General features: G+C 34.3%; 1 protein-coding gene, 1 long non-coding RNA gene, 2 other non-coding genes and 1 pseudogene across 9 annotated transcripts; 1 reads left to right on the top strand and 4 right to left on the bottom strand.

Moving 5' to 3' along the window:
• Positions 1–232312: 232312 nt before the first annotated feature.
• Positions 232313–1013234, bottom strand: FSTL5 (follistatin like 5). Of its 6 annotated transcripts, none has more exons than XM_086703952.1 (17): positions 1012533–1013234; positions 954905–955046; positions 876152–876185; positions 736602–736850; positions 594069–594265; positions 579005–579125; positions 482319–482485; positions 420692–420812; positions 379917–380078; positions 375425–375559; positions 339508–339531; positions 333037–333102; positions 330384–330502; positions 309825–309974; positions 293143–293250; positions 286845–286969; positions 232313–233567 (listed from the first exon to the last, which is right to left on the bottom strand). In XM_086703952.1, the coding sequence occupies exons 2-17, from the start codon at positions 955028–955030 to the stop codon at positions 232865–232867; spliced, it is 2607 nt and encodes an 868-aa protein (XP_086560078.1). In that variant the 5' UTR covers positions 955031–955046; positions 1012533–1013234; the 3' UTR covers positions 232313–232864. The 6 variants fall into 6 exon arrangements, with proteins under 6 accessions (XP_086560078.1, XP_086560079.1, XP_086560077.1 ...); XM_086703953.1 differs by having other exon boundaries at positions 339508–339534; positions 876152–876182; XM_086703951.1 differs by having other exon boundaries at positions 339508–339534; positions 1012533–1013233.
• LOC147581677 (uncharacterized) lies at positions 238843–242545 on the top strand. The gene is made up of 2 exons (XR_015250148.1): positions 238843–239015; positions 242257–242545. It is a non-coding gene; the product is annotated as an uncharacterized LOC147581677 (long non-coding RNA).
• On the bottom strand, positions 267851–267979 carry LOC112859206 (U2 spliceosomal RNA; annotated as a pseudogene).
• Positions 449965–450073, bottom strand: LOC112859155 (U6 spliceosomal RNA). Its single transcript, XR_003223471.2, has one exon. It is a non-coding gene; the product is annotated as a U6 spliceosomal RNA (small nuclear RNA).
• Positions 463405–463510, bottom strand: LOC112859148 (U6 spliceosomal RNA). Its single transcript, XR_003223464.2, has one exon. It is a non-coding gene; the product is annotated as a U6 spliceosomal RNA (small nuclear RNA).
• Positions 1013235–1046268: the final 33034 nt, after the last annotated feature.

Raw genomic sequence — 1046268 nt, 5'->3', positions numbered from 1 at the left:
GTTATATAAAAAATTATATGTTTAATTCCATTTTTGAGCATAGTCCCAAAGTCTAGAATACTCCTACTGTAAATAAGTGCTTAATAAATATTTATTTAATAGATTGATGTCAGGTACTTATTGAGATTTGAAAATGTATTTTTATAAGAAATTGGAAAATATTGGATTTTCTGGTTACTTTCATATGGGACGAGGACATCAAATTCTTCTCTGTATTAAGGGTTACCAGCTAGAGCCTTACTTGGAATTCCTAGACATTTAGGAAATTTGCTAAAGTTTAGAGTAGATTGAAAAGATTTAACAGTATTTAATAACTCTGTTTACATAAGAAATTGGGGAGTACAAGAGTAGGAAATTTTCCTAAAGGATGGAATAGTCAGAACAATGCAATTAATCAAAAAATGATCCACAGTTTTCAAAATGGGATGGCAATTATGAATATAGCCTGGTGGCTATAATTCTAATCTTTCTTTATCCAACCATCATGGGCACATAACTGGTTCTGAAAAGGAGAGAGGGCTGTAATTAACAGCTGCAACAGCTGTTTCTCTATAACAAAGCAAACAAAAATCTATAAAATTTTGTAGCCTGAGCAGAAATGATTTGGGTCTCAGGAGCATAATGTTACATAAAATGTAGAGTGATGATGCTATCTTTCACATTTTATCTCAGACTTCCAAGAAATGGGGTTCTTAACAAAAGGAAAATGTCCTATGTGAGGAAAAAAAAATCCAAAATCAGAGTATCAATCATTGTCTTTTTGCTTTAAAATTGGTGGTAGGGGCGCCTGGGTGGCGCAGTCGGTTAAGCGTCCGACTTCAGCCAGGTCACGATCTCGCGGTCCGGGAGTTCGAGCCCCGCATCAGGCTCTGGGCTGATGGCTCGGAGCCTGGAGCCTGTTTCCGATTCTGTGTCTCCCTCTCTCTCTGCCCCTCCCCCGTTCATGCTCTGTCTCTCTCTGTCCCAAAAATAAATAAAAAACGTTGAAAAAAATTAAAAAAAAATAAAATAAAATTGGTGGTAAACAACAGGTTGTTTGCCTAGTTTTATTTACTTATTTTTTCATGCTACTGGTAGCTAAGAGTTAGTGGTTGTTGCTGGAAAATTGGGTACTTAGCAGGGTTTGTAACCAATTTAACTTTGGTGAATAGAACATGTTTTTGAACTCTTACATAACCAGCAACAATGCCATCATATTCACTTCATTGGTGAAGTCCTTTGTGGCTAACTGATACGCATGAATGTAGTGGTTTCCCAGTATAAAGGTATAAAAGGCCTTCTCCAAACTGGATGCTATTAATGAGCCTCATAATAGACAAGTATACCTGCCATCTTTCAGGACAATACTTTGCTCCCTGCTGTTAACTGACATAGATCTATTCTTGTTATTTTTCCTTTCAGACACAATAGGAAAGGTGATATAGTTGTTGAAGTTCTGCCAGTGTGAAATTTTCCTTCTCCATAGTCATTCTGGGTCCTCATTAAGCCAGGATCTAATACCATGAAATGCTGGGGATTCTTTTCTGTTAATGGTCACAGAACCTCACATGAGGCCTTAGATGTAGGTTGAAGAAGAAACAGCAGAATGACAAGAAAAAAGAGAAATGTTGGAAGTTGAGCAAACTATTTTTGAAATTCGCTCAGACTTTCAAAATCTGTTTAGGTCTTAGCTTATGTATAACTCTTCCACTTGATAATAGAATGCTTTTTGGGCATTTATATTTATATGGCCAGTCATATTAGATAATGTTAAACTCATTGTAGACAGGTAAATTTCCTACTTTTCTAAAAAAAAAAAAAAAACCTGGCTGGTTTTTCAATATCCATCACAGGTTAATAGCAAGAGTTGTTTCTTAAAATGAGCCTTTTTCATTATTTAGAGGAAAAATCTTTGCTCTTAAAACTCTGAGGTCTATACTGTGATTATCCTAGTATGACTTGCTATGGTCTACAAAGCAAGTCCCAGAGACATTTTAATGCCCATTGGATGATCATAGATATTTAGCAATAGTACTCTTGGTCCACCTGGAACATCCTTTCTTGATCTGAGTCCTCTGTAAAGCTAACAGGTTTGGGAAGATATAGGAAATGAGTGAAAATTGAATAGCCAACTATGACAATTTTTGCCTTCATAATTGAAAGACCATATTGCAGTCTCCTACTTAGTATTAGGGAGTATAAATTCAGCGATGTGTTCTTTGCTTTAGAGGAGTAATTCCATATTACTTAAGCCACAGAATCCCCCAAACTACACAATACAGCAGGCTCTTTTATTACATGGGATTTATGTCTATGTATGTTTGTAAATAATATAGACACATAATTTGCTACGCATGTGCCTTAACAAGTCACATAGTGTACTTGGTACAGTATTTCCAACTTTCCAAGAATGGCATTAATAGGTTAAAAGTCAATGTGTATTGTATTCTAACACCATGCAGAGGTGTTGATTTATCCATGAGATAAAATAGTAAGATTAAAATATATCCCATGATGGGTAAAAGAAAACTACTTCAATTATTTTCTCTTTAACAAAATGGAGGGAAAAAATCAATTACAGGCAAGATCAATAACTGCATCAAGGTGCAAGAAAAGGAATAAGATAAAAAAAAAAAAAAAACAAAACAAACATACAAAAATTCATTACCTGAGTTCCTCAATCAAATCCTCTCTCTTACTAGTGAGCCATAATGGCATTCTTGGTATCATGGAATTATTTTGCCCCAAGCCAGTGTCTTCACGTGCCCGGGAAAATTTTAATGTCCTATTTTATTCAGTGTGCAATGACTCATGCCAATGGCTAAAGGTCACTTAGAGAATATCCAAATAAAAGAACAACTCTATATCAACTTGTGTTGGAACCATAACAGTCTTCTTTACATCCACAAAGTGATATAGCAAATAAGAGACATACGTGTGAGCTGCAACAGTGTCTTGTTCTTCTGTCCAATATTACTGCTTCACTTCTGTATTCCAAAGCGTGCACAAAATGCCTTTTTGTATTCCACTGTATCCAGACATGGCTGAGGAAAGGTAGTCCCCCCTTGTAGTGAAGTGTAGCCAAGTTGAAATACTACAAATCCACTAAAAGCAAGAGTTTGGGATGGATATGGGATGGTACTTGGGGCCTAGCCACATCCTAATTTGTAATAGATTTAAGAATGCTGAGAAGATCAATATTTCAGAAAAAATAGAAGAACTGATTGGATTTTGATTGTTGGTAAAGTCTATTTTACAACCATCAATCTCATTAGACACTTGATAAAATACCATTATGATACTGATTCCTCATGAAAGGGGACTTATTATACTTGTCCAATGTCATTGGTAGGAGGTCACAGTATATGATTGACTTTCAACTACAAGAGAATTTTTTTCAGTTTGATGGCAAGGGAGTAAATTATATTCAAACGAGAAGGACATTTTCTTATAAGATGGAAGAGCTGCTTCATTTGATAAGGGGGGAGCATCTGGAGCCTTCAGAGTTATTCAAGTTTAGGGATGCTCTGAATTCTTCAAACCCTGTCATGTAGCTCCAACCTAATGACAGAGTACTTCCTCTTCCATCAATGCTCCCAAGTTTTATATTAGAGGATAGTAAGATATGAATTGAATTGATAATATAATTCAGCCAACTCGAAGATTATTTTTTGGCTACCATAGCCTTGTGTGTAAAAACATATATAAGAGATTCTTCAACATAGGCATAGAAAATCCCTGAGTTTCATATCATTCCTTGAAATGAGAATTCAGAAAGTGGCATTTCTCACTCTTCTTAAGTATCTTAATAAAAAGTCACACCATCCCATATTTCTTGACTGCCGCATACTGTTAATAGTATAATATTCTGTGATTCCCCCAGAGCCTGACCTTCCTGGCATACCCAAGAGACCACCAGCAATAACTTACTTAGTTGTTTTGTCATAGGGTAAAGCAATGGCCAGGATATTTTTCTGAGTTTGAATAGAGCTTCACTGCCTTCAGCTGCATTCTTCAAAAATACTTCATATTGTCCTGGCCATATCAATTTCTTATAGGAACATCTGTCATTAATTTATTTTCCTCTTATTATTTGCTTGTTTTGGGCTATAAGTAACAGAAATTGATGTTGTCTAAGTAAAATGTATTAAGTTCTTACAAACTTGATAAACAGAACAGATCTGAAAATGATAAATGCCCTATTTAGCTGTAGAGGCTGAGAAGTGGGGAGGCTACAGTATCGAGTGTCATAACAGAAACCATCATGTCCGAATGCCAACACCAGAAAGGTAAAGGTGCTAAACATCTTCAGTTTCTTTGCTGTTCTTTTCAGCTCAAGATTCAAATTAAAAAGGAGGCATATGACTATTCTAACTTCAGTCACATTTTATATATGCAGTAGACTAAATCCAAAGGGGAGCAAACCATTCCTTTAAGGACGTCAGTGTGCTTTTAAGAGGAAGTAGAAATGGATATTGAGTAGTTAAAAATAAATTAACATTCTTTGAACTTAATTTGTTTAATATTCATAGAGATGTAACCCAGAATGCTTCCATTTTATCTTTTTGAAAAACATCTACTATAAATGGTTCTGCTCTTAAGTCTTAAGTCTCTTAAGTCTATAGCATTTAAATGCTTTCCAATGATTAATGTATACAAGAATGAACTGGCATGTTTGGTATAAATGCAAATTTTAGGGTTCCACCCTTAGAGAATCTGATTCTTTAAGTATGGCCTGAAGCACAGGAATCTACACTTTAACAAATATTCCAAATGAAGATCATAACAGGCCTTACATACTTAAAGAAGTGCTGTTCTAGAAAATGTTGAACACATCATTGAAAACAGATAATACAAACTTGATCAATTAACAGCTAACCCAATTTCACATTACATCACTAAATAATTTAAATTTATGTGTATACCTTGCCAATTCATTTAATTAGTGACATTAATATTTATCTAAGGTTTCCATTTATTTAAATTTCTTAATAATAGTTATTTGTTGCAAATTTCTATTTTGTGTTTATTTCTCTAATCTAAAATGTATAATACATGTATATTTAAATGTGCTTATAATATGATTAGTATCTCTACCTTTTTATCTTATCTACTATGTTAACCTAAATTCTGTGAAGAATTACCATCTTCATTTTATAAATCATGACAGCAAGATTTTGAGAAGTTAAAGTGATCAATTTCTTATAATAAATTCAAGAATGATAATGCCAATCTATTTGATCAAGATATCTGATCTAAATATGTTTAGCTATTTTGTTACACCATCTGAAAGAATTTTGTGTTTTCATTCCCTTCCTAGAACAGCAGATACCATGATATAAGTTCTGCATTCTAGATTGGAGATAATTCCACATAATTCAAGAACTGGAAGCAGAACACATATGCTACGTTGTAATCATTGTCATGTCTTTCTTATCCCATAGTAGAAAATTCTCATGTGATCCTCCCACAGTACACTATATGCTAGAAATTTATATAATGTATTTATAATGTTTTGTGACATGTATAAAACTGTGAAAATGATAATTATCTTTTACTTAAATCATTTTTTACTCAATATCTCACCAAATGCTGTCTACATTTGAAGTCACTCTAATAGTTTTGAGCTCTTGTTTCTATAAAACAGTAGACCAAATGTGGAACAGAGACCAAAAATTAACAAAAAACAACAACTCTATAAGCAAAGAGTTACCCTAAACAGAATCCTAAAATTCAAACATGACTCACCAATAAAAACACAGGAGAGATTTCAGTACAAACATGGTTGATACAATAAGTCAGTTCTTGTATGACCTATGATATCACAATGTCATCTGTATCTCTGACCTCTTAGCACTTATATCATGATAGTACATTGCTGTTTATTTTTATTTTTATTTATTTTTTTATAAGTTTATTTATTTTGAGAGAGAGAGAGAGAAAGAAAGAAAGAGCACCGGAGAGGGGCAGAGAGAGGAAGAGAGAGAGGTAGACCCAAGCAGGCTCTGCACTGTCAGCATGGACCCAGACACAGGGCTTGATCTCATGCACCATGAGATTATGACCTGAGCCAAAGTCAAGAGTCGGATGCATAACCAACTGAGCCACCCGGGCGCCCCTGGTTTCTAATTTCTTAATAAGTAGTTATTCAGTTATAAAAATAGCTGGCTGAAAAGCAACCAAGTATTATGAACTTTATGTTTTAAGGGATAAATAGATTTTGACTATAATGTACATAAGTATATATAGTTGGTAATAAACAACAAATGTATTACACAAATTTATGTAGCTTGTGCAGAATGAAATATCCCTCACAATGCAGATAGTCTTATGCTGCTTTGATCTTTTTCTTGTGTACTAACCCTCATTATTTACATACTTAATTTAAATAATTACCAAAGTCTAATTATGGCACACTATTTGTTTTTAGGAAATATAATGCATTTGGGTGATAGTGAGATTTAAAGGAATCTGTGTTCTCATAAAATTAATAAAATCATTGGTTGAAGAAAGAACCAGAATGACATAAACTAGACATATAACCTTTTGATGACATCAAGACAATAATACCTAAGATCTGAAAATATCTTATTTTAACATAAATTTCTTCTTTTAACAAATCATGCTTTTCTGTTTGTGTGTATGTGTGTGTGTGCACGTGGTCCTTATGGTGAGCTACAACATCACAACTGCTGCAAATAGCAAGATATTATCACTTTCTACCCATGGAAATATGTAAGCCCTGGGCTTGCCTTAGGAACAGTGAATTGGAAATATAATAATACATTGTTCCCATCAGGCTTCATTACAAATCCTGGTTATGTTTAATTCTACCCATAGCCAGTATAAGACTCACAAAGAATCATTAAAAGTTATTATCTGATTTCTCACTAAAATGTTAGTCATCAAATGCAGTCCAAAATAAAAACAACACTGAGCCTACACTACACAAATTGATATCTGTTAAATGCATAGCTGCTCCTATAATAAAGTTTTTTTCCTTTGTTTTAACACATAGACAAAATTAGAGAAAATAATTTTAAAAAAGTCTGTTTTTAAGGGAGACGTACCTAGTGTCAATGAGCTTAACAAACATGTTTGTTTATAGTTGACCAAAAACTATTCCTACATTCCATTGAAGCAATACTAAGTGTATCACTGTGATGCCATCTGTTTACTGTGTCTATTATAATCAGCAGTTTTTGAGGGTTCTACTAGTGACTAGTAATTTGAAACTGATCTTGAATTATGTAAAAGAAAAAAAAAAGAATAAACCTAACCAGTGGAAAGTAGGAAATCTTACCAAATTATCTTAAAAGGCAGGGTGAAATTACTTTAATGTCTGAGGAGCTTTCTAAATGGTATTCAAACTATGGTTAACATTCCCATTACCAAGAAGTAATTTGTTTTTTTTAAATTTTTTTCAACGTTTATTTATTTATTTGGGACAGAGAGAGACAGAGCATGAACGGGGGAGGAGCAGAGAGAGAGGGAGACACAGAATCGGAAACAGGCTCCAGGCTCTGAGCCATCAGCCCAGAGCCTGACGCGGGGCTCGAACTCACGGACCGCGAGATCGTGACCTGGCTGAAGTTGGACGCTTAACCAACTGCGCCACCCAGGCGCCCCCAAGAAGTAATTTGTAATGGTCTCTCTGATAGAACCATTTTTGTAGGAAAACATGAGATTGAGGGACTTACAACCTTGAAAAGTAATTATTCAAACATTGTTCTGAGAAACTTTTGAAAAGTGCAGAAAACAAACAAAACTAAAAGATGTTGCATACGACATTTCTTGAATCTCAGATTCTTTGTACTTTCAAAATCAATGACAATTGATTGCCGCTTCTATTTCTATATCGCTGGTCCACTCGTCTGCATATGTTAGACATTCCCTGTATTTAAAGTTATGTTATATCCAAGAGAAGATCAAATATTTTTAATTGCAATTTATTTTAGAAAAATAAAGTTATGCATGGAAAATACTGATTACAACAAGTAGCATATGCATTGGTCATAGGTATTGTGAAAGATAATTTTAAAAAGCGTCACCATTATGGAAATAATTATTGGTTACTTTTTGAATAAAGATTCATCTTCCAGGAAATGCTTTAAAAGGTGGAAAGAATAGAAAAGAATAAACATAAGCAAAGACACACAGACAGAATTAGTTCTGTAAGTGCAAGGAAATTAAATAAGCTAGCCTACAAATGGGGAGCATCCATTGCTATCTATGTCATGTAAATATAGAATCATTTTGATGGATTGATGTTGTTTAACCCTTTTTTTCATTTAAATGTGATATTAAATGTTCCATATAATACATGCATAGGGTTCAAAACAAAACTGAATACAAACTGTATGTTGAGAATTCAAATTTGTACCCCTTTCTGCACCTAACTCTTCCTCCACATATCATCTTTTCCCTAGTCTACAGCATATCCTTGTCATATTTCTGTTAAATTATGATGATGCTCCTTTAAAGGCAATCAAAAATATCTATAACTCATCTTGTTCTACCTAGTTTGTGTGGTAATTTTATGCCTCCTTGGTGTTTTATTTCATAATGTGCTACTGTTCATTTCCTATCTGAATTTACTTTTCCCACATAGGTCATGCCCCCTTTGGGGGCATAGTTGTTTTCTTTGACTTTCCTCTTCAGCATCATGAGTATACACTTTCTGATTTGGGGTCAGAGGTGTGACAGCTAGACAGACACCTTTTCCCTCCAGTTTGAAACAATTGAGAAATAATGTGGTCATTCCTTGATCAAAATATCAATTTGATTGCAGGTGGAAATGGTCTACACTGTGGCTTTGATCTGCAGTTATACTTAGACAACTTAATATATCCCCTGACCAAAGAAGTTACTTAATTAGGCACAGAAAAAGTAAGTAAAAATGTTCTCAAGACTCACCCCTGGGATACTCCCCAGGTAAGCCTAACTTAATAAGGCAGTAAAGGGCTCCTAATTTAAAAAAAAAAAAAATCATGAGTATGCATTTTTCTAAGAGTTACTCATCTGGACTCTTCTGAGGGACTGATTTTCCTTCTTAACCTCTGCTCCTATGATGTTTTATTCCACACTGAAGGACTCAGACCTCTGGTGGTGAGTCCACTCGTAGCAGATATGGTTTTCAAACAAATTATGACTATGCTAATTGGGTATACTTTAGCAATAGCAAAGGGTGATTGCTGGTTCACATGAAGATGTTTAGATTAATAAGTAATGGAGAATGAGAGGCAATCTGAAGGACAGGGAACTACATAATGAACTGGGCACCCCACCCGCGTGAGACTCCTGTGTGATGTGTTGGACTATGTTCCTCAGTGATGCATTTCCTCATGTTATAATCCCCTTCGTTAATAAAAGTGATGTCCACACACGCACACACTATGTATTATACAGCTTGTGGTAAATAGGGAAAACTTAACAAGGCAACAATGGCAAAGGGTGTTTCTATTCCCTTCTCTATATTTATATTTTGTCCATATTGACACCTCTTAAATCTGCAGTCTGGGATAAGAAATCCAAAATTTTAGGTGGTGACCGTAACAAAGTAACTAAGCAACCTAAGTAGCTAAGTAAACATAGTAAAGCTAGGTACAAAGGAGGAAGAATAGTCTTAGGGAGGTAGAGCTTTTGAAAATTAGTTTTTTGTTTTATTGGTCTGTTCTCCTTATCCCAGGAAAAAGATGAAGAATCAAAATAAACTACTATTGTTCTAAATGTTTTTCTAATGTAAAATCATTAAAATTCAGACTAGATGTTTGACATAAATTTTTAATTTATCTTCTGTTTATTACCTTGGGATTTTTTAAAAACAAGTTGAGGAAATGCAGCCCCTCTTCTTATTGCTCTGCATGAAAAATAAAAAAAAAAAAAGGGGGAAAAACGCACAAGGCCTAAAAACTCAGTGTTGCAAGCAGTTTAGGCACGTAGACAGGAAGCACTGGCCGATGAAAAGTGGTCCATCAAACCAAAAGCCTCTCTGGAGACTGTGCTTCCATCATATCACCGAAGGCATGTTTTTTTGTTACTCTTTCACAGTTAGGTAGACAAAAAATAGCTCTAAGAATATGTGAGCATTAAAAAAGAAAAAAGACCAAGGCTATCAATTTCCTACTAAGTCAAAAGGAAAAGTAAGAAGTATCTTAGCAGCTACTCATTTGAATGATGTATATTATTGCTCATCACCCAGCAGAATGGAAAGCAAGGATAATTTGTATGACTTTTTATCTTAGGCCAAAGAGTAAAAGCAAAAGTAGATGACAACTTGTTTCATATTAATTTATACAATTTTTCAATTTTTTTACTTGAAGTATTAAGCGATGTTAATGAAAAAAATCAAAATTGAGCATTGTAATAGTCATTTGTGGTCTCTGTATTTACAAATATCACTGATTAGGAATGCCATTGATTAAGTATGACATTTAATGAGCTCATAACTTTCTAAGGAGTAGAAAAGGCTACTGGGGTTAAGCTTAATTGTTTGCAAGGACAGTGGGCTAAATAAAATATTAATCACTGGCACCTTCATTTAAGTAGTCTGTTGTGGGGAAGAAAGCAATATAAACATGCTCTTCTTTCTTAAAAAATACTGATGATCTGAAAAGTAATTTTATACTTATAAGTAGGGCAAAGACAGCCTGCAGCAAACACTGTTATGTCAGTGGCAATAGTTTACATAATGATTCAGACTGTTTTAATAGCTCACTGATTTTGTGAGTTCGTACAGAATGTGCAGCACTTTGACTTGCCAACTGAACATTTCAGTATCTACGTATTTCTGTTTATTCATTGCCTGAAATTAATTAACAATGATGAGAACTGTGAAATCACAGATTCTAAGTCATTTCACATTAGAAAAATGTTTGGGTTAGGTGACATTCAGTTTCTATAATTCTTATTTTCTCTACCTTCATTTTTGAGAGTTTGATGCGTATCTTTAAAGCTTATAATATGCCTAAAAATAATAGTGATCTTATAAAACCACTATTTTGATGATATATCTACCAAAATAATATCTACTAAATATACTGTACCCCATTGGTGAAAAAATATAGAGCTCATATATCTTCTTCATTTTCTTCTTTCCTTGCATTCATTCCTTCATTCAACACATATTAATTGAGTGACTATTACCTCTTAGGCATTGTGTCTGATTTCAAGTCACTGAATACCCAAGTGTCTGGGTATTCATGAGCTCACATTGTACAGTAAACTTCAGTGACTGGCATCTAGTAAGGATTGTATGAAACAAAAATAATAATTTAGGTATTTGTGGATATTTTTACAGAAGTACAAGTTTTGATAAATTTTGAGCTATAAAATATAATCAACCAATAACAACAGATGAATAAAAACAAGCATAAAATCAAGAGATGGATTTGGCTATTATGAAAATAAATTATCAGAAACAGTTTTTGAGATTTTATCTTTATTTGGAAATGTGCATGGCACTTGAAAAATGGTATTTTGAACTAAATTTAAATGGCCATTTATAGGCATTAATTAATTAGCTAGAAAAATCATTGTCCAAAAAATTAGTAGCACTTTGATTAGCCTGAAAGAAATTCCAAAATGCTTTTAAATTGAGTGTACTGCTCTCATAAAAAAAAAAAAAAAAAAAAAAAAAAAAAAAGTGTAGGTTTCTCCTTCTCCTTTCCTTGCTTGTGCATCTCTTCCCTCCCTCTTCTCCCTTCCTCTCTCTCTCTCTCCTCCTCCTCCTCATGCTCTTGCTCCTTCTTTTGCGGTTTCTACTTCTGAATCATCTGTTTATGCCCCTCTTCCTCTTTCTTGATTTCTTCTTCACTTCTTTTTTTCTTTCTCCTTTTTCCTTCTTTCTCTTCCTCTTCATTATCTTTTACATTATTTTCTTTGTTTCTCCCTTCTTCCCTGCTATTTGAAAAACACTCATTTAAATTAACATGAGAAGAGAATCAATTTCCTTCATTAGTGTGTTTAACTATGATCTGAGGACAAGGATTGAAGACATCTTCTCAGGTCCCCAAAGAGGCTTAATGGATATCCTAAGTTCAGATCTTTCATTTTATCAACACTAGCCTAAGGCAGTAATAAATCATGTTTCAAACAGTGCACTGAATAAAAGAACGCACAAATATCCTTGGATCAATAGCCTGAGGTTTTATCATTGTACTATAATTACTAACATAATTTAATTCTAATGCAGTCTAAAATTGAGTTTAATTACCTAAAGAGAACGAAATGATGGAATACGGCATAGGAGTTAAAAATTACATGTTATTTTGGCAAATACAGTTCTACAGCAGAAATGACTTGCTAACTAGGCTAAACAATTCGATAGCCACTTGAACTGCACATTACAAATTTTAGATGACTGAAGCTTAAAGGGTACGCAATAGTTTTGTCAGGTAGTAAATATCACTGAGGTGATGTACCATACAATTGGAAAAATATAGCTCCATTTTCTCCTCCATCATTTGGGTTCTGCATACTATTTTTATTTTTAAAGTTTTACATTAATTTTATTTTATTTTAATAGACTACTTATTCTTTTATGTTGAATTAACCATAATTTGTTTTATTGTACCACTGAAACTTAACCTTTACCTGATACATAGGTCACTGACTAATACGAGAATGATTGAGAGTACTTATTATGAATGCCTGAAATTTCTGCAAATTGGTTAATAGATTTTTTGTATATATTTTTATTCCTTGATTTTCAAATATTTTCAATAAAATGTATTTTAAACTAATGGTATCAATATAATTTCTATAAATAGCTTATATGTTATTATGCAAACTTCAATCACTAAGAAGAATGTATATATATAATGTTATATAACATACATAATATATAAATAGTATATAATGTAATAAAATAAAATATATACAATAATGTATACACATATGTAATAAACATACATTGTTTATATATATATTCATTTTACTGTGAAATATTCCTGTAGAAAGGACCTTGCCAGTTATATGTGCATTTTAACAAATATTTACAAATTAAGCACTCATAAAACCCCAATAGAAGAAACAGAATATTATTATCATTGTAGAAGTCTCCTGTGTATCCCTCCCTGATAATAGCCCATGTGATCCCCCAAGAGGAAACTACTCTTCTGCAATTTGCCACCTTACAATGAAAAATAGGACTTGTTTACTTCACTTAGAATCTGTAGGCTTTTCTCTAATAGTTATGTATTACCCTTTTTGGAGATCTCCATGACACTAATGATAGCTATCATTTATTCAGCTTGCTGTGTGTGTCAACATATTCAAAGTAATTTACAAACAGAAATTTATTTCATTTTATAGGAACTTTCTGAGGTGGATCCTTATGTAATCATTTCACAAATGAGGAAGCTGAGGCTTATGTAGGTTAAATGATTGTTTAAGTGCCTGTTACAGCCAGTGTGATAATGAACATGGGATTGATACTCACTGAGAAAGTGTAACTTTTCCTGAAGAATCATTTTGATGCCTAGAATCAGGAGGTTTTTAGGTAAAATACCAAAGTGAGATACTGCATTGAAAGAAAGTAGTGTTTTATCAGATCAGTAAATGAATCACTTAAAATTAATAAACTGAATGTGCCCTCTTATAATAAATTTAAAAATATTTTCTTTTGTCCACTTAAAATAGTCATTGAAAATATGTCATGAATTATTGGAAAGGATTTATTTTTATTTTTTATTTTATTTTTTTTTAATTTTAATGTTTATTTTTGACATTTATTTAAACATTTATTTAATGTTTGTTTATTTTTGTTTTGTTTATTTGTGAGAGAATGAGGCAGGGAGGGAAAGAGAGAGAGAGAGAGAGAGAGAGAGAGAGAGAGAGACATAGAATACGAAGGAGGCTCTAGGCTTTGATCTGTCAGCACAGAACCCAACATGGGGCTCCAAGCCATGAACCACTGGTTCATGACCTGAGCCATAGTTAGACACTTAACCAACTGAGCCATCCAGGTGCCCAGGAAAGGATTTATTTTTTAATTTATTTTTATTTTTTATTATTTTTTTTAATGTTTGTTTATTTTTGACAGAAAGAGAGAGACAGAGCATGAGCGGGGGAGGGGCAGGGAGAGAGGGAGACACAGAATCCAAAGCAGGCTCCAGGCTCTGAGCTGTCAGCACAGAGCCCCACACTGGGCTGGAACTCAAAGACCTCGAGATCGTGACCTGAGCCGAAGTCGGACGCTAGACCGACTGAGTCACCCAGGCGCCCCAGAAAGGATTTATTTTTAAAAACGATCTCTAGATAACCCTTTGTTTTCAAATAACTTTTAAGTAACCAAAGACAGATATAAATGCCAAGTAGATACATTTATTTTTATACACCAAAAAAGTGTATCAATATATGATATGAAATGTCATTAAATAATTAAATAATGAGGCATATAAAATAATGGAACAGAGAAAAAGAGTAAAGATAAAAGCTGGAATAAAAGGGAGAAAATAATGCACCAGGAAAAATTTCTAATTTTAAAACAGATGAATGATGAGTATTTCTTTGCACCTAGAGGTACCCAGAATTAAGCTACTGACCTTTAATGTTTGTAATGTGACAACTGTAGACAAGAGTCTGTGTACAACATTTTACAACTTTATCTTAAAATAAATAAACAAGTGATCCGAAAACAAATAATGAGACACAGTGTAAGACTGCATTGGAATAAAACTGTTTTACAGGAAGACTAATTGCTAGTTCTGGCTTCCAATAGCAGCACCTTCAGCAGCAGAAGGTGGCAGTGAGTGTGAGGAAATGGCACAAAGAAGTTAGGAAGCTATAAGAAATAGGGTTCATGACCTTAAGTCTTTCACCTTGTACACAAGCAAAACTGTATTTAATAAGGAAGGTGGATTCTCAAAATTTCATCTTACTGGGTACCTCTGCAGTCAAGGGCAATAAAGAAAGGTAGTTTAGGCAGAACACAAGTAGATTTTAAATAATAAATCAAATCATATCCAAAACTTATGCCCCCAACTCTGAACTCAGAAATGGCTGGGAAAGCACTTTAGAGTATGAGTTAAATTTTCACCAGTTTCAGGGACAAGGCTTATTGTAAGAGGATTATTATTTATTATTGGTAGAATTTTTTTTTCTCCAAGTTGGACTGTTTGAAGAATCTGCATTATACGTGGCTTGAAACAATCTTTTTAGAAGGAATGAAACCAGGGAGTCAAAATTATGGTGTTGAAATGGAAAATTTGAGGCTCTGAATAAATCTATGAATACAAGATATAGAAAACTTATGGATTAATTGAATATATTATTAAAAACATAGCAAATGTAAATACTGTTGCAGGGATAAGTACTAAGGAGAAAATGGGAGCAAAATGACGACTAATGACAAAATATTTGACCAGAAAGGAGAACAGTTAAATAGCACTTAAATAAAATTCTAGCCAGGAAAAGCAACTGTACTTGGGCTTAAAGGTCTGAATCTTTTTTATTAAAGAGGTTTATTGTGATGAGTTGGAAGAATTGTAAGAAGATAAATAATTTAAAAATTTTTTTTTTCAACCTTTATTTATTTTTGGGACAGAGAGAGACAGAGCATGAACGGGGGAGGGGCAGAGAGAGAGGAAGACACAGAATCAGAAACAGTCTCCAGGCTCTGAGCCATCAGCCCTGAGCCTGACGCGGGGCTCGAACTCACGGACCGCGAGATCGTGACCTGGCTGAAGTCGGACGCTTAACCGACTGCGCCACCCAGGCGCCCCAAAGATAAATAATTTTAGGTGGAAAGGTCATTTGGGAACTGGAGAGAAAGTCAGCTGTGTGAAAAATAAAGGACATTGTACAACATTGTCAAATAAGTAAAGATCAATAGTAAGAGACTTAAGAAAATAAAAAGACAAACCAAATACTGGGAGAAAATATTGTGACAAAAGACTGCTATCTAGAATAAATAATGAAAAAATCTAAATATATTAAAAAAATAAACTTCATTTTTAACTTAAAATAACTTTTACATTTTTTGTTTGATTTAATAAATATACTTTAATATCTGAATTCATACTGAATCAAGCATATAGTGACCATATAGTTGGGAAAGGCAATCTTTTGTCCATGAAATTCTTTAACTTTTTTTTTTTACTGAGTTTATGTAACATAAAAAAGATTTTATATTTGTATATATTGTGAAATGATCACCACAGTAAGTCTAGTTAACATCCATTACCACACATAATTAAAAAACATTTATTTTTCTTATGATGAGAACTTTTAAGATTTACTCTCTAAGTAACTTTCCGCTATACAATCCAATATTTTTACTATAATCACCATGATTTTCATTACATTCCCATGACTTACTTATTTCATAACTGGAAGTGTGTACCTTTTGACCCTTTCGCTCATTTCACCCCACCCCACTCCCTACCTTGGTACCTACCAATCTGTTCTCTCTCTCTCTTTTCTTTTTTTTTAAATTTAATATAATATTTATCAGTGATTAGTGTTAAAATTACTTCTCTACCTACAAAAATACAGATTTGAGCACTATGAAAACAACCTCTAATCTCTTTGTTCTCTGAGTTTGGTTTTGTTTGTTTGTTTCTTTTAGATTCCACACATAAGTGAGATCATATGATATTTGTCCTCTGTTTAATTTGTTTCACTTAGCATAATGCCCTCAAGGTTCATCCATATTATTGCAAATGAAAATTTCATTCTTTTTTTTTTATGGCTGAATAATATTCATGTGTGTACACATGTACACACACCACATCTTCTTTATTCATTCATTCATTCATTCATTCATTCATTCATTCATTGCTGGACACTTAGGTTGTTTCCATATCTTGACCATTATAAATAGTGCAGTGCACTAAATGCATATATCTTTTTGAATTAGTGTTTTTGTTTTCTTTGGGCAACTATCCAGAAGTCTAATTGCTCGATCATATAGTAGTTATATTTTTATATTTTTGAGGAACTTCCATACTGCTTCTCATAGTGGCTGCACCAATTTACACTCCCCAACAGTACATAAGCGTTTCCTTTACCCGCATCTTTGCCAACCTTATTTCTTATCTTTTTTGATAATAACCATTTTAACAAGTGTGAGGTGATATCTCGTTGTAGTTTTGATTTGGATTTCCCTGATGATTAGTGACATTGAGCATCTTTTCATGTAGCTATTGGCTATCTGTATGTCTCCTTTGGGGGGAAAAAAAAAGTCTATCAGATCTTTTGCCCATTTTTTAATCGGATTTTTTTTTGCTATTGATATGTGTGAGTTCTTTATATAGTTGGATATTAATTCCTTATCATATCTATGATTAGCATATATTTTCTCCCATTCAGTAGGTTGCCTTTTAATTCTATTGATTTCCTCTGCTGTGTAGAAGGTTTTGAGTTTGCTAAAGTCCCACATGTTTATTTTTGTTTTTGCCTTTGCTTTTGCTGTCACATCCAAAAAATCATCTCCAAGATGTCAAAGAGCTTACCACTTTTTTTTTTCTAAGAGTTTTATGGTTTCAGGTATTACATTCAAATCTTTAATTCATTTTGAGTTAATTTTTGTGTATTGTATAAGATAGTGGTCCCGGCAATTTTTTAAAAACCCTTTTAAAAAAATATTTTATCGAGATATACTTGACATATAGCATGCAAATTTAAGGTATACAATGTGTTGATTTGATATATTTGTATATTGCAATATGATTACGACCAGAACTTTAGCTAATATCTCTGCATGGAGTCTTTTAATGCTCACTGGGCTACATGAGAATGTGGCTTGGGCCTGGAACAACACTTCCTTACCAAGAGATAGAATTCTCACAGCCTATGCTGGGATTATCACCTTGTGTAGGACAGTCTTCCCTTGTCTCAGATTCAGTGTATTCTTTTGTTCCGCTTACCTGTGCATGTCATACGGCACCTGGCCAACTGGATGGTTATATCTGTCTCCTAATGGGAAACGATGGGGGTCTTTATTCTGCATCACAACAGGGGTGTGTCCCTGTCAGTTGCCCCTGGAAGGGATCTGTAGCCACGGGGGACTGATACCCAGTACTGAAGCCCTGTCTGTTCTCCAGGAGAATAAAGCGTGACTGTGTTGTGTTTTTCTTGATGACTCTTATAATAGGATACAGTGGGCAGAAGTGTTCAGAATTTGGCTCCTTAATGATAGGCAAAAGATGCCACTTACATGACAGTTATGCTATGGCTAAAACAAAAATAAAGACACCAAATTGCTATAGAGGAAGAATTACAAAAGAGTAGAAGATCTAAAGAAAATATTGAAGATGTTTTGGCCCCTTCCATACACATTTTGTGGTAATGTATGAAAAAAATCTTTAGGTGGAAATCAGAGTTTGGGAGTAAAAATAGAAGATACAGTTAAGCAGATAAACTTAGAAAAGGAGTAATTTATCTTCTTTGTGTAGGATAAACATTTCTAGTAGACATAGGGGAGATATGTTTTTCCATGTGAACTTTGAAATAAAATCTAAAATAAGAATTTTCAGATAATTAAATATGCCATGTAATATTTAATAGCATTTAATAATTCAAATAATAGTGATAATCATATTTATCATTAATGTAACTATATCACCAATAAAATAGTAACACACAAGTCAAATAACAGAGGAACCAATGGATTTAGGGAATTTAAATTTGGATATGATCATAGACATAATTCATTGCAATATGCCATTTCTCCTGCTTGGACATGAACACAGTATTTCCAAGTACCAGTCAATCTTAATAATAAATGAATCTTAAATGTGTCTATATTTTTCTTTTATTTAAGTAAATCAACCCCATTTAGGTATAAATTGCACACCAAAAAGCTCATTCAAAGTGTGTAAGACTTTTGACAGAAGTAACCACTCATGTAACCACCTTAATACAGTCAAGTTATGGAACATGCTCATCAGTCCAGAAAATTCCCGTTTGCTCCTTTGATATCATTTATTAATTGAAACAGAGCAAACAGTGTTCCACTTTCTGTCATCTTTACTGATAAATAACACCATTTAAAATTTGACAGCAAGCTTTCTTGGAACAGGTTTGCTTCTATGCTGCCATAGTGGAATGTGAAGATCAGATTGAGTCTCTAAGCGTAGGACTGAGTCTAGAAGCCTATCATCCTTTCTATGACTGTCTCCTACATTCATATACCTTAGTTTTGTGTGTGTGTGTGTGTGTGTGTGTGTTTTAACTTGTTAACAATTTAGGAACTGCTACTATTAATATTAAATGGAAAATAAAGGGTTGTTAACTTGGAAGACCAAGTATAGCCATTTTTCTGGTTTATGAAGAGATTTGGAAAAGCAATTATAGAATGAATGCCCTAGTCAGTGAGAAACCAGCATACACTAATGACACAATATGGACATTATGGAAATGACAGCAGATAATACATGGTTCTACTAGTAGAAGGTATTGAGTTCTTACTAGGGCTTTCCTGGTCTGGTGGTTAAAAATATACTTAACACTTTTGGAATGAATACATCCCTTTGGAATGTTTTTATATTTGGGGTACCTGGGTGACTCAGTCGGTTGAGCGTCTGACTTCAGGTCAGATTCGTGGGTTCAAGCCACGCATTGGGCTCTGTGCTGATAGCTCAGAGCCTGGAGCCTGCTTCCAATTCTGAGCCTCCCTCTCTCTCTGCCCCTCTCTTGCTCTGTCTCTCTCCCTCTCAAAAATAAATAAACATTAAAAAATTTTTAAATGTTTTTATATTTGAAGAGGAATAAGAGAAACAAAAGTCAAAAGAAAGATATATTAATTATCACGTTAATTTAATCATGGGATGAGCTGAGCCATTAATTTGAAAAAAATAAAATAAAATAGATATGACTCTCTGCATACCTGGAATTATGGCAGTGGGTCATAGTGTTACTCATCTTTCTTCATCTGTTGTAAGGGGTGTAGAAACACATTTTATACTCACTTAGAATCTAAATATCATTATGTCTATGAGGGCTTTGCAAATTTACTATAAAGTTTGTTGTTGTTTTAATCACTGGTGGATGGCCTTCTTTATTGAAATCATTGGTTTTATGTACCTCACTATATTTTCCTGCATATGTTTCCTTCTGTTTTGTGATTTCTTGCTCATGCCATCCTGCTGTTTCTGCCGCGATGAAGTGATCTCCTTTAAACAGACAAATATCTCTTGTAGTCAGACACTCCATGCTAACTTACTTGCTCTTAGTGCTGCTACTATAAATCACTTTCTTAATCTAGGCACACAATTTTCCTACTCTTATCACTGTACTGCTCCTGGGAGCAACACCAAAAACTGTATCCTGGCTTGCTGGATTCTATTCTATTCTGTCCTGACTTTAGACTTCTATTCTTAACAAATATCATTGATAAAAGAAACTATTTCTGCCAGAAGAGGACCAGTATAACAGAGGGAAGGAAAAAAGGGTAACAGTATCTGCTATTTCTGCAATTACTAGATGCTGCCTTTTTTCTCTCTGATTACTCCGGGATTAATCCATGGCTGATCCCTACTCATTGTTTTGATTCCTATTCAATTTCAGCCAGTGTAGGGATTACTTAAATTTATATTATTCAATTATACTTATTTGTGGCACTGCTAAACATTCATTTATTTCTTATCTGCAGTAGTCTCCCTCTGCGTCTCTTCAACCTCCCCCCACCCACCTCCTACATTTTGCTTCATACTGCACTTCTGAACAATTTCTTCTCCATACTACTTCCAAATGATCTTCCAAGATTATCTTCCAAAGCTAGGTACTTAGACTCCATTAATAAATCAAGAAGACATGATGCTTTCCCTAGGGTGGTATATTTTCTACTTAGGATTCGGAAATAAACTTAAAAGAACAAATATAGTAACTGCACATATAAGAATTTATAATAGAAAACAACCAAATAAATTGAATAATCAAATGACAGGGCATAACTTCTGATAGTATGATTAGAGACAGCTTTTTCAGTCAGATAACAGTGAAGCAAAGACTTGGCAAAAATATTCAGGTCTAGGTATTTAAAGAAGAGCCCTGGAGGCAAAGACATAAGCATAAAAGAAGTCATAAATGCCTTTTTAAGAAACAGAGAAATCATAATGAAGATGCCTTGTTCTGAGATGTAAAACCAAAACCCATCACAAGCAGAGGCTTTAAAATATCAGTTGTTGAAACCATTTAAAAAGATTAATTAGAGCACTTTTGCACTTTGGGCTTTCTGTCTTTTCTGTGTAATGCTTATTTCTGTTAAGGGTGAAATTTGGCCTGTGTTTGCTTGAATATAACTGAGAAGAGCTGAAGCTGTGTGGGTTAAATAATTTGTTAAAGTAAGTTAAATGCTGTTACAGATAAATCCTGACATTTCCATGTCTTAAGTGAATTAGTTCATTAACACTGAGAAGTGTGGCTTAACACGGTCACACATAAAGTTTATTGTAGGGGAGTTCAGCTCAATTGAGTTATTCAGGAACCCAGAATGATAGAGTTTTCAAGGTGGCTCTACCTTCTTCAACACTTGACTGCACAGATCACCTTAGATTAAAAACAAAACAAAACAAAACAAAAAAAAATGAGAGAGTTGGTCTCGAAGTGATTTCATCAATTTTTCCTACATCCCATTAATTGAAGATTCAAATGCAAGAAAAACATGAAATGTTGTCAACTGTGGGCTTACAAGGAAATGCCAACTTTGGAAAATAGTTGGCTAGTCTCAGACCCAGTCAACAACACTGGTTATTAAATGCAACTGGAAGGTTTTCTGGGGCCAATAATCTTTTTCAGGGTAGACTGTGTACACAATAAATAGATAACATTTGTTTGGATTCTTTAGATTCAGTACGTGCCCTTGAGGACTATTCAAAATCAATTTAGCGCATCATATTGTAAAATATTTATTCTACATTTTAAATACTGTCTGCTCACACCATTTAAAACTTTTCAATTATTTGATGTACTCCATCTCCCATTAGTAAAAACAAACTTCTAAACTTAGGAGTACATGAAGGTACATTTGTCAAGAGACGACAGGCTATGCTGACATCATCAGGTACTTAATTCTCAGTTGCTTAAAATAATAAAAATTACTTCTTGGATCATCTTATATATCCATTGAGCATCATTAGGAGGGGTCTACTCCACATAGTCACTCAGACACAGAGCTTGGACCAAATAGGCTTCCTTGGTCATTTTGGGGAAGGGGAAGCATACATATATAGAACACATATAGCTTATACTTATAGTCAATTTTCCAGAGCAAATTATGTGTCCCCTCCTAACTTCAAATTGGGCTGGACATATGTGGGACTATATTCACTTTAAGTGGAAAACATTGGTTCCCAAGTTATATATTTTCAAAATCCTATTGGGAGGAAATATTAGCAGAATTTGAAGACCATATTTTTAAAGAAACCTTAAGGAAATGCTGGAGTTGAATTTGCATCTGGAAGAACAACAATCAGTCATACCTAGTAGAAATTTCATATGATTTCCTTACATCTGTTATCATTATGTTTTGAATGGTGTTATGAAAAGTATAAGATATATACATACCATTATGTCTTGAATGGTGTTATAAAAAGTGGTACCCGTAGTGATGTAGGAAATGAATGGAGGGTTCTGTGTATATTATGTATGAGGGAGAGAGCCATATTGCCCTCTCTAGTTGCTGTCCCCAACATCTATGAAAGTCCCAAGATCAACTCTCTGGAATTAGATGATCCAGGAGTCAGAGGAGTTGTTGTTAAGACTTGGTAGGAAAAAATATGAGCTTATTAGCTCATGAGTAACTGATACAATTGAAGAGTGGCACTAGGGGGGAGGGGAACCTATAGTTGAGAGTTTAATAATCTCAATTGAATCATTAATATAAATATGGCCTTTTTTGTAATGGTGAAAAATGTTCTAAGTTTGGTGAAAATTACAAAATCACATATTTAAGAATCTCTACAAACCTCAAACAGTGTAAAAGAAAATCAAGGAAAACACATCAAAGCATATCATCATGAAATTACAACAAACCAGTGATACAAAAAAATATTGAAATAAACTTGCAAAAGGAAAAGGCAATATGTGCAGAACTGTAGATTGTTCATAAGAAAGAAAATAAGACATATCTAATGGGATAACATCTTCAGAGTGTTGAAATAAATTTTTGCCATCTTAGAAATCTCTACCCGTTGAAAATATCATGCCAAAGGAAAATGGATGTAAAGACTTTCAGACAAAATCTGAACAATCTCCTGGCTAAGAGGCCTGTACTAAAGCAGATATTAAAATAAAATCTCCAGGTAGAAAGAAAATGATAGCAGATAGACATTTAGATTCACACAAAGAACTATGAAAATGTAAAAATGGGACAAACATAAAATGATTTTTGAATTATAATTGGATAATTTGTTAACAAAAAATAATTTGTTAAGGGGTTTATAACTAATGTCAAAGGAAATGTGTAATAAAAAGTCCACAAGGTTTCAAGAAGGCCCCATATACCCAGTAGGTTTAGAATCTATAGCCTCTGAATCTATTGCCCCCAAATCGTAACAATCTCATTTATCAGTAATATTAGCTCTTAAAGATTTGATTACTCAAACTACATTTTCTGAAATAGGTACTTTTATACTTAAATTGTGCCTATTAGAAACAAAATTATTAAGTTAAAAGGAGAAAATGTATTCAATTATGTAGTAATTTGACATATAGGAGGACTATATATGAGGAAGATCAAAGTATAACTCTTTTCTCCAAAATTGGCTTGAAAGATGATTAAGAAAAATCATGGCTAAAAAGAAGTTCCAGAACTGTGGAATCCAGCTCCTTTTTGTAAGTAGATGTGAAAAGAAACTGTCATGGGTTCATCATAGAGGCATGCTGTGTCATAACATTGTGGGACAATGAAAATATGAAGTCTATGTAACTTTTTTTTTACATGGCACTGGATTCACTTTGTGTCCCAGTTGTGAGTATCTATGTTGATGTGCTCACAACACTAACTCATTTATGTTATATATGCGAAGAGGGGCACAGCAAAAGGGAGAGAAAGGTGAGTACTGAGCAATTTTGCATATGTAATTTTTCTCCTTTGTGTTTGTTTCACTTGAATGGACCTTATTGTTTATATTCATTTGCAGATGAACACATTTGTATTTGAGAAGAAATAGCACTATGAAATATTTCAAAGGTTTTTATTTGGGGGCGGGGAGAAATAACTGCTCTTATTCAGGTCATGTGCCTAGCAGATACACAGGTGAGCACTTCATTTCTCTTCACAGTGTCATCAATTGGCTTGACCTGGTTTCCAGTGATGTGTGAGACAATCATAAGAGTTATATTTAGTTATATATACTTATAGAAGCCAAATGTGTAATTAACATGTCCCAAGGAGGTGAAGGAAGTGTCAGTTTGAGCCCATTAAGTGTCATGTAATCAAATTTCATGAATTAATTTTCTCAGTGAACAGTGTTTCCTGGAGGTATGCTTGCTAAGGTAAGAAGTAGAGATGCAGATTAATTGAAAATCAATTTTTGGAACAGATAGTGGGCTCTTAAGGTAACATCCTATTGGCAGGTGAGCTTAAATGCTTTGATAAATAAAAGGAAAGAAATGATAAATAACACTATTCTTGAACATCATTCTTGAACATTCATTATGTAACAGCCCATAATTTCACAATTATTTCTAGATCTGTAATTATTTGTGTTTATGTTGGCAAACATAGTATTTGGCTTAGAAAACTGTGCTACTAATTATTAGGTTTCTGAAGATTTATTTTGTAGCATCTGTCCAGTTGCTACTATTTATCATTTGTAGTTCTGACCCTATAAATTCAGAACTTCTATAAGCTCCTGGGAGTATTCTCCCTTTAATGAGACATTTATAGTGAAGGGGTATTAAAATGAAGCATTTCATTGAAAAGGTCATTAAGCATCTAAATTCATAAGCAAGCCTATTTAATTGATACATTAATGGCATGTTCATAAGAAAAATCCCTAAAGATGTATTACTACTGAAAGTGAAACAGCAAATATGTAAGTTTAAAATTAATTGTTTTCAGTGACTTAGAATGTATAAGCTGCAAGAGAGACTGAGGGTCATTTAGTTTTATAGTTTTCATACCTGATTGCACATTAGAATATGTTGGTTTCCAGAAGTTCTTATTCAGTAAGACTCTTTTTAAGGCAAGAATATGCAAAGTGAAATAAATCAGACAGAGAAAGACAAATATCATATGATTTCACTTATATATGGAAACTAAAAAACAAAACAAAATGGGTAAGGGAGAGTGGGAGATACAGGCTTCCAGCTATGGAATGAATGAATCATGAGAATAAAAAGTACAACTTAAGGAATATAGTCAATGATACTGTAATAGCATTGTATGGTGACAGATGGTAGCTACACTTGTGAGCACAGCATAACATATATACTTGTTGAGTCACTATGTTATACACCTGAAACTGATGTAATGCATGTCACCTATACTTCAACAGAAAAAAAGGAAAAAGAAAAAGAAAAGAAATCTGGATTTCAAAAGTGGTAACTAAACCAATTCTTCAGATAATTCCCACATAGCCAATCTGTACTAATGCATTTGAAAATCGCTGTTCAAGAATAAATATTTCATTTAACATACAAGAAAGTAATAGCCAAAAAGAATGAGAACCGTGTTAAAATTTTATTTTTAATTTTGTCCAGTATCTTAGGTTTTTAGGCCAGAGGAAAGGTCGGGTACCAGTTACTTCAACACAAATGGCAGCATACATTGTAATTTTTTAATAGTGTGCTATATCTTCTCGTAATATATTTGTTATGTATACCTCTTTTTAAAAAAAATAAATGCTTGTTTTGGAGTTGAAAAATGCATTGTTAATTTATGAAATATTTTATTTATGTATTTATTTTTGATTTTTTTTTGATGCTTATTTTTTGAGAGAGAGATCGTAAGCAAGCTGGAGAGGGGCAAAGAGAGAGGGAGAGAGAAATCCCAAGCAGGCTCCATGATGTCAGTGCAAAGCCCAATATGGGGCTCAAACTCATGAACTATGAGATCATGACTTGAGCCGAAACCAAGATTTGGGCGCTTAATCAACTGAGCTACCCATTTGCCCCAATTTATGAGGATATTAAAAAAAAAAACAAACTTGTTTTAATGTTTATTTATTTTTGAGAGAGAGAGAGAGAGAGCAAGGGAGGGGCAGAGAGAGACACACACACAGAATTGGAAGCAGGTTCCAGGCTCCACACTGTCAGGGAAGAGCCTGACAAACCTATGAAATGTGAGATCGTGACCTGAGCCAAAGTTGGACACTTAACCAACTGAGCCACCCAGGCATCCCTATGAAAAGATGTTTAGAATAAATATTGTATTATTTAAACTTTATACTTCATACTTTACCCTTTATACTTCCTACTTCACACTTGCCAGTTTTTAGTTCCAACCTCCCATTTCTGACTTCTACAATGAAATAATGTCCCAGGAGTATAGTTCTCTATGTCCACCTCATATCTACATGGAAGAATAATTCCAAGTGTTGTTGTCGTATCTTGTATTGCAATGTACATTATAAACCACATTTTACATTTTATTAATTCTATTTTTGTCAGTTCTTTTGGAGGAATATTTTGAAAGAAAAAATAGACAGTCCTTTATTCTTACCTACATAGTTACTTTTCTGGCACTCTTTTTTCCTTCTGGTAGATCCATGTTTCTGTTCAGTGTGGTTATCCTTCTGCCTGAGAAATATCCTTTACCATTTCTTGTAGTGCAGGTCTTTGGGCAACCAAATACTTCAGTTTTCATTATTCTGTAAAAGTTTTATTTTACCCTTGTTTTCAAGGATATTTTAACTGTATAGAAGAGTGGTGGACAGAACTTGGTTTTGTTTTCCATTCTTTCTTTCAGTTTTTTCTTTTAATTTTTCAATTTTATTTATTTATTTATTTATTTATTTATTTATTATTAATATGAAATTTATTGTCAAATTGGTTTCCATACAACACCCAGTACTCATTCCAACAGGTGCCCTCCTCAATGCCCATCACCCACTTTCCCCTCCCTCCCATCCCCCATTAACCCTCAGTTTATTCTCAGTTTTTAAGAGTCTTATGGTTTGTTTCCTTCCCTCTCTGTAACTTTTTTTTTTTTTTTTTAAATGCCACCACAGGGGCACCTGGGTGGCTAAATTGGCTGTGACTGACTCTTGATTTCAGCTCAGGTCATGATCCCAGAGTCATGGGATTGAGCCCCAGGTCAGGCTCTGTGCTGAGTGTGGAGCCTGCTTCAGCTTCTCTCTCCCTCTGGCCCTCTCCCCTGCTTGTAGTCTCTCTCTCTCTCTCTCTCTCTCTCTCTCTCTCTCTCTTTCAAATACATACATACATACATACATAATAGAAAAATACTTCTCCTTTTTCTTCAGGCCTCCATTATTTTTGATGAGAAATTTGTATTGTTTTCCTGTATGTAATATTTCTTTTTTCTCAGAATGCTTTCAGATTATCTTTGACTTTCTACTGAATCTATTTGGATCTGCAAGTTGATTCATTTCTATTACTTTTGGGAAATTATTCTACATTGTTTCTTCAGAATGTTTACCAAGTTCTCACATGCTTTTCTTCCTGGAATTCTTATTACATGTCTGTCAGACTTTTATTTTGTTTGACAACTTCTGGCTATTCTATGCATGTTTCTCTGAATCATCTCTCTCTCTCTCTCTCTCTCTCTCTCTCTCTCTCTCTGTTAGATAGTATAATTTTTTTTTGGTCAGTGATTAAGTTCATTGTGTCTTTTCCCATCCTCAGCCTACTATGAAGCACAGAAAAAGTTTTCACCTCAGTATAATTTTCAGTTTTAGAATTTTTATTTTTAAAAGTAGGCTCCATTTTTCTGAGCTGCATTCATTATCAGCTTCTTTTGTTTAATTCTTTGAAAATCATTATAAAACTTTCTTTATTTCTTTGAACTAAATAATGCCTTTTCTAAACTTGTCTGCTAAATCTGTCATCAAGATGTAACTGGTTTGCCTTCTGTTGACTGCTTGTTTTATTGATACTAGGCATATAGTTTGGTTTCTTTGCATATATGATTTTTAAAATTATTTTTAGGTCTTTTTTTAATGTTTGTTTATTTTCGAGAGAGAGAAAGAGTGCTAGACAGAAGGGGAGGGGCAGAGAGAGAGGGATACAGAGGATCTGAAGCAGGCTCTATGCTGACAGCAGAGAACCTGATGTGGGGCTGGAACTCACGAACCATGAGATCATGAACTGAGCCGAACTAAGCCGAAGATCATGAACTGAGCCACCCAGGCACCCCTAAAATTATTATTATTTTAATTATTATTACAAATAATTATTAATATTTATTAATTATTAATTAATAATTAATAATAATAATTATTATTATTATTATTATTTAAATCATTATTAATTTATTTGAAATTCTTATTTTATACTGGAAATGTTTGATGATACATTATGGAGACTCTAGATTCTGTTAATTTCTTCTCAAGTATGTTTATTTTCTTTTGGTAGGAGTTCAATTACTGGTTGATTACCCTACCCTTAAGTAGGCTTTGTTAACACTTTCCTGGTAAGGATCTGTGGGAAGTCTAAGTTCTTTCTCAAGCTCTTCTAAACTGGTAAGATTCAATCTCAAACTGCCTCTGCTTTGGATCTTGTCAGGGCTTGATTTTAGCTATTAGGAAAGGTATAGCGTAGGCCTTACTTAGGTCATCATACTCACTCATAAGCTGCGGTTTTTCTGTTGTCTCAGCTAGATGTACAAGATGTGAAGTAAGGGTAATGTGATTTCTCCACTTTGGCTGGACTGAGCTACCAGTGTCTCCCAGAACTGTGTGATCTCCTGCCTATTTCATTTTCAACACCTTAGCGAATGCTATATAGTAAATTGTGTAGAATTTTCCATTATGTATGTGAAATCTGGTCCTCCACAAATGACTAGTTAGGAAACTTCATGCATATTTTCAGGAAACCACTTTGCATACATCCTCTTCTTCAGTAGTCCTTGCTACAGAATTCAGCTATTTGAGCACTCATGAATTCTGACCTCTCCCTCCTTATCGCAGTTCAACCATTGTGGTTCCTCTTGGAGATCAGCTTGCTGAGCCATCATTAGGAAGTTGTCTGCTAGTAGAGGGATGATTGTGGAGCTCATCTTATGAATTTCCATGTTTCCAAAATCTGTGGTTATATGCTGTTGGCCACCCAGTTCGTAATAACTAAACTTGTCTAATGTATTTTGTCTGATTGTTATTTGTTTAGAGGTATAATCCAATATCATTTACTCTATAATATTTGGAAGTGAAAACTCTGTGTTGATATGTAATATTTTATATTAGCAAATAAAGTACATAAGACTGAATTGTATCTGCCAAAGAAATAAAATTTGCATCATTGTCAGAATAAAAGTAAAGTTATGTCATATATAAACTCCTAACAGAAAGAGCATAGGCTCTTGGATCCTCACCTTATAAGAAGATGAGTCAATGGATAATGTTAAAAGTTGTCTAAAATTGACATTTTAATTAAAAATCAATTGAAGTTTTAAAAATAACATTACTCTTCTGTATTGGATGGAAGAAAAACAGGGGTGGACAGAGTGATTCTGATAAGATAAATTGCTATGTTTTATTGTAGTAAGTTAATAGATTGTCAATATCTCATATTGATAGATCAAGAATTAGAATTATGGAAATAACCATGAGAAACAGTACATACTAATTTCTAGAAAAGAATGTAATTGAAGGAAGATGGGAAAAAATAAAGAAGAAACTCCAGTTCTTCTTTCTAATGAATTGAAATTGTACGTGTTAAAAAAGTATAAAATACTATATAGTAAATAAGCATATCCATTTTTTAGCATTCATTTATAATATAATAATTGGTTGAGTCTGCATTATATGATGAAAAGATCCTATTTTTATTCATTATTTGATGTTTTTAAATAATTTAAATTTCTTTACATGAATGTCTTATTTTTATGTTCTGAAAACACACAAAGTCATAAAAACAAGAGCACAGTGCTTGGTTTAGAGTTTTATCTCCCTTTGTGTTTGTTAATTTGTATTTTAAAAGAGGGTACCCACAGTGTGTTAGTCTGCCATAATGTTCCTCAATAACCCAGGGACTCTGATAAATCACTGTCCTTAAAATACCCAAAGACATCAGACTAATCCCACCTCTCCCCTGTTCCCTCCAGATATTTTATAAAAATTGCCTGCTTTCACCAAGGATTAAAATCCTGTTTGCTGCATTGAAATGAAAATGTCTTCCTCAGAACAGCATCCAGCCTATATCCAGAATTAGCTAATTTGAGTCCCTAAACCTACTTTGTGTTTCTTCCCTTGACTGTACATGGAACCCCTGTGGCTGGCCATTGCATCTAAAGAATAAGAGATTAGTATGCTTGATTTCCATCTTTTTCACTACTGTGAATTAGATTTGACACATATAAAAAATATGGTGTGGTAGGGGCACCTGGGTGGCTCAGTTGGTTAAGGGTCTGACTCTTGGTTTCGGGTCAGGTCATGATCTCTTGATTTCGTGAGGTCGAGACCTGCCTCTGACTCTGCTCTGGCAGCATGGAGCCTGCTTAGGATTCTCTCTCTTCTCTCCCTCTCTGGCCCTTCCCCACTTGCGCTGTCTCCCTCAAAATAAATAAATAAACTTAAAAAAAATATATGGTGTGGTATTTCAGTGTTGTACTGAGAATATCACAAGCCCTCGTTACCTTGGGGAGATTTTCTGTATCTGAAAAAGGAAGTGAAAAAAGCATTCTCTGAGAAGATGATTGTTTTTTTTTTTTTTTTTTAATGTTTATTTATTTATTTTTGAGTTCAAGAGCGCAGAGAGCCTGATGTGGGACTCGAATTCACAAACCTGTGAGATCATAACCTGAGCCAAAATCAGGAGTCAGATGCTTACCCAACTAAGCCACCCACCCAAGCGCCTTTGAGAGGATAATTTCTAATGTCACCTGGAAGATGGCATGTGGAGTCATACTCCCAAGCATTGTGGGTTGGCAATGACTTGATTACAGTTGTTCTGCTGGAGTATGGTTATCCTTATACAGTCTGTTGCTGACTTCTATTGTAGGTTGTAAACATACCACAAAATAAATGAATAAGTATACTTAACATTCTGCTCTTTCCTGAATATTCCATTTTCCATGTATTTTTGAACTTCATTTCTCTGCAAACTTGCTGATATTGCATGTTATTTATAAAGTTGTAGCTCCCAAACTTAAGTGGAAAGGTTCATTTTCATATGATGACTATCTTGCTTAGTTTTATTTCAGACCACTCCACATTTTATGGCACAAAATAAAATATCTTAGGATAGCACAGTTATGAATCATTTAGTGTCCTGAAATGTATGAACATAATTGCCATCTAAGATAATAGAAAATACATAAAATAATCTCTCAGAACTCAATGGGCATATTTAAAATCCTACAAATATTTCTGTTTTGTGGAATACTATATCACAGAATAATGAGCAAAAGAATATAGATTGTGTAATTCAATAATCATCTCCATAAAAAAAAAAAAACTGAACCCAGATTTGTGTGGTTATTCAGTAAGGGAATAATTCTGATGATTAATATGGATAATGTTTAATATAGTATTCAAGCCATCCTGATGTGTTCTTCTGTGATAGGACATTTCACTTAGATATTTTCCTGAGTTCATCTATAAGAGAAAGGTAATTAAAAATGAAGATGCAATGCTTACTCCCATCACAAATCATACTTTATTGTAATGCATACTTTTAGATTCACATTTAAAGGGTATCCATCATAAATTTTTATGTTGTACATGAAGAAAAGTGGGTAATATTCCAAATAGGTAATAACTTTACAAATTGTATGGGAATGAATGGCACAAATGTGCTGGTGCTGCTTTATTTTAGAAATACACAGCAGTAGAATTCATCACTTAGGAAGATTTTTATTCAAATGCTTATAAGTTCAGAAATCTTCCTCAATCAGAACCTTTTTTTCCCCTTGTTCTTTTGTTGGTTTTGTTATTAATATAGAAAATAAGTGAATCACCAAACCAGCATTCAAGGGATAATAGTACTTCCCAGTGTATTTTCTTTAAGTCTATGGAAAATTATTTGGAGTATATGACTTCTGTGGTCTGTGACACACTTGGAAACTTCTTGCTCCTCCTTTCTCCTTTTCAAGATCTCTTTGCATGGATGGGGTTAATTGGAGAGCAGAGAACTCATCCAGGACCAATTGAGTTGTTTTGAAATTATCTGAATTGATGAGCATTGTTGTGGGGAGATAAAAATGCCATAGTATAATCATTTGATTATTCTAAAGCTATCTATCCCTTTCTTCGAATGAGTGTTCATTTGTAAGTTCACACATATTTCTGCTGCATTGGAGAAACAGATGGACTTTGTTTTACAATCCTCACCGTGCCTCTTGGACTTCATCAGTGTTCTCTGAGTATAACCTATATCTAGTAAGGCTCAGAAGGTGTTTCAAAATAACTGAAGAGAAAGTACGGACATTTTTTAGTTAATGCTGTTTCACTCCCATCATTTGTAAGAAGGGGATAATAGTGGCTGTTTTCCTAAGGTTACAGTGAAAATTAAAATAAAACATGAATTTTAAATGTTCTTAACAATCCCTTAAAAATAACAAGTTCTAAATAAATGTTAATTCTCTTCTTCATATGTTTACTGACATAGAAGACAACCCATAATATGATCACATACGATTCCAAGATAAAATATCCTAGTTTACTAAGAAAACAATGATATAGACACCAGAAAGTAAGCATGAATTCTCACAGAGCTCTAACACTATATTTTGCTCATTTTTAAATCTTACTTGAGCAGGGTAGACAACTGGAAGAACTAAGAGACACCCATTCATTCAATTATTTGTTTATTCATTCATTCAGTATTTATGGAGAATCCACTATATATATGGCAGGCACTGTGAGAAGTTCTGGGGTTAAAGTAATGAGCAAGACAAACATGCTCCCATTCATAGATAACATGAAATTAATAGATTAGACATTGATCTAAAATGTTCACTTACCAAACAAAGTTTAGTTCACAATCTTATTCATGGTTTTAAATTTTAAACATAATTTCCAAATGGTCACACAAAATTGAAATAACTCAAGTTTTGTTTCTTTGCCTTTATAATCACTGCCCTATTATTGTTTACTTTAAATCCACTGTTTAAATGCAGGAAAATGTAGCACCACAGAGGTTGGAGACAAAAAGTGAGTCTGAAGTGATCCTAAACAAATTCAAATCTTGATGAATTTATTCTTTAAAAATATATATACACTCTTAAAAAACTGGAATATATGTGATTCAAGGGATAATTGTGTAACTAGGAAATTTTACAAATTATTAAGGCATATATAATAAATGTGTTATTTTAAAACACACACACATATGCACACACACACACACACACACACACACACATATATACACACACACACGTATATATGTGTGTATGTGTTTTAAAATAACACATTTATTTTGTCACTGACTTTATTTAAAGTTTATTTATTAATTTTGAGGGGGTAAGGGCAGAAGGAGAGGAAGAGAAAGAATCCTAAGCAAGCTCCACTCTGTCAGCACAGAGTCTTACTTGGGGCTTTATCTCACAAACCACGAGACCATGACCTCAGCCGAAATCAAGAGTTGGATGCTTAACCAACTGAGGCACCCGGGCACCCCTGTCACTGCCTTTATTTTAAAATGCTAGAGTAGGGGCGCCCAGCTGGCTCAGTCGGTTGCGCGTCCAACTTCAGCTCAGGTCATGATCTCACAGTCCGTGAGTTTGAGCCCCACGTTGAGCTCTGTGCTGACAGCTCAGATCCTGGAGCCTGCTTCAGATTCTGTGTCTCCCTCTCTCTCTGCCCCATCCCCACTCATGCTCTGTCTCTCTCTGTCTTAAAAATAAATAAAACATTAAAATTTTTTTAAATGCCAGTGTATGTTGATAATATAAGGCCAACCAATGTTCAGTTGGTTTTATTTTTGTTCATAAATTCTATATAGAATATGTGATACCTTGTCGCCTCCACCCAAGAAAAATATCTCCTGCCAGTTCAATCTTGGCCTTCCACTGGAACACACTCACTTGAGAAACCCCTTCTTACTATTGGGAAGGATGTAGAATTGAGGATAAATGTCTTAGTATGTCAGAGCCAGTGAGCCCCACACAGCATTAAACTCCCCTACTGACTAATCCATTCTATCTCATAGGATAAGCTCATTAAGCTTATTTATCACAAAATTATAATTTGATTAGCTCAAGTTGTATTAATGGTAAGGGAGCAATAAGCAGTCATGTTCCTTATCTTCTGTTTATGGTAAAAGAAGAAAGTCTCAATACTTGCAACACAGTCATTTCTAGTTTTCAAATAATTGAATGTGAAACCACAGGAAAAGTATTCTTTCTTACTCCATTAGTGGGATGTGGGCTGAGCAAGAAGGGAACCAAGTGAAATATTCAAAGAACCCAGTTTGAAAATCTATGGCTTTACTTAGAGGCTGTGGCCACAGTAGATATTAATTATATAGCCCTAAAGCACTGCAGATGGGAAAAAATGTTTCCTTAGATGGGGATTAAGATTTGGTCAGAAGTATGCACAGGGTGGGACAGAACCTGGTTGAAGTTTGAAATGTTGCAAATTTTAAATGTGCAAACATTCCCCCTACATAAAAGATTTATAGGTAAAGATTTATATAAGACTTACAAAGACTTATATAAATACAAATTATAGATTTTTATTATGCTCTATGAATGGACTAAGAAAGATATGGATATTTTAAAAAAATTCCCTATGATTCTAGTGATCATGCAGGTGACTTTGGCCACTTTCAGAAAGAACACAGAGTAGAGGTTACAAGGGTGTGGTTCTTTTCATCCTATGTGGCTGCAAATGCTCAGACAAAATTTGGTTCAACTTGGGTTCAGAGGAAAATTTTTCACATTGGTATCACCTATTAAAAATATTTTCAAACTAAAAAGCTACTAGAATTAGCATGCATCAGCACTCTCCCCCCACCCTTTCATTAAAGAGGAATCAGAACTGTAGAGTACTGGTCTAGGATAAGAATCAAAACACTTTGATGATATTTTAGTGTGAAGAAAAATACATTCTCTATATATAGGTTCCTGGCTTGAACCTATTCCAATGAACAGAAGATTTTGAGCATCTCTATTTTCCAAAAGTATTATAGTTAGCAAGAATCATCCACATTCTTAAGGTGAACCATAACTAGAGAGACCTTACAGATTTATGATGGGGACTCTGTTTAAAAGAGTAAGGGAAATGGAGGGTAGTGGTGTAGCTCCAACTCTGCCTACCTTAGAATTCAGACCCTAATTACCATGCTCAAATTGCCCAGCACTGCTCCAAACTTAAGTACCAAGAGTCTGGTCCTCCCAACTTCACCCTATTCATTCTATCAGTGGAATCGGGGGGAAGAGGTTAGTAGAAACACCTGAAGTGACAGCCCAGTCGTGTAACTTCAGGATATTGAGGGGCAAGATGTGGCAAAATGTGTTGTGGAACATAATGTGGAATGTGAGGTGAGTATATAAAAGAGGGGAGTGATATGGAGTATGTGATTCTTGGCATTCAGTGATAAGGAACAAGTAAGAGCTCCACGTATAAACCACCACTCACTTTCCTGACTTGAAGTGAGGTGACAATTTTAGGAAGAGACCCCCACCACGCCACTACATGTGGCTGGAAGCTACCTGAAAAGGTACTCCTAGCCCTTTCCACTCATTAAACTGGGAGAGGAGAGTATCCTCACTTTGAATATATTCAAAGCATTTCTCCAGGGAGAGTCTTTTAAAGGCCAGAATTCCCCCCACCTCATGTCTGAGAACTTAGTCCATCTTCCTTATTTTCTCACCATTTCGTTGTCCTAACCCATTCTGTCTTTGGTATAGAAGCAAAAAGAGATGAACACTCTGTTACTTCCATGATGCAAAGAGTTCAGATGAAAGAGATGTTCAAAAATAACAAGAGAAATGAAGATTTATCGTACACATTTATGGGCCAGATGGGCCTGAAATTCTAGTAGCTTTTAAGTTTGAAAACATTTTAAATTTTGATCTAAAAAAACCCGAAAGACTTCCCTCATCCTACATCTGATTCACTGTGAGAGAACCATAGTGAGGTAGGTAAGGGCAAGTAGTGGTATAAAGATACTAGAAGACCTATGATAGGAGAAAAAGATGGAGGGTTCCTTGATGCTTAGCTCATTTTATGGGTTGAGAGCAAAGAATTTGCAACATTCTCTGATCTCTGTTAGGTATATACATCATCTGGTAATAAGATTTCCTTGTGGCTATGGAGGGTGACTTTTCTTACTTCCAAACATTATGGACATACCCAAGTTTATTCATAAATAAATGTTATCTTTCTAACATTCAAGGGACCATTATATTTCTAAAGAACTAGTGCAAAGTCAAAAAAATGGAGAATTTTCTGCATATTCGGAAATTAAAAAAGAAAAACAAAGAGCTCTAGAATGTTCAGGGTTGTCTCCAGTAAAGGTCTTCATTCAACTAATAATCAAATTTTAATAGAACAGTCTTGGATATCCCTTTTTTAAAATGTTTTATTTATTTATTTATTTGTGAGACAGAGAGGATGAGTAGGGCAGGGGCAGAGAGAGGGGGAGACACAGAATCCAAAGCAGGCTCCAGGCTCTGAGCTGTCAGCACAGAGCCTGACGTGGAGCTCCAACTTGCAGACTGTGAGATCATGACCTGAGCTGAAGTCAGACGCTTAACCAGCTAAGCCACCCACATGCCCCTAGTCTTGGATATCCCTTAAAAGTCTTGTCAGTTTTGGAGAAGGATTAAGTTATATATAAGTTTCCTCAAAATAATTTACAAACTTATGTGATTCAAAGTAAAAGAGTATGTTAAATACGATGAAACAGGTTGAAAGGATTCAAAATAAGGGGCCAGAGTATCTCGTATGTTTGATCCTTATTCACAACATGAACAATTAACCTTCTGTAATTTCATTAAAAAGATGGATTATGATGAGATTAATAACAAGAAGTTTGATTTGAGGAAGGGGTAATTAATGGCAGACATCCGCATTTGTTTGTTTTGATCTGCAATCTTCCTGGGATTTATTTGAAATTTATCAATTGGATAAATGCACGTTTTAGGTGTCTTATTACCTCATGAAGGCTAGAATGAAATTTGAGACTAAATCATGAGAATTCTAAGGAGTACTCTAGAATTGGGCTGGTTCTATTTTCTGCCATCATTATTATCACAATTGCCACAATGAAGAACTACAGCAAGAATAAATTAATTTAGAAAAAAATTGTGCATATAAATATATAAAAATTTGTGCTAAGGGCAAAACTCACTAAATAAAAACACATGAATTTCACTAAAATTTCTTTTGAGAGCTATGAAGGATAGTTGGATTATATCTCTTGAAGCTACTTACTATTTATAGCTCTAAATCAAGAAAGAAGTAAATTAAAAAAAATGTTTATTTTTGAGAGAGAGAGCATGAGCAGGGAAAGGGCAGACAGAGAGGGAAACACAGAATTCCAAGCAGGTGTCAGGCTCTGAGCTGTCAGCACAGAGCCGGATAAGGGTCTCAAATCCACCAACTCAGATCATGACCTGAGCTGAAGTCTGGCGCTTACCTGACTGAGCCACACAGGCGCCCCAAGAAAGGAGTAAATTTTAAAAAGAAAAAAAATGTCATTTTATATTAATAAATTCACATTACACTTTTCTAGTAATCAAGTCAATTGAATTCATATGGCAACAGGATATTTGAAAAGTGCTAAGGTGGGTTCATGACAAATATGGGTAGATGGGCCTTCGCGAGGGTCCTTAAAGTATTCCAAAAATGTGTAACTTATTTTTTTTAATTTAACCTCTATAATACTCTTAAAATATGGAAGTACTACTTCTAACCACTTAGAACCTATAAGTGAAAATATAATTAATTTAAATTAAATTAAATGGCACTATGCAGCATATGATTTCAATAGTATAGTACTACTTACAGTGTTTCATGAAAAACAAGTAAAAAATGTTAGAGAAACACACTATGTTACAACATCAAGAAAATTTATGATGAACACAACAAAATAAAATATCCCAGAAGTACTTCAGTTAAAAAATTAAAAAAAAAAAAAAATTATGTAATTTAAAATTTTCCCTTACCGATTTTTGCATCAGAATTCTTAACTGGTGAAACACACTTTTGGGAAGTTTTAGAATGATAATTTTTTTTTTCATTTTAGAGCATGCGTGCACAGATGCATGTACACGTGAGCGCACACGCGCACACACACACACACACACACACACACACACACACACACATCAGAGCAGGTGAGGGGCAGAGGGAGAGAGAGAGAATCTTAAGCAGACTTCCTGCCCAGTGCAACAGACTTGGGGCTCGATCTCAGGACCCTGAGATTATCACCTGTACTGAAATCAAGAATCGGAGGCTTGGCTGACTGAGCCATCCAGGTGCCCAGGTAGTATGATAATTTAATTCAAAAGCTTAACTCTCAAATCATATAATGTTGGAGAGGAGACCTGAATAACCAATAAACTGAAAGACTTGGACATCACTTTTGAAGCACTTGAATCCCCATAACACAGTTGTGGGGTTAAAGGAGGATTGGGTATCATGACCACCCTCTTTTACAGCATCTGTATTTTGTTAAGCCAGTTAACAAACTTGACCTCCCTGGGACATGACTTTCCTTTCCTCTCACTTGAATTCTCCACTCTGTAAACAAGGGAATTTCTTGTGTAGGTATCCCCTTTATCTTTAGTCTTCAGTTGAGCTTTAACTCTTGTGGAAACAATCACAATTCCTGAATGAAGAAAATACTCAAATAGGTTTGCAATAAAGCCTGAAATGCCCCAATGCCACTATTAATCAAAAGAAGATTATGGTTAGGATAACTTCAAAGCTAAGTGTAATTATTCGAAAATCAGAAATATATGTAAGAATAAACACAAGAATCCTTTACTTTTCATCTAACTAATATTCAACTAATCTCTAGTTACTTTACTGCCCAGTCATCCTGCATAAACATGACTTTTTTATACTTGCTGATTCTATACTGAGACCCAACCCAGTTGGTTAAAATTACTGAAAAATCTAGATCACACAAAACTGTGTAGTTTGTTAGTAAATGGTTTTATAATTTGAAGTTTCACTTTGCTTTACAAAGCCTTGTGTGATATTTTCTTGTAAAAGAAAACATTGAGTTTTCTTGATTACTTAGAGTATATATATATATCTAGAATATTTTCTTCAAAGTTTCTCAGTAGAAATATAGAATACTATGATATTTATAATGTAAAGATGGAAAAGTGTCTGAAAGAAACCACTAACAGTCACATGCACTTTTAGTAATCACCTGTTATTATGCTCCCTATAGTCTTAGTATGTGGGCCAAGGCATGTATGAGTGACAAAGGCCTTTTTGCCTGTCTAGCTTAAGCCTGTACACAAACTCCAACCAAATGGCCTTTTGATTCCTTTTCCACTAAATTCTTTTTTTTCCCCTTTTCACTAAATTCTTGACAAATCTTAGGCATATAGAAAAGTATAATCTCGGGGCGCCTGGGTGGCACAGTCGGTTAAGCGTCCAACTTCAGCCAGGTCACGATCTCGCGGTCCGTGAGTTCGAGCCCCGCGTCGGGCTCTGGGCTGATGGCTCGGAGCCTGGAGCCTGTTTCCGATTCTGTGTCTCCCTCTCTCTCTGCCCCTCCCCCGTTCATGCTCTGTCTCTCTCTGTCCCAAAAATAAATAAACGTTGAAAAAAAAAAAAAAAAAAAAGAAAAGTATAATCTAAAAAATAATGTGCAGAGGAAAAGTATTTATTATGAGACCCTAAAGCAGAGTTGTGTTAATCAATGAGGAAAAACAAGGAAATGAAAATAGCAAACAAAGGACAAAAAACAAAACACAAAAACTCTTCTAATTCCTTTTGCTATACTAGGAGATTGGAATAAAGTAGCCAACAAACATGATCTCAAAAAGAGAGTGAAAACCACAAACAGGATTAACTTTAACCTTTTTTCTGGATAGTAGCTCCATTTCTGAGTAAAATATCATGATCTAATTAGGTCAGGGATCCTGATTAGTCTTTTTTGACCAAGGCGGCCTTAATGTTCCCTTTAGTCTGACTAAACTTTAGGCAGCTTTGTTCCTGATTATAGGCCCTGATCTCTGTTTTCTTAGGGCTTTTATTTTAGATATCTTGCAAATGTAAATTCTTTTAATGTTTCTTGGAGATGTAAATCTTCTCATAGCCTGTCCTTGCCTCTTGCTAGTTTTACCACACAATCTTTGTCAAAGATTTGGGAGCAATCCCTGTGATGTAATCATCAAGAAAATAGGACTCCTATCTCCTTGCCTAATGGAGGGTGGGAGCCTAACTTTGATAAGTACCAATTAGTAAAAACGGGTGACCTAAACACATTGACCAGCCTCTCAGTGACCTCCTGTACTTTACCAATAGCTCACCCTAGTACGTAAGAATGCTCTTGCCTTTGGTTTCAGCAGAGTTAAATTCAGTCTTTCTTCGCTATTGCAATAGTGTAAATAAAGTCTTCCTTGCCTGTTTAAATCCATAATTTTTCTTTGACACTTCCTTTTTGGGAATTAGATGTGGCTCAATTTGATCTCTTTGTAAAGGCCAAGAATTGCCAATATATTTCTGTAAAACCAAAACTTCTTGTGATAATTTTAAAAAGAAATAGTTAAAAAACTGCTTTTAGTGTGGGAATTAGTTTAACCTTATTTATTCAGCATTTTCCACACCCACTTACAATCAAAGTAGTAACATAGGTTAAGACAGGTTTTAACTTTCCTGGTGTCTTTTTTTTTTTTTTTTTTTTTTTTTTTTACGTTTACTCATTTTTTAGAAGGAGGGGCAGAGAGAGAGGGAGACACAGAATCCAAAGCAGGCTCCAGGCCTTGAGCTGTCAGCACAGAGCCTGATGCAGGGCTCGAACCCATGAACCATGAGATCATGATCTGAGCTGAAGTCTGACGCTTAACTGACTGAGCCACCCAGGAGCCCCCTTTCCTCGTGTCTTAATTGGCTCGTAAGAACATGTTCACAAAATAACTTTATTCTTTAAATAATATATAAGGTATGTTATTAAAAATGAAGGAGACATTTGCAAATATGTATTTAATTTTGTCTGTGGGCCAGTAACTTAAGCAGCTGGACTTTGATTATCCCTGCCCACCCCTCTACCACTATACAAAGAGTCTTAATTCGTTTTGGATGTTATAACAGAAATATCATAGACTGGGTGGCTTATAAACAACAGAAATTTATTTCTCAGTTCTGGAGACTGGGAAATCCAACATCAAATCACTGGGACATTCAAGATCTAGTGAGAGCTTATTTCCTGGTTCATAGATTTTCCCATTCTTTTTGTGTCTTCATATGGTAGAAGGATCAAGGGGAATCTCTGGGATCTCTTTTAAAAAGACACTAATCACATTTATGAGGGCACCACCCTCATAAAGGGTCTACCTTCAAATACCATCACATTGGGGATTAGATTTCAACATATGAATGAGGGGAGGGGGAACACAAACATTCAGTCAATAGCAACAGGCAATCTAACTTTATTATATCTGTAACTATATTCACACAAAAACATTTAAATATGGCCACAATTATTGAATCAACACTGCTGTATTTGGCATACTATCATTATTTAGTGTTTTGCAAAAAAGCTCATTACCACTCCCCTACTGACCCTTTTTAGACTTCTTTTTTCCTAATTGTTCAGCTTCCATCATGAAATTTTAATACCACAGAGATACTGTATATTGCTTATGTATGTACTGAAGGCCACAAACCATTATAATATCTAAGATATGATAGCTCAAAAGAGCTAATTCTTATTCCTTTAAAGGTGATGGGACTCCCTTTACGAATGCATGGTTTAAATAATTCCTTTGATAAGGTACAAATCACACTATTCTCTATAATGCAACCAATATAAAAAAAATCTATCTCTGCCAGTTAATTTATATATGTATTATGTAAACCTCATTACTTTCACCAGTTTAAAATGCCATCTTAGTTTACTAGGGTCGGGCAGGAGAAAGTGGGAGGGCAGTTTGTGGGGGAGGTGACAGTTTCAGATCACCCTTGGGTAGGACATAATTTTGTATGTTTATGTCTAGAAAATATTACCCAAATGAATCTATATATAATTGACAATGACCATAGTAAAAGTAGTTAAGAGGACTGAAGAAATATTGAGAAGAATAATTAATTTCCTAAAAAGCAGCTTTGTGCATTCATTATTATCCTCATTCACATCTGTTTTATTATATATGTCTTTTATACGCTGTTGAAGAAAAACAGATAATTTTCTATTCATCCTGGAAAGTCCCACAGCATGTCAATAATTTTCTTCTGAGTTCTTAATGAGAGGCTTTAAATTTCAATAAAGAATGTTCTTCCTTTTGGGAACTCATGAAGGGTTTGCAGCAATTCATTCCCAGACAATATTTTATGGCATCATTATACCAAATTTTTACCAAGTAATTTCACTCAAATAATTCAATAAGAAAATACCTCTATAAACAGTTTTCTTGATCTTTATAGCATCAATTAATTAATGGCAGTCTTTTTAAAAATCTTGCCACAATAATATGTTGCTAAACCCAGTTGCTTTTAATAATTTCATTATATCAGTGCTTCAGTCAGAATGAATTAAACTAATGAGCTTATTAATGTCATTGTAAATTATATTATGATATACATTTATCTTTTTAACATATAATTTAAGTCTTTTTATTTGTGGTGCTCTCCCACAAAGTCTGGTCTACATATGCAGTGTGTAATAGAATATTTAACTATTTTCAACACTTTCACAAAAACAATTCCTGAAAGATTAAGATAATTCAACTGAAAACAATTTTTGTTGTTTAAATTTCTAGATGGTTGTCTTGGTTCTGTATTCTTTGGTGTGTATAAAATATGCTAAAGTAACATAAGAGAAAAAAAAACATGATTTATTATTTAGATACTTTAAAAATATATTCTACATATAAATTGTACATATTGTACTATAAATATAAAACATGTTGCATAGTAATTAAAATCTTAAACCTTGACAATATATTTAGTTATTAAATGTAAGTGCATGGAAGCTGGAGCAAGTGAGCATTAAACATACAACTAAAGACACAGACTCTGGAATCAAACTGCTAAGTTTGAACCTGAGCTATGACATGTACTGTCTGGATGACCTTTGACTAATACTAATTAGTCACTAGTTATTTATTCTCCTTATTTCATTTTCCTTCTCTGTGAAAGAAGGATATTAATAGTATATGGATAGAAATAAACCAGACACAAAAGAGTTTATATTGTGGCAGGCCAAACGAACCTTCGAAATAAATAAAAATAGATAACTTTAGCAATAGCGATTGACTGGAAAAAAAAAAACATAAGAAGTTTCTGGAGAGGGAATATTCTATATCATGATAGGGTTACAAATTATATGGATGGATGCCTTTGTCAGAAGTGATCAGAGTTTGTCTCTAATCTCTCTTAATTTCATTATATGTAAATGATACTTCGTTGTTGTTAAAAAGATGATGATGATGTTAAAAATACTCAATATAATTTCTGCCAAGTATAGTGTGACTGTATCATAGTAATTAATCACTGATAGCCTTGGAAGTCAGGGCTTGGCTGTGATCTCACTTTGCCTATTAATGAGGGTAGCAAATATTAGCTTTGGGCTTATCCTTCCTTCCTTCACTTCACAGATATTTTTGAGTGAGTTCATGTGCTGATACATCAGTGTTGAACAGGATATAATCCTTGCCTTCAAGGAGCTGATAATGGAGCTAATGTTGGCATTTCTTAATTTGCCTCCTCATCTGTAGAAGGAAAGTGTGATGCTGGTAAGCACCCCCTTAACCATAAACTAAGCAGAAGAATTCATTGTTCATGAAACAAAAACATAGTGCTGTGCTTACTATAGATATACCTGGGTCTAGAGCCAAAAATACGGTATTTTTGGCTCATATTTTCCTCAGTCCATCTATCAACTCTGCTTTTCTTTTTGCACGTTTGTTCTCCTCCCCCCACTCCCTTCCCCCCCACACACACACATTCTTACTTTCTGACTCCTTCATCAGCCCAGGGAAATTTGTGGCAATCCACTTACTGACACAAGTATTCATCTTCAAGAAAGAAAGACCTTTTATTTCCCAGGGTACATATGTCAAAACATCTGTCAAAAAAACTAGACAGATCTTGACTGTCCAGGTATATGGGATGGACGGTGGATAAGATTATCTTCACATAAATCATATGGAATAGATTTCCAACACCAGGAAAATCGATGATGGGGACACTAATTACACCAAAACAACTATCACACACACCATTTCACACGGAAGCAGCACAATGTGGAAAAGCAGAAACTATGAAGGCTGAATGGGTACAAAAGCACATTTTGCAATTTATTTACTGGGTGTTTTATACATTTACTTAAAATCTTGCTGCTTCTGTTTCATTATTATGAAAATATGGATTATAATACTATTCACCTATGGTTAGAAAAATCATGCAGTATAAAGAGTACTTAAAATGGTATCTGTCACTACATAAATGCTTGATTAATGTAAAATCTAAACTCTACAATGTTACAATTAATTAGAATTGGTGTTGTCATATCCTCATCTTCACACTAGTAGCCAGAAACTACAGAAATATTTTGAAATCCATAAATGCCTCAGCAAACCATGAAATTGAAATCATGTTTCTGAAGAACAATCATACTAACTAGTCATTCAATCAGTCTCTTATTTCATTAGAGTTTAACTTTTAATAACATCAAGAATATGATGCAATATCCCCCTGAACATGCCAATTTTGGAAACATTGTGAAGCTATGTATAGACAATACTGTGGTGTGTTGTAAAAGTTATGAAACTACAGACGTAAAATAGATAATTGCTTGGGTTGTTACAGGAGAAAGTTGATTTCAATAAAAATTACAGTGTTCAAATGCAGCCTGTCATTAATGTCAAGTTATATTTTAGCTAAAATTTGCTAAATGTGAGTTATTTTCAGGGTTTTAAAATATTGAGATGTCAAAGGAGCCTTCTTCATTCCTCTGTGGAATGTGGTTATATTTCTTGAGCAATTTGGAAACCTAGAGACCTCAGGAAAGTCCACTCTCTTTGGTCTCTTTATAGAGTTGCATATAAATACTTGGTCACTGTGATATTTTGTTTTATGTTTTAATAGCAATGGAGAAAGCATATGTATCCCCACTGACTTCTTGGATTACATCTTGATAAAAAGTAAAAGTGCTTTATCACCACACTTCATGCCACACGTAATTTTCTTTGGCTCCTTAGAGAGTCCAGCAATTTTACACTTTTCACTTGAGGGAGCCACTTCTGGTGTTAAAAGAAAACAAAAATAAAATACCAACCAAAAAAGTCAACGCCTTAGTTTTCAAAGTTACATCCATCAGAAGCCTCTTATTATCTGCATCTTGGGCAAATATGTTTAATCTGGTCAAACATGGAATAGATGTAAAATCTAAATGAAGGGTTACAGTCAAATATATCCTAATCGCCTGTTTTTCATACTGTGTGTTCATTTCCTATATTTGGTTAAGTGCCACTAAATATGTAAAAAGCTATATTACTCAAAAAGATGCCATGTGTTAGTAAAGATTATGGAAACTTGTTTATATTGCCTTCCAGAAATATTAAAGAAATAAAAACACAGTTATCTATAAATGAGTTTTAGTTTTTTTTAATGTTTATTTATTTTTGAGGGAGAGAGAGACAGAGCCCAAGTGTAGGAGGGGCAGAGAGAGAGGGAGACACAGAATCCAAAGCAGGCTCCAGGCGCTGAGCTGTCAGCACAGAGCCTGACACAGGGCTCAAACCCACAAACCTTAAGATCATGACCTGAGCCAAAGTCGGATGCTTAACTGACTGAGCCACCCAGGTGCCCCTCTATAAATGAAATTTAAACGCATTTACTCCTACTCATGTTCTGCTTTATTTTGGCTTTTTAATATGTAAAGTATTAAAAATAAGGGGGTTTACTTTGAAGTAAAATATATGACATTATTTATGATAGAAAAATAATCATTGCCACCAGAGTTGAACAAACTAGGTAGAAAGTAAAGCTAAACCAAGTATTTGTCTCCATGCAGAAGAAGTAGTTGATGCTTGAATTTATTCATTTAATTTATACACTTTTGTGTATGTATACAAAGCTAGTGATTAAAAGAATATTTGTTCAGCCACAGAAAAATAGCCTGTTGTTTTTTTCTCAACATGAGATACCATTTTTTTCCCCAACAAACACACAAGACTCTCTTCCTTTTCTCTGACATGAAGTTAATTAGGGAAAAGTGAAAACTAATAAAAATAATTAAGTACTTACCAAATGTCAGGTGTTTATCTAATATCAAGTGTAGTGTGCCAGAAATGTTAGTGGAGGGCTTAAATCTACAGGCTTTGGAGTCAGACATGTTTCAAACTTGTATGGTAGACTTAGGCAAGTTTCTTCCTTCTCTTCCTTCTCTTCAAGCACCATTTCCTCAAGTGTAAAATAGAAATAATACTGTCACCTAACTTAAATGATTTCTGAAACTAAATAGTATACAAAAACTTTAAGTGTCTATAGTGTACTCAATAAAGTGTTTACTATCATTACCTCATTATTATTTTGTCTACTCTTCCCAGCTAAACTCAGATATATATATATCATTATCTTTATTATACATTTTAAGAAAAATGAAGTCAAGAAAATTAAAATGACTTGGCCAAAGTCATGCAGTCAGTTAAGGTACTTTGAACCCAAAACTTTAAAGTCTATTGGTTTGTCATCAGACTACAAATTTTGCACACTTCTCATTTTCTGGTGTCTATTAGGCAACGAGTGTTCTGCCCATGCCACTGTACAGATCATTGTGTAGAAAATTGACAGGCTGTTCACATAGAGAACATTAAGTTTATAATTTTAGTGCACATCACAGTAAAATTATCATTTAACAGTTACTGCCTCTCTCTTCTGGGCACAGTAAAAAGAATTATCCTATTTAATTTTCAGATTATCCTGAACAACAGGTATATTTCTTTTATTTCTACGACGAGGAAACTGATCACAAAGAAGAAATGATGTTTATTATCAGACAACCAATGTGAAAAAGATTTGTTACTTGAACCATGTCTATCTTATTCTAAAGTTTATAATGTAACATAAAGCAACAGTGTCCCCCATGTGGGTCCAGCAAATAAGGTCAGATTTTTTATATTCAAGAATTGCTCCTGCCAACATGAATTGCCACATTCACCTCTACTCTGAGAAAAATTTTCCTGGATGATACAACGTACAGTTATGAATTCCAGCTTTCATATTTTAAATAGAAATATTAAATAGGGGGATAATTTAAAAGACAAACAATCTCCTCTGTAATGTCCTTAGAAGAAATCAAAGTACCTAAACTGTTTCACCTTTTCTGACAGCTTTGAAGTAAACTCGTGCTGAAGACCGAAGAAACCAGCATGATATGCTGAACTTTGCACACCTTGAGAACTAGTATTCATATAAAGCAAAATCTACGCTTATACTCTGAGATGTGATTACATATAGAGTATAGGGAAAGGATTTCAGTCCAAAAACAGGCCTATACATTGTGGATGTGCTTAGCCAGAGCTCACAATTATATGCCAATTCCTTACAATAAGTTCATGTAAAATTGCATATCTCAGTCATAAATAACCTGAATCTGCAACCTGTTAGTTCTGCTTCTCTGGTTGAATCCTACCCAATACACCAACCTTTTTCTTACTCGGTTGACACCCCCTGGTTAGAGCAAGCAAACTATAAAAAAAGTTTGGTACCAACAGAGTCTAGATAGTTTTGAATTGTGTGGAGAATGGTGGGATTCTTTCCTGAAGATCATAGACAACACTTCAGCCAAACTACTTGCAGATGTTATCTTCCTTTTCAAATGAGTGGTTTTCATTGGGTTATAAGATAGTCTTATGGCAAAAACATAAAATTGATTCTTGTGTTCTAAATAACCATTAAAATGTCATGCTGAATAATATGTTGGCATATTCAATGAGAAAGAACAAAATAGGGGTAAGATTTTTGCAATTGCCAGTGGTTGTGGTATCATTTTTATTTATAGTCATTTATAACCATTAACAAATAATTAGACATTGTTTGCTGAAGATAAACCAAAATAAAAGTTAAATTAAAATTGTAAAGAATGATTTAACATGATTTAAATATTCTAAAAGTACATTGATCAATAATATAAAAATGTAAAAAAAATGTTACTTCTATATTTCTCTTATCTTAAAATTAATCAAATTACAAAGATAAAAATTACATACACACAGTCATACATAACTGCTAATAAGGGATGAGGATCCAGTTACCTACATTTTTATTTTTTGGTTTTAAAGCAAGCATAACCCCTTTGATAATTAGAATATGCAAAAATTAAACTGAACTTCATTTATTTTCGTGTGTGATTCATTAAGTGTGCATTAAATAAAAATGTTTCCATTTTGCATTTTAAGTCAAAGCCTCTAGAAAAATCCAACCATTTAACTACTATTTATTAATAATGTTATTGCAAAATGACAACCAGAAGCTTCTTACATCATTTGTATCATACCAATTTTCTAGAGTAATCTATGATATAAGACAACCTCTGGTTGATTGCATTCTTGCTTAAAATTATTGAAAGATCACATTCATGACTTTATTCATAATAAGAAATCATTTTTTAGCATTCGGGTAAGTGTAAGTTATACATATTACTGTTTTATTTTCACTGGCTATTTTTATTTTAGTGCATGATAAGAGGAAAATTGTGTATCCTACAGTAATCTGATTTTAAATAACGGTTTTGACATGCTTAATATTATTATTAAAGAGTTAATGTTTATCACAAAACGAGACCTCTAGAACCAGCTTGATCATTGTGATGTTCACATTCTATCAGTTGTTAAATATCTGAATATCATATTAATTTCTTTATCAGCACACTTTTCCATTAGCCAGTCTGCAAATGCAGAGATGTTTCATATGTAAATGCATCACCCAAAGACTATTCTATTTACATTCTAACTCCTTCACACTTGTCTTCCTACTGGGGCTTTGTATGATTTCTCTGTGACACCTTTAATAACACTACCAGGAGGAATTTCACTGGCTAATTAGATTCTCTTAGATAAAACTAGAAGAATAGATAATGGGAATAGACTTGCTGAACAAGAAAACTGTAAAATATAGTGTGTGTGTGTGTGTGTGTGTGTGTGTGTGTGTATATATATATTCATACACACTTTTCTTTTAGAAATAGGCAACTCAAACATAAAGAGGTAAATGGTTCATGTAGCAATGGCCATTGGATAAACTTGTTTATTTCAACTAAAGCAAGAGTAAAACCATGTCTAGTCCCCAAAGAATTTATGATTACATGATACTCGTGTCAAAATAACCTAGTGTTTATGGGCCCAATAGCCAAAGCAGTTCCTCTGTGGCATCACATTCTGTTCATAGAAAATTAGTGGTTATATTCCCAAACTTCAGCTCTTCCCTGGGTGTAGGGAATCAGATCAAGAATATGGAAAAAGTTTCCTTCCACCCACTAGTCTTTGCCTTTAGGAATCCAGTGGATGAAAGTGGGGATATCTAATTTATTTTAGTTGCCCAAGTCTAGGAAAATACTTTAGGTTTCCAATTACATGAAAACTGAGCTCCACAAAGCTGAGAGTATTGAGCACTGTATCTTTGGTAGTGTGCTCCCACTTGCTTGCCCTATTCCTCACAGGTATGTTCCCGAGGAACTTATCAAAGATTTTCTCTATGGGAGAAACACATGAAAGCCAGTGGGTCTGAAAGAATATATAAAGAAGCTGGATGGAACTGAGCAGAATTTCTGGAATGATCCTTAATGTGGTGTAATCTCCTTGGGAGCTTGCCAATAGCTAATTCTCTGGGACAGAGAGTACAGAAAAAAAACAGAACTGAGGCTAAAACTGAAAGTAGAGGTAGAAGTTTTATACGGATGAGCATATGGTTGGATATAGTAGCAGAAGAGTTAATTTTTAGAAGTATCTGGCTAGGTTATTGGAAGGGTAGGCTCCTGGAGAGGACTGCCTCTTAAAGATCAAAACTCTTAATGCTCATCCAAATATCTACCATACAAATTCCTTGGGCTGGAGACTGACTGCTGTTCTGTTGGCTCTGTGAATGTGCCAAAATGGCAGTTGGAATTGCTTGTTATGATCTTTGCTGATTGCTTCAAAAGAGTAATCATTGCAAATAAAAATTCTGGTAGCAAGTCCACCAAAGGAAGGCATCAATATTCAGGCCCTCTGCCCTGACAAAATAAAAACCTAAGTGTTGGGGAGGGTAGGGAATCTTGAGGAATATTCTACTTCCCCTCTCTGTTTTCATAACTTCCTTGAACAATGTAGGTTGATAGATGGTTTCCATTGTTCAGATGAAGGGCAGCTGGGTGGACATAACTTGGACCTCATTTCATTTTAGGTGGCTCCAAAGTTAAACTCTTGTATTTTCAGAAATCACATATGGTGACATAATGCTGTCTTTTGGGTATGAAAGAAGGGTAATAGTCAATGATGGATAAAATCCCAATGGATTAGTCAAACACTGCCAACCCCAGGAAGTGGATGGAGGGTATAATATATTTCTCACTCTATTTTCCTATTCTTGATTCAATTAATTATATCTCCTGATAAACAGGGTTCGTATTTGATTATTTCTTAAGATTAGGGGTTGACTTGGAAAAGACATAATTTTTGGTAAGATCAGACTATCACAGTTCTCTTGGTATTGTGCAAGGATGCCAGCTTATTGTATTACCAGGCACTTGGAGAATCTATGAAGAATCTTGGCAACCTTCTAGAGTTTTCCAGTGATATCAGTACAAGTATTGAACAGGTGGTACCCAAGTTCAGACTATCATTTTACCATTTTTAAGAACACTCAAATACTCTCTGTAGAACATATTTTTAGGAAAATTTCTTTCCTGGAACACAATGTTATTTCTAGTTGAGTCTGACCCAAATATTCCTCTCTAAAGGATGCTGAGAGAGCAGGGACCATCCCCCCCCATCTTGCTGGTAACTTTATTCTTTAATTCTAGTTTCCAAATATGGTCTCTGATAGTATTTTTTTGAATCCTTCCCTCAGTGTGTGGATAATAAATTCTTCATATAAGCTCCACCAAAATCCCAGTCATTATTTTTTTCAGTTTAACACATTTTTAGACACTTAGGAGTAGGAATATGGAGAATGAGACAGTTTGGGGGATGTACTTTGATCTAAGCAAAGTGAAATATATTTCTTTGACCGGTAAGTAAAATGTGTTACATATGAAATACATCTTGTGACCTTGAATCTATAAACATCTACTATTGTGAACCGTATAAATTCTCACATAGTGAATTTTTATGTTATAAACTAGCTCTTATGTAAACAATTGCAAAACTATTTCCTAACCATAGTAATGTATATAATACCAATTTATGTGATTCATGGAACATCATGTAATAAAATTTACCCAAATTTCTAATAACAATTTGCCTTTGCCTCTACTACTGAATGATTTCCAGAGTAGCCTCCCAAATCATAGAATTTCTGGTCTTGACTGACAAAAGCAAGGCAGAAACACTAAAATTATCTTAAACACTGATTGTTTTCTTTATCCAAAAAGAAGTCCAAATTCTTAAGTAATTTTATGGTCATGAAGTTGTAAGGAAAAGTAACCAATTTGCTATTTTATGAGGGAGATAGTTTAGATTTCTGAATATTGAAAGGCATATGTTTAATCAGTTGGTTGGTATTATACCTAAATTCTGAAGTCTAAGTTGAATGCCCAGAGAAAAACTTGATAAAGGGGACAGATGCCTTAACCTTTACTCTGAATTACTTCTAAAGAAGCATACAGAAAATAATTAAAATGGAATTACATACTTGTATCTATGAAAGATTACTAAGAGGTATCTAATTCAAAATCCATGTCAACATTTTCAGAATTTTTCTTTTTCTACCTTACTTTTTGACACATATATTTTGAAGCTACTCATATGTTTAAATCTCAACAATCTCCATCTTGTTTCACAAGATTGTTTTTCCTTTTTCTGCCTCCGTCTTTCCTTGAACTTTTTAAGTTGAGCAATCTAGCCTCTTTTCCACTGAGTACAAATATTTCTTATTCAGAATACCAAGGAATGATGAAAAAAAAAAAATCACTGGAGACTGATACAGTGAGTTTAGAGCTCAGAAACAAAAGGTACAACTCTCAACATTCTCATGCAGTTTTTTTCAATTCCCACATATATTTGCCACGTGATAACTGTCTGATCTGAATGAGATAATTCAGAAAATAAAAGCCTCAAGAAGTTAGGGATCATGTGGAAAACCAGCACAGAAATAACCTCTACATATCAGCATTTTCCTGTTTCTGCTCGGTATTACATGAATGTCCATGACTGTTTTGGGAGAGATATTTATTTTCCTTCCATAAATGGATCTCAGAAAGTACTATGTTTTTTTTATTATCCACAATGCAGTTCTTCATAAAGCGTTACCTTGAAAACTGAGAAGCATCTTTTCTCTTCACATGTATTGTATACAGTGCAAAATTCAAGATGTCATAGCTAAATGTTCACATTTTAAGACAATTTTTAATTAATTATAAATAACAAATAATTAAAACAAACAGTGGGCGTAAGATGTTTGGAGAAAAAAAATTTCACACTGTTGAGGTTCTGGGCATGGCCACCCGGAAGTGTGTCTGTTATCTGCCCTTATTTTGGGTTTAATGGTATATGTGTAGTCAAGAAAGGTCATGTTCACAAACATGGTTTCAACTAATATCCATGAACGATGCTGGGATTTGAAATTTGTATTTAGAAAACTATAATGCTTAATTGTATTGGTTGGAACCACTAAGATACACAGAGAAATTGGGGATTAATTTTTAACACCATATTGGGTCTATTTGCATTTACCTTTTGGGTGACCATAAAGTTATCTAATCTGGAAGTTCCCCAGGAAATTTAGAAATCATAGTGTATGATATCACCCACTCAGTTCCTCAGAAGAAAGACTTGACTACACAAATGTATTTCATGTCTGCTTAAAATGATGTTAAACTGTTCTAATGTGGTTACCAACACAAAAATTTCAATATGAACCTCAAAATATTCTCTTGACTTATTATAGGTCACTTATTATAAACTTGCTCCATGCTTACTTATACCATTCATATCATTTATATAAAACAATTTGGGACAGGTAAATAAAGGTCTTGTTGATGGGGTAGCTGGGTGCCTCATTTGGTTAAGTGTCCGACTCTTGATCTTGTGGTTCATGACATCAAGCCCTGTGTCAGGCTGTGTGCTGACAACGCAGAGCCTGCTTGGGATTCTCTCTCTCCTGTTCTCTTTGCCCCTCCCCTTCTTGTGATCTTTCTCTGTCTCCCTGTCTCTCTCTCTCAAAATAAATAAATAAACTTTAAAAAGTAAAGGTCTTATTGTATGTTTTTCTTAACTTCTTCCCTGTGTTTCCCTTGTCAACAGTCACTGAAACCAGTATTGAAAAGTGTTTTTCATCGTGGCAAGCTGTAATAGTCATTCATGTCACACTCTTCTAATCATGTTATATACATAGATTTACTGTCTAAGACAGTAAATAGGTACATAGATTTACTAAGATCATACTATGTAAATGCAAGGTCACCACCAACATTATACCAGTCACTAAAAAGTTTTTATGGGGCACATGGGTGGCTCAGTTGGTTAAGCATCTGACTTCGGCTTCGGTTGTGATCTCCTGGCTTGTGAGTTTGAGTGCTGAGTCAGGCTTTGTGCTGACAGCTCAGAGCCTGGAGCCTGCTGTGGATTCTGTGTATTTATCTCTCTGTCTGTGCCTCCCCTGCTCATACTCTATCTCTCTCTCTCTCAAAAATGAATAAACATTAAAATATTTTTAAGTTTTTTTATGCTTTATGTCCAAAAAGAACAGTAAATTTTAAATATTCCAAAATTATTTAAATTTTGAACTTAAGGTAATCAAAGATTATTGGTAAAATATAAAAAGTAAATTCTAAGATTGCAAATGATAAAAAAGTTTCCTGCATTTATATATAAATAAAAGTCAAGAAAGTTTAACATTGACCTTCAACAGAGGCCATGATTTTTTGCAAATGTCAAATTTATCCTTGTCTAAAGCTAGTCATTTTTTTAAAGAAAAATATTTTAACATAGAGGCACAAGGATGGAATTTCTGAATATACAATTAGAGTTTGTCTTTTGATTGACTGTTTGGATGCAAATAGGATTCCATTTATAAAGAATAGAAAAGATCCAAATACTATTATTCTTAGAATTCTCATTATTTTAATTACACAAACGATGCTACTCTTTCCCAAAGGTTAATTTGCTTTAAATTTTTGCAGCTCAATCCTTGATTATAGATTATTCCAATTTCCCTGGAGTGGAAATGATACTAATCAAAGAAGGGATGAAAAAAGAAATTTATAGTTATAATTAATTAAATATTTCAGTCTACATATTGGAGCTTTTATAGAAAAAAGATATTAAACTTTTAGTTATTTAACTAGTTTGAATGAAACACTGTTTGAATATATATGCACATGTTCTTAATAATTTTCCTGAAGTCAAATAGTTATTCAAATTTATCCTTTTTGCGGATCAGCCAGCCCTTTGCTTATCTCTAATTGAGTTCATTGTGGCTGACCCACAGCTATTATCTCACAAGGATTCATTTTATTTAAGTTCCCAATTTCAGCTCATTCCCACCTGAATCCCCCCTGCTCAATAATATGTTACTAATAATATAGTTTATTAATCATAATAATATAGATTGCTTCATACAATAGAAAAACCTGAGTTTTTCACATATACTGATCTCATCTCAGTATAGCAATAAATATACATGTCTCATTTGTAAATAACTTAAAATCATAAATGGTCTCAGGTTATCAACCTTTAACACATTTGAGACTTTAGTTGTAAATATTTAGTCTTTAAATATTCTCAAGTTGCTAATGTTTTATTTTATTTTTAAATTGTTTTTAATGTTTATTTATTTTGAGAGAGAGAGATAGAGAGAGGCTGAGTGCAAGCAAGGGAGGGGCAGAGAGAGTGGAGACACAGAATCTGAAGCAGGCTCCAGGCTTCAAGTTGTCAGCGCAGAGCCTGATGTGGGGCTTGAACTCGCGAACCCTAGATTATGACTCGAGCTGAAGTCAGACACTTAACCAACTGAACCACCCAGGCATCCCTCAATTGCTAATATATTTTTTTTAAATGATTATTTAAAATGCTCTTTCAGGACTAATCTCTCATTCAATCTCCTTGAAATCAGGTTTAATTACAACCTACATGTGCTCCTTATTTTCATCCTCTTCTATTTGACTTCCACTCTTGCACAACACTATATAAGGGTGACTTGAAATTTAAAAGAAAAAAAAAATTATCTAATCTCCTACATGGTATTTCTCTTGCCTAATTCCTCGGAAGCATTTGGTTCCACTGGTCATTCATGGCTTGCAAATTTCTCTTGCTGCCTCTTCAGTGATATTATGCTCTTGATACTCATGTTATAGTTACAAACTTCTCTTCTATATCATTGTCTCTTTCTTTCCTTTCACTACTCTCTAGATCTTAGTGTTCTTAAAGCTCGAATGCTTTGTGTTAAAAGTAATCTTCAAAATTGCAATTAACCCCTTATAACTTTTATGTGCAAATCTTGATTAAATTTACTGTTATTAACTTTCTTAAAACTTTATTTCTCCTTTACCTCCATGTGCCAAGAACTGAGAAATGTCCAAGTAATCGGATTGAAATGGCTCACTGAGTACTTAGTGACGATTAAAAATAACAAAATTTAAAAAATACATTTTTTTAAATAAAAACAATCATAAAAATTTTTTAAAAAAACAAAATAATAAAATTAGATTTAAAAAACCCATACAAACACATAGAAAACAAATGTTCAAGAAAAATATACAAACTAGATTGGGAACGAGTTTCCTAACAGTAATATGGATGTAGAAAGACATAGCAGCAGCACTTTTAACTTTATAAGCAAATGATTTTTCTATCAGAGATATATACTCAGCCAAACTATAATTCACTTTTGAGAAGTTTGTTTTAAATTTTTTTAGTGCTTACTTATTATTTTGAGAGAGAAAGACAGAGTGTGAGTGGGGAGGGGGCAGAGAGTGAGGGAGACACAGAATCTGAAGCAGGCTCCAGGCTCTGAGCTGTGGGGCTCGAACTCACAAACCATGAGATCATGACCTGAGACAAAGTCGGATGCTTAACTGACTGAGTCACCCAGGAACCCCCATGTGTGAGGAATTTTTAAAAGCATGACAGATATATAAGAATTCAGAAAGTTTAACTTGTCACAGCCTTTGTTAAATAGTTGAAGATGTGTTTTGGCACAGTGGGATGTACATCAAAGAAGAAAAACTGTTAGAAACCAGGTAACAGTGGCTCTTGCTATCAGTAATTCTTAAGGTAACAGCCCAATTGCAGGTGGGGAGATCAAAGTTTCACCATGAGAATAGAGATTGAAGGTAGAGTCTCTCAAAAGGACAATAAAAGAACTAAGGAAATGAGAAAATTTGATTAAGCAAGGAGAAATACAATGAAGTCTTGATAAAAGTAAGTAAGCTAAATAAAAGTTTTTACAATGTCAACAAAATATAGTAACAGCACTATTACCCCATAACTACTACTGTTCCTACCACTACTATTATTATTGCTTCTGCTACTATCTTCAAGACAATCCATGAATTGGAGACAATTATGTCTACAGTAGTGTGATGTTTTCTGTTATTTATTATAAAATATAGATCAACTTAGGAAGAAAATACTAGAGGAATAGTACCATGGGTGTAAAAGTAAAAGTGTAGCTGACTAAAGGTGAGGTGTGAATGTGGGAATGTAGAATGGGAAAATTTATATGTCAATAATAGCTTTGCCTTACAAAGTGGGGACAACTGGCATTGCTCAATAGTGATATTAACATAAATATTAAGTATATACTTCAAAATTAGAAATGCAACCAAGAATAATTAAGATAACATATCATATATAAAACACTTGTCAAAAGTTAAAGTAAGATAGGGGCGACTGAGTGGCTCAGTCAGTTAAGCATCCGACTCTTGATTTCTGCTCAGGTCATGATCCCAGGGTCCTGGGATTGAGCCCTGCATAGATCTCTGCACTGAGGGTGGAGCTTGCTTAAGATACTCTCTCTCCCTCCCTTTGTTTGCGCCTCTCCCCCATTCCCACTCTCTCTTTCTCTCTAAAATTTAAAAAAAAAAGTTAAAGATACATATAATTTAAATGTTATAGACCATATTATTATTGATATGATAAATAATGTTAGCTTTTTATTAAAGTTTATTTATTTATTTTGAGAGAGAGAGAATGGGGGAGGGGCATAGAGAGGGATAGAGAGAAACCCACTCAGGCTCCATGCTGACAGCAGAGAGCCCGATGTGGGACTCAAACTCATGAACTGTGAGATTAGGACTTGAGCCGAAATCAAGAGTCGGATGCTTAAATGACTGAGCCACCCAGTGTCCCTACCCATATTTATTTTTAAATAATATTGATAATAATGTTTCTTTTGTCCTATTATACAGTAGAATACTTTTACTCTCTTTTTCCTTGTCTAGTAATACTTGTTTGAACTGCCCACAGCCATTGAGACATCTTTCTTTTCTTTTAAAACTCACTCTGACTTGCCACTCTGGTCTTCTCAAGGCTGTGTCACATTGATTCCACATTTAATGAGAGGCAGCAAACCAAATATCCTCACAACAAAAAGAGTTGAGCATAGAATATTTAGAATTTTACTTGCCAGAAAGTTTTTAGATGATAGGAATTAGTTTGCAGCTCTCCAAGTGTCTACCCATTTACACTGCCAGCTAGATCTGGTAGACCAGTCATTTACCAATCAGATTTTCTGTACTCATAAATGTATTATACAGCCTATTCATGTTTAAAGTGCCCATCATTTTTAATCATTCTGAAGCACGTGGATGTCATCATAAATTATATATCCCTTTCTTAAAGAAAATGGTTTAAATGCACAGAGGTAATTTGATTTTTGGGAAAGAAGTTAAATTTCAAGTGAATTAAAAGACATTAAGAACGTTGTATTTAACTTGGCTTCCTTTTTCTGGTGAACCTTCCTTCCATCCTTCCTTCCTTCCTTCCTTCCTTCCTTCCTTCCTTCCTTCCTCCCTCTTTCCCTCCCTCCCTCCCTCCTTTCTTCCTTCCTTCCTTCCTTCCTTCCTTCCTTCCTTTCTTTCTTTCTTTCTTTCTTTCTTTCTTTCTTTCTTTCTTTCATTTTTTAGTTCCAAAGCCATCTTATTTCCTCTAGTTGGTTATTTTTCACTTTGGGAATTTCTTTCATACCTACAATAACAGTGAATAACTCAAATTCAGTTATTTTATCCTTTTCTAGGCTCATATGTCCTTTTCAAAGATCATCAAACAGTTTAGGTGAAACAGCATAATTTTTCTTTTACTATAATGGTTTCCCTCTTTTTCATCTCCAATGTATCTCCAAATTAGAGTACATCCTATATGTACACACTTTGAAAATATAATTTGATGGCAGGCCAACATTTTAAGATCATCTCTATGGCCAGAAAAAAATGATAATTATCTTATAGGTGCAAGTCTAAGAAGGCTATCTCTGTCCTTTTATATAAAGTTGAAATCTTATCATGGGCTCATGCATGTTTTAAGAAAACTGAAAAGTGAGAAAGCGAAGAAAATCTTTACTATGAAAGCCTCAATATCACAAGTCAGCAAACCCCGCTCCGTTTTGACATTGCTATTTACAAGATATGCGGGATGTTTAGCAAGTAGGGTCTCTTCATTTATTTGGTAAGAAGTTTATAGACTAAATGGGATTTGCCAAAATCTACATTTGTGTTCTCTGCCAAACATGAGAGCAGAGTCTAGTTTTTATTTGAACAAGGTAACAATCTTTAGTTTCATATTTTCTGCAGTTTCATCACACTTGATAGAAATCAAGATTATTTCTTGACTTTTTAAGTCAAAATTCCTAAAAGCTAGAAGGGGAATTTTTCTTTTCTTTATTTCTTTCCTTCCTCCCTCCCTTCCTTCTTCCTGTCTCTCTCTCTTTTTTCTTCTTTTGTCTTCTCTTCATCTTTTCTCCTCCCCTCCCCTCTCCTCTCCTCTGCTCTCCTCTCCCCTCCTTTCTTTCTCTTCTTTTTTCTTTCACCATGATTCAACAACTTGATAAACTTTAGAGAGTATCATTATAGGCAGGATCCTCAGAATTAGCACTACACCGTAAAAAGCCAAAACATATGTTATTAAAATGGCCTTTGGTGTTTAAAGGAACAATATGATAATTACTTTTCGTTCCTATAGTAATATACCCAAGCTAATTCAGCAGTCACTATTTTCAATAAACAATTTGTGTCTTTTGGGGAGATGACCAATCTTTTGATTCATTTAGAAGTGACTGTGTGTCTTCTCCTGGAAATGTGAGTTTGTGTGTCCGTATGTGTTTTCTTATGCTCTGCTCCACCAGGTCCAATAACAAATTCTGTTCTGCAGATTGTCCAATATGCTCCATTGTGTTTTTTTACCTCCCTAATCCAGTTGTATGTGTTCCTCCATCTGCCATCAATATAGCACAGTTGTTCAGTTCTTTTTTTTTTTTTTTTTTTTTTTTTTTTTGATAATGTCTGAGTCATCCTGTGTTGGCATGGTAATCATTCATTTTCATTATCTTAAGCAAAAAAAAAATATAGTCACAATATACACAATGTTCAAAATTAAGCTGGCATTACCATGATACAAAACATTACAGTTAATCCATAGAGGCAAAGTCAAAGGTAAAATAATAATGCTTACAACTACAGCACCCTCAGTTGCACATTTAGTTGCATAATCTGGAATGAGCAACAATTCTCATGATCCATAAACCACAAATCATGGTTTCCAAGATCAGAAATCGGGGAAAAAAACAGTAACAGGACTACAGAAGGCAGATAATCTGTCATATCCATTTTACATTAAAAACAATGCTACTTTTAGCCCTTGTTTTGGAAGCAGCTATATAGGTTGTGGGCTTTCCCCCAAACTTCCAAACTCATCACCAAAAAAACAGAACTTTTCAAATCCTGAGGAGAGGTTTTTTTCTAAGATATAACTCTTTTAGTACTAAAACAGGAGCTGACAAACCAGACTGTTTTATAGCAGCACATGGTAAAAGGACCTTGAATAGAAAGGTAAGTGAGGCACTGAAAAGCAGAAAACATAGAAGCAGTATAAGCATATTTGCTTGGTAGGGGCTTTGGCATAGGAGTATTTTTTTGGGAAATGGAAAAGCAGTTTGTTACAATAGCAAACAAAATATCAAAAAGATTAGTCCCTGAATACATGAGACAACTTCTCAGAGTCCTTATGAGTAAAGTTACAAGAGGTGATTGCAAATTACACATAAATATGTATATAGAGTGTATATATATATATATACACACACACACACACACACACACACATGCACACCCATATATATACACACACATACAATTTACTTACAGTAATTAAAGAAAATTATTATACATACATATACATATATATAATTTTCTTACTCTTACAATATACCTATTTAAGCCATAGGATCACATTTGCCAGAAAATATATATTCCATATTTATAATTTGTGCTTCTGGGAAACTGCAGTTTTAAAATAAACACTGTTAAAAGAAAGAGTAAAGATAAGAGAATAAAAGAACACTGTTACAAAAATCAGTTTTGATTAAATGAGGAAAAAATGGAGTAGAAAACAATGAATATATAAGGATACTTGAGCAAGATAAAATAATAGAAAACCTTAATATATATCAGAAAATTGGCTGGGATTATTCTGATAATATATTTGTTTTTATTACTGTTTTTTGTTAGTTTTAATGTATCTTGCATTTTACCAAATGTGACTTTGTTATAGTGTTTCCCTCAGGTTTTCTTAGTAAAGGCTGACATTTTGCAAATTTAAAAGTATGTATTGTCACATATTTATATTAATTTATATTCAAATACTTCACACGTATCTATCATATACAAAACATCTTTCAAAATCTTAGAAGTGTAGTTGTGATCACCTTTTTCTTTACCATTAATATCATCTTTATTTGAAGGAATAAGTGCTACTATTTTCTATTTAGTACCTTAGAAAATTTTATTTTCACATTATTTTGTCTTCTCAGTATAAAAACCTTGTATTTTATTGTCTGTATTCATTTTATGTGAATTGAAAATATCATCCATTCGAATTTTCAAAAGACATAATAGTGACCATTTAAGAATTTCTAGCGGATTAATATATACTTTATGGTTTGAGGAGCTGTTACTGCCATGCAAGTATTCGCTACTACAGATTACATATTTGCATTATTTTGAAATTTTTCTATTCTGCACCTAAGTCAGTGCTTAAAAGTTAAATGATGTCTATATAATATGTGAATGAATTACTTTATATTGCAGTCACATTTTTGAGTATGTTATATGAAGAAAGAAACTTAGTAGAGATTTATAGTGCTAAATTTATTTTTAATAGTATTTATTTAACATTGTTTAGTATATTTTGTGAATATATCATATTTTACATTTTCATGACATAAATTACATGGTACTGGGAAAAGTATGGGTGTTGCAACTATAAATAACATAAACAGAGCTCAATATTTGATAGTTTATAGACAAATGCCATTGATTTATTGCTGAAAGAGCAAGTGAAATCTCATGTGTGCTAAATTAGGAGTCAAGTACTAAATGAAAGTGAAAACCTGGGCTTCATTTGAGATTGGTGAAAAAGATAGCAAAACAGGAGGAAACAGGAAGGAAAATGAGATTTCGGGTAATGATTACAGATAGGAAAGAAGTCTAAAGAGATCATGTACTGAATTGTGTATGCTAATCATGCTGATCTGAATATTCAACACACATCAATATAATTTGCTCTAAATTACTACCCAAACTATTTTTCCTCAAATAGATCATATTTTTTCTACTAAGTGTTTAAAATAAAAATCAGATCAACTTCTTTATTCCTGTGCACTCTTCATTTGTTTCCTTATTTTATCCTTGATCTTGTGTACAAGAAAAATATTTATAGGCAATGATTGATTCAAAGATATTATAGTTTTATTTTTAATTTAATTTAATGGTTTTTAAGTTCTATTGGGGCGCCTGGGTGGCTCAGTTGGTCGAACATCTGAGTTTTAATTTCAGCTCAGGTCATGATCTCACAGTTTCTGAGATTGAGCCCCACCTTGAGCTCTGTGCTGTTAGCAGAATTCTTGAGATTCTTTCTCTCTTCCTCTCTCTCTGCCTCTTCTCTGCTAGCACTCTCTGTCTTAAAACAAATAAACATTAAAAAATTATATATATTTAAGGTGTCCAACCTGATTCTTTGGTATATAGTCATCATGCTGTACATTAATGTAGCTGATGTAGATATACTTATATCAGAATTTAAAACAAAGACTGTAATAAATGACAAAGACAGATTGCACATAATGATTAAATTGCCTCAATTAAACAAGAGGCAATCCAACAAAAGGATATATTTCTGAATATTTATGCATCCAACATAGGAGCACCTAAATTTACAAAGCAGACCTAATGGATGAAATAGACAACAGTTCAATAATATTAGGGATTTTAATATCCTATTTACATCAATGGATAGAGTATCAAGACAGAAAATCAATAAGGAAAACAATAAGGAAATAAAGGAAATAAAGGAAAAGCTTTACACATGTTAGACCAGATGTACTTAACAGATATTTACATAACATTCCATCCAAAAGCAACAGAATATACACTCTTCTCTAGTGCACCTGGAACGTTTTCAAGTATACATCCTTTGTTAGGCTACAAAACAGTCTTAATAAATTTAAGAGGATTAAAGTCGTTTCAGGCATCTTTTACAACCACAATGTAATGAAACTAGAAATTACTTATGTGGAAAAAAAGGAAAATCACAGATAAGTGGACATTAAACAACATGCTACTGAACAACCAATGGATCGAAGAAGAGATTAAAAGATAAATCATAAAATGTATTGAAACAAACAAAACTAAAAATGTAAAATACCAAGATATATGGGATGCAGTAAAAGCAGCTCTAATAGGGAAGTTCATAGTGGTAAATACCTACCTCAAGAAACAAGAAAAGCCTCAAATAAACAACCCAACTTTACATTTCAAGAAACAGAAAAAAAAGTCAATAGAGGAGATCAATGAAACTAAGAGCTGGTTCTTTGAATAAACAAAATTGACAATCCTTTAGTGAGACTCATCAAGAAAAAAAGGAGAGAGAACTCAATTTGATGTTAAGGTGATTCAATTGAGAGGATTCGATTCAAAAAAGAGGTGTCTATGGGGCACCTGGGTGCCTCGGTTAAGCGTCAGACTTGGGCTCAGGTCATGATCTTACAGTTCATGAGTTCAAGCCCCGTGCCGGGCTCTGTGCTGACAATTCAGAGCCTGGAGCCTGTTTCAGATTCTGTGTCTCTCTCTTTCTCTGCCTGTCCCCTGCTCATGCTCTATCTCTGTCTCTCCCTCAAAAATAAATAAACATTAAAAGATAAGAGGTGTCTATTTGATAGCTGAAGGATAAAGAAATTGGGATATATATGTATTTTTAGATATAATGGAATATTATATATATTGAAAAAAATAAAATTTTGACATTTGTGACAACATGGATGGACCTTGAGGGCATTATACTAAGTGAAATAATTCAGACAAAGAAAAATGAATACCATACGATCTCTCTTATAAGTGAACTCTTAAAAACAAAAAGGAAAAACAAAGCTCATAGATACAGAGGTTGCCAGAGTCAGGAGTAATGTAGTAATGCCAGTGTAGGAGAAATGAGTGAAGAGAGTCTAAAAGTACAACAAAAGAAAACAAAAAAATAGGTTCATGTTAATGATATTGGGCCATATCTATAAAGTAGAATTCAGTGGGGCCGTTTATAAAAATTATATTTTTGATATAAACAGATGATCAAGTGAAAATAGCATTATTACAATACAGTTCAGTGTTTTTTTTTGTAATATGTATATATATTGGGTGTGCATAGAAAAGGTCTGAAAGGCTATATATCAAAATATTAGTTGTTATCTCCGTTATGTTAGAATTATAATGACTTATTTTATGTAGGAAGAAATAGATCTCTTGGCTTATTCATCCTATGTAACTGCAATTTTGTTCTCTTTAACCAGCATTCCCCATTTCTCCTACCTCTTCTCCCCTGATAATCACAATTCTACTTTCTGTTACTATGTATTGTTTAGATTCTACTTATAAGTGAACTCATACATTTTTTTCCCCTGTGTCCGGTTTATTTCACCTGGTGCAATGTCCTCCAGTTTTACCCATGTTGTTGAAAATGGAAGTATCTCTTACTTTTTTGATACTGAATGATATATATTCACCATAATTTCAGTTCTGTATCTGTTCATCTGTCAACAGACACTTAGGTTGTTTCTGTATCTTGGCTATTGTGAAAATGTCATGGGAGTGCAGTTATCTCTTTGAGGTACTGATTCCATTTGCTTTGGATATATGTCCAGAAGGAGGACTGCTGGGTCATATGGTAGTTTTATTTTTAGTTTTTTGAGGAGCTTGCATTCTGTTTTCCATATAGCTGTATCAATTTATATTCCTATCAACAGTGTACAGGGTTCCTTTCTCTCCATATCCTTGTCAACACTTGTTAATTATTATTTTTTTGATGCTAGCCATCCTAAAAGGTGTGAGGTGATATTTTTCATTGTGATATTGATTTGTATTTCCCTGATGATTAGCGATGTTGAGTACCTTTTCATATATCTGTTGGCCATTTGAATGTCTTCTTTGGAAAAAAAATGTTTATTTGGGTCCTTTGCCTGCTTTTTAATCATTTGTTTTGTTTTATTTTGTTTTGTCTTTTGTGATTGAGTTGTGCTATGTTGATTATAATTTAAAATCTTAAATTTATTCAGATGTACTCTTTAGATAATTATATATGTATTTTCATATTTAACCTGACATTTAAATTACAGAGAAAATTCTCACATAATTACTAGTTATACATATACCATGCAGCAATGACTTTTTACTGTATAAAGGATTTCATTCTATGCACTCATGTTTGCGATCACTTCTCTACTGATAAATTGTTAGAACTGAGAGGTAGGAGTCAAAGGATGTGCTTGATGACCTTCCCCAGGAATCATTGTCTAATTTAATCTCTCTTATTTTATTACCAGTGCTTTTGAGTTTGTTTTTTTTTTTTTTCTTTTACCATGGTCTTATTTCTCTTATTAGATCTCAAACTGAAAAATTAAACTGGCAAAAAAAAAAAAAAAAAAAGCTGAAAAAGTTAAATAGAAAAATGGGAATGATAAGTTTAGCTTAATTCCTTCAAGATCTCCATGTGAAAAATGAGATGTCTGTCTGATGCCTAGGTTGTGTTGGAGTCTCCTCCAACACTCCCACACTCTACTTGAGACTCTAAAAGACTCCTTTAGTGTCCCAAAGTTTAAAACCAAACTGCTGACTTGGCACTATTGTTAAAAGTCCGTAGAGTTAATGTGACACATATTATCACACCACCAGTATTACTGACAGAAAACTATACATACACTCCCCAAAGTATTCCCAAACTCTAGAAGTTTACTTGAGTCGAAGTATATTCCAAGAACTCATTGCTTAGATCTATGAAAGACCATACCAAAAATTAATTGTAACCGATGTCAGTCATTCTTCTTCAGTTGTTCAGAATCCATAATATGTGAACTCAATTTAGCAGAAATTAAGAAAAAGACACAGATTAATATGAGCACTCGCCATGTTTATACCATTTGGGACAGAAAATTTAGTTACACATTACCTCTAAATTTTCAGTTCTTGTTTTAATATATGTTTCTTTGTTTAGTGTTATTGTCTCCTTGTTAGGAAATGGAGTAAGGACTAACAAACACTTAATAAGAAGAAGTATACTTTTGTATGATGTGAACTCACTTGACTTTTTATACTAAATATAATCACAATACATGAGAAACAGGGATATAATCAATAGGTGACCCCTTTGCAACTGCAACACTTGGTTTCTTTTCCAAGAACATTGAAAATTTAAAAATAATAGGACAACATCTTTTACTAGAGCCAAAGTATATAGCCATTTATCTTACACTGTGATGAACAAGGGAATATAATCAAGGTGTTTGGAGAAGATTTTACTAGGCTTCGTTATTTCTTCAAGTAGTATAGATGACTTCATGTTGCTTCCAGCTGTTCAGAGGCTTAAGACGTCTTCAGGGGGTGCCTGAGTGGCTCAGTCGGTTAAGCTCCTGACTCTTAGTTTTGGCTCAGGTCATGATCTGACAGTTTGTGAGCTTGATCTCCAAGTTGGGTTCTGTGCTGACAGCACGGAGCCTGCTTGGTATTTTCTCTCTCCCCCGCCTCTCTGTCCTTTCCCTGCTCATGCTCTCTCTCTCTCAAAATAAATATATTTTTTTCTTTTTTTTCTTTCTTTCTTTTTTTCTTTTTTTTTTTTTAAGTCTTCAGGGCAAGCAAACTACTTAAGAAAGGCATTCTATCTTTTTCTGTATTTTTCCAGTCATGCTCCAGGTGGAGGTCATGGGTAGAGATCCTAGTCATGATACTAAGGAAAGGAAAGTAAACCTCTTAGATAATGTCACAATCTTTGCTGATACCTCAGAAAGTTAGAATTAGAGATTTAATACTAGCTATTAGCCAATAGACTCTCTCCACAACACAAGGAAATTGATAGGCCACTAAAATTTGAATGGAGTCTGTTTATCTGAGGCAGCTAAAATTTGAATGGAGTTTCTTTATCTGATCAAAAGGAGTATGTAGTTAAGACTTCTCTTCAGTCATGAAAAGGGAGCCAGGGATGGGCTGAGTATGGTCCCTTCTATAGAAGTAAGAGATTTTGCAATTTTTTGGTATGGTTACTTTAACTTGGAGAGATTTAGAAGCAAATCAATAAGAACCCTGATAAATGTTTTAGGCAATTTACTGCAGAAGAAACCACAAGCTTGAATCTTGAAAGCCAGTGTAGCACATCCTATACCTACCGCATCTCTGAGTTCACTTGAAGCTATGGAAGTTAATTTCTATTAGTCTTTCTCTGCAGCCTGGGAGCTGACTCTGCAGCAATGACACTAAAGAATGTGAGCTGAGGATGGGGTTAAAAGTCTGAAGATCCTGAGTGCAATGCTGAACACCCAAGGGTCCGAAAGGATAAATGCCGCTGGTGGAACAGTTCTTGTTGAGGCAATTTAGTGGTAAACTCTACGTAGTTTCTTAGAGATTCACAGTGGAATTGAGCCCAAGTTGATCACAGTTCCGACTAGGCTCATTTTTGTACACTTTTTTTTTTTTTTTTTTTTTTTTTTTAACTTTTCTCACTTCACTGTCTCACTTTCCTCATTTGGACTCCTTGGGATTACTTTGTCCTAAACATTCTGGACCCAAGTCCTCATCCTGAGGTCTACTCTGGGTACTCCAAATCCTTCACTGGCAGAATATAAGCTATACAACAGAACGGCCTCTCAGTGACAGACAGCTAGAGAATTATTCACAAAGGGCAGATGGACTTACCAAGGAATTTACTTCTTTCTCAGGCCTGGGGATGTCTGCATTTTCTGACGAGAAGGATTTTTAGATTGCTGTGGATAGCTGACTGATGTGTGTATCCCGTTCAGGTAGAAAGTCCAGGCTGACTAACAAGATTCATACTCCCCTTCAGCTTTACAAACTGAGTTATGGATGACCAACTAAGGGCAGCTAAAATTTCCTAACCTATTTTTCAGTTGGGTGTTTCCCAGTGGTTAAGTTTTCTCTGATAAAATATGAGCAGAAATTTGGGTACAGTACCTAAGCATGGCACAAGAAAATTTCCACAGTTTACTCCAAGCTCTTTTCAACTTCTGGCTTTTGGATGTAGCTAACATCGGGTTGATGTTATAGGGCCACATATGACAAATGGCAGAGCACCTGAGTTTGTGAAAGCATCGACCCTCTGACCTGCAGCAGATGAAGCATGCTAGTGCTGAAGGCAAAATGTAAACTTCATCCTTGTACATTTGGGGAGATTTCACTGGAGCGGTTTAAGTCCTCATAGCTATACTGTGGCATTCTTCCTTTTTCCAAATGGAAATTTTAATGGGCTTATTATATTTTTGCTCTATCATTGTACATCAGTTGTGGAAGGACAGATATGTTGACTTTTTAAGGTTACTGGGGAAAAAGTAGTCATAGCATGACCTGCTAGAGAGTACTTAATGCACATCACCAAGAGATCCTAAAAAAATAAGCTGAAAGCAGTGCTGATATGGACATGGGGAGTTCACCCTTGGAATGAGTCATGAAATAGCCCTACTTGTGGGAAAAAATGGCATTCAGGAATGCTATGGTATTTTCTACCTATAACCTAACATTTGTTCTTATTTTCTTTCTTCTATTTTTTTAAAAATCCGTGAACTGTAGTTGGCAATGTAGACGCTAAGCCAGAGACTGCATTTCCTGGCCATTAGTATGACACTGTGCTTAGCAGGAGAGCAATGAAATTGAGGGGGATAGATGTGCTTCTTCTTTCCTACTTCCACAGCCTGAGACCCAGAGCTAGAAGCCAAACCACATATTTAGGATGTCAGAGCAAACTCACCTAATTGGATCTTTGGAGTAAAACTCAACCTAGATATTGTTGTTCATCAACATTTGGAAAAATGGGGAGAGAGAATGTAATTTCTATCATACTTAATTAAACGGGAAAATATACACAAAATTCTATTCAAATTACATTTCTTCAAATTAATCAACATGGGCACATCTAACTGCAAAAAAGAAAAAAAAAAAAAAGACTGAAGAACAGATTGGTGGTTGCCAAGGACATGAGTGGGTGGTGATGTGGGGTAGGGATTGTGGCTGAGGTAGCCAAAGGGTACAGCTTTCTAGTTACAAGATGAATGAGTCCTGGATATGTAATGTACAGTGAACATACTGTATTGTATATTTGAAAGTTGCTAAGAGAATACATTTTAAAAGTACTCATCACACAAACACACTAAAAGTGTAACTATGTTAGGTGATGGATATGTTAATTTTATTGTTGGGATCATATATATTCATATATATATATAGTATTTCATACATCACATATATATGATTGTTACATGTATACCGTAAACTTACACTACATTATATGTCCATTAGATCTCAATAAGGCTGGAGGAAAAAAGGTTGGGATATATAGATATATAGTAAAGTATCTTCTGATGCTATTTGCCTACTTTACAGGTTATCTCCACCGACCACCCACCAACCACTCATTCTAACATTTCATATAAAGTGAAAGTTAAGTTTCCTCTTTATATTGTTAACACATTCCCCTTCCTCCTTTCCAGATTTAATCTGTCTCCCAAGGTTGTTTTATATTCTCACCATGCATTAAAAATTTTAATCAGTCAAAACTGACCAAATAAAAAAGTAATTCAAATAATTCTAACATCTGTTTAAACAGGTTTAGACTTAGCTTGAAGTTGGTGTACAGAGATACTTTGCTTGCTATATTCCTTAAAATGTATTTTGTAGCTAATTCCTTACATAAGATTAATATTTTATGTAAAATTATTTCATATTTCTATATGCATTCAAATTATAAAAATATATTTACTGAATTCCATAAAATCTTCTAAAATGTCTCATAAAATGATTTATCTGTTTTTTATCTGTTGATCAAAACAATGGTGACGGTGTATTTTAAAAATTAATGAAATTAGAGAATATTTATATGAACACATAACAATGCTAAATCTTTACTGAAATAAAAATTGAACATAAATGAATATATTTAAGCCAACAGCACCACCAAATAAATCAGCTAGAGTATTATTTTAGAACATTTCTAAGTGGATAAAAATATAATATTTATATGTTTAAATAAGGAATAAGAATACTGTTCTAAAATAACTTATGTGGTCTCAAAATTTCTTAGAAGAGCCCATAGGAAGAGGGTTTGTAAGGCCAGTTCTTTTTTATTTTTATTTTAAGTTTTTCTTTAAATTCCATTTAGGTAACATACAGTTTCAGGTGTACAGTATAATGATTCAGCTGTTCCACACAACACCCAGTGCTTATCACAGCAAGTGCGGCCAGTTCCTTTATTTTTTTTAATTTTTTTAATGTTTATTTATTTTTGAGAGAGACACAGATTATGAGTAGGGGAGGGGTAGTGAGAGAGGGAGACACAAAATCTGAAGCAGGCTCCAGGCTCTGAGCTGTCAGCACCGAACCCAACACAGGGCCCAAAGCCACAAACCATGAGAGCATGACCTGAGCCAAAGTCAGATGCTCAACCAATTGAGACACCAATGTGCCTCTTTTTTTTTTTTTTTTTTTTTTTTTTAAATAGGGGCATCTGGATGGATCAGTCGAATAAGCATCCCACTCTTGATTTTGGCTCAGGTCATGATCTCACGGTTTGTGAGATCAAGCCCCACATAGGGCTCTGTGCTGACAGCTAAAAACCTGCTTGGGATTCTCTCTCTCAAAATAAATAAACAAACTTTAAAAAGTAAATAAAAGGGGACCTTGGGTGGCTCAGTCGGTTAGGCGTCCAACACAGGTCATGATCTCAGGGTCCGTGAGTTCAAGCCCCGCGTCGGGCTCTGTGCTGACAGCTCAGAGCCTGAAGCCTGTTTCCGATTCTGTGTCTCCCTCTCTCACTGACCCTCCCCCATTCATGCTCTGTCTCTCTCTGTCTCAAAAATAAATAAACGTTAAAAAAAAATTTTTAAGTAAATAAAAATAATCTTTAATAAAGTACAGTTGACACAATATTACATTAGTTTCAGGTGTAAGATATAGTGTTGCAGAGCTTAATAAATAAAAAGGAAAAGTTATTTTTAACCCTTCAAACATTTGTATTTATGTCAAATAAACTATTAGAATAAAGTAGTTAATAATCATTATTGATATAATGACTGCAAAGAAAGCTTTAACACTCAGTAATTATAACATTATACAAAAATAATTTATTTTCCCCATCATAATAATTCTGTATAAGCAGCAAATACCTGAAATATCAGTGTCAACCACATCATCATGTGTCAGAGTAAGTATAGAAATAATGCTCATTTTGATTGGGCATATTACTTTAATACTTTGTTTACGACAGTATACAGGTAAGGATTTTGTGGAATTGTCACAGAGAAAATTAAATATAAATTAAGCTCTTTGATTCATTTGCACTGTGACCTTGGCCATATTATTGCTTCTATGAGACAATTTTGTTGAATGTAAAAAGCAAGGAAAACAATCTGTAACCTGCAGCCTTTATTTTAAAATCTTTGTTGTCTGTCAGGCACTATGTTAGATGCCAAGGAGACATAGTTATAGAATGCAGATCCTGGCTTAAAGGATATTATATTCCAGAGAGAAAAAGGAAACAAACATGTCAATAACTGCAAGATAGCGTGATATGCAGGGTGATAAAGATACATGCACTGTGAACTTTGTATTCAGGAATGGAGTAAGGAGATCTGCCATGGGGCTGGGTCAAGGTGAATCATTGTAGAAGTTGCCTTGAAAGACAGATTGGAAGCAGCTGGATGAAGGAGGGGAGAAGTGTGTTCCAGGTAGAGAAAAGAGCATATGTAATGTCAGAGAGACATTAAAATGACATGGGACAATTTTTTTGAATGAATAGTGAGAAAAGAAATAAGGATGGATGATGGGAAAGGACTCCCTGGGAGAAGGCCCTAGCCAAATTTTTATAAAAGGCTTTATGTGTTAAGCCAGGACCCTAAAAATTATGATAATGTCCTGCCATCAAAATATTAAGGTAAGTGTGCGTTTTAGAGAAATTATTTTGGTAGTGTGTGGATGATTAAATGTTTGCGAAAATACAAGCAAGAAGTGCAGTTGGGAATCAAATCTGGATATTTACATGGTAAAAGTCAGGAGAATAACAGAACTTGGGATAATGGAAAAGGAGAGAAGTTGAGGAGTGCAAAATTAAATAAAGAAGAACATTCACAGACTCTGGTACATGATAAGGCATGTGACAAATGAAGGGACTGAGGTTTCTGAGTTTCTAACTTGCCTGACTATAGAAAAAGGGCAATCCACAAGCATGGCAAATACAGGGAGAATAGATATGTGGGGAGAAAAATGGTCTTCAGATTTAAACATATTTATTTTAGTTTTTAGTACGAACTCTCAGTGGAGATGCCAGATGAGCTTTGGCTCAAAAGACAGAATCAGACATAGATTAGGAGTTATTGGGAGTTTTGGTTTATATGTGCTAATCAAAAATTGTACATATGAGGTTATTCAGGGTGACATTTAGAGAAAGCAGAGCTCTGGGATGCAGTGAAAGATATAACACAAGTGGAAATACTACCTAGGTTTTTGATGATGAATTATATTTAAAAAACCTGGTTTATATCATGGTAAATGCTAAAATTAGTCATATGTATAATTGATATATAAAATCATATATATTTGGTATATGTATAATGGGTATATATAATTGGGCATATGTATAATTGGTATATATAATTACATATATAATATCAACATATTATATATTTATAGCAACTTGATTATATAGCAAGAGTATGTATACACACATGTATGTGTGTATGTATTATATATATATATATATATATATATATATATATATGGGTATATACATATATATAATGTATCTTTATATATATGTATGTAATCACTAGATTGCTACAGTGTAGAGTATAAGGTGAGTCCAGAAAAAAATGTCTTGAATACTCATAAAATTTTTAAAAAACATAATAAACTTTTTAAACATTCACGTCATAAAGAAATGTAGGAAATATTCATTTAAAAGCAAGTCTAAAATGTGTTTGGGTAAATTATTTTACTTGCTATTTCTTTCCTTTAATCAGCTGTAGATATATCTTTACCACCCAGCTTCCCAGTTATTTTTGACCATTCTCCCTTTAAGTGGAATCCTTCCTTTCTCTCCATTCCATTTCACCTACTTCAGATGTCTTTCAAATATATATTGGATCAGAACAGATCAGAACAAATATTGGGTCAGATCTGATCTCATTTTATAGAAGATAAAGATCTTGCATAAATAGAACTTAATACATTATTGGTTTATATTTGATTTTTTTACAGGAAAATAATCAAAGTGTTTTCCAGGTATTATAACATACAATGATGAATTTTCATTACATTTGCAGAATGAATAGAATAAGAGAAAATGGTATGATTACATAAGTGCCTTTTATATGTACTAAGTGAAGATTTACTGCATGATAAACAACAGATGATTATTTTGTGTATGTGTTATGATCTAATTGCTGTAGACATCTGAGTGCACAGCTTCAGTAACTGCATGAGGAAGGCAGGCTGCCTGAAGTCTTCAATTAAGGTAAAAAAAAAAAAAAACACAGATCCTTCAGGTCATTTATGGGAGAGTAGAAACTGCACTGCAATTAGAGTTTCCAAGGGGAGAAATAGCTCAATCTAATCCCATTTATAAATAACAAAAGGAACAATGATGGCAATTTATCATCAGTCAGTGGCAAGGAAGTAAACTAAAGAAAGTGGGGATTAAAGATAGCACTGGCTTCTGTGCTGGATGCCTAAACCAAAACTAAGAATGGCAGGCCCTGGGGACACTGTGGTCTGCTAATGCTTAGTTTCTTTCTCATAAAAAAAAAAAAAAATAAAATAAAAAAATTCTGAGGATACTTTTGTAATGACTTAATATGACCATGGTACATTTACCTTAAGGGGCACCTGGGTGGCTCAGTCGGTTGAGCGTCCAACTTCAACTCAGGTTATGATCTCATGGTTCCTGGGTTTGGGCCCCGCATGGGGCTGTGTGCTGACATGCTGACAGCTCAGGGCCTGGAGCTTGCTTCGGATTCTGTGTCTCCCTCTCTCTCTCTGCTACTCCTCTGCTCACACTCTGTCTGTCTCTCAAAAATAAATAAAGTTTAAAAAATTAAAAAAAATATATATTCCTCAATCCTTTTGATTTACCAGAGATATGAATAAATATTACAAATACTGTGAGCATCACTATTCATCTCATGCAATAGTGATATATTTGATTTTTGCTTTATTAAGTATTTTATGATCACATTTCTTCTCCACTATTGGCTTATTATTTATACAATTTTTTAAAATTAAGATATTACCTTAGGGTATACAATATATATCTTTAATTTGTCATAGTCTACCTTAAAATAATGTTATAGCTCTTCAAACATAGTATAAGAACCTTACAATAAGAAACTCATGATTTCTGCTTCCCATACTTTTTGGTATTATATTTATCACATTTTTACATATGCTGTAAACACCAATATGTTACCACTATTTTGGGTTTAGCAGTCAATTAACTTTTAAATTTATTTTTATTTATTTTTGAGGGACAGAGAGAGCGAGTAGAGAGGGGCAGAGAGAGAGGGAGACAGAAATAAGGAGCCCGATGCTAGACTCGAACCCACGAACCATGAGATCATGACCTGAGCCAAAACCAAGAGTTGGACGCTTAACCAACTGAGCCACCCAGGTGCCCCACAAGAAAGATTAAACATTAAAAAAATAAATTTATTTCTACTTTGATTTTTGCCATTTCCTTTGCTCTCCATTGCTTGTATCGATGAATTTTCTATCATATTATCTTTAATATGATACAAATTTACCATATTCTGTCTGCCAAAATAACTTCTGTTAATTTTCTTATAGTGTAGATCTGCTGGGAATGAATTCTTCCTTTTTTACTTCAACTGATAAAACTTGTTTTTCTCCTTCAATTTTGAAAATGGAAGATGCAAATTTGAATAAAGAATCTAGGTTGTTAGATTTTTTTTTTTCTCAACACTAAATGTTTCTATTTCTATAGTTCTGAACAAGAGGACTGTGTAATTCTTATATCTCTGTTCCTCAATATGTAATGTGTCTCTTTTCCCTGGCTACCTTCAAGATGTTTTCAATCTTTCTTTGTATCTCCCTGTCTCTGTCTCTGTCCCTCTCTTTTGGTGCTGAATATATGTGTCTAGGAAATTTTCATTTTTCCCTTGCCTTAAAAAAAAAAAAAAATAGACTGGCTGATGCTCTTTGAGCTTCTTGGTAGTATGGTTAGCTATCCCTCACCATTTTTGTAAGAATTTATATCATTATGTCTTCAAATATTCTCGTGCTTATTACTTTTCTATTCTGAAATTTTAGTTGTGTGCATGTTAAATCATTGATATTGAGTAGCGATAATATGTTCTATTATTTTCTTTTCTACTTTTTAAATATGTTTTGTTTTCTATTTTCTTTTTATTTTCCTTTTTGTTTCAAATTGGGTAATGTCGATTAGGATTTCTTCAATGTCACTTATTTTTAAACCTTATCAAACTTACTTAAGTTCACTGATTAAGATTAGTGTATGAAGCGGGGGGTGGGGGCACACCTGGATGATTCAGTGAGCATCTGACTTCAGCTCAGGTCATGATCTCACAGTTCATGAGTTCGAGCCCTGCATTGGGCTCTCTATTGTCCGTTCAGAGCCCAGTTCAGATCCCCTATCCTCCTGTCTCTCTCTGCCCCTCCCCTGCTGTCTTTCTCTCAAAATAAGTAAATATTAAAAAGAAAAAAAAATATGCTATGAGGAATGTTAAAGGACTTTCAGGAAAAGAAACTGAACAAGCTAAATAAACAAAAAGCAGTGGAGTATTGAATCTTTAAAGAGGCAATGATTGAAAATTCATGAAAGATATGAACCCAAAGGAAGCAGAACATATCCCAAACAGGATATAAAACTAAAGTACACCCACATATATTGCAAAAATGTGTAGAATCCCAAGACTAACAGAAGATCTTGAAAACACCAACAAAGAAAAGAGAGATAACATTCCAATAAAAATAAAATAAGAGAAATATTATAAAAATTATTTCAGCACCACGTTAACAATAACAATAGTTATCTTGCCTTTTATCACCTGTATATAATATAGACTCTAAATCTTGAAAAATAAAATGTTTTACTTGAGAGTATTAAAGATGCAGATGTTAGAAAGCTAAATATATTCAAAGAAACTCTTCTATTCTCCTAATCCAGTTAACTCTGCCACGGTTGTAGGGTATATTTTAAAAAAAGCCATTGGTAAATGGGTCTTAATGCTATGATAAGACCAGAGAAATCGCATGTAATATATATTTTTGAGTATGCATGTTGCTTCACATGATACATCTAGGGGATATAACTTCTTTTTTGGTTTTTATTTTCCTTACTTAAGTTTGGAAATGATACCAATTTTTTATTGGTTTTAATCATTGTATTATCTTCAGTCAGATATATATATTGTGTAGATGATAGATAGATGGGTAGATAGATAGATAGATAGACACATTGATGTGTGTATCAATATATAATGATAAACATTATACTTACAAATTCAAACACATAAATAAGAAGAGGTGAAAGGTATAGCCTTTGCATTCTCTATAGCCTGCAAGCAGAGAAACTTAGTGCTATGATGTATAGAGATGAAGAAGAGTGTTGAACCATATTTAAGAATTTTTAAAAATCCTAGATTTTTGGTCAGAAAGCATATGTTTGAATACCTTTGTTGATAGAAAATAAATTGGCATATCCTGCCAAAACACATCCTCTGGGCTTCTCTCAAAGAAAAAAAGTGGGATGATGGAGAATGTAGGAGACTGATGTTGAATACCTATTCCAAGACATACTTCAGAATTGCCGTGTCAAAAACGAACATATTTCTTTTCCTTTCAAACTAGCTTCTCCTTCTTTGTGACATATTTTACATGTCAAGACTACTATTCATTTAGCTAATCAAGCTAGGAGCCTATGCAACTCACAGACTGTCCCTGACCTCTCACCTGCCTTTGTGAAATCTGTTATCAGTGCTGTTGTGTCTACCTGTGTCATAGATCTCAAAACTGTTTTGTTTTGTTTTGTCTCTCTCTTTCCATTCCTGTTTATACTACTTTAGTTAGAGGTTCTGGCCTCTTTCAATTACCTGTAAATATTTCTTCACAATTAATCTTCTTTCCACAAATATTCAATATTTATTATGCCTTCAGAGTGAGTTTTCTGAATTAATAATTTGACCGTTTAATTTACCAGCACAAAATCTCTTATGGCTTTCTGCTATCTTCAAGATAGAATGAAAATCTGTAGTTTATCTTCTGTTTAGACTGCTTTATTTACCAATATTCAAAGGTTTAATTTCTCTCATTTTGGAGTTTGTTCATTGTTCTAGAGCTTTGGATTTCTTCATTATGATTTTTATTTGAGAATGCAAATTTTGTTGTTATTTATTTATTTATTTATTTATTTATTTAAAGTAAGCTCCATGCCTAGTGTGGAGCCTAGCATGGAGTTTGAACTCACAACCTTGAGATCAAGACCTCAGCTGAGATCAAGAGTCCAATCAAGAGTCCATCAATCATGCAAAAACACACCTGGCTATGTAGAACACATTTGTATGGCCATTACTGAGGTGAGGTACTCTCTTTAGGGTTACCTTATCCATCTCAGCCTTCGGAAGTGGAACAGCAGATGGGAACTAAGACACCTAAAAGTAGAGGCAATATGTATAACGTTTAGGAAATGTGCTTCTGGAATAACACTTCCAGTGTTTGCCCACACCATTTATTAGCCATGTGAACTTCACTGCATTACTGAAACTTTCTGTCTATACCTGTTATAATCAAGACGACAGTAGTACTAACTTCATAAGGTTGTTTTGAAGATTAAATAAGTTAATACATGTAAAGCAATTAGAATGGTGCCAGAAGATACTAAGTGTTCAATAAGTGTTAGATATTATAAACATTATTATATTTTAAAATGTTATACATAGCTAATTTATCAATTAATTGTATTGGTAAAATGAGGCATTTTAAGTCTTATAGGGCTCAGAACATTTCATCCTACAAACTTGTTGCAGGACAGTAGTAAGGATATGCCATAGCAAATGAAGGGATGAATCAAGAAACGAGAAGACTAGGATCCAGAAAAGTGGGGACCCAAACTAGAAAAGCAACACAGTATGGCAGCTCATTGGCTGAGAAAGTAAAGAGCATACTGGAGCAGAAGGGAAAGTGAAGGGAAGGTGTTTTCAGCCAACAGAGAAGATTCCATAGGACTTCATTAATAGGAAATTTGGGAAAATACTTGGCTAATATATATATATATATATATATATATATATATATATATTTCATGAATATATATATTTCATGAATATATATATTTCATGAATATATATATTTCATGAATATATATATTTCATGAAAAAAGAATGTCAATTATTAACTTCATATAAGTGTATAAGGAAGGACTTATTTCTAAAATACGTTACTTGATGGGGCGCCTAGGTGGCTCAGTCGGTTGAGCGTCTGACTTCAGTTCAGGTCATGATCTCACAGCTCTAGAGTTCGAGTAGCACGTCGGGCTCTGTGCTGATGGCTTGGAGCCTGGAGCCTGCTTCTGCTTCTGTGTCTCCCTCTCTCTCTCTGCCCCTAACCCACTCACATTCTGTCTCTGTTTCCCTCAAAAATAAATAAACATTAAAATAAATTTAAAATACGTTACTTGGATCCACAATGAAAGCATTCACACAAATATAATATAGGCTGTATATATTTTCTTACTTTTACACCAAAACTAAAGACATTATTATGCCATGATTTAAACGGCATGATATAAATCTCCAACCTGGAAAAATGTAACAATAAAGTATAGACTGGAGGTAGTAAGAGTTGGGAATAGGAGCTTAAGAAAAGAGCAGTATTCATAGTGCCCTCATCTTTCAAAATAAGGAGTCAAATGATAGCTGAAAGAAGTAAAAATATAAATGTAACAAGTTATTTAAAACTGTAAAGCAACCAATGAAGAAATTAAACTGGGAATTAAAATATGCCAGGAAGACGGTAGGAAGGAGGAAAGGTGCAAGATTACACAAATGAGCTAGGCTTTTATCTATTATAATAATAAATTAACAGCTAATTTCTATAGTTGATAAATCAACATTTGAGAAAACATATTAATTTGATATGTGGTGGTAACCAACAGAAGAATAACCTAAAAGAATCAAGGGAAGTTGCAATAATACGAGTTGGAAGATGATAGTAGCAGGAGATGGCTGCATTTTGTTAAAATCATTCTATTTTTCTTTTAAAAGTCATTAATATATACCTAATTATAATAAGGCAGATAATATACTGAAGAATAATTTTTTAATTAATTTATTTATTTTAGGGAGAGAGTGAGAACAAGCAGAACGATCAGAGCTGAAATCAAGAGTCAGACACTTATGGGGCACCTGGGTGGCTCAGTTAAGCATCCGACTCTTGATTTTGGCTCAAGTTATGATCTTATGGTTTCATGAGTTTGAGCCCTGTGTCTGTCTCTGTGTTAGTAGCACCAAGCCTGCTTGGGATTCTCTCTCTCCCTCTGTCTCTGCTCCTCCCCTCACGCTGTCTCTGTCTATCTCAAAATAAATATATAAACTTAAAAAAAAAAAAGTCAGACACTTAACAGACTGAGCCACCAGCAATCAAATAATGATTAGATTTATATATATATATATATTTTTTTTTTCAGTTTATTTAAGTAGCCTTCACACCAAATGTAGGGCTTGAACTCATGACCTCAAGATCAAGAGTTGCAGGCTCTAGTGACCAAGCCTACCAGGCATTCCAATTATACTTTTAAAATTACACTGGGATAGAATTATGATATGAACAAGAACTTGGAAGGGATAACCTAGTGAAATATAAGCCAAAGAATCACTTTTATAAAAACTAAGCATTAAATGTCAGATATTGTTAAATTATCTCTTTTAAAAATTTATTCGAAGAAAATAATCAGAAATATAGATGTTTAGATTTAATTAGGGAACAAATATTAACAATTGAATGTTCATTCTATATAGCTCCTGCAATTTTAAACTTTGTATGTTGATTTCAAAATTACAAATATATAAGTGAAATCACATTCAAGGAATTCCGATTACACATTTAGAAATTGAAATATAATAATAAATTGGTTTTAAATAAGCAGAAAGCCAAATTAATTAATACTTTGTCAAATATCCATATCATTACCTCTTCTTTCTTCATAATTTTGTAAAAAAATAAATAAAATTGTATGATTCTCAATGTATATTTCCTGGTGTAAAGAAAGTCATTTTCGTAGATGATTTATTTCCAGGATCTATTCAAGCCATAGGAAATAGTTATTAAGATACTCTTTTTAAGTATATGGCACACATAGGATCACAAGGAAAGAGAATTACTTACTCTGTTCTCTCTACTGAATTCGCAGGATCTTGTGAAGCATCTTCCTTAGCAGGTGTTCATTAAAACTTGTTAAATCAATGGATTAATTAATGTACAACCATTTATTTTCCCTTTTGCATTGGGAAGAGTGTTTTACCAGCCAGAGAAACAAGAAAACAGTTGTTGAATGTACACTATACCACAGCTGCCAAATCATCAGGGAGGGACATCTATTATACCTATATTATTTTCATGTGATGGCTTTCTTTAGTCATCAATATTTTAGAGGCTGAGGCAGCCATGAAAACATTAGCCTCTGAGAATTTACTGAACTCTGGGGTAGTAGGTGACACTTCCATAATCCATGGGCTAGGTGGGAATCTGAGCAAATTACAAGTATATCTATAATTTGCAAGTAACCACATGTAAATCTCAAACTGGTTTTAAAGGTGACAGAAACTTTCCTAATTCTCAAGATTAATGGTCTAATAAATTAATGCTTTCATATCATTTTTTTATCATTTCAATTGGAATCAACACAGCAAATGTATTTATTGGTTTCTTTGCACCTTTGATTAAGATATTAGTGACTTTATGAAACTATATTATGATGAGATTAGAAAATTAGATAAGTAGACTCAGTGGAAAATGGAATAAGGAAAATACTGAAACCGTTTAACTTAGGTAGTCTTTGTGAATTGATAAAAAAAATGTTTTTGGGGCGCCTGGGTGGCGCAGTCGGTTAAGTGTCCGACTTCAGCCAGGTCACGATCTCGCGCTCCGTGAGTTCGAGCCCCGCGTCGGGCTCTGGGCTGATGGCTCAGAGCCTGGAGCCTGTTTCCAATTCTGTGTCTCCCTCTCTCTCTGCCCCTCCCCCATTCATGCTCTGTCTCTCTCTGTCCCAAAAATAAAAATAAATGTTGAAAAAAAAATGTTTTTATGAAAATCAGTTTTATTTATTTGTAGTCACATATTGCATATTCATAGAAATCTCCATCTAAAATAATTTAGCATACAAAAATAAACATACTTGATGTATTTGTTGTACATAGAATATCGAGGTTCATCAGGGTGCATATATATTTGTGAAGTTATAATGTCAGAACTTTATCAGAAGACTCTTTCCATATCCTGTTGATTTTTTCTTTCTTTTCTTTTTCCAAGAGGTCAATAAAAAGCAAGAGAAAATTCAGAGCCAGATATATTACAGCAGCAGAGAAAAAGCAAACATCTGGTACATAAACATGATTGTAGATTCATTAGATCATGAATATATATTCACACTTACCTGCCATTCCAAGGTGAGAAAAGTTTTAGTTATTGTCAGTGCTATAGAGTTTCAATAGCTCATTGGACCCAAAGCTGCTTGAAATATTATAAACAAGACATCTAAGGCATCCTTAAGGGGAAAAGAGAAACAACTGTAGCTGAAGCAAAAAAAATTAAAAAAATAAGTAAAACTATCCATATGGCTCTCTGAAACTACTGCCAAAAAAATAAAAAATAAAAAAATCCCAGAAAAATGTAATTGTCTTTATTATAGGCGTTCATTATTTTTCTAAATACTCTGAAAATAATTTTCCTTTGTGTGGAAATAGTTTAAGAAAACACTATTCTTCATCTGGCTGACCATTAAGCCCACACCAAAGGCCTCATGTGTTATATGTGCTAGCAATTGAAGAGAAGGAATAAACATGTTTAACTGAATTGAATACAAGAATACATAATTTGCTTAAAATCCTACATTTTTTGGAAAAGTGGAAAAGTTCTTTTAGCATATTATGTACATACATTCTTGTATGATAAAAATAAAACATTCTGTTAAATTAGTAACTAAAGCAGGATACATAATGCACATAGAAATTAGTAGAGGACATTATATTGAATGAAAACACAAATCCACAGTATTTGTAAACAATGGCTTGAATATTCCCTACAGAAATTTATGTTATAGACTAAATTTCTTGAAAATTATTTTTTTCTGACTTTCAACCACTTAGGGATGAACTAATCACAAAAACATATGCAAGAATATTATTTTCATTTATTTTTCAATATATGAGAGTTTCCATATTTGTTTCTAAACATCTACATAACTAACATGCATAACGATTTCCCAGTTATTAGAAAATAAGTAAAATATTGTAATATTGTTGGATGAAACTAGACTCTGTCCATAAGTTTAACTGATAAAGTTGGTTTTAATTCAGCCAAATCTGACATTATTCCATTTTTTAACTATTTGTTTCAGCACACTTCCACAGTTTCATTTTATTCTTTACTCCATGCAAAATACATAGATTTACCACAGTCCTTACTTGTCTATATTCTAAAGTTGATCCCTAGAGGTCTTATATTAAAATCCTTAAGAGAAATGCAATTCTCTCTTTTTTTTCTTTTTTATTTCAACATGCTTAAATTAGATGTTGGGATTCTAGATACAAAACTTCAAATGAAACCAATAGTACTAAGAAATTCAAAGTGAATAGAGAAATTATTCTTTTGAGGAAAATTACTTCAGAAAACGTAAGATTTAATGAGTTTTTTGTTGACCTATAGGCAACTCTGAATCCCATATGTTTCAAAATCTGCCCTTTTCATCTTTAGTGGATATTATTGACTTTAATGTTTTGTTGTTCCAAATGTTTAATTGAAATATGGAAAAATATGAAACGTGTTTTTCTTTCTAAATAATGCAAATCATTTGAATATTGGGAGTAAATTTACTTTTTGGAGCTACAGTCTGTCAAGTAAATTTAATTGTATTTTTTCTTAAAAATATAATTAAATACATCTTCTACATAATTTTACTTAAAAATTATTTTTTGAGATCACTTATTTGCATATTAACTTTGAAATGAATATTCAATAAGACATTTTCATTCATGCCAATTTTGATGAATTACAGTTGTTACCATTATGAATATTATTTTTGGTTCATTAGTCCAAAGAAATTATTTATTTCTGGGTCATATTTCACAGATAACATATTCTGTCAAAAACTCTTATTCTTCTCAGTTTTAGGCAAATTTTAATTTTAGAGTATATACTTCTGTACACTTTCAATTTTATTGTCTATTTATTTTTTTCTCCAATTATGGGTTCTTATTTTTATCAGTCAACTTTGGTGGTTTCCAGATTTAGAAATTGTGATACAGCAACCATTGTCTTCTCATTTAGAACAATTTTACTGAAAGCAGCTTTGGAAAGTGTCTCTTTCTTTAAATTTCTTTCTAACATTAGTTATCATTAAGAATTGAAAATAAGTGTTATGTAATAAATAATCCATAAAAAGTTAATTGACAGAGACAGCATGAACAGGGAGGAGCAGAGAGAGAGGGAGAGAGAACATCTCAAGTAGGCTCCATGCTGTCAGCACAGAGCCTGATGTGGGGCTGGAACTCATGAAACCATGAGATCATGACCTGAGCTGAAACCAAGAATCAGGATGCTTAACTGACTGAGTCACCCAGGTGCCAATTTCTTAAATACATTCTGACCAATTTATGATTGTGTGATTATTATGTATAATTTAAAAGTGATTAGAAGGATCATAACAATCTCAGCATTCTTGTTTCAAAGCAAATATGCTGGGTCACAAATTGAAAATACCATGATCAGAGTGATTTGATAGATTCTTAGAATTCCACGTTATGTGGAATTCTGCTCTTGGGCATCTAGAAGTACAATTGTTGGCAAAATGGGGCATCTTAGAGATACTGTAATGCAGAAAAAAAATTACAAGTGTTATCTTTATGTCACTGTACCCAAAGTTTGTTACAGTTTTCTGCTTTTAAGATGAACCAAAACCAGCTAATCAAGGAACCAAACAACTCCTCAGCTTCCCATAATAAAAAAAAAAAAAAGCTAATGGACTTCTATAAAATTCGTGTTTCAACTAGCTACTCCACACCTCATTATTTTGTTTTATTCTTGAGTTTAAATCTTGGCTTTTACTCCTATTATTATATCATTTTTATAGTAACATAATTCATTTTTATAGTAATATCTTTTTTGTTACTCATATAAAAATGCTATACATGACCTTAAAAATATACCTCGGTAGCAATGAGCACATCTAGAAGCCAGATCTTGAATTACGTTATCATTCTCCAATAAAAGTTACCAGAGCTCATTAGAGATATGACTGAGTCCAGGATTGGGACAGGAAATATACAAAATGAGTCTGGAACATCTTGTATTTCCAGAAAATAAGAAATTATTCAAAAACGAACAGACAACAAGAAAACACTGAGGGGAGTGTTTGTGTCAAAGGCATAAGAGCCAAGTGAAAGAGCTCTCAATAGTCAAAATGTAAAAATGTGATAAAAAATTAATCAAAATAGCATTGGATTATAACCCAAATTATAAAATAAATATCCAGGAGTCCATGCTGATGTAAATAACTGAAAAATAAATAAATGAGTAAGGAAAGACAAATGTCACAAGCAAAATTCAAAATAATTCATCAAGATACCTCTTTATGAGGAAGGGAATCATAACTCTCTATTACTTAAGTGACTATTGTGACTTTCTTCCAAAGTGAAAAATGTGGAAAAGATCAAGGGTGGAGGGAAGAGTAACTTTGTAGTGAAGAAACCTAACAAATGCTACTTCAGTTAGGTGATCAAAATCAACAGCAATAATTATAAATTACATTGAATAAGTTTCCCTGATATTCTGTGATGAAAATGGCACTTTAGTGATCTTCCTTACAAAACCCTGCAATCTTAGTATAGTGATGAGAAGAAAACAGTAGAAAAACTCCCAACAGAGGTGACTTCTACGAAACATCTGATCAATACTCAAAACTGTCAAGGTCAGAAAATACAAGGAAATTCTGAGAAACGGTCACATATAGGATCATCCCATGAAGACATGACAACTAACTACAATGTATCCTGGATAAAATCCCTGAACAGTAAAAGGATGGTAGATAAAGGGCGCCTGGGTGGCTCCGTTGGTTAAGCGTACGACTTCGGCTCAGGTCATGTTCTCACGGTCTGTGAGTTCAAGCCCTGCGTCGGGTTCTGTGCTGACAGCTCACAGCCTGGAGCCTGCTTCGGATTCTGTGTCTCCCTCTCTTCTGACACTCCCCCGTTCATGCTCTGTCTCTCTTTGTCTCAAAAATAAATAAAGATTAAAAAAAAAAAAAGGATGGTAGATAAGAACCAAGGATGGGAATGCAAACTGGTCTAGCCGCTCTGGAAAACAGTGTGGAGGTCCTCAAAATATTAAAAATAGACCCACCCTGTGACCCAGCAATAGCACTGATAGGAATTAATCCAAGGGATACAGGAGTGCTGATGCATAGGGGCACTTGTACCCCAATGTTTATAGCAGCACTTTCAACAATAGCCAAATTATGGAAAAAGCCTAAATGTCCACCAACTGATGAATGGATAAAGAAACTGTGGTTTATATACACAATGGAATACTACATGGCAATGAGAAAAAATGAAATATGGTCTTTTGTAGCAACGTGGATGGAACTGGAGAGTGTTATGCTAAGTGAAATAAGTCATACAGAGAAAGACAGATACCATAAGTGAAAACTCACTCTGATGTGGATCCTGAGAAACTTAACAGAAGACCATGGGGGAGGGGAAGGAAAAAAAAAAAAAAAGAGAGAGAGAGAGAGAGGGAGGGAGCCAAACCATAAGAGACTCTTAAAAACTGAGAACAAACTGAGGGTTGATGGGGGGTGGGAGGGAGAGGAGGGTGGGTGATGGGTATTGAAGAGGGCACCTGTTGGGATGAACACTGGGTGTTGTATGGAAACCAATCTGACAATAAATTTCATATTAAAAAAAAAAAAAAGAAGAACTAAGGAGTAAACTAGAGACTTTAGTTAATGGAAACACATCAATATTGGTTGAATGTTGATAACAAATGTCAGATACTAATGTGTGAAGCTGATATTAGGGGGAACATTGTACAGGGTATATGAGGACTTTATACTCTTCTCAAATTTTCTAGAAGTCTAAAACTGTTATAAAAACAAGTATATTTAAAATACTGTAGATTACTACTGTTAAATATTGTTTCTATGCTACATATTCTGTAATCACAACTTCAGATTCAAATATTCAAGACAAAACTAGACTTATGGCCTAGTTCTCCATCCACTGAATGAGACTAGTAGTTGTTTTTTAGGACTATTATGCAATAATATTTTAACAGTGAAACAATCAGGTGCTCCAAATATCTGTTCTCATTTTGTGAAGAGTACTTACATAGTGCTTATCTGTAAGGCTTTTAATTTGCAGATAATAGGTCCTGAATGTCTTCTATAGGTTAATTTCTTCAAGTATTACTTTAAAATTCTCCTTATTTGAGACTTACAAGTAAGATGTAGGAGACTGTGATAGGTGAACATTCCTGATGAAAATAGGAAAAAGAAAATACTTGTTAAATTGCAGAGGTCAATTTTTTGCATTTATTATGTTTTTTTTTTTTTTTTAATTCACAGATTTTATTTCTTTAAGCAGTTTTAGGTTTACAGGAGAATTGGAAAAAAAAATAATAAAGTACGTCTTGTATACCCTTCTACCTGCCCACAGTTTCTCCATTATTACACCCTGAATCGGTGTGGTACATTTGCCAGAATTGATGAACAAATACTGATACATCATTATTAATTAAAATCTATAGTTTGCCTTGGGATTCACCCTTGATGTACAATTCTGTGGGTTTTGCCTCGTGCATACTGTCATGTATCCACCCTTGAAGTATTACTATATGAATATTCTATATGAATATTACTACTATATGAATATTACTATATGAATACTATATGAATCCACCCTTGAAGTATTAGCTATATGGGATAGCTTCACTGCCCTAAAAATGTTCCTGTACTTCACCTATTCATTCTTTACCTCTCTTCTGAAGCCTCTGGAAAGCACTTATCTTTTTACTATTGCTATAGTTTAGCCTTTTCCAGTACATATCATGTAGTTGTAACCATACAGTATGTACCCTTTTCCTATTGGCTTCTTTCACTTAGCAATATTCTTAACTTTTCTCCATTCCTTCTCATATCTTGATAGCTTGTTTCTTTTTATTGTTGAATAATACTCCATTATGTGGATATACATAGTTTGTTCACCTGTTCACCTATTGAAGGACATCTTGATGGCTTCCGAGTTTGGGCAATTATGAATAAAGCTGCTATAAACATTACATGTAGGTTCTTGTGTAGTCAAAAGTTTTCAATTCATATGGGTTCAATACCAAGAAGTATAATTGCTGGATCATAGGGTAAGAATATGTTTACCTTTGTAAGAGACTGCCAATTGCCTTCCAAAGTGGAAAGCCATTTTGCATTCCTACCAGCATAACGAATAAACATTTTTGCTACTCCACATACTCACTAACGTTTGATGCTATTAGTGTTTTGGATTTTAATAGGCATTCTAATAGGCATGTAGTGGCATCTCACTGTTACTTAATTTGCAATTTCTAATATATGATTTGAGCATAATTTTCTATGATCATTTGCCATCTGTATGTGTTTTTTGCTGAGGTATCTGTTCATATCTTACCTGGGACGACCTTGACAGTTTGGAAATTAGTAAATCCACAATACAAGCTAGATTTATTGCAGTACATTTTGTGAATTTTAGGGTGGCACATGAGGAAACTGGATGTTGGGGCCAGAAAGACAAAGTGAAATCACCCATGGTTTCATAGTGCTTAAGATACAAAGGTCCCACTGATCCAGAGAGCAGGGGACTCAGGAAATTCTGGCCACACATGCACCATGAGTTGCCTCAAGACACAAATCATATTGTGAAGATGTGTAGGATAAAGATAAAGAGTTAAACTCAAGACCTCTGAGTGATGGAATGGAATCTTCTATTATCTGTTAGCTGTGAAGAATCAGAAACCTGCTAAACTCTTAATCAAAAGACTCTGAAGAACCCACACTTAAGACTTTGCCAAGAAGCTCTTATAGGAACAATCTTTTGCAGATAACAAATAAACCTTAGATTAAATACTAAAAACAGCTATCTGAAGATACTGGAGAGTGAACAAAAGCAGGCAGACTCTGTTGACACTTGAACAAAGGGAATGTCTCTGGGTGAGTTTCCAGCTTTCATGACTCAGCCTGCCTGAGGCAGGCTGTGGGCAGTGCTACCTCAATGGCTACATTTTCTAAAAAAAAAAAAAAAAAAAGACTTTGAGACAATTGCAGGGCTGAATGGTGAATGGTGAGAGAAATCCCAGGAAGAAGAGAGCCAGAGCCCTGAGTTCTGTGTATCTGAAAGGGCGGGCCTACGCCGGCCGACTCCATCTTGTTCTGTGTTCTCCACCTTGAGTGACTATGTCCCCGACATGACCCCTTTTCCGGGAAAATCGCAGAAACCTCAGATCGCGCCTCCTCCCCTTGAGTAACCTCCCGCTCACCCGTTCAAACTTCCTGATCAAAACACGCCCAGCGACCTGCGTAACAGGACTCTGACCCTTCCCCAGCCAATCGTCCGAGGCCACGACCCTTCCCCAGCCAATCGGCTGCCCCTAGACCCCTATAAAACCTTTGTGCTTTTGAAACTCGCTCTCTCTCCCTGGTATCTCACCGCTATGTCGGTGCAGGTAGGGGACTGAGCTCGAGCTAGCTCGAATAAAGGCTCTTTTGCTTTTGCATCGGACTCGGCTCCCTGGTGGTCTTTGGGGATCATGAATTCTGGGCATAACATATCCACACTGTCTAAATACCTGGTTACCCCTGAGCTACACTTGTATGGAGCAGACACTAAGCTAAGGATTAACGAATGTAACTTAGATTTGAGCTTCTTCACAAGACAGTTTTCTGTTGCAGTCAAATCAAGTTAACTTCCTGCTAAAAGATACAAACAAAATCAATAAATGTGTGATATTTTGATGCTTCTGGCAGCCTTTCTTTTAGCATTTTTGGCTTCCACTAAGATGATTCCTTTTAGTTAGATTTTTAGTTTTGTAGGATAAATTATTGTGAAAAGTATTTAAAATTATTCTGAAATCAAGGCGTACACAAGAATAGTTGAAAACATTTTGTAATTTGCCTCTCTGTTTTAAACCTCAAAAATGCACATTCAAAAAGTATATATGCAAGTTATTTTAATACTACCTGCATTTATGCATGTATGTTTTTATATGTGTAGGACTTTTGTCACTATAGTATTTGTTTCTTCATGGCATTTTGCCACACCAGAGACAATTTTGCATACAATATCTTTTGGGACTGCCAAATTTTGGCAGGAAAACATATGAAGCATGCTAAAATGCAATATGATAGATTGAGATGCATAAAATATGTAACTTCACAGACAAGCACATTCGCTGTTTGAAATACGAATACTAATAGAGATTGTGCCACACAAACCCATGAATTTTGGTGATTTCTGTTTCCCACATTTCTTGACCACCCCTCAAATAATCTACTTGTCTATCTATCTATCTATCTATCTATCTATCTATCTATCTATATCCCTATGATCTTCTCACTTACCTACTTATCTGTGCATCTCATATAATAGTAAATAAATGAATTATACATGTAAGCAGACAAGACAGATTATTCTAAAGATCAATGAAGTGAATTATACACTTACAACTTACACAGCTCATGACTATACCAATTTTCCACAAAATTATTTCCAGATCTATATATATATTTTTTTCTCCTACATTACTCACATCATTCCAGAGCCAAGTACTGTAGATTACATTTGCATGGTGAATTTATCTGGCCCTGTGTCACAGTGCTGGTTGAGTCAGCACAGTGAAGGGCAGCTCCTAAACTGAAGACAGCCAACCAAACATTACAAGTCCCAGAAGTATATCCTACAACACTAAAAGCAAAAGATTCCCCAACTCCTTCAGTGATATCCTCAAAAGTGCCCATGCTTAGTCCAGTATTAACCAGTATGAGAGAAAAGATGACAGATAGTAAGATGAACCATTAAGAGATAGTAGACATTAACAATTGTATTTAAAATCATACTTTGGAAAATTTTACAAAAAATACATGATTATGTGAACAAATATCCAGAGATCATCCTGGGGTTTTGGAAGAATCCCATGAAAGTAAAAGGCGCAAAGTTGGAGTTTTATTACCTTCACTGCAAATTCACCATCGTATACTTTGTACAGCCTGGTCAGATTTTTGCTCATTACTAGTTAAAATCCCTAATGAAGTTACCAATAGAGTGAAAAACATAAGAATGTTCATACATATCTTCAAAAAGAGGAGCAACGTAGCAAAAATGCCAAAGCATTTAATTTTCTTATTGATCCATGGAAAACAGAACAAGTTAGAATTCTTAACATTGTGCCTGTGTGGGAATTCTTGTTCTATGAATAGTAAAACTGAACACATAAGGTATTTTCAGGTCTATTCTATTTCAAAAGTTTTGAAAAAGAAACAAATAATTTAGAATCTTCGAATTGTTCAAAGAAAAACTTACTCATTCACCTCACTAGTTAAAACTATCTTTGTATTTTGTAGCATTTTTTAATATTGGCTAAGAAAAAGGATAAAATAACCGTGCGGAATTCAAGAGTTTCTACTAAACTATTCAAACTTCTATTCAACTAATGTCTTTTATATTTTATATTTGCTTCAACCAAATTTATTTACTTTCTTTTTATATGTGCACCATGTTTTCTCATCACCCATGCTCTTTCTTCTTTCTGGTGTATTTTTATTCTTCCTTGTTTTGAATAATTTCTACCCTTAAGAACCAACTCTTTAATAAAGCATTCTCTCCATCCTCAAGATTCATGTAACCCAGTGTATCCTTTTCTTTTTTTAATGACAAGGAATTTATGCCTTTCACAAAAATTAGCTTAGCTCTCCCACTAACTGAAAACTCATAAAGGACCATGTATTTTCACTTGTATATCCCCTATTCACTTCACCAGTGCCATGAAGAAATATCTATATAATAATTATTTGTTCAAAAAACAACCAAAATTATACCATGCATATTAATAAACATAACAGAGGTGTTAAACCTGACTTACACCCACTCTGCATGTCTCTGAGCCCTCTCTGTTCTGCAACCCAGAGAGTCTACTCTTCCCTTCTCTAATTTTCTCTAGTTATTCCTAGTTTACATATTTGAAACTGATTTTGTTATAAGAAAAAAAAACTACATAACAAACAATGTTTTCTGCACTGTGCACAGACATTTATTTTTCCTTTATTGTTAAGCGTAGCCTCAATGTATAGACCTAGTTTTTTTTTTTAATTTTTTTTTTAATGTTTATTTATTTTTGAGACAGAGAGAGACAGAGCATGAACGGGGGAGGGGCAGAGAGAGAGGGAGACACAGAATCGGAAACAGGCTCCAGGCTCTGAGCCATCAGCCCAGAGCCTGACGCGGGGCTCGAACTCACGGACCGCGAGATCGTGACCTGAGCTGAAGTCGGACGCTTAACCGACTGAGACACCCAGGCGCCCCAGAGACCTAGTTTTTTTAGACTCAGGACAAAATAACAACAGCCTCCCCCCCCCCCAAAAAAAAAACTATTTACAGTAGTTACATTGTAGAGTATAAATGGAATGCCCTTTTCCATGTCTCATAAATTGTCATATACCACAAGGAATGTAAGACAGTGATATACAAAATCCATCTTAAAAGAACAAGATGAAGGAGAGTTGCAAGCAGACTGAAGAGATGTCCTTCAGCTTCAGATTTCAGAGATAGCTGGCAGAACATTACCTGAATAAGGCAGCATACCTAGGAAGAAAAATAACCATCTCTTATTTACAGAAATGGGACCACCTTTCAGTGGCTGATATGGGCCTTCCTAGATGGGTGTAAGGAAAGCTAGAAAAGTGAAGGAGGAGCTGGAAAAGTCAAGGTGAATGAGAAATCCCTTAGACATGCCATATTTGTAGGAAGCTGTCTGTTGTTGAGTATGGATGATGAAAGGATAAATTATAAGTAGCCCAATATCTGCAGATTTTTGAACGCAGGGAGTAATAAAGCTAACACAAATTCACAGATATATCGTGTCATTAACAAAATCACTGAGAATGAAAGAAAATTTCTCTTATTCTTGGAAACTCTACTTAATAAACATTAGTTGATTAAAAAAATAAGTGACCTAGGGGCTCCTGTGTGGCTCAGTCGGTTGAGCATCTGACTTTGGCTCAGATCATGATCTCACAGTTTGTTCGTTCAAGCCCCATGTTGGGCTTTTTGCTGACAGCTCAGAGCCTGGAGTACTTTCAGATTCTGCTTCTCCGTCTCTGTATGCCCCTCCCCTGCTCGTGGTCTGTCCCCCCCCCCCTCTCTCTCTCTCTCTCTCTGTCTCTCGCAAAAATAAATCAACGTGAAAAAATAATTTAAATAAGTAACCTATTATAATTGCTCTATTTTAGGCAGTTTTTGTCTTCTATGTTGTGTGTTTGTTTTTCAGCAATTAGTTGCACAGCTACCCTGTATTTTGGCATATTATTAAGGTATCCTTTTGAACTTTTAACACCATTGCCCTTTTCTATTGAATATTTTAGTGAAAATTAAATGAAAGAATTATCAAAAATGCTTAGTACTCTTTTTTCCTAAATGTCTAAATAAATGTTTATTGCTGCTATTATTATTATATCAGTATAAGTCTAGTTAATATTACAAGCACTAAACAAGTTGAGTCAATAAATATGATTCTCTAAATTAGAAAGTCACATGCATTTAGAGGCTCTTGGGTGGCTCAGTCAGCTGGACATCCGAATGCAGCTCAGGTCATGATCTCATAGCTCCTGAGTTTGAGACCCATGAGCCCCTCATCAGACTCTGTGCTGGATTCTGTGTCTCCCTGTCTCTCTGTGCCTCCTCCCCTCATGCTCTGTCTCTCAAAAATTAAAAAACATTAAAAAAAGAAAGAAAGCCACATGCATTTAAAGTAAACCACACATTTGTGTGTGACGGGGATTAGGAAAAATACATGTTAGACCATGACTGAATTATGAGAAAACAAACATCAGGTGAATTGAAAACTTGTATAAGCAACTTACTTTATTCCTATGACCAAAATTAAAATGTTTATCTCATTATTCTTGATATCAAGTTGTTTTAGGTGAAAAATGATTTTTGCATGTCCAAATAAGGCTTAAAATTGATAGGTTAATTATTTTTATATTTCCACTAGTAGAGGTAATGTAGAGCTAACTAGATTTAAGAAGTGAAGTTTTCAGTGATCAGTAAGAAATATTCAATCATTTAATTCTAATCACATTCAGACATTTTATAGATGTATTCTCATTTGGAAAAATATCACTGAATGTATGATAACATCAGATCTATGTATTACCTACTATGTCAATAATGACACATTTGTGAACTGGTTAGTAGCACTTTCAGGACACAAAGCATATCCCACTAAAAACAAACTTGATTCTGATTGTTTGGAATAGTGGAAGTGAAAATATTGTCTTTACTTCCTGTTTGCCAGAGAAATAATTCCACTGCAGAGCCAACAGTAAATTTAAAGTGAAGAACATTATGAAGAAAAATAAAATTCAGCTGTGCTTGAAATGTTTGATGCAATTACTACAATGAGAACATATATTAATAGGTATGCAGTCAATGACTGACAGATGAATAGATTGTCACACATAAAGGAAGACAATGCACAGTAAAGGAACATTTGTCCAAATCAAAACATTAGGATGAAACATATGTGGTCTTTAGGTTTGTATAGTGTGTATGTGTGTGTGTGTGTGTGTGTGTGTGTGTGTGTGTGTGCGTGTGTATTAAGGCTTTATTACCCAAAGGTGTGGAAATTATAATCAGTACAAAAAGGATAACATAAGGAAACCCATAAGTTACAACAAAAGTTGCCTTCTAATAATGTGATTTAGAAAAATAGAGTGAATGGGATCAGCCTTCTAGTAAAATGAGTAAAACTAAATAAAAATCTATGAATTGTTTACTAAAATGGATTTTTAATAGCCTTATTGTAATCAAGGTGTCTAAGCTATGGTGCATTTTACGTGATCATTTTAGTAAGCATAACTTTGTCAAATAAATTTTATTTGTGTGGGCTGTGTACCTCTCTGCCTCACCAAATCCACTCTCCACCCCTCTCTCCTCTGCTCTGTGCCAAGAGAGACAGATGTTTATGGAATGCATCAAAGGAGCTCCTTGTTCTTGGCATCCACTTGAACTAACAAAAAGTACTAGCAAGGAATCAGCAAGTGGGTGTGGAGTCAGTCATGGAATATTTCTCCTGAATCCATCCCCCGTAAGATTGCTACAGATTGGTTAAATTATTTTAATGGAAGCTACTAATCTGTCCAGGTTCTGATAACTTCAGACATGGGGCACATTTCTTTATTGTAAGCTAAAGCCCCCTTGCTATTCATTATTGGTTTTTCATATTCCCACCTGCACCATTTTTAAAAAGGTTTCTTTTTTAAACTATCCTCAACTTTCAAAGTTAGTGTCATTTATTTCCTGATAAATACACATTTTAAGGGAAAACGTTTATTAGTAAGATTGAGAAAGAATTCACAGGGCCTAGAAAATTGAATTTCTGTAAAAAAGGTAACCTGTCGATATATATCAGGTACTCTTTGGGAGATGAAGTGCTACAGTCAGTTGCTCCAGATGATCCAGTCACATTATGTCTCTCTTTCTCTCTCTCATTTTCAACAATTTTGCTTAGTTTATTGAATCGGTATCATGAGTTATCCAGATTTTAAAGAAGCTAGTCCTATAGTAAGCACTAAATCAATGTAATTCCTTCCATAGTCTATAATGACACCAGAAAACTTTGAATTAGAATCCCAGAAGAATTTCTTATGAGGAACAGGGAAACTATTTGATAAATGGGAATTTCTTCCTAATGATATTTTGAGAAAAAATGTAAAGTGTTAAGACAAAAACAGGAACATAAAAGTATATGATCTCTTGAGAGTTTATTGATACATAAAGGAAGCTACGGACTTTATGTCAAACTGCCTTTGTTTTTGTGGGGTTTTTTTAATTTTAAAAATTTTATTTAAATCCAAGTTAGTTAGCACATAGTGTAATAATAATTTCAGGAGTAGAATTTAGTGATGCATCACTAACAAGTATCAACCAGTATTCATCCTAACAAGTGCCCTCCTTAATGCCCATCACCCATTTAACCCACATCCCCAACCCAGCACCCCTCTAGCAACCCTGTTTGTTTTCTATATTTATTTATTTAAAAAAATTTTTTTTAACGTTTATTTATTTTTGAGACAGAGAGAGACAGAGCATGAACAGGGGAGGGGCAGAGAGAGAGGGAGACACAGAATCCGAAACAGGCTCCAGGCTCTGAGCTGTCAGCCCAGAGCCCGACGTGGGGCTCGAACTCACGGACCACGAGATCGTGACCTGAGCTGAAGTCGGACACCCAACCGACTGAGCCACCCAGGCGCCCCTGTTTTCTATATTTAAGAATCTCTTATGGTTTGCCTCCCTCTCTGTTTTTATCTTATTTTTCCTTTCTTTCCCCTATGTTCATCTGCTTTGCATCTTAAGTTCCATATGAGTGAAATCATGATATTTATCTTTCTCTGACATTTTGCCTAGTTCCAACTGCAATGTTGCAACACTCTAATTCCATCAACATGGCTGCAAATGACATGATTTCATTCTTTTTTTTTTTATTGGAGAGTAATATCCCATTATATATATATATATATATATATATATATATACACACACACCACATTTTCTTTATCTGTTCATCAATCAAATGACATTTGGGCTCTTTCTTTAATTTGGCTAATGTTGATAGCACTGCTATAAACATTGGTATATATGCCCCTTCAAATCAGCATTTTTGTACCCTTTGGATAAATACCTAGTAGGGCAATTTCTGGGTCATAGGGTAGTTCTATTTTTAATTTTTTGGCGAACCTCCATACTGTTTTCCACAGTGGCTGCACCAGTTTGGATTCCTGCCAGCAGTACAAAAGGGTTCCCCTTTCTCCACATCCTTGCCAACATCTGTTGTTTCCTGAGTTGTTCATTTTAGCCATCCTGAACAGTTGTGAGGTGGTATTTCATTCATTATGGTTTTGGCTTGTATTTCCCTGGTGATGAGTGATGTTGAGTATCTTTTCATGTGTCTGTTAGCCATCTGGAGGTCATCTTTGGCAAAGTGTCTATTCATGTCTTTTGACCATTTCTGCCACTGGATTATTTGTTTTTTGGGAGTTGAGTTTGATAAGTTCTTTATAGATTTTGGATACCAACACTTTATCAGATATATCATTTGCAAATATCTTCTCCCATTCTGCCCATTGCCTAAGTTTTGGTGATTGTTTCCTTCACTGTGCAGAAGCTTTTTATTTGGATGAGGTCCCACTAGTTCATTTTTGCTTTTGTTTCCCTTGCCCCTGGAGACATGTCAAGTAAGAAGTTGCTGTGGCCAAGGTCAAAGAGGCTGTTGCCTGTTTTCTTCTCTAGGATTTTGATATTTTCCTGTTTTACATTTAGGTCTTTCATCCATTTTGAATTTACACTGAAAACTGTAGAAAGTTTATGAAAGAAATTGTCGAAAACAGAAAGAAAGAAATGGAAAAATATTCCATGCTCATGGATTAGCAGAACAAATATTGTTAAAATGTCTATACTACCCAAAGCATCTACATATTTAATGCAATCCCTATCAAAATAACATGAGAATTCTTCCATACTAAAATTCCATTCTAAAATTTGTATGGAACCAGAAAAGACATTGACTAGCCAAAGTAATATTAAAAAAGAAAACCAAAGCTGGAGGCATCACAATTCTGGACTTCAAGCTATATTACAAAGCTGTAATCATCAAGACTGTATGATACTGGCCAACACCAGAAACATAGATCAGTGGAACGGAATAGAGAAACCAGAAATGAACCCACAAATGTATGGTCAACTAATCTTCGACAAAACAGGAAAGAATATCCAGTAGAAAAAAGATAATCTCTTCAGCAAATGGTGTTGGAAAACTGGACAGTGCCATGCAGAAGAATGAACCTGGACCACTTTCTTACGCCAGTCACATTCTCTTGAAGGGATAGCCTTATCAAGCTATCATTGCTGGCATTGGTTAACATCACTTAATATTTTGCTTTGCTGATAAAATACTTTTATGTTCAATGTGGATACATTTTTTGAATTGTGTTGAAAGAACAACAAATAAGATATTTTTACTCAAAGTGAAAAGCGCCTAAAAACCAACCAAGTTTTATCACTATAAAAGAAGGCAGGGTCTCAGGAGTGTCACTTTTTTCATTTCTAATGATTTTGCCAGATATCTTTTATAATGGGATATTCACGTATGGTGATATAATTATGTATCATTGATGTGACATTTCTTAACAATTCTCTACAGTAAGGGAATGTGATTGGCATTTAGAAGAAAGCAATAGCAAAGAATGGTCCATAACACCATGGAACTTACATTTCTGAGGTAGAAACAGACCTAACCAGGTAATTGTGCATTTAATTATTTAATTTAATGTTGATGAGTCCTACAAAATTAAAGGGTGATAAAAAGAATATAAACAAGATTTAGGGTGGTGTAGAACTAAGGGAAAACAAATTTGGAAGAGAACATAAGATTGAGATTGGAAAGATTAAAAAATAGTAGATATGTGAAGATGAAGATAATAATGGAAAGCATTGCATACAATAAAAATAAGATATTTGACATTAGAAGAGATAAAGGATAATTGCTATGAAGTTCAAAATTCTAGTAAGCACTAAAAATAATGACCTCATACAGTGAACTTCTTTTTATCTTAATTGTTTCTAATTTTATTTTTTTGTATCTACAGTTTTTATTGAGATGCAAGGGTTTTTTAAAGATATTATTTATCTTTAAGGAATTGTGACTTCCTAAAGAACTACCCCAAAATCATTTGTTCTCACACCTGGTAGGTGATACAAAAATTCAAATATCAAAAATTTTCCTATACTTTAAAAGTTCTCTCTTAGTCACTTGAGCATATTTGCAAATGAATCTTTTATAGCAATCTCCAAGGACTCTTACTGCAGCATTTTGTCTTTCACAGGTGAGAAACTTCAAGTGCCTACAGTAATTTTATTTGAGCCTTTACTATCCTTTCAAAGCAGGTGCAAAAACCTAAAGAGCCATGGTATTCATCACTCAGCAAGATTTTTATGTATGTAACATTGAAAGAAAGCTGCAAATTTGATTTGAGATTACTTTTAAAAATCCTAGGAGAACTGACTTACTACTCAGCAGCTTGCCTAACAGGCTATTTTAATCACAATTACATTGATTATCCCTTGTCTGAATTCAAAGAATTTCACTTAAAGTCACACTCACATACATATCCTGAAAACTTCCCTTACTCTTATTGATAAGTAAGAAAAATAATGGTTAATAAAAACAGTATTTTTATATACAGAAAATGGAGTAGTAACTTAAATGTGATACCAGAACTCTGTACTAATGTAGAAAAATTCTGTTTGAATGAAAATTATATCTGTTCAATAGCGAATGTACTACAGAAATTTCTATCATGAATGTGACAACGCTCAAGCATTACTATTATGTGCGTGTGTATATAGTGTGTATGTATATAGCATTCATTCTCAAGATGAATGATATGAAATGAAAACTGGGATCTACAATAAGGAGTGGAGAGCATCTGATATAATAAAAACAGGTGTGGGTATGTGTGCATATATACTCGTATGTGAGTCTGTGTGTATGTATGTTTCTTCTCAATTTCTTGAAAGTATGACTATTTGTAAAAGCATTTATAATAACAACTGGAGGTATCAATTTTAGTAACATCATTTATGAAAAAATACTAAGATGAAGAGGGCTGTAAACAGAATTTTATTGCCATAAGGTTTGGGGTTTTGTTTGTTTTTTTTTTTTTTTTGATTTTTAAGTGAAGTGCTACAATATTACATCCAGGTAGACTTTGATAAGTTAAAGACACATAAGATAGGTGGTGATCCCAAATGTCACTTTTAAAACTAAAAAGAAATATGATCATAAAACCAACAGATACTAAAATGGCAGAAAAACAGGATTAAAGTAACAAAATGAAGATGTGACAAATAGCAAAATGGTCAACTTAAACAAAAACAAACTAGTAAAATGTAATTTACTATTTTTAAATATAGTTTTAAATATATGTGGATTAAGCATGCATATTAAAAACAATCATTGTCAAAATAGGTAAGTAGTAACACCCCAAACCTTGTCATCTACAAAGAACACACTTTAAATACAAATATCCAGATGGCCTGAAAAGTGCAAACCACAGTAAAAGATATATCCTGAAAGAGATAGGACAGGAAAGCTGGATTGGCTATATCACGATCATAAAAATATACTTTAGATATAATCATGGTATATTATCTGATATACAGAACTTTATTGTGTTATGACAAAATACTAATTCAGTAGGAATTAAATGTATCATGTCTAAGACATCTACCAACTGCACTTTAACATGTGGGGCAAAAACTGGCAACACTGAAGAATTAATTTAAAGAAATAAAAATTTAGAGATAGACTTTAACAAGGTTTATCAACAAATGATAAATCACCTAGATAAAAATTCAGTAACAATACAGAAGAATTAAACAATGAGTAACATAAGGTGGTTGAATTGTTTGTTTCAAGTTTTTTTGTTTACATACTTTTGCTATCATGTTACATTAAAAAGATAAGAAACCAGGAGCCATTGAGACCAACTCTTCTGTGTTTCATCTATAGTCCTTTGAAAGGTATTTTCTTTTGCTTCCTGAGATATCAATGTTGTCAATACTCTTGTCCTGCCATAGGGAATATTCCTTAATACCTTCACCCTGTCATTCAACTTATTATAAAGCAGACGGTAAACAGTTTCTTGGGAAGATTTTATAGGTATTAATGTTAAATGAGTAGCAAGATCTTAAGTGATATTTATCGTACCTAATTTATAAGCTTTCTGGCACAGTTTAGTAATTCGCTTGATATATCCAATTGTGTTCTTTTAAGAAAAGGATATATTCTTAAACCTAAGCAAATAATTACATGGTTAGAAAAAGTAAAGGAACATATCTTCTCCCATTCAGTAGGTTGCCTTTTTGTTTTATTGATGGTTTCCTTCACTATACAAAAGCTTTTTATTTTGATGTAATTCCAATAGTTTATTTTTGCTTTGTTTCTCTTGCTTCAGGAGACACATCTAGAAAAATATTGCTGCGGCTGATGTCAAAGTAATCACTGCCTATGTTCTCTTCTAGGATTTTTATGGTCTCACATATCATGTTTAGGTCTTTAATCCATTTGGGTCTATTTTTGTGTATGGTATAAGAAAGTGGTCTGAATTCATTTTTGTGCATGTAGCTGTTCCATTTTCCCAACACCATTTGTAGAAGAGAATGTCTCTTCCTCATTGTATATTGTTGCCTTCTTTGTAAAAAAAAAACAACCTACTGAATGGGAGGAAATAATTGCAAATGATATATCCAATAAGGGATTAATATCTAAAATATAAAAAGAACTTATACAACTCCAAAAAACAAACAATCCAAAAAAAAGAAAAAAGAAAAAATAAGCAGAAGACCTGAATAGACAATTATTTTAAAGAAGATATACACATGGTCAACAGACACATGAAAAGATGCTTAACATCACTAATCATCAGGGAAATACAAATCAAAACCACAATGAAATATGACCTTATACCTTTCAGAATTGCTGTAATCAAAAATATAAGAAATAACAGTTGTTGACAAAAATATGGAGAAAAAAGAAAATTCCTGAACTATTGGTGGGAATGTAAATTGGTACAGCCACTGTGGAAAATGGTCTGGAAGTATCTCAAAAAATGAACAATAGAAATATGATATGATCCAATAATTCCACTATTGGGTATTACCAAAGGAAATAAAAAACACTAATTCAAAAAGATATATACATCACTAGATTTATTGCAGCACTGTTTACCATAGCTACAATATGTAAGCAATCTAAGTGTTTATTGATAGATGAATGGTTAAAGAAGATGTGGTATGCATGCACACACACACACACACACACACACACACGCATACACACACACACAGTGGAATATTACTTGCCCATAAAGAGATGAGGGTGTTGTAGTTGTTGTTGTTGTTGTTGTTTGCTTGTTTTTTGTCTTTTTTGTTTTGTTTTGTTTTTGTTTTGTTTGCCATTTACAACAACCTGAATTGACTTAGAAGGTATTAGGCTAAGTGAAATAAGTCAGACTGAGAAAGACAAATACCATATGATTTCACTCATATGTGGAATCTAAAAACAAAACAAATTAAAGTAATATAGTTAAGGTACTTTGGGAAATATTTAAATACTGTTACTATTGTTTTGAGCTGTTTTGTAAACAAAGTCAATTGATAGTCATCATTCGTATCTAAAGAATTAAGTGGTTTTTTTTCTTGAAAGTTCATAAGCTTATTAACATCGATATTTTAGCAAAATAGTCTTGTTCAATTCTAAGTGTTAGCTGGAAAGAGATATTGTGTAAATAAATATTTAATGCCTGTTTGTATAATAATAATCTGATAAATTGTGGGTTACAGATAAAGGAAATATAAGTGGGTTTTCACATGCACTATTAATACAAATATTACAAGTATTTTTTTAGACCTTTTGGTCCTAGGTTATTAATTCTTGTTTTGTCAGTCTTGAATTATGCAGTCTGCTTTCACATTATCTGTCTAGACTAAAAATTCTTGGGAACACTGTGTCTTTGTACTGCCTGAAAGAACTCAGTTTATGGTGATGCTATCACCTTAGACTGGAAAGCCTATATGAATGGTAGAGTGATTAAGGAGGCGAATACACTTAATATTAAGATACACATTTTGTGGAAATTGTGGTAAAGTGTTATGATGTTCCAACTTACTTCAAGTGATCCAGTAACAATAAAAAATATCTACTGTATTTATACAGTGAAATGAAATCAGTATATAAAAATATACATTGTAGTCAAATATAGGTGAAACTAGGTAGAGGATATAGTAGTGTTTATTCTACTATTTTTTCAACTTTTGTGTATTTATACAAGTTTTTGTAATAAAATATTAGGCAAATAGTTGAGTATAATATCAAACTAAATTTGAATATTTAATTTAATTTACCATTGGTATTGCCTTATATTACATAAATACTCTTCAGTTTTAAAAATTAATTTTTTTTTATTTTAGGGAGAGAAAGAGAGGATAACCATAGGAAAGGGGCAGAGGCAGAGACAGAGAGAGAGAGAGGATCCCAAGCAGGCACCATGCTCAGTGCAGAGCCCAACACAGAGTTCAATCTCATGACCCTGGGATCATGACCTGAGCTGAAATCAAGAATCAGATGCTTACCTGACTGACCCACCCAGGTTCCCCTACTCTTCACTTTTTAAATGTAACCTGCGTACACTGTGTCTTATGCACATAGAAGCTGGAGAATGTTGAATTCTTAGATTAAGAGAAGACACAAAAAGATGATATAAATGTAGGCCCTAGATATTCAAATTCTCTGTTTAAAGAAGTGGCTATCAAAATTCTACTAGGACTAGAGAATTCTAATGTGTTATATCTTGCTATCAGGGTTCTATATTTTTCTTTTTGATATTAGGAATTTTTTTTTTTTTAATTTTTTTTTTTCTTCAACGTTTTATTTATTTTTGGGACAGAGAGAGACAGAGCATGAACAGGGGAGGGGCAGAGAGAGAGGGAGACACAGAATCGGAAACAGGCTCCAGGCTCTGAGCCATCAGCCCAGAGCCCGACCTGGGGCTCGAACTCACGGACCGCGAGATCGTGACCTGGCTGAAGTCGGACGCTTAACCGACTGCGCCACCCAGGCGCCCCGAGGAATTTATTCCATTAAAATGAGTTAAGATTTTCTTGTGCAATTGGGGACTTAAAGAAATAGAGGACTCCTTTTCAGTAGTTGTGGTTGTGGGGGAGATGAGGTTTAAACAACCACTTTTATAATATACAAGTACTATAACCCTATGCATATATATGCATTTATATTATTATATAATTAAATGTAATTTATCGTATTTAATATATATAAATACTATAAATGATTATTTAAGGATAAACCACAGAATAATTTTGCAATGAAAAAAACATTTAGGAATTAATTTTGCTGAGAAAAGAGGCACAAAATTATAGCTGTCTATACATAAGTTGTATTATACCAGGATATCCCATGCTTGCATGAGCATTATGAAAACAAAAAGTTGTGTCTTAGGTTTTAAACTCTTTGTGGCAAAGAGATCTGGCTGGTAATAGAATGATCTAGTAGTTTATGAAGACAATACTAACTAGAGAGATGAGTTCACCTGCTAGATGTAAAAAGGTTGGGTCTTTCTATCACATAATATACAAAATGTTTTATTATGATATTAGAAGTTGAGGTTTCATAATAAATCTATTTTCATGGGACGATTTTTTTAAATTTTATTTTTTATCTCTTTAAATTTACATCCAAATTAGCATATAGTGCAACAATGATTTCAGGAGTAGATTCTATAGTGCCCCTTACCCATTTGGCCCATCCCCCCTCCCACAACCCCTCCAGTAACCCTCAGTTTGTTCTCCATATTTATGAGTCTCTTCTGTTTTGTCCCCCTCCCTGATTTTATATTATTTTTGTTTCCCTTCCCTTATGTTCATCTGTTTTGTCTCTTAAAGTCCTCATATGAGTGAGGTCATATGATTTTTGTCTTTCTCTGACTAATTTCACTTAGCGTAATACCCTCCAGTTCCATCCACGTAGTTGCAAATGGCAAGATTTCATTCTTTTTGATTGCTGAGTAAAACACCATTGTATATATATATACCACATCTTTATCCATTCATCCATCGATGGACATTTGGGCTCTTTTATTTTCATGGGATGATTTAATCTTACTTGAAATTAATTAAATGTTCGTATTTCTGAATTGAACACAATGTTTCTATAGTACCAGACTTGAAATCTAAAATAAAACTCAATTATTTTTGTTTACAATTTAACTTTTAAAGAAAATGAAAATGTTGCTTTTCATCATGTATTAAGGTTCATATATTTGGTACTTTTCGTTTCATGGTTTGCTTAACACAAAATTTCATTATTACTGTCTACTCTCTAACCACACACTTGAGTGCTAATTTTATTTATCAATATATATTTAGGAAAATTGTATCTAATTCCTGTCCTAAACTTTCTAATACTATAGAATTAAAACTTATGCTTTCTCTATACATAGATATTTTTAGTATAAACAGGTAATAATCTTATTATATGAGTGTACAAAAACAATAAATAAAAGTAATTTTTCATCTACTCTACTCTCTCACATTCCCTAACAGTAAAATAATAAAAACAGCTGACAGTTTGGAGTTTATTCTTCCAGATATTTTATATGTGTGTACACATATATAATGTATATATATATATTTAGTATATTATACTTTATTATGTAATATTAAATAGAACTTAATATTATTCTATATTATATTTACACATAGCAGTATTTTTTGGGCCTCATTCCATGTCTGTGAATGAAAATTTAGCTCATTCTTTTAAGAAGTTTCATAGTATGACATAATATAGAGAAGGATATGACTTCTGTCTGAGATTTGTTATATTATTATGGATAAACTGGTTATTATAACTGAACATGCCAAAGACACATCAGTGTCTGTTAACTACCTCAGAGACAAGTAGTCCGACTTTAATTTACAAAGGTGAATGAGAAATGATCAGTAAAATTATGACCTAAAATAAAGTTTTCATGTCAAATGAAGCCTTAATCATGTTATGTGTACAAATGAAGCTTCTGCAATATTTCAAATTTTATAAAAAGGCAGAAAAATCAAAGCATCACATGTCACTCATAATTCTAGATATGGAAAATTTGAAAAAAAAACCTTGTGCTGTAGATATCGATATACTAGTTCAGCTTCTTTGAAGAATGTGGTATGTTCATGGGCGTCTGGGTAGCTGGGTCATTTAAGCGACTGGCTCTTGATTTTGGCTCAGGTCATGTTCTTGTGGTTCATGGGATAGAGCACTGAGTCAGGCTCTGTGCTGAATGTGGAGCCTGCTTGGGATTCTCTCTCTGTCTTTCTCTTTCTCTCTCTTTTTCTGCCCCTCCTCAACTCCTGTGTGTGTGTGTGTGTGTGTGTGTGTGTGTGCACTCTCTGCTTTTTTTCAAAATAAATAAACATTAAAAAAAGAATGGTTTCAGCACATCATTCATAACATTAAATTAATGAACTAATTAAATGTAATTGATTCTATAGTTACATTAGTATTTAATTTGTAAAGGTTTTGGTTTTGTATATGCAGAGAAACCATAGCATAAGAGTTTACATGTAACTTATTAGTATATTTAATATTTCAATAACTCTTAGTGAGAGTGAGTGTTCACAATAATTTGATTATTCTTTGAAACGGTCCATACCTTATTCAACTTTAAGAGATATTGACATAGGAAACAGCCTCAACAAAGATTACATATTATTTGTTTGCTATATAGTGAACATTTAGTTTTTGAGAATATATAACTTTTACATTTTAGACTTCTTTAATATCAAAAGTGAAAATGAAGGCATACCTGGATGTTTCTATGAAATGAAAAACAGAAATTAAGGAAAAGAAGAATTTTCCAGCATCATTGATGATCTACTTGACAGTATAGAATATAAAATTCACTGGGGCAATGACAGCTGGTTTGACCAGTGTCGAGAATATTTTGGTTGCTCAATAAATATTTGCTTAAAATACATATATGTGAGAATACATACATAAGCATGTAACAGATTATTTAATATTGCATATAAATGTGTTATTTTGCCTGCATAAAAAGTGTATGTTGATGAAGAACAATATGGGTCGGTACCTAGTGAATTATTCTTAAAACTAAAGCATTAAATTTTCTTGAAAAAATCTGTCTACATTTTAAGATGGAGAGAAATGTTAAAGCATTTAATTGCGTGGTTTTCAACAAACAGAAATTATTCAGGCTCCATGCACTGATAAAAGATTCAGGAGAAAGGCAATACTTTCAGAATAGCAGAAGAAGGCCCTTCCAAAATCTACATCTCAAAAAAGAAATCTTCATCTCCATAAAAGCCATGAGAAAACTGACGAAACGTGTCAAAAGCAACTCAAAACTCTGGATTTAACCAAAGGCTTGCAACAATCTAAGGAGTGAGTATTCAGTAATAACAGCTAAATCTCTGTAAGAACAGCCAGTTTTTGACATATCCTATTTCCAACCTTGTGTCCCCAGGTTCATGGTAGCCTTTTAAATGACAGCCTCACAACCTGAAAGGTGTGAAAACTAACAACATTATAGTAATTGGAGAGGAGAAGCCCAGTGTGCAGCTCATCCAAAGTCCCCCATCGCCAAAGAGTTGGCACTATTTGACATGTATGTCACCAGTCTGTAAAAGTCCCATTCCCAGATCTGATTGTCTGATTCTGAGCTTGCTCAATGGAAAAAGTCTCTTTCTTAGGGAGTTGGTAAAAAACTTAGTGACAATTATTTAACATCATAGTAGACTAAGGCAATGATACTGGTTGAGACAAACAAGAGGAAAGTAAAATATTAAAAGGAAGATTTGAGGAATTAAGATGTCTATAGTGGTTTTAAAAAATCTCCTCATTTTTCATAAATATAAAAGACCATATGCATGTGCAAAGATGTTTCATGCCGAGAAAACCCCAGATACATGAATGCTTCACTCGTGGCTAATTTTGAGGTTCTATGCAAGCAAGAAGTGAAAGGTAAAGCAGAGATGCAATCTGCATATAGAAACATTGAATGTGACCCCAAGTCAGAACTAAAGAATCCTGACCAAGTGTAAGAGACTTGCTGATTCCAAGTATTTAAGGAAAACTATCCAATCTTTATCTAACCACTAAGCTAAATGAACAGAGACTTCAGTAGCCACAAATGTCAGGGAATGCAGACTTTATAGAATCAGTTCAGGAAGATCACTAAACTAACAAACAGCAAAAAACCCCAACATAGTAAACACCACCAACAATACATGGGAAAAAGAGGGAATCTACTACCCATACTTGTCAAATATATTGTCTGTGACATTCGTTTTTTAAAAAAATAATTTTCAAAAATGCTAACAACCATTAGTTTCTTTCTTCATATCAAGTGAACAAAAGCAATCAATAGAAACTCTTTAAGAAAGGACAGATGTTGGACTTACTAGACAGATTTTAAGGAATTAAAAATGTTCAAAGAACTAAAAATAATCATGTCTAAATGATTAAAGGAAGGTGTGGATTGATATGTTACTAAATAGAGAATATCACAAAAAAGAGAGAAATCCTAGGGTTGCCTGTGTGGCTCAGTTGCTTGAGTGGCCGACTTCAGCTTAGGTCATTGTCTCATGGTTTGTGAGTCCAAGCCCCATGTCAGGATCTGTACTGATAGCTGAGAACCTGGAGCCTGTGTCTCCCTCTCTCTCTCTGCCCCTGCCCGACTTGTGCTCTTTCTCTCAAAATTAAATAGTAAAACATCAAAAAGAGAGAGAAAAATTCTAAAAAAATATCCTGGGGTGAAAGTACATTGTTATAGACTGAATATTTTTTTTCCTACAAAATGTATGTATTGAAATGTATTCCCGCCATGTGATGGTATTTGGAAGTGAGAATCTTTGGGAAATAATTGTCTCATGATGGTGAAGCCCTCATGAACAGGATAAGTGCTCTTATAAAAGAGGCCCCAAGAGTTCCTTCATCCCTTCCACTATATGAAGACACAGCAAAAAGATGGCTATTTATCTATGAACCAGATAGGAGACCATATATGATAGCACCTTGATCTTGGACTTCCCATTCTCCAGAATTGTGAGAAATAAATGTTTGTTGTTTTGAGCCATACTGGTGTTTGTCAAATTTGGCCCAAATGGATTAAGACATACATTAACTGAAATTTAAAACAATCACGAGAGTTCAACAGAAGATTTGAATTGGCTTAAGAAAGAATAAGCATACTTGAAAATAGGTCAAATGAAATTACCCAGTCTTAAGAGCAGATAGAAAAAAGGGATGAAGAAGAAGTGGTCAGAGCTTCATATGTCTAGGGGATATCACAATGTGTACCAACATGCAAATAAGTGTGACAAAGGAAAGCAGAGAGAAAGAGGCAGAACGTGTGTTTGAAGAAAAATGGTCCAAAACCTCTGAAATTAAATAAAAAGCACTATTTATACATCCAAGAAAATCAGACTACTAATAGTATGTACAATAGCATGATATTAATATCATGACAAATTATATAGTTAGGTTGTCAAGAGTAAAAAAAACAAATAGAGACTCTTTTTAAAGTTTTTATTTTTAAAATTTTTTTTATTTTTTTAAACATTTTATTTATTTTGGAGACAGAGAGAGACAGAGCATGAACAGGGGAGGGGCAGAGAGAGAGGGAGACACAGAATCTGAAATAGGCTCCAGGCTCTGAGCTGTCAGCACAGAACCCGACGCCGGGCTCGAACCTACGGACCGTGAGATCATAACCTGAGCCGAAGTCGGACGCTCAACCGACCGAGCCACCCAGGCGCCCCTAAAGTTTTTATTTAAATTCCAGTTAGTTAACATACAGTGTAATACTAGTTTTACGTGTACAATATAGTGATTGAACATTTCCATAGATCACCTTGTGCTCGTCACAACAAGCACACTACTTAATCCCCATCACCTATTTAACCCATCCCCTTACCTCCTCCCTTCTTGTAACCATTAGTTTCTTGGTTTGCCTCTCTCTCACGAAGAGAGTTAAGGGTCTCTTTCTTAGTTTTCCTCTTTCTCACAAAAAAGAGACTCTTAAAAGCAGCATGAAATAACTCATCACACACAAAGGATTCTCAGTAAGATTAATAGCAGATTTCTCATAAGAGCCATGGAAGTCAAAAAGCAGTGGGATGACATTCAAATTGCTGAAAGAAAAGGACCATCATCAAATAATTCTATATCCTTCAAAAATAAAAATAAAGATAAAGCTTTTAAAAAATAAATGAATTTATTGCCAGGATATGTGCATTATAAGCAATTCTAAAGGAAGTGGAATAATACATGAAAGTAATTTTAATCTATCCGAAAAATAAAGATTACTGATAAAGATAGTTATATAAGTAAACAGGAAAGGCAATATGTATGTGTTTAGGCTTTTTATTTTTCTTCAACGATCTGACTTAACAACAACTGCATAAAGTAATAATTATAAAAGTTAAACTGTATAAATATGTAACTGTATGACAGATAACACGAAGAAGGAGGATAGAGCATGGATCTATTTTGGAGAAAACATTTTATATATTATTGAAATTAAGTTAATATTAATGTGAATGATATAGATTTATGTAAAGATGTAATTATAAACCTCAAGGCAACCACTAAGAAAATATCTGAAAATTTATACTGGAATAAATAACAAAAGGATGAAATGGAAGACTAGAAAATGTTTATTTCACATGAAAGAAAGCTATAATGTAGAAATAGAGGAATATAAAAGAACAGAAGACATATAAAAATAGCAAAATATCCTATAGGATTTAAGAGAACAGAAGACATAAAAATAGCAAAGTATCCTAAATTACTTTATCAGTAATTTCATTAAACTTAAATTGTTTAAACATCCAACGAAGAGTCAGATGTTGATAGCATGAAAAAAAAATATTATCCAACTATGTTTTATGCATGGGGACACACTTTAAATTAAAACTCACAAGTAGACTGAATTAAAGAGTAGAAAAAGATATACCATGCAAATAATAACTAAAAGAGAGCTTGAATGGCTCTATTAATAAGAAACTAAAAGGAATTTAAGAAACAAAATTGTTATTAGCATCAAAGAATGGCATTTTAAATGATAAAAGGATTGAAAGATCAGGGGGATATAGCAACTTTAAGCATGTGTGCAGCTACTAACAAGGTTCTAAAATGTATAGTGGAAACCAATAACATCAATAGTTAGAGCTTTGAATAAATCAACATTGACAAAATTTTAGCTCGGCAGAACAATGAAAAAGACATAAATTACTCACATCAGGAATAAAAGAGTAAACTCTTTACTACTTGACAAAAATAAAAAAAATAAGAGGAAATACTATGAACAATTATCTGCCAAATACATATACAATATATACATACATTGCATGTGTAATGTGTGTGTGTGTGTGTATATATATATATATATATATATATATATATATATATAATATACCTATATATATAAAACCAAGATAAAGTGGAAAAATTCCTAGAAGGATACAAACTATCATAACTGAATCAAGAAGAAATAGAAAATCTGGATAGATCTATAAAATTTAAAAAAATTCAATTAATAATTTTGAAAATTTCCACATAGAAGAAAACAGGCCTACACTGCTTCAATGGTATACTCTACTAAACATTCAAAGAATATTTAATACCAGTCCTTTACAGACTCTCCCCAAAATATTAAATCAGTAAACAGTTTTCCACAAATTTTATTGGACTAGAATTACCCTGATGCCAAAACATGACAAAGGTATCAAAAGAAAAGGATAGTACAGAGCAACATATTTTAAGAATATAGCTAGAATAATCCTCAACAAAATACCAGCAATCAAATCTAGCAATATATCAAATGGATTATACTTCTTGACCAAGTGGGATTTACTATAAAAATGCAAGGCTAACCTACTCGAAAATCAATCACCGTAATACACCATACTATACAATAAAGGACAAGATCCTCATGACTATCTCAAGAGATGCAGGAAAAAAAGCCTTTGACAAAACACAACACCTTTTACTGATAAACACTTAACAAACTAAGAATAGGTGACCTCCTTTACCCAGTAAAGCCATCTATAGATTACCCACACATAACACATTTAAAAAAAAAAAATGTTTATTTATTTTTGAGAGCAAAGAGAGAGAGTGTGTGAGAAGGGGAGGGGCAGAGAGAGAGGGAGACAGAATCTGAAGCAGGATACAGGCTCTGAGCTGTCAGCACAGAGCCTGATAGGCACACATGAACCCAGGAACTATGATCTCATGACCTGAGCTGAAGTCAGACACCCAACAGACTGAGCCACCCTCCCCACAGCTAACATGTTTAATGTTTGAAGACTGAAATTTTTCCCTCTAAGTAGAGGGCAAGACAAAGACTTCTACTCTCATCTCTTCTGTTTAACATTGTACTCGAAATTCTATACAGGGAAATTGGGCAGGAAAAAAGTTTTAAAAGACCTCCAGATTAGAAGGGAAGAAGTAAAACTATCTCTATTCACCTATAATGTGATGCGTATAGTCTTGCATATAGAAAATCCTAAGAAAGCCACAAAAAAAACACTATTAGGACTAGTAAATTCATAAGTTTACCAAAGAGTAAGCTCAATATCCAAAAATTATTTGTATTTAGATTAACTGGCAATGAAAAATCCAAAAATGAAAAACATTCCACTTATAATAGTATCAAAAATACAATGCTTGGAAAGAAGTTTAGCAAATAGTGAAAATCTTGTCCATTGAAAATTACCAAATATTTTCATTGAAATCTTTAAATTTTTAATATTTTTCAAAAATGATTTTTAAATATCAAACTAATGGAAAACCATTACATGTTTATGAATCAGAAGACTAAGTATTATTACTATTATTACTATGGCAAAATTCCCTAAATTGATCTACAATTTCAATATAATCTTTATTAAATAATAATACCAACATTAACAATAATAAATATTCAGGATGAAATCATCCTCTGGAAAATTTTGATGATTCTTTTTTACCCTAATAGATGAATTTCAGGATATTCTACCTGTTAATGCCAAAATATTGCTATATCTTTACAGATGATATGTTACCAGCATTTCAATGCTCAAATTTGGAATCCAGGAGCAGAATAGAAGTTCAATGTATTATTTCCTCACTCTGATTTTACTAGTGTATCCATGATTCTACAGCAAAGAAGGTAAGATTCAGAATCATAAAGTCATTCATCTATGCAGAGCAAATTTAGTTTGCCTCTGTGTGAAAACAATTTAAAATCACTGCTTGAAATTTTTTTTGTTTTAAAATGTTGCTCAAAATGTAATGATCCATGATAAAAGCTACAAATTCTTTCAAACCAGTTGGTGCTGAGGATAAATTTCCATAGCTAAAGCAAATTTATAAACCACATCTATTATTTTAAAAATCTTAACAAAAAAGAAATACAAATGATAAGGTGTTTGATTCCTCTTTAACAAAGAGGTTCTTGTAACTTTCTTCGAATTGGTACAATTTAGTCAGGATTACATCATATGCTGATATCTAATGATGTTGCTTATGAGACTAATTTTTTTCTCTTTCTTTTCAATAAGAGGAAATATCAGTAGTAATAACCCCTGGAGCATCTACTGATGCAGATTTTGAAAGAAAAATTAAGTGTTTCTTAATTAGCCATAATAGCTTCTAATAGAAGTAAGGTGTGTAAACAGACTTGCTAGGAGGGCAGCCTAGAAGCAATTTACATCAGTGTCAAACACAAATTATACCTAAAGGTTTTGCATTCAAATAACTCAAGCTAAGTTAGGAAGAGTTAGTATAATTAAACCTGCATATAAAACCAGATCTAGTTTAAAAACAACACTTTTTAACATCAAAGAACATGCAAGTCTCATATCTGAGAATGGTTGCTTTCAAAAATATGTTTAAGTGAATTTTATTTTAATAACCACAGTATCAAATACTTTATTTTATTAAAACATAAAACAGAGTAAGCTTGTTAAAAATAATAGTATGTTTTGAATTATAGGTGCAAGAATTCCAGTTTAGCCTGGAGACATTGCTTGATGCACACATGGTATTTTGTTCTTGACCCTTTGATGCTCTTTGATTTTGAACTCTTAATAGATTGATTTATAAAATGGAAATTTGGGGTCTAATTTCAAATGTTGTCTTTTAATGGAAATTTACATTTGCTTCTCTTAGTAGTCAAATGTCATTCTTAACCAGGACCACAATTGGCCCATTACAGCCCCCCTGGATAAATCTGAGGGTTTCAGGTGCTGCTCCTCTGCTTTATCCACTGGCCAAATGCTTAATCTTTTAACTGATAACAGCATTCTTTTCTTCTTGATGGCTTGTTTTAGCATTTGCTTACTCCTGTCTTTTCAGTGGCTATGACTTCTTTGCAGATTTCATTTTTCACCGCAAGTCAGCTTTTCTGTCTCTCTCTCCTTAGTCTCTTAATTTCCTGTTAGCTCAGGAATACAATGAAAATTATGTTTTTAGCAGAATGTATTCTTTTGCATTACAAATGACTATTACCAACATCTATTTTAAAAACATTATTTTGTCACTATTTTTTTAATTTTTTTGAATGTTTATTTATTTTTGAGACAGAGACAGATTGTGAGCTGGAAAGGGGCAGAGAGAGAAGGAGACACAGAATCTGAAACAGGCTCCAGGCTCCAAGCCATCATCAAAGGGCCTGATATGGGGCTTGAACTCACAAGCCATGAGATCATGACCTGAGCCGAAGTCAGACGCTCAACCGACAGCCACTCAGGCACCCCTGTCACTATTTCTAAGAGAGAAAGGATAGTAAACCTCATATACTTGCTTTAAATACATAGGGGACAGAAAAAAAAAAAAAAAAAAAGCAAATGACATGGCAATTCTGCCGATTAACCCAGCATATAGCTTAAGAGGGATGGTGGATATTCTCAGCTGAAAGCCAGTCATGTCATCATCACTTTCTTGCTTACTTACTCTGTAAAATTAATTGGTTCACATTCTTCTCTAAAACCTTAGTTTCAGGGGCGCCTGGGTGGCGCAGTCGGTTAAGCGTCCGACTTCAGCCAGGTCACGATCTCGCAGTCCGTGAGTTCGAGCCCCACGTCAGGCTCTGGGCTGATGGCTCAGAGCCTGGAGCCTGTTTCTGATTCTGTGTCTCCCTCTCTCTCTCTGCCCCTCCCCCGTTCATGCTCTGTCTCTCTCTGTCCCAAAAAAATAAATAAATGTTAAAAAAAAAAATTAAAAAAAAAAATAAAACCTTAGTTTCAGAACTCTGAAGTGGGAAAAATAGTAATACACGATTGAGATTATTTCATGTATATTCTTACCTGTTTTATGCCTAATTCGATATGTGGCAGCTATTATCTATCAGTGTTATCATTACTTATTAGATAATGCAGAGACAAGAAACAGGACAGGATAAGGAAAACACAAAAATAATAAGAAAAGTAATCAGAGATAAAAATGCAGTTGTCTATTAAGAAACAGAATAGGAAGTTGAGAGAAATAGATAAAAAAGAAAGATACATAGGCATAGACTGGGAATAAGATAAATAGGTATTTAGGTTCATATAAATAAAATCAGATAAAAACAAGGAAAGTAGAATTTTGGAGAAACAAATTCAGAGAAACATACAGAGGCAGTGAATGACTGTAGATACTGATTTGAATTACATTTGTAAAGATTTGTACTTTAGTCATTGAGCTTTAAAAAATCAGTATCACTGGGGTGTCTGGGTGGGTCAGTCAGTTAAGTGTTTGACTCTTGATTTTAGCTCAGGTCATGATCTCACAGTTCCATGAGTTCAAGCCCAGCATCGGAATCTGCACTGACAGTATGGAGCCTGCTTGGGATTCTCTCTCTCTCTCCTTCTTCCCTGCTCATGATCTCTCTCTCTCTAAAAATAAGTAAATAAACATTTAAAAAATCAAATATCACTGATTATAAAAATTCCTTAGTGCAGTTTATTTCTTAAATATTTTCAGTTATTATGAATGTTATTATAGTCTCCTGTCTTTCCAAAATCCACTCCAAATTCATTCGCTTCTAAAATTCACAATTATATAAAATATTATTTGAGGGGCGTCAGTGTGGCTCAGTGGTTAAGCATCCGACTCTTGATTTTGGCTCAGGTTCATGATCTCACAGTTCCATGAGTTCGAGCTGGCATCGGAATCTGCACTGACAGTATGGAGCCTGCTTGGGATTCTCTCTCTCTGCCCCTCACTTACTCACACTCACATGTGCATGCACATTCTCTTTCTCTCTCTCTCAAAATAAATAAACATTTTTAAAAAATAGAAAGGATTATTTTTTAAGCTGAAATTTACCTGTTTGTATTCTTTTTATTCAAATTAGAATTGAATATAGTACACAGAAAATTATGCAGGCAGCCCAGAAAACAAGTTTCTTGTCCCATTTGTAGCATCAAATAGCAAGATAACGTTGGGCAAGTTAATAAACTTCATTAAAGTTAACTCTTTTATCAAACGAGATTTGGATTAAATAAAAAAATATATTTATTTATTTTTGAGAGAGATTGAGAGCATGAGTAGGGAAGGGGCAGAGCGAGAGAGAGACAGAATCCCAAGCAGGCCCCACACTGTCAGCATGGACCTTGATGTAGGGTTCAAACTCACAAACCATGAGATCATGACCTGAGCAAGAGTCAGAGGCTTAACTGACTAAGCCACTCAGGCACCCAGCAGCATTTTCACATTTATATCCCAATGTAAATCATAGCCTGTTGTAAGTTACCATCTGAGTATCAGATGTCTTCTTTTTCATTTACACTGTATTTAACATGGTGTGTGTAATTCCAAAATTAATTGGTTTTATAGTTTTAACACACTTGGAGCAAGAACCTTTAAAAATAAAACTATTTCATTATAAAAGTTAAGAATCTTTGCTGTAGAAGCCTGCTTAAGATTCTCTCTCTCCCCCTCTGCCCTTCTTCCCTACTGGTGCTCTCTCTTTCTCTAAAAAATTACAACCCCCCCCCCACAAAACCTTGAAATATATGTTTAAATCAGAAACACTTAAATATTATTCATTCTTGGAATGTTTGAGAATGTTATGCTATAGCCATAGGCGGGATCACATACATTCATGATTACTATAGTTAATAATTTTAAATAACTTCGAACATAGGTGCTTTTAAATGTTATGTAAAAATATCCAGCATGAAAGATAAACTATATGATATGTATTTGACTATAAAAAATACATATGCTTAGAATAAAGCCTAGCAAGAAAGACAAATAATAATATAATTTGTATCTAGATTATAAGATTAAGTTATTTCTATTTTTCTTTTTTATAAGTTTATTTTACTAATTTTTAAAAATATTTATTATTTTAAGAGACACAGAGAGAGCATGAGTGGAGGAGGGGCATAGAGAGAGCCAGATTGAGAATCCCAAGCAGGGTCTGTGATATCAGTGCAGAGCCTGATGTAGGGCTCAATTCTATGACCCTGGGCTCATGACCTGCGCTGAAATCAAGAGTAGGACGCTCAACTGACTGAGCTACCCAGGTGCCTCAATACTATAAGGTATTTTAAATACAGAGCACCAGATGAAGTAAAAACAAAGAAGTACCACAATCCTGTGCACACTGCTATTGTCACCTGAGAGCTGTCTTCATTCTTTCTTTAATTCCAAAGGAGAGAGAATGAATTATTAAATGTGACTGTGTGAATGAGGCCTAATCCTTTTATTGATGTAGAAAACTGTAACTTATTTTCTAACAGTACAAAGGGAAACAAAATGCTCTGAAAATTTGGGAGACTACAAATTCTAGAATTGGCAGGTTGGTGAGGTACAATTACACTGAGAAAGTGATAATGGCAAGGTAGAGTGAAGAGAAACATTCTGAGGAAACTTCTGGAAGCTTTCTATTTTTCTCATATGCTACTAGGTCATTTAGGAAAAGTCCTTGGTCTAAATTAAAGTAATATTTTTAAGGCAAAATATGATATATGAGTATATTTAAAGATTACATTTTCTTTTAAAGTTTATTTTCTTTTATTCAGCTAATTTGAAGATAGTTTGGGATATTTCAATAATCGGCACATGTTTATAATTTTAGTTTTTAAGGTCAGGTGTCTATGTCATTAAAAATAAAATTACTTTAGTTTGTAGTATATAGCTAGAGTAGTCATGACTTCCCTCCCAATATTTTTGCAGCTTGTGAAAAATAGTAGCTTCCCCAACATCCACTCATGATCATGCATCTTTGATCAATCTATTCTTTACTTGGTACAGAAGGAAAGGCATACACTACAGTGACCTCGGAGGGAGATAAGTACCACTGCAGTACATATACACACTCCTTTTTGTGCCTACAGATAAATCTCTGCCAAGGTGAAGTAGGAAGGAAATAGGAAAGGAAGAAAAAGGCAGGAGAGACCCATTTTTCTTATCAATTCCATTAACAAAATAAAGATTCAGAATCTGAAGTCAGTAGACAGTAAATCACTTCCTAGCTAACTTCACACTCACAGAAGCCCTATGAAAGATTAACATACAAGAATTACTTTTACTGCACATACACAGACTAGAGATAAGGACAAGGGTTTTTCTAACCCGTTGCTGAAAAATTAATGAGCATTCAGATAATAAGCCTGTTTTTATTTCCCCAGTCCGAATCAGGAAGTTATTTTCTTTCTGGCACAGACCTCCCAAAACCCTTGTGATTTCTTGCGTAAGAGCACTAGGGACTCTGAGTGGGCTCCTGGATGGCTCCTGGAAGGGGGCTGATCACCAAAAAGACCCAGCCATGATAAGAAGCTTGGAACTTTCAGCACCCTGCTGCCTCTTCCTCCAGAGAAGAGAGGAATTGGAAATAGAGTTAATTGATCATGCATTTGTGAGGAAGTCTCTCTAAAATCCCAATAGTAGGGAATTGGATTCAGAGAGTTTCCAGTTTGGTAAACACATACAGACCAGGAGGGTCAAACATCTCAACTGCATGGGAACAGAAGCTTCTGCACTCAGGAAACTCCTGATCTCATCCTATGTATCTCTTCATCTGGGTGTTATTTTGTTTGTGTTTTGTTCTCACAAGAACAAAAACTGCTTGTTCTTGTGAGAACCACCATCCCCGCCCCCAACCCCATCTCCACACACACACACATGTGGTGGCCAGAAGTGTGTTTTGTGTAAGTAGTAAAGGAGACACAGGGATAAAGACCCACGGCAGGGAAGAACTGTGTTTTTCCCAATATAGAAAGTAGAAAACTGGGGAGCCTGGGTGGCTCAGTCGGTTGGGTTTGACTCAGGTCATGATCTCCCAGTTCATGGGTTCAAGCCTCACGTCAGGCTCTGTGCTGAATGCTTGTTCAGAGCCTGGAGCCTGCTTTGGATTCTGTGTCTCCTTCTCTTTCTACCCCTCTCCCACCTGTGCTCTGTCTCACTTTGTCTCTCAAAAATAAATAAATGTACAAAAATTTTTTTTAAAAGAAAGTAGAAAACTGAGGTGTTTTTTTTTTTTTTCAGTTTTAGTAAATGCCTTTTTTTTTTCATCCATTCTGAGAGAGGAAACCAAACAAACAATCTAATTCATATAATGCTTTGAAAGAACTATTGAATAATAGACTTTAATTTATTTCTGGTCTTTATATTGAAATAGTTGGTTGTTACAGGAAGATCAGTAACACTAAACATTGGAGAGCTGAAGGCCTAAATTTCTTAGGAAACAAACAAAAAAGTAAGGTCAAGTGATATTTAAATAATTTCAAGGAAATCTGAAAATAATCTTAAATTTTTTTCTCCATAGAAATTTTCCACGGGAGTAAAGAAATTCATTGCCTTAAAATGGTTCAGAAGTGAAAAAAGGTAGTATGCATTTCCACATCTGATCTGTGCTTTTCTCAGAAACCACTCAATATTCTAATTATACATTAAACTTATATTATAATCTTATTTACTCTTTTTATACTATCCATTCTTTATTGTGTAGCTCCTCTTTGCAACATTTGTACTTTAGATATTTTAAATACTGCATTGCTTATGGTAAAAGCAAAAATGTTGTGTATTTTAACAACACTTAAGAAAGTTCTTTTTTTTTAGTTTATTTCTCTGAGAGAGAGAGAGAGAGAGAGAGAGAGAGAGAGAGAGGAAGTCAGGAAGGGGTTGAGAGAGAGGGAGAGAGAGAATCTGAAGCAGAGTCCACAGTACCAAGACGGAGCCCTATGTGGGACTCGAACTCACAAACCGTGAAATTATGACCTGTGCCGAAACGAAGAGTCAGACGCTTAACTGACTGAGCCACTCAGGTGCCCCAAAAGCAAAATGTTTTAAAAGAGATTGTGTTCTAATTTGTTTAAGCACTGGCAACCAAAGTCTAGATTCTTTTCAAGAGATGTTGTGCAGTTGAATGGATTCTGTCCCTTGCCCCAGAGGTAAGTACATGATCCAGAATGGGCCTATTTATACCCTTGGTCACAGTAGTTGTTTCAGGGATAAGAATGAGAGTGGGTCAAGGCACAAAATAATTCTTTGTTCCTTGGCTACTTTTGGAAAGAGGTCCTCTCTTTATGATCAAAGATATGGACAGAAAGAGAAATAGAGACCTAATGCCAATATTTTGACCAAAGTTCATGTGTATTTGATCCAGAAGATGCCTGGGTTTTTCAGTTTACCTAGGTTAATATATACTCTATTTGGGTAAACAAGATTGACTTTGGGTTCTGTCTGTTACAAATGAAAATTATTATCTAATATAACAGGAATTAAATTTAAGTGTATAATTTCAGGAACATCATCCGAGAAGTAAGAAAAGTTAGATTTCATGATTTGTTTGATTTTTTAAAAAAATGGGTGCCCCTTACCCTAATCAGTCTTAGTTAAGTCATCTTTATGTCAATTAAAGATTTTAAAACTTAGGTTACTTTCTAAAAAATTGGTTATTCAATTATCACCCCTATTAGGTATCATCTATATTCCTAAATGGAGAATGCCATTGTAACATTTTGGTAAGAACAGCTTGTGACTTACAGAGAAAAGCGAGAAATATGGCTCAAAGAGATAACCACTGTGTTTGCATATCTTGGCCTTTGTGAGAATGTGCTCTTTTTAAAAGTAGCACATAGGGGTGCCTGACAGCTCAGTCAGTTGAGCATCTGACTCTTGATCTCAGCTCAGGACATGATCTCACCGTTCCTGGGATGGAGACCCCTTTCAGCACAGAGCCGGCTTGGGATTCTTTCTCTCCCTCTCCCTCTTTCTCTGCCTCTCTCTTTCTCTCTCTCTCTCTCTCTCAAAATATAACTATATAAACTTTAAAAAAAAAATCACATGTAAAAAACAAGTTGTGTATCTGTCTGATTTCTCTGATCAAGAATCTTCCAAAGCATTCTTCTCAGTTGGTGATAAAGATAGTGAACACATATCTTCTTTAACCTCCTGTCAGTGGCTTTGCCAAGGCACATGAAATACGGCAGATTTACAGTGTATCAGTAAATGAGTGTAAACAACCATCAGACATTTTGTCTTTATGGTGGTTGGAGTAGTTTGATATCAAAATATAACACAGGCTCTTGATTGATTTCTTAATATTCATTTAGTACCAGTATTACCTTGGCTATATACATTATTACAAAGCTCAGAGATCTCTATGTTACACTTGAGCAGGACATACCCTATTTATATTGCTTCTACTCTGTTAGAGAAAAAGAACATAGTATCTGGATCAAATGTAGTCTTAAAATATTTGTTGTTAATTTCAGCTAGCAAATGCAGCACATAGCACTTTAATATTGTTAGAAAAAAAGGCTAAACATATGGATAATAGTCTCTTGCTATACTCTTAAGCTTATCTGGGTGGAAAAACTTGAGGCAGTAAAACAAAAAAGAGTTAAGTGTTTTTATTAACTAGAAATATTTAGGCTGTGTCAATAACAATAGGAATCAAGCTATGTATATTTAGATTTTTTTAAAGATACCATTGTGTTTTCTAGATGCTTTTGTATATAATTATTTTTTATTCTACAATTCTTAGAAAGAGTGAATTAAAAAGGGAGAGAGAGAAAATACATTTAAAAATAAAGAGGAAGTGATCTGATTTTTCTAGAATGACTAGTCTTACTAGAAGTTTCCTTACCATACTTAATTGTGACATAAGAATAAATCGACTTTCTAAAAATATTGAGAGTAAAGATGAAATAAGTCACTGGACTTAAGCATCTGTATATTCAAGAAAGCCTCTGTCAATGGCGATCTGAAGTCATTAAAATGAGGCCTGTATAGTCAAGAATCTAAACTGGTAAAAATAGTTCATGTGTATGATTTGGGGAGAAAATAAAATATATTAAGCATTAGCACTATTTATACAGCCTGGCTTTTCAGTCTGTATTCAGTGAGGCAAGCAGAGAGTCACTATGGGTGTAATGGGATAAGGGATTTACTATTCTAGTTTGACCTTTTACATTTGTGGATGAAGCTTGGGCAGCCAAAGCCTGGAAGGGGAAATTAGAGGAAAAAGAAGTCAGTCACTAACCAGTCAGTCTGAAAAGACAAGCACTTCTACTCCCAGATGTGGGCTTGAGAAGGAGAAACCTATGGCAGGCTCCATGCAAAGCTGCTGCCTCTGAGCGGCTTTATCTCTGACAGCTAAGCATACAGTGAACTTGGGGCCTCTGTTGGTCAGCAAGTTCAAAAATCTGAGAGAAGACCTAAAGAGATCAAAGAGAGGTTGGAACCCATGGGTGTGTGACAGCTTCAGTAATGACCCCATCCTTCATTTCTGTTTTCCAAATCTTTTGTCCAACTCTCACCTCAAACTGTACAAGAGAGGGGATTCTGGGAAAACATTGTTCCAGCTTAACCAAGTCAAGAGAATACAAAACATGACCAATGTTCTGGCCCCTTAGAATATCAAGTTGTCTAAAACCAGCCTTTACAAGAAGGAGTTTTACATAAAGAATGTACAACCTTGAGAAATGTATTCAGAATGACCCCTATTCAGTAGATGCAATAGGCAACACCTTATCTTGACTAAATAAAACCAAATTTGACCAAAATCTTGGTATTTATATAGGTACAGCATTTTATTGTTACTGTAAAAGGATGACCCATATAAACTGACTCCAATATAGAACAGTATAACATGACAAGAGCAAATTACAAATAATTAAAGAAGAGCGATTTCCTAACTAGACAAAGGAAGTGTCTTGCATTTAGCAGGGAAACATAAAGAATGAATAAACAAATGTAAGAGGACTGAAACAGATGAAAGATACAACCAGCTGTAATAGCAGGAACTACAGAAAAGTAGCAGCCATTACAGTTTAAAGACATTAGTGTGTAGGGAATCTGAGAGAACCTGGGACCAATAAACTTTTAAACACCACTGTCTCAGGAGAAAATTACTAGTTTAGGAGGACAATAGAGATTCCAAGGACATTGTGACAAAACAGAAAACTGGGACAGAGTAGGACATTGCCTTTGGCTATTTTCTGCTAAAATACTTGAACAATACTTAATAAAGAGAAATTAGCAACTAAACAAGAAAAGGACTATTAATAGACCATAAAATAAATATACATATTAATGAATATACATATTAACATATTAGTTAATTTATGATTATTTCCTTGTAGTGGTATTACAATTATTTTTGAATTTGAATTTAATTCCTAAAAACAATTTGAAGTAATCCATTTGTTGCTAAAATAGAAATCTTTCATACAAGTGAAATCAACTAACCATTGGAAATAATCTTGACCTACCTATTGGTGATTGGTAAACGAGTGGCACATTTATAGTTTATTGAGCTGACTTTTAAATGTGAACTGGCCATAACAGGTGTATCTCCTAGAAAACAGTCTTGTATGTGGTGCTGCATAACCTGATTGGAATTTGTCAGACATTTTCAACACTTCCACCCCCACCCCTTTTTATCACAGTGATTGGGAAGCAGAAGCTACATTTGTTATTCTTCCTTGAAGCTAGGGTTCTGTATGCATTTAAATTATAGAAATAAATAACACTTTCATGGGATTTGAAAGAAATTTTAACTTAGACCATTTTATTGCACTTTTAAAGCAGGGAGAGCAAGACCTGGCACATATGAATATTTGTAGCAGATTCCATATTTTTGTGTTTAACTATAAGTTTCATAGAGATGAGACAAGCATAGAGGATGTGTACCTGAAGATTCCTTACATTCTGTGTCTCTACCCCTTCAATCATTATTGTAACCACAAAATTCCCTGTATTAAATTTCTTGCTGATTGGAATACTTTAAGTGGATTCTTACACTATTTCTTATATTATGGCCTGACAGATACACAGCTACCTCTAAGAATCCTTATCTGATCATGCACACACTGAAATCCCGATAAAACACCACAGTAGAAACTGAATTTCAACATTGTAATATAATATCTATTTGGTTTGGAAAACAAAACATGCCCAGTTGGATTGTGAGATGGTGAATGTATGGTTTCAAATATCAAAGTAACATGAGAGCATGGACAGTAGGACTTGTCTTAAACCTTAGGAATTTTGTGATCTTGCTCCATTGTCCCAAATCATCGGCACTTAGAAATAAGATGAGTCACATGCAAACATTGGAATATGCCTAAACAGCACTAATGAGTTACTTTCAATAATTATGTTTGATGTTTTATCAAGGTAATGTGATAGTACTTCTTACTAATGCAGCCATTTTGACTCTACAATTTTTATTTTATTTATTTTGTTATTTGTGTATTTATTTATTATTTATTATTTTTTTTGATGTTTAGCTTTTAGGGAGAATAACAGAGAGGCAGAGCATGAGCAGGGGAGGGGCAGAGAGAGAGGGAGACACAGAATCTGAAGCAGGCTTCAGGCCCTAAGTTGTCAGTACAGAGCCTATGCGGACCTCAAACTTGTGAACCAGGAGATCATGACCTGAGCTGAAGTCAGACACTCAACCGACTGAGCCACCCGGGCTCCCCTGACTCTACAATTAAAAAAAAAAAAAAAAAAAAAAAGGAAACAAATAGGGAAAATGTATTTAAAATAAATAATTTTATTTTTATTATTATTAAAAGAAAGAAACTTGTGGAAAACTGGTCTATTTTCTGGTATCCAAACATGGTTTATTCCCTGGATTTTCACAGTTTAAATTAATAATGTTTATTCACTGAATGTTCAATCTGCCCATATCCTGAGCAATGAGTCAATACATTGGCAGTCTCATATTGAGCAGCTGATAGGCTCTGCAATTAGTCTTGTTGAAGACCTGGTGTTTAGTGTGCAGAAAAGCCTTAATTACATGTAAATCCACTGTCTTGTCTTTTTCTTTTTCATCACTACTCCTCCCACTGCCTTGTTGCTACCTCAGTATAACTAGACTTCTAGCCTTGATATCCTTGCTTAGTACTTGTATGTTCAAATCTGGTTCTACACCAATCAAAAGCAAGCTGATTGGAGCCTTTACACACAATCTTCCTTTTGTCAATCTCCCCCAAACTGTGGTCCTTCAGCAGTGATATTGTTCTTAGGAGGCTGGTCCACTATCTCCTGACTGATTCCAAGCATTGCCTGTCACCTATTTTCTCACTGTATCATAACTCTACCATCTTAATGGGTCTTTTCAGTTCTCCAGGCCTACCAACCAAGCCAGAGTTAAGTACAAACTCTTGGAAATAGCACAGCTTGGAAGTGCCATATTGCTTTGCCAAACATGGCCTCTTTAGAAAAGTTTCCTTCCTCTGTCCTTTTGCTACTGGATCCAATTTGCTTCAATGCCTTTTTTTCCCCTTCTGCTAACATTGCAGTCTGAAAGCCAACTTTTTCTCTGCTGGACATGATGAAAGCATTTCAGTTTTCCTTTTCTGTCACACTCCATAGATCTCATAAATCTTACACTCCTCGAGAGCAAGATAAACGGCTCTCAAGCATATAAAACTTACTTAGGCATGTTTTTCTGGATGTGTAGCTTTTTATTCTGAACAATTGGAAGTTTATATGAAGCTAAATAATTATCAACAGATAGTATCAGACTATTTCATATGCTAGGAGTAAAAGAAATATTGATTAAAAGGACTTTCAAGCTGTTCTACACCACACAAACTCTTTATAGTTTTTGATTTCTCAACAAATCTTCCTGACCTACAATTTCAATGAAAACAGCTTCTCCAGAAGTTTACATAGATGAGAAACATGGGATAAAGAAATGTTATATGTCCTCTTGTCTATAACACGTACTTGCTTCACATATTTTTTCTTAAGAAAAGAAAATCTCCTTATGATGTATTAATTACTGTCAATTATAATGAGAACTAATTGTGTTTAAGATACATTTTGTATACTTGGAGTTACTTTTGCTGACACATCAATAATAAGTAAAAAATATTAACATAGGAAAACAGGCAAAATAAAGGAATGCTTAATTGTTGGATATGCATGTCCATTACCACAGATATATTTGTATAATTTAAAAACAATACTATGTGAATTGTACTTTCTTGATCTTCTTTTAACATTTTTAATAATGCAATAAACTAAGAAAATAATTTATATGGTTGCATATAAGCCCTGAAATTCTATAGTTCTAAGAGTCCAGATCTCATATACTTAACTGAGTAAGTATGTCTCAAAAGATAGTGCCTCATTAAATGATAAATGGCTCTCATCATTTCATTTAATTGTAAAACTGTTTTATCTTGAAGATCAACACAAGGGTACCTGTGTGGCTCAGTCACTTAAGCATCTGACTCTTGATTTCAGCTCAGGTCATGATCTCCTAGGTTTGCAAGTTTGAGCCCTGCATCAGGCTCTGTGCTGACAGTGCAAAGCCTACTTAGGATTCTCTCTCTCCTTCTCTCTCGCTGCCCCGCACTAGCTTGTGCTCACCCTCTCTCTTTCAAAATAAATAAATATTTTTTTTTAAAAAAATGAAAAAATAAAATCAACATAATATAAAACTCTCATAAAATTCTTAGAAAGCCAAATAAAACATCACACTATCTTTAAAGAAAATAAAATTGTTTGAAAGTTAAGCATCCTTCCAAAAGGCTAAGCACACTCTGAATATATTTTTAATGGAAAATTTCCAAAAATAATTGATCTGTATACTGATATGTAATAAAAATTATATATTCTGAATTGGGACTCTAAAATCTAAATTCCACTTAGTTTAAACTTGAAGTTAAAATTCATAGAGCATATTTATTCTTTAATTTATTATTTATTACCATTATAGCTAGGCTACCCATATATTTTATCCCTATTCAATCCATACTTTAATGCCAAATGAAGAACTGTACTGATAATATAATGTAATCATTTATAACTTGAATTCTTTAGCTATCTAAAAATAAGTTTAGTCAACAAAGTTGGGACTACATCGAATGAAAAACCTGCATGGCAAAGGAAACCATCAACAAAGTGAAAAAGCAACCTACTGAATAGTATTTTTTGCAAATTATTTGTCTGATAAGAGGTTAATACCTAAAAATATAAAGAACTCCTACAACTCAACTGTAAAAAGATCTGACTAAAAAACCAGCAGAGAATATGAATAGATATTTTCCCAAAGAAGACATACAGATGGCCAACAGGTACATGAAAAGATGTTCAACATTATTAGTCATCAGAGAAATGAAAATTGAAACCAAAATGAGATATCAACTCAACACTTGTTAGAATAGATAGTATTAAAAATAAAAGACAAAAATAACAAGTGTTTGGAAGGATGTGGAGAAAGAGAAACCTTGTGCACTGTTGGTGGAAATCTAAATTGGTGCAGCCACTATGGGAATAAGTATGGAGGCTCCTGAAAATATTTAAGAAAATAGAACTACCATAGCTAATATCATTCTCAATGGGGAAAAACTGAGAGCTTCCCCACTAAAATCAGGAACATGCCAGGGATGTCCACTCTTACCACTGTTGTTCAATGTAGTACTGGAAGTTTTAGCCTCAGCAATCAGACAACAAAAAGAAATACATAGCATAAAAATTGGCAAAGAAAAAGTCAAACTTTCACTCTTCACAGATGACATGATACTCTACATGGAAAACACAAAAGACTCCACCAAAGAAACTACTAGAACTGACACATGAATTTTGCAAAGTTGCAGGATATAAAAACAACATACAGAAATTGGTTGTATTTCTATACACCAATAATGAAGCAGCATAAAGAGAAATCAAGGAATGGATCCCATTTACAATTGCGCCAATGACCATAAGATAGGGAGAAATAAACCTAACCAAAGAGTAAAAGATCTGCATGCTGAAAACTATAGAAACCTTATGAACGAAATGTAAAAAGACACAAAGAAATGGAAAAACATTCCATGCTTGTGGATTGGGAGAACAAATGTTAAAATGTCAATACCACCCAAAGCATCTACACGTTCAATGCAATCCCTATCAAAATAACACTAACATTCTTCACAGAGCTAGAACAAACAATCTTAAATTTTTATGGAACCAAATAGCCAAAGTAATGTTAAAAAGAAAACCAAAGCTGGAGGCATCACGATTCCAGACATTAAGCTATATTACAAAACTGTAACCATCAAGATAGTATGGTACTGGCACAAAAACAAACACATTGATCAATGGAACAGAATTGAGAACACATAAATGGAACCACAAATATAAGGCCAATGAATCTTCGACAAAGCAGGAAAGAGTATCCAATGGAAAAAAAACAAAAACAAATCCTACATTCCTACAATCCTAAAACAAGCAGCAATTTCTTTGACTTTGGCTGCAGCAACTTCTTACTTGGCATGTCTTTGGAGGCATGGGAAATAAAAACAAAAATGAAATATTGGGACCTTATCAAAATAAAAACCTTCTGCACAGTGAAGAAAACAATGAAAAGCAACCGACAGAATGGCAGAAATTTGCAAATGACATATCAAATAAAGGGTTATTAACCAAACTCTATATACATATAAAAAAAAAACTTATCAAAGTCAACACACAAAAAACAAATAATCTAGTGGCAGAAATGGGCAAAAGACAAGAATAGACACTTTTCCAAATAAGACATCCAGATGACTAACAGACAAGTGAAAAGGTGCTCAACATCACTCATCGTCAGAGAAATACAAATCAAAACTACAGTGTGATATCAGAATGGCTACAATGAACAACTCAGGAAACAACAGATGTTGGTGAGGATGTGGAGGTAGGGGAACACTTTTGCACTGTTGGTGGGGAAGCAAACTGGTGCAGCCGCTCTGGGAAAATGGAGGATTCTCAAAAAAAAATAAAAAAATAGAACTATCCTAAGACCCAACAAATGCACTATTAGGTATTTATCCAAAGTATACAAAATTGATGATTTGAAGGTGCACGTGAACCAGTGTTTATAGCAGCACTATCAATAATGGCCAAATTATGGCAAGAACCAAAAAGTCCATTGACTGATGAATGGATAAAGAAGAAGTAAAGAAGTGTATATATACATATACATATACATATACATATACATATACATATACATACACATACACATATACATATACATATATATATGTATATGTATATATATGTAAACATATACATATACATACACATATACATATACATATATATGTATATGTATATATATGTAAACAAGGAATATTAGTCGTTGATGAAAAAAATATATTCTGCCCTTTGCAACAATGTGGATGAAACTAGAGTGTAGTATGCTATATGAAATAAGTCAGTCAGAGAAAGACTTATGATTTCAGCCATACGTGGAATTTAAGGAACAAAACAGATGAACATAGAGGAAAGGAAGGAAATATAAGATAAAAAGAGAGAGGGAAGCAACCATAAGAGACTCTTAAATACACAGAAAAACTGAGGGTTACTGGAAGGGAGATGGGTGGGGAATGGGCTAAATGGATAATGGCCTCTAAGGAGGGCCCTTGTTGGGATGAGCACTGGGTGTTATATGTAAATGATGAATCACTGGGTTCTACTTCTGAAACCAGTACTACACTGTGTGTTAACTAACTTGAATTTAAATAAGTAAATTTAAAAAAGAAAAAGAAAACATATCATCAATGAAATGTATTAGTGTTTACTTATATCCATTAAAAAAAAAAAAGAACTATCATATGATCCAGCAATTCCACTTCTGGGTATGAAAAAAATTAAAACACTAACTTAAAAGATATGCACCCCCATGTTCATTGCAGCATTATGTACAATACCCAAGACTTAGAAACAATCTACATGTCCATCAGTGGATGAATAAAGAAACTGTGGAATATATATACACAGTGCAATAGTACTCAGCCACAAAAAAAAAAAAAAAAAAAAAAAAGAAATTTTGCCATTTCAACAACATGGATGGACTTGAGGGCATTATACTAAGTAAAAAAGTGAGATAGAAAAAGATAAATACCATATGATCTCATTTTCATGAGATCTAAAAACAAACAAACAAATACACAAATAAAAACCAAGCTTATAGATCTAGAGAACAGATTAGTGATTGCCTGAGGCAAGGAGTTGAGTTGGGCACAATGGGTGAAGAGGGTCAAAAGATACAAATTCCCAGATATAAAATGAAAAAGTTAAGGGAATATAATATACAACATAGTGACTATAATTAATAATACTTTATTGTATATTGGAAAGTAGGTAAGAGAATGGATCTTAAAAGTGTTCATCACAGGAAGAAAAGATTTTTTAACTATGTATGGTGAATGATGTTAGCTGTACTTTTTGTAGTGATCATTTTGCAAGATATATACACATTTTGAATCATTTCATTGTATACCTGAAACTAATATAATATTACATAAATCGTACCTCGAGAAAAAAATAAGTAGTGAATGCAACATGCTATACTGTTCATACATCTTACAATAAGCATTAATTTATGATACAACATGTCGAAAGCAACATAATAAGCAGTTTTAGAAAAATGCAGAAAATAATATACAATTAAAAAAAATTAGCTGGTGTGGTGGAGGGGATATGAGAATTGGGATAAGTAGCCAAAAGTCTGGTTTTGGTACCATCCCTAATTATCTGCACTATGTTGATTTTTCTTTTTTTTTAATCTTTATTTTGAGAGAGAGATCATGTGCGAGCAGGGGATGAGCAGAGAGAGACGGAGAGAGAGAATCCCAAGCATGGTCCATGCTGTCAGTGCAGAGTCCAATTCTATCCCATGATCCTGGGATCAAGGCCTGAGCCATAATCAAGAGTCCATCACCTAACCTACTGAGCCACCCAGGTACCCCACCCTGACTATTTTTTAAAGAAGTCTGACATAAAATCTTTCATTAAGTGAGTGAGCCAGACTGAAAAACCTATTTGGACCCTTGCAATTCTAGAATCCTGAATTCTTATGAGTTTTAGTTCTATAGATGGATTGACATTTCTTTCTAGACCAAAAATCTGGGTATATAATTACATGATTAAATTCTGTATTCCCTGCTTTGTGAGAGGGCAGTCTAGGTAATGTGGTCAAGATGCAAAATGATAATGCCAGAAAAGTGGTAGCACAATGCCTGGAGCTTAATAATCATAGAGTAACTATTAGCTGCTCTTATTTTTACTCTCTATACACACTATAGCTACATGATTTCTTAATAGTACATTTTGATGGGTAGGGCATGTGCTAGAGTGATTCTGGAGAAAAGAAGGCATTGTAAGAGGAAAATATACAAACTTGTCTCTACCTTGTATGTGACGTTGGTCCTTGATCTTTTCAGCTAACATCTAAGTGTCTTGGTCTCTTTGTTGTGTATGCCTGTTTTTGTTTTTTTTTTAATTTTTTTTAAATTTATTTTTTTAAATATGTGCTGCTTAACCACAAAATTGCACTGAGGGCAGCAGAGGATTGCTTCCCAGACAGGCATCCTAAGTAACATTGACTTGATCTTGCTCAGAGGAAAGACTCTTAAAAAAAAACATAAGTCATCTGAGCAAAATAAAAACTCATGAAACTCATTGTGTTCTACCCAGAGAAGACATTCTCCACAAAATCGCTTCCTATCATGATACCTTATGGAGCCTTTTTCAAACTACAAGTACGTCCTCAACCTGTCTGGTATGTATGGCACATTGCAAGTTCTTGTCCCTTCGGATAATTACTGCTGTCTTACTGCTGTTGTAGTGCAGTGAGACTATGATGTAACCTTCGAGTGAGGATAAATGATAGTACAAATGGTTGAAAATGTAGTGTACTGCTACCTTTATTGATTTTTCCAAGCGACCTGTTGGTCTTACGTAACCCTTCCCATTTTTATAGTTTATCACCTTTTCCAACATATATCATTACAGTAGGTGCTATGTAGTTTCTTGCTTTGATGCATTTACTAATGAGATGGCACTAAAAGTTGAATGAAGTGACCATTTTTTAAATCCCACTATTTTCTAACTGTGTGAACTTGCTCGTGCAATAGTCAAGCGCCCAAGGTAGACGTGTACAGGCATACATCATTTTATTGCTGATATTGTGTGTTTTTTTGTTTGTTTGTTCGTTTTTTTACAAATTGAAAGTTTGCAGGAGCCTACATCTAGCAAGTCTATTGGTGCTGTTTTTCCAACAGCACTTGCTCACTTTATATCTGTGTCACATTTTGGTAAATCTTGCAATATTTCAAATTTTTTCTTCATTATTGTATTTGTTACAGTGATCTTTGATTGGTGACTTGCTGCTGAAAGCTCAGATGATAACATTTTTTAGCAATAATGTATTTTTAAATTAAGTTTAAATAGCGTTTACACATGATGCTGTTATCACTTAATAGACTATAGTATAGTTTAAACATTTATAAACTTGTACATGAACTGGGAAACCAAAAAAAAAAAAAAAAAAAAAATTTGACTCCCTTTCCTGCAACATTTGCTTTATTATGGTGATCTGGAACCAAACCCACAATATCCCCTAGGTATGCCTATGTATCAAATAACTAACTGTTGCATATATCACAAGCTTAGAGCTTAGTCAGGGATACTAATAGGGGCAAGCAGTTGTTTAAAACTACTTGTACTTGGCACCTGGGTGACTCAGTCAGTTAAGAATCCAACTCTTGATTTCGGCTCAGGTCATGATCTCACTGTTTGTGCGTTTGAGCCCTGCATCAGGCTCTGCACTGACCCATGGAGCCTGCTTGGTATTCTTTCTCTCCTTCTCTCTCTGCCCCTCCCCCACTTGCTCTCTATTTCTCTCTCAAAACAAATAAATAAACAAAAATAAAATAAATTTACTTGTTGGGGCGCCTGGGTGGCGCAGTCGGTTAAGCGTCCGACTTCAGCCAGGTCATGATCTCGCGGTCCGTGAGTTCGAGCCCCGTGTCGGGCTCTGGGCTGATGGCTCAGAGCCTGGAGCCTGTTTCCGATTCTGTGTCTCCCTCTCTCTCTGCCCCTCCCCCGTTCATGCTCTGTCTCTCTCTGTCCCAAAAATAAATAAACGTTGAAAAAAAAAAAAAATTTACTTGTTCAAACTAATTTTTTTTAGATTCTTTAGATTCAAATTTAATGTTCAAGGAAGGTTGGCTGAGAAATAAGAGATAAGATACTTTGAAGATATAGATGTACAATGAAGAGAAGGGATGACAGTTAAAGATATTTTCTAAGAGTGAGTAGAGATGGTAAAGTATAGAAGAGCGATAAAACAGGTAGTAATCAGAAGAAATTTGTTAGAGAATTCAAGGGTCACAAAACCAAGGGCCACACAAACAAGCCAGTTTGTCTTCAAAATTAACCAGATAAATCACCTACTAAACACCATGAATTTTCACTTGTAGAATGTTTATGGAATGGATGAATAAATACATATATAAATTAAAAGTTATGACTAATACTTTGGCCTCTGAAGCACTTGAACCACAAATGGAATAAAATGCTTTAAAAGGGAGATACTAAAGATATAAAGTATTTAAAGTTGTTCAGTGTATAGATGAAAAAATATATTTGTCATATTTCTACACTTTACAAGTCATGACTAATTAATAATTTACTGAATGAAAAGAAGCTCTAAATTATGATCCTCAAAATTCCTGATATCAAGGGATTTCCCTTCCCTGAAAAGAAACCAAAATGAGTTCTAAAATAAATAGCATTCTCATTCCTAGTATGTCTAATATTTGGGCAAAGGTGATTATTGTGCAAGATATTTTAATCATACACTTATTAAAAGAAATGACTTTATTCTATGAAGTGATAAATTAAAATTCCTGAAGTAAATTGCAAATTGTGGATGCTTCCATATTTTCAAATTCATTATAATCTTCTTGTTTTTGTTTCACTCCACCCCCTGCCCCAGCACACATACCATCTTTGGGAGACTTAGCTAATGAGAGGAAAACTGTTCTGGTTTTTTGGGTTTTTGTTTGTTTGTTTTTAATTTTTCCAGATTCTTTCCTGTTTATCAGTTAACCTCAGTATACACAGTTACTCATCCTCTCGAATGATCTGAGACTGCAAGTCTCTTGAAAGTACAGCCAATGCAGAAGGCAACGTAGGTGTCCCAATCTTGCTGTATCCTTCTTTGGGTCAGCAAGCTCCAACAGATGTGATTTTCAGTTCTATTAGCCGCATTAAGAAAAAAAAATAAAAAATAATATTTTTCTAAATAGTTGTTATTTTTTAGAACAGATACAAATTTGCAGAAAAATTTATGTAATAATGCAGAGACACAAATGTCAGCTGATATTTTGTTAGGGATTGCATTGAATCCATAAATTAATTTGGAAGTATTGATATTTTAACAAATGTTAGGTTTACCAGCCCATGAATAGGAAATATTCTTCCATTTATTTTGAATATTTTAAATTTCTTTCAACGTTGTTTTTTAGTGCAAAGAATAAATTTTGTGTTTCTTTTATTAAATTCGCTCCTCTGTACTGTATTCTTTTTGATACTTTTCTAAGGGGAAATTTTGTCTTAATTTCCTTTTTGGAATGTTCACTCCAAATGTATACATATACTACTGATTTTTGCATATTGACATTCTTCAATCTTGCTGAATCTGTTATTCTAATAATTTGTTTAGTAGGTTTCTTAAAATTTTTTATATACAAGATTATGTTATCTGCAAGTAGGGATGGTTTTACTTTTATTTCAAATATGAATGCCTTTTATTTCTTTTCCATTTCTAATTGCCCTGGCTAAAAGTTTTATCAGTCAATCAAGATCATTTAGTTATCAAGGGACACAAAACCAGCAGAAAACAAAATGTGTGTGTGTGTGTGTGTGTGTGTGTGTGTGTGTGTGTGCACATATGTAAGATGTTTATTTCAAAGAATTGGCTTATGTGATTGTGATGTCTGGCAAGTTGAAAATCTGTATGGCAGGCCAGAAGACTGGAAACTCTCAAGTAGGAACTAATGTAGTCTTGAAGCAAATTTCTTCTTCTTTGAGGAATTCTTTTTTACTCTTAATCCATTTCAGTTGATTGGATGAAGTCTACCCACATTACAGGTAGTAATCACCTTTACTGAAAATCTGCTGATCATAAATGTTAACCACATCTACAAACCTTCATAGCAAAGCATAAATTAATGTGTGATCAAATCACTGGGTGCTACAGCCTAGCCAAGTTGGCAAATCAAAATAATCATTACCTTCCAACTCTTGTTAACCTGATACCCATGCACATCTCCTTAAACCATAATTATCTATTAATGATGTCGATAGAAAAGTTACATTTCCACCTAACATGGTAAAATTATCCTATATACAACCAAAAATGTATTAACCCTTTTCTCTAAAGAGGATTCAAAATTCTTGCATAATGTTCACTCTTCCCACAGATATAACCAATATTGTGATGTTAACTGTTATCAATACATCTTATGTTATATGATAAAGGAATAAGAAGAAAGTATATATATCTGAAGTATATAACATACACACATAAATGTATTTATAACAAAATAAGGAAAAAATACAATAATTACAGTCCTAGTTTATACAACTTGGCATGTGGTCATAGCTGGAATTTAAAACTGTATTTTTCAACTATCCATTTGATACTCCATTTTATCTCATCAACTACTTAAGTTAGTTGTGGTACTTTGCTTGGTGGGTGGCTTTAACTTTCACTCCTTAAGTAGCTGGGCCATAAGTAGTCCTGAGTGGTTTTGGGTTGTGGTTATTTCCCATTGATTTTAATCACAGAGCATGGTAGTACTAAGAGAGATCTCAAGGAATCTCCTATATTCCAGACATACTCTTTCTTGCCTCCATTGTAGAGTAGCAGCCCTGTATCCCCTTGGTAATCAGAATCTGCAGTATAGGAAATCCTTTCTCTGCCTATTGGTGCAGAGACAAGTGAGTCAAAATAGCTGAATGGCAGTTTTATTTTTATTTTTTTTTTATTTATTTATTTTTTCCAAACGTTTATTTATTTTTGGGACAGAGAGAGACAGAGCATGAACGGGGGAGGGGCAGAGAGAGAGGGAGACACAGAATCGGAAACAGGCTCCAGGCTCTGAGCCATCAGCCCAGAGCCCGATGCGGGGCTCGAACTCACGGACCGCGAGATCGTGACCTGGCTGAAGTCGGACGCTCAACCGACTGGGCCACCCAGGCGCCCCTATGAATGGCAGTTTTAACTTGCAGTTCAAAGAATCATTGTGTTTCCTAGTGCAAGCACTCTTCCTTTGGAACTAATGCCTCTCAACTCACAAAGCATAAGGTCGTAAGGATAGGAAATGAAAATTTTGTCAGTGGATCACCAAGAGTAATAATGAGTTGTACCACACTCATTTCTGCCACTTGATTCCTGGACCTATAAATCTTGGCTACATGAGAAACGACACCATATATTAGACACAAATTCAAAACTTCTAGAGAACCTTGTCACAGTTCTACAAGGTATTGCCACCTAGCTGGTATATTCTACATATTCAAAAGGTTATCCCACCATCGGATTGACTGGATCATATGGCCTAAGTTGAAGAGGAGCTTGCTTAACCGACTGCGCCACCCAGGCGCCCCTAAGAGGAGCTTGCATAGAAGCCTGGATCTGTTACAATGCCTTCTTTTGGCCTGGGACCCACACGAAAGTAGCAGCTCTTTGAGTAACTTAAATAAGCCAGAGTAGCACATCCAGATGAGGAATATGTTGCCTTCAAAATCCAGAGAGGCCTAGTAGTTGTGGCTCTTTTTAGGTTATGGGAAATGCCAAATGCAATTATCCTTCACCTCAGAAGAGATATCTCAACATATCCCACACCACTGGTCCCCTAGAAATTTTACCGAGGTATAAGGCACTGAATTTTTGTCATATTTATTTCTTAACCTTTGGCATGTAAATGTCTTACCAATAAGTTTAGAGCAGTGGCTACTTCTCAGTCACTGGGTTCAAACAGCATGATGTCCTCTCAGTGTAGTAAGACAATGGGATATCTTGTGGGAGGAAAAAGTTATCAAGGTCTCTGTAGACTAGATTATGATATATGACTACTGATTTGATATACTCAAGAGGTAAGTAGCAGACATTCTTGTCTTATTTCTGATCTTAGGAGGAAACTATCTAGTCTTTCACCATTAATTTATTGTTAGCTCTGGGTTTTTTTGTAAATGCTATTCACCAGGTTGATGAACTTTATCTATTATTAGTTTGTTAATTATTTCCTTATGAAAGGATTTGGATTTTGTCAAATGTTTTCTACATCTCTGGAGACAATCGTGAGATTTTTGGTTTTTTGTCTGTTATTATTATTACATTAATCCATTTATTGTAATCAATTAGTATATGTGTCTATAGTAACCTCTGTGTATGGATATATCGCTACAAATGTCTATATGCAACCACTGTATTTATATTAAGCTAAATATAAGTTCATAATATCTCCAACTTTATTCCATTGCCAGATGGATCATTTCAGTCTCACTCCTTATTTACGCATAAACTCATGCTTTGGCAGTGAGAAATCCGGTTCCCAATATCAACTGTTTATTTACTTAATTGTACGTTTCCAATATGCATGTATAACAATATGCATGTAAAAGTATATCAGAATACTTAACCTGTACTCCTGGAGGAGCCAACTTTAGCAAATAAAATACAGTGGCTCTATGCAGTTTGGCTTTCAGTCTTATGGATGCCACTGTTTCTAAAGTTACTTAGGTCAGCACCTCCCTCTTCCTTCACTGAGGGTGTTTCATGTATTTGGTATTCCAAATTTGGTATTTCAATTAGATTCTCTTGACAGATTCTGAATTCCTTTCTATGATTCTCAGTCTCCTAAATGATATTTTAGAATTTTCATATAAAAGGTCCTCTCTTCTGATGTAAATGTCTATGGATTTTCACAAATGCAAAATGTCATGGACCCACAATTACACTCTCAGTAGAAGCGTTTCACCACTCTAAAAATCCCCAAGTTTACCGATGTAAAGTTTCCCTACTGCCCTTCCAAACTCTTGGAAACCACTGATCATTTCACTGACTATAATTTTGCTTTTTCAAGAATTCCATATAATTGGAATCACAAAGTGTTTAGCCTTTGTAGACTGCCTTCTTTCACTTAGCAATACGATTTTAAGGTTTATCTATGTATATAAATGGATTGATAGCACATTTCTTTTCATTGTTGACTAGTATTCCATTATATGGTTGTACCAAAGTTTGTTTATCTACTTATCTGTTGAAGGACATCTTGGTTGCATTCAAACTTTGGCAATTATGAATAAGGCTGTTATAAACACACTTTGAGGTTTTTGTGTAGGCAAGTGTTTTCTTTTTTTTTTTTTTTTTAAATCGTTTTTTATTTATTTTTGGGACAGAGAGAGATAGAGCATGAACGGGGGAGGGGCAGAGAGAGAGGGAGACACAGAATCGGAAACAGGCTCCAGGCTCTGAGCCATCAGCCCAGAGCCTGACGCGGGGCTCGAACTCACGGACCGCGAGATCGTGACCTGGTTGAAGTCGGACGCTTAACCGACTGCACCACCCAGGCGCCCCTAGGCAAGTGTTTTCAAATCAGGTAAGTAGCTAGGAGTGCAAATGCTGGATTGTGTAGTAATACCATGTTTAGCTTTATAATGAACTTCCAGCCATCCTTGAAAGTTGTGTACAAGTTAGCATTCCCACCCACAATGCATGAGAGGTCCTGCTGTTTCAGCATTTGTTACTGTCAGTTTTTTTTAGATTTTAGTAATTCTAATAAATGTAAGTATCTTATTATTTAATTTTTTAACGTTTATTTATTATTGACAGACAGAGAGACACAGAGCATGAGCAGGGGAGGTGTAGAGAGAGGGGGAGACACAGAATCTGAAGTAGGCTCCGGGCTCTGAGCTGTCAGCACAGAGCCTGACGCGGGTCTTGAACTCACAAACCGTGAGATCATGACTTGAGCCGAAGTCGGTCGCCTAACCAACTAAGCCACCCAGGCACCCCAGTATCTTATTGTTTAATCTGCAATTACCTAATGACAAAATATTTTAGTAGCTTTTTATATATTCATTCTCTGTATATCTGCTTGATGAGGTGTTTATTCAGATCTTTGCCCATTTTATTTGTGTTTGTTTTCTTATTATAGAGTATTAAGAATTTTTGTATATTTTGGATACAAGCCCTTAATGAGAATAATATTTGTTTTAATAATATATTTTATATAAAACAATGTATATATTAAAATGTTTCTACTAAGGAACTGGGTCATTTGATGGTAACCATCGGTAAGTCTAAAATCTTTGAGAAATGTTGGCAGGCTGGAAACTCAAACATGAGTAGATGTTACAGTCTTGAGGCAGAATTTATTCTTCTCTGAAACACCTGGTTCTGGCTCTTAAAGCCTTTAGATTTATTGGATAAAGCTCATCCACATTATAAAAGGTAATTTCCTTTACTTAGGAGTCAATAGATTGTAGATATTTACTACATCCACAAAATACTTTCACATCTATCCCTAGATTATTGTTTGATTAAATAATGTTAAATAATCTTTAATGTCTAGAAACATTTTTTATAGACTGGGTAATCTAGTCTGAAAAAGTTGACACATAAAACTTAAACATCACAGAAGTCATCAAATTTACTATCGAAAAAATAAATTTAGCACCAGAGTTAGCATATATGTAATGATTTTTCAATACCTGAATAGAATATCAGTTTTTAATTTAAGTTTAGATTAATTAAAATGAACAAAATTAACAATTCAGTTCTTCAGACTCACTACATTTGAAGGACTCCATGACCACATTTGATTATTTGCTTTTATTGGACAACACATCTCTAGACATCTTATGTGTTTTCTTGCCAACAAGCATCCATTTATTTGGGCAATTCTTAAACATAGTTTTCCATCTTAACATTTCTCAACATTACTGTATATTTCCAAAGAAATTCTATGAGACAGGCTTATTTATTCTTAACAATTTATTTGAAAACTGAACCCAAGCACCACTTTTATAATCCTTAGTCTTCATTATTAGAACTGCCTTATTTGTCTACATTCTATAATTATACTGTATTAGGGAGTAGAAAGTATCTGAACTTAGGAACAAGGCCCAGGTGTGAATACATGTGTTAGCACTTTCTAGCTAACCATTTCATATCTATGGACCTTAATTTTTTTTTTAATTTTGAAATTGGCATAAACCTTCCAAAATTACTTGATATGATAAGGTTGATAAACCTTGATATGGTAAGTAAGATTATTAACAAAATAGGTGTATAGTAGCTGCTCAATAAATATTACTTACCTTATTTCCTATTTATGTTTTTCTGTATTTTGTTACTTTAGTTATTTTATCATTTACATGCCAAATAGATTTTCCCCAGATCAGTTCTTAACTGTATTTCTACACTGATTTTATATCTCCAGGTCTGTATAGCCATACTTCTATCTTTTGATCAGATAAATCATCACAAAAATCTAACTCTGCTTGCATGCCTATCTTATTTTTTTTTTAAGTCAAGTATCTATCCATTCCCAACCAAAACACGATACTTATTTAGTTGAGAATAAAATAGTCATGGCATTTACAATACAGACCCTTTCCAAACTTGTCACAGTCTCAACTCATACTTAAAAAAATATATGCCATTTCCAGAGAGGACCTATATTAATTGCATTACTTGAGTCTCTTTTTAGATGCTGATTTTCCACAACTGAAATACTTTCCATTTCAATCCCACCATTTAATCTCATTTCAGAACAAGGTTTATTACATTTAGATATGTACATTGTAATTCCTATTCATTATATCATGAGTAAAAACTACATTCTGGTAAATTCTGTCTACTCAGTTTGGATAAAGTATTCTCATTAGAATGATAATTTCTCTTGAAGTAAACATGGACTGTTTTCTTTCTGTCAGTTAAGTTAGATGATCTTTGATTTTTTTTTTCCATAAAGAGGATATGACCCTTTACAGCTTATTTCTTTACCTTGTTTGACTATCTGTCTGTGTTCATTTGAACTGAGATTTTTTGGGTCAACTAAATATATGACTGTATGAAACTCTCAGATGTGCGAATTATAAATTTTGTATTACAAGACATTGGTAATATTAAAATAGCACATTAAAACAGAGGTGAGGTCAATGTACACTGATACAACAAACATTGAAACTCTAGTCTGAATTGAATTTTGACTGAATTGAAGGTTACTATACCAGAACATGCATTTTCACTACATTTTGAATGTAAATGATGTTGAAGGGATGAATACAGAAGGAAATCTGAAGTGTAAACACCACAGTGAGGTTATATACTGCATTTTAGATTTGTGCATAGATTATAGTATTTCTAGTATCACAGTTTCACAAAAGCTAAAATATTTATGCCCATATCCACAGAGAGAATATGAAAAAAAACTTATTCAAAGCAAATTCAAATGACTATCAGAGCTAGATTTTAATACTATAAAGCTTGCCTGTGATTCATGCATTTGTGAAAGGTTTTAATGCTAAAAATTTCAAGCAACACATCTTTAAATGAAAAACTCAAAATATATTTAAAAAAATTATTCTTGGGGCACCTTGGTGGCTCAGTTGGTTAAGCATCTGACTTTGGCTCAAGTCATCATCCCATGGGTTCGTGAGTCTGAGCCCTGGATCGGGCACTGTGCTGACAGCTCAGAGCCTGGAGCTTGCTTCAGATTCTGTGTCTCCCTCTCTCTCTGTCCACCCCTCCCTGCTCTCTCTCAAAAATAAGTAAACATTAAAAAATAATAAAATAAAAAATAAAAAAATCATTCTTGAACTAGAAATTTAGAGATGATCTCTTCATGTTTTTAAATCATGTTGTTCCTTTCTAAGTTCCATAGGAACCACATACTTTGAATTTTCTGGAGTTAATCTATCTCAATTATGCCAATATATACATATATACTATAAATATGTATTTATATGCAATAGCTTTTATTATACTTATTTTACATTAATGTATTTAAATTATGGATGAAAAATCTCTAGATCCATGAAACTTCCTTAGATCAATGCAGTGTGATTAAAATCTCAAGAAGCAAGCAGTACGCAAGTAAAAAAAATGGGTAGGTAAATACTGCCACAAATATATAAATGGCAATCTTATATTTTGGAACTCTGCACTAGGAAACAAAGGCCTTTTGATTCCTTCATTTCAAAGACATGCCCCTCATGGGCCTCATTGTTTTATTTCATTGTTAAGACCTTAAACTGGACACATATTGCCTCTAAATACAAATCCTTGTCTCCTTTCTGTATCACCTACTGACCAAGTGCTCACAAAATGCCCTAAATTTGTCCACTGAACTTTGGCTTGACCAAACTGTAGTCAGGCTTCTCTTCTCCCTACAGGCCCCTAAACGTTGGCTTGCCTCCAAGTTTGAGCAAGCACTAAAGCACTAGGTGCAGAACATCCCCTCTGACCAGCTCATTCATCTTTTCTTAAGTTTATTTTTAGAGAGAAGGTGCACACGTGAGCAGAAGAGGGGAAGAGAGAGAGGGAGAGGAGAGAATCCCAAGCAGACTCCGCACCATCAGCACAGAGCTCAGTGCAGGGCTCAAACCCACAAACAGTGAGATCATGACCTGACCAGAAACCAAGAGTTGAACGTTCAACTGACTGAGCTACCCAAGTACTTCATGACCAGCTCATTCTGAGAATCAGCCAGCCACACAGAGAAACATTTCTTGCTGATGCATACTGATTTACCACCTGTACATTCACACTTACTGACCCACTCACTCTCTCACAGAGTCCTGCTCGTCCTTCTTATAAAAGAAAAGCCTTTCCTGTTTGTTTTTGAGATGTTTGCAAATTACTAAGATCAGAGCCTCCTCTGCATCTCAATAATCTTTTAAAAATAAAGTTTCTACTTATCTAGGTCCTGATTGATTTTTATTTTCAATATGTTCAGGATATTTCTCTCACCAGGATAGCTAATCACCAGTCAATTATGTCCTTTATAGAAAACTCTGTACCCTACCTAGATGTAGTTAGACCAGTTATTAGTTCCTTTTCTAAAACACAGAGGATTTTTAAGGCAGTGAAAACATTCTGCATGATACTATAATGGTGGATATATGTCTTAATACATTTGTTCAAACAAATAGGATGTATAACTCCAACAGTAAACCCTCATGTAAACTGTAGACTCTGAGTAATTATGATGATAATATAGATTCATTACCTGTAACAGCGTCCTCTCTGGTATAGGATATTGATAATGGGAGATTAGTTTGTATATGTATAGGGGCAGGTGGTACATGGAAAAACCTCTATACTTTCCTCTCAATGTTGATGTGAACCTAACATGGCTCTAAAAACCAAAGTCTGTTCTGTTCTTTTCAGAGCTTGTTTTCTTTGCTTTTCAGTTTTGAAGGTTTCTATTGCTATATCTCCCAGCTTAGAGATTCTTTCCTCAACTGTATTCAGTTTACCATCAAAGGCACCCATTTCTGTTGCTGTATCTCTACCATTAATTCTCCCCCACCCCTTTAGGGTTTCTATCTCTGCTTACATTTCCTATTTTTCTTACAATCTGTCCACTTGATTGGTTAGAGCCCTCAGCATGTTGACCTTAGTAGTTTTGAATTCCCAATCTGGTCATTCCCTCATCTCTGCCATGTCTAGTTTTGATGCTCTCTCTCTCTCTCTCTCTCTCTCTTGTTTAAAGCAGGCTTCACACTCGTTGTGGAACCCAATGCAGGGCCTGAACTCATGACCCCAGGATCAAGACCTGAGCTGAGATCAAGAGTCTTTTTTAAAAAAATTTTTTAACATTTATTCATTTTTGAGAGACAGAGTGTGAGCAGGGGAGGGGCAGAGAGAGAGGGAGACACAGAATCCGGAGCAAGCTCCAAGCCCTGAGCTGTCAGCACAGAGCCTTACACAAGGCTCCTGACTCGTGAACCGTGAGATCATGACCTGAGCTGAAGTCTGAGGCTTAACCGACAGACCCACCCAGGTGTCCCTGAGATCAAGAGTTTTAACCAACTGAACCACCCAGGCACCCCTGACTTTGTCTCTTCTAATTGTGATTTTTGTATTTTAGTATGCTTTGTGGTTTTTTTCTTCGTAGCTGAAAATGGTGTGTTGGGTAAAAGAAACAACTGTAAGTAGGCCTTTAGTAATGTGATACTAAGGTAGAAGGGGAAGGAGAGCATTGTACTGTTCAATGATCAGGTCTAGGTCTTAGTGATCCTTTGCCTCTGGACGTTGAGCTTCATAGTTCTCTTCAACCCTTACCTTAGGCGGGACGGAATTGCTGGAGTAGGTTGAAGTGAGGTTCTGATAATACTCCAGCAGGTTAGGCTCTAGTTAACTATTTTCTCCTGAGGGCAGAAGGTTTTAAGAATAACAATGCTATGGCATATTTCAAAGTGCTTCCTTTTCCCCTCCCTCTTCTGCAAGTATGAGGGGATTTTTCTCCAACATTTACTGTGAGACTAGTCAAAGTTTTGGAAGTAAAGCTTACAAGAGGAAGAGGGCCTCCATAACTGAGTTCCACTGGAGTTTTTAATGTTCACACTTGTCCTCTCTCAGCCTCCAGTAATTTGTCAATTGTAATTCAGATTTTCCTATCCCATCTGCTTGTGAATCTCTGCTCTGGTAAACTGTATTTTCCTGTTTGTCTCACCAGTCTTGAGGCTGACATTTGCCCTGTTTCCTCACCTCCATTAGAAATTTAAGAAGCATTGTTAATTATTCAGTCTGTTCAACTTTTCACTCCTTAGAACAGAATGACAACTTTCAAGCTCCTTACATGCAGAAGTGTAAACCAGAAGTTTCTATCAGCCCTTTTTTTTAATTCTTGCTTTTTTTAGTCATTAAGACAATCAAATTTATGTTCCAAAAAATTAATATTTTCTTATTAATGTTCTATACCAAATGGTTCACATAGATTTGAGGAATGTTGCTTATAACCTTGCTGTAGATATGTCTGTAAGAGACCTCACTACAGAAGTTTCTGCTTGAACTTTGCTACATTGACCACTATTAGTATAGCTTTAAACTCTTCATATAGTTTAGAATTGGCCTCTAAATTTTTCAAGGAAAAAAGAAAGATAATCACTACACAGATATTTAAAGTTTTATCAAGGTCTTACATTGGGTTGTAAATGCTATTCAACACTGATGGTATTTATCTTTAGTTAACTCCCTACCATGCTTTCTTCACCCTCTTTTTTCTCTTAATATTAGCCACAAACCACTTCAGGCAAATCTCCTTGCCCCTTATTTAATTGAGCTTCTATTCTTCTGTTCACATGGTCTATACACCTAGTAAATAGATTTTATGTTTTCTTATCACAATTATATAATCGTTTATCACTTTATATTTTCTTAAAAATTGCTTCCTTGTTTAATTTACCTTTTCTTTTTTGCTTTCCAATTTCACTGCCAATATCTTTTCTTCTGAATTTTAGAACATCCCTTTGATTGGTTTTAATTTAGTTGTATTCAAGTTAAACTTGCAGAAGTTTATTCAATTATACTTCCTGGAGGACTATATTAATTATCATATGGTTTATTCAAAACTTTCAAAAACACAATGTTTTGTGTTGTTTCATGCTGTAAAAAGTTATATTTCCCCATCCCATATTAAAGATCACTACTATATGTTACTACTTATCTTTCTGGTGCATTTTTGAAGTCTCTTAAAATAACCATTAACTTAGTCCAAATAACCCACTCACTGTTTCTCAGTAGACCTTATTCATTCTTTTCCCATTGTGTGTGTGTGTGTGTGTGTGTGTGCGCGCGTGCACGCACACATATGCTTAAATCCTTCCTCCTAATTCAATTCTATATCACACATAATAAAAATATTCAGTAACTTCCAGGTGGCTTAAAAACTTAAATAAGAAAAAAAAATTTTTGAAATTTCCTGGAATGAGAATATCTTTAAATGACATTGGGCCTGGGAAGGAATTTCTTGGCGTTACCATACAAATCATGAAAATAAAGACTAATGCATTTGACTACATGTAGCCTTTTTGTTATGATAACAACACACAAGAGATGAAAAGACAGGACATAAACTGGGAGACAATATTAGCTTTATATCATTTCAAAAGTCTTAATATTCAGAGTACATTGTTCCTTATCTGTTGATAAGAGAAACACAAGCACCACAACAGAATATTGGGCTAAAGTAACTTTCACATATTTCACAATAGAAAAAGTATAACTCAATGATAAAGAAACAATTTTGAGTTTATAATTAATCTAAAAATACAAACAATGTTATTGAATTGAATACCATTTCCTTTTTAACAGGTCAAAAAACAAAACAAACACTAAAAAAAATTTTTTTATAAATAACAGTAAAGAATAGAGCAATAGCTAGTTTAAGCAGAATATAAATTGATAGACATACTTTTGAAAAATAATTTGGTATTACCAGTTGCAGATATGTAATTTTATTCTTAGAAATATTCTTGCATATCTGTGCCAATGAATATGTACAAGAATGCACATGCCAGTATTAGTTCTAAAAACAAAACACGACAAAGAAGCAAATGTCTATTCATATTTAAAGTATAAATACAATTTTTATAGAGTTATACAACAAAATCCTACTCAACAGTGTAAAATAATTTTTTTTCAGTGTTTATTTATTTTTGAGAGAGAGAGAGACAGAGACAGAGCATGAGCCGGGGAGGGGCAGAGAGAGAGGGACACAGAATCTGAAGCAGGCTCCAGGCCCTGAGCTGTCAGCACAGAGCTCAACATGGGGCTAGAACTCATGAAGTGAGATCATGACCTGAGCCGAAGTCAGACAATCAAATGACTGAGCCACCCAGGAGCCCCTCAACTGTGTAAAATAATAAACTAACTTCATATTGATCAACATATATGAATCTTAAAAAGTATTTAATGAAAAATATCTAAGTCACAGAAGAGTACACATGCATATTACATTGAAGTAAAAACCAAGTGTGCAAAACTTAAAATTAATTAAAAATGCATACCTATGCCATAACATGATGAAACAATATAAAGGGATAAATAATAGCATTTTGGATGATTTTCTTGGGCAGGGAGAAGAAAGAAGATCCTTTCAAAACAGAACCATTGAGAAATTTGATTGCAATGGCAATATTATATTCATTAAGTTTGGTGGTGTCCATGGGTTTTCATCTTATTATTAAGCTTTGAAATATTATAGTTTTTTTTACATTTTTATGTATATTCACAAAAAGGGATGAGGGGAAAAAGGAAAGGGAAGGAAAACAAGGAGAATAAGAAACATTGGAGTTGGATGGGCTGTGTTCAAAATCTTAATTTGCCACTCGCAATGGTACTCTGGGCAAGTTATTGAACTCTCTTGGGTATTTTTTCTTATGTGTAAAGTGAATAATGACAACAGCTATCTCTCAGTCATGAAGAATAAATAAATTAAAACATGTAAAACAATCTAGGACTGTGTCTAGCAGCTAGTATATACTGAATAAATGCCAGTTTTCATTTTTAATTATGTAAGAGTAAAATCTCACTTATGTTTTGTATCATTTATGTAGATAAATAGTTACTTGAACATAACAGAAACACTAAAATCAATAAATATTGTTGATTTTTAATAACATTGTGTGTTATAAGAAAACAAACTCTTGCTATACACACACATGCACACACACTCGTGCGCGCGCACACACACACACACACACACACAAACACACACACCATGAATATTCTGGCTTCTGTCAACTTCTCCAGCCTTCAGAATAGTACATGACCTTCGGTTGGTTCTTCAGATGCATCCTTTCTTCTTTTTTATGTACTTTTTATGTACTATTTCATCTATATAGCAGTCTCTTCACTTAGTTCTTTATATATTTGGCTCACCCTCATAGATTAATTCTAGACAAAATTTTGCTTCCTAAGGTAGGCCTGCATAACATCCCTAACCAAACATGTAAATATGTATGAGTTTGATTATATTCTTTTCATAGGATTTCTCACAAAAATTCATACTAATACTTGTTGTTTTCTCCTTCCTCCCAACTCAAAACTAAATTTTAGGGAGTCAGGAGCTCTTCAGTCTTTCTCTCCACTGTATCCCCAACACTAAGAGATGTGTCTAGTGCAGAGTAGGTGTTTAATATGTATGCATTAAATAAATGAATGAATATATAACAGAATAAGTGAATAAATGAATACATTCTGCTCTTGAATATTGTTGGTTATTTAACTAATACTTTGTAATTTCATTACTTTAATTGTGTGATTATTTTCCTTCAGTTATCTAAATCATGTGCAAGTCATGACCTTTTATAAGGGAGCAAGGCAGGGTGAGCAAAAGATTGTTATTTGAAAAAAGATTTTCCCAAATTTTCCCAAAGTGATTGTGTTAGCAGAAGGTTTTAATAGAATAGATCCAAAAGTCCACATTGGTCTCCTGAAATATGTGAGCTTTTCTCTTTAGTTGAGGAAAAACCATTCAGAAAAGTAAAAATAGTTGCCACAGTGTTGCTTGAAGAGTGGTGCCCTACCCCAGTTATAAAATTGTTTAGATAGAGAGGTGGCTTGATGCAAGCAATACTAAAACTTTTTTCAGTCATATTAAAGATATCTATGAAATGAAAACTAGCAGGAATAAGCCTTTTGAGAAGCAGTTATTAAACACAAAATTTACACTTTGAAACTATTTTTATATGATAAACCAATTTTCACATGGCCAATGATTTTGAAACAGTTATACACTTAATAGGAAGTTGTGGATCTTTGTTCTACCTGTAAAATTGGAGTTTAGAGCTACTTAAAGCAGGCATATTTGCCTTGATGACATGAAATCAGGCTAGAAAGCGGGAAATTTTTACAAGTTGATGCAAACTGTTTATTACTTACAAATTTTGCTGTCTATGTTTTCACATCTTCCCCTCATTCTCAGGGAAGCTATAACTGCATTTCCCCCATGAGTGTCATGAAACAATTTGGATTGCAAGAATATGAAGCATCTTCATTGTACATCTTCAATGTACAAATACCTTACCCCAAAGGGAAACATAATGTAATAAAGAGGTTGAATGTAAGTAGGTGAGGTATATATATGAAAACTAAATTAAAATGCCACACACCAAAAAGTATAAGCAAGTGAACAAATAAGACAACCACTTTGAAATTAAATGCTTCTTTATTTATTTGAGAGAGAGAGAGAGAGAGAGAGAGAGAGCACAAGTACAAGCAGCAGAGGGGTGAGAAACAGATAGGGAGAGAATCCCAAGCAGGCTCCACACTATTAGCACAGAGCCTGGCACATGATCGGGAGATCATGACCTGAACCTAAATCAAGAGTCGGTCACTTAACTGACTGAGCCACCCAGGAGCCTCTGAAATTAAAGAATCCAATAAAAATAAAGCTATTCACTGATCAGTTCAGGCTGTTAGTGATTTTATTATTTTTAAAAACACACTTTATGGATTCTAAATAAATATCTTCTATAGGAAACTTAGTGTTTAAAGAAAAAAAGTGATGTAATGAATCAAATTCCTAAGAGTTTCAACAATCAATATAAGAAATCTTCCACACACAGTGACTCTGTAGTTTAGTCAGCTGTTTCAAATGGTCTTCAAGAGAGTCTGACAGCAGGACCCTCAGTAGGGAGCTACATCAATCGTGGGCAAATCATTCTAGCTCATCTAGTGATAAGAGGTAGTAAAAGGAATCACAGACTTTAAACTGATTTAAACTTGGTATAACAAACTTGAAAAACTATACTTTTCAAGGGTTATGTAACAATTGCAAATATTCTGAACTATCTAAAAAATAACTTGATGTGATTGGATTTCTTTTATTAAAAAAAAATTTTAACGTTTATTTATTATTGAAAGACAGAGAGAAACAGAGCATGATCAGGGAAGGGGAAGAGAGAGAGGGAGACACAGAATCTGAATCAGGCTCCAGGCTCTGAGCTGTCAGCATGGATCCCAATGCGGGGCGCAAACTCACAAACCGCAAGATCATGACCTGAGCCAAAGTCAGATGCTCAACCGACTGAGCCACCCAGGCGCCCCTGGATTTCTAATATTCTATGATTTTGTACAAATCATTATGTTTAACAAAGTCTTTGCTTATGGATGGCAGCAATGTAGGGTGCTTATCTTTTGATTCATATTTCTTTTTTATAAGAACGGCATATGAATTCTACACTTACAATTGGGGAATAGGCATGTCATAGCAAATTAATTTAAGGGTTACACTGTGATGGTAAATAAGTTGTGAATATTAAAACTCATGAAACGTTTCTATAAAAATTTGCTGATTTAAAAAAATTCACTGTGTTTGAGAATTTAAAGAGAAATTTAAAAATAAATAGGGATGACCTACAAAATACTTGTTTTGTTCTATTTTATTTTATTTATTTTATTTTATTTTATTTTATTTTATTTTATTTTATTTTATTTTTTTAGAGAGAGAGAGCAAGAGTGAGGGAGAGGAGCAGAGGGAGAGAATTTTAAGCAGACTTTACATTCAGCATGGAGCCCAATGTGGGGCTTGATCTCATGACCATGACCTGAGCCAAAGTCAAGAGTTGGACACTTAACCCAAGACACTGAGGTGCCCCAAAATATTTTATTATTTATAAAACAAAGTTTGTGAACTTAATAACACTGATACTATTAATGAAATCAGATTACAAAACAGTATTTGACTGATTCATCCATCTTACTTATAAAGCCTATGACCAGGGAAATAGAAATGATTCGTTTTCTTTCCTTAACACATGTTCTAAAGTGGAGAACAGTTACAAAGTCTTTGTTATGGAAACTATTAAATTTTTAGCACAACTTGGTCTCTGCTTTTCTTTCAACATTGTATGAGATACTGATAAAACATTGGACATAAATTAAAATTATTGGAAATGCTAGTTTTAGGTTCTCTTGTAATCAGAGGCAACATAGTACAGTGGATAATATTCAAAAAGTCCAAACAACTTTAATTTAAGATCAGGTGCAATACTGATAAATTTTGATCTTTTAAATTTTTTTTTTTTTTTTAACGTTTATTTTATTTTTGGGACAGAGAGAGACAGAGCATGAACGGGGGAGGGGCAGAGAGAGAGGGAGACACAGAATCAGAAACAGGCTCCAGGCTCTGAGCCATCAGCCCAGAGCCTGACGCGGGGCTCGAACTCACGGACCACGAGATCGTGACCTGGCTGAAGTCGGATGCTTAACCGACTGCGCCACCCAGGCGCCCCTAAATTTTGATCTTTTAACCAGAAAACCTTATTTAACCTCTCTCTGTGCCTTCATTTTCCCTGGTTAAAAACATAAAAGAATAACTTACAGGACCTACTTCAAAGTGTTATTTATTTAATACTATACAAAGCACTTTGAAGTGAGACTGGTACCACTGTAGAATACATGTGTACGTGTATGTACATATACATATGTTTCTAGATTATTTTGAACTTTTATAATTTTGATCTTATTTAGAAGAACTTTATTTTATTTAGAAACTTAGTATAAAATATTACATATTATCACCATTGCCATATTTATTAGATTTTCCAGGATTTTCTCTATTTAAAATATCATTTTCCATTGCATCACCTATTGTTACCATTACATTCATACTTGTGAAATGTGTAAGTTTTGATTATTACAAATACGAATGTCATGAAGGAATGAAAATGAAAATTCAATCAGGAAATGACCATAATTGATAACTATAATTGTGTGTTTGAAAGTTGCTAAGAGTGTAGAACTTAAAAGTTCTTATCACGAGGAAGAAAATTGTATTACTATGCATAGTAATGGATGTTAAATAAACTTACTGTGGTGATCATTTCATAATATATACAAATATCAAATCATTGTTTTGTACACTGAAACTAATATGTTATATGCCCATTATATATCAATTAAAAATAATCTAAAGCTCTTTTCTAATAAAAATTAATGAACTATATGGTGAAACAAACAAAAAATCCTAATAGAAAAAAATAATATGTAAATAAAAGCAATTTGACGACACTCTCACACTACATTTTTTTGTACTACAATTCATAAACGGTAATATTTTGTATTCACAAAACATAGAAGCAGCCAATACAAGGTTTTTCTAAGGGCTTTCATATAAAACAAAAAGAGCTCTGTCTATCACAGTTCTAGTGTCTGAAAAAGGATTACTGGGATGAAATGAAGTCAAACACCTTGCTCCATTGAGTATTTAAGAATGTCTATCATAACACCAATAAGGTAAGTATGAGTAGGGAAAGAAAATCTCTCAGGTAGTTTTTAGAATAAACAAGAAGTAGAGTTCTCAAACTGTCAGGCTGTTTTCCTAAGGGGATTTTATTTTTACTCAGGGCTTAACTGTCTGAAACACTTCTTTTCTGCACATCTGATAAGTCAAATTTAATATCACTCTTTCTATGAGAAAACCTAGAGAGTGAATTAAAATAAAACATGGAGAGTATTTGTGCTTAACTTGCAGTATAAGACAACAAAAAGAGTATCCAAATGTTTTTCTGGGTCTTCTAAGTCTGTAAGCTTGGCAGAACATCATATACAAATATAAATAAATATTTAGAGGTGCCTGGGTGTCTTAAGTTAAGTGTCCAACTTCGCTCAGGTCATGATGTCACTGTTTGTGAGTTGAAGCCCTGAGTCAGCCTCAGTGAGCCTGGAGCCTGCTTCAGATTCTGTGTCTCCCTCTCTCTTTGCCCCTCTCCTGCTCGCACTCTGTCTCTCTTTCTCAAAAATAAACATAAAAATTAGAAAAAAAAAAATACAAATGAATATTTAAATCAAATCCTAGATTATGAACTTTTAATGTAGTTGCTGTCATACCTGTCTCTGAAAACACACGGGATGAAAGTATTCTCTATAATTCAATACAATTAATTATTATAAAGTTTTTTCATGGAACATGTTCTTCTAATTATTTATCAGTAATCACCTTAAAGTATATACTATAAAACATTCAACTTCCACTTGAATTTTTATTTCTCATTGAGAATGATATCTTTTTATCTCTGCTTCCTAATTATCTATAGTTTGAAAGACAGTTTCCTACTTCTATTTTGGTTCATAATTGAGCACTCTATGATACAACAGACATTCAAACAGCAGAAAATTATTCTTCATTGAGGATTACCAATTTGAGAAAAAAAAGGCAAAATCCTATTGAATAAATACATAAATATTAAATAAGGCCAGGAAATTAAATAACAAATTTATTTAACATATTTTTATAATAAAATATATGAGAAATGCTACCCACCTAATTTAATTGCTTTTAAGTATTTAAAAATATTTTATGATAAAATTATATATACTTATGTAAAAATTAATGTAAGTGTTTGGAATATTAAAATAGAATCAGAAACAAGAAATTTTTTTACATTTTCTTTAACACACAACCTGGAAAAAAACTCTCTAAACATTCCATACACATACTTTTTCTTTAATTTTTCTATGAATATGGTGTATAAGAAAAATATGTTTCAAATGGTCAGGCTACAGTTAGGTTGTTAGTATCACTAAGGTTCTCTCCAAAAATAGATGTGTATTTGTTTTTCAAAATAACCCTAGGGGTTCCCGGATGACTTAGTTAAGCTTCTGACTTCCACTCAGTCGTGATCTCATAGTCTGTGGGTTAGCCCTGCGTGGGGCTCTGTGCTGACAGCTTAGAGCCTGGAGGCTGCTTCCGATTCTGTGTCTCCTTCTCTCTTTGCCCCTCCTCTGCTTGTGCTCTGTCTCTCTCTCTCTGTCTCTCTCAAAAAAACAAAAAAACAAACAAACAAAAAAAAAACCTAAAATAAACATTAAAAAAAGTAAAAAAAAAATAGCCCTTATGATAAGAGTAAATTGTTTAAAAGAAGTATAAAATGATGAAAATATGAAAATCTCAGTAAATAAGACAATTGAAGGCAAATAAATATATTTTTAACACCACTCAACTTTTTAAGAAGACAAAAAAAAGAGACATGAGCATGAAGTCCACTTTCCTTTTGTCCCACTGAAACTATGTAATGAAAAGATTAATCACTCCTACTGGATTTCTCGGAGTATGTAAGTTGATAAAATACATTAGAGTCCTTTGAGACTTGCTGGGGGTATTGTTAAAGTATTTAGCTTAAAGCCTTTTCCTTTATGAGTAAAATGAAGTATTATAAAGAACACTGAACTACAGAGAAAAATAGGAAGATAAAACACCAGAAGTGGAAATAGAGGGCTGATGTAAGGGTTCATGTTGGATTTGTTAATTGTTCCCAAGCCTACACTACCTCTCTGTAATTAATTACATAACCACCTAATTTTGCCATTTGCCTTTGTAATGGTTATCAGTACAAGTAGGCAGAGTATATATTACCACCCCATTGACTATGTAACTCGCTGGGACAATAAAATGTTAGTAGATGTGATGTAAACAGATGATTAAAATGGGCTTTTATTGTTTGGCTCAGTCCTTTGGGCTTCTACTATGGCCACAAAAAGAGCACAACCTGGGTAACTGTTGGTCCCCAGAATGATGAAGATAAATGAGTTAAGAATTCCAGAGTCTCAGCTGAGCTCTGTGAGAACCAAATATGTCTAGTTAAGACCAACCAAACTGTATCCAACCTAAAGATCCATAAACCAGAAAAATCAATATGTGTTGCTGCAATCCATTGAGCTTTGGGGATTATTTGTTATATATTTGCACAACAATAGCTGAGTAACAGCCTTACTGTGTGTAAGGCTTTGTTGAGTAGGTCAGACTCTGCAGCCAGACTGTGTTTTAATTCTAACCACACTACTTTATAATTGAATGATCTTGGTTAAGTTGCTGACATTGTGCTGTAAGCTGTGTGTGCTGACAGCTCAGAGCCTGGAACCTGCTTCAGATTCTGTCTCCCTCTCTTTCTGCTCCTCCCTCACTCATGGTCTGTCTCTCTCTCTCTCTCTCAAAAATAAATAAACATTAAAAAATTTTTTTCAGGGGTGCCTGGGTGGCGCAGTCGGTTAAGCGACTGACTTCAGCCAGGTCACGATCTCGTGGTCCGGGAGTTCGAGCCCCGCGTCAGGCTCTGGGCTGATGGCTCAGAGCCTGGAGCCTGTTTCCGATTCTGTGTCTCCCTCTCTATCTGCCCCTCCCCCGTTCATGCTCTGTCTCTCTCTGTCCCAAAAATAAATAAACGTTGAAAAAAAAATTTTTTTTTCAAAAAGATCCTCTTTTAAGAAAGAAGTATAAATAAACTTAGAGGATTGCTGTGAGAATTACATGAGTTGAAGTATATATGTTTAGAACAACAGCTAGAATGTAATAAGTGCTTGTTACATGTAAATAAGTTACAATTCTTAATCAAGTCTAAAATTCATATTATTTCACCTAGAAGCGTGATGTTTATGTAAAAAAGAAAATATGTATTAACCCTGAGTGTCTAAACATAAATAGAAAGGCTAACTAAAAGTTTATAGATTGGAAACTTGAGTGCATGTGTGTGTTTCTAAATCTCAAGTGTAACTGGTAAGTAATTGAATTACCTGCAATAGTTCAACATTTTAATTTTTTCTGACATTATAATATTATGGAGAAAATTAAATTGGATGAATTTTTGTATAAATATTTGGATAAGGTAGGATTTTGAAAATTCTGAATAGAAAGCTATCCAAATCTGTATGTTTCTGAATGTAATGAATTACCACAAGTTTAGTGGCCTAAACAATACAAATTTATTATGTTATAATCAGGAGGTTAGACCCAAAATGGGTCTCACAAGACTGAAGTCCAGGTATCCTCAGGGTTGGACTGCGTCTTAGAGGTTCCAAGGCAGAACCCAACCCATTGCTTTTCCATCTTTTAGAGGTGGCCTGATTTCTTGGCTTGTGGCCCATTTTCCATCTTAAAACCCAGCACAGTTGCTGTATCTCTTGTTCTTTCTTCCAATTCCTTTCCACCCTAAGGACCCTGGTGATTACACAGAGCTCATCCAGATAATGCAGAATAAGCTCTCTATTCTGAGGTCATTTATTAGCAAATTTAATTCCATCTGCACCTGATTCTTCTTTGCAATGTAATCTAGTATTCACAGGTTCTGGAGATTGGATATCGATATCTTTGGAGGGGGACACTATTCTACCTAGCACAAATACTCAATTTAATTTCTGTAGATAAAATAAGAATATATCCAATTGTACCTATTATAGTGAAAGGCAGGAGCATATTGACACAATAAAGTGTTCATCTTGTCATATTATGATATTTCTGTGTGTTGTTCTGTATTTAAATCTTCACTGGGTAATTTGAATGTTTTCATGTCTTATTTTCCATTTGCATGTATGTACATATTGGACTGAAAGAGATTGTTTCAGGGTGCAGATCTGCATATCTTATTTATATCAATAAGTTTATCAGGAAATAGCATTATATATTACATATAATGTGTATAATATATATATATTCCTATTCTAAAACTTCCTCTCAAGATATATATTTTTAAATTGACTGACTTGGGATAAAAAGCCAGTACACATCTCTTTGTTATTGTGGCTGTTCTGTTATATGAGTTTTTATTTTCAATCCATTACTTTTTTAACCCCTACTCAAATACTAGCCATGCTATAGTATTATAAGACCCATTTTTGATGAAACTAAGTAAAATTCCACTGGGTAACTTTTGTCTCATTATGTCATAGAATAACCCATATGAACCTCAAATGAAACATGAACTCTAAAAAGCCTGTATTTTATTCTTTTATGACTTCATATTAGCCAAGTTTGTATTTTCCTATTGCTTTTGTTTTTCCTCTTGAATTCTAGATGATGAGCAAGAGGTGAAATATTTTATAATTTGTTTTTAGAACATGCTTAAACATGAAAATAAGATATAGGTATTTTTATATAGATGTGGTCTGCAGTCTATCAACATACAAAGGATCAAGGAAAAAAAACCTTAATTCAGGACATAAATCTTATTTCTTTCAATCCCTTAATTCTCTTTCTGGAAATATATTATGGGGAGGAAAAAGTTATTGAAATTTGAAGAGATCTAATACTTTTATAATCACTATTATACTGTTGAGTTCTGGGTATCCCTTGACAGTGAAATTTTATAGTTCAAAATAGTTCTCTTCCACCTCATGAAGACATTTTGCAGTATGTCATACAACTATTATATTTAATATGACATCCACTGTGTCATTTAATTCTTAAATGCTGAGAGCATAGTTGACTAAAAGTTGTTTATTGGTGTGACCATTCTAAACAATTTCAGGATAAATCCTGCTGACAGAAAGACTTTGCTAAAGAAAATTAACATCAGCCATGTAACCTTCTAATGTGAGAGACAAAGACATACTGCTGTGAACTCTGAAGAATGCCACAAAACGCCAGTTATACTGAGCTTCTAAAAGCCTGCAGGCCTGAAAACAGCAAAAACTACATGATTTAAAAAGAATGCTAAAATCACTAAGGGGTAGAGTAGAGCAATTTTGAGGTCAATAGGGTTTTAGTGACTAGCCTGGCAAAATTGGAAACATTATTCCATATTTCTAATCTTAAGGTCATTTCACTTTTTTTTTTTTAAGACCAAGAATAAATTTTAGGGAAGTTGAAGACAAAATTCTACTCTAAAGTTGTTACCTTCAAGTTTCAGAATCACATATCCATTTAAAAACCATCATTATTCCTCAAATTGTTCCCCCCAAATGCTATAATTCTTTAGGTGACTTTGCACATATTATCTTTATCTTGTTTATGTGTTTATTCATTTGTTTTCGTTTGATTTTAAGATCCTCTAAGGGAGAGTTTCCCTCCTCTGTTCTCAGCTAGTTCTGATCTATCATGCTATTTTCAAGCGTTCTCAACTCTATAGGGCTTTCACTTATGGCTTTAATTTTCAGTGTCATGTTCTTCCCAAATGCCAATAAAAACTAAGTTTAAAAACACAAAAGTAGGAAATGGTTGACTATGTTGGTTTCATTGGCCTGTCCAAAATGGAAATAAACAACTTACAAATAATTGGTCATTTTTCTGACAATGAATATGAGAGAAACAGTTATAAAGGCAAGGTGTTCATTCTACCTCCTAATTAAATCCAAAATACACTTTAATTCCAAATGTATCTAAAGGAAATTTAAACTTTAAAAACAATGACTACACACTAATTATATTTATTCTAATGAGAAGTGCTTAGATGAAAAAGAATTTAAAATACAGCACATATGAAAAGGAATATTCACAACACAAACTAATTTTCTCTTACTCCCTTGGGCAACCTGAAGTTAATTATAGCCAGAATTATTCCCCTTTATACATTATTTTTGAGAATCTGAAAACACAATTGCTTGCCATTGAATTTTTTTAATTTAAAAAGCTTTATTAGATCATACAATTTGAAAATAATAATGAGTTATAATAATAGTAAGTGAAAAGCCTCAGAGCATAAAAATATTTCTGTACATTTTAGATGTGCATAGTCATGACATTATCCAGATGAACAGTAGGATGAATGTTATTTTGAAAAAATAAATTTAATTAAATGTCTTTGCCTTAAAATATCCTTCAGAATAATACCTCCCATGCCATGCCACCTTGGCATTTTGGGGAAATATATAAAGAATAAAAGTTTAAAGTTTTGCATAATTTACATCACAATATCCACACACTTTTTCCATCACTCATTTACTCCAGTTCAAGTCCAGAACCACTCATTCCATCTTTGATTCAACAAAACAGATATATGCATAGTGCAATGATGAATCTATACAGAATTGTATTCCCTTTATCCAAAAATATGTTTCTTTTTTTCCCAGTTAATACTTTAAATTTTTTCTAAAATAAAAAATGCAGACCAATCAATGTGTTTTAATGCAAAACTATATCTGGAAAGATTATTCTTTGTGCTTTTCCTAAACATTCACTTTCATTTTTCAAGAACTATATATTGATTCTCCTGGAAAACTTTTGTGGATAAGATTGTAATTTATATGCCCATCATCACTTCCTCAAATTTTCCTAGTTGCCAGTTTCCTCCTCAGAATACAGCTGTATGCAATGGCCTAAAAATATCTTTCCAAACTTACAAGCTTTGATTCCCAATATTATACAAATGATATGTTAGAAAAGCAGAAATCCCTCTCTAAAGGAAATGGAAACCATATTCATTTATCTAAGTATATGCTGATGTGAAAATGGATACAAAACTATTTATTCTTAAAATGTCTATACTACCCAAAGCAATCTACACATTTAATGCAATCTCAATCAAAATACCACCAGAATTTTTCACAGAATTAGAACAATTTTAAAGTTTGTATGGGACCACAAAAGAACCCAGATTAACCAAGGCAATCCTGAAAAAGAAAAGAAAAGCTGGAGGCATTATGAATCTGGAATTCAAGCTATATTACAAAGCTTTTGTCATCAAGAAAGTATGGTACTGGCACAAAAACAGACATATGGATCAATGGAACAGAATAAGGAACCCAGAAATAAAACCACAACTATTTGGTGAACTATTATTCAACAAAGCAGAAAAGAATATCCAATGGAAGAAAGATAACCTCTTCAAAAAATGGTGTTGAGAAACATGGACAGCAACATGCAGAGGAATTAAACTGGACCACTTTTTTATACCATACACAAAAATAAATTCAAAATGGATGAAAGACCTAAATGTGAGACAGGAAACCATCAAAATCCTATAGGAGAACACAGCAATAACTTCATTGACCTTGGCTGGAGCAAATTCTTACCAGACACATCTCTGAGAGGCAAGGGAAACAAAAGCAAAAATGAAATATTGGGATTTCATCAAGATAAAAATCTTCTATACAGTGAAGGAAACAACCAACAAAGCTAAAAGCCTATGGAGAAGATATTTGTAAATTACATACCTGATAAAGAGTATCCAAATTCTATAAAGAACTTCTCAAACTCAACACCCAAAAAACAAATAATTCAGAGTGCCTGGGTGGCCCAGTTGGTTAAGCATCCAACTGCAGCTCAGGTCATAATCTCATGATTCTTGAGTTCAAGCCCCACATCGGGCTCTCCTCTGTCAGCATGGAGCCTGCTTAAGATCCTCTGTCCCCTCCCCTCTCTGCCTCTCCCCCACTCACGCTCTTTCTCTCTCTCACAAATAAATAAACATTAAAAAAAAAAAAAAAACAGTTAAGAGTCAGAAGACATGAATAGACAGTTTTTTTCCAAAGAAGACATGTAGATAGTAAACATGAAAATATGTTCAACATCACTCATCATCAGGGAAATACAAATCAAAACCATGGTGAGATACAACCTCACACCTGTCAGAGTAATTAAAATCAACAACACAATAAACAAGTGTTGGTGAGGATGTGGAGAAAGCAGAAACCCCTTGCACTGTTTTGGGAATGCAAACTGATGCAACCACTCTGGAAAACAGTATGGAGTTTCCTCAGAAAGTTAAAAATAGAACTACTCTACAATCCAGCAATTGCACTACTAAGTATTTACTCAAAGGATACAAGAACAAGAATGCAGATTCGAGGGGTACATGTACCCTGATGTTTATAGCCACATTACCAACAATAGCCAAGTTATGGAAAGAGACAAATGCCCATTGACTGATGGATTGATAAAGATATAAATACACACACACACACACACACACACACGCACACACAGCCATCAAAAGGAATGAAATCTTACCATTTACAATGATGTGGCTGGAGCTAGAGTGTATTATGCTAAGTGAAATAAGTCAGGCAGAGAAAGACAAATGCCATATGATTTCACTCATATGTGGATTTAAGAAACAAAACAGATGAGGTGTACCTGGGTGGGTCAGTCATTTGAGCAAACAACTTTTGGTTTCAGCTCAGGTCATGATCTCACAACTTACGAGATTGAACCCCAAGTTGCGGTCTGTACTGACAATATGGAGCCTTCTTGGGATTCTCTCTCTCTGCCCCTTTCCCATGTGTGTGTACATGCAATCTCTCTCAAATAAATAAATAAACTAAAAAAAAAGAACATATGGGAAGGGGAAAAAGAAGAGAAAGAAACAAACCATAAGAGACTCTACAGTAGAAAACATACAGGGTTGATGGAGGGACATGTTTAGGGGATAGGTTAAATGGGTGATGGGTATTAAAGAGGGCATTTGTCCTGGTGAGTACTGGGTGTTATATGTAAGTGATAAATCAATAAATTCTACTCTTGAAAACAATATTACATTATATGTTAACTAACTAGAATTTAAATTAAAATTTGAAAGAGAAAAAAAGCCAAAACAAAGCAAAAACAAAGACAAAAATAAATAAAACTATTTATTTTTCTCACCACATAAATAGGTAGATTGCATTGATTTTCGACATGGTCATTCACTGTGATGCACTGTGAGCAACAGCATATGAGTTTAAGTGTTAAAAACTTTCTAGGCTTGTAGGCTTGACTCATGTCACTTCCCATGTAGCATAACCCATACTTTTTTTTCCTTTCTTTGGGCATGATCCAATATACATGAATGCCCAAGGGTTGTAAAACACACGGATTCAAGATAAAAGAAATCCAGGTTTGTAACTTACTATTAAGAAGAAAGACACAGACCAGTTAGGGACACTAGTTTTGGAATTTACCAAAATGATAAATAGACTTTGTTCATGTGTGAGTCCTTATATTTATTTATTAGAGCATCTGGCATTACATCAGTTTATACCAAAACTGGTAACCAGAAATGGATCGCTGCCTTTATAGTCACGTGAAGTATGTGACATTGGCTTGGTGGTTGGATGACAGGTGGTAAATATATATATATACATATTACAAATTGTAAAATTGTGTTAACTGAAGACCTGTACTATATAATTGAAAAGTATTCAATAAATTATTTCCTATAAAATTGTTGAAAATTTTCAAAATAAACTATGTGCCCACTGAGCCTGACTTAAGGGAAATGGAGTTAAAAAATATACTATATATTCGCTATGATTGGCAGATTTTAGCAAGGTATTATAAGATATGACATCAAACAACAATTGCCTGGTTTCAAATACAGATATAAATAGAGAAGATATACAAATGAAGTTATGGGGTTGGAAAAACCACCAACCCCTTCTCGATCCAAGTAAAAAGATATGAATACAGAGCCAATAATACTCTCTAAAGAGACAAAGATCCAGTCCAGAGGCAAAGATCATCGACACTAATACTGACACACTTGAATCTTCTCTTTCATTTTACTTCACATTAGCCAAAATTAAGAGGGGAAAGGAGCATAAGATAAACCAAATAAACAAAGAGTACCTGAGAACTATGCACTAAGATGACTTTCTGTGAATGTATTGCACATTTGAAATGGCTCCAATAAAACAGGTTCAAAACCTACTACAAAATGAGGGAATTGTTTTGTCAAAGAAACAACACATCTACAACTAAAAAACAAACAAACAAACAAGCAAAACCCTTTGAACTTTTTTTTTTTTTTGCTTCAAATCTGTTCAGAGTTGCACATGTAGGAACACTGTGAAAACTGCACATGACCAAATAGGTCATTCTCTCCAGATTACACACACTTCAGATGTAGCTTTGGAGAGTAACAAACAAGGAGAAATTTGTCAGAGAGCACAAGAATTAAAAAAACAAACAAACAGCAATTATGAGAACAATGTATAAGAGGAAAATTAGGGAGGGTCTTATTAAGGTGATTCTCCAACAGTCAAAGTAGTTCTTACAATACCTGAACCGTAAGATTTTATTATTTCTCTGGAAAAGTGATTTCATTGTGTCTTTCATTCTCCACTCTTCCAGATGATAATTTTTATTATGATTATTCAACCCCTGCTTCTCAGTTATATAAACTGAGATAAAACATCTTTTGGTTTATAGGTTATCAGACAATTAGGAACTCACCAAAACCAAATGATCTTGATTGAAAATAATTATGCACCAAAAATGAGCACACCAGAGACACAGAAAACGTAACATAAAAAGTTTCCAGTATGTTATCCTGTAATGTAGTATTCGTGACATCATCAAAATCAACATTGTCAATGGGTACAACTAAGATGATTTGGTTTTATTTTTTATTTTTTAAATGTTTTATTTATTTATTTTGAGAGAGAGAGCATGAGTGAGGGAGGAGCAGAGAGAGGAGGAGGAGAGAGAATCCGAAGCAGGCTCCGCATTGTCAGTGCAAAGTCCGACATGGGGCTCTATCTCACACTGTGAGATCATTACCTGAGCCAAAACCAAGAGCCAGACGCTTAACTGAATGAACCAACCAGGTTCCCTGATTTACTTTTAAATTTAATACTTTATTCCTTATTCTTCTGACCTTAATTCCATGAAAATGCCAAAGTCAAACAGAAGATTTTTTTTAAGTGAACAATAAAATTACGTATGTATATCTGTTTGCCACTGTGTACTACATGAGACGTTAAATACCCTCAGTAATCAGTTTACTACTCTCAGGCCTGAAATTTGCTGGCCTTGGAATTCACATTGCTCTCTCTTATTCTGGCGTCTCATCTTCTTTATCTCTGGACCTCTAGTTCTAGATGATGCACCAAAAGTGTGTTGTAGATTTGTCTATTTTTACATATAATAGCATCTGAGGGAAAATCAATGGAAGTACAGTTTTTCTATCTTGTGAGAGAATTGCTAAAATTAACAAGGACACTGATCAGATACACTTGGTAAATTTAATAGTGGCACAATGTGTATGTAGCATTCACAAAATGCTAATATTAAGTGACATTAAGGGAAAGGAGAAAATCATAGTTTTGTTTGTAGCAAATGCTAACAAGTGCACTTTGACTTGAAATCCAGTATTGAAAAAATGGAGAAATATTCAATGTATATTTAAACTGCGTATCATGAAAGAAACTGTCTGTGCATACACAGCACAAGCGATAACTAAAAAAAGTTTAATGCGTTACTTTTGTCATATGCATAGGTCCATTTAATATTACTGTGAAACCATTGCTAGTTTAAGTAGAATGAATCCTAGATAATGTAACATTTGTGGCTGTATTAATACTCTCAGATACAGAGTGCTGACTCTCCTATTGTTTTATTACTCCTTCCAAACACAGGGGAATGGTTTTACTCTTAAGATTTATTTATTTTATGTGGCTTGAATGTATTTCATCACTTATTTACTGTTTTGGTGCACATCATTATACATTATTATCATCAAAATATGCTTTTGTAAGTACTTTATTTTTATGTCCAGGGATATTCCATATATAACATGTACTTAACTAATGAAATTTCTCAGTTCCATCATTTGTAGAAATATCTATAGCCTATCTTTCATGAATGTCAAGAAATCTCTATATGAAAAGTAGAGGACTAGTTTATTTATACCTTGCCTATAACTTGCAATGTTGTGCTGACAAGTCCAATTTTTCAAAATAATAGAATGTAAACTCACACTGTATTTGTGTAATTGCAGGATTCTAGAAGACTCCTGAAAAAAGTATTATACTTTCGAAAACCAATGAGATATGAAAATTATAAATGTCTACAGCTTTTAAAATTGAGAATAATGGAGAGTTGTTTATCACACTCCATACTTTATTCATATCTGACTTCACTTTGAAGTATATTAATTGAAACTTACTACTTTGAAAGCTATGTCAATACAGTTTTGTGGGTTTTTTTCACTACCAAATCTGTTTCCAGTTCTGTCTTTAAATTATACAACCTGAACAATATTATGAACTTAAAAATGACTATTAAACTTAGAACAATAGTCCATTGATTTTTGTGTTGTGACTATAAATTTTGTACTTTTGAGATTTGGCGTAATATTCTGTAATGATGCTGAACCCAGAAGTTGTAACACTGTCCAAATAGCTCAATTATAAATTAATAAGTTACTATTGAATACTCATCTAGTAATGTTCCCCTTATCAATATTGTAAATATGCATTATTCTTTAAGTAGAAGTTATTACTCAGTCGGTTATGTGGCCGACTTCGGCTCAGGTCATGATCTCGCAGACCGTGAGTTCGAGCCCTGCGTCCGGCTCTATGCTGACAACTCAGAGCCTAGAGCCTGTTTCAGATTCTGTGTCTCCCTCTCTCTGACCCTCCCCCGTTCATGCTCTGTCTCTCTCTGTCTCAAAAATAAATAAACGTTAAAAAAATAAATAAAATATAGAGTGATAATTCTTATATGTTGTCTTCTCTCAGTCTTGATTCTGTCTAATGGAATGGAAAATCAATGCGGTATCAAAGGCATAGATCCAAGTGCTAACTATGTTGAGTAATTCAGTTGTGAACTTTCTTCTTTGCTGAGTCTTTCTTTGTCAGGAAACAGGAGAGATTCTGGAGCTGAGTGAAACAATATCATCACAAAGATTCCCTGCAATTCTAAAGTCTCTTTATTTCAAATGGAACTCTCCATACATTTGTTTTGTAATCTTCCAATTTATGGATAACACTCATTATTTTCATAATTATGGTTACTTTTTATTTTCATAGTTTGTTTCATTTTCATTAGATGGTATGTATCAGTATTACCATAGATTAGGATTCATATTATTCTGTACTGAATAAGGTATTGTTTTATTTCTCTATAAATGTACCTTTATGAGAAACTGTGTGAGAGTTACACCTGTACAAGAAGCTTCCATGGTAACAGAAGATAGATGTGGAAACAGCACACTGGATAAAACATATTTATGCTGAGAGCATTGGTAGTCTACAGCATCCTCTATAATTTGTACTGATAACACAGAAAAATGAGATCAAATACGGCTGAAATGTAAACATTTTACAGAAGAGATAACGTTTGAGCTGTAACTTGTCAATAGATAAACTTCTGACCCACAGTAATCTTTGGGGGAACATTTTAATGAAAGGAAATGACTGTGCTCAACCTTTATTTCATCGTCCAGTGCCAAAAATATAGTGGCAGATCTCAAAAGTGAAGTCTTGAATGACTTTTACATGTTTGTGATAATCCCCAAATATTAATAAGCTATGAGAATATTTACTAAGATCTGACAAGCTCTTCCTAAGTGAATAAAGTTGTTAGACAATTTTCAGTGTTAGAAAATAGAACAAATTTACTGGGGAAAGGTAATTCTGAAAATGGAAGCATGAATTGTTGGAATCACAAGGAACCAGAGAAATCACCTAGTTTAAAACTCTGTTCTTTAGAAAAGTATTCTCTACAATATTTCTTATAAGTCATCCTCATACTCTTTCAGTACTTCCGGTGATACAATTTTCATTTTCTTTAAAAATATGAGTGAGATATTGCTTTTGCCGTATGCAAACTGGGAGAGTTGAAATAAGCTAGTAAAAATACTATTCAATAGAGAAAGAACAATAAAAACCTTTTTTCCTTTTTTTTCTTTTTTGTGCCTATCCCATTTTACGACTGTCTTGAAATTAGCATATGGCATTATGATTGCTATTTCCTTTCTCCTTTAGGACACGGTCTTTGTCATTTGTATTTGTAACTTCAAAATGTATCATTTGCTTATCATATAGGAGATGACCCATAAATATAAGTTTCATGACCAAATCAACCTCCTCTTTATGAGGAAGTGATTAAATCTGAATCTTTTTTTTTTTTTTTAATTTTTTTTTTCAACGTTTTTATTTATTTTTGGGACAGAAAGAGACAGAGGATGAACGGGGGAGGGGCAGAGAGAGAGGGAGACACAGAATCGGAAACAGGCTCCAGGCTCCGAGCCATCAGCCCAGAGCCCGACGCGGGGCTCGAACTCACGGACCGCGAGATCGTGACCTGGCTGAAGCCGGACGCTTAACCGACTGCGCCACCCAGGCGCCCCTAAATCTGAATCTTAAATATGAAGAATATATACTTTGAAGGGAAAGGAGCAAAATATAGGAAAAGGTCATTCAGTGCCAAAAGAAATTGTATATGAAAGAATAAGGAGTATTAACAACTTAAAGCTGAGGAGACATGATCTGTCAAAAACCCAATAGTAATCGTAAGATGGCTAGTATTCCAACATAATTGGAATAAATTTAACCACAGAAAACACAATCTTTGTGTTTATTCTCAGCTTGTTTAATACAATGTTTTCTTAAGAACTTTAATGTCCTTTTTCCCTTAAACAACTTTATTGAAATATCTTTGACACATAAAAATGCTGTATATTCAAGGTGTACAATTTTATGTTTTGATATATGTATATCTTGTAGGAAGATCACCACAGTCAAGCTAATTAACATACCTATCACCTCTACATGGTTACCATTTTGCATGTGTGTGTGAGAGAAAGAGAACACTATTTTCTTGAGGTATTATATAATATGTCAAATGACTGTTATGATTTGTTTACTCCTGTTGTATTAAAATTGTATTCCAAAAATATAAGAATTCCTTTGCTAGTGACAGAAAGCTTTTTTTTAAGTAAGTTTATTTATTTATTTTGAGAGATAGAGAGACAGCACGAGTGGGAGTGGGGCAGAGAGAGAGAGGGAGAGAGAAAATCCCAAGCAGGCTCCACACTGACAGCACAGAGCCCAGTGTGAGGCTTTAACTGAAAAAACCGTGAGATCATGACCTGAGCGGAAACCAACAGGCAGAGGTTTACCCGATTGAGCCACCCAGGTGCCTCTTAGATTTTTTTTTTTAAGTTTCTCTATTTTGAGAGGAGAAAAAGTGCTCCTCGGGGGAGGAGCAGAGAGAGAGAATCCCAAGCAGGCTCCCCACTGTAAGTACAGAGCCCTATGCAGGGCTGGAACCCACAAACTGTGAGATCATGTCCTGAGCTGAAGTTGGTCGCTTAACCTAATGAGCCACACAGGCACCCCCAGAAAGCTTTTTAATGGGGAGTCAATTTAGAACATCAAACTGTTTATTCTTTAGAAAATAGATTTTTCAGAAAATTGCAAGTGACCTCAAATGAGTTACATTTACTGGTGAAAAAAGAAAAAAGCCTAAGGTGAGAAGAGTAACAATATAATCCTGAAGTGTCAAAGGCTTCGTTGATGTGTTACAGATGGATGTGCTATGCCAAGGCATTTTGCCATTGACGCCTCAGTATTGAGTAGGAGTTTTTCAGGTAAGAAGGAAAAGGCAAGTGGTATAGAGAAGTTACTAGGAAGGGGGCTAGAGGCAAGAGAAATCTAGATTTTCTTCTAGGAATTACATTGCATACTGTATAGCCAAATGGTAAAGTGTTCCAAGAAGTTAAGTGGAAATAATATGAAATAGTCTTCGATTAAATCTCCCGAGATTCTATTATGATTTCAGTTGGAAGAATGCTTACATTAATTTTATTCTCAAGGTAGCACTAAAATTAGTATGTATATTTTGGAGACACATAGTCTCCAAAATGTAAGCTCACATATCTTCCTCAATTGCTAATAATTGCAGATACACTAAAAACTAAAATTTGAAAAAAACCTGTAGAATATTTTGTTACTATTAAATCTTTCTCTAGAAGAGTGTAAGTTCATTGAGGGCATAAACTCCATCTATAAGTGTTTGCCCTTGGCCTGGTGTAATATGTAGTATATACTATGTACACATATATTAATATTTATCTCAGTGAATAAAAATAAGGTTATTCAATGGTGAATTAAAGAGAATATGACAAAGGTCAATAGTGTACATATTGGCTGTACTTCAAAACATTTTTTTTTGTCATTTATATTCTTCCACCTAGCCACTTGTAATTAACCTTACCTCTGCATTTATAATTCCTTATTGGAATGATTGGTTTGTTCACTTTTCTTCTATTTTAGAATTCAGACTACTTGAGGAAGCCACTATGCATCGTTCGCTGTTGTATCTTTTAAAGAAGAAAACTGACACTTAGTTTTGAGGTAAATTAATTATAACAAAGCAAAAATAGCTTAAATTATAAACAAGTAATAGAATAATGACAGTGAGAAGAAAATGGTTTTGGGGGTGGGTGCCTGGGTGGCTAAGTTGGTTAAGTGTCCCACTCTTGATTTTGGCTCAGGTCATGATCTTGTGGTTTGTGAATTCGGTCCCCATGTCGAGCTCCCTGCTGACAGTGCAGAACCTGCTTGAGATTCTCTCTCTCCTCTCTCTCTACACCTCTCCTTGCTCTCTCTCTCTCCCAAAATAAAGAAATAAACATTAAAAAAAGAAAATGTTTTTTAAAGTACTCTTAAGCTAAGCAACTTTTTTTAATTTGGAAACACATGAATTAATCAGGAAATAGTTTTAGGGATCTAAAGGTCAGGATGTTAAATAGTTTGAGAGTTGACATGTGGTGATCATCTACACTCATATATCCGAGTCAATGAGGGTCCAAGAGTATTAGAGAAATTAGAGGTTTTGTTTTGTGTTGTTACATTTCCTAGCAAAAAAATCCAAACCAAAAAAATCATTACAGGGAAGACATTACAGCAAAACAACATGTCGTTAATTCATATAATATGTATAATCTTACTCCTGTGTATATAAGAACACATGCACATGTACACATGCACACACAATAAGATGTTTAATGAATCAGGGACGCTTGGGTAGCTCAGTTGGTTAAGCATCTGACTTCAGCTCAGGTCACGATTTCACATGAGTTTGAGCCCCACACTAGGCTCTGTGCTGACAGCTCCGTGCCTGGAGCCTGCTTCAGATTCTGTGTCTCCCTCTCTCTCTGCCCCTCCCCTGCTCATGCTCTCTCTGTGTCTCTCAAAAATAATAATAATAAAAACAATAATAATAAAAACATTTAAAAAAAGAAGTTTAATGAATCAGATTTCAACTGACCCAAAGGCAGTTGGTTTTAGAAGAATATGAGACTTGGAGTCAGAACTTGATTTAAATTCTGGTTATACCATTTTCCACTTTTATTGAGGTAGATATAACATACAAAAATTCCACATATTTATTGTATACATTTTGATGATGGTTCTACTGTGGTATTATTAAGATATTTAATTATCTTGAGCCCCATTTTTTTCTGTAAAATGGAAATGATAATATCCTCTAGGTTATTTGTGAGGATAAACTATAGTAATATTAAAAAGTTCTAACACAGTGACTGAGTTAAAGAAGGAATTCACTAAGTATTAATTCCAGTGTCTATTATCAAGTAGATATTTCCTATTAGCTTTTGTAGATCAAATAACTTATTGGACAGAATTTGACAACAGCAAAACTGAAAATTTGGTGACAAATATGTATGGGAAAATGTATGCTGATGGATCTCTTGGAATAGAGTGTAGATATTTGTGCCACGTACAAATGACCACCAAAGCACATCCACTCTGGAGGAGAGTGTCAATAATCATAGACAAAATGACTGATCATATAACATAGCTTTGGTGCAGGATGAAGGCTTTCTCTGGGATTAATAACAAATTCTTCTCCTTACTGAGGCTGTTTTGTCTGCCAGAGCTGTTGAATGAATGCATAATCTTCCAAGAGCAAAGTCCAACACTGAACTCCTAATATGGTATCAGAGGGCAAGCTGGTATCTAGTTGATTATAGTGAACCTCTCTTATCACCAAGGAACATTACTGTGCTCTCAGAGAGATAGACAAATATTCCAGATAAGAAAGAATATGCCTCTCCGTTCCACAGAGCTTCTGTCAAAACTGTGATCCCTTATCCTTTCTTTATACTGTCTGACACAGTATTCTTTGGGTTCAGGAAGCATGTTGTGTAGCAAAAGAATATGGCAATTACCCTGAACTCATGAATTTCATTGATTATAAATACATGCTTCATCATCCAGAAGCAGTAGCCTTGTTCTCATCAGTCAAATCTCCAGTTTAATGTCATGCTATCTAATAGGTCATGATGAATATATGTAATTTTTGTTTCAAGAACCTCACAACCACTAGATGTCAAATTATAGAGGTGCCTGGGTGGCTCAGTAGATGGAATTTCCAGTACTTGATTTCAGCTCAGGTCATGATTCCAGGGTCATGGGATTGGTCCTGTGCGATTGACTCCAAGCTGGGTGTGGAGTCTAAGATTCTCTCTCTCTCTCTCTCTCTCTCTCTTTCTCTCTGCCCCTCTCCCCTGCTCATTCATCTGTTATCTGTCTCTCTCCAAAATGTACCCTAATATTTATAGCAGCACTTTCAACAATAGTCAAATTATGGAAAGAGCCTAAATGTCCATGAACTGACAAATGGATAAAGAAGATGTGGTTTATATGTACAATGGAATACTACTTGGCAATGAGAAAGAATGAAATCTGGCCATTTGTAGCACCGTAGATGGAACTGGAGGGTATTATGCTAAGTGAAATAAGTCAGGCAGAGAAAGATACCATATGTTTTCACTCATATGTGGATCCTGAGAAACTTAACAGAAGACCATGGGGAAGGGAAAGGCGGGGGAGTTACACAGAGGGAGGGAGGGAAACCATAGAAGACTTTTAAATACTGAGAACAAACTGAGGGTTGATGGGGGGTGGGGAGAAGGGGAAAGCAGGTGATGGGGGTTGAGGAGGGCAATTGTTGGGATGAGCACTGGGTGTTGTATGGAAACCAATTTGACAATAAATTATATTTAATGTAAAAAATAAAATATTAAAAATAAATAAAGTCCAGGTCAATAAACCCAATATTTTTATTAAAAATAAAATAAAATAAATAAAATTATAAGCCCAAATGAAGGATTCTAATTGTGTGTGTGTGTGTGTGCGTGTGTGTGCTTTTCTTTTTCTTTTTTCTTTTTTTCTTTTTCTTTCTTTCTTTTTCTTTCTTTCTTTCTTTCTTTCTTTTTTTTTTTTTTTTAGACAGATACAGCATACAAGCAGGGGAAGAGAGGCAGGGAAGGGGAGAGAGAGACAATCTTAAGCAGGCTCCTAGCTCGGTGCAGGGCCCCACACCAGGCTCAGTCCCACAATACGAGGATCATGACCTGAGCCAAAATCAAGAGTCAGACACTCAATGCCTGAGCCTGCGAGGTGTCCTCTCTAATAGTATATCTTAAGTCCTACTGTTTCTTAAAACTGCAGGGTGACATTTACAATACCTAGTTGACACTTAAACAGTTATACTGGACTGTCTCACCCACAGCAGCCCACATTCACTGTTTTCAAATCTGATAGCCCAAGACATGGTAAAGCCATCAGGCCAGAATCGTCAGCACAAACGTGGACCCTCTTACTCCTAGTCTTATATTTGAATGTCCCCTGCTGTCTCTTCTTTCCCTCCACTGACAACCTCAATGGAGTAAACGAATAGAATATCAATTGAATAGACAAATTCCAGTCTTGTATTACAGGATCTTTTGATTCAAAGGGTCTCTTCTACCTAAAATGCTTTCCAGTTTCTTCTAGCCAATTCAACTGCTATTTTGGGAAATAACACTCCATCCAAATGGTCTGCTTCTCTGAGGAAAAGGTACTAAAAATCTTCCCTGGAAACTAGAGATAGTATCTCTCTTCAGGTCAAAGGGCATTTGTTTCCTGACCAATATAATAAAGATAGAGAATTTTATTATATTTTCTTCCAGGAAACATTCCAGGAAAGTAAAGTCTCCTTTTCATCCCCAGAGAAGATTTGTTTACCTTCCAAAGTAAAGATAAGGGCTTTTGTTTTTCCTCATAAATGAGGAGAGAGTGGGTAGGTCACCAGCAGCCCTAGATAAGATCAGTATTCCTTAATTCCTGAGTTCCTCCTCCTTATGTCCTCTGTATTCCCCCACTATGTGTCAGGTATCATCTGTCCCTCACTCTGTATGGAGATCTGAGTTAGGAAACTAATACAAAATATTGCTGGGGCTGCTGCTTTTATCATGAGTTATAACTGGTCTTTGTCTCTGATAGCGGATTCTCATATTTTCTTATAACACTGAGGCAGACTCACTTGTTAACTTGCAAATAAGACAAAACCTCACCGCCTTCCCAGTTTCTGATTATACATACCTTCAGGAGGATTTGCAGATCCTTCTAGATGTAATCTTTAAACCCTTTAGGATTTCTCTTTCTTAAATCTCTTAACATCTTTTTGTTGTTGTTGTTGTTACTATTCTTACTACACTCATCCTGAACTTCTTCCCCAGTAGTATGCTACTGGAAGGCAGAATTATACTGCTGGTAAGAGATAACTCCCATCTTTTGCCCCACATATGTTGTCTGGCCCTTAAGACACATTCAGTAAATATGGAGTGTTATTAATAAAACCTGAACTAGGTTTCAAAACATTCTTTACAAGTCTGGCATTTTCTCCTGCTTTGATATTTGCATTAGTTTCACTCTTCTTTGAGTTTTGAACATTCCAATGTCATATTTCTTTATGTGCAGTACATTTCCTCCCTACGTTACAAATTGCAAGAACCAGGAGTTTTCTATTTAGTAACAGTTGTTCCAGGACCATCATGTCTGCCACAGCTGTTCTTGTTTTAAATCAGAGTGGGTGGTTTTTCATCCTAATCAATGTTTTGTGATATAACTGTAATATGAAACTATTTTATCACGTTTTATTACCTAAATGGGTTATATATATTTTTCTAATTTTTTTGTGCACTGTTCATGTAGTTTTTAAAGGTAGGCTAAGAATAAAAAATTATCTTATAAACAAATTTTTTTTTTATGAATGGGATTGAATGAGGTGTCTGTCTGGAGGGATGAATACAGTATTTACTGACTTTAAAGTTTTAGTGGTAACAATTGACTCATACAGTTTTCCTTAAATAAAAGATTATATCATGATGTACATCAGTATGCCCCTGCTTAGATGCACATTATGCTGAAAAGCCTCTGAAAAAATTAATATGTGTACTTAAAGGTATTATAATTCTCTCTCAAGACACTTTTTCTTCTGTTTCATTTTTAAAGGAACCATTCTTTGGATGTTTGACCTCCTGCTGTTTTAAATAGGCTGCCTAATCAAAAATTTAAACCATAGTACATGTATTGAAAACAACTCTAATAAATCTTTGAACTTCATTCCATCTGTGAAATTCTATTTGTGCTGTAGCTTTTTCATACAAAAAAAGAATGTCAATATTCTATAAATATACATGTTTTCAATAATAATCCAGTTTTCCATAAGTAACATTTCAGTCTTGCTTTTCAGCAAACGCACAACAAATATGCATGCATAAACACAAATGCCTATCCGTTTTCATTGTGGCAAGATGAGATACTCAATGAGAAAGCACAGCATTTGTGTTTAGGCATGCACATTTGGCTGTGAGTTGTATGGCTGTGGGTATTTTAGAGTGTATATGTGGATGTGAGTGTGATGGGTGTGTGTGAATGCGTGTTTTACCTCTTGAACTAGCAAGAACTGAGTTTCATCTAGAGTTTGTTGTTCTTATTTTATATATGAGAAATATATTTTACTTTAAGAACAAGTCAGAAAACATCCTCACATAATTTGAAAAGCAATTATCTTTACTGGTTCAACAAAAATGTCACATTTACTAATGAAATTTTAATAATAATGTTAACCCTTAATCTGGTTGGTTATGCCCCATGCCCTAATAAAAAACCCTTTTTTTCTCAGACATTTAGTCTGTTGCTCTCTCAAGCGTCCCCTGTGTCTACTCTAGTGCAAGTACTTTCTTTACTAAATTCACTCAAGCTCAGATGTCTACTACTTCATTCCCAGAAAGAGAAATAACTTACTCTTTTTTAAAATGCTTTCTAATGTTTATTTATTTGAGAGAGAGAGAGACAGAGACAGAGACAGAGGCAGAGAGAAATGAAGACACAGAATCCAAAGCAGGCTACAAGCTCTGAGCTGTCAACACAGAGTGGGATGCAGGGCTTGAGCTCAAGAACCAGTAGATCATGACCTGAACTGAAGTCAATCGCATAACCAACTGAGCCACCCAGGCGTCCCACTAATAACTTACACCTAAAGTTCAAGCTACAAGCATATCATTAACATCTCAGGTGTTTCAACTAATAGAAAATAATAATCAGATATGAATTATTAAATTGGGGTAACAACATAGTCATACACAATTTAATGTGATTTAAATTACCTAATTACAATAATAATTTACTAAAATTCTTTTGAAGTGAAAAATTATTATCCCATCTGCTATCATTTCTACTATCACTCTGTGTTTTCATTTGATGATAGAATACATATTTGAATCTTTGCTAAATTCATTGTTCCAAGGGCTGCCGTGGTTTTGGACTGTTTTGTTCTGTTTCACTAGAGCATCACTCCACCCCAGCATGCATTCCTTTTGCTGGTCAATCATGTTGTACCCAATAGGCTCCCATATCCTTAACCCAAGCCCATTCTCTCCCTGTTGAACCTTCCTGTCTCTATCAATGACTGTTCTCTTAATATTCCAACATATTTTAGGTTTGAAACCTTAACTACATCCTTATACTCATTTTCCTTATTGAAACTTGTCTTTTACTAAGGGCAGTCTTTGCCTTCCTTGTGAGTGCACCTCTTTATTCAGTCAGCAATTATAAGACCCAATGCTTATCACAGAAGCTGCTAGCATTGTGTTAAGCTCCTGATCCATGATAAAGGATCAGGAAAGCTCTTCTGTTTCTCCCTAACCTCAATATGTCTCTTCTGAAACTGGATGTGAATTTTCCCATACATCAAACAATTCTCTCACACCAGCTGGGTGTACTGCAATTCAACTCAATTCTGACACTGTCTACCTGGAGTTATCCTCAGGTGCCACATTGGTTAAGGGCTCTGTCCCATATCTGCCCCACCTCAGATAGTGATCACAAGTCCAGGTTGTCACCTGTGCCTTTGACTGGCCAGCTCTAAATGGGACTTCTCTGTGACTCCCTATTCTGATTCATTAATTTGCTAGAGGAGCTCACAGAACTCAGGTAAACAGTTTACTTACTGACTTATCAGTTTATTATATAAGGATATAATTCAAGAACAGAGAGATGGAAGAGATGCATAGAAGATGTATGTGGGAGAGGGCATGGAGTTTCCATGCCCTCTCTCTAGGTGTACTGCCATTCCAGCACCTCACATGTTTGCTCACCAATCCAGAAGTCCTCTAAGCCCATCCTTTTGGGGTTTTACAGCAGTTTAATTATATAGGCAAGATTAATTAAATCATTGCCCATTGAGTGATTGTACTCAATCTCCAGCCCCCTTAGCTCCCCAAAGGTTGGAAGTCAGGAGTAGGACTGAGAGTTCTAATCCTCTAATCGTATTATTGGTTCCCTTGGCAATGAGCTCCCATCCTAAGGGGCTTTACAAAAGTCACCTTATTAGTAGAATCTCAGGTGTTGTTCAAACGGGCTTGTTATGAATAACAAAATACATCTTTATCAAAACCCCAAGGGTGTTATTTTAGGAGCTCTGTGCCAGTAACAAGAACAAAGATTGAATATATATTTCTTATTATAAATTGCAATATCACAAATGGGGACGCCTGGGTGGCTCAGTCAGTTGAGCCACCGTCTTCGGCTCAGGTTATGATCTCACGGTTTGCGAGTTCGAGCCCCACGTCAGGCTCTGTGCTGACAGCTCTGTGCTCCAGCTCTGTGCTGGAGCCTGCTTCTGATTCTGTGTGTATGTCTCTCTGCACCCCCCCCCCCCCCGCCATGCTCTGTCTCTCTCTGTCTCAGAAATAAATAAACATTAAATTTTTTTTAATGGTTTGTTTATTTATTTTAATTTTTATTTCTCCCAGCAGTGTTGAGTAAGTTTCAGGATAGATGGTCCTCAAGTTATGATGATTTGACTTAACGATTTTTCAGCTTTGCAATGATGCAAAAGTGATACACATTCAGTAGAAACCATACTTTAAATTTGGGATTTGATCTTTTCCCAGGCTGGCAATATTCAGTATGAACCTCTCTCATGATGTTGGGCAGTGGCAGCCACAGTTCTCTGTCAGCCACACGATCCTGAGGGTAAACCACCCACACACTTACAACCATTCTATACCCACACAACCATTCTGGTTTGTTTTGTTTTGTTTTGTTTTGTTTTACTTTCCTTACAGTATTCAGTCAAATACACAAAATATTCAACACTTTGTTATCAAATTGACTTTGTGTTAGATGATTTTGTAGAACTGTAAGCTAATGTAAATGTTCTGAGCACCTGTAAGGCAGGCTAAGCTAACCTACGATGTTTGGTAAGTCATCTATCTTGAGTGCATTTTCAACCTATAATTGACTTATCAGGACACAATTCCATTGTAAATCAAGGAAGATCTGTACTGATCTTGTACATCTTTTGTCAAATGCATTCAGTATTTCATATTTTTTGAAGCTACTGTAAATGGTATTAGCTTTTAATTTAATTTCTGATTATTGTTAGTTTATAGAAATACAACTGAGGGTCTTGATTAGGCATCTATCCTGCAATCTTGCTAAATTCACTTTGTTAGATTAGCATGTTTTTTTTGTAGATTCTGTACATTTTCTGCATAGATAATCATGTTGATTACAAATGAAAAAAAAATTTTCTTTCTCCTTTCCAATTGGATAACATTACTTTCTTTGTTATTCCTACTGCACTGACAAGAATCTCCAATATATTGGAAAATAGAAATGGTGAATACAGACACCCTTTCTTTTTCCTGGTCTCAACACAAAGTATTCAGTCTCTGATCATTTAGGAGCATAATAGCTGTAGATGTTTAGATGATGCCTTTTATCAGGTTGGGAAAATTCCATTACACTGTTAATTTATTTTCCTTCAGCTTTGACATAACCATAGAGTTTATCTTTACAAGTTTTTTTTTTAATGGTAAAATGCATTGATTGATTTTCAAATGTTACGACTTGGTATTCTTTGGATAAGCTCCATTTGTAAATTGATCTGTATTTTTATTTCTGGCATGCATTGACCTAATTTTAAAGTCAATATAATAACCTCAAAGAATGAATTTAAAATTATTTATTCCTTTTCAGTTTTCTACAAGAGTTTATATGAATTTTTTTTCTTCTTTAAATATTTCCCAGAATTTATCAGTGAAGCCATCAGGGTGTGGAGTTTTCTGGTGGGTAGTTTTTAAGTGTAATTTTACTTTATTTAATAGATGTAAACTATCATTTCTTCTGCGAACTTTGGTAGTTTATATTTTTCAAAGAATTTATACATTCAATTTTTAATATATTTACATAATCTTGTTCATAATAATTTCTTATTGACCTTTCAATCTCTACACAATTTGTATTGAGGTCTTCTCTCTAACTGTAAATATTGGTCATTTATGTCTTCCCTCCTCTTTCCCTGATTGGTCAGACTTAGGGTTAATCAATTTAATCTTTTTTGCCCAGTGGGCTAGTTTTTGGTTTCATTTTATTTCTCCCATTTTGTTTGTTGTCTAATTATTCTACTTATCTCTTATTTTTATTAATTCACTTCTTTTGTTTTATTGCTTGCTCTTTGTTTCTAGTTGTTTAATTTGGAAACTGAGGCCATTGACCTGAGACTTCTTTCTAATGTATTTATTTCTAATGCATTATTCTAATAAATTTACTCTATAATTATTGCTCTAAATTCCACTTTAGCTGAATACTATAAATTTTGATATGCTGTGTTTTTATTTTCATTCAGCTTAAAATACTTTCTAATTCAGCCATTGATTCCTTTATTGACCCATGGATTATTCAGAAGCATGCTATTTGGTTCCCATCTGCTTGAGGATTTATTAGAGACTTCTCTGTTATTGATTGCTAACTTAAGTATGTTGTAGTCAGGGTAACTCTATGTAACTTTAACCTTTGTAAATATGTGGAGGGTTTTTTTTTTTTTTTATGGCTTATAATATGGTCCATCTTTAAATGTTTCCTGTGCAGTTGAAAGGAATGTGTATGTTGTTTAGTGAAATACTGTATAAATGTCATGTAGGTCTACTTGATTGGTAGTGTTGTTCACGTCTTCTATATCTTTACTATGTACCAATAATTTCTTTCAATTACTGAAATGGGGGTGTCTAAATCTCTGACTGTAACTGTTGAATTTTACTATATTTACTTTAAGTTTTATCAACTTTTCTTAGTTTATCTTAAAGTTGTCTATTAGGCACATAGACATTTAGGATTATTATATCCTTTCAGTGAAGTTTCACTTTTATTATGAAATGACCTCTTCATACCTGGTAATATTCTTTGCTCTAAATTCTAAACTTTTAATTACTAAAATAGCCACCTTAGCTTGTTCTTTCTTTCTTTCTTTCTTTCTTTCTTTCTTTCTTTCTTTCTTTCTTTCTTTCTTTCTTTCTTTCTTCTTTTCTTTCAAGAGAACTAATATGAGCGAGAGTGAGGGAGAGAGAATCTTAAGTAGGTTCTGCATATGCAGAACCCGACATGAAGCTCAATCTCACAACCATGAGATCATGACCTGAGCCAAAATCAAGAGTCAGATGCTTAACTGACTGAAATACACAAGCACCCCCGCAGCTCTCTTTTGATTAATATTATCATAATATAACTTCTTCCAGCCTTTTACTTTTAAACTGTTTTTTCCTATATAGAAACACATAGTTCCATATTGCTTTATTATCAGCAGTATTCACTTAATTTGGTTTTAATATCACTTACAGTTTTATGATTATTGATATCACTAGGTATAAATTTATCATCTTTCTATTTATTTTCTATTTGTCCTATCTCTTTTTGGTTCATCCCCCCCCCCTTTTTTTTTCTGCTTTGCTTTGAATTATTTTTACTAATTAGTAATTTTATCTCCTTTGTTGCCTTATTAGCTTAACTGTTGTGTGAGTATTTACTGTTCACTTTAGAATTTATGAAATTTACTTTAACTTATTACCCACAACCTTCAACTTTTGTTATGCCACAGCATAAGAGTCTCATAACTACATGTTTCCAGTTTCCTCCCCTATGCTTTTTTTGTTATGGTTGTCAATATGTTACCTTCCATATATGATATAATTTCCACAAATATCTTTTTTTTTACGTTAAGTAGCCAATTTTCACTTAATAAGATTTAAGTTTTAACAGAAATATCTCTTATATTTATATACTTATATATATCATTTCATTCCTTTATATTTGAAATCTAGTTTTGATCTGATGTATTTTTCTTTTGCCTTCATGATTTACTTTAGCATTTCCCGAAGTGCAGTCTGATGTTGATGAATTTCAATTTAGTATGTCTGAAAAATGTTATCTATATTAAAAGATATTTTTGCTGGATATAGAATACGAGATTAACAGTCTTGTTCATTTTGTACAAAAGAACAAGGCAAAAAGCGAAATATGCTGCAGATGTTTCTCTGCAACTAATGTCTTTTTTTCTTGCCATGCCTGTAAGATTTTCTCTTTATGACTTGTCTTAAGCAATTAATGAGGATGTGCCTCAATACAGTTTTATTCATGTTTCTTTTGTTTGGGATACTTTAATCTTCTTGGAATTATTTTAACAAATGTGAAACATCTATATTATTTCTTTAAATGTTTTTGTGCCCTATGAATTTTCTGGGTTTTTACTATGGCTGATGAGACATATCTGCTTCTAGTCCTGTTTGAGTACAGGAGTTGGCACCGTCTAATCCATGTGGATGATTCCTTCTCCAGCCTTGAGTTATCACCTTATACGTATGCACTGATCAGTACTCAGCTTAAGAAGAAGATCCTCAGGGTGCCTGGGTGGCTCAGTCGGTTGTGCATCCAACTTTGGCTCAGGTCATGATCTCACGGTTGGTGAGTTTGAGCTCCATGTCAGGCTCTGTGCTGATAGCTGGGAGACTGGAGCCTGGAGCCTGCTTCAGATTCTGTGTCTCCCTCTCTCTGCCCCTCCCCTGCTTGTGCTCTGTCTCTCAAAAATGAATAAATGTAAAAAAAAATTTTTTTTAAGAATAAGATCCTCTGCAGATCTCTGAGTTTCTTTTTTTTTAATATGAAATTTATTGTCAAATTGGTTTCCATACAATACCCAGCGCTCATTCCAACAGGTGCCCTCCTCAGTGCCCATCACCCATTTTCCCCTCCCTCCCACCCCCTACCAACCCTCAGATTATTCTCAGTTTTTAAGAGTCTCTTATGGTTTGGCTCCCTCCCTAACTTTTTTTCTTCCTTCCCCTCCCCCACGGTCTTCTGTTAAGTTTCTCAGGATCCACGTTAGAGTGAAAACATGTGGTATCTGTATTTCTCTGTATGACTTATTTCACTTAGCATAACACTCTCCAGTTCCATCCATGTTGCTACAAAAGGCTGTCTGGGTCTCTTGACGCAGGTTTCCCTTCTCTGATAATCTGTGCTGCAAAAACTATCCACTTTTGCTTCTCAGATCTCTCAGCTTTATCTCTCAATACCCTGGGGTCCTGATCCCTGTGATGCGGAACTCTGCCATAAACTAAAGCGGTCAAGTCTTCCCTCAATTGTTTCCTATCTTTCATGGATCTGTTGCCTGATGTCCATGTCTTGAAAAGTGTTTTATATGTTTTATCTGTTTTGAGTTTTTCCGTGGGGTGGCAATCTGATCGCCACTAATAAACAATATTGTCAATGTTTTTTTCTTTATTTCGTTTTCATCATATATATATATATATATATATATATATATATTTTTTTTTTTTTTTTTTTTTTTTTTTTTTTTTTAGCCCAGCAGAATACTGCATTAGGGTTAGGGTTAGGGGTTAGGGTTAGGGTTAGGGTGAGGGTGAGGGTGAGGGTTAGGATTAGGGTTAGAAAGCGCTCAATGACAGCTTTTCTCCTTAGTGTATGCCAAATGCTATTTATTCTTTAAGCCAAATTCTTCTTCATACACCAAGTACCTACTCAAATATTTTAGTGACAACTTATATCTGAGATTTTCTGACAATACTGTATATATTTATCTACATTAATAATTAAAAAGTTTTGTTAAAAGTTATCTTACTTCGTGGTGCCTGAGTAGGTCCGTTGGTTATACCATTCTTGGTTTCAGCTCAGGTCATGCTCTCACTGTTCATGAGTTCGAGTCCTGCATTGGTCTCTGCATTGACAATGTGGAGCCTGCCTGAGTTTCTCTCTGTCCCTCTCTCTCTCTGCCCCTCCCCATACTCACATGCACTTTTCTCTCTGTCTCTCAAAATAAACAATACATAAACATTTAATTTTTTTTCTTACCTCTAATCATGTCATATGTTATATTTTCCAAAAAAGAGATGTGTCTTCCAGAAGAGTGAAGCTTAATTTTTTTTTTGTCTTTAGCATATTAATTCATAGAAAATTAATAAGTAAACATTTATAGTTATTGAAGAATATGTAAAATATAGTAAAATATGAACTAACAAACAACATGGTTAACTTGTAGGATTATCCAACTTCGTTTATAAATGTTTTTAATCACTTAAGAATAATTATCTTCGGAAAGTTTCTCAAATTCTTTTCTCATCTATGAAATGGAATAACACTAATTAAATGCAGTAATTTATATAAAGTGTAAGACTTAATAAATGTCAGTTCTCTCCCTGCTTGTTCAAGGGACTAAATAACCACTTTAAAATAAATACAGCTTGGGGCGCCTGGGTGGCGCAGTCGGTTAAGCGTCCGACTTCAGCCAGGTCACGATCTCGAGGTCCGTGAGTTCGAGCCCCGCGTCAGGCTCTGGGCTGATGGCTCGGAGCCTGGAGCCTGTTTCCGATTCTGTGTCTCCCTCTCTCTCTGCCCCTCCCCCGTTCATGCTCTGTCTCTCTCTGTCCCAAAAATAAATAAAAAACGTTGAAAAAAAAATTAAAAAAAAAAATAAATACAGCTTAATGTGCTTAATAAAACCATTTGACTAATCTGCTCATAAATTGTGACTTATAACCCATGTGTTCATTCCAAATATATGCGATAGTACACAGATTGTCATGTTTTGTTTTGTTGTTCTCCAGGATCCTAGAACAATGATACATACAGAGTAGTTACTATTTTTCTAATAAGTAAACAACGTTGAGATTAAGTACAAAATATTTATCCATGCTTATTTTTTTATTCATATAATGTCAGTTCCCACATTTAATAAATCCTTTAATAAACAGGATTTTCAGGGGCACAAATCAGTGAGCTATCACTCGAATAGGCATGTTACATAAGCATTCTTCCTTGAGTCTAACAGAATCTTCATCAATGAGTAATATCTTATATAGCTTATAAATGTCTGCTTAACAGATTTAAGACATCTGATTTGTCTTCTAGCTTTGCTTACTACTTACACACAAGGAAGATGGCTGATTACCACGCTATAGACATTGTCAGTTCAAAGATATTTGTGAATTTGCTTAGAACTTTAATCCTAGTCTATTCATTCTCTACAGGTTAAATTTCGTTTTAAAGGTTTTCCTCTTTCTTGTTTCCCTCCCACAGGGGAACATGTTCTCTTTCATGTATTTTAGAGAACTCTATGAATAAATATTATTTTACTAGCTAACATTTATTGAGCACTTACTACATACCATTTTTAAATTTATATTTAAATTTATTACATATATACTTCCTATTTGTAACATCATTTTGAGGCAGATACTACTATATTCAGAAGTTCATAAATGAGAAAACAGATCACAAAGAGGTTAGGTATCTATTAGCACACTTTCCGGGTTATTAAGGTATTGTCTCATTGCATCCATTTTACCTCGCTGATCTCTACTTGATGGTGCTGAGTTTGAAAATCTGCAAACCACATTTATCATTGCAACTGCCTTCTTGTAACATTCTAACAATAGCGAGCAACACAATTAAGAAATTACAGGGTGCCTGGGTGGCTCAGTCAGTTAAGCATCAGATTTTGGCTCAGGTCATGATCTCAGTTCATGGATTCCAGCCCCATGTCTGGCTCTGTGCTGACAGCTCAGAGCCTGGAGCCTATTCAGATTGTGTGTCTACCTCTCTCTCTCTCTCTATCTCTGCCCCTCCCCTGCTCACGTTCTCTCTCTCTCTCTCTCAAAAGTGATAGGCATTAAAAAAATTATAAAAAAAGAAATTACAAAATTACAAACTAAACAAAGGGGAGACTGTCTCCCTTCTTCCAACTGCTTGCTATTTATGTCACCACCACCTCCATCACTGGACTTCACTTCAGAAGCAGCAGGTGATTCCAGCCTCCTGATCCTTTTTGCTCTACTAGCACCTGGGTCCTTTAAACCCCTCCTGGTACCTGCAGCAGCACTCTCACACCTCTTCTCGGAGTCCTGATTTCTGTTCTGCAGGACCGTTCTTAATAGTCTATATTACGATAATCCCACCCTTTCTCCTTTATTCTCCCAAAGGTAAGAATGACAGATTCTTCTTGTAGTTATCTCTGACTTATCTCAGTGTTCCTGTTTTTGTTCCTTAATCATTCAGTCTATTCAACATCTACATAACCAATTCTCTGTTAAACTCCTTCGTTTCAAATTCCTAGTTTGATTTCTGATTTTCCTGCCATATCCCTGATTGATCAATTCTCTTGGCTCATTTATTTGCATTGTGAGATCTCTTAATTTAGGTCCCTTGTGGGGTGAAAATAAAATTGTTCATTTTAAAACATTTTCAAATAATTATTGGTATAAATAAACAAATATAACTACTTCTTACATCCTGGATGAAAATAATGCTCATCTAAGGAAAGCTGTCATATGCTCATAACTGCTCTGAATGCTGAAAGTCTCTAAGCCATGTCAGCTAGAATTGTGAGGTAGCATGCCTTTATGCTCACGTCCGTGTGGTTCTCCGTCTCCCAGGTTCTGAGCCAACACAGTGTGGGCCCAGAACCTGCCAATAATTTTCAGCTATCCATCAGTCAAAATCAAAATCATGCCAATATCTAAATTTCCTTCATCAACAGCCTTCCCTTTCACTCTACTCCATTTAAAAAATCTGAATTCATATCCAAGATTTAAAAGAAAATTAGGCATTTCTAAACAAACTAACTTATACAAATAGCATGTGTATTTGCATGTGCGTGCGTGCGCATGTGTGTGTGTGTGTGTGTGTGTGTGTGTGTGTGTGTGTGTTGGAGAGGAAATGGTGATTCCAGATGCCTACTAACCTTTCTGTTTTAACCAGTCCAGCTGAACCATCTGTCTTAACCACACTGAACAGAATTGACTTTGCCATTTACCAGTTTGGGAATTTACTCAAACTCCACACACCTCAGTTTCTTCACCTCTAAACTGAGGAATTCAAAAGTATCTGAATCAAGGATTATATGAAGTTAAGTGAGCTAATAAATATTAAATTCTTTGAATGGCATCGTCACATGGCAATTGTTGAATGAATGCTAACTACTTTTACTGGTATTATTCTTGTAACATCCTAGGATGGCATAGCCTGGAGAAACATGTACTGGCAAAAAAATTAATGAATTCTAAAACATGTATAGGAAATTTCCATAAACTAGAAATAGTTTGCTCAAAACTATGGAAAGTATAAATTTATCAGACAATTTCTCTTGTGAACAGAAATATCTGAAATGAAGTCAGGAATGTCAATGGAGTGGCAGGTCCTTGGGGAGGTTAGTCTTACACATGTCCACACTTGGATGGAATGTGAACGTTTTTTAGACTGTGCCAACCACAAACTACCACATCCTGTTGCACTTCTCAGAAAGACTTATTTCACTAAACTCCAACCTAGCAACTAGCATAGTCACCTATAGTATAATATAGACCAATGTTAATTATTTTTGCCTACACTAATCATGTGTCTTCCACAGCAACTTACATAAGCCCACTCTTTTTGCCTTTATAAACATTCTCCTCGCCTCTCAGAACACATTTCAGTTTCCTCCTGCATCTGTGCCTCCTGGATTTGAGTTCTTAAAGACCCCAAATAAACTTTTTGTTGGCTTTGCAGCCTCATTTCTTTCTTGTTCGACACTCCCTTATACTTGGTTTATTAATTGGGTGGAACTGTTTCACATTTCTGGAGAAGAGAGCCCCTCAGGTAAAAAGAAGTGTGAAAACACTTTCTTCACCTGCCTACCCCTCATTTCTCCCTTACCATATGTTCTTAGAAGAAATGTGAAGGCAGATGTGGCATGCAAAATTTTGATACTACTTGTAGAAAACAATTAAAGATTAAGTAAATTGAATATGAAGTAAAGTTGCTATATTGTTTGTTTCATTTAGACAAATTTTCTCAATCCTGTAAAGAACATTTTTCTAGTTCTTTGGCAGGAAATTAAGCACTGCCCTCTCCAACAGCTCCCACCCTGTATGTATGTATGTATGTATGTATGTATGTATGTATCTATTTATCTATCTCATTATTAACCAGATATTTTCTTTCCTATCTTCAATTTCTCTGACTTCCAAGTTCCATATATAAAAAGCTGCTATTTGGTTTCAGAAGTATTTTTTATACTTTATTCAAATTGATCTTGGTTATCCTTCTCCCTTATGAACAATAAAGTTGAGTCCTAGAAGCTAAATGCCTGAATATAGTGTTTGAGTCAAGTCTAAATTAGATTTCCTGATCCTTGGCCTGGCATCTTTTGTTAATGTCTGGATTAGAAGTACGTGTTTGTCCTTTTCTAGGGCAAGAGTCCACAGCTTTTATTAGATTCATGTATGGATATATACAGTGAAAATTTTGTAATAACCAGGACTTTAAATATTACAAGAAGCTGAGTTTTGGATACTGAAATGTACTGAGTTCTTTACTAGTAGATCTGGTGAACACATTTTAGGTCTATTGCACTGTTCCCATTTACTTGTGAGTGAGAGGGATCCAAGTAATTCAGACTAAAGAGGATTTTCATTTCTCCTTATCTTCTGTGCTGATCCTGCCTAGCTGAGACTTCTCTGACAATAAAAGGACTAAATATTTAGTTCAGAATAAAATGTTTCTGTAATTTTTCACTATAGTAGAAAGACAGAGATTGGAGAAAATATATCACAAAACCTTAATTTAGCCAGTTGAGTTCCATCATAAGATATAGCAAAAAAAAATTTTTTTATTTTAATTAAAACACATTTCTACTAAAAATATGGGAAATAGTTATCCAAATGTGCTACATTTTCCTTGGAGTATGTAACATTTTGCAGAGAAATACAAAACATGCAGGACTAGGTCCATTTATATCTACTCCTGGAGATTCTTGGACTCTATTTCTATTTCAGAAGAAAACTCCCTGGAGCAGGCAGCCAAGACAACATGGCAGGCAGGATATAAAGAGAGAGCGTCTGACTTCTCATCTATTCTACAAAAAATATAAGTGCAAAGATGTATGGAGTCTACATCCATAAAGTCTCCCAATGTGATACATTCATAACTGCAATACCTGCACTTTTTATCTAGTGAGAAATGTAATCATCTCGAGTTAATACGCCTTTCCTTTTTCATACTGAAACTCGGTTCGTGTGGGCCTAGAAATCTCTGTTTCTTTCCCTCTGTGTCTCTTTCTCTTTCTCTCCTTCATTTCCTCTCTTTCACTTATTCCCTCTCCCCATATCTGAAGTTTCTTCTGTAATTTAAAGCATCTTTGTTTCACAAAATTTAATATTTTAATTGACAAAACAGCATGCTCTCTCAAGTCATAAAATTTTTATAGGCTTACTTATTCCTTAACACCCTCAAAAGAAATACAAATAAACAAAAAAAAAAAAAACCCAGTTGGAGGAGGAAGTTACAGGGACACTACATTTCCTTAATGATACTTATGTTCTTGTTTGTTACTAATTCCTGAATTCGCCTCAATCCATCCCTGTTGAATCCTCATTTCTAGAGACTTTGCCACGAAAACTTCTGCTCCTCTGAAACCTTGTTTCCGTTAAAACCAAGCAAACTCCATGAGTTAGGTTTAAAAGAAACAGAAGAAATCATCTTGCTTCATTGTGTTGCATTTTCTTGTATTTTTTAAACAAAACTCAATTTATCAATTCGGGAGAGGATAGAACATAAAAGTAAAGGATGTTGCCATAAAAGTTGGAAATCTATCCTCTGTAACAGCTTCTGGGGCCGATCTGCATAGCAAGCTCTTGGTTGTTTATTCAGTGCGAAAGCTAATAAATCTATTTGTGAGAACTCCTAAAAGGCAATCATTTTCAGCAAGAGTGAATTCTGGCAAAAGCTATTGTTTCAGCAAACCCAAATGACAAGTGCTTTAATATGACAACATTTGCAGTTCCGGGGGCACAGTACATTTTGGAATCATAAAAGTAGCAACACGTTCTGTGTGGCAAAACATACTGTGTTTAAATCTGTCCCACTGAAACGTGCTGCTAATGGTTATGTACAATACGTGAGGGAGAGGAAGGATGACAAATTATACACCTACACAGATCCAGTCATTACAAGAAAATCTTTATTTTCTTTATTTATTTTGTTCTTTTCATCCATCTGTTTTAGTTATACACACCCTCCAAGTTTAGCTAGAAATCTGTCTCTCAAGGGCTTTCTCACACCACATTTCTACTTTTCTTTAAAGGATATGCATTAGAATTTCCAATAACAATAACTTTCTACTTTGTAGATAGCAGCAAATAAAATGTAATTATTTTAGATTAATGAATTAAAAGAAACAACGTTTTTTGCTATGTGTAAAATGTAATGATTCTTACGAATGCTTAGGAAGGTGAAATTCAGTTCTCATTTAACTTACTTTTTCAGTTGCTATTTTCTGTTTGTTACTGGGACACAGGACACCAAACATTGTGGAAAATGAAAAGTTGATAGTCTTTGCCCCGAAGCTTACAATCTGCGAATAAAAACCTGAGACAGGCAGAGTCAAAATAGGAAAGCTGTACCAAAGTGAAGTGAACACTGTTAGAGGTAAGGCAGTAAGAAAACAATAAACTCTTAACTTGGAAGTAGAGGGAAAAAATCGTGTTTGTTTAAGAATTGTCAACTTCTCTAACTTCATGCTGGGAGATGACCCCTGTGATAGCGGGCTTAGATATTTCTCTTAAGGATTCATGGAGGTAGCTTCTTATTTGGATTTTCTGATTGGGGCTCAAAACCACACTGCACAGAATTGTCAGGAAAACATACCAAATTTTTGAAGATATTCCAACTCCCCCTCCCCCCCCCCTTTTTTTTTCTGTTACATTTGATCTAAACCTGTTGCACAGTCTTTCAAAGCTCTCTATTATATGACTCTGCCATTCCTAAAGGGTTCACCCTTCCTAGTCAATGATCAGGCCAGGTTTCATGTGATCCAGTTTCCCAACGTGCTCAGTTTTCTCTGTTCTGCCTGTTCAAATCTTGTCATTTAAGTCCAGATGAACACTCACCTCTTCCACCATCCTGACACTATTCTTTTTTACAGGTCTCAGTTTCTAGGTTATATATGAAGGTGTGACTTGTAGATTGTCAGCTCCTGTTTCTGGTGCTCCCTCGGTCAGAAAATGTGCTGCTTTAGGGGCGCCTGGGTGGCTCAGTCAGTTGAGCTTCCGACTTGGGCACAGGTCATGATCTCACGGCTTGTGAGTTCGAGCCCGGCGTCGGGCTCTGTCCGGGCCTGGAGCCTGCTTTGGATTCTGTGTCTCCCTCTCTGCCTCTCTCTGCCCCTAACCCACTTGCATTCTGTCTCTGTCTTTCTCAAAAATAAACATTAAAAAAAATTTAGAAAATGTGCTGCTTGAGGAAATCTGTGGTGTATTGGCCAGTTTTTCATTAATAATTACGTTATTAATGCTTCTTATATTAAGTATTATAACTATGTGATGGGTTAATAAAAGTGTTATTTTAGCTACTTTCAGTTTTCAATTTTATTCTTAAAAATGTTTTTTTCTTTATTTTTATTTTTAACATTTATTCATTTTTGAGAGTGAGAGAGACAGAGCATGAGCGGGGGAGGGGCAGAGAGAGAGGGAGACGCAGAATCGGAAGCAGGCTCCAGGCTCCGAGCTGTCAGCACAGAGCCCCACGCGGGGCTCGAACTCACAGAGTGTGAGATCATGACCTGAGCCAAAGTTGGACACTCAACCTCCTGAGCCACCCAGGTGCCCCTAAAAATCTTTTTGAATACATTTGGCTCTAAGATAAATTTTCATTATAATATTTTTTCTCAATTTTCCTCCACTCAATTCCACCCTAATTAACGTGAAGAGAGCAATGGGTTTATTCTCCTAATTTTCAATTGAAATTATGCAAGTGAGGATAGCATATATTGATTGTCCTGAATACACACACACTGAATTTGGCTAAAATATTTTAATTATTTATGAGTTCTCATTGCTTTATAAGTACAACACCACATCATCAAGCTCATCAAACCTTTTTTTTTCTTCATAAAGGACTCTCATATGGAAGCAAGTAAGCGTATTTATTTTGTATAAACTTACATTATTTCAAGTAATATTAACTTCATTTTGATGTAAATTCAGTAATATTACAGGGTAAATAATACAATATAGGTTCATGAACAGTTTCCTGAAATTGTTCCAATAGCCAGCACTGTTTCAGATATCAACACTAGTTTGCAGTATCAAAGGAAATCGTCACAATAAATTCTTTGCGTCTACCTTTCAGTTTTTACGGGCTCAAAGTGGTGAAGTAATGGAAAGAATGAAGAGCTCTCTCTCCCCCACATCTCTCTCTGTCTATATATATATATATATATATATATATATATATATATATTCCTACCTGAATTATACTTCTATAGCAATTCTCACATTTTATTTAGGATAAAAGTCAAACTCATTAGCTGTCTTTCATCTGTCTTTTCCACTGCCATCATCACGCTGCTCTGGACCCAACTCAAATTTTTCAGTTTGAAATACGTGACCCGATCTTTCTCATCAGTCTCACCTATACTGTTCTCTCCACCTGGCATTCTTTCTATTTTCCTCTTAATTGCTAACTTCAAAGCTCTTGTCAAGAATCACCTTCTCCTTGATGATGCCATGATGCACTCCTTTATTCTATCTAGTTTCCATCTCCTCCCCTTGTCCTGAAGTCCCTAAGTACTCTCTGTCACCTCTTCACAAAAGCTGTTCTCCTTGAGATCACCAGTTTTATCCACACTGACCGTCCACATTATTAGTTCTCAATGAAATACTTGACACAGAATATCAGCCGAGTTTGACATATGTAATACCATTGATAGACATTCTTCACATGGTTTTGAGAACACTATATTACATTATTTTTACTAACTCACTTTTCTGATTCACTCTATTTCTGTCAACATTGCTTAGTGTTAATTCTTGGTCCTCCTTTGTTTTTGTTTTTATTTTATAAATAATCTCTTGATGATCTTATTGATCCCATGGTTTTAAATAGGGCATAAACTGACAACTTACAAATTTCTTTTCATGAGAACTTCATTCTCTCAGTTGCTCAGTTAGAAAAATCCTAAAGTCACTTTTTCTCTCACTCCCACAGCCATCAGAAAATCTTCTTATAATTTAAATTTTAGCCATTTCTCTCAGTCTCTTCACCTCTTAATCTCTTACCTCTATCTAAGCTGTTGCTGTTGTCATGTTGAGTTTCAATTGTTGCTGTAACCAACAGATCTCAAATTCTTCTAGTGCTCTCTCTAATCTGTTCTTAAAATAGATGCCGCAGTGATCCTGTAAAATGTGCTGTAATTCTTACTTCTTCCCTGGCCAGAGCCAGGCAATGATTCTCCATTTCAGTCAGAGTAAAAGCCAAAGACCTTCCCATGACCTAGAATACCTCACAAGATCTGACCCTGCTATGGACTGAATTGCATCTCCCCATAATTTATATGTTGAATCCCTACCCTACAATATTAAGATATTTGGAAATGGGGCTTTTGGGAGATAATTAGGTTTAGATGATATCATGAGGGTGGAGCTCTTGTGATGGGATTAGTGCCCTTATAAGAAGAGATAACAGAAAATGTGTTTTTATTCTTTCTGCTATGTGAGGACACAGACTTCTGTCATTTGAAAGCCAGGAAAGGAAGCCCTCACTGGAACTTAACAGTGCTAGCATCTTCTTGTTGGACTTTCACCCTGCAAAACTGTGAGAAAATAAATTTCTGGTGTTTAAACCACCTAGTCAATGGTATTTGGTTCTGGCTGCCCAAACTGAGTACTTCAGACCTCTGTTAGCTTTCTGAATTTTTATTCTATTAGCTTCTTTACTTGAGTCAGAGCCTCCTTTCCTTTTTAGAACTACTAAGTATAATCCTGTGTTAGAAACAAGTTCTACCCATACCCTTTGCTTGAGATAGTCTTTTGGAAGACATTCTTCAAAAGATTTCATCTCTTTCGAGTTATTGCTCGAAATCCCACTTTGGAAGCAAAGTCAATCCTGCCTGCCCAATTAGCCACCACTTGTACACCTGACCCAAGGATTTCTCACCCTCTTTACTCTGCCCTATTTTTTTAGGTTTTTTTTTTTTTTTTTTTTTTTTTTAATTCCAATTAGTTAAAAGTGTAATGTTAGTTTCAGGTGTACTATGTAGTGAGTGATTCAGCACTTCCATACAGCACCTGGTTGTATCCCAACAAGTGCACTCCTTAATACACATAAACTATTTAACCTATGCCCCCAACCACCTCCCTTCTGTCAGTCCTCAGTTTGTTCTCTATAGTTAAGAGTCTGTTTCTTGGTTTGCTTCTTTCTCTTCCCCCCACCTTTACTCATTTGTTTTGTTTCTTAAATCCACATATGAGTGAAAACATATGGCATTTGTCTTTATCTGACTGACTTATTTCACTTAGCATAATACTGCCTCGCTCTACTCATGCCATTGCAAATGGCAACATTTTATTCTTCTTTATGGCTGAGTAATATTCCATTATGTATATATCACTTCTTAATCCATTCATTAGTTGATTGCCACATGAGCTGTTTCCATAATTTGGCTATTGTAGATAATGTTGCTATAAACATCAAGGTGAATGTATCCATTTGAATTAGTATTTTTGTATTCTTGGGGTAAATACCTAGTAGTGCTATTGTTGGATCATAGGATTGTTCTATTTTTAACTTTTTGAGGAATCTCCACACTGTTTTCAAGAGTGCTTACACCAGGATGCATTCCCACCAACAGTATAAAAGGTTCCTCTTTCTCCACACCCTTGTCAACACATGTTGTTTCTTTTGTTGTCTATTTGACCCATTCTGACAGGTAGGAGGTGACCTAATTATAGTTTTGCTTTGCATTTCCTTGATGATCAGTGATGTTGAGCATCTTTTCATGTGTCTGTTGGCCATCTGTGTGCCTTTTTTGGAGAAATGTCTGTGTATGTTTTCTGCCCATTTATTTATTTTTATTTTTTAAAGATTTTTTAATGTTTATTTATTTTTGAGAGAGAGACAGAGTGTGAGCAGGGGAGGGGCAGAAAAGAGAGACACACAGAATACGAAGCAGGCTCTAGGCTCTGAGCTGTCAGCACAGAGCCCAATGAGGGGCTCGAACTTACAAACCGTGAGGTTTGTGAGATCATGACCTGAGCCGAAGTTGGACATTTAACCTACTGAGCCATGCAAGTGCCCCTTTCTGCCCATTTTTTAATTGGATTATTCATTTTTTGGGTATTGAGTTTTCTGCATCGAGTTCTTATCCTCTGATTAATGTGATGTCTCACATTGATAGATTTGCAAATGTTAAACTACCTTGCAGCCCAGGAATAAATTCCACTTGATTGTGGTGAATTATTTTTTAAAATATATTAGTAAGTTCACTTTGTTAGTATTTTATTGAAAAATTTTGCATTTATGTTTATCAGGGATATTGGCCTTTAGTTCTCTTTTTTAGTGGTGTCTTTATCTGCTCGGTTTTCTTTAATATAAAATATCATCTTGTAATCATAAGGTGTCATTTACTGATTATGTGTATTATTAAATGCTGTTCTCTGCCTGCTAAACTGAGAGCCTCACAAAGACAGGGATATTTTTCTCTATGCTTTTTTCCTGATGAATACCAAATATCTATAGAGAATACATAGTATTTTAACTTAAAGTTTAATTTTAATGTATTTTATCCTATCAACAGTATTTTTTTCCTGAGGGCTCAGAACATTCATATAATAATTATTTTATTGTGCCGATTTCATATTTTTTCTCTTAAAATATTTGTAATAAACAGTTTATTTTTAATTTTTGCTATTAACATTTAAATCTTTGTATATAACTAGCTTCTTTTTTATTGACGTATAATTGATTTACAATATATTAATTTCAGGTGTAAAACAAAGTGATTTTAACTTTATATACATTATGACATGATTATCTCAATAAGTCCACTACTCTATGTCATCATACAAAGTTAATAAAAAGTTGTTAATTATATTCCCCCTACTGTGCATTACATCCCCATGACTTACTCATTTTATGACTAGAAAGTTATACTTTTTGATTCCCTTCATCCAGTTTTGCACTACAACCCCCATCCCACTAGCAACTCTCAATCTGTTCTCTTCAGCTATGAGTCTGGGTTTTGTTTTGTTTGTTTTGTTTTCTTTTGTAAGATTCCACATATGACTAAAATCATCCAATATTTACCTTTCTTTTCTGACTTATCATATAACATAATACCCTAATAATAATATGGAAGGTCCTTCCATACTGTTGCAAATTACAGCATTGCTTTCTTTTTTTTATGGCTGTGCAGTATTCCATTGTGTGTGTATATATACCACATCTTATCTGTTTATCCATCATGGACATTTAGGCTCTTTCCATATTTTGGCTATTGTAAATGATGCTGCAATGAATTTAGAAGTACACATATCGTTTGAAATTAGTGTTTTCTATTTTCTTTGGATAGATATCCGAAAGTAGAATTGCTGGGTCATATGATAGTTTTATTTATTTATTTATTTATTTATAGGAATTGTAATACAGTTTTCCATAGTGGCTGCACCTATTTACATTCCCAACAAGTGTGCCAGGGTTTCCTTTTCTCAATATCCTTGTCAAAGTTGTTATTTTTTGTCTTTTTCATAATAGTCATTCTGACAGGTGTAAGATGATATCTCCTTGTGGTTTTGATTTGCATTTCTCTGATGATGAGTGATGTTGAACATTTTTTCATGTGCCTTTTACCCATCTGTGTGTCTTCTTTGGGAAGATGCCTATTCAGATCCTCTGCCCATTTTTTAATCAGATTTTTAATTTTTTTTGTTGTTTTGATTGAATTGTATAGATTCTTTATATATATTTAATATTAACCCCTTATCAAATATATCATTTGCAAATAACTTGTCCCATTCAGTAGGTTGTGTTTTGGTTTTGTTGATCTTTTTTTTTACCCTGTATAGAAGTTTTTGAGTAGGTCCCTTTTGCTTATTTTGCTTTTGTTGCCCTGGCCTTTGGAGTCAGATCCAAAAAAATTGCTGAGACTAATGGGAAGGAGTTTATTGCCTTTGTTTTCTTCTAGAACTGTTACGATTTTAGTCTCACATTCAAGCCTTTAATCCACTCTGAGTTAATGTTTCTGTGTTTGGTATAAGACAGTGGTCCAGTTTCAGTCTTTCACATGTGTCTGTCCAGTTTTCCCAGCACCTTTTATCGAAGAGACTATACTTTCCTCTTGTCTATTGCCTTTTTTTGTCATAAATTAATTGAATCTACATGTTTAGGTTTATTTCTGGGCTCTGTATTCTGTTCCATTGATCTATGTATGTTTTTATGCCAACGACATACTCTTTTGATTACTACAGCTTTGTATTATAGTTTGATATTTGGGAATATCTCTGACTTTGTTCCTATTTCTCAAGATTGCTTTGGCTATTCAGGGTCTTTTGTGGTTTCATACAAACTTGAGGATTCTTTGTGCTAGTTCTGTGAAAAAAAAATGCCATTAAAATATTGGATAAGGATTGCATTGAATCTGTAGATTGCTTTGAGAGGTACAGGCATTTTAACAATATTAATTATTCCAATCCATGAGCATAGAATATCCTTCCATTTATTAGGGTCTTCAATTTCTTTCTTCAGTGTTTTATAGTTTTTAGTGTAAAAGACTTTTTCCTTATTGGTTAAATGTATTCCTAGGTATTTTATTCGTTTTGATGTAATTGTAGGTGGGATTGTTTTCTCAGGTTCTCTCACTGATTGTTCATTATTAATGTATATAAACAAAACATATTTTTGTATATTAGTTTTGTATCCTGCAGCTTTAGGGTCTTTAGGGTTTTCTATATATTATTGTGTCATTGCAAATGGTGACAGTTTTGCCTTTTTCTTTCTAATTTGGATGCCTTTTATTTATTTTTCTCTTCTGATTACTGTAGCTAGGATTTTCAATACTATTTTCAATAAAAGTGGCAAGAATGGGCATCCTTGTCTTGTTACTGATCCTAAAGAAAAATCTTTTAGCTCTTTACCATTGAATATGATATTAACTGTAGGTTTGTCATATATGACTATTATATTGGGGTACCTTCCTTATATACTCACTTTGTTGAGGGTTTCTATTATAAATTGATGTTTATTTTTGACAAATGCTTTTCCTATTTCTTTTGAAATGATAGCACAATTTTTATCTTTCATTTTGTTAACATAGTGTATCATGATGATCGATTTGCATACATTGAGCCATTTTTGCATCCATGGAATAAATCCCACTTGATCGTAGTATATGATCCTTTCAATCTATTGCTAAATTTGATTTGAGAATATTTTGTTGAGGGTTTTTGCATCTATCTTCATTAAGAATATTGACCTGTGAATTCTTTTTTTTTTTTTTTTTTTTGGTAGTCCTTGTCTTGTTTTGGTATTAGAATAGTGCTGGCCTCGTAAAATGAGTTTGGAAGTATTCTTTTTTTCTCCATTTTTTTGAAGAGTTTTAAAAAGATGGATATTAAATATTCTTTCAGTGTTTGCTAGAATTCACTAGTGAAGCCATTGGGTCTAAGATTTTTGTTTGTTGGGAAGTTTTGATTACTGACTCAACGTCCTTACTAGTATTCAGTTTATTCAGATTTTATATTTCTTCCAGATTCAATCTTGGAAGATTGTATTTTTTTTTTTAGGAATTTATCCATTTCTTCTAAGTTGTCCAATTTGCTAGTATATAATTGTTCATAATTGTATAACATAAAAATTCACATTTACAGCATCCAAAACACAACCTTAGAAAATTCTAAAGCATATGCAACTAGATTTTAGCAGTAAGATAGTCCTTTTGTTCATTATAGCACATCACTTAAAAAGTCAAGAGTATTATTGATAAAGTACTGTTCTGTCAAGAACTAGAAATGAACTCTATGTGCATAATATCACTGAAAGCAAAGTAACTTCTTCTGTGGATGAATTTCAGTGGCAAATATTATTGACTTACAAGAAGCAGATACTAAAGGAATTTCCAATCAAAATACAAGTGCAGTGGCTTTCATCCAGTATAAAACTATGATAATTCTATTGAGGCTCTGAATCCTTAAGTACTTATAATATGATTTTATGCTGTGACACTAGCACAAAACACTTCAACTCTAATGCAGATTCTGACAGACTATAACAACAGAATACTAGAGATAGCTGTCGCGACCGGTGTGACAAACACCGAGGTCAGGGTCCTGAGGGTAGGGGAATGCAAGAAAAAAGAGAGAAGAGAGAAGAAAAAAGAGAAAGTTTGGGAACAGGAGGGTCCCCTGGGCTGATGCCCAAGTGACGGCTTTATTGTTGCTGTACACAATCTTTTATATCCAGACTCTTATGAGTCAGGCCATTCTAATAAACAGGTTTCACATAATCACTGCCAATGAAAACATTTAGTTCTGTGTTTCTTGTGCATTTTCTAGACGGGTCACAACAAGACCTTGTTGATAAGATTGCTAGCAAAACACAATTCCCATGTTTGTTTCTATCTGCCAGGGGGTAGAAAAAGGGAGGTAGCATTACTGCCAACACCTGCAGACCATGGGCTTCAGGAATTAACTTTCTCAGCCTTGACAAGGCTTTCGTATGCCCTTGAAAGTGGGGGAACGGGAGGGGGAACCACCAGGTTGGCTAAGTCAACAGGGAACGTTGCTCAACCCGGTCTCAGCCTGGCACCGGGGCCTGGCCCCCCACAGATAGCCCTTTTTCTATATCAGAAAATACCGAACATATTTCTGTGGTATCAGTTGTAATATCCCTACTTTCATTTCTGATTTTACTTATTTGAAATTTTTTTTCTTGTTGAGTCTAGTTAAAGATTTGCTGATTTTGTTTATTCTTTCACAGAACTGGCTCTTAGTATCATGTATCTTTTCTACTGTTTTTTTTTTTTTTTTAATTTTCTATTTCATTTATTTCCTTTATAATCTTTATTATTTCCTTCCTTATATTACCTTTGAGCTTCATTTGTTATATTTTGTTTTATTTTACTAATTCCTTGAGGTATAGATTTAGATTGTTTATTTGAGGTTTTTCTTATTTCTTTAGGTAGGCTTGTATCGCTATAAACCTCCTTCTTAGAACTACTTTTGCCAGATCCCATAAATTGTTGTATGTTGTATTTCTGTTTCCATTTGTCTCTATGTTTTTTTTTTTTTACTTCTCCTTTGATTTCTTCAATGATGCAGTAGTTGTTCAGTAACATGCTTAATCTGTATTTTTTTCCACTATTTTTCTAATTTCCATTTCTATTTCTAATTTCTATTTCTAATTTCACACCCCGTAGTTGGAAAGATGCTTGATATGATATCAATATTCTTGAATTTATTGAGACTTGTTTTATAAACTAACATGTTATCTATCCTAGATAATATTCCATGTGCACTTGAGAAGAATGTATATTTTGCTGCTTTTGGATGGAATATTCTGTATATATCTATTAAGTCTATCTGGTCTCTTTGTCATTTAAGGCCAATGTTTTCTTATTGATTTTTCTGTCTGAGTGATCTATCCATTGATGTAAGTGGGAAGTTCAAGTCCCTTACTATTATTGCATGGCTGCCGATTTTCTCATTAAGTCTCTTAATATTTGCTTTATATATTTTGGTGTTTATATGTTGGGTGCATATATATTTATAAATGTTATATCTTCTTGCTGAATTGACTCCTTTATCATTATGTCATTTTCCTCTTATTACATTTTTTGTTTTAAAGTCTATTTTGTCTTATATGAGTATATATATATATATATATATATATATATATATATATACCAGCTTTCTTTCCATTTCTACTTTCATAGAATACCTTCTTCTATCACTTCTCTTTCAGTCACTATGTGATGCTACTTTTGAAGTGGGTCTTTGATAGGCAGTATATAGATGAGTCTTGGATTTTTATCCATTGAGCCACTCTCTGCTTTTTGATTGGAGAATTTAGTCCATTTATATTTAAAGTAATTATTGATAGGTATGTACTTATTGCCATTTTGTTAATTGTTTTCTGGTTGTTTTTGTAGTTACTCTCTGTGTCCTTTTTTTTTTTCTCTCTCCCCTGTGGTATAATGTCTTTCTTTAGTGTTATGTTTAGATTCCTTTTTGCATTTGCTATAAGTTTTTGCTTTGTGGTTACCATGAAGCTCATGTATAATATCCTGTATATATAACAGTTAATTTTAGGTTGATAAAAACTTACATTCAAACACATTCTATAACTTTACATTTTTACTTACCCTCCCATTTTATGTTTTTTGATGTCACATTTTACTTCTTTTTATTTTATGTATTCTTTAATTATTGTGGTTTTAGTTAATTTTGCTACTTTTTTATTAAGGTATAATTAACATATAATGTTATATTAGTTTCAAGTGTAAAACATATTGTTTCAACAATTCTATACATTACTCAGTGCTTACCACGATAAGTGTAGTGACCATCTGTCACCATACGTTATTACAATATTATTGACTATATTCCCTGTTTTACTACTTTTGTCTTTTAAACTTCATGTTAGCTTATATATACTACCTTTACTGTATGATTACTTTTCCAAGTGATGTTTTTACTTTCATATGTTTTCTGGTTTTTAAATAGTGCCATTTCTTTTCAGCTTGAATAGATCTCTTTAACATTTCTTGTAAAGTCAGTTTACTTATGATAAATGCCTTGAGCTTTTGCTTATCTGGAAAACTCTTTATCTCTCCTTCAATTGTGACCAGGTAAAATATTTTTTTTGACAGTTTTATTTTTCCTTTCAGCACTTTAAATATCTCATGCCACTCCTTGCTGGCCTGTAAAGTTGTTGCTGAAAAGTCTGCTGAAAGCCTTATGGGGTTTTTCTTGCACATGACAAGTTGCCTGTCTCTTGATGATTTTAAGATTGTCTCTTTGGGGTGCCTGGGTGGCTCAGTCACTTGAGCATCTTGCTCTTGATTTTGGCTCAGTTCATGATCTCACAGTTCATGAGCTTGAGCCCTTTGCCAGGTTCTGTTAGCACAGAGCCTACTTGTGTCAGCATGGAGTCTGCTTGGGATTCTCTCTCTCCCTCTCTCTCTCTGCCCCTCCCTCATTCACATGCTCTCTCTCTCTCTCTCTCTCAAAATAAATAAACATTAAAAAATTATTTATTTTTAACTTTTGCCATTTTAATTATGAGGTATCTTAGAGTGGATCTCTTTGGGTTCATTTTATTTGTGACTCTCCATAGATTTTGAAAACTTACATATCTCTTTCCTCTGTGGTTTAGGAAACTTTTAAGCTATTATTTCTTCAAATAAATTTTCTGTTCCTTTCTCTCAATCTTCTCCTCTGGGACCCCTATAATACAAAAGTTATTCAGCTTGGTATTTTCTCAGGTATCTTACATTATCTTCATATTATTATTATCATTTTCTTTTTGCTGCTCTGGATGAGTTCCAAAATCCTTTGTCTTCCAGCTCACTTATCCATTCTTCTGTTTCATCCAGTCTGCTATTGAAACCCTCCAATGTATTTTTCAGTTCAATTTTTGTATTCTTCAGTTCTATGACTCTGGTATTTTCTTAAATTTTCTAACTCATTGTTGAAGTTCTTGCTATATTCATTTACTCTTCTCCTGAGTTTGGTGAGCATCCTTATGACCATTACTTTAAATTTTTTATGAGGTAAATTGCTTACCTCCATATCATTAAGGTCTTCTCCTTAGATTTTGTCTTATTCTCTCATTTGGAACATATTTTTCTCTTTCCTCATTTTGTTTGACTTTATGTGTTTGCTTGTATGTATTATACAAAACAGCTACCTCCTTGAGTCTTGAAGGAGTAGCCTTATGTTTGTGATGAAGCTTTCATTTACCTTTGCCCTAGTTCACAGGTGTCTCTCAAACCTTTCTGTTTGTCTAAATACCCTGACTTATTCTTGATATGTCTTCATTGTTGATGGTATGCCAAGACCTGTCAGAGTTCCAAGGGGAACAATCTCATTTTGCATCAGGTTGCAGGCTGATTGGAGTCGTACCCTCAGACAGAAGCTTTTGAAGCATTCAAATATATACAGTCTTGTGAGGCCACAATTGTAACCTCTGCTAGCCTCCAGATCTCTCAGTCTGCAGGTATCTCCTGGGCAACAGTTGCAAAAATCAAGGCTTCAGATAAGCCCATTTCTGGGACATTTCATTGAGTTTTAGCAAGACAAAAGGGTACCCAAGAATGGTGTCTTCCTGCTTACATTCTCTGGGAACACTTGCATAACCTATAGAACCTGGAACCTCTTTCGCAAGCTGAAGCTCCAGGATAGGTAAATAGGCCTTTTTCACAGGAAGATTGGGGGTATGTTTCAGTCTCTGTGTAGTGTCCTGGTTGTTCGATCTGCCAAGAACTGTCCTTCCGATTATTATAGTACTTTGAAGCTCCAGAATGCCAGCCCCTTTGGCTACCAGGGTCAGGCAAACACGGGGTATCTCCTGTTGTTCATGTGTGCCCACTGGCTTCAATAGGGCAACCAGGAAGTATAGCAGGTATCACACACCAGCTTCAGAAAGACGACAAGAAAATGTCTTGACTCTGCACTAGTGGGCTTCAGTGATGTTATGTGTAATTAGCTTCTTTTTTCTTAACACTTCTTTTGTGACTTAATAAAACATAATCTCATTAGGTTGTTCCAATGAAACACTGAATTTGATGTTTCCTAATGTGTCTTGCTTACAACAAACTATTTCTTACAAAGATCTAGAGTTCTCATCGCAAACCCCTTTGTAACATACCTGAGGCACTTGGCATATATCTGTGATCAAGTTAGAAACATCCTTATCCTCTAGTCTATTCTATTCTATCCTCTGTTCTACATACCATATATATCCTATGGGTTCAAATCCAACTGTCTGAATTTCAAATACTATCATACACTTTGACCCCCTTTCACTTTAAAAGTTTCACTCCAAAAGACTTGCATTAAAACTTTTTCTCAAAGTCTCTGTTTAAACCATTCCCTTGGTACATATAATGTTTCTTCAAATTTATTAAGTTTAATATTTATCCTTTTTTTTTTTTTTTTTTTTTTTTTTTTATTTTTTTTTTTTTTTTAAATTTTTTTTTTCAACGTTTATTTATTTTTGGGACAGAGAGAGACAGAGCATGAACGGGGGAGGGGCAGAGAGAGAGGGAGACACAGAATCGGAAACAGGTTCCAGGCTCTGAGCCATCAGCCCAGAGCCTGACGTGGGGCTCGAACTCCCGGACCGCGAGATCGTGACCTGGCTGAAGTCGGACGCTTAACCGACTGCGCCACCCAGGCGCCCCTAATATTTATCCTTTATGTTATGGTGTTTCTCTGAAAGTTCCATATGGTTTATTTAAAGCTTTTTCCTTCTTTTGATGGATTATAAATGCCTTTCTCACAAATGGGTTGATATATATAAAATAACTTTAAAAGTAAATGCAAGTTTTTAATATTCATTCCCTCTTTTTTACTTCAAACATCATTTACCTTTACTCTTTTTCATCACCACTTTTGAAAACTCTAGACTACAATACAAACTGTAAACTTTTGTTAATATAATTTACTCCTTTCATTTCCATCATTATTTTGTACATATTTCTTTTAGTTTCTTCTTTTTTGTTGTTGTTGTTGTTTTTACATATTGTCATTCCATTAGTGAGAATTAATCTAAAAGGTTTTAGCCGTCTGAGTAAGTTTGTTCGGTGCACTTAAGTCCCTGCCTGAGAGTGAATTAGGCACTTAGAAAGGACCATTAGCACCTACAGTGCATGTATAATGTTCAAAACAGCACCCAAGTGGTCCAAAGAATTTATGTACCTGATGCCAAACATTCTTACAGAGCTTAACTTAGGTACTAGGGAGGAACAAATGAATAACAGGGTCCTAGAAGATTATCCGATCTAGCTCCTTGACTTCAAGCAGGCACTTGCTGACTTCAAGCAGGATGGATCTTTTCTAATTCTGGATATTTCATGTTCATATTTTTCTTCTCCTCAAATTACACAAAGCAGTTGTTACAGTGCCATGTACTTGGTGCCTTCTGACATTGCCTGGTTTAAATGGTTGCCTTGGATCATTTTTTGTTGCTGTCATTTGTAGGTACCCATGTAGCAAGGGTTAATATATTTCACTACTCACTATTGAAATAATGTTAGTATTCTGGGGGTTTAAATTTAGATATGAAAGATAAACAAATAGGTAATATAAAAGTAAAAACAAATCCTTTATTATGAGTCAGAAGAGATTCCACCTGATTCTGCCATTGGAGAATTCTGGACACTTAACATTTTCTCCCCTTGTTAAGTGTTAAAAATAATATCTGCATTAACTACCTCATTGAATTATTGTAAGGATTAAATAAACTAGTGCATGGGACAGTGCCACGAAATCTACAGGGTACTATTCAATTATAAGGCCTTTAATCACTATCCCTTCTATGTCCCTGGCAGAATTTGTTTACATAGTTATTATAACATTCGGGATATTGTTTTGTACTATTAAATGTGTCTCTTCTGTTTCCCAACAGCAAGGTTGTCAACTAGGAGAAATCAGAGGCTGTAATTTATTGCTATGCTCCCAGAATGTAAAACAAGCACAGTGCTATGGGTGTTAAGAGCCATAAATAAATGTGGAATATATGATTAAATAAAATGTGTAGATTTCATTGCTGATTATTTGCAAAATTAACATTTTACTGAGCTAAGTTGGAAACAGAAAACAAAGACATGAAAATATTTCAATCTGTACATTGCTAGATTTCAGTGGTAAAAAAATATGATGTAAATCTGTATGAGAAATATTGCAGACACAAATTTAGAAGAGAACATCCATGTTTTAAAACTGTTGGAAAGATTGGGGCACCTGGGTGTCTTAGTTGGTTAAGCATCCGACTCTTGGTTTCAGCTCAGGTCATGATCTCACAGTTGGGGAGTTCAGGCCCTACATCAGGCTCTGCAGAGACAGTACAAAGCAGGCTCTGGGATTCTCTCTCTCTCTCCCCCTCTCTTTCTGCCCCTCCATACCTCTCTCTCTCTCTCTCTCTCTCTCTCAAAATAACTAAACTAAACAATTTTTAAAAATTTAAAAACAAGTTAAAAAAATAAAACTATTGGAAAGAGATAACTCACTTGGAAAAAAAAAGTCTGCATTACCGTGTGATTATGTCTACTTGTAATACCGGAACTTTACTCAAAAGAGAACACCAGAAGTCAATACTAGGTCAGCATATTCTACTATGTGGTCTTGGCAAGCTGGGAATTTTATGATTCATCTAGGAATGGGATGTCTATTATTTAATATTAAAGTATTAAGTGTTGCCCTACTTTGTAACCATCTCAATCCATTATTTCAAAGTTTTATTCAAGCTTGATCTAAACGTTATTCAAAGCATTAGTTATTTAGGAAATTTGGGGCAGAAAATTCAGCAAAAGCAGTAACATAGAATCTGGTATAGGTAAAAGAAATATAAGAACACCAAACATTATGTAAAATATTTGAATAAACTGATTTTCTCACCATTCCTGAGAGAAGTACTTGTCAATATAACTTAATATTAATGAAGAAAAAATCATGAGGTATGGAAATACTCAAATGGTGACAAATTATGATATAGATCAGAGGGGGGAAACCAAATATGAAGAAAGATAAAACAGTCTACTACAAAGAAGTGAGACTTCACCTGATTTAAAATGCTTAGAAGTTTGCTGACGTTAATAAATGGGACTTTAAGGTATGCCTGGGTGGCTCAGTTGGTTAAGCCTCTGACTCTTGGTTTCAGCTCAGGTCATGATCTCACGGTTCATGGGTTTGAGCCTCACATCAAGTTCTGCGCTGACAGCGCGGAGCCTTCTTAGGGTTTTGTCTCCCTCTCTCGCTGCCCATCCCCTGCTTTCTCTCTCTCTATCTCGAAAGAATAAATAAATAAACATTTAAAATTTTTTTAAATAAATGGGATTTTAAAATATTTAATTCAGACCAATTTGCTTCTCAATGGTTAAGTCTACATTAAAATTCTGAAAGAGGATACTAAAATCAATAATATTACTGTTAAGAACACATAAGAAAAAGTTACTAAGCATATCTTTCCCTTATCCACCACTTAGAATTAAACATGTGTATTTTTTGACCTTACCAAAAGGCAATAATAATAATAATAATTAAATAATTAATGAAAAGAAAATGCTGATGAGTCTATTAATTCCTAATCACATGCTTATCTAACTTTCTTGAAATTGGAGGGGTGTTGGGGCGCTGGGAATACCAGTGTAATAGAAGAGTCTTATATTAAAGAAAACATAAAGGAAAAGGTTGTTCATTTATGTAGGAGCTACCAGTTTACAATGTGATTGCTCACAGCATCCTTTACTCAATCTGGTGTTATATTAGTTGTCGTAAAATCAACCCAAGTTTGTACAGTTTTCTCTTTCCCTTTGATCTTTTAAAATGGCTCACTGTGTTGCATTTTTTTAATGTTTATTTATTTCTTGAGAGAGACAGAGTGTGAGCAGGAGAAAAGCAGAGAGAGTGGGAGATGCAGAATCTAAAGCAGGCTCACGTTCTGAGCTGTTAGCACAGGGCCTGATGTGGGACTGTAATTCTCGGACTGCAAGACCATGACCTGAGCTGAAGTTGGACACTCAATCGACTAAGCCACCCAGGTGTCCCTATTGCATTTTGTATCAGAATATTTACATTTTCTTAGAAAATGGTTGCAAAGATCTATGAATATTGTTTTGTTGAAAAAAATCAGAAAAATTTTGTATGTTCATCAGTGGTGGCTTTTGCTATTGTGAAATTCTGATTCTTTGGTTTGAGAGACAGGGAGATCAAATACCATTTATTAGAAAAACTATTGCCAGCAAAGTAAGCAACGAGATAAACGCCAGTAACAAATAAAATACTTAAAAGATTGATATCTAAAAATGTATGAGAGAAGTAGTATCAAGCAGAGCCTTATGTATAAGGAGAGAAATAAATGGGAAAAATTAATAAGTGAAAGAATATTCAAACCATAGAGGACAGTCCGCTCTCACAAGTGAGAAGTCATTTCTTTACTGGCATGTACATTGTATCATCAATACAATTTCTTAGAATACTGGTGGTGACTATCATAATATGTCATGACAGATCATATTTCTTCATGAAACATTGATATCGTTAAAGTAGAATTCACCTATTGAGAGGGTAAAACATTACGGGTGTATTGAATTTTTTGCCAAGTAAATGCAAACTCTTCCTGACTGTGTTTTATAATAGAGTGGGAAAAACTAGCATGAACAAGATCAATAACAGTGTGCCATTTGCCTTCATCTAGCTGAGCTTCCACTCCTCTAGTGATTAAAAGCATGGACTCTGGAGCCAGACATCCTGGATTCATCGTCTAGCTCCACCTCTTATTAGCTGCATGACTTTGCCAAGTTACTTAATCTTTCTGTGTTTCGTTTTCTTTAGTAAAGTGCGTTTTAATAGTACCTACTTCATAGAGCTGTCATGAGCATTAAAACAGTTAAAATACTTAAAGCTTATAGTAGAGTGTCTATAAATATAAAGAGCTATATAAGATTTTGCTATTTTTCTTATACTCAAATGTTATACCATTTCTTCAATTAGAAATCCTTTTTTTTTTTTTTTTCAACGTTTATTTATTTTTGGGACAGAGAGAGACAGAGCATGAACAGGGGAGGGGCAGAGAGAGAGAGGGAGACACAGAATCGGAAACAGGCTCCAGGCTCTGAGCCATCAGCCCAGAGCCCGACGCGGGGCTCGAACTCATGGACCGCGAGATCGTGACCTGGCTGAAGTCGGACGCTTAACCGACTGCGCCACCCAGGCGCCCCAGAAATCCTATTTCTTAAAGTCTTCCTTAGAGCCAGTATGATTTCAAATTTCCCACTATTTTCAGCCTAGTAGATCAGAGGTTTCTACCAAGCATGCCCTCTTAAACCTGAGAGAAAAGCAGCACTCCATACATCAGAAAGGTTTTAGCATTTGGTTCTGATTCCCACACCACTGTGCTACACTGTGTCACTCAGAACAGAGATCATGCTAAACATATTTAACCACCCTTTTCATTTTTCACATCTTCATCACTGTAGCCCAACACCTACCTAAGGTTATAGCCAGCCTCTGGTGTTGCTGTTTAGAGCTAATGGCATAATCCACAGAACCCAGGAGTTTCCTCCATGTTATTTGTGCAAATCCTGCCATCTCAATCTTCTACAGAGCAGTTAACAATAACTAGGGAAATTCAATCATTGTTTTTCTTTTCAAAAATTCTAATGTAATCCAATGAGCCAGACCCCTAAGAGCTAAGTCTTCATACTCCACTGAGAATTCTACTTGCCGTAATATATCATAATGTCTGAATCACAGGAGATACATTCAATCAATCAAGCATTATATGTTCTTCCCCAACTCCACTCCCTTTATCACCCTGGTATCTTTCCACTGAGATTTACCCTAATGGTCTATGGTTTCCACAGCAAATCATCTAAACTATTCTTAAGTAAGTCAGTACAGTCAGAATATGTCACAGAGAGAAGCACCATTTTTCGTAAGAAATAGTGGTACAAAGTTCTTAAAACTTAGAAATCCTCATCTGTTCCAGGGAAAAAATAATATGAAAAAATAATATGAGGATGAGAGTCACATCCTATCTCCAGGATTCTCATGTGAGCCATGAAAACTCAGCCTTCTATGTACAAGTGTAGAGACCTACTACATACGGTACATAGCAAGATTGGAAGCACACTGCATATGTCATCAGTATTGGGAAGGTACTATAGCCCATATGGCTACAGAGTGAGAGTGAGTGAGGGAAGGCACAGAACACAGGCATGAACACGCTCCTCATTGGTCATCTGTAGCTTCCTAAGCTAATAAAACCCCATCCAAGTGTGTTCTTGAACTCAGAGCTGTAGAGTTAGAACAAGAGTTACACGACATACTCAAGTGTCTCTGAGCATCTGGCTAACAGTCCTTTAGGCAACCACACAGCCTATGTTGAGCACTCAACATGTTTAAATGAATTTGTTAAACATAAAACTTTTGAACCTATCATATCTGATCACGTTATTTGTAGTGATGCATTTGTGCTGTGATTTGTTAAAATCGAGTGTAAGGTGGAAAATCATACCATTGTTTAGTGATTTTCTTGAACTAGGTAAGATATTTGCATTTAGAAGATGCCCACTGACCCTTAAGTTGCATTGACAGCAGTGCAAAAAGGGCAATGGTAGCTATGGATTAAAGTTCCAGGGGCAGCTTTATGAAACTTCATGCCTTCCCCTTGTTTTAACTGAGTCAGTATGTTTGTGTATAAGTGTGTCTCCGATTCATATCCTTTCCCCAGGGACTCCTGTACACCAGTTAAAAGCTACAGTGATAAAAATGGAGAAGGGTGCCTGGCTGGCTGAGTCAGTAGAGCATACAACTCTTGATCTTGGGGTTGTGAGTTCAAGCCCCACTTTGGGTGTAGAGATTACTCATAACTAAAATCTTAAAAAAATAAAAATAAAATGGATAAATGAAAGAATCATCTGTAAAGGGATAAATAACAAAGCATAAAAAATAGAAATGGGAATCGACTGGAGCACAACTTTTGAAGCCACCATGAATAGCAGAAGGCACAGGCAAGGACTCAAACAGATAGAATTTTGTCCTCCTGGTTCCCTGCATCTCCCCTGACTAGACAAGCCCCCTTCAAGAAAAGTCTTTGTCTTTGTTTGTTGCTCTATAACCAGCACCTAGATCAAACCCTAGCAATAGTCAGTACTTGCCAAATATTTTGTAAATGGATGAAGGAAAGAACAAAAGTAGCACAGAAAAAGCAGAATTTGAAGATTAGAAGATTGATGTAGTTATGGACACAGTGAACTCTTTTTCTGAAAAAGTCAGGTTGCTAGTATAGATAATGTCCATTTGTTCCTAAAGTAAATATCTTCCAACTTGGGGGAAACTATGCTGTCATATAAAACATAATAACATCACACTCATATAGCACCTGGTGAGCAAGTGCCCAAACCAGCAGTGCTACAAAGCACAAATGCAAATGGTCAAACTGATAAAGTTAAAAGACTGCCAAATAAAAATTTCAAAATATTTGTTCTATTTGGTTGTTTATTTCTCACTGGATTGAAAACTTCTATAGATGGTGATAGGATCTCATTCATCTTTGTTCCCCGGTAGTACACAGTATCTGATTCAGAGTCAGCATGCATTTATTAATTTATTTGAACTAAATCCCAAGAAACTTTCTCAGTAAGCAGACATCCTGCCAGATCAAATAAAGCCTGCCCTAATCTCTGCAAGCCAAGATTACCCGTGTTCCTACTTTGTTAAATCTTCTGTAAAACAGGTAACTTTAGGCAATTCCTCCTCTAGCTTGAAAGAACCGTAGTATTGACACCAATTTGATTTTTGTTTTGTTTTGTTTTCTTTTCTATAATCGTGTCACTTGAGGTATGCACTGCCAATCGGTCTTGTCAGACAGCTAGTTGCCACCCATTGCCTGTCAGCCTCTCAGAAGGTGGTGGTTCAGTGAGAGAGAGCACATTTACATCTCTATGATTCCATCAATTGGTTTAGAAAAGCACTACTTCTAACAGCTTTCAGCTTCCACATCATGAGAGAGATTGTTCGTTTGTCCCTTAGGCTACAGTCTGATTTGTGTTGAAAAGTATGATTTATGTGAACCATCTGATACAGGCAGTATAGGCAGATGTCAGTATTTTAAATAAAATGGTAACAGTGCAAGTGAGATAGATATGGAGACATGGGACCTTAAAGTGGTCTAATTCTTTCATCTCAGGGAGAAGTAAACTATTCCAAAGAGATTATGGCCTAATAAGGATTATACAAATAAGTGGTAAGAAAAACACTGTAAATTAGAAATGATGTATACTATATGCTAATTAAAAGGATTCTTTCCAGACTAGAACTTTGAATGACTGTTTCTGTCAAATATGGTAGACACTAGCCATGTGTAGTTGTAACTGAAATTTAAAAAAATTAAAGATCCTGTTCCTCAGATTCTCTCTCCCCTGTCTCTGCCCTTTCACTGCTTACACATGTGCCTCTCTCTCTCTCAAAATTAAAAAAAAAAAAAAAAAAGGTGGGAAAATGGTGGCGTAGGAGGACTCTGGGCTCACTGCCTCCTGTGGGTCACTTAGGTTCCACCCACACCTGCCTAAATACCCAGAAAACCACCAGAAGACTAGCAGAATGGATTCTCCGGAGCCAAGCCTAGACAGAGGCCAACGGAAGGGGGTAGGAAGGGAGGAGAGGCGGTGAGCGCTACATGACTGGCGGCAGGGAGCCGGGGTGGAGGCGCAGCCCGCTGGCCAAGCAGAGCCCCCGAGTCTGGCTTGCAAAAGCAGAGGGGCTGGACGGAGTGTGTTCGGACAGTAAGCGGGACTTGACATCTGGAAGGTTATAAGCTAACAGCTCTGCTCAGAGAACGGGAGGGCTGGAGGACAACGGGAGGGAGAGTTGTTGAGCTCCGGATGACAGAGCTCAGCTTGGCGGGGAGCAAAAGCGCTTGCCGGCGCCATCTCCCTCGCCCATCCCCCAGCCGAAATCCCAAAGGGAACCAGTTCCTGCCAGGGAACTTGTTTGCACCGTGCAAATACCCAACTCTGTGCTTCTGCGGATCCATCCCTCTGGCGGCGGGTCTGACTCCCTCCCAGTGCAGCAGGGCCCCTCCCGAAGCGCATCACCGAAGGATAAATGAGCTGAGCCTGCCCCTCCTGCCCCTGTGCACCTTGCTGATCCACCCCAACTACTGTGCCAGATGCCCAGCACCACAAGCCTGGCAGTGTGAAAGTAGCCCAGACTGGTCATGCCACCCCACAGTGAATCCTGCCCCTAGGAGAGGTGAAGAGAAGGTACACACCAGTCTGACGGTGGTCCCAGCGGTGGGCTGGGGGCAGACATCAGGTCTGACTGTGGCCCCGCCCACCAAAGCAAGTTATTCAAGATAGCATAGGGGAAGTGCCCTAGTTTCGCACCACTCCAGGGACTATCCAATATGACGAAATGGAAGAATTCCCCTCAAAAAAAACCTCCAGGAAATAACGACAGCTAACGAACTGATCAAAAAACGATTTGAACAATATAACAGAAAGTGAATTTAGAATAATAGTCATAAAATTAATCGCTGGGCTTGAAAACAGTATAAAGGACAGCAGAGAATGTATTGCTACAGAGATCAAGGGACTAACGAAAAGCCAGGAGGAGCTAAAAAATGCTATTAATGAGATGCAAAATAAAATGGAGACGACCACAGCTCAGATTGAAGAGGCAGAGGAGAGAATAGGTGAACTAGAAGATAAAATTATGGAAAAAGAAGAAGCTGAGAAAAAGACAGATAAAAAAATTCAGGAGTGTGAGGGGAAAATTAGAGAACTAAGGGATGCACTAAAGAGAAATAATCTACGCATAATTGGTATTCTAGAGGAGGAAGAGAGAGGGAAAGGTGCTGAAGGTGTACTTGAAGAAATAATAGCTGAGAACTTCCCTGATCTGGAGAAGGAAAAAGGCATTGAAATCCAAGAGGCACAGAGAACTCCCTTCAGACGTAACTTGAATCGATCTTCTGCACAACATACCATAGTGAAACTGGCAAAATACAAGGATAAAGAGAAAATTCTGAAAGCAGCTAGGGATAAACGTGCTCTAACATATAAAGGGAGACCTATAAGACTCATGACCTATCTCTCTACTGAAACTTGGCAGGCCAGAAAGGAATGGCAGGAGATCTTCAATGTGATGAACAGAAAAAATATGCAATTGAGAATCCTTTATCCAGAAAATCTGTCATTTAGAATAGAAGGAGAGATAAAGGTCTCCCAAACAAACAAAAACTGAAGGAATTTGTCACCACTAAACCAGCCCTACAAGAGATCCTAAGGGGGATCCTGTGAGACAAAGTACCAGAGACATCGCTACAAGCATGAAACCTACGGACATCAAAATGACTCAAAACCCGTATCTTTACACTGAATGTAAATGGACTACATGCGCCAACCAAAAGACATAGGGTATCAGAATGGATAAAAAAACAAGACCCATCTATTTGCTGTCTACAAGAGACTCATTTTAGACCTGAGGACACTTTCAGATTGAAAGTGAGGGGGTGGAGAACTATTTATCATGCTACTGGAAGTGAAAAGAAAGCTGGAGTAGCCATACTTATATCAGACGAACTAGACTTTAAAGGCTGTAACAAGAGATGAAGAAGGGCATTATATAATAATTACAGGGTTTATCCATCAAGAAGAACTAACAATTATAAATATCTATGCGCCAAATACGGGAACCCCCAAATATATAAAACAATTACAAACATAACCAACCTTATTGACAAGAATGTAGTCATTGCAGGGGACTTTAATACCCCACTTACAACAAGGGATAGATCATCTAGATATATGGTTAATAAAGAAACAAGGGCCCTGAATGATACATTGGATCAGATGGACTTGACAGATATATTTAGAACTCTACATCCCAAAGCAACAGAATATACTTTCTTCTCGAGTGTACATGGAACATTCTCCAAGATAAGTCACATACTCGGTCACAAAACAGCCCTTCATAAGTATACAAGAATTGAGATCACACCATGCATACTTTTGGACCACAATGCTATGAAGCTTGAAATCAACCACAGGAAAATGTCTGGAAAACCTCCAAAAGCGTGGAGGTTAAAGAACACCCTACTAAAGAATGAATGGGTCAACCAGGCAATTAGAGAAGAAATTAAAAAATATATGGAAACAAACGAAAATGAAAATACAACAATCCAAACGCTTTGGGATGCAGTGAGGGCAGTCCTGAGAGGAAAATACATTGCAATCCAGGCCTATCTCAAGAAACAAGAAAAATCCCAAATACAAAATCCAACAGCACACCTAAAGGAAATAGAAGCAGAGCAGCAAAGACACCCCAAACCCAGCAGAAGAAGAGAAATAATAAAGATCAGAGCAGAAATAAAAATGATAGAAACTAAAAAAAATTGTAGAGCAGATCCATGAAACCAAGAGTTGGTTTTTTGAAAAAATAAACAAAATTGACAAACCTCTAGCCAGGCTTCTCAAAAAGAAAAGGGAGAAGACCCAAATAGATAAAATCATGAACGAAAATGGAATTATTGCAACCAATCGCTCAAAAATACAAGCAACTATCAGGGAATACTATGAAAAATTATATGCCAACAAACTGGACAACCTGGAAGAAATGGACAAATTCCTAAACACCCACACATTTCCAAAACTCAAACAGGAGGAAATAGAAAGCTTGAACAGACCCATAACCAGCAAAGAAATTGAATCAGTTATCAAAAATCTCCCAACAAATAAGAGTCCGGGACCAGATGGCTTCCCTGGGGAATTCTACCAGACAATTTAAGCAGAGATAATACCTATCCTTCTCAAGCTATTCCAAAAAATAGAAAGGGAAGGAAAACTTCCAGAGAACTACAGACCAATATCCCTCATGAATATGGATGCAAAAATTCTCAATAAGATACTAGCAAATCGAATTCAACAGCTTATAAAAAGGATTATTCACCATGATCAAGTGGGATTCATTCCCGGGATGCAGGGCTGGTTCAATATTCGCAAATCAATCAATGTGATACATCACATTAATAAAAGAAAAGATAAGAACCATATGATCCTGTCAATCGATGCAGAAAAAGCATTTGACAAAATACAGCATCCTTTCTTAATAAAAACCCTTGAGAAAGTCGGGATAGAAGGAACATACTTAAACATCATAAAAGCCATTTATGAAAAGCCTGCAGCTAATATCATCCTCAATGGGGAAAAACTGAGAGCTTTCCCCCTGAGATCAGGAACACGACAGGGATGTCCACTCTCACCGCTGTTGTTTAACATAGTTTTGGAAGTTTTAGCGTCAGCAATCAGACAACAAAAGGAAATCATAGGCATCAAAATTGGCAAAGATGAAGTCAACCTTTCACTTTTTGCAGATGACATGATATTATACATGGAAAATCCGATAGACTCCACCAAAAGTCTGCTAGAACTGATACATGAATTCAGCAAAGTCGCAGGCTACAAATCAATGTACAGAAATCAGTTGCATTCTTATACACTAATAATGAAGCAACAGAAAGACAAATAAAGAAACTGATCCCATTCACAATTGCACCAAGAAGCATAAAATACCTAGGAATAAATCTAACCAAAGATGTAACAGATCTGTATGCTGAAAACTATAGGAAGCTTATGAAGGAAATTGAAGAAGATATAAAGAAATGGAAAAACATTCTGTGTTCATGGATTGGAAGAATAAATATTGTCAAAATGTCAATACTACCCAAAGCTATCTACACATTCAATGCAATCTCAATCAAAATTGCACCAGCATTATTCTCTAAGCTAGAACAAGCAATCCTAAAGTTCATATGGAACCACAAAAGGCTCCGAATAGCCAAGGTAATTTTGAAGAAGACCAAAGCAGGAGGCATCACAATCCCAGACTTTAGCCTCTACTACAAAGCTGTCATCATCAAGACAGCATGGTATTGGCACAAAAACAGACACATAGACCAATGGCATAGAATAGAAACCCCAGAACTAGACCCACAAACGTATGGCGAACTAATTTTTGACAAAGCAGGAAAGAATATCCAATGGAAAAAAGACAGTCTCTTTAACAAATGGTGCTGGGAGAACTGGACAGCAACATGCAGAAGGTTGAAACTAGACCACTTTCTCACACCATTCACAAAAATAAACTCAAAATGGATAAAGGACCTGAATGTGAGACAGGAAACTATCAAAACCCTAGAGGTGAAAGCAGGAAAAGACCTCTCTGACCTCAGCCACAGCAATTTCTTACTTGACACATCCCCAAATCAAGGGAATTAAAAGCAAAAATGAACTATTGGGACCTCATGAAGATTAAAAGCTTCTGCACAGCAAAGGAAACAATCAACAAAACTAAAAGGCAACCAATGGAATGGGAAAAGATATTTGCAAATGACATATCGGACAAAGGGTGAGTATCCAAAATCTATAAAGAGCTCACCAAACTCCACACCCAAAAAACAAATAATCCAGTGAAGAAATGGGCAGAAAACATGAATAGACACTTCTCTAAAGAAGACCTCCAGATGGCCAACAGGCACATGAAAAGATGCTCAACATCACTCCTCATCAGGGAAATACAAATCAAAACCACACTCAGGTATCACCTCACGCCAGTCAGAGTGGCCAAAATGAACAAATCAGGAGACTATAGATGCTGGCGAGGATGTGGAGAAACGGGAACCCTCTTGCACTGTTGGTGGGAATGCAAATTGGTGCAGCCGCTCTGGAAAGCAGTGTGGAGGTTCCTCAGAAAATTAAAAATAGACCTACCCTATGACCCAGCAATAGCACTGCTAGAAATTTACCCAAGGGATACAGGAGTGATGATGCGTAGGGGTACTTGTACCCTAATGTTCATAGCAGCACTCTCAACAATAGCCAAACTATGGAAAGAGCCTAAATGTCCATCAAGTGATGAATGGATAAAAAAATTGTGGTTTATATACACAATGGAGTACTAGGTGGCAATGAGAAAGTATAAAATATGGCCCTTTGTAGCAACGTGGATGGAACTGGAGAGTGTGATGCTAAGTGAAATAAGCCATACAGAGAAAGACAGATACCATATGCTTTCACTCTTATGTGGATCCTGAAAAACTTAACAGAAACCCATGGGGGAGGGGAAGGAAAAAAAAAACAAAAAACAAAGAGATTAGAGTGGGAGAGAGCCAAAGCATAAGAGACTCTTAAAAACTGAGAACAAACTAAGGGTTGATAGGGGGTGGGAGCGAGGGGAGAGTAGGTTATGGGTATTGAAGAGGGCATCTTTTGGGACGAGCACTGGGTGTTGAATGGAAACCAATTTCACAATAAATTTCATATATTAAAAAATGTGGTAAATATATACAATGGAGTATTACTCACCAATCAAAAAGAATGAAATCTTGCCATTTGCAATGACATGGATGGAACTGGAGGGGATTATGCTAAGCGAAATTAGTCAGTCAGAAAAAGACAAATATCATAGGACTTCACTCATAGGAGGACTTTAAGACACAGAACAGATGATCACAATGGAAGGGAAGCAAAAATAATATAAAAAACAGGGAGGGGGACAAAACCTAAAAGACTCTTAAATATGGAGAACAAACAGAGTGTTCCTGGAGGGGTTGTGGGAGGGGGGATGGGTTAAATGGGTAAGGGGTACTAAGGAATCCACTCCTGAAATCACTGTTGCACTATATGCTAGCTAACTTGGATGTAAATTAAAAAAAAATAAATTAAATAAAAATAAATTAATTAAAAAATAAAAAATATTAATGTTTATTTATTGTAGGGGAGGGGGAGAGGCAGAGAGAGAGGATGACACAGAATCCAAGGCAGGCTCTAGGCTCTGAGCTGTCAGCACAGACCCAATGCAAGGCTTGAACCCATGAACTGTGAGATCATGACCTGAGCCAAAGTTGGTGGCGTAACCAAATGAGCCACCCAGGTGCCACCCCAAAATAAACATTTTAAAACAAATTCCATTCCTCAGTAATACTAGCTATCATAGATGATTAGTGGCTATATATTGGACAGAGAAGATATGGAACTTTTCCATTAGAAAGAATGTTCTTTCTTTTTTTTTTTTTTAATTTTTTAAATGTTTATTTATTTTTGAGACAATGCAAGAGACAGAGTGTAAGCGGCTGAGGGACAGACAGAGGGAGACACAGAATCTGAAGCAGGCTCCAGGCTCTGAGCTGTCAGCACAGAGCCCGATGTGGGGCTTAAACTCACGAACCATGAGATCATGACCTGAGCCAAATTTGGATGCTCAACTGACTGAGCCACCAGGCGCCCCTAAACTTTCATGATTTTTATTTATTTTTTATTTATTTAAGAAAATTTTTTTTAATATTTATTTCTTTTTGACGAGAGAGAGAGAGAGACAGAGCATGAGTGGGGGAGGGGCAGAGAGAGAGGGAGACACAGAATCTGAAACAGGCTCCAGGCTCTGAGCCGTCAGCACAGAGCCCAATGCGGGGTTTGAACTCACAGACTACGAGATCATGACCTGAGCTGAAGTCAGATGCTTAACTGGCTGAGCCACCGAGGCACCCCTAGGATATCATACTTTTTTTTTTTTTTTTTTTTGAGAGTGTGAGAGAGACACGGTGTGAGCAGAGTCAGGGGAGGGGCAGAGAAAAAGGGAAAGACACAGAAATCGAAGTGTGCCGATAGCACAGAACCTGACGCAAGGCTTGAACTCACAAACTGTGAGATCATAACCTGAGCTGAAGTCGGACACTTAACCAACTGAGCCACCTAGGCGCCCTGAGGACATCATAGTTCTAAAGAGTATGTTTGCTGATGGCTGCACCTCATATCAAATTAAATATTTCTTTAAGTTCCTTCTACCTAACATATTTGGCTTCCTACACAGAATTTCATTAAAAAATATGGTTTAAAACTAATATAAATATCACAGCAACTTCCTGCCTTTGTTTCTGTTTCTTCAGGAACATAGTGATACTTCATAGTGACATTTACTACCCAGGATACATCACATAATAAGAACTTGTGGATTATAAACCAAAGTTTCCATAACCAGCAAATATATAGCATCACATCCATAAAATTGACATTAATATAAATTTAGTACTCTATTTCAATAAAAAGTCAACTTTTAAAAATACTTAACTTTGAAATAATTACAGATTCACAGAAAGTTTCAAAAATATATACAGTTAGGTCCTGTGTACTCTTCACCTGCCTGTATCAATTTTGACATCTTGTACACTACAGGAAAATGTCAGAACTAAGAAATTGACCTGATTCAAGCTGTAGTTTATTCATATTTCAACAGTTATATATGCAGCAGTGTATATATGTATGCACATATGCGTGTTACTCTATGCAATTTTATACATGTGTGGCTTAGTGTAACCACCATCAATGAGGATAGTTAAGCGAACCATCGCATGACTTCCTTATGTTATGGCCAAGTCCATTTTACCCCACTCTCCACTATGGCAATGGATATTCCTCCCTATCTCTATAATTGCTACTTAACAGATGTCTACATACAAATGAGATTTTGTAATATGTGTTCTTTTGTGATTGGCTTTTTCCACTCAGCATAATTTTCTTGAAGGTCAACCCAAGTTCTTGTGTATATCCTTTTTATTGCTGAGGAGTATTCCATGACATGGAAGTTTCACAGTTTGTTCAACTATTGACCCACTGAAGAACATTTAAAAAACAGTTTTTTTGTTTGTTTGTTTGGGGTGATTATAAATGAAGCTGCTGTGAACATTTATACAAGTTTCTTCATGAATCTCTGGAATAAATGCCCAAGAGTGTAATTCTTTGGTAATTTTTAAAGACCATTTTTAGTTTTAAAAGAATCTGCCAAATGCCACATTACTCTTCCATTTTACATTCAAACCAGGGAGGGCACCTGGGTGGTTCAGTCAGTTGAGTGTCTGACTTTGGCTCAGGTCATGATCTCATGGCTTGGCTGGTGAGTTCACAGCCTGTGTAGGGCTCTATGCTAACAGTTCAGCTCAGAGCCTGGAGCCTGCTTCAGACTCTATGTCTCCTTCTCTCTCTGCCCCTCACCCTCTCACGCTCTGTCTGTCTCTCTTTCGAAAATAGATAAACACTAAAAAAAGTTTACATTCGAACCAGCAATGTATGAGTTATCCAGTTTTGACATACCCTCACCAGCATTTGGGGTTATCATCATTTTTTAATTTAGCCATTTTGATAGGTATGTAGTGATATCTTATTGTGATTTTAATTTGTATTTTTGTAAAGGCTAATGATGTGAAAGATATTTCCATATGCTTATTTATCATCTGCCTGTTATCCTCTTCTGTGAAATGTCTGTTCACATCTTTTCTCATTATCTAATTGTATTGTTTATTTTATTAACATTGTGTTTAAGAATTCTTTACATATTGTGTATATGAATTCTTTTTCAGACTTAGGATTTGGAAATATTTTTCCCGAATCAGTAATTTGCTTTTTCATCTTAGAGTTTTTAACAGAGCAACATTTTTAATTTTGATGGTTTCAATTTATCATTTTTTCCTTTGGATCATGGATCACCATCATATATGTAATTGATTTACATGGATCATTATTTCTGTGTTAAGTGTAAGATGCTTAGCCTAGTTTTATACCCCAAATATTTTCTACTGCCTTGTAAAAAAAGTTTTATCATATTATGTTTCATATTTAATCCATTATCAACTTTAACTTAATTTAGTACAATGTGTCAGAGTTTCATTTTTTGCCTATAGTGGTCCAGTTGCTCCAGCATCACTTGTTGAAAAGATTATCCTCCTTCTCAAGATCCCATAAGACTCTCTTGAATACAGAGAACAAACTGAGGGTTGAAGGGGGGTGGGGGAGAGGGGAAAGTGGGTAATGGGCATGGAGGAGGGCACCTGTTGGGGTGAGAACTGGGTGTTGTATGGAAACCAATTTGACAATAAATTGTATTTACAAATAAAGTAAAATTAAATAAAAATTAAAAAAGAAGAAAAGATTATCCTTCTAAATTAAATTATTTTTCCCCTTTGTCAAAAATTAATTCTAGTTTCTGTATTCTGTTACATTTATCTATATCATTCTCCTGAGCAGTACCACACTGTCTTGATTATTCTAGATATAAAATAAGCATTTATACTGGAAAGAGTGTTCCTCTCACTTCCTTTTTTAAAAAATTTTATGTATCTTAGGGAATTTTCATAAAAAATTTAGAATAATTTTTCTATATCTACAAAAAATTGCTGAGAGTTTGATAATAATTGCATTAAATCGACACATCAAGGACAATTGACATCTTTACTGTGTTGAATCTTCCAATCAATAAAAATAATATGCTTCTTCTAGTATTTATACCTTCTTTGACTTTTTTCTTCAATATTGTATTATCATCATATAGATCATATAAATATGTGCTAGATTTATCCTAACATTTCCTTTTCTCTGGAACAGTTGTAAATGATATTGCATCTTTAATTTCAGTCTCCAGTTGTTCATTGTAAATACATAAAAATGCAGTTGATTTGTGTGTATTCATATTGTATTTCATGACCATACTGACTACACATATGAGTTCTAGGAAATTTTGTAGATTCCTTGGAATTTTCTACCAATAAATCATGTCATCTGAATATTTCTCCTTTTATCTCCATCATATTTTTATTTTTTTATATAATAGTTTAGTGAGATAAAATTCAAATGCTATAAATTCAGTCATTTAAGTGTATACTTCAATAGTTTTAGTATAGGGCTCCCAGGTGCTCATTTGGTTAAGCGACCAACTCTTGGTATTGGCTCAGGTCATGATCTTGTGTCTCATGAGATCAAGCCCCCTGTCAGGCTCTGTGCTGACAACGTGGAGCTTGCTTGGGATTCTCTCTCTTCCCCTCTCTCTCTCTCTCTGCCCTTCCTCCCCTCATGCTCTCTCTCTCTCTCCTTATTTCTCAAATTAAATAAACTTTAAAAGATGGTTTTAATATATCATGGAGTTGTGCAACTTCCATTGTAATGAACTGCAGAATGTTTTTACCATTCTAAAAGAAAGTTGATTCCCACTAGCAGTCATTCCTTCTGTCTCCTCTACCCCAACCACTAATATGCCTTTCTATCTCCATAGATTTTCATTTTGGAAATTTCACATGAATGAAATTATTCAAGATACGGTCTTTTATGACTGACTTCACTTAATTTGCATAATGTTTTCAAGATTTATCCATGTTAAAGCATAAAATAATATTCATTCTTTTATGAATGATATTTAATTACTTGGAATATACCATATTAAAATTGTTCATTAACAAAGTGCTAGACATTTGATTGTTTTCACTTTTTGGTTAGTATGAATAATATTGCAGTGGACAATCATGTATATGATTTTGTGTGGACCTGCTTTAGATTATTTGGATATATATCTTGAAGTGGGATCCTTGAGTCATTTGCTAATTCTGAGATCAATGCTTTAATAAAATACTTTATTTTCATCTTGTTTTCCAATGTCTGTAACATTTTATATATCCCACCAGCAGTGTAAGACAGTTCTAATTTCTTCACATACACCCTAATACTTGTTATTTTCTTTTTATTATTCTAGTTGCTGTGAAGTAGAATCTCATTGTGTTTCTTTTAAATGTTTATTTATTTGGTTTAGAGAGAAAGAGGGAGGGAGAGAGAGAGAACATGAGCGATGGAGGGACAGAGAGAGAAGGAGAGAGAGAATCCCAAGCAGGCTCCACACTGACAGTGTGACAGCTTTTCATGGGCTTACAGGCCATATTTATATCTTGTTTTCTTATTTTTACAGCTTTATTGAGATATATTGACATACTACATTTTGTGAGTTTAAGGTTTAAAATGTAATGAGTTCATATATCTATATATTACAAAATATTTATCATAATAAAGTTAGTTAACACATCTTATACCTCATATAATTACCATTTTTTGTTGCTGCTGTTATGATGAGAACATTTAACATCTACCCTCATAGGAATGTTCTGGTGTATAATATAGGATTGTTAACCGTAGTCACCAGGCTGTACATTAGATGCCTGGAATTTATTCATTTTATAATGGGGAGTTTGTTCCCTTTGATCAACATCTCTTCGTTTTCCCCCATTCCCCTACCTCCAGTCCCTGGCAATGACTGTACACTCTCTGTTTCTATAAACTCAGCTTTTTGGTTTCCACATATGTGTGAAATCATATAGTGTTTGTTTTTCTCTGACTTGTTTCACTTAGCATAATGCCCTAATCTATCCATGTTGTCACAAATGGCAGTATTTCCTCCTTTTTATGATCCAATAATATAATATTCCCATTATTCCATTTTGTGTGTGTGTGTGTGTGTGTGTGTGTGTGTGTCACTTTTCTTCATCCATTCATCCATTGATGAACACTTAAGTTTTTTTCCACATCTTGCCTATTGTAAATAGTGCTGCAGTGAACATGGGGATGCATTGTCTTTGAGATGGTGATTTTATTTTCTTTGATAAATACCCATAAGTGGATTTTCTGGGTCATGTGGTAGTTTTGTTTTAATTTTTTGAGTAAATTCTAATTCTTTCTCATAAACTTGTTGGCATACAATTTATCTTGTAAATTGTAAGTGGAGCTACCAACCTCCACTTAGTTGCTTATAATCCAGATCTTTATTGTTTGTAAGAGTGGTCTCTAACCTTAATTCTTCACATTCTGTTTCAAATAACATCAGTTATTTTGAAGGAAATTTTAGAGCTATTTATTCTTATGGTCTGCCTCTCCTCCTGTGCAAAATATCTTGTTTCTGATCTGACATTGGGAGTGAGAAAAATGATTCAATTTTCTCTGTGTGACACTAGGCTGGTATTGTACTCTTTGGTCTTTTTGAATTCCCTCTCTTCTCCCGAAACTCCAACTTGCAAGTAAGTTGGGGCAAAGTCAAGCAAAGCCAGCGTTTCCAAGTTTTCTAGGCTGGGGTAGATTTTCTTTCTGCCCTATGAGTGGATTGTCATGGACATTCAGTTTTTTGGCTCAACATGTTAAGTAATATTCATCCCATAATGCATAATTTAAGTCATACAGTAACTTTGTCCAACATGGTCAAGTGTTTAGTCTCAGCCAGTAGTAAACAAGAAGCTACTTTTAACTTCATTTTTTTTCTGAAAAATATAACATGGATATGCGCCAAAGCCCAGGAGGAAGGAGGATTTATTTGGGGCTTTTCCAATATAACAGAGACTATAGGCTTAATACAATGTGGCAGGACATTGTATATTGCAACCTGGACCTTTTATGAATCAAATTAATACCTTATACTATTGCCAATAATGCTACTTTTAAGGTTTTATAATATTAATAATTTATGAACTTTAAATTTGCTTACCTTAGGTCTATAGCTGACTCTCCCTCATACCTTACTTAATGTATGAATTCTATGCACCTTCCATAATATCACTTCTCCCACAATCCTTTGGGTTATGTACATTTCTCCTAGGCTTAGACTGTTAAATTTATTTTTACTTGGTTTTACAAGTTAAGAGAATACATAATAATAATGGGTTTTATAGAAAAAAAATCTAGGAGGGTTTAAAAATGATAAATATTTTAGATAAATATTGGGACTACTTATTTATTTTCCTTGTATAAACTTCTCCTTAATTTTGTCTCTCTTCTCAGATTTTTAAAAAGCAAAAATTGATCCTAGTAATATTCTGAGAGACTTCAAAAATACAATTTATACATAACATAGTTTAGTATTTCAAGTATAATGTGTACATTTACTTTTTTCCATTTACTTATTTTTTAACTATAATTTTCTTTAATCAGCATGCTCTTTCTGGATAGCACTACTTGGTTCAAATAATCATAACTAATAGTATTAGCAAAAAATAAACACTGAGCTAATAATGGAAGGAGCTATTGAACATAGTTGGATAACAGTGAAAAATTTTATGCACGTACATGAGTAAGAGAAATCAGAGGCAAGTTATCTCAGGTTGGGTGTTGGGAAAGTATAAATTCATCAAACAATAAAATTTAAATAAAATTGTAGCTGCCTCCAGTAAGGAGTGGAATACTTGATTTCATAAGTAATCTTGAACAGAAATACAATTATCATCCCCCAATATACTGATATTTCATAAGTAATCTTGAACAGAAATACAATTATCATCCCCCAATATACTGATATTTCTTTAGGATACCAAGATGCAACATTCTTTATTTATTTTATGTAAGCATGCTTTTTTGTGGCACAGCTAATATATACAGGACAATCTGCCTCTAGAAATAACTAAAACATGATATATATTAATTTAGAGTTTAATAATACATGGAAGGGATTAATCTTTAGCATAACAAATATCATGTTTACATAAGCAATTACATTTGAGATGACAAATGTTTAAAAAAGACATCATCTATTCAAATGTTCATTATATGTCTATTAGTTCTAATACTTTAGAGAATTATAGAATATTAAATAGAAAACTCCTGACTGAATGTTTCCACAGTTAATTATCACAGTTTAATAACATTCAAGGAATACATTTTTACGATAATGATTTGAGATTATCAAAAGTTAAATATATATTCTATAGAGACCAAAAATAGTTTGAGTCCAATTAAAATAACAATTCAGTTGTCTCACATACATTTATTGACTGCCTAATATGTACCTACCACATTCTAAGCCTTTTTCTGGATATGATATAAACAAGACAGACAAAAGTCCCTTCTCTTATTTGGTTGCATTATGTGAATGTGTTGGCTGGGGTTATGCAGGTAATAAACAAATACACAATAAATAATATAGTATGTTAGATGTTGATACATTTATGGAAATGCATAACAGCAAAGGTAGATGAGCATATTTTGGAAGATGATTTCAAATTTTAAATAGGGTAATCAAGAAATCTCACTAGTAAACAGACATCTGAAGAAAGTAAAGAAAGAATTCATGAGAATATCTGGAGAATATGTATTATAAGTGGAAAAAAACAACATGTAAAGACCCAAGTCAAGAGTAGTTTTTCAAAAGAAAAGAAAGACAGCTATATGACTACCGTTGAATGATTGTGGGAGAAAGTGCTAGGGCATGATCAGGTGATTAGAGAGCTAATGGGATGTTACATCATGATGTTCCCTGCAGATAATTTTAAGACAGTTCCAGGATCAGAGAAGAAAGCTTAGAGGAACAGAAGCTACCATCTCCCACCCACTGCTTTGCTCATAAAACTGGAGTATCAGTCCAAGAGTAGGGAGCAACTATTTCCAACACCAGCTCCAAAGCTGTGGTTCAGATATTTTGCAGGTCACAGGAAAGAGGGAGGGGCAGATCACACATACACAGACACACACACACACACATTCACATACTCAAAAGCAGAGTATAGACCCTATAGTCATAAAAATCTGACCCGCAAAAGAGTGTGAAGGAATTCAAACCTAAGAGCTCTTCAAAACATTAGAGATTTTGGTGGTAATTAAGAAGAAGGTGGGGATACTTCTGTGGCTCAGTCGTTAAGTGTCCGATTCTTGGTTTCACCTCAGGTCGTGATCTCACAGTTTGCTGGTTAGAGCCCCATGTTGGGCTCTGCGCTGACCCTGCAGAGCCTGCTTGGGATTCTCTCTTTCTGGCTTTCTCTCCCCCTCCCCTGATCACATGCTCTCTGTCTTTTTCAAAATAAATAAACTTAAAAAATGAAAATTATGCAAAATTTAAGAAGCTGATTACTCTACCTGGGTAATATATTAAATCATAGGTCAGCTAATTTTCCAGATATAACCAGGAAAGGAAACAGTAAAGGAGAGCTATGTTGAAATAATTGTGGGAGAAAGTGCCAGGGCATGATCAGATGCCCCAAAATTATCCCTGAATAGGGGTCTAGATTTAATTGGGACAGACTGGAGCAATTTGGTTCCCAGGACATTGTTGAAAGCAATAATAAATTCTGCCAGCAATTAGTGCTACAAAATGTGAATTCAAAAGTATACATGCACCATTATATTTATAGCAACATTATCTACAAAGTCAAATTATGGAAACAGCCCATGTCCATTGACTGATGAATGGATAAAGCAATTAGTGGAGCTCAACACCTGGGTATAATGCCAAACTAGAGAGATCAAGTAAAGAAATAGTATAAGCAAACCGACTAAAACAATGTTATCCTAGAGTTAATGTGCATATGCCACATAATGTGGTGTTCTCTGAGGAGTAACGTCAGAGTCTTCACATTGTGGGGTTTCTGTATTTTATTTCAATTGTACAGTTAAATCAGTAATCACATGAAGAAACAAGGAGAGGAGAGAGGATCTAGAGTTGCTGTAGTATGCTATCTAAAAGATACTATTTTCGGGGCACCTGGGTGGCTCAGTCGATTAAGCGTCTGACTTCGGCTCAGGTCATGATCTCACGGTTCATGGGTTCGAGCCCCACTTCGGGCTCTGTGCTGACAGCTCGGAGCCTGGAGCCTGCTTCTGATTCTGATTCTGTGTCTCTGTCTCTCTCTGCCCCTCTCCTGTTCATGCTGTCTCTCTCTGTTTCTCAAAAATAAATAAATGTAGAAAAAAAATTTTTAAAAAATCATAAAAGATATTATTTTCAGCTGCTAGAAACATAGATCCTAACCTGCCCCTCATGGGTGAGACAGATGACTGCCCATATCTTAGCTCCTTAATGTTTTGGTTTCCAAGGAAGAGGAGTCAAGGCACGGGGGAAATGTCTGTCTCCCCACAACTGGACACCACTTACACACCATGCTTCCTGGGCAGCTCTCTTTGATCTCCTGCCTGTTCTCTGATCCTTTTGTCTGCACATGGTAGAGGCCTGTGAAACAATATTGAAAGTGAATATGAACTCTTCATGTGCCTGAACCACCCCCTCTCCATTCCTGCAGCTGTTCCTAACTGATAAGCTAACTGACCCATAGCCTTTAAGAATTTGTCAAAATTTTAGCAGATATCTTGACACCTGCTCTTATGGAGGCCACCTCTTTCTTGTGCCATGCCAAGGGCTACTTGGGGAACTTGCAAATCCAAATGTATGATACGTTCAGGTGAAATTATAACTTTGTTGATTTTTCAGCTTTCTCTTTTTACTAGAGTGGCAGTAACTTTCTTTCCAGATCTCTACTTTCTAAGTAATGTCAGAATCTTCACATTATTGTTGAATTATATTGTTTCCATTTTTATTATTATATAAAGAATCTAGATTGGGCATATCTGAATTTAATTTTTCTTTAAAGTGTTGTTTATAAATACTTGTATATATTTTTGCTTATTAATTTACATATTTATAACTTCTTAAGTGATTGAAAAATGGTTATTTCTTAGTTTATTTCAAATGAATTGAGAATGTTTTCTATATCATCTTTGTTTTTTTTCTTTTGTGTTAAAGTCTGTATTTAAATTTCAGTTAGTGAACATACAGTATAGTTAACATACTGTAATATTAGTTTCAAGTGTACAATATAGGGATTCAACACTTCCATATAACACCCAGTGCTCATTACAGCAAGTGCCTGTCTTAATCCCCATCACCTATTTAACCACCCTCCCTTCCCCTCTGGTAACAATCAGTTTGTTCTCTATAGTTAAGAGTATGTTTCTTGGTTTGCCTCTCTCTCTCTCTTATTTCCCCCCTTATATTCATTTGCTTTATTTCTTAAATTCCACATATGAGTGATATCATATGGTATTTGTATTTCTCTGACTGATTTATTTCACTTAATGGAATATTCTCTAGCTTGTCCAATTGAAAAAATGGGCAGAAGACATGAATAGATACATTTCCAAAAAGACATACAGATGGCCAAACAGACACATGAAAAGATGTTCATCAGAGAAATACAAATCAAAACTACAATGAGATATCACCTCACACCTGTCTGAATGGCTCCTATCAACAACACAAGAAACAACAGGTATAGGTGAGGATGTGGATAAAGGGGAACTGTCTTGCACTGTTCATGGGAATGCAAACTGGTGCAACCACCCGGGAAAACAGAGGATTTTGAGGTTCCTCAAAAAGTTAAAAATAAAACTACCCTATGATTCAGCAATCACACTACTAGGTATTTATCCAAAGAATACAAAAATATTAATTCAAAGGTATACATGAACCCTGATATTTATAGCAACATTATCTACAAAATCAAATTATGGAAACAGCCCAGGTGACCATTGACTAATGAATGGACCAAGAAGAAGTGATATATATATATATATATATATATATATATATGCATATATATACACATACACAATGGAAAATGCTTGAGCCATAAAAATGAATGAAATATATTATGTTCTTTATTAAATTTGTGTTTGTAATTGATTTTAAAATGTACTAGTAATTTTGAAAAAATCAAGGGAGTGATGTGTATAAGTGTGTGTGTATATACACACACATAGTCATTTGTTAAATCTTAATATTACATTATTCAGATCATATATATACTTAATTTACTTGATCTAATAGAATCTCCAGAATTAAGACCCATTACTATTTGGTTTCTACGATTTTCTTTACTTCTATGTAGCTTATACTTTCATTATTTATTTATTTATTTATTTATTTTTAAAGTTTATTTATTTATTTTGAGAAAGGGAAAGAGAGAGAGGGAAGGACAGAGAGGGAAGGACAGGGAATCCCAAGCAGTCTCCATGTTGTCAGTGCAGAGCCTGATGCAGAACTCAAACCCACGAACCTTGTGATCATGACCTGAACCAAAATCAAGAGTTGGACACTTAACCAACTGAGCCACTCAGGTGCCTTTAGCTTATACTTTGAAATACTTTGACAATCAATCTTGTCATTATAGATTTAATAGACATTCTAAAATACTAATGGGATATGTTTGAATATTAAAATTTAATTATCCAATATTTCCAGATATGCTTCAATTTTTGCGTATGCCCTAATTAACACACACACACGCACACACAAACACACACACACACAGTGAGTTGTCTAATTGCTGCAGTATCTAAAACTGCATGGCATATGGTGCAGTTGCACCAAAATTGACAATATGGAATAATATAATATTTCTGTCAACAAATTTTTAAATGATGCAAAACCAACATGCTATGTGTTAATATAATATCTTTAATCTAATCTATATATTTACTTTTTCCCAATTTATTATAATTATTTCCCTAAAGAACAATTAATGTATCAAAAGGATGTTTATTGATCTAGACAAAGTCATGGATTATATTTTATTCATAAGCTCAAATGTTGAATGCTTGTTACTCTTTGCTAATAGTTCTGACCACAGTGCATAATTTGAATTAAAGGCAAAACTGGTTTGAAAGTTGGTGGGTAAGCTGAGGCACAGTATGGTAATAAATGATTATTTGATTCTAATAGCTATATATTTCATGTATGTTGAGTCCCTATCTTGATTATCATGAGACTGTCCTCTTGTAATTTGTAACACTGAACAAATATGCAGATCCAGGTATAAAAGAACATTGTAATTTTTCATAGAAGTGTAAAAATAATTACACACAGGAATAACAGACTTTTTTTTTAATTCAAGTAACAGTCTATTCTTTTGACACTAAGGCAATTTTGATTCTTTTAAAAGTGTTGAAATGTGTCTTCAATACATTTATCAAACATTAAAACAGAATCATGTTTGGTATTTTAGTGTCAGTTTTATCCAAATTATACTATTTACAAAATTTAATTATGTATGTAAACATGAATCTGAAAACATTGAGAATTCTATCATTTCTCAGCTCTAGTATAAAAGAACAATTAAAACTTTTGTAAGTCACCAAGTGTAGCTGAAAATTACTGTAAAATAGCTGTGATGTACCCATTAAATACCACAGAGACAGCTACATTTTGCTGATGAATATACTGAAAAGCTAAGTGCTTTTCCAATTACCAATAGGACTATATAATTTATTAAATACAAACAGACAAAAAAACAAAAATATGCTTGTATGCTCTGGTTAAGACTTAATCTCCTGGGAAATAGGAAAACGTACCAAGACTTAAGACTGCAGACAAGAACTTCCATAGCATAACTTTCAGAATACATTGCTATGTATGAAGTTTCCCAGAAGAGGTAAATGATATTTGAGTGTTTTCGGAAGGATAGTGAAAATCGGCTTTGATAAGGTGCTGCTATAGTTCTTTTTTTTCCCATTCATACAGGAACAGATAAATGGTTGAACAAGTGGCATTAGAAGTAGCCCCTGATGACCTTTTAAGGCTGTAATGGTGGGTTGTCCATTTTCATCTTGTATTGATTTCCATGATAGTATTTATCCTTAATATTGTTCTCACTTGAAAATTTATATAATATGATAAATTGTTATATATGATTAAACATATTGTTTCATCCTGTAAAATCTTTTACTACTGAATGTAAAACCCAGTCAAATTAACTTATTTCTCAAAAGAAAACCCTATGAGGAATTTTTGAGTGGGAATCTGAAAGGCAATAAGGTTCTAAATTGCATTTTTTAAAAAATGCTTCAACTTTACATAGATATAATTAAATGGAATTTGGTTTGCCATACATGCTGACACTTCTCTGGGAATATATTCCATTGCCCAATATTTTCAGTTAATTTGCCTTTTATCTAGTTTCTTATTTTCTGACCCAAATCTGTTTCTCCCTCATGGCTTTCCTATTTCTATCAATGATGTCGTATTTAAAACCGGTCATGTTTACCTCTTTTTATGACCCATATTTATTCAGTTGGCATTTCATGTCTGGTTCCTTAATACACCTTGTTTCAAAATATATACTTTCAAATTATTCTCTTATATTAAAAACTATAAACTCACCTTATTGCAGCAGCCTGTCAACTGATACCTCTTCCTCTAATTTCCCTTTTCTTCATTCCATTAAAAAATAATAAATTCTAGAGGCACCTGGGTGGTTCATTCATTTAAGCATCTGACTCCCGGTTTCGGCTCAGGTCATGATCTCACATGGTTCATGAGTTGGAGCCCCTACCTCAGGCTCTGCACTGATGTGTGGAGTCTGCTTGGGTTTCTCTCTCTCTCTGCCCCTCCCCTGTTCACTCTCTCTGTCTCTCTCAAAATAAATAAACTTACAATATTAAAAAATAATAATATTAAATTCTAAAAGTGCTGTTTTCACTGCCATTTCTGTTTTCAAAAATTATTGAGTCCCTATTGTCTGGATTAAGTCCAAACTCTTTACATTGGTTTCTTCTTCCTCTCCCACCCTCCCAAATCTGATCATAACCTACTTTTCTTACCTTCTCAAATATCACCTTCTTTACATAAAACATTTACTTCTTTAGTTTCAGTCAAGGACCTCCCATATCATATTCCCATTCTTTGTTTCACACCTTTTCTCATTCCAGGGCCCTTCACTGCTATCACTTCACTTTTTACTCTGTTTAGTAGAAATATGCTATTTGATAGAGTTGTGTTTATTTGTTTGTTTGTTTGTTTAGTGCAGTTATCTCATAATTTTACCTTGGTTTTTCTAAACTTTCAGTGTTTACACATACCCACATTATCACTGACATCATTATTTGCAATACAACTTACATTTTCTATAAAAAGATAAACTAAATTACCTTTTTTTGATTGTTCTCACTTTACTTGCTCTCTACCTCATCCCATCAATTTTCAAAATAATGCAGAGTACCAGACTATGTTTGAGCACGCGGAGGAAAAACAAAGCAAAACACTGTTATGCGCGTTAAAACATTGACTGAACTCAAGCGTTAAAATTTAAGAGGTTTATTCTCCTTTTATCAAGCAATGTCTACAGACAGAGCATCCACATGGTGTAAGCTACTGAAGAAGGATGTATGAGACAGACTTACATTAAATCATTAGACACTTTATATGGTTCATGTTCACAAGGGAGAAAATCGCTAAAAAGGAAAGCAGGTAAGTAGAAACATAAGCTGATCTTTGTTGTTTATTAAATCTACCTCCCATAATGTTTCCTTAAGCTAAGAAGAAATCTACTGTATCACACAGCTCAGGATGCTATATATACATAAGATATTACACACTATAAAATTTCAGGTTTCTAAGCAGTTTTATACAATTTAAACTTGAGTAAAATTGTATTTAAAAAAGACCTTATTGGATTACCTTCAGTAAACGGAGGTCATTTCAACAGCCCATTAGCATTTTTAGCAACAATTAAAAAAAATAAGTAAAAAGATTCTCCAAACATGTAAGCTATTACTTTAAGCCTAGATAATTATCTGCTTATTTCAGTAAACCAACTTTCTAGTTTTAATCCACGTCTACTGGCCTTTTATTTGCCCTTAAAAAAAAAAGAAGCAATAATTTTTACTTCTATACAGTTTCTCAAATAAGAGGATTAGTTAGGTTTCAAACCATAGCACACAGTTAATGAGGGGGTCATTTAAGGATTATGTAGGAGTTGAGCAGAAGTTATTTAGGAAAGTTCTTAAGGAATGAAGTTCTTTGATGAGTTATATTTAAATTGCCAAGGCAATAGTGAAGTATGTCTTTACTCACCACTGTGGAGCTATCCCCTTATTTCCAATTTCTGCTACTAATTCTCCTAACCCGCTAATATTCATCAGTTCTTGGTGTTAATTTCCCCATATGAGGTTTACTCTAAGCAGATACAAATGGTACTACTTTTTTAAAACTGAAAGTTCCTGCTGATTCAATTCTGGACTACATGAAAAGAAAGGAATCGATTCTGCTAATAATAAACATTTGTAAGCAGTTGACATCCCAGACAAACTTGCATTAAAAATACAATGCACTCCAAGGATTAAAAGCAAAATGAATAGAGAATACATTGCAAACATTTTTTCATAATTATTTTTCCTCCTTTCCTCCTCATTTTCCATAGCATGCTGCAGACCATATAGTAAGTATTAAATAGAGTTTGTCACTGGTGTACGACCTAAGGCCAACTTATGCCTTCAAATGATATTTCGTTGAGGTTTAAACCAATGCTGAAGACAGGATTTGGTGTAAGAGATGTTAAACTTTTCTCTTTTTTTTTTTTTTAATTTTTTTTTTCAACGTTTATTTATTTTTGGGACAGAGACAGAGCATGAACGGGGGAGGGGCAGAGAGAGAGGGAGACACAGAATTGGAAACAGGCTCCAGGCTCTGAGCGGTCAGCCCAGAGCCCGACGCGGGGCTCGAACTCACGGACCGCGAGATCGTGACCTGGCTGAAGTCAGACGCTTAACCGACTGCGCCACCCAGGCGCCCCTAAACTTTTCTCTTTTAATGACAAAAGATTTGTAGTTATGAGGGTGTTCAGTATGCAGCTTTCAGCCTACTTTTTCCTCTTGTGACATTCCCTTCAAGGCACAAAAGATTATAAACAGTGGATGGGACAGAATATTTTGAAGTAAGAATTTTAAGGTTCCACAAAACCTTTCTATTTCTAGTTTAAGCATACCAAAAGACAGAGAAAAAATAATAGATAAACCACTTCCAAAATGAAATGCTTAAAGTCATCTGAAATTCCCTGCAGTTATGTTTTAATTGTTTAAATTTCTACTTTGTTGGCTTGAATGTAATTATAGATTTGAATCTTGTGATTGATCTAGTTTTTTTATTAAATGTCGTGTTAAATATTTCCAGTCAACCAATATTACTAATTGTGTTCATCTTTGCAAAAGAAAAAATCTGTTTGATTTGGGTCTATCAAGTAACTTATGTTTGACTAGGGTGTGATCTTGAAAAGTTAAGCTGTAAATTTAAACAATGGGTTAAGTGCAATGTACTGGAAAACTCTTCATTCAATAATTATCTAATAGGGCTTCTAGGCATCTCCAACCCAAATGACTGTATTTCCTTTCTCAACTTCAGTGATCTCACAGTTTAACTTATTGAGTCTTCCATCTAGTATAAAGAGAGAGTCCTTGGAAGGTGTCATCAGGTACTGACCAAACAAGCCACTGTCCTGGATTTGCCTGTTCTTCTGGTTCCAAGGCCATTCTTCTGCCTTGAGTGGTTCCTTAAGACTCTTTATCATCTTAACCTTCCCAGAGGAGAGCTCCACAAAGAGCACATCAGTTTGTGTGCTTGAACTACCATAAATGTTGTATTGGTGAGCTTCAGTAAAAGATGGCTGAAATGCCAGATCAGATATGTGCAGATTTGTGTGAATATCAAAAGCCTCCTGTATTTCTCCTCGGATGGTAATGTACTGGACCCTTACAAGACCTCTCACATCATTAATGCTGACAAGATAGTGCCCATCTGGAGAGACATATGGAGTGCCCGTCACATCGCTATTGAATCCAATGACTGAGTCGGTTACACTGTCCACCATAAGCTGTGGTGGAATTGCCCCAGTGCTGTCAGGTTTGCAGCCAATAAAGTAGTATCCTCCCAAGTGTGTATATGCCAATGACTGAGGAATGCACTTATAGTCCATCAAGTTAATTGTCTTGATGTATGACATGGTTTCAAGATCAATTTTTTGTAATGCAGCTTCATCTTTGTGAAGAATAAATCCAAACCTGAAAAGATGAAAACCAGAGTTAGACAGGAAACTACAGAGGGGTAACCCCATATGAAAATGTACCGTGGGCAGGTGGAAAGGGCCATTGCAAGTCCACACATTAATTGTCATGCTATGCAGCAATTTGTGTCACGATCGTGTTAGAATTAAACTTTAAAATTTTGCCACCCTCCTCCTTTCTCTAGGTCATTCCTTCATTACAGCTAAACAGTTGTAACTCATGGTGTAGAAAACAAAATAATTAAAAGTAATATATCTAGTTAATTGGAACAACAAATTTTACTTTTACCATACAGGGGGAAAAAAGTAAAAATCATCTTGTGTGCCTCTAATCCTGATATTGAACAAGTTTGGTTTACTGCTACTAAAGTCAGCAAGAATAAAATACTTGAATATATAGGTATTTCACTCACTTCATTTCCTTCTTGTCTCATGACCAACAGAAAAATGTGACAGTCATCTCTACTTAGACAATTATCCACCACTTTCTACTTTCTCATTTTAATAAACTTTACAGGACTACCTTAATAAATGAAGATTTCTTTTTGCTAGAAAACTATTAAACTTCTATTTATTAGATTTTAGGATTACTTTTATTAACAACTTTTATGATTTTAACACTTATTATAAGTTTTAAATACAAGTTACATTTTTCAACCTTGCTATGCTTAAATTGTTATTGTTTCTGGTGGTATATCTAAGTTATATTGGTTATCTTATACTGAACAATGATAAACCTTAAAGATTTATGATATCTTCTGTTAAAGTTCATTTAAAAGTAAATATTTCTTATTTGTTTTAGTGTCCTCTTTAACTACTTCAGTATTTTTCACAGCATTTGTCTGGAATACTCGCTACAAATTATTATAAGTCCCTGTGATGAATGTAAATGTATTTTTAAACTGAGACCCATAAGACCAGTGGGTTCTTATGAAAAATAAGTAAGTTAAATAAGGTAAAATGAGATGGGGGCTACTATACGAAATTATATCTGAAAGGATACTGGTCAATGAAGAACTCTACTTTTTTTGCTAATAATATTGATTAAAACACAACCTAGTATTTGTTAATAATATTGTTATTATTTTTTGTTAATAATATTGATTAAAACACATCCTAATATTTTCAAAAGCTCCTTAAATATAAAAAAAAGGCATCTATTATTACACTGACTGTGCTTATAAATGAAAAAAAAAAACAAATAAGATGACTTGTGACAATGTAAAACAAACAAAAACTCTAATGATAACCAATTATGTTATTGTCACCTGCAGGAATCATTTTCAATATGCTAATATTTACACAAAATTTTATTTATGTAAAAATGACCATTTCCACACATAACACACACATATAGTGCATTTGGGGTAATAGTTCCTGAAAATTTCAAATATAAGCACATGGCAAGCTCAAAAATATAAATAAACTCATCTTTAATATCATAGAGAAGATAAGATGAATGTTGTCAAACATTAGTCCCGTGTTGTAATTGTAGAAAGCAGCAAGTGCATAAGCACAAATACTTTACTGAAATGGATATAAAGTTGTAACTGCTTCTATGTTCTCATATTATATATGGTTGGGAAACCATATTGTAATTTTCGCTATATTTGAACATTGGTGAAGAGACTATTTGTCCTTAGAGAGATTACAACTCCATCTATACAAAAGAAAAACTACAATGTATACCTAATCCTTTTTTAAAAAAAGTTTTAAGCATTTATTGAACATCTACCGAATACAAGGTGCTGGGAATATATTAAGGACCAACATATCTCTCCCTGCTTTTAATGAGTCTAGGAAATGATTAATAAAAAAATGACAACTTAGTGATTAATGTTTAATTATAGCATTCTGCTATACTATGACTTAATTTAGTAATTATCACGTATTCTATTTACACGAGATGGAATAAAGTAATCATTTTGAAAATAACATTTCTGGTGTATTTCAGAATGACATTCACCATTTTGGCTTATTTCCTGGATCCTTCTCTCTCCTGTGTCCTTAATAACTATGTGTCATTTCAGTAAAGACAGCTCATACCATACCTATTTAGGATAAAGTTTTAGTTTTAATTATAATGATATGAAGAAACATTGATATTATTAAAAAACACTTCTTAGTTTTTCCACTAAAATATTAATAACCTAGCAAAACTCTTAAATACTACTGAATATTAAAAAATAGAAAAGAAACCAAACCTCAAATTGAAAACTGAGTCCCATTGTTTTTTGTCAACATCAAAAACACTGTAAAATCCTAGATATCACTCTCCACTCTCCTACTTGTCTTAATAAATAATTAACTTTGATTATTGTAAAGGGATATTTTTCCATTAATGGATAATCATTAAGGATATGCAAGTGTGTATATGATTGTATGTGCTATTATTTATGAAATTTTGAATAATAATGGAAGATATCGTCTTTTTTATGTTATGTGTTGTACATGTGCCCAGAGACAAAAGCAGTAACATTCACACTTAATAAAAGCAATAAGCCAATCAAGTTTTGGCATTTCAGCTCCTCTCTTAACCTTGAGTCTTCCAGTCCCTTGGCAATGGTTTTTGAATGCTAATGAAGAAGAATGAGAAAGCTCCAACTACTCATGAACTATTTTAACTCTAATACTAAAGAATGCACTCAAGTTTTCTGTGATACAATCCGGCCTCTTTTGGAGGTAATTAAAATTTTAAAAAATGGTCCCATTAAAAATGCAAAAGCTCCATGTGGGGTGATAAAATTACATCTATTTTGGCATCCATGCTGCATGCTCCTTTAGGACTAGAGATCTAGCTACATAAGCAGATGCATGAGAATGCCTTCAATTTTTCACTACTGATTTATTGGGTAGGAAGTGGTGTCTCTAATTCAAAATTTCCCTCTAGTACAGATTGATATTCAGAAATCTCCCACTGTTCATTAGTCTGTGATTAATATTTACGAGGCTCTCAACTTTCATGCCTGCTTAGTATAATAAAATCCTGCACAGTACTAGGCCTAACATAGTTTGTCTAATATTTGTCAGAATGTGTATAGGAAGTTCCAGACTGTAAGAAATGAGAGGTAAAACTTACTTTCGGAATCACTTCTTTTACTAGGAAATTAATAAACCTAGGAAAGTGTGACCTCCCAGCGCGGCATTGTGTGGATTTGTTGTTGGAGCTGGTGAGGAGAATTAGAGCCATGTTTTTCTTTCCCAAATTTCTGAAGTGTAATCAATCTAGTTCATTATAGATGTTTTTAAAAAGTTCAACTTTAATTACTGCTTTTGTACTTTAAGGTGAGGTCCTGAACTGATTCATACAAGAGAACTTGTTTTGGACGATGTAAAGGTTTTCAGTCCAGGCTGATTTAGTCTCATGATCCAGTTTTTCAAGGTAATAGATAGGTGACTTTGCGTAAAGTCCTCGACTGCCATGAGTTTCAATGTTTTCATTAGCAGAAAAAGGATAAAAGTACTACCTTGCTTTGAGGATAAAAGTGAAATGTGTGTTCTTACCAGGCAAACAGTACATCCTTAATAAATAGAACTTGCTTATGCTTTACACTGTAACTAACATCATTTTCCTATTGTCAATCAAATAGGATATTTCCTGTGGGACAGCAGATTGTTATAATTCATAAATGGGGAAAAGAAAAACAAATTATTGATTTTTCTATATAGCCAGTATTCCCAGTTTTTAAAGATTTATTTATTTTTATTTTTTTTTAATTTGTTTTGAAAGAGAGACAAGGAGAGAGAGTGGGGTAGGGGTAGAGAGAGAGGGGGAGAGAAAGAGATCTCACAAACCATGAGATCATTACCTGAGCAGAAATCAAGAGTCAGACACTTAACTGACTGAGCCACCCAGGTGCCCCAGTCTTCCCAGCTTTTAAAATAAGCACATCGGGGCGCCTGGGTGGCGCAGTCGGTTGGGCGTCCGACTTCAGCCAGGTCACGATCTCGCGCTCCGTGAGTTCGAGCCCCGCGTCGGGCTCTGGGCTGATGGCTCAGAGCCTGGAGCCTGTTTCCGATTCTGTGTCTCCCTCTCTCTGCCCCTCCCCCGTTCATGCTCTGTCTCTCTCTGTCCCAAAAAAATGAATAAACGTTAAAAAAAAAAAAAAAAAAAATAAAATAAAATAAGCACATCATGTTACTCACATGTGGCAAGATTTTTCTACTTGTGAATGTAGCAGAGATCGCACTGACAATAGAAATTCACATTTTAATTCTTGCTCTCACTTGTGCCAACAGGATCTATGGCTGGAACACACCTCACCCAAAAACCAAGTCTCTCACATTGATAGGAACGAAGGCGGTCAGCTCACTCCTTTGCTTGGAGGTGCTGTTTCAGTTGAGGGCCTGGAGCACTGAGTCATGGTGTGCAGGGTGATTTTGACATCGGCATAGATGATGGGATTTGAAACAGATACCTGTCTTACTCAAGAATTTTCACTAAAAGTGAAATTCACTAAAAGAAAATTTTGTAGGCAGCTTTAGGACACGGATGTCTAAAGACACAGAGAACTGCAGAGTTTATGTCATGGCAATTCAAGAGACTTGCAAGGGAAGTTATTTGGCAAAGGGGAAAGAACAGATACTTAGAGACAAAGATGGCTGAAATACCATGAAGCCGAATAAAGAGCTGCTCAAAGACCTCCACATCCCACAAGACCAGGCTGCATTTTTTGCATTTGAGTAATGTTTGATTTCCCCAGATGTCTCACCCAGTTCCCAAATGAGTCTGATCACAAAGTCTCACAGAGCAATTTTCCAGTTATTGTCACCTCACATCATCTGCCGTGTTAGTTAGTCTGCCCCTATTCTGCTTTTTGAGATACTACTGAAGGAATTTCAGAATTACAATTAATAACCTGTATTACCTTTCATGGTCGGTGCCAAGAATGTTAATAATCCAAAGCTTGGGGTGAAAGAAACTCATAAGATTTGCAGAAGAACAATTATTTTATCTCCTGAGTCTTAATACCACCTTTCCCCAGAGTCCTCATAGATTCTCACCTGAACAGCTCGCCCTACTGCTGACTTTTAGTATTTACCCAGTGAGATCACCGCCCCCCCCCCCCCCCCCCCGCCCCATACTACAAGCTGGGAAGTGTCCCTGATGCTCCCTCTCCATTCCTACGTGACTTCTTTCCTCATACCCTACCATCTACACCTCCCCAGATTTAATTTTTTTTAACGTTTATTCATTTTTTGATAGAGAGAGACAGAGTATGAGTGGGGGAGGGGCAGAGAGAGAGGGAGACAGAATCCAGAGCAAGGTCCAGGCTCTGAGGTGACAGCACAGAGCCTGATGCGGGGCTCCAACTCATAAACTGTGAGATCATGACCTCAGCTGAAGTCGGACGTTTAACCAACTGAGCCACCCAGGTGTCCCTACACCTCCTTAGATTTTAAAACAAGTATTTCTATGTATATCAATGGATGCAAAGGGGAAGTTGTAAGTACAGATTGGATGTATTTGGGCATCGGATTCATCAGACACTCTATCCTGTTATAAAATCAGCACTGATGTCTATTACTGATGTCTCAGTAATAGAAACCATGTTCTTTGAAATAAAGCAGAATAATTTCAACAGCCCTAGGAATTACTTGTATTGAGGCACAACATCCAAAACATATTATCATAATTAGTACTTCATAATAGTAGTGGGCAGGATTATTAATACCTTGTTTTTCTAATTGGATAATAAGTACCTTGTTTTTTTTTTTTTTAAATTGGAAGGTAAGAGATGCTTAACAGATGATAAGAAACAAAAATTATAACTTCCTCTCCATATAATTAATATATAAACTCACATATACAATGTGCTGTTGAAGTGACATCTTCCATTGTGTAACAGCTGACAGAGAGTTTTCATGGGCACAAAGCATAAATCTGACATGAGCCATTATTCACTAGTTTATGAATTCCTTTATATTTAGTTGTTTTCTATTATCCCAGACTGACCCTTGTAAGAAAAGATTGAATGCTGTTCCTACTCAAGTACCAGAGGATTTAGTTTTTATCTGAACTTCACATAAATAGCTCAGTAAAACACACCTGTTCATAAATAGTAGTCACATTCATATTCGGGATATGGGAAGCACAGAGAAATAAAATTGACACATTTAGTAGAGATTTATAACTAGGGCAAGGACAGTTTTTGAATAGACCTAATGCTTTGATGCGTTTGAGAAATGGTACTACTTTGAAGTTTTCTGTTTTCAAAACATAGGTTGGAAAAGCTAGAATGAACCACAGGATGCCTCCTGCCTGCCTTTTTAAAGTATATTATAGAAATTCTATAGTAAAGATTTTAACATTACTTCACCTACTTTCACTTTTAGAAATTTTTCCTTTAAAAAGTGGAATGTGTTTTGGAATACTAAATTCCCTATTTTCTTCCCTCTCTGGTACCCTATTGTTCTGATCTGTAGAAAGTTTGATTCTTCTAGGCCAAATCAAAACATAAATGCATAATTTGATTTCAGTATATTCACGATGTCTAATTGTTTGATAGAATTAATACAGTGTCTAGAGGTCTATCACTTCTAGTGTCCAGAACATTAAAAAATAAAAAAATAAATAAATAAATAAATAAATAAATAAATAAATAAACAAACAGACAGATTTATTAAGAATTCTGTGCACACCATATATACTACAGAACATATTTCAAAAACCAAAGTCCTCAACCTCTTTTTGAAGAGCTGAAAAACTTAGGGAAAAAACAAAACAAACAAACAAAAACAAAAACAAAACACCCTGACACTGACACCTGTGCTTTCAGATGGCATTTTAAAAGTTTGGTTGCTTTTCTTAATTTGGTTTTGGAAAAACATGAAAATCTGAAAACAGGAGCCTCTTGAATCTTACCCATTTTTCTGATTAGGCTATGTTTTATGCAGGAGTTGACAAATGGAGCAGGGATGCCAGAGTGGAAATGGAGTTAGTAATTAGAAGAAAGAAATAATTTGTGAATATAAAGGTGGAAATACAAAAGGAAAGTAAAACAAAGGCAAGAGCAAAATCTGTTAATAAAAAAAATACTACTGAAGTATCCATTGCATACCTACAAGAAAGAAATAATGGGTAAGAAAAAGATTCAGTAGGAACTAGGTCTGTCATGAGTTGGGTTCTAGATACTGTATGACCAAATTCAATATTATTCACGCCCTGCTATGTTCAGTACACTTTGTACAACCTTATAAAGGAAATGGAGAGGAAATAAGTGATTCCTATCCTTAAGGTAATTATAGTCAAACAGTGGGGTGCTTATAATTGTATGCCCTGACTTTCAAAAAGTGTTTAGGGAGCCTCTTCAAAGATGAGAGAAGGAATGGATATAGTTATATCCCTGTTTCAGCTACTAATTTACATTTCTGTTATGCTAGGCTTTCACTTGAAGAGAGAGTTTATATTAGTCTGGATCCCAGAAGGAAAGGAATAAATTTCAATTAGAATAAATCAAGGAGGGTGCAATAAAGAGTCTGTTTACAGTGAAATAGAATTGGTCACAAGAGACAGTGCGGTAATATGGGGAGAGTAATAATAAGGCTGTTGTCACTACTTTATCTGGGAAGGAAGGAGTTATATAGAGAGATGCCTCTTGTGAGTATCTGTCTCCTTTGATCTAAAGAAACAGCTGATTGCTTACAAAACAGCAGACATGGGGTGGGAGGAGTGGGGGAATAAGCAGTGGGAGGGTAGGGTGGATTCTATACTCTGGTCTCATGCTCCTTCTTCATGCAATCTCCAGTCAGGCTTTTCATTGACCCAAACAACCGGAAGCCATAGTATCCAGCCTTCTGGGATAGAAAGCAAGATAGTGAAGGCTAGAGTGTGTACCGGGGGATAGAAATGCAAAGCAGCAGCCACAGATTTCCTTGGCCAACGAGACTTGAAAAAAATGAATTCTAGTGAATATACAGAGCTACATCAAGTAAGGATTGTGACATGTGACATATACATTTAGTCTCTTTTTTTATAATATTTATTTTTGAGAGAGAGAGAGAGAAAGAGAGAGAGAGAGATACAGAGCACAAGTGGGAAGGGGGCAGCGAAAGAGGGAGACACAGAATCTGAAGCAGGCTCCAGGCTCTGAACTGTCAGCACAGAGCCTGATGTGGGGCTCAAACTCATGAACCGTTAGAGAACATGACCTGATCATGAGATTAACCGATTAACCGAATGAGCCACCCAGGTGCTCCTATATTTAGTTTCTAATTGGAATCATTTGACAACTGATAAAGAAAAATTGTGTAACTTTCCAAGCTGGGAGATGAGACATTATTTTTTAGGTGTATTTATTTATTTTGAAGAGAGAGAGAGAGACAGAGAGAGAGAGGGAGAGAGAGGAGGGAACAGAGAGAGAGGGAGAGAGAGGAGGGGTTAAAGGGAGAGGGAGAGAGAGAATCCCAAGCAGGTTCCATGCTCAGCCCAGAGCTGGATGCTAGACTAAATCTCAGGACCTCAGCAGAGATCAGATGCTAAAGAGCCAGATGCTTAACTGACTAAGCCACTCAAGCGCTGGGGAGAAGGAACATTCTTGATTTTTTTTTTTCCACCTGAAATAAATGCTTCTTTAGATAGCACTTTCTTATTTCTGGTAAAGCTTTAGAAAATGTCTCTTACCTTTCGTTACTGGTAAATATTTTCAGTAATTGTTGTGTAATAAATGTTTGTGTCCCCCCACCAGATCAAATTCATGTATTGAAGCCCTAATCCCCATTGTTTTTGGAGGTGGGGCCTTTTGGAAGAAATTAGGTTGTGAGGGTGAGCCTTCATGGATTAGATTCGTGCCCTTGTAAGAAGAGTCATAATAGAGAAGATTTCTTGCTATCTCTGCCACGTGAGGACACAGTAAGATGATGGCAGTCTACAAATTTGGAAGAGGGCTCTGCCCAGAACCCAAACATGTTGACATCCTGATCTCTGACTTCCTAGCCTCCTGAACTATGATAAATAAATTTCCATTGTTTAAGCCAGCCAGTCTGTGATATTTTGTTAAAGCAGCCTGAACTGGCTAAAGCAAACCTCTTATCAGAGAGGTGCTTCTACGTTTCTTGAAATGGGGCTGAAGCATTGGAACTGGGTAAGGCATAGAGCCTTGAAAGGTTTTGAGGTGCATGCTAGAAAGAGTCAATACTGCTGTGTAGAGGCCACTAAAGACATTCCTGGTGAGGGCTCGGAAATAAAAGAGGAGGGCTGGAGAGAAAGCCTTCATCTTCTTAGAGAATTCATAAATAATTTGGGGCGCCTGGGTGGCGCAGTCGGTTAAGCGTCCGACTTCAGCCAGGTCATGATCTCGCGGTCCGTGAGTTCGAGCCCCGCGTCAGGCTCTGGGCTGATGGCTCGGAGCCTGGAGCCTGTTTCCGATTCTGTGTCTCCCTCTCTCTCTGCCCCTCCCCCGTTCATGCTCTGTCTCTCTCTGTCCCAAAAATAAATAAATGTTGAAAAAAAAAAAAAAAATAAATAAAAATAAATAAATAAATAAATAAATAAAAATGGACTCTGGGGGCGCCTGGGTGGCGCAGTCGGTTAAGCGTCCGACTTCAGCCAGGTCACGATCTCGCGGTCCGTGAGTTCGAGCCCCGCGTCAGGCTCTGGGCTGATGGCTCGGAGCCTGGAGCCTGTTTCCGATTCTGTGACTCCCTCTCTCTCTGCCCCTCCCCCCTTCATGCTCTGTCTCTCTCTGTCCCAAAAATAAATAAACGTTGAAAAAAAAAATTAAAAAAAAAAATAATCATGAACAGAATGTAGAAATATGGATGGTAAAGGCCACCCTGATGAGGTTTCAGATGGTAATGAGGAATATGTTATTGGAAACTGGAAGAAAGGCATTTCCTTACGGTAAATTGACAGAGAATTTAGTTAAACTACGGTAGTGTTCTAGCATTTTATGGAAAGTAGAACTTGAGAACGATGAAATTGGATAATCAGCTGAGATTTATAAGCCAAGTGTTGAAAGAGTGATTTGGTTTCTCCTGATACTTATAGTAAAGTGAGCAGAAATAAATGAATTAAAGAGAGAATTGTTAAGCAAAAAGGACCCAAAACATAAATATTTGGAAAAATTTTAGCCTGTCTATAATACAAAAAAAAAAAAAAAAAAAAGGAAATGCTTGTTCAGAAAAGAACATTAAGGGTGGGGAAGACCAGCCCCTTAATAAGGAGGTTAACATAGTGTGAACCACAGAAGTAATCAGCTACCCCTGCAGGGAGAGTGCCAGTTTGAACTGAAGGGGATGGAGACTGGATGGAATGAAGGAAAGCTCTTAGATGTCCTGAATTTTATGGGATGAGCCCACACAGCTATTTTTAAAACTTTTTTTTAACATTTATTTATTTTTGAGAGACAGAGAGAGGCAGAGCATGAACAGGGGAAGGGGGGGGGAGAGAGAGAGAGAGAGAGAGAGAGAGAGAGAGAGAGAGATACAGAATCTGAAACAGGCTCCAGGATCTGAGCTGTTTGCTAGCACAGAGCCAGACGCGAGGCTCGAACTCATGAACTGCGAGACCATGACCTGAGTTGAAGTCAGACGCTCAACCAACTGAGCCACTCAGGCGCCCCTCCCACACGGCTATTTATCTGTGAACATGCATTATTATTTAAGATAAAGGAAAAAAAAATGACTCCAAGGTGATTCAGTGATCATGAGGGCTACAGTCTCAGTTTGAAAGAGACAAAACATCACCCAGAAGCTTGGGGGTGCAACCCTCACCCTACGGAGCTGCAGGGACATGGCCACCCACTGCAGTGGGTCTGGAAGTCAGAACATCAAGTCAAAAGGGGTTATTCTCAAGCCTTAAAATCTTAGGGAGTTTTGCTTTCCTAAATTTTAGACTTGTCTGGGACTACTCACCACTTCCTTCTCATTTCTCCCATATGGAGTGGAATGTCTATCCTATGCCAGCACCATCATTTTATTTTGGAAGCACATAACATATTTGATTTCATAGGTTCACAGCTAGAGAACAATTTTGCCTCAGTGTGAATCAAAGTCTTTCCCATATCTAATTTAGATGACATTTAGTTAAGACTTTAGATTTGATGCTGGAACAAGTTAAGACCTTTGGGACTGTTGGAATAGAATGCGTGCATTTTGCATGTGAGAAAGACATGAATTTGAGGAATCAGGGGTGGAATGCTATGACTGAATTGTGTCTCCCCCACACCTCAAATTCGTATGTGGAAGGCCTAATCCCCAATGTGATATTATTTGGAGGTGGAGCTTTGGGGAGGAAATTCGGTCATGAGGGTAGAGCCCTCCTTAATGGGAATGGTGCCCTTAAGAGAAGAGACATGGAGATATGATCTCTCTCACTGTCAGCCATGGGAGGACACAGCTTAAGGCAGCTATCTGCAGATCAGGGAAAGGGCTCGCCACCGAAACTCGAGCGTGTTGGCAGCCTGATATCTGACTTCCCAACCTCTAGAAATACGAGAAATAAACTTCTGTTGTTTGAGCCATCCAGTCCACGGTACTTTGTTAAATTAGCAGAACTAAGTTAGAAATCTGTGGTAAAAGTTATGCACATGATTAATACCAGTGGTTGTATTATTATTTTCCCATTACTTTTACATTTTCTTTAGGTAAAGCTGCATGAGTAATTTGTGTTTAACAGGCTAAAAGTTTATAAAATATGTTTAGAAATTTACCTGTATTTGGTAATTTTTAAAATTTTCTTAATCTGTGTATATGTTCTCAGTATGCAGAGTAAGGGAAAGGGGAGGACTTTGTTTTATTTTGTTTTGTTTGCATTTTTTTATTCATATAAACGACGAAGTGGTGTATATCTCATACGGTGTGTTTTGTTCTTTCAGCACTACATTTTAAAGATATATTCGTGTTACTCTGCATATTTACTATACTGCTTTATAGTCACTCATAGGAAACCTATAGTAATATCCACCATATTTTACTTAATCACTTCCTTAATAATAAGTGTACTCATGTGGCTTCATTAAATTGGTGGGTTGGTTGGTGGCTGAACTTAGCAAGAAAGCCTGAGATGGATGAGCCTTCCTCTCTCCATGTGGTTTTCTGTCCTTCAAGGATGTTCACAAGACTTCCATCAAAGGTGACTGCAACATTCTAAAAGGGAAAGCTCCTGTCAAGCCTTTGCCTCACTTGTGTTTGCTTATGTTCCTGGAAAGAAATAACATGCTTAGGGGCAATGTGCAAGGAGAGTCACCAAAAGCATTGATACTGGGAGATAGGATTCACTGGAGATCATTATCATAAAAAATTATCATATAAGGTAATGGCTCAATTTTTTTTAATTCTTTTTCTTTAATTTTTTTTAATGTTTATTTATTTTTGAGAGAGAGAGAGAGAGAGAGAGAGTCAGTGGAGGAGGGGCAGAGAGAGATGGAGACACAGAATCTGAAGCAGGCTCCAGACTCCGAGCTGTCAGCACAGAGCCTGACCCAGGGCTCAAACTCCCAAACCATGAGATCATGACCTGAGCCGAACTGACTGAGGCCCCCCTCATTTTTTTTTATTCTTAAGACAGTTACCTATTAGCACTATTTTATTGAATAGTCCATCATTTCCCATTGATTTGGAGTGTCACTTGTTGGCCTACATGCATTTTGTCTATGTCTGAATGTTCTGTTTCTTTCAGCAGTCTTTCTCTTTCCTCATACTTTTTGCACTATTTTATTCATTGAGCCTATATAATACGTATAAATATCCAGGAGAATGAATCTAACAATTTTCTTTCTCAAAACTTATTGGCTATTTGAGTGAGTGCGTGTGTATGTGTCTGTGTGTGTGTGTATCTGTGTTTGTGTGCCTGAGTGTGTGTGATGTTACGTAAACTTTTCAGTTTATCAGGTTAGAACATGATTAGAACTTTTATCTGATGAGGCACCTGGGGAGCTCAGTGGGTTAAGCATCTAACTTCTGACTTCAGCTCGGGTCATGATCTCAGGATTCTCTTGACTTGGAGCCCCGCCTCTGGCTCTATGCTGACAGAGTGGCCTGCTTGGGATTCTCTCTTTGCCCTTCCTTCCCTACCCTTTTCCTCCCCCTTCTCCCCACGCACTATCTCTCTTTCTGTCTCTATCAAAATAAATAAATAAACTAAAAAAATTAAAATTAAAATGTTGATATATGAGGTGTTTATTAATTTACATAGTAACTGAGTTTTAACATTTTTAAAATAATATGATATGTATTTCTATTTATCTGATTTATTTTTTAATTTGATTCATTTTTAATTGCTGTATCAAGGAAAATTAATTTTTTCTTGGGTATATTCATAGATATTTTACCTTTTACTTGCTAATAATAATAGATTCTTTTTTCCATTATATCTCCTGATTGGTTTCGTTCATATGCATAAAGTTATTAATTTCTGATATTAATTTTGTGCCCCTTAACATTTTGAATTACTTTGTTTTAGGTCTCCAGCCTATATTCTACTGTTATTTATATTCAGTCATATCATTTTTAGAGATGGATAATTTTACCTCCTCTTTTCTAACCAAATTAAGTCTTCATTTTTATCATTGCAGTGGCTAGCACTTTCCTCTTATTTTTAAAATATATATTTCTGGGGCGCCTGGGTGGCTCAGTCGGTTAAGCGTCTGACTTTGGCTCAGGTCATGATCTCAGGGTCCGTGAGTTCGAGCCCCGTGTCGGGCTCCTTGCTGACAGCTCAGAGCCTGGAGCCTGCTTCGGAATCTGTGTCTCCCTCTCTCTCTGACCCTCCCCCGTTCATGCTCTGTCTCTCTCTGTCTTAAAAAAATAAATAAGCATTAAAAAAAATTAAAAACAAAATAAAATATATATTTCAAAATTGGCCTTAATCTAGTGGTGTTTCAACAATACATAAAAATATTGATGGAAAGAATAAAAATTTCAGAAGCAGACATATGTGTTATGTGAAAGTTAAAATATAATAATAATAATAATAATAATAATGGTTTATTAAAACTGTAGAGAAGATATAGGTTACATTGTATGTTGAGATAATCACCTATCTAATAAGAAAAATGTATATATAACTCATTTTCTGTGTAAAATAATACCTAGAGAGGTGAAAGAGTTAAAATTACACTAATACTAAATAGTATTAAAAGATTGGTATTAAACAACAGTATAATAACAGCATTAAATGCATCAACAATTTAAATATTGGGGAAGATGATACCTTTTAAAGAAAAACCCCACATTCTTAAAGTCTAGAGGTGAAGCTTGATAAAGGTGATTATATTTTAAAAATGAACAATGGTTAATGCAATCCATAAAATGAGCAAAATATAAAAGAAGAATTCAATATTCTGACTATAAAATGAATTACTAAAATCAAAAAAGCAAGAAGTTAAAAAAAATTTAGCAAACAAATAGCTATTCCTCATGTGAGGGGGGAAGAATTAATTTACCCCCCCTCCAAAAAAAATGTGGTATTTATTTTCACCAATCCATTGGTAACAAAAATAAAGTGTGTTTACAACCAGCACTGATTCTGGGGTGCTTGGGTGGCTCAGTCAGTTAAGCACCTAACTCTTGATTTCAGCTCAGGTCATGATCTCACAGTTTCTGAGTTTGGGTCCTGAGTTAGGCTCTTCACTGACAAAGCGGAGGCTGCTTGGGATTCTGTCTCCCTCGTTCTCTGCCCCTTACCCTCTGGCGCTCTCTCTCTCTCTCTCTCTCTCTCTCTCTCTCTTAAAAAAAATTAAACAGGGAGCCTGAGTGGATCCTTCCATTAAGCATCCATCTTCAGCTCAGGTCATGATCTCACAGTTTGTGTGTTTGAGCCCCGTGCCCCGCTTTAGAATCAGTTCTGTGCTGACAGCTCAGAGCCTGGAGCTTGCTTCAGTTTCTGCCCCTCCCCTGCTCATGCTTTGTTTCTCTCTGTCTCTCAAAAATAAATAAATGTTAAAAAAAATAAAAATAAAAAAGGAAATAAACATTATAAATCCAACATTGGTAAAGATCTGATCAAATAGGCATTCTCACGTACTACTGTTAGAAGCATAGATAATTTAGGCTTTTTGGAGAATGATTTGATGTTACCTTTTAAAATTAAAATATGACTCTGCTTTAAAGAAGCAATAACATCTCTCAGTATCTCCTCTTAATTAATGCTCATAAATGACCACAAAGTAACATTCGTAAAGATATTCACTGCAGCTTTGGTTGCAATAAAGAAATTTAAAAATAATTTAAATGTCAAACAGTAGAGGAATGCTTAAATACACTATGAACAACCAAAAAAAGAAATCTCACACTATACAAAATCTTGCAGCTATACAAATGATAGGTTATTGACAAATGACATAGAGGTCTCTCCAAAATGGTTAATTTTTAAAGAAGACATACCAGATTTAAAAGAATACTAGATATTTTAATGCATTTATGTGTAATTGTTTCAAGAAATGGATTGAAAGTTTATTCAGCAATATGTCTCGTCTTCTAAAGAGAAAAGTTCTAAGAGTGCTTATAAAAGGAGTACTTATTATTATATAAGCTTCTTGATGGTTTCAATATTGCATATATATTTCAAAATATATAAAGAAAACAAGCAGCTACATAAGTTTTCAACTAAAGAAAATTAGAGACATTTTAGTCTCTAATCATCATTTTCATTTCACAAATTAGGAATATATAATGGTAAAGAGTGTTCAATGAAATTGGCACTTATATTGCTAATAACAGTGGAATTGCATGTGGAAAATATTTAGTAATTAGCATGAAGGATCTTTCACATATTTCTACCTTTTTTAGTAGTAATTCACTTTCTAGTTGACTATCCTGAAAAAACAATAATAAACAGGAATGAAGCTTTGTGTATAAATACACTCATAATATTATTATGTATTGTAGTAAATATATGTAAGCAACCAAAAAGACCATATATGAATGAATATGTAAATGGTAATAGAGACACTTGATGCAATAGAGTACACATGTTAAAAATATAAAACACTAATTTAGGATTAATGTTCATTCAGTGAAGTTATAACAAAAAAGCACAATATTGTATGGATGATATGATTAAACCATTAATAAGAAACTAAACAAAGCCCATGCTTGCACTGAAGGTAAATATACCCAAAGTTTCACTTTTTGATCAAGTTTAGAGACAGAATTAGCTCATTTTTAAAAGTCTGCCATCTTTGTTCAAAGAGAATAGTCTACTTTTGTAACAAAAAATATATCATATATTTCTATGTGCTGATAGAAATAAAAGAGTATGTATTAAGTCTGGATAAAAAGCCCAGGTAGCACTCATTATAACTGCTCAATGTTTCAATTTTGAATATGCACTTACTAAGTGGCTAAATAAATGAACAGACTGCGAACCCACAATTATATAGTCAATTAACCTTCAAGAAAAAGAGGCAAGAATATATAATGGGAAAAAGATAGTCTCCTCAACAAATAGTGTTGGAATAACTGGACAGCTACATGTAAAAGAATGAAATTTGATCACTTTCTTATACCATACACAAAAATAAACTCAAAATTCACTAAGGACCTAAATATCAGACATGAAACCATAAACATCCTAGAAGAGAGCACAGGCAGTAATTTCTCTGACATTGGCCATAGCAACATCTTTCTAGATATGTCTCCTGAAACAAGAAAAACAAAAGCAAAAATATACTATTGGAACTACATCAAAATAAAAACCTGTGCAGCAAAGGAAATAACCAACAAAACTAAAAGACAGCCTACTGAATGGGAGAAGATATTTGCAAATGACATATCTGAGAAAAGGTTAGTATCCAAAATACATAAAGAACTTATACAAGTCAACATCAAAAACAAATAATTCAATTAAAAATAGGCAGAAGAAATGAACAGACACCTCTCCAAAGAAGACATACAGGTAGCCAACAGACACATGAAAAGATGTTCCAGATCAGTCATCGTCAGGGAAATACAAATTAAAATACAATGAGATATCACCTCACACCTGTTGCAATGGCTCAAATAAAGAACGCAAGAAACAAGTATTGGGGAGGATGTGGAGTAAAGGAACCCTTTACTGCACTCTTGGTGGGAATGCAAACTGGTGCAACCACTGTGCAAGAGTATAGAGATTCCTCAAAAAATTAAAAATAGAACTACCATATGATCCAGTAATTGCAAGAGTGGGTTTTTACCCAAAGAATATAAAAACACTGGTTCAAAGGGATATATGCAGTCTTTTATTTATTACAGCATTATATACAGCAGCGAAACTATGGAAGCAATACAGTGTCCATTGATAGATGAATGGATAAGGAAGATATAATGGAATATTCTTCAGGCATAATAAAAAGTGAAATCTTGCCATTTGCAACAACATGATGGATCTAGAAAGTATAATGTTAAGCAAAATAAGTCATTCAGAGAAAGAATACCATATGATATGTCACTCATATGTGGAATTTAAGAAACAAAACAAAGAAAAAAAATAAGAGACAAACCAAAAAATGGACTCTTAACTACAGAAAACAAACAGATGGTTACCAGAAGGATGGTGAGTTGGCGGGGGGGGGGGGGGGCTGGGGGGGGGTGGGGGGGTGGGTATGGGTGAAATAGGTGAAGGAAACTAAAACTACACTTCTCTTGATGACCACTTAATAATATATGGAACTGCTGAATCGTTATGTTGTACACTTGAAACTAATATAACAAAGTATGTTAATTATACTGGAATTTAAATAAATAAATAAATAAATAAATAAATAAATAAATAAATGTACAGACTATGCTTCATGCTTCAGTAAAAATTCATCCATGTAAAGACTTATCTGCAAAGAACGATAGACTTACTGGAAAAAACATTTTGAAAATACCAGAGTAGGGGTGCCTGGGTGGCTCAGTCAGTTGAGCATCCAGCTTTGACTCAGGTCATGATCTCATGGTTCATGAGTTTGAGCCCCACCTCCGGCCCTGTGTTGACAGCTCGAAGCCTGGAGCCAGTTTCTGATTCTGTGTCTCCTTCTCTCCTCCCTTCCCCTGCTCATGCTCTGTCTCTCTTTCTCTCTCAAAAATAAATAAACATTAAAAAAAAAAAAAGAAAATACCAGAATATGTTTTGATGTTAAATTAAATGAAAAACATGTAAATACAAATAATACCTGCACTGAAGATAATGAAACAATAAATTCATAGTATAAATAAGAATATAATAGTTGAATATTAGAGGACCAATGGAAAATGTTATGATTGGTAATACTAATAAATAATTTGCATAGTAAAATGAAATTAAAATTTGGCTTGAAGAAAATGGTTTGCAGCTGTAATTTTGTTTTATTTTATCTTCAAATTATTTTTTTTTTACCATTTATTTACTTTTAACAGACAGAGACAGATTGTGAGTGGGGGAAGGGTAGAGAGAGAAGGAGGCACAGAATCCCCAGCAGGCTCCAGGCTCTGAGCTGTCAGCAGACCCCGACACAGGGCCCAAACCTGCAAACTAAGTTTTCGCAGCTGTGATTTTAATAGATAGAAGAATGCAGCAGAAAACAATGGAATGGAAAAATTGGAAACAGGAAAGTTTTCTCCTCTCAAGACATCATACCACAGTGTTAATCACAGATTATTTTTTTTATATTTCTCTAAACTATACTGTCTTTGAATATCTGCTTTGAAATTCATATATATATATATATATATATATATATATTTACAAATTCTATATTCAAAAGAGCACCTTTGATAATGTCTTAACTCTCATTTCAACAATTTGGAAGGTTTTCCATTTTTAAGTCTGTTATGGGCAATTTGGTGACTGAACATCAGACTTTAAAAATGAATGTGATTTATTACAAATCTCTGAAAAGGCATATTCATTTCAAAGATTGAACCAGGCATACATACTATAGAAATGAAGACAAACAAGTCAAAAGTAGTTGAATTTGTATAACTACTTCATCAGTTCTGCTTGAAATTTTAATCTTATTAGCTTTAGTAGCTTTTCCCTGGTAACTTCTTTTAATTGGCACAATGCTGCTGTAGAGAAACATGTAGTGAAGTTTTATGAGGAAGAAAGTAGAAATAGAAAAACCAAAGTGTGTCTGATACTTACGTTGTAAGCCTGCCCCAAAACTATAATTTTGTTGGTTTTATCTATGTTTGCACAATGGTGATTATGCTAGTTACTTCCCAGAACACTATAAGAATAAGTTAGTTTTAAGAATATCAGTGTTTTAAGTCATGAAATTCTTATATAGGGCAGAAGCAACATACATATAGCTAGAATGTTTATAACAATGAATTGAAAAATGGTGCTTTTTCACATGGATGGAAATTAGATGGTTGCTGTCTATTTATTTACTTATTTGTTTGTGTATCTGTTTGTTTATTTATTTATTTATTTATTTATTTATTTATAATTTATTGTCAAATTGGCTTACATACAACACCCAGTGCTCATCCCAACAACTGCCCTCCTCAATGCCTATCACCCACTTTCCCCTCTCTCCCCCCACCATCAACCCTCAATTTGTTCTCTGTGTTTAAGAGTCTCTTATGGTTTGCCTATTTTTTTCCCCTTTCTCTCCCCCATGGTCTTCTGTTAAGTTTCTCAAGATTCACATATAAGTGAAACATATGATATTTGTCTTTTTCTGACTTATTTTACTTAGCATAATACCCTCCAGTTCCATCCACGTTGCTGCAAATGGCCAGATTTCATTCTTTCTCATTGCCAAGTAGTATTCCATTGTATATATACACCACATCTTCTTTATCCATTCATCAGTTGATGGACATTTAGGCTCTTTCCATAATTTAGTTGCTGTCTTTTTAGAACTATTTTTTTCCCCTTTCTCTCCCCCATGGTCTTCTGTTAAGTTTCTCAAGATTCACATATAAGTGAAACATATGATATTTGTCTTTTTCTGACTTATTTTACTTAGCATAATACCCTCCAGTTCCATCCACGTTGCTGCAAATGGCCAGATTTCATTCTTTCTCATTGCCAAGTAGTATTCCATTGTATATATACACCACATCTTCTTTATCCATTCATCAGTTGATGGACATTTAGGCTCTTTCCATAATTTAGTTGCTGTCTTTTTAGAACACTTAATTAATGTCAATTAACTTAGAGCTCAATAATGACATTTTTTTCTTATTTTACTACAGTGATTTTAAATTTATTATAATTATTTGACATTCTCTTACTTTTCAATCAATAATAGGATCTTTAAAAGTGACTTTTTTGGGGCGCCTGGGTGGCGCAGTCGGTTAAGCGTCCGACTTCAGCCAGGTCACGATCTCGCGGTCCGGGAGTTCGAGCCCCGCGTCGGGCTCTGGGCTGATGGCTCAGAGCCTGGAGCCTGTTTCCGATTCTGTGTCTCAGTCTCTCTCTGCCCCTCCCCCGTTCATGCTCTGTCTCTCTCTGTCCCAAAAATAAATAAACGTTGAAAAAAAAAATTTAAAAGTGACTTTTTTATATCTCTGTATAACAATCAGTCAATTAAGAGTAGATAAAAAAAAACACAAAGGAACTGTTACTGAAAGGATCTGAGTATAGCTAACATTTCTGATGATAGTCAGGATAATGGCAACTTATTGTTTAGTGGGTACAGGTTCTCCCTTAGAGGTGATTACAACACTTTGGGATATTTAAGTTTATTTATTTATTTTGAGAGAACAAGTGGGAGAGAGGCAGAGAGAGAGGGAGAGAGAAAATCCCAAGCAGGCTCCTCACTGTCAGCATGGAGCCCAATACAGGGCTTTAACTCATGAACTATGAGATCATGACCTGAACTGAAACCAAGAGTCCATCACTTAGTCTAAGTCACTCAGGCACTCCTGGAATATTTTTAAACTTGAGCTGATGGTCACACAACATTCTGAATATATTAATACTATGAATGATACATTTTGAAATGTTTAATATTGTGTTATGCGAGTTTCACCTAAAATATTAGAAAACAAACAATGTAAATCAAAGTATTAATGATGGCTAAACTAAATCTAACAGCAAAAGAGGAGTAGGAGTTGCTGACTGAGTATAACTCAAGACAACCCTGACGATATTAAACAATGCTGTCCCTGCTTTGGGGCACATTGAACAGCAGTTTTATCACATCCTCAGTTCCATCTTTAATTTTACTTAATGGTTGCAGGGAAAAGAAACAAACAATGAAAACATAAACATCCAACAGAAGGCCATTAGATATAGTCAATTAGATATAGAAACAAATTAGATATAAAAACAAAGCAAAACAAAAATATCTATACAATTTAGGTTATTCACCTGAAGGAAGTAAAAAGCAATACATTTTTAATATTTGCATTTAGAGATTCTCTGAGTCCACTGTACTTCTAGAATCTTTGGTGTAATTTTAGCATTTAGTTCAAAACAGTCATTTACTTATCATGGAATATCAGTCAGGTATCTTAAATCTTTTCATCCCTTGGGGTGCCCAGGTGGCTCTGTCAGGTGACTGGCTCTTGATTTCGGCTCAGGTCACGATTTCACGATTCATGAGTTCGAGCCCTGCCTTGGGCTCTGCAACGACAGTGTGGAGACTGCTTGGGATTCTCTCTCTCTTAGCCGCTCCCCACACCACTTCTTTCTCAGGATAAATGAACTTAAAAAAATCTTTTCATCCCTTATATTTTATATAGGGAGACAACCTAGATAGTTGTCTAATATTCATTAGTTAAACTCATCAAAAAAGGAGAAAAAAAATCAAAAATGAAAACAATATTACAGGAAAGGAAGCAACAAAAGCAAGAAAGGATTCAAAAAATAAATAGAAAAGACGACAATAATAACAACATACCAGCAATCCCAGAAGAATATTAACTGAACATTTTTTTGTGCATGTGGAAAATAATAACATACCTATTATTTCCTTCCTTTAAATACTGGTATGAATTTTAACATGAAACAATATTCCAATTCAAGTTCATCATGATTGTTTGTATAGGGTGTTGTGGAGTTACCTGAATTTCAGTACTGTTATTGCGACATTTTGAATAAGTTACTTTATTTGAGCTTTGGTTCTTCTCTTTTTTATATATTCTAAGAATGCAAACCAGTGAATATTAGAGAAATACATGTACAAAGTCTGATATATTGTAGGAGCTTAGTAATTACAGCTATTACCATTAATGATAATTGCAAAATATCAAGAAAATATATTAAAATTACAAATAATGCAGTTTCTTTTCTAGAATTTAGATAATTGCCCTGAAAAGGGAAGATAAATACATCTAAGAGCTCTGATTTTATTTTCCCCCCTCAGCAGGCTTTCTTTTCTGCTCACTTTCTTTTGAGGTTCACTTAGCTATTTTGGCTTTAAAATAATTTATCATCTTCTACCTACTTAAGAAGATACATGTTGTATTATGGGGGTTAACTCTCTAGCATTTCATAGTAACAGCTGCTAATTTGCTTTGATGTTATTCTTTAATTTATGTCTACAATGGGTGGGTGAGTGATGGATGGCCTGCACAGATCATTTCTCTATTCAGAGAACTTAGCGCTTGGATACTTGGAAATGCCATATGGAGAAATATTTCTGTTTAGCACATTCAAGCGTATGAGCTTATGCTTACATGAAGCCTGATTCTATATCTTTATTTATTGATGAGCTTTTCAATGCCAATCCATCAACATTAAAATATGGAATGACAAGAGATTTTCCCTAAAGCACAATGATCTAGTATGATACATAATTTCATTATTATTTTTCCAAGAGAAACTGTGAAAAGTTCATCTGAGAGGAAGGTCATTGAATCCCACTTTTTTCTTCTGATGACTGCAAATGATTAAGTGTTGTCCAGTTGTCATGGCTGGTTATAATAAACAATTTGGTTTAGAGAAATGACAGAGCCAGTGATCTTTCATTTAACTCTTTTAATTTATTGGTGCGACTGACAAAGTTTAAATCACTAGAATATATTTTACACAAGCATTTTCTGTTTGTTTCTACTGAAGATTTTATTCCCCCATTATTTGGTCATTTTATTTTAAAGATGATTGAAATCATTTCTTGTTTTCACACTATGTCATGCTTTAGTCACACAAGAAGTGTCGGTTCATCAGCACTTTTTTTCTCAATTCATTTCTGCAGGATTTAAAAATATTCTACATAAAATCATACCCAACAGTGGTATCCTTTCTAGTCTGTGTAAATTGCCCATTTCCCAAAGGACCCCAGGCTTGCCTTCAATATTCAGTACATTATACTAAAATCTATGCATTGGACAGCATCTCTTTATATGTGGTCTATTTTAACAAACATAAATAATGCTACTTTATACTTCAACTGTAGCCTAATTTTGAAGCAGCATATCTAGTAGATATTTAACTGGTTTGTTTGTTTTCACTCTAGAAAATTTTGCTCAAAAATCCACAATTCTTTTATTATTTTTTTAAATTTTAGTGTTTATTTATGTTTGAGAGAGAGAGAGAGAGAGAGAGAGAGAGAGAGATCAGGGAAAGGACAGAGAGAGGGAGACACAGAATCTGAAACAGGCTCCAGACTCTGAACTGTCAGTACAGAGCCGATGTGGGGTTTGAACTTACAGACCGTGAGATCATGACCTGAGCTGAAGTCAGAGGCTTAACCAACTGAGCCACCCAGGTACCCCCCAAAAAATCCACATCTGTTAATGGTCATGCAAACTGAGTGAACTTTTATCGCTCTCTCTCTTATCATCAAAGTCACTCATAAAATAATGTGTGCCCCATTTCTTACTAATTTTCAATAATGACATTCTATACTACAGCTAATTTATAGTTATAATTTGTCTAATATGTTTAATAATTTTCCAACCTTTTGATCTCCTCTTCTCATGTTGTCCTATTCAGAAAGTTGCTGGGTACTAGAAATACATCATAGACTGTGGAACAGTCACTATTCTTTAGGGGTGTGTAGTCTAGGATTAATAATGTGGGTCTGGACACTAGGCTTTCTAGCTTCAAATCCCACTACATAATGACTGTGTAGCCATCAGGGACCTGTTTTTATCATGTCTATGATGGGAATAGCAATAACATCTATGTGTAAGGGTTTTGTGAGGGCTGAATTAATTCATGTAACACAAAATCATGGCTTGCACATATTTACTCCCATATATGTTTGTTCAATAATATTTAAAAAGAGACACTAATGAATACACAAATTATTTTAATACAATGTATTAAGGGTTATAATTAGCCATGAAATTCCATTAGAAAATGGGCAATTTACACAGACTGATAGAGATTATGAATGTCTTACTGGAGGAAATAAAATAAATGTTGGAGAACGGTGGTCAAATGGAGGAGGGGGAAAACACATTTCAAGTATAGGGAACAAAATAAGCCACTCAGTCTAAAACAGCATGTATAAGCTGCCTTGTGTCACACAACTGAAATGTGTAAAACAGAGATATCTATTTCATTCTGTTCCTAAGCTCCCGGAGAGGAAAGTCCTGGGCTGGCATAAGTGCAGCACTTGTAGTCTCTAACCCAGAGCTTTACACAAAAGAGACCCTCATCATGTCATGCATTATTCTTGTGATGGCTTTCTAAACTTCTCTCAAATACTCTTCTCAATCACATTTCAATCTACTTCCTGTAGAGCTTCCAGAATAACCTATGGTACACACATAATCCCTCAGAAGAAGAGGCTGAACAACACTAGTTTCTGCTTGTTGCCAATGGCATTAAAGACACATTCCTGTTCTAGTACCAGACGTGTTTTTCACAACTTAAGGCCTCTTTGCTTTTTATTCAGCCTCCTCTTTTCTTCCATCTAAATCATACATGTTTACCTACACATATGAAACAAAAATAATTGTTCTAACTACGACACCTCCGTTTTTGTATAGCACACATTAAATCTAGAAGTTTAAAACAAATGCAGTGGGAAGAGCAGAGAGAACACAAAAGAAAATACTCTTAAAGGAAAGAGATTTCCTGAACACTGATCAGTTCTTAGTATCATGTTTTTGAGGACTCACTGTCTGGAAGATCCTGCCCTTTGATTTGTACTTCTACATTAGCTTCTTAACTGATCTCCACACCTGTCTTCTTAAAACATAATCTCCACAACTGTGCACTTTCCCAGTGAAAATCAGATTTCATCTCATCTCTGATCAAAACTTTTAATGGCTTTTTTTTTTTTAATTTTTTTTTTTCAACGTTTATTTATTTTTGGGACAGAGAGAGACAGAGCATGAACGGGGGAGGGGCAGAGAGAGAGGGAGACACAGAATCGGAAACAGGCTCCAGGCTCTGAGCCATCAGCCCAGAGCCTGACGCGGGGCTCGAACTCACGGACCGCGAGATCGTGACCTGGCTGAAGTCGGACGCTTAACCGACTGCGCCACCCAAGCGCCCCAAAACTTTTAATGGCTTTTATCACACTCAGAGTAATATGCCAATGGCTCTACTTATTCAAACTCATCTCCTACCACCAGAACTGCAGAGGTCTCCAAGCTGCTCCTCAAATATGCCCAGATTTCTATTCAGTATGTTTGCACCCAGCTGCCTCTACCTTAAATACTTGGTTTGATTGTTCTCTCACTTTTTTTTTCAATCCATATCATCTTTTCAGAAGCATAGCCTGCTTATTACCAATCAGTTTACATTCTAATGTCTTATTTGACCTTTTATGTATTTTAGTGGGCTAGAGGTCGTGCTGAGGTTCTCGTCACCCCTGCGTACTTCAAAGTATTAGTCTCCTCGGGGCACCTGGGTGGCTCAGTCGGTTAAGCATCTGACTTCGGCTCAGGTCATGATCTCACTGTTCGTGGGGTCGAGCCCCACGTCAGGCTCTGTGCTGACAGCTCAGAGCCTGAGACTGCTTCTGATTCTGTGTCTCCCACTCTCTGCCTCTCCCCTGCTTACTCTCTGTCTCTTTCTGTCGCTCAAAAATAAATAAATGTAAAAAAAAAAAAAAAGTATTAGTCTCCAGGCCTTGAAATTAGAGTCTAACTCCTGAATTCTGCTATCAAATCTAAGAATCATTTAGTAAGGCTCTGCTCAGCCTCCAGCAGGCTGTTCTTTGGTTAGCATTATATGATTTCCACATTTCATTCTCTGTTAATGTCTATAAATCCCTCATTTGAAGGGTTATTGAGAACACTGTAAATGTTATACGTAAAGTACTTAATAGACTGCTTGGCACAAAATAATGAAGAGGCTCTACTATTACTATGATTGCTGGTCTAATGAGATGCATGAGGTTTCTGAACAGGAAAACTAGTTTTTCCTGCTGAGCTAATGAGAATTTTATTAGGAGTCCAGAACCAATTTTCTTGTTTAGATTGCCTGGACTAATCCAGAAATTACTTGGGTTTAGAATTATCCCACAGAAAGTGAAGCTAGGGATCCCAGGGGCTGAGGTAAAAGTGTGGAGGTCCAGCATAGCTGAGGGCATTTGAGCATCTGGACTGGGTCTTAGGACTGCCTATCCTTGCCTGTCCTTGACTTCCTCTGACTGACTGTGTAACCACACACACACACACACACACACACACACACACACACAAAGGAAGGGATTTGAATATTCCTTACAGGATGCCTAAATGTTAGTCTTCAAAGTGCCCTGGGGAATGTATTTTATTTTTAAAAAATAAATCAAGCATAATGTGACACATTTCTTTTTTAGAAAAAGAGAGTATGAAAGAGTCCAGAGTGTTGCCTTGGAAAGGACCTATGGCCTGAAAACACATTTACAGCATATTACAATCCAATCACAGCTTCGCTTATCTATTTGGAAAGGCATTTATATTGCACTTATTACCTAGTCCCTGTTAAAGCTGTTTATGGAGACCACAAGGAAGAAATAATTTTTATGCTCCTTTTAGTTTGCTATAAATTCAGAAACAATTTTGCTTGAACAGCTGATCTGTGAATTAATAATGAGGGACTATAACTTTTTTTCACTACAGTATGTCAAGTACTTCTTTGTGTTTAAAAATTGATGAGACTCAAAACTCCATTTCTTTACACGAAACAGATTTCAAAGGCATATGGGGCAATCACCACTTCCCTCATAAGGAAAGTTCTTTCCAAGATCATGTCTTGGCTAGTAAAAAAATAAATAAACAGTGTTTAGCTTTAAATTCAGCATGAAATAAAATACTATGTTCTTTCATTAAGTACTTCCTGAAAGTATCCTGACAAATGATGTAAAGAATCATTTCTGGTAAAATATGTCATGATTTATCTCAGAAATTCTACCCTAAGGGGCAACTGGGTGGCTCAGTCGGTTTAGTATCTGACTTTCCCTCAGGTCATGATCTCATGGTTCATGAGTTCAAACCCCTTGTCAGGCTCTGTGCTAACAGCTTGGATCCTGGAGCCTGCTTCGGATTCGGTGATTCCTTCTCTCTTTTCTGCCCCTCCCATACTTATGTTCTGTGTCTCTCTCAAAAATAAACATAAAAGAAAAAAAAAAGAGCTTTAAAAAAAATTCTACCTTAAGAAACAATTAACTGAGTCTTTTTATAATGTAAATAACTCTCTTAATTGCTTTCATTGGCCTTATATATTTATTTTTATGTCTACTGTTTTTGAAGAAGCAGTATCTTCTCTAGATTATTTTTCATTCACTATTAGATTGAATTTACCAAGACTAAGACGTTAGTGAAATGAGAATCCTATCATTCGTATAAATGGACAGGTATAGGTCAATATGAAAATACTCTCTTCTCCAGATATGATGCCTTAGTCCTGAGCATGGACACATCAGCAGCTGAATCAAAGTCAACCTGAAAGTGACCTGAGGCAGTGGACAGGGTTTGACCTTTCTAGTATTTTATATGGTTTATCATCAGTTGGAGGATAGAGAGGAGATAAAGCTTTACTGATGTTGAAAGATTGCCCAGATTATCCATGTAGTAAGAATAATTCTTAAGGTAACTTTAATGTAGTTATTTTATCATTGGAAATAGGGTGTTGATTTAATCAAAACATTTCCTGGATGTTTACTGGGATATAGGGGATGACAGTAAATGATATAGTGTCTTCAAGGCAAATAGTCTACCCTGCTTAAGGTTTTAATTTTTGCGTGGCAGGGAGAAAATTTTCTAAGTAGTTTCTGCAGAAGACTTTCATTTTCATTTGAAGAAAAGCTTATACCTTTTTTTCCCCTTTATCTAAATTTTTAAACACATTTATTGGTTTTCTTTTGTGTTTTTTCCCATTCTATCTCTTTATTCATGTGTGTGTGTGTGTGTGTGTGTGTGTGTGTGTGTGTGTATATATATATACACACATATATGACTATATATATATGACTATGTATACTTATATAAATATATGTATTATATATTTATATATGCATATAAAGGAAATCCTTTCTCTTTCTTGTTTTCTCTAGGACTCAGTATGCTAATAAGATTTTGTAAATGTATAGTCTCTAAGTGTGGAGACTGGAAGTTTAAGTCAGAAAATGGCAGAACATGACTTTGAATCTTCGCAGGTATGCACTCTGCACATGAGCTTCAATTTTACAAATTTTAAAAGGAAAAAAAAAGGTTATATAATGTTGGAAATTTTTTTAGAGGCAGACACTAAAGTGAGAAAGAAACTGTAGCTAGGAAAGAAAATCTTTTATATTTCATAAAATGTTGGTATCTTGACTTAATGTTCAAATTTTCCTTATTTAGATATTAGTTACATCAAAGTATGTCAAATACCAATCCAAAGATTCTGGGGATGTGTCTTCTTCCTGTACAATGCCACAAGAATAGGCTGAGCCTAGCAAGGATTTATCTGTAGCTAAGGCTATATTTGACAATACGGCGAGCTGGGCTGTGTTATAGATCTCATAGATCTTTGAATAATCATGTATTGTATTTTAACAGGTATTAATTGCCCAGGAAATTCATATTCCAAAGACTGTTGACCTCCTCTGGGAGAATGATTAATATTTTGTAATTCTTATATACTACCACAAGGCATTAGAGAGAAAAAAGCAGAAAGCCAGATGTTCTGGTCTGAGACAATCTTAAGACCTTGGCGTTTGCTTTGGAACTGGAGAGACTTTAGAGATGATCTGGTTCAATCCCTTCATTTTACAGATGAAAATCTTGAAGCCCAGTGAGATTAAAGGATATACCTGAAGTCACACAGCTCGCTTACTGAGGATTTTGGATTAGGTCTTATGTTCTTAAATTCTATTCCTCTCTCAGGAGTGAGATGGTCATGAGTAGAGCTTAAAACTACTGTGGGAAATATATATATATATATATATATATATATATATATATATATATTTTTTTTTTTTTTAATTAGTGCATAGAAAGAAGGAAAGAGTGACTAAGAATGATTGAAGATTGTAAACCAACAGAAAATTCCAGAAAACAAATACTTTCAAAATCTACCATTTTCTAGGTAGTATCTCAATCTATACTATTTGCACAATATTATTTGTTTTGTGTAATTTATAAACATTTTTGTATCTACATATTCTTTACTATAGGCAGATATTAAATTTACTAAAATTGATTAACATATATAGATATGATATATGTTATATATTATATATACTTATATATATGTTATGATATGTATTTTGTATGTATGCATGTCTGTATATATGTGTATTTTAATTGTATATATATGTACATATATAAATTCTACCCAAATGATATTTATTTAACACATTGTCTGTTAGGTACTGCAATAAGTGAATAAGTGAACAGTTTAACAAAATTCTATTACCTTACTTCCAGCAACATAATGTCTAGAATGCAAAGATAAAAAAAAAACCTCTCTGATATAAAGTACAATATGATAAATGCTACAGTAGCTATAATCATAATCAGTTTGAAGAACACAGGAAATGGACAGAGTAATATAGATGCAGCTACAGAATGATACTGAAAAAAAGATGGAAAAAAATCCTTAAAAATAACAGACACAATTTGATGTGAGTTTTAAATGAGAGACAGTCCTTGTAGGCATGTGTATGAAGGTGGGTGTTTTTAGTACAGGAATTATTCCAAGTTCACTTCTACCACATTCCACTTTCCCTTTCCAAGCTTGAGGGCACAAATCTTTCAATAGAAGAAGGTAAATTTTTATTCTACTTATTGAGAGGACTAAAACAACCATATTTTCTCTGATCTGTAGCTATGAGGACCTTGAAAATAATTTCACATAAAATTTACTTAGTTACCTAATGGTCTCTAGCCACACTTAAAATGATTGCCAACTGTCTCAGATAATTCAGCAAAGATTTTTTTATATGTTTATTTATTTTTGAGAGAGAGACACACACACACACACAAAACGTGAGCAGGGTAAAGGCAGAGAGAGAGGGAGCCAGAAGCTGAAGCAGGCTCCAGGCTCTGAGCTATTGGCACAGAGCCTGACACAGGGCTCGAACCCATGAACTGTGAGTTCCTGACCTAAACTGAAGTCAGAAGTTTAACTGAACTACCCAGGTGCCCCTTCCAAAGGTGGTTTTTGAAAGGACTTGTATTCTCTACCAAATATCATGTTAAGTATAAATTATGTCAAAGATTCAGACAATAGATTTAAAGATCTAAATCTACTGTTCAGATTAAAATATAAACAATGCATTATCTACTGTAGAAAACCAAACATCACTAATATGCAGGCATTGTAAACATATAAAATAAAGATTGGCTAAAAATTACAAAACTCCCAACTTGGAAACTAAATACTCTAGAGTAGAAGTTAACTTTAAATTTTTGCCTAGATCTCAATATGCTTCCTTAGGAAAATATCGTCCTCATTTTTATTGTTACTTGTAATTTAACTTAATTCAATTAATTTTACTAAACTCTTGCTGACTATTGATTTCTGTAGGATCCATGTTACATGCTGTGTCAGCCATGAAAATAAGATCATCTGTTCTTCTCCTGTGGGGACCCTAATTGACTGAGGGTCTTGGCTGCTGTGCTTTGAAATCTATAGACGCATTTGTGACCTGACCATGTTTTCAACAGGCTGCTCTGAGCCAGTGCTCCAGTCCAGTACTGATAGTAAAGCAGACCCATTCCTTCTAGAGGCGAGGCTTCTCTGAATGAGGATTTTGGCTCTAGGACTTCTGAGAGCACTATTAAATCTTCCAGATCTCTGGCAGTCTAGGATGTTTCATCCAAACTGACTTCCTTTTCTTTTCATTGTTCTTCACTCAGGGTCCGACATGCACAGGGTCAGGTAACACCCCCAGCCTTGCCTGTCTCCCTCCCCATTTGTTTTCACAGGTGTTCCTCCTAATAAATTTCTGCTTAGTGTCTGCCTTACAAAAGACCCAGAATAAGACATGTGCATATAAATGATATGTAAGAATAACGCCCAGTTATAATAAGCCATATTGTGAAGGTGACAAAACTTCAATAGAAGCAATAAATTTTTATTAAACCAGAAGGTCAGCCCTCATAGTAAACTGTCAAAACTAGACTGTTCCTTGGCAACTCTCAAAAAACCTACTCATGTTGGTCAATGAATGCAACACTTTATGCTTCTACGATTCAGAAACAATTGGACTTCCCCAAAGGAATCAAAATAGTTTTTTTTAAGTGCACTTTATTTTCTGATTATAAAAGTTAGCATGCCATTTTTAATTTTTTTTAATTTACATGATTTTCCTCTATCTGTAATAAGTCCTCATGTTTCTCCCCTTGTTTAGTATGACTAGCCATGGAACTTGTTGTAGTTGTCTTAGATTGATTAATAGAAATTCTCCAACAGACATAACAAAAAAGCCACTTATTTTTTAATGAAGTCAAAGATTTAAGAACATGTCTGTATGGGTCAGCACTTCATGCAGAAGATACAACAGACGGCTCTCAGTTGGAGGAACAATTTTATCAGCCCACTAGTCCCCATAAGAGAGAATGAAGATCTAGAAAAGTCCCTTCTTTTGTTTCTTCCATCAGCTCTCAAGGGATTTATATATCCTCCTAGATTCTTCCAACTCTTTGGGGGATTTTGGCTATTGACGGCCCACTTGCCTGATGTAAGAAACTAAACATTCCTCAGTGTTTACTGAAGGGGTGAGCTGATGTTCAAATTTCTGTGCAAACTCTGCTAGCGTTTTCACGTTACAAGCTTTGCCTTCTTTATTTCTTTAAAACTGACTGTACACATCACTGCTACTGCCACTTGTCTGACTTGACCAAAATGGTTGTGTCCTTCACTTCTAATAGAAACGTGTTGGCATTACCTCTGTGATAGCACTTACCATAATGAATTAAACAATGTTTATATACTAAGCTATTTCACTCAGTTATGAAGAACTTGGTTGAAACACATGAGTTAATGATTTCTGTATCAGAATCTTCCACCTATGCCTATGTTTATCTTCAAGGGTCGGATTACATCCATCAAAAAATTGGGACATTTCATTTACTAAGAATAATAAGAATTACCGGCTCTTATAGAGATAGAAGAAAGTAAACCTTCCCCTAACTGGTTTCAAGATTGCAGAAGAAACTTTCTGAAATATGTGCAAGTGGCTTCCACCAATTACATTCAATCATTCCCTTACTGAGCATTCCTGTGCCAGACAAGGAGCTGTGGGCTAGGGATAACAGTACAACGATTATGATTCTGTTTGTTACTAGGAACCTTACTCTCATGGGGAAGATAAGTATGTGAACAAATAATTTTTGAAAACTGAGTTCTACTGTCGTATACACTTGCATAGAATTCTATGAAAATGCAATTATCAAGGGCTGAAATGCTTCAACAGATGAGATTAGGCACGGAGACCCTGCAGCATAAGAGAGCCTGGAATAGTAGAGGCACTGTGAACAGTCTGTGTGAAACACAAGATAAATATTAGGAAGTAGCAGATGGTGAGGATGAAGAAAAAAATGAAAAACCTAGGTCACAAATGTCTTTAATGCCATGAAAAACATTCTCGTATTTCTTTTAAAGATAATGTATGTTACTGTCCTATTTGAAGCATTGGTTTGATTCTAAATGCAATATGAGTAACAGGGTCAATTAGACAAATTAGGATATATTTTTGAGTAGAATCAATAGCACTGGTTGATCTTGTGAAAGCGTGAAGTGAGATGGTGGATGAGTAGTCCACATATACGCAGAAGTCACATGGCAAGACGTGGGATGGGGAGAAAAGTACCAACTGACGTTTTGTTTTGTTTTGTTTTGTTTTTAAATCTATGTTCAAGTTTCTTTTTTTTTTTAATGTTTATTTATTTTGAGATAGAGACAGCAAGTGTGAGTGATGGAGGGACAGAGAGAGAGGGAGAGAGAATCCCAGGCAGGCTCCACACTGCCAGCATGGAGCCCAATGTGGAGCTCAATCCCACAAACCGTGAGATCATGACCTGAGCTGAAATGAAATCAAAAGTTGGATGCTTAATCAGCTGAGCCACCTAGGCACCCTAAGGGGATTATACATTTCTGAAGGGGAGCACTTGCCTTTTTGTCTTGGTGATGGAGGACCAATTGTCTATAAATGACTGTGTGGGCAAAAATGGCAAAGGCAAACAACTCGCTCCCTCAGCCCCACGCACATAAAGGCTGTTTAGAATAAGGCATGTGTGCAAAAATAGCCTACAATAGGGGGAATGGAGTTTCATTAAAATCAAGGAGGGTGAAGAAAAATGCTTTTAAAAGTCTGTGGGTGTAGGGAAATTTAACTCAAATAGCTGTCTATAAAAATAAGATAACGTTGAGGCATCTGAAGTGATTTTCTGCCTATGAGCTCCATCTGTCTGTTTGAAGTTTTTTACATTTATCTCTAAGTGGGCCAAAGTCTATACTTATTTTTTTTTCTTTTATGTTTACAATGTACCAGCAAGAAAATAACAACTGTTACATACAAATAAATGAGCAGCTTATTGTACTGGATGTGTTCATGGTGAAAATGAATATACCATTCAACAAAAGCATTTCATCTAAAATCACTCATATGTTGCCTTTTAATTATCCTTTATCTCTTGCTGATGATTAAAAAAATAGGTTGCCCAGTTACCATCTTATATGACCACAGAATCGTATTTTTCCAATATCTCATGGAAAAAAAGATTATAAAAGTCTAAAGAACACCCAGAATTATATTTCAATTCTATAATTCATGAACTAAATGAACAAAAGATAACTGAATTGAAGTATATCACTACTGGACAAGGGTTCAAAAGTAAAATTAAATTGAAAAATCTAATGCAATGAATCACTATCTTAAAGATATTTAAATATTTTTACAGAGTACTTAATTATCACATACGAAGTAACATTTTGGAAAAGACAAGCAATCAACTCTGATATAATAGATTAGAAATGAAAATCCATATTATAGTAGTTCCTATCTCATACTTGAAATTGAAATATATATTGTATCCTTTCTAAAGCCTGTGCCTGTAATATTTTATAGTGAGTGTAAATAATGTTTTTAGAGTATATAACACACTGTTAGCCATGAAGGAAGCTCATAGATGATGGTATTAAACTGATAAGAACAGATACTACACTTGATCTTAGCCAAAAGGCCTAGAAGCGATCATAGATGATGATAAAAATGAGGAATGAGCTTGCTTGTTTTCCACCAGAAGTAATTTTTAAGCATTGAAAGCACCAGAACATAGCACCACTCAATTATTATAAAACATACATTATAATCAATATAATTTAATTGATTTGATGTCTTATAACACAATAAGCCATTGTTTATACATTAGCAATGAACATCTCTCAAAAAACATCCCATAAAACAAATTTCAGAAATATGTCTGACCAAACAATAGATTGTGCAAAATCTCTCCACAAAACAAACACACACAAGGGGAAATGTTAAATGGAAGTAAGTGTGTATGTACTTGTGTTGAGGAATTGGGTCAGATGGGTGTCTTCAACAGAGCAAAGTTTTTAAGAACATTCACACACAGCACTCCAACCAGACTATGCAGGTTTGTGTCCAGCTTCATGATGTAATAACTTGTGTGACGTTGAGCAAGCCATTGGATTTTTCTGTGAATCTGTTTCTTTTTTTTTTTATATATGAAATTTATTGTCAAATTGGTTTCCATACAACACCCAGTGCTCATCCCAACAGGTGCCTTCCTAAGTGCCCTTCACCCACCCTCCCATCCCTCCTACCCCCCATCAGCCCTCAGTTTGTTCTCAGTTTTTAAGAGTCTCTTATGCTTTGGCTCTCTCCCACTCTAACCTCTTTTTTTTCCTTCCCTCCCCCATGGGTTCCTGTTAAGTTTCTCAGGATCCACATAAGAGTGAACACATATGGAACCCTGTGAATCTGTTTCTTAATGCATGAGATGGAATTGGTATGGTTGTTATGATTAATAAGCTAAACATGCACAAGATACATTCCGTTGCACAGATTAAGTAGGTAATAAACACCAGTTATTTTTGAAGTGATATTAAAAATATCTGACAACTTATAGGTCACAGGCACCAACCAATTAGAATGCATGGCAACCTGGTGTACACCTCCTCAATACAAACCCTGATTATTTAATACACACTTATATGTGCATGTGTAAAATATATGTGCATAAAGAGTGATTTGTAACCAACTGACACTTTTTGGTTGTTACTACCGCAAAGTTAAGTTATTCACATAACAAGTTATAGAGATATCCTTTAGTGTATCTAAAGATTATGTCAGGAAAGTTCTCCAGGTAGTGGCCAAAATGAGTTGGCTCTTTGAGAGGCATTTATTGATGCCATGGTCTGGCATATTTTCTATAAATGATTGAAAATGGATTAGTGCCATTTTCAGAAGCTTCAGGTCCTGTCAGAAATAGATAATGCCTAACAATACAATATATGTTAATATTAGAGTCATAGAGAAAAGAAGATGACTTTGCAGTTCATCTCACAATGACAAGGCTATGTTTGATTTTCCTTTTTTTTTTAAATCATAATAAAAAAAAGAATAACCGTAATGTTCCTAGGGGGTACCTAAAACAAACATTTCATCATTGAACATGTAAGGGATGTATCAACATACAGATTTTTGTTCCATCTTTTATCTATATATCATCTATCTAACATCTATCTAGCATCTATCTATCATCTATCTATCTATCTATCTATCTATCTATCTATAGCAGTTAACACAATGAGTGTAATCACATATCTGGACTTGTTGATGAAATATTTTATTTTCTCTCCTCCTACCCCTACAGAAAGTCTCTGGCAGTCTCAGTCTCCAAAAGAATGGGGATTTTTCTTGTTCTTTTCATGCTGTTCTGAGTTTCCTAATGAACATCTACTATGCTGGTGGTTGTTGATTCTGTTCAAAATACTGATGTGCCTCTGGACCGGCCAGATAACATATCTAGATTTTACTTTGGAGATCCTTGTTTTTGCCACGTTTTCATCTCACTCTTGTGTGAAGGTCTCTATCATGGCTGTGATTTCAACAACTTACGGTGTTTTACTTCAAAAATTACACTATAGGATTAATGTTTACAGTGGCACATATTGAACATAATAGAAATAACTGTGAACAATTCTTTATTAATTCATTTTGAGTATGTACTGATATTCCTAGTAAACTGAATAATAAATTTTGAGAATGTTCTAACATTTACCTATATAATGCTCATCAGGTAATAAGCATATAGATTTATGATTTGATTACTCTGATAGTGACACTAAAAAATTCTCCAGTATTCCATTTGATAGATATTTATTTAGATTTCTTCTATGCCATCTTTGTTACAGGATGTTTTTACTCAAACTATTTCTCACCAGAGAGAGATAAGGCACTCAATACAGCTACCCACAGTTTTGTGAATCATCAGTCCTCATGATTGACAACAAAACAAATCAAGACAAAACCACACTATCCTTGGTTTTGAACTTTTTCCTATATCTTGTTTGCAGAAGACTATGATTTGCTTTCTCTATAGCACCAATATTAAAACTTAAAATTAAGGGGTGCCTGGGTGGCTCAGTCGGTTAAGTGTCCTACTCCAGCTCAGGTCATGATCTCACAGTTCGTGGGTTCGAGCCCTGCACTGGGCTCTGTGATGACAGCTCAGAGCCTGGAGCCTGCTTTGCATTCTGTGTCTCCCTCTCTCTCTGCCCCCCCCAAAAAAACTAAATAAACCTTAAAAAATTTAAAAATAAACCTCAAAATTAAAATGAACAAAAAAACCCAAAGTTTCCTGAGCTTTATAAGTTATTTAATAAACATACTGAATATCAACTACAGATGAAGCTCTTCTTTGCTGTGTTATAATTTGATAAATTCAATTAAAAAATTACACTCTTTGGAGAAATATTAGCCATGGGGTGGGTAGGGTTCTAACTTACTTATAAACCTTACTAATTAGTCAATAGTGCTATAAACTAGGTTAGTAGTAAATTGAAACTGAGACACCTAGGGGCTCCTGGGTGTCTCAGTCAGTTAAGCATCCCAACCTGCTCAGGTCATGATCTTCTGGTTTGTTTGTTCGAGCCCCACGTGGGCTCTGTGTTGAAAGGTCAGAAGCTGGAGTCTGCTTCAGATTTTGTGTTTCCCTCTCTCTCTGCCCCTCCTCCTCTCATACTCTGTCTCTGTCTCTCTCAAAAAATGAATAAAACATTAAAAGAAAAAACACCCTGAGACATTTAATGAAATGTCCAGTCCAATACACATTGCTTTGAACCAGAAAAAAATCACTGAGTAAATGTCTCTAGAACATTTTCAGAATTTCATGAAAGATATAAATTTCAAACAAACATTCTAGGAGATTTATAAAGAAATCCACCTGAGAAAGGAAAAAAAAAAAAAAAACAAACTAGATTCTCTAAATCTTAGAAGAATTATAATATTCCCAGGGTTCAAGGTTTTGTTCAGTCACAAGTTTCAGTCTAATCCTAAATGAAATAACAAGTTTCTCTCTAAGGAAAATCCTAGTGAATTTTCTTTTCTTAGCACTTAGAGGAAATGTGGATTCGTGCAAACCATAGAGATAGGTGCCCAGATTGAATAAACCAATGGCCTCATCTGTAACCATTGTAATTTAAAGGACGCTGAGAAAACCTCGACAAATGAAGCCCTATAGTCTCAGTGTTACTCTTGAGCTGCCTCAAGTGATCCAAATATCTTCAAACTGAGTCATCTTCTTAGGATGTTACACAAGTGGTTGATAAATAGCAGCTCCTTATCTCCATAGCACTAAAGCCATGGAGAAGTTTTCAGTAAGCTACAAACTGGGACTTGACTCATTGCCCTTTGCTCTTTTATGCAGAATCACCATGCCAGACAGGCATTCAGAGAAACATTACTAAATACACGACTTTTTAACAAATATTTCCTGAGTGCTAATTTGTAAAACTGCTATAGTTATAGCAACTATACCATGACAAGAAATTTGTCAACCCAAAGCGGTAGGAAAATAGCATTTGTTAATCACCTATAGTGTGCCCAGAACTGCACAAGATCTTGCAACCAACTCAAAATACTGTGAAGTGAATGTCCTTTACAATAGGTATATTTTAGACATGAGGAAGCCTCCTCTTAGACTCTTTCTTTTGTGAGTAATAGGATATGCACTCCAGACCTTTTAAAAGGAAAAGAATATGGGGATTCATACAGATAGAAATTCTAGAACCAGATCAAGCATAGCTGAAATTTGGCCTAGAGTCATATTAATATAGACCATATTTTTTCTTTGTATATTGGTTCTGCCATCTTCGATCTTGATTTCAGGTCTGGGCTTCACATGGTATGAAAAGAACTGCTGATGCTTTAGATCTCCCAGACCAGCCTACACAGAAAAACAGAAGCTGCTTTCTAGAAAGTCCCAGAAAAATTTTTCATTGTAACATATGGGTTCTGAGTGGGTTACACGCCTATGTCTGAACTAATTATTATAGTCAGAGAGAATTTGGGGACGTATTTGTCTATCTCTCTGTACAGGTGCTCTTCCTCTTCAGTTAGTAAGTGAATAAACATTTGCAAAAGACATGGACCTAAGAAGAGGGAAGGCGAATCTGTAGCAGACTGTTTTCTTTTTAAAAAATTTATCTTGAGAAAGGTTATTTAAAAGATTTTGAAGAATCACACCCCATTGGAGTCTGCAGAGAAAAGCAGGGAGGAAATGAAAGTGGAGGTGAGTGGGTAGGGCTTTCCCCTCCAGCCCCCCCCCACCTATCTCTGTTAAATTAACCTGGGTTGACATTTCTTTCTTTTTTTTTTTTTTTTTCAACGTTTATTTATTTTTGGGACAGAGAGAGACAGAGCATGAACGGGGGAGGGGCAGAGAGAGAGGGAGACACAGAATCGGAAACAGGCTCCAGGCTCCGAGCCATCAGCCCAGAGCCTGACGCGGGGCTCGAACTCCCGGACCGCGAGACCGCGAGATCGTGACCTGGCTGAAGTCGGACGCTTAACCGACTGCGCCACCCAGGCGCCCCTGACATTTATTTCTTTTACATAAAGACTTCAACTTCGACATAGGGTTCCATTGCTTTAGTAAGAGAAAAAGAAAGAACACTAATATTTTAAAACTAGGTGTCAGTTGACCGGAATATGGCCATAAATTGTGTGTAGTTGTAGGTGAGGAAGGGGGAGGAGTAAGCGAACAAAATCATTCCAGCGAATTAAAGATAAACTAATATTTGAAACAAGCAACATTTCTGGATGAGACACATATCCCTAGCAGACAAATTTTTTAAATGTCCTTTACAAAGTTTAATTTGCTTAAAATTGCACTGTAGTGAGTGGTAGCGTCTGAATTTGAATCTATATTATTATCATCCCAAATTGTGAGTTCTTTTTAAAAAAAAAATCTTTTAATTTTTATTAACTGTTGTGATATTCACATTGTACTATAGGAAAATAAGATAAAGTTTGTATTCCCTTTCCTATTGGAATCTAGAATAATGTCTGGCATGTGAACAGTTCAGCTGTGTTGAAAGAATAAATGAAATAAACTAACAATTGACGTGAGGTTGGTGCACTTAACAAGAAGTAAGTTCTGAGGAGAGTGCTAGCATAAATGACAGAGGAATAGAAAATGTTGCATGAATTGGAGTGTTTTGAGTTTGGCCAGAAGATGGACATATATTAGGAGGGTCTATATCAGAATCAGAGAGAGCCCCTTAGATAAAATGAATGGTTAAGTGGGAACAGGAAAGTATGGTCCATTCGCTGGACCATAAGGTATGTGCAGATCAGTCCTAGGAGTTCAGATCACTAAGGAAGTGGGTTCAACGTAGTTTGGACTTAACCTATATGCAAAAGGAAATATTTTAACATTTTTTTTTTCTCCCCAGTGCAGAACTATATCATCACAGCTAGGAATTCAGGAAGAGGGATGTAGTGGTTCTCTGTTTAGTGAACTGAAGTAGGGAGAAAAAGCAGTAAAGAGAAACAGTGAAGACCTCATTGCATTAGCAAGGTGCGAGATAAGGAAGCTCAGCTTAGGGCTGTGTCATGAGAGTGGAGAGGAGCAGATTAATAAATAGACATTATGAAGTTAGACATGAGCAGACAGCAAAAAATTACTGTGGGGTCTGTAGGGACTGTAGACACCACATCATATTTTTTTTTCCTCTATCCCTTCTGAAATCATTTACCTTTGGAAGAGGAAAATCAAACTTATCTAAGGAAAATTAAATACTGTGTTAAAGGCCCCAAAGGATCTGAAGAGCTACTTTCCAACCTAGGTCTTGTGCGAGTCTCACACAAATGAGAGAGAACGAAAATTCAGAATGCCAAGGGGACTCCAATTAGGGAAATTATAAAAAATTTTATCAAAGGTGGCTTTGAGATGAGCTCTGAAGGGTTTATTGGGCAGATGATGAAGAAACAAGGCATTCTGCAAATAAATGCAGATAGGTGAGAAAATACGGTGTAGGTTTGCTGTGAAGAGGAGAGTTTAGTAGTAGCACAGGTGCATACAAGAGAGAGAGGGAATGTTTTAAAGGTAAGTTTAAGATAATTTGTAGAGGACATTAGTCATTAAGGTTTACCTGAAAAGTGAAAAAAGGACTTGAACACTAAAATGTATTAAGTGTTAAGAAACAAAATATAGACACAACTGAGTTTATAGCTGGTTCCAACACTTATTAGTTAAGTGATTCACCATATGTAGAATAGGGATAAAAATTTATGTAGGTGCTAGTTTTAAATGAGGCAGTGCATAAAAATTCTGAGCTCATTGTCTGGCATAGAATAAGTGCTCAATGTTTCCTCATTACTCTTAACACATTATATAATAACCATAGTAATAAGAACAAAACTATAACCAAGCAATGCAACCTGAGAGTAGATTAATGATAAAGTAAACTCACACTTGACTTCAGAAAACCAGACTTTGCTACTATATTAAAATAAAATTGTAGAAAACCACTTTAAATGATTATTATACATAGGACCAGAGGAAAGTTGGACATTAATCATGAAGCTGCTAGGCAATATGAATAAGTGGTAGTCATGTATTTCCTGTATTTCTAATAAATTTCCCATGTACCTGGGCTTCTTTTTCTTAATATTTTCATTCCTTTATTTCCTGATAAAATTCAAATTATTGATGTATTTATTCGCATACTTTTAGGAAATCATTATGAGTTTATCATAATAAAAAAAGTGAATCTCTTTAAATTATTTACCAGAATGACTTACATTTTCATTTAATGATATTGTTTATATTTAACTAGTATAAATACAATAAAGAAAAATATTTCCCTGGTGAATTTGAAATTTTAATAATGACTTCATAATAGGAAGATTAAATATAACGTATCTGCCTTCTGTAAAGCCACATATTATGGTTATCCAAAAATGTTTTCAAGTATTTAAAAGTTTTAAAAGATGGTAAATGGATCAACTTGAATTCAGATAAGTGGTAAAAGTATCAAAAAGATTATCAATACATCTTTATATGATGTTGTCAAGGCACAGACTTGAGTCAAGAAATGAAAAATGTAAAAAAAGGTTAATGTGACCTCTCTTTTTATAAGGTCTCTGATAATGATGATACCTATGATATATCTCTTTATTCATAAAGCATTCATTATTAAGTTATCAATATAATGTATATCTCAAAATGACTGTTGCTAAATAATTTCTATTCTATCCTATTTTTGTAGTGTTTATTTTTAGAGAGAGGGAGAGAGTGCAAGCAGTGGGAGGGGCAGGGAGAGAGGGAGAGAGAGAATCCCAAGCAGGCTCCTTGCTTTGACATGGGCTTGATTCCGTGAGATCATGATCTGATCTGAAATCGAGTCAAACGTTTCACCAACTGAGCCACTGGCACCCCTCTGAATATATTTCTTAAAAAAATAATTTGTGTCCAAAAAAACCTCCCTAAATTATATTCCATTATGTTCCAATGTGAATAGTAATTTGGACAGAAGTAAGGTTTGATGTCAAAAATTACCAAACAAATTAAGGCTATAAACAAGGAATCCTAGAAGACATGTCTAGCTCACATAAAGATATGTGTACCTATGATCTACTAAAAATATTTCTTAACATCATCTTCCTATGTAAACTAATAATCTATTTTCAAATTATTTTCATGTATTAATTAAATAAACATTGTCCAGTTTTTTAATAAAAATTTTTCAGATGTTCCAAATATTCTATTATTTCATATTTGTGCAGCCAATTTTTGAACAGAATTTAAATAATATTCACTTTAATTAAAAACATTAAAATATTTTCTATTACTCAAAGTTGATGAATAATCTTGATTTACATTACAGGGGAAAAATCTAGGTTATTTTAGGATTTTCTTGGCTTAGTTACATAAATCAGCCACTACTTTCATAGCACATGCAAACTCTGATTCCCTTTCATTTCAAAGAACTAAAAATTGTATTTATGGATGCAAATTACATAAGCATAAAAGTAAGCCTCCACATTATGACAAAAAATGAATTACCGTAATTTCATACAGTTTTCCTTGAAAATCAGTTGTCAATATAGAAAAAAAAATCAATAAGTATTCATTATCTCCCCCAAATAAAAGAAAAAAATGGAAGATAAGAAAAGTTTCCTTAGTATAGAAAAATTCAGCTAACCTCAGTCTAAACAAATACAGACATTTTAACCATAACTAACCCAGCTAGCAGTTTTATAAGTCATTTAAGACAAGTGTCATTTTTATCTCCTCTGAAGTTAGCTATTTCAATACATTTTGTGAGATTTATATACCTACACAACACTAGTGTGTATACCAAAGGATATAACCCTGGAAGTTTGATATTTGTTGCCTAGTGTTCTTATTCTACTCATGAGGTCATGTTGAGTATTTCCATTTATGACTGTTGACAGATGAGACCTAATAAGCAGTTTCTCTATATATCTACTAATTTGGTTGGTTTTTCTGTAAAAGTACATTTTAAAGGCTTCTGATATCCTTAAGTACCTTACTTTTGCTTGAACCAAATCTTAAAGAACTCTAAATCCTGAAATTTTGCGGCATGGTTACTTTTTCAAAAAAGAGAAGCAAAAGCTAGAACACTGCTACATAACAAGTGAATGATAATTTAATGGAAAAAAAAAAAAGGAATGCATTTGCGTTAAAATTATTCGATTGGCTTACAACAACCAGTTCCTTTTTCCTACATGGATAGCCATAGTACGACAACATCTCACTATCTCACTGTAAATATACAGCTAGATTAAAACAGCACAAAATATCAACTTGGGTAGATTCACAGTGAATAGTTTTGACAGTCTTAAATCATTGTAGACAGAGAATATCAGTGCCACCAATGTTGTCCATCTAAAGACAGCCCCTCACTACCACCACTAATTATACAGTTAAATTAACTTTGTTTTTATAATTAACCAAAACTGAAAAGTGATGTATACATAAAAAAGTATTTAGCCACATTCAGAGAAAATTTCCAAAATGTTTTATGACAGTAATCATTAATTTATGCATGATTATCAAAGATAAAATTATTTATTTAACAGTATTGCTTTGTTGAGCCACAGTAAGTCTTTCATTCAAAAGGGAGTTTTTGTTATGCTATGATACTTGTATTTAAAGTTTTAGTACTTTTATCAAATGTTTCAGCAATAAAAATTAATGAATTCATAAGATATTCTGGTAAAAGATATCATCTTCCTTCAATAGAATAATAATATAGTCACTTCAGATAGAAGGAATTAGAAACTCCAATATACATTATTCTTTTGTATACACATTTTATGAGATCTAGTTAATGCTTTATAAGCTTGATTCAAAATACTATAATCTATTAAATATATGCATGAAATAGGTCATGGAGTGCATATATTAAATTCACATAAGAAATTACTTAAATTCTCAGGATGAGCTCTACCCCTCACTTAATGTATTGCATTATATCTTCACTTTTTATATGTTTATTTACTAATGTTTTTAAATATTTTTATTGTTTATATATATATATTATTTTTGAGAGAGAGAGAGAGAGAGAGAGGCAGAGTGTGAGCGCAGGAGGAACAGAAAGAGAAGGAAACACAGAATCCAAAACAGGCTCTAGGCTCTGAGCTGTCAGCACAGAGCTTGACACAGGGTTCAAACTCAAAAGTCACAAGATCAGGACCTGAGTCCAAGTTGGTTGCTTAACTGACTGGGCCACCCAAGTGCCCCTGTTTATTTACTAATCTTAATTGTTACCTGAGTCTGTTTTTACTACCAAGCAAAGAGAGCAATCCATGTAACTTTATCATTGACTCATTTAAGGTAAAATAAGTTAGATTTACCATTTCCAGCAAAACTCAAAATCATATGTGACAAAGAAAAACAAGTACAAGTATGCTGCATATACCCCACAGCTGTCACCTAACAAGAATACTGGGTCCTATCAAATGGAAAGACCTATGTTTTACTGAACACTTTGATGAGTTAGCATAAGGATCTCTGAGAGAAGCAAGAGCTATGTTTCTTTGCATAATAAAACTCAAGAGGCAGATCTGCAATGTAGAGTGTTTCTAAATAACATGTTATTCTTGCTCCATTGATTTCTTCCTTTAAAAATTCTATAGAATGAGTCTATTTAGGGGCTTTATTAAATCCTAGAAGTTGGAGTCTACCAATAACATCTGTACAAAACTTTTCCTTTTTTAAAATAATGAGATTCCCATGTTTTAAATACAGTTTGCCCTTTAAGTCAAATATTGTTTCCCTATACAATAAAAAAAAAATTACAGCTAATATGAGCTACTAAGTGTATATGTATCCAAAGTGTATATGTATAAGCTAAGTGTATATATATCCAAAAGAGATGCTGGTCTACTTGGTTCATCCACTTTGGATACTAGGCCTTGCTTATTTATTTATTTATTTATTTATTTATTTACTTTTACACAGGGTTCAGATAGTGCAAAGACCTGTTAATATAGGACAGAGACCAAGCAGGGAAGTAGACCGTGTTCTCTAACTCGAGAAATAATGATGATAACACACTGAATACACACACATACGTGCACACACACACACACATCCCACTTGGCTGCAAGCACACCACTTGGTTTTCTGTCTAAGCATTTTACACTCCATGTGTGTATCACACTAGTATGGTAAAGAAGGTTGAAAGTAAAAAGGTAATCCAGTAACCTTAATGAAAAATAAAAATAGCATTACAGATCCAACTTGAAGGGTATAGTGTATTTATACTTCTTTAAAAGTAAGATGAAGAAAGCTGTCAAGTGTTTATTCAGAAGAAGCTTTGCACCCATGTAAGAATGCTGGAAGGTTTTCCAGCAATGATTTGTATATATGTATTCAGACATGCTCATAAATCTACATATATGTACTTTGTTTAATAAGCAACTTATGAATGTCTTATGTTTTTCAGATACTGCACTAGGCTCTGTACATGTAAGGATCCCAAGATACAGAAGGTCCTGACAATCTACAGTGTGTGTTTGTGTGGAGTAGAGAGGGCAATGAAGAATTTCAGAGACACTGGGAAAAGAGAAGGCCATGGTTTCAGAATTTATGAATGTTTCAGATATTTACTACGTAAGAGAATATAGATAGAAAGAGCTCCCACTCCTAGGATATTTAGAATCCTTCTAGTTTGTTAGTTTATTTCTTTGTGGGAGGAATTAGCATATAAGGATGAATGGAGTAAAAAAAAAAAAAGAACTTCCTTAAACTGTGATTTTGTGAGCTCTTTAAGAATCATTTTGCAAAACAATTTTAATTGTGGCTTCTCATCCTGAGATTATATTTTTCCTAAAAATGAATTGCCCAACTGATATTTTCAATTTCTAATGTGCTAGGGTTTTAGTGTAACCAGACAATTTTACTGCTAAAATCGTATCTCCTTACACCTGGCCTATCCATGAATCAAGTCACAAGTGTAGAGTTGTCTTGATAAATGGCTAACCGTATATATAATTTTGCTTTAACAGATTTGATAAAATATGAAGAAGAATGATATACTTTACTTTAACTTTCACTTTCACAGAATGTTTATTTTTCCCTTGGAGAAGCTTCAAGGAAACATAAATCAACTCCAATCCCTTCTTAATCATTTCCTTGCTGTAATTTATAACAGAAAAGGAGTGCTATATACCTCTCTCCAGACTCACAGAATAGTGCCCGTTACTTGTTATTTCAGTTTTCTTCATCTCTTGCAGTGGAACCATAGTCATTGGCTGTGCAGGAATTATGACTGATCCGAAACTGGATAAGCACTGAGCCTCTTTTCCACATTTGACTGCAACCCTCTTACATTACACTCTTCATACTCATTCGACTTTTGAGGGTCCTAAAACAGTACCTCCAACTACCCTTTCCCTTCCAGCCCACCAAAATTGAAGAGTAACACTGAAGTCCACTAACCATGGAATTATCCAGTTTGAGATATTTATTCAACACTGACATCATCTTGGAGTATGTGGTAAGGAAGGAAGGAGTTTTATAAGGAAACTTTTGGAACATTGTTTGTTTGTTTGTTTGTTTGTTTTGTTTTGTTTGGTAGGTCAGGTCCAGAGGAAGAGAAAAATGTGGAAATTGGCATTTTCAAATGTTATATGATAGAGACCTTATTCATCTTATTGCTTATCAATGTAATCATTGATTGAAATAACACACACACACACACATACACACACACACACACACGCCCTCCCGAGTTCAAACATTAATTTTAAGAAACTACATAATCAACCAATCAACCCATAAAGTAAAATGCTAGTAAGAAAGATTATCAAATTTCCCAACAACTCCATTTTCCTCTCAAGAAGTAGAAGCACTTTAAAGGTAAATTTCTAGAGAAATATAACCCAAAGAAACAGGAGAAACAGAGTTTGAAATTCTAGGCAATATTATCAAATGGTGGTGTTGTTGAGGGTGATGTTAAGGTTAGGCAAGCCTTTCTTTCGAAGCATCACAAACAGCATCATCGAAGTTGCTATCTCCCCTTTCTACTGTAGGACTACTCCTGAAGTAGCACATAGTCTAGAAATGACTTCCTTCTTGTATTTACTGTAAGTCTCCTGTGTGCCAGTTGAACTAGATGGTATTAAACTTGTCTGTAGATGCAGTCATAACTTCAGAGAGGACAAGAGATGGAAGACATGTGATTTGTAGACCTATAAGGGTTAGGCTGTAAATACACATTTTTTCCTTCATGTAGCACCTATTTTAAATTTTTTTAATGTTTATTTATTTGAGAGAGAGAGAATCATGAGCAGGGGAGGGACAGAAAGAGAGGGAGACACAGAACTTGACCTAGGTTGCAGGCTCCATGCTATCAGCACAGAGTCCAATGTGGGGCTGGAACCCAAGGGCTGTGAGACCGTGACCTGAGCCTAAGTCAGACACTTAACCGCCTGAGCCATCCAGGCATCCCAATGTGGCACCTATTTTAAATTGTATCAAAGGTATTATTTTAGTCAGGGAAAATTTTAAAGAATTTCTTAGAGCCCTAAATGTTGTGCCCCTTTAATGGAGGTGAAACGATCTAGCTGTTACCTTCTTCCTTATCTTCCAATTACTTTTATTCATGACAAGTCAAAGGCTCTCAGAAAGACTTCTGCTAATTCCTGCATTTGTTGTAGTTGATGGCCTTCTAGGTATCTTGCACTAAGCTTTATCAAGTTTCCTTGCTCTGAGCCACCTTGGCCCCTATGTAATTTTCTCTTTAGTCACCCCTCTACCAAGAATAAATCATTCTTTGGAAAAATTATGGAAGAACTTTCAAAAGGCAGGGGGAGTTCCATGGAATTATTTTTTTACTCATTGCTTGGATATCTTCCACTTCATTAGCTACTCCTCTTATTTTTTCAATTCTGCTCACCCGTTGAATCTTTACAGGGAAAATTAAAAAAAAACATATGATAATTTGATAAATCACTGCCAAACCTGTGTTTTTTGTTTTCTATACTTATTAGAGTAAAACTTGCACAGTAAGTTGTAATCTTTACACATACTACAACACAAAATTGACATTAAATTCTTTTCTCTTCAGAATGGTACCAAAAATTAAACAATATAAATTATGTAAATGTTCATTCTTTATGAATTTTAGTTGCTTTGAAGTTAATACAACCATTGTAATACAATCATTTTTCTGGGGGAAAAAAAAACTTGGTTTTAAATCACTTTTTAATCTCTGACTAATTTAAAAAATCAGTACAAAAATTATAAAATCTCCCATGCATTAGCCAAATCATAAAAATATTAAGAGTAGAACTATAATATCATTCAAATATATTTATTTGCATTTAATGATATTATAATAACTCAGCTCTTTGGGTACAAGTTATGAGTACAATAATGAAATATTTTCCTTTACATTTGTAGAGCACTTTTGATTAAAAAAGAAAATTTTTTTCTTTTTTCTTTTTTCAGGGAATTTAAATTCCCTGAACAGTTGGAGGGGGGGATATTGACCAACTCACACTCAAATGTATTAAAAATATCTATGCTAGAATTTTAATAACATTTTAAAAACAAACTTTCAGTCAATAGGTATTGAGTCAATCCCTTTCAGAAGTTGAGTAAGTAGTTGGAACTTTGGGGAAACACGATTATAATACACCTTCTCTCATCTTCCTGGAAGTTTAGTTTCATTAAAATAAACTGAATTCACAACTGGGGCTCACATATGCATATCTTAAAGAATGGCTGCACGCTGGTCTGGAGTTCTTTATTATCTTCTGGATAAGCACTCATATTCAAGAAAGTGGAAGGCAAGGACACAAACTTGGTCCAGTAAACAGAAGTCAACAGTTTAAAGACCATTTTGATTTAGATCAAAGATAGCATGGCATTGATGTATCTGTTTTATCCCCGGCCTAGGACTCAGGTACCCTTCTGATTTCTACAGAGAAAAAAGGAATACATAAAACTAAAGGGGATTTTTCTCGAATAAAGTGTCACTCTATAAGATAAATTTAGAATAACTATATGTGGCCTAGGCTGTGTCTCTCAAGGAATGGGAAGGAATTCAGCTGAGAAACTGAATGAGTAGATGGAACCAGGCCTTCCTTCTCAGATATTTTTAAAATGGAAATTAGTTTTTTGAAATGAAAATTCCTCAGGCCATTCAAAATGGGTGAAGAAAATGTGAAACATATGTACACACACACACACACACACACACACACACATTGGAATATTACTCTGCCATGAAAACAAATGACGTTTTTCACAACAACATGGATGGACCTAGAGGGTATTATGTTAAGTGAAATAAGACAGACAAGGACAAATATCAAATGATTTCACTAATATATAGAATCTAAAAAGCAAAATAAGTGAAGAAACAAACAAAAACAGAATCATAAATACAAATAGCAAACTGGTGGTTTTGAGGGAGGGGCTAGAAAGCGGGATGAGTGAAATAGGTGAAGGGGACATAGAAGTACAAACAGAGAATAAGGTCAATAACATTGTAATATTTATGTATGGTGACAGACAGTAACTACACTTACCATGGTGGGTACTTTATAACACAGACAATTGTCAAATCAGTATGCTGTACACTTGAAACTAATATAACATTGTATGTCAACTATACTTATGTTAAAAGGGGGAAAATAAATTAGAATCTCAAGGACTTTTAAAGTACTGACAATATTAAGCTGTCTTAAAAAGTGAACATCTTCCTAAATTTTGTGAAGACTGAATTTTTTAAAAATTTTTATTAAGTTTATTTATTTATTTTGAGAGAGACAGAGACAGCACCAGTGGGGAAGGAGCAGAGACAGAGAGAGGGAGAGAGAAAATCCCAAGCAGGCTCCACACTGCCAGCACAGAGCCCAACATGGGTCTTGAACCCACAAAATCGCAAGATCACGACCTTAGCCAAAACCAAGAGTTGGATGCTTAACCAACTGAGCCTCCCAGGCACCCTGACTGATTATATTTTAAGCTACAAGTTTATTTTTTAATATAGATTGATTAAGTAATTTTGGTTCTCTTAAATTCCTCAGTCTTGATTTACTTTATACACTAGATTAAACAAGCTTGAGAATTATAGACACTAAAAAACGAAAAAGAATAAATAAAAGGAGAACAAAATGAGAAGAAGCCAAGCAGGGAAAAAATAGAGACTTTTAGCAAAATTGAAAGTATTCGCAAGGGAGCCCCTGCACCAATGTAAATTACGAGTAGAGTAGTCTGAAAGATGATTATGGGCAACATAATACTTAAACATTATTTCATTCCAGTCCTTAGAAAGAAATGAAGTAAACTAGCTAAGGTCACAATAGCCAATGGCAAATGGTGTTGCTGGGACATTCAGGCTTAAATCTATCTGACAGGAAACATAAGTACTTATTACTACTTCTACAGAATTCATGTGCTCTTAATGTTGTATTTGTTGCATCTCTGATATCATGTTAGATGTTGAGAAATCCAGTACATAAGAAATACAGTTCCCTCATTGCTATATAATTCCCTCAAAACTGTACAAATTCTGGTTTAGGAGATAGTGTAGTATTTTCTTCTTTATTCCCATTCTTATGAGATATGTGAATTAGGAGCCTACCAGTTTTTAGGCACTTAGAATATAAAATCCTGACACTTGTCCAAGACCTTTTCAGACATTGGAGATATAAATTATTTGTAGTGAGAGTGTAGCAATCTGAGAGAAAATTAGATTAATGTGATGAGGGGTCAGAGGAAGGAAACTCATATTAATCCAACACATATTATGGGTCAGACCTTCTGCATAGCCTGGAAATATATACCAAGCAAAACAGTCAGAAAATAGTTTCAAATTCCAAAAAACACAATTTATAAAAAGATCAATCTTTGCAACACATATTTAAACACATGCCAAATTTGATTAGAAAAAATATGTTACATGAAATTGGTAGAAGAAAAGATTGTGTCTATCCGTCAGATTTTCCTAATGTAAAAAAATTTTCATTATGTTAAAAATAGTTTATGTTTAATGTTTTGATTTTGGAAATGTCTGCTAAATTTTACTCTTACTCTTCACTTTAGTAATAGGAATAGTGAGAAGAGTAGAATAGTTGCAGTAGAAAATTTGACCATCTGCATTCATTAAAATGGGACTCCATATGCAAGTAGGATTGTAATTTAGTATAAATAAAGCAAAACACTCTTGCATTTCACTATGCATCCCTAAAAGGAAAAAAGATTCAAAATATCCTCAAGCACACTTTCCAGTGTTTCTCATAATATATAGAAATAACCCAAATAAAATTTTGCCTTATATGTGTTCATATTATTAGGATGCTCCTCTAATTATTAGCTCCATCTCTAGCTATGTTGTAAGACCCTAAAGAGATGTTATGTTCTGACTGCATATGTGTCAATTCTATAATTGTGCAATGCAATCTTGAACGTCAATTATAAATACAACCCCAGAAATACACATAGCACTTACAGCATTTAGACAAAGTTAAACTCTTGGCCTGGTAGGTATCTTACCATAATGAAATAATTTACTGGTTGCAGGGGAAAAGAAATACCCCCGAACTGTACACTATTAACCTGATTAGCGTTATAGACACAGAAAATTTGCTGCAAATAATTCCATCTTTAGTGCATTTGGAAAAAAAAAAGCAAATTTCAGAATAGTGTATTAAATACAATAATGCATAATAGGAAATGGGGTAAATAAAAGCAAGTTTTACGTATTAAATTATTGATTAGTGATAATTCATCAATAACTTGAAAATAAAAAAGGAATAGTTGTTACTCATAACACTCACTGCCAATTAAATGAGGTTGTATCCTTATCAAGTGTATAAAAATATTTTTAGGTACCATCTCAAGTGGTACCATTTTTGGTTAATATGCTGATTTCTTCTGTATCTGAACTATTACAGTGCTTATCATCAAATGTAAAAATTATGACTTTGATACAAACAATTTTAAAATATGCTGCATTTTCAACAAGTTCTACTTATTTTCCATAAAACATGCAATAATTGTGACAGGTCATTACATTTTTTAATCACTTTATTGCTGAGTACATAATAGACACTCTGAAAGTAATGGTCAATTGCTTGAAAAATATGCTAACCTCTTTGAAAACATACTTGACTGTGCAAATGACAGTTTATATGTAATGTCTGACTATGAGCCACAAGTCTGATTTATTAATCCCCCTTTTTTTCCTCATGAAAGTTGAATTTCATAATCTTTCATAATTCTTACAGCTCCAATTCTTAGATAAGATAATTTCCAATTTAATACAAGAAAATATACACAAGAATCAATAATGACTCATATAACATATCTGGAGCATTTCCACCTCATTCACTTGAGAAACAGAACGTATTAGTTAGGTTCAAATTCACTAACATTGCGAAGCAATACTTTAAAAGTTTTCCAAATAGATTATCAAGATACACAGTACCTGAAATTGTGATATTATCCAGCATTTAGCCACTTCTATGGAACTTTGGAGTGAAGTCATTCGAAGTTAATACTTTTCCTCCTCTTGTAAGTACACACAAAGATGGAGCACAATAACGTATTTCTCAAAGGGTAGACCTCAAACATTTTATTTAAACTTACTCTATACTTCCTAATACGGTTTATATTAATTTCTTATGGATATTTTTATAGTAATTTCCATATAGACGTGGTGTAAGAATGTCATTATAATACATTGAATAGATTTCTAGAAGAGTGGTTCTTTCATCATGCTGAGTTCAAATGTCAGCATTTTGTAAAAGCCTAATAAGAAGACTCTAATGACAGCTTGCAAAAATATTAACTGCAAAATTGATTTAAAAATGCAACTGATCTTTTAAAATTCACTTCCTTATTAGGCATACAAAGAAATGCATGACAGGAAACTCATTACTAATGTTGGTAAATAAAATTTCATCAAGTAGATGAGACAAGGTAAATCATGTGTGTATTTGTTGTATAACATAAATGTGTTTTAGTTTTTATGATTTCCCATGGCTTCCTGTCTAAATTAGGAGGAATCCAAAAACTGATCATTCATTTTAGCACTTACCTCATATGTGTGATGATGAGTGTTGTCATGGGGATAAAAAAATCATCCACTCGGTCAAACTGCTTTCCCACAGGCTGGGTGTGAATAGTGTGGTGGGGAACATTCCCACTGGCCAGGGTTATTACCTAAACAGAACACGCCATGGTTAGACATTGGCAGTGCATTCCCTTAATAGTATCAGTGTTAACTTTATTTAGAGATGAAACAAATCAGCAGTTGTTTCTTAGATTCTTTATTGCCATCCTGAAAATTAGTACATCATTAAGCAAATTGGAATTTTGTAATTGTTTGTTTATTTTTAACATAGAAATTTGTTTTTGTAAAGAAAAAAACAGACAAAGATTTGTCTTGAATAATTTCTGCTTAAATTATAAAATTATTAATTTTTTTTAACGTTTATTTATTTTTGAGACAGAGAGAGACAGAGCATGAATGGGGGAGGGTCAGAGAGAGAGGGAGACACAGAATCTGAAACAGGCTCCAGGCTCTGAGCTGTCAGCACACAGCCCTACGCGGGGCTCGAACTCACATACCGCGAGATGGTGACCTGAGCCGAAGTCGGACGCTTAACCGACTGAGCCACCCAGGCACCCCTAAATTATAAAATTATTATAAACAAGTTCTGTGTTATAAACATGTTAACCTTGCTATAATGAGAAAAATAGAAACAAGCATACATATGATGTAAATGAGATTATTAGCTTTCCTTCCTTCCTTCCTTCCTTCCTTCCTTCCTTCCTTCCTTCCTTCCTTCAGTTTTGTTAAGGTATAGCTGATGAACAGAAAACTTTTAATATAGAACAGAGCTGGAAATAAAACTGAAAACTCTAAAACAAATCATACATAATATTTTAGCGCTTAATAACGTTAGAATAGATGAAACTATATTTAACTTTTTCCTCCTATACATTGAAAATAACAGGTTCAAGTAAGTTTTTATCAAAGACTTTTCCTCTTTTTATTCATTGTTAATCGGTTTTTAAAACTTGTATAGTCCATTCAAGAAAAGATGACTACATTTAAACTCTTTTGTTCCTCATATCCCATTTGCACCAAATTCTATCAGTTCTTTCTTCAGATTTCTCACACTTCCATATGCTTTCCTGTTCCTGCTGGACAGTCATTGCTCTGTGTTAGCCTTTTAAAGCACTTTCTGCCTTTATTTCTCCCCTTTTAAATCCTTTCTACATATGGCCACCAAATTAAACTTCTTAAACTATTGACTGACTCTCCTAAGTTAAGTAGACTTTCCCCCCTTAAAACTGAGTCTTTTCCTTTGGTTTATATGACAAAAGTAAATAGCATTTTTGATTTTTTTTCTCCGAGAAACTAAGTTTTCTTCATTTCTTCATTTCTTCAGGCTGATCGCAGCAATAACATTATGGAGAGCTTGCTATATACCAGTATGTGTTCTAAGCAGTTTACAGGCATCACATAACTTAATAGTCAAACAACACTATAATGTATCCCAACATTACTGATGAAAATTATTTTATGCCAATGAAGCATAACTGAGCATCTCATTTGTGTTTGGCATAGTCCTAGGTTGTAAAAATACAGTGCCTCCCTCTCTGTTCAGCATAATGCTCTCCAGTTCCATCCACATTGTTACAAATGGTAAGATTTCATTTTTTTGATTGCTGAGTAATATTCCATTATATATATATATATACCACATCATCTTAACCATTCATCATCAGTTGATGGACATTGGACTTTTTCCATAATTTGCCTATTGTTGATAGCACTTCTGTAAACATTACGGTACATGTGCCCCTTCAAATCAGCTTTTTTCTATCCTTTGGATAAATTTCTGGTAGTGCAAATGCTGGATGTACAGTAGTTCTCTTTTTAAGTTTTTGAGGAATGTCCATACTGTTTTCCAGAGTGGCTGCACCAGTTTGCATTCCCACCAACAGTGCAATAAGGTTCCCCTTTCCCTACATCCTCAAAACCATAAGACACTCTTAAATATAGAGAACAAACTGAGGGTTGAAGGGATAGTGGGGGTGGTGGGGTGGGTTAAATGGGTGATAGGCATTAAGGGGGGGTGCTCTTCAATATGAGCACTGGGTATTATATGTAAGAGATGAATCACTGGGTTCTACTCCTGAAGCCAAGAAGACTATACTGTATGTTAACTAACTTTTCCCTAGTTCTTAGTCTGGACTTTGTTTCCTGATGGTTCTAGATCCTTCTCATTGCTGCAATTGAATGGGAAGAGGTGGATTACCAGATATCAGGACTGACCTGACTAACTGCCAGGACACACAAATTGATCCACAATGCACCTTAATCAACAGGCCAGATCTTGGGACAATCCTTGGCTCATTCCTAATGGCATCCTGCTGCTTGTTTCTCTATCTGTAATAACCTACAGCTGCCAACTCCCACTGTCACCCCATCTGGCAGGAGCCTACTTCCTGGCCAATAGCAAGACGTAGACTTTATTCCAAGTTGTTTCCTGGGGACATTTCCTCTCTAATTATTGTGCATTTGAAAAGATAACATATGGATTGTAAATCTGTGTAGATGACAGACTCATGACTTTCAGAACAGCATTTCCTAAATTTTCATAAGGCATAGTTTCCTTTTAAAAAAAAATAACGAGGGGCGCCTAGGTGGCTCAGTAGGTTAAGCGTCCGACTTTGGCTCAGGTCGTGAGTTCGAGCCCCACATCGGGTTCTGTGCTGACAGCACAGAGCCTGGAGCCTGCTTCAGATTCTGTCTCCCTCTCTCTCTGCCCCTCCCCTGCTCACGCTCTGTCTCTGTCTCTCTCTCAAAAATAAATAAACATTAAAAAAATTTTAAAAAATAATAAAAAATAAAAAAATAACGATAATAAATCTTTGATAATTCATCTGAGAATACTAATTGGAAAAGCACTGTCTTATGTACCTATAGTTATGAAATTTATTAGTTGTTATTAATTAATTATAAATATCACAGAAAATATATTTTGCTTCCATAATTGGTAAAGTTGTATAGATTTAATTATAGTCAAATGAAAACACAAAGTATAAGTATATATATGAGTTTCAGATCTTTGATGAAAATGCTTTCGCACCTTCAAGCTTTCAGTGGCCACTATTATAAGATATATTGCATTAGGGCAAAAAGTTATTGCCTAGCCATCACAACCTGACATCAATATCTCTAGTTCTAGTCTAATCTTTCAACATGCCACACGAACACTCTAGGAAAAATCAGACCTTGCCCATATTTTTGGTTTGGTGAATTCAGTTTCTCCAAAAGTAAGTCTGTTCCCTTTTGAAACAAATCTTAAATCCCATTTCCTTTGCAGATGTTTCCTGATAATCTTGTTGGAAGACAATTAACCATTAATCTGTTGACATTTCTGCTGAGTCAAGTCTTTCTGAGCAGAGGGCACTGGCAGAGTTGGTTAAAGGATGACAGGGTAGCAAAAAGGCCTTGGAAGCTAAAGGTGGTGTATTGCTCCAGAGAGAGGTAGAGACTTAACTCCTTTGAGCCTTACTGACATTCCAGGGCACCGTCCTGATAAGATTTGCATCCCAGAGTAATAATAATGTCTATCTTTCACAGGAGAGGATGGGCTATTTTGCCAGCAGTCTTAAAAAAAACTTGGAGACACATAATTGCAGGGTCCTTCTCTTGTTAGTGCAACTGTGCTGAGGCAGGGTAATATTAATCTCTCATGGCATCACCCCATGGGAATGGGGTTGGAGAATTAACACAAATATGCTCCTTGAGTAAGAAATGGTCTGTTCTATGATCCAGAGACTCTGTGTTTCCTGTCAGCCTGTCTATCTATCAATCTATCTAATCTATCACAGATTTATATAGATGTATGTGCATGTGTGTAAATTTTACTTCATGCAAATAAATCTTATGGTATGTACTATTTCAATAGTACTTTTGAATTCTTACATATTGTATTATATTTTCAGGTGTGGAACTTACCTTTCCCTCCATCCAGCAAGTACTTAAAAAAATCATTAAATCTTACTAGTATATTTTTTATTGGACATCCAGAGAAAAAGAACCCATTTTTTAACGGCTGGATAATGTGTGGGAAGTTACTTAACACCTTTATAAAGCCTTTTCCCCCCTTTCTGTATGATATTAAAGGAGTTTGCCTAAAGTGCCTTATGGAAGGATTGCAACACTGAGGATTGCAACATTAATCTATCCAAGTAGCAAATACCAATAGGGAGGGGAAGAAATCAGTTCTAAAGAATATAGTAGAATGAAAATATATACAGCTTGTAGGGTGCCTGGGTGGCTCAGTTGGTTAAGTGTCTGACTTTGGCTCAGGTCATGATCTCATGGTTCATGAATTGGAGCCCCACATCAAGCTCTCTGCTGTTAGCACAGAGCCCACTTTGGATCCTCGGTCCTCCCTTTCTCTCTGCCCTCCTCCACTTACTATCTTTCTTTCCCACTCTCAAAATTAATAAATAAGTTTTAAAGAAAGTATAAAAATAAATAAAAAAAGAAAATATATACTGCTTTAAAAGAAAAATTAACTTTTATAAGCTGTGTTTATTTTATTTTTAAGGTAATAGAATTAAAATAATTCATAAGAATGGTTTTTTAAAAAATAATATATATTGGCCTGTTTTATCTTGTCAAGATTTAAGAGTAAAATATCAAATAACTAGACGATATTACCATATTGTCATAGATCAGTGAAGCAGTTGTCCACAATGAACACTGTAGTCTTTCCATCAAAAGATTGGCCTTGTTACTTCATGTTCTTGAATCTAGGCAAGGAGTATGTCTTGCTTTGATCAATAAGCTGTAGTAGAAGTGACTTTATGTGAATTCTAAGACCTAGATCTTAATTAGCCTTGCAATTTCCAGTGTCTTATAACCTGGAACCACCATGTTGCCCGATGCCAGTCTAAAGGATGAGCAGGCACATGCTAGAGACACAAGCCGCCCAGCTAATCACCACTATCACATAACAAACGTGGGAGTGAGACTATTTTGAACCATCCAGCTACTGTAATCAGATGAGTGCAGCCATCTGAGTGTTTCTTAATCATGCCCACAAACTGCCCAGATTGCTGCACCACAGAACTATGAGTAATAAGTCATTATTATTATTTTTTATGTTTATTTCCCTTTGAGTGAGAGAAAGAGACAGAGCATGAGCAGGTGAGGGGCAGAGAGAGGGAGGCACAGGATCCAAAGCAGGCTCAAACCCACAAACTGCAAGATCATGACCTGAGCCAGAGTTGGGTGCTTAACCGACTGAGCCACCCAGGTGCCCCATTAAGTCATTCTTTAATTCTGTTTAACACATCAAATTTTGGGGTGATTTCATTTGCTACAGCAAATAACTGAATAACTATTACATGTTAGATGTTACTTATGACACATATTTCTAGTGAAATATAAAATGAACCATCATTCTCATAGTTCCTTTAAAATCATTTCAGTAAACTTGCCTCTTGTAAGTTAAATATTGTAAAACTAAAAATACTTCAGAATCATTTAAAGTATTGGTAGTGACAACTGACAAAAAGTAAAAAAAAGAAACCAACAAAACAAAAAAAATTTGCATGTAAGACTTAGTGAAAACTGGCCAAAGTTAATGATTTAGGACTTTATAAGAAGAGGAATCTTCACAGCAGTGCTATAATCAAGGCAGTTTGAGAAATAGATAAAAACACATTTCCAGGGCCAAATGTTCTTTCTCATTCCCTCTCAGTTTTCTGTTAAACTTGAAACTCCAAAAATTGAAAGACTGTGCCAAAGAGACATTGTCAAAATATATATTTTTTTCTCTACTAAGTTCTGTATAAACAACTTTAAAATGTAAGCAAATTCCACAAAGATTCTACCACTTATTCCCCAGTTAGAAACGAGTCTGTGCTCATATAATAACACACTATCTTTCTGGAAAAATTGGAGATGTGTCTTGAGACTGTCCAACTCTCTTAGTCTCTATCTCCATGCCACGTTTTGAAAGAGAGATGGAAACAAAAGAAATCTCATGCAAATTGGAGGGAGGAAGGTAATTGCTGAAAGGTAAATTATGATTTTTTTCTTCCTGATGGCATCAGTTTTGTCATCATCGGTTATTATTTTTGTGTATAAATCTAACCTTTGATAAGTATGACCTACAGTATTTTCCAATCCAAACAAGTACTTGTATTATCTCCCCCTGCCTTTTCTATGCAGATCTAGATGTGATTAAAGTACAGTCCTCAGATGGAAGAATATCATTGCTAAATAGTTATAAATATCCAGTGATATATCTAAAGGTTTAAAAATCATTGTTTTCTCAAATATACTGAAATGTACTTACTTGCAATGTTGGAGAAGTCTTTTCCATGGTACCCCAGCTTAACACCCATACCTGGTCATGTGATTTGTCGTAATGTAATTTAACTGGCACAGGGTCTGTGCTTACTGCCTGTAATAAATAGGAGTTGAAAAAAATGTTTTCAGACTGAAATATTCATTTAAAACTATGCCAAAAATTATGAAAGAACACAAGAGTTTAGATGTCAGATTAAAATTTTATGTTGCAAATTATCTAATTTTCTAAACCTTCATTTGATTAATTTGGAAATATGATACTTTACCCAAGCATATTTTTTGAATAATTTTTTGCCCATATTTTTATGTAGTCTTAAGTTCCTTCATTACCTATTCAAATTGTGTGTCGTAGAGAAGCTATTTAGAAACTCAAGATATATAAATGATTAATATGTGTATTTTATTCAATTGTTGAACACACGTAAGAACTATGTTTATACTATTAGTTTTTTTTTTTCATTCTAGTGCTGGTTATGGGATTTCGCCATCTATAATGCTAAAATGCCTGCAATCTGATATATGGTTGTAACTCTAATGACAGATTACCTAATTTAGTTTCCTTAATGAATAATCTAATACTACAGAAAGAAGTAAAAGCATTATTTTAACATATTGATGTGGTAAATGTGTTTTTCTGCTAATATTTATAATATTTAGCAATTACTTAAAACAAAACTTCCAGAAAACAAATTGCTGCCAGGAAGTTATTTCACTCACCTTAATTTCAAGCTATTTATATTTCAAGCTAACACCTTTTTCAAGTAATTTCCTGTAGTAGTTTCCTTACATATTTTTTTTTCTGATCATATAGCATTAAACAAATTGTATTCAATAAAACTACCTTTATTCAATATAGAAAGCATTTCTTCCAAAAGCTCTGTTCAATATCCCTAGAGAATTTCCCAATTTTTAGTTCATAACGCAATCCTCTTCTCAGTGGATTAAAGGTAAACTACTGTTGGTTGAACATGTGAAGGTTCATGCTTTAGTTAACATGTTGGCAATTTAGTCTTACCAAAGTAACTATTTTCTAAAACCTTGTTCTGCATTTTATCTATTTAAAATTCTCAATACTCTTGGATTACTGCAGTAATTATTTAATTTCTAAAAACACCTATTTAAAGATTTCTGTATTAGTGCCCTTGTCACTTTCTTCCTGACTAACAGAGCCACTATGTTGCTTTGGGATTAGGTGGCCATCAATGTTCTCAGGGAAGGTAGCCCACTTGGTGAGCATCAGAGATTTAAGCCTACTTCCCTTTTTTTTTTTCTTTTAGGGATTCCATCTTTATTATTCCCCTTTTACACAAAACCAAGTAGAAGAAATAATACAAGATTAAAACTGCAAACGTAGCTAATTGGTAGAACACATATACACAAAAAAATCCAGACAGCAAGACAGGCTTATCTACAATGGGAAACACATGTAAAAATTAAGGTAGTTTGTAGTTTTCATATGGAACATTAAAAAAAAAAAAATCAAACATTATGGTACTATGGATGCCATTGTTTACAGTAATATTGAAGGGGAGAAAACAACACTTATTTAGGGTCCCTTTCACAAGTGTGAAGATTCCCAGCCTCTCTAGAGGCTAGAGTGGTCACATAGAATATTCCCCTTTATACATGGTAAAGATTAATGTGATGAATGATTTTTGAGAATGCTACTGTGCCACACTTTCTCTTTCTTCCTGCTTTGGATGCTCTCATATGAGAACAGTAAACCTTAATTTCCAAAGTCATTTTGAGGCCATGAAACAATAAGCTTAAGAAAGAAAACCCAAGCAACACTTGGAGGATTTGGCAAGAGATAAATGAAAGGAGACTGAATTCTCCGTAACAACCTTGAGTTGCTACACAAACCTAGAATAACTGTCTCTAGACTTGATGTTATTTGGGATAATTAAATGGCTTTTTTACTTAAGAAATAGTCTGGTATTTTGTTCATTGTAATCAAGTGAATGCCAGATGTTTCACTTAAACTCTTCATGTCCTCATTGACAATTTCATTACATATACAGCAAAAGTGCCATCATTAATCATTACGCTAATAACAAAGCAATAAAATTCTTTTGTTTTTCATATCGTAATATTGTATTTGTAAAATTTGATCTATGTGTGATTATAACGCTACCCTATTTTGCATGCAGCTTAAAATGGAATAATCTACAATGTAAAGATAAAATAGTTCAATACAACAACAAAAGCAACATTAAGAAAAGGCTCTTTGTTTTTCAACTGTTAAGACAGTTAAACAAAGATCAAAGATGTTTAGATAACTTTAAATATTAAGGAACAATTTAAATGAAAATTTCCATTTTGCCAGCTCTCATAAGGTTCAGTCTATGGGTTATGTTAATATCCACATAAAACAGGATAAGAAATGGAGACTCGGTCTTACCAGTAGTCATCCAGCAGGTGATCAGAAGAGCTGAGATTTGATAGTCTGTGTTTATCCCCAATGTGGCAACCTCCTTGCACATGAAAGATCATCCTTCTTAACTGATAGTTTAATTCCTGACAGTGCGTATGTGGATATGGTGCACTTCTATTTATGCCTCATGTATAGGAAACATTCTTTGGGTTTTTTTTTTTGTTTGTTGGTTGGTTTTGTTTTTTGTTTTTATTTTTGTTTTTTTTCTTTTATGGAAGGTGGAAGGAAACCCACAGACCCCAATACATGCAGTATTATCTGTATAGACAGTGCAAATGAAGCCAAGAATCAGTGAGAGGCAGTAGTACCCCATGCTTATGAGCATGCATTCTGAAGCTAACTGCAAGTTTTAGCCTCCTCACTTAAATTAGAAAAATAATAGTACCTTGGGAAGTTACTAAGCTTCTCTGTGTTTCAGTTTCCTCTCTGATAAAATGGAGACAATACTCACACCTACTTCAAAGGGTTGTTCTGAATATTTTGGTAAGGTAGTAAATATAAAGTACTTAGGGTATGCCATGGAAATACTACTACTATCAGAAAAGTTAACCGAACTAGAGGTATTTTCATGACATTTAGCATCATAATATTTTAAAGTTAGAGATATAGTACCCTTATTTAGCAAATGAAGAATCTGAGACCTGGAAGGGAAAGTAAATAAGCACAGTCTTTGTCCTGAAAGAATTTGTAGACAAGAGGATGAAAGAACTTAAAATAACTAGATGTGGCAAAAAATAAAAATAAGAACCAAATGCCATGAAAGCTCAGGGGAAGGAGTAAAAAGCAGGATGAAGGATAGGGGCATGAGGTGATACTTTGATTGAGCTTTTAAGTATGAATATTTTTATAAATGGGAAGACAGATATGGGAAGACAGAGACATAGGAGAATATGTTTCAGGAGACGTCAAAAAGCAGTCCATAAATAATTGCCTTCAAGTAAATTAAGCTTTACATATTTGAAGGAGAAAAATATCAATCAATTTTCAAAACAGCTTCAGAGTTAGAAAAATATCTGCTCAATGCTCTCCCAAATTTTTGAACATTTTGCCTTTCAGGATTTCAAAGTTTTGGTATTCAATTCTCTTCAATTTATTTTGGGATTTGGTTATAAAAGCTCACCAGAACTAAAAAAGATATGTGGATCAAAATGAAGAAAAGTACATCTGACATACTTTATTTGGAATATGTTTAACTCTAGGAGATAAAAATATGTTTACAACATTTCAAGTGTGCAGATATAACACATTTCACAGAGGGAACATTTACATGGTTTTCAGTAACAAATTCATGTAACAATGACAGAAATATTTCCAAACAACCAAATTCAGGCTAATCTTGCCATACCCAATTTTCAGCCAAAAATTGTTATTTTTCTCACTTATATTGTCAACTTTTGAAAGGACTAAATTGCATGTATTGTATTGTATTTCACAAAATACCTGCTTGTATACTCTGGAAATTACTTTAAATGTTGAATAAGTTTAGACCATTAGCCTTTATAAAAGAGAAAGACACTGTATTTGGTACTTAATTTTTTTCTTCCATAATTAAACCTGTAAACTTCGGTGTTATAAAATAGTTTAAATGTTTCTCCACATTTTATGAAAAGGATTGTAAATTTTCTGTTACCCTTTTCTGCCCTCTCTCTCCCATGCCTCTCATTCTCTGGAACAGGATTCCATCTGCCTTTTAAATACTGATCTCTGCAGCATCTCCCCTGCTACCGACAAGAACAGAGACTCTATCCTCTTGACCCTCATCACATGGTTTCTAACATCTAACTTTATACTCACCAACTTTCTCAACAGATTTGTCAGGATGCTTTTGTTTGTTTGTTTGTTTGTTTTGTAAGCATTAGACAGATCATGACAATAATCTGCTCTAAACACCACAGTGTCTTTTCCTTTCCCTCAGAGTAAAGCCAAAAGTTCTTCGAATGACTACCAGGCCCTAGCTGACCTGCCACTTCCCTCTTCTTTCTCTGACTCCTTCACCTACTCCTCCAATCAAGGTGCTCTTGGCCTCCTGCCATTCATCCAACATGCTCTCCACATGTCTGTATTTTGGAGGACTTTTCCCCTGAACTTATCCACAGATAGCCCAGTGTCTGCTTCCTCAACACCTCCTTTGTTCAGAACTCGCCTTCTCAGGGAGGCCAGTCTGACCACCCTGCTTAATACTGTTAGCAGCCTTCACTTTGTGCACATCCCCTCATCCTTAGCTTGCCCAATCCCACATGGCCTTGCACTACCATTTTACCTTTTCTAAAGAACTTACTACCTCAGCATACATTATGCAATTTACATTTTAATATTCCCATCTTTCATTTCTGTTTTCATCCAATGGATTCTAGGTTGCTAGAAAGCAGATTGTTTGTGTTTGTGTAAGTCAATAATATCACCTATGCACTTAGAACAATACCTTGTAAATAGCAGTACTCAACATACAATTAATGGATCTCTAAATCTACTTAATTGGGGAAACAAAATTGCAAAATTAAGGAACATTCCAAAACTTATTACTATCATTATTATTTTTTTATTTAAGAAAGACAATTATACTCTGTGTTATGCTTATTATAAACAAGGTTTTTAAAAATGTTTTACAAATACAATTTCTTTTAATCTTCGTAACAGTCTTTGTGATGAGGTATGTGAACTAAAGTACCACTATTGATCCCTCCTTATTGTAAAACTCCCACATTCCTCTCCAAATGCCGTCATGTTTAGTGTGCATTACATCACTATTCAAAATACAGATGAATTCAAGCTTCCCACGTTGTTCCGTATATTAAATGCTTATAAAATGTAATATGTTTTTTTTAAGAAAAAAGACATCCTAGTATCTCCTTCTCACAATTTGTCATTTTCATTCCTTTATGCTGCACCCACTCCACTTTGGAGACCATTGGTGTATATAGGTTTTTTTTTTTTTTTTTTTTTCTGCAGCTACTAACCATTTACCAAGAAAAAAAAATGATATAAGTTGAATAACAAATGTTCAAGAATATGTGATTGGAAAAAAAAAAGTGTATATGTACTCATCTTTCACCTCACAGCTAACCTATATAGAATGCTCATTTATTACTTTGTATAAATTTGTTTTAATTACTGATATTATTTTACTAGGAAAATTGCTTTCAAACTTTGCCTGGAGAAGCCTATGGAAATGAGATTTTTATTTGTAGCAGGTCATTGAAATCCTGACCATAATAGAACAAAGGGAAGCAGTTTAGATCTATTGAATGATTCCATAAGACTTTGTTTAAAAATTTTTTTAATGTTTATTTATTTTTGAGAGACAGGGAGAGGCAGAGCATGAGCAAGGGAGGGGCAGAGAGAGAGGGAGACACAGAATCTGAAACACGCTCCAGGCTCTGAGGTGTCAGCATATAGCTGTGAGGGCTCAGACCCAAGAACCAAGAAATCATGACCCGAGCCAAAGTCAGACACATAACCAGATGAGCCACCCAGATGCCCTGCATAAGACTTTGTTTAAATTAAAGGTTCTGATACTGCAGATTGGAAATTTTTCTCCCATATAATAAACACTATGATTTTCTGCACACAGTATCCTTTGCTTGGCCTGGTGATATTCAGATAATTAAACCATAATCCTACTTCCAAAAATTTTCATTTTCAGAAATATCTTAAAAATTACAATATATTGTTACCATAACTAATTAATAGTAGTGACCTAGGTATTCAGATCTGAGAATCCATATTTCTTAATTTTCCATATAAGTACCGTTTTCAGAGTGTTATATTATGTTCAATTAACTTCTTACCCTATTACTTTCTTTTTTTTTCGTTTCTTTTATAATGTTTATTTATTTTTGAGAGAGACAGAGACAGAATGCCAGTGGGTTAGGGGCAGAGAGAGAGGGAGACACAGAATCCGAAGCAGGTTCCAGGCTTGGAGCTGTCAGCACAGAGCCCAATGCGGGGCTCGAACCCACAAGCCGTGAAATCATGACCTGAGCCGAAGTTGGACGCTTAACCAACTGAGCCACCCAGGCGCACCAGTATCCTATTACTTTCTTAAAATATACTATATAATGTAATAATAAAAAGGTTTTATTTGTACCTTTATAAAGATATTGATAAATTTTTTTCTTTAATATTTTAAAACATTGTTTAAGGATATAATTTACTTATACTATAAGGTTTTGTTTTGTTTTTTCTCTATGTCAATCTACAAACCTTAACTCCTTCATAATTCCAACATACCTACCGTTATACAAATTTATCAGTATTTCTTGAGGGGGTGAGGCAAATATAAAAAATCTAAAGTACATGCTATATTGGGCATCTAGGTGGCTCAGTCAGTTAAGCATCCGACTTCAGCTCAGGTCATGATCTCATGGTTCATGAGTTCAAGACCCACGAAGAGCTCTGTGCTAACAGCTCAGATCCTGGAGCCTACTTCAGACTCTGTGTCTCCCTCTCTCTGCCCCTCCCCTCCTCGCACCGAGTCTCGCTGTCTCTCTCAAAAATAAATAAACATTAAAAACTTAAAATACTTGCTATACTGGTCATGGCCAGTTGCATCAACTTCTATAAAGATGGCTTATTTTGTAAGGGTGAAATACTGATAATAGCAACGAAGATACACAAAACTTGGGGTTGAGTCTTGACATGCAGGAACAGTGAAGCACAGCTTGTTTATCAGTCTGACAAGGAGAGTAGCAGCTGGCTAATTAAGTGAACCTAATTTAAACTAATGATGTCGATTCTCAAGATAATGTGCTAATGGCTAGAGGAGACTGCTGATGACACTTAAGAATACTCCCGAGGTGTCACAAGCCACTTTTGCATCCAAGCAAAACCTGATTTTGCTCCACAGAAGACAAAATGAGGTCAGTTGGTTACTAGTCAATCTCTTTTACAGCCAAATATCACCTGTATGCCACTCTTATAAAAATTTCATGTGTTCTTATAAAAACACATTTGATGTTTAAAGCAACACCAACGTTATAGACTCCATTAAAAAATTGTGACCTTTTACTTTTTAAGCTGTTGATACAAATGATACTGTTGCATCCACTGAAAACAAATAGACTCCAATGATAATATTTTATCATGGATTTTATAAAATCTTACGTTGTCAAGAAAATATTTGTCATTTTAATAATAAAATGTAACAAACCTGCTCAAAATGTTTAGATTTTTAATCCTAAAATACACATTTAATACCAATCCACACAGTCTTTTGCAGGTGTTTTCAGGCAAAAGTAAAAGTCAGAAATATGATTTCTTAGATAAGGTCAGTGTAAAACACTAGGGATCTACTTTAATTAGATTGAAAAAGAAAGCTCGAAAGATTAAACTTAAATAAGAGCAGTGTTATTTTTCTTCTCTTTTCTTTTTTTTAAGATTGATTTGGGAATTCACTGTTCCATTTATATATCCACACTATGGAAAATTCTATGGTATTTTGTATCATGTTTGGGAGAAGATGAACTAACTTTCTGTTATAATTAATGTTATTAGCTGTATAATATACTCAGGTTTGAAAGAAAGGAATAAACAGCTACAGCACTCAATCAGGAAGCATAACTTTACTCGGATGCAAAAAAGACTGACTTCAAATCTAGGCTCAGTTGAGAAAAGTGGTCAGAATGAGAAAGGGATGCTTTACTTTTTATACAATTAACTTTGTGCTTTGCAGTTGACTTTGCGTGTGCCCTGTATTTGGATATAAATACAGCTTTAAGTCATAAAGTTTTTTTTTTTTAATTTAGTCTTTCAAGTAGCTAGAAATGTTTTTTTTTTCCTTAAGTAGTTTTAAAACTTGAACTACTTGGGTTATTAATTTATAAAACAGAGGGCTCAATATTGAAGTCTGTAAGATCTATCATGTTGTTTTCAAATTGGGAAAACCTTGAGGGAATTTATAATTCTAAGAGATGAAATGTTTCAAGTACAAAAATAGAACCACCAGGATATTTATAATTCACCTTTAAGCATGTACTTTTGAAGACTAAAATTTACATACTGTAAGGTATTGTTAAGACAAATATAAGGATGTGTTCTTTCACCCAGCAGGTAGTAGACGTACGGAACTCATTATCTAAAGAGTTCACAGGCTGAATTTATACATGGTTTTGAAACAAAGAGCTTAGACAAATTAAAAAATTGGAAATTCTAACTTTTGGGGCCCCTGGGGTGGCTCAGTCAAGCATCCGACTCTTGATTTTTCTCAGGTCATGATTTCATGTTTTGTGGGATAGAGCTCCACCTCAGGCTCTGTGCTGACAGTAAGGGGCCTATTGGAATTCTCTCTCTCTCTCTCTCTCTCTCTCTCTCTCTCCCTCTCTCTCTCTTTCTCCTTCTCCCCCTTCCTGTCCCTCCCCAGCTTATGCTCTCTCTCTCAAAATAAATAAAATTAAATTAAAAAAAAGAAGATTCTAATTTCTATATTTAAAAGGAAAACAATCTTTTATGTATATATCTAAAATTTTAAGTTGATATTTACAGTCAACCAGTCAACCTTAGGTTTCAGTAAGTAGTATTTCTATCAGAAAGAATACTAGACTGAGTGTACTCAGTATGGAAATTTTCATTTTAAAACTACAGTGATGTCTAAATTTCTATAGAACAGATTGTTGCAGAATGACCCAAATCATTACACTTGCTACTTCATGCTCCTTCTTTCCAGTGAGGTATTCGGTAGCCCCTATAATTCAAAACCATTTTTTTTTTTATTGATGGAAAGGCAACATTCAACTTCATCATACACCTTGCCAGAATTGTGTGGGAAACCACATGACACTCTACTGCCTCAGCCTTTTTGCTCCAAATATTAAGTTCTTACATTTTTTTCCTACAATAGGAACATATCTGGTACGTTTTTCTTGGTTCCTACTGTTCTCCAAATAGAAGGCAGCTGTAGAAAGTGAGGCAATAAGGCTGATAAATGGTGTGTGGGGCAAAATGCATCAAGAGAAGGTTAAGATTTGTCTTTGATAGTAGAAAGTATGAGAATATATAGAGACTATCCCCAGAGGAGGAAGAGTAGATAAAACAGGAAGCCAGCCACCAAGTCAACTTTCACCTCTAAACCCAGTTGGGACAGAATATTTTGTGTTGTTTTGTTTTAAAGCCCTTAAATTAATATTCCTTTTTATTCTTTTTTGGGTTACATGTTTCTAACATATTTTCCCTTTAATTTGTTCCTTCCCACATTGTTTTTAGAATTTACTACTTTAATACTTTCTTAGTTTCTTCTATTCTCTGCTAGGATTGTGGTTATATATTCTTTTATTCAACTCTAATAGTATTAATCGTGACTTTTGTCCTTATTTTTTGCCAAAATTCCCAGAGTTTACTTTTACTTAGTCTTTTTTTTTAATAAATCAATTTTTGTCTTTTATACATTAATTCCTTTGTGTATTTATATATACAGGAAAAGCTTGGGTTGCCAGTAACTTGTTCTGTGAGTGTTCTGCAAGATTAGCAAACATTTCTTATAAATTTTAACTTGATAAGCTAATTATGTCTTGCAATACAAGTAGTACATGACACCAAAAATCACATGATCACAAGTGAGCCAATGGTTCTTGAAATTCGCTTTGATATACAAGTGCTTTGGATTACAAGCATGTTTCCAGAACAAATTATGCTCGCAAACCAAGGTTTTACTGTATATATTTGTCTTTATATTTTCCTTCTTTCATAAAGATTATTCTGATTTTCTTTAGCTAAATTCTAAAACTATCTGGTTAAATGTTTTATTTTTAGCTATTATTAATTTTTTTAATTAAGTAAAAAAATAACCTCAAATCATAGTCTTACTTAGATTCAACATATTTATTTATGGTTATCAATATTACTTGATATTGATATTAATATTTTAAATTTACTTTGGTACTGTTAATAGCTTAACATTGTGTCAGAAAATCAGTATGAAATAATTTCATTTCTATTTCTTGAGACTTAATGTGTAGCCTACCATGTGGTCGTTTTCACTAAATGCTATGGTCTCAGTGTTTATTTCTCCCTCAGAATGCATATGTTAAAATCTTAACTCTCAAAGATGATAGTATCAGGAAGTGGGCCTTTGGGAAGTGATTAGGTCATGAGCATGGAGATTATGGAATTAGTGCTTTTAAAGAAAGATCCTACAGAGATTCCTCGCCCCTTCTACCATGCGAGGACACAGTGAGATGGCACTATGAACCAGCAAGAAAATCCTCACCAGATCACAACCATGCTGACACCTTAATCTTGGACTTTCCAGACTCAGAACTGTGAGAAATAAACTTCTATTGTTTATAATCTACACAGTCTGTTGTATGCTGTTGTAATGGCCCTAATGGAAAAAGATATGATAAAATGTTTAGTGATGATGTATATATTAATCATTGCTGGATGCAAAGCCCAACACATACATCTGTTCAAGCATAGTAATACTGTTGTTCAATTCACATATAGTGTTGATTTTGTTGATTGGTCAAGTATAGATTTATCAAATTCTTCTCACTTTGATCATATGTCAATCTCTACTAGTAGTATGGCAATAATCACTTTACAAAATTGTAAGCAATCATGTATGTTTTTAGTCTTATATTTTCTTAATAAAGTAAACCTTTTATCATTATCAATAACTTTCTTTAACTTAATACTTTGTTGCCTTAAAGTTCCTTTAAAATCTGATGTCAATATAGCTATATGAGCTTTTTTGATTTTTTTAGCATACTTCCTGCATCATCTGCACTGTCCTTACAAGTCAATTTTTCTTTTATCTCTTATCTCATAATGTGCATATGGCTAGGCTTTCATTATTCAGGCTGACAGGTCTCTTTTTTGTTTTTCATTGAGTTACATTAGTCCATCCTCAGTTATTGTTATTGTGAACATATTTTTTTTAATTTCTATTTATTTTATTATTTTTTAATACGTGAGTATAGCTGACACACATTATTACACTAAGTTTCAGCTTAGTTATTTTACCAGTTTATACATTATGCTATGTTTACTATAAATATAGCTACTGTAAATATAGTCCCATTACATTGCTATTCCAGTATCACTGACTGTATCCCTTCTGCTCTGTGTTTTATCCCTGTGACTCGCTCATTCTATAACTGGAAGCCCGTATCTCCCTCTCCCCTTCATGTATTTTGCCCAACCCTCCACCCTCCACCTCTCTGGCTATTATCAGTCTATTCTCTATATTTATAGTATGATTCTTCATTTTGTTTGTTTATTTTTTTTTAGATTCCACGTATGAGTGAACACATATAGTATATTTGTTTTTCACAGTCTGACTTATTTCACTTAGCATAATACCCTCTAGGTCCATCCATGTTGTCTCAAATGACATGATATCATCCTTTCTTATGGCTTTGTAATATTACATTGTGTATCACATTTACCTTATCCATTCCTATCAATGGACACTTAGGTTGCTTCCATGCCTTTGTTATTGTAAAAAATGCTGCAATAAACATAGGAGTATATCTTTTTGAGTTAGTGTTTTCATATTTCCTGGGGAGATAACCAATAGTGGAATTATTGGATCATATGATATTTCTATTTTTTAAGTTTTTGAGGAATCTACATAATATTTTCTAAGATATCACCTTAGAATGGCTAAAATCAAGAAAGCAAGAAACAATGAGTATTGAAGAGGATGGGGAGAAAAAGGAACTCTTGTGCACTGTAGAAAACAGTATGAAAGTTCCTCAAAAAATAAATGTATTCAGTTGTATCCTATCATTTTGTTTAAACTTGTTTCTATTTATTTGGGATTTTCCATCCTTATTATTTGTCTTTCTTATTTCTTTTTTCTCCCAGTGTATTTATTTGTAAGTTTTTCATTGCCTTTTATTTTTTAATAGACAGACACAATATTGAAAGATAAGTTCTTGTAACATTAATAAGCATACTTAACATATGTATGGATAATTAGTTATTATTCCCATTCCAAAATAATACAAAAAATCTTAAAATATTGCAAACAAATCATCCCTTTCCCTGTTTACGTATTATGTACAGTACTTAAACACTTATATCACTGTTTTTGTCTTGTGTTTTCACTCTTTTAAACATTTCAATCTTTTTTTTTCAAAAAATTTTTTCCTTAACGTTTTAATTTATTTTTGAGAGACAGAGAGAGACAGAGTGTGAGTGGGGGAGGGGCAGACAGAGAGGGAGACACAGAAATCGAAGCAGGCTCTGAGTTGTCAGCACAGAGCTGGATGACTTGGGGCTCAAACTCAGAGACCATGAGATCATGACCTGAGCTGAAGTCAGACGCTTAACCGACTGAGCCAACCAGGTGCCCTAAACATTTCAATCTTAAACTAAGAGGATATCCTAATTATTACTGAAAGTTAGTATTTTAATATATCATATATTTACCAAATTCTTGCTCACTATCATATCAAACTTACTGATCAGTTAATTTTCCTTATTCCTGAAGCAAACAGTTTCAGTTTCAGTTCTATTTCAGTTTATCTTGGTGATAATATCTGTTTTTGTGTCTCTGACACAATAAATAATGCTCTGGTTTCAAAATTATTTTTCCCTGATCATATTATAATATTAGAATATATTTTATTTCCACTAAGCCCTTTAATAATGTTTCTCTTTCATTTGGTGTCCATTATTGCTATTGAGAAAATTGCTGCTGTTCTCATAGTAATTCATCTGTCGTTTTAAGATTCTTCTTTGATATTTATTTTTTTTTCCATTTAGATTTCATTGTCCTTTCTAAATCTGAAGGCTTACTATATTTTATTTTATAAATTATAAAATAAAAATAATACACAGTGTATATGTGTACACACATATATATATAAAATATTCTTTATTATAGTACAGTAAATTCTCAGTTATTATCACTCATTTTGACCTAAATACTGTTTCCTCTTTTTTTTTCTTTTTTTCACTCCCATTTTGAAAAATATTACCTCCTTTCTGGAATCTCCTTCTGTAATTTATGTTTTCTACTGTTAATGGATAAATAATGTCTGGTATATTAAGATGCATTTGATTTCATTATTATTGGTAATTGTTTCTATAAAGTTACCATAAACACTGAATTTCTGAATAATAACCCATTGTTCCTAGGGAAAATACATACTTCAATTCCTAAGGGCCTCTGGTCAAAAGGTTTTCATCAACTAATCAATACTTAAATTTATTTCATGTGTGTTTCTGTTCAAAGACACTTTACTTAATATATATTGTTTATTAATTAACATTGAACTCATGGCCAAAGTGTACTACAACTCATGGCTAAATGAAGCTTACCATTGGGCACATCACAGCCTTCTTACACGGGCATTTCAACACTATGCTTAGGAATCATTTTAAGTGGAAAATTGCCCATAAAACCACAAAAATGCAAAACACATGGTACTAAATAGACCATGGAAAGAAGACTTGTTTACAGTATAAAAGCTGAAACAAGAAGGCAGAGTCTCTTCAAGTTCAATCTTTGCTAGAAATATATATGTTGGGTGACAAATTTTTCACCACTCTGCGCATGTCCCTGAATGACCACAAAAGCACCATGAGCATTGATTTTTTGGTTCTAAATGAATTTGGTGAACTTTCAAATGCAGAATCGACAAACAATGATAATTAACTATAATCAATGTCCCTACAGCAAAAAAAGAATCACACTACAGCTATGTTTAAATGAAATGATCTTATGATTATAATGTACAGCAAAGTAGCCAGATACAAATAATGGAACTATATATTTCCACTTATGTCATATTCAAAATCAGTCAATACTTATTTATGGTGGCAGAAATACACATAATGATTATCTTTGAATAATGAACAAAAAGAGTAATAAAGTATTATTATTTTAGTAACAAGATCATAAGGAGGACTCATTTGGATGGGGCCCAATTTTCTAACCTATAAAAACGTAAATGTTAGATTCTTGTCTGAAAAATCTCCACAATCATGATATATAATAATATTATTTTTAATAATTCAGTATTATATAGTATCTTTTACATTCTCATATTTCATTGTAATTATAGGCACTATGAAAAATAATATAATTTATGTGACTTTTACCATTGCATTAACATTTCATTATCAATATTTTCTATTAATTTAAAATTTTACATTGCTGTCTGAAGATAGTGATTATATGAAGATAAGTGATGTTAGCTTTTCTCACTTTTGAGGATCTAGTAGGTAATACATATTTAGTCAGTGTAGGTTTATAGTTGGAAGACTGAATTTAAAGACCAGTTTGATTATTTCTGAAACATACTTCTAATTTTAACCTGCTAGCTTTAATTTTTTTTAACATTTATTTATTTGAGAGAGACAGAACGTGAGCCGGGGAGGGACAGAAAGAGAGAGAGATACAGAATCCAAAGCAGGCTCCAGGCTCCAAGCTGTCAGCACAGAGCCCGATGTGGGGCTCGAACTCACAAGCTTTGAGATCATGACCTGAGCTGAGGCTGGAGGCTTAACGGACTGAGCCACCCAGGTGCCCCCATTAACCTGCTAGCTTTAGAATGTAAATAATCCCATACTGAATGCCTATAATTTGATGGCCTCTGTTACAGCTGAAATCAAGATAAAATGAACCTGCTCAAAATCCAGCAGTCTCAAAGACAGAAGCATAAGCGGTGAAATATACAGAAAGATATATATTCTCATAATAGGTACTGAACCATTTGATTGGTTATATATATGAGAATCATGTAACTCTGGAGGCCTTAGATAGGTTTTCTACCAGAACAGTTATGCATCCTTTTTCTCATGATTATACCAGTCATTATCTTATTAGAAATTAAACCATTATACTAATTGCCCACTGTAAATTTGTAACCCTAACCAGAGTTTTTCAATAGAAACACTTTTCATTCTTTTACTTGTAATACCAAAAATAGCTCATAGTAGGCAATCAATATGTAGAGCATGAATGGATGGATGGATGATGGGTGGGTGGGTGATTAGATAAAGTCATGTGAAGCTCTTAAGGATTCTTAGAACGAAAAGCCCTAACTTTGGACTTATTACCACTTTTTGTGGTTCTAGTCAGGAATCATTAGAGGGACTAATAGCTACTTCAATATTCAATTTCAAACCAATATCGATGCAAAAAAAAGTCTTTAAATATAAGGAATGGTTAGGTTACAGTGTCTCTCAGAAACTTTGATAATGAACAGGTATAAAGCACTTCTATATGCCAAGATCTGCTATAAATGCTTTATATGCATTAATTGAGTTAATTCTTTTATTTATTTTTTTATTTTTAATGTTTATTTATTTCTGAGAGACAGAAAGACGCACAGACCAGGGAGGGCCAGGGAGGGCCAGAGAGAGAGGGAGAAACAGAATCCAAAGCAGGCCCCAGGCTCTGAGCTGTCAGCACAGAGCCCGACGCTGCGCTTGAATTCACAAACTGTGATATCATGACATAAGCCAGCCACCCAGGCTGCCCAGTTGAGTTAATTCTAAATATAACTTTGAGATATGTATAATTATTAATCCATTATTAGATATACCTAATAAAACTGTTTTAAGTTTGTTTCCTCTGAGCTGTCAAGCAATAGATCATGAGTCAAGGGCCCTGTCACTGGAACCAAACTACCTAGAAGCAAATCCAGTACAACCCATTTGCTGTTGTGCAGTGGAATACAAACAGATTGCCTAGGTTCAACAACTTTGGATGGAGCAGAGCATGAAACGTTTGGGGACTCAAACCAGAATGTTTTTTTTGTAACCATGATCATGATAATTTTTATTAGGATTTTTTTCTCTGTCATTGACCTATGCACCTATTGACTTGTTTTACTACTATACTAAAACCTACTACACTACTATCATCTAATAAAGTCTACTATTATTTTGGCTTTTGTTAAGAATAAAATAAAGAGATAATAGTGTTTCTGGAATAGTAACTAGGAATACCTTAATTAGCCTCTGATTTGAATTCTTCTTGCTCTAAACAGAATAAGCAATTCTTAGGTTCATTTTTGTGGAACTAGTCATGTTAGTATTATGATGTGTTTATGGAATCAAATTTCTGAAAATAAGAAAAATTAATTATTTTCTAAATTCATTAAGTTCAAGCAGCAGAATGAGAGGAGACTTTGCAGAAAATGCATACAGTTCCCAGTTATCCAATTAATGAAACAAGTTACCAAAGAAAATCAAATGGCAATGTACAAGTTACCTGGTGAAGAATTACATAAAAGCACATTTTTTTTTTAAAGATCACCTTAAAAAGCAGGGATCATGCATACCTGAACAACTTTTTGGGACTGCACATCAACGATAAGGACTCTGTCCAAAGTTGGCTGTGCAACATAAATGAACTTGTCTTTGACATTAACAGCTGAGGCCCACACACACCTCTGAATTTCATCTCCTTCAGCTTTGGGACATACTTCATCCTATAATTTAGAAAATAGTGGAAAAATGAATATTTTAAATTATAACATGGGTATGACATATTAGGAGCAAAATTAATATTTGGTGCTTTACTACTTTCAACATCAAATGTTAAATATATACATACACAGAGAGATAAAGTTGTCTGATAAATCAAATAAAACAATACATAGTGCACATTTAAGCTCATTAAATGCGTAAATAAATCAATGTGAATAAACCTCTAATATAAATTTCATCAAGCCCTTAATTACTTATTTCTAATAGGACATTGGCCTTTCATTTGTTACTACCTAATTCATAACTCAGTAACTTCAGATATAGATAATAAATTCAATGTTTTCTCTCAAGTCTCCCACTCCTAAGCTTCTTTACCAGACATTAAATGCCACACCAAAGTATAGTTAGAGGTTATCACAGCATCTGTGGCTGCCCCCATGGCATCTCTATGGTCTTTTCAAAAGCCTCCAAATCCACTGGAAATGATTGAAAGTTTTCTAATTCTAATTCATGGAGAATCAGAGTCTTAGAAAAATTATTACAAGTATTCAGAATGCTTATTTTATATTTTATTTTCCAATTTGGTATCAAGGTCAAATTTTACAAAATCTTTTAACCTGCCCAAGCCTTTTTATTCTGTCTGCCCCTTCACCCTACAACTTCTTTCTGGTTGAATATTATATAGCTTGTGCTAAATGCCCATAAATGAGGTTAACAATGCCTTCTATTTCCTCCTTTCCTGAATTTTGTCAATAAACGCATGTTGAAGGGATACATAAGCCCTGGTGATCAGTGCTGGCAGACACATCACAAATGGAAGAAAAGTCATTTAGCTCATTATTTTTGTTTAAGGTTTTTCTTTTATTCACTGGTCTTTTTGGTTTGTAATTTTCTCAATTTACCTACAGTTAGAAAACTGCTAAGAAGAGAGATTTGTTGAGCTATACACAAAATGTATGTGTAATGATATTTATTTATATAATGATAATGATGTAATGATAAACACTCTTTATAGCATTTCATTTGTTTTATGATTTTGGTATGATCATTGACTACTGATGTCTAATTTATTGATTTGTATACTCCAGTTAGTAACTCTTTTTTTTTTTTTTTAACATTTATTTATTTTTAGGACAGAGAGAGACAGAACATGAACGGGGGAGGGGCAGAGAGAGAGGGACACACAGAATCGGAAACAGGCTCCAGGCTCTGAGCCATCAGCCCAGAGCCCGACGCGGGGCTCGAACTCACTGACCGCGAGATCGTGACCTGGCTGAAGTCGGACGCTTAACCGACTGCGCCACCCAGGCGCCCCTCCAGTTAGTAACTCTTAAGGTAAACTAGAATACTCTCCTTCTTCCCTGATTCAAATGAATTTTTTTCATCATACATTTCATTTACCATTTGTATTTAATAATCATGAAATAAAATTAACAAGGTTTTCCTGATCACCACTAAGCATTTCTTTTCATTTAAAGATAATACTGACAGGAAATAAACCACATGTGACATTTAGTAATTAAAATGAATACCACAATAATATAATCCTTTTGAGGCAGCACATAGTAGGTTGATTTTCTATCTGCATAACATATAGAAAATAATGTAAAAACCATAGCACTGTGGAATGAGAAGGTCAATATGTGGTCTGCTGTTTTTGTTCTTTAGAGAACTTCAGATCTGATTGCGGGAGGATTTGGCAGTTCCACTAGAGTTTAAGATCTAGTTTTTAAGATTTTAAGATTCAGTCCAGAAGCTTTAAGATTCAGTCCAGAAGTTTCCAGGTATGGCCAAATCACCAAGAATATATAATGAGAGTGATTTTAAAAAATAAAATAAAGGGGCGCCTGGGTGGCGCAGTCGGTTAAGCGTCCGACTTCAGCCAGGTCACGATCTCGCGGTCCGTGAGTTTGAGCCCCGCGTGGGGCTCTGGGCTGATGGCTCAGAGCCTTGAGCCTGTTTCCGATTCTGTGTCTCCCTCTCTCTCTGCCCCTCCCCCGTTCATGCTCTGTCTCTCTCTGTCCCAAAAATAAATAAAAAACGTTGAAAAAAAATTAAAAAAAAAATAAATAAAATAAAAAATAAAAACAAACAAAACCAATACAGGTTGTTCCAGGCTTGCAGAACATAACCTAAAAAAAAAAAAAAATCCTATATATGCTTCTGGTAGTTCTGGAGGTATGAAATTAACTTCATTATATAGAATACACCGCAGTCATTCTAAAATGATTACCAGTGGGTTCATCCTGAATCATGTCCATGACACCCTTAAGTGGGCATCACAAACCTGAAGGCAGAAATCTGTCCTCAGCACATGCCCACTATAGTTTCATTCATCAAATGAATTTGAATAGAAACATTATTTTCTATGCCAAACATGCTTCTTCAGAAGCATATTAAATATCTTTGACAGGAACCTATTTTGTGAGAATCAAGCACTATATAAAGTAAGTACTTGAGAAGCATGAAGATGTGGGAAGAAAGTGGGATCTAAGATTGATGAAAGGGTCTGAATTTGGGAAATGGTTTACAAATTCTTTGCTGTTGTGTAAAAGCTACCAAGAAAATCTGCCAGAATAATAGGAAGTGTGAGTGACCTGACACATCACTGTTAGCGGAACAACTGCTGAACCAGGAGCAACTTCCACCCCTTTGTTTTCTACAGAACTATTCAACAGTAAAATAAACTGCTCTGCTGGGAATTATTTCCTATTTGTATGCTGTCCCCATAAGATGTCCCTGACCAGCCTCGCAATCATTTTTACAAAGCCATTAAAAGTTTCCTGACAGCCACCCTGAGTTTTCCTTGCTTCACTTTATGCCATTATTTCTGATGAGAGTCTATTAGGTCCCATTTTGCAACGACACTCTTATTTTTTCAGATCACACAGATTAATATTTATTTCTGGGGATAGGAATTTTAGAGGAATGTTTTTTTCACATGCCTTAGGCATTTAATGAGGTAAAAGAAAACCTCAAAAAAAAAAAAACAAAGATGCAAAATAAAATTAAGATAATACATACGGATTAGGGAAATTGTCAGGAATTACATTGAGAAGTTTAATTAAATCACTTTTTATAGAAACGTATACCACCAGTTAGAGTAAAAGGAATTAATAAGATATTAGAACTAATAAGGATGAGCATCAATAATAAAAAGACATTTCATAATTCATAATTAGAACTTATCTATTTCCCTTTGGGTCATTTTGACATTTAATAATACACAATTCCTGTCTATGCATTATTCTCTTCCAAAACTTTAAAGGCAAACAAGACATGTTTCTAGCAATGATGAAAGTTTGGATTTAACAATTGAAACAGTGCTGATGATACCTGACTTCTAAACATAAGTAGGTCAAATAGATGGATACATGCATTTGTTTTCTATACTTTGCCATTTTTATTTATTGTATTGACTCTCTATTAAAAACACATTTTCCTCAAATTTCTAAATTCCCACCTCTCCTTCCTCTTCTTCCTCATACACCCCCTCTCAACATGCCTTCAATTATTTACGGCAAGGACAAATGTTATTTGTCATAAGCACCTCCATTTTCCTTGCATCCAACTCAGCAAGTGTCTGTCATTATCCCCTCCTCTCATCCTTCTCTCCAATCATAGATTTGTCCACCTGTCTTTTGCCTTCAGAAAGATCTGCCCTATATTTCATTTGAAATTTTAGTTATGTCTCCAAGTATTCAAGCATGAACATTCTCTGTAATTTAAGAAGCAAAGAATAAGAAAACATTAATTGGATTTCATCATCTTTCCCTTCCAGTCATCCATCCAATTCTCTTCAGACACTGAACAAGCTGTCTCGAAATTTACTTCCATTTCTTGACCTTTCAATATAAATTGTTCATACTTCAGACAGGTTTTCATCATCCTAGCTCTTTAAAAAGAGGAAAGATCACCAGTGGCCTCAGAATTTCCAATCATTATTCTTTACTTTTTGTCGGGAAGCATTTATTGAGTTCATATTATGTGAGAGATATTGTACAAAACTATGTTTGGAAACAAAATCATGAATAGAAGAGAACACCTGCTCTCAAATTGCTCATAAATTCTGATGCATTTGGCTATTCAGACACTGATTCTTCCTAAAATGTTCTTTCATTCAAGTAAGGCGAAGATCGGCAAAAAATTATTTCAGGAGTAGATTCCTTAATGCCCCTTACCCATTTAGCCCAACCTCCCTCTCACAGCTCCTCCAGCAACCCACTGTTTGTTCGCTATATTTAAGTCTCTTCTGCTTTGTCCCTCTCCCTGTTTTTATATTATTTTTCTTCCCTTCCCTATGTTCATCTGTTTTGTATCTTAAATTTCTCATATGAGTGAAGTCATATGGTATTTCTTTTTGACTAATTTCGCTTAGCATAATACCCTCTAGTTCCATCCATGTATTTGCAAATGGCAAGAGTTCATTCTTTTTGATTGCTGAGTAATAGTCTATTGTTTGTATATATACCACGTCTTCTTTATCTACTTATCTGTCGATGGATGTTTGGGGTCTTTCCATACTTTGGCTACTGTTGATAGTACTGCTATAAACATTGGGGTGCATGTGCCCCTTCAAAACAGCACACCCATATCCCTTGGATAAATACCTAGTAGTGCAATTGCTGAGTCACAGAGTACTTCTTTTTTGAATTTTTTGAGGAATCTCCATACTGTTTTTCAGAGTGGCTGCAACAGTTTGCATTCCCATCAGCAGTGCAAAAGAGATCCTCTTTCTCCGCATCCTCGCCAACATCTGTTAATTATAGCCATTCTGACAGGTGTGAAGTGATATTGTGGTTTTGATTTGTATTTCTCTGACGATGAATGATGTTGAGCATTTTTTCATGTGTCAGTTGGCCATCTGGATGTCTCCTTTGGAGAAGTGTATATTCATGCCTTTGCCCATTTCTTCACTGGATTATTTGTTTTTTGGGTGTTGAGTTTGATAAGTTCTTTATAGATTTTACATACTAACCCTTTATCTGATTTGTCATTTGCAAATATCTTCTCCCATTCTGTCAGTTGCCTTTTAGTTTTCCTGATTGCTTCCTTCACTGTGCAGAAGCTTTTTATTTTGATGAGGTCCCAATAGTTCATTTTTGCTTTTGTTTCCCTGGCCTCCGGAAATGTGTTGAGTCAGAAGTTGCTGCGGCCAAGGTCAAAGAGGTTTTTGCCTGCTTTCTCCTCGAGGATTTTGATGGCTTCCTGTTTTACATTTAGGTATTTCATCCATTTTGAGTTTATTTTTGTGTATGGTATAAGAAGGTGATCCAGGTTCACTTTTTTCTACGTGTTGCTGTCCAGTTTTCCCAGCTGAAAAGAATTTTTTTCTTTTCAGACATTTGCTGAAGAGAATGTCTTTATTCCAATGGATATTCTTTCCTGCTTTGTCACAGATTAGTTGGCCATATATTTGTGGGTCCATTTCTGGGTTCTCTATTCTGTCCCATTAATCTGAGTGTCTGTTTCTACGCCAGAACCATACTGTCTTGATGATTACAGCTTTGTAATACCACCTGAAATCCGGGATTGTGATGCTCCAGCTTTGGTTTTCTTTTTCAAGATTGTTTTGGCTATTCAGGGTCTTTTCTGGTTCTATACAAATTTTAAGATTGTTTGTTCTAGCTCTGCGAAGAATGCTGGTGTTATTTTGATAGGGACTGCCCAAATTCATACCATTTCCTACTCTGGTGTGTGGCCCAACAGCTAAGAACATTTTTTTTTTTGCATTTTTTAGTGGTTGACAATAAAAGAAGAATACTATTTTGTGACATGTAAACATTATATGAGATTCAAATTTGCATAAAGGTGTATTAGAACACAGCCACATCCATTTATTTAAATATTGTCTATGACTGTTTTCATGCTATAATAGCAGACAAAAAGATCATGTGGACTGGAAAGCCTAAGATATTTACTATCTGAACCTCTGTAGAATAAAATGTTGTTGATCTCATTCTTGGATATAACCCTATCTTAGTTATTATTTAAATCCTATTAAGTTCTGTCTATAGTGACTTCTTTATCTTATGTTCCTTAATTATGATTTCAGAAAAGGTAAGCCTCAGACCTTGGTTTTCTGCTTTATTTCCTTTACATTAAATTCTTCTCAGAGTGCATTCATTCTTATTGCTTTATTGTAATTACGGTCAGATGACACAAAGAAATTAATCTGTGGCCTTGCCAACCACCAGGCCTTCTATTATCAGTCTCTTTACAGAAAAAAAAAAAATCTGTTAAATGAACAACTTGAAATACCGCCATAATAATAAAAAAATGTGTACTATATTAAAGGTGATTCAAAACTAAATAGAAAATAAAAAGGGTGAAATACACATACATGAACACACATAGGTAAATTACAGATAGATGATAGGGAGATATATGAGAGAGAAGGAGAAATACACAGATGGTATAGAAAGATAAACCTTATCCATCTAGAGATAGATAATAAGGTTTGTTTTATATTTGGAAACTTTAAAAAACTAAGTAATTTTATAAAATAAAAGAAAGGCTATTGAGTAGCAAAATAACAGAGTAAAATTAACAATAATAATCATGTGTAGGCCCACATACAAATGTAAGTATAGTTGATGTGTAAAATATCTTGTTTAAAAGTAGACAATAATCTAAGGAATGCCAGGACTAGGAGCAAAGGAAACAAAACACAAAAGGCAAGCTAATTAAATACAAATAGGTTAGAATTCTCTGAAAAGTAGATACAGAAAAGTAGATATCTGATCTTTTGCATAATTTGGATTATAAAGGCGTCATGTAATATACAGAGCTGTGAATAAAAATATACCGGCATTATATTATATTATAATAAAATATTATTAAAAAGGCAGAAATAAGCATGTAACATATAAGGTGATCTAAGATGGATATACCAAATTTAGGCATTGGATTCACCCAAGGGTGGTATATAGACACTCTTAGGTAAGCACTGAACTACTAGAATTTTGTATTAAGTCAAAGAATGAGAGAAAGAGAATTTGACGTTTTGATCAACATGTAGCATTTAAGTGTGAAAATTTATAGATATATTGCAGACCTGGTTCTCTTGCTGATGTGGTCACTAGTTATTAAAAATAAATTGATTTTAATAGTTCTGCATTGTTTAATTTTTCTGCTTCTCTACCAGTCATGTTCCCAAGACTGGCAAGAGAGTTGCCTCCCCTGGCAGTAATTAAGAATTGTGGGGAGTTGAGGGACCTTGCAAATAGAAAAAAAAAAATGAAAGAAAGAAATTTTAAAAATCTTACTGAAAATGTGTAACTGTAATCTTCATTTACCTGCAATAAACAGTCTTTTCCCTAGCTAGAATATTCTCACCAAAACTTCATAAACACCAATGATTTTCCATAGCTACTAAAAAGCACACCATACCTTGTATTAATCAAATTCTTTTCAATCTACATTTGGCAGTCATATTTTTAATATTTCCAGTGAACTTATCCCTAACTACTATGGGTCTTACTGATTTCCTTCTTGTCTCAACTTCCATAGCTTTTATATTTTGTATCACATAGTTTGGCATATAACCATGTACTATCATCTTAATTAAAATGTTAGCCTTTGCTATTCCTATATTTTTACATTTTCCAAACATAATAGCAAAGATACAATATTTCTTCAGTAAATATATGTTTAAAATATATTTGGAATCTTTTGCAGCAATTTGGCATTGCCATAATAGCGATGTGTTCATATGACTAGTAGACTTATCTCTTTAAACAGAGTTTAGACCAGTCTGGGTGTGTCAAAGTTGCCTGGAAGATTTCTTGGGATGAAAAATACCTACTGGTTAAAAAAAAAAAAAAAAAAAGAAAAATTGAACAAAAATCAAAGTGATTCTTTCCCCCCACAAATAGTTTAAGAAGCATTGATTTGAGCTTTTTTTTTAAATCCCGACTGTCATCATCTGAGTCAACTGAGATATATAGAAAAGTGAATAATAAAATACTTGAAAAAATAGTGTTCACTTTATCAGTAGACTGTAAATAATTATTTCCAAAGAGGATTTGTTCAGTTTATCATGAATCAAGACAAATGAAACAAAGGTTCTTTTGTACTGTTTAGGTTGGGATTCCTAGGATAGTTTTCATAACATGAAAATATCTATAATCAAGGTTAAGCTTTTTTTTTTAATACACTGAATATAATGTATTCTGTTGATCTTGCTTAGTGATATTAAAAAAAAGAGATCTTACAAAAATGTATTAATTTAAATTAATATCAATGGTTATCTCCCTGTTGGACCACTTTTTAAAAAGAAAGGCCATGAAGTTTAAGTACTTTTATCAATTTTTAATTGAAATCACTATTTATAACCTGAGCAATACAACTTTTTCTATAATTATGTATATTCAATTTATCTAATTCTATTTGCCATTTCATTTATTAAAGTGTCATAAACAGTCTAGTTCATACTAGTTAAAGCACAGGTAGTCAGAGAAATGTAGGAGGTCATTTGCTTTAATTTGGCCTTAGAAAACTGTCATATAGCATGATTTTGATTCTAGTATATTAAAAGTACAAAGACCGCATTACAAAAATTTCCATCCTTTCTTTTAATACAAAAAGGATGTATTTATGTTTTTTAGTGTTACAATAAAAATGGAGCTGATAACATTACAGTTATAAATTGAGAATCAGTATCTCTTTAGAGACAGTGAATTAGAGAGGTTTTGAAAATAGACTTTGAGGTCAACCAGACCTAGAGGCAATACACTCATATTAACTGTGTAAATATTCTTCTTGGCCCTTGTTTATCTCAGTGGTATAACAATATTATGTATCACATAGGATTATTATGTACATTAAATAAAATAATGCTTGAAAAGGTTAAGTGATCCATAATGTTACCTGCTATTTTCATATAGAAAATTTCCTATGGGTTATATTTCATGAAACTAAAATAGTCTACATATTTTGCATACGATTTTTTTTCACTTTTTCATAGTGTTTTGGAGAGAAGTCACTGTGAATATTTAAGAATTTCAGAGAGTTACTTTAAGTATGGAATAGTTGATGCATAGATAGAATTATTCAAGAGATTTTTTTCCCTTTATCATTTGGAAGTTCTGTGACATTGAGCAAATCACTTCACCTGTCACATTTCATCTGTAGGTTGAAGACATGAAATTAAAATTTTGCCAACTGTTTTCAAAAAAGAAAAAAAATCCAAAGTTTTCTGAATTATTTCTATTCTGCTTAAATGGAAAATATTTTACCCAGTTTATAAAAATATTGCATTAGGTAAGAATCACTAATCAAAAAAAAATTTTTTTTTAAGTATGAAACTTCAAATGCCTTCATAAGAGAAGAAAACTGTAGACCTTTTGTAAATGTAGGACTAGATGGTTTGTGTCTTGGTTCTCTTGGTTCTTGTAAAAGAACTGAAATCCTGGCTAGGGCTTGGTCCAGATGCCAGTAGGCACTGAGAATCCCAGGGGCAGGAACTTAATGTCTGTTGGGAAAGGCATACATTTGAATAACGGGAGACCAAATTAAATATAAAAACTGAAGGTTTAAAGTTAGCTTGAAGAACCAGTAAATGGAGTTTGGCAAAAAAGTTGAATCAAAAGCTGATATCAAGCACTAAAGAAATTGAACAATTATGATCAATATCAGAAAGTATAAATTATATGGGCCAATATGTTTTATGGTGGATAGTTTGATTAAATAGTAATGGGGATAGTTGAAATTAAATTATTAGTTATGTTGAATTTTGTTCCCTAACATAATGAAGTTTTGATTTGTATAGGAGCAATAATAGTTTTTCCTGACTTTGTTTTACAATGCACAATTAGTAAATGGTGAGCTAGAGGGAAAAAAATAAGATTAACAAATTTTTTTCCTTACCAGATAACACATGAAGTTAAGTGACCAGAAAGAGAATAGAAGAGAGGAGAGGAGAGGAGAGTAGAGAAGAGAAGGGAGGAGGGAGGAGAGGAAAAGAAAAACAAGAAAAGAAGAAACAAGAAAAGAAAGAAAGAATGAATGAAAGCAACCAAGCTGGGCTTTAGTGTGTAAACTTTTCTTTAAAATAATGAAAAACTCATTATAATAGTGACATCATTATGAACACTAATGAATATCATGGGAAATGGGGCTTACTTCTTTCAAATACATTTTATAATTTCTTTTAATTTTTTTGTTAAAAAAAAGTTTCAATGTTTGTATTTTATTTCTGAGAGTGAGACAGAATGTGAGTGGGGGAGGAGCAGAGAGAGAGGGAGACACAGAATCTAAAGCAGGCTACAGCTGTCAGTACAGAGCCTGACACAGGGCTTGAACCCACAAACTGAGATCATGACCTGAACTGAAGTCAGACACTTAACCAAGTGAGCCACCCAGGCACCTCTGTACTTGAGTGTCTTTAAGTGGAAATAGAGAATACTTGTTCAAATGGTCCTTTCCAACTACCGATTAGTAGATTCATTATTAAAAAGATGAATAAAATATTTGTTTAAATGCCAAATATACACATTTCCATTCCACAATTTTACAATTTTTCTGACAACTGGATATCTAGTATTTTTTTTTCTTTCTTTCTTTTTAATTTAGAAAAAAGGGAGGCTTCTTTATAATGTACACTTTTAAATTTTGGCTTGAGAGCATAGATCTGTCTCCTTATAGCTTTCCATCATTTGATTTAGTTCTTCCATTTTGAAGCAATATATTCTCTCCTAAACTTTACATAAAAGTCCTTCCAATGTTAAAGAAAATTTGTTAATATCCCTTTAAAACACAGCTCCCAAAACTAAACTTACATTTTTTTAACGTCAGTACAAATTAAGGAGTTCATTTCCTTTGCCTTCCTGATTATCCACTTCACAGGTATTATTTATTTCAAAATCTATAATTGCTTTAAGTAATATGATAGGAGCATGGAGAAGTGCAACCTGTCAAAATAAAATGGCTGGTTTTTAGAAGACATTGTAAATGCATCAGTTTGGATTATTTACCTTAATGCTTTGAAATTCTTCTATTAAAATGGAGAACATTAAGTTATTTCTTATCGTTAAAGTCCACAGGATATAGATGAATCGAAGTTAAACTTTTAAGGAAAGAGCTAAACAATTTAAATGAGATGGGATATCAAAAATAATCTAAGGTTCTAAGGTGTCCTTTCCTTCTTTAAATGTTCATCTCTCTCTCTTTTCTTTTTTTTAATAGTGACACATGAAATTTGATAATGCCCATTTTTCAATTTTTTGTTTCAAAACATTAGTTTAGGATCAAGATGGGTTTTAGTGATTATCTTTTTTAATATACATATGTAATCTGTCCTTGTGAATTGCTTACTTTGCCTTGTAACTATTTTTTAAAATGTTGACAAAGGAGTCCCTGGGTGGCTCAGTTGGTTAAGCATCTGACTTTGGCTCAAGTCATGATCTCAAAGCTTGTGAGTTTGAGCCCTGCATCGGGCTCCGTGCTGACAGCCTGGAGCCTGCTTCAGATTCTGGGTCTCCCTCTCTCCCTGTCCCTCCCCTGCTTGTTCTCTGTCTCTCTCTTTATTTCAAAAATAAATAAAAACATTAAAAATTTTTTTTAAATGTTGACATAAAAGTATAAATTGAAAAAGAAAGCATAAATAGAAGTAATTTATACTTGTTGAACTATCTACACTTGTTTCAATAGAGTGTAATATCATTTAGGAATTGAACTTTTTTTGCAGCACATAATCTCACAATGCAGATGGCGACATGTCATTTTGATCGAGTCCTTCCATCTTTCCATATTGTCTAGCACAGAAGTGCCTTATGTGGAAGACAGGCGTGATCATTTTTGCAAGACTACTATTTACTGAAGCAAATTATTCTGAAGGGTGATAGATTTATCTTCAAAAATTATAAAGCTATTTATAGGATAACTATATGCATTTCTATTTTTCAACTTTACTGTAATGCACACATAAACTTGTCCCACATCAGGATGCCTACATTGAATACCATTACATTTTACCTTTTAGGTCAACAGTCTTTAAAAATTATTTTAGCACGTATTATATTATTTACTGTTTAAATATTATTGCAAATGACTTTACATTCTATTTCTTATAGGTATGCAGTGAAAGGATATTGGTCAAATAATTTATGCACTCATGTATTTTGCTTTGTTTATATCAGTTAAAGAAAAACCATGAAAATAGGCCCATTTTTAAGTTATATTTTGTAAACCTTTAGAAATAAATGTTATGTTAAAATAATTTATCTCTGCACCAACCTTCTTTATAAGGGGATACAAACCAAAAGTACATTTTATTTATTATATTTCCTACAGAACTATATTTTGTCTTGTCTCCTTTTTACTACTGAATTACATAAGAGTTCTGCCACACTCTCCAGTTCAAAAAACTTCTTGGGTGATAACATGAAGACAGTATTGAGTGAGAATTCACCAAAACTGCCTCTGTAAGTTAGTTCTATGTGAATCCTTCAAAATGTATACAGAATGGGGCGACTGGGTAGCTCAGTTGGTTGAGCGTCTGATTTTGTCTCAGGTCATGATCTTGAAGTTCTTGGGTTCGAGCCGCATGTCAGGCTCTGTGCTGACAGCTCAGAGCCTGGAGGCTACTTCTGATTCTGTGTCTCCCTTTCTCTCTGCCCCTCCCCCATGTGTGATCTGTCTCCCTCTCTCTCTCAAATATAAACATTTAAAAATATTTCAATGTGTACAGATCACCTAATCCGATATGCTATTATTTTATTACATTTCTAATTTTTCTAAATAATTTCAACAGGGAGCAATCAACAGTAAAGTAAATGTTTATGAAATTATATTAGTAGATAACTATATGCTGCAAATTATACATTAAAGAGTACCTTTTTTTTTAATTGAAGTCAATGGATACACAGTGTTACTGTAGCATCAGGTGGACAATGCCCTGACTCGAAATGTCCATACTTTCTGCTGTGCTCACCACAAGTGGATCTACTATCTGTGACCACACAATGCTATTCTGATACCATTGACTATATTCCCTCTGCTGCCTCTTTAACCCCCATGACTTACTCATTAAAAGTTACTATTTTTCAATGAAAATGGTACTGGTGTATAGGTTTTTAAATATACTAAGCTCGTTTTCTTCTACTCTTATCATAGGAGTACGTTTTTCATCTTAAAATAGAAATGAGATAGGAGCGACTGCTGTGGTCTTTTTCAGGATGGAAGGAAGTACACGTAAGATAGACCCGTAAATGGATCCAGTTCTTGAAACGAGAAACACTTTGGCGGTGATTTCAGGCAACTTAGACTGCCAGTAGTTAAGCCCCTCCATAGTGGCTCGTGTTCCATTTTCTTTAGCACTTCAGAGATGAGATTTAAAAAGGGAATGGAATGATTGCCATGCTGTTTGGCAAGCCCTAGGTGTGCTTTGGGTTTGTCTTTAATTTACTGAGCAATCTGTAACATGTTGTCTAAAACTGCTTTAATAAAATCTTGAAGAAAAATTACTAAATTATAAAGAAAAAGGAGTTTTAATAGGCAATAAATTAGTTAGCTTAAATAGTTAAGAGATAAACAATAATTTGAACTTTAAGTTTTGTCTTCTTTTAATTCTTATTATATAGTTGTATCTCCAATTTCCGTGTAGGAAACATATAAAATCATTATATGATAAGTATATAAAGAAATGCATACTGTCTCTCTAAGTGCTTTCAGCAATATTTTTAATTCTTCACAATTCAAACACTTAATAAAATAAAATTGAGGACATTAATTTACTGTATTGTTTTTCCTCCTACACCACCTCTCAAATTATTCAAACTGAGATTTATGACCTATCTGAAATATGAAAATGATATTAGAGAAAATGACTAGCCTTTGGTATTAAGTTGCAACTTTGACAACTATGTTTGGAGCATAAAATGTAAACAATAAAATATCAAGCAAGAACTTGGGAAATTAAAGTTACATAGAAATTTTAGGAAATTTCAAGAAAAATAAGAACTAAGATTTAAACAAACCATTAAAATTTTAAATCTAATCCACAAAAGCTTTAAAATAATTACATAATGTTCAACATATTCAGAGAGAGAAATGTTAGGAATTATGTGAGCAAAATTGTCATCGTTCATAAAGAAACACCAACAGGAAATATCTAATTCATAATTCAAGAGATACTGCACACTCCTTAAAGTGAGTAAATGAAATTGATTCCATGCAGTGGGACTGGGAATAGGGAAGCATGAAGAAAAAAAAAAAGACTACTTTTTCTCTAAGCTTTTTTTGCATCATTTTATTTTACCATGCAAATCATTCCTTTGGGAAAATAAAAATAAAAATAAAAATAAAATAAAGAATAGGTACCTTTCTTGTGAATAAAACTAAATCTTAGGCCAGAACTATAGTTTAAAATCTGTAAAAGACATATTTATGTGATTTCATAAATCTCAAGTAAAAAGGTTTCATGTTTAAAGACATTTGTATTAATAATTTTTAAATAGTTTAAGTGTTTATTAATTTTGAGAAAGAGGGAGAGAGCACACATGTGGGGGATACAGAGAGAGAAAGAGAGAGAGAGAGGAAATCCCAAGCAGGCTCCATGCCCAGTGCAGAGTCCAACAAAGGACTCCATCTCACAACCATGAGATCGTGACCTGAGCCAATATCAAGAGTCGGACGCTTAACCAACTGAGCCACCCAGGAACTCCTGAATAATTTCTTACAAAACTCTTCAATTTTGTCCTTAGGAAATTTCCATCGAGAAAATTAAATTGCTATGAACTCATTTCTTTCTGAAGTGCATAGAATGTACTTTATATTATAATGAGTTCTTATTTCTCCTGAATAAAATGTTCCATAATGATGGCAAATGATTGTCTAAGATACATATATCATTTTGGTCATATTCATCCAGGTAACTTGGCTGGTTCTCATTAGTAATTCTTGAAGGAGACTTAATCTGCTTTCTTAGATAAAGTCACCTGCTATTCAACTCCACTAAAATGTTATTGCACAATTTACATATTTCCCACTGTTGTTCTCCCAATGTTAGGCTTACATACTTACAGTCTAATAGAAGCACAATACAAGATTTTTTAAAATAATGTGTTTTTTATTGGACAATTAGAAGGCCTCTTTAAGTCTAGGGTTTCAAAGATTTCATATATTTACTTCTTTTAACATCTACAGAGGAATCTACTAAGAAATAGAGGTAGTTTGTATTACTTTCTATAAGAAGCTCTTTGCAGGACATCACTGCAACCACAAAGGGAGAAAAGCTTAAATCTTCAGCATTCTAGAACTCTTTTCACTATAAGCCATGTTTGAATGGAGGCCCATTGAGAAAAGAATAAATGGAGAAACAGTTCTTTCTGAAGTCTACAGTGCCCTTGAATTCAAAAGGATGCTCAATGGCTTCGTGGGGGAAATGAATGGCCTGCATCATATAAAGGAGCTGATGATTTAACAAATATTTTTGTGGACAGAGTTTGGAGAAGTAGTAATTGGGTTAGAACCAGAAAGAAACGCTGAAAGGGAAATTTGGAGGTGTAACTAATGGAACGGATAAATGCCCTGAAGGCAGCAGTGCTTGAGGCCAGAGACAACACCAACGGAGAAAGAAATGTGCACCTGCTGTGTTTCCCTATTTCTAATTTCAGCATCAATTTCTTAATATCTAAATATTCTGAATGCTACAGACAATCTGTTCCTATATACCAATTCCATTTCAATAGAGTGCTAATAGTATTTATTCGTAAAAATAAAGTAATTTTCATAGATGGGAATTTCAGACCTAGAAAACAGGCATTGTAGAGGTGATACATATCAGACTTCTTGTAGAAAGTATGTTCCTCTGCAGTTCAGCACCATTTTAATTATCATTAAACCCAGTAATTAAACCTTCGTGTCTCAAAATATAAGACCCATGCAGGATAAAATATATGTGATTTTCATTTGAGCTCTTCTAGGGTCGATGAAAGAATAAGTAACACCATGGTATGTGTGAGGAACCGCAGCTAGATCTATAATAAGCAAACACAGAAGTAATGGAATTTAAAAGGTATTAAGGAGTACAGATGACAAAAAAGTTGAAAACCATAAGAGTGAAAAGGTTAGTAATCTTGGAAGATCGTGTCATCCTTGAGCCTGTAATTTACACATTTTTCCAACCCATTTCAGTTTGCATTCTGAATTCATAAGTCTGGGTTAGAATTCTATTTGCTTGAAGTTCATACTGTGGGGGACGAGATGAAATAATGTGTACAACTAGGATAAATATAGCAAAAATCATCTAGTAAGGCTATGTAACAAAAAAGAAAAAAAGAAAGAGAATGAAAGTATAACCATGTTGCATGAATCCTGACCAGCTCACTATCAAAAGCTGAAACCCGATGTAATCTGACATTGCACCAAAATTGAATTTTTATTTAAAGCAAGAAAATGGCATCTTCTGAGACATTTGATGGAAAATTCTATATTCGCAATATTTCAGTTTTCATCTTAATGTTACTACTTAATGAGTTATATTGGAAATTGTGCTTCCATTCTCTTAATACCAACAATGACTTGATAAATGTTATATTTATATTTAATCCTTTCATGGAAGAAAAAAAAAACTCCAAAAGACTCATTACTCTCACTCAAGAGATTTATCTTCTAAATTCCCAAAGAACCAGCTTTTTTTTTTCTGTAGTAGAACTCCAAACTATCTTCTACAACTTATCTGCACAGTATATTTTGACTACGTGATCCTGAATTAATAGACACATGAGGTTATATGTACCCTGAAACAATTCATTGATAAATTATTCTATGAAACATTTTTTTCACAAACACATTAAAAGAACACTGTTTTCTGGGAACTGAAGTAAGGAACAATATTAAGGTGAGGAAGAAATTAGATGTATACATGTTTAGACTTAAAGAATGCATAAAAGAATGAATAGCCAAACTGTCTGAACGATGGAATTTTTATGAAATTCATTTAACAACTGTTGCTTGATTACCTGCCATGGGTAAAACACTGTACTAATATTGGGTATACAAACACGGATTTAATAAGTCCCTTGACTAAGAGATAGTAAGATGTGATGGTTAATTTTGTATGTTAACTGGGTTATTACTAGACTATGGCACCTAGCTGTTTGGGCAACACCAGTCTATTTGTTGCTATTAAGTTGTTTAAAGGTGATTAACATTTATAATTGTTCTTTAAGGAAAACAGATCACCTCCCATAATGTGAGTGGTCCTCGTGCAATCAATTGAAGGCCTTAAGATTTAAGAATGAGTTTTCCATAGAAGAAGGAATTCCGCCTCAAGCCTTCCCCATGGAAATCTGCTTGAGTTTCTAGTCTGCGTACATATTTCAGACTCAAGACTTCAATACCATTTTGTGTCTGAGTTGCCGTCTATTGGCTTCATCTGGATTTCAGACTCCAGACTATATATAGCATCCCAATATTCACTCTTACCTGAATTTCCTGTTGGCTGTCCTGCCCTAGGGTTTTCAGACTTGCTAACCCTCCTACCATCACCTGAGACAATTCCACAAAATAAAAAGATCGGGGATAAAGACAGAGATAGAGATAGACAGAGATAAGGATAGAGATAAATATAGAGATAGAGTCAGAATAAAGAGATACAGGTATTAATTATATTGGTTCTGTTTCTCACATAATACGCAACAATTTGCTCAGGAAATTATTTTATAATTAGAAATGTAAATCTAGAAATGTAGCACCAAATAGCTTACACACTCTGCAATTGGTATCTCTCTTGTGTTTAAACACAAAACAAAATAGCTTTGCGTGAGCTTTTATTCTCAAAACTTAACATGATCAATTTCTTCTTACTTCTACCTCTGTATACTTGTATATCATGAAAGTGCCTGTGTATATATACCAATTATTTAAGTTTATCTCACACTAAGGAATAAAAAAGTAACAGAACAATAAGAAATAAAAATTTATTTACTGTACTCTTTATTTCATATATATGGACTATAATAATCACATAAGAAATGTGTCTTTCTTTTTGGTATTCATTGAATACTTTTATATTCTGCATTTAACAGTTATAAGCAAGACATAGTTTTAGCCAATTCACAATTCTCTCTATTACTCTTAGTGCTTTAAAAAATATATTGGTCAGAGGCGCCTGGGTGGCTAGGTCAGTTAAGCCTCCAACTTTGTCTCAGGTTGTGATCTCACGGTTCGTAGGTTGAGCCCCACATTGGGCTCTGTGCTGACCGCTGAGCCTGGAGCCTGCTTCTGATTCTGTATCTCTCTCTCTACCCTTCCCCATTTGCACTCTGTGTCTGTCTCCAAAATACATAAACATCAAACAGATATAAAAAAATAATATAAAATAAAAAATATATTGGTCAGCTGAAATGTTTTGGTATTTTAATGTCAACATTCAAAGCAATAGAAAGGTCATAAATTTCAAACATACACATTTTGGGGGTTCCCAATAATTAAATTAACTCATCCAGAGCCATCAAAACACATTCTAAAAAAGGATATTCTTAAGACTTGCATTCAACTAAATTGCATTAAACCATTTACTGATACTCTGAAATAGCACACTTGTAATGTAAGAAGAAAATTCTTTGTCTCTAAATTTGCAGATCAAATTCAGGAGGTGATGGTTTTGAGATAAAAATTATGGATATCACAGATTATCTTATTGCTGTTAGTCGCCGAAGTTTCAAATTCTGTGATATGACAAACACATCTGTGTCAGTTAGCTACAAAACTGCTAGTCCTGTAGGAATCAGAGATATACTCTCCTACAAAATTATTTTGCTTTGATTTAAATCATTTTGATGCTACATTATCTTTGTATTAGCCCAGAATTTTCATCCATAATGCTTTTATGAAAATATGAATGTGGTATTAAACTGCATGATTTGCTTTATCACAAGCAAATATTTATATTTTCCTATATGTCTTTACTTATTTACACACACATATATGCCTTACTCAGAATGGACTTAGTATTGACATTATATGATTATAAAACAAAACAAAATTGTTTGTGTAATTTTAAATGTTTTCTTCCTTGTTAAACGATAACTTAGCAAAAATAATAATTCCATTTAGCTTATAACCAAAACATTTTTAAATTAAAAAATGTTTCATTTGTTTTAAACAATCACAGGCATATTGAATTAAATTATTTTCTTCATTTAAAATAAGAGGTCTTGGGGGTGCCTGAGGGCTGAGTCGGTGCAGCATCAACTCTTGATTTCGGCTTAGGTCACGGTTCATGGGTTTGAGCCCTGTGTTGGGCTCTGCACTGAAAACCTGCTTGGAATTTTCCATCTCCCCTCACTCTCTGCCCGCCCCCCCCCCCCCCCGCCTCTCTCTGTCTCTTATTCTCAAAATAAATTTTAAAAATTAAAAAAATTAAATAAAATAAAATAAGACATGTTTTTCCTATAAGATAGCTGGAGGGAAGCTCAATTATCTTATCCCACTTATACTTTTCTTCTCATTTTAGTGCATAAGATGTGAATTGTCTCCATACATCAACATAAGACAACACTGGCTACTGGTACACTGAAAATAGGAGTTGAAAGTAAAAAATCTAAACAATGGAATTATTAAATATTTATTTTACTCATATCTCATGGCCATGCTAACCTTTAAAATGAGTATTGGGAGAGGATCCATGATTAGGTGTACCAATATTTTAACTTATTTGGGGCGTTTGGTGCATGTCCAAACTTGTGTGGGAACACATAAATAACATAGATACCTTTAATCTTACATATTTTGGTGTATACATGTTTATGTGGAGATATATATAGAGCTATGACAATGTAAACATAATTATATTTATCATCTCATAAAAATGTAATCCCTAATATGTATGATTAATACCCATTTTGTTAGATATTATTTTATTTTCAGAATGCTGTACCAATATTTTACAGAAAAAAATCTTTCTAAGAAGGGTAAGATACATATTTATAAATAAAAAAATTGATATTTTCCCATATAAATCTAAAGCATTCATTCCACTGAGACCTCATAAAAATGAGATGAAAAATAAAGGGGAATCAATATTTATAAAGCAGCTAATATACCCCAGTTTCCCATCAGATTATTTTCATGTTATTTTCTTTTATTTTGTTAAATAACCATTGCCTACCCAGATGGGAGACATTCTAAATTAAGGAGCAGGTAAAGTTATTATGATGTGTTCATTCTACACGTTTCACTTCTATTGCCTTTATTTTAATTAGAGCAAGTAATTAGGAATATACAACATATTATTTTTCCTTCTCAAGTATAAAACCTGCATAGAATATCAGCCTGTCTCACAGTTTTAGTATTTTCCTCCCCAAACTTCTCATACACGCATGGATTTCATTGTGTTTCCAAAATATAATTCTATTTAACAAATCTGCTGCATAAAACTGCATAGGAAGTTTTTAAATACTTGCCTGAAATCCAAGGAGCTTTTCACTAGGCTTAATGTGCCTCTGAAATTCACATTCTATGGGTTGTATCACTTTGATTCCATCTTCATAAAAAACATAGAACATGTTCCCAATTCCCAGACCTTAGGAACAAAAACACATTCAGAAGTTCAAAATAAAATTATCAGAAATCTTTACAACCAAAACTCAGTGTTCCTCCCAGTACTGGCAGGAGATCGATTTGTAAAGTTGTATAATGTTAATAAAGCAAACCATATGAATCCTTTACCTTATACCAAAGCAACTTTGTGATATTATGCGACATTCTTCATGGTCTCTAATCTGCAATTCAGCGATTTCTTTAGTATAATTCAATAAATGTTTCACATAGAAATGGAATTTATAAACTCTTTGATATATAGATTATGTCTGACACCTTCCCCACTTAATTTAGGTGTTGATTAAAAAAGAAAAATAGTTTTTGAAGAATTATATTTATTGTATATTATTATTATAGTTCCCTAGGGAAAATAAAATTTCATTCTTTGTAGAAGTTTTGTTTACATAAAGACTTTTAGAAAGAAAAAGACCAAGTCTTCCAGATTGGGGAAAATATATTTTTTCCTAAAGTAATTTTTGTAAATATAATCATATATGAGGCTTTAGATTTCAGTTTTTACACTAGCCAAGTTTGGGATCCATTTCCATACTTTAAAATTTGTATAAATTTACGCTCTTAGGAAAATTTCAGTAAATGATTGAAATCATACTTTTAATTTATTCACACCACAGATTTGGGTATTTGATATCTCAGAAATTCATCTCACTTTACTGATCCATGCCTAATAGGTGCAGGATGCTGCAAATCAGACACTGGGAATGTGGGTAAGGTTAACTGATGTCTGCATGTGGGAGGCTTTCACATACTCCTGCACACCTGTTCTCTGTTTCCTCTGCTTCTGCTTTGTTCCATCATGGCCAGTCCTTAACACATATAGTTCTTTTTCTTCTGATCTTCACCTGAGTAGCTCCCTCTCTGGCTGTACTATTTTGCACAATTGTATGTATTCAATCTAACTATAGCATGCACAATTCAATGATAGCATGACCTCTTTAAAAGATGAGTAATGATATTCAAACCTCAGTAGTTTGAAAAGCCAAACCATTATTGTTTTAAATGTTTACATTCTAAAAATATTTATAAAGAAAAAAATTTATTTAAATACAAAAAAAAATTCCCCAAGCATCATGTCATTTTGATTGATAACACCTGCAAGGTTTTTTAAGTCAAGCCTAAGGATCATAATAAAAGTGTATTGATTCATAAAAATATTTGTTTATTCAACTTAAGCCACATTTATTCTTATCTAATATGTTCCTAGTTAATAAAAGGATCACCAATTTTGTCCATCCAGCCACATATCCATCTATTCTTATGATTTAGAGGAAAATATATTCAAGTACGATTATGACTTTATTGGTGTTTATACATAGTGGTTATAATTTTCTTTTAACACATGAAATCATTTCTATATAGTACAGTTATGCATTTTAAGTGACTCCGGATCATTTTCACACATCTTATTGTTTTATAAATATTTCATAGTACTCATATTTTAAAATGATGCAATCTTTATCAGTTATTATGTATTATAATTCCAGAGAGCACTACAGTATGTTGGAATATTTCTGAACAGTAGCAAAAGTAGCAAAAACTAAATTCAAGTCGTATTTTTCATAGAATTTAATTCATAAATTTTCATAAAATTTAATTTTTTCATGATTTCTAATAATTTTAATATAAACTTAATATTTTTCAGAAAATAAAATTTAGTAGTTGTCAGCTCTTATTTATAATTATGTTTATACATAGATGAATATAAATTCTATGCCCAAAGGATAAAACTTTTAAAAAGTCTGATTTTATGCCAAAACAATTGATTCATATCCAAGCTTCCATGTAAGCATTAACATAGGATTGACGTGAACTACATGTTGGTGACTATCAATTTTTTTGGTTGTTGAAACTTGTAAACATAATCATGTAGTCATGTGGTGTCTAATTTTTAGTTGTGTCAGTTAACTATGTTTCATGATTGTTATAAAGCTCCCAAAATGTTTAATGACCATGACTCTCCCTTCCTTCAGCTACTGCAAAATTCTGGTCCAGAATCAGGAATCTGAATGTGTTTGAATATGAAAAATACTCTAAGTCCAGAGTGCAAAGTTTCATGAAATCTTTCTGCCCTGACTCAAATGGAATCTTTCATTATGTCACTTACCATATTCTGTATACAATGCAGTCAGTGGAATTTTGCTGAATTGTTGCACTGATGAAGTTTCTAAGATGTATTTTCCTCTAACACCTACTTAATCCATCCAAATCACTTGTTCAAATCTCAAGTCTATTTTCTTACTTTTTAAAATATAAATAACACATTCAGTGTTGTTACAAAAACAGCTGCTTCTCAGGTTACAAGCTATTGAAGAAATACAGATTTCATTATGCAAAGTTTAGTTTGTTGTTGAATTTTTTTTATTTTCAATGGAAATATAACTTTTCAGTGTTTATGAATAGTAATGCCAGCAAAATACCATATATATTAGCTAAAATAATAATTATAAAATGAATAGTTTTTAATCACTCTCTTGCTATCAATTAAAATTTTATGTATACCTTTAGAGGCATCTATGAGTTCCTCTTCTCTACACTCACAAGAGATGTGTTTTCCTTTTTCTTTTTCTGGTTAGAGAAATATTTTAAACTAAGTTTTCTTTAGGTTTTAGCAGCAGAATTTATGATCTGAATATATGATACAGATGTGTTTATTTTTAAATTTACTGCTATAATATTATACATATAAACACTTATTATGATTATACTGGGCACAGAATAATAAAAAAATACCCAATAATGGAGATGTTGGTAGTTAAAGACACAGATTTTCATTTAGAGCATTCATTAGCTTTATTTATAAAGAAAATAATAATATATTTGTGTACGTTCACTATAATTATTAAGCTGTCATGACCAAACTCCTTTTTGTTGTTGTTGTTTAGATGAGAGACAGTAACAAAAAGAGATAAACTCCATTTTCTGGGTTCACACATTTCAAAGATCAATCATGGCAATAGAGCTAAGTGTTGTACCATGGGAAAGTTACTCAGACTATGTGAGAATTTCTCTATCTCAAGCTTGGAGATAAGTATTATACTTATGTCATACAGCTATTATAAGAATTAGATTAAATGGAGAATGTAAAACATTTAGCAGTGACTGGTGCATTGTAAATTTTGAAAAAAAATGGTACTGTCGCTATTTTTATGACTGACATTATCTCTTCTTTTAAAAATTAGTAGAAAAAAATTGTAAAATGGTATATAACCTGATTTTGATTTCTGTTCTCATGTTTTCATCAAATCTACACTGTGAGATATATTGCTACATTTCAGTTTTCTACGTTATCAAATTCTATGGATCCATGAGCCTGCTAAAACTCAACTGCATTTTCTAGTAGGAATTCTTGAAGTTGATCCTTTCCGGGGTCTACAAATTCAAAACTATTTTCATAATGATACTTAGGTGTCATTTGCGTTTTTCTCTTCCATTCTCACACATTAGATTCTTCCAAATATAGAGGGTAGTTTTCAAGGGGCTACATGACATGTGATATAATGAGTGATATCACAACAATTCACCGCAGAAGCAGAATATATGAACCCAGCATCTTCTATTGAGCCAGACATGAAAAGAATTTGCAAAATGCAAAACAACGTGAATCTCTTCATTTTTCTAATGTAGCTTTAAAAATATAGCTTTCAAGCTGTTTTACTTATGGGTACATATAAGGAGCTTATTATAGTTTATTTCAATAAATTAATAAATAAACATCTTTTACTTTTCTCAGTTTTAATTTCTAGTATGGTAAATATAAGTGGATAGTAGTAACCCCATACAATCAAGCTTTTGAGTTCTCAATAATATTGAAGAGAGCAAAGGGGTTCTGAGTCTGAAAAAAAGTTTAATAACCATTTAGGTTTCAATTACAATTCTTTCTTCATGAATGCGTTGTATTGCAGTATATTACAAAAGTTCCTGGCTTCAGTAAAAGCTTCACCACTCTAGTCACAGTAAAGATTTGCAATATGTGCAGCCTGTTGTTTCTTTTTTCATCCCCTGGTGAAGACAGACACATGTACTTTGTCTTTTCCAGGTCGATTGTTAATCTAATGGAGTATAGAGGCTCTAGAAAGTGATCCATAATTTGTTCCTTGTGAGCTTTGTTTTTGCTTTGTTTTTCTTTCTATACAGAGAAAGGACGTAAGCAAGAATTACTTGCAGTCTTGTAAAAGGGAAGTATTTCCTAGAGGAATTTCTAGTCAATACTGCACCTTTAAATACATGAAATAGACTGAGAAAAAAGTGGATATAATGCACATTGCTGTCTCTTGAGGCTATCTGCTGAAGAATAACCATGTACCAAGATAATATAATTGTATCATTTCTTATATATAGCGTATATGTTACGTAATTTATATCAACAATAAAATGTGGCTAATTTGTAATTATTGGATGGATAACGATGGCAAAAGATAGCAATAAAAGCTATTTTGTGGTGATGTTTGTCGTTCTCTGTTTAAATTGCCATTGCTTTAACATTCAAATTATAGTCAACAGCAAATTATAATCATATGATGCAGTGATTTGGTAACCAATCAAAAGATAATTCAGTAAGTTTTAGTGTTATAAAGTCCTTCATTGGTTGATATTATTATTTTCACCTTATAAAGATGCTGAGATTATTTTTTTGAAATATAGAAAAAATATCTTTTTTAGCTAAAGAAAAATATAAGCAAGAATAGATAGATAGTCCGTATTGCATGTCTCATCTTGAATAACTTAGCAGGGAAAGGTTTTGGTTCATGAATGTTCCCGTTTTATATCTTTGTCTCTGGAGTTAAAAACTTTTTCACACCCAAAGCTCCTCCCCTCCTCCCCTGCACGCACATGCACTCTCTCTTTCTCTCTCAAAATAAATAAGTAATGAAAACTTACTTTCATTCTCACTAGAAAGTTTTTTGCAAGTGGTCATGCCAGGCTCTTTACTGGGCACTATTAATTCAGCAAGTGGGTACTATTTGACTGGTCAGAGCGACATTATGTAAAACCAGTCCTTTTGAGTCAGTATACCATTTCCTGAACTTCCAAAGATATGCTGAAAAAGCTGAATACAAATCTGCATGATTAATATCACATTTAGTGATTAACATAGCAAAGGTTATAATAGAATATTTTTGTTATATAAATAATATTAGTTAGAATTATGTATATCTTTGTATATACACCCATGACTATATATATATATATATATATATACACATTTAGCATACATAAATATGTATATGTATATACACATACATCTGCAAATGGATATCTTTTGTCAGATCACAATTGTGATGTGAAAACTTTTTAATGAAATAATTTAAAACACTCAAAAGGCCAGGTTGATGTTAGTATTTAAAGCAAGGGTAGAGAACTGGCTAATGAAAATATTGAGAGCTTGATCATGGTTTAATTGGCATCGTGTACTGACCGTTAGAAGGCATGGTCTCTACCTCTCCACAATGCTGTAACTTTCTAAGTTTCATGAATTTAGAAGTTTATGCTCTGAAAATCCTTTTTAATTTTAAATAACTTCTCAATATTACTGTGAGGCAGCATTCTGGTCTTGAGAACCTTAGCATTTTTTTTTTCTCTAAAAATATACGAGAAGCTTATGTAACTCGCAAAGTTGGTATATATTAGTCTATATTTTTCAAACTCCCTTACAATGCATAGTAGTTAGGCCAATGAAATAAGAATAATTTCAGGCTGAAGAAGTTAAAAACTGACCTGTTTGCCATATCTCTTTTTCCCCAGTTTGGTGACATTACAGATCACAAAGCTTTGCGATCAGATCATGGTGTAACATGTAAGCTTTTTGTAAGATTTCCCTGCAATTTTCTATTTGTATCTTGTGTTGGTAGGTGTTAATTATATTGATTTGTTTCAATCATTTCCATATTGTTGTTTGAGTAGATTCATAAATATTTACAAAGATTAGAAAGGACAATCTTTAATAACATAGAAATTATATTTTTGACTTTCAAATCATTAGATGTCATGTAAATCCACTATATCCCAAAGTAGCCTTTATTCAATATTGATCCTATAGATATTCATCAAAATAATTCCATGTTCTAACAAATTTAGGAAATGCTCTCCTATATAACGAACCACCTTACATCTGTGTTAGGCGCTTGAAATTAGCATATTTAAAAGTTAAGATTAATTCATCAGTGAATAAAATGGCTTAATTTCCTTTAATTCAGCGCTTATACAAACCAAAACACATATTATTAAGTTAGGCCATATAATATATTCCTAAATTGCTGTTTACAAACAAATATTAATATACAATTTATTAGATTACATTTTATTACAAGATCATAAAAATGTTGTGGAATAAAACCAGTCGGTCTTTTAACGTGTATTTTCAAATCACATCATAAAGTCAGTTATCGACAAGAATGACTTAGACTTTAACTTACTAGATTGAAATTTTCTTTAGGGAAAATATTCCAGTCTTTATATTTCCAGTATTTTCAAAGTGCTTTACATTTAATAGGCTCTTTAAAATATTTGTCATTAAATGAGGTGGATATTTCCTCTCTTAATAATGTCTTCCTGCACTCCTGCAAGCCAAAATGATGGCTAGAAAAGGAGTGGAAGAACCCATAGAAAGTAGAGGACGTTGTGCTTCAAGCTTAAATATCTGTGTAATTAGTATGATAATACACATTAAATTCAGTAAAATCAATTCAGATTACAAAACCCTGGCTAAGCTAGATTCTGATGTTAATGTTTAAAAAAATAATTTTTCAGTTATAAAATTTTATAGTTTTAATACTTGCCTAGAAGTAAAATGACATTATGAGAGGTTTATCATTTTTAACTCTTTTCAATATTAATCTTAAAATGCCAGAAACTGGAATTCCTCAGCTGATTTTCTCTTGGATAAATTTCTCTTGGCCACGACAATGACACAAGCATACAAACAAGGAGCATTACTACATGTGGAAATAAAAATGGCTCTCAGAGTTATGTAGTTCATATTTGTTATTTTCGATCCTTTAAAAATAAAAGTAGAAAAATTAATTTGGAGGCTTCAGTTGGCTATTACTTTAATTACTTTTTATGAAATAATTGTACATACTGTTAGTATTCAGTGATTTCTCAAGCTGGCCACCATTACTATTATTATATGCAATCATTTCTAATTGTAATGTCTTGCCAATAACTGCAGCATTGTAAAAAATAATTTACAGATGACTATGAGTCTAAATCAGGCATATTGTTTTCTCAAATATACTATGTTAAATCTTGTTTATTCTAAGAAACAACAAAGGACTCTGATGATAATTGCATTTGAAATAAAAGATTTTAAAACCTTTACCCAAAGACATTTACTTATACAGGTCTTCAAATTATCTGTGAAATAGACTAAATGGCTATTACTCCTCAAGATATATTCTCTGTCAAACAAAATTATGAAAAGTAAGCAAATCACTGGTTGATGGAAAATAATTATTGAGAGTATACATTTAAAAAAACTAACAGAGGAAAATTTTAAATAGATAAAAATGGTTTCATATAATGAATCTCAGGGTCATTTAAATTAATCTGGAGGTCTCCTATAATTTTAAGGGTAGCCTGAAAAATATCATATTATTATTTCATATTCAAATCATAAAATAATCATGTTCACGATTGTTATCATAGTCAAATTATAAGAAAGCATTGTTTCACATACTTTGAGGGCATTCATATATCACAAATTTGCAAGGGGAGTGACAACTGTATTTCAAGCAATATGTTAGAAAATCTGGCTCAAAGAAGTGAAATAATACATCCAGTTTTTACCAGCAATTAACCAGCAAAAGTCAGATCTGTGCTACCTGATCTCTGACTACTGAAGTGTTGTTCCTTGCATTTCGATAACATGAAATCAATTTTAAAAATTTCAGGAGATATATATTATGTGATCTCAAGAGGGAAGAGAATATAAAGAAATGTTTAACAGACATGTTAACGCTAGTTTCAACAATGATTACATTTGTATGTTCAGCTGTGAACTACCTAAGTGGAATAAAATGAGAAGGTATAGTTACACTAGAACCTCTTTAGAAAACCAGACTTTGAAGAAGCCCATACAAAAGATTTGAAAAGCAACAAATACCAACGGGGGGAAATGGTGGTATGCCTCATCATTGAGAACAAAACTGAGATGCTTCAATTCTCAAATTACTTGAAGCTTGTGAGACACAGCCCTCGCAGGTGGCAATGACTCCAATTCATTTAGGAAGCCCATTATAATGAGGGAAGAAAAAGTTTGTATAGGATCAAGTGTGAGGCAATATTTTGGTCATTGCTTACCAGAACTCTAATGATGACTTACTACATTTTTCTCCTAAGAATTTAAGTCAAGCACATGAGTACCTGGCCAAATGCATTCTCCCTGGTTTTTATGAATAAGAAAAATAATAACAATAATAAATGGAAGTGGAAACTGCTTATTCAGTATAGACTATGTTTAAGGAACTGGTAATAACCCTACTGGGTATTGACAACTAAACTTATATTTGAGATGAGAAAATTGGGACATTAAGGGGCCCTTGATTATATGGTAGTGGAATCTAGATTTGAATCTAGATCCTTCAAGTTTACCATCCATTTTCTTAAATAATTTATTACATTTCCTTGATAAGGTAATAGCTTTTATAATTTTTCTTTTTCTAATCGAAATCAGGGTTTATTAAGGAAGTTAATGTTTAAGTTTGCCTTTATTTTTTGACATAATTTTAAACTCTTAAAAGCATTTCAATATATTATAATGTACCTCCCTGGTTATACATCAATAATAAATCAAGCTGATGAGGAGTAATAAATATTTTAATGGTAACAGTTTCACAAAATAATATTGATTTATAGTCAAAGGAATATATTGAGTCAACATAAAAATGAATAAGGTAATTATTAAACATAGTCAACAAATCTACTAAAAATTAAACAAAATAATCACAATATAAAAATAATGGAATTTAGTACCTTCTTCTCTCCATAATATGTTAGCTACTGCAGCATGTTAAAAAGAAAAAGGAGAGAAAGAAAAATGAGTAAATAGAGGTTCAATTGCATACTAATATAAATAACTATTAAAGAGGTCACAATCTCTAAGATAGAACATGTACATAAAAGTGATGTTGAATTCAACAAACTACTTCAAATTAACAAAACAGTAAAATGCTGGTACTAGCTAATAATGCTCTTTTCATTTACTGAAATTGTCGATTCTTCTTTGTAATAAAGATGTTGCTAATAAACAAAAAACATTTTACGCATCACTGGAAAGAATGGGATACTTAGGTTAATGTTATTGAAATACATCTTTAGAACAAATATTGGTAGTTAAAACTATTTACTAAAGACAGTATAGTTAAAAGTTGCTAACTGAAAAAAAATGTATTTTAAAAATTCTCAATAATCACAATATGTAATATAACTACATAATAGGCAATATTCCTGAGCAAGAAGAATTCTTGTAATTAAAGGATTTTGAACATGGCAGTAGCCTATTTTTAAGTAGCATTCTTTCACTTTTTAAACCAAACAGAATTGAATATAGTAAAACCTTGGTTTGCAAGCATAATTCGTTCCACAAACATGCTTGTAATTCAAAGCACTTTTATATCAAAACAAATTTCAAGACCCATTGACTCAGCTGCGATCATGTGACTTTCAGCATTGCATAATATTCATATTGCAAAACATTGCTCATTTATCAAGTTAAAATGTGTTAGAAATGTTTGCTCGTCTTGGAGAACACTCACAGAACAAGTTACTGGTAATCCAAGGTTTTACTGTATTTCTAACTATATCTTACCTAGTTCAGTGCACAATAATGGTTCTGATTAAATTGTTTTTGGAAAATAGTTTTATTAAATATTATACCGAGATTAAATAAATAGAGTTAAAATATTGAGATAGAAATAATGAAATAAATACCAATTAGAAACATTCTCAGAGAAATGTCTGCCTCCATTACCAATTCAACGTTGCCCAAATTTTATGCTTTCTAAGCAAAATAAGGTGTCAAAACAAAGTGTGACTGATGTAAAATCTCATGCACAATTAAATATTCCCTGAATATTTTAGCCATATTAAAGCACTTTTTTTTTAACGAAAGCCCTTTATGAATGCAGCAAAGCCAACACGGTAGTCCAGCACTCTTAGACAGATGCTGACGGACCAAGTCATCCAGTTTTCAAAACCTGCTGTATTTTTTAAAAATAAATTTGTGTAAAGTAAGCTTTTTTTTGTAATTCTTGGCATTTTTAATTCTTTATGATTATTTATCCAAATCTGAATGCATGCTATATGCTTCCCTTCAGGACATTTTGTGGTCCTATTCTTGTTGTCTACAGTGTTCTTGAAATGAATATGAAAATGATAGATCCTATTTGTGAGGAGAGGACACAGACCTCAGTTACCAGCAGTTAACCTCGGTCTGGAAGTAGATGATCCTGCTCCGGAAGTACCATCAGAATATCAGTGGTAGTTTCAGTGTCTATCTATGTCATTCACCTCACTTCCTCTCATCACATAGGCATTCTATCATCTCACATCATCACAAGAAGAAGGATGGCGAGTGTGGTGCAATGAGATATTTTAAGAGAGAGACAGATAGGGAGAAACCACATTTCCACAACTTTTGTTATAGTATATTATTAAAATTATTTTGTTATTATTGTTGCTAACCTTTTGGTGTGCCTGATTTCTAAATTAAATTTTATCATAGGTGTGTATAGATAAGAAAACACAGTGCACCTAGGGTACAGTGCTATAACTGGTTTCAGGCATCTGCTGGAGGTCTTGGAACATATCCCCTACATAAGAGAGAACTAACTACTGTATTCAGAGAAATTTAAGTAACTGAGTCTATTTGAAGCACAAAAGAAGATAAGGCCGGAGAATTTTTCCATGAGTAGATGAACAAAGTCTTTTGTACACCATGCAGCAGATATTAAATTTTCTTCTGTAGGCTCAGGAAAGGCTGAGCCATGATTAGACTTATCTTTGTATGGGTGGGGTTTTTTTGTTTGTTTATTGAAAAAAGGGGGGTGACTAGAAACATTTCCTCATATCTCCATTCATTCTCTCAGTGAGTACTGACTGAGTGCCTAGCATGTGTCATTGTGTTCAGTGATATAGGACACAAATTAGAACAGCCCTAGTCTCTCTGTTAATAGAGCTAATGTTCTAATTGAGAAAAAAAATCTTAAATTATAGATTTAATGTGTTATAAAAGAGAAGAACATTGCTGTGAATGCTTTCAACAGGTGGATTAAGCATAGTGAAATATTGAAGGTGTAGTATACAAGATAAATAAAAGTGAACCGAGTAAGGATTTAAGGGTAGGTTTTCCAGATACTGGAAAAAGCCTGCACAAATTTTAGTGGTATACCAAAGTACTGCTATTTTAAAGGGCTAAGGACAGATATTTTTTAAAATAGGAAATTATTTATAGAAAGTACCAAAAATACATGGTTTGTGATATTAACATCAAACAAGGCAAAATTCAAGGCACTGCATGCTGCACCTAAAATTATATAAACTAAAAACATACAATTAAAATATAAAGCAAAAGTTATTAGGATTGGATACAAAATTGATAAATCCACAATTATATTCTATTTCTATAACTATTCACTTGCAGTGTTTGAAAAATTAAGAGAAAAAAGACAAAGTTTCAATAATATAATTATTAAAACTGAATTAGTATTTTTATAATAACTATCATACTATACAAACTGAATGTTGTATTATACAAACAAAAGTATTTTTTTCAGGCTTTCTGGAAAATATTTTCAAGAGTGCTCACAAACTAAACTAGAAAATAAAAAGTCTCTGTTTTGTAGATATATTCCAGTCAGCATAAATAATTTAGATATTTTCAGACAATAATAAAGAAAATATGATAATCTATGAGAGGTGTTTAAATATATTTTATTTTATTTTATTTTATTTTATTTTACTTTATTTTATTTTATTTTATTTTATTTTATTTTATTTTATTTTATTTCAGAGAAAGAGAGAGAGAGAGCACATGAGTGGGGGAGAGGAGCAGAGAGGCAAAGGGAGATAGAGAATCTTAAGCAGAATCCATGCTCATCACAGAGCCCAACACAGGGATTGAGCCCATGACCCTGGGATCATGACCTGAGCTGAAATCAAGAGTTGGATGCTCAACCGACTGGGCCATCCAGGTGCCTTGAAAATCTATGAGAGGTGTTTAAACACAAAAAATTCTTCAATAAATTATTACTTTTTAAAAAATCCAATATAATTACAATTCATATAAGACAACAAAGATGAGTATTCGATATATGGACCCAAAGAGTTTTGGCCAAAACGTAATACATAGACTTAATTGATTCATTATTGAGCCAAACAGAGAGGGGGAAGAGAGAGAGAGAGAAAGCAGAATTGGAAGCAGAAGCAGGAGGAAGAAAAAAGGAAGAGAAATATGGAGACAAGGAAGAAAGTAGGAATGAGTATAGTTATGATTTTAAAATATGGTAGAATTTTTTTGTAGTTTCAAGTTTTTAATTAAATTCTAGTAGTTAATATAATAGAGTAATATTAGTTTCAGGAGCGCAATTTGGTGATTCATCACTTTAATGTAAAATTTCTTGATAATAAATTTGATAATCTGGATTTCACTTAAAAAAAAAATCCAAGGAGGGGCGCCTGGGTGGCTCAGTCGGTTGGGCGTCTGACTTCGGCTCAGGTCATGATCTCGTGGTCCGTGAGTTTGAGCCCCGCATCGGGCTCTGGGCTGACAGCTCAGAGCCTGGAGCCTGTTTCGGATTCTGTGTCTCCCTCTCTCTCTGACCCTCGCCTGCTCATGCTCTGTCTCTCTCTGTCTCAAAAATAAATAAAACGCTAATAAAAATTTAAAAAAAAAATCCAAGGAAATATAAATATCCAAACTGAAAATGAAGAAAAATATGGAATAAAAATAACCGTGGTACTAACATGAAAGATTTTTTAAAGTTTTTATTTACTTATTTTGAGAGAGACACAGACAGCGAAAGTGGGAGAGATCAGAGAGAGGGAGAGATAGAATCCCAAGCAGGCTCCACACTGCCAGTGCAGGTCTCAAACCCATGAAGCTATGATATTATGACCTGAGGCAAAACCAAGAGTCAGACGCTTAACAGACTGAGCCACCCAGGCACCCAAAATTGCAATATTTTTAAATGTTTATTTGTTTATTTTGAGAAAGAGAGAGAGAGTGGGGGAGGGGCAGAGAGAGGAAGAGAGAATCCGAAGCAGGCTCTGCACTGTCAGCGAAGAACCCCACACCCCAGGCGACTACGTGAACTGTGAGATCATGACCTGAGCTGAAATTAAGAGTTGGACACTCAACCAACTGAGCTACTCAGGGGTCCCTTAAATGTTTTTAGAGTATCAACCAAGATGGAAACATTTCATTTATTTTATAAAGTCAGCAAAAGAGATGCCAATAACTGATAATGGTAACAAAGCAAAGGGAATTATAGGACAATTTCACTAATGACAAAAAATTATTTATAAAATGCAATCAAAACTAATCAGGATATTAAAAATTTGATCATAAGTGAGCCTGGGTGGCTCAGTCAGTTCAGCATCTGACTTCAGCTCAGGTTCATGATTTCGTGGCTCATGAGTTCAAGCCCTGCATTGAGCTCTGTGCTGACAGCTCAGAGCCTGGAACCTGCTTTGGATTCTGTGTCTCCCTCTCTCTCTGCCCCTCCCCCACTCACAATCTCTCTTTCTCAAAAATAAACATTAAAAATTTTAAAAAACAAATAAAAATAAATTAAAGCTTGATCATAGACAGGAATCCTCTTGGAATGAAAGACTATATTGGTAGGTATTTATTTAAGAAATTAATTAATTTAATGTAATATATTAGTAATATAAAGTGAGAATAATTAATGCAATATAACTAAATAAATATAATCTGATAGAGTGTGCCACCTATTACCAAGTATAGTCTAAATACTCTTAGTGACTGAGAAAACTATATATAGGGGGTATTACACTAAGTGAAATAAGTCAGACAAAGAAAAACAAATACCACATGATTTCAATGACATGTAGAATCTAAAACATAAACAAACAAAAACAAACAGATACATAACTACAGATAAGAAGATAACAAGGTAAAGATGTTTAAGAAGTGAAACTTCCACTTATAAAATAAGTAAGTCACAGAGATGAAAAGTACAGAATAAGGAATATAGTCAATAATATTGCAAAAATGTTTTATGGTGACCACACTAATCGTGATGAATGAGCATTGATGTATAGAGTGTCAAATCAATATGTTATATACCTGAAACTAATATAATATTGTACATTAATTATACTTCAATAAAATAAAAATAAAGAAGAATGTAAATACAATAGAATTAACTAAATTGCTATTATCTATACTTAATAAAAAAGAAAATTAGAGACATATTTTATATTAATAAAAATTTAACAAAATATCAGGATAACAAGTTGAGAGTCTAAATAGTGATTTGTAATTTTCATTAGAAATTAGTTTTTTTGTGAATTCATTAGACAATTCATTAAGTCAAGAAACAAATATAAATTGCATTAGTAGTGCAAATTAGAGAATTAAATAATCAAAATTTGAAGATAAAATTAATCCCAAAAGATTGAATTCAAAGTACACATAAAGTTAGTAAGATGATACAATTTGGTGACAAGACACAAGATAAATAACCCAAAACCTATGTTATGGAAGAATTAGAAAACACAAAAGAGAGGTGCCTGGGTGGCTCAGTAGGTTAAGCATCTGACTCTCGATTTTGGCTCAGGTCATAATCTCACGGTTCATGAGTTTGAGCCCTGCATCTGGCTCTGCACTGATGAGTGGAACCTGCTTATGATTTTCTCTCTCTTCCTTTCTCTACCTCTCCCCCACTCTCTCTCTCAAAATAAATAAACTTTAAAAAAAGAAAATGCAAAAGTGATCTTTTTACAATAGCCCAAAGCATAACATATCAATGGATCACTAAATTCTACACCTGAAATTAATATTACACTGTATATTAGTTAACTTTAACTAGAATTTAAATAAAAACTCAATGACTTATTAAAATATAAAAAGTATAGCAAATCAAGTGTAACCTTCACTAAAGATATGCTAGATGTAAAGCTATATTATTCTTAATTCAAGAGAATGAATGTTTATAGATAGAATTTATTCTGCAATTACTTAATTTAAAATTTGCATATATTGGTATTGTGTATTTAGAACATATTCCATGTTATTGTATCAAGTTGGAATGCACATTAAATAAAAAAAATACTTTAAACTCAATTACAGGGATATATTAACCAAGTCTCTTTTCCCTAGATGTCTTTTCATTATTTTTCTGATCTTTATATAAATGTGCATGAAATGGGGGTGTTTCTGATACTATCAGTAAATATGCAACATATAAGAATAATTTTAAATCCTCTATATTAATTTATCATATGTCTACCCTAGACTTCAAATATATACGGTTTTAATCATTATACACTATTCCTTCATATGGATTTCTTCCTTTAAAAAACACTATTGCTCATTATTCAATAATCCTAACTTAGTACATAGACCAGAAGCTAATTTAAGTTATAAGGTTCAGTAAGTATCATTGACTTAGTCAAAAAGATGCATGTATGTATACATTGATACGCATATGTGTGTGTGTATGTGTGCATGGATGTGTTTTCACTGTGATGACCATCCTTCTATGTAGTTACTCCATTAGTATGCATTCCTACAAGAGGTATGGGGATATTTAAAGCCATTGACGCATGCTGTCAGGATAATTGCCAGATGGTTGTTATCAGCACCAAACGCAGTCTATGCAAGTATTCACCCCTCCACACTCAAGGAAGACTAAAACTGTATGTACGTGTATGTGTACATATGCACAAGCTTACCAAATATGAATATATGTTATATGATACATGTGTATGTATATATAACATATGTTTGTTATATATAATATAAAATACTTTGATTATAAGCTATATTGAGTATGTTTGCAAATATTTAAGAACATTTTCTTCTGTTTATGCCTTTAACCTATTATTTCTATTGGGATATTACTTTTCTATGTTTTATATTTTAACAGCTGCATGCATATTGGAATGGCTTTGTTTTGCCATATTAATTTCTCTTTCACACAATAAAAACAGCTACCTATAGTAAATGCAGGCTTTATCATGCCATTTATTTGCTTAAAAACATAATGCATATTCGTGTGTGCGTGTGTGTGTGCATGTGTGTGTACTCAAAGTCCTCAGCATAGCACATAAGGTCATCCATGACATGCTTGTATCATATTAAACTCACATTCCAAACATCAAGTCATTTTAAATTTCTTCATTTTTACCCATATGTTAAATATGACAGTAATACCCTTACCGGAATTCTTCACTTAATTTGCCCCTAGTTCTCTTTTAAACCATCTTTTTTTTCCCCTGTAGAACCAACAGTCTGGGCTTAATTTTTTGTTCCTGTATTTATAGAATCCTATAAAACATCTAATGCATCCCTTAATATAGCATAAGTAAATTTCTGTTCTGAAATATGTTATTTATAATTGAACAAAAAACCCTCAAAGTTACAGACACCAAGCAATTAAACACTTATTCATAACTTAAATGAAATGCAAAACTCTTTCTGAAGATAGCATATGTCTTATAATGAAAATGTGGTTCAATTGAAGAGATGCTTGAACACTAGTAACAGAATCTTTTATTAATGCCTTTTTTAAATTTTTTTTTAAGTTTATTTATTTTGATAGAGAGAGAAAGCACAAGTGGAAGAGGGACAGAGAGAGGGGAGAGAATGAGAATCCCAAGCAAGCTCTGCACCGTCAGCACCATGCCTGACACTGGGCTCTAATCCACAAACCGTGAGATCATAACCTGAGCTTATTTGGATGCTTAACTTATTTGGAGCTTATTTGGATGCTTACTTGGATGCTTAACTGACTGAGCCACCCAGGTGCCCCAATGCCTTTTTTAATAAATTGCCTCATTTTATATTAGCGACTTGCAATTATATTCAAAGTGATGGATCTCATATCAAATATGCTACCTGTTTGTGGAAATATGTGTGGGAGATTTGAATATTATATAAGTAATAGTAATAAGGTGATTAACTACATAGCAGCATATCATAGTACTAAACAGCTAATTTTACTTGGCTACTCATATGTAAACTGGTGGGCTTTTCATTAAATAAGTTTTTGTTCGTCTTTGTCTTTGAAAGTGTAAGGTTTTCATCAGTGGAAAACATATTTTTATAAACTGCATTTACGGAAAGATAGTATTTTAGTTAGATGTCTTATTGACTGCTTCTCCTTTTGCATTTAAGAAATTGACTTAACTTCAGAAGGCAAATGAAAAAGGGTAATGTTAAAAGAAAATGTAGATAAAAATTTAATGTATCTAAAAATGTATAGTTAGTATTATGGTAAGCTGGAATTTCTTTGAAAGTGCATATGGAGAATGAAATGAGACATTTAAAATATACTATTTTTAGTAAGGAAAGCTATGTAAGATATGTCAAGTACATTGCCTGCCATGTGCCAAATTCAAAGCCACTTTTAAGTAAAACTGTCACTTGCTGGGCACTGATTGAAGATGATTCTCCCCACTGACTACACAGCTTCCCAACCTAGTGTCTCACATTAACTAAGTAGGCTATATAGTGTCCAGCTTACATTGAGGAATATGACTCAGAAACTGGCCAGGAATCTATGGTCTTAATTTATATAAGCTGATGAAATGAGATGATCAGATTCTTTTCAGGACTAATTTGAATCAAGAAATCATGTTAAAAAACGAAGAACACAGAGAACCAGAATTATAAGAATGCAGAGCAAAAGGCACTATTATGTAGATTCAGAGCCCCTGATAATTTGTGAGACTGAAGAGAACTCAGAGTATGAAAGGGACTCTCCCATGGGAGAGGAAGAGAGTCAGCAGGTGTCTTAGGATATCAGTTTCTGGATTCTGAATGTGGATACATCCCTCATTGCTTCACATTGACAGTTTAACAATCACATCACTTTAAAAATAACCTATACTTAACCAAATAGAACTTACTCTGGCAACCAAGTAGTCTGATTGAAACCAAGGCAATGTAAGAACTGTTCCCCTGTCAAAAGATTAAAGCCACGACACAAAACAAATAAAAATTATATCCATATTTCTAGGGCACATGGCTGGCTCAGTCAGAAGAGCCTGTGACTCTTGATCTCGAGGTCCTGAGTTCGAGCCCCAAGTTGGATGTAGAGATTACTTAGATAAATAAATAAATACACTTAACAACAACAACATAAAAACTATATCCATCTTTCCTTCCAATGCCAAATCAAGTAAGCTTATATCTGTAGTAGTTATCACATGATGTGTTAAAAAATTATCTGACTTAGTGGCTTAAAACAACAACAACAACAACAACAACAACAACAACAACACATTTATGGTATCTGTGGTGGAGACTTGTCTAAGAGAGTTCTGATTTGGGATATCTCATGAGGCTCCAGTCATCTGAAAGCTTGACTTAGATTGGAAGATCCACTTCTGGGTGGCTCACTTACATGGCTGGCAATTTTGTGCTAGCTGTTGGCAGAAAGCCCCAGTTCACTACTTATGCGACTCTCCCCAAGGCTGCTTACATGTCCTCACATACTGACAGTTGGCTTCCTCCAACTGAGTGAGTGATCCAAGAGAGCAAGGCAGAAGCCCAAATGCCCTTTTTGAACTGGCTCCAGAAATTATATACCTCCACCTCCACCCTACTCTATATGTGATAGAGAACTGATCTATTTCAATGGAAAATTATATAAGGGTGTGTATATCAGCAGAGGAGGATCATTAGGACCATCTCAGATACCACACAATGTTAGTGTAACAGGCTGCTTACTAACAAACATAACTTCAAGAAAAATTTTCTAGCTAACATCCTCCCATCCAGACTGCCAACACCTGAGCTTCTCTTAATAGAAATTCTAAGCCCACCATTGTCAGGAAGTGACTTGATTTTGATAATTCTTCACACAAATGATTGACTGTCATCTTTACATGATAAACAAGAAGCAATGATATTATTAAACAATTGTGGTGATTAGCTATGGGTATGTATGGGAAAATCTTTTCCTTCTAACTTACTTATATACCCTGCCATTTCAAGTATATGGCAAGCAAAGTTACTTCCTCTTTTGCTTTAACTTTCTCACCTAGAAAATATACCAAATGATTAATTAGAGAATTACAAAATAAAATAAAGTGATTATAATATTTGTTAAATATCACATGTCACATAATGAATTGTTCAATAGATCTTGATTATATAGTTGTATATATACAATAAAAATATTTATATATATCCCATATCTCCTAGGTAAAACTTGAGATAATCATACCTATAGAAATTAAATTAATAGAAATGTTGCCAAAACAAAACCTTGCATAAAAGTATATCCTAGCTTATCATTAGGACTATCAGAGAGTGTCTCTTATTATCATCTGAGAAAACAAATTAATTAGAGAAATAGACTATTTGGATATTAATTAGCATTATGCATGGGAAACAATGAAAGATGGTAGGCTTTAAAGCTATTGCAATGCAGTATAATTTTTATAAGAGTATTATTTCTATAACTTTTATCACTTCTCTCATATATTGAACTTTTCACTATTTGATATTTAAATGTCTATTTAGTATATTTATATTCATATGTTAACATACAAATATAATTATATTTAAATATAGAGTAAGTAAGAGATATGGAATCTTTGAAGGAAATTGACTACTTTAAAAACATTATTAATTAATAAAATAAAGATTTTAGGTAAATATTTCATGAGATTAATTAAAATTATAATTACAACCCTCAAATACATTAAATATCTTGATATTTATGAATTCTGGGTAAATGCTTAGTTTATAATTCAGTTAAAATTGCTCATCTTTAAAGATATTATAAACAGATTAGTAGCAGTTCAATAAAAGGCATCAGACACCCAAATGAATAACCACTGTAGTAGGCCATAAATTTAGCACCTGAAATTTCCAGTAGTCACAAAATAAAAAGGAAAAAAAAAATATTGGACTTTACACTATCTGAGAAAGTGTTCAGGTAGAAAATGACATAATGTCTCATAAAACAACAGAGGGTAAATTAACATAAATTAACAGGGGGTTACTTCTTCTTAGAACAGATTTCTAGGGGTACCTGGATGGCTCAAGTGGTTGAGTTCAAGTCTGACTCTTGGTTTCTGCTCAGATCATGATCTCACTGTTCATGGGTTCCAGCGCTGCATTGGGCTCTGAGCTTACAGTGCAGAGCCTGCTTGGGATTCTGTGTCTCCCTCTCTCTCTGCCCCTCCCCCAATAAAGAAAAAAAGAACAGACTTCTATAGAAATTGAATGAAACAAGAAAAATTACATATGATAAAGATTTTAGGAAAATTCCATGAGCTAAAATTTTAAATTGCTTACAACAGTGACTGGCACATACTCAGACCCACACATGTGTATGCACACACACCACAGATATGTTTATATGCATATGTACATATATATTTTACTCTAAACATATCTTTAAAGATAGCAACTTTATATTGTGTCTCAAATGTGAAGCAACTTGCAGTAATAATTAGCATATATATATTGCTTTTTAATAAGGAGAAATGATATGATGTTTGTGTGTACACAGTGTTGAGAAACACATTATTTAACATACCCTTCTGTGCTGTCAGTTCAGAGCCTGGAGCCTGCTTCAGATTCTGTGTCTCCTTCTCTCTTTGCCCCTCCCCCACTCACGCTCTGTCTCTCTCTATCAAAAAATGAATGAACGTTAAAAAAAAAAGACATTCTTTGTCAAAGACCAAATATTAAAAACCTTAGCAGGCCAATGACAAGTTCTAAATAAACTCAAATTTGTCTCTTACAATACCTTCAAGTATTTGAAGTGTTTTTGTAAATTCTTTTAATGTTTATTTATTTTTGAGAGAGAGAGACAGACAGAGCATGAGTGGGGGAGGGGCAGAGAGAGAGAGGGAGACACAGAATCCCAAGCAGGCTCCAGGCTTTGAGCTGTCAGCGCAGAGCCTGATGGGAGGCTTGAACCTGCCGACCATGAGATCATGACCTGAGCCGAAGTTGGAGGTTTAACCGACTGAGCCACCCAGACACCCGTGAAATGTTGATTAAAGTGAATTTCATATTGTTTGGATTTTCTTATAGACACAATCGGCACCAGGCTTAACACTCTGTTACAAAATTAAAATGTGATATTTTCAATCTGTTACATTCCCATTCTATAACAATAAAGTCACATGTAGTAGGACCCAAGGGATGACTAACTCTAGAACTGAATTCATTTTCCCCAAAGTATTTTAAATATATCTTAGCTTTTGTACAATTTCATAGTAGAGAACCCAGATATCAGCATTATGAGGTAGGAATTTTGATGTAAAAATATTAATTGGGAAATTAGACACTAACAATAGCTTTCATAAAATAATTTCAGCTTAATCTTGGAAATGTGTGTGATATTAAGTTAAAAAGTATCTTGGGACACCTGAGTGGCTCAGTGGGTTAAGCACAGGACTCTTGGTTTGGCTCAAGTGATGATCTCATGGTTTGTTAGTTCTAGCCCCACATCGGGCTGCTCGCTGCTGGTGTGGAACCTGCTTGAGATTCTTTCTCTCTCCCTTCCTGTACTCATCACCCCCCAAAAAATAAACAGATAAACTTAAAAGAAAAAGAAAGTATCCTGATGACTCCAAGAAGATAAGTTAACTCTGCATTGCATGTACACTTGGTTAATTGAGTCATCCTGTTGAATAGGATTGTTCTGTACTTGCCAACTCAAACTATAGCCTGAGTTTTCTCTTACCGTTTGTTCTCCTGGGATATTTCTCTTTCTCTGACTTAATTATGAATGTAGTACTTGCTCAAAAAACATTAGCCTCTTCGTTTGGCTTGCATTAATGGAAAGGGAATGGCAGCTTCTGCCTAAAATTACATCATAAACTCTAGATTTTGTTCTCAGCTCTTCATGGTATTGCCACTGACGAGTCTATGTTTTCCTAAAATTCTCCATAGATACCCTTCTAATTATTGGAATTTGGAATTTACTTACCTGTTTTTGAAACATCATTTAGATGAACTAAGTGAAATATGGTATTTTAAATATTACAAACTAAGAATCAGTTCAATAGTTTATTTAAAGAGGAAAATATAATGAAACCAGAAAAATGTCTCTAGTCATCCAGTTTTTTTTCTAGATTAACTAACATGCTTCTTACATTGTTTCATTAAAACCCCTGATCATAATCTCACTTGATTTTAAATCTCTAACCTTCCCAGAACCTAATAACTTCTCTCTCTCTTTTTTTTAAATCTTTTTAATGTTTATTTTTGAAAGAGAGATAGAGCTCAAGCCAGGGGAGGGGCCGAGAGACAGGGAGACACAGAATCCAAAGCAGGCTCCAGGCTCTGAGCTGTCAGCACAGAGCCCAACGCAGGGCTCGAACTCATGAACTTGTAAACTGCAAAATCTTAACCTGAACTGAAGTCAGTCACTTAACCCACTGAGCCACCCAGGAGCCCTAGAGCCTAATTATCTTCTCTATTGAGATATTATCATTATCGTTTTAAATGCCTGCAAATAAGCTTGAGAACCACAATTCTTTATCATCACATGAGAAGGGGAAATTAAAGCCTGAAGAAGTGACATCGATGTCAAAGACTGGGTAAAGGAAGCAAAAATGTGCCCTACCACTACAAATTAAGATTAGGAATTTGTAAACCCATCTCATTGGGACGCAGATTATTTTCTCTATTTGAAACATCACTGTTACTTCTGGGGGCAGGATCACTGCTTAACTGTTACAATGGAGAAACAAATGTTGGAAAATCCTAACAGGTATAAACTGGTCTGTTCTCCCCAAAGCCCTATCTTTCCCCTCTCCTCTTCTTTCCCGTCTCTACCATTACACCACAAAGATTCTGTTTTCTTAAGAGAGAACAATGCCAGGTGCTCTTCCTTCCATTGTCGACGCTGAAAAAGGGCCCAACTAGCAACAGAAAGCAGTGATATCTTAGCAGCTGCAATTACTGGCACAGAGAAAAGGGAATGGGGTCAGAGATGCTCAGCAGAGAAGTCATAGGGAGAGCAAAAAAACTAGGCCAAGTAGCAGCGTTGTAACCACCCGTGGCTGCGGTAAGAATGTGCGTTGGCACCGAAACGTGAGAGCATTTTCAGCTGAAGCCTTCTGATATCGCAGTTACTCCGCACAAGTGTAACCTTTAACTGTCGCTCACTCTTGAAAATAAAGTGTGGTGAGGCATGATTTTGAGAATATGATATAAAAATATTTTCATATAAATTTAATTTTTTTTTTACTAACGTTCCTTATGAAACTTATTTTTCTTTCCACACTCTACAAGAAGGAAAAGCCACGGATAATTATCAGATTTGAATAAAACTCTGAAATTAGATGTTCTAGGGGCATGTTTTCAAACTGGTGGATAAAATGTTCTGATGGGATTCAAAAACAGAATTTAGCTTCAGAGGAAAGTGATAGACCATGTAAGACACAAGAGTAAACAAATAGCCACTTGCCACACCTGTTAATAAAAATGTAAGCAATTTCTAAATATATCTGAACTTCAAAATATTTTGCTACTAAATATACATCTATGATATCTAGTTTGTGATTATTTCTTCAATAGTCCCATACCAAGCTTATGGTACTATCACTTTTATCCGTTTTCACCCAATTTCATTTTTATACATTGTTCAGTATATTTAAGAAAAATTTAAAGCTAATAATTGTTGAACCCAAATAATAACAATAACGATAATCAGAACAACCACCTATTAAGTGTTCATTAATTCAAATTAATGAATTTTCATTAATTCTACACAGGTACTAAAAATATGCTCAAACGTCTACTATATTTAATAATAAAATCTAGAAAAAATGCTTATTGTGAGCTCTGTAAATAACGTATATGTACAGAAATTTTACCTTTGCAAAAATATACCATGTAAATCACTCTTTTTTTTTTAAGTTACGTGCTGGACATATGGTAAGTATTTTACAACACTAGATCATTAAAATTTTATTTCTACAAATGTCTCCAATTGAGTTGTCTGTAATAGCTTAATATAAATAAATAAATAAATAAATAAATAAACAAACATAAAGCAAGCACGTGTTAAGAATATAAGAGGCTAGGGGTGGGGCACCTGGGTGGCTCAGTCAGTTGAGCGACCGACTTCAGCTCAGGTCATGATCTCATGGTTTGTGATTTTGAGCCCCACGTCGGGCTCTGTGCTGACAGCTTAGAGCCTGGAGCCTGCTTTGGATTCTGTGTCTCCCTCTCTCTCTGCCCCTCCCCCACTCATGCTCTAGCTCTGTGTCAGAAATAAACATTAAAAAAAAAAAAAAAAAAGAGGCTAGGGGTGCCTGGGTGGCTCAGTCTGTTGAACATCAACTCTTGATTTCCATGATCCCAGAGTCATGGGATCGAATGCCCTGACGGGCTCCACACTAAATGAGGAGACTGCTGGAGATTCTCTCTCTCTCCCTCTGCCCTCTCTCCTACTTGTATGCTCTCTCTCTAAAATAAAATAAAATAAAATAAAATAAAATAAAATAAAATAAAATAAAATAAGCAAATCCAATAATCTGGGATAAAATAATATTCTAAAAATAAATCAATGAGCAGAATAACCACTGTTTATTTTCTTTTCAATTTTTTTAATGTTTTTATTTTATTTTTGAGAGAGAGAGACACACATAGAGCATGAGCAGGAGAGGGGCAGAGAGAGAGGGAGGAACAGAATCTGAGGCAGGATCTAGGCTCTGACCTGTCAGCACAGAGCCCCATGCAGGGCTCGAACCCACGAACCATGTGATCATGACCTGAGCCGAAGTTGGAGGCTTAACCAACTGAGCTACCCAGGTGGCCCATAACAACCACTTTTTAAAGTATCACATAAAATGTTTTCAGATTAGGTTTGTTAGCCAGAGTTGTTTATGTGGCCAACATCCCACCAACTGTATTTATATCACTGTAAAGTAAAGATTGCTCAGAGGGCTCAAAAGTATTAAGTTGACAGTAGATTATCTTCTATCTATTATCATAATAGAATCTTCCCCATGTCAGTTTTGCTGTAATTTAATGGTTGCAAATTAATAGGCACAAACAACCTAAAGCATAATTTTAGTCCTTGACTGTTTTAATGTGATTATTTATGATGAAAAATAATACTTTATGAATGCACTGGTTTTCTTCTTAGAAATTCAAGTAGGCTGATGAACCAAGTAATACTACTTTTGGGAAGTGCCATTATGCCAAATACTCTTCAAAAGATAGATAAAGGGAGATAATTCAACTTCACCTTGAATGCTCACAACAATCGTGAGTCACCAGCATGCTGTAATGAGTTTTCACCATACACATTCTGTCTTGTGATTAAATACAAGCATATTTGTCTTATAAACTATGTTGGGAAATTGAATTTTCATGAATTCTACCCAGGTAATAAAAACATGTTCAAATGTCCACTATATTTAATAATAAAATCTAGAAAAAATGTTTATTGTGATCTCTCTAAATAATGTATATGTAGATAATTTTTACCTTTGCAAAAATATACCATGTAAATCACTCTTTTTTAAACAAAAAATTAATGTTTATTTATTTTTGAGAGAGAGAAAGAGAGAGAGCAAACAGAGGCAGAGCAGAGAGAGGGGGAGAATCCTAAGCAGGCTCCAGGCTCTGAGCTGTCAACAAAGAGCCCAACGTTGGGCTTGAATCCATGAGCCATGAGATGATGACCTGAGCCAAAGTCAGACACTTAACCGAGTCACCCAGGATCCTGGTGATTCACTCTTAATTTGACTTTTTCCACTCATAAAGTTCAAGGCCTCCTTAAATCTGGTTCTACCCCATAATCTGTTCTCACTGTGTGTTTTAAATTCCAGGAAACATTTTTATGATCATATTCTACACCAAGTTCATGAAACCTACCATGTACTTTACGATTATTCCCTGAGTTTGACATACTTTTAAGTCTCCAGCTATGTAAGGATCACTAGAGCCACCAAATATCAGCTCAAATGTCATCACCTCTATAAAGAAAGGCTACACTATGTAACTCGGTTGGAATTTGTTGCTTCTGTGTCTGTGATCCTTTCATACCTGGCTTATATGTCTAGTGCAGCAATTATTTTATTCCACCATGCATTATAGATTCTTTACTTCTACTTGTACTTAACTATACCTTTCTGAAAGTAGAGAACACTCTTATTCTGTGTTAGCCATATGCCAGCGACATGTTTGTTTTTGTGTTTGTTTTTCTCAGTAAATATGTAATAAGTGAAAACATGAGTGAACAAACCTATTGTCCCTGTAGATTGTTTTGTTCTCCTTACAATGAAACCTCTTATTCATGGTAAATTTTGTCAATGTCCCTTTTCTAATAGCCAATTAAGAAATGAACAGATAAGTTTGAAGTAATACTGATGCAGTGCTCATGCAAGCGGGAAGGTAACTAGCTTCACACACATTTAAATTATAGCCATTGTAAAAAGCATTTGAATTAAATTTAGTTCAGTTGCCATGGAAATATGGATGGAATTAAAAGGCAGATTTAAAAGAAATTACAAATTGTCACAGAATATCAATTACATGGAAGGTTTTTCCTAAATAGATTCTCTTTTTTTAATTTATTTTTTAAATGTTTATTTATTTTAAGAGAATGAGAGAGGGGGGATCAAAGGGCAGAGAGAAAGAGAGACAGAGAGAATCCCAGTCAAGCTCCACACTGTCAGCATAGAGCCAAATGTAAGAATTGATCCCAAACACCGTCAGATCCTGACCTGAGCCACATCAAGAGTCGGACAGTTAACTGACTGAGCCACCCAGGCACTTCTTCCTAAATAACTTCTGAATGTATGGCAATTCAATGTTTCTTTAATGCATGTGATTGCTGGCTCCCTAGGTATATGCGAAGTCCGCTCTAATGGATAATGCCAAAGAGCTTTCCAAATGGTGGTAAAATTGACATTAGTACAAATCAGGTGTAATGATTCCTATTTTTCCTAATCTTGTCATTATGTAGCTTTTTAACATTTGGCATTCTAGTGCATACAAAATAGCATTTCTCTGTAGTTATAAGCTATGTTTCCTTGATAACTAATGAGGATTCGTTCTTTTCATAATATAAACTGCTGCTTCATTTTTTCTTGTCTCTGAAAAGTTCTTTTTAAAACTATGCTCTAGTTTTTTTGCTTCATTAACATCTGTCTGTTTATCTATCAATCTGTCTATGACACAAGTCCTTGTCAACTATTTGTATTGACTACATCTTGGGGGCAAATTTTTATGATTAGAACTTCTTAATTTTAACATAATCATGCTGTTTCCTCTAACGTTTATTCTGCTTTTTGAAACAGAATTACATTATATTTACTGATTAACATTTGTATAATCATAATTTGTACAATATCGGTTGCAATATATATGGATAGTATGTATATATGTATAAATACATACAGTTTTTAGTTAAATATTATTATAATAATTAAAATAGAAAAGAACACATGCTTCTCTTTATTCTACAGTATACTCAGTCATCTGAGTCAAAACTGTCTCTAGAGACATATTTTGACTTCCTATTAAAACATATTTGAAATTAAAACAAATATTTTGGTGTGCCTGGGTGGCTCAGTCGGTTAAGTGTCCAGCTTCAGCTCTGGTCATGAACTCGTGGTTCATGGGTTTGAGCCCTGCAAAGGGCTCTGTGCTGACAGCTCAGAACCTGGAGCCTGCTTTGGATTCTGGGTCTCCCTCTCTCTCTGTTCCTTTCCCACTTGCACTTTGTCTCTCTCTGTCTCTCAAAAATACATAAATATATTTAAAAGAATGAAAAAAGAGCCTTTCCTAAAACAAAAAATTTAATCACTAATAATTTATTTTCTATTAAAATTTCACTATCACCAGAGTGTTTACAAAAATGTTATTATGTTTACAGTAGAATTTAGTATAAAGCTATGTGTTAGATAAGCAAGTAAATTTAGGGCAAAGATATCCAATTGACACATAATTTTACTGCATGAAATAGGAAAATGCTATTAAAGAATTTTCATATTTAAAACATTTCATATGTAATATTACATTTCATATGCAGCACAAGTCTGGAAATGTGGACCAAGTTGAAAAATAAAACAAATAAAGATGCAGAACAATAATTAAACTGACTAACTCTTTCTGTCATATTCACCTCATAACCAGCTCTATCAGAATTCAGGTATCTGGGCAAACAGAGGACAATAGGATGCACTATGTGTAATCTGGGCTCTGCAGACAGTTGATAAAAATGTGTGGCATAAATTAGACTTCATAAAACTTTAAGAAGGTAACACTGCAGCTCCTTATCCCAGAGCCTGCAGTGAAGAGCCCATTTCTTTTAGTAATGCTTCACACATTTACACTATTTTTCAATTGCATTTCCGTATCAGAGGACTCTAAGAAAATCACAGAGTGATGACAATTCTAAATTCCTTTTGAAACTAAGTGCCCAGTTATTTTGCAAAGGATTCACCAAGCTTAAGACCTTTGGAATTATAGAGTTTTAAAGTGAGTTCTAACATTCTTTCCTGAACACACCAACAAAATATTAGTATGAGATTTTCTAAGAGTTTCATAGAGATGTTATACTTAGCACTGCCACTGTATATAAGCTTTTTAGTCTACATGCCTGAAGTAATATAAATAAGATGTCATCATCACTTGCCTAATTTATCATCAAATAAATTAGGCAATTGGCATTGTGTAATATGATATGAGAATATTTCAGTGTAGGTATATAATGCCTTGCAGACAAAATGTAGGCAATAAATCAAAGTAAGAAAGCTTGGAGTCTTATTTTTTTGGTAGGCAAAAGAGATGCCCGATTGCTTATGATTTTTGTAAACCTGTCAATTTGATGACATTCAGATCATGGAGCATTCTTGTTAGACAACAAGCCTCTAGAATTGTGCAAACATGTGTTAGACACAGATCTATTTAATGATGTTGAAAAGGGTGTTATTTTAAAACTACAGCCTTGAGATGTGGAAATCATGAGGCAGATAATTTCAGCGTGTTCTGGGTCACCAGATGAAAAGATTTATGGAACAACTTACTTCACAGGATGTGACAATGTCATTGGCCAAATTGAGACTATGAATATTAGAATTTATGATAAATAATAAAAGCTCATAAAATAATAAATGCTTATGAAGCATGGCTAACCTTGACATGACTCTGATTATCCTAAGTGCATTTTATTTCGCACTAAGCTTACTAATATGCCAGGGTCTGTGACAAATATTAAATAAATAGGTTTGGGGACTTTTCAAAAGAAATATGAATTGTTCATTCTGCTTTAAATATTTTTAGTATAGCTCTTCTATGGAATAATATTCAGTAATAATTAAAAAAGAAAATTAACATTTTTCATGTATTGATTTATTTCAGTTTTCCCCAAATATTTGTTTTACATCATTCTTTTTGATTCAAGCACTTAGCTTATAACTGTCAGGATTAAAATCTCACTCTGACTATCACATGCACACCTTATCTTTAACTATGGACTTTTCTTACTCCTAATTATTCTACCTATCTCACAGTGGTTGAGTGTAAAAATTATAACTAATGGATGACAGCTGGATCTTGCTTCATCTGTACCTGTTTAAGGACTATGTTCATCTATTTATGTTATCTTCCTAGCATCTAAGATATTAAGATTCTGCATAAATGATCTCATTCAATGCATACAACTGCCCTTTTGAAGTAAGTATTTTCTCCATTCTTTTCTTTTTTAAATTTATTTACTTTGAGTGAGACAGACAGCATGAGTTGAGGAGGGGCAGAGAGAGAAGGAGACAGAGAATCCCAAGCAGGCCCTGTGCTACAGAGCCTGATGTGGGGCTCGAACCCACAAAGCTGAGAGATCATGACCTGTGTCAAAACCAAGAGTAGGGGAGGATGGCCAATATGGCAGAGAAGTAGGGGGATCTGTACTTCCCGTATCTCCCAAACAAAGAAGCGCTGAAGCCAAAGGACTTTGATCTCCAAGACTCTGGGGGGAAAAGAGATTGAATCTACCAGGAAGAAAACGGGACAACTTGAGAGACCATAGGTGGGTGATTGTGACCTGGGGGAGATAAAATGGGCCATGTAGGCATAGAGGAGAGGGATCCCCTTCTGCTGAGAGACAAAGGGAAGAGAAAGAGTGGCTGGGGAAGCATAGGACTGTATCTGGACAAGAGAAAAAAACATCAGGCCGGACAGAGAGGGATCCCATCTCGAACTGCAGGTTAGAGGATCTAACTGCAGATCCCATATTCAGACTGGGGCCCGATGCCCTGTTTGCACACCTGGGGAGGTGGGGAGCCAACTCCAGGTTTAGCTATAGATTATGAGCACAGTCCGCAGCAGGAGAAACCAGTCCCTTCCCCTGAAGGGCTTCAGCACAAGACAAAACTAGCCGGGACCTCATATCAGGAGATGCTTCCCCAGTACTGGGGTGCATGGAGCAGGAATTTAATTCCCAGCCAAGCTCCTGGGGCAAAGGAGTCAGTGAAGCAGGACAAACTGCCTCATCTGGGCTTACAGCACAGTGAGGACAGCTCCAAAGGAATGATTTGGGACACCAGGTGATGGAGAAGAGACTGGGGAGGTCACCATTTATCTCCCCACCACCACCAAGGTGGGGCCCACAAGAGGTGGGACCAGCCTACACCAAACTACGCCCCTCTGCACTGGGTAACTGTGTACCTACTGGAGCAGGATAGACACTGTGGAACTAGACGGATAGCTCCTCCAGACCAGCACTGCAGCACTGTCTGGATTAATTCTAGGACAATTATGGATATATAGATGTATTCTACATGCGCCCCCCCCCCCCATTTCTCCTCCTTATCTCTTCCCTCTTCTAGGCTGGTTACTCTGGTTATTGGTTTGTTTAAACAGACATATTTAATCCATTCTCTTGATACATGTTCCACACCTCCTTCTTTACATTCCTTTCTCTCTCTCTCTGGAATAATCAAGCCATATAGCTTCTCTGTCTGGGTAACTTTATCTTCATTTCTCTCCCCCACCCCCCTCTTTCCTTACTTTCCTTTCTTTCTCTCTGGATTAAGCCTTTTAGTCTCTCTGCCTGATCAATGTTCTTTTCTTTTTTTCTTTTTCCCTGCCCTTGTCATTTCTCTCTTTGTGTTCTTCTATCAGCATAGCCTCCACCCTGTTCTTTACTTGTAACTGGTGTTTCTGGTTTTCTGCTTTTGGATTGTTTTCAGTTCTTCATTTTTTTGATTTGTTGGTTTGTTTTATTTGTGTGTTTTCATGTTTTTATGTCCTGTTTGTCTCTCTCTTTGCTTTCCTTCACAGGGCTACTTCAAGGAACAAATCAAGGCACATCTAATGGAGGGACCAAAAACATCACTATGAATAGGGAAATAAAATAACCAAAGTCACAACAACAGAGAGAAAGTAACACTCTCCAAAAAACACCTCCTGAAGGGTCAGGACCTGGACAGTGTATGACCCCCTTTAATATAACAGTGCTTACAGGTGCAGAGCACATAACAAGCTTTTAAAACTCATAAGGGATAGAAAACTAGCCAAAATGATGAAACGGAAGAATTCTCCTCAAAAGAAATTCCAGGAAGAAGTGACAGTTAAAGAATTTTTCAAAGCAGATTTAAGCAATATAACTGAACAAGAATTTAGAATAACAGTCATAAAATTAATTGCTGGGCTTGAAAAAAGCATAGAGGACAGCAGAGAATCTATTGCTACAGAGATCAAGGGACTAAAAAATAGTCATGATGAATTTAAAAATGCTATAAATGAGGTGCAAAATAAAATGGAGGTAGCCACATCACGGATTGAAGAGGCACAGGGGAGAATAGGTGAATTAGAAGATAAAATTATGGAAAAAGAGGAAGCTGAGAAAATGAGAGATAAATAAATCCAGCAGTATGAGGGGAGAATTAGAGAACTAAGTGATTCAATCAAATGGAACAATATCCGTATTATAGTAATTCCAGAAGAAGAGAGAGAGAAAGGGGCTGAAGGTGCACTTAAACTAATAGCTGAGAACTTCCCAGATCTGTGGAAGGAAACAGGCTTTGAAATCCAAGAGGCACACACAACTCTCTTCAGATGTAACTTGAATCGATCTTCTTCATGATATAGCATAGTGAAACTGGCAAAATAAAAGGATAAAGAGAGAATTCTGAAAGCAGCTAGGGATTAACAGACCTTAACATACAAAGGTAGACACATAAGGGTAGTAGCAGACCTAACTCCTGAAACTTGGCAGGCAAAAAGGAATGGCAGGAAATCTTCAATGTGATGAACAGGAAAAATATGCAGCCAAGAATCCTTTACCCAGCAAGCCTGTCACTCAGAAGAGAAGGAAAGGTAAAGGTTTTACCAAACAAACAAAAACTGAAGGAATTCATCACCACTAAACCAGCCCTACAAGAGATCCTAAGGGGGACTCTGAGTGAAATTTTACAAGGACCACACAGGACCAGACACATCACTACAACCGTGAAACCTACAGACAACAAAATGAATCTAAACCTATATCTTTCAATAACAACACTGAATGTAAATGGACTAAATGCTCTAATAAAAAGACATAGGGTATCAGAATGGATAAAAAAACAAAACCCATCTATTTGCTGTCTACAAGAGACTCATTTTAGACCTGAGGACACCTTCTATCTGTTTATCATGCTACTGGAAGTCAAAAGAAAGCTGGAGTAGCCATACTTATATCAGACACACTAGACTTTAAATTAAAGTCTGTAACAAGAGATGAAGACGGGCATTATATAATAATTACAGGGTCTATCCATCAGGAAGAGCTAACAATTATAAATGTCTATGCATCGAATTTAGGAGCACCCAAATATGTAAAATATTAATTATAAACATAAGCAACCTATTGATAAGAATGTGGTTAATTGCAGAGGACTTTAATACTCCACTTACAACAATGGATAGATCATTTAGACAGAGAATCAGTAAAGAAAGAGTGGCCCTGAATGATACATTATACCAGATGGACTTGAGAGATGTATTTACAACTCTGCATCCCAAAGCAACAGAATATACTTTCTTCTTGAGTGCACATGGAACATTCTCCAAGATAGATCATATATTGGGTCTCAAAACTTCCCTCAATTAATATAAAAGAATTGAGATCATACCATTCACACTTTCAGATCACAATGCTATGAAACCTGAAATCAACCACAGAAAAAAGTCTGGAAAACCTCCAAAAGCATGGAGATTAAAGTACACCCTACTAAAGAATGAATACATCAACCAGGCAATTAGAGAAGTAATTAAAAAATATATGGAAACAAATTAAAATAAAATACTACAATCCAAACCCTTTGGGATGCAGCAAAGGCAGTCCTAAGAGGAAAATACATTACAATTCAGACCTATCTCAGGAAACAAGAAAAATCCCAAATACAAAATCTAACAGCACACCTAAAGGAACTAGAAGCAGAACAGAAAACACACCCCAAACCCAGCAGAAGAAGAGAAATAATAAAGATCAGAGCAGAAATAAACAATATAGAATCTAAAAAAACAGTGGAGCAGATCAATGAAACCAAGAGTTGGTTTTTTGAAAAAAAATTAAAAAATTGGTAAACCTGTAGCCAGCCTTCTCAAACAGAAGAGAGGACCCAAATAGATAAAATCATGAATGAAAATGGAATTATTACAACCAATCCCTCAGAAATACAAGCAATTATCAAGGAATACTATAAAAAAATATATGCCAACAAACTGGACAACCTGGAAGAAATGGACAAATTCCTAAACACCCACACACTACAAAAACTAAAATGTAAAGAAATAGAAAATGTGAATAGACCCATAACTAGTGAAGAAATTTAATCATTTATCAAAAATCTCCCAACAAATAAGAGTCCAGGACTAGATGGCTTCCCTGGGGAATTCTACCAGAGTTTTAAAGTAGAGTTAATACCTAGTCTTCTCAAGCTGTTCCAAAAAATAGAAAAGGAAGGAAAAGCTCCAGACTCATTCTATGAATCCAGCATTACTTTGATTCCCAAACCAGACAGAGTCCCAACAAAAAAAGAGAACTATAGGCCAATATCCCAGATAAATATGGATGCAAATATTCTCAACAAGATACTAGCAACTCGAACTCAACAGCATATAAAAAGAATTATTCACTATGACCAAGTGGGATTCATTCCTGGGCTTCAGGGCTGGTTTCAATATTCGCAAATCAATCACTGTGATACATGACAGTAATAAAAGAAAAAAGAAAAGAAAAGAAAAGAACCATATAATCCTGTCAATAGATGCAGAAAAAGCATTTGACAAAATTCAGCATCCTTTCTTGATGAAAACGCTCAAGAAAGTCTGTAGAAAGAACATACTTAAACATCATTAAAGCCATTTATGAAAAGCCCACAGCTAATATCACCTTCAATGGGGAAAAACTAAGAACTTTCCCTCTGAGATTAGGCACACTACAGGGTTGTCCGCTCTCACCACTGTTGTTTAACATAGTGTTGGAAGTCCTAGCATCAGTAATCAGACAAAAAAATGAAATAAAAGTCATCAAAATTGGCAAAGATGAAGTCAATTTTCACTTTTCGCAGACCACATGATACTCTACGTGGAAAACCTGACAGACTCCACCAAAAGTCTGCTAAAGTTTCAGGGTACAAAATCAATGTACCGAAATCAGTTGCATTTTTATATACCAATAATGAAACAACAGAAAGAGAAATAAAGAAACTGATACCATTCGCTATTGCACCATGAACCATAAAATACATAGGAATAAACCTAACTAAAGATGTAAAAGATCTGTGTGCTGAAAACTATAGAAAGCTTATGAAGGAAATTGAAGATGACACAAAGAAATGGAAAAGCATTCCATGCACATGGATTGGAAGAATAAATATTGTCAAAATATCAATACTACCCAAAGCAATCTATACATTCAATGCAATCTCAATCAAAATTGCACCAGCATCCTTCTCAAAGCTAGAACAAACAATCCTTAAATTTATATGGAACCATAAAAGACCCCGAATAGCCAAAGTAATATTGAGGAAGAAAACCAAAGTGGGGGGCATCACAATCCCAGACTTTAGCCTCTACTACAAAGCTGTAATCATCAAGACAGCATGGTATTGGCACGGAAACAGACACATGGACCAATGGAATAGAATAGAGAACCCATAATTGGACCCACAAAACTATGGCCAACTAATCTTTGACAAAGAAGGAAAGAGTATCCATTGGAAAAAAGACAGTCTCTTTAACAAATGGTGCTGGGAGAACTGGATAGCAACATGCAGAAGAATGAAACTAGACCACTTTCTTACACCATTCACAAAAATAAACTCAAAATGGATGAAGGACCTGAATGTGAGACAAGAAACCATCGAAACCCTAGAGGAGAAAGCAGGAAAAAACCTCTCTGACTTCAGCTGCAGCAATTTCTAACTCAACACATCTCCATAGGCAAGGGAATTAAAAATAAAAATGAACTATTGAACACAAATGCTTCTGTACTGCAAAGGAAAAAATCAACAAAACTAAAAGGCAACCGACTGAATGGGAAAAGATATTTGCAAAGGACATATCAGATAAAGGGCTAGGCTCCAAAATCTATAAAGAACTCACGAAACTCCACACCTGAAAAACAAATAATCCAGTGAAGAAATGGGCAGAAGACATGAATAGACACTTTTCCAAAGAAGACATCCAGATGGCCAGCAGACACATGAAACGATGTTAATGTCACTCCTCATCAGGGAAATACAAATCAAAACCACACTCAGATATCACCTCATGCTGGTCAGAGTGGCTAAAATGAACAAATCAGAGGACTAGTGCTGGCGAGGAGGTGGAGAAACGGGAACCCTCTTGCACTGTTGGTGGGAATGCAAACTGGTGCAGCCACTCTGGAAAGCAGTGTGGAGATTCCTCAAAAAATTAAAAATAGAACTACCTTATGACCCAGCAATAGCACTGCTAAGAATTTACCCAAGGGATATAGGAGTGCTGAGCATAGGGGCACTTGTACCCCAATGTTTATAGCAGCACTTTCAACAATAGCCAAATTATGGAAAGAGCCTAAATGTCCATCAACTGATGAATGGATAAAGAAGACGCGGTTTATATATACAATGGAATACTACTTGGCAATAAGAAAGAATGAAATCTGGCCATTTGCATCAGTGTGGATGGAACTGGAAGGTATTATGCTAAGAGAAATAAGTCAGGCAGAGAAAGACAGATACCATATGTTTTCACTCATATGTAGATCTTGAGAAACTTAACAGAAGACCATGGGGGAGGAGGAAGGGGAAAAAGGTTAGAGAGGGAGGGAGGCAAACCATAAGAGACTCTTGGTTACTGAGAACAAACTGAGGGTGGATGAGGTGTGGGGGAAAGGGGAAAGTGGTTGATGGGCATTGAGGAGGGCACCTGTGGGGATGAGCACTGGGTGTTGTATGGAAATCAATTTGACAATAAATTATATTAAAACAATAAATAAACAAAATATATTTTGCATAAAACAAACAAACAAACAAACAAACAAACAAACAAGAGTAGGATATTTAACCAACTAAGCCACCCAGGCACCCCTGGTCCATTCTTTAAAAATAATAAGGGGGCACCTATGTGGCTCAATTGGTTAAGTGTCCAACTCTTGATTTCAGCTCAGGCCATTATCTCACTGTTCCATCCCCGCATTGGGCTCTGTGCTGACAGCATGGAGGCTGCTTGGGATTCTCTCTTTCCCTCTCTCTGCCTTTCCCCCACTGCTTGCATGGGCACATTCACTCTCTCTCCCCCAAAATAAATAAATAAATATTTTTTTTAAGTTAAAAATAAAAATAGGAAGTAAATGTGAGGTCAAGTCCCATACTGAATGTGAAACTTACTTAAAATTTAAAAAATAGTAAAAACAGGAGGTAAATGAAGACTAGAGAGTTCGTTGTTTTATATTATCAGAATATGTTCTATTTTCAAAATTTGTAATACCATATTCAAACTGTGTTTGTATGTAAAAAGACCCCGTTTTAAGCCATTTTATTTTATTTTATTTTATTTTATTTTATTTTATTTTATTTTATTTTATTTTATTTTAATTTTATTTTAATGTTATTCTTGAGACAGAGAGAAAGAGAGAGAGAAGAGAGAGAGAGAAAGCCAGTGTGAGCAAAAGACAGAGATATAGAATCTGAAGCAGGCTCCAGGCTCTGAGCTATTAGCACAGAGCCCAACATGGGCTCAAACTCAAGAACCAGGAGATCATGACCTGAGCTGAAGTTAGATGCTTAACTGCTTAACCGACTGAGCCACCCAGGTGCCCTAACCTATTTTAAGATGCTTTTCTCTACTTTTTTTTTCTTATCTTTGCATTTTGCTTTAAGGTTTTTATTTAAATTCCAGTTAACATAACAATGTAGTATGTTACACAGTTTCAGGTGTAGGCAAGCTGGCTGTGACATCTGTCACCCCACTGATTACCAGGCTTGAGACTGCTGATCTGGTTGGTTAGGCACACGTCCCCTTCTCCCCTCACTGTGGCCTGCATGTCCCTCTGAAGCTGTGTGCTCAGTGGAAGAGGATGATCATCTCTAATAGAGGAAGACCATCGTTCGTCAAGGAGATAGGAGTAGCTGTGCTCCCCTGCTGTAACTCCAAACATGTTCTCAAGGTCCCTTCTAAAATAGGCAGACACTTCTTAAGCATTTACATATCTTTTGAAATATTTAGGTGCAAATGGATACATTTTACCATATTCCTAAAGTCTGTGTATTGTGAATTACACTCATTATATTTTTCTAATATCATTAATTTACATTAACATTATATATTTGCATAACTTGTTTATTCAAGTAATCTTGTTGTAGAGTTTAACACATGTCAAATACCCTGTAAAGGAATCTTACAACTGATGTATTTCATAATTGTTGACCAATACTAATTCACTGAATTCTAAAATAATGATTGTTGTAATGGCGCAATATTTCCAAATATAATACTGACCATGACAATGATGAAAAGAAAAATTGTATATACTATTATAATGTATTCAGGCATTATATTCCAATATTTACAAGAGGCTAGATCTTTACTAAAATCCTAGCAAGGTGTGATATAATCTGTGCTTAGTGCTTAATGCAGCCAGTAGTTTAAAAGCTTTCAATAGCAGCCTACATTCACACTGCTTTTCATTTACCTTAATCCTGCAGATGAATTATTGTCATCTGGGAATTCACTCCCCTTGGGAATGAAAATGTATCAAGTGCTTATGCTCCTTGCAAGATGTTTTAAAATGAATAACATTTACCTCTGCCTAAACCCCTCTCATATATTTCATATCATCTCTTACTCCCTGTTACAATCCCCTATGGCCCATTTCTACTCTTCTTTACATTTAAATCCTCCTCATATATCACTCTATTAAATCTTAGTTATCAAACCCTATCCCTAATGCAACTGTAGATTATATTACTTTGAAGCACTTTTTTTGTAGTTCAATTTGTCACACGAGAAGACTTCCAGTGAGGTTTGTTGACAAAGTTGGGCACTGTAACTCAAGGTTTTCCAATTCAAAGATTAGGTTACAAGCAAAACATAAACTCCTTTGCCATTTGATGCTTTGCATGAATTGTTCACTCAACAGTATCATCCTGCTGGGAAATGTAGTATAAGAAAAAAAATGTGATTGATACTACTATGACTGCTCTATTATGTAGAAAATAATGGATGATTGCTCTGAAGCTGTAGCTAAACAAAGTAAGACTGTGTGGTGTCATTTAGTCCAAAAGTTGTAAATCTTTCCCCATTTTTCTTGCTGCCTATATGAAATTCAATACTTCTCATCTTGCATCTTTCAAAAAGAAAACAGAAGAAGGGAACATTAAAGAATTATTTTTAAAATGTAATAGGAGTATAAATTGATGTAAAGAGAAATAAAATGTAGCTTTTGCTTTCATTCTGTGACAAAAGTGGACTCTGGCAACAAAATGTATTTTATTTAAAATATCTTAAAAGCTACATTAAAGGAAAAATGTATTCTCTAATCCATTGAAACAAGTTTTTTATGCCAAATTAAATAATGATATTTTATATTTGAATAAACAATTTTATAGGTGTCCAAATATATGTCCTCTCTCTCCCAATCCCTCATTATCCCTACATCTATTTCAGTTCTGCCTCAATCTTTTTATCTGTCTCTAAGTATCATTCATCCTAGAAACTATAATTTCTAAGAATTGCTAGATTCTCCAGAGTATTAAAAAAATAACTGTCAATATTTCTAGCAAGGAGTAAATAATTATTTTCAGAAAATAAGCATAAATTGGAGGAAGAGCAAATTTATGTCTAGCACTATGGAGAATGCTTTATAATGTCTACAAAGAAAGCCCTTAGTAAGTTAGTAGTATTCATTCCATATTACAAATAGATAAATTAAAGCTCAGAGAGGTTTTGTAATAGCTCCAAATCACAGAACTATCATGGGGTAGGGCAATGATTCTAACTCCTGTCTAATGCCTGAATTCATGCTCTTCTACTATACCAATCTGCCTGTTTAGATACATTGTATCCCATCACTACTGGCAGGGAATAAAAGACCTCTGAATTTATATTTGATCAATATGGGCAAGTCCACAATTTTTTAATATGTACAAATGAGAAAAGTAAAGTCATCAGGGATGGCTCTGTGACTATTTCCTTTGGCTTTTTTGAAAATAACTATCTATCCAAATACACATTGTATAATTTATATTGGACTTTGTCCCTTGAATTACTAGTAGAGAACCCAAGGAAATCCTAAAGAAGTAGATTACATAAGGCCACAGACTTCTCTAATGTGATCTCCACTTGATTTGGATATTGTTTTTGTTATACAGGATTCTGACAGTTTTACTGAGTAATAGGACACATCCCCAGGAAAACTGTCTTATACCACATAGACATTCTTACATTTTCTATTTCTTCTTTTCTGTAGCTCCTAATATTCTCATTTTACTCATTTAGTGTTATTCTGATTTTAATTATGTGCATAAATTTCTAAAATGGGTGCATTCACATCTCTCTCTCTCTGTCTCTGCCTCTCTCTCTCTCTCTCTCTCTCTCTCTCTCTCTATATATATATATATATATATATATATATATATATATATAAAACCAGTACAGCAAGTTTTTGGAAACCAAATGTCACAAAAATTAAAGGCATTTATTTAAATGAGAGGTAAATTTGTTACTCCAAAGAAACTGGATTGCATCCTATAAAAGAGTAGAATATAAACATGAATTAGCAATGTTTGAAACTTCAGGGTTACAGTCAAAATCCATTATTTTCATTGCCAAGATCAATGTAATGAAACATAGAAGTTTTACACTTTCAGGTCTTATGTTTAAATCTTTAATCCATTTTGAGTTGCTTTTGTATATAGTGTAAGATTGGGATCCAGTTTCATCCTTTTACATATGGACATTCAGTTTCCCAGAATCATTTTTTGAAAAGACTACCCTCTCTCCAATGTATATTCTGGTCCTCTTGTTGGAATTCAATTAACTGTACATTCATGGATTTACTTTTGGGTCCTCTGTTCTGTTCCATTTGTCTATGTATCTGTCTTTATACAAGTATCATATTATTTTATTTACTATAGCTTTATGTACATTATGAAATCAGGAAGTACAATGCCTCCAGATTTGTTCTTTCTCAGGATCACTTTGGTTACTCCAGATCTTTTGTTGTTCTATATGAATTTTAGTTGTTTTTCTATTTCTGAAAAAAAAGAAATCCATTGTGTTTTTTATGGAAATAGCGTTGAAGCATAGATTTCTTTGGATAATATTAGCATTTTAATAATGTTTGTTCTTCTAAACCATGAACATAAAATATCTTTCCATTTATTTGTGTCTTCAATTTCTTTCATTAATGTATAATAGTTTTTAGTGTACAGTCTTTTACCTCCTTGATTAAGTTTATTCCCAAGTACATTATTCTTCTTGATGCTATTATAAATGGGATTGATTTCTTAATTGCCTTTCAGATATCTCATTTTAATTTATAGAAACATAACAGATTTTTGCATGTTGATTTTGTACACTGAAACTTTACTGAATATGTTCATTAGTTCTAACAGATTGTTTATGGAGTCTTTGTAGGGCTTTTTATTTAAAAGTTTATATCATCTGCAAACAGACTATTTTACTTCTTCCTTTATGATTTGAATACTTTTTTTCCCTTTGCTTGTCTAATTGCTGTGGCTAGAATTTGTAGTGATATGTTGGATTGAAATGGTGAGACTGGGCATCTTTGTCTTGTTCTTGAGCTGAGAGAGAAAGATTTCCATTTTTTTTTTTCATTGCGCATGATGCTAGCTGTGGGCTTGTCATATATAGCCCTTATTATGTCGAGGTATGTTCTTTCCATGTGTCATTTGTTGAGCATTTCTAGCATGAATGTGTCAAATATTTTATCTGCATCTATTTGATGATCAAGTGATTTTTTACTCTTCATTTCTTCATTCTTTTTTTTAATGTGCAAATCACAATTTTATCTGCATATGTTGAACAATTCTTGCATTCCAAGGATGAATCCCACACAATCATGGTGTATGCTTTTGTTAGTGTGTTGTTAGAATCAGTTTGCTAATATTTTGTTGAGGAATTCTGCATCTATGTTCATCAGGATATTGGCCTATAATTTTATCAAAAACAGGCAACAAAAACAAAAATAGACAAGTTGGACTATATCAAACTAAAAAGTTTCTGCACAGTAAAGGAAACAATCAAGAAAGTGAAAAGGCAACCTAAGATATGGGAGAAAATATTTTCAGCTCATATCATATTATCTGATAAGTGTTTAATTTCCAACATATATAAGGAACTTCAGTAACTCAACTTAAAAAAAAAAAAAAAAAACAACTAAGTAAAAAAAAAAATGGGCAAAGGCCTTGAATGTCTCCAAAAAGATATAAGAATGGCTAATAGGTTTATGAAAAGGTATTCTACGTAACTAATCATCAAAAATGCAAATCAAGGGGCGCCTGGGTGGCGCAGTCGGTTAAGCGTCCGACTTCAGCCAGGTCACGATCTCGCAGTCCGTGAGTTCGAGCCCCGCGTCGGGCTCTGGGCTGATGGCTCAGAGCCTGGAGCCTGTTTCCGATTCTGTGTCTCCCTCTCTCTCTGCCCCTCGCCCGTTCATGCTCTGTCTCTCTCTGTCCCAAAAATAAATAAACGTTGAAAAAAAAAATTTTAATAAAAAAAAAAAAAAATGCAAATCAAAACTACAATGAGCTATCTCACACTTGTTGGGATGGTTATTATTACAGTAACAAAAGATAAAAGTATTGGCAAGGATGGGAAGAAATTGGAATGCGCCCTGCACATTCACGGGACCGAAAAATGGTGCAGTTATTATGAAAAACATAGAAGTTCTCAGAAATTAAAAATGGAACTATCATATGATCCAGTAATCCAAATTCTGGGTATATATATCCAAAAGAATTGAAATCAGGATCAAAGAAATACCTGCACTCACATATTCATTACAGCATCATTCACAATAGCTAACGTATGGAAACAACTCAAATATCTTTTGACCAAATGAATGGATAAAGAAAATGTTGTGTATACATACAATAGAATATTATTCCACCTTAGAAAGAAGGAAATCCTATCCTTTGTGACAATATGAATAGACCTGAAAGACATTATGCTAATTGAAACAAGCCAGTCACAAAGACCAAGACTGTGTAATTGCATTAGATGAGTTATCAAAGAGTCAAAAGTCATAGAAACACAATGGAATGGTGGCTGTCAGTTGATGTGGAGGAGGGAAAAATGAAAGTTGTTCAATGTGTACAAAGTCACAGTTATACAAGACAAACAAGTTCTGGAGATCTGTTGTACAACCTAGTGCCTATAGTTAACAATAAAATGTGGAGCATTTAAAAATTTAAGAGGGTAGAGAATTTATGCTGTGTTCCTAACAGAATAAATGAATTAATTAAATTAAAAAATAAAATCTGGTAGTTTTCTCTCTTTATCCTTGAAAATGTTACAGAATTAAATATAGAAGGAACACCTATAAATAATTATATCCAGACTTAGGAACAAAACCCTTTGAATCTTTTATTTATATTGTTACTTATGGGATGAATTTGAAAGTTCTATAAATATAGATATAGTGAGGCCTGCATTGCTATAACTTACAAATGCTACTTCTGATTTTAATAGGATGTTAACGTATAATCTCAAAAAGTTATTTAAAATGTATTATTTTGACCTCTAAGAGCTTAAAGTAAAAACATGATTTCATGATTCATGATTTCATGTCATTTCAAATACATTCATGTGACTGAATCTATGAACAAAATTATATTAAATCTTCCCCTAAAATTTTTCTCAAAGTTACATGCTGCTAAATAGTAAGTGGTTCACTGATTAAAGGAACAGTAACTAGTATTTTAATGTTGTAACTAGGGAAACATATTGAAAAATACTTGACTAACATTAAAAGAAAATCAGAATAGAGAATTGAAATTAAACTCTGTCTTACAACTTTCATCATAAAGAACAAAGAAAACTAAAGTATTCAATTACTTGTCACCTAAATTATTTTTAAAGAGAAAGTGGATTGCAAATTGATATTTAGCAGAAATATATAAAAGGCATAGAGAAGTTACGGTGGACCTTATCCAGGTCATTAACTTTAGCTTTCTTTTATCTTTATCTACCTTAAGAATTTTCTTTAAAAAAACTTTTTTTAATGTTTATTTACCTTTGAGACAGAGACAGACACAGAATGCGATTGGGGGAGGGGTAGAGTGAGAGGGAGAATCGAAGCAGGCTCCAGGCTCCAAAAGCTGTCAGCACAGAGCCAGATCCAGATCCGGGACTCCAACTCACAAGCCCTGAGATCATTACCTGAGCCGAAGTGGGCCTCCCAACCAACTGAGCCGCCCAGGTGACCCAAGAATTTTCTTTTTAAATATTTGCTTGCAATGATGGTTGAACTAGTGAGACCAAATATAGATAAAGATATACTAGTAGTCAGGACTTGGATAAGATCTTTCTCCCTGCTTGGATCCACCAATATCTACATATACTCGTTGATTTAAAGAGAAATAAGATTCCTGAGACAATGCTTTAACCTTGTTCAAGAACTCAATTGAGAAATAGGCATGCCAAACTAGACAGTCCTCCAAGTATCAGGGGCCCTGCAACAAATTACAATAATTAGATTTGTAAAATCATCTAACAAATCAGATTGAGGAGCAAGGGTAATAGTCATTCCAAGTACATCCAGACCCAATCTTAAAACAACCATCCTGTGGCATATGCGGACTGGGGGAAGAAAGTGTCCGTGACTTTTCTCATAGAGAGCACATTTGATAAATCATGGTACTTGGAGTTCCAAGCAATTTAGCTATAACTAAAAATCCATCTTGAGCATCCCCACTCTATCCATATCTCTTTCGCTACGTAATAGTTGTGTTGTTCTTGTTGTTGTTTTGTTTTGTTTTGTTTTGTTTTAAAAAAAGAATGAATGGTACATTTTTCCCCATTACTTCATGATACAATCGGGAAACGTCGGCAGTGATGGCAAAGCATTTCTAGCACTAAATGGAGAAAACAGCCCAGGGATTGATGTTGGTGGCAGGGCAGTGAGCTCTTAAGGTGGCAGTAACCACAGAGACTGCTGCAGAAAAGCCCTGCTCTATAGCCAGTCGCGCTTTGTGAGGGCGAGTGTTCGATACATACGGGTCTTTCTGGCAGAATCTTCCACGAAAAGAGAAGAGATGTCTTCATCCACTCCTGCTTCATTCTTTGCGATACAAGTGTATGCTCCTGTATCTTCATAGCGCACATTGCTTATATGAACCTCGCTGCCATTTGCTGAAAACAGAAGGCAAATGCAACTTGTAAACTCCAATTTCAGTTTTGGTACAGTGCTTTCCGATTACACAGTCAAACAGTTCTCTTAGCTTGTCCTAATTAAACTGCTTTCCTTCCTACTTTCATGCTTTGGAGGCATGCCAAATTATTCCAAAAGCATTCAAGTGTTTCATAAACTGTGTTGTCATTCTGCTAACAGAGAACCCAAAACTCTGTATCAAATGCACACGCTTTATATTTTATATTTATTTCTTATTTCCTACTTGGTATAGGTATTTCATATTGATAACTATAATTCCCTTTATTTATTTATTTTTAGTATTCAAAATTCACTTTGTCTTAAGTTTTACAAAATTTTAAAATAATAACAATATGTTTTATATACAGGAGAATACATATAAAAAGACTTCATAAAGGAATTAAGCCAGCTACATCATACAAGTATAGTGCAATTACCACTTGTCAAGTACATTATTGAGCGTGTATTAAATATCTGGAATTATAAGGTAAGGGAACTATTAAGTAAGGAAAACAGAAAGATAAAAACACATGATTTGTCTGCAAGATTTCAATCTTTTGCCAGGAATATATGTAAACAATATTATAATATGGAAATTAACACTGTCAATGTATAACCAAAGGGTTAAGGGAATAATAGCTCAACTTTTAAATCTTAGTAAAATAATTTTTTAAGCTAATCCCTAATTAATGAGTTGTATTCCCTAATGGGGATACCAGAGTATAATTAAAAACTGACTATATGTAGGAAATATACAAGGTGGTGTTACACATATTATGTGTTAATTGTCCTAAGTAATACATAATTATCAGAAGCAGAATCCGAGACTCAGAGAATGATGGTACATAAATCACTCAACTCAAAAGATGGGGGCTGGATGCCTATCAGACTCCCAAATCCAGTGTTTATTGTGCTCATTTTTTTTTCCTCTTTTACTTTATTTCTTTAAGTCTTTCTGTGTGTGTTTGTACCCATTATTATCTAATCACAAGAACACCATGCACCATGTCCTGTGTGGTTGTCTGGCAGAAAAACAGTGGGAAAAGAGCTTGAAATGCGAGTGGCTCTCAAGGGATGTGAATAGGAGGATATGGAGAGGCAGCGAGTGTTTGGGGAGAAAGAGCCAGACTACTTGAACCTCTTTCTCACTTTGTAGATGTTATTACACACCTCCACCATCCCCCACCCCCATCCATTGTTGAGAGTCACTACTCCAAAAGGGAGGTTGGTGATTTGTTTTTGTTTTTGTTTCTTTGCTGTAAAAGGCCTGGTAAATATTTTGTGCTTTATAAGCCATATCATATCTGTGACAACTGCCCACTTCTGCCATACTGGCATAAAGGAGCCATGACAATACTTTACAACATGAGTGTGGCTGTGTTCTAAAGGCAAACAAAAACAAAGCCGCCCCCCCCCCCCCCACAATTGACTTTATTCACAAAACAGGCATTTTCCCAGATCTGGCATGTGGACCTTAGTTGGCAGACACCTGCTCTGAAAAATAAGGAGTGAACATGCATTTAAGCCTGCATCAGCTTCTTGTTTTACATGAAATATGGCTCTCTCCAAAGAACATACTTTTTCTTAAGACCCACAACTTCACAACTTCAATTCTCTAGATTTGTTTTGAAATATCGTCAATTTATTCCTTCCTTAAACTTTCTCTTCTCAATATTCTTATATGTTCTCCTAACCTACATGCCTCACTGTCTTCCTCCTTCTCTACATAATCCACCATTTCTAAATATTTTCTACTCTATTGCCAGAATGAGCAATTCCCTCGTCCATTTATCATTCTGACACACAGGCCTTACTAACTGCCCAAACTGCAACAAGCTGACATATCTCCACACTTGGTGTCTCTGTATCTAGTTTTTTTGAGTACATTAAGAGACTACTGCATAGGCAAATTTACAGATTTTGAAATTCACAGTTTTCAGTTTGCAAGGTGTTCAATGCTACTTGCTATTTATTTCACCTGACCTTTATGGTTACATGCCTTTCATTTCCTGCTCCATTTTTATTTCAAATCTTTACTATGTTTGATGTTTCCCATCGTAATTATAACTTCTTAATCTACGCAAGTGACCTTGCTTTTAAATAATGAAATACATACATGTAATTAGAAAGTAAACTCAAATCATTTTGCAGTATACATGGTTATTAAATCATCACATTTTATTACCTTAAACTAACACAATGTTATGTCAATTAGATTTCAGTAAAAGCTGGGAAAACGAGTTAGGCCAATTTCCTATTTCCATCTACATTTTTACATTTATTTACATTTCAAAGGAAACTCTCTCCTGTTTCTTTGCATGGGAAATCTCTCTTTTCTTTCTGATTTCTATGATTATTTGGTCATCCTTCCTCACCTCCATCATCTCCACATCTTTTTCCTTACTAATATTCCTTCAAATTGATGCACTGTTTAAGAAAAAATATCTTTATTTGCCCTAATTCTTACCCTCAGTGGCAGCTAACTTTTCTTTTTCTTCCTTTCAAAACTGGAGAGATTTTTATACTTCCTACTTCCTTTTCATTTCCAAACCCACTGAAGACTAATTGCTACTATCACTGCTTTTTTAAATGTCAAAAGGCCAAACCTAATCACCTAACTCACAAATACATTTCAGTGACTTTCCTTAACCTTTCTATGCATTTGACATTGTTGAACACTTTCCCATACTTAGCTTTATTTTCTTCTGTAGAATCACCTTAATTTCATGCTTCCTTGTTGATTTTCAGTCTCCTTGTGTTATTTACCTTGATTTGCCTTCCAATTAAACATTTCTGCTTTTCTAGGATTTTACTTCCTCTCATTAACATATCATCTCATCCATGGACATAGTTATGGAGTCTGTGCCTAGACTTGGACCTCACATATTAATGCCAACTAAGCATTTGTTGAATAAATGGATAATTGAATAACTATAGTATTTGGTAATATGTAATCATATAGAAAGTCCTATGAAATTCAACACTCCAATGCACTCAGAGTTATCTCGTAGGTTGTGTTCCCCACTCACCTTTCATTTGTCACATTCTCTCAAAACTTTAGCTATTTTCTCATTTTTAAAAATGATAATAGCTATCCTACAAGGGCCCACACTCTTTCAATATTGAATCTAGAGTGTAACCAAACCCCTGAATTTACCTCCCTGTATATTCCTAGAGGCAAAGATATAACTTGCCCATCTAATATGGCTTACTAGTATTAAATGGGCAAGAGATGACAAAATCAGAAACTAATTAGAACTTTCTTCACTTTAATTTGTGTTAATCAGATCAATCTTCTTCTCTTCTAAGATTATAGACACTAAAGATATGATCAGCAGATGTAAACATGTTGGTTTACTTATATTAATATGGAGATTTGTAGCATTCAGGTTTTAAAGGTCAAAATTACTTTCCCATGTCATTTTTGAAAAAAAAAATAGTAGATATTTCAAAAAAAAGTATTTAAAAACATATATTGAAACATTCTTTGTCAAAGTGGAATAAGAATTGATGTCTGTGCTTATAGAAATAATGCCAAAATGAAAATACATTCATTTCTAGCAGTATGAATTGCAGGAATTTAAAGCAAGCAATAAAGAATATCATGTCATGCAACAGATACTCCAGTAAAATGACCTGTCATGTTCTACTCTTGATGGTGAATATAAGATATACATTTTTCAACCTACTGGTATAATCAACGTATATGCAACTGCTTTTGCACAAAGATATTTTTTGTTTTCTACTTACCACATATTAATGATTATTATATGTGTAATAATTGATTAATTATAGTTACACATTAGATTATTAAAATTTAGGATATTTTATACATTAGAATTCAATAATAATATTCATAACCTTAAACCAATTTGGTAATGTTTTTATTTTCCTCTGTCTTCATTTGCAAAGTATACTACAAAACATCCACTAAGGAATTTCCATATTATTTATACTTCCTATAATGTATTTTAAAAGTATGATTTAAACATTTAATTGGCCCCTGCAGAAAGGTATTCTCTGAAGACATCCACCTATTCTGTTCAGCATATCTGCTATAATCCATAAGACAAGTATTTAAAAGATACATAATATAATATTTTATTTATTGCTAAAATAATGACATAATTAGTATGACAAGATTATTATTGAAAACACTAAAAATAGTAAAGGGCTCTATTTCAGATATAATGTGTTAGAAACAGCTATATTCTTTTCATATTCATGACATTTTGTTGTCATCTACTTTTTTTTTTAAGTCACGTAAACTGTGTTATAAATTTTAATGTAAAATTTCCACATGGTCATTTGAGAGGAGAAAATGAAACTGAAAAGCACCTTGAAGTGTGAGTTGTTTGGACAGCTTTGGTGTAATATCGATTCCATTCTTCAGCCAGCCAAGCTGAGGGTTTGGTATGCCCTCTGCATGGCACCTGAGACTTGCAGTTACCCCAGGTTCTCGAGCCTGACTCTCTGGATACACCCGGATCACTGGAGGGACTACAAGAAGAAATGGGAAAAAAGTGAGTTACTAAGCCATATTCTGTGATTTTCCAAAAATTGCAATATGATAAAATTGCCAATTATATATTCTAATGATATGTAATTCTGCAGATCTTAGTTTCCAAATATCAATATCTCCAAAAATTTGCCACTATTCCTTGCATCAAGGTCATTATGAGACTGTGTCAGGAAAAATACAAGCTGAGCCTGGAATATCCTGTTTTGGTAATAAAGGAGGTTTTCAAAGGATGATAGAAACAACAATAAAATACAGAATCCAAGGGTGCCTGGGTGGCTCAGTTGCTTAAGCATCTGAGTTCAGCTCAAGTCATCAGCTCACTGTTCATGAGTTCGAGCCCCACATCAGGCTCCATGCTGACAGCTCAGAGACTGGAACCTACTTCGGATTCTGTGTCTCCCTCTCTCTCTGCTCCTCCCTTGCTCACTCTCTGTCTCTCTCAAAAATAAACACATTATAAACAAAAAAATCTTAAAAACAAAACACAAAAGCCAGCTTAAAGGGGCTCATATTTGCCAAATATATTAAAATTTGGGCATTAAAATAATTAACAACTCTAAAGAACTATAAGGAACAAAATAAGACTTGAAGAATTCAGTTATAGGGTCCCCTGGGTGGCTCGGTCGGTTAAGCATCCAACTTCTGCTCAGGTCATGATCTAGCAGTTCATGAGTTTGAGCCCCACATCGGGCTCCGTGCTGACAGCTCAGAGCCTGGAGCCTACTTCAGATTCTGTGTCTCCTTCTCTCTCTACCCCTCCCCCACTCATGCTCTGTCTCTCTCTCTCTCTCTCTCTCAAAAATAAATAAAACATAAAAAATTTAAAAAAAGAATTCAGTTATATAAACAAATAATGAATATATAAATGAGAAAGAACAAAAATATTTTCCTTACCATAGCATGTTTAAAAGATCAGAGTAACAATTATGTTTATAGAAGCATCCAAAAAATAAAATATTTAGAAATATTTAGAATATTTAGAAATGAATTTAACCAAGGAGGTGTAAGATTTTTACACTGAACACTGCAAAATGAGTTGAAAGAATTTAAAGAAAAACACATAAGTGAAAAGTCATTTGTTTATTAATTGAAATAATTAATTAGTAGGACAGTAAGAATGGGTAAGAATTGTCTGTGAGATGATAAGACTCCAAAAAAATCGATCTATAGATACAATGTAATCCCAATCAAAATTCCAACTGCATTTTTTTTGTAGAAATGGAAGAGCTAATCTTCAGCTTTATATGGAACTACAAGGGACCCCAAATAGCCAAAACAATCTTGAAAAAGAAGACAAAACTGGAGGTCTCATATATCCCAATTTTCAAATGTATATATATGTAGACAACACACACACATATAGTATAGTAATCAAAACAATGTGATAACTGGCATAAAGAGAAAATCAAATCTATGGATATAGACTTGGGATGCCAAAATAAACCTATTAATCTACGGTTAATGGATTTTCAACAAGGATTCCAAAAAAGAGTCTTTTCAAGAATTGATTCTGAAACAACTGGATATCCATATGAAAAAGAATGAACTTGAACCCCTACCTCACAACATATATAAAAATTAACTCAAAATTAATCAGACTTAAATGTAGGAACTGAAATAATAAAACACTTAGAAGAAAACATAAGGATAAATTATCCTGACTTTATATTTTACCATGGTTTCTTAGATATGACCCCAAAATACAAGCAACAAAAGAAAAATTAATAAACTGAACTCATTAAAATTAAAATTTGGGGTGCTCAAAGGACACTATCAAGAAAGTATAAACACAACTCACAGAGTAAAAACATATTTGCAAATTATATCTTATAACATACTAGTATCTAGTATATACAATGAGCTGTTGTAACCTAGCAACAAAAGACTAACATCCCCTTCCACACAGCAAAGGAAATTGTCAGCAAAATGAAAAGGAAACCTATAGAATGGGAGGAACTATTTGTAAGCCAGATATCTGATAAGTCATTAATATATAAATATACAATGAGCTCATATAATTTAACAGAAAAAAAGCAAATAAAAATGGGCAAAGTACCTAAACAGACATTTTTTAATGAAGACATTCAATGACCAACAGGTTAATGACAAGGTACTCAACATTACTCAACATTACTGCTTATCAGGTAAATGCAAACCAAAACCACTTCATATTTGTTAGGATGTCTATTTTAAAAGGCAAGAGATAACAACCATTGGTAAGGATATGGAGAAAACAGAGCCCTTGTACACTGCTGGTGGACATGTAAATTGGTACAACCACTATGGAAAATAGTATGGGGGCTCCTACAAAAATTAAAAATAGAACTACTTCCAAGTCAGTAAATTCTAACTTTATGCTCAAGTAAGCTTTAACTGACACAGATTCCTTCTGAACTTTATCCTCAATATTCTCCCAGGAAAAATAAGATTGGATTTGTGTATCTTCTTTTACCCTGTGTCAGTTCTTCTGCTGATAGAAAGTAATACCATCAGCAATAATACTTTAAGAGTAAAAATAATAATATGTTCATAGATGCCATAGAATATTTGTGTTGTACTTCCTATAGTCATGTTGCTTTAAAGATGAGTCACATAGAAGTTTGAAGCCTTCCCCAGGACACAGAGCTTGTTAGAGTCCAGAGTTGAGATGAAACTCCAGGAGGCCATGATTCCTCAGCCAATGTTCTTCGCTTTTCATGCTGTCCCTAATCAACCTGGCTGATCTTCGTCTCTAATAGCCACTGATTTAGCCAATAGGAAAAAAAATACACAAAAATCTGAAGGGTAGTAAAAACATGTTCCAAATTTGACTGATCAGTAATCCCTATGGCAATCAATCAATCAGTCAGCCAATCATAAAAATTACCTTACAATCCAGCAGTCCCACTACTGGGTATATACCCAAAGGAAACAAAATCACTATCTTTAGAGAGATAACTGTAGTCTTATGTTCATAGCAGCATTATTCGCAATAGCCAAGGTAAGGAAACAAACTTAAGTGCCCATCAATGGCTGAATGATAAAGAAAATATGGTATATATATGACGAAATATTATTCAGCCTTACAAAGGACATTCTGTCACTTGTAAGAACACAGAAGGCATATTGTAAGTGAAATAAACCAGACAGAGAAAAAAAGATACTGTATGGATGACTTATAATGTAAAACTTAAAAACAACAAACAGCAATAAAACCAACAACAGTAAGAAAATTATGTTGACTGCAACCTCAGAAAAGACCTAATACCAGACCATCTGCTTAAGCTGTTCTCAAATTCTTTAGTTATCTCATTTCTCTGCTTATAATCTCATAACTCTATATCTCTATTTTCCTGTTATTTCATATGAAAACAAATGTTATTTTAAACCACTAAGTTTGAGGATAATTTATTGTTCACTAATCTCTCTCTCTCTCTCTATGTGTATATATATATATATATATATATATATATATATATATATATATATATTATCTGCACTGCCAGCGCAGAGCCCAACACGGGGCTCAAACCCACGAACTGTGAGATCATGACCTGAGCCAAAATGAAAAGCCGGACACTTAACCAACTGAGCCACCCAGGTGCCTTTAGCATTTGTTATTTAGAATGACCATGAAAGCATATGCACCCTGCATTTGCCTTAGTAATAATATGACTTGGTAAATAAAGAAAAACACTATGGTTTTCAGTGAAAAAATTTTCTGCAGGAGCTATCTTAGCAGAAGACAATGGACAGATATGCTCACCTGGGCCATTTTGCTCTTTGGTTAACTAATATACTTTGAACTACCTGATTTCTTTTATTTTCACCCAATGGAATGCCAGTCAAAGATGCAATGTGGATAACTAAACTGGGAGACTCTCTTTAGGATCTCAACTTTAGACCTAAGTTAATTTCACCACTGTTCTTTCTAGTGACTGGAGGAGCCATTGTATATACAAATTAGATTGACTAATGAATAAATGTCAGCCTTCTAGAGTTACTGAAGATATAAAAGCAATTCAAACCAAGAGACTAGTTGAAGCCACAATCAGGACTATAGATATGTTTATCATCCTACTGTCCCCTTCTTTTTGGCTGTGTACGAGAGCTCTTAAACTAGACTCAAATCAGCTCTGATATGGAGACAAAGGGAAGGAAGGGGTCCTCAAAAAGTCCCAGTAATCCTTTGAATTTGCAGCTGCTTCTTTACTTTATGAATTGCCTTTAATAGTTTCAGGAGCAGAAAAATATTAAACTTCCAAAATTCTGAACACCAGATTTTTGCTACATCCTTTCCCCCTCTCCTAAATATAATTCCAAAGAAATGCAATACACACATCTGCAACAGCGATGGGAGTAAACCAAGCTCTGATTTTTTGTTAAACTCAATGACTATTTAAATGGTTTATTTTGAAATATCAACTATATTTTCAAAAATAGTCTTCATAAATTTCTGTACATGCTTTCTGGTGACCTAACGCACGTATTTTGGTATTGGGTACATATCTAAAAGCCCAGGGTAATTTCTATACCATTTTATTACATTGGAGGTTCACGTAAATAACTTTTTAAAGAGATACAGTAATATACTTCCAGCAAAACCACATTACCATAAGATCTGGAGTAAAGAGACTTCTTTCATATACTCAGACCCAATCTTTAATCTCTTGACAACTCGAAAGTGAGTTAGAAGATGAGCTTTTTAAAAAGACTTTCATAGAGTGCCAAAATGGAAATCTACTCCTTCAGTAAACATTTAATAAAGGAAAGTGTATCTTGCCACAAAACTCATAGCCAAAGTAAGGACCAAGGCTTCTTGAAATATTATTTGGAATAGCAAAAAATTGAGACAACCTACATACATTGAAAATTAGTCTGAAAAGAAGTACATCAGTCAACTCAATGATAACAATAGATTCTAGGGGCTCCTGGGTGGCTCAGTTGGTTGAGTGTCTGACTTCATCTCAGGTCTTGATCTCATGGTTCATAGTTTGAGTCCCATACAGGGCTTGCTTCTGTCAGCCTGTCAGCATAGAACCCACTTCACATCCTCTGTCCCCTTCTCTCTTTGCCCCTTTCCAGCTCACACTCTCTCTCTTTCTCAAACAAAACAAAACAACAAAAACAATAAATTCTACATCTTTTCTATTAAAAATTGTAGATATTATATGGGTCACCTATACTGTCACTGATACTCCCCAAAGAACAGCTTTTCAAATAAGATGTTCAATTTCCCCCTGCATTCCTAGTTGTTTCTACCTTATTGATACATTTGCACGTGAACTGAAAGGAAAATAATGAATAATAATTTTTGTCATATTGAACTTTTATACCCAAATATATAATATCACATTTTGAAAAAATCCTAATACTTATATTGTATGCTTCTTCTTTACTATATGGATACCAAGTGATTGTCTGAAAGCTATCTCTTAACTTAGACACCAAATTGAAGGATAAGTGATCGGCATAACAACTACTTAACCTCGGTGACAAGCTACACATTTAAAAGTAGGTTATTTTTCCCGGGATACATATTATGAAATATAAATGACGATTGATGGCAGCCTGAATTAAAAAGTCAATAACCCTCCAGAGAGCATTTCAAGTCATTTGTTACCGTCATTTTTAGTTAAGAAGTTCACTCTATGAACTTATCTTTCCTTTCTACTGGTATTGCATAAATAAAGAAACTGAGGAAGACCACCAAAAGGGTTTTCACATTGGATTTAGAATATTATTTGTGTGTGTTATCATGAAAATCTTTAATTTTTTTAATGTTTATTTATTTTTGAGAGAGTGAGAGAGAGACAAAGTGTCAATAGAGGAGGGGCAGAGAGAGAGAGGGAGACACAGAATCTAAAGAAGGCTTCCGGCTCTGAGCTGTCAGCAGAGAGCCTGATGCGGGGCTAAAACTCATGAACAGGAGCTCATCACCTGAGCTGAAGTCAGAGGCTTAACTGACTGAGCAACTCCAGCGCCCCTATCATGAAAAACTTTAAATTACAGGTTCCCAGTATTTTAAGCAAAATGTAATATGTAAAGGTTAGTGTCTATACACTGAACATTTTCTAATGACATTCAGTGTAGCACTAAAATAACTCAGGAAGCACTTTAAACTGGTTGAATTTATTTGGCATAACATTGTCTAATAAAGTCAAATAATATCTATATTAAATAGATAATATTATGTGCTTATATGTACTAAACATTTAAGTAGTTGAGTTTACATATTGTTCAAATTCATTCTATAAAATATAACGAAATAAACTTCTGTGCCTTAAAATGGAAGAGATCTAAGAGGATGCAAATATATGAATTCTTTCATTAATAAAACTTAAAAAACATAAAATAGGAGTTTTGAAATAATAATTTACAGATAATTAGTGAGCAACTTCTGAGTGTAGCAAATTGAGCTAGATGATGTTCTCTCTCCATCTCCCACACACTCTGTTTTATGCATTAACATATTGAGTGAATGTTGAATTCAGGTTTTGAAATTAGCCAAGTGAACACTGGAAAAAATGCATTCTTGGCCTAAACTGTCTTATCTGGTACTGATTATAAAATAAACATATTTACTGGATTTAACTACTTGGAATCTAAATATAAAGTCTGAATTCGGTGTTTAGCAGTTATATATAAGGTATATTTGGGGTCCTTGAAAAATAGTATTTTAAATGTCAAGGTCAAATAAATGTCAGTTCATTTATAGTAATTTGAAGAGGGATTAATGATTCACCTTAAATGGACATAACTTATGGAAACCCAACTCTTCTTTCTATAAGACAGTTAAAATAAATATCATGTGACTATATTGAACTAATATAATAAAACTGTATTTAATTTACCTGATGGTTCTTACAGCATAAAGTAAAAGTAATTGGATACTGTATATGGAGGACTAAGAATAGGTACTTAAGGCTAATACTTTTTTAACTAATTGTAGAAAATAAAATGGAAATGAGGTTCTGATACTAAATATTAAATTTTGAATCAAAAAAGTAGCTAAGCTAAAGAAAATATTGCATAATTAGTACAATTATATTTGTTAGATCTTTCTTCCTGGAAACTTTGGGGTCCTAATGGAATCATTTGTGAAGATTTATCAGCTCAAAACCATAAAGTATTGAATAATAATAGGTATAAAGCTTAGTAAAGGTTGATGTATATATTTCTTAAAGATCTATAATAACTTCATTGTATTAAAATATATCAGTGCTATTCTCAATATTAGGAGTGTCTAATAGAATCTAATAATCTTCCTCATCTAGTATTAGAAAAGATCTATTGAAAAAATAGATCTCTATAATACTAAAACCTGATTTTTTGCTCCTTTAGCTTTCATTCTGTGATCTTTCTTTAGAAACTGCTGCACCATTATCAGAAAGTATAAAAACAGCATAACCTGGGTACTTTGGAAGCCTGATTTTGGAGTCAGGAAGCAGAGGTCACTGACCCAATACGGTGACTGCAATCTAACTGAAAACAAAAATGAATTTAAGGTGACTTGTCAGGTCACTGGTATGTAAACAACTAAACATTAGATATTTTTTTCTTTTTCTTGATGCCATTATCTTGCACTCTTTTGAAGGATTCTATCACTGCTCTTCCACAAATTATTCACACAGCTGCGACTGTTACAAAAGGTTCTAAGAAAGCTTGAGGGTAAGAATATAAATGTCTCTGAAGTAGTGCTGACTCACAGCGGCATCTGGATTGTTCTGTTTGTATTATGACTTCCTTTGTCATTAAAGCAACTTTCCTATGAAAAATTACAGACAGAGTTTAATAAATATTTTAAATGCTACTGAGCTTGTCCAATGCCTTTTGTCTCTGACATTATTAAAGCCATCAATTTCTCTTTAACTTTGTCCCAAAGCAGTCTTTTTATATTCATGACTTTCACACTGCCTCTTGTCAATATTACAAAACTCTCTGATCACATTATTGCAGGCTTCATAAAAATGTAGAGGATACAACAAATGTTGGAGGCAAAATATAAATAACAGCAACATACTTATGGTCATAAACTTTTGCAATTTTTTATTGGGTCTTCCTATTTATCCTACAGTATTGTAACAAATCACAACTTTTTAAGCTATTTTGAAAGGAACAGGAGTCTATCCTACTTTAACAAACTTAGATCCATTAATAGCTATCTTTAAAGGTCGTGGCCCTTTTAAGGCCCAATTTTGAAAAATCTCAAAAGCCCTCATTTACAGTAATGCTCTCTGAAACAAAAGAAAGCATAACAAAAGCATTCAAGGCAATAATATAAAATGTTATTTTTCTAAATCTATGAAAAAAGAACTAATGAAAAAATTAATGTTATGTCTGGTACATGATGTATACTGTTTTTTTTTCTTTAGACTGTATTTACTTTCATTTAATATATATTTAGTTTTAAAAAATTGGGGAGATCTCAAATGAATTATTTGAGGCAGGGAGTGTGCATCATAGAACATTATAGTAACCACTCCACATGCACACCTGAAAATTTGAATGTATCTCTAACACTTATTCTATGCTCTAAGGAATAAAATATCCAATTTCTCTAAGTCTCAGTTTCCCCACTTGTAAAGTGTGAAACCCTTCCTAGGATGAAATTGATGAAAAGAAACAAAGTATGACAAGTTGAAATATTAGGTGTCTTAACTCACACACTTTACTTTCCAGAAATCATATTTTTGCCATTACTTGCAGAATGACTGAGACTTAATAGGAGAAATGACAAATGCACATATTTTTACTAGTCAATATCAATTGATTAGTAGAAATGGACATTTTGAAAACCTAAATTGGAAGTGGCCAAAACTTATGTATGGGTTCAATACAATATAAAAGCTATAATTGATCAGCAAAATCTGCCAAGACTGGAGAAAGGGAAATGGAAGCCCAGACACATTTTGCAAATTTGTTTAATTTCAATATACAACCTTAGATATAAACCCTATCTCAATACAATATGTAATGAGATGTATTCAAAGCTGTCTGTAACTATTCTAAACAGGTCAAGTGAATCTTCTAAGCTCTTCCTCAATCACATTTGTACCCTATTGGTCACATAACAAGTAAGTGTATGCTTACTCTGTAAAAAGACTGTGTTTGTGACTAAGAAGTAAGAAAAACAATTGTATTAATTAGAGCCCAAAAAGATATAGAAAATATATGTTATTCAATATAATATTAAAATGTGTGGCCAAAAAGACAACTTTCCTTAAAGCTATCATTCTACCTAGACCTATCTTCCACCATTTGTATAAGGAATTATAAGAACTTTAAATATATGTGAGACCATAAAATATGAAACACTTTGTATCAGACAGGATCACTCAATTTACAGATCTTAGATCACACCCTGGAATTAAATCATTTTGGAAAACTTAGTCTAAATCTTCCAGTGTGTGTTTCTTCACTCGAAAAAAAAAAAAAAAATGATGATGAAACAACGTGATGGCTCTTTAAAATATAAAATGCTTTGCAATTGGAGAGGAATACATTTATGGTTAATATTGTTGATTCAAATGTTGGTGGAAGTCTTCAATAGAGAAGATGATGAAAATTGCAAATATAAAATAATTTTGTTCAGAGATTTTCTTATTGCAAACTACTCTATGTAAAAAACAAAAAAGAAAAAAATCTTTAGGTTTACGGGGTTAAATTCATCTACAGTTATGCCAATTTAGCTAGTCCACAATTCCACGTCAGACATATATACTTTTTATTACGGATTGATCTCCAGATTTAGCAATGTGAAGTAATTTCTTAAGAAACTACCTAATTCTGGGGCGCCTGGGTGGCGCAGTCGGTTAAGCGTCCGACTTCAGCCAGGTCACGATCTCGCGGTCCGTGAGTTCGAGCCCCGCGTCGGGCTCTGGGCTGATGGCTCGGAGCCTGGAGCCTGTTTCCGATTCTGTGTCTCCCTCTCTCTCTGCCCCTCCCCCGTTCATGCTCTGTCTCTGTCCCAAAAATAAATAAACGTTGAAAAAAAAAATTTTTTAAAAATAAAAAAAAAAGAAACTACCTAATTCACCTAGAGCAATTTTTATGCATGCTAACACACTGAGGATTATAAATATAATTTCCTAACTTCAAAATGAGCTTTTCGATATGAATCATAAATGCAATCTACCTGTAATTAGAGATAGTCACATAATACTAAGCCATAATATTAATTTACTAAAAGTGTACAGATAGTTCATTTGAAAAAAGACACTCTTATTATAAAATTTTATTTTTTATTTTTTAAAATTTACATCCAAATTAGTTAGCATATAGTGCAACAATGATTTCAGGAGTAGACTCCTTAATGCCCCTTACCCATTTAGCCCATCCCCCCCTCCCAAATCCCTCCAGTAACCTTCAGTTTGTTCTCCATATTTATGAGTCTCTTATGTTTTGTCCCCCTCCTTGTTTTTATATTATTTTTGTTTCCTTTCCTTTATGTTCATCTGTTTTGTCTCTGAAAGTCCTCATCTGCTAAGTGAAATTAGTCAGAGAAAGACAAAAATCATATGACTTCACTCATATGAGAAAAGACACTCTTGAATAAAGCAGCAGTAAGCTTTGTTTTAAGCAAACATTATTTTATTTATATTTTAACGAACAGTTATCAAAAGAAATCTTTAAGTTTTAAAACTACAAACAAAACTCTGGCCTCAAAAATTACCTTACTAAGCATAAACCTTATTAAACAAAGACATACATATGACTACTTTTTATTAAAATACTTTATTATTTAAACTTTTCATTGGTAAATTGACAAGGACCTTTTTTTAGGATTTTTAACTTTTTTATCTGCAAGAAAAACCTTCATGGCATACATAGAAATTTACTCTCAACTGAGGAGGACTGTGCTATTTTAGACTTAGTGCATTTGATAATTTTCAGAATACCCCCTGACTTAATGGACAGTGACATGGGTTTTTTCCCTTCTAGTCAAAACCTAATGATTTTATCTTACACAGGCATGATCAGAATCTATCCCTGCTTCATCTAAGTATATGAACCACATGAAACCAGACCAATCAGTTTGAGGTCAATTTTTAGCACGTACAGCCCCCTGTAGGTGGAAACTTCTTAAGCTTTCTTTTTTTTTTTAATCATAAAATTAGCATATTAGTACCTCAAAAGATTTTTGAGAGAAAGATATCATGTATGTATAAAAACCATCAAAATACTGAAAAACAGAAATTGCTCATTCATGTTGGCTCTAATTTATTTCTTTCTAATTTCTTCTTACTGATTTCTTAATATACTGCATATTTATTATTAAAAACACATAATATATAAGAGGAATATAAAATATTAACTGCCTCTCTCATCACAGATGATTGAAATGACCAGTTTTAACCTTTCAGTGTACTTTAAATTTTACCTCTATCCTTATACAGTGTATACAAATGTTTGTAACTCAAATAGGAACTTATTCTTTATACAATACTTTTGATTTTTTAATTTTAGATATCTTAGACATATTTTAGGACAATATGTGTAAATTAGTTTATTGTTTTTAATAGATTAATTTAATAATTTTTACAGTAAGGGTTATAATAATGTATTCAACAATTTTAATGATGACTAGGGGTCACAGTTTCACACTATTATATACACAATTGCGCATAAAAATCATTCTTGTACCAAGGCATGCGGGTGGCTCAGTTGGTTAAGTGGTTCACTCTTGGTTTCGGCTCAGGTCATGATCTGAGGATTTAGTGAATTCAATCCCCACTTTGGGCTCTGTGCTGGCAGCAAGGAGTCTGCCTGGGATTCTCTCTCCTCTCTCTACCCCTGCCCCATCGTGTTGTCTCTGTCTCTCTCAAAATAAATAAATAAGCATTAAAAAAAATCATTCTTGGGGCGCCTGGGTGGCGCAGTCGGTTAAGCGGCCGACTTCAGCCAGGTCACGATCTCGCGGTCCGTGAGTTCGAGCCCCGCGTCGGGCTCTGGGCTGATGGCTCAGAGCCTGGAGCCTGTTTCTGATTCTGTGTCTCCCTCTCTCTCTGACCCTCCCCCGTTCATGCTCTGTCTCTCTCTGTCCCAAAAAAATAAATAAACGTTAAAAAAAAAAATTTAAAAAAAAAAAAATCATTCTTGTACCTACATACTACTGTTGCTTTCAATTTTTCAGATTAACCGAATCAAAGAATTGCTACATTAAAAAGTACATACATTTAAAATTGAATGTCAGATGACTTCGCTAACATGTACAAATCCCTTCTCCCCAAACTAACCAATGTGTGGGAGGGTCCACTTTCCACAAATTCACCTGAAATGCATGTTATTATTGTTTTAATTTGGCAAATGGTTTCTCATTTTAAATAAATTGAATTTCACTGATTGCTACTTGAATACGTTTTCCTATACTCATTAGTCATTTTGATTTCTTCTATGAAAAGGCCTGTTCACAGCTTTTACCCATTTTTCTTGTAAGTATATAGGGATACATATTCAACTAGAGAAACCTACAATATCTTTTATCCCTTATTTGTGTGTAAATGTTTTATCTAGTCTATTTTAAATAATTACAAAACAGAATATTTTTATTTAAGGTAACCCATGAAAATCTCTTTTATTACTACTGGATTTCTTGTCTTGCTAAAGAAAAATGCACACATGTTGCCATCTTCAATTAAATAAATGTTTTCCTGAACAATGAACACCCTAAATTTATTTTTCTTCTTAAAACAATTCTATTTATAATTAGATTACAATCTAGTTTATAATCCAATTTTTGGATGAATGTTTAAAATTTTTACATATAGTGTGAAGACACAATTTTCTTTCAATGATATTGATTACTTTTTATACATCATTCAAGAATAAAGCAATATATTCTCAATAATTGGGTATCCTTTCTTCATCACACTGTATAATTTGTCAATCATTATATATATTTCCATTGTACATTTTCTGTGTTTATTTTTTTATGCATCATATATACATACATATATTTTCACACTTAAAATGATTTTACAAATTTACTGACTGCATTTCTTTCTGGTAATTTATTCACCTCATGAATTTTACCTATATTCTTTGGTTAATGTAGATTTAAATTAGGCTTTATTATCCCTTACAACAAATTCATTCACACTAGTGTTCATCTTATCATTTTCCCCCCACATTTATTCTTTTATTAGAAGACGTTGAGGGAGCGTAAAGAGAAAAAGGAGATGTAGGGAGAAAGAGAAGAAGAAAGAAAAACAGAGAAAGGGAAGGAAAAACGAATCCTTGGAATTCTGGTTGAAACTGAATTAAATGCACAATTAAAGAAGCTGTGCAATTATTTTAATATAGGATATCTCCCAGTCTAAGAACATAGTACATTTCTCCATTTATTAACATTAGTTTTGAAGTCCTTTAGAATCTGGATTTTTTCTACTAAGTTTTTTAATATTTTCCTTTTTTGCTGTTAATGAGAAATGTGTTTCTATATATTCATAAGTAGTTAAGTGCCAATGAGCACTAATTTTCTTTTAGTAAAAAAAGCTTTTAGATATTTGATCTCTTGGGATTCAAAGGTAAGCCCTCATATCATCAGCAAATATATTAAAAAAAACTGTCAATCTTGTAACATTTATGTTTTTAAACTTCAAAACAATTTGAATGAGGATTAATTATGGATGATATATGATAGTATGGCTTATTTTGGTGTTAAAGGAAACATCCATTATATTAGGTAGCATTTTAAAAATAAGCATTGTAAGGTATGGATTGATTTTTTTGGTATCTAATTTAGTATACTATGGTATACTAATTTGACCAGTTATGTTTCAGTTACTTTTCAGCATTATATATATATATATAGACATGAACACATATGAAAATGAATATATATGTACATACATATATATAACTCAGTGAGTATGTTTGAGATATATATGTCATATTTAGATTATAGATAGATGGATGGCTGGATGGCCATAGCATTAGTTCTGTCATCTGTCTACTTATATCTAAACACAACATATATATCTCACATATACTCATGGAGTCATTACAATCTCCATTCCTTTGCTTAAACTTTATTCATTTAATCTGTCACATATTTTATAAGTTTATTTATTTCTGAGAGAGAGAGAGAGAGACCACACAGCAGGGGAGGGAGAAAGAAAGTTGAGGGAAAATCCCAAGTAGGTTCCACACTGTCAGCAAAGAGCTCGATGCTGGGGCTCAATCTCATGAACAAAAATCATGACCTGAGCCGAAATCAAGAGTCAGATGCTTAACGGACTGAGGCACCAGGTGCCTCAAAGTCTTTTTTAACTATATTTTAAAACCCTATCATTATACCTTTATCAAAGAATCCTTTGAGTTTTATATTTTGCTTGATGCAATTTTACTGTATATATTGGACAAATAAAAAGTTTTGATTCTTATATGTTCTTTGTATGTTGTATGTTTTTACTATGGGAAAATATTTTTCTTTATTCTAGTCAATGTGTTTAGCATAAATAAAACTTTAGCAAATATAGGTACATTACCATTGATTTAATGTAATTTATTTTCTACACATGTATTGACTAATCACTTTATTATCAATATATTTTCATTATTTCTTTTTTGGTGTTTCTTACAACTATTACATAACTGAAATTTTTTACCCAAACATTCAATTTGATGCAGAAGTTCAAACCACATATACCAATTGTGATACACATGATAGTTTTTTTCAATTTTCCATTTTATTTTAAACTTGTACATTGTTGCTGTTTCCTTTTTTTATTTTACTTTTTTAAAAAAAAATAATGTTTATTTTATTTTTGAGAGAGAGAGACAGTAGGAGGAGGGGGGGCAGACACAGAGGGAGACACAGAATCTGAAGCAGGTTCCAGGCTCCGAGCTGTCAGCACAGAGCTTGATGCAGGGCTCTAGATCATGACCTGAGTTGAAGTCAGCGCTTAACCTTTTCTTTTTCTTACCTATACTTCACTGATAAAGTTCCTTTGTATTCCTTCTTCTTCAGTTCTATTGCAAAATTCCTGTGTTTAGCTATCATATAAAAATCTTATTTGTCAAGTTATATCTAAGAATTAAATAACAGCTACTCCTACCTCAGGATGTAAGACCACCCCTATCTAAGATAGAGTTTTAGAATTCTTTTGTTTTCTTGCTTCTTTTTACTCCTGACATCCACTTTCCAACCTAGAAAAAGTAAAATAGGACCAGCAAAAACTCTAACTCCATCACATCATGGAGACAGGAATCCTTTTATTTTTCTGGTATAATTTAGGGATTAGAATTTAGAGATATATGAGCTGTCTGAGAAATAAGCAGATATTTGGCTATAGGAGAGATGGTCCAGTTTGTAATTACACAGATTTATGTCATCCTTCCTATTGCCTGCTTCTTGTAATGTTATACCCATAGTTGGAGGTTACTATTTTCTCTTTTGTTAGTGTTAACATATTATCCTTCTGTCATGGCATTATCATTGATTCATATCTCATACCTTATATAAAACCTAACCTAAAATGTACTATAAACTGCAGAACATAAAACTGTAAAACTTTTAGGAAAATACATAGGCAAAATTCTTCACTATCTAGGAATCAGCAAAGAATTATTAGATTTGACATAAAAGTACTATTCATTAAAAAAAAAAAAAAAAAGGATTAATGGACCCCACCAAAATTTAAAACTATTGCTCTAGAAAAAAATCTGTGAAATGGATTAAAAGACAAACTACAGAGTGGACAAAATATTTATAAACCAGATATGCAACACAATAATATCTAAAGAACTATCAAAACTCAACAGTAAAAAAGCAAGCAATTCAATTAGAAAATGGTTAAAGGACATAAGAGGACATTTTATTAGAGGTGATATACAGATTGCAAGTAATCACATGAAACGATGTTTGGCTTCATTAGCCAATGCAAATTAATATGACAATAAGATTTCACTACACATATCAGAATGGCTGAAATAGAAACAATGATAATGCCAATTGTTGGCCAGGATGCAAAGAAACTGAATCACTCATACATTGCTAGTGATAATGTAAAATAATATAAGCACTCTGTCAGTTTCAAGAAAAGAAAAATCTAAACATGTAACTACCATATGACTTAGCAATTAAATTCATGAGTATTTATCCCAGAAAAATGAAAATTTGTGTTCATATAAAAAATTCTACATGAATACTTTTTTTTAATGTTTATTGATTTCTGAGAGAGAGAGAGAACACAAGGGCAAGGAGGGGCAGGTAGAGGGAAGGACAGAGGATCAGAAGTGGGCTCTGCACTGACAGCAGAGAGCCCAATGTGGGACTTGTACCCATGAACCATGAGATCATGACCTGAGCTGAAATCGGTTGCTTAACCGAATGAATTAACCCCTACATGAATACCTTTTACAGTGTTATATGTAATAGAAAACAACTGGAATCAGCCTAAATTGTCCTTCCACAGGTAAATGAATAAGCAAACTTTAATATATCTATACCATGGAATACTATTCAAAAAAAAAAAAAAAAAGGAACGAACTATTGATACACACAACAACATAGATGAATCTCCAGATAACTGTGATCCATGGGGAAATAAAACCAATCCCAAAATGATATACTATGCCATATTATTTCATTTATAAAACATTCTCAAAATAATCGTATAAAGGGAGAGCAGATTAGTGATTGCTGGGGATTAATGAGGGCAGAAGAGAAGTGGGTGTGGCTATAAAAGGGCAACATTAAGGATCCTTGTGGTAATGGAACAGTGCTATATCTGCACCTGTTAATGCTCTGGCACATATCACCTGCAATATATAATCTGATCAAACCCTAGAGGTCAGTGGATATTACCACCACTTTCTGCTCCTTTCCTCTCTGAAGTATTGTCCCTTAATTAGCATATATTGTTAACAATCAAACTCTTTAAACTACTCAGTATTACCTAGGTAATTTGGCCAGAAAGACAGATTGTTCCAGCCAGGTGTATTGTAGAAAATTGGAAAAATTAAAGATAATAATTTAGAATTATTGAGAAGAGCTAATCTAAGCGTCTTTTATATAGTCTCTTATTATATATAAAAAAACCAAAATTAAAATAGAAAAATAAATATTAAATTCAGTCATAATAGTATGCTGAAAGGTACATATTCAAATTTTTACATGTTAAAATTATTTTCTGCACATTAAAATAGAATAAAAGAGAGGGATGTCTGGGTGGCTCAGTCAAGTAAGCCTCCAACTCTTGATTTGGGCTCAAGTCATGGCTTCCTTGATAGTGCAGAGCCTACTTGGGATTCTCTCTCTCCCACTCTCTCCTCCCCTCACCACTCATACATGTGTGTTTCCTTTCCCTCAAAACAAATAAAAAACATTAAAAAATAATAAATAATGAGACACAATGATTCATCCCTCACCATATAGGTAGTTATTGATTAATGTTTTTAGCAGAATATAGTATATAATATTAAAGTTAATTTTCTTCATTGATCAAATTTATTATTATTCAATTGATTAACAGCTTAACTAAACTTAATTCAATAACCAATGTCTATTACAGGAAGTATAACATTATTAATCACATACATAAAAATATACACATAAATACATACATATACACACATAAACACACCCATTCACACAAATACTATTTTTAACACAAGTCTAGTACTTGATGTGATAAAATAATAATTTAAAATAATCACAACACTAAGGAATTATATATTTTGAAATATATTCCTATACATGTAAGTCTCGGTTTTCCTTAAAAAGAAACTGTAGTTTTCAATTTTATCAATAGATGGCACTACTATTTACCACATTTTTTGCTACACTATAACATAAAAAATTTGCTAAAATCCATCAGTTGATTAAATAATATATTTCCTTCTTTCTAAAAACTTATATTCAATAAATAATTATTATTCCCTTGACATGGTGATATAATACTTTAAAATATTCACTTTCAAAAATGATACAGATTTTAAAACCATGATAATTACTGTAAAATTCTTGGTATCATTCACAAAATTTCCCAGATACTTTCTAAGTAACATTTATTTTATTATTAATATTTTTAAGACAGTGTGATTTAAATGAGCATTTGCAGGAAAGATGACCACTGTAGTTGTTGGGAATAGTACTATCATTGGGTGTTTTGCTTATTACTTGCTTTTACTTTAAAATAGCTAGTGGTCTTCACTTTCTCACACCATTCACAAAAATAAACTCAAAATGGATAAAGGACCTGAATGTGAGACAGGAAACCATCAAAACCTTAGAGGAGAAAGCAGGAAAAGACCTCTCTGACCTCAGCCGTAGCAATCTCTTACTCGACACATCCCCAAAGGCAAGGGAATTAAAAGCAAAAGTGAATTACTGGGACCTTATGAAGATAAAAAGCTTCTGCACAGCAAAGGAAACAACCAACAAAACTAAAAGGCAACCAACGGAATGGGAAAAGATATTTGCAAATGACATATCGGACAAAGGGCTAGTATCCAAAATCTATAAAGAGCTCACCAAACTCCACACCCGAAAAGCAAATAACCCAGTGAAGAAATGGGCAGAAAACATGAATAGACACTTCTCTAAAGAAGACATCCGGATGGCCAACAGGCACATGAAAAGATGTTCAGCGTCGCTCCTTATCAGGGAAATACAAATCAAAACCACACTCAGGTATCACCTCACGCCAGTCAGAGTGGCCAAAATGAACAAATCAGGAGACTATAGATGCTGGAGAGGATGTGGAGAAACGGGAACCCTCTTGCACTGTTGGTGGGAATGCAAATTGGTGCAGCCGCTCTGGAAAGCAGTGTGGAGGTTCCTCAGAAAATTAAAAATAGACCTACCCTATGACCCAGCAATAGCACTGCTAGGAATTTATCCAAGGGACACAGGAGTACTGATGCATAGGGGCACTTGTACCCCAATGTTCATAGCAGCACTCTCAACAATAGCCAAATTATGGAAAGAGCCTAAATGTCCATCAACTGATGAATGGATAAAGAAATTGTGGTTTATATACACAATGGAATACTACGTGGCAATGAGAAAAAATGAAATATGGCCTTTTGTAGCAACGTGGATGGAACGGGAGAGTGTGATGCTAAGTGAAATAAGCCATACAGAGAAAGACAGATACCATATGGTTTCACTCTTATGTGGATCCTGAGAAACTTAACAGGAACCCATGGGGGAGGGGAAGGAAAAAAAAAAAAAAAAGAGGTTAGAGTGGGAGAGAGCCAAAGCATAAGAGAGTGTTGAGAACTGAGAACAAACTAAGGGTTGATGGGGGGTGGGAGGGAGGAGAGGGTGGGTGATGGGTATTGAGGAGGGCACCTTTTGGGATGAGCACTGGGTGTTGTATGGAAACCAATTTGACAATAAATTTCATATATAAATAAAAAAATAAAATAAAATAGCTAGTGGTCTTAAATGAAAAAGTGATTTAGAGGAAAATTTTAAAATTTGATGGCACATGTAATCTATTAATAGTGATAGGGCACCACTGATAGTCACAAATGATCTATTTTCCATTGTTAATCCCTTATGTGTATATGACAGACAAAATTATCTGTATTTTGCTATGAAGCATATTCCCAAGTCACTCTTACAGATGTCAGTATATAGCACTCCCTCTGCTCCGGCAAAGCTTACTTAAACTAATTTGTTAGCTGGAAATGTGGAGCGGGAAGCAAAGAACTTCTCAAGGCCACCTTATGAACAAAACATAATCAGAGCCTTCCAATCCATACTGCCTTCTCACTTTCTTTCGTCATATCTTGTCTGTCATCATCATCATAGTCATCATAACTAGCAGTAACAACAACATCTTTTACCACTTGACCAATATGGAGCCTTTATATATGTCATTAAACTTCAAGAAGTATGCTTGCCTCATCATCTAAACTAAATTGAAACCTCCTTGTGCTTAATATAGGCTCAATAAATACATTAAAATAAATACCTATATAGATTTCTGAGGAAAAAAATGCTATTGCATAACCACACCTTTCTCTTTGACCTCATCTAAAATTATTAGCCTGCATAAGTGTCAAACCTGCTAAGAGAAAATGTACTCAAGCTAGCATGTGTCCATGACCCATTTCAGAAAAGTCCTTCTTTGCACTTTGCACACAACTTTTTGGATTTGTATGATACCTCAAATTTCAAAAAGGCTGTACGGGTAGGAGTTATGTCCTTGTTTATATCACCATATTTAATTAATGACCTTATCTGTTGTGTGTTTAATTCAAGCAGTGGTTTCATCATTCTGAGACTACTATGCAAAAGACCTTTGAACATCACAGGTTTGAATTGCACTGGCCAATTTATATGCAAGTCTTTTTTGGTAAATACATACAGGACTGTAAATGTATTTTCTCTTCCTTATGGTTTTCTTAATAAAATTTTCCTTTCTCTACTTTATTGTAATATAATACCTTTAGTATACGAAATATGTATTAATTAATGGTTTATGTTATCAGTAAGGTTTCCACTCAACAATAGTCTGTTAGTAGTTAAGTTTTGGGGGAGTCAAAAGTTATATATAAATTTTTCAACTGTGAGGGGGGGTTCGCGCCTCTAACCTCCACATTATTCAGGGGTCAACTGTATATTGAGACACAAATACCACAATTACATGTAGAATGGCCAATTTTCATCAGCCCATAAGCCATTAAGTTGATTATTTTTAGTTTGTCAAAAAAATTTTTTCTAGTTCAAAAAGCAAAACAGATCAATATAGATATGCTTACTGTTTGCTATTTGCAAAGTACAAAATTAAACCTATGAGAAAGCAAAGAATTTATGAAACTTGACCCTCATTTTTTGGATATCTAAATGCAAAGCTCCATATACATTAAAACCCTAAAGAAAGATAGTTTGAAAATCAAATTCATTACTTCTTTTAAATTTTTTTACTGTTTATTGAAAAAAAAAAAAAAAGGGGGCGCCTGAGTGGCGCAGTCGGTTAAGCGTCCGACTTCAACCAGGTCACGATCTCACGGTCCGTGAGTTCGAGCCCCGCGTCGGGCTCTGGGCTGATGGCTCAGAGCCTGGAGCCTGTTTCCGATTCTGTGTCTCCCTCTCTCTCTGCCCCTCGCCCGTTCATGCTCTGTCTCTCTCTGTCCCAAAAATAAACGTTGAAAAAAAAAATAAAAAAAAAATAAATTTTTTTACTGTTTATTCATTTTTTGGGAGACAGAGAGAGAGACAGAGTGTGAGTGGGGGGAGGGGCAGAGAGAAAGGGAGACACAGAATCCGAAGCAGGCTCCAAGCTCTGAGCTGTCAGCACAGAGCCAGACGAGGGGCTCAAATCCACAAACCATGAAATCAAGACCTGAGCCAATGTCGGATGCTTAACCATCAACTTCATTACTTCTAATGAAAAAAATATGTAGTAAGCAGTGTGCCTAAGGTGGAAGAGATTACTATGAGCTGAGGTGCTCATGGATATCTGCATGTAAAACATGAAACATGAATTGAGTCTTAGAAAATGGATCTGACTTAAGTCAGAGAAAATAAGAGGCTGACCCATGCCAGTACTCATGCTCTGATGGCTTCAAGAAATAAAGTGCTACAAGAATAAACTGCATTGAAAAAGAAATAAAGACTGGGCAGTAAAAATCATGTAAATTAATTATGAGAATCACTCATTAACAAAGAGGTATTAATAAAGGGGTATTAATTTGGAGAACTCATCCAAGCCTAAATATGGAATGTGAAAATGTAATTCTATATTTTTCCAAAGCACCAGAAAACAGTATACAATTGACTGAATTACTGCTACATATGATCTTCTGTTTCATTGTTAAATTAATTTCTAAAATGTTCTTTCCATTTGGTCAAGTTTAAAAATGACACAGGTATCAAATAATGAAATCACACTTACTAACATATTGTGTGGTGTAATATAGCGTACTAAATGACATAAAAATTACTTAAATGAGTCTAGTCATGATTTGTCATAATTGCCTGCATTTTATCAGCTATTGTTTCATAATTTAAAACATCTTACTATTTTGACTCGAACTACAATTTAAACATAGTACAAAAGAAAAAAGTATAAATAACACATATCAAATGAAAAATTCAAAGAAACCCCATCACTAGTAACAGTAAACAGCACAAGGGAAGAGATGAGACAAATTCATTAACTTAAAGGAAGTAAAATTTATTTTTAGAACATATGGATTAACAAGTACACATGCAAATTGCAAAAGGTGCTTAAAATCTAATTAAGCTATCTTGAGAGTTCCTTCATGCTAAATCTTTAAGATCAAATAAGCCTCATTATCACATTAACCTTCTTTCGACTCTCTTGTTATACAAGTGTCATTACCTTAATTAGTCATTATACTGTTCTTTAAGTGCTGGCCACCTCATGAGTGTTTTGTAACATTACCTAGTACTTGTATACACAGAAACAATCTATGAAATATCACTTCTATGGACAGGTGTAAACCAGTCCAGTAAACTATGCCTTGCTAATTTCAACGTGCATGTAGATATAATAAGATTATAATTTTATGAAGGAAAATACTTTTGTAATATTTAAAAATAAGATTTAGTACATTCACTTACCCATGAAAGTATATAAATACATTCACTTATACCATAAAAGAATTCTGGCTGAATAAATTTAGGTCTGAGTCAATCACGGGTGAATACAATAGTATCTGAGAATGAGTCATCCACCTGAAAGATTTGCTCCTATTAACAAAAGACTCCAAAGAACTCTGTGTTCCTGTCGAGGATTGTATCTATCCCCAGACCTTAGTAAATCCACAAGTAAGAAGAGGGATGAAGTGTCTTCTTGTCATGCTTTAAGAAAGACTGAGCCAGGGCGCCTGGGTGGCGCAGTGGGTTAAGCGTCTGACTTCAGCCAGGTCACGATCTTGCGGTCCATGAGTTCGAGCCCCGCGTCAGGCTCTGGGCTGATGGCTCGGAGCCTGGAGCCTGTTTCTGATTCTGTGTCTCCCTCTCTCTCTGCCCCTCCCCCGTTCATGCTCTGTCTCTCTCTGTTCCAAAAATAAATAAACGTTGAAAAAAAAATTAAAAAAAAGAAAGACTGAGCCTTTTCAGTTCATCCCTTCTCATATTTTGGGTCTGTCTGTAAAGAGGATGTGTATTATTCTGCTCTTGGTTAAATCAGGTATCAACTTTTGTTTTCTTGTGCTAAGGTCTATACCAATGCTCATGAGTTATTGGACAAACTAAATTATAAAAATTAAACAACTGTCACATATCTCAAACACATTCTCTAAGCAGCTTTTCCACAATGTAGATGATATTTTGTCCTTTATATGACTCATTATCTCTCCCTCACTTGCTTCCAAAGACAAGATCAGGAAGGGAAGAAGCTGGTGTTATTTACTGATCTCCTAAATGCCCAACATCTGATGCTTTGGGAAGCCTTGACAAATTTACAGAGTAAAGTTTGGTTGACATGATAACACTAGGGTTTTGAAATGGCTCCAGTGGGTAACTTAACTCTGATAGTATATGCTTTGAGGGTGATTTTCTATGGAGAGAGAGAGTAGGAAAGTAGGTTTCCATATGCTGCAGCCGTAGCAAGTGGCTTTAGGCCTTAAGCTTTAATAAATATGGGTTAATTAGATTTGATCCCATTGGGTGACTTTTTCCCCCATAAATGAATTGTTGTGTTTATGCAGGCAGAACTGTGTCTAACAAATACAGACCTTAAGAAGTGGGTCACCCTGTGTATGGGCTTTAATAATTCAATTTTGAATTACAGAGGTGCACTTTGATCTGGTATTTTAATCAAGGCTGAAGTAAAGGTATCAGTAAGTGGCTTGTGCTGTGTTTCTCAACCATGTCTGTGGGAAGCATTTTTGTGTGTGTGTTTTTTTTTTCCCCCTAATGCACAGGCAGCTAATTTCCATTAGTGTTACAAAGTGCTAAGTACGGGTTATTGCTTTATATTATTAGTGGCATATCTAGGTAGGCAATACTAAACTGACTACCCAAATTTCATTAACTACATTTTCATTACAAAGGGAGGAATCTTGCAGGGATTACTAATATAAAGAGAAGCTTTTTCAAAGACTCTTAAGCCCCAGCCCACTGTTAGTGGTAATAAGTTCTCTGGCTTCCTTATTTATATAAACTCTGATCATGGCTTTAGATTGCAGAGATCTATAATGTGTCTTCACCCAAACAAATATTATATATTTTATTAGCAGACAAATGCAAAATAAAAAAAATCTTCATTCTAGAGAAGTAAATCTCAAGGGCTGGATAGAGGAAAAACTCAACGAAAACATTGCTAACTAAAAACCTAACATGACCTTTGAACCTCCATACCTCCACTGTCTCTAAGAATTACATTTGCTCAGGATGCCAAGGAGGAAATGAAATAATTGAAAAATATACTTTAATTCTCTACCAGGACATGAATAGTAGAAAATGAAAAGAAAAGAAAGGAAGAAAGATTGACTATACTGGAAAAGAGAGATTTACCTAGCAGGACATTTTAGAAGACAGAACAGCCTGATATCAAAAGGAAAATTAGATCTTGAAGTCCAGTGCAAACACATCCACCCACCCTGTACACACACAGACACACACATACATGCACATGTCATGAAGAGGCGGCTCTTAAAAAGGATATCAGTAAAAAATGAAGAAATGTTTTAGTTGTCTATTTAAGGTAGTCCCTCACAATATGACAGCTGAGGAAAATGGGAACATCTCAGAGAGCAGACTACTAGATTCCTCAAAGGGATCCTGAACCAGAAACTAATGACAAATATTTATTTATCTAGTCATATGTATTTATCCAGCAAATGGTACTGTTTTAAATACCAAAAGGCAGAGAGAGAAAGAGAGAGAGAGAGAATCTCCTCCAGTGAGGGAAGACCAAAATTAAATTATAAACAGGGGTGCCTGGGTGGCTTACTTGGTTAAGCACCCGACTCTTGATTTCCGCCCAGGTTAGGATCTCACGTTTCATGCATTCCAGCCCTACGTTGGGCTCCACATTAACAGAGCAGAACATGCTTGGAATTCTTTCTCTCCCTCTCTGTCTGCCCTCTCACCCTGCTTGCATATTCCATCTCTCAAAATAATCATTAAAACAAAAAAACTATAAACATACTAAATAAGTAATCCACCTTACTTAATTAAATCTAAGATGCCATTATTTATATACCAATAACAAAGAAAAAGAAAGCTTCCAGTTTAACAGACACATTGCTTCCTATAACCCTAGATTGTAGAACATATCCCTATTTCGAGGATGTTAAAATGCCAGGGAATAAACTTAGTGCAATACTATGTTAGGATGCATGAAGTTATTAGAAGGTAATACTACTATCCATAAAGTTGTCAGTGACTGCAAGTGTGAGAAGGTGGGGACTAGTTATGGTTTCAAATTGTGTGGTCTGCATAGACTTCATTTAAAAAATGCACATTTAACCAAAGAGTTGAAGGAGGTTGGAACTGGGCCTGGTGAGGATATAGAAAGTATCTTCAGGCAGAGGGAATAGCCAGCTGCAAACACTTACTATATTTAAAGAAAAAAAGCACATTAAATACCTGGAATGGAGTTTACAAGGGAAAGAACAGCAGGATAAGAAGACACCACAAAATCCGAACATTTAGCATTTTGAAGGGCATTTGAAAGACTGGCTTTTAATCTGAGTGATTAAAAGGGGTCACTATAGGATTTTTTAAAGTGTTTATTTATTTTTGAGAGAGAGAGAGAGAGAGAGAGAGAAACAGAGAACATAGGGGAGGGGCAGAGAGAGAGATAGACACAGAATTCCAAGCAGCTCCACGCTAACAGTGTGGATTTGAACCCATGAACCATGAGATCATGACCTGAGCCAAAGAAATCAAGAGTCGGATGGTTAACCGACTGGGTTTATCCTAGGTGCCCCAAGGATTTTAAGCAGAGTAGGGACATGGTCTGACTTCATAAATGTGAAGTTAAGGATACACAAAAATAGGAATAATCATATTAAGTGGGAAATACTCAAAAATGAGAATAATATTTCACAGATCTCTACCAAATGTTTACACAAATTGTGGAAAAAAATGTTAGAAGACAGAAGAGCAGCATAAAAGTCTCATGGCATCCCTGGATACATTTCAAAGTGACAGTCATTACAGGTGGTCATGGAGCTATCCTCTGCAACCAAGGACACATAACCAGGAAATCTATGGAATTAAGACTCTGAGAGAAGAAAGATCCAAGATGAAACATGCTAAAGGAATCTAGGCATGATAATGATGGATCATGTCTGGGCAGAGGTTTGATATTGTTCTAATGGAAAAATAACCTCTGAGTGGGATTACTCAAATCAATAAGGAGAAGGTAGATAATATTTGTTTGAACTGTGAATGTTTTTGGCAGGGTCAGATGCAATATTTTCAAATCTCTCACTGAGACAGATCCCACAGGACAACATATAGAGAAATACATGAGAACAAAAACGTTTGGGCCAGAAAGAAGAGAGCAATAAAAAAGAAGGAAGACACTTATTTCTAGCATACCACCTGCCAAAGGAAAAAAAAGAAATAGTCTAAATTAAGAAGATAATGAAGTCGGTGAACCTTCCTGAAATAAATAATGGAAGAACTAAGAGAAAGAGAGAAGTAGAAGCAGGGGAAAGTGTAGCAGAAATACATATAGCACAGGTCTACAATCCTTCTAAACTGAGGAAATGACACGTCGTAGAGCTCCTGGTGAAGTTTAGGTCTGCAGTAGTCCCCTGAAGGCACAGCTCTCAGAAACATTAATCTCAAGTTTAGTTTCAGAATCATCTAAAGGGTATATGCCAGCTGAGACCAGGCCTTATGGACTTGGTTTCACAAATACAAAGAATTCCTTGGGGCTCCTGCGTGGCTTACTAAATTAAGTGTCTGACTTCGGCTCAGGTCATTATCTCCTGGTTTGTGAATTCGAGCCCCACATTGGGCTCTGTGCTGACAGCTCAGAGAATAGAGCCTGCTTCGGATTCTGTGTCCCCCTCTCTCTGCCTCTCCTCTGTTCACTCTCTCTCTCTCTCTCTCTCTCTCTCTCTCTCAAAAATAAACATTAAAATAATTTTTTAAAATGCAAAGAATTCCATTGTGATACTGGGTCCCAAAATGCCTGTTCCTAGAAGACAATATGATTATCTTAAATGTTTTCTATACCATTTGATCTTTCTCCCAGAAAGCTTATGAGCATTATGCTCTTGTGGCAAAATCAGGCTAGGTGCACACTAAAAGTATTCCCCTTTCTTTCTGAGCCCAGAACCAGCTTATCATTCTCAAACTCCCTTACAAAAGAATGTACAATTGTGAATCCCAGCAAGTGGGCAAAAGTGCTATCTGCTACAAGTGCTACCCTATAAACCTCCCACACAATCCTTCATGTGTTTCCTCTTCTGTTAACCACTAAAAAAACACACAGAGGATCTAGTGGAGGACTCACAGGCTTTACGGAAGTGATTCTCAAATTATCTGTGATTGGAGGTTTTTTTTCTTCAATCTCTACAGTTATCAGATAATAGAATCCTTTCCATAGATGATGTAGAAATATGCAATTACTATAAATTTTTTTGAACTTACTAATAATTTCTATACTTTATTTTATGGATAGGTAACAGATGACAGATGACAGATGACAACCCAGCAATAGCACTACTAGGTGTTAACCCAAAGGACACAAAAATACTGATTCAAATAGTTCACAGACTATACCAAGGACATGCAGTAGTATAGCCTTACATAATACTCTAGTGTGCTAGACATAGAAGGATCCTGGATTACTGAATGCATCAAACAGAGCCCCTCTACAAATCTGCGGTTGGACTGTGGTAGAAATGAAAAATAAACCTGATAAAGATATGATGTTGGTTAAACTGATGTAACAGAGCAAAAATACAGTCATGGCTTCAATAAGATATAAATTCTGATATGTAGTCAATATGAGTGGCTTGATAGTATATATAATAGAGACTCAAATACAGTGGTTTAAGCTAAATATAAGTCCTTGTAGATGGCCAAAGGATGGTCTGGTAACTTGATCTTGTTACAGAACCCAGTGTCGCTGACAAAGATTACCACAGGTTTACTGGCTTAAAGTAACATTTCCAGAGGCCAAAAATCCAAAACCTATTTTAGTGACCTAAAGTCAAGATGTCGGCAGGGTTGGATCATTCTGGAGTCTTAGGGGGCAGTCTGTTTCCTTGCAATTTCTGGCTTCTTGAGACCACCTGCATTCCTTCGTCTAAGACCCCTTTATCAAATCATTCCAATCTCTTCCTTCTGTTATCACATCTCCCGTTTCCTTCTTTGACATTTTTGCCTTTTTTTGTATGGGAATCCTTATATTTACAACACACCTGGATAATATTGCCAACTCAAGATCCTTAACTTCATCACATATGTAAGTCTCCTTATAAGCCATATAAGGTACCATTCATAAATGCCAGGGATTAGGATATGAATATCTTCTGTGAAGACATTATTAAACCTTCCACACCCAGGGACCTTCTATTATTTTCTTCTGCTAACTTTTAAACATGACTTCCTTTCTCTAAATTGAACATCATTCCTCAGCTACCACTGTCAGATCCATATTCCAATAAGCAAAAACAGAGAAAAAGAGAAGGGAAAGCACATAACCTTCTTTTTTATGGTAAAATCCAGATATTAAATACATTAGATAGTATCACACTCCATTGGCCAAAACTCTGTCACAGGATAATACTTAGCTTCAAAGAGATCTGAGAAATATAGTTTTAGGTGGTTAGCCATGAAGGGCTAAAATTGGGCCTCTGTCACTAAAGAAAACTAAAGGAAATTAGGTGGTAGCTAATAGTCTCTTCTTCACACCTAGTCACAAAATTAACATATTTTGGGGTGGTTATGATCAATCATATATTTAGCCTTGAATATTGAGCCTTGAAAAACTAATATAGAAAGATTCATACTTTGCCACAGCCAAAACAAACCTTTTTTTTTTCTTTTATTGTTATTCATTTATTTTATTGTTATTCATCCCCCTCCCTTCATATACTGAGTACCTGCCATCCTCTTGGTAGAATTAAGTACTGGACACTGAGAACAAACAAGTAATACCTGAAATTTCCAACTGTATTTCATATAGTGTTGATGCTGTCAACATTAGCCATGTCTACTAACTTTCAGAAAGTTTATACACAAGGGTCATAAGAAAACTTGCTTTTAACTAATAAAACTTCTCAGTCTTTTTTTAAAAAAATGGTTCCTATGAACCTTCTTTCACTGTTAGTGGGAAGGCAAACTGGTGCAGCCACTCTGGAAAACAGTATGGCGCTTCCGTAAAAAGTTAAAAAAGGAACTATCCTACAACCCAGCAATAGCACTACTAGGTATTTACCCAAAGGACACAAAAATACTGATTCGAAGGGATACATGCACCCCAATGTTTTTAGCAGCACTATCAACAATAGCCAAATTATAGAAAGAGCCCAAATGTCTATTGACTGATGAATGGATAAAGATGTGGTTTATATATACAATGGAATATTACCCAGCCATAAAAAAGAATGAAATCTTTCCATTTGCAACAATGTAGATAGAGCTAGAAAGTATTATGCTAAGCAAACAAGTCAGAGAAAGACAAATACCATATGATTTCACTCATATGTGGAATTTAAGAAATAAGACAAATGAACATAGGAGGAAAACAAAACAGAGGCAAACCAAGAAACAAAATTCTTAACTATAGAGAAAAAACTGATGGTTACCAGAGGGGAGGTGGGTGGGGGATGTGTTAAATAAGTAATGGAGACTAAGGAGGGCACTTGTGACGAGAACTGGGAGTTGTATGTAAGTGATGAATCTCTAAATTTTACACCTAAAGCTAATATTACAATGTATGTTAACTAACTGGAATTTAAAAGAAAAAATTAGAGGGAAAAAAAAGGTTCCTCTGAGATTTAAGGTCATGATAGAAAATGTATAGCAGATAAGTCCTCTGCCATAGATAAATAGAACAAATATGAGTGGTGCTTGGGTAGCTCAGTTGGCTAAGCATCCAACTCTTCATTTTGACTCAGGTCACAATCTTGAAGTTTGTGAGTTCAGGCCCCACATCAAGAACTGTGCTGATGGTGCAGAGCCTGCTTGGGATTCTCTCTCTGTACCTCTCTCCCTGCCCCTCCCCCACTTGTGTGTTCTTTCTCTCTCTCTCTCTGTCTCTCTCTCTGTCTCTGTCTCTCTCTCCCAAAATAAATAAACATTAAAAAAAATAAGTAACAACTGCTATCAAATGCTGGGAAACCACCAACAGAAGATCATGATCCCTGAAAGAAGAGAAAAAAGAAAACAAATGAGGTGGGTTTATAATTGCCTCAACTTTCTGCCTAGAGACATTTAAACTGATTCTAGGAAGAGGAATTAAAGGGTCTTGCTATAATAAAAGAGACTGGAATTCAAGAAAGCTTGAGACCTGGAATTTGTAGGGCAGATTTCCAAAATTGAGAGAAATATGTAGAGATAGAGATCTACAGGAATCCAAATAGGTGTCTGTTGGGGATGAAACTCCACAAAGTAAGGCAAAGTTCAGTGACTATAAAAAGAACTACAACCAGGGAGCTATAAAGTCTCCAAGAGTTTACTCAAGGATAGGTGTCATTTGAGTTAGATTAATCAGACTCTGAATGGAGAGACCTAATAGAAGAAAAAAAAATTAAAGGAACCCCATTAAACACCTCCTAGAGACCCCAGAAACACTATATCTTGGAAGGATAGTGAAATAAACCCTAGTGTGAAAGTTACTCTAGATATACTCAAATAGAATTAAAAAAAAAGTGTCAAAAAAGATCTAACAGGTGTGCAGGTAAGTTAATGCCAAAGCAGCACTTCTCAAGAACCCTGCAAATCTCTCTCACCAATTCCCATCATCAAAAAACAAAATAAAACAAAACAAAACAACAACAACAACAACAAACACAGAAGTAAGAAGAAGAAGGAAGTGTGATTCATATGCAAGAAAAATATTGATGAATAAAGACAGACATAACATTTCAGAGGTCATGAAGTTAGTATACAGATTTTTTAAATATCTGGTACGGATAGGTTCAGATATTTAAGGGGAAACATGAACATAATTAATGAGAAAATGGAGATTATGAAAAAAACAAATGAAACTTCTAAAATTGAAAAATATATTATCTGAAATACATTTTTAAAAATAGTTTGGTTGGGCTTAGTGGAAGATTATACATGCAGAAAAACAGAATTTTGACTTTGAAGTCAGAGCAACAGAAACTATCTAAACTGAAGTATAGCGAGAGCAAAGCATGAAGAGGAAAACGAATAAAACAGATTTTAGTGGACTATGGTAAAATGTCAAGCAGTCATGCATATCTGTAATTGAATTCCTAATGGAGAGAGAAAGCAGAAATCTACTTAAAAAAATCGCCAATTTTTTTTTCCAAATTTGTTGAAAAATATATATTTCAAAGTCCAAGAAGTTGAATAATCCCTACAGGATAAATACAAGTAAAGAAAACAAAACCAAAACATGTTAATAATTAAATTGCTGAAACCCAGTGAAAATTGAAAATTTAAAAAGCAGCCAGGTTGTGGGGGGCAGGGAGGAAAGACTGGAAATATAACTGACTTACTTTACAAACTATACAATCCAGAAGATAATACAACAACTTCTGTAAAATGTTGAAAGAAAAACAGAAAACAAAAACTGCCTATTCAAATTTCAATATCCAGTAGAAATATTCTTAAGTGAAGAGAAAAAACAAAGGCTAAGACAAACAAAGGATGAGAAAATTGTTAAAGGATTTTTTGTAATGTATTTATTTTTAAGTAGGCTCCACACCCAGTGTGGAGCCCAACATGGGACTTGAACTCATGACCCTGAGATCATGACCTGGGCTGAAATGAAGAGTGGAACGCTTAACTGACTGAGCCATCCAGGTACACCAATGGATGTTTATTAGGCTAACAGAAAATTGAGAAATTTGCATTTATGTGAAACAGTGAGGAGGATCAGAAACTTAAAGTAAAAGTTTTGTCTCTTGTTTTTTAAAAATAATCTTTTTGAAGGATATTTACTTATTAAAAGCATAAATAAAACAATATGTTGTAGAGATCGTAACATATATAGAATTAACTATTTGACAATATTATCACAAAGGATGGAAAGGGAGAGGTCAAAGATTTCTGTTTTAAGGTTCTTCTTTCAAATGTGAAGTAATAAAATATTATTTACAGATACATGGTGGTAAGTTAAAGTTGCATATTATAAATATAGCTTACAGCTGCACTTAAAAAATTAAACTAAGAGGTATAGCCAATAAGCCAATACTGAAGATAAAATGAAATTCTAAAAGTTATGCAATCCAACAGAAGGCAAAATACGAGGAAATAAAGAACAGATGTGACCATTTGTAAACAAATAGCAAGATAGTACATTTAAATCTGATGGGAATTAGATTCTCATCAGATAAAGATGTAGACATTATATCAAAGCCATAAACTTTTCAAAGACCTCTCTCATCAAGAGGGAACAAAATAAGAAATAAGGGAAGAACTTGACTCCTGGAACTTGACTTGTAGTTAAAACATTTGGACTTTCTTTAGACTTTATGTTCCAGGGCAGAAGTTTTCAATTTTGGACATTAATTACTTTAATTTCTTTGAAACTTTAATCTTTAAAGTTTTATGTATCTCTGGGAATTTAATAATTAGATTGTACATATTAAATTTTGAGCATCTATATGCTCTTGCTATTGCATAATTGTAGTATATTGATGCCATGATTTAATCTAGTTGCAGAAGCTCTGAAGAGCTCTATTGAATAGTATAACTGGACATAATTTAGCATGGGTAAATGATAGAGACAGAGAATTTTCAGACTCTGGAGTTAATAAATTAGTGTAATGTTTTATCACATTTCAAAGACTTCTGGAAGCAAACATATGGTGCCTACCAGTAGCTATCAAGGGCGATCTACCAAAGGGCAGCAATTATTACTAATAACAATTACCTTAAAGTAAGAATATTCCCCAACATGAGAATCCCCAAAAAAGCACCTCTGAGAACAGAATTTAGGTTCATGTTTCCTATTTGGGATGTGATCCCAGGAAACACAAGTTAGAGACCAGGAAAATAAGATGGAGTAAAGAAAAATAGCAAAAAACAAAAAGCAAGCAAACAAAAATGAATGAATGAATGAATGAATGAATGAATGAATGAATGAATAAATATGAATCATGTAGACTGCATCTCAGAATCTTCCCCCTGAGTGAGTGGGAAGCTGTGATTCTTACCTTTTGACTTGTGTCCCTCACTGGTTAAAGATTGTCCTGGGAGAGATTAAATCCCTGGCAAATCTAGGCTGCCTTGAGTACGGCTGATAAAGCCCCCCGTATCAAATATAATTCTTAGGAAGAGTGGTTTGGGACTGGCTCCTGTAGTATCAAGCCATCAGGGGACATCCACCACAGCTGAGGTGGCTTGGGTGGGCTTTGGGCAAGACATCAGTACCATATGCTGCCAGGCCTCATGAGAGGGATGACTGATCTGATGCATGGCTGATCCCACCCCCTAAGAGACAGCCATTTCCCAAGAACACTGTGAACTTAGTTTCAAGTCAAAATTAAGGGAAGAAAGCTGGAGTATATGAGGAAGGAACACATATTCCCACTTCGCATTTCTCTAGGGAATAGCATTTCTGGAGCAGTAATTCTCCAGCTACATCATCTGAATCATCAGGAAGGTTTGTTAAAACACAGGTCACTCTCCCTCATGCACAGAACTTTTGATTTAGTACTCATGGGTGCACCCTAAGAATCTGCATTTAAAACCCATTGCTGAAGGTGTTCGCCCAAGAACCACAGAGAATCACTGAGCCAGAGTAACCTTCAAGACTCTTCTTTCTCTCATCTTTTCGTAAGTCATAGAAGAAGGAGGAGTGAGAAGGGGGAAGTAGGCCTCTTACCACCTGCTTTCTGGATCTTACTGCTTGCGGGAAGGTTTTATTCCCATCTGCACTTTGGCAATACAGAAAGTTTGGCAGGGAAGGCTGTCTGTGACTGGAGGAGGAAGTTCAAATCTATGATGTAAGAAGAAGCAGGCCACTGTTGCCCAGACCTAAGCCACTTTCTCTAAATAGCTTTGTCAGTAAAGAAGGTGATGCTTCCATATATACATCTGGCTCTAGTGTCTTTCTTTTAGAGTTTTCCAAACTTTGAAGGAGAAAAATGGGGTGTTCTACATAGACATCTTATAAAACCAGCAATATTGTGCAGACATTTCTGACATGAGCAGGAAAAAAAAAATCCAATTGATATTATGTGTGAGGTTTTAAATAATAAGAACAAGAGAAATAACAGCATACATATGGGTCTACTGTGAATATGGACAAGCTTTTTGCCCAGAGGGTAGTGTAAACACTGAATGACTTTTAAAATTTCAAACATTCTGTATCATAAGCTGAAGATCTAAAGACAATTCGCTTTATGTAAAAAGAAAAAGAAAAGCATGAAATGAATTCCACTGGCAGAGTCAAGCTCCTTTGATTTATACATAATGTTTCTTCTGACAAGGACACAGAAGCACTCTCATATTTCAATAATCTAATTTTGCATTGTTTGAAAAGAAACAGGGCTATTGATAGACTTATTTGGCTTGCACCCTGGGATATTTAAATAGACTTTGCACTTCAAAAACACTCTTTCACAAATTCCAATAACTTGTGGTATTTTCAGAGCTTTTTATGGTAATCAATGATATATTTTATTTTTATTACTAATTGAAAGATTGTTCAGACAAATATGTTAAATTTTCTATGAAAACTTAATTTTCTAAAGGCCTTTTTAACCTTTTCTGAAAAGTAGATGAAGAATAGAAAACGAGTTAAACCAGTTTAGAGATTTATTGGATCTATAAATGTGCCATTTGGCTAATCTAATTTGCATTTTCTTGCATTTTCATTGTATTTTTCCAGTGCCACAGCTCATTTCCAACTATTCTTTTGGTATTGGTCTATAACAATATTCTGAGTGATCTCAAGTTTACTGTACTTATTTATACTCAAAATATATGTTTAAAGTTATTATCCCAAATATAAAACACCATAAAATCAAAGGAAAGCAAACCACCAAAAAGAGGAGAAATCACTTGTTTAGCAAATCACTTGTAGGGTTGTTGTTTTACAGAGAATCTTACTATTTCTAAATAATTTTATAAAGTATCATTGTTCTATTACTGTTTTGCAAAATGTTTTGACAGACCATACATTTTTTTATAACAAAGATGGCTATTTACCTACCCAATATTTATTCTTCTTGTAAATAATTGAACTGTTAATTGTTGTGGATGTAAAACAAGAAGGTCAAAGAAATATACTTTAATCTCTGCATTTAGAGAGGGTCAATGTAAGTTATTGTTTATGCTTCCATTGGTGTTATGTCAAAAGTGCTCTCTCTTGGGGCACCTGGGTGGCTCAGTCGGTTGAGCGTCCGACTTCGGCCCAGGTCACGATCCCACGCTTTGTGGGTCCGAGCCCTGCATCGGGCTCTGTGCTGACAGCTCAGAGCCTGGAGCCTGCTTCGGATTCTGTGTCTCCCCCTCTCTCTGCTCGCCCCTGCCCCCACTCTGTCTCTCTGTCTCCCAAAATAAACAAACATTAAAAAAATGAAAATAAAATGGCTAACATTTAAAAAAAAAAGTGCTCTCTCAGATGTTCTCTCAGGTGTTATTTTCCTTTTTCTTTCTTCCTTTTTCCTTGTACTATGAACATGATGATTGGAATTTCCACTGCCATTCGGAAAACATGGGATGACACTGAGAATGGAAACCATTTCTAACCACAATGGGGGAAGAATAGGATAATGATGACATTGTGGAGTAGCCATTTTGAAGCACCTCATCTGAACATTTTTTATGCATTAAAAAAACACACTGGTATCTTCTTTAAGCCCCTGTCATTTTGGTTCTCTGATATCATGCCTGAAGGTAATCTCTTACTGATATACATCTAATACATTTTCTACTTAGCTTCTTGGCTTCTTCAAATAGGTTTAAAAATTAAAGATGATCCTTGAAATGCACTTATTATCTTCCCTCATTGATAAAAATGCTGTAGAACAAGGTTTTGATCTACTCTCGTTGGTTTTGATGAATTATTATTATTCTTCCCTTTGTTTCTCCTTTTCAGCTAAGCCTGGAACTGGCAAGTTAGATTTAGAACAGCTAGCTCCCTAAACACCTATCAAACCTTAGTGATTCACACGTTCCTTTATATAAACTTGACCTAATTAAGTGTGTTTCTAATAAAGAGAAATTGCCATATGTCTTAAGAGAATGCTTTGAGTGGGGCACCTAGGTGGCTCAGTTGGTTAATCATCTGACTCTTGACTTCAGCTCAGGTCATGGTTCAGGGGATCAAATCCTGTGTCGGGCTCTGCACTAACATTGCAGAGCCTGCTTGGGATTTTCTCTCTCTCCCTAGAGACTGACCCTTCCCAGTCTCTCTCTCTCTCTTTCAAAATAAATAAATATTAAAAAAAAAAGAAAAGAAAAGAAAATGGGGCCCATGGGTGGCTCAGCCCGTTAAGCTTCTGACCATGGCTCAGGTCATGATCTCTCAGTTCTGGAGTTCAAGCTTCGCATTGGGCTCTGTGCTGACAGCCCAGAGCCTGGCACCTGCTTTGGATTCTGTGTCTCCTTCTCTATCTCAGCCCCTCCCCCACTCACACTCTGTCTCTCTGTCTTTCTCAGAAATAAATAAACATTAAAAAAATTAAAAACAAATGCTTTAAGTGACGGTATTACATTTCATTCTCTCTAGTACCTCCTCCTGGTAGTATTTGATCAACTTGGAAACCCAGTCAGGGTTTCATTTCATTTCACATTTTTCATGCTTTCACTGCTTTCCTCATCTACCACTTTCCTTACCTCACCACTTATTCTCTGGTCCATCATTATAATCATTCTCTTGTAAACTTGTTTAGTTTCCTCATGCCTGTTTCTCTCCCAGTTACTCACCTGACAAAATAAAATGCAGGTTAAACCCAATTCCCTTCTTTCCAGGATTGCAAACTCACAGCTGACCACAACTGAAGGAAAACATACTAATATATATCACCTCGAGAACACTCAAAGATCTGCCAACATTCCAACTGCCACCTGCCATTTCTATCACCCTCCTGCCCTGCAAGATAATTGTTTTCTATCTCTTCCTCTCCTCAAACTGAAACTCTCACAAACTCCTTGCTTTCAATAGTTGGTATTCCCGACAGCACTGAAAAAATCCAAGCAATGCAAAGAGGATTATTTCCTCATGCTCTCTCCCTGAGCATCTGTTCCCAAACAGTCTGTCTTGCTCAGTTTCAACAGATTAACTATTCATCTTCCAAAGACCAATCCTTCCATTTCTGTACTAATCACATCAACTTTTTAAAACCTTGACTACGGCAATTTTCCCTTTTTTCTCTTAAATGATCTGCTTTTCATCTTTTACCATATTATTCACATCAGCAGAAAAGATTACCATATCTGCAATTTTTATAAGTTCCCTCCCCCCTTTAACTCCACATCACTCTCCAGCTACTGCAGAGTTCTCTCTGTTCACTTTCAACCAGTGTTCAATAATAATATCATTTTCCCTTTTTCCAAACCCCATGCCTTCATAAAAACATTTATATGAAAGATTCTGAAACAGATTAAATGTAGTAGGAGGTAATAGAAAGAGATGGGTTTTACTCCCAGGTTCAGGGATCTGTGTTTCTAGAAGAGGGACAGCATTAGATCTCAGCGGCAGTCACTGTTAATATTGAATTCCTCTAAATTAATTCATAATATTGAGACTGATGGTCATGGCTCTATTGCTGAGACCTCATTGTTCCTTTATTCCGTTATTCCATCTTCAGAAAAACCTGAGATCAGAGAGTAAGCAGTTCATTCACAGGAGGGGATGAAGTAGGGAAACTGCATTTCTCCAGTACTGCTCAGGGCATATCTTGCGACATGAAAGCCTGCAGTTTGGCTCAAAGTCTTGTTCCTAGGCTTCCCAGCTGGAGCATGGCAAATGAGTAAAGTTGTCTGAGAAGTCTGCTTCAGACATCAATAAGCAGAAACTCCTAAAGAACAGTCATTTGGAATGATTCTCATGCCCGACCATGCATTACAATTACTAGGAAGCTTGACAAAATGCAGATTTCAAATCAACTTCCATAAAGTGCTGGTAGAGTCCAGCGTTCTACAATTTTGATAATTTTTTCATGTGATTCTGATACAGCTAGAACATGAACCATGCACTACTTTAGAAACTAGAAACCTGACCAGTTGGTCCTTAGACTGAGAGAGTGAGTATAGAAGAGAGAACTAATTGTTAGCCAAAACAAAACTGGAGAGTCTCCAACAAAACAAAGATAACAGCTCAGAGCATTTGTCTTGTCAAATAGGCCATTAGTTTGTAAACAATCACAACAAAGAGGGAGGAAAGTACCAGATTTGCAACAATAGCCATTTCCCCAGGAATGCAGCAATTAGATAGAGAACATCTCCTAAGCAGACTTGTTCTGTCCTCTCAAGATTGTATATCCTCAGGTAGATTGTATCCAAAGCCCAACTCCAAACATCTGGACCACTGGGAATAACATGCATAACCTCCCTTGTACCTTGTCTGCCCTCTTCACTGGCTTCCTTGAAGGTTGGTTTTCAAGCCTTGACCCACATTAGTTACAACTGGGTTTACATTAGAAAGCAAGGCCTAGATCTGCTTCTGTTGAGTGCCCACAACAAACCATAAACTCTCCAATCTTTTCAAAGTTTTTGCCAATATTTTAAAATTGATTTCTCAGGACACACTTACAATCACAAGGCGCTCATTCTAAGTCTTCTTTTCTCCACTTGTTAACCTCAGCTACAAGGCTTAATCCTCAATAGGAGTATTTATACTCATTCTTAAAGTGACCCCATCAAGCTCAAATTTATGGCTTTTAATACAGTTTGTGCACATTGATATTATATAAATATACAACTTGGGCTGACACTCTCCTCTGATCTCCAAACTTGCATACTAAAGACTTGATTTCCATTTAGAAATTGTATTGTCCAAAAATATATATATTAATTTCACTCAGTCTCCAAATGTGTTTCTTCTATATTCAGTTTATGTCACAAGGATATATGTAAATGTTTCAAATTTCTTGTTTTTTTAACTCTCTTTTATATTTACATGCCATTCCTCAATACCACCAGATCTACTTTCAAAATATATTTCAAATTTAACCGCACTTTACCTTTTCATCATTAACACTATATTTTAAGCCACAATTATCTCTTCCCTAGACTATTAAAATAGTTTTTTAAACAGATCTCAGTGCTTCCAGTCATTTTAGAATAAATCAGAATATGCCACTTCACACACTAAATACTTAGAATGGGAATCCACATATTAAGTCCACAGGGTTCCACATGATCTGACCCCAGACTACCTCACCAAGCTCATATCTGCCACTCACCCTCTTAATTCAAACCAATCACACTAGCTGAAAAGCCCACTTGGTTTCTGTCTCCTTTTAGTAAATCATAAAGTAAATTAACATATATATCAGTATGGAAGTAAATTGGTATGAATTAATGTGTCATACATACCATCCTGTATCATCAATTGAACTAAATAGCTAAAACTTGAATTAAGTTAAAAAAAAAAAAGGCTCTGATTATAAGAATAATATCAGCTTACATGGCAAATGTCCAAAGTCATTTAGTTAATTATTAAAAGTATAACATTTGCTGAACATAAATAGCAGTTTTTTTTTTTTTTTTTCAACGTTTATTTATTTTTGGGACAGAGAGAGACAGAGCATGAACGGGGGAGGGGCAGAGAGAGAGGGAGACACAGAATCGGAAACAGGCTCCAGGCTCTGAGCCATCAGCCCAGAGCCTGACGCGGGGCTCGAACTCCCGGACCGCGAGATCGTGACCTGGCTGAAGTGGGATGTTTAACCGACTGCGCCACCCAGGCGCCCCAAATAGCAGTTTTTTTATATCATTAATAAGATCAACCAGATAATCTGATTAAAATTTTAACATGCTTAATATTTTGTTTCTAAAAGGTATATGGTTGCCTACCTGTTGATATTTAGAGCTTAAAAAGTAATTTAAATTTCTTATGCTTTAATTTTCCAATTAAAATGAGTTACTCTATAATATTTCAGAATGAGAAAAGTGGTACAAATTTATAACATTTACTCACTCAACCACCCCATTTTTAAAAATTTATTTATATTGAGAAAGAAAGAGAGCACAAGTCGGGGAGAAACACAGAGAGAGGGAGAGAAAGAATCCCAATCAGGCTCCACACTGTCAGCATAGAGCCCGATGAAGTGCTTGAACTGACGAACTATGAGATCATGACCTGAGCCGAAGTCAAGAGTTGGATGCTTAACTGACTGAGCCACCCAGGTGTCCTGCACTTTTTTGTTTGTTTTGTTTGTTTTGCTTTCAATTAAAAGGTTTTACATTAACAATAATTCCCAAAAGAAAACAAAACAAAGCTTATACTTTGCCAAAAATCAAAGAAAATTGAAGATTTACCTTCCTAATCAACTGTGATATTCTTTGAATATATAGTGAAGCATAAAACAATAATAGCAACACCATATTTCTTACCATTTACTTGGAAGATGTGAGTCTGAAAGACTTGTTCATAACCATCTGCATAGCAGGTGTAATTGCCCATGTGAGTTGTGGTAACCTTAGTAATATACAAGGACCCATCATCTCCAAAGTCCTATAGAAATAAAATAAAATGAAACAAAATGAGCTGTTCATATTGAAAATGTATTTGAACAATTCACTTAAAAAAATAAACGTGTACTCAGGAGCAAAGTAAATAGACTAAAGTATTGTTTTTAAATTATCAAAATATCACTGTTAGTCTTTATAGGGATGGAAGACCTATAATTATCATTTCTCAAGATATGGTTTGTTTAAAAAGTGTAATTTCACTCATACATACAGATTTTTTAGTACTTATTTGAATTATATGAGTTTAGATATAAAGTCAATTTCCACATATTTTTTTTTTCTAATTTAGCTTACAGCAGTCTCCCCTTATCCATGATCCTGTTTTCCCCAGTTTCAGTTACCCATGGTCAACCAGAGTCTGCAAGCAGATGATCCTCCTTATGTAACATCAGGAGGTCAGTAGTAGCCTCACACTAAATCACAATGTCTACATCATTCACCTTGCTTCATCTCATAACATGAGCATTTTATCATCTTACATTACAAGAAGTATGAGTATGGTACACTAAGATATTTTTAGAGAGACCATATTCACATAACTTTTATTATGGTATATTGTTATAATTTTTCTATTGTATTATTAGTTACTGCTGTTAACTCTTACTATGCCTAATTTATAAATTAAACTTTATCATAGGTATGTATGTATACGAAAAAACATAGTGTATATAGGGTTTGATACTATACAAAGTTTCAAGCAGCCACTGGGGGTCTTGGAACACAACCCCTGAGGCTGTCCATTTTTAATTAATAAATAGGTAAAATGACTTGTTTTTATTTGTAGCTAAAACAAATAGCTCTTAATTATATTCTTTACACTTATAATTGTCCATTAATTTTTATATCCTTTAGTTATATATTTACCCAGAAAAGAGATGATGAAAGCAGTATGGTCTCAGAGATAAAATTTATATCTATATTGATAGAGTACAATTTTTTAAAGCCCAGAAACAATCAATAGAGTAGAGCAAAATAACCATACCATTTCAAAACTGTGGGGGCAAATGTATGACCATTTTGGAAAGAAGAAAGAAAAAACAAAATCTCACAGTGTTTGTCAAAATCAAATCTAAGAAGCACCTCTGGAACAGCAGAGTAAAGACCAGAAAATCTTTTCTTCCACAAAGGCAATGAATACTCTGCAGCAATCGTCAAAATCAACTTTTTCAGAAAGTTTATCTATTTGGAAATAGATAAAAAGGGCTTGCACCAAACTATTGAGCATTTACTCCAAAAAAGTAGTTGAATCTCAGTAAGAACAAAGAAATATGTGGCATCCCTCTCTCCACAGCTTCATGGATGCCTTGAACCACCAACTTTGTAATTCTGCTATCTGTGAAAACCATCATCCTAGCAGGCACCGGAGGGGGAAGAGCAGGCTAGGAGCTCTTCCAAGGTCCCATCCCCAGAGAATTGTCACCATTTGACCTATCTAGCAGCCCTTTGGGAACTTCTATTTTTCTGACTTTGTTTGTTTGTTTGAGCAAGGCTTTGAGTCCTATCCCAAAGGTCTGTATTGAAAAGAAACAACAGCAATTGTTTAACATTACAGCTTCTTGTGAAGGAGATATTAATGGGGATAACAACAGGTGTACCAAACAAAATAATACAAAGTAAAAGAAACAAAAACTTAAAGGGAAAGTGGGAATGGGATGTCAAGAGAAGGATATGAACAAATCTACATATTTCTGGGAATTTAGAAGTCCATAAAAATGTGTAGGACTGTGTGCATGCCCAAAAGAGATGTATTTTCTTTATATTTTAGAATTAGGGAAAGAATCCCTAATCTCTCATCTCTGATTGATATTGAGGTCCAGTAAGGACAGAAAGTGAAGGCTAAGGCAGACTTGTAACTGCCTATGGGAGCATTCAGTTTATAGCAAAAAGCAGAAATATAGCCCCTTGGCCTAGTCTGGAAGACTTATTGATTCAATACATTTAATTAAATATGTGTTCAATCATTAGCTCACCACTACACTGAGCAAAGGTTTCAGTGATTAAATACAGCAAACTCAAGGAGATTGGATACATTATACTTCATCAAAATTAACAACATGTGCTTCCCAAAGGATACTATCAAGAAAGTGAAAAGATCTCCAACAGAATGGAAGAAAATATTTGCAAATAATTTACCTCATAGGAGTTTGTATCCTCAATATATATATTTAAAAAAAAAAACTGTTACAATTGAACAATAAAAGGGCAAACATTCCAATTAAAACAATGAGTAAACAATTTGAAGACATACCTATCAAAAAAGAATTACAAATGGGCAATATTCACATACAAATATAATCAGCATCATTAGTCATCAAATACAAATAAAATATTTTTTATTTACAAATACAAATAAAAACCACTATGAAATACCACTTCACACCTGCTAGGGTGGCAAAAAAATATAAATCAATCAATCAATCAATCAATCAGACAGTCAATAACAACCATTGAAGATGTGAGAAAATTGGAACCTTCCAACATTGTTGGTGGAAATATTAAACAGAATACCTAGTTGGGATAACAGTTTTGGCGTTCCTCAAAAAGTTAAACAAAGAGTCTAATATGTCTAACAATTTCATTTGTAGGCATATACCCAAAAGAATAAAAATAAATAAATAAAAATTTGTGCACAACTGTACATGAATGTTCATAGTAGCATTACTTGTATTAACCAAAAAGTGAAAACAATTCAAATACCTATCAATTCATGAATGGATAAACACGAAATGATATGTCTATATGTAATAGAATATTATTTGGCTATAAAAAGGAATAAAGTACTGATACATATTATAAAATAAATGAATCTTGAAAACATTACACTAAGTCAAAAAAAATGAAACACAAAAAGCTACAAATTGTATGACTGTATTCATATGAAACGTCCAGAATGCCAAATCCATAGAGATAGAAAATGGCTACCAGGAGCTGAGCAGAAGGGGTGATAGGAAATGAGTGCTAATAGGTTGGATTCCTTTTTGGAATGATGAAGATATTCTAATCTTTGATAGTGATTATGGCAACACAATATTTATTTACTTATTTATTTATTTTTGAGAGAGAGCACATGCAAGAGTGAATGGGAGAGTGGCAAAGGGAGAGGGAGAGAGATAATCTTTAACAGGCTCCACACGCTCCACACATAGCAGGGAGCCCAACATGGTGCTCTATCTTTTTTTTAATTTTTTTAATTGTTTATTTATTTTTGAGACAGAGAGAGACAGAGCATGAGCAGGGAAGAAGCAGAGAGAGAGGGAGACACAGAATGTGAAGCAGGCTCCAGGCTCGGAGCTGTCAGCACAGAGTCCAACACGGGGCTCGAACACACAGACTGTGAGATCATGACCTGAGCCAAGGTTGGACGCTTAACCGACTGAGCCACCCAGGCCCCCCTGGCGCTCTATCTTACCACCATGAGATCAAGACCTGAGCCAAAATCAAGAGTCAGAGGCTTAACCCACTGTGCCCTACAGGTGCCCCATGGCAGTACAGTTTTGAGAATATACTAAGAGCCCCTGAACTCCATATTTTTCAAAGGGGTTAAATTTATGGTATGACTATATTTCAAAGCTGTTACTAAAAATAAGTTATATATGGAATACTTAAATATAAAATATATATGTTAAAATAAAACTATATATAATTGTAGCTAATATAATCTTTATTTACTTTAGGAGCTCCTGGGTCACTCAGTCAGTTAAGTTTCAGACTTTGGCTCAGGTCATGATCTCACCATCCGTGGGTTTGAGCCCTGCATCAGGCTTTGTGCCAACAGCTCAGAGCCTGGAACCTGCTTTGGATTCTGTGTCTCCCTGTCTCTCTGCCCTTTCCCTACTCATGCTCTGTCTCTCTCTCTCTCTCAAAAATAAAATAAAAACATAAAAAGAAAGAATCTTTAATTAGTATAAAAATTTAGAAATCAAAAAAAGTGGGGTGCCTGGCTGGCTCAGTTGGTTAAGTGTCCAGCTTTGGCTCAGGTCATGATCTGTGGTTCCAGCCACATGTCAGGCTTTTGTGTTGATAGCCCAGAGCCTGGAGCCTGCTTCGGATTCTGTGTTTCCCTCTCTCTCTGCCCCTCTGATGCTCATGCTCTGTCTCTCTCAAAAATAAATAAACGTTAAAAAAGTAATAAAAAATAAATGTTTAGAAATCAAAGAATGACCAATATCCTTATGTAAAAAATAAACACTTCTGAATTACAAAACATGGTAAGCATTAAAAGAAAGAAAATGAACCTCAAGTTATCTATGCAAAATATACATAAAAAATACATTTTAATCCTCATTTATGTAACAGTTATTATATGTCAGATACTGCTCTAAGTAATTGATAAATATTGATATATTTGGTCCATGTAACAAGCCTATGAATCTGCTAAAGAGAATCTGTTAAATTCCTGCCACGTTATAGCAGGGGATATTAAAATGTTAAGTAATCCCCTTAGTTTCTTTTGGCCCCTAATTAGTAGAACTAGCATTTGAAGCCAGGTAGGCTTACTCCAAGGCTGAGCTTTAAACCCTTCCACTATGCTGCCTTCTTTGTCAATCATAGATTGAACTAGAAATAAGGACAGGACAAGAGAACAAAGAAAAAATTCAAGATAAAATGCCCCAAAAAAGGAAGTCAATTATACCGTTAAGTTTGAAAGGGCCAGATATATAGTGAGAGCACATATGGAAAAGGAAGAAGGAAAGCTGATAGATCTGAGGCTTAAGTCAAAAGACAAGAGTATTTAAATAAGTCAACAACTGTGTCTCTTCCTTTTCTCAGCAGCAGAAAAGGAGGATGACAAGAAAGGTGCTGTTGTACTCATTCTTCTCAGGATGCATCTGACAAATTTTCAACATCTTTTACTACAAATATTATTAAAGTGTTTTTTTAAACACGTGGTGATGATTAGGATTTACCCTTTAAGGATTGTTTACTGTTTCTTTCAACTTTTAACTTTGGAGTTTGCTACTTTTCATGTTAATTCCCCAATTTTTTAATGCATTGCTTATCTTGTAATTTTGTGTGGAATACTGTAGTTTGGATTTTTTTTTTCATCCGTTACAGCAGCATTATGAGAAGAAAGACTTTTTTTTCATTCTGATTTAAAATAAATATTTCCCAACATTTCTTTCTCATTTCCTAATGTTTGTAAAATTACATTTAATCCTTTAACATTTTATTTTTATTTTATTTTTATTTTTGTGAAGTAAGCGATCACCTTTACATTTTACCTAAACCGTAATTAACTGTGTCAGCAGCATTTGGTCGGGAAACTCTCTGGCCCATTAGTGATTTTTTTTTTTTTAAATCCTTGTATTGTTAAAATATCATAGTACCCAGTGACTTACGAATATTCATACAGCAGTGCTCCAAAAACATACCTTGTATGTTTCTGACTTTACCTATATTCAAACCATGTGCATTTCTTTTAAAAATAGATTCCCTGTAACTGATTCTCATACAGATTGATTGCAATCAAGAAAATTACTATGAAGCTTTTGAATCTGGGCCCGAAAATAATGAAAATGTACTCTCAGTCAAGAGAGAAAGAGACAGAGAGGAGACAGAAAGAGGGAGTGAGGGAAGGAAGAAGAATAAGAATGTGAACAAGGAAGAGAGGGTAGAAGAAGGGAAAAGGGAAAAATAAAGAGAAACAGTGGCAGGAAAGAAGGAAAAAAATATACTGTATGCTCTGGCAATCATATTATTTAGCTGAAAAATAATATTTCTTTAATAACTTCCAAATAAAATTAAACCCTTCTACATTATATAAGATTAATCATACCACATATCTATAGCTGCCAGGCGGAACTTTCATAAAGCTACAGGGGAAGGCTCATGACCCGCACAATAAGAGAGGATTTGGAACTTGATCCTCAACAAGAAAGTCGCTGTGTGATACACATGTGTGATAAAACTCCTTGCATTACTGCAGGCTGCCTTTAAAAACACTGCTCACTCTGAGTGCAGGGCACTTTGGCTAGAGAATGGAAATGCCAAACATAAAGACAGAAGCTGTGATTCTGGTTAACACTAAGGCAGATAGTTGACATGCGGCAGGATAAAATGTGGGAAAGCCAAACTTCTGTAGAAATCAATTAATAATGGTTAGAGTTACAAAATATTTTGTGAAGGATTATGATCCAAAAGTAACAATTGATAACCTAATATATAAGAGTAATATACCCAGTGTGCATAAGGTGACAGGGAGGCAGGGGGGCATGGTCCTGGAAGAAAGATTCATCCCAAGGAGAACAAATCACGGAGACCAAATCAGAACAGAAATGAATCCCTTCACTGAACAAGAATAGTTGGAAATAATTGTAAAAGCCCAAAGAATATTTGATATTTGTAATTAGTTTTATATTTCTATATCCCAGACTGTCAATAGGTATTTTAAAGTATATTTTCAAACAATCTTTTTTAAATCTCCATAAAATCTTAAATAAACAACTTTTCCATGTATTGTTCTATATAGCTACCTAGAAAACATGACTCTTCCTTGTCTACTATAATTAAGACTCCTTCACCTAATGATGTGAAAACTATCTGAGAATATAACTTTGAGAATGTTTATTTAAAGTATCTTATTGCTATCTCTGTTACTCTGCAACATGAAATTGCTTTAACTTAGAGTATTTTCTAAAATAGCATATGTGTGACTCCCTTCTAGTCTATATATCTTTATGTTTTTTCTCTTTCTTCTAAATGGAAGCAAAATCTTCCAGCTTCAATTTCTTTCAATATACAACTTTATAATCACCTTTTCAGACGGCTTTTCTATAAAAACAAGACTTTAATATTCCCTCATCACTTTGAGTAAGGCATGGATCTTTTCACTACACTAAAATTAACCCAATAAATATTTATTGAGCACTTAAATATGTCACGCACTGTGCTAAATAATTTATATAAATTATAAAATTTCATCCTTTAAAAAATCTTTTTTAAATGCCCTATTATTGACTCCATTTTATATACAAGAAAACTGAAGTATGCTGATGCTAAGTTTGAGGTCACCAGTTCTTATGGTCTGAATGTTTGTGTCCCCTTCCCAATTTATCTGTTGAAATCCTAATGCCCAATATGATGGTGTGAAGAGATGGGGCCTTAAGAGTGATTAAATCATGAAAGTGAAACCCTCATGAATGGGATTAGTGCTCTTTTAAAAGAGACCCAACATAGACCCCTCACCCTTTCCACCACTTCAAGACACAGGGAGAAGCCATTTGCTATGAATCAGGAAGAGGGCTCTCAGCAGAATATTAATATGGTGTGGGGGATAAGCTTAGGAATCCCCGGGCTTACACCAATGGGTTAACAAGGCATAAAGAAATACAAAGTCATAAAATGCTCACACCTGAGTTTGGGTAAACCAGTTTGGCACTCAAGAATAGGGGGGTGCAAAGACACCCCAAGAATAGGGAGGTGCAAAGGCACCCCAAAACAGAGAGGGGGGCATAACCCTCAAAATAGAGATGGAGAGGCAAAGGCCTAAAATAGAAATGGTGCAAAGGTGCCAAATACACAGGTATATGAAATGAACAAGATTAGATATTCAGAGTGGAAGCACCCCCAATTTAGTACTGTAGCAGAAAAGCTGTTTTCACAGGAGTATAGGGCCAGGTTAGGTAAATTGGTGAATTAGACCATAGACGGCTAGGCTGCAGGCAAAGCAGTCAGCTGAGATGGTTAACAAAAGAAAAGGTGCCTTGTCAACCCTGAGGTTATTCCCGCTATCTGTCTCATCCCCTAGGCTAAGATAAACAGAGGTGCTGCCTCATGTGCGCTGTAAACAATCCTCCTCCAGATTGCCTGGTGCCTGGATTTTGCTTTGTATTAACCCAAATCCCTAACAACGAATATCCTCAAGACCCCCTTTCCCTCACATCCACAAGTTAATGTTCACAGATTCATTGTCCCTTTGTGCACGCCCATCGCCATGCTTGTAAGCCTTCTGATCCTAATAAAAATGGGGCAAGGACCCTTATTCGGGGCTCTTGTCTTTTTCCTGGACATTAGCCATCTTCTCGCTTTAATCCTGCATCTGCTCTTTTGCTGGCCAAAAGAGAACTTTAGACTTAAAGTCTATGACAACATGGTAATGCTTTAAACTTTGATTTCTCAGCTTCAGAACTGTGAGAAATAACTTCTTATGGTTTTTGCTACTAAGTCTTTAGTGTTTTGTTAGGGCATCCCAGTGGACTAAGACACCACCAAAGCCAGGTTCTAAGATGAGCATCCCAACCATCGGACTGCAGAATCGAACTACTCTTGTTATTATGCAATGAAAGTATTTTTTTAAATCTTATTTTATTCATTTGCCAGGGGAGGAAGGGGCAGAGACAACCCACACTGTCAGCACAGAGCATGAACTGTGAGATCATGAGTTGAGCTGAAATCAAGAGTCAGATGCTTAATCGACTGAGACACCCAGGCTCTCCTTGTTATTATGTAATTGTTAACACATCTTCCTCTTTCTAGATTTCCACTATTTTAGCCAAACCTCAAAATTACCTTTGAGTTTTTAAAATATATATATTTTAATATATATATAAATAGATACACTATATATAAATATATATAGACACATCAATCATACTCTTTACCTCCATCCTGATTCAGCTTTTCTAATCTTTTAATCTTTCATTTTCTCAGCATTTTTCTAATCTTAAATAGATGAAATCAAAAGTACAATTTTGATGCTTGACCATAGTTGAGAATTATGGCCTGAGAATAGGCACTCTTTGAATTCAGGGACAAAATCTTCCATTTATCCTGAACCCCCATTACACCTTTATGATCTTACTGCCAATAGAAACTCCATAAATATTTCTTCAGTGATTAAATCTTTATAAGCTTCTACACAATTAAAAAGTTGCCTCAAGGCTCTGATGTCTGGAAAGTCAATAGAAAAAAAACTACAACTTTTTAAAAAATCGTTAATTTTGTTGAGTTGATTGCTTACATTCTTTCCAAAGCAGAAAAAAGAGAACTCTGGTTAAAAGTAAAATCTGTAACACATTTCAAAAATTTTGAAAAAATATTTGGGCTACTATTAATTATAATCAATTATGTAAGAGTAAAAATTAGAACATTTAACAACCTATAAATGGTAAACACTGACCACTCTGAATATATAGGGTAGCACATGTCAGTTGTGATTATACCAGAACATAACAAATGAATTTCAGGCCTATATTTAACAACAAGCATTTGTTCCAATTTGAAAGAAAATTTCATCCATTAAAAAATGGCATATTTTAAATTTAAAACTTACTTTCCTATTTTGTATTACGTTTTTCTTCATAGTTCTAGATTACATGGTAGCAGTGTTACTTTACTTTAAACGAGGCTTTCTATGTAATATACATTGCTTCAATATACACTCACATTAATGTAATTTCCTTTGTAATTTTGATTATGCTAGTGTGCTTTTACTTGGTAAACTTGTGCAAACTATTTCCTAGCTTTTTATGTGTATAAAATATGTTTTCATAAAATAGCAATAAAAGTAATTTAAGCAAACATCTACATTTTAAAATTGACTAAGTACTATTATCTCATGATTTATGTGATTTTCTAAAAACTCTGGTAGTTTCTCATTAACCTATTTAGATATTTATTCCATCATCAATAAATAGCACAGTGAAATATAAAATTCAATAATGTAAATATAGTTTGTTAAATACATTATTTGTAAAACTTTTTTTTACAATTTTGTAAATTGAATTTTGTAAAAAATTCAATAATGTAATTTAATTTGTTAAATACATTATTTGCAAAACTTTTATTTTCCTCTAGGGGCACCTGCCTGGCTCAGTCAATTAAGTCTCCGACTTTGGCTCAGGTCATGATCTCATGATTAGTGGGTTCAAGCCTGCATCGGGCTCCCCACTGACAGTGTGGGGCCTGCTTGGGGTTCTCTCTCTCCCTTTCTCTCTGCCCCTCCCCCAATCGTGTTTTTTCTCTCTCTCAAACATAAATAAATAAACTTAAAATAAAAAACAACTTTTTCCTCTAAAGTAAGCCATTTCATGTGTTAAAGAGATACACTAGAAAATAAGTAAACTAATATGGACTGAAATTATTATTTCAAGTTAACAAGCAAACAAAAGTCAAGCAACTACATTCTTTGGTGAGAAAAATCAAAACCAAAATCATGAAAGCTATGTAAAAAATATTATTTGATATATATGTGAATAATTAATTATATTTTATTTCACTGAAGAAAATAACCCTGCACTAATTTGAAAAGATATATACATCCTTATGTTTATTGCAGCATATTAACAACCACCAAGATATAGAAGCAATCTAATATTCGTTAACAGACAAATGGATAAAGAAGATGTGGTTGGGACACGTGGGTGGCTCAGTCGGTGAAGCATCTGACTTCAGCTCAGGTCATGTTCTCATGGTTTGTGAGTTTGGCCCACAGATCAGCCCCGAGCCCACTTCTAAAAACTCTGTCCCCTTTTCTCTCTGCTGCTCCCCTTCTCACACACATTTTCTCTCTCTCTCTGTCTCTCTCTTTCTCTATCTCTCTCTCTCAAAAATAATTAAACATTAAAAATATTAATTTAAAAAAAAATATATATATATATAAAATGGAATATTACTCAAACATAGAAAAGAATGAAATCTTGCCATTTGTAACAACATGGATGGACCTAGAGGGTATTATGTGAAGTGAAATGAGTCAGAGCGAGATAGATAAATACCGTATGATTTTACTTATACATGTAATCTAAATAATAAATGGACAAATAAAGCAAAATGGAAACATACTCAGATGTTGAGAACAAACTGATGCTTGCCAGAGGGGAGGGAGATGGGAGACAGATGAGATAGGTGAAGGGGATTAAGTGGCACAAAGTTCAGTCATAACATAAATAATACAGGAAGACATAACGCACAACATAGGGAATATTGTCAGTAATATTGTGACTGCTTTGTGTGGTGATAGCTGGTAACTAGACCTGTCATAATAACACTTTCATAATGTATATAAATATCAAATCACTGTGTTGTACAGCTGAAACTAATATAATATTGCATGTCAATTATTCTTCAATAAAAAAGGAAAGAGACTTACAAAATGTTTCCATTGATATAATAGTGAGTAATAAATTAAAAATGTCTATCATTTTTATAGAACTACTATTCAAAGGGTTTTATGTATATATGGATTCAGATTTGCCCCAAAGATAATAAGGATTAATTAAGTTTCAGAGTCCCTCATCTGTACATTTACAAGGATATGACAGGAACCCTGAAATGTGTGTATATCGCTATATGTTTCTGTAAAATTTATAAATATATTGAAGTTTCTGATTTCCTGTCTTATTGTAATAAACATCCAATTTTGTATCTAATTGTTATTTATAATTTGTATTCTATTTCTTAAATAGAGCACCTTTAAACTACAGGTGTTCTATTTTTTTAATGGAATTTACAGGGTTTTTTAAAGTTTATTTATTTATTTTGAGAGACAGAGAGAGACAGAGAGACAGAGTGCAAGAGGAGGAGGAGCAGAGAGAAAGGGAGGGAGAGAATCCAGGCAGGCTCCACACTGTCAGCACAGAGCCCAATGCAGGGCTCAAGAACTGTGAGATCATGACCTGAGCCGAAAGCAAAAGTCAGATGCTTAACCAACTGAACCACTCAGACGCCTCAAAATGTGGGTGCTTTAAAACTTCAAGGTCACATAATGTTGAACCACCCCGATTATATGAATTCTTTATATTTTGGCAATGTTGTACTTTACACATGAATAAACAGAAGTCAAAAAGATGAAATAACTTATCTATGAAGACTTTTTAGTTAATTTTACAATATTCAAAACTAGGCCATCTGACTGTGAAGTCCAAGTTCTGGAAGTCCATGCTTTATGGATATAAGCATCAATATAGATGAATCTCCAAACACAATGGCAAATACATATGTAAAATACAATATGACTCAATTTATGTAAAATTCAAAAGGCAAAAATTAACTATATCTTTTAGGTATATATGCATTATACATTATATACATTTATGGTAAAAATAAAAAACAACAAAGAACTAGTTAACATATAAGTCATGGTAAGAGTTATATCTACAGAAAAAGGAGAATATAATGGGGAGGAGCCTATAAGCAGCTTCAAGTTTGTTGTTAATGCTATATTTTTTAAATGATTATTGGGTCCATAATCATCACTGCATTTTTTTTTTTTAAGTTTACTTACTTTAAGAGAGAAGAAAGTATGATCTGGGGAAGAGGAAGAGAGAGAGAGAGAATCCCAAGCAGGTCCCTCACTGCCAGTGCACAGCCAGATGCAGGGCTCAAACCCACAAACCGTTTTATCATCATCTGAGTCGAAATCCAGAGTCGGAGGCTTAACCAACTGAGCCACCCAGGAGCCGCCTATAATTATCAGTGTATTACTTTACTTTAAGTTGTATACACCCTTAGGTATGTGTAATACTGAAATATACAACAACTAATTAAATAAACAATTCTTCTAGACCTTAAATCATGTATCTTTAAGTATATAGCTTTCCCTAAGTATATGTAGAAAGTTCTGTCTCTTTGTTATTTACTCTAGATAGACTGGAATTTTACTTCTTAAAATTTGAATGAAAAAGATAAACATAGAGATGCTAAAATATATTCTAACATATTCTGAAAGAGAACTAATCTTTATTTTGGTTTCATCAAAAATATTAATAACATAGTACCCAAAGGTACTTGGAATCTTAATGTTATATAATTAGCTAATTAATAACGTATATTATAGACTTCTGGCTCCATCTTAGAATAGAAAATGGAAAATGGAATAGAACATGGAAATCCAAACAATCAGAAGCTGGGCAATCTATAAAATCATATTGTGTTTCAAACCCATCAGAGTGCTGACTTCAAAGGCAGCTGATAAGGGTAAAATCGGATTAAGCTGGAGTGAGCTTCCAGAAAGAGACAAGGCACAGGCAATCACACACCTATACGGGAGCACCGGAAGAAAACAAGGCTACCATGTAGACAGGTATTAAAAAAAAAAAAAAAAAAAAAATGAAGTGATTTTTAATGAATTGTTAAAAGCTAAACACACACAGTTAGGAGTATAGATCCCCGGGAGCACAAATGCTTGCAGCCATTTCTCCATGGACCTCACTATTTGCTCATGAAAAACACTGGGGGCAGTAGAGATCAGGGGAAGCATCCGTCAAGTGTAGTTCTGATGTTGCGTAACATAATGTAGTCCTGCTGCTGAGAAAAAACAAACAACAGTTCTTGCCTGAGTCTTCTCCCCAGTGGAATAAAGTTTTAAACTGCCGAAGAAAGGCAGTGAATCCTGTCACTTTCTGTTGGTGAAAACTTACTGAGTTTGGGAAAGGGAGAAAGGCAAGAAATCTTCCTACTTCCAGAAAATTAAAGATCCCTTAACACTGGGGGCAGGCAGGATATCTGAGAAAACTCTGCTCAAAAGACTCAGAGACACATGAACAGCCTAAGGCTAAGGTTGAATGAGGAAAACATAGAATGTTTCCTTTCTCCTCACCACCCAGGATATCAAGAACCAGAAAATAAGCAACAGCAGAATACCACTAATGGGGAGGACAAGAGCATGGAGAGACAACTTCGCTGAGGCACAAAAGTATAAAATTGAAGGTGGACCAAGCAGAATCAAGAATTTTCTCAGATAAGCAATCTAGCTCCCGCCTTAACCAAAAGGTACCACTAGAGGAACTTGAAACTGTCTAACTTGGTCTCTACTACCCCACACAGAATATGTGGATTTCAACAAAAAAATTATGAGACACACAAAATTGAAAGGAAAAATAATTTGTTGTTGAGAGGTGAAACAATCAAAAGAACTAATCTCAAGTATAAATCTACTGTTAGGAAAATCAGATAGGGGATAACATAACAATGATTAATATGTCACAGGCTCTAGTAGAGAAACTTGAAGACATTCATGAATGGATGGGTAATTTCAGGAGAGAAATAGAAGCAATAAGAAAGTGTCAAAATACATGCTGGAAATAAATTTAAACACACACACAGTAGCAGAGATGAAGAGCGCCTTTGACAGGCTCATCAGTATGCCTGACACATCCAAAGAAAGACTCAGTGAACTTGAATATAGGTCAATAGACATTACTCAGATGGAAACACACACAGGAAATTAGTGAAATAAAATTTTAGAAGAAAGAGAGAGAAATGAGCATCCAAGAGATATAGGCCAATATCAGTCTAAAATGTATATAATTGAAATCCTAAAAGAAGAGAGAGAGAGAGAGAGAGAGAGAATGGAGAGAAAAATGCTTGCAAATGAATAGTCAAAATATTTTCAAAGATAACTAATTAAAAAAACAACCAGGAAATAAATTCATACTGCTGAAGACCAAAGATAAAGAGAAATGCTAAAGGTTGTCAGAAAAACAAATGCACATAATCAACTTTAAGGACCTGGAGAGCCTTCCAGGTTCTTGATACCAGGTATTACCAGAGTAAAAGTATCAACATATCTGAAAAAAAATATGTATAATGTAGAGGAGTGGATGATCTCCAACAGAGGTTAAGAAAAATCAGGGAAGTGAGGTAACAATATCAATATCAATTCTCCAACATAAAATAAGAGAAGTTCTCTTTCCCTGACCAAGGGAATTTGGACCATTCAATCATCGATAACCTTATTGCAAATATCAATCACTCCATCAATTAATTGTTTGAGCATATATAAATAAAAAATGCATACAATTTTAACAGAAAATGACCAGATTCTGATGCTATTATATATTCAAATGATAAAACTAATCATCTCTTGGTATTTGTACCTAAATAATATTCATTTCCAATCACTTTCTTTTCAATAGTATTTGCTTCTTACTTTCAATATAGTTTTGATAATTATCTTCCCAGTATCTTCTTGGGTTGATTTTCATATTTAGTTAAATTGAGTTTAATATTCATTGATAGATATCTTAAATTTCACAGATTAAATCAGCAAATAATAATATGCAAAAATCCACTCAGAACTATTACCATGAATCATCAGTCTTGAATCAGAAGAGCTCTGAGAACCAGAAGAAAGCAAACACATAATTCAAAAACCAATCAAGAGGCAGAAACCACACAGTAATTTGAGCATGGAATTTTCTATTAGAAATTACTAACTGTAACAATTAATTACAGTAATGGGTGATCGTCTACTAAAAGTACTCTAAACAATGTAGGAATAACAGATACAGGGGCAACCATTATCCAGAGAGGTGAGATAGTAAGCCTAAAGAAGAGACTCCTTTCCTGCATTGCTGACACCCAGCCCTTTTGTAGAAGGTAGGCATGTCCATGACTCATTAGAGAGTAGAAAATTCACTGAGCTGCAAAGCTTCCCAAGAGGTACAGGATAAATTTTTCATAGGACGTACCCTGCTGAAAACCCCCAACTGAGAAGTCACTTATGGTGTTGTTGGAGAAATCTACCCATGGGGACTGCCATGACCTGTTATAAATCATGTGCTTTTAGAGTCAAGGGACTAAACCAGGAGTTGCACAAAGCTTTGGGACTAAAAAGTTGCACATAGTGCAGAAGTCTGCCAAGGAAAACACACCAGAACTTGAAAGAGAAACCTTCCACTGATGTGTTCTTCTAGTACTCTCTACCAAAAAAAAAAAAAGATGCCATCTGCTACAGGAGAAATATTTTCAAATATATTACAGAACTATCATTTAAGGGTGATTAGAGAGAAGACACAATGCATCAAAAAAAACATCAATTTTCAGTATCTTTCAAGAAAAATGCCAAATTAGGAACACAAAAGGTCAGCGGTCTGATCTACTACAAGCCACATGTTTTTCACTACACACGCTTTCTATCCTCATCATTCACCAATACAGAGAACGAGAGGGGAGAGGGGATAACATATAGAGAATAAATTCAAAAGTATCCCAGGGCTGGACACATTGTCATTTTCAGATTGTGAAAATTCATCAAAGTGTAAATTTGTGGTTTATGCATTTGTCTGTAACATTTTTTTAATATAGATTTAAAATAAAATATCCTTGTTGCTAAGTTTAATTTCTGATTATTAGTGACTGCCTGTGCATAGCACTCCATAGAATCCATGTCTGTAGCCCTATTAACACGTATTTCTCTCTGTTGTAATTGCCTATTTAATTGCAATGCTCTGAGTTGAAAATAATTTTATTTCCACATCCTAAATAAAGGTTTGTTAAAAAGGAACTAAAGAATGAGTTTACTTTGGAAGTAAAGACTTGTCAGTCATTCAAAACATGTTTTTCTATGACTTCTTGTATGTTTCCCATTTTTCCTCTACATGAAGATAATTGTCATTATATATGCTGTCAGGAAGCTACTGCCAACAGTATTAATTATTTTATGGTAAAAACCAAATGACCCTCATTTAACTCCCTAAGTTCTTGCCCTTCAATGAAATGTACTAGTTGGACACCCAACTCATCCTCAATACTGAAAGTTGAAATGTCTTTGCCCTTCAATGGAAAATCATCCCAAATCTTAAAAGGTAGGTCTTTTTGACAGTGTTGTTAACATAAGAATCACCTTTTGTGGTAGACAGATTTCACTGATGGTCTCAATTACTTGCTTTTCTAAACAATGTCATTTGCTCTATATCTTTCTAGTCTTCTCTTTGACTATGACTTTTGCTGTTTTAGTTACTCTGGCTAAAGTGATTTAGTAAATGTGATGCAAACAGAGACTTGAAAAAAAGAAAAGTGCATTTCTGCTTGCCCTATTACATGACTTGTCCTTCTCTCTTCTGGATTCTTGCCATCAACATAAGCACATGCAGATTAGCCTCCTACAAATTGAGAGACCCTATGGAGCTAAATCATCCCAACTGAGGCTATTCAAGACTGAGCAGTTCATGGCTTACACACAAGTTTATTACATTGGACTGAGAAAATTAAGCAAGGTCAGTCTACTTTAATCAAGATCATCAAGGTCTCCATGCTAACCCAGAACCTTGCAAGAAATAATGAATGGTTGCAATTTTAAGTCATTTATTTTGGAATAATGTATCATGTAGCAATGTTAATTAGTGTAACTTTTTACCTCTGGCTGGAGTTTTCTCTTACTTGATTTTTTTTTCATTATTAAAATTTTGTTTGGTTTTGTTTTCTTAAGAAATAATGTTCAGAGCACTTCACTGGAGTTATTGAATAGGCAAACTGAATAAGAATCAAAAAGCCACATGTAAGAACATAAGTGATCACTTGGGTTTCTCAATAACTAGAGAGCATTTTTCTTCATATCAGCAATGAGAGATTATAAATCTAAATTGTATTACAACCAAAATAGAGAATATCATATGCCATGAACTTTAAAATTACTTGGGATGAGTTAAGAGCGTATATATATATTTTTTTAATTTTTTTTTCAACATTTATTTATTTTTGGGACAGAGAGAGACAGAGCATGAACGGGGGAGGGGCAGAGAGAGAGGGAGACACAGAATCGGAAACAGGCTCCAGGCTCTGAGGCCGGACGCGGGGCTCGAACTCACGGACCGCGAGATCGTGACCTGGCTGAAGTCGGACGCTCAACTGACTGCGCCACCCAGGCGCCCCAAGAGCGTATATTTAAAATCTATAAATGCTGAGCCTACTAAATAATATAATTGATGAAAAATGTATTAACAGTTAAAAATTAAATATACAGTAGTAATGTTCTGATTTCATTAAGAAAGTTGCAACGTTTAAATAAAAAATGTTTTTAAAATCATTTGGAAGTCTTTTACAATCAAAAGGTGATAATTCAATAAATGTAGACTTACTGTTGTCTCACTATGTGTGAACTGGCCCACAGGTTGTTATTAAGTAACATAACAAGTTTGATGACCATCAGTGAGGTAATAATGATGAACAGCTGAACAAAACTGAACAGTCAGTCTCATGTTCCATATCATTCTGCAAGTTAGGGGAAAGAACCTTATGATTTCATGATTAGTCATGAAATACTGTTTATATGAGAAATTTATTACTGAATTTTTCTTCTCTGTGCAGTTAGATGATAACCCTATTATTGGCTCAGTTGTCTTTCGTAAGTTAGGAGACGATGGGGAGTATTGTTCTTCTAATTGCATGCACGACAGGTAAAATATAGGTCATATTCAAAAACAATGACTCTTTTTTTTACATTAATGCTCTGTTACCACGATAAGAATAAATAAGACTTTAAAAAAATGAAGAACATTAAATAACTTCTCTAAGACTATTTATTTCTTTCAGAAAATGTTTGTTGGATACCTTCTTTTCGACTGGCCACTTTGAATCTCAGGCAAAGGCTGCGTACTTGTCTTTTCATATGTCCTATGGGAAGGGATAATTTCCTTTTAACTAATCACAAAGAAGAAAGATATAATCGGTACTGAGGACCTGAATAAAGATGATTCTTTATTCTACTCCTAATCTTAAAAAAAATTTTAAACTCTCCAATCCAATGGGTGCTTACTTAGAACAAAGATGTTTACAGAATTTATAAGATGATGATTATTTAGCATTTCAAAATGTTTATATTTCTCTTTCTACTTATTCTTTCTGCTTTCTTCAGCTTTATTGGATGATATTATACATCCACATGTGTAAACTTAACCCACCAAAACTATGCTTATTAGAGAAGCCTGGTTGATGCTTTTGTTAACAACACTTTAATTCTAATTATTTATTTAAGTCATTGACTTTCTGAAAAATCAAAACTTGAATTTGAAATCCAGCTTTGTCACAGACTGCTTTCAAGAAAACTGGAGAAAGCTGTTTCCACTCTCCAAGCTTCAATTTCCAAATATACAGAACGGGGTTGAAAACATTTGCTCACTTTATGTCACAAGTAGATCTGAGGAGAAAATGAAAATAAAATGATGTTTCGGAAAGCACTTTGTAAATTACAGTAAAATAGGACATATGACCCTTTTAATGGTAAGGAATTAAAAGTTTGTATATTAGCACATCTAATTTTGCATGCATTGAAGGTTTCCAAATGGGAGGTAAACATGTTAAAGTAACAATCAATATTATAATTACTTTTAGCAGTTCATTCGAACATCACCAATCAGTATAGTTTTCATACAGTTGGTAAAATTAAGATGTTCTGAAGTTCTTTTATAAATGCAGCTGTATATTCTTCTGTTTGGAAGGACTGTTTCTCTCACGGTTCCTTTTCTTTGGTCTACAAAGGCTCAGCTTCGTTGTTCGGATGATAATTTCACATTTAGAGCAAAATGGTAAAGAAAAGCGTAACTGAAAATAAAGTGATACTTCCTCATTTGGAGATTTTCTACACATTTCTAAACTCATCAAAAAGGATGAAGTAAAAAGTCATAACTAAGAATCTTAAATAATTAGTATATATTCTTTAAAAACATTTTTTACCTCATGTTAACATCTGTAGGAGAAAAACCACATGTGATATACTAATAGAAAATGTCATATGAGAGTTTTAAATTTTATATCAAAAAAGAATATATGATTGCCTATGCAGTCTTGTCTCTTGCCATCAGGCTCACAGAGGCCTCTTTTGATTTCTTTCCAGCAGTCCAGAATCCTTTCCACCCTGTAGTGCACACACCTATTGCTTAGTGCACACCTTCCAGAACATCCCCTATATATCCTTGAGATATTACACTAAATCTCCTGTTGGATAACATAAATGAAGTCCCCTCTGTATAATCTATCATATTACTCTATACTTTTTATTCTTAACTTTTGGTACAATTGCTATTAGCTTTTAAATTTTATGTGACTATTTTTAATGATCTATCTCCATAGTCTTATCCACAAAGGCAGGTAGCATGTAGTTCACTACATGTCTTCAGCATGTAGCACCATGCCTAGCATATGGGAAGAGTGCAATAGACATTTGAGTGTGTTAATAAAATAAATCAATAATAATTTCTCTTTTTCAAATTTCCCAAGCATTTAGTTGGAAAATTATTTATTATAAACAACATTTTAAAGTATATATCATGCTGAAAATAAGTTTATTTTACCTTTGATTAGACTTTTTATTAAGTGGTAGATCATTAAGTGTTGCTATTTGGATTTATTAGATAAAATTATGCTGCAGCATTCCGGTTTTAAACCCAACGAATATACTTAAACCTTAAATTATTTATTTCATTGAATTCCAGAGCATTTTATTTATTTATTTATTATTTATTTATTTATTTATTTATTTAAGAGAAAGTGAGAGAGTGTGAGCAGGGGAGGGGCCAGAGGGAGAGAGAGAATCGTAAGCAGTCTCCATGTCCAGCACAGAGCCCCACGTAATGCTTCATCTTACAACCGTGAGATCATGACCTGAGCTGAAATCAAGAGTTGGCCGCTTAATTGACTGAGCCACCCAGGCACCCCTCCACAGCAAATATTTTGTTTAAAGATGGTTATCAAAATTAAATTCAATCCTGATATGTCATGTGGCTAGTTTGCTGGATTAAATTAGGTCAAGCTATCAAGAACAGTGACTGGTCTAATATTTTTTTCCTACTTACAAGTTACTAAGTAGGACTGCTCGAGTTCTGTGAATGCTGGTGGAAGACATGAGATTCCTGGGTCAGTGACAAAAGTCTTCCTTATTTGTAGTGCAGCAAGCAGCATGAGCTTCACACTTTTATCAGTTCCCCTTGCCCTGTCAGCCTTATGGGAATGATGCAAAGCAGCCCAGGTGAATGCTGCACATAGTAAGCAAGCCCAAACTCTGTTTTGGAGGGAGACACTATTTCCACTTTCAAGGACTGTATTCTACACAAATACCCTTACAAACATAGTCCTGAACAAAAACTGTCAGTGCCTCTGTTCAAAAGACATGCAAAAATGTTTAACACTCAAAGGAAAATTGTTTTTTAATGTACTCCTCATTTAATGGAAATCTTGCAGTTTATACTTTGAAATAATCATTTTATTCATTTTATCAGAGCAGTACATGTGTCAGAAAACTTTTATTTCCATACGTATATTTAAGCACACTAAATATGACACCAATTAAAGCGTATACTGGCTTGTTGAAACTCTTCTCGCTAATAAAAAATAGATAATACGCAGCCATAGAAATGTTGAATGTCGGCTTTCCTTCTTTTGGATTATATTTCTAGAGCCAATCATGTTGCACATTTGTAAAATGCTCCGTTGCATGTGTAAGGGTTACATATGCTCTAATCACAGAACTACGGTTTTGTTATAGAATGCTTAAGCTGGCAGAAGTGATAAAGATGAGATAGAGGTGTACATCACGTAATAACATCAAATATAATATCTCTTTTACTTTCCCAACGCATGCTGCTGGCCTCAGAAGAAAACTGATTCTATCCTTGCTTCAGCCCAATTTTGCTTTAAATTTGAAAAATTTGAGGTGATCGCATGGCTGAAGTCAGTAAATGCAATCCAGGTTTGCAAAATCTAGAAAGGACTGCTTTAAACAAGAGAGTGGGGGAGGATCATTTCAGTGGGGATAGCACATCACCCCTGCCATGGAAACCTAAATTCAAAATCAAATGATGAGGGGATGAAATTGAAAATGAAGACTCTGCCACAAATTTCATTCTTGAAATGACAAGGCAGCTTCTTTGTAGTGATATGAAATTACTAACTTAAATCAACTTCTTCCATAATTTATTTCATTTATATTTTGGTTGTGGATGAAGTTTCTCTGTAGATTTTATGTGCTATAGTTTTTGCATGGCAATTTCAGGTGCAGATATAATGAAAAATTGACTATCTATTTTCTATAGCCCCTTTTCTCATTCATAAGACAAAATAACCAACATAATCAAATTTTAAATTATGAAAGAAATACATAAAATTACTTGTAAGATAACTCAATTCAGTATATTTATTCCATCAAGGAATAAATGGACACAGAAGATCTGAATAATTTGCCCAAGGTCATAGAGTAGGTGAGGTCAAGAGATGAAAAAAATATAAACATAACTTCCTAGATCAGTCAATTATTTAAGTCATTGTCTTAAGGTTTTCTTTGCAATTTAATCATTAATACTCTATGAAGAAACCTGAGATATCTTTTTCTTCTATTCTTTTCTTTTTTTTTTTTTTTTTTTTTTTTAGACCTTTGCCTGAAATAGAATATATGAAAGCCATTATAACAAATCTTCTAAGTGAAGACCATGTGTTTGGACTAGAAGGAAAATATAGATAAAAGTCTTCCAGTGTGACATCAATGGGTTAATGGGTCCCAAGTGAGAGCTGGGGGCCACTCACAGTGTTAACTTGAGAATAATGCTTTGGACTAGAGAAGCCATTTTGGCCAGGTGTGGCAGGCTTTTAGCCAAAGATGAAGAATCAGCAGAAACACCTTTAGATCAAATTATGAGAGCAGAGCTATAGCAGAAACAGAGACAATGGAGGAGGGGTATCCAGAGCTCTTGTGGATACCATGCCCATTCCAAGATGCTCCTGAAGCCAGGATAGGAGAAGTGGTATTCAAACACTAGAAGGTAAATATATTTTCCTAGATATCTCTAGAGCTATTAAGGTGGGATGCCTGGTGAAAATGGGACAAAGGTACATAAACCTGGTGCTGGCAAAGCAGTTTTGAGTATAAATGGAAGGGACTATGTGCTAAACAGTGCGGGGCACCTCATGTGGATCACCTTTTCCATACTGACAAGATTCCTGGGTGGTGGGCAAGATGAGCCTCATTTTACAGAAGAAAAAACTAAGGCTAAGAGTGGTGAATTCCCATTGCTAGGAAGTAGCAGGGCCCAAAGTTTGAGCCAACCTTGGTTGGTGGGTTTGTTTCTTTTTCATAAGGTGTTTAGCTACAGCCAGGTACCTGCTTTTGGAAGCCTAGTGGATACAATAAAAGGAGCAAGAAACAGAAGTAACATTTTGAGAGAATTTGCCACAGACCTGAGCTGATACACAAGGAGGGGGTGGCTTCCTGATACAACTGGAAAAAAAGGCACAAAATAGGCACAATGTGGGTGGACAGTCCAGTTACTCAGCTGTGGTTGGGACAATGGGTGAGAAGAGAAACATTTGAGGGATTCTCAGGTTCTCAGCCTGAATGTGGATGTTTGGATTTCCTAGTCATCAAGGAAGAAGGAAGAGAAGTGATTTTCCATTTCTTCTCAGCACCAGTGAAGCATTTACTGGTTGAGTAGGTGGGGGAGAGGCTGGAGAGGGGTGTGAAGAGAAGGCATTTTTTTTTTCTTCAGTGGCCAGCGGAAGGCAGCCACAGCGCAGCACCACTCCTTGGCACTGGGGTAGCCAGATCTCCTACCTCCCAGGGAGCAACATAGGATGTGGAGGGCTGGTTGAGGCACCGACCAGGTCCTGCATGCAGCCACCACTCCCACATGAGTCTGAGGACATTCTGACATGTCTCAGTAGTTATCATACAGTATGGTGTGCCTTTCCATTAAGGTGTGGACTTCACGAGGGCAGGATTATATCTTTTTTAAAAGCTATGGTCTTAGGTCAGATTTACCTATGAATATACTCTGAGGATCAGTTGGGAATGTTCTCAGGAGCAATACCTGTTAGAACATGAGGGAAAGGATGAATGGTGATGGGATTAGAACAGAGGCCATGGGGAGCTTGGAGTGTGGCTGGATACAGGCTCATGACATGACATGTCCAGGAGCAGGACGTATCTATTTCTATTTCTTTAAATGTATTTTTAAAATATTTTAAAAGATCTTTATAAAAGATTAAAAGTAAATATGTAGTAAGTATGTAACTTACTACATACACTCTTATGATAACTGTAGCCTTTATCACTAATTAGCTAAGAATTAGCAATACGTTATATGTTTTTGTTTATAAATGAAGTTTTTATCCATTGTAAATATTCATGAAACACTCACTAGGGAGTATACGGTGTTCAAGGTCCTCTGTATACCAAAGTGTACCAACTAACCAAGAAATTGCCATCAGAAGCTTAATTACAGTGAGGACAATACAACAGTAAACACAGACAAGAGCTAATTTCTTAGCGCAAAATTATGGAAAAAAAATTTAGGGTAGAAAAGTTATTTTGGATGGAATGGTCATATAAGGCCTCTCTGCCAGGGCATATCTTACTAACGAAACTATAAGCTTGAAAAGGAACCAGCCATGGGAAGGGCCAGAAAGAAAAGGGAGATGCTCAAGCTCAAAGCCCCAAAGGCCAGAGCCATTGCAGTTCAATCTGTGAATATCACAGCACTTACTTCAGGCTGGATGAGTTCATCTGGAGAAAAGAGAAGGGGGTTAAATCTGGCCGTGCCAAAATCTATAGATTGTTAGTGAAGGACGAGTTGGCAAACAAGAAGACTCAAGATCCTCCAGAAGCACAAAAATAAAACCAGCAATGTGCCAAGAGAGAAAGCCAAGAGAGAAAAGAGATTCCTCACATTGTGTGCCTTCTAATAATTAACAACTTTTTTTTAGCGTTTATTTATTTATTTTTGAGAGAGAGAAAGAGCAAGCGAGCAAGCACAAGAGTGAGAGGGGCAGAGAGAGAGGGAGACACAGAATCCAAAGCAGTCTCCAGACTCTGAACTGTCAGCACAGAGCCCAACTCAGGGCTCAAACTCACAAACCATGAGATCATAACCTGAGCCGAAGTTGGACACTTAACCAATTGAGCCACCCAGGCGACCCTAATAATTAACAACTTCTAATGCGGAACTTCAATTAATTGCCAAACATGAAAATAAAATAAATAAAAATAAAAAAAACAAAGCATAACTTCAATATTACTTTAGAATAAAGGAAAAACAATAAAATAATAGATACATAAAAGTAATTTGAATAATAACTTGAAATATTGTATTCGTATTATTAAAAGAACATGTTTTATGCCTACTACTTTCAGAATAATAAATAGTACATAATTCAATAACACAGTAATCAAAGAACAAGGATTTATTTCACGGTATTCATTAGTGTGTTTTTTCACTAAAGGGAAATAAAATCAGTGGCATTTTATAAGGCTAGAATAGTCAGCTTTCTCTATTTTGCCCTTTATCAGAACCAGTGTATGATCAGGATGAATGAATTTGGTGCTTGAAATCCACACTATTGTGTTCTACCATTGTGATAATCATTAGTGCCCGCTGCCACATTAACATAAACTTGTGATATGATTTTCTAGATTCTTTTAACAACTATAAAAGGTCACACAGTTCACTTGGACTTTGGAAGTAGGGAAGACACAATATCTTTATCAGGGCATTGCTTCAATGAAGGCATATAAGGCTATAAAAGCTTCAGAGGGAATTTCTGCTTCTGAACTGAAAAATTGGTTAACAGTGCTGTAGGGGTCTGTTTCTGTAGGGAAAGGTATTGAAGTAGAATCTATTCTAAAAGCAAGAATTATGTGATGAAGACAAATCCCATACCTCTTTTTGTCTCAGAATTACCATCTACAAAATGGGAATGTTAGTGATAATCTTATAATATTAATGATGTTACAAGTTTCAATGATTCTATTTGTAAAATATACCGACAAATGTGTCTGCAACACTGCAATTGTAACATAAATATCTATTATTGGTGTTCTGTTATTATAATCTTAAGTAGTTTAACAATTCTACCTTATGACTGAATACTGAAATTCAGAAAAGCTTGGAGCTAAAAAAGGTACTAACAAATCCTTTTTTTTCCTTTTTTTCCCTTTTTTTAGTATTTTTAAATTTTATTTTTTTTTTTTTTAATTTTTTTTTTTCAACGTTTATTTATTTTTGGGACAGAGAGAGACAGAGCATGAATGGGGGAGGAGCAGAGAGAGAGGGAGACACAGAATCGGAAACAGGCTCCAGGCTCCGAGCCATCAGCCCAGAGCCTGACGCGGGGCTCGAACTCAAGGACCGCGAGATCGTGACCTGGCTGAAGTCGGACGCTTAACCGACTGCGCCACCCAGGCGCCCCTTAAATTTTATTTTAGACAGAGAGAGCACACACAAGTGGGGAGAAAAGGCAGAGGGAGAGAGGAGAGAGAGAGAATCTTAAGCAGGTTCCATTCACAGCGTGGAGCCCAACGCAGAGTTTGATCTCATGACCCTGGCGTTCATGACCTGAGCCGAAACCAAGAGTTAGACACTCAACTGGCTGAGCCACCAATGCACCCTGGTACTAACAAATCTTTAACCAAGCCTGAAGGAAACTGTATCTATTGAACTCAAAATATAATCATAGAATTTCTTATAAACTAAAACTAATTATGTGACAATTCACAGTAGTGCATCTAGTGTAATGCTCTCAAAACTTAACATGGTGGCCTAATCATATAAGTTCTCTTAGGATGCTGATGCTGATGAAGAAGAAGGCCCCGAGACAGAAAGACTACAGGTAGAGTAGGAAAACAGGGAGACCAGAAGGCAAAATCCCTGATAATGTCTTCAAATATTATCCAGTTTAAGAAAACATATAGGTAAATCCATATGCAATAACTTTTATCTGCATTTCAAAAATATTCATCTGAGTTTTCCTTTAAAGAACACATTCCTTCAGCATCTTTTAAATGAAAAATTACAAGTTTTGGTTCATATGTAACTTTTCCGGAACATATCTTGTCTGTGAACTAACAATGTATGTAGAGAATACATACATTTAAGTCTGAGGGTCTGAAGAGGTCTGAAATGTATGTAGAGAATACATACATTTAAGTGTGAAGAGAATAAATACAATTAAGTCTGAAGGTCATGTTTAAAATAGTCATTTTCTGTGAAGACTTTGAATTGAAACAAACATAAAATATGCAAAACATGAACTCCTAATGTAGCTCAATTATATTTCATATATCATCGACCAATTAATCAAATGAGTTTTAAGTTTATTTTGTTATTTAATCCTTATTACATTCCCCAATTCTTCCTATGTTTAAAGAAGGAAAATAGTTGAGTGCTTAAATTTAAAATATAGTATTGGCTTATACATAATAATTGCTATTTAAAATACTCTTGCTTACAATTTATTTGAACTCCTTAAAGTGGGAGTTTCACAGTGTGGTTTTTTATATTAGATAGGGCTAATATTTTCTGTGATATCTTGACATTCTTATTTAGTAATTATCTTATCTCAGAATTATACAAAATCAAGTTAATAAAATTAGTATAAATTTAAAGCTTAATTATTCTGTATGGATTCTGATAAACTTTCCAGTCTTAATCTAGTATGAACCAAATGATCTGATGTTGAACAATTATGTGATCCTGAGAAAGCTGGGCTCCTTGAATTTCAGTTTCCTTATCTTTAAAAAAATTTGTTTAGCATTTATTTATTATTGAGAGACAGAGCATGACCATGGGAGGGGCAGAGAGAGGGGGAGACATAGAAACCAAAGCAGACTACAGGCTCTGAGCTGTCAGCACAGATTCCGTTGTGGGGCTCCAATTCAGGATCATGACCTGAGCCGAAGTTGGTCGCTTAACTGACTGAACCGCCCAGGCACCACCAGTTTCCTTATCGTTTAAAATAAGATTAGTAAAACTGAATTTATTTGATTAAATAAGTTTAGATCGGCAAATCTTCTAGTATACTATCCATCACAAAATAGACATTAGTCAAAGTAGAAGTATAAAGAAGTAATTTAGCAGAGTGACAAGAGCAAGGATTGTGACAAGAGAAAGGATTTTGAAATCAGAACCTTGGAAAGGACTTGAGTTCCATTCTCTACTCTTGGATTCCATTTCACAAGTCAACTGGCTTCACTAATTAGTAAGAATAAAAATGTTTATGTTGCATAATACAAGCACATGAAGTTTCTGGTAAATCGCAAGTAATCACAATCATTGTCATTTATGACTGTATTCCAACAACCTATTCTCATTAATAAACCTTTTACCTATACTCTGATAGCAAACCATTTCTATATTGCACGCAGTATACAATACACTATATTTAAAATAAGTTTATTCCCAGAAACTATGTATTCACAGTCACTCCAAATTCACCAACACCTCTTCATCATCCAATAGTTGACGATCTCAAAAATATGGGAGTAAAAAAGAACTTCAATTTAAATATAGGATTGCAATCAGGTGTCCATTACTATCTATTATGGAACCTCAATTAAAGAGATTCATTGAGATAATAGAAATTGTAACCAATCAACAAGATGAAATGATCATGTAGAACAAATAAAGGGGAGAATCTTCCTGAATAATTAGGAGTCCATATAATCCTTTCTTCCAAATTTATACACAATCTGTATTATATACAATTTGTATTATATACAATTGTATTGTATGATTTTTGCCTCTTTAAATATCAAAATCTTTAAACATAAAAAATATTTAGAATCATACAATACTCTTGTTATCTCATAAAAATATTATTAATTTTTCATTATAAGCATATCAATCCATGTAGCATGGAAAGAAGTCTAAAAATAAGTGAAAATGGGATTTAATTCCCCTCATTAGATCAAATAAACATCATAATGAAATGGTACAAATATTCTCCATCTCTTCAGTGCTCCTATATTTATAATATCAGTGTACTTCCAAGACCATCAACATTTTCCATAATCATGTGTATAGAAACTTTTTACTAGGCTATTATGGCAATACATTTTTTAAACTGTAGCATGCATAACTTTCCTTCTGTCAAAATTATTTTATTAAGCCACCTTTTAAAATTGTTTGGATTATATCTGCTACTCAGCAACCATATTCTCTTACTTCTGGTAATTGGACTTTTAAAAGAGCAACAATTCTCTTTCACCCTTTCTTTTTCTTTTTTTTTTCTTTTTTTACTAAGTATATCTTCAGATTTTGTCACTTTATTGTTTGAAAAATGGAAATAATTGTGCTAAACACTTCACAAACCTAATGTTGTGTGTGAAAAGTGTACCATCCTCACTTTACAATGAAGAAAGAGGCTCCAAATCTCCTCAGCCTAGAGAAGACATCTAGTTAAAGGCAGAGAAGGACTTCATAATGGTAGAGCCCAGCCTTCACACAGCTCCTTATGGCATGTCATGCATTGCCGTAGCTCAATACTTAAATCATGGTTAAGAACAAAATGCAACTTTACCACAGTGATATTTTCGTTTTCACTTATTATTTTATAAGTATTATTAATGCGGATTGGTGTTTCTATTTCCATAATTTGCTTCTTTCAACTTTTTAAAATTCAATCCTCAGGGGATAAACCCCAAGGTTGTATCTGTGAAGCCCATGTTGAGATCTCTACATATTCATTACGTCATTCTTGTGTGGGGCCATGCTAATCTTCTCCGTTTCATTTCAATTTTAGTACATGTGCTGCCCAAGGGAGCACTCTACATATTCATCACTGTTTAAAATTTCTGTAGTTTGCAGGGAAAAGCATACATTAGGAATATGCATAAACAAGTTTAAGTTTAAAAACTGTAGCTATTTTATTTGTTTTATATTTAAGATAGGTCACCTGATTTTTGAGATATCTAGTTTGTATTATTATAGTCTGACAACACTCTTACAGGAAATTATTTTGATTTTTGTTGTCGTGGAAGTTGGTACTAGACAAGCATGTGGCTAGATAAACAGGGGCCAGAATGGTTTGGGCTACTACCAATCTAACCAAAGCTATATTCATTTAATGGATTTCTTGACACAGTGTTCATGTTTTTTTTCCCCTGAAGCCTCAAGTCTCACTCAAGAAACTACCATGATAGGCATAGAAACTTTTTACCTACTTTATAGAGAAGATGTATGAGCTCTTGTATCTTCTCTCCTCTCTTATTTAAAATATACTCTTGTTTTTTTTTAATGTAATCTGCATATCGTTTGTATCAAAGTCTCAATGAGTGCTTGTTTAAAAATACAGATTACTTTTTCCAGCCCAGCTAATTACTAGATCTTGAGAAGGAATAAAGCACTTCACAATGAAATTCTCCCAGAGATGATTTTTAACATAAAATAATTTTTAAGACACACTTAACATACTTTTGTCTTTTTGCCTTTCTTAGTGAAAAAGTAAATAAATAAAGTTCCCCTACATTTCTAAGAAGGAAATATTTACTTTTCTTAAACATATTATCTCACATATTCCTTTTGTCACTCTTTGCAAAATGTCCTCCTTTATCCCCAGTCCTAATTTAGTTAAAAGCCCTTATTTATTGGCTTATGTAATGTTCATGTTAAGCCCTTTCTATCATGGCATTATTTGATCTAGAAGTAAAAGTTAAAAATTAGCCAAAAGATTTGGTTTTGTAAGTGAGATATCAGCAATTTTGTTAGCACTTGCTCCTCCACTTTTTTTGTCTGTGTGACTAAAATGTGTACATGATGTCCAAAGTGCAACCACCATCACAAAGGAAGTCACAGAATGAGGGATGGAGGAGCCCGGGTCCCGAGGCCACAGCTGATCAACCATTCCATCTCCAGCCTGTCCAATTTTGACTTGAGTTATGAAAGACAAACACATCCTTACTTATTTAAGCCACTGTTTTTTGAGTTTTATCTTACTTGTATTCATATTCAACTCCTAGTTCAGACGATGTATAGATTTGATCAGGAACAATTTCAACTTTATTTTTTAATTGTTTTGATCACAATGTTGTTCTGGAATTTCCATTGCCCTACCCTTACTCCATTTTCCCAGATATTTTGTTAATATCAAAGTTAGTACCTGGAAATTCTACCTTTGGGTAAAAAATGGATCCTGGATATCATTGGATGTCATGAATATCTGGCATTTGTTGTTTCTACACCTCTATTCTGATTTTTATATTCATTTTCAGGCTGACTATATCCACATAATGGCTCCCATAATAGAATTTCTCAGGATGTGACCCCAGAAGTATATCCTTATAAATCTAAGCAGAGCAGAAAGAGCTCAAAAAATCTATCCATTCATCCAAAACTTGGGATTGATATTGACTACATGTTTTAGTTTTGGTGACTACGGTGTTATATGTGCCCCATCTGGAACTAAGGATGAGGTCATCTTCATCCAGACCCATGGACACAGAGTCATGGAGAGATGGTTATCTAAGAAGATAAAGAAATTCTGGGCTGGCAAAATTAAAAACAAAGAAACAAACAAACAAAAAAAAACCCAACACTTTCCACTCTACTACTGCCTTACTTTTTACATTTTATATTTGCCTGGCATGCTACAATATCTATTTTTTTCTTAAGCACCCTGTTTTCAATACTTCAGTTGCAACTATTTCTTCCTACATCTAATGCCTTTAATATCTTCCATTGAACTATGCTTGTATACGAGAAACTGAGCAGAACTTTCCACTACTGCCTAAGGCAAGAGAGTTTGGAATTTGAGTCTAGTCATATAGTCTGCCTACTAGAAAAAGAAAAAAACAAACACAAAAACAAAACAAAACAAAAAAAATGATCCCTCTTCAGAAAAAGAAAAAAGAATCCATAGTGTTCATAACATATTGTTCTTACTATACACTATCCAATTAAAAATAAACCAGACAAGCAAATTGAAAAACAGGACCAAACTCAAGAGAAAAAAAAAAAATCTGTCAATAAAAACTAATACTTAGATGACTGAGCTATTGCATTAAGTAAATAAGGAGTTTACATAGGATACTATAAATAGGATCAAAGATTCAAAGAAAAAAAAGGAATGACAAAAAAAATCTTGAGGCATGTGGGTGGCTCAGTCAGTTAAGCATCCGACTCTTGATCTCAGCTCAGGTCACGATCTTACAGTTGATGAGACACAGCCCATGTGTTAACTCAATCAACAAGACATGACAGAAGCTGTATAGCTCTACATCTCCCAAAAATTGTTTTTATTGTCAAAATCTTTTCCCACCAAGAAAGTTCATATTTTAGATGTTTTCAATGGTAAATCCTAGACAGACTAAGGAATGAACTAATATGCCAATCTTACAAACACTTCCACAAATACAGAAGAAAGCACCTCTCAACATATTTTATGAGCTCAGAAAAAATTTGATGTCACAACATGAGAAAAACATTGCTAAAATGGAATATTATAGCATTTCATAAATATAGACAAAACTGTTAAAATGTTAGTATTGGAAAACAGCAATATATGTAAATGATAATACATAAAAAGATAATATAGTATGAACAAATAGAGTTATTCCAGGAATGAAAAGTTAGTCTAAACCTTAAAAACTAAATACCATAATCTACTATGTTATCAGAATAGCATGATCACGTTAATAAATGAAGAAAAAAAAACACTGGACAATTTTCAACTCTCATTAATAATAAAATTCTCTGAATACCAGGAACAGAAAATAACTACCTCAATCTGATAAACGATATCTTGGTCATTACAATAAATCATGCCCAATTTGCTTTATCCAGGAAACCAAGGTTGGTGCATATTATAAAATTCAACTTCCAGTAAAAGATTAAAAGAGAAAATTCGTAAGACCATCCCAATAACTGCTGAAAAAAAATAACATTTGATAGAAAAGAATCTTTGATGATAACATTTTTAGGACATTCAGAATAAAATAAACTTCCTCTATCTGCCAACAGGTATTCAAAATGTCTATAGCAAACATCCTATTTAAGGGTCAGACCCTTAAAGCTTCCTTTTGAGACTTGAAGAAGAGAAAAATTCCCATTATCATCATTTTCATTCAACATTTTACTGGAGTTTCTAAAAGGTGCAGTAAGTCAAGGAAAAGGAATAAAAGCAGAGACAGGAAAGATGTATTCACAGATGTAAGGACAAAATTATGAATTTTCAATAAAGTGTCAAGTGAAAATACATATAACATACTTGTGTCTTCAACATGAGAAATATTATTTATATCAACACTTAAACATTTATTTTTTTTAATTTATGAATAGATTTTTGAGAAATAAAGAAAGCCTCAGTTCCATTCTAACTTTATTTCTAGAGTTTCTTGATAGATTCACAGAAATATCAAGCATCACAAGGGGTGGTGGCAGTTAAAATTATATGTAGATACACATACATGGACACAGACACACACCCAGTTGTATTTGAGATTATATCTGGAACTCATCCTTGACAATAGGAATTTTCTCAACTTTTTGGCCCATGTTTCATTTCATAAGATATTGAATCCAATTAGAAATTATGATATTAATGAATACCATTCCTGTCTCATTCTCAAGTGTACTAACAATGACAAAAACATTAGAAGGTGAATTTTTATTTATTTTTTATCACTACAAACACGCTTTAATTCAAGTTACTCCATTTTTATTTCAACATTTATGTGGTATTAAATTAAATACTTGACTACCAAAATGACCATATATTTAAAAAATTGAAATCTGAGGGATGCCTGGGTGGCTCAGTCGGTTAAGCTTCTGACTCTTGATTTTGCCTAAGTTTATGATTCCACAGTTTGTGAGTCAAACCTTATGTCAAGTTCTGCACTGATAGCACAGAACCTGCTTGGGATTATCTTCTTTCCTCTCTCTTTCTGCCCCTCCCCTGCTTGTGCATTCTCTCTCTCAAAATAAATAAGTAAACATTTTTTTAAAATTTAAATATAAAATATTGTATCTAGACTCTTTATAAAATATATTATGCTTATTGCTCATTAAGATTATTTATAGTTTTTATATTAGTTAAATGAAATCCTTGTCAGGATATGTCAGTTATTTTATCAACAAAACCATTTCTTGTGTAATTTTTCATAATAGTTTACTTTAAATTAGTTTTCAGTTCACATAAGACACTCTTAAATGCAGAGAACAAACTGAGGGCTGATGGGGGTGGGGAGTTGGGAGAGTGGGCAAAATGGGTGATGGACATTAAAGAGGGCATTTGTTAGGATGAGCACTGGGTGTCTTATGTAAGTGATGAACCACAGGAATCTTCCTAAAGCCAAGACTACAGTGTATGTTAACTAACTTGACAATAAATAAAAAGCAAAATAAAATAAAATAAAATAAAATAAAATAAAATAAAATAAAATAAAATAAAATAAAATAATAAATTAGTTTTAGGTTCAGCTGTGTGTGTGTGTGTGTGTGTGTGTGTGTGTGTGTGTGATATGGTTTATAAACAAAATAATAAAATGATGGTTACATTTCATATCCCAAATGACTGATTTCTGGCATGATATATTTCAAGTCAATGATAGATATCTACTTATTTCTGTTAAAGAAGGCTATCACTTTTCTTCATTAAGTGGAACCTCTAAGAGCAGATTTGTGCAGAATATCTTGTACCCTTTGCTTGGAGAGCTTTTATTTAATGTATTTGAGATATTGGATGTGGTAAAACTCTCAAGGACTTGCTTATACATCTCAAATTTATTATTTCTCTTTAATTAAATTCACATAAGCTCTTAGGCAATTACATTTGCAAGAGAAATTTTTAAGTGATGAGAAAGATTACAGGGGGGGATATAGAAAAGTGAAATTTTCCAATACTGATTACATACTATTTTACATAAGACAAAAGCAGTGGGGAAGATAAATGCTTACTCATAAGAGATAAGATAGTTATTACCAATTAAGAAAATGCATTTGAAGCAATTACTAAAGGATAACAGCAGTAACTCCATTCATATTTTGAATTTCCCCTGTCTGCCAAATTGAAGTGTGGACCTCTACTCCATAAGTTACTGCACTAAATTTGATTTCCCCCTTTTTCATATTAATAGGACTACATATTAAGTTTTGAAAGCCTAAAGGACTTTCAATTTTGAAATCCAGAAATAAGCACTTTTATTTTGTTATTTTAATTTTTCTCTTCATGTATATTTCCACATATTTAAAATTTGTTTTAAAGATTGAAAATCAAGATATCTTCTGATATAAATATTTAAAGAATAGAGGAGAAGAGACAGGATGGCAGAACAGCATGGAAGTTTTTTGTGTGTCTCACCCCCATGAAATACAGCCAGACCAACACTAAACCATCCTACACACCTAGAAAACTGATTGGAGGATTAACAAAACAATCTGCACAATCTTAACCACTGATTTCAGCAGGTATATGGCACGGAGAGGTGAACATGCAGAGAGAGAAGCAGGCGGCGGGCAGGGAGCTGCTTTTGCAGGCGGAGAGGATGGAGACTGGGGGAGGGGGTGAGAATACAGGAAAAGCACGCCTCCCCAAAAGCAGCTGGAGAGAAAGTGGAAAATTGGAAACAGCTGCAGGGACTAAACTAAAACAGGAGAAAGGAGAAAGGAGAGGGTTTAAATTCCATTAAGACTGTAAACAAGTGGAGTGCAGAGTCTTTAACTCTGCAGCTCGATACCTTGTGGTGCTCTGGTGGGAAGGGCGAATCTCCAGGAACAGAGTGGGGTCCAGGAGGTTCTCGGGCCACACAGAAAGAAGCGGTTCCACTGTTGGAAGGACATTTGGTAGAGACTCTTGAAGCTACCTGGTCCCAGCAGGCCCCAGAGGGTGGCCACATTCGCTGGTGCTGGAACAAGGTCGTTAAGGGTGAAGCCTGGTGCCAGATGTGTGTTGTGATTTTTCATAATCCCTGAAAAGCTGCTGCTACACTACTTGCAAACTTTTTCTGGGGCAGACCGGCACCTGGCCACAGTCTTGAGACACCAGCAGCAGCAGGGTCCAGCAATCATTCTTGGGTGCAGCTGGCATTCGGCCATTGCTTGGTGAGACCCTTCCACAGAGGGGTGGAACAGGTCAAAGCTGCAGTCCTTCAGAAGTAAGGGGCCAGGGAATACAGGCATATCTGAGACAAAACTCGGGAGAGAGGTAGTGCCTGGGGCTTGGTCACGGACAGTGAAGAAAAAGCAGGGAGTGGACAAAAGCTGAAGACAGAGAACGGGTGCCCTATTGCTGATCATGGAGAACAGGGTTCCCATACTAAAGACTGGGTAGCTGGGTGCACCACTCCTGCGCATGCACATACACACCTACGAGTGCCGCAACAATCCACTCCAGTAGGCTAGCAGCGCCATCTCGTGGAGAGTGGATCCGTTAAACTGAGCCCCGCCCAACAAGGCCAACCTCGCTCTTCAAGAACACAAGTCTCACTGCCTACTTAGTTTATGGACTATAAAGCGCTTCATAGTCTGACTTCTACAGGAAAATGAAGTAATTTCAGTTATATTTCAATCTGTGAGCAGGTCCATCTATTCAATTGTCTTTCTTTTTTTTTTTTTTTTTTGTCTTTTACAATACTTTCCTTTTCTTGAATACAGAAAGAGAAAAATTCATTTTTATTTTGAATTTTTATTAAAAATATTTTTCTTTAAGTTTTTTCTACTATATTCTTCACTTTTGTGTAAATTTTTTAAAATTCTATTTTACTCCCAACATCTCATTTTAGAATACGTCAGTGTATTCATTTTTTCAAATTCTCAAATGATTTCCTTTTTTCCCCTAAACCAGACCTGCAAGAAATTTTAAGGGGGACTCTCTGAGGGGAGAAAAGATGAAGAATATATATAGAGAGAAAAATAAATAAATAAATACCAAAAGCAGCAACGACTAGAAAGGACCAAAGAACACCACCAGAAACTCCCAACTCTACAAGCATCATAATGGCAATAAATTCATATATTTCAGTACTCACTCTAAATGTCAGTGGACTCAATGCTCCAATTAAAAGACATACAGCAACAGAATGGATAAGAACACAAGATCCATCTATATGCTGTTTACAAGAGACCCACTTTAGACCTAAAGACACCTTCAGATTGAAAATAAAGGGATGGAGAACCATCTATCATGCTAATGGTCAACAAAAGAAAGCCGGAGTAGCCATACTTATATCAGACAATCTAGACTTTAAAATAAAGACTGTAACAAGAGATGAAGAAGGGCATTATATCATAATCAAGGAGTCTATCCACCAAGACGACCTAACAATTGTCAACATTTATGCACCAAATGTGAGAGCACCCAAATATATTAATCAATTAATCACAAACTAAAGAAACTCATTGATAGTAATACCTCAACAGTAGGAGACTTCAACACCCCACTCACAGAAATGGACAGATTATCTAATCAAAGTATCAACAAGCAAACAATGGCTTTGAATGACATACTGGACCAGATGGACTTAACAGATATATTCAGAACATTTCATCCTAAAGTAGCAGAATATACATTCTTCTCCAGTGCACATGGAACGTTCTCCAGAATAGACCATATACTGGGACATAAATCAGCCCTAAGTAAGTACAAAAAGATCGAGATCATACCATGCATAGTTTCAGACCACAATGCTATGAAACTCGAAATCAACCACAAGAAAAAATTTGGAAAGGTAACAAATACTTGGAGACTGAAGAACATCCTATAAAAGAATGAGTGGGCTAACCAAGCAGTTAACGAGGAAATTAAAAAGTATATGGAACTTAATGAAAATGATAACACCACAACCCCAAACCTCTGGGACACAGCAAAGGCGGTCAAGAGGAAAGTATATAGCAATCCAGGCCTTCCTAAAGAAGGAAGAAAGATCTCAGATACACAGTCTAACCTTATGTCTTAGGGAGTTGGAAAAAGAACAGCAAATAAAACCCAAAACCAGCAGAAGACAGGAAATAATAAAGATTATAGCAGAAACTAATGCTATCAAAACCAAAAACAAACAAACAAACAAACAAACAAAAAAAAACAGTACAACAGATCAATGAAACCAGAAGTTGGTTCTTTGAAAGAATTAACAAAAGTGATAAACCACTAGCCAGTTTGATCAAAAAGAAGAAGAAAAGGACGCAAATAAATAAAATCCAGAATGAAAGAGGAGAGATCACAACCAACACAGCAGAAAAAAAACAATAATAAGAGAATATTATGAGCAATTATATGCCAATAAAATTTGCAATCTTGAAGAAATGGACAAATTCCTAGAAACATATACAATACCAAAACTGAAATAGGAAGATATAAAAATTTGAACAGACCCATAACCAGTAAGGAAATCAAATTAGTAATAAAAAATCTGCCAAAAAACAAGAGTCCGGGGCCAGATGGCTTTCCAGGGGATTTCTACCAAACATTTAAGGAAGTGTGAACACCTAGTCTCTTGAAGCTGTTCCAAAAAATAGAAACGGAAGGAAAACTTCCAAACTCTTTCTATGAAGTCAGCATTACCTTGACTCCAAAACCAGAAAGACACTCCACTAAGAAGGAGAACTATGGACCAATTTCCCTGATGAACATGGATGCAAAAATCCTCAACAAGATATTAGCCAATTGGCTCCAACAATACATTAAAAAAATTATTCACCACGACCAAGTGGGATTTATACCTGGGATGCAGGGCTGGTTCAATATCCGAAAAACAATGAATATGATTCATCACATCAATAAATGAAAAGACAAGAGCCATATGATCCTCTCAATAGATGCAGAGAGAGCATTTGACAAAATACAGCATCCTTTCATGACAAAAACCCTCAAGAAAGTAGAGCTAGAAGGAGCATACATCGAGATCATAAAAGCCACGTATGAACGACCCAACGCTAATATCATCCTCAATGGTGAAAAACAGAACTTTTCCCCTAAGGTCAGGAACAAGACAGGGATGTCCACTCTTGCCACTGTTATTTAACATAGTATTGGAAGTCTTAACCTCTGCAATCAGACAACACAAAGAAATAAAAGGCATCCAAATTGGCCAAGAGGAGGTCAAACTTTCACTCTTCGCAGATGACATGATACTGTATATGGGAAACCCTAAAAATTCCACCAAAAAACTGCTAGAATTGATTCATGAATTCAGCAAAGTTGCAGGATATAAATCAATGCACAGAAATCAGCTGCATTTTTATACACCAATAACGAAGTGACAGAAAGAGAAATCAAGGAATCGATCACACTTACAGTTGCACAAAAAACCATAAAATACCTAGGAATAAATCTAACCAAAGAGGTGAAAAATCTATACGCTGAAAACTATAGAAAGCTTATGAAAGAAATTGAAAAAGTCACCAAAACAGGAAAAATATTCCATGCTCCTGGATAGGAAGAACAAATCTTGTTAAAATGTTGATACCACCCAAAGTAATATACATATTCAATGCAATCCCTCTCAACATAACACCAGCATTCTTCACAGAGCTAGAAAAAATAATTCTAAAATTTGTATGGAACCAGAAAAGACCTGGAATAGTCAAAGCAATCTTGAAAAAGAAAGCCAAAGCAGGAGGTATCACAATCCCAGACTTCAAGCTATACTACAAAGCTGTAATCATCAAGACAGTATGGTACTGGCACAAGAACAGACTCTCAGATCAATGGAACAGAATAGAGATCCCAGAAATGGACCCACAAACATATGGCCAACTATTCTTTGACAAAGCAGGAGAGAACATCCAATGGAATAAAGACAGTCTTTTCAGCAAATGGTGCTGGGAAAACTGGACAGTGACATGCAGAAGAATGAACCTGGATCGCTTTCTTACACCACACACAAAAATAAACTCAAAATGGATGAAAGACCTAAATGTAAGAACAGGAAGCCATCAAAATCCTCGAGGAGAAAGGAGGCAAAAAACCTCTTTGATCTTGGCCACAGCAAATCTTACTCAATATGTCTCTGGAGGCAAGGGAAACAAAAACAAAAGTAACTACTGGGACCTCATCAAAATAAAAAGCTTCTGCACAGTGAAGGAAAACTATCAGCAAAACTAAGAGGCAACCGACAGAATTGGAGAGGATATTTGCAGATGACATATCAGATAAAGGGTTAGTATCCAAAATCTATAAAGAATTTATCAAACTCAACACCCAATAAAACAAATAATCCAGTGAAGAAATGGGCAAAAGACATGAATAGACACTTCTCCAAAGAAGATATCCAGATGGCCAATCAACACATGAAAAAATGCTCAACATCACTCATCATGAGGGAAATACAAATCAAAACCACAATGAGATGCCACCTTACACCTGTCAGAATGGCTAACATTAACAACTCAGGCAACAACAGATGTTTTCAAGGATTCAGAGAAAGAGGATCTCTTTTGCATTGTTGGTGGGAATGCAAGCTGGTGCAGCCTCTCTGGAAAACAGTAATGGAGGTTCCTCAAAACACTAAAAATAGAACTACCCTACCACCCAACAATTGCACTACTAGGTATTTATCCAAGGAACACAGGTGTGCTGTTTCAAAGGGACACATGCACCCCCATGTTTATAGCAGTACTATCAACAATAGCCAAAGTATGGAAAGAGCCCAAATGTCCATCAATGGATGAATGGATAAAGAAGATGTGGTATATACATATGTACACACACACACACACACACACACACACACACACACACAATGGAGTATTACTCAGCAATCAAAAAATGAAATCTTGCCATTTTTAACTACATGGAATGAACTGGAGGGTATTATGCTAAGTGAAATTAGCCAATCAGAGAAAGACAAATATCATATGACTTTGCTCATATGAGGACTTTAAGAGACAAAACAGATGAACATAAGGGAGGGGAAACAAAAATAATATAAAAACAGGGAGGGAGACAAAACAGAAGAGACTCATGAATATGGAGAAGAAACTGAGGCTTACTGGAGGGTTGTGGGAGGGGGGATGGGCTAAATGGGTAAGGGGTACTAAAGAATCTACTCCTGAAATCATTGCTGCACTATATGATAACTAAATTGGATGTAAATTAAAAAAAAAAAAATAAAACAAGGTAAACAAATTATATAGAGAGAGTAATTTCCCATCTGCTAATAAAGCTACAGAAATTGGCTACAAAAGTAAAGAAAGAAAGAAAGTATAATTAGAAAGCATGAAAAATTATGTACACTTCAAATTTGATTTTTATAATGTATTTTTTTTATTCTCATATGTAGATACTTATTAAAAGCTGCTTAACAATGTGAGTAGAGCTACAGATTTATAGCAATATTGTATATATTGTATTGTATCTATTGTTTTGTTAGTGTTGTTGTTTACCCCTGTTTTTCTTCTTTTTTTAGAAATACTTTTTATTTTTATTTTTTCCCCACATTTTTATTTAAATTCCAGCTAGTTAACAAACAGTATGATACTAGTTTCAGGTGTACAATATAGTGATTCAACACTTCCACACAACACCTGGTGCTCATCAAGACAAGTGCCCACCTTACTCCCATCTGCTACATCACCCATCCCCCTGCCCACCTCCCCTCTGATAACCATCAGTTTGTTCTCTATAGTTAAGATGTCTATTGTTTTTTAACCACAGCACATTAAAGACTTTCATTCTTCAAAGTAAGTTAATTACTTTTTGTATGCTCATTACCTTAAAGTGTTTACATATATATATATATATATATATATATATGTGTGTGTGTGTGTGTGTGTGTATACACACACACACACATATATATAATATTATATATATGTGTGTATATATATACACACGTGTATATATAATCTGTATCAGTTTCTGTTCTGTAGATTGAGTTTGTACATATCTGTTGTGTACAAAATTGAATTCCAATCCTATACAGAAGTCTCATGCAGTCTAGATTGGACAAGACAGAGAAGCCCATGTTGTGGTGAATAACATGTAAGCCACATGGGGCCACTTTGGCCAGCATCACAGCCGCTACAGTTGGAGCCGTGTTAGGAAACACCAGTTTGTCATTCTAACTCTACTTTGTCAGTAGCATGCACTATTTTTCATTAATGGGACAGCAGAATAAAATATCCATCATATGGGAATGACAGCCTTCAAAAAGTTCTTTTTAATCATATGCAAATTGAAGTCTTAATAAGTTGACCATTTTTCCATATTTACCAGTTTTTAATAGCAGTATTTCACAATAATTTTAGGAAGTATGCTTTTATCAGGTACCTTTGTGCCAATATTGACCCTCAGAATCTTAATTGTTAATTATATTGAATTAATCTTTGATAATTCACCATGTTCATATCTGTTACTATAGTAACTTAAGGCATAAATCATGTATAACCAGATAATTTTCCACATGATAACTTGGGGTAATATCGAAGTATTTTTCTGGAATATTAAAATAATACCATTTCTATTCTATATGTCATAAAACATGTAATTTCATATCTGAAATGGAAATTATTATTATAAAAGTTCTGAATTTATACTGATACTATTATACAGGTATAGACTTGGAATAGTCGTAAATACTTTTATGATGGCATCATATGCCAAAATAACCGGTTTTTGCTTTTTGTTTGTTTGTTTGTTTTTTGGAGAGAGTGAGCATGAGCAGGGGAGAGAGGGGCAGACAGGAAGAGAGAGGGAATCCCAAGCATGCTCCATGTTCAGTGCAGAGTCCCACACAGGGATTGATCCCACAATTCCAGGACAATGACCTGAGCAGAAATCAAGAGTTGGTTGCTCAACCAACTGTACCACCCAGGCACCCCCCCCCAATAACTAATTTTTTTAATGTTTATTTATTTTTGAGAGAGAGAGACAGAGCGCCAGCAGGATGGAGGCAGAGAGAGAGAGGGAAACACAGAATCTGAAGCAGGTTCCAGGCTCTGAGCTGTTAGCACAGAGCTAGCTCAGTGCGGGGCTGGAACTCACCAATCCAAACCATGAGATCATGACCTGAGCTGAGATGCTTAACCAACTGAACCACCCAGGTGTCCCTAACTCATTTTTAGTTCAAATATAATACACAAGGAACATTAGATAGACATGGATAGAAACATTCCTGTACAGACAAAATGGTATGACTTTGAAGCCAACAAATCTGTTTTGTTTTGTTTTTAATGAAATGCTTCATGTTTTTGCATGTCATCCTTGCACCAAGGCCATGCTAATTTTCTCTATATCATTCCAATTTGATATTATGTACTGCCAAGCAAGCACCAAATACGGCTTTTAATTCTGACTTTACTTCTAGCTCCCTTTGTATGATTTTGGTTAAATCAGTCTTCTTAGCTTCCATTTCTCATACTTAAATGGCGGTGGGGGGGGGGGAATGCACCTTTCTTTATTGAATTTGAATATTATGATTGAAGGATCCAATTTAATATAACACAGCACTGTGTCTGTCATGTTAAAGGCACTCAAAAAATGTTAATTCCTCCAATATGTTTTTATTGAACTGATAGGATTTGAAAATCTATAATCTCTATGTTTTAAGTTATGGAGAATATTTTAGTTTTGGTAAGTGGTAACAAAACAACAATAAAGTGTATTTAAAATATCAATGAGCCCTGATGAGTCTAAAGGATTTCTTAAGGTAGAAATGTTACACTCTAATCAGAAGTATGACCACCATGATAAAAACTGCTTAAAGGAAACACACGGATGGCAGCTCCATTTTTAAAATTATGCCTAAAGAAAAATTACTACATAAAACATAATTTCAAAGCATAATCATTTTACTTCCTCAGATTAACCAAAGATGAATGACGGCCATATTACTTTTAATGTGCAAAGAGATGCCAAAAAGGACATTTAAAATCACTTTCATCCATTAAGAGTAACATTAAATCCCAATGAAATTTAAGTTTTAATTTTATAATGCATCTCAATCTGAAACTTTCATTTCTAATTAGTAATTTATTCCTTTGAACTTCCTATCAGGTTGGCTGTGCCAATCTCAAGCCCTCGATTACAATTTGTCACTTACTCATTTCTGATGTCAAGATTCAGACTACTAATGGACAGCCATGTTATTCTGCTACCTGGATGTACCAAAAAAAAGTCACTGATCTCAAGGACCAATAAAATTCTATATTTTATTGACTGCTTAGCATACTCCACTCAATAGTATTTATTGAGAACTTCCTATGAAGATATTATTTTGGTTATTATATGGTTACAAAATATGAATTAAGCACTGCCAGAATTAAGCATTACCAGTGAGCAAAGGCCTTGGAATTTAGTGAGGGAGCTAAGGCAACGTGTATATAGATATGTGTTAGACAAAGCAGAAAGACATTATATCAATAAATCATTAGTAAAATCTAGGTTTGTGTTATATATGGAGATTAGTGATGTTTAGGGTACATCCAGGCAGCAGAACCCAATGGCTGTCTAACATAAATCTCACACAAGGAATTCTTCCTCCATCATTTTTTTTTCCTTCATCATTTTTTATGTGGCCTATGGGACTACCACATATATCTCTACCTCCAACTCTGTTTTCTATGCTAAGTTGCAGCAAACATTTCCAAACATATATTTTATTAGTAAGGAATGGTAAAATTCCAAGAGATTATAGGAAAATCAATAAAGTCAACTTACTAAAAGTGTTTTTAATGAGGACAGCGATCTTGAATAGAATAAAATGGGATTTTTTTTTCAAGCTATATGGGTACAAGTTTGGGTTGAATCGGTTTATACCAAAATTATTGAGGAGTCAGGCTTCTGTTCAAAAAATCTATGTGTGATCTTTCAGGCCTGACCACAGGCAGTTACAAAAGTTTTGCTTGGCAGATATTGTAAGGGAGAGCTGCCTTTCCTACACCAGACTCGGAGCACAGCCAATGCACGGACGTTTCTGGAGAAAGTTACAGTCAGGAACTCAGGACCTCTTGGCCAGCCATGCTCTTATCTGTATTACCAGCCTAAGCTCCTCCATTCACTACCCCCATCAGGAACCGATGTCAGAGACACCTGTGACAGGCACCTCTGCTGAGATTTCTTTATGGGGAAAAGGATGGGGGAGGGACATGACACTTTTTTCTCCCTGGACTCTGTATTTAGTACTTTGCCACTCCTAGCCCTTACCTTTCCTTCTCCTCCTCCACCCAGGTCCATAAAACTACAGGATCCTTTTGTTCAGTTTCTCTTGGGAGTGATATAATTACTTCCATTTTGGCTAGCGATCCACCATATCTGTGCTGATGCATCTGACCCTTGACTGGTGCCATTTGATGGAGAAAAATGAAACAGTGGGAGATTTGGCTTTCCTCTATTTAGCCTGTTGCTTATAATTTTGCACTAAGTGACTAAAGGGTTTCATTTTGGCGTGTAGTGTCAATGAGCTACTGTGACGCCTGGCCACTCAGCAATCTCCAGCTCAACTTGGCCCTTGAAGTTGTCTACCTTCTTTGAGCCCTTCTTAGCTGTAAAACTGGGATGCTGATGCCTTTCTCTCATAAGAGATGACATAAGTAGATTTCTTAAGATAAAACAGACATTCAGTAACAGCAATCTCAAAACCATAACTATAACTGGAAACTTGAAGGATCTCCAAAACAGTAAATAACAGCGATTGAGCATATGAATCATGTTACACTTTGGTTAAGTTTTTATAAATATGAACATTAGATCTTGCATCTTCAAATTACACATATTTTCAACAGGATGTCATTAGATGACTTCAAAGTCAACATATTTATGTAAAACACATTCTAATTCCAACAAGAAACTAACTCACTTTTTACCAATAGTACTGGGTACTATGTGGTACTAATAGTACTGCGCAATAGTCACCAGGACCCAAGTTTTTGAGTCCTATTTTGTTCTTGCTTTTCCCCAGGACAATGCTTCATGTGCACGTATGAAAGAGACAGAACCTCACTTGCTATCTATACCTGTTATCTTAACAGGCATCTGACACAAAATGTCATCCTGCCTATCCCCAACATTTTTGTAACATATTTGTTCAATTACAAACAAATAAGCAATACTTGAGCAAATGAATTCTTCACAGGCCAAGTTAATAATTATCAGATGCACCCAGACGTTTTTCAGTATCAATTTAAAGGCAAGAAAATTTCATTCCCTACTGTTGTCTTACATACTAAGAGCAAGTATGGCAGTGGAGTTGGTTGATTCTATGTCTTCTGAATATTATTTGTCCATTTCTGCCTCCATGAAATGTCCTTATAATTAACATTTATGCATATTACTTAGAATTTTCTGTTCCTTCAATCTCACAGTTTGTGAGTTCGGGCCCCACATCGGGCTCTGTGCTGACAGCTCAGAGCCTGGAGCCTGCTTCGGATTCTGTGTCTTCCTCTCTCTCCACCTCTCCCCCCCTCATGCTCTACGTCTCTCTCTCAAAAATAAATAAACATTAAAAAAACGGATTTTCTGTTCCTTCTAATTCTTCAAAACCAAAGTCTGAATTTCCCCATCAATTTTTTAGTCCACTAATTCATATTCCTTTCTTCTATCAATAATGCATGTGACCCACAACACTAATTTGGTCCTTGGTGCTGTGATATTTTATTCATTTAACAACACAATTATTATTCAAAATGCCATATAGCCTTCTTAGGCATACATAATTGCCACGATCTTTTGACTAGACAACTTTAATAATAAAAAAATTAGATATATATCAGGAAGTATAGTTTCAAATTTAAATTGCTGCCTGAATAAACTTGGTAATTAAAGCAAGCTGTATGAGATTTCAGCATATTATATAAGTGGGGTCTTTCTTAGGCATTTCCTTTAAGTCTTGATTTATTCTTGATTTGTTGTATCCTAACTTCTCTCATTTAAAGTTACCTCCAATTTAGAAATATATTGAAGTTTTATTTGACTCATATAAGATTTATTTTAACATGTGACAAGGTCAACTCCAACTTCAATGAAAACAACACTCTTCAACTGATCGCCATTCCACTGCACAGAAGTAACATTTTATTTTTAGAGGAAAATAGATTCAAAGAAACATGGTTGCCATGGTATAGTTAGAGATAGGTGTGCACTGTTTCAAAGTCTTCAAAATTAGTATCATTTAAGGCTAATAAGATTTTTTTTCAAAGTAAATTACATGACCAAATATATCTTTCTGTTAATGTAATTGTATTCTTTTGATATTCCTCACCAGATAGTAATTTTTATATTCTACCCTAGGAATTTGTGTCAAGGAAAACATATTCTATGTAATATTAAGAGTCTGAAATAGAACATTTTCTGGATAATTATTTTTGTGTTTTTCAGTTAGAAGGTGAATATTATATTTTATTATGAAGTATTCATTGGTGTTATATATGCTTCACTAATTTACTTAAAAATTGATTTTTCACTTCTTTGATTATTAAAATATTCAGATATAATAGGATAAAATCTTATTAGAAAATGAACAAGGGAATTTAAGTCAGGACAAAAGGAATGGAGTAAATGTTCTTGTGAGGGAAGGAGAACTAAATCTTATTAAATTTTACTATTTATCTTGCGTTACTTTAAAGATATATGTTTCATTTAATATAATTTTTTCACAAGTCTACAAGGCAAGTTGCTGGAATGTCTTTTATTTTCTTTACAAATAAAAAGGTTGTGATTTAGAGAGATTTCACTCCTTGCCAACCTTCAATTACCACAGCACTTTCACAGCAAACACTTCAGTGTTTCACGGATGCATATCTCTCTTGAGCCACAGATTATGTTAAAAGTCTCTGAATGCCTCGATACAGTAGAAGCAATTAAGTTCTTTCAACCCACCCCACCAAAAAAAAAAAAAAAAAAGCTGATTCTAACACCGAATGTTATCACTAAATTGTGTAAATAATAGCTCCCTCTTTTTATTCAGTTAAATTGCTGGAAGTAAAAAGCACATTTTACCAAAATATCCTGCTGGAGTGTGTAAGAACTGTTGATGCAGGCAGCTTAAAACACTGTTAGTGTAGCTTTAAAAGTGTTAAAACAGGGGTGTCTGGGTGGCTCAGTTGATTAAGCATCTGACTTCAGTTCAGGTCATTTATTATCTCCTTCAGTTCAGGTCATAAGCTCATGGTTCATGAGTTCAAGCCCTACGTTGGTCTCTGTGCTAACAGCTCTGAGTCTGGAGGGTGCTTCAGATTCTGTGTCACCCCTCTGTCCCTTCCCCACTCACTCTCTCTCTCTCTCTCTCTCAAAGATGAATAAACATTAAAAAAATAAAAGAGTTAAAACACAATTCTAGTAAAAATATAAAATGAACAGGAGACAAAGTTTTATTTATCTCATTAATGAGGAAACCAACAGGACAGTAGATCTAGTTTAAAGTCCATTTGAGGAGCAGAGATTTGTATAATTTGGGAAAGTCATGCTGAGGTAAGTTTGTTAAGTTAAACACAAAAGTGATTAATAAACAATTATTTTGGAGTTATTTTTTCTATAGAACAAAAATCAATGGTGTCTCTTTTGGACAACATATATACAACTTAACAACACGCGTATTCAGAGTCTTTGTCCCAATAAGTAGTTAATGGACAAATGTACATCCCTAGAGAATTAAATAATCTTCAGGTGAGAATGTTAGCCCATACTTCAATATGGTATTGAGAAATATGGTATTGTTAAATATCTTTGTAACATCACTGCTACGTTGTTTCCAGCAATTGACTCTAAAGCATCAGGCAGAAGATGGCCCCCTAGTTGGTTACCTTAACCCAGAATATGAACCAATGTCACAACATATCATTGTGATCATGTTTATTTCAGTTTCTCTCTCTCTAAAAGTTAAATTGTCCTTGTTCACCTCATACACTTAAGATTGTCTTTATTTCTGAAGCCAATTTTTGCCACAAATTAAGTACCTCTTATCTAGAATAATAGATGATATAATATGGCCCCTATTATTAATCATACATATTTTTTGGCTTTGTAAAAATTCATTGATAAGTTGTCAAAGAAGCCCATTGAGCCTAAGTCATTAGACTTAAATATGCCATAGTGGAATAGAAATGAATAAAATAAGGGAGGATTTGATATCTGCCTTTGGGACAACAGCTAGTTAATTAGTTTAGACAAAAGTTGTAAAATCACAATGCATTTTCCTCCATTGAAAGAAGGTTTTGTGAATCACAATGTCAGTATAAATATGTTTGAACATTGATTATATAAATTTAAGAGTTTGTTAGAGTTCTCTGTCATAAATATAATTCATTTTCAGGAGGAAAAACAGTAATTTACAAGTAATTGCCAATTAACATGCTTCACTAATATAACTGATTTCACACACCTCTGCATCAACTTCTTGAGTGAGCAAAAAAATTTTAAGAAATGATGTTCTTTATTAGTAGTGTTTTTATGTCCTTGCCTTATTTTAATAGTGTATACTGTTAGGAAGAAAATATATGATAAATCCCCAACCTCTGACAAAACCCTGCTAATTGAACAGAAATAGCAAATCCTTTAAGGAACAACAACATTGGATTTTACAACTTCTTTTCTTTTTGGTTAATCATTTCTCATAGTCTTCTTAAATTTCTCTATCTAAAACACTGAGTACTCACAAGTATACTATTGGTAGCTTCTATGAAAACTGTTTCAAGACAGAGATATCTATGATACTATTTCTTTATTTTATTCTTTATTTTATTTTTAAAATGTTTTTAATGTTTATTTATTTTTGAAAGAGAGACAGAGACAGAGTGTGAGTGGGGGAGGAGCAGAGAGAGAGGGAGACACAGAACCTGAAGCAGGCTCCAGGCTCTGAGCTGTCAGCACAGAACCCAGTGCAGGGCTGGAACTCACAAACCATGCGATCATGACCTGAGCCGAAGTCTGATGTATAACTGACTGAGCCACCAAGGCGCCCCCTATTTCTTTATTTTATATTAAACTATAAATTTTGCTTCTTGTACAAAAGGAGAAAGATTAAGAAAATAAGAATCTACAATTACTGTTAAAGTGATTGGTTGTCTTTCTGTATTAAAAAGTCTGCACCTATTATGCCTTTAATTAGATAAGAAGATTTTGATTTTGAACCCTATGATTGTTGGTGGCTGTGAAGCAATTATACCATAGAATTTCTCTTCGGTTCTTTTAAAATAAATTGTGTAGTAGATGTAGCTCTTAAATCTGGTCATTATTTAAAAGGTTAGGAAGAAGTTAACTATAATTAGAGGGCAATGGAAGGCTACTGTGAAATGAATGGTATATATTTTAGGAGGTCTGTAAGATCAGTTGGCATAGGTTATATATCCTTTAAATTGTGCTTGCTGTTCTCCTTTGCTATGAAACTAAAAAGTTGTTTAAAATTTTATAGATGTATTATTTGTTTAAATTATAGTTCTATCCACAAATATGGACCAAGGTGACTGGACAAAGATAAACTATTAAGAGAACCAAGATTATTATCAAAACGATGCACTTAAATATCAACTTAGAGGTGCCTGGGTATCTCAGTCTGTTAAGCGTCTGATTCTTGATTTTGGCTCAGATCATGATCTCACGGTTCCTGGTTTTGAGCCCTGCATCGGGCTCTGGGCTAACAGAGCAGAGCCTGCTTGGGATTCTCTGTTTCCCTCTCTCTCTCTATCCCTCCCCTCTTCTCACTCTCTCTCAAAATAAATAAGCATTTAAAAAATCAGCTTGGGGGAGGGTGGGTGGCCCAGTTGGTTAAGTGGAGGACTTTTGGTCTCAGCACAGGTCATGGTGTCACAGTTCAGGAGTTTAAGCCCTGGGTCAGGCTCTGCTCTGGAGGCATGGAGCCTGCTTAGGATTCTATCTCTCCCTCTCTCTGCCCCTCCCCAACTCTCTGTCTCTCTCTCTCAAAATAAGTAAAAAATAAACTTAGAACAACTTAAACATCATGTTGTGTACAGGTATAGATAATGTTGGTTTCTCTTGTGTTGTGAAATAAATAAGTTAGTATACTGTTTTAGAATGATAAATGTCAATGCTTGGTAAATATTAAGTATCCATCCAATGTTATTATTGTGTTATATGTTGTAAATGTAAATGTATACCTCGATAATCAAGTGCAAAAACCTAATTTTCTGTAATATATTCAAACCTTTTATCAATATATTCATATACTGAAGCCCTTTATTAATCTATTGTCCTTGCTTGTTTATACACAAGGGACTTGCAATGCATTAAATATACTATGCTATCTCAAGCCTGATATATACTCTTTCCCAGTATACCTATCTGCCACTCCTTCATCTAGCTCTCGTCTAAATTGCAAGACTAGTGTATTCTTAGAAGTCTTCTGAGACTCTGTAACTTAAATTTGGCTTTCCTTTTCTATTCCTTATATATTTGCACATAAATATACAAATGTACATATACAGATGGTCTCCAACTTATGATTTTTCAACTTTGCCAGGTGTGGAAGTAATACACATTCAGTAGACCTGGTACTTTGATCTTAATGTTGATATTTTCCTGGGCTAGCCCTGTATAGTACTAACACTCCTGGTGACGCTGAACAACAGCTGTGAGCCACAGCTTGCAGCCAACCACGCAAATCACCAGGGTAAACAACTCGTACACCGGGGTGAACAAAATTGTCCGTACCCATACAATCATTTTGTTTTCCACTTTCAGTGCCATATTGAGTAAATTACATGGGAGGTTCAACACTTCATTATCAAATAGGCTTTATGTTAGGTGAGTTTGCCTAACTGAAGACAAATATGAGCATTCTGGGAACCTTTAAAGGAGGCTGGGCTAAGCTATGGTGTTCAGTAGGTTAGGTGTATTAAATACATCTTCCACTTAAGATATTTTCAACTTAAAACGGGTTTATTGGGGTGTAGTCCCATGGTAAGTTGAGGAAGATCTGTATTTAGGAAACTTTCATACTGCATTATCAAATATAATGCAGTTGTGTTCTTTCTTTGATTCCTTCAGTCTGTGAGATTTTGAAGCCTGGAATGCTGTCTCTTTTAGGTGTGTTCTCAGAATTTAACTGAGTATCTAGAAAAGTGAAGCGGTTAAATCAATATGTGTTGAATACGTAAAGATTAAGCAATGACCAAATATGTGTTGCCCTTCATCTTTTTCTTGTCCTCCTTATTGCATATGATAAAAGATTAAATTGAAACTGTAGTAAAAAATCAATATGCTTAATTAGAAATGTTATTAAAGAAATGGAATCCAGAAATTGTTGAGCTATGCTAGGCTTAAATGATTGATTGTAAATAAACATCACTTGATTGATAATCCTGCAAGTAGCTAGAGTAAGTAAATAAAATCTCTAGCAAGATTTGAATATAAAAAGTGTACAAATAAATTCAATAATGCATAATTGTGAATATCAGAAATATCACTATGTCATTTGTTATTTGTACATTTAAATTTGATTATCTCCTATGTGTCAGTATAGTGCTAACTATTACATTATAACACAAAGTTAAATATGCCAAAGTCCTTGAACTCAGCGTTTCTAGTCTGGAGAAAAAAGGCAAGAATATTCACAGTTTTATTATGATGCAACAAGTATGGTAGTTACTGGAAAAAGAACTTTTAAAAAAGTCAAATTTAGGCATAAGAAGCATTTGTCTATTTGTAAAGAATACATTAGATGAAAATGACAAGGGATGGTTTTCCAGAGAGACAAGGGTGTGTTTGAGAATGGTAATAATAACACAACCTAATAGTTAGAAAGCAGCTAGTGTTCTAGAGGGGCTTTAGGAAAGAATGGAATTGTATGAATAGTAGGAAGAATTAATAAACAGGCTTTCCAGAATAAGCTAAATAATTTGAATCTTTTTTTTTTTTTTCATGAAAACTAGAAACACCATTAAAGGTTTTTTTTGTTTTTGTTAATTTTTTTTTCAACGTTTATTTATTTTTGGGACAGAGAGAGACAGAGCATGAACGGGGGAGGGGCAGACACAGAATCGGAAACAGGCTCCAGGCTCTGAGCCATCAGCCCAGAGCCCCACGCGGGGCTCGAACCCACGGACCGCGAGATCGTGACCTGGCTGAAGTCGGACGGTTAACCGACTGAGCCACCCAGGCGCCCCCACCATTAAAGGTTTTAAAGAGCTATACATTTTATGAGAATCTGTCTGCCTGTGATATGAAGTGCATGTTTCAACTGGGGCGGGGGGGTTGGTCTCAGTAGGAAAGGGTCAAGTTTGAAGGTGAGAACTGATAGGACCTTAAACTAAGACAGCCATAGTGGAAATGAGATGACAGAAGAGATGTAAGGTGAATAAAAAAGATAAATTCACAAGGTTTGGTGATAGATTGGATTTGAGGAGAAAATTGAGAGAGAACTCTAACATGACTTGGTTTTCTGGCTACATTTGCACGGAGTGGGAAACACTGGAAATGTCGCAGCTTTTGAAATAAAGATATTGGTTTGGATTTCACACATTCAAATGAAAAAAAAAAAGAGAGCGAGAAATTTTAAATAGAGGTATAACTTAGAATGTGTCAACTTAAACGTAGTAATTAAAGCCATGGGTTTAGACACATAATGAGGGGGAAAAATGAAAAAAAAAGTTCATCAATTTAAGAATCTATATAGATATTCAGCCAAAGTTCATATTGAAAAAAAAAAAAGAATGTCATAGTAAAGTCATGCTTCCAAATTAATATTTCTCATAAACCTATTTAAATAACATGATCTGTCATAACTTTGAAAACTGGACCTAAATTTTTAAAAATTAAAAAAAAATACATTACCAGGTACTCAACAAACTAGTATGTGACTATTTCATTCACGTATCCACACATGAATACTTTTGTTTTTATATGTTGCTATTTGTAACAATAAGTTCAAAAAGAATATGGCCAATTACATTTAAAAATATTTTTAAATTACTGATTTTAATACTTTTCTAAGAGGTGAATTGTAATATGCAGTGTTCCGTTGTATCAGCAGAACAAAGCAAGTTAGGAACAATACTCATTTTAAAGCAGAACACTCTTAGGCAATGTTTATGATTACGTGCAATTTCACCAATTTAACAATTATTGGTGGAAAATGAATGCATGTTGCATATTTGATGTTTGTGGAAGAAATCCAACATCTTCAGCCTTGCCAATGCTCCCTGCTTTATTTGGCTTGGAAGATTTTGAATCATAAATATTCTCTAATTCCCCTTGGATTTTAAGAGCCACAGTGGCCTCAGGCTTATATTAAAAATAAATTAGTGATGAAAATTACATGGTGAAATATGTATTATATACCAAACGTTAAATGTCTACATTTTTAGTTAAGATGGAACAAGAAATGGATTGTTTATAGTCTAGAGAAGAAAAAAGTCAATACCGTTCTTTTTAATAACTAGTTTTGACATTATACTCTAATATGTTCCATATTGAAAGGCAACACTGCAGGTTTCTAAAAAGTTAAAATTAAATCTTGCTAATTAAATGGTTTTTATCAGAGATCTATAATTTTGGTTATGTTACCAAAGAATAACATAAGGGGTAAAAATGTCTGTCTTTATATATGAGAACTTTAAAATTCATAGATTTAAGGGAAAAAGTTATATCCTCACACTGCTTTAAGTATTAAACCTGAGAAACAAAGTCAGAATTCTCTACTACTAAAATCACTTTCAGTCTCTGGGAACTAAGTATTCCTTAGGGATTTTACTTCTAAATTTGAAGTTCAGCATATTTTCTGAAATAAGATATCATAATAAGGTATAGTATTCTATAGTAAGCATTTAATGGCTTTAAAACTTCAAACATATTAAAATAAAATTAATAATAAAATTTTATTTTATTAAAGTTTTTAATTTGGATCAAATTTCATTATTATGCTTGGATACGTTATCTCCCAGTACTAGTTTGCCAACTATGTACTAGGAAATGTAATATTTAGAGACAAAAAACAAAACAAAACAAAACAAAACAAAAAAACAAAACAAATCATCAAATGCAAACTGCCCACACCTGCAATTGGATTTTGATTGGAATTAAAGTGATTATTTCAATTGTCTGTGAGTGACTTATCTTTTTTCAAGAGAATGCTTTGCTTTAAATTTTTTTTTAATGTTTATTTATTTTTGGGATGGAGAGAGACAGAGCATGAACGGGGGAGGGTCAGAGAGTGGGAGACACAGAATCTAAAGCAGGCTCCAGGCTCTGAACTGTCAGCACAGAGCCCAACACGGGGCTCGAACTCACGGACTGTGAGATCATGACCTGAGCTGAAGTCAGATGCTTCACTGACTGAGCCACCTAGGCACCCTGAGAATGCTTTGCTTTAAGTGGAAGTTAATGTACATGGTGAGAATCACTTCAAATAAGCTGCAGGGATAGACAGAGCTATCTTAAGAATTATCAGAAAAAAAAATCATCAGACTACATGCAAAATATATAAATAAAACTTAGTGGAATATATATATTTTTTTATTTTTTTAATGTTTATTTTTGAGAGACAGAGAGAGACAGAGCGTGAGCAGGAGAAGGGCAGAGAGAGAGGGAGACACAGAATATGAAGCAGGCTCTAGGCCCTGAGCTGTCAGCACAGAGCCCAATGCAGGGCTCGAACTCATGAACCGCGAGATCATGACCTGAACTGAAGCCAGACACTTAACCAACTGAGCCACCCAGGTGCCCCAAACTTAGTGGAATATTTCCAGAGAGGCCTATAAAAGCAAAATAAAAAAATCAAGGAAGGAAATTGATGACTGATGAAACTACCAACGGAACAAAATTGGTGTGCAGAGATGCTCAGATTGGAATTCAGATGGATAATCACATTTAATTAATGCAGAAAAACAAAACAAAACAAAAGTGTAAAGAAAACAGTAGAACATCTTACATCCTCTTAGATGGCCTCGGGTAGAGAAGTAGAGATTGCTCTCCTGTTCCTCCTTTGTAACAGAAGGCTGAGCAGTATGCCTAGCTAAACGATGGTATTTACCAGTCTCCCTAGTATAGTTATGCCAGTTATTGCACATCGGTGACCCATAAACAGTTGTGGGACTTCCAGGAATAAGTTCCTTCATGTTTTACCTGCTTTGTACTCTTGTGGACCTGGATTACAGGATGATGGAATATAGATTGGTGACTGGAGTTCCAACAGCCTTCTTGACCCCTGAGATGACCTTGAAGATAAGAGCCATGCTCTTGGAATGTCAGAAAAAGAAGATAGAAGATTGAGATCCAGATGCTTCATGGAGCAATCATGCCAGCTATGGACAATATGTTTCTTGAAAGAACAAACTCCTGTGCATTTAATCCACTATTTTTTCTCACCTCTTCTCAGTGCCAGACACAATTACTAACAGGTTAGATAGATGAAAAAGAAACAAAAATCACAGAATGCATGTTAAGATGGGAAAACAGTACAGACTCCACAAAGTCAATGTATTAAATTCATATGAACTTTTGAAAGTTCAAACTTTTAATCTCAGTGATATAAGCCACAGTATCATTTGTAAGAAAATGGTTTTCATGCAGTATTCAAGCCAATCTGACTTTATGTAAATAGAGTGCCTGACATAGCAAATAACATGCAGCACCTAATTAAAGTTGAATTTCAGACAGGCAAAAAATGATTCTTGTAAAAGTATATCCCATTGTACATTTGGTATATGCCTATAGTGAAAAAAATATGTATTGTATATCTGAAATTCAAATGTGTCTGTGAGTTCAGTATTTTGTCTAGTAAGTCTACTTTTAAAGTTGTTGAATGTTATAATGATATAAATTATATCAGGCTATTTTGAAATAATATTTTCATGGGGCTTTACATATGTTATTAAGCATGATCAACAATGCCATGTTGAATCACGCTACTGATAGTGATAAAATAAATAGCTCATATTTTATGTGCAAATTGATATGTGTCACTGAATTATATGACAATATCTCCTTGTATAGATGAAGAGACTGTACCTTAAATTGGTTCAGTCTATTCGTTGTGATTACATAGCTAATAAGTGGCAAAATTAAGGCTGGAATCTAAAAACCAGCTGGAGAGAAAAAAGGTGAATGGGAGACTCATACTCTGTACCTCATACCTCCCCATCTGCATCCCTGGTCATGGCTCAGCAGACCAGCATTAGGACTCAAGTTCAATCACAATAATGCCAGAAGTGTAGTTTGTGTGCCAAGTACTACCCAAAACAAAATGATGTAAATAAACCAATGATCTATTGCAGAAATTTAGGTTGAGGACTGAGGGCACAGATACTAAGAAAAATATATAAGTATATAGTAGCTGAGTGCATTTTTAAAAACTTTTTAATGTTTTTATTTATTTTTGAGAGAGAGAGAGAGAGAGAGAGAGCATGAATGGGGGAGGGGCAGAGAGAAAGGGGGACACAGAATCTGAAGCAGGCTTCAGGCTCCCAGCTTTCAGCACAGAGCCGCAGGTAGGATTTGAACTCAAGGGACCCTGAGATCATGACCTGAGCTGAAGTCAGACACTTAACGAATTAAGCCACCCAGGCACCCCCTGAGTGAATTTAATGGCATATCTTTAGAGCAGGGATTAATACAAGATTGCTAAAGAAAGTTTCGTCAGCCTGATTCCTAAAGTTGCACTGAATAGAAAAACAAAACAAAAACAAAACAAAACAAAACAAAAAAACAACTTCCAGTTTTAGTGACTATAATTGGACCAAATTTGGTGGGGGCATTTCCTGTGAGTTTTCAAACACTCTTATTGCTGTATGTGTCCTAGCATTGAATTCCTGTGGTTTTAGGCAGGTTGAGTGTTTCTGTGCTGTTGAAATATATATCAGGAAGAAGGGAAGAAAGAGGAAGAGGTTGGGAGGAGGAGGAGAAGAGAGAAAAGAAAGCCAAGAACCTAGTTTAACTGAACATTTACAGTATGATTCATACAGCGTTACCAGTTTTAAAATGCTTTATGCCATTAGCTCTTGTGAAAAAATGAGTTCATTCTACTGTTAGCTTCAATTTACAGATAAGGAAGCTGGGCATAGGTGGGTTGAATAACGAGAGCACATCATTCCCAAGAGATTGAATATTAATTGGAATTCAGACAGTGTGAATCCCCAGCCTGTGTTGCAAACCACTGTCACTGCCTCCAGTAGTTCAGTGATGTTATTTTATTTATTTGATACAAAACAGAAGACAGAAGACAAGCAAAATGAAAGTCTTCTAACATTAACAATATCAATCTGTCTCACACATAATAACCGAGGATATAAAATCTATTAGTAATGTATAGGGGCCAGAATTATTTGGGGTGCACTTTTCAAAGGGTAGCATAAAATGACAGACCATCTCACTTCCATGCAGTGGTTAAGCTCAAGAACTAGAGTCTATCAGGCCATATAAACATTCCAGCTGTACCATTTATCAGCTCAACAACCTTGGGTGAACAACTCTCTAGCATAAATCCCCACATAGGTAAATAGGGATAAGATTCCCTGCTTCATGTAGTTGTCTTTAGGACTAATAAGATAATAAAGTAGTGACATAATGAGGATTAATATGAATCTAGCCTACTAAAAAAATAAAATTATATTTGCAGCTCATAGAAGGGAGATTAAAAGCAATCTCACAGGATTTCTTCTGCACTTAAAAATGAGAGTAAGTGGAAATAAAACAAGGGGTAGTTATGCTTTAAAAATATGTCTATATTGGGGCGCCTGGGTGGCGCAGTCGGTTAAGCGTCCGACTTCAGCCAGGTCACAATCTCGCGGTCCGGGAGTTCGAGCCCCGCGTCGGGCTCTGGGCTGATGGCTCAGAGCCTGGAGCCTGTTTCCGATTCTGTGTCTCCCTCTCTCTCTGCCCCTCCCCCGTTCATGCTCTGTCTCTCTCTGTCCCAAAAATAAATAAACATTGAAAAAAAAATTAAAAAAAAAATATGTCTATATTATTTTAATCTTTTGCAATCAGAAAGTATGTATGTATTGCCTAGGTAAGTATATATTAAATCCTACCTAATATATATTAAATAATGAGAAAGAATTTTGAAAACTATCACTGAGTCAGTGGTTATAATTTTAACCTTACATAATTTAATGGTAACTAAACCCACTTTTGTGAAAATAAATATGTACAAAGTAGGTATAAAACTGACTCATATCTGAAAGGTTTGAAGTTCTCTTTGCTTATAAACAATGAATGTATTTTACTATACTGAGGTCATTTTGGTCTTTCAACACATCCAAAATCTATATCTAATGATGAAATATACATTTCAAGAAGATATAATTATAGGGGCACCTGGGTAGCTCAGTCTGTTAAACGCCCGACTCTTGATTTTGGCTCAGGTCATGATCTCCTCAGTTCGTGAGTTCTAGTCCCTCATCAGGCTCTGCTCTGACAGTGCAGAACCTGCTTGGAATATTCTTTCTGTCTCTCTCTCAATCTGACCCTCCTCGGCTCTCTCTCTCTCAAAATAATTTAACTTAAAAAAAAAAAGAATATGTAATTTATAGATGTTTCTTAACATAGTACACCCGAAAATTTAATTAAACAACATTCTTAGAGGCAAACAATAGAACCCATTCTAGCGAGTTTTAAGCAAGAAAGACATTTAATGAAGATAGTAGGAAGGTCATAGAATATCCAGAACTGAGTGTCATCCTTATGGAATGAGAAGCCATCCTTATGGAAAAATGCACAAGCCACAGGTTGACACTGTCCAATGAAAACCCAATTATACCTAAACACTGACCAACTCCAGAACTTTTATCACTAATGTCCTGGCAAGTAGAATCTGCTGCCACAGCACTTATAAGGAAGAATGGATGGGAGAGTGAATTCTGTAAAGTACCTGTAATTCCCTGTTCTTGCTTATGAAATGAAGCCTTTAGCAGTCTTTTTGTTAGAGCTTTATTTACATATCTACTCCCTAACTGCAAAGAAGGCTAATTAAATAAGACTTTGGTTTCTATCTTGGGGAAGAAAAAAATTCAAGCATTGACAAAATATTTGAAGGGGTGTTTAAAAGATGTTGAGTAATCAGAAGACACATCATATGTCCACTAGAGATAGTACTGACTCTCTGTGTGTATCTATCTATCATCTATCTATCTATCTATCTATCTATCTATCTATCTATCTATCTATCAAATAAACTAGAATAGTTTATTATATAATAAATACAATATAATAATATGTATAATATACTATAATATATGGTTGACTATGATAGTTTATTATATTTAATACAGTTATATATTTTAAAACCATATAGTTTATTAACTACAATAAACTATACACTATATACAGATGGATAGAAATAGATAGATGATAGATAGATAGATAGATAGATAGATAGATAGATAGATAGATTGTTTATTTACATGGTGTGGTCCATATTTTAGCAGACTTTAAGCAAGAATAAGTATAAAACAAAACACAATAAGTAATAGTTTATAACTGCTTTATTTCACACTTTAGTTCTACTGGTAAATGCATTTAAATGAAAACTCCAGTAGTACATTGGGACATTAAATAAATATCCCTTTCAAAGATATCCCTACAGTTTTATTTGGAGTGCTGGCAGTTATGTGTATACTACAGATTATGAACATTTGTCCAACTTATTTAAATATGACTTGTAATGAAATTGAAACTTTCCAATTCTTGAAAATGTTTTTAAATTTCTTAAAATTTACCTGCTTTATGAAATGTAACCAAAATAACTTTAATAAAAATGTATTTATTGATACCAGAATTTATCTAATTCTCACATATATTTTATACATCTAACTTAATCTATAATCATTTTTCTAGAGATTTCACATTTCTAGAACAGAGTCAAAAGTTAGGAAGTAAGTAAAATAATTTATAAGATCTATGCACGAGAATATGCCCATTTTTACAATTTTTCCATAGGGTATTACTCATAGCATACCCTTTCTTAGTCTTGAAACAATTCAAATGAGCTTATTTTAAGGTATTCAAACCACAGCACCATAGAATACAGGGGCCTCTGGAAATAACAGTGGAAAACATGATAGTAAGAATGAAGATAGAAAAATAAAAGATAAAATGTAGACATAACAACATAAAAAGCAAACCCAATGTGGCTTTATTTAAGGCGATATCTCTCAAAGACTGTTGAATGCTCCAGAGATTATAGCTGTTCTAATGCACAGTGTTCATGATACCTTAAGAATTAAATATTATTCTCCATGTACTCTCCAAAGAAATTTTACAGATGTAAGCAAAGTTAGAAAAAATATTAAATTTAAAAATTAAAATTAGAAAGCTTCTTTTTTGAATAATTTGAGGCCATTAAACAAGAGTATTAGTAAGATGTAACATATAGAAGTGACTCTCTTAGATCTGTGTTTTAGGGTTTCTTTATGAAGCAATAAAGAATGAGTGGATAGGTGATGGCTTTCCTGAGCAATAATAAAAAATAACTAAAATTTATGTTCAAAGAGATCATAAAATCCCCAAATCACTAAGACAAAAGATTGCCCTACATCATTTCCATGGGCATCCCATAATGCACAATTTTTACTTCTTTTCATCATCTAGGATGATGTATACATTTTAATCCCCACTTGGAACACATAGCGTGGAAGAAACAGATGAATACCCTGAAGTTTGTTCTATTTCTGTTTCATTTTCAGAGCAGTAACCTTTCAAATTGAGTTTAGATTCTGAATTTCTAGGAGAGAACTGAGTGGAAAAATATATTCCAATTTCATTCTAGAAAAAATAAACCATTTGTTGCTTGATTGATATTTATTATTTCTAATACATTATGAAGAATTTGAAGCAAAAACCGCCTTTCCCCAATTTAACACCTCACAAGCTAAAGGTGGTTGCTTAACCATAATAGCAAATACATAAAGATTAATTGTTAGTAATTGTAGAAATTCTGACAGGCAGACATTATTGGTTTAAGTTGATATGATCCCACCAACACAGTGCTACGTTACCTGCTTACCACACCGACACAAGTGATTTGGATAATTTCATTTGATCTATAGTGCACATCCTAGTCAGTAGTGTGGATATGACAATGTTCCAATTCTCTTCTACACTACACCCAATATTCATTAAGCTACTCAGACTTCACAAGGCCTAGAGTATATCACATGAAATACACAAATTATAAAGGAACACCTATGTATGTACTCACATTGATGTCTTCCAAATCTAAATTATTTAGAATAATATTGTTCCTTTTCCAGATGATGGGGGGTCTCAGTGCCCCCTGAATGGCACAGCTCAGAACAGCACTTTGTCCCACGGTTGCTGCTGTAATGCTTAGTTTCTGATCTTCAGGCAGACTCAACTGGATAACCTCTGTAAAGATAAAGTGTCAGTAATGTTGATGAGCCTGTAGTTTTATAAGGTTAATTACTATAAAGTTTCTGAATACTAGTAATTAAGGCTTTTAGTTTGAATAAAATTGAAAAAAGCTTGTGATGAAATGAAAAAAAAGAGTAAATTGTTTCCAATAAAAGGTCAGAATGACATTTCAATTTAATTGATTGACAAGCATCCTCATGAGGCAAAGAACTATTAAACATGAAATGAATATCAGAAGTAGAGTTATAATAAGCCTGGCAGATTGCACCCAAAAGAGAGATAAATTATTTAACTGCCAAATCGACATGTAGTGTGTCATCGGCATTGAAATAAAAATGATGTTGTTTATTCACTGATAGATTTATATGGTAGGTGCGGTGAGATCATTGCTGGCTGGCTTCAGAGAACACTAGCATAGCTGAATGGGTAAAATGCATCATTATGCTGGGAAACATAAACTGACTCTAAAGGAGTAAGATTTATTTGGAAAGTTGAAGGAGGAAAAACTGAAGTTCACCAACCACACAGTAATTAAGTGAAATTCTGCCAGCTGCCTTTATCAGTCAGACAATGTTGGTATAGTACACTTGCTTCCTGATCCTTAAATTTTAAAGTTAAATATAATATTTTTAACTACCCAACGCATTTCTTCTAATAATTTTGCCGAACCAGTAAATATAATTTATAACTTGGATCTGGCTGTCCCTTTCTACTTTCAGACAATATTTACCAATTATGGGAATTAACAACTCTGTCATTGCCGATTATCATGAGAAATGACTGGATAAGCCTACCAGTTTTCTTCCACATGAAAGTTGCCCTTTAGTTTTCTCAGCTGACATTCACAGGCACTGTCTTTTCTATGCTATGACTGAGTCTTGCATTTTGACTTTGCTCAGTTTTAGCCAGGTTAGAAATATCACAAACCACAATTCTGAACTGAAATTTCCATGGGGGTAGTGTGGGGAGGAACAATGATTATCTTTTGTTCCTTTGTTGCAATTGATGATATTTTTCACGGGGGCATTGGGTAGAGAAAGTGATGGATTTTAATTTGCGATAAATATGATCAGGTGCTATCCTTGCTGTTTCCTCCACAAGCCGCTTTCCTTTCCTTTCACCATTCTACCTTCTTTTTTTCTCTTTCAGAATCATGTGTCCTCTTGAGAAGGAAGAAAAATGCCTATCAAATAGTTTATAGAATGTAACTATTTGATAAACAGTTACTTTATTTTTTGGTGCAATCACAAAAAGCAATGTCAAAAATGGCATGCATTTTTGTAATGTAAGACCAGGATTAAACAATTCCTCACATGCACATGCTAAGTATGAATGTTAAATGATCTCTATTGTCATGAACCACTGTCTGCCACACCATTACCTTATGAAAATAAATGAAATAAACTGACCCTTACATTGTTATATAAAATCTAGTTTCTAAATTTAAAAGCCTTAATTACTTAAGTCAGAAGTGTTTTGTGTTGTCAAAGAAGGGGGTAGGCATGCTTTTGAAACTGAAAAACCCTATGATACTCAGCCCAAGATTATTCTTTTTGTCATTACATCCAGAAATGATAGAAATAGGTAACAAGCATGTTGCTCAGTCATTTGTATTGACAGCCTAATGTTGCCTAATGACATTCATCTGTATTCACATTTTATTTCAGAGTTTCCTGAGTAATAAGAACACAGGCAATATGTTTAAGCTTCTCTTTAATACTAATTCTGTTACTATTTATTTATTTATTTATTTATTTATCTATATTTTATATGTTTGACCAATTAAGCATAGAAAACATCTGAAATTTTCAAACACAGTGTTCTTCAGGTTTTTTAAAATATGATAAACTTATAGAAAAAGAGAGAATTATAAGAGTAAAAACATCATGAGAGTATCATAAGGATTATTTATAGTTTTAAATAACATTTCTCAATTCCAGCTTCTGGTTTCTCATAAAATCATCCAAGAGACAATGGGGACATCTGGTTCTAAAATCCATATGTTAGCGTTGGCTATTCTGACCAATGCCAATAGCCAATAGCATTGGTTATTCTGACATTTAGCAATATAATTGCTACTAAGTCACTTTGGAATCTCTTCACTAACCTCCATCATTTGGTATTAGATCCCCGGGCATTCAAATCAGTTGTGCTTTTGGTAGTTATGCATTAACAATGCTAATTAGATAATATGAACATGTTAGAGTAAATGAAAGATAGGGCATAACAATGTGGGACATCTTTCTAAAATGTAATTTTTTTGAGAGGATGCATAATGAGAAACAAGAATTACTATTCACCCAGGGTATATTAACAAGCACAGTAAAAAATTTTCTTTAATTTGGAGATTACATTTTAAAATCATTTTTAAAACTATCTCAGTGATATGTATTATTAAATAATGATATGTATTTTGAAAACTGTTTAGAATTTTTCCTGCATATTTCATGTTACATATACATTTCTCCTCTTTCTAGTATATCACATAGAACTACATACACCAAGCCAATTATGTTCACTTGCTACTTCTCAAAATCAAGTGGTTCTTTGCTTAAATATGTTTAGCAGCGAAATTTGTTTTACCTACAAAACTGTCATACTTATTTTACTAGTCTTTCTGATAGCTATTAACAAGCAAAGATTTAATCTCACAAAGTCACTGACATTAAACGTTTTTATTCTTATATTCTAAATTTCATTAAACCTGCTTTAATGGTAAAGAACATACATATAAAGCATATTGGATTTATGTTTTATAAAGAAATGGTGACTATGTCTAGATTAACGACCCAAAACAATAACTATATATCAATCTGTAAGCCGATTTAACATTTATTTTAAGAGCTATTCGTACAGGTTGGTTGTCTCTGAGTGTTTGTGGATATTTAGTGTTCAAAGTTGTTAGTTCCGAAATTAGTTCCAAGGAAAAAATATTGAAAATTTAATTCCTTATTAATTAGGATTAATCTACATTTTCATAGATATACATTAAATGAAAGCATATTTCATTCTATAGCATTCTATCCACAAACAGCTTATGCTAGTTATGTGAAGACAACTACTTTGTAGAAAATAAGATCTACCATTTTTGTACCCACCTCCATTCTTTCAGCTCCAATAATAGCACACATATCAAAGTCTTTGAGTAAAATCACATACAGGCTAGGTTTAACAGATGGTACTAGATTTTTTGAAACACTTCAGCACGTTTTTTGACCTATAAGCCTTGTCTCCTAGTGGAGGACCTCTCAAGTATTCAAGGGAAGAAATCAGAGATCCAGCTGTGGCGTTTCCTCTAATCTCATCTTATGAAGACTATTAATGCCATTTCTAGATCAGCTTTTCTTTTGATTACTTGGGAAAAGGGAGAGGCAAGTAAAATAGTGTCTCCCTTTGGAACCCTTTCTGCACTTTCTCATTTTCACAACTTAACAGGAATATTAAGAGCTCGCTTACAAAGGAATGAAAAATTATCTATACTAGCAGGACCTAAAACCAGAGAGAGACAAGTACAGTTGAGTACAACTTCAACCACAGTAGGTAAGTATTTTTAAAGCATTTATTCCAATAGAACCTAGGTGATAGAAATAGTAATAGGAACATGTGTAAATATAGTATGTGTTCTGAAAATAGTACCAAAAAAGGAATAAAATACTATGAATATTTGTGAAACACCAATTAAAAAGAAGATTTTAGTAACTGACTTAAAAATTGATTTAAAAATCAATTATTTTAAAATCATTAGAAAAATATAATTTATCATAAACAGGATTCTGTTCCTTCCAAGTTCCTAAGTACATACTTATGTTGAATATTTTAATACCAGTTCTATATTCTTATTGCCTTAATTATGCATATAATTATTATTATAGGAATGAAAAATGGAAGAAATTTTATCAGCAACATTTTCAAATTACATGTGTTTTTCCCTTCTCTACCTCATTAAAAGTAATTACTAATTAAAAACAGAAAAAATAAAATACTTAAGTAAGAAATGCATCACACCAAAAAAGACACTTAGAAATCCTAAGTGGTATAATTAATTATTCTCATAATAAAACCACACTTACTCAATGACACACTCCTTAACTAACTAGAAAATTCTGATGGTATCTTTTGTCAAGAAATAAGTAATTTCAAAATAAATGTTAATTCTTACCTAATTTAGACATGTCAAGATATACACTAATTTACTGTGATAAAATGTCTGGAATTTTTAATACTAATTGCTTATCTGTAAACTATTGTATGTTTATATCAGAATATGCATTGCAAAAATAAAACAAAATAAATTTAATAAGAGATCTAGAAATTTTCCTTTGGTAGCAATGGATTAGATAATTTGGACTAACTCTTCTACTAAAGAAGTAACATAACAAACAACAACAACAACAACAAAAAAACCAACCCTGGAATAAATACAAATACAAATTTTAAAAGACTATATGAGAGACATATTCTTTCTCATTCCTTCTTATTTTTATCTCATGAAAGAGATAACAGGACAGTGAGGAATTGCTCAATCTATGCCTTGGAGAGAACTGTAACTTTGAGAGATAAGATTGCACCTTGAGTCACAAATCCCTTTAGGAAATTTTCCATCTTGAGAACATGACTGAGGCTTAAAGCCTTTTGGTGGCTTTTGTTCCTCCAGCCATATAGGATACGTGCAATAATGGACTAGATGCTGTTTGTACTTGAACTTGAAGATGTCTTACTCTGCAAGTGAATAGTATGGACTACAGCTCACTTTTATCTAGGTGTCTCATAAGATATAAAATCTTCCCCTGTATAGTAAAATAATATCATCCTACTCATCCATCATTATTATAAGCAATTCTGAAAATAAAATTCCCAATAAACAATTAAGGATAATATGGCATTCACAGAGAGAAGACAACATGATGAGAATAAGCAGAAATACCACACAGTAGTAACAAACTCACCAGAATTATAAAATGTATTGTTTATGAAAATATAATCAAGTTAGGAAATTTGACAAAGACCTTAGACATGCAATCAATAAACATTATAAATTCATGGAAGAGCCAAGTAGAAATTATATAAGTAGAAAATGTAATAAGTGAAATTAAGAATTAAATTGTTGTACATAAGAACAGATTAGACACAGCAGAAAAGAGAATTAGTAAACTAGGGAAGAGATTAAAAGAAACACTACAGAATGAGAAGCAAAAAGATAAAGAGTTGAAAATATGGGCGAGGGTAACAAAAATAGGTTTGTGTGGAACCTCAAAAGGAGAAAACAAAGAAAATAAAACAAAAGTAATACGTATTTGAAGAAATAGTACCTGAGGATTTTCCATTGAAAGATACCAATCAACAGATTGAAGATCATCAAATGTGAAGCAAAGAAAACAAAAAACTAGAATAATCTACACCTAGACACTTAGTAGTAAAATTAAAGAAAAATCAAAGAGAAAGAATATTCTTAAAATTATGCAAATAAAAAAATAACAGATTGCCTTCACAGTAAGTAAACTAGAAAAGTAACTGATATCATTAACAAAAACAGGAACAAGAAGCTAGTGAATGATATCGTATAGATGACAAAACAAAATAAAATCAATCTCAATATTTTATACATATAAATAAAAAATAAATAAATACATTTTTTAAACTTTTTTTTAATGTTTTTATTTTTGAGACAGAGAGAGACAGAGCATGAGCAGGGGAGGGGCAGAGAGAGAGGGAGACACAGAATATGAAGCAGGCTCCAGGCTCTGAGCTGTCAGCACAGAGCCCATCGCGGGGCTTTAACTCATGGATTGTGAGATCACGACCTGAGCTGAAGTCGGATGCTTAACCGACTGAGCCACCCAGGCGCCCCAATAAATGCATTTTTAAAAACAATAAGAACATTGATCTCTAGTAAACTTGTCTTAAAGTAAATTCTGCAGGAGATTCTTCTGGCGAAGGAAAATGCTCCTAGATGGAAGCTCAAAGATGTGTGAAGGAAAGCAGAGCAAAGAAAGTGTTTAAATGTAACTATTAAAGTTTAACATTATACCTTGACACTTCAAGAATGCCTGATAACATAAAAGAATATCTTCATAACCCTGGGGTAGAGAAAGATTTTTTAAGGCACAGAAAAAAAACAAAAACAAAAAACCAAAATGAAAACAAATAAAAACAACAGCAACATCAAACTCACCACAAGGGAAATGATTTACAAGTTTAACCACATGATAATTTACATGACCTATTCCTCAAAATGTACTTTTAAGAGACCAAAAATGTAAGCCACCAAGCAGGAAAAGATACTTGTCATCCACAAAACAAGCTCATATGTAGAATAAATAAAGATCACCTAAAAATCAATAAGTAAATGACAAAGTCCAAAGAACCACCAAACAAAGACTTGAACAAATACTCTATGAATTAATTAATCCATATGGCTAAGGAAAATCTAAAAAGTATTTAACAATATGTGTAATCAGGGAGAAGCAGGTTTAAGCCAAAACTTTCACACTGGCATAAATTACAAAGTCTCGTGATAGCAAGTGTCAGGAAGAATATGAAGCAACATAAATTCCTATATTCCTGGAGGGAGAATTCACATATATAGTTTCTTTCCCCATTGGTAAATAAAGTCTCTTCTACCCAAACTTGCCCCGCCAGTTCATGTTTCCAAAGACAAAGTTATCCATGTGCCTTGTGGAAGCCGAAAATGACACAGAGAAGGCAGAGTGTTTGCATGTATATATATATATATATATATATATAAATTAATAGAGGTAGCAATGCATATATTTTCTAGATCTTTAATACATTAGACAGTGAGGGTGAGGGGTGGGGGAAAGAAGAGGTCTAATTTGGGAGAGAAGAATCTGGTTTTGGAATTAGGATTAAAAAAAATACTGAGTTTATCCTTAAAAAAAAGAATCAGTAGAGAGGAAAATTCTGAGAATACAAGTGAAAATGGAAATATTTCCACCACAAATTGTGAAGGAAACCAGAAGGAGTTATAATAATAAGCATAAATAAAGTATGTAGCAGTTAGTTAAAATAAAAAGGTCATTTTTTCCTGTGTCATTGGAGGGATCTAAAAGTTATGGGAAGATATTTTAAAAAGACTTTTCAATAAGAGATTTTCTGTACAACTGAGCAAAGTTTCTTGTACAAAATTGGAAATTCATTTTGTCATCTCTTTATAATTCTGTAATAAGGACAATACAGAATTATAGACAGGACTATATTTTGATAACACTGAAAGACATCTTACATGTTACAATATTAAGTCACATTTTTTTAGTCATGATTTTGATGCTCTTTCCATGATCTTATAAATGTAGTACAATTACCATTCAACTTTTCTCTTCAAGTATATTTAATTTCTCTCTTTCAAATAAATTATATACAGTTGAATTTTAAACTGATATATGGGAAGAATAAGTCTATTCATTCAGTGATATGTATGACAGTAACAATTTGGGAAATAATTCTTTTTTATGAGGAATAATTTCACTTTGAAATTTGACCTAACAAAAATTGTATCCAACAAAGAGCTGGGTGATGATTACCCAAAGTAATCAAGTTAATTTTAACATTTCAATTTGGAAAACTTCAAAGGTAGAGACAACTGGATGATTTTAACATTATAGGTATATAAGCTGGAATAATAAGGTATTGATATTTCAAGCTATATTATATCCAGTTTAAAATCTCTTTACAAGTGAGTGCTCCTTGGAGGACTAAGGTAAAAAATAGAAAGTAGCCGTCAGCATTTATTCAGCACTTACTATTTGTTAGACATTGTTCTAAGTACAATAAAACCTTGGATTGTGCGTAACCTGTTCTGCTAGTGTTCTGCAAGACGAGCAAACATTTCTAATACATTTTAACTTGATAAACAAGCGATGTCTTGCTATGAGTAGTATGTGACACTGAACATATCACAACTGAGCCAGTTGTTCCTCTCTCTCTCTCTCTCTCTCTCTCTCTGTCTCTGTAGGATTGTGGGTGACAGTCTCCCATGCTTGGATGCTCTGTCTCAGGCCACAGTGTTTCGCAGAAATTAGTGGTTTTTCAGAACATTGGAAGGTGCCCACAACTGGCACTAGTGTATTTTTTTTTTGGCATTTCAAAGCACCTATGGACAGTTCTTTACTTTTCCACACAAGAGTAAGCTTAGGAATGCTTTGCTTCATTCTAGGTCAGGCTGCCAGCAGACATAGACCCTCCTCCACTGCCTTATTGCCAGTCACATTAAATAGTGGTTAAAAGAGTTTATTAATACTGTACTGTAGCCAATATTCATGCATCATATACAATGGCTCCCATGCAGAAAAAGATTCCATTGAGCCAATACATAGCAGGGATTCCATTAGTGATAGTGAAGATCATCCTACACAATAACCCTCCTCTCTCTTGTCTTCCTTACACCAGCCATGAAGATTTTCAAAGGTAAGCGTAAGTTAATTTGTTTTTCTTTATATGTTGTATATTCATTATTTTGTATTATATTAAGTACTATAAACTTAAAAAAATTAATGTTTATTTATTTGTGTGTGTGTGTGTGTGTGTGTGAAAGAGAGAGGGAGAGAGAGAGAGAGACAGAAAGGGAGAGAGGGAGAGAGAGGGACAGAGTGAGAGGGAGACAAAGAATCAGAAGCAGGCTCCAGGTTCTGAGCTGTTAGCACAGGGCCCATCGCAGGGCTCAAACTTGTGAACTGTAAGATCATGACCTGAGCAGAAGTCTGACGCTTAACTGACTGAGCCATCCAGGCACCCCTTATAATCATTTTTATATGAATATTTTTGGGTTATGGAACAAATCATCTGAGTTTCCATTATTTCTTATGGGAAAATTCACTTTGATATACAAGCACTTTGGATTACAAATATGTCTCTGGAATGAATTATGCTCACAAACCAAGATTTTACTGTATTTGATTAATTTAGTCTTCACAACTACCCTAAGAGGTAATGATGTTATGATCTGCTTTTTTTTTCCTTTGTCTCTTTTCCACTCCCACTCATTTGTAATTCTATTACGTGAGAAAGAGATCAATGAAACTTCACCAGCCATTTGGTGATCAAATAGGAACTTTCCCCAACGCACTAAGTATGGCTAATGCAAAGGGAAGAGTTCTGGTCTTTGATCACAATTACAGAGAAGAAAAAAAAGTACTATCTTAGGGTATCTTGCAAAGCAATCATCTTAAAAAGATACACACTAATGACAATGAAGTCTGAAGAGCATGGAGGATAAAAGCATGAAATACATCATCAAGAAGACTCACATTTGAGACATGACTTGGATACCTTTGATTTCTAATGCACACTATTCGGAAGACTTTTTTAAAAACACTTTTTACGTTTATTTATATTTTTGAGGGAGAGAGACAGCGTGAGTGGGGGAAGGGCAGAAAGAGAGGGTGACACAGAATCAAAGCAAGCTCCAGGCTCCGAGCTGTCAGCACAGAGCCCGACATGGGGATTGAACTTGTGAACTGTGAGATCTTATCCTGAGCCGAAGTTGGACGCTCAACCGACTGAGCCACTCAGGCACCCCCAGAAGACTTTTGACAAGTTATTTAAACTCTGTGATTTAAACTCTCAATTTTTCCATCTCTACAATAAAGATGGTGCCTAACTCTTAAGAATATTGTGAAAATATGATATTTTAAAATACTTATTACTGTGCCTGGTCTTTAGTAAATTCTGGATATGCCACAGCTGTTACTACTAATAAAGAGCTATTGAAGTATGTGTAAGTTAAAATAGGTCTCATTTTACCATGTATAGAAATATAACATTATGATCTGTTTGAAAAAGGCGCTGCTTATATAAATTGTATTGGTTTGATTTTCATTGATATTACTTAAACATAAGAAGAAAAATCCAGGCTCATGACCCATAAGGCAATTTAGGCTCTACTTTAGTTCTACTCTTACATACAAACTAAGTGCCTTTAATGTACTTAATATGCATGTTAAAAAAAAAACAAAGCCTATTGAACATAATGATAATCACTTTCTACCTTCAAAAAATCAAGAAAAATATAATGAAATGTTGAAAAAATCAAATATCTTTCTACTGTACAATTTGTGGAATAAATACCATGTGTGATTTGAGAAAATCTGAAATTACTCTCTAAATGCCTAAATTACTGAATACATGAAATACTGAATAAATCTATCTCTAATAATCTTTTAAAAGCTTCAGTATGATCACCTATAAATGGAATTCAGTGTAATAAATTACGAGGAGAAATTGCATAGACATGCGAAGGAAAGAATCTAACGTGAAGAGTTCGCCCGTGAATCCTCATTTGTCACTCAGGGCAAAGCAATCAGCTAATCACTACCCATTTCCTGTATGTTCACAGTGTGTTCAGTGCTGTGTTAAAAAGCTATTACAGATATAAGGATAGAATGTTAACCTGTGTTCGTTCCTTCAACTTATCTCAAGGAAACCCCAGGATGTTAATGTTGGAGTCAATCAAATGACACATTATTTGCTCTGTCTTTAATAAATTGAAATTTTGTCACCAATTTTTAGATTACAGTCAGTCGGCAGAGCTAAATGAATTAACTATTCCCTCCATGCAATGTAATATAGATTTTGAGCATTTCAGACTGGAAAAGATTTTAGTATTGTTTGCCTAATTAAAACAATTCAGGTAAAGGAGAAGATTGTTGTTTGCCTTAACACACTGCTATTAGCTGATAAAACTGAAACTGGGATCCAGAGCATTCGCCTACACTATGAAGTTTTACAGAGTTAGAGTCTCCCTATTAGGTTGCAGCGAATAGACCTGAAAGATGGAGAATTGAACGCTGGCTGTTCATTTTGGCTGCTCTTCATAGCTTCAGAAGACTGGGTCTCAGCTATGCGAATTCAGAAACAAATTTAACAATTCATCCAGAATTAATTAAGCTATTGGGGATTGACTGAGCTAATCAAAATCACAGGATACTTTTGTTTATAGTGGAATACCAATTTATTCATTTACAATTGGGAAAGCATCAGGTTTAGTAAGTAGTGTCAGCTGTGAGCCTGGGAATCTCCTTTCTAATGCACAGGTCAAAAGCTTTCAAGATTGATGAACAGAAAATTACAAAAAAGGGAGTTGGCTATTCTCAAGCCAGTCAAGCTCTAATCAGCTAATGAATTGCCCTTTTCAACTCTAAAGACATTTCTGTCTAGAGAGCCTTTCTTTGTCTTGTCACTTTCAAGTTTACTGACAAATTCTCAGCTCTTAGCCTCCTGTTTTTTTTTGTTTTTTTTGTTTTTTTTTACTCCATGCAAATGACCATATGTTTGCAACTAGAGTATTAACTCAGGTATGCTGTAAGAGTTGAGCATATAAGAGCCTTCTTCACATCAGTTAATGTTCCCGTAGTCCTGGGCTTGGCAAATGATGCCCACACACCAAATCAGGCCCACCGGTTGTTTTTGTAAGTAAAGTTGTATTGGAACACAGGTATATTCCTGTATTACTGTATTGTCTATGGCTGATTTCAGTTATATAGGCAGAGCTGAGTAGTCATTACAGAAACCTCATGGTATACAAAACCTAAAATATTTATCCTCTGGCCCTTTATACAAAATTGCCTCATCATGGAAATACCACACTGCCGATTTTACATCCCTTCACCATGCTTTAGTTATTTAAATGTGAACTATTGGATTCTCCTTTCTAGGTTCACAACACTAAGCATAAAATAATTACACAAAGAATACATGAAAATTGTTCCCATTTATATATGGGTGAATTTGTAAATTGCCACTGTATTTTTTATCTTCTCTGAAGCTTCCATAAATAACGAAGGGAGGAGTTTCTATAACTATGACAATTGATGCTCTTAGAGTACAAAAAAAAAATAATAATGTAAAAGTGAGTCAAGTTTGTCATTCCCAAATGTAAATTCCTAGTTCCTGATGGTAGCATCCTACTGGGTCTGTCTTCTCCAAGTTTATCATGTAGAACAATGATCATTTCTTCTCTCTTTTTAACATCCAATCAAAATACCAATTCTCAGGACACATTTCTCAGCCAGAAGGAAAGCAATCTGATTATCCCATGTAAGTCATTCACAGTACTAATCTGTGAACAAGCCTGATTTCCAAGAGAGAATTTACATTTTAATAGGGAACATTTTAATTCAAATGTGTCTTTAACCACCAAAATGCTTAGCAGAAATACTTATGAGAAAGAAAACCTTCTAAGGAACACTTGTCAACTCTGACACCATTTTCTCACTAAGAAATCAGAGGGACCTACATCTGACATAGACAGCCTTAATGTTCCGCTCAGTTTGACCAAATTTTAGACAAAACCTGTCTAGATTATAGTTCTCTGACCTTTTTCTTAGAGCATTTGCTTTGAAAATTTGCTATTGGAAATTCTTTCTCTGCCCCTTAGAGATATAAATCATCTGGCCAGTTATGCCACCCAGGAACGCCTTTCTCAAGGACCTCAGAGCCATCCCTGTGAAATGTAATCATCAAGGAAGATATGTTCTTACCCCAGTCTCTCTGAGGTGTGAGGCTAACTCCAACAAGCACCAATGAGCAGACACGCTTGGCCTCATCAAATTGACCAACATCATTTTCACCCTATTACCCTTCAGTACCTTTCAATTTGCTCACCGTGGTGCTTAGTAGCTCATTTGCCTTTTGTTTCAGCGGAGTTGAGTTCAGTCTTTCCCCTAGTGCAATAGTCTTCCTTGCCTTTTAAGTTGTGAGGTGCAATTTTTCATTGAAAGGCAGAAATCAGTTTTCCTTTTCTGAAAAATCATGGTATTTGCTCACCTTTACTTCCTACTTCTCAATCATGCTTAAGAGAGAGGGACTTTACAAAGTATTAATGAGGGGACGAGTGACATTTATTTATGGTCTATCATTCTGGAGAGGTCGAGAAATTGAAGAAAAACAGATTGTCCTCATTTATTTTCAGCTATCCCCCCAAAAAGCTATAAATTTAAGGATTTTTACAGGTTTTTGATTGTTTCTATACAATGGTGGTTTTTGTCACTTATCAAGCTAGAAATACATCTTCGCTGAATATAAATACAGTTTAAATTACTTTAAATATGTACTTCTCTTAGGATCTTCCAGGCATAATTTTATACTATATCACTATCTTGAAACTACAGGTCCTTACAAATCCTATGTAAATAGAGTACAATTGGAAGCTCTCCAGCAAATCAAACGTTGTCTAAACGCCTAAAAACTCAGATTTAGGGTCATTTATCCTCATCATCAAAACAAAGAAGATATGTGAACAATAATGCACTTTACCCAGTAATTTTGAATAGATATTCTATACACTGGCTGCTAAAATTAATGCACATGATTTAAATCATACAAATTGAAATGTGTTTATGGAAATTAGAACTTGCATGCCTTTAATTGAAATTCTATATGTATAGATCTCCTAATTGCTGAAGCATATTTGATTATTTGAGAAAAGGGATCCAGTACAAAAATGTCAAAATCTACATTTTGTGGCTTTTTTCATGCAAAAATCTCAGTCTTTCACATGAATTTGATATTTGCAGTAAGTTTCCCAATTTTTTGGAGATTTCACTAAGGTACTTTATCTTTATCTTACTCATTTGAACAAATTTTGTGCACAGTACTAAAAAATAAATTCATTTTCAAAGAAGCTGCTGAAGTAAATCCAAAAAGATTTTTAGTAATTCTTAAGTAGTAAAACTATTTATTATAGCATCATATGACAAACAAGCAAACCATGTTTTTTTTTTTGTTTTTTGGTTTTTTTTGGTTAAGTAGATAAAAGAGTGGGTCAAACTCATATGCTGATGAATTCTAGCCTTTGACACTATATTTATTTCTTTGTAACAAATAAATGTTACTTATCAAATGTCACTATTTTTATATTTAAGTCTGAGTTTTGTCTTATTAATTTGATACAAAGTGCATAATTTATCTTATTAGATAACATGTGTATATTTTTAATAATTAGTTTTGAGAATATTTTTATACTTATTTTAAATTCATGAAGACTTATAACTTGTTTCAAAATTATATAAAATTAGCACAATATTTCAATACCTATTTATAAACTGTCAAACAGAAAAGTCATAGTATTTTAACCTTTATAATCTAATTCACTTAGAATCAAAGCAATTTTAAGATATGATGAAGCACTGTATTTTATATAACGTTGTCAACAAGAGTGGTTTTGTTTTGGCTGATATTACTTAGTAAACAATTAAAAAAATCTAATAATTAATGCAAAAAAACACTCCATAGGTTCTCACTATTAATAGAAATTTTGTAATGGAAATGTATATTTGGCAAGATACTAAACTCAAAGCTTTACAGCATCAACATTCTACAGCTATCAACATTGGTACAGCTAATTCATCTTATTACTCATTGACTTCATTTCTTCATTGCTACCCTAGTGTTTGATGTAAATAATACTAGAAATAAAATAAAATGATCCATATCCCTTTTATATTTGTATGTGTCTTAGAAAAAATAAATTGTTCCGACACATAAAAACCAGAACTATTGGCTGGGGCACCTGGGTGGCTCAGTCGGTTAAGCGTCCGACTTCGGCTCAGGTCATGATCTCATGGTCTGTGAGTTCGAGCCCCGCATTGGGGTCTGTGCTGACCGCTCAGAGCCTGGAGCCTGTTTCAAATTCTGTGTCTCCCTCTCTCTCTGACCCTCCCCCATTCATGCTCTGTCTCTCTCTGTCTCAAAAAATAAATAAACGTTAAAAAAAATTAAAAAAAAAACAAAACAGAACTATTGGGCAGCAGCATATTTGGGTTTTTCTCTAGCCACACCTGAGGGCCTGCCACTGCTGTTATATAGGTATGTCACCATACCAATGGCCTCCCTGATAGGCTTGTTTGGTTGATGTATTATATATTAAAGAGATATCTAGTGACCAAGTTAGAAACACAAGTCTGTGACAATAGTTTATGAAGAAAAAGGTAGCAAAGGTGAAGTCATGCCCCACATTTAATGAGGTTGAAACTAGCAGAAAGTTGAAAGCTTCTTTTTCAGAGAACCGTTTTCCCCTAATCTGCTATTGTGTATGTTCAGACCCCTCTAAGTAACCCACTAGCTGTCTGCAGAAGCCTGGACTCAAGGTCAACTGATATGGATGGTTCCAGCCTATGAAAAAGCAAGGCTCTGCATTCCTTACCCAACATGAATCCAAGACCTCATCCAGTTTATACCAGCTCTCAGAGCATGCCTGTAACCCCTTCTCCTTGTCCTAAAATAACCTACTGATGTCAGGGGATGAACCTTGCCCCATTTTGGTGTTGTCACCATCCCAAAATGAACATGGGATGTATGTTATATATACGTTTGCTTATGGTGCTTGCTCCATCTTTCTTCATGAGTTCATGAGTTCATCAATATGTATGTAATCTCAACCCCTATGATTATAAAAAACTGTTCTCTCCCTGCTCAGGGAGGCGAATTTGAGCTTTGTCTTCCCTCTCTTGGCTGTCTCTCAGATAAACTTTCCTTGCTGCATCCCTGATGTCTCAGTGATTGGTTTTGTTGCACATCAGGCAGACAGACTTGGATTAGGTCACAAGGGCAATCAATATACAGAAGGCACAAAGGGGGACTATTAACTTTGATAAAGAAACATTTCAGTGAAGACATGTACCATTCTGTTTAACATTGGGGTGCATGTAAATCTGATCTTTGGGAGAACTCTTTGGGGCTTTAGCACCTGGTACTGTTGCTGCCCTTGTGAGACTCCATAGGAAACAGAGCCTCTCTCTCCTGACAGAGGTCTTGTGCTTCAGTACCTGAGTTCAGCTTTATAATCTCTGATTTGATTCAGCTGAGATATCTATTACAAAATTAATATCATGCGAATGGTAATAGAGGCATAAACACAAAATTATAGATATAGCAGGACACTTCATAAACATTTCAATTCACTATATATATATATATATATACACACACACATCAATATCAAAATAGATATGTTTCTAATCACTTCAGTGAAAAGTTAGCAATAAAACAAATGATAAACAGTTGCTTAAACTTAATTGCTTGATAGTAATAAAATAATAGCATATATAGTTTAAAATCATGTGGAAACATTTCATTAGTGTTATTCCCTCTATGAAAATTTGATAAACCAATATAGCTATTACTTATTTTTGAACTTGATCCATAAAGAGTGTCACATCATACTCTTTAAACACATATTTACTAGAATTTCACTTAATTTGGAAATTGGAATACAAATGAACAAGAGAACACAATATTTTCCCAGTAATGCTTAATTATCAATTTAATATTAGATAATTGAGACATTAAACTCACCATTTTGTTAAAATAGCAACCCAGGAACACACTGAGATTCTTAACTAATTCCTCTTATGCTCATAAAGGCAAAGCGCTATAATTAGCACAGTTAAATAGGAAGTATTTTTACATAATCCATTTTTTATTTATCAAAATTCTAATTTGGTGGTTTTAAGAAGCAGGGATTTACTGTTTATCATGAAAGCATAAACTTGGATGTAGTATTTTTCTTAAGGAGTGCAAATATTGTAATTCTCATGAGATAAGAAAAAAATATATTCTTTTCCTTGAAGGCATGCTGTATAATCAGATTTTATACATTGCTACAAAAAACTTACATTAATGTGCTTTTAAGGAAAAATTTAAAGAGAAAACAAAACCTAGATTCATGATGTAATTTATGCTAATATGATGCTGTCTGATATAAAATCTTTAGAAGTTTTTATTATATATCTTATATATATGATATATTTATTTTCTCAGAAAAGGAACAATTTCAAAAATATTAGACTTAACAGCATGTAATATATTATTATATATGTGATATGACCTTGCTATGTCACATATCAGTCAACATAAACTAATTTGTATGATACGTTGTAGGGAACAAATCACATTGGAAAAGTACAAACTGGTTCCTGGTCTGACTCCGAATTTGAATTCTGACTCTTTTAACACTTTCTCATAGGACCTTGGATAGAAATCACAAACTGCCCTCATAGAAATCAGTTAAATTAATTAAAGGTAGGATATTGGCAGGGGAGTGAAGGGAATAATTATAAATATGTTCTCTTCATTTTCCCTCATCAAGAAAGACAGAACATTCGCAAAAATCTTTGGTCCCAATTCTTAGACATTTGAGCTTCGAAAAATGCAACAAAAGAACAGTAAACCAATCTTTGTAGTTTCTTGGGCCCACATTCTCTCAGATCTTGTTTTCATCATTAATGCTACTACTACTGATAATACAAATTACACAAATAAATCATTGAGACTATAGAAAGCGAATGTAATAATTAAATGAGTCAAGTAGAATTCAGAGAGGACTCTATCATTACGTTTGATCAACAAAAGAAGAGTATGCATTGATGAAAGCTACAGATATGTTTCCAAAATAAACTGTAAACCCCGCAGAAGGTGGAGAAAAGTTTCAGAGAGATGGAAAGTGAGAAATGGGAAAACAGCAATAAAGGATGAGATTTAATTTAGATAAATGCAACGGAATACACAGAAGGGATGCCAAAGAAAGAAACAAATTGAAGAGTATTGGTTAGAGAACACCTTTTGGAGATTAACTATGGATTATTATGGGAGAGAATCTTTGCTATATGACAGAGAAGTGAAAACTAAATGAAATATGTCTTGTAGTAGATAAAGAGGATTATTGCCATTTTATCTACACACTCAGGGTTAATTTTTAGCAACCATAATAATTTTTAAAACAACAACAATAATTTTAATAGCTAGAAGCTATAGAATATTAGGTACACACTGGATGTTCTATTAAACTCTTTAGTATTAAACATTCAAGTAACTATTGAAGTAGTGTTACTATTATCATTTTACTGATGGGGTATTATCTCTTAGAGATATTAAGTAATTTTTCAAGGTTACAGAGTTATAAGCAGTGGAGCAAAGATGATATAAACTCTGAAAACTGATAGCATAAAATTTAAATAAGAGAAAATAAAAGGAAGCATACAAAAGCATTGGATGTTAATATGTAGGAATAAAGGGTTTCAGTAAGACATGATTTTCACAAATGACAAAATTTGCTAACATACATTGAGCATTAACTATGTGCTAATTAATGTTTTCCATACTTTACTAGTTTTATTTGTTTAATCCTCAAAAATCGTATGTGTTAGAATTATCATTCCATTTTGAAAGTTAGGGACACAAAAGCAGAGAACAATTGTGTTAACTAGTCTTGGTTATATAGCTCGTAAGTGGTAGAGCTGAGAGCTGAATCTAGCAATCCCACTCCAGGCTCCATGAATGTGTGCTAGTTACCATTATGTTACATTGATTCTAGTATTGGGAAAAGGGGGCAAATATAGAATAGAATACAAGTGTAGAAATCAATTAAATGCAAGAAAATAGGAGTTACTGAAAAAGGACTGTGCCTGGTACATAGTGTAATTATTAATAAATAATTATTAAATACATAGAAAATAATCTAAATGAGTGAGTTTGGAATCAACATTCATTCATTGAGAAAATAAAAATAATAAACCAATATGCTATCTTTCTTCCTTTTCAACAATAGTTATTGAGCACATACTGTGTGCTGAATACTCTTCTGGTGTGAGGAATACATTTTTGAAACACATAGAAATGGTCCTCTCTTCACAGAGCTTATATTCCAGGAAGTATAAAATAATATTTCACCAAAGCTCAGCTATTTACACTTTTATTCCTAATTATATTCTTCTAGTTAATTTTGAATCAAGACATAATTATATGATATAAAGTTAAACCAACTATATACCAACAATAATTAAATATGCAATTGTAACTTAAAATATTTCTTTACATATATATTGTTTTATAGAAGGGAATAAGAACATCTTAAAAAGAAATATAGCGCAGACTTCATTTTAGGTACCCAGAGCTTTGAGATTCAAATTAAACAGATTTGAACATGACGCTAGACCCAATGCCATCCATTTTGCTTGTCACATCATGTTCTGAGCTGAGTCTACTTAATTAGATCAACATTTGGACCACATAGCCATCTGTGTGCATATTGTCGCAATTCCAAGCTATTATTTGTCCCTCCCGGAATACATTTACTCACTCCAACCCTTCCATCCCCTTTCAGCTTTTGGTCCACTAAGGTTTACGCTAACACTCATTTTTTAATCTACTTCATGAAGAGCTACCCTCAGTCAGTTGAAGCAGCAGTGACTTTAACTTTTCTGCTCTTGTTTCTTTGTTTTCATCTTCCTCTCCCTGTCATCTTTATTGGTGAGGATAAGGATCTGGCACAAGCAGACATTTCCCAGAATATATGAATTACACCCTTTTTCATAGATGTTAGAGTTTGTTTTTATTTTAAATGTTTTATTTTTCTATTAAATTAGAAAAAAATGGAGGAAGAATTAAATAAAATTTATAATTTCATATACATTCCTAAATTTCTAAATATCCCTGGGAGAAGATCTCTGGAAAAGCAAGCATTTTGTTAAACAATAAATTGACATTGATTAAGTAAAAAATTTAAAGCACACACTAACAGTGGACTTATGAAGCCTTGAAAACTTTGAGGCACTGAAAGATTCAAAATACCAAGATTCAAAGGAATTCCATGTTTTCTACTCTCCCTTGTTTGTAAGTCTCTCTCTGACACTAAAGAAAAACACATTAAATCATTCAGTTCAGTGAAGTGTAACACTGCAAATGGTAATAATGTGTAGATGCAGTCCAAAAATCAAACTGAATTATAGTCAAGGCAAAACTTTCATTACATGAAAGAGTAACTATGGAAATCAATTAATGGAGCAGATAAATCCAGCTGTGGGTCAAGTGAATCAAATCTAGCCGGTGTGTGTGTGTGTGTGTGTGTGTGTGTGTGTGTGAATTAAAAATGATCTTCATACAATTGAAATGATTCCACTAAAAACTGTTTAAATACTGGGATTACAAACAAATACTTTAGGACACAAATGCTTTCTGACTTAGAAAAAATGTCACGAGCCAAAAAAAAAAAAAAATGTCACGAGCCAAAAAAAAAAAAAAATGTCACGAGCCAAAAAAAAAAAAAAAAAAAAACCAAAAAACTACATCACACAAAATTTAAGAAATATGAAGTCTAGTTAAGAGACACACTAGCACACATCAGAAGCATTTGGTACATTTCTTTTGAGCTATTTTGCAATGAATGGATAGATGTTTGTGGGTTCCAAACATCTTTACGTTTATTTTTCATCCTTGTAATCAGGAGTATACTAAACAAATTTCACAACCAGTACTATACTGGTACTGATCGATCCAATCATGCCAGCTGAATATTAGTTTTAGTAACAGTCAGAATTTGCACAAATGTTGAAATTGTATTTATAATCAGCATTTTTTCAAATGTTTATGTACTTTTCAGAGAGAGAGCACACAAGGACATGTGGGAAGGTAAGAGATATAAGGGGACAGAGGATCTGAATTGGGCTCCACGCTGGCAGCAAAGAGCCCCATGGGGGGCTTGAACTCTCAATCCAGGAGATCATGACCTGAGCCAAAGTCAGATGGTAACTGAATGAGCCACGCTGGCACCCCAATAATCAGTATTTTGAAATGACTAGACCATACTGTATAGAATACATATAATTTATAAGTCTTTTTAGTGTAATAAATATTATACAGTAATGTGCAAATTCAGAACTACATATTTTCTCTTATTTTATATTTCCTTACCCCTCCAAAAAGATATTAAAAAATAAGAATTAGTTAATAATGTTTAACATTCTTGATACACATTGTCAAATTACAAAAGAAAACTAAGTTATACAGAGATTGTGTGTGTGTGTATACAAAATCTGTTACTGTTTGCATATTTTAATACTTTTATAATTATACATATAAAATATATTCAGTGCATAATTTTTTAAATACTTGGGGAAAAATACAGAAAAGAAAACTTCATATAAGAAAGTTTACCCATGGGGCGCCTGGGTGGCTCAGTTGGTTGAGCGTCCGACTTCAGCCTGGGTCACGATCTCGCGGTCTGTGAGTTCGAGCCCCACGTCAGGCTCTGGGCTGATGGCTCAGAGCCTGGAGCCTGCTTCCGATTCTGTGTCTCCCTCTCTCTCTGACCCTCCCCCGTTCATGCTCTGTCTCTCTCTGTCTCAAGAATAAATAAACGTTAAAAAAAAAAATTTAAAAAAAAAAAGAAAGTTTACCCATTATTTACACTCTCCAGTTCCATCCACGTTGCTACAAAGGGCCATATTTCATTCTTTCTCATTGCCACATAGTACTCCATTGTGTATATAAACCACAATATTCATTCATCAGTTGATGGACATTTAGGCTTTTTCCACAATTTGGCTATTGTTGAGAATGCTGCTATAAACATTGGGATACAAGTGCCCCTATGCATCAGCACTCCTGTATCCCTTGGGTAAATTCCTAGCAGTGCTACTGCTGGGTCATAGGGTAGGTCTATTTTTAATTTTTTGAGGAACCTCCACACTGTTTTCCAGAGTAGCTGCACCAATTTGCATTCCCACCAAGAGTGCAAGAGGGTTCCTTTTCTTCACATCCTCTCCAGCATCTATAGTCTCCTGATTTGTTCATTTTGGCCACTCTGGCGTGAAGTGATATCTGAGTGTGGTTTTGATTTGTATTTCCCTGATGAGGAGCAATGTTGAGCATCTTTTCATGTGCCTGTTGGCCATCTGGATGTCTTCTTTAGAGAAGTGTCTATTAATGTTTTCTGCCCATTTCTTCACTGGATTATTTGTTTTTTGGGTGTGGAGTTGGTGAGCTCTTTATAGATTTTGGATACTCGCCCTTTGTCCGATATGTCATTTGCAAATATCTTTTCCCATTCTGTTGGTTGCCTTTTAGTTTTGTTGATTGTTTCCTTTGCTGTGCAGAAGTTTTTTATCTTCATGAGGTCCCAATAGTTCATTTTTGCTTTTAATTCCCTTGCCTTTGGAGATGTGTCAAGTAAGAAATTGCTATGACTGAGGTCAGAGAGGTCTTTTCCTGTTTCTCCTCTAGTGTTTTGATGGTTTCCTGTCTCACATTCAGGTCCTTTATCCATTTTGAGTTTATTTTTGTGAATCAAAACCACTAATTTGAAAAGATATATGTGTCTGTATGTTTACTGAAGTATTATTAACAATAGCCAAAACACTGAAGCAACCCAAGTGTCCATTAGTAGATAAATTAAAGCAGATATGCTATACATACACAGTACAGTATTAGTCATAAAAAAGAAAATGCATTCTTGCCATTTACAACAATGTGGATGGACCTAGAGGGTATTATGCTAAGTGAAATATGTCAAACAGAAAGACAAATACCATATGATTTCACTTGTATGTGGAATCTAAAAATCAAAACAAATAACTAAAAAAATAAAATAGGGACTCAGATGGAGAGATCCAACTGATGGTTGTCAGAGTGGGGGCAGTAGGCAAAAATAGGCAAAGGGAATGGAGAGGTACAAACTTCAACTTACAAAATAAATATGTCATGGAGACAACACAGGAAAAAAAAAGTACAGCATAGGGAATATAATCAATAGTATTTTAATAACTTTGTATAGTGACAGTTAGGAACCAGATTTATCTTGGTGAGCATTTTGTAATGTATATAATTGTTAAATTACTGTGCTGTGAACCTGAAAATAATGTAAAATTGTATGTCAAATATATAATTAAAATTAAAAAATAGGGGCACCTAGGTGGCTCAGTTTTTTAAGCATCTGACTCTTGATTTGTGCTCAAGTCATGATTTCAAAGTTTCATGATCAAGCCCTGCGTTGAGTTCTAATCTGGCAGTGCAAAGCCTGCTTGGGATTCTCTCTTTCCCTCTCTCTCTGCTCCTCCCTCACTCACACTTTTACTCAAAATAATTTTAAAAAACTTAAAAAAATTTAAAAAAGAAAGTTTATCCATAATCCCTTACTGAAATATTTTATACACATTTCAAATAATTATATAATGAGATTTAAACTATGCTAAATATGTGTGCATGAATCTATATGTATGTATGTATATATAAATATAAGCATATGTATATATGTATTGTAGCATGAACATACACAGATAATGTTATTTCTACAGGCTTCTAAACTTTTTCTCAACAATAAGGTATAAGGCATACTTTCATATCATTACCCATATTTTTTATCCTCTTTTTAATAATTATACTATGTTATATTCTGTAGGTAGATATGAAACACTTATAATTTATATAGTGAACCTCACAGTTTTGATATCTTTGTCATTTCCATCTCTATTATAATTTATTCTAAATAAATTGTAAGTTGTATATAAGTAACATATAGATAATTAACAAATTGATTATTTTTTGAAATAAATCCCTATAAGTGGAATATGTGAAACTAATTTTGTGACAAAGTAAAAATATTTATTCATATCTGAAGTCTGACCTCTCAAAATGAATACCAATTTTCAATTTAATAAACTGGACAAGAAAATGTGTGTTGGTCTGGCCCCTGATGACAGTATGTATTATCATGAAACACCACACACACACACACACACACACACACACACACACACGCATACATGCACACTTTGACAATTAAAGAAGTGCAAATGTTTGCCTCAATGCTTTAATTTGTGTCTTAATCATTATTTATATTACATTATTATAATGAAATAATTATGTGCATTTTCTTAATTATTTAGAATAATTGAATGTTTGAAGTAAACTAGATGTATAATGACCAGATAATGGTAACAAAATTTATATTAGATCCACAATGATTAAGTACAATGTTAAACATTTATTTTCCTGCCATATATGTCACAAAAAATTTTTATAGTGGTTTATGCTATTGAGTCATATTCATAAATATGCAATTTAATTTAACAAATATGCTTCAGTATTTATTCTTTTGGTGTTCTTCTTACAAAAATTTTCCAACCTGTAATTAAAGTGAATTTATTTTCTATTAATTCATTTATTTCCTTTTTTTGTCTTTTGGAACAATTTCAAATTAAATATCCTATAAGATATGAGGTAAAGAGTATAAATATGTGTATGATTTTTAAATATTTCACTATAGAAACTTTACTATCATTTTGATTTTTAGGTTCAGCTATAAAAGTGTAAACACAAAAGATTTTATACATTCACAGCCACTGAGAAGAACCAGTCTAGAATTGGTGGCTTTGCAATATCATCAGAAACCTAGAATCCTTCTTTTTTTCACTGCTTATATTTTCCATCTTCAAAACCATCCTTAATCCAAAATAACTATTAATCAATCTTAACATCCCACACAAACAGAAAGGAAGAAAATGAAATAAAAATTAGCCTTTCTGGAAATTCCATACCTAGTTTTAAATATATACCTATGTGGTATATATAGATTACTGTGTGTGTGTGTGTGTGTGTGTGTGTGTGTGTGTGTGTATGCAGTAATAACATTTGGACTGGTATTGAAAGGCATTAAATTAATTAAATAAACCTTTCCTTATAATAACTGTTTTAACTAGTTGTCTTTTTTTTTTTTTTTTTTGCATAAGGAACTACCTTAAAGTTTAGTGGCATAAAGAGGCAAATATTGTATTAAATCATGATTCTGTAGGTCAGTATTGCAGGCTCAACTCAACTATGAAATTACTCTTTTCCATGACATTCACTTTGTAGCATTCTGCTAGTAAATGCACTAGACTGATAGACGCAAGAAATGTTCATTTACATGTCACCTCAGTGCTCTTCTATAGGTCATTGTATCTCTACACTGGCCTTGGACTTTCTCACAGAATACTGATCTCTGAGTGTTTGCACTTCTTACATATTAGTTTGCTTGCCATTTTAATTTCACATTTTTCAATAAGACTTGCAATTTTATAGGATTTTTCACCTTTTAGTTACTTTTATGGACAAGTTAATAGAAATATTTAATTATGTTGTTGATAGAGTGAATGGCATCTTTCTTTGATTGTATTTTCTAAATGTTTATTGCATTACAATCAAGAATAGTACTGCTTGTGTATTCTTCTTGAACCCAATATCCTTCTCAATTATAATGCTTTTAATTGAGATATTTAGGTTTTCTAGATATGCAATTACATCATTTGCAAATAATAATTGACTTTTCTATCATTGTTTCTTACTGTTTTTATTAGCCTTATTATGGTAATTAATTCAAAATAAACAAATTACAGAAGTCATGAACTACTTCTTTTCATGCAGCACTAATTTTTTGGGAGAAACATTTACGTCACTAGACACAGCTCTGTGTATTCTGTTCATACTGCAACCTTTTTAATATGTTCCAAGATATGGAAACAGGGAACAACATGAGTAGGAAAAAAATGTAGTTGACTTAAGAATGTTTTCTTCACTTTCCTGGAATAGAAGGCCAGACTTTCCTTTTTTTGTATATTATAAACTCTTCCTAGGAAGGTAACTTTTGCTCATTTTATGGAAAGGTATGTGGAAAAACATTCTGACAAAATTCAATTCACTTTCATGATAAAAACACTCACCAAACCAGGAAAAGATGGGGACTTCCTTTACATGACAAAAGGTATTTAGGATTTGTTGTGTTTTTGTTTTTATTCATCTCAAAGTATTTTCAAATTTTCCTAGTAGATTCTTCTAATTGGTTGTTTAAGAGTGTATCATTTAATTTCCACATATTTGTCAATTTACAGTTTTTTTTCTTTTATTGATTTTAACTTCATCCCATTGAGGTGTGAAGTTTTCAATTAACATACAATCTTCAATTGTATTACTGTATAGTCCCCAACAATACTGTAGACATATATTTTATAACTCTCTATTTCTTTCTTCAATTCTGTCAATGTTTGCTACCAATACATTGCTGCCAATGTATGTTGGATTCTATTGTTTGCTGCATATATGTTTATAATTGTTACATCTTCTTGATGAATTGACACTTTTATCAATATATAATGCCACTCTTTACCTCCTCTAACACATTTTGTCATAAAAATATTTTGTCTAACATTAGTATAGCCATCCCAGCTCCCTCTTGGTTAATGTTTATGTGGAACATTTTTTTCCATGCCTTCACTTTCAACATATTGGTATTTTTAAATCTACAGTGAATCTCTTAAACAAAATATAGAGTTGACCATGTTTTTTAAATCCATTCCACCAATCTCTGCCTTTGACTTTAGAGTTTAGTTTGTTTTCATTTAACATAATTACAGATAAGGAAGGACTTCTGCTACTTTGCTGTTTGGTTTCTATATATCTTATACCCTTTTCGTCTTTCATTTCCTCCACTGCTTCTTTTTGGTTCAGTGCATTTTCTGTTGCGAATTATATTGATTCCCTTCTCATTCCCATATTTTGATTACAATGGTGATTACAGTTAATGTTCTAAATTTGTAACAATGAAGTTTGAATTGATACCAATGTAATTTCAATATCATATACTAAATCTATCCCTGTCCATCTCTTTCCTCCATCTCTTTATGCTGTTATTGTCACAAATACATATTTATACATTGTGTAACTATTAACATAAATTCATTACTGTTTTGTAAATTTTTCTGTTAAATAATTTCAGAAACAAAAGAAAGTTACAAACCAAAAATATAATAATTCTACCTTTTATTGTTATCTATGTAATTATCTTTACCAGTGATCTTTGTTTCTTGGCTACAAGTTACGGTCTAGTGTCCTTTTGTTCAGCCTGAAGGACTCCTTGGTGATTTCAATTGCCCTATCTTCAAATTTGCTGTTTCTTTTTTCTTCCTGCTAATATCTTCTATTGAACCTCTCTGGGGATGTAAGACCAGATTATGAAAATTTTTCCTTTGAGCTATTTATTTTTCAATTATAACAATTCTATTTGTTTGTTTGTTTTACAATTATATCTCTTACTGATATTCCTTACTTTTTCATACATCATTCTCTTGATTTCCATTATTTCTTTATTCACGTTTTCCTTCAGCTCATTGAACATCTTTAAACATAGCTACTTTAAAGTATTCATGTAATAAATCTATATTTGGATTTCTTCAGAGATTTCTGATTTTGCTTCTTCCTATGAATGGGATATGTTTTCATGTTTCTTTGGTTATTTTATAATTTTTTTTGAGAACTGGATATTTTAAATATTGTAATATGATATGTCTGTAAATCACGTTCTCCTCTGTCCCCAGAGTTTGCTGATGTTACTTGTTGAGGGCTGCAGCTGTCCATTTGATAAGTGACTTATCAAAACTTTTTTTTTTATTTTTTTTTTTTACAAAGACTGTATATTTTATCATGTGTGATCACTGAAGTCTTCGTTCTATTATCGGATCAGTCAGAAAAAAAAAAAAAGATGTTCTCTATTTCTTTAAATTATTTTTACAAATGCTAGAAGTCATTTGAGCCAACCTCTGCACCAATCCCCCAGTGAAACAACAGGCAAATTAATGTGCCACTTCTGATCTTTATAGGGTAACATTCATATTGTCCACACTGTCCCCAGCAAGCCACACTGGGAATGTGTGCTGTCATCCACACAGCAATCTACACTTGAGTTTGGTAGTAGGAATGGTGGCTCCTATGTGGAATGTTTTACCAACCTATTTATTTATCAAGCACTCTCCTGGACACTACAATTGTTTCACCAGAATCCAGAGTCCTGAAATAGTTTATTTTGACAATTCTTGCCAGTCAATAGTTGTTTTAGCAGGGGGAATCCTTTCTGGGAGCTTCCTATTCCACCATCTTCTGTAATATTCCACAGGGTAATTTTGAAACAAATAATGAAAAACAGTCAATAAGAAAGTTTAAAACTCTGAAATTCATATCAGTAATGAATGTTTAAAGGGAACTGTGGAATAAAAGCAATTGAACTGAAAGGAGGAATTAATTTGATGAAACAGTCTAAATCTTCAAAGAGCAGTAAAAGAACTGTGAAAAGCAGATGAACAGGAAACAACTTCAAGTTCTGGATCTGTCCTTAGGTAGCTGATTGATTCTGACATACCATTTAATAGCTGAAAACTGTGTTTCTTTATTTTTGGAATAAAAAGATTGCGATTTTGAAATTTGAAATTTACATAAAAACAAAAAGTATTAATTTTTTTGAAATGTTTTCCTTTTAAATTATGCCTTACTGTAGCTTATAATGCATACATAAAAAGATGATATTCCATATAAATTGCTTGTACAAATATTTTCACTATTACTCATACGCTGCTCAACATTTGTTGAATATTTAATATGTACTACCTAGTACTGGTCACATGAAATAAGTCTTTTCAGCTCAAAGACAAGACAAAAGCAGTCTGCATTTTTTTCTGCCTCAATCTTCACCCCTTGTATTTTAGAGAAGAGAGCACTGTTTTTCCCAACCAACAACCTGTGCTGTGATAACTTGGAATCTGCTGTATAAGTTGCAGGATATTTTCAGATATAGCTTTTCATTATTTAACTAAAATAATCTGCAAGAAACACATTAATATATTCACATTTAAGATATGCAAAGTGAATGTAATTTTGGCCATTTCTTTTGTAGTGCATAAAATATTGTTTCTATAGAATCCAATTATAAAAATTTATGTTAATTTGTACATTTATATGACTATTTTTATAATGCATATAACATGTTACTAATTACAAAATAAAAGATTTCTACTTAAAATGTATGTTTCAGTTACATATTCAATTACATATTCTATTAACAATGATGTGATTTTGAGCTTGTTATTTCTTTTTCAAGTTCTAGTTCATTGTTTCCTCAAAATTAATGCTGAAATTCTAAACTAATAAATGGTAATGAAGCATATTCTTTATGTCTGGAATTAAAACTGAATTAAACCTGCATTCATTTGCTTTCCTTCTTTAGAATGTGATTTAAAAGCAACTATGTTTTATTTTTTTTGTAGTTTTTTTGAAAACAACCTATTCTAAAACTTAAAAAAGTACCTTTATTCTAAGACCATGTTTCAAGTTTAATGAATATTTGATCATATGTACAGTCATGATTTGATGTATTCTGTTACATCAAAGCATCAATAAAGGAAAATAAGTACTTTATTTGGACATATGTTATCAATGATTTTAATTTTATTCATATGGGTGACAAAGATACTTGGGATCCACTGGAATTAATACTTTACATTTTCTTAAATGTTATTCTCACTCAGAAAAAAAATCTTAAACGTATGTAAAAATATTTTCCCAATGTAACTTTCTAAAGCAATGTAAATCTAAAGCAGTATTTTTCCTAAACAGAAAACAGAATTATTTTACTATCTGATTATAAAAATTGAGAAGAAAACTAAATTATAGCTTTATCATTTAGTATAAAATCAGAACAAGTTTTAGGTAAAGCAAAATGTGATTTTACCAACAATACCTTTTGTTATCCAAAAGCACATCTGTAAAACCTTTTGTAAACCAAAGCAGTGAAAAGCAGAGTATCCCCCACTTTCTGAAAGTTTGCATTAGGCCACTTCACTTTTACAAAGGACCTGTATCAGTACTTGTGTTTGCTAAACGAAAGGAACCTAAAGAAAATTTTCACTTTTTTACGCCACTAATGTAGTAGGTCTTTTGTGAAAGTGAAGTGACCCAATGTGTACTTCCAACTTTCGGAAAATACCTGTATTACTCTGTATTTTCATAATGACCGTTTATTCTTTTTTTTAATTAAAAAAAGTTTTTTATTGTTTATTTATTTTTGAGAGAGAGAGAGAGACAGATCATGAGCAGAGAAGGGGCAGAGAGAGAGGGAGACACAGTATCTGAATCAGGCTCCAGGCTATGAGCTGTCAGCACAGAGCCCAACTCTGCGCTTGAAAACACGGAGCGCGAGATAATGACCTGAGCCAAGGTTGGACACTTAACCAACTGAACCACCCAGGCTTCACTGTGACCATTTATTCTTCCAGATGATAATGCTCTAAACAAATATTCCATATTATCTTTCTTATTCAAAATATAAGTTAAAGATTTTATCATATAAGTATGTGGTTAGAGGACTATTGAGTTGACTTAAATAGTTGTAAATTGATTCATTTGGATATGATATTCAAGCGATACTTGAATACACTGTGTATGGAATAACTATTATGCCATAGTTCAAAAGTGGTTTTATGTTCTGATGCTTGGAGTAAGAAACAATCAGTTGTAACGCAGGTACCATTACATGCTGATTGGATTGATATTATACATGCATTGCCTACATACAAATATGTTAATATACTTACAATGATATAGTTTGTAAAGTATTTGTTTGCGTTATTCCTATTACAGTATCTTATGTACTTCCTTAGTACATATTTAAATATGTTTCAAAGCAGGCAGAGAGATATTCTGAAATTGGTGGTACTAATACGATCTTGAAGGGTTGACCATGGCATTCTCCTACTTAAAACTATTGATGGTTTCCCTTGATATACAAAATAAAATTTAAGCTACTTTACAACATTGGAATTAATTGTTGCATGGCACTCAGTATGTAAATAAAACTACTTCAAAATTTAAAAATTACCTTAGTCAAATGAAAGTGTAAGTGTGCCTGCAGTTGATGAGGGCAATAGAAACATTAATTACATAATGATTATCACTTCTCTTTTATTATTAGCTCAATCTAGCTCATTTGAAGTTTATTTGAAGTTGCCTCTCCTAACATTGCAAATTCCTTCTCCCCGTGCTTAGTCATGGAATCCTTTAGGAGGCTCCCACAGATGTAGCAATTTATTAGCGTCTGTTTATCTATGGGCAGCCACACAGTCATCCCCCGACATGACATGCCACCCCAGAGTGTCATTTTAGAGTAAACTCAGGATTTTCTACATTCTACTCATTATTTCTTGTGACATCCTAGAATGAGAGAATGGAATCAGTCCTGCTGATTATCAGACTTTGATAACAACCGTAGATATATGACTGGCTCCAAAGGTAGCAAACATTTTTCCACAGGCCACCCCTGCTTCAGGCTGCTAAAACAGCCACCTTTGGAGTGATTTCTCTTGTCATACCAATGATGTCTTCAGATCCATTTTGCTGTTCTGCCTTACCTTGAAAAGATTATTGGGGTCACCAAGGTGTCTCAGTTGGTTGGGTGCCTGACTCTTGATTTCAGCTCAGGTCATGATCTTGGGATTTGTGAGATCAAGACCCACATCTGTGCTTCCAGCACAGAGCCTGCATGGGATTTTCTCTCTCTCCGAATAAATAAACATTTTTTAAAGTAAAAACAAACAAATAAACAAAAATATTATTGACTTAACTGATTGCTAAACCTCCCTTGTTGTATGACAGAAACCAAAACAAAGCTGAACTCTGCTTCCTCCAGTCCTTCCTCTATGTATCAGAACAACTGATACATAGTTGCAATGGACTGAATTGTGTCCTCAATTCATGTGTCAAAGCTGTGATCTCCAATACCTCAGAATGTAAGTATATTTGGAAATAGGCATATGAAAATGGTAAATCCATTGAGATGAGGCCATTAGGGAGGGGTCCTAATCCATTATGACCTGTGTCCTTACAAACAGAGAGAGAGAGAGAGAGATGCCAGGATTGTGCATACACAGAGTGACAGTTGTGTGGGGCCACAGTGAGAGGGAGTTACCTACAAACAGGAAGCAAGGACCCAGGAGAAACCAAACCTACCAACACCTTGATCTTGGAATGCTAGCCTCTGGAACTGTGGGAAAATCCATTTCTGTTAAGCTTCCCAGTCTGTTACCTTGTTATGGCAGCCCCAGCTGGCTAAGTTCTCCTTTGTTGTGGCAAGTTAGTAAACCTAAATTTGTTTGACTACAGGTTTGTTCCTGGTGGTCTTGACCTGATGGGCTTTATCACCCTTTCCTGAGGTTCAAAACATCCTTAACGTCAGGCAGCACCATTTGAAACAAAAATCTCACACCTCTCTCTCTCTCTCTCTCTCTCTCTCTCTCTCTCTCTCTCTCTCTCCCTTTCATTTGATACAGTTTTATTCCCTCCACATATGTAGACAGACCTTTATAACAATAATCTTTTGATGAGTTGCTTTATGGGTAATCTCAGACTCCATGTTGCTGAACAATGTATAGAGATTATATATACATTTTAATGCATAATATTAAATATATTAAATCAACAATGAATCTGTAGGTCAGAACTTCATAAAGCATAAGTTAATTTCTCAATTACCTACCATAATATTGAGATTTATAATATATACAATGATCCAGCCTTACCTTCATTTCAGTCATTGGCCTTCCCCTTTTCTCAACTTGAACATATATTATTGCCTTTATATTTTAAAAACATAAATAAACAAACAAATAAATAGATAAAAGCACAAACAAGTTTTCATAGGAAATAAATCCAAGTCAAAATTTTCTAAGCAGATTCAACCATAACAAAAACCTGAACACAGCATTAATACCCTATGAAAATGCACTTTGGGAATTTTAAAATAAATTTTGGAAGAACTGATTGCTAGCTCTTGTCAAAGTTTTATTACAAACTTGTGACAAGGGACTAATGACCAAGAAAGGCAATTCAAGATTTCTTATCTGATAAATAATTTTTACAGGAAGAAAAGTTGGTTAAAAACACTAGTAAACTAGGTATCAAGAAAAAAGAAAAAAGAATCTTGTTTTATTACAGACTGATGTTTACCTAGGCAGTTTGAAGAAAAATTCTATCACAATCAACTGCTTAACTCTACTTTCAGTAATGCTATCTTTATGTTAATCATATGAGACAACTCCCCCCACCCCCCAAAACACACACACATTATCTTTCTCAGGTCTGAGACCATCTTCTTTCTCACCATGACCTACTTGAGGTCTACTCTGTGCTTTTGCTCATGCTGTTGTGTCTCGCATTTTTTTTAATCTAACTCATTTTTTTTCTTAAAAATTCAGACATCATTTATTCTTCAAATAGTCATCTATCCTTTATAGAAGCGTTTCCTGAACTTCAGATTGGGTTTATTCATCTGTATAATCCAATAGTCCTATTTATAGCTCTACTATAGTATTTAAAAAATGTATTACATTTAAAAATTATACTATTTGCAATGATCTTTCCAATAAATTATACACTCCGTGGAAACAGGTATGGCATCTTATGTATATTCGTAACTCTGTATTCATATTTATAAATTAACTTACGTATAAATTTATGTCAACTCTATATCAAGCACAATGTAGACAAATATTAAATGAGTGTTGAAATGAACTAAACCTGTTTGTGATAGCCAATTAGAGAAGATAAAAATATTTATTTTTATGAAGTGTGGGAAATGTTTTTTTTCCTACAAAACCCTAACTATATGTATTATCAGCAAAACAAAACAAAAACTTACAGAAGATGTACTGATTTTGAAAGAAAAGAATAGTCTTAAAGTAGGAAAGCCGAAGGGACTCCATATTAGAAAGACTCTATCACTGTTGTTTTCTTGCTAGGCCCCATTTGCTCATGTTCCATATTTTGCCTCTGAATAAGCCAAAAAAGCTATGTTCCCACTTATAGGGGGAAGCAAGGAAGTTAATCATTTTCAGAGTTTTGTCCTAGGCCGCAAACAGCTGATAACACCTAAGGAGAACAAGATCCCAAACACATTCCAGGATATTAGCATCAGACAAACCTCATTTGATGTTGGCATCAATACCCTTACCTTCCATAATTTATGGAATAACACCTATTGTTCACCTCAGACTCATCTTTGATTGGACCCTATCATGCAATCCTGAAAAAACACATATCCTAGATCCTTTCCCAATAAAATTCCCTAACCCCAAACAAAGACAAGACTCATTCTTATATCCTTTCCAAGTTTCCCAGACACTCCATCTACTATTCTCCATCTGTCACTCACCCTATTCAATAAATACTTTCACTCGTTCTGGCTATATTTGATTTCCATTCTGTGTGAAGCCAAGGATCCTCCTGGCTACTCTGTGGGTCCCTCCTCTGGGTCCTCAGGCCCAACCTGCCTGCATCAACTTCTTTAGGATGTCATAGGGGGAAAAATGTACAATATTAGAAGAAATCCTATATTTTAAATTGACCTAAGCTTCAGTTGGACAGGACAATAAGTACATTAGGAAACCATGAAGGAAATTCATTTTTTGACTGAAAGTCAAAAGGCCTTGGTCTGAATTCCAAATCCGTGCCTGGACCACTTTGTGCTCTGTGATTTGGTTGGGTCCTGTCTTTTGAATTTCAGTTTACTCACTTATAAAATAATAAAATAACACTGACCTTGCCAACCTTCTTTGCAGGGTTTCTGTGAATACCTAAAGTTAAAAAGTTTATAAAATACTTAATCATTATAAAATATGTATTTTTTAATTTGGTTTAATGATTATTATAATAGTATTTAGATTGTAATAAAGGTGAAAGAATTACACTTTTTACTTTTACTCCTTTTTTTTCTTTTTGAATAATAGGTTTATGGGGCTATTTATCATGAGTCATTGACTTTATGTCAGTGAGGTGGGTTTAATTTAGAATCAAACAAGGATGGACCAAAAAAATGTCTTAATTCACTAGCACCTGTTGAAGCTTAACCAACAACATCTATAAAATCATCAGGTAAAAACAATATTATAAGAATGAACATATATTAGCTTATAAAAGTATAAGGATCTCAAAATAAGCAGCTGTCTGGAAGGCAATAATTATTTTATTTTACAGGTAAGAAAGCTTTGATCTGTATTATTTTTTTACTTATTATTTAATAAAATTATTTAACTTAAAAAGGGATATAATTTATCATTATTTTTTTTAAAAAAATAGAGAAACAGGGCACCTCGGTGGCTCAGTTGGTTAAATACCTGATATTGGCTCAGGTCATAGTCTTGAGGTTGGTGGATTTGAACCTGCATCAGGCCCTGCTGTCAGCGCAGAGCCTGCTTGAGATCCTCTGTTGCCCTCTTTTTCTACCTCTTCCCAACTCGTACATGCTCTCTCTCTCTCTCTCTCAGGAAAATAAATAAGCATTTAAAAAATAAAGAGAAAGAGTTATCTAAAAATGCTACTGATATAATAAGTACTAGAAAAAAATTGGAAACTATCTAATTGCCAATTGAATGCTTTTTCATTAGAATAACTCAAACCATGGATAAGAGGAAAATTAGTAGGAGATATTACTAGATATTTGTTAAAACTGAGGTGTTTCTTCTACTTTCATTCTTCTTACAAATGTATATAGCATTTAAAATAATATTTTGGAGGGCTCCTGGGTGGCTCAGTCACTTGAGTGTCCAGCTCTTGGTTTGGGTTTGGGTCATGATACACTGTTCATGAGATCGAGCCCCATGATGGGCTCTGAACTGACAGTGTGGAGTCTGCTTAGGATTCTCTCTTTCTGCCCCTTCCCCACTCTTGCATGTGTGCTCTCTCTCTCTTTTTAAAATTAATAAATAAACATTTTAATAAGCAAAATATTTTTAGATTAAATATGGTTTATAAATATTTTTGCATTGTAACAAAAGTGATTTTAAAGTTAAAACAAGAAAATGTGCACTAAACGAGTTTTATAGAGGTCATAGCTATCACTACCTGAAAAAGAAAAAATCTGAATGGACTAGCTTGTTTAAGTTAATAAGCTAATAGCATCATCCAGGGTAATCCAAATCATGTATTCTGAACAAGGTTCCCATAATTAATCTTTGCAGGCTAAAATCATTTCATTAGCAATATCAAACAGCTAATACAGCAGTCTTTCACTAAAAGAATACATATAATAATAGTAAAATATCTATACACACAACTATTGGTCATCAATTCTTAGATTAACATTACTTTTATACAGATTGTATTTAGTGCTATAATATTACTTATTTTACCATACACTTATTCTAATGATTCTAATGCATTTATTTAACCAAAAAATATCTCCACAAAAATTAATTTGTTTCTTTCTATGAATTAATTTGTTCAGAGAGAAATACCTTTCTAGAAATACAAATTGAGTCTAATTACAATAGTTACATGATACTTTTCACTTCTCAAGCAAGAAATTTAATTTTCACACATCAGAAGAACATTGTATTGAAATGAATTTTAAACCGAACTTCTTGGCCAAAATCCTATTATAGAAGCAACACATGCCTTACTGAAAAAAAAAAAAAATGTTTACGCAGTTAATGACTCTACCTCTTCCCCACTCATACATGCTCTCTCTCTCTCTCTCTCTCTCTCACAAAAATAAGTAGGCATTTAAAAAATAGAGAGAAAGAGTTATCTAAAAATGCCAATGATTTGTTTTTACCAACAAATTTGTAAATTATGACAATACGTTTATTAGAGGATACATTATTGAAAAGGAGAAAATAGTATAAAACTTTGAATTTGTATTTCACTCATTACTCTATAAATGCCTCAATGGCATAAAACTTTAAAGCATGAAGATTGAACTACATATAATACTTCTGTATAAAATTAACCTATGAAAATTAAACAATTTAATATGTTTATTCCAAAACCTTATTTCAATGTTTCCTCATAAAACCTTGCTATTTTGGTGTTGTTATGCCAATTATACTGATTAATGAAAGTTTTCAATTTGCTAACATATTTCGTTCTGATTTTGTAAATTCAATTTTATTACACAATGGAACACAAGCATTACTAATTTTTTGATGATGATATAAAATAATAGAATATATTCCATTGTACAAATGGAGAAAATTAAAAAAAAAATCTATGATGATATTTGGTCTCTAGACAGTGTCTTTGTTTCATTGGTGCTTGGGGTTAAAACTTGATAACATTGAAATGGAGAATAAAGACAAAAAAGAGGAAGAAAACATTAAAAACTAATAGATATTTATTTTCCCCACAAAAATACTTTTCAAGTTTTCTGAAGGTAAAGGTATACTTTATCAATAACAGACCTTTAATGCCTGCCCACAAAATTCCAGATGGTAGAAAGCTAAAGTGAGCACATATTATTACAATGTGGAATTTTACAGATGGAAGGGAAGTTACACATTTCAAATCTTAAGACTTCAGCACAGAGGCATCCAGAATCCTGTCCCAAATTCAGAGGCAAAGAAAAGATTGTGGCCCTCGTCTTCCTTGTAATATATCTAGATCTCTTCTCTATCACATTTTTTCACCCTTGTCTACTTTAGAAATCTAGAAGACCTCTCAAAGTGTAAGCTTATATAAAATAATTTAATCCTTTGCATTATATCACTTCTTTACTTAAATTTTACCTAAAATAAGAGGTTATTTGTTTTACAGTTTATACATGCACTCAATATTTGCTAAAATAACACTCCACTTTAAGAGCGTATTTCCATATTTAATGCATAATTAGTTGTACTTCAATACATTAAAGGTATTAACAAAAAAAATAAAAATAAGAAACCCACAAAACCTTGAACAAGTGTCAGCCCTGAGTCAGAAGGAAATGATTCTACTGTTGGATGTCCCCTTTAAAGCTGTTTCATGTCGTGTGCACCATTTAGAGACTGTACTCTTTACTTACACCATGTAAGATCATTTACATAAATTATTTTTCAAGTTCTCAAAAGCACACATGATTTTATGTTTGCTTTCTTTGCTTCTAACACTTTCCCCCTTTTCTAATGATTAAACATGCATATATATATATATATATTTACATATATATATTTGTAAATATATATTTTGTAATTAGGGAAAGGGAGATGAATTGTATAATAGGACAAAAAAATAGTTTTTATCTGGTTATTTGCCTACCAGGAATGAACATGATGTCAATTCTATATCTATGGAAATATATATTAGGAGTATTTCTTCTAAATAGATTTTTTATATGCTAAATTTACATAAAACTATGTACAATATTATACAGAATATTTATGAAATGTCAAATGTAAAATAATGCTAATAATTCACTAATATGCTTTTCCTTGTGGCATTTATCACAACTGCTATAATATCATTTAAATACATGAAAAATCCAATATGCATTGATTATTTATTTATGGGACAGAGACAGAGCATGAACGGGGGAGGGGCAGAGAGAGAGGGAGACACAGAATCGGAAACAGGCTCCAGGCTCCGAGCTATCAGCCCAGAGCCTGACGCGGGGCTCGAACTCGCGGACCGTGAGATCGTGACCTGGCTGAAGTCGGACGTTTAACCGACTGCGCCACCCAGGCGCCCCTGCATTGATTATAACCTATAGTCAAACAAAAATTTGCCAGTGTTTTACCCCAAACACATCTGTTGTTATTTTTCATAACATCTAAAAAAACAAAACTAAACAAATGAACAAACACAAAGCAGAAACAGACCCATAAATACAGAGAAAAAACTAGTGGTTGCCAGAGGGGAGAGAGTGGGGAGGAAGGGCGAAATAGATGAAGGGGATTAAGAGATACAAACCATTAAAAAATAATTAAGCCATGGAAATGAAAAATACACCATAAGGAATATAGTCAATAATATTTCAATAGTGTTGTATGGTGACAGACGCTGACTACACTTACAGGGGTAGGCGTTGAGTAATATAGAGAATTGTCAAAGAACTATGTTGTGCACCTAAAATTAAAACTATTAAATTAATAAAACTAATACAGTTGTATGTCAACTATGCTTAAATAGTAATACACACATAAATAAATAAAACTGTAGGCACATTTAAAAAGAGAGAGAGAGGGGCGCCTGGGTGGCGCAGTCGGTTAAGCGTCCGACTTCAGCCAGGTCACGATCTCGCGGTCCGGGAGTTCGAGCCCCGCGTCAGGCTCTGGGCTGATGGCTCAGAGCCTGGAGCCTGTTTCCGATTCTGTGTCTCCCTCTCTCTCTGCCCTTCCCCCGTTCATGCTCTGTCTCTCTCTGTCCCAAAAATAAATAAACGTTGAAAAAAAAATTAAAAAAATAAAAATAAAAAGAGAGAGAGAGAGAGAGAAAGAGAGAGAGAATACTTGCCTTTCTCCAAATTGTGCAGGAAAAAAAATAAGGACCATTGACATAATGATCCTTATTGTGTCATGGTCCTTACAGAGTCATGTTCCCATCACTGTGGAGGAAGAATGTCATCCTCAGATGGGCCAGATCTAAATCACTGTAAGCCTCAGAAAATAAGAGTGAAAGAAAAAGCAGTTCTCTACAACGGTTGTACTCAAAGTTTATCTTAGATATACATTTATTATCAGCTATACCTCAGACGTATTTAATCAGGAACCTTTTGGTGAAACTTAGCAATCTGAGTTGTTATTTTGTTTTGGTTGTTTTTAATTTTTTTTTAAATGTTTATTTGTTTTTGAGAAAAAGACAGAGCATGAGTGGGAGAGAAGAAGAGAGAGAGGGAGACACAGAATCTGAAGCAGGCTTTAGGCTCGAGGTGTCAGCACAGAGCCCGACGTGGGGCGAGGGGTGCCTAGTAATCTGAGTTTTAATAAGCTATCCAGATGATTCTGATAGCTACTCAAGTTGGAGAATCAGTGCCGTGGTATAAAATATGGATTTTAGAAATAAAAGAATATAGCAATGATGGGTGACAAAAATCACAGATATTCATCATAATCTCTTCAATAAAATATTTGTGATGTGTAAATATGTGTGTGAGTGTATATATAAGTGTGGTTTTATTACTGAACAAATAATTTGTTTTGTTATTTGACAAATAGTTGAATCCTGTATTCATTTATATCATTCTTCTGCATAGAATATTCAGCTTTATTTCTACATTATTATAACTTTATTTCTTTGATTAAAATAAATGAAACTCATACATATTACAGATATATAAAAATTATGAGACATACTTCTTTCCATTTTCTGTTTCCCTAATTATTATTTTTTAAATGCTGTAAATAAAACACCTTAGCAATGGCATTGTGAGAGATTCATGGACCCTTATCTAACCAAATAACCATAATTGGTAAAAATTTATTTTTTGAAAATGAATGTCTTTAAATTGAACTAAAGGCATACAGCAAATGGAGATACAATTACTCTAGGAGATGAAGAGATCTACTAAATATCAATAAAAACAGAGCAAGTCTGTGGCATTTGAATGAAAACCCCTTCCCTCGTTCCTGAACTCAGCAGAATGCAAGCTCTACACTGTATATATGCACCAAAGAAATGGCACTGCCTGTCTCCCCAGCTATAAGTCTAGAGCTACACTTTCTTCCCAGGAGAGGAAGGTCGCCATCATTTCTCATTTCCTTCAGCTCCATAATAAAGAGGCTCTTTTCTAGGCAAGCATGGGTGAGAAATCTGAGTTCCCTTCTTTTCCCAGTCCCCACCTCTAGGGTGCAAGAATGTTGGGCTCAACTACATTCATCACTACTCACTCATCCAATGAAATTCCTACCTTAGAAGACACAATGTGAGAAGATCAAGGCAACAACCCCAACCCAACAAACCTCTTACCGAGGTTCTGTCTGTCACTAAGAGAGAAATGGGATGCTATTCTCACCACCAGAACAAGTGCAGTAGCATAGAATTCTGCCTAGGCAAGCCACAAGGGGAAAAAAAAAAATCTCCATAGCAGTCTCTAAGGTGACTAACCTATTTGGAACCGAATATGGGGAAGTTCAGGCCTAAGGGGGCTGTTGAAAACAGTGAAAATTTTAGTGATGAACAATTAAGATGAGTTGATAACTCCATGATAACATTAACATTCCATGAAACAATAGACAAGCGAAACACCTAACAGAGAAAATAGGGAAAGAAATAGCTAAAAGGAGGCTTTGCAGGATTGAAGCAAGACTCAAAGAATACATCAAAATTATGCTTCCAAAATGAACCAAATTTAGCATCACCTGACTATGGAACATTGATTACATCCAGGTTGTTATCAAATAATAGAACGATTATCTAACAATTAGTGGATAATAACAAATGGAACTGATATAAAAAATTCAGTTCAGAAGTTGAACAGAGATCAGGGAAAGCACATAGAGAGCCCTATTTCAACCACTGACTAACTTAGGATGGGTGTACCAGGGTGAATATGTGCATGCCCAAGAATAAGTCCTTTGAGTTGCAATATCAGAGGCTGACTTTCTTCTGTAGGGAAAAGAGACTTTACCGAAATATTATGGCTAAATTACTAAACAAATAGTAAGAAAAAAAAAGAACAAGAAACTCTAGAGTAGGGTGTCAGTATTTAGAGTTGATACTTTATATTGTCTCAAATGACTTTCTTTCCAACTTACTCTATAGTCAATATTTTCCTAATACCACAATTAGATTACATAAGAAAATTATGTAACAGTACCTCTTATGATTATAGATGCAAAAAAAATTCAACAAAATACAAACACACCTAATCTAGCAATATATAAAATAGGCTATATGTACATTATGACCAAGTGGGATTTATCCTTTGGATCTTAGATTGGTTCAACCTTTGAAAATCAATTAATGTAATACACCATAGCAATAAAATAAAGAACTAAAATACATGCTAATTTGAATAGATGCAGAAAAAGCATTTGATATAACCCAAAAACGTTTGTGATAAAAACACTCAACAACTAGAAGTAAGGAGGAACTTCCTAAATCTGATAAAGGATTCGTATGAAAGACCCACAGCAAACATCATATGTAATTTGAAAGACTGAATGGTTTCCTCCGAAGATCAGGAATAAGAAACAATGTTTTCAATACTTCTTTTTAATATTATCCTGAAGGTTGGGTGGATGTGGATTGACCACCAATAGGTAAGGGATTTCTTTTCAGAATTGTAGAAACGTTCTAAAATTGATTGTGGTGATGGTTGCACACCTCTGTGAATAAACTTAAAAGAACAGAGAATTGTACACTTGAAAGAGGTGAATTGAATTGTATGGTATATGAATTATATCTCAATAAAGGTGTTTTTAAAAAGTAATACATAGGGGCGCCTGGGTGGCTCAGTCAGTTAAGCATCTGACTTTGGCTCAGGTCATAATCTCTCACCTCGTGAGTTCGACCCCCGCATCACACTCTGTGATGACAGCTCAAAGCCTGGAGCCTGCTTTAGATTCTGTATCTCCCTCTCTCTCTGCTCCTTCCCCAGCTCACACTCTGTCTCTCTCTCTCACTGTCTCTCTCTCAAAAATAAAAAAAACATTAAAATAATTTAAAAAGTAATACATAAAGAGCTAAGTTCTGCTATTTTGCAGAATATCCAAATGCTGGTAAATGGTCTTAAATTCAGCTAGTTAAATCATTTGACCATTAGGTTAACCTTCCTAGTAGTGACTCTGCAAGAACCATTACAGATTTCACAAAGACAATGAAGTTCCTATCACAGAATTAATTCTAGACTGATGGGGTTTGGAAACCAGACTCGGAGAATCGACGCCAGTGGTTGCACGATACAAAAACACTCAGAAAATGTGTTTGTGCCATGTCTGTGCCACAGTCACCATGTCTAATGAAGTCAGTGTGTAGTAGTATAATGTAGATTTCATTAATCTAGGAAATAAGTCTGCACTTCCCCTAAACAACTTTATGATTTAAAGGAGTACCTCTTTTCTGGTTAGCATTCTATAAATAGAAATAATTATACAATCAATAAGGAATCATAGTAGCTAATAATGTGAAGGAAAGCCTCAAATACCAAAACATGTTTTACGTTTATGCATGTTATTGTAGTTCTGTCTGGGGATGTGAAGGGTGACACTGCACAAACAGCAGAGGCGTGGCCGTTTCAAAAGGTGTTTCTCAGACCCTCTTGAGTAGAAGCAGTCATGTCAAATGGCATTTCCCGATGAAGTGTTTAGAGAAATGTTAAGTAATTCAAGGTCAAATGAGTTTCTTTGTTTTGTGATATTGCTTTGAAAAGGGAATATTCACTAAATCTCTCAAAAATATTTTTTCAGATAACACTCTTAAATTATTTGAGTGTAAAAATGCTCAGGGCACCTGGGTGGCTCAGTCGGTTAAGCGTCAGACTCTTGGTTTCAGCTTGGGTCATGCTCTCATGATTCCTGAGGAGTCACGTCCTGCTCTGTGCTGACAGCACGAAGCCTGCTTGGGGTTGTCTGCCTCCCTGTCTCTCTGCCCCTCCCACACTCGTGCTCACTATCTCTCAAAATAAACGAATAAACCTTAAAAAATTAAAATTAAAATTAAAAAGATGGAAAAAGGGGATAGAAGCTGAAATCCCTCAAAAACATGAGAAAAATATATTGATTACCCATTTATAATAACACATACAGGGGCACCTGGGTGGCTCAGTAGGTTAAGCGTTCTACTCTTGATCTCAGCTCAGGTCATGATCTCACAGTTTGTGGGTTCAAGCCCTATGTCAGGCTCATCCTGATGTTATGGAGCCTTCGTGGGATTCTCTCTCTCCCTCTCCCTTTCTGTCCTTCCTTGCTCATGCTTTCTCTGTCTGTCTCTCTTTCTCAAAATAGATAAACTTAAATAAAATAAAATAAAATAAAATAAAATAAAATAAAATAAAATAACACATACATAGACACACACACACACCTCTCCTTAGATATATCTGCACAGATATTTAAGTTTTGCATTAATCATAACTTTTCTACTAACATTATAAAATAGGCATATTTTCATGTAAATATCTTTTCATTTTTGGTGGCCTTTGTTTTTTGGGTTTTTTTTTTTTGGTAACATATTGTATTTAAGTTAAACCCCTACTATCAAAGGGATTTGGAATGCGGTATATTTTCTCTACTTGGAATTCTTTAGTAAAAAATATACATGTTAACTCTTTGATTTTTAATGCTAGACTGCTCCCCAGAAATACACCCTTTTACACTCCTGGTGGATACCTTTTCCCCATAACCTTGTGGAAATTGTGCTGTCACTGTGTTCAACCTATCATATTTGTAAACATTTAAAACAATCCTATCATTTTAAATTGTCTTTATTTACTGGTGAGCTGAAGAGCACTTCCTGTTTGTTGGTCACTTGCATTCCTACTTTTAAAAAAAATTTCCTTCTTTCCCAAACTTCGGGAAAAGCTTTTCAGGAGCTTCCCATCCAGAGGGAAGACTCAAAGGGCAAGCAGAAACTCATTAAAGTGTGTGAAATGGTCTGAGGTCACCTCAAGTCACATTTTCTCAAAGACAAAGTAAACCAACACCCAAAATGCTCATTCAATTGCCTCAGGACCACAATGCACATAAGAACATTCTATTCCAAGGCCTGTGTTGTTATTGTTGTTATTTTCAGTGAAAAGTGTACTCCATCTTACTTAATGCTACATTCATGTTCTACTTAATGTTCAGACATGAAACATTTCATAATCAATTTACACAGTGAAACCTGTTGTGAAGAATAAAAAAGGGAAAGGAAAAAAAATGACATTCAAATCTCCTAATCCTTTAACAAATCTTCTAATCCACCAGCCTGTCTCCTGTAATGAATGCTCACAGTGTGAGCAGGATTTGCTGTGCTGCAGGATTTCCTTGCTCCTTGGCTTCAGTCTAAGGCTATCATCTGCTGAGTTTTGTGGTTATCCCAATGTCACCTTTACATACTCACCAGTCTCTTCTAGAAAGAAGGAAAACAGGGGAAAAAATAAGCTCTAATTAAAAATGTTTGCTTCTAGATACAAGCCATAACTTCTTCACTGGGAGAAATAAAGGTTGCTTTGTGCTTTCTTGATTATAGAGGCAAACAGGTGCAGCTTGATTTTTGTAGATAAATTGGCTTTTTATTTTTTGTTTTTTTAAAGAAAGCCTGAAGTTACTTTCTCTATGTAACATGTACTAGGAATAAAGACTAGTAATTTTAATGCCAATCTAAATATACCTTTTCTTTCCAAGTTTGAAGCCCATTTAATAAATAGCACATTCAAAAGTTTTACTAATTTCAAAGCAACACTATTTTATAGTAAAAAGACGAGATTGAATGTTAGAACCACCAACGGTTTTTGATTATTTAAAATAAATAATGTAGCTATACAATGAATACAATCAGGATCACTACAATGAGAAACATATTTTAAGGAGGAGGATGGGAAGAGAAAAGGAAGAGAAAATGCACTGAGAACTTATCAGCCATGTAACCAACATAACTGTAGGTTTTTCCTTCCATTTGAAAGTGGAAGCCAAAGTGCAGAAGAGGCATTGGGATGACCCATGCAAAACTGATTATGTATAGCTATTATTTCGCTTACAAAAAAGGGTGATTTCAAGCAGTTCAGAAAGCAAAACAGTTTTGTCTGATGTCCAAATATTAGATAACAGTTGAGTCTTCTCTCCTTAATGAAATACTCTCTTCATGTGGCTTCCTACAGATATACTCTGCAGTTTTGTTTGTTTGTTTCCAATTTTACTGGCCACTTGTTCTCCTATTTTTAGTGGATGTTTTTCATCTTCTTGACTTTTAGATAGCAGAGCTCAGAACTCAGAATATTCACAACTCGGAATATTCATGTGAACTCTTCACTCCTCTAACTCCTGCTCCATGGTTTAAAATACCACCCAAAAATTCAGTTTCCAATTCATACTTCCAGTGAATCTCACTTCTAACTGCCAATTCAACATCTCTATTTGGATGTTAATAGGTACTTAGATGTAATTATATACCAAATTTTCTCCTTCCTCAGTCTTTACCCATCTAGGGAAACAAGGGCTCCATTTGTCCAAATATTCAGAGCAAAGTTCTCAAAGTTATCCTTATTTTTCTTTTCTCACCTATTCTACATTCGATGAAAAGATGTGTTCTAACTCATATATATATATATAATCTCTAGCCTGGGCTAATACCAAAACTACCTTTCCAATCTATCACTTCCATTCCTGCTCTCCCTATATTCCATGGACTATTTCTACAGAGCTGACAGAGAAACTCCATTAAAAAGTAAATTGTTTCTTATCACACTCAAAATCAAATCCAAAATTCTCAAAGAGGGTCTACACAGCAGAATGACTGTTAATCCTTGACTACCTCTCTAATTTTATTTCTTATACTCACCTTCTTGCTGAATTGGTCTCCATGCTGACCCTTCACTACAGGGAGCACACTCCTGCCTTGGGAATTTTCTACTTGCTATTCCCTTTACCTGATAGCACTGTCTCCTCCCCACCATGACACAGATATACACATGGCTTGTTCTTTACTGCATTCTAATCTCTCTTATTTTTTTTTCAACGTTTATTTATTTTTGCGACAGAGAGAGAGAGAGCATGAACGGGGGAGGGGCAGAGAGAGAGGGAGACACAGAATCGGAAACAGGCTCCAGGCTCTGAGCCATCAGCCCAGAGCCTGACGCGGGGCTCGAACTCCCGGACCGCGAGATCGTGACCTGGCTGAAGTCGGACGCTCAACCGACTGCGCCACCCAGGCGCCCCCTAATCTCTCTTATTTATCACCACATCCAACAGGTCATCCCCAGCTACTATGGCACCCTATCGCTGTCTAACCCATTACTTTCATTCATATAATCTCCACATGATATTTTATGCACTTTTTCTGTCCTCTCTCTTTATCCAACAGAATGGAAACCTTTTAGGACTTTATGTATTTTATATAATCCTTTACCTCAGCGCCACACACAAAATGAAGTAATCAATATACAGTATTGTTAAATGAATTAATAAGTGAGAGTTACTACTGAAGTCTAGAAAAGAGATTATTCTGATTTTATTCAACTCAAGGTACTAAAGATAGAAGTGGTTAAATAAAAACATCTGGGTAGTAATTTCAATATAGACTTCAAAATGGTTTGAACAATTTTTGTGACTAGAATGGAGAAAAACTGCTAGATTAAAACTACAAATGTTATTTTTCTTTTTCTCTGAAGTTGCAATTTACTTTTTTGAAACAGACATTCCTTTGGTATGGAAAATTGCCTTTAGTGACCTTTTGACTCTTGGTTAAGATATGAATATAGTGACACGACCTAAATGCCCATAATTCAAACTAAGAAGTTAAATGGTCTTTTTGTTAATGGAAATTGACATATCTATGTGTATGAGATTATATTTTCTTTAGAGATTTCAGTTCCTAATAAATATTTGGAGTGTGTTGAGTACTTAGACTGTGGGGCTCCTACAGCTGAGTATATCAATAGGAAAGACAACTTCTTCCTCTTCATTATTAGAAATTATTACTGGTTTCATGCCTGTGTTAATAAAGACCTTAAAGCTATAGCAGCCTTTATCCACTCTGGTTTACGCCCCAATAGACAGGACATCGAAGTAGATAGTCATAGTATCCAAAATTATACTTGTGTAAATGTTTAAGTGAATACATTTTTTATCAGCTCTACCTCAAAACTGCAATAGGGTCAGGTAAACAGGATTAACCTCTTCAGAGAATTGGATCCTTAGCGTCTTAGAATTGTGCAGTGGGGGCCCTCTTAAGGGAAAGAATGCATTTTTTTGTGATCAGCTATATGCGGTTTGTTAAAAACACAATTTTTATGTTAAAAGATGCAATGTTCTGTTCTTTTTTATCTCAATTTAACACAAAGTTAAAAATATGTTTTATTATAAACTGACATATTTATGCTATTTAGCATTATATTAAATCATTTAATTTTTTGATAAGAGCATAATTATAAAAAATAAGTTTATAATATTTCCACATAAGTAACTGAATATTTTTACCAATTATATAATTGCATATCTAAAGACATACCTATTTTTCCCATTTAATAAGTGATACAGTTACTTAAATCATTTTAAACTAACATAGTTGACTAATGTAATACATCAATTTGTATTGTATCAATTTAACCTGGAAAATATTCTAAAATGTTAGACTTTTATTATGTGTTATGGCATCTAACAGAAAGCAAACCTGCATTTTTTTTTTTTTTTTTTTTAAGCAAGCTCCGCGTCCAGCATGGAACCGAACACTGGGCTTGAACTCATGACCCTGAGATCAAGACCTGAGCTGAGATCAAGAGTCTAATGCTTAACTGAGGTGCATGTTCAAGTCTGAATTTATTACCTGATATTTGAAATTATTGCATTTTTGCCTTTGAAAATCAATTGGTTGGGGTGCCTGGGTGGCTCAGTCGGTTAAGCTTCCCACTTCGGCTCAGGTCACGATCTCACAGCTTGTGAGTTTGAGACAGGCATTGAGGCTCTGTGCAGACAGCTCAGAGCCTTGCCCGCTTTGGATTCTGTGTCTCCCTTTTTCTCTGCCCCTCCCCCACTTGCGCTCTGTCTCTAACTCTCTCAAAATTGAAAAAAAAGTAAAAAAAAATTAAAAATCAACTAGCATACTTTTATAACAATTGTGAATTGTGAATCATTGTTTATGAATAATAATATAAATTTTGGGAAATTCTGGTTGTTGTTTTAAGACTTTTCTTTAAATATAGTGAATTTGATCTATAATTCTATAATTGAAAAGAGAAACTGGCAATGATTGTTAACATATTTTTGGTTTATTATCAATGATATTTGAAGTTTTAGAAATAACTTTATATAGTATGTAAGGAATTCATTCAGATCAATGTCTTTTAGTAATCTTTGAGCAGCATCTTGGGGCAATTTGACAGAATTATTACCATTTTTATGTTCCTCATTAAATTGTGTTATCTCAAAATTAGTATTTCCTGTATTCCCCATCTCTAAATTATGGTACACTAAGGTATAAATTATACAATACATATTTACAAATAAAAACACGTTAAAACATTAACACCTCAGCAACTATATTCTATCAAACATTTGAAGGTATGTCTATCACTATATGCTTATTTTATTTCCATTAACACAAATGTTTACTTAATATCTAAATTAGGTACTAAATTTTTGCTTTTAAAGGAAAGAATAATTAGTTAAGAGTCTTTGGAATTCCATTGGAAGCCACTAGAAATCCAATGATTACATTCTGAAAATATTAATACCAACAATCCTTGAACAAACTTTCATCAGTAGTAGAAAAAAAATTGGAAATTTTAAATGGTTAAATGCTGAGTGTGTTGAGTGTGTTGAGCCTGGAAGTTGGGGGGGGCGGTCCAAGTCCCACCTGTCAGGTTTATTCTCTCTCCCAGTGGACAACCTCTAAACTTTTCCCTGCAATGCAAGGTCTCCTGGAATTACATTTTGAAGAACATGACCTCATGCCTCCTGGGCTGGGACGTAAGACATATTGTATCAGAAAAAGAAAGTGAAAAACATAAAAAGCATCATGCTATATAGACAAGATTTTCTTTGAATAAAGCTACTTAACAGAAACTTTTCACTCTTTCTTTGTCAATGATTATACACACAAAAGAAAAAAATAGTGAATTTTAAAATAGTTTGCACAGGGATAGTCTAAAAGAACATAATCAGGTATCATTATATTGGTGAGCCAGGGGTCAAAGTAATTGAATTTGTAAAAAGACACAAAGGATATCTGGTGAATTAAATTATAATTAGAGAGTGATAACATCTGATACATGATATGGATGCAAATATAAATGAAAAAAAAGACGTTTAAGATGTCTTTTTCTTTCATTTCTCTCTGGAATAACATGTCTAGCTTCAACTTCCTTGCCTTAAGGATTATGTGGGTGTCTGGGATTAGTTCCCAGAAATGTTAATATTGCTTTATTTTCATCCTCTCACTGATGTGAAAACACAGCTGGGAAATTAAATGCAAATGCAAACATTTTCTTAGCAGATTTCTTTCTACTCTTGTAAAAATTTCTTGTACCTATTTGTTTTAATGATTAATCCTATTCAACATTTGTCATTAAGTTTTAATTAATTCACAACATGAAATTGATTCAAACTGATTAGAAGGGTCATCTAAGTCTTTTTAGAATATTGCTTTCCAGACTATTCTTGCCTTTAAAATTATTGAATTTCAAATAATTTTCTTATACTACAGATGAATCTCATTTGATGTTCAGCTCACATTTCACATACCTCCTTTTAGTTCACTTATTTTAGGTGACTTTCCCTACCAGTGTTTCCAGTATCTTTAAATATTCTGATGTATGTAAATTGCAATGATGTATTTCCTTATCATGGTACTGCTGATCTATCTACATGCACAACTAACCCTGTGGCACTTAACTAGCTACTTCCTCCCTCATTTCAATTTCAATTTTAATCATTCTCACAGGTTTTATTCACTTAAATATATTGAATTATATTCTTGGCCAAACTATTTTTTAATTGGCATATCTCATAAGGCATGATTGATTAGCTTTTCAAGCTAAATACACTAAATGTCACTAGAAGAAAATCATGGAGGCATGTTAATCCTGTTGGGTCACTAGAATGCCACTGAGGTTTCTGGGCCCTGAACAGCTATTGTTAAAGCTGTCTTTATTAAAAATACTCAGTAGGAGCTATAGGTGACTTTTTATAAGTGTCACCTTTACATTTATAGAAAGACAGCTACATTTCTTTCTAGAGAATACATAATTTTTTAAGAATAGAAATCTGCAAATCCAAATCATCCTTGAGTCCAACCAGAAAGTACATTTCTGAAATAAGAAGGCATCTTTATAATTTATGTGTACATATAAGGCATATTTTTCCTGATAAAACGCTATTTGTAAAGAAATAAGGAAATGCATACATATAAAGTTTTTTAGCTGAAAGTCAGGCTTATAAACACATAAGATTAGCAGCTCTCCCATGCACTAAAATATGTGAAGATAAGACTATCTAAGCCAAAACTTAGATTGATGAGCAACTTATTGGCAGAGTATTGAGGGATCATCCACTAACTAGAAAATTGATTGAGCTGGATGGAAAAAACTGTCAGTGCACAATGAGTGCTTTTTATAACATAGACAATTGGTTCTTCTCCTTCTCTCTGTCCTCTAGATAGGAAACCAAGGATCTGTATCACATAGAATATTAGGCAAACATCTTTAAGGGTGTTAAAATCAAAACCAAGTGAAAAACAACTCTGAAAATTCCCTGAGCAGACAAAAACAGTTTAGCCATACAAACAAAGCTAAATTTAGCTTAGTTTGCAACACTAACTTGACCTGGGTCATTTCTTGCCTGTATTTCTGGAAATCATGAGCAAAACTTAATCTGCTTCCCAAGGTTGATCTGAGGTAACCACTGACCAATTCTCTATAATTTAAGAAAATTCTAATATTATACCCAATTACTGTGAACAACAAACAGTCATTGCTTTCTCACTATAGAAGCTGCTTTATACTCCTGAGCCTCATTCCACATTTTGGTTTAAATGCTCCTGGTTTGCAAACTTTTCGATGTGTGCACAATAAACTTTTACTGATTACTACTTTGATGATTGATCGTTTTTACTTCCATTATTGCTAAACTTTTGATGAGGGGATCCTAAATATTGAGAATTGTTTTTTTTCTTTGCTCTCCACTCATTTTTCTATATCTATACATGAAATGATCATTTAAACGACAACAGCTGGGAATATGGGGAGATGAATTTTAAATGGTTATCGAATCCTCATGGATAGAACGGTTTAAAAAAAACACAGAATAAAGCCTGAACATTAATAGACACAACTATTTCTTTGAAAGTAGAAATTAACCACAACCCAGAGTCCTCTGCACAGGAAGGACTAATATCCAGACAGATGTCTGGGTTATCAAGAGTATATTGAAAGGAAAATCAACACCAAAACAAACCAACTCTGGATTTTGAAAATTGTACTTAACCAGAGGGAAAAGAAACCCAAGAAGAAATATATTTTGAAAATAATTATACAGAAAAAAAGTAAGTTACTATTTGGATGCTTAGTGAAATTCAAAATAACATTAAATCCACAAAGGAGAATGAAAGGCCCTAAGAAGGATCAAGTCTTTTTGAAAGGATATTAAGTGAAATAAGAGTAAAACTGAATGAGATTTGATGATAAACTCTTTGAAATAAAAATCACAAAGAAAAAATAGCATTAACATAATTAAAAACTCTTTTCAAGACAGTAAGAGCAGACTTGATAATGGAAAATTTAAATGACGATGTTGAGAAAAAGGTTAAAATTTTCTTAAGTATTTGGGTAATGGATAAAGAGGACAGAGAGTAGACCACACCTAAATATTATTCATGTTCCATGGCATATTGTACATGCCAGAACAATGAAATAAGCATTGCCAATAATGCAATTTGTAATATTTATTTGTTTATTTATTTTGAGAGGAAGCGCAAACACATGGTTATGGGGAGGGACAGAGAGATGGCGAGAAATAATCCCAAGCAGTTTCCAAGCTATCAGGGCAGAATCCAACATGAGGCTAAATCTCACAACTCATGAGATCATGACCTAAGCAAAAATCAAGAGTCAGACACTTAACCAACTGAACCACGCAGGTGGCCCAATAGTGCAATTTTTAATAGGAAAAAAAAAATCATTCTTTTTGAAACTGAAAAAATACCTATGTAAAGATCAAGAAAATTCATCATATTCCAGGCAAAATAAATGGAAAAGTGAGTGAAAAAACATCCATAGTGGACAAAACATTCACACATATACATATGTATGTGAATGCATTTTATATATATATATATATATATATATATATATATATGCATTTTATATATATATATATATATATATATACACATATATATATGAAGGAATAAAAACATGAATTATCTTAAGGACTTTCTCTGAAATATAAAATGTTAAAAGACATTATAACATGTACAGACAATGCCTGTGATGAAAGATTTTATGCCTATTTGTTTAATATGAAAGCCATAAAAAGACAATTGCACATATATAATTACTCAGAAAATACATTAATTAAGGTCCTATCTGTAAAAGTTATCTTGAAGCTATACCTGGGTAAATGACATGGATCAAAATTAATTGCTGAGGCATTTGGGAAGGGGATAGTAAGCATTAACAGAGGGGCACCTGGGTGACTAAGTCTGTTGAGCATCCAACTTCAGTTCAGGTGATGATCTCACGGTTCATGGGTTTGAGCCCCTCGTGGGTCTCTGTGCTGACAACTCAGAGCCTGGAGCCAGCTTTGGATTCTGTGTCTCCCTCTTTCTCTGCCCCTCCCCAGCTCATCTTCTGTCTCTCTCCCTCTCAAAAATAAGTAAACATTAAAAAAAAAAAATGAGGCAGAAGCATTTAATGTGAAACTTCTCTAAAATATAGTTAACAGAAAAAAAAAACAAACAAACAAGATAAAGACCCAAGAATATTATATGCTAACCATGCATAATCTCTCGTACATGTTTAGAATGACATGGGAAATTAACTTCTTAAGTGGTTTGTGATATGGATGCCTCCAGGGAGGTGAATTGTTTTGTGAAAAAGGGAAAAAAACAAAACTCTTCTGTGCCATTGAGCCTGTAAATTCTTCCATACTATTTATTTTCTACCATGTGTATATAGTTATTCACATAGTTATTACTTTTTAAAAAAAATCATTAAAAAGTAAGTCAAGTTTGCCAGTATCATAATAGGTTGACTATATATGAACACTGTAAAAACTAAACAAATAGCTAAATCTAAATCTACAATTAAAAACAGTTACTATATAAAAAGTTACTTGAAAGGTTAAATGGAATACATAAATAAAATATATGAAAATATCACAGAATACATAATAAATAAACATATTTTTTAAAACACTACCTTCATAAGATTTAGTGACAACAGGCATTTTTGGTAATGTATCAATGCATTTGTGAAAAGAAAAAAAATAATTGGAATAAAAAAAACATTAAAGAGTCAATATTTGAATCCTTGGAGTCACCTGGATATTCAAGGAGAAAGGAATAATGATAGAGTTACTGAGTATACTGGGGAATGTTCTAAGTACTTTATATATGTATATGAACTCATTCAATTCCCACTACAAAACCATGAGATAAGTAGTATTATAATCCCTGTTTCCTAGCTAGGAAAGAGGGGCACAAATTGGTTAAATAATTTGCCTGAGGCAAAAAAGCTAGTGAACAGCAGAGTTAGGATGTAAACACAGGCTATCTAGCTCCACAGTGCCCTAAGCAATTCTGCTTCTACAATGGATTCAAACTAAAAAGACTATTTAATGTTGATGTGATGATAATTGAAAAAAAAAAATACAATGTAACTCTGATAAATAATCTGAACCTAGTTCTGGGAAAAAAATAAATTTATACTATGCATATGAAAATAAGCTGGAAGAAAATATCAATAGAAGTATTAACTCTATTGGCATTGTCTATGATTATTATTTTAAATACCGTATTCTTATAAAGACTAAAATGGATAGTCATTATTTTCATTATCATCATTGTCAAAAGTACAATATTTGAACATAAATAGGTAATTAATTTACTGATTTATAGATAAACAGTTCATCTAGGAGCTGATAGCCTCAAAATTCCATAGCTGATGGAAGTTATCATCAATCAATTCTAAACTACCAAGAGTCAGTCAATGCTCTGGCAAGAAATCAACACACAGAAAAATTATTTTCATGTAATTTTTGTGTCTGTCTGGATAAAGAAAAGCATTAAAGTATGTTAAAGTATGTTAAAGAAATTATGATTTTGTTGTTGTTGTTGCATTGTATATACAAGTTTTAGTTTAAAAATTCAGGAAAACTGAGATACTTTGAAGAGATAATTTTCTTGTCAGAGATATTGTTTGCTGCTTGTGATATTGCAATAGGAGGTAAATATAATACTTTTGTACTTAATCAAAGGTGTAGTTTGCAATGGCTGACAATTTATCCAGGTGAGGGGTCCTGCTGTTGTCTGACCTTATAAAGAGTTTTTGACAACTGACTTCTTTATTTACATCATAAGACTCTATATTTTGAAGTCACAGTTGCCTTTAGTTATTCTTAGTGTCAATATATTGTGAAGTGATTTGGATTGTTGTTAATCCTTCACAGGTAGGGGCACCAAAATTAAAGAGAGAGAGAGATTATGTGTCAACATAATCCTAATTTAGATTTAACTAGAATCAGATAGAGTGTTAGCCACAGGTAGCCACATGTGATTCTGCTTCAGCAATTTCAGAAGAGAGGTACTACAGCAAGCCTGGCCAATTTGCTGCGTATCTATCCACCTCAGTCATTTTACTGAATGACTAACCTGCCAAATTGCTAAAGAGTTTTCACAAAGTTTTCACTTGTTTCCTGACAGCTTTTGTCTCTGGCCCTGACCCTGTGTCTTTACATGCAATCGGTGGAACTTTTTTCTAATCTAATCTATCATCTCCTGTGTGTTAAAAACACACGCCTTTATTACTTATGTCCCTTCCACTTTCCACCTCAGCATTAGCCTATTTGTTGTTAAAATAGCAGCACAGGGGCTCCTGGGTGGCTTAGTCACCTGAGTGTCCAACTCTGGTTCAGGTCATGATCTTGTGGTTTGTGAGTTCCAGCCCCATGTCAGGCTCACTGCTATCTGCCTGTCAGCGCAGAGTCCTTTTTGTATCCTCTGTCCCTCTCTCTCTGCCCTCCCCAGCTTATATTCTCCCAAAAAACAAATAAATATTTTAAAAATAAATAAATGAGATAACACAGAAGTAGCAACAAATAAAAATTGTAAATATAAGAGAGGGCTTTCTGAACAAGGTAACTTCTTAGTTTTGCAAAACTTGAATGAGACAAAGGAGAAGAAAATGTGTTCAAGAAAGAGAGTAGTAGCTTTTTAAAAACCTTGCTTGAAAACAAAGTGTGACAAGTTCCACATGTGTTGAGTCAAAATCTAGGAGGATGAAAAATGCTACAAGTAGGAGCAACACAAATAAAACGATGCTCTAAAATTTAGAAGAGAAGAGAGCATCTCAGCTTGATTCCCAAATTCACTGAGAGCCACTGAGAGATTTATAGCAAGATTTGAAATTTAGAAATACCACCTTGCTGGCAGCTTAAAGATCAGAGTTTGAGAATTCTTTTTTTTTCTAAGTTTATTTATTTTGAGAGAGAGAGAGAGGGAGAGAGGGGCAGAAAGAGAGGGAGGGAGAGAAGCCCAAGCAGGCTCCCCACTGTCAGCACAGAGCCTGATGCGGATTTCAATCCCACCAACCGTGAGATCTTGACCTGAGCCGAAATCAAGAGTTGGACACTTTACTGACTGAGCCACCCAGGTGTCCCAAGACTTTGAGAATTCTTGAAACAGAAATATTAATAAAGATACTTTACAATAATCTAGGGAGTAAATGCTAAAGGATTAACCAATTATTAAAAATGTACATAGAAAGGGGACATTTTTGAGAGATATTTAGTTAAGTAAAATTTCACTGTTGAGAACTGTGGAGGCCAAGGAAACAATACATTAAGAGCAGTGCAAAGATTCGAGTCTGGAAAACTGATGCTTACCTCATAGAAGAAATAAGGGAGGGATAGTAGGTTGGAAGGGATGATGATAATGTTGGTTTATTTTGAATTTAAGATGCTATTCAAGGGAACATGTATAGTAATTTATGAAACTCAGTGTGCGTGTGTGCACATATGGATTTGAGGTTAGAAGGGAGTGAGGGATAAAGATTGGGGCATACATAATTGAAGCCATATATCACACAGGACAACTGTATCAGGAAGAGAAAAAGTAACAGGAATTGGAAAAAAAAAGAAAGAGAAATGAAGGTACATGATGGAGCTAGGGAAGAACTCACATTAAGACTAAGTTCTTGATTCCCTTATGTTTCAAAGAATTTAATGGAAATGTTGTAAATGCCCAATACTATACAAATAGAAGTTGTAACTGTCCAACTGTCCAATAATATATGTATTAATAATTAAAAATTATATATATGCAACAATATATAACAATTATATATATATATATATAATACACACACACACACACACACACACAAGCACGCACACACACATGATATTCTCTCTCTCTGTCTCTCTCCATCTCTTTCTCCCTTCCCAAGTTCATAATTGTGGAGAGGGAAGAGTTGGCTGAAGAGTATTTCCAGGCACTGGAAACTGCACCACTAGAAAACTTTCCACCGTTTCTCTCTAATTGCAGTCATCTTTGCTGCCATTCCATGATCTAGTTCCACTACTGCTTAGATTTGCACCACTACATAACCCATATCAGTTTCTACAGTGTGTGACACAAGAGTCAGAAAGGGCATGCGGCTGTAACAATGCCTAGGGAGGTATTAGAAACAAACAAATAATGACAAAAACTAGTACACCAGTAGTCAAAGTTAACAAATTCGTTGCTAAGGAGAATGGGTAAATTGGCATAGGAAATAAAATGGGAGCTGAGAAGAAAGCAATCAGCATGTTAGTCCCATTTGAAAATCAAGGTTATTATATGTTCTGAAGGATTTGAATGCCACAATGGTGTCCTGTCACTAAAGGGTCCAAGAAAGAAAGTCACTATGAGTGGATGCATGTTCTGTGCTGGTGACATACACTCAACTAAGCCTGGAATTTTAGGAAAAAATCTGCTTCTTCAGTCATGGTTATCTAGGTCTGGAAGCGTCTCTGGATATAGGCACACTACCTATAGGGGAAAAATCTAGATGCACTAAAAAGCTTTATCAAGCCCTAACTTTGGAATCTTAAGCACAGAGCATCACTGCAGCACATATAGTGGATACCTGTCTGCATGTACAGCTCAAGCTGGTGAAGTGGGACCTACTGCTTACAGAGTAGATACACAAAACACATCACAGGATTTGGATTCGAATGCTATTCTATGCCATAGCCGGCAGAATAATCACGCTCCAAAGATGCTTATGCCCTTCTCCCCAGAACCTGTGAATATATTATGTAACAAAGGGGACTTTGCAGAGGTATTTAATGTGCTGCCCTTAAAACACAGAACTTATCCTGGGTCCAGGAGGGCACAACTTACTCACATAATTCCTTAAAAGTAGAGAACATCCTTTATCTGGAGTCAGAGATATGGAGCAAAAAGGGAAGTCAGAGAGATTTGAAACATGAGAGAGATTCAACCAGTCATTGCTGGAGGTGAAGCTACATGGAAAACATAAAAATGAATGTGGGCGGATCTAGGAGCAAATATCACCCAAGATGGAAGGCCAGGAAGGAAATGGACAGCTCAGTCCCACAGCTGCAAAAAACTGAATTAAGCCAACAACCTGAATGAGCCTGGAAGTGGATCATCCCCAGGGACTCCAGAAAGGACCACAGCCTTCCCTAGACCTTGATTTCAACCTTGTGAGTGACACAGAGGACCCAGCTGAACAACACTTTACCAAGACTTCAGACCTACAAAACTGGGGGATAATAAATGTGTTGTTTTAAGCTGCTAAATTTAACGTATTATGGCAGCAATAGGAAGCTAGTATATATGTATTAACTTGTGATAGTGTGAAGAATTTAGATTGCATTAATAAAATTACGTCAAGATAATAGAAAATTCTAAAGCACTCACAAAAGATAATCAGATATATTTTATTTCATCTTGAATACTCCCACTGAATTGAACAAAACAATGAATACTAATACAATTTCAGATAGCAAAGAAGACACTCAACTTTAAACCACCTTGCAGACATGATTCAGTAATAAATACCAGGTGAGCTATTTCCTATGAAAACTGTACAATAAAATACAAATTTTAGGTGTAATTAAAATGAGAAAATATGATAAAGACTTGGAGAACTTCTATGCAAACGGGTAGTATATGATATGTTCATAAGTGTCCTTTTAGATATTCTAACTTAAGTGTATTTATTTTGGGGACAGAGAGAGACAGATTGTGAGTGGGGGAGGGGCAGAGAGAGGAAAACACAGAATCTGAAGCAGGCCCCAGGCTCCAAGTCATCAGCACGGAGCCCAATGCAGGGCTCGAACTCACAAAGCATGAGATCATGACTTGAGCTACAGTCGGATGTTAAACTGACTGAGCCACTCAGGCACCCCTAGATCTCCTAACAACACTTTAAACTAATAGGAATTATTTCAGAGATCTTCCGTAACATTATGAAATTAAGCTGCTACCTTCAGTTAACATTCCTGCTGCTTTATCTCGTTCACAGCTGACTTGTGCAATTGCCCAATCACCAAGGTGAGAATGGCCTCTAAAATCCCAGAAATTTGCCACAAAAGCACAGCAAACCTACGATCACCACCCAAGACAATTTATTAGACGTCTGGCTCTACATCTCTCATCTCGATCCAGAGAGCAGCACATATATTCCACATGCACCTTCCTGTTGTTTAAATAAGACTGAGTCCCTGCTGCCTCCCTCCGAGCTGAGGTATCCTCTCAGGGAGTGTGGCCAGAATACCAAAATGTTTTCATAAAATTTGGGTTTAAGAAAGTTTTAGTGCCTACTCTAGCACCTCCTCCACTTTTACAACCCCCAAATAACTCCCGTAAAATGGATGTTTTACTGTCCTCTACCCATCAGTTTCCTGTAAGTAAAAGTTTAGAAGTGTGCAAGGCCAAAAGGTGTATAGGCAGTTGAGAATACTTTATGATGCTGAGCATGTCAGATTTGAAGCTTCATGGGTTTTAAACACACACTTCTGAATAACTCTGCCCTCATACCTGATCTTTCTAGCCCAGCAGTCTTAAAAAGGATGGCAATTACCACTTCATCAAGTTCAGTGATATATTACTTGTCTCCTTCTATTATTTTCAGTGATTTAAAGATTTGGAAGGAAGAACAAAAATAGATACTTTAAGCAAAGCCAATTCTGAATTATGAAAATTAGTTATGAAACATATGGAAGGAATGAATTCCTTCACATTTGAAATGAAAGCAAACAAAAATTTACTCTTCTGTGTACAACTATTCATTTATTTCCACAGGCATTTATGATGAAGTTGGATGGTAGCAGTTGGTCCATGATTAAAACTGAATTCCAAGTAATTTCAGGTATAGAAAGAAGACGATGATGGGAGGGAATCATATGTTCTTCTGTGCATCACAGAAGGTGATGAACTCCTAGAGTATATGACAAGGCAAGTAACATCATCATTATTTCTACTTGTGTGTAGATGTAAAGCTGTAGCATTTTTTTCTGTATATGTTTATTTTTCATGAGAATTTGGGAGTAATTTCAGCCTAGAATATTCTAAATCAGCATTTGTTGTAATTGTGTGTCTGTGGTATATGTTTGTGTGTTCAAGATTAATGCTTTTATTATTTTATGTCAGTCTTATTCATGTCTGTGAATGTTATTCAGTTTCTGTATTTTTTGGCTCCAATTTTTTTTTATGTTTGCACATATTGAATCATGTGACAGAAGAGCTTTATATGAAACAAATATTCCTTTGAGAATTACAAAGGATCTGTATTAGAAAATCTGACTATAGAATATAGTGAGTGCCAAAAGAATTATAAATATGAACATTTTGGAATATTTTTAGGTATGTAGTACTCTCCCAAAACTGACTTACAACAAATGTGAAACATAAAGTATTATTAAATATTAATAAATATAAATTAATTATTAAAATAATTTAGTCTAGAAGGAGATATTTTCCATTTTATTTTTCTTTGGTCTGTTTTTTTTATTTAAAATTAATTTTAATTTTATTGAAGATATATTTAAAATTACTTTTCATCAAGAATGGATTGCACTAATCAATATTTTCCTAGGATGATATCCATAATAAATGGCCTGTACTCTTCATATGAAAAACTTGCACCAAAAGTTAGCTGCTGTCAAAATCCATCTTCAGTTGTTGACCTTTCACTTCCCCTTTCATCCAGATTCTCACAAATCTAACCCTTTCTCTGAAATGATGCATTGCCTCATTAGCCAGAGTATGGCTCTACTACTCATAAATTTTGATTCAACATTAATTTACTTTTCTTGCTTGCACACGAATTTGGAAGGATTTCAGATTTGCAGCTCAACATTGAATTACTAGGAATCTTATACTAGATAGATGAAAACTGTTAATGAAAACTCTAACACTTTCATATCAAAATAGGAGAAATGGAAAATTTTAGGGGGATATACATATCTATCCCAAAACAAACAAACAAAAAAAATCATGTTGCTAGTGCCCATGCAAAGGAAACGTGTGTGTGTGTGTGTGTGTGTGTGTGTGTGTGTGTGTGTGTGTAAACTTTAAGGTCATCTATTATTTTTTAAAGGTTTTTGTAAAATTTTTATTTATTTACTTAATTTATTTTATTTTATTTTATTATTTTATTTTATTTTATTTTATTTTATTTTATTTTATTTTATTTTAAAGAGAGAGAGAGAGAGTACGCAAACAGAACAGAAAATAGAGGGAGACAGAGAGAGAATCAGAAGCAGGATCCACACTCAGCAATGAGCCTGACACCAGGCTCAAACCTATGACACTGGAATCATGACCTGAGCTGAAATCAAGGGTGGGACGCTCAACCGACTGAGCCACCCAGTTGCTCCATAAGGCTTTCTTTTAGAGTATTTTAAGTTTACAGCAAAATTAAGCGGAAAATACAGATATTTTCTGTATACCCCCTGATCTGCACATGCACAGCCTCCCTCATTATCAACAGTTTGTATTAAAGTGGTACATTTGTTACAGTTAATGAACCTACATTGATACATCATTGTCACCTAATGATTGCACTGGGATTCACTCCTGGTGTTTTACATTCTATGGATTTGAGACAATTTATTTTATTATACTTATATTTACTTACAGTTACCAGTCATTATCAATAATATTCCTTGTTTAATACTATTATTTTTAACCAGTTTATTAATTTTACACCTTTAATGAGATAAACTAATGTAGACTAAACTGCATATGTTTAAACGTATAATTAGATGAATTTTAATAAGTATACATGTACCCATGAAAACATCATACATCAAGATGATAAATATAACCATCACCCCTAAAATTTAGTGCCCCTTTGCAACTCCTTCCTTGCACTATCCTCAAGCAAACACTGTCTCTCTTTGTTAGTTTGCATTTTCCAGAATTTTTATAAATGGAATCTAGTGTGCACTATTTTTTGGTCTGGCCTCTTGTACTGAGCATAATCATTTTGATATATCCACCATGTTGTGTGTATAAATACTTGCTTCATTTATATTCCGAGGGCCATTCTTTTGTGTAGATATTCCATAATTTGATTATCCATTTACCAACAGATAGACATTTCAGTAGTTCCCAAGTTTGACTGTAACAAATAAACTATTATAAACACCTGTGTACAAGTTTTTATGTGTCATATTCTTACATTTTTATTACCTCCTAGGTAGGGTTATAAGGCAGTTGTATGTTTAACTTTTGAGAACTTTCTTGTTTTCCAAAGTGGTTGTTCTATTATGCATTCCAATCAGCTGTATATAAGAATTTCAGCTGCTGTATATCTTTGTCAACACTTGCTGTAGTCGATCTGTAATTTAAGCCATTCTAGTGGGAGCATAACAGTATCTCATTGTGCTTTTAATCTTCATTTCCCTAATAATTAAGGGTGCTGGCAAGTATGCACGTGGATTTTCCATTTGTGTATCTTCCTTAGTGAAATGTCTGTTATTTCATGTTTTACCCATTTTTAAAATTGAGTTTTCATCTTCCTATTATTAGATTGGAAGAATTCTTTATAGTTTCTTCATAATGTACTTTGTTAGACATATGGTTTGAAAAATGTGCTTCATTCTATAGTTGCGTTTTCATTTTTGTAATGTTGATTTTCTAACTTTCTAAATGAAAGTTTTGATTTTTACAAATACCAATTTAATTCTTTTTTTCTTTTGTAATTGTGTTTTTTCACGTATATTAAATAAAACTTTGCCATTCCAAGGTAAGTAAAACTTTATATTTCCTCTCAGAATTTTCATTATTTCAGGTTTTAATTTTAGATCAAAGATCCATTTTGAGTTCATTTCAGTCTGTGATGTGTCATAAAGACAAAAATCTAATTATTTATTTTGCCTATATGTATATCTATTTGTTCCAATACCATTTGTTGAAAAGATTGTCCTTTCCTTATTGTATGGCCTTAACACCTTTGTCAAAAATCAGTTGACCTTATAATGTGCCATTCCTTGACCCTCTTTTTCTATTCCATTTTACTGTATATCTATCTTTATACTCATACCACACTGTCTTGATTACTATAGCTTTATAAAATAATTTAAAATTATATGTAAATTCCTCAGCTTTGGGTTCTTTTTTTAAAGAAATAGTTTTGGCTACCTAAATACTCTTTATTTCCATATATATTTATATGCAGGCCTTGATTTTTGATAAAAATCATCCTAACATTTTTCTTTTTTTGCTTTGTATTTATCCATAGATCAATTTTGATAGTATTAACATATTTGTTCCCTGAACATGACCAACTTCTCTATTCATTTGTCTTCATGACACATGTCTTATGAAAATGGCAATTTTCAGTATACTGATTTTGCACATTTCTTATCGGATTGATCTCTAACATTTTATATTTTTTGTTGCTATTCTATTTTTGTTGCTATTGTAGGTGTATATGTGTATATTTTTAAAATTTTAACTTCCAATTGTTCATAGCTTGTTTATTGAAATCAAGTAAGTTGTTTATTGAAGTCAAGTTATATTGGTATAATATCTTGTGTCCTTGAAAAACTAACTTATTAGTTTTAGTAGTTTTTTTTTGGGGGGGGTGGTAGATTTGTTAGGATGATTGTGTTGTTTTCAAATAAAGACTTTTACTTCATTTCTAATCTGTATGTCTTTGAAGTCCCTTTCTTGTCTTATTATTCTTGATAGATTGCTAAAGGACTTTTGGAGATGACTTTTAGCAGGTGGTGATGTCCTCATCTGTATCCATGTTGCATGTCATCAGCCCTATATATGAGAATATTATAATTATTAATATACATTAGTTAACTTTTTGAAATGTACTTTACTGAAAAATAAAATATTGAATACTATGTGCTCTCAAATCAATGTGGTTGTCTCAAGATCCATTAGCTAAATTCCCTTTGATCTGATGAGAAATGAAATATTTTTTGCTTAACAAGCAGTCAGTCTTTCAAACTAGATGAATTAAGTTAAATAAATAATTTTAAAAATTAGGTGACTTACCTGCCAGTTATTATTATCTGTTTCTTCTAAAAATATCAGTTAGCTAAAGTCTAATTGAATCAGTTAATGTGATATAATTTTAGTTTAAGAAAATGTTCTGTTGTATTCAGAATTTATTTTGTATCATATAAGTAATACTTTTAATTGTTAATGTATGAATGATCTCAGTAGTAATGATCAAGAAGACACTTTAAAATTACTGGGCCCTGAGCATTGTTTTTGCATGTTACTAAATACACAAACTCTCCAGTAGAGTTTTTGATAAATTGAGAATTTACATTGTACATTCATCACTTTTTAAGTGCTTATTTATTTATTTTGAGAAAGAGTGTGTGTGCATGCCTGTGTGTGAGTGGGGGAGGGGCAGAGAGAGAGGGAGGGAGAGAAAGAATCCCAAGCAGGCTTCACCCTGTAAGCACAGAGCCCAACACAGAGCTCAATCCCACAAACTGTGAGATCAAGACTTGAGCTGAAATCAAGAGTCAGACACGTACCCAACTGAGCCACCCAGGCACCCCTGTGTATTCATTTTTATAAAAAGTGTGAGCCAGGAATCTTATTTGTTTCTTTCTTACAACTCTTCTATTTTCTAATAGAATTGCTTGATTCTATTGGACTTAACTTGACCACCAAAAGAAAAAAGAAAAGTTAAAAAAGAAAAACAGTGTAAATGGAGAGAAGAGATTATTCCCAGGTCTTCCAACATCCATATTCAAAAACATAGAAGCTAACCTTCTGCAATTATGAGAGTAGGGTTCTCTCAGCAAGCCTAGAATTTGAGATTATATGACTTTCTGTATCAAATTTCACATATTTGAATGCTCAAAAATAAATCATATCACAATTTCATAATAGTACTCTTTAATTACAGCATGTTATTTGCTTACAATTACCGAAATAAACATGTTTGATGCTGTAGGAGTCTTTACAAAATAGTTTGTGTCATCTAGCTCATCCTTTACTACCATTTTGTATTAGTAAAAATTCACATTATTAAAAATGCTCTTGCTTAAGAAAAAACAGTATTACTACATAAATCTCGTATGGAGATGAAATGAAGCTCCCCCAAAAGTTATCTATTTAATTGAAGGAATCTACCAATTAACAACTAGTTTTGGCTTTATTAACGCTACGTAATATATTTTGTAATACATAAAATACATCTATTTTATTCCCTTCCTAGATCTTATATATGAATATTTAGTATTGGACAGTCAAAAGTAACTGAAAAAGTAGACCCCATCTAGCCCTCTTGGGAGACAGTAAAGTGGATAATATTGATTATGTAAAATAATTCTCATTTTTTTCTCTAGTGTGGAGCCAAGGAACAGTCATTCTGAGAGTTCTTTTCCTATTTCTAAGAGCCAGGAGAAGAGGTGCAGAATCTGAAGTTGGTTATGAGAGAATTTGTCCTGCAAGTTAGAAGTAGTTAGGAACACATTCCTCTGCATGGGTTTATATTGGGCTAGGCAGGTATGTCTGTGGCTATAGGAACCTACTGCTATTGTTAGATTAAGCTGCTGGCCCTGAAAAATCTGAATACTAAAAAGTCACATCTGCACCTCTAGTTATGGTGAACAATAATCTAAGAAACGTGGATTTGCAGTGTCCATTACTGCTCTGGATGATCCTGTGGAATGTAGATTGCCAAAAGGTGAGTCATGAATAATAAAATGGACCTTAGAAGACAGAGCAAATTTCCTAGGGAAACACTAAGTAGAGATAGGAAGAACAAAGAAGGTTAGTTACCAAACAAACCCATGAAGGAATCACTGTTAACTCTGTGTAAGCTTCAGCTTTGGTTTATGGAAAATATCAGATTTAAAATTCAGGTTTTTGCTTTTTTCTATTTCAATTTATAGTTCCCTTTAGTGAACCTAACCCTTTATGAGTACCTGGCATGTCCATAAAGCACTGTGTGCTAGCTTTGTGGAAAATCAGGGAAAGGGTAAGGAAAGGGAAATAAAGTGTGGCCATCAATCAACCTTTGTGGTTTCATATTGAGGGAGATACATGCAATCATAATGATGAGTTGAAAAAAAAATCTGATCCTACAGTAGGGCAGGAATAGTAGAAAGGATCACAGAATGTGGGACAACAGTTCTTATCAAACAACTGCTGTTCCTTATAAATGCATTCTGCAATAATAATACAAAAAAAAAAAACATTTATATTCTCACTATTTTTCATTGTCTGTTTATTACCAGTTAGGCACAAGCATGAAGTAGCTCTCAAACACTATTTTCAGCATATTTTATGTCAACTTGAAAGGATCAAAAGAAGATCAAGAGTCAAAGACAATCAAACTTCCAATTAAACAAAATCCATATATTTATTTTCAAACTGAGAAACATTGTTAAATTTAATTTTTTTTACGTTTGATAACACTGACGCTGACATCTATCCATTGAATAGGTTTAAAAAATAGAAAAAAAATAGGGGCAAATTCCAGGTTTTTCTAAATCAACTACTTTATAATATTCTTTATAATTTTAAGTTTAAAAGTGACCAAATAATATGCATTTAAATATAACTGTTATGAATAATCTTAAGGATAAAAAATTTAGGGTCAACACTTCTTAGAATTCCAGTGATATTCTTTTTTTTTTGAGCACATAATGAGAAGGGGAGCATATAGATTATGAATAAAAAACAGACTATGAATAAAAAATGAGAAAACTAATTTTTTGCTGATTTTCTCAGTGATCATGAATGTAATGTTTAAAGAGAAAGGCCATTATTTATCCGATGAAAATTATTTTACATTTTTTTTACTGTTAAACCAAATGAGAATGTACATTCTTTTATGAGTTACAGACTATGTTTTCTGGACAACACTTAATGTTCTTCTGAGTGTCAATTTTATCTGAGAAAATAAGAGAGAGATGGTCCATTAAACAAAGTTCTTGTGTTCATAAGTAGCTATTAACCTGTAAATAATTCCAACAATGCATCAACTTATGTTGCTGGCTTTTGAAAACCTAAAAGCTTTTATAATGTATGTGATTTGTCTCAATAATTGTGAAATAATAGCTCATAATATAATTACTATTAACTTTTCTCAATGACAAAATAAGAAGGGTCAAAAATGAGCTGGGGAGATGATGTGCATTCACTCTTCCAGATACCACATTGGAAAAAAAAGTATTATATGAATAAGAATGAAAATCAGAAAAGCTGGCATTGAAACTGATCCAGAGACAGAGATAATTAATATAATAAACTGTGATCAAAGTATAGTTTGTATTATGTCAAAACATATCAAATGAATAAAAATATAATGGGAACACTTAGCTGAAAGGTAACCAAATTAATTAGTGTTGATCAAATTCAAGTAATAATGCTTTACCTACTTGGAAAATTGTATGCAAAATCAAAACTGTTGGGCTTAACAAAATATTAAACTACAAAATAAGCCTTTGATAATTTGCATGTTTTTGATAATACCTAAAAAACTTCACTTGTTTTTTCTGATGAGTCTCCTTTATTTGCATATTTTGGTTAAATCACTTGCATAATTTCCTTAAATGGTATAAGTTGCAATCAAGCTCTTTTAAAGTGCTCTATTATTTTGAAAATTTACAGAAAATAGCATTCTTGTCCAAATTTCATTCAAGGCACTATTTGTATAGGAAAATTCCAACAACTATGTTCATCTATTTATGCATGGCATGCATAATTATCTGCTTTAGTTATTTAAATGTGTTTGCTATGGCTACTTATGGTATGGGTTGAATTGTGTCCTGCTCGAATTCACATGCTGAAACTAAACTAAAAATGTGACCTTATTTGGAACTAGGGTTATTGTAGATGGAATTAGTTGTTAAGAAAAGGTCATTAGAGTGGGCCCTAATGCATTATGACTGATGTCCTCATAAAAAGGAGGCATTTAGACACAGAGACATGCATATAGAGAAAATGCCATTTGAACATGAAAATGGCCATTTACAAGCCAAGGAGAGAGACTTGGAACAGATCCCCTATTCAGCACTCAGAAGGAACCAGACCTACTAAAATTTGTATTTTGGATTTCCAGCATCCAGAACTGTAAGATAATATAGATTTCTGTTGTTTAAGCCACAAAGTTTGTGATATTTTGTTATGATAACTCTAGCAAACCAATACAACTTGTTTATATCACTTTATGCTTAAAATATTCATAACTGATTTAACTGCCAAATTTTCCACACACTGAGGCAACCATTTTTACAAAGCTCACTTGAATAGGGGAACAATTATGAACACAGAAGGGCAAGAACAGGAATCACCTCAGACTCCAGCACAACTAATGGCACACACTAGGATAAGGACTGAGAGTCAGAGATTGACGTCCCAGATCTGGGCAAAAATAGGGGGTCCAAATGTAAAGTGAAGAGGGGTTGGCATGGAAGTAGTTTTAAACAAGTGAAAGATATGTCTGCCCCCTGTTTAAAATTGAAACATGTTTTTAAAAAATAAGTAGCCAGACTAGTGAACTTTAAAAAAACAAAACAAGCAAAACCAACAAACCAACCAACCAACCAACAAACAAAAACCCAAAACTAGACATAATCGGGCTTCATAAGAGCAAGAAAACTGATGCCTTGTGGTTTTTGTAGATTACCCTAAAGCTTAAGGAATCCCAAAATTTACATTCCGAAGGCAAATCAAAGACAAATAATCCCAGCTACTAATCAAGGTATCTAAAATAAGACAGCATCCCCTGTAAGCGTTGATTGACAATATTCTCAATGTGTATAAAGGTTTAAGAAGAGTTTTAAAATGTACTATCAAATTTGATTTTTATATTTTCATGGGATAAGCATGTCAAGCCTTATTTCAATTTCCATGTTTTAAGGAAAAAACAAAGCAAAACAACACACACACACAAACCCGATTCTTAGAAAGATAAATTAAACTGTCCTCAAATTAAAAGTAATAAGAAGCATGGCTTACAGATAATTCTAGTCTTTGGTTTTTGATTTTCATGTTATTTACAGTATACCATGTTTACTGACCCACACTGCAGAGCTATGTCTGTGCAATAATTTTCATAGATATTTCATTAACATTAATTTTATACCCAAATCATCATTTTGAATTTGATATCTTTTGAAATTAATTCATTGATTGTTTCATACATAAAGTATGCATTTAGAACACTTTACCTACTTAAATAGTGTGGTGCTCCTGATCCAAAAAATATCCACATCCTAATTCCCAGAACCTGTGAATATGTTAGATTACATGGCAGAAGGGAATTTAGGTTATAGTCGGAATTACGATTACTAATCAACTGACCTTCAGATGGGAAAATTATCCTGGAATATTTTGGGAGGGGCAATGTAATCCCAGGGGTCTTTATAAGTGGAAGAAGTAGGAAAAAGAGAGAGAACCAGAAACATGGCAGCTTGAGAAAGTCTTGATCCAAAGTTGTGGGCCTTAAAGATGGACAAATGGAGCCATACACCAAGGAATGTGATGGCCTTAAGAAGAAGAAAGGGAAGCAGATTCTATTCCATGATGTCCAGTAAAGATGTAGCCTTGCAACAGACACCTTGATTTTAGCCCAGTGACAATTATGTCAAAATTCTGACCTACCATACTCTAAGATAATCAACTTGAGTTGTTTCAAGCCTATATATTTTTGGTAATTCATTATGGAAGCAATAGAAAGTGAATACAGATAATATTTCTGATCCAATGGATCTAAGAACCAAACAGAGAATTCAGAAAAGTAAATAGTGACTTATAATAGACTGTGGTAAGTATAGGGATTAGTATGAGTATAGGAATACTTATGCAAATCCACTAAACACAGCCTAGGGACTGGGAAGGAAGTGGGACATGAAGGAAGAATGATTTTTTTTTCTTTTTTTTTTTAAATTTTTTTTTTCAACGTTTATTTATTTTTGGGACAGAGAGAGACAGAGCATGAACGGGGGAGGGGCAGAGAGAGAGGGAGACACAGAATCGGAAACAGGCTCCAGGCTCTGAGCCATCAGCCCAGAGCCCGACGCGGGGCTCGAACTCACGGACCGCGAGATCGTGACCTGGCTGAAGTCGGACGCTCAACCGACTGCGCCACCCAGGCGCCCCATCTTTTTAATGCTTATTTATTTAGTTTGAGAGAGGGGGGAGAGAGAGAGAGACAGAACAAGGAAGTAAGAAGGGGAGGGGCAGAGAGGGAGAGAGAGAATCCCAAACAGGTTCCATGCTTAGTGTAAGCCCCAACATGGCGCTTGATCTCATAACTCTAGAATCATAACCTGAGCCAAAATCAAGAGTTGGTTGCTCAACTGAGCCACCCAGGCACCCCAAAAGAATGTGTTTTAGGGGTGCCTGGGTGGCTCAGTCAGTTGAGTGTCCGACTTTGGCTCAGGTCACGATCTCACGGTTTGTGAGTTTGAACCCCACATTGGGCTCTGTGCTGACGGCTCAGAGCCTGGAGCCTGCTTCAGATTCTGAGTCTCCCTCTCTGTCTGCCCCTCTGCCACTCACACTCTGACTCTCTCTCTCAAATACATACATACATACATACAATACACATTAAAAAATAAAAAAAGAATGAGTTTTAATTAAAAAGAAAGTGTGGGTCAGTGTTATGACTTAGTGTGAATAAGTAGTAAGTATATACAAAGAAATAAAGTATGTGGCATTTCCGGATAGTGGTTCGGTATGGTAACTTGATTGCTTGTGAGAAAAAACTAAATGAAGAAACAACAAAAATAAGCAAGAAAACAAAAAACTCTGACTACTATTAGACTAATGAAAGGGCTAGTTATTTTAGAGATAAACTTGTTAAGAAGAGTGTACTTAATAACTTGAGAGGATTGGGAGGCCATTTAAAATTATTTCAGGATAAGCTTTGCATTGTAGGAAGAATATTCTGGTAAAGGGAATAGATTAAAAGTGGGCAACAATGGATGCAGGAAGATCATGCAGAAAGCTGCTGCATTATCTGTTTAGAAAGGATGATGACCTGAATGAGGAGACTGATAGAGATGACATAAAAAAGAGAGTAGATTTTAATTATTTTAACATGTGTATTTATTTATTTTTAGGACACACACACACACACAACACACACACACAGAGCAGGGGAAGGTAGAGACAGAGAATCCCAAGCAGACTCCAAGCTCTCAGCATAGAGCCTGACCCGGGGCTTGAACTTCTGAACTTCAGATCATGATGAGCTGAAGTAAGATTACCTGACTGAGCCACCCAGGTGACCCTAGATTTTAATTTTTTTAAGAGAGCGATTCAACACGGATTTTGTTATGCCTTAAGAAACAAGGATAAGGGAGAGAATGTATTTGTATTGCTTTAGCAACTTGGTACAAGGTGATGACATGCTCTGAGATGCATACACAGAGTACGCTTTGACAAGACACAAAGAGTGAACTTAGGCTTGCATAAATGGTATTGAAATGCAAGAAGAGAGGTAAGATGGCAGTGTAGGAGGACGCTGACCTCACCGCGTCCTGCTGATCACTCAGATTCCACCCACATCCACCTAAATAACTCAGAAAACCACCAGAAGACTAGCAGAATGGAATCTCCAGAGCCAAGCGTAGACAAGAGGCCCACGGAAGAGGGTAGGAAGGGCAGAGAGGCAGTGCATGCTACACGGACTGGTGGGAGGGAGCCAGGGCAGTGGAGAGGCAGCCTGCCTGGAAAGGCAAAGCCCCCGAGTCTGACTTGCAAAAGTGGAGGGGCAAGATGGAGTGAGTTCTGACAGCAAGCAGGACTTAACATCTGGAATGTTATAAGTCAACAGCTCTGCTCAGAGAGCTGGATGCCGAGAGGACACCTGGAGGGAGAGGTGTTGAGCCCTGGAAGACAGAGTTCACCTTGGCGGCAGCAAAGGCGCTGGCCAGCGCCATCTCATTCTCCCATCCCCCAGCTGAAATCCCAAAGGGAACCAGTTCCTGTCACCAAATGTGCCTGCACCTCGCAAACACCCAACGCTGGGATTCTGTGGATCCATCACTCTGACAGGTCTGCCTCTCTCCTGGTACTGCAGGGCCCCTCCCGCAGGGCAAAGCAAGCTAAGCCTGCCCCTTCTGCCCCTGTGCATCTTGCGGATCCACCCTGGCTAATACGCCAGATCCCATCAAAGCAGCACCACAAGCCTGACAGTGTGCAAGTAGCCCAGACAGGGGCGACACCGCTCCACAGTGAGTTCTGCCCCTGGGAGAGGGGAAGATAAGGTACACACCAGTCTGACTGTGGCCCCAGGGGTGGGCTGGGGACAGACATCAGGTCTGACTGCGGCCCCGCCCACCAATGCAAGTTACTCCAGACAGCACAGGGGAAGTGCCCTGCAGTTCTGCGCCACCGCAGGGACTATCCAAAATGACGAAACAGAAGAATTCTCCTCAAAAGAAAATCCAGGAAGTAGCAACAGGTAACGAATTGATCAAAAACGATTTAAGCAATATAACAGAAAAATAATTTAGAATAATAGTCATAAAATTAATCGCTGGGCTTGAAAAAGTATAGAGGACAGCAGAGAATCTATTGCTATAGAGATCAAGGGACTAAGACATAGTCATGAGGAGCTAAAAAATGCTATACATGAGGTGCAAAATAAAATGGAGATGACCACAGCTAGGATTGAAGAGGCAGAGGAGAGAATTGGTGAATTAGAAGATACAATTATGGAAAAAGAGGAAGCTGAGGAAAAGAGAGATAAAAACATCCAGGAGTATGAGGGGAGAATTAGAGAACTAAGTGATGCAATCAAACACAACAATATCCATATAATAGGAATTCCAGAAGAGGAAGAGGGAGAGATAGGGGCTGAAGGTGTACTTGAACAAATCATAGCTGAGAACTTCCCTGATCTGGGGAAGGAAAAAGGCATTGAAATCCAAGAGGCACAGAGAACTCCCTTCAGGCGTAACTTGAATCCATCTTCTGCACGACATATACTGAAACTGGCAAAATATTAGGGTAAAGAGAGAATTCTGAAAGCAGCTAGGGATAAACACATTCTAACATATAAAGGTAGACCCATAAGACTAGTGGCAGACCTATCTATTAAAACTTGTCAAGCCAGAAAAGAATGTCAGGAAATCTTCAATGTGATGAACAAAAAAATATGCAGCCGAGAATCCTTAATCGATCAAGTCTGTCATTCAGAATAGAAAGAGAGATAAAGGTCTTCCCAAACAAACAAAAACTGAAGGAATTCATCACCACTAAACCAGTCCTACAAGAGATCCTATGGGGGATTCTGTGAGTGAAATGTTGCAAGGACCACAAAGGACCAGAGACATCACTACAAGCATGAAACCTACAGACATCACAATGACTCTAAACCCATATCTTTCAATAATAACACTGAATTTTAATGAGTTAAATGCTCCAACCAAAAGACATAGGCTATCAGAATGGATAAAAAAAAACCAAGACCCAGCTATTTGCTGTCTACAAGAGACTCATTTTAGACCTGAGGACACATTCAGATTGAAAGTGAGGGGATGGAGAACTATCTATCATGCTATTGGAAGTCAAAAGAAAGCTGGAGTAGCCATACTTATATCAGACACACTAAACTTTAAATTAAAGGTTGTAAGAAGAGATGAATATAATAATAATAATAATCACATATAATAATCACAGGGTCTATCCACCAGGAAGAGCTAACAATTATAAATGTCTATGTGCCAAATACAGGAGCCCCCAAATATATAAAACAATTACTCACAAACATAAGCAACCTTATTGATAAGACTGTGGTAGTTGCAGGGGACTTTAATACTCCACTTACAACAATGGATAGATCACCTAGACACAGGATCAATAAAGAAACAAGGGCCCTGAATGATACGTTGGATCAGATGGGCTTGACAGATATATTTAGAACTCTGCATCCCAAAGCAACAGAATATACTTTCTTCTCGAGTGCTCATGGAACATTCTCCAAGATAGATCACATACTGGGTCACAAAACAGCCCTTCATAAGTATACAAGAATTGAGATCATATCATGCACACTTTCAGATCACAATGCTATGAAGCTTGAAATCAACCACAGGAAAAAGTCTGGAAAACCTCTAAAAGCATGGAGGTTAAAGGACACCCTACTAAAGAATGAATGGGTCAACTAGACAATTAGAGAAGAAATTAAAAAATATCTGGAAACAAATGAAAATGAAACTACAACAATCCAAACACTTTGGGATGCAGCAAGGCAGACCTGAGAGGAAAATACATTGCAATCCAGGCCTATCTCAAGAAACAAGAAAAATCCCAAATACAAAATCTAATAGCATACCTAAAGGAAATAGAAGCACAACAGCAAAGACACTCCAAACCCAGCAGAAGAAGAGGGATAATAAAGATCAGAGCAGAAATAAACAATATAGAATCTAAAAAAACTGTGGAGCAAATCAATGAAACCAAGAGTTGTTTTTTTGAAAAATAAACAAAATTGATAAGCCTCTAGCCAGGTTTCTCAAAAACAAAAGGGAGATGACCCCAATAGATAAAATCATGAATGAAAATGGCATTATTACAACCAATCCCTCAGAAATACAAGCAAATATCAGGGAATACTATGAAAAATTATATGCTAACAAACTGCACAGCCTGAAAGAACTGGATAAATTCCTAAGCACCCACACACTTCCAATACTCAAACAGGAAGAAATAGAAAACTTAAACATACCCATAACCAGTGAAGAAATTGAATCGGTTATCAAAAATCTCTCAACAAATCAGAGTCCAGGACCAGATGGCTTCCCTGGGGAATTCTACCAGACATTTAAAGCAGAGATAATACCTATCCTTTCAAGCTGTTCCAAAAAATAGAAATGGAAGGGAAACTTCCAGACTAATTCTGCAAAGCCAGCATTACTTTGATTCCTAAACCAGACAGAGACCCAGCAAAAAAGAGAACTACAGGCCAAAATCCTGATGAATATGGATGCAAAGATTCTCAATAAGATACTAGCAAATCAAATTCACCAGCATGTAAAAAGACTTATTCACCATGATCAAATGGGATTCATTCCTGGGCTGCAGGGCTGGTTCAACATTCGCAAATCAATCAATGTGATACATCATATTAATAAAAGAAAAGATAAGAACCATATGATCCTGTCTATCTATGCAGAAAAAGCATTTGACAAAATTCAGCATCCTTTCTTGAGGAAGTCAGGATAGAAGGAACATACTTAAACATCATAAAAACCGTTTATGAAAAGCCCACAGCTAATATCATCCTCAATGGGGAAAGACTGAGAGCTTTCCCCCTGAGTTCAGGAACACGACAGCAATGTCCACTCTCACCATTGTTGTTTAACATAGTGTTGGAAGGTCTAGCATCAGCAATCAGACAACAAAAGGAAATCAAAGGCATCAAAATTGGCAAAGATGAAATCAAGCTTTTACTTTTTGCAGATGACATATTATACATGGAAAACCCAACAGACTCCACCAAAAGTCTGCTAGAACTGATACATGAATTCAGCAAAGTTGCAGGATACAAAATCAATGTACAGAAATCAGTTGCATTCTTATACACGAATAATGAAGCAACATAAAGACAAATAAAGAAACTGATCCCATTCACAATTGCACCAAAAGCATTATAAAATACCTAAGAATAAACCTAACCAAATATGTAAAAGATTTGTATGCTGAAAACTATAGAAAGCTTATGAAGGAAATTGAAGATGATATAAAGAAATGGAAAACATTATGTGCTCATGGATTGGAAGAATAAATATTGTCAAAATGTCAATACTACCCAAAGCTATCTACACATTCAATGCAATCCCAATCAAAATTGCACCAGCATTCTTCTTGAAGCTAGAACAAGCAATCCTAAAATTCATATGGAACCACAAAAGGCCCCGAATAGCCAAAGTAACTTTGAAGAAGAAGACCAAAGCAGGAGGCATCACAATCCCAGATTTTAGCCTCTACCACAAAGCTGTAACCATCAAGACAGCATGGTATTGGCACAAAAACAGACACATTGACCAATGGAGTAGAATAGAAACCCCAGAATTACATCCACAAAAGTATGGCCAACTAATCTTTGACAAAGCAGGAAAGAATATCCAATGGAAAAAAGACAGTCTCTTTAACAAATGGTGCTGGGAGAACTGGACAGCAACATGCAGAAGGATGAAACTATACCACTTTTTTACACCATTCACAAAAATAAAGTCAAAATCTAGAAGAGAAATCAGGATAAAACCTCTCTGACCTCAGCCGCAGCAATTTCTTACTTGACACATCTCCAAAGGCAAGGGAATTAAAAGCAAAAATGAACTATTGGGACTTGATGAAGATAAAAAGCTTCTGCACAGCAAAAGAAACAATCAACAAAACTAAAAGGCAACTGACGGAATAGAAAAAGATATTTGCAAATGACATATCAAACAAAGGGTTAGTATCCAAAATCTATAAATAGCTCACCAAACTCCACACCCAGAAAACAAATAATCCAGTGAAGAAATGGGCAGAAAACATGAATAGACACTTCTCTAAAGAAGACATCCAGATGGCCAACAGGCACATGAAAAGATGCTCAACATCGCTCCTCATCAGGGAAATACAAATCAAAACCACACTCAGATATCACCTCAGGCCAGTCAGAGTGGCCAAAATGAACAAATCAGGAGACTATAGATGCTGTTGAGGATGTGGAGAAAAGTAACCCTCTTGCACTGTTGGTGGGAATGCAAATTGGTGCAGCTGCTCTGGAAAACAGTGTGGAGGTTCCTCAAAAAATTAAAAATAGACCTACCATAGGACCCAGAAATAGCACTGCTAGGAATTGACCAAAGGGATACAGGAGTGCTGATGCAGAGGGGTACTTGCACCCCAATGTTTATAGCAGCACTTTCAACAATAGCCAAATTATGGAAAAAGCCTAAATGCCCATCAACTGATGAATGGATAAAGAAATTGTGGTTTATATACACTATGGAATACTACATGGCAATGAGAAAGAATGAAATATGGCCTTTTGTAGCAACGTGGATAGAACTGGAGAGTGTTATGCTAAGTGAAATAAGTCATACAGAGAAAGACAGATACCATATGTTTTCACTCTTATGTGGATATTGAGAAACTTAACACAAGACCATTGGGGAAGGGAAGGAAAAAAAAAAGGTTAGAGAGGGAAGGAGCCAAAACATAAGAGACTCTTAAAAACTGAGAACAAACTGAGGATTGATGAGTGATGGGAGGGAGGGGAGGGTGGGTGATGAGTATTGAGGAGGGCACCTGTTGGGATGAGCACTGGGTGTTGTATGGAAACCAATATGACAATAAATTTCATATAAAAAAAGAAATGCATGAAGAGAATCCAATTGGCATTATCCAGTGGTCTAAGAATGATTGTTGTTATGAAGATTCTAGTCTGGAGGTGTGCATTACATTATTACAAGGTATAGATTATAAGCACCAGAGCACAGTGGGTTATATGAGTAGAACTACTAAGAACCTCCATCTTAATGTGGTTACTAAAGGAACTCAATAAAGGAAAGTGACGAATGACCAGAAATAGATAGATTTCCAGGAAATATGGTGACTGACAAAACTAGGAGAGCAAGCATTTAAATTGGAGGGAATAGTGTGCAATTTCACATACTGAGGAGACATCAAGTAAAATAAGGACTAAAAACATTTCACTGGGTCTGGCAATAAGCAAGTTAACATTCACACTGGCAAGAGCACTTTCTCTGGAGCGGTGACATGGGAATATGGTTTTAAGGTAAGAAAAGGAACATGAAGTATAAGCAAGTGTAAAAGTTTGGATAAGAGAATACATACAGTTGGAAGAAAACATGCCAGATGATGGGGAGAAACTTACCTTTAAGACTATTGATGCAAGGTAGCCATCTTAATGGGAGAGAATAGAGGTATACTAGAGAGAAAATTATTTTGAGACTCAGATTTTACAGGATGTAAGAAAAAATTTGGTACAAACCTGTATAAGTAACATTATTACAAGGGATTAAAGGTAGATAATGTCTCTTTGTATTGTAGCTAGAGATAATGAAGAAAAGGTAAGTGTGAATACAAATAAAAGGATGGGTTTGCCTGGAATTTATGACCTGTCACTATTCCCTGGGGAGTTCTAGCAATGTACTTATTGATGTCAATCAACTAAAATAAAGAAAATTGACTCATAACAGATAGCTAATTGCTTCTTGCTTCTTGGACATATAAATCAATAGTGTTCTACTTAGTAAATAAAATTCTGCTTAGAAAATTCTCCATTCTACTTAGTAAATAAAAATATTGATGGTAAAAATCAACGTATCCTTTAATTATTTGCATACACTTTACAAAGTATTTGCAGATATATTTAGTTTTATTATCTTTTGAAATTGTTACTAAATACACCTAATGTAAAATTTACCATTTTTTTTTTCAACGTTTTATTTATTTTTGGGACAGAGAGAGACAGGGGATGAACGGGGGAGGGGCAGAGAGAGAGGGAGACACAGAATCGGAAACAGGCTCCAGGCTCTGAGCCATCAGCCCAGAGCCCGACGCGGGGCTCAAACTCACGGACCGCGAGATCGTGACCTGGCTGAAGTCGGACGCTCAACCGACTGCGCCACCCAGGCGCCCTGTAAAATTTACCATTTTAATCATTATTAAATCTATACTTCTGTGGTATTGAATACATTCACACTGTTGTGAGATGATCATCATCATCCACCCCATCATTAAGTACCAACTACTAATTTTCCCCTCATCCTAGACCATTCTACTTTGTCTCTATGGATTTGGATATTTCATGTGAGTTTAAGCATATAATATTTGTCCTTTGGTAATTGCCTTATTTCACTTAATATAAAGTTCTCAAATTTCACCCATTTTGAAGGATGTGTCAGTGTTTCTTTACTTTTTGAGGTTGAATAATATCCTATTGTACATATATACCACATTTTGTTCATTGAATCATCCATCAATGGACACATCTTTCCCATTTTGAATGATACTGTTATGAACATGGATATACAAATATCTCCACAGTCTCAGCTTTCAACTCTTGTGAATATATGTCTAGAAGTGGGATTGCTGGATTATATGGTAATTTTGTGTTTATTTTCCAAGGACTACCTAACATTTTCCATAGCAGCTGTATCATTTAGATTCTCACCAGCAATGCACACATTTCCGATTTTTCCACATACTTGTCAACATTTATTTCCTGTGTTTTTTTTTTTTTAATAATAACCACCCTAGTGGATATGAAAGGGTATCTCATGATGAGTTTGATTGGTATTTCCTGAAAGATTAGTGATAATGAACATATTCTTATGTGCCTATTGGCCTATGTACATCTTCTTTGGAGAAATATCTTTCAAATACTTTACCCATTTTTTAATTATTGTGTCATTGTTTTGTTGTTGAATTGCAGCAGTTCTTAAATATTTTGGATATTAGCTTCTTATCAGACAAATGATTTCCAAATATTTTCTACCATTCCTTGGGTTGCCTTTCCAACCTATTGATAATGTTCTTTGATGCACAAAAATTTTAATTTTGATGAAGTCCAATTTATTATTTTTTTTATTTTGTTGTATCGTATCCAAGAAACCACTGCCCAATCCAATGTCATACTTTTTCCCCATTTTCTTCAAATATTTTTATAGTTTTAGTTCTTACTGTTAAGCCATTCATATATGTTCAGTCATTTTTTAAGATGGTATAAGTTAAGGATCTAATTTAATTTTCTTTTATGTGGATACCCCGTTTTCTGAACACCATTTGTTGTAAAGACTCTTCTTTACCAATTGAATGACCTTGGTGTTCTTGCTGGAAATAATTTGCTATGCATGTGAGAGTTCATTTCTGGGTTCTCCATTCTATTTCATATATCTATCTTTAGGCCAGTACCACATTGCTTTGACTATGACTTTATATTAAGTTTTAAAATCAGGAGGGATGAGACTTCAAATTTTCTCCTTCTTTATCAAGAGAATGTTGGCTATTCACGGTCCCTTGAAATCCAAATGAATTTTTGCATGGATTTTTTTCTATTTCTGCCAAAAAAAATACCCCCCAAACAAACAACAAATCCCACTGTCAGCATGTTAATCGTAAATGCATCACATCTGTAGATCATTTTGGATAGTATTGGCGTCTTAACTGTGTGAAGTCTTCTAAATCATGAATATGGAATGTCTTGCAGATATACTTTAAATCTACCACATTTGCAACATCTTCCTCCATAACCTCAGAAATGTTTACAAATAAAAATTAATATAAATATACTTTGCTTTTAAAGCTGTAAATTCACAGGTTGCTTTTTGGATGGATAGATAAGTATAATAAGATTCACACGTTATTCAAGGTGAAGAATTATGCTGCTGCATCTGATACAATGTTTTAGCTGAAATCTAGGTTTGTAAAAAGTAGCAGACTCTTTAGAGTCCAATATGCTTCTTTTCTCTCTTCTAGTGGAATCCATTGTGTAAATTTACTTGCTTAGCTCACTGAAAAATTCAGAGCCACTTATCTGTTATGCTCAACCAGGTGCAAATTCTATCACTATTATAAGAATATGATAAATACAAGATTAAAAAAATTATTCTGTTCTTTCACTAATAGATGCTTTGTTCACATTACAATCAAGAGTAATAAAAGCATATGGTCAGAGCTGCATAAGGAATGAGTACATCATTGTGTAGACTTTTTGGACAGTAACACTCTCTGAGAATCCTATCAAACTAATTTAAGAAATCAGTTTGCACCACAATTTTATAACTGTGATTTAATTATACCTTCAAGAGGTGCCTGGGTGGCTCAGTCAGCATCTGATTCTTAATCCTGGCTCACATCATGATCTCACGATTCATGAGCTCAAGTCCTGCATCAGGCTCTGCTCTGAGAGTGTGGAGTCTGCTTGGAATTCTCTCTCTCCCTCTCTCTCCCTGCCCCCCCCCACTCCAGCACACACACTCTCTCCTCTCTCTCTCTCTCTCTCTGTTTAAGTAAATAAACATTAAAAAAAAATAATTATGCATCAACTCATATAGATATATACTTCTTGGTCCAATGAATCAATATAGTCAAAGCTGACACAGTTTTTACCTTTCTTCAGTTATTATAATGTTGGGTTATATTTCCTATAACATTATAACACGAATTGGTAACACTGATGATATAACTCAGTTCCTAATTATAACTTTTCCTACTTATTTTTTCTTTATTTATTTTAATGTTTATTTTTGAGAGAGAGAGAAACAGAGTGTAAGTGAGGGAGGGCCAAGAAAGAGAGGGAAACACAAAATCTGAAGCAGGCTCCAGGCTATGAGCCATCACTCAGAGCCGGATGCGGGGCTCAAACTCAGAAGCCTTGAGATCATGACCTAAGCCGAAGTTGGATGCTTAACTGTCTGAGCCACCCCAGCGTCCCTATCTGTTTCTGCTTATGAAATTGTGATGAAAGATGCAAGGAAGTCTCATGCCAAATTCCACCATACATACCAACATCTAATATCACCTGGTGGCAAAGCAAGCATTTTCTACCAGGGAGGTGACATTAGGCCTTCGTCCATCTCCAGCTATTTGAGGTCTCTGGTAGTCCCTACAAGAAACCTAATAGTTCTTAATGATCCAATTGGCACAGGCCACTTCTCAACACTCTGATATCCTGTCTCAGCTAAAATTAGAAGTAAAACCTGATGAAATTGTTTATAAGCTCTTTCAGTTTATATACACTAAAAATTTTAGCACTATATTTCTTCTAAATATAACTATACTCTTTCAATCGATACTGTATGGTGATAGTTCTATACTATTAGAATCAAAGTTTCATAATTTGGGGTATCAATATTTTTTGAATAGCTGTCTCTGCATCAAAAAAAAAAGTAAAAGGCCATGTAACACAAACTATAAAATGAGCTATAAAATTAGGGATAGGAAATATCAGATACAAGTATTCTGCCTTATTAGATTTAGCAGCAACCGAGACTGAGTGGTTTTGGAGAAAAGAATGAAGTTCTCTGCTAAAACAGCATAAAAAGTGATCACATGGGCTGGATCTTGAAGAATAACCTCAATTAAAATTGATCGATTCTGGGGCGCCTGGGTGGCGCAGTCGGTTAAGCGTCCGACTTCAGCCAGGTCACGATCTCGCGGTCCGTGAGTTCGAGCCCCGCGTCAGGCTCTGGGCTGATGGCTCAGAGCCTGGAGCCTGTTTCCGATTCTGTGTCTCCCTCTCTCTCTGCCCCTCCCCCGTTCATGCTCTGTCTCTCTCTGTCCCAAAAATAAATAAACGTTGAAAAAAAAAATTAAAAAAAAAAATTGATCGATTCTACTATTTCCCTGAACTACAATAATGTCTCAAATATCCTGATATTTCAGCAAGTAATAACTTGATGAGTCAAGTTTGAAATCAAAATATGAAAAAGTTCATCAATCCCAAAGACTGAAAAAACACAGACTAAGTTAAACTGTATAATGTCACATGAACATCTTTCACTGGCACTGTTTATTTTGTACACCTGTAGCTATGTGAAAATGTACTACTTTTTAAGTTATGAAGTCTAAGAATTCAGTGGTAATATGAAATCTTTTTCAAACATGGTATTAATATGAAGCTGTTCAGTTACAATATGGGGTGATAATAACAAGCGGGTCTATAGAGGAGTGGTGTATATAGCACTTTCATTTGTTGTTAAAACATAGTTAAAAGGTGTTAAATATTTAATTATAGATTTTTAGTTGAGTGCCAAAATATCTACAAAGGGCAGGAAGATAATCTGCACTTTTAATGAGACGTCACTAAAATAATATCCTTTATATGAGAAATGTGTCAACCCATAAGTTAATAATCTCACTCAATATAGAAGTAAGATAAACTCTTGCTATCAAAGAAAATGTTACCAACTCATATATTATAGCAAAGATGCAATCATTAAAAGAAACGTTAAGCTGTCACTTAGGTAGTTTTCACATTGCTAACATAGGAAATTCTTATAAAAGATTATTCTAATAAAATGAATTGTGTCAATGGAAATGATTAAAAGGCAATCACTGGTTCAGATCTTTAGTTTGCTAATCTAATTTAGTTTGATATCATTTCAATCTCCATTTTTCATCAGTAACAAAAAAGACTGGTATACTTTTTATGCTTTAGTAGGTCAAAAATTTTGTAACAAATTGCTCATGACTTCTTTCTATCATCAAAAATCTATTACATCACATATATAAATTACTTATAATACAATGAAATGCCACATTAAGATTTCTAGAGATAAAGAGAATATTTTTGAAGTGAAAAAAACAAGAATTATCACGAATTAACTTTCTTAGATGTCTTTTTTATAGATCACAGCAATTTTATTGATCTGATTATTACTAATTTTGGATTTCAAAATGTGTATCTTCTAAGATTCTTTTCTAGCAATTGTCAGCCTTAGTGTTTTAGGTCTTTTCTTTTAAATACATATTTTTTTAATAAACACCCTCTTAATTACCCAATTATCCTTGTTCAGTCTCTCAAAATTTATCACTAGGGGATTGCAGCCTTTAGTCAGTAGTGTTCTGGTAAATATTACAAAACTAACAAAACAAAACAAAAACAATGCAGATCTCTGAGCTGGAGTGGGTTTGGAATTGGGGGTAGGGCTTTCACTTGTAGCACTAATCAATGTCTGTGGTGTAAAGGTTCCCACCATGGGCCACTTCCTAGTCTTCAATGATATCAACTCAACAGTAAAATTTCTGAAAACTTAATCACTGACTTCAACACACCACTGATTGCACTAATGTGCCCAATCTTGTTTCTTAACTGCCTTTTGCTCTCAGCTTTCTAAGTGATCTTTCCAAATTTAGATCTGACAATTCCATATTTCTACCAGTATCTTTCTTGCCTACCACTATACAGATTATCTCAGTTCCTCAGTATTGCATTCATGGAGTTTCAAAATCTAGCTCTTCTTAGTTCCCTCCTAAGCTTTTTTTTTTTTTTTTTTTTACTAATTCCCCCTTTTCACTCCATCTCCCTCAACTCTGACATTGTTTGTAATTTCCCACACCTCAGTCTTTGCTGATATGCTGTGCTTAGCAGAAAAGCACATGGTTTGATTTTCTCATCCAGAACTCCTATATGAGGGTATGCTTAATTCAGAAGTTATTTCTGCTTAGAATCCATCCCTTAGAGTGGCCTTTTTTTTCTTGTATTTTATACAAGTCACTTTTGCTCCATGCCATATTATTTTCTAATTGTTTTCTTCTGTTTAATTTCCTGGAGTTGAGAAGAAAGGTTTCTTATCTATTTTTATATTTGTAGTGACTAGCCTTGTGAATGTCACATGAGTATAACACATGTTGGTTGTTGTGTATAAATTTAGTAACTGTAATGGAAATATTAATCGAAATATGTAACAGTGTACCCCTGGATCACTGCACAGCTAAATTTTAAACTACAAAATACTTGCATAAAATAAACCACACTTACTCTTCTTTGCCTGGCTTTCATCTTTCTCTCTTCAATCTCTTTTCTCTGTCTTTTTTCTTATGTCACTGTCTGTCTCTCTGTCTGCTTCTCTGGCTTGCTTTCCCCTTTTTTCATCCTATCTTGTCTTTTTAAATTTTATGTTTAGTTGAAAATATTTATCTTTTAGGAATAGACTAAGTACAATATACCATATACTAAAATGTCTAATTTTCTTATTTATTTAACAATATATTACTATAATTAATGACCAATTATAGCAACAGTCAGAAGAAAGAGTTATCCTACTCTGTCCTCCAGGCAGTTGCTATAAATGTAAACTACCTCTCAAGATGATTTGCAATCTGTAGCTTCCATAATGCTTTAAACATCATTGATGCTTTTTTCCCCATCTTATCTGGTCACCACCACCAAGGGCCTATTTGCATTACTTAAATGATCAGTAACAAGTTTACTGCAATTTCCTTCCTTTTTATAGGAACAATTTCCATTAGGATGAACACATTACCCAGTGAGCACATTGCAGATGATATATAGTATTCCATGCCTCACAAAATCCTCAATCAGGCAGCTAAACAGCACTTGGTGTAATGTCTCTTTTCCCTCTTTGTTAAGAAATCTATTTAATTTCAATCTACTTTTCATTTTACTTATTTTATTTTATTTAAAGTTTATTTATTTATTTTGAGAGAGAGAGAAAGAGGCAGAGGGAGAGAGAGAGAATCCCAAGCAAGCTCCCCACTGTCGGTGCAGAACTCAATGTGGGGTTCAAACCCAAGACCCATGAGATCATGACCTGAGTCGAAATCAGACACTTAAGCAACTAAGCCACCCAGGTACTCCTTGATCTATTTTTTAAATCGTCACCTAAAGATATAATGAATATTCATTAGAATTATAAGATAAATATATTTTATAAGAAATTATCATTCCAAAATCTGCTAATGATATCAATGATAGATTATGCTAAATATTCATTCATCATATAGCACTACAGAGTTAGTCCATTATAAACTTATACTAAGACTTACTACAGACTTATTATAAGTCTATTATAAACTAAAGGAGAGAGTTGTAATAGGATTTCCTTAAGAAATGAAAGACTGTTTTTGAATAAAATAAACAATCAAAAGATTGAGCATTACTAAACACAGTGTCAGGCATATATAATTTATATAGGTAATATTCATCGAATCAATTACTTGTATAAAAGTATAACAATGGATGTGTATTAATTTATTCTGTCAATTCTTAAAGTGTTTGTTACAAACTAATTTGTTATTGGTTTTGGAATATCTGTAAAAGGAATTGCCATACAAAGTATCAGGACTGAATAACTGTAAGATGTGTTAATAAGGTATTTGGCATATACCTTGTTAACAATAAATACTTACATATGTACATGCATTTTTCTTTTATTGTGGTGACCCTGAGACACTACAAGATATTTCAGTAACTCCTAAGCATTAAAGAATATTGGGTTATGTTCAGTGTAGTGCATTAAATCCCCTAGGATTCTCAGAGGTAAAAGTACTCCAGAGCTGTTTTTAATACTTCAAAAAAAAATGAATATAAACATTAATCCTTGTGGTGCATAAGGTCTTACAGGCTCTTTGAAAGTGTTTCATTGCTTAGTGTTAGACTAAACTCACTCAGTAATACCTTTCATTCTCAGATTGAACAGCTTCTCACTGGAAGATGTATATGATTGGTGCATTTGTTTTAAATCAGAGGGGAAAGGGGCGCCTGGGTGGCACAGTCGGTTGGGCGTCGGACTTCAGCCAGGTCACGATCTCGCGGTCCGTGAGTTCGAGCCCCGCGTCAGGCTCTGGGCTAATGGCTCAGAGCCTGGAGCCTGTTTCCGATTCTGTGTCTCCCTCTCTCTGCCCTTACCCCGTTCATGCTCTGTCTCTCTCTGTCCCCAAAAAAATAAATAAACGTTGAAAAAAAAATTTAAATCAGAGGGGAAAAATAGACCTTAAGAATGAGATTATTAAAAATTCAGAAAAAAAAATTAAGGTGCTAACTGTGGGCAGAGGATATATGATTTAAATGATCCTTTGATAACACATTTGGGAGAGAGTGGTTTAAGGTGGGTGGCATTACATATATATTATTGAATTATGTTTTTATTTTTATTTTTTTTAATTTTTTTTTCAACGTTTATTTATTTTTGGGACAGAGAGAGACAGAGCATGAACGGGGGAGGGGCAGAGAGAGAGGGAGACACAGAATCGGAAACAGGCTCCAGGCTCTGAGCCATCAGCCCAGAGCCTGACGCGGGGCTCGAACTCACGGACCGCGAGATCGTGACCTGGCTGAAGTCGGACGCTTAACCGACTGCGCCACCCAGGCGCCCCTATTTATTTTTTTTAAAAAAAAAATTTTTTTTTCAACGTTTATTTATTTTGGGGACAGAGAGAGACAGAGCATGAACGGGGGAGGGGCAGAGAGAGAGGGAGGCACAGAATCAGAAACAGGCTCCAGGCTCTGAGCCATCAGCCCAGAGCCTGACGCGGGGCTCGAACTCACGGACCGCGAGATCGTGACCTGGCTGAAGTCGGACGCATAACCGACTGCGCCACCCAGGCGCCCCTGAATTATGTTTTTAACATAAACATCTTAGTTATGTTGAGGATATAATTATGTTGCTTAGATGACTACATTTATCCTATAAATGTGTACTTTTCTGGCTTCCTGAAAAATAGATATTAGCATGAAATTCATACTTTGTTGTTTATTTACAAGTAGAATATGTGCTTAACCTCCTATTCAAAATAACTGAATTGTCAAATAAATATGCTGTACACTTGAAATTAATATAACATTGTATGCCGATTATACTTTAATCATAAAAAATAGACCGATAGATAGATAGATGATAGATAGAATCTGTAGATTTCCTACATACACACCTATGTTGTCCCTGAATAAATACAGTTTTATTATAGAAACACTGGAATAGAATTTTAGGTAGAGATTTTAACACTCTAATATAATACTGTCCAAGACGGTAGTCAATGACTACTGAGCATTCAGAATGTAGATAGTCCAAAATGAGAAATGAGATATGTTGTAGGTGTAAAATATATGCTAGATTTATATTTCGTTATGCTTCAAAATCACATACTAAAAATATTCTGTTGTTAATTTGAAAATTGTATAATATCCTAATATAAATCAAAATATAAAATTAAAAAATGAGTACAATATAATAAATAAATTAAAATAAAATATATGCTAGATTTTAAAACTTGATACGAAGAGAGGATAATGTATTTCCTTCATTTTCATAATGATCATATGTTGTGATAATAATATTTTTTTGGTCTATAGGGATAAATAAAGTGTTAATAAAATCAATTTTACGTGTTTCTTTTAAATCGTTTTTTTAAATGTTTATTTATTTTTGAGAGAGAGAGTGCAAGCAGGGAAAAGGCAGAGTGAGGTGGGGACAGAGGATCTGAAACAGGCTTTGTGTTGGAAGGAGAGTCAGATATTGGGCTTGAACTCACCCACCTGGAGATCATAACCTAAGCTGAAGTCGGACACCTAACCTACTGAGCCACCCAGGTGCCCTACTTGTTTCTTTTTTTTTTAATGTGACTGCTAGAAAATTAAACGTTTCTAGGATGACTACCATTTTTGCATGTATTATATGTTAAATGGACAATGTTGGTCTTCAAAGAGAAATAATAGCTTGGTAATAGTAATAAATGGAGTGTTATGATTATAATTTTTATAATTATGGTAACTTCACACAATGCAAGCCATTAAAAATATGTTAAGCTAATCAATACTGAGATACCTTACCCTAATTAATTAAAATTAGGAATAATTAAAGTAAATCTTGAGGATATATTAATATAGTCACATTTTCATAAAATATGTGCATATATGTATATCAAAGTGATTATACCTAAATGATGGAACTAAAATTGATTCCTATTTTCTCTTTTGTGCCTTTCTGTTTTAACTACTGCAAGAACCAAAATAAATTGTCATTGTTAAAAAGGATATGGAATTATGGTACTTAATAAAATTGAAGTTTGTTGGCCAAACTTTATTAATATGTGATTTGGCTTAAAATTTATTAAAATTCAAAATTCCATTTCTCTTGTTCTGATTCATTTCCTCTTTTTTAACAAGACAAATAGATTCAAACTAATATTATACAGCTTAAGTCTTACTGTTTCTACATGTTATTGATAAGGCCTACTTAAAACTTCTTGTTTTATCTGGTTATAGCCTTGTGACCACAATATGAAAGTGATAGGACTCTCTTAACTAAGAGGATAAGCCTCTGGCTGGTTTAAAAAAAAAAAAATGTGAAGGTAATAACAACTATATATTAAAATACATTTAACAAAAATGTGTTTTCTAAGTGCTAGCTTTCAAATCCTTGAATTAAAAAAAATTAAAGATTATCTAAACATGTATGATTATCTTATCTATTTAAAAAGCACTTGGTTTTATATATCATAACATTCACTTTGTAGATAAATGTCTCCATGGTGGATCATTTGACAGAGCAGAATCCTATAAAGAAACTTTCACCTGGTAAATGTAAATGAAATGCATTCTCAGACTAACCTTAACTAGAGAATTCAAAAACAGCTACAAATTAAAACATGATACATTACATTCAAATTGTTTTAAATTATTGAACAAGATTTAGCCTGTTAAAATCAAATCCCACTGGTAGAAACTCAGTTCAGAAATATGAGATACTTTCTATTTTTTTTTTAAGTGGGCTCCACACCCAACATAGGGCTTGAATTTAAGACCCTAAGATTAACAGTCCTATGTTCTATTGGCTGAGCTATCCAGGTGTCCCTGAGATACAGTAAATTGAAGCTAAGGCCTTGATGCCAGGCTGCAGCAACACCGTCGTGCCCAAAGGACACTGGGGCAGCAGTGAAGCTGGCGATCTCCACAAGAACTCCATTATGAAGAAGATGCCATCCAGATAGAGTTCAGAACCACAGAAGCACAATGCAAGGCTCAATTCAAGGAGTTTCTGAGAAATTAGTATAAAGAACACGGGGTTAACAAAGCCAAAGTACCCATGAATTACAGAAATGATTTTGAAAGTCCAAAACAGCCTTAGGCAAACTCTATTGCTGAATACCATGCTGAAGTCAGAGGAAAGTAATTTTAAGTCAGATCCACTAAGTCATGATTGACAAGACAGGGTACAGCATGGAAAAATAAGAACGATTAATCAATTTCTATTTTATTGTTTCTTATTTCAATTTTATTTTGCATCACAAAAGGCCCTACTCTCAATATCTATATGACACAGAGTCAATACTTTAAGAAATAAATACGAGGTTTTCACTTGAAATAAAAGAGAAGCTAAAATACCTATTTCTGCTTTTATGAGTTCCAAGTAGTTAGGTCAGCAAGTGACCAGTGAGAAATCATTATGGAGGCTACCAATGAGAAAAATACCAGTGAGAAATCATTATGGAGGCTATAGGTAAAAGGAGAAACATAAATGTGCACTAGCTACAAAAGATTAAGATAATCGTAGCAATCTGGAGGGAAGGGTCATCTTCAAATGGAAAAAAAAAAAACATAAGACTTTCATTATTTTTAAAATTAAACTTCAAGTCCGTATTGCTTTACCTGTTGTCTATTAACAGTTGGTATGTGCAATTTATCTCGTTTAGGACAAAATCTGTCCTTTTGGAATATGTGTCTATAGGTTGGGTCTCAGCAATCATTTTGGACAGTCCTTTCCCTAAAAGGTCTAAAGAACTTAGAACATAAAGTGGAAATTACGTGTAAGTGAATGATGCTGACCTTTATTTACCTAAACTGTCAGGGCACATCTATAAACTCTAACATAGAAAATTACAAGTATACAAACAAGTGAGTTAATTTTTTTAGTCAAAGTATGTAGTAAAAAAGTTATTTCCCCCATGTGCTAGGCAATTTAAGTTGCTGTGAGGTCTCATACTACAATGATCTGTACATGGGCCTATGCTATAGTAGGTGTAGCAATGTCTAATACAGAATTTCCCAAATGAGTGTAGGATTTTTGTGAGGTTAAAAAGTAGAACGCTGTGAGTACCATGGAAGCCTTCTTCTCACCTTGTGTTCTCACCCCATCACCCACCAATTCCTCAGAGGTAACCATCATGTTAACTACTAAAACCATATACGAGTTACCTATTTTGGATTTGATCTAAATATATACTTGATGTATGCTTGTGTGCTCCACTAGTTTCCTCCACATTTTTTTCTTTTACTTTTTTCCCCTACATTTAACCTCTCAACCACCAGAACTTTTGCTTCTACCCCTACATCTCCGCTGAAAGTGCTGTGACCAAAGTCACCCACACCTCCTTTTGATCAAAACTGGTAGCCATTTCTTTATCTGTCATATATCTCTTGTTTTGAACTCAGTCATGGAAATTGCTCATCAACAAATTCTAGTAAAGTTTTATAAATACATAGTCCTTTGGTTTATTCCCTATTTCTCTAAGCATTTTTGGTTTTGTTGTTGTTGTTTGTTTTTATTTATTCATTAAGTTATTAAAATTTATTTATTTTAGGAGAGACAGCATGTGCATTTGTATGTGAGAAAGTGGGGGAGGGCAGAGAGAGAGGGAGAGAGAGAATCCCATGCAGGCTGTGCACTCTACACCCAAGGTGGGACTTGATTTCATGAACCATGAGATCATGACCTGTGCCGAAATCGAGTCAGACACTTAACCGACTGAGCCACTCAGGTGCCCCTGTTTGTTTGGTTTTTAATTTCATTACTTAATTTTAAGTTTTAGTTCCCTGTTGCTCTTTTGCTCATCTCTTCTGTTTTTACATACTCACCTTGGGTACCCCATTACCTGCCAGCACAGGTTTTAACTGTATGCCCCATATTTCTATTTGTGTCCCTGAACTCCTACTTGAGATCTAGGCCACAATATTCTCCAACCACATGTTTCTATGTAAATATGCCAATATGCTGAAAATCCAACTCAGTATATGTTCCCAAACTTGCTTATCTTACTGTGTGCCCCACTTTAATGAATAGTACCATTGTTCACCTCAGTATGCAAGCTAGATAGCTGGACATTATCCTTGACCCTACTGTCTCTATCTCATGTATATGTAATCACTCAAGTTGAAATGATTCTGCTTGTAAGTTACTGCCCAAATATGACCACCTCTCTGTATTATTACTGTTCTGTTTTAATCCTGACCCTTTCACCTTTAACCCATATTACTGTAATAGTTTTAATTCTTCTCACTAAACTCTGTTATTTTTTCAAATAAATGTCTTTTATATACTAATGACCTAAAATCTATAAATATTAATATAATATTCATATTTCATTGCTGTGATTATTAGATGGTTCCAATAAGTAATATTTTTTATTATAGAAATTGTGACTTCCTAGAAAATGATTTTTTCCTCATAATGTCATTATCAAATCTATATTCCATTAAGAAGTGTTTCATATAAAGAAATATGACATTTTAAATATAATCATGAATACTTAGGTAATTTAAAATAACTGTGCCATGTATTTTTTTAGTATTTTAAAATTTTAGAATCCTAATTATCTATTCTTTTTAAGAATGGAGAGAGAGCTATTATACAATTAGTTTCAATATAAATGCTCACAGTTGATGCATTATGCTTGCAAAAAACTAATTTTTTCATGCCTAGTAGAAGCACATTTCTTTAGGGAACTTTCCACACATAAAGATCATTTAGAATTGATAGAGATTTATTTAAGTGTAACATTAGAACTTGAACTATTAGAATACATACTTATCTTGAAGGACTTATACATGGCTTTAGGAACTTCAACACGTAACCATTTAATAGAATTTTAAGAATCTATCAGAATTGCAAACTCTTCATTTCATATAATTTTAAGACTTAGCACTATAGTCAGAGCAATTTATAATTTAACTCAGAAAATAAAGTACATAGAAAGCATTCTAAACAAATATTCTTTCTCTGGATAGCCAATTGCACCACTTTTTGTTAGCTAGAAATAAAAACAACTAATTCCTAAAACCAATAATCATTTAATAAAAATTTATTATCTTAACTGAGTTTGACTGCAAAAATAGGTAAACATATATTTATCTGAGTATCATTTATGAAAATTAAATGCCTCAATTCAGTGTATGGTCATGTTTGATAACAAATAAATTGCATTTACCTATATAGACTTAAGGCAAAAATATAGTGCTCCATGCAAATCAAACAAAGATTTTAATTTAATTTTGAGTGCGAAGAAAATAAAGTGCTGTTTTCTCATATGTTAATTCAAGTCCTTATGGTCAATAATGGCACTGTTTACTCATTTTTAATTCTATAAGAAACCTTTGCACTGAAAAATCTATACATTTAACTGAAATTATTCAAGACAACAAAATGCCTGGGTGAAAGAATTTGCCATCTGACCAGAGGATTTAGTATTTCCTCTAAGTATTCAAAACTGTGTCACTGACCTCATTTAAAATTTATTTGATCCCATAAAATAGATTTCCAAATTTATTAATAAAACAATGCCTGGTTTAGAATGCTTGATGCTCACACTGAGGATTTATTTTAAATATCTTTTTAATAATACCCAAATTTCTGGAGAAAAATTAAGAATAGCATCCAATGCCTATTGTCAAATATTAAAATAATCCCTCTTCTTATCCAAAAAGGGGAAAAAAGGGCTATTTTACAGAAAACCTTATTACCAACTGTAATAACAATTTACTAGTGTTATAATGGTTGATAATGTACTATTTTTATCATTAACCTTTTCTTGTTTGCACATTACATTTTGCTCTACTTTCTTCCATTTTATACTATGGCAGAAAGAATAATAAAATGCAACTCTGTCTATTCTTGTATCTACCAGTAAATAATTAATGGATTAAGAGAAGTTTTTTTTTTTGTTTTTTTTTTTTTTTTAACTTCTCTCGACTTCGTTTATTCTTTTGAACATTCATTTAGGGACTGTTTAGTTTTCTAGGTTTTCATTTTAACAGTTATCTGGAGGAATCATTCTGGATATAAAAAAAAAAAAAAAGATTATTTTACCCTTACTAGATCTGTCATTTTTATCATTGTCTGTCTGAGATTATATATTCCTAAGGGAAAGAAAACAATCTTTCTAAGTTGGTTTAACTATCACAGCATTCTATACACATAAGTACTTAATACATGATTTTCGAATAGATTGCTTTTCTCACTATTGTTACACATTTTTATTCATGACACTACCTTAGTATTTTATAATGCAGAGACTTTTTGAAATTATGCCATTATTAAAAGCCTGCCACAAAACTTCACAAAACCAAATTGGGTTTAGTTGTAAAGTATTATAATAGATGGAAAGAAAGAAATAGATACATGTTTTCTATTCAAGAAGTATAAATACTTTTTGCTAATCTAGACACTATCCACACAAGTTAGTTCTTCTACCTCTAAGGGATCATTATATAGTCTGATGACCTATTTAAGCAAGGTGCAACACTGAAAATGTGATACTTTCCAGAAAATCGCTTGGTAAGACCACAAAGAATATTAAAATATTCCATATAATTCCAGCATTACTTAGAAAAACATTATCTTCTCTAAATGACTACATGAACATTATTTTATCATTATTAAGGGATAGTTTTGCAATTACACAAAAAGGAAAAAAGCTCATAATATGATTGCTGATTGCCAAGTGCTTTCATTACTTAATATCTCTTTATGACTCAGAATATTAAAAATGTAGACCTTGGGTGTGATGCATAATTTTGACCTCATGGCAGAAACATTATAACATTCATTAAATTCATTGCCTTTACTATATATAATTTCCATAAAATTGTTACTTCTAAGAGTTAACCCAAATCATATAGATTTTTTTCCATCCAACTTCAACAGTTTCTAGTATACTTTAGCTCCTTCACAGACAACATTTTATTATTTCTCTATTGAATGCTTTTACTGATGATACAAATTTCTGAATTGCAAAATTTTCTTTATCAGAACAATATACTGATCTACCTTGCCTTCCTTAGCAACATCAAATCATATCTCAAAACACGGTATCATTTTTTCCCTGTGATAGGGTAAGCAGCAGCATTCTAGACAAGATTCTTATTTACTGATATTGCCAGGGATCATTATTCAGTCTTTGCTGTACTGTCATAAAAATAACATATATTCCTACTTTATTTTTATTGTTTTAGTTTCTAGCTCCACCATTTCATCATCAACAATATTTTTAATAAAAATTCTCACAAACATCTATTTAATTATCTTACTGATGCTTGATAAATTGCGTGCCATTAAAAATATGTTCTGCTCTTGCTACAAGTTTCAATTACTTTTATTTAGTCAAATCCAAGTATCCGCCTAGTAGAAGGGTGAGAGATTGGAGCTGGTAGATTAGACTGATTGTTTAAAAAAACAAGTTAGTAAAATAATAATAATAATGTATATATTTTCATAGAATTTCAACACTGGAACAGACCTTACAGTTGAATTAATTTCCATAAATACCCTGGTATATGATACACTTGAGTTTTTATTTATGCTATACTTTTTTGTCCAGTTTCCCATCTTTTATTGCCCGAAGTCCATATCCACTCATCCTGGAGACTAATTCAGTTGCTACCACCTTCAAAAAGTCTTCATGATTTCCCAAATGAGATTATATTCTAACTTACTTAATATTTTATGTAGTCCCTTCTGTGATGTGTATCTCTTTCTAGCTTATATATGGTATTTGTAAATTAATATATGACAATATTAATGTAATATAGATATAGAATAATATAAATATAATTTGTTTTCTGATAAACCATAATATCTTCTTGTTGCCACCATAAGTACACAAAATAATTCCTATTACAGAGTGAAGTTTAGTGGAAAACACAAAGCCTTCACAGTCTGACATAGCTTTGATTATAAACTCAGCCACTTAGTTCTTAAATTCTTTGTGTTTCAATTTCTTCCTACAAACGTAGAATAATAATGCTGCTTTCCTGTTGTTGTCTTTGAAAGGTGTCTATCCTTGATTGTGACATTTTTTAAGGGGTTAACTGTTTATAGAGTCACTCTGCATCTTGCTATCCTGCCTTTTGATTGAAAATGGAAACGCAATTTAATTACATCTGAAGAGCATACTGATATCTTGGCTTAAAGCTTCATCACCTGCAACTATTTCACATATATTATTTTGCTTTCTCAAAACTTACATAAAATCTAATTTAATGTTTTAATATAAAATTATCATATGACAAGAACATTACTATTCATATTTATATGGATTTTCAGGAATTTAAGTAATTTCCGTAATATCAGACCACTGATAGATGGAAGAGGCATAATTCAAAAGAGATCTTTTTACATCAAATACATATCCTATTTCCTGTCTTTTTTGAAAGCAATATATAAATGTGCATATATATAACATTGAAGATAGAAAGATAGAAAAAAATAGTGGTTTCAGTGCTGACTTAAATCCTGTTGAGCTTTGATTCTTTGGTGACTTATAAAGCATATATAAATCATATTTTGTATATGATTTATAAAGCATATACAAATCATAAATCATATAAAGCATATAAAGCATATTTATGCTTTATAAACATAAATAGTCGATTTTAAGAAGTATTTAAGCAATTTAAACATACATAAATTATTCCAAAGTACCTTAATATAAATACAATTTTCCATTGTTATGCTAATTATTGTTAACATGTATGCAAACTCTATCTATTAATCTATCTTGGTTTCCCTATAGTGTAAAAACAAAAAACGAAAAACCAAAAGTCACTGTGTAAATAATTAAATTGTTCTTTTTTTTAAAAAAAATTTTTTTTTCAATGTTTATTTATTTTTGGGACAGAGAGAGACAGAGCATGAACGGGGGAGGTGCAGAGAGAGAGGGAGACACAGAATCGGAAACAGGCTCCAGGCTCCGAGCCATCAGCCCAGAGCCCGACGCGGGGCTCGAACTCACGGACCGCGAGATCGTGACCTGGCTGAAGTCGGGCGCTTAACCGACTGCGCCACCCAGGCGCCCCAAATTGTTCTTGATATACAGTGAAGACTAGTCAAGTGCTACTACTCCCCCCAAACTTTAAAAACAGCATTGTGGAATTCACGGTTTCAATGAGAATCAGTAAGAACTGATATCCAGGGTTATCAAATATTTCCAGCTTTTCATTTTAGGATTACTGCATCCCTTAACTTTTACATATGTTTCAGTACACTTCAGCACTTTATCTTACTTACACCACTTCTCTTAATTTAAAAACAGCCTGTCCTCTCAGATCAAGCAACATTCTGGATTGTGTAAAGAAACAGGAAAATGAACGAAGAGGAATTAGAGAATGAATATTATACTCACGGAATGTTCTATAAAATTCTTCAAGAGCCAGGTGCTTGTCAGAGTTAAAATCATCGTATTTCAGTAGATCATACAAAGTACAATCAGAAAGATCCTTGCCAAGTTCTTCCTGTTTTATCACCTGAACAAGGAAATTATAACCATACAATTATAACCGTCTTAACATTTCTATAGTATAATTAATCATACATAATAATCACTTAGTGATTATTAAGTCTGCAGTCATTTTAAGTCTGCAGTAGGGCAAAGAACTGAACCTATGAAAAATCCTGATTTTCAGTTACTGGACAATTATTTTGAACCATTCCAAAGATATAAAGTTAAAAAGTTAAGATAGGTATTTAGAATTGTCCAAACTTTCTAATACAAAAATCTCATAGTAGGTCCCAGAAAATCTGAGCTTTACAAGGACATTTTGTATTTCACTCATTTTCTTTGCTCCATTTATACTGACTCAAGGAAATATCTCCACATGAAAATTGCCTCCTACGTCTCAGCTCAGTGACCTCTGTCAAAAGAAAACAGGGCTCTTTCTCAACAAAAATAGTGAGATCGTTTGTTCCAACTTTCATCTTCAAATTATTTGTGAAAAATGAAGTTAGATGTTTTTTTTTTTTTTTTTTTTTCTCTGCCCAAACTCCTCCTCAGCTGGAAGTTAAGCCATTTGGGACTGTGCATTAACTCCCTCGGTCACAAAAGAGCTATTAAGCAAATGACTGTTTCCAGAAGCCAGAGAGAATTAATGCACCAATTGATGATGAAAATCCATCCAAGTGTGGGTGAGAAAAATCATCAAACTGCTTTTCTTCTCTGTGCTCTGTCCTATGGACTGAGGCAGTAGCTTTTTTATACTCTACTGATTTGACTATTGTGTCTCACATAAAAGAGCTCCCCAAGATTTTTCAAACATTCCTATCCATCTGGGTGGCTGCATAGCAGTGTCCATAGCTTTTCACATTCTCTCACATACAGAAACAGTATTTCACATTGTTGGAGCTGTGCATTATAGTTGTGTTTTTTCATCTTCTTTTAAGTTTTATTTATTTTGAGAGACAGAGAACTCAAGTGGAGGAGGGGCAGAGAGGGAGAGAGGGAGAATCCCAAGCAGACTCCTCACTGTCAGCACAGAGCCCAAAGTGGGGCTCGAACTCATGAACTCTAAGATCATGACCTGAGCCAAAGTCAGTCGCTTAACCAACTGAGCCACCCCGGTGCCTGTAGTGTGTGCTTTTTTTTTTTTTTTAAAAGGTGGTGCCATGTAATTAGAAAATGCAAGCTCTGAAGTCAGCCAGCTCTGGCTTCTGCACCTGCCAATGGCACTTAATATAGCTCTATAATTTCTGGCAAATTATTTAACCTTTCCTCAGTTAGGAATAAAAGGTAGTAACATTTATCTCTTATGGCTATTGTGAAGATCATATTTATAGACATGTATACACACACACACATACACACACATATACATGCACACATACACACATAGATGTAAGACAACATATGACACATAGTTAAAGGTAATCATTTTAAGTTAAAAATAATGATTTTTTAAATATAATGTGCTTTTTATTCAAATAATTCACTGCAGATTTCCACGCCAGCTTGCACAAGCTCTGTTGTGTGTTCACAGTGTGAATCCAGACTTTCTTTGTTATATCAATAGCACATCAGTGATACTAGTTTCAAAAGATTCTCAGATGCTATTGACTATTTTTTTTAATAACCCTTTGGGGAACACTTCTATGTTAAAAGTTCAGTTCTGCCTGAGTGCAGATGAGCTATAGAGGTATCTCTGAGGATGGAGCTTAGCATATGGATCACTAGAGCCTCCGGCACTCTTCTGTAGCCACCTGAGTGGTTTAGCAATGATGACACATAGACGTTGCTAAATATAGCTTCTACAATATACTGGGCTCTCTATTCTTGTGTTATATATTCACATTTCATTGGTTAAGCCGGTGTTTGCTGCCTTGGAGGGGGAAAATAGGCAAAACATTTATCTGCTTTAATTGATCCACATAAATAGATATTGTTGAGAGTGAGTATTAAGCCCTATACTTTTGCATAGTCCAGCTGTAGGGATTAACAAAACTACCTAACGGCTGAAGCCATTTCTCCTATAAGCCTAATGAGAAAACTAATACTGCTTTTCTATTTAGAAGGCAACAGAGCTCTCAGTCATTCTCCATCTGTTATTTGTTAGATCATGGAAAATGACTTTCCCTGGGTGGTAGTGGGGGTGTGTGGCATATTTCATTTTACCTCACTATGCTCTTCCTAAAGTTCTGCAATGCTAGCATAATGGTAATTTTAAGGATGCAGTGACACTCAGGCTTGGTGTATTCAGGTATTTTAATAATATTTTTCAGTAATTTTTATTCTCATACATGTTCATAAAGAGAAGGAGATGGAAAAACCTGGAGAAAATATTCATCATTTTATGTCTCATATTTTCTATTTTAATAGTTCACTCAGATTAAATCATGTCTAATTAGACAAAGAGAATGAACTTCTACTTTTTTTCTGAATGCTGGCTTAAGACTAGACTAGCTTGATCTTGATTTGATCTTGATCTTGATTTGATCATGATTACACAACTTAAGCTGGACCTGCTGTTTCAACTAGTGTGTCCTAGAAAAGCAAATGGTTCTGGCTAGAAAATTTTCTAAACAAACAAACAAACAAACAAACAAAAAGCCCTCTTCACCTATACTGGACCATGCCCATATATAGGAGACAGGAGATTTGTCTCTCATCATCAATAGTTCAAGTATATATTTTCTTCATTTATTCCATTTTTTGGCCAGTAAAACAGCCTACTTAAAAACATACTTCCTAGTTACTTCTTCTCCCCTTTAGAATTCCTGATGGGAGCTGAGTAGTCTGGTGTATTCCAAATGAGGAGGGTACTTTCCTAAGACTTCTTAACCAGCATGGAGAAATGGTTTTAAATAACTAGAGCTTTGATCATGTTTGACTGTCTGCAAGAAAGTATGATAGAGGGGTGCCTGGGTGGTTCAGTCAGCTAAGCATCTGACACTTGATTTTGGCTCAGGTCATGATCTCATGATTCATGAGATCAAGCCCTGAGGTACTCTGTGCTGACAGTGCAGAGCCTGCTTGGGATTCTCTCTCTCCCTCTCCTCTACCCCTAAATAAATAAATAAATAAATAAATAAATAAATAAATAACTTAAAAAAAAAGAAAATATGATAGAAAATAAGCAGATTTCCTTCCCAAGTGCACAGTAATACATTAAGCACTCTTTGGAACAGAGGATCCAAACTTGTAGGGCTTTCATAGTTGCCTGAATTTCTTTTGTTTATTTCTGGCATTGGCTTTCAAAACTTCCCAGTCTAGTTTCCTCAAAACACTCATGTTATTTCTGAACTAGAGATCATGACAGAGCCAGACGCACAAATGTTATCTAAGTATCCTACAATAAAGCTTTAGTCAAGGAGGTGACTCATAATTTTATTTGTTATCTATTGTAAAATATTGAGTATGTTTTCCAAATTTACCAGTGCTTTGGTGAACTCTCTAAGGCTAAAATAATGATAATAATTATTAAGTTAAAGATTCTCACTTTCTTTAATGATCAAAAATCAAGTTACATGAATACTCTGCTCCACAAAGATTAGAGTCAGTGTGACAAAATAGAAGTATTAGAAGAATGTATGTCATCCAGGGAGCTCAGATACACAGTATTCCAGAGGGGTACATATTTAATTTCAAAGTAATAGAACTGTCAAAGTTTCATGAGGAATTATAACTCAGGAATGATTCAATGTTTTGATACTGTATTCTTTTTTGTCCCCAAACAGGAAAACAAAACAAAACAAAAAAAACTGTCTCTCCCCAAACTAAACTATTCTCCTTCATAAACTATTCTGCTTCATTTGTTTATTCAGGTATCCATTCAACAAATCATTTTTGAAAATCTACTATTTGCAGACACTTTCCTAGACTCTGATAATAGCCAACAAGATAAGAAATCCTCTTTTGTGAAATTTATATGCTAGTAGAAGGGAACAAATAAATATGTAAGTAAAATATATAGTATGTCAGATAACAATTTATTTAAAGATAAATAAAACTGGAATTAAAAAAAAAGGAAAATGCCAGAGGTAGGTGTAGAGGATTGTCTCCCTGCTATATATATATATATATATATATATATATATATATATATATATATCCCTGTATGAATATTGGTTTTCCAGGAATATATCATGACTTGGAAATCAAAGATTATTATATTGACTCTCATAAAAGAAATATAACATATCCATAATTTTGATGGTCTCAAGTCAGATCATGGTAATGAGTCTATGGGCATGAGGGCATAGGTGCACAATGAAGTAGAATCTTCCAATTCTGTATCCTTTTCTTTATTCTCCTTGGTGGAAACATGGAAAAACAGCAACTGTAAACTCATGGAAAGATACACCACTCGGGGCGCCTGGGTGACTCAGTCGGCTGAGCCTCCGACTTCAGCTCAGGTCATAATCTCGCGGTCCGTGAGTTCGAGCCCCGCGTCGGGCTCTGGGCTGATGGCTCAGAGCCTGGAGCCTGCTTCCGATTCTGTGTCTCCCCCTCTCTCTGCCCCTCCCCCGTTCATGCTCTGTCTCTCTCTGTCTCAAAAATAAATAAAACGTTAAAAAAAAAATTAAAAAAACAAAAGATACACCACTCAAAATTTCAAGCGTTCATCAGAGGATGAGCTCTTCCTTATCCTTTGCAAGCTATTTTTCCTCAAACTAATCATGACCACCTCACAATCACAGTGGTCTTAGTAGATCAGAGTTCAGTGTTCCTCCATTTTAAAGAAAGTACATCACATTTGTGAAGTTGAGGAGAAGACGATATATTCAGTCTTTACTTGGCAAATATGTAGATTACATCAAAACCTAAGGGTCAGGAAATAAATATACTTTTTTTAGAAATATGTATCTTTAGGCATTATCTTTAAGCCTCTCCCATACACTCACTATGGGTTGGCTTCCCTACTACTTAGTTCTCTGAATATCTCCTATTTGACTTCCTTCTTCTCTCCTTATCTCCCTTCCCCCTTCCTTTTTCTTTTTAACAACTGACATGTGCCTAGAAATGTGCTACAGTTTTGGAGATACAGTAGTAAAAAAGAATGACATAGTCTTTGTCCTCATAGAGTTAATTTTCTAGAGAGAATGTGTGGGAACAAGCAAATAATTAAATAAAATAATTACAGATTGCCAACAGTGCTCTAAAAATAAGGTGAAAGGACAGAGAGTAAAAAACTAACATTACAAATTATAATTGTTTAATCATATATAACTGATGCTATCATACAATAGGTGTGTTAGAAGAAAAGGATCACATAAAAATTAATTACATCTTTCAAGTTGTCTTTAGGTTTCCTAACATCCGTAACACATTAGAAAACGTTTAAAAAATCAATAGGGCCAACATGAATTCTTTTGAAAAATTCATGGAAGAGATAACATTATTCAACCCGCGGTGGGAAGAAAAAATACCTTATTTTGAAGGCATCCTATATGGCTCACAGGGATTCTCTGAATATGAATGCCAAATTTTTAAAAGCATGTTAACATTCTAAAGGAAAGATGCTATAAAAGATATGTTTAAATTTTTTAAGACAAAATTTTAATTTTCCAGTTGTCTTGTGCATAATATGAACAACATTAAAAAAAAAAAAAGAGTATTGGAAACTAGTTACTAATGTTTCCAGATAGAATTGGAAGTACTGTTTCTTAATTGTAGCCCCAAGCTGCACCCAAACCAACAATTAGGGGCCTCACTTTTCTGTTAAGTGCTAACTGTTGCTATTATTATTATTCTGAAATCTTTAGTGCTTCAAAGGAAATTGCCAGTACTACTAAGATCTACCTGCTGGCCTTGCTACTACCATTCTCAGTCAAATACCTGGTTTCTGCTGCCTTATTTTGTATACCAGAAAGTTTATGGGGTTTTAAATGTTAAATAGGATTAATTACCATGGCAATTCCTGGAAGTTCTCACTTATCTCCCTTTTCTAGCCATACAAGTGCTTATTTGTTTGTATTTAGTTTGTTCCCAACCAAAATAGCTTTTTATCCATTAGACAAAACAATTCTTACCAATCTTATGGTAAATAAATATGTTGACTAGAAACCAGAACCTCTTAAAAAGCCTTTAAAATTGTAATAGGCTTTATCAACTCAAAATAAAGATTAACTGTCCATTCCCTATCTAACAGCTCTAATAATTTCTAAAGAAAATTGGTATATACAAAGTTTGCAAAAACATCATTGCCCTGCCCATCCTGATAGCTTAAAAATATCTAGTCTTATTTATTCTTGCTTTTTATTTAATTTCGTAAATGTATTCACATATGGTAGTCATTGAGCAAATAGCATTTTAAGTCAAATATGTATAACGTAATAATCTAAATCCTGTGAACAAGTAGCTCTTTTTATTATTTTAATAAAGAGTTGGCATGTGTGCACATTAGGGAAATATTTCATTCTAATATGCATGCCTAATGTGAATCAGCTTATTAAGATGACAGAATCTAAATGAAGAAAGTGCTAAATCAATATACTCAATACAGCTGCTTATTTAAACTCAGAATCACAAGGGAATGATTTTGCTTACTTAAATTCCACGGGTGGTTATTTTATGAAATAGGGAGAGGCCAAAAGAGTAGATTTTCCAAGCTGTTAGCACTATTTCACTTTAAGAACCCTATGTTTGCTGCTCTAAACAAGGAAGCCCTTAGACGGAGTTGACTCTAATGTCCTGGTGCCTATGTAAACAACCCAAAATCTAGGCCTGTAAATGCCTCAATGTTTCAAAACTCACAACCAGTCACAAATAGGATGTGTTAAGCTACAGGGAATCAATGATTTCCTGCCTTACTTTGCTCTCTCCTTTCTCTATAGAAGCTTTCCCCTAGCTCCCCTCAGTAGAGTGCTTCTAACCACTTCTGATTTGGCATTGCTGGATTCAAATCAACTTTTGCTCCAATAAACTCTGAAAATTGGAACACCTGGTTGGCTCAATGAGTTAATTTACTGGCTCTTTATTTCGGTTCAGGCCATAATCTCACGGTTGGTCGGTCAGTTCAAGCCCCAAGACCTGCTCTGCGCTGACAGCAGGAAGCCTGCCTGGGATTCTCCCTTTCCTCTCTCTCTGGCCCTCCCCATGCGCGCTCTCTCTCTCTCTCTTTCTCTGTCTCTTTCTCCCTTTCTCTCAAAAATAAATAAACTTAAAAGATATAATAAGCCCTTAAAATTTTAATATGTTTCAGTATACCCATCTTTTAACACTGCTAACAATTCAAAGATGCCATTCTGCCAGGTGAAGTCTGCCTATGTATTCCCTCATCTTACTCTAACTATCAAACGTATTACACCACAGTGCAAAACACAGTTGTCCATTCTCCTCTAAGGAGCAATCTGGACAAATTCCTTTGTCCTATGTGACCCTATGAAATCCAACTTTCCCTATATTGCTTTGCATATTTCCTTCTCTGACTCAATCTCCATTCTTTTCTAACTCAAACCCCTCATAATGACCTCTGGAAATCCTGCTTCTGGTCAAAAAACTCTTCACCTTCCATTTCTTATAAAAACATGTAATCCACGCACACTAACTTTAAGAAATTCTGGCTGCCCCTGAAGAAAATCACTTGTCAAATAATTTTAACAATTGGCGGCCAATTTTTCTCTCATATCCATTCTACCTCAGTGAGGAAGATGGGTCAATAACTAAATGGTTCCCTACTGGCACTTCTGGATTATTTCCTCCTCCCAAACCAAGTCTTCATTAGATAGATACAAAGATGAGAGAGATGGTAGGTATAGATAGATAGGTAGATAGATAGATCGATCCATCAACAATAGATTGATACAGAGCTAGAACCTACTTTGGATCTCAGGCCATTCAGCTACATAGTTCTCTCCTATTCTCTCCCCATAATTCACAAATAAATTTAACTGCTGATTCACAATATTTCTGCCCACCTTTTTTTTAATGTTTATTTTTGAGAGAGAGAGAAACAGAGTACGAGTGGAAGAGGGGCAAAAATAGAGGGAGACACAGAATCCAAAGCAGACTCCAGACTCTGAGCTGTCAGCACAGAGCCAAGGTGGGGCTTGAACTCACAGACTGCCAGATCATGACCTAAACTGAAGTCGAATGCTCAACTGACTGAGCCATCCTGGCACCCCTATTTCTGTCTACCTTAACTCTTTAATATTCTCTGTGGTTTCCATATACACATGAATAAGCCACCCAGAACAGATCTGAGCTCCTTTTGACAACAAATGATCATTAACTTTCACACTTCCAGTGACCTTTCCCTACATGCCAGACTGCCAGAAGGAACATACTCATACCTTAGGTCTCTTCATCCTGAAATCTTGATTTCAAGCGTTACACATTCATGTCTGTTTTAGAAACAATATGTGTTCTTAAAACCACAAATGTGTCACTATGAAACTGAGTACCTGACTACACTAGTCATATATACAGCGCTTAGGGGAGATAACAGGTTTGTGATCATCCTTTGGAAAAAAAAAATTGTTTGTTGAGGTTTTTGCAGTAAGCTATTATTCTATGAGTCATACATTGGAGTATGATAACCCAATTTGGAGCATATTGTTAGAACAATTTTCATTGAAGCAGGCATTAGTAAAGCTTAGGTTTCTCCAAAGAGAGCAGTGAATTCTCACTTTGGGAGAAGGTAATTTAAGAGAAGCAAGAGAGAGAGATCCAGGTAATAGAGATGAACGTTAGAAATTTGCTTAGATGTGGGGAGGAGCTAAGGTAAAACACCAAACAAGTGAGGGTCACACCTTATTAGAATGGTCCTCAGTAAAAGGCAGAACATTTGGGTTTGCATTTAGTACACAGGATTGGTTACCAGCGCAGACCACTCGGTTCTATAACCTCATTATGAATGGGATCTGGGCACTATGGCATAGATTTGAGAAAAGATATAGAACCACTAGAACAAAGTAAGTTCCCATTTACCTGTTTTCAATAGAGGATAGACATTTAAAGAAAAAAAATACAAAAAAAAAATTTTAATGTGATTGAAATATTACCTTTATCATACAGTAATTAAGACACATGGGAGAGGAGACAATAATCATCTGTTTTGTTCCTACAAAAAAACTTTGATAGATATCCCACTTTTCTTCCCTAACACTCATGTCCATGCCATTTGGAAAAACAGAAATACTCACCCCAGGGGTAAAAGTGGACAATGCACTTGAGGAAATAGAGACAGATATGACTTAATTGGGCTCTGAGGGTGTAAAAAATAGGGCAGAAGATGGAGGCTAGGGATTTCTTTTTGTTTTCAGAACTGATGATATATTTCTCCCTGAGGGAAGAGTATGATAGATACTGGTTTTTGATGTTGGTGTAGTATTCTATAACTTGTCATTAGTTTTTTAACTAAGGTAGATGTTGGCATCTGTGGAATGTGATATATTTGGTCATACATATTTAGAAGGAGAATCTAAAACAGAACATTGTTTTGCATGACAAATAATTTGGAGCCCCCAGGGAAAACTGAGGTTGAGAGATAGACTTGGGCACTGTATCAGTGGTGCAGGTAATGAAAAGCACACCATGGACAGAGTACAAGGAAAGGAAAAGTGTACAAAGTGCTGGATCTAAACTGGATTTCAATTTGGGATTTGTGTAATTTGTGATGTAAACACTCACATATATATAGTTGAGCTCAAATAGAAGTACAAAGGGGACAACAGACATCTGCATTACAGCAATAACCCAATAGTATCATTACCATTATTACTAATATTACGATTACTCAGTTACTCTAATCTGGTACTGAGGATTTAATAATTCATGCCAGCTATATGAGATAAATGTGTAACTACTTCAAATGAGATGGGCAAAATAAAAACATGCCATCATTTATTTTTTCTAATTTCTTGAGATAACCAAAACTACTCTTCTTTTGCAAGAACTATTTTTTTTTCTCATTGTAAAAGTTGGTATTAAAACTTTTGTATGTTTAATAATGTGTGTATAGATTTCTGGGTTATAATGGCTGTAAACTAATGGTATTTAAGTTGTTATCACCTACCATCCAAGCATAAATATTAAAAAGTTGCAAGGGATGAACATAGGGTAAATATTATTCAATCGCTCAATTACTAACTTAAGTGTATGTACCCACTTTATTTCCATTATCATCCATGACATACACATGAAAGTTAGATTTGAAAATACAGTTATAACTAACACACTCTATTTTGTATGTGCTAGTCATGCTTCTAAGAAGCTGACACATTCTAAATGATGTGTGTGTGTGTGTGTGTGACATCAAATTTACGCAGTAGGTAGTAATATCATTGCATATATATATATATATACATATGTATATATATATATATATATATATATATATATATATATATATATATATATATAAATGAGTCTCAGAAACTTTAAATAACTTGCCAAAGGTTAACAGGTCATAAGTAAGATATGTTATTTGAACCCAGGCTCTATAATAACAGTTCTTAACCACTACACTTTGATCATAAAAAAGATTATTTTGAAAAAAAGTATCCTAGGACTTTATCACTTGGGACCCACTCACTCCTTTCCATCTGAACATTCTCTTTAGATCTTCTGAAATGAATATACCATCTCAATCTTTTTTGATTTTTTTTCTTCTAGATATTCACCTACCAATGACAAATCTACAAGTGTACTATCATAAATTTTATCAACTTCATAAAAATTATTTTAAAAGTCCGAAATGTCACTTTGCTATCAATTTGTATTTCATACTTGAATATTTTCAACATAAGAACATTAGCCCCAGACTGGAAGACTAAACATAGAGTTACAGATGTTTATGTTATTAAGCTAGAGTAGTAAAGAGATGGATTGAACGTAATTTATTTCTATTATCAGTCAATTCATTTTAGCAAATATTTTCTTGCTATAACATGTTGTTAACTATGATTCTAAAGGTCCTACTCTTTTAACTATTAATTTTTTAATGTATTTTCTCTCAATTAGACAGGCCTCTGTGTTCTAATTTACATGAAAATCTGTAAGATTCCCCATTCATTATGGGGAATAAAAATAGAATGTGGGTAGACAACTTTCATGCTACAATTATAAAACCTCAAAGTCAAATTATATTCTTTAATTTTTACTTGTCACTGGCAGTATCTTACATTTCTGTTAATAATATCTTATAAATTATTAATAGACACCATTAAGATCCTTTCCCTTTTTACTCTTCTAAGTTAAATTATTTGAAAATTCCATATTAAATGATGGTATTATATGTTTCTGCATTTATTAATAAAACTGTATGTATTATTGGTTATAATACTTGCAAAAGATCTTTAAAAAGTACCTGAAATCTAAAAATACTCACATCAAAATAGTATCTGTGCCATTCATATACAGGTGTTTATTATATTTTTTCAAGATTACTTGTTACAACCTTCTGTTTTTCTTGTCGTTGTTGTTTAAGTTCTGCGTTTTTGTTTATGTTGTTTTTTTCATAGTTGATTATTTACAGATGAGATACTGACATTTTCACAACACACTAGGTGGGAATGACTTATGTAGTATGGGATGTATTCAGAAGGAAGCCAGTAAATCTCCCAAATCTTTCCTTGCATGTACCTCATGGATGGCCAAGAAAGAAATGGGTTTCTGAAGATGACTTTCAGATGAATTGGAAGGGGACTTTTCAGACATAAAGTGAGTCCAAATCAAAGCTAACAGAGAAAACACAACTAAATTTGGTAGCAGATGAACTTCATTATGAGTTGAGTTGTATCTTCTCAACAGATATTTTAAAGACCTAATCCTGAGGACCTCAGAACATAACATTTTGTGTTTCTTGGAAATAGGGTTGTTGAAGATATAACTAGATAACTGAAAATGAGGTGATGCTGGAGAAGGGTGGCCCCTTAATCCAATATGACTGGTGTCCTTCAAGAAAAGGCAATGTGTTGTGAAGACAGGCACACCTGTCTTTGTTTGTTTGTTTGTTTATTTTATTTTATTTTTTCAACGCTTATTCATTTTTGGGACAGAGAGAGACAGAGCATGAACGGGGGAGGGGCAGAGAGAGAGGGAGACAGAATCGGAAACAGGCTCCAGGCTCTGAGCCATCAGCCCAGAGCCTGACGTGGGGCTCGAACTCCCGGACCCGAGATCGTGACCTGGCTGAAGTCGGAGGCTTAACCGACTGCGCCACCCAGGTGCCCCTGTTTGTTTGTTTATTTTGAGAGAGAGAGAGAGAGAGAGAGAGAGAGAGAGAGAGAATCCCAAGGAGGCTCTGTGTTGACAGTGGGATCTCATGAACTATAAGATCATGACCTGAGCCAAAATAAAGAGTGGGCTGCTTAACCCCCTGAGCCACCCAAGCGCCCTGAGGCTGAATGATGGTATCTACAAGCCAAGGAATGCCAAAGAATGCCTAGCACTACCTGAAGCTGAAAAAGACAAGCAAAGATCCTCCCCCAGTTACTTCAGAGGGAGCATGGCTTAGCCAACTCCTTGGTTTTAGACTTTGAGCCCCTAGAACTGAAGGACAGGTTGATATAGCCACCCACATTCTGTTATTTTGTAATGGCTGCCTAGGAAACAAATACTAACTTGAATGTAGCATAAACTTGAAATAGGTATAAAGTGCTGTCACTGCCATTTTCTAGTGAGTAGCAGTTTTCCATTTGGATTTAGATGTAGGTACTATGATAATAACTGGATTTCATCAGATCATGTTTTGTACCCAACCAGTGGTTACAGTGATGTAGATACATCAATAAAAACTAATAAATATATGTAAAATATGTAATATATAATAATATATAATACACAAAATAAAAGCAAAAGCAAAACCACAATATATTCCAATATGTCAGGCCCGCATAGACCAAGGTGACATGACTGAATTTTATTTTCATTTTAATTAACTAGTCATTTCTTATCATTACTATAAATATAAAATTCTAAAGAGTTTCATTCTTGAAAAATAAATCATGAAGTAAATGATAACATAGGTATCTTAATTAAAAATTTTCTGATTTTACTCTAAAATTCCAGAGTTCAATTCTTTAAATCCCAATGCCTGGATTTAGTAACTTCTCAATAAATGCAGGCTAAATTAAAGAAGATAAGGAAAATGATATATATTTTAATTTACTGGAATGGCAAGAACTGTAATTAATTTACTTAGAAAGTCACTTTGATATAAAGTCTTGAAACTAAGTTACACTATTCCAAAGCTTAGAAATCCTTGTATAATCGAACCAATATTCCACAATGTCAGATTCTTTATATAGACCATAAAATTAACCATAAGAGATGAATGACATGGTGTTATGGAGATAAACTACTAGATTTTTTTAAAACTATATTAACTGCCAAGCACTGCAGCAAAATCCACCTTAATAAACACTATAAGGATTATTAAGAATTCAGAAAACTTTTTCAGTGCTATAACCATTTTCCTAGATTGGTCACCCTAGATTGGCTTCTTTTCTCCATTACTCCCTAAAACTTGTATACGTTTTTGGAGAAAACTTATGTCTCTTATTTCACATTTCTATACTACCTACAACTAGTTTAGTTTCTTAAATCTGGGTATTATAATTTCCTTCAAACTGTTCTGTCTCCATGACACACACATAAAAGTATTTGTATTTTTTTCCAAATGGTTCACATAAAGACCTTTTGTTTATTCAAATATTCTCTTTACTGACAAATTTCTTATCACATATTTCATTTGGTGACAATTTTCAAATAAGTGAAATTTAACAATGTGGACCTAATACTAGACCTAGATTAACTATATCCTAATTGATCTTTGATTATTGGAAAAATAAAATAGGTCAGAAATTTAATACCTTCTTAAATGATGTATTTACATCATGTTATAGATGTGCTTAATTGCTGGTGAATAGTTTCCTTGAATATTGGGTACACAAGTTTTTACTGAGTGATAGAAAATTAAACATTATAAAAGGCTTCAGAACATATCTGAAGATATCTTATAAATTTGTAAGGTAAAGAACTGATGATTCCTTAAGGTATTTAAGGTACAGAAACCTATCAAAAGTAGCTATCTTATTTTGAACTCTAAAATATCATATAAATGTTATTTGAAATTAATATTGTTGTTAGAGTAGTGTTAGAAGTAAAACAACACCGGGGCGCCTGGGTGGCGCAGTCGGTTAAGCGTCTGACTTCAGCCAGGTCACGATCTCGCAGTCCGTGGGTTCGAGCCCTGCGTCAGGCTCTGGGCTGATGGCTCAGAGCCTGGAGCCTGTTTCCGATTCTGTGTCTCCCTCTCTCTCTGCCCCTCCCCCGTTCATGCTCTGTCTCTCTCTGTCCCAAAAATAAATAAACGTTGAAAAAAAAAAAAATTAAAAAAAAAAAAAAAAAAAAAAGAAGTAAAACAACACCAAGACCCAAAAACCAAACCATTTTGGTCCTAAAACAGTCCTAAAATGGCATAATTTAGGCCAAATCCTCAAACTGGGGTTTAATACGTGATCTAATGGCAGTTCAACCTTCCCCAGAAATGTAGTCTTAACGGGTCGGTCAGGAATTTTTCAATCAGCCCCAGTGGGTCTGCCGCTTGGTCCTTTTCCATCCCACAAAAGATGATGAGGTAATCGACATAACAGCCCTAGCCTTTCCAGCTAAGGGAAAGCAGCCTTGCTGGGAAAAACCTTTCTCTTTTGCTAATAATTTTCTTGCCCCACTCTCCTGCAAAAACTTTCCATTTGTACAACTTCCCAAGTGCCTCTCTATTTGCTAGATGGGATGCTGCCCAGTTCATGAATTGAATAGCAAAGCCAATTAGATTTTTGAAATTGACTCACTTGAATCAAATCTTTGTTATTTAACAGCAGTCACATTTTACTCTTAAAAATATGTTTTGTCCACACTTTCAAATAATACAAATTAAATACATATTTATTAATATAGAATAAATTCACACAGATATAAATATATTGTACATGTGATTTTTAAATAAGCTTGTTAATTTAATCATTAATCATACCTGAGTTAGTTCATTAATATCTACAAGTCCGTTACTGTCGGCATCAAAATATTTAAACATTTGATCCACCAACGACTTCTTCCAAGACAGGTCATCACCGTTAGGGTTTTCATTTTCTTGTGTAATATATTTTTGATTTTGTAAATCTAAAAGCATGCTTTTCATCTTGTTGTATTCAGTGGTCTTGCAGTTATTTCCTGTAAAAGAAGAACTAAGTTATTTTCAAAGCAATATTATTGAAAAGGAATCATTTATGGTTTTAATGTTAAGAAATTGATATCTTATAAATAATATACTTGGTACATAATTTTTGTCTTCCAACTTGTACAAGGTTAAAATAATAGGATATTTTCATTTGTATCAAATCTAATAAAAACATGTTTACTGTGTGCTTTCTCTAGGATAAAGTAATTGGTTCTATGAGGGGTTTAGAAACACATGATAGCTCCAATTGTTTAAATACATTATCTTAGTTTTTTTAAGGTTTTTTTTTTTTTTTAATGTCCATTTATTTATTTTTGAGAGAGAGAGAGGGTAGGGGAGGTGCAGAGAGAGGGAGACAGAATCTGAAGCAGGCTCTGGGCTGTCAGCACAGAGCCTGCAGAGCCCAAGAAGGTGCTGGAATCCAGGAATCCTGAGATAATGACCTGAGCATAAGTCAGATGTTTAATGAACTGAGCTACCCAGGTGGCCCCATTATCTTAGTTTTAATCCTCACCATACATTCCTATATAGATAGTTTCATCGGTTTTAACATGTAAGTACAGGGAGTTGAAATAACTTGCCCAGCAAAGAGTTAGATTGTGTTGGATTTTTGCACTTGAGCTCATATATCTGGTTTCAAAATAGGATAGCATATATTAACTGGAAGTATGCTTTTTACACGTGAATTTGTTTTGAAGATGTCTGTATGCATGTGTTTACATTTATAAAAATCCTATTCCCAATGATGCTGAGTTCTTATTTGTATTCTTCTAAAATACTTTAATTATTTTTCTGATATTTGTTTATCTCTCCTTTAGGAGCACAGTGTATTACATGATATGTGTTTGCACCTTGTATCTCCAAGTTTTAACTTTGAAAATTTCATCTCCACAAATGAAGTATAAGCTCATTGCACTAACAATGCATCAAAGATTTTCAGTATTTCCCATAAAATAACCACGACAATACTGGCAACATCAGAATTAGTGAAAATGATTGCTTAGCTTAATGTCTTCAAAAATAACTGCAATTTTCACACAATTGTCTTACAAAGGATTTTTTTTTTACACTGGCCCCCATGATAATGTCTTTAAATAGTACAATGGAAAGTAGTATATACTACTGATAGCAAATGTGATATAAAATATATTATAGAAAATACAGTGCCTAATGTAATTTGTAAATGAAAAAAAGTAGGTATTATATTAGCCAAGAATTTTTACAATGTACTTTTAGAGAAAATACTAACTTTATAATTGTTGTCAATATTGACAATTAGGCTTTAACAGAATCTACAATTTTAAAAGATTTCTAAAGATTTTTAAATATATGTCTAAGAAGTATGGCGTTGAAAAACAGGATTTGAAGTCTCATTCTCTTTCAAGACAAGATGGAAAACAATCTCTTCTAGAGAGATGAGAGACTGTCTTATTTTTCAAAGATAGTGAAATAGCTATTGTTGTTCAGCAATTTTAGTGTTTAGCAATCCTGTCAAGAACTTCTTTTTTTACAACAAAACATAAACTTTGTGCTGCAGATTAAGTCAATTTTGCATTATTCCATTCTCAGTAAAAAATAATGCTAAAAATGTTTTCATAATAGCAAAGAAATCACTGACAAAAGAGAGAAGTAATCAGATCTAGAGGGGATAGGTAGCAATTTTGGTGTCCATGAAAGTGACAGAAAAGAAGCCTTCAAACGTGTGTGTGCCTGTGATTCTGTGTGTGTGTGCCCACATGCGTATACAGAGGAAGAGAGAGAAATGTGTGATAAAAGAATGAGAAAAAGGATAATAGACCATTGCAATAGCCCTCCATGGAATTTCTGTATTTGACCTTGGGTTGGTATTTCCTTTGACTGATGCTGAGTAGGGTTGAATTTAGGGGAGCTGATATTGGACCATAGGCAATGTGGAGACCAGAATGTTGGTGAGAGACAATGGGAATCAGGGCTTAAATGCTGAAAACCTGCTAACTAATATTTAAAATTTGAGGAACAAGGAAACAGTTTGAGTTGTTCATTTTAATTTTGATAAAACTGAGTAATGTGATCATCATAGTGATCCTATTAATATTTTCATTTCCCAACTTGTAAATTTCCTTGAAAGTTCAGGTGGCTGCTGGCAATCCAAAGAAAATAAAAATAAAAGCATGGCAATGAAGACATTTATAGTCCACAGAAATGTACAAGAAGTAGTTATGCAATTATGTAAAACTTTGTAGAATTTATAGATTTAATAAAATTTCTGTCACAGATTTTTTTTTAGTAATAAATAGGAACATCTGCTATTAACAATAAATTACATGTAATGAAGATTTCTTACGTGTCAGGAAGTTTATACATTTTAAATTAGTTATTCCTCACAACAGTCCCAGAAGAAAGACAACTATCACCATTTTATAGATGAGGAATTAAGGCACAGAAAAATTAAATAATTGTTCAAAGTTACAGAACTAGAAAGGAGCAGAGTGATTTTTTTTTTTATTTAAAAAAATTTAATGTTTATTTTTGAAAGAGAGAGAGAGAGAAAGTGGGGGAGGGGCAGAGAGAGAGGGAGACACAGAATCTGAATCAGGCTCCAGGCTCTGAGCTGTCAGCACAAAGCCCTATGCTGAGCTTAAACTCACAAACTGTGAGATCATGACCTGAGCCAGAGTCAGCCCCTTAACCCACTGAGCCACCCAGGCAACCCCAGAGTGATTTTTATATACAAGCAATATCCCTTCTATCTTTTATTCTCTGCTTCTCTTATCTTCAGAACTGAGTTTTAAGATCAACTTTTACATGTGATTCAGTAAATTTGTCCAAGGATTATTTGTAAGGAGAAAGATAAACATCATAATAAACACTAGGCAAGTAGAGAAAAAAATAACTCACAAAGGAAAAAGAAAAAGGTCTATCTGAGAACTAGCACGAAAATACTGAAAAGGAAGCTAAAGGGAAAAGAACTCAAGAAAGAGGGTCTGATGAGATGTCAAATGTTTCAGAGTAAAAGTAAGATAGACAATAAAACAGACCCATCGAATTCCTTAAACTGTAGGTAACTGGTGACTTTAAAGAAAGATTTTAGTAAATAAATGGAGCATTTTAAAAAAAATCTAGAATCTCCTTTTTTATTATATGTCTTTTTCCCATTGATATTTTTCTATTTTGTTTTAATTTTAGTATGGGTAACATACATTGTTATATAGTGATTCAACACTTCCATAAATCACCCAGTACTCATCATGCAAGTGCACTCCATAATCCCCATCACCTGTTTCACCAATCCCCCCACTCACCACCCCTCTGGTAACCATCTGTTGGTTCTCTATTAATAGAAAACAGAGTTAAGAGTCTGTTTCTTGGCTTCCCCTCTCTCTTTATCTCTTTTTTCTTTGTTTTGTTTCTTAAATTCCACATATGAGTGAAATCACATGGTATGTGTCTTTTTCTGACTTATTTCTCTTAGCATTATACTCTCTAGCTATATCCATGTCATTGCAAATGGCAAGATTTCATTCTTTTTTTTATAGCCGAATAATATTCAGTGATGTGTGTGTGTGTGTGTGTGTGTGTGTGTGTGTGTGTGTGTGTATATATATATTTCTTTATCCATTCAACTATTGATGCTGCTTCTGCAATTTGACTGTTCTAAATTATGCTGCAATAGACATAGAGGTTCATATATCCCTTTGAATTAATGTTTTTTTGTAGTTTTGGGGTTAATACCCAGTAGAGCAATTGCTGGATCATAGGGTAGTTCTATTTTTAACTTTTTGAGGAATCTCCTTACTTTTTTCCATAGTGGCTGCACAAGTTTGCATTTGCACCATCAGGGCACAAAGGGTTCTTTTTCTCCACATCCTCACCAACACTTGTTTTTCTTGTGTTTTGACTAGCTATTCTGATAGGTACGAGCTGATATCTTACTGTTGTTTTGATTGCATTTCCCTGATGATGAGTGATGTCGAACATCTTTTCATGTGCCTGTTGGCCAACTGCATGTCTTCTTTGGAGGAGTGTCTGTTCATATCTTCTGTCCATTTTAAATTGGATTATTTGTTTTTCGGTGTTGGGTTCTAGAAGTTCTTTATAAAATTTGGATACTAACCCTTTCTCAGACAAGTCATTTGCAAATATCTTCGAAATGCAGCAGAATTCTTATTATAATGGGTTAAGGAGCAAAAACAGTGAAGATTTGGCATTAGTAAATATTTACTACATTTTTAGTGAAAGAAAAAGAATTAGCATTATTAATGAAACAGAATAGATATTTAGAAATAAATATCAATTAATAGATATTTGGAAATCATGGACTCATCCATGAATAACATCAGGCAGGAGGGTAAGAAATTTTTGTTCATCTGCTTTGATAAGATTCCTTTCTCAAAGATTAATCAACAGGCAGTTTGATTGGTATAGGTAAGAGAAAGAAATATTTTCCTGGATTTACCTCCTATTCTCGGAGACCAGTAAGAGATCTCTTCTGCGTTTCCTGTTTTAGACACTGAGAACAAGACAAATGAGATGCCTATTGGTGGTATCTATTCCATCATCTTTCCCATGAATGCAGTGACACTGAGGTTGTGCTGATTCTTGATTCAGAGTCATTCAAAGGGAAGTTAAAATCCATCTGGCCTTGGGGGGCCGGGAAGGATGCAGAATCTCTGACATTCAAATGGCTGCACCTGTGTAGCTAGCTGGCAGTACCTCTCCAAGTCTCTATGGAACCAAAGATAATTACATTTTATACATCCTAGAGTACATCCATCTGTTTGAGGACATGGTAAGTGCTAAAAATTATAGATTATATCAATTATCCTTAGTGTTATGTTTTCCAAAGGCTGTTTTTATCTTTTTGAAATTACACTTTTATCCCTCTCCCATCAATCAATAAAAATTACCTATTTCCTTCAACACAAAAACATTCAAACCTAAATATATAAGAATATTATTTTCCTTTTTAACATTTATGGTTAGAATTTGATTATTTTCATTCTAATGTAAGCTAAAATCTTAGATATTCAAAGAATAAAAATTGAATGTTTTTATTTTAGTGTTAATTTTATTCAAGTATTAGAATGTATATTGGAACTATTTTTTCCTCAAACTGTTCAATAATTGTTAATAAAGTCTTTTCACATAATTTATTTATTTATTTTTAAAGTTTATTTATTTATTTTTCTTTTGAAAGAGAGAGAGAGAGAGTTGGGAGGACGGGGCAGAGAGAGGAAGAGGGAGAATTACAAGCAGGTTCTGCACTGTCAGCGTAGGGCCCAATGCAAGGCTCAATCCCACAAACCATGGGGTCATGACCTAAGCCAAAATCAAGACTCAGATGCTTAACCAACTGACCCACCCAGGTGCCCCTCACATATCTTTAGAAAAATATTTCATATTTATAGCATAAGGAATATATCAAAACTTTAGTATATTGATTTATGTGTATATGTGAATCAAATTCAACATGGAAAGCTATTATATTGAAGTTAATTTGTAAGTTGTTAAAGTGTGTTTTTATCTTGATTGAATTTATCTTGATTAAAAGTAGTCAAAAGAATTAAAACAAACTTTAATCCTTAACTGGAATATCTATTTAAATGTGAAAAAAGATAAATGTGTAAATTGTTTTGTTTTACATGAACTCTACTTAAATGTTCATATTAAAAAGTATATTCTAGGGGTACCTGCGTGGCTCAGGTGGTTAAGTGTCCAACTCTCGACTTTGGCTCAGGTCATGATCTCATGGTTCATGAGTTCAAGCCCCACATTGGGCTCTGAGCTGACAGTGCAGAGCCTGCTTGGGACTCTCTCTCTCTGCCCCTCCCCTGCTTGTGCTCTCTCTCTCTCAAAATAAATAAATAAATTTAAAAAAAGTATATGATAATTATAAACAAAATTAATGTAAGTTAACTATGTTTCAGATACTATTCTATTCTGGGAATTCACTAATACAAACACACATACACACACACAAACACATACGCATTCTTCACAATGTAGGACATTTAAAGAACCATGATTTTCTCCTAGAGGCAAGGATCTTTTTTTTTATGTTATTTTTTTTTAAATGCTTATTTATTTATTTATTGAGAGAGAGAGACAGAGAGAGAGAGAGGATGAGTCGGGGAGGGGTAGAGAGAGATGGAGAGAGAATCCCAAGCAGTCTCCACACTGACAGCGCAGAGCCTAATGTGGGGCTTGATCTTATGAATCATGAGATCATGACCTGAGCCAAAATCAAGGGTTGGACGCTCAACCAAGTAAGCCACCCAGGTGCCCCTTTTAAGTTTTTATTTAAATTAAAACTAGTTACTGTACAGTATAATATTAGTCTCAGGTGTACAAATAGTGATTCAACACTTCCATGCATCACTCAGTGCTCGTCACAGCAATTGCACTCCTTAATCCCCATCACCTATTTTACCCATCCCTACACCCACCTCCATTCTGGTAACCATCAGAGTCTGTTTCTTGGTTTGAAGTAGGAAATAGTTTTTAAAGAATACACTATTTTTGAGACTAGTTCTAGGTTCACAGCAAAAGTGATCAGAAAATAAAATTTTCCATATACCCTCTGGCCCCTACATGCACAGACTTCCCCACTATAAATATTCTGCAACAATCAGCAAACATACAGTACATATCACTATCACTAAAAGTCCATTTGAAATCATACAGAATGTAGCCTTCTAAGGTTGACTTCCTTCATTTAGTAATAAGCATTTAATATTACTACATGTCTTTTCATGGCTTGAGAACTCACTTCTTTTTAGCATTGAATAATATTCCATTCTCTGGATATACCAAACTTTATTTATCCATTTACCTACTGAAAGATATCATGGTTGCTTCTAAATTTTGGGAATTATGACTAAAGCTGCTATAAATATCTGTGTTCAAATATATTTGTGCGGTCCTTAGTCTTCAACCCTTGAGTAAATCCCAAAATGCATAATTCCTGGATCAGATGATAACATGATGTTTAGTTTTGTAAGAAACCATTAAACTGTCTCCCAAGTGGCTGTACCATTTTGTATTCCCATCAGCAATGGATGAGAATTCTTGGTGTTACACAGCTTTGCTGGCATTTGGGGGACAGTGTTCTGGATTTTCACCATCTAATATATATGCAGTGGCACCTCATTGTTGTTCTATGGGCAATTTTTTAAAGTTAATAAGTATATTTTACAAGAGATATTGGTTCTTTTACCATTTTCCTACTCTTTACTCATGCACAATGTAATTTGGCTTAATTTAATTCCTTAAGCATTATTGAATAGTTAAAAGAATATGATGAAGGATACAATTAATTGAATTGGTATGCTTACTGATTAACTGTGGGAATTAATCTTACTGGAAATAAAAGGAAAGTATTATGAATTAAATACCCATTCTCCAAATGCTTTGCTACTTATATATAACTTTGGTCAATGATATGCCACATGTCATTGACAACTGCCTACAAATCCTTATAAGCAGGATTTAAAACAGGGTTTGACTTTCTAGTTTGGCAAAAGTGATTGTATATTAGAATTTCAATAGAAGTGCTCTAGTAATCAGGTCACTCTGCTCTGTAAACCCTAAGAGAACATTAATTAAAATGCCTTTGAGGGGTCAGGTTAGTCACAGTATGCTCTATTTCCAACTATACTCTTAAAAGATGACACACTTTGGAGTAGGTGCTCATCTTAGCTGTTACTTACTATTACCACCCTCTCTCATCATCTTCACAAACACAATCACATATTATAAAGATACAGAGAATGCAGCAAAGTGAAAAGCACAATACAATGGTGAAATTGATCACCTAGAATGCTTGGAAACTTAAAAGAAAAATGGACATTTATCTTACCCAAAGTAAATAAAACTTGTAATATTAATTATCATAATTGGTCAAATGTGTAATTCTATTGTTTAGGGAATTCAAAAGCCTCTTAAAACATTGTCTTTGTAGTAAAAACCAAGAAAATATAATATGCTTCATATGAAAAGGCATAGCTCTTTTACAACATATGAAAGTTAATGTTGCTAAACAATTTGTGAACTAAGTTTTTCGTACATAATTTTTTTTTTTCTGGTAATCTATCTACAAATATTTTGTACATAATATGTGAGGACTACCATCTTTTTACAAATTTACAATTATTATTAAAATGTGAGTGCATATTGCCTTAAATATATATAACATATTGACCTTACATTTCTTGTTGTGGTAGCCTCCTGTGTTTTATGAAGGTTATTAATTTTCATTCATGTTACCAATACTTATATGACTTTTTGGAGTAAAGATACATAAAGTAAATTGCTTATTTTTTAAAGAATTTCACCAAATCATTCAAAATTAACCAGGTTACAAAAAAGTAAATCTATCCCTGCACAATTGTTTTGTGCTGGCACTGTTTTAAGTATTTTACAGATAACTTCTTTAATCTTTGTAATTACCCTATAAAGTCATATCATATCATTGGAAGTTAGTAAGCCCAATAATAGGTTTGACATTTGACATTATGTGAAAGGTTGAGAAACATCTAACCCTAGAATTGGAAGCCCATCACTCAGAAATTAATTCAGAAATTTCTCTTGAGGTATACAGAACTCACAAGTTTGCATCTATTTGTCTATTGAGAAGCTAGAGAAGCTTCAGGCGTGAAATCTCATATGCCTGCTCAATAAATCTTTTTTTTTTCTTTGCTTTTGTCTTCTATATTGAGACACAGAGACCTTTCGGCTAGTGGGATTTTGAATTTCCACAACGATCATTAGGCCTACCTAATAATGACATGAATGACTTGCCAAGCCTATCTAAACATCATGATTTTGTAGGCTCACAACTTCAAAAAATGTAACTCAGATGGTGATACAATTACCAGGCAAGCTTGATCAACCACAAAGAAAAACTGCAAACTTCCATATGGGAAACATAGATCAAGCAGCCATTAAGCGTTGTACGTGAGTCTGGAACAAATCCAGAAATATACTTTTATAGGACTATAGAACTCTTCCTTAGGCACTAAGCTTAATGTTAAATTTATCTATAGAAGTTTGAGGTTGAATCAATTTCTTCCTGAAGTTCATCCATGAACCCTGGGTCCTTTGGACAGTTTGGTTTTATAAGTTCCTAGTTATGAACATGAGTATATGTCTTTTTCTGGTCACTGAGTAACTTAGTGAAGAGTTCATACACATCTTGCTTTCTAATAGTTCAGCTACTCTTTGTCTAATTTATCACAAAAAAGTAACGAAGTGATAGTGAAAAATATGATTTTTCTCTGGGGTTTTTACTTCTTATACATTATATATAACTTATTTTGCCAAATAAACAAGAGATGATAGTCTTGAATGGGCATCAGCCTCTGGCTGTGCTTTATCCTATCAACTATAACAAGAAATATTATTTCAAAAATAAATCTAATTATAATCAACTATAAATATGCACACATTATCATGTATTAAACATCACAACAGCGATGTTCATGGTGTTGATTTTTTTTATGATAGATACTTTCATACAGGTTCAATCTAGAAGTGGGTTAATATAAATATCAATATATGGGTAGTATCACCTTACTTGATTTTTTTTCTTAATACAGTGGTCATGTACAAATTTTTTCTTAATACAATGATCATATATAAATATTTTTTTCTTAATACAATTATCATGTATAAATATTTATCTGAATAGATGCAATGTGCAAAAATCATGTGCTTGTGGGAACAAGAACTATGTATCAATTGTCATTATTTCTTTTAAGCACAGTTGGCCTATAGATATTGTTCTATAAATGTCCTATGACATTTCACATATAGATTGGTCATAGCATGGATGTAGCATTAATTACCTCCCCACTGTCACAAACCAACCAAATAAACAGAAATGATTCTACCAATTTGTGTCTGTCTGTAGAAGAGAATTACTTTGTGTTTTCAAATCAGTCTTGGTTTTAGTAGTTAAATAGTTAAATGGTCAAGAAAGAACTTCTTCAACTAGACATGTATCTGTCATTTTCTTCTATGTAATGATTCTTTGGAGTATTTCCAAAGTGGACCTTACTTTTGTCTTAGATTTTAAAAACTTACACATAAAATACTATATAGTAAGAACACTTGTGGGATGCCTGAGTGATTCAGTCGGTTGTGTCTGACTTTGGCTCAGGTCATGATCTCACGGTCTGTGACTTCAAGTGCTGCATCAGACTTGTACTGACAGCTCAGAGCCTGGAGCCTGCTTTGGATTCTGTGTCTCCCTCTCTCTCTGCCCCTCCCCTACTGTCTCTGTCTCTTTCTCTCTCTTCCTTCAAAAATAAAAAAAATAAAACACTAAATTTTCTTAATAAAGAATATTTGATTATATATAATCTTTATACAATGCTCACTGTTTTGTTATCTGGAAGATTATAAATTTTAATTGTTCAATTTCTCAGCATTACATACCATAGAAATATGACACTATGACATTTTATTTTAATTCACCCATATTTAGTCATACAAGATAAGAAATAATTATCAACTTAGTCATGAACTTTTTTGTGGGTATATGTCACATTTTTAAAGTTTATTATGTATTTCGAGAGAGAGAGAGAGAGAAAGTGCATGTGCACATGAGCAGGAGAGGGGCAGAGAGAGAGAGGGAGAGAGAATCCCAAACAGGCTCCATGGTGCCAGCACAGAGCCTGACACAGGGCTCAAACTCATAAACTGTGAGATCATGACCTGAGCTGAAATCAAGAGTTAGATATTTAACCGACTGAGCCAGATTCCCCATCACATTTTAACAATAGTTCATCATGAACTTGACCAAAGATATTTAGGAACTAGAAAAGACAGAGGGTAAACTATATAAGCATTATAAATAGGAAGAGTGGGGCATTTAGTACTGGAAAGTTTCTGCATTAAGTGTAGACTGTGTATCTCATCAGTAGAAATTGGGCTTATGAGACAGTGAGCAAATAAATATAGAGGAAATGAGAAGTTAATTTTTAAATGTGTATTTATTTTGAGAGAGAGAGAGCGCACACACCTGTGCACCTGCAGTGGAGGGGCAGAAAGTGAGGGAGAAAGAGAATCCCAAGCAGGCTCTGTACTCTCAGAACAGAGACCAATGCAGGGCACAATCTTATGAACTGCAAGATCATGACCTGGGATGAAAACAAGAGTCAGCGGTTTAACCAACTGAGCCACCCAGTTGCCCTGATGATTTTTATTTTTACATTAGATGAGTTTTAGATAATTTGGGGATATCCTGTTGGAGGTCTCAATGAGGGAAAAGGAAATATAGCTCAGAAGCTCATTAGTTCAGAAGGAAAAAAGTGTTTGATAAATTGGATGAATGAGTCATTGGCAAATGCATGGCAGTTGTGCATCACTTCTTGGAATGAGCACTGAGTGTTATATATAAGTGATGAATCACTAAATTTTGGTCTTGAAAGGAATATTGCACTATATGTTAACTAACTAGAATTTACATAAAACTTGAAGTGATAACAAAAAAATAATAAAGGAGGGAACTTGCTGAGTGTGAAATGAAGATGACAATGGTAAAACCATGACCACACACATTTTCAAGGAATATTAAGATACAGATTTCTTTTTTTTTATTTAAAATGTTTTTATTAATTTTTGAGAGAGAGAGAGGTCTAGAGCCAGTGGGGAAGAGGCAAAGAGAGAGGCAGACACAGAATCCGAAGCAGGCCCCAGGCTCTGAGCTGTCAGCACAGAACCTGATGCAGGGCTCAAACTCATGAACCCTGAGATCACGACCTGAGCTGAAGTGGCACGCTTAACCGACTGAGCCACCAGGTGCCACAAGATGCAGATTTCTTATAAAGAGAATGCTGAAGCACTGACTAGTTTGGTGGAAGAAGAAATGAAGATAATTTCATGACACGACTTTATTTACATATTTATAATTTTTTAATGTTTATTTATTTTTGAGAGAGAGAGAGAGTGAGTGGGGAAGGGGCAGAGAGAGAGGGAGATACACAATCTCTGAGCTATCCGCACGGAGCCTGATGCAGGGCTCAAATTCACAAACCATGTGATCATGTCCTGAGCTGAAGTCAGGTGCTTAACTGACTGACCCACCCAGGCGCCCCTCATCACACAACTTTAGGTGCTAAAGTCTATTTCTTGAAAAAGGAAAAATTGACTAACTGCTGCAAATTACATGGAAGAATATGAGGAAAAGAGATATTCCCTTTCTCTGAAATGCAAAGTTAACTGTGAAATTCAGCTAATATTTTATTTTCACCCTATGTAAGGATGTGTGTGTGTGTGTGTGTGTGTGTGTGTGTGCATAAAACAAAATCTGTGGTTATATTAATATGAGTGATAACAGCACTTGTAGAGATATATTCCTTTGATATGGTGTTGACTAATGTTTAGAAAAAGGCTATGGACTGCTTTAATAAAGATAAGTTCAAGATAACTTTAACAGTGGAAAGTTACTTTTTCATTAAATTGACCTTTCTCAAGTTACTTTTGCTACAATTTAAAAGCATATGGGTTATGAATATGTTTATGTAAGAAAAAAATTAAAATGTGTGAAATTTCTAAAGCCTATGTAAAATTCTTAATTTTTACACTATGAATAAATAGTAAAAGAGAATTACTTAAGGAGTTGTCCTTCTCATGTATTTTTTCAGATGCAAATGAATTACAAGCTCCTTATTTTTAAAGCCATTCGTTTTACAAATGAGTTGCAGAATTATTTAATAAATTCATTTTAAAGCAATGCCTGACTGCCTAGTTTCTTTAAAAAAATTTTTTTTCAATGTTTATTTATTTTTGGGACAGAGAGAGACAGAGCATGAATGGGGGAGGGGCAGAGAGAGAGGGAGACACAGAATTGGAAACAGGCTCCAGGCTCTGAGCCATCAGCCCAGAGCCTGACGCGGGGCTCGAACTCCCGGACCGCCAGATCGTGACCTGGCTGAAGTCGGACGCCTAACCGACTGCGCCACCCAGGCGCCCCATGACTGCCTAGTTTCTAAGGAAAAAGAAAAACTAAGATGTTGCCTTTCCATTAACTCTAAAATTCTTATTTATTTAGTTATGTGTTATGAGCAGTAGAAACAAAAACATACTCTCTTTGACGATAACATACATTAATGTTCATACACCTATATTTATATATGTTCACGTAGAACTAATGAAAAATACATAATGGTGTAGTAACATTTTCTTCAATTAAATTAATTTCTTCTTAGCTCCATAATTAAAATAGTGATGGTGGTTATAAAATTTATGTCTGAAGTTTTTCATTTTGTGTGACTTCAATGCTTTTGATGCCACATACTGATTTCTAGTACTACAGTTTGGTAAGTTTGGAATGAGCAAAGAGATTATTAGGTGTCTCCAATGGAAAATTATTCATTATTTATAACATGACTCTCAGGGTTATCTAACTTCAGCCTTTCCTTGCCTTTGAAATATTTTACTGCTCTGTAAATTGTAGATAACTGTTACCAATGAGAAGTAATTCTTCTCTATGAACTTGCAAACGAATTCTGACTGGAAGAGATTCAATTGATTTCTTTTCCCTCTTTTGAGGAAAAAGCCAGATTCATGTACAACTGTAACTACATTTCCACAATTGTTTACTCCATATAAGTTTGTGGCTCTTTGACTTCTTTGAACTGATTATAACATCTGCCTAGGTCCCTTATGAATAAATAACAAATTTGTTAAACATCTAACATGTGCTAAACCATGCTTGGATTTTGGTTGGTACTTGATTCAGGACCAGGTCCCTAGCACAGACCCATCGTTTTGGAATTCTGACAGGTTTAGAGACTAAATACAAAGCTATGTGAGGCAATAACTGAATTTTTATTTTATTTTAATGACTCTTCAGATCATCCTTAAATGATCTTTCCCAGACTTGGTAAGAGATCTCAAGGGAGGCAAAAAAAAGTTTGGCCCTTGATTTGTGGGAAGATGGCTATCATTTTAAAAGTCCAAGAAGTATAGCTTTTTAAATGGTCCAAGGAAGATAGGATATTGTATCATAGAAGGAAAAAAAAAAGCAAAAAAACACAATAAAACACAACTAAACAAACAGGAAGGGAAAAGAGGACAAGACAGAAAAAAGAGACAAAGTGAAAGATCATTTCACACTGAGGAATAGACTTGTTTCGCAAATAACTTTTTTCCCTTCCTTTGTTCATTACAAGGAATTGTCAAAGAGCAATCTGAGGGAATTAGCTTTCTCAAGTTATCTTAAATTTAATAGATTTTTTAAAATCAATGTATAGCAGGTTAGCATAAACTTTTTCTGCAAAAGTCCAGGGAATAAATATTTTAGGCTTTCTGGCCCGTGTCATTTCTGTCACAACTACTCAACTTTGTTACTACAGGGCAAAAGCAAACGTAGGCAGTACATGGATAAATGGTCATGGTTGTGCTCCAATAAAACTTTATGTACAAAATCAGGTAGTTGGCCATAATCTTCTGTCCCCTGGTGTATAGAATAATGGGATAGCTGAGATAGATATCAGTATAAAATTAATTATATTACTTCTGTTTTTTTTGTTTGTTTGGTTTGTCTGGTTTGTTTGTTTGCTCTTTTCTTGAAATTTAAGTGTTGAGTTTTTGGGAAACAGAAAAAAGACGCAGGTACAGATATATTCAATACTGAATTCAAAAGTGGCATTTTTGGGGTCCCCTGAGTTGCTCAGTGGGATAAGCGTCCAACTTTGGCTCAGGTCATGATCTCACAGTTTGTGAGTTTGAGCCCCACATCAGGCTCTGCGCTGACAGCTCAGAGCCTGGAGCCTACTTCAGATTCTATGTCTCCCTCTCTCTCTACCCCTCCCCTGCTCACGCTCTGTCTCTCTCTTTCTCTCTCTCTCAAAAATAAATAAATATTAGAAAAATTTTCAATAGCATTTTTATCTTGATTTTAAGAGCTCCTTTAATGTGTCATATAAATGGACTTCAAAAAGGTGTGAGAAATTAATATGTTATGTAAATTCAAGGGATAATAAAGGAGGGCTACTATACCACATATATCCCAGGAAAATCATTGATTTTTTTTCTATTGTCTTAATATAATAGACTAGACCTTTTACTTTTACTGAAGTAACCTCTTGATCAAAACGGGTTGTTTTACATGAAAGCATTTTGTTAAATATAGTCAGGACAAATTCGGTATTATATTAATTTGTGAATATAAGAAAGATCTGCCATTTGCCTCATAGGGATGGTCAGGAAAGCTAGACAAACAGGTAATTCAGACCCCTAAGAGTGTTGTTAGCACAGCTTGAAGTTGCTTTTAAGGTCCACTGAATGAGAGACTAGAACTTTCAAAAGCATTTTTTAATGTGTGGTTCATGCTATAGTCACCTGAAGAACATTAAAACAAGTGATGCCTGGGCCTCTTTCTCAGAGTCTGATTACTTGATCTGTAGTGGTGCCTGGGCATCAATATTTTTTAAAAGTGCTTCAAATGGTTCATAAGTGCATCCAGGGTGGTGAACCACAGTTTCAGAGTTTAAATAAATTAGATTATAACTATATCCCTATAAGATGAAAAGCAGACTTGACATTAGTTCAGGAGCTAAATCTAGACCATGATGTCCTAGTTGCTTCTTCACACACATGAGCCTAGTAGCCTATGCAACAGGAAAATGAGCCTTCTGAGCTATTTTTCTGTGTGTTGCAATAATTGTAAATCTAAGTTAAATTTGTAAAGCTGAAGAAAAATATGCTTTTATCAATGAATTGCAATCTAAGTCCCATCTACTTTTAAGATCCAACTTAGGGGCAACGTAGGCAATGTCCCCAGTCCATAGGGATCAGAAACAGACAGGCCCTGGCTGGGGCCTAAGTTTATTCCTCCTTTTAAACTTCTATAGTACTTTGTATGAATCACATTTATTCTAATTCTCTCTCTCTCTCTCTCTCTCTCTCTCTCTCGCTTTCCCTCTCTCTCTCTCCCTCTCTCTTTTGTTCTCTCTCTCATTTTACTTTTTATTTTTTAAAACATGACATTTCTCCTCCTTTTTGGGATGATGGTAAGATCATTTAATTCATTTTGGATTATTAACTAGGTTATAACTAGGTTTGACACATAATAACATTGTAATCAATTGTCATAAATACCAATAGGTTGTCACACTTTTTTTTCCTTTGCTCCCATTATGCACATTGCCTATATTTTATTACTATAATCAGGTAAACATAGTGACCAGCTTATTGAAGAAACTATATCTGCAACTATAACTGCACACACACACACACAAATACATTTATATTTTGAATACAAATATATATTTGTATTTTCACTGCTTAGCTCAGTGCTAGCACCTGTTTGCTTACTAATATTTGTTGAATATCTTAACATCCATCTGAAAAGGGTAAGAATAAAAATGACTGAAAGAGTGCAGTAAATGAGCATTTCAGCTATTACTAGAGTTGCCAGATTTAGGACGTAAAAATGCAAAACAGCCAGTTAATTTAGAATTTCAGATAAATAATGAATAAATTTTGGCATACATATTCCTAAATATTGCATTGTATTTTATTTGACAACCTTAGTTACTAACTCTCCCCTAAATCATCCAATTACCTTTAAGGCAGCATTACATTTATCCTAATCTCATATCAATGGATTTTAAAAACCTGACATTCTCTTTATTTTAATTGGTAAGATTAGTCCATTTATATTTATTACTGTTATGGTCTGAGTGTTTGTGTCCTCTCAAAATTCATATGTTGAAATTCTACTGCTCAATGTGATGGCATTAGGAGATTGGGCCTTTGGGAGATGCTTAGGTCGTGAGAATGGAACCCTCATGAATGGGATTAGGGGTCTTATAAGCTCCAGCAGAGCTCCCTAACCCCTTCTGCCATATGAAAACATAGACCTCACAAACAGCTGTTTGTGAGCCAGGAAGCCCTGACCAAACGTGAAATCTGTTGGTACCATAATACTGAATTTTCCAGCCTCCAGAACTGTAAGAAAATATTGTTGCTTTTTAACTACTCAGTCTGTGGTATTTAGTTATAGCAGTCTTAATGGACCAAGACAATTATGATGATTAGTGTATTTGAATTTGTTTTTGTAACATTTATTTGTGCTCACTATTGTTTTGCTTTTATGTTTTCTTTTTGGATAAATTTTATTTCTTTTGTTTTTATTTTATCATTTTCCTGTTACTGATTTGGAATTCATATGCTCCTTTTTAAAATTTATTTTAGTGTTTGCCCTCAGTATTTTATCATATATGTTTATTGTAGAAATATCTTCTATTCTTTTCTGTGTCTTTGAGAAATTTATTTATAATTCCTTTCAATGGAGTGCGTGGGTGGCTCAGTCAGTTAAGTGTCCTACTCTTGATTTCAGCTCAGGTCATGATCTCAGAGTCATGGGTAGGATTGAGCCCTATGTTGGCTCCATGCTGGGTATGGAGCCTGCTTAAGATTCTCTCCCTCTCCTTCTGGTTCCCCCTCACTCTTTCTCTCTCTCAAGAAAAAAAAAAAAAACAACAACAACAACAAAGAAACAAAAAAAACAAAAAAAAAAAAACAAAAAAACCACTTTCATTAATAGCCCAATTTTTTTATGGGATTATTATTTTATTCTCATTTTATTGGAGTCTAAGGAGGTGATGAGATAAATGTTTAATCTCTTTAGTTTTCTTCTACCCTTCCTTCTTAATTTCTCTTATATTTCTCCATCCATACTAGTAGGTAATGTAACTTGGGATTCTAGCATTCATCTGATTCTACCATTAATTTCTTAACTGCCTACATGCAACCTTCTATATTTTCAATTGTGCCAACTTCAATCTAATTACTGTTAATCTATAAATTACCATTTTCAGGTAACTTTTCTGCTTCAAACTTTTAAATGGTTTACCATTCCTTTCTATATTTAGTACAAACAGAAAAATGTGACACAGCTCTGTCTTTCATCAACTCAACTAACTTCACTTCTAGTATTGTTCAGATACTCTGAAATTTCTGAGGGCTGTCTGCTCATTGGCTACTCGATGTCTTTTAGCAAGGATTTCATATTGCCTATTCAGCAGGGTCATGGCACAAAAAGCATATTGAAGATGCATAGTAAGCATTATGTTTCACTCAAATTGTCTACATGTCCACATACATAATAAAATTATTATAAATGGGGCATTATAACATTCTGGGAACTGCTTAATGATATTCAGAACAGCATTTAACTTTCCTAGAATAGTTTGTTTATGTTAATTTGGTTTTAATCAGGTAAAATGCTGTTCTTTACCACACTAACACTATTAGCTATTCTTGCATAAAAATGACAAGTCTTCTACAAAATTAGAAATTGAAATAAATATTTGACCAAACAATTGATCCATTCTGATGATTATATTTTAATTATAAAGTACATAGAGCACTATTAGAACAAATGGGTTTTTAAAACAAAAGGTAGGATTCTGTAGGCTGTTTTATAAGTACTGTGTTTATTAAAGAATTTGAAATAGATTTTTAATGAATGTAATATTTTCAAGAATAAGAAATTTATTTTTTCTTAAGTAGCAAAGTTTATTTGTTGCTTTATAAATATGATAATTTTGAAGCATTTGGTATTGGAAATATTTTAATTGTAACATTTCCAGGAATATTATGGTTGAATTAAAACTATAAGCATAATGCAAAACATGATGATAAGCTGAGATCTGAAGTCCATTTGATCCTTGATGGTTATATCTATCATAATTTATCAGTTAATAAACTATTCAAGCAAAATATTTGAAATTATATGCATAATGTCATTATCAAAGTAAAAGTGAACACTCCTCTATCCTTCACCATAAATATTTCTTAGTGCCTTTCATCTATTAATCCATATGTTACCAAAACTACCCAATAGGATGTATGCTATTATTATTTTCCTACTTTAGAATAGGAAACTATGGCACAGAGAGGTTAAATAATTCAATCAGAGCTAGAATTTGAATTTAGATAGTTTGGCCAACTGTGTGCTACTTTACACCTATCAAGTGATAGTGATTGACATTAGACATTTGTAACTGAAAAATTTGATTATAGCTTCCTGTTCCACTAATGCTTCCTCTAGTCTATAAAAATAGATGCGCCACCTGGGTGGCTCAGTTGGTTAAGCATTCGACTTCTGCTCAGGTAGTGAATTAATGGTCTGTGAGCCCCCCTCCTGATCGGGCTCTGTGTTGACAGCTCAGGGCCTGAAGCCTGCTTAGGACTCTCCCTCTCTCTCTGCCCCTCCCTCACCTGGGCTCTGTCTCTCTGTCCTTCCAAAATGAATAAATGTTATAAAAATAAATTTTAAATATAGAAACAGCTGCCAAAAAAGGAGAAAGGAAAAATAGAATCAAAATTTTATCAATTCCTAGCTAATATAGATATTCTGCTAGCTGGAATTTTGTCAAGGGTCAAAAATAATGTTCATAATAGTAAAAAAATACTTAGCATTTATGGGAACAAATAGACTGAAAGCATTTTTAAAATGTACTATATTAGTCTATATGAGTGGTCTCACATTATAGCCTAAAGGCAAATTCTCAGCACCAATCAAAAGTAATGAGTCAGAACCTCTAGGTATACAACAGTGTAATCCAGTTAAGGGGCTCATTTAGAAATATAAAAAACACGAAGTTTAAGTACTTCACAGGTGAGCCCAAGCCTAATTTTTAGCATAGCCTGGCAGGCCAAATGCAAAACTGTTTTGTTTTAATAATATGAATTAATAAAGAAAACACACTGAAGAAGTTTGAACTTCTAAATTGCGTGAAGTGGAAAGAAAAGTGGAAATTGCAGAGCCAGGGATGGGAGTAACATGTAGACAGACAGACATCTGAGGGAAATTATGACGGACTGTGAACTCATCCTGTGAAACTCAAATGAAAGTTCAAAAGGTGAACCCTAGATTAGGTTGGATATTGAGGCCATGCATTATTAAATGACTGTTCTCAATTACTAAAAGATAGGTGCCTAGGTTAAGAACCTGGCTCTAACATATGCTAGCTGTGAACATGTGAGCCATTGACTCTTTCTGTATCTTAGTGTTCTTAGTTAATAAAGTGATATCAGAATCTAACTCATGCATTTGTGAAATGATTAAATTATATGTAAAGAGTTCATCACATTTTATGATAAATAACTGACCCCACCCCACAATGTTAGATTTAGATTCTCCTTTTAATGCAAATAGAACACATCACCACAATAATGAGTAAGCTATGACAGATATATATATATATATATATAGATAGATAGATAGATAGATACTCTATTTACAAATATTTTGGATAGATACTAGTGACATTAATTCAGTTTGATATTATTTATGATGTTCCAATGTTTGCAAAGGTGAAATACATGAAAAAAATAGAATTTTTTGCCTAAGCTATTTTGATAGTGGAACAAAAATAGATGTTTGAGTCAAATTGCTTTCCTATCTATCCCTAAACTCTACTTTTCATCATGTTCATATAGGCTGTATTTTAGTGCAATATATTTTGCCTGACTCCAAAAAGGAAATATGGAAGCAAGACATAATGTATACATGAAAACAGCAAACAATTATAATTGAATGTTCATCATGTTAGAGGATCTCAAGCTGAGTATTAACACATTTAATCCCTGCAACTATATTATGAGATAAATATTACGTCTCTTTCATGGATGGGCAAACTACTGCAATTGGGTGTTGAGCAAGTTTCCAAAAGAGATATAGTCAGTGACTAGTGGAGCTGGGTTATAAAATCAGGCAATTAAACTCCAGAGTCTGTGTATTTAACCACTGCGCCATGATTCAAGCCTCTTAAAATAAAGATGTTTACAAAGTAATATTGATTCATAGCCATAATAGCAATTCAAATATTGACATAACATTCAGGACATCTGCTCAAATTTAGATTACCATATCATACAGATGTAGTACAGAATGCATAGACAGGCTAAGATTAGACTTGGCTAACTGATTATTGAAATAGTGATGTCTCATCTTAAAGTGTTAATTTTACATTTTATTTTTAGCACTGAGATGAAAATCCCTTTCCTATCTCTGCCTTGTTTGTTTCTAAGCTTAATTTCTAGATATAATCTCTGAGGATGACAAAAGTTTACCTTTTATTTTTAGTAAATGGCTCAAGAGAAAAAGCTTATGTTCTAAATTTTGCCCCTAATTATTCATTTCATTTAATGGGATAAATACAGTAAACAATACACAAAACCAGCCTAAGCCAGAGAGAAGCATCCTTTAAAGATGAGACTAAGAGGAACATTTCCATATGACTCTTGCTTCCTCCTTTACAATGCAGGATCTAGATACAACAACCACCACTGTCAGAACCATCCCCACGTAGCCTAGCCAATTTTCACCTTTCCATGTTTATGTCAAAGGACATTTCAAAGCCTTCACAGAAACTACATTTAAATTTCAAAAGAATCTTTTAAAAAAAGAAAATCTTCAAGCTGGCAGATGGAAATGAATATACAAAGACCATCTTTTTTCCTCAATTGAGACAGAATTGCCCTGATTTCTTTACCTCTTAAGTAAAGCTAACTTTTAATTTAGATTTCATTGGGATAAAGCTTTGATAAATGAGCACTTCCAAGTGACTCAACTAGTAATTAGAAATTTAAGAAGTACATTTCTATTAAGCTTCAGTCATATTTTAATTCTGAAAATGCCACGGAAGATAATTTTAAAAAATGCGAGTATGCACTAGGTAAACGCGATTATCATCATAGGCAGTTCTTCAGGTAGTGTAAACATCTTTGATAGAAACAAATGTTTTATTTCTCAGAAGAGCCCAAACAGTCCCTGATAATATAAGAGAATCAGTGACTGTTGTGAAATATATTTCGGTCCTATTTTTAAGCACTTGATAAGTTTATCGGAGTCTACGTGAATATATTAATTTTAATTTCATTAGATAGGAGTTTGGAAATACTGAGAACTGTTAGAAAATAATGATGAATGACAGTGGATATGTTTCATTAAGCAGCTTCAGGGATTGGTATTAGGTGATGAAAAGTGCTACACTTGTCACATTAGGGAGATGCAAAATAAATAAACCAGCATTTTTGCTGTCCCAGTTTAAAAAAAAAACTTTTGAAAATATCTTAGCGTTCAGATTTTTGTTGTTGATGCATGTTTTTGCAGGGAGAAGGAATGTTTCTGGGAGGACAAGAGTGATGAACAAATGTATGTTTCCTATATGAACGATATTATTCCTTTTAATCTTTTCATGGCTGTATGCAGCATAATTGGCAAATAGTAGGGATACCATTTGGGTTTACGTACTCACTTAATGCACATTTATTTTGTGAAGCAATGAATGGGGCCTGACAGTCTTTCTCAGATTTATGCTTTCCTAGGGTCTGGGATTTTCTTTAAAGGAAAACCTCCTCAGAGAAATATGAGAAAGACTCATTTCTACAGAATCAAGAGATCCTTCTGTTTTATCACTATGTTCCTAATGGAAAAGCAAAATCCTCTTCTCCTTGAAGACATTCTAGGTCTCAGATTTAAAATCTCTTATCCAGCACAATATTCAGTTTTAAACATACTATAATCAGAGTTTTCAGTATGACTGATACATTCTTGTGAAATTGTACTTGAATATATCATTTATTACTGTGTTATATATAAATATGTATAAGAATCTTGTATGTATGGTATGTATATGGCTAATATGGTATGTATTATAATTAATAATAATAATAATAATAATAATGCCTTTGGAAAAAAAAGTCTCTATCTGGCAGGTATTCTATCAAATTTCTTGAACACCTGATGAGCTGTGATTGAACTGTATGAAAGACAGACTAAAAAGAGATTCCTGTTGTGCCTCTAGTACTAATGCTCCTCCCTCTCCCCAGAAAATAAACTGGAAGATACAGCATTCTTTAAAGATGCCTTTCTCCTTGTTTGCACAATATTCAAGAATAGAATGTTACTTTATAATGTACTCAATCTATGACAACAGAGTAAAATCATACAGTCACCAAAAAGTCTTATGTCTGCGCATACTTTTGAAATTTTATTTAGATGGGGTGCTATTTTTTACACTGAAATAAGACCATTTTAGTCAACCTTTAGTATTTTCTTTATTAGGAATATAATGGGTTCTTTGGATTCTCCTTTCACATGAGCTTGAAGATGCAACCACATCATACCTGTGTTAATTCTGTTATGTGGTTAAACAACTGCTCTTTGGTCATAAAATGAAGAAAGCCAACTACCCTCTACAACAGTTAACTCTAGGACATTGATTATAGCCACTGTAATCTAAGCATTTCTAAGATAGTCAGTTTAATGGTACTATATGTGTGTGTATACATGTGTGTGTACTGATGATATTTTCTGATTCTAACACAGTGAGCCCATTTACAATTTTCCAAACCAGAGGACTCTGACAAATAAGATAGGCAATGCACTCAGGGGAAATGATGTGGAGCTCTCACATTGTTCTACTCTGATAACCATTCGTTGAGTTAGGTAAAAAGAGATAATAAACTTTACTATATGAGCAGGGTTTTTTTTTTTTTTTTTTTTTTTTTTTTTTTTTTTTTTTTTTTGCTAAGCCTGTATTTCAACCTTCCAAATCTCATGGTATTAATTATCTTTATTATCAGATCAATACCTAAGATGCTCTGCTGTATTTTAAGTAAAAATTAAAGCCTAGCAAGAGCTATGTGTCAGAGAGTGTCTTTAATTCATGTATTACTGCTGCTAGAACATAGGAGACAAAGAATACAAATGCCGTTATTAAAGAGGAACTCCATTCATATGTGGATGAGAAGATTAAAAAAAAAAAATCATTCTGTTCTATCACTAATGATGTCCATGGCCTTACTGAATAGAAGGATGCTTCCTGAAATTCACACTTGAAGATTGCAGGATTGAATATATTTTGTGGCAATAGCTTGAAAATAATTTTTGAAACTTAATAATTCACTACCTGTGCAAAGTTATTTTTCTTCCATTATTATGATAATAATCTACAGAAAAAATTAAGGCAGAAGACACATATATTGATCTCTGAGCTTTCCTGGTATCCTAGTACCTGGTATATTTTGCACTTGTTGGTTTATAAATTCAGAAGTGAATTAATTTGCTGCTGTATTGAAAAGGATACTATATGATTTCTGCATAAGGCATTTCAAAAATTCCTTAAACCTTTATTCTATTTCTGTGAATGGTAATGCTCATTGTTTATCCCTGGCTTCGTGATTGATTAACTGGGTAAAATTAATCTTCTAGGATAATAAGCCTCAGAGTCATGCTTGAAATCCATTTAAAAGGACCCATATAAATAAAACATTGGAATTTAATAGGTTGTAACTTCTTGAAGAGAGATAATATACAATCTGCAAGGTCTTTTAATATCTACAGCCCTGTAAAACACTGATGATCAAATATTCTATCACTGTCTTCAGAATAGCCGAATTTCAAAGTTTCAAATTTCAAAATATTCAAAAATATTTATGATGGTGAATATAATTTTTATTTTACCAAGAAACTTTCTATATGCAAAGAAACTGATCAATACATTATTTAAGAATTATAATGTTAATCATATGTGTGTTAATTTCTAACTGCTGTCCTAACAAGTTATTACTAAGCAGTTTAAAACAAGTCAAATTTCTTAATTCATAGTTTCTCTAGTCCAAACATCTGGATATAGTGTAGTTTAGCTGGGTCCTCTGCTCTGATTTTCTCAAGGCTTAAAATCAGGGTGTCAGCTGTGTTGCATTGCTTTCTAGAGGCTCTATGATAAATCCACTTCCAAGCTCATGCATGTTGTTGGCCAATTTTGGTCCTTGAAATTGTAGGACTGAAGTTTTCTTGCTGTCACCTTTAGATCCAAAGGATCTCTCTGTGGGATGTGCATGGAGTCCCCTACATCTCAGAACAAATAGCACATCCAGTCCTTATTATCCTTCAAATCTCTGATGTTCCTTTCTGCTGCTGCTTCTTGACTTCAACAAAGTAAGCATTCTGCTTTAATGTTTATTTATTTTTGAGAGAGAGAGAACATGCCCACATGCAAGTGGGCACACAAGTGGGGGAGGGGCAGAGAGAGAGGGAGACCGGGTCTGATTGCACTCTGTGCTGATGGCAGAGAGCCCCATGTGGGGATAGAACTCACAAACCTTGAGATCATGACCTGAGCTGAAACTGATGCTTAGCCTACTGAGCCACACAGGCACCCCAGTAAGTTCTCTGCTTTTAAGGACTCTTGTGATTAATTAACTCCATCAAGATAATGCAAGGGACTCTATTTTTGGGTCCCTAATCATAATTGTATCACTAATGTTTATTTTCCCTTTTGACATATTAACAGATTTCAAGAATTGGGATGTGGATATCTTAAAGGTGGAGCAAAGTTTCTGCCTACCACAGGTATTTTGTTAGTTATTTTACATATCCTATTTTTTTTACTATTAACTTATTTCACTTACATTTTATTTTCAAACTCTAATTATTCATTAATGTTCATTAACAATATCATGTGCCAAAATATATATTGAGCAGTTCCTCATATAACCAAATATTTTGTTACAATCGTTATTTTTCTTCAAAGTGAAAATCAACTATCATACTTTTTCCCGTTTATGGGAAAATTCTTTAAAATATGGGCTACTTTTATCACCTTTTAAATAGAAACTAATAAATATTTAGTAAGATTTGCCCATTGGAACAGATGGCTACAGGGTTTCAAAGAGCTATCCTTAATGTAAATTTCAAAAATTAAGTTCAGTTTCTTAATAGAAAAGAAAAAGGGTTAATTGTTCATTTAGTTAAGTACCAGAGGAGACTGAATAGGAGAATATAGTCAATTATGAAAATAACATGTAGCAGTTTTTTGACATTATCCAAATATGGAAATTTTAAGATCCATTGCCCCTGAGGTGGTTAAATGAAGGTTTTGGAGGTCATTCCTAACCCTTACAGTACATAGATACTACTTTGTGCATAGCACTGTTGCCGTACTTACACACATTAATTCATTTAATCCTTAAAAAAGGTCGATATAATTATTAAAACTACATTTTATGGATGAGAAACTAAGCCAAATAGAAGTAAGAGATTTTCTCAAGTTATACAATTAGTAATGGTAGCACTTGGATGAACACTCTTAACATTAAGTAATAAAAATTTCTGTGGAGTCAGTTTTTGTATGTATCCATTTCTCTTACTCCCATACCACCATTGGTTTTACGGTCTGTCAGGGACACAAAGAAGTGTCAAAAGTAGTTGGCAGAAAAGTGGAATGAGTCAATTTAAGTGAGGAGTGCTTGAAAAAATGTCCAATATTTAAGGGTGGATATTGGATAAGTATATTGGATAAGTATAAGGAGAAAAAAGATGGAAAATAGCTGTTGGGCACAGAAAGGAGCAAATCATGGATGACGTTAACAATGCCTTGGAATAGTAGTGTAGGACCAAAATATATTTGGTTAGCATCCAAGATGATTAGATAGATGATAAATAGATAGATGATAGTCACAATATGTTTGTTAAAGGGAACAAGAGAAGAAATGAAAGTTAAGAAAAAATGGGGCACGTGGGTGGCTTAGTCGGTTAAACGTACGACTGCAGCTCAGGTCATGATCTCACTGCTCATGAGTTCCAACCCCACATCGGGCTCTGTGCTGACAGCTCAGAGCCTGGAGCCCACTTTGGATTTTGTGTCTCCCTCTCTCTCTCTGCCCCTCCCCAGCTCATGCTCTGTCTGTCGCTGCTCATGCTCTGTCGCTCTCCTTCAAAAATAAATAAACATTTAAAAAAAAATTTTAAAAAGTTAAGAAGCAACAGATTAATGAGTAAAGTATATGAAAAGCCAAAAGGGAACATGAGCTTACACATAGGTTGAGAAATCACGCTTGGGTTAGAGGAGTATTTTTTATTATAAAAGGAAGTAATTAGAAGCAATGAGACTGGATATTGGTTAATCAGCTGGTCTCAAGGTTTAAAATAAATGGCAATAATTTTCACTTTGAATGTCTGAAGAAAAAGGAGTCCATTTGAAATAGTTACTGTGGATTATGGAGACAGAGATGTCTCAAGAAATGTAGAAACTTTGCTGGGCAGAATTGGTACTCGAGTCTTGGCTGAATTTGTCATGGTATTATTTTAAGAGGTTTGTGATACCATATAGACAGAGATATGCAAACATTTTGTATAAAGGTCAGATAGTAAATATTCCAGGATTTGTAGGTCTTTGTAGCAACTACTCAATTTTCGTTTTAACACAAAAGCAGCCATAGAAAATACATAAATAAATGGTCATGGCTGTGTTCCAATAAAACCTTATTTGCAAAAATTAGTGGTAAGCTAGATTTAGCCCATTAGCCAAAGATTAAACACCCTGTTCTGCAGAAATATATATCCATTTGGTGTAGACAAGAAAGCAGAAACTCGTATTGAACCTGGGTAAAGTTTCCTAATCAGTGGATGGGCACTAAGGCATGCATGTCAAGGCAAAAGAGTGTTTAAAGTGTTGACCATGTTGGATGGACTGGACTGGAAATGAGAACTAGTTAAATCAGTAAGCAAATATACAGGGAGTAATTAGAAGGATCAGAAAGTAAAGACGACAGATAGCATGTATGTTGGGGTTACTGGATAGAAAAAAGGTAAGGAAAATAGACAAAATAAAATTTAGTAAAACCAGGCTATGGCACATTTCTATGTGTGTAAATAATAAAATGATTTATACTTTTTTGGCAGTCTAAAGAAGAAAATAATCCAAGTGACATAACCTTCAGAGAAAGGACTGATAGAAAATTAAAATAATGTGGGCCTAAAATTAAAAAAAATACTGATAGATACATAGATTGATAGACGATAGATAGATAGATAGATAGATAGATAGATAGACAGACAGATAGATAGAGATAGAAAAGTAGAAGTGTATAATAGCAAAATAATAGAATTGTATAGAAACTCATCCAGAAATTAAATATAGAATTACTGTATGATCCAGCAATTCCACTCCTAGGCATATTCTCAAGAGAAATGGAAGCAGGGACTTGAATAGATATATCTATATCCATGTTCATAGCAGCATTATTCACAATAGCCAAAAAATGGAAACAACTGAAGTATCCATTAACAGATAAATAGATATAAAAAATTAACTCCAAATGGATCAAAGACATAAAGGTAACACCTAAAACTATAAAACTTAAAAGAAACATGAGGAAAAGCTTCATGATTTTGGATTGGCAATGATTTCTTGAATATGACAACAAAAGCACAACAAGAAAGTAAAAATAGATAAAATGGATTATATCAAAATTAAAATCATGTACATTGCAAGACACATGGATGGTGATGATGGTTACACAATAATGTGGGTGTACTTACATCTTTTAAAAAATTATATAGGGTCAAATATTTTGATCAATAATCTATTGGCTCTGGAATTAGAATGTGTAGATTTGAGTCAAAATATCATTGTTTCCAAATTGGTGAACCTGGACAAATCAATTAGCCTCTTTAAGACTCGGTTAAACATTTGTAAATAAGAATAATATTAAAACTTAAAAACCATGATGGTGTTGTGAGATAGAATGAGATAATACTCATTACTTCATAATACATGAAGTACCTAGCACCACATGTGACACAGAGAAAGAAATCAACACAAATTAATTATTGTTTTATAATTATTATTATTTTGATTTTTATTATTACTTCAAGTTTCTGAGACTAAGATGTGTTCAATGATAATGAAACTAATAAAATAGAGTATGTAAGAGGAGAAGAATGAATGTTATACAAGAAGATAATCCCAGTGATGGGTGCGTTCTATTTGAGTAGCCAAGAAAGAAAGCCATAGAGAGGTGAACAGGAAATTAAAAATTCAGGACCAGGGTATGAGAGAATGATCCTGACCAGAGACATTATGTTGTGGTAAAATATTCCAATTTCCTGCAAAGCTAAAGTGTATAACTAGACATAAATAGATTATGATTTCTAATTTTACTACCAATGTAACCTTTAGTATATTGCTTTACATCTTAGTGAGAAAGACCATTTTTACTTCATAGCTTTGTTCTAAATTTATATACTTAATTATAACAATATTAATTGATATATAATTTATATAATGTAATAATAACAGTAATTTAAATAAACCCCTTAATATAGAGAAGATGGTTAGATGTACCCATAACAAAAACAATTATAACTTCTGAGATTAAGTGATTTACATACTTGATAAGCATCTAATAATAATAACAAAGCAACAAAACAATGCACCAGACCAAGAGTAGCTACCATCTAAAGGCATGGAACACTCACTATGGAACTGTGTCAGCCCTTTCCTAGACATTTCACATGAATTTTCTCCTCTGATCTTCAAACCCTTGGGACTTTTTTTTACTCTTCTCCACCATTTTTATAAATAGGTAATATAAAGTGACTATACAGAGAGGGGATGAGAACTGCAGGCAGTATCTTGAAGAATCCTTTTTGTGTTGATACCAAAAAGCAATGAGAGAAGTGAGATGACTCAAAGACAGAACAACACAGTGCCAAAAATGATTGAACAGGCACAATTTCACTAAAGTCAAAGCAAGAGAGAGTTAAAAATATATAGACCATATGAATTTTCTTGAAGGATAATCAAATTATAAAATTATTTTATGATGAGGTTTTTAAAATGTTTTCCTTTCATGTAGATGCCAAGCACATGAATTATTGAATGACTTGTACACTGTGACAGCATTTTAATGGACTTTCTCTGTACACTACAACTGAATCCAAATTTCCTTCACTCAGCTTTCACCAAAACAAGCAACAATCTTAAAATGAGTCTACTGAGAGTGAATTTTGCATAGTGTACAATATGTCTGAAAGCATGGAGATGAAATCACAAATGAAACATTGACCCAAAATCCTACTTGATGTTCAAATCAAGACAGAGCTTGAAAAATAAAACTATGTCATTAATCATGGTTAATCTATGAAACCACTGCAAACAGAATACTATGCTGAGATGCTATTATTCTGTTGTAAGTCAGCAAATTTTATGCACAACAATTCACCTACATATTTAATGTCATGTACAATTTGCCTTACAATCAAATGATTATCTGAAGGCTTAAATATAAACATAGAATTTATATATAATAAACAAATATCACCAATTGGCTCACTGAATATAAGTTAAAAGCTCTGAGGATCACTCTTCCTAAAACCACTTCTACTACTACACTATAGATTAAATGTTGAAGTAATACTTGACAATGATCCCTGGGAAATGTTTGGATATAATGCAAATATTAATAAGAAATATTTATTTTTCAGAATTCTAGATCCTCTGTTTTCATATTAAACTATATAAAATGGCAACGCATCTGAAAATTTGATACATGTTATAGAGATTTGTTCCCAAGTTTTATTTTAGGAAACATTAGTTCTATAAAATATTAATATATGCTTCATTTAAAAAAGAAAGTTTGTGGGACTATTGAAGTAAATATCTGTAAAGAGACTTCTTAGTCCTATTCAAAGGGCACTGTGAAGTTTCGAGAGAGGATCACATAGACACATCTTTCTCCATTTTCTTTCTTTGATCACAGAGCCAGGTACTAGTACGTGTACAAGTACTATGAAGGAGTGGCTAAAAGCTGAACTTTGGGACGCCACTGGGAACAAAACACAACTCTGCCATTTTTCGGGTGTGTGACTTTGTGTAAACTGCTTAGCCTCTTTTGTCTCAATTTTCCCATCTAAAGTGAAGAAAAAGTACATAAAAATAAAATGAGCAAAACTATCTCTTGTGGTTCTAATGAAGACTAAAAATTATATTTTGAGGATTTTAAGCCATATCTGGTACATAGGAAGCTCTCATTAATAGTTGGCTGTTGTTACAATGTGCTATGAATTGAATGTTTGTATCTTCCCTCCCCTAAATTCATATGTGGAAATCCTAATCCACTGTCATTGGTTTACCGAGGTGAGGCCTTTGAGAGGTAATTAGGTCATGAGAGTGGTGCGCTCATGAATGAGATTAGTCCCCTTATTAAAAGGTCTTACACCCCACCCCTTCCCTCTTACATGAGGCTACAGCAAAAAGGTGGCTGTCTGTAAACCAGGAAGAAGGCCTTCACCAGATACTGAATATGCTGCTATCTTGATCTTGAACTTGCCACCCTCAAAACTGTGAGAAGTAAAGGTTTGTTGTTTAAGCCAACCAGTCTTGGTATTTTTGTTAAAGCAGCTCAAACTAAGACACTATGATTCACTGAGGAGAACTGTACCAAAGTAGTGTACCACTCAGAATGGGCTCAGACTTTGCATCCTGGCAAATAAACTGAAGTTTATGGCATATGGTGAGGCTGATACAGATATTAACATGCAGGTTGAGACAGGTGGCTATGTGGAATTCTCTACATTTGGGGCCTTATAGAATATTACATTTTAATAGAACACTATCTATCTATCTATCTATCTATCTATCTATCTATCTATCATGTATCTTATCCATCTATCATAAACACAGGTTTAAATAGGTTATTGGCATTGATGTTTAAAACTTATTTTCCATTGTTTTATATATTTCTGTTGTAAAAGTTAAAGTAGCAATTGAACTATCCATGTTTATCTCCTCCCAAAGACAGTAGCATCCACCCATAATCAAACAGAGGTTTCTTTCAAGTTTATTTTTTGGTTTAATATTTAGTAGTGCAACCTAAAGATGTCATTCAGATCATCTGATTCCAGAAGTATGGGACAAAATTCAAAGGGTGATAACTAGACTTTCAATGTTGAGGAACTTTAAAATATTCTTTGAATATGGAGGTTAAAGAAAAATGAGAATTATTAGGAACAGCTATTGGGTCTGGCACTGTGATTTTTTTAATGTTTACTCATCTTTGAGAGGGGGGAAGGGCAGAGAGAGGGACAGAAGGTTTGAAGCAGGCTCTGCACTGCAGCAGAGAGCCTGATGCTCAAACTCATGAAGTGTGAGATCATGACAAGAGCCAAAGTCAGACACTTAACCAACCGAGCCACCCAGGCACCACATAGCACTGTGATTTATTATATTTCATATAGTTAAGCTGGGTCTGTCCACTTGTCCACCCACTTTTCATGTCATAATGCCTTTTAAGTGCTGAACACTGTAATTACATTTTGGCTAACAGGCTTTTCATAGTGATATGCAATATAAAATAAGTAACTTTACATATAAATATATTGCAATATCAAAATAAATAATTTGATATACCAAAATCCTTAATTTAATTTTATTTGTTTATATAGTTATTTATTTATTTTTAATTTACATCCAAGTTAGTTAGCATATAGTGCAACAATGATTTCTGGAGTAGATTCCAGTGATTTATCCCCGATGTATAACAGCCAGTACTCATCCCAACAAGTATCTTCTTTACCCATTCTCCCACCCACAACCCCTCTAGCAACTCTCAGTTTGTTCTCTGTATTTAAGAGTCTCTTATGTTTTGTCCCCATCCTTCTTTTTATATTATTTTTGCTTTCCTTCCTTTATGTTCATCTGTTTTGTATCTTAAATTCCATATATGAGTGAACCATATGATATTTGTCTTTCTCTGACTAATTTCACTTAGCATAATACTCTCTAGTTCCATCCATGTAGTTGCAAATGGCAAGATTTCATTTTTTTGTTTGCCAAGTAATACTCTGTTGTATACACACACACACACACACACACACACACACACACACACACACACACACACACATATATATATATATATCTTCTTTATCCAGTCACCGTCGATGGACATTTGTGTTCTTTCCATACTTTGTCTCTTGTCAATAGTACTGCTGTAAACATCGGGGTGTATGTGTCCCGTCGAAACAGCACACCTGTATCCTTTGGATAGATATCTAGTAGTACAATTGCTGGGTTGTAGGGTAGTTCTACTTTTAACTTTTTGAGGAACCTGCATACTGTTTTCCAGAGTGGCTGCACCAGTTGCATTCCCACCAGCAGTGCAAAAGATATCCTCTTTCTTCAAATACTCACCAACATCTATAGATGCCTGAGTTGTTAATTTTAGCCATTCTCACTGGTGGTGGGGTGGTATCTCATTGTGATTTTAATTTGTATTTCCCTGATGTTTAGTGATGCTGAGGATTTTTTCATGTGTCTGTTAGATATCTGGATGCCTTCATTGGAAAAGTATCTGTTCATGTCTTTTGCCCATTTCTTGACTAAATTATTTGTTTTTTGGGTGTTGAATTTGATAAGTTCTTTATAGATTTTGGATACTAACCCTTTATCTGATATGTCATCTGCAAATATCTTCTCCCATTCCGTTGGTTGCCTTCTGGTTTTGTTGATTTTCTCCTTCACTAGCAGAAGATTTTATCTTGATAAGGTCCCAGGAGTTCATTTTTGCTTTTGTTTCCCTTGCCTCCAGACACATGTTGAGTAAGAAGTTGCTGAGCCCAAGGTCAAAGAGGTTTTTGACTGCTTTATCCTCAAATACTTTGATGGCTTCCTATCTTAAAGTTAGGCCTTTCATCCATTTTGAGTTTATTTTTGTGTCTGGTGTAAGAAAGTGGTCCAGGTTCATTCTTCTGCTTGTCGCTGTCCAGTTTTCCCAGCACCACTTGCTGAAGAGACTGTCTTTATTCCATTGGATATTCTCTCCTGCTTTGTCAAAGATTAGTTGGCCATACATTCGTGGATCCATTTCTGGGTTCTCTATTCTGTTCTATTGATCTCAGTGTCTGTTTTTGTGCCACTACCATACTCTTTTGATGATTATAGCTTTGTAATACATCTTGAACCCCGGGATTGTGATGCCTTCAGCTTTGGGCTCTTTTTTGGAATTGCTTTAGCTATTCGGGGACTTTTCTGGTTCCATAGAAATTTTAGGATTGTTTGTTCTAGCTTTGTGAGGAATGCCGGTGTTATTTTGATAGGGATTGCATTGAATATGTAGATTGCTTTGGGTAGTGTCGACATTTTAACAATATTTGTTCTTCCAATCTAGTAGCATAGAATATTTTTCCATTGTTTTGTGTCTTCTTCAAACTCTTTCATAAGCTTTCTAAAGTTTTCCGTATGTAGATTTTTTTTACCTCTTTGATTAGGCTTATTCCTTGGTATTTTATGGTTATTCATGCAATTGTAAATGGGATTGATCCCTTGATTTCTCTTCCTGTTGCTTCATTATTGGTGTATAGAAATGCAAACAATTTCTGTTCATTGGTTTTATATCCTGCGACTTTGCTGAATTCATAGACCACTTCTAGCAGTTTTTGGGTGGTATCTTTTGAGTTTTCCATATACAGTATCATGTAGTCTGCAAGGAGTGAAAGTTTGATTTCCTCCTTGCCAGTTTGGATGCCATTTATTCCTTTGTGTTGTCTGATTGCTGAGGCTAAGACTTCTAATACTATGTTGAGTAACAGTGATGAGAGTGGACATCCCTGTCATGTTCCTGACCTTAGGGGTAAAGCTCTCAGTTTTTCCCCACTGAGGATGATACTAGTGGTGGGTCTTTCATATACGGCTTTTATGATGTTGAGATATGGTCCTTCTATCCCAACTTTCTTCAGCGTTTTTATCAAGAAAGGATGCTGTATTTTGTCAAATGCTTTCTCTGTATCTATTAAGAGCATCATGTGGTTCTTGTCCTTTCTTTTATTGATATGATGTATCCCACTGACTGATTTGCAGATATTGAACCATCCCTGTATCCCGGGTATAAATTCCACTTGGTCATGGTGAATAATTCTTTTAATGTATTGTTGCATCCAGTTGGGTAGTATGGTGTTGAGGATGTTTGCATTCATGTTCATCAGGGAAATTGGTCTGTAGTTCTTTTTAGTGGGGTCTTTGGTTTTGGAATCAAGGTAATGCTGGCCTTGTACAATGAGACTGGAAGTTTTCCTTCCATTTCTATTTTTTGGAACAGCTTAAAAAAGAATAGGTGTTAACTCTTCTTTAAATGTTTGGTAAAATTCCCTTGGAAAGCCATCCAGCCCTGGACTATTGTTTTTTGGGAGATTTTTTATTACTAATGTGATTTCTTTACTGGTTATTGGTCTGTTCAAATTTTCTATTTCTTCTTGTTTCAGTTTTGGTAGTTTATATGTTTCTAGGAATTCATCTATTCCAGATTGGTCAATTTATTGGCATATAATTGCTCATAATATTCTCTTATTATTATTTGTATTACTGTAATGTTGGTTGTTTTCTTTCCTCTTTCATTCTTGATTTTACTTATTTGGGTCCTTTCCTTTTTCCTGAGGATCAATCTGGCTAAGGGTTTATCAATTTTCTTAATTCTTTCAAGGAACTGGCTCTTGGTTTCATTGATCTGTTTTACTGATTTTGTTTTTGTTTTGGTTTTGTTTTGGTTTTGATAGTATTGATTTCTGCTCTAATCTTTATTATTTCCTTTTCTCTGCTGGTATGGGGTTTTATTTGCTGTTCTTTTCCATCTCTGTAAGGTGTAAGGTATGTTGTATATCTGAGACCTCTCTTCCTTCCTTAGGAAGGCCTGGATTGCTAGGTACTTCCCTCTTATGACTGCCTTTGCTGCATCCCAGAGGTTTTGGACTGTGGTGTTATCATTTTCATTGGCTTCTATGTACTTTTTAATTTCCTCTTTAACTACTTGGTTATCCCATTCATTCTTTAGTAGGATGTTCTTTAGTCTCCAAGTACTTGTCTTTCCAAACTTTTTCTTGTGGTTGATTTTGAGTTTCATAGTGTTGTGGTCTGAAAATATGCATGGTATGCTCTTGATCGTTTTGTACTTGTTGAGGACTGATTTGTGTCCCAGTATGCAATCTTTTACACTAGAAAAAAAATGTGTATTCTGCTGCTTTAGGATGAAATGTTCTGAATATATCTGTTAAGTCCATCTGGTCCAGTGTGTTATTAAAAGCCATTGTTTCCTTGTTGATTTTCTGTTTAGAAGATCTGTCCATTGCTATTAGTGGGGTGGTCAAGTCTCCTACTATTATGGTATTATTATCAATGGGTTTCTGTATGTTTGTGTTTAATTGATGTATATATTTTGGTGCCTCTCCACTTGGAGAATAAATGTTTACAATTGTTAGATCTTAGTGGATAGACTCTTTAATTATGATATAATGCCTTTCTTCATCTCTTGTTACAGTCTTTATTTTAAAATCAAGATTGTCTGATATAAGTATGGCTACTCTGGCTTTCTTCTGGTGACCATTAGCATGATAGATGGTTTTCCATCCCCTTACTTTCAATCTGAAGGTTTCTTTATGTCTACAATGTGTCTCTTGTAAAAAGCATGTAGAAGGATCTTGTTTTCTTATCCATTCTGTTACCCGATATCTTTTGATTGTAGTGTTTATCGATTGACATTTAGAGTACTGAAAGATACAAATTTATTGCCATTATGTTCCCTGTAGAGTTGGAGTTTCTGGTGCTGCTCTGTGGTTTTTTGGTCTTTTTTGTTTTGTTTCATCTTTCTCCCCTCAGAGAGTTTCCCTTAAAATTTCTTACAGGGCTAGTTTAGTGGTCATGAACTCCTTTAGTTTTTGTTTATCTGGGAAACTTTTTATCTCTCCTATTTTGTTGTTTTTTTTTTTTAAATTTTTTTTTCAACATTTATTTATTTTTGGACAGAGAGAGACAGAGCATGAACGGGGGAGGGGCAGAGAGAGAGGGAGACACAGAATCGGAAACAGGCTCCAGGCTCCGAGCCATCAGCCCAGAGCCTGACGCGGGGCTCGAACTCCCGGACCGCGAGATCGTGACCTGGCTGAAGTCGGACGCTTAACCGACTGTGCCACCCAGGCGCCCCTATCTCTCCTATTTTGAATGACAGCCTTGCTGGCTAAAGAATTCTTGACTACATATTTTTCCAATTTAGCATATTTAATGTATCCTGCTACTCCTTTCTGGCCTGCCATGTTTCTGTGGATAGGTGTGCTGAGAACCTGATCTGTCTTCCCTTGTAGGTTAAGGACTTTTTTTCCCTTGTTGCTTTCATAATTCTTTCCTTGTCTGTGTATTTTGTGAATTTGACCATGATATGCCTTGTTGATAGTGGTTTTGTTCAGTCTAATGGGAGTTCTCTATGCTTCCTGGATTTCGATGTCTATGTCTTTCCCCGGGTTAGGAAAGTGTTCTGCTATGATTTGTTCACATAAACTTTCTCTCCCTTTTTTTGTCTCTTCATCTTCTGGGACTCCAATGTTATTTCTTTTTAATGAGTCACCGAGTTTTCTATTATATTGTGCTCTTTACCTAGTTTCCCTGTTTTCTTGTGCTTCATTATTCTCCACAGGTTTGTCCTCTTTATTGATGACTCGCTACTCTGCTTCATCCATCCTTACTGCTGTGGCATCCATTTGAAATTGCATCTCAGAGCGTTTCTAATGTCATCCTGACTAGATTTTACTTCTTTTATCTCCACAGAAAGGGATTCTATGCTTTATTCAACCCAGCTAGTATTCTTATTATCATGATTCTAAATTTTGATTCAGACATCTTGCTTGTATCTGTGTTGATTAAGTCCCTGGCTGTCATTTCTTCTAGTTCTTTCTTTTGGGGTGAATTCCCTCCATGGCTTCTCCCCCCCCCCCCCAGTTCTCTCTCTGTGCTACATACCTGCTGTGTTCTGTGGTACAAGTTGTGTAAATTGTTATGTTAATCTTCAGATCAGTTTTCTAGGTGCGCAAGATGGTTTGGTGTTGATCTAGCTGCATTTCAAGGATGAGAGAGGCAAAAAATCTTCCATGCTGCTCTGCCATCTTGACTCAGGTCATAATGCTTAATTTTAGAGGCTCTAAATTATTCGGGATCATGTTATAACTTTGTTAATATCCAAACCTGAGTACTCAGTAAGGAGACAGGCCAAAATCATAATGATATCTCATTAGAGGGGTAATCAGAGCAAAATAAGGGTGTGTCATTGTTATAACAAGTTCAAAAGCCAGACATATGAAACAAGTTGACAAATTCGATCAAAGGCATAGACTATAATAAGGAAGACACAATAGTTGAAAAATAAAATGTGGAGGATTAAGTTGAATTCAGGAACAAGTTTAGAGCCTATAAACTAATTTGAGACAGCATTTCTTGAGTTATTCTTTAAAATGCTCTCAAAAACCCTGGTGGAGAAGACACACAAATATTACAATGTGTTGTATTTTAGGAAAAGAAATTTAGTAGCTTGTTAGGATCAATGAAAATGTGTATTTAATAATTATACTTGAAACTAAAAAAATAAGAATGTGGAATATTGTTTATGTGAAAAACCAAAGTGAAAATTATTTTTTAAAAGGAGTCTTTGGGGAGCAAAGTATAACCTACAGCTTGGCAGCAAGGGGAAGCCAGCTGAAAGCAACAGATGTGGAGCAGCAGCCATTTAATAATGGCCCGGACTGAATCTCAACTTGGTTCTACAATGAGGAAATGAAGTTATTGATTGAGATTTCTAAAAAGGAAGATTATTTGTATTATCATTTTGCAAACTATCCTCAATACGTCTTAGACATTATTCTAGTCAAGTAATAATCCCTCTTTCTTTGAAAACCTTGTAAAACTTCAGTATATTTTGAGCTAATGGGGACTACTCCAAAACTAAAAAGACTCTGGCCAGTAATTACAACAACAACCTTTGCTATATGATTTTTATAACTACTATAGGTGTCTTTTTATCAGTTTACCTATTGTTTTTGCTGAATATATTTGGTTTCCCAAGAAAATTGTAACCTTCTATATGTTAGACCTTTATTTTTGGTGGGAGAAACCACTTTGAGTAATTAGTATGCTTCTCACACACTTGAGTCTTCATAAGAGCTTTATTTAACAATGAAAAGCAAAAAATAAATGCATTTGCTGAAGTAAAGAAAAATTATAGTATAATTTAACCATTCTAAATAGCAATGCCTATGGGACATATGCATTCATTCACCTACTGCAATAAAATCTGTTAGCCTCACTTTTCTATATTTTAATATATGAAGCAATGTTATTATTATCTAATAATAGTTACCAAGATGATATATTTTAGGTAAAATACATTTCTTCGTGTCATTATAAGAACTGAAAAACTAGAATTTTTCAGTATTTATGAAGAGATAAAAATATTTATTGGAAATAAGCAATAGCTTCCTTTGACAAATAACTTATTCAGAAAACAACAGGTAATTTGTTCACTGAGTTGATTCCTTTTATTTTATGCAATAATCGTCAAGATACTTCCCTGAAACTTTATTTTGTATAACTAATATAAAGAGGGCTTACAGTTTCTCAAAATTAATCTTCAGTTTCCAGCTTTCATCATCTATCTGTCACTCTCTGTGAATTTCAAGCATTTAAAAATGCAGTATTTGCATTTTGAATATTATACACATAGAGTGTGACCTTTTTAGCAGAGTACATCAATCAGATTTACCGTAATTTATTTTCAAGTCATTGCATCAGATGGAAGAAAATTTGGGACAAGAAAAGGAAATCCAAAATCAGTTTTTATCATTTTAAAATACATTTAACTGTGGCAATCTCTTCTGAAATTTAAGTATAAATATCATATTTAATAAAGTTGGCATGATAAATCAGTGATTTAATCATACTTTCAAGAGTGGTGTCTTAGAGGAAAATTAGTTCACATCTTCTGAATCAATTATTTTTTTTCAAAATGTTATGTCTATATCAAAACCTGATGATATTCTGTAGGTGGGTTTTTTTTGTCATAAGGCAAAAAAGTTAAGAGTTATTAGAGTACTTTTTAAACACTTATACAGCATTTTTCTCTAAAAGACATTGAAGATTTTTAGTTCCATTAAAGTTCTGGAATTTTTCATCTTTTACCCTATTATAGGATGTTTTTAAAGTGGAAAATATTTATCTCCTGATGCTTGCCAAAAGTTGTTCTCAATAATATAGAGGAGAAAACTATTTACAAAAGTTTACCATAATTTCCCTCTTATTTTGCCTACTGCTTTGAAAAGTATCAATTAACATAAATATTTTATAACTTACAAATTAGATTATAAAGTATTATTGGGAGATAAAGATTATAGGAAGTGGTTTATTACATGTTTCCCCACCTGTCCCTGTGTTTAAGGAAAAATAATAAAAATTATCAAAAGAAAAAAGAAAGGAATTCAGAACCACCCTTAAGAACTTGTGATTCTTAGGATTCAAATAGGTATATTTTAAGGATTAATTCTAATATGTATGCAGTTTAATGCTATGCACACATATTTTTAATAGAAAAATGGGTTTTTGAGACACATAACAAACAGCTGTTTATTTTTTTTTTAATTTACTGTCTACATTTTTTAAAGTTTTTATTTAAATCTTGGTTAGTTAACATACAGTGTGAAATTAGTTTCAAGTGTACAATATAGTGATTCAACACTTCCATACAACACCGGGTGCTCATCACAGCAAGTGCCCTCCTTAATCCCCACCACCTATTTTACCCATCCTACCATCCACCTACCCTCTGGTAACCATCAGTTTGTTCTGATGACACTTAAGAGTCGATTTCTTGGTTTGTCCACCTCTCTCTTTTTTTTCCCCTTTACTCATTTGTTTTGTTTCTTAAATTCTAGGTATGAATGAAATAATATGGTATTTGTCTTTCTGTAACTTATTTTGCTTGATATTCTCTAGCTCCAGCCATGTCATTGGAAATGGTAAGATTTCATCCTTTTTATGGCTGAGTAATATTCCATTGCATATTTTTATCATGTCTTTATTTATTCACCAGCTGGTGGATACATTGGCTATTTCCATAATTTGGCTATTATAGATAATGCTGCTATAAACATTGGGGTGCATTTATCCCTTTGAATCAGTATGTTTGTATCTTTTTGGTAGTACCTAGTAGTGCAATTGGTGGATCTATTTTTAACTTTTCAAGTAAACTCCGTACTCATTTCTAGAGTGGCTGTACCAGTTTGCATTCCCACAAACAGTGCAAGAGTGTTCTCCTTTCTCCACATTCTCGCTAACACCTGTTTTTTTCTTGTGTTGTTGATTTTAGCCATTCTGACAGGTATGAGGTGATGTCTAATTGTAGTTTTGACTTGTATTTCCCTGATGATTGGTGATGTTGAGCATCTTTTCATGTAACTGTTGGCCATCTGGATGTCTTCACTGGAGAAATGTCATGTCTTCTGCTCATTTTTAAATTGGATTATTCATTTTTTGGCTTTGAATTTTATAAGTTCTCTATACATTTTAGATACTAACCCTTTGTCAGATATGTTATTTGCAATAGCTTCTTCCATTCTATAGTTGCCCTTTAGTTTTGTTGACTGTTGATTTTGTTGATTGAAAATTTTATTTTGATGTCAAGTCTCAGTAGTTTATTTCTGCTTTTGTTTCCCTTACCTCAGGAGACATATCTAGAAAGAAGTTGCTATGGCCAATGTCAAAGAAGTTACTGCTTGTGTTCCTTTCCAAACCCATTTCTTATTCTTCCCAGGTTCAAGGGGATGTGAATTTTTCAGTGTTTACTGTAGTGGGGTGTGATTGAATGACAGATTTAGGCAATGGAAAATGAGCAGAAGTAATATGTGGTAATTCTATGGCCCTGGACTTATAGATGATCCCTTTGCTTGTTTCCTTTGAATTATGTTGAAAATGGAGCAAAAATGGAAGAAACCTGTGTCTCAATTAGAGAATTACTTGTCTTTTAGAAACACATTTTGGTTTTTATATGAGCAAGAAAAAAAATGTTTATCATATTTGAGCCATCACAATATTTTCATTTGTTACAGCATCCTAGCATTCATTAATTAATACAATGATTTTCAAAGATTCTTAATTATTAGAACTCAAAAGTCAATTTACCAAAAAAAAAAACAAAACAAAACAAAAAGGCTTTATGGATGGTAAATATATATTTGTAAACTTTTTTTAATGGTATTTGATTAAAAACATGTTTAATTAAAGGGCAATGAAGATTTGATAGGTTCTTTAAAAAAATTTTTTTTAATGTTTATTCATTCTGAGAGAGAGAGAGAGAGAGAGAGAGAGAGAGAGAGAGAGAGAATGAGTGGGGAGGAGCAGAGAGTTGGAGAAACAGAAACTGAAGCAGGCTCCAGGCTCTGAGCTGTCAGCACAGAGCCCATAGTGGGGCTTGAATTCACAAACTCTGAGATCATTACCTGAGCTGAAGTAGGCTGCTTATCCGACTGTGCCACCCAGATGCCCCAAATTTGATAGGTTCTTTGGGCCATATTAAGATTCATATTTTTTAAAAAGAATGTTTTATTTGGGAGAAGTTTCTTTTTAACTATACAAAAGACATTTAGAGTAACTATCTGATAATTTTAGAATCTGTGATTTCTTCCATTAGACAAAATATTCTCTGAGGGTAGAAACATATATCACTAACTTTTCTTGGACAGAGTTCAGTTATATTTAGCTAATGATAGATGTTCAATACATTTTTACCAAGTGATTGAACACATTTTTGCATTTTGTATCTAATTTTATTTTAGACATTATATTTATCATATATCATTTGTACACATGTTTTTAGTTTTTACAACTTTTTATAAATGTGATATTCATGCAATCAGGAAGGGAAATCAGTAGAGAGTAGAGACAAGTATTTTGACTTGGCCCAGCTATGGACAGACTCCATTCCATTACAAAGTTATGTCAAAAAAGGCTATTGTAGTAAAAGCAAAATATGAAGCCCTGTCCTTCAACAGGCCTCAGATGAAGAGTGAAGTTATGAGAGAATGAACTCTTAGATGAAAAAGGATGAACTCTTTGTAGGTGTCAATGGTGGTGAATTTAGGATACTTGAGAAATAGATTAACTCCAAAATGAAAAAAAAAAATGGATGAAGAGTTCAAAAAACGTTAGGGGCGCCTGGGTGTCTCAGTTAAGCGTCCAACTCTTGATTTCATTTCAGGTCATGATCACACGATTTGTGAGTTTGTGAGTTCATCAAGCTCTGCACTGACAATCAGGAGCCTGCTTGGTATTCTCTGTCTCCCACCCTCTCTGCCTCTCCCCTGCTTGTATTCTCTCTCTCTCAAAATAAATAAGTAAACTTGACAAAAAAGATATTTAGTTACATTAGACACGATGAGAGGGGGGAAGCCAACGGACTCCATCTCTAGGAACAGAGTCTTTCTCTATTTCAGATTAATATTTTTCTGATGATAAAACTTCTGGGGATGCCTGGGTGGTTCATTCGGTTAAGTGTCCGACTCTTGATTTCAGCTCAGGTCATGATCTCACAGTTCGTGATTTTGAGCCCTATATTGGACTCTGCTCTGACAGTATGGTGCCTGCTTGGGATTCTCTCTCTCTCCTCTGTCTCTGCCTCTACACTGCGCATGCTATCTCTCTCTCCCAAAGTAAATAAATAAACATAAAAATTTTTTAAATAAGAAAAAATAAAACTTCTGGGTAGTACATTAATAAAAATCTTGTAATATATATATAATATATTATATTTATAACATTTTAAGAACAGTTGCTTAGGACTGTATATATTCTGATATTTAGAGCAAAAGCTCTTTAAAATATTAATTTTAATTAGATAGTAAACATAAGAAAATATTAACATTTTTCACTTCATGGGTGACAGCTAAAGGAAGTAAAGAACCAAGGAATCATTTTCAGGATTGTCAGTGAATAGAAAGAATTCTGCCTACACAATAGCAAATCACAAGATAAACCAAGAGAGAACAAGATTTTTAAGCTGAAAATCAACACAAATCACATTATGATGAATGTATACAATTAACTATGATAGTATGCAATTCAAATTTACACCAATTTTTCTTCAAAATTATCTTGTTTTGAGCATTTCTTATGAATGGAAAATAATTTCCAGTTTTGTTTTGAGCCATCAAATAACAAACACCTTGTAAATGAGAAGAAAACAAGAATCCATTTGGCTACTGTGCCAGGAGGGACCCTAACAGCAGGTGATTACAATAAAAACCACCTTGTTGTTATATAGTTAACATCTGTGCTTTCTAAATGGTAAAGTAAATGAACATAATGGATATAGTTCTGGTTTCACATTTTGCCACCTGCCTTTACACAAGCGTATGCAGATTGTCTTCAAACCACAGATCCAAAACCTCAGATACATCCTGCCAATTTCCCTTAAATGATTGTATGCAACAATGACAAGGAACAAACACATTTTGCAATTTTGTTCACAAGAAAAGAGCAATAATTAAGTTTGTAACAATGAAAGGCTAGAATCAGAAGCATTTTTGAGATGAATAAAGACTAGAAAGCAAAGATCCAGTAGAATTCCAGAATTATCTTATTGTTTTAAATGGTTTTAAATATCTGATATAAATACAACTGATTAAATAAACTATGAACTTTTTGAGTGATATAATAATATTTATTGATATTTAACTCAGGTAAAAATATTTGATACTGTGCAAGAACAATTCTTTTTATGGTTAGTTAAGGTATTCAATTATAGTATAGAGAAAACTTGGCCAATGATTTTCAGACTTTTTTTTTTTGCCCTTTTCGAACAACTGGAAAACTCAAAGATGTGCACTTTGAAAATAAATGAACCTGATGCCAATTAATTCCAGAGATTTTGCTGCCTGTTATGTTTTCCGAGTTCTTAAGAGGATAATAAGAATTAAAAGTAAAGATATCTATAATTCAATTTTTAAAAATTTGAATGTCTCTTATTTTTGTTGAAAACATTTAATTTGACCAAGCTTGCTTTGCCCTGCTTAAACTAAAAATTGTGATAAACATGACATTGTGTTTGCAGGCATATTTTTGTGGTGGATAAAATATTTGATTCTGAGTGAGGAGAATCTTAGCCTCTATTTTCCTTTGTTTTGTGGTCTAGAGAAGGTCTTAGAATTTCTGGTCTTGAGGTTCTCTGTCTATAAAATGAAAGTATTAGTGTCAAGAGTGTTAAACTCAAGATGCTCCTGTATGTTTCAAAAACATAAAATTAAATGAAAAGTGTCCCTTTGAAAATGTTTGGGAAATAGTCATTGTGTAGTATCTCAACAAAAAGACAGCGTGAATGTCAGAATATTATATAAAATATTGAGTATTGAATAAAAATCTAAATGAATGAATAATTTATTAATCAATCAAAAATCTATCTATCTTCATTTTCTCAAATTGTTTGACCAGAATACTCCCAAAAATTGGAAATGGGGTAATAAGGTTTGAAAACATATTAAAATATCTCTGACCCCTAGGGTGTGGCATTGCTATCTTGAGGGAAAAATTGGTATTGGATGACAGGTGGGTCCCTATCAACAATAAATTGCTATGATGCTGAGCATATTTGAAAATCACAATTTCACATGTTTCTAAAAGTCTAAATGTGACTCTATGACTTAGCATTAAGAAGCATTTGGCTCTTTTAGTCTTTCCCAAATATCTAATCAGTGGACATACTGTAAATTCTTATTTGGACATTTAAATGCAATTTTCCCCCTTTGAAACATACCTCATATTATGTATTTGATAAGACAAGCAAGCACCATCTGCTTGGTTTTTAAATTAACATTTCATCACCTGAATGGTTTCTTTTGTGTCATTTTCAGGAGGAGATCATACAAAATTTGAAAATAAAATGAAAAGATTTACATTTTTTCACAGGAATCATATAAAAATTTTAAATATTCTATGATTTCAATTAATGATCCCCAAAATTTATATTAGATTTAAGATCAAAGCATAAAGTTAAATTTTTTATATTCAAATTCATATAGTATTTTATTCTAATGTGCATTTCCATATGATTTTAGGTTTGAAAAGTAAGAGCTGTTTAGGAATATATTTTTAAGTAATGTCATTTATTAAGTAAATTGTATTGTATCTGTAATATATATAATTATGAATATCATATTAATACATATTTAATGCTATTCTAAAAAATCAATAATATTCTTAGGGTTTTAGAGACATTTTGCTGAAAAATGTATTTAAAAAATAAGTAATGACTTGTGAATTTATTGACCTATTAAGTAATTTGAATAATAGTAAAAGACATTGCCCAATTAAGACTATTACAATCAACAGAGTCTTATTGTCTCCTTTTTAGTATGTGCCAAGAATAGGTCATATAGAGAGGAAAGACACCTGATAGTAAGGCTAGTGGAAATTTTCACATATAAACAAACCACTGTAATACAACATAGTATTATGACAATTTTAAGCGTGGTATACATTTGTAAGTCTTGATTACACTTCAGGTAAGGGGGTGACTAACTGTCTCAGGGCAAAGACAAGAGAAGAATGTGTAGATAAGATGAAAACTAAACTAAAAGAATGAGCTGTACTACAGGACTATGTGGTGGTATATTTTGTGAGGAGAGATTATCATGCCAGAGAGTCAGAATACAAGTAGAAATGTATAAAATTGGTAAAGAATGAGATATATTCCTACACCTGCATATAGTGCATTATCCCTCAGGTAGAAGGTGCTGGTGGAGTCTGGTAGATATTGAGAGTTCATGAAGAGTCTAAATGCTCTTGTATGGAGTTTGGACTATATCAGGGAGGCAATTTTAAAATGGCATTGCATTGCAGACAGCATTGTAAGGCTATCATATACGCAAATTTGGACATTAAAGAGTACTCCAGAAGCAGTGTTGAGAATAGTCTGTTGAGGAAGAACATTTGAGTTATTGTAAAATTTCATTTCTTTAGAAATTTTTCCAGATGTTAAAATAAGGGGCGAGACTGGACATGTAAAAAAAAAAAAGGAAAAAAGATACAATGAAGATATTTTTAAGAGGTCAGAAAGAATTTTTTTAAACAAATTTAGAATATTTACCTATTTACTGATTTGAATAATCAAATAGATATTAAGTGTAAATTGTGGAAAGGAAGAGAACCAGGTACAGTATCTGAGAAAGATCCTTTCTTAAGACCAAAAGAATAGAAATAGGAGCCCAGGAAAAAGAATAAGATGTTGTTAAAGAAATGTTGATGGAAATTTAGAAAATAATACCACTAAGAATTTCTAGATATATAAAATGCTCAAAATTTTCAAATACTATAAAAAAGTTATATCAAACCAATAAGGAAAAATGCCTAGTTTATAACTAAGTAGGATGCCTTTGAAATTAGGGAAGAAAATCAGTGAATTTTAGGAGCAGATGGCACTGCATTAGTTTTAGATGAAGAGTCAGCAAGGAATTGAAATAAGTAAATTAGAAAAGATATTTTAAACTAGACAAAGCCTTTTAATACCATTAGTCAGTTAAAAAGATCACACTATTTACTCTGTGAGGTCTTGTCCATCTTTATAAAAGATAACTTTTACTACAGCTATGAAATATGGTTAAAAATTTATTCTATGGCCAATGAAATTAATGCATTATGAACCTACACATGGAATCAATGTTGACCCACTTGAAATTATGAATACTTCTTCATCCATAAAATAAATATTTTGTTGACTTTCAGGGTCAATACAACAAATACTAATATATCATATGGAAGTCACAGAATGTTAACTATTGGACTTGATTATTATAACTGCTTAGAAATACTGCTTTTATTACATGATTTTAATGTTATACATGTTATTTTTTATTATTATTTTAGAAAGCAGGGTTGGATTGAATAAAATATATCCAGGATTCACACACACACACACACACACACACACACACACACACTCACCAATAATAGATAATAATTTGAGAAAAAAGTCAAACTAAAAATAAAGTGAAATAAGCAAGTAAATAAACAAAAATGCTAAAATAAATATTACCTTCTTGGTGATACCAAATAGTGATAAAGATGGAAAACTGCATATGTTTATGTGTTTGTCTCTCTATAACTCCATGTATGAAAAAATATTTTAAATTTTATTGAATATTTTTATTTCTAAATTTCATCCATGTAAGAGAAGATTTTTAAGAGATGACACTGATGATTGTTATCATCTTTCCTCGGAACTGGTTACTTGTATCAAACAATAGCATCACTACATGCCTAGAAATGGATGTAAATATGCAATATATATTATTCTTTCTAAAATAAATTGCAGACTAGAGTAATTAAACATCTGTCTATGAAATTTTAACTAGAACCATGAACACAAATTTTAAATGTCAGAAAAGTAGACTAGGTTTTGAGTGATACAGAGATGTCACATAAACGCTACTATAAAAACTGGGAAGTATTATGGACTTAATGAGTGTGGTAATTTGGGTCTGAATTGGAATGGATGTGAACAATGTAATAAAGACAGCATTGTCTCAGAATACAATACAACTAATCATTATTGGTCATTTAGAAAATGATGTTATTTCTTTAGAGATGTTATCATGTTGTCCTGTGCTACATGTGATTGTAATACATATGTTCTTTCAAGGACTACCCTGTGTGGTCAGGGGTCCAGAGTAAACCTGAGTTACCAAGAGACTTGATCTTGGCACTCTTGAAGAAAGTGGAGGAATTCATGTGAGCTTCTATCTCTCTTTCTGTCTCTATATATGTATACATTATAGTCATAGGTTGTCCTTCAACTGGTTTTCTTTTCTCTTTTTTTGTTGGACTTATACACATTTGAAACCCCAAAAGGTTAAAGAAATAAAATAAATGCTCATGTTAGGAATAAGTACTGCTTAGGAATAACGTACTGCTCCATATAAAGATTGTTCTTTGAAGCATAGTGCCATGTTATATTGGTTATATGAATAAAACATATATATCACATATTTTATAATTTTACTTTATTACTTTGTTTATAATTAAAATATATTTAGCAATTTTATGTAATATTTTATTAAATGTTATATTTATTAGTTTATCATTAAGCAATTAATTATTTACTATACATATTTATTATTAAATTATTAGTTTAAAAACATGTTGTACATATTTGTTATACGTTAGCATATTAATATTTCTTATATTTTATATTTAACTTTATATTTACAATTTACATAATTTAAACATACACTTATTACTATTGCAAATATGTACCTTGAGATATCAATTTTGGATTACTCCATTTTCTTAAAAAAATTTTTAACATTTATTTATTTATTTATTTATTTATTTATTTATTGAAAAAATTTTTTAATGTTTATTTATTTTTGAGAGAGAGGGAGACAGAGTGTGAGCAGGCCAGGGGCAGAGAGAGAGGGAGACACAGAATCGGAAGCAGGCTCCAGGCTCCAAGCTGTCAGCACGGAGCCTGATGCGGGGCTTGAACCCACAAACTGTGAGATCATGACCTGAGCTGAAGTCTGACACGTAACCGACTAAGCCACCCAGGCGCCCCAACATTTATTTATTTTTGAGAGACAGAGAGACAGAGAACAAGCAGGGGAGGGGCAGAGAGAGAGAGAAACAGAATCTGAAGCAGGCGCCAGGCTCTCAGCTGTCAGCACAGAACCCGATGCAGGACTCCAATCCAAGAACCATGTGAGATCATGACCTAAACCAAAGTCGGATGCTCAACCAACTGAGCCACCCAAGTGCCCCAAGGATTACTCCATATTTTTTGAAAAAAACTAATTTTATTTATTTATTTATTTATTTATTTATTTATTTATTTATTCTTTTATTTATTTTTTTAATTTTTATTTTTGAGAAAGAGAGAGAGAGAGAGAGAGAGGTGGGGGGGGAGGGGCAGGGAGGAGACACAGAATCTGGACCATGCTTCAGGCTCCAAGCTGTCAGCGGAGAGCCTGACATAGGGTTCAAGTCATGAACTGCAAGATCATGACCTGAGCTGAAGTCGGATGTTTAACTGACTAAACACCCAGGCACCCCAAAACTAATTTATTTTATAATAAAATGTTTTCTCACTATATATTAAATTGTTCTGGCACTTTTGTGCCATTAAAATATTCAAAAGCCAGGGCACCTGGGTGGCTTAGTCAGTAGAGCTTCTGACTTCAGCTCAAGTCATGGTCTCACTGCTTGTGAGTTTGAGCCCTGCTTCAGGCTCTTGTGCTGACAGCACAGAGCCTGGAACATTCCTCAGATTCTGTGTGTCTCTCTCTCTACCTCTTTCTCTGCCCCTGCCCTGCTCGCACTTCATCTCTCTCTCAAAAATAAATATTTTAAAAATTAAAAAAGTATTCAAAAGCCAAAAAAATTATGTGACAAGTTTATAAGTGATTACTTTCATTCTTCTGTTAACACAAAAATATTAAAGACAGTAAGACTGATGACAGTCCTTTGGGGGAGTCCAGTAGAAGGTGGGATACCAGGCATATTGGTCAACTCTTTCCTTTCCAGGGGGAAGAAGAGAATGGGTTTGTTTGTTTTTTGTCTGTTCACTTTGTGCTCAGGGCATGAGTAGGTGGACTCATGATTTGGGTGAGGAGGAATCTACAGTCTCTCCCAGCCCATGTTACTGTCCAGGCTACATTGTGCTGGGACTATCAGAGATCCAAGACTAACAAGACAAGTGACACGATCAACTCTTTCCTTCTCCAGGGAGAAGCTAAGAACTAGGAACTTGTTTTCATCTGCTTGCTCTGTGCTAAGGACAATGGAGACTGCATGGCTTATAATAACCCCAAGACAGTGTCTCCATTCTCTCCCAAGGGAGTAGACTGTGTAGGTCCCATCAAAACTACAAGAATGGTAAGATAGAAGCTAGTCCTCTGATGAGCCCCATCAGAAAAGCTTGTGGTGTTAAACAAATGACTAATCTCTTTCCTCCTCTGGGAGAATCTGGGAGGCAGGAAGGTCTCTTTCTGATTATTATGTTGCTGCACAAGTGCTGGGACCCTGAAAAAAGGATGTCCTGAATCTCCCTACCTTTTCTGGTTAGTCTAGTTTCACGTTTGCCCAGTGTAAAGGAGCCTTTCAATTTCAATTCTGGATTTCTCACAAAGGAAATGTGTCTATGACTTGTTGTTGAATCAGTGTTTTAATGAGGAAAGGGAAGTCCAGAGCTTTCTGACTGTTTTTCATTGATAATTATAGTGGAACTGAGTTGAATAAATACAAAAATATTTAGAATAACAGGTAAGCACTTATGTCAGAATATAAAAGACTTTATGTGAAAGAAAAATTCATTTTGTTTCTACTCATTTTTTTTCACTGTACCTTGGCAATAAATATTTTTTCAGTAACAATGAAGGCAGAGAAAGAGAATAAAAAGAGATCTAGAATAACTAAAGGAAGAAGAAAACAGAAAAATTGAGCAAAGAAGTAAAGCTTCTCCCAGAGAATAGGAGTAGGAGAACATTAATATTAAAAAAAGAGGAGAGAAAGAGAAAACAAAAATGGATTCTAGCACTTCATCATTTTCAGAAAATAAATTACGTCAGAAGAATAAAGTATAACTAATAGAAATTTTCATTTCCTAAAAAAAATCATACATAGTATTCTTATGTTTAAAAGGAGGATACTTCTCTACTCTTCAGGTCCTAGTGCACAAAAATCTTGTCTGTGACCTGCAACTTCTTTTGTTTGTTTTTTAACTGGAGCTATATACAAAAAATAGTTCAAAAAAAGAAGTCCTTCTCAATGGGCTCTAATAGAGGGCGGTTTTCTTTTATCAAAGTGAACTTAGAATATTTTCTGTGTAATGGTAATCAATCTTTCTACACCTTTTAAAAATGTGTATTATAGGGGCGCCTGGGTGGCTCAGTCGGTTAAGCGTCCGACTTCAGCTCAGGTCACGATCTCGCGGTCCGTGAGTTCGAGCCCCGCGTCGGGCTCTGGGCTGCCGGCCCGGAGCCTGGAGGCTGCTTCCGATTCTGTGTCTCCCTCTCTCTCTCTGCCCCTCCCCTGTTCATGCTTTGTCTCTCTCTGTCTCAAAAAAAAATAAATAAACGTTAAAAATGTGTATTATAATAAAAAAGGGGTAATGTGGGAAAGGTTCATCTTCTTCCGGATTCGAGTTCAATAAAAAGCTAACTGTAACCAAAGGTTTCTTTGCATGCAATCATCTCTAGTTTTGCAAATGGATAGGGACATCATTAAACCAGATCCTCAGATTTGTATAACCTCTTCACCATCCACTTTCTATGTTTCCTTCCACTACTCATTCTTTCTTGCTGGAGCCAGCTCATACCAGATCAGAAGAGTCAACTGTTCACACCGCTTCCCACAAGCTCAGTAGCAACAACCCACTGGTAGCTTAAAATTGACCACAGTGGGAGTATTTACACAACTGAAATCAGCAAAGGTTAGAAACCAAGGCTTTTCTCTGCAAATGTTACACATCAGGACGTTTTTCTTTCTCTCTTGTTTTCTGTCAGGCAAAGGATGCTCAGCATTTACTCACATAGCATTACTTGTACTTCACTGGTCAGAGCACTCTGAAATTTTAACCTCCTTCCAAACTATACTCCAAGCTTGGACTACCATTGACATTATTCAAGAAACCAACATGAAAATTTCCCCAGATAACAGAAAAGGAAGGACAAATCCTCTAACTCACCTCATTCTGAAATTAAATTTCTCAAAATGCTCTTCTTTACTTTGAAAACTTTTTCCAAATCCAATACCTTCCACCCTTTACCACCCTTGTACTGATGATGATAGATCTATAAGCAGTCCTCTACACTTACAAATGGTTGATGGAGGGCAACTTTCTGGGACAAATAGTGATTGTAGGGCCATGCAATCTTTTTTTTTTTTAACTGAAATTGAATTTTGAGAGAATTGTAATTCATATGTCATTGTAAAAAATAATATAGAGATTCCTAGTATACTTTGTCCAATTTCCCCTACTGATAATATTTTGCAAAATTATGCTATAATACCATGACTAGTATATTAATATTGTTACTATCCATTTATCTTATTCAGATTTTACTTGTTTTTAGCACTTTTACTTGTATATATATTTCTGAGGGCACACATATGTATGTGTGTAACTGCACAATATTATCATTCATGCAGGTTATGGATGCACCACCACAGTCAAGACACGGAAAAACTCCAATACTACAAGGATTCATTGTGTTGCAGTTTTATAACCACACCCAACATCCTCCAGTTGCCCCCCCACCCTCCCCCTGCACATAACTACCTTCTGGCAAATACTAAGCTGTCTTTTATTTCCAAAATTTCATCATTTAAAAATGTTATATAAATAAAATCAGGCAGTGTGCAATGTTTAGTTTTTGGTTGTTTTTTTTTTTTTTTTTTTTTGGTTGTTTTGTTTGCTTTCACCCTGGATATTTAGCCAAGTTTATCTCTTCATTTTTATTGCTGAGTAGTGTTCCATGATATGTATGGACCACAGTTTGTTCCAACATTCATTGAAGAAAATCTGGGTGGATTCCAGTTGTTGGTTGTTACAAACAAAACTGAAATATTTGTGTACAGATTTTTGTGTGAGCATAAGCTTCATTCCTCTACAATAAGTGACCAACAGTGCAATTGCTGGGTTATATGAAATATTAGTTGTCTAGGGTTGTAGGAACAAAATACCACAAACCAGGTGGCTTAAACAACAGAAATTTATTTTCTCACATTTCTGGAGACAGAAAAGCCAAGATCAAGGTGCCAGCAGAATTGTTGTTTGATGAGAGCTTTCTGCTTAGGTTGCAGATGAGTACTTCTCACTGTGTGCTCACGTGTGTGTATGTGCACACAGACAGAAACAGCCATCTCTCCTATATCTTTTCTTATAAAGATACTAGTTTTAATGGATCACAGTTCCATTCTTATGAATTCATTTAATATTAATGAATTTTTTTAGAAAACTCATTTCTAACAATAGCCATAATGGAGATTAGGGTTCCTACATATGAATTTGGGAAGGATAAAAACATGTGATCCATAATATATTGTTATTAGGCATTTTGTTTTGTAAGAGCTACCAAACTATCTTCTAGAGTGGCTGTACCATTTTATATTACACCTAACAATGTATAAGTGATCCAATTTTCTTGCATCTTCACCAGCATTTGTGTTGTCACTAATTTTTATTTTAGCTATACTGATATGTGTGCAGTAATATTTCCTTACACCTTTAATTTGCATTTCCCTGATGACTAATGATGCTGAACATCTTTTTGTGTATTTATTTGGCACTTGAATATATATATATATATATATATATATATATATATATATATATTTTTTTTTTTTTTTTGTGTGTGTGTGTGTGTGTGTGAAATGTCTATTAATGTCTTTGGTTCATCTGAAAATTTCTTTGGATTTTTCATTTTTATTGTTGAATTTGGAGCATTCTTTATATTTCTGAATGCTAGTCCTTTGTTGGATATATAATTTGCAAATATATTCTTCCACTCTGGAGCTAGTATTTTTTTTTTAAATTCTTAAAGTTTATTTATTAATTTTGAGAGAGAGAGAGCAGAGGAGAGGCAGAGAAAGAGAAAGAGAGAGAATTCAAAGCAAGCTACACACTGTCAGCACAGACCCTGATGCAGAGCTCGAAACCACGAACCATGAGATCATGACCTGAGCTGCAATCAAGAGTCAACACCTAACAGACTGAGCCACCCACACGCCCCTATAACTACTATTTTTTTTTATCCTGGTCCCATGAGCTTTTTTTTTTTAATATTTATGTTTGAGAGAGAGAGAAAGAGTGTTGAGAGAGAGAGAGAGACAGAACACGAGTGGGGAAGGGGCAGAGAGAGAGTGAGACACAGCATCCAAAGCAGGATCAGCACAGAGCCTGACATGGGGCTCAAACTCATGAACTGTGAGATAATGACCTGAGCTGAAGTCAGATGCTTAACCGACTGAGCCACACAGGCCCCTGGTCCCATGAACTTTCTTAAAGTAAACTTTTTTTTTTTTTGATGAAGTTAATTTATCACTTGTTCTTTCATGATTTTCATATAAGAAATTTTTATCAAATTCTAAGTCCTGAAGACTTTTACCTTATTTTTTCCCCTTTACATCTTACATTTAGCTGTGAGGTTTAGGTTGAAGTGTGTTTGTGCATATGTGTACATGTGTGTGCTTTTTTTTTTTTCTCTTTTGGTGCTGTGGTTGTCCAGGAAACCCCGCATCATTGTTGAAAAGGCTATCTTTCCTTCACTGGGTTGCCATTGTGTTTTGGTGGCTCTATTTATGTATTCTCTGTTTTCTTCTATGACTCTATATGCCATTACCACTTGGTCTTAATTTTATGTAAGATCATCTTCCCAACTCCTTAATTTTGTAAAGATTGTTTTAGCTATTATAAGTTCTGTTACTTAGGAGTATTATGTATTCCTGGTTATAGCAGAAAAACTGGATATTTAAATATTCATATGAAGAAGGAAAATTTTTAAATTCAGTGGTATAATTCTATCATAAGATGTTGGAAAAAGAAAAAAATAACATAAAGTGTGTATAAAAAGTAATAATAAAGGTAAGTATCATTAAAATAGAAGTCATTTAATAGAATTTAACAGACAGATATATTTGATTTTAGATGAGAATATTTGCATTTTATTTTATTTTATTTGTTTTATATTGGTCACTTGTAATTTGAGAAATAACCTGAAAGGATGATTATGCTGGTGTTCATTTGTAGAAGACCACTTTTAGACTCGTAGTTGGTTCTCCATAACTGTATAAATGTGTATAAAAGAACAGATGTTTGGAATTATATAAGCCAATATGGAAGTTGACTTGGTGAAGTCACAGATATGGTTTGGAATGAGCCTAGAGTGTTTATAATGCAAATAGCCATCCTGATTACACACAGGAAGATTCACAGACTGTACCTTCAAAATACAATAATCACCATTGCATTTCAGTTCACATTTAGCCACCTGTTTTTGATTACTTGGTACCAGCTGTCAATTTGCAGCTATTTATATTGATGTCACAAGGTGTCCTGGTTCTGCTGGAGTCCTACAGTTGACACCATGCAAAGCCGCTCAGTGTTTTCCCTGAAGCTCACTGTGAAGACAGCCTCACATCCTTCAGTGCCAACATACACACCAATCTGAATAGTCACGCAGCCCAGCTGGGAGCAGATCTTCAGGCCCACTGAGGAGATGCCAAAGCCTCATCAGCATCAAAAACAGTTATTGAAGAGCCAAGTAGAAGATTAAACACTAAAATATTAAATATGATCTTATTCACTATGCTTCTATTGCACTGGTCACTTCTCTATTCTTAAAATAGCTCCTTTAAAGAATTAGGAACAGCAGTTAACATTACTTATGATCGATTGATTGATTGATTGATTATATCCTCTCACCTAAATAGAAGCTCTGTGAGAGTGGTGATCTCATCTCTTCTGTTTAATGTATCTCCATCTCCTCTAAAGCTGTTCTTTATAAATATCTATTGAATAAATAAAAATTATTCCATATGTTCATCTATAGGATTTTGGTCTCAAATATTATTCATGAATGCTTTCAAACATATTTTATACACAAAAGTGGAACTGATTTTAAAGAATAAATTTAACATCAGATGAAGATATATACCTTCTACTGTACTTTCTGTCTTGTTTTAGAATAATTAGATGGTTATCTGTTAACTGAAACTCAGAAGCTTTTCATTCACAAAAGATCGGAAGACAAAATTTAGGTAACTTTTCCTGCCTTCACAATTGGTTTATGGCCAGTATTGGATCTATTCATGCCCGCTTCAAATACATGGGCCACTGTGGCCCCCCAAATATATAATATCAATACATTTTGTACAATACTGTCTAAAATAAGGAAATGAGTAAGAAACTGTAGCAATAGTACGGTCATTTTCTTTTTCCTCTCATTTCTATTTTTATCAATAAGAGAAGCAAAACAATTAGAATCCTAGCAGAAATCAAATGGTACTTGAACTATAGTCAATTTGAAGATAGGTTAAGACACTATTTATAGGAGTGTGGAATAACCTAGTAACAGCAAGGTCCCATTCCCAATTTTAGACCTGAACAGGTCTTTCTTCTTACCAGAAAGAAGCTGTGTTGAGTGTCCCCTGACAAGGTCTGTGATGTTAGGTCAAAGGATGCAGTGAAATCCAGTGCCCTACAAGTGGTGGGGAAGAGGGTATCTATATCTAAATCTGTATCTATCTAATCATCTCTCTCATATATCTACCTACCTACCTACCTACCTACCTACAGCGTCATCTGTCATCATCATCTATCCAGCTATCTATCTGTCCCCAGTCTCACCCTCTCTCTTCCTTCCATTTCTTGCCTGTGCTTCTCATTTCCTAAACTCCTTCAAGACACCACAAGTCAAGACAACTTTCTGAAGTTATCTATACAACCCAAGAGAAGATCTGGCGAGGGAAAGAGAGCACAACAAGCACAGGGAAGATGATCCAAATTGGGGATCAGGGCATCCGTTGCCCAGTTTATTGTGTACAATCATTTTAGCAATGTTTTGGGGGTAATTTACAAAATTTGGTTTGCCACATAACAAAGATTAGGTTGAAGTGAGATTAGTTTCACAGAACTATGTGGGAGAAGACAGAATGACTGGAATTAAATAGTTTACCCAGAGAGTTCTCATTCTTACTACTATTGACTTCAGCCAATATAATTACTTCTTCACTAGACAATTGCAAGTAGTCCTTTTATTAATTCTCCTAATAATTTGTCCTGTTTTCAAGTTCAAATGTGATTATCATAAAATATAGATACAAGTCATAAAACATAATCTTTTGAGATCATAGTTACTTTGATCTACCATGAATTCTTCAACAGAACCACTACTGTGCTCAATAATTCTTTATCTAGTGCCCTAAGGAGTTGAGAATGATTTGAGTACCTATTTGCCAACCTAATTGTGTTTGCTATTCTACATTTTTAAACATTTTTCATGTTTCATGTGATTTAATATTTCTTTTTTAAATTATTAAACTATTGCAATAAAGCTCATTTCTTTTTTCCAACTTTAAGGTACTATTGCCATAGTAACTTTAAGGTGTACAATGTGATGATTTGATATATGTATACTGTAAGAAATGATTACCACAATAAAGTTAGTTAACACCTCCATCCCCTCACTTAATTACCATTTTTGGGGTGATGACATTTCTGTTCTACTCACTTAACAAATTTAAAGTGTATAATACAATATTGTTTATAGTTATGATGCACATTAGGTCCCCAGAACTTATTCTGGAAGTACAAACTTCAGAGCTGGAAGTTTGTACCTTTGGACCAACATCTGTCCATTTCCCCCATCTCCCAGAATCTGGCAACCATCATTCTGTTCTCTATTCCTATGAGTGACTTTTTTAGATTATTCATAAGTGAGAACATAAAGTACTGTATTTGCCTTTCTCTGTATGACTGTATCTCTGTATGACTTATTAGCAAAATGTCCTTGAGTTCCAGCCATGCTGTCCAAAAGGCATGTTTTCCTGATTTGCTATGGGTGAATAACATTACATTGAATTATCATTTTCTTTATCCATTCATCCGTCAATGGATGCTTAGGTTGTTCTCAGGTCTTGGCCATTGTGAAAAATGATGCAATGAACATGGGGGTGACAGATGTACCTTTAAAAGAGTGATTTCATTTCCTTCAGATACGTACTGAGATAGAGGTTTGCTAGATCACAAGGTAGTTCTATTTTTCTTTTTTTAAAGATTTTGTTTTTAAGTAATCTCTACATACAATGTGGGGCTTGAACTCACAACCACAAGAGCAAGAGTCACATGATCTACTAAGCAAGCCAGGCGCCCCTCCATTTTTCATTTTTTGAGAAACCTCCATACTGTTTTGCATAGTGACTGTATCACTTCAGATCAGCAGTGCACAGGGGTGCCCATTTCTCCACATCCCTGCCAGAATTCATTGTCTCCTGTCTTAATAATAATCATTCTAACAGGTATGAGGTCATATTTCATTGTGATTTTGATGTGCATTTCCCTGATGATTAGTGATGTTGAGTATCTTTTCATGTACCTGTTGGCCACTTGTATGGTTTTATTAGAGAACTGTTTATTCCAGTCCTTTGCTTATTTTTAAAAAAATCATATTGTCTGTTTGTTTTTTGCTGTTGAGTTGTATGAGTTCCTTATAATTTTGGATATTACCCCTTTATTAAATAGATGGTTTGCAAATATTTCCCTCATTCAATAGCTGGCTTTTCATTTTCCTGATTGTTTCCTTTGTTTTGATGAAAAAGTTTTTGTTTGTTTGTTTTGTTTGTTTTTTGTAGACTCATCTTGTTTATTTTTGCTTTTGTTACTTGTACTTTTGGTCTGATAACAAAAAAATTATACCTAAATTATACCTAAATTATACTTTAGGGTTCAAATGCAAGATCTTTTCAGTCTTGGTTTTACCTTTAAAGTCTTTAGTCTATTTTTAGTCAATTTTTGCGAGTGGTATAAGATAGAGGTCAGATTCTACTTTTTGGCATGTGTATGTCCAGTTTTCATTTATTAAAGAGACTATACTTTCCCTGATGAATATTCTTGGATTTTTTTGTCAAATTGACCATGTATGGTTGGCTTTATTTCTGGGCTCTCAATTCTGTTTCATTGATCTATGTGTCTGTTTATACAACAGTACCATATGGTTTTATGTAGTATCGTTTTGTAATAAAGTTTGAAATCAGGAAGTATCATGCCTCCATCTTTGTTCTTCTTTCTCGGGATTGATGAGCCCAATTTTTATTATTTGCTGAGTAGTACCATTTCTTCCAGAAACCTCCTTTACACACTTTGTGGATAACCACTTAAAGGGTTGAATAACTATCCTATTATTTAGATAAACTTTGTTGTATACCTAGTATCTTTTCATAGGTTATTAAGAATTAGGTAATAATGTACCTGGAAAGTTTTTGCTTGATTTTGTACTAAAAGCATAATAAAAAAAGACAAAGAAACAAACCCGAAAACAACAATAAAAACTGTTCTTATGAGTTCAACCATGCTACCCTATTTATGTCTTTCCTGAATTTAATGCCCAGATCTTCAAATTGCATGCCTGAGAAACTAATGTACTGTAGTACTACAAGCTATGATATTAATGAAATCTTGTAAATTATAATAATTGATTCCTAAATATCTTTAAAGCCAAGTAAAAGTGACTTTCTTTTTCTTTTTGAGTTTTCTTTTAACTAAGGCTTTTGCTTCTTTTTATTCGTGCTGTCTTTTCCTGCTGTGGGCAGGTAATGTGCTCTTAAAACAAGCATGAATATTGTGTGTATTTGCAGTCTTCAGAGTACTTAGAAGCTGTCTTCTGGACAAGCTTACAAGTCACACTGGAAAATCAATCTCATTCTTTAATAGACTATTGCATTTGTGACTGTAAATGATATTATGAAGTTTGACCACTCATCTTATTCACATGAAATATGGCATGAAACAATTCTGCTTTAAAGAAAATATATTTACCACCACTGAATGTATTGGAAACTTTTATTTTAGGATTCAAATGTATTGCAAAAGAGAAACTCAAAACATGGTTTCAGAAATGTCAAAGTCTTAAATTTTCATTTGATGGCTGAGGTACATTTGTTTATGATATGGTCCACTATTTAATTACTTCACAGATTTGTAATGTTATTCTTTACAGGCATCTTTAGGTATTTTATCTGATGTTAAGAACAGTGAATGTATGTGTATGTGTCTGTGCATGCAAAGGGCATGTAATTTGTAGTCTACAATGTTATTATTGTTGGAGTAATCTTTAAATTATTTTCTATAATTAATTAACAAATTATAAATAACTATTTTAAATAAGTCTGCATTTCAAGTGTATTCTTTGTTCAAAATTGTGTCATTTTACTGTATATATATGTATCTATATCTATATCTATCTATATACATATATGTTTACCATATATTAAGCTATATAAACATATTAGTAGCAACTTAGTATTTAAGTTTGTGGAAGAAATTCTTGTCATTGATTGCATCATAAACAATGTACACATAAATTCAAACTCCTGAATATAAATTTAGGTTACTAGTTAAGGTACAAGGCATTTGCAGGGCGCCTGGGTGACTCAGTCGGTTAAGCATGAGACTCAGTTTTGGCTCAGGTCATGATCTTATGGTTTGTAAGTTCGATCCCCGCCTCAGGCTCCCCACTCTTGGCATGAGCCAGCCGAGGATTTTCTCTCTCTCTTTCTCTCTGCCTCTCATCTATTCTGTCTCTTAAAATAAGTAAACTTTTAAAAAAGCCATTTGCAGGTTTTCATTAGTACTAAAATACTAGTAATAATGACTTCAAATGCTGTATATTTATACCAGAAAACCATACATGGATACTTTTACTCCATAGATATCTATGAAGAGGATTCACAATGATTAATCAATCACAATTCATTCTGTCAAGATTTTCACTTTCATTATGTCATTTTATTATTAAAACTATAATTTTACATTATTGACATTGCAAGATAAAGAAACTGAGATACTTATATTTTGAGTATTTATCTAGGTCAACAGGTTACTCAAAGTTGAATGGAGGATTAGAACATAAGCATTTTTTTTTCTACTAGGGATACCACTTCACTGTATAATCATGAAGTCAAGTATGCCTGAGTTAGCTGCCTACCGTGATTTTTTTTTACCTGATTAAGAAAATAATGAAATGTTGATAAAAATAATATGTGCATGTGTCATCTGAATATCACTTGAAACTTACATTTAACTATTACCCCTAGATTTCAAGTGATACTTGAGTGTTTTAATAATCTATGTAAGGGGTGCTTGGGTTGCTCAGTCGGTTGAGCACCCTACACTTGATTTTGGCTCAGGTCATGGGATCAAGCCCTGCATTGGTTCTGGGCTGAGTGTGGAGCCTGTTTATGTTCCTGTCTCTCTCTCTCTCTCTCTCTCTCTCTCTCTGCTCCTTTACCCCACTCACATGTGTTCTTTCTCTTAAAAAATAAAAAAAAATAATAATAATCTGTGCTAGTCTTTGCTATTATTTCAAATAACTAGCATAAAATACTTGACAGAATTATAGAATCATTTCTTTAAACTCATACCGCTTTTTATTTATTTTACTAATTTTTATTATGTTTTATTTTTTTAATTTATTTATTGTTTAATTTACATCCAAGTTAGTATATGGTGCAACAATGATTTCAGGAGTAGATTTCTTAATTCCCTTTACCCATTTAGACTATCTCCCCCTCCACAACCCCTCCAGCAACCCTCTGTTTGTTCTCTATATTTAAGAGTCTTTTATGTTTTGCCCCCCTCCCTGTTTTTATATTATTTTTGCTTCCCTTCCCTTATGTTCATCTGTTTGTATCATACCAACTTTTAAAAGTGAAAAAAAAAACCCATTTAATGATATAATAGTAAAATAGCAAAGTAAAACTATTACTTTTATTGATGTTCAGGTCACATAATATATGTATTGAATAGAATATTTAGAAAACATCATTATCGGGGGGAAAAAAAACAACCATACCAAACCAAACAAAATGTCTGTACAAAGTTTAGTCTAAAGTTTAATTAGAGAATCATTATAGAAAGAATGATGAATTGGTAATCCTTCTTATGATTATAATAAATAACTTTCATTGAGTGATTTCAATGTACAAACAATTGTTCTAAGCATTTTTCATGAATTAAAACTCTTTTGTAAGGGAGCTAGTACTATCCTCATTTTATAAACGAGGAAGCACACACATAGGATGGTTAAGTAACTTGGTTAAGGTCACATAGATACCAAAATGGCAGGGCTGAAATTTAATACCAGTCAGTCAACCTGGCTCCAGGGCTGGCTCTCTCAAGCACCAGAGTTTATTGACTCTAGAATCAAGACACCTCTAGGTTCACTGCCATTTGCTTTTCCAGAAAGCAGGGTTGTTTCTGTTTTGTTTTATTTTTTAATTTTGTTTTCTCTCTTTTTCTCTGTAAGTGGAACTGTAGTAAGGAACAAAATAACTTCCAGGTTTACCTTAGTATTTGCAGCTATAACCTTAACATTTTAATTTCAGCATATTCAAATCATTTCTTCCTAAAAAAATCAAGAAATATCAGATAGAACATACAATTTTATTTTTTCATGATATTTTAAGAAAATAGCTTATGTATTGAAAATTACAGTAATGTGAAGACATGAAATGAGTTGCTATTTATCAGAAATGTACTGTTTTTAAAGAATAATCCATAAAAAGGATCTCAGGTATAATTAGTTTTTTCATAAATAGAATAGCTACAATGAAAGGGTCATCTGCTTCATAATTGTCAGGATCTGGATTTCTTGATTATTTTAGCTTTGATTCATGAAATGGAGGGTTACTATTTTTGAAATAATATTTTTATCATTTATATCTTTCGCCATTCTTCTAAACTAATATTATCTTAAATTCATTTTCTATAATAGGAACTTGAAAAAATGAGTCCCATCATTGTTTTTTTAAATTATACTAGATTATCAATGCTTAATGAATTGTTAATGATTAATATACTAGCATGTGCTGTGAGATTTCAAAAATTAATATCACACATTGTGTATTTGCATAATTTGTATACTACATATAACTTTATTTCCTTATTAAGTCATCGGGAAAGGATACATTTTTATGCAGCACAAAAAAGTTCAGAAAAGTCCTTTCTACATGCTAACAACGTGTTCGATAAAGCTCTGGTCCATATCATCATCATTTGGAGCCCAATCGTGTGGTGCTGTTTCCATCTGGAAATTTTGTGGTTCTTATGGCAGAGGGTAAAGAGAGTATTCACAAACCATGAATCGGTTATTTACCTACTAAAAACTGACACATATATCACATATATCACTTAAAGTAATGAAAGTAAGTTATAGACATTCTGAGTTCATTAGGGTATGGAAGCATAATCATTTACACTTGAGAGGTGTTGCAGGTCATATGGTGAGAACTGCCATCAGTAGTGAAGGAATAAGAAACATTAAAAGTAACACAATCTACCACTGTCTCTCTATAGGAATTAGTGGCAAATGTGTAGCTGACTGCACACAGTAGTTGCTAAATATAGATTTTTGAGTCAATGTTAAGGTAAAGTAGTTTCTATATTAAAGACATTTTCTTTAGAAAAAAAGTGTCCATTGACCTCTAAATCTGAGGAAACTAGAAAAACTAGATATGTCTTCATAGAGGAAGCCCAACCACCAGCAGCATGACTGTGTTTCTTGGATTTCTGTCCCTGAAAACATCTAGCAGTGATAGGGGATCAGCTTTCACATGATCTATTTGGCTCACACACACGTATAGGATCTTGAAATTTTACTGAATATTTCTCCTCTGTTTTTTTCTCTCTTTGTTTCTTTCTTTGCTAAATGAGAATGGCACTATTTAATAATACAAAGTATTCATAAAAATTAGGTAAGCTATTTATATAAATTATAAGAATAAAATGCTACATAATCTATAAATGTCTAGGACTTTTTTCTTTTATAATCATGAAATTGTTACCTGGTTTCTTTGATACCACCACTGCTGTCATAGATTATCCCTAAAGAGCAGCTCTTCTAGTTCTTAATATGACAAAGTCAAGAAAATCAATTTCTGTGTCAATATGTATAGTTTTTTATTCCATTACTATTGAATTGTTTGGTATCACCAAGATCAAAAAAAAAGAAAGGCTAATTTTACATAAATTTGGTACGGTATTTACACCCTGTAATACCTGGTAAAAATATGTATTGCAAAACATTAAGGATATATATCTCATCACCCATTTCAAATACAGAGTTAAAAAAGTATTCTGTAACTTAGGGAAAGGGATGATGAGATTTCCGAGGATTTTAGCTAGAAAATGGTAGAAGCTGTTAATTATATAAGTTAATAATAACATGTTTTGGAATTAGTACCATTGAATGAAGACTGCAGTGTCTGATGGGAAGGGAAACTAAAATGCATTGATTGTGTTACTGTGTATTGGTATGAATTTTTAAAACATTAGCCCATTTAATTATCAGAGTGACCATTCAGGGTAATAAAGCAAGATTGAGGGAATGGTTTTTTAGCACAATTGAATTGTTTCATACAAAGTATAGATGTGCCTGTGTGCATGTACACACACAAGCATGCTGAGTGAGGACACAGAGGGTGAGGCTGTGCTAATCTTCATAGTGGAAGAAAATCATAGGTCTGGCCCAAAGACAGTTGGAAGGTTGTGGAGCATGTGGCAAAGTCCACCAGATGTCAAAGTCAGCCCCCCTCTCTCCAAGCCTCAGAGGAGGCTGACCACGCATGAAATAAAGTGACTATTCCTTCCAGTAACCCAAGATATTCAAAGGTTAACCAGAAAAGGAAAGCTATGAACTATGTATTCATATGAAGGGAGACAAAGAGGTTTGCAAGCAAATAAAGTCAGAAATATACAAATTTGAAGAGGAGCAAGGAGCTGATTTTGGAAATTTTAGAGTTAAATGTACCCGTATATTCAAGGGCAAGAACAATTCAAGTAAAAATTTGGTCTACTGTAGAAATTATGATTCTCATTAATTACACATGACTAAGATGAAGCTTAGAATACATAAATTCTGAGGTGCCTGGATGGCTAAGTAGGTTAGGCATCCAACTCATGATTTCAGCTCAGGTCATGATCTCACGGTTCGTGATTTCAAGCCCTGTGTCAGCACAGAGCAGGCTTGAGATTCTTTCTCCCTCTCTCTATCTACCCTTCCCCTGTTTCTCCTTCTCTCTCTCTCTCTCTCAAAGTAAATAAATGTGAAGAAAAAGAAAATATAAATTATTTTCTCACAATAATTTAGCTAAAAACTGAGAGAACTACGATTTGGAAGTTGATCATACTGACTCCATAGTTCTTTTTCATACAGAATATAAAGAAATGTAGAAGCTATCTTCTTATGAAGTGTTTACAACATAAATCTAGATGTGAGTTTTTCATATAGTCTGTGTTGTTATTGAGGTGCCACCATTAATCTGTTTAGAGTAGATAATCATCAGTAGTATCTGGTTAATAATAATGTGTTTTACAATTAGCGTCACTGAGTGAAGATTGCAGATTACCTGAGCACACAAACATAGGTGCACAGGATCACAAATAATTCAAGAAACACTGTTTCAATATATCTTTCCTAATGACAAACTGTCAAAACAAAACAAAAGGTATGCACGTATATACACATACATATATTTACAGATATATGCACATGATATGAGTATATATATGCTATATTTTTTCAATCATTATTCCTATATCTGAAATAACTTCATTGTGCATGTTAGTGTAAACACTATTAGAATATTTATTTTTTTAATGTTTTTTTAATGTTTTTTATTTTTTTTATTTTTGAGAGAGAGACAGAGTGTGAGCTGGGAGAGACACAAAATCTGAAGCAGTTTCCAGCCTCTGAGCTGTCAACACAGAGCCGGATGTGAGGCTCGAACTCGTGAACTGTGAGATCATGCCCTGAGCTGAAGTTGGTCGCTTAACTGACTGAGTCACCAGGTGCCCCTAGAATATATAAATGCAATGAAACATTTCAGAGTAACTCAGAAAACAAATGTTAGAGTCATATATATTCCCTATATTATGTGAGGATATTTTGTTTTGAATGTTATATTCTTTGTAATTTTAGCTTCTCTCAAAGTTACCTAACTTAAGGATACTTTTACTTTCTTCTACAACCATCATTTTTTTTTAACATTTATTTATTTTTGAGACAGAGAGAGACAGAGCATGAACGGGGGAGGGGCAGAGAGAGAGGGAGACACAGAATCTGAAGCAGCCTCCAGGCTCTGAGCCATCAGCCCAGAGCCAGCAGCGGGGCTCAAACTCAGGGACCGCGAGATCGTGAAATGAGTTGAAGTCAGACACTTAACCGACTGAGCCACCCAGGCGCCCCTTTCTACAACCATCTTAAGTGCTAAAGAAAAACAAAGTAAAGGAGAATCCAGTTTAAAGTATGTACACACACACATGATTTTTCAAACCATTCAACTTACGATAATTTTGTTTCATTCTCAAGAATATTTTCTCTTCATGACAGTTTGGTCACTTTGTTGTGCTATAACATTTTCAGGAAATGCAATGTACATTATTTAATTTATTCCATCTTTGAGACTTACGTAAGAAATATATTTCTTCTGGACCCAACATAGTTTCTCATTTTGTTAATTGAGGTTAGTAACATGACCCTCAGCCTTTCAAAATACCCATTAAATACACTCTTTCGACTCAGGTAGATGTAAAATGTACACGTGTATTAGAAATTATACATACAGGGGCACCTGAGTGGCTCAGTCGGTTAGGCATCCGACTTTGGCTTAGGTCATGATCTTGCAGTTTGTGAGTTCGAGCCCCGCATCGGGCTCTGTGCTAACAGCTTGGAGCCTGGAGCCTGAAGCCTACTTTGGATTCTGTGTCTCCCTTTCTCTCTGCCCTCCCCCACTCACATTGTCTCTCTCTCTCTCTCTCAAAAATAAATAAACATTAAAAAACATTTTTAAATTAAAAAAAAGAAATTATACATTTAATTATATAGGAAAGGCCTGTCAAATATTAAAGGACTTAAAATAACTTATTTGAAGATAAAGGAATTACTTCAAAACAAAACAAACAGACAGAAACAAAAAAGAGAAAAACAAAACCTCCCACCAGCAGGTATCTTATCCTTTAGGAAAAAGAAAGGTGAAATTAATAATATCTAATCTTACTATTTTCTCATATTTTACACCATTTATGTATTACTTATATTATTGAAATGAGAGAAAAAAATTGGTTTCCTAACAATTCCCCTGAAGACATCTATCAAATTGTTTGTTTCTCATTTTGTTTAGACCTCCAATTTTATAACTATACTATCAATATACTATAATTCACTTTTAGGGAAGTTTTCACAAAAACCATACAACTTAACCACATAGATGAATGAGTTTTAAGTGCTTTACAGTTTAAAAAAAATATTTCACTTTTAAAAGTCTTTCCTAAAATTTAATCACTTATCTTTTGCTTTTTCTTGGGAATATGCCAATTTTTATAGCATTTTTACACTCTGAATAGTTTGATATTATTGACATGGTCAAGGGGGCAAAGCCAGTTCTTGGGTATTTATTCCTCTTCATCCTGGTCAGAAAAAAGTATAGTAAGACCAATTTTAAATGTTCCTATGCATTTGAGTAGGGTTTATTCTGGTTCTGACAGAAAACAGACAAGTGAGCATTAAGATTCTGGAGTTAGATAAGACTATCTAGGTTCTACGACTCACTGTCTCTGTAACATTAAGTTACAATGTTGAGGCCCAATTCCCTCACCAATACAATGAAAGTAATAATCTTTATTTTATAGGTCAAGATGAAATTTGAATAAAATAATCCATGTTATAAGACAGGAGTTAAGAAAACTAACTGCCGTTAGAGGTCCTATTTATAAATGTAGATCAGATCCTGTATACATTTCTTTAAAGTGACAACTTTAGAGTTAAACACAAACTTACTCTGGAACTCAGAGTTGGGTGGGGATGGGCTGTCTGAGAGGAGAGATGGGCTATTACTGGAATCCTAGGAAGGGCTTCCATTGAAAAGAGTAATTCACGATGACATGGACAGTTATACTTTCATTAAGAAGAGGAAACAGATGACTCATATTCGCTTCCCAATTGATGAGAACCAGTGCTCAAATGAGTATGTTCAGTCCTAGGAACTTCTGTCTCAAATGAGACTTCCAGTAGATAATCTCAGCACTCAGAACAGAGCCTGCTTGCACAGGAAAGAGCAGTATCAGTTCTTTGGATGAGTGCCATGAGCTGCTGGGGAGTCCCAGACAATAATTTCTCTTGACAGGGGTTTTGATTATAAGCATTCACATTCACTAGGAATGATTACATGCCTCTTCAGTGGCCTGAGAGAACAAAAGATATTTGATTTCATATCAAATCAAATAGGGGTGATGGGGGGTTTTAATTCTCCATGGGGATTACTGATGTTACTCTAACAAAAACACCAATTTTATAGACAAACATGGACTTCTTGAGTCAGAGAGTGTGACTCAAATGAGAAATACTAGGAAGAAAAATACTAGGAATAAATGAGTTAGGAAAAGTTACTGTGTCAAATAGTATCTGGTTTTCATGAGAATATAGGGGTCATGAGAAATATTTTACAAAATATATAGCACATAATGAACCATATAAACTATAATATATAAAATGCAATATGTTATATACGTCTTTTAAAAAATAGGCATGTAATTACCATATAGATACAATTTCAAACACATTACTGACTCAGGTTATTTTGAAAATATTCAAACCAAACAAACAAAAAAATCCAAATCATTTTTCTAAATCTAAACCTGATAATAATTGACATGGAAATGGCAGTACAGCTAAGCCAATCCTCACTTCTTTTTGCTTTCCCCTGAGGAATATAGTTGTGGGTTTTGTTTTCTTTTTCCTTCTAGTCCTGTTACTACTAAATCTACAGCTTGAAAGAGAAGATTGAGAATGTTCTTAGAAATCTGACTCAAGGCGATAATATTAAAGAGAAGAGAGTCTGATTAAGCCCTAATTGTGCTATTTGGGGTAAATTAATTATATTGTAATAAATATAAAGATTAAGATTTGCAAAGTTTTATGCCCTGGGCTACATAAACATAGGCTAAAATTGCCATAAGGTATCTTTGGAGAGCTTTCTAACTGGTTTACTCAGAGTTACTCTGTATTCCCTTGAAATTTCACAATAGAAGAAAATTATATATTCAGGTCCATGAGGAATACATGGAAAGAAAACAAACCTCTCCTTTGAGCATAAAAAGACTCATTTATTTCAATATAATGTCAATGTGCTTGTTTGCAATCAGAGTGCTGAATCACATTTGTATAGAATTTATAGTTAGATTGGAAATTCACAGAAACACATAGAAATCTGCTCTTAATTATTCATTACATCAATGCCAAAAAATATAAGAAGTGCAGGAAGAGATAAAGAGGCACAGTACTTGGTTCCAGGACTATATTTGAAATTTGTGGAAAAGGTAAAATGTCTACTTTCTCTGAATATTGTTCACTACTTTGTTTACTGGTCATACAGCAACTTGATCAGAGTGTTAATATAGACACTAACCATATTTTGCTGAAATTAATTTAGTAACATATTTATTTATTTTTTTCATTTAGATTGGTAAACTAGACACTTCAAAATTAAATAAAAATCTCAGTTCCATGGGTAATTTTTTGCAATTTGTACATGTAAAACTATGTATAATTTTGGTTGTATTGGGAAGGGTTCATTCAACATAGGGCAGGCAAAGGCACTAAAGTACCAACATCTAGGTTTGGACAAGAAAATAAGGCTCAACAGGAAGACAAAAAGTAAGATATTTAAAATCTTGCTGTTTAGTTTTTGTTTGCTTGTTTTGTTTTTAAATATTTATATGCATCATGCCTTCAAGGAGCTTACAGTCCAGAGGAATACAGTGTAAGCCACAACAAGTCACCTATCTATAATAAAGAACACTAATTATTAGTGAAAGACAAAATATATTTTTAAATGTTGATTTATTTGAGAGAGAAAGAGAGAGAGAGAGAGAGAACGTGAGTGTGGAAGGGCAGAGAGAAAGGAAGAGAGACTCTGAAGCAGGGATGTGGGGCTTGAACCCACGAACCATGAGATCATGACCTGAACCTAAACCAAGAGCCTGATACTCAACCGACTGAGCCAGTCAGGTACTCCAAGACCAAATAATTGAATGCTGAAGGAATAGTGAGTTATTTTCATTTGGGGGATGGCAAAAGTCTCATGCATCTCAAGGAATATGAATTTTCCTTAAGTAATAATTCAGGCCAAATTTCTTGGAATGGAACGTAAGAGGAACAGCATAATGTAAGGTATGGTGGTGGGCAAATGTGTGTGCTCAAGAGAATGGAGAAGATCACAACCAAAAAATATGTAGTTTTCAAAGATATATTTTGAATACACTGATAGTTGGAAATATTAATAGTATAACTATAAAATTAAGAAAATAATTGTAGGGATGTCTAAAGTATAGTCATTTTATTTTATTTGTAATTTTTTAATGTTTTATTTATTTATTTTTGAGAGAGACAGAGTGCATAAGAGGGGGAGGAGCAGAAAAAGAGATGGACATAGAAAATATGAAGCAGGCTCCAGGCTCTGAGCTCTTAGCTCAGAACTCAATGTGTGGCTCAAACTCACAAGCCATGAGATCATGACCTGAGCCGAAGTCAGGTGCTCGACTGATGGAGCCACCCAGGCATCCCCAAGTATAGTCATTTTCAAAAAGCCATTTTTAAATACCCTTTGGTTTAATTATATGCAATCATCAACCATTTACTGAGCAAATAGTGTACTAGGTACAGTTCTTTACCTGGAGATACAAGAGTGAATAGGCAGCCAAATACTTGTCTCTTTTAAAGGAATGTATGTTCTATTGTGGAAGAAAGACTATTTCTCTTTCTATCTGTGCATCTATTATTTACTTGCATGTTCATATATCTACGAATGTGTATGTATGTGTATCCACAAGTAAATAAGTACTGTGAACTCAAATATTATTAAGTATAAAAAATAAAACCCAGAGGGGGATTGAAAGCTTGGTTGGTAAGTAAAGACAAAAGGCATAAATGAGTCCAGAACCTGACTGACACAGAGAAACAAAGCTGTCAAAGACCTGAGGAAAGAGTGTTCAGGCAGAGTTCTGTCGTCAGACAGAATAAGTTTTTCATGCTAAAGAATGGAAAAACAGTCCTAATGGACTAAAGCCCAGTAAACTTGGGGAGAGAATGATGAGATCAAAGCCACGGTTGAGATAGAAGCCAGATACCTCATCTTTGTAGATCATTGCCTGGAATTTAGAATTTACTCTAAGAGCAGGTGGGGATTCATTGATTGGGATTTTCAGAAGTGGCAGTGGTATGGTCTGACTTCCCTTTGTACAAGATCATTCTGATCGTAAAGCTGGAAGCACAGGAGTAGTATTTGAAAGCCTACTGTTACAGTACAGGTTAGAGATGAAAATGCCTTGGAATAGGTGGCAGTGGAAGACGTGATAAGAATTGATCAGATTCCAAATTGGATATATATTTGGAAGATGTTTCCATTAGGATCTGCTGTTGGATTGAATGTGAGATCAGAGGGAAAGAATGGAGTAATAATATTTTTTTGTATTTTGGTCTGAGCACCTCAGTGAAAATATATTTAAATCCATTAAGAATTTTTTCCTAAAATTTCCAAAAGATGAGTTGGGAGGCATAATTATTTGTAACATTCTTAACTGCTGCATTATACTTATTTGCCTGGAATACTATCTCCTCCCAGGCCACCTCCATCCCTTTAATAAATCTCTTACTTGATCTTCGTTACTCAATATAAATATATCTTACTAAAGATTATTTCCCTGCAAGTCTACATAAGTATCTTTTGTCACATTTATCTCTGCTTTAATTACTTAAATGTTAATTTAATAATTTCATTTAATCAAGTTTGCTTCCCCAGTATGAAGGCTCCAGAAGGGCAGGAACTGTGTCTGCTATATTTATAAATTATTCTCAATACCAGGACCTTGCAGACACTGGAAAGTCAATAAATATTTATTGAGTGAGTAAGTAAGTCTCTCTTTCTCGTATTTTTCTTTATTTTTTTTCCTACTTGTTTATGTGGGATCTGTTTCTATCACCTTTTCTATAGCCTCTACCAATCAATTAAGCATTGGTAACAAAGGGACTTTTAGCCTAACTTTTAGCCACCTATCAAATTTAAAGGCTTCGAGGCAACTATTCATACCCTAATCTAAAACTCCTTGACTTATTTGCATAATTCACTTTCACATAATTCTTATTTAGGGAGCCTTTGCTGCTTTGAGGCACTGTGATAGGCACCGAGAATAGCCTAATAGCAGAAGCCGACATGATCCTTGTCATCATGCAAATCAAGTTCCATGGGAGGAAACAGATACTAAGCAAACAATTCCACAAAATGCCCTGACCTGCAGCCCACTTCAGCTACCTTTCTTCATAGACACTGCCTTGAACTCTGTAATTGTAATTCTAATTCTCATTCCCAGACCACAAAAGTGACCCCTCTATCATTTTCATTCTACTGGTTCTGCTCTGTGAATATGTTGACGGATCTAGTACATGGCCATGCCTTCCACTCTTAGATCAGCAATATATCCTGGCTTTTCTCCCTGCTGTCTCTTTCTTTGGTATCACATGGAGCTTCTCTTGGCTTAGAGCTTTAATTCCTTCAATTCTACTTTCAGCCACAAATCCTTGGTAAACCCCAATCTATAATACACACACATACACACGCACACATACATACATACATACATACATACATACAATGGAATATTACTTAGCCATCAAAAAGAATGAAATCTTGCCATTTGCAAGGACACGGATGGAGCTAGAGAGTATTGTGCTAAGCTAAATAAGTCAGAGATAGACAAATACCATATGCTTTCACTCATATGTGGAATTTAAGAAACAAAACAAATGAACATAAGGGGAGGCAAACCAAGAAATAGGCTCTTAACTATAGAAAACAAACTGATGGTTACAAGAGGGGAGATGGGGGAGGCGGGGACGGGTGAAATAGGTGATGGAGATTAAAGAGGGCACTTGCGATGAGCACTGGGTGTTGTATGTAAGTGTTGAATCACTGAATTCTATACTTGAAGTTAATATTATACTGTATGTTAACTAACTGGAATTTAAATAAACACTTGGGGATGGGGAGAATCAGCTATGTAAGAGGCATAGCACTAACTGCTTAGGATAAAATAATGAATGGAGTAGGCCAGTGCCTTACTATTATTAGGCTTATAGTCCATTTGAAGAAGCAAATGGTTCCATTTCAACAATTAAATACTATGATATGCAGTTGCAGAGGGCTGGGGAACATGGTGGAAGGAAATGGAACCCAGAGTGAGGGGTTAAGTTGGGGTGTCAAGGAAGGGTTTGAAGATTAAATACCAATGAAATTATTGTCTACAGTATGAGAAGAGTGTATTAAATAAAAGAGAGATGGCAATGAGGAAACGTCAAGTGCTTTCCAATGTGTCTAAGACAGTATGGAATTTAAAACGAAGTTTGGCTGAAACGCAGAGCTAAAGGTGAGAGATGAAGTTGAACAAATAAAATGTTATTGCATGGTATGTTAAGGAGTTTACATGGTAAAACAAAAACATAGGGAGTCTTTGGAGAATGAAAAAATAATAGGGTCAGATTTGCCTTTTTATATCAGTCAATTTTGCTTTAAGGTAGAAAAAAATTTCCAGGGTCTTAAAAATGGGGGCAAGAAGCTGAATTAAGAGGAATTCATATTAAAGGCAATGGTAGCATAAATCAGGGTAGAGACAATGGGGCTCTAAAATACTCTACCTTGTGGACACATAAAATTTAATTTAACCATCTTTCTTGTTTTGTGCATTTATATTCTGTCTGGTGAATCTCTAAGAAGGGTGTAAAGTATATAACATTTTTTTACGTGTATTTGACTTCATTGTTTTCCCACAGAATATCTCATTATGCTATATTTACATGGCCCACACTGCAAGAAATGCTGACAGAGTACTGTTTAGCAATGGATAAATACTCAAGTATATGCCTACAACAATGCAAGTATTTGCTTTATAGCCCAAGAGATCTTGGACTGGGTATTATGCATCTATTACTAACCCCCACACAAAGACAGCATGTTATATTTCTCAAAATACAACATTGAAGGCAATATTACAACCGAATATTCTTAAATATCATCTCTTGGTTCAGTGCTTTGTGTGTTATACTTGTAAATATTTGTGTTGATATCATCTGTTTACTGGTTCTGCTAGAGGGTATTATATTCTGTTTTCCTGTCAGAAATTTGAAATGGTAGTTTGGTGGCATCATTCAAATTAAAAAAATTGATATTAATCCTCATTCAAACATGGTACCAAAAACTTAGCAGGCCAGTGTTTGGAAGAAAAACCCACTTCAGATAGTGTCATATTTTTCATGGGTAGAGGTTGTTTCTTTTTTCTGGATTCTTGTTACAGAAGCGGCTGAAGGATTTAGTGGGCAAACTTCAACTCATTTCAAGCAGTCTTTGGAAGTTGCTTTCTCACTTTAATTCTCTGATGATAAATGTGGTATAATAATAGTTGACAGCAAGATGGAAAGAAAATATATAAATACATAGAATAAACTACTCACAGACAATCTGATCAATGCATGTGTCTGTGGCTAAGAAATCATTTCTCCCTTGATGCAAATTTAGTTCATTCTATCCCACTGAAAAGTAATCTGACATCATTAGTCTTTCTTTACCTGGTAAAAGTGGCATAGCATACACAAGAGAATTCAATTTCCTTCTTTAGAAGGAACTGTAATACAGAGATCAAATTGAACTGTCAATGAGAATGAATTCTTTATGCAAATACTTCCCAGTTGATGAATACTCTATAAAAACATTTTAAATATACTTTTGAAAATCTTATAAAATAAATTCAAAATATACTCTTGAAAATCTTATAAAATATATTCCTTTTTTTAAAAAAGTAGTGGTATTTCATTTTTGCTTTCAATAGTTAAAATAGAATACAACAAAGGTAAAAAATAATGATTTCACTTATCAATGAATATGAAAAATAAACTTGAATCTATAACTACTGGGCAATTAATAGTTTGCATATAGTAAAAGAAGTTCATTATTTTCTATTAGAATTTCAATTTTAAAGAAGTAATAACATCACTACTCAAACCAAACATGTAATGTCAATATTAATTGTGTGAAGATACCATATTTAGTGTGTGCAGCAATAATCTCAAGAAGTCGGTACAAGAGGAATTGAAATTCTAAGGAAAAATTTAGACTTAGAAAGTCTAAATTGTTGTCTCTCTTTTCTGAAAGTAAGTAGAGAATTTACAAATGCACTTTTATTGTAACTCAAACTGTCTGAAAAATAAAAGTGATAACGCTACAAATGAGTGGAGAAAGTATGTGTCATAAATTCTCCACTGAGTACAAAATATTCTCTGTACCAAATGTTATGATAATGCCACAATTTGATTTGATTAAATTGGCTTTCATATGTAATAATCCCTAAATACATAAGAAGCTCCTTACAGAAATCCCTACTCATCTATATGCAATAAAGCGGTCTGCGATTTTTCTATCAGTTATGCCATTTAAGTACTCATATTTAAATATAAAGATAGTTGCTGTATATTGTTAATTGTTACAGGTAAACAGGAAAAACAATAAAAGGACACAGTGTTAGGAAATGAATGGGTGTGCTGAGGAATAAATAAATGATCTTATTCAAGGTAAACAGTGAATAGTGACAATAGAATAGGTGGGTTTATGTCAGAGGGTAGAAAACCTTGGATTGCAGTCAGACTTTTACTACATGTGATGATAGATCAGGTTTGTTTGTCTGTTTGTTTTATCAAGGGGTTTCAGCAGCAAAACAGTGTAGGAGCATGAGTATTTGTATTCAGCTCATGGAGAAAGCCAACACAGAAAAAAAAAGGGGGAACCACAAAGAATCAGGTAGAGGTTGTTACTAGTTACAACAGAAATTGTACACGGAGACGCTGAATGAGTTGTGCTAGGCATGCTGACAGTGGAATTGACAGATTGGATATGATGCAAGCAGACCAAAAGAGGGGTGTTGGAGAAATTCAGCCTGGGTAAGAGGGTTAAGAGTGTTTGTTTGTTCTGGTTCTTCATTTCCGTGAGAAGCGATTTGCCTCACCTTCTCATTCTTCCCTGCTCCACTCTTGAGAAGTAGAGTTCTTTATCTTGTTTGTAAATTTACAAAGTATAATTTGGCCAGCTTGTCACAGCCCCACTCACTTTTCCCCTGAGATCTGTACATCTGCCAGCAGTGAGCCTACTCAGCCACTCCTGCAGGAGCTTTGATTCTGCGGGAGAAGGATGTCAGCACAGCTGGGATGAGTCTGGCCAGTTCCGTGGTCAGGATTTTCAGGACCATTAGGCTCACGCATTGCAAGCCATGTCTTTTAACCTTAATTTTATCAGTGGCAAAAAGAAAAGCCTCTGTTGTTTCTTCCTAAAATTTGTTATAACTCCAGTGGGGAACAGAAATCCTATTTAGATGGACCTCCGCTGCCCCCTGAAGACTCCAGGAGCTGTGTCATGTTTTGTTCTGTTTTCTGTAGGTTAGTTTGATATTGAACAAAGTATTTCATATTTATTGTTAAGAAACACACCACTTCAAGTAGATCCTAAAATGTCTTCTAATCCAATGAGTTACATGAAGTCCTGAGGACACTATCGGAGTCTCTGAAGGATGTTATGAAGGGGAGTAAATATGTATTTCAGATTCATTCTGACAGTAATATGTAGTTGGCAGTCAAGGTTCAGTTATTCACTAGCCTTGGAGTCACGTGGACCAGACCTCAAATCTCATCCCTGACTCTTACTGGCTATGTAGCTACAGAAAAGCCATCTAAGCCATGTGAAGCTCAGTTTATCTATCAATATAATGGGGGTATTGTGACTTATCTCTGAAGTCGTTGTGAGGACTAAATGACATAATATAAGTGTAGCACTTAGTCCAGAGCTAAGTATACAGATTAAATTAAAGACCGTTATTAATAATGAATGGAACAAGGCAAGCTGAATGTAGGAGGAGAGGTACGAAGCTAGTGTAATAAACCAGAGTGAAATTGTTTTATAAATATTAGCAAGAGTGAATAATGAGTTCAATTTTGGTTGCATTGTGTTTGTAATATTGGTGAAGTATCTCAGAGTATATGTCCAGCAATAAAATATAAGATAACAGGTGGAAGAATGTTACAGGAACCATAGATACATAGAGATGCATAGTAATATAAGAGTAAAACCTATGGATTTATGCAAATGGACCAAAGAAATGAGCATAACATAAACAATGAATGAATTTTTCAATGTAGCCTTAACATTAGTTGCAATGTAATGAAATTATATTTTATACTGACAGAATGTAGTGATCAAATTAAAATATAAAGCATGTTTAGTTACATATGCATTTTTCTTCCTACATATTAAATTTATTTCAATAACTTTCTAATATCAAGTCGTTACACTCTGCTATACAAGGCTAATACAAGATCAACACAATTTTCAGTATTTTGCAGTTAGGCAAATAAAGGAAGATAAAAAGATTGAAAAAATGGTGATTTTCACATTTATTAATTTGTGTTATACAGTTAAATGTCATTTTTTTCACTCTATCTTAAGCTCTAAAGATAGAAGAAAGGAGACCATGAAAGCAAACAAGTGTGATTTATACTTGGCTAATAACATGTCTTCTCTCTCTCTTATTTGCCTCTGGAAAATCTGAAGTTTATTGTTAATTCAGGAGGAGAGAGGAGGAAATAGAATGAGGTATTCCAGGCTTTAGTTAAAATCCCAACCTTTTGCTTTATCATCTGAGGGCACTTATTAAGTGGTTTCAGCTACATACATGTCTATTTTATATTTATATACATATTAATTGTGAATTTTACAATACTATTTTTTTTCAACGTTTATTTATTTTTGGGACAGAGAGAGACAGAGCATGAACAGGGGAGGGGCAGAGAGAGAGGGAGACACAGAATCGGAAACAGGCTCCAGGCTCTGAGCCATCAGCCCAGAGCCCGACGCGGGGCTCGAACTCCCGGACCGCGAGATTGTGACCTGGCTGAAGTCGGACGCTTAACCGACTGCGCCACCCAGGCGCCCCTACAATACTATTGTATGTTCATGCTTACTTGCTGTCTTGAGATTGTCTTTTAATTATCATCTATTTCCCTAAATAGATGATATACTGTTTTAAAATTAATGCCCTAAGTAATACAAAGTATTAATATACTTAATCTACCAATGTCTCAAATCATTAATGGCTAATTAACTTAATGAGCAATTTCTATGTGACAGACACATGGATATTTGAGCAAAGGCATAGACAAGCAATTTAAAATTAAAGAAATATAAATATTTTAAGTGTGCATGGAAATTATGTTTCACTTTAGAACTAATCAAATACATTAAAAATCTATGCACACATTATTTGTATGTAAGTACTTGGCTATCATATAAACAATGAAAAATTATTGTATTAATGTTTGACATGGAGTGAGACGAATGGAATACTTAAACATTACTTCTGTGAAAATAATTTAATAAAGTCCTTCATGAAAGAAAAGAAGCAGTACAGAATAGGAACAATAGATATCTATAAACTTTGCTTCCATAAACCAACTGAGGCCTTATCATCAGGAAAGAGTTTAATATACAAAAAAAATCATATGCTAAGATATTTACTTCAGGGTTTTATAGTGCAAAACTTAGAGAAAATTAAATACTGACTATAAGGATTTGCATACAATATAAAGCAAAGTAAGAGAAGCACAATACAAATTTGCCTATAATATACTGTTAACTATATTACAAAAACAAAAACTGCATCAAAAAAGGATAAAGGTAACTGCCCCAAAGTCTAATCAAATATATATCTATGTATGTATGTATATATACATATACATGTATGTGTATGTTTGTGTGTGTATACATACATATATATGTATATATACACTGAAATAGCCTTTTGTATATTAGGGAGATAGTTGAATAAAAATAGTTTGAAATGAAACAAGAAAACATTGTGAGGTAGTTTTCCCTTCCTCCTATTCATCATCTACAACCATGTGCCTTCTTACTTAACACCCCTCCCCGCCTCCCATCCATCTTTTTGTTTTCTTGTCTCCCACTATTAGGGTTTTGTACTAATTAGATGGCCAAGCCAAAAACCTAAAGTGTTACCTTTTCTTTCTTTTATAATATTATCATTAGTTAACATATATTCTTGATCTTCTTTTCTCAGTCTGACTAGAGCTTGACTTTTTCTTCAAAACCACTGATGTCATTTTAGTTTAGGTGCTTATCATCTTTCACCCTGTCTTGTCTGACCTCCTTATTCTTCTCTCTGTCAAATAATCCCCTTCTCCTTCACAAATCTATTTCCACAATTTGTCAAAGTGATTTTCTAACAACTTAGTACTATTATCAATTTTGAGGTCATATTCTTTCAATGATTCTTTATCATCAACTGGATAGTATCTAAACCCATTAGTGTGATGTAAGTGGTTGGACATTCTGCCTCTTCCAGGCATCTTATCTTATTTATGTACAATCTAACTGCAATAGATTGTTATAATTCCTTAATGCAACTTCCTTTCACAATTGTGTCCATCTATAAATGCTAGACCTAGAGCCTCTTCTTGGTGTGGCCTCTTTGGATATGTCCCAGACTGTCCTTATTCCTCTGGTCTCACAAACTATCATTTCCTTTGACAGGCTTCTTTGGTCTCCTGGGCAGATTTTGACAGTGCTACCCTCGTATTCTAAGTCATCTCAAACACTAATAATCTGACTGTGAAAAGATAACAAATGAAGCTTCTTTCACTGGGCAGCTATGAGGAAGAATGTAGTGATTATGGGAAAATGTTTTAGAACATAAGAGATACACAGTCAGTGATAACTATTTAGGAGGGAAAATATATTAAGGTTATGAGAATATTGGGTTCATATTTAGGCATATCACAGATTACTGGTTGTATAACCATAATCAGCTTTTTATCTAAGCTTCAGTTTCTTTATCAGTAACAGAGAAATAATACTGCTGTTGTTGACATGCTGACTTTCACCACCCATCCCACCTATCCAGCTCTAAGCCCTGATTATTCCAATAGCAGTGATTCACAACCAAGGGAGAGTTTGCTCTCTAGGGAGTTTTTAGCGATGTCTGAAGACCTGCTTGGGAGTGTGAACGGCATCTAAAAGTAGACATCAGGGATGCTAACAGACATCCCACAAGGCACAGCAAGGCCTTCCACAACAAAGTATTATAAAACTCAAAATATCAATAGTGCCAACATTGAGAAACCATGGTCTGATAATCAACTGTGGCTATCCCAGACACTATACTAGTTTTAAAATACCAGCATATGGCATTTCCTAGATAGGTATTTTCCAGATTATATGTAGTTTAAGTTGATATAATTGGACTTACATGCAGAAATTATATTTAAGCGTAGAGTCGCCCTCTCCTCCTCTCCACCCCTCTCAATTCGCCTCCAATTACTTTCTCTGTCCCTCCTCCTCCCATCTCCCTTTGTCCATTTTCTTTTTTCTTTTTTTTTTTTTTTTTAACGTTTATTTATTTTTGGGACAGAGAGAGACAGAGCATGAACGGGGGAGGGTCAGAGAGAGAGGGAGACACAGAATCCGAAACAGGCTCCAGGCTGTGAGCCATCAGGCCAGAGCCTGACGCGGGGCTCGAACTCACGGACCGCGAGATCGTGACCTGGCTGAAGTCGGACGCTTAACCGACTGCGCCACCCAGGCGCCCCTCCCTTTGTCCATTTTCTACCCTTTCACTGAAGGTAGACAAGAAGGGTTGTACCTCTGATGAATACCAACACTCACTTTAAGGCTGCAAGGGGCATCTCTTATAGCACAGACAATAGAGAAAAGTGATCATAAGAGTGTGGGGTTTTTGATGACCTCACTGACTTCATGAGCTATCTCCCTTCCTAGACTAAATACTATAAGAGAGGTCATGTACTTGTTCACCACCTAGTGTATAGCACAATATCTGGCACATGTTAGGTGGTATATAAATGGTGATTATTTTATTGCTTTGTCCTTCTGTGTTCTTTTCACAAAAGAGTGAGTTACTTAGGAGTTTTCCTTTTTCCATCACAAAGATGAAATATCATCTATCATATATATGTATATATCAATCATATATATATATATATATAAAATATCAGCACAATACAAATTTCATTAAAAAATCACAAAAATCATATATATAATATAATACATATCAGAATACCAAGCTTCTAATCTTGGCCCAGCTTATTTTATATCACATCATAGTGTCATGCTTCGACTTCTCTCTCTCTCTCTCTTTTTTTTTTTTTTTTCTTTTCTGTTAAGCAATGTACGTCAAGTGTCTGGGAGAAGAAATGTCTGGCATATACTTGGCTCTCAATAAATTCTTATTGACATAATTAATATCACTTAACCTTTCTGAGCCACGATTGTTTCTGTAAAATAAGGCTAACCATACTTACCTACAGGTTTTATTAGGATTCAATTAATTAATGTAAGCTAAGCATTAGACAAATTACAGGTGCTCAATACATATTAATTCTTTTTATGTCTTTATTTTTGCAAATAATTTTCTGCTTGAGAAACAGCTCAGACAGCTGGATGCTAATCAAGTGTACTAAATGGGTCAAATTTTTCACGTAATGAAAACAAGCCCAAAGGGAATGACAGACAGGAGAGAGTAAAACTTGTTGATGCATAAAGATGCCCTAATAACATATAGATATGTTTTAAATCACTAATTTTATTTAAAAATAAATTATAATTTAATTTATATTAAAAAAATATGTGCAGTCACATCTTTGAGAACTATTGGCTTAGAAAAGAAGCATTATCTTCACATTATTTTTTCCAAGTCAAGAACAATCGACTATTAAGCATTACTAATGAATTATAGATGTTAGGTATTATAAAGAATTTTTATAATGGATTCATTAGCCCATGCTATATATGTTAGTGTAGTTTTACCTGACATAATGTAGAACATAACAGATGCTAGCTAAATAGTCTGTACATCTTTGCATTTTCAGTAATGAAAATTTTCCATATGCTTATCTAACTACTTTCAATTTCAAAATCAAGAATAATTTCTGAGTTTGTTTTATAGATAAATGAATTCTTAATTTGAGGAAAATCTAGTATTGAAAAATTTTATCTGTGACTTTAAAAAAATTTATTAGAACAATCACTGCAATCGAGACGGCAAATTTGTCCAAACATTTCAAAAAGCAACACAGTAAAGACAATGGACATTTACCTAGTATCTTGTTGTGTATAACATAACCTACATATATTTCCACATATAATAGGACATTTCCCAATATATTGTGTGGTACACAGGAATTAATATTCTCCATCTTCAGAGAAAAGACTCAGCTATTGAATGTTTAGCAAATGCTTGTTAAGGGTTTACATGACCACCTTCAGGCAGATTGTCCATTTTCCAAACTGATTTATTTTTAATATAATGAATATGTAAGTTGAATTTATGACTAAGCATGATTCTTGCTTCTATTATCTGTGTGTCTTTGGGAAGTTTACAAATATCATGATACCTTCTCTCATCTGTAAAATAAGGATAAATATAGTGCTTGTCTTACAAAGTGGGTGAAATGAGTCATTTGATTCTTGGAAAGTACACAGAAAAGTGTCTGGCGATCCTAAATGCACAGTCTGGAAGCTATTATTATTATAATTATTATTTCAAGAATGTAATAAAAGTAACTTTTTAAACCACAAAACTGTTACTGTTTGTCCATTTGACAACTACATATTTTATTCACATCAAAAGATATTGCTTTGTAGAAAAATAAATTTTGTTGAATCCAGAAGGGACTTTCATAGACTAATATGGTGGCTTTAAGAATGCTTAAGAATCCACTCAAGACTTTTATAAAATTTCATGTTCCTGCTCTCTTTTCTGAAAGGATTTAATTCAGAAAATACCGTGTAAGGTTATATTTATGCTATTCAACTTGCTGGTTGGACAGTATATGTGCCATTCACCCAGAATATATATATATACACACGCTGTGTAATTTCTACAGTCTATTTAATTGTATAAAAGCTGCTTGTTCATTTTATAGGCTTTGGTTTTTCTTCTATTCCATTTAATAGCTTTTTCTCTATCTCTATATAGTATTTATTTGATATTATATATCTGCAGAGATGATTATCTTGGTTCTCACTCAAGTTTCCTTATTATATTATGTGAAAAATATTTTTTTAATTTGGAGCCATATATATATATATATATATATATATATATATATATATATATATATATAAAATTTGTTGTTGTTTCTCTGTGGAACCACACACAGGCCTAAGGTAAAAGTTTGCAAAGAAAACCTTTGTACTGCTTGCCCTTTCCTGGCACTATCATCCCAAATCCCATTTAAAATGGAATCACTGAGGTTTTTCATAATGTGGCTATCATATAAATTAACACCAAAATCTCAGAGGAGAGATAGTTTGTAATTATCAATTTTTTTAATTTGAGAGAGAGAGAGAGAGAGATACACACAGAGAGCAGGGGAGGGGCAGAGAGAGGGGGAGAGAGAGAAAATCCCAAGCAGGCTCCATGCTTAGTCCAACACGGGGCTCAATCCCACCTTGAGATCATGACCTGAGCCAAAATCAAGAGTCAGAGGCTCAACCGACTTAGCCATCCACATGCCCCTCATCAACAATATTCTTAAATATATTTCTGTAGGCAAACTTATGTCTCTATTGAATGTTTTATACAATGTGTATATAGCAAATGATTTTTGGACACATTTCCTAAATTATAATCAGGAGGAAATATTAAAGTATATCTGATCAGCACAAAAACATTAGATAAAGAACAAAGTTTCAAGAGATAATTAAGGTAGCACTATATGCCTTTGTATCGCATTTATGTAAGTTGTGTCAATAATTATCTCTATTTGAATAGCACTCTGGGGCAGCTAAAATATTTATATCTTAAAATAAATCTTAACTAAAAACAACAAAAAAAGTCTATGCTACAGTGCAATGTTTAAATGTATTGTTTAAAGTGACTAGTAATCAAAACATTTTCATTTTATAGTAATTTTAATTTTTTTAATTACAGTATTTACTTTATTTAAATTTTTATATAAAACCACCATCACTTTCTCCTATATATTACCACACAAAATGCATAGCACTATTATAAATAAGATACACATGTAATAGTGTTTTTGTATTTGTATTTATATACAATTACATTGTTAATATATTAGAGAAATACATTTTTACCCAGTAAGTGGGAAAATAATTCTACCTTCAGTAAACATTTAAATTTCCCATACTTCACTACTTAAAAAATTGTTTAATAATATTCTTGTTTTGTTTAACTTACTAAAAATATAATCCAATGTTCAGTTTTGTTAAGTGCATTTTTATTTGTATTTAAGCACCTCTCTCTCTATATATACAGATTTATAAATATATTTGTAATTCTGTAATGAAGAGTAATATGAGCTTTTTCTCCCTTCCCTTTCCTAGTTTTAATTATAAGAATAATGTGTATATACATGCACTGTAGTTTGATGAATTGAGAAGTTCAAATATAAGAACCAATCATGATTGTGCAAATATTTTGGAGGATTATTTTTACTTTAGCAATCTATGTAATTTCTTCGATTCTTCATTTAAAGAATGATTCAAGCAAAGAACACCACAGAGGAGGTGATTGTATGATCTTTTGATTTTGATCAACTGGGATAATCTAAACTGTGTAAAGGGAATAACCTTTTTGTTTCTTTACATTTTGCATCCTCCTAAAGCAAACTAGGAAACCCAACAATATCAGTGAAACACATATATTTTAAAACCAAACAGAAAAGAGAAAGAAAAAACATGGATTGTGAAATTTAAGATGAAAATAATAAGGGTAATAGGGTTCTGATTATAAAATGTAATATAAAATATCCTAGTCGTCAGCATGAAAGGTGGAACATCAACTTACTGACGCAGTATTCCTGCAAATATTACATCTTACTCGATCTAAATGCCCATTCCTATAGATATTAAATTTAAATGAAATTAATGGGAATGATAGCAAATTCCAGAAACTTCTTCCCTGTATAAAATCTACTATAAGTTTTCCATTGATTAGTTAACATGGATATTATCCTACACTTACAGGTGATGCCACTAGGCTCAGAAATTTATATTTTCTGGTGGTTCTTAAATTTCCTGCAAAAATGACCTCTCCCCTAAATATTAGGTTTGTATTTTGAATTGCCCACTCAAAATATCCATTTAAATATGTAATACTGTGCAAACTGTGGCTTTCTGTCTTTCCTGAACTTTCTCTTTTTCAGTCTTTCCTTGGTTACGAAATAGCCAGCTGATACCTGAAATCTGAAACTTTGATGTTACCATTGTTTTGCCCCACCCTCACCTCGTATTAGACCAGCAGTAAATTTCATTGGATTTACTTGCAAATTATATTCAGATTCCAAGAAATTCTCCTCACCCCCACTGCTATCACAGTATGTTAAGCCAGCATCCTTTCTCACCTAATGAATAGACTTTTGATAGCCTCCTACCTGGGATCCATTTTTCACTCTCCTCAACCTGCAAATTAGTCATCATAATAAAACAGGTTGGAACTGCGCAGGTCTGCTTACATGCGGATTTTTTTTGTTTGTTTTACAATATAGCACAGTAAGTGTATTTCCTCTTCCTTATGATTTTCTTAAACATTTTCTTTTACTTCAAACATTTCAGCTTACTTTATTGTAAGAATACAACATATAATACACACAACAACAAAATATGTGTTCATTGACTGTTTACGTTATCAGTAAGGCTTCTGGGTCAATAGCAAGCTATTTAGTAAAGTTTTAGGAGACTCAAATTTACATGTGGATTTTTGAATTTGCTGTGGGTCAGCAACCCTAACTTTCAGGTTGTTCAAGGGTCAAGTATATAAATCTGTTCACTGTACTTCTCTAGGCAAAACATTCCAATGACTTTCTCTCGCATAAAGGGATAAATCCAGACTGTTTAGCAAAGTGCAGAAGTCCCTGCAAGAGGACTCGTCTCAGGCAGTTCTCCAACATCATCTCTATTCAGCTTTCTCTTCTCCACTCTTCTCTAGTCACACACATCATGTAGTAATTTCCTGACATGCTGTATATTTTTGCCTCATAACTTTTTCAATACTTTTACATTTTGCTGTGAACTTTCTTTTCTTGTATCGTCACATGGCTAGCCTTCATTCAATTCTCTGCTCAAATGTCATCGTACGTGAGGGGCCATCCAAAAACTTCTACCCCTGGGACACTTCCCTATCAGTTATTATTGTTTACACATAACACTCTTATATTAAATATTTATTTATTTCCTTATAGACTACTCTGTCTCACTAGAATGTTAGCTCCATAGAAAGAATGGACTGTTTCTCCTGCCTGATTCTGAATACCGTAATTTCCCAAATGTTAATTTTCATTAACCCTTAATGACTAATTGCTAACTATGTTAGCAGGCATCCTTCTCAGGGTCCTTAATCACATTGGCAGAGACATCTTCTCATATATGGTAATATTTATCCTGTTCATAGATTGGGTCCTCAATATCTTTTGGAGGGCCATTATTTTGTCTCCTATAGTGATTAAACACAGAACATAGCTACTAAATACAATGCAACCTTGACTCAGGTATTTAATATTTGTCTTTTTAAAAAATAAAATAAACTAACACTCATATATTGTTAAACTGTAAAGTAGTATAGACACTCTGAAAACAATTAGACAATTTCTTAGTAAGTTAAACATACACTTACCATATGACCTAGCAAATCCACTACTAGTTATTTACTTTGAAAACATAAAAACTTATATCCACACAAAAACCTATACACAAATGTTTATAGCTGATTTATTTATTGCTGTTTTTATTCACCAAAAACTCAAAACAACCTAACTGTCCTTTGGTGGGTAAATGGATAAACAGACTGCAATATCTATATGATTGAATACTACTCAAAAATAAAAAGAAATAAACTATTGATATATATAAAAAAAAAACATAAATGAATCTGAAAGGCATTATGCTGGTGAAAGAAGCCAGTTTCAGATGGTCCCATACTGTATGATTCCATTCATATGACATTCTGGAAAGAGTAAAACTATAGGGCAAGAGTTGAGATCAGTGTTTGCTCTCAGGTAGGGGTAGGGAGAGGGTGTGACTACACAAAGTGAGCAAAAGGAATTTGGGGCAGATAAGGGGACTCATCCGTGCCCTGATAATGAAGGTGGTTACACAAATCTATAAATGTGTTAAAACTCATAGAACAATACAGAAAAGAAATTAAAAAATATTTTTGACTCTGTATTTTTTAAAAATATTAACCTTACAATGTTCTATGATATGGTAATTTGTGATATTGCTGAGGAATAAAACTTAAATAACTTTGACAAAAGCAAATAATTTAGCCATTTAGTATATCCAGCCAATAGTATGATAACTGTATTTCAACTCAATATGTTGTTTACGCACAATGCACACACATCACACATACCACACAGATGTTTCTGGGTTGAATTATGTACTGAAGTTGCATGAGTAAACTTCAAGGCTTGGGGGTTCAAGAATATTTGGTAAATATATATATTTTTGGTATATATATATATATTTTATATATATTTCAATAATAAATAAACATTAAAAAAATTAGAAATAACTGTTTAGATTAATGCTGATTTTTCTGATGTCAAAATTTGAACCCCATTTCTTGCTATTTTTTTTTAATTCTGACAGCACTATCTTGTTGCTCTGAATACTCCTAGTGAAGAAATGCAGAAATTCCGCATTTTGCTAATAGCAGGAAAAGACTAAGGTCACTGCCCATTTTTTTTTCCCTTTGGTTTTGTTTTCCTTTTATGAAAGAAAACTACTTTCTCTTTCACAGGCTTATCTCAAGCTATCTGGTGCGATTATAGTCACAATCAGTGTTACACGTGCAAACATAATATTCTGTGTTATAGTAAGGGTCAGAAAATCCTTTTTGCTCTATTTGATTTCTCCTGCCTGATTCCTTGATTCTTAATACAGCAATTTCTTAAATGTTAATTTGCACTAACCCTCAAAGCTTATTTATTAACTATGCCAGCAGGCATCCAGAGGATTTTATAAAATGGCCTCAAACTAATATTGATGTTAGTATTTAAGTAGGTCAGACCCTTTTCTTTCTGATCACTGGAAATTCCTATTTGATCAGGCAGTTTTAACATAGAAATATATAGCTGCTTTACAAATGGTCAAAGTAGTGTTTTAATATTTATTACATTTAAAATAACATTCGATCATTATAAAACTTCTTTTCCAGCTTCTCTTTACCCTCGTCCCCTGGTTAACTTTCTTCAGACTCTGTATGTATATATATATATATATATATATATATATATATATATATATATTCAACTTGGAAGACCTAAGCCAACAGTAATGGACTTTAAGCTGATCACTTGTCTTATCTTAAATTGTTCCTCTCTAATTCAGGATTTTCTCAAATTACTAGTGACCTGCTACTTGAAAACCATAAATCCTCAACTAATTCCTGACATCAGATTATTTAGAAGCTTCCATCTGTTGTACCAAAGCAAAATTGTAGTACTTATAAAATTGCAAACGTTCATACAGCTTTTGGCATCTCTGTTAGCTAAGATATTACTTGTTTGCTATTTTATGCTTGTTTATCCCAATCATATTATGTTAAAAATCCAGAATAAATATTTCCACCCAATGATATTATCCATAAATCTGAAGTAATCATGTAAGTTCTTTATTAAGGAAACATAAAAACTTTAAATAATGACGAATGAGAATACCTTATCTAGGATGTTTCCTATTTACATAGATCAAAAAAACTAAAAATAAAAATGATTTTAAGCATGTTTTATCTTTATTCATTTCTTCTGTACTTTTTCTATTTCCATTTAGAGTGGAATCATCATTTTACAGAACCTTTCCAGTCAAGGAATAAGCCACAGTCTCTCCATAATGGAGTAGGGAGAATTATCAGTAGAATTCTCTGATTAGCCATGTACGAAGCTTACTGCTAAATGGTTCGCTGAAATGTATAAATAATTTGGTTTTCATTTTGGCTCCAAAAGACCCCACTCCAACATACCCCATGTATTATCCCATTTGGGTCAATAGTGAATAATTGATTTTCAGTGAGAACATTGCTGAATGATCTATTTGTGGATAACGTCCACTGAAGATACGTTTTAGATATTTGGAAAGCACATAATATTCAGGGTACTGTGTGATTATTTTCTTCCTGCCTAGAATACAATATTGCAATTGAAACCATGAAGTGAAAGATAAACTTTAAACCAGAATATATGGACTACAGGTTTCTAGTTCTTGTAAAGAGCTTGGAAGTCACCACTCTGTCCTAACAATGAATAAAAAGCTGGGCAGATTGAAAAAAATCAACAACTCTTCCTGGATCTGTAAGAGAAGAGGGGATACCCAGCAAACTGCTGCTTCCGTATTGGAAACACAGGTGAGTAGGTGAGTAGGAGTATACCATGGCAGAGACTCAGCAGTAAAAGACACCAAGGGAAACAGTGCCAGAAAAGAAAAGAGAAAAGAAAAGGAAGGGAAGGGAAGGGAAGGGAAGGGAAGGGAAGGGAAGGGAAGGGAAGGGAAGGGAAGGGAAGGGAAGGGAAAGGAAAGGAAAGGAAAGGAAAGGAAAGGAAAGGAAAGGAAAGGAAAGGAAAGGAAAGGAAAGGAAAGGGAAAAGAGAAGAAAAGAAAAGAAAAAAGAAACAAAAAGAGAAAAGAGAAAAAAAAACATAAACTGTAACTGATAAGTTGCTGAGGCTTTGTGTGGACAGGTATGAGAGTTAAAAGGTTCAGGGGTACCCAGTCTAAGGGAGCCCCAACCTTTTTGCAAGCTTTACCTTTAAAAGCTTAACCATGGGTGCCTGGGTGGCTTAGCTGATTAAGCGTCTGACTTCGGCTCAGGTGATGATCTCACAGTTTGTAAGTTTGAGCCCTGTGTTGGGCTCTGTGCTGACAGCTCAGAGCCTGGAGCCTGCTTTGGATTCTCTGCTTCCTTCTCTCTCTGTCCCTCCCTAACTTGTGCTCTGTCTCTGTCTCTCAAAAATCAATAAATCTAAAAAAAAAAAAAAAAAAAAAAAAAAATTAAAGCTTAACCAGATTCTCACAGTAAATGTTGAAGAAAAATCCCTTCAGGCTTTCAGGAGGGGATGTGGAAGAGTAACCACTTTGAAATATGAGAAAACACCCTGTTCTTAACAAGGTGTGCTCTCACAATTAACAGTTTAAGGAGAGCCCAAACAGCTGGTGTTTTATCATACCCTACATAATCCTCAGAAGAGAAATACCCAACTTCAGCTCACTCTAGTTAGCCATCCTGTCTGACTTAAGAGAAGGGGAAAAACTGAGACCCATAGGTAACATTGATAATTCAGAGGGAAAGGTCCTCTAGAACACTGAGACCTCATCATAGGAGAAGCTTTTCTTCTTTTCATATAGAAACTTTTCTTTCTTCTAGATCATACCACCACATTATTAAAGGCCTAATGACAGCTGTTCTTTTTTTTTTCTGATACATTCTACATCTTGTCTGTCTATCAAAACAATTTTACATGACATACTTAAAGGCAGAAAATGCAATTTGAAAACACAGAGCAAGTAGCATAACCACACATGGCAGAGATGTTGGGATGATCAGACCAGAAATTTAAAACAACTATGATTAATATGTTACGGGCTCTAATGGATAAAGTAGACAGTATGTGAGAACAGATGGGCAATGTAAGCAGAGACATAGAAATCCTAAGGAAGAACCAAAATGAAATTCTAGAGATTAAAAAACACTGTCACAGAAATGAAGAATGCTTTTGATGAGCTCATTAATATACTGGACAAGGCTGAAAAATATCTTTGAGCAGGAGAATGTATTGGTAGAATCTCAAAAACTAAAAAGGAAAGTAAACAAAGAGTGAAAAAAATTATATAAGGGCTGGGGGGATAGCTACAAAGGTATAATGTATTCAAAATGGGAAAAACAGATGGAGATGAAATAGAGAAAGGAACATATTTGAAACAATAAATGAATGAGAATTTCCCCAAATTAATGACAGATGCCAAATTACACATCTGGGAAACACAGAGAATATTAAGCCTAATGAATAAAGACAAAGAAAAAGGAGGAGGAGATGGAGAAGGAGGAAGAGGGGGAGGAAGTAGAGGAGGAGAAAAAGAAGAGGAGGAGGAGGAGGAAGAAGAAGAGGGGAAGAAGATGAGGAGGGAGGAGAAGGAGGGGAGGGGGGAAACCTACATGTAGCATATCATTTTCAAACTACAAAAAATCAAAGGAAAAGAAAAAAAAATCTTGAAAGAAGATGTGTGGAGCACACCTTACCTAAGAGGAACAAAGATAGAAATTGTATCTGACAGTTGCTCAGAAACCATACAAGCAAGAAGAGAGTAAAATGATTAATTTAGAGTTGAGAGAAAAATACGCCAACCTAGAATTCTGTACAGTGCAAAATTAACTTTCAAAACTGACGGACAAATAAAGACTCAGACAAAAATAAAAACTGAAAGGTCTCTAGCCAACAGATCTTCTTTGTAAGAAATGTTAAAAGAAATTATTTCCCTAAAGAACTACTTGGGTGGCTAGGTTGGTTAAGTGTCCAACTCTTAATTTCAGTTCAGGTCATGATCTCATTGTTTGTGGGATCAAACCTTGCATCCTGCTTGGGATTCTCTCTCTCCCTCTACTTCTGTTTTCCCCATCTTCTCTCTCTCATTCTCAAAAATAAATAAATAAACATGAGAAAAAAAAAGAAGGGAATAATAAAGTTCAGAATCTTGGATCCGCAAAAAGAAAGCAAGTTGTCAAAAGGAATAAATAAAATTAAAATAAAAACTATTTTTTTCTTATTCTTAAAGTAGCTAACAAATAACAGTTTGTTCAAAGTGATGATACCAAGAAATTATTTGATTATGTATGTTTATGTATATATCATATATGTATGGTTATACATAAGTAAATCAATGACAGCAATGATAGAAAAGATGGGAGGGAGGAAATAGAATTATTTTGTTATCATAACTTAATCACATACTTGAGAAGTGGCATAGTACTGTATGAAAGTACACTTACATTGGCTGTAATGTATATTGTTAACTCTAGGGCAAATGCTAAAAAAGGGGAAAAATAAATCTAACCTATGTGCTAAGAAAAGAGAAAAAAATAGGATTATATAAAATGCTCAACTAAAATCAAGGCAGCAAAAGAATGGGAGAAAAAATAGAAACAAAGAACAAAGGCCACATATAGATGACAGTACATATATGCTAAATGTGACTCCAAATATATCAAAATCATTCTGAATGTCAAGAGTCTAAATCCACCAATCAAAATGTAGCGATTGTCAGCAAACACCCCCCCCCCCAGAAAAAGATCCAAGTATATGTTGTGTACAAGAAAAACATTTTAAATATAAAAACATATACAGATTAAAAGTATATGGATCAAAATTAAAAGCTTCTGCCCAGCAAACAATCAGCAAAAAAGACAACCTACTGAATGGGAGATGTTTGCAAATGACAATTCTGATAAAGGGCTAGTATCGAAAATATATAAGGACCTTATACAACTGAACACCAAAAAGACAAATGATCCAATTAAAAAATGAGCAGAATACAGAATGGACATTTGTCCAAAGACATCTGGATGGCCCACAGACACATGAAAAGATGCTTGACATCATTAATTATCAGGGCAATTCAAATCTAAACCACAATGAGATACCACTTTATACCTGACAAAATGGCTAAAATGAAAAACACAGTGACAGGTGTTGGTGAGGGTTGTGGAAACAAAGGAACCATTGTGCACTACTGGGGAGAATGCAAACTCGTGCAGCCACTCTGGAAAACAGTCTGAAGTTTCCTCAAAAAATTAAAAATGGAATTACCATACTATCAAGTAATTCCATTACTGTGTATTCACCCAAAGAAGAAAAAAAACACAAATTCAAAAAGATAACCTCAAAACTACAATGAGCTATCTTCTCACACATGTCAGCATGGCTAAAATGAACAACACAGGAGGCAATAGATGTTGGTGAGGATGAGGAACAATGGGAACCCTCTTACACTGTTGGTGAGAGTACAAACTGGTGCAGCTACTCTAGAAAAGAGTCTAGAAAAGGAAACTTATGGGGAGTTTCCTCATGAAGTTTCCTCAACAGTAGAACTACCCTAAGATGCAGCAATCACACTACTAGGTATTTACCAAAGAATACAATACTACTAAATCAAGTGAGTACATACACCACAATGTTTATAGCAGCATTATCAACAATAACCAAATTATAGAAAGGGTCCAAATATCCATTGATGAATGGATAAAGAAGTGATATATATACAATGAAATATTGCTCAGTCATTAAAAAAGAATGAAATCTTGCCATTTGTAATGACATGGATGGAGCTAGAGAGTATTATGCCAAACAAAATAGGTCAGTCAGAGAAAGACAAATACCATATGATTTCATTCATATGTGGAATTTAAGAAACAGGACAGATTAACATAGGGTCAAAAAAAAGAAAGGCAACCCATGAAACAGACTCTTAACTATAGAGAACAAACTGAGAGTTGCTGTAGGAGAGGTGGGCAGGGAGATAGGTTAAATGTGTGATGGGTATTAAGGACAGCACTTGTTGTGATAAACTCTGGGTGTTGTATGTAAGTGATGAATCAATAAATTCTACACCTGAAACTATTATTACACTATATGTTAACTAGTCAGTCAGAGAAAAACAAATACCATATGATTCCACTCGTATATGGAATTTAAGAAACAAAACAAGCAAACAAATAAATAGAGAAACCAAAAACAAACAAACAGACTCTTGACTGTAGAGAACAAACTGGTGGTTACCAGTTTGGGGGGGGGTGAGTAAATTAGGAAAAGGGGAGTAAGAATACATTTATTGTGATGGTCACTGAATAGTGTATAGAGTTGCTGAACACTATATTATATACCTGAAAGTAATACAACACTTTATGTTAATTATGCTGTAATTAAAATTTAAAAGAAAAAATAATCACCAGAAAAACAGTTTTTATCAGTGTAACATTTGTACATGGTGTAGAAAAATAAAATAGTACCAATGAGCTTCTAATGAAAAATAGCACTTTCCATTCCTTCACCTCCCTGAGGCAATCTAAGGGTAATATGTTTATTGTTCTTCCTTGATTTATTGAACTCAGAGAAGTTTCATTGAAAAAAAAGTAAATGGATGGAGGAAAATATACCATGTTAACACTAATCAAAAGAAAGCAGGAACAGCTATATTAATTTCAGACAGGAAAAACTTCAAATGAAGGGAAGTTATCAAGAATAAAGAAGGCTATTACATAATGAAAAAGGAGTCCATTCTCCAAGAAGACATAATAATCCTTAACATGAATGCACCTAACAACAGAGCATCCCACTACATGAGGCAAAAATGGATAGAAGCAAAGAGAAATAGATGAATCCACTACTAAAGCTGAAGACCTGAACATCTCACTATCAGAAATGGACAGATCCAATAAGTAGTTATTCAGTAAGGACATAGTTGCACTCAACAACACCATCAATCAATTGGATATAATTGACATCTACCGACTACATCATTCAAAGCAACAGAATACATATCATTTTTAAAGGTCTTATGGAACATTCAACAAAATAGATTATCACATCCTGGTCCATAAAACACTCCTTAATAAATTTGAAAACACATAAATCATACAATGTCTGAATTCAGACCAAAATGGGATTAAATACAAACCAATAAAAGAAAGATAACTGGAAAAGCCTAAGCTATGTGGAAATTAACAGCATACTTCTACCAAACACATGGATCAAAGAATAAATTTCAAGACAAAATTTAAAAAAATGTGTTTTGAACTAAATGAAAATGAAAACACAGCTTATCAAAATGTGTGTAATTCAGTTAAAACAGAGCTTACAGGGATTTTCCCCCAGATTTACTGAGATGTAATATAACATTGCATAAGTTTGAACTGTACAATGTAATTATTTGATAAATGATTACTACATTCAGGTTAGTTAATACTTTCATCCCCTCACATAACTACAATTTTATTTTATAGTGAGAACATTTAAGATTAACTTTTTCAGCAACTTCCACATATATAATACAGAAATGTTCTACACTCTGTTTCAAAAATTTGGCTTTTATTATATTGCATATATAAGCAATATCATACAGCACTTTTCTTTCTCTGTCTGACTCATTTCATCTAGCAAAATGACCTCAAGGTCCATTCATGTTGCCACAAATGATAGAAAATATCACATTTCCTTTATCTGATCATCCATCAGTGCACAGTTAGGTTGTTTCTATATTTTGTTTTGTGAATAACACTGCAAAAAACATTAAGACGCAGATATCTCTTGAAGGTAGTGACTTCATTTCTTTTGGATATATACCCAGAAGTGGGATTGCTAGATCATATGAAATATCGATTAATCTATCATCTCTCTATCAATCTATCTATCTATCTATCTATCTATCCTTTTAATTTCTTTTGAGGGCCCTCTATATTCTTTTCCATAGTTGCTGTACCAATTTCTATTTCCATCAACAGTGTACAAGCAGTTCCTTTTCTTCACATCCTTGCCAACACCTGTTATCTTGCCTCTTTTTGAAAACAGTCATTCTAACAGGTTTGAGGTGATATCTCATTGTGGTTTTGACTTGTACTCCTTGTTACTTAGTGGTGTTTACACTTTATGTACCCATTTTAGTACATATTTTTTATGTACCCATTGGGCATTTGTATGTCTTCTTTGGAATAATGTCTATTTAAATCCTCTGCCCATTAACAAAATCAGATTATTAGTGTTTTTGCTACTGAGTTGTAGGCATTCTTTATATATTTTGGATATTAACCACTTATATATGGTTTGCAAATATTTTCTCCCATTCCTTAGGTTGACTCTCCATTTTGGTGTGTGTGTGTGTGTGTGTGTGTGTGTGTGTGTGTGTGTGTGTGTGTGTTGGATTTTTAATTTGTTTTTGTGGGTTTTTTTTTTGTTGTTGTTGTTTTACTGTGCAGAGCTTTACAATTTGATGTAGTTCCTCTTGATGATTTTTTTTCTGCTTTTGCTGTCATTTCCAAAAGATCACTGCCAAGACAATGCCAAGAAGCTTTTTTCCTGTTTTCTTCTATTAATTTCATGGTTTCATTGTCTTTTTTTAAATCTAATTTATTGTCAAATTGGCTAACATACAGTGTGTAAAGTGTGCTCTTTGTTGTTGGGATACGTTCCCATGGTTCATCACTTACATACAACACCCAGTGTTCATCCCAACAAGTGTCTTCCTCAATGCCCATCACCCATTTTCCCCTCTCCCCCACCCTCCCATCCACCCTCAGTTTGTTCTCTGTATTTCAGAATCTTTTGTGGTTTGCTCTCTGTTTGTAACTATCTTTCTCCCCTTCCCTTCTCCCATGGTCTTCTGTTAAGTTTCTCAAGATCCACATATGAGTGAAAATATATGATATCTGTCCTTCTCTGACTTATTCCACTCAGCATAGTACCCTCCAGTTCCATCCATGTTGCTGCAAATGGAATGATTTCATTCTTTCTCATTGCCAAGTAGTAGTCCATTGTATATATAAATCACATCTTTTTTATCCATTTGTCAGTTGATGGACATTTAGGCTCTTTTCATAATTTGGCTATTGTTGAAAGCTCTATTAGACCACTTTCTTATACCATACACAAAAAGAAACTCAAAATTGGTGAAAGACCTAAGTGGTTTCATGTCTTAAAGTTTTTCTAAAATCAGCTGTGAGGTAATTTTTGTGAATGGTGTAAGATAGGGGCCCAATTTAATTCTTTTGCATGTGAATATCCAGTTTTCCCGGCACTGTTTCTTGAAGAGACCATCCTTTCCCCATTGAGTATTCCTGGGTCTCTTATCAAATATTAAATGACTGTCTATGCACGGGTGTATTTTTGACCTCTTTCTTTTCTTTTTTTCTGATTTTTATTCTCCATTCTATTAATGTGGTGTATCAAGTTTATTGCTGTGCATATGTTGATCCATCCTTGGATTTCAGAGATAAATCCCACTTGATCATGATGTATGGTCTTTTTAATGTGCTGCTGATTTTGATTTGCTAGTATTTTGTTTGGAATTTTTGCATCTATACGTATTTGTATTCATTAGGGATATTGGCCTATAGTTATCTTGTCATGTATTTATTTGTCTTTGGTTTCTGGGTAATATTTCCACATAAAATGAATTGAAGAGTATTATAGAGGGTTATTCATACCATTGGATGCATATATTTGAGAAGAAGAAATATCTAAAATCAAAAGCCTAAGTTTCTACCTTAGGAATCTAGATCCTCAGAACTTACTTATCTTATAACTAGAAGTTTTCACAATTTGACATAAAAAGAACAAATTAAATGCAAATTAAGGAGAAGAAAAGGGATAATAATAAAAAAATAAAGCAGCAATCAAAGAAATTGGAAAAAGGAAATCAATAGAAAAAATCAATAAAACTAAAAGCCGGTTCTTTGAAATGATCAAATAAAATCAATAAGCCTCCATCCAGGTTTAGGGAAAGAGAAAGAGAGAGAAAGAGAGAAAGAATGAAAGAGAGAGAGAGGGGGGTGCGGAGAGAAGAGAGAAGAGAGGACACAAATTAATACTATCAGAAAGGAGAAAGAAGAAATTTCTACAAATCCCATGGTAATAAAGTAATACTATGAACAAATTTGGCTGACCAAATTGAAAGTCACAATCTCACAAGATTCACACAACTACAAATAGGCAGTACCTAAAAAACTGAATTAGTAATTTAAAACATTTCAAGACAGGAAGCATGAGGCCAGGTAGGTTCACTGGTGAATTATACCAAAATTTTAAGGAGGAAACTATAGCACTCCTAAACAGTCTTTCAAAGCTTATAAGCAGAAACTTTTAACTCTGTGAGGCCAGCATTACCCTAAATACCAAAATCAGACAAAGACATTTCAAGAAAAGAAAGCTACAAATCAGTATCTCTCATGCATATATGTAAAAATCTTCAACAAAATCTTTGCAAATAAAATTCCACAATGTATAAAAATAATTGTACATGGTAAATAAGTCACATTTATTTCAGGTATGTAAGATTGGTATAATTGAAAATTAATGTTATCTATCACATCAATGGGCTAAAGAAGAAAAATCACATGCTAATATCAATTAATGCGAAAAAAGTTCTTGACAAAATCCAATACCCATTCATGATAAACTCTCAGGAAACTACTAAAAGAGGAGAACTTTCTCAATTTAGAATATCTACAAAAAAAAAATCTACCATTAATGCCATACTTAATGGTGAGAAGCTTGAAGCTTTCCCACTAAGATCAAGAATAAGGCAAAATGACCCCTCTTGCCACTGCTTTTAAATGTCATACTGAAATTCGTAATAATGCAATAACACAGGAAAGGAAGTAAAGGTGTACAGACTGGGGAGTAAAAAAAAAATAAACTGTCTTTGTTCAAAGATGACATGATCATCTATATAGAAAATCTGAAAGAATCTACAGAAAATGTGGAACTAATGAGCCCGTTTAGGAAGGTTGCAGGATATATGGATTATAATCACTTACCTACATAATAGCAATGAACATACCTACATAATAGCAATGAACAAGTAGAGTTTGAAATTAAAATCACAATATAAGTTACATTTGTACCCCCAAAATGAAACACTTAAAACAACTACAAACTCTGATAAACAAATCAAAGAAGAACTAACTAAATAAAGAGATATTCTGTTCATGGATAGGAAGACTCAATATTATCAGTATGTCAGTTCTCCCCAGCATGATCCATAGGTTCAGTGCAATACCAATTAAATTCCAGGAAGTTATTTTGTGAATATTAACAAACTGATTCAAAGCTTATATGAAGAGGCAAAAGACCCAGAGTAGACAGCACATTATTGACGAACAGGATGACATTACTTGATGCCAAGACTTATTATTAAGCTTAAGTAATAAGGACATGTGGTATCAATAAAGGAAAGACAAATCAATGGAAGAGACTAAAAAGCTCAGGAAGGGACCCACATAAATATAATCATCATATTTGACAAAGGAACAAAGACAATACAGTAGAAAAAAAAGATGTGTGTTTCTGTTTGATTTGTTTTGTTTTGTTAACAAATGGAGCTGGAACAACTAAATATCCAGATGCAAGAATAAAAATGAATCTGGACACAGACCTTCCACCCTTCACAAAAATTAATTAACAATGGATTATGGCATATAAATATAAATGTAAGATGTAAAGCTATGAAACCCTTAGAAGATAACAGAAGAGAAAATCCAGATGATCCTGGGTAGAGCAATGACCTTTTGTTACAATCCCAAAGCCATGATCCATGAAAGAAATAATTTAAGAGGCTAAATGTCATTCAAATTAAAAACTTTAGTTCTGCAAAAAGATGATATCAAGAGAATGAGAAGACAAGCCATAGACTGGAAGAGAATATTTACAGAGAGAACATCTCATGGAGAACTGTTATCTAAAATACACAAAGAATTATTCCAAAAGTTAATAATAGGAGAACAAACAACCTGACTAAAAAATGGGCCAAATATTGTAACAGCCACCTCACCAAAGAAGATATGTACATGGCAAATAAGCATATGAAAAGATGCTCATATGGTATGTCATCAGAGAAATGCAAAATTAAACAACAACAAGATACCACTCCACTCCTAGTAGGAAGGCCAAAATCCAGAACCCTGACAACAACAAATGTCTGCCAAGATGTGGAGCAACAGGAACTCTCATTCACTATTGGAGGAAATGCTAAATGGTGCAGCCACTCTGGAAATCCATTTGTCATTTTCTTATAGATTTAAAAATGTTTTTACCATACAGTCCAGCAACTGTGCTCATTGGCATCTACTCAAAGGAGTTGAAAACTTGAGCCCACAAAAACCCTGTGCACAAATGTTTATAGCAGCTTTATTTCCAATTGCCAAAACTTGAAAGCAGCCAAGATATCTTTCAGTAGATGAATGGATAAATACACTGTGGTACATCCAGACAACGGAATATTATTTGGTGCTCTAAAGAAATGAGCTATCAAGCCATAAACAGATAAGGAGAAATTTTAAATGCATATTAGTAAGTAAGAGAAGCAAATCTGAAAAGTCTACATACAGTATGGATCCAACTTCCTGACACTCTGGAAAAGGCAAAATTATGGAGACAGAAAAAAAGATTATTGGCTGCCAGGGTTTGGTGGGGGAAAGAATAGGGGTTTTTAGGACAACAAAATTATTATATATAATACTACAATGGTGAATACCCTTTATTATGCATTTATTAAAATATATAAAGTGTAGAACACTGAGGGTGAATTGTAAAGTAAATTCATGGATTCTGGGTGATAGTGGTATGTCAGTGAAGGGTTCATAGACTGCAACAAATGTATCTCTCTGGTGCAGGGTATTGATAGTGGAGGAAGCTGTCCACGGGTGGTGTTAGGCAGTCTCTGTACTATCAGTTCAATTTTACCATGAAGCTAAAACTGCTCTCAAATAGTCATAAGAAAATAACAGCAGAAGAGTATATACCCATAGTACTTTAATCTCCAATCCATAAACTCTTCAACTCCCCATTGATGCTGTCAGTAAGAATTTATTTTTAACCTAATAGAATCAAGGACACTAAGTTGAACACAACCCAATCTTTTTTTTTTTTGTTAACGTTTATTTATTTTTCAGAGAGAGAGAGACAGAGAGCAAACAGGGAAGAGGCAGAGAGAGAAGGAGACATAGAATCCAAAGCAGGCTCCAGGCTCTGAGCTGTCAGCACAGAGCCTGACGCGGGGCTCAAACTCATGTACTGAGAGACCATGACGTGAGCTGAAGTCCAGCGCTTAACCAACTGAGCCACCAAGGCACCCCAAAACCCAATCATTTAACAAGGGTCAGTAACAAAACACTCTTTTTTTTTTTTTTTTTTAATTTTTTTTTTCAACTTTTATTTATTTTTTTGGGGACAGAGAGAGACAGAGCATGAACGGGGGAGGGGCAGAGAGAGAGGGAGACACAGAATCAGAAACAGGCTCCAGGCTCTGAGCCATCAGCCCAGAGCCCGACGCGGGGCTCGAACTCACAGACCGCGAGATCGTGACCTGGCTGAAGTCGGACGCTTAACCGACTGCGCCACCCAGGCGCCCCAACAAAACACTCTTTAAGTGACTAACTTATCGATGATTTATTTTGTTGTATGAAGTATATATAAATTATGTCCTTTATCCATTTCATTTTTCAGTGTCACATTAACTCTGTCATCATTATGAGTTCTAAATGGGTCTCATGCAGCTGTTTGCTAAGTAATTTAAAATTTGAATAAAAATAAAAACTTCCCTTGGTATTTACTGTAATGAGTAGAGAAAACAAAGATAACCCTCTGGAATAATGACATTTCAGGATAACTAATGTCAGGTTTAATAATCATGGACGGTGTAAGCATTTTATTGAAATAAAATTTTAGCAAAAACTTATTAATAATTGATGTAAACAGAGATAAAGGTTCGTTTATGGGTCAAAAACAAGTGCTGGTATAAACTAAGGCAGATATTAAGCTCCCTAAGGTCAGAGATGAGAGCTTCATAAGTCCAAGATTCTGCCTGAAGTTAACTGATGGTGTTGCAAGTAACACAGGAGACTCCCAAAGGTTGATAGATAGGTGGAGGATGCATTATTCTTTGTGCTGTGTCATAAACTTTGTCCTCACCTGTTTGAACATTTTCTGAGATTTGTCCGGTATTTATGATATAATTTTATATATTTCAAAATGTCCTCAATATTTTTTGTGTGAAAATATGCTTAGGGCTCAGAATTTTAGAAATTCTTTTGAGCATCTGATTGTTTAAATGTATTTAAGCAGCTCTTGTCAGGAATAATTTTGTCTCCATTAGAAACAATATGGTGTAAACCCCAATGAAAAGATGGAAGGAGAGAATGCTCAATTCGGAACTTACAGGCAAGAATTTTACCTCAAACTTGAAACTTATTAGATGAGGAAGGAACTTAGGACAAGATTTGACTTCCATGATTCTCAGTCTGCATCTCTCCCATTCTACACTGGTAGGAATATTTTGAGGATTTGAAGAGGTAGCAGATATGAAAGACTGAGACAAGAGATCCACACTGTAGGTCTACTATCAGTTTACAATCTCTCCTCCTTCTCTTCCTCCATTCTATGTTTCTTAAGAAATTTCTATGCACAATAAAGTAAAATGCAATATAAGAGGGAGTTCACCTTCTACCAAAAGTAAAAAAGCATAGAAATAAATGTAAACAACAGAATTCATATATTTGTTTTACTTAAACATATAAAATGCCATTTTAATTGTGCTTTCATTAATGGGAGATATTTTTTATGTAAAATCTAATGTTTCGAGAATGAGATACATCTACAAACAAAATGCATTTTAAATAAAAAAAATATTTTTAAGATCTTCAGATAACACTGCATTTCTCCAAACCTATTTTTTTCCCACTTAAATTAAAAATCTCTAGAGAGATCATTATGCCACCACTGCCTTAGGTCCTTATCAACTTTATACCCTGTACTAACCAAATGTAAGAAATTGTTATATCTATGACAAGAAAATCTGAAAGTATTAAAATGTTAACAAAAGTCTTCCTCCCTATCTCTCCTGAGCTTACTAAGCACTTTTTTTAATTGAAAGAGAAATGGTATATTATGAAAACTACATACTAAATAACCATTCTACAAAAACAATAGTGAAAAGATACATGCTCTTTCTGAATATAGTTAGTTACAAAGTTGCAGGTAGACACAGAACCTAAAATTTGGATTATATCCCCTTTTGATTTTATTTAAAAAAATTTTTTTTTTTCAACGTTTATTTATTTTTGGGACAGAGAGAGACAGAGCATGAATGGGGGAGGGGCAGAGAGAGAGAGAGACACAGAATGTGAAACAGGCTCCAGGCTCTGAGCCATCAGCCCAGAGCCTGATGCGGGGCTCGAACTCAAGGACCGCAAGATGGTGACCTGGCTAAAGTCAGACGCTTAACCGACTGCGCCACCCAGGCGCCCCTATCCCCTTTTGATTTTAAATTACCTTTAACCTTAGGTGATGCTGTGAGAAATTGAAACTATAGAATTTTGATTTACATTTAATACGTGAATGTGTGATTGAGGGTAGTCATAGTTTTCAGAGACAGTATAAGACCGAAGTGACTTTATCTCAGTTAAATGAATACTCCTACTACCCATTTTTTTAAGTCTTCAACTGATCTTTGTCATATTTTGAGATCCTAACAATGTAGCCCAAATTCAGTTTCTGCAATTGAAAACCAAGAAAATTCAGGAGAAAGTTTTAGGTGAATTATTCTGGTGATAGTATTTACAGCTCATCTCAATTTTAAATATTTGAATAATTTCTATGACTGAAGAAGAGCAATCAGTGCAAATGATATAAATAACCATTAGTGGGACATTTTTGATTGACAGCTATTCCCCAAAATGTTCAAAGTTAAAGGCAGTTATTATCAACAAGATTACTGAATGTAATAACTTTAAGGATGTAGTGTAGTCTAAATTCAATGCATTTAGACACACACAAGAATGATTTTTATAAAATTTGCCATTTAAATTCTCATGAGGTAGAAAAATAAAAATAGGGATAAAATCATATTTGATTTATATTTTTTTTAATTTTTTTTCAACGTTTATTTATTTTTTGGGGGACAGAGAGAGACAGAGCATGAACGGGGGAGGGGCAGAGAGAGAGGGAGACACAGAATCGGAAACAGGCTCCAGGCTCTGAGCCATCAGCCCAGAGTCCGACGCGGGGCTCGAACTCATGGACCGCGAGATCGTGACCTCGCTGAAGTCGGATGCTCAACCGACTGCGCCACCCAGGCGCCCCATATTTGATTTATATTTATATAAATTGAAGGGTGAGTAAAAGTAAACAAGGGAAGACACTTGAGCCATTTCTTTCCCAATACATTTTTTTGTGGTATAACTGAGTTTTGGGAATCTACATTTTGTCCTCTCCAGAGAAGTCCCGCAAAACAGTATATACAATGAAAAAACAAGGAAAGAAAATAAAAAATCACTGTATTTCTAGTATTTTTGTTTTGTTCCTCCCCTCCCTCCTCTTTTTTTGCTGTGTGTTGTGTGTGTGTGTGTGTGCGCGCGCGCGTGTGTGTCTGCCTTAGGTCCTGATCAACTTTATACCCTGTTCTAAACAAACGTAAGGAAAGGAAAACACACACAGTGTGTGTTTTCCTTTTGGCTAGAACAGCTTAGCTTAGTTAGGTAGCCACAACTACTGTCACAGGATTCTACTGTTGTAACCACATGAAAGGTATCAGAGGAATGCTATGGAGAGCTACCGAAGGGCTTTTGAATAACATAACTGCTTAGCCAGAAGAACTCAATTAGTTCCTGTTTTTATGTCCTTTGATAAACAGTTATTTCTAAAACACATATTACAAGCTCTTGGACTGGACACTGTTTAAGTAACTGGTGATACTATAGAAGTCTGTGCCATGAGGAATTAGTATCTAATATGGGGAAGGGAACAATTAAATAAAGTTTTATAATTCATATTGGTAGATAGCTGATCAAAGTAACTTTATATTAGAAGAAATTTTTATTTGAATAAACAAGAGGCATTAAGATAAATAATTCCCCTATGGTTTAATCATATTTAGATAAAACAGGGCCAGTACTTCAAATTTTTTTTTTCAACGTTTATTTATTTTTGGGACAGAGAGAGACAGAGCATGAACGGGGGAGGGGCAGAGAGAGAGGGAGACACAGAATCGGAAACAGGCTCCAGGCTCCGAGCCATCAGCCCAGAGCCTGACGCGGGGCTCGAACTCACGGACCGCGAGATCGTGACCTGGCTGAAGTCGGACGCTTAACCAACTGCGCCACGCAGGTGCCCCAAGTACTTCAAAAGGTATGAATAGACTGTGAAGTAGCAAAAAATGACTACATCTCCAAACATCGTTACCTTTATCTGTATCCAAAGGTCACCATTAATAATTAATTTATCATAAAGCTCAGTGTATTCTGAAAGGCCCACCATCTTTGGAGTATGTTCTAGTGTTATACACTTCATTCAGAAGAAAAAGAGCACACTGTTTTAGGATATGCACATACAAATTTCATGGACACACATCACAAATACTTGTATAGCAATTCAAGAATCGCTGGGTTGTCAATACAACAATCCTAATGTAAGCTATCCTGTACAAAACAATTTAGCCCTGATGGGAACTTCAGTGTGTAAGCGTATTTTTCAAGCTCAGTCAATGTAACCTTTAAAATACGTAAATTCATGACTCCTAACATTTTAGAGGTTTGGTAATTTACAAGTAATGCAATATTTAAGGGTTCTGAAGAAAGTTTGTAGCAAATTTTCATAACCCAAATCCTGTAATAGCATTAGCAGGTAAGGATGAAGGTCACTTAACGTAAATTAATGTTGCTTGTTTTCAAGGGTTATCAGACAGTTATGTAAGTGCAGATAAATTAAGTTAAACATTCAGACTTCTGACCAAGAAAAAACCAAAAAACAAAAAAACACTGCTACTTTACCATCATCGCCAAGTTTGATTTTTATAAAAATGTGGGAACATTGTTTGATCAATTATGATTTGTTTCATGTATTGGTGTTTTCTTCTATTTCTGAAGCTCCCTGTTATATGTTCTGTCTATCTAGCTAGCTATCATCTATTCATCCATCCTATCTATACTATTGGGTCTTCTCACTTTCCCAATTTTAAATGCTTCTCACACTTTTTCATCTTTTGCTATAATGTTGTTAATGGTACCTATAGAATCTTTTTAAAGTATTTTAGATTAATTTCTGTTAATATTTTCTATGCTTTATTCCAGTATTTTTGTACTTTAATACATTCATGAGCAAAATGGATGAGAAATCTCATTTATTGATCAAATATGCACTCATATTCAACTGTCAATCTTTTAATTTAATTCACTTTATACTTAAGACTAATCTTCATAAGACTGATTAACCACTGTTAATCTTCCACAGAAAAGTTTTCAGTAGGGACCATGCATAGTATAATTCATTCATTTTACCAGTGAGGACATCTAAGTCCAGAAAGGGTAATGCCTTGTCAAGGTATCAAGACTCACCCAGTCCCTGCGTACCAATATCCGTTCAAGTTTATTTTTCTTTGCCTTTTCCCCCCATTAACCCACTGGCTTCACCAAACTCCACCTGAAAGTTGTCCCAGTGTCTACTCTGGTAAAATAAATAAGGTCATGTGGCTGTTAGAGACAAGTAATATTCATCAAACCGGTTTCATTTCCTTCTATGCATACACCAAGTTCATTTCCCAGTCTCCCTTTAAATGAGGTACAGCTTTACCCTTTAATGAGTCACCCTTTAAATGAGTCACAGCGAAGTGACTGAGTCTGGTTAATGTGATATAGCAGGGTAGTGTGTGCCACTTTCAGTTTGGCTCATTAGAACCTCCCCCGAGTGAGCCTCATTCTTTCTCCATTCATTGGAGAGACCTCACAAAACCTGATATAGATCAGGATTCTAAGATTTCCGGAAGAAGCCTGGGTCTCTGAATTACAACATGAAGCAGAGCCCATCCAAACCTGGAAAACACATCTTAGACTACAAGAAGTATAAGAAATAACATTTGGGGGTGCCTGGGTGGCTCAGTCAGTTAAACATCCAATTTCGGCTCAGGTCATGATCTTGCAGTCCACGAGTTTGAGTTCTGCGGCTGGCTCCGTGCTGACAACTCAGAGCCTGGAGCCTGCTTTGGATTCTGTGTCTTCTTCGCGCTCTGCCCCTCCCCCACTCATGCTCTGTCTCTCTCAAAAATATTTAAGTATTAAAAAAATTTAATGCAGGGTGCCTGGGTTGCTCAGTCGGTTAAGTGTCTGACTTTGGCTCTGGTCATGATCTTACACTTTGTAGGTTCGAACCCCATGTTGGGCTCTGTGCTGACAGCTCAGAGCTTGGAGGCTGCTTTGAATGCTGTGTCTCCTTGTCTGCCTCTCTGCCTCTCACACTCTTGCTCTCTCTCTCTCTCTCAAAAACAAATAAACATTAAAAAAATTTAAAAAAATAATACATCTGTTTAATGGATAATGGATGACAGAAATGTAATATTATATTTAATATATACTTGAATTTTAGTAATTAATTTTTATGCTTTAGGCAGACAAATTAAGAACTAGTCATGATTTGATTCTGTCATTGCTTCATTGTATGACTCTAGCCAAACAATGATGCACAAAAATATCTAGTTAGTTCCGCTAATTCTTTTTGACTTGACATGCTCAGTAGCTTTACTATCACTTTGTTTTGTCTATACAAAAAGAATGATTCAAATAGAATACTAAATATATATACACATCTCACCATATATTTATTTAGTTTTCTATATATTTCAACTACTGTATCCTTTATTTAAAAACACAATAGGAGGAAAGAATTTTGTAAGCCACAACCACTGTGAAATAATTATTAACTTTCTAACTTTAAATGAGTTGTTCATATTTCCTTTATAAAATAAATAACTCAGGATTTTTTTGAGTCATCTATGTGTACAGCATATCATATTGTTTTAATCTTTCACAAAACATTTCATGAAGAGAATTGTTCCTGAGTTACAACAGATATCCTTATTTGGATTTCTGATATTGTTTTTAGTAGCAATTAAGAATTTATTTACAGATATTATTACAAAATGTGTGACTTTTTATAGTTTTTTTTAAAGTTTATTTACTTATTTTGAGAGAAAGAGAGATAGTGTGTGAACATGGGAGGGTCAGAGACAGAAGGAGAGAGAGAGAAGCCCAAGCAGGCTCCACGCTGTCAGTGCGAGGCCTGATGGGGGCTTGAACACACTAACAATGAGATCATGACCAGAGCTGAAATCAAGAGTCAGACGTTCAACCAACTGAGCCACCCAGGTATCCCCAAAATGTGTAAGTGACTTTTTATGTTTACAACTAAGAAGAATGAGAAAGTATTTAATTTTTTTTCATCCACAATTAGATAGCAATCAAATTATCCTAGATTTGGAAAGCTTGGAAAAGCAATTTAAGGCCATTCATCACAGAGAGAAGGTCTGAATACTCTTCTTTAACATTTGGTTTTGTTAAAAGGCAGAAGATTCTATCTTATTATAATACAATGGAGTCGTGGATATGATTTGGGGAAATCCCGGTTATGGTAATTCATGTTTATCCTTGAGCATCCTGGGGAAGCATGAAATAATGTGTTTTAAGAGCATTCTGATCACTTATTGGAAATGTAAGTAAATTCACTTACAGGTAAATAAGTTGTTTCTGTTCTTGTTTCTGATGCGTGTGGTTGTTGTCCTGGTAGTTGAAAATTACGATAGAAACTTGGGAGTTAAATGGTCTAAGAATATATGCCATCTTCTAACAGAGGTTTTCTCTAATAGACTTTCCATGAATAATATTGCCTGTCTCCTAAAGACATTATTTTTTTTTTAACAAAAGGAAATTAAAAAAAAAAAACTTTGGGGGTGCCTTGAGCCTCTGACTTTGGCTCAGGTCACGATCTCACGGTTCAAGGGTTCGAACCCCATATCCAGCTCTGTTCTGACAGCTCAGAGCCTGCAGCCTGCTTCAGATTCTGTGCCTATCTCTCTCTCTGCCCCTACCCTGCTCATGCTCTCTCTCTCTCTCTCTCAAAAATAAGTAAACATTAAAAAATATTAAAAAAAAACTTTAGTTGTTTACTTCTAGTAAACAAATATATGTGGTTTATAATCTGATCTCATAATTCTGAAAAACATTACTAGGTGATAAAGTCAGTGCCAATAACACAGACATTGAAGGGGATATTCCAGCTGTCTGACATTGTTGTGAATCATGTAAGAGTTACAAAGTAATACATTTCTATTTTTATCCCTCTTTATTCTCTGTGTCAGGAAACGGAGATGAATCTATCTATATAACATATTTATAATCAGTTCCAATAAACTCTGTTAAAGTATAAAACTAAGGAAGTTCACATGCCACAATTTACCTGATTGGCACTTAATGGATGCACTTTATTAAACTATGGGTTGATGGTATATTGAAGTTTTGCTGTAAGCTGATGTCAAATATCACAAATTCAAGCTTGAATGAAATATTATTCTATATTAATTAATAATGTGAAACAAATCACCTTAAGAATAATACATTCTCTTATTTCCAGGATTATTTTGCATCAAGTGAAGAAAAATATGTGCAAAAGCTTTGGAACCAGTAACGTGATTTATAAAAATCAGGTATTCAAAACCACAGAAAGCCTCATGTTAGAAGAAACCTGTGTCCCTCTGTCTTTTTCTATCTGTCTCTTTCTTTTTGTTGAACAATAAAATTATATGCTATGATTTTAACTGCAAAGCAACTACTAACAAAGTAGGGCCACAGATCATGCTGAATTGATAGATAAATTAGCTAGTGCTGCCTGACCTTCCTCCCCTACAATCTGACATTCTTGTCAGTCTAAAATACTAGGGTTTCCTAATTACTTTAATCAATTTTATTTTTCTTTTATTTATTTATTTTTTCAACGTTTATTTATTTTTGGGACAGAGAGAGACAGAGCATGAACGGGGGAGGGGCAGAGAGAGAGGACAGAATTGGAAACAGGCTCCAGGCTCTGAGCCATCAGCCCAGAGCCTGACGCCGGGCTCGAACTCCCGGACCACGAGATCGTGACCTGGCTGAAGTCAGACGCTCAACCAACTGCGCCACCCAGGCGCCCCTTTATTTTTCTTTCAATGTTCACATTTTGAGATAGAGAAAGAGCACAAGCAAGGGAAGGGCAGAGAGAGAGGGAGACACAGAATGTGAAGCAGGCTCTAGGCTCTGAGCCGTCAGCACAGAGCCTGACACGGGGCCGAAACCCACCAATTGTGAGATCATGACCTGAGCCAAAGTGGGATGTTCAACTGACTGAGTCACCCACATGCCCCTCAATTTGATTTTTTATCTTCATTCACTAGGATTCTATCAGTATTGTATGCTTAGTTGTCAATTCTCCCTTCACATTATACTTTTATTAGTCCAGTTTTCAAAAAAAACAGGGACAAAAGTTCATAAGTTTACCATTTTGTTAATATTCTCAGTTCATATTTGTTACTATAGAACACCACCAGAGTTTCTTCTTTGCCACAGAGATTTTAATCCTAGCTCTCTGTAACTATATAGACCTGTAGAAGTCTATAGGTTTAAATGTATATTGAATATATCTATGCAGCTTTTCAAATTTGAAGATTTAACCCCAAATCACCTTCCAGTATTTAACATAAATTCTCAATAAATCACATCACACTATAAGTTTATTTTACTAACTTTTACACGTGTGAAATGCCATTAGTTATCTAAACAAAATTGAAATACTTTGAATATCAAGATTTCTAGGCCTAATATTCTATTAATTTAAATAAACAGCTGAAGAAGAATATAGCAAGTAGAAATTCTTCAGGTTTTCTTTGAAAAATATGCCAAGTATTGGACAATATTTTATAGCAATATTTCATGCTTTACTTAAATTTTAATTAGAGGTATTACTCAAATCTTTAAGTACATATTATAAAAAATATTTGCCACAATGTTGTATTCTTATGATGCAAATATTCATATCTGCCTCTTGCAATAAACAAAGAAAAACTATTTTTTTGCATGAGTCAAGTCTGTGTTTTCCTACCATAGCTAAAATTTCTGTTTTAACACTTAGTCATACAGTAAAAAAGATGGATATAGTCCCTACACAGCCATTTACCATCTGGTTAAACAAATACACTTAAAGATACTTCTGCAATTGTGATCAAGTGACAGAAGATCTAAGAGCAGACAGAGCTTGGACTCTGAAATGATGATTGTACAGCTGTAGTTGGCATCATTAGAGACCAATAAAATCTTTATGTTCCGTTTGGCTGGCAAGGACCTTTATCAAAGAGAAGCTCAAATGGCTAAATAACAAAGAAATGATCCATTTAGCAGTTGTTTTAAATTTAAGACAGATAATGAAACTTCTAAGTCATAATTAGCTTTTAACACTGGAAAGATTGTTTCCAAGTTCTATATCCCATTCTGATATTTTAAACTTGTCATCTAACCATAATTCTTTGATTATGGTTTTGCTTCATTTTTCTAATGCCATCAATGTAAGCTAAAGCCATCACATAATCCTTAACAGTTAAGCCTCTGAAATTATCAGAATGCTTTCATACTATTTTCAATTAAATACTACAATAGAGGGAAAAAAAAAAAAACTCCAAATATCTTTTCCCTAGTAAAAAAAAAATATAGTAGATATACACTTTTGTTTTCTTATCAGGTAATTCAAAACTGTTTCTGAACATTGGATATTTATCGGCTTCTCTGTTAACAGGATAATTCCTGGGAAGCTATGTAAGGTGTATTAAAACAGAACAAACGAGCACAGCATACTTCTACTGATTTACAATATCAGCAGTAATCTCTTAGAAATCACACTTTAGATTTTTCAGTGCTTTAAATTGACAATCAGCATTTTTTATTAATTGGTACTTTTTGTCTTTTTCTAAAGATTCGATAATCTCGGTGCCTAAATATTTTAACGATGTTCCATACTGGAAGATAAGCCAACTTTTTACTTCTGCAAACTTAATATTAGTCAAGCTTTCCTAGGGAATTCCTGCAGAGCTTAAGTTGTATCTATTGTAGAAAAACAGGTATGTTTTTTTCCATAGGCTATACTATAAACTTATTGGAGTCAGAGGCTAGTATATAGTTCTCAGTTTTAGAATTTTACATGAAGAGGCTTTAATCATTGCTCTAACTCAATATTATGTCCACAGATATGGAAAGTTAAGTCTGAGATGAATGTTTGGATAAAGTTACATGGTAAGAGGTAGAGCATAGATTAATCTCAAGCCTCCCTGCGTCCCAAGTTCCAGTTTCTCTCCATTTCACTACAAAACTATTAGTCTAAGCTTAAGTGAAATCAGGATTTTTCTTAGTTCATGCTCACATCATTACTAGACTACCATCACTTTATATTTTAGTGTAGTATTTGAACAACTCAATAAAAAAAAAAAAAGAAAAACTCTCTTGGCCATTTCCATATGTCTGCCTGTGGACAAAGATACATATGCTTTTTCAAAACATATTTATGTAGACACACATGCAGACACACATAAATTTACGTGGTGCATATTTATACTATATCCTATGTGGGAAAGGAAGCTTCTATAAGATAGGAAATTATTTTCTTCAAGAATGTGCACATGATTGAGTAAAGCTCTCCTGGCTATATCAGTACTTGCCAAAAGTAAATCAATGCTTAGAGAAATCAATCATAATGATAGCTTGCATGTACACGGTACTTACTATGTGACAAGCACTGTGATTTGTGAGTTACATTCTTATAGAGTCTTCAACCAGGACAACAACTCTTGTGGGTTATGTATTGTAATTATCTCCATTTTGCAGTTAAGAAAATTCAGACTTGAATGTTTGGTTAACTTGCCCAAGATCTCACAACTAACAAGTAGCAGAAGCACGCCCACCAGGTGTAATCTGACTCCAGTGTTCTTTATTTTAACCACTTAGCTGCACTAAATTCCATTATTACATTTAAATATTGTGTTAGAAATGTCCTTTCTTCTGCATGAATAAGAAAAAAACAAATCCATTGTTACAGTTCTTTCTACCTTTCAAAGATATATTGTTTAAAAAACTATTATGTGTCATGTTCTTTTATTTGGAACCAGCTTTTAAGTGATATATAGGATTCACATTTAATTGAGGAGCTCAATTAAGTTGCAAGGCTTTCCATACTGTTAGGAAGTAGCAGGGACAGAAATTGAACCCAGTCTTCCGATTTTCAGTCCAGAGCTATTTTAAGTAGAGAAATATGAAGCTGAATTCACACAGTTTTTTTTTTAATGTGCCTGAGACTCCATCCACAGCAATTGTAACTGTGATGCTATATATGATATATCAGAGCAGAAATATAGCAAGAAGCAAAAAAATAATAAAGTTATTTATTTTCACTTACTTTAGAGTGCACTTAACTTTATGCTGGCCATTGTGATAAAGGGGCTTATACATTGTGCTGTTTAATCCTCACTACAGACTATTTATTAGGATTATTTTTACATGCCATAATATTTTTTGCATGTCTTAATCACTGACCAGAGGACCACTGGCTTCTAATGGTGGAATTCAGAATGAGTATTCTGCAATGCAGAGTTCGCATTTTCTGGTGAGCAACAAACAATACAGAGGAGCATATCTGCTGCTTTCCTTCCTGTATTATTTTCCCTTAGATATCTGACCATATTGGATTTTATCACTGACACAGAACAGCCACCTGAATCACAAAAGAGTAGTATTTTCCTCCTTCACCTATATGGCCATGGAAATATACAGTTGATACATAAGAACAGTATGTGTCTAGGTAATTAATCCTTAAGTATCAGTTTAGCCTTAATATGTTTGATTTGTTGTCATAACATCTGAATTCCATAATAATGTTAAACTTTGAAAAATTCTACCAATAAATATATAGGCATCTTTTGACATCTCCATTGTTTTGCTACTTAAACTATTTCATTCCTTAATTATGGTAAAAATGATAGATTACAAATTAGACTGAAATATACAAACTTACGTTTTAGGTAAAAAAATGGTAAATATTAGCAATTTTGTATGCTCTGAACTGATAATACTATCTTATTTCCTAAAATACACATGCTAACCTTGGTTATAACGTAATACTTTCCTAACGGACTTCCACCAACATATCAACACTTTTTGAAAATTTAATTTAAATGCTAGAGGGATAACTCCCATGCCACCACACATGCACCCAAATAAGTATTAAAGCAGCTTATTTCAACTGTGAAAAGCTCATATCTTTGATTTTCTTTTACACCATATTAAGAATTGGTTTTCATTTCTCAATAAATATTAATATCATATACAATGGAATTTGCATCTAATAATGCTTGCAGCTACATAAGCTGATAAAACATGAAAATTTTAATATCTTTAACCTGAAAAAAATATTAATTTTTTTTTCTAATTAGGTAATTGGGCATTTACATAATTCCTTAAGAAGAATTTTTATAATTTTGTTAAATGATCATGTTTGCATTTCCTTAAGACCTTTTGAATTATAGAGATTTTATTGTGTATATTTATATTATACATTTTTAATTCCAATATGAAAGCATCAGTAAATCGTACACTCTGTGAAATGTATTACATTTTTTCCCTTAGATGTTAAAGATTCCGTTGACATATATAACATACAAATCTTTTCAAAATAGTGATATATCTTTAAAATAACGAAAACACGGGTGCCTCAGTTGGTTAAGTGTCTGACCCTTGATCACGGCTCAGGTCATGATCTCACGGTTCGTGAGTTTGAGCCCCATATCAGGCTCTGTGCTGACAGCATGGAACCTGCTTGAGATTATTTCTCCCTCTTTCTCTGCCCCTCCCCTCTTGTGCTCTCACTTTCTCTCTCTCTCTCAAAAATAGACAAATAAACATTTTTTAAATAAGGAAAACATCAAACATTAGAATTCAACTGCATCATACTCTATGAAATCATATTATTGGAGGATTAAATTACATATTTAATTCAATTTATTTGTAATAGGTAATTGGAGGAATACTAAATAATATATATAATATATATTCTAATGGGATATATATATATTTTAAAGTAATTCATTTTTTAACATATCCATTAGGTAACTAAAGTTCCTATGTTCTTTGTGGCAAGATTCTTTTAACTTATTATAGTGAAAGCCATTATTGTTATTGTTTTTAAGTCTATTTATTTAGCTTCAGAGAGAGAGAGAGGGTGGCAGATAGAAAGAGAGAGAGAAAGAGAGAATGCCAAGCAGACTCTACACTGTCAACAGAGAGCTCAGTGGAAGTCTCAACCCCACAAACCCTGAAATCATGACCTGATTTGAAACCACAAGTCAGATGCTTAACCTACTGAGCCACACAGGCACCCCTGCTTTTTTTTTAATAGGCTAATATTTAGAAAAGTTTATGTTTACAAAAAAATTGCATAGGGGCGCCTGGGTGGCGCAGTCGGTTAAGCGTCCGACTTCAGCCAGGTCACGATTTTGCGGTCCGTGAGTTCGAGCCCCGCGTCGGGCTCTGGGCTGATGGCTCAGAGCCTGGAGCCTGTTTCCGATTCTGTGTCTCCCTCTCTCTCTGCCCCTCCCCCGTTCATGCTCTGTCTCTCTCTGTCCCAAAAATAAATAAAAAACGTTGAAAAAAAAATTAAAAAAAAAAATTGCATAATGCAGAGAGATACTTCTATCCACCAAGTCCTAAATTTTCTTCAATTATCAACATCTTGCCTTGCTTTGGTGCATTTGTTACAATTAAATAAACTGATAGTAATACCTTACTATTAAGTAAAGTCTGTAGTTTACACTTCAGTTCATTCTTTGTGTTGTACATTCTATGGATTTTGATAAGTGCATAGTGGAATCATCATTACATTATTGAACAGAACAGTTTCAGGGCTCTAAAAATTTCCTAGGTTTCACCCATTCATTCCTCCTTTCATCTCTAAAATACTTGACAAGCACAAATCTTTTCACTTTCTCAATAGCTTTGCCTTTTCCAGAATGTAATATAGTTGGAATCATGCATTATGTAGCTTTTTCACTTAACAATATGCATTTAAAGTTCTTTTATGCTTTTTTGTGGCTTGATAGCTCATTTCTTTTTATTGTATTTATGAATATGTGTATGTCATATTATATATTTATATTTGCAACATTATGATATTAGTGTTAACATAAATATATATAAGCTTATTATATATATTATCAATATATTATATGTATTATAAATAAAATACATGAAATACATACAGCTACTAATATTAAAATTTTAACCTATCTATTATATTCATATTTATGATATCTATGCATATGTATTTATCATATGGATATGGTACTCTCTCCATGCACCCTGAGAAGACATCTTCATTGCTTCCAGTTTGGGGCATTTATAAATAAAGTTTCTATAGTGCTCACAGGTGCAGAGCACATAACAAGCTTTTAAAACTCATAAGGGACAGAAAATTAGCCAAAATGATGAAACAGAGGCATTCTCTTCAAAAGAAATTTCAGAAAGAAATGACAGCTAAAGAATTGATCAAAACAGATGTAAGCAATAAAACTGAACAAGAATTTAGAATAATAGTCATAAGATTAATCACTGGGCTTGAAACAAGCATAGAAGACAGGAGACAGTCTATTGCTACAAGGGGCGAGGGACTAAAAAATAGTCATGATGAATTAAAAAAATGCTATAAATGAGGTGCAAAATAAAATGGAGGCAGCCACAGTGAGGATTTAAGAGGCAGAGGGGAGAACAGGTGAATTAGAAGATAAGATTATGGAAAAAGAGGAAGCTGAAAAAAAGAGAGATAAAAAAAGAGATTAAAAAAAAAGGAGAATTAGAGAAGTAAGTGATTCAATCAAATGGAACAATATCTTTATCATAAGAATTACAGAAGAAGAAGAGAGAGAGAAAAGGACTGAAGGTATACTTGAACAAATCATAGTATCTGGTGAAGGAATCCAGACATTGAAATCCAAGAGACACAGATACCTCCCTTCAGATGTAACTTGATCTTCTGCACAACATATCATAGTGAAACTGGCAAAATACAAGGATAAAGAGGAATTCTGAAAGCAGCTAGGGATAAACAGGCCTTAACATACAAAGGTAGACACACAAGGGTAGTGGCAGACCTATCTACTGAAAATTGGCAGGCCAGAAAGGAATGGCAGAAAATCTTCAATGTGATGAACAGAAAAAATATTCAGCCAAGAATCCTTTACCCAGCAAGCCTGTCATTCAGAATAGAAGGAGAGATAAAGGTTTTCCAAAACAAACTAAAACTGAAGGAATTCATCACCATTAAACTAGCCCTACAAGAGATCCTAAGGGGGACTCTGTGAGTGAAATGTTGCAAGGACCACAAAGGACCAGAGACATCACTACAAGCATAAAACCTACAGATAACACAATGACTCTAAAACTAGATTTTTCAATAATAACACTGAATGTAAATGGACTAAATACTCCAATCAAACGATATAGGGTATCAGAATGGATTAAAAAAAAAAAAATTGCTGTCTACAAGAGACCCATTTTACAAGAGACCTGAGGACACCTTCAGAAAAAAAAAAAGAACTATCTATCATGCTACCAGAAGTCAAAAGAAAGCTGAAGTAATCATACTTATATGAAACAAACTAGACTTTAAATGAAAGGCTGTAACAAGAGATGAAGAAGGGCATTATATCATAACTACAGGGTCTATCCATCAGGAAGAGTTAACAATTATAAATGTCTGTGCACTGAATTCAAAAGCACCCAAATATATAAAACAATTAATCACAAACATAAGCAACCTTATTGGTAATAATGTGGTAATTGCAGGGGACTTTAATACTCAACTCACAGCAATGGACAGATCATCTGGACAAAAAATAAGTAAACAAACAATGGCCCTGAATGATACACTGGACCAGATGGACTTAACAGATATATTTAGAACTCTATATCCTAAAGCAGCAGAATATACTTTCTTCTCGAGTGCACATGGAACATTCTCCAAGATAGATCACATATTGGGTCACAAAACAGCCCTCAATAAATATAAAAGAATAGAGATCATATCATGCACACTTTCAGATCACAATACTATAAAACTTGAAATCAACCACAAGAAAAAGTCTGAAAAACCTCCAAAAGCATGGAGGTTAAAGAACATCCTACTAAAGAACAAGTGGGTCAACCAGGCAATTAGAGAAGAAATTGAAAAATATCTGGAAACAAATGAAAAGGAAAACACAACAATCCAAACCCTTTGGGATGCAGCATAGGCAGTCCTAAGAGGAAAATACATTGCAATCCAGGCCTATCTCAAGAAACAAGAAAAATCTCAAATACAAAATCTAACAGCACACCTAAAGGAAATAGAAGCAGAACAGGAAAGACACCCCAAACCCAGAAGAAGAAGAGAAATAATAAGGATCAGAGCAGAAATAAACAATTCAGGTAAAAAAAAAAAAAAAAAAAAAACAGTAGAACAGATCAATGAACTTAAGAGTTGGTTTTTGAAAAAATAAACAAAATTGATAAACTGCTAGCCAGGCTTCTCAAAAAGAAAAGAGAAAGGACCCAAGTAGATAAAATCATGAATGAAAATGGAATTATTACAACCAATCCCTCAGAAATACAAGCATTATCAGGGAATACTATGAAAAATTATATGCCAACAAAATGGACAACCTGGAGGAAATGGACAAATTCCTAAACACGCACCCACTATCAAAACTAAATGGGGAAGAAATAAAAATTTGAACAGAAGCATAACTAGTGAACAAATTGAATCAGTTATCAAAAATCTCCAAACAAATAAGAGTCCTGGACCAGATGGCTTCCCAGGGGAATTCTACCAGACATTTAAAGCAGAGTTAATACTTATCCTTCTCAAGCTGTTCCAAAAAATAGAAATGGAAAGAAAATTTTGGACTCATTTTATGAAGCCAGGTTTACTTTGATTCTCAAACCAGACAGAGATGCAACAAAAAAAGAGAACTACAGGCCAATATCCCTGATGAATATGGATGCAAAAATTCTCAACAAGATACTAGCAAATCAAATTCAACAGCATATAAAAGACTTATTCACCATGATCAAGTGGGATTCATTCCTGGGCTGCAGGGCTGGTTCAACCTTCGCAAATCAATCAATGTGATACATCACATTAATAAAAGAAAGAATAAGAACCAGTCAATAGATGCAGAAAAAGCACTTGACAAAATTCAGCATCCTTTCTTAATAAAAACCCTCAAGAAAGTTGGGACAGAAGGAACATACTTAAATGTAATAAAAGCCATTTATGAAAAACCTATAGCTAATATCATCCTCAATGGGGAAAAACTGAGAGCTTTCCCTCTGAGATTAGGAATATGACAGGGATGTCCACTCTCACCAGTGTTGTTTAATATAGTGTTGGAAGTCCTAGAATTACCAGACAACAAAATGAAATAAAATGCATACAAATTGGCAAAGAAGAAATCAAACTTTCACTTTTCACAGACAACATGATACTCTACATGGAAAACCCAACAGACTCCACCAAAAGTCTGTTAGAACTGATATATGAATTCAGCAGTCTCCTGGCACAAATTCAATATACAGAAATCGGTTGTATTTGTATATACCAATAATGAAGTAATGGGAAGAGAAATAAAGAAACTGACCCCATTTACAATTATACCAAGAACCATAAAATACCTAGGAATAAATCTAACCAAAGATGTAAAAGATCTGTATGCTGAAAACTATAGAAAGCTTATGAAGGAATTTGAAGACACAAAGAAGTGGAAAAACATTCAATGCTCATTGATTGGAAGAATAGATATTGTCAAAATATCAATGCTACCCAAAGCAATCTACACATTCATTGCAATCCCAATCAAAACTGCACCAGCATTCTTCTCAAAGCTAAAACAAACAATCCTAAAATTTGTATGGAACTACAAAAGACCCTGAATAGCCAAAATAATATTGAAGAGGAAAACCAGAGTGGAAGGCACCACAATCCCAGATGTTAACCTTTACTACAAAGCTGTAATCATCAAGACAGTCTGGTCTGGCACAAGAACAGACACTCAGATCAGTCAAACAGAATAGAGAACCCAGAAACGGACCCACAAACATATGGCCAACTAATCTTTGACAAAGCAAGAAAGAGTATCCAATGCAAAAAGACAGTCTCTTTAACAAATGATGCTGGGAGAACTGGATAGCAACATGCAGAAGAATGAAACTAGACCATTTTCTTACACCATACACAAAAATAAACTTAAAATGGATGGGAGACCTGAATGTGAGACAAGAAACCATCAAAACCCTAGAGGAGAAAGCAAGAAACAACCTCTTTGACCTGAGCTGCAGCAATTTCTTACTTGACACATCCCCAAAGGCAAGGGAATTAAAAGCAAAAATAAACTATTGGGACCTCATTAAGATAAAAACTTCTCCACTGCAAAGGAACCAATCAACAAAACTAAAAGGCAATCGACTGAATGGGAGAAGATATTTGCAAATGACATATCGGATAAAAGGCTAGTATCCAAAATCTATAAAGAAGTCACCAAACTCTATACCCAAAAAACAAATATCCAATGAAGAAATGGGCAGAAGACATGAATAGACACTTTTTCAAAGAAGACTTCCAGACGGCCAATAGACACATGAAACAATGCTCAACGTCACTCATCATCAGGGAAATACAAATCAAAGCCACACTGAGATACCACCTCACACTGGTCAGAGTGGTTAAAATGAACAAAACAGGAGACTATAGATGCTGATGAGGATGTGGAGAAACGGGAACCCTCTTACACTGTTAGTAGGAATGCAAACTGGTGCAGCCACTCTGAAAAACAGCATGGAGTTTCCTCAAAAAATTAAAAATAGATCTACCCTATGACCCAAGAATAGCACTGCTAGGAATTTACTCAAGGGATATAGGAGTGCTGATGCATAGGGGCACATGTACCCCAATGTTTATAGTAGCACTTTCAACAATAGCCAAATTATGGAAAGAGCCTAAATGTCCATCAACTGATGAATGGAAAAGAAGATGTGGTTTATATACACAATGGAATACTACTTGGCTATGAGAAAGAATGAAATCTGGCCATTTGCAGCAACATGGATGGAACTGGAGGGTATTGTGCTAAGTGAAATAAGTCAGGCAGAGAAAGACAGGTACCATATGTTTTCACTCTTATGTGGATCTTGAGAAACTTAACAGAAGACCGTGGAGGAGGGGAAGAGGGAAAAAGTTACAAAGAGGGAGGGAGGCAAACCATAAGAGACTCTCAAATTCAGAGAACAAATTGAGGGTTGATGGGGGTTGGGGGAGAAAGGAAAGTGGGTGATAGGCATTGAGGAGGGCACTTGTTGGAATGAGTACTGGGTGTTGTATATAAGCCAATCTGACAACAAATTATAAAAGTGAATAAATAAATAAGGCAGCTATTAATATTTGTGTGCAGCATTATTTATTATAGACTTAAAATTTCAACTCAAGTGGATAAATACCTAGAAATATATGCTAGGTCATATGGTAAGAACATGTTTAGTTTTGTAAGAAACTGCCAAACTGTCAACTACTTGGGCTCAGAGAGTTTGAAATTTTGAAGCATTGGATATTATAACAGTAGGGAACACTTCTGACTATTCTACATTAAGGTTTTTAAAACCTGCATCCATCCACCCAAAGTATGCTTTCTTACCTTTTAAAATCATATACTAGTTCTCAGAAACTTTCAACAATTATTAATATGTGTTTAAATTTGAATATCCAGAGTGCTGATTTATGATTGAATATTATTACGAGCCACAGATCAGGTCTTTGGTATCCGCACAGATAGACAAAGTAATTAATTCAATATCCTTATATTCAGATTGCAGGAAAGTACAATTCAGTCTTGAGATTTTAATTACTACAAGCTCAAGTATAAAGTGTAATTCTTATATTTTTAAACAACCAGAATGCCAAAGTCACTAAATGACAGCAAATTGAAGGATTCCATTTTATGTCAAATTCAGGTTTGTATTAAGTCCTTTAGAAACAAACCAACATTTATTATTGTCATTTGGGGGTTTTATTTATTACTTATTTTATCCATTCTAATAGGTGTGTATTAGTATTGAATTGTTATATATTTTGGCAATTTCCAACTGAAAAATGATATTGAGCATTTTTGCTTAAGTATTCGCCATCTTCTTATCTTCTTTATTGAGGTGTCCATCACTGTCAATCTCTATTCCCTTCAGCTAGCAACACTGCAGTTCCCTTCTTTTAGGAAGATACTCTTCCTCCATTCTGTATCCTCTTGGATGGAGTGATTCCTTCTTTATTATTTAAAGCAAGCCTGTCATCGGGAGTGAGGTGGTAGGCTAAGAATTAGGGATAGCATGTGACCCAACTGTGTAACCATGAGATTCTCACTGGGATTTGTGTGTAAGAGAAACTATCTTTCCTTCAGACAGTAAAATATGAAAAAAACTAAGCCACATGGTGTCACAGACATATGAGAAAAATCTACTTGTGCCTCTTAGGTAGAGCTGAAAAAGAGGTGAACAGAGGTGGAACATGGACAGAGGACACATTAGGATATTCTTAGAACCCCTGTGTGCATTGTATTCTACTCTTACGATATTAAGTTTGAAATTTTGAAGCAACAAGTTTAATTGTATATACCACTGAATTCCCTAGTATTTACTCCATCCAATTCACTGGATTTTTCTGTCAAGTCTCAAAGTTGTTAACAGATATATTCAAACATAGGTGTCATTGAAAGGCCTAAAATTCTCTACCCGTCATAATAGAACTTCTAGGAAGCTTCTCACTTCCTATTATCCAATTATTTAAGCTAGAACTTATTTATTGAACATCTGTTATGTGTCAGATATTGTTCTAGGGTTTGAGGACACAATGATGAAAAATAAAAAAAAAATGACTCTGACTTCAAAAAATGTCATTCTGGTGGGGGGGGGGGTGGGGCAGAGAAACAGAAAATAAACCAAAGACATAAATCCCATTTTCAGAGTAGCCAGGCTTTTGTGAAAAGAAAACAAAGCAAACTTCCCATAAGACATCCCACATTTAAAAAACATGTGAACAAGGGAGCCTGGGTGGCTCAGGCGGTTAAGCGTCCAACTTTTGATTTTGGCTCAGGTCATGATCTCAGTTCATTAATGAGAGCCCTGCGTTGGGGCTCCACGCTGTTAGTGCAGAGCCTGCTTGGGATTCTCTCTCTCTCCCTCTCTCTCTACTCGTCTCCTGCTCACATGCTCCCTTTATCCCTCTCAAAATAAATAAGTAAATTAAAAAAAAAAAAAAACATGTTAACAGTAGTATCACCAAAGTTCTGAACCCGGGAATGCAAAAGTGGCTGCAGAGTGAGCTTCGAAAATCTCAGCTTTAAACAGCAGCTGAACAAGCATGTCATGATGATGACAGAAGACACATCCGGAGTCACAGCACAAAGCCACATTATAAATGAAGCACAGAGTATGGCAGGAACAACCACAAATGTGACTAATGGATTCTTGGAAAAACAGAAAATCCTTAATCAGGATAGCATGAGGTGGACACTGAGCCACTGCATAAGGGGTCTGTGTACATCTTGAAACATAGGAAGATGCAAACATTTAAAACAGTAGAAGTGTGGTATTTGTCTGGTTATATGTGATTAGTTAGCACAACTCTCAATTGTAAAGAGATTATAGGAAAGGTTTAATATGTTTGATATTATGTGTGCTATTTAACTCTTTAGAAATCAGTCATGCATAGTCTGTAACTGTTTTCCTAAACCACTTTTATTGTTATTATTATATACATCTGAAGAGATATTTTAGAATATTTGTTCATTCATTCTTTCATTCATTCATCACATATTTACTGAGTGGCTACCTCAGTTCTAGAGATGACATAGATGATCTACAAGAAAGAAGATGCCCCTGCCCTCACTGAGATTACTTTTTAGTAGAAAAACCTGCCAAAAAAAGTAAGACATAAATTGATAATGTTTTGGGCAATTTTTCAAATGTGTACTTAAAGTGTTTTGTATTTTAACAATTTAAGTCTGTCTCTCTCAAAAATAAATAAACATTAACATTTAAGTACAGAATACGTAATGTGTTTGGAAGAAAATATCAAAAAGTACCTTATAAAAGGTATCCTATGAAGAGGTGATGTATGAGAGCTTCATGAAGTAGGGCAATGAACCCTGAACAGATCTGAGGCATAACATTACCAGTAGTGCAAAAACAGGAAATGTAACAAGTTTTTAGGTGGGAATGAGCTTGCTGTGTTTTAGTATCAATGAAAACAGACATGAAGGCTGAAATGAGTAAGCAGTTATAGAGAGTTATAAAAGAGGATGGGCATTTATATAGGTATTAATTAGAACACATGAAACCCTTCTAGATTGTGGTTAAAACAATGTATTTTATTTGGTGTATCAAAATGCATTTGGGGTGTTTTGAGAGAGAGAGAGTAACATAATTTTATCTTTTATAAATTTCATTCTGATCTTTGAAATGGATATGTAGTTAGAAAAAAAAAACTAAGGTTTACATAAATTAAACCCCACTAAACATGAGTATATAGGTGGAACATTTTCTTTCCTTTTTTTATTTTTGAGAGAGAGAGAGACAGAGTGTGAGTGGGGGAGAGGTAGAGAGAAAGGGAGACACAGAATCTGAAGCAGGCTCCAAGCTCTGAGCTGTCAGCACAGAGCCTGACATGAGGTTCAAACTCAAGAAGCATGAGATCATGACCTGAGCTGAAGTCGGATGCCTAACCACCTGAAGCACCCAGGCACCCCAGAACATTTTCAACGTTATCTTTGCTTTGTTTATCTAATATCCTCTCTCACATGTATTCTGATAACTTTATTGTTCCCAGTCTTTTAAAATATTTACGAACCTAATATAGTTACCAATTATAAATTATGCATATCGGTATTTTACCTAGTTTTTAATTAGTTTAATGAAGACTGTACCTCCCTAAAAGACACTCTATAAAATCAACTTAATATATAAAATCATATGATAGCTAATCTGATAAATAAGCATTTATTCAAGCTCACTAAGAGAAGCTGGAAAATCCAACAGACATGTTTTATGTATTAATAAGCCTTAACTAAATTATTCTTCTTGAATTGCTACAGTAGTAGAGAAAGGTGTTTTTATTTTTTAACAAATAATATTTAAATGGTAGGCAAAGGAACATACACATGTTTAAATAATAGATAAAGGCAGTAAGGCTAAATTTAAAGGTAGCAGTGATTCTCTTTTTTTCTTCATCTTCAATGAATTTGTGTCTTATCAAAGTGATGATGAAAGAATTAATGTATAAAGCTTTTCTTTTAAAAATAATATCCAAAAGAATACATTTTGTGAACATATTTAATCCTTGCTACTCTCTTATCAGCTATCTTGCATTTTGCCAGCTTACCCGCCAATATTAAGATTTTGATAACTGGTTTTAGATGTTTGAATGGTGAGGTCTAATTAAACAGCAAAGTCAGGCTACTCAACCTAGTGAGAGTTGACAGTACACTATATTAAACACCTTTTCAGGATTTTTATTGTGATGGTTTTAATAGGTGTTATTCCTACAGGATGTCAAATCCCAAACTCTAAGATTTTTTTTCATGTAGTTCATTCATTTTTTTTTTTCTTTTGATCAGGTTATTAAGTCTTCTATAATGTTCTCTCCTCATTTTATGTGCCATCACTTTTAACACATTTTAAAAGACACTATTGATGTGACTGCCCCAAGTGTTCTATTCAACTATAATTTTCATTTCCTTCTGGCATAAAGAGATAATTTTTAAAAAACCTTCCTTTTCTAGACCCCTCAAAAACCATTACACCTTTGTCCCATAAAAATAATAAAAATGAGAGACCCTTTTTTCATTCATTTCCTCAAGTATTATTAGATGAAACCACCCTTTCATTTATTTTTTTCTTTGGTCCTACTTCATTTTAGGTATAATGTATTAAAAAATCCTTGTTGTAACTATATTAGATCTTTCGTAAAACATGTTTTTTTAACAACTATAGTCACATCCCATGAATCTTAGTCTTAATACCTCAATATTTTTTTAAATTCTTATCAAAAGTCAGGTGGCTCAATTATTTAATTTTTTTAATGTTTATTTACTTTTGAGAGAGAGACAGAGACAGAGAAAGAGAGAGAGTGTGTGTGTTCTGAGCTGCCAGAACAGAGACAATGTGGGGCTTAAACCAACAAAATTCGCGGTTGACCTGAGCCAAAGTCAGACACTTAACCAACTGAGCCACCCAGGTGCCCCCAGATAGTTCAATTATTGAAATGACATTAGATTGCCCCTAAAATTAGACATCCATGGGGCTTTGTGTGTGTGTGTGTGTGTGTGTGTGTGTGTGTGTGTGTGTGTAGGAATAGGCAATAATTGTCTCTTGGGAAATAGTATTTAGATTTTCTCAGAGTACATTTAGTATATTTAGTATTTTCTCTCCAAAAGCATAGTTGCATAGATCCGTCACTAACTGAAATTCAGACACTGCATGTTCTTGGCCACCCAAACCCTTACAGTATTAGTCTGGGATCTTTATTTATCTTCCAAGTCTTCAGTCCTTGCTTCAATAATGTAAAGACAGTAGACGGTGAAAAGCAATGGAAAAAGTATTACTAGATAAACTCAAGAGTCAAATTTTTGGAGACAAAAAGTTAAGAAAAAGAAAAAATTTCCTTCACTATCCTAACATGCCTTAGGAAAGTCCTAGATGAAAAAAGAATTCTCATTTTTTTCTATTGTCTCAAATTCTAAAACTTTAAGGCATATATTTTCTCAACTTTCATACAATTTACAGACCTGTTAACTTAGATTCATAAGCAGACAAAGTTCTGATGAATTCTGTCACTTTTAAACTCATAGGCCTTGGCAGTTAAGTATCAGTCTTAGTGTGAACTTACAGGTGTACAACATAAATGTGATGATTTTTCCTTAGCACAGTTAAGGAGTCAAAAGGGGATCATTCTTAAAGTGTCTCACAATTTAATTTATTCAAGTACTTTAGGATGTGACAATTAGAAATAGGAAGCTTATTTTCTCAAAATTCAACCCATTATTGACCAGTGCTGAGTGCTAATGGTATATTTAAAATATACCATTCTCCTTTTTCTCAGAATAAGACAATTTATTGTTTAAACTTCACATTATCTTAAATAATTTTGTGAAGCAATAATCATAGAGTTAAATTTATATAACATACTTTTTTTAAGGGGTAAGGACATGTTTGGTGTTAAGCAGAAACTCAGACCAATAAAGGAAGACTATGTGTTATTCCTAGAAAACAAACAAACAAAAAAAACCCCACACACACAAATACCCCTCAAGAAATACAGACACATTTGCACTCCATAAAAAAACAAAGTAATAATGACTTGAGTATTAATACCTATAGTAATGTATCTTCTTATTTAATTTGATATATTATGTTGAAAATCACTGTATCCTCAGCCAGTCAAGTATTGAGGCATCAGTATGCATGAATGGTACTCTTCAAAAAAGTCATTGTTCTATTGTTATAATATGTGGGAAAATAAAGATTAATATTAATGTAAATGTTATAGTTTCATATAAATGTGTTTATGTGTACATATATATTTTTAATGTGTATTTATTTATTTATTTATCTATCTATTTATTTATTTATTTATAGAGAGAGTGAGCATGAGCAGGGGAGGGGCAGAGAGAGGGAGAGAGAGAATCCCAATCAGGCTCCATGCTCAGCACAGAGGATGATGCGGGGCTCGACCTCATGAAATATAAGGTCGCTTGAGTTGAAATCAAGAGTAAGATGCTTAATTGACGGAACCACCCAGGTGTCACCCTATATTTTATTTTTTAACTTTTTTTTAATGTTAATTTATTTTTCAGACAGAGACAGAGCGTGAGTGGGGGAGGGGGAGGGGCAAAGGGAGAGGGAGGCACAGAATCCAAAACAGGCTGTAGGCTCTAGGCTCTGAGCTGTCAGTACAGAGCCTGGTGTGGGGCTCAAACCCACGAACTGTGAGATTACGGCCTGAGCTGAAGTGAACGCTCAACTGACTGAACCACCCAGCCACCCCTATTTTTAAACTTATACATGAATTACTTCATTCCTGTCTACTATTATGAATTTACAATATGTCTATCACAATAATAGGCAGTTGGATGATAACTGTAGTTTAACAAACCTGATATATAAAAATTCACTTTGTAATAAAGTAAACTAGGAAAAAATTATTTTGCTAAGTAATTTTCATTTTATAACAGGTGTTCTTTCATAATATAGCTCCTTTAAAATTAAAAAATGGTTTTATATATAAATAAATTTATATATAAATATATATATATATATATATATATATATTTAGCATAGACAGTTTGGTAGACAATAAGATACATCTGAAATGAAACTTCATGTGTAATAGGTACTTGGTCAGAAATAATTGAACGTTGTGTGTTTACCATTCTGTGATCAGGAAAGAGACCCTTGAATGGCCTCTTTAAAATATGAGTATAAAGCAAACAAACCACATTTATTTTTAAAGGCTGTTATGACCAAAATTTGTGAATATGTATGGCTTAGATAGCAACAACAGCAACAACAACAACAAAACACTGTTTTCTCTGTTTATGTAAAGACTCTGGGGATACACAGGTTGGTAAAACTGAAGACTATAAGCTTCTCCGCTGATATTCAAAACAAAGGAAGCATGACGGAGTGGACTGGTAGAGTCATGGTTGAGATTTTAGGACTGTAGAGGACACTGAACAGTCAAAGCACAACCAAACACAAGAGAAGGGAATGGACTGGTTTGTGAGAGAGGTTTTCTTTTTTTGACCCAGAACGTGGATGAGCCTGGGAGCTTCCAGGGAACCTGCCTGTGGACAGTGTTTTAATCTGTGATATTGGCATATGAACACGTGCATACCTGAGATAAGTTCAAAGAGTCAAAAGTTCCAAACTCATGAGTCCATATAAAAGATATAGATTTTGTGATAGAAGAATGGGAAAAAAAAGACTTGAGTGTCCTGAGGAAAAGACATACGTAAGTGCCCCAAGAAAATGACAAGAAGCCAGCTAAGTCAAATTCCATGAATGCTCACTGATACCATTACTAATAAGTATCTTTTCCTTCTTCAGTTCTAGTTGGCAGTGGTAAGATGAAGTGATGAGACTGTGCCAGTATCCAGGAGTAGGAAAAATGACAGAAGTAGAATGACAAAAGCAAAAAAATTCAGGTTAAGCACTTTGGGAAAAGAAGATAAATTTTTGAAATAGCTAAAGGCTGTAGCTCAAATCGATCCATTCACTTTCATTTGATTGGAAATGAGGTTGGAAAGGAAGCTGCTTTTTATGCATTTAACAGTTGTGTCCTTCTGAGCTTTTCTTAAGAAACAGAGTCAGGAGATTGGACTATAAATGGAGTTGATGTCTTGGCCTTTTCCAAAACTCACAGTATTATAAGTTTTTGGGTTTTTTTTCCTTGCCAAGACCACTGATTTCAAGTCTCAGAGAACAGTGGAGTCCTTTGGGAAGGGGGATGAAGAGGACTGGGGCGAGGGAAGGGTGACAGGAGACTTTGCCTTTGGTAACCATTTTCTGTAGCTGCATGTAAATTTTATAAATATTTAGAATTACCTGGAGTCAAAAATAGTAACCTTCTGCTCCCTATTGCTTGCAGTAGGATGTCTGGATGTCTAAATAAGATATTTATCTATCTATTTATTTATTTATTTATTTATTTATTTATTTATTTATTGTGGTATTCTGATGTTGAAATAATTAGAGTTACATAAAAAGGGCATGGCGTAATCTTTCTTCCATATATTTATTGATATGTTGAAATGAAACTCACTTCCATGCTGGCTGTTCCCTGTAGATGTAGACACAGCACTGACAAATTTATGCGAGAGTCAGTGTGCGTGTTTACTATGGAATTAATGAACAAAGCTGTTGCTATGTTGTATACTAGCTATGTCTGAACTACGGAGATTGTGCCAATGTGTCATGTAAATGTTTCCACTTGTTAAAATTTTTAAAGGCCAAAACATGTGCTGTATTATTCAAGCATATTTTTCCCCAGGATTTGAAAGTAATTTTGGCATAAATTTAATTAAACCCCCAAATCCTACTGTTATGTTTTGTAGACCATCATCAAAGCTAAATGCCATAGTTATTATTCTAAATACTGGAAAACACATCCCGTACCAACTTACATGTTCTTTTATATTTCACTAAAAGTGCAGGTGATGTGGGCCTATTGTAGTATTTTTCAAGTGAAGCTTAAACAATAATCACTTTGTCTTTTATGACTAATTTACACACATGTGTATGTTTTGAAAATAAGTAAATGTGGGGATACATAAAAGAAATTATGGGTTTTGATAAGGCATAAAACTACCTCAAAGCTAAAGTTCTAATGTTAATATTCTGTGCTTGTTCGGGAGTAGATAAAAGTCTAATGACCAAATAGATACAATGTCAATAAGTAGTCCCAAATGTCTTTCTCCCCCTTGAAATATTTACTTAGTCAAGTTATGCCACGCACTACATACATACCATTAGGTTCTCTGGATTTATATAGGTATGCATTAGCCTCAGGGTATACAATGTCACTATACCTTACCTGATATCATCACTTACATGAAAGTGGAGTGAATGACCAGTATCTCCTAGGTTATTAGAGTGAACTTAGGTTGAGGTTGTAAATTCTCATAAAGAAACATTGCTGATTAAAACAATATGCAGTACCTTCCAAAGCTAAAGGAATTAACATAAGTGATAAGAAGATAAAATTATTTCTCTATATTCAAGTTCTAACTTCCATGTTGCTGTTTCCTAAATCTGATTCTTATTTCTTGCTGAATATATTTATCAGGGATCCCTGATCTTTCTTTTGATTTAGACCTTATACTCAATAAACTGCCAGGAGAAAAACTAAATGTCCATTGATAACAATGGAATGTAATGTGGCACATATACCCTATGAGAAAAAATATTTCCCTTATACAAAAGGTTTACACAAAAGGGCTCGTTTTGACACAGAATAATTTCATGTACCTGAATATCAGGTACAGATGCTAATCTAACTGCATATCATGAGATTTTCCAGACATGGTGGAAAATATCATATTATTGGTCATTAACAGATTGGTCTAGCCACTCATCTCTACCCAGTTAGCAAAATTAAGAATGGTGCCATCTACATTTTTGGATAGGTCTGACACAGGATCAGGTGTCAATAAATAATCACTGATGAATGGTTAAAAAAAAATCATATTTTATCATACATACCTATCCATGTGTACATGTGCATATATTTTATTTCTATAGATATTTTATATTAATTACCTGAACTCTTTTGACAAGTACACAACATTTTGAGCATTTATAGAATTAATCAAGTGTATGTAATATTGTTTTTTACAATTAATTACACTAATGACCAATTAAATTAATCAAATGCTCATGCATCTTTCTGAATTTTTAATAGGATTTTCTTCTTCTTTAGGAAAAAGAATGCTTTTAAAAATGAATTAAATGCTAAGAGCCCCAGAAATAGCCACATTAAGTCAATCTATATTCCAACATTATTGGCAAGCAGATTGATTAAAGCATATAAAATAAATGAATGCTTCATGTCTTATTTCATATATATATATATATATATATATATATGCATATAGAGATATATATCTGTATCTATATATACAGATAAGAACAATACACTTTTATATCATAAAATAAGTTCATCTACCTGCACCTGAAAGTACTTATTTTTCCTTTCCTATTTAATGGATGAAGAATCCATGTGTTCATCTAAAGTCAAAACTACCCCTTCTCTGTTGGATCCCATTCTCTCTATCCTGTCCACTGGTTCTGCTCTGACAACTACCTCCTCTTTCTCTTGCCTTATAAGTTTTCCCCTCTCTGTTTTCTTATTCCCATCCACATGTCTGTGTCTCCTGATCACTATATATACAGATATATATAGACATATATCTGCACATGTATCTGCTCCTCTTTTGAGAAACACTCTTCCAATGAGCTTTCTGGAACATGCTTACTATCTCACTTCCTCACTTACTATTTTCTCTTACAGACTCTTACCAAGTTAACCATGGCCTTAATCTTTCAAATCAGTGTTCATTTCCTAATCCCCATCATACTGGATTTCAGCAACATTTAATCCAGTTCCTCATTTTTTCCTCCGTGAAAAATTTTAATTAGCTTCATGTAGCCACACTCTCTTGGTTTTCCTCCCCTTTCACTGCAGACTATGTATTTGACTCCTTTACTTGCTCTTTGTCCATCTCCTGACCTCTGAGGGTGAAATACAATAGAGTTCTATCCCTAGCATTCTCTGCTTCCCAATGTGCACTCATTCTCTTGTATATCTCAAGTATAAAGTTCCATGCCTGCCTCTTTATTAATATACTTATAAATCCTATATATATGTATCCTCCTCCAAATTCTCCGTTGATTTCCTGACTCAGATCCAACTGCATAAATGGCATTTTTCCTCACTTGTCTAAAAGAGATTTAAATTTAACTGATCTTAAGTGCATATGTATATATTTTCTCCTCATATCCATTTTCAAATGTGTGAGTCCCCCAGCATTTCCTATTTCAGTTAATGACTTCTTATTTATTTATTTATTTATTTATTTATTTATTTATTTATTTTTGCTTAGCTCATTTATTTAGTTCCCATAAACTCCATGTCCACGCCCAAAACAGTTGTGTTTAGGTAGTCAGACAACTTTGTACCATCACTGGCACTTCTGTCATCTTGATTCAAGCCAGCATCATCTCTACTCTCTTTTGGGCAACTACACTTAGATACTAACTGAGTGCCCAACTGACACCTTGCTTTTCTGTGCCATGGAATTCTTATCCAACTAAAACAAAGAAACATTTTATGTCTTTGTTTTTTAAGTTTATTTATTTATCTTGAGAGAGAGAGAACACAAGTGGGGGAGGGAGGGGAAGAGAGAGAATCACTGTCAGCACAGAGCCCGTTAAGGGGCTGATACTCAACAAACCTTGAGATCATGACCCGAATCAAAATCAACAGTTGGGTGCTTAACTGACCAAGCCACCCTGGTACCCCAGAAACATTTTATGTTTTAGTTTTGGCAAATCTTTCTACTTAATCCACAAAGATTCTTCATTGATTATTCTGGCCTTAATTGTAACTTTTGATTTCCCTAATAGTAACTTAGTTGTTATTACCATCCTTTAAGGGTTACTCACAGACATGTTTCCATACCTTCACCTAAGGACTTTTGAGCCACTGTGTTACAATTAAAATGAATGAAAATCATCAAGGAAGACCTATCTGGCACCTAACTGATTTGGAATTATTGGGAAGAAACCTTTGGAAACAGTATCAATTGTTGAATTTACTATGCTACCACTTTTTAAATTACACCTCTATGTTAAATTATTATGGATTTTTGAAAGTCGTTATTGATTTACGGTAAAAAAAAAGTGAAAATTTCATTTAGAAATCTCTACTAATACTACAAACTTTTATTCTAGACCTATTTGTAACTGTCTTTTTTATGTTATTTTATATTTACAATTCTCAAGAAATGTGGAGATAAATGCCTTATTCAATAGAAAATACCTTATTCTTATAGAAAAGCTAAAGTCAAATTTTAGTACAATATTGTTTCTATACATTGTGGACTTTAGTTCAACCTGGTTTCATATACAAATCCATTCATGAACTTTGGTGGTTATGAGTGATCTCTTTAGATATCATCAAGGGGAAAAAATACTGATAAAATGTAATCACAACTTATGCCTAGATTTTGGGGGAAGACTTTTAGAAAGGCATTATACAAATCACTGGAAATTCATATACTGATTAGAGAAACATATAGAAACAATTCTTCAAAGTGATTATCATGTAAGGGAACACATGAAATGCTTCACATCTGTCTGAGCACACACTACCTTCTATTGTAACCATGAGATTGATAAATAATTTACAGCTAGATGATGTGGTATTTTGAACTAAAAACAAATTGATTGCATATTACGGTATTAAATTTATTTGAATTTTTGTTAATTGAACTGAAGTTCCTTATACTTTTCTTAACCAGTATTCAAAACAGAAACATTGCTAATTACCTATGCTTTACATTGTGCTAGAAAGTGCCAAATCTTCTTTCTTCAGGGTGATTCCCTTCAAATATTTATTTTTTCCCACATAACTATCTGAATGATAACCACACACAAAGCTTCTCATTTTTCCCATTTGGTTTAAAATTTTTAGCATTAATAGTTTTCAAATGTCTCCTAAAGTATATACACACCCTTCAGAAGGGATTTTAAAAGTGAAATATGAATCAGACTAATAGAGAACAATTTTCAATTTCATTTTTAGAACATTTTATCCCCAGTTATATATGCGGAGTGTAATCATTGGAAAGTTTTTCATCATCATGTTTTTGCAAAGAAATGTCAAAGAGAAGAAATTAAGCACATTAAAAAATAATGGTTTTAAAAATGTTCTTCACTTTGTAAGTTATAGCATTTAAAAATACATATTCAGCATTTGAAAATAGGATACTGAAAAAATAAACATGATAAGTGAAGGTGCCAGTGAGAGACAATGACTGATACAATGTTTAAACAGCCTCAATATACAAGACAAGGACAAGTTATTTGAACTGATAAAATGTTCTTATTTTTTTCTGTCACTATTGAATATTGTGTTTATAACTATTGATGGGATATTCATATATCCATAGAAAGTATGAAATAAAATATTAAACTAAAATATTTATTCTATAACTTGAAATTGAAGAAAAATGATATAGCATGAAAATATACAAAAACAAGATAAGACTATCCATGTATTTGAATGTTAAATTTAGTTCCTATAACGGGGGGAAAATGAGAAAATTTGACTAAAATTAAACGCATCAGTAAATGAATTTAGTCTTTAAATGTTTTTTTTTTTCTCTTTTTTGGAGGGGGGAATAGGAGATTGAAATAACTTTGTAACATATCTAATAGATATTCTATTTATAGCATAAGATCAGCAAAATCAGCCTAAAATAAATCTGTAGAAAAGGTGACTATAAGATAGCATCTTAAATGTCAACCAAGAACTAATAATAAATGTATTTTTTTTTTATTTAATTTTTTTTTCAACGTTTATTTATTTTTGGGACAGAGAGAGACAGAGCATGAACGGGGGAGGGGCAGAGAGAGAGGGAGACACAGAATCGGAAACAGGCTCCAGGCTCCGAGCCATCAGCCCAGAGCCTGACGCGGGGCTCGAACTCACGGACCGTGAGATCGTGACCTGGCTGAAGTCGGACGCTTAACCGACTGCGCCACCCAGGCGCCCCAATAAATGTATTTTTTAACAATAAATATATTTCTAAATTCAAGTTAGTTATTTTTTCAACTATTCTTATCTAAAATAAAAAAATTACTACCATAAATTAACCTATTACAATCTGGCAAATTCAGTTATATAATAATTTAACCTGAGTCTTTTGATGTAAGATTATAACCTAATGTTAACCTAGAATAAAATCTGTGTGGCTTCACAGACTCAAATTTGAAAATTTATTGCAATCAAATGTTCACAGTTACTATATAAACGTTATAGTCTTAAGTAAGTATTATCTTTTACTATGTTCTTCAATTGGCTAAGAACTATATCAAATGCATTACTTAATCCTTAAAAATACCCAGTGAGCAAGAATGTTTCCAAATAATGTTGCATGTTCTTGGAAATCACTATTAAAAGTAAAGTTTTTAAAAGACATGGGCAAGTAAGATGTCATGGTATTATATGTTTAAGCAGAACATTTGCAGCATACGTACCCTAAAAGAGAAGACAGAATCCATTGGTTCTTGTCCCAGCAGCATTAACTTGCTATGCGCATGTCTGCCGGTCATTTTTAAAACCTTAGGCTTGTTGCCTTCTCTATAGTATATTGGCTTATTATGATAAAACAGTAGTATAATACTTGAAGTGTTTTAAAATAAATACCCAATGTATTACTATTATTACTGGTATTCTCTCTCTCTTACTTTCTGGTAATATCTATATATTTTTAATATTTATTTATTTTTGAGAAAGAGAGAGACAAAGCATGAACGGGGGAGGGTCAGAGAGAGAGGGAGACACAGAATCCGAAACAGGCTCCAGGCTCTGAGCGGTCAGCACAGAGCCCGATGCGGGGCTCAAACTCACGGGCTGCGAGATCATGACCTGAGCCCAAGTCGGACGCTTAACCGACTGAGCCACCCAGGCGCCCCTCTGGTAATATTTTTTAATACATTTGTTAAGTAGTCAACATCTAAATCTCTTTTTGGATCATTTTTCATATTCTGTGTAATATCTACCATTTATCTACTGTTTTTCTATAAACAAAAGATAAACCCATATAAAATGTAATGTTTACAGAATCCTTAATCCTAAATCAGAGGAGAAACAAATATTTGGTATGATTTTAATAAAAATGGTAAGTTTATGAGTATACACGCTACAATGATTTCTAAAGAATATTATGTAATGTTACGTAATGAGAATACATAGAATTCTATATTTCCCATTAGGATTAGAGAGAGTGGCAACGAAACTATATTGTTAAGTTTGATTAAATGTTAAATGTAATATAAATTTTAAAAGTGAAACACAACTCAATTTCATATCACCAAATTCAGAAAATTTTACCATAAATCTACCCAAATATGGCTGATTAATCAAATTTTGATGTTGTGTACAAGGCTTTCAGAAGGACTAGAGTTTCTGTGTCTGTAATATGACCTTCAAGAGTTAACAACTATAAATTTTGTTGATTTTATTAATTTCACTACCACCCTGCAGTTCCAGTTGGCTAACACTGACCAAAAACAAAATTAAACAAACAAGTATCTGGGCATCACTTTCCAAAGTTTAAATATTTATCAAGATTACTGTTTTTCATGAAATGGCATAAAAAAGTAGACAGAAAATAGAAACTTTACAAAGCTTCAAAAAAAAGTAATCTAAAAGCTCCTCTGTGTTAACACACAGCAATTACTGTTATATTTTAAAATATCATTGTATCATTGGCAGCCTAGTTCTCTAGCCCAATTTCTACAAGTCTTATCCTTAAAAAAAAAAAAAAATCAGGTAAGAGAATGAATTAAAAAGTGGAATATGAATGTCTCTCCAGATTATACCAAAGAAAAAAACCCACAATGTCAGATCTCATTCAAATAGTGCACACATAGCCATAAAAACCATATTTCCCAAGTTGTTATTGTTTGTGATGCACATTTAAATGCACACAACATTTGCTTTTATGGCAATTTTATTCTTAGCACAGTAAATGGCAAAAGGGTTTCTGTTCAATTGACTTTCTCATAAAAGGCTTAATTCCTTATTCATTTTGGCATAGGTTATATCTTGAGTTTCTTACTCTAGCTTTTGTCTATTCTCTGAGTAAGTAAATTCTGCTGTGTACGACAGACTGACCTGGAGTCAGGGTGAGAGGAAATTTTACTTGTTATAAGTGATGTGAGTTGTAGAAGTTAGAAGCTGTTTGGGGGTAGAGCTGGGGATGGGAAATGACTTTAAGCCCAAACTGCCATCACAACGAATAGCTAGGCATTACATAAAAATATAAAAGTTTTATGCTATGTGATAGGATTCAGCACAGTTCATATCAGAATGTGCTGCTTTGGCATGAGAATTATTTTCAGCTGAAGACAATAAAGCCCTACAGATGCAAAAAGGGATTTTTGGTACCCCCCAACCCCTCCCTCTATACTCCCTTAACTGCCTAAAAGAATTTAGATAGAGGCCCTAGAGCTATTTACTAAAGGTAACTTGCTTTTTTGGTTTGTTTGTTTTTTTTTTTTTTTTTTTTGGATAAGAAGAATTTCTCAGCATGACACAGAAAATATATATATATATATATTTTCCCCCCCAAATGTTTTCTCTTCCATCTACTTATGAATTATCTTCTCCCGTTTGAAGTCTTAGACCCTTACCCTCTTCTTACTTCAGGGCTGCATATAAACCTCAATTCCCTGTCAGTGGATCTCATATTCTCTTGGGGGCCCTATGTATATATAATTAAATTTATCTTTCTCCTCTTATCTGTCTCATGTCAATTTGATAATTAGGCCATCCAGAAGAATGTAGAAACGTAGATAAAAGTGTTTTCATCCCCAGCATATGTCAAATGTCATCTTAAAGTCTTTGATTCCAAAAAAACAAATGCTACATTATTCTTTCTTACTATAGCCAGTTTCTTTGTAATTACATAAATGTGAAGAGAAATAAATTTAAAGATGTTTTATTACTAGGTATATTAGATGCTTTATTTATAGTTCCATAAATTATAAATCATTAAAGAAAGTTCTTAGTGAATTAATGTCTCTATTTAAGTGTCAGTAAGAGTAAATGCTAAGCACACTATAGAGGCATTCAAATATTTAACAAATAAAAGGAAGATATATAGATATAGTTATAAGCATATACATATGTATAAAGATGGAAATGTAAGTCCTTTTAACTTACACTGTAATCTTAATTTTAAAACAATCAATAAGCATGATTGTACAAATATAATTTTAATAAGTTTAAGCATAAATGGCAAACATAAACCTGATAAATTTGATAAGTGAAATAGGTCTTAGCCTAAAATTGAAATAATTAATGAATAATGCAAACCATACTTTCTTTAAAATTGTCTTAATATTTGCTAATAGTTTCCAGGTTTTTTTTTATTAAACTCTTTCTATTGAGGTTATATGAGTCATATGAGGTTGTATGATGTTGTATATACGAGTTTGTAATAGTCATATGAGGTTGTAAGAAATAATACAGAGATTCCTTGTTCCCTTTACCCAGTTTCTACCAATAGTAACATTTTGAAAAGCTGTAGTACAATATCATAACCAACATATCATCTTTAATACTATCCACTGATATTACTCAGATTTCCTGTTTTACTTGTAACCGTGTGTGTGTGTGTGTGTGTGTGTGTATTTCTATTCAAATGTAACAATGAGTATGTCCCTATTTTCACCACCATAGCCAAGAAGATATAGGATAGTAATAATCTATCAATATTTTACAAAAATGTGTTTGTTTATTTATTTATTTTGAGAGACAGGGTAAGAATGAGCAAGTAAGGGAGAGGCAGAGAGAGAGAGAGGGGGAGAAAGAGAGAGAGAGAAAGAGGGAGAGAATCCCAAGCAGGCTCCCACGCTGTCAGTGCAGGGTCTGATGCAGGCTCAGACTCCCAAACCTATGAGATCATGGCCTGAGCTGAAATCAAGAGTCGGATGCTCAACCAAATGAGCCACACAGTTGCTCCAATACCCATCAATATTTTAAATAATTAATTTTAAGGCGCTGGTAATCTTTTAAAGCAGATGTTAACAAGCTTTTTCTGGGAAGATGCAGACAAAATGTTTTTTATGTTTTGGGGGCCATATTATCTCTGTTGCAAATACTCAACTCTCCTTTTGTTGTGCAAAAATACCCAAAGAAAATTTCCTAAATTAGCAGGTGTGGCTCTGTTTCAATAACACATTGCTTTAAAAAAATGGACTGGATCCTGAATTTGGCCTCTAACTTCCTGTTTGTTGACTAATGTTCTAAGGTTTGCTTAATTACCTTTTATTAGATCTAAACTACCAAATTTTTCCCCCAAAGGAGGAAAACTTGTTCCTGTTATTTAGTTTTGATTTTTTTATTAAAAATCTAATTAAATATAGGTTTTTAGCATTTCATGAACTTAATATTTTGATTTGCTTCTTCCTTTAGGCCATTATTGTAAACAATATAAATTACAGACTTTCTAGAGGAAATAGAGTTCACAATCACAAGGATTAGTTTTGGCCATCACAATGATGTCAGGCCTTCAGCTATAACGAATCTTGTTTTACACCTAAAACTTGACCAACTGCACAGCAATAAGACAGGCAACTTATTGTTTGTTCTATATTATTTAGTTCCTTTCTGCTGAAGCAAAGTCCTTTTGTGAGTTATAAAAATGTTAGGCAAAACCCCAAAATAAATAAGCAGAAGACTCACAAATTCTGAGACCAAAGAAACATGCTAATCCTTGCTAACTAACCCAGACAATATTAATAAAATTTTAATACTATATATAAAGAGATAAGGAAGTACTTTGACTTACATATGGTGAAAAAGTATTTTGAAACGATCATAGATGTGATATATATGCTGAGTATCAGTCTAAAAAGCAAAAATTTTTCAAACCATTGTTTTATGAACTCACAAGGAAGGCAACGTTCCTAGCTATATCCAGTTCTTCTACCTCCATACTGATATACACATTGATTTGCAATATGCCAAAGCATCCAGCAATAGAGTAGAACATTAGATATTCCAAATGTTTTTTCTCACGTGATAATTTACTATCATATGTTTCCATATAATCATTTACAGTGTGTCGGTTGGACAAAACTTCATTTTGGGAATATGATTCTAAATTACCTTAATAGAATATTATTTATATGATTTTAGGATGTTATACAACATTGGCATAGTAATATCTGCACTGTACCATCTCAGGTCAAAATGACAGAATTGGGGCGCCTGGATGGCTCAGTCATTAGGCATCTGATTCTTGATTTCAGCTCAGGTCATGATCTCACAGTTCATGAGATTGAGCCCAGCACATCAGTCTCCACACAGACAGCAGGGGGCCTGCTTGGGATTCTCTTTCTCCCTCTCTCTCTGCCTCTTTCTCTCCCTCTCTGACAAAATAAATAAATAAACTTAAAAAAAATGACAGAATCAATTCTCTCTCTCACACACACACACACGCACTACTCTCTCATGAGTTTTAAAGCACAATGCTAATAGAATTAATTATAGTTATTTGTAAAATAGACTTGATAGAAGAGGGGAGTAAATAGACTTGAAACCACAACAACTGATATTCTTTCTGTACAAGAAGATAATCTGATACCATAAAAATTTCTGTGCATGTATTCAAGTTGCACATAGTTTACTGTTGTGAGGAAAACTATTCTTCTAATTTTACTTCAATTATATCAGTAGGCGTCTAGTGGCCACACTGACTAGAGTATTACCCTTATATCATTTGAAAAGTTCTGTGCATAATTTTATTATTACCTTGGAAATAATATTTTATTTATTCTACCAAATTTGAAAAAAGGAACGTTTTTAGTCATTTACCTTAATTGGTGCACAGATGAAATACATTATATTTCAGTCATACATTTAAGCTAAGAATTAAAATATCAGACAAGAATTGTAAGTAAACCTCAGGAACATTATGAATAATGAGATGAGGAACCAATCAAAGATGAGAAATCAAGCTGATCACTGACCTATTCGAATGGTGGAAGTTCCATACACTTAAGACTTCAGAATTTCAGTGTGGGTTATGACAATTAATAAGCAAATATTCTCTCCAGTAGAAGCAAATAGAAAATGAGTTTGTGAATAAATAAATAACATTAAAAATGTCCAAAGTTTTATTTATATATCATGTTAAAACAATTTTTCAAATCACTAAATCAGCAGTGCCTTTTCATAGACAATACCAATGACTTTGAGTACCATGAAAGTAAACACCAATACTTTCAGATTTTATATTATTGTCATCTCAAATTTACTAATTAAATTTAGCATGAGTTCTTCAGAGTTATTTAAATGGACATTTGCAGGCTCCATATAATCTGAATTATGTGGTGCAAACTGAAACCCATCATTTTTAATCAGGAAGAAAGGAGATGTTATCACAGCATGGCTTGGCATTTACTATTCACTCAATTCCACTCCAGGTGCTTTCCACTGGGTGGATTTGGCCTGTTGACTGAATTGGCCTCCCTGTGTCCTAAGATAACTGCCATGATTGGGAAGCCATATGGTGCAATGCTGTAAGCTATATTAAATTTGAGTCAGATTTTGGCCAACTTTGTACTCATAATTGAGATTCAGAATTGTATCCATGTAAATTTCTATATACTTACTGTTTATTGGTGTGATTAAACTCACAATCTTTTCCTTTCCACTTTTAAATATTTCCTGATATAAAATTGTGTTAGAGGTTAAACTTGAAGTTTAAAGGCAGTAGTTGAGAAGACGAAAGAAATAGAAGGTGACACTTTAGGTCCACCCTGTATTTACCTTTAAAGAAGCAGTCTTCATTGTGAACAATGGTAATCTTTTGCTTTTTCAGGCAAGCAGCTCTATGCACTTCGCAGTGGTTTTCGTAAAATTGCCCATCAGATCCACACACAGGTTTGTAGTGACGTTTGCAAAGGTCCATACAGGCACATTCTGCTTGCCCTGTCTCTCTGCCGATGACACAGTGCCTTCCCAAACCACAGTATTTATTTTCACAAGACCCCAAAGGGACATCCTGAATCAGGAATCCTGAAGATAAAGAAAAAGTCATTTGTATTCATTTGTCTAAATGTGGCATGTCAAAGTGTGAAATAAAAAAATTCTAAGAGAAATGCAGTATAAGCAGGGTTCAGTTGTTGTTCTCAGTGGAAAAGAGACTTGTATTAGACAGGGAGACTAACTTTTGAAAATACTCTCAACATTGCTCCCCACTTCTCCCCATGTGCTTGTAGCTCTCTTCCATCTCTCCAGTGAGTACTGTGGTCCTTAAAAACATGATCCCCAAAATTAAATTGCCTGAGTTCAAATCCTAAGTCTACCATTTATTAGCTGTATGTCTTTGGATAAATTACGTTTTTGTGCCAAGTTGTCCCATCTGTCATATGATGGTAATAGTATAGACCACCTCCTAAAGTTTTACAAAATATTACATGTAAATAATCCACAGGAATTACTTTCCTGTCATAGAGTAAATGTTTAATAAATTCAACTTTTACATTAATAGAATCCTGGAGAAATGACAGGAGAATGACATGGAGAAATGACTAGGAGAAATGACATGTATGTATAAAATACATGATGGGTTCTTATAGCTACTCCTTTCTTGTTTTGACCTTTGCCACTTGACAATCACTAATACATTTCTTGACTAAATGAACAAATCATGAATAATTCAATTTTCTTGTTACTTATTCAGTTTAACAGTCTCCATTGGCATCAGAAAAGAAAAGATGGATCCAACAGCCTTGTACTAAAACCAAACTAATCACCTATAATCCCTGCACTTTCATAGGCAGATCTGGCTTTTCTTTTTTATCTGACTGGACTTTATCTGACTGGAAAGTGAAAATTGTCAGTAAACTTAATATGAATATATATATATATATATATATATATATAAAATACATGAATATATATGTATACATACATGCATATATATATTCAGAGAGAGATACACACAGAGATATATGTGTGCATGTGAATATATGTGTGTGTGCATATATATGTGTGTATATATATGTATGTATATATATATATATATATATATATATATAAAACAATCAATGACACCTATATATTGCAAAAAAAGAAAAAATTTGTGAAGTAATAAATAACACTAATTTTATTAGACATATAGTGTATATTTTCAACTTGTTGATTTAAAACCATTGCTCCAGGGCACCTGGGTGGCTCAGTCAGTTAAATGTCCAACTCTTGATCTCAGCTCAGGCCATGTCCCAGTGTCATGGTATTGAGTGCCCTGTCAGGCTCTGCACTGAATATGGAACCTACTTAAGATTCTGTCTCTCCTGGTGTGCCTCAGTGGCTCAGTCAGTGGGGTGTCCAACTTGGGCTCAGGTCATGTATTCACAGTTTGTGAGCCTCCTGACAGGCTCTGTGCTGACAGCTCAGGCCTGGAGCCTGCTTCAGATTTCTCTCTGTCCCTCCCCTGATCGCACTCTGTCTTTCTCTCAAAATAAATAAACATTAAGAAAAAAATTAAGGGGCACCTGGGTGGCTCAGTCCATTGAGCATCCAGCTTCATCTCAGGTCATGATCTTGTGATCTGTGAATTTGAGCTCTGCATTGGGCTCTGTACTGACGGCTCAGCTGTGGATTCTGTGCCTCCCTCTCTTTCTGCCCCTTGCCTGCTCACACACACTCTGCCTGTCTCTCTCTCTCTCTCTCTCTCTCTCTCCCTCAAAAACAAATAAACATTAAAAAATAAATGAAAGTAAACTTTAAAAAATTTTAAAAAAAGATTCTGTTTCTCCCTCTCTCTTCCCCTCCCCTGTTCACCCATGTGCATACACACATGCACATACTCTCTCTCTCTAAAATAAATAATAAATAAATAAATAAATAAATAAATAAATAAATAGTATGTCTCTTCACATGATGACATCATAATGATAAGGAACATATATTCTTATACAGAGTTTAAGCCATAACCCCACTAGTTACAACCTTCAGGACCTTGGGTGAGTACCTAACACGTCTGTAAATCAGTTTCTTCATCTGTAAAATAGAGATAATATATCCTCATAGGATTATTAAAATTAAAATGTTTGGCATATATAAAAATTCATTTAATTGCTGGTTATTTTTATTAATACTATATTTTTAGGGACTAATTTTCATAAGGCAGATATATAAAAATAAAAAGTATTTTAAAAATCGATTTTATTTGCTTTTAAATGAACCCTATGCTGTACTTTTATTTCAATACATATGCATGTATTTCCAAATGGAGTATAGCAAACATAATATTACAAACAAAAAAGACCAATACTATCAACTGTATTTTTTAAGGTATGGCTTTTGATAGCAGTTAATTTAAACTGTATTTAATTTAATACAGGAACAAATTTTCTTGAAAACAATTTTTAAATATTTGAACCCTTTGATAATATATTCCAGTTGTTGAGAATGCAGTCTATAAACTTATAAAAAATAAGAAAAATAAATAAAAAGATAATATAATTTATTTAACAAACCTTCCTGATGTGTTATTTTATATGATACCTCACTGAAATATTTTGTTAAATTTTGTAAAATACATTTAATGTGGTAGTTTCTGAAGTTTGGCATGCATTAAAATGGCCTAGAGGAGTTGTTAAAAGATCAGTTCTACCTCCAATCCACTTAAGAGTTCTGATTCAGTAGATCTGGGCTATGTGTAGCCCCAAATTTATATTTCCAAGTTCCTATGTGATGATGGTACTGTTGTTTCTGAGATATACTTTAGGGTCTTTGATTTATTGAAATCCTACTTTATATTTAAAATAAATATAACACAAAGGGAAAGACTAGGTAAACAAACAATGCTCTTAAGTGGGAAAGATGAGAAGTATATGGTACCAATAAAAACATATAAAATAATGTAAGAAGAAACTAAGAAATTTAGAAACTAAGAAGAAGCTAAGAAACTTAGAAAAAACTAAGAAAACATAAAGTAAAATAAACAATTTATTAACTAGGTGGATATAATGCTGGGCAAATTTTCCTATGTTTGTATTACTGCTTTTTAATGTTCAATGCAATACATTTTTTTTAAAAAGTCCAAAATTATGTCAACTGTAACTCTACAGTAATGACTGATTTGAATTTGGAAAATCTTTTTTTCCTCATCCTTATGCCAGTATTTATGCCAATTGTTGATCTAATGTTGACAGAGTCCAAAATGTGAGTGCCAGGAATCTGACTCACATACTTGCATTTTGTATAATTTTACACCTTATATTATTTTCTTTGTGTTCTTACTATCTTACTAATTCTAAATAGTTTTATTGCTATCAAATAGTTTAAGATTTTTCAAGAGGATATTTCATGTTTTTGCTATCAAAGAATGAGTTTAATGTTTATTAAGAGAGTCTGATTATTTTACACTTTAGTCACAAAATGAGTTGGCTAACTGAATCAGTAGTTTTCTTTTTAGCGAGGAATGCTCTGCTAAAAATGAAGTCATTTCTGGTATATCTGATGAATTGCTTTCCCAGATTTTCTCTTCTTTTTATTTTTTTTTCTGTCTCAAAGCCTATACTCTACTTTAGAGATTTATATTAGGATATTGGCCATTTTCTAGAAGTTAATGAACTAGTCAGAAGCTGCATGTTGCATGTAGTTGCTACAATTAAAGGAAATTTAATTAATTCATATGCAATCCAAAAGAAAGCTCATATTATGTAAATGAATAGCTAGAACATATCCTTTCTGACAGTAATTATCCATGACTAACACTGAACTTAAGTTTCAGCTGAGATTAAATCAATTTAATCTGATCAACATGTCAAAGATTTCTTTTAAGTACATTCAGGCAGATGACACACTAAATGAATTTTAATCAAGAACTTATATCCTGCTGTCTCATAACTTGATAAAGTAACATTTGTTCCCCAAAAAAGTGCTGTATGTTTAACAAGTACATCATTTTATAATTTCTATGCCTTCAGAGCAGTATAAAAACTCCTCAAAAGACTTGAAACAAAGATGAGATCTTTAAAGATAAAAGACACCAAGTTATAAAGCAAAATAATTCCATAGAATTCTAAAAATTTTTTCTTCAGTTCTCAATCATGATGCAATCCTCTTTAAGTGATTACATATATAATATACAATTTACCAAATTGTATATTCTATATTCTATATTCATTCTTAATATAGAATGAATCTAAATTGAAATAAACTTTAATATAATGTACTTATTTTTATTTGTAAGGTGCTATGTTAGTTGCTATAGGACAGATGTAAAGAATCGTCATTGACACTTTTTGTAGTGGCTCACAAAGGGCATAAGGCAGGATTTGAGTGTGCCCCAGTAGGGAAGGAAAGTTGGAGGGGCACAACTTGGAGAGTGAGATGGATAATAACAGGTAAGACCTCACAAGCAATGTATCACGTCACAGTTGAGGTTATGTCCTACAAATGGATTCGGAGTTCAGAAAGCTGCTCTAGGATTAGGCACGGTATGGAATAAACAGATACTGGATTGAAAACAGAAACAGCAGACGGAGGTAAAAGATTGTGATGAGCTAACTACTTCTAATGATTCCAATGGAATATAAACATAATCAATTTAGAGTGCCAAGTTATTTGAGGTGTTAATTGTCTCATAAAAATGTATAATGCTAAAGTACCAAATATAAGTATCACGTTAACTTTGATTTGTTAAACAAACAAACAAAAAAAAACAGATTTTGGAATTGAACAGGATTACAGTCTTTGCTTTTCCATTACATATTAGTCTGACCTCATCTAGGCTGTAATGTCTTTAGGTCTGATATTCAAATGGTAAAATAAAAGGGAACTGATAAATTATGTTCAGATTTACTCTTATCCAATCTCTTCATTTAAGAATGCTTGGCAAAACATAATTTTAATAAAAGCTAATATCCAATAAATATATTAATAAGCTTTGTCTAGAATGTTTAATATTTAAACTTCACCTGCATTAAACAATCACATACTCAATATTTTCTAGTTTAAATATTTTCATACTCTAGAAATAGCGTCAGACATACAAAATGTAAAATTATTATTGTTTAAAAAGTTTTTTAATGTTTATTTTTGAGAGAGAGGCGAGTACAAGCAGGATAGGAGCAGAGAGGAAGAGACAGAATCTGAAGCAGGCTCCAGGCTCCGAGCTGTCAGCACAGAGCCCAATGCAGGGCTCAAACCCACAAACCACGAGACTGTGACCTGAGCCCACGTCAGATGCTTCAACTGACTGAGCCACCCAGGTGCCCCAAATGCAAAATTATTTTTAATGTAGGTTTTCTAATTTCTCCTTTCTAAGATTTTGTGATGATATATTCTATTTCTATATCATGTTAATAATTACAACAATGGGCCTAAAATCAGTCCTTTAATTTACATTCCAACTGTCACTACCAGTGAAATTTCTGGGCAATTAGTTAAAATTGGTGAGTATCAATTTCCTTGTCTAACTAAAAAATAGAAGAAACTCTGTAAGTACTATTTAAATGAATAAATAAAATGAGGATAATAATAATAAGCATAGGATAATATGATTGAGCCTATGAGAGCATAGCATAGAGATATCCTCTATGAGATAATGCATTGCATGTACTTGGCTTAGAGTATGACAGATGTAGTTATTATTATTAATAATTATCATTTATGATCAATTTGGCATGGACTTAATATCACTGGAATGAATAAAGAACAGCTTTTGACAACTCTAGCTTTTATTATGTTCATTAGAAGTGTATTTATGGGAGTGTTGAGGTGTGTTTTTCTAAATAATATACCTAAAAATTTTAAATAGTATCCACTACATAAGAATTCCCCTCTCCCGCAAAAAAAAAAAAATAAAGAAAAATAAAGAAAGAAAAATAAAAAAGAAAGAAAAAAAACCCTAAATTTATCTAATTACATATTTTGATTTATAAATAAGTATAATACTTTAGTGACATTTTGTTACCACATAAAGAAAAATTGCAAAACTCTTCAGTAAATGCAAAATACAATTTCACACTGTAAATGAATAAAACACATTCGGTCCTCACTAACTTCATGGCAAGTAGCAGTTCAAGTAAATATTCTAATGCCTGCAGAAGATTGAGCACAGTTACGATCTTTTCATGACCTTTAATGATTAGGATATGTATTTCCTGCTGCTACTTTGTGAAGTTGGTGAAAACAAGGCTACCTGATTGATAGTTTGCCCAGGGTGCCACTACTGAAAGACAGTTTGAATGACCACCTAACAGTAGTTCAGTGAATTTGGAACCTTCTTCCCCATCTTATTTTAAACATCCCATTGGACTTCTGTAAGCACTTTCATGTAATTCTGCATTCAGATTTATTTTAAAAGAAGTAAATATGAAAAAAAAAAAAGATAAGTACAATAAAAAGCCAGGAATTCAGTTAAATTGCAACCATCCAAATTATAGTCCCTGTTTAACTCAAGGAAATTTTTGCCAACACAGATAGTTTTTCATGTGTCATTATGAGAAGTTATATAATTTGAGATCACTAGCTAATATGCTAATAGTTACTTCTTTGAAGTTCTCAACTGCAGTATAATTCCAATAGCAGAACACTGAAAGAGCCCAAGATACACGCTCAAAACTCTTTCCAACCTCAACTAGAGACCTTGATCACGAAGTACACCAAAATTTATCCTACTCCTTAATTTTATCTTTTCCAAATAACAACTAGGAGCCAAGATTTCTCTATCAACTTAATATTTCAATCCTACTGAGAACTTAGAGTAGTACTTGTGGTTATACACTTTACCAGATAAAAATACTTTCATCATCTGTGTGATTTATTTAGATCACAGAAATGGTTGGAAGCCAAAGAAATCTCACTTGCTAATACTTGCTATTAGTAGCTAGAAATGCAATGACATTATAGACATATCAGTAAATAGATAAATTGATAAACTGATAGGTGGATAGATCATAGGTGAGCATATGGTATTTAAAACTTTTTTAAAATATGACAGTGATTATTAAAAAGAAAAAAAATTATTTTTAAATATTTTAGTTCTGTGAAGATTATGAGTTATGAGTTATATTAAAAGAAAAAAAGTAATCCTTTTGCTTAGTAACTAGTGGCTACTGTTCTCTATGAATGATTTTGACCCTTATAATAAATAAGAAAATAAATCAATTAAAGACTAAAATAAAAGTATTTTATAGAAGTCTATGTAAGGAGACTAAAGACATATGTTAAATCATCTGTGATACTTAAAATATTTCAGGCTTTGGAATAAACCCAAATCATAAAAAATATCTAACTTCCTATTTACATAAAAACTTAAAGCAGTAGATAGATTATTCTCAAGTAATGTAGATATTTTCACACAATGATAAAGAATATTAAATAGCAAAATAAAAATTTTAAACTGAAGATCAAACATTGTAATGGAAGGGTAGATTTGGGTAGGCAATCTTCAGGTTCATTGTAATGCTGATTGCTGGAGTCAGACCAACAACATGACTAATAGAGAATTGAGGAAGAAATGAAGACAACAATTTCTGTACTTACTGTAATCATAAATGGCTGCTAGAAGAGGAACATTGCTTTTAGAATTTAAAAGTTTCAGGGGCGCCTGGGTGGCACAGTCGGTTAAGCGTCCGACTTCAGCCAGGTCACGATCTCGCGGTCCGTGAGTTTGAGCCCCGCATCAGGCTCTGGGCTGATGGCTCAGAGCCTGGAGCCTGTTTCCACTTCTGTGTCTCCCTCTCTCTCTGCTCCTACCCCGTTCATGCTCTGTCTCTCTCTGTCCCAAAAATAAATAAACGTTGAAAAAAAAAATTAAAAAAAAAAAGTTTCAGTTTTATGGGTACAAAGGAGGGTACTTGTTGTGTTGAGCACTGGTTGTTAAATGTAAGTGATGAATCGTTAAATTCTAGTCCTGAAACCAATATTACACTACATGTGAATTAATTAGAATTTAAATAAAATTTAAAACAAGCAAAAAACTGACAATGAAACAACCCAACACTTTTCCTAGTGAAAAAAGTTTTCAATTTTAAAATCCACTTCAATAAATTATTTTGATATGCTCCCTTACCATTGAAAAAGTATTGTTTTTATATAGTGTTTTTAATTCCTTGATTTTATATTTTTAATTAATAGACTTATTTTTTGAGTATTTTTTGGTTCATAGCAAAATTCTGTAGGAAATACAGAGTCAGTTAAGCCAATCATAAGAAGACAACGACAATATGATTCTAGTTATGAGTTTCTTAGAGATGTCAAAATCATAAAGACATAAAGTAGGATGGTAGTTTGACAGGGGCTGGGGGAGGGAGAATGGGTAGTTCCTGTTTAATGGGTAAGAGTTTCAGTTCTGCTAGAGAGGAGCTAAGATGGTGGAACAGCATGGAAGTTTTTTGTGTGTCTTGCATCCAAGAAATACAGCCAGACCAACACTAAACCATCCTACAAACCTAGAAAACTGATTGGAGTATTAACACAACAATCTGCACAACCTGAACCACAGACTTCAGCAGGTACACAGCATGAAGAGCTGAACTTGGGAGCAAGAAGCTGCAAAAGGTAGGGAACCACTTTTGTGGGTAGAGAGAGGATGGAGACTGGGGAGTGGGGGAGAATATGGGAAAATCACCCCTCCCCAAAAGCAGCTGGAGAGAAAGTAGAAAATTGGAAACAGCTGCAGGGACTAAACTAAAAAGGGAGAAAGGAGAAAGGAGAGGGTTTAAATTCCATTAAGACTGTAAACAAGGGGAGTGCAAAGGCTGCAACTCCACAGCTCAATACCTGGCGGTGCTGTGGTGGGAAAGGTGAATCCCCAGGAAAAGAGTGAGGTCCGGGAGGTTCTCAGGCCACACGGGGAAAAGCGGCTCCACTGCTGGAAAGACATTTGGTAGAGACTGTTGAAGCCACCTGGTCCCAGCAGACCCCAGAAAGTGGCCACATTCGCTGGTGCTGGGTCAAGGTCGTTAAGGGTGAAGCCTGGTGCCAGATGTGTGTTGTGATTTTCCATAATCCCTGCTGCTGCTGCTGCTGCTGCTGCTGCTACACTGTCTCGCTAACATTTTCTGGGACGGGCTGGCACCTGGCTGCAGTCTTGGGGAACCAGCAACAACAGGGTCCAGCGGGCATACCTGGGTGCAGCTGACATTTGACCATTGCTTGGTGAGACCCTCCCAAACAGGGGCAGAATGGGTCAAAGCCGCAGTCCTTCAGAAATAAGGGGCCGGGGAAAACAGCCACATCTAAGACAAAACTTGGGAGACAGGTAATGCCTGGGGCCTGGTCACGGAGAGTGAAGAAGCAAAGAGTGGATGAGAGCTGAAGATGGAGGACGGGTGTGTGATTGCTGATCCTGGAAAACACTGGGTAGCTGGGTGGCTAGTTTCATCGCTCCCGCGCATGCTCCTATGCACCTACAAGCCCCACGACAATTCACCCCCAGTAGGCTAGCAGCGCCATCTAATGGAGAGCGGAGCTGTTACACTGAGCCCTGCCCAACTGGGCCAAATTCTCTCTTCAAGAACACAAGTCTCACTGCCAGCTTAATTTATGGACTATAAAGAGCTACATAGACTGACTTCTAGGGCAAAACAAAGCAATTTCAGTCCTACTTCAATCTGTTAGCAGGTTCATCTATTCAACTTTCTTTCTTTTTTTGTTCTTTTTCCTTTTTCTCTTTTACAATTCTTTTCTTTTTCTTGAATACAGAAAGAGAAAAAATTCATTTTTATTTTCAATTTTTATTAAAAATATCTTTTCTTAATTTTAATTACTATATTTTTTACGTTTGTGTAAATTTTTTCAAATTCTACTTTACTTCCATCATTTTATATTAGTCTACTTCAGTGTAATCACCTTTTCCAATTTTCAAACAATTTCCTTTTTTCTTTTTTCTTTTCTTCTCTTTTTCATTTCTTTTCATTTTCTTGAATGCAGAAAGAGAAAAACTTCATTTTTACTTTCAATTTCTATTAAAATATTTTAATTTAACTTTTATTACTATAATTTTTGCTGTTATGTAAATTTTTTCAAATTCTATTTTACTTCCATCATTTTATTTTAGTCTACTACAGTGTACTCACTTTTTCAAATTTTCAAATGATTTTTTTCTTTTTTTCTTTTCTTTCTTTTTATCTTTTTTCTTTTCTTTTTTATTAAATACAGAAAATGAAAAACTTCATATTTATTTTTAATTTTATTAAAAATATTTTTCTTTAATTTTTTCTACTGTATTATTTACTTTTGTGTATAGTTTTTCAAATTCTATTTTACCCCCATCATCTTATTTTAGTCTACATCAGTGTATTCATTTTTTCAAATTCTCAAATGATTTCCTTTTTTTTCTCCCCCCCCCCTTTTTTTTCTCTAATCTGTCAAACCACTTTCAACACCCAGAGCAAAACACACCTAGGCTCTAGCATCATCTATTCGATTTTTGTGTGTGTGTTTTTAATTTTTTAATTTTAATATGTTTTAAATTTTAACCTTTTTTTCAATTTCAATTTTTCTACCTCATTAATTCCTTTTCTCCCATCAAAATGACAATATGAAGGAATTCACCCCAAAAGACAGCATGAAGAAACGACAGCCAGGGATTTAACCAACACAGATACAAGCAAGATGTCTAAACCAGAATTTAGAATCACGATAATAAGAATACTAGCTGGAGTGGAAAATAGATTAGAATCCCTTTTTGCAGAGATAAAAGAGGTAAAAAGTAGCCAGAATGAAAGTAAAAATGTGATAACTGAGCTGCAAACACAGATGGATGCAGTGGCGGCAAGGATGGAAGGGGCAGAACACAGAATCGGTGATTAGAGGACAAACTTATAGAGAATAATGAAGCAGAAGAAAAGAGGGAGATGAAGGCAAAAGAGCACATTTTAAGAATTAGAGAAATTAGTGACTCATTAAAAAGGAACATCAGAATCATAGGGGTCCCAGAAGAGGAAGAGAGAGAAATAGGGGTAGAAGGGTTATGTGAGCAAATCATAGCAGAAAACTTTTCATTAACCTGGGGAAAGACACAGACATCAAAATCCAGGAAGCACAGAAGACCCCCATTAGATTCAACAAAAACCAACCATCAACAAGGCATATCATAGACAAATTAACAAAGTACTCATGCAAGGAGGGAATCATGAAAGCAGCAAGGGAAAAAAAGTCCCTAATCTACAAGGGAAGACAGATCAGGTTTGTCGCATATCTACAGAAACTTGGTAGTCCAAAAGAGAGTGGTGGGATATATTCAGTATGCTGAATCAGAAAAATATGCAGCCAAGAATTCTTTATCCAGCAAGGCTGTCATTCAAAATAGAAGAGATACAAAGTTTGCCAGACAAACAAAAAGGAAAGGAGTTTGTGACCACTAAACCAGCCCTGCAAGAAATTTTAAGAAATTTTAAGGGGGATCCTCTGAAGGGAGAAAATATATATATGTGTGTGTGTGTGTGTGTGTGTGTGTGTGTGTATCATACTAATGGTCAACAAAAGAAAGCCGGAGTAGCCATACTTATATCAGACAATCTAGACTTTAAAATAAAGACTGTATCAAGAGATGCAGAAGGGCATTATATCATAATCAAGGAGTCTATAGACCAAGAAGACCTAACAATTGTAAATGTTTATGCGCCAAATGTGGCAGCACCCAAATATATAAATCAATTAATCATAAACATAAAGAAACTCATTGATAGTAATACCTCAATAGTAGGAGACTTCAACACCCCACTCACAGCAATGGACAGATCATCTAATCAAAAAAATCAACAAGGAAACAATGGCTTTCAATGACACACTGGACCAGATGGACTTAACAGATATATTCAGAACATTTCATCCTAAAGCAGCAGAATATACATTCTTCTCAAGTGCACATGGAACGTTCTCCAGAATAGACCATATACTGGGACACAAATTAACCCTAAGAAGTACAAAAAGATCAAGATTATACCATGCATAGTTTCAGACCACAATGCTATGAAACTTGAAATCAACAACAAGAAAAAATTTAGAAAGGTAACAAATACTTGTAGACTGAAGAACATCCTCCTAAAGAATGAATGGGCTAACCAAGAAGTTAAAGAGGAAATTAACAAGTATATGGGAGCCAATGAAAATGATAACACCATAACCCAAAACCTCTGGGACACAGCAAAGGTGGTCATAAGAGGAAAGTATATAGCAATCCAGGCCTTCCTACAGAAGGAAGAAAGATGTCAGATACACAACCTAACCTTATGCCTTAAGGAGCTGGAAAAAGAACAGCAAATAAGACCCAAAACCAGCAAAAGACAGGAAATAATAAAGATTAGAGCAGAAATTAATGCTATCAAAACAAACAAACAAAAAAAACTGTAGAACAGATTAATGAAACCAAAAGCTGGTTCTTTGAAAGATTAACAAAATAGATTGAAAGAAGAAAAAGGAAAGGACTAAATAAATAAAATCAAGAATGAAAGAGGAGAGATCACAACCAACACAACAGAAATAAAAACAATAATAAGAGAATATTATGAGCAATTACATGCCAATAAAATGGGTAATCTGGAAGAAATGGACAAATTCCTAGAAACATATACACTACCAAAACTGAACAGGAAGATATAGAAAATTTGAACAAACCCATAATCAGTAAGGAAATCTAATTAGTGATCAAAAATCTGCCAAAAAACAAGAGTCCAGGGCCATATGGCTTTCCAGGGGAATGCTACCAAACATTTAAGGAAGAGTTAACATGTACTCTCTTCAAGCTATTTCAAAAAATGAAATGGAAGGAAAACTTCCAAACGCTTGTTATGAAGCCAGCATTACCTTGATTACAAAACCAGACAGAGACCCCACTAAAAGAACTGTAGACCAATTTCCCTGATGAACATGTATTCAAAAATCCTCAACAAGATATTAGCCAACCGGATCCAATAATACATTAAAAAAATTATTCACCATAACCAAATGAGATTTACACCTGTGAGGCAGGGCTGGTTCAATATCCGCAAAACAATTAACGTGATTCATCACGTTAATAAAAGAAAGGACAAGAACCATATGATCCTCTCAATAGATGCAGAGAAAGCATTTGACAAAATACAGCATCCTTTCTTGATGAAAACCCTCAAGAAAGTAGGGATAGAAGGAGCATATCTCAAGATCATAAAGGCCATATATGAAAGACCCAATGCTAATATCATCCTCAATGGGGAAAAACTGAGAGCTTTCCCCCTAACGTCAGGAACAAAACAGGGATGTCCACCTTTCCCACTGTTCTTCAGCATAGTATTGGAAGTCTTAGCCTCTGCAATCAGACAACACAAAGAAATAAAAGGCATCCAAATCGGCCAGGAGGAGGTCAAATTTTCACTCTTCGCAGATGACATGATACTCTATATGGGAAACCCTAAAGATTCCACCGAAAACCTGCTAGAATTGATTCATGAATTCAGCAAAGTTGCAGAATAAAATCAATGCACAGACATCGGTTGCATTCTTATACACCAACAATGAAGAGACAAAAAGAGAAATCAAGGAATCCATCCCATTTATAGTTGCACAAAAAAACCATAAAATACCTAGGAATAAATTTAACCAAAATGGTGAAAAATCTATACAATGAAAAGTATAGAAAGCTCATGAAAGAAATTGAAGAAGACACACAAAAAAATGGAAAAAGATTCCATGCTCCTGGATAGGAAGTACAAATGTTGTTAAAATGTCGATACTACCCAAAGTAATATACATATTCAATGCAATCCCTATCAAAATAACACCAGCATTCTTCACAGAGCTAGACCAAATAATCCTAAAATTTGTATGGAACCAGAAAAGACCCTGAATAGCCAAAGCAATCTTGAAAAAGAAAAACAAAGCAGGAGGCATCACATTCCCAGACTTCAAGCTATACTACAAAGTTGTAATCATCAAGACAGTATGGTACTGGCACAAGAAAAGACACTCAGATCAATGGAACAGAATAGAGAACCCAGAAATGGACCCACAAATGTATGGCCAACTAATCTTTGACAAAGCAGGAGAGAATATCCAATGGAATAAAGACAGTCTCTTCAGCAAGTGGTGCGGGGAAAACTGGACAGCGACATGCAAAAGAATGAACCTGGACCACTCTCTTACATCATACACAAAAACAAACTCAAAATGGATGAAAGACCTTAATGTAAGACAGGAAGCTGTCAAAATTCTCGGGGAGAAAGCAAGCAAAAACCTTTTTGATCTTGGCCGCAGCAACTTCTTACTCAACATGTGTCTGGAGGCAAGGGAAACAAAAGCAAAAATGAACTACTGGGATTTCATCAAAATAAAAACCTTATGCACAGTGAAGCAAACAATCAGCAAAACTAAAAGGCAACTGACAGAATGGGAGAAGATATTTGCAAATGACATATCAGATAAAGGGTTAGTATCCAAAATCTATAAAGAACTGATCAAACTCGACACCCAAAAAACAAATAATCCAGTGAAGAATGGGCAAAAGACATGAATAGACACTTCTCCAAGGAAGACACACAGATGGCCAACCGACACATGAAAAAATGCTCAACATCACTCATCATCAGGGAAATATAAATAAAAACCACAGTGAGATACCACCTTATACCTGTCAGAACGGCTCACATTAACAACTCAGGCAACAACAGATGTTGGTGAGGATACGGAGAAACAGGATCTCTTTTGCATTGTTGGTGGGAATGCAAGCTGGTGCAGCCACTCTGGAGAACAGTATGAAGGTTCCTCAAAAAACTAAAAAATAGAACGACCCTATGATCCAGCAATTGTACTATTAGGCATTTATCCACAGGATACAGGTGTGCTGTTTCAAAGGGACACATGCATCCACATGTTTATAGCAGAACTATCGACAATAACCAAAGTACTGAAAGAGCCAAATGTCCATCGATGTATGAATGGATAAAGAAGATGTGGTATATATATACAATGGAGTATCACTTGGCAATCAAAATGAATTAAATCTTGCCACTTGCAACTACGTGGATGGAACTGGAGGGTACTATGCCAAGTGAAACTAGTCAGTCAGAGAAAGACAAAAATCATATGACTTCACTCATATGAGGACTTTAAGAGACAAAACAGATGAACATAAAGAAAGGGAAACAAAAATAATATAAAAAAGGGAGGGGGACAAAACAGAAAAGACTCATAAATATGGAGAACAAACTGAGGGTTACTGGAGGGGCTGTGGGAGAGGGGATGGGCTAAATGGGTAAGGGGCACTAAAGAATCTGAAATCATGTTGCACTATATGCTAACTAATTTGGATGTAAATTTAAAAAATAAAAAATAAAATTAAAAAAAAAAAACAAAAAAGTGAAAAACTAAAAAAAAAAGAGTTTCAGTTCTGCAAGATGAAAAGAGATGTGGAGAGCTCTGAAAACCAGTGGTAATGTTTGCACAATAATATCAGTGTACCTCACGCCACTGGGCTGCACACTAAAAATGTTTGGAAAGGTAGTTTCATATTTTTTTTACTACAATATAAATTTGGAAAAAAATTAAAGTCCAAAGAGTTCTTATATATCTCCTCTTTCCAAAGTACACAACCTTCCCCAACACCAACAAAACTTGATCATCCACTATTTGCAAAGAAGAGCCTTTACTTCCTGAGTCAACTCATCACCACTCTAAGACACTATACTTCCACGATTAATTATAAAACCTCAATCTCAGTCATTTTTGAGGTTTTTGTTTTCCTCCTTGAGGGTAAGTCAATGTAAGGGTGAATTTTCTGAAATAGTAAGGCATAAGAGATCAATTCATTTGACCTTAGGTTCAGAACACACAGTTTGTTATTTTACAACTTTATTTCCTATTCCCATGGTCACTCAAATTTCTATGCACATAAGACAACAACACATAAGACAATAACAAACAACATAAGACATAAAGCACCTTCTCTACTCTCATACCTTATTTCCTTTAACCACCTACTTTTTCCCGCCACCAACTGTGGTTTAAATCTAATACATATCCAATTCTCCAAAAATCTTTGTTTATCCTCATAATCCCTCAATTCCCATGACTTAGGTGTTTGGAATAAAAATAGGCATTTTAGGCTGTTCACACACTTCACTTCTCAGAGGTAACAGACATGGGTTCAATCCACTGATTGAATTGGACAAATGTCAAGGAGAAAATAATAGAATACTACCTCAAAAGTGTTATGTCACCGCTTTATAATGTAAGGACATATAACTCAGCCCTGTAGGGTTATGGAAGCCATATTAGAGGAGAAAAGACCAGCACTGTATGGGAATTAGCCATGTAAAGAAAAGAATCATAAAAGGAGACTTTGAACAAGGTGTGAATATATGCACAAGATGATTTAATGTTACCAAAAGGCAAAGATTATAGTTGAGATTGTTAGAGGATGTGGTGCCCAAATTAGAGACAGGATTATAATAGCAGCCCTGAAGGTTATGTTAAGGATGTGTTACTGTGGCAGTAGAAGCAGTGATAGTTTTAAGGATGAATCTATATGGAAGATAGAAAATAAACACCAGGTAGGAAGCTACCACCCTGGCCCACATAAAAATAATGTGAGTCAGAACAAGGACATCTATTAGAAAATCAATATGGAGCAATATAATATCAGTCATAAAGAGAGGAGGCAAAAAGAGAAACATTGAACATAAATAAAGAGTCTAAGAGTAGTTATAAATAAATATAATTTTGTCAACAGCTTTGTAAGTGGTTGAAGAAATTCTTAGTCTCAATATACTTGAATAATAATAACAGTAAGCACAATAAATAATTGGTTGTGGATGAAAATGACACAATTTAGGCTGGAATCCGAATAGCTTTAATTGCATGAATTTACAACATTGTGTTATTTTTCATCAAACTCACTCATCTCACATAGAAGAATGGGAAAGTAAGATGATGATGATTATTACTATCAAGAGTAATGGTTCTACTTGTCAAGTGTGGTGGAAAGATTTGACAGGCAGGGAAATTCACCACTATACTAATGGGGAGAACATGATGGAAGGATTTGAATGGATGAAAACCAGAAGCAACTCAAAAGAAAGTATTGCAAGCGGGTACAGGTAGGGAAAATAAGGTAGTTTTCTGAATTCTTGCCTGGTAAATTGCTTTACTACTTTAACATCACTTATAGTCATGGAATTAAGTCTAACATACTCTTGTCAGCTGAAATGACAATCCATTATGTTTCTTTGACATATGGAAAATTAGAAAAATTCTCCTTCTATTCACCCAGATAACAGGAGACGTTTTTAGATGTAAAATTGCCAAGCTGTTGTCTTCTTTTATTTTTTAAGTTACTGTTTATTATCTCCATTATATTGATAAGTTCTAATACTTATGTGGCTTTCACATGAGTCAGAAAATTAAGCTGTATGTAGCAGAAATATAATTTGCATATATTAAAGCTAATTATCCTAACAATGAAATGAATGTCATATTAGAACTTTTAATATATTTGTTTTTAAAATCTTAGTTATTTTTTTGAAGTTCTTATTTTAATTCCAATTATTAAAATACAGTGTAATATTAGTTTCAGGTGTATAATATAGTGATTCAACACTTCCATAGAACATCCAGTGCTCATCACAACAGTGTCCTCCTTAATCCCCATCACCTATTTAACCCATCCCCCCAACAACCTCCCCTCTGGTAACCACCAGTTTGTTCTCTATAGTTAAATAGAATCTGTTTATTGGTTTGCCTCCCTCTCTGTTGCTTTTCTCCCCATAGCTTATTTGTTTTGTTTCTTAAATTCCACATATGAGTAAAATCATACGATATTTGTCTTTCTCTGACTGACTTATTTCACTTAGCATAGTATTTTCTAGTTCTATCCATGTTGTTGCAGATGACAATATTTCATTCTTTTTTATGTCTGAGTAATATATATATATATATATATATATATATATATATATGCCCCTTTTTCTTTATCCATTCATCAGTCAATGGATATTTGGGATCTTTTCACAATTTGGCTATTATAGATAATGTTGCTATAAACATCAGGTGCATGTATCCCTTTGAATTAGTAATTTTGTATTCTTTGCATAAATACCTAGTAGTGCAATTCATCTATTGACAGACACATGGGCTGTTTCCACAATTTGGCTATTGTAAATAGTGTGGCAATAAACATAGGGGTTCATGTATCCCTTTAAATTAATGTTTTTGTAGTTTGTGGATAAATACCCAGTAGTGTGATTACTGGATGATAGGGAACTTACATTTTTAACTTTTTGAGGAACCTCCATACATTTTTCCAAAATGGACACACCAGACTGCATTCCCACCAACAGTGAAAGAGGGTTTCTTCTCCACATCTTCACCAACACCTGTTATTTCTTGTATTGTTAATTCTAGCCATTCTGACAGGTGTAAAGTGATATCTCATGGTATATAGCAATATAGGCCTACCTCAAGAAACAAGAAAAGTATCAAATAAACAACCTAGCATTGTACCTAAAAATGCTAGAAAAAGAACAACAAAGACTAAAGCCAGCAGAAGGAAGGGAATGATAAAGATGAGAGCAGAAATAGATGGTATAGAACTATAAAAATAAAGCAATAGAACAGATCAATGAAACCAGGACATATTTCTTTGAAAAAAAATTAACAAAATTGATAGACCTCTAGCCAAAAAGAAAAGAGAAAGAACCCAAATAAAAAAAAAATAAATGAGAGAGGAGAAATAAGAACCAATACCACAGAAATATAAACAATTATGAAAGAATATTTATGAAAAATTATATGCCAACAAGTGGTCAAACTGGAAGAAATGGATAAATTCCTAGAAACATATAAACTATCAAAATTAAAACAGGAAGAAATAGAATACTTGAACAGACTGACCAGCAAAGAAATAGAATCAATAATCAAAAAACTTCCAAAAAACAAAAATTCAGGGCTTCACAGGGTAATTATCTCAAAAAGGGTAAAACTTCCAAATGCATTCTATGAGACCAACTTTACCTTTATATATTTGTATTTAAAATCTTATGTAGCCTATGTTCCATTGTGACTTCTAGGTTTGGTCTTACTAATTTATTCTGTAGCTCTACATTCTATTTTTGTTTTGTTGTTGTTGTTTGTTTGTTATTGTTGTTTTGCTTCATACCACTGTATTATTTTAAACGTTCTAAAAGTTTTCAACTTATTCCACATTTATGACTTCTACATATTTGCAATCTCATTTTTCCACAAAATAAAATAAATATTTTAGTTCATCGTTTGACCAAAACAAATGCTTTTTTAGTTATTTTTAAAGATTATTTTATTAATTTTACTAGATAGTTGTTTCCGTAGCCTTCCAAATATTTTGATTGTGGTGTTCTCCCCATCACTGGATTTTGCTTACTTTTAAACTGCTGATAAACTCTCTACAATTTATATAACAAAATATAATCTCTACAATACATAAAGAAATATTTATCTTTTTATAAATGTTTTAATTTCCATAGTCACATGATAATCTCTATACACCTTTATATCATGTACAATTTGCTTGGATAATATTATCATTTTTCCATTTTACACTGCTGGCAGACAAATATGGCAGAATTGGTGTAAATTTAGAATTATTTCATGATCTGGCACCTCACTCTCCCTACCCTGCCAACATATCTAGCACTGATGCTCTTTTCCAAGGGTTTCTCTCTCATTATGCTTTTCAGGCTCCATGGCCACATGATCCCACTGGAATGATATTTTATGGTGTTTATAACTTGGTGACCATCCTTGTTTCTTTCCTCTGTCTATCTCCTCTTTCTTGGATGTACAGGTTATGTTCTGGAACTCACTACAAAAAGGTAATCACCTAAGTACTGAAAAGTAGACTGAAATATATGTCATTTGTGTTTAGGCTCCAAAGGACCTTACGTTTTAATAGGAATATGAAGTAGTTAAGATGTAAATATATTATAAAGAAAAAAAACAACTTGTCGCATGGTAGATACAAAATTATATGAAGGTTTGGAGTAAGAGATTTATTTTAAGGGAAAGTAATAACAAAATCTTCCTAACAGAAGTCATATTTGATCAAAGATTTTTAAAATTTGGCTACGAATTTGACAGGTGGAAATTGGTTGGAAAAGGAAAAGCATGGGAAGACAAGAAAGAATATGTTATGTTCTATAAAACTTGGCTCTTGTATCATTTTTATATGACCCTTACAAATAGGTTCAGAGCGATGATTTCCTAAATGTTTTATTATTGTCCCAATAAAGGAAAACACTAGAACCTATGATATCTCTTTTAAACTATTTATTTTTAAGTACTTATCACATATTTTCAAAAATTATATAAAAAGCAGCAACATAGGAGCGCCTGGGTGCCTCAGTCAGTTAAACATCCAACTTCTATTCAGGGCATGATCTCACGGTTTGTGAGTTGGAGCCCCGTGTCAGGCTCTGTGCTCAGAGCCTGAATCCTTCCTCGGATTCTGTCTCCCTCTTTCTGTCCCTCCCCTGCTTGCCTTCTGTCTCTTTCTCTCTCTCAAAAGTAAATAAAAACATTAAATTTTTTTAAAGGCAGAAATAAAGTTTTTCCTAGGTAGTTAGTTCTTAGAGTGGTAGCTCTGAAGTAGAGAATTACCTCCAAAACAAGTTTCCTTTCTGATAACTATATTTTATGAATACTGACTAAAGCATTTTCCTAATTATTTTTCCTTTTCTTGGTATTTGTAACCTATGAATTAAGTTTTTGCTTTCTGTTTTACAAATAAAATAGAAACTGGCCCAAAATGTTTACTTATCATGTCCTAGGTCACACACTTGATCAGCGATGGCCCCAGGCTTCAAACCATGTATTTTAAATATTAACCATTACATTATTTTGCCTGGATTTTGTGCCAGCTGATTTTTATATTTCTGGTCGAATATATAGAACATATTTATAATAGGCAATTGGAAATGTAAAATATGAGCTTAGTGGAAAGTCTAGGAATCTGAATTTGACAGCCATCTATATAAAATGATAAGTGATAATATGAGTGAATGCTTTGTAAGAAAAAAAACATAGAAGGGAGTTTGGAAGTAGAGCAACTTGGACTTCAGAAATTTTTTTCACAAGGACTGAGATTACCTTCACCTTTAGTCATAAAAGACTTGGTATTAAAAGTCATATATGTGTGTGTGTGTGTGTGTGTGTGTGTGTGTGTGTGTGTGTGTGTGCGCGCGCGCGCGCGCGCGCACTGTCAGGGTTTGAAACCTGGCTCCATCAGTAACTGGTTGTGTAATCTTGAAAATTCTCTTTGTAGGGGGCGCCTGGGTGGCGCAGTCGGTTAAGCGTCCGACTTCAGCCAGGTCACGATCTCACGGTCTGTGAGTTCGAGCCCCGCGTCAGGCTCTGGGCTGATGGCTCAGAGCCTGGAGCCTGTTTCCGATTCTGTGTCTCCCTCTCTCTCTGCCCCTCCCCCGTTCATGCTCTGTCTCTCTCTGTCCCAAAAATAAATTTAAAAAATAAATAAATAAATAAATAAACGTTAAAAAAAAAGAAAATTCTCTTTGTGTCTTTTTACTTTAGTTTTCTCATCTGAAAAACGGAGATGGTAATAAAACAGATTTCACAGACTTATTATAAATTAACATCCTTAAGATAGTAGCTGTTTATTAATAACTATATTACTATTAACTATTATGAACAACAATATTATTGCTGCTGTTGTTATTATTGTTATTGTTGTTAGTATTGTTCATTCTAATGCATAAACCCAAATGTAGGCAATTTTCAAATTTTCAAAGTTGAAAATTTTATATTGAAATTTTCACTTTTCAAAGAGTCATAATCCAAAGCTTATGTGCTATTTGATACTCATTGGAACAATAATTGACAAGCTCTCAGGTTAGTTCACACACTCTACTTAACTCTTGATGATTCAATAGCATGGTACCATATTGATAGTATTACAGAAAATGTTCTTCAACGACAACGTGGCCAGTAATTTAACTTTGGATCTCATGACTACATTTCTTCTATTGTAGAAGATTTCCTGTCCACATTGTCAACTTACCAAGTAGTGGAAATGAGAAAACATCTCAAATTCCTACTTAATGATTTTATTGACACAAGAGCTCAAGTTTGGCAAGGCATTTGTAAAGTGTTGGTAAAAAGAAAAATGTGAACATCAAGATACTAGGAACAGAAAACTTTGGAGACCACTTATTACTATAAATTTTGATTCCCAGAGAATCTTTGTTTCCAATTTATTCTCTGTTCTAGGGTACACAGCATCAATGGTGCAAAACTCTCTGTCTTTCCTCAGGAAGGTGAGTCCAACCATCTCATGACATGTTTCCAAAAAAAGGCAATCCTACACTGTGTCATATCCATCTGCTTACCAGATGTTCTCTCTGACATTTGTGGTCGTTGAATGCATCTCTGTTATGATACTTCTGATTGACATCTAGGGCTACATAGTCAGAGCTATCTCTTCAATCACCAGTAAGAAGTATTTAGGGGTTGGGCATCTTGGTTTCACTGAACTTTTATAGAGAATATGAGGGTTTTTCTCAAACTGTTGGGTGTCACATTCTGCCTCTCCCTTTGCACAGATCTGTTGCTTTTGATACTCAGTCTTTTTTGTCCTATATCAGTTTCCTTCTATTCAACTTTCATCCATTCAGGCCCAATTAACAGACTTTTCTCTAGGTTACTCAATGGTCTTGATAACAAGCAATAGGATAAACCTTTACTTCCTTCACAAATAATCTTATGAAAATGTGTAGACTTAAAGACCCTCCTCTGAACATTTTCTTAAACAAACAAACAAAAACTAGAAACTATTACCCAGTATAGATTTTCGTTTAATGAAATACAGATAAAGTTCCTTAACAGTGGTTACATTGGGGAATTGCAGAAATTAAGAAAACAATGAAGCTTCTTTTACATATATTTCACACAAATGTGCAAAATACATAATCTAAGTATGTGTATGTACATATACACCACCACACATATATTTTCTTCTTTAGTGCACTTCTAGTTTACTATGGCATATTGGACATATGAACATCATTATGCTCCCTACTTAAGCCCTTCAAAACCACCAAAAAGAAATTATTTTAAAAGATATATACAAGGATAAGGAGAACTGGAAGAAAGACAACAAAAAATATTAGAAGTCTGAAAGAATATAAATAGGTGGGAGCTGACTTAGTGACTCCAGGGAAACTGAATATGAACACTATGTTGGTAAAGTTGAAAAACCTTATTTACTGCACAGATTCCCCAGAAAACTAGCAGCACCAAGTGTCTCTCAGAAAGTGAGAGTGGAAGTGATTTTTTTAATGTTTGTTTATTCTTGAGAGAGAGAGAGAGAGAGAGCATGAGTGGGGGAGACTCAGAGAGAGGGAGACACAGAATCCGAAGCAGGCACCAGGTTCTGAGCTGTCAGCACAGAGCCCTACCCAGGGCTCAAACCCACGAACCAGAAGATTATGACCTGAGCTGAAGTTGTATGCTTAACCGACTGAGCCATCCAGGCACCCTGGCAGTGATTTTAAAATACAGAGCCCTGCTGAAAATTATTGGAGAAATTGCTAAATTACTAGATTCTCTCCACTGAACAACCTTGGTAGAAGTCTGAAAGTTAATTCACTCAAGACAAAAACTATATGGAATTTTAAGAATACTGAATATTGAATGCAGTGAAAAGTTCTCTCCCTGCAGTGCATTCAATCCTAGCACTGTGCAAGAATATTGGCAGTCATAGGCATAACTCTGAAGCAGGTGATTCAAAGACTCTTCTCTGATAAATCTGTAACTTACTATCGAGAGTTCCCTAAAATTGATCCACCCAGGTCAACCACAGTGAAGTTTACAGTTAAAAAACCTTACCTGGTGCTCAGAAATTCTAAGTCAGCTTCTTGATATTTCTTTCATAATCGAAAGCAGAAAGCCAACATTAGCTGGACATCCGAGTAAACTGTCTAACATAGAAACTAATGACAGGGGCACCTGGGTGGCTCGGTCGGTTAAGTGTCTGACTTCGGCTCAGGTCATGATCTCGCGATTCGTGAGTTTGAGCCCCACGTCAGGCTCTGTGCTGACAGCTCAGAGCCTGGAGCCTGTTTCAGATTCTGTGTCTCCCTCTCTCTCTGCCCCTCCCCTGTTCATGCTCTGTCTCTCTCTGTTTCAAAAATAAATAAACGTTAAAAAAAAATTAAAGAAAAAAGAAACTAATGACAAAATAAGCATAAAAAATAGCGTGAAATGAGAATATGCGAGGAGAAAAATACTACAAAACCAAAACCGAACCAAACCTGTAATTTATATTCTTAAAGAAATAAAAGGTAATAGTTGATCCCTGAAATAAGAATAAGAACAAACATTACAAAAACCAAAAGAACTATTGGAATTTAAAAACCTGATAAATTTAAAAACCAGACTCCAAGAGGAAGTCTGGAAAATAACGTTAAAAAAACTTAAATGGAAAAAATGATAACACATAGAACAACAACCACAAAAAAGCAACATGGATATCACTTCCAGAATTCCAAAGTCCAAATAATAGAAGGTCCAGATGGCGAAGGAAGAAAAACAGATGGTAGGAAATAACTAATAAAATTATTAAATCATTTCCCAGAACTAAAGGACATTAATTGCCAAATTGACAGTGCTCACCCAGTGCCCAGTAAAATGAATCAGAATAGACTCCTACAATGACACTGTGAAATTTAAAAATATTGAAAACAAAGGGAGTTTTCTACAAGCTTCTAAAAAGAAAAAAAAAATTAATGTTTCGTCACACAAAGCAGATTAGAAAACAGAATGGCCTTTGACTTGTCAGCTGTAACAGGGAAATCAAGAAGGCCAGAAGGCAGTACAAAATTCTGAAGGGGAAAGGACCTTGTGCTTATGTCTTCCCTGCACCTGCCCTCCTCTCCATGTCCTGTTCCTGAGGACACTTTTTGTCTCTCAACAGAGGTATTTCTGCTTCGACTTACTCCTGAAAGATGGAGGTAGGGAATGGTAAATTTGGAAGCAAAACAATTCAAAGACCTGTCTCTCAGCCCATGTGTCTGCTGTACTTTAGTGCTTGGTTCACACTAGAGCCCTGCCAATGGCCTCATTGCACTCTTCTGGTCTTTAAGATATTGTAATATGCCGATCCCTCGGAAATCATCTCAACTGCACACCAACACACCAACATTTTTGCTTAACTCCCACTCATCACACAGGTCTCACATTATGTGGCTTCCTGTCAAAGAGGCCTTCATTTATGCCCTTTCTTTATCCCTTTCCTTACACTACTTTACTACTAAAGTTATTCCACCATTGGTCATCAGTGTCAATGCACTTTTGTAGAACTCTGTGCCTTTTCTCCATAACACCTAAAACAGAACCGATTATAAGGCTACTGGTATGAATATTTGTTTAATATCTGTGTGTCAATAAATCGAGGTTTCAAGAGAGCAAAGATACTGCCTGCTTGTCCAACAACTGGATCCTCATCCCCTAGCAGAGTCCCTGGTGAATCTTAATAAGTGGATAAGGGAATGCCTGATACATTAGTTTTTTGTTTTTTTTTTTAATTAATTTTTTTAATTTTTATTTTTGAGAGAGAGAGAGAACAGGGAGGGGGCAGAGAGAGGGAGACACAGAATCTGAAGCAGGCTCCAGGCTCTGAGCTGTCAACACAGAACCCCACGTGGGGCTCGAATCCATAAACCAGGAGATCATGACTTGACTGAAGTCGCTGCCTAACCAACTGAGCCACCCAGGCACCCCGACACATTAGTTGATATTATATCCAAAAACATCACATTGCATCAACAAATTGAACTACAATGTGAAATATTTTTAAAAGATATATATACATATATATATACATATACATATACATATATATATTTATTTTATTATATATATACATACATTATCTTTTAAAATGATAGATACATAGATACTCAGTTAACATTATTATTTTTCAACTTCATATATTTGGCACAAATTTTATCTGTGAGAAAGATTACATGAAAATGTTGTGATATGAAACACTGGTGCACATCTTCATTTTCTATATATCATGATTGAATAAAATGTAACATCAGTGGTAAGTTAGAGTAGTAAAATGCCAAATGCTAGAAAATAATAAATTGATTAAATAAAATACAGTTTATAAAAATGTGACTTAACTAAAGAAATACTGCAATGTGTATACCTATCAATGATTGTCCCTGATCTCTATTTTTTTTTCTGAGTATTTTGGTTATAAGATGCCTAAATAATTTAGTATCATTCTTATGAATAAGTGTTACATTTATTTATATTATTTTCTATTGGGAATAAATTATTCTTAGACTCAAGTTTCCTTTTATTGGTGATGTAAGTCACAGAAAAATGTTTCCAGTGGTTAATTTTCATTATCTTATTAATTAATAATTTTAAAATGTACCATTTGTTGCTTTAGTCCTCAGCAAAGAGAGAAGTTAGTAATATGGAAATATGTTCAGAAGATGTCATCATACAAAAAGAGAATGACAATGACCATAATATATCACTTTCCTGGTTAAAACTGATCATTAATTATATCATCTAAAGATGTAAAAAAGCATTAATATAATTTAATTATTATGGTGCTATCATATTGTATATTGACACAGAAAATTGGCGAACTATTTAATAATAAAGGAGTTTGAATTTGGAAAGAAAGTTTATCTTATTTTCTTAGAATAAAGGAAATTGTGTTTTTATGTATTAAATTAGAACAAGGTAGAAATTTTAATGAAATCCTAAAATGTATATTCTTGTTATTGTTGGAGACCTATAACTTGAAATTATATTGAAAATATTTGTAATAAGAGAAGCTTTGTTTTCACTTTATATATATAACTTTACAATATTTTCTCTTTATTTAAATCCCAAATAATCAAGATAAGACTCAATTTTATTTTAGGCTTATTCAGTCAATGGTTTCAGTAACTTTTCTTCTTTCTTTCTTTATTTTTTTTAGTGTTTATTTTTGAGAGAGAGAGAGAGAGAGAGTGTGAGCAGGCAAGGGGCAGAGAGAGAGGGAGAAACAGAATCTGAAGCAGTTCCAGGCTCTGAGCTGTCAGCACAGAGCCCAACGCAGGGCTCAAACTCACAAACCGCGAGATCATGACCTGAGCAAAGTTGGAAGCTTAACCAAGTGAGCCACCAAGGCGCCCCAACTTTTCTTCTTTATACACTTTGGCTGATTCTAGATAGTTTGCACTCAGATTCATTAAGCTGGTTGACACACTTCATAACTCAGGCATAAAAATGTCTGTGTAATGAAAAGGACGATACAGGAGGAGTTGATATTTGCTACTTATGGATAGCAATTCTTACTGCCAGTTTGAGGAGTTTGGCTAGATTTGGCAGGAAATAAGGTATCATTCTGGATTACTGAACAAACAGTACCATGAGGAAAATAGTGAATCAGAAAAGTTACTTTTAAAGTTATGTGCAAGACGATGTCAGTGATAATGGTGAAGCAGGTAGCTGCAAGAGTCTGGTCTTTCTCAAAAAATAAAAATAAAAAAAAATTAAACTTAAGCCCTCAGAATAAGCTTTATCACAACTCTAGAAAATATTCAAGAATTTATAGAAACTGAGAGGGCTGACTCCAGAAAAAGTCAACTTAAAAATAGTAGAAAAGCTTTGTGACATTTTCCCTTGCTCTTGCCTTGCTCTCTTTCCCTTGCTCTCTCTTTCCCAGCTCAGTGGTAATTATGTTAAAGATATCAGTCCATGTTTCCAGCCATTCTGGCTCTGATCATTATAATGGAAATGAAAAATTCACTAGAGGTTTTCAATAGCAGAATTTGGTAAGCAGAGGAAAGAATCAGAAAACTCAAAGATAAGTCTTCAAACTCTCCAGTCTAAAGGACAAATATAAAAAGGAATCAAAACAAACAAAACAGAAGAATAAAGCTTAAGACACCTGTAGGACACCATCAAACATATACAATAAGCATAATGGTAGTCCAAGAAGGAGATGAAAGAAAAAAAGGGGCAGAAAGAACATTTGAAAACATAATGTCCAAATTCTTCCCAGATTTAATCTAAAAAACACAAATTTTCACAGCTAATAAGCGCCGAGAAGGATAGATACAACAACTGTCACACTGAGACACACTTTAAACTTCTGAAAGATAAAAAATCTTGAAAGTAGCAAAATATGATATTTCTCCTATAAAATAAATACAAAATAAAAATAACAACTGAATTCTTAAAAAAAAAAAAAAGGTTTGAGAGAGAGAGAGAGAGAGGGTGCACATGTGTGCGATTGGGGAAGGGTCAGAGAGGGGGAGAGAGAGAATCCCAAGCAGGCTCAACACTCAGAGCAGAGCCCCGGAGTCTGACACAGGACTCGATCCCACAACCTACCTGAGCTGAAACCAAGAGTTGGGTGCTTAACTGACTGAGCTGCCAAGGCACCCCAAATAGCAGCTGATTTCTAAGCAGAAACCATGGAGAACAGAATATAGTAGAAGGATAACTTTAATCTCCTGACTTAAAAATACGGACAAACAAGAATTCCATTATCAGGTAAAACTCTCCTTCAAAAATGGAGAAATTAAGACATTCTCAGATAAACAAAACCTATGAGAATTTGCTACTTGTATACTTGACCTCTAAGGAGTACCAGGACTCTTTTTTGACAGAAGTAAAAGGATACTAGATAATAACTAAATGCTATATAAAGAAATTAAAAGCATTGATAAAGGTAACTATATAGGGAAATACAAAAGTTAGTATTACTGAATTTTGGAGTGGTAACTCCTTTTTTTTAACTATATGGGTTAATAAAAAGTAAAAAACAATTTTAAATTTATATTAGTGTACATAATGGATAAAAATCTGACTTGTGAAAACAACAATATAAAGGGTGAGGAGTGGAGCTGTATGAGACAGTGGTTTTATTATGTATTATTAAGGCTAAGGTGATATTTATTCAAAATAAATATAATAAGTTTAAGAGGTTAATTACAATTCCAAGGGGAACATCCAAGAATGCAACCATATATACATATATATATATATATATATATATATATATATATATATATATATGAAAGTAGTCAAAATGGAATACTACAAAAAATCAAAAAATCAACAACACAAAATGAGGCAGTAATGGAGGAAACTGGGAAATAGAAAAGATAGTAAGACTTATAGAAAAAGTAGAAAAATATAGAAGTCCTTCCTTATCATTCATTCCTTTAAATTTAAGTGGATTAAATTATCAAGTCAAAAGGCAGAGGTTAATAGAATGGATAAAAAGGTGATACAACTATATACTGTCTAGCAGAAAGGCACTTTAGATTAAAAATACAAACTGAAAGTCAAAAGATGGAAACTATATTCCATGCAGATAATAACCAAAAGAGAGATGAGATGATTATAACATTATCAGACAAAATAAAAAGTAAGTCTCAAATTGTTATCAGAGACAAAGAAGGATATTATACATTGATAAAAGGATCATTTCACCAAGAAGGTATAGCAGTGACAAACATATAGGCATCAAACATCAGACCTCCAAAATATATGCAACAAGTATTGACAGAATTGAAGAGAAAAATTTACAGTTCTACAGTAATAATTGCAAACTTCACCCCCCCCTTTTAATAATGGGGAAAAAAAACTAGAGACAATATCAAAAAATGAAATAAAAAACATACACACTGTAAACCAGCTACACATAGTAGACATATTCAGAAAACTTCACCCCCAATTCTTTGACATGAGTGAAAATGAAAACATAACAAACCATACTTAAAATATTCAGAGATGGAAAGGTTACGAGAGAAATCATAACTATGATTTCATGATCCCATGATCCCATGATCGTGGGCTAGATCCCTGTGTCAGTCAGAGAGAGAGAGAGACACCTGTTTCTCTCTAAAATAAAAATAAAAAATCTTAAAAAAGAGAATAGAAAAACAATGAAGATCAACTTAACCAAAGTCGATTCTTTGAAAAAAATCAACAAAATGTACATACATTTATCTGGATTCACTAATAGAAAACAATGTGTTGGAGGAGAAGAATCAAATTATTAAATTCAAAATTAGAATGGGGTCATTACTACCACCTTACTGAAATAAAAAGTGTAACTGAAATAACAAGAGATTGACTCAGTGATAAAAACCTACTAACAAAAACAAAACCCAGGACTAGATGACTTCACTGGTTTTATCTACCAACCATTTATGGAAAATTATCCAATCATTCTTTTCCATTCATTTCCAAAAACAGAAGAGGGAACACAATATAATTCACCGTAGTAATAGAATAAAGGAGGTGAGTGGATGATTATATAAGTTAGTTAAAAAAAAAAAAAAGAAAAGAAACCATCTGATAAAATTCAACATTTCTTTTTAAATTATAAAAACACTTAACAAACTAGGGATGGAAGGGAATTTCCTCAACTTCATAAAGGCTATTTATGAGAAAACCCACTGCTATTACACAGTAACTGAAAGTCTCCCACTAAGATCAGTAACAAGACATAAATGCCCAATTCCACTGGTCTTTTCAACTGGAAAATTCTAGACAGAACAATTGGGGCTGAGGCTGCGGCAGGCAGTGGGAATAAAAGACACTTAAATTAGAAAGGAAGAAGTAAAAGTATCTTAATTTACATACAGCATGATCTTATGCTCAAGAACCCTTGAAAACTGATTACAATTAATAAACAAATTCAACACCTTTGCAGGATATAGTATAAACACAGAAAAAGCAGTTTTTTTTTTAATAAACTAGCAGTGAACAATCCAAAATGGTAACAGAAATTAAGAAAACTTCCATTTACAATATAGCACGTAAAAGAATAAAATATCTAGGGATAAATTTAACCAGTACAAATCATACATTAGAAACTAAACACGTTGTTGAAATAAATTTAAAGTGACCTGTATGAAGATCCATATGAAGATATTCTATGTTGATGGATTTGAAGACTAAATATTGTTAAGGTGACAATACTACCGAAGTTCCACTGTGGCTAGCTACTATTATTACTTTATTTTATTTTAACCTTTTTTATTTTTTTATTTTTTTTAAATGTTTTCATTTATTTTTGAAGGAGAGAGAGAGAGAGAGAGACAAAGCATGAGCAGGGGAGGAGCAGAGAGAGAGGGAGACACAGAATCTGAAGCAGGCTCCAGGCTCCAAGCTGTCAGCACAGAGCCCGATGCGGGGCTCAAACCCACGAACCGTGAGATCATGACCTGAGCCAAAGCTGCCTAATTATTTTATCTGGTAAATTATTGCCTAATATCTCCTGGGGCTATTACTTCCATCACATTCCCAGAAGTCCTATAAGTTTTTTTTTTTATTTGGTATTTCCCATCATAACCTCTATAGTGTAACTACTCTATATAACTTTTTTTTTTCCCCTTCCATCAAGTTCTCACGCATAGAGCTGATTTTCTTTTTCCACTGTCTTAAGTTGAGGAATAGAGTTACAGAGTTTTTCTGGTTCTCTTTTAAACAGTCAGAGAATCAATTTAAGGCTTCTGTCTTTCTTCAGGGTTACAGCTTCTAGTTTCCAATCTTCTGAGGTATAAATTAATTGTTCCTTTCTCTGCAATGCCAAACCTCAGTTTCAAAGTTCTATCTTGCTATGAAACTGTCTTCGGTTCACTGCCATTAGCTTGTATTTCATTCTGAAATTTGATGTATTTATAGTTAAAATTTGCTTGCTAGTAACAATATAGTCTCCCACTTTACAAAAATATTCCAGAATTTAATTATGGTTATATTTACACTTGTACACCCTAATGTCAACTGCCAGTGATCTGTGTTGACCTCAGAAATCATGTCAAAATATTTTTGCCAGTAAATGTCTATTTTACACATATAATTAAAAATTGAAAAGCAATCTAAAAAATGAAAGCTTTGTTACATTGTTCCATAAAATGAGACATATTTGACATCATGAAATAATATAATGGTGAAGTATAATTGATTAATTGTTCTTGGCTAATTAGAAAAATATAAAAGCAGACATAAAGAATGCAGTATGGATTTTAGCCAACCCAAGCCACAGTGCTCATAGAATTGTATAAATAGAGGAATAGGGTAGAAAAATTGCTTTATAAAAAGTGAATATACATATTTTAAACTCAGAACCATCATCCTATATAGTATCATGTATCATATATACATTGAAAACAATTATTTCAATTTCACAAACTAATGCCTGTTAAACTAAGTTGATGATATAAAATTTGTTATTACTGGTTTTGCAGTTTGGTTAGTAGATATGATGCTAGAGGCAGGGAGATTTAAAAAAAAAACTCCCAAACATTCAATGAGTAGGGATGGAGAAACTAGCATAATTCTGTCTTTCTATTGAGGTTATCTCAGGTGACACTTTTATTTGTACCCAGGAGAACTTTATTCTCAATATCACAAAAGAAAAAAAAACTTTGTTACTGTTAAAATAATCCAGTGAAGACTGAAGGCTTCTGATATGTCAAAGAATGGCAACTGTTACATTCTTTTCCAAAGCAAATGCTATATGTAGATCTGTAATATTTTCCTCATAGAATTTACCCACAACCAACAGAATTCCTAATTTTTAGATCTCCTTCATTTTTTTTTAAAGGTTTATTCATTTTTTAGATAGAGAGAAAGCATGAGCGGAGGATGTGTGGACAGAGGGGGGCAGTAGATCTAAAGTGGGCTCTGGCAAGCCTGATGTGGGGTTCGAACTCACTAACTGTAAGATCATGACGTGAGCGGAAGTCCAAAGTTCAACCTACGGAGCCACCCAGGCACCCCAGATCTCCTTTATGTGAGGGAGATCCCATCCACATCTCCTTTTCTCTTCCCAATTTCACAAACTACAGATGAGGAATGAAGAAATCCTAGTGCACGTGTTACAACATTCTTTGAGTTGAGTCAGAGGAAACTAAGAACAACAACAAAAAAAGCAGAATTCTGAGAGAGGGCCTTGAAGTGGAAAATGAGACAGAGAGAGAGAGAGAGGGAGCTAAAGACAGTTTTTAGAATGTTTCTAACATTGTCATATTATAATTTTACTTTAAAGTTTTGCTAATCTTTTTATGTTCTAATCACTGCTAACAATATTATATATTTGTATGGATAAAATAATTTCGGTATGTATTTACGCAAAAAGATATAATCCAAGCTTGTCAAAGGTTTCTTTGTAAACTTTCCATACATTTCTCCCTATATACTAAATAATCCATATTTCAAATTTCTTTGCCAAACTAATTATAAATCAATCGAATATGTTCATCCATTGACTTATTTTTCCAATGACATCTAAATTTTATGGTCTCCAATTCTGTCTGGTAACTTTTGAACTTTGTGTCTTAAGTGATTCATTTTGTGTTCGTTAATTGCTATTCTTCTCTTACCTCCTTCTAATATGACTTCAGAAGATACAGAGCTTTAACAAAACTTTTAAATAATGTGGAGCTCTAGGGAGCAAATTTACATCATAGATGTTGCTAAATAAATTAAACAAGAAGGCCATTAGACAGAGGTAGCTCTAACGCCGTGGCAGCTTACATAAGCAAACCAAAAGTCTAAGCCTGTAAATGCCTCAAAGTTCCAAAATCAAAACACTCAGAACAACCAATCACCATCACATGCGGCCATCTAGGCTTTGAGCCATAGACAATCAGGTAATTTCCTTTCTTTGCTTCTGCACTCTCATATAATTATTTTTCTTGGCTCCCAATTCAAATTGAATTTTGCTGAAGTAATCTTACAATTTTTAATATTGCGTAGTCTGTCTTTTAGCAAAGCTTTCCATTTGTTTGTGCAGAAACCCATTGGGAATCCCAGAATTGGTCTGAAGATTATTTTAAACTGAAGACATGTGAAATTCAACACATGCAGAAGGAAAGCCTACTTTGACCTTCCCTTATTTGACTAAAATTGGCAACTTCCTGGAAGTGAGGCTGCTATAAATTCGCTCTTCAAAGTGTGTCAATTCCTGGAGGAAGAATAAAAATAAGCCTACATAAGGCACTGAAGGAAAGAGAGACCCCTCATGTCTATATAGATAAATATATAAACTTTCTTATCTCTCCTTGGTTCTCCTAAAAAGCCATTTACCTTTCTTGAAGAGAACTTTCTATTCTTCCTAGAAGAGCCTTTCATCCCTCTTCCCTTTTCCTACTTCATTAGGTCTCCAAGCTTGTAATTTTAATCATTTAAGGAGCCGGTTATTTCTTTAGTTAGCTCCATGCATAGTATGCATACACATAAACCTTTTTTTCCCTTCCTGTTAATCTTTTTGTCAGCTTAATTCTCAGACATCCAGGTACTGAAATAAGAAGAAAGAGGAAAAGTTGCTTTCCTCTCCTACACTTCAAAGCATGACTAAGATCTTATGCTACTCTCTTAAAAGTTGCTATGCTTTTAAAAACTGAGTTACCTAATGCAAAATAGTTATTGGATTTCTGATACTTTCACGAAATCAGATTGTGAGTTTAAATTAGTTTGTCGTTTTGAAATATTGTAATTGTAACTTGTAATAATTTCATAACTTTGAAGACCACCCCAGAAGATTTAGGATCCATTCTTTAAGATCTGACTCTGTTGTCATTCTATGTTTAAAATACTATTATGTACAAGTCCACAAAGAGTAAAAATGTCTCAGAGATGACTGTTAATCATGTTAGCATACTTTCTGTGGAATCTCTAAACTAAGTAGAATGTAATGAGTTGTTCCATTTGCTTGGTTGTTAGGATGTTAGTAGGTATATATGGAAAGAGGAGGTGTTTAGACTGTACTTCTTAAATACAGTTGTAACTAATCTTTAAATTTTGAACTCTACATTTGAAAGAACACTTAGAATGGAGCAAACATTTAAAACTTAGCAGAAAGAGCAAATAGGTTTCTTTTCTTGTGAATTTGTGGGGTTTTTTGTTTGTCTTTGTAGAGAGAGAGAGGAAGAGGGATGGGTAGAGAGAGAAGAAGAGAGAATCACAAGCAGGCTCTGCCCTATCAGTGTGGTGCTAGACCTCATTAACCATGACATCATGACCTGAGCTGAAATCAAGAGTTGGATGCCTAACTGACTGAGTCACTCAGGCACCCCTTGTGGATTTGTTTTTAATACAATATGATGTGGTCTACAGAATGTCATTTAAGAACAGTTGGTGTGAGATGTCTTACAAAGGCCTCAAGGTTCCCCCACCAGGGACCTCTGGGTGGCTCAGTTGTTTAAGAGTCCAACTCTTGATTTCAGCTCATATCATGATTTCATAGTTCTTGGGATGAAGTGCCTCATCAGGCTCTGCATTGACAAGGTGAAGCCTACTTGGGATTCTTTCTTCCACTCTTTCTGCCTCTCCCCAGTGCACGTTTGCTCTCTCTGTCTCTCTCAAAATAAATAAACATTAAAACAAATGTACACATCTGGACCATAGCTGATTTAATAAAGGGAGAGGACTAACCCCAGATCTGTTCATTAGATTTTGTTTTATCTCAAATTTGGAGTTGGAAGTGAGAGACTACTAGTTGGTTTCTGCATGGAGTTGAAGAATTCTGACATTTAGAATTGGAGGATGTGGACTTGTCAATGCTTCTATACAGAGCATGGACAGCTTTCTCCTGAGGGAATTGACGGTGGCAAAAAAAACCAAAACAAAACAGAACAAAAAAACTATCTGGTTATCTAATGACACTCTGTACCTTGGTTCGTGTCCCTACTTGTGGATCAAATACATCATGCCTTTGGCTGATTTCATAAGAAAAGCTTAAAACAAAATTGTCTCATTTTTGCCATCACTTAAAACAATTTCGATTCTTGAATGTACAATTACAAATATAAAAATTATATTAATGTAATTATCGAGAAAACAATTTGTGATGTTATACTTTAGATGTGTGTTATGCTCCTTGAGTTCAACATACCAACAGGAGTACTGAATATAAGAGAACTGGTCTGTGCCCTACTCCTTAATCTACATAATGGAGATGGAATTACAGAGCACACACAAATATGTTCAAGGACTCATAGATTACCTTTTAGCCTTCTTTGTCTAAGAAATTTTGCTCCAGATACGTCACAAAGCCACACATGCTAATTTCTGTTAATGTATCTATATGGTTGCTTAGCTCTGCTTTGTATTGTTTTAAAATTTTACCTCCAGAAGTTTATAAAATATGTTGTGGTAATTTAGGATCTACTGAAAAATTAAAATGCAAATGTACTTATCTGAGAAAAGCCAACTTTATTTTTAAGCAATATATAGGTGACAAGTATGTTAATATATCTTAGCCATGGATGCCATTTATTTATACCCATATGAATGTGCATAAATATTTAAAATATATATATAAATAAACATAAGTGATTGTTCATACCAGCACTTTGCATTTATTTTGTTTAAAATTAAAATTTAATATGCAATGTGTGTTTTATTTCAACACTGAATTTATTATAAATATCTAATGATAATTATGGCTGTAAATAAGATTATATTTCTAACAATTCTTGCAAGAAAAGGGACAGAAAACTATTAGTGTAGAAATGTTCGTGGGCTTCCTTAAATTCTACACAAAGAGAATCTCTGGCCCTTGTAACTCATGTCCGAGGTTGTTTCTAATTTTAGACATGCTCTTTTCAGATATTCTTCAATGTCATCATGAATCTCTCTTTTTTGTTTTTTTTTTCTTTCCTCTGAAACTATTTTCCTTACCATTGGCCTCATTTTCCTCAGTAGTACTTCCACCCTACAGCAATGATGATTTCAAGCTACTCTAGACTTACATGGTGCCAACAACCTTTTATCTTTGTAGAAGAGATAATCATCATTTGGGATATCAACCTCTTCAAAAGGTTTCTAATTGGTCCTAATTGGATCAGATGCCCATGCCTGATTAATCCATGGGACTAGAAAAAAGGGGTAATATGATAGGTCAGGTGGAGTGGCATACATTCCCCTTCTTTACAGTAAAGCAAGAAAGGTTGTTAAATAGCCTTCCAGATTGACAGGAGCAATTTCTAAAAATAAATGTTAGAGTGCAGAAAAAAAAAAAAAAAAAAAGAGGATCACATCTTCCTTCTGTCCTAAGGAACAGAAGTAAAGAAAAATTCCTTTTTAATTACTTATTATTGTTTAGCTCTGCTAACTTCTGGAGATTGATCCACTAGGTTTCTCACTCTGAGAATGATTGCTGTAAACATAAAGACAAAATTAAGCTGGACCGAAAGGATGGACTTTGTGAAGCTTTAACATTTTTTAGGAGATCTGGGATAGGAAGCACAGAGCAATGAGAATAAAGGGATAAAATGTTCTTTTAGGAAGGCAAGAATTCATTCCTAATTTCACCCATTATTTTAATTTTCTTTAGACATATATTTGGGAATATGATAAATTTGAATATGAACATTTTGATTTATATATTTAGCTCAAGACAGAATTTATATTTTAGTAAGTGCATAGATCTCAAGTAATTCAGTTTTGACAATCTTACACTCTATTAACACTTTTATTAAGATATATAATATTTCCATCTACATCAAGTTCACTTCTGACCTTTCCTGGCAATCCCAAGCTCAACTCCTCACCTCAGAGAGAAGCACCATTTTGATATCGGTCAAGACACACTGCCTAGGGCTCTCAGTACTCTTTCTGGCCCCTGGAAATGTTTTATTTTAAATCCGGAAGGAAAAATAGGGTTTAGGTGAAAGGAAATGTTACATCATATTATTATTTTTCTTATTACACGAGAAGAGTCAAATGTGCTTAGGGTCCACAGTCACAATGCAGCCCTGATTTCTTTCACCATAGAAAACTTTATCTCCTTTGGATTTCATGAAACCAATCATACAGTATGTGCACTGCTGTGTTTGCCATCCTTCATTAAACATTTCTTTTCTGAGACCTATCCGTGTTACCATATGTGATTTTGCATTTTTAATGACGAGTGGTATTCCATTATATGAATATATTAATATCCACTTATCTATTCTCCTGTGGATGATTACTTGAGTTGTTTTCTTGTTTGAGACTATCATGAACAAGACTGTGACGAACATTCATGCACAAATATTTTTGGAAATACGTTTTCACTTATTAAGTAAGTATTTAGTGGTGAAATTTCTTTATCATAAGGTAGATCTATATTTAATTTTATAAAATATTACCAAAATATTGCTCAAAGTAGCTGCTTATTTTACACTTATATGTGAATTCCACATTTGCTACATCTTTGTTAAATCATGTTCTTATCATCCTTCTGGATTTTAGCCTTTCTAGTAGGTATGGGATGGCATCTCATAGTTACACTCATTTTAATTTTCCTGATAATCATGATGATGAACATCTTTTAATGTACCTTCTAGACATTCATATTTTCATTTTTCAATATCTATTCAAGACTTTGTCCATATTTATTCAGTCATATATAATTTTATATTGGTTTGGGGGCACCTGAGGAGATCAGTCAGATAAGTGTCCGACTTCAGGTCAAATCATGATCTTGCATTCATAAGTTCAAGCCCCACGTTGGGTTCCCTAATGTCAGTGTGGAGCCCACTATGAAACCTCTGTCTTGCTCTCTCTGCCCCTCTCACACACGTGCACTCTCTGTCTCTGAAAATAAACATTATAAAAAGACTTTAATTTTATATTGGTTTTTAAAAGTTCTGTATAGATTCCTTTGACAGATATATATGTATGCGTGTGTTTTAGTCTGTGGTTTGTTTATGCCTATTAATTTCTTTAATGAAGTCTTTTGATGAACAGAAATTTATTTTTTATGAAGTTCTATTTATTTTTTGTCTTTTTGATTTTACTTTTTGTGTGTTATCCTAAGATATCCTTTGTCTATGTCAAAGCTGCCTAGAGTGAAGGCTGCAGCATTTTCTTTTCTTTATTTTATTTATTCTCTCAAAATAGTTTTGTCCAGTTCAGATTTGTTGAATGTACAAATATGTTTTAGAATCATATTGAAATTAAAAAAAATACTGTCTTCTAGCTTTATTTAAATCTATCGATTTGGAAGAATAAACACCATAATATTAAGTTTTCCAATCCATAAATATGGTATGCCTCTCTATTATTTAGGTTTTCTATAGAGAGGTCTTTCATTCCTTTGTATGCCTTATGATTAATTATTTGACATTAAAGCTATTTTAAATGCTGTTTTATTTTATTTTCTAAATAAGAAAGAAAAAGAGACATTGATTCATCCTTTCTGGTAATCTTCATTATTTTGTTTCTGAAAATTAGGTTTTGATCCAATACAATTACCCTTAACCCTGTACAACTTGGGTTGCCGTTGTTGCTTTTATTTTAATTACTCTTATAATGTATTCTGTAGGAATGAAATATTTTTTTTTCATTTTTTGTTTGTCCTACAAGTTTTGGTTTTTTTACTTTCATTCATTCTGGATGTACAGCTGAAATAATTATTGAATTTTCATTTATTTATTTTGTTTAATGTAGCCTTTTAAAAATGTTTATTTTTTTGCACACATGCACATGCGAGACAACCTGTAGAGTGAGCAGGGGAGGGGCAGAGAGAGGGAGAGAGAAAATCCCAAGCAGGTTCCGTGCTGTCAGTGCAGAGCCCAGCATGGGGCTCCATGTCACAAACTATGTGATAATGAGCGGAGCCAAAATCAAGAGTTGACGTTCAACCAAATGAGCCACACAGGCACCCCAAATTTAGCCTTTAAAAGACATTATTTCACCATTCTTTATGATGACAATTTTGCCATTTTTCTTAATGTTTTTCAATATGATCCATGGCTTTCTCCTTTGGTAGTTTACTACCTTATTGATGCTGTGGCAAATTGCCACAAATTGGATGGCTTAAACAACCCAAATCAACTCTCTTACAATTTGGGAAATTACCAGTCTGAAATGGTTCTATTGACCTAAACCATAGGTATTGGCAGCACTGTGTTTCTTCTGGAGGGCCTCGGGCAATATCTATCTTTTGCAGCTTCCAGAGGCTGCCTGTCTTTCCTTGGCTTGTGGTACTTTTCTTTGTCTTTAAAGCCAGCAACATAGCATCTTCAAATATCTCTGTTTCCTGTTCTAGGCTTTCATTATCTTCTCAGATCTCAGTCTTATGTCTCATTTTTTCCTTTATAAAGAGGACCTTTGTAATTATATGGAGCCCATCTAGATAATCCAGGATAATCTCCCCATATCCCTATCCTTCTCCTAATCTCATCTGCAAAGTTCCTTTTGCCATATAAGGTAAGGTATTCACAGGTTCTGGAATATGGACATATGGGATATGGGATATGGACATCTTTGGGGAGCTACTATTGAGTGTACACAGTTTTTTTGTTTGTTTCTTTGGTTTTTTGTTGTTGTTGTTGTTCATTTGTTTTTAACAGAAATTCTATTTAGATATGATTTTCTTTGATTTGATTTTGATATACCTGGGTATGGTTTTATTTTTTTTCCTCCTGCATAGTGTCTGCTGAGATTCTTGATTCTACAGGTACTTTTCCAGATTTTGAAAATCTTAGCAATTATATCTTCAGTTTTTTCTCATTCTAATGAGATTAATTCTAATCTCTTTTCTTTTTGAACTCCAGTTTACATATATAGAATATATTTTATTGCACTAAAGATCTCAAATGTTCTGTCAATAGTTCTTACTCTGCATTTTCTTCTTGCTTCAGTTTAGATCATCTTTAAAATCGCTGTCCAAATTCACAGATTCTTTTCTTCCCTGTGTCCATTTTTCTGATATCCAAATGGAGATGTGTTTTTCTTAACATCTCCATGTGGATTTTTAAAAATAGTTGACATTTTCTACTTCAATACTTCCTCTGTTCACTCAAGTTTCTGCTATACATTTTAGCATATTTACTACAAACTTTTAAAATTCTCTGCTTGATAATTCTAACATTTAGGCCATCTCTACAGTGGTTTCTATTAATGGTTTCATTCTTTGATGATGTTATATTTTATGGCTCCTTTTCATGATTTTTTTTGTAATTCGGAAGAAAATGATATAAATAATATTACCTTCAAAAAAGGGCACATCCTTTATCTTTCTGAACAGTAATGTGAGTCCCTGAGTCGATAAATGTGTTCTTGGGAAATTCTAGCCTAAGCTAATGTTTATATTGAGTTCAGTTCTGATGAGGTTCATTCACTTCAGCAGTGCCTGGGATCTCACCACCAAGGACACTGTAAAAATCACTTTTTTTGATTTACACACAGAACCAACACTCTAAATCACAGGAGATTTGGCTCTCAGCTATTTGGGTTAGTGAAAAATTCTATTTGCTATCTACTTCTGCCTCCTACTCCTACTTCTGCCTTTATGATATTCAGATGTTCTCTCGTTTGTTCTCTGCCCTGCTTCCCTGAGCCCACATTTTGAAGAACTGTGGTCTAGCATTCAGTGAAAGCTTGAAAAGCCTTGGTGATTTTTTTTTTATTTTCTTAACTTCCCTATCCTGCCACATCCTTAGGATGCCGTGCTTTAGACTCTGAGAAGACACAATGTGCTCAGAGGCTTTGCTTTAGTTCCTGGGCTACACAACCTGTAGCAGCCATGCCTGATATTTCCCAGAATGTTTACCTCTAAGGAGCTTATCTTAACTGTTTCATCTTTTCAACTGTTAACATCTTTTCTCCCTCCCCGCAGTGTTCAACAGCCATAGCCTCCTAGTTACTGAAGGCCCAGAAAGCCTCATTTCGTTTTCCTTCAGTTATCCAGACCTGCCCTCAGTCTTCGGTGGGCTCCAAATGCCTCAGATGAAAGGTCTCTCTATCCACCCTTCTGCTTCTTTAGTCTTTTGGCTGCAACTCCCGTTCTCACTGAAGAATGTAGAGAGTTGACAGGTAGATGAAGTCTTGCTTGCAAGGTGGAGCCCCTCAGGATTCTCCATCATCCTGCCAGACACCATTTGGCATTATTTGCTAGTTGCTAGTCCTACTACCACTACTGTATGTTAATTTAGGTTTGTTTCACTTTACCCCATTCCCTGATGAATTCCTCCTCCTTCATCCACTCCACCAAGGATGAAAGCAGATTCAGGTCTCTTTTCTCCTAAGAGGGCCTTGTTGCTTCATAGGTTTTACTTCATTAAAGTTTATTTGCATTCTCATGTCCGTAATGGGTTCTTAAAACTACGATTTTGTCAGTTTTCTGGTTTTTTCTTCATTATTAGAGTAAAAGTGATATTCTCTTGAAACATTCTATGTCTTACTTGGAGGCAGAAGTCTGCAAAGTTTGATACTAAGTGTATACTAACTAATCCTGACCTGAAGGCTTATTGTCAAAATTAACTTACCTGTAATATTTAAATTATTTTACCTATTAGATAAATTAGAAACAATAGTGTAAATGAAGCTCAAAAGTCAAATAAAATAATGCATAAAATCTGTAACTTTTGACTAAAGAATCGCATAACACACTTTGCTGCAAAATTATTTGAAATATATTTTGGAATTTTCAATTTATCTATTGTGTATATGAGAATGTTCATATAGTATTATGTCTTTACATGGGAATGCAGTTTTATTTTTAAAATAGAATTACATTTTTTTGGAATAATAGCAGTGGGAAAATAATGACTTTTTATAGCAATGTCCTTATTGACATAATTCTCAACTCAGTTATATTGATAGAAGAACTTCACGTTTTATAAAAAAGATTTCAATGTATCTATAGCCAACTTCACGGATTCCTTGTTTAGGTGAAATATATAACTTTCAAGGTATTATATGTTTACTCATGGAAGGTAATAAAAATATAAGCTGCTTGGTAGAATGTTAAATTGAAAATTAATCTCTGAAAAAAAGAAAACTTTACAGATATATAATGACAAATAACAAAAGGTTTAAAAGTTATATGTGGGGAAATAATGGATGTTCCTTTTTAATGTAACACCATCCATCTCACTAGCTTTGATTAGACTTTTAGGTATTGTCATCTTTTCTCTTTCTTTTTAACAGAAAATACTTTTGACACTTGTCAGACACAATCAATAGTTCTATTTTTGACCTTATTGAAAAATATGTCTCGGGAGAACTAGAGATGGAAAGTGAGAGAGAAGACAAAAATCTGGACAAAGGAAAGAAGGGAGGATATAATGTGGTAGTTTTCAAGTGATCATTACAGAGTGATCTGAGGTCATTGGAAAACAGTTTAACTCATCATATAATAAGAAGGACAAAAAATTACTTCATAGTGCTTTTAGCCAAAGCCTTGAAAAACATCTGGAACTTCTAGTTAAGTTTTGTTTTGTGCATCAGATAGCAACTTAGAAAGTATAAGAAATAATCTCATTTTTTAATGTAAACATTCTTATGCAGTGTAAAAGATGCCACCTGGCTTTGGAAATAAATATGGTTAAGGTCTTAGCTTTAAAAATTAAAGAATTAATTGAATTCATTCATTCATTTCACAAATATGTGAGGGATAACTAGGCACAGTACTAGACTAAGGAATAAAATGGCCACAGTATTAAGCAATACCTTTTAATTTTGATCAGACCAGGTAAGTAGAATCTATTAACTGCTTTTGAAAATATCTTTAGGTAAATTAAATGTAGACCTTATCATCATAACTTTAAGAACAACCTTTTTATTAAAAAAATAACCATGTACAAAAATATGATGGGTTTATAGAGAGCTAAGCATACATTAAATTATATGACCATTTACTTTTGGCTCAAGGCAAGGTTCCTTATCTTCATGAATACAAGACACAACTCTTAGGAATGATTTAGACATTTATCTGCCTGCAGGCCCTGAAGAAAGATGGCTTATCACAGGATTATTTTACTCCCCTTTCTCCCCTTTAGAATGTATTATCACAGGAAATCTAAGTAGGTCCTTTAGACCATACCTTAAAAATGTGGCTGTTTGCTCTCTCTATTTAGAAGATTTGCACTGTAATCTGTTATATAATGTGTGAGCCTGTGGACTCAATTCAAGTATATATCTTAAAGAATAATGCTACAAGTCCTTCTGTTAACTTTACAATGAACTCATCTAAATTACAGTAAGATTAGAAAATTATAAAATTTAAGTATTCTGAAGCTTTTTTTATTTATAATTTTAAAATTTAACTCTGTATTCAACTGATTTGTGACAAGTTGTGCTTAAGTTATTTGAAAATATAAAATACAGGAAAATTTACCTTTAGGATAAGACATTTATTTTATGCATTTAGACAATATATAATGGACACTGCTAATTTATAAGCTGTATGTGTCCATGTGAATTCAATTCAAAAATTAGTCACATATTTAACAGAACTGATACACTTCTCTAAGTAAGTAATTTTGCCTTGATAGAGTCAAATAACAATCTTTCTATGTGATTTCAACAAAATTGCACAGTATTAGGTCACCACAAAATTGCCAAACACATCTTTTCAAAAATAGGGTAGAAATAATTTAAATCTAGGAGGAACAAAAACAAAATTGCCTCACTTTTTGTATTTCAAACCCCATAATTATCCCATCTATATATTTTTCCCTAATGATTTTCAACTGTTTTCTATATAAGATATAAAACTTGGTAGATCGGGGCGCCTGGGTGGCGCAGTCGGTTAAGCGTCCGACTTCAGCCAGGTCGCGATCTCGCGGTCCGTGAGTTCGAGCCCCGCGTCGGGCTCTGGGCTGATGGCTCAGAGCCTGGAGCCTGTTTCCGATTCTGTGTCTCCCTCTCTCTCTGACCCTCCCCCGTTCATGCTCTGTCTCTCTCTGTCCCAAAAATAAATAAACATTGAAAAAAAAATTAAAAAAAAAAAAAAAAACTTGGTAGATCTGGAAACAGTTTTAAAAAGTATGTTTACAGGGTGCCTGGGTAGCTCAGTCGGTTGGGCGGCCGACTTCAGCTCAGGTCATGATCTCACAGCTTGTGAATTCAAGCCCTGCATTGGAGTCTGGGCTGACAGCTCAGAGCCTGGATTCTGCTTTGAATTCTGTGTCTCCCTCTCTCTTGGCCCCTTCCCCACTAATGCTCTGTATCTATCTCTCTCTCAAAAATAAATAAACATTAAAAAAATTTTTAATAAAAAATAATAAAATAAAATGTGTCTTTAAATTTGAATTTTGTTTTGTCAAGGAGTAAGTCATTTATATCCATTACTTAAATATTAACACAACTAATTTTGCGATCGACTATGCAATATAACTTACTGAGATATTATATGCTAGATGATCCATTGCATATTAATGTTTAGTATTCAATTTGAGTGCTACGTATCAAAGGACAATAAAGTAAAATGAACATATTATAAGATTCAGCTGTGTTACAGAAAAACATTAGAATAATATTTAAAACATAAAAATGAGCATGTATGAAATGAATTTTCTTTTTTTACAGAATTTGAACCACTAATGGGCAAAGCTGTGGTACACATGAATAATTGATATCTAACCTTAGATTCTGAGTGGAGTAAAATGAGTAGTCCTATTATTCTTATGTTTTGGGTTTTATTTTATTTGCATTTGTGTTCTTCCTGGCTTTACTGAGATATAGCTGACTTATAACACTATACAAGTTAAAGGTATACAATGTGACGATTCGATATATCTATATATCATGAAATGATGACCATAATGAAGTCAGCTAACATATTTACCACCCCATACAGTTATTGTCTTTATGTGTGTGGTGGGAGAGCTAACACTTGAGATTTACACTCTTAGCAAATTTCAAGTATATAACACAGTATTGTTAAATGTAGTCACCACGCTGCATGTTAGATTCCCCAGAACTTATCCATCTATGAATGAAAATCTTTACCCTCTGACAAACATCTTCCCATTTTGCCCCATCCCCCAGGCCCTGGCACCCACCATACTGTTTCTATGAGTTTCACCTTTCTAGACTACATACATAACTGAAATTATACAATTCAGTATTTTGTTTGTCATTCTCTGTCTGGCTTATTTAACTTAACATAATTCCCTCAAAGTCCACCCATCTCAGACATGTCAAGAGTTCCTTCCTTTTTTATGGCCAAACACTATTCTTTTGTATATTTACATATATTCTACACTATGTAATACTATCACATTTTCATTATTCATCAGCTGTCAATGGACACTCAGGTTGTTTCTACATCTTGGCTATTGTGAATAATGATTCAGTGAACATGGGAGTGGATTGCAGATATCTTTTTGAGATAGTAATTTCATTTCATTCACATATATGACCAGAAATAGGATTGCTGGATTATACAGTAGTTCTAATTTTAATTTTTGAGGAACCTCCATACTGTTTTCCATATGGCTACACCAATTAACATCCTCAGCAACAGTGCACAAGGGGTCCCTTGTCGGCACATCCTTGCCAGCACTTATTTCATCTTTTTTTTTTTTTTTTAAGTTTATTTATTTTGAGAGAGAGGGAGAGAAAGCGAGCATAGACAGGGGAGGGGCAGAGAGAGAGAGAGAGAGGGAGAGAGAGAGAAAATCCCAAGCAGGCTCTGCACTGTCAACACGGAGACCTACACAGGGCTCAAACTCACGAACTGTGAGATCATGACCTGAGTCAAAACCAAGAGTCAGACGCTTAAACAACTGAACCACTCAGGTGCCCCTTCATCTTTTGATAACCGTCTAACAATGTGAGGTGATATAAAATTGTGGTTTTGATTTGCATTTCCCTGGCAATTAATGATGTTGAACATCTTTTCAAGTTTCTGTTGGCCATTTGTAGGTTTTCTCATTTGTATGTTTTCTTTAGAAAAAAAAAATGTCTATTCAGGTATTCGTACATTTTGTAATTGGATTATTCGCTTATTTTTATTATTGTATTGTATGAGCTCCTTATATATTTTGGATATTATTCTCTTATCAAATATATGGCTTACAAATATTTTCTCCCATTCTGTAAGTTGCCTTTTCATTGTGTTGATTATTTCTTCTGTTCCGTAGAAGCTTTTCAATTTGATGTCATCCCACTTGTAGAATTTTGTTTTGTTGCTTGTGCTTTTGTTGTCATATCCCAAAATTCCTTGCCAAGACCAACATTGAGCTTTTTCCTTATATTTTCTTTTAGAAATTTTATAGTGTCAGGTCTTACATTTAAGTTTTAAGCCATTACAAGTTAATTTTTGTGAGCATTGTAAGATAGGAGTTCAATTTACTTCTTTTGCATGTGAATATCAGTTTTTCCCCATATCATTTATTAAAGAAACTACCCTTCCCCGACAGAGTATTTTTGACTCCCTTGTCAAATATTAGTTGACCATATACATGTGGGTTTATTTCTGGGCTATTGATTCTGTTCTATTGGTATATGTATCTGCTTTTATTCTGGTACCACGTTGTTTTGATTGCTATATATTTGTAGGTTGAAATAAGGCACAAATAAATAAAAATATATCCATGTTCACATTTTAGAATAATAAATATTGTTAAAATTTCTATACCCAAAGTAATCTATAGATTCATTGCTATCCTTATCAAAATTCCAATGGCATTTTTCACAGAAATGAATTATTCCTAATTTAGTTAATTTGAATAAATAGATTTTTTAAAATTTTTTTTCAACGTTTTTTATTTATTTTTGGGACAGAGAGAGACAGAGCATGAACAGGGGAGGGGCAGAGAGAGAGAGGGAGACACAGAATCGGAAACAGGCTCCAGGCTCCGAGCCATCAGCCCAGAGCCTGACACGGGGCTCGAACTCACGGACCGTGAGATCGTGACCTGGCTGAAGAAGGACGCTTAACCGACTGCGCCACCCAGGCACCCAATAAATAGATTTTTTAAATGAGATAAAGTCAGTTATATATTAAGAACCATAATACATATAAAATTATTAAAATATTTTAAAAGGCTATCTCAAAATTTTCAAAATATTCATAGACCAAATTCCTTTAGTTTCTTGCCATGTAGAATTAGCACAGATACATTTATAAACTACTTGGAAATTAGTGCCTATAAATTTGGCTATTATTCTATAGATCTCTTCAAGCCATATATTATATATTGGAGTCTACATGTAAAATATCCCTGTTTGTGTGTGCCCCTATGTGTGTAAAATGTATCAGTGTGTCCATCTCTATCTATCTATCCATTCATCTATCCATCATCACAGTAGGCCTGGGTTTTATATTCCTGTAAGGCAACTCCATCCTTCCTTTGTTACTTCTTTTTTCAGTTTTTATTCACGTATACCAAGCACGTTACATATTTCTCCCAGAGCTGAAATCAATAAACTATCATTGAAAATATGTCTATCGTTGAAAATATGTCAAAGGGCACCTGACTATCACAGTTGGTAGAGCATGTGACTCTTGATCTCAGGATCATGAGTTCAAGTCACATGTTGGGTGGGGAGCCTACTTAAAAATATATGTATGTCTGTTAGTCCATCACTTAAAATATGTCTCAATAAATGTCAGAGGCAAATTAAGAATAAAATATATAATAAAATAGGACACGAAAAGACTAAAGTTAGATAATGTGGAATTTAGGACCAGATAGCAAATGGGAAAAGAGACAAAATTTCATGATGATAAAAGTTTTAATATGCAATGAAAACATAATGATAATACATATTAAAACACAGAAAAACAAAAATAATAAAATACATGAGGAAAATTTACTGAGAAATGCAAGCATTAAAAAAAAAGTATACCTCCCAATTTAAATTCTCTTCTGGATATTTTATGCCACATTGATATAAAAATATTTTACTTGAGTATTTCGGTTTTAATTTAGGAGTCAAATAATAAAATGTATAATTTTCCACAGACAATATTTATTTCTGGGAGAGAGAGAAAGAGTGAGAGACACTATGTCCTATGAAAAGAAAGAAAGTTCTTATATGTGTAAGGAACAGCTACAAAAATTACCTTAATACACACACACGTACACACACACACACATGCACACACTTTAATTAGTTACAGAAGGCAGAATTCCTCCATATCACATTATTGGACCTCAAGACAATTAAAAGATAAATAAATTATAATAATATAAATAACCCTCAGGTAGATACTTTAAACAAAACCGAAAACATCTATTCTAAATAAATCTCACATTAAAAAATAAAAATAAAACTTAGAACTTAAAAGAAATCAGTGCAAGGCAATAACATTTTATGGCAATACTCAGAGGATGTAGAAATCCCACAGAAAGGGAAATATTTAAACTTATTTTCTTTAATATTAAGTAAAAATCGTGAAATAAATTAACCTAAGTATCTCATATAGCAAATAAAAACTGAGCAACAAACTACATCAAAAGAGAATGTCCAGAAAATATACAGCTAGCAAAAGACATAAGACTAGCAGCCTAGCTAAGGAGTGACCTCTTCTGCGGCAAACAGAACCTGCATTTGGAGTGTGTTGAGTCCAGCTTAGTATATTCACCATCCGGAACCCTTGCAGCTGGAGTGATCATGTGACATGGTTTTGATTAATAACAAGTGGGCGATATATAAGAGGATTAAAAATGTTGACCAATGACACAGACCTGTTACTTCTTTTTTAAATTTTATAATGTTTATTTATTTTTGACAGAGAGAGAGAGAGCGAGAGAGAGAGAGCGAGAGCGAGCATGAACAGTGGAGGGGCAGAGAGAGAGGCAGACCAAATGCAATCAGGCTCCAGGCTCCGCGCTATCAGCACTGAGTCTGACACGGGGTTTGAACTCACCCACCATGAGATCATGACCTGAGCCAAAGTCGGAAGCTGAACCGACTGAGCCACCCAGGCGCCCCTTAATTTTTCTTCATTATTGAAACACAGAGAGATGCCTGGAGGGGCAGAAGCCTTGAAACTGGAAAAATGAGAATTACATTCACAGAAAGAAAGAAAAAATTTATGGGGCATTGGTGTCGGAGTGAAACTATTGTACCAGCTACTTATTTTGTTATTACAAATGAAACCTCTTATTCACTTAAGTCTATATAAAGATTTAGTTTGCAAATGGCCAAATGAACAAAGAACTGAGGAAGGAATGAATAGTGAAATATAAATAAATGAATTTCAAGAGTAAATAGAATACCAAAACATCTAGTTCTTTCAAAATGTAAGTATGTAGGTTGCTTATTTAAAAATGAGGATAAAAATGAAATATAGACAAAATATGTGAAAATTGATAAATGACACACAAAATGACTTTATATCTACTCTAAGATAATACAAAAAATAATAATTAGGAATGCATTAAAGTCTTTACAACTCTCCAAAATTATAAAGGAGGACACTGACTTATTTTATCAAATAAAATTTGGATATTTCTGTATTTCAAAAAATAGGAAAAGAGAAAAATATTTACAACTCATAAAACAGAAAGGACTAGTATCTATAATATATAAACCAGTCCCACAAATAATAACACATAATTTAATAAAAAATTATGCTGCCAAATAAGGCATAGAATAGGAATCATAAGTTAATGTCAAAAATGCTGACACTTTCTAATAAAGGTACACAAAACAATGCAAACTGATGTTTTACCCATAAGATTGACGAAAATTAAATAAAAATTATGTTTATTTACTTTTGAGAGAGAGAGAATGAGTGCAAGAGGGGCAAACAGAGAGGGAGTCACAGAATCAGAAGCAGGCTCCAGGCTCTGAGCTGTCAGCACAGAACTGAACACAGGGCTGGAACCCACCAAGAGATCATGACCTGAGCCGAAGTCAGATGCTTAACCAACTGAGCCACCCAGGCACCCCACGATTGACAAAAATCGTAGAACATGTTAAGACTAAATGTATTTACACTGGCATGTCTCAAATAATTATACATTTAAGTTGGTATTATTTATTAGAGTGATGTGGTACTACTTAGTAAAATTTTAAATACATAAGGTCTATAAGCAATGTGTTTAATTTGTTGACAGAAAAAAAAAAAATAGCTCAGCATTACCAGCAGAAGCACTAAGGAATTTGTTATAAAATTGTTTGAGAAAAGGGCTGGTTATATAAAATATGTAATTTAACAAAAAATTAGAAAAATTAAATTAGATTTTTATGAACTGATTTGAAAAGATATAAAGATTCCCTGGCTTATAAAAACAATGTTTATTAAAAAAAAAAAAAACTCTGAAAATACACAGCTGGGATGAATGGTGGATAGAGTGTTGCTGTTTTGCTGTTGTTATTATCTTCAGGCTTTACTTCTGTGACCAAATATAATTTATAAAATGTGTATAAATGCATATCACCTAGCACCATACTTTTGCATTAATGTAAACTAAATGGCAGATATTTGCACAAACATACACTTCTTCCATTTTATATTGTGATATGGTACTTCCCCTCATGTCCAGGCCTCATAACAAGTGGGTAATATGTTTTGCTCCTCTTATTCATGTGACTTTCTTTAGCCAAAAGAATTTTAGAAATCAAGATACAAGCAGAGACTTGTAAAAATCTTGTTCTCTTGTTTCTCTTACTTCTTAATGAATGAAAACATGCTTAGAATAGCAACTGAAGGGATGAAAAGAGACATGTGGGGAGAGCAAAGGCCTACAGCAGCCAAACAGAGTAATTCCTACTACACAAAATAGCATATTTAAGACAACCATTTTATGAAATCCTCAGAAGTTGATTTTTTAACAGCTATCAGGTATAACTGATGTACATTTAACTATATATATTTAAAGTATGTAATCCTAATTTTCTGTAAAAATTTATAAATTGAATAATTACAGCTCAAGGTGTAATTTTTGACTTACACACACTTATGTTTATTTTTCTAGCCTTTAGAGATTGTTGAGTTTCATAGATTTTCTAGTTTATAATTTTTTATCAAATTTGAAAAAATAATTTTCTGGGCTCCAGTTACACATAGCATTTCTAAGATTTCAGTTCTACATATGTTAGGCTGCTTGAAGTTGCCCCACAAATCAATGATGCTCTTAATATTTAAAAAAAAATTAACATTTATTCATTTTTGAAAGACAGAGAGAGACAGAGTACGGACGGGGAAGGGGCAGAGAGAGAGGGAGATACAGAATTCGAAGCAGGCTCCAGGGTCCAAGCTGTCAGCACGGAGCCCAATGTGGGGCTCTAACTCATAGACCGCAAAATCATGATCTTGAGCCGAAGTCGGCCGCCCAACCAACTGAGCCACCCAGGCACCCCAATATTTTTTAAATCATATTTCTATTTCTGTTATATTTTGGATAATTTTTATGAATCTATACTTGATACTTAATGTTAACAATCTCTTCCTCTGCAGTGTCCAATTTTCTGTCAATCCACCCATTGTTTTTTTCATATCAGGCATTGTGGTTCTCAACTTTAGAAGTTTAATTTGGGTCTTAGTTACATCTTCCATATTTCTAATTAACACATTAAATCTCTAGTCTCTTGATTTTATGGAATATAGTTATAGTATCTCTTTTAATGTTCTTATCTACTAATTTTATCATCTCTGTCATGGACTGATTTAAATTGATTGGTATTTCTTCTCATTGTGTGTTATACTTCCCAATTTTTCACATGTCTGGTGAATTTTGATTGGATAGAAGGTGTTGTGAATTCTACCCAAGGTACTTGATATTTTGTATTCCTGTAAGTACTACTGAGCTTTCTTCTGGGATGGAATTAAGCTACTTGGAAAAAGTTTGATCCTTTTGCAATGTGCTTTTAAGCTTTGTTAACTAGGATTAGAACAGTGGTTAACGTAGTGCTAAATTTGCCTCATTCCTCAAACAAGACCCTTTTGACTACTCTCCCTAATGTTTTACTTCTTGAATTATGAAATACTCTACTTTGGATTATGGGCAAAAGAAATATTCATAGTTCTATGTGAGCTCTAGAGATTGATCCCTCTAATTATTTCTCAGATCATTTTCTCATGTTTCTGCTCTTCAGAACTCAGCTGAAGCCTCAAGGAAGAATTTCTTCAGATGTCCAGATGTCCAAATTTTTTTTTCTCTGTGCAATTTTCTCTTTTCCAGTACTTTGCCTTTTGAACTCTAGCTTTGCTAGCCTCTCCAGACTCCAGCTCTGTCTCCTTAATTTATGGAGACTCCTGGGCCCATTCTAACATCCCTGTCACCGGGTCACATGGTATGGATATCTCCCAGCCCATGACCTGGGGGAAGCATTGTTCTCACATTGTTGTTTACTGGTCTCTCAGACATCACTGTCTTTTGTTCCCTGATGACCAAGATCTTAAAAAAATGTTTCATATTATTCCTCCTGATTTTCTACTTGTTTCAAGGAGGAGGCTGAATCCTCTTCCTGGTCCTTCAACTTGGCCGGAAACACATATTTTGCAATGGAGTTTGAACTTTTACTCTTATATAACCATTATTTTATTTAAGGTGACTATATATTATATTAAGGTCACAAAAGACTTACATAACTTTTAAAGAAATATGCCAATTTCAATGATTCTAAGATGAACATTTGCCTACACAGATGCAATGATTCAATTTACAGACTTTATTTTTCAGTTTTGTAGTACCCAAATAAAGTCTTACAATAAATAGACTTCTACATTCAGTGTGATATATTAATTCAGAAAGTTATAAACTGACTTAGGTAAATAGTTTTTAACTATTTAGTGAATTATGACTACGTTATCATGTTAAAAATACGTAGACCCTTTTATAACAGAAGTCCTAATACCAAAAATATGTAGACCCTTTTATTACAGTTCTAATACCAATTGATTGAAAAAATGGTAACAATGGCAAAAAGTTCAGTCAAGCTTTTAAATTAATATATTTTAGTAATGTCAACAATTTCTAACTTCATTAACAAAAAGTAGCATATATGTGTGAGAAATCATCTATTTAGATTAGAGATGTTTCTTGGTATATAAATGGTTTTAGAGATTTTTTTCAATAATGTTTCACCCTTCAGAGTTCTGTGCCTTACAATTTATTGGGTGAGAATTGGCTTTCTGAGAAAGCTAATTCAGAGGTGTGATGGTGAATTGGCCTTTAACACAAACAGTAATTCACTAAATGGTGTCCTGGTTGCCTAGAAGAATGAACAATGTTTTAAATTTATATCCAGGGAGCAGTTTACACAGAGGAGAACTTCTGGCTTCTTGCATGCTCAGCATGACAAAGCTAGCATTTCAGAGTATTCCCAAACTCCAAACTAAAATCACATTGAAATTTCAAATCAAGCCAAAGAAAGCAGATATACATTTATTATCCACAATGTAGTTAAACAAAAATAAGTTTCAGCACTTGATTGTTCAGTTAGCTTATTTGCTTTTCCAATATTTAGTCCTATGCTAAAATATAAACAGGCAGATTGAGATATACAAAATTGTAATATACTCTGAATATTATGAATATACTATGAATATACAATGAAATCTGTATATAAAGTATATATATATATTTATATATGTATTAAATTATCTATACTTATTATTTCTTATTGAATCATTATTATATCTTAAATTATTTTTATTAAATAATTTATTAAATAATATTATTTATTATTAAATAATGATTTGCTTTAAAATAATAATTAATTATAAAAATAAATATAAATACTTATTATTCAATAATTATATGGTACATATATTAACATTTTATTGAAATATTTACATATATATATTTCAGGACAGAAATGAAACTGCTGCTAAACTATCTGCTTTACAGGGCACCTGGGTGGCTCAGCCAGTTAAGTGTTGGACTCTTGATTTCAACTCAGGTCAAGATCTCACGGTTCCTGGGATGGAGCCCCTTGTTGGGCTCAGCACAGAGCCTGCTTGGGATACTTTCTCTCCCTCCCTCTTTCTGTCCTTCTCCTGCTCACACACTGTCTCTTTCTCCCTCAAAATAAATAAATAAATAAACATTTAAGTATCCGCTTTCCACCAAATGCAAGCCTGATATGGTATTAAAATAGTAAGAAATTTTGAGAAGATAATTTAAAGCAAAAATAATTTTTAAAAATTCTGGTATGAATGCGAAAACTATGTTAACAAGTCAAAGTTGTAAAGTTCATGAACTATGATGAAAATAATCAGGAAATGCAGTGAATTCATTTGTAAATGAACATGAAAACTTTTAAATTTAAATTATTGCTCTACATGTATATCTCATTAAATATAACTACTTGGTGAAGCTTTCTTATATATACTCTTGCCTATATGGATTATATGTTTATAATTAGCTCTATTTTGCTCTTTATTTTCAAAAGGAATGCAGACTTGAAGAAATAACTTTGGTTGTAATAGATCTTAAAATTTGAAATGATACCTTGCATAGCTACTAGCTTAACTGGTCTCTTTGGTCCCAAAGAGATAATAAGCAAATAAATGTTATATTCACCATTTCACCCTGGAAGGAAACATACATGAATATTTTATAAATATAAAGTTTGAATTCTGAATCACATCTTCTCTTTATTTAATAACCATCATTTCTTATTAAATTGAAATTCTTTAAACCTTGAGAAGTTTCATTCCATCTCCAAAACAATTATCAAAGCTTTGTCCATAAAACAGAACATCAATGTCTCCAAAGTTGATAATTTGGTGATATTAACTTCTTTTTATATATTGTAGAATTCAATTAGTACCTAAGTATTAATTTTTAAAAGTTCTTCTTACCAAAATTCATATCATTTTTAAACTTCATAAAAAAACCCACACTAGAAAACAAAACAAAACAAAAAAACCCACACTGTAATTATGAAATATTTCAATTAGACAAATTGGGTCAGGTGGGTCCCAATTGAGTGAATTTATGTATTTTTAAATAAATTAATTCTCTACTAACTAGTCGGACATATATTTTACTTATGCTAAATATAGTAATAGGTGTTGATGATATTATATGTTAATATGACATAAAATTTACATTTATTTCAATAGAATCTTTTTATTTATGAAAATTGAGTCACAGACACTCACAGAATAAGTCAAATATGAATAAAATCAAATGAAGTATTTAAGTATTTGTGTACCCTACTCTCAAATTTAAAATATTTGTACCATATTAGAATATTAAGACAGTTACAGAACAAAATTTGAGTATTTACATAAACATTCCTAAGTAGATTCTAAGTTACCTAAGAATACAGTCCCACTTGCTCTTTTAAATATTTTGTCTAAGAACCTAACATTATTCTCAGTGTGCAATTATTGTGATATGAATTAGAAAATCTTTTCTGCTTCCTACTTTAGCCAACACTGTTCCTTTTTTGAGATCTAATAATTCTCTTTTCCTCTATTGTAACCCCTCAACACTCTAATTGGTACCTTCCTATGAACTCAGAGGAATAATTGCCCATACTGCTCGTTTGAAAATGGAATTAGAAGCACTGTATGATAGCATCTTTTATTATTACCTTTACTGTTGATTATCCATCTTTTAATTTTCATAACTTGATGCCCTATCTTTTAAGTTCCTCTAGGGCAGGCACTATGAATTAAAAATAATTCTGTCATTGATATAGCTTATTAACTGAGACCTTAATACTCTTTAAACCACTATTTAGATAATCACTAACTGCAATTTCAGGCATGTCCATAGAACTAAAAAACTGTTATTTCTCAAGGCACTTGAAGGACTATCATTTAAACACATTCATTTTCTAATTGCGGAAAATTGATGTAAAAATTTTATATTCTAGACATGTGATTTAGAGATCAGAATCCATTTTTCCTTTCTCTCAAGTAGCCCCTCATTATTACAATAATGGATAAAAGTTGCCATTCTTCTAAAAGCTGAATCTTACCAACAAGAGTAACATGCATTTTCATAGGTGTATGTATGCAATTAACAAGTACTTCTTGGTTATTAATACCAAAAACTATTTGAAAAGCTATCTGTATATAGTGTATCAAAATGTTGCTATCAAAGAATGTTTAGAACCCCATTAAGGATTATTTTAATTTATAAAGATATTTCAAGAAAGGAAATAAAAGTGTGTGTGTGTGTGTGTGTGTGTGTATGTGTGTGTGTATATGTATGTATATGTGTGTTGATGTATACTGCACTTTGAGAGGTAAGTATTGTTATGAAAGAAAAAGCATAGGTTTGGGGATTAAACTAAGTTTGAATTCCAGCTATGCCACTTGCTAGCTGCATTTTGTTTAGCCCAATTTACTACCAATAGAGAGGAAATATAATAACTCACAGAATTGCTGTAAGTTTAAACAAAATCATTTAAGTAAAGGATTATGCAGAACATGTGAATATAGTAGATGATAATTACTGTTTTTCCTTGCACTTTCTTGTAAATGAATTCAAAATAACTGTAAAATAGTAAAATAGGAAGTCTCCCTTTGTTCTATCAAGTTCATAGAGTCACCTTCAAGATCACAAAAATGTTCTTTGTTAAAAAGATATTTTTTCAGAAATCTTTCATATATTGCATACAGTTACAAGAAGGGCATTTTTAAGAAGCTGATTTTGAATTTTTTTTAAATATAAATCAAAACAGAGCATTCACACCAAGTTTCCTCATTTGCAGGTTTATTTATTATGCATAATTCTCACTGCAGCTGAAATACAACAGTAACCTTGGCTCTTCCTTATATAACTTAATTATGGTCTCACACATTTCCACCTTTAAAAGAGTAAAACGTTATATTGCAGAAACATGAATTAGGATCTATACTTGAAAACTCATATAAAGAAAATCATAATCTAAAATATGGTATTCTTTAAAATGTATGCTTCTATGAACCTTCCATTTCTAATGACTGACCTTTTGCAAGAGGTTGATGCAATTCAATAAAAAGAGTTCCTCAAATTAATTTTTTCACAAAAGTTTGCCTATTGTTGATTTCAACACAAAATGCAAACTTAATATTATAACCAATTAATGGCCTCACCTATGTATTAATATGACACTATACTACACTGTACAAATTCAAGGCATTTTCCCCCTGCTTACTCTGGACACATGGCTAACTGTAAAATATATGGAAAAGTGATTTAAATAATTTCTGAAATTACTAAGACACTTTGGAAATTGGTTGTAATAGTAATCTTATGAGATCCTTGCACATAATAATATATCTCCATGAATTCTGAATTATGTATAGTTTTTTATTATTATTACTGAGACAAAAGATTTCAGGAAGTTAACTTTTAAATAATATCCTTTTTTCCCCCTCTAGTTGTATTTAAACTTTATGAATGTTAAATACTAACTTTTCACACTTGCAATGATTTTAGTCCCTATTCAATTCTATGTGACCCTGAAATATGATAGATATCAAATAAAGACACTGCATTGAAGGTGGCTTTTATTATAATTTGAAGAATATATCTGAGAGTATTTTCTCGATTGGCAATGATTTTGACTGCAGTGGAAAATTTCAAGTCAGATTTCACCTCTAGCAGAAAATGACATCTTCACACTTCAGCTCACTGATTTCGGTTTTGAATTATTTAATTAACAATCAATTTATCAAATTCTTTATTAGATTCAAAAGAGCTTTGCAGTAGCTCTTTAAACACATTTCAAGTTACATGTAGATTGTTACGGTTTTCCTCTCAAAACCACATAGTGAAATGAAGCTACATTATGTTGAATAAAAAGACTACAAAGTTTTAGCTGAAATTCCAGGAATTAGCTATTTATTATTTACATCAAGAAATCTCAGGCTCTTGCATGTGGTAAAGTGAGAGATTTAATAATATCGAAGGTTAACTGTTTTAAAGACCCCCTGTGGTTTTTCTTTTTCTGTTACCATAGGAAATCATCTGCCAGATTTGTGGTCAGTTTACTGTACTCTTCTATGAAAACAGGTAATATTTAATTTATAATGTTTGCTTCATTCTTAGTCCATAAATATTAATAACTTCCTGCATTTGCCTTCTAGGACACAGCATGATAGTAATAGAAATTTGTGAAACATGAGATTTAGCTTCTAGTTATAAGAGTTACATTTGGAATAAAACATTCCTAATTTTATATCACATATGGTCACTACTTTCCAGAATTTTTTTTCCTGAGCTCCTAGAAAAGTATAATAATTTCTCTGTAACAAATAAGACCATCCTTAGTTGTTGGTTCATCACTGCATTGTTTTATTTTATTCTAGAGCAAGATAATGCCTATCTAATTATAAGAAAGCATCCAGAGTTGATGTAAAACTATTAAGGTATCCCTTAAAGCATTATTAAATCTAAAGGATAACTGATTATTAGGAAGTATACATTAATTATTTTGAATATTTTTCCTAAAACACATGTTTATTCATGGAATGTTGAATTTTTTATTATACCTTAATCGTTAATATTTCTAATGGGCCCATTACCTTTGTTAGTTGACCTTAACTTCCATTCGATACCTATGGTCCCTTATACAACTATATTCAGAATCTTAAGCATGTGACCACCCTCTAAATAGTTCAAGTGTCACAAATGTATAGGACTAAAGACTAGGTCTACCCTAATACGTTTTAGGGACTTAGATCTTGTAGCAATCTCATTTGAGCACGAGAGAGGATCGAAGAGTGTTGATAACTTCACCTTGGAATGGTAACTAGATTTTTTATCTGAACTAGAGAGTGAAACTAATATTACTTGGTATCTTTCACCTTTTACTTTTTATGTAACTAATTATTCATTTAATTTGTGTGAGGGAAAGGGAGAGAGAGAGCTGGAGTGAGAGAGTGAGAAAGAGAACACACTAGAAAGCAAACTGAGTGGGTAGCTCACAGTCTGTATAAGACCAGACAGGATTTGTCTTGAGATACGCATTTGCTATGCCCAGTAGAAATAAATTTGGGAAGAATGTGACTTATGTATCTACTGAGGAGGCCATTATTGTTTATTCCTTTTTTGAAAAATTGACATGATTGGAACAATTTTAACATACAGCCTGAGCCACTGCAGAAAAACTGCCATACCTTTTTTTTTTTTTTTTTTTCTTTTTGGAACCGGGCCAAAATCTTTGGAGAGGGCAAAACTATAAATAGTTATAAACAATTTCTTGAAAACTCAACAGGAGAATGGACATCCAGTTCATAAGACCTATGGTTTGGGATTTTCTGAAGTAGGAATCAGTAGTGAATCAATGTATAACCCAGAATAGTTTAGCTAGTTAACATCCATAGCAAACTTTGTTTTCTGTAACTTATTTAATTATTCCCTCTTCCACTTCTTCATAAAAACTCCTTGCTTTCACCCTGCATGTGGGACACACAGAATCTGTGCTCCCCAAATTGCAATTCCTTGCTAGCAAGTGAATGATCATTTGCTTATCATTGTGGCTTTTTATTTTCAGTTTAACAATTTTCTTCCTGCTCTTCTTATAAAGGGTATTTAAATAAGTCAGGGAGCAATAATTCACACTTTGCTTAATACTGAATACAGCATTTTTCAGGCACTTGCTTTACAGCACAGAGTGGAGGGATTTAAGGGATGAAAAATGATAGGGATTGCCATTTTCTACTGGTAAATATATTTAGATATCCAACTTAGATGCCTTGGAAATAATGTTTCTCTTTTCACCAATTATCAGTAGAATATGGGTAGTCTGTCACAGTTTAGAAAGTTCCTACATACTTAGTTTATTAATTTAGGGACTGTTGAATAGCCAGGTTAAATAAATGTTATGTAAAACACCTGGGACTTAGTAAATTTTACTGTATGTATGTGTACATATAAATTTGTTATTTTCTGTGGAAGCATTTGTGTGTGAGCGTGCATTCTGTGTGTGTGTGTGTGTGTGTGTGTGTGTGTGTGTGTGTGATTTTCTTATTGCCACAGAGCTGATTTGCAATAAAGTTTTATGGTAGGAAATATGAGGCTATCACAAGAAAACTTAATGTGTTTTATTTGATTCATACTAAGCAGATAAATGAGATTATGAAAGCTTAAGTTTCAGTTCACACTGAAATTTGGCTTACAGCTCTATAATTTGAGATCATCCATCCTGATTTTGTTGATCTCAAGCATTACATTCTAGGTTTCACTAAATCGCTTACTTTGCACTGCTACATATAAAACACTAAATGAATTATTCAGGAAATCTTTAAGGACATTTTCATAAGCACTTAAGGAAATATCAAACAAAAGCCACCAATGAGGTGGTGTGTCCCTTCCCAAAATTAGTATGCTTGAGTCCTTACCCCGAATACTTAGAATGTGTCCTTATTTGAAGGAAGTGTCCTTACAAAGTTGATTAAGTCAAAATGAGTTTATTAGGTGGACCCTACTCCAATATTACTAAGGCCCTTATAAGAAAAGGAAATTTGGGGCGCCTGGGTGGCGCAGTCGGTTAAGCGTCCGACTTCAGCCAGGTCACGATCTCGCGGTCCGTGAGTTCGAGCCCCGCGTCGGGCTCTGGGCTGATGGCTCAGAGCCTGGAGCCTGTTTCCGATTCTGTGTCTCCCTCTCTCTCTGCCCCTCCCCTGTTCATGCTCTGTCTCTCTCTGTCCCAAAAATAAATAAACGTTGAAAAAAAAAAAAACTTTAAAAAAAAGAAAAGGAAATTTGGACACAATGGTAGACAAAAGGGAAAAAATGTGAAGACATAAGGAGAAGGCCGTCTGTAAGTCAAAGAAAGATCCCTGGAATGGATCCTTCCCTCATGGTACTCAGAAGGAGTCAGTCTTGCCAAAACCTTGGTCTCAAACTTTTGGCCTCCAGAACTGTGAAAAACTAAATTTCTTCTCTTCAAGCCATCCTGTTTGGGGTAATTTGCTATGGCAGCCCGAGCAAACTAATATAGAACATCTTCCTTGACATCATGATTTTATTTGGGTACATCCACTCCATCCTTATAAAATAATGCTTTACGTAAGTCAAATGAATGACTTACTCATAGCTTAACATGAAAGAAAATCTAGATCTTTCAGTGGAAACATTTTACATAAGATGGACTTAGTCACAACTAACTTAGCCATAAGAAACCTGTTAACCCTCTCCACATAAAATTAGTATAAGATTAACTGACTTGTTTTCTATTTCCCCTCCAGCCTTTTATTCTGTATACAGAATCAGTTACCAGCTAAGCCTCATGAGTTCAAAATGTCATTGATGAACAACTATAAACTGCTCTCTAAAATCAAGAGTTACACTACTAAAATACACAAAATTGAGTACATTCTAGTACTCCTGATTTCTATTTGAATGATAACAATTCCTGAATAAATTAAGTCATTATATGAATAATTCATTTTATATATAAACATTTTCATATTTCATTTAAATTTTCAAATTTCTAAACAGATTATTGACTGTTCTAAAGGGAACACAGATAAACTATTTTAAAATTGAAGTTGTCCCTTTTAGATAATACTCTCAATATTTAATTTCTACAAATAAAAGTTTCATAAAAAGTTGCCCAATTTAGTAATTTGAGATTTATGTCTCAAACACACAAACAATTGTCTCATAGTCAAACCATGTTATAGCATTACCTAAATATAGGAATTTGAATAAAACTTTTGGTTTTAGTTTAATGTATCTGAGAGCCATCTAGCTATATCCATTATAAGTAAGTCAGAGAAAGACTGATATCATATGATTTCATTCACATGTGGAATTTGAGAAACTCAACACATGAACACGGGAAGGGAAGCAAAAAAGAGAAAAACAGAGAGGGAGGCAAACCATAAGAGATTCTTAAATGCAGAGCACAAACTGAGGGTTGCTAGAAAGCAAGGGTGGGGTTTGGTGGGGGTTGAGTTAAATGGGTGACGGGCATTAAGGAGGGCACTTTTTAGGATGAGTACTGGGTGTCATATGTAAGAGATGAATCACGGTTCTACTCCTGAAGGCAGACTACACTGTATGTTACCTAACTTAAATGTAAATTGAAAGAAAGAAAGAAAGAAAGAAAGAAAGAAAGAAAGAAAGAAAGAAAGAAAAAGAAAGAAAGAAAATAAACTATTAGACTTGGAAAAAAATAATTCCAGGCTAGAATCACAGTTGTTGAAGGAAGTTGACATGTCTCTGTCACATACTGTTGAGAAACTCCACCTTATGGAATTTCTTCTTCACTCATTTTAAAGGTTTATTGAGCTAGAAACAAGATGAATAGCCTGCCTCCATATTCCCTCAACAAAGGCAATACTTTCCTAAACAAAAAGCACACAACAAATATAATCCCCCCACAAAAAGAGAGAGAGAGAGAGAGAAAGAGAGAAGAAAAAGAGAGAGAAGGGAAGAAGAAAAAGAAACAAAAGAAAAGGAAAAAATAAAACTAGGAAGAGGAAAGCTAAAAACAGGATGATCCTGATTCTAAGGAAAGGAGAAAAAATACGCAATTATATAAAGTAAACTTGTAAGTTATTGACTTATGGTCAAATGCTATAAAGATATAGAGGAACTAAAGATAATATAACTTCTTGTATTAAATTGAAGTGTTTAAAAAATTAAGGGCAGACAGACAAAAAGCATCCTCACACTAGAACATTTGAGACACAATTTATCTAGAATAAATTAACTTTTCTTTTTTAAAAGCATTAATCACTGGAAGTAGTTGGTTCAAACAGGCTCCTGATTTAAACTTCTTTCTGAAAATAAAAATGTTTCTTTTTCAATTTTTAAGACTAATAGAAAGGATTGAAAATGATGAATGGGGAATCTCAAGCCTTCATATTTAAAGAAATATCTTCTTCCAGACACCTTAGTAAAGAGAATATTTTGTGCTGAAAATAAACTAGAGAACTTTCCAAGAAAGAGTTTTCCTTTAATATCTGCTGTGCTTATGGATGTTTCAAAAATAAAATAAATGCTTCTTTGTTATTCTTTATTTGCTTAAAATATAATGCAGTTGTGAGGAACAAGGGCTTGGTGTACTTCTGATTTTTAAAAAACACCCTCTCCTATTAACTGAGGGACCATGGGTAGTTTATTAATCTGCACATATTTCTTTATCTGTAAAACGTATTGTTCTTAAACTTACATGATATGACATTGTGTGATATGATACAAGGAGACTTCATCTGGCAAAAATGTTAGAAAAACTTGGTTAAGGGAGAAATATATCTTCATTATTAAGTATGCGGGTAATATTATATATAATGTATAAAATATAAATGCAATTTTTTTTGAAAAATTGTCATTCTTTCCACTGAAATAAGTGATATAGTCTATGAAAGAGGTAAAAACACATGTACTTAAGAAACAGTATATTTATAAATCAAATAAATACATTGTACTATACATGTACTACTGCATATTTCTCACAGTCATATAAAATAAAATATTTGTATTTTTCTTATAGCATAAATTCAGAACAGAAATTCCCTACCTAATATATAAACTGGCCATTTGGGAACAGAACATTAAAAAAATAGGTAATCTGAGATTTAGAAGGCACCTCAGAGACATTCTAAAACAGGCCATTCATTTGATATTTTAATCTCCCCCCAAAGCATTTCAGCCGGGCATTCAATCCATATATGTTTGAATACCTGTTATACGCAGCAGTAACACATATTGCCTGCTAAATTGTCTCTAGCATCCTGATTATTTAAAGCTAATATTTAGTTATTATAGAGCCAAATATATTCACTTTAGCCTCTACTTATTAATCCTTTGGGGTATTAAGAGAAGAACAATCCTTCTTGTCATAACAGACTTTAAATAAGCAAAGAAAATAATTATGCTTCCCACTAACACCCATAACACACATATGTACATTTACACACACACACACACGCACACACACACACACAAATACACACAGTACTTTGTCTTTTTCAAAAGAAATGTCTAAGGACCAGGGATTTATGAGTTGGCTGTGAAACTTTTTATCACATTCACTGGCATTGTCTGTACAGATACCAGGGTGGTGGCGGGGAAGAGAGGCCACATGTTTCTGGAAATAAAGGCCAGCCTATATGTGACAATAGTATTCCATATTTACTGTTAGTAGAAAGTGCAGCTTCAGTTAACCTATTCTCTCAAATGACCTACTAAGTATATATAAATAAGTTTAAATCATACTTTCTTCTGCTGCTTCACTGTTTCCTTTCTCAGGTCATTTTGTCCACCAAAGCCTGGAAGTAACATATTTTGTCTGATTATACTAAAACTACTTGGCCTAATGTTGGCATGCTTAGGGTTACAAAATATTTACCTAGTTTATTTTCTATCAGAACTTCAAGACATGTACAAATTTGGCAAGCATTTCCTCTGTAATCTAAAAATATAGAATAATACCAAGTCAAAAACTTCCAAATGCACTTAAGTTTGCTTCTATTTGGAAAGAAATGCATTTATAAGAAATGTTTTAATGTATTTGGGCCATATATCATTGGGAGAGATTAGCTAAAGCCACAGATATAGAAGATACATAATTGAATATCACAGTGCTTTAAGAAACTCAGCCTGTAATAGATGAAAGAATAACATATACACAGAGGACGTATTTCAACATAGCATCAACAGAATGGGTGAAGACATAAAGAGGAACAACCTGGCATATGGGCACTGTTGATACAGATGTTGGTAAAATGAAACAAGCAGTGAATGTTTGAGAAAATGATCAATACATCATATGAATATCCCCTCTAACAACATAAGCTTACCTTAAAGCATATTGGTGAGTCAACCATTTGGAATGTAGAGTAAAATGATAATAATTAATATTATGTTTATAGTTTGTAGGTTAGTATGTTCAAAAGGGCAGAGGATAGGATGAGAACATAAAATAGATTTCCATCCCAAAAGAAAGAAAGAAAGAAGAAAGAAAGAAAGAAAGAAAGAAAGAAAGAAAGAAAGAAAGAATAAGTAATAACCAACATTAACTGGTTGTGATGTTCAGCATTTGGAGGGAAATAAAAATGAAAGTTGGAAGTTAAGACTATATAAATGAGGGCAGCAACATGTTTATAGGATCATGTAAAAGAGCTAGTTTATAGAAGGACAAGTAGCAGAATTTGTTAGGGGGCACCTAGAGATCAAGATATTAATGTAGGTACTTTGCTTTGGAAGAAATAAAATAATTAAACTTTCAACCAAGTAGGCAGTTAGGCCAGAGATAGAAGGAAAATCAGTGATACAAAGTATTCCTCAAAATCTAATACTATGCTTTCTATTTCACTGAATGTAAAAGACACCCAATTATATGACACACCTTTATTTCCAGCAGAATGAATAAAGATAACACCTGCTATTATAGATGTATTGTAGGGTGCTGTAGGGAAATAGAAGAGGAAGAACTTGGTCTCAGGATGAGTAAGGACTTTTTGGAGGAACTGACTCATTAGTCCAATCCAAGAAGGGGGAGAAGAGGAAGGAAAAGGGAGGAAGTGGGGAGGGGGGGAAATGGGGAAAAAGAAAAAAAATGTATAAGGGAGGTGGGATGATTAATAATACATGAGTAAATGAGGGAGGGTTAGAGGAGATAAAGGGTATGGTGTGTGTTTGAAAAAATGTAATTAGTTTATGATTCCTATAGTGTAAGTTTCAGCGCAGAGAGTGAAAGGCTATGAGCTGAAGAGGCCGGTGAGGACCAGACTCTTACGTGTGGGGCTAAGAAATTTGGACTGGATTTGATGGAAATTCAGGAAAATTATGTGATTAAAAAAATAATAAAAGTTTAAAATGTGGAAAATGTTGTTTGAGGCTTCCACTATTAAAATAGTCCAGATGGAGAAAATGAGGACCTGAAGCAAGATCATGATAGGGGAATAAAAAAGTAAGAACAGATTTTAAAAACACTAAAATGGTACAATTCCAGAACTTATTCTGAATTTAGCAAGTTTATGTTGACTATATCAATAATAATATTTTTCAGGTTCGTAACTGAACCTTTGCAGTGTGGAAGCAACTTAATTGATCCTGAGTATCAGTGAGTTGAGTCTGGATTTGGGAAGAAAAGAGCAATAAGAAGAATACAGACTTGTGAACTAAATGTTTAAAAGTGCGGAATTGTGGTGACAACCAAAGTTTCATGAGAGCACATTACATTTCCTTCAAGACATGACATTTTTAAAAAAGTCTTAATTCATATAAGACCATATTTTTTAATTTTTCAGGAATCTGGTATCCAGATTGAACTAAGAAAAAAGTAAAATGTTGCCTTATGGAGAAGGCATCTGTGCAGTGAGAAACAGAGATTTCATCCTGTACAAAACTCTCTCAGGCTGAAATATTGAGCAAAAAGTTTTCTAAAAGGCACACATTTAATCCTGGTTTAAGGAAAAGACCATTAAAGACAGAATATTAGAAACAAAATCCCCATGGTAATGCATGCAAATATTCACAATACAAATCTCTGAAATGCAAAAAGAATAATATGATTTCAATACATGGTTGAAAATTAATTTATATTCTAAGCAGCTCTCAGTGTATCAGTTATATCTGAACAATGAAATTCAAGTGAATCATGTAGAAATTAGAGTTAATACTTGGTATGGATTCTATTTCATTTGTGTACTCTCTGTAAGCAATGTAATTACATAAAAAGAGAGATGGTTCATCATTAAGAAATGACTTTTCCATCTGGGCCTATGAATTATTTTACTAGAAAGTAATAATAATTTCTTGCTAATGCATATATCAATTACTGCCATAACATAATAATAGCAATGGTAAATATTAAATATTTATTTTTTTATATATTTTGCTCATATAAAATGACTCAGACTGGAGATTTCAGGAGATAGAGAGGAGTTTCTCAAATCAGATAACAGGTAGTGTAATGTCACCTTGTACCATATAAAAATACTTTTTTTAATAGGTTATAGGCCCAGGGGTGCCGGGGTGACTCGGTCGGCTAAACATCTAACTTTAGCTCATGATCTCACAGCTTGTAAGTTGGAGCCCCACGTCCGGCTCTGTGCTGACAGCTCAGAGCCTGAAGCCTGTTTCAGATTCTGTGTCCCCTTCTCTCTCTGCCTCTCCCCTGCTCATGCTCTGTCTCTCTCTCCTTCAAAAACAAATAAACATTAAAAAAAATTTTTAATAGGTTATAAACAGAAATACCAGAAATTCCATATAGTTCTAGTTTGGTATATCAGAAATTAATTTTATAAATCCGATATTGCAGAATTTCTAAGCTATTTTTAAGTCTTCTTACATATTTTATATAATCTGGGATGACTTAAGGTAACTATTAATTATTTTCACAAATTTTCTAAGGAACCTGGAGAACCATCTTTAGACATGAACATATTATTATGAGGTGATCAAGATCAGGGAGTAGGAACTTTGATTGTCTCAACATTCCTGAGGAAAATATTTAAATAAATAATATGGATTTCTCTTTGAAAACTATCCATTTCCTGAGTTTAAATATCAGAATACAAAAGGCAGCAGCCATAGTCTATCAACCGACATAATGCAAAAAGATCTAGTTATAAATTGTGCGTATCTCAAACAAAAAATCCAAATAGCCAATGTTATAAATAAACATTCATTTATCAATCAGTAAAGCCAGCATCTTTCCTCCAACTAATTGTGGAATATTCTTGAAATCATTCTCCCACCCTTACCTTATCCAATCCCTTACCAAGTTGAAGATACTATCTGATAATGTCAAAATCCTCTGCCCTACTTTCTATCCTTCATAGGAACTATAGCAAGTCAAAATTATTATAGTACACAGATTCTAAGATAACCCTCAATGATCCCCACCTGCTGGTATTTACTCACTCGGATAACGCCTCCTCTCAACCTTCCACTCCCTGCTTGATTGTGGGAGGAAACAATGACTTACTTCTTAACAACAGAATATGGGAAATATATTGGGATGCCATAAGAATGACATCTGATTCACTAGCAAACTCTTTCTCCTGCTGACTTTGCTGGAGCAAGTTCCCATGTTGGGAGCTGCCCTGTGGAGCAGACCACATGGCAAGGCACTGAAGATGTTGGGCTCCTGTCAACAGACAGCAAGAAGCCAAGGCCCTCATTCAAACGGGCTTCTAGTACCTCAGGAAACTAAATGGTGTCTACAATTGAGTGAGCTTGTAGGGGGGATATTTCCACCCTTGAAGTTTCAAATGAGACTCCAGCCATGCTTAACATCTTACACATGGGAGATCCAGAAACAGAGAACCCATTTCAATTTTGCCCAGTCTTTTGACTCATGGAAACTTTGAGGAAAAAAATGTGTTTCATTATATGCTTCTGTGTCTGTGGTACTTCATCACCACAAATAAATAATACAGATACCATTACTCTAACATGGACTACTAGTGTTTTATTAGCTTCTCCACTGCCACTATCCAAAGCATTCTCCTCCATTCAACAACAGTTGTTTGTACGAAATGCAAACCTAATCACAATGTCTTCTCTCTTTTTCCAACCACACATACTGTTTATAATTCTTTAATGGCTTCTCATTGATCATAAGAAATTTATATTTCCTTAATATGACCTAAAAACTTTCACCTGTGGCCTTCATCTATTTCTCCAGTCTGATCATTGTCCTTAGGGAGGATTATTCAGATCCACTTACTGCCATACAGTCAGAGTTAGAAAATTACTTGCTGGGGTGCCTGGGTGTCTCAGTTGGTTAAGCACCAGACTCTGAATTTCATGTTGGGTTCTGATCTCTGGATTTCGACTCAGGTCATGAATTCATGGTTTGTGAATTGGAGCCCTCTGTCAGGCTCTGTGCTGAGGAGCTGCTTGGGATTCTCTCTCTCTCCCTCTCTCTGCCCCTCCCTTGCTCATGCTCTTGCACTCTCTCTCTCTCTCAAAATAAATAAATAAATAAATAAACAAACAAACAAACTTAAAAAAAGAAAGAAAAGAAAATCATTTGCTAAAGTGGCTCATATCTTTTGTATTACTTAGTGAAAGTTGTTTCACAACAGTTTTAAACACCCAGATATACACATAAAAAAAGAAAGGTAATTTTGGCATAAACTATATCAAATACAGCTGTAGTGTCTGTGTAGATATCACTGGGCCCTATGATAGGCCCTATTCTGTTAAATATTGTTATAACATGTGAGTGGAACTGGAAATAAAACACATTTATTTTATAAATAGCACAAAATTAAGAGAGGTAATTAATACACAAAAAATGAAGTATTTCAAATTATTGGAAAAATAAAAATCAATAAAACTTTTTCAATTTCTTCGCTAGCAATGAGGAATTCTTCATTAGAAATATAAATAATATATTATATTTGTAAAAGCCATAAGGTTATACTAAAGATTAAATGAGATAGTGTGCAAAGCACCAAGTTTTATGTATATTACTGAGTAAGTATTCAAAAATATTTCATAATACTTTTAGAATGTGTTAGAAATGTACTTCAGTACAATGCAAAGTACTCCCACTTGTGGTAATGATTGAGAAGTTAGACCACTAATGAAGGATTCTCTGACTCTGATAATGAGAGTGGAGGGAAAATCTTCACTGTGTTATACTGAGACCCAACCTCTACCACCAATCAATTAAATACAGGCATGGCCAAATCAGAGTTCGTTAATGATTCCTCATGTGCATTTCATCTTCACCCACATTTATCTCAAGTGGAGAACTTCAGACTATGAACGTATTCCCCTTTGCAATAAAATAGCAGGTTATGGGTAAGGGAGATTGGTAATGCTACTGCTTGCTTTATTTACTGTATTCAATCATGAAGACCTCTCTTTGATGGTCTTTGTATTAAGAGTAATTAATTGAAAATACTGAAATACATAAGATCTGATAAAGGAAGAATGGGATACACTGTTTCTCCCAACAAATAAATATCAAAATTTCTCAGTGTGGGATCAAAATATGAGTAGTTTTTTGAATGTTTATCAGGTGATTTTAAGATATATTTAGGTTTGAGAAATTTGCATGAACCTGGTAAACCCAATGGGACCTATGAAACAGAAGAAAGCCTTCTATATATGTGGGAATTGCAAATTCATCCAAGACTAAGGTTTCATGATTAAACCTTTATTCCTATCATTATTTTTCTGCAAATGGACACTATCCTTTCTATTTTCCATGGTGATTATTATAACTATCTTCATTTTATTCATTCAGAAAAGAGCAGAGCAGTTGTAAAGTCCTAAAGTTAAAAGTCTCAATTGTAAGTGAACCCATCATTTATAATGAGACACACTTTACCAAAGCAGAATTAGGCTGACCATGAGATTCCATCAATATGATATTTTTATTAATCTATATCAAAAATAGGGATTGAAAAACCTTAACACTTATTGTATGTTTTGACATTACCAAAATGAATTACTATATGAAATCTGTAAGTTATTTTGATGCTGTCATAACAATGAAGAATCCATTTATCATTCATGTTATTGTCCTAAAAGTATGAAAACAAAACTAATAGTATTGGCCTTTCTACTTTTATTTATAATGTAAACCTCCAAAGGCAACCTACTGTTTTTGTTTAACATAGTTTATATCTAATAGTCATTGAAAATAATGGCTAATAGGACTTCTTATTAAAAATACACAAATATTGATAATTTTCTAGAAAAATTATATTATTTATTCCCCATTAAGAAAATTAAACCATAAAATATTGAAATGTATATTTCTATGCATATATTCCATACCTATCTCATGAAGCTATTGATTATATAATGTTAACATTTTTGAAAATATTAAAATAACCCTCATCACACCACACAAAAAAAACAAAAACAGAAAACTAGTTAGTGGACACTTCTGGATATTTAGAGCTATTTATTCTTTTGTTTAAATAATCACATTAAGGTGGTGAATATGATTTATTATTTACATGCAAAAAAATATAACATCACTCATAATGTTTTATTTATTATTCATAATCTAAAAACAATTTTAAAATTCACATTTGCCCTATTTTATCCATCCATCTATTCTACATATCTGTTTAATGCATTTGAAAGTAAGGCACAGCTGTCATGAACTTCACTTTTAATTATTTCAGCACATATCTCCTATGAATAAAGATGGTCTTCTATGTAATACAGCATCATTATAACACCATATAAAATTGATAATAATTTCATGATAGCAAGTAATATATAGTTCACACTAGTCTTTACTTAATGTACATCAATGTATCCATGATTTTTTGTAACCTAAGATATAATCAAGCTCCATAGTTTGTGTTTGGTTGTATGGCTCCTTAGTTCTTTTCCTTCACAGTTATACCCCCATCATTTAGTGTGTTTTGAAGATTGTAAGCTACTTATCTTCTAGAATAGTTTACATTCTAGATTTGTCTATTGATTTATTGTATTTAATTTAAGTTAAAGTTAACTACTTTGGACAAATTTACTATGCAGATGATTTGTGCACTTATTACATCATATTAGGAGATACATAATAGGTTATTTTTATCACTTAAATGGTGACTGCATTTTCTCTCTGAACCAAAAAAGTAATCCATTTGTAATATTTTAATATAAATATCCTGATGTGCAACAAGCTTTCAGACTACTAATTAGCTAGATCTATCTAATATGTGACAGATAAATCATAGAAGAATTATCTATTCTTTCATTTTGGATGTAGACTTGGCCATGTGGCTTGCTTTGGCAATGAGATGTTAGTGGATTGGATGAAAACAGAGGCTTGCTTGAAATATCCTTGCCCAGGCTTATTGTTTTGCTCTCCTTTAACCACAAAATAAAATTTGTGACTCAGATAGCCACTAGTCCAGGAGAATGAAAAACACAGGAGGGAGAAATAAATGTTCTTTGTATATGTTATAACATAAGACGATTAAACTGGATTATGGCAAATACTGATGAGCTTTACTTGATTTAGTAAGTACTTTGGGGGTTGAAAAATGATTTCTTATATTTGCTTTTTGTATGTATGTATATATCTATATCTAATATCTATATCTAATATATATATATATATTAACTTGCTTTAAGTAAAACTCTCTCTCTCTATTCCCCCTCTTTGTTTTTATAAGTCACTATGGATTCAAAGAGTTTTTATTCAATATGTTATACTTCATTTGCATTATTATTCTATTTGAAACTTAAATTATGTTAAATTGAACAGGTGGATAACCTTAACATACTAATTATTATGCTTTTTGGACACAACCCTATTGTCTCTGAGCAATTCTTTGCTTTAGGTACTAATAGCATATTCGCCACTGCCCATACCTGGAATCACACATTTCTCAAGGATCTCTGATCCATGGTAGTGGGGAATGGTACTTGACAATCAATCCAACACTGTGTAGGTTTTTAATCTATAGTCCAAAACATTTTCTACAGAAATATACTTGGATCACTTCCCTTCAAAAAAGTAAGAGGAAAGTTTAAGGAACTGAATAAATTACCAAGAGACAGGTGGATTTAAAAAGAAACTGGGAAAGAAGAAGCAGCTGCTTAAGACCAAAGAACAAATGACAAGTTATAGCCATGGCACCTGTTCTTTGTTTCCTTTATTCCTAAACATGGCAGTTTTTTCTCCCTCTCTCATTTTTCCTTTTCTTTGCCCACTGTAATTCCTTCCCTACATTTTCATTTTAGTTTTTATCTCTTGGTTTTCTTATAATTTTCCGTTTAGTCTCTTCTTTCTCACTTATCATCTGTATCATACGGAAATTATAGGGAAAGTGAGTGGTATTTTATACTCTAGTTTGTTCCATAAATCCGTCTATTCAAAACACCAAACCTTCTAATAATAATAATAACAACAATAAAATAATACATTAATAATAATAATTAAAAGCAAGATACTAATACAAAATAATTTAATGTGTAATGTGATTGTACTTTATTCAAATAAATTCAAGTAATTTTTGCAAAACTTAGCATGTAGAAAATCTCTACTCTTTTTTTTCTACCAAAAGCAAAAGAACACTTTGTAGTTCTAAGATATATATTTTCTAAAAAGTTAGTACAGGAAAAGATTTGATGAGACAACTAAACCAAGTATGTTACCTCCTTACTAAAATACAGATATATAATCCTTGCTTCCTCAATTGAAATTCACTATCATGCATAGCACACATTCTAAACCAGAATTTAGATCCATTAAAAGATAATGTAAATGTTTTCCTGTTACAATGATGATCTTGCATTTTATAGTAACTTTTCAATAAGAAATCAGAGTAGTAAAAAGACTATTTGCTTTTGGATATGCTACAACTAAAACTATTTGCCTTTGGATATGCTACAACCAAAAATGTGAAAATTTCATACTTATATATATACAAATGTGTATATATATATGTGTGTGTGTGTGTGTGTGTGTGTGTCAGTTTTCTCCCATATTTTATTTTTTTACCCTAGTTATATGCCACTATTTCTTTCTATAATGATATATAAGTATAGTCTTCACATCAGACCACTAGTTCATCTTGAGGATATTTCATTACAAAGGTTTGGATGTAGCCTATGAGATCCTTGGACTTGGCCTTCAACTCAATATTTTAGTGTTTAAATAAATATAATATTTACCTTATTTTGGCATATACACATATTGTAAAAAAAATGACATTAAATAAGCTCTCAGGGTGCCTAGGAGGCTTAGTCTGTGAAGCCTCCCATTCTTGATTTTGGCTCAGGACATGATCTCAGCATGAGATCGAGCCCCATGTTGGGCTCTGCGCTCACAGCACCTACCCTGTGGGATTCTCTCTCTCTCTCTTTCTCTCTCTCTCTCTCTGCCTCTCTCCGGCTCATGCTCTCTTTTTCTCAAATATATAAATAAACGCTTTTTAAAAAAGAGTTTAAAAATTACTATGTCATTTAGACATTTAAATTGCACGTTTATATAATAATTGAAAACACAACTAATTTATATAAAATTCTACAGGAACCTTGAAGTTGGTCCTGGTTTTCTTCAGTTAGAAACAGATACATTTTGGGGCGCCTGGGTGGCTCAGTTGGTTAAGCCTTCGACTTCGGCTCAGGTCACGATCTCACCATTGGTGGGTTCGAGCCCCAAGTCAGGCTCTGTGCTCTGTGCTGGCAGCTCAGATCCTGGACCCTGCTTTGGATTCTCTCTCTGCTCCTCCCTCACTCACGCTCTGTCTCTCTCTCTCTCTCAAAAATAAATAAACATTTTTAAAAAATTATAAAAAAAAGAAATAGATACATTTTGGGGCACCTGGGTGTCTCAGTTGGTTAAGTGTCCAACTTAGGTCAAGTCATGATCTCAGGTCATGATCTCATGGTTTGTGAGTTTGAGCCCCGCATTCGGTTCTGTGCTAGCAGCATTAAGCCTGCTTGGGATTCTCTCTCTCTCTCTCTCTCTCTCTCTCTCTCTCTCTGTCTCTCTCTCTCTCTCTGTCTTTTTCTCTCTGCACCTCCCCCACTAGTTCCCTCTCTCTCTCCAAAATAAATAAACATTAAAAAAGTTTAAAAAAAGAAATAGATATATTTTGAAATAAGTTATATTTAACTTTTATAAACTCTTCAACAAAACAAGGTCATTAATTCTGATATATTTCTCCTTGATTATTGGAATTTTAGAGGCTGCCTTATGATGCTTATGCCTCTAGTGGGAACTCAAAATCAAATTTGAACTACAGCAATTATGTTGAAGACTGCAATTTTCTTTTTTCTTTTTTTTTTTAATTTTTTTTAACGTTTATTTATTTTTGAGACAGAGAGAGACAGAGCATGAACGGGGGAGGGGCAGAGAGAGAGGGAGACACAGAATCAAAAACAGGCTCCAGGCTCTAAGCCGTCAGCACAGTGCCCGACGCGGGGCTCGAACTCACGGACCGTGAGATCATGACCTGAGCCGTAGTCAGATGCTTAACCGACCAAGCCACCCAGGCGCCCCAAGACTGCAATTTTCAAATATTACACATGTCTTCATAAATAATAACAAAGCCACAGTAGATTGAGACCTAGTTTGGATAAAGGGAAGAAGCTGGGTAAGGAGTTTACCTTGCAAGAATGAACTACACAAAAGTCATCTGCCCAATTGATGGTTTATTTGGGATTAAGTCTTGTTTTTGAGATCTGTTGTGGGCCCTCATACTACCAACTATATCCACAGGAAGTCAAGACCAAAATTGTAAAAATGTCTATTGGAGGACAAAAAGGTACTTCCAAATTCTCTATGTATAATTGCCATTTTTTCTGCAACACAGTTACTGACAAGGGAAGCAAAGTTGCCTTTAGAAAAATGAATGCTCTCCCACTTCTGTCTGTTAGCTGAATTCTACTAACTTTTTTGTATATCCACATCCGTATTTGTATTACATATTCATTAGCTTAGGAAACACATCCGTATTTGTATTACATATTCATTAGCTTAGGAAAAACTATCATATACCTATTTAAGACTACCTCTGTGAAAACATGAATAATATTTTAATAATATTTGAGTTATGTCCCATATGTAACATGTAATAATATAGTGTTCATTTATATATACCATAATTATGGTCTTTAGTATTCTATTATGGTCCTTTTTGAAAATAAATTAAGAGAAGTTACAAAATAAACTGCCAGTTTTTTCACTCAGTAATTCATTAAAAAATAAATGAATGGACTACTTGTTTGATGGGTGTAGTATTTTTTTTAACTTCTTTGGAATTTGATATGGCTTACAATGCATTAACTGCATTATAGGACTGTTTAAGATAGTATTATGAGAAAAAGATATTGTATCTGTATTCATTTACTATCAAAATATACAATGCATTCTCTAGGCTATTGGAATGTAATATTGGAAGCTTCTACAATATATTATTCAAAACTAACTCAAATACTATGCTTATGTATTTAAAGATTTTTTTAACGTTTATTTATTATTGAGAGACAGAGAGAGACAGAGCATGAGCAGGGGAGGGGCAGAGAGAGAGGGAGACACAGAATCCAAAGCTGGCTCCAGTCCCTGAGCTGTCAGCACAGGGCTCGACGCATGGCTCAAACTCACAAACAGCGAGATGATGACCTGAGCTGAAGTCTGACGCCTAACCGACTGAGCCACTCAGGCGCCCCACTATGCTTATGTATTTTAATCTTTTTTTAAGGAGGATATTATTACAGCAAATCATAAGTTAATAAAAGGATTAAGAAACATATCAGTTTTTATATGCATTGCACTGACAAATTAGGATGAAACAGGAGAAACACTTTCAAGAAGGTTTTTACAGCATGGGGAAAAATGAACTCTTATGGAAATAATGTATCATTCATATCAATTGTAAGCAGTGCATTTTTTAATACTTGTGTCTGTGGTTTAGCATTAATACGAATTACATGTCTTCTCCTAGAGAGATTTAAATATCTATACATTTAATGAAAATGGGAGAAGGATGATTAAAATTAGAACCCAGGACACTCATTTATACAACAAAAAAATACACGATATATCTTGTTAATTTATTTGTTTTCCAGTATTATTCCTTTCACCAAGACAATCCCAGAACATGCTAAGAAAACTTTGCAAGACCACAGAGCACAATTATATAGTTTGGATTAAAACATACTCTCATCGTTTACCTCTTGTATTTGACAAACATCTGCAGAAAATCTTCTCACAAGACAATATCCAATGACTAAATCTTTTTGCTTCTTGTCTGATAAACACATTTCCTTAATGCTTCCATAATGAAGTTTAAAAGAATTATAGTAAATACTATAATATCCTGTAATGTTATAAAAGAAATTTAACTTCTATTTTCATGCTATATTATTATTTTTTATTTTTTATTTCTTTTTCAAATTAAATTTAATTTAATTTAATTTTGAGAGAGAGAGAGAGAGAGAGAGAGAGAGAGAGTGTGTGTGTGTGAGCGAGAAAGGGACAGAGATAGATGGAGAAACAGAATCTGAAGCTGACTCCAGGCTCTGAGCTGTCAGCACAGAGCCTAACACAGGGCTTGAACTCATGAACTGGTAGATCATGACCTGAGCTGAAGTCGGCTGCTTAAACCACTGAGCCACCCAGGTGCCCCCATATCATGCTATTTTAAAATTTGTGTTTCTCCATACATTTGTCCCCCCTAGGGTCAAAATTACCAAAACATTTTTTCTAATCAAGTAATATGCAAAGTGAAATCAATTAGCAATTAACTAGTATTATACGCTTTCAAGCTCCTTTACTATATGTTTTTTTTTTCTTTTTTTTGCTCTGTTTTTCTGCTACAGGTTTCATTTAACTTTCTTCTGACATTTCACATACCCTTAATTTTATATTACAGATATATAATCAGATATATACAGATATATAATACATATAATACACTATACCAATAATCAGTACCTACAATATGAAATGTCATTCATTTATTATTTATTCTGCCAACTGTTTTCATAAAAAACTTGATAATAAAGAATTTAGAAAAACCCTAGAAATAATCTCATTCAATTTAGAATCAGGTCCCTATATTGTTATTCACTGTTTTTAATTGACTTTAATTTCCAGATCCTCAGTCATTTCCAAATGATTAAAATAATACTAACAATAATTAGTGTGTACTTCTTTTAATAATAAGAAAAAGTAAACATATCTGTAGTGTACTTGCTATTACAAGAGTGGTTCTGCCAGTTTCACTGTAAATCAGAATGACTAAGACAACTTTGAAAAATCCAGATTCCTTGGCTTCACTCAGAGCTACTAAATCAACACCGGTAGTCATAAAGCTAAGGAGGTTTTCTCTTATCCTCTATCTCTCTTTCTTTTTCTTTCTGTCTCTAAAATATCTTATCTGAGTGATTTTTATGTTTAACCAAGATTTCTTTTCTTGTAAACCAAAAATACCCTCAGGATTGATTGGATTCATTGTTTTTAAATCTCATAAAAGTTATTTTAAAATTCTTTAATGTCACTATCAAGGATGTTAACATTTTGGAAACTTCATGAAACTATTAAAATAATGATAGTTATGAATCACTTTCAGAAAAGGGTGTATTTTTTTTTAAAGTTTATATTATTTAGAAGACAAATTTGTGGTTTACCCAATGATTCTATCTATTACTACTGCATGGTTTCACCACAAAATTCAATTTTTGACACAAGTGAATATGTGTTTCTGAATAAAATAACTATTAATTTTTTAATGTCCATTAATTTTTGAGAGAGATACAGAGAGTGAGCAGGGGAGAGGCAGAGAGAGAGAGAGAGAGAGAGAGAGAGAGAGAGAGAGAATCTAAAGCAGGCTCCAGGCTCTGAGCTGTTAGCAAAGAGCCTGACACAGGGCTTGAACACATGGACAGCTAGATCATGACCTGAGCCGCAGTCTGAGGCTTAATCCACTGAGTCACTCAGGCACCCTGAAATAACTTTCTTAAAAATATAATTGACTCAAAACTTCACTGAAATAGAAACTAGCTAAATTCGGTTATATAAGTGAATCTAATTTTGAATATAACTATATTTTTAAATATCCATATACCATCTGTAAGCACTTAATAATAGTTTTTGATGGCACATTACACTTTACTAAGTTGAATGGCATTAAAATTATCAGAGGAGGGGAGTTTGGAAGGCTCAGTTGGTTAAGCCTCCCACTGACTTGGCTCAGGTCATCATCTAGCAGTCTATGAGTTTGAGCCCTGCATCGGGCTCTGTGCTGATGGCTCAGAGCCTGGAGCCTGCTTTGGATTCTGTGTCTCCTTCTCTCTCTGTTCCTTTCTTGCTCGCATTCTGTGTCTCTCTCTCTCAAAAATAAAGTTTAAAAACATTTTTTTAACTATTGGAGGAAAGGGTAATTTTATGAACAATTGCATATAAAAATATTTATTATTATCCACATATCTGTACTCCAGGCATATTTAATAGTTTGAACATGTACTTTTTAAAATAAAACAGACATTATTTTAATATGCATTCCCTTGAGATGTAAGTCTTCCACCAAACTACTTTCCCCTACCACCTAGTCTTACCATGTGTACCTATCAAAATTTGTCACCTCTTTGTAAACCTTTTTATGTTTTTAACTGACAAATGTCACTATGCTCTTTTAAGTACCCACAGACTTTTGTACCTAATGTAATTAAATCACAGTGCTATTTTTGCACATCTTTGCTGTTAAAATATAAGGTTTTTGGAGGTAGGAAATGGGATCCTTAACAATTGTAATGTTAGTGTTTGCCAAAGATCATGGTAAATGGTAACCATCAAATAAATATTTGTTTTAAAAATGCATAATTAAAGAAATTAGAATAATAAATGTACAGATTTGAAAATTAATTGGGAGATTTCACAATTACTTAAAATATAGGAACAACTTTGTTCAAATAGTTTCTCGAATGAGATGACTGAATGGAGAGTTGAGGTAAATGTTTTCACCTCAAAAGCTTTCTGAAAAGTGGAGAGCATGGTGATCAAGACTCTAGAAGAGTGGTACAAGCATCACATTTGACATTTGTGGCTCTGGTCTGCATTTAGCTATTCTTGTTCAAATAACTGATGAAGACAAACATTGGGTTTATTAAAAAATAAACCACAGGCCCCAAACAGAGTAATTTACTTTAGGCCCATATCACCAAACCAGGGCTATTTAATGCCTCTCCTAACTGTAGTTTCAACTTTCCCTAGGAATGTATCTTAACTGGTCAGTAGGGAACTTCCTGGTCAGCACTGGTGAGATAATCCATGTAATAAGATCAGTTGTCCCTCAAAGAAAGATGATCTTGGCCAAAATAATCCTTTTGTTATTATTGTTTATTACTTCTTTGTATTGCCTTGAATAATCTTTCCCTTTCTGTAGCTTCTTGAAGTTCCTTTGTACTTGCTAGATGGTATGCTGCCCAATTCATGAATTATTCAATAAAACCATTTAGGTCTTTAAAATGTACTGTTGAGTTTTTGTTATTTGATAGATTTAATTAACACTTGAAGTTTGGGGAAACTTGCCTCAGATTGGTCATAAACCTTGGAATTTAAATCCTAAAAATATGATATCTGAAAGTTAAAAGTTGTGAAATTGACAGTGATGGATTACAGAAAGAGGAGCCTGGAAGTAGTAATTAAGGGAGTAATACTCCCAGAATCTCTACTCCTGTTTCAATTTATCTACTGCCCTACCCCTAGTTTTGCCATATCACAGCTAATCCATTAACTTCCACGTACAGAAAACCTGATTTAAAAAAATAAACTAGTTTATGGGGCATCTGGGTGCCTACTCGGTTGAGCATCTGACTCTTGATTTCTGCTCAGGTCATGATCCCAGGGTTGTGGGATTCAGTCCCATGTAGGACTCCATGCTGAGTGGGGAGCCTGCTTAAGATTCTTCTCTCTCTCTCCCTTTGCCACTCTCCCCCACTTTATCTTTCTCCTTCTCTAAAATGAAAAAAAAAATCTATAAAAATAAACCAGTTTCTTTCTTTATTACTTATAGAATTCTGTGTTATAGCTCACAGATTACAGTGATGGTGGTAATGGTTGCTTTTCTTTGTTTGTCTTCACAAAAGCACTTCTAAAACCCAAATAAACATAGCTCCTCTGGTGGGTTTTCAGGAACAGTTAACAAAGCTGTGAGGAAGGTATTTTGATATGGTATGGAAAGGAGAAGAAACTTTGAAAACAGAAGAGCAGGTTTAATAATTCTTAAGTAACAATATAAACACTACATAAAAAGAGAATCCAAGGGGTTTAGAAAGCCCAACAGAGGAAGACAGAATCAGGAGGAATATTCCTATTCAATGGTTCCAACAAATTCTAACTTGCAAAGTTGTGAGTTCTCAGTGAAGAACTCCATACCTGAGCATACCTTAAATGAAAATGTCCCTTAACAAGAGATTTGTCACCTTTAGCTTGACTTTGAGAGATCAGTAAAACCTAGACTACCATATCATAATAAAAATTAGTATTTATCTAGTCCAATTTCATCATTTTACACACGTAGAAAGTGGGTCTCGAAGAACTAAAGAATCTATTTCTAAGTTATTTCATTTTGAAATTGCAAACTGAAGATACGAAGAGGCCTCTACAAATTTTATAGTGAGAGAATAAATGACTGAATTCAGAAACTACTAAGAGAAAAATAGACGTAACTCATGAGAGTTGAAATATGCTTCCCATTTCAGATAAAGGTTAGCATTTTCTTTGATTTCACAAAATTGGAAAGGCAAATCTAGAAGAAGTAGAAAATGTTGATGTTAGGAGGTAATTACAAGATTGTTTTCATAGGTACAAAGCACAAAACATGAGGGTTAGAATGGGGAAGTCAAAGATAGCCAAGCAGGCAAAAGTTTTCCCACTGTTTAAGGTATGAGAATCACTGACAACAGAAAATGGACCGTTGGCCCTGATATGGGACAAAACAACAAAAATCCAGAATATATGTAAGTTAATTAGAGTGACAGTTAATAATTCTCAAGGAGAAGCTAAAATCTCTAAAAGAAGAAAATTCTATGGAAAATAAAGCTTGGAAAATTGTTTATCAATAAAAAAACTGGCATGTTATAATTTCAGTAGAAGCTAATTGGATTTATTAAAATATGAAAACTCCCCCAGGGAAAATGAACTCTTTCAATGCATACACTTGAGATTTAAAAAGTCAGACACATGATGAAAATTATGAAACGTTCTTGCCACATATGCAACCAACATTTTATTAAAAAAGAAGTTTTTTTTTAGTTATTTACGTTTTTTTTCCTTTTCTGATGATTTACTTTAAATTAAGCAATATAAAATGCTAAGTTGGTTTAACTTAAAGTTGCAGCAGAACTAATTCTAATAATGAAATAACCCCTTACAGCAAGTCTTTGAATGATTAGAAGATTTTCAGATAATTTCTTGTGAATGCAAACAAGATAATCATAGAAGTGCATATATCAAGTAGCCCTTTCTTCAAACACTAGTGGTTATGCATATTCAACAGAATGCAAATATTGACTTTTCTGATAGCAAGTGGATCAGATTGAAAAGTGTCTGATGGGAAACTATAATCATTTGTGGAATGCAGCAACGACCTTCACACCCCCTATGCCAAGGGTGTATTCCACTTGAATCTCTGATTCTGCTAACCTTTAAACAGTTTCCACAACTTGAGAAATAAAATAGATATCTGGGAAAGGGCAGTCTCTGCCAGTACAACAAAGGCTTAGAAGAAATAAACAGGCCTTGTGTCTCATAATGTTTCTCAGGAGATTCAAAGCAAGAAAGCCTAAGGTTGCAATTGACTTCTCAAACAGACAAACTAGCACATGAAAAGCTTCCTCCCTCTGAATAAACTGAGAAGAGAATAGAAAAGGTCAGCCAATTGTATACCAAGTAATCAATATGTTCTGGGAATATAATAGTCAATTAGATTTAAGTATTTAGTGTTTCAATGAGAAAAATAACCTAGTACATTTCAATCAAGATATTGTTAAGTATATTCCAGCATGTTTTATACTTTATGAACATACTTATCATGCTTCAAATACCAGCCAAAGCATAGCTATGGAATCAAAGCTAAAAGGAGTATATCAGACTATAAATAGACTTTTATGTATCTACTCTGACAAATAAAAAACACATGCTATTTTATTGAAATATTAAATACATTAGATAGTAGAGATGCCAATCCGTCTCCAAAGGTTACATCCTGCATGATTCTGTTCATATGTTACTTTGGAAAAGGCGAACCTATAGGGACAGAAAACCAAATCAGTGACTGGCAGAGGTCTGGAGAATGACCTGACTAGAGAGGATAGGTATTACAGATTATTACTGGGTAATGGGTCTATTCATATCTTAATTTTGGTGGTGATTATGGGATGCTAAACAGGTCTTAAAGCTCATAGCTCTGTGAATGAAAATAGCTAATAATAAATTTCATATATATATGTGTGTGTGTGTGTGTGCGTGTGCACATGGGTAGATAGAAATATAAAGATAGGTATAGAGAAATATCTACTCATATATCTCTTGATTATGTTGGTGGTGAGTATATGTGAGAATATGTCGTCAAGCTAACAGAACATGCCCATGAATGTTTACAGGAGCTTTTTTCATAATTACCAAAATTTGGAAGAAACCAAAATGTCCTTTATTAGATGCATGAAATTATAAACTGTAGTATATCCAGACGATGGAATATTATTCAGCACTACAAAGAAATGAGCTATCAAGTTATGAAAAGACATGGAGGAAAATTATATGCATAATATTAAGTAAAATAAACCAATCTAAGAAGACTACATATTGTATGATTTTAACTACATGACAATCTGGAAAAGGCAAAACTATGGAGACAGTAAAAATATCAAGGGTTTTCAAGAGTTAGAAGGGAGAAAAAAGTGAATAGGCAGAACAAAAAGAAATTCAGGGCAGTGAAATTACTCTGCATGAGACGATAATGGTATATATTTGTCATTAACAAACACACACACACACACACACACACACACACAGACAGCACCCATAACTTAAATATACCTCAAAGTTGTTGCTAAAATTATATCGAATAAATTTACACATACAGAAAACAACTTTAGAGAATCTATTCCCTTAATTTTAAATTAAAATAAAATTTAAATACTCAAAACAAGATGAAATTTCAATGCTACACAGTCTAGTGATGTCTATTCAATCTAGTGAGGCTGGATCCTTATTTATTCAACTCTGGTTTAGGAAGTTAGACTGATTAAACAACCTTAAAAGAGTTTCTATGTGAGCTTCATTTTGTAATAAGACTATAAAATAAGCTACATTTTTGGCAAGAAAGATATATATATAGATATAGATAGATAGATAGATAGATAGATAGATAGATAGATATTTATTTTATTTATGTTATTTTTTTAGAGAGAGAGAGAGAGAGAGAAAGTGCAAGCATGGGAGAGGGGCATAGGAGGGAGAGAAAGGAGGGGGGAGAATCTTAAGCTGTCTACACATTCAGCCACTCAGCATGGAATCTGAGGTGGGACTCAACCCCACAAGGGATCATAATCTGAGCTGAAATCAAGAGTCGAACGCTCCCCAGACACCCCTAGCAAGAGAGATTATTAGTCTATATATAAAATACCTTCTTTACCTAAACACTTGTAAGAAAGCCACTCAACTTTGTTTATCTAAAAAAAAAAAATTAATGTTTATTTGTTTTTGAGAGACAGAGAAAAACCGAGTGTGATCAGGGGAGGGGCAAAGAGAGAGAGGGAGACACAGAATCTGAAGCAAGCTCCAGGATCTATGCTGTCAGCACAGAGCCTGATGCTGGCTCGAACCCGCAAACTGTGAGATCATGACCTGAGCCGAAGTCGGCTGCGCAATCGACTGAGCCACCCAGACGCCTCAACTTTGTTTATTTTTTAAAAATAAAAAATGCATCTTCAAAGAAAATGGTGTTATAAAATCATGATCAATAAAGTTAATTAAATTTTATATTTTTAAGTGTGAATGAATTATTAAATATACTACTTTTTAAAAAACATATATCTAAAATAAAAAATACAATATAATAAGTGAAAAAAGAATAAAGTGGATCAATTATCCTTCTTTTATAAATTTAATATTAACTTATATACATATAAATTATATCACCATTATATATGTATATATACCTATATACATACATTATATACATGTATATATACCTATATACATACATTATATACATGTATATATACCTATATACATACATTATGTATATACATTCTGTATGTACATATATAATGTATGTATATGTATGTATACATTCCATTACAGTTCATTGGGAAATATGATGGAGATACCTGGTGGCTTAAGCGTCCTACTATTGATCTCGGCTCAGGTCATGATCTCATGGTCCATGAGATAGAACCCACAGTGGGCTACATCCTGTCCTCATTGAGCCTGCTTGGGATTCTCTCTCCCTCTCTCTGCCCATGCTCGCTCGCTCTCTCCCTCTCTCAAAATAAAAAAATAAAAAAATAAAACTTTAAAAACTACAATGGGAGATATGAAAATTCATAAGATGATAAGAACATAGATACTACACTGAAAGGTTTTTAGCCATTATCTTGTTAATTTCTTGTATAAACATTTTTGGTTAATCCCTGTGAAGCATCATGACCTTAGTTAGTAATGGATTGAATCAATAACTCACTTTTGAACTCTTTCCAGTGAATGAAATATGTGCGATTCAACTCAAAAAGTTTTAAACTGAATCACAGCCACAAATGATTACTCTTTCTAGTTGGGTGTTAGACCTACATGTCCAAACTTGCTATCTCCACTAACCTGGAAATCAAAATATAGCAGCTACTAGCTGAATGTTAACAACAGAGTCCCAGAAGTAAGTGAACGGAAATGGAATTTATGATACAAAAAAAAAAAAAACCTCTAGATGTGGACCAAATACTCAACACTAATTTCGTAAGAAACTTGATTACGCTGTTAGGGATTTGGAAGTAATATCAAGACTTAAAAATAAAAGGGCTATTAAGATATGCAAACTACAAATAATATGTTTCAATTTCATATAATTTTCATTTCATTTTAATGTAAAATAGTTCACATAATGCACTGGTTTGTCTCATACGTACTGAATAATCAATGTTATTTCATAATCTGCATCCAATTTTATACCTAAGATAATTGAACTTTGGGAAGAAAGAACTGAGTTCCCAGAGAACTAAGATTTCCAACATTGTAATGTCATGTCAGTGGCTACAACACCAACTGTCCTCAATTTGTTGTCCTTTCTCTCACTCAATCATTCTAATATTTTAATATCTTAATATTCCTGTGGCACTAGGTGGCTCAGTTAATTAGGCTTCTGACTAGGTTTCAGCTTAGGTCATGATCTCATGGTTAGTGAGTATGAGGCTCGCATCAGGCTCTGTGCTGACAGTGCAGACCCTGCTTGGGATTCTCTCTCTCTCCCTATCCCTCTCCCCTCCCCTGCTCATGCTCTCTCTCTCTCTCAAAAATAAATATATAAACTTCATAAAACATATTTTTAATATTTATGCTGGCAGATTTGGAGGAACTTCCTCATGTATTCTATCAAATATTTTAAATAATAAAATTAAGTCAAGCCTCTATATTATAAACCATTTAAAAATATTCATCAAAGATCTATTTATACTAATATTCTAAATACAGGGTGTACAACAATGACCAGAGCAGGTGGAATTCTTGCCCTTAGGTAGCTCACATTCTAGTGAGGGAGGCAGATAAACAGGTTAAAAAAATTAAATATATAGTTTGTTAGAGGCTGATAAGTCCACTAAGGAAGAGAAAATAGGGTTAGAGGGAGAAAATGCTAGCCAAATGGGAATTGTCAGTTTTTAATAGAAGAGTCAAGGTAGACCTCAAGGAGAAGATAGCCTTTAAGCAGGAACAGCAAGGACATAGGGGAATAAACCATGTAGACAGCTGGGAAAGGAAGATTTCAGAAAGAGGGAGGATGGAGTGCAAAAACCCCAGGAGAGACTGTGTTCAAGGAGCAGAAGGAGGGTGGTGTGGCAGGAGAAATGTGAATGAAAAGAAAATGGTATGGTTGAGTTTGGAGAGAAGGGGCAGGGACATGGCTTGCAGGGCCCTGTGGTAAATCTGCGTTCATGCAGGGAGAAGTGGAGAGTCACAAGAGTGACTTTATGTTAATCACTCTGGCTGCTGGATTCAGAAGAGTTTGGAGGGAAGAATGTGCTGGCACAAGGAGAGTAATTGGGGTTATCTTCTCACAAAGATCGTAGTGGCTTGGATAAGAGCGGCTGAAACGGCATTGTGGGGCAATTTAGAGCTTAGAATGTAAAGACTAAGATTTTCCAAGAAAGCTGAGTGAAAGAGAAGAGTCTAAGTTGATTGTAAGACTGGACTGAGCACATGAAAGGGAGGGGTAGCCATTAATTGCGAAGGGAAACACAGCATGAGAAGATGTATTCTGCTTTGGATAGGATAAATTTGAGATATCTTTAGATATTCATGTATAGATATTTTTTAGTGTGTCTCACAGATGATGTGTGTATACGTTTTGTTTCCTGCCTTTGATATCAAGTGTTCATTCCACGGCTTGAATGTCAAATGTAAATGAATATGATTTAAAAAAAAAACAATTGCCTACAAATATTTTTTTTTCAGAAATTCAGTGATATGGTTGGTCTGCAAATTGAAAAAAAAATCATGATACCATTATATAATTGAACTCATTTCCAGAGGTCCTTATTAGATGGTGCTTCAAAAAAAAAAGGCTTATGAGTTTACTTTTTTACTAAATAGCAAGAAGTCAATTAAAGAAAAAAAAGAAAATCTTTGGAAGTTATATATGAGGTATAAAATAAACGGTGCATAATCTTTGAAAAAATAGAATATAATTTATAACAGAAAATCCATGGTCCTTCTCAAAAGTATGCAATAAATTTTACCTTTGCATGAGTTTTAATCTTAACGTAAACTGCTCAAAAATAAACGGAAAAACAATAAACTATTTGCTTTCAGTGTATGGAAATCAAAATTTTAAAGCTGTGTGATTATAGAACTTTGTCACACTTTATTACAGGCTCACCAAAGAAAGACTTTTTAAGTAAACCTGGCCTTTGAACTAAGAATACGTTTTGTACAGATGAACATAAAGAAAGGGAATCAAAAATAATATAAAAACAGGGATGGGACAAAACTTAAGAGACTCTTAAATATGGAGAACAAACAGAGGGTTACTGGAGGAGATGTGGGGGGGGTGGGCTAAATGGGTAAGGGGCATTAAGGAATCTACTGAAAACACTGTTGCACTATATGCTGACTAACTTGGGTGTAAATTTTAAAAAATAAATTAAATAAAAAAAGAATACCTTTTGTAGAATGTTTTTTTGTGTGTAGATTGGGGTAAGGCGGGAGTAGTAGTGAATAAAATTAACACTAAAATGACAGTGACCTGATTTTCAGTTTTTGTGAGTGTGTATGTGTGTGTGTGTGTGTGTGCGCGCGCGCGCGTGTGTGCGCGCACGCGCGCAGCTGCGTATGTGTAAGATAGTGGTTTCATTTGGAATAAATAATTGACTCAAAATATTATAGATTTGTGCATTTAGATACAGGTTATTAAAAGAAGGCTACTCTAATATGATGTAAGGCTAGGGAGGGAAATCAAATCCTCACTCTAATTAAAAATGATTATAAAATAAGAATGATACATTATACAGCCTATGCAAAGCAAATTGCATAAAATTTTGCATACGTTTATATGCACAGCATTGGTTACTGATAACCACTCTATAGATAAATTTGGAATTATTTGCTTTTACCAATAAGCAAAATGAGAAAGAGAGTTGCCCAGTCTCACATATAGTAGAGCAATGAGCTCAGGATTCCAAACCAGACAGCCTAACACTAAAGCCTGTACTTGGCTTGCAATTAATGTGTCACATTTTTATGTATCACTTATATCCTTTGGGTGTCCAATCTTCTCTGAGCAAATACTTCCTTAGTGCGTAAAGGGAAAATTATTCTTATCACCTTAAACAGATGCACCAGAGTTACTAATTTGTCAGCACTTACGAATGCAATAATGAGCAATCAGCATCAGTACTTTTTTACTGAAGATACTGTATCACATCAAAGCTATAAACTAGGACACAGACCACTACGTTGTTAATGAATTATTAATTTATATTCTCTAAATATTTCCTTAAATATGTTGACAGTTTCCAAACTATTTATTAACATGTAATGAGGTGGGGGTTTTTGGCATTTGGATTTATATTCCCTTTAATATCTAATGAAAACATACTCTTTCTCTCAATTAGCCAAAAGAACTCTCTGGAGACCCATAGCATTCTTCAGATCGCCTATAAGAATCTTAAAGCCTGCTGTTCTCCTAAAAAGACCTCCTGGTACTCTTAAACAGCAGTCACCTCACAGGGATATAAAAACCACTTTATTAGAGGGATTAAAGTACGCTGGTGTTAATGCAATAACAATTATTTGCTAAACAAGGCCCCAAAATGCCAGAGGTGCCTAGGAAAAGGTAACTCTTGCTAATGAAGTCAATCCTGAAAATAATTGTATGAATCAGTGGTTACAATCTCCATTATACAACAAGGGAATTGAGACTCAAAGATATTAAATAAGTTGCCTGAGGTAATATATCCTGCATGTGGCCAAGGCACATTTTAAGAATGATCTGACTACTGCGGGTGGCCTGTAGGCTCCTCAAACTAAGGTTGCTCACCAATGAACTCATTTTTCTCTCCAGAACTTGCATTACTTCCATGATTCATCTTCATAATGCACAGCAAATATTCAGGAAACTGTGTTATCTGCAGATCTTTTCTTATCCTCTCCAGTCCAAATGTTCACCATTGACTCTAACTCCTACACAGATCTTAAACCCTCCCTCCCTTGCCATCCTCATTGTGACTATCATAATTTAGGAACTGATATTTCTCAAAAGCCTCCCCTCCACCTGTCTTGTCTCTTTCCTTTGTTTAATCTATGTTCGACATAGCTGCTGATATCTTCCTTTGGATATATAAAAATGATCATATTTAAAACCATTCAATAGCCTTTGCCTTACAGTGCCATTTATTTTTTCTGACATGGAAATACATCCTTTTGTATACCACCTGGCATGCGCTCTCCCCTACAATGGAACCACCGGCTCAGATTATTGTTTGATAAATCTGCTAACTTTATTTGTTTTCTACAATTATTGCACTAAATGTCTATATATTTGCCTGTCTTGAAGGTTTGATTATAAGTAAGAATTCCAATTGTATCTATTGCTAATTAGAAAATGTTTTTAACCTTGCAAAAATCATTATCCCGGGATAGATGTTATTACAGAGGAATCTTATTTTTATAGTTAAAAATATGTACCACATTGTAGTAGGCAATTATACTTAAAGTGTGAAATCACCACTCCAATAAAATTTATGTGAGTACAGTCAAAACACATGCTAATTAGATCTCACATGGGATGAGTCAGACAGATGTATATCGTCTGTATATTATATTATTTTATAGTTTTACAATGTTTTATTTAACTTTTTATTGTAACTTATGTGGGGAACAAATGAAGAACCTAAATTGAATTTTTAGAATTATTTTGAGCTAATGAAGTTCTCAGAGATTAGAAATAAATATTTGGAAACATAATTTCCACCCCAGAACTTATTTGATGAATTAACCAATTTCTTTTTCATATAAAACTTTTATGTTTTAATAGATTTTTCCTTATTATTTTCAGAAAATATCTGAAGATGTGTAACATAAATGGATACAATTGACAAAAGAATAACTTACGTGAAACATTGAAGAGATGCAACCTATGTAAATTCCCTAAATATGTTACTGCATGTATAGCAATAGTGGCCTCAGATACCTCTAGTTAAAACCATGCAAGAAACAGAATTGGATGTCTGTAACATTCTTTTATCTAAAGCTGCTCAATGGAAGAGACTCTATTCTTTTATTTATTTTTTTCACTTTAAAGTTTTTATTTAAATTACAGTTAACATACAGTGTAATATTAGTTTCAGGTATATAATTTAGGGATTCAATAATTCCATACAACACCTGGTACTCATCTGAAGTGCATTCCTTAATCCCCATCATCTGACTTAATCCATCCCCCTACCCACTTCCCCTCTGGTAACCATCAGATTGTTCTCTATAGTTAAGAGTCTGTTTCTTGGTTTTTCTCTCTTTTTTTGTTCCTCTGCTCATTATTTTGTTTCTTGCCACATATGAGTGCAATCATATGGTGTTTTTCTTTCTCTGACTGATTTATTTCAGGAAGCATAGTACTCTCTGGCTCTATCTACATCATTGCAAATGGCAAGATTTCATTCTTTTTATGGCTCAGTAATATTCCATGGTGTATACCACCTCTTCTTCTTTATCCATTCATCAGTTTTGGACACTTGGGCTCTTTCCGTAATTTGGCTATTGTAGGTAATTCTGCTCTAAACATCAGGGTAAGACTTCAAATTAGCACTTTTGTATTCTTTGGGTAAATACCTAGTAGTGTAATTACTGGTTCACATGGTAGTTCTATTTTTTTTAACAATAATTATAATATTTAGTTGATTTATTTGTTTTGAGAGAGAGACAGAGAGTAGGAGGAGCAGAGAGAGAAAGAGAGAGAATCCCAAGCAGACTCTGCAGGGCAAGCCTTGAGCTCATGAATGTGAGATTATGATCTGAGTCAAAATCAAGAGTTGGTCATTTAACTGACGGAACCACCCAGGCGCCATGGTAGTTCTATTTTTACTTTTTGAGGACCCCCCATACTGTTTCCCAGAGTAGCTGCTTCAGTTTGCATTCTGACCAAAAGTGTAAAGGGGCTCCCCTTTTTCCACATCCTCACCAACTCCTGTTTATTTTCCATGTGGTGTTGATTTTGGCCATTCTGACAGGTGTGAGATGATACCTCATTGTGATTTTGATTTGTATTTCCCTGATGATAAGTGATGTTGAACATCTTTTCTCATGTCTGTTGGCCATCTGTATGTCCTCTTTGGGGGAAAGAAAAATGTCTACTCATATCTTCTGCCCATTTTTTAATTGGATTATTTGTTTTCTGGGTGTTGAGTTTATAAGTTCTTTGTATATTTTGGATATTAGCCCTTTACCAAATATGGTCATTTGCAAATAGCTTCTCCCATTCAGTGGGTTTTTAGTTTTGTTGATTGTTTCCTTTGCTGTGCAGAGGCTTTTTATTTTGACAAGTCCCAATAGTTTATTTTTGCTTTTGTTTCCCTTGCCTCAGGAGACATATTTAGTAAGAAGTTGCTATGGCTGATGTCGAAGTAGTTACTGCCTGTGTTCTTCTCTAGGATTTCTCTAGGTTTCCTGTCTAACATTTAGGTATTTAAACCATTTTGAATTTATTTTTTGTGTATGGTATGAGAAAGTGATCCAGGAATGTCTTTCTTAAGGACCTGGGAGCTATGTCTTTGAAATGTAATTATCAAGAAAGATAGTGCCCTGATCTCCTAATCTTTGTTGGAAGGTAGGAGCCTAACTTAGATAAGAAAAATTAGCTAACACAGATGGCCTAATCGCATTGACCAACTTCCCTATTAAGGGAGATTCACATGTACTTTTCCATTACCTCCCTCCACCATTTACAACCCTTCTACCTTTTGCTCTAGGGGAGTTGAGTTTAGTAGCTCTCTCCTATTGCAATGGGTCTTGACCCCTATTGTAATAGCCGTAAATAAAATTTTGCCATTTTTAACAAGTATTCAGTGCAATTTACTTTACAAATTATTCAATATTCGTAGCTAAAGAGTATTTGATTGAATTGCTTTTGTATCAATAACGAGTCAATTCAGTCAATTGATTCATTCATGAAAACAGGGCTTTTCAATAGGTAGGTCATGACTTCTCCTACTATACAAAATGAATTGCACAAAGAAATATGTACTATTTTACTTATTAAACAAAAAATATTTTTTCAAAGAAATATCTAGATTTAAAAAATGACATCAATTGTTCAAGTGCTATTGAGCAATATTATTCCAAAGAAGAAAGTGGCATGCTAGAAAAAAAGTTTGTGAACTCAATATAAGTGAAATAAATAATTTATTATGTTATTAAATAAATTAAATTATAATACTGTAATTAAAAGGAAATACCTATAATAAAAGATAGACTCTAAATTTATATTTCTATCACTTCTGCTTTATAGTTGTATTTCAAAATAAATGTTATATTGCTTTATTTTGTAGAAAATTTACTTTTCAGCATATATATCTAAAAATATTCCCAATTATTTAGATAAGGTGGTGAATGATGTATGGCTTTTTTAATTCTTATTCTGGCTTTATTCATAAGTTATGTTTTTTCTTAGGTAAAATATCACCAATTTTTCTGTGAATTACACTGCTTTTTCAGTGCAGAAGTGTCAGGATTTTGTGACCTCTAGTCTGGTGTAGAAGTTCATTACCACGAAGTCATATAACTAGATAAAATTTCTAATAGGATATATAATCCAAGATAAGCATTAAAAAATGCCTTACATGTAAAAGCTATTTTAAAATATTCTCTTTGTTATGGCCATCTTAATTTTAGGAAAAATAAAATGAAAATATCAAAAACATAGGAATGAAAATAAAATACCACTTGACAGCTTAGATGCAAAGTCAAATGTGAAGTGCTTGAGATAAAACTTTACAAAACAATGTAAGAAAATAAATGAGGCTAAAGTTAGATCGAAAATATTGGCAAGCACTCATGACTTTGAAATGTTCCTTCTCTGTCTCTGAAATAACATCACCTGTGGTATAACCCTGCCAGTAACTGGTAACCAAATGGGATGACACCCCTGTGATGATTATGTTACCATGTACCAGCTTCATAAAGGAATCAGGCCTCCTGTCAAGAATAAATTATTCAAGATCTGGGAGGAAGAAATCAACATAGGCTGAAAATATTGTTTAAATGAAAATGATGATTTTAGAAATGTCGGCTAGATCTTTGAATTCATTATGGAGCTAAAAAAATAAGAATATAAAATATGCTAAAAAGAAAGCATATTTAATTTCTATATTGCCTACAGAAATAATAGATGGCACATATTGATCAAAATAAACTATGAGAATTATATTAAAAGCATGTCCAATGCCTAAAATATCAATAACAAATTATTGTTACATTTCAAGTCCTCAGACACGTTCAAGTTTTAAAGGTTATTTATAAAGATATTGATTTATTTTATTTCCACTCTGAAATATGAAGTTGGCTATTTAATATAAAGACAATATGCTTTAATGAAAAATGTATTATCTGACTATGTAGATAAATGCTATGCCATGTGGATCAAAAATTACAATATACCTGGATATTTAAGATACCAATAAAAAAAAAACCAACAAACTTCCTTTGAAAGTAAACATTGAAAACAGAATATTAACTTTAATCTGGTAATATAAATTGATATTGATGAGAAAACAAATTCACTTTGAAATTATCTCCTTCTGTGTGTATAGTAAATCTCTTTCTAATTAACTATGTATTGCAAACACTTCATGGTGCCACTAAGATATTTGTACTCATCAGCAAATAGATTGTCTAAAAAAGTCTAATAAGAAGAGAAATACTCTCTTCTGGGAAAATTACAATGCATAATGTATGCACAAATGATCATTTGGATAAAACACTTTAATGTGGCTGAAGTAACACCATGATAGCCAACAAATTTCATTTATGGCTCAATTATATGTTAATTTTAGAAAAGAAAAAAATCAAGTATAATCCATAAATTTTATAAAGTCAATAACCTACATGAAATAATGATGTAAAAAGCCCACTTCTCATCATTCTTGCTTAGATAATTCACTTGAAAACCATTGCAGTCACCTCTAGTCTAGTCAAAAGGTTTTGACTAGAAAACTAGAAAGGTTTCAGAGGTCAAATTCAGCTCTGATTTCCCAGATAAAACAGGTAGATTTTTCAATGCAAGTAACAGTTTTTGCTGGATATCTCAGGTATCATAAGGTCAGCCTGTACTAAATGATTGAAGATTGAAATCAGTTCTGATGAGCTGATCTAATATATTTGATTTGAAGCTCTTTTGCTTAGGGGCTATCAGGAGAACAGATGTCAAGAGGTTTGACTTCTGGCAGCATCAGCCAAAATCTGTGTATTTACACCCATGCCTGCCAGGCACAAAGATACGAGTACCCACAGGTTCAGTAGTTCAAGCTTTAAAATTGAAGGTTGAATATTTTCCTTTATTATGCGGTACCACTTACAATTGTAAAAGAACTAAAAATGCCATATTCTCTACATTTTTAAATGTAAACTGTGAAATAAAATATTGGGTTATTGTGCAAAAGCACCTTTGTACAATGATCTTTCTAATCCAAAGGGGATTGAGAAGTTGTTACTAAAATAAATGCTATTATTTTCTATGAGAAGGTCATAATTATAAACTATCTTACGGGGGTTGTGGAAGTAGATGTAAAACAGAAGTTGCAGCCCTTGGTAGACAATAGGGGAACACTAAAATAAGGAAAGAGATGTGTGTGGGGGGAGAATATGCCTGTAAATGTTTCCCAAGGTATTAAAACTGTAAGTGTTGGAAATAGATTAGTACAAGTAGCATGTAATTATGTATAAACAATTTAATTTGATATCTCATTGATTCAGATCTATTAGAAACTATGTATCTTAAACTAAGTGGATCAACAAGCACAATTTTTTAATTTGATTCCAAAAGAAAATGTCAAACAATGACAAGAGTCCTGAGATTTTGTAGTGTTGATTTAGTTTCATAATAACAAACAAATAAGAACTAGCAGCTACTAATTGATATCTACTTATTACCAGCCAGGAACTGAATATTGTATCTTAAATTTTTATCACATTCATTTTTTTTAAAGAGGAAAACTTCTCAGCAAGTTCTTAAGTGTATTGAATACAATTGCAATGCAGTTAAAATATTGGAGATGTTGTATTCTCTTTAGGGAGGAAAAAAACAGCATTTTGTAAGTGTGTGTCTGCTTATCATATTTATTTTTAACTACATGCTTGGAAAGTCAATTGGTATTATTCCCTCTTGTATAGGTGGAGTAGAACTGAGGAGACAGTAACCAGTAAGGACTGTGAAAATGAGGCATTGCTGAATAACAGTTAAGAGTCACATAGTCATGAATATGAATCACAACTCAGTCATTTGCTGTCCATGAGATCTTAGACACATTGCATTGTTTCTCTGACTTTTTGCTTTCCTCATCGTACATGAAGTGTAAGATAGTGAGCATATTTATGTTATGAGCTGTCAACTAAATAATACACTGATGTCTCTTTCTGATACAAGTAGAAGCCTAATGTGCTTGTGTATGTGTGCCTGTGTACAGGCAATATACATGGATAACATTCAGTAAGTGTGACTACACATGTTCAGCACTTCAAGAAATAATACCATTATTGCTAAATGTTAGCACAAGGATTCAAGCCCGGTATTATTTTCACACCAAAACCAGTATTTTCACTGCATTGATACCAAACTCAGTCTCCTCCTGCTTTGGTGCAGATTTAGAAACATGATTTATTCTCCATTTCCTTTATTTTTATTTAAAATTCTATACTTAATTGGATATATCATTTAAGACACTGTTGCAGTTTGGGGATATATAATGAGAAACTGTCTATCCATTAGGACAAAGACTATTATTACAAGGTCAATCCTAGTTTTATAACGTTGTAAAATAGAGTTGAAACCACCTACTCATTTGTTTAAAAATATATCATTATTGGGGTGCCTGAATGGCTCATTCGGTTAAGTGTCTGACTCTTGATTTTGGCTCAGGCCATGATCTCATATGCTGTGAGTTTGTGCCCTATGTCAGGCTCTGTGCTGCAGTGTGGAGCCTGCTTGGGATTCTCTCTCTCCCTCTCTCTCTGCCCCTTATCTGCTTGCTCTCCCTCTTTCTCAAAATAAATAAACTTTATAAAAAATTAAAAAAAATAAATATATATCATTATTTTTTATCAATTGTTACAAATTTAACATTTTTATAGGAAAATTATAACTTAATTGATGATATAAAAAGTCTACATTTTAATGAACTCTAGTATAAATTCAAAGAGATTGATATTTTTATGATTTTATATACAACTTTTATAACTTATGAAAATTCCTGCTCCATCATATAGCTATAACTAGAAACTAACTCAAAAATTCCATTTCAAAATAATTTTTAAAAAGAGATTTACATTAGAATCAATAAAGTTCTTTCCCCAAATCCAACCAGTTATCCAATGGTTAACTTGTGCACATATTTCAGGTATCAGATTAATGGTTACTTCCTCTAGTAAACCCTCCTCCCTGAATTCAACCACAGCATATTGGCTCCATAGGATAGAAACTCCTGCTACACCTGTCTGTAACATCTTGTTTTATGCTATCAATTATTTAATTACCATTGTTATTTTTAGTTTGTTAACTATGGGATTGTATGTACTTTGTTAACAATTTTTACTGAACACATGGCTACAAATGCAAAATTGAACCTATTACTAGCTTGCGTCAGACTATGTTCCATGGTAGTCACATAGGAGAGTACCAGATTGTTCTTCTAGGTGTATAAAGACACTTAAGAGAATCAGATAAAATAACAGCAATCTACCACATAGACCCAAAGATATTATTTTATATTAAGTTTTCCCTATTAAATCAAAAAGCTTCTCTTCTATCTTACTGTAGTATTTTACTAAGTTGACACATTATTATTATTATTAATTATTATTATTAATAAATAAGTTTTACTTTAGGAGAAAGAGAGAGCATGAGCGAGGGTAAGGAGCAGAGAGACAGAGAGAATCCCAAGCACACTTAGCGTGGAGCCCAGTATGGGGCTTGATCTCACAACAGTGAGATAATGATCTGAACCAAAATCAAGAGACACTCAACCAACTGAACCACCCAGGCATCCTTCAGATTATTGTTATTAAGATTTGTTGTTTTCATGCCTGACTCCGATTTTATTTCCATAGACCTTGGGTTATTAGAGGTTATTAGCAGGGGTCATCCATTATTTTATTCATCTTGACTTATCTATCAAAGTATCTGACAAGGAATAATAATATATTACACTTACATTTACATTCACATGTGCCAGATGTGCCAGTCTATGTGTTTTACTAATTCCATTCTTCAGCCACTTAAGAGATGGGAAACTAAGGTATAGTGACCAAAGCCATTCAGAATTTGTATTCAGATGTTTGGCCTTGAAGTTTTGACTCTCAACAATTATGTTATATTGTCTTAGCAAATTTGGTACTAAATGAATGAATACTTAAATAAATAATAGAAGAGAAGATAGGAAGAAAAAGTAAGGAAAAAGTAAGGAAGGAAGGGAAGAAAGAAAGAAGGCAGCAAGGCAGTCAGGCAGAAAAGAACATAGGGAGGAAAGTTTAGTATTTAATTTATAATGAATTAAATGATGAGGATGGAATAAACAGCATGATTACTATTCATAGGAATGACATAATATTATTGTATTTCTATGTTCCACATATTATAAATGTAAGATCTTTATTTACAAAAATAATGGTGTTATTTACTTAAATATGTGCAAATTATATATTTTATTGTTTTAACACTTTATATAAAGTGGTATTTTACATATTTCTTCATTTTTTACTGCACCCCACCCATAAATCCTATTGAAATAGTGCATGTATTTTGTGACCTTTTGGCCCATGAGAATACTCTTGAATAGATGAAATAAGTCCTCTGAAAACAGCTAGAGAGCAAAATCAAGAAAGTAGCATTAGACTTAATTGAAAAGTCAGGAAAATAGTGTTTTTATCCTTTCTCTACCACTTAATAGATGCATCACTGGGCAAATTAAGTAATTTCTCAACATTTTGTGTTCTTCATCTTATAGAGTGAATCTTACTATTTTTTTTTTTTTGTCCTCTAAGCTCTAGACCCATGTAATCAAATTTTCCTTCTCTATACATTTATTCACCTGGACAACATACAGAACAGCTTCAAAAATAAAATCCTTCTCTACACATTTATTCACCTGGATAGTATACAGTACAACTTTAAAAATAAAAAGTTAAACGTTGTTCTTCCCATTGAGACTGCTTCTCTTCCTATGTTGCCCACCATAGAAATAACTACCTAGATTACCTAGTCAGAAATCTAAAAATTATGAATAATTTAGTTTCTGTCATCCATCATAATACTTCATTGCTAAGACCTAATGATTCTGCTTCCACAATTCTTTCAAATCAAGCCCCCAAAATCTACTGTCATAACTCAAGTAGAATCATCTCTGCTTACTTCTTGAACCTCATACCAACCTCTTCTTCACTAACAATGATATAATTCCATGTGTCTTCATGCATCCATTTATTTATTTATTTATTTATTTATTTATTTATTTATTTTCTTCCAAGTTTTATGTATGTATGTATTTTTAATGTTTATTTATTTTTGAGAGACCGAGAAAAACAGCATGAGCGGGGGAGGGGCAGAGAGAGTGGAAGACACAGAATCCAAAGCAGATTCCAGTTTCTGAGCTGTCGGCACAGAGCCTGATGCTGGGGTCTAACCCACAAACCCTGAGATCATGACCTGAGCTGAAGTCAGATGCTTACATGACTGAGCCACCCAGGCACCCCCAAGTTTTCGTTTAAATTCAAGCTAGTTAACATATACTATATTATTGGTTTCAGGAGTAGAATTTAGTGATTCATCACTTACATATAACCCCCAGTGCTCATTACAAGTGCTCTCCTTAGTGCCCATCACCCATTTAGCCCATCCCACCTACCTCCTCTCCAGCAACCCTCAGTTTGTTCTCCCAGTTAAGAGTCTCTTATGGTTTGCCTTCCTCTCTGTTTCTATCTTATTTTATTTTTCCTTCCCTTCTGCTATGTTCATCTGTTTTGTTTCTTAAATTCCACACCTGAGTGAAATCATATGGTATTTGTCTTTTCTGACTGACTTACTTTGCTTAGCATAATACACTCTGCTTCCATCCACATCATTGTAAATGGCAAGACTTCGTCCATTTTCATGGCTGAGTAATATTGCCTTGTATATACAGATACCACTTCTTCTTTATCCATTCATCAATTTATGGACATTTAGGCTTTTTACATAATTTGGCTATTGTTGATAATGTTGCTATAAACACTGAGGTGCATGTGTCCCTTAGAATCAGTATTTTTGAACATGCTAAATATATTTCTACATCAGAGTTTTTACTTTCTCCTTTTCATACAGCATGACTTTCTTCTAAGTATTTATCATTAGGTCTACCTAAATATTATCATGTCAGGTATGCATTTTCAGAACACCTTTATTAAAATGTCACACATCACCATTTTCTTACCATTTTTAATTCAATCATATTATGTTAATTATTTTTATGAATATGTCACCACTTGGAGTAAGCTTCCTGTGATTGTTAATTTTACGTGTAACATGACAAGTCATGGGGTGCCAGATTAAATATTGTTCAGTATGTCTGTGGGGGTGCTTTCAGATGAGATTGGTATTTGAATTTTCAGACTCAGTAAAGTGGATTGCCCTCCTTGGTGTGAGTGGGCACCACCAAATCCACTGAAGGCCTGAACAGAAAAAAGATGGAGAGAGGAGGAATTCACATCTTTTTTTTCTACCTAACTGTTTGAACTAGGGCATTCATCTCATTTTCTCCTGTCCTTGGACTGGGATTTATGCCATCAGCTCTTCTGATGGCATATCAATTATCAACTCCTTTGGTTCTTAAGCCTTTGGACTCAGAATGAATTAGACCACTGGTTTTCCCGGGTCTCCAGCTCACAGATGGTAGATAATTTAACTTCTCAGTTTCTGTAATTATGTAAGCCAATTCCTTATAATCTCTCTCTCTCTCTCTCTCTCTCTCTCTATATATATATATATATATGTTTAAAGACACTAATGACTATAGTTCCAGTAGTAAAGGGAGTACTGATAGTCAATGGTATGAACTATTTATAAAGATATGCAAAATATCTACATGTTTCACATGGCTCCTAATCAACTGCTTATAAGAAACAAGGTGCTAGGAGACTCAGTGTATGATACTTTCAAATATTTTTTTGGAAAAAAAAATATACTGATATTGGCTGGTTGCTCCTAATGTCACTGGACAAAGCAGTAAAAGAAAAGGATGCATTCTGGGATTTGAATTCCCAACTCAAACAGCATATGAATGACCTAAGAACTTCTATAGTCGTTCAAGCTATGTAGCCTCTAAATTCTAGTGGGTCTTCTTTGTTAGTGAAGAGGTTTCCCTACCCTTAATGGCAGTGACATACCTCTCCCTAGATGTATTAGTTGCTTGACCTCTTTTTTGAGGGGATTAAGAATATATTGCCTGAGGAAACTATAATAGCCTCCTACAAGACAATGCTGATTTTCTCAGCACTCGCCCCAACACCTCTTTATTGCTTCTAAAACTTAAGTAGACTCATGTCCCAGCAAGCCCTTTGTGGGCACAAAGTGTGACCCACAAGGAGGTGTGCTCCATTTCAAAAGAACTGCTTGAGTTTTGTAGTTTATACAGACAGATATCTGGGAAATATGTGTGGGCATGGATATTAAGGGTGTGAGATCATGGTGAAGGAATATAAGGTGGAATCAGGCTGGACACACTAAGAAGAGATTATGCATTTAATGTTGCAATTCTAACTATTAGAGTTAGAATGGGCTTCAAAAGTTTGTTTGCTCAGTTGACTGAAACACAGACCAAAGGGTGATCCCTCTCCACTCCCCAATGAGTGCATCAGAAATGCCAGACATGACTTGGCTTAATATAGAGGAAGGGATTAAATGGCTGAGGGAGATTGAAATGTTACAACAGTAAGGGTCCAGAAAACATATCTTTTACTGATACTCGGAGGCATAAATTTTTGAGGGGAGCCCTGGTGTCCTTGAAGAGCTCTGTGATAACTTTTCTCTGTAAAACAGATTTCAGAGTGGGAACCATAGTCTCTGAATTGGGAAACCCAAATGTGATGGGAATAATTGAATCCTGGGATGGCAGGGGCCTAGTGGCAGCACTCAATTGTCAAACACATGGTGAACATAGTTACCATAATAGACAACAGAGTCAAAGCATAAATCAAAATAATCTGACTTGAGGCACCTGGGTGGCTCAGTTGGTTGAGTGTCTGACGTCAGCTCAGGTCATGATCTCATGGTTCATGAGTTCAAGCCCTGCATCGGACTCTGCTGACAGCTCAGAGCCTGGTTCTGATTCTGTGTCTCCCTCCCTCTCTGCCCCTCCCCTGTTTATGTTTTGTCTCTCTCTCAAAAATAAATAAACATTAAAAAATAAATAAATAAAAAATAATAATCTGACTTATGCAGGAGTGATATTGTCAAGTTGGTCATGGCATTCCCAGAAGTGAGATAAGAAGTTTACTAAATACTTGATCTATATAAGCAAAAAAGTTCTAGGTCGTGAACAAAAGTCCAACCTGAATCATAAAAACAAAGAATCATGGGATTTCAATCAATTCCCAGACATGAGACACTTTTTAGTGCCATAATTCCTTGAATGATGAGGAAATCAGGTCACCTTGAGGAAAGACACTACTGGAAATTTTTATTGTTAATTTTTCCTCTACTTTTTCCCAAAAGGATCAACATCTAAGATTACAGGGAAAAGCAAATAATCAGACTTTTCAGGGATGATTGGACACTGGGTCTGGACAATAATTCCCTAAAATTCAAAATGTCACTATGGTCCACCAGTCAGAGTAGAAGCTTATGGAGGTCAGGTAAGCTATGCAGCTTTAGCTCAGGTCCATCTCAAGGTGGGGTCAGTGGGTTTGTGGACCCATCTGAAAGTTATCTTCCCAGTTCCAGAATGCACACCTAGCAGCTGGCAGAATGCCCACATTGGTCTCCTGCACTGTGGAGTGATGGCTATTATGGTAGGAAAGGACAAGTGGGAGTCATAAGAACTACTTTGAAAAAACTAAAGCAAAAGCAAGACTGTATTCCCAGAGAGATAACAGACATTGGTGCCGCAATCAAAGACTTGAAAGATCCAGTGATGGTGATTCCCACTACATCCTCATTCAAGTCTCCAATTTGGCATGTGCAGTAGACAGAGGTATCCTGGAAAACGACAGTGGATTATAGTAAATTTAGCCAGGTATTGACTCTAGCTGCAGATGTTATACCAAATGTGGCTTGATTGTTTGGTACTTGGCATGAAACTTCTGATATGGCAAATATCTTTTTCTCCATACCTGCATAGGGTCCACCAGAAGCAGTTTGCTTTCAGTTGGCAAGGCCAGCAGTACACTTTCACTGTCCTACCTTGTGTACATATCAGCTTTCCAGCCCTATGTCATAATTTAATCCTCAAGGATCCTAATCACCTTTCACTTCCACAGATATCACACTGGTACATTACATCAATGAAATTCTGCTGGTTGGACCTAGTGAGTAAAAAGTAGCAACTACTCTAGATTTATTGGCAGGCCATTTGAGCATTTGAGAGTAGGAAATGAATCTGATGAAAATTCAGGTGCCTTCTACCTCAGTGAAATTTCTAGTGGTCTAGTTGTGAGTGGTCCATGTCAAGATATTCCTTCTAAGGTAAAGGATAAGTTAGTGTATCTGGACTCTCCTGCAACTGAGAAAGAGGCAAAATACCTAGAAGGCCTCTTTGGATTTGAGAAGCAACATTTTCTTCATTTGGGTGTGTTACTTTAGCACTTTTACCAAGTGACCTCTTGCAGAGCCTTTTTTGTTGTTGTTCTGATCCCCACTCAAAACTAGCAGATTTTCAGGTCACTTGGTAAAATGGTAATCCACCACTTGGGCTATATGATTCAGCAGATCTAATGGTGTTTGAAGTGTTAGTAACAGATAGGAGTGCTGTTTAGAGGCTTTGGAAGTCCTCTATAAATGATTTTGAGCAAGGCCCTGCCATCATCCACAAAGGACTATTCTCCTTTTGGAAATAACTCTTGACTACTTCTGGGCTTTAGTAAAGACTAAAACTTAACCATGGCTCACCAAGTTACCATATGACCTGAGTTACTCATCAGGAACTGTGTGTCTTCTTACCCACCAAGTCATAAAGTTGGGCACTCACAGAAACATTACATAATTAAATAGAAGTGGTGTATACTTGAATGGGTCCAAGCAAGCTCTGAAGGTACAAGTAAGTTATATGGGGAAGTGGCTCAAGTACCTGTGGTTCCCAGTCCTGCTGCATTAACCTTCTCTTTCCAATCCTGTACCTATGGCCTCATGGGGAGTTTCTTATTATAGATTGATATAGGAAAAGAGGTCTAGGACCTGGCTTATATATGGTTCAGTATGATATGCAGGCACTACCCAAAAGTAGACAGCTATAGTAATACAGCCCCTTTCTGGGAAATCCCTGAGGGATAGAGCTAAGGTGAATATTTTCCCAGTGGAAATAACTTTGAGAAATGCACCTGGCTGCTCATTTTGCTTGGAAGGAGAAATGGCCAGATGTGATTATATATCAGTTCATGGACTATGGCTAATGTTTTGACTAGATGATCAGAGACTTGGAAGGGAAATTATTGAAAAATTAGTGACACAAAAAAATAGGTCAGAGTTACATAGATATACTTCTTCAAATAAGCAACAAAAAAAAAATGAAGATATTTGTGTCTCATATGATACTAATTAAAGGGTGACCTCAGTAGAAGAGGATTTTAATAATCAGAAAGGTAAGATGACTGTAGATACCTGGATTTGGATTAACTTATTTCCCAGCCACTTTTATCATTGCCCAATAGGTTCAAGAATAAAGTGGCCACAGAGGTAGGGATGGGGTTTGTTCATGGGGTCAGCAACATGGACTTCCACTCACCAAGGCTGACCTGGCTATGGCCACAACTGAGTGCCCAATCTTCTAGCAATAGAAACCAACACTGAGCCCCAATCTCAACTGGCACTATTCTCTGTGGTGATCAGTCAGCTATCTTGTGGCAGACTGATTACACTGGGCTGCCTCCAACATGGAACAGGCCATGTTTTGTCTTACTAGAATAGTAAGGGGCCACTTACTCTGGAAAAGGATATGCCTTCTCTATATGCAATGCTTCCATTGAAACTATCATCGGTGGACTTACAGACTGCCTTGTCCACTGTTGTGCATTCCATATGTCATTGCTTCTAATCAAACCCACCTCACAGCAAAAGAAGTGTGACAAGGGGTCCACGTTCATAGAATTCTCTGGTCTTTTTTCCCTACCATCCTGAAGCAGTTGCCTTGAAAGAATGATGGAATGGCCTTTTGAAGACTCAGATACAATATCATCTAGTTGACAGTATCTTGCAGAGCTGAGGCAAGATTTTCCAGAAGGTTGTAGGTGCTCTGAATCAGCATGTGATACATGGTTCCATTTCTCCCAAAGCCATAATTTATGAGTCTAGGAGTTAAGGGGTGAAAATGCGAGTGACACCACTCACTACTATTACCCTTAATGATGTACTAGCAAAATTTTTGCTTCCAGTTTCCATTACCTTTTGCTCTTCAGGCTTAGAAGTCTTAGTCCAGAAGAAGAAATGTTTCTACCAGGAGACAGAATAACGATTCCATTGAACTGGAAGTTAAAACCACAACCTGGTCTTTGGGTTCCTCATGCCACTGAATCAACAGGATGAAAAGGAAGATACAATACTGACTGGGGTGATTGATCTTGATTATGAAGGAGACACTGGACTGCTACTCCACAATGGAAGTAAGGAAGGGTATGTCTGGAATACAAGAGATGCCTTAAATCATCACTTAATATTATCATGCCCTGCGATTAAGGTCAATGTAAACCCACAACCCAATCTAGGCAGTGCTATTAATGGCTCAGATACTTCAGGAATGAAGGTCTGGGCCACCCCACTGGGTAAAAGACAATGACAAGCTGTGGTAGTCATAAATACTAGCTATGATCACAAGACCAGTTACAGAAATGAGAATTTTAATTGTCACAAGTATTTCCTTCCTATTTTGCTATGAATGTGTTCATACATAAATCTATCTATCTATCTATCTATCTATCTATCTATCATCTAATATCTAATATATCTTTGCTTTCTTTATTCTCTTATCCCCTTATCAATAACATAAAATGTACATATATTATTTCATAGTATGTAAGTAATATAACAGGAGAAGAGAAAACACCACTCAATGATTTTTACTTTTTCTTCTGGGGAAGAAATTAGCATGTTTTCAGTTGTATGTTGGATAGTTGTCATGTTAGATGGAATTGCATCTTTGTTATTGTCTTTATTTAGAGATTAAGTATGGTTTAAGATGCATATGGGTGCAAAGTTGACAGCGGGCAAACTGTAGATAATCAATCTTATGTACCAGTTTGACTGGCTATAGGATGTCCAGGTTAAACATTATATCTGGATTTTTTTGTCAGGGTGTTTCCAGAAGAGATAAAGATTGTATTAGATGTTATTGTAACTGGGATTGTTTTCCTAATATCTCCTTCTGATAGTTTGTTGTCCTTGTATAAAAATGTAGCTGATGTCTCTGTATTGATTCTGTATCCAGCAATTTTACTGGATTCATTTATTAGTTTTAATAGCTTTTTGGTGGGGTCTTTGGGGTTTTCTATATATAGTATCATGTTATCTGTGGACAGAGGCAGTTTTACTTCTTTTTTTTTTTTTTTTTTTTTTCTGATTTCAATGCCTTTTGTTTCATTTTCTTGCTTAATTGCTCTGGCTAGAACTTTCTGTACCATACGAAATAAATATGGCAAGACAAATATCCTTGTCTTGTTCCTGATCTCAGAGGAAAAGCTTTCCACTTTTCACTATTATGATGCTATTTGTGGGCTTATCCTATATGGCTTTTATTACAGTGAGGTACATTCCCTTTATATCCTTTATATAACTTTAAATATACATTTCATACAGAAGCATTCCATCCTCTGACTAGATTAGGCTCTTATGTTTATGTTTAATGTTTCTGAAAAACCCTCTGCTTAAAATGAAGAGAAAATTGAGGTAGAAGTGGAAGCCTAATAAACTTCAGTTTGAGAAGTCTGTAAAGCCAGCAAAAGAAAAAAAACAAAGGATTTGGGGGATAAGATTAGTTCTTTCCTCTTTCAATTCCTTAATATCATCTGTTTTGGTAATTTAAAAAACACTGATATTGGTAATAAATACCAGACACAATTCTAAGCCCTTTCTATGCATTTTATCAAATTTAACTCCCAGTATGACACTGTGGGATAGGTACTCTTTATGCATAGTGTGCACTATGGCAGAGAGAAAGGCTCAGTAAATATCATGAGGAAATACTTTTAATAAGCTAAAATAGGATTTAAACTCAAAAATCCAAAATCCCACTCTCTTATTCCCATGTAAACTGCTTCTCCTGCTACCATGACAAAATTTTAATTCTACAAGTTGTGTGGTTTTTATGTTTTGGTCTCACATTGTGTGTATGCACACACACACATTCCTCCTCCTAACACATACACATTCAATTAACTGCTGGCAGCTATATATTGAGTATATATCAAATGTAACATAAACTTTATTTTTATATAATAAAAACTATAATAGTGAGATACTATAGTGTTCCAATATAAAGCTGTAATTATATTTGCATATAATTTATATTTTGGGGGTAGATTCCTATAGCTATTATCACATAACATTTAATTTTACCATTGATAACATTTATATCCTGAATAAATGTAAAAAAAAAAGTTTTCTTCTAAGCACAATTAATTTGCATTCTAAAAATGATTTATGACCTAGAACTCCTATAAATTCAGGGAAAATGGAAGAAATTAGAATAATAGCCAAACTTTAAAAATAATTTTATGACCTTCATTTGAAAAGTTAAACTGGTAAACACCTGGGGACTGTGGTGTTTAAAAAATAAGACACAGATAAATGAATAAATTATATAAAAAATTAGATTATACATGTTCTCTGGGTTTCTTGTAAGGAAATGTTATAGGTTTGTCATTATACAAGTAAAAAAAATATATGATTAAAGTCAATTTTTTTATGTTTCTACAGCAGAATGACTATTCAAGAATTAGTAGTATTCTTTTGGTAAAAAGAAAAAAAAATCATATTTCCTAAGTCCCAGTGTTATTCATTGCACTAAGTGGCTTAAAAATAAGCCAATACAATTTCTTTTATTTTGCCATGCTCATGTTGTTTCCCAAGTAAGATTTGCTGCTTTAAAAATTATTCCATTCCTGTGGAGCCTATTTGCAATATTGCAATTTTCCATTTTTATGGTAGGTTTTTTATTTTCAAATAATGTTCAGGAGCAAAAACAATAAAATAGCCTCAAGTTTCTGAAGGGGCATTGCCAAAATATTTAAATTATTGGATCAGTATTTTTTAATTAAATAAATAGATACAAGGGCGCCTGTGTGGCTCAGTCGGTTGAGCCTCGACTTTAGTTCAGATCATGATCTCACCCTCTGTGAGTTTGAGCCTCACATTCAGCTCTGTGCTGACAGCTTGGAGCCTGGAACCTGCTTGGATTCGGTGTCTCCCTCTCCTGTCTCTCTACCCCTCCCCTACACTCTGTCTCTCTCTCTCAAAAATAAATAAACATTAAAAAAATTAGAAAAAAATAGATACCTATATTAGCTGTCATTTACCATGTCAATCCTTGGGATATTTATACTTTCTCATAGTTAATCAGCATCTTATTTTCAGATGATTAGGTTACTTTCAGAGATTTAAGGAGGCAGCCCCATTTATTTGTAACTTGTTGCCAGGTCCACAATTAACCAACAAGATTTCATCAGTGGTTGATAATATTAGTTATTTTAAAGAGAATGAAAGAGATATTTCTTGTACTCCACATTCTGAAGTTACTAATATGCAGAGTTTATAAAGAATCATAGTATATGTAAACATCATGCATACCACAGTATTTTAAAATCAAGTGTATTTTTCAAATAAAAATTACAATATAGAGAAATGTACACTAAAAATGTATTAGAACACTAGATTTTGGAATACTTAGATTTAGGGGGGAAATATCAGCACTAAAACATTTTATGCAGCTTGGTAAGTTTTGTAGTATGGTTATGTATATTTCCTTATGTTAACTCTGCAATGCCCATAACACAAAATTTCATTCAACTTATTTTCAAAAAGTATAAGTGTGGAAGAAATAGCACAGGCTCAAAAGACAGGCAAAATTGGGTTTTAATCTCTGCTCTGTATTAGCCAAACACTCATCAACAGCACAATGGGTAAGTACCTTGTGGTATGTCCATACAGTGTAATACAGCAATAACAATGAAGAAAACACAATTTGGGGCAATAAGTGTTATAAATATCTTAGAATGTTGGGCACAGAATAATTATATTATTTCACTTATATATGGTTAAAATGGGTAAAATGAAACTCAATTTTAGAAGTTACAACCATGTTTAACTTTTAAACTTGCTAGGAACTGGACAGTGGGTGGGACAAGAGGAACTAAGGAGGTGGGGGTTGTAATACTCTATTTAGTGATGTGGTATACATCAAATTGTATACTTGTTATTGGTTTATATAAAATATCCTATAATAAAGTATTCCTTTGAAATATATTATGAAAATTGTATATAATTAGAAATTTGTTGTAAATATATTGTTAAACATTTTGAAATTTGAATTCAGAGTGCCTGGATTAATATAATGACCATGAATGAGATAATAGCTCTTGCTAACTGTATTCATCTTGATTTTCAAAAAACTTAAAAAAAAAGGGTAACATAAAAAAAGCAAATACAAGTGTTCTACATAATTATAGTAATGGTTTAATGATCAAAGAACCATAGTGCCATGACTAGTCTTAGGCAGAGTTGAAGGAGTTAAAAATCTAACTTTAAGATCTATTACTTATTTTCCAACAGTATCTTTTAATGTTTTATAATATTTAGGTTCAACTCATTTTGCTAATAAAGAGTGCTACTTAATAAGGATGGTTATAATGATTAAAAATGATTCAATAGGAAAGTCATCTGTTGTTTTTATTTTTATAGAGATGGCTTATAACTCATGCACTGTTCTTGTGACAAGGACATAAAAATCTTATCTGAATTACCCGTCCTGTAGAAGCAATGACAAAATCACTATTATGTTTGTTCATATTACACAAAAATAAATAATGAATTTTTAAATACAATTTCCTTCCCTGTTCCAGAAGAAAGACATCATTACCCAAAAGACAATAAACTAGATAAAAAGAAAGAAAAAAGTGTTGGGCTCTAATTTCCTTCAGCTTGAATGACTTTAGGTCATGCTTTTTTTTTTTTAATATTTAATATGAAGGATAAATTGCCTAAACTTGGGCTTGATTTACACAATCTTCCTCTAGGATAGTAATTTGCATGATAGTATTTTAAATTAAACAGGCTAAGTTACTCAGAAAGCTATTGAAATCGAAGACTTTTTCTCTTCTATCTATTTAGCTTACACTAAAGGATTTAATTTTGTACAGAAATTAAATTGAAAAGAAAAAAATACATAAAAGGACAGAAATAAAAAAATTTGACCTTTGATTGACAGAAGCTTTTAACATTCTACAAAAAGTGTCCAATAATTATATACCTTTAAAGTACTAGTTAGCAATAGATGTATTCTCTCTTAGCAAAGCCTTCTTAGATATGCCATTCCTTTAACAATAATCAGAACCGACAGCCTGGTCCACCTTTTATGATAATGTGGCATGCAGCCTTGTTAATGTGACCCATTGAAATAAATGAAAAATGTGCTTGTGCCCCAGTATAATTGTTGGCAGCAGCATTTTAGCAGGCTTTAATTTGCACTTCACTGTAATATCTCCTCTCAAGTCTGATGTAAACGTTAAGCAGAGCTGGCACTATTAATAGCATTCTAGGATCTGGGGTAGGGGCAAAGGAGTGTACTTGGAATGAACCAGAATATGACCTTAATTGTTAATGAAATGCGGCAGTTGTATGAAAAGTCAAGAGCACAAATTGACTACAATAATTGTTTCAGTAGGAACCTGCATAATGCAGAAAGCTAAAATTGTAAAATATACCACCCCAAAAAGCCCTCCTTAGATTCATATTTCAAAGTTATATGTGAGCTCTGATTGCCCTTTAAATTGCCAGTAGACAATATGAGAGAAAATAATATATCTTAATATATAATTAATAATATTTAAAAGCATTAACTCACAGACTTGAAGCTAATAGGTGGCATAAAAATAAGAAAAATAAAACTGCTATACACAGAAAACAAGAGTTATTTTCTTTATTCCTACATTAGTCTGGCTGCATGAGAATTTCAGTATTATTTAGTATTTTATTTCTTCCATGTACACCATATAAATAATCATTCAACTCAATACATTTCTGACCAGTTTTCTACAAATTAGGTGTAGTAGTGCTAGGCTATAAAGATGAAAAGTAGCATAATGTTATTGGATTTTGGTTTCTTATGTGCAATTTTAAGTAAATTTTCTTGGTATTTTTTTGTTTGCTTTTGTTTCATTTTGTTTTAAGAAATAACACCTTTTGAAATTTTCCTATATCTTTACTAGTACAGAACATAAACATAAGTGATGATTCTGAACAATTTCTTGATGCTTTGTTCCTATGTGTAGGTTAATTTGCTTTTTATAAAGTTCACACACCAAACTTAAGAGTTTAGCCAATAGCGCTATTTCAAAACAACGAAGTTGTATCTTGCAATTGATCTCAAACCGTTTCTCCCCCTTTTCTAACGCATTTGTATGCCTATAAATGTTTTGTTAAAGCACCCTTGAGTGGTGATGCATTAATGCTGAAGATCATAGAGAAGTTAAATAAGAAGTACAGTCCTGCTACTCATGATTATCATGCTAGGGAGAAAAATGATGGAGGAACATATGAGAAACACTTCACATAGAACACAGCTCACCCACTTGAAGTATACAATTCAATGCCTTCAGTATATTCATAGGGTGTTACAACCATCACTACAATCTAGAACATTCTCATCACCATGAAAGGAAAGCCCAAACCTATTAATAGTCAATCTCCATCTTTTCCTTTAGCTCTCCCTAACCAACTGCTAATATACTTGCTGTCCTTATAGATTTTCCAATTCTGGACACTTCAAATAAATGCATTCATAAAATATGTGGCCTTTTATGTCTGGCTTTTCTCATGTACAATGTTTTCAAGGTTCATCTATATATGTTGTAGCATATATCAGTACATCGTCCTTTTTTATTACAGAATAATATTCCATTTCATTATACCAAATTTGTCTCTCTGTTTATCAGTTCATGAGCATCTGGATTGTTCCAAATTTCTCACTATTGTGAATAATGCTGCCATGAACATTTGTGTACAAGTTTTCTCTGTATGTATGTTTTTATTTCTCTTGGGTATATACCTAGGAATTGAATTGGTGTATATGGTAACTCCACTTAAGCTAATCAGATTTTGAGGAATGTTATAAAGCACAATAAAAGTTAGGAACACCAGACCAGATGATAGATGCTCCCAGGAAGGAAGAACACATCTGTTTCACTGCATTTTTATCAGGTTATAGTGTTATGGGAAGTGTACGTGGCAGTGAAAACTGGGATACAATGATGCCTGGAATTTGAGGGTTCAGAGTTAAGGGACATCTCAAATCAGCTATTCAGTGCCATTCTTGTTCTTCTTACCATCAAACCATTAAGATTTCCATCCCCAGGCTCACCTTGAGCTATGTACTGAAAGATCTTGCATGAATTTGTGGAATAAGCTTCCCACAAGCTTTGAGAAGACAAGTAAAATATTGCATGGGTTTGTATCTTTGGTATGCCTAGGTGAGTACTTTGCACTTAGGTTGATGTTCAGTAAATGTCTGAGTTCTAAATCCTTATGTGATGCGCAGTGTTCAAAGGGTAATATCCAGAAATACAATATCCAGCACACATCACATATTGATACACAACATGCATCAAATCTCTGTGGGGGTGTCTGTGGAAGGCAGCAGACTGAAGTGGGAATTGAACTTCAATATCACCTTTCAGTTTAGAGCAAAGAAAAATATGATTTATCCCGAGGAACATGCTACCCACAGAAATCTTGATGGTTTACCAGAAGTATAAGTACTGAATTTTAATAGCATTATTCCAACTCTTACAGATTACCAACACTTGATTCTCTTACCTTTGTGCAATTTCACATGTCCTTCTCAGGATATATAAATTCTTCAAATGAACATGGATTATTAGTGAAAACAGAAAATCAGAGTTAAAATGAAATAATGTGACCCAAATTCCATTTAAATCATAGTTCAAAACATTCCAATTATTTCTTCAATTAAGAAAATCTGTAGCATAATATTAAGTAAAAGGAAACAGTCTTAAGCATATGAATTTTAATTCAACTTTGCTGAGTTTTGATAGGAAAATCCCCATGTGACAAAACTTGAAAAGCTTCTAGAAAGGTTTATTTTATCTTTTAGTTAAATTATGGAGGAAGAAACTTAGATATATCAAATGCATTTCAAGTGACTCAAATATCTGAGTGCTTAATATTAAAGTGGAAGCTTGTAGATTTTTTTCCCAGAATGGGTGGAGAGTCATGTTTTTCACCCCCTTCCTCTATATGAAATTGTATGTTATTAGAATTTCTTAATATTACAGTATTAAGAATTTTATTCACGGGGCACCTGGGTGGTTCAGTCAGTTGAGCCTTCGACTTTGGCTCAGGTCATGATGTCATAGTTTGTGAGTTTGAGCCCTGCGTCAGGCTCTGTGCTGACAGCTCAGAGCCTGTAGCCTGCTTTGGATTCTCTCTCTCTCTCTCTCTCTCTCTCTCTCTCTCTCTCTCTCTCTCTGCTCCTCCCCTACTAGTGCTCTGTCTCTCAAAAATAAATAAATGTAAAAAAAAAATTTTAAAAAAGATTTTTATTCACTAAAATATAACCTCTCAGAATAGCTTCACAAGTGACTATTATACTTCAAATGTTTCCTGTAACCATTTCTATAGTGATTTTGTTCTTCTGAGATTTGGGGAAGGACAGTGTTGAAGACCAGGGAGTGGAGACGAAGTGGAAGAATCTTCTTCTTCTGATGTTCCTGTCCATATGGAGGAACTCAATTAGTATAACACACACTACTCATGGTTTCTTTCTCCTCTCTTGCATTCAATCTTAGGAGAAAGATATGAGACTTGAATTTGGAAAGAAACAACTGGGATTGTCCTGTTTACTTTCTTTCTGTGCTTGGTTTTGTTTGCTGGTTTGTTCTCTGTTTTGGGAGTTTTTGTTTATTTGTTTTCCTTTATTATTCTCTACTCTCCATGATTTAGATTTTGCAAATTGGGATTTGGACATGGTTTTACTTTACATGTTATTAAACAAGAGTGGGGTCTTTGTTGCTGTTGTTGTTTTGTTGTTTTGCTTTTACAGAGGCTTGGATAAGGTTATGTAAATGAATTTTAGGTCACCAACAGCCTTAAATCAAGGATTTGTGATTATTTATCTACCTTGGCTGGTCTTTGCAGGTTATGAAGGACTTTTCCATGGGCAATTTTTAATTTTTTTTTTTAACGTTTATTTAGTTTTGAGAAGAGAGAGACAGAGCATGAACGTGGGAGGAGAGAGAAAGAGAGAGACACAGAATCTGAAACAGGCTTCAGGCTCTGAGCTGTCAGCACAGAGCCCAAAGTGGGGTTCGAACTCATGGACCATGAGATCACGACCTGAGCCAAAGTCAGACGCTTAACCTACTGAGCCACCCAGGCACCCCTCCATGGGCAGTTTTTAAAAGAGATACAAAGACATGCCTGCAAACACAAGGCCTTAAGCAAAGGTTCACTGACTTGGAGAAAGGTACCGGTCATTCTGGATTTAAGCAACATAGAAGCCACATGGATATCTGAAACCAAAACACACTGTATTCAGTCAGAAAATTTCAGAACACACTGAAAAGCCCCATAGGCTTAGTAAAGGGGCAATCCTGGTGAATCCTGGCTCTGAGTGCAGTCTGGCAGGTTGACTTGCACCCTCAGTGCATGTGTGAAGGCATTGGTGCCTGAATAGATGCCACCAGGGGGCTGCAGAGGCCTGAGCCATCAGACGTCACTGAAGTAAAAGTTTAGCTGTGTGGAAAAGCAAATCTTGCCATATTCCTACCATTTAGACTTTAAAAAGCAGAACAAGTTTTTTGTCATTTGCATTGTGCTTTGCAGCCTTGTCTACAAGGGAATGACTTTTATACTGCAAGGCAGCTGGATTCCAGGCATGCTGCATAGTACTAAAGAGGTTCTGATTTTAAATTATTATTGCCAGGCTTAGGTCGGGTGCTTGAAATTTCATTTTGCATTCAAGGCTAAAGAGGAAATGGCAGAAGAACCAAGCTTGAATTCATGAAGTTAGCCTATATGCCTGAGATTTGAAAAGTAATAAAATAATTTTAGGTAATGAAGTTACTTTTACTTAGCTAGCCAGGAATTTTCTTTGCCTCGAGAGAACATGTATGATCAATTTGTAAAACTGTGATAATAAAAGAAAGCATAGCAAAAAGGAAGCATAGGACAGGAAGGCAGATGGATAGATTCAGTGCATGCTATGGTTAGATGATATTCCTCGGGTGGGGTTATCCAAGCCAGGAAAGTGAAGGTGCACAAGATTTGCTTGGGCAATGGATGCATTTGGCAGATTCACAAGATACTGGGTCTAAAATCTTTTTAAAACTCTGGATGTAAGCATACAGATGGCAAAGGAGCAAGGCAGTAAGATCCAGGAATGAGCTATTTTTTACATGGTAGAAAAAGAAAAAGACCAACTCTATAAGCAGGTTACCAATGGCTTTTCTAAAAAGAGAAGAGAAAGAGTAGGAAAATAAAACAATAGAAATTATCTTCCATTATTGCACACACACACACACACACACACACACACACACACACACAAACATCAGCTAGATATAAGGCTCAAGATCTAAAGCACTCAAAACACTCATGGCAGATCTATTGTCCTCACTGTGTTCTTAAACTCTGAAGCATTAATGGTAGGTTAAAGTTAGGAATCTTCTGAGAGTGATATTAAAACCAAAATAGGAGTAAAACATTCCCCGGGGGGCAGTTTTCATAGATGTGAACAATTCTACAGTAACAAGGCAGTACAATGAGCCTCTTGTGGCCAGGCTCCATAAATGTTGGTCCACAAGGGAGGATGGAGGCTTGGTCACTAAAATGTTTCCACATTCAGGGCACTTGGGTGGCTCAGTCACTTATGCGTCAGACTTTAGCTCAGGTTATGATCTCACAGTCCGGGAGTTTGAGCCCGGCATTGGGTTCTGTGCTGACAGCTCAGAGCCTGGAGTCTGCTTCAGATTTTGTGTCTCCCTCTCTCTCTCCCCCTCCCTGGCTCACACTCTGTCTCCCTCTCCCTCTCTCAAAAATCTCTCTCTCTCTCTCTCTCTCTCTCAAAAATAAATAAACATTAGGGGCACCTGGGTGCTCAGTCGGTTAAGCATCCGACTTCAGCTCAGGTCATGATCTCACAGTCTGTGAGTTTGAGCCCCGTGTTGGGCTGTGCTGACAGCTCAGAGTCTGGAGCCTGCTTCATATTCTGTCTCCCTCTCTCTTTGCCCCTCCCCTACTCATGCTCTGTCTCTCTCTGTCTCAAAAATAAATAAAAACATTTAAAAAAATTAAAAAAAATAAATAAACATTATTATTATTTTTTTAATGTTTCCACATTCATTGCATCACTGGTGGGTTGGAAGCATAAGACTCAAAGAAAAAGAAAAGATTCTGGATTCAGTTCTATTCCTTACTCCAGACATGGAGTTGATTTAGTTTCTGACTGAATGACTCAAACCACAACTTAGCTGTTTCTTAGTCATGGAGCAAATTGCCACTGCCCTCAGTCCAATAATATGTCATGCCACACTAGGCACTATACACTGAGGCACAAGATTCAGCTCAGCATACACACACATAGACAACCTGGAATGATGGGGCAGTTAGTGACAAGTTTTTAATAGAGGTCGATGGGTACGTTCAGATAAATTCTTCCTCCTTCTTTCCCTTGATGGATTATTTGCAGATAGAGTACCTTATACGGTTTCACTATTTAGTCCTTTGAGACTACACAGATTGTTATGAAGCATGATGGCTAGCTTGCTAGAGCATCTATGGCTCACCAACATTCTCTTTCTCTCTTATTCTTTACTCCTCAGTCCCTGGGGATGTCCTCCCCACTAAACATTAGCACATAAGTCTTTCCAAAGGCTCTGATTTTAAAAGAAATTCAGTTGACAGAAAACTAGAAGATGTTTCAAATGCTGGATGAGAAAGAAAACTATGTAAACTAATACATGCTAAAAGCTTCAAGTGTTATTTCCAAACTTCAAGAGAAGGTGATCATGTCTCAACAGCCATTTTCTGGAAAGGAGAGAGCGTTTGTAAGTTTATTTTTCTCCCAGATATGGTAAACACTGTGCCATCCTTAACCTCTTGATCAGAGTCTTCTTCTGGTTGAAATTATTTTCAGAGTTCACAGGTATGGGCAACTGGCGTGAATGCACTGGTTTCCTGAGTAGCTCTAACAAAGCTCATTTTCGTGCTCTAGTTCCATTTCTCCAGATAACATTAGGCTTCTGTTTTGGTCTTTGCCAATCCCAAATCCTAGCCTCTGCAAATATAATTCAGAGTGGAATAACTTTGCCTGGGTTCTAGAAATAAGCTTCTTTAGAAGATTTACTGGCTAGGAAAACAGACTGTAATAATCTCTGGACTCTTCTAAAAGGGAGGCACATCAGACCTGTTATTGATCTCATTGAGCTTCTGAGTTAGTGACAGAACCACACCAACACTGTGGAAAACAGAAGCCCAGACTATGCTGAAAGAAGCTGCATTACAGCCAGACTCCGACATCCCCTAGGGCTCATGCTGAGCAGGATAGAAAAATAGAAAAAATTCTATTTTCTTTGGATTTAAAGGGGCTAGATAATTGATTTTTTGAGTTTTAATTCCTTTGGACTTTAGAGTCTTTGGAATGTAACTTACATGGGAATTTAGTCTTCCAATTGAATTTCTTTAATGGCTTCCCCAGGCTTCAAATAAGAATGAGATTTATAATTGTATTTGAGTATTTCTATGGTCTTGGCATTCTTTGGAGTATCTTTATAATGTTATATAATCTTAATATAAAATTTTGGATGAAACGTAGCTCACAACATGGCTGGGCATAGTTGGGAAGTGTAAGAGAATTGGAATGAACATTCAGTTTGGAGGGAATAGTCTTAGAGTTACAGCTCTTTTTTTCTGACGCATTTCAGCATCTTCTGGAGACAAAATCTACATGAACCATCAATACATCAGTAGCCCTGGTTGATGGTGGGTTTGTGATTTCATGAAGTCTTGTAACTGTCCTGATAAATTCTAAGCAGGATGCCCACACGGCATATTGAACATAGGCTTAATAAGTTAGTCAAATGGTTTAAAAGTAAAGCTAAAAACAATCTGAATGGAAAGCATGCAAGTTCTCTCTGCTCCTATTCTTGAGTAAATTTCCCTTGGAGTCAGTCTTTGCAGGGTAACAGTGTAGTTACCCTGTGAGGGTGCTCCTGCTGTGACTGAGATCATAGGGCCTGTGGGGTGCAGACCACATGCCAGATGGGCTGTATGCTGTATCCTGTAGATTATCTGCCAGCATGTTCTTTCCAGAATGACCAGACAATAGCCAAACTCTTTGTAACATCTCTACCTGACCTTTTTTTTTGTTTTTGTATTTTTAGATACATTCACTGAATACTAAGAGCCCTAAAGAAAAGTGAGAGCATATTTTTCACCGATAAAGTGTCTCTTAACATTTCTGAATTCTATTACATCACACTAAAATTATTATAAATGATAACTGTTACTTGAGAGATGACCATGTAAAGAGGAAGTTGTGTCAGATATGCAATGAAGGCATCGTGACCTCGTGTATAGTTTCCACCGCCCTTTTGAAGAGCAGTTTGAAGTGGGCTAAGCTTAGGGCACCAACACCATCAGACACAGGATTTTGTGCATTTTTAAATTAATTAACTTATCTTCATACTTCCAGCAGACCACTCACTAAGTCAGCCTAACACAATCAGCAGAGGATGGGGTCAGCAAGAACAGTAAAATAGTTTAGAGAGTGAAACAACAGTGGATAGCACTTTTTCCTAATGTACAAAGATTTAATGACTAGGTCATCAAACTCAAGTTTTTCAAAATGTGGTTTTAACCCATGTAAGCCATTGTTGTTTCAAATGCAGTTTCCTTTTCTAAACTTCCCCTAACGCAGATTTCCCTACCTACTGTACCCTTTGTAAGTGGTATTTTCCAGTTCATTACACCTCTTCCAGCAGCACCAACTGGGACCAGGCAGTGGGTTCCTGTCTTGAGCTCCTTGCTCAAGGACAGGAACTTTTCCCAAGAGGAGGAGCACCAGGGTGGCTCAGTTGGTTAAACATCTGACTTTGGCTCAGGTCATGATCTCACAGTTCATGGGTTCGAGCCCCATGTTGGGCTCTGTGCTGACAGCTTAGAGCATGGAGCCTGCTTCGGATGCTGTGTCTCCCTCTCTCTCTGCCCCTCCCCATTCCTGCTCTGTCTGTCTCTCTCTCTCTCTCTCAAAAATAAACAAACATTTAAAAAATTAAAATTTTCCAAAGAAGGAAAAGAATAAAAAAAGGGCATGCAATTATGTATAACAGAAGGAGAGAGCAAACTAAGGTGTGGGAGTAGGTAGGGGAGTGTTTTATTTGTACTCTTGGTCCAGTCTCCACAAATTTTAGAGTTGGGCCTATTTAAAACATGAATTAAGCAAGACAATGCAAGTTAGTATAGGTTGAGTCAAACATCTTAGGTTTTTGTTATTAGAATATTGTTTTCCATTAATTTCCAAAAATCCTATTGATACCTAACATTGTATTAATTGGTGACAGTGGTTTGATAATCGTTTTATTTGTAGGTAATTGTTTTCTTATTTTGAAGCCTATTGAGAAAAATAAATCTTAAATAATTGTAAGATGCTCTTGCTGAAATATTTTAGTACATAACGGAAAACATAAATGCAATCTAGATAATTTTTAACCTCACTATTGTTGATGCTAAAGTAAGATTACTATAACTTTTTATATATTTCTGTATGTCTTGTGTCAGCAGCTTTACATTACTTTAAATAAAAAAATAAAAAATAGATCAATGCCATCTTCTAACTCACTGTTCCTTTTTAATTTTCAGAAAACTTGAGAAAATATTCTACATAAGCTCAGACCCCATTCCTGTTCTTCAATGGCTCCAGTGTTAATACTTCATATTGAGGAATTCAATATTTTCCTTTTTATTGTTTCAGTGTAGATAGATCTGTCTTTTTCGCTATCCCCATCTATTCCATAGCAAATAATATCTTTAATAATGAAACATGAAAATAAGTAAATAATCTGTTTAAATCTAAATTGCTCATGTTATTTTTTGCATTGCTGCAGTAATATATAAAAACATTTATCCTAATCAAACAGTTAAACAACTTTCTATTGTTTTTTCAAGAGTCCTTTGATGATATTACAAATTATTTTTGGCCTGAAAATTTGACTTTGTGAGCCAGCTGTGAAGAAAGTTTTTCTCTATGCATCTGAAATTTTGAATTTTTTAATGATATGGTACATATTTTCCCTCAACTGGGAAAATTTACATTTTGGTAATATACATACTATCTCTAAGTCTTACTATAAAATAAAAAGTTTAAACTAATCACAATTTATACATGTTACTCATTAAAAATCTAGCTAAACAGGGGCGCCTGGGTGGCGCAGTCGGTTAAGCGTCCGACTTCAGCCAGGTCACGATCTCGCGGTCCGTGAGTTCGAGCCCCGCGTCGGGCTCTGGGCTGATGGCTCAGAGCCTGGAGCCTGTTTCCGATTCTGTGTCTCCCTCTCTCTGCCCCTCCCCCGTTCATGCTCTGTCTCTCTCTGTCCCAAAAATAAATAAACGTTGAAAAAAAAATTAAAAATCTAGCTAAACATACCAGTCCATAGATACCAATTCATGTTTTTAAAATTCTTGTTGAAAGACAGATACCATATGTTTTCACTCTTATGTGGATCCTGAGAAACTTAAAAGAAGACCATGGGGGAGGGGAAGGAAAAAAAAAAAAGAGAGGGAGGGAGCCAAACCATAAGAGACTATTAAAAACTCAGAATGAACTGAGGGTTGATGGGGGGTGTGAGGGAGGGGAAAGTGGGTGATGGGCATTGAGGAGGGCACCTGTTGGGATGAGTACCAGGTGTTGTATGAAAACCAATTTGACAATAAATTTCATATTAAAAAATAATGCATAAATAAATAAATAAATAAATAATTCTTGTCGAAAATGTTTGCTTCCACATTTGCAAACCTCAACACTTGAAATAAAATGAAAATTCTATGTATGACAATAAATGTAAAAAGCTAATAACAGACTCTGACATATTGTTTGTCTAGATCATACACGAAAAAGATAACTGAAAATGTAATATACTTGCTATTGTTTAATGAAAAACACCTGGGAAAGTAATTAATTTTGAGAAAAAATAATGTATCACATTTATAATTAGAAATATTCTAAATAATTCATCATGGATTGCATGAGATGCTCTCATATGAAAGTATTGTGACATTTTGTAACTGAATATAGCTTCTAGCTCATTCATCATTTATTCATAAATATTTTCTGAATAACTTTTATGAAGAATGAACCTCCAATGTTTCAACAGAGACACAAAAACTAGATAAGTACTGATTTTAACCATAAAGAAAGTGGTTGTGTATGTGTGTGTGTGTGTGTGTGTGTGCACGTGAGTGTTATAATACAGAGTAGCTTCTCCAAAAGGCAGAAAGTGATTTAATTTTATACCTCAACATATATAAGTATATATGTATAAAAATATACAAGTTTATTTTAAACAAATTTCACTTTTATGTGAACTTACTGAAATTATTGTGAATTATATAGATTTAATACTATATATAATTGAACTCTTTACTGGTACATATACAAACATCTACATATATTCATAAACTGAAATTTGATACAGATTTAACTCATATTAATTGAATACCTTTGAGATTTCAGATAATGTGCTGAGTACTTTTTATATATTGTTACATTAATTATCTTATTTGTCCCTCACAAAAAAAGCTTATAAAAATCTCCAAATTATAAATGAGAAAATTTATAGAGAAAAGGAAAAAAAATATGACTTATACTTTGTTCTTTCGATTTGAATAAATAATACTGAACATTCATCTCTTGATTAATAAGGGTCATGGGACACAAGTCATAGGCATAAACTCATAGTATAGATAAAACTAACAAGTTAAGTTGTTAAAAAAAATCTATTTCGGGGCGCCTGGGTGGCGCAGTCGGTTAAGCGTCCGACTTCAGCCAGGTCACGATCTCGCGGTCCGTGAGTTCGAGCCCCGCATCAGGCTCTGGGCTGATGGCTCAGAGCCTGGAGCCTGTTTCCAATTCTGTGTCTCCCTCTCTCTCTGCCCCTCCCCCGTTCATGCTCTGGCTCTCTCTGTCCCAAAAATAAATAAACGTTGAAAAAAAAAATTAAAAAAAAAAAATCTATTTCATCAAAATTAAATCCAATACTTAGAAAAATTGATGATTAAGTTTACTGTTGTGAATAATCCGAATGTTGAAAGGGATCATTTTCCTTATTATAGATTCTTTCCACTCCTAGTCAAGATAACCCATTGTATAGGTATTGAACAATTCCCCACATCTTACTTATGTCAATTCACTCAATAATTTAAAATGGTATTTAAGCTAACAGTTATAAAGTATTTCCTATGTGCTAAAACTACTCCAAACACTTCTATATGTAATCATAGTTAATCCTCACATCCACCAAATTAAATAGGTGCTCTTGATTGATCCTCATTAGGGAAGAGAAAAATAAGGCCCAAATTAATGTGCTAATTTGCCTATAGTTACATGGCTAGTGAATGTCAAAGTCAGGTTTCCATCTATGTAGTGTGACTTAATCACAAGGCATTATGATTTGACTCTATTTAAATAGCAGAAGAGAATAAAGTTACTCTTCAACAATAGCAGCAACAACAACAAACCCAGAAAAAGCATTTCAAATAAAAGTTATGCCTTTTCAGCACATATTTATCATGTGCCCTTTGCTGATTGAACCAACTGATAATTGCTTTATCAGGCCTCTCATAAGAGGCATTTTAATGCTTTAATTTTCTGTTTAATTTTATAATTAATATTGAAATAAGTAAAATTAATCTTTCACTTGTTTAAATCATAGGACAATGAAATTCTTTTTTGGGGGGCAAGGGTTTAAGTTTTTCTCCCATTTAATTTCTTCAAACTGTGCACTTTTTTATTGGCTATGAAACATGAATTTTTCATATGGAAACTGATATTTAAATAATTAACCTATTTATTCAATTTTTGAGGGCACAGGCCTTTCCATCTTGTAACAATGTACTTTATATTTGTTACTATGTATTTGCAAACAATGACCGTATTCTCAATAGATTTATCCAAAAATAGAAAATTTCACTGTATTACACATGCATCAGGAATTACAGTAATTAATTTAATTACTTTAAATTAAGCATTTATTAGCTGTATATGATTCAATGAGTTACTTAACCTTCAAGATTCCTATCCCTTACATATAAAATGATACCTATTTCTCAGAGCTTTCTCACATAATAAGCTGGAGAAATAAAATAAATAAATAGATGTGTGCTACATGGTAAGAGATTGATATATATCAGCTCTCCTTTTAAGCCTGTACAACAGACACAACAAAAATACACAAACAGAAAATAAATCACATTGATGATCACCCAATATTGTGATTGTATTAGTTATGTTATTTACATAATACATTACACATCATGTTATATATCACATAATCATATTATTTATAATATATGTTATCTATTACCATTTTAACATTACATGTGTATTGTATATTATATATAATTATATATAATTATACTCCATATCAATATTTTTAAAAAGAAAATTAAAACACTATTTATTAAAAATTATACTGGGATAATAATGTTCTACCATTATTTCCATCCTGTGAGAGGATAGAAATGTACCTAATAAAGCAGAAAGATTACCACATAGAGACCAAGACAGGTAATGATGCTTCTGTAGGTAAACCATAAGCCCAACATCTGTGTGCCCTAAGTCATCCTAGGAAAGCATTGCTGCTTCATTTCTGTGAGAAAATGAAATGCTCCTGAAGACCAAAAAGGGCCAATAAATGACAGAGTTCTTTCCTCTTAAGGATTCATGAGAATTGCATCACGAAAATTAACATGATTCTGAATCACTGGGAAGAGATTTGGGGGCAAGATTGAGAGACACATATTTTGCTAAGTCAGAAATTATCTTCTAAGGTTGGAAGGTCTGGAAAGGAGTACTTTAGACATAGCAGCAGTTTAACTTCGCAGAGAAAGTGTTTATCCTTCATCAAGTTGATTCTAATTTATCAGTTCCTGTTTACTTTCTTGCCTCCATCCCCTCTAGTACTGGTGTCTTACTCTTAATTTTAGACAGGCGCTAAGGTAAAGTAGAGAAAGGGGATGGTAAGAAGATGAGCAGAGAAGATAAGTTGCCTGTGCTTTTCATGAGATTTTAGTTGTTCTTTGAAAAGAACAACTATCCTGTGGTATGGGCAGATTTCCTACGAACTGCAATCTAAGATCCAGGAGGGCAGAATATTTTTTCTCCAGTGCCCAGAGCTCACGTTTGGCACACAGTTGATGCTCAACACAAAAGTGTGAATAGCTTGCATAAGGGACTGTATGAACCATAATTATGTTTGACTTAAGAATTCCCTACTGTTATGCTCACAAGCCAGATAGAACCACCTGGTTTTAACATGTACCTGAACAATGCATGTTCACTCTACAATTTGAGCTTAACAACTTGTACCTCTTGGGTATCATTGCCTGCATCAGCCTTGCAGATAGGTTTGCTTCCTTGGGTACTTTGTCCATTCCAGGTCCCTAGCTGTTGTAGTCCTAGAATGGACCAAGGCTCTATGTTACAGACAACAAATTCTTCACTATTTAAGTAAAAGAGATTTATTAAAATAGTTCACAGGATTGAAGGGAAGGGTTATGTATTGAATTCTTAGAAACAATTTCTAAAACCTCACCACAGAACTGTAATAGCAAAAGGCTTACGACTCCTGCGATACTCAGGACTAACACACAAGTAAGCTGTTACCCTAGTTGCTGGGTTCAGAACTACACTGACCTTGCTATTATGCAAGGAAAATTTCTTTCCCCAAACTATGCTTGTTTTACAATAAGAATTTCATAAAAGGCCAAGGTTGTTTGAATTTGATAGGAAAAACCTAAAACACATCCAGAAGGCTAACTGCAAGAAAATCTGGGAAATGTAGCTTTGAATTTACTAGATTCTGTAAAAGGTCTATAAAGAGAAATCATACTATTTGGTGTTTGAAATGGTTGTTGAGTGAACCAATTTACAGTATCCATCACAAAGTGTTAACAAAGTTTTGAGAAACAAGGTTATCCGTTAACACTTTCAAAAGAATATGAGTTTTTTTGTTTTGTTTATTTTGCTGAAATATATGCATGTATAAAAAATGTTTGAATTCACATATACCAAAATGATAATTATGGTCATTTTTAGATAGACAGATTGACAGTAAAAATGTACTCTCTTATTAGTGTATAAAATTTTTCTGATGCTTAGATAAAGTAATACATGGGAAAGAATTAGCAGAAGACCTGACAATAAACAAGTACTCATAAATGTTAAATATATATGTTATAACATAACATAAATATATATGTTATAGCATATATACTTTTAGTATATATATAATATATACTTAAATATGTATCATATATATGTGTGTATATACAGTAAAACCTTGATTTGCAAGCATAATTCATTCCAGAAACATGCTTTTAATCCAATGCACTTGTATATCAAAGTGAATGTCCCCATTAGAAATAACAGAAACTCAGATAATCGTTCTACAACCCAAAAATATTAATATAAAAACTACTCACAATCCAAGGTTGTTTTACTATATATATATATATATATATATATATATATATATATACACACACACACAATATATATTCATATATATATATACACAATATATATTCATATACACACACACACACACACACATACACTTATATAATGTGTGTATATATATATATATATATATATATATAGGGGCCTGTCATTTCTTAATTACACAGTTAATTGCGAATTACTGCAATTATTTTTAACTCTCTGAATGTGTGTGACTTCTAAAATAACCATGCATTAACATGGTTAACCATTTATAAGGAGAAAATATATTAACGTTTTTCTCTGTGCATCTATCCATCTGCGGTATGCATATACACTTACTTTATCTTAGAAGCAAATTCAGAAACATCTCCCCTTCCATGAAACATCAACAGAGAGGCTGTAGACAAGAGAACCCTGCATTTTCTCTGGTCTACATTCATTTGCACCCCAGAGGATAACCAGGGGGGAAAAATACTCTCTGATCATGATGGTGGGGACAGTGATGGTGGCAATTATAAATGTTTATTCAGTTGGTTTTTTGAGCCCCTACTCTTCTAACTTCTCGAAAAGACAATTTTCCCTATGACTTTTGAATTTCGGCACATCTTGAAAGAAGAGACACTTTTTGGGTTCGTTTTGTTGTTGTTTTTGTTTTTTATTCCAGACTTTCTTTTAAGGTATTTTGTACAGTGAATATTCTTAGGCAATAGACAGAGTGTCTCCCTCTAAAGCAAGGGGCGGGTATGTTTAATATCAAGTGTAATAAAATGTCTTTCAATGCAGCAAATGTCAGGTGTGCTTCCTGTTCATTATAAAATATTTGGGTTTCCTGAGGTGGGTGAGGGAGAGGGCAGTGGTCCTCTCCTCTAATGTAAATGGCGGCACCTTCAGGCATCATCCAGTCCTCTTCTCCTAGCCCTGCACAAATGCTTTAGTCTGGCTACTGTTTGACCATGAGTAACATATAATAAATTGGTCTTCGTCTCTGACACAGGAGCCTCATAGCTTCTGCCAGCATCCAGGAAACTGTGAGCCTCACTTGTTAGTTTGTGAAGAGGGTAAAATTTCAGATCGTATATGGTTCTTGATTAACCATCAAAACAAACCTATCAAGAAACAACTATTATTACCCACATTTTACAGATGAGGGCATTAGTGCACTGAGGCCAAATAATTTGCCATTAGTCACACAGCTATATATTTAGTGCTCAACCCAGGATTGAAATTTACTGTATTTCTAGAGCCTGAATACTAAACCAGCAGACAAAACTGATTTCATGACCATTGTGCAGTTCTTAGTTTTTGTTCTGTTTGTTGCAAACAGATTGGAACAATTTCAGAAGATAGAAGAAAAAAAAAAAAAAACTGTGATTTGTCAAATTGGAAAACTGCTTAGCTTGTACCTAATATTTCTCAATGCTGTACATATTTTTTTAAAGTTTTATTTTATTTTTTGAAGACAGAGAGAGACAGCACAAGCAAGGGAGGGGCAAAGAGAGAGGGAGACACAGAATCCAAAGCAGGCCCAGGCTCCGAGCTGTCAGCACAGAGCTGGATGCAGGGCTCAAACCCACGACTGCGAGATCATGACCTGAGCTGAAGTCGGACGCTCAATCAACTGAGCCACCTAGATGCCCCTCAATGCTGTACCTATTAAGCAATACCAGTCTTCTATCTAGCTCGGGTCACATCTTCACACTAGTGTAAGTTCTGCCATCAAATTTGCTAGTGATATTTTCCTAGTTATAAATGACTCTGTGCATCAATTCTCCATTGCACTCTGATTTCTTTTCTAATTCTCATCAGCCTGGAATTAATAGGTCAACATTTATATTTCAATGACTCACGACCTAGAATAATTTCCCTAATTCCTCGCCTCTCCTATTCATCCCCTTTTTTCCAGACAGTATCTTGTCTCTCTATAAAAAGAAAAGGCTAACCTTTTCCAAATGTCCATTCCTAGATCTCCTAGTACCTCCATGTATAGCACCTGGGCCTTTCTCTACCAAATTATTTATCACACTTTTTGTGTGACTATTTGCTCTAGTTCCCATCTCCCAAGCTCAAAGCCAGGATTACTTGACTCCTTGAGTTGGAAACTTTGTCCTTATCTTAATTTCCCTGGCAACTAACCTCATTTGTAACTTTTAAATAACTAATAAACATTTGTTGAACTAAGCTTTATTATCTGATGCAGGTGAATGCATCATATCTTCTCCCTTTCTGAATTTCAGGCAAGCTAACACTACCACAAAATTTCTCACATATAACATATAACAGTACTTTTTTTAAATGTTTTTATTTATTTTTGAGACAGAGCATGAGCAGGGGAGGGGCAGAGAGAGAGGGAGACACAGAATATGAAGCAGGCTCCAGGCTCCGAGCTGTCAGCACAGAGCCTGACACGGGGCTCGAACTCACAGACTGAGATCATGACGTGTGCTGAATTCTAACGCTTAACTGACTGAACCACCCAGGCGCCCCTACAGTACTTTTAACCGTCGTAGTTGTTAACTTATATTCAATACGTTAAATTAGGTTTGGTTTTCTTGTTTTACATTTCTCATAAATTTCTTCATATTTGAATATAAGCCATTATAACATCAAGTTCATACTCTCAGAGTATTCTCTCTACTTCCCCCCTCAAAAAGAATACATCTCCTATATACGTTTATGTTCAAATCATTGTCCACTGAACTGTGCTTTTTTTTTCTTCTAAGAATAAATATGACAGGACACCTAAAGGCTATTTAATATCAGTAGGTCAAATATATTCAAGTTTGGAAAGTATTTGGATTATAATTTAGGTTATGTAAAATAATGAAGCGAAGTAAAATCAACATGTCCTGACATCTTAACACTTTATGAAATTAAAACGTTTTTTTCATAAATATGTTTCTACCACCAATGTATTACAAAATAATCACAATTTTTAAACATATTCAAATAAGAACTCACATAAATCAAGAGCTTTTCATTCTACTCAAAAGAGTCATATAATTTACCTCATTTAATCCTTAAAAGAGCACTTTGTGATATGTTATATTGATGTTACAGATGAACACAAAATTCAAAGTGGTTAATAAATAACTGATCCTAACTAGGCTGAGTCTAAACCCTGTGATGTATCTTAAAAAGTGTTATAAAAAATCAGTGGTTTTCAGAATGCAGCTCTTGTAATTCTAGTGCTCTGAGTTAAAAATATCTTTCTTTTTTTTTAAATACGAAATTTACTGTCAAATTGGTTTCCACCAACACCCAGTGCTCAGCCCAACAGGTGCCCTCCTCAATGCCTCTTATCCACTTTCCCCTCTCTTATGTTTTGGCTCCCTCCCTCTCTAACCTTTTTTTTTTTTTTTTCCTTCCCCTCCCCCATGGTCTTCTGTTAAGTTTCTCAGGATCCACAGGGGAGTGAAAACATATGGTATCTTTCTCTGTATGACTTATTTTCTTAAAAGGTGAGTGATGGGGAAAAATGGATCCTTGATCAAATACAATGAAAATGCTTAATGAAGCAAGACAAGCATCACTAAAGGATTATGTAAAAATTTTGCAGTATCGCAACGCATATTTGACCAAAGTTTTCCCTTATTTTCCAGTATCCAATGGATAAGGATTCCATGTAGTAAGAATTTAAGAAACGATATTAATTCTAGTAAGATGACACGCATTTGCCAATAAAAACGTTTATTTTATATCTAATTATCGAAGTAATTGAAAAAAAATTACCCATTTAATGAATTAAGACTATCAAATGTATCTTATAATCGTTTGCTTTTAACATATTAGGTAAAACTCTAAATTAACTAATCTATTATAGTTAGACAAAGAAATGTATGTCTACTCCTCATAGAAGTCACTGAGTATATCACAAAGTAACAACTCATTTTTATATAAAATTTCTATCCTTCAGAATTTAAAAACATGAAATAATTACAAAATACTGAAATATTATTTCATTAAATGGGAAGAAGGAAGAAATACACATTTCAAAATCCTTATCAAATATAGCCTTTTTAATAGAGTCAAATTTCATGTTAAAAGAACCTGAAGACATAAAATATAAAGGGAAACTGATAGACCATGTAATTTTTCATTGGCAGATAAAATAAGGATTTACTCTCCCCCCAAAATTAATGTTCATAGCCATTTCAAAAACTACTCTGTCACAAAGGCTAACCATTGTAATTGAGTGAAGTGATTTATCAAGTTAAATAAATGAAGTCAAGTTAAATCAATGCATTTTGGTTAGTAATACTTCACTTTTCTTGAAACATGCCATTCAACTGTTCAGACTACAGAATTAAAAAAAAACCTCAGGGAAATTTAGCTCTGCTAAAGTCTAGAATAAATATATTTTTGGGGGTGCTTGGGTGGCTCAGTCGGTCAAGCATCAGACTCTTGATTTGAGTGCAGGTCACCATCTTGTGGTTCTTGAGATCAAGCTCCGTGTCAGGCTTGCTGAGCACGGTGTCTGCTTTGGATTTGCTCTCTCCCTATCTCTCTGCCTCTCCCCTGCTCATGCTCCCTCTCTCTTAAAAATAAATAAATAAACGTTTTTTTAAAAAGATGTTTTGAGTTTGTGATTGAAGGAAAGATCAATGTTGAGATGTTACTGTACAGGTATACAAACTATTGGGTTCTGTAAAGAAAAACCTGAACAATATTAATTTGATATTACATGCAGCATTAAATTATTCTTTATTTAAAAAAAAATAGAAATCCAGTTGTTCTGGGTGTTTTTCCAGCATCAAAAAAGGGATTATGCCTTGATTTCTTTTAGTTAGTACTGCCTCCTGGTGGACAAAATGAGTGGCAAAATTAATCACCTTGAAATCAAAATAAATGATCTATTGGACAATATGATTTATTGTTATCCTTTTGAAAACTAGAGAGTGTGTGCAAAAGGGGAAAGGGGCGATGTGTTTGGCATAATACAAATTGAGCCATTCATGGCAGAAATGAGAAATAGAATCAGACGCTTTTTGCAATATCTTTTGGTTGATGATAATAACATCATTATGTAGTGAAGGAGGTTTGTCTTCTTGATTGTTGTGGCAGAAGGAAATGCACGGAGATCATTTAAAATGATACCAAGTTGGTCAAATGAATTTTTTAAAGACTGGATAATGAGAATTATCTTAATTCCCTGAAAGGAATTTTTACCTTTAGTGAAATCTATAGTACTTGAAAGTTATTTAGTAAGGTATTTGGGGGCATCTTTTAGATTATTTATAGTTAATATACACCTATAAATTTGTTTTTTCTTCTATGGAGTTATACATTGGAACTGAAATTGCTATTTCAGTTTGTCAGTTTGGAAGTTATGTATATGGCTCCTAGAATTTACATCTATGTATTATTATTTTTATTTCAAAACTCACCTTACAGCAAAACACCATTCATATAAAGAATTTTGACCAAGTTTTTTTCATAGTAAAAAATCATAAATGGAACAGATGTCATCTAATGAATTAGAAAGGTATGGCAATGTGTTCATAAAAACTGGAAATTAAATTTTTAATTTATCTGTTATTCAACAATCCATTTATACTCCTATTGTTATGTTAGGTTTAAAGTGAAATGCATCGAAATAAATGAGATGCTTATATTAGTAATTTAAGGCATGCTAATCAATCATACACTAGAAAGTAGTGCATATATGGCATTGATATTTTGCAACAAGGTAATTAATAATCATTTATGAGAATATGTTTTCCCCCAATTAATTTCAAAAGTGAATTTTTAATAAAATAAATAGAGCAAAATACAATTTTTAATTAATGCAATTGCTATATTGTAAAATGGCAAACACACCTCAGAGATATTGGGGGTTAGACTCCAAACCACCTGCAATAAAGCAAATAAATACCCCCAATAAAGTGAGTCAAATTAATTTTTTAATTCCCCAGTTCATTCAAAAGTTATGTTACACTATACTGTAGTATATTAACTGTGCAATAGCATGTCTGCAAAAGTAATGCATGTATCTTAATTAAAGAATAGTTTGTTACTCAAAGGTGCTTACCATCATCTGAGCTTTCAATAGGTTGTAATAACTGATTGCAGATTACCATAACAAATATAATAAGCACAAAAAAGTTTGACATATTGTAAAAATTACCACAATGTGACACACAGTGAGAAAATGCTGTTGGAAAAACGATGCCAAAAGTTTTGCTCAACACTGGCTTGCTATAAATTTTAATTTGTAAAAAAAAAAAAAAAGACAAGACAGTATCTTGTGAAGTGCAAAGTGAAGTATAATAAAATGAGGTATGACTACGTATATAGAAAAAAAATTATTGCTCCCTTACATATTTTTACATTTATTTTTTAAATAATTATTATCACAAGTCTTCCATAAGTACACTTGTCTGGAGTTTATCCAACATTATAGTTTTGCCAAAAACAAATAAAATAATCCTTTGGTTGACATTTTCTAGACCTGAGTTTTCTTGTCTTTTAGATACTTAAACTTCTGAAGGATTATAACTTGGATATGATAGACAAAAAAACCACAGTTTTCATAAAATTTGCAATTATTTTTCTGAGCAATAGCTTTCTACACTGAATACCAAAATACCTAGCATTCATTATGTATTATATTGTAATTGATTAAAAATATAGCAACTCTGAATTTCATATAATGGTAACAGTCTCCATTTCAGGCATTACTTATTGTATGGCTATATCTTATTTTCTAAACATAAAGACATCCAACAATTAGACAAAGAGTCTCATGAAGGTCTCGTGTATATGAATTCCCATCTTTCAGTTTTACATAATATTTTCATTTATTAATGTAATGTGTCCAGTGTCTTTCAGGAATACAAATTTGAAGGTCTATCCATATCCAATAATTTTTTCTAACTAGTTACCTGATATTAAGGAAGTGAGCTAATCTCAGTGACTCTGTGAGATTATTCTAGTGAAAAGAGCTCTGAATATTCAGGCAACCCAGATTAGAAGTTTATTAGCATTCCAATTCAATATTACATGCATATATAATGTATATGTATGTATATAATATATAGAGATAAATTATATATATTATATATATATAAGTATATATGTATATATATATATATATATATACTATATATGGATATCTATATATGGATGGATATATATATATGTGTGTGTATAGATATAGATATAGATATAGATATAGATATAGATATAGATATAGATATATCTCCACCCCTGTACGTATCACATCATTTCAGTGCTCTGGACTGGCAATTTTGTGCTGTAGGAAATACAAGAATCTGAATACATAGTTGCATAAAAGTAAATAGCATGTATGACTTGTGTGTGTGTATGTGCTTGTGTGTAACGACTACAGGTTCCATAGTATTTATTGTCCCAAAGATACACTTTTTTTTTTAAGTCTATTTATTTATTTTGAGAGAGAGAAAGCCCAAGCAGGGGAGGGGCAGAGAGAAAGGGAGAGGGAGAGAATCCCAAGTAGGCCCTATGCTGTCAACACGGAGTGTGATATGGGGTTTGAATCCACAAACCTGAACCGAAACCAAGAGTCAGACACTTAACCAACTGAGCCACCCAAGCACCCCCAAACACACACCTTAAATTTCATTAGGTATGGTCTTAACATAACACTGTCTTTATTGTTCACTACATGTATGAATGTGTGTATCTAGGGAGAACAATTGTGCAGCTTACATTTCTCTCATAGTCAAATATCTATGACATAATACTTGCCATATAGAACCTATGGAGATTTATGGAGTTTCAAGAGATAAGTGTTTTTAATAATAGCATTGTCCAACATTTTTACTGAAGTATAAGCCTTAGACTTCCATACATATAAAATGACTATTGATATCATGGAGTATGTTATGTTAATATTAACTAGAAAAAATGAACTACTTCTGGAGGGTTAAGTCACTTGTCAAAGATCACAAATATTTATTGAACAAGCTGGCACAATTCTTTCCTCTGTCCCTTAGAACATTACTATGCCACATGTATCACTATCAAATTTTTCTTAAAGTTACAAAGCCCTGAGCAGTATTTATACAAATTAGCAGTAGGGGAATATTTGTAACACCATACCATTAAAGAAAAATAATACATAAATAATAAAAATCATATGTATCAAATCCATGAAAATGTAAAAAAGCATCACTAATAACAGCATGCTAAATGTGTTTAATGTATAATTGGTACCGGTTAAATAAAATGCGACCCATTTAAAAATAGAACAAAATGATAATAGTTTTCTGAATTATTTACTTTAGATGTGCTTTCTCCAAGTGCTGTCATGTTGGAATCCTAAATCTTACCTAGTAATGTGTTTGAGGATTAAAACGAGATAATACCTGTAAAAAGCTCAATCCAATCTCTGACAAATATTAGATATTTAAGAAAAGATAGATTTTAGGGCACCTGGGTGGCACAGTTGGTTAAGTGTCTGACTTAGACTCGGGTCATGACCTCACAGTCTCTGAGTCTGAGCCCCACATTGGGCTCTGTGCTGATAGCTCAGAGCCTGGAGCCTGCTTCAGATTGTGTCTACCTCTTGCTCTCTGCTCCTCCCCCGCTAGCATTCTCTGTCTCGCTCTGTCTCAAAAATAAATAAACATTAAAATTTTTTTTAATGAAGAAATAGATGCCATGTAAGTGACTCTTAAGGAACCAACTTTAGTCCTCAGTGTCCCCCAACATATAACTAGCAATGAAAGTGGAATATACTTTATTTTGATCACTTCTGAATGAGAAGAGCTAAAAGTTTCCACTTGAAAAGAGAATGGATGGATATATATATATGTGTGTGTATATAGAGATATATATATATGTGTGTGTATATATAGAGAGAGAATGGTAAAAGAATTGAATCTTTTCATGTGCCTGTTGGCCATCTGGATGTCTTCTTTAGAGAAGTGTCTATTCATGTTTTCTGCCCATTTCTTCACTGGATTATTTGTTTCTTGGGTGTGGAGTTTGGTGAGTTCTTTATAGATTTTGGATACTAGCCCTTTGTTTGATATGTCATTTGTAAATATCTTTTCCCATTCCACTGGTTGCCTTTTAGTTTTGTTGACTGTTTCCTTTGCAGTGCAGAAGCTTTTTATCTTCATGAGGTCCCAATAGTTCATTTTTGCTTTTAATTCCCTTGCCTTTGGAGATGTGTAAAGTAAGAAATTGCTGAGGCTGAGGTCAGAGAGTTTTTTTTCCTGCTTTTCCTCTAGGGTTTTGATGGCACATGAAAAGATGCTCAACGTCGCTCCTCATCAGGGAAATACAAATCAGACCGCACTCAGATACCACCTCATGTTAGTCAGGGTGGCTAAAATGAACAAATCAGGAGACTATAGATGCTGGTGAGGATGTGCACTGTTGGTGGGAATGCAACTGCTCTGGAAAACAGTATGGAGGTTCCTCAAAAAATTAAAAATAGATCTACCCTATGACCCAGCAATAGCACTGCTAGGAATTGACCCAAGGGATACAGGAGTGCTGGTGCAGAGGGGCACTTGTACCCCAATGTTTATAGCACCACCTTCAACAATAGCCAAATTATGGAAAGGGCCTAAAGGTCCATCAACTGATGAATGGATAAATAAATTGTGGTTTATATACACAGTGGAATATTACATGGCAATGAGAAAGAAGGAAATATGGCCTTTTTGTAGCAACGTGGATGGAACTGGAGAGTGTTATGCTAAGTGAAATAAGTCATACAGAGAAAGACAAATACCATATGTTTTCACTCTTATGTGGATCCTGAGAAACTCAACAGAAGACCATGGGGGATGGGAAGGAAAAAAAAAGAGGTTAGAGAGGGAGGGAGCCAAACCATAAGAGACTCTTAAAAACTGAGAACAAACTGAGGGTTGATGGGGGGTGGGAGGGAGGAAAGGGTGGGTGATGGGTATTGAGGAGGGCACCTTTTGGGATGAGCACTGGGTGTTGTATGGAAACCAATTTGACAATAAATTTCATATTAAAAAATAAAAAAAAAAAGAACTGAATCTTTTTGGTGAATGGACAAACATACTTTTAATAACAGAAGATCAAGCACATACTCAGGAACATACTACAGCATAACCATATGTAAACTTTCCATAGTGATATTGTCCTTCTGATTGTAGTAAGTATTTTAAATTATTTTTGGAAAATTCAAAGCTCAATTAAGTTGACAGAAGTTTTATGCTTTTTGTAAAGGAAGAATCATTTAATTTTTTGTCACAAACAGTTACTGTTTTATCACTGAGAAGTCTAGAGAGAGGCTCTTAAATATAAATGAATAAGCAAATCACAAATTAAAATACTCCCCTGAGAAATATTGGCAGAGGACAACTGACTTATGCTCCTTGTATTGTAATGAACTATTCTTCAAAGAAAATTATTTCCTAACAATATTTATCAATTTCCTAACGATTTTTTTAAGTTTATTTATTTTGAGAGACAGAGACAGCACAAATGGGGAAAGGGGAGAGAGAGAGAATCAAAGCAAGCTTCGCACTGTCAGCACAGAGCCCAATGTGGGGCTTGGTCTCACCAACCATGAAATCATGACCTGGGCCAAAATCAAGAGTGGAACATTTAACTGACTGAGCCACCCAGGCACCCCTCAAATTCTTAATGAATTTTAAACACATAATATATCCTATCCTAATGTATTTGTAATGTCACTGAAGAGCAGTGTGAAATATGGCTTCCCAAAGAGTTGATCATTCTTTTACACCTGTTAATATGATGATCCTGCTATCCTTGTCAATGGAACGTTAAGAAAGGATATCTTACATAATTGTAAACCTCAAAATTGTGTACTAACTAGAGCTTAAGCTCTAATTCATTTGACAACATAGGCAATCTAAATGTGGAAATCAGTTGAGAATCCAATGGTATACTATTGAACCCAAATTCATTTTGTCAATTGAATTCCATATAAATATAATTTTAGAATATGTACATATTGGATTCTATGGTATTTCAAAATAATATTAGAATAAGAGCATGTGTATCAAATAATTAATCAGGGTTAGAGTTGCAAGTTTCCAAACATTTCAATATATATTTCCATGTACACAGAGGAAAGACTGATTGATTTTCACTGGACTGCTTTGTGAATTTATGTGATTTCAGGTCACTGGTATAATGAGGATGGAATTATTGTCATAAGCAAGAATAAGTACAGAATGCAGAAAATTAAAGGTTAAAGACTTCCCCTGCATATATTCTTGACTATATAATAAACATGTCCTAATGAATAAGAATACCAATTAGTCAGGAAGTCTAGGGAATTAGATGTTACAATTGATTACTAACGTCAAGAGAACATAACTCACATTTCAATAGTTACCAAAATATGTACAATATTTGATTTTTAGAATTTTTCTCATCTATCAATATGTAAACTATTTGTTTTATTCAATTCTTTTTTTCTTAATATTAAACTTTAAAGACATTTTCATGCCATTTGTAATTTCCAGTAAAAAAAAAAAAACATTTCAAGATGATTCCCATAAATAGTCAAGAAAAATATTGAGTTCTAAGTAGAGTTAGGCAACAGGTCCCAACAAAACAGTATGTAAATGGTTTACTTACAACTCAGTAGCCTACAAGCCATAATGTGAGAGTTCTGAACCATGTGTCAGCCAATAACAGTTAAGTAAGTGGCAAACATCATCTTGAAATTTTATTACATTATAAAAGAAAACATGTTACTAGGCACTAGTTGAAAAAATATAATTTCTACTACTTCAGATGATAGGATTTATATATCCGAAGACAATAAGGTATCAAGAAGAAAGCTATACTAAACTTATTTCAACTATAACAGAATTATAAATATGATTTAAGTTTAACTTGAAACACTGGGACCCTTCACGAGAAGGAAGATGTGTACTCAATATGCTTAAAATGCACATATCATTTAAATGCACATCATACAGCACATCTTGGAATAGAAATTCCCCTTTGTAACACAAAAGTATGAAACTTTGAGTTAATATGAGTGCTTTGAGGATAAATAAGTGTAATAATTTCACATATAAAATAACAAGACATACTTCAGTTTGCTGAAAAAGAACACAAATAGTTTGGGAATCCCTGGAAGGGCCGTCTTCCATAATTCATTTGAATAAAACAACTAGCAAAATAAAAAAAAGTATACCTTTTCATATTCTTCAGGAATGCAGACACACACAGATGACCAAACACGGAAAACAAATTGAGTAATTCAATTGCTTGCAGGGAAGTGTGCAGAGAATATTCTATTTGGATTTATTAGTAAGCAGGGTTGATATTGTCAAATTAGAGACCCTCAGAAAAATAATTTCCCCTTCATCATTTCAGAAGTACATGTATACTTGGTAACTTCACAGTTTTTGGTTTTGTTTTTGGTTTTTGGTTTTGATGTTAGTTTTGGTTTTGTAGAACTCCAAGAAAAAGTAAAATAAAAACAAACCTATCTTCCTATGCAAAATGGGTAGAAGGAACAGGAAAACAGTACTTCAGCCCATAGTCAGGCTTGTGACTAAACGCCTACTGGAAAGGGATTGGTGAGTGAGGATGTCCAAATTGTGCAATAAGAAGGACCAGCACCTGAATGGAGAGGCTGGAAGAATTAACCCAGGAAAAATCAGTAAGATTCATTATTACGATCTGCATACACAAGCGAATGGAAACCTTTTGCTGAAGAACTACAATCTACCTAGAGTAATTGATTATCTCAACAAGTAAACAAACATCAAAACATAAGAGTGTCATTGTGGGGAAAAGAGTTTCCCTATGTCTAACTAGAGTTGACCACGCCATACTAAAAGCTACCGCCAACTTTTAATATATAAATATGTTCTTGCTTTTTTCGTAGAAAATAAAATAAGATAGCAGTGATTTAATAGTAGATCTTCCATGAGACATATTTTGTAAAGTTTATCTGGTGAATCATAGATGTAACAGAACACCAGCTCTTCTGGACAGTGTCTGATGGAGGAACTCCAGGAGAACAATTCAGAGAACTAACAGAAAATTAGGTTGAAGTTCCCAACAGCACAGTATGAAAAAAAGGAAACCTCAACAGAGGATCCCCAGTGACCTTGTAGAATTTCCACAGGGCTCACAATGCCCTTAAAACCACATTGAAGATTTTGAATTCTTATTGTTTCCTCATTTTTAACTATGTTTCCAAAGCTGCATGATTTTTTTTTCTTCTATACTCACGTGAATTTATGAAACTATGATCTTAAAACCGCCATTTCTTACCTTTGATTCTTGAACTTTCTTGACTCTTTTCCTGCTGGAATTAAAACAGAAATAGGTCAAAATCTGTGAGTATGTGATCAACAGCATGATACAGCATATCATTGTAACTAAAGACTTGTCCAGGTATTTTGTTGTACATATACCCTAGAGTCATTGTAACACAATTCTCACCTTAAAAGCCACTTATGTCAAATCTTTTATCAGAGCAGTAATCATTCTTAGTGTTCATATATTTCTTTAAGAAACTAATACATTGTATTAATATGGATTTATAAAAAAATAAATGGTAATGAATAATAAATAATCATGACTCTCAAATGCCTCAGGGCATTTTCATTTAATTTCAACAGATATTGAATGATATCTTCAGAATTTTCTTTTAATGTCTCCACATTAATCACAAATTGGTGGTGAGTAAAAATGTTTAAGGGCAAACAGTGGACAATTCAGTAAAAAAACACAAAAGACATTTCAACTGTCTTTTCTTCAGTTTAACTTAGAATTGGTCCCTGCCTCACTTCTCTAAGGCTAAAGTTGACAACAATTCTATTATTTATTCAAAGGCTGCTTCAGTCAGACCTGTCTTTCAATTTGACATACTCCTTATTAGTTACCAGGCAACCCCAAAAGAATTAGCTTGCTTTCAAGTTTTTAAGTAGAAATTGTGCCCTCTATAACTTCTCAATTAATATTCAAGCACAGTTTACTCTGTCTAAAAGTTTCAGGGCCTCACACTAAAAATAATTTTGAAATAAATTTCTAATAAAAATTATAGATAGATAGATATAGATATAGATATAGATATAGATATAGATATAGATATAGATATAGATATAGATACACATACTTCAGAAATGTATCAATGCCAATAAATTTTGGTAAAATTTATGAAAATAATGAAAAATATTAAGAATTTATTTTGTGGCAGGCATTAATCCCAGAGTCAGATTTGAGAACAAAAATGCATATTGACAAATGTATTTTTATGGAATATCCTTATCCAATGTATGATTCTATTAGACTTTAATACTTTATGTGCTATTTCTCTTTGCCTAATTTATCCAGCCTTTGTTTTTGAATTCTGTACTGTTTTTTGCTAATTGATTTTTTCTACTTCAGGTTTATTTTTAATTTAGAATATCTGTTGTTCATTTAAACTAAAATTTAATTTTAATTACTTGATTTAAAAATACATTATTCTTTCATAAGATAAGCAAGCGTAAATTCTCCAAAGAGGTATTTGTTAATGAAAAATAATCTCTCTGTCCTCTCTCCTCCTTTTATTCAACTGATTCTTTCATTCATTGAATCATTCGTTCTTTGAATAAATATGTATAGATTGCTTTCATGTGCCAGACACTGCTTTAGGTGATAAGTCTACAAAGGATGAACAAAACAGAAACAAAACAAAATGAAACAAACAAATAAAACAAACAAACAAAAAAAGTCCTTAAAGTAACATACTGCTTAAATGTTAATAAGTTCTATTTTGAAAAAAAAGATATATCATAGAAGGTAGTTTTAGAATAAGTGACGCAATTTTACCTAGGTCTACAATGATAAAATGTCTTTTTTATGTTTCAAGTTTTATTTAAATTTTAGTTAGTTAACACATAGTGTAATATTAGTTTCGGGAGTAGAATTTAGTGATTCATCACTTACACCCTGTAAGTGCCCTCCTTAATGCCCACCACTCATTTAACCCATCCCCATACCCACCTCCCTTCCATCAACCCTCAGTTTGTTCTCTATGATTAAGATTCTCTTACAGTTTGCCTCCCTCTTTCCTTTTTTTTCTTCTTTTCCTCTATGTCCAGCTGTTTTCTTTCTGAAATTCCACATATGAGTGAAATCATTTGGTAATTGCCTTCCTCTGATTGACTTATTTTGCTTAGCATAATAACTCTAGCTCCATTCACATCATTATAAATGGCAAGAGTCACTCTGGAAAACAGTATGGCAATTCCTCAAAAAGTTAAAAATAGAACTACCCTATGACAGCAATTACACTACCAGATATTTGCCCAAAAGATACAAAATACTGATTCGAAGAGACACATGCTTATAGCAGCATTAACAATAATAGCCAAATTATGGAAGAGCCAAAATGTCCATCAACTGATAAAATGACTTTTGAACAAAATTTTGAGTGAAATGAGAAGATATTATTCCAAGCATTTATCTGGGGAAAATATATTCTAGGGGAGAAAAACAACTGTACATTTCCTGAGGTACAGAAATTCTTGGCATTGTCAAAGCTACCAAGGAGACCAGTGTGACTAAACTAGACTAAGGGGAATTTAGTAGAAAATACAATAAGGGAGCTAATAGGGGTCAGTTAGATTAGCACCTGGGGCACTTGTTAGATCTTTGGCTCTTACACTGAGATAGTTGAGAAAACAATCAGAAGTTTCTTCACAGAGGAGTAACATTATCTTAATTGCATTTAAGTAGAATCATTCTGGCTACTAAAATCGGTTAAACAGGGCAAGGACAAAATTAGACGGACCAGGTGGAAGAGTATCACAGTAATCCAGATGGGAAGTGATAATGGCATAAAACAGTGTGATAACAGTGGAGTTGAAATATCAGTTATAACTGTCAAGATTTCCTGACAGAATAAATTTGGGGTGTGAGATATAGAATAGATGAGGGTGATTTCAAGGATCTGAGTCATGAGAAGGATTTCTATCCCTTCTTCACTTGATTTCTGATACTGTCTCACTCTGTGATTTTTTCTCTTGTCTGACCACCCCTTTTGCATCTCCTTTACTGATTCCTCCTCATCCCCTCAATTTCTAAATACTAGGTTTGGAGATATTGAACCCTTACATTTTCCCATACACATCTCACTTCTTTGGTGATGTTATCTGTTCTTATGGCCTTAACCACCATCCTTTTCCTAACGACTCTCAAATTTATATCTCTAGCCAATTCTCTCCATTGAACTTCAGCCTCATACATGTATTTTTGACATCTCTACTTGGATGTCTAATAACAGCCCACTTATCACGTCCAAAACTGAACTTCTGATTTTTCCTTACTTCTTTGGCCATCTTTCTCATCTCCATCTTCCTCCTCTCTCCATTCTTCTAGTTGCTCAAAGTAATCCTTATCTACTTTATCTCTTAAGAGATGAAGAGCCTGAATTTTTCATGGATTTGATATTTGAACATGCTGACTTTTATTTTACTTTAAATATAACTCTGAGGACACAAAGTAGGCAGATGGTTAAAATGTCTGGAACTCATAAGAGATATGTCAACAAGACATATAAATTTAGAAACCACCATCCTATGTATAAATCATCAGTACTGCATCTGGAGAACGTATAGTATAGTTGAATGATCTAGAATTGAGTACTGGAAACAATATAAGAAAAATATAAAGTTTAATTAAGCAACAAAAGAGAATAGAAGAATAGACAAATTATAGGAGGAAAAAACAAAAACACAAAAAGGTGGAATGATGGACTCTCAGGGAATATCTTATACAGGGGTAAATTTTCAATAGTATAGACTTCTTCTGACAGACCAAGTATGATTATGTCTAAGGCAATGCCCATTAGAAAAAGTGACATAGATGTAACCATTGACTTCAAAGGAAGCAATGTATAATGGAATGGAAGAAACTTGCAAGGAAAGAAAGACCCAGGTGGTTTGTGACTAGAGAGTAAAGTGAAATCTGTGCAGGTATTGTGTTTGTTTTTGTTCATCTCTTTGTTTCATGTTTAGTTTTATATTATCTATATCAGTGAGAATTGAGAATGTGTAAATGAGGGGGGTACATAGTAGAAATGGAAAGGATTATGATAAAAGGGAGAGATGGTATGACTGATTTTATAAGGTTATTGAATGTGCCACAGAACTTGAGTGGAGACGTTTAGATAGGAGGAGAACCAGTTTCTCCAATATAACAGGTGGGCACAGAGAGGTGCAGGCATAGATGCAAGAGGTTTATAGGTTTGATATGATTAATTTAAAATTTTTAATCTGTGAGGATTTATTTTCTTTATCCATTAGAAGGGCAGTTGGCTGAGTGATGAAGTAGGCTGATTTGTCAGTAATTTGAGGAGATAAAGAAGATTTTTAAATGCACTGCTGTTTGTGAGACTAGGTGTGTAGGACAGCTTGGTACTGTAAAAATCCTAATTGGGTTTTGCCATCATAAGTTTGCATGATACTGATATTAGCCTTATTTTGACTATAGTCAAACAAGCTTAATACTCACTGATATTATATCTTATTGTATTTGTTTCTGAAAACCTAATTTTCTATTTAAAGAATTGTACATATTATAAATTATCAAAGAAAATAACCTTAAATACTCTATAAACTGGAAATGTTTAAGAAGCATGTATCTAAAGAAAAAAAATAGAAATTAATTTAATGGACTGAGACTAATGAACCTGTAAAGTAAGAATCAAATATGGATAAACTACTTAATTCACTGCAAGACTTGATCTAGAACCATCTCAGTTGAGATTTAATGAACATTATTTAGGATTTTCAAAGTAGTAACTGTCCAAGTTGTTTCTATGACTAAAATGTTGCTTTATTCACCTGACAATATACTTCCCAGAATTTTATTTAATATGCCATTACTTCATGTTTTAAATGTTAATTTTTTAATGGGGAAATATTAAGGAGAAAAATGTGATTATTTAATTATGTGATAACTCTTAAAAGATCAGAAAGATTTGTTATCCTGGACTCATGATACACTTGAAAAACATTCTTACATTAGTAAAACTTAGTCTCATCTGCAATGGTAGAATGCCAATCCCTTGGCATAACTCAATTTTAATATTCTTTCAAAAGACTTTCTGATAAATTGATCTTGTCTTAAAATAAGAAATATATTTTGGCAACATATCAAAATTAAATAATAGCAAACCATTTGTGTTTTACTTTGTACTACACTGTTTCTTGGAAGAATCCCAAAGTGCTATATTAATTATATAAATAGACTCCATGAAATCCAGCTTAATGGTAGAAATGAGTAAATAGATCCTTGCAGACAGTATGATAAAGATTGGCAAAGACAATCTGGATAGTAGTATGGATTCAGAAAGAACACATGATTGTATAATATCTTAAATATAAAAAGTTACAACATAATAAATAGAACTAGCTAAGCCAGTATAAAATTAAGTCCAGTTGGGGTACACAATAATTTTGAAAATGAGATGTTGTGATTCTAAAGTATCTAAGCAAACAAGACTATGGCCATATAACACTAATGTACAGGTTACTAGTTCCATTTAAGGGCAGAATCATATCTTCAATCTATAAGATATTATTAAGAATATTTCTTATCTAGTATTTGGATTTATAGAATGTCATTTACTAACATCTCATGATTCCTATAACATAAAAAACTGATGTCTCTTCATCAGGCACTAAAAGTAAATGTTTGGCCACAATATCTTCATAGTTTACCTGGTTCCTTCTTTCTTACTGAGAAGTCCATGCTCTCTAGAAAGAGAAGACACCATCTAAATGCTAAGTGAATCATTTCCATTATAACAACATTGTTATAAACATTAGACAGTGAATTGTCCTCTCACTCCATAATATAAAGCTTAAATCATTTAAAAAAAAAAAAAAACAACATGACACATTGGGCTTTGAACTAACAGCACGGAGACTACTTGGGATTCTATGACTCCCCCTCTCTCTGCCTCTCCCTAGCTCTGGCATGCATGTGCTCTCTCTCTCTCTGTCAAAATAATTAAGCATTAAAAAAAAATACATGAACCTCATTCAAGTAATACCCATGATACTCTTATTTTCAATTTGCATATGCATATTGTAGATTAATGAGACTAATGAAGTGCTTTTTGGTCATCCCACAGGCTTTCCTTCACAAAGAGGGATATAAGAATGAAGCAAGTACAGGTTCAATAGACTTGGTCCCTTAAAGAGGTATACTTAGTCTTTCTTTTGAATATACAGAAAAATAATGTCTATACTACATGAAGGAAGTAAGGAACATCAAGTACGTAAAATGCAGCATTTTCCCCTTGCAATAGTGAGAAAGAAAGGATCTCTAGGCTGCTACTGTTTTTCCTGAGAAAACTATAGACTTTCTGAGAGACTACAGACTTTCTTTAATTCATGGTGGGAAAATGGTCTTTTTGTCTTTATTTGTTTTTCATTGCCTAAAGTGTATAATAAAGAACACTCAAACTGTGTTTAGGTTAATCACATACTGAAAAAAAAAACGCAAAATAAACAAACAAAAAAGAAACCACTTGTGTCATGAGATTTAAGAAAAGTCAAATGTACTGAATAGTTTTACTAGCATATTTAATCAAGTCCATAATGAACCTTAAAACTTAAATATTAACAAAAGAAACAAATAAATCTCAAGTACCCAGAAGTGATATGTCCTGGTTAAAGTAATCTTGCTCTCAATACATATGATCCACACTTGTTATTGAAGCAAATAGATTGTCATCATTCACCAAAGCTGAATCATTATATATATATATATATATATATATATATATATATATATACATATACATATGTGTATATATATGTGTATATATGTGTATATATATATGTGTGTGTGTGTATATATATATATATATATATATAGTCTAACATACATCATTGCATAAAATGTGATTAGAAATATTTGCTACAGGGGCGCCTGGGTTGCTCAGTAGGTTAAGTGCTTTGGCTCAGGTCATGATCTTGCGGTTTGTGAGTTCAAGCTCCACATTGGGCTCTGTGCGGACAGCTCAGAGCCTAGAGCCTACTTCAGATCCTGTATCTCCCTCTCTCACTGCCTCTCCCCCACTCACACTCTGTCTCTCTCTCCGTCTCAAAAATAAAATAAACATTAAAAAAAGAAATACTTGCCACAACTTATATTGTGTATACATGTATATGTACACACATACATTAATTGTATAGAAACTCAGGTAAATGTATATAATTTTAAACTTAAGACTAAAGACTAATAGACCCTAACAGTGAAAACAGTCAATGGATGGAGAGAAAGGATACACAAATATAAATTTTGGTGGCAAACAAACATAACGGTAAAGATTATTAGTTTTAGATAGCTGCCTAGTTTAAATTTCTTCTCAGGATTCTTCCCTTCTCTTTGACACAATTATTGTTTACCAAAGACCACCAAACAAAAGTCGTGAAATGTTGATGTGCAGTAGACTATTCATGTTCAATATATACATTTAACATTTCCATGTGCTAGGTGGTTAAAATGTAAAATATTAAAGTTTTTTATGTTAGAGCTATTAAGTAATATTAATATTTAATAATAAGCAATATTAATTTCATGTAAGCCAAGAATAGGACACGTTCAGCAGAACCACTCCACCACAATCTTGTCGCAAATCTCTTCTATTCTGACGCATGCATGCCCATGAACACAGGAGCTCCCTCCTTCAGGCTCTCAATGCACATATACACACACATGTTCACACACACATACACATATGCACACACTTTCTTAAAAACCTATTTTGCTGGTGGCAATTTAATTATAAAATGTCTCGAAAATAAGAACTACTGGCAATGAAAATGCAGTATATCAGGCTTCCTAAATCTTGGAGATACAGACCTATTTTTGGTAAACTTCAATGGCAAATTTTCAGTCTTGCTTAGTTTAATTAATTTTAGGATCGTTTATTTAAAATACTTCCCCTTAGAATTTGAATAAGTTCTTGATCCAATATCACCTCCTCAACAAGCTTCAACCTTCATCACTCTAAAACAACACCCCCACTACTAGCTGCTTTTCTTAATTTTTATCCATTTCACACAAAAGTTGCTACTTCCTGGAATATGTATTTATTTGTTCATTTTATGTTCCCTTTACTGGAATGTATATTCCCTGAGCAAAAGGGACTTTGCAGTCTTAACTGGTTTACCCACAGTATTTAGAAGAGTATCTGCAGAAGAGTGGGCACTATTCCTAATAGAGTCTCTGAACACTTGAATTTAACAAACTGTTGGCAGGACAGACACACACTCAAGAAATACGTAAAATAAAATGTGACATTCGAGAGTGGAAATGTATATAAAATCTTGAGAGCACAGTCAAGGGAACAATGTCTTCTTTTTAACTTAGATGAAAGGAAGTTTTGAGAATGCAGAAAACTGGGAAATACAGAGAGCAGATGAGATTGTAAGAATAAGTAGTTCATCTCTACAGCAATGGGAAGAAGATCCTATCAGAAAACATAGCTTGAACAAAGTTAAGAAACTATGAGAGTGCATGGTAAGACTGAAAGATAGCAAATAGTGTCTCATGGTAAATGCACAATGGGATGATAAAATTGGCCAACTAGTAGGCTTCAATGTTTCATGAAGGAGTCAAAGTAACTTGCTTATGTTTTAAAGACATATTGACATATTATATATATATATATATATATATATATATATATATATATATAATCTAAAATATAGCATACAAAACATTTGATCAGAAATATATGCTATAAGTTTTATAGATTTATATGGATAGGTATAGATACAGGTATATATATATAGATATTCAAAACATGACCTGGAAAAGCTACACATTGTTAACATAGATCTGCTTCTTTCTTGACTCAATACATTAGTGTAAAGTCATTTATTCCAATATCAAAATTATAGTGCTTATTATTGCCAATTCATATTATATTTGATATGTTTATGTGATTTTAAGTAAGAAAAAGATTAAAAAAAACTTGTTATTGGATTGATAGATATCCTCAATATTACTTTCAATTCTAAAGTCATAAGCTAGGTAACAAGACACATGCACAGGACTTGAAAAAAATCAAACTAGAACTGAATTTACTTATAAATCAAATCCATATTTAATAATATTTGTATTATCCTTTTGTTACATACATACTGAAATTTTAAATATTAAATTTAGAAGTTCATAATGGAAATGTATTTGTATTTACATTTAACATAAAATCAATTATTATAAAAATATATAATTATATTCATGGTTTAAATCTAATGTATACATTAGAAATATTTTTGTCTTTTTTTTAACAACAGTATGTGTATTCAAGTTAAATGGATATGACATGCATAAACTATCACTACATATTGTGCCAAATACAAGTAATAAGAATTCTCACAATGTGTCACAAAAGACATCTTTGGTTCATGTACTCATGAAAAACATAAACAAACTGGATCTTAAAAGATGATCAGGATTTAACTAGATGAAGGCATTATGGGCTTTTAGGGCAGAAAAAATAGCCTGTAGAAATGAGGAATTAGGTAGTGAGAAAGATTATATAGAAAATAATGCAAAGACTCACAAGGATAGTAGGTGATTAAAATAATCAAAAGAGAAATTACTCACTTAAAAGTCCACACATGGTGCACACATATATATGTACTCCTCTCTATACAAAGTATAAAATTATTTACTTTATTTTATGATAATAAAGATTTGAGAATTTAAAAATCTCTAGGAGGAAAAATGTTATTTAACTTAACCCATAATATTAAAATAAAAATGATGATTCTGCAGTCCCTTTTTATAGCATCATTGTTTTACACTATTAGACTTCGAGTTGAAATATGGGGAAAATCTAAAATTAATATTATGTTGATGGGCCACTGTTTTGGAGCTATAAATTTGAAATGGAAAGAAAATATATCTAAAATTAAGTATGTTTGACAATTTTAATTCTGTATTGTAGACAATATTTCATTGCGAAGGATATCCAGCATAAATACGGAAACATTTAAAAGACATACCTATTTAATTTTTAAAACATTGATCATTTTTTTCTAAAAAGAGAATAGAGGAGATTACATTTTTTAAATTGATAATATACATTCTAACTGGCTTTATCCATTTATCGCATTATTGTGTGAAGAAATTCAAAATATAATTAGAAATTATTAATGTTATGATTATGTTACCACTTTAATAAGGTACTAGCATATTAAACTACTAACCCCTTGAATGAAGTTTTGTTTAGAATATATATACTATGAGATAGGTGTGAAGTATGGATCACATAAATTTCTGATCTCATAAGTTTATATTCTGTCTGGGAGACTGATAGCCATTAATTATAAACAATGATAAATAATTTATAGAATGAAAAAAATAAAGAATTTATAGGATAATGCGGAAACAAGAATGGGAGAAGCAAATGTCTATGCTGAGTATGAAGCAAAGGGAGAATTCACAGTGAAAATTGTTGCTTGAGCTAAGAATTAAAGAGTAGTAAACTAATTCGATGGGGAAAAGAGTATTAGGCACTGCAAAGGCACAGAACTGTAAAATATTTAATCCTTTTGGAGAAACAGTGAAGAGGTAAGCACAGCTCACCTACATACTTCTTTATACATGAGTATTATATAAAAATTTTCAGAAGAAATTCTCCTATTTTCAGAAGAATATTTCCTCCTATTTTCAGAAGAATATTTATGACTACTTAAGTATTATAGCTAAAGCTATTTGGTAAAGAGCCATATAAATTAAATAAACACGCCAATTATTATAACAGTTTTCACAGTGTGCTTTTGAAGTGTGAAAAATAATGATGATTTTCCTAACAGAAATCACTAATTAAAGGATTTGGAATAAATAGATATATAAATCACTAATTAATGATTTTGACATGGATATGAAGTCTTAGTGAAGATTTATTATTTAAAATGCATACATTTACATTAGAATTATTTCCATTTTAAATTTATCCCTTAATAGATTTAAATTTGTAATTAATTAAGTCTGTAAATGGATCCTAAATTATAATTGTTATAAGAATCTAATGATTCAATTTGTAAATTTCCAGTGATCTGGAGTATAGTAAGCTTTTCTAGTAATATACATTTTTCAGAGGCTACCAATAACCCACATTTATTATTGAAAATGTATTTTGTACAAAAAATATATCCTGCAATGTAGAAAATATAAAGATTTATAGCCAAGTATTCCAGAGTATAAGATATTCTGGGCACAGGCAATCAAGGGAACTTGATAGGGAAGATAAGCACAACAGAGGTCAACAGATGACCTCTAAGCATAAACACAACCATTGTTCATCCCAACAGGTGGAGGGACTGGGTGCAAGTCTATGAAAAGATTAAGACTTGGGGAATAAGAATGGAGATAGGCGGGGGTGGAGGGGTGGGGTGGGGTGGTGTGTGGAGAGGAGAGGGGAGCCTGAGGGAATGACAAATAAGGGGAATATTAAAACACGTACATTAGTCTTACTACATAGCAAGAAATGTTTAAGTTATTTATATATTTTATCTCATGGAGGTGACCAAAGTCATGGTCTAGCTTCCCCTACTTACATTCTCAACCTGTGGGTTCATGGAGGTCTCTAGGAGATGATAACCATGGTATACACAACAACATTTTCAAGCAAATGTGATTACATGATATCGGAGACAAACCATTAATTTAACTGCCATCTTAAAAAGATGATATCCCCAAGTGAGATATCCCTTAAAATAAGTAAAAGAATATTTAATAGGATTTTCATTCCTGCTTGGGCAGATAAGTGGTAGCAGCTATTATAATATCATCCTAATTTTAACTTAAAGGTGAGTGAAGTCTAGGGTATTTTATTCACAACTGTTTACTTTTTTTCAACTTTACTGAAGAATAATTGACAAATATAATTTTATATATCTGAAGTGTATAATGTGATATTACATATATAAACAAATACACACACATACAGGCACACAAAAACATACATCACGGAATAATTACCAGGATCAAAATAACTAACATACCTAAATCACAACAGAGCTGGATGAGTGCCTGAATCCTGTCCAACCCACACAGAGACTGAGACACAACCAGGATGAATGAATGTCCTGAGCCTTGTCTTCCTTGCTCAGCAGAGACCCAAATGGGTGAGATAAGCACCCTGAGTTTCAACTTCATTGATAAAGAGTTCAAAGTAATAATCAAAAGATGTTCATTAATCTTGGGACAGAAATGAAAGAGCACAGGAAGTGTTTCAAAAAGAGACAAAATATTCAGAAGTAGCAAACAAGTTACAACTGAATGGAAAAATGCACTGAAGAAGTTCAAAAATAGAATACATGAAATAGAAGCATGAATCAGTAAGTAGTAAGACAGACAATGGAAAACATCTGGACAGAGCAGCAAAATTAAACAAACAAACAAAAAAACAGACTTAAAAGAAGTGAGGAAATCTTTAGGGACCTCTGAGACAATATCAAGCTGAATAACATTTACATTATAGGCTCCCAAAAAGAGAAGAGAAAGAGAAAAAGCCAGAAAAATGTTTTTGGAGAAACAATGGCTGAAAACTCCTCTAATTTATAGAAGGAAATTACCAGGTCCAGGAAGTCCAAAGAGTGCCAAATAAGATGAACCCAAAGAGAAACAAATCTTAAAGCATAATGGAAAAGCAATATATTATGTACAAAGGAAACCCCATAAGTCTATCAGCAGAGTTTTGAGCAGAAATGATGCAAGTCAAATGAGAGTGGCATTATGTATTTGAAGTGCTGAAAAAAAAAAATACAAGATACCAAAATGTCTCTAGCCAGCAAGTCTATTCAGAATTAAAAGAGAGATTAAGAATTTTGCAGATAAGTAACAGCTAAAGGAGTTCATGACCACTAAACTGGTTTTACAAGAAGTATTAAAAGGACCTCTCTAAGGTAAAAAGAAAGGCACTAGATAGTAAGAAGAAAACACATTATGTAAAGCACTCATTAGAAAAGGTAAAAAAAATAATAAAGACAGTGGATTAACTACTTAAAGAGCAAGTATAAAGAGTAAAAGACAGAAGTAAAATTAATTAAAATGAAATAATTAGTTAAGGTATATGTAAAATAGAAATATGTAATGTGTGTCATCAAAGATATAAAATGGGGGGGTAAAAATATAGCTTTGAAATGGGTTCAATATTAACCTACTATTAACTTGGAAAAGACTGTTATATACATAAGATGTTATGTGTGTAGTGCTGGTAGCCACATGCCAACACACACACACACACACACACACACACACACACACACAAACACACACACACACAAAGTTATAGTAAATACACAAAAGAAAAAGGGAAAGGATTCTAAATATTTCACTGAAGAAAACAAACTACAGGAGAAGAGTGAAAGAAAAGAAAGGAAAAGAGAGTAGCTACAAAACAGCCAAAAAACAATGAACAAAATGGCAATAAGTGTATACCTATCAATAATTAACTTAAATGTAAATGGACTAAATTCTACAATCAAAAGACATAGGATGGCTGAATGGGTTAAAAAGCAAACAAATGAAAACCAACCAACCAGCCAACCAAACAAACAAAAAACAAGACTCATCTATATACTTCCTACAAAAGACTCACTTCAAAAGTAAGGAAATACACATACATTCCCAACATAGAAGCACCAAATTATATACAAAAAATATTCAGAGACTGAAAGGCGTAATTTGGCAGTAATAGAATAATAGTGGGGACTTTAACTCTCCACTTATATCAATAGATAGATTATTCAGACAGAAAATCAATAAGGAAACAGTAGTCTTAAATGACACATAGACATTCCAACCAACATAGAAAAATATATATCATCTTCAAATGCACAAGGAACATTTTCTAGGACAGATCACAAGCTAGGCCACAAAACAAGTATCAATAAATTTAAAAAGACTTAAATCATATCAAGCATCTTTTCCAACCACAATAGTATACCTGGAAATCAAGTAGAAGAAGAAAACTGGACAAAACACAAACATAAGGAGACTAAACAACATGCTATTAAACAATGAAAGGGTCAACAAGTAAATCAAGGAGAAAATAAAAAAAACACTTTAAATAAATGAAATTGGAAATACAACGTAAAATCTTTCGGACACAGCAAAAGCAGTTCTAAGAGGGACTTCAATGCAATTCGAGCCTACCTCAAGAAACAAGAAAATCTCAAATAAACATTTTAATTTTACATCTAAAGGAACTACAGAAAGGAGAACAAATGAAGCCTGAAGGTAGTAGAAAATGAAAACAATACAGATAAGAGTGGATAAATATGAAGAAGAGACTAAAAAAATAGAAAAGATCAATAAACTAAGAACTGGTTCTTTGAAAAGAGAAACAGAATCAACAGATTTTTAGACAGAGTCATCAGAAAAAAAGAGAAACCCCAAATGAATAAAATTAGAAATGAAAAAGGAGAAATTACAACTGACAGCATAGAAATACAAAGAATTGGAAGAGATGAGTCAGAGCCATGCATCAGGCTCTGTGCTGACAGCCCAGAGCCTGGAGTCTGCTTCGGATTCTGTGTCTCCCTCTCTTTCTGCCCTTCCCTACTCACACTCTGTCTCTATCCCTCAAAAATAAATAAGTATTTTTTAAAAAAATAAAGAAAAAGAATTAGAGGAGAATAGTATAAAAATTATTTGCCATGAAATAGGCAGCCTAGAATAAATGGATAAATTCTTAGAAACATAATCTTCCAATACTGAATCATGAAGAAACAGAAAACTGAATAAACTAATTACTTGGAATTGAGTCAGAAAAAACAAAAAAAAAATAAAAAATAAAAATAAAAACAAACAAACAAAAAACTTAACAAACAAATATCCAGGTCCAGAATACTTCACCAGTGAGTTCTGCCAAACATTTAATAATGAATACTTATTAAATTATTCCAAAAAAATGAAGAAGGAACACTTCCAACTCATTTTATGAAGCCAGAATTACTCTGATACTAAAACAGAAAATACTACAAAAAAAAAAAAAAATGGGCTAACATCTCTGATGAACATACATGCAAAAATCCTCAACAGAAGTATTAGCAAACCAAATTCAACCATACATTAAAAGGATCATACACCATAACCAAGTGGAATACATTCCAGGAATAGGATTGTTTAACATCCGCGTATCAAAAGCATGATACGGCACATAGCAAAATGAAGGATAAAAATCATATGGTTATTTCAATAGATACAAAAAAAACATTTGTCAAAATTCAACATCCATTTTTGGTGTAAACTCTCAGTGAAGCTGGTATGGAGGGAACCTACCTCAACATAATAAAGTCCATATACAAAAAGCCCTCAGCTAACATCAGAGTCAATGGTGAAAACCTGAAACCTTTTCCTCAAAGATGAAGAACAAGACAAAGATTCCCACTCTCATCACTTCTATTCAATGTAGTATTAGAAGTTTTGCCCATATCAATAAGGCAAGAAAAAGAAGTACAAGACATTCAAACTGGTAAAAAAGAAGTAAAGGTGTCATTATTTGCAGATGACATGATACTGTATATAGAAAACCCTAAAGACTCTAATCAAAAGATTAGTAGAATTAATAAATGAATTAACTAAAGTTGCAGGATACAAAATCAATATGCAGAAATCTGTTTTGTATCTATACACTAATGAACTATCAGAAAGGGAAATTAAGAAAACAATATTATTTACAATTGCATTGAAAATGACAAAATACTTAAGAATAAATTTAACCAAGGAAGTCAAAGACTTTTATACCAAAAACTATGAGAGACTGATGAAAGTAATTGAAGACAACAAAAATAAATGGCAAGATATCCTGAGCTCATAAATTGGAAGTATGAATATTGTAAAAATGTTCATATTACACACAACAATCTACAGAGTCAATGAAATTCCTATCAAAATACCTATAACATTTGTCACAAAAGTAGAAGAATCTTAAAATTCATATGAAACCACAAAAGACCCTGAATAGTGAAGGCAATCTTGAGAAAGAAGAAAAAAGCTGAAGGTATCATGCTCCCTGATTTCAAACTATACTACATAGCTACAATAATCAAAATTGAATGATACTAGAAGAAAAACAGAAACATAGATCAGAATGGAATAGAGACCCAAGAAATAACCTCTTTTATGGTCAATTAATCTATGACAAAGGAGACAAGAGAGTATAATGGAGAAAAGACAGTCTCTTCAATAAATGGTGTCTAGAAACTGGGACAGCTATATGCAAAAGCATGAAACTGGACCACTTTCTTACACCATATTAAAAAGAAATAAATTCAAAATGGATTAAAGAGTTAAATGTAAGACCTGAAACCTTAAATCTCTTAGAAGAAAACATAGGCAGTAAGCTTTTGACATTGGTTTTAACAATATTTTTTTGGATATGTCTCCTCAGTCCAGGGTAATAAAAGTAAAAATAAACTATTGGGACTACATCAAACTAAAAGCTTTTATACAGCAAAGCAAACCATCAACCAAATGAAAAAGCAGCCTACTAAATGGGAGAAGATATGTGCAAATGGTATATCCAATAGGGGGTTGATATCCAAGGCATATAAAGAACTCCTACAACTCAATAACAAAACAGACAAACAACTGATTTAAAAACTGGCCATGGATCTGAATAGTCATTTTTCCAGAGACATACAGATGTGTAACAGACACGTGAAAAAATGCTCATTACCATTAATCATTAGAGAACTGAAAATCAAACTACAAAGACACATGATATCACAATTGTCAGAATGGCTGTTTTCAAAAAGACAAGAAACTGGTGTGCCTTGGTGGCTCAGTTGGTTAAGTCTTCGACTTCAGTTCAGTCGTGACCTCACAGTTCATGAGTTCAAGTTCTATACTGGGCCCTCTGCTGTCAGTGCAGAGCCCGCTTTCAATCTTCTGTCTCCCTCTCTCTCTGCCCCTTCCTCGCTACACTCACTATCTCAAAAATAAATAAACATTAAAAGAAAAAGACAAGAAACAAGTGTTGGTGAGTGTGTGGAGAAAAGGGAACCCTGTTGTTCTGTTGATGGGAATATTAAATTATTGCAGCCACTAAAAAAATATGGAAATTCCTCAAAAAATTAAAAATAGAGATAACATATAATCCAGCAATTCTACTTCTTGGTATTTAGCCAAAGAAAACAAAGACACTAATTTGAAAGGATATGTGGGCCCATATGTTTATTGCAGCATTATTTACAATAGCTAAGATATAGAAGCAACCTAAGCATCTGTCAGTAGATGACTGATAGAAAAGATGTGATTGTGATATACATATGTACAATGGAATATTACTCAGCCATAAGAAAGAATGAAATCTTGCCATTTGCAGCAACTTGGACCTAGAAGATCTTATGCTAAGTGAAATAAGATAGAGAAAGAAAGATAATGTATGATTTCACTTATATGTAGAATCTAAAAACATAATAACAAACAAAACAAAATAAAAAACACTTTCATAGATCCACTGAACAAACAACTGGCTACCAGAAGGGAGTAGGAGATAGGAAAAAAAGATAAAGTGATTAAAAGTTACAAACTTCCTGTTATAAAGAAATGAGTCATGGAAGTATAATTTACACCACAGGAATATACTCAATAATGTAATAAGCATATAGTGACAGAAGTTAACCGGAGCTATAGAGTTGATCATTTTGTAATGTATAAAAATATTAAATCTCTATGTTGTACACCTGAACTTAAAATAATTAATTTATGAGTTATCAGAATATTTTAATAAGAACAATATAATTATTAATAACAATATTATATTTAGTAATAATAACATTTAATAATATAAGAATAATATAAAATAAGAAAATTGTACATAATTAATCAGATAATCAATAATATTAGAATAATATCACAAGAATGCTGAAATTAGCACCCTATAGCTAGAATATAAATATGAGACTACTAAGTAATCCTTTGATTAAAAAGAAAACCATACAGTAATTCTGAACTATTAAGATGGGAGCTACAGAAAGTGCTGTATGACAAAAATCATGGAGTTCTGGAAAAGCAATATTTGTGGGAAAATTTATAGCTTTAATTATCAGGAAACAAGAAAGGTTATAAAGTACAAACCATGAATTCAACTTCAGAAGTTAAAAAGTAGTAACAACATAAACATAAAGAAACAAGAAAAAACAGATATCAAGGAAATATAGAACAAAAAGAAATGAAGAATTGAAATACAATTTCAATTGATATTTTCTTTTTGTTAAGATTAATAAGATCTCCTAGACAAACCTTCTTCAAGACTGAATTAAAAAATAAAAGGTAGAATGTCAGAGTAAACAAAATGTGGCATGTAAAAAAAAATGGAAATACAGACAACAGTGATTTAATGTACAGGACAAACATTACATTCTAATAAATCTCATCTAATGATCTTAGATGTAAATGATACAATTCTGAAAAAACTAAAAATGACAAAATGGTACAAGAAGAAAAAGAAGATGTGCATAGGTAAGTCAAATTTGAAAACCATACATGAAAACAAAACAAAAAATGCCCAAAATGGCCACAGAAAACTTCTTTCCAAATACCCAGACCCCAAAACCTTTGTAGATAGATTCCAATAGATGTATAAGAAATAAAGTTTTTTGTATATGAGATTATTTTCAAAAACATATATAATTATAAAAGATACACTGCTGTTTGCATAAAACCAGAGAAATAAAATAGGAACAACCTCCTGCAAGCAATCTATTACAAAAGCTTAGAAATTCTCCTAAGTTCCACAAGGAGCAGCAGGGAGGGAGGATGACCATCACAACATTGTTTGTGGTAAAATATACTGGTGGCAACTGATGTGGTCATGACTAGAAAAACTGGTTTGTAAATATTAAGAATTCAACAATTAGAAGCAATAATCAAGTAACATGGAAAAATGTTAAAAACAAAGCACTGAGTGAAAAATTAATTAATGGCGTGAAAACAAAACCGACACTATTTATGTGAATTCAAAACACAAAAACACAAGAAAATGCATTTTTATAGGAATGCATACAAAAAAAATCAGTCATCAAACAAATAAAATGGTTGACAATAAGGAAAAGAGTTAAGTAGAGAATGAGGATGAAAAGGAATAGAGAAATGTCAGATGATGATACATGATAGATAGATATAGATAGATAGATAGATAGATAGATAGATAGATAGATAGATAATAGGTAGATAGATAGATATACAGATAGATGATAGATAGATGATAGATGATAGATAGATAGATAATTGATAGATAGATAATTGATAGATAATAGGTAGGTGGAAGGTAGATAGATAGATAGATAGATAGATAGGTAGATGATGGATACAAACAAACATACATTCATACATGCATCTATAAGTAGATATAAATAAAAATAAAATATACAATTCATTTCACCAGATGATAACAGGCACTTAAAGGATATGTATTAATTGTTTTGTATGGAATTTAAATAGGAAAGTTACATACATACAAATTTTTTTAAATAATTTCTTTGGCATATGAGAGAAGGGAAATTTCCAAATTAATTGTATGAGGTCAGTATCACCCCAATACCAAAACCAGACACCAGCACAAAAGATAACTTTAGGCCAATATCTCTCATGAGTATAAATGCTAAAAATCCTCAACAAAATGTTAGCAAACTAAATCCAACAATATATTTTTAAAAATCATATACCATGATCAAGTGGGATTTATTCCTAGGAAAGCAAAGGTGGTTCAATATTTGCAAAACAATCAATGTGATATGTCACACCAATAAAAGAAAGGATAGAAACTATATGATCATTTCAATAGATGCAGAAAAAGCATTTGACAAAGTACAATATCCATTCATGATAAAAACCCTCTGTGAAGTAGTTCTAAAGAGAAAATACCTCCACATAATCAAGGTTTTATATGAAAACCCCACAGCCAACATCACATTCAATGGTGAAAAACTGGGAGCTTTCCCTTAAGGTCAGGAACAAGACCAGGATGTCCAGTCTTACCATGTTTATTCAACAGGGTACTGGAAGTCTCAGCCACAGAAGTTAGACAACATAAGAAAATAAAAAGAATCCTAACCAGTAAGGAGGAAGTAAATCTCTCACTATTTTCAGATGACAAAATACTATCTTTAGAAAAGCCTAAAGATTCCACCTAAAAACTACTAGAACTGATACATAAATGCAATAAAGCCACAGCATACAAAATCAATGTACAGAAATCTGCTGCCTACACTAATAATGAAGCAGCAAAAAGTGAAATTAAGAAAGCAATCGCACTTACAATTGCACCCAAAACCACAGAATATCCAGTAATAAACTTAACCAAAAGGTGAAAAACCTCTGCTCTGAAAATATAAAAACTGATGAAAGAAATTCAGAATGATGCAAAGAAACAGAAAGATATTCTATGCAAATGGGTTGGAAAAACAAATATTGTTGAAATATCTATACTACCCAAGTCAATCTACACATTTAATGCAATCCCTATCAAAATACCAACAACATTTTTTCACAGAGCTAGAACAAGCAGTCCTAAAATTTGTATAGAACCACAAAAGACCCCAAATAGCCAAGGCAAACTTGAAGAACAAAACTGGAGGTATCACAATTCCAGATTTCAAGTTACATTACAAAGTGGTAGTAGTTAAAATAGAATGGTACTGGCCTAAAAATAGACACACAGTTCGATAGAATAGAACACAAAACCCAGAAATAAACCCACAATTACATGGTCAGTTAATCTTCTACAAAGGAGGAATGAATATCCAATGAGAAAAAGACTCTTCAACAAATGATGTTGGGAAAACTGGACAGCTGCCTGCAAAAGAATGGATCTGGACCACTTTCTATCACCATACACAAAAACAAACTCAAAATGGATTATATACCTAAGTGTGATACCTGAAACCATTAAAAACCCTTGAAAACAGGCAGTAATCTCTGTGACATAGGCCATAGCGACATTTTTCTAGATATGTCTCCTGAGGCAAAGTAAATAAAGCAAAAACAAACTACTGGAACTGCATCAAAATAAAAATCTTCTGCACAGTAAAGGAAATAATCAATAAAATGAAAAGGCAACCTAATGAATTGGAGAAGATATTTGCAAATGGCATATCTGATAAAGGGCTTGTATCCAAAATATATGAAGAACTGATATAACTCAATATCCAAAACACAAATAATCCAATTTAAAAAATGGGCAGAAGACATGAACAGATATTTCTCCAAAAAAGACATACAGATGGACAACAGACACATGATAAGATGCTCAACATCACTCATCATGAGGGAAATGCAAATCAGAACTACAATGTGATACCACCTCACTTGTCAGAATGGCTAAAATCAAAAACACAAGAAACAAGTATTGGCAAGGTTGTGGAGACAAAGGAACCCTCTTGCACTGTTGGTAGGAATGCAAATTGATTCAGCCACTGTGGAAAACAGCATGGAGTTTCTCAAAAAATTAACAGTAGAACTACCCTACGATCCAATCATGGAACTACTGGGGATTTATGCAAAGAATATAAAAACACTACTTCAAGAGGTATACATGCATCCTAATGTTATAACAGCATTATTTACAATAGGCAAATTATGGAAGCAACCCAAATGTTCAGGCATAGATGAATGGGCAAAGAAGATGTGATACACACACACACACACACACACACACACACACACTTACATATATACTACAGCCATATATGTATAAGTACATACAAATACATATATGCATATGTATATGTATACATATATATCACAGCCTTAATAAAAGAATGGAATCTTGCCATTTGCAACAATATGGATAGAGCTAAGGAGTATAATGCTAACTGAAATAAGTCAGTCAGAGAAAGACAAATAGCATATGATCACACTAATATGTGGAATTTATTAAACAAAACAAACAAGCAAAGGGGGGGAAAAAAGGCAAGGATCAAACCAAGAAACTGACTCTTAACTATGGAGAATAGACTGATGGTTACCAGAGAAGAGTTAAGTGGTAGGATGGGGGATAGGGGATGAGGATTAAAGAGTACACTGTGTTTTTTTTTTTTAAATGTTTATTTATTTATTTATTTTATTATTTATATTATTATTATTATTTTTTTTTGAGAGAGAGAGAGACAGTGTGCGAACAGGGGAGGGGCAGAGAGAGAGGGCGGGGACAGAATATGAAGCAGGCTCGCAGCTGTCACCACAGAGCCCCACAAGGGGCTCAAATTTATGAGCCGTGAGATCATGACTTGAGCTGAAGTTGGACACTTAACGAACTGATCCACCCAGGAACCACAGAGTACACTGATTTTGGTGAAAAAAAAATAACATAAAATGATATAAACAAACAAGTAAATAAAATAACTTTTTGGGAAAATGGAGGTAACATAAGAATGTTTGATTTCTACCCTGAGCTTTACTTGGGGCAAATATATTTTCCTTAGTATCTATAATCATTGGCATGTCCTCATAAGGATTTGGAGTGCAAATGCATACTGTTATGACCATAAAAATTCAAGAAATAAAATATTTCTACTTTGGTAATGCCTTAAGATCCTTTACAGCAGAGAAGTTTTCATCTCTGGAAATTTGTGCCTTTGGCTGATGGTTCCCAAGTTTCCAGAAGACATAAATAAACAGAACACAATCACAGAATCCAAATTTATAAAGCACATGTAAATGTCAGTGGAAGGAATAATAGAGTAACTTTGCTGCCCCAAATTTCATATATTGGGATTACTGAATATAGAATACAAATTGCAGAGATGAAAAATACTTAGGGAGCTATAGAGAATTATGAATACATAAGAAAAGTAATGGGGGAGACTGGGTGGCTGTCAGTTAAGTGTTCAACTCTTGATTTTGGCTTAAGTCATTATTCCAGGGGCATGGGATCAAGCCCCACATCAGGCTCCAGGCCGCTTGGATTCTCTATCTCTCCCTCTCTCTCTGCCCCTTCCTTGCTTGTACACTCTCTTGCTCAAAATAAATAAATAAAAGATAAGAAAAAAGACAAGAAAAGTAATGGACCCTCTTAAATATTCTTTTAAATGAGTAGGACAGTTCACAGTAACCTAACCAGTTAACAAGTTGAACAGCACCAAGATGAAGGGAATTGGAGAACTAGGAGACAAACATGAAGAGGTCCATAGAAGAAATCAGAATCATTGCAGATGATTTTCACTAGATCAGAAATATTGTTTAAGAAAATTGGTTTTACAGTTGTTTGTGCATATCAGCTACACTTGAATATGCAGATATCCTAGGAGATAACAAATCCACTTTTGATAATGTATCCCACTTTCACATATTCGCACTTGTGAAAATGTGTATGAATGATCCTAGCAGCACTGTTTGTAATTTAAAAAAATATGTGAAACAAACTATCCTTCATATAGTGAATTTGACATACTTATAAGTGAAGCATTAATTATAGAGGAAATAAATAAATTGCAGCTATAGGAATCACTATGAAAAAATAAAATGCTACAATCATATACTTTTGTAACATGCTGACTCACTATTATGTATTGTCAAAATATCCATATATGTTAAACTTCTAAATAATATTATAAGAGTGCTTAACACAAAATCAAGAAAACATTTTCTTTTGAAGAGGTAGCCAGGTAAAGAATATGATTCGGGAGAGGTACAGAGGAGCTTAATCAATATTTATAATATCTTATTTCTTACTCTGATGCTGGATTCAAAGAGTTTTATTATTTTTATACATTATTGTACATCAGAAATATTTTCCAACATTAAAGGAAGAGAAAATTTATCTCAGTAACAAAGTCCAACAAACTAATAAAACAATTTAATTAACTTAAAACATATGTTGTTGATTTCATTATCATAGAGAAAAATATATCGATACATGCAGACAGTTGATGCTGTGTGACTGCACAGGGATATGATTTCAACTGATGCTTAAAAAGACCTGTGTATGGCAGGTTGCAAACAGGTCCTGAGGGGACAGACCAACCCAGCTGGAGTGTGGCCCACCTGCCTGATTAGCACTGTGGCTAAAAGGAGCTGACAGGCAGCTTCTATTTTTATCTGATCTTTAAATTCCAGGAACCTCATTTCACTAAATCATGGTTTTCTAGCAGGATTGTAAAAGCTTTCCCTCTGCTTATTCCTTTTTAATCTAGATTCCTCTCAAAAGCTCTACTCATAAATGGCTACCATCCTGATAAACTCTTCATATCCTCTACCACTAGGACATTGGGGAAAAAAGAAAAAAAAAAAGCCAAAAAAAAAAAACAAAAAACCTCCCCTGAGCTAAAATTAAAGCAAAAGAGTAAGAACAATTTGACACTTATTCCGACTGGTAAAAACTCATTTTAAAGAGATTTAATTATTAATACTCTAATATTTTTGGCATTTTTGCATTATGTATAATGTAGACCAACATGGACAGTTAAATATATTTACACCCTCTTGGACAATTTTGTTTAAAGAGACAATAAAAATGCACTCATGAGTTTATTAAATATTCCTACAATTGGTGTTTTAAACTTAGCTTGAGTCGAACTTTAATATTCAAAATTTTCTCATTTAAAAGATATAATGCTGAAGTATTAGAAACGACAAAGGTAGTATGCCATGAACACCTTCTAAAACAGCATGATATTATTATGAGAAAATTTTAGTATTTTACCAACTACACATGTGTGTGCATTCCTAACTGATTTCATTTATGGCTATAGACTAGATAAGCTATATACATATCCTAACTGATTTCATTTATGGCTATAGACTAGATAAGGTGTATACATACATTGATTGTGAGTATTGATATAGGTAGGGAGATGCATGAGGATGAGTGTAGTGATAGATGAAGAACCCATATGATTTCTTCTTTGACATCAATGGTAAGGAACCAAACTCATTTTCCATCAGTTAGGGACAAAGCTAGATTGGGAATGTGGAAATTTAATTTGAATTATTGGCTTCAAAAGAAAGCCAAGGATATCTTGGGGTGCCTAAGTGTCTCAGTCAGTTAAGCCTCCAACCTCTGTTCAGATCATAATCTCATGGTTCATGAGTTTAAGCCCCACATCAGGCTCTGTACTGACAGCTCAGAGCCTGCAGCCTGCTTCAGATTCTGTGTCTCCCTGTCTCTCTGTTCCTTTCTAACTCCCCCACCACACACTCTCTCTCTCAAAATCAAAAAACAAACTTTAAAGAAAGCGAGGATATAAAATGACAGGAAAATAGATCAGACTTTTATGCCAGTTTTCAAAAAATGAGAATAAATCTGATCTTTGTTTTAAATCTGATCAACTTTAGGTTCAACTTGTTACCTATTTTATTAGAATAGAGTTGACATCCTACATTTAGAGTTAGATTTCTAAACTAATATAAGGAGAATATACTATTTGCTTTGTGTCAAAGTGAGGTCAAAGTGAGTGAGGTCAAAGGAATGTGTGGTATATTCACACTACCTGCTCACTTATCAGAAAATAAAAAACAAATCAATGAGCCTATAGGCTTTCAATGATAACATTTATTATTGCATCTAGAAGCAATAGCATCACTGTACTGGAAAGCAAGTTCACTAATTCTTAGTTCTATGAATAGGTGTGATTCAATCCATTTTAAATTTAAGAAAAGAAATAAATATCAAAATAAAATAGCATAGAAATCTCATAACATTTAAACTTATTGAATACTGGGAGGACTACATGTATATCTTTTAAATAATAGCCAAAATTTCTAAAAGTCTGAGATAATATCAGAATTTTGAGACAATCTAAAACTATTTGATATTTTAATCCCAAAAAATTTTGAGTGGGTAATATTTGTGATACACCAGAAGTGAAAGAAAAAAAGGAAAAACACAGCGGTCATGTGTTAATGTTTTATACTTAATAGACAAATTTTTCTGTTTGCAAAACTGAAATATTAGCTATTCAACATCATATGTAGGGGTCATAGATTCTTATAGATTAGTGCTGTGGTTGCATTAAAGCATTCAAATTTTAAATTTACTTCAGAATCAAATAAAAATTAAGTTGCAATAGTTTAAATCACAGTAGGTTCAAAGCTCTAAATTATAACTTCATATTGGAAATTGAAATTTAAATAAAATAATATTAATTATTATTTATTAAGCCTATTAAATATCATTAGCATTTTTTTAATGTTTATTTGGGGGGTGGGGAGGGGCAGAGAGAGAAGGAGAAAGAGAATCCCAAGCAGGCTCCAGGTTGTCAGCGCAGAGCCCTACACAGGGTTCAATCTCACAAACTGTGAGATCATGGCCTGAGCTGAAATCTAGAGTCCGATGTTTAACCAACTGAACCACCCAGGTGCCCCCATTAGCATTTTCAAGTACAATGCCAAGCCACATTCTGTTCTAAATTACTGTAATACAATATTGGTCTGCACAAGCAATCACAAAGGTCAAGAAAAAGGTCCAGTCACAGTGGAATGGGAATGCTAATAATAGTCTATAAATAGCATAATCTATAACTCAAACAATTATGTCTGTAAACAAGAGGAAGACAAAGAAGGACCATGCTCAAGATTTAAGTGGAATGTGGGGAAAGATGGGCTGCAAAAAAGGTTAAGAGATCAGAAACACACACAGATGCCTGACTTCTGGATAAAGGCCACAGGTCTGGAAAAAGTTTCAAATTTCTCAAATTTCAGTGTGCATAGGAATCACTGGGGAACTTGTTAACCTGCAGACTTCCTTGGATTCTACTTTAAGAGGAGTGAATTGATTCAGCATAGTTTTCTGAAATATCTTTAAAATAAATTCCTCATAGAAGCCATTTTTCATAGTTTCTTTCAAAATTATATTGGAAATATAAAATAAAAACATATCACAATTGAAAGTTACAATAAGTTGGCTTGTGTTGATTTGGGATTAAATTAGTTCCTTATTTTCAGTTCTGCTATTTTTTCTTGTCCCTAAACCTCTTTTATTATTCCATAGCTTTCTTAAAAATGTAGCTGAAATTTTTTGGTTGTAAAATCTTAGAAATAATAGTGGTCTCATGTTAGATTTATACTCAAATCTGTAAATAAATAGATAAAACTATATGTATCACAGGATAGGAGAGGCTCTATAATTCACAGTATCTTCTTTGAGTTTTGGAAAAGTGATTGGATTTCTCAAGTATAATTTCAGAGTGTTCTGATTAGTTTCTGATAAGAATAAAGCTAACTTTATGATATACAAATCTACACAAGCTTCTAAATATGTTTTTAATTGTTTATTTATTTATCTATTAGATAATGTCCATTTACTTCCATTTTTATATTCTGACTTTGGTCATTTCCAGATCTGAGTTATATCTAATATTATGTCAGGTTTCAGTAGGCATTGTTCCTATCAGCTGTCCTCAGATCTATAGAGACAAAATACTATAGACTATTTAGACTAAGATGGTATCCTATGTAGGGAAATGACTGTAAAGCAAAAGATTCCATGGCTGTACTGTGGGGTCTTCAACCATAAAACAAGTTTCCAAGTGTCTAGGATCCCATGTTCAACCACGTCAAGACACTGAACTCTAAAAATTCTTGCAGTGCAATGGAAATATTCCTCTGGCCACTTTTTCTAAAAAACTTATGATTGACATTCTCCTTTTACAGTATCAATAACGAAAATGTGATAGTTTTGATTCTTCTTCCTGTTTCATGTGAAATTACTTCACTTTTAACTGATAGCTATGATGTAATTGTTTTAAGCCATTGATTTTCAATGAGTCAAAATAAAATAAAATAAAATTTGTGGCCAGAGGCTATGTGAGTTTAAAGCTCTACCCTATTCCATCTTAACTGATTTTGCTTTTGAAAAGAATTTCTGTCTAATCTTGAGTTTCTCAGTTGGCTTTGATGGCAATAGTTTTGTTTTATTTCTTAAATCATTTTCTTCCCTAGCGCCTTTTCTCAGAATATAAGAACGCTTTAAAAACAAAACAAAACAAAACAAAACAAAACAAAACAAAACAAAAGACTATAAGAATGCTAAGTGCTACTTTTGTTCTTGTTTGGTTTATAGGCTTTCTCCCTATTACATTTTGAACTTCTCTGGATTGATATTTGATTTTTATTAATTTTGGTTTTCACCCATTTTTGCCATTTATAAAATATTTCTTCAAGAGATATATCATGTATCTTATTTAAAATCTTTGACATATTTTTTTAAATTCAGAACATATTCCCACATATCCAACATACTCACTTTAACATCATAAAAGATAAACATTATTTCATTGATAAAATTACCTAAATGTAATAAAACTTATGAAAGAGATATTCTTGCCTCAATATAGTTATATCCAATTTCTCAGAACCCAAATTATGAATTGGATGCTATTAAATATAAAATATTTCACTTTATATTTTGTGAACCTATGGTTTTTCTACTAGTGATTTCTTTAAAACAAATTTTTTTAATGTTTATTTTTGAGAGACAGAGTGTGAGCGGGGGAGGGGCAGAGAGAAAGGGAGACACAGAATCCACAGCAGGCTCCAGGCTCCAAGCTGTCAGCATAGAACCCAACATGGGGCTCGAACTCACAAGCCGTGAGATCATGACCTGAGCCGAAGTTGGATGCTCAACCAACTGAGCCACCCAGGTGCCCCAGTTTGTGATACTTTGTTATAGTAGTCCTAGCAAATGAATACAGCATATGATCATTTTTGTTAAGGGGAACATGAGCTTATTTGAGTGACCTTTGTTGCTTGGTACCAATAAGTTGTCATATAAAAAGTGAACAGTTTCTGACATAAATATTTTTGAAAAAGGACACACCCCCTTTTAAATACTGGTTTATGTTTATCTAGGAAACACTTAAAATTCCATGGGTGGTTCTGTTACAAAGTAACTTTTCTGTGACTGAACTGGGCCTTGAGTATTTTTTAAGATTGGAGCAACTTTCTTCCATGTCTAAATGTCTACCACACATGAGTTTATATGCTTTGGTGGTTTTGAGTTGTTATTTTGCTTGCCTGTTTTTTTTCTGTTTTGTTTTGTTTTTCTCCTGGAAGTAAAATGAAGGGGTCCGGTTCAAGATAAAAGGTAAGAAGATGCTACGGTAAAGAAGAGGAAGCAAAAAAATAAAAGTGACACACTAAGAGAACAAAGAAAAGATAAGGAAGACAATTATGAGGAATAGTGAAAGGCAAGAGTAGCCAGCAAGGTAGCGGAGGAATTATGACTGAAGCCACATTACTGCCCAGACTCCCCAAGAGTAACAAAGGGAATGATAAACCCAAAGGCACAGCTTTGGTCAGCAATTTTCTGAGACTCTGCTTTGGAATACAGGTGGCATATGCAAGGAGTCATTCTCTCCATTCCAGGTCAACAGACAAGCCTCAGGCACCCAGAGCGTTGAAAACTGATGTCAGGAGCAGCAGAAAGCAACAGTAACCTTCCTATTGACATTTGTGTTTCCATGGAAAAGCAAAAGTCACAGAGACAGCACACAGGAGGAACTGTTACCCTAGGACTCCCTAAAATAAATGAAGGAAGTATTTGTGGCCCAGAGTCAGGATCAGCTGTGTAATTTTCAGGGCTCAGTGCAACAGGAAAATGCAAAGCCCTTTGTTCCAAAGTTATTAAGAATTTCAAAATAGTGATAGCACAGTAAGAACCCAAATATGTGGCCCAGACTCGCATGGGGTTTCAAGCAATTGTGTAGGTCACATGCTCATAAAGCTGGCCTCACCTGGACATGATTCATTTATGAGCAGATAAAGTCTAGGTACTGATGTGCTATAGTATTCTAACATAATGAGATTATGGTTAAATATGCAATCAATTTTCTGTAATTCCTCCATTCAGTAAGTATGATGGCTATTTGAAGGCATAAAATTTTAATTTTGTTTTTTAATTGCCTTAAAAATTAAACTGGTGAATCTGCTTAGAGTATCCCTCTCAATAAAATCTTTTAAAGCATTAAACAAATAACTAGTTTGAGATCTTACTTTCTGTGTTTTTCTAATAAAATGACTACTTAATCAAGAAGTGCTTTCTAAACTCTACCTGAATTATATGCATGAAGTTAAAACATCTTCTCCAATTGATATATGGAATATACTATTTCTGATTAGCAGCATTTACATGAAATTGGCATTTTCATAACAGATTAAGCAAATAGAAACCAATATTTTATCTTATCATGAATTTACTGCTGTCCAGGATACAAAGTCTAAGTAGTAGTTGAGTAGTCTTATTTCAAGTGCACAGATACACTAAGCAGGCAATCTGTATAGACAGAAAGAGAAATTCTTTTTTTTTTCTCAACGTTTATTTATTTTTGGGACAGAGAGAGACAGAGCATGAACGGGGGACAGGCAGAGAGAGAGGGAGACACAGAATCGGAAGCAGGCTCCAGGCTCTGAGCCATCAGCCCAGAGCCTGACGCGGGGCTCGAACTCCCGGACCGCGAGATCGTGACCTGGCTGAAGTCGGACGCTTAACCGACTGCACCACCCAGGCGCCCCACAGAAAGAGAAATTCTTAATACTGCCTTGACATTCAGGATACTTTTTTTTCTTACTTCAATTCCTATTAGAATTTCCCAAAAGAAACAAAACTTTCCTATCCAACATCATACCTTTTTTAGCTGCCTTAGTAAATACAGGTAATAATCACTTTACATTTGTTTTCTCTTTCTGTTTCTTCTAAAAACTTACAATCATGTATCTGACATTTCCATCCTCATTTCATATCCATTGTCATGTGTCTTCTAAATAAGAAATCATTTTAGGATTGATTATTATTATAACTAAATATTGAATAATTTCTTTGTTGTCCTCCTCATGCCCTGTCTTGGCAATTAAAGGGTGGGATAAAATAAAGTTTACTTGAAGAATGTTTATAAAATGTATGTTTACTCACACAATTTAGTTGGATGACTGAGCTTTTTTGCCCATACAAAGTAAGCAACATTTTCAAATCCCTTCATGTTTTCTAATAAGAGTAATGACAACAATAAAAGTCACGTGATTCTCTTTTCATAGGTATTGCAAATGGTCCTCAAATCAAGTTTCTCTATAAACAAAGTATTGTCTTATTTGAATTCTATCCAGTTTATTAATGATTCTGAAAAGACAGTCTCTTGACTCAAGTTCATAAAATTCATCTCTTTATTATTTGTATTATATACTACCATGTTATTTTTTTTCATTTTTATTTTTTTTTCTTTTTGAGAGAGAGAGAGAGAGAGAGAGAGAGAGAGAGAGAGAGAGAAAGTGAACAGGAGAGGGACAGAGAGAGGGAGAGAATCCCAAAGAGGTTCCATACCGTCAGCACAGAGCCCTATGAGGGGTTGAACCCACCAAACCTGAGATCGTCACCTGAGCAGAACCTGAGTTCTAGGCTTAAAAGACTGAGCCACCCAGGTACTCCTATATGCTACTATTTTAAATGGAGTTTTTCCTTTTGCTCTTCGAAAAATATTCTGAATGCCCTCACATTTTCCTACTGACTCCTCCAATCCCATTGTTACATCTTTGCATCATTTAATTACCTGAGTCCTTAACTCTTCCGGGATTAGTCTTTTAATAACCGCAATGTGGTTATTATTGTGTACGTTTCTTGTCTTGCTCCACCATTTTCTCTCCATTCTTCTTTCATTTGTCTTACCTGTTAAATTATGAATAAGTTTTTGGGGCGCCTGAGTGGCCCAGTCGGTTAAGTGCCCAACTTTGGCTTAGGTCATGATTCCACAGTTGATGGGTCATCGGGGGTCTGTGCTGACAGCTCAGAGCCTGGAGCCTGCTTCGAAATCTGTCTCTCCCTTTCTCCCTGTCCCTTCCCTATTTGCAGTCTGCCTCCCTCTCTCTCTCAAAAATATAAACATTAAAAAAAATTTTTTTAATTATGAAAAGTTTTTGAAGTATTTGTTTACCACTTATTTTCATACTTAAATACACATAGTTTTGAATAACAAAACCTCTTTTAATGAAGTTTTTATAAACTTCTTTTATATGAGAATTTTTTCATTCCTGTTTTCCACCTATAAAACAATGATTGCATTTTAATTTCAAAAGGCCTATTTTGATGGCTCCCTGAGTTTTACTGATAGCCTGTATTGATCAATATGCTGTATCATCTAAAATTCTTTATACTGAAATGAAAAAGCACAGTAAAACCATCCTTTCAAATCTTATGATACATAGTAAACATTCTAAATGTAGATGTTAATTTCTAAAAAAAAAAACAACTTATATCATTATAATAGGAGAATTAGTTATCTTAAATTTGTCATGGACAGTTAAATCATTGAGTTTTTCTTTTTCTAAAATCTTGTTGATTTGTTATTGTTTGATCAAAACTAACTGTAGGCTCTTAAAAAACAAATGTTTGTACTCCTCTAAAACAATAGATGCTTTACTTTGAGAGCTTTGTATTTGGACAATTATACTCCTTTAATTTATCTCTGGAATTAAACAAGGTTCTCATTTCATGAGACTTTTCTAGGAAGCTCTTCTCATTACTTATGAAGTGAATTGTTAAAACTAACTCTTCTTGAAAGTTTTTTTTTTTTCTGTACTGTGTTCTTCCTGTCAGAGATTTGTGTCACCTTTCTAAATCTATGTTTCTTCATGCAGATTGATGACAAATAGACTAAGAAACTAAGAAATACACTTTCTTTCTTTCCCCTTGCTCAATGTTTACCTTAATTACATTCTTCTATCTTTTCTTTCTTTCTTCATTATTCAGCTATTTTTCCATTAGTATTTTTATTCTCCTTCTCTAGACCTCCCTGTTAAACTTCTTTACCAGCTTTTACCATGCTCATATGCCTTTCTGCTCATCCTCAGGCCAGTGGTTTTCTTCTTAAATAGGGTTATTTACTGATGGAAAATTCTTGATCAAAAGTAAACTTGAGAACCTGTGTGCTATTTTGCTGATTGCATCTGAGGCTTGTTTGTAGAAAGGGTGAACATTTATTAGCTGATGGTACATGTGATGGTTAATGTTATGTGTCTACTTGACTGGGCAACACAGACATATGTTCAAATGTTATTCCGGGTTCCTAGGTGAAGATGTTTCTAGATGAGATTAACATTTGAATCAGTAAACTAAGTAAAGCAGAATGTTCTCCCCAATGTGGCTGGCCCCATACAATTGAAGAACTAAATAGAACAAAGAGGCTGAGTAAGAGGGAAATCCTCCTGCTTGACCACTTGAGCTGGGATACAGGTCCTTACCTGCCTTCAGACTGAAATTGAAAAACAGGCTCTTCTCAGGTCTCAAGCCTCTCCTGGGTCTCCAGCTTCCCAACTGCAGATTCTGAGACTTAGTCTCCATAATGTTGTGAGCCATTTCCTTATAATATGTATCTTTCTTTCTCTCCCTCTCTCTTTTCATTTTATATATCTGGAAGCATCATTTATAGACACTTGAATGTTTAGGACTGCTCTTCCCTCTTGATGGATTGACCCCTTTATCATTTTGAAATGACTTCCTTTATCTACAGTAAATATGTTTTACCCTAAAATCAGTTTTCTCTTATAGTGATATTGTAACTGAACTAACATGAGTTTGCTTCTTGGTGAGTTACAGGTAGAGACTAGGACCAGGTAGAGTTGTCACACAAAAGAAACTGTTTGCAGCAAATAAGGAGATCTCTTGAAAAAAATCCCCAAAGCCAAACCCTGACTCTCTGAGGGGGTGAGTGGGTTCATTTTAGTTAGGTTCAGAATGAATATTCAGAAAGGAAATTTTGCCATTGCATATAAAGGCAGGCATAAAGTTGTGCGGCCATACCTAGAACACATGCCTGTATAGGTATCCTATGTTACGTTAATGAAATTTGTGCTCCTCCTTGAGCAAATATTTAGCATTGTAATAAAGCAGAGGAGGGGCACCTGGGTGGCTCAGTCGGTTGGGCTTCAGACTTCTGCCCATGATCTCATGGCTCCTGTGTTCGAGGCCCGGTCGGGGTCTGTCTGTGTTGACTGCTTGGAGCCTGGAGCCTGCTTTGGATTTTGTGTCTTCCTCTCTCTCCGCCCCTCCCTTGCTAATGCTCTGCCTCTCTCTCTCTCTCTCTCTCTCCCAAAAATAAGCAAAAACTTAAAGAAAAAATTTAAAGAAGAGGTAACTATCAGACAAAGAGAAGGGGCTATGGGCATGCTCTGAGAGCTGGCAAAAATTGGATGACGTCTTGAGCTCATTATTGTCTTGCTTACTCTGGAAACAGTACTGGGAATTTTACCACTGATTTATTGTCTCTGATGTAGTTAGGCTATTTCCTGGTCTGGTAGAGACATTAGATTTTACATTCCCTCTGTTCCTTTAAAGTCTTTAACCATTGGGGTTTTGCATTTCTTTGTGATTCTGACACCTCCTAGGGAAGTTCTGCAGGAGCTAGTGGAGCATAGTAGGGCATAGTTGGGGTGGGGTGGGGAATCAGTTAGGAGCCTAAAATTACTTAATGTCAAGAATGTTACATCTCCTCATTCTTTCTCTGGAGATCTCTAATTTCTGCTTACAATATTGCTAGTCTAGCTTTTTTCTTTAATTAATGTTACCATGTGATATATTTTTCTATTGTTTAATTTTTGATCTATTTGTATATTTATATTTAAAGTGAATTTTATAGGCAGCGTATAATTATTCCTTGCCTACTGATGCAACGATGACAATCTCTACCTTTGAAATGTAATGTTTTGACAATTTATATTTAGTGTGATCATTAATGTACTTAGATGTGAATCTATTATCTAGCTATTTTTTGCATTTGTCCTTTCTGCTGTCTGATTACTTATCTTTTTCTTCTTCCTTTTGGATTATTTGAACATCTTTTCATATATGCTGATTTTCCATCTGTTTATCTTCTTCGGTGGGATATCTTTTCAGATATTTTGCCCATTTTTAATTAGGTTGTTTTCTTACTGTTGACTTTTAAGAGTTCTTTGAATATTTGGATACAATTCCTTTATCAGATATGTGTTTTGCAAATATCTCTCCTTGTCTGTGGCTTGTTTTCTCATTCTCTTGACAGTGTCTTTTGAAGAGCACAGTTTTTTGTTTTTTTTTAATTTTTTTTTTTAATTTTTTTTTTCAACGTTTATTTATTTTTGGGACAGAGAGAGACAGAGCATGAACGGGGGAGGGGCAGAGAAAGAGGAAGACACAGAATCGGAAACAGGCTCCAGGCTCTGAGCCATCAGCCCAGAGCCTGACGCGGGGCTCGAACTCACGGACCGCGAGATCGTGACCTGGCTGAAGTCGGACGCTTAACCGACTGCGCCACCCAGGCGCCCCTGAAGAGCACAGTTTTTAATTTTAATGAAGTCCATTTTATCAATTATTTATTTCATGGAATATGCCTTTGCTGTTGTAACTAAAAAGTCATTGCTATATCCAAGGTCTTCTAGCTTTTCTCCTATGTTATCTTCTATGAGATTTATACTTTTATGTTTCTCATTTAGGTCTTATACCATTTTGAGTTAACTCCATCCTTAACTTATTAGCTACAACTCTTTAGCCTTTTTAAAAATGTTATTAGTTATTTAGGGGGTTATTTCCAGCTTGAACATATCCACCATCAAATCATATTACCTCATGTCTTCTATAATAAGAGAACCTTATGATACTATACATCTAATTTTCCCTTTATGCCCAAATGATTCATTTGCTGTAAGATATGTTAAAATGAACCTTCTAGGCCAAAGGAAAAAGATACCAATTGGAAATATGGATCCACACAAAAGAACAAAAGCAATGGGAATGGTATACATATGGAGATATATATATATATATATATATATATATATATATATATATATATAATATCAGTTTTAAATACAGTGTTTTCATTGTATTTCTTAAAAATGAAACATTATCCACCTCCCCACTCCCAACCCCAGAGTTGTACTGTATAATGGAAATGCAAGGGACATAAACAGAGGGGTAGAATGTATGGAAAAGCTCACTCTTTCCCTATTCCTGCCACATAACTATATCTGCCCCTAGTGTCATCCCTTGAGACTCCTCTGGTCTCATTCTTTCTGAGATTGGCTTATTATAGAAGTTTTCCTAATGTGATACTCAAGAAACACATGTTGTTGTTGTTGTTTGATGTTTATTATTTATTTTTGAGAGACAGAGTGCAATCAGAGAAGGGGCAGAGAGAGGGAGACACAGATCCAAAGCTGGCTCCAGGCTCTGAACTGTCAGCACAGAGCCCAGTGCGGTGTTCGAACCCATGAATCGTGAGATCATTACTTGAAGTTAGACACTTAACTGACTGAGCCATCCAGGCGCCCCAAGAACACATGTTTGAGAGCTCTCCACACAATCATAATTCATTTCAAGTAAATGTACATTTAATTTATTAAAATAATTTATTCCCTGCTAGCCCTTATTTTTGGGTTTCTGAAATCTATAATTTCTAAGTATACCACCTATTTGGTTTGGTGTAAAACCCTAGAAATAGGATGTGCCAGTAAATAAAAGATTAGACACTGAGAGGGAACACAATTCTTTCAGTATGAATTTGGTGAAACACAAGGTGAAATTGAAGAGACATCTTCCACCTATGAAAATAAGATCGAATGCCACATGACTTGGGACATAGGAAATTGGTTTATAGGAAATTGGTAGCTAAGAAGGATACAAAAGGGCTTAATGGGAACTCCTGGTTTCATTATTCCTTTTATTTATAATATGTATATAACACACATAAACTGAACCAGAACACTGAAACAATCGTCTTTTGATGTAATATTTTAACAGAAAAATTAGGTGAGGATTGGCATCAGTTTTGATGAAATGGTATGGTTGCTTAGTTAGATACTATATATGCCACTGGAATATCATAACATAAATATTTACAGCAAGCGATCAGTGAGTGATACTAAGGAGTGTCACTAGATGGGAGAAATATGAAGGAGACTTAGATCACCTAGCCTGTCTTTTTTTCAATAATGAATGTCAGTTTAATTGACATTGGTTCAACAGACTAAATAATGAATAGTTAATAAGGGACATCTAATCAGAGCTCATAATATTAATTCACATCTAAAAAGCCAAAATATATGTGCTTATTTATTAAAGCATATCTTTTGTTTTACACTAACATACATAGAATAAAATCAAGATGAAACTTTACCCTGAGAATTCCAGCTGTGGTTATTCTTCTAAAATGTAGAGAGAAAATATTGAAATGAAATTTTCCTGCCTGATTTTTCTGTGTAATTTCCAAAATGAATACAACATATGCATTAGATGTCATTAAGTATCAATGATGCTATGGGTAAATAATTGGCCCTTTACTGATTGAATACTTAAAATCTTTACTCAATATTTAATTAATGAATAAATGAATTACTGTTTAAACATAAAAAGGTAATATATAACAAATTATAGATAAATAAAAATAACCTTGCTCTGAAATCTATTAGGAATATTATAAGGTAAAAACTAATAAATAAACAAATGACTCATTTAATCACTAATAATTATTCATTTATTTGCTACTAATTTAAGGAACAAATATACAACATGATTTTTTTTTTCCACATATGTGATCAAGTTCTTTGAACAGAGACAAGTTTTATACTTATGTGACAAATATAGGCACCCTTCAAGGAAGACAATTTTAACAGTGTAATTGCATTATGGTACAACAGCACATACTTGCTGTGTATAATATAAGATTGTTGAAACCTAAGATATATTCACTCAAAACCTAGCTGACATTCTTAAGTTTACAATGTGTGAAGGTTAATTTTATGTGTCAACTTGATTGAGCCAAGGAGTGCCCAGGTGTTTGGTCAAACATTATCCTAGATGTTTCTGTAAAACATTATCCTAGGTGTTTGGATGAGATAAACATGTAGATAGGTAGAATGAATAAAGCAGATTGCTCTCCTTAGGGTGGACATTATCCAATCAGTTGAAGGGCTAAATAGAACAGAAAGGTTTACCTTCCCCAAAGAAAAGATAATTTCCCCTGTATGATTCCTTTAGATCTGAGACATCAGCTTTATCTTGCTTTCAGACCCAAACTGAAAAACTGTTCTTCCTAGTCCTTGATTCTGCTAACATTTGCACTGGAACTATACCATTGTTCCTTCAGGTTTTCAGGCCTTCAGACTCTGAACTACACCACCAGCTCTTCTAAGTCTTTAGCTTACTGACTCATCTTACAGATCTTGGGACTTACCAGCCTCTAAAATCATGTGAGCCAATCCCTTGTAATAAATCTATTTCAAGATATGTATATATCCTAGTGGTTCTATTTCCCTGGAGCACCCTAATACAAAATGTAAAAATGCATGTTGTTAATACATTGTTGTTAATCACACTATCATATGCATGCGTGTGTGTTATGGGTATAAATTCAATATAATAATATTGTGTTGATTTAAAAAAGAATAACTTCTTTTACACTGAAAAATTTAGGAAACTCATTTTTCTTGTTTTTTTTTTTGTTTATTTTAGTAAACTATCTGATTGATTAAATTGCAAACATTATAGTAGAACTGTTTATATAAAGGCAAACTGTGATGCATTTATTTGTGATATATCTTTAATTTTTGCAAAAACAGAAAAAAATTATATCAAGAAATATCTCAAGAAGTAGCAAAGCATAGGACTCAAGTGGCTGTACTTTGAAAATATGCTTATGATTAAAAAGTATATAGATAATATTTGACTATAATAGCAAGCGTAAAAAATGAATATTTGTTGCATAATAGTTTACTTTGGTGAATTAATTTTTGTCATGATAATATGTAATGGGTAAAATTGCAGGGAAATTAATGGTTCTAAATAAAATACCCTACTTATTCTGGTATTCCTGTATGTAAAATTGAGTATTCTTGCTATACTACTCTCCTATAGAAATAAGATAGGATAGATCAGGCAATGTTTGTAGTGTTTTCAAGTTTTGCCAAAGCAATACAGTTATTTCTAGAGAATTTTGAGAATCTTGAGCCAATGCATTTAAAAAATAAACATGATGCATTTTATAAATTTCAGCTTGTCAATGAGAAGTCTTATATGTTAAAATCTACCTTTTCTACCTGAATTTCTACATCTCTCAGTTGTTCCCTTGCTTATGAAAACTCTTATTCTATTATACAAGGAAATTAAATTAGCTCAGCACAATTAGGCCTTCACAAAGTCAGCTGGATTACACACAGCTATTTTCTAATTTTAGGTGATTCTAAATTATGCCTTTAGTGACTTCAAGTAATTCCCCAAACAAAAGTTTTTTGCTCACCATTTGGTAATTTATAGATTTATGATTCTTCCTTTCCTAAGGAGATTTTTAAAATCACTTTTCTTTCAGCTGCATTTATTATTTTGTATAATCATAGTTGTGCAGTTGCCTTTAGTGTTTATGGTTCAAGTGATGGTATTCTTTGTAAAGCTTGCTAAGTTTTATTTATTTTTAATTTGAATTTTTGTTCCCTCCTAAACATATCTATGTGTATTTTACAACTATAACCAAAGGATTTTTTCAGTAAAGACTAAATTTCATATGAAATACCAGTGATATCATGTGCCAACGGTTAATGAATATCTGTTGAATTAACATTATATATACAAATGTTGTGTATATATACATATATATGTTTTATATAATATAAATCTCAGCTATTAATAAATTAAATTCCCTAAAATACGAGTGAATTTTTCCTCCTACTATACACCTATTGCATAATTATTGAAATTAGTATCTTACTATTATATGAACTCTCTACAAGCAAGTCCCTTTCATTTTCTTCCTTTTACTTTAATTGTGGCAAAATAGTCAGCATTAAAGATCAACAAAAATATTAATAACAAAAGAAAGCCAATATTTTCATCTTAAAAAATTTCTTAGCAGAACATTTCGAAGGAATTCATGTTCCAAGTAAGATGTTTCAGAGCTTGCATCACTGCTTTCCCTTGATTTCCTCCATATCTATGAGAAAATGGTCCAAAGCTTATCCAGAAAGTGTTTGTTACTGGAAATTGACATCAAATAATATAGTAATAAAATCAAGAAAACATTCTTAAGAGAGAGCTACAGGGAAAACTACCAATTTCCCACCAGACAAAAATTAAATATCTATAAATATATAAAATGAAAGAAATTTACCAGATAATGATAAGTGGGATGAAGCGATTACCATAAGGATAATTTGGCTACTAGCTTCAGAAAACTGTTCCAAACACATGCATGCACACACACACACACACACGCACACACACCCTCCAAGACATTCTTGGAGAAACACAACAAATTTTACTTAAATGCATATCTCAGCTTTCAAGAAAGAAAGAAACAAAAAGTACTAGAAACAAATAAGAAAATGAAAATCAAGTTGTAAGAGTCAAGATGAATACTGCACAATCCATAAGTTGCTGGTAAAGCAATTCTGAGGCTTGAAAAATATTGCCCATATGAAGCAGGAAATAAAGCTTTGGGCTTCCAAAAATTGGTTTATATTTTTGGGGACTGCAAAAAACCTGCACCATCAGTGGTCCGTACCCTTAGTGAAAGTCTGAACTGGGAAAAAAATAAAAACATATATCCACTGGACCACAAAAAAAAAACAAGGCAACTATCTCTGATTCATTTCTAGGGGATTGAGTAAATCTCTAAAAACACATAATCACAACTGTAAGCCCACCAGGGTAGATTTTAAATATGCAATATCTGTGCTACAGGAAAACCCAGGGTAAGATATTAGCACAAAATTTGCCCTTGGTTGGATATTGCTAAGATGCCAGGCGGAATAAAAAGCAAAAGCTTTCCAGAGAGATCATTCCCACAGGTTGTACCATAGCCTCCTGATCTTTCAGCCTCCTGTACATACTGTTGGTTGGATAGATAGAAAAAGTAATAATTATAGTTCCCAAACTTCCTTTTCTGTGAAGGTTTAGATGTGAATTGGGTTCTTCCAATTAGACGCACCTGCATGAGATTTGGAACAAAACTGCTGTGTCACAGGCCATCTTCTTGATGTTACTGTTGCCAGAAAGCAATGTGGTGACATTGAATGATAGACACAGTTGAAGTGACCAGAATTAGCATTCTAGTATTCGGCTGTCATCTCTGTGAGGATTTAAGGCATGTCTCTTATATAAGAGTTAAATGTGTCAATTTGGAGGAAGTAGATTTCTGAAATTTAGAATGGATGCAAATGGATAGTTTCAGATACACACTACAATACCTCCCTTGCCAGTAAAATCAACTCTAAGTCTAATCAAATTACTCCTGAGATGCTTAAAGAAATTACAGTAACCTCACTTGCAATAGTTATCTTACAATGAGATACCAATACTTTCCTACCCCTTTCTTATTCCCAAGTGTAAGATCCACATACCCCAGAGGGAAAAATAGCAAAATCTGACTAAGGAAGAAGTAACTAACACAATAACAATTGTAAGATGTTGATCATTGGTTCCAGTGAAAATGTGGATGGCACATGTAGAGATGAATTCTAACAGTGATGGCCTACATGGGAAAAAAAAATAACTAGATTAGGCCATAATAATCAATCTGGGTATAATTATTAATGTTCTGAATTTATTAGACTAGCTTCAGAATAGGACACTTGATTCTTTTGTTTGATTTATTGACCAAAACTAGAATACTTATCAGTGCCCTATATTAAATAATGTTAAGAGTCCTAGTATTTTTATATAGTTCAAAAGATGAAATAAAACACTCAAAGTATAGTGAAGTTAGAATAGACTTACCTTAAACTACATATTCAAGCTCTTTAATGATGTTCCTTCAAATACCAGACTGAAATCTTTATAAGGGCATTGGGTTGATCACCAGCACCCTTGAAAAGTACTGTGGTTATGCCAAAGCAGAAATTGACTCTAAATCTCTAATATATCATCTGTAACCAGATGAACAAGCCAATTATCTGGGGCAGGTTTATTACATCGGTCAGATTTCATCATGAAGTTTATAGATATTATCCACACTAGAATAGACAGTAATCTGTAACTTTCCTATAAGCAATAGTTCAGAAGTTGTCACCATCTTAAGATTCACCAAATGCCTTATTTACTGCTATACATCCTACATAATATTGCTTTTAGCCCAAATAACTAATTTTCATGTAAAAGAAGTGATTAATACAACTATGAAATTCACTTCTTTTACCACAAATTCCAATACTCAGAAGCACCTGGCTTTAGAGAGAAGTTCAATAGTTTATTTTATTGAGTACTTAGCTACATCACCAACTAGGAGGAAACAACTGCTTGCAAATTAATGGTTCAAGATGAAATGGATATTATCAATTGATAACTAATATATGATGCTGTTCTTTCATATCCCAAATGCCAGGGAATGAAGGTAAAAAATGGGAGAGATGTTTCTTATTATTATACTTAATAGTGTATTCTCAAATTTTTGTTCACTCCTTTTCCAACTCCGAGTTATGTTATTTTAGTATTCAAGGGAGAAATGCTCTCACTAAGGCACAAAATATTCTTCTATTGAATTGGATGTTTAAATTGCTACTTGACAACTGTATATCTTCATGCAATTGAAACAAGAAGAAAATAGGGAGACTGATTATGATCAAGAAAATAGGGTTTCAGGCACAAAACATCTGTCTGAAATTCAGAAGTTCCTTTGGACTAACTCGTTATATTCCTACATGCATTGCCAAATATTGAAAGAAGGCTTTAGCAACCTAATACAGAAAAAAAATAATCACTAAAGACTCAGGACCTTTAGAAAAGAAGTTACAGCCCAGCCTACTGGAGAAAACAACAGAACTCTAATGGCTGAAATATTGTCTAGAGATCCAGAAAACACGAAATAGTTAATGAAGGAAGGTTGTTATAAAAACCAACTTACAATTGGTTTGTGATCAGTTGAAAATTACAGATTTTAGAAACTACCTGTATTTTCTGCTTTGCTCTATTCTGTGCCTCATGTAAAAAACAACCAATTGTCTTTCATATTAATCTACCTTCCTTCTATGATTTTACATAAGGTATGTAGGTGGTGGTTAACTTTCAAATTTAGTTTTAAGGTTAGAGTGTACCAAGTTGAGAGTATGACTGAATTAGTGCAATGAATATCATCTCAAGATGGATCCTATGACTAAAAGAGCTCTGTGTGTTTTCTGGGTAAATGGATTTGTGTTGTATGATAATTGGTTGCCTTACGCTATAGGAAAGAGTTTCAGGAGGAGAAGAAAGGGGAGGGAAATGGAGAGAGGGTCTTTTTTTTTTAAGTTTATTTATTTATTTTGAGAGAGACAGAGACAGTGTGGGTGGGGGTGGGGAGAGAGAGAGAGAGAGAGAGAGAGAGGGAGAGGGAATCCCAAGGAGTCTCCGTGCTGTAGTGCAGAGCCTGATGTGGGGTTTGAACCCACGAAGCTCTGAGCTCACGGACCTGTGCCAAAAACCAAGAGTCGGATGCTTAACTGACTAAGCAACCCAGGTGCTCTGTAAAGAGGGTCTTTAGGTATATATGAGGTTTTTCTCTATTTTTTTTTATTTTTAGAAATATGAAAGAAATCTGGAACAACATTAATGTTTCCTTATATGGTTATGAGCATGTGACTTCCTACTACGTATTTCTCTGTACTATTCTATGTGTTTAAAAGGTTTTTTTAATTCAATGAAAATATAATGAGGATGTATTCATGTTTATTCGTCCCTAAACTTGCACGTATAGATATGTGGATATAGTAAAATTACGTTTTAATCAGTGTATTCTTCTAGACAGGGGCAGGGCAACTTCAAAGCACTTAAATTTCCAAAAAGAAAAATTATGTAAATGAGAATTGGAGCAGGATTATGTAACATTTAAGAAAAATTAAAAAAAAAAGGAGAAAAATACTTAACAATAATATGCAGTACAGTAAAATTGGGAAGAAATTTTAAGATAATGAAGTGCACTTTGGATTTGATGTGTGGTTGGAGGTGCAAGAAATTAACAGCTTTAGGAACACATTACACTGGTTGAAGAGATAAGACTATAGTACACACTTCAGGAAAACAAAAATTAAGGGATTATAGCAGATAAAAGATGATGTTAGCTAATGAATAAGCTAATAATGTGTATAGTCTTAAAGGTGTCATAACTTTTTCCAAATTAAAATGATACAAATCGCAGTCAGGAAAACTGTTCCTGTCTCCCTAAAATCACATGTGTGTGTCTGTGTGTGTATGTATATGTATATATATATATATATTTTTTTTTTTCTGCTCCACATGGACCTCCATATTCTGTCTTATTTATCACTAACTGAGCAACATCTCTTCAAACAACATAGTATTGAGATTATCTATGTGTGTTAGGTTCCCCAAGCCCTCTCAAATACGATTTCAATTGCTTTTAAGGATAATTTTACTTACATTTTTCATTGTATTTTTCTATGGCAAATTGCATAAAGATTTATTCTGACTTAATATATTTAATGTATCCTAAAACCGACAAGAATAATTAAATCTCATGCTGCAGGGCATAAGCTGATTGCTAGAGGGTTTTATTCATTTTTATTTTTTTATTTTTGCCAGGGATTGCCAGAGGGTTTTAAAGAGGTATTTTCCCTCTGTGCACAAAACTGTGTATTGACAAATTAAAAAAGGGGTGTCTGGAGGAGAATCTGCTGTTCATTACTCTGTAGGTACTGAATTAAAAGCACCAATCAGGAAAATTCCTTAGGAGAGGTCCATTCTAGACATTGTATAAAGTGTTACAAAATATAATTCTTTATAAATTTATCATAGATTGGCATTTCCCTTTAAATTAATTATAAAACAATCAGTTTCTCAAAGTTTTACTACTTTCTTGTGTTATATGGTTTATTTCATTATCTTGTCTCTAAATTATTACTTTGTAGTTTAAATTGAGTATCAATAATTTGAAATTGAATCTCAACAAAATCCCCCATGTTTTCAAATTCACTAATGTGCTGTTATTGAAGTTTTTAATGTGAATTTGACAAACTCCGTGCATTAGATTAAATATAGAGACTTCTAAAGCACATTTTGTTAAAACTGACGAGTCCTAAAAAAATTGACTAAGAGAACCCTACAGAATTTAAATTGCCAAAATTTAAAAGCATTGCTATGAACTAAGCATAAATAATCCTTGTTGTTTTAGACAATATTATTCTGTACAAATTATGTCCACACGACTTTTTTTTTCCAAAATAAGAACTGAAACTCCAAGATTGAAATATAACATTAGCTTAAGCTGGAGAGTTAATTTTAGTGAATATCTTTATGCCTGCCCTCTAAATAATCTTAACTGTGGGAAGCATTCTAATTTCTTAAAGATGAATATCTAATCACTTCTCATCTAACAGCAGCATCTCCAGGACTAGCAATATTGGAGTACATACAAAACCAGAGTTTTCCTGGGTCAGTGGCACCAAAATGCTCTTAACAAGTAAAAAGTCCACTAGAGTAGATCACAACTAACAAAATATAATAGATCACAGTGACTCAGAGTTCAAAGGGACACTGGGGAGGGCCTTCTGCTAATGAAGCAGATCAGAGGCAGGTATCCAGTCAGAATGATTTAGTTCTCATTTATTTCTGGCCTGGCATTTGGTTAGTAAAAGGCCAATTTGTACAGTGATTCTCTTCATCAGGGAACACAACCCAGGTAAATCAAATGATATATGGAAAGTGAAAACAGACAATATTTTCTCTTTGCTCTCCCAAAAGCAAAATACAAACAGGTGGGAAACAAAACTCCCACTTTTCAGGAGGGGTCAGGCAATATACAAGCTGTTAGACTCTTTATTTCTAAGGAGGCCACTTCCATGTATTATTTAACAACACTGTAGAGTCATTATAATAATTTGGTAAACAAGGGCTAATTTATAGCATGGCATCTTGTTGTCCATGGATACTGAACACTAAAAGCAAAAGTCTATAATAGGAAAATAGAACCAGAAAAAAAAAAATTAAGCTTCTCTCTCCTTTCTCCTTTAATTTCTCTCTCCTCTCTCTACACACACACACACACACACACACACACACACACACACACACACATTTTCTTAGGCAGACAAGAAATTGACAAGAATATACATTTCAAATATTTTTAAATACAGTTCAATAACCAATAAGCAGTCTTCAGTCCCAATGACACAACATTTCAAACAAATAGTCACTATCTTCAATGAAATTATTTTGAGCCCAAAATATTTTATAAAATTTGAATTAATTTCAACATTTAAAAATTGAGCTATATTACCAAGATGAAAACTGAATTATTTTAATACCATTGGCATTATCTGATTTTTTTAAATTAGGTCTTTAAGAAGTTAGGTAGTTAGATGACTCAATGTGGAGTCATATGGTTTTTGCCCCTATATCAATGTTGATCTCTAATTTCCTTTCCAATCTCTTTTATAGTAGTTGGAAAATAAGTTTTCCACCTTTGTTGGAGTTGATTTTGATAACTTGCCCTTTACTAAGAAATCACCAATTTATCATAATTTTTAAGTTTCTTCAATTGAATCGCTATTAGAATTGCTTATGAGTCTTTCCATTTCTCCTGATACTTCCTACTGTTGTTATTATTCATTGATCAGGTTTTTAAAAGGATATATATTTTATTAGTAAATTAAACAAAGAGCTTTTCTATGTATTTACCTATTCCACTAATGTTTATTGTCTAGCTTATCAATTTCTGTTTCTACTTTATAAATCATGTATTCCTAAAGTTTATTTTATTTATTTTGTCCAATTTTAGCATAAACAATTAAGTTCATTATCGTTTCCAAAATCTGTAACAAAGAAGGTATTTAAGATTACATTTTTTCTTTCAAGTATTCTCGTTTCTTACAGTACTCACCAGGCCCAATTTGCCCATTTATTTCACTTACTTAGTTTCCAAAATCATTTGAATTTTCAAGTCCTGAACATCAATTTATGGGAAATTAGGACTCCCAGCATATTAAATACGTAAATATTTTGATGTCACTATCATATTAAATTTAATCCATATCTACCCAAGCCCAGGACACATAAAATATTTTTTTTCTATTTCCTTTTTTTTTTGTGACAAAGCAAAATATTCTTTCAATCTCATGTGGCATCCAAACACGCTCAGAAACTAACCACTGAAAAAAATGCTTCAGTATATACTACAAAGTAAATCAATATCAAATAGAATGATAAATGAAAATTCTGAAGGCACCACATAGTGAGATTTGTATAAGGTTGCTAAATGGGTGATATCAGTAAAAGCTGCTGCCAGTATTTAGTGCTTACTCAATGGCAAGTGTTTTGTGATTCATTTGTTTGGAAAAGAGCTTATAATAAAGATATTCATATCAGAGATAATATATTATTTTATCCCTTTTTACATTTTGAACAAAATTGGTGGACATTAACTTTTACAATATTGATTTAAGGTAGTTCTATTGGAAACATGCAGAAAACATATACCTACTAAAATTTATTTGACAATTTTCTTGTATTTAATGGCTAAGTAAATGTAATGAAAGTCTTTAAAATGTTGAATTCATAAAAACCAATGAAAAATCGTTAATTACCACATGACATGCTCTAATTCTCCCATGAATGAATGTTATCACTTCATTCAAAGCATGAAAAAATTGAGATAGTTCAGCTTTAGGATGTAAAATGTTGCCTTTCTTCAAGAGCAGAGTTTGGTATCAGATAAACATGTGTTTTATTCAAATAGCTGGTTCAAGATAACAAAGATTTGGTGAATGGAATTAATGCAGAAAATCCCATCTTTTAGGAAGAGATTTTCTCCTACAAAGATTTTCAACTAAGAATGTACCAGAACCAATAGGAGAACCCAAGAACAAAATAACTACAAAAAAATCTAGATCTTTACACACATGCAAGGAATAATTTAAAGAAATATAATCCCAATGTTTAAAACTATCAAAACAGAGCTCCTGGGTGGCTCAGTCGGTTAAATGTCTGACTCTTGGTTTTGGCTCAGGTCATGATCTCACAGTTCATGAGTTTGAGCCCTGTGATGGGCTCTTCATTGATTGCGTGGAGTCTGCTTGGGATTCCTCTCTTTCTGCCCCTCCCTGGCTTGTTCTCTCTCTCTTTCTCAAAAAATAAATAAACATAAAAAATAAAATATTATCAAAACAGACTAATTTCCAATAGGAAATAAAAAACTCCTAGCAGTCAACTTAACAAAATACTCAGCACCAATATCAGAAGAATGATGAAACATTGCTAACAGATATAAAAAATGGCTAATTGAGAGACATTTTATTTCCTCTTAGAAAAAGTTAAATTCATTGTAAGGTGATAATTCTTCTAAAAGTAAAATTGTACTTGTAAAAGTACAAATACTTCATGTAAGAACAAGTTAATTATTAATTTTAATGCAATATACCAATAAATCATTCTGTGATTTAACTAAATTATTCCAAAGTGTTCATAGAAGAAAATGTCAATAGAAAGAATTCTGAAAATGAGTTATAACAAGGAAGATGTGTGCCATTTCAGGTAGTAAAGTATATCATAAAGCTATAGTAAATAAAGCTATTGCTCCCATGCCAGAGTGAACAGACACATCATTGGTATAAATTATAAATTTTGGATGCAGTTTTGCAGGGTTGACTGTTAGCTGATAAATTCATACAACAGTCCTTCTGATTGGTAAATGCTCAGACCATGCTTATTGTTTAATAGTTAGCATGTTATCTCCTGGATTCATGTTTATGTGGCAATTTAATTAATGACTACATAGCATTCAAAGAGATTGGAAAATATGAATCACTTAGAAATAATACTTGAAAAGGTGGTTAATAATTTGGATAAAAGAAATAAAGATTTTTGACCCCCAAATTAACATAAAAATAAAATATGTATTCCACATTTTGAAATGTATATTTATATTTTCCAATGTAAATGCAAATTATAAAATCATATTAATTCTAGGATGAATATTCTAGAGTAACATTTTGACTTTATAGCAGCTTAGGGAAAAAAGAACCTCTTAAATAACAGTTGTCATAAGGACTAAAATATTGGGAAACATTCCTATGTAACTAGGATAAAATATTTTTAAAATTAAAGGAATTTAGTGTGAACAATACATATTTTAAATCTGCATCCTTGAAAATACTATTCACTGTAAGTCTTTGAAGTTGTTTAACAGATTGGAAAAACTTCTGTGATAAATAGGGTCAAAGGGTTAATGTATTTAATATATCAATAATTCCTATATATTATAAAAGTTAAAATACTGATAGTGAAAAATAGCAAAGAAAATTCAAATATACAAGAAATACTTAAAAATAATTGTCACCTAAAATAAATAATACAACTACTAACAGGGAGATTATTTCAGGTTCAATATAAGGACATATTGGAAAAATATACTGATTTTAACAATTTCTAACCAAAAATCAACCACATATTTCTTATTTTCTTACAATTATATTAGCCAGTATACCGTATAACCTGCTTATGTATATCCAGCTTCCGGTATATATTCAATGTATCTGTATATTATCATTAGCCACATGCTAAAGCATCTGATTTTCATTATCAAAATATGTTCTTTATGTATCTAATTCCACAAGGTACCAGGCTAAATATGAAACTTCTTAACATGGATTAGGGGAAATATATTCAGAATTTTTCTCTCCTTTACATCTTTCCACCTTACATATTATTGCCTTTACTTTTATATTTTCTCTCTCCTTCTCCCCTGTCCTTCTACTTGAATACCCCCAAATTTACTTTTGCTATTTTTTCTCAAACTTCAATTTTGATAATGGATGTTTACTCAATTATGTCCTGACCTAGAATTCCACTGGCAACATTAAAAACATATAGGGTATTTCTAAAACTTTCAGTTCTGCAATAATGACTATGTGGTATGCTATTATATATATATTTTTAAGCATTGTGGCTTGTATCTCTGTGGGATGCTTTTGAAAATTTTTTTTTTATATATGAAATTAATTGTCAAATTGGTTTCCATACAACACCCAGTGCTCATCCCAAAAGGTGCCCTCCTCAATACCCATCACCCACCCTCTCCTCCCTCCCACCCCCCATCAACCCTTAGTTTGTTCTCAGTTCTCAACAGTCTCTTATGCTTTGGCTCTCTCCCACTCTAACCTCTTTTTTTTTTTTTTTTTCCTTCCCCTCCCCCATGGGTTCCTGTTAAGTTTCTCAGGATCCACATAAGACTGAAAATTGAAAAAAAAAAAAAAAAAAAAAAAAAAAAATTAAAAAAAAAGACTGAAAATTGACACTATCTAAAATGTAATTCCCTTTTTATTACTTTTTAATACTGAATTTGTGGCAATTTTTGTGGTTTATTCCAAATGTATTTTGCCTGGAGGATTGATTTTTTCCCTTTTGGTTTCCCTATGTCTTTCAAAATGTTTATTGATCTGAGAGCTATAGATTTTTATCTTTTCTCAAAGAGCTCAAAACTTCATTTTTATGTACTCAACAAATATTTCCATTTAAGGAAATAATAACATAGTTTAACATTCTAAAAGATTAAGTTAACATTTTAGCAATGTTTTATAAGTAAAGAAAATGGAAACAGTATATCTCAATATTTAGTTAAATCCAAATATGTAGGTACTACTTTAGCATAACACATTCTTCTGTGAATTATTAAGATGACTATTCTTTGGATATTTTAAAATAACTTTTTTCTGATAGAAAATTTTTTATATTTGCATCTATAAAGATTTAATTTACTAATGCACCAAATCTGAGTAAATCTGTGAAGAAATGTACTAATGTGAGTATATAAAATGTAGCATACAGGTATTTTACAACTTTCTCTAGATTCTTATGCTCCTCTCCAATGTGAATATCTTACTTCCTCAGAGGAAATAAACCAAATTTTTAGAATAAGAGAATTTTCAAAAGCAATTTAAATTCTGCCCAAATGAAACACTTCAATAATAATTTCCAATAGTGGCATATATAAGATTACTCTAATTTATCAAAGCTAAGTTGAGAAAACCTGTTTGGCTATTTATTGGTTTATAACTTTGCTTGTATTGGGAGAAAATCAAGCAAATAACAGGTCTGTTGTTTTGTCAGATTATTACGCAGAAAGAAAATGTCTTCAATTTGCTTTTGTTTTGTTTTGTGTTCAATCAAGAGAACGAAATCTCAGAAAAATATTCATCAAAGATAAAATCCCGGAATACTAAGCAGATTATAAAAACTAAATATTCCAATCTCAGTCAAGTTTAAACTTCATGGTCTAAAAAATTCCATCTTTTCCATTCCCTCTCCTTCAAAAACAAAACAGAACAAAACACAGATTTATCAAATCACAGAAAGAAAAGTTTAAATTTAGTTTCAAATAATTTTTTAAAGCAATTATTGAATGACACTTTGGACATCTATAAACTGAGACTCTATATAGAAATCAGAATGGGTTAAGTAAAAGTCACCATATGCTAACTTTTATTCCCTTTATTTCCCCTTATCAAAAAGGGATATACAGGGGCGCCTGGGTGGCGCAGTCGGTTAAGCGTCCGACTTCAGCCAGGTCACGATCTCGCGGTCCGTGAGTTCGAGCCCCGCGTCAGGCTCTGGGCTGATGGCTCGGAGCCTGGAGCCTGTTTCCGATTCTGTGTCTCCCTCTCTCTCTGCCCCTCCCCCGTTCATGCTCTGTCTCTGTCTGTCCCATAAATAAATAAAAACGTTGAAAAAAAAATTTTTTTAAAAAAAGGGATATACAGTAGATCTTCATTTCAGTACAGTAATGAATACATTTTATATTATCATTACGGAATGCTGAATTACACAGGCTGATTCTAGAATAACTCCGTGCCTTGCATATATTTGAATAATTACTTACATCTTCAATATCAACAGTTGACTAATATTCTCCAAATTGTAGTAATGTCATATATATATATATATATATATATATATACACACACACACACACATATATACATATATATATACACAAAATTGTAGCAATGTCATATATATATATACATATATACATATATATATACACAAAATGATATATTGATTTGTGAATAAAAAGAATCTAAGTAGACAAAAAAATGTATTAAACAGGATTTTTGATCCTTAACAAAAATAAAGCTAAAATACCAGTTTAACTCTCAATATACAGAGTCCACCAAATTCACAATAAAATAGCATGACTTAACCACATGGTAGGAAAAACATCTCACCCTCAAGCAAAATCCACAGAAAAGCAAAACTACAAATTAGATTTTAGATTGTAGATTCTAGACTACCTAATGTAGATGCTCTTTAATAAGATGGGAAAAAAGGAAAAGAAACAACTAATTTGTTATTAATAACTTAGTACTTTGATACCGATGTCATATCCAGAAGGAAGTTGGAGTTGAGAGAACTGAGTTTTATTCCAGGCACCACTTTTCACAGGGAAGGGAAAAATGAACTGCAGTCAGCAGTGTTAAGAATACCAGAACTTGTAGCCAAAGCCATATGAAAAACGGTTAATGGAACCAGAGACTTTTAGCTTGAGGAATAGAGAATTTCAGGGGATATGATAGCCATGTTCAGATATTTCACAAGGGCTTCTCTGTGGAGAGGATATTAGATACTTTATGAAAAATCTGCAAAGCTAAATTAGCATCAGTAATTGAAAGCTACAAGGAGATAGATTTTAGTTCAAATTAGCAGGTTTTCAAAGTTGCAATGAGGAGTTTCACCCACCTGGAGGTGGTTTCAAGTTACTCAAAGTAACTTAGTATAAGCAGAATGACTATTTAACAGGTATATTTGAGAATATCCAATCTAGAAAAGGATAATAATCTGGTAAATTAGATGATTTTTAAGATATCCAAAAGACACAATATGATGTACTCAACTATCCTAAGAGAAGGAACAGTTATGATTTAAATTATCAGATACTTACTTTTAGAACTTTTTATTTAACAGGGAAAGAGAATTACCTTGTTATGTTAAAATCCTCATGTGAATAAAACTGCTACATTTTGAATTATGCCTTTCCCTTTAGGCAGTAGTTCTCAAATTTTATCATGAGTCAGAATTACCAGGAAGGCTGATTTAGCAGATGTGGGGGGATCTGAGAATTCACATTTCTAACAAGTTCCCCAGGGATGTTGATTGAGTTGATTCTGAGATCACTTTCTGAACTTTTTTAAGGAACTGGGTGTGTAATATTACTGTCAACTTTCAAGCAGGTTAAGCTTCTATCTACCCAATAGTGCAGTTTCAGTTACAGATTATTGTGCAGAATGGCCAGCCTTTTCAAAGTATGATAAAACTGAAACATGATAAGAATTAGCTTCTTTACAAAATTATGTTACCTTAAAAATTAGCAAGATACTTTTAACCTTGGTATATAAATATATATAAATTTATAAGGTATAAATAAATTTAAAGGTATATAAAATTACTAACTTTATATTATTCCTTCCTCTTAAATCCTTTCAATTGGCTCCTTGTCAATCCTGATAAAATTCAAAAGTTTTACTACTTCTTATATGTAGTATCCTCCATTACCTCTCTGCTCTTCATCTGTTTTTTTTTTAGATTTTTTTTAAAGTTTAGTTATTTATTTATTTTGAGAGAGACACAGAGAGAAAGAGCAGGGGAGGGGCAGAGAGAGAGAGAGAGAGAGAGAGAGAGAGAGAGAGAATTCCAAGTAGGCTCTGTGCTGTCAGAGGAGAGCCCAACTCAGGGCTTGAACTCACAAACTGTGAGATCATGACCTGATCAGAAACCAAGAGTCAGTAGTTAAAACAACTGAACCACCCCGGTGCCCCAATGCTCCTCATCTTTTAAAATTGAGTTATTTCCCTGTGTCAAATACTTTAATTTTTGAAAACACTGAACTCATTCTCAGGGTTTTTTGAATAAATATTTTTCCACCTGCTTAGAACATTTTTATCCCTTCTTTTTACCAAGTAACATCAACATTTTTCTTTCAAGTTTGAGCTAAGTTGTTTCTTCACTTATGCCCCCCCTCAAAATCAAGTCAAATAACCATCTTATGCAATCCCATTGCACCCTGAAGTTACCTCAAAGACTTTTGTTTCATACCTTATCTCATTGAATGTGTAAGTACTATATACAGTTCAAACCTCCACACTAATACATACTTAAATAAATGTATTGGTAGATTTTAAATATCTAAGCCTATAGGCATTGTGTTTCATAATCTTCACAGCTATCAAGTGTGACTTAAACCAAACATATTTTCTTAATTATGAACAGAACCAACATATCCTAAACAAAAGCATTAACTACTTTTGGAATTACTTTCACCATAAGTTCCCATTAAAAGTCTCTAGGTATTTTTCCCCAGCCAACCTTGCAATTAAAGGGATGTTAATTAAAGGGATGATCCAAACATTCCCTCTGGCAGTTCTGTTCTTATTATTTGTTTGGGATTCATTCTTCCAGGCCTTGTTTGTGGCTTGACAGATTATAGATTTGGTTTTCCTCTGCTAATATCATGTACATATTATAGTCAACTCTCCACTTCATGCATCACATATTAACATCCTATTTGCTTCAAGTTGTTGCATTATTATTTTTTTTTTTTTGGTCTTTCAACAACCATAGCAGTAAGAAAAATACTCACAACCAGTACAAAATTTTCACCAAAATGGGTTTCCTTTTATATAAAACCATTTTTCTTTAGTGGTTATATTCAAATTATATATATATATATATGTGTGTGTGTGTGTGTGTGTGTGTGTATACATCATTTTTGGTATATATACACACATTTTTGTATATATACACACATTTTTCTTTAGTGGTTATATTTAAATTATATATATATATGTATATATATGTGTGTATACACATATATATATGTATATATATGTGTGTATACACATATATATATATTCATAGTTACTGTAAATAATACATAATTTAGTACATATATGAATATTTTATGTGAATATAATTATGCACTTTTTTAAATTTAGAAATATTGAACATTCTATATGTATTATACAATTCTATATCCTCTCTCTGTAAAATCTTATCTTCCTGTATATTCTTATTATATAAGAATTCTATGTTCTGTCTCCATATATTCTTATATGACATATATCTTATATATCTTATATAATACATATTTTATATGATATATAATAAGAATATGTGGAGAGAGAATATAAAATTCTACAATACATATAGAATTTTCAATATATCTAAATTTTAAAAATACTTAATATTACTTTTTTAAACATAAATTAATATTCTTATGGTTTTTTGACACTCAACTCTTTGATACAGAATTCTAGTCATTAGCCCAGTGATTGTTTATCCTGACTGCACTTTAGAATTATCCAGGAAACTTTATAAGCATTCATGTCTGGGACTTAATCCCAAAAGCTCTGATTTAATTTCCTAAGGGAACAGACCAATATCTCCATGTTTATATGCTACTAGACGATTCTAATATGCAGTCAATATTGATAACTATGGCTTTAGAGGCCCTTAAAATCAGTCTATACCTATAACAGCTTTCTTGAAATAGTCTCAGATTGTTGAAAAGAAAAAATTTGACAGAAATACATAATCTTATTCTACAGGTTTCTGCAATGTTTCATCATAAGAATGCTAAACATAAGTCTTCTGTTGAGTCAGTAGTGTCTGTTATTTTTAAACTGATAACAGGTAAAATTCATAACAGATGATCATTTTGTTGCCAGAATTTTATTTCACGTGGCTTACACTCCTGATAACAGCAAGAGCACAACAATGGCACTAAGTAATTTTCAGATCATTGCTATTGACTCAATATTTGTGTCCTGCCCCCAAATTCAGACCAATTTAATAGTATTTAGGGAAGCAGAATATGGGTGGTAATTAGGTAATGAAGATGGAGCTTTCATAAATGGGATTGGCACTCTTTTTAGAAGAAACATAAGACATTTTGCTTTCTCTATCTCTTTCTTGGCCATGTCATGATAGAGTAAGAAGACTCTTATCTATGAATGGGTAAGACACCAAACAACATATCTACTGGCACTTTGATGTTTGACTTCCCAGACTTTAAAATTGTGATAAATAAAGGTCACGGAGGCAACTCAGTCTATGGCATTTTAATTATATCAGCCAGAATTGACAATCATTTTCCTAAAGTTTGATAAGTAAAATAGAAATAAGCTACATTAGCTTCATTTAGAAACCAACTAATTCTACCAGTTGGTAAATAATTCAAAAGATACCTGAGCCTATGTCTCTGACTGGTATAGGAGCTTATGTGTTATAAGCTTAGAAAATTTCAGTAAACTAGGTTCAGCAAGTCTCTATAATTAATAGTGATATTATTGTAAGAAAATAAAATATTCACAAAATAAATATCAAACGGCATTCAATGTTGAATTGAACTAGAGGTGCTGGTGGGAAAGCCTGACAGTATAACAAGAATTTGGTGATCCACTCACACAAATGAAAACCACCAAAGGGGCGCCTGGGTGGCTCAGTTGGTTAAGCATCAGACTTCGGCTCAGGTCATGATCTCACAGTTTGAGTTTGAGCTCTGCGTGGGGCTCTATGCTGACAGCTCAGAGACTGGAGCCTACTTTGTGTTCTGTGTCTCCCTCTCTCTGTGCCCGTCCCTGACTCGTGCTCTGTCTCTCTCAGTCTCTCAAAAATAAATTAACATAAAAAAAATTAAAAAAAAAAAAAAAGAAAACTACCAAAGGATGGCTGTGCTTTTTTGTTCTTTTTATGCTTGTTTATTTTATTTGTTGATTTTTGAAATGCTTTACTATTCACACATTCTTAGCTAATTTTCAATTCAGGAAAATTTGGACTAGCCTAAGATACTAGATAACAGGTCAAATGTCTGTTGAGAAATTCCAAACTTCTACATATGAAGTATAGTGCTTTCCAGCAGCAAATACTGTTTCAGAGATACAAAATCTCTATTCTGTAATAAAATCTTATTTTGCTAATTATTAGCAAACACTACAAAAATAAAATGTTGAAGCCAATCCTACTGGGGATTGAGAAAAGATGGAAACTGCTTGAAATGACTTATTCCAAAGAGTATAAATATAAAATGCCATATCTGAGAGACCATTTTATGTTAAATAAATAGATACTGGGAACTTTGGTGTTTATGTACAAAAACTGTAAGAAACTTAAATTGACAATCATTAAGTTTCCTCACATGTCAAAAAGGGTAAAAGTCTTTAAGAAAAAACTAAACTTCTAGTTCTGTGATTTGTTTATAATTAGGGTAACTTTATAAAGGAAGAATGGCTCTTTTTCCAAGTGAGATATTTCATACTAATGCACATTGTATTAAACTTTCAAAAATGGACTTAGTAAGAAATTTTGGAGCCTCAATTTTAGTATTTTTTTTATCTAAAAAGCTGAATATTCAGTCACTTAATCATCCTGTAATTGTTTTGCTCATCCATTAGTCAGCAGCAACAATAATATAACATCTGTTCACACCTCATTTTTTCCATCTAGGTAGACAAAAGAAAGATCTAGAATTAAAATAATTGCTAAATCATTCTGAAATACTTTACAAAACAAATACGCTGGCACAAACACTTTAGAAAACTCTTTGGCTTTATCTATTAAATCTAAATATGTGCCAACCCCATAATCTTATAGTTACACTTCAAGAGGAATAAATGCATATGTCCAACAAAAGGCATATGCAGAATGTCGTAATAGCCCCCAAACTAGGAGAATTCCTATTCCTAGAATACCCATCAAAAACAGAATGCATAACATATTGTGAAGTTTGTGTAATAAGGCGCTATAGAGTACTAAAAACAATACAGTTCTGTTACATTCATCAATGTAGATAAACATCACATAGTGTTTAGCAAAATAAACAAGCTATACACTAAAGAATACTTGCATCAGGATGTCATTTATATATGAAGTTCAAAAGGAATACTAATTTATGGCAAAAAATATGGAATAGTGGTTATCTTCAGAAGATGGCATTAATTAGAACTGTTAAAAGGAAACTCCTGGACTGCAAAAAAATTTTTGTATCATAATGTAAGTGGAGGCACTGCAAATATGTACATACGTAAAAATGTACTTAAATTTAAGGTGATGATCTACATGCTTGGCTGTATCTAAGTTATCTCAATTAAAAATTTTAAAATTGGTGTACTTTGATTTTTTATTTAATAATACAGCCTAGTTGCTGACAGCAGTATTTCGAAGAATGGTGATTACACATAGCATGCGATTTAAGGAAAATAAAAAAACAAATTTGAAAAGATACATGTATCATAATTATTATACTATAACATCAAGATTATTTCTAGAAAAAACAAACCTAAAATAGACACTGATAAAAAAAGAGAAAAGATGGACTTATAACACTTTGTTGTTTTTAACTATAAAAGGATGGTAAGCCGGATCTTTTTTTTTTAATTTTTTTTTAACGTTTATTTATTTTTGAGACAGAGAGAGACAGAGCATGAACGGGGGAGGGTCAGAGAGAGGGAGACACAGAATCTGAAAGAGGCTCCAGGCTCTGAGCTGTCAGCACAGAGCATGACGCGGGGCTTGAACTCACTGACCCTGAGATCATGACCTGAGCCGAAGTCGGCCCCTTAACCGACTGAGACACCCAGGCGCCCAAGCCGGATCTCTAATATCGTTAGTTTCAAGAGAGTCAAAGTCGGCTGATGTGTATAGCAACAATTAATTCTAAAGCTACTAGAGCATAGTTTCCCAAATTGTGTTTCTTAGAATACCAGAAGGTGTTGAAAATTTTCTATAGTCCATTTAGTTGGGAAATTCTAAGTTAAGCAAAGTTTAGAATATTTCTCAGACTTGAATATGCTCTTGTGCATTGTGTATTTCCACAGAAGCACACTCTGCAGTTCTCTCCAAATGACTTGGTCATTAGACTCCATTTTCAGCAGAACATTTCACAGAAATAATGTTCTCAGGGGCAATGAATACAGACTTCTGGGAGGTGAATAAGCAACTTTATTATATCAATCAAAAGGAAAAATCATAAGATCTTAAGGAACAGTTTTCCAAAAAGAGGGACACTAGACACAACAACAGGGCTTGAACTATAGCACAAGGTCAATTCTATTTGTGTTTAAAAGGCTGCTTTTTAGCATAATAATGAACTTAATGGCTATGATTCTTCAGGAAGAAATAAAAATTGGGGTTTTTTTTGTCTTTTTTTTGAGAACACATAGTTATTTGGCATATCAAGTTTTGAAGAGAAAGTTTTAGAAGCTGAAAATCTAGTACAATTGGTAAAAATATGCTTGTGCCAGTTATATTTGTACATACAATACACATACATGCTGCATGTGTATAATTGATGATAGTGTTTTAAACAAAAATATCAGAAAAATGTGTTAATGGGTAGGATCTCTATCTACTCTTTGTTAGGAGATCAGGGTATTATTGCAAGTCTATCACTACCTGATTTTAGCAACTTGGGCATGTAACAGTTAAGACCTGAATTTTACACTAGCAAAAATGAAGATACTGGACTTGTAGACAAAGAAGATACATCTCAACTTTCACTTTCAGTGATGCCTTTGTAATGGCTGTGTAAGTTAATATGAATATTTTTCAAAATATTTAATTTTCTCTCCTGGAAAAACCTTTTAAAGTTGTCTTCAATTTTTAAAAAATATATATTTGGTTTTAGCTCATCTACATCCTTTGGGGACAAATTTGAGTTCTGGAAGTAGCTAAATCATTTGAAACCATAATTCACAAAATCACTAAGTAATCAAGGCCATCCATTTCTATATTTAATTTGCATTAAGCAACAAATTTTATTCAAATGAATCTTATTATGAGTCAAAATAAAAAAAAATCAGAAATGCTCTACATGAAATGGGAGTAGAATAAAGAGAGCTTTCTGCTCAACTTGGTGTTTGCCTTCCATTTTCATGTATTATTTCTTGGTCACATCCATGTAACTGTAACCTAAGCATAAAATGGACTGGAAACTAGTAATCTGGTATAGTCATTCAGAGATATCCACATACTCTTTCCCTTAGTATCTCTAATACCTGATTAAAACATGTTCTTCATTCAAAGGAAAGAAATAGTTCTGTGGACAAGCACTGTAGTCATTTATTTTTTCAATATAATATTGCTTAAGCATAAACAAGCTTAATAAGAGTTATAAAATTCAGGAAATAAAAACAAATAAAAGAAGAAAGCCCATCTCACTATTGGCAGATGATATGACACTCTATATAGAAAACCAGAAAGAATACACCAAAAAACTGCTAGAACTGACAAACACAATAAAGTGGCAGGATACAAAGTCAATATACAGAAATTTGTGGATTTCTATACACGAATAATGAAGCAGCAGAAAGACAAAATAAGGAGTTGATCTCATTTACGATTGTACCAAAAACAATAAGACACCCAGAAATAACCTTACCAAAGAGGTGAAAGACCTGTGCTCTGAAAACTATAAAACACTGGTGAAAGAAATTTAAAAGGACACAAAGAAATGGAAGGCCATTCCATTTCATTGACTAGGAGAACAAATACTGTTAAAATGTCTAAACTACTCAAAGCAATCTACACATTAAATTTAATCTATATCAAAATACCAAGAGCATTTTTCACAGATCCAGAATGAATAATCCTAAAATTTGTATGGAACCACAAAAGACTTCAAATAGCCAAAGCAACCTTAAAAAAGAAAACCAAAGCTGGAGGCATCATCATCCTCCAGCCTCCGCATCCTCCACATTTCTTTCCATCCTCCACAATTTCTATCCTCCACATACACCATCCTCCATAATTCCAGACTTCAAGTTATATTACAAAGCTGTAGTGATCAAAATAGTATGGTACTGGCACAAAACAGACATACAGATCAATGGAACAGAATAGAAAAGCCAGGCATGAACCCAAACTATATGATCCATTAATCTTTGATAAAGAAGGGAAGAATATCCAATAAGAAAAATACAGTATCTTCAGCAAATCATGTTGGGAAACTGGACAGCAACATTCAAAAGAATTAAACTGGAGCACTTTCTTATACCATATTCAAAAATATATTCAAACAGACTGAACCTAGGGGGCTCAGTCTGTTAAGCGTCCAACTTTGGCTCAGGTCATAATCTCAACACTTGGTGTTTGAGCTCTGCATTGGGCTCTCTGCTGTCAGCACAGAGCTTGCTTCAGGTCCTCTGTCCCTCTCCCCACCATGCCTCCCCTACTCACTCTCTCTCTAAAAATTAAATAAACACATTTAAAATATATATTGTAAAATGGATTTAAAGACCTATATGTGGCACCTGAAACAACAAAAATCCTAGAGGAGATCACAGGCAGTAACTTCTTTGACATCAACCATAGCAACTTCTTTTTAGATATGTCTCCTGAAGCAAGGGAAACAAAAGCAAAAATAAATAATTGGGACTTTGTAAACATAAAAAGCTTTTACACAGTGAAGGAAGCACTCAACAAAACTAAAAGGCAACCTGTAGAATGGGAGAAATGTCATTTGCAAATGTCATTTTTGATAAAGAGTATCCAAAATATATAAAGAACTTATAAAACTCAAACCCAAAAAACAAATAATCCAGTTAAAAAATGGGCAGAAGACATGAATGGACATTTTTTTTCCCCAAGAGGACATACAGATGGCCAACAAACATGAGAAAAGATGTTCAACATCACTCATCATCAGGGAAATGCAAATCAAAACTACAATGAGATATCATCTCACAACTGTCAGAATGTCTAAAATCAACAACACAGGAAACAACAGATTTTGGTGATGTAGAGAAAAATGGAACTCTCTTACACTATAGGTGGGAATGCAAACTGGTGCAGCCACTCTGGAAAACAGTATGGAGTTTCCTCAAAAAGTTAAAAATAGAACTATCCTACCATCCAGTAAATAGCTACTAGGTATTTACCCAAAGGATACAAAAAATAAAAATTCAAATGTATACATGAACCTCAATGTTTATAGCAGCATTATCTACAATAACTAAATTATGAAAACAGCCCAAGTGTCCATCAATGGATGAATAGATAAAGAAGAGGTGATATCTCTCTCTCTCTCTCTCTGTCTCTCTCTCTCTGTCTTGAGAGAAATGTTATGCCAAGTGAAGTAAGTCAGAGAAAGACAAATACCATATGATTTCACTCATGTGGAATCTAAGAAACAAAACAAATAACCAAAGGAAAGAAAAGAAAAGCAACCCAAGAGATTCTTAACTATAGAGAACACATGGATGGTTACCAGAGGGGAGGTGGGTGACAGGATGGGTTAAGCTGGTGATGGGGATTAAAGAATGCACTTGTTTTGATGAGCACTGGGTGTGTATAGAATTGTTGAATCACTATATTGTACACTTGAAACAAATATTACACTGAATGTTAACTAAGTAGAATTTAAATAGAAATTTAAAAAATAAAAATTATAAAATTTATTAATATATACTTCTTAAATATCTATAAACCCTCAATAAATTTAGAGAATAAATACAAAAATTTTTAAAAGTCCAAAATATTCAATTAGTGAAACAGAATTGATACAATTAGTGATATATTATTGACGCTATATCAACACTTGCTATATATCTATGGTACTGATAGGAACATAGAACATGGTAGCATTAAATATCTTTTACTTTCTTATTCTTCAAAGATGAAATGAAATTTCATTTTTAAGTCTTGTTAAAATTCTAATATAATGTGATAAAGCAAGAGACATTTTCTCATTATAATAGTTATATGTCCTTTTATTCTTTCTTTTCCTAACTGGAGTTTTAATTCCTTCTCATCAATGTTATTTCTGCCATTTCTGGTTTGCGTATTGTTAATCTCACAGAAGTGAGTTATAGAGATGATATACTAGGGAAATACTGTTTTTGATCTTAAATTGGGTGTGATTGATTAACTATAGTGGCTCATAAAATAGGTGCAATAGATGAATTCCTAAATTTGTTAACAATGAAACATGAGTGAAATAAATATATTTTGAATTATATATATTATCATATATTATAACATACATTGATGTATAATTATGCAGTGTATATAATCCTAAATATAAATAGATATAAGACTGTCCAAAGTAGACTCTTTTTACTGACTTCACATTGCTTTTTATGAAATCACACTAAAGGCTGTAACAGTAGATCTATCTAGTTTAAAATTTTACAATGATATAAATATTTTGATAAAGCAATTATATTTTCTTTGAAGTATTGAGAGAATGTAAAATACTTCAACAACTGAAAATAAAAACAATATTAGAAAAAATGGGCAAAAAATTTTGGACACTTCACAAAACAAAATTTATGAATAGTACACAAATGAAAAAATTCTCAATGTCACCACCAGTCATCAAAAAAATATTAAAACTACAATAAATACCATTGTTCAGAATGACTAAAATAAAAATTAAGACCAGGGAACATAAAAAGTTGTCTTGAATGTAGAGTAGCTGCAAATTTTACATTATTGTTGAGAATATAAAATTGTGTATCATTAGAAGGTCTGGTGGTTTCTTTTTAAAGGAAAAGTATCCTTTTCCTTTACAAACCAGCAATCCACTGCTAACACTTATTAACTATTAGCCCAAGGAAAATTAAAATATATAACCAAACATACTTGTACAAGAATGTTCAAAGACACTTTATTTATAAGAGTTACAACCAGGTTTCCATCAACAGAAAATATATAAAAACAAAAAAATTAAACGCTGTGATATATTCATATGGTAAAATATTACTCAGAAATGAAAGGGAATGTACTATTAAGAGACAATAACATAAGTGAATCTCAATACATTATTTTGAGTAAAACAAGTATTACACAAATCTGCATATATAGTATGATCCCATTTACAAGGATTTTAGAACAGATAAAACTATAATATGGTGAATAATATCAGAGCACTGGTGGCTTCAGAAAGAATGAGGAGGGCAGCAGAGATTGACAGGAAGAGGCATAAGGCAATTTTCTTGGGGACAGATGATGATTTTCAATATCTTGATATAATTGTGTTTTTTATTATTATTTTAATATGAAATTTATTGTCAAATTGGTTTCCATACAACACCCAGTGCTCATACCAAAAGGTGCCCTCCTCAATGCCCATCACCCACTTTCCTTTGCCTCCTACCCCCCATCAACCCTCAGATTGTTCTCAGTTTTTAAGAGTCTTTTATGATTTGGCTCCCTCCCTCTCTAATTTTTCTTTTTTTTCTTTCCCCTCCCCCATGGTCTTCTGTTATGTTTCTCAGGATCCACATAAGAGTGAAAACATAGGGTATCTGTCTTTCTCTGTATGACTAATTTCACTTAGCATAATACACTCCAGTTCCATCTATGTTGCTGCAAATGGCAAGATTTAATTCTTTTTCATTGCCAAGTAGTATTCCATCGTATATATAAACCACAACTTCTTTATCCATTCAAGAGTTGATTGACATTTAGGCCCTTTCCATAATTTGGCTATTGTTGAGAGTGGTCCTATAAACATTGGGGTACAAGTGCCCCTATGCATCAGCACTCCTGTTTCCCTTGGGTAAATTTCTAGCAGTGCTATTGCTGGGTCATAGGGTAGATCTATTTTTAATTTTTTTGAGGAACCTCCACACTGTTTTCCAGAGCGGCTGCACCAGTTTGCATTCCCACCAACAGTTCAAGAGTTTCCCGTTTTTCCACATCCTCTCCAGCATCTATAGTCTCCTGATTTGTCCATTTTAGCCACTCTGACTGGCATAAGGTGGTATCTCAGTGTGGTTTTTATTTGTGTTTCCCTGATGAGGAGCAACGTTGAGCATCTTTTCATGTGCCTGTTGGCCATCTGGATGTCTTCTTTAGGGAAGTGTCTATTCATGTCTTATGCCCATTTCTTCACTGGATTATTTGTTTTTCGGGTGTGGAGTTTGTTGAGTTCTTTATACATATTGAATACTAGCCCTTTGTCTGATATGTCATTTGCAAATATCTTTTTCCATTCCATTGGTTGCCTTTTAGTTTTGTTGATTGTTTCCTTTGCAGTTCAGAAGCTTTTTATCTTCCTGAGGTCCCAATAGTTCAATTTTGCTTTTAATTCCCTTTCCTTTGGAGATGTGTCAAGTAAGAAATTGCTGTAGCTGAGGTCAGAGAGTTTTTTCCTGCTTTTTCCTCTAGGGTTTTGTTGGTTTCTTGTCTCACATTTAAGTCCTTCATCCATTTTGACTTTATTTTTGTGAATGGTGTAAGAAAGTGGTCTAGTTTCATCCTTCTGCATGTTGCTGTCCAGTTCTCCCAGCACCATTTGTTAAAGAGACTGTCTTTTTTCCTTTGGATATTCTTTCCTGCTTTGTCAAAGATTAGTTGACCATACTTTTGTGGGTCCAATTCTGGAGTCTCTATTCTATTCCACTGGTCTATGTGTTTGTTTTTGTTCCAACTCCATGCTGTCTTGATGATTACAGCTTTGTACTAGAGGCTAAAGTCTGGGATTGTGATGCCTCCCACTTTGGTCTTCTTCTTCAATGTTACTTTGGCTATTCAGGGTCGTTTGTGGTTTCCATACAAATTTTAGGATTGCTTGTTCTAGCTTCGAGAAGATTGCTGGTGCAGTTTTGATTGGGATTGCATTGAATGTGTAGATAGATTTGGGTGGTATTGACACTTTAACAATATTTATTCTTCCAATCCATAAGCACGGAATGTATTTCCATTTCTTTGTATCTTTTTTTCAATTTCCTTCATAAGCTTTCTATAGTTTTCAGCATACAGATCTTTTACATCTTTGGTTAGGTTTATTCCTAAGTATTTTATGCTTCTTGGTGCAGTTGTGAATGGGATCAGTTTATTTGTCTTTCTGTTGCTTCATTATTAGTGTGTAAGAATACAACTGATTTCTATACATTGATTTTGTATCCTGCGACTTTGCTGAATTCATGTATCAGTTCTAGCAGATGTTTGGTGGAGTCTATTGGGTTTTCATGTATAATATCATGTCATCCACAAAAAGTGAAAGTTTGACTTCATCTTTGCCATATTTGATGCCTTTGATTTCCTTGTGTTGTCTGATTGCTGATGCTAGAACTTCCAACACTATGTTAAACAACAGTGGTGAGAGTGGACATCCCTGTCGTGTTCCTGATCTTAGGGGGAAAGCTCTCAGTTCTTCCCCATTGAGGATAATATTAGCTGTGGGCTTTTCATAAGTGGCTTTTATGATGTTTAAGTATGTACCCTCTATGCAGACAATCTTGAGGGTTTTTATTAAGAAAGGATGCTGAATTTTGTCAAATGCTTTTTCTGCATCGACTGACAGGATCATATAGTTCTTATCTTTTCTTTTATTAATGTGATGTATCACACTGATTGATTTTTGAATGTTGAACCAGCCCTCCAGTCCAAGAATGAATCCCACTTCATCATGGTGAATAATTCTTTTTATATGCTGTTGAATTCGATTTGCTACTATCTTATTGAGAATTTTTGCACCCATATTCATCAGGGATATTGGCCTGTAGTTCTTTTTTTTTGCTGGGTCTCTGTCTGGTTTGGGAATCTAAGTAATCCTGGCTTCATAGAATGAGTCTGGAAGTTTTCTTTCCCTTTCTATTTTTTGGAACACCTTGAGAAGGATAGGTATTCTCTCTGCTTTAAATGTCTGGTGGAATTCCCCTGGGAGGCTATCTGGTCCTGGACTCTGATTTGTTGGGAAATTTTTGATAACTGATTCCATTTCTTTGCTGGTTATGGGTCTGTTCAAGTTTTCTATTTCTTCCTGTTTGAGTTTGGGAAGTGTGTGGGTGCTTACGAATTTGTCCATTTCTTCCAGGTTGTCCAGTTTGTTGGCATATAATTTTTCATAGTATTCCCTGATAATTGCTTGTATTTCTGAGGGATTGGTTGTATTAATTCCATTTTCATTCATGATTTTATCTATTTTGGGTAATCTTCCTTTTCTTTTTCAGAAGCCTGGCTAGAGGTTTATCAATTTTGTTTATTTTTTTCAAAAAACCAACTCTTGGTTTCATTGATTTGCTCTACTGTTTTTTTAGATTCTATATTGTTTATTTCTGCTCTGATCTTTATTATTTCTCTTCTTCTCCTGGGTTTGGGGTGTCTTTGTTGTTCTGCTTCTATTTCCTTTAGGTGTGCTGTTAGATTTTGTATTTGGGATTTTTCTTGTTCCTTGACATAGGCCTAGATTGCAATGTATTTTCCTCTTAAGACTGCCTTTGCTGCATACCAAAGCATTTGGATTGTTGTATTTTCATTTTCATTTGTTTCCACACAGTTTTTAATTTCTTCTCTAATTGTCTGGAAAACCCATTCATTCTTTAGTGGGTATTCTTTAACATCCATGCTTTTAGAGGTTTTCCAGACTTTTTCCTGCAGTTGATTTCAAGTTTCATAGCATTTTGGACTGAAAGTGTGCATGGTATAATCTCAATTTTTGTATACTTATGAAGGGCTGTTTTGTGACCCAGTATGTGATCTATCTTGGAGAATGTTCCATGTACACTTGAGAAGAAAGTATATTCTGTTGCTTTGAGATGCAGAGTTCTAAATATATCTGTCAAGTCCATCTAATCCAATGTATCATTCAGGGCCCTTGTTTATTGATCCTATGTCTAGATGATCTATCCATTGTTGTAAGTGGAGTATTAAAGTCCCCTGCAATTACCACATTTTGATCAATAAGGTTGCTTATGTTTGTGAGTAATTGTTTTATATATTTGGGGGCTCCCGTATTCAGTGCATAGACATTTATAATTGTTAGCTCTTCCTGATGGAGAGACCTTGTAATTATTATATAATGCCCTTCTTCATCTCTTGTTACAGCCTTTGATTTAAAATCTAGTGTGTCTGATATAAGTATGGCTACTCCAGCTTTCTTTTGACTTCCAGTAGCATGATAGATAATTCTCCATCCCCTCACTTTCAATCTGAAGGTGTCCTCAGGCCCAAAATGAGTCTCTTGTAGACAGCAAATAGATGGGTCTTGTTTTTTTTTTATCCATTCTAATACCCTATGTATTTTGGTTGGAGCATTTAGTCCATTTACATTCAGTGTTATTATAGAAAGATATGGGTTTAGAGTCATTGCGATGTCTGTAGGTTTCATGCTTGTAGTGATGTCTCTGGTCCTTTGTGGTCCTTGCAACATTTCACTCACAGAATCCCCCTTAGGATCTCTTGTAGGGCTGGTTTAGTGGTGATGAATTCCTTCAGTTTTTGTTTGTTTGGGAAGACCTTTATCTCTCCTTCTATTCTGAATAACAGACTTGCTGGATAAAGGATTCTCGGCTGCATATTTTTTCTGTTCATCACATTGAAGATTTCCTGCCATTCTTTTCTGGCCTGCCAAGTTTCAGTAGATAGGTCTGCCACTACTCTTAAGGGTCTACCTTTGTAAGTTAGAGTTTGTTTATCCCTAGCTGCTTTCAGAATTCTCTCTTTATCCTTGTATTTTGCCAGTTTCACTAGGATATGTCATGCAGAAGATGGATTCAAGTTACCTCTGAAGGGAGTTCTCTGTGCCTCTTGGATTTCAATGCCTTTTTCCTTCCCCAGATCAGGGAAGTTCTCAGCTATGATTTGTTCAAGTACATCTTCAGCCCCTTTCTCTCTTCTTCTTCTTCTGGAATTCCTATGATACGGTTATTGTTCCATTTGATTGCATCACTTAGTTCTCTAATTCTCCCCTTATACTACTGGATTTTTTATCTCTTTCTCAGATTTCTCTTTTTCCATAATTTTACCTTCTAATTCACCTATTCTCTCCTCTGCCTCTTCAATCCATGCAATGGCCGCCTCCATTTTATTTTCTACCTCATTTATAGCATTTTTTAGTTCTTCATGACTATTTTTTAGTCCCTTGATCTCTGTAGCAATAGAGTCTCTGCTGTCCTCTATGCTTTTTTCAAGTCCAGCAATTAATTTTATGACTATTATTCTGAATTCTTGTTCTGTTATATTGTTTAAATCAGTTTTGATCAATTTGTTAGCTGTCACTACTTCCTGGAGTTTCTTTTGAGGAGAATTCTTCCATTTCGTCATTTTGGGTAGTCCCTGTGGTAGCTCCAAACTGCAGGGCACTTCCCCTGTGCTGTCCAGAGTAACTGTGTTGGTGGGCGGGGCCGCAGGCAGACCCGATATCTGTCCCCAGCCCACTGCTGGGGCCACAGTCAGCCTGGTGTGTACCTTATCTTCCCCTCTCCCAGTGGCAGGACTCACTGTGGAGTGGTGTGGCCCCTGTCTGGGCCACTTGCACAGTGCCAGGCTTGTGGTGCTGCTCTGATGGGATAGGGCATATTAGCCAGTGTGGATCCACAAGGTGAACAGGGGTGGGAGGGGCAGTCTTAGCTTGCTTTGCCTTTGGTGGTCCCTTGCAGGAGGTGACCTGCAGCACTGGGAGAGAGGCAGGCCCGTCAGAGGGATTGATCCACAGAAGCACAGCGCTGGGCGTTTGCAAGGTGCAAGAAAGTTCCGTGACGGGAACTGGTTCCCTTTGGAATTTCGCCTGGGGGATGGGAGAGGGAAATGGCACTTGCCAGTGCCTTTGTTTCCCCACCGTTCTCTCCTTCTGGGGCTCTACAACAGTCCCTCCCAGTTCTATCGCCCTCCCTGCTCTCCGAGAGCAGAGCTGTTGACATTTAACATTCCAGATATTAAGTCCCACTGGCTGTGAAAACTCAGGGAGTCTGGTCCCTCTGCTTTTGCAAGTCAGACTCGGGGGCTCTGCCTTGCAGGGTGGGCTGCCCTTCCACCACCCCGGCTCCCTCCCGCCAGTCCGTGTAGTGTGCACCACCTCTCTGCCCTTCCAACCCTCTTCCATGGGTCTCTTGTCTATGCTTGGCTCTGGAGAGTCTGTTCTGCTAGTCTTCTGGCATTTTTCTGGGTTATTTAGGCAGATGTGGATGGAATCTAAGTGATCAGCAGGATGAAGTGAGCCCATCGGTCTCCTATGCCACCATCTTCCCTGAAATAATTGTGTTTTGAATTTTTTTAATGTTTATTTTTGAGAGAGAGAGAGAGTTGAGTGGCAGAGAGAAAGGCAGACAGAGGATCTGAAGGGGGCTCTGTTACAGGGCTTAAACCCACGAATGGGACATCATGACCTGAGTCAAAGTCTGACGCTCAACTGCCTGAGCCACCCAAGTGCCCCATGTATTTTGATATTTATTGCAGATGTGCACACATTTGTCAAAACTCAAAGAATAAAAACATAAGAGCAGACCTTTCCATTGTGTATAAAATGTCATCTCAAAAGAAAAAAATCTCTAAATAAATATTTAACTCTAATTAATGATATGTACTAAAGTATTTAAGACAGAAAAGTGTACTGTCTATAATTTGAAATAAATAAAAAGTATGGTAGATTAATAAATTAAAAGAGGAATGGAGATACACACAAACATATACACATATATGTGAAAATCAAGCATAAGAAAATATTTGTCTAGGTTTTGGTTATATGAATATTCACTGTAAAGCTCATTCAAATTTGCTGTATATTTAAAATTTAAAAGAAATAAAATATAAATTTGAAAGAAATACAATATAAGCGATTAAACCTTTATACAATTAAGAGAAATGTTTACATCACTTCAAATAATAGATTTTAAAATTTTATGTTATATTTGTTTACTTATTTGAATATTGTCAGAACACTCGTTTTTGTGAGGTCTTTATAAAAGATTTATATAAACCTAAATGGCAAAATATCCAGCAGAAGGTTGATAGTGGAGGAGGGGTGCACAGGTGTGGTGCCAAGAGGAATATGGGCACTCTGAACTTGGGCTCACTTTGGTTGTTAACCTAAAACTGTGCTGAAAGTAGTAGTAAGCATAACATATAGAGTTACTGAATCACTATGTTGTACACCTGAAACTAAGATAACATTGCATGTCAACTATACTCAAATAAAAAAATTAAAAAGAAATTACCTTGGAAAAACAAATTTTAAAAAAGCCTGTTAAAAAAATTGAGAAAGACTAAAAGAGGCAAAAACAAAACCGCATTGCCAGGATTTCTGATAGAATATATAAGCAAACTTCTGACAGAATGTTTAATATTTTTAATGTTTATTATTTATTTTTGAGAGAGACAGAGACAGAGCATGAGCGGGGGAGGGAGAGAGAGAGAGAGAGGGCGACACAGAATCCAAAGCAGGCTCCAGGCTCTGAGCTGTTAGCACAGAGCCTGACACGGGGCTCAAACCCACGAACCTTGAGACTATGACCTGAGCTGAAGTCTGACCGTTAACCAACTGAGCCACCCAGAAGCCCCTGACAGAATGTTTAAAATAGAATTTTTATGTTGTCAAATATTTCTACCAATTGTTAGTGTAATGACTGACAACCCCATCTCTGAATGGGCTGTTTGTTTAACCCACACAACTGATAAACTCACAATCACTTTCAGACAGCCTGGTGACTAGTTCAACAACTTAACTAAGCACATTTTTTCTAGTGCCTAGCCCAGCAAATATGCTGTAGACTACTAAATTTCCTGTAGACTACTCTCTATGAAGCAGACTTGGCATTGGCTCTCCCTGAGGGCCAGTTCCCTTGCTATATATTAAATAAGGTCTTTTATTGTATTTTCAACCCACTCATTTGAGAAGTTTACTTCACCAATGATCACAGGCATACCAGCAAGTGTATTTAAGAACTTAATTTGAATCATTTTGTTCAGCAGCTACTTAATAGATGTGTGTTGATATAATGAGTGAATGCATATTTTTGCTGATGAAAACCTGGACTTGAGTGTTAAAGGAAAATAAAACTTTTTTGGAAGTTGGAAAATCTGGATTCTGATATTAGCCAAGCAACACCCACCTGTGTGATCCTCAACAAAGAACTTTTCCTCTCAGGTCCTTGGCTTTATATATATTTTTAAATGGATTGAATATTTTCTACTATTTTGTGGCTCTAAAAACCTAACTCTCAGCTCATACATAGGGAACTGATGCCTGAAATAAGCAGTGAGTAATATTAGTTAAAAGTAATACCACACACTCATTTGTGGTTCATATACCATAGGGTGTTTGTCTTTTAAACATGCTGAATATCAAGCTCATGAATCAGGATATTTCCTTTCATTTATAATACAGAGGTGTGGTAATTGAATTCACAATAGAATTTTAATAATTGAAGATGTACAAAACAACTTATAATTAATTTACACATTAAAGTAGTGAATGCAAATGCTATCATGCAGTATATTAATATTAATGATCAGATAAAGGCATTTAGACTTCATTCACCTTTAACTCACGACCTGTTAACTCACAATCCTTTTTCCTACATCTACAGTGTAGCATATCCACATTGAACCCTGTTATAAACAACATACCTATATTTTGTTTTTTGAATATAAAGTAGCATAATGTGCTTAATTAGCAAATAATAAGGATGTGTTAATAGGTGGATTTTCTATCAAGCTAATATGATGTAGTACTCTCCTCACCACAGAAATGGTGAGAAAAGACAACCAGATCTAAAGATAAGAAGGCTTTGGAAGTCAACCTAAAGAAAATGAACAGTAATGACAAACATTTCATTGTACGTAGATCCTAATATTTTGGTATTTGTTGATTAGTAAATGAATCAATGACTGTTAGAAAAACAGGGGTAAAACCATTTTTTTTAACTATCAGGATAATTTTTAAAATCATTGCATTGGAGGAAGCACTGTGACTCAAATCACATGAAAATCCATATTGGGATGGTAGAAAACATGATATGTGCCCAAGGCTGATACATAAGTAGTTTTCTGGAATTCTCACAAGCTTGGCTTTAATGTACTATATATATTTGACCTTATTTGCCTACTTTGTTATACTTTGTGAATAGATGTAAATATAATGCTAAAACATCATATTTTTAACGTTTCAAAACTTTAAATCTTCAATGCAAAGTAGCTCCAGTCTTTCAAGTTATAGCTACTTTTAAAGGTTTACAAAAAATAGTTTAATGTAGAGTCAGAGAACTGTAAAGGAGCATCCTGTTTTGCATACCCCCTTACACATCTATAATAATAGTACTGCTTTGAGAATTCATTCTTGAAGGGATAAAATGACAATTTTCTGTAGCAGGTCTTCACCTTGAGAATTTTAAAAGTTAGATATATCCCTTTCTTGACTTAGTTTTGTTAGGCAGAATGATTCAGTCCACTGCATGCCAATTTTCTCCAGTTTATCAAATATACCCTGGTTTGATGGAACAAACATGCAAGCAACACATCCAAAGGTGAGAAAACTATTTCTCTCCCCTTAGAGTTCCAGAAAGGACAAAGTTAACCAGGAAAAAGGTAAGACGATCCTATAACCACATACTGGGTATTCACATCAACTTGGAAACACACACAGAATTAATTTTGGCTTTAGATATACCTGATGGCAATTCTAACTTCCTGTTAAATGTGGTGCTCTCCATATGCATTGAGAGAAAATCTTCCATGGCCCCTCATGTACTGAGGCCTCATGTACAGAGACACTGAGCCATTTGCTCTGGACTATCTTGCCAGGGATATTTGGATAGAAAACTGTCTTGAAACATAGAGATAACATCTCTCACTGGAGCAAAGAGAAAGTGTATTTATAGCCTTAGAAGAGTTTGTATGTCCATTCACAGAGAAGGGCAGGAATACTTGCCGTCCAGAGTAATAAAGGTCATGTTTTTCTCTGATACAAAGAAAAGGCAGGCTTATGGGCCATACAATAGACATGGTGTCCTTCAACTCACATATCTTCTCATGTAGCATTCTCTGTGATATGTGCTCGTTTAACCTGGTCCGGGAACTAGCTCAGTTAATACTGGAATTTCATTTCTCAGAAATAAAATTCCAAAAATGTTCTTATTTTTCAAACATAATTTACTTGACTAGAAAAAAATCTGTGATTTATTAATAATATCCGGCCATTATGATGTATATGGCATAAATAGTTCGATTTATATATTAATTAGTGCAGTCTTTAATATTTAATTGATTATTTGACCAGTACTCCCTCACTCCCTTCATTGCCACCATTTGTTGCTCTTATCTACTGTGCTGATTTGCTTTCTGACCTCTGCAGAATATATTAACATTTTAAGATCCTTCTGTTGAACGTGCTACAAGCAGTCAGATATTTCAGATGGAATGGAACAATTTTTCCTCAGTCAGGAAATAATGCTGCTGGGTTTGCCTGAAGGTTTCCAGCCTCTAAGCAGTCATGGTTTTGATGAGCTGTTTAATGTTTGTCTCCTGCCCTAGAGTTCTCTCCTACTACTCTCACCAATCCACAGCTACTATTCTTTAATACCGAAAGAAAAAACTCATCTCCCACAAATGACATCTTTGAACTATTCTGTAAAATGGTGCATAGCAACACTCTATGGATGTATTAAATTATGCTAACTCTGTCCATTTATATAGTAACTACTCTCATAGACAAACATTTTGATTTAGAAGGTAAAGGAATCATAAACCCCTCTTGGTTTGCAGGAGTAGTTCTGTACCATTAAGTTGGACATAGCATTTTCTGGTCACATAAAGATGTAAGAATTTTAAGGTCTTTAAGTGGCACCACTAGGTATACTCAAAGAACACTCCTGTTGTCCTCATAAGGTCTTCCTTCAAGCCTGACTTTGATTATCAGCAGCAGCAAATGATGCAGCAATGTGATCAGTGCTATAGGTAAGAAAAGGGATGTAAGGTATAGTTCTGTTCCTAACAGGATTTACAACCAACCAATTAGAGTATATGACAATATGCTAAAATATTAGGACACACATATTAAGGGTTGTAAATACAATAAGAAATTATACTATGATGGGAAATTATGACCCAGAAAGAAGTAGAGACAAGAAAGAAATAGAGAAAAGAGAGTAAGAAAAATCCAAAGAATGGAAATAAAATAAGAAACCAGGATGGTACAGACAAAGGAACCCAGGATTTCTGATTAGGTGATATGAGTTTAAGTTCTAGTTCTGTCCTTATTGGTGAGGATAGGCTATGGTCCTGCTGAGATAACAAACAACTCTCAAATCTCAGTGGTTTAAAATGAAAGTGTTTTGTTTTATTTTGTTTTTTCTCTCTTTCATTTTACCTTTCAAGACAATCACTAATTACCTGGGTGTTTTACTCCTCCTAGTTATTTAGATACTTGGGATGATTAAGCAACCAATACCTTGAACAGATGCTGTTTGTAATGCTAGAGGAAAAAGAGAGTTCAGGAACATTTTGTAAGTGTAGTCAAATGTTCAGTCCAGATGCATTCCATGGCACTTCTATTAACTCATTGGCCAGAACTACACACACAGTCCCATCCAACGACAGAGGGATATAATATCCTACCTTCCTACAATGTGATCAGAATGTGGGGAGAATAGGAAATATATGGCACACAGGTCAAATTACTATAAAAATTTCTCATTGTGTACTCTGCATTATTTAGTCTCTGTGTATTCAATCCTAAATCCTTTCTCCCAAATTTCTAGGTATGTGACAGAAAAATTACTATACATTTGTGAATCTAATTTCCTCAACTAAGAAATAATAAAATTCCTTACTGCATATGAATATTCATAATTAAATGACCTAATGTATGGAATAAAGCTACTGAATCCTTACATTTGATGTTTCATAAATGCCTGTTGGATAACACAGCAGTTAAAACACATGATCAGCTCCTTCAGACATACTGTGGACTATAATTAGAATTTCTATAATTAACATGATGAATTTATATGGTATTCATTTTTATCTTGAGACACAGACATAGGTTTTCAATCATATTTATGTGTACATATAGTTATAAATGATAAAAATATGTACATATATATTTATATTTCTATCTACAATATATTTCTATGTAATCTGACAAATAAGTCACATTTCACTTTTTCTCCCTAACGAGGATTCATTATACAGTTGGCACACAAACATTTGGTAAACATGAGTCCTAAACATAATATTTGTTTAGACTCAAAGTACTGACATCTTTCTGGGGAAAATGTGGAAAATAGCTAATTATATCTCAAGATCTATTTTATCTATTATTTATTTTATAGTTTTTTAGTCAATAAATATATTCAATACAGTGGAGCCTAAACCAAATAGAAAATCTTCTTGTGTATTCCCTAAGTCTTACAGAAATATAGACGTTTATATTCTTTGTGATTTAAATAAAACCATTTTTATTTAAAATAAATAATAACAAATAATAGGAAATAACAAATAATAGTAAATTAATTCATGTATGTTAAAATAATCTATTTTAAACATTTTATTAAGTATTTCTCTGTTGATCTTACTATGATAAATTAATAGAAAAATCATACCTAATTTATTAATAATTATAATAAACTATATAACATAATTATATATAGCATATAATATATGATTTCAGCCTTATTCTAGTCAGCAGGTGGAATCATTCATTCCATACATATTTATTAAATGTTGGCCATGTGCCAATACAATTTTAGGTGCTGTAGGATAGCAAGATGAATAGTGGCTCACATCATGATGGAAGGGAACAATCCAATAAACTAATAAATAAGTCAAATATACACATACACATATAAAACATATATATTTCTCATATAAATATATATGACAAATGGTGATAAGTTCTATAGATGAAAATGCATTTTAAAAGGAGAGATAGAAAATGGCTGTGACTGTAACAGTTTTTAATTATGGTTTGTGAAAGCCTTACCACTAATGTTGCAACTAAGCATAACTGAAATGGGAATCAGTGGAAAAAGGATGGCAGGGCATTTCTGGAATCCAAATAATAATTGATTCAAACAGAAATAAAGGCAGGGTGCCTGGGTGGCTTAGTCGGTTGAGCATCTGACTCTTGATCTCAGCTCAGGTCTTGATCTCAGGGTCGAGTTCAAGCCCCGTGTTGGAGCCTACCAACACCAAAATTGTTGGAAAGTTAGGTATTACTAATATTCTCTGCCATTTTGTTTTTAAATAACAGTAATAATATATTATCTGTAACTATTCAGAGGTAAGACCCATAGAGATGGAAAAGACTGAGAGGTAACTTTGATCATTTGGAGTGATTATCTGTGTTTCTAAAACAGGCTTGACTCACTGTGTTGTTTCTTTTCTTTAAAGGTTTAAATCTCATGGCAATACATGATAAATAATTTATCTTCAATATCCACATTTAATTCAAAATGGTTTGTTTATAAACGTACACTGACACATAAAAACCTGTGGTATTATATTTAGCAGAAGAACAATAAAAACAGCATAGCCATGCATTCTGCTGATCACTTCTCCGCCATGGAGTCAATTAAACAGTATCAATTATACTCATGGCACCAGAATGAAAAGATTAGAAAGGCATAGTTTCCGACCTCAAAATATATAACTCAGGGGAGACAAACAGAAAGATTAAATAATTACTAGTATGTAACAAAATAAGCCAATACATTGCATTAATAGTGTTTTCAGAGTATTCATAAAGCAGTTATTATTTCTAAAAATTGGAGTAGGATGAAACTGACAGTCTGTGAGGTAGGGAACACAAATGATAATTGAAAGGTAGCAGAACAGGTCCAATTCTCCAGCTGCATTTACCTAGAAACTTATCTCCTTTCACACATGAATAAATTTCAACAATGATTTTTGACATTGAAGTATATTTTCATATTTTACTTATTTTATTTCTTTTCTGGCTATCAAGCTTATACTTCACATTACCCTAGTCAGTTAATATATTTAATAAATGTATGCATTCATTGAATCCCTTAATGTTTCTATAAAATTGATTTTTCATATATAAAATTAAATTGGTACATCTTTATAAGATTGTTTGGAGATTAAATAAAATATGACATTTAAGAGCTTACCCTATGGTCTGGCACATAAAAATCCAAGTAAAAGTTACCTATTTTATCAAAACGCTGTAATATTATGAAAGAATTTTAGCAAAAATATATGCATGAAAACATACATGTATTTATACAACACAGGTTTGAAATGGGTGGGTCCACTTATACATGATTTTTTAAATAAATGTAGTACAGTAGTATAAATGTAAATTTTCTTTTCCTTCTAATTTTTAAAAATGTTTTTTTCTCTAGCTAACTTTATTGTGAGAATATAGCATATAATACATATACAATACAAAATCTCTGTTAATCAACTGTTTATATTATCAGTCAACAGTAGCCTATTAGTATTTAAGATTTGAGGGAGTCAAAAGTAATGCTTAGATTTTTGACTATGCAGGGGTCAGTGCCCCTAACCCCATGTTAAATAACCCCATGTTGTTCAAGGGTCAACTGTACTTATATTTATTTCAAGTGTTTCTTTTAAACAAGTAACATAAGAAACTTTAAAATATATATTTTCTCCCATAATTATTATTATTATCTGCTTTCTATTAAGACCAAAATGTATTGATTTGATTTGATTTAATCTAATTTGATTAAATTAATTTGATTGGATGAAACTGCTTTAGCATAATGATCTGTTATTAAAATAAAAGCACTAGCTTAGTTAATATAAGTATAATATAATTAATATAATTAATTAATTAACATAAGTAATCTATATAATTTATAGTATGTCTAAATATCAACTTATTTTATGTTTGAAAATATTTAACATAAGGAAGTGATGCATTTGCCCAATATAAAATAACATGAATTTTATGAAATCAAAATTTCTAATGATTTCTACAAATTCTAATTCTTTGTCAACCTATATATCTCCAGATGGAATAGATATCCTTTTTTATTTACTTTTATTGCTAATTAAAAAACATAACACTTATGTTTAGTTTAAAAAGTCCTAAACTTAATATGGAAATGACAGAAACTATCTGATTGATTAGGTTAACAGATTTACTTATTTTTATAAATCCATTACTATGGCTCAATGTAAATTTTAATGATTTTTTTCAATAAACCATCTCTATATTTTGTCAAGAAATACTTAATTCCCCAAATTATAAATTTCTAAATTAGTCATTTCTCATTTTTAAATGTGCATTTTTATATGGAAATTTTATTCTGAAGGCATATACTGACATAAGTGCTCCTGAGTGAATAATAAAGCAGACACCTAGTAGTTTAGTTCATAGTTGGTAGGCATTGTGTGCAAATTCAGAATGGTGACTGTACCTTGTGTCGCAATCTTATTAGAGGTTGGTAGGATTTAAGGCCATATCCTGCTTCTTTGGTTGGCCTTCCTTCTGACTCCAGAAAAATGAATCCAAGAACCAAAACAGCTGACCAGCACTTAAACATTCTTATTGCTTTCCACCTGTGAAAATTAGCATTGCAAGTAATCAGAAAATGCATTATATATTTTAAAAATGCATCAAGAAATATTCAATAGTGCATAGAAATCTCCACAGATCTAATCAATACTTGTAGGCAACTGTCAACTGAATCCATAACAGGTAAGCCTCTCCAATTAAAGATTAGGATCCCCTTCATCATAACAAACAGTTTTTTAAAAAATTTCTCACTCGTACAGCTTTACACAACATTACATACATAGAAATATAGAAGCCAATCAAAATGTATTGAGGAAAAAAATAATAAAAATCAAGTTGAAAGAAAATGAAAATGAAAAAAAAAAACAACTTTAAACCATGGTTAATTTTCTAAGCATCTGTATAGAGTACAATTGTCAACATACTTATAAATCTTGAACTCCTCTTTGAGTACATTTGATGAATATCACTTAACTAAAATAATTCACTAGTAAAGACTGCTGACAGTTTGATAAGGCAGTCTTCTATGGTAGGCACTTCATAAACTGAGGTACAACAAAAATTAGGCAGACAGTTATATTGAGTTGTGAGTGCATTTTTCCAACACTATCACAAAGAATATTTTCAAAAAATTTCTTCATAAGTGCTTTAAACTCAAAACTATACGAGTCTTTCCACTTCTCTGTGTCTTTGGACACACAAGAGAAATTGTAAAATGGCATAAATTTATTATCATATAACTCTAAGCCCTCTTCCTAACCAACAAATCAATGCTTTGAATTAAACTATATTTCTTTTTATCATTTTCACCAACATATATTTGCACCTAATGTGCCAAAAAAAAAAAAAAAAAAGAGCTCTTTCTGCTCCTGTCTAATCCATACCGTACATCTGACTTCTTGAGAAACTTAACCAAGTATTTAACCATGCTGGTTACTGTTTTCTAAACTCCCCATCCAATTATTAATGTCCATCTTTAAAGATGCTCAAATCTTAAGGTTTTTTAAGATTTTTTAAAGATCATTTTTCTCTTCTACTTTTTGAATTTTCTGAAAGAGTTGTGTATCTCATTCTAGCTAATTTCTGAACTGAGTCCATGCAAGCATTTCTATCACCCTATCCAAGTAACATTTCTTTTTTTCAAGAAATGGTCACTTTACCTGGAATTTTATGACACCCCTGACTTCCATTTCTGTAGAATTTCTGTAAAGAAAACTCCATCTCAGCCCTTTTGCAAGTTCATCCCACTCCTTTGCTTCACTATTTAATATTATAGTTTATCAAATTTTGTTGTTAGCCACTTACCTACTCTATTCATGCAGCCAAACATTCAACAACATCTGTGGTTTTAATTACAGCTACCTCCTGCTTTTTGAAACTTACGTTAGACCACTTTGCTTTTACTGAACAGCTACATTAGTACCTGTTTTCACTAACCAAAAGAAATGCGAAGGCGATTTTTGCTTTCACAAAACAAAAAGGTGAAAGGGGTTAACAGTATTGAGCATTTGTTTTGCAGTCAGCCCTTAAGGAAGCAGAGCACTTCAGGAGCATGGAGCAGAGACAGTGGCCCAACCAAGCTCCTTCCCAGGCACCTACATTCAACATGTCAGCACCAAGCCACCAGAGCTTTGAACTGTGTCTGTCAGAGCCCATGCTTTATCTTGATTTATTTTGTGCATCCGTGAGCAAGATGTCTCCTAAGGTATCAGAAAAGACTAAGAGGGTTTTTTGGGGGGTCTGAGAACATTCAAAAATTTTTCAGTATAAATTAATGACAATTCCTTCTTCATTTTATGCTTTTTGGCTTATGAAAGTTTTTATAGAAAGGCTATACTTACAGAGAGCAGGGGAAACCTTTATATTATTGCTTCTCATCCAATCTCCAGATTGGCATAGTTAGCCTACTTAACAACTCCACCTTTATGTTTCAAAAACAGTTTATAGTATACAAACCCCACATAAAGTCATGCTTTCCCAGATTTCCACTCATTTATTTACTCAAGCCAGAGACAAAGGAGACAGATTTGTCTCCTTTACCTTTCATATCAAACCCATCCTTAAATTCTGTTAGTTCTACCTTCAAACTATATATCCCAAACATTAGTTTCTTTCCAGTCTACTGTCACAACCCTAGTTCAGTTATCAGCACCACTTGTCCCCTAAATTGCCTCAATCACATCCTCAGCGGCCATCCACATTTATGCACATACACCTTGAATTATTCCCTACCCAATAGCCTGAGTGATCATGTCAAAAGCAAATATCATGATGTAATTGCCCTTGTTAATAACTTTAAGATATACTCATTTACCCTTGAAATAAAAACCAAAATCCCTGAAATAATCTATAAGTGCCCACAGAGTCTAGGCTGTGCATATCTCTCTCTTCCTCCAAAGAACTGCTCTCCAGCCACACTGAACTTATTTGGTCCATTCTCACTATAAGACTTTCATACAGTATTTCCACCATTTGAAATTCACCTCTCCCCACCCCCATTTATCACCCAAAGGCCTTCACATATCAAACATATCCCTTAAGGGCTGTCCTCATCACACCAAGCCTGAATTGCATTTCTTAACTACTCATTCTCATAGATCAGTTCCCCTTCATTTCAGAGCAACCATTTGTAATTAGACATCATTAATGTGATAATTTGAATAATGTTGGTCTTCTTCACTGCATTATATAATTATCATCTCCTTCAAAGTTCATGAATGCAGGGATCTGGTTTTTGTTTTTGTTTTTGTTTTTTTTTCTTTTTAGCATTATATCATCTGGGACTGGCAAATTGTCTGGTACCTACTAGACACTCAATAAATGAATGCATAAATGAATGTCATCCTGCATTCAATAGTAAAAAACAGATTGTGTTTTTTGCATTTTGATGAAATTGAATGCAATTCCTATTTCACTACCCCTACAAAATGTCTGAAAACTAACCCAGAAAACTAAATAATTTCATTTGCAATCCATCCCTTTGCTGTCATTTTGATGTATAGTCTAATCCTACTCTCAGAGGTAAATATTTGTTTATAAGACAACTGGATGGAATATTTTAAATCCAAGATAGAGCCCAAGAATAAAGCAAACAGTACCAACTGAGCTGAAGGGATATTTTCTAAGGGTTCTGAATACTATTTTACTCTGTTGTCAAACAGGAGAGGGAGAAAAGAGGTATGATCACAACCTTGTCCCACCATGATGGGGTAAAGGTGAAGTCATAAATTTCTTAAACTGAACATTTAAGGGTTTCTCTTTTTCTTCCTCTCTCTCTCTCTCTTTTAATGTTTATTTACTTTTGAGAAATCGAGAGAGACACAGAGCATGAGTGGGGGAGGGGAAGAGAGAGAGGGAGACACAGAATCCAAACCAGGCACCAGGCTCTGAGCTGTGAGCACAGAGCCCGACGCAGGTCTCAACCTCACAAACCATGAGATCATGACTTGAGCCAAAGTCGGTGGTTTAACCCAGGCACCGCTTTTTCTTCCTCTTTCTAATTCACTGTCACATACACACTCACACACATGCACACACACTCACACACATATATTCCACAGGGCTACAAATATTTCATATACTATATAGACTGAATGAACAAAATTTTAATAGGTGACCAAAAATCTCATAAATTTTGGGTAAGTAAACTTCCACACATTGATAATTAGTTCAACAGTCTCCTGAAATATTTTCTCTGCCAAGAGGCAATAGACTAGGAATATTTACTTTAAGAAATTTCACCAAAAGTTAATAACAAGTCAACATGTAAACCTTCAGTGCATCATATACAACTTATTTATACCATTTAAATCTACTTTTCATATTACTAACCATGATTAATTTTTTCATTGATAGTCCTATAATTTTCAAGTATAAAATTTCTTAATAATACCAAGTTACACAAAATTTTAAAATATAAATGCTTTATCTCAGCAGCTATCATGCAACTGGAGTGATTTACTTGATACCACAGATAAAATGAAACAACTAATATTAAAAGTCATATCTCTTTGTTTTGTATTTCTAGTACAGATAGGCATTTGAGCTCAACACTGAGTGTTAGACAAGACAAAAGAACACAACCAATTTCTGCATTTATCTTCTGTGAAGGGCTACCTTGCAAGATTTTCTTCACTAAGATATTACTAAGAAAATATTTGAATCCAATTATACAGCAATCAATTAGCAAACTAAATAAAAAGATGACTCTTCTTGATGGATGCTCAGAAAATAATCATCATTTTCTTACTTCTCTTCAGCTACAGGATCCAAAGGATGCCATTATTATGTCTTTAAAAGTTCACTCATCCACAGAAGGTGTTCTGGAAATTGTAAATCAGTAGCAATCGATCCCAGGATATACTGACTCATGATCTAACTTTCTCAGTACTATAACCTCTGACAACCTGTTAGCTTTTCATACTTAATTGGCAGTTTGTGATAGCTCAGAAAGAACACTGAGGAGCATGTGACTAAAACAAACCAGCTGGAACAGATGGTGCAATAATGATCCTACGACTTTTCCTTGTAACCCCAACATGTATATGGAAGCATCAGAAAACAATCTCTTTATTAACTTAGGGAAAACAAAATGTTCACAAATCTAAAAAGTATCTGCTTAATGTTTGATTTAACACAGTTAGACTCGAAAATGGTAAGGGGAATGGAAAGAGGTTTCTTTTCTTCAGAAAATAATATTTTTCTCTGAATCAAACTATTTTATTCACCATATGGTGTAACATGCTGTGCTGCTTATGGCAGTAGGATTTAGAGTAGTTACATGATTTAGTAGATTCAAATATTTCAGGGATTTTGATTTGTTTACACATTCTCTAGAATCTCACCATTTGGGAAAACAAACTAAGAGTGTTCAAGTATTGCCTTAGGAACAAAATGTAGCATTTGAGATGGGGAAGGAAACTGTGGTATTATGTCTATGAATGAAAAGAATATCAAGGTGAAGCAATTCCCAATATTATCAAAGGTTGCAGAAAAGTCAAGTATCTGAGGGTTTCACCGGAAGTACCCTCACTGCCTCTCACTCCAGCCTAGAAAACTACTATAGGTCTTCCAAGAAATATCCCCAGTCACTTCCTTTGTGAAATCTCCCCTGTCAATTTCACATGGACTTTGCTGCTCTCTGCTGCAATTTTTACATATCTCCCTTAAGTGTCTTTTCACCTTGCACGGTGGTGATTGATTTAAGAAGGTTAACATCCTTATATAGCTGCAGAGGGAGATACACTAAACTGGTTCAGTCACAATCTAGGGAGTTTCTTAACTTCCATAGACTTCTCTGTTCTCTTCTGAAACAGGGAGGTGGCCTAAATTATTACTACTTTTTTTTTTTTCCTTTTTGGTATTCTATAATTCTATGAGACAGAAAAATTGACTTTTAACCTACCTCGTGTCATACTGTATAACCTAAACAAAACCAATTGCATTACTTGGGCCTCATCTGCAGGAAGGGATTTATGACACTATATAGTCTAGAATCTATAACAGATTATTCCTTCTGGGTAGATTTACTGATCTGGATAAGGATATGGGGAAAAACAAGTTTGAGGGAGAAAACGATTATTCCTTTTTTGAGAGGCCTTTTGGTAGTCCTATTGGAGATGTTGAATATTCATTGGGATATAGGAACCTGAAGTTCAGCAAAGAGGTATGGGCTAGATATACCTATTTGGAGTTCTTAGCATTTATATGTCATCAAACCCAGGTATGAGATGGGAAGAGGTTGGAAAGGAGAAGAGGTCCAAAGACTAAGCCCTCAGGCAATTTTAGTCAAAATAAGGAATAAATGCTGCTAGGAAGTAGAGAAAATGAAAATAGTGAAATTTTAATTTTGAAGCAAAAGATAGATGGAAATTTTCATTGGAATGGAATGACTGGAAGCCACAGGTCTTATCATCTGCCATGCTATATTTTTTACTGGTTTGTGTATTCTACGTTTCCAACCAGAACATTAGCTCCATAAAGACAGGACTTTGTTAATTACCTGTGTGAATTAGAGCAGTACCTGGCATACAGCATGAGCTCAATAAATATTTTTAGATAGATAAATGAATGAATAAATTAATGGTGATAAGTAATTAATTTGAAATAGTAGGTATACATTAAGGGATTCTTAATATTCTTCATGTAATTGAAAATATTCATTAAAACTGACTATGAAATCAATCTAGAATTCAAGTTGCTGTTATTATAAAAAGCTTTTGTTTTACAACTGGATCAAAACCAGGTTTTCAGTGGGGAGTTCCTGTGGAAAAGCCTCCCTTGTCAAGAACTGACAGTCTTTTCATTCCTTAGCTCAACTGAAGTTGGAAAGATGGGAGAGACTTCTTCTGTATCTATCAGGCAGATCTGCTGCAGTACCTGTTTGTATCTTTTGACCCACTTTAACTTCATACCCATGGCTTTGAACTCTGTGGTTGAGTTCTAATTTAGTCTTTCTCCTAGGATAAAAAATTTTCCAAAGGATCTACTTTTGTTATGGGAAATATATTATCCCTATCACAGAAGTAGATTCTTTCCCTCTATTAGTAGATTATCCTCATCAGAGCAATGTAATCTCCTAATCATTGTCCTTTCTTCAAATATCCAGTCCAATAAGTATAATTAAAAAAAAAAAGAAAAAGAAAACAGCTAAGAGTCACCACTTTCATACTGTAGAACCATACAGGAGAAGAGCAAAGGAAAAACACGTCATACATATCCTACTAGACATACTAGGATGATACCTAATAATATTTAATTATCCAAAAAATATTTTCTGATAGATATTATTGCTTATTTGAACTAAATATAAAGAAAGAGAAACTTATCAGGATAAGTAAGGTTTCCAAGTTCACAAAACTGGTTATTGTCAAAATTGAATCCAAGGCTGACTCCAATCACCTTTGACCCAATATTTTGTGATTCAATTCTACTTTTAACATGCACAAAATGATGCAGATATAGAAGAATAGCCTGTACACGAAGTAGCCATAGAGGACAAACAACTACTTATTTATACTGAATACTAGTGGAAGAGAGAATCTTTCACTTGACATTCACTTTGGATCAATGTAAATGGAGATACAGTATAAACAAATGCAGTGATAATGAGAACAATAGCTATGTGACTTCTCTGTCCATACTGCATGGGTGAGTGTCTTTCAATTCTATATGGAAACACTCAAAAACATGGAAACTTCTTTAATTCTTAATCCCACCTTATCAGTTCATATTTCTGAAAAGACCAAAACTTTTAAATATAAAACTCTGTATTGAAAGAGTATAACATGTGCAGTATACTTTTTTTCTTAACATCTAAGATAAGAATAGAATTATAAGTGTTAAATAATAAGAATTATGACCATTAAATTAATTTAACTCTCAAAGGAGGAACTTTGATTTCAATGACATCTGAGTCATTAATTTGGATGAACAAAACTGTCCAGATTCAAACCAATTATACCTTTCAATAGCCAGCTTAATTTGAAAAAGAAAGAAGCTAGATATAGATAAAATATATTCATTGGCATTTTGGAAGGACTGCAGTGTGAAATGTATAATAATTTAAGCTTGCATTAGGCGAAAATATTCACACTGAATTCCATTTAATTTTTTAAAAAAGATGTGAGTACTCTCCTTTAAACAAATGAAAATCCCACATTATGAAAAGTACGTTGGGTGGTAAATATTTGTTTTCCAAAGCCATCTTTGCCTTACAAAACTATGCTGCAGTTATATTAATCACTCTGGTGTACTAAAAACATTTTTAAGATAAAAAAATGAACTTCAACACAGAATACAAGATAATAGAAGTGAAATTCATATTAGACACCTAGTGTTACCCTTTCTTTTTATAGGGGAGGACAATAGTAAGCAGCAAGAATAGCATTTGTGCTTACAAGGAAAGTAGTCATAGGCGTGTAATGTCACTCTCCTGATTCCAAACACAGTATTTTTCTTTTAAATGCTACAACACTTCTGACTAGAATCCATTCACTATGGAAATAAATAACACGTGTACAAATGTTTTAAGTGTCTAAGGCACTGTTTAGAAGCCGCAACTCTGTGAACCCCAACAACTTTATATTTAATATAAATAGAAAGCCAACAGAAAGAGTTTCCAAAAGCCAACAGAAAGGACTTCAGCATCACCATCTCTACTGAATCATATTGTTCAAGTGGAATTTTTGGATAATTTTGTGTACACTTGTTTGATCAAAATGATCTTCACTGGGAAGATGGTTATATATAGCTGTGGTTACAGTTATAAATGCATGGTTACAGTAGCACTTATGTAACTGTAGCTATACAGTCGTTTTAGATATATTTGTTATATATAAGCATATACTATTATATGAATAAGTTATTTTATGAATATATATGTGTATATATATATATATATATATATATATATATATATATAAAATTTGTGAGAGATATGTAACCATATAGAAGTTTATAGTTCTATACAATGGTTATATATAGTACAGGAGATATATATATATATATATATATATATATATATATAGTATTATTTTTTTAAAGCATGTTTGACAACTGAAACAGAATGAAACTTTGGGTCTAGCTGACTTAAACAAGGAATTTTATTAAATTATATAAACTTACAATAGCCTGGACTTCAAATTGCATGTACTGGTGCCTCAAACTTAGGCAGAAAAAAACAAGACAACATATAGTGACTAATATTCAATCTCCCAAAGAAGGTCCCCAGACTTGACTTTATAACACATTCATGATTCAATAGTAAAAAAGTATATTATGTATAGGTTGAAATTAAATTAATTCCATATGTCTTTTTGTTTATGATGGCCTTCAATAGACAATATTTAAAAATAAACTTTATGTGGGGCGCCTGGGTGGCTTAGTCAGTTGGGTGTCTGACTTCAGTTCAGGTCATGATCTCACAGTCTGTGAGTTCAAGCCCCGTGTCAGGCTCTGTGCTGACAGCTCAGAGCCTGGAGTCTGCTTCCGATTCTGGGTCTACCTCTCTCTCTGTCCCTCCCCTGCTCATGCTCTGTCTCTCTCTCTCTGTCTCAAAAATAAATACATTTAAACAATTAAAAAAAACTTTATGTAATTATTTCTATGTAGTTTATCAAATCTTCTGTCAGTTCCTTCTTCCAATGAATAAACTGGAGTTATTTTATAATAAACTTGAATGAATATTCTGGATTATATATGTTTATATGTACACCTAAAGGGGCATGAATTCTCCACCTTCCTAAAAGCTGCCGTCTGCAACATGGTACAGAATAAGTGGTTAAAAAACATTGACTAATATCACCACGATAGCATGATATATCTTAATATTCTGCACTTAGCTTTTCTACGCTGTATGTCCACCTGGGTTATGTGTGACAATTTCATAAAAGAAGCAGCTTCAATAATGTTCCTGTATCTTTGTATGCAGTTTATTTGACATGTTGAATTTCTGAGTTTCAGCTCATTTTCACAGAAATCTGACATCAAGCAGGCACTTTTCTTCTTGTGGTTGATAAACTGAAAATATTCATTGCTAAAAAATGTACCAAAAGTATTTGTAATGCTGAGCAGCAGCATGCTATAGTAGAAAGAACAATAGCTAAAGTAAAAAGATATGGATTCTCCCTGTGGCTGTGTTCATAAACTGATTTTCTTAACACTTGCACTATAACTCTCAACCAACTGAAATCCAGCTTCATCAACTAATCCATTGAAAGTTCTCTCACAGCGGCACCTGGGTGGCTCAGTTGGTTAAGCCTCAAACTTCAGCTCAGGTCCTAATCTCACAGTTCATGGGTTCAAGCCCCACATCAGGCTCTGTGCTGGCAGCTCAGAGCCTGGAGCCTACTTTGGATTCTGTCTCTCTCTCTTTCTCTCTCTCTCTCTCAAAAATAAATAAACACTTTTTAAAAATTTAAAAAAAGGAAGGGCTCTTAGGAAAGTGACCACTTTACTTGACCTTTTCTCCCTGTAGCTTCAATCACACAAGACTCCAACGATCTCCCTTCACTTTTCTAGCCATCCTTCTGCGGTCTCTTCTTACACTTTTTCTTTATTCATCTGATCTCTTACAGCTGATATCCCAGAGGTTTGGTATGTTAAGTTCAAAGAAGAAAAAATTAATCAGAATGATAAAGTTCATTGTTTTCTTTGTCTTTTAATTTGTATTTTCAAGAAAAAAATTAAGGAATAACATCTGTACATCATAATAATACAAGCTGAGAGTTCTAAGTAATTTCCTCCTTATTTTCAAAGTACCAACTGGAAGTAATTATGGAAACTAAAACTAGCCAATCATTGATCATTGTTTGCTTGTTTTCTCTCAAACACTATGGATATAATTTCATTGCACACTGCAAAATGTTGGCTAAGAAAAAGCAATTTCATGTATGTCTGGTGTAAAAGTCCTGTGACCCTAGTTTGTATCTAAGCTGCAATAACTTTGCTTGCTATAACATGAAAAATGATGTTTTAAAAGTTTAAAAATAATAATATATTATATGACCTTGAAGATACTGCTCTAATTCAAGAGAAGAGAAAATCATTATAAGCTCTGTCTTCTGAATTCATTGCCTTCTACCTTGATGAGCACTTAAAATGTAAATTAAGGAAGAATGCAGCTCTTAGGATTGACTCTGTCTAAAATCCCAAAGGTACTATGTTACAGATTTTATTTGCTATTAAAAAAAATCATTGCATTTTTGTCAATGTCAGACAGATTTTAAATTCAACCTATTCCATACCAAGGTTTCTAGCAGCCTATGTTCTTTAAATCTGGAACTACATTTATAGTACAAGAAAAAAATATTCTGTCACAGTTTAACAATGAAGTGCTGCACAGGGAACAACTTAATTTCTTCTGTATTTAAAACTGAAATGCCATGGGGAAAACTTGCCCATTTGTTCAGGTCAGCTGAGTCTCAGAGGTATTCTACTTCATATTCACAAAAGTATGGGAAAGTCCAATGATGGAGTCCACAGTTAGTTAGAAGAAATCATTGGGACCTGAATATTTTTCAGAACAACCTAATGCCTTCCCAAAAGGAGAGATCTGGGCCACTGTGGTGTGTAAGGAAAAGAGGGAATATAGGTTAACGTGACCTAATTCTGCCGTGAGGATTTTCAAAACATTTCTCAAAATCAAAACCTATGCACTTTCATGAAAGACAAAGAAAGCAGTGAGTAAACCAAGCATAAAGATAGATTTCAGCTAAGTCAACTGAACATGAGCACATTACCAGTGATTTGAACCAAAGCAGACAAGAGCAGCTGAAACTTTCCAATTAACTCCTAACAGGAAGTAACAGAAACTATACTAGCTAGTTATGAGGCCAATGGTGGCTGGAGATTAAAATACAAGTCATGAGCAAAACCGCAGCCAATTTGAGTTAGTTTTCTAAGGGACATAAGAGAACTTGCATTTTATTTTATACCACTGTTTCAAATTCGAAAAATAAACTAGAGGTAAAAAGTTGGATTAAAAAAATCAACAGATTTTGAAATAAATAAACCTGAAGAAAGATGAAAAAGAGCAGTAACATAATGTGTTATAACAGTGAAAAGTGTTTATTGGATATTTACAGTGCTTCAGGTCAAGTATACCATGTGCTTGCACATTCTTGATAACACTCAATCAATACAAAAGCCACTGATTTAGGTAGCCTAGGCATGTGAATCCAGGCAATATATCCTTACCAACTTCCTACAGTATCCATCTTTCGAAGCAAATGCTTCAAGAATAAAATAAAGGCAAGGCACAGGTACCAGTTTGATTTCTAAGAATTTCACACAAGCGGTCCTTTGGGATGTCTCCTTCTAATTAAATTTAGGGGTAAATACTACATGGAATTTACCTATATAGAATTGGAGCTAACCTGCAACTACATCTAGATACTGTCTCTAGTCTAAAGGCAGATAACAAAATTTAGCAGCAACATCCAACCCTCAGATGGCCTGCTTCAGGACACTTGTAATTCTGAAAAATCCTGTAACCCTGACAACCAATCCTTTTTTTTTTTTTTAAAGCGACTTTGGTTCTCCAAGTCTTCTTTTCTGGGTACTGAATATAAAACTCCCAACAGAACTGTCTGGGCTCAAAACTGCTAGTAAAATTTATCTCCCTTCCCCTGTTCTTATGGAATTAGAACCAGAAATGACCATAATGATTCCTTGCAGCTGGAGGCTGAGAGAAATGCCTCTCAAGTTTCTTTAATAAGGGAATCTATTGCAAAATGGGTCCTTGAACACCCAGAAAGCAGCTGAGAAATACGGAGGGGTAGCTGGAGAATCTATCAAAACTTCCCTCAAGCACACTCAAATGCTTCTTTCATTTCATTACTTTTCTTGAAAAAGCAAGCTACAAGTTTGACTCAACCCAGTTATTGTCCTACAGTAAACACAAAAATAGCCCTTGGGGGGGCGCAATTGCCTATAAAGCATGAAGGGAAACTGGCTCAGGGAACATAGCTTCCCCTCCATTGAACAACTTCTGATTTTTAAAATAAATTTTGAATTCTATTTTCTATTTTCATTTTTAATTGTAACATATACAGTCTCTAATTATAATGTATACATTTTTTGCTTAATGGTTTGTGATAATTGTAATATTTAAAAAGAAAACCTCCTTTCACCAAAAATATTCTCATACATGTATTTTCATCTGAAGTTTTTCATTTTAGTCTTTTCATTGATCTGGAATTAACTTGTGGCATAGTATGGTGACAAGATTTTACTTTACTTTTCTTGTATTTTAATTTTATTTTTACCTTAACTGTATTCTACTCACCTAAAGTTTTTCAAGCAGTTTATCTGATTTGTAACTTTATCTTGGTTAAAGGCTGGGTTTCTCTGCATTGTGGTTATGTTTTTAAATACTCTATTTGATTCCATTAACCTATCTATTCCTATGCAGATAGTACATACTTGAATTACTAGAGTTTTATAATAATTCTTGATATTCAGTAAGGAAAACCCTTGGTTCTTTTCTCTTCCGTATCAATTTTAAAATGAGCATATAAAGTTCTTCATCAGAGCTAGTTGTGATTCGCAATTTGGATTTATCTTTGTCAGTGCAATTTACTTAAGGTGTTTACTTTCTAAGCAGCCCACGAAGTTTTGGTTAACCATTATGAAAATCTATGTTTAGTAAGTGAATATAAGCCTTTTACATTCATGAAGATTGATATACTTCAACATTTCTACTATTAGATTTTTTTGCATGTATGTGTGTTTTGTTTTTTTAACCATTGTATAACTTCGATTACTCTCTTTACATACTTCAATTGGACTGATACATTTTCAATACATTTTCCCTTCTTCATTTAGATGCTCTAGATGGATTTCTACTGTCTAAAATATTCAATGTATATTTCACCTGAAAAACAAAATAGTGTAAGTTTTCAACATGTTTTGAAAATATTAGACCTTACATGAAATTAGTAATAAAGTAGCCTCACCTTTAAAAGATAATCAGTTATTATATTATAGTTAAAGTCAATAGTTAATTTAACTTCTGCATTTGTCATTTTTTTTCCTGCACACTATACATTTCTAATGGTTTACTTCTATGCTGAGGTAAACCTTTCTATAATTTTTCATTGTGGGTCAATAAGAGGCAAACTGTCTTGTTCTTTGTGTTTTAAAATATCATTGTCTTGCACTTAATATTTAGGTAAAATAACATTTTAGGTAGGTAGGTAATCCTAGATATGGAATACTTTCTCTCCAACATTTTCAAATGTTTTGTGGCTTATACTAATTTAATGAGAAGGCTTCTGTTAATCTACTTGCCATTCCTTTGTAGGGAATGTATTCTTTTTCTTGGCAGTTTTTGGCACTCTCTTTGTTAAATTTATTTATTTATTATTAGCATTATATTCTTGATAAATTTCTCTGTAGTATTCTATAATCCATTTTTTATTTTTGTGTATAACCTAATGTGTAACCTCTCCATTTAACTTTTATTTAAATGCCTATAGGTATGTTTGCCAAGATTTGAAATTATATTGTTTTTTATTTTTTTTAAGTTTATTTATTTATTTTGAGAGAGAGAGAGAAAGCAAGCAGAACACAGGAGGCGCAGAGAGAGAGGGAGAAAGAATCCCAAGCAGGCTCTGTGCTCTCCGCAGAGAATGCAGAGCCCAGTGTGGCACTCAGACTTTCAAATCATGAGATCATGACCTGAGCCCAAATCAAGAGTCCACTGCTTTTGTTCCCTTGCCTTTCACAACATGTCTAGTAAGAAGTTTCTCTGGCTGAGGTCGAAGAGGTTTTCTCCCGCTTTCTCCTTTAGGCTTTTGATGGTTTCCTGTCTCACATTTAGGTCTTTCATTCATTTTGAGTTTATTTTTTGTGAATGGTGTAAGAAAGTGGTTCAGTTTCATTCTTCTGCATGTCATTCCCCAATTCTCCAGCACCATTTGTTAAAGAGAGTGTCTTTTTTCCATCAGATATTCTTCCTGCTTTGTCGAAGATTGACCATCTAGTTGTGGGTCCATTTCTGTATTTTCTATTCTGTTCCACTGATCTATGTGTCTGTTTCATGCCACTACCATACTGTGTTGATGACTACAGCTTTGTAATGTAGCTTGAAAACAAGAACTATTGGGACTTCATCAAAATAAAAGGCTTCTGCACAGCACAGGAAGCAATCAACAAAACTAAAAGAATGAGAGAAGATATGTGTGAACAATTTATTTGATAAAGGGTTACTATCCAAAATCTATAAAGAACTTATCAAACCCAATGCCCCAAAACCAAACAACCCAACTAAGAAATGGGCAGAAGACATGAATAGCCAATTTTCCAAAGAAAACATCCAGATGGCTAGCAGACACATGAGAAGATGCTCAATATCAATCATCATAAGGGAAATACAAATTAAAACCATGGTGAGATACCAGTCCACACCTGTCAGAATGGCTAAAATTAACAAAACAAGAAACAGGAGTTGGCGAGAATGCAGAGAAAAGGGAACCCACTTGCACTGTTGGCAGGAATGCAAACTGGCGTAGCCACTCTGGAGAACAATATGGAGGTTCCTTCAGAAATTAAAAATAGAACTACCCTAAAATCGAGCAATTACACTAGTAGGTGTTTACCCAAAGGATACAAAAAATACACATTTGAAAGGGTATATACACCCTAATGTTTATAGCAGCATTATCAATGATAGCCAAAATATAGAGAGAGCCCAAATGTCCATCAATTGATGAATGGGTAAAGAAGAGGTGGTGTGTGTGTGTGTGTGTGTGTGTGTGTGTGTGTGTGTGTGTGATGGAATATTACTCAGACATCAAAAAGGATGAAATCTTGCCATTTGCAATGATGTGGCTGGAGCTAGAATGTATTATGCTAAGCAACATAAGTCAATCAGTGAAAGACAAATAGCATATGATTTAACTCATATGTGGAATTTAAGAAACAAAACAAATGAACATACGGGAAGGGGGCAGAAACAAGAACAGAGGGAAACAGACCATGAGAGACTCTTAATGATAGAAAACAAACTATGGCTTGATGGAGGGAAGTGGGTGGGAGATGGGCTAGACAGGTGATGGGTAGACACTAAAGAAGGGCACTTGTGGGGCGCCTGGGTGGCGCAGTCGGTTAAGCGTCCGACTTCAGCCAGGTCACGATCTTGCGGTCCGTGAGTTCGAGCCCCGCGTCAGGCTCTGGGCTGATGGCTCGGAGCCTGGAGCCTGTTTCCGATTCTGTGTCTCCCTCTCTCTCTGCCCCTCCCCCGTTCATGCTCTGTCTCTCTCTGTCCCAAAAATAAATAAAAACATTGAAAAAAAAAATTTAAAAAAAAAAAAAAAAAGAAGGGCACTTGTGATGAGCACTGGTTGTTATATGTAAGCGATGAATCACTGAATTCTACTCCTGAAACCAATATTGCACTGTATCTTCACTAAAATTTGAATTAAAAAATATTCAAAAAATAAAAAAATAAAATCCATTGAATTAAAAAAAAAGATTATGAATAACCATTCTAAATTCACATTAAATGTCCACATTAAGTCTTTTTTATTTTTTATTTATTTTTTTTTTAATTTTTTTTTTCAACGTTTATTTATTTTTGGGACAGAGAGAGACAGAGCATGAACGGGGGAGGAGCAGAGAGAGAGGGAGACACAGAATCGGAAACAGGCTCCAGGCTCTGAGCCATCAGCCCAGAGCCTGATGCGGGGCTCGAACTCACGGACCGCAAGATCGTGACCTGGCTGAAGTCGGACGCGTAACCGACTGCGCCACCCAGGCGCCCCCACATTAAGTCTTTTAACAAGTTAAAATATTACTACTCATAAGGAAAACAAAGTTGGACACAACTGATTGAGTCACCTAGGCGCCCCTAGTTTGTCTTTTAAAAAAATATTGTTATTTTTATTTAATTCTGATATCACTTTTTCATGTCTTGTTATGTTTGCATATGATGCCTTCTTTTATCTACTTGATGTTCTGAAATATATTCATTTTCAAAACTTTCCAGTCTTTTTTCTTAAATCACATTTCTTCTGGGGTATAATCAACTCAGTTATGTATTTACTTATTTGTCATGATGTTGGATATGTGTGTATGTGTGTGTCTAAGAGAAGGTGAATGTTTTCTGTGTTTCACTACCACCCCAGTCTAATATTGGCAGCTCTGTACTTCTCCCATGTGGTTATGCTGAGACAAGGGCAGCCAGTTATGAAGCTTGTGCTTAGCTTGCCTGATCATGAGGTTTTTTAAAAGCAGCCACCTCTCTTAATGCTAAACTTTATTTAATTTGCAGCAATGACCAGCCCTTTTTTCTTCCATCTCAAATTAATACTATCTCAGTTCCTGAATTCAGGTTGATCCTAGCACCTTCCAGGAATCTGCATGGAAACTTCTTTTTACCACTAACACGAAGAACTAATTCTCCAGGCAACTTTACTTGTTTCCCTACATGTCCCTGGCTTTTACAACCAACTCCTCCCTCTTACCCTCAAAGTTATGACTCTTTAATATACCCCTTTTTGCTTTGATGGTGATGATGATGATATGTTTTATGTTTAGGAATACCCTCAAAGGATAAATAAGGAAACAAGGTTTTGTTCATTTGTTTGTTTTGTTTTGTTTGTTTGTTTTTGAGTTTACCTGAGGCACACTTACGGTATAATCCATCTGTGGCTATTGGTCTTTCAGGGATGGAACGAATATTAACTACTTATTCAGTAAATTATATATATATATAAAGAGTTGTGGAGAATTCAAAAAACAAACAGATCTTGGGGCGCCTAGGTGGCTCAGCTGGTTAAGCATCTAACTTTGGCTCAGGTTATGATCTCACGGTTCATGAGTTTGAGCCCCGTGTCAGGCTCTGTACTGACAACTCAGAGCCTGGAGCCTGCTTCAGATTCTATGTCCCCTTCTCTCTCTGCCCCTCCCCTGCTCTCACTCAGTCTCTCTCTCTCTCTCTCTCAAAAATAAATACACAAAAAAAAAGTAGAAAAAATAAAAATAATAAATAACTAAAAAGTGGATCTCACAGAAACACCATTTGCAAGTCATTTAGTGAGTACATATAGAAGAGTCTTGGGTGTCTGGGTGGCTCAGGTGGTTGGGCATCCGACTTCAGCTTAGGTCATGATCTCATAGTGCATTGAGTTCAGCCCTTCATAGGGCTCTGTGCTGACAGCTCAGAGCCTGAAGCCTGCTTCAGATTCTTGAAACGATTTGGTATTCTAATTTACTTAGATAAATTTAGTACCATTTTCATTACCTTTCTATGATAAAAATTAAGTGGAGAAGCACCTGGGTGGCTCAGTCAGTTAAGCATCCGAATCTTGATTTGGCTCAGGTCATGAGTTCATAGTTGGTGAAACAGTGCACCACTTTGGGCTCTGCACTGAGACCACAGAACCTGCTTGGGATTCTCTCTTTCCCTTTCACTCTGCCCCTCCCCTGCTTATGAGTTCTCTCTCTCTCTCTCTCTCTCTCTCTCTCTCTCAAAATAAGTAAATTTAAAACAAGGTTATGTGGAATTTTTTGTACTATTAAGCTTTTAAAATACAAATGTAAATACAAAATGCTAATGTATACATACTATAATTACATAACTCAGGCTTCATTGTAAAAATACGAGAGAGATGGGGCACCTGGGTGGCTCAGTCTGACTTCAGCTCAGGTCATGATCTCATGGCTTGTGGGTTTGAGCCCCGCGTCAGGCTCTGTGATAACAGCTCAGAGCCTGGAGCCTGCTTCAGATTCTGTGTCTCCCTCTCTCTCTGCCCCTCCTCCACTAGTGCGTGCTCCTTCTCTCTCTCTCTCTCTCTCTCTCTCTCTCTCTCTCCCAAAAATAAATAAACATTAAAAAAAAATTAGGGGCGCCTGGATGGCTCAGTCACTTTAGCGTCCAACTTTGGCTCAGGTCATGATCTCACAGCTCCTGAGTTCTAGCCCCACGTCAGGCTCTGTGCTGACAGCTCAGAGCCTGGAGCCTGCTTCACATTCTGTGTCTCCCTCTCTCTCTGCCCCTAACCCACTGGAATTCTGTCTCTGTCTCTCTCAAAAATAAATAAACATTAAAAAAAAATAAAAATCTGAGAGAGAAAAGAAGAAAGTATCAGTCTCAGTGAGGTTTTTTATAACTATTAGACAAGAATTGGCATATTAGTATTCAATTTATACACTAACAAAAATGCTTGGGTGGATAAAATCGATGATAACATTTGAAAATCATGACTTTATTTGATCTACAACCCTGCAAATAATTCAAACGATGCACTAAGGAGATTCTTATAAATTTCTTTTTTAAACATATCCTTCTATTTGTATTAATTTTCAAAAACTGCAGAGCAAGTAATTAATATACTAAGCTTGATCTGATACCAACATAAATCCAGTCTCATGAAACATGAAAAACTAGATTTTTATATTTGAAAGACATATTAGAATTATGTAGCCCAAAGTCATTTTTCACAGATGAGGGGGAAAAAAGTCAGTATAATGAGTTGAACTCTGATGGTATTTAGCTAATTACTTAGTAATATGTCCAGAATATTTTTGGATACATGTATAGGAATATGTCTAGACACAAAATTTCCTTATACCTAAAGTTATTTTCTAGACTTATTGAAGATTCTAATCAAATAACTCCATACATTTACCCTATATTTTAGAATATGCAAAAGAAAGAGATTAAGAAAACAGAATAATGCTACTGGAATTTTCTTTGTCCTGATCTAACAATCTTTGGTTATTTAATATGCATACTTCTGTAATGGCGTTTGTAAGTTACATATTTTTCTCATGATAAATATTTTGTATACAAAAGATTGGTCACATTTTGGCAGTACATTATCTCCAAGTTAAATTTAGCTGTAATACCTCATTGCTCAACACTTTATCCATTTTTATGTTTAATCAACTCATTTATTTTGTTCAAATCCACATCTTACATGAAATATAATCCTCTGAATATTGCATTGGTAACATTATGAGTTGTATTTGAAGTTTAAAGAAAATGTTTCCCAGAGAACTCAGTTGCAATTTAGTATTTCCAAGTAAATCTCTGCAAATTTTCATATTTTTTGCAAAAATAATAAGAAAGAAAAAACCTTTTATGGTACACTTGATGTTACATAGCAAATTCTTAATTAAAGTATAGCAATCAACAAACCCAAACACGGAAAAATCAAAGATATAAAAAGAACATTATTTACAGTCTGTCCCCTAGAAGAGTCTTGGGTGTCCTGGGTGGCTCAGTTGGTTGGGCATCCAACTTAGGCTCAGGTCATGATCTCACAGTTTGTGAGTTTGAGCCCCACATTGGGCTCTGTGCTGACAGCTCAGAGCCTGGAGCCTGCTTCAGATTCTGTGTCTCCTTCTCTCTCTCTGCCCCTCACCCACTTGTGCTCTCTCTCTCTCTCTCTCTTTCTCAAAAATAAATATTTAATTTTGTTTTAAAAAAAGAGTCTTAAACCAATGCTATGTAGTTGTGAAACTTTTCAAAATTGACCTCAAATTGTATCATGGCAGTATTAACAAGAAAGGTCATCTCTCAGCTCCATGTAGAAAACAAAATAAAATTAAAAGAAAAGGGAAAAAATCTGCTATATTTGAATCAAATAATAATTTAATGTAAATTAAATAATCCAGTTTTGTATAAATATCTTATGGAAAAAAATGCTGAATTTCAATAAATAATAATTTTCCAAATTGTGTAGCCTCAGAGAGTGCTCAATAACATGCCTGCTATGAAGGAAAGAGAGGAAGAGCTTAATCAAACAAAACCATCAATTTCTTTTAGATTTACTCATCACAAGATATCAAATGTGTTTTTTTTTAAGAAGCACCATGCTAGCACTATAAATATATTTTATGAAGACAATACAGAGAGATTACAAACATGAAGCAATAGAATTCTAAGAACCTAGAGGGATAAAGTCCACACAGGTATTGAACATTTTTTATTTTCTAAAATCATCCTGCCATTTTAAGCAACAAACTGAAGGTCTTGTAAAATGATTGTATTCTGCTATACCTGAGCATTTGACAAAGAGTTTAGAAAAACATCATCTTTGTCTGGTCTTTGAAAAACTTTCACTTTGTTTTTGGTTTTCAGTGTCTATATGAGTTCATTCTTCAGGAGGAAGAATATTCCCATATCTGTAAGTATAGTATTACCTGTACAAAATGTTTCATCATCACTGTAAATTCACCCCTTATCAAGTGCATAATAAAAAGGTTCATGGGATTGAAAATTATAGTCTTTTAAAAAAAAGCGCAATCAAGCCTGAACATTGTAAGCACTTCCTATGCTACTGATTAGGAAAGTGCATGAACTAAATATCTATGACCTATGTAAACATAAGCTAATTATCTTTACAGTCAGATTTTTTTTTTCAAATGAGTGATAGTCTATATTAAGTAAGAAAAACTCCAAATGAATGTGATTTTTTTTTCTTCTTAGTTTTCTGTGTTTAAATAAGCTGTGTCAGTTCAAAGGGAACTATATTAAAAGCCCTTCCAGATATGTCAAGGCCTATACAGTTAAAACAATATATTAACAGCAATAGTAAACATTTCCTAAGATTTTACTTATTGCAGGCTTCATGTTAAGTAGGTTATATGAACAATTCAATTTGATATTATTAAAGGAAAAAAAAAAAACAACTTAGACTGATATGTAATGATATGTCCAAGATGTGACCACACTGATAAAGATTTGGATCCTTGTTATTTCATGATGACCAAAAATCAAATTATAATTATCAGTTCACTAAGAAACAGGCACTGGCTATGTACTTTTTAAATATTTACCTTATCAACATTTCCATAATATAAATATGGTATGAAACATTAAATATGGTAAATAATTATGCATTGAACATATTTCTCTGCTTATATGCATGATTTGTTTCCTTGCACATACACATTACTGTGTGTTAATATATGCACGTCAATCCTAACATGGTAGTAACTTTAAGCCATGTTTCTCATTACATATATGATAATATTGAATGGAAAAGAAAACTACTTTTATTTTTTTTTATTTTTTTTCTAAACGTTTTATTTATTTTTGAGACAGAGAGAGACAGAGCATGAATGGGGAAGGGGCAGAGAGAGAGGGAGACACAGAATCAGAAACAGGCTCCAGGCTCTGAGCCATCAGCCCAGAGCCTGATGCGGGGCTCGAACTCACGGACCGCGAGATCGTGACCTGAGCCGAAGTTGGACGCTTAACCGACTGAGCCACCCAGGCGCCCTGAAAACTACTTTTAAATATCATTATTTTGTAGAGCCACATTTTCTAATGCAAAGACTTATCGCCTATGTAAATACATCATTTGAATTACATTATGATTTGCATTATGCTCTCTGCAGAGGTGGTGATCCAATGGGTTTACACAGCATTGTCTGCTATGTTAACCATAATATAAACCCACGGGATTTAAAATGTACCTAAACAAGCAGGAACACATTACTGCACACTCACCCCTCAAATAGAATCTCAGGAATTATCTGGGTAATTACGTAATCATGGGACATGATTTCTCATTGGAGATAGAGAGTAGGATGTTCTGTTATTTGTGGGCTAATAAAGCTGTATGAATATTTTATATTAAATGAATGAATCCACTACAGTATTTGTTTGTACTCAGGCAGTGAAAATATATAGATTGTGTTTACAGCAAGGTCACAATTGTTTAATATCAGGCACAACAAAATTTTAGAATGTGGGGCTCTTTGGCCACTTAAGGACAAGTTCATCTGATCTTCTCTAAAGCTGGCCATCTGGTGGCATCATTTCAAATTGAAGTCATGTTCCAAAAGATGTACTGTGGTTCTCTGAGGATGTGGCTAAGTCATTCAACTCTATTTATAGAGATTATAGTAATCAAATGTCACAATGATATAAAATTATTCCATGGAATTGGAGGCTACCCACTATAGCAGAAGCTTCTTACTGAGAGATTCCTTGGGCTGGAAGGACGCAAGCAGCATCAGAATGAAAGTCAAAAGCTCCAGGCACAATGAGAGGGCCCAGGGGTGTCAGTACTGAGACTGTTCCAATTTCTATCTCATCTCACTGACTTTCCTAGCCTGTGGCTTCCCTTTGTCCGCATTTCTAAAACAGAAGACTTTACGCCATGCCTACAGCTATCAGATTTTGGTGGGCCAGAGAATTTTAGGCAGAGAGTGCTTGTTAAATGTTCCTAGGCCCAACCAAAGAGATTCTAATTCCAGAGGTCTTAGGTGAAATCCAAGAATCTGCATCTTAAACAGGCATCACAGGGGATTCCAGCACTGGTGGAGCAAACCCCATACTGGCGAAACACTGCTCTATAAAACTGTCTGCTAGACCCAAGTAAGAAAACGATGAAGCTCAAAGCACATGAATTAAACTCACAATCCAAGGTTTATCAGGGTATTTTTTCATTTCACTGATTAAATTCAGTGTGGTGTTTCAGTGCCTGAATATTGGCTTTGCTCTTCATCTAACCAGAGGTAGAAAGAATTTCATTTATTTAGGTACTTTCATTTACAGGGCTAGGGGCCAGGAAAAAAGGGTTGAGACTACAGAGGCAAAATATTACACACATTAGAATTAAAAAAAAATCTAATCTTTCAGTTGCCAGTGGGGTAGGAGGTGGAGGGATGGGCAAAATAGGTGAAGGGGAGTGGGAGATACAGTTATGGAATGGAATGACTAAGTCATGGTGATAAAAAGTACCACATAGAGAATACAGTCAATGGTATTCAAATAGCAGCTACTCTTGTGGTGAACATAGCATAACATATACACTTGTGGAATCACTGTGTCCTACACCTGGAACTAATGTAACATTGTGTATCAACTATACTTCAATAGTTAAGAAAAAAAAAAAAACACTCAAATCTTTCTAACCTGAGATTAAATCATTAGTGGCATTAAAAATGCCCACCCTGGGGCGCCTGGGTGGCTCAGTCGGTTAAGCGTCCGACTTCGGCTCAGGTCATGATCTTGTGCTGCGTGAGTTCAAGCCCCGCATCAGGCTCTGTGCTGACAGCTCAGAGCCTGGAGCCTGTTTCCGATTCTGTGTCTCCCTCTCTCTCTGCCCCTCCCCCGTTCATGTTCTGTCTCTCTCTGTCTCAAAAATAAATAAACGTTAATAAAAAAAAAAAATGCCCACCCTGGGGCATCTGGGTGGCTTAGTCAGTTGAGATTCTGACTCTTGATTTTGGCTCAGGTCATGTTTTCAAGGTCGTGGGATTGAGCCCTGTGCTGGGCTTCATGCTAAGTGTGGACTTTGCTTGGGACTATCTCTCTCTCCCTATACCCCTCTCCCCACTCATGCTCTCTCTCTTTCTCTCTCTCATTAAACAAAATAAAAATAAAATGCCTGCCCTGAAAACTGTTCCTGAGCTTAGTAACAGGGCTTCTTTGTTATAGGTGGCAAAGGAAATCATCTTCAGAAGCAAGAAGGAAAAGTTGCAATCAAAAAAATTGCAAGTATTTATATTTCTTTTTGGGATTTGCCATCTGCTCTGCAGGAGGAGCTAATTTCGTTTTATCTCTTAGAGGAGAAAGTTGTTTGGCCCTCCAGGATTGTCAACCTATGAACTCTTAGGTGATATTGCAAGGTTGTAACTATGTTTTTAAGTCTGACTTTTGCTTAGTTATTAGAAATTGAACAACAGTGTTTCAATATGTCACAGAGAAGTGGTGGCTGAAAGGGCGGGCCTACGCCAGCCGACTCCATCTTTTTCTGTGTCCTTCACCTTGACCACACCTCCTCCCCTTGAGTAACCCCCCCTCACCTGCCTAACAGGACTCGGACCCTTCCCCAGGACCCTTCCCCAGCCAATCGGCTGAGGCCATAGCCATTACCTCACCAACTGCCCCCAGGCCCCAATAAAACGTTTGTCCTTTTGAAACTCGCTCTCTTTCCCTGGTATCTCACCGCTGCGTCGGTGCAGGTAGGGGATTGAGCTCGAGCTAGCTCGAATAAAGGCTCTTTGCTTTTGCATCGGACTCGGCTCCCTAGTGGTCTTTGGGGATCACGAATTCTGGGCATAACATTTGGGGGCTCGTCTGGGATCCCCAAGAACCCCGAGGGACCCCCGACCCGGAGAGCCTGACTGGCCACGGTTAGTGTCTGTTCTGTCTTTTCTGTGTGAGCTCATTTCTGGAATTCTGGTAGTGCCCGACGCGGTCTAAGTGGACGCACTGGAGGACCACGGGCCGGTAGTTTCGGAAGACGTTCCGATTCTCCCTTCTGGAGGGACGTGGAATCCCCTCAAAGGTCTGAGACGAGGCGGGTCGCTCCCGCTGGTCGGCGTGAGGCCGTCGTCTTTGGAGGGACGTGGAATCCCCTCATCGGTTTTGGAGGGACGTGGAATCCCCTCATCGGTTTTGGAGGGACATGGAATCCCCTCAAAGGTCTAAGCTAGCTTGCAGTTTTGCTTCCATGGAGTTGGAAGACTTTCTAGGGGCCCTCTGTTTGTCTGTTTTTGTGTTTCTCTGTTTTGTTCTGTGGACTTACTGGACGGACGTTATCGGACAGACTCAGACTACTCCTCTAAGTATTATGATTGATCACTTTAAGGATGTGAGGGGAAGAGCTAACAACCTCAGTGTGGAAGTCCGAAAGGGTCGGATGCAGTTTTTTTGTTCTAGCGAGTGGCCAACTTTCAATGTCGGATGGCCACCAGAGGGGACCTTCGACCTCCCTACCATCCACCAAGTCAGGAGTATCATCTCTCAGCCTAAGGCGGGCCATCTTGATCAGCTCCCTTACATTATCACTTGGCAGGACCTTGTAGAAGACCCACCCTCTTGGCTTAAGCCCTTCCTAACCCTGCTCCCTCCGGAGCCAAAACCCATTCTTGCTTTGCAGGAGACAGAGAAGAGGAAAAGTCTTACCCAGCCTTCAGCACCCCTCTAACCTGTCCTACAGGGGGGTACTGAAGAAGAATTAATTTTTCCTCCCCCGTATAACCCCTCTAGGATGCCGGAAGAACACCATCCTCCCCCTCCAGGGGAGAGGCAGACGCTGTTCCGAGAGCGGGAGGCGGAAACGCTCCAGGGGGAAGCCCACCCTTTACCAGACAAAGGGCTCAGAGGGTGCAATCTGCCTCCGCCGCCGACTCCACTATTCTGCCCCTGCGAGCCACCGGACCCCCAGACGCGGAGGGGAATCAGCCCCATCACTATTGGCCTTTCGCCACTAGTGACCTCTACAATTGGAAAGCTCAGAATCCTAAGTTTTCTGAGAAACCGGCAGGGCTTATTGATTTATTAGACTCTGTTCTTTTTACCCATCAGCCCACGTGGGATGATTGCCAGCAGCTTTTGCAGGTCCTGTTCACGACTGAAGAAAGAGAAAGAATCCTCAGTGGGGCCCGAAAACTAGTTCCAGGCGCAGACGGAAATCCCACCACCAACCAGGCTCAGATAGATGCCTCCTTCCCCTTAACTCGGCCCCAGTGGGATTTCAACACAGCAGAGGGTAAGGAGAGGCTCCGGGTCTACCGCCAGACTCTAATGGGGGGTCTCCGAATGGCTGCTAGAAAGCCAACCAATTTGGCCAAGGTAGGAAATGTACAACAGGGAAAAGATGAATCTCTGGCTGCCTTTTTAGAACGGATCATGGAGGCATTCCGTACCTACACCCCCATGGATCCAGAGGCTCCGGAAAGCAAGGCAGCTGTTCTCATGGCCTTTGTAAACCAATCGGCCATAGACATTAGGAGAAAATTACAGAAAATAGATAGACTAGGAGAAAAAAGTCTGCAGGACTTACTGGTGGTAGCCGAAAAGGTATATAATAACCGGGAGCCTCCTGAGGACAAGCAGGCTCGCGCCATGGCGGCTGCCAGCAGTAAGCAGACTCGAGACCTGGCCAGAATACTACTAGCTACCACTGCTGACTTCCCCGAGGAACGAGACCGCCGTCTCCGGCAGCTGGCAGACGACACAAGAAAAGGTAAAAGCACCAAGGGGGGGAAGCAGAGGCTGCAGAAGGATCAGTGCGCATACTGCAAGGAGATAGGGCATTGGGCCCGAGATTGTCCAAAAAGAGCTGGCGGGAAGGGAAGCAAGACTGATCGAGTAAAAGTCCTAGAGCTGGATGAACTAAGTGATTAGGGGAGTCAGGGTTCGGACCCTCTCCCCGAACCCAGGGTAACTCTTAAAGTGGAGGGGACCCCTATTGACTTCCTTGTCGACACCGGAGCACAACATTTGGTCCTCCGCACCCCACAAGGAAAACTAAGAAGTCCTGGGTACAAGGGGCAACTGGTATGAGCCAGTATTCATGGACTACCCGAAGAACAGTAGATTTGGGAATGGGCCGGGTATCCCACTCCTTTATGGTAATACCAGAATGCCCCTACCCGCTGTTAGGACGGGACTTACTGACCAAGATTGGAGCTCAGATAACTTTCAGACAAGGGGGGCCTCAGGTCACCGATGGCAAGGGCCACCCCATCCAGGTCCTGACCATGAAACTGGAGGATGAATACCTCCTCCACCAGGAGGCGCTCCCGAGAGAGGATAATATAGACAGATGGCTACGAGAATTCCCCTCGGTTTGGGCAGAGACAGGGGGGATGGGACTAGCCGCTCACAGGACCCCAGTCCTGGTAGAGCTCAAGCCAGGAGAGAGTCCGGTAAGGATCAAACAATACCCCATGTCTCAGGAGGCCCGGAAGGGGATCCAGCCACACATCCGGAGACTACGAAGCCTAGGGGTACTAGTTCCATGCCAGTCTGCCTGGAACACCCCCTTACTGCCGGTCAAAAAGCCTCACACAAATGACTACTGACCGGTACAAGACCTCCGGGAAGTAAATAAGAGGGTCGCGGACATACACCCAACTGTTCCCAACCCATATACTCTCTTGAGCTCCTTAGCGCCCTCCAGGGTCTGGTATACTGTACTAGATTTAAAGGACGCCTTCTTCAGTCTGCCGCTGGCACCCCAGAGCCAACCCTTCTTCGCCTTCGAGTGGCATGATCCGGAGGAGGGCTCCAGTGGGCAACTCACCTGGACACGGCTACCTCAGGGATTCAAAAATTCACCCACCATCTTCGACGAGGCACTACACGAGGACCTGGGTGAGTACAGAAGGGAGCACCCTGGCCTCACCCTTCTACAGTATGTAGATGACATCCTGATTGCTGCGGACACGGCCAAAGACTGTGAGCGAGGGACCCAGGACCTGCTGGCTACCCTGGGGGCCTTAGGATACCGGGCATCCGCGAAGAAGGCTCAGATATGCAGGAAGAGGGTAAGTTACCTGGGATATATCCTGGAGGGCGGACAGCGGCGGTTATCAGAAGCCAGAAAAGAAACTGTCCTAAAGATCCCTACTCCCACCTCCCGAAGAGAAGTGAGGGAATTCCTAGGATCAGCCGGCTACTGCCGCCTCTGGGTTCCAGGTTTTGCTGAGATCGCCAGGCCCCTATATGAAGCTACCAAAGAGGGGAAAGCATTTAAATGGGCTGAAAAAGAAGAAACTGCCTTTAATCAGTTAAAAAAGGCCCTCCTAAGTGCCCCAGCCCTGGGCCTACCAGACATTACAAAGCCCTTCCACCTCTTTGTAGACGAACATAAGGGAATAGCAAAAGGGGTTCTAACTCAAGCCTTAGGCCCCTGGAACCGTCCAGTGGCTTACCTGTCTAAGAAACTAGACCCAGTGGCTGCCGGCTGGCCGCCATGCCTAAGAATTATTGCGGCGACAGCACTCCTAGTCAAGGATGCAGACAAGCTGACCCTAGGACAGGAGATCTGGATCACGACCCCACACGCCATTGAAGGGGTCCTGAAACAGCCTCCGGATAGATGGATGAGCAATACACGTATGACTCATTACCAGAGCCTCCTACTCAACCCTCCACGAGTGCGGTTCCACCCCAGTGCAGCCCTCAATCCTGCAACCCTGCTGCCCGACCCTGACCTAGGTGCTCCATTACATGACTGTGCGGGAATCCTGGAACAAGTACATGGATTCTGGACGGACCTGACCGACCGGCCCCTCCCCAATGCTGAGGCTACTTGGTTCACTGATGGCAGCAGCTTTGTGCGAGACGGACACAGGTATGCGGGTGCAGCGGTGGTCACCGAAACGGACACCGTATGGGCGGAGGCTCTACCCTCTGGAACGTCAGCCCAGCGAGCAGAGCTCATAGCCCTCACCAAGGCGCTGATGCTGGGAGCTGGAAAACGGCTTAACATCTACACAGACAGCCGTTATGCATTTGCCACAGCTCATATTCATGGGGCAATTTATCAGGAGAGGGGGTTACTGACGGCAGAAGGACGGACTATAAAAAATAAGCAGGAGATACTTAACCTGCTTACAGCCTTATGGCTTCCTGCCAAGCTAGCCATTATCCACTGCCAAGGGCACCAAAAAGCTGATAACCCAGTAGCTAGAGGTAATCGAAAGGCTGACCAGGCAGCCAAGGCAGTAGCCCTTACTCCAGTCCCCACCATGACCATACAACTACCAGACCCGGGAGACCCAGTTTTACCAGACCAGCCCAAATACTCCCAGGAGGAGTTACAGCGGATCAAGAAACTCCCTATGGCCCAGGAGATAAAGGGATGGTGGTATACACATAACAAGGAGCTCGTGTTGCCAGACCAGCTCGGAGCCTCAATATTAGAGCACATGCATCGGTCTACTCACATGGGGGCCTGAAAATTAAAAGACTTAATCCGACATGCCGGAATTAAGATTCACCAACAGGACACCAAAATAGAGCAAGTTGTATCTGCCTGCAAGACCTGCCAACTCACCAACGCGAGGGCCACATCAAATAAAAAAGGAACCAGGCTCAGAGGCACCAGACCGGGAGCCCAATGGGAAGTTGACTTCACTGAAGTCAAACCAGGAAAGTATGGTTTTAAATATCTTTTAGTATTTACAGACACCTTCTCTGGCTGGGTGGAGGCATACCCAACCAAGCATGAAACGGCTCAGACGGTGGCTAAGAAGCTACTAGAAGACATCTTACCCAGGTATGGTTTTCCTGCCATGGTAGGATCAGACAATGGACCAGCTTTTATCTTGCAGGTAACACAGGCAGTAGCCAAGGCGGTGGGGGAAAACTGGAAATTACATTGTGCTTATAGGCCCCAGAGCTCAGGACAGGTAGAAAGAATGAATAGAACCCTAAAAGAGACCCTTACCAAATTAACCATGGAGACTGGCGGGGACTGGGTGACTCTCCAACCGTACGCCCTTTACCGGGTTAGAAACACTCCTTACACTCTGGGTTTTATTCCCTACGAGATTATGTTTGGCAGGCCACCCCCTGTTATTCCCAGCCTTCGAGCTGAACTTATTGCTGAGTTTAAAGATCAAGAACTTTTTCTTTCCTTGAGCGGGCTCCAGAGGGCGCACGAGGACATTTGGCCGCGTCTCCGTGCCATCTACGAGGCTGGCCCGATCCCAACACCTCATCAATACAGGCCAGGAGACTGGGTCTACGTCAAGAGGCACCACCGAGAGACTCTCGAGCCGCGCTGGAAGGGACCCTACATCGTGGTGTTGACAACCCCCACCGCTCTCAAGGTAGACGGCATCGCGACCTGGGTCCATCACACCCACGCTCAGCCAGCGGACCCCTCCTCGATCCGGAAGGACGTTGTCACGCGATGGGCCATCAGTCGGGACCAACACAACCCGCTCAAGCTCAAGCTACAGCGCATTTGACCTACCTAATATTGGTAACTCTGTTAACTGCTTGTCATTGCTCATGCTGCCGGGAGTCCCCACGCCCCCCAAAACATCACCTGGCAGATCATAGACACCAGCTTGGGGACAATACTTAATCAGACGTCCCAGAGCCACCCCAGGGACACTTGGTTCCCAGAACTTTGCATAAACCTCCAAACTCTGTTCCCCTTGTCACCATAAATGCAGCCGGTCCCATGATTGGGTCCCTAAGCTACATGACAAGGGGGGAATGAAAGGGCGGGCCTAAGCCAGCCGACTCCATCTTGTTCTGTGTCCTTCACCTTGACCACACCTCCTCCCCTTGAGTAACCCCCCCTCACCTGCCTAACAGGACTCGGACCCTTCCCCAGGACCCTTCCCCAGCCAATCGGCTGAGGCCATAGCCATTACCTCACCAACTGCCCCCAGGCCCCAATAAAACCTTTGTCCTTTTGAAACTCGCTCTCTTTCCCTGGTATCTCACCGCTGCGTCGGTGCAGGTAGGGGATTGAGCTCGAGCTAGCTCGAATAAAGGCTCTTTGCTTTTGCATCAGACTCGGCTCCCTAGTGGTCTTTGGGGATCACGAATTCTGGGCATAACAGTGGCAACATAATTCTAATAGTTGTTCAAAAGTTTAGTGTTGAACATAATGTATTTTTACATGCATCTGAGCTTTTAACAGTATTTGTGGCTCTCTGAAACACTGAAAGTAAGGCAGTAATAGAAGTCTGTCTGTAGAGTGTACAACTGAACAACTGGTGAGTGCTGTCTCCAAGGACACGCAGAGTATAAAAGGTCACCCTAAATCTCAGCTCTATGGTTCCATATTTTCTACAACGTAGGAAGAAGAGATAGACAAGTACGCTTGTTTATGGATGGTGTTTTCTCCCCCAACTGCCTGTGCTTCCCTTCCTCCCTCTTCCTTCTTCTCACTCTTCTCTTTTTTTTAAAGGCAGTAACATCTTATTTTCATATAAATACCAATAGCATTCACTTTAAAATGTAGCCCTTCTCTTAGATTAGGTCAGTGTTTCAGCTGGTGCTAGGCATATGGTTGACTTGATAAATATTTGAAAAGTGAAAAAATAAAGTTCTGTCAAAGCAATTCCCTTGCAATTATGAATCTTCCTATATTTGTGATAACCGGTGCCATAAAGAGATGCTTCATTTCTCCTGTTTCTGCTTTTAAGGAACTTAGCATAAGCAGCTCTAAAATATAAAGGACAGAGATCACAATGCCTATTTACCCCCTTCTTCTCTGTCAAGACTCACTCTTATCAGGTGCCCAGTGCCCCTGGCTGTTTCCCAGGCTCTCTGACTCCTTAGCCTCTTTCTCTAAAGGAAACAGACTCATGGTACTTGCATTACAAGTGCACCTAATCCTGACAGCCGAGAGGATTTGGCATGTGGCCCTACCTTTGTCATGTTGGGTAAATCACTGAAATTGTTTTGATATTTTTTTGGTCAATCACAGGATGTGGAATGGATGATCTTCATGATTTCCTAAAGCTCAAAATTCTGATTTCTAACCCATAGCTCTTGCTATCTTCTCTCTTTTCCTATATGTGGTTTATTTTCTCTCAAGCCTAACTCTGGGCCACTGCATTGTAAGGTTGAGAAATAAGAATAATCCTGGGAATATTAGGCACAGTGGTGTCTCAGGCCATGGAGACCTGCTGGAAGTGTGTGGGGGAGAATAAATTTATGTCAGGAGACTTAGTGGTGTACTCAGAAATGCAAAATAATCCATTTTAAAATATGTGATTACACTTCCCCGGAAGTTTCACATTTTGCAAGGTATATTTTAATCTGTAATTGGTTGATGGGCTTCAGGCTAGTAATTACACACTCTTTCTATTAAATGACATGAGAAACCACCCTAAGAATATTTCAAAACTGCTTTAGTTTGTGAAAGCTGTCCGAAAGAAAACAAAGAAGAACTTTGTAGTTCATTGTTTTCCAAGGTGTATTTTTTTAACAATACAATAACATTGGAAGAAATTAACAGCTTAACCCCTTCTCATTTAGCTTGTGGAAATTTTAATTCCATAGTCCCTTTCACATGCTGGAGGGAAGGGAGAATAACAAAGGTATTATCTTACAAAGGCCTCAGAGGAGTTGTTTTAATAGAATGGAATCATGGCTGCTGATCTTATTTTCCCATAAATGTTCACAGCTCAATCTCATGGAATGGCTGTGTTTACCACCACTGATGTTTATAATCAGTGTTAACACAGGAAACTTAGACAGTCAGCCAGGCAGTCCTTTTCTTCTCTTGTTAACTGGGCTTGTTATTACTGTTTCTTCAATTTCCTAGAGGATTCATGTACATAATCATGTCAGCTGCTAAACTGGTGGGAATTGAAGCTATTCTACATTTTGAAAGCATTAGCAAGTGCCAACTTAGTAGCTACATAAATTAATGCTTTGCTTTCCACTTTTTAAAAACTTCTAGTGGCTCAAGCAGCTCTACTTTTTTGGTGGATATGTGTTGTCAGCATAGAACAACTTGAGTTTTGGCAATTATCGACTTAATTGGATCATTATGGAGCCAATCAGAATAATGAAGTCCTCAAAGGAAGTTTACTAAGGTTCTGTTACTGTCAGTTTTTGAATCATTTCATTTAATCTCTTATATTTACCATATTATTCAGATAAATATTATACCTTCACTTCATTTACATTTAAAATTTAATTAACAATAATCATTAGAACACAGTTCATTTAAAAATAATACGTGTTCTTATTATAAAAAATGTATCTTAATTGTAAGCGCTTATAAAATACATATGAGAAAAATACAATAAAATTACTTGTAATTCCAGTCTAGAGTCAATAATGCTTAATATTTTGGTGCATTTCAATATTTTTATGTCTATAATCTAAAATAAATGCCTTACAGTTCAACCCATTTCAATATGGTTTCTTCTCCTCTAGTCCACAAAACTCATCTCTCTGAGTCTCGTATGTTCTCATTGTTATTAATTTTAATGATTCTCTACATACTTTCTTATCTGCCTCGGCTTTCCCTAAATAATTGGGTGTCATTATATATTTCAAGCTCTATGAGGTCATCCTGTCTTATTTATCTTTGTAGTTCAGTGCTAATACGGTGCCTGGCACATAAGTATGGCTCCTTGGATATTTTGTTGAGCAAGCATATCCTTCATTTCCAAACAATAGCTCCATTTTCTTGTATGGCGATAACCCTTGTGGATTTTCCACTAGTTATCTAGAAGAATGTTCAAAATCTCTTTCATTTTCTCTTACTCCTCACTACTTTCACAGCCAGTGACTTTCTATTCTACATCTGTATCTTTCTACTCCACTCCGTCTGGCTCTCCATGCACCCCTATGACTTTAATTGTCATCTATATGGTTATCTTTCCTAAATCAATATCCATTGCAGATATTCTCTTCCCAGATTCATAAATGTAATTACCTATTGTAGTCTTTTTTTATGCTTATTTATTTTTGACAGAGAAAGACAGAGCACTGGTGGGAGAGGGGCAGAGAGAGGGAGACCCAGAATCTGAAGCAGGCTCTAGGATCTGAGCTGTCAGCACAGAGCCTGACATGGGGTTCAAACTCACTGAATGTGTTATCATGACATGAGTCAAAGTCAGATGCTTAACCGACTGAACCACCCAGGCGCCCCCCCCTTAAAATTTTTTTAATGTAGTTTTAAATTTTAATGAATATGTGTCTTAGAAACAATATGTTCTAAGCCAAGACAATTATCCTCTCACTTCCCAAAAAGTAACTACAACTCTCTGCGAGGTCTTTAAGAAATAGTCATAACTGAAATGGGCTTGGCTTTGAGGGATGACTAGACCCCAGTTACAAATGAAAAAAAAAAAGGAAGACCGTCTTGAAGACATACCCTTGATGATTGCTTTTAATATAAATGCAGCAGTAAACCAAATTATTTACTAAGAGTCTGTCAAATTTAGGTTTTACGTCTCTAGAGTTGGGGAAGTTGTGGATATAAAAGTTCATGTGAAATGGCTTAGGATTGAGAGGGGTACTTGGTTAGAGTATAACCAAAAATATAATAAATAAATTTTAAAAACCCTATAGTAGTAGACTGTATTAATTAGCCAAACAAGTTACAAAAAGCTATAACTCTACATCAGGAAATCCAGTCTGTGAATATAGACGTTTATATACCAAAAGGAAGTAATCCGATTTACAGTATTAGTGAAAAATTATATATTTCTTACCTAAAATTACGTATTCTAAAATGCATTCTGCAGAACACAAGGGATATATTAGCTGAGTTTATATAGTAAGGAAACAGACTGAAATGGTCAAATAAAATTTAGGGAAGCTAGGATAAAAAAATAATTTTATAAAAAAATTTCTCAGACAGTTCACTATGCTAATGTGTATTGGAAACTCCAAGAAGAAGCCGTAGTATGCAGGGTTTCTTAAAGATACTTAACAATTCTTACTTTTTAAAAGGAAAAATATATTAAGGGATAAATAGACTTGTGATTAAGCTTTGAAATAGACTGCTATAAATAAATGTATGCAACCCAGTTGCATATAGTGGGTAATAAGTAAAACAAGATCTTAAAAAATGCAGTATACTAAACAATAAAGAAAACATGTTTAAAATGTAAATTAATTTTTTTCTCAGCTATTTTTCTCTGTTGGCCATAAGTCAAGAGCTATCATCATAATTCTCTCATCAAAAAATAAATAAAAGCTGGTGGACATTTTCTACATAATGAATAATTTTAAAATGTGTCCCCAAATTTTAACATGCATTTAAAAACATCCACATATAAGTGGACCTCAGGAAGCTCAAACTCATGTTGTTCAAGGGTCAGTTCTACACACATACACATAGCAGATATAAATATAAATAAACGTAACATAAACCTTCTCTCTCTTAAATCTACTAAGTAATATATGCAGTTCAATAATCTAGCTCTAATCTAAATTTGAAGCAGTTTTTTGATAAATCATGGTGTGAAGGAAAGAACACTTCAAAATTACAGAAACGTCAATTAAGTAATTAACTGAATTAATTAATTTGATTAGTATGTATTATAACAGCACATTTACAGATTAAAGGCCACTGATACTAATACTGAAGCTCATCTTAATATACACAGATATAATTCTCTTGATTAAATTTAAGATAATGCATGATAAAAAAAAAAACTCTTAGCAAACTAAGAATAAATGGAAACTACTTAACCTAAAAAAAGGACATCTAATTTAAAAAAAATATTAAGAATACCATACTTACTGAAATAATCCTTTTAGGATCAGAAGCAAAAAGATGCTTGCTATTATCAATTATGTTAGGATTGTACTGGTGGTTTAGTCAATGCAGTTAAAAAGTAAAAGTAAGGGGCTCCTGGGTGGCTCAGTTGGTTGAGCCTCCAACTCCAGCTCAGGTCATGATCTTGCGGTTCATGAGCCTGACCCCTGCATCGGGCTCTGTGCTGACAGCTCAGAGCCTGGAGCTTGGAGCCTGCTTCAGATTCTGTGTCTCCCTCTCTCTCTCCCCCTCCCCCGCTCATGCTCTGTCTCTCTCTCTGTCAAAAATAAACATTAAAAAAAAAAGTAAAAGTAAAATAAAACCTATAATCAGAAAGTTAAGGCAAAACTCTATTTTTAATTATATGGCTGTCTATATAGAAATTGCCAAATGCATTTTTGTTGTTAGAATAAATAAGTATTGCTGAACCAAAAGAAAAAGATGACATGCAACATGAAATTGCAATTCTTTAGGCCACAACATTGTTAGAAAATGCATTTTTTTAATTAAAATTTAGAGTACCAATAAAAATACAAAAAGTTCCTTATAGAATAAATTTAAATATTTTACTGAAAACTTTAAACAATATTAAATAAATGGCAACATTGACTATATTTTGGAGAGGAGAACTCTGTCATTAATATACCAATATTCCTCAAACTGAGCTGTAGGACGAGTGCAATTCCAGTGAAAATTCAAATAGGGTTCTTTATAGAATTTGATAAGCTGATTTTAAAATGCATATGGAAATAAAAAGAGACAAGACATCTAAAAATCCCTGAAAAAGGACTGGGTGTAGATATTGGCAAGTGAAGAAAAAGTTTGAATAATGAAACGATAGACTATAACAAATCATCTAATAGTTCAAGCATGCGGAAGACTAAAAACAGCGACATATTTAGTAACATGCAGAATATGCTTACCTTGATTGGAATAGATTTCAGAGATAAATCTATTTAGATTTATCAGGTAAAGTAGATTCAAGAGAGGACATAACTGAAGAGAGAAATTTGATATAGTGGTAGACATTTACAAAGAATTTTGTCATAAAACAAAAGAGAGAAATTGAATGAAGGGTAATCATAGTCAAAAGGGTTTGTTGTTTGTTGATTTTTAAAAAATGGGAAAGGGGCGCCTGGGTGGCGCAGTCGGTTAAGCGTTCGACTTCAGCCAGGTCACGATCTCACGGGTCCGTGAGTTCGAGCCCCGCGTCAGGTTCTGGGCTGATGGCTCGGAGCCTGGAGCCTGTTTCCGATTCTGTGTCTCCCTCTCTCTCTGCCCCTCCCCCGTTCATGCTCTGTCTCTCTCTGTCCCAAAAATAAATAAATGTTGAAAAAAAAAATTTAAAAAAAAATGGGAAAAACTACATCATTCTTTTATGCTGATAAAAATAATCCAGTAAAAGCAGAACTAATTGATGAGATTGAAAGAGTAAAGAGAATCCTTAGAGCAATGTCCTTGAGTAGCTAAGAGAAGATGTGATACAGTAATTGATATGTTCCAAAGATTTTTTTTTTAAAGAAGATGAAAGAACAAGCATTATCATTCATATGCATGAACTTTATTTTGACTTTGTCAATTATTAATAATGTATCTTTGGTCAAATTATTTAAACCTCTCGCTACTTCAGCTTGTGGTATGAATTAAATAAGATAATGTATGCATAATACCTAACAATTTACTTTGACACACATTAGGCTCTCAAATGATGACAACTATTAGTATTCTGATTTTTAATGAGACAATCAACTACTTCATCCTTGAGCTATTTCTCTGATTGTTATCATCAGTTAAAATCTCAAATGCAATGTCTATAGTTGTTTAGCAATTTCTTAAAATAGGCTATGTTCTGTTAAAAACTTCATATCCAATGATATACAACATTATAAATATTAACTCAAACAACATCTACACTTTCCACAAGTAACCATCTGCAATTTATATTTAATTGGGTCATTTTGTTTCTAGAATAAGTATGAAATTGCAATGATCCAAAAAATCACTTTTAAAACTTATTGACTGTAGCTTGATTTGTAGTAAGGCATTTGTACATGTTTGATTTAATTCAATTTTATTTTACTTTAAAATTTTAATTTTGGATTCACAACATTACCAACCTGTGCTCCTTACTTAATTTAAATCTGAGAGATGATTATTTTTCAAGATCAGAATTTGTACCAAATACAGTATTATATATGTTTGGTGGTCAAATCACCATTAACATTCCTTCTTAATTCATATAAATGGCATCATTACTAATTTAAATGCCTAAAGCATATTACTTTCTTTCCATTTTTCATTTTCCTGCAAGTGCTCCTTGGTTTTCATGGTTATAAGTTGCATATTTTTTTAGTACTTGAAGCTTTAACTCACCACACATTTTACAATAGTAAGACTTAGAATCACAAATCTAATACTTCTATTACACACACACACACACACACACACACACGGGGAAATTTTCTCTTACACAGTTTCTAAACAGAATTTTCTCTAAAGCATTTTGTTTTCTCTCAAGATTACACGATTGGTGTATGAAAATTACTGTTCTCACAATATTTGCATATTTTAGAGTAAAAATTATTTACTGAGAAAATTCAAGACATTGAAACTACCAGGGTGGTGACCCAATTTTGGAGGTTCCATATTATGTCTAAAACAGAACCTGCTAATAGAGTTCAAAGCTTTAGTTATCATATTTTGAATGCAATGAAATGCTGTGAGGGCCTTCATTGTCCTCGGTAGGGGAAAGGGCTTGCCTAGTGACTGGTCTGCAGGAGATAAACAAAACGTATTCTAATGTGATCCAAAGTTAATGAACTTTCAAGCATGCACGAAAGGAACAAAATTCAAATGCACACATCAGTGATTTATATAGCTATAACTTAATTATTTGGGAGGAATTTCCATTTGTGTTATATGTTCTATTATCGATGTAACTCAATTGGATTGCCTTCCTATATTTGCATTTTAATGCACTAAGAGGATTTAATTTGAACTTTTCTCCCACAAGGCTATTCCAAATGGAAATTTATTTCTACGTTACTATTTGAGCTGTATTCCATTCATTACGATCAAACATGTCACAGTATACTATGTTGCATACAATCACTCAGAGTGTGTGATTAGTATGGAATCAAACTCAACTTAATTTTTTAAATAACTTTGTCAGCTCTGGAAATGGCACCAAATTCAAAGTTGTGCTTCATCATGATGAGGTTGTAAACATCAAGAACATCCTGATTATTTTGAAAATTTAATTAGACAAATAGAATGATCAATAGGAAAAAAGCATATGCATATTTTATCAAGGAGCCAATACAGAAAATCAAAAAGAACAAGGTAAAATCTGCTAAACTGTACACATATTATTGTAATCTTGTTTATTAAATTGTTATTTTTATAAATTTATTTTTTGTTTTGGAATTTTTATAAAAATGGCTGTAAAAGTATATACTTTAGAATGTGAAATTAATTCTAAATAGCAGGTATCCACACAGAATTATTGTTATCATTGGTAAATTAAGAAGTGAGAATCCTCAAAAAAATTTTAAAAACCAAGTTTTTATATAATACAATAGCATTTTGATTAGACACACATCTACTACCAGTACACACACACTCTCACACACACAAAGACACAAGTGCAAATCCACACAAACATGCACATTTACATATAAAAATAGAAGACTCAAAGGGGCACCTGGGTGGCTCAGTCGGTTAAATATCTGACTCTTCATTTTTGGCTCAGGTTATGATCTCATGGTTTGTGAGTTCTAGCCCCATGTCAGGTTCTGTGCTGACGTCACAGGGCCTGCTTGGGATTCTCTCTCTCTCTTTCTGTCTCTGCTTCTCTCTCTCTCTCTCACTCTCTCAAAATAAATAAATAAACATTTAAAAAAATAGTCATACACATAAAATATTGGAATTTATTTTTTAACAAATAATGAAGGAGAAATATTGTAATTATCTCAGCTTCTCAACTGGTTTTAAGAAGTGAAATCAAAATACATATTTGGAAACATTTAGGCCAAAATGCTTAGAATATTACCAGTAAGTATGACAGAAATAAAACTTTATTTTTAAATTATCTATAAAAATGCAAGTTTATAGAGATTTTTGTATAGTATTTATAGTCTAGATTGCCTACATTACACAACAAAAATTTTTAAATTCCAGAAACCTATTTGTCTTTCAAAGTGAATTTTTGCCTCTGGTATATATCCATTGATAGTTGGCAAGAAAAGACAGTCTCATCTTAACATGGGCATCAGGATATGCCATTGCAAGGGAAGAAAACACAGGCACCAGCTCTTAAATACTGGTGTATACGGATTCTCTGTTATGTCTACTCCCTTCTCATTGGCTAAACAAGTCACATGACCACATCTAATACTTTCAGGAGGATGCAACTGTGTAATCTCTCTATATGCTCAAATAGTAAGGAGGGTAAAATGTTGGTGAGAAATAATAATTCCTACCATACTTCAGGACTTTTTTTTTCAAATAAATTCTACCCCAAAGTGGAACTTGAACTTACAACCCCAAGATCAAGAGTTGCATGCTCTACCCACTGAGCCAGCCAGGTGCCCTTTAGGACCTTTTATGTGGTAAAGTTTATACTATCCTAATGTGTATTATGATTCTTTAAGGATGGTGGTGAGACTGTATTGAATTTTCTAAATTTTCTGAAACAGTGATTTTTTAAGTAGAATATTTTTATACTAAATTTCTGTGAGCATATATTGAAATAGTAATTTATGCAATATTTTAACTTAGAAAGAGATAAACTAAAAATAATTCACAACTGTACTATAGTAATTAAGATTTTTATTTTTTATTACTGAAATACATCTAATTATAATAATTCTTTATTCTTATAGCATGATAGTGGTAAATCATCAATTTATCTAAAGAATAGTCCCTCTTGGGGCACCTGGGTGGCCCAGTCAGCTAAGCATCTGACTTCCAGCTCAGGTCATGATCTCATGGTTCATGAGTTTGAACCCCACATCAGGCTCTGTGCTGACAACTCAGAGCCTGCAGCCTGCTTCGGATTCTGGGTCCCCCTCTCTCCCTGCCTCTCCCCCACTCACACTCTGTCTCTCTCTCTCTCTCAAAAATAAATAAGCATTAAAAAAATTAAAAAGAAAGAAAGAAAGAAAGAAAGAAAGAAAGAAAGAAAGAAAGAAGGAATAGTCCCTCTTTAATTGAAGTAACTGTAAAGTTTTGGGGGGATTCTATTCTATTGGAAGAATCAAATACAAAATTTCCTTCCTAGAGTAAATTCCTTAATAATAACTTTCTGTCATAATTTCTATGCTCTTTATGAAGTGGAGTTAAAAATATGTTCAAATCTGTAGTTTTCTTTATACATAAAATTACGAACTACCCATAAAATAAATCACTATATCTATAGCTAAAATGGCCTCTTTTCACATTATTTTAATGGATAGCCCTTTTATAAGTTTTAGGTTTACAGAAAAATTGCAAAGATAGTTCATATACCATGCCATATAGTAACCATATACCCAAACAACACCTGGTGTCCCCTATTGTAAATATGTTGTATGATACATTTGCCACTATTAATAAACCAATACAGATACATTACTATTAACTAAGGTTAATAAAGTCCATACTTTATTCTCAGTTCTTTAGTTTTACCTAATGTCCTTTTTCTTTCCCAAGATCTCATTGAGGATGTCACATGACAGTTAGTAATTATGTTTCTGTAGACCCTTCTTCACTGTGACCTCACTTAAGTCTAAGTTTCATTTTTCATAATTTTGTAAATATTGTCATCCGGGAGTTAGCTTCTTTTTTTTAAGTAGTTTTAAATTCATTCATATTTATTTTTAGAGATAGAAAGTTCAAGCAGGAGAATGAAAGAGAGAAAGGGAGAGAGAGAATCCCAAGCAGGCTCTGCACTGATGACAACACGGGACTCGATCCCACGAACCATGAGATCATGACCTGAGCTGAATGTAATCATGAGTCCAACACTTAACCAACTGAGCCATAGTTTCTAAACTTATCTTTTTAGTCTCTCCCCCTACATAATATTGAAATGTTCCTTTTCAAATAATGCCAACCAAGTCCAACATCAAGAAGCACTTCACAAGAAGCTGTTTTCACAACAGGCAAAAATTGGATTTTAAATCTATGGTAGTGCTTTGATACTTATTTATTTTCCAAGTATGTCCTATAATAAATGCTGCAAGATTTCTTTGTAGTACAGAATGATAAATTCACTCCACTGTTGTGAGAAAATACAAAATAGCGTGATAAATCCCAATTGGATTCACATTTTTTGTGCACCATTTAAGTTAAAATTCTACTAGATATCAGTTCACTATCCTTTCTCTGAAGAGGTTTTCTGGAAGCATTTTTTTTATTGTTTGTATTGTTTCTTTAGTATATCCACTTCTTATTCATTTGTGTTTACAAATTTAATGTTTTAACTATATAGACCACTTTGGTAAATGACAGGCATTTTTTTTTAACTTTTTTTTTTTTTTCAACGTTTATTTATTTTTGGGACAGAGAGAGACAGAGCATGAACGGGAGAGGGGCAGAGAGAGAGGGAGACACAGAATCAGAAACAAGCTCTAGGCTCTGAGCCATCAGCCCAGAGCCCGACGCGGGGCTCGAACTCACGGACCGCGAGATCGTGACCTGGCTGAAGTCGGAGGCTTAACCGACTGCGCCACCCAGGCGCCCAATGACAGGCATTTTTACGTGTAACATTGACCCATCCTCATCAGTTAATTCACAATCTGACATACCTATAAAACGGCAGATTACTGATCAATATTTAACTAAATTTAATATCTAGAACTTATAAATAAATACTTAAAAGTTGAGGCCAGCAGAACTTTATCATATTGGATGAGCTTGTGAAAGACTATTCCATACTAGTTAACCAAGTCTTCCCTCTGATAACCACAAGTAGTTTATCATTAAGAAATCCTCAGACACAATTAAAAGTAAAGTGAGATCAAATGCACTATTGATATTTTTTTAGTGTTATAGTTATTGTGTCATCCTAAATTCCTTTTAAATTATGTCTTGAATTTGGAGATTTTCAACCATTATATTCAGTATATGCGTGATTCTAGTGGATCTTCAATTTAATGTATCAATATAATACACCATTGAAAATGTACTCATCTACATATTAGTAAGTATAAAAAGTCCAACTGACTTGAGAGTTTTAGAGGATATACATATAAATATACATATATATATATACATATATATGTGTATATATATATATACACACACACACACACACACACACACACACAAACACAATATAAAAATAGGATACTACTTATTTCAAGGTAAACATAATTAAAGTTAGAGTATTCACTGTCAATAATAAATCATCATATATATAGTTCACCCTCCACAGAGATAATCATTTTTATCTTAAACATGTAAAAGTATTCCACGATGTAGCCAAAAAATGGTATGAAATTTCTTGAAGTCCATATGATTTAGTACCATAGTTTGGCTTTCTAAGTCAGGCATTATCAACTTGCATTTCCAAAGGAATGACTGTCAAAACACTATACCAATGAATACAATTTATATAATTTGACATTAATTCTAAGTGTTATAATGATCACAGAGGGTAAACTCTTATGAAGTAACATATGTACTACCCAGCCTGAAAAGCATATATACATTAAAAATGTTCAACATTACTCTACCAAAGCTTGTGTCAAGAATAATACTGGAAATTCAAAGTCAAAACCTTTTGTTTGTACCATTTGCTGTACAATTACAGGTATGAGACTCATCAATAGAGTTCTAGCATTCAAAAGTTATTGCAATAACACCATCCCCCAAAATGAAATGCCTGAAAGCATCTAGTTCAGAATTATACACAAAAATCTGGAAGTGTGCACTGACTGGAATGAAACCCATACACAGTTGAGTTTAATCCCAATTAAAATGAAATGGTTTAATCTTTGTTTTCCCATTATTAAATCAGATGATAATAAAGATCCCACCCAATGAAAAATTCAATGTAGATTCAGTTCATTTTTCTATACACTTTTATTTATTTATTTTTCAACATTTATTTATTTTTGGGACAGAGAAAGACAGAGCATGAACGGGGGAGGGGTAGAGAGAGAGGGAGACACAGAATCGGAAACAGGCTCCAGGCTCTGAGCCATCAGCCCAGAGCCTGACGCGGGGCTCGAACTCACGGACCGCGAGATCGTGACCTGGCTGAAGTCGGACGCTTAACCGACTGCGCCACCCAGGCGCCCCTCTATACACTTTTATATGCATTTGTATAGACATACTATATTTAACTTTTATTAGAATAATATTTTTTAAAAATACTGTTCCTATAAAAATGCCAGATTACATTTTTACTTAATTTGTAAGTCAACTTCAATATAATGTCTACTCTGACATGTTTATAAGATAAAATACTTGAAGTATACCTGAAATAGAAGTTCTCATATGCCATCATTTAGTGATAAGGCTTGAATGAAAAACACAGATAAAATTACATTAATAAATTTAGTTTTATTTTCTCTTTAAATTACAGAAAGTTTTAATTCATGGTGCTTTTGCTTTTGCAAAACTGGAGAATTTCTTAATTAAAAAATAATGAATAATCAGGATTGCATTTGGATAATGTATCTTTGTTTAGAGTCACAGATATTTAAGACAGAAGTTACTTTGAAGAAATCTTATGTACTTGAGAAACCCAAGTGTTTTCTAAAAAAACCTGTTGGGCCTAAGGTATATTTACTGAAGACTTTAGACATTGAAAAACCCAGCTTGCATGAAAATTATGAAATCGATAGTATAGAATTCTTAATATATAGTCATACAGTATTGCCTTTGAGCCTGGGAGGTCTATGTCTGTGATACTGTGGCCTTTAATGTTCCCAGAAGCCCTGGTTCAACCTTGGTTCTACCTTAAAAGCTCTTCTAGGGGCACCTGGGTGGCTCAGTGGGTTAAGCGTCCAACTTCAGCTAGGGTCATGATCTCACAGTTTGTGGGTTTGAGCCCTGCATTGGCTCTGTGCTGACAGCTCAGAACCTGTAGCTTGCTTCAGATTCTGTGTCTCCCTCTCTCTCTGCCCCTCTTCCACTCGTGCTCTGTCTCTCTCTTTCTCAAAAATAGAATAAAAAAAAATCTTCTAAAGCTGTATTGAAATAATTTAAGTGTTGTCTAGAATCAGGCTTGAGGCCCAATAATTGGTGAATTAATAATAATAATAATAATATTAATAATAATAGTAATAATAATAATTTATTTAATAGAATCCAATTTTCATTGATTTTGTAAAATCAAGTTAAAGTTCTCTTAGATTAATGGCCAAAAGACATACAGAGAAAATTTATAACAGAAGAATTACTTTAGGAAACATTAAAATATCACATTCACTAAGCAAATATAAGCAGAAATCTAGAAAGTGTAATTTTCACTGTTCAATTAACAAAATTGTAACATGCAACACTATGACCAAGTATCTCAAATATTACTAGCCTAAATCTATAGTAATAATTATAGAAAATAAAACAGCAACAGCCATTTCTAAACTTAAGTATGATCCGGTGATTTTACCAAATAATTCAACTTCTGGGAAAATTTTAAAATAACAATAAAGGCTTTGAATGGATTTCAAACATTTTAAAAGTTTGTAGATCACTCAGCATTCATATAAAAACTGCATGCCAAGCAATAGAAAATAAAATATAAATTTTACTAAAATGCAAATTTATTATGATTTCAATAATCACATATGCTGCTATTAAATTTAAGTGTCCTATGGAAAATGGCAATGAATTCCAAAAATTGTCATTATGCAAGAAAATAATCTATTAATTTAGCATTAAATAAGGACTAAATAATACTGAAACTATGTTAGAAGTTATTAATAATAAAATTTCCATTCTTTTTCAAAAATGCTGTTATGTAATAGCTCATTGTTACAACATGGTAGGTTTTCAATTGAACCCTTGGGATATAACACTCTCTGATGCATAGACAATAATTAAAATTTTAATTTGAAAAAGTGTTTTAAATTAGCAAGATTTATATTTTCAGCAAAACTTGGGAAATTCCTGGAGCAAAGTCCCAATCAAAAATAGCCTGAGTTGTTGCTTTCAAATTTATGATATATATAAATATGGGACCTGGCTCTTGGTATGAAGTTGTTAAATGAAAATATCAGGTCTGTTTAAGAGTTTCTGCAGATGTATGTCCTTTATCTTTGTGCCAGTTTTTGAAATTTCTAGAAGGATACTGCCACAAGTCCTGCATAGAATACAGACCTATGTTTAAGTCCAGTGTATTTAAGCTAACCAGTAACATTTTAGGATAGGGCCAGACTTAGTTTTAAGATTATCACAGGTTTAATTTAAGCCAACTAATGCTTTATAGAAGTCTCTGAATGCTAGGCGTCTAGTTTTCATGTTCTTTTTCTGAATCAAAAACCCTGTACAGAGATCTAAACACTGGAACAATAAAGCCCCAGTATCACAGAGCTGGATCTTCATAGCATTCCAACAATTTATAAGTCAAATCTGTTTACCTTCTGTTACAAATAGGACAAAAAGTTAGGGGGAAATGGGGAAGCCTCTTCAAGTGCTTAAATAGCCATAAGCTTCACAACTTCAAAAAGGTTATTTTGCACTTAAGGATACTTTTATTTCCTATATATGAAAAAAAAAAAGAAAAAAAATTATTGAGGGAAAGCATAGTGACATTAGAAAGCTAGTATCAAAATATCCTTAAGGCCTTCTTGAGCTCCCTCTACTGATTTTTAGACAGTTGTTAACCTGACCGAGATGTTTAACAAAACATATATAATTATCAAGATGTCCAGTCGAGTGCTAGCATTAAGAGCAGTTTTCACAGCTGGACACAGACTTCTACTCCAGACATTATCAATTAAATTGTACTATTTGTGCACAGACAGGAAAACAAACTCAGTGAAAAGACTTTCCCCATACTCAGCCCTCAGGAAATGAGAAACAGGACACTTGCTAAAAGAAACAGTCATGGAGGGCATATACTTGAAATCTTTGCTGTCATTTAATTGTAAATATGTAGACGTAAAATACAAAGCATTTCTAGAACTTTTTTCACTTCATTTTTACATTTTTTAGCTCACTTAATTATGACTTCATGAGGAATCTCACCAAAGGAAGTAATTTAGGGAAAATACTGTCACAATTTGTGCAAGTTCTTTCAAGCCTTATTTTTTTTTTTTTTTTGTAAATTCACTAACTTTTGAGACTCTGCCAAAGGATTGAGATGTTGTGCATGTAATTGTTGCATTTATTTCATAAAGTTATGGGTGTATTTATATCTCATTTATTTTTTTTTTGCTCTTTCCTTACATGGTCATATGATGTCACACTTTTTAATGAACACTGTGGTTTCTCAAGCATGTGCACAAACCCAAAAGGCATACTAAGCATTTCCCTTTCTCTAATAATGCCATAGTGTTTAAGTTAATGACTACTTGACATAAATACCAGCTCAGTGGATCATTGCCTCAAAGGAACATAGATTTTAGAGCACTTAAGTTTTCTATGAAAGGATGTGAAGTTCTGAACAAATAAAGTGTATAATGCACCAAGAGTACAAATGAGTTTTCAGGAATTCGCTTTAAATCCCAGAATTTAGTTGCAATATACGCTCCGTATGGTGTATTTAACAGTGGAAAGAAAAGTTAAATAACATATTTCACATATATTGCAGTGCCAAGCAAAGAAGGATGTTAATCTTTATTAACAAGACCACCACAAATAAAAAGAATCTTTTTTTTTTCATGATGGGAGCATTTTGGATTTTGTCAATAATTGGACATTCAGAAATGAAAGAGATACTATTTTAAAAAACACATACAGATGGCCAACAGGTACATAAAAAGTTGTTCAACATAACTAATCATCAGGGAAATGTAGATCAAAACCATAATGAGATATCACCTCACATCTGTTAGGATGTCTATTATCAAACACAAAGAAACAAACAAAAACCCTGTGCACTGTTGGAAGAAATGTAAAATGGTATAGCCACTATGGAAAACAGTATGGATAGTCCTTAAAAATAAAAAGTAAAAAATAAAATTACCATATGATGAACTGATCCAACTCTTTCTAGCTATTTATCTAAAAGAACAAAAAGCAGGATCTCAAAGAGATATTTGTGCTCCCACATTCATTGTAGCATTATTCACAATACCCATAAGTAATGTCAACATCAGAAACTACAGAATGGGGACCACAGAATGTCAGAGTTGGCACCCCAAGATAACTCCTACCTTAGATACAAATCTTAATCCTCAGTAATCCTTACCTAGTTTACTTTTGATCATGGCACTTATCAATAATAGACATGATCCTCTGTCTACTTTAGTTTGCTGATTGTCTCTCTTTCTGCAGAAAGACTAGAGAGGCAATTTTGTTTCTACCATTCTCACTCAACCCCCAGCAACCAAAAGGGCACCCGAAACACAGTAGCCATTTATCAATATTTATTGAAATAATTATTTTATAATAAATATGGTCTTAATGTTTTTAAGAAAATTATTGTTTATTAAAATTAAAAATTGAGTTTATATACAAATTAATCTTTTAGCTTGAAAAATAAATTTTAACGTTTATTTTTGAGAAAGAGACAGACAGACAGAGTTGAGTGGGGGAGGGGCAGAGAGAGAGGGAGACACAGAATCCAAAGCAGGCTCCAGGCTCTGAGCTGTTAGCACAGAGTCTGACACAGGGCTCGAACTCACGAACTGCGAGATCGTGACCTGATCTGAAGTCATATGCTTAATGGACTGAGCCACCCAGGCGCCCCATTTTAGCTTTTGTCAAGCTAAAATTATCTTAATTGTATGTAAACTATAAAAGATATAAGTGCAATAATATTTTGTATAGTAAATGTTAATAAAGTAATTGTCTAAATATTTACCAATCTTTAGACAAGAACAAAATTATTAGTATCATAAATGTGATATTCTTTTGAAAATGACATTCTTTTAAATTTTTTTAATGTTTATTTTTAAAAGAGAGACAGAGAGAGTGAGCCTGGGAGGGGCAGAGAGAGGGAGACACAGGATCCGAAGCAGGCTCCAGGCTCTGAGCTGTAAGCACAGAGCTTGATGCAGGGCTCAAACCCACAAACCATGAGATCATAACCTGAGCCAAAGTCGGATGCTTAGCTGACTGACCCACCTAGGTGTCCTCTAATTTTTTTTTATGTTATTTTGAAGATGACATTCTTTAAAAATGTAAAGTTTTTCTTTAAAAGTGTATAGAAATAAATTTTGTACTCTTCTAAAAGACAAATATAAATATCATTTTCACTTTCTATGTAATTTATATATCATTTGTAGAGCATAATATTAAATATAAGTCCCCGATTTTAATGGAAAGATCCTATGTTGCATAAAATAAGATAATAACAGTAAACCCTTTGTGTGGTTTCAACTTGTCAAAGACCAAAGACTAAATAAATAAATAAATAAAAGATAAACAAAATCTAAACTCTAAAAACATGAACCAATCCATGAGCATACATGTACAAAATCATCGTACCAAAACCAATCCATTAAATATGCACGATGCTACATAATGGAAGTAAATATAAAAAAGAATCAACTTCAATGAGGATTATATAATAATATGTATATGAAGTGATTTTAAACTACAATGTATTGCACACATGCAAGGAATTCCTAGGGTCTTCCTTTAAAAAGTGTTTAAGATTAATTAGAAAGAACAACCTAAGACACATTTAAAAAATCCAAAGGCCACACCAGATTGTTCACTGCGTAGCTCAGGTCATAAATGCTGGGGATTAGTGGCACAACATCAATGGAGAAATATTCTAAGGTTCAAGTAGAACTTGAGTCAGGTATGGTAGGTAGTATGTTACATGAATCCCAATGACCCACACTCTTGTATAATCACCTTACCTTGTGGGTAGACATAACCTTTAAATTGCTTTTGACCAATAGAACATGACAAAGGTAATATATTGTTCTTATGGTTATGTTACGTTATATGGAAAGGAGAGATTTTAAGATGTAATTAAGGTTCCAAGTCAGTTGACTTTATGTATATCAAGAGATTATTCTAGCTGGACCTGACCTAATGAGGTGGGCCACTTTAAAAGTGGATCTTAGGGGTGCCTGGTGACTCAATCAGTTGAGCCTCTGACTTTGGCTTAGATGGTGATCTCAAAGCTCCTGAGTTTGAGCCCCGCATCCAGCTCTGTGTTGACAGTTCAGAGCCTGGAGTCTGCTTCAGATTCTGTGCCTCCCTCTCTCTCTCTCTGCCCTCCCCCAACTCTCTCTCTCTCTCTCTCTCTCTCTCTCTCTCAAAATATAAATAAACATTAAAAATTTTTAAAATTAAAAAAAATAAAAGTAGATCTATAGGTCAGAAACTGAAGGAATCAGTGAAATTCTTATCTGGCCTTAAAGAAACAAACTTCCATTAGTTTTAAGCTGAAAAGAAAAGAAAAGAGAAGACAAAAGAAGAAAAGAGGAAGAAAAGAAAAGAAAAGAGAAGAAAAAGAAAAGAAAGAGAAAAAAAAAAGAAAAAGAAAAAGACTCTCAACAGCCAGTGATCTTGGAGAACAACAAACTTGGACCTCAAATAAGAGCCCAACCCTGGCTGAAACCTTGATGTGAGATCCTGAACAGAGGACCCAGATAGTCTGTACCGAGACTTGTGACTTATGGAAACTGTGAGATAATAAATGTTTAAACCACTGAGGTTATGGTAATTTTTATGCAACAATAGAAAACAAATACATACATGTAAATAAAAATAGACATCTTGGTAATATCCAGGGTGACACTAACATGACATTACTTGCAACAAAAACTAAAGACTCAGAAAAGCACATATGAGCACAATATGCTCTTATACTATGAAAAACTTGGCTGGAATTAGAGGAGTGAGATGTAGGTGGAGATTCTTGAAAAGGCAACAGTCCAGACAGGGTATTGGTTTTCTGTAGAGGGAAGGATCATACTTTATATTTTGATCAATCTCTCTTTTACATATGTGCATTGCACATACGAGAAAATTGAAAATCAGATTGATTGCTTGAAGCTACAGAACCAGTAAGAAGGATCTTAACATCAAGTAGAGAATTTCAACTTGATACAGTAAAAATTACATATCCACTGATGATTTCTGAAGAACACAGTGACATTTAAAAGCTTACTTTAACTGAGAGGAATCCAGAAGAGGTATGAAGTGTGTATCAGGAGAGCATAATGAGGATGATCATGCAGCTGGTTTCAGACAGAGTTTGGTTTGAGTCCCAGCTCTGTGGGCAGCATAACTCTTTAAGCTTTGGTCTTTCACTACTATCTATCTCTATGAATAGCATTGTGCATATAAAATATAATACTGCTTATAGAAATTAACATATTGTATGGCATACTATGAATTACCAAGAAATGTACTTGCTAATAACATCACTAATTATTATTACTGCAGGGAAGAAACAAGAATCAGGGAGATCAATGTAGAGAGTGTCAAAATAATTCTGATTGAGATGGGATACTCTAGGTCAAGGTAAAAGTGATACGATGAGGGAATAGAAAATAGAGAATTAGATAAAGGCTATGTTACAAAGGGAGGAATATCAAAACTTGGGGAGTTAGTGCATATAGTATAGTAAGAATGATGTAAGTTTAAGACATCTATTAATTTTTCAGACCTCGGTGAATAGAAAAAATGTCATTAACTGACAGGCAAAAAAATTAAGATGGGGGACCATGTGAGGGATGAGATGATGAGTTCATGGAATTTATGCTGTCACCATGAAATCAAAGTTAAAATGTCCAGCAGACCTTTGTAAATACATTAATGGAGTTCAAATCTGGGCCAGAGCTATATATTTGGAAGATCTCTGTGAAGAGAGAATAATTGTAGCTGTTGGAGTGAATGGACTTCCTGCAGGGCTCCACAGAGAATGAGGAACAGTGAGTCAAATGAATAGTATACAAAATGGTGCTGAAATTTCAAGGATTAACAACTTTTATACCAGTCTTCATTCCAAAAGGTAAACACTGGATATTTCTAACTAATATGTAAAATATTAATGAAAGCCCTATAATCTTACACTAAAATATTTAATGAAAGCGCTATAATCTTACACTTTTAAGTTAACTTTTCTATAAATCAAACTTTTCTACCTCCTTTGGGATCCATTTAATAAGGACAACCCAAAACTTGGATAATGAGGATTCACTAGGGAATCTGATGCAACTCTGTGGCTCCCCTAGGAACTGTGTTATAATTACTGCCACCAGTACTCACCTTTTCTCCTACTCAGTGAGCTTAATGCTATATGAAAACACAGAGCATCAACTAGAGGTCAACATTTCCCTTTGTACCTCAAGTAGAATAAATAAACAATGAATGAAGTATTTAATGTTTCCTAAGTGTTCAAGAGCCCATTTTAGACTACCTATTTTTGTATTGTGTTTCAAAACTAATTTTATTTTGATTACTTTATTTCATCTCACAGACCATTTGAAATATTAGTAGCTAACTAGTTTGAAGGTTTAAACATGACTATCAGTTGATAGCACAAGTGGTAATTTCAGGAAGTGGCTAAAGTTCAAGATGTATTTGTATTTGATATTCAGTAGGACTTTTTAGAGGGAGAAAGAAAACTAGAACTATTAGGAAACATTAATTACTGTATTCTACTGTTTCTTATTCTACTTATTGCCTGCTCTTACTCTTATTAATGTTCTATGAGATAGAATAATGTAACATCTTTCTAACATTAAATACAGAGGAAAAGCTTCTTAAAGCCTTTGGTATTGTGCATTCTAAAATGTGTATACTAAACAATAAATACCACAAAATCATTTAAATATAATTTCATGATTAAGGGAAGACTTGGAGAAAGAGGGCAAAGTAGGCATTCACATTTAGTAAAAGTCTCACAGAAAATGTGTAGTTTTAAATAAGACACACCCAGTTGAATATTTGTCTTAAACAGAGGTGCTGGAAGTGCACAGCATAGCTGCAAAAGGAGTGAGCTGGGTTTGATTGTCTAATCCACCTATTCCTGGTTGTGTGAGCACATGCTGGAGAGGTGGACAACTTTCATCCGAGTTTCTGCTTTCTCCTATCTAAAATGAAGGTACCATGAATTTTTTTCACAGTTATACACATGTTAAATGACCTAGATAAAATGGCCTAACATGAGTAAAACATGCATACATATATATGCATAAAATATATGTCTACACATATTAACCCTTTGAATGATATCCTTTTCTGTCTTCTTGTATAAGAAAATCCAGGCTCAAAGACTTTTTGCTCAAATATCAATAGGTAATTTGCCACAAGACAGAAGATGTGTATACTAGAAGCAAATCACTCTCTCTCTTTCTTTGGAAGGATGAATGGGACCCCCTCCTCAATCCTAAATGAGGCGGTTCAGACTCTGGTTGATGCCAGGATCACAGCAATTACTGTAGCTCTGAAAAAGGGGGCACATACCTACAGAGTACATGGGGGCATTTGTCCATTTGTCACATCATGTTAGTAAAAAATCTGTAAGGGTTTTGGAAATTAGAAAGAATAAAGCTTGATGGTCATTAAAACACTACCTAATGTGTTTTGTGGAAGTGGTCCAATCACAAAAGGCAAATTATTTCCATTTCATCATCATCTTTGGGGAACACAGTTCAGGTTTGTATGTTCTAATTGCTACTGTATGTATGTTTTAATTGCTACCTTAGTGCTACTTACACAGAAAAAATATATCACTAAAGTAAGCTTCTCTTAACTGTCAATTATAATGGTATATTTAAATAAAACTGAATGAAAAAAAGTATTTTCAAATCCTTTGCATTGTGTTTTAGAACTTCTAGCAGTGTTATGAACCAGTGTTACGAGTTGGAATAATATTCTCTGTATTGACATGCAAATGAACTCACTAAGCAACTACTTTGCTTCCGAGATTTACATAATGTGATACTAAAAGCCACATTAAATTAATATTAATTATTTGGTTTTAAAGCAAGAAAGTTCAGAGTTAAGTGGCTCTTCTTCCCACATTTTAACACATCTATGCATGTAACATTGATATACAAAGAATAAAAATATCTTAGGTATAGGGATCTCCAAACTCTATCCCTTAGAAGTGCATGGCCTATTACCCAGAGATATAGGAAGTAAACCTGATGTATCTCTTTTAGAGATAGAAACTTTCAAATCCTTATCAGCACTCATATTTTTTTTTCAGAATCAGTGTGGTAATATAAACTCCTCATTATGTACACATCCATTCTGCTTCTTATTCCTGGAGAATTTTCATTTCCAATTGTCCCTTCCCTTGCCAATCAGCATGAGAGCTTATGAGTGACATTTTCATGGCAAAAAACTGGTGTGTGCTAAAGCATAACAGCCTAAATAGCAAAAACAATAACAGAATGAACACATTTGCCACTAAAAGTATATATTGTATTTCAGCTTGCTATGTAAATTATTTTTGTATTAAGTAACATTTCTTGAACTTGAATGTTCAAGATCATTCCCATTGCATGTTTATGGTAGAGCCTAATTTACTAAGAAATATATATGTATACACACACACACACACACAATGTACACACATATACACTCATTATATCATGCACTTATACTATTGTTTAACTCCTTCTCTTTAAAAAACCCATACTAAGACTCAGTGAAATTCTGAATTTTTCAAAAACACTATCTCATTTACTATAATAATATTAACTTCCTCAATGCCAGGGTGATTAAAGCACAAAGGGACCAATTGTTCCGTTGCATGGTGTGATGACCAATTTAATGGGAAAATTAGGATTTTCCACAAGGGTCCCTACAGCTCACCTTAACTAGTCTATGCCCAAAAGACACTGGAGGTGTTGAAGCAGAAGATGATTAAGTCTGTTTGGTAAAAGATAATTGGTCACATGGCTGTTGCAATAATGTTAACAACAGGAAGTATTTTTTTCTGACCTATTAGTTCCAAAGAATCTTTAGAACTTTATAATACATTAAGTAATAAAAATGCCAGAAGCAGATTTGGAGATTTGGAGCAGAACGAATAGAAACATATTATTGAAGGTGTTTTGGTCTCATCGATAAACAAGCATTAAACATGAAAAATTGTCATTATTCAAAGACAATTCTCAATAAACTATTACTTCCATAATCTTTTAAATATAATTTTAAAAGTTACTTTTAAAAAGTCAATTTCCTAAAACTTTTTAGTGTATTTCAGGTTTATTATTACTTTCTTTAATTCTCCATTGTACACGTTAGTAAATAGATTTTAAAAAAGAAAGCAATATATAGCCTTGATAACAGAAAACCCAAATCGTTTCATCTTGGCCTTAAATATAACCAAAAATGCATATTTATTTCATCTTATCTGTAAGAAAAAAATCTGTCTAGCAATACCATTTTTAAATTTTTTACTAGATCAATGTGCTTTAAGAAACTGAGAAGCAATTAAGGCAACTAGAGTATGTCATGTGACATATAATTAATTATTTCAATAATCTTTCTATACACTTTGTAAGCTTTATCATCTTGAAGTAAAAAGTTCTGTATATACTTGTAGTACTTATGCAATGAAATGAATTCATTTTTTAGGAGGCTATCTACTGTGGTATTGAATATTCCTTTGAATTTCACATGGACAAGTTATAACTCCAAAATATGGTCATTTTCTTTGTGAAGCAAAAAATTTATGAAGGGACACCACATTTGACTGTCTTTAATAGGTATCTTCCAATTTGGCAATTTTATTTGTTTACAGTAAGAAACGTATTCTACATCCAAATAGTATACCCTATATGCTAAGTTTGGGTTTATTGTGGTCACCTGATTTTACCTTACTTCAGAACTAATATATAAAAGCTAAATAGGTTTTAAAAAATCAGGAAAAATGTATCTAATATTTTAAATTTGCAATCTCATCGAATCTGCCTCCTTAGTTTCACAATTTCCAATAGCATATTTTGATTTGAGTATTTAACCATCTCACTGTGACTTCACCTGAAAGAATTTCAGATACTGGTAGTTCAAGAGAACTGTTTATACTCAAAGGAAGCCATACATCATGGAAAACTATGCAAAAAGAAGTCAATGAGATACTAAAATACATTTAGGTGAACATAGTGTTTATTTCTGTTATTGCCTTTCAAGTAAGTTATAAAATTACAATATACATTGTTGTTTCCATATGACAAAGAAAAGGAAACTGAAATTAAAAGAAGCCATAATTCTGTTTGAAATTCCATACTTTGAGCATGTATACCCATATAACTAGTTTTAAAAAGAAAATTTTAAAATGTATAGAAGAAAAAAATTATTATATATTAATTTAAAGGAGGCTGTTTAGTGGGAGCTTCATGGCCCAGTATTTCATATATTCCCTCCTTTGCTTCTCTACCTGCTTAGTCTTTAAAAAATTTTGTATCAATATTTAATGTCAGATCACATGACTGACAGGAATCCTACAAAGAACAATCTTCTTGGGGTAAAACATGAGAACAACTTAAGGGGATTTATATTTAACCTCTAGTGTTTGCAATAATATCCATTTCTTGCAACAATCACTCTGATGTACTAGTGTGCTGTAAATAAAATGAAAAATCTCTATGCAGAAAAATTATTTTAAATAATTAACTTTAAAGCTAAAGTTCATACTGGTAAGTGTAATGCCACTAGAAAAGAAATGTTTACCGTAATTAAAAATATACAAATATATAAAGTTAACTTAGTATACTCTTTATTTGCTGAAAAACATAGCCCTGGTCAGTTGAATGATACTTAGTAAGTCTGAAACAGCTTATATTTTACACATTCCTATTAAGATAGGATGTCTAGTTGCAATCTTTCCCTGGAATGTAAACCCTCCCCTCTCTGTTTTTCCAGCCATCATTTATCCTTAATCAAATGTCACTAAAAGAGATAAATGAAAAATCATAATTCTACTTATCAGATAAACAATATGCCTTACATAGAAAGTCATGAATAGTGATAACAAATACACAGAGCACGAGTTAACTTCTATCATTTAAATATTGTTCACTATAAGAAGTACTGTTCAGTGGTTTTCTGTACTGAATTCTTTCTTCATACCCACTCAAAACACACCACCAATTGACAAAAGGAACACAGCTTCAAAAGAAAATCTCCTAAGTAGAGAAAAGCTCTCTGTTAAACATGCAAGAGGTTAAACATTTCTGAAATAGCGAGACATTTTCTCAGCCCACGCTTCCCAGTTCCATTCAATTACCAACAGCAGTAGCGACTATAATACAAGCTAATACTGTATTATTAAATCAGAGCTTCCCATTTACATCCACCTCTAACCTGAGGGGGTGGAGAGGGGATGACATTTACTATTCAATAGCAGGACAAACAGCCCCAACTTGGAAATACACATGACCTTGGGGTGCAGAATTCTCAGAGACTGAGTTTCACAAGTTTTATTTGGATCTACTGCATAACAACACATCTAAATGAACCCAGCAGGATATGAATGCTCTTATCCTTACCACCTCCCCTCCAAAAATGTTAAGAGAGCTCTGTACTTTGCAGTCTATGCTGTAGATACCAGAGGTAATATTGATTAATCAGAGATTAGTTCACTCAAATATTTCTTCAAGATTGCATTTGCTTTAAACAACTTGTTGGTTGATTTATTTACTGCAATTTACTAACATATTTGGGGCTTGCATTGAATGGTTCTTGTTTCTTGAGCCATGCTGGAAGTGTTGCTCTACAAATATTTATATTTATAAAGCAGAATGTAACCTGATGACATTAACTTCGCAAAAAAACCCAAACCCTCAACTTCCCCTGTAGAATTCAGTGCTTAATCACCAATAGATGTGTTTGTAATAAAAATAATAATAGCAATTATTAAGATAATTGTTGCAATCATTGCCAAAAGTCCTGTTTCAGATTAGAAAAACCGTAACTTGCTTTTAAATTTTTGTATGGCACTCTGCATTCCTCCCCCCTTTGTAATAATTTATAACATATTCTTTATCTTACCTTATTTTAAGAGTCAAAAAAGTCTCCCAGAAAGATTCTTAAATGGTGTAGGTGTATAAATCACAGTAATAATAATAGTTAAAAAAAAAAAAAAAAAACCTAAAAGATTGTTTTAGCTGGGAAAAGAGGAAAATAGTTTGGTCTAAAACTATAGAAATCTCCAAAGTCACGCTTGAATGGGCGCCCAGGTGGCAAACAGAGGACTCTCTCCCACGTCCGATACCACACTCCTTTGTCAAGTTGATATGGTCCTGCTGGTGAAGCGGGTCCCGCAGGGCACAGAGAGTGCAAGAGGGCGTTGCCTCGAGGTGCTGAAGCACCCCGTCCGCTCGCGTCCCAGGTTCAGCACCGACAGCCCAGTGGACAGCACCAGCTCCTCTCACCTCCAGTTTGTCTCAGTCACTGAACCAGGCTGATTCTCGCGCCTCCTCCCTCAGCAAAAGCTGCTGCCACTCAACCCGGGCGCGCCCCGCCCCCATCATCTGACGTAACTATTTTGCATATCAACTCCCTGAGAGGTGCGGGGCCGCCCCTTTGACTGGGCTTCTGGTAGGGTCAGCTGAGGCAATCGAGGCGACAAAATCCAGGCTTATGACCAACGTGGACTTCATTGGACTTCACAATCCATTCACCACCGGTCCTGAAGAAACTAAATGCTTTTGGCGTGGCATGAGCTTTTGCCTTCGCTGGGACTGCCGTTTCTGTGCGCTCTAAAGATCGCTGCTGGCACAGCTCTGGCAGGAAGAAGGGGCGGAGGGTGGGGGCAGTGGAGCACTGAGAGGAGAGGCTGGGGAGGCGGGTGGAGAAGGGACTAGGGAATAGAATGAATCCATCCAACCACTCCAAATAATATCCCCGCTCCTTTTGATCTTCCTAGCCAAACTTTCCTCCTGCTCCCTACCATTTGTTTACTGGAAAGGATGTGTCTGGTGTTCTGTTCCCTTTCCTCGGTTCAGGGGGCTGCTAGAGGGAGTCGCTGCAGCAGAAACTTGTTTAGGAGAAAAAATTGCACTGAGCACTGGGAGAAAATGTGAAAGCTGGCGATGCTTATCATCATTCGTAAACAGAATCTTTTCTTATTTTTTATGTGAATGATGCATAGCATATATCAGAATTCATGTTTTCTTATAGAATCTACAGAATCTTCCCTCTTCGTTCTTATGATTTGAATACATCGTCAAGCTATGTGAAGTTGGAAATTCCAGGGTTAAAAAAAAAATTAATAATGAAAAAAGTGAAAGTTCTCAGCTTCAACTTCCACTGCCAAAATACTGAAGGTTATGTAATATTTATTATGTCTAATATATCAATTGTTCTCTGAAAGATGGGGTATGCTGGAAGCATTTCATAGCCTTTAGCAATTCTCTCACTATATGTGATGTTTCTTGTTCCAGTGAGGCTCTGAGGGCCTTGACAGCAAGAGAAAGGGCTGCCATGCCAGATTTCTGACTGCTTAAACTTGTAAACAAATACTTTTAGTGAACTGGAGCAATCAATCTCCTAGAAAGATCATTATTCACATACTGTCCACATGTCCCACCTACAGCCAGCAGGACTTACTTGTACAAAGAAATGGGCAACTAAATATTTTCATAAACAAAGTCATTTATTCAAGAAATTTCTTAGCATGCAATACATTGTTTTCCATAAAAATGCATATATCCTGATATTCCTGGAGTGTAATATTATTCTGCACTGGACCCGCTCAGGAATGTTTGTAGGGAATCTGATGAAATGAGTATACTTGTTTATTTTCCTAACAAGAAACATAATAAATTTGATTTTCTGCAAAATTTAAGAAATTATTTGAGGAAACACATTTATTTTGTGGGCAGATATACCCAAATCCTTTCCTGAAAGGTAGTTTGAATTAGGGCTATGAATTACATTAACGCAGGCATAATATTATTCAACAGCCTAAGGGGATAATTGCTTCAAATGTTTCAAATAAGGGGGAGGGAGAAAGCATTTTCTCATTGTGGGGAGTGGGAGAGAAAGAAAGAAAGAAAGAAAGAAAGAAAGAAAGAAAGAAAAGAGAAGAGAAGAAATAGAACTATTTTGGTACGCATGCACAAAGAGGCATGCATACAGAAAAGTACTGGGAGGACTGAACCCTCCTCAGAGATTCTAAGTTTTTTTCCGACTTAAATTAGCTGTATGACCAAGATCAAGATATTTAAACTCTTTCATCATACTCGTCATTTGTAAAATTTGAGGATTTTATTGCACTAAATTGTCTCTAAAGTTCCTTACATATCTGTCATTCTATGACTCTACAGTATAATTTTAAAACTTCATGAATTACTATATTATAATGATATTGTGATAGAATTCAAGATCTTAAGAGCCCTCCCCTCAGGTGGGATAAATTGGCATCTGGTTACTAAGACTGTGAAAATGGTACCTTAGGGTAATTAGTTTGGGAGGCGTGCAAAAAAGATGAGTGACTAGAACAAAAGATGAGGCTAAGTAAGAGAGGTCAAAAAAACTATATTTTACCTACCCAAGATGAAATTAAGAGAGGATTGAATGGGTCTGATAAAGTAGTCATTTATTTTTATATAAACAATATTATAATATCCTCACATATAGTCATACAAGTAATTACTGTTCAGGATGTTTAAAATAGTTGTAAAGCAATAATAAAATCTAATGCATGCAAAAAGTCATTAGATGGAGTTTTAGTTATAAATTGTCATGGGAAAGATGACTAAAATATTAAGTAAATATGAACAAGGAAAACATCTTTAAAGCTGAATGACCAACATGTACTTAAGGATTTTAATTTAGGTAATTTACATGAACATATTAAAATGTAATACACAGAAATTATGAAGCTCATTGTGTTGTTGCTTTGTGCATGTGTATTTATACTTGTACAAAAGAATTACCTTTTAATCATATTGCTTTTTGGTTCTCTATGTTTGGACTCCTGTAGTGTCATCAAATTTTACAAGCTCCTTTTCAAATTATAATTATTCCAATGTATTTGTAGCATATTAGAATTATAAATACTCTAAAGATAATAACAATGTATGCTTTCTCAATTTTTATTTTTTAATCTATTATGAGAAGCTTTCCTGTGAATTAAGAACATGCTTATTTTGAAAAGCCAAGATTCACTACTTTTTGCTGGGTAATTTTCATTCTTAATTTTGGAGAATCAAAATAATAAAGCAAATCCGGTTTAAAAAAAAAAAAATCAGAGCCACAATGACCAAGCACTTCCTTAATTAAAAAGAGCAAGAAAATTACAACATAATCACAAAATGTATCTATCTTAGAGATTTTAACTTCCTTGCAATGTGAGCTTCCATGATTGTGCTTTCACTTAATACATTATATGCATGTAGTTTTTAAAGCATGAAATCTGCATTCAACAATTAGTTCTTATGATAAAATAATTCCTGAAATTTATTTTATGCTCTTGGTTTTGGGCTTTTTAACAGCAATTACAAGTGCCAGGTATGCAATGATTTACAACATTATTTGGATATTTGACACTTGAAAATATATTTTTCTTCCCTGACTTCTATTGTTGTTTTTCTTCCTACTTCCATTACTTCCTTCCCTTCCTCCTTTCTATGCTTTACTCTCTTAAGACCTTTCTCTCTCTCTACCTTTCCTTTATGTTAACATTCTATTAATAAAAATTTATTAGTGATCTGTCTGTTGTGTTATAGGATATTTAAATACAGTATTGTATTATTGAATGAAGTGTTGATACGATATGTTTATATTTAAATTTCTTAGCTACTGCAGTATTTCAACCTTGTACCAATTTTATGTGTATGCGGGTGGGGGGTGAGGGGAGAATGCACTGAAGAGGAAAATATGTTTTCTTTAAAATATGTGAATAAGGTTTAAGATATAAGAACCAAAACTTCAATTCTAATATATAAAGCTACAGACTGAAGAACAGTATTGAATTAAGCAATTCAAGAGCATGCAAGAGCGTTTTCAACCTAAGTGGTATTTGCAATCAACTACATAGCTTTCATGTGATTATGTTAGCTTAATTTTAATATTTTCAATATATGTTGCAAATTCAGATTATGTTTATTTTGTGTCTACCTTGTCTATTCGAGTTCAGGCATTGTATTTGTTTCACGTAAGAGATTGTTACGTATATGATGAATAATAAAAAAGTTAGTTCTTTTCATATTAGTATTTAATACACAGGGAGACACACTAAGACTATTTCTGTAATTTTTAATTATGAACCTACCATCAAAATGGTATATTTCATAAAAGATTAGAGATTGCTTTTCAGAAATACCATGCTAAAACCTGGGATAGAATTCTTTATCCCTTAAATTCTCAGATCAATGCATGTATGAACTCTTTAATTCCCACTATGTAAATGGGTTTTTCAAATTCCACAAGAACGTCAGCAAATGTATAATATGAATGGAAGTTATTGGTTCAAAAAACTAGTTGATGTTAATCTGTATCGAGGTCATATTAAATAGAGAAAGACTAGAACATGTTTCAAGAAATGTTGCCTCACTAGAAAGCTAAAATCTACAGCATTTAACAGCAATCTAGGTTAGATTTTAAGCAACAGATTTGTTCATTATCATCAGTAATCTGGAGCTTATTATCATCTACAATTATCATCAATAATGTGGGTCAAATAAAATCCTGAATTTGAATTCAGGATTAAGTACCAATGGGCCACTCAAAGGATCACTGTAGAGTACAATGAATGGTATGTACTAGGGAAAGTGTGGAAAGACCTGTGAAGCTATTATTTTTCTTATGATAAACATGGATCCTTAACTTGATAAGTTTTATCTTCTAAATTGGAGGGAAAAAGTAAAGCTGCCTCTTTATATAAACATATCAAGGGAAATGAACCTTAATAGAGGGATTTACCAGACTCATGTTTGTGTTACCTACTCTAGTTTTCCAGTTTTCATGTACAGTACTTTTATATTCCTTATCTAATAGCTCTTTTGAGACATACTCTCTCTGACTTCCAAATGATACCACTATGAATTTCCCCCAGAGCTATATTTTGCCTTTCTTGTTTGGCTTGGTAAAGACTATTTACTTTTTCTGCGCTAGTCTGAAAACAACGGGAATAACTTTTCTGTAACAACCATAATCTACCCATATGTCCATGCATAGAATTCTCAGGCTCACAGGGTTGGCATCAAAATGTGTTGTTCTATAAAAGCGAGTACCAAACGAAATGAAGAATTAAGAAAATACTTTTATAATAAATGTAATTGAATAAATTAAATATTGTTTTTATATTGCCATATGTCTATACAATTTGGGATAGTTTCATTAAGATGGAAGATATTGGGGCAGGTGAGTGGCTCAGTTGGTTAAGTGTCTGACTTTGGCTCAGGTCATGATCTTATGGTTTGTGAGTTCGAGCCCCATGTTGGGCTCTGTGCTGAAAGCTTAGAGCCTGGAACCTGTCTCAGATTCTGTGTCTCCCTCTCTCTCTGCCCCTTCCCTGCTCATGATCTGTCTCTCCCTGTCTCAAAAATAAATAAACATTAAAAAACAAGAAGAAGAAGAAGAAGATGGCAGATACGAACATAAGCCTAGAAGAAAATAATTTAGTCATTGGCTTAGTAGGAAAAAAAATTTTGGAGTAATTTTTTATAAACTAAAGGTGGAGAGAAAATAATATAGTTCTATTTTTCCAGATTTATATAATAATCTTGGTAATCTTCATAAACTTAAATGTTAAAAGTGGATGTAGAGAACTATAATTAAAATACCTTTCATTAATAGATTCAATGCACACTCTGCTAATAGCTGTGTTATAGAAAATAATAGAAATTGTAGTAAAATCTGAAAAATCCAAATGTATCCATTAATTCATTTGAGCAAATGCTTTACAACTCAACCTAATCTTCTATGATTAAATTAACCTGAGAGTTATAGTTACACCCTATAGTGAGGGGTGCATTTATTGAAATTAGAAATCATTAATCTAAGTGGATTAGATATATCACTGCCTTCACTGTAGTTTTAGAAGCAATTCTGGAAAAGTCTCCTTTTCTTTCCTTTATTATTTTAATAATCAGTGTTTGGGGCAGGTAATTTGGAATTTGCTAATCTTAAGACTTGAGGATCTAAAAATACTGTACCATTTTACAAGTGTAATGAAAATTGAACTATGAAAATAAAGCGTAAGACTTACTGATTCTCAAAAACATGATTTTAATTCTTAGAGTTCCTGTGTTTAAGAGATCTCTTAGGGCATCTATTGGCCAATGTTAGTATTACATATGAGAATGATTATACAGCAGCGTGAACCCTAGAGTTCTGTGTATCAAAATAATGATTTAAATGCATGCTGATTAAGAATTTATGATGGAAATCTTTAATGTTTATTGTTGGATTTAAAGTGTTGTGCAAATACATGAAAACTAATATGGTATGGGAGTTAGACTTATAAAACTTTTGTAAAAACTATTTGCATGTCAATATTTTCAAAATTTATTTTGTCTCTTAGAATCTGTATGTCACTGGATTAGCTTCCTTTAGTATTTTATTTACACTTCTGAATATTTTAAGAGTGTCATAATAATTATCTTTTCAAATTTCAAAAGGAGCACACATAGCAATATATTTTATATTGTTCTTTGAGAGCAGAACATAAAAGGATATTGAGAATACGGCTGTTAAGTCTCCAGTTCAAAAAGATTATAATATGTAGTTAGTGGAGATGATATGTTTATTTGGCCAGATGGACAAGTAATTTGCACATTAGGTACAGTGAGAAAGGATGGAAAAGGATCTAGATCTTAAGGTCTAGCATCTGTGTGTGTGTATATGTATTTAGTATATAATACAAATACATTATTGGGGTGCCTGGGTGACTTAGTCAGTTGAGCATCCAACTTTGGCTCAGATTATGATCTCAGAGTTGGTGGGTTCGAGCCCTGCATCCACCTCTGCACTGACAGCTCAGAGCCTGGAGCCTGTTTCAGATTCTGTGTCTCCCTCTCTCTCTGACCCCATCCCTGCTTGTGCTCTGTCTCTCTTTCTCTCTCAAAATTAAATAAACATTAAAAAATTATAATATAAATACATATGTATTAAATAATATATAAAATAAGCAATGAACCACAAAAATCTACCCCAAAAAACAGAGCACACTTTACACACTGTATGTTAGCCAACTGACAATAAATTATATTTAAAAAATAAATAAATAATATAAAAATTAATAATGTCATAATTAAAATTAAAATACATAAATAAGATAGAAATAAAAAATATTAAGAAGCATATATAAAATTTCACAGGTAAAAATGAGTCAAAAGCCACAAGTAAACAGTGATAAATCCTGAAAGAGAAGTAGAGTTTGGTGAAGTGAGCAATTACTACTGATTTTTTTGTTCTTTTTAGACTTTCTTGTATATAAGATCCTTCCAGAGCATATGGGCCAAAGCAGCTGTCTCAGTTTGTTCCCAAGAATGGTACTATCACTGTCTGGGAAAAAAAAAATATGCTGAGGACCAAACAGAGATGTATACATGTTACTTTTATTGAAGTTTCACTCCACTGATGTGTTTCTGCTATTTATTAATATTATATAGAAATTATTTGAATTCAAACAGCAAACACTGTCACAAAAGAACCTCGAAAACAAGTCTACCTAACAGATCAGGATTTTACAATATACTTCTTGTGTATTCATTAACGCTGCTCACTTCATAAAGCCAACTTCCCTCCTGTGAATGTGTTTGAATCACATTTTGTGGTCTCCAATGGTTGAATGGAACCACGTGCCCACTTCTGTAGGAAGGATTATGAGTAAAAGTGACACATGTCACTTCTGGGCCGAGAATTTAGCAAAATCCCGCAGAGCGCCTTTTTCTCTGTCAAAGAAATTGACAACATTTGAGATAAGTGGCTGCTCAGTTAGCCTGGATTCCCCAGGGACAACCATGAACCGAGAAGCCTGTGCTGACTGTGATGGTTAGTTTTGTGTCACCTTGACTGGGTTAAAGATGCCCAGGTAGCTGGTGAAATATTACATCTGGGTGTGTCTGTGAGGGTGTTTCCAGAAGAGATTAGCATTTGAACTGGTAGCCTCAGCAAAGATCTCCCTTACCAATGTGCTTGGGCATCATCCAATCCACCGATGGCATCAATAGAACAAAATGAAGGAGGAAGGGCAAACTCACTCTGCTTGAGCTGGGATATCCACCTTCTGCCTTCGGCCCATGCCGCTTTGGAACTCAGATCAGGACTTACACCATTGTCCTCTCTACAACATCCCAATTCTCAAACTTTTGTACTCAAAGTAAATTATGCCAACGGCTTTCCTTATTCTCTAACTTGCAGACAACAGGTCATGAGACTTCTTGGTCTCCATAGTTGTGTGATCCAGTTCCTATAATAAATAAATTATCTATCTATCTATCTATCTATCTATCTATCTATCTACATATCTATCATCTATCTATCAATCATCCATCTATTTATCAATCTATCTATTTACCTATTCATCTAAATTCTATTGGTTCTGTTTCTCTGGAGAACGCTGATTAATATACACTGAACCATGATGGGCTTGAAACATGAGCAAGAAATAAACCTTGGTTATTTTAGGCTACTGAAATTTAAAGTGTGTCTTAGGCTTCTGATATTTGAGGCTTGTTTGTCTGTTATAACACATAAATAGCTTAAACTAATTGGTAAATAACAGTAGTTGAGTTGATTTTAAAATAGTTATATATGCATCAATCCCTCACAACATCTTAGTTACACATGAACCGACCTCTCTAGGTTCCTATATGAATAATGTAACTGATCTCTTGAGGTACATAGGCTTATCTATGCCCTAGGTTTCATATTTATCTGGAATCAAATAAAACAAATCTCATCCTCTTACTATCCATCCTAAAATAAGGTTAGATTGGGTTAGTAAAATAAAGTAACCCTGTATTGACCTGAACTAAGTTTCTATCATTCTGACCTAGATGCATTATTCTAGAGCTAATTATTTGGCTTCTATTCTACACTGCATAATGGCTCACTATCTTTCAGTTAGGATTTAATTTCCACCTACCCATTTTTGTCCAAAACAAGAACAAAGCCTCTTCTTTGGTGGTAATTTCCAAGTATCTCTTCAATTACCCATTCAACAAACACAAATCTGTTTTCTACTCTGAAACAAATATGCTGGGAGTTAGAGATACAAAAAATAATATGCAATGCCCATCCAAGCCATTGCATTATGGTGTACCAAGTATTAAAATAGGGTAATGTGCCTAGAATCATCCCAGTCCAGTGTAAGCCTTATAGGTATTTCTACTGGGGATCAAAGTTCTGCCTTTAAAACTCATTCAGAAGGATTGGTTGGCACTTCCCAGGGACATTGTTCCCAGATAGAAAATGACTGATCTATAGATTTCAAAGTATTGCTTGCCTATGTTCTCTATATCAATATTCCACCCACCTAACTAAGCAACAGCTAGTAAAATGAATATTATCCTATACCTAGAATTGATGGTGAATTACTTGTTCCTTTGACTACTGTGACTTGACCAAATGGCTCAATTACAGCATTTAAGCGCCCTTGCTTTTTGAAGCTAGTGAGCTTGTCTAGTTTTGTCCAGTCCCCCTATTTCCTTCCCAGACTCATACTAGTCCTAAATTGTTACAATGAAACTAACTACTTCATATATGTCTAAAAAATTTCATCTAGAATACTAAGAAAATTTATGGGGAAGAAAACTAGCATTAAATGAAAAAATACTTGGTTTCAAACACTGCTAGGACCTTCAAATTTGTTATTTCTTTTATGACTCACTATAACGCTCTGAGTTTATTATTATAATCACTGATTTACCACTGACTGCAGAGAAGTAAAGTCATTTGTCCATTGTTGAAGATTAAATTAGTGAAACACACCAGAATTAATCTAAGTATAATGCAGAAAATCTTTCCACTTTATCACCATAGTATATCTCCACAACCCTTAGTATTTCAAAATTGTTTTTCTGAGGTGTGATAAAAATAGTTAGAGGGAAACCACTTATATTTGGAGAAACAGAGAATTCCTTCACAGGTGAGGAAAAGGTGTTTATTCCAGGAAGAGAAGGAAAGTGAAAAAAACAAAACAAAACAAAACAAAACAAAACAAAACAAAACGGGTGGGGGGTGGACACAAAAATTGGAGCTTGTTGTTTTGTTTTATGGCTTATAAAATAATCAAGTCTAGAAAAGCATGGGGTGCATAAGGGTCATGAAAGGGAATCAAATGAGACAAGAAGAGTTACTTTTTAAAAGTTGTATCCAGGGGTGCCTGGGTGGCTCAGTCGGTTGGGCGTCTAACTTCAGCTTGGGTCATGATCTCACAGTTTGTGAGTTCAAGCCCTGCTTCAGGCTCTGGGCTGACAGATGGAGCCTGGAGCCTGCTTCAGATTCTGTGTCTCCTTCTCTCTCTGCCCCTCCCATGCCAATGCTCTGTCTCTCAATAATAAACATTTTAAAATTTTTTTAAAAGTTGTATCAAATTATTATCTATGCTCTCTCCTCTTCCACTTAATTCTCCAAATACTTCCATCTTTACTGTGTGTTCTCCCCATAGTCTTTGGAAATTGCTCTGATCAGGATCAAAATAATCCACTTTTCAACAAATTTCAAAGATACTTTTCCTGTCCTGAACTCTCAGAATCATTTAACACTGTTGACCATGCCTGCATTGGAAGACATTCTTTATTTGGCTTCTGTGACACTACACCCTGTTGTTTTGAAGAAATTGCCTGATAATTTTCAGTTTTGCCTCTTTTTCTTTGCTTTCCTTCTCAAGTTGTATCCTTCCTCTTGCCTTCTCTCCCTCACTGCCTCCCTCCCTCTCCCCTCCTTTTGTCCTTTTGATTCCTCCTCCTCTGCCATTCTGAAATGTTTCTCAGGAATCAAATCCTACTCTTGTCAATTATTATTCTACATGTTGTCTGGAAATTCTCTTCCACTCCTTCCACAACCCTCTACATTTTGCTGACCTGATTCAGGGCTCAGAGTCAAATGGCACTTCCCAATAAAATTGCAATAAAAATAATTCACAGGTATCTGAAACACATGTCCCATATTGAATTTATCTATCTCACTGAAATCTCTTCTTATGATCCTTTTCTTATTGAACAACACCTCCATTCATCAGAGTTAAAGCTCAGAGTCCGATTGCTTAACTTTTGAGTTCTTTTAATCCCAATTTAGATGTCACTTTCTTCAGGAAGAATTCCTAATTCCACCCTTTGTAGTCCTTTTTTCCTCTTTGCAGTCTTAATCAGACATGCCAACATCATGGTTAACTAAATCTTTAATTTCCTCAAAATTATCACTTTATTACATTACATATAATTGCATATTTAAGCTTGTATCCTCTTTCCTACATGAACCTCCATGAAAGAGTTCATTATGGGATTTCTAATCTTAGCCCATACCTGGCTCATAGTATAGAATCAAAATTTAATATACTTAATTCTATAAGTCCAATAATTTGAGAGTTTCCAAATTCCTAAATGATGACCTTTAGAAGGGGAGTGACAGTGTGCACAATGGGTGGGCTAGAAGGGGAAGGATAAAATAATAGGCATGTAACACAAATAAAAAGGCAATAGTTATCATAAATATAATAAAAGAGATGACCAAAAAAAGTGAAAATCATGTATAAACTAAGAACAAGTCAGGGAAAATAGCAGTTGCCCATTGGAGTGCTTAAAGAATTGTACAAACTTCAAGGAATTTAATTTCAACAAGGTAATAATAAAGCTTCATATGATAACTTTCTTTGAAAGATCAAGAGTTATTGTATTGAAGAAGAAATAAAATAGAACCACTATCATCAACAACAACAAAAACAAAAACCTTTTGAGAGTTACTATTGTCTACTAAATTACGTAAAATTCCTGGCTTTGCCTTACTTCCTCATTTAAAATTACATTGAAGTCAATTAAAATTGGATAGCACAAGTATCACTGAACTTTGTAAGTTTATTTTGTCACAGGTACATACCTTAGTCCAAGCTACAATTATCTATATTATACATCATCTATCATCTCCTATTATCTGATTGCCAAACTGATCTCTTACTTTCTTACCTCCTTGAAAATATGTTTTCCTCACATTAACTGCAGTTATTTTTTTAAATATATGTCACATTATGTTGATTCTTTCCTTAAAATTTTACATTCCATTTGTTATTTTAAAAAATCTAAATTAGTAACCGTTGTTCACAGGTCCCTCCACTATTAGGCATTCACATCTTTGATGTCAGGCTCTACTCCTGCCCTTATCTTCACTGACTTTCAATCATTGTAGCAATCTTGTTACTCTTTGAACATGTGAATGTTCACACCCATGTGAATGTTCACTCCATACTTGATGCACCCTCTTCCCAAATTCTGTTCTCCCAGATTTCCCTATGGCTAGGACCTTAGCATTTAGCTCCAGGGAGTGGACTTCTTTTGCCTACCAATACTCTATACTGCCACCTTTTAACAATTATACCACTACTTGTTCTTCATAGGATGTATTAACATTTGAAAATAGATAATTCATTCATTTATTTCCTCATCCCTCAGTATTGTCTTCTCCTACTTGAATGTTAGCTCCTTGAGTGCAAGACCCAACTTGTTCATACGTGTATTCTGTGTGCAGAGAGAGCTGCCTATAACATAAGTGTTCAGTATATATTTACTAAATGACTGTATTAATATATTTGGCAATGCTTTCATTTATTACACTTTTAACTTTTCAAAATCTACCTATTTTTCAAGAGTATGTTGAATGTTATTTCTTTCATAAAATTTTATTTGCAAACTGTGACCCTTCCTTTAAACCACTATAGAAGTCTATCATGATGCTCATTCTGTCTTTATTCAAACTTTGTTTTTTTGTTTTAATTCCTCTCTCTAATCACTAGATAGTGATTATCCTGGGGATAGGGGGAGAACCTTAGATTTAAAAATTTGATATCCATAAAAAAAACTTGGGATTTATAAATTTGATATCATAACATAATGTGAATTTCTGTCTCATAGTAAACACACCATCTAGATACATGTATTTACTTATTTTATGTTTGTTGTCTATCCCTAAAGGGGGGTTTGCCCTTCTGCTGCTCATTTCTATATCCTCATCTGCCAGACACAAACTGGCAGGTGGGAAAAGCCTATTAAATATCTGCTAAAAGAATAAAAGTCTGAACATTTTCCCACTGAATTCAACACTTGCTAAAATACAATTTTACCTTCTCAGTAAGAATATTAGCATCATCATTTGGTAATTTATTTCAAGAATGTTGTATTTTGTTGTAAGTATTTAAAATGTTCATTTTACCAGGGCGCCTGACTCAGGTCATGATCTCACGGTTCATTGAATTTGAACCCCGCATCGGGCTCTGAGCTGACAGCGTGGACCCTGGAGCCTGCGTCAGGTTCTGTGTCTACCTCTTTCTCTGCCCCTCCCTCACTAATGTTTCGTCTCCCTTTCTTTCAAAAATGAATGAACATGAAAAAAAATTAGATGTTTATCTGACCAATCAGTGTCTTAAGATCACCAGAATTTTAATTATGCCTAATATTTATGTAACAAATAGTTTAACATTCTTTGGGTAGTTTGGAAATAAAAAGAATTATATGTCAGCTTCTAAGAACAGTGTGGACAGAAAATTTATCATATGAAAGTAAGCAATATATAGTTTGTTTCCTAAGTTTCAAGTTCCTGACATTGACTGAGATGTCTTATCTTTCCCTGTAAAGCATTTTATTGATTCTTGTTTGTTTTTTTTTAATGTTTTTATTCATGTTTGCGACAGAGAGAGACAGAACATGAGCAGGGGAGGGCCAGAGAGAGAGGGAGACACAGAATTGGAAGCAGGCTCCAGGCTCCGAGCTGTCAGCACAGAGCCCGATGCGGGGCTTGAACCCACAGACTGTGAGATCATGACCTGAGCCAAAGTCGGACGCTTAACCGACGAGCCACCCAGGCGCCCCACATTTTATTGATTTTTAATCTATACTTATCCTTGGTAAATGTAGGAGAGAAGGATATAAACCAGGATAACTCAAGTATGTATACTCAAACTTAGACTGAAGTATAGAACTTTTAAACTAAACCCACATGGAAAACACTGACAAAATTCTTGTTAGCCTCACTTGGATACATATTCAGTTCCCCTTTACCACTATTTTGTTAAAACACAAATATGATTTATAAGATTCTAAAAAATTAAGAAAATGTATGCCTAAGTTTTCAAACTGATATACAAAACATGACTATTACATAGTGGCTGTTTATATGCCCATTTTAAATAATTAAAGAGTAACCTTAAGTTGAGTGATATACTAACCATATAATCAATAGTAATTTATTGGTTGAATTTATTGTAATTTTCTAATGGTTTTGCTTAAAAGCAGTAGAGTAATTGGCAAACGTTAATTTCTCCTAATGTAGTATTCCTTCTTGTGAGTTAAAAGAATGATATGACTGAAGGGAGTTTTCTGTGCCTCTTGGATTTCAATGCCTTTTTCCTTCCCCAGATCCAGGAAGTTCTCAGCTATTATTTCTTCAAGTACACCTGCAGCACCTTTCTCTCTCTCTTCCTCCTCTGGAATACCAATTATGCATATATTATCTCTCTTTAGTGCATCACTTAGTTCTCTAATTTTCCCCTCATACTCCTGGATTTTTTTTTATCTCTCTTTTTCTCAGCTTCTTCTTTTTCCATAATTTTATCTTCTAGTTCACCCATTCTCTCCTCTGCCTCTTAAATCCGAGCTGTAGTTGTTTATAGCAGCACTCTCAACAGTAGCCAAATTATGGAAAGAGCCTAAATGTCCATCAACTGATGAATGGATAAAGAAATTGTGGTTTATATACACAATGGAGTACTACATGGCAATGAGAAAGAATGAAATATGGCCCTTTGTAGCAACATGGATGGAACTGGAGAGTGTTCTGTTAAGTGAAATAAGCCATACAGAGAAAGACAGATACCATATGGTTTCACTCTTATGTGGATCCTGAGAAACTTAACAGAAACCCATGGAGGAGGGGAAGGAAAAAAAAAAAAAAAAAGAGGTTAGAGAGGGAGAGAGCCAAAGCATAAGAGACTCTTAAAAACTGAGAACAAACTGAGGGTTGATGGGGGTGGGAGGAAGGGGAGGGTGGGTGATGGGTATTGAGGAGGGCACCTTTTGGGATGAGCACTGGGTGTTGTATGGAAACCAATTTGACAGTAAACTTCATATATTGAAAAAAAAGAATGATATGAACTATAGCTTGCTTAATGAAAGCAATAATCAACAGACAGTATTTAAGATATTTAAAGAATCTATAGTCTAGTAATAAAAGAAAACCTGTGGCAAATAGAATAAATGTTGCTTATTATAGGATTTATGTATTATACATAGATTATAGTTATTTTCTCTAAAAATAGTGATCAAACTGATGTAATTTTTATAAAAATAGAATTTTGGATCAAATACAATATAGGTATTATACATGAAAACAATTATACTTAAATTATCCTCAAAGGTGAATATCAATTATGGATGGCAATACAATGTTACTAAATTGTTTCATAAAGCCTTAGCCAAAAGAGTTCTTTATTATTATTTATTTTACAGAATGTTGCTTAAATTACTGAAAATAGTTCTACGAGGACATTTTATACTGAATAAATAAAAGTGTTCCATTAGCCAGTGAAATGTTAGAAAGGAATTAAAAGCTGTGAAGTAAAAGAAATAACACATTTTAAAATGAGTCTTGAAGATTAATATGTTCTATTTGCTATGTTTACTATTGAGCATAAAATATCAAGACAAACTAGTAAAGAAAATTTATGAAAAAGCATTAAAGTAATCAGATGCCTGAGACTTAAGCAACAACTCAGTGCACACATAATTCAATGTTTTGTTTGGTTATTTATATATTTTTTATTTCAAATCAGGCCCAGTAAGCACGCTGTTTTATACACTTACTAGGCAAATGACAAGGTTCAGTTAGCTATACAATACATGTACCAGACTAATCTTAGATGACTTCACAAAGCTGTTTCCTCAGTTTCAGTCCACAGACAACCTGCCTTATTACCTATCTTTGTGTTCAATTCATAGTTCCGGTTCCCTTGTTTCATTATCATTTTAACATTTAATCAATCCTCATTAAACCAGAGCTGGGGATTCTCAACATGCTCCACCTCATCTATTACAGAAGTTCATATTTTTTCCTACAAATGTTCATTACATTTGCTCCAACCTTAGCATTTTTATAAAATACTTTGACAAAGATAGATGACTGGATAGCAATTCAACTTTAACCATGTTTCAAGTCTATTTCCAAATATGAAAAAAAATAATATACTTCTAAGTTACATTCACAGTTATACCTCACTGAGTTAGATTGACTCACATTGTCATGAAAGTGAAGCTAAAATTAGGAATGTGTGGATTTTAGAGAAATAGTTTGATATGGAATATAAAGGAGGGATTTTACTTTTACAGAAATATATTTTGAACATCTCTTTCAGTCAGGTGCTATAATAGGCACTGGGGATACTAATGACAAAAGAAAAAAGATAGTACTAATTTTAGTAAATATATTTTATAGTAGGAGAGAAACTTAATCTAAAAATACATATTCTTAAAAAATACATAGTTATTATATTATCCTATATTTATTAGACTTATGAAAAATAGTTGATATAAGCATAAAGAGAAGTTGATGATATATTTCAGTTAGAATGTCCAAAGTAGCCTTCCAAATGAAAGAAATATTTGAAGCTTAGCAAAGAGGAAAATAAGAGTCTTATAAATATCTGGAGGAAATTTTCCATGTAGAAGGAATAGCAAGGACAAAAGATGCTAAGGAAAACTAGGATGGTGGGATTGGATTAAGCTCAGAGAGGTAGGTGGGCTGGCCATGTACAGCCTCTTGACCCATTACAATGTGTTATATTTGGTACTGATTTTGATGAGAAGTCATTGAAAGGTTTGGGGGAGGGAAATTTGAGTAATATCTTAAAAGAATTCTCTGATGGTTAAATGAAGATTTATCTTTAAGACAGCATAACTACATACAGGGAAAACTGCTAGGAGTCTGCTGCAGTATTTCAGGTAAGAAGTGGCCATAGGAAAGAATACATCAATAGTACATTACAAGGGTTATGCGCCATGATCAAGTAGGATCTATTCCTGGAATTCAAGGATGGGTTAACATATAAAAATCGATTAATGTATTATACTGTATTAATGGAATAAAGGACAAAAACCATCTGATCCTCCTAAATCATGGGGGAAAAAAAGCATATGACAAAATTCAATACCCTTTTGTAGTAAAAAACTCTCCTGAAACTAGGAATAGAAGAAAACTGCAGCTGTGTAATAAAGGCCATATATGAAAAGTTCTAGGTAATACCATACTCAGTGGTTAAAGACTGAAAGTTTTGGGGCACCTGGGTGGCTCAGTCGGTTAAGTGTCTGACTTTGGCTCAGGTCATGATCTCATGTTCGTGAGTTCAAGCCCCATGCTGGGCTCTGTGCTCACAGCTCAGAGCCTGCAGCCTGCTTTGGATTCTGTGTCTGCCTCCCTCCCCTGTTCATGCTCTGTCTCTCCATCTCTCTCAAAAATAAATAAACATTAAAAGAAAGACTTAAAGTTTTTCCTCAAAAATCAAGAACAAGGCAAGGATGCCACTCTTGCCACTTCTATTTAACATAGTCCTGAGCATTCTATCCAGAACAATTAGTCAAGAAAAAGAAATAACAAGTTTCCATCCAAACTGGAAAGGAAAAAAGGAAAGATATCTCCATTTGCAAATGAAAAAATCTTACATGTGGAAAACCATCTATTCCATACACACACACACACACACACACACACACACCACACAAACTCTTAGAACTAATAAATAAATTCAGCAAGGTTGCATTATACAAAATCAATATGCAAAAATAAGCTGTGTTTCTATACATGAACAATCAATAATCTGAGAAGAAATTATGAAAACAATCCATTTGCCATGGCACCAAAATCAACAAAATACTTAGGAATAAATGTTACCAAGGAGGCAAAAGATTCATGCAGTGAAAATGACCAAACATTGATGAAAGAAATTAAAGGAGATATAAATAAATAAAATATATTTTATGTTCACAAATTAGACACTTAATATTGTTAAATTGCCTATATTTCCCAAGAAAATCTACGGATTCAATACAATCCTTATCAATATCACAATGGAATTTTCTTTTGCAGAAATATAAAAAAAAATCCCAAAATTTATACTGAATTTCAAGGGACACTGAATAGCCAAATGATCTTGAAAAGCAAAATAAAAAAAAGAACTAGGTTGGAGGCCTCACATTTCCTCGTTCCAAACATTTTACAAAGCTAAAGTAATCAAAACAATGGCATTTATGTGAGGTATCCAAAGCAGCCAAACTTGTAGAAACACAATATATATTTAATTTTCTGAGGACCCAGCAATAGCACTGCTAGGAATTTATCCAAGGGACACAGGAGTACTGATGCATAGGGGCACTTGTACCCCAATGTTCATAGCAGCACTCTCAACAATAGCCAAATTATGGAAAGAGCCTAAATGTCCATCAACTGATGAATGGATAAAGAAATTGTGGTTTATATACACAGTGGAATACTACGTGGCAATGAGAAAAAATGAAATATGGCCTTTTGTAGCAACGTGGATGGAACTGGAGAGTGTAATGCTAAGTGAAATAAGCCATACAGAGAAAGACAGATACCATATGGTTTCACTCTTATGTGGATCCTGAGAAACTTAACAGGAACCCATGGGGGAGGAGAAGGAAAAAAAAAAAAAAAAAGAGGTTAGAGTGGGAGAGAGCCAAAGCATAAGAGACTGTTGAGAACTGAGAGCAAACTGAGGGTTGATGGGGGGTGGGAGGGAGGAGAGGGTGGGTGATGGGTATTGAGGAGGGCACCTTTTGGGATGAGCACTGGGTGTTGTATGGAAACCAATTTGACAATAAATTTCATATATAAATAAATAAAAAAAAAAGAAACACAATATATAATGGTAGTTGACAGTTGTGTGGATAACAGGGAAATGGGGACTTATTGTTTAATGGGTTTAGGGTTTCGGTTTTCTAAAGAAAATGTTTTAGAGATCTGTCCATACACCAATGTGAAAATAGTTAACACTATTAAACTGTACACTTAAAAATATTTAAGATGGCTAAGTGAAATAAGCCATACAGAGAAAGACAGATACCATATGTTTTCACTCTTATGTGGATCCTGAGAAACTCAACAGAAACCCATGGGGGAGGGGAAGGAAAAAAAAAAGAGGTTAGAGTGGAAGAGAGCCAAAGCATAAGAGACTCTTAAAAACTGAGGACAAACTGAGGGTTGATGGGGGGTGGGAGGGAGGGGAGGGGGGATGATGGGTATTGAGGAAGGCACCTTTTGGGATGAGCACTGGGTGTTGTATGGAAACCAATTTGACAATAAATTTCATATATAAAAAAATATTTAAGATGGCATTTTTTGTTATATTTTTATCCATAATTTTAAAAGTTCATCCTCGAATATATCCCTATCTTAGGGGAGAAAACTATTATTTTAAAGAAAAAAGAACCCTCATATCCTATTGGTGGGAAGGTAATTGGTACAGCTACTTTGAAAAACAGTTTGGACGTTCTTCAAGAAATTGAAAAATAGAAATATCATATGATCCAATAATTCCATTCTTGGGTGTGAAAAGATATATGCACCCTTATGTTTATTGCAGTATTATTTACAATAGCCAACATATGGAAGCAAACCGTGTCCATCAACAGATGAATAGATAAGGAAGATGTGGCATGCACATGTGCACATGCGCGTGCGCGCACACACACACACACACACACACACACACACACACACACAGGAATATTACACAGCCATAAAAAAGATGAGATTGTACCTTTAAGACAACATGGATGGACCTAAAGGGTATTATGCTAAGTGAAATAAGTCAGACTGAGAGAGACATATACCATGTGATTTCACTCATAAGTGGTATCTAAAACAACAAACAAATGAATAAACGAACAAAAAGTAGAATCAGAACTATAAATCTGGAGAACAAACTGAGAGTTGCTAGAGGGGAGGCTATAAGCAGTTCAGGCAAAATAGGTGAAAGGGAGTAAAAGACACAGGTTTTCAGTTATGGAATGAATAAATCACAAAAGACACAGCATATGGAATATATTTAATAATAATGTAACTAAGCGGATGGCAGCTACACTTGTGGTGAATGTGGCACTATGTATAAACTTGTTCAATCACTATGTTATATACCTGAAACTAATGTTAACATTGTGTGTCAATTATACTCAAATAGAAAATAATACTAAAAAAGTATCATGTCTATAAAGGATTAAAATTAGGATTCATATTTAAAACTGTCTTGATCCAAAAACTGTGTTTTTTCCACCCCCCACATTGATAGTTACAAGCTGTCTCTCCCAGACAAAAGTCCAGGTTTATAGGCTGGATCAACGCAGTATTTATTCTTTGTTTTGTTTTGTTTCATTTTATTTTGTTTCCATGGGTGAGAATAGGGGTGGGTGGTTTGAGATGTTTGACTCCAGAGGTTTATAGGTACTTATATTGTATCAGAGATTTCTCAGAGCCTATTTCTAGATAGTATGTTTGTGTGTGTGTGTATGCTTATGAATAATGAATCACCAGCATATAGATTTGAGGGTCACAATAATTTTTAACCTCATAAATGGAGGAGGCTGATATCATTGGTTTATTCTCTACCTTTGAGAAAACTAATTCTTAACTAGAGGCCAGTAGATATAAGATACCAATGGGTCTGTATATGAGGACTTAAGGACAATAGAAGTAATGAAGGAAAGGACATAGCTGGTTCAAGAGAGTGTCCCCTAAGATCAAGACTCATTGCCTAGTTTACAGTAACCTCTATGATTGTTGATCACTGCCTAAATGAGTAAGTGGTTTTCTCATCAGCTGTGCTCCTCCCTTCCATGGCATAGAATCCAGACAACCTCAATTATAAGATCAGGGAAACTCCTGATTTGAATTACTAGACAATAAAAGGTCATGCTTTCCAGATTTAGCATCATTTTCCTTACCTTTCACCCAATTCATTCACTGAAATTCATTCTTTTCACTGAATTTTTCTCAAAATAATATAAAAATTCTCTTATTCTCCTTTTTTTTTCTATTTTCATTTCTCCTCTTTTTTTCATAACTTTAAAGTTATATTTTCCTTTTTCTGTAGAGTCTCTCCAGATTCAACTATGATGTCCATGAATTTCTGACCCTCATTGCATTCTTCTTTTTAAGCAGGCTCCCTGCACAGCATGGAGTCCAAAGTGGGGCTTGCATTCACAATCCTGAGATCAAGACTTGAGCTGAAATCAAGAGTCAGACACAAATGACGGAGCCACCAAGGTGCCCCATTCTCCTATCTCTTCTGCAGCCTTGTTATCTGAAGCATTTCCCCTCTGTTTTTACACATGCTCATTTTCCTGTTTCCCAGAAGTATGACATGTAAACAAGTGAGCAGAGGAAATGGCAGTGTAATGACTGGCATCTTCTTCTTCTTCTTCTTCTTCTTCTTCTTCTTCTTCTTCTTCTTTGGTAGTTTGGTAGTTTATTTTATTTCTTTTTAAATATATGAAATTTATTGTCAAATTGGTTTCCATACAACACCCAGTGCTCATCCCAAAAGATGCCCTCTTCAATGCCCATCACCCACCCTTCCCTCCCTCCCACCCCCCATCAACCCTCAGTTTGTTCTCAGTTTTTAAGAGTCTCTTATGTTTTAGTTCTCTCTCCCACTCTAACCTCTTTTTTTTTTTTCTTTTTTTTTCTTCCCCTCCCCCATGGGTTTCTGTTAAGTTTCTCAGGATCCACATAAGAGTGAAAACATATGGTATCTGTCTTCCTCTGTATGGCTTCTTTCACTTAGCATCCACACTCTCCAGTTCCATCCACGTTGCTACAAAGGGCCATATTTCATTCTTTCTCATTGCCACATAGTACTCCATTGTGTATATAAACCACAATTTCTTTATCCATTCATCAGTTATGGACATTTAGGCTCTTTCCATAATTTGGCTATTGTTGAGAGTGCTGCTATAAACATTGGGGTACAAGTGCCCCTATGCATCAGCACTCCTGTATTCCGTGGATCAATTCCTAGCAGTGCTATTGCTGGGTCATAAGGTAGATCTATTTTTAATTTTTTGAGGAACCCCCACACTGTTTTCCAAAGCAGCTGCACCAGTTTGCATTCCCACCAACAGTGCGAGAGGGTTCCCATTTCTCCACACCCTCGCCAGCATCTATGGTCTCCTGATTTGTTCACTTTAGCCACTCTGACTGGTGTGAGGTGGTATCTGAGTGTGGTTTTGATTTGTGTTTCCCTGATGAGGAGCGACGTTGAGCATCTTTTCATGTGCCTGTTGGCCATCCAGATGTCTTCTTTAGAGAAGTGTCTATTCATGTTTTCTGATGACTGGCATCTTCTAAGAATTAGGACATTCCTACTATTACTGTAAATATTTAGGCGCGTATGACCTTCCTTTTGTTGTAGCACCAAAGATCGTGGCAAAACAGAACTTAAAGCCAACTACTCTTTCCCTCTTTCTTCTTTTTTTTCCCTGAAAATATGCTATTAAAAGTCAATTTAGCATTTATTTTAAAGGTATGAGATGGCTTGGAAGAATAATTACATATTATTCTTATATATAACCCCCAAATCACCGTATTACTAAAAACAATGAGGAAAGCACAGAGTGCATGGATGGCTCAGTTGGTTGAGCATCAGACTCCATTTCATCTCCTTCATGATCCCAGTGCAGACTCTGTGCTGAGGGGGAGCCTGCTTGACATTCTCTCTCTCTCCCTCTCACTCCCTCTCCCTCTCTCTCTCTCTCTCTCTCTCCCACTGCCCTTCTGTCCTGCTCATGCTCTGTCTCTAAATATAATGTAAATCTTTTTAAAAATGGGAAAGAGTAAGCATTTAGCAGACTGACTTTGTTTTACTTTGTCTCTGTTTTTAACATTAGAATGATACCATTTCCATTTTTATTCTAACGCTCATTTCTGTCAGCATCGTCACCACTCCCACTCTGTGATAAAGTGATCCTGTTTTTACTTCAACTGGAACAACTTTTCATTATTTAAGAAATATGTTCCATTCTAACTCCTGGCATTGCCACCCGTCCCACAACAGTCTGACTACTGTTACTGCTGGTAGTACTACTAGTGTTCATCCGTAATGTACGAAAGGCAGCAACTTAATGGATGCTAATTGATCAATTCTCTGTGTAGTGTTTCATAGTAAATGTCTCAATGGCATTTGAAGAGAAAGGTATGAGAGTTGTTAACAATAACACCATATAGATGCCTTACAAGTCAAAATGTATATGATTAGGCAAAAATAACTGAGAAATGGGTGGGGCACCTCGGTGGCTCAGTCAGTTGAGCGTTTGACTTCAGCTCAGGTCATGATCTCACAGCTCATGGGTTCAAGTCCTGCTTCGGATTCTGTGTCTCCCTCTCTCTCTGCCCCTTCCCTACTCATGCTCTGTCTGTCTCTCTCTCTCTCCCTCAAAAAAAAAAATAATAATAAATAAGTATAATTTAAAAACAATAACTGAGAAATGGGAGTTATTTACTATATCTTTGACTTACAAAAATTTACATAGGCATGGTTTAAAAACACATTTTTTTGTCTGTCTCAAAAATTCGATTAATTTTGTTATGGCACCTGGTTTCTTGGGGTTTTTTTTCTCATTAAACTTTTGTTTTAATGGGTCTCAAAATTCTGTGACAGATTTTTGGTCAAGTTGTTTCCATTAAAAAGTATTAAGTTTAAAAACCAGTAACTCATATGAGGACTTTAAGAGACAAAACAGATGAACATAAGGGAAGGGAAGCAAAAATAATATAAAAACAGGGAGGGGGACAAAACAGAAGAGACTCATAAATATGGAGAACAAACAGAGGGTTACTGGAGGGGATGTGGGAGGGGAGATGGGCTAAATGGGTAAGGGGCACTAAGGAATCTACTCCTGAAATCCTTGTTGCACTATATGCTAACTAATTTGGATGCAAAATTTAATAAATACATACATACATACATACATACATACATACATACTAGTAACTTAAAACTGCCACACACACACACACACACACACACACACACACACACACACTTACAGAATTTGTAAATTTGCTAAAACCATTTGATGTTAAACCAAGGGGAGTAAAACTTGATTTTTTATATCTTGGATATCTGTGACTGAAATGCTATGGTCTGTGTTCTAAAGATGCATTTGTACTAGGAAATACATAATATACTCTTTGACATTCTTGATCTGAAAATAGGTAATCATTATACTTCAATACATGAGGTACAACACATTTGAGAGCTGCTGTTAATGCTCTTCTGTTCAGAACTCTGTCGGGAAATCAGGTAGAACTCTCAAATTGGGTAGTCTGAAGAGACTTTAATAAGGGGATTGTTTACGGTGCTGAGCCAACAGTCTTTTGCATTGAATTGTATCTTCTAAAGAAAGATATGTTTAAGTCTTAACTCCCGGTACCTGAGAATGTGACCTTACTTGGAGTTAGAATCTTTACACAGGCGCTCTAGTTAAAAGAAGGTCATTATGTGGTTCTTAATCTAATATAACTGATGTCCTTTTAAAAAGAGGGAATTTGGGGTGCCTAAGTGGCTCAGTCAGTTAAACGTCTGACTTCAGCTCAGGTCATGATCTCGCAGTTTGGGAGCTCGAGCCTCGTGTCAGGCTCTCTGCTGACAGCTAAGAGCCTGGAGCCTGCTTCAGATTCTGTGCCTCCCTATCTCTCTGCCCCTCCCACACTCACACTCTGTCTCTAAAAAATGAATAAATATTAAAAAAAAAAATTTTAAAGAGGAAATTTGGACACAGAGAAAGACACACATGCAGAAATTACCATGTAAACATGAAGGCAGAGATAAGGGCAATGTGTCTACAAGCAAGGTAATGTCAGCAATTGCTAGCAAACCATTAGAAGCATGGAACAGATGATCCCTCACAGCGTCATCGGAAAGAACCAATCCTGTGTATACCTTGTATCAACATTCCAACTGGTCTTAATGGTTAAATTATCTCAGGTTGATGTATTCCTTGCTAGCCAACCTAAGCCCCATAGTCTGTAGCAGAACTAACCCACTTTCCTTGAGATTTTACAAACCACTGGCCTTGAGGGAGAAAGGACCAGACCTGAGCACATTAAAAAACAGCCTCCACTGATACCAGCCTGTCTGTTCAGGTCATGCGGATAAATGACTAACTGCTGAGCACCAGCTTCTCTTGCCCATAAGCCTCTTTATCATTTCCTCCCTTCCCATTTAAAAACTTCCTGCTTCACCTAAACTGGCAGAGATGGTATTTGGGACCTTAGTCCACCATCCTCCCAGATTTCTGGCCTCCCAATTAAGCACCGTTTCCTTTTCCACCATCACTTGTCTCTCGAGTACTGATTTTCTAGGGTGAGCACCCAAACCTGAGTTCAGAACCAGGACAGTCCCCTAGTCTAATAACACTTTGATTTTGACTTCTGGCCTTGAAACTATGAGATGATACATTTTTGTTGCTTAATCCACCCTGTATGTTGTACTCTGTTATGGCAGCCCTAACAGAGAAGCCTAAGGCACAGTGTCTTAGTGTCATCATCCACTCAAACACCAATGGGCTTGAAGGGGCAGGTGGGATGGGAAACAGTTATTGGATTCTACGCAAAAGAAAGACTATACAGAGACTCCTCCATTGCAGAAGGTTAGACTTTACTTAGAGGTATGCAGCTAGTCAGGGAAACCTCACAAGCTAGAAATAGAGGAATAAATACCTTAAACTTGTTTTGAAGTTTTCCATTCCAAGATGTCCTTTTGATACGACCCATTCTTTAAACTCAACAGCAAAGCCCACTGCAAAGTCTCAGAGACACAGAGTATGGTGGAGACAGGTAGTGAAGCATCTGGAAAGACAAAGGAAAGATATTCACCACACACTCAATAGCTTTTAAAGTATGTTACATTTATTCACTTCTTTGTAAATGTCTAATATACATTACAGTATAGATTTAAATACTTTACTAGATTAATAATAGATTAATTATCTATTATATTAATAGATTAATTATTAATCTATTAATTATCTAATAGATTAATTATTAATAATAGATTAATAATACTTTAATAGATTAAAGTATTATTTAAAGTGCTTTTGTAAAAGGTGTTAATTTAAAAAACTTTTTAGGTTTAGGTAATACTATTTCATCATTAAAGATACCCACAGAAAATATTAATCAGAAGGCAGAGTAATAATCATAGAAGATAGCGGGGAGAACAATGGCTACTAACATTCATTCTTAAGAAATGTAAAAAAAGAGGGAGGGGCCAAGATGGCAGAACAGCATGGAAGTTTTTGTTTGCATCTCTCATCCCTGAAATACAACCAGATCGACACTAAACCATCCTGCACACCTTGAAAACTGATATGAAGATTAACACAACAATCTGCACAACCTGAACCAGAGAACTTACCAGGTATGTGGCACAGAGAGGTTACTGGGGGAGAAAGCTGCAGAGGGCAAGCAGCTGTTTTTGCTTGTGGAGAGGACAGAGATGGGTGAAGAGTACAGAAAGCACACCCCCCTCCCAAAAGCAGCTGGAGAGAAAAGAGTATGCAAGAGACTGAACAAAAAAGTGAGAAAAGAGAAAGGAGAAGCTTTAAATTCCATTAAGACTCTATAAACAGGGGGAGGGCAGAGTCTGAAACTCCTGGCAGTGCTCTGGTGAGAAGAGTGAATCCCCAGAAGCAGAGAGCACAGTCCAAGAGGTCCTCTGGTCACATGGGTGTAGGCAATTCCCCTGCTGGGAGGACATTTGATAGAGACCATGAAGCATCCCCATAGGCAAAGGTCCCAGCAGACCCCGGAGAACAACCACATTCGCTGGTGCTGGAACAAGGATAGAAACAAGGGGGAAACCTGGTACCAGATGTGTGTTGTGATTTTTCATAATCCTTGAAATGCTGCTGTTACAGGATCATGGGAACTTTTTCTGGGGCAGGCGGACATCCAGCCACTGTCTCTGGGCATTGGCACAGCACCATCTCCTGAACATTCCTGGTGGCAGGCGGAACCCGGGCATTGCTCAGTGAGACCCTCCCCCAGAAGTTCTAAGCAGTAAAAGCCACAGTCCCTCAAAAGTGAGGTGTTGGGAAACACAGCCGCATGTGAAATAAAACTCAGGAGGGAGGTGCTGCCTGGCAACTGGATGGCTTGGTCACAGACAGTGTAAAAGCAGGGAGGGGACACAAGCTGGATGGGTGCACGATTGCTGGTCTGGGAGAGCACAGAGTTCTGATACTAGAGACTGAGTCGCTGGGTGACACCATTTTCATGCCCCCCCCACGCATGCGCATACACACCTATAGGCACCACAACAATCCACCCCAGTAAGCTAAGCAGCAGCATCTAGTGGAGAACTGAGCAGTTACACTGAGCCCCGCCCAAATGGGCCAATCTCCCTCTTTCAAACAACACAAGTCTCTCTGCCTGCTTACTTTACAGACTATAAAGTGCTTCATAGTTTGACTTCTTGGGGAAAATGATGTAATTTCAATCGTATTTCATCTGTTCACTGGTCCATCTATTCAATTTTCTTTTTTTTTTTCTTTTTTGCTTCTTCCCTTTTTCTTGATTACAGAAAGAAAAAAATATTTTTATTTTCATTTCTATTAAAATATTTTTCTATAATTTTTTACTATGTTTATTACTTTTTGTAAATTTCTCACATTCAATTTTTTTACTTCCATCATTTCATTTTATTCGATTTCATTGAATTTATTTTTTTCCAATTTTCAAACATTTTCCCTTTTTTTTCTTTTCTTTTCTTATCTTTCCTTTTTTTCTCTAATCTATCAAGCTCTTTTCAATAGCCAGACCATAACACACCTAGGATATAGCATCCTTTATTTGATTTTTTTGTGTTGTTTTTAATTTTTAATGTCAATTTTCTTACCTTATTAACTCCATTTTGTCCTTCAAAATGATGAAATGAAGGAATTTACCCCAAAAGAAAGAACAGGAAGAAATGACAGCCAGGGATTTAATCAACACTGATACAAGCAAGATGTCTGAACTAGAATTTAGAACATGATAATAAGAATACTAGCTTGGGTTGAAAATAGACTAGAATCCCTTTCTGTGGAGATAAAAGCTCTTCAGGATGAAATAAAAAGTGCTATAACTGAGCAGCAATCTCGAAAGGATGCCAGAGTGGCAACAATGGATGAGCAGCAAAGCAGTGATTTAGAGGACAAACTTATGGAGAACAATGAAGCAGAAAAAAAGAGGGAGACTAAGACAAAAGAACATGATTTAAGAATTAGAAATCAGTGACTCATTAAAAAGGAACATCTGAATCATAGGGGTCCCAGAAGATGAAGAGAGAAAAAAAGGGGTAGAAGAGTTATGTGAGCAAATCATAGCAGAAAATTATCCTAACCTGGGGAAAGACACAGACATCAAAAGCGAGGAGGCACAGAGGACCCCATTAGATTCAACAAACATTGACCATGAACAAGGCATATCATAGTCAAATTCACAAAACACTCAAGCAAGGAAGGAATCATGAAAGCAGCAAGAGAAAAAAAGTCCTCAACCTACAAGGGAAGACAGATCAGGTTTGTAACACACCGATTCACAGAAACTTGGCAGCCCAGAAGGGAGTGGCAGGATATATTCAATATGCTGAATAGAAAAAAATATGCAGCCAAGATTCTATATCTGGCAAGGCTGTCATTCATAATAGAAGGAGAGATAAAAAGTTTCCCAGACAAACAAAATTTAAAGGAGTTTGTGACCACTAAACCAGTCCTGAAAGAAATTTTAAAGGGGACTCTGAGGGAAGAAAAGATGAAAAAAAAAAAAAAAAAAAAAAAAAAAAGACCAAAAGCAACAAAGACTAGAAAGGACAAGAGAACACCACCAGAAACTCTACAAGAAACATAATGGCAAAGAGTTTATATCTCTCAGTATACACTCTAAATGTCAATGGACTAAATACTCCAATCAAAAGGCATAGGGTAACAGAATGGATAAGAAAATAAGATCCATCTATGTGCTGTTTAGAAGACACCCACTTTAGACCTAAATACACCTTCAGATTAAAAGTAAGGCAATGGAGAACCATCTATCCTGCTAATGGTCAACAAAGAAAGCTGGAGTAGCCATACTTATATCAGACAATCTAGACTTTAAAATAAGGACTGTAACAAGAGATGAAGAAGGGCATTATATCATAATTAAGGGGTCTATCCACCAATAAGATCTAACAGTTGTAAACAATTATGCTGTAAATGTGAGGGCACCGAAATATACAAATCAGTTAATTACAAACATAAAGAAACTCATTGATAATAATACTATAATTGTAGGGAATTCCACACCCCACTTACAACAATGGACAGATCATCTAATCAAAAAGTCAATAAGGAAACAATGGCTTTGAATGACACACTGGACTGGATGGACTTAACAGATATATTCAGAACATTTCATCCTAAAGCAGTGGAATACACATTTTTCTCTGGTGCACATGGAACTTTCTCCAAATTAGATCACATTTTGGGACAGAAATCAGGACTCAACAAGTACAAAAAGATTGAGATCATACCATGTATATTTTCAGACCACAATGCTATGAAACTCGAAATCAACCAAAAGAAAAACTTTGGAAAGATAACAAACTCTTGGAGACTAAAGAACATCCTACTAAAGAATGGATGGGCTAACCAAGAAGTTAGAGAGGAAATTAAAAAGTACATAGAAGCCAATGAAAATGATAAAACCACATCCCAAAACCTCTGAGACGTAGCGAAGGTGGTCATAAGAGGGAAGTATATAGCAATCCAGGCTATCCTAAAAGGGAAGGTAGGTCACAGATATACAACCTAACCTTATACCTTAAAGAGTAGGAAAAATAACAACAAATAAAACCCAAAACCAAAAGAAGACAGGAAATAACAAAGATTAGAGGAGAAATTAATGCTATCGAAAACAAACAAACAAACAAACAAACAAACAAAACAGTAGAACCGATCAATGAAACCAGAAGTTGGTTCTTTGAAAGAAATAACAAAATTGATAAATGCCTAGCCACACTGATCAAAAAGAAAAAGGAAAGGACCCAAATAAAATCAAGAATGAAAGAGGAGATATCATAAAACAACACTATATAATACAAACGGAAATACAAACTATAGTAAGAGAATATTATGAGCAATTATATACCAATAAAATAGGCAATCTGGAAGAAATGGACAGATTCTTAGAAACATATACACTTCCAAAACTGAAACAGGAAGAAATAAAAAATTTTAACAGACCCATAACCAGTAAAGAAATCAAATTAGTAATAAAAAAATCTCCAAAAAACAAACTTTCCAGGGGAATTCTACCAAACTTTTAGGGAAGAGTTAACACCTATTCTCTTGAAGCTGTTCCAAAAAATAGAAATGGAAGGAAAACTTCAAAACTCTTTCTATGAAGCCAGAATTACCTTGATTCCAAAACCAGACAAAGACCCCACTAAAAAGTAGAACTATAGGCCAATTTCCCCAATGAACATGGACGCAAAAATTCTCAACAAGGTATTAGCCAACTGCAAGCAACAACACATTAAAAAAATTATTCACCACGACCAAGTGGGATTTATACCTGGGATGAAAGGCTGGTTCAATATCCACAAAAGAATTAATGTGATTCATTACATCAATAAAAGAAAGGACAAGAACCATATGATCCTCTCAATAGATGCAGAGAAAGCATTTGACAAAATATAGCATCCTTTCTTGATAAAAACCCTCAAGAAAGTAGCAATAGAGGGATCATACTTCAAGATCATAAAAGCCATATATGAAAGACCCAACACTAATATCATCCTCAATGGGGAAAAACTGAGAACTAAGTCCCCCTAAGGTCAGGAATAAGACAGGGATGTTCACTCTCACCACTGTTATTCAACATAGAGTTGGAAGTCCTAGCCTCAGCAATCAGACAACACAAAGAAATAAAAGGCATCCAAATCAGCCAGGAGGAAGTCAAACTTTCACTCTTCGCAGATGACATGATACTCTATGTGAAAAACCCTAAAGATTCTACCAAAAAACTGCTAGAACTGATCCATGAATTCAGCAAAGTCTCAGGATATAAAATCAATGCACATAAATAGGTTGCATTCCTATACACCAATAATGAAGCAACAGAAAGAGAAATCAAGGAATTGATCCCATTTACAATTGCACCAAAAACCATAAAATGCCTAGGAATAAATCTAACCAAAGAGGTGAGAAATCTATACACTGAAAACTATAGAAAGCTTTTGAGCGAAATTGAAGAAGACACAAAAAAATGGAAAAATATTCCATGTTCCTGGATAGGAAGAACAGATATTTGTTAAAATGTCAATACTACCCAAAGCAAGCTACATACACAATGCAATACTTATCAAAATAACACCAAATAATACCTTCACAGAGCTAGAAAACAACCCTACAGTTTGTATGGAATGAGAAAAGACCCCAAATAGCCAAAGCAATCTCGAAAAAGGAAACCAAAGGAAGAGGCATCACAATCCCGGACTTCAAGCTGTATTCAAAAGCTGTAATCATAAGACAGTATCGTACTGGCACTCAGATAAACAGAGAACCCAGAAATGGACCCACAAACGTGTGGGCAACTAATCTTTGACAAAGAAGGAAAGAATATCCAATGGAATAAAGACAGTCTCTTCAGCAAATAGTGCTGGGAAAACTGGACAGCAACATGCAGAAAATTAACTTGGACCACTTTCTTACAGCATACAAAAAAATAAATTAAAAATGGATGAAAGACCTAAATGTAAGACAGGAAGCCATCAAAATCCTCACGGAGAAAGCAGGCAAAAACCACTTTGACCTTGGCCATAGCAACTTCTTCTTCACATCTCTGGAGGCAAGGGAAACCAAAGCAAACATGAACTATTTGGATTTTATCAAAATAAAAAGCTTCTGCACAGCAAAGGAAAAAATCAGCAAAACTAAAAGTTGACTGATGAAATGGGAGAAGATACTTGCAAATGACATATCCTATAAAGGGTTAGTATCCAAAATCTATAGAAAACTTATCAAACTCAACAGCCAAAAACAAATAATCCAGTGAAGAAATGGGCAAAGGACATGAATAGACACTTTTCCAAAGAAGACATTCAGATGGCCAACCAACACATGAAAAAAATGCTCAAAATCACTCATCATCAGGGAAATACAAATGAAAGCCACAATGATATACCACCTCACACCTGTCAGAATGGCTAACATTAACAACTCAGGCAACAACAGATGTTGGTGAAGATGTGGAGAAGAGGATCTCTTTTGTACTGTTGGTGGGAATGCAAACTGGTGCAGCTACTCTGGAAAACAGTATGGAGGTTCCTCAAAAAATTAAAACTAGAACTATCCTACGACTCAGCAATTGCACTATTAGGTACTTATCCAAGGGATACAGGTATGCTGTTTCAAAGGGACACAGGCACCCCAATGTTTATAGTAGCACTATCAATAATAGCCAAAGTATGGATAAAGCTCAAATGTCCATCAATTGATGCATGGATAAAGAAGATGGAGGGGGACAGTGAGGGGGACAAAACATAAGAGACTCTTAAATATAAAGAACAGAGGGTTTTTGGAGGGGTTATGTGAGGGAAGATGGGCTAAATGGGTAAAGGGCTTAAGGAATCTACTCCTGAAATCATTGTTGCACCATGTGCTAACTTGGATGTGTAAATTATAAAAATTAAATAAATTATAGGGGAAAAATGTGAAAAAAATAAAATAAGAGCTTGTCTATAATTTAAGCATTTTTACACAAATGTAGTGATGAAGTATTTATTTTATGTGAAAGTTAAAATTAAATAAAATAGAAGAATATTATTTTTTTACAACCAAAAGACACATTTTCTTTACAATGTATTTATACAATGTATTTACACTGTATAATATAGAATGTACAATGTATTTATACTTTTGTACATTGTTATTATACATATATACAGCCCTGATAGAAAGCTGGGAAACAGTTAATTTTAATTATCCAGAGATGACATGGTGACAGAAGACTACATACTAGTGTATCAGCACAAGGATTTCAAGGTATAGCCAAGCTATATGTGATAAAATACCTATTTATGAGATATTCAAGTGTTATTATTTTGGAAAATCTCTGGCATTCAAGGTGCCAACTATTGAACTTGTTTGGAAGATATGTGGGGTCAGAGTATAGTGTGCATTAGGGGTAAAATCTTAATTGGCTGTAGCCACAGAAGAGTTTGCAAACTTCCATTAGCAGAGAGGACTTCAGCAAGATGTGTGTATAATCTGTCTACATTTCAGTTTCCTCATCTCTAATAGTGGAAAAGTTGATGCAATCTCTTAATGTTACTATGATATGGTAATATTGTACTGCTTGTATAAATTGCCTGGTACATGATAGTAACAGTAGCAATAGTTAAATGGTAGTGATAGTGTAACTATTTTTACCTACTGCATGGACTAGACATATAAACACTAGCTTATAAACATTGCACTTAAAGCTTTTCTTTGGATACTACCTCCATTCATTTTATCTAACTACAGGCCATTCT

This window comes from Puma concolor, chromosome B1, assembly GCF_028749965.1.
Source record: "Puma concolor isolate L17-30 chromosome B1, mPumCon1.1.hap2, whole genome shotgun sequence".
Lineage (NCBI taxonomy): Eukaryota > Metazoa > Chordata > Mammalia > Carnivora > Felidae > Puma > Puma concolor.
The sequence above is the reverse complement of the archived record's forward strand: the minus strand, read 5'-3'. Positions and strand labels throughout refer to the sequence as shown.

What these genes read in the sequence shown, in the direction of transcription:
- FSTL5 (XM_086703951.1), bottom strand. Translation starts at nt 955,030, where the DNA reads ATGTTTAAGTGCTGGTCAGCTGTTTTGGTTCTTGGATTCATTTTTCTG. An exon ending in ATATTAATGAACTAACTCAG is followed by an intron (nt 579,126 to 594,068) that starts GTATGATTAATG and finishes TTCCTTGTTCAG; the next exon opens with GTGATAAAACAGGAAGAACT. An exon ending in AAAAGCTCCTTGGATTTCAG is followed by an intron (nt 309,975 to 330,383) that starts GCAAGTATTTAA and finishes TCTAAATTATAG; the next exon opens with GATGAAGTATGTCCCAAAGC.